Source organism: Wyeomyia smithii, chromosome 3 (genome assembly GCF_029784165.1).
Source record: "Wyeomyia smithii strain HCP4-BCI-WySm-NY-G18 chromosome 3, ASM2978416v1, whole genome shotgun sequence".
NCBI lineage: Eukaryota > Metazoa > Arthropoda > Insecta > Diptera > Culicidae > Wyeomyia > Wyeomyia smithii.
In genome coordinates this window covers 257,598,980-258,752,412 of record NC_073696.1, presented here as the reverse complement: position 1 = coordinate 258,752,412, position 1,153,433 = coordinate 257,598,980, and the positions used below count along the sequence as shown (strand labels likewise).

General features: G+C 38.3%; 28 protein-coding genes, 3 long non-coding RNA genes and 2 pseudogenes across 54 annotated transcripts in view; 14 read left to right on the top strand and 19 right to left on the bottom strand.

Moving 5' to 3' along the window:
* Window positions 1-97,770, bottom strand: part of LOC129727630 (protein groucho) — a 343,638-nt gene extending 245,868 nt beyond the window's left edge. For all 9 annotated transcript variants that reach the window (XM_055685625.1, XM_055685632.1, XM_055685627.1 and 6 more), the window contains exons 1-2: window positions 97,055-97,770; window positions 79,103-81,053 (exon numbers count right to left, since the gene is read on the bottom strand). In XM_055685625.1, coding sequence (XP_055541600.1) covers window positions 79,103-79,138 — 36 coding nt within the window. In that variant the 5' untranslated portion in view covers window positions 79,139-81,053; window positions 97,055-97,770. The remainder of the gene's footprint in view (window positions 1-79,102; window positions 81,054-97,054) is intronic.
* A 13,561-nt stretch (window positions 97,771-111,331) lies between these two features.
* LOC129727628 (protein fem-1 homolog CG6966) lies at window positions 111,332-245,522 on the top strand. The gene is made up of 8 exons (XM_055685623.1): window positions 111,332-112,463; window positions 240,414-240,573; window positions 240,639-240,839; window positions 241,978-242,196; window positions 242,265-242,451; window positions 242,518-243,154; window positions 243,217-243,456; window positions 243,519-245,522. Exons 1-8 carry the CDS (start codon window positions 112,389-112,391, stop codon window positions 243,702-243,704), a joined length of 1,905 nt encoding a protein of 634 aa, XP_055541598.1. The 5' UTR covers window positions 111,332-112,388; the 3' UTR covers window positions 243,705-245,522.
* Window positions 187,450-188,283, bottom strand: LOC129727629 (uncharacterized). Its single transcript, XM_055685624.1, has 2 exons — window positions 188,181-188,283; window positions 187,450-188,122 (listed from the first exon to the last, which is right to left on the bottom strand). The coding sequence occupies exons 1-2, from the start codon at window positions 188,226-188,228 to the stop codon at window positions 187,658-187,660; spliced, it is 513 nt and encodes a 170-aa protein (XP_055541599.1). The 5' UTR covers window positions 188,229-188,283; the 3' UTR covers window positions 187,450-187,657.
* A 15,151-nt stretch (window positions 245,523-260,673) lies between the features above and the next one.
* LOC129727627 (cuticle protein-like) lies at window positions 260,674-261,959 on the bottom strand (annotated as a pseudogene).
* A 2,388-nt stretch (window positions 261,960-264,347) lies between these two features.
* Window positions 264,348-265,627, bottom strand: LOC129727626 (mitochondrial potassium channel-like). Its single transcript, XM_055685621.1, has 2 exons — window positions 264,981-265,627; window positions 264,348-264,921 (listed from the first exon to the last, which is right to left on the bottom strand). The coding sequence occupies exons 1-2, from the start codon at window positions 265,464-265,466 to the stop codon at window positions 264,457-264,459; spliced, it is 951 nt and encodes a 316-aa protein (XP_055541596.1). The 5' UTR covers window positions 265,467-265,627; the 3' UTR covers window positions 264,348-264,456.
* A 1,555-nt stretch (window positions 265,628-267,182) lies between these two features.
* On the bottom strand, window positions 267,183-271,766 carry LOC129729217 (mitochondrial potassium channel-like; annotated as a pseudogene).
* A 2,199-nt stretch (window positions 271,767-273,965) lies between these two features.
* LOC129727625 (uncharacterized) lies at window positions 273,966-274,727 on the top strand. The gene is made up of 2 exons (XR_008728571.1): window positions 273,966-274,326; window positions 274,389-274,727. It is a non-coding gene; the product is annotated as an uncharacterized LOC129727625 (long non-coding RNA).
* A 12,892-nt stretch (window positions 274,728-287,619) lies between these two features.
* On the top strand, window positions 287,620-748,212 carry LOC129727607 (furin-like protease 1). 4 transcript variants are annotated; one of them, XM_055685596.1, is made up of 14 exons: window positions 483,703-483,840; window positions 483,904-484,064; window positions 484,133-484,979; window positions 682,412-682,627; window positions 682,704-682,832; window positions 692,974-693,455; window positions 693,517-693,722; window positions 693,863-694,049; window positions 694,133-694,306; window positions 694,391-694,509; window positions 695,158-696,234; window positions 698,113-698,291; window positions 705,522-705,612; window positions 747,143-748,212. In XM_055685596.1, exons 3-14 carry the CDS (start codon window positions 484,341-484,343, stop codon window positions 747,997-747,999), a joined length of 4,356 nt encoding a protein of 1,451 aa, XP_055541571.1. In that variant the 5' UTR covers window positions 483,703-483,840; window positions 483,904-484,064; window positions 484,133-484,340; the 3' UTR covers window positions 748,000-748,212. The 4 variants fall into 4 exon arrangements, with proteins under 4 accessions (XP_055541569.1, XP_055541572.1, XP_055541573.1 ...); XM_055685594.1 differs by lacking the exons at window positions 483,703-483,840; window positions 483,904-484,064 and adding an exon at window positions 287,620-288,985; XM_055685597.1 differs by lacking the exons at window positions 483,703-483,840; window positions 483,904-484,064; window positions 747,143-748,212 and adding exons at window positions 287,620-288,985; window positions 726,998-727,598.
* LOC129727620 (uncharacterized) lies at window positions 373,734-374,305 on the bottom strand. The gene is made up of 2 exons (XM_055685618.1): window positions 374,195-374,305; window positions 373,734-374,110 (listed from the first exon to the last, which is right to left on the bottom strand). Exons 1-2 carry the CDS (start codon window positions 374,210-374,212, stop codon window positions 373,835-373,837), a joined length of 294 nt encoding a protein of 97 aa, XP_055541593.1. The 5' UTR covers window positions 374,213-374,305; the 3' UTR covers window positions 373,734-373,834.
* Window positions 375,002-375,523, top strand: LOC129727621 (uncharacterized). The gene is made up of 2 exons (XM_055685619.1): window positions 375,002-375,056; window positions 375,134-375,523. The coding sequence occupies exons 1-2, from the start codon at window positions 375,042-375,044 to the stop codon at window positions 375,341-375,343; spliced, it is 225 nt and encodes a 74-aa protein (XP_055541594.1). The 5' UTR covers window positions 375,002-375,041; the 3' UTR covers window positions 375,344-375,523.
* Window positions 572,875-574,791, bottom strand: LOC129727612 (probable cytochrome P450 9f2). The gene is made up of 2 exons (XM_055685608.1): window positions 574,541-574,791; window positions 572,875-574,478 (listed from the first exon to the last, which is right to left on the bottom strand). The coding sequence occupies exons 1-2, from the start codon at window positions 574,750-574,752 to the stop codon at window positions 573,074-573,076; spliced, it is 1,617 nt and encodes a 538-aa protein (XP_055541583.1). The 5' UTR covers window positions 574,753-574,791; the 3' UTR covers window positions 572,875-573,073.
* A 2,032-nt stretch (window positions 748,213-750,244) lies between the features above and the next one.
* LOC129727624 (uncharacterized) lies at window positions 750,245-752,331 on the bottom strand. The gene is made up of 2 exons (XR_008728570.1): window positions 752,249-752,331; window positions 750,245-752,083 (listed from the first exon to the last, which is right to left on the bottom strand). It is a non-coding gene; the product is annotated as an uncharacterized LOC129727624 (long non-coding RNA).
* A 3,924-nt stretch (window positions 752,332-756,255) lies between these two features.
* LOC129727618 (JNK1/MAPK8-associated membrane protein) lies at window positions 756,256-757,704 on the bottom strand. The gene is made up of 3 exons (XM_055685616.1): window positions 756,731-757,704; window positions 756,540-756,674; window positions 756,256-756,476 (listed from the first exon to the last, which is right to left on the bottom strand). The coding sequence occupies exons 1-3, from the start codon at window positions 757,347-757,349 to the stop codon at window positions 756,337-756,339; spliced, it is 894 nt and encodes a 297-aa protein (XP_055541591.1). The 5' UTR covers window positions 757,350-757,704; the 3' UTR covers window positions 756,256-756,336.
* An 873-nt stretch (window positions 757,705-758,577) lies between these two features.
* On the top strand, window positions 758,578-762,561 carry LOC129727611 (heterogeneous nuclear ribonucleoprotein M). The gene is made up of 6 exons (XM_055685607.1): window positions 758,578-758,727; window positions 758,945-759,526; window positions 759,946-760,066; window positions 760,643-761,548; window positions 761,610-761,745; window positions 761,810-762,561. The coding sequence occupies exons 2-6, from the start codon at window positions 759,063-759,065 to the stop codon at window positions 761,863-761,865; spliced, it is 1,683 nt and encodes a 560-aa protein (XP_055541582.1). The 5' UTR covers window positions 758,578-758,727; window positions 758,945-759,062; the 3' UTR covers window positions 761,866-762,561.
* Window positions 762,562-763,030: 469 nt separating this feature from the next.
* Window positions 763,031-765,135, bottom strand: LOC129727613 (uncharacterized). The gene is made up of 3 exons (XM_055685609.1): window positions 764,908-765,135; window positions 764,112-764,845; window positions 763,031-764,053 (listed from the first exon to the last, which is right to left on the bottom strand). Exons 1-3 carry the CDS (start codon window positions 764,921-764,923, stop codon window positions 763,283-763,285), a joined length of 1,521 nt encoding a protein of 506 aa, XP_055541584.1. The 5' UTR covers window positions 764,924-765,135; the 3' UTR covers window positions 763,031-763,282.
* Window positions 765,136-765,471: 336 nt separating this feature from the next.
* On the bottom strand, window positions 765,472-767,051 carry LOC129727615 (zinc finger protein 771-like). 3 transcript variants are annotated; one of them, XM_055685611.1, is made up of 2 exons: window positions 766,900-767,051; window positions 765,472-766,759 (listed from the first exon to the last, which is right to left on the bottom strand). In XM_055685611.1, the coding sequence occupies exon 2, from the start codon at window positions 766,697-766,699 to the stop codon at window positions 765,578-765,580; it is 1,122 nt and encodes a 373-aa protein (XP_055541586.1). In that variant the 5' UTR covers window positions 766,700-766,759; window positions 766,900-767,051; the 3' UTR covers window positions 765,472-765,577. The 3 variants fall into 3 exon arrangements, with proteins under 3 accessions (XP_055541586.1, XP_055541587.1, XP_055541588.1); XM_055685612.1 differs by having other exon boundaries at window positions 766,896-767,037; XM_055685613.1 differs by having other exon boundaries at window positions 766,934-767,005.
* A 7,192-nt stretch (window positions 767,052-774,243) lies between these two features.
* LOC129729216 (zinc finger protein 502-like) lies at window positions 774,244-777,210 on the top strand. Its single transcript, XM_055687713.1, has 5 exons — window positions 774,244-774,474; window positions 774,538-775,419; window positions 775,534-775,559; window positions 775,912-777,023; window positions 777,087-777,210. Exons 1-4 carry the CDS (start codon window positions 774,337-774,339, stop codon window positions 777,020-777,022), a joined length of 2,157 nt encoding a protein of 718 aa, XP_055543688.1. The 5' UTR covers window positions 774,244-774,336; the 3' UTR covers window position 777,023; window positions 777,087-777,210.
* Window positions 777,211-777,535: 325 nt separating this feature from the next.
* LOC129727605 (uncharacterized) lies at window positions 777,536-787,932 on the bottom strand. 4 transcript variants are annotated; one of them, XM_055685590.1, is made up of 4 exons: window positions 787,904-787,932; window positions 787,632-787,830; window positions 787,519-787,579; window positions 777,536-787,464 (listed from the first exon to the last, which is right to left on the bottom strand). In XM_055685590.1, exon 4 carries the CDS (start codon window positions 787,374-787,376, stop codon window positions 777,804-777,806), a length of 9,573 nt encoding a protein of 3,190 aa, XP_055541565.1. In that variant the 5' UTR covers window positions 787,377-787,464; window positions 787,519-787,579; window positions 787,632-787,830; window positions 787,904-787,932; the 3' UTR covers window positions 777,536-777,803. The 4 variants fall into 4 exon arrangements, with proteins under 4 accessions (XP_055541565.1, XP_055541566.1, XP_055541567.1 ...); XM_055685591.1 differs by lacking the exon at window positions 787,904-787,932 and having other exon boundaries at window positions 777,536-787,460; window positions 787,632-787,896; XM_055685592.1 differs by lacking the exon at window positions 787,904-787,932 and having other exon boundaries at window positions 787,638-787,896.
* Window positions 787,933-803,392: 15,460 nt separating this feature from the next.
* LOC129727609 (zinc finger protein 62 homolog) lies at window positions 803,393-807,899 on the bottom strand. 4 transcript variants are annotated; one of them, XM_055685601.1, is made up of 2 exons: window positions 807,604-807,899; window positions 803,393-807,511 (listed from the first exon to the last, which is right to left on the bottom strand). In XM_055685601.1, the coding sequence occupies exon 2, from the start codon at window positions 807,322-807,324 to the stop codon at window positions 803,686-803,688; it is 3,639 nt and encodes a 1,212-aa protein (XP_055541576.1). In that variant the 5' UTR covers window positions 807,325-807,511; window positions 807,604-807,899; the 3' UTR covers window positions 803,393-803,685. The 4 variants fall into 4 exon arrangements, with proteins under 4 accessions (XP_055541576.1, XP_055541578.1, XP_055541577.1 ...); XM_055685603.1 differs by having other exon boundaries at window positions 803,393-807,506; XM_055685602.1 differs by having other exon boundaries at window positions 807,617-807,899.
* Window positions 807,900-815,250: 7,351 nt separating this feature from the next.
* Window positions 815,251-816,428, top strand: LOC129727617 (zinc finger protein 723-like). Its single transcript, XM_055685615.1, has 2 exons — window positions 815,251-815,600; window positions 815,654-816,428. The coding sequence occupies exons 1-2, from the start codon at window positions 815,440-815,442 to the stop codon at window positions 816,402-816,404; spliced, it is 912 nt and encodes a 303-aa protein (XP_055541590.1). The 5' UTR covers window positions 815,251-815,439; the 3' UTR covers window positions 816,405-816,428.
* A 7,736-nt stretch (window positions 816,429-824,164) lies between these two features.
* LOC129727616 (zinc finger protein 239-like) lies at window positions 824,165-826,297 on the top strand. Its single transcript, XM_055685614.1, has 3 exons — window positions 824,165-824,301; window positions 824,376-825,351; window positions 825,411-826,297. Exon 2 carries the CDS (start codon window positions 824,391-824,393, stop codon window positions 825,327-825,329), a length of 939 nt encoding a protein of 312 aa, XP_055541589.1. The 5' UTR covers window positions 824,165-824,301; window positions 824,376-824,390; the 3' UTR covers window positions 825,330-825,351; window positions 825,411-826,297.
* Window positions 826,298-827,360: 1,063 nt separating this feature from the next.
* Window positions 827,361-894,440, top strand: LOC129727623 (uncharacterized). Of its 3 annotated transcripts, none has more exons than XR_008728569.1 (3): window positions 827,361-827,836; window positions 848,365-848,830; window positions 894,017-894,440. It is a non-coding gene; the product is annotated as an uncharacterized LOC129727623 (long non-coding RNA). The 3 variants fall into 3 exon arrangements; XR_008728567.1 differs by lacking the exon at window positions 827,361-827,836 and adding an exon at window positions 833,421-834,227; XR_008728568.1 differs by lacking the exon at window positions 827,361-827,836 and adding an exon at window positions 848,128-848,280.
* Window positions 894,441-913,731: 19,291 nt separating this feature from the next.
* LOC129729215 (histone H2A-beta, sperm-like) lies at window positions 913,732-914,040 on the bottom strand. The gene has a single exon (XM_055687712.1). The coding sequence runs from the start codon at window positions 914,038-914,040 to the stop codon at window positions 913,732-913,734; it is 309 nt and encodes a 102-aa protein (XP_055543687.1).
* A 1,583-nt stretch (window positions 914,041-915,623) lies between these two features.
* Window positions 915,624-1,053,775, top strand: LOC129727608 (disheveled-associated activator of morphogenesis 1). Of its 2 annotated transcripts, none has more exons than XM_055685600.1 (9): window positions 915,624-916,497; window positions 1,034,823-1,035,287; window positions 1,043,804-1,044,361; window positions 1,044,424-1,045,896; window positions 1,046,015-1,046,151; window positions 1,046,216-1,046,377; window positions 1,046,439-1,046,999; window positions 1,047,055-1,047,226; window positions 1,051,911-1,053,775. In XM_055685600.1, exons 1-9 carry the CDS (start codon window positions 916,450-916,452, stop codon window positions 1,052,253-1,052,255), a joined length of 3,921 nt encoding a protein of 1,306 aa, XP_055541575.1. In that variant the 5' UTR covers window positions 915,624-916,449; the 3' UTR covers window positions 1,052,256-1,053,775. The 2 variants fall into 2 exon arrangements, with proteins under 2 accessions (XP_055541575.1, XP_055541574.1); XM_055685599.1 differs by having other exon boundaries at window positions 1,045,997-1,046,151.
* Window positions 1,033,988-1,034,752, bottom strand: LOC129727619 (23 kDa integral membrane protein-like). Its single transcript, XM_055685617.1, has one exon. The coding sequence runs from the start codon at window positions 1,034,719-1,034,721 to the stop codon at window positions 1,034,029-1,034,031; it is 693 nt and encodes a 230-aa protein (XP_055541592.1). The 5' UTR covers window positions 1,034,722-1,034,752; the 3' UTR covers window positions 1,033,988-1,034,028.
* LOC129727610 (poly(A) RNA polymerase, mitochondrial) lies at window positions 1,053,770-1,056,034 on the bottom strand. The gene is made up of 2 exons (XM_055685606.1): window positions 1,055,794-1,056,034; window positions 1,053,770-1,055,736 (listed from the first exon to the last, which is right to left on the bottom strand). Exons 1-2 carry the CDS (start codon window positions 1,055,912-1,055,914, stop codon window positions 1,053,980-1,053,982), a joined length of 1,878 nt encoding a protein of 625 aa, XP_055541581.1. The 5' UTR covers window positions 1,055,915-1,056,034; the 3' UTR covers window positions 1,053,770-1,053,979.
* On the top strand, window positions 1,055,891-1,067,154 carry LOC129727614 (uncharacterized). Its single transcript, XM_055685610.1, has 2 exons — window positions 1,055,891-1,056,299; window positions 1,065,850-1,067,154. Exon 2 carries the CDS (start codon window positions 1,065,864-1,065,866, stop codon window positions 1,067,064-1,067,066), a length of 1,203 nt encoding a protein of 400 aa, XP_055541585.1. The 5' UTR covers window positions 1,055,891-1,056,299; window positions 1,065,850-1,065,863; the 3' UTR covers window positions 1,067,067-1,067,154.
* A 1,907-nt stretch (window positions 1,067,155-1,069,061) lies between these two features.
* On the top strand, window positions 1,069,062-1,071,507 carry LOC129730212 (ESF1 homolog). The gene is made up of 2 exons (XM_055689364.1): window positions 1,069,062-1,069,909; window positions 1,069,966-1,071,507. Exons 1-2 carry the CDS (start codon window positions 1,069,208-1,069,210, stop codon window positions 1,071,481-1,071,483), a joined length of 2,220 nt encoding a protein of 739 aa, XP_055545339.1. The 5' UTR covers window positions 1,069,062-1,069,207; the 3' UTR covers window positions 1,071,484-1,071,507.
* A 454-nt stretch (window positions 1,071,508-1,071,961) lies between these two features.
* On the bottom strand, window positions 1,071,962-1,075,284 carry LOC129730211 (protein pygopus-like). Of its 2 annotated transcripts, none has more exons than XM_055689362.1 (2): window positions 1,074,919-1,075,284; window positions 1,071,962-1,074,857 (listed from the first exon to the last, which is right to left on the bottom strand). In XM_055689362.1, exons 1-2 carry the CDS (start codon window positions 1,074,944-1,074,946, stop codon window positions 1,072,588-1,072,590), a joined length of 2,298 nt encoding a protein of 765 aa, XP_055545337.1. In that variant the 5' UTR covers window positions 1,074,947-1,075,284; the 3' UTR covers window positions 1,071,962-1,072,587. The 2 variants fall into 2 exon arrangements, with proteins under 2 accessions (XP_055545337.1, XP_055545338.1); XM_055689363.1 differs by having other exon boundaries at window positions 1,071,962-1,074,854.
* An 8,691-nt stretch (window positions 1,075,285-1,083,975) lies between these two features.
* Window positions 1,083,976-1,084,982, bottom strand: LOC129729008 (NADH dehydrogenase [ubiquinone] 1 beta subcomplex subunit 8, mitochondrial). The gene is made up of 3 exons (XM_055687487.1): window positions 1,084,821-1,084,982; window positions 1,084,432-1,084,655; window positions 1,083,976-1,084,365 (listed from the first exon to the last, which is right to left on the bottom strand). Exons 1-3 carry the CDS (start codon window positions 1,084,906-1,084,908, stop codon window positions 1,084,153-1,084,155), a joined length of 525 nt encoding a protein of 174 aa, XP_055543462.1. The 5' UTR covers window positions 1,084,909-1,084,982; the 3' UTR covers window positions 1,083,976-1,084,152.
* Window positions 1,084,983-1,094,669: 9,687 nt separating this feature from the next.
* Window positions 1,094,670-1,109,337, top strand: LOC129731098 (1-acyl-sn-glycerol-3-phosphate acyltransferase alpha-like). The gene is made up of 3 exons (XM_055690860.1): window positions 1,094,670-1,095,231; window positions 1,107,257-1,107,390; window positions 1,107,455-1,109,337. The coding sequence occupies exons 1-3, from the start codon at window positions 1,095,047-1,095,049 to the stop codon at window positions 1,108,084-1,108,086; spliced, it is 951 nt and encodes a 316-aa protein (XP_055546835.1). The 5' UTR covers window positions 1,094,670-1,095,046; the 3' UTR covers window positions 1,108,087-1,109,337.
* A 9,363-nt stretch (window positions 1,109,338-1,118,700) lies between these two features.
* LOC129730974 (protein maelstrom homolog) lies at window positions 1,118,701-1,123,546 on the bottom strand. Its single transcript, XM_055690647.1, has 5 exons — window positions 1,123,420-1,123,546; window positions 1,123,011-1,123,213; window positions 1,122,743-1,122,944; window positions 1,121,786-1,122,687; window positions 1,118,701-1,120,023 (listed from the first exon to the last, which is right to left on the bottom strand). Exons 2-5 carry the CDS (start codon window positions 1,123,155-1,123,157, stop codon window positions 1,119,394-1,119,396), a joined length of 1,881 nt encoding a protein of 626 aa, XP_055546622.1. The 5' UTR covers window positions 1,123,158-1,123,213; window positions 1,123,420-1,123,546; the 3' UTR covers window positions 1,118,701-1,119,393.
* A 4,282-nt stretch (window positions 1,123,547-1,127,828) lies between these two features.
* LOC129730165 (uncharacterized) lies at window positions 1,127,829-1,131,200 on the top strand. Its single transcript, XM_055689269.1, has one exon. The coding sequence runs from the start codon at window positions 1,128,311-1,128,313 to the stop codon at window positions 1,128,728-1,128,730; it is 420 nt and encodes a 139-aa protein (XP_055545244.1). The 5' UTR covers window positions 1,127,829-1,128,310; the 3' UTR covers window positions 1,128,731-1,131,200.
* The last annotated feature ends 22,233 nt before the right edge of the window (window positions 1,131,201-1,153,433 follow it).

Sequence of the window (1,153,433 nt, the reverse complement as noted above, 5' to 3'; positions counted from 1 at the left end):
ACAATGGGTAACAACCTTTTCTGCAAACACTCTTTCACGTAAATTTTACCATTCATTGTGTCATTCGTAATGAATGGACGAGATATTTTCCCACATTCACAAATGGCCTGCCAAACCATTACCTTCTTGCCGAATTTTTCGGTGTAAATGGCTTTCACTGGTCCAGGGACATCCTTTCCCTTCGGTGATGTATAAAATTGCGGTCCTGGCAGAGTCTTATAGTCCAGTTTTATGTAGGTTTCGTCATCCATGATAACACACCCCATTTTTTTGGTCAGAAGTTTGTCATAAAGCTTCCGAGCTCTCGGTTTCACAGATTCAGCTTGTTTTGGATTTCGTTTTGGCTGCTTCTGCTTCCGACGGGTCTGCAGACTCATTCTTCCCTTGGCACGCATAACGTTACTCGCCGAGGTTCCAAGCTTTCTCGCCTCATCTCGTACTGATACTGAAGGATGCCGCTTGTAGTATTCCTTAACCTTTTTGTCCATTGTGGGATCAACAGGCCCGGGTTTTCTACCACGTCTTGGGGCATCAGTAAATGTGCACTCTTCACAATACTTCCGTAATGCGGTTTGAACTGCTCCGACACTTATATCTTCTGCTCTGGCTAATTTTCTTATAGAAAGACCACTCACGGTGCCCCATTTGTGCACAATTCGCTTTTTTTGCTCAGGAGAAAGGCCACGCATTTTCAAAATTTCGCACTAAATGTTAGAAAAAATGACAGCATCTGTTTCTTTTGGATGTAAACAACAGGACGCAGCCAACGTTTGGTTGAATACTGCACGTTATTTGGAATGACGGTTGATCGTAAGTGTATTTATAATTATCGGAACGGTCTATAGCACAAATGCTAGTCGCAGTGATAAGTTCACACAGTGAAAATAAACTAAATTTTGCAAAATATCTTGAGATTGGAGGATTTAGCGTATACTCAGAACGTTAAAACGTATCCTTGTTTTGCTTTTGAGATTCAATGCTTATTGTAAGGATTTCAAAATGGCGTCGAAGCAAGGAGCATTCTGCAAGCGCATTGTACAATTCATTATTTAATGCACAGCAATTTTGTCAAAAAGTTCACGGTAAACCATTTTGAAAGCGAAAATCTGCCGGTTTCTATTGTGTTTGATTTTTTGCAAACCTCAACTGTAATCCGCCAGGAAAGTAATTGCCGGCCAGAGTAGTGAACAGATTTGGCAGAACAGATTTTGATTGAACAGTAGTGAACAGGTTTGGCTATCAATCAAAATGTATACCAGAACGAATGTTTTAACAAAACTATGATTCCATTTCTTCTAAAACACCATACCGAAGAAAAATATGTGTATTCTTCTATCTCTTAACACAAAAAAGTTCATATTTTTATTTTTTAGTATAGTAAACCTTTCATAATTTTTGACAATTCGCGTTTATGCGGGTCATTCATACAAACAATTGTTCCGAAGACACTTTTAGGCTAGGATGAAAGTGAAAGGCGCTATGGAATCAAGTTCCACCTTTTGCCTTATTGGACCACTGTGCACCGGTAGCATTGAATATTTTGCCTGACCGCGCATAATAAAATTTGCTCTCCACTGTGCCCTCCAGTAGCTGTGCCAGCAAAATATCCTGCAGCGTACGATGGTAACTGTTGCTGCCGTATGCAAAATAAAGGTAACATGCTCCGCAGTGCCTGGAAGTTGACTCGTATGCAGCTCTCGTTTCTCAAGGTCGCGTACCTCAAACAGCTATTATACTCCACTCGCTATTGTGTGACAAACTAGACTAAAGCTGAATTTTCTACACGCAGTCTTTTGTATCGAGTTCAGCGTAGATTTTTGCCATTAGGGCGTGACCACGCAGCTTAGAAAAAGACAAACAAACAAAACACTTTGTTGAGTCAAAATATGTAGACAGTGGAATTTATTCCGTCCATTTTATTGTTATCCGTGCTCGGGAAGCAAGCCAATAGCGAGGGAATTGTATGGGAAAGCTTGACTTTGGAACTTTTTACTTTTTTCATCATTAAGCAGTAGAGCAACAATTATATATTATATTATAACATTATATAAAACAATTGTTCCACATTTCATCTATCCACCGACATATAAATGACTAAGATGCATTGAGTCGTTCGCTCGCTATAATCGTTTGAAATCTGATGCAACATTTGCCAGTTTCATTTTCAATTTCACAGAATGTAATCTAGTATAGAAAACAAAGACGTAGTCCTACGTCAAAAAGCATTCCTGTGAATCTTGGTGCCTCAAGTAAATGCAGAAGTGCGTCATGAGGTCGCAGAGTTAGTGCTCGCCGGATCCGTCACCTACTACGAATATGGCGGTCGAGGTAAGACTTGGGAAGGTTTGAGCGTTTCTCGTAAGTTTCAAGCACTTTGGTAGTATAAGGCCGAACGATGTCATGCAGTAGTATCATTTTTTTGTGTCTCTGGTCGTACCGTGGCTGTTTTTAATGGAGTGCTCGGTTTATTCACATCAATTCCAGTCGATATCGTTTCCCAGTGGTGATTTCGTCCGATTCTGTTCGAGAAATTTCTCTAATTAAAGCATTAATGTTCTTAGATTTTGGGATTAATAGTTTTCGAAAGTTTTCGAATATTTTATCTACTGTTAGAATTTTCAGAATTTAGGATTTTCAGGTCAAAAGATCTGAAAATTTTAGAGTCGAGCTTAAAGAATTCTAGGATTGTATAATTTCAGAATTGAAAGATTTACGATCGTAGTAAGGCGACATCCATAAATTACGTAACGCAAAAAACCCGATTTTAGAACCCCCCCATATGTAACGAGACGTAACGCCAACATCTACCCCCCTATAAAAATTACGTAACGCTGTAGAAGGATTTCCTTGAAAAAAATGCTCGTTTTTGGAGAATCTCTCCAGAGATTTTTCGTTACGTAACGGTCAACTCACCTCCCCCCCTCCCCTGTGTAACAAATTTTAACGCTCAAGGATTCCCCCCTCTCTCCTATGAGCGTTACGTAATTTATGGATGCCGCCTAATTGGGTATTTCCGAGCATTATATATTCTGAAAATTGTATAAACTCAGAAATTGAAGATTTAAGGAGTGCTATTTAGACTTGAATTGTTGTGATAGTAAGATTTTCGAATTTCAGGATGTCGGGATAGTGAAAGTCAAGCATTTGAACACGTTATACTTTTTTTGAGAAAAATTCTTCAAACGAAAATTGTAAATACAACATCATCCCCGAAAGACAGTAATAGGAAAAATCAACAAGGCCAGTTTTTATTTGAATATCTCTGATTGCTAGGAAACCGAAAAAAGCTACCTAAAACCGAAAATATCAACTTAAAAATCGGAATTTTGAAAAAAGGAGCTCTGACAGCACGACTATCGTCAGCACGTGTGAGTTCTATGCTTAGGGCAGGGCAGGATACATGGTATTTGCTGTTTCATGTTTTCTTTCAAAATTTTATTCATGAATTGAGTGAAGTTGTATCTCGGTGTTCCGATTTTACCACTTTTTGCGTGAACGTGTAGATGACCTGTTTGGATGACATTATGCGGTGAATGGTTGTGAAAAAGAGCGACACGTCTGTTGAAGAGCTGCAATGTTGTTGTAATAACTCATTTCAATTCTTGCTTCATGTTTCAATTCAGTCGCAGAAAGGAGCATAACAACCACTATTGATATGATATTTCTTAATGTGTTATATAATTCATTTTTATTAATCTTTATATGTACATGATCATATCTATTTTCTTACAATAATCCAATTAAATCGTGGTCACATCACTTATCAAAGTGAATCCTGACTTAAAACCACCCACTAATAAAAACTCCCTTCCGTGGGCTTTGTAGGGATGCAGAGGTATACTCGTTCTCTAACAAAGTAAAGACTACACTCTAACATTCCTTCCTTATTGTAGGTTTAGTGCGGCACTGGCACAACTTACAATTTTTCAATTTTGATGTCAAATAATGTCGAAACCGGCGAAAATGATACACACTGAGCAAAAATATGATTTGCAGTGAAAACCCCACTGAATTTTGAACTGAAAATATAAGAACTATTTTTTTCGGTTCCCAAAAACATGAGATTATATTACCTTCCGAAAAAAATGGCTCCGGTTTCTCCATCCTAGACTTTTATACCAATTGTGTTATAATAATTTTTAAGTTTTCATGAACAAATTAAATCCTATTGAGATATTGCGAAACCTTTCCAACATTCCATATTACAAAGTATTTATCGTTGCATTTTCAGGCGACCCTCTATCTATATCAAAACTCCTTGACGTCACATTATCGCCGGTATAAAGTCAATCCAACAGATAAACGCCAAATATCAAAATACATCAGCCAATATCGAATAATATTACCAAAATATTTTTTATGAAAACGATGTTGTCTAGCTCTTAGATAAAACTTCATTTATCTATTGTTAATTTTAAATTTGGTGTCCATTCATTCCTTTTGCTGGTAATAGTTGTTTTCTCAGTGCAGATTTTTTTTCAAAGCATTGCTAATTCTCCACAAATCGTTCTTATTCAATCGTTCTTCTTTGATACTTTTTATTTTTAGTTTTGGTGATTGATAAGCTGTCAAAAACCTTACTTTGTTTTCAGAAAACTGAAAAATGTTTCATATCAGATAAGTGAAAGGATGGATTGAAAAAAAAAAATGAATTAAACGAATAGTTAAATAATACAAAATTTCGTAAGATTTAAACAAAACTGACACAACGATAGACACGACTTAAACCGGACTATGAAAACTCAAGAATTAAATAAAAGGCAATTTGAAACTACACCATTGAAATCTACGCAAAGTGATAGGGGAACTGCTCCATTATTCATCTCAGCTTATATATTCATCTCATACAATATGAAAAAACCAATTGACAACAGGAAAAACCTAAATTAATCCACCTAGCGGTCAGACTCAGCCTTTCTCATTCAAACTTATTATTTGTAAAAATAGATTTACATGAACGCTTAAATCCAATAAAGGTATATTCACTCTTAGAGTTCTAAAATATTGATGTTGTAATTGAAGTATATAATCTGAAATTTGACGTAATGTTAGTGCTCAAGAAATAGCGAAATAAAAGAAATGACTCTTAATTTCGAACAATTTAATCACGAGCGATACCGGGAACGTTTAAATAGTACGATACCACATTTAAATCATGTTGAGGCCATATATATTGATCAAAGCAGGTATAGTGTTGAATAGTGTTGAATAGTCTTTGAATTTCTTTTCTTTCCAAAACTTTTGAACAGTATATCAAATTGTTATGAAGTTTGTTATTTGTAAGTTTGAGATATGACTCGTTTGTATGACACTAGTTAAGTTCAAATAAGTAGTGTAATACTTGAGATAATAGACTTTCGTTGTTTCAACAATTTAATACATAACCATAGGGCAGCCAAACTTTGAAACCACGTGTTCAATCATAATTCGTCAGTTAACCCTTAACTAGCTCGTTCATCTGATATCAATATTGTTCAAATCGGTTCTGTAGTTTCTAAGATAATGATATTAAATTCAATAGGGTGTTATGAGGCAGCTAGACCTTTCATTTGACACTAATTTTGTGGAAATCGGTTCAACCATCTCTGAGAAAAGTGAGTGAGCACAAGTAGTCTCCGAAATATATTCCTTTTCATAGCTGGATTTCACATTTTTAAACATAACAGGCAAAGTAATAATCCGTTTGCAAAAAAAGAAAATCAATAGGGTCTTATGGGGCGACTAGACCTTCCATATGACACTGATTTTATGAAAAATGGGCCAGCCATCTCTGAGATACATGAGTGAGATTAAATAGTTTCCAGAACACGTTTTTTTCCATAACTTCTGAACCACATGTTCAATCTTCATAAAATTCAAAAGTTAAGGGTTTTTTAGGTAACCCGTTAATTTGAAACCAATTTTGTTCAAATTGGTTGTTTAGTTTCTGAGCTATTGATGTTTCGTGATTTTTACATTTTGATACATAACCTATAAAGTAAAAATCAGATTGCAAAAAAATTCAATAGGGTCTTATGGGGCAACTAGACCTTTCATTTGCAATTAATTTCATTGAAATCGGTTCAGCCATCTCTGAGAAAATCGAGTGAGATTGGGAGAGCGTTACACACTCATGTACAGAAAATGCTCAGCTCGTCGAACTGAGTCGAGTGATATACGACATTCGGCCCTTTTGAGCACTTTCATATTTTTAGTTTTTGCGGTAATTGCTATACCTTTCTAGGAGAAAGGCAATATGAGAAAGGCAAAAAGTGAAATGATAGAAATGACTTTATATTTCAAATTCAATTCCGAGCAAGGCCGCAAACATTGAAATAGTACAACATCAAATTTAAATGATGTTTAGGCCACATATTTTGATCGTAGCTATAGTTTTAAACAGTCTGCGGGCTACGTTTCTTTCTATAATTTTCAAACCACATGTTTAAACATTATGAAATTCATTGTTTAATGGTTTAAAAGCCCAATTATTAGAATTCAACTATGTTCATAGCTTTTGAGATATGAGAGCGATTTTCACATTCTGACGCAGCGCCAAAACTAAAAGTTTGATTACAATGAAATTCAATAGCAACCTAAGCGGCAAATAGACCCTTCATTTGACACCTAGATAGGAAGAATCGATCAGACCATCTCTGAGAAAAGTGAGTGCGAAAAAAAAAGGTGCACATACACACGTACACACCCACACAAACATATACACCTATACATGCGTACATGCAGAGAATGCTCAATTCGTCGAACTTAGTCGAGTAGTATATGACACTCGACCATTTGGATCACTTTTCTACCTTTTAACCAGACAGTGATTGTTAGGAGAATGTCAACATGTTTACTTGCATTATGTGATTTCACATTTTTATGAACAACGAAAAAAGTTACAATCCGATTACAATGAAATTCAATAGCAACCTATTGGGCAACTAGAGCTTTCATTTGACACTAATTTTGTGAAAATCGGTTCAGCCATCTCAGAGAAAAATGAGTGAGTTTAAACAACCTCAGGATTACTTTTCTTTACATAACTTTTGAACCACATGTTCAATCATTACGAAATTTAGAAGTTAAGGGTTTTGGAGGCAGCCCAATAATTTGAAACCAGTTTTATTGAAATCGGTTATGTGGTTTCTGAGATATTGATGTTTCGTGATTTTTACATTTTGATACATAACCTCTAAACTAAAAATTCGATTACAATGAATGACCTATGGCGTAACTAAACCTTTCATTTGCGATTAATTTTATGAAAATCGGTCCAGCCATCTCTGAGAAAAGTGAGTGAGGAAAAAAAGTTGCACATACACACACACACATACACACACACACACACACACACACACACACACATACACACATACATACATACATACAGAAAATGCTCAGTTCGTCGAAATGGGTCGAGTGGTATATGACATTCGGCCATTGGGACCACTTTTATACCTTTGGGTTTTCCAGTGATTTTTATACCTTTCTAGGAGAAAGGCAAAACGCATATTTTCTTCTTAAACCAATCTGCTAATCCATGGATTGGATTCTTCTTAGTTCACTTTAGATTCCTCATAAAGTATAACCCTCAAAAACTCACTTAAAAGCACTAAATTTGATATTATAGTCGGGCATCTGCACTCGACAACTCATTTAATTCAATCACCTACCTCAGAAAACAAAATCCGCGCATTGTTCTATACGGCTACAACGGGACTCGTTCAGCAGCCAACCAAAGTTTTTTTCATCACTAGCGGACCACTTTTTATTTTAATCACTAAACAAAATCACTCACTACACTAAGAATACTTTAATCTTTGAAATGTTCACCTCAAATTTCCTAAAACAAGCCTGAATAAGCAGAAATATATGAGATGAATTTCTACAATTCCTGAATATCAACTGTATGTATTTTCATCTGTTTTCACTGCGTTGAAGAAAATCAAAAGTTGCCAAATCAGTTTCTGTTAATACGAAAAAATCATACTGAAAATGTTGAATTATTCCGACATAATTGACAGAAATCTACAGCTCTGTAGTGGTTACTTAGGTTACCAATTTTGCACGTAAACAACTACAGCGGATATCTAGGTAACCTACTACGACAGGCTGCGGCTACGTTCATTCATGATAATGTGATTCATTCATGATTAACAGTGTGACAAATATGGGGGCGTCGTGGGATGAATAATTTAGCAGTGATTCAAGTTTTGAGATGGATATGGAAGCGTTGTGAAAAATGGTTTGTTTTACATAATTCAGGATAGATCTAGCTAATTTTACTAAATATACAATGCTGAATGATTCCATAAGAGCACGTAAGCATATCTAGTTTATTTATTCAATGATTTCGTGAATGATCGTGGTTTAATGAGATGAATAATGGAGCAGTTCCCCAATGGTGATAACAAAAAATGGTACAGCTCACAAAAGAACAGATCCGGTGCGTTGCGATCGAAAGTAAGAATGCTAAAGATTACACTGGTCGATAAAATGAAAAAAAATACACCCCAAAAGCTCAAACCAGAAAAATGACAGATTTTAGCTACTCAACCATTCCTACGCATTTTGGCGCGCCTAGTCATTACCAAAACGCGTCAATCCAGTTGACCAGTGTTATCATTTTGCGTCAATGCGAATAATCTTCTTGTACCAACCATTCGGCACGATTCACGAGCGGAGAGTTAAATTTAGACACGTAATGATGCGAATACCAGAAAGCTCTCTGAATGCAGTTTGAAAATACATCTCATCATAATAAACACCAAACAAAAGCTCCATTCGGTTGACATTGGACACATTTATGTACCGGATAATTGTATTTAATTGGCGTCCAGTTTCGAAAGTCAATGTCACAGGAGTGTCACCACAGCTGCAATGTGGGTTCCAGCACAGATAAATAGGCACAACATAAAAAGCCTCCACCATAATAAATACATCTAGGTACGGTGTGGTGCGGTGCCGGCATACCGAAACCGTCAACCGACCACAGACAGGCAATAAAACATGTTCTATCACATTGTGTACACGGATGGATAGATAAATAGTTAGACGAGACACCTGAAGTGGAGCAGCTCAAAGTCATACCTGCCGCTGGAAACGCTTCGCACTGAGCGGTGTGGATGATGGACTGGGGGCAATTTTCTACGCTCAATTAACTCCGTATATCTGGTGTGTCATATCAATATCAATTAACATTCAATTTACATACATTATAGTCTTACGATTTACGACCGGTAGGCGCCGGCCGTGTGCACCCCAACCTGCTTCTGCTTGTTCTTTGTCTTGTGTGACTGAGGACTGAGGTCAAACAAAACTGAGCTGCATGTATGTGGTTGCATACCTACTTACTTGCGAGTTACCCTTTCCACTTGGATTCGACCGCCCACCAGCAGTTCGATACAGCGACGGTGGCGGCCGCGGTGTTGGTACAAAATATGACATTAAAACTTAATGGTATTAGATATCATCGCGTAACAAATTCACGATAGCCAGCAGCTTTGTACTATGTGTACCCAGTCGTAATATGGAATTGATTGAATTGATTCAAACTTACCTGAAAAAGAAAAGATAAGGAATTATTAATTTTCGTTGGATTATTTTGTTAAAAAAATCAGTAATATTTCATTACTATTATTATAGATACACATTTCTCGCCAGAACAAAAAAAAAACAGTTGTCACACCTGACGTCAAAACGCTGTAATTAAAAATCCTAATAGAGTTTTGATGGCTCCAAATGCTTCGGCAAATAGTAAAATTAATGCAGCTTCACAGCTTACACATCGAAATTACCACTGCTAATCATTTACCTGGGCTCTGGCGGATGTTGATCGACCATCAAACAAAATCACTCACACATACACACGTATACGCTACGTACACCTCTTTCGGAACTAGCCACGCCAATCGTTTGAAGTCATTCCACCCGTCGTCGTCGTCCGTCCAGCCGTTAAAAAGCGCACGATTGTTTCACCGCAGGAAAATTGGATATTATGGCACAAAGCATTAAATAGTCATTAACGTTTACGATTCCACACCGGAGGAGCTGGGCAGTGAATGCCGATTGTTAGGTGCTGGGATCAACCACCGTTTCGGTCTTCCCTCACACTCCCGAAGGAACCCCGTCACATCACGACTTTTGTCGGATCGCCATAAAATTACAGACAACGACGTCTTCTTTGGGCTAACAACCGTCGAACAAAACCGACCGGCGAATAAGCGAATAAGCAACGCCTCAAGAAGACGTCAAGACGCGCTAATGGGCGGTGTGAGCTGGAGGATCACTTTAACGGCCGGCCGGCGGCGCACCTCGAGTTGATTTTTATTCGACCGGACAGACTGGTGACGATAGCGCGGTTGGCGGCTTCGAAGGCCGATGGGTGCGTAAGGTGAGCCCGAAAAGGTGTTATTGGAATTGTCGATTTGCTGTCGGTCGGTCGGTCGCAGTAGAAGTTGAAGTCAAACAACGGCACGACGTTCGGCAATCGCCTTGATGGGGAGTAGAACTCGTGAGTGATTTGACTTGCGAGACTTTTTGCGGTGATTTCGCGCGAGGCTTGATTGATGTTGGAAAGTTCGTCCGAAAGGTGCCGCGTGGAGAAGCGGAAAGGAACTTTGGCTAGGTACTTTGCGAAGGTTGATTGTCAGTTGGCTGGGATAATACTGTTTGTTTGAAACGGTTCGCTTAGGGTGAAAAGGTATATAGAAGTTTCGGGTTAAAAGTTTGCAGAGGGTATGCATTTTTAATAAACTTATACACAGTAACAGATTGGATTAGGTTGTGGAACAACGCAGCGAATTTTGGGAGAGTGGAAAAAATAATAAGAAAAAATAGAGAGAGTGGTGAATGTGTAACATCAATCTTCAAGTTTTAATGATACAATCATAATTTAATATTTTCAATGAAAAAGAATTCATTTGAGAAATTTCATATTTCATACCAAAATAATTGATTTCTAACGAAACTCGCGTGAATGTTTATCAAAATGAGCCAACAGAATGGAGACCAAACTAATTGAGCAAAAATCATAGAGCTAATTCACTTTATTAACACTTTTGAAATAGGAGAAAAAAGTAGATAGATGCGTTCTCAACAGGGTTCCCAATAAAGTTTTGGCCCAATCTGGAAGAATACTGAAAATAAAACTGGAAAAAAATGGTCCTAAAAAGAATTGAAACATAGCTAACTGAAAACTTTTTAAAGAATTCTTAGGACCAACCTTGTAAAAGGTCACAGTAGTGATAACCGTCTTCCTTCGCTCCTGATGTGTGCAAGGCTCACATCTAAATACATTCTTGAACAAACATGACAAACAGGTGCCTACCACAACGTCGTGTTTTCACTAAATGAACGTCTTCGGCAAGCTTTTTGCAGCAGTCTTATGTAAAAACCGGCCAACGAAAACCACTGCCGAAGACGTTCGTTACCTTACGTTGTACGTGGCAATTTGGAAAATTACTTATATCATTGATCTTAAAATAATATTTCTCAACAGAAATATAATTCACCATCTGTTCTTTGTGCGAGAGCCGACGTTCGTTCGACATTCACGAACGAAAGCCTACTGCGACGAACACTAACAAAGAGAATCAAATGAAATTGTTGACCGTTTACAAGCCAGCTTAGAACTAGATCAGTTTACATATAAGCAAAACTGCGCCAAATGATCTGAAAAAGGCAAAGAAGTATTCGACCATTTTTTTTTGAATGAAATTTTGCACTCATTTATGACCAAGAAACTGGTGTTTTCCGTGGGTGGAAGAATGTCTAAGGCTCAAGAAAAGTTTTCATAAAGATCGTATGTATTTAGGCAAACACTTGATCAAAGCATTGTAGCTTAGAAACCTAAGGATGAATAGAATGAATTTTTACAGCGAATTTTTTTTTGCTGCAAAATCCTAAAATAACAAAATAAGAGTTAAATTTTACCTTCATTTTTGGCTTACAATAACGTCTTACGGCTACATAGGGCTGCAAACCGGTTCAGTTTTCTAAACGATTTGTTGTTGTTTTACACGCTCGAGTGCACAACGACACGCCCACCGAAAGTATAACTGAGCAAGATCGCGCGAAATGACCTATGGTCGAATATCGACCATTTTTGATTTGAATGAAACTTTGCACACGTATTTGGCTTAGCATACTGAGCATTTTTTACAGATGGAGAGATTTTTTACACCCATGAGTTACATTTTAAAAGGGCGTATGCCTTTTGGCATAGGTTTTATACGAAGCATTGTAGCCCAGAAACCGTTGGTTGTATAGAAAAACTGTCTGAGAATGAGTTGTAGGGAATTAAAAATGCACCATAAAAAAATATACACTGTACAAAAAAAAATTTTTTTGATAAAAAAAATTGAAAATAAACATTAAATTTCAATTTAAAAAAAAAGAGTTGAATTTTTTTATTTTTTTTTTTTTCAAAGAAACTTGACGTCAATACGCAACTTTTAGAAAAAAGTCCAGGATGGAGAAATGAAAAATAATTTTTTTATGGTAGATTAATATTTTATAAAAATTCTAATTTAAACATTTTTCAAAATATTTGTATTCTGATGATTTTAAAAGATGCAGGGAGTCATTTCAAATCAAAAAGCTCTTGGTAGTAAACAAACGAAAGGCATCGGTTTTCGAGTTATTTTAAATTTAAGCTCGAAAAATTAATTATATTTCGGAAAATACACAATTTGTCCATGGTTCTCCAGCAAAACCCATACGTTCATTGGAATGCAAATAAAAAAAAATCAACTCTATTTTTTAAACTGAAATTTAATGTTTATTTTTAATTTTTGTTGATCAAAAAACTTTTTTTTTTGCATAGTGTGTATTTTTTTTATGGTGCATTTTTAATTCCCTACAACTCATTCTCAGACAGATTATCTATACAACCAACAGTTTCTGGGCTACAATGCTTCGAATAAAACCTATGCCAAAAGGCATACGCCCTTCTAGAATGTAACTCATGGGTGTAAAAAATCTCTCCACCTGTGGAAAATGCTCAGTTTGCTAAGCCAAATACGTGTGCAAAGTTTCATTCAAATCAAAAATGGTCGATTAAATTTTCGCGTATTTCCAGGCGATTTGAAATGATTCTGCTCAACTGTCAGTAGTCACGTATAAAAGCTAGCATGCACAAACAGCATTGACGGGTATTCAGATTTATCTGTATTATCTAGATTTTTGGGCATGTATTCAGATAGACAGATTTGTTGTCCAATTTTCCAGATTTTCAGACATCTAGTGCCGGGTTTCACCCTGTTAAGGAATACTTGGTAGCTGCAAAAGTGCCAAAAATGGCTGGAAGTTCCGCCCGAAATAATCAGAGAACAAGTATAATCGGCAAATGACGAGAAATTGAACAAATTTGGCGGTGTTGTTACTATTGTAATTATGTAATTGTGAATATTCAATAAAACTATGTGGTTGATTTTTTCCTGTCACACAACGTTGCTGATAGCGATAAAAACAAACGAAAGGCTTATAATCGAATTCTCGCTTTTTTTCTTGGCGTTCATTTTTCGACCGAAGCCGATTTCCAAAATGTTTTACTTTCCTTGCCATTTCCTAATCATTTCAGTAATTAGAAATGCACTGTTGGATAAAAAATATAGTCCCACTTCATGCGGTCATGTCTTTGATACCGCCCTCCTTTTTGCTTTTTCCAGGTATTGACAAAATCGACCTGGCAACGCCGGGCACAAATTTAGTTCTTACTGTCTATCCGATCACTGTTTCAAGAAGATGACGCACTAAAAAGTTGATCAACCAACAGCAGCAAGCAGAGCTGCGGTAAGTCGCAGCGCAGCAGGCGGCGATTTTTCGCAACAACACCCGCTCATTCGATTGTTGCCTTCCATAGCGGACATTTCATCAGAGGAAATCGACAAACCACACTGGTAAGGCGTCGTACACAAACTACGTAACGCTAAAAATCTAGATTTCAGACCCCTTCCTCCCTCCCTATGTAACGATAGGTAACGTTCGACATGACTCCCCCTCCTAAATTTACGTAACGCTGATCAGCCTGAATTTCGAGCATACATCACAGTTACGTAACTGTCTCTACTACCCCCCCTCCCCCCTACGTAACAATGAGTAACGCAGACTGAACCCCCCTCCCCAACTTCATGCGTTACGTTATTTGTGAACGACGCCTGATCTGAGATCACTTTCCATAGCGCTAGATTTTACATCCCCCGTCTGTGTGGGAGGCATCGTCAAACAGTCATGTCTGAGCACTACTGAAAGAGATAGAACATGTTAGTGATTCTGTCTAGATCTGGCGCGTTTGCTTTCAGCCGTGTGGTCACTGCTAATCAGGGACACCAGATGTGCAGAGTTGTCTGCAAAACGCAGATTTTAAGAGTCCGTGTACAGATTTTTATTGTCTCGCAGATGTTTGCAGCTTTTCCACAGTTTCTGCAGATTTTTGACAGAGTTTTCTTAGATTCTTTCTCAAAATGTGTTCAGATTTTTGCCTGCGGAAACAAAATTTGTTCGAATCAAGAATAGGTTTTTTTAGAGTTCAAGCAGATTTTCCCAATTTTTCGAGCAATTGCAGACATTTTTCAAAAACATCTGGCATCTATGCTGCTAATAGTCAGTTGGGCGATGCCTGGTAGCTTGTAATATATGCTTGCTTACAGTGTGTGAAGCAATTATCACATAACTAGAATCATCTCGTGTCATCGCAAATAGCAATCTACAATGACGATAAATTACACAAACTTGCCAATGTCAATATTGTGACACACCGATGGCACTTTTTAGCGGCTCAAAATTATTCAATTGGAGTAGTTAGTATTTTTCTGCCCCTGGGCAAAACTTTTCTAATAGTGATAAAAAGAGTCATTTTTGAAACAAAATTCCTTCATCAGGGCAGAGTTCGGTTCCACTCACGCTGTTTTACCACTTCAAATCGATTATTTCGGAGTGCTAAGAAGCGCTGCTGGTGTTGCCACGATAGTGGCACCCGGCAAATCTGTTAATTTTCTGGTCATTACTAATTACAATTTGAATATGACGCGGGATGATCCTCGTTTTCTTGTTACTTCGGGCAGCATTTCTTATAACTTAATTATTAAATGACTTAATTATTAAATGACTTTCCCAAATTGTGTCGTTACATGAATCGTAAATATACTTGTTACTGCATGGCCCAATCACAGATTTCTAAATTACATAATCCAGACTAGTTCGATGGTCAAAAAATAATCTCATTTAGTTAGGATATAGCAGCAGAATGCGATTTTACTATCACTGGTCTTTTCCAAAGCGTTCGACACGATTTCGCACAGGTGTTTGTGTAGGAAACTGGCACCCTATTTTCAGTTCCAACGTTTAGCCGTAGAACTCATTCGATCCTATCCCACAGAAAGGACTCTATCCGTGTTTTGCGGTAATGCCCACTCGAGTAAATTAGCTGTAACATCAGGAGTTCCACAGGGTCCTGTTCTTGGTCCTTTGCTCTTTTCAATGTACATCAATGATTTACCCAACATTCTAAGGCACTGCACAGCTAATTTGCATCAATCCCAAAACGTCACAGTAGAAGAGTTGATCAGACTTATCAATCGGGACCTTCTACGCGTAGTTCATTGGGCAAGAAAAACAGTTTGAAATTGAATCCTGCAAAATCCAGAGTAATGCTGTTCGATCCAAGGTGTGTGCCTATATCGTCACTTCCAGCAGTTACCGTGGAAGGTTACCATATCGAACTCAGCAGTGAGTCTAATAACCTTGGGCTCATCTTTCAAGACAACCTCAAATGGGATAAAGTTGTCTTTGTACAATGTGGTAAAATTTACGCCTGCCTCCGGACCCTGAGCTTAACATCTGTTTACCTACCTGAATGGACCAAGATGCAGCTATTTAAGTCCTTGATATTTCCACATTTTAATTTTTGCGATGTCGTACACCTCAACATGGGTGCTGCCATGACTCGAAAACTGGAGGTAGCTTTGAATGACTGCGCTAGAATCATTTTCAATCTAAATCGGAGAACTTCAGTGCGTCATTTACTGAAGGCGGATGCCCTTTCCGAAGTTTTTACGCCATGAGATCATGTTTGTTCAAAAGGATTTAAAACAACGAGCTTCAAACTACGTTTTCGCTAAGCTAATGTCATCGCATAGTCGTAGAACGAACAGTTTGTTGGTTCTCGTGCATTCTACATCAAAATATGGACGAACTTTTTTCGTGAGGAGTGTGGTATACTGGAACATGTTACCTCCTGCATTGAAGCTGATTAACTCATTCGCGATGTTCAAGAAAGGCTGCTTGACATTTTTTAATCAATAAATATTCAGTGAGATTTAGTGGAATGTTTATAGAGTCATTTATGCCGCCAGTTTAGTTTTTAAGCATAATCGTTAACGTTAATAGTTATTGAAAAGACTTTGTCTTATGCCATGTATTATAAATAAATAAATAAATAAATAAATATTTCGAGGACTTTCAGCGCCACTTTTATTAAACGCTTGGAATAAACGTACAACTGCGGTTACACATTTCACAATTTGCAAGGCAAGAAAATTCAACATTGCGCTTCAAGAACATGTTTGTGACCCTGAGAAGAACCGATTGTGCTATGGGTTGCATAAGAGTGCGGCTTCTCGTGGTGTAACTTAGGTCACGATAAATGGATTCAACAATCGCTTGCTTTATGCGAATCCTAAACCAACAATTTCCTCCAATATCGTAGTAACTCCAGGAGTGTCACTGAGTCGGTGGCCTCCTATTGAGTAAGTACCGCATCATCAATATCCTGATATTCTAATATCCCCAAGCTACGATAAAGATGGCCGAGGCCAGCGATGATAACTATCAGGCCTACTTCAGCTTAAATTGGTTCATATGTTACTCCCAAACATTGTTCCTCAAGCAATCTGAGTGAAAGCGATAGTCATCAGTCTGCAATCTACGAAATATACTGTGTTCACGAAAGAATAAACTTCGATCTAGTGTATTTTGTAACAGCCTCCTGATCCAGCATGCTTGGCTAGCTTGCTTGTTGACGAAAAACTAGTGTACTTTACGCACAACGTTCATCTGTATACCTACGTAAAGTGTGCAAGGCAGTCCGCCCTTTTTTCACATTCCTTTATTTTTCCACCTACGCCACCTCATCATCACATCACTATTCCGTTCAATTGAATTTATAAGTTATAGTGTCTGGTCGTGGTAGAAGAAGTAAAGTAAATGCATTTCCCGTAAGGTCGAATTCAACGTCTGCTGCGTAATGGAGAATATGGGTTGGTGCGGGTGTATCTGCTGGCTGTAATGGAATACCTTGCTACAAAGCAAAGCAAAGCCTTGGTGCTACATTCCGATTCGGAATTTGACCTTCTGTTTGTTTTACACAGACTTCGCAGCCAACTGTTTAGTGTACAGGACAATTGCGGGGCTAGCGCTACGATCCTACTGACACTAACAGTCTCTCCCGAGCCTAGACTCGAACCTACGACGACTGGCTTGTTAGGCCAGCATTGTACCTCGTGATCATCTGGGAGATACCTTGCTGCATAAATGTTGGAATTACTAAACGAACGCTGTTAGAGGTAATAAAACGAGAACCATCTCGTGTATACTGCCGTTGGCAATCCACACCGAGGGAACGAATAAGCTCTTATCCAGCGTCACTATTGTCCAGAGAGGTGTTCTGCTCTCCCAAAAAACGGGAGGGAAGGTTTAATTGGATTAATTCCCAGCTTTGTGAAATGTAAGACTTACCGTCCTTTTTAGGACGACTATATGTTTTCAATCAAAGCTTTCGTCAGGACGTGTGAATTGTCTGCTTAGTAAAAAAATACATCAGTTTTTTAACCAACTTTTTTAGCTCAATTTAGTTTGTTTGGTGTGAGAGATTGCTGCAGGATATAGAGGCACTCGAATATGTTACAATTTCAATGTGAATCCATTGATAAGTACAAATAAGTACAAATTATTGTTTCGATTTTGTTAACTCTCTAGCGCCCAAATTAGTTTGTAGACGGACTTCGAAAAAAACACTATGAATCTTTACAAACATTTTTTAAGTATTTATTGAAGCTTATTAGAGGTCTAAAGGCGGCACTGGGCACTAGAGGGTTAAGTGATAATGTTCGAGTTCATATCCAGTAAAAATATTCGACACTCTATCCTACACCACACTGAAAGTGCAGGCATTTTCGCGTATGTGGATTGCAATATCGGGTTTATTCGTGCTATCTTTTTCCGTTTTTATCTTCATCATACATTTTGAATGCGATTGCTTATAAAATAAGTGACATTTCTCGTACATACACTGGCAAACATGTATAGACCGTTTTACTAACTGATAGCGTAGGATACACGGTATTTGCTGATGTTGATGTTGTTTTCGTGCGTTTGACAATAGTGCCATGTATTTGTTACAATTTTGTTCATAAATTAAGTTCTGAAACGTCTCGTAAAATGGTTTACAGCCGTGAAAGGTCGTTTCTGTTTTTCCACTTTATGTCGATAACGTTGTGGTAAATGCATGAACGTGTGGATCTGTTTGGATAACTTTATGCGGTGAATGGTTGTAGAAAGGAGCGACACATCTGTGCAAGCGCTGCAATTTTGTTGTAATCGTACAAACGTTAAATATTTTAACAAATTCATTATTTTGTTGAATTTTTACATTGTCCCAAACCTTTTAGATAAAAGTCCTGAATGAAGGAATGTACGTTTTTACTTAGAGGTTAAATATACACAATACCGCACGCTTAGTCTGGGGAGCTAATAGCGATCTCGATCAACTAGATTGACTAGAGAGAATTTGTTATCAATATTGTTTTTTGGCACATTTTGCATATGAAGGATAAGTACAACGATACATCTTGCCCCAGTGCTGAGTCGAGAAATTTTCTAGCTCGAAAAGATCCTCGACTCGATAGGGAATCGAACCCGATATCACAACCGTGTGGAAGAGCTAACCAACCGACATCGCTAACCACAGAGCCACACGAGGACCACTTGAAGGTTAAGTTGTACACGAATTTCCAAACTTCAACATTTTCGAGAATAATTAAATCCGCTCTAGTGCCCGAGTCAACTTTCCGACAGGTTTCAGTAAACTAACTAAACTAAATTTTAATAAGTACTAGGTTTAAAATTACGCAACTTTGAACGAATCGAAGTTGAAACACTTTTTAGTTTTGACAAACAGGCTAATTTATAACATTGAGAAGAAAATGGACGTACATATTTCAATACGACATAATTACACTTTCCTTGAAAAAGGCCGACAGAAACGGCCGAAACGTCGTGCAATATTCACAGATAAAAAAGACTGAAAAAAACCAGACTTATCCCATCCGTATAACATATACGCAGAATGTTTTTAACCATTCCTGTGGAATTTGGTGCCCTTTAGTCAGTGTGGAAATGTGTCAACTTACGTAAAAGTGTCGCATAGTAACTGCTCGCCGGGTTCGTCGCTTCAACGTTATCTTTACGAGAAAACTCATTTAAGTCTCTGAAAAGATGTTGGTGGCTAACAGCATCAAAATTCATAGGAATGGTTAAAAAGCTATGATTTTTCTTTTCTTTCGGTTTTAGCTGTAGGACCTGTGTTAACCAGTGTAATCTAGTTGGCTTTATTTTCTTCCCTGAAATTTATTGTTGTAGATTATAGGTTTTTTATATGATTTCTCATAAATGGTTAAGTAGCTTTTAATGAAGTTCTAATACTTTGCAAGATTAATTCGTCTTGAAGAAGAATGTCGTGAAATATAGAACGTTAAGAAAGTCACAAAAGGATGCTTCCACAGGGGGGGCTCAAGTATCTCTTGCAGCGCATAGTGGAAAAAATAAACATTTTAACGTACTATTTGCAAACTCAGAGTCCTATAAGATACTTATTTATGTGCAAAAATACAAGGAAACAATAAGTGATGATCCCATCCTGCCCTGGAAACCAAAAAAAAAACAGTATGATAAAGCTGTTGCCGAGAATATCGAATGAACTAATTATTTCTTACGTATCAGCATAGCTTCGATCAAACTATCATAAAATATACGTAAAACTCAAATCAAGACAAACAAAGCGAAACTTTTCCTATTTAGTAATAAAGCTGTTTCTGTATGAAGTCAAAAAGTCCACCATTGTCACAACTCAACCCAGGCATTACCTCGAAATTACAACGTACAACGATCATATCACGAATAGACGAATATGACGAACCTGTCTAAATTCAATTCGACACAACGTGTCTTTTTTTTGCTTGCAGAAAAATACAATTTAATACAATCCGAATCTTACAAAGCCCTCTCTAAACTGTTACTCATGCACCGTAGAATATTAATTAATGCAATGTGCAATATTTTCAAGCACCAAATTCTGAAAACATATTTATGAAGATGTCCTCATCGAAAACTCATCAAAAATGAAGCTGTCAATCGGCTCGTCTGGCTTTAAAAAATGATCAAACCATTCCAGAAAGGTAAATTTAATTAAAATGTAACCACATGACGACGACGACGACGTCGCGTTATGTGTGCAGTGCTCAGAATATGTTGCCCATTGCCTGTTGCGGCTGGGTGGTAGCAAAGCAACTTAGCGCACACAAAAGCCACCCAGCCACGCCTATTTCATGCTTCAGCGAGAGGAATGATTAACCGCATCGCGTCCATTGATGATGGTGAAGCGTGAAGGTGTTGCTGGTAATTACACAGGACATGCACCACGGCATGGCAACTTTGTAGAGCGAAAAAAAAGTCTCTATGTTTTTTTCACGCAATAAATTCTGTATAATTTTAATTAACTTCGTTCCTCAACAAATAAATAACAACAACTGACAGTTCAAGTTGGTACACTTTGTCTCTCCAAAGTTTTCCCTTCGAACAACTCGATCTGATTTTACAGGCAGAAAGTTCATCGTACAGACAAGACGAGAGAGGGGACGAGAAAAACGTTTCAAAGAATCCATCAAAAGTGCCTCTTTTCTTCTGGCAGTCTTCCTATCGCCAGAGAGCTGAGCGGTCGACCTAAGCATCGGCAAACGTGGAACAAAATAATGATAATAACAGCAATCAGCAACAGCCGACCAAACAGAACTACAACAATCTCGTAACAACAACAACAACAACAAAGCTGCTGTAAAAGAGAGAAAAAAAATGAAAATAAAACACGAACTCAACGGAACTCAAGCGAAACTGTGCTCGGTGATGACGACGACGGTCGGTGTGCGGTAAACAGAATCAGAAAATATGTAATTCCAGCAATAATGGCCAATGGAACCAGCAGGAACGGTGAACCGAAAGAAGCTTGGCGGGGGGAGAGGGAAGCGAGTCTTGGGTGACTTTGCCCTCGAGTGTAGTGGCATTAGCAACAGCAGCAGCAGCAGCATCGGTGAAATGGCCATCGAAGAACTGTCCAACCATTTCCTGCACACCGCAGCCGTCGTCGTCACAGCCATAGCCGCTGTGAACCCCAGCAGGATAGATGGACTCGGTCAGGTTTCGGTGGAGCACGGTGGACTCCACGTGGAGTATGCGCGGACTTTCGGGAATTCGAAAGAACGCGCGCGCATACACATCGACTTTAGCCGAGCCGGACGATTCACTGTGGCTCGCAAGTGAGTAAGTGCAGCTTCGAGCGAATTTCAAGTGGGTTTGCCGCGTATTGACCCTTCCGAGTAGCACACTGTCCGTGATCCCGGAGCTGATGGCACTATTGGAAGAAAGTCGTTAAAATCAGTTTTTGTCTAGCGTTTTTTTTTTTTTTTCACAGTGTCTCTGCGGCGCTTTTTGATACGGTCTTTTCATGGGGCAGACTCGAACCGGCACAAATAGGCGGCCCATCCGGGGCCCACTCGAGGCGCAAAGTGGACACGCCACCACAATTGAACCAAATTCTTCCCGCACCCATTCTCGTTGTTGGGTACTTTTCTTCTTTTACTTCCTCTAAACCATCTAAACGGCGAGACCGAGTGAATTCCATGGCAGTGGAAAAGGTGAGGTGTTTTCTGCCACCCCGGACAACTTCGGCAGGGTGACTTAAAACCAATAGAGAAAAAATCGAAATTGGCTTATGTTGTTGAAATAGTTTTAACGAAAAACAAAATGCAAGTTTTTCAGTAATTTAATCCCTAATTGTTTGAACACGCCGCTTCATGGTCACCCTAAGCAGTGGACAGCACTCGTTCTGGTTTTGCCCCGTGTGGCTTCTGGGGGCTCTGATTCATTGGCCTCGAGGGGGTCGGCGGCACGGTGACGGAGAATACAAAATGCGGAACCGTTTCTTCTCCGATCTGCTGGAAAGAGGTTGCTGCAGCAAAGTGCGGTTTCGAGAGTCATTATTATCGAAAATTGCTGTGTGCCACATCAGGTCGAGGTGCTTCTCCCTTCTGTCTGAGGTCTGGCTTGCGGTTCTCTGGCCGTTGTTCGGTATCATGTTTCGCCTCAGTCGTCGTCGTCGTCGTCGTAGTCGGTTTGCTGGCCACGTTCGGTTTCATGTACAGATGGCTAATGCTAAAATTGCCATTCAGCACAAATTGTTCGGAGGTACAAGGTTCTGATTGCAGGGTAAACAAACTTGTTGTGAGCTCAGCCGTGCGTATTAAATTGGATGAAAATGCAGAAAAATACAACTTTTCCTATCTTTTGATTTTGTCTTACTAAGCTTGGTACCTATTGAAAATTCGGCAAATGTTTCGGAGACAGATAAGTCTTCTTTGATAACATGATGGTGCCATTCAATGCTACAGGAAAAAAAGCTAACTGTTTAGTATGGACGAAATTATTATAATCGATATGCATCCCCATACATGCCATATTTTTGGCAAGAAGATTTGAGAGCATCTATCCGAAGATTATTAGCTGTATATTAGATTCAAGATTGACATATAGTTTTTGGAAAAAAATATTTTTATATAAAATTATAACACATGAGCAAACTTTTTTTCTAGATTTCTCCATGATCGGACCGATTGCATTATGAAGGTAATCTTTTGTAGTTTTTATTTAAAAAAGTCAGATTTTCAAAAAATGAGCTTTTTTGGACAATGAATTTTTAATTTTTCTTCTAACATTTTTTTAGAAAAACAAAATCATTTTATTTTAGACTGTAGATTTTTTCGAAAAAACCTAATTATTATCTGCAATTTTGCCGAAGACGTCAAACCGATCAAGCGAACCGTTTCGGTCCTAAAAATATTTTTAATCATCAATACCTTCCCAAAATTACATTTTTCAATGGTTTCTCAAAAATGAGTCGTGTTGCAAAAAATTAAACCAATAGCACAAAATGGCATCTTTTGCCTTTATAAACGCCTATGCAAAGTTTCGACCAAATCAAAAATGACAAATTAAAAAAATATATAAAAGCAGCATCAGTAACCGCAACATCAACCATGATAAGAATGATGAAAATGGCGAAAATGGCAACAAAGATAAAAATGGCAAACATGACAAAAATTACACAAATTACAAAATTAACAGACCTTCTTGAAGTTGGCTAAATGATATACATGAAGAAAAGATATAGATGATCAATGTGGCGAAAAAAATAATAGAAATTACATATACAACAAAAAATTGTATAAGTGACAAAAATTTCCGACATGATGTAAATAAAAAAATATCAAAACTAACAAAAATAAAAGAAAATGTTTCGATAAGTACGAATGATAAAAATAACCAGAATACTACGAATGACAAAAATGACAAAATAACCACGATGAACAAAATTACTGAACACGGAACTGAACAAAATCATATAAAAATGGCAAATGCAACAAAAAAAATGAAAATGTAAAAACGACGAAAACGACAAAAGTTATGTTATTTAAATTATGAATATATCGAATATAAAATAAACAAATATGAAAAAAATAAATGACATGAAATACAAAAATAACGAAAACGTCAGACATTGTAAACAAACGAAAATAATATAAAAAAGAAAAACTCATTGAAATTGCATAAAGCACGTAAAATGCAAATGACAAAGTTAACATACAAAAATTAGAAATGACATTAACAAAACCAATGACATAAGTGACAAAAGTAACCAAATTGACGTGAAATGACAAAATATACAACAACGCAAAAAATGTTCGGATTAAAAAAAAAACTAAAATCACTACAAAGAAAAAAATGGTATAAATGACTTAGAAAACAAAAATGACAGAACAGACGCAAGAGACAAAAATAACAGAAAACGATAAACAAGAATGACAAAACGAAAAGCATAATTAAAATAAAATAAAAACATGCACAGTAAAAATGACACAAGAAGTATAGATTGACATAAAAAATGTTGAAGCTAACAAATTTAATAAAAATGACAAAAATCATACAAACAATACGAATGACGAAAATGGCAGAAATTACAACTATGAAAAATGACATCAATGACATGTTAAAAATTGTACAATTACACAAAGTTAATAAATATGATGAAAAAATCGCAAAGTATGATAAATATTACATATACAACATAAATGATATAAGTGCCATATGCGAGATTACCAAAGTGACGCATATGACGAAATATTTATCAACAGCGAAAATGCCGCAAAAAATCAAAATAGATTCGAAAGACGAAAATTGCCAAAGTCACTGCAAATGGCATAAGTGACAACAAAACACAATGAACAAAATTACCAAAACAACAGAAATGACCAAAATGACAAAAAAAATGGCAAACACAGCAAAAACGACAAAAATGCATTATTAACACTGATAAACATGAGAAGAAGACGAAGATAGCAAAATCAACCAAGCTAACCGGATGGACAGAGAAAATACAAACGACGATAAATGACAAAAATCAAAATGACGCAAGAAATGATAGAAAAAAATGACAAAATATGGCTAGAAGGACATAAATAATAATATTAACAGAAATGAAATAAATGACACAAATTGCTGATAAAATTGATAACATTGATAGAAATGGCAAACATGATTAAACAGGACAAGATGATAAAACGACAAAGTTAACAAAAAATAACAGGAATAATATAGACATAATGAATGCAGAAAAAAATGACAGAAATGACAAAAAAAAACAAATCGACGCGAAAAATGAATTAATGAAAACAAACAAAATTACAGCAAGTGACATCAGTAAGTGAGCTCAAATGACAAAAATCATCCCAAATAACAAGAAAACCATAATGAAAAAAATTACCAACACTATAAAAATAAACCGCATGACAAAAAGTGGCAAATACAAAAAAAAAATGACAGAAACGACGACTAATAACAACGCTGAAAAGCATGACCATAGAGTCGAAAATAGCATAACGGAGATGACCAAGATAACGAAACAAACAGAATAGACGCAAATGAAGACAATCACAAAAACGACAAAAAAAAACAAAATAGATGCAAAGTGAGAGATATAGAAACTACCAAAATTAAACTTAATGGCAATAATAAAAAAATACATCAATGTCATTCCATCTCAAGTGTGCAAAAAGAAGCACAAACGTGTCTATGACCTTCTCCCTTTTTTAAGAAAAAGAGCTACTTTTTGTCAAAAAGCCTTTTGTTTCAATTATTGAAATTGCTTTTTCGGCCAGATTCTGTGTACATTTTTCTCAGAAATGCGATGCAATTTGCAGGTTTTGAATCAAAATAATTTTTTGATTATTTTATTTATTTTATTTTATTTTATTATTTTATTTTTTGAAATTTCTTGACTAATTTCTTTCAAATTGCATAATTAAGAATGTCCATGATTAATAGAAATTGTCATGAAACGAATTATAAATGTAAAAGTGTGCTGTAACTCGAGTTTTACTGTTTCTAAGGTATTTTTTTCAGGAACACAATGAAAACATTCAATTTGTAATCAAAGTATACCCATTTGCCGAAAAAACAATTTTATTTCTCAAATGTAGACACAACCTATCTGGCAACACTGCCACTAAAAATTGATATCTGTTTTTTGTGAGTCCCTAACTAATTTTCTTCAAAGACCATGTATTAGTTTATTTCTAAATATCATGCTTTTGTACTCGTCATTGAGAGAAACCAAGGTTTTTTTTACGATCGGCACCAAAATTGAGATTTTAGCTTAATGACCATATGACCATATATGAACAATTTCTTAAACTTTGAACCAAATCTAAAAAGGTCATTGGCATGTACACTTCAGATGAAATATAAAATATTTGTAAGTCACAGACACAATAGCCACAGACAATTGGATAGACTATTTTCAATTGGTAACCAATTTATTGTGTTAAAAGCCTCTAATCGGTAATAAATCTCCACAGTTTCCCCAGAAGATGGCATTGATCAGTGACGAAACGTCGGACAGTATAAAATAAATCGTTCTACTTTTCTGTGACTCCTCAGCCAAAAGTACAACCAACATACATACAAAAATGATGAAAATAACAAGAGTTACGAAAATTAGTGCAAATGACAAAAAAAATGAAAATAATAAAAAATCTCCAAAAACAAACCACATGAGAAATACCAATAATCAATAAATGATCATAAAAATGACGAAGATGTCAATAATTATAAAAATGAGGTGAATGACATAATTAAAATTGTAACATGAATGACACAATAAAAATGACAAACTACATAAACTACATATGTCATAAATGTCATAAATGTCATAAATGTCATAAATGTCATGAATGTCATAAATGTCATAAATTTCATAAATGTCATAAATGTCATAAATGTCATAAATGTCATATGTGTCATAAATGTCATATATGTCATAAATGTCATAAATGCCATAAATGTCATATATGTCATAAATGTCATATATGTCATAAATGTCAATTATGTCATAAATGTCATAAATGTCATAAATGTCATAAATGTCATAAATGACATGAATGTCATAAATGTCATAAATGTCATAAATGTCATAAATGTCATAAATGTCATAAATGTCATAAATGTCATAAATGTCATAAATGTCATAAATGTCATGAATGTCATGAATGTCATAAATGTCATAAATGTCATAAGTGTCATAAATGTCATAAATGTCATAAATGTCATAAATGTCATGAATGTCATAAATGTCATATATGTCATAAATGTCATAAATGTCATAAATGTCATAAATGTCATAAATGTCATAAATGTCATAAATGTCATAAATGTCATAAATGTCATAAATGTCATAAATGTCATAAATGTCATAAATGTCATAAATGTCATAAATGTCATAAATGTCATAAATGTCATAAATGTCATAAATGTCATAAATGTCATAAATGTCATAAATGTCATAAATGTCATAAATGTCATAAATGTCATAAATGTCATAAATGTCATAAATGTCATAAATGTCATAAATGTCATAAATGTTATAAATGTCATAAATGTCATAAATGTCATGAATGTCATAAATGTCATAAATGTCATAAATGTCATAAATGTCATAAATGTCATAAATGTCATAAATATCATAAATGTCATAAATGTCATAAATGTCATAAATATCTTAAATATCATAAATATCATAAATATCATAAATGTCATAAATGTCATAAATGTAATAAATGTCATAAATGTCATAAATGTCATAAATGTCATAAATGTCATATATGTCATAAATGTCATATATATCATAAATGTCATAAATGTCATAAATGTCATAAATGTCATAAATGTCATGAATGTCATAAATGTCATAAATGTCATAAATGTCATAAATGTCATAAATGTCATAAATGTCATAAATGTCATAAATGTCATAAATGTCATAAATGTCATATATGTCATAGATGTCATAAATGTCATATATGTCATAAATGTCATAAATGTCATAAATGTCATAAATGTCATAAATGTCATAAATGTCATAAATGTCATAAATGTCATAAATGTCATAAATGTCATAAATGTCATAAATGTCATAAATGTCATAAATGTCATAAATGTCATAAATGTCATAAATGTTATAAATGTCATAAATGTCATAAATGTCATAAATGTCATAAATGTCATAAATGTCATAAATGTCATAAATGTCATAAATGTCATAAATGTCATAAATGTCATAAATGTCATAAATGTCATAAATGTCATAAATGTCATAAATGTCATAAATGTCATAAATGTCATAAATGTCATAAATGTCATAAATGTCATAAATGTCATAAATGTCATAAATGTCATAAATGTCATAAATGTCATAAGTGTCATAAATGTCATAAATATCATAAATATCATAAATGTCATAAATGTCATATCTTAAATATCATAAATATCATAAATGTCATAAATGTCATAAATGTCATAAATGTCATAAATGTCATAAATGTCATAAATGTCATAAATGTCATAAATGTCATAAATGTCATAAATGTCATAAATGTCATGAATGTCATAAATGTCATAAATGTCATAAATGTCATAAATGTCATAAATGTCATAAATGTCATAAATGTCATAAATGTCATAAATGTCTTAAATGTCATAAATGTCATAAATGTCATAAATGTCATTAATGTCATAAATGTAACAGATGTCATAACAGCCTTAACAGTTATGAAAGTCATGAATGTCATTAATTTATAATATCGCAAAGTATCAATATGAACAACTTCTAACTAAAGAACTCTATTTTTATTTCTATGTCTATTACTCTATTAGTTAAGATTTGATAGTTTCTGTATCTTCGTTTCATACACAGTTTATATGTTAAAAGTTCAAAGACAATGTCATGAAATTTATGTGGGTAAATAATATTCAATCTATGGAACAACTAAGCCTCAGTTCAATAGCACAATTTCTAGATACAAGCAAATAATTTCCAACTGTGAGACCCTTGTCTTGTTTCATTTCAAAGGTGCATCCGTTCATCCCTTTAGCTGCGTAGACAAAAGTGCATTTTCATTTCACGCCAGAAACAGGATCGTTTCGCGAAGTGCAATGTCAATGTCTAGTTAAGCTGTACACCCAACAAGAGAGCTGCAAATGGAAGCAAACAAAGCCGTCGAAGATTACACTCTTCAACTAGAAACTGACTGCGTGTGAGTGTGTCTATATGCACCGTGGGGAACGGAAACGTATGGACTCTTATTGACGCTAGTACCCTTTTCCGAAGTCTGCCACAAATGATGATGGACATCGTGAGAAGTTGTACAAACTGATTTCCGCGCCCCCAACAAACCTCCCTCGTCACTGCGACGCAATTTGCGCCTTCACATGAAAATTGTTTCACGCCAGAACAGGACAGCAGAAATAATCCAAAGTAATAAGCAAACAACGTGACGTTCAACGTGGCAAACAACTGAAGTGAACCTTTCCTGACCCCTAACTGAGCATCTCAACCCAGTCGGGTCAAGCAATCAATGCCAATCGATGACGTTGGCGCTTCCTCGTGGAGCAAATTGTTTTATCTACACTGTATCTGTGTATCTAATACGAGCATATGTGTGTGTGTGTGCGTGCGGAACACTCAATGCTGCTGGGCGATACGGTTTGCTCCAAATTGATCACCGGATCATAGCCGGAACGGTCGAGCACAGGTCGAGGGGGCGAGGTTAGCGCCGCTGGGAAGATTGAAGTAATTTTCCAAACAGAAGGTAGCGAAAAATAAAACGGCTCCCATCGCCCCACATCGACCGGAGGAAAACACACGCAAAAGTTTGAGTGAGAAAAACAAATAGCTTTGCCGGTAATCATCATCATCATCGTCATCAACGCCAACGCTGTGCCGGGAGTTAAGGTTAAGGGGCAGGAAGCTCGATGCTCTCGGTTGCGCGAACAAACGAATGAACGATCGAACAAACGCAGCCAGGCGAGAAGCAAAAAGCAAACCAATCAACGAAATATATTAGTTCGGAAATCATCGAATTAATTTATCAATAAAAGCTTATTAAAACGAATGCGCAAAGGAGAAAAAGAGGGACATTTAAGTGGAATGGGAGGTAAAACGGGATCTGTTTGGCGATGAGAGATGAGAGCACTCGCAGTGTTGGAAATCACTTCTCACTGGGTGGCTTCGGTAGCCCCTGCGGTGGTGCCGATGGAGGGGATCAGAAGAGTATTGGCCGATAATCAAGACCGAGGTCTGTGAAAATGTGTTCAATTTGGCAATCTGCGCGCGAACAGGGTGGCCAGATTTTTGCCGCTTTGGGAAAGTGGATGCCGCGCAAAAATTGGCAGCTCTCCGTAACGACAGAGAGGATAGTAGCGTAGTAGCAGCGGGTGATGGTGGTGGCGTGAATGGGCGAGGATAATAACCTTCATAAAAAGTTGGATCCCACACGCTTGGCCGGGTCTTGGACTGTCGACGGGGAGAGAATTGAAAAACATAATAATTCATTAAATTTATAAGAGCCTGCTGCTATTCTGGTGTTCGCTCGGTAACGGATTTCGGCCGCGTTCCGGGTGGGCCCAAGCGCAGCGGCATCGCAATGCAGTGAACCGTTCGGATATTCATATTATATACTTTCGCTTACAGTCTGTCATTTCGAGGCGGCCGTCATTATCGGCTGTGGACGGCGACGCAAATTTGACGATACATCGCAGGAAGGGAAATTGAATTACTCATCAATTAAACGACGAGCAGCGACTCGACTGGCGACCCACACGACATGCTGGTGGCGCATTTGTACGGGTTATAAAGCGGCAGGGGAGAGGGGTGGATATTTGGACAGTTGCTCTGGTACTGAAGAAATGATGATGTCGCAGGAGAACGAAACTAAAAATGATTTAACTATTTAATCATGAAACGAAGTAAGTTGCTTCAGGCAACTATAGATCTTAAATCTAGACCCAAAAGTATGATACGTTTTATGTTTTCAGTGTGTTTTAATACTTTTATTCAATAATTCATGTAAATTTCGTTATCTTTCTTTCTCCGACTAGATAGAAGAATTTGAAACTAGTTGAACCATTTTTAAAACAGTCATGTTAACGGATTAAAAAAATACGAATAAATAACATTTTCGAAATTTTTGACATTTTTGCCGTGTTTGACATTTTCGACATCTATGACACATATGACATATATGACATATATGACATATATGACATATATGACATATATGACATTTATGACATTTATGACATTTATGACATTTATAAATAAAATCAATTAAAAACTTTAATTTCTTTGCGCTTTTGTTTCTCGATATTTCAAGCTTTTGGTTACATGTTGCAGCTAAAAAAATAATTATGATTAAACTTTGTGGAAGCGTGATACGAATTCACGACAATTGTGCTATGATAAGTTTTACTGAGATCGAATTTAGGAATATGTTTTGGCTCAGGAACGTGTTTGCATTTTTATAAATTCTCAAGGCTTTGAATGCATGGAATTTTACCAGTTTTGTCAATTTTAATAGATAGCTTTTACGTCAACAACTTCCTGTCTAACCCCATAATCCAACTTCGTGATACTTACGAGAGTGTTACTGAGTCGGTGGCCTGTCATTAAGTAAGTATTAGGTCATCAATATCCTTTTCAATATCCCCAAGCTACGGTAAAGATGGGCGTGACCAGCAATGATGACTATCGGGCCTAATTCATCTTAGATTGGTTTAAAAGTTACTCCCAATCATTGTAACTCATACAATCCAAGTGGAAGCGTTAGTCACCAGTCTGCAATCTACGAAATATACCGTGCTTACGCTACGCTTATGACATTTATGACATTTATGACATTTATGACATTTATGACATTTATGACATTTATGACATTTATGACATTAAAGACATTCATGACATTTATGACATTTATGACATTTATGACACTTATGACATTTATGACATTTATGACATTTATGACATTTATGACATTTATGATATTAATGACATTTATGACATTTATGACATTTATGACATTTATGACATTTATGACATTTATGACATTTATGACACTTATGACATTTATGACATTTCTCGCTGAACATGTGAAAAGGGCCCAAGTGCCATATGTAAACAAGCCACAATTTCACGTTTTTCAATGAATACAAGCTTAATCTACTCGTACAAATAAGATTGTTTGATTAAGAGTAAATTCTTTTATCAATAAATCTTATTGGTAAAAGCAGATTTCGCTTGTATTGATCAAAAAACGAGAAAATTTGGCTTGTTTACATATTGCACATGGGCCCTTTTCACATGTTTGGCGAGATTTATGACATTCATGACATTTTTAGCATTTATGACATTCTTGGTATTTATGATATTTCTGATATTTATGACATTTATGACATTTTTGGCATTTATGGCATTTTTGGCATTTATGAAATTTTTGGCATTTATGACATTGTGGATATTTTTGACATTTAAGACATTTATATTTAGGACGTTTAGCACATTTATAACATTTATTACATTTATGATATATGTGATATTTTTCACATTTATGTCGCTTTTTTATGTCTATCATTTTTATTATGTCATTCATGTTATAATTGCCATGCTTGTCAGTCATCTCATTATTGTCGTTATTGACATTTTTGTCTTTTTCGATGAGTATTGGTATTCTAAGATTTTTATAAATTTCTTGAGATTTTTGTAATATCTATCATATTTGTTTTTTCTAGTCATTTGCACTAATTTTCGTAAGTTTTGTTATTCAGTTCATTTTTGTCATTGATATCTTGTCCTTTTCATGATTAGTGGCATTTTAGTATTTTGTCAATTTTTTAGGTTTATGTCATATTTTCGTCTTCTCGTCATGTATACCAGTGTTGTCATTTTTGTTTTATTAAATGCTCTTCGGTCATTTTGTTGTTATCGTCGTTTCTGCCATTTTGGTTTTATTGGCCATTTTTGTCGTTTGGGTAATTTTGTTCATTGTGGTTATTTTGTCATTTTCGTCATTTGGAGTGATTTCATCAATATTAATTATTGTTTTGAATTTGTTTTGATGTTTTCTGTCATTTTTGTTATATATAATGTTTTTGTCATTTTTTGTTGAAAATGTCATTTCTATTATTTCATTTATTATCATTTCTATCAACTTTGTCGTTTTTATCATCATATGTCATGTATACCTTTTTTGATTTGTTTGTTATTTTTGACAATTTGTGTAATCATTCTGTCATTTGCCATTTCTGTCATTTTTGTCATTCGTTTCGTTTATTTCATCTTGTCATTTTTTTATTCTATGTGATTTTTTGTCATTTTTATTTATTATTTTGTTATTTAATTTTCATCATGTCAGTCTGGCAATTTTCTATCATGTATGTAATTTTTTGTCTTGTTTTGTTTTATCTATAATTTTTTTATTCTGCTACTTTTGTTTTTTTTTTTTGTTTCTGTCATTTACATCTATTCTGTCTTATTTTTGTTATTTCGGTCACATACGCTATTTTCGTTATTTTATTACGTTTATCATTGCTGTAATTTTTGTTGATAACACTAGTCGACAAAAGCGAAAAAATTTCTACCCTAAGGATCAAAACAACTGCACTATAAAGATTATAGACCATTCCTGTAAAATTTGGTGCCTCTAGCCATTATCAAAGCGCGTCAACTCACGTCAATGTGTTGCATGGTATCTGTTCGCCGGGTTCGTCGCTTCAATGTTATGTTTATATCATTTTTGTCATGTATATCGATTATTTAATTTTATTTAATTCTGTTATTTTTGAAATTTGTGTAATTTTTATCATGTCTTTTCCATGTTTGCCATTTCTATCATTATTGTCGTTTGTTGCATTTTGACACTTTTACTTTTCATGTCATTTTTATCATTTTTGCTCTGGTTTTCTGATTTATGTCTGTTTAGCCATTTTAGTAATTTTTTTGCTATCGCTATATTTTTAATTTTTTTTAACTTCTATTGCTGTTATTTTGTCATGAATATTTTTTTTTTGTCATTGCTATTATTTGCATCAATTCTGCCTCTTTCTTTATCTCGGTAATTTATGCTGTTTGTTTGTCATATACATCAGTATTTGTATTTATTTTTTTAATAATGCACTTCTATAATTTGGTTGTTATCATAGTTTCTTGTTGTGTTTGCCATTTTCCTGTTGTGTCTGCCGGTCATTTCTGTGCTTTTGCTAATTTTTTTATTATGGTTTTCTTGTCATTTTTGTCATTTGCAGTGATTTTTGTTATTCGAATTTATTTTAATATGATTTGTTATTTTTGTTGTGTTTTTTATTTTGTTTTCATTTTGTTATATTTATTGATATGTTTTATCATTTTTGTTATTTCTATCATTGCTGTGATTTCTTTAATTCGTGCCGTTGATGTCATTTTGTTGATCTTCTATTTTGTTGTCATTTGTATTTTTTCTGTTGGTTTCAAAATTTATGTCAGTCTAGCCATTCTTTGTCATGTTTGCTTATTCGATTCTATTTCGTCATTTTTTACTATATAAAAAATATATACCTGAATAAATTTAAAATTTCTATTTCTGTCGTTTTTTGTTTTTTTTTTGTCATGGTCGTCATTTACATCTATTCTGTTCCTTTTGTTACCTCGGTTATTCATGATATTTTTTCATATTTTTTTGGTCATGTTTTGATATTTTTGTTTATGTTTCTGTCACTCTCGTTTAGTCATCTCTGTGGTTTTGTTAATTTTATTCGTTGTGGGTTTTTTTTGTCATTTTTGTCATTTGTAGTGATTCTATTAGTGTTTGTCATTCGAACTTATTTTGATATTTTCTGTCATTTTGGTGCTCAGTTCTAATTATTATTCCGAAATTTTACCTTTACCATCCCTTCTGGCATATTTGTGACCATTTATGTCACTTACGGCATGTTTGGGACATGTTCGAATTAAGTGAAAATAATCAATGTCCAGTTTATTTTTTTCGCCTCGCAAGATTTTACTTCTTTTTGCTTCAGAAATAATTTCTGTTTACGTTCAGTTCTAATTATTATTCCGAAATTTTACCTTTACCATCCCTTCTGGCATATTTGTGACCATTTATGTCACTTACGGCATGTTTGGGACATGTTCGAATTAAGTGAAAATAATCAATGTCCAGTTTATTTTTTTCGCTTCGCAAGATTTTACTTCTTTTTGCTTCAGAAATAATTTCTGTTTACGCCACTGCATCATACAAGTAAAATAAAAAAAACGAAATATTTGTTTTATTTTCGTTAATAACAAATTTGAATATTTTTTCTGTGATTCGATTATCCGGAAAGCTTGATTAGCCGGAATGAATTTTTTTTTTTTGATGTTCCGGATAATCGAGTCCGACCTGTACAACTTTACCGAACAAATTGGATCTTTATATGCAAAAATGAAAAAAGTAAAATTCGTTTCTAACTTTTGGATGGATTAATCACAAAATTGTAGCTTCTGTAAAATGGAGAGTAATTAATAAAAAAGCTATGCTTAAAACACAATAGGATTTTCCGATATTCGCTTTAATAAAGTACTGATACCAGACACCTTGTTTCCCATGGAAAACAATAACGTCAGCATGGTAGCGACATAAGTAGACAACAAAAAAGCGATAAGGTTTTTATTTCTTACTAACTGAAAGCAACAAGAATCAAAATGCTTAAAGAGGACAGGGGAAGAAATCGGTGAAGGAAATTATTCCTCTTCGGCTTTTTAGTAGGTTGGGATTAGGTAGAATTTATTTAATTGAATCAATCTAGCAACAAAAGTTTCTGGTGAAGGTCTAAAAGTATAACTTAGTCTTTGCAATCGGACTTCGGGAACTCATGCCTTAAAGCGGTGAAAGTTTTATTCTCTTCTTCAATAGAACATTAAACTGACAAAAAATTAATAACTAGAAATAGTCATTAAGCCTTCGCAATTAGAAGATACAATAAATAAAAATCCTTAAAATGTATCATCATCCATCAAAATTTTCCTGAGGAAACCATTGAGAAACCATAAAAAATTGCCAACATGAATTCATCCGGATAAATATAGAGAAAAACTGATCAAAAAGTTCTCAAAATTTCAGAAAAAATTCTCAAATTGTTATTGTTAATATACTTAAAACGTGATTTCAGAGCTAACAAAATCACAGGAAATTGTTAATTGAAACCGTTACGATAACCAAGGGCATAAAAATCCCATGGAAGCCCGGTAATAACATGAAGTTTTAAGGCAAAGTTAACAACAACAATGAAGCTACTTGAAAACTACATGAACAAAATATCCATAGCAAACGATATAATTGAGCCTGTCTTTTGTTTTGTTTTCACCTTTATTTGGTTGTCATTAGTGGCAAGGAAAATCGTTGATGTTGGTTATTTTTTAGCGATATTAGTAGGAGATACAACCTGAATTGTAATATTTTAACTGTTTCGGTAATTTTAAAATACTTGCGTTTACAATTTTGTCGTTGGGTTGATGATAAAACTCTTCAAATTAACCACCAAACTATATTTTTGCATTGACAAGATTTATTGTAAAAATAATTTTTAGGGCATTTTTATGCTTTTGCTTATAATAGTTATAGGAAACAGTCGGTTTTGTAATTTTTTAGTGGTACCTCACTTTTTGAAAGCTTTTCCACCTTAACCGAGATCCTCCTGAGTGATTTAACCAAAATAACTTTAATTGGTCTACAACTATTTCACCTGCATTTCCACACAGGACGATAGTTTCTCGAAAAAACCGCAAACTATCAACTTCCTAAAATCTAAACAGTACTCGTTTCAAACCTAACCTCGAAATCATTACCCCTTCGTCATCATCAACATCATCATCGTCGTCGTTGTCGTTGCCGTCGCCAATATCGTCAACACCACAGCACAGTTCAATCGTTGTTGGCGGCAACTAATGATTGGTTTTCCCTCGCAAACCCGCACCCATCCTTGCAGTGCGCGCACACACACTCACACCTTCCACCACCCACCCCCCGGACCCGATCCGACGGTGTATCTCGCATCGCCAGCAATCTCGTTCGCTTCCCACATCAAACCATCATCAAGCATATCGGGCGGCGCAATAATAAACCTATAATGTATCGATTTTATCCTGCCTTTCATCGTATCATTATAGCATTCGCCTGGTTTCGTTTCGGTTTTTTTTCTGTCCCCTTCCACGATTGCGAGAAATAAACGCTTGAATGTTCGTCATCTGCACATCGCCATCGCCACCGTTGGCCAGGCGGGCGGGCTTAGGAACGGGTAATGGGGCGGCGTGTGTGTGTGTGGGGGTCGATCAATTTTGTGATTTGCTCTTTCGCAGTTGATGCCCACTGGTTTCCGGTACCAATCAACAATCAATCAAGGAGCGTCTATCGGTGGGTTTTACCGTTCCCTCATTCGAGCCGGATTGGATCATTGAAACAAAAAACAGTATTTACGGTAATTTTTTTCCAATTCAAAGTATCGTATGTAATCGGTCCGAATTATGTGTACTGTAGTAGGTACTAATAACTGCTGCAACCAGTCGCGATGCGAGTCGGCTGCCGTCCCGGCTGCTACTGAGGCTGCCGTGTCCAGCAGCATTTGCGACTCTAATCTCTCCAGAAGGTTCCATTATACTGATGGCTGCTTAAGATCCGAAAAGCGCATGTCCTTACCAATACCAGCTTCGAGAATGTCGAACCACACAACATGGCAGAGCTACGCGCGCTAAAACCTCTCGAAGTGGTCAGGGTTGTCACCGGAGCCCAATCCTGTGGCGGGAAAGGAAACGCTGCAGTCAATGTCGGCGGTTAGCTTCATCCCAGCATGTGGATAGCTTCAGAGCGAACTCAGGCCGCACCACAATCGTCACCCGGTAAAGCCCAAAGGCAAAGCTGGGGTAACCGGGTAGCTGGGTGGGGTGGAATGCGAAAGCTTTGTGTTCCACACAAAAACCCAGAAGGATCAAGAGAGCAATCACGTAGTGTGTTTTTCGCTCGTTTGCAAATATGTCTGTATTAATAATGTCTGCCATGTTTGCGACGCTTTAGCCGTCGTCTCGGAGTTCACCGCACAGGCAGTGGCACAGTAGCAGGAAGCTGCGGAGAGAGCGGAAATGCTCCCCGCTTTTCCGTGGCTGCCGTCGTCGTCGTGCTCAGTGTGGAAAAGCAAGGCCGAATGTTCGTTTCTATCAACTGCGGGTGGAGAGCACAACAGACAGGCGGAGGAAATCGTCGGTATGGTTTTACCACTTGAGATATGGCGAGAAAGAGATGAGGCAATAACAACACCATTTGGTCCTCGTCGTCTCTCGGAGGAGGCGAAGAGCAGGAAAAAAAAAACACCACAATCGAGGTTAAGGTGGAGGTGAGTGTTAGTGTTTCGGTAAGCTGAAAAGTTATCCCCGTAGGGATTTTCTGAGCGGCAGTGGTGGCAGATTTGCTGCTTAGCAAGATGGTTGTTAATTTATAACGTATGTCACATTGGTTTACGACCTTACACGTAAATCATTTTTCCGGATTGTTTTCAAGGCTCTGTATTTCAGAATTGATGGACGAACAGAAACTTATTATAAAGGTTTTGATGCGAAGAGTAATAAGAGACAAAACTATTTTAGCAAAATAACTACAGTGCTGTTTCGATTTTATAAACGGTCATTTTTATCTCTACTCGCCAATATTACGCTCGGTTTCCTCATGCTTCCTAATTCGATCCTATCACGCTTCTAAATCAAGAACAATGTACTTGTAGTTGTAAAAATTGCATTGGAAACATAATTCTCATTTTAACCTTGTGTTCTCATTGCACGTGAATAGTTGTATGAACTCAAGTCAAAAAAAAATAGGACAAAAAATCATATCTGTAACAATCTATTTGAGTTATAATTTTGTGCAAAATGAACTGTAAAAAGCGTATTTCATTGACTTTACAGCATAGATTACGTAAGATTTGAGTATTTGCGAAAGAAGATCTATTAAAAGCGTCAATTGCCCAAATTCACGATGGTTTTTTTCACTGTGATAAAATCGAAGCGGTACTATACAGGGATGAAAAAATGCAAATTAGTTCAGGAAATTTTCGATACCGAAAACAACATTTTTTATGATGCCGAATGTCTTAGAAAAGCAGAACACGTCAAGATCTGGTGTTATCTAAAAAAACGGAAAAAACGACTTTCTGGGACTTAGAGATTTTTGAGCTGGGAAACAATCTCATTTCACTTGTCCTATTCTCAATTTCACTTCACGGTCAATCTCACTTCCCGGAGGTGATTTTTGTCACCTCACTTGAGGTGGAATCGGGAATAGGTCTAAAAAGTGAAGTGAGCGTGAGAGTGAAATATATTTCACCGTGAAGTGACTCCCGTAATAAGCACCTTCATCTCAAGAAAACAGTAGCTGAAGCGCATCGACATTCTACGTAGATCAGACACCTACCATTCGATTTCTGAGACTTTTTTACTCAAAAGAAGATATAATTTGACTACCACTTTAAGATATTAGCGAATTACCAATAATGCTCAGAAATAATCGATATTATTTTGCTTTGTGAAATATACTAAAACTATGCCAAACCCGGTTTCGTAGAATCACCGTTTTGAGCTCAGTTTTTGTCCGACTTAAGATCTGTTTTTTTTTAAAGATGGGTAAAAAGATGCTAATATGTGGACAAACTCTTAGAATTTTGATATTTGGTCTTAAAACAAAATGGCGTCGAAAAACCTCAAAAATTTCCAGTTTCTCAAAAATTCAAAAATGGCATTATTGTTGCCCCTTAAGTTGAAATATGTTCAAACTTCAGAAAATTGTTTTTCGCAACAAACTTCATTAAAAAATCATACATAGAAGCCAAGGCAAAAAAGTTGTTGCACTGTGATATAGACAAGTAATATACACTAAGGTCGCTTTTTACGCGGTTTTTTTTACGCGGGTTTTTTACGCGGCTTTTTTTACGCGGATTCCGGAATTTACGCGGTTATTTTTACGCGGATTCCGGAATTTACGCGGTTTTTTTACGCGGATTCCGGAATTTACGCGGTATTTTTTTTTTGCCCGGATTGCGGTTCCCCTTCACTCGGAATGCAAAATTAACGATGGTTTTTTTTTACGCGGATTCCGGAATTTACGCGGTTTTTTTACGCGGTTTCTTTTTATGCGGCACGTATCCCCCGCGTAAAAAGCGACTTGAGTGTATATAATTTTAGACTCCATTTCAAACAGTAGAAATAAATTCAATTTAAAATATGGCTTATCTAAAGCTGAAATGTCGTAAGGGAACATCCAGAAAAAACGTAACTCATAAGGAGAAACAGATTAGGACAGTTCAGGAGTACTCTAAAAGTTTTCAACATATATGTCATATTTTTTGTAATTGTTTGTCATAATTGCCATTCTTCAATTTTTTGTGATCATGATTATTTTTGTCAACTCTATCATAGATTTTTTTTGGAATGTTATTCATATTTGTTGATATTGTTATTTATGTTCTGTTTATCATTTTTTGTCGCTTTGAGGTTAGGTTGGTATTTTTTTTTTCTTTTTGTAGTCTTTTTTTAAACTAACTGTAGTAATTCATGGTTATTTTTTGTTAATTTTGCAGTTTTTATTATTTTGATCGTTTATAGCACATCTGAATCGTTATTGTCGTGTTCATTTTAATTATTTTTGCGTTTCTTGATTTTCATAATTTTTGTTTTTTTTTATGTCAATTTTTCCATTTCTGTCATTCATCGTATTTCACATTTTTGCTAATTTTACCATGCTTTATCATTTACATAATATGTACATCACATTTATTAATTTAATTTTTTTTGCATTTTGGTCAAACGAACCATTTCTTTTTATTTTTGCCGGTTTTATCACAGCTGTATTTTGCGTTTTGGTATTTTTTATCTTACTCTTTTTTTGTTATTTTTGTCCCTGAAACTAAATTTTGTAATTCATGTTAAATTTTAAAGCCTTTATCATTTTGGTCGTTTTTCTTACTTATCATTTTTGGTATTTCATCATGCTCATTTAGGTATTTTTCAGCGAATTTATTTAATTCCTCATTGTCATCGGTTTCATAACTTCTACCATTGTTGTCATTTTTGCCATTTTTTTTTTCAAATTTTTCCATTGTGCTCATTTTTGTCATTGCTTTAAATATTTTTAAATTTTGTCGATTCTGTAATTGTTGTAACTTTTTTTGTTATTATTGCTATTTTCGTCTTTTTTAAGCATTTTTGTTTTTTTTTATCTTTCTTATTTTTGTAATTTCTATTGATTTAAATACTATTTTGTAATTTTTATTACTTTTACAATTTGCCGTTCTTACTTTTTGTACCATGATGATCATTCCAACCGATCCTGTTTTTTTTTCATTTTCATGATATTCACTTTATCTTTAAATTCCTTTTTTCATTTTTGCCATATTCGCCAATTTTTTTATTCAATTCGGTCATTTTTAGTACCCATTCATCAATGTAGTTGTTTTGCTATGTTCATCATTTGAATCATTTTATTCGTATTCAATACTTTTATACTTCTCATCGTTTTCATCAATTTACCATTTTTGCCACCTTTGCCATTTATTACTTTATTTTTCATTGTATGATTTTTACTTTATTTTTCATTGTGTGTTTTTTACTTTATTCTGCTTTTTTGTCATTTCCATTTTTTTGTTTTGTTGTTATAGTTATTTTCGTTATGTTGTTCTATTGTGCACGTTTTTCAATTTTTGTTATTGTCATTTTGTTCTATTGTGTACCTTTTATCATTTTTTTTCATCTTTGTTATTTTATATGTAAGTTATTTAGGTTGCTTTTTTGAATTTTTTTTATTTTTTTGTATTTTTTTACAATTCTTGTTCATTTAGTCAATTGCGCTACTTCGATCATTTTTGTCATTTGTTGTATCTGCCATTTTTTGTATTTTGTTATGTTCATTATTCTAACAGTTTTGAACATTTTCTTCATTTGCAACATATTCATCAATTTCATATTTTGTATCATTTTTTTTATATTTTGGCATTCATTCTTGTTATTTTTGTCATTTCTGCCATATTTGTATTTTTCGTTCTTTTTCATATGTTTTTGGTAATATTGTTTTTTTGTTCTGTTTATAACTTTCATTGTTTTTTTTTTTTCATGTCGGAATTTTATGTCTTGTTTGAAATTTTAAAAATTTTCGGCCACCTAGACAAATCTTTTAATTTATGCTTTTGTTATTTTGAACCTTTTCCTAATTGTCACTTCTGCTATTTTCCCATGCTTATCATTCAAATCAATTTTATCAGATTTATTAGTATCATCATTTCTAGCAGCTTTGTCATTTTTGCCTTCTTTACATAGCATATTCCATTGTAGTCATTTTTTGTCATTGTGGCCAGTTTTATTATTTTAATTATTTTTACATTTTGTCAAATCTGTCATAGTTGTAATTTCACGTATTTTTGTTATTATTATATTTTTGTCATTGCTGCCATTTTTATTATTTTTGTAAACATTGTATTTTTACCATAGTTTTCATTATACTCATTTTTATTACTTTTATTTTATGTTATTCCTGTTAGTTTTGTGGTTTCCATCATTTTTGTATTTGTTTACCTAATTAACAATTTTAGTCATTATTTTTTTTAATTTTATATAAATATTTTGTTGGTCATATTTGTCATTTTATCTGTTTCGTTATATTCATTAATCATTTTAAATAATATTTACGATTTGACAGTTCTGTTACTGCTGTAATTAAGAACAATCTCCTTTTTTGTCGTTTTGATCATGTTGATATTTTTTGTCTTGTTGGCCATTTTTGGTCCTGTAAACTATTTTTTTATATTTATATTTATATAATATTTGTAAATCATGTTATTTTTTCGTTAATTTTATTGTTTTTGTTACTTTGGTCTTTTTTCGCATTTGTGGTTTTTATTGTTTTGCATTTTTATCATTTAAGTAATTTTGCAATATTAATCAATGTCGTCATTTTTTTTTACTTTTACTACTTTTATTAACTCTGCCATTTTTTTTTCATTGTGGTCATTTTTATCATATCAATTACTTGTCAATTCTGTCATTCTTGTATTTTTGTTATTATTGTTATTTTGTCATTCTCGTAACGACGTCATTTTCATCATTTCTTTTTTCAATTTTTGTCGTTTTGATCAGGTTTGTCATGTCATCAATTTAGTTATGTTTATCATTTTTGTCATTGTCATCATTTCCTATATCATGCTTCATATTTGTATCCTTTCTATAGTTTTTGTTCTTTTTGACTTTTTGACTTTTGAACTGTTTGCCTTATGAACAATTTTAGTCGTTTTTATAGTTTTTTTTTTAATTTTTGTAATTTTGGCTCCACTTTTATTATTTTTGTAATCGCTGCCACAATGAAACAATGTGATCTTAAATACATGTCAATTCTGTCATTTTTAGATTTTTGTTATTACTGTTATTTTTTCATTCTTGTCGTTACATTGTCATTTCCATCATTTTTTTTCAATTTTTGTTCCGTTATGTTTATCATTTTTGTCATTGTCGTCATATTATGTATCATGCTTTATATTTGTATCCTTCTAATCATTTTTGTTCTTTTTCATCATATTTTAGATTTTCGACGTTATTGTTATTTTTGCATTTATTTTCGTTTTCAACTTTTATTCTATTTTTTGCCTTATTGACAATTTTAGTCATTTTTCTATTTTTTGTCATTGTCGTAATTTTGGTTTCATTCTTCATTTCTGGTAGTTATGTCCTTCCCATCATTGTTGTCATCTCAACCGTTTTTGTCATTTTTATATTAATTGCCTTACTAGCGATTCCAGTTATTTTGCTGTTTTTCCTAATTTATTTATTCATTTCGTCAATCAGAAGTAGACAATATACAATATTTTAATACAGCGGTTCAAAACCTGGGGTACGCGTACCCCCGGGGGTACTCGAAAGCCTTCAGGGGGTACGCGAAAGAAAAATCAGTAATGACGGACGAAGCAAATTTTCTTTGTAATACTTCATTTGTTGTTCAATCGTGTTCTTAAAACATGACTGTAGAAATCAAACAAACTATAGTTCAATTTGAAATCTGAAATAGAATACCACAACATGACCTACCACTACCCTCTCGCACTCTGCGAAAACTATTCAAGCCAGGGAGTACAATCGATATGAAAAGTGTCGCCAAGGGGTACGCGGACAAAAAAAGGTTGAGAACCGCTGTTCTAATACAATGTTTACTTACAAACTATTTTTTTATTCAATAAGCGTTGCGATTGCGTATTGAGCTAAAAAAGTGTTGAAGTTCATGCCGAGACATTGTAAAGTCAATGGTTTCGCAATATTGATTGTAAGTGACCATCATACGATTCAAGGGTTCAAATTTTGCATAATTTGTACGGTAATGATTGGTGGCAAATGTGGTTCGATTTCGAAGTTGTCTAATAGGTGCGTAGAAATTTAGCTTAGATAAAAGTGTAGCTGAATCAATGCGCTGCGAAACGATGTCGTTTACAAATGACACTATTGTAAGTTCACGACGCTCTTTCAATGTGGTATGTTTATGAGCATGCAACGTGCTTCATATGATGAAAGAGGAAATGATGTCCAACCTAATTTACGAAGAGCATGCAATAGAAATTGCTTCTGTACTGATTCTATTCTTTCTTCGTGCGTGATTGTATAAGGAAACCATACAATGCTGCAGTATTCCAGTATTAATCTTACATAGGCTATATATAATGTTTTGATGGTATACGGATCCTGAAAGTTGTAACAAAAGCGCTTTATAAATCCAAGCATGTCATTAGCTTCGTGAATTATTGTGTCGTAATGGTCATTGAAGGTTAGTTTGGAGTCTAAGACAACTCCTAAGTCCCTAACTCTTTCACAATTTGCTACAGTTTAGGTTCCTAATGATATTGTAATGTTTGGTGTTGTTCTTTTTCGACAGAATGATATGTGGTTGCATTTTTTTACATTCAACTCTAGTGAGCTTTTTTTACACCATGCGTAGAATATGTATATTTCATTCTGGAATGCATTGATGTCTTCTTCACTTCTTATTTCCAAAGAGAGCTTCATATCGTCGACATAAATTAACACTTTTAGTTTTTTGAGAATAAAGGAAATATCGTTAACGTACAAGATGAAAAGAAGAGGTCCTAAATGAGAGCCTTGGGGGACACCAGGAGAATTACTATTCTTTTAGTCAAACTAATCATTTTTATTATTGTATTAGTTGCGACGCTCCCAGATGGTCTCGAGGTACGATGCTGGTCTAACAAGCCAGTCGTCGTAGGTTCGAGTCGCGGTTCGGGAAAAACTGTTAGTGTCAGTAGGATCGTAGCGCTAGCCTCGCAATTGTCCTGTCCTGTGCAATTGTCATTTTTGTCACCTTTGGCGTTTTTTGTCATTTATACTATTTTTCGTTATTGTTTACATTTTTGTCTTTTTCGTATTATTTGCCTTATGAACAATTTTATTCAATTTTTTTATTTGTTTTTTTAAATTTTTGTTCTTTTGGTCATATTTACCATTTTCATCATTTTGTTATTTTTGTCATTTATGTTATTTTGTCATTTTTGTTATTTTTTGTCATTTTTGTCATGTTTGTGGTTTTTGTCATTTTTTTATTCTTTTCTTGTAATTTTTATCTCTTTTATCCTAAGCCTCTTTTAGCTTGGGTCTTTTTTCTTGTTTCAAATTCATCATTTTCCATTAGTACTCTTAGGTTTATGTCTTCCGTTTTACCCTATTTGTCAGTTCTAACTAACTGGGCGCTTTGCAACTATGTACTTAATTAAATCAATTTACCATACTAGAATCAATAACAAATCTGATGCAACATCTATCGCCGAGTCAGTAATCTTACCAACTAGCGCAAACCCGAACGCCATCACTTCCGGCCGGAATGAGCCGTGTCATGTAAATGCAGTCACCCCTGAAAACAACCGCAATCATCGCTTTGTAACTACCGAGACTCGTGTCAACTATCGGCAAATACCAAACCGGGGTTGCCATCGTATCCGATAGTCACCTAATGTCGCTATAAAATTACGGGAGCCCTCTCATACTAGCGCTACTTGACTGATCAGCATCACCAGGAGACTGAAAGGAAGCCGGCGGGCGGGTGAGTGTCGGCAGAAACTGAGAAGTGTTTGAATAAAACTAACACGGATAGCGGGTAGTTCGAGCATTTCGTTGCTCGTTACGTGAGTGCGGCGTGGTGAAACAGCATAAAGTTAAGCGACGATGATGTATTGAGTAAAATTGAGTTTTCTCCGGAAGCTTGAGTGGTGGAAGCACATCCGGGTAACAAACCAGCCATATTGGTTCGGTCGGTGTCCTTCCACCTCCCGCTCGTTATGCTCGTGATTGGGGGGAAAGACTCGATAAAACAGGTCACATCTATCGCTCGCATCGCGCCGGGGAATGGAGCAACTTTTCTCGCTGTGGCAAACTGGGGGGAGATCGGCCAGGACAAAGGGTAGCTTCTCAATTGGCCAACTGGAGACTGGGGAGCAGCAGGCGGAAACGGAAAAGACAAATTCCGGTGGTAATTTTATTTGCATTCTAACACAGGTTTTCCCCCTTCTCAGGGGGCACTAAGTTTGGGTGGAAGTTTAAGCTGTGTGCGGTTTGACCTGATGGCGTTGATTTGGGTTCAGATACCACGGCGATGAATGAAATTGGTGCAAATTTAGAACGCCACAGCAAACAGCAGTCATCTGTCGGACTGGCCGAAATGTTGTCCAAATATTTACAATCGATTTGAATAATTATCATCGCGCATCTTCAAGTGAATTTTGTCTTTCTTTGTTTCGCCGCGTTGAATTGAATGGTTTACATTAGTGGAGCGCTCATACATACACACACGCACATAAACAATCTTTCGCACCCGCTTCAAATATGGCAGAAGGAACAAAAAAAAACAGCCAAAACGCTGAAAGATCGCTTGCTGCCCGCACATAAGTCATGCAAACTGACGCTTTTTACGACCTGTTTTCATTCAACAGTCGCTCGCTCCCAGCCTTGAGGGACAGGCGCGCTCCTTGCGAGAATCGACGATCTTGGACGATCGGTTTTGTTGCTTTACGGGCTGACGGCGACGAAAATGGGTGTGTGGTTGGGGGGATGGCGAGGATCCATGGGGTGGAAAAGGCAGCTAGGGTAGGTAGGTGCTGTTCGTTTTTTTTACGATATTCAAGCGGCATGGCTTTGATGTATTCGATCCGTGTTTTTGTTTTTTTTTTTTTCTTACTGCCACCGACTATCGTCGGGAGGTTGGCAAGAATTTGCGGGGAACGTTCGGGACGCCATTCCAAACTAAAACCACCTAAAGCGACGCTAGGGTGATCGAAATTTTAAAAGTTGCTGTAATTCACGACTGGCGCTTTTTTCTTTGTGCGGTGCTATTCCGTTTTACGTCGGTCAGTCTACCGGACAATAAATACAAGCAATACCTTCTACAATATATTGGAAAGCCGTCGCATTTGTGCTACCCGGTTTAGTTGAAGTTAACGAACGGCTGACCGTGTCATGATTTATGGAATTCGATCGTTACTAAATGTCTATTGGTGTCAATTGGACGCTGGCATAATGTGTTGCCGATGGGTGTTTAAAAAAAACGTCGGAATGCAGTGAATAATTGGATGTAGAAGAAGCAACATGCGAGCGTTTCTGTTTAGCAGTGAATATATACATACATTGTCCTGACAAATTAAACCTTGTTAAGTATGAGTTTCAAGGCGTAATAACCAATTACATATTTTTGACAGGTGTCGAAAGTTAAATTTGCCTCACGTGTTGAAAGCTACGCAATTTTACAGCGTGTATGCAACCTGAATGGATCACTAATGAGCTACTGAGTCATTGAAGCGAGCAAAGCGCTTTTATAAATGTGTAGATATTCAAAAGTGCCTCAAGGCTGTAATTAAACATCTTTATCATTTGTACTTATAAGTAACACCAAGCAAAATGTAGCAAAAGGAATAGTTGAATATGTAATCACAGCCGGATCGAGGGGTGGCCAGGGTGGCCATGGCCACCGGGCCCCCACAAGATTTCACTCCCAACAAAAAATTTAGTGACACCTAAAAAAAACTTGATTTTAGACAAAACTAACACGATCCTTAGTCCTCCCAGCTGGTCTCGAGGTATGATGCTGGCCTAATAAGCCAGTCGTCGTAGGTTCGAGTCTCGGCTCGGGAGAGACTGTTAGTGTCAGTAGGATCGTAGCGCTAGCCCCGCAATTGTCCTGTACACTTAATAGTTGGCTGCCAAGTCTGTGTATAATAAACAGAAGGTCGAGTTCCGAATCGGAATGTAGCACCAGAGCTTTGCTTTGCTAACACAATCCTTCTATAACCTTTCCCTAAGTTTTATTTTTGTATGACATGTTCCTCAATTAAAATTTTTACTACTGAAAAGGGAACTCGACATATTACTTGGCCCCCGGGCCTAGACAACTCTTAATCCGGGCCTGGCAATAATCTTTCATTTTTTTCCAGTTTGAGCCCTTGGAATACATTTTTTTCCCGTTTTGTCGACCAGTGTTTTGCTCGAAACTCGGTCAACTTTAAAAGGCCAAAATCGATATTTTCAAAGCTACACTGAAGTTCCCCCAGCTTTAGGTAAAATCTTAGGTAAAATGACCCGTCAATATTTCTAAAAAATATATTTCTTCATGTTTTGGTCTTAATTAAAATATTTGTGTCTCAGTTTTATTTAAACACTAGCTGAATGTACCCGGCCTTGCTAGTGTAAAAATTTAGGCTTTTTCTATAATTTTTTATATTTCTTTTTTTTCCAACCCATCATTTCAAATAATATTTCTATTTTAGTTATAAACTTGCTTATATACCACCTTTTTCGATTCTCCATCAGGAGCTAAAGTAGATGAATTTGCAGGTGAGCCAACCCTCGAGCAAGCAACATATAATGTACCGCGGGAAAAACACGGTGATCTTAAATCTATTCCACATTGTTGAATGGATCGTCCCAGTGACGTCCCAGTTTCGGGGGGTCGATATTCCTTTGCAATATGATTGAAGATCCTTTTTTGATAAAGTGATAAAGATGCGGAGGCATTCCAGCTGGGTCGAGTAAGTTCAAAAATTCCTTTGGAAGTCTGGAAGTGGAGTCTAACCAATTTATTTACGGTTGTAGGCTTAAAGTTGTAAGATAGTGTGAAACAAATTACTTCCAATCAAAAATTATCGTTTATAAATACATATATCAATGAATTGTATACTATTATTCCTCAGTACGTATATCGCCTCCAAAGTTTGTATGATATATAAGAGTGCGGATATTGGAATCGAAACATTACTATACGTATGTTAGCTTTTCGAATTAGCTACATGGGTCTTCCCCAGGGCTCATGCTTAAGTCCCCTCCTTTATAATTTCTATGTGAATGACATTGACGAATGTCTGACAAATTCATGCACGATAAGACAACTTGCAGACGACAGCGTGGTATCTGTTACAGGAGCCAAAGCTGCCGATTCGCAAGGACCGTTGCAGGATACCTTGGACAATTTGTCTATTTGGGCTCTACAGCTAGGTATCGAATTCTCTCCGGAGAAGACTGAGATAGTAGTTTTATTCTAGGAAGCGCGAGCCTACTCAACTCCACTTACAACTAATGGGTGAAACGATCTCTCAGGTTTTAGTACATAAATATCTTGGCGTCTGGTTCGACTCGAAAGGCACTTGGGGATGCCATTTTTTTTTTTCTTCACATAACATTTATTTGACACGGCACAAATACAATTTAATGTTTAACGGCGCCAATTATATCTGATGACTTAAAAACTAAAGCAAATTTTTTATCCTCGCTGCCGACTACGAGCTGAAATTAAGTCTAACTTAAAACTAGCATGGGATTTCCAATCAGTGTTTTGTTGTTCAATGGTCGTCTGATAATCGTCGAATGGCATGTATGGATTCGTTCTGCTGAGCCACGATGTCGTGAGTTGGGACAGAGGCTCGTAGTCCTTGGGTCCTGGTTCTATTGTGCGGGGTCTGGTTGCTGGTTTTGTGCTTAAGGTTCAAACGTGTTCTTGTCGTTTTGTTGGGTGTAGACGGAGGGGAACGGGACTAGACTGGGGCGTGGATGGATTTCAGGAAAACGTATATAAGGGACATGTAGGATAGGTCACGGCTCGCCAAGACATCACGAACAGGAACAGCCGGCTGTCTACCCTCGGCCTGCAGGGAAGCTATTAATTTAGACCTGGCGTCACGGTGTACAGGGCATGACCAAACCACATGCTCTATGTCGTGATAACCTTCACCACAGGCACAGATACCACTTTCCCCGAGCCCAACACGACGGAGGAGCGCGTCAAATCTATAGTGATTGGACATAAGCCGGGACATCACGCAAATGAAATCCCGACCTACATCCAACCCCTTGAACCACGGGTTCGTCGATACTTTGGGGATTATGGAATGTAACCACCTTCCCAATTCCCCTCTGGTCCAAGCATTTTGCCAACTGATGATCGTATTCTGACGTACAAGTGCGAAAAATTCATTAAAGGCAATTGGTCTTTCATAAATATCACCGTTTGTTGCGCCCACCTTAGCCAAAGAGTCCGCTTTCTCATTACCCGGTATCGAGCAGTGAGAAGGGACCCACGCTAAGGTAATCTGAGTAGATTTTTCGGATAAAGCACTCAGATGTTCCCGTATTTTCCCCAGGAAATACGGAGAGTGCTTAACATCTTTCATCGATCGGAGAGCCTCAATGGAACTGAGACTGTCCGTAAAGATGAGATAATGGTCCGTGGGCATTTTTTCGATAATCCCTAGGGTGTACTGAATTGCAGCTAATTCTGCGACGTAAACAGAAGCAGGACTATCGAGCTTATGGGAGACGGTTGAATTGTTATTGAAGATACCGAAGACAGTGGACCCATCAAGAAGTGATCCGTCAGTGTAGTACATATTGTCGCAGTTGATGTTTCGATATTTATTGGAAAAAATTTTAGGGATCTGCTGCACGCGTAAATGATCCGGGATTCCACGAGTTTCTTCTATCATGGATGTATCGAAAAACACAGTAGAATCAGAAGTATTTGATAAGTCGACACGATTTGGAATATTCGAAGAAGGGTTAATATTTTGGGACATGTGATTGAAATACAATGTCATAAAACGGGTTTGAGAATTAAGTTCGATTAACCTTTCAAAATTTTCAATCACGGGACGGTTCAAGACCTCACATTTGATTAGAATACGAGAAGACAGGCTCCAGAAGCGGTTTTTCAATGGTAGTACTCCAGCTAAAACCTCCAAACTCATCGTATGGGTCGACTGCATGCAACCTAAGGCGATACGCAAACAACGATATTGTATTCGCTCCAGTTTGATCAAATGTGTGTTTGCTGCGGAGCGGAAGCAGAAACACCCGTATTCAATAACAGACAATATCGTTGTTTGGTAAAGCCTTATAAGGTCTCCTGGGTGGGCTCCCCACCATTGTCCGGTTATTGTACGAAGAAAATTCACTCTTTGTTGACATTTTTTCATCAGATACCTCACGTGACAACCCCAGGTGCCTTTAGAGTCGAACCAGACACCAAGATATTTGTGTACCAAAACCTGAGAAATCGTTTTACCCATTAATTGTGTTTGAAGCTGAGCAGGTTCATGCTTCCTAGAAAAAACTACTATCTCAGTCTTCTCCGGAGAGAATTCGATACCTAGCTGTAAAGCCCAAGCAGACAAATTGTCCAAGGTATCTTGCAATGGTCCTTGCAAATCGGCAGCTTTGGCTCCTGTAACAGAGATTACACTGTCGTCTGCAAGTTGTCTTATCGTGCATGAATTTGCCAGACATTCGTCGATGTCATTTACATAAAAGTTGTAAAGAAGGGGGCTTAAACATGAGCCCTGGGGAAGACCCATGTAGCTAATGCGAAAAGTTGCCAAATCGCCATGCGTAAAATGCATGTGCTTTTCGGACAACAAATTGTGCAAAAAATTGTTCAAAATTGGAGAAAATCCTTGTCGGTGAAGTTTACCCGAAAGAATGTCAATAGAAACGGAATCAAAAGCCCCCTTAATGTCCAAGAACGCAGACGCCATTTGTTCTTTACGAGCATACGCCAGCTGAATATCTGTTGAAAGCAACGCAAGACAATCATTCGTCCCTTTGGCACGGCGGAAGCCAAATTGAGTTTCTGATAGTAGACCATTTGATTCGACCCAGTGGTCTAAACGACGGAGTATCATTTTTTCCATCAATTTCCGGATACAGGATAGCATTGCAATCGGCCTATAAGAGTTGTGATTAGAAGCTGGTTTCCCTGGTTTTTGGATGGCGATCACCTTCACTTGCCTCCAATCCTGCGGTACAATGTTTTGCTCCAGGAACTTATTGAACAAGTTCAACAAGCGCCTCTTGGCATTGCCGGGTAGATTCTTCAACAAGTTGAATTTGATTCTATCTAATCCAGGCGCGTTATTGTTACAGGACAGGAGGGCAACTGAAAGTTCTGCCATCGTAAAAGGTGATTCTATCGCGTCGTGGCCCGGAGACGCATCGCGAACAATATTTTGCTCAGGAACAGAGTCCGGACATACTTTCCTGGCAAAATCAAATATCCACCTACTTGAAGACTCCTCGCTTTCGTTGACCGTTACGCGATTCCGCATTCTTCGGGCTGTGTTCCAAAGAGTGCTCATCGATGTCTCCCTCGACGTCTCGTTCACGAACCGACGCCAATATCCACGTTTCTTTGCTTTAGCCAAGCTTTTAAGCTTGGTATCAAGCTCCGAATACCGTAAATAGTCGCCAGGTATACCTCCCGTCTGGTAGGCCTTAAACGCGTCGGATCTTTGCGTGTAGACATCGGAGCACTCTTGGTCCCACCACGGAGTGGGAGGCCGTTCTTTGATCGTTACGCCGGGATATTTCTTCGTTTGGGCTTGCAACGCGGCGTCGAGAATCAAGCCCGCGAGGAGGTTGTATTCTTCAAGTGGTGAATGATGTTGAATCGACTCGACCGCTTTTGAAATCATTTCCTCGTATAACTTCCAATCAACATTTCGTGTGAGGTCATACGGAATGTCAATTGGTCGCATGCGAGTTGACCCGTTAGTAATTGAAATAAGAATAGGCAGATGGTCGCTACCGTGAGGATCGAGGATTACCTTCCATGTGCAATCCAACCGTAGCGACGTCGAACATAAGGATAGATCCAAAGCGCTTGGGCGCGCTGGAGGTTTCGGGATACGTGTCATTTCACCGTTGTTTAAAATAGTCATGTCGAAGTCATCGCAAAGGTTATAGATTAAAGAGGAGCGGTTATCATTGTATGGGGAACCCCAAGCCACGCCATGAGAGTTGAAGTCTCCCAAAATCAAACGTGGCGAGGGAAGAAGTTCTATTAAATCAAAGAGCAGCCGTTGCCCAACCTGTGCTCTGGGGGGAATATATATTGAGGCAATACAAAGCTCTTTACCTTGTATTGTCATTTGACATGCGACAACTTCGATGCCTGGAATCGAGGGGAGGTTAATACGATAGAAAGAATAGCACTTTTTAATCCCTAAAAGTACTCCTCCATATGGGGTGTCTCGATCAGGGCGAATAATATTAAAATCATGGAAGTTGAGATCAATATTTGAAGTAAGCCAAGTTTCACAAAGGGAAAATGCATCGCATTTGTTTTTATTTATCAAAACTTTAAACGAATCAATTTTTGGTAAAATACTTCTACAATTCCACTGTAAGACAGAGATAGAATCCTTCATATACGCAGTTGAATTAGGCATCGAAGGATACAATCGCTGCAAGGAGAGGCCATTGGGCAGTCAACTGCTTCAAAAATGATCTAACTGTTGGGAGGAATGCTGTAAGAAAAATTTTAATTGGATCGGGTACATTGAAAGTTTCAAAAATCCAGTCCACAATGTCAGAAAATTTCACTAATCCAGAGTTTGTTTCATCAACTGGGAGTGTAAAAGGAGCAACTGGGGTTTTAGATGTTCCTGGCAGTGCTGGGAACTCCTTCTGGGACTTTAAATTTGCCAGCCCAGGAGGAGTTTGCTTCGGTTTTTCCGCAGCACTGTTTGGTTTGTTTGTAACTATCATTTCACTTTGAGAAATCTTAGGACCTTTTCTGGGAAGTTTAGGAGAGGAAATATTTTTCCTCTTTCTAGACTCCCCAGGATTGGCGTAAGATGCTCCCGCTGGTGAATCGTCAGAATCGGTTTCCTCAGAGGGCAACAGATCGAAGGGGTTCGAAGTAACGGGAGAAGTGGTAACGGTCTTCTTCAGCATGTCAGCGTAGGAACGCTTTGAACGCTCTTTGAGAGACCGTTTTATTTTATCCCTGCGCTGCATGTACACCGCACATGTCGAGAGCTCATGCAGATTTTCTCCGCAGTGAATACACTTTTCAGCGTTAACACTGCAAGAATCTTCCGCATGAGACTCCCCACACTTGCCACAACGTGCCTTATTGCAGCAGTAGGCGGCTGTATGGCCTAACTGCTTGCAATTCAGGCAGTTCATGACGCGGGGCACGTAGAGCCTCACAGGGAGACGAACCCGGTGGATCGAGACGTGGCTTGGTAGTGCAGACCCGGCGAACGTAACTCGAAACGAGTCTGACGGAGTGTATACTGTTTTGCCACCGATGATCGATGCTGACCGCAATTGCTTGCAGTCGAGCACCTTTACTTCGGGACACGTTTTGTTCTTAAAGCACCCTTTGGCACTTTGCAGTATACACTCGACGGACAGACTCGAATCGGTTATGACACCGTCGATCTCCACGTCTCGTGCGGGTATGTAAACGCGATACTCGCGTGTGAAGAGCTCAGAGCAAGCTATATCGTTGGCCTCTTTCAGGTTACCGACCACGACACGGAGCTTGTTAGGCCGGACCTTGGAAATTTCGGTCACGCCCTTGTACTCCTTCGTCAGGTCTTTAGAAATCTGCAAGAGGTTCAACTTTTTCGATTTCGGTCCTGCCTTTGGCCGAAAATAAACAGTATAGCTGCCCTGGGCTCCGTCTGGGTAAAGCCTGGGGCGAGGGGGGACTGAAGAATGAACAGGGGAGGGGGTAACAGAAGGGTCAGGGTCAGAGGGGTTCGGGGATGGTGGCGCGGGAGGCGAGGGATCTACATCCATCGCGCTATGTTTAGCGCACTAGCGCTGACAAGAACACGTACCTTTTTATTTCTCCCTTCCAGTAAGGTTGGTTGTCCGATCGTTCGAAGTAGCAGCCGTTACAGCCAGCAGCACCAACACAGCAGCACCAAACAGCCACCAGCAGCGAGCCAGGTGTGAGATCACTCCACACAGCGATACGACTCGCTGACACTGATGGCTTCTTCTTTTTCCTCGTTTGTGTCTCGTCCACTGCTGTAGCACAATCCAGCCAGCAGCCAAATCGGCTTACGCACCAGCTGGCAGTCACGATGCGAAACAGTTGCACAAAGGAACGACCTTGAACCCGGATTTATTTCACTCGACCAGGCAAACAATGCCAACACTTGTTCACACGTCTTTTGTTTTATACTCTATCGGACCGATCACCAAACACGTCCAGTACTGATGCGTGTTCGGCACAGAATGACTTGGGGATGCCATGTTCGGTATCTGATAAAAAAATGTCAACAGAGAGTGAATTTTCTCCGGACAATCACCGGGTCATGGTGGGGAGCCCACCCAAGAGATCTGATAAGGCTTTACCAAACAACGATATTGTCGGTGCTTGAATACGGATGCTTTTGCTTCCGATCCGCAGCAAACACTCATTTAATCAAACTGGAGCGAATACAATATCGTTGTTTGCGTATCGCCTTAGGTGGCATGCACTCGACCCATACGATGAGTTTGGAAGTTCTGGCAGGCGTTCTCCCATTAAAAGACCGCTTTTGGGACCTGTCTTCTCGTATTCTAATCAAATGTGAGGTCTTGAACCGTCCCGTGATTGAAAATTTTGAAAGGTTAATCGAACTTAATTCTCAAACCCGTTTTATGACTGTGTATTTTAATCACATGTCCCTAAGCATAAATCCTTCTTCATACATCTCCAATCGTGTCAACTTATTAGCTACTCCTGATTCCACTGTGTTTTTCGATACATCCATGATGGAACAAACTCGTGGAATCCCGGATCATTTACGCGTGCAGCAGATCCCTAAAATATTTTTTGATAAATATAAAAACATCAACGGCGATAATGCGTTCTACACTGACGGATCACTTCTCATCGGGTCCACTGGCTTCGGTATCTTCAATAACAATTTTACCGCCTCCCATAAGTTCAATAACCCTGCTTCTGTTTACGTCGCAGAATTGGCTGCGATTCAGTATACCCTAGGGATTATCGAAAAAATGCCCACGGACCATTACTTCATCTTTACGGACAGTCTCAGTTCCATTGAGGCTCTCCGATCGATGAAGGATGTGCACTCTCCCTATTTCCTGGGAAAAATAAGGGAACATCTGAGTGCTTTATCCGAAAAATCTTCCCAGATTACCTTAGTGTGGGTCTCCTCTCTTTGTTCCATTCCGGGCAATGAGAAGGCGGACACTTTGGCTAAGGTGGGCGCAACAAACGGTGACATTTACGAAAGGCCTATTGCTTACAATGAATTTTTTGGAATTTCTCGTCAGGGGACACTCCTTAACTGGCAGGACTCAAGGGACAAAGGGGTATTGGGGCGGTGGCTACACTCTATCATCCCTCTGGTATCGACGAAACCGTGGTTCGGGCGATTGGATGTAGGTCGAGACTTCATTCGTGTGATGTCTAGGCTTATGTCCAATCACTATAGGTTCGACGCACATCTCTCGCGTATTGGGCTCACGAATAACAATCTTTGCGTTTGTGGACAGGGATATCATGACATTGAGCATATTGTTTGGGTGTGCACTGAATACTCTGGCACCAGATCCCAACTTCTGGACTCCCTCAGGACCCGAGGAATACAACCCAACGTCCCCGTGCGTGATATCCTGGGTAGGCGAGACTTACCGTATATGCAGCTTATCTACGAATTGAAAAACATCAAAGTTCCGATTTAACGGTTTCTTTCTCTTTCTAGTCGGTGTATGATACACTGCTAATGAAAACACACAAGCAACAACACTTATTTACCACCTAATCTGCTGCAACAGACGACAGTAATGAAAACCAGTATCAAGATTCGATGTGTATTAAATTCTATTTTGTACTTTAATCATTTAATTTGATTTGATAGTTTTAAAATAGCTCTAAGTAATAATTGTATCTCCCCTCTTCTCACCCTAAATCTCCACTAGCTCGTAGTCGGCCGCGAGAAATGAAAAAATGCCTCCCTCCTTCCCCTTTCTAATCTAATTTTAGTTAATATTGTATCTGGCTCAGTTAAACACACAATGTATCGTGCCGTGTCAAATATACTACTGATTAAAAAAAAAATTATTATGCGTATGAAAATGTTGACTGGGTAGTTCTCTTTCTAGAGATATCGATATGATTTAACCATTTTACTCAGTTTCACACAGTTTGACAGAAAGCAGAAATCGCGGAATTGATTTCAAAACAACGTTTCAATATTACGTCCAAGCATTCTTCTGTATTTGAGTAACCTCTTCAGGAAATGTAATCCGCCATGTACGATTTAAAAATTTGCGCCGGACATGACTAATTGGATTCTGGACGTCATCTTGATATCGAAAATATACATATTGCAAAGCATATATTCAAGGAGGGCATGAAAGTTATCGTACTTTTTCAAAAAGTTTCAATTGGGCCCCCTCCCTCTTTTTGACATCATGTCCCGGTCTTTGGAAATCAATATCGGCCTCCAGACATGACCAAAGGCCCAAAAACTATCGTATTCATCCAGAAAGTTCCCATAATGTATGAAAATTTATTTTCTGATCAATTAAGACCCCCTCCTCCTTTGAAGGTTGCACCTCCTTCTTTCCAATATTTCTATGACCACTTCCTCTATACAAAGAACACGTATGCCAAGTTTGGTTGAAATCGGTACAGTCATTCGAGAGTTATGCTGGAACATACATAAATACAAAACTTTTTTTTGAATAAAAAGCTGGATTTAAGAAGCTTTTATTTAGTTTGATTAACCTCTTAACCCAATTTTTATTCGGTAATAGTTGAGCTTCGGCAACTTTATCAAACAAAATTTTTATCCAAAACGCTAGTTTGGACTCTCCGTTATCAAATTATGCACTATGCATTCACACTTCTCTAGAACCATTTGAAAATATTTTTTCAATTTTTTTTAAAAGGCATATTTTTCCTTGGAAGGACAAAATATTATCTACAACTTTGCCGAAGACACTATGCCAATCAAACAAACCGTTTCGACTGTAGACGTATTTTTAATTTCCAATAGAGCACTCTATGAGGAATTAAGAATATTTTTACAGTCAAAACGGTTTATTTGATTGACATAGTGTATCTGGCAAAGTTGTAAATAATAACTTTGTTCTTTCAAAAAAATAATCTGTAAAACAAATAAATTAAAAATATAACTTTTTTTTCTGATTCCTCCATGACCGGTTTCGTTGTTCAGGTAATCTTTCGTAGTTTTTATAAAAAAAAATCAGTTTTCTTTTCAAATGGGCTGTTTTGGATAGTTAATTTTTAACTTTCCTTTAATTTTTTTCAAAAAAATAATTATTGGTTTTTAGAGTATATGTATTTTTTTTTTTTTTTTTTTTTGAAAGACAAAACTATTATCTACAACTTTTCCGAAGACGACACACCGCTCAAACGAACTGTGTTGGCTCTAAAAATATTTGTAATCATCAATACCGAAATAGCACTTTTCATAGCTTTTCAAAAATGAGTTGTGTGAAACCAATCAAACCAATAGCACAAAATGGCATTTTTCGCCTATAGAAACGTCTATTTAAAGTTCCAGCCAATGGGCACGTTCAGGTTCTGATGATGTAAACTTGACAGAAAATGTATGGTCGAACTGTCAAAACGACGCAAACCCAGAAACAAGGAGTCAATTGTGTTGCGTATCTGATTGAGATCCCTATACTCTCATTATCACTGAATATCATCGATACAGTCTATTGTCCGATTATATCAGCCAGAGCACTGTGTGCTCAATCAAGTGTTGGTAGAGGACATCATTGTGGTAAATAAAACGAATAAATTGTCTGGTACAACATTCGAAAGATCAAGTACAAGTGTCCTAGAGAGTAGATTTTTGAAACAAAATAAAAAAACATATTCCATCAGTTTCCACCGTTTCATGTACTTTTAAGACACTTGGAATTGAAAACACGTGTGTGATTTTTCAAATGACATGAAGGCATTCAACATTTTCCGCGAGACACAGTCTTAATTTTGATTGAGATATTTTTTTGCAAAGAGTAGGTTTTTGAAACATTTTGTAAATTTGTTTTGTAATATCTTGTCATTTTACATGGTATTTTTTCCAATTCAACATTGCCACCCTAACGACAATGATATAACAAATATGATATTTTCAGGAATTTTTCTATTGGTATTGAGTGAAAAGTCTTTTTTTTTCATTTTATACTCATTTTTACACAATATTATAAACCACCCTATGTCGAATAAATGAACCACTCTTTTGAAGCATAATGTGTTCGATGCAAGTTATAGTGTATATAATTATATAGGCTATTTCGAGAGACTAGCGATCAATTTCATTAAATAAATCTTAAATATTACTTACCTTACTATTACCTTCCGCCTTCCACAATTTCCACAAACCCCCCTCCCCCCTTGGGTCATTTTTCGGTTTTCAAAAAGGCCAAACTTTAATCGCTTTGCGCCACCCCATTTTAAGTCCGATTGAGCTGAAATTTTGCACAGGGTGTTTTTTCGAGCAGGTGAACATTTTGTATAAGGTTTATTTTTGAAATTTTCTGGTCACTTTTTTTCCATACGATGATTGGCCCCCTTATACATACACAGATTTCGCAGCCAACTGTTAAGTGTGCAGGACAATTGCGGGACTAGCGCTACGATCCTATTGACACTAAAGGTGCCGCCACACGGACGCTAATTCCCTTAGTTTCTAAGTCTTAGTTGATTGCAAAAAGCTTTTTCCATCACTGAATAGTAGGCTATGAACTATTCGGGCATGACGGAGTAGTTCAGGGTCTCTATGTTATAGCTTTTGACAGTACAATCCCGCGTTATGATGAAAAAATGCTTTTTACAATCAACTATGACTTAGAAACTAAGGGAATTAGCGTCCGTGTGGCGTCACTTTAACAATCACTCCCGAGCCGGGACTCGAACATACGACGACTGGCTTGTTAGGCCAGCATAGTACTTCGAGTCCAACTGGGAAGGGACGAGTAGCCACAAAACTTAAAAGTTGAATAACTCTGGGTAGACTAACGTTAGAGCATATGAGTAGAAGGAATTTTTGCATCAGATGTGGCCGCTTATCAGTCACCGAAATTCTTCCAACTAGGATCCAATCACCCTGTATGTAGTTTTACGAGTGTTTCTTTTTTTCATGTTCGTTTTAATGCAAGTTTTAAATTAGGGGGGACCCTAGTCGGAAAAAAATAAATTTTTGTGATTTTGTTTCGGATGTTTAGGGTAAGGTGATGTGTTCGGGTGTTTAGGTTATTGATTAAGTTATATTTGAAGATATATTTTGTGTGTCGTAAGTGCAAATATAGTGAGTACTACGTTATTGGCAACGTTTTTCTCGAAACCATGTTTTTCAACTGGTGGTAAGTTTTTCTCAGTATCTACCGAACCGATTTGGCTGAAATTTTGTTTTAGCATGAAAAAATAGATTTTTTTACTTTTTATCTGGTCGTTTTTTGATACCTGAATTTTTTAATTTTTTACGATTTTTTGATGGAAAAAATTTTTGAAGCCATTTTCACAATTTTTCGAATTTCCAAAAACGGCTGTGTAACAAGTTGGGTAATCCATTTTTACATGCTGAAACAAAATTTTAGCCAAATCAGTTCAGTAGATGCTGAGTAAAACTTACCACCAGTTAGGTACTGATTTAGAGGGAGCATCCGCGTTCCCAGCTAATACTCATAATACTCACTATATTTGCATCCACGAAATGCAAAATACATCTTCGAATACACCTTAACCAATAGCCAAAATACCCGACAACTTCACTCCATTAAAAATGTCCGAAAAAAAATCCGAGAATTCTTCCTTTTTTTCGACCTTCCAGAGTAGGATCCCTCCCTCAAAAAGAGTAAAAAATAACACGAAATATGCCACAACATTTACACCTAACTGATGTAAAAGTTATATAAAAGTGACACAAAATTAATACTGAAACAAGTAAAAACTCAATACAAAAATGAAAATTCAAAGGAGACGAAAATAAAATAAAAATAAAAATGCTAGAAGAATAGAGCGAAAAAATGTTACCTGAATTACATTGAAAGACAGTAAATGTAACGAAACCGTCTTAAAACTGAGAGAGAAATGGCACAGAAGCGACTTACAAATGGCAAAAAAATGTATAAAACTAATATAAAAATTGCACAAAAATGGAACGAAATGGCCCACAAATAACTTAAAAATGACACAAAAAAGACATTAAATTAATATAGAAATGACAAAGCCGGCAGAAAAACTATGAAGAACAGGAGACAAAACTGGTTAAAAAGACTAAGACGATTTTACTGGTAAAAAATAGTCTGAGACGGTTTGTTTGCTCAATGTTTTCAGAGTTTTTATGTAATTGAAAGATTTTTCTTTTTTTTGCTGTGACAGCCTATTTTAGACCCATTTGACAATTTCCAGCGTACTGGTCTTACCTCTGGCTTTCAGAACCTTTATCATTATTTAAAATTGTTTAATGCTGATGTCCTGTTAATCCAAGCTAAAGCATTTTTTATTATTTCAAAACAGTGTCCAGATATACTTGTAAATGGTTCACTGAGCAAAAAAAAAAATTCACTGCTTTAATAAAAAACTAGGAGAAAGGCAAAAATTCAGAAATAAACATCTGTATATTTCAAAGACCCTGCTTTTCTTTTCCCCAAAACGGCCAACTTATTAGGAATCGGTTGACAAATGACCGAGCTAAAATTAAATATGTGAGGTACAAAAACTTTCAAGTAACAATCGACTAAGGCAACCGTCTACACTAGGCCACATCAGAAATTCTTGCATTTTTCCATATGTAGCACCGTGAAATAAACAATCCAAAAACAACTGTACGATTAAAGTCAAAAAATCTGTTTTTCTTAAAAAATTATTACTCAGCCAAACATCACCCGAATTTAATAAAACAGGTTTATTTTTTCGCAATTGAATGTTGTTTTAAAATGCTAGCATATTTGTAATAGGTATAATGAATTTTAAATTTTCTGGAAACAATTCAACATGAGATTTCAGCCATCACAGCGGAAGATGATGGTGAAGATTATTTCAATTTGTAATTATTTGTATTACTTATGTTGTTTTTATTTAATGAAAACAATATATATTTAGGCAAAATTTGTTCAACTCGAGGAGTCGTCCATAAATTACGTGATTTTTTTTCAATGGTGAGGACGCACTACTTGTGGCCAATATATATAATTCTACATAACAAAACGTGAGGAAAAAAGTGCCAAAAAACATTAATTTTCAATGCTTTTTGGCACTTTTTCATGTTTCAATGGACGGCCCCAAACAAAAAATGGATGCCAGATTCGTGTTCAGCGGCCCAAAATTATGTTAATATTAAGTTTTTATCACATTTATCGACACTTTTTTTGCTTGGCCAGCCTTTGTATTAAGTCGTTCCACTGTGTGCTCTGAGAAGGAAAGAGATTAAACCTTGAAACTCAACTTCGTGCTAATAGTGTAATGCATATTTGTTCTCAAATTAAAATATGCACTTTCTAACCATAGTCTCTGTTGTGAAAGGTGGAAAAAAGATTGCCTCGTTCGTACCACAACATCAGCGCGACACACTGACAACTCAACCAAAACGAAGGATACGGAAAAGTTAGTTACATATCAGCGGGAAAGTGTCTTTCCATAGTTACCCAGGATTGTCATTGACCGCACTTCCTTTCCCTCTGGCTTCAACCAACGGCGCACCAACCAAACCAGACGGTAACCGAACGCGGCAGAGTTTACACCACAGACGGTCTCCGCTACACTGGCACTGTTTAGGCAAAACAACAAAAGGGCGCCATCACACCATACCACTTTTCCACTAGCCAAGCACAACAAATTCCATTTCGAGCTGACGACTGTCGACTCTCCTGCTAGGTGCCAGCAGGCGGCTGCCCGCTTTGTCTAGGTAAGTGTTTTGTTATGGCTACATCATAGGCACTCGCAACCAACAACCGTCAGAGGGCCACCGATGCTTCCAACCCACTCCACCCCATCCTCTCGGCAAGCCAGTCGACAAGGAACAATGAATGAAGCAGCCTTTCAATTTTGTAAACTAACGCTACTAGCCTGCTAGTCGCTTGCTGGGAGTGGGAAAAAACTCGGACTAAAGTGTTGAGTGAGAGAAATAGACAAGGGTACTGGTTTGCTTGTAATGGAGTATTCAAATGCAATCGTGAAGTGTCATTAGCGAGTGGAGGTGAGTTGAAAAAAAAATTCGAAAGGTGGTGAATATTTGTTTGGAAACATCTTCATTTTGTACTGAGCAGCACCAAATGGTGAGAAGAAAAGAAAATATCTCAGGTAATAGAATGGCCAACAAAATGTTTTCGCGTGGTTCTAACCCAAATAAATTTTTAGATCTTAAGAATAAACTGATCAAAACTAATCAATTTTTTGCAATTTTTCGCTTTCCTATGAGAAAAAAAGTAAATTTAACATCCTCACTTTCTAATGAGAAGAAGAACAATTATTACTGCTAATGCTTCATCCACTAAGTCCACAATCGAGTGCCAATGCCAATCGAAAGCCCTGGATTCGAGAAAAGTCTTTCAAAATTGACGTCCACACCACTCCTGCCGGAGCAAACAATCCGTGTGCTCTTGCGGGTCGTAAATTCCACACCAAGAGTAAGCTTTCCTCCCGGCGCAAAGCTCCCGGCCGTCAAGACCGACCATCATCAACGCTAGTCGGAGCGTGCAAATATTGACACATCTTTATGATTATTTTGTTAAAACCAGAGAATGTAAATAGCTCCGGCAAATAGTGCACAGCGTAAATATCTAAAACAGCCACAAATGCTCTACAAACCGGCCGGAGCAGAGTGGCATTGGAGGTGATAGATACCGCATCTAATCGTCATCCTGAATTCGACTCTGGGACAGTCTGTGCACTGACTGCTTCAACCAGAGACGATACACGTCTCGTTAAATAGTGTCTCATCACCAACCCACTACTCTGTGGTTCACCAGGACGAAGGGGAGGTGCAAGACTCGCATATATTCCGAGCTATTTAGAAGAGATGTCAACTGCAAAATAACACCACAGCGACAGTTGCCAGATGTAGGTATGTGTAACGCGTGTGGGTTAACGTGTGTTCAGATTTATGACGATGACCTTTCCAGTCTAGCTGGGAATCTCCGGCAGAAGACCAGATTACAATTTCGTATTAACAAAATTTATAAAGCATTTCTTCCCATTAGGATTTTATCTTCGTGTCCATCAGCTCCGGCTCGAATTAGTCAAACAAACATGTGAAACACAACCGAGAGAAGCGAACCATCCAAGGCGGAAAATTGAAACACAAACGAATCGCAAGCTGGCAACATCAGCTAACCATCGAAAATAACTCTCAAGTTTCGCTTTCCACCCACCGCATCGCCTGGCAAACTGTTTTCGCGGCTATTAACTCGAACCGCTCTGCAACGTTAATCACACCATGAATGCTCGCCAGTGAGACAAGTTGCGACCACTGATGGGTAGAACCTGATCCCCACCGCGGACCGCCGTAATTCTCCGTCGAGCGCAACAGAAAGCGTAAAGTTAAATAAACTAGTAATTAATATTTTATTTTTATTTTTTTTTCTTTCTTCTTCAGTTGCCTGAACAAACATGCAGACAGAACGACCCCCACGAAAAGCAGATCCCCTCGGTCCGAGACTCATTCAGTATAAGCGTTTTTCTCGTCCAATTAGGAATTTAAGCGCTTGCCCACCGACGCCTGCCATCTGCGCGTTGCGCTGTGCTGCGCTTCTCCGGCCGAACAGGGGCAAATGGCCATAGCAGAGCTGGGATGCGGTTGAGCGCTTCCAAACCGAGCATTTTTTTTGGTGTGTGACTAATGACCGTGTTGACTTGCTGATATTGCTGCTACTAGTAAGCTAGTAGCTTCTCGTATGTACACAAATTTGGCTGCAAATCAACGAAGCATGGAAAATGGCCAACGAAGAAAGTGGTCAACCGCACGGGTCTGCTGCCAAGCAAACATCGCTGCGGGGAGATTCCGCGCCGGAGGCAAATAAAAATTAGCCTCCTTCGGAGGACTATTGTTTCTCGAGCAGAATGACGCAACCGAGAGGTGATGAGAAACATCGTTAAACGAGTGATGAAACTATGTTGATGTTTTGTGATGCCTAGGCATCAGTTAGAAAGAAATAAAAGAAGTGAGCATTCACTCTTCATCGTTTAATTTTATTTCATATTTTAGTGCTCATAATTTTTTTTTGCTTCATGAATTTCATCAGTTGAGACTATTTTTTGATGACTAATCTACATAAGTATTACTCACCTTTTTTACGTCGTTAGATCTAACGCTCAAAAACACCGAGAGCTCGCGATTAGTCTCTTTTAGTATCCAAACTTCATAGCCATAGAGAGCCACCGGGAGGATCAGTGTTTTATAGAGGATAAGTATATTTAAATGGCTTTGCTAGCTGCGGGACTTTAGCTGGTTATTCATTCCGTAGAAGGCCCAGTCTGCGACCATATCCGCCATCTTATCTCACGGCTAAACTCATTATCGCCTGTCACCAGGAAAAGCAATTCGTCGACTACTTTACATGATACCCCATCTATCATCACCGTAGTTTTGGCAGAGTTTATGATGGTGTCACTTCTCTGCACGCCAGTTCTCCGTGACAAAAAATTTGACAGCCCATCACCCTGCTTCAAACCATCTAAAATCATGAAAACGTCGGATATCTCTCCGGCAACTCATGACCCATGACTTAGAACCGTCAAGAGTAGCACGAATCGGTCCACTCAGTTTTGTTGGGAAACCATGATCCAGCATAATCTGCCATAATTCATATCTCTTAACTGAATCGTACGCAGCCTTAATGTCTATGTACAGATTATGAGTCTGCAAGGCTAATTCTGTCTTCTTACGGAAGTATAGAATGGGTAGAATAGAATACAATTTGATAGTTCTCTCCTACTTCATGTTGCTAGTACTGCTGTGATCGATGGATCCGAATTCCTGAACTTGAAACAAGTCAATACACAGCGTAATAACCTTGGGTGGTGCTCGACCCTGTTTACTGCTTCCCTGAACTCTAAGCATTATGGTAAAATATGTGCGTCCAAAGAACGGTACCCCGCCGCGTCGAAACGGACATCGTGCGGCATTTCGTGGACACAGAATACGCTCGTTTCGACATCTACAACATTGTGACACCATTGGACAACAATCAGAACATCGAAAGAAAACCCGGTTCCGGATGGCCGACGACCCTGAGCGACAAGAAGCACCAAAGGATGCTGAAGAGGAAGACCAGCGAAAAAGTGGCTACATCGCTGCGTGCGCTAGGCCAGGAGGTCGGTTCAGCCGGTTAAACGCGAACATGGACATAAATGTAAGAAAGCGGCAGTCTCGTCCACTGGTCTCGGAGCTGCACATGATAAAACATCGGCAGCGATGGAATAAGATGATCAAGTCGATTTTCCCGGCGAATCGCGACGTGGCGGTGGTGATGGACGACGAAACCTATCTCACCCAAGATGGCAACGACTGGCAGGGCACTTCGTATTTTGCTTCCCCCAAAAGTGAAGTTCATTTTACACACCAAATTCCCCAAGAAAGTGCTGCTGTGGCTGACAATCAGTGATCAGGGGATGTCAGAGCCGCTCTCTTTTCCGCCTTGGAAGTGGAAAATCATAGAACAAGGTGCCTGCCAGAAGTTGCGTCGTTCATTAAGAAATACCATAAGGTGAAGTCGTGGTGTTCTGGTCGGATCGGGCGTCGATCTACTACTCGAAGCGATCGTTGGAGGAGGTGTAGCGTCTGAATATCGATGTAGTACCCAAGTTGTTGAGCTCGCCCAACGTCCCCCAGCTGCTTCTTATCGAGAATTTCTGAGTAAACCAGAAGCGTAGACCTACTTCAACAAATTTGTAGCAAAAACTGACGAGGAATCGATAAATAAAACGAAGAAAGAACCCAAAAACATGCCTACACGCAAGTTTTCATTCGCCATGGCGAATGCTCCGGTTACCTGCCAGAAGGCCGGACGCAAGAGCATAGATTTTTTTTCGCAAATAAGCTAGTGTAACCTTCCATGGGAACTTTAACGAACTTAATTATCTGTCCTAGTTTATTTTATCGCCATCCGGAAAAAGCCCCTTTTTTAAAACCTTCCATGAGAACTTTATCAGTTGAACAGCATGATTTTAAGCCGGGTCGTCCTGTGTCGTCCAACTTGATCGAATTCACGAATACCTGTGTCTCACACACAGACGCTGTGTACACAGATATTGGAGTCGCTTCCGATACAATAAATCATCGAATACTTTTACATAAGCTTTCTAAGCTCCTAATGTCTGAGAAACTGACTTCTTGGTTGAGCTCGTATCTTTTTGGCTGCACTTTGCGTATTATTCTGGAATACACAATTTCATCGACATTTAGCAACACTTCCGAAGTCCCTCAGGGCAGTAATCTGGGTCCACTGCAGTTTGCGTTATACTTCAATAAAATTGCCATTCAGCTAGATTCCAGGTGCGTGTTGGTATATGTCGATGATCTGAAGGTCTATCTTGTTGTGACACGTTTGTTGACTGGTGTAACAGAAACAAAAATATTTTTTTTTTCATTTTCACGATCATATTTTTATTTCCTCTATTTGCACTTTTGTTCCATTGCTTCTGTAAAATTTTTAAAATGTTATGCCATGGCCTAACATTTGCAATATATTTGATTCCTTAATTTTTCATTTTAACTCCTTAATCACTATCTCTGTTTATTTTTTTACTTACTACTTTTAACTTTTTTCAACTAAGTACGAGAAGCGTACCAGTTATGGCAATGCCTAAAAATGTACCAGTTATGGCCTATGGAGTTTAAATGGGATAGTGCCATAACTGGTACCATTACGTTTATGCGATATAACCATAACTGGTGCACTTGCCATAACTGGCTCACCTACCCTAATTGAAGGATTTCGCACAAACTCGACCAGATAGCAGCACTCTCGCAAAATTAAATAAAACTTTGTGGGTGTGCAGGCTCTGATACTCTAAGCAACTTTGCAATGTTTTTGGAAAATTAATATGTACTAATATTTAAAAAAAGCTGAAGATAATAACAAGGGATAGGAAAAAGTTGATAAGGAATGGTTTTCAAAAATTTTCATTTCCATTTAAAAATATAGAAAAAAAAAAATTGTGGAATAATACACTGGAAATTTTTTTATTGAAAAAAAACGTAATAAAAATAAGCGGTCAACTTAGATTTTTTTCGAATTGAGTGTAATGCAGGTTTCTATTTCTATATTTTTCATTTTCCTACTGTCAGACAAGACTATTTTTATTTTCTCTTATTTCTGAGCATGAGCATGAGCATGATTGACCGCCCGCGGTTGCTACTCCGTTATTGCCAGATCAGCTGTAATTACACAGAGAACCAATGGATGATGCTTGGGATTAACATTCATCCTCAATGTGTCAAAACTGGTGACCTTGATCTTTATATTAGGCAATACCAGCGCCGGCCGCATCCGAATGCAGGTCAAAGAAGGAGTGTGTATAGGAATATGTTGACGTGATACTCGCTTTATTGGAAGCCGAGAACACCTCTGCACTTCCACGAGAAATCACTGGGATGTTGGAGAAAAGGGTAAGGTTTGCAGCAGATTTCGTTTTGGTAAACGATGCGCTGAGTTCTAATACCAGGTTCATAATACCAAATATCGCGCGTACGAGTTCATTATATCTTTTACGGAAATCATAACGCGATCCGAACTCATTCCGGTTGATGATGTAACACCGCAAAAATAAAGCGCACGCAAGGATACCGAACCTATAACCTAATCAAGCCAGACTCAAATATTCGAAAATCTGTTTATGAAGTCATTATGCAACTACCGAAACGTATCATTGATCATTGTATCATTGAAACGTATCATTGATTTATCTCAGCTGACTACACAATGTTACGAAGCAACCAGATATGCATTAACCAAAAACAAGAAAAAAGAAAATATATAGGCCCTCAACACATACTGCAAGCGGTCAGCAAGAGAACTTCAAAAACGGCCTATTTGCTTGGCCATTGCCGTTTGAAACGAACAAAAAAGAAAGAAAAAGAAAAAAAGGATGTGTACGTTGACAGACGAGTCGCGTATAATTCTGATATTAATTGCAAATAATTGCGATATTTGGTGGCGATTAATTACGATGTTTTGTCGCGATTAATTATTTACGATATTTATCGAACGAACGGAACCTACTCCGAATCACTGCGTGCTGGAATAGAACCTACGGGTGGACAGTCTGCGAATAAATGGTTTGGTACACCTCGGAAGTCACAAAACACCGAAAATCCATAGTTGAGCAAAGCTCACCTGGGCCGAAAATACGTTTACCCCGGAAAGTTATGCGCAACCGCTCTATTACCTCTTACCGACGCATACGCGGAGACGCGGTATTTCGCGTTGATTACCACTTACTTCTTGAATAACGAAGCGAAGATACCTACTGAGTATGAAAAACTGGCAAAGTTTCATGCATTCATAGCTAGAAATTTTTACAAAATGCAAATATGCATATCTAACAAGACCGAGTACTAATTAGATTCAACAAAATGCCAAAACAATCGCAATCAAAATTTATTTGCCATGCTAACCGACAAGATTTCTACTTAATTAAATTAAAAACTGTCTATGTGTTTCAGTATTTACTCAAAAGCTAGAAAAATCATAAAACAAGGGCATAAAACTGCTCAAAATGAAAGCAGAGAAAAAAGACAAAAAAAAACATTGGTTCCCTTTTGCCATGCAAATCAAACAAAAAACACAGGCAAAACGTCACCAACACTAATACTTATCCTTTAATTCCCGCGTCCTCTCTGAACTATCATGCTAGTGCGAGAACGTGCCGCACGCAAGAGCAACGGTCATCCTGCACTCGCACTTCTCTCGCTTTTCCTTGTTCACATTGCACTTACTCACACACACTTATGACAAGGCAAGGGCTAGCGGGAAACGTGCTCCGCCACCGAAAACGAAATGCAGCTCTCACAAATTAGCCACAAAATTGCACGAATCTTTCACGGATTTCAACATTGACGTCACTCTCACCGATAATACGAAACCGCCACATTTCGTATTACCTTTTACTCCACCCTTTGCACTTAAAACATAACGATTACGCGACGGGAAGGCTAAATAAAATACGTCGACATTATTGCACTATCTCCAACCGTACTCGACAACCCTCGGAACACTTCATCGCGATTCAAATCAAACACTCGGAATTCACACCGAAACAACAGCGGCCTTCATTCAATAAACGTAGACACATCACTTTTCCAGAGAGAAAATATATAACTTATAAAAACTTGAAAAAACGATGAAAAATTCCGACGAGAAACATTTTCACGTCCGTTCTTGATCACAGCTTGCTTCGATATTTTTATTTCCTCTTATTTCTTTATATTTTCTCTAGACGAGGGGCTCTAACAGCACGGCTATCGTCAGCACGTGTGAATTCTCTGCTTAGTAGAAGATCGCATATCAAGTGTTTTACATCAATTTTATTTTGCTGAAACTAGTGTGTTTGGTGTGAGTGGTTGCTGCAGGCTGTAGAGGCGCTCGAAGATGCCACAACTTCAATCGATTCAGTGAGATAAGTACAAAATGATATTTTGATTTTGTTATGTGTTAGAATCCAAGCTCATACCCAGTGAAAAAGTAGAAGGTTGTATCCAAGACACGACCGCATAACTGACGTAGAACTACGCACACTATTAACAAATGCATTGTTGTAAGTGTTTCATCAATGAGTCATAAAGCCTCCACACGCTTGCTTTGTGCTGCCTCAACAAGGGGGTAATAAAAACCCTGAAAACACGAGCTGTAAAAGCTGTTTCACATTCAGTAAATTGGTAGTTTCCAGCACAGATTGCTCGCTTGAGTTGTCAAAAAATGGTTAACCTTCAAATACTTGTTTATTTGCCTTAAGCTGCCTCAGTAGAGGGGCAATAACGAAAGTCTGACGACACATGCTGAGAAGTGAGAAGAACCGCTCTGCTCCTGAGACATGGTGACCAACCACAGGGCAAGTGATTTGTTTGAATTAAAGGCAGCCACAGGCGCAATCCGCTGTTACTGCTGAGTGCTAATATCTGCTGTTACTGCTGTCAACGTTGTGGACGGTCCAGCCAGCTTACCTTCCAACTAATGAGTGTAGCTGATTTTACCAAAAACACTCTTTTATAGCCGAAGGTTGCTACGAAATAGGCCACGCCTTTCTGTTCAGTTTTACCATTCTCTAATGTTCTTTAGATGCATTATTCCACAATTCACATTTGATTTTTGTACACAGCGAATAAACACCGATGGTGCTCTCACACACGCAACGATTTTAACCCGTATCGTGTTGCGGTTTGTAACATCAAGCGATTTCGTTTGCTCGCTGTAAAAGCTGTTTTTGCATTCAGTTAATAAGACGGCCGCGACAGATTGTATTTTATTCGATTCAGCACAGAATGTGTTGTTGCCAAGATAAAGCAAAACTTTATCGCGGGAAGAATACCGAAGCCCTTAACTGGCATATCGAGACGTTTGGTGCTACCTCACTGCTGCTTAGATACGTAATGTGACTTGTTCACTGGCGTAACCCGCTGCTGCTACTACCGCAATTCGCGGCTAACTAGTTATACTATTTCAATCAGAAGACGTCATTTTCGTTTCTACAAGGCTTGACAATTTTCAATAGTTCGCATAATCAAGCAACACTTTTCTACATTTGGGTGGATGCGTGTACAATTTTCCAATCAATTGCTGCAAGAATCAAGGAAATCGGTTGAAAACAAACCGATTTATAAGCTTTCAAAAAGGGACATTTTTCGTCCCCTTTTTGTTAATAGTTTTCCTATTTACATCCCCGTATGGTAGGCTAAAGAAAAACGTAGTTCTACGTCAAAGAAATTCGACGCCCCCCCCTTATGCCGCGCTGAAGGTGTAGATAGGAAAGGCAAACGTGAATAGACCATTCTACAAACAGGTAGGGTAGGGTAGGGCATGAAACATCTCTTGAAATGGTCTATAGCCGTGTTGGGTAGTTCCTGTTTTGCTTAACCTGTACCTGTAAATCGTCGCATCTCGGTGCTCTGATTTTTCCACTTTTTGCGTAAACGTGTGAATGACTTTATGCGGTGAATGGTTGTAGAAAAGAGCGACACGTTTGTGCAAGCGCTGCAATGTTGTTACAATACCTTATTTCAATTCATGTTTCTAGCCGCAACAACAACTATTGATGTTATGGATTAGTCTCGAAAAAGTTCATCACTTTTTCTGGGAACACAATATAACGGACACTTTTCATATGTTTTTCGAATCCGTTTTTTTTTTTATTTTTTTGCGTTTTTTTCGTTAAAAAATATGAAATTTTCAGCTAACCGAAATCTTCTTTACATGTCCTAATACTTATTGTTGTATTTTATAACTCGTTTTTATTAATCTCACATTATTCGTATGTACATGACCATATCTATGTATATTGTTACATTAATCCCTTCCGTGGTATTCCGTAGGGATGCAGAGGTATACTCGGACTCTAACAAAGCAAAAACTACATTCTAACATTTCTTATTGTGAATTTCGTGCGGCACTGTCACCACTCGAAATTTATAATTCCAAGAGAAACGGGATTGAAAAATAAGCGTTTTAAAATACATTTATCATACATTTATTTAAATCTCTTTTTTACCATCTTTGGAGCATGTTTTTGATTGGAAGTCCAAAGGCATATAAGCTTATAACAGTTTTGTTTTGTGAATTTTGAAACAAGTCTTTGTGCAACAAACCTTAACCGTATTTGGAATTGTTTGACATCAAAATCTAGAAAGTGAAAATTTATCAGTTGTGCCGGTGTTGCACGAAACCGACGTAAGCACGTGGCCGGCGCCACTATTGATCTAAAAAAAATTGGGTCATTGAATGATGCACAGCGAGGAGGAATTATCACTCCCAGTCGTTCTTTCAGTTGATTCATTGCGAATCTTGACTGGCTCCGACTCATCACGGAGTAGCATTTTAAAATTTTTCTATTGTTTTTTTTTATTCTCTTTTCCTGCTTATTCAATAAAAATTATACTATTTTTCCCATTGTAAATTACCTCTACTTTCCAGGTTTCAAATTCCAATATTTAACGATTTGAAAAGAGAGTTTTTGTAGTGCTAGGCACTCACAAAATCTGTGTGCTTTTTTTCTGTTTCGGAGTTCGATTTTAACAGTAAACGGCTCGTGTTTGAAACAATTGTGGAACAGTTCCTCCCAGTCGAGAATCAAACATACAAGCACTCAAATGTTCAGCACCTCTCCATCTCCGCGCCACCACTTGCGTCGAGTGTGCAATGAATCAAACAATAAGTCAATCGAACGAAATGAAAACTAATCACCAGATAACGAACCATTGACTAGTCATTCAAGTCACTTCAACTTAATTAAGCAATTCATACCGTCATCACTAAAGGGTAATCAATCAATTCAACAGCTCCGAATAAAAATAAAACCAAAAAAAACATACAATTCAATTGATGGCGTGTGTAAACATCGAAAACTAGTATATTTATCTCGAAATGTCAATAGCGATGTCTGTTGTTGCTGCAGCAGTGATTGTCGTTGTTCACGGAACCGTGAAATTTTTTCCGATGGCGTCAAACAGAACACGCGCTCGTCGCCACACCCATATGACAAACGTCAGCTGGTTACGCGAATCTTGCTCCGGTTCGCACTTCTTAATTGGCGGTTCAGCACAACACGCGTTGTAGCGTGCGATCTGGCTTGACAGCCCCTAATCTGGGTCATAATTTCTTGTATAAATCGAAACCGAAACGGTTCAGCCCCGAAAGCGCGGCGGCTGTAAACCGCGTTCACACTTCTTTCGTGTGGTTGTTTTTTTTTTTCTTCATCGGTATAGCCGATCCGCAAAAGCTGATTATTCATCACATCATTACTGTACCAACCGGCACGATCCTTGCGTTTCGGCTCATCCCTGGTCCGTCAGTCTTCCACTTGGGTGCTCTACAGAGAGTGTGGACGCATATGCAAATAGACAGCGACAGCTAGAAACTGCGGCACGGTCAACCGTCGGCTCACACAGCGTCTGACCAGAGTCACTACTCAGTTCGTACCGTAGTTTGCTTGAGCAGCAGCGACGGAGGCATTTCATATATATGCAAATTACTTAATTGCCTGTTGTGAGCATCAGCGCGAGTGTGCTGCGATTTAAATTAATTTATGTGAATTGACGAGATGTTTGGTCGGTTGTTTTCATGTCGTGCCGCGGCTCTACGCTTTACGCAGAGTCATTTTCTTGGGGGAAGTTTCATTCAGACACTACTAATACTATTTTCGAAAAAAAAAACAATCTCAGATACTGCCTACAGAACGACACTCCAACAAGAGATGTTATCAAGTCGAACAGAATGTTCGGTAATTCCGAAGCTTTCCCGTGCTAGCTTATCAGTCTCCCCGCCGGCAGACAGCCGCGAGTCACTCGTCACTCGAGCCGTGAAATTACTGAAACAATATTCAATTGAAATTTGTTCAACATGCAGTTAATTTTTCGCTTTCAACATGATGATGAGAAGAGGCACGGCTGGAGGGTGCGCTCTGCAAAAGGTGATTTATTGGCGTGTTGATAAGCGCCAGCGTAACAGCAATAATTGAAGCTTTTATCAATCGATAGATAAGACTTACAAACAGTGAGTGAGCGTGAGAGAGAGATGGGAGGGGAAGCACACTTCGCTCAGGAGCACTCGAAACGAGTTGATTGTGTTCAAATATAGCCAATTTTGACAGTTGGATTATAGCTCAAAATGACGGCCACCACCCGGTTAATCGGGCGGTGAAGAGCGACCCCTAACGACTTGTAGTCGATGTGTGTCTCATCGCTTGTAATATCCGGAATTGATTCTTGGTAATACCATCCGAAGTCGAAATAGTCAATTCCCTAGCCATTGTTTTGACCAATTTTGTACATGGGCTAATTGTACATTTTAGATGAAATAGACTGATTTAATTCACCTCGCGTTCTAAGGCAAGAAAAGGCCAAAAAGGAAAATGATCCCAAATTGAGCTCAGAATGGCCGAAATCGCCTTCCAAAGGCCAGAAAAGAAAATGATCCCAAATTGAGATCAAAATGGCCGAAATCGCATTCTAAAGGCCAGAAAAGGCCAAAAAAGAAAATGATCCCAAATTGAGCTCAGAATGGCCGAAATCGCCTTCTAAAGGCCAGAAAAGGCCAAAAAAGAAAATGATCCCAAATTGAGCTCAGAAGGACCGAAATCGCCTTCTAAAGGCCAGAAAAGGCCAAAACAGAAAATGATCCCAATTTGAGCTCAGAATGGCCGAAATCACCTTCTAAAGGCCAGAAAAGGCCAAAAAAGAAAATGATCCCAAATTGAGCTCAGAATGGCCGAAATCACCTTCTAAAGGCCAAAAAAGAAAATGATCCCAAATTGAGCTTAGAATGGCCGAAATCGCCTTCTAAAGGCCAGAAAAGGCCAAAAAAGAAAATGATCCCAAATTCAGCTCAGAATGACCGAAATCGCCAAATGATCCCAATTTGAGCTCAGAATGGCCAAAATCACCTTCTAAAGGCCAGAGAAGGCCAAAAAAGAAAATGATCCCAAATTGAGCTCAGAATGGCCGAAATCGCCTTCTAAAGGCCAGAAAAGGCCAAAAAAGAAAATGATCCCAAATTGAGCTCAGAAGGACCGAAATCGCCTTCTAAAGGCCAGAAAAGGCCAAAACAGAAAATGATCCCAAATTGAGCTCAGAATGGCCGAAATCGCCTTCTAAAGGCCAGAAAAGACCAAAAAAAAAAATGATCCCAAATTGAGCTCAGAAGGACCGAAATCGCCTTCTAAAGGCCAAAAATGAAAATGATCCCAAATTGAGCTCAGAATGGCCTTTTAAAGGCCAAAAAAGAAAATGATCCCAAATTGAGCTCAGAATGGCCGAAATCACCCTCTAAAGGCCAGAAAAGGCCAAAAAAGAAAATGATCCCAAATTGAGCTCAGAATGGCCGAAATCGCCTTCTAAAGGCCAGAAAAGGCCAAAAAAGAAAATGATCCCAAATTCAGCTCAGAATGACCGAAATCGCCAAATGATCCCAATTTGAGCTCAGAATGGCCAAAATCACCTTCTAAAGGCCAGAAAAGACCAAAAAAGAAAATGATCCCAAATTGAGCTCAGAAGGACCGAAATCGCCTTCTAAAGGCCAAAAATGAAAATGATCCCAAATTGAGCTCAGAATGGCCTTCTAAAGGCCAAAAAAGAAAATGATCCCAAATTGAGCTCAGAATGGCCGAAATCACCTTCTAAAGGCCAGAAAAGGCCAAAAAAGAAAATGATCCCAAATTGAGCTCAGAATGGCCGAAATCGCCTTCTAAAGGCCAGAAAAGGCCAAAACAGAAAATGATCCCAATTTGAGCTCAGAATGGCCGTAATCGCCTTCTAAAGGCCAGAAAAGGCCAAAACAGAAAATGATCCCAAATTGAGCTCAGAATGGCCGAAATCACCTTCTAAAGGCCAGAAAAGGCCAAAAAAGAAAATGATCCCAAATTGAGCTCAGAATGGCCGAAATCACCTTCTTAAGGCCAAAAAAGAAAATGATCCCAAATTGAGCTTAGAATGGCCGAAAACGCCTTCTAAAGGCCAGAAAAGGCCAAAAAAGAAAATGATCCCAAATTCAGCTCAGAATGACCGAAATCGCCTTCTAAAGGCCAGAATAGGCCAGAAAAGAAAATGATCCCAATTTGAGCTCAGAATGGCCAAAATCACCTTCTAAAGGCCAGAGAAGGCCAAAAAAGAAAATGATCACCTTCTAAAGGCCAGAAAAGGCCAAAAAAGAAAATGATCCCAAATTGAGCTCAGAATGGCCGAAATCGCCTTCTAAAGGCCAGAAAAGGCCAAAACAGAAAATGATCCCAATTTGAGCTCAGAATGGCCGTAATCGCCTTCTAAAGGCCAGAAAAGGCCAAAACAGAAAATGATCCCAAATTGAGCTCAGAATGGCCGAAATCACCTTCTTAAGGCCAAAAAAGAAAATGATCCCAAATTGAGCTTAGAATGGCCGAAAACGCCTTCTAAAGGCCAGAAAAGGCCAAAAAAGAAAATGATCCCAAATTCAGCTCAGAATGACCGAAATCGCCTTCTAAAGGCCAGAATAGGCCAGAAAAGAAAATGATCCCAATTTGAGCTCAGAATGGCCAAAATCACCTTCTAAAGGCCAGAGAAGGCCAAAAAAGAAAATGATCCCAAATTTAGCTCAGAATGGCCGAAATCGCCATCTAAAGGTAAGAAAAGGCCAAAAAAGAAAATGACCCCAAATTGAACTCAGAATGGCCGAAATCGCCTTCTAAAGGCCAGAAAAGGCCAAAAAAGAAAATGATCCCAAATTGAGCTCAGAAGGACCGAAATCGCCTTCTAAAGGCCAGAAAAGGCCAAAAAAGAAAATGATCCCAAATTGAGCTCAGAATGGCCTTCTAAAGGCCAAAAAAGAAAATGATCCCAAATTGAGCTCAGAATGGCCGAAATCACCTTCTAAAGGCCAGAAAAGGCCAAAACAGAAAATGATCCCAAATTGAGCTCAGAATGGCCGAAATCACCTTCTAAAGGCCAAAAAAGAAAATGATCCCAAATTGAGCTCAGAATGGCCGAAATCACCTTCTAAAGGCCAAAAAAGAAAATGATCCCAAATTGAGCTCAGAATGGCCGAAATCGCCTTCCTAAGGCCAGAAAAGGCCAAAATAAGAAAATGATCCCAAATTGAGCTCAGAATGGCCGAAATCGCCTTCTAAAGGCCAGAAAAGGCCAAAAAGAAAATTATCCCAAATTGAGCTCAGAATGGCCGAAATCGCCTTCTAAAGGCCAGAAAAGGCCAAAAAAGAAAATGATCCCAAATCGGGTCAAGGGGTGGTCCAATCGGAACCACAGTTTGGATTTTTCCATAGGAGCAGTTCCACAAAAAATGTACCAGTTTTAATATATTTTTTTAAATTGTCATATTTGATTTGGCTGAAACTTTGCATAGACGTTTTTATAGGCAAAAGATGCCATTTTGTGCTGTTGGTTTAATTTTTTGGAACACGAGGCATTTTTGAGAGATTATTGAAAAATGCTATTTTGAGAAAATATTGATGATTACAAATATTTATAGGACCAAAACAGTTTGTTTGATTGGTGTGACGTCTTTGGCAAAGTTGTAGATAATAATTTTGTCTTTCCGAAAAAAATATACACTGTAAAAAAAATTATTAATCTTCTAAGAAAACGTTAAAAGAAACACTAAAAAGGAACTCGAAAAGGAGTTCAGCGGTTATTTAAACTTTATCAAGATACTCACGCTGTCTCCCAGATGGTCTCGAGGTACGATGCTGGCCTAACAAGTCAGTCGTCGTTGGTTCGAGTCTCGGCTCTGGAGAGACTGTTAGTGTCAGTAGGATCGTAGCGCTAGCTCCGCTATTGTCCTGTACACTTAACAGTTAGCTGCGAAGTCTGTGTACAATAAACAGAAGGTCGAGTTCCGATACGGAATGTAGCACCCAAGGCTATATAATGTACTACAATACCAGGAAAAACCAGGGGTAGAGGCGAAGTTCTTGGTAAAATTGAAAGGTGGTCAAAGTTTTGTGAGAAGCGATTTTTCAACCTTTCTGCAAAATAATACCAAAACATGAAATAGAATAAACTTCACAAAGGGGGCAGCGGAAAGGCGTCAATGGTTTATTTCTACAATTGTCCAGAGACTAACAATCAATTTTTTTCAGGTCGTAAAATGTAGCAATAATGCCAGTATTAAGCAGTTTGTTCGAAGTACGGAATTAAGGTCATTATAGGGTTTTTAAAATCATAAAATGGAATAAACTCTGTGCCTTCAGGTTCACCGTATACAATAGTAAATAACAGAGCAACTACAATTTTGCAATTCACCTTGATAAATGGTATGATTATTTCGCAAAAAAATAAAAATTCATTCAACGACTAACAACACTCAGGTACTAACTTTATTGTAATGATCTATGTAAATAAACAAACAACTCACCGCAGCCGACGGGTGTCTCGTAGGCGCCGGATACATGTTTCGCTCCTTGTTCCGGCAGTTGCTACTACCGCTTCTCCAATCGGAAACAGCAACCCGATGCTCCTGCGTCCGGTTCAACCGATGAAAATCAGCCGCAGCTCGAAACCTCCGCGCAAATTACGTGAAATCAACACTTATCCGGAACCAGTGCAGTGCGCGCTTTTCGAAATATAATTTTCGTCTCTTCTTGCAGTAGCTTTTATTTTTCTCGATTCACACACCACGATTCGGGGCCCCTTTTATTTCTCACCTTCTCTCGCCGAATGATTGCGAACCGGTCTCAGATTATCATTCGCCGCGGTGAGCCGTCAGCAATCGGCAAGACGCAGAACGACGACGCAAAACCAGACCAAATTGAAAGATAATTTCTGCACCTTCTGGAGAGCGGGCAACCTTCACTCCCATCCCATCACCTCGGTCGGCATCAAAGATTCTTCGGATTTACCTGAGATCTGTGCACTTTTATTGCGATTAATTACTCTTTATTGCTGCCGCCGCGCGCGTTTTGAGCTATTCGCACTTACGGACTCGTAAAACGCGGTACATACAAACACACTTAAACGGAAAAGAACTGCTCCACAATCAATCAATTTATCAATCAGTGGAATTTTCACATTTCGATCGAAACCGTTAAAAGTTTATTAGTGCTTCTTCCACCAGCGCTTATGACTCTGTTTCACTTCGGTACCTCATCGGCGTAATAATAATAATAATAAAGACGATGATGATTATTATTATTATAACCTATAACCAACTTGTTTTGCTTCTCGCTTTTGGTCGTTTCCTTTTCCGTGAGATTTTATTCGGTTTAATTTCAACAACAATCACCGTTTCTTCCTTGCTTTTGCTTCACCTTTTTCGCCAGACTTTGCCGGCCGGCTGTGGCTACCGCGTATCTTCTACACAAAGGCAAAGGAAACCACTTCAGACGAACAGAACACGAGCAGAACTAAACGTGAACGGTAATTTAACTCGTCACTGGTCACTCTTCCCCTTCTTGTACTCCCGGTCTACACACAACCGCCCGCCAGTGTGTGAAGTCTTTCCGCTGAATTGCGATTCTTTTCTGCTTTCTGCCCCAAACACTCTGTTCGTTCCGTTCCCGTTGTCGGCGTTCGTCGATCACTTGTGCTTCTTCATTTTTCGCGCGAATCTCCCGTGTTCCGAGTTTCTTCCGCTCCAGTCCTGCTCAGAGTGTCCAATGGCGGATTACCTCGATTGTATGCTAATTGTCACTGTCAGCCCTTTAGGGCACTTGTATGTAGTAAATTAGCACACAAGTTGCTGAGACACTACTCGCAATGATAGCGCGCACAGCACAGTACACAACCCAGCGATCGACCGACCGACCGCGCGCGGGGTTGAGTTTCGGTTAGGCAGAAATGTAAATTGGCTTGCCACTTCCCTCCAACCGGCTGGACTGCTGCTACTGGTTGGCGCAGTAGCAGGTACGTAGTAGAAGTGGCACCGAATTGATTAATTATTTATTATGACTTTTTTATCCATTAACACACGCACGGACCCCGATTGCCTGCCTGCCTGTGGCCGACCGAACAGCAGCAGCAGGAGTTCGTGGAGATATGCAAAAGCGCGACGATGCCGTGGAGGAGGAGAAGGAGCATGAGAAGTAGGAGGGGATTGAGTAATTAATTACGTACACACGCTCGGTTCAGTGTTTCGGATGGTGATTACTATCATCGAGGAGAGGCTGGAAAACGGCTGTTTGATTAGTGTCAGATTCTCGTGGTTGTTATTGTTGTTGATGCTGTACAGCTTTTATTCACACACACACACACCAATATGGATGCGAAGTGCTCTCGTACACGAGTGATGATACTAATTTTGATCACCACAGGCTTCCGACTGGGTATGATTCGGAAATCGGCCTATTGTGTTGACAGTTAATTCGGATCTGTAAAAATAAAATAAACAAGCGATTAGCATTCTTCTGGAGGCTCGTCGGTAAAAGTTTGCTTCAATTGAGTAGTTGAATAATTCGAAATATGTATGTAATGTAAAAAGATAAAAACAATACCTATAGAATCAGTGTGGTGGATTTTTCTATATAAATAAAGTTAAGTTGGTATCCTCGTGTGACGATTTAACTTGAGAACATGTCAACTAATTTCGATTTTTTTTAGGTTGGTTTGTGTTTTTTTTTTCTGCGTCAGATTTAGTCTGCCATTAAAAAAGAAAATCAACTGGAAAATTTAGAAAATCTTAGAACTTTTTTTACGTTGAATATAAAATCATGACGTCTTCAGCAAAGTTGATGGATATGACATCATGCATCTTTTGGTGCTATGAGATTTGTGATTATTCCTCCTAAAAGTGAGATGGAAAATCTATTTTTTGCTTCATCGATATACAGGTTTGATGGCATTAGTAATGTTATATTTAAAATCGAAGACACAAAATTCGCATCTGTTACTAAAATTGACTTAGAGAGTTATAATTCCAAATAGAGCTTCTAAAACACATTTATCAATGAAATTTTTTTTTCTCATTTTGGGCCTTCACTATGTGCTACCAAGTTGTTAGTAGCATCAATATACACAAATGTCTATTGGTTTCGCTTTAAAAACTATGAGTTAAGAACTATTTTCAAATATATTTTTTGCCACATTTCTTACCTCTGAGAGATACAGTGGTGGTGCAGATTCGACAGTCAGCATATGAAAGTATACCAATAGAACTTTCAAACTGTGGTGGTTTTAACGAAAAAAATATTTTTACCCTCTTTAACCAGGTAAAATACTAATATTATAATCCAATAAGCTTGAGTCAATGGTAACCATCCTACCAAGCGTGATTTAAGTATTTCGGAGCACGTAAATTGCACATCGTTGTTTTTTGGTTCACCTCGAAGATTCCCATACAAAAACAATGTAAGTGTTTTTCTAACACAAGGTTGATAACTGTAGAACAAGCAAAGTTACCATGAACCGGGCGAAAATTAAAAACAGGATGATGGGAAAGCTTCATAATTTTGAAGCTGAGTTGAGAGAGTAAAGCAGCTTAGTCTATACGATTTACATATTCGATATTCTGGGGGCTCAACCGGAAAGTGATTGGTTATGGTGTAACAAAAAAACTATTGTATGGCGACAACTCTGGACAATGTTTAGTCGACGTGCTAATTCAGGTTTTATGAAAAATTGAATTTTTCTGTTTTTTTTTTAATTCAAACCTCTTTAACATTTGAAAATCCTGTAAAACCGAGCCAAAATATTTTTTGCGCAACCTTCGGATTTCAAACTAAGAGAAAAAAAATTGTTAAATTGGCTTGTTGTGGCTCAAATTTCTTTGTTAAAATTTTTTTAGGTCTTCTGAAAATTCATAATTTTGGTGTTTTCTGAAATTAAACCTTTAATAAATGGACCAAACTTTCCGCTAGCAACCATCCTAAACCACAGAAAGATGGGAAATTTCATGAGGAAAACTTCCTAGAAGACACAAAAATGCTATCTTTAATCGTTGTTGAGATATTCGAGTTTTACTATGGAAAGAATATCGTAAAATAGGATAATCTTTAGTGTGTGCAACATCTGTGGTATAGGATAGTTGCTAACGTAAAGTTTGGTCCTCTTTTTCGGAAGTACCATTGCAAAGGCTTAGGTAATCTTTTATACCTCTACCAGGGACCGTACGGAGACAGAAAAGTAGCAGTTGCTTCCTAGGTAACAAGCACTCGAGCTGGGGCCGCGCTCGACGATTCAGCACGCAACAAATGAAGAACAGCACCACCATCGTTTTGTTGGTGTCTATTTCAGAGCTACATTGAATGCACGGGGTGACTCCGAGTCATTTTTTGCTTGTCTTTTTTTTTGCTTTGTGGTGTCTCCGTCTTCTTGTACTCTGATTCTCTCTTATTCCTATTCATCAATCTATACGTAGCATAGCAAACATCAAATGCGATAAAACCAATCAAAGTTGGCGAGATGGGCCGTGCGAAGTCAGGTCAAACAAAGTAAAAAATGCTCAAACTGCCGTAATCGTAAAGGAAACAGTTTTCCTTTACGATTTTTCTCCCTGTCCTTTTCTAGCCTAGTTTTTGGCTTTGAAAACTTTATCGCTTCTTTTTTTTGTTGCCTAGTCATTTCTCTGCCATGCGGTCGTCGTTGTTTCTCTGTTCAGAAAACAGGGTGTCTAGTATCAGAACTTTATTCTGGTGAAGCAATGTCGATAAAATATACTATTTCAGACTATGCCACAAAAAGTAGTCTGTGTGGAAGCGTAATTTTGTGACTATACCTGATTCTGGAGAAAAGGCTGCTTTACGATTGAACTGGAGTTTTGCAAGGGGACTTTTTTCAAGAATTCAAAACTTTTGAGACCTACTGCTAAACGAAATTAGAAAAGTTGATTTCCCTCGGCATAAACAACAATCTGAATGTTAATTACAGGAAGACCATTGACTCAGCTACGCAACGGTTTTTAAAAAAAAATCGAGCAGCACGTGCGATGCCCGGTAAGCGGTACCGCTAGTGACAGCAGGAAAACACTTCATCTTTTGTGTTGTTTCTCCTATTTTCTCTCTTCAATAATCTCTCGCACCTATTTCTTCATTGCAGCGCAACTCGTATTAAGAGTGATTGATGTGATGTGTTTTTCTAATCCCGTTTTGTTACATGATGTTAATCGATTTGGGTTACTCTCTTCAATACTCTCAAATTTCACCATTTTTAACACATCATATGTTAATAAAAACAATGTATTTTGCACCATTTTGCATAAGCTTTTTTTTTTCAAAAATCACACGTGCATGCTTGTCAGAACATGATTAAGCTTCATTAGCCTGCGAAAGTTAATTATAGTTGCTGAAACTTTTATTCCAAAATCACTGTTTTTGTTCACCATTAATTTTGGTAGGTAAGCAGCTTTAGGAACCGCCTGTGTATTCAGACGAAATACTCGAAATGTGTTGGGTGAAAGTCAAACAGTAGTATATCAATCTGTTCTCTATCGTTTTCTTTGTCAGAACTTGTTTTCAGATTGCAAAACTAAGTTAGCAAACTTTAACAATCATCAATCAAAGTTACGAATCGAGGGACACTATTCCAATCACCCCGAACCTATTTTAAGCAGTTTCCATCTGTTTTGCAGGCGTTTTTTTTTTCAGCACCCGAAGTGGCTCCTGAAGGGCTGCAATATAGGTCGATTTGTTTCAATTGCAATTGTTCACAGATTTCTTTGTAATTAACGGTATTTCTTATATTCGTAAGACAGCTAGACAATCAAAGTTTCCGTTTTCATCATTGAAATTGTCGTTATTGATCAAAATGCAGGAGTTTGAGGGCTGTTTTCTTCGATTGATTAAAATAGGCGCTACTGCTTAAGCCGTTCCCTACCCTATTCCTTTTCCATATTTGGTCATCAGTTTTGATAGATTTGAGCAGGTATTCGAATACACCGACTCTTCAATCATTTTGCCCTGGTGGAATCTTGTTTTATGCTCAATTTCCTACTATGCTGTTTCGCAGCTCTTATTCTAGGTTGGTAATTATAAAGGTATGTAACTTTCCAGACAGTTAGGCAGCATTGAAAGCGTTGAAATCTTTCACAAACCAGTCCAAAAAATCGAAGGAAACGATAATGCTGATACACTTGCTAGATAAGGCTCGAGTGTTTAATTAGTAGGACAAGAGCTGTTCTGCGGAGTACCAAAATATGTACACTAAGGTCGTTTTTTACGCGGGGGATGCGTTCCAAATTTGTATGGGCCCGCGTAAAAAATGACTTTTTTGAGTTGCAAATATAACAAAAAAAACCGTCCTAAAACGTTTAAACCTCGTTTGAATATGATAGTGGCCAATCTAGACACCAAAATGCAATTAAATTTTGAGTATTTACACCAAAAATTGTGAATTTTTGTTAAAACTGATATATGATCTCTCGTGGTCTAAAACGGAAAACGTGATTGAAATGAGGTCGATATCTTGTACCGTTTTTGAGTAATGGAGGAAAGTAACCCGCGCAAAAAAAAACCGCGTAAAAAGCGACCTTACTGTGCTGGCTACCGCAACAAAAACTAAAAAGGTTCGTTCCTGATGGTATACCGGCGGCGATATTTGGTCGATTCTCACACTTTTTTTGGCTGTACCATTCACTTGTATTTTTAACAAATCCTTCGAATTTTCCTTAATTTGAAAACAATCATATTTGCGGTATTCAAACATGGAGATCGTCGAAAAGTGAGGAACTATCGAGGTATGACAAGCCTTTCAGCTACTTCTGAACTTCTCAAAACAATCGTGATTCGTTTATTTTATTTTGTCTCGTGTGCAAAAACTATATCTCTACCGACCAGCTGACTAGCATGAATTTATGCCCAGGCGGTCCGTTAACACCAAAAATTTTCATCGACATCAACATACATTTCCAGCATAGAACAAAAAGCTCATGTTGATGCAATATACACGGACCTAATAGCCACGTTTGACAAAATTGACCATTGTATACTGCTGGAGAAAATTTCGTGACTCGGTGCCTCTCGGAAATTTACTGAAATTTTATTTCATCTTAATTAATGAAAAACTCCAGTATCCCACAGGGAAGCAATATGGGCCTTCAATTTTTTAACACTGTTTTTCAATAATATGACCTTGCTGTTAGGTGTTGGTGTAAAACTGATATATTCTGACGATCTGAAGTTATATCCCGAAATGCGTACTGTTGATGATTGTCGCCGTTTGCAACAGCTCTTGGACATATTCGTACGCTGGTGCCGTAGAAACTAGTTGTGTGTCTCCAAATGCCACGTTATAAATTTCATCGTAAGTTGAATCCGAAGTCTTTGACTATCATATCGATGATCAGGGACTTTACTCTCTATTTTTTATTTTTTTAAAAATTCAAAAATAGTCTTAATGAATGTGCACTTGTCAATTTAACTTAAAAAATACGATGAACTCTCATTGCGAAATTGTGTGATGGTGTGCCAAAATCAAAAAGGAAAATGATCAAATACAGCAAGCTAACGGGTCGTGAAATCCGAAATTAGTACGGTGAAAGTTACACAGCGAAGAAGACGCTGTAAAGCCCGGAAATTCAATTTGTGAATCGATTTCAGAGTTCGGAACTTTAGCTACGAACACCGCTTGTTGAACTTTTCTGCGCCGTTGCAATGTGTCAATCCTAAGAAGACGACAACGGTCGAGATATGGAGGCAGGTTAATCGAGTCATGCCACGGAAGATTTCTTAACGCAACCCGCACGAATCTTTTCTGCACTCGCTCAAGTTGCAAATTCCAGACTAGTTGTTGAGGACACTAAACCAAGCTAGCATTTTCGAGGAGTGGCCGAACGAGAGTACAATAAAACGCCTTCATGCAATGGTGGTTCCTGAAGCCACGAGCAATTTTCGAAACGAAACCAAGTTGTCTCGTGGCTTTAGCGATTATAAAACTAGTCGAAGTGAAGTCAAGCAAGTTCGTACTAACTGAGTGGCCAGGCATAAAACCGTGTTGGTCACTAGAGTTATAACTCCTTGAACGTAAGAGCATAAACGTACTCACGATTATTTCGAACAATTTTGATGCAGCAGAAAGACTAGTGATGCCACGGTAGTGCCTAACGTTTCGACGATCCCCGCTTTTAAATATCGGAATCATGTAAGAATGTTTTGCCAGCTACACCCAAGACGGCAGCCCCGTCGCGATACTAGGCATCGCAGCCCTAGTAAGGCAGCATGCTGAAAATAAACCTACTACGAACAATCCAGAGAATGATGCGAATCGGAACAATCGGTAAGAATGTTTCCAAACTGTGGGAAACTTGCCTTGCTCAAAAGATTTGTTGTAAATATGGCGTAAGGGTTCGGCTAAAGCGTGTACACAACGACTTATTATAACTGCCGGGATTCCGTCGGGTCCAGCAGAGTACGAATGTTTCAATTTTTTTGCAGCAGCTTTTATCATGTCTGCTGAGATGTGGAATAAATCCAGGTCAACCAAATCGACAGGAACAGACTCAGCAGCAGCCTCAGCGTCGAGATCAGATGCGGTATTATCAGCAAACACAAAGGCGAAAAACTGTCAAACATTTCACACGTGTCAGGATCAGATTTAGATTCTAAACAGTACCAAAAAATGAAATTTAAAACTAAAAATAAAAAATAACAAAAAAAAATTACGTTAATTGATATAAAGTTAAAGCTTCGAATATAAATACGCATGCAAATTCACAATATATTCATTTACTTTGCATGTGAATATAATGTCACACGAAATATTACGTGGTTTCCAATGCTCCATTTATGTGCATTTAAAGTAATGTAAATTTTCTTTACTGTGTAGATCATCGAGGCATACATTTGTGGGAATTGTAGCACATTTTCGTTTAGACTTAACGAAATTCCAAAAGTTTCTGGGATTTCTTCGAAGGTCTGTCTGAACTCGCATGACGTAAGATTTGTACAAGCCAGCATTCAACCGACGATAATCATCACTCGATCGCTTAAAAAAACACTTAGCATCGACTGTTTTAGTACGATGATATTTATGTCGCCATCGATTGCGTACACGTTTTAATTCTCGCAGACGCGGTGGAAAAACTGGCGCTTTAACTAATGATAGATTCGATTCAAGCCACTGAAGTAAAACATCATTAAACAGCGCCACCCTTTGATCAACATCTGATTGTAGGGAGAGAGGTTCCAAGTTGATACTTTCCAAAATTTTACGGTAGTTAAGCCTTGTTTCAGTCACTCTAGAGCGCTGTGTTGAGTTACTGAAACTTCGTTCTATTGGCACGGAGATGTTTAAAGCTGGGTGATGAGAATCGAGTGGTAATACTAATGGCGGGACGCACACATCGACCGCACAACATCGATCTTCAGAACAGAAAACTAAATCGAGCACATATCCAAGATGGTTTGTTTCTCGGTTGACTTGCCGGAGGTTTAAGAACTCAATACCATCGACCAACGCCGCACCAGCAGCAGAAAGTACGTTCGATCTGGTGTGCTGACCGTTATTGTTCCACACAATGCATGGCTCGTTGTAATCGCCACAGACCAAAACAATTTTGTCGTCAGAAATGCTTTTGCCACAGCTCCGCGATCGAGGAAATATGTGCATCAACCGCAATGAGGTATACAAAGGTGAGGAAGAAGAAGTCATTTGTCTGTATTAGTAACGAAAAAAAGGTAAACAGAAGCACGTGTTGGGGTTGTGACGTAGATTTCCAAAACAAGAAAATGCCGATTGGAATTGTGTTCCGCATTGTTTAACGACGCAGGTAGGCATTTTCAGTCGTAAACTGTTATAACCTGTGAAAATTTTTTGAAAAAAATGTACCGAACATTGATTTTTGGGCATTGTTTTTTGACTTTTACGTCATCACTGTTAACAAAAAAGAAGCCCTTTAGACCCGAGACTCAAACCATCTCCGTACCTTTCTATATTCCATTGCATCAACCGTACCAACCAACTGACTTTTATCAGGCGGAATGTAAATACTAGAGATGGTCGGGTTTCGGGTTTGCAAACCCGAAACCCGAGCCCGACCCGTACCCGACGATTGCCAAAGCGGAATCGATGAAACGGTTTTTGGTATATGACCGGAACATGTACCGATAATATAATGATCATGATCTAAGCAGTACTAAGCCTCTAATTACTCGGGTAGTAATATCAATTATCTAATTCGTCAGCCTTAATTCATAAAGTGACACATCGAATGACTTGAAACTAAAACTAGTTCATTGATGGAAATATCTATGAAAAAAGTAATGAATAGAGAACCGTTCATTATTGGCATGGTTCAATCTTGGCAACAAGAAAATTCTTCCGTGTCGTGTTTGCAAAATCGAACGGGGTCTATTTTGATTATTTATTTACAGCACTCTATTTAAGAAAAAAAATATTCTCTTTAACTTTGATGAATACCATTCATTCTAAAACAGTCAATTTTCTTCAATACGCGAAAAGGCAAGCTTCTATACAGATTTAAATTGAGCACGATTTAGTAGAAATTAAACAATATTCATTTGTCTTGTGAACGATGGCTCACTCTCCGATCACCAAGCGGCAAGGATGTCACATAATAAAATTTTCCTGCACTGGTAACTGCAAACATGAAAAAAAAACGATAAAGAATTACAGTTTTTAAACAAAAATGTATTTTCACAGAAAATTTAAAATGGACATGAGAAAAAACACAGTGTAGAGTTCAAAAATAAACAACGCATTTTATCTGGACAACGAACCTAATTTATATACCTGCTATCTGCCTCTACCGACACGTACAGAATTTTGTTGTCCTAGGTGGCGCAACGTATTCGGCGGCACCCGTTCATATTATATCGAATTCCCGTTTAACCATGTTGAATTCTGATATTTGCTACTATACGGAACAAGAAGAAAAAGAAGACAATTTAAACGGCAATTCGATTGTGTTCCAGATCGCAAACGATACCTACGCGCTAACCCAACACGCCCCACTGTGTGTCGACAGCGGCAATGTAGTTTCACTTGGCTTGGCTGCACACAAATGAATATCGAGTTCTACTGCACTGATAGACGAGGAGTGACCAGCGCTCTATTCATACATTGCTCGGTGCAGTACTGTTGCCTGTGCCAGCATGTTTTCCTTCAAGACATCAGCTTTAATCACATTCTAAAGCAAAACGTAAAACTGTCTAATAGTGGAGGTGGTTACGAACTTTCCGAAAAAGCTTCACCTTCAAGACATCGAAATAGTCTAGGCTCATAAAAGCGAACATTAGTTGACCTATTGGGACGGGGAGATTCTGTCAATTTTTTTTGCCACTGCTATACAGGATATCACAGCAGGCAGTTGGTGTCTACTCATGAAGTCAATGCCAGGCGTGCTTGCATGTGAATGGTACATTGTTCGTGAAAAATCGACCTTGAAACTTTTATAAAATTTTCACTGTTTAACAATAAGTGATATCGATAACTGAGGAATCACAAAATTGTCCATCATTTTACCAATCCAACGACATATTGATTATTGTAATTCATCATTTGGTTTCATCAGTATTACCGTTTGAAATCTTTCATTCCAACGTTACACCTTGGTTTTAGTTTCCGCAGAATGTATCTCGATATAGTGCGGTTAGACGTAGTCCAACGTCAAAAAAAACTTGGGTTCGGGTCGGGTACGGGTTTGAAAAACATTAAACCCGACCATCTCTAGTAAATACCACAGATTAGCAGTTCTGCCCCACGCACAGTCGCTAAAACGCGTATGATAGCATTATCATCAACTCGTCGGCGCTTTGTAGCTCTTTTCGTCCAAACTATTCGGCGTATTCGGTGTTGGTGCTGGCCAATCGAGTTGGATTTGGTCACTCGATAGTTTTTAAATTTTTTTGCCAAGCTCCTCCACAACGTCAGATAGCTGTTGAACTTTGCCAGTTAGATCTGCAGTATCATGCAGTTTTGGTGGCGCTTGCTGGGTATCTTCAATGTACGATCGAATGCATTTCGTCTCTGCAGATTGAGCACAACAGCAAAAGCTTTCCTTGTGCAAAAGATTCCCTCAATCCGCGCGAGTGAATTCCACAGCAGGTCTGAATAATGTGCAGATATGTCTCGCAGAAACCACAACGGAGCGGCTCAATATCGTTGTTTTCTTTTTGCATTCCTCGCAGTGTTTTTTTTTTTTTTTTTTCATTTTGCTACACACGGGTGACAGATACACAGCGCAAAACTTAACAAAGAGCGTTGGTGATGCTTGATCAGTTGAGACTATGTAGTGTAGATCGAAACAAACGCTATGTTGAAGTTAAACTTTGTTAACTGCAAAGTAAACGACTGAATTGATAGCACTTCACACTGCTCTAATATAAAATTTTTTGGGCAACACGATTCGTGTATTCACGGTATAAAATAAACGGTTTTACTATAAAGAAATTCGATAATTAGCTAGCGACAATAAACACAAGGTGTACTGGTCATAACTTAACGAACGATTTTATTGAGAAATTGAGAGAGTAGATCATATAACGGCCTTGGCTGCCACTACCGCTTCTGATAACCGCTGCCGCTGCTGCTATCCGCTGGCGCTATTAGTTAGAACCGTCCTAGTCGCCATCCACTAGTGAAATTTTCGAAAAGGGCATTCGCGATAAATTAGGTATAATATTCTGGGAGCATAACTAAATAACGTAGGATTCATGAGGGAAGGGAGATGTCATCGTTTTGTGACGAGCTGTGACAAAGTGGGAGAGGGGTGGATTAAAATCGACGTAGGATTTTTTGTGTTCTGATCAGAGCCTGACAACGTCATTTTCAATTGACAATTATCAGGTTATAGTGACGCTTTGACCCGTCGCTTTCAATTGAAAAGCTTTTGTATCATTCTCAAGCTCTTCGTGAGTCACATGAAAACTACTCGGAAGCTCTTGCTTTGAGTTTGACAACTGATTCAGAAGGGCTAGAAACTGATACAAATGCGTTTCAATTGAAAGAAAAGATTATCACCGTCACTCTCACATGACGGTTCTCAATCGATATTGACGCTAACGGAGACAGGGGGCTTCCACACAGTACTTCGCGCAAATATATGGACGAGGGCGAAAAGGAAAACGTGACGATATGAAACGGAGAACACCAAAACCAGTTTCATCCGAAGTGGTTACGCAGCGCCAGTGATCAACAGCGAAAAAAAATCCGAAATTTGGATCGGAATTTGCGTAGCGCATTTATTGGATGCCATTGCCGTTTTAACTGCGGCTTGCGGTATTAGAAAACTATCATCAAACGACGCAATGCGGTGCTAGTTTCAATTGAGACGCTGAAGGAAAGGAAAGAGTCTTTCTTTCCGTCACTCTCTCCGTCAATTGAAATAGCCATCAGTTTCATTTAAAACCGAGCCTTTGGCATCCCTATACCGAGTAACAGTGAATGACAATGAACTCATGTCCTGGGCTCAAATTAATTTGTGCCCGCTGTCAGCAGTAAGATAAAGATGTATGAAAAGAAGCGGTGATATGTTATATCGTTCACACATATGTTGAGATGTTAGCCCTTGAAACATGGCGTGATGCCAAAGGGGTGTTTGAAACGATCCGACGAATAACAGCCGGGAAAGAGAGACAGAAGTGGTTCGATGACAGCAGCCGGAAGGAATCAAGAGAAAATCAAACTGTTCGAATCGAAGTGACAGCGTGGAATAATCAGTTTAATTGTTTTGTTTCGAAAATGTTGAGCCCTGGTTCTGATGTGTACTTTCGAATTTCACTGCAACTGATGAGTATAAATCGGTCGAGAGAGAAATATTTTACTTACATAGCAAAAGACACAATTATGGGCCACTTTTTTCTGCTTGAAAATAAGTTATTCTATTAAGTCTTGATGCATTATTGTTCAAAAGTAGCTAAAATAGCCAAAATATGAACTGACCCTCAATTGTGCAACGCGAAATGTAACATTATTACATTTATGGGTCAATTTAAGTTAAATGCACCGAGCAAGTTGAATTTAAATCATTTCAATCGTATGAAAACAGACGTATTTTCGTAAAAGTGACTGTACCATCTATAAAATTTGGAAAAGTTTTGTTTTTGAGCTACATTTTTTTGTGGTAAAGATAATGAATTACCCCTTTTTTAAGTACAAATAAATCTGGAATGATTAGTGCTCAAAAATATCTGTGTCGTATTGTAAACACAGAATGTGCTACTTTCTTAAGCATATCAAGGTGGATTTTCACTTCGTCAAACTTGTTCCATTGGTATGTAATACGATTAAGAACTTGTTGCCAGCAAATGCACATTGTCCGTGTGCGGGGGAAAAAAGAATTACAAATGTTCGAAATGTTGTGTTTTCTACACAAAATTTGGACAATTTGTAATTTCTTTGCGTATTTTGAGTTTTTCGCACCTTACATTAAAAAAATAAAAAACGAAAGAAATATGTAGCTCAGTTCGAAGAAATCACTGCCGTAATCTCGCAGATTGACGTAGGCACCAAATTAGTCGATTAATATACGGTTGGCAGTTTTGAGCGCAAAGATACCGCAACTAGGTAGTGATCCGACTCATTATTCGCACCGCATTTGGTGCGTACGTTTGTAATGTCTGAGAAGGACCGGCCGTCCTTGAGAACATGGTCAATTTGATTTCCTGTACGTTAGTTAGGTGATCTCCAGGTACTTCAGACGTCCATCTGAGCGTTCATGTTCTCGATGACGTTTTAGATGTCTCTACACAAGCAGCTATCGTAGAGTATCTCCAGCTGTGCGAAGAACGCTTCATTCTCTACATCGGGTCTTCTTCGTGAGGGCAGTGCACATTGATGATGGAGTAATTGTAGAACCGGCCTTTAATTCTCAATACACACATTCTGTCACTGATCGCCTGTCACTTGATCACACGACTCTGCATCGTGCCCAGCACTATCAAGCCGGTACCCAGCTTATTTGTTGTGCCGCCGCTTTTATAGCACTGTGCCCTGCAGCCATAAATCCTCCGTACCTTCTCTCCTTTTCGGCAAAGCTCCTGGAGCGCAACGATGTCGAAGTGGCGGGGTTCTAGCTGATCCTGCAGAATCCGGTCGCCACTCGGGGCGTTCAGCGATCTACAGTTCCATGTACCAAGCTTCTAATCGTCGTCTTTATTCCGTCGCCTAGGTCGTTGCCGATTGTTCCTGTTCGTATTCAAATCTTAATTGCTCGTAGTATTTTAATTTTCCGGCATGCTGCCTTACTAGGACTGCGGATGCCTAGTCACGCGACAGTGCTGCCGTCCTGGGTGTAGCTGGCAATTTCGCATTTCATAATTCAGTCGTCCGCTCCGGATCAGACGCTGTTTGGGCTGCCTCTAATATGAAGAACAGACGCTCAGGCAAGCTGCCCTCCTAGGAGAACAGCTCCCGCTTCCCTATCAGCATACGACTAAATTCCCACCGATTCACCGATCTTCCCTTGATTGCTCGTAACCCAGTCCGTACCACGTGGAGGTAGCGATAGGAGTTGTTGGGTATTATGCTTTGCATTACGCTGGGGTCTATTTTATGCGAAATGGAAAAGCTAATCCCTGATGCTAAAATGATGACGAGCTAACAGTTCGACTACGTTCCGCTAAACTAGTCCCCGATGTATTTTGGTTGATATTCACTCCTTCAAAGACAAAACGCAGCGGAGCTCGGCCATCACGATTGATTCCGACATAAACCATCACCGATGATGGTTTCTGTTGCCTAGTGGCCGCCAGCACGACGGCATCGGTTCGTGATCTTTCTGGTCACTAAACACTTTGCTTATTCACAAACTGTTGTACGGTGAAGAGTTTCTTGTCAGTAAATCTTCCTTTCACGACCCTCTTTGCAAGCGCCTTCGCTCTTTTTTACCCATTATTGTTTATGCCTTACCAAAAAGTCTAGAGCCTTCTGGATCTTGTAGGGCTTGGTTCGAAATTATCTTCCAGGATCCGACGGATACTTCGATCAGATACGTTAAGATCCATCGCCAATTTTTTGGCACTACATCAAAGATTTGCATAGTTACCACAGTAGCTTGACGATTAATTAGTTGAAATTTCTTACACAAAAATAGGAAACAAAATAGCGATATTTTAAAAAAGAAAAAGACTTTTTCATTAAATTAATTCATTCCAGAAAAAAAATGTTATTAGAAACTGATAGGAATTGTTTTTTTTTTTTCTTGGTAAATTTGACAAGTTGATTGCTGTTCCTGAGTCATATAAAATACATTTGGACTGTATTTTTATTAGTCCTGCACTGCCCTTCTAGTTATCTCAGTTTTTATGAAGTTTCTTATGAACATACCTTTCTCTTAATACAGCCAAACTTTGTTGGTTATTTTTTGTTAGTCAGATTTCAGTGCCTTCAAAAAAACACTGCGAAATATCCAATAATTAATTTAGTATCTATATGGCTACTTACAGTCTCATAAGTTTGAATAAACAACTCGTAACAAGTATTTTAAAAGTTGTCTTAGATTGACAGAAGCTTTGCCGGTTCGACTGAACCGGGTTGTACCAAATAATCATCAATGGCACGTTAAATAATGGATTTTCCTTCAATTTCTCTTTTCAGTGGCTTCGAAGTTACTCTATGTCCAAGTGGATCGCATAAATTTTATATGGATTGTGACAACACAAACATTTACGATCTGGCACTGTTTCTATTTTGTTTCTACTTATTAGCACTTATTAGTGCTACCGACCGTTTCTCAGTTCCCAAAGCAAAATTCATTGAAAACTGCGTCTTGCTGTTCTGTAAGCCACATTCGTTTGTAGCTAATTCACAGTACACTAAAAAACGTTGATACAGCGGAGGTCCTTCATAATGATGGAACGCCCAATTGAGAAACGTGGCAAGCATAGCACAATTCATCACGGTTCGAATCAGTTCCGTTCTTCACCCTCCTAACGCGCTGTTAATCATCCTTGCTCCAGAAATTCCTCCGCAAACGTTCCCGAGAGCTCGTCGCATCATCGCCGCCACATTCTTCGCCAACGCTGCTGCTGCTGCTGCTGCTGCCATACCAGTCAGTGATGATGAGCATGTTTTGTGTTATTGTTCAATCAATCAATTCGATTCCCATCAAACCGTATAGAAGCGAGTCAATACCCAAGCATCTTCTTTCCCGTATCGCCCACCACCCCATCCGAAAGCGCGTCTTGTCGTGTGTGTATCTCTCGCTCTTATACGCCCACTTGAACCTATAACACTCATTCATCCAGCGCTGAGCCATTTAACGGAGTGAACAACTCGAGCCGATGGATGCTCAAATGCCCGGCGATCCAATACACCTCTCGGAACACACTTCATGCTGGTTTGTTTCTTTTTGCTGCTTTTAGTCTTCCCCGTCGCCGTCGTCGTCGTCGTTGTCGATGGTTTTGGCACTTTAGAGAAGCATGTTTCGTTTCACTCTCAAGTGTGCCGAACCCTTCCGTTCTGTGACTAGGGTGATGTATCATGAGTGGACCTCATATACCTTAAAAGGCGAATAGGTTTTTTTTAATATCTCGAAAACGGCTACGCTTAAGGAGGTGTTCACTATCAGAAATAGTTATTCGTAGTCAAAATGTGTAGTTTACATACAAAATTGTATGAATTTTGAATCGGACTCCTTTGTTTATACACTTGGTATACCGCAAGGAAGTGTTTTAGGGCACATTTCGCTCATAATTCACATTATTTATATGAAACGAGTTTAAAAATGAAAAATTAGTCCACCTTTCCGGAGCTGGTCCACTCGTGATGCATCACCCTAGAAGTTCCAACAAGTTCTCCCCGAAAAGCTTGACGACGGGCCGCGCTTCGAATGTGTGACAAAGTGTGTGGCAGTCATGTTTATTTTCTTTCGTCTCTCGTCAAATTTAGAATTTCAGCAATGAGACCGAAACCGCCAATTTGACACATCGCTAATTTTTTCGTTCAGCGTTGGTCCATTCTGGTGGCAAAAATGTGTGACTTTTTAATTAGTAGCATTCGCTGCCGCTACTTTCACGGATGATCGAACGGATTTGCTATCTGTATACACAGTCCATTAATTCGAGTTGACGAATGGCTTTTTGGCTCTAAGGTCACAACTGTCACGGTCGCTGCTGGCTAGACCGGACAAGTGGCGTGTGGGCTGGAATGGAACACAGTGCAAACCACACACATAATTCATTTTAATTAACTAATTGAGAGAGAGGAAACATACTCCCTTGGCACCGATGAAAATCAATTAGCACGATAATGAACACTCTCCGTCCATTGCAAATGAGAAAACAATAACCCCGCACGAACAGCACCATCCCGGGTGGGCAGGGGAGAAGAAGCAGTGTGGAGAGGAGTCGAAATCAGATGAGTTCACGTGTTCTTGCTCACCATTCTCACCACTACCGTAACAATAGCGCACAACATTCCTCCTGATTGTAATCCAAACAAAAAAGTGTGAACAAGTTCCAATATGCTAAACACTTCTCACCTCTCTATCTCTCTCTCCGTTGCTCCGGTGACCCCGTACAAATTCTCTCCGGCACGCCACCAACACACACTGCTGCCGCCACCGTCGTCACCACCACCTCCTAGCTCTAACCAACAGCACGGCGCTTTTAAAATGTCGTCACGAAGAATCGCACACACGGGGAAGAGAAAAACATTCACAGCCCACCCCACTGCGGCCACACGGATATTCCCTCGGTCGGCACGAATAACGCCACACTAGTAGTAGCACTAGAAATAAGACGCACTTTTGCGCATTTGCATAACATTCACAAGCGTGCGAAAGTAATCCTCCGTGGAATTCATGCTATTTGACACTTGGTCATTTACCCGATGGATTTAAAACACCACACACGTACGTGTATAATTGGCACACTCCCCTTGCCCTTGCACCAAGCGTTTCAACCGATATTTCACTACTTCAACCATACGCCAGGCGACGTCGAATGAAAAGAAACGACAGCCAATAATAATGAAACATCACACCAACGGCAGTTTATAGGTGACCAAATGGCGCTACTAGCATATAATAGATTGCGGCGACATGGATTGATACTTCTTCTGCACTCCCACGATCGTCCACCAAAATTTTCGACTAGCGAACGAATAGCCAACGTACGACAACCGAATGCAGACTAGCTACGTAATCAACGATGATGTGCTTCCGATGCGTTCACCAGTGCGACTGACTGACCGACGGACGGACGAACCCCGAATGAGAACCACCCGCGTTCGCGTTACTCACTCACAAGTCACAGCGAGCTCTCCCTCTCGCTAGAAGTGGCCTCTGTTTTGGGTACAAAACTTCGAGATCCGTTGGGCAGGTTTCGATGTTAGGATATGATTTAGAAATTCATCTTAAAAAATGTTCAATCTTTGTGCCTGAAGATGCAACAAATCCCAAATAATAGTATCTTTGCGTTGCAGCACCAGAGAGAAGGGTGGTGAATTCGAAATGAGCGAACTCACGTGCTTGAGCTTCGTTGCGAAGACAGTAAACAAACAAAAATTTCCTCTCTCATTTGCATAGTAATGCAAATTAATACTACATTAAGGAAAGTAATTTTTAGAAATCGAGAAAAAAATTCTAACCAAAGATGTATAAAAATGCAGTTTAGAACGAAAATAATAACAAACAAATCACCGACAGTACGTACACACTCGATTCTGTATGTGCGTGTGTATGCGGTAGATGCCGGAGAATAAGAGAAAGCGTTTCTGTTCATAAACAGAGAGGAATAAAAATGGCCGCCGAAACGATATAAAACGATCAGTGCTGTCAATTGAAATGTTAACGTTCAATGTATCTGGATGATGAGGTAAGCGTTCATGCAGTCTGATGAAATATTCTTTGGCTTCATCTTTTATATTTTTCTTCATTTTTAGCTCGATTTGCATGTGGAAATAACAGTGCTATTGATTAATTTTCGAAAGTATTCATCAGATATGATTGAAAACCTTTAGCAACTGAAGTTTTTTGTATGCAGATCCAGAATTTATGAGGTTTTCTTCACGCGGATTCCAGAATCAACGCGGTTTTAGCCGAAGATCTTTCTCACGCGCTACGTATCCCCTGGGTTAAAAATGACTTAAGTGTCCCTGAATTTACACAAACTCACCTGCTTTATTGTTTAACATCTCGTATTAGTGAAATCTAACAAACTTATTTCACTAAAAAAGCGACAATTGTCTTGATGTTTTAAATATGAAATTAGATGCAAGCTATATACATTCCGTTAACAGATTCATCGGTTTTATTAATTTGCATTGTTTTGCAGATTCTTTGGTTAACATGACTAACAATAGAGAGTCCTGAGAGAAAACAGGTATCGAAATCGATACGTTTTTAGATGCTAACATCGAAAAATTCTGTTTCAAAATGATGCAAAAACGCATGTTTTTATTCCTCTGATGTATTTCCACAAGAACACATTTATTGACGAAAGTCATAATTATATATGTTGTTTTCTGCTGCCGTGAGACGCATGAGCGTCAAACGTGTTAATGTAATACCAGCTAGCTGGCATCTTTATCTTATTTGCTTTGTTTCATCGCAACTAACATCGCAGCGGATCCGCGATTTGCGGGCCCCATTGACAGATGCTATGTTATGCGTATGAAAAGTGGCGGTGATATGCTATCTCGTTTACACACACGCTGAGATGTTAGTCCTCGAAACATGGCGGGATGCCAGCTAGCTGTGTAATACGCATTTTTTATTTTTATTTTTTTTGTCAAAACATGAGGTACTTGACAAACTTGACAAACTTGAAGTCAATTCTCGCCAAACATGTGAAAAGGGGCCTATCTGCCATTCGTAAACATTTGTACGTAAATTTGTAAGAGTAGATTATCCTTGTGTTCATTAAAAATCGTGAAATTATGGCTGGCTTACATATGGCAGAGAACTCTTTTCACATGTCTAGCGACAATTTGTCACACGAGAACAAATAGACGCAAATTTGTCACAGCGGAAACAATGGACACATATCTGAACACGCTGACAACCAAACCGAACCAAGCGTCAAAACATTATTTTGAGTGATCGGTGTTCAAACCTTCTGCTTTAACTCTCTAGTGCCCAAGTTAATTTTCAGACGGACTTCCAAAAAAAATCACTATGGATTTCTTTGAACATTTTGTAAGTATTGATTGAAGCTTTTCAGAGGTGTGACTGAGGACCGTCTAAAGGCGGCACTGGGCACTAGAGGGTTAATTATGCTGCAATGCTGATACGAAACGTCCAAACCTCCAAAAAAATGGTAACTTCATAAAAAAATATGAGAGCTTTGGTTTTGCGCTTGATTGCTTCCAACGACATCCGTATTTATACCGTTTGCGGGATGCAGTACGGTCAACCCGTAGGCAGGTGCACTATCTTTACCAAACCGTGTTTCCAGTGAGATTACAAGAGAATCAATGTAAGGAATTGTCACAGCTCGATTCCAATATTCCAAATAAGTTAAGTGTTTTATTCCTGTGTGGACTCATCACTACGACCAGAGTTTAAATCTCTTGTGATATTGCCCAGGTGTTTTCTGTACTCCGCACTTCATATTATTAGCATTATCACTATTAAAGTAGGTGATACGCTTCTCATTCATATCCGTGCTTGTGTGTAAGTTTTCTACCTAAGCTTACTGCTCTACCAAGCCTCTGTCTATCCTAATAATATCGCCTAATTATAATTCCCTGAAGAGAACCTTCATACGTTACTCACACCAGTTTTATTACAATGGGGACTTATTTTTATCAAAAGGAGAATCAACAGGGGTACTGTAGATTTCGGATTGAAGGCAGGGTACGTGGTGGGAAGCCTGAGAATGAACCCATGCTAAAAATCCTTTGATAACCAAATGGTCTGATTCTACTAAGATTCGAGCCCACGCTCACCCGCTTACCAAAGCGAACTCTGTAACTTTGCGGCTACGGAGCTCCCCTCAGTTAAGGGGTTATATACCTTTTAGGTTTTGGAAAAATTGAAAAAAATATTTATTGGATTATTTTAAAGTACAACTTCTTGAAAACATTTTCATTATTCTCCATAAAGATCTGAGCAATAGGGAGAAAGTTAGAGCGATTTGAAGCGCGCCTCGTTACGGCCAAATAAGCTAAACTTGAAACTTTATACGCGTTTATCTAGGAATGGTGTTTCTCAGAAAATGACTTTGCCGTGTTTACGATAGCGGCGAAACTACTGAACCGATTTTCTTCATCTTTTTTTTAATGTTCGGCATTGAATGGAGAATTCGTTGAACAATCGTTTTTTTTTTTTTTTTGATACACTAAGTTAAACTTTGCCGAAGAAAAATTTTTAGTGCCCGAAACATGTTTTTTTTCGGGGGAAACGTCCCCGTTTGCTCTGAAAACACAATACTTATGAAAATAATCGTTCAGATACCCGGCACACTTCTAAACTAATGAAATACACTGGGTCGCTTTACACACGGTTGGTTGTACCGTATTTAAAAGATCTAATCTAACTCGATATATTTAAACTAAACTTTTTTGATACTGCGTACAAATAATCATCCGAATCGAGTCAAAATAATCCGCGTTAGTGTAAAAATATCCCGTTGAAAATAAACGCATGAAAACAACCCGCGTAAAAAGCGACCCCAGTATAATATAAGTTTTTTATTTCAGTTAATCTGCTGGGTCTCTATCAAAAACACCGCAGACCTCTGCAGAAAAAACAGCGCTTCAGGGAAACGGCCATCTCTCCACGAATAATTGACATTTCTTATGAACAAATGTGTTTTGTTGTTGTTCATTAACAGAACTGTCAGAATGTTTTGTGCAATAAAAGAGGTGCTACACGCTTAAAAAAATCCAAACTTTGCTCTTTTTTCTCTAGCAAAAAACCCCTAAGTGCTTTGCCGCTGTAATATCCTTGTCGGATCAACTGAAAAACCTGAGCAATTGTACGCAACATAAGACAGCTATTTTAATCGACCATTTATGTAACATTTTCGTTGGAGTAATGTCAATGTGACAGATAAACGATCATCATCATGATGAATGCGTTGCGGCACCAACCTGAAAACCTCTTATCTTTTGAACGAAAAATAACACCAACTCGAAACTTTCAAGAAAGTTCTGAACCTCTGCCAAAAATCATTATGATTTTTCTCTTTTTTAGAGCTCCAGAACATCATTTTTCAAAATTTTGTTTTAAATAGTTACTATTAGAAAAAAAAACCTAAATTAATCCACCTAGCGGTCAGACCCAGCCTTTCTCATTCAATTTTTTATTTGTAAAACAGATTTACATGAACGCTTCAATCCAATAAATGTATATTCACTCATTAGGCTCTAAAATATTAATGTTGTAATCTATACATATAAAATCCGGTCTGTCTGTTTGATCCATATAGGCTCGAAAACTACCGAACCGATCGACGTGAAAATTTGTATGTAGGGGTTTTTGGTCTCGATAAAGGTTCCTATGATAGTTTGAGACCCCTCCCTCTTCTGGAAAGGAGGGGTCCAATACAAATGAAACATACATTTCTGCACAACCTCAAGAACAAACCAAGAAAATGAAACCGAATTTGGCATGTGGATGTTTTAAAGGGTAAAAAATATGTCCATAATGGTTCGACGCCCCTCCCTCTTCTGGAAGCACATGTTTATGCACAAATTTCTGCACATCTCGTGAAATAATCAACTATATGGAACCATATTTGGCAGGTGAATGTTTTTAGTGGTAACAAATATGTTTGACCAAATAATACTCAATATGGATATTTCCGTAATCGAGATGATGCATAGAAACCAAACATTGACCCTGAACACCATTTCGAATTTAATATCGACTACTTTTAGTTTATGGAAAACAACCAAAATAACTAGATACCTCCCAATATGAGTATTTCCGGGGTCCGATTGACGCCAGAAAATTTGCTAGAAATGACGGAATACCACCCAATACTAATATATTCAGAATTAAGGTGATGTACAAAAGCCGAGGATGTTGTCATTTCGACAAAACCAATCATTTCAAACGATTTGTTATTTGGCTTTGATCATATCCTATGGCCGATTCGTCGTGCATTTTCAGACTTTAAACACATCGCAAGGAAACAATGATTTTGGAACGTTCAAATAGTACGATACCGCATTTAATTTATGTTGAGGCCACATATATCGATCAAAGCAGGTATAGTTTTAAATAGTCTTTGAATTTCTTTTCTTTCCATAACTTTTAAGCCACATATCAAATTGTTATGAAGTTTGTTATTTGTAAGCTTAAGAGATGACTCGTTCGTATGACACTAGTGATGTTCAAATAAATCATGTAATCTTTGAGATAATAGACTTTCGTTGTTTTATTAACAATTTAATACATAACTGCTTAAGTTGCTTAAGTTCGATTATAATGAAACGAAATAAAATGAAATGGGAACGTATAGGGCAGCCAAACTTTGAAACCACGTGTTCAATCATAATTCATTAGTTAACCCTTAACTAGCCCGCTCATCTCATAATAATATTGATCAAATCGGTTGTGTGGTTACTGAGATAATGAAGTTTCGTCATTTTCACATTTCGGTACTTTACAAACGAAGTTACAGTCCAATCACAGTAAAATTCAATAGGGTGTTCCGAGGCAGCTAGACTTATTAGTTGACACTAATTTTGTGAAAATCGGGTCAGCCATCTCTGAGAAAAGTGAGTGAGTCCAAGTAGTCTTCGGAATGAGTTCCTTTTCATAGCTGGATTTCACATTTTTAAACATAACAGGCAAAGTAATAATCCGATTGCAAAACAAATCAATAGGGTCTTATGGGGCAACTAGACCTTCCATTTGACACTGATTTTATGAAAATCGGTCCAGCCATCTCTGAGAAACATGAGTGAGATTAAACAGTCTTCAGAACACGTTTCTTTTCATAACTTTTGAACCACAAGTTAAATCTTTATGAAATTCAAAAGTTTTTTAGGTAGCCCGTTCATTTGAAACCAATTTTGTTCAAATCGGTTGTGTAGTTTCTGAGATAATGATGTTTCATGATTTTCACATTTCGATATATAATTTCTAAACCAAAAATCCGATTACAATAAAATTTAATACGGTCTTATAGGACAACAAGACCTATCATTTGCAATTAATTCCATGAAAATCGGTCTAGCCATCTCTGAGAAAAGTGAGTGAGAATATAAATCTGCACATACACACACACATACACACACACATATATATACAGAAAATGCTCAGCTCGTCGAGCTGAGTCGAGTGATATATGCCATTCGGCTCTTTGGAGCACTTTTATACTTTCGGTTTTGCAAGTGATTGCTATACCTTTCTAGGAGAAAAGCAAAAATTCAACTAAAAATGTTTCTATAAACTCGATGCAATAATTCTAAAGATATGTCTATTATTGACCGTTATTTCAAACGAAAATAACAACTTGAATGCCTACTTGAATTTAAAAAAATTGGAGAATGCAGTTCTCGAGTGAAACTCTTGAAATTTTTAATGTTTATTTGAATTTGTTTAATGATCCGTTTCGCGAGTTTTGACCCAATTCTCGCGTGATTTTCCAAATCGACCAATTTAACATTTGCATCGAACTGAGAAAATCAACATTGAAAGTTTTTACTCAACATTTTGAATCCTATTTTAAAATGAATCAATGTTTATTCTAATGGATACTTCTAAACAGTACATACTTCTAACTAATGTTTTACATTACTGCGTTGAAGATTCTAACTATGTTTGAGAATAAATGTGTTTTAGCAAAAATAAAGTATACAACGCTTTGCTTCAGCGAACGTAAATACGCCCTTTTCATAAGACATAATGTCAACTAGTGTTTGACATACGTCTGAGCGTAACGGTATGCTGTGAGCTGGTGCGTTATTTACGTCAAAATGTTGTGTGGGATTCGTCAGATTGAAAATCGTTCGTTATATACGTCATTTTCTTGGCGTCGTTTGGTGTCTTTAAAATCCGCTTGCATCGAGTAAAACATAAACAAGGTCAAAATGGTGTAAGTGATAGTCGAGCAATGTTTTTTTTTCGCGTCGGTTTTGTCGATTTTATGAGAGCGTATCTGAGATGGCAAATCGTTTCGCAATTTCGTCGGTTTGCTAACAAAATGGTGTAAGTAAAAAAGTGTAAGCAGGGTAGTTTGGTCGTTTTGTCAAAATTGTTTAAAAGTGTCGAAAAGCTAATTTTGGCAAATTTTATCAAGTAAGCTCCTTCACTACTACTGCCTATAATCGCATACCAGTCCCATTTGGATTTTCATCGTTTTTGAGTTAAATATCAGAATCCATTCATTTCTTACTTTACTATCGAATAAGGAAACAAAAAAGTATGTTTTATTTGGAAAAAGCCAGAAAAAAATGTGAGGTAAAATTGTCCCATCTTAAAAATAATCGCATATCAGTCCCACCAAATGTTTTTCTTGAGTATGGCCATATTTTTTTTTTTCAATCCATATAACAAATGTTTGGTGCTGTTTTCAAGCTTTTTGCTGTTGAAAATCATCAAATAATTACTAAATGCAAGGTTGTTTCAAAAAAACTCCACACAAAAGTTCATTTTAAATAGACACTAAACTGCAACTTTTTCTGAAAGTTCTTTTCAGAATTGGTTTCGTCAATCAGAGGGATGATAGCCTTGAGTAATGCTGCTTACTGTAAGGAGATTATTTCCTGTGGATGATCTGCTCACTTCAAATGATCATTCAAGTTGAAATTGTCAAAACTCATAAAAAAACCGTTTTCAGTTGCTTAGCTGAAAACAGCTTGTACCTCTTCTCATCGCCGTCGTCTTCCGTCAAGTCACTGTTGTAATGGAATTGGAAACGTCCCTTTCTCAATACCACTTTTCCAATATGCTAAATGCACGGACTAATCCGAAATAATTTTATTCAGCACGTATTGCGAAACACTGAAGACGTAAGAAAAGAAATTATTCAGTAGCTTTTCCAAAACTTTAACCTTATATTTTGCTTTTTCAAAGACGACTTTAAAGTCGGGACAAGTAATGGATGGACGTCTCCACCATTCTTCATGCAGCATACTTGGAAGCTGTCGGCGGTCATAAACGTCTGCCCATATTCAATATACTTGAGAAAAATATGACTACTCCTACACCAAGCGGTTGAAAGTGAGACTGGTCTCTTCCTAATTTTTTATTGTATTTTCCACGAAAAAGGCAATTCTTTAATGAAGAAGTTATGATTAAGGTCTATTTCATTACATTATGTCGAAAAAATAAGAGTAACCCACCCCAAAAAGGTGAAATACCCAAAACAAGAAAAATATCTTTTAGCGCTGTTTTCTCAACTCGATGATTTTCCAGATGGGACTGATATGCGATTATAGGCAGTACATGTTGCATGATAATATAACATTAAAAGCTCGTTTGCTTACACTTTGCGACTTACGCCGGTTTGAAAAATTACGCGAGAGTTGTAGCTGACTTGAGGCCCAAGCATAATGGATACTTTCGCGTTGCGTTGACGGTAATTTGACAGTTAATGTATGGGCTAACTGTCAAATTGCCGCAAACGCAGCCGCAACGTATCCATTGTGTTTAGGCCTTTACTTCTCAACACTTACGGCTGGCAAATTTATCGGTAGAGCAGGTCCTATTGCTGGTATCGCAGGGTCGGCTAGCTGTCAGGTAATCAAGGTCATCACGAATAAACAACAAAAACCAAGAAGCTTTACTTCACTGGTTTTATTTCGTGTGTTAGTGGCGTGTGAGTGTGTAATCACAAAATGATAGCGTGGCGTGTTATGTCTACTCACTAGTATTCTCTGCTTGAACTGCCGCAGGAATCCTCTCGGCTGCATCACCAGATTACCAACCGGTACAGTGAAACTATACTTAACGGTTGGGACATCTTGTTCAAGGAGGGCGATGATCCTTCATGGGTTAGGCTTGGAACCTTTCCCGTTTTGTGGGCCGTACCGTGTGCTGCGTAGTTCTCCTATAGCTGCGGGCTAATCTGCAAGTGCACTACCAGTTACGTCAAAGCACACGGTATGTAAAAAATTCTCGAGTCTGCACGTCTGCTTCCTTTCATAGCCTCAGAAAGTCCGCCAGTTCCCTCCAAAAGTTTTGCGCCTTTATTTGATTTTTTCTAGAGTTGAAGAAACTTGATTTTGTGAAGAACTTGAAAACACTCGAGTCGAGCGAAACCGCCACTGAAAATCCCACAGAATTTTGTCCCAGGTTTAGTAGGGTTTGGAGACTATTAATTGAGGATCCTGTCAACATCGAAACGGTTTAACATAGATACAGTAACAGGTTCATTTAAAAATTTCAATATTATCGGTATAAGTGGTTTCATGAAACCAAAATTTATATGATTTGAAATTCTATTAAGATTGCGTTTAGAAAATGCGAGGTACAACCAGATTCATTTTGTATACTGTGACTGAAAAAAATAAATTAATATGTAGGTACTAAAATACGAAAATGTTTTGCGTTTTCCGAAGTCGAAGATATAGTTCCTACAGCAATCAAGCGATCAATCAGAAGCAGACGACCTGGGTAGATGGATCGGCAAGTCATCTAAGATGTTGACCACTGAAAAAATTAACATACTCAAGCGTTAGTGGGCGTTCCATCAAGCTACAACTTTTCTAATGATACCAATAATCTAAAACAGAAATTTGTGTTTGGTTGGCTAGACATGTACGCCTCGTAATTGGGGCGCATTATGCTTATTTTGCGCTGTATTTCCGCCAAATGTGGTACAGGGTATTCTAGGATCCTCCATTGTCCACCCATTCTTAAAATACAAAAAGATGCTGGAATACAGCAAGAATCATTTGCAATCGGCGTGGCACAAATAGGCAACCAATGGTTTTGTGAATAATCCTTTAAACGTCAACTGGTGTCGGCGCACGAAAAAATGGTGGAAGCGAACAAAACACTCACGCTTTGCCTTTCCGGAGAAAAGAGGCTAACACCGAAGTTTTTGATGACATAATTAGTTTCAAAGCGGAGTCAGGAGATTGGGAGCAGAAAATCTACATATCTTGTGCAAGAAAAAACCCACAAATCCAAAAGACCTGATATCTATCTGTGGTGAGGTCGTTTGTGAAGAAATAGTGAGAGAAGTGAAGTTTGCTGAGGCCTATAGAATTCTAGCTGATGAACATGTGACATCGCGGGACATGAGCAGTTGTTCATTGGGGTTTCAGTTTACACTGACAAAAAAAACAAGTACGTGAAGAATTTTTAGGGTTTGTCGTTCTAGAAGTAATGGATGCAAGTACAATTACCACTAGCATTACAAATTGTGTCATAAAAATAGGTTTGGATTCCAAAAAAACGTGAGGGACAAGGTTACGACTGCTGAAATACATAATGAGCTCCAAAAGTGTTCAAGAGAATTTTTTTCAAAGGCGCTATTTGTCCACAGTGCCAGTCACAGGTGGGAACGGTTGAAGACGTCATGAACTTTTTCCAGAAATTCACAAAACGTAGGAACTGCATCCCCAACATTCTTAGTTTATGGGAGACACGTTGGGCTTAGTAATATTAAATATAATATAAAAAAATAAAAATTTAGACGCCATTATCAATGCCCTTGAAAAGCTATTTAGGGGAGGAAGCAGCGCAACACGAAAAATGGCCTATCAGTTTGGCAGTGCTGTAACAATTTCTATTTAGCCTAAAACTAATTGCGAAGTATTCGGCCATACTCGAATTGAGTCGAAATCAATTGAAATAATACAATGCAAATGTAATATCGAGAAAATTTAAAGGATCACCGGACAAATTCTGGAAACGTATCAACGGAATTCTTGGCAGGAGCTAAGAAAACGGGTTAGAATTCCTTAAAAAAATGGCAATTTTTATATATTTTTTAAATTGTAATTTTTTATTCGAACTGCAACTTTGCACAGATGTTCTTATGGGTTTAAGTTGTCGTTTTGTGCCCAAAATTTTTTTTTTCTGAATCACGTTTAACTATTGAAAAAGGTATATGCAAAAATAGGATTGAATAGGGGCTAGACAACTGCTTTCGGTAATTTTATGCGATATTGGTGGATATATTTTGATATTTATTGTTTATCTGTCACATCCATGTCACTCCAACAGTAATGTCAGGAGTCGTGATATGGGTAGACGGGTGCCTGAAAATGCAACGATAAATACTTTGTAATATCGAATGTTGGAAATATTTCGTGAATGTCTCAATAATGTCTTGCGCCAAGGGTATTGATTTTTTTTACGTAGAACTAGGTCTCTCAGGAATTTCGGCTACATACTTGGCTTCATAGGAATGTAAAATAAAAATCTAAAAACGGAAAAAGTAAAAAATATATCCAATTTCTAATGCTGATAAATCGGTTAGTTTGCGATGGATTCCCTTCGTTCTTGCAGCAATAGATTGGAAAATCTTCTAAGATTCCTCCCAAATACAGAAAATTGTAATTTGATTTTTCAAACTATTGTACTATAAAAAATTGTCAAAACGCAAAATTCGACCTCTGATTGGTCGTTATATGACTACTTCCCAAGCACGGTCGACAGAATTATAGACCTAGTAATTTGAAATGTTCTATTTGGCCTATTAAGTTCCTGTTTCAACCGAAACCTTTCATATTAGTTCCAAACAGCGACTACAACGTTCGTTACTTAGCAGTGGCAGCGGAGAGCAATGATAGTGGATAGCAGCAGCAGCGATAGGGTCAGGGCCAGTTAGCGTAGCAACACTTCCTCTAGTAAACTCCTCTTTTGCACCAAAGTTTTATGCATATTCAATACATGTAAGGTAACAAACAACCTTGTGTTGTTCTACGTCACCCTTATGGTCGTGGCTTTGTTACAACCCTTGTGATTTTTTTATTTACTCTCGCTTATTTTTCGTCCCCGTGGTTCTGTGGTTAGCGATGTCCGTCGGCTAGCTCTCCCACACGGTTGTGATATCGGGTTTGATCCCTGATCGAGTCGAGGATCTTTTCGAGCTGGAAATTTTCTCGACTCAGCACTGGAGCACGGTGTATCGTTGTACTTATCCTACACATGCAAAATGTGCCAAACGCAATATCGATAACGAATTCTCTCAACTAATCTAGTTGATCGATACCGCTACTAGCCCCAAGGCTAAGCGTGCCAATCACCGACGCCCGGGGAGGCGACTCCACCCAGGTCCCTAACTTACGTCCTGTTGATTAACGGACCGGCGCCACTGGCTCTACTTCTCCATGCGATGGAAGGCGTGATCCCAGAGACTTTTCGTCTCAAAAAATCTCCCGGTGTCAGCTAGGGTTGAATCTAGACCAGTTGGGTTGGTTGTGAGTGGATCACGCCACCCCACAACCATCGACACCTGTGTCGGCGTTGGGATTCGAACCCAGGCGTCGAGCTTGGTTGGCGGAGACGCTACCAACCACACTAGCCACCGCCTTAGGGTATTGATGTTGACAAATATTTTGACAGCTGGAACCTAGGCTAGAACCGAAGATATATACACACTTAGTTTCTTTTACCGAACTCAGCAACCTTTTTACTCAGTTTTCAACAGCTGAGCCATCAGTAATCTGTTCGGTAAATCATCACAGTACAGTAAAAAAAAACAAAAGTTCAGTAAACCAACTGCAGCTTCTTCAGCAACATCTGGATAAGTGCTAATAGATCGTTAAATATTTAATAAACTATGAAAAAGTGCAAAAAATATTTTATTTCACTGAAGGGGTCGACAGTGGTTTTTGCTGAACTCGTCAAGTGAATTTTATTGAACAGTATTTCGGAGAAAAAATAACCGACATCAGTAATTTTTCACGAAATTACAGAATGAACAGGAAAAGTTCAAGTTGACTAAACGCGCCCGTAATAAAAATTATCGGATAATTTAGACGGAAATAAATATGTACGCTGTACAAGGATGTTTTTTTTTTCAAAAAAAAATTAAATTTTCTAAAAAACATGAACGGTTTTTATCGATTGGTACAATTTCAAAGCAGTTGTTGAAACAATTTTTAAATTTTATAAGCGCCTTTCATCATTTTTGATTAAAATGTCATGCTTTTAACTTCTTATGCTCTCCAGCCGTTTGGATCCAGCCTTTTGTACAAAGTGAAAGCATCCAAACTGAACACCCCTGCTTTGCGCAGAGCTTTCTGGTGACGAGTAGCTTTGTACGTATCGTTTCTTGTTTGACAGTTGCATCCAGCGAGACAAACAGACAGCAAAACGGTCGGTTCGCTTCATAAACGGGCCATTTCCGTTAAACGTGGCCGTTTACTGCCATTAGAACCACACTGCTGCTATGTTGTTTGTATGTTTATTGCGCAGCGCATGCGCGTTTTGCCATTATCGGCGGCTTTCGTTGTACGACGTTTCCGTTTATTATAGCGAACCTATACATTATACAATGTATAGGTTCGCTAGTTTATTATGAACCCATACACAGCTGGTAGCCTACCGTGTGTGTACACATTCAGACCCTTCTCGATTGTGGCTATTTTCGTTGCGAGCTGAAGTTCTAAATTTGAACCCAAGACAGTACGATAGCGTGATGTCTTATTTGATTTTACTGTTCTGAATGAGTTTCAATTTTTCGAACAACGACATGTATGGTAAAATATTAGGTTAGTACAAAATTAATAACAAAGCGAGCAATCGGAACATTTGTTCCACGGGCACAACGAAAAAATGCGTTGCGTTTGAAAAGCAACGTCCGTTTCACGGCCACCACCACATGCACATAGCATTTCACAAAGAAAACGGACGGCCGCCGTTACCAGCTGGGCTGCTCTGAAGCTGACTGCCTGCCTGTCGTCAGTCAGTTGCTCGCTCGCATTCGTTGGGTTCGCAGTGAGAAAGCGGAAACAGATAGATTTTCAAGAGTATACAGTTCGGTATTAGCGATTGATTCAATCGGAATCAGAACAAAGTATTGTGTGACAAGAACAAACCGTTCGAAAAAGTTTGTTACCAAATTCGTTGTTGTGCAAACGAAGTTCCCGTTCCTGGAAACAAGCAGGTAGACGCGGTTTGCGCGATCGGAGGCAACAAAGAATTCGAACGTTTGCAGAAAAAAGTAGGATAACGCGTAATATTTTTGCAATACGGATGCATCACTTCCGGAAAGTGTGGAATGTTTTTGTCGAAAAGAACTTGACGGGAAAGTTAGCAAACAAAATTATTTCACGTTCTGTCGCTTAAGCAGATAAAGAAACTACGCTAACATCGTGTCCATTTTAATGTTGCGTTGAAAGGTACGAAGAACAAACAGAGAAAAAAAAACATCTAGCAAAAGGAGGGTTGGAGAACAAAAGAAGATTGCAGCAATCGATTCTCTCGCCTCTTGGCTGTGTCCTGTTTGGAAACCATCTGTTTGATCCTTTTTTGGGAGTTTAGTGGGAGTGTGTATGCGTTTGAAACACCAAATGTGACAACGTCTCCGTTTGCTTGGATTACACTGCGAGAATTGTCCCTGATCTAAAGTTTGATGCTTTCTGCCTGGTGCCACGCCTGCATGGTGACTGCGAGGTGCTGCGATTCCCTCCATGTAGGATGTTCCTAGATAACATACCAGAAGATGTCCTAGATAACTAGATTTGTACCACAATTACAAGTGTAAAGTATAGCAGTGAAAAAGCCTTTCTATTCGATTGAAGCAAAAGTGTAGAGAAATTGTGAAACTAGACTTTTCAGGCGGATAAAAGTTCTGTACGAACGAAGGGTGAAAACAAAAATCAAAAGTCAGTTGTGGTGTGAGGAAAAAAAGAAAAGAAGAGTGGTGCATAGAGAGAAAGATTCAGAATAGTAATCATTTTGGACTGCTTTGCCATTAGAGCAAGTACTCCGCGCAGTGTTTGTGTGTGTGTCGATGCTTGCATCAGCGATGGATAACAAAGAGAATGTTTATAATGCGTCTCGGGACGGCAATCTGGTTGTCCTAAAGGTAGGTCTCACTCGGTTCCATTTGGCGCTGGGGATTTTAGCTTACGGTGTCTCTGAAGTGAACGAAGTAGAGTTAGGCATACAGGACCCGTTATGTCGACGATGGGACATAAATTTAGTTGATTTTAGATTTCAAAAAAGTAGAATGAGATGTGCTTTTTAGGATGGAAGCTGAATGTAAATTTCGACAAAACTTCCTCGTTAAATTTTTGCTTTCATGAGCTAAGACTAACTTGATGTTCTGAGGAATAAAAGTATTCGAACATTTTGTGACAAACTATTTTCTAATCACTCTGACTAGCTGTTTAAATTAATTTACAACTGATGACTTTGATGAAAAAGTGCTTTCGAAAATTTTAGCGTGTGAATTTTATCAAGGTTTATGTAGCTTTTCTTTCTAACCTTTTCTTTAATCAATAACAATTTGAGCTGTTAAAAAAAAAACCGAACTTTGTTCACTTTTATGATGGTTCAAAATTTTCCGATGTTCCGCAGTGTTTGAAGATGCCCCGTTTTCTTGTATGAACTTACTCACTGCGACCAGAATCGTTGATCTACTGTAAGATATGCCCGAGTGTCTGCTGTATTGAATTATCCGTGCTTGTGTGTAATATGGTTTTACCCTTCCTTTCACACGCTTACTGCTCTACTATATCGAGCCTCGTTTCTCCTGCCAAATATCGACAATGTTAATTCCCTGGAGAAGCTAACTTGGGCACCCTTCTTACCTGTTTTTTTTTATAAGAGAAACTATTATGTGTAAAGAAAATCAAACCCATGGATCATAGATTCCAGCGTAAAGTAAGGGTGAGTTGTAGGGAAGCCTGAAAACTAATCCACGCTCAAGTCCTTTTTGACATCGAATTGCCTGATTCTATTAAGACTCGAACCCAAGATCATTCGCTTGACAAAGTTGACTCTGTACCTTTGCGGTTATGCAGCTTCCCTCTTGCCTTTTTATTTTAAGAGTTCTGTTTTAGTATAAAATAATGTGGTTTTTGTACCAATGTCAGGCCTTTGAGCGATCTCCACAAATCTCGACAAATAGGCGAAGTAGGGGATGCTACTAATCGGCTGAATAACAACAATCGGCCGCAAATATGGTGTCGGAGCGGATACCAAACAGCTACCGGAGGAGTGGAAGAATGGGGTTATCTGCCCTATCTACAAAAACAAACTGGACTGTGAGAACTATCGCGCGATCATCATTTGAATGCCGCCTACAAAGTGCTCTCCTAAGTCATGTTACAACGTCTGTTGTGACAAGTAAATGTATTTGTCAACAAATGATCACCAGATCGTCACTTCGGCTGATCCTTCAAAAGTGTCGCGAGTACAGAGTCCCTATGCATCATTGATTTATTGCTTTCAGAGCCGCATATTATACAATTGACCAAGCAGTGAGGATTTCGGGTGGATTAAGTATCCGGCTCGTTCGAATTCCGCTGAGGATTTCGGTAAGGATATGGTCTTGCTTGCTGTTGAACATTTCGCTAGAAGATGTTATTCAACGAGCGGCGTTCAACATGCGGAACTCGATTTCCAACCGATCCAGCCAGTTTATCTGCCTTTCCGATGACGTAGACATTGTCGGCAGAATATTAGAACTAGAGTTATTTATGAAAGTCGTGCCTACTATGGGCTTCACAAGCATCTGCGGTCGAACATACTTAATATCTATATTTTTTCAAAAATATTGTTCTGCTAGCTTAAGAAAAAAGTTAGCAGAACATAGGCCAGAAACAGCATTTTAAAGCAACAAACTGTTGTAGAATGGTCTTTATAATTCAATGCTCTTGAAAAAACCAGATTTGCATGCTAATTTTATTGATTTTGTATAAATTTTTCAAAAATATGATAATACATTAACGGTCATTTTCGAATTACCTACATAAGATGAAATAATATTCGAACTACCTGTTACCTGTGCATACGTTAAACGGGTATGCAAAAGAGTACAAAAATTGGGCGGTACAGCTTGGAGAACTTTGTTTTGATTAGGAAAAGGAATTGCCTTAACAATTGCTAAACGGACTGGGCATTGATAAAAATTTGACATATGGTTGCCGTTAAAATTCGCACAGCGTAAATTTTTACTCTTTTTCACAGGACATGTAGCCTTTTTGTGAGAAGAGTCTCCACAAATGAGGCATTTTTGGTCCAAGTTACAGATTTTTGAGCAACTCGCCTCGCCTCCAGTCACTGACGGACGAGCAAAATGTTGTATTAGAAAATGCGAGTGAAACATGTTTGGTTACAGCTGAGTCGAACAGTTTCGCAGACCAGCTACTTGTCCGGAATCCAGCCATCTGCAATATCAAAATTGGTCAGGCGAGTAACCCGCCGCTCGCCTCGTTTTCTGTAATAAGCCCCAATAACAAAAAATCCCTAAAACATCAAACACCGATTACACGAAATCATGTTTTTGGAGCTTGGTTCGATCTGGTTGTACTCCGAATATTTCATTACTGCTAGTGCATCACCAGTTGCATTATGGGCAGGAATGAAATGGACTATATGGAGGCATATGATGTCATAATCGCACGCAACCATTCAAAAGCCGATAAAACAACATTAGAAATGGTACAGGATACCTGACAATCACTTAAAATTGCATAAAAAAAGTTCTGCACGCTGAAAAATATTTTTTTTAAAAGATAAAAAAAACAAATCGAAAAACAAACGATCTTTCCGACTTTTCGGACTGAAGAATTGATCTAAAAATTGAAAATCAGGATGGAAATCATATTTTTATCATATTTTTGAAAAATTTATACAAAATCAATAAAATTATCATGAAAATCAGGTTTTTCAAGAGCATTGATTGAGCATTAAATTATTATGACCATTCTACAACAGTTTGTTGCTTGAAAATTGTTTCTGGCTAATGTTCTGCTAACTTTTTTCTTAAGCTAGCAGAACAATATTTTTGAAAAAAATATATTTAATGAAAAATGCACATAAGTTATTGAAACTGCTCGCATACGGAAGCATTTCATTGGTATCTAATCGTATCAAAAGGATTCTGATTGTTTTCAGAAGAAAATGTTTGAATAAATTGAAGCCATTCATGTATTATCATATTTTTGAAAAATTCATATAAAACCAATAAAATTATCATGAAAATCAGGTTTTTTCAAGAGCATTAAATGAGCATTAAATGTTTTTGACCGTTATAGAATTGTTTTGTGACCAAAAATGCTATTTTCGAATATTGTCTGCTAGCTATTTTCTTAAGCTAGCAAACAAGAGCATTTTTCAAAGAAATGATAGAGCATTAAATTCGGCGATATGGCATTAAATGAGCATCGAATGAGCACTAAATTTTCATGCTATTAACTTTTTGTTCTGCTGACTTTGTACTTCCAGCTTAAGGGACATGTAAATTTAAAAACGGAAAGCCTAAAGACCCACTCGGCACCATGGAGGAGGTGAATAACGTACGGCAGATAATCGCTCATTTGATGGGGGGATGAAAAACTGGAAAGGCACCTTCTTATTCCAAACCCGAAAAAAGCATCACTGGATTGTCTATCAAAAATTCATAAGGATCCAATAGCAATGCACCCGATCTTACCCAACATATGTACACCAACGAAAAAAAAATTGGCTGCGTGGTTGACTAGTGAAGTTAAAAATTTCCCGATCAAGCACGTTAAAAGCGTGGAATCTGCTATGGAGCTGGTTGAACAAAACATATCAACTTGCAAGTTCACCGTAACGAAATTTGGGTGTCCTTTGATGTCGCTGCGTCGTTCCCAAGTGTGCCAGTAACGGATGCACAGCGAAGCCTGCAGTATTATTTGGAACGTCAGCGTGCTATGGCGCATAGACTTTTCAATATTCCTTTGACGAAAGACTAACTTGAAGCGGGAAGGGGCAGAAAGGTTTCAATAAAATTTTTGGTCAGTTCTACGAAAACATGAACGAAAGAAACACCGACAAAATGCCACACCACCACCGAAAAAAAAACCACCAAAATTAGCGCATCGTTCTACCCAGTTCTCACGAACCCAATCGAAAAAACTGAAAATTACACAGTTTTGAATGAATTTTGTTGCTTTCTAAAAAACGTGGTTAACATTGTTGTTTTTTTTTCTAGCTCAAATTGAACATTTTAAACCGCTCTACAATTCGTTTTTTTGACACGAAATCCCTATCTGCTTTCGTTCAAGAAAAATTACTATTTTAGTGTTGCAAAACTTGTGATTTGATTGCCAGTTTTAATTGATGCAGATTCGCCACCAAACATGCTGCTTTAAAATTGTAATTTTTCGAAAACTGAAGCAGATAGTGATTTGGTATCAAAGAACTAATTGTAGAGCGATTTTAAACGTTTAGTTTAAGCTAAAAAAACAACAATTTCAACCACGTTTATTTTTTATCTATTAAATTTATATAAATTTAATTTTTCAATTTTATTTAGACATTTAAGGGCTGTACTTACTTTACTTTACTTTGTTGGCTAACGGACCGTTCACCGGTCTAGGGCCGAACGAATTAAAGATGTCCAGCTTCTTCTGTCTTGGGCAGCCGTTCTCCAGTCTCCCCGTACACCAGCAGATCGTGCATCTTCTTCCACCGCGCACATACACCGCGTGCGAGGCCTACCACGGAGTCGACGGCCTCTTCCTGGTTCTCTACTGAAGATAGTTTTGGCGGCTCTCTCGTCAGGCATCCTGGCTACATGTCCAGCCCACTGAAGCCTGCCCCGCTGTATTACCTTCACTATATCAGCATGTTTGTATACCTGGTACAACTCGTGATTCATGCGTCTGCGCCACACTCCATCTTCCAGTTTACCGCCAAGTATCGATCGCAGAACTTTACGCTCAGAAACTCCGAGCACTCGTCGATCAGCTTCCTTCAGCGTCCATGCTTCATGTCCGTAAAGGGCCACCGGGAGAATCAGCGTCCTATACAGCGCTAGTTTTGTGCGTGTTTGCAAACTACGTGACCTTAGCTGGTTACGCAGTCCGTAGAAAGCCCTGTTCGCAGCTGCAACTCGTCGTTTCACTTCACGGCTCATATCGTTGTCACATGTCACAAGCGTACCAAGATAAACGAATTCGGCAACCACTTCCAATCGTTCCCCATCTATCTCCACCTCAGCACCAACACCACGGGGACTTCCACGCTCTCCGCCAGCTACCATGTACTTCGTTTTGGAAGAGTCAATGACAAGTCCCAATCTCGCTGCTTCTCTCTTAAAAGGTACGAAGGCCTCCTTCACGGCCTTGGGGCCATCCACATACCACGTGGACAGCATTGGGGAGGGGGGGGGGTTGGGTAATGTCCACGGTCCATACAATTTTTTAAGAATTTATATGGGCAGTTGTCCACGGAGGGGGAGGGGGGGCGATCAAAATCGATAAAAATCTGTCCACGTGGTATGTGGATGGCCCCCTTACGGTTGATACCGATGATTTCGTGATGATCGTACCGTTTCTTTCCACGTTTGCTCTTCGTACTGCACCCTCAAGAGCGATGTTAAACAGTAGGTTGGAGAGCGCATCCTCCTGCTTCAGTCCATCCAACGTTACGAACTCGGCTGATGTCTCGCCAGCTAACCGCACGCACGATTTTGATCCCTCCAGTGTCATACAACTCAGCTTTATTAGTTTCGTAGGGAAACCGTGTACCAGCATGATCTGCCACAGCTCGTTTCTTTTCACTGAGTCGTATGCCGCCCTGAAGTCCACAAACAGATGGTGAGGCGGTAAGTTGTACTCCCGGAACTTATCGAGGATCTGTCGCAGGGTGGAGATTTGATCCGTCGTGGAACGCCCCTTTCGAAAACCAGCCTGGTATTCGCCAACAAAGGATTCCGTTAGCGGTCTCAATCTGAAGAACAGGATACGGGAGAGCACTTTATATGCGGAGTTGAGCAACGTTATCCCTCGATAGTTGCCACAATCCAATCGATGGCCCTTCTTATAGATGAGGCCTTCCAACCAGTCGTTCGGCATTTGTTCTTCCGCCCAGATCCTTAGTATTATCTGGTAGATCGCATAGTACAGCCGCTCGCTTTCCGCTTTTAGAAGTTCGACCGGGATACCGTCCTTCCCAGCGGCCTTGCCGTTTTTCAGCTCACTAATCGCCTTTTCCACCTCCTCTTGTGTTGGTGGCTCCACAGCTTGTTCGTCACTCATAATCGTCATCCTGTTCCCGCTCTGCTCATCCGGCTACTCACCGTTCAATAGCGCCTGAAAATGCTCCTTCCACCTGGCTGCAACCATCGGTTTATCAGTAAGCAGGTTGCCGTCCTTGTCATTACACATGACCGGCACAGGGAAATTCCTGCTTTTGACTCTGTTGACAGTTCTATAGAATCTCCGCACGTCGTTTTGAGCAGAGCTGTCCTCTGCGCTGGCGAGCACCTGCTCCGCGTACTCGCGCTTCTTCCGACGGTGGGTTCTATTTTCGGCAGCTCTTGCCACCCTGTACCTCTCTCAACCGCTGAATGTTGAAACGCGTCGTCCTCTCTGTGCGAGATTTCAGCACGTTCGACAACCGTGCGCGGATCTTACAAACGACGAGATAATGGTCAGAGTCAATTTTTGGTCCCCGAAAAGACCTAACATCAGTAACATCCGAAAAGTGCCGACCGTCAATCAGTTTATCAGCCTCAGGCCGTTTTCATTGGTTGACGAGTGGAGGCTATGCCTTCCAATGACCGGACGGATGAAGGCAAGCAGGTTGTCAGTATAAACTAAAAAAAAAACAAAACAGGTCCAAGCACAGAGCCCTGAGGCACATTGCAAGCTACTGGTAAACTCAGCGGCCTTGTTGCTATCCACCACTTTTTAATAAAAAGGAAATGCTCTTTGATAATGAACTATTGCACTATTGCATTCTTATTGTTACCCTTCACTCTGAACAAGATAAAAAACCGGGGAATGCTTCCAACAGATCTCATAATACCAGTAAGCCTATGTAATTCCAGTTTCCTAAACCAAGAAGGGTACTTCAAAATTATGTTCAGAATTTTATTGTGAATCCTTTGAAGCATTTTCTCCCTTATTCAACAATAACTCGAGCAAATCATTATAAATCAGTCATCAGTTAATACATTCCTCCGATTGTTTCTAGAGCTTCATTCCTCAAGGCAAACAATAATCACTTTATCAAGATAAATGGGGTTATTTTAAATTGGTCTTACAAAATTAAGTAGGTACTTAAGGCTAAATTACAATAAAAAAATATTATTTTCCGAAAGCTCATTGAAAGTTTACAAGCAAAGTGCATCAAATATATGAGATGTTTATATTCTCTCATTCAAAAAAATTCTAAACTTTGTTTAAAGTATACACGTTGATTTACAAACAAGTTTAAGGACCTATCAGGTCTATTTGTTGTTCAACAAGGGAGAAAATGCTTCAGAAGATTCAAAATAAAATTTTGAAAATTATGAATACTCAATTAGAAATAAATCCCCCCTTTAATAAATTGCGCTGAATCATCAAGTCGTGCATGTATTAAAAGATTCCAGGGGTTGCAATTTCGATTGCTAATAAATGTATAACACAGCAGTATTTATCCGCAATTAACAAGCTCACGTGCTTTTCGAATTAATTATAAACCACTGTAAAAATCGACCCACCCTCAACAAGGCAAATCTAATGCTGTACCGTTTGTCGATCCGCACCGCGCGCTCCATTCACTTTTCTCGGCTTCCCAGCTGTCTCTTCATCAGAAGGGAACAAATCGTCTGTCGTGGACCCCGGGATAGCGAGGCACAAGAGTTGGGAATAAGCCGCCGACATTGCCATCGTTTCGCCATCGCAGTCGCAATCCGCCGCGTTCCTCCACGCATTCTGCCTCTGCTGGGTTGTGCACTGAGAACTCACTCTGTATTAACCCGTATCGCATCGGTTTGTCGTCTTCGTCGTCGTCGTCAGTTGTTTGTTTTAATGCACCAAGCGCTGACTAGGTTAGTTCTTGTTGCTGTTGTTGATTACAACTGGCCTAAACAGGGATGGCGGTTAATATGCTGTTGTATAGTGTGTACTGAGCGAGAAGCACTGATTGATGCAACCACAACAACTACAGCAAGCATGCAGGCAGGCAGGCTCTACTCCATTACGCGAGAGCTATTGCATCTGCCTGCCCCGGTGGGTGTGCAGTGCCCCAAAGCTCACGACCGAAGTATGTTTTTGCGGTCACAATCGGAGCAAATATGGCGGCGGCCAAAGTGAAGTTAACGGTGGGTGCACTGCTGGGTGTTGGATTGTTTTTTTTTTCGGTTTTTGTGCTTCTGGAACAGCTGACGCGCGCGGTGTTGTTATGAAATTTGGTGCTTTCCATTTATTGATAAAAGCGATCCGGATTACTGGCATTTCATCAAAAGCGGCTTGGGTGGAGCTTATTTACACTGGCGCGCGAGTGATTAGTTTTTCAGTTGAGCGGGTTGAAAGAACAACAAACTCGCGAGTTACGATTTCACGGTTCGCTGTTGACTTTTCAAGTATAATTGCAGATGAGCAAGCGAGCTACGTGTGCGAGAGAGAGGGAGAGACAGATGAATATAAAGTTGGACTTTGCTAGCGATAGATCAGCAGACATGACGGGCAAGTTTTTGTTGATTCTACTCTCCACCACCATCACGGCACGGTGCGAGACGCAGTCCTACTTGCTGGGAAACTAAGCTGTCTTTGTCTGTGGACTTGAACCTGCTCAAGGAAACGGCTTCTAGTGTCTGGTTCAAGAACTAGAAAGAAACACAAACAGGTTTCTTAACGATCAATAAAAAATAACAAGTAGGGATACCGTTCTCCTGCACTCCGTGCAGCGGTGGATCTTCGGAGTGGATATATAATTTAAAATCAACTCCCAGATCCATGAGTGAGCATTATAGTTGCAACACCAAGGTGCACACGTTTCCAACTATATATCGCGCACCTTCTCGCGGTCCAAAACAAATTATACAGCTACCAATTACCATAAAACCCCGTAGAAATCCACGCCCGGACCGCGAAAGCAAACATGTCCAGGGTGGCACTAACTGCAAACATGTGAACCGATTCCGGGTGAAAATCTATCGATTTAGCGTTTTCACACCTCCTTTATCCATTGGTGCCTAAAAACGGCACAACACCTGCAATTACCGTGTGTTTCAGCGTGTGCATGTGCACAAACACGCGCACGTCGTCGTCGTCGTCGTCCGCCAAGTTTGTTGCCATCGCTTCTCTGGTGCGAGTCGTGACATTGTTGGTGGATTATTGTCACATGGATTGGCGAACTCCGGAATTATACTCACGCGAATGAGCAAGGTTTTTTTGTGTTTTGTTTTTAGTTCCCGTTTTCCGCCGAACGGTAAGCCAACCAACGGGTGGAAACCAATTTTAGCATTCAGCGTTGATGTTCCGATTAACGGGGCAAGTGCGTTGTCTTGTCTGGCTGTCACGGAAAAACACGTGATTGAAAACGAGGTTTTTTGTTGGGCAAAAGAGAAAACCGAGAAGCACTGTCTAAACTGCCATTTCGTGTACAAAAGTTATTATATCAGTCATCCGTTGTTAGTCCCAATGGAAAAAATGAAAATCGAATGTCGATTCAAATCCCCAATAGGCTGTCCTTAAACTTTGCGAAAAAATAGATGGAAATGCGATTTGTTATGTTCAAGAAAAAGTTGACTTCCAAAAACAATATTCAAATTTGTTTTTAACAGCAGTTCTATACACGGAAAATATGATATGATATGATGATTCAAAAGTTCGTTGAAACCTGTGTTATTCAACATAGCGTACCACAAGGTAGCGTTTTAGACCCACTGTTATTTTTTAAAGTGGCAGTGGAAGTTCTAAAAGAATATGATATTAATCTGCTGCAATATTACATTTCTTTAAAGTTATTTAGTGCTTATAAAATGCTCTGAAAAAAGTTTGGTTTTGATGATTGTTAGATTTTATTTTAATTTTGTAAGATATAAATACATGTTCTACTAGCAATTGAATGCAATCATTTTCAAAACAGCTACTGCACCTACCAAAAACAACCAGATATCTATTGAAATAGTCAGGGGCTTATCGAACACTTTGTATGAAATCAGTTTAAATAGGTTTTATGCGTTTTCGAGAAAACTTTCAAAGTTGTTCAGCTAGCTAAATTTCGTGGAAAATTTTATAATAATTCAAAGGATAATAGCGGGTGAATAATAAAATGTTATAAATATGTGCTGGTTCGCACTGTTTTTTAATAAAAATGTAAATTTTAGCTTGAAAAAATAGTTACCTATAATTCATTCAGAGTATTGCCCATCACTAGCTACAACTTTGCTCCATCTTTCTGGTAGATATGCTATCCACGAATCAGGCCATTTTTCGATGTCTCCATATGCGCAGAACTGCTGATCAGCCAGATAATGTGCTATCGAACGGAACAAGTGAGCTTTACCGATTTTCGCAGTATGAGACCGAGCATTGTCATGCAGTAAAATCACTATTTCGTATCATCGCCCGTATTGTGTCTGTTTTTCTCGCAATCTATTCAATCGAGTTCGAGTCGGTTAGTGATAGTTACATTCGGTTTGAGTTCATAATAATCGACCTGGTTCCATCAAATACACAGCATAACTTTCACAGCGTGTATACGAGTTAACGACGTAGATGCATGACCGGGCAGTCACCATGACTTTCTTTGCTTTGAATTGCTGTAATGAATTCATTATTCATCACCCGTCACGATGCAATAGAAGAAAACAATTCCTTTTTAGCCACTGGAGTAGTTGTTAACAGGCGAATAAACAACGCTCAACGCCCCTTGGTCTTAAACCATAAGGAACCCAAGTTCCTTGTTTTTGAATCATTCCCAAAACATGCAATCGCTTGGGAATAGCCTGAAGGGGAACTTCTAATGCCGAAGCAAGCTGATCCTGCGGTCGACCTGGATCCTCATGGAGTAATTTCTCCAATTCAGCGTCTTCGAATGTTTTTGGTTTTCTTTAACGCGGGCAATCGTCAATATCGAAATTACCGACTTCAAAGCGACGGAAACAATTACGATAGGTCGTTTCAGTTAAAGCAGCATTTCCGTAATTTTTTCTCAACTCTCGATGCGCTTCAGCTGCCGTTTTCTTCAAAGGAAATGAAAAAAGGAACACTTCCCAAATGACAACCACAGGTCGGCCTCGATTATCCGGAACATCATAACAAATTTTCATTCCAGAGAAACGAGTTTTCCGGGTAATCGAATCACACAAAAAATACTGAAATTTTGCGATTAACGAACATAAAATAAATATTTCTTTTCTTTATTTTACTTGTATGATGCAGTGGCGTAACCAGAAGTTATATCTAGGGCAAAAGGGGGTGAAATCTTGAGAAGCAAAAAAATAAATTGGACATTGATTATTTCCACTTAATTCGGACATGTCCCAAACATGCCGGAAGTGACTTTAACGGTAACAAATATGCCAAAAGGGATGGTAAAGGCAAATTTTCAGAACAAAATTGAAAATGGTCACCAATAACATAAAATTCTGGATAATCGAGTCTAAAATTCCGGATAATCGAGTTCCGGCTAATCGAGTTTCCGGATAATCGAGTCTTCGGATAATCAAGTCCGCCCTGTACCATAAAAGTATCCGGAAATGAATGGATGCAACCAGTCATCCAGAAGGACAAGCAACTCTTAATTTCAATTATCACTGAGATATGTAAGGTGAGCCTAATAGTGGATGACATACGTTCTAGAGACATACTAGAGTTATTTTAATATCAAAAGATGGGATAAGACACTCCCAAAAGCCTTCAGGCCAAAAAGTTTAACATCCATCTCTTTTAAATTATGGACAAAAACTATTTGATCGTCATGTATAAACAGTATTTATGATAGTCAATCCATTGAACAAATTTCAATTTACTTACAAAAACAACATATCAACCAGTGCCTGATGCGAATCTTAAAATCCATTCAAGCCAAGAGAATTTCCCTGCTAACTTTTCTTGACATTGAGAGAGCATATGATAATGCATAGCACAACTCAATACAAATAGTCAAAGATAAGACCACTATAAAGCGGATTCATGCTTTGCTGATTAGAAAAACCTAAATTAATCCACCTAGCGGTCAGACTCAGCCTTTCTCATTCAAACTTATTATTTGTAAAAATAGATTTACATGATCGCTTAAATCCAATAAAGGTATATTCACTCTTTGGGTTCTAAAATATTGAAGTTGTAACTGAAGTATAAAATCTGAAATTTGACGTAATTTTAGTGCTTAAGAAATAGCGAAATTAAAGAAATGACTCTTAATTTCGAACAATTTAATCACGAGCGGTACCGGGAACGTTCAAATAGTACGATACCACATTTAAATCATGTTGAGGCCATATATATTGATCAAAGCAGGTATAGTGTTGAATAGTCTTTGAATTTTTTTTCTTTCCAAAACTTTTGAACAGCATATCAAATTGTTATGAAGTTTGTTATTTGTAAGTTTGAGAGATGACTCGTGCGTATGACACTAGTTATGTTCAAATAAGTCGTGTAATACTAGAGATAATAGACTTTCGTTGTTTTAACTATTTAATATATAACAATTACATAACGGGCTTAAGTTCGATTACAATCAAATGAAAAGGGAACGTATAGGGCAGCCAAACTTTGAAACCACGTGTTCAATCATAATTCATCAGTTAACCCTTAACTAGCCCGTTCATCTGATATCAATATTGTTCAAGTTGGTTGTGTAGTTTCTAAGATAATGAAGTTTCGTGAATTCCACATTTCGATACATTACAGTCAAAGCTACTGTCCGATTACAGCAAAATTCAATAGGGTGTTATGAGGCAGCTAGACCTATCATTTGACACTAATTTTGTGGAAATCGGTTTAACCTTCTCTGAGAAAAGTGAGTGAGTCCAAGTAGTTCTCGAATATGTTCCTTTTCATAGCTGGATTTCACATTTTTAAATATAACAGGCAAAGTAATGATCCGTTTGCAAAAAAAAAAATCAATAGGGTCTTATGGGGTAACAAGACCTTCTATATGAACTGATTTTATGAAAATCGGTCCAGCCATCTCTGAGAAACATGAGTGAGATTAAATAGTCTCCAGCACACGTTTCTTTTCATAACTTCTGAACCACATGTTCAATCTTCATTAAATTCAAAAGTTAAGGGTTTTTTAGGTAACCCGTTCGTTTGAAACCAATTTTGTTCAAATCGGTTGTGTAGTTTCTGGGATAATGATGTTTCGTGATTTTTACATTTTGATACATAATCTCTAAACTGGAAATCAGATTACAATAAAATTCAATAGACCTTTCATTTGCAATTAATTTCATTGAAATCGGTCCAACCATCTCTGAGAAAATCGAGTGAGATTGGGAGAGCGTTACACTCACACACACATACCGAAAATGCTCAGCTCGTCGAACTGAATCGAGTGATATACGACATTCGGCCATTTTGAGCACTTTTATACCTTTAGTTTTTGCAGTGATTGCTTTACCTTTCTAGGATAAAGGCAAAAAGTGAAATGATAGAAACGGCTTTTAATTTCAACTTCAATCCCGAGCAAGGCCGCAAACATTGAAATAGTACAATATCAAATTTAAATGATTTTGAGGCCACATATTTTGATCGTAGCTGTAGTTTTAAACAGTCTGCGGGTTACGTTTCTCTCTATAACTTTCAAACCACATGTTTAAACATTATGAAGTTCATTGTTTAAGGGTTTAAAAGCCCATTAATTTGAATTCAACTATGTTCATAGCTTCTGAGATATAAGAGCGAATTTCACATTCTGACGCAGTGCCAAAACTAAAAGTTTGATTACAATGAAATTCAATAGCAACCTAAGCGGCGAATAGACCCTTCATTCGACACTAAGATAGAAAGAATCGGTCAGACCATCTCTGAGAGAAGTAAGTGCGAAAAAAAGTGCACATACACATGTACACACCCACAACAACGGACAAAGTTACAAGCCGATTACTATGAAATTCAGTAGCAACCTATGGGGCAACTAGACCTTTCATTTGACAATAATTTTGTGTAAATCGGTTCAGCCATCTCTGAGAAAATTGAGTGAGGTTCAACGACCTCAGGATAACTTTTCTTTACATAACTTTTTAACCATATGTTCAATCATAACGAAATTTAAAAGTTAAGGGTTTTGGAGACAGCCCGATCATTTGCAACCAGTTTTATTGAAATCGGTTGTGTGGTTTCTGAGATATTGATGTTTCGTGATTTTTACATTTTGATACATAACCTCTAAACTAAAAATCCGATTACAATGAAATTCAATAGCAACCTATGGCGCAACTAGACCTTTCATTTGCAATTAATTTTATGAAAATCGGTCAAGCCATCTCTGAGAAAAGTGAGTGAGAAAAAAAAGTTGCACATACACACACACACACACACACACACATACATACATACATACAGAAAATGCTCAATTCGTCGAAAGGGGTCGAGTGGTATATGACATTCGGCCATTGGGACCACTTTTATACCTTTGATTTTTCCAGTGATTGCTATACCTTTCTAGGAAAAAGGCAAAAAGAACCAATAAAGAATCCTCTAGGCGGATTTTTTTTTGTATGGAACCCACAGCGCTCAGAAGTTTTCGGATCTTTTGTGGCATTGTCCGGATGTTCGCACATTTTTTTGTTTTTTTATCTTCTTGCAGTGTTACTTATTGAGAAGTAACCTGCTCCTTCAGACTTAGTAACCTTATTTCCTTCCTTATCGACCTTATCATATCCTCCTGCAAGCTATCACTAACAGCGTATAACGTGCTATAGTATATGATATTATCGAAGCTTTGGATCAGTAGCTATTAAGTCTGAAAAAAAGTTTAGTGTGGAAGAGCCTGAGAATACACCCATACCTAAAAGTCTTTTTGCCAACGAATGACTAGGTTCTACTAAGATTCGAACCTATCACCACTCGCTTGTCAAAGTGGACTCTGTAACCTTGCGACTGCGAAGCTCTTTATCCCCCTTGTTGTGGTCATTTGTAGACAACTTTCTTCGAGTCCTAGCCGAAAAAAAACTTCAAAGTTATTGAGTTCGCATACAACGTAGTGATTTTGGTTAGGGAAAAGCACGATTGCGTTATTTCTAGCAGAATGTAAACTGCACTTAATTTTACAGCTCAATGGTGCAGACGAGAGGGGTTGAGTGTAAAATCCTCCGAAACAACTATTGTTTCTTTCACTCGAAAAAGGAAATGCATTAATTTAGGAATACTGCAGCTGAAAGGCACCGAAATGAAGCTATCCACTGGAGCCAAATATTTGGGAACCATAATTGACCAGAAACCAAACTGGAACGCTCAAATCGAACAAACATTTACCAAGGCTTCACATGCTCTATGGAGAAGAGCCATTAGAAAAAAACTGGAGTCTTAATTCAGTATATTACATGATGTATATAACAATAATTAGACCAAAAAAACTATCTAGTTTGGTGGCGCAGAACACATGAAACATACACTCAAACTTGATAGAATCCAAGATTAGCCTATGCATCGATTTTTGGAGCTATGAGAATTACTCCATCAAAAGCCTTACATGCAATGCTTCACCTTCTCCCACTTCATCAGGTGTTTTCAACTATAAACGAAAAAAGGCGCTTTCAGGCTGAATCTAAAGACTATTATAAAAGGAGAACATCTAACAGGACACCTAAGAATACTGAAAGATTTCCATATTCCATATAAATAATCTAATAAAAACTAACGAGGATTAGGTGGAAATGAAACCATGCTTCGAAATTCTCTACAGAATACAAGAGACAGATTATAAAAGTAGGGAACAAATTAAGCCTTGAATTTGAGACGGCTTACTTCGTTTTTTTTCACAGACGGTTCCAAAATGAATGATTCCGCGGGAGCGGGACTCACAGGACCAGGAATTAATGAATTTCACCCATATGGGACATCGGCCAATAGTATTTCACTCAAATATCCGCATTTTCTGCCATATTCACGCAGCACTTAAAGTCCCCTTTTTTTCCACTCTAAAAGTCTAAATCAGTGTGGGAATGCATTCTATCGTTTCAACAGCGGGTTCAAAAAAAAAAACAGGTCAATTTATACTAGCTTCCTGCTCACTGTGGAATCGAAAGAAATGAGGAGGCTGACTCAACTCCACTAACTTTGTTGCTTCTGATGAAGAGTTTATTAATTCTCACCGAGCACTTTAAATGCTGAACTCGGCGAATGGGAGAAAGCGACCATCAAAGCTGACTGGGATATCGTAAGCGGGTTACCACATCGCGAGAAGAGCTTCGTTCTTCACGCAAAAGTTGAAGTCTTGTACAATCATTGTGTCTTCCCGATTCGCACAAATGTTGCACAGAAATCGCACAATAAATGTGTGAAAGAGCTTCGTTCTTCACGCAAAAGTTGAAGTCTTGTACAATCATTGTGTCTTCCCGATTCGCACAAATGTTGCACAGAAATCGCACAATAAATGTGTGAAACACATAACGCAACAGTTGTACTGCGAATAAATTGACATAGCATGAAATCAGAATATGTATCATACACCGACACTTCATTTCTCACGTCGAGTGTATTAGTGACTGCACGCGCTTTTCCTCAAGCGACGAGCGAAATTTCTCTCTCGCTCGTAGAATTTCCATGTATGTGCGACAAGACTAGACACGTCACATACAATTTGCAGGTTGATCTTTCGCTTCTCTTTCGGTTCGGATTGCGACGCGCAAGGCGATATCTCGTTGCTTCACGAAATGAGCGAGACACCCGTGCTGTACATATACTTGATACCATAGTGTTGTTAGTCTCTCACTCATACTGTCGGTGCGTGCTTGCTGCTATTCAGAGGAATGCATGAAGAAGAAAAAGTATCTCGAAAGCGTGTGTGCAAAAGACTTAAAAAGCGTAGCATATGTCTCGTCCTCAAGCAGAAAGGAGGAGAATGGTTTTGCTTCTCGCTCGCTTTGCAATGCTGCTTGATACCAGTTGAAACTGTTTAGGTGTAGTAGTTTGGAGCTGCCAAATATATTTAAGAAACGCTAGAGCATTAATTGCGTTATGCCCAACACGCAATCATTGTACTGGTTCCGAATTACATCAACAATTGCGCTAAAAACGCACAATTTTGTACTGGTTTCGCACCATCCAACTTTTGCGTGTTCTTAGGCCTAATAAGAAAGACCTGAGAACATTTACAAACCTAATCACAGGGCACTATCCGAGCAAGTATAACAAGGTCTTACAAGGTTCAGCCTCAAACAAGGAAAACATGTTAAAAACAAAACAAAAAAACTAACTTTTATTGTGTTAAGAGATAGAGGAATGGTTTATTCGGCAAAGTTTTAAAACATGCAATAATATAAAACTTTGCTGAATCAACAAAATTCCTACCCTCCTTGGTTATAGAGTTATAGAGTATTTTATATGGAAGTTACCCAAAATTTGTTGTACTCAACTTTTGTTAGCAGCGTTTTACAAAAAAAAAAACGTTTTTCTAAGTAATCACGGGGCACACAGAACACACGTTTTTGACAGAGACCACACATTACTTAGACTTTTCCTCATAAAGCTTCTTTTTCGCTAACTTCAGAAACGTCAGCAATACTTTTTCTTAGAGCTTAGCTCGAGTAAACTAAACCGTTATAGGTTCTATTTGATTCAACCCATATTAGAGTACGACGAGCATATGTTGCAGTAGATTTTTGTACATTGAAGAACTTTGCCGAATAAACCATTGCTCTATCTCTCAAACAACAGAGTTGGTTTTTTATTTCCATCATAGGAAGTTTCAAATAACTTTCGACACTTTGAAGTTATGCAGGTCATTCACAAAAACGATTGTTCCGAAAACATAATGAGTTTTTTAGAAAAGTATTCTCGTATACAGAAAAAAATATGAAAGTGCCCCTGAAAATAAAATTTTGGTTCATAAATTCAGTTCACCTACTGGTATCCATCATTATTCTCGAAGACCAAAGTACATATGCATCAAGAACTGCAATTCTTGAAACCAGGACAGAAATTCACGAAACAGTAAATATGATACTAAGCTAAATAGAACCTGGGATGATGCAGATACGTTGGTCAAACAAATTTTTACTGAAAGTAAGGTTGAATGGAGAATCAACTTTTTTGAACCCTTCAAGTCACTTGGTTAGTAGGGACGGAATTCATCCTGCACTGCTACAGAAGTGTAAAACAGTTCTAATTAGAGCCTGACAATTCACAGTAAGTCACATGAAAACAACTCGAAAGTTCTTGCTTTGATTATGACAGCTAAGGGGCTTGAAAAGGAAAGAAATGATTTTCGATCGAAAGTGGAGATTAACTGCGTCACTATCGCCTGACGATTGTCAATTGAAAACGAGTGAAGAGGGAGAAAAGAAAATCATGACGATATAAAATGGAGAACGCCGACACCAGTTTCACAATCTGAAGTGACCAGTGATCAACAGCGAACAATATCTCCGAAACATTGTTCAGAACTTACTTGACATATTTATTGGATTCCATTGCTGTTGTAACTGCAGCTTGCGGTATAAGAAAACAATCATCATTCAATTAACACGCTGAAGGAAAGGAGAGAGTCTCTCGCTCCGTCTCTCTCTCCGTTCATTGAAACAGGTATCAGTTTCATTTGAAATGATCCAATGAACAACAGATGGGAAAAATACCGTGATCACATCCGTTTGACAGCGAAAATGTTCATCGTGAATCGATGACAGTAGCCGAACACTTTCAACCAAATTCAGGTCTAGGTTATATTCCGGGACCGTGGCGACAAGTACCAACAAAAAGAACAAAACATTACCAAAATCCTTTAGGCCAATCAGCTTGTCGTCAGTCTTTCTCAAAACAATGGAGAAAAGAATCGGTGAACACATAAAGTGATCAAATTTTTCCAAAACTCCTCCTAGCAAATATCAATTAAGCATACCATGATGGTGAATCTTCTGTAACAGCACTCCATACTATAGCTACAAAATTAGGCAAATCAGATGAATTAAAAGCTCCTGGTCGCTGTGGAATCGATGGAAACGACAGAGCCGATGAACTGGCAAGAATTGGATTATCAGCTCATAGAACCAGAATCTTTCTCTGGTCTATCCGTTTGCCCCTCAGAATGGAACTGAATGCATGAAAATTCTCTAGATGGTATCCACTAAGCACATATACTGGTCTGATAATAGGGTATCCTCCGAGCCGTTCTCATCGAAAGGGTATGAAACTTTAACCCTCTAGTGTCCAGTGCCGCCTTTAGACGGGGTTCAGTCAAACCTCTAAATAGTTTCAATGAATACTTAAAAATTTTTTATAAAGATACATAGTGATTTTACCAAAGTCCGTCTAAAAATTAACTTGGGCACTAGAGGGTTAAGATGATATATGTCGCTTTTGTGGCGTGGGAAAAGAAGACTTGGAACATCTGTTGTACCGATGTTTGGTAATTTTTAGAAAAAAAGTATAAGTTCTTCGATAGAGGGCTACTAAAACCCTCTGAAACCTGGAGAACAATTCCCAGTACGATTGTGTTCCATACGAAGTGTAATACCGGACTGGACTAATTATATTGGTCAGCTATAACGACCCCTTTTATATTTATAAATTATTCTGACTTAGCACGACCTGAAAAAGGAAATATGTCACAAAATATCAAAAGTTGGTCGCAGTGACGAAAATACCCAACACGGAAAAAAAATCCATCATTCGCAAGCCTCTCAGGAAACAGAAAGTTTTAAGGACACGACCATAACTCCGCCGATTTTTTTTGTGAGCAAATTTTTTTTTGACTGACTAACGTCTATATCGAAGTTAGGCCCCTGAATTTGAAAATCTAGTAATTCAACCAGGTAAAACCAGGGAAAAGTGGTCAGGTTTTAAGCGCTTATTTTGCAGTCATTCAGCCAATCACTACCTCTCTTCCCAAGCACAGTCGACATTGTTGTTGTTGTTGTTGTCACTTTCTGTTTCCGATGTTTATGCTGCTGCTAGCGGAAAAAAACCTTGCAAATATGCATCTTTTTGTTGGTGTTAATTTTACGACAGCGGCCGGCGCCCCATCATTTTGATTCCAAAACCGCACCAGTGACATGCGGACGCTAAGTGTTAGCAGCTGAAAGGAGGAAAGACAAAAGAGTACCGGTCATCTCGTGCCGGTTTCACCCGTAATGCTATAAGAATACGGTAGTCAACGTCATGCGGTCGTTTCTTGAATACCACCCTCCTACTATTTTATTTTTGAATGATACTATACTGCGTAAAACTCTGATTAAGTATTTATATTATATTTGCAGTTCAAATTCCAAATCTAATGTGTAAAAATACAAAAATTAAAAATTTTCAATATTGCTTAAATTCTTGTGTCTTGTTCGTTATAACAAATTATCAGCTAATTTTGTTCTGCTGCCAACCATAAATAGTACTAAATTTTCGGCGTTTACTATGGATCTCCTTTAAACGGATTTTGCATGTGGAATTAGGGGCAGATGTTTCCTATTTACGGATGTAGATCCACAACGATTCATATTTTAGTCTGGAAATTCCATTTTTTCCTCACTATTACTGTTTATCAGTATTAATCGACAATCTGCGATCGATTCCGTGAAACTGTTACTGCCGTGCGCAATCGTATTCACACTACCATATTATCTCAAAATATTACACATGTCAGGTTCAACAATCGTCCGTGTATGTAAAGCTGATGTTATTCTCTAGGAAAATTTCCGGTGGAATAACATTTTCCCACCGTTTATGGGTCGCATCTGTTTCCTGCTGGTTGGTTGTAGTGCTACCGCGGTGTCATAAAATCGCCGAGAAAACGCACACAATCCGGCGCGGGAAAATAGCCTGGTGGTGAGATTGAACGGACGAAAAGGTAAATTACCTTTTCGTGCACCGAAGAAAAATAATTGCCCCGAGCAGATATCTGATCGATAAAATCTGGTCCAAGGACTGGTGTGAGGTGTCAGCCCGGAAGCGATGTCAGCAGGCTCGAAACCTGACCACACGTGAATAATTAACTCTCGTCAGTAAGCTGTAATAATTCAGTGTCACATGCGTACCAAATACCAAGTAGAGCTTTGTTTAAATGGGCCTGTGATTCTTTTATACGTGTGCAATCAACAGCGGTGACAGTCGCGTTTTAACTTGTGTGACAGAATCGTTTACTCGAACTAATAACGTGCCCGCGTAACTGCCAGTGCAACTGCATCTTTCGGGGCAACTTCGACCCGTATGTGAGGTCACACGGAGTCCGTTATGAAATTCGCCTGTTCCTGAGTGCAAGCTTCAGCCTTTTTCCCATTCGTTTTCGCTAACTTACAGGGCAAATCGCATGTCATTTACTCTTGTCGTCTAATAGTAGTACGGGTCGGGTACGTTCTCGTGTTCGTGACTAATTTAGCGTGACTTGTAGCGTGCTGAGCCAAGCTAGGCCCGGCCATTTGATGCATGTCGATTGCGACGGCAACGACGACGATGATGATGATGACGACGACGACGACGGCCTGCCAACCGGTGCACGGTGGGTGGACAGAAAACTCCAACTGAACCAATTTTCAAGTAACTCTTGCCAAACACTTGCTGCCTCTCTGCCTGCCTCCAGCCTTTAGGGCTGTGGGCGTTCGATCAATGCATGTCAGCCAGTTACATGATAATGAACGAAATTTGTTGCACAGTTAGTGTCATGCATTTGTGAATTGGGGTTTTTCATTGTTTTGTGTGTCTCTCTTGTTTCACTCTCGAGGCTCATTGTGGATAAACAATTGTTTGGTCTTGTGAAAAATGAAACTATTAATGAAATTACCGATTTCATTGTGGACGTACCTCTTCAGATGAAGTTAAGGTATTTTTATTCAACAATTGCATCCAGTTAACAGTTTTACCTTTGTTATACTATTACCTTTGTTATACTAAACAAAGGTTATAAAATCGGTCCAGAAAACGCAAAATAGATCCAAGATCCAGAGGGCCGAATCGTATATACCATTCGACTCAGCTCGACGAACTAAGCAATGTCTGTTCGTGTGTATGTGTGTGTATGTGTGTGTGTGTGTGTATGTATGTATGTTGTCTGTATGTATGTGCCGCAAAAAACTAACGCATCTTTCTTACAGAACGCAATATCCGATTTTGATGATCTTATACGCAAACGAAAGCTACTGTTCTCCCCCAGAATGCTACCGAGTGGATTTTCGATTAGTGGCTTAGATTTTGAATTATTGATCAAAGAGTATTTTTTATATGATACATTTAACTTTTAAGGCAAAATGAATGGCGCGGAGGGCCATGTGTTGTATACCAATCGACTCAGATCGACGAACTGAACAATTCTGTATGTATGTGAATGTGTGCCTGTATGTATAGATGTGTTAATATGTTGTTTATATGTGTAGTATATCAAAATCGAACAAAAAAAAATAACATAAAAAACACCCTTTTTACAGTACGCATATTCCGATTTTGATGTTCGCATGCTCAAATGAAAGCCCCGGAGCTCTTTGAAAATCATACTGAGTGCGATTTTTTATTGTTTGCTTGAACTGTAGAGTTTTGACCAAAGTATATTTTAGACATAGGATATTTTACTTTCTGGATAATTTATTTCTCTCTCCATGCTTTTCCTTCTTCTCTATCCCTCTTTCTTCGTATCGCTATTTATTTCTCAAAGGAAAAGCATGGAGCATTTCTTGCTCAATTGTACGTTGAACCCAGATTTGCGAAAAAAAAGAAGCTTTTACAGCTTTCGGGGAGCATTGAAGCAAAACCTGATCCCACAGTGTGCAAATGTAACACAATTAGCGATGCAGATATTGCAGATGCAGAAAACATAAAAAAATCGCTGTTTTGTTTGCAATGCTACGTTTTGAACAGCTGGAGATTTTTTCAGTTGAACTTTTATTTGATGTTTAATATTAGGTTCTAAATATTTTTTTATTCGTGACCAAGAATTTAAAAAATTGTGAACATCGAGATGCGATCATTTGTAGTTTGGATGAAACTGAAGCAACTTTACATGGCTATACACGTTTACTAGTGTGCGCAGGTGGAAAGTCACTTATTCCTATGACATGATACACTACGCTCATATAAGATATAAATATATATATATGTTCTCGTCTACACTCCGAAAATCCAAATCTCTCAAATGTCGCGAAAACCTTCATTTTCAGATTATGCATTTGAGATAGAATTGAATTGACAACTTTCGTCAATGGTTATATTTTTTTCTTTGTAATGCTGATCTGAGGTTAGTAGAAGTTTGCTTCAATTCGTAAAAAAGACTTGATGCTGATTCATAATTCTAGGTCCTGCGATTTCTGAAAATAATGCGAATGTGGTATTCAAACCTGGATTATGGGAAATTACAAAATTAGAACTGCCTCGAACTAACATACATATTTGCTGTTCTAGTATGAAATCAGTATCTTTGTTATCTATTACTATTTACTGTTTCTGTTTATTTAAAAAAACAATGTTGCTTCTATCCAGCATTTAAAAATTGGTTATCGATTGAAAAAATAATACTCATATACTCCAGTGATAACATCCATAATATTTGCGAAAACCACGTCAAGCTATAGTTCAAAGATCGTCTTTGGTTCACCTTCTGAAAATTATCTTTTGGATTCATTTTATTCATAATTGAAATTGGATTTACGTTGCTATACGATTTGTGATTTACTGGCCTTCTGCCCATAATCGCATACCAGTCCCACGTGCATTCTTGTCGTTCTTATAGAGAAGTTATGGTAAATGTCTATCTCATTATATCATGTCGAAAATATGGGAATAAACCACGCTCAACAGTTGAAATAACTTAAGCACGAAAAATACCTTTACGTACTGTTTTCTCAACTTGATGAAAATGAAGATGGGACTGATATGCGATTATAGGCAGCCTAATAAGTATACAATTATAGTTAGTATAACAAAGGTTTCTGCACCACTAGGTGGATTAATTTAGGTTTTTCAGTCATTTCAAAAATTTCCTAATACTTTTCAATGATAAAAATTCACGGTCACTATGTTGGGTGACCTTTAAAATTTTCCACATTTCTTTGCCCAGTTAGCAAACAACAGCCCATGCGTCAGCTTAGTGGAATTATATCGCAAGACGTGACATCATGGGCGGGACATTCCACTGAGCGCTTCTATGGTTGAGACTAACTGCTCAGACATACAATCAAATGTTATTCAAATTTGGCTGCGGTTCAATGCATGAATTCTCAACTAACTCCAGCAGGGTTAGCTTCGGGACTCACTTCTCCGAAAACACAAATCAAAGCAGACAGAACGGCTGGTGGCTAAACATTGTTGCCGGTGTGTTCAAGTTTGTTTTTCTGTCTCATTGGCAGTAGTGTTGGGAGCTTACATAAACGCTCACATCATACTAACACCGCCAATAAGCAGCCACAGCATTCGCAAATCAGCTCGTGCGGTAAAGTGTTGATAAGATAAGACAAAATTCATATGTAAACAGAATGGTGTGGTGTAGAATACACAAACCCATTCGCTGCATAAAAATATGTTTTTTTTCTTAATCGTACTCTTTGTTTCGAGTTCGGTAACCCAAAATAAATTTCTTCGGAATAGCTGCCTTCATGGATCCAACCTAATCCTTCATATCTTGACTGGTTACCTTTTCTGATTAATCACACACTGTAACGCTAGAAGCATTTTAGTTCAATTCGTTGACCTTTGATTTGATCATTTTTAACTTCCTCTTTCTCTCTGCTATTGTAAAACATTGCAAAGGTTGGTGGAAAATCAATTGAATGTTCTGCGAAATGCGCGGGCTCCCGGAGATCGTGACCGTGTTCATATTTCATTCTTGATTGGATCCACGCCATGTCTTTATCACGAAGCGAGCTCCCACTACTGCACTACTATACAACTGCCTGATCCAGAATGTGTCTGACACGTACATTAATGCATGTCGATTTCGCGAATGGCAAACACAGCCAGCCGTAGCGAAGAGTTATTCTAAATTTATGAGCAAAAGTTGAATGCACGAGCGATACGGTGTTGCTTGTGAATGATATATTGGAGCAGTTTCGTATGAGAGGATACCCGCGGGAAATTGACTAGTTATTTTACGCAATATGAAACTTTTTGCTAAATGGTTGCTCGAAAGTATGCAGTAGGTGTTGGGGTTCAATTTCCTAGCGTGACTATGGATGCGAGAAAAAGTGTACGCTTTGTATTGTTTGGTATTTTTTGGCTGGTCGCCAAATAATTTGATCCACAATTCGTAAGCCAAAGAACGTCTCACTGAATGTAGGTTTTCATAAGCCCAGTCATATTCAAATTGTTAAAAATATAGAGAACCAATGTGTTTGAGTATCTTTATTTCATTGACGTTACTACGTTCTTTGTATTAAAAAAAATTAAAGCGAAATGACTCTTCAATTGAAACACGTTCAAGTAAAAAAAAACTATCAAAAAAAGTGTTGTGCAAAGCATCTTGCAAGACAGGAAACATTCAAATCGGCTCGGCTACACGAGAAATAAGCATAAAATAATTGAAAAGTGTGAGCAATATTCCAAATTTACTTTTTAAGAGCAAAAAAATTGGATTAATAAATCAGAAATATTGCAACTATTTTAGAACACAATCGTAAAGAGAGAACTGTCTTACTTTCTGGATTTTTTACCATATTTTTTTACAAAACATTCCAAAATTTTTATGTTGGTTGCTGATGAAGCAGGAGTAATTTAAGTTTTTAAAATTGTACTCAAAATAACTCGAAAGATTAGTGATTCTATAGGTTTAAGGTGAAACCTGATTGAATCCAAAAATGGCCGACTTCGAGTCACCACTTCGAATTTTCGAAAGCACAAGACTCGGAAATAGTTGATGCGTTCCCTGTGAAAATGCTATTTTATATTTGCTGTGGTGAAGCAAAAAAATCGAAGTGGTGACTCGAAGTCGGCCCTTTTTGGATTCAATGAGGTTTCACCTTAATGGCCGTAGTACATTTCAACACAGCAACATGAATTCATGCCAAACTGATCAGTTGACACAAATCTCATAGGGTTAACATCTGTGTGTTTTGACGGAATATCCCGAGGTAACCTAGTCGACCACAAAATAGTTTTCAAAAAGTTCAAATAATTTGGATTTTCTGTTCGTACATTACAAGTCAGTTTGTGCCAGGAATTTACCAACTACTCCGGTGTGCCCCAAGGCAGTAATCTTGGGCAAATCCTGTTTATTTTACACCTTAACGATATTACGAACCTATCCACCAGGAGTTGTAAGCTCGTGTAGGTTGATGACTTTAAAATGTATACCGAAATGACATGTTTTGTTGATTACGCCATTCTGCAGCATCGTTTGACCCAATTTGCTATGTGGTGTAATGCCAACCGATTGACCCTTAGTGTCGAAAAGTGCATATCCATCTTGTTTCCAGATGAATCGAGCCGCGAAGCCCACCGCATCAATTAAACGATCGCTGGTCATACGTTGGAGCGTGTGGAAGTCATGAAAGATCTTGGCGTTTATATTGACTCTGAACTATCCTTTCGACAGCATCAGCAGTTTGTGATTGATAAAGTAAAGTGACAACTCGGATTCTTATACCTTTGGTTAACCCATTTTGCGTTGGTACGGTCTCACCTGAAGTCCTCTGCTTTCAGCTGGCCGCTATATCATGCAATTTGAATCAAGAGAATTATAAGCATTCAACGGAAGTTTGTTCCTCAGGAACCTAGGTGGCTCAATTCTTGAGATTTGCCTCCATATGATGCTCGTTGTCAATCGATGGATTTTACGACGTTGAAGAAAAGACAAAGTTTTGGACGCTGTTTTTGCTGTCAAACTCCTTTTATCTGAGACTGACTGTAGTTCATTGTTGGAGCAGCTCAACGTTAGTGCCCAAGCTAGGCGTTTGAAATCCAAAGCCGGTTGTCTCCGTCGTCCATTAGCTAGAATTTCAAAATTCACCTCTACATTAATGAGTATCTTTTTGAGAAAGAGCTGAACTTTCCCGGTGTAAGCTGCTGCAAGAGTCGTGACTATTTTACATTTTAGCCCTTGACTACGATATGAGTTTTCGTTTAAAACTAAGACATTACCACCATTTTATCACTGACTATAATATGATTTGTTATGTGTCAGAACCAAGTTTTCTTCATCTTATGTGTTAGAAGCAATTCAGAAAAAAAGATTAGAGGTTAGAGGTTATTATGCCTTTTACCCATCCCCTTTTTCATGTAGATTTCAAAGTCAGATGGAAATAAAAAAAAGTAATAATAATAACAATTATTCTTAAGATGGTTGAAACTTAAAAATGTTCTAAAACTAAATCCTGAAGAAACAAATTTGCCTTGCTTTTTTTTTATTCTGGACTTTTCACTAAAAGTTTCTCTATAGTTACGAAAAAATGAACAAATTTAGCTCGCTTTTCAAATTGGAACTTGAGTGTTTATTTTAATTTTTTCCCGATGCATACTTTTTGCAATCTTTTTTTTGCCCCGAACATGCTCAAAATCATCGTTATGGTTTGTCTTTATTGGAAAAATTTTGGCCCCATTTTTTTCATTTGGCCCTTAGGTTAACACTTTCTGAAAAAGCGTGGTTAAAAAAAATCGATTTTTATCAAAATATACGATATTCAAACATTTGTAACTTTTGAACCGTTCATTTTGAATTTTTCGGCGTCAAGCCTTTCGAATGAAAATACTAAACTGTATGTTAAACAACAACATCTATGCGAAAATTATGATACAAACCGTATTTTGTCGTTATGGTGGGCTCGACACCCAGAAGACTCTATCGTTTGTTTTTTCTTGTTTGAGTTCAGAAATTTTTTACCTAATATTTCAAATTTTCACGAAGGTTTTTCTCTTTAAGACAGAAATTGTTTTAATCTTCAATATTCATCCTGGCTATCGTGCGTCTCCATTGACAAAAGTGCCCTCAATGCAAAATCATGGGTCTCGAACCAAGTAAAACGGTAAAATACGCCGAAAACTGAAGGCCAGAAAATGCCAAAATAGAAAATGATCTTAAATTAAGGTAAGAAACGCTAAAACCCCATTCTAAAGGCCAAAATATAAAATGGCCTCAAATTTTGCTCAAAATCGCCGCTTAAAGGCCAGAAAAAAGCCAAAAAGAAAATAATCCTAAATTAAGCTTAGATTCTCTGTAAAACCCTTCGAAGGTCAGAAAAAGCCAAAATAAAAAAGGATCCCAAATGTAGCTCGGAATTGCCAAAAAGGTTTTTTGAAGGTCAAAATAGAAAACTATCTCCAATTTAATTCAGAATTGCTAAAAAGGCCTTTTTGAAACCGAAATAGAAAATGATCCTCAACCCAAGTTAATTTTCAGACGAACTTCCGAAAAATCACTTTGAATTTTTATAAACATTTTTTAAGTATTGATTGAAGCTTTTTAGAGGTTCAACTGAAAACCGTCTAAAGGCGGCACTGGGCACTGAAGGGTTAAGGGCCTTCCAAGTTTTGCTCAGAATCGCTGTAAAGGTGTTTTAAAGGTCTAAATGGAAACTTATCTCTAATTTAACTCAGAATCGCCAAAAGGCCAAAAAGGCAAAAATAGAAAATGATCCCAATTTAAGCTCACAATCACTGAAAACCCTTTGAAGGCCAGAAAAAGACGAACAAGAGAAAATGTTCCTATATTGAGCTCAAAATCGTTGGAAAATTCTTTAAAGGTGAAAAAAAGTCAAAATAGAATCAATCCTAAATTTAGCTCAGAATTGCCAAAAAATCTTTTTGTTGATCAAAATAAAAAATGATCTCAAATCGACCTCAAAATAGAAAATGGTCCGAAATTGAGCTGAAAACCCCTTTAAAGATTAGAAAAGGCCAAAAAAGAAAATGATCCCGGATAAGTTTAGCGTAGAATTGCTGTAAAAGCCTTTTAAAGGTCAAAATTGAAAATTATCTCCAATTCAACTTACAATTGCCAAATGGCCATTTTAAGGCCAAAATAGAAATCACAATCACTGAAAACCCTTTGAAGGCCAGAAAAGGCCAAAAGAGAAAACAATCCTATATTGAGCTCAAAATCGTTGAAAAATTCTTTAAAGGCTTAAATCCTAAATTTAGCTTAGGATTGCTGAAGCTTTTTGTTGATCAAAATAGAAAATAATCTCAAATTGACCTCAGAATCGCTGAAAAGCGCTTTTAATGGCCAACATAGAAAATGGTCTTAAATTGAGCTGAAAACCCTCTGAAGATTAGAGAAGGCCAAAAGAGAAAATGATCCCAGATTAAATTCAGATTTGCCAAAAAGGCCTTCTAAAGGCCAAAATAGAAATTTAACACACCTTTAGCTCAGAATAGCCTCAAAGGCCTTTTTTCAAGGCTTAACTATAAAATCATCTCAAATTTAGCTCAGAATTGCAGAAAAGGCCTTTTATAAAGGCCAAATTAGAAAATGGTCCCAAATTGAGCTGAAAACTTTGGAGGCCAGAAAAAGCCAAAAAAGAAAATGATCCCAAATTAAGCTCAAAATTGCTGGAAAGGCCTTTTACAACCAAAACAAAATGATCCTAAATTAAGCTCGCAATCGCCGAAAAGGCCTTTTGAAAGCCAAAATAGAAAATGATCCCAAATTAAGCTCACAGTCACTGCAAACCCTTTGAAGGCCAAAAACAAAAATGATCCAAAAACAAGCTCAAAATCGCTGAAAAGCCCTTTACAGACCAGAAAAAGCCAAAATAGAAAGAGATCCCAAATTTTGCTCAGAATAGCCTAAAAGAACTTTTAAAAGGCCAAAGTATAAAATCATCTCAAGTTTAGCTCAGAAAAGGCCTTTCACAAACAAAAATAGAAAATGGTCCCAAATAAAGCTGAAAACTCATGAAAGGCCAAATTAAGCCTAAAATTGCCGAAAAGGCCTTTTCACAGCCAAAACAGGAAATGATCCTGAATTAAGCTCGGAATTGCCGAAAAGGCTCTACTAAAGCCAAAATAGAAAATGATCCCAGATTAAGCTCCAAATCACTGCAAACCCTTTGAAGGCCAAAATGAAAAATGATTCGAAATTTAGCTCGGAATTACCAAAAAAGCCTCTTGAAAGCAAAAATACAAAATTATCTCCAATTTAACTCAGAATTATCGGAAAGGCCTTTCAAAGACCAAAATAGAAAATGATCTTAAATCAAGCTCAAATTCGCTGAAAAACCCTAAAAGGCCAGAAAAAGCTAAAATAGAAATTGATTCTAAGTGTAGCTCAGAATGGCTGTAAAAAATTATCTCCAATTCAACTCAGATATGCCAAAAGGCCTTTTTAAGGCCAACATAGAAAATAATCCTACATTAAGCTCATAATCACTGAAAACCTTTTGAAGGCCAGAAAAAGCCAAATAATAAAAAGTAATCCTCTAATGAGCTTAACTTACCAAAAAGGCCTTTCAAAGGCTAAAATAAAAATTTAACTCAGAATTGCCGAAAAGGTCTTTTTAAAGTCAAATCGAAAATGATCCCAAATAAGGCTCACAATCGCTGAAAATCCCTTGAAGGACAGAAAAGGCCAAAAGAGAAAATAATCTCAAATTTAGTTCAAAATAGGCGAAAAAGCCTTTGTTAAATCCAATATGAAGTATCTCAAATTTAGCTCAGAACTGCAGAAAAGGCCTTTTAAAGGTCAAAATAGGAAACGGTCCCAAATTGAGCTGAAAACTTTTTGAAAGTCAAAAGGGGACCATGAAAGGAAATGATCTCAAATTAAGCTCAGAACTGCCTAAAAGGACTTCTAAAGTTCAAAATACAAAATGATCCCTAATGAAGGTCACTATCATTGAAAACTCTTAAAGTCCAGAAAAGGCCAAAAGAAAAAATAATTCCAAATTAAGCTCCTAATCGCTGGAAACCCCCATTAAAGACCAGAAAAAGCTGAAATATTAAATGATCTCAAATTCAGCTCTTAAATTAAGCTAAGTAGCGTTGAATAACACTTTCCAAGAACAAAAAAGGGCAGAATAGAGAATGATCCCAAATTGGCCTCAGAATTGCTGAAATTTGCTGCTAAAGGACAGAATTAGGCTCACACGCCGAAAAATACTTCCGAATTAAGCTCAGAACCTCAGTACTGGAAATGATCCCAAATTGAGCTCAACATTGCTGAAAACTGCTTATAAAAGCCAGAAAAGGTCAAAATTCTGCTTATGATCGCCAAAACGTGCTTCTAAAGACAGGAAAATGCTATAACAGAAAATGAGCTCAGAGACGCCAAAAAATGCTTCTACAAACGGGTAAAAGGCTCTATCAAGCCTATAATCGCCTAAAAATGCTTCTAAGGGCAAGAATGCAAAAGGCAACATGCAATTTGACGCCAAAAAAATCAAAAACGGTTAAACGTTTCAAATTTTAGAGGAGCTTCGATGCCGCAAGGGGTAGTCATGGGTTTGAATCTCAGTAGAATAAGGCCATTCAATGTCAAAAGTTTTAAGCATGAGTTTATTCTCAGGCTCCTTCACATAAAAACCTCTATATCGAAAAACTCTTACCTAAACCTTCGGAAACTTCATCCACCTATAGCATGTTAAACGCTTTGTTAAAATACTTGAGGTGATGATAAAGCTGATAATTAACATGAGGGAATAGTTAGCCTGGGTGAATATAAGCACACTATAACACTTCTCAATGAGTAATACAGCAAAAAGGAAAAATGAAACAAATAAGTGCGAACAGCAGAAGCGTTCGGGTGATGCAACAAAAGATCAAAATGACTAGTCGCATAGGTTATTACAAAAAAAAAACTATTCAAAAGTTACAAAGTTTGAAAATTACAGATTTTGAAAAATATTTACTTTTCAGGACTCCCTATTTAGAAAATGTTTATTAACATATAACTGGTGTGAGTAACGTATGAGAGTTCTCTCCAGGGAATTATAATTAGGCGATATTGTTAGGAGGGACAGAAGCTCGGTATAGTCGAGTAGTAAGCTTGAAACGGAAAAGTTAAACTCACACACAAGCACGGATATCAATGATAAGCGTATTACATACTTCAATAGTAATACTGCCAATAATATGAAGTGCGGAGTACAGAAAACATCTGGGCAATATCACGATAGATCACATGTCTCTGGTCGCAGTGATGAGTCCACACAGAAAGAAAATCTCGAAGTACACAAAACTGCATGGTTCTTGGGTTTATATTAAATATTTCTTGCGAAAGTATTTCATTCGGCTCCCAACACAAGAGATGGCCAATTTTTTATATCATCAAATTTCCTGTGGGATCAAGGACCAACCTTGGTGAAAATTAGGTTTATGGAGTGATTTGATTGAATGTTAGCAGAGTAGGTTTTTCGTAGTGAGTGACATATAAGAGCGTCTGATATAATAAATTTTTCATATTCTTTGACGTCGGTACCCTTATTCAGCAGATGATTGCTATTCGAGTTGTTCCAGATTTCACTGATTCGGGAAAGTTTTCGGAAGACTTCGAAACATTCGCACGACTCATGGTATCAACATCAACAAATTCATTATGTAACTGCGTTTTTTTTGCAACAGTAATCCCAAATAGATACTAACAAAAAACTGCCTACATTCCACCTATGACGTAGAAGCTCGAAGAATAAACGTCCACAAAATCACGTAGCAATTTATATACAAAACTCGTTACTTATATCCGGAAGCGGTGAAGCCTTCGGAGCGCGTATGCGTCAACAACGTAGGCTTTTCCGACTCTCGGGCTGTGTTCGGCCAGTGTCCGTGAAGGTCATCAGCAGGGCTTGATTCGTTTCGAATCAAGTAGTTTTATGTTAGAGCACTGCTTCACAATAAGCCCGGGATTCGATTCGTGATGAAGTGCAGTAAATCGACATAAGACGGAGTGTGGAGCATAGTGGAGTAAGCCGTATGAAAATAGTCCAATTTTGCGGTACGCCATTCACTAGTTGAGTAAATTAGCTAGGTATTTGTATCGCAATGCTTCACTGTGCGGCATCAAGATATAACCGGCTCTTCCGGCTGTCAGACGGCTCCAGTGACCTTTGTAATAATAATTGTACAAATGGTAGCGGCTGTCGTAACCATCGTCGCTGATGATGATAAGTAGTAATAGTAGCTGGTGCTAGAATCGGTTCTGAAATGAAACGTATAATAGGAAGAGATTAACGACCGCTGCCGCAGCACCAGTCACGCGCACACAGAGGCAATTTATGACAGCTCTGGTTGTACTACGAATACTAATGACGCACTTAGATTCACATAGTGGAGATAACATGTTGTCTGGTTTGTTCGTTTATCAAAAATTAACCCTTCGGTGTCAAGTTAGTTTACCAACGCGACAATTGGAATCCTTTTTATCACACATTTTATTTTAATATCAAATTAGCGAAATATATTATTACACATCACCGAACAATTAACACCGCGCGTCGTTTCAATCATCTTTCATATCGGCTCGAATCGCATTTATCTAAATATTCTTTTCCGCACGAGCAACTTTTATCGCTTCTGCTACGTGAATTTTTGCCGCAGTGAGAAAATTTTTCTTTAACATTGTTACTTCCTCCAATTCCGCACGAATCGCCACCAGAGAGGGAAGAGAACCTGGTGGTTCAAGGACGCAATCGAATAAAAATACGGCTTCGCGTTTGCGTACGCACTGAAGTAGCAGCATGATGTGCGTCTGTGTATGTCGCTGTGTGTCTGCGTTTGCCGGCTATTCACACAGCAGCTGTTCAGTTCCTTCACCTTTTACTCGGTCAGCCAGGCCGCGTGCTAATTTACCCCAGATACGGGTTGTGGGGGTTGGAATAAAATATTGGAACACTTTATCCCCGAAATTGTTTACATTTGGCTCGAACTGATGGATTGATGTTTTCGTTGGAATATTGTACGTGGAAAATGTTGGAATAGGTGTGGTTATTTTTAGCGTGGGCAGTAGAAATGACGTCCTTTTTATTCGTAATTTCCCGTTTAGCGAGGAGAACGGTATTTATTTTGGCTGTGGTTTGGAACTACTAATTGAGGTGATCTAACTGAAATAACTAGAAAATTACGGAACCATAAAAACTAATTTGTTCACTTCATGAGACTAAATGGGGACGAAATTCTTAACATATTTGCTACTCCTAGGTGTTCCTCATGGCTCTCAATTAGAGCCGTATATATTCACTCCGAATCATATGTCCCTTAAGGTGAAAGAACAAAGTCAACAAAACAAATAGTTCACGGTACCGGTATCACGGTATGTCATAACGCTGAGTGTAATGCTTCGTTATTCGTTTGTTGTTCAAAAAAAAAGTTAGCAGAACAGTATATGAAATCAACATTTTACACTTACGAACATTTTCTTTTTAATATTTCGAAGATACAGCTCTGCTACTTTAAGAAGAAGCTAGCATAACAATATTCGAAAACAGCAAACTGCGGTGCTATGGTCAAAACAATTTCATGCCCATAAAAATCCCCGATTTTGATAATTTTATATAGTTTTTTTCCGAAGATGTAGTAACACATGTATAGGTTTGAATGTTTTGTTGAATATCAATTCCTTACTCTGATGACGAACTTGATGAACTTTTGAAAGGCTCATCTTGAAAGTGTGGGCCGAAGGCAAATTACCAGGCATAACACTGTTAATTTTTTCTTACAAGATTCTCTCCCGCATTCTGTTCAATAGACTGAGGGTGTTGTAGGGAGCCTTTGTCGGTGAGTACCAGTGCGGTTTCCGGGAAGGGCAATCTACAACGGACCAAATATTCAGCTTGCGTTAAATCTTTGACAAGTTCAGAGAGATAGACTTACAAACTTATCATCTGTTTATAGGCTTCAAGGCGGCATACGATTCAGTTAAGCGCAACGAATTATGACAAATTATGCTTGTTTCTCAACAAAACTGATCAAGCTGACTCGTGCCACCTTTGACGGTTTTTCATCATGCATCAGGATAGCAGGCGTAATTTCGAACTGTTCATATGCTTCTCGGCTTTGCGGATAATATTGAAAAAGCAGCTAAAATACGACAGGCTAAAGTGGGCTGGCCACACGGCACGAATGTCGGTGGAGCGACCAGCGAAGATAACATTCAGCAGAGAGCCCAATAGAGGTCGACGACTCCGAGGTAGACCCTGTACTCGTTGAATGTGTAGTGTGGATAAGGACATTCAATCGGCGGGTGTTAGGGTGATTGGAGAAGACTAGCCCAACATCGTGTCGTGTGGAGACGTAAAGTAGTAACGTAACCCTAAGTACTAGTGATTATCGGGATCTAGAATACAACCCAAAATGGTCGAATACCACCTAATATGAGTATTTCCGAAACCGGGATGATATTCAAGAGCCGAAAATTGACCCTCGTTTTGAACCTCTTTAGGGCCGCCATATTGTTTTCAGAGAGTTATTTTATAAGCGTTGAATGGAAGTTACTAACATAAACATGTAGGATAGTCTATTGTATTCTTAGCATTAGAGAGAATTGAAAGAGTCTCACACACACAGCTCAACATTTTAAAAGGCCGTATCCATTCCGGTAGGTGTTTAAAAATGTTTAAAAAATCACATCTATAAAATTGCAGACTTTAATCAAATTTCATCTTATGACGAGTAATAGGGTTTCGATTCTCAAACGTGTTGAAAATATACACTGAAAAAATGACCATTTATTTTTTATTACTTTGAAGAATAATTTGTAGTAGATTGAAGGCTTGAAAAATATAAACAAGAAAAAAATCCGTTTTTTATGTTGTGAATAGTAAAAATTGAAATTAGTGTTTTTCAATTTCCATTGTTCGTTCTATTTTTTTGTGAATTATGAAAGTTATTATTATCTTAAATATGTTTCAAAAGAGTACATTCTGCTCAACAATTTTTTAATAAATGCTTATTATTTGAATAATTATAATGAACCACTTCTTTTAAAGATCTATCAGCAGAAAAAAAATATACATCGTAAGAAAAAACAAAATTTTAAGAAAAACTAACTACAGGGTGCGCCATAATTATTACAAAGTCGGTTCGCGTGTCGATATTTGATGGACACAGAAAACGAATAACAATCAAAACTGGACCTTCATGCAGGACGGTGCCTCGGCTCATACAAAGAAGACCGTTCAAGACTGGTGCAAGTCCAACTTTCTCTCTGTCACCAAGAATGAGTGGCCTCCAAACTCGCCAAATCTCAACGGAATGGACTTCTCGATTTGGGAGATGTTAGAAGCAATGGCTTGCTCACGAAAACCCACAAGTTTGGACGAGTTGAACAGGTCTTTGCTCAATTTGAATGCACACATTGAATGAATTGTTTTTTGTCCAGTGTGTGTTGTTAGTCTCGCTCGTAAGCAGCATGCAACACCTCAAGGGAGGTTCTCGTAGCTACCGTTTTCTCACAGTGACGAATTCTCCATTCAAGCTATTTCTCGCTATCTTTCTTGCTCGCACACTTCCGTCTACTCTTCTCGTGTGTACCTACTTCTCTACTCACCGCAACGACCAGCCGGGGACAATTGTTTCTAGATGCTCTGCGATGGTAGCAGAGGGCAAAAAAAACAGTATTGGACTACTTCGGCAGCGTTTTTTTTTTGTCGAATTCTCCTACTCGCTATCAGGAACTCGTGTCCTCTTTCACAGTCGCTGAGTAGCAATACAAAAGAGTTTTTGCGTGTCGGTGCGCGCTTGCTGCTACTCAGAGGAGTGCGTGAAGAATCAAGAGTATCTCGAAAGCGTGTGTGCAAAAGACTTGAGAAGCGTAGCACATGTCTTGTTCTTAAGCAGATAGGAGGAGAAAGGTTTTGCTCTCGTTCGCTTTACAACGCTGGTTTTTATTCAATAAATTATTTTTATTTCAAAAGTATCCTTTTAGGCTGATACAAATTTCGAATTGTTTTTATGTCCAAGGTTATCAAAGTTAGCAAAGGGGGTGGCAAAAAATAAATAACACCGAGACGAAAAAAAAAAGAAATATCCTTGATCAATGTTTGTGTGCAAGTTATGACGTTTGTAACTTGCACTCAAATATATGTTGAAAAATATCACTTTATTATTAATAAAATGAACAAAACGGTTTGAGCTTTTTTTTTCTTCCCCTTCCAATAATCAAGATTTTTGAAGGGGGGGTGACATAAAATGAAAATAAAATTTGTAACGGCCTTACTTGCCAAAACCATTCACCATGGTTCTCTGTTTCTTGTTCCAATAGTTATGGCGTACCCTGCAAAATGTCAATATAAATAAAATATCTTAGAAACCTACTTTTTGAAAAGCTGTTTTTTCCCTGCGAAAACTACACTGTGTTATCTGAACATTGATTAAACTTGTAGAAAAAAAGTTGAAATTTCCCAAAAAAAAAAAATTCCAAGCTATTTTTTACAGACTAAGACGTGCTTTTCAATGACAAAAACATTTTGTATTCGTCAAAGTTTTCGATTATGATTTTGGACTTTCAAAGCTATATATACTGCAAAAAAAAGTTATTGAGTTTTTGAGAATTTTTTTGATTTCTCCAATTTCAAACAACCATCCTTGTTTAGCTCACATTTTGTTTTTATTAAAAAAAAACATATTTAAAAGTTTTTTTCAGATATTTAATATATAATTTTATTTCTGTGCTTTTTCCTTGATTTTTTTGTCTTCATGCTATATCTCTGGAAGGACAAATTTACTGTCTAGAACTTTGCTGAAGGCATCATACCAATCGAACAAACCGTTTTGGCTGTAAATTTTATTTCACTTCGAAGAAAATTTTCATTTTTGTTTCTCATTCATCCAGAATTAATCCATCATCAATGTTAATTCTGTTCTCAGAAGAAACGCCTTTTTTTGCTCAGAATTGCCAACGTTCCCTTCGTTTTTAAGGTGTATTCGACTCTAAAAAAATCGAATAAAACATATTATGTTGCTTTTCGGAACCTGGATAACGCCCAATGAGCAGAATCCAAAACGTTATTTTGAAATACAAGATGACACATTCCGGTTTCTAGAAAACACCCTAAACATCTAGATGCCATACAATATGCGTAATTTTGGAACCAGGATGACGTTCAGAGATCGGGAATCAGCAACAGATGCCATTTTGCATTTCAAGAAAGAAAACTGAGGTACATACGTACATACCCACACACATACCAGCATACATTCACGCATACAAACATATATAAACGCACCCACGTGTACTGATACATCTATACGTTACGTTAAAATTAATATTTTTTCAGTTTTCCGACATTTTATGATTTACTGTTATACACTTAAATATTAAAATAAATTACTTTCGAAAGAAACGTCCGATATTTTATGTACTTTTCGAATTTGGTTTTGGCAGCCTTTTTCAAGGGAAACACAGGCTATAGTATAATATCTTTAAAAAGACTGAGAAAGACAGATTATTTTCATCCGTACAACTAATACTACCCGGGCAATTCCACAAAAAAGGGTTACTTAATCGACCATTTTTGATTTGGCAGAAACTTTGCACAGACGTTTCTTTAGGCAAAAGATGCCATTTTGTGCTATTTGTTTTAATTTTTGGAACACGACTCATTTTTGAGAAGTTAATGAAAAATGCTATTTTGGGAAAGTATTGATGATTACAAATATTTTTTGGACCAATACAGTTTGTTGATCAGTATGATTTCTTCGGCAAAGTTGTAGATAACAATTTTGTCTTTCCGAAAAAAATATACACTATAAAATAGACTATCTTTTTATGAAAAAAGTTGAAATGAAAATTAAAAATGAATTATTTAAAAGCTCATTCTTAAAAATCTATTTTGTAATAAAAACTACAAAAGATTACCTTAACAACCGATAATGGAGAAATCAAGAAAAAGAAAGTTATTTTTTTAAAAAAGTTTTGATTTTTTTTCACAGAATATATATTTTGTAGAAGGACAAAACTATTATCTACAATTTTGTCAAATACACTATGCCAATCAAACAAACCGTGTAAACTGTAAAAATATTTTTAAATCCCCATAGAGTGCTCTATTGAAAGTTAAAAATATTTCTACACCGAATAGATAACAATTTTGTCTATTAAGCAGACAATATGCACAGTAGAGAAAGCGAAAAATAAGCGAACTGGAAATATGATATCACATTCCACTGCAGGTGACAGGGAGATTGCGGATTCAAGTCCCGTCGGGATGCGGTATGTTTTTCCAAATCTGTATCATATTTCCAGTTCGTTTATTTTTTGCTTTCCCTACTGAACACATTGTCTGCTTAATGAACTTGAATGTGAACAGGTAAAAGCCATTGTTAAAAATAGAAATTTAGTTCAAACAATGTGTCCTTCAAAAAAAAAATATGCCCGCAAAAAAAAAAATTGAAAAAAAATTTTTTTTATATTAGGTATAACTTTTTTCCAGATTTCTCACTGATAAGACTGGTTTCGTTGTTCGTCTGTGGTTTTCTTCGGCAGTTTTTCTGCAGCAATCTTATGCAAAAAGGGGCCGAAGAAAACCACTAACGAAGGGTATCGAACCCAAAATAATTTTTAATTTTTATTTTAGCTTTTTTCACAAAAAGAGACTCTCTCTTTTTTTGTAAATACAAAATTCCTATCTACACTTTTACAGAAGACGTCATACCGATCAAAGAAATCGTTTTGACTTTAACAATATTTGTAATCATCAATACCTTCCCAAAATAGCATTCTTCAATAGCTTCTCAAAAATTAGTAGTGTTCTTTTGCCTATAGAAACATCTACGCAAAATGGTGAAAAAGATGTTTAACAAATGAGTTCTCTGAGATAATTATGATTTAATTTTGTTTTTATTTCATAATTTTTCTTGTAAAAAAGTGTTGTTTTGTATTTTTTTTGTTCGGAAAAACAACATAATTATGTACAATTTTGCCGAGGACGACACGCAGATCAAACAAGCCATCTGGCTCTAAGAATATTTTTAATCGTCGATACCAGTTTTACATAAACATTTTCCTAAAAAAAGTCGTGATTCAAAAAAAAAAATATCAATACCACAAAATGACATCTTTAGTCTATAGGAATATTTGTGTAAAGTTTCAGCCAGATCAAAATTTGCCGATTAAAATAGTTGCCCTAGTTTTCGTAAAATTGTTCAATAGAAGCAATACAAAAGCAGTTTCTACCATAAACTCTTCGTTAGCTAGATTCATTTGAAACTCGCAACATGCTAGTTAACATGCAGAATTTCGATGGAAAGGGTTTCATTTGTAAGCGATATCGTTTCGCAGCGAGTATCCTAATAAAACTTTTATGCGTCTATTAAATGACTTCGAAACCGTGCTTTTTTAGCTCTTAACTATCATCGCACGGAATATGCAAGAACTGTGAACCTTTTCACTTTACAATCTGGAGGTATGAAAGAAAACAGGGTTTTATGTTCGTGAGGATTCAAAATTGTTTTGGTTTTCATTCATTTCATTCATTCATGTAGTTAGAAAAACAAAATGTATACGTACTAGTCTACAAATTGATATAATAATTGAGCACTATAAAAAAAATTATGAAATTATTAAAAATATTTCTATTTATGGGTCATGGTTATGATTCACTACAGCAGAGTCCATCCAAAAAGTTTCTAATATAAAACGATATTCTTTCCACATCGGCCTCTGTTCATTATTATACATCAACCAGAATTACTAACTAACAATCGCAATAGCGACCTGTCTATACATACATTACAATGTGAATAAACTCGTCTGAAACGTCACCTGCCTGAGCTAGTAGCGGGCTGTATTAGTAAACAAATTAACTACCTTATGGCTACATTCACTAATCGATTTTCATCAGCAGTGCTGCCATCCGACCCAGCACGGTCGGAATGCTGCCCCGAGTGAACTAGAACTTGCAGCACGTATACTGTGCACAAGTTTGGGCAAGGTCAAAATAGTACGTGCCAGTCGACTGTCGACATTATCGGCGTTAACATGGGAAACTTTGCCACTTTTTTTGCCTCCAACTAAGGTTCTGTCGATAGACCGGAGCACGAGCAGCCACCGTACGCAAAATGTCACCATCACGGTGAAAGCTTGACAGTTGTGAGAAATGCGAAACAAATTAATGTGTGCATGATTTATTGAACGTTTTTTCTATGACGTAGCATTATTTGGTTGGGAATTTGTGTAGAGTACTTCTGGCCAATATGAATTAAAGCTTACAACTGCGACTCTTCCGGGAAGTAGACTAAGAGTCTACTCTGAATCGTGCAGAAGTGTTTTCATATCACTGTCGTTCCGAATATGGACTGCCGGCCACCCGTCGCCGCCGTTGGGCCACCACCAACGACAGCTGACTGGTTGAAAGGTCAAGCCCGCGGAACTCGAACCCGGCGATCAGCCCAAGTAAGGCGCTTAGCGGCAGAACTGGCTTCCGTAGTAACATTTCGCCGCCTATCTGACGGGGGATTTGTTTTCCGCATTCGCTCCGACTGATGCTGCCGAACAACGGTGTGAGATCGATACAGCAACGAACGGACAGGCATTATATTATCGCCAGGTCACGATACTGACAGCGAACCATTCACGGGTTGATGGCTCGGGGCTCGATTAATTCGTACGGGATTTAAGTCGTGGGGAACAAACGATCGCGTAGCACTAGGAAATCCGTTTTAAATCCCGTTTACAGGACTGATTGAAATGTATATTTCACATTAATTATGTTTTACTTATATTCATTGTTTAATATTTTTCATCACGAAGAGTCTTTTTAAAATTAACAAGAACTTTATGATACTCAATTCAAAAGAGAAAATTCCGGCTGGCTGAAAATGAAACTTGAGCTGAACCGAAATATGTTATCCAATTAAATTTTCTGAAATTAGATAAATTTGTAAAACTTTGTTTTTGAAATCATTATGATCTGCTGCTTCTCGTTTAGTTATTTGTGACCTCATTCACTCCGATTTCTGTCTAAACTATGTTTCGAGGTGAGATGTATTAAAAACTGCCATTATCACTTTGGTGATTCTCCCAAATTTATCTTTCTCGCTGTGTTTGAATAATAAATAGGCATAAAATTATCTTATTCCTAAAGACGCCGATTATTATTTTGAAACTAATAAATTCCATAAACAATCAACCAACGGTGAACGCTGGCTCAAACGAACAAAGTTAACCTTCCCTGTGCGTTGATTGTGCATTATATCAGCGAAGCTCAACCCTTTTTCATAGTTAATTTATTATGATCCGATTAGGACGACAACCTCGTGCTGGTTTGTCTTCTATTACACGCTCCCAAACACTGCGGACAGGTCTCAAATAGTAATCGGGTACTAGTAATGCTCTATAAATTAAAGTAAGTGGAATATTATATCACCGCCAGGGAGTGCCGCCCCCAAGCTACCCTAGTTAAGCCAAACGCTTAGTGATCGCTCCAACTAATGACTATTGTATTTGTTTCTTTTTCTTTCTTTCCATGTGCAACTCTTCGATGTTACGTCTGGATTAACGCAGGTATGTTGACGTGCGGTGATAGTGGTAAACTGGAATTTACACCGTGCCAAGCTGTTAATAAATCAATAAAGCTCCTGGTTCTACAATTTATTTGATGGTTTAACCGATTTTTTTCTAATTATTGATTTTTGCGTTGACATTGGGAAAAACCAGAAAAGACTCACAAAAACTAATATATCACACATGGTGGGCTTGCGTAAAACACCAACGACTGAGAAACCTATGCTGATCATCATATGAGAAGCGCCAACCGTTTGACGTCTGTTTTCCTAAACGTGGTCTGCAAGTAAAGCCCATGCTGCCTTCGGTGGAAATTCCCCCCTCACCCTCAGATGTTGTCGAATGTGAGAAGTGTTAAGTACAACCCATGTACCCGTACCGGTTTTGCGGTTGTAAACAGTATGTAAACGTGCTGTCTAACGGTGACCTAACAAAGTGCGCGCCAGCATGGGAAAACAACTGTGAGTGTGCACGCGTGGAAATTGCATTTTCTCGCCCACTTGCAGTCGCGGTACCTCCATTCAATAGCAAATTTCGTCGACCGATTGCAAAAGATTTTCGAGGGCCTTCTTCTGGGGGGTTGACTTCCAATTTCACCTGGTTGTGCTCCATTAGTTTCGGATGAAAAAGCAAAAAAAAAATGGTTTCAACAATCCCAATTACATGAAACTTAAGTTGTCCAATGTTTGCCCCTCGCGTGCGCACGGCTTCGCATCGCACCGTTTCTTCCCATGCGAAAAGAAGTGCGAAGAATAAAATCAGCCGGTGCCTCAGCCGGTGACGAGAGCGTCTTTCGGTGTGAATTAATATTGTTTTTGCTTTTTTACAAACCATGTCTAATGATCATTATGTAAGCAAATTTTCGTCAAATAGAGGGTTTTTATTCGGGTTGACTCCGGGTGACGGCGTTAATTCGCTCCCATTTTCTGAAGTTTTGTTACCAGAGGTCGCATCGGTCATTGTTCAGCGAAAAAATCGTCATTATATCCAATTGTTCATCTCTCTCGTGAAACAGTGTCTGCTAATTCAAGCCCCCGTTTATGTTGTGTCACTGTCGGCGGAGACGTTACGCAAAAAATACAACTACTGCGTGAAACAAGACAGAACGTAGCCAGTAGATCCGACGATGATGTGCTTTGACAAGGTGCGAAGTGGAAATTTATTTTGTTCGCTGCTAAGTTTCTATTTATAACTGAAACGAACTTCTGGTATTGTTGCACGCTGCGCTTTGCGAGTGAAAATACACAAAATTTGATGTTAGGTTGGTTGTTACGGATTTGTCAGCTGGTTTATGGTTGTTAAGATAATAAAACTTAGAAGAGGATTATTTTTACGTTAAAAATCTACGATTTTTGCTCAACGTCTTTCGTGTTCGGGTAAAACTTTACACATACGCTTGCTACTCAAAACTCAATATGAGCAATCCGCAATCAGTGATTATATTGACATCGAACAATGAAAATCTAAAACCGAAACAGGGAAAATATGTCCAATCTCAAATGTTTATAAGTCGGTTAGTTTTCAACGGATTACCTTCGTTCTTCGGTTGGAAAATCGTTTACGCGTGTGCTCAAATAAGAGACAGATTTCGACCACTGATTGGTCGCCTAATGCTTACTTTCCCTAACACGATCGACAGAATTATACATCGAGTAAACCGATCATGAATTCCTTGGGTTATATAAGAACCTGCTTTTGCTTAAAACAATCATTATACTAGTGTATGGTATCAAGGATGGTCCTAACTTAGTAGCAACTGGTGGCAGCAGCGGAAGGGGTAGCGGCAGACCTACCGAGTTTGCTTTCGGTTTAAACAAATAATTATACTTGTAGATGGAGGGACACACACGACCACTTCCTCCCCAATTCAAATTTCACGAAAATTTCTAAATTCACAAAAAAACCATAACCGAAAAATCAACCACGAACTGTGATTTGAATCCATTAAAAAAATAAGTTTTGAGATGCTACGATCCGATTCTTGAACTAGAAAATTCTTTTTTTTATTAAATCTGTGCAAATATTCTGTTATGAAGAGATGATTTCCGATGGAAAAATCTTCTTGAAAAAAAAACCAACACGATCAATTTTCAACTGTGCTGTTTGCTGTTACTGATGCATTAAACAATCACGCTCGCACACCCTTGCAACTGTTTCCAAAGCTGCTAAAACGTGATCGATATTATTTTGACCAAAAAAAAAATAGATTTTAGAGCCATAGTGCCTTCAGGAAAGTTGATCCATTAATTATTCTCCAATTTATAGAAGTTGCAATTTGGTGATTAACGAATAGCGGATTTTACTTTTTTTTTATTTTTGTATATAAAAGTTCACTTTGGCCAAGGTGTTGCACATTTCATAAGAAACAACTTTGTCAAAGGCACCATACTTCTATCTGCCTTTTCAACTGTACTTCTATGTAGTTATCTACAGATTGCCACTAAAAATTATTTTTTTCAATGTAACATTTAGGAGTAATTTTCTACAATTTTTCAATATTCTATTTTATTTTTATCTCTCATATTTCATTGGTTATTGACGATTTTCATTGAAACAATGCACTAATTGACTAACAGATATCTTTAAAATCTGCAAATAACTGCAGACTAAACCATTTCTATATCTAAGTAGAAGTATAACATCATTCAACTCAGATATAGGCATTTGTCTCTCGCTGTCTCCAGGGTAGATATTTGTAAATAAATAAGGACATTATTTTAATGAAAATCTTCAATAACTAAATAATCTTAAGAGATAAAAATAAACTTTCTTCGGTGAATTTGTGTTTTTCATTATAGTTAACAACATTGTAGAACATTATAAAATTTTAGAAAATCACTATAAAAAGTTATATTAAAAAATGATTCTAAGGGCGTTTAGCAAATACAAGTATAGTGTCTTCGACAAAGTTATTTCTTATAAAATGTGCTAAAACTTTATCCAGCAAAGTGGATTTTCATATGCAAAAATGAGAAAAATAAAACTCATCTCTTACTTTAAGGTTAGGTAGGTAGACCAAATTCCAACTTCTACAAAATGGAGAGTAATTAATAGAACAATTTTTCTGAAGACACTACAACTCTAAAATCATTATATTTTGAGTTAAGAGTAATTAGTGTAAATTAGCGCATTATTCTAGTAAAAATCGACAACAAACAAAAATATATGTGAGATAAAAATAAACTTTCTTCGAAGAAATTGTTTGTTCCGTTGTAGCAAACAATTTTGTTGAACATTCAAAAATTGTAGAAAATCATTATTAAAAGTCAAATAGCAAAAAAAAAGATTTTTAGTAGTAATCTTTTCATAGATTACCTCACAGAAGTCCATTTGAATAGATAGATAGAAGTATGATGTCTTCCACAAAGATGTTTCTTTTGAAATTTGCTACAATTTGCTTAACAAAGTGGATTTTTATATTCTAAAATGAAAAAGTAAAATTCGTTTCTCACTGTTGAGTGGATTTATAATGGAATTGCAACTACTATAACATGGAGAATAATTAATGGAACAACTTTGCTGAAGACTTTATGGCTCTAAATCAATGTTTCTGGGTCAAAATAATTTCGATCACGTGTTTGCTGCTTTGGAAACAGTGTGCGTTGGTAGGATGAACGAAACTACCCTGAGAGTCTCCTGAAATGAAAATGAAAATTTAAAATAAAGTCGGAGTTTCGGAGTTAATCTGTCGCTGTGCATCGCAAACGGAGTGTTTTGAAGGGCTACCGAAATTTATTTTATATTTAAAAACATCATCACTGCATCACTGACTGAACAGGAATGGAAGAAACGCTAGATGGCTCAAACAAGTTTTGGGATCATTTTCTATCCTGGCTTTTTCTAGATTTTACAAACACTTTTCAGCAATTCTGAGCTCAATTTGGGGCTCATTTCAAGATGGCTTGACAAAGTATTTTTTTTAATTCTTTTAGCACCAATATTTAGTGGTTAATTTGTGGTTTCGAAATCCAATTTGTGGTAATTTGTGGTTGAGTAATTTCTGAGAAATTTTCAGAAAACTGAGTCAAGCCATCTCTGAAAATGATTTCGCTTCAAATGAATCGGACAACGATGATATATACATCAATCGAAAGCTCTTAATTTGTGGTTCACGAAAATGTAGTTTTTGTAGGCATACTTCATAATAAAATAATTAAAAAACTATTATTTAAATTTTTGAACATTGTTTACCTCTTGTTGTCAACACCGACCGTACGCGGCGCTGGTAGACCATCAAGAGCCAAGAGATCTATAGCATATCGAAAACCGGTAAATCTTTGTTTGAATTCTATCATTTACCTGCGCCATCTGCACGTAACGTTTTCCAATTCGTCATTTTCGTGTAGTGCGTATTGATCGAGTATGGTAAAACATATGATTTTTTCTCAGAAAGCTTTCGGGTAGCGATGAGTATGGTGAAACTAGAGATACTCAGAGGGAGAGATATGCGGTGAGCCAAACGAACCGTCAAAATTGGAGCCAAACGAACAAGAAAGGTAACACCACATTGAGAGGTATTGCAATTAGGTACAAAAAAGAACGTGTTTATTTCTATACGATTTTTTGTTCTATTGCCAATGAATGAATTAAAAATGCTGTGAGTGATTTTTACCCGGAGTTCAACAAACCTTGTGTATAGGTAACAGAATAAGTGAAGGTGTATAAAATTAAACATAAGCATAAAATATATCACCTTAACAGTTTTTGCGAAGCACTTCACTATTCTTAACGACTTTCACCGTCACCACCGATTATACAAGTCGAATGTTAGTCAACATTGCGCTTTGAGAAGAGATCTGGCACCTCTGACATATGAAACCCAGTTGCCGAATTGGCGATTTTTTTCACCGCGAATCTCTTCCTCTGAGTATTTCTAGGTGAAACAGTATGTAAACAGCAGGGATACTATATGTGCAGATTTGCTGCGAAATGCAAATGATGATCAATTAGCAGATATTCGTAGTTGACAAGCCTCCGTGTGTTTTACGTAAATTTCCTCAAAATAAATGAAGTTTTACGTAGACATGCGAGCGTAATTTTCTCGATCTTCGGTCGAATCATTTCCGGAAATGTAGTTTAATTATTTTAATATGAAGTATGCCTATAAAAACTACATTTTCGTGAACCACAAATTAAGAGCTTTCGATTGATGTATATATCATCGTTGTCCGATTCATTTGAAGCGAAATCATTTTCAGAGATGGCTTGACTCAGTTTTCTGAAAATTTCTCAGAAATTACTCAACCACAAATTACCACAAATTGGAATTCGAAACCACAAATTAACCACTAAATATTGGTGCTAAAAGAATTAAAAAAAAATACTTTGTCAAGCCATCTTGAAATGAGCCAATTTGGGATCACTTTCTTATGTTGGCTTTTTTGGCCTTTAGGAGCACTTTTCGACGATTACGAACTTAATTTGGGATCACTTTCTATTTTTAGCTTTTCTGGATTCTAGAAGCACTTTTTGACGATTCTGCGCTCATTTTATGATCATTTTATATTTTAGTTTTTTCTGGTCCTTAGATGTATTTTTTGGTGATTCTGAGCTCAATTTAGGACCATTTTCTTTTATGACTTTTTCTGTCTTTTAGAAGCATTTTTGGCGATTTTGAGCTTAATTTGGGACCATTTTCTATTTTGGTTTTTTTGGCCTTTAGGATTACTGTTCAGCGATTATGAGCTCAACTTGGATACATTTTCTATTTTAGTTTTTAGAAGCGCTTTGCGACGATTCTGTGCTCAATTTAGGATCATTTTCTTTTATGGCTTTTTCTGGCTTTTAGAAGCATTTTTTGGCGATTCTGAGCTCATTTTGAAACTATTTTTTATTTTGGCTTTTTCTAGTCTTTAGAAGCACTTTTGAACGATTATGGGCTAAGTTTAGGATCACTTTAATTTTGGCTTTTTCTGGCCTTCAGAAGCACTTTTGAACGATTCTGGGCTAAGTTTAGGATCACTTTAATTTTGGCTTTTTCTGGCCTTCAGAAGCAATTTTCGGCACGCAACGCACGTTTCGGCGATTTTCTATTTTGGCTTTTTCTAGCCTTTAGAAGCACTTTTAAACGGTTCTGCGCTCATTTTAGGATCTTTTTTTTTTTTTCAATATAACATTTAGGAGTGATTTTTCTACAATTTTCAATGTTCTACATTGTTGTTTACCTTCACAAAACAAACAATTTCAGCGAAGAAAGTTTATTTTTATCTCTCATATTTCATTGGTTATTGACGATTTTCATTGATTTAATGCTAATTGACTTTCTATTTAAGCTTTTTCTGGCTTTTAGTAGCACATTTCAACAATTCTGAGCTCAATTTCGCATCATTTTCAATTTTTTTTTCTAAACTCTTGAAGCACTTTTCGACGATTCTGAGCTCATTTTGGGATTATTCTCTATTTTGGTTTTTTTTCTAACCTTTAAAAGCACTTTTCGACAATTCTGAACTCATTTAGGGATTAGTTTCTATATTTTTTTTCTAGCCTTTAGAAGCACTTTTCGGCGATTCTGAGCTCCATTTGGGATTATTTTCTATTATGTTTTTTTCTAACCTTAAGAAGCACTTTTCGGCAATCCTGAGCTCATTTTGGGATCATTTTTTATTTTTATTTTTTTATAACCTTTAAAAGCACTTTTCGTCAATTCTGAGCTCATTTTGGGATTAGTTTCTATTTTCTTTCTTGCCTTTAGAAGCACTTTTCGGCGATTTTGAGAACATTTTCTATTTTGTTTTTTTATTTTTCTAACCTTTAGAAGCATTTTTCGGAAATTCTGAGCTCATTTTGGGATAATTTTCTATTTTGGTTTTTTTTCTAGCCTTTAAAAGCACTTTTCGGCGATTTCGAACTCAATTTGGGATCATTTTTTTTTTGTTTTTTTCTTTTTTTTCTAACCTCTAGAAGCACTTTTCGTCAATTCTAAGCTCATTTTGGGATTAGTTTTTATTTTATTTTCTAGCATTTAGAAGCGGTTTTCGGCGATCTAGAGCTCAATTTGGGATCATTTTCTATTTTGGTTTTTTTTTCTAACCTTTAGAAGCACTTTTCGGCAATTCTGAGCTCATTTTGGGATCATTTTTTATTTTTTTTTTCTAACCTTTAGAAGCACTTTTCGTCAATTCTGAGCTCATTTTGGGATTAGTTTCTATTTTTTTTTCTAGCGCTTTTAGAAGCGCTTTTCGACGATTTTGAACTCAATTTGGGATCATTTTTTTTTTGTTTTTTTTTTTTTTTTTTCTAGATGCACTTTTCGTCAATTCTGAGCACATTTTTGGATCATTTTCCATTTTCTTCCAGCCTTTAGAAGCCCTTTTCAACGATTCTGAGCTCAATTTGGGACCATTTTCTATTTTTGCTCTTTCTGGCTTCTAGTAGCATTTTTCGAGGTTCTGAGCTCAATTTAGGATCATTTTTCATTTTGGCTTTTTCTGGCTTTTTTCAACAATTCTGATCTCAATTTGAGATCATTTTCTTTTTTTTGGCTTTTCTTGGCTTTCAGAAGCACTCTTCGTCAATTCTGACCTCAATTTGGGGTAATTTTCTATTTCAGCTTTTTTGGCCTTTAGAAGCACTTTCAGCGATTCTTAGCTTTATTTTGGATTACTTTCTACTCCGGCTCTTCCTGGTCTTTACAAGCACTTTTCGACAATTCTAAGCTCAATTTGAAATCATTTTCTATTTTGGCTCTTCCTTGCTTTTTTTTAACAATATGTTTATTTGTCACGGCAAATTTCCTGGCTTTTAGGATCACTGACTGTTAACAAAAAGCATCAGATTAAGAAATATTTCACTTTTAATTCGAGTTCTTAAGAAAATATTGAATCTTAAACCATTTAGTTGTTTTGTTCTAAAAAGGACAGTTTGCTGTTTAACTAAAATCGAAAAAGATACTGGTCGCTCATCGCACCCTTTCGATACCCCGACAGTGGAAATAAGGCACTCTGACAACAGAGTGGAAAACTGTTTTAAAAATAAAAATCAGACGGCTGATAGGAACCTTGATTGCCAGGATTCACAACGCTTCACAGTGGTGAGATACTTATTTTTGGCAGTACTTAGAATGTTGCTGTATCAGGCAATTTCGGTGATTTTCGTGTTCAAAAATTATTTGCTAAAAATACACCCAGATTTTAAATCAAGTTCAAATCATATTACCGGAAGGCCAAAAAACGTCTTTCAGAACTAATGTGTACCTACCGTACAATCTTGTGAAACAGATCGAAACGATATGGGAAATTTACCCTACTATTTTTGGGTCCCGGTTTGCATATCGTTGCTTCAAGGGCTGAATTATCCAAATCCGTAAAACGGGAAAAAAAATAACGAACGTACTTTGACGTACGCTTTATTATTTTTCCTTGAAAGGCCATTAGTTACCTTCAATTTACCACTGAAAGATTTTAAATCGGTCAAACGGATTGAAAATTACAAATTAAAAAAAAGGTTGTCGATTTTTGGATAACCCTAATTCACAAAGGAGTACCCTACAGACCGAAAAAAATACGGGTCTAAAGTTTTTGATAAGGAACAAGCATACCAAATTTGAGTATGATCGGAACAATAAAATATCTGGTAAAAAGAGAGGCCTGACGGCCATTTAGGTAAATATCATTTTTTGACATCAGGAATAAGTTTAGCACTCCAAAATTGTCATTATATGTCTTTCTCACTCATTCCAAAGAGACTTTTAGCTTTTTTCCAACTTTCGTTCAAAGACCTGCCACTGTACGCATGTGTTGTTGCCAAAACAAGGCAGAAGTTTCACCGGAAGGACCGTCCGTCCCACCATTCGTTAATAAAATGATTTGTTTGAACCCAAGCAGACCCTGAAAGTTTGCCGCTACCATTACCGCTAAAATACGACCGATCGTCATACCATCCGATAGTAAAATGGTTGGTCTGAGCAGAAGTAGGCTCTTCTATAGTCCAAAGAGTCTATTCTCAGTTAACTGGGTTTAATGTGTAAGGGAAGGTATTGAGCGACCAGGCAGAGTTTGAAATCTGCGTTTCAAGAAGGCTTGACAATTTTTAATAGTACAATTACGATTTTATGCATTCGAGCGGACTTCTGTTCCGTTTTTAAAATTCCATTTTAGATCCTTATATAGCGGAACTCGGAAAAAGGAGAGCATAATTGAATTTGAAAGATCTCCATTTAACACTTTTTTCAACGAAGATTTAGTTCAAAAATTGTTAAGAAATAAATTTGAAACAAACAATTCACCAATTCTGCGAATTCCTCCTACTTTTATACATCACCCTGATTGCAGAATTTTTATTTCTGGATCATTAGGCTCTCCAACCCCAAAATTGTATGCACTGTTTAGTAGCACCTCAATGTAACATTTTTCTGTTGCTGCTCTCTCTCTAGCTTCCACCCGTTGTCACCCTCTGCCGGCTAGACCGGCAAAAGATTGCATAACATTGCGAGTTGCAGCCGGTGGCAACCAGGCAGAGCACGCAAGTTTACACACCTGCGCGGATCGGATTGGATGCACTAAAACAAGTGCAAATCCGATCTTTCGCATCGATCAACGATCTCGGCGTAAGTAGCCATCTAATGAAACCATTTTAAAAACGTAGCCTCTCCTGCCGGGCCGGCATCTCGAGGCCAGTAAGCTCGAGCAAACGAAACGCCGCCGGTCTACGGGCGAACGCGAAGCACACGATGGGAAAGTTGCGCAATCCGCGTTTCACTGTCAATTTAATTACGATAATGCTGAGAATGTTAACTGTGCACGTAATCTAACTGAATTTTAATTTTTTTGTAAACTAGCCTTTTCCGTTGATTTTACTAAGCAATCTTTTTGTGTTTCCTGATAAGTTACCTTATGATGGAATGACACAAACTACAGCTAAATGACCGTCAACTTTTAGTGTGGCCAAGTTTTTTCAAGGTCCACCTTTTACACTAGACTGCGCGCGTTTTGCGAAACTCGGCACGATTTTCCACCGTGTACCAATAAAGTACGTAGCGTACGAAAGCGAAAGTGCACAAATCGCAACCGCTCACAAACACCCATAAAAAATAAATCTTAGCAACGGTGCGCGAGGCGGCTGTGGGTTAGCAGTGTGCGCAGCCTGCCTGCCGGTTAATGTTGCCATAATGCGAAATAAATGAAATAGATGTAATAATGTAACAGTTTTTCCATTATTATTGGAGGTATACTGGCGTTGCCGCACCTTTGCCACCACCGGCGGCGCCGCCAACACTCGCGGGTCGATGTGGGTCTGTAGGCTTCTCGAGTTGATTGACTCGTGCCGGGACCGGGCGGGGGAGAGCTTGCGTTTTCAGTGCCGGTAATCAGCCTCCCATTTTTGACGCGCAAACCGCCTTTCCAAAGGGGGCGAATGCACACCGTCTATTCGATGAATGTGGAGCATTTTATTTCGAGAACTAACCGCCTGGTTATTGCAGCGAAGCTGCTCTTCGGCATTGGTCAGATAGTTGATAAATTGCTGACGGATTTGGTGCAGATTGCTTAAGTGGTGATTTATAGATTAGTTAACTGGTGGGAGAAGTGAAACTGAAAGCAGATGGTAAATTGTTCTGGCATTACCGCAAAATTTATCCAATGAAAAAAGCAAAAAAGTGAAGGTTTTCTTTTGCTAGGGGGCATTTACTTCCATTCTGACATTTTTATGTTTATCCAACTTTGGGAGTGAGCACTCCTAACAAGGCCAAAGGTAACAACCACCCGCGGCGCTTCAAATAATGCATCATTAGTCGAAACTCCAACCTTAACTGCCGCCATAACCCGGTTATTTAGTTAGAGCAGACAACACCAAAACGCAACGCGAAACACAGTGAAATGGTTGAAAGAAGACAAAAGAAAACTTAGCCAACACAAACAAAAACCCCCAGTTGTTACAAACAGCGACCAGACGGCGTTGTATGGGGTGGAATAGGTGGTACGCTCGAATTAGGCAGCTGGAAAATTGCAAAACAATGCGCCAAACTTTTAATGCTCGAAATAAATAGAGTGTAGTCGCTACTACAACTGTGGTTTGTTTTATCTCGGGAGGAGTAGCAGGAGGAGTTGACTTTGTGAACCGAATTCCATGTACTAACTACGACCCATCGTCGTGTAGAGCGCGGCAGTCGGCAAACCAATCGGTATCGATTAAACTGGCAGCTGCTGCTGTCTGTAAAATGCATTGAGTCAACGAAATCGTAAAACAGTAATTTCGGTCGTAACGATATTGATTCGTTTGGGGGTTTCGTGCCGTTATCAGGCTGGTGACTCAGCTGATTCTGTTGTTAATTTCAGTGGAAAATGAGGGGATATGTTAAAAGGAATTGTACTCTGACAGTAACGGTGCTGAGTAACCTTCTATGGTCTAAAAGAAGAAATTCTATGGTCGATATCAATAAAAATTATGATTATAAAATAATTTAGCATTACTAATTTTGAAAATAAAAGAGAGCGGAAGTGGAGCCAGTCGTGAGCAGTGTTGTTGGTCTCACTCATAAACAGTATGCAACACCTCAAGCGAGGTTCTCGTTGCTACCGATACACACACTGGAGTATTCTCCATTCAAGCTATTTCACGTTTTTGCTCGCTGTCTTTCTTGCTCTTGCTGTCTTCAAGAACTCTAGAATGGACCGAACCAAAGAGCAGTACAATGCGCGTAGGCATAGTGGATCGGTGAAGTCAGCAGAAACTTTGGAAATGAAGCCGAGTTGGCGGTTGGCTTTCTCTACTATTGAGGAATAGTGCATTTGAAGGTAAGTTGATAATCCAACAGAACACCTAAGTCCTTGATTTGCTCGACTCGATTCAAAATAATTCCGTCGATGGAGTAATTGCACAGAACAGGATTTTTTAAACGACGATATGGTATTACACAGCATTTCGTTATGCTAATCACAAGATGGTTTAGTTGGCTCCATTTGGTGAAGCTATTGAGCTTGTCTTGTAGATAGTAACAGTTGTCCAACTTGCGAACGACGAGGTAAATTTTCAAATCATCCGCATAGATCAGCACACATCCGCTCGGTAGAGCCAGAGAGACATCGTTGAAAAAAAGAGCGAATAAAACTGGTCCCAGATTACTACCTTGTGGAACACCACACTGCGGAATGAACGTTGCTGATTCAGCCGATCCTATCTTTACGTATAGTTTTCGGTTTGTCAAGTAGGATTTTAACCAGTCACATAGTCTACCCGAGAAGCCGAGACGTCGAAATTTGGCATCCAATATTTCATGGTCTACCGTGTCAAAAGCAGCTTTAATGTCCGTATATATCGTGTCAATTTGCGCACCACTGTCCATATGGCTTATGCAGAAAGAGGTAAACTCACACAGGTTTGATTCAACAGAACGCTTGGGGAAGAATCCATGTTGAGATGGCGTGATATAGCATTTACATGCTTCAAGAATCGCCTTGTTAAGAATGACCTCAAAGCATTTCGATCCAGTAGACAGTGAAGTTATCCCACGATAATTGGTAATATCCGTTTTGTCTCCTTTTTTGTATACTGGCGTCATGCATGAGCTTTTCCAGATTGTAGGGAACGTTCGATTTTGCAAGGAAAGATTGAAAATTGCTCGCAGAGGTTCAACTAGAACACCAGCGCACTTTTTCAGCACGCATGATAGAATGCTGTCTGGCCCAGCAATGGATGCAGACTTTAACTTCGCTAAAGCCGTAACAACCATATCAGTATTGATAGTGAAAACATCGAAGTCAACAGCATCTACAGGAGCATTAGAAGTGGCGTTACTAGTATCAGGATCAAGGCGTGTTGTAGCAGAGTTGAATACATCTCTGAAATGTGATGCGAAAAGTTCGCACTTTTCATCAGCTGTAGAAGCGGTCAAATCTCCCAGCTTCATACATGAAGGGAAACCATAATCCTTCCGCTTCGTGTTTACAAACGACCAGAACTGTTTCGGATTCCTGCGTAAATTGTTTTCTGTTCGGTTTACATGTCGCCTGTAGAGCAGTCGATTGTAGCAGTGGTATACACGGCTCGCTTCCTCAAATTGATGTTTTGCAAATTGGTTTTTCTGTCGACAGTATAGTTTGAGCTTTTTCGAACGGTGTCGCTTCAGATTTCTCAATCGCGCATTGGACCAAGGTGGTTTTTTTGGAGGTCTGAACGGAGGCACCACCTCAGAAAAGCAGCTATGCAATTTGGCTGTGAAGGCACTAACGGCTTCATCAATATTCATACTTAAGTATATGTCCGACCAATCAATCTGGGAGAGCAATCTATTTAGGGCATCGAAATCAGTTTTCCGAAAATCCAACTCCAAACCGACATCGTCGTCGTAATGAGCAACTGTAGGAGGAAACTTAAAGATTGAGAGTCGGATGATCAGGATCTGGGCGAACAACGGATTCGAGAGCCTCTTCAGCAGTGCTGATAGTAGTAACAGAATCAGAAGTGTAAATAAGGTCAAGAATTCGGTTCCTGAAGTTACGAACTCCGTTACGTTGTCGCAAACTGCAAAGCGACAAACCATCGAGTAATGTGCGACAAGCTTGTGTCAAGTACGACAAAAGTGAATCAGCGAATAGAAAACCGCCTGAAGCTGCACTCCATTCAACGTGAGGTTGGTTGAAGTCACCAAAGAGGATTATATCGGCAATATTTGTTCGCCCGTGTAATATCAAAGTATTTGCCTTAATTATTTGTTGAAAAATATTTGCCATCGTATTTACTGAACAAAAATTAGGCAAATAATTGATTCGTCTAATGTCGTTCTTTGCTGGTGAGGTCACTACCGAGCGAATATTTGCTTGTATTTTTTCTTTGTTTTATACTGACATTTGGTATGAGTGAACTGCAGCAAATGGATTTGAATGTGTCACCTCACCTAAAATGTTTTGATTCTACTCTATTAGTACACGTGAAATTGTTAAAATTTTACTCAAGTAAAAGGTTTCTTGAATCATTAAAAAATACTAAAACCAAATTTACAAGTCATAATTCATTCAATTATTACTTAATTTTTTAATTTCGAACTTGATAATATAATTGCAGGTTATAATAATACGGTAAATTTAATCTTTTATCGATGTTATAACATTGAAAATTGATCTGATTTTTTAAAAATGCGACTTGACATAAATATTTTAATTAAACTCAAAGTTAACAAGGCGGATTATGGCACTCGCAATAATAGAGTTTTTTCGATGAAAATCGTCGAATGATGGAGAAACCTTCGTGTTTATTAACTAAAATCCCCACAAAAAAAAATGCTGCTTTGTTATCAAGGGAGATATAAACTCCATAATGGTGTGAAAATTAATTGTTCACGTGCAAGAAGTTTTGATTTAATAGTGGTGCTTTATCAATTAATCGTGGCATTTTCGTTTCGCCCTAAAAGTTTGACACAACCTCGCTCCAGCACGCATTCAAACAGCCTCCTGGTTTCCCAAGATTAAATTGGCAAGCATGACCAGAAGAGCAAACTAAAAACACTTACTTTTATTTGCGAGGGGCATTTGTCACTCGGAACAAAAGATATTATATTGCAACGGCAGTCGTTATTAATCAAAACAAAGAAATTATATTTTCTAGTGGCAGCTCAAATAATGGGCAATGGAAACTTGATTTGTTATATTTTCTACGAAGTTTATTTTCTGGAAATAATTTGCATCGCACAGCAAATGAATTTGCAAAAAATTGAGCGAAGGGACTTTGATGTTATCCGAGCAAACGGAGTTTTGAACAAATATTTGTTATAGTGTAATAGCGTAACAAATATATTTACCTGAGAAAATTTGCGCAATTAAAATACATACCAAACATTGCAAATATTTGCGTCGTCTAATGTCTGCTTTACCAAACCAGTGCGATCGGCAGTCGGTGCACGAACCAAAACCCGGGTAGATGAAGAAAGCATTTTCGTTTTCGAGCACATTTTTACAAGCACTCCTCTTAGTCGAGCAATTTTGGTCGAGTTCTCCTACTCGCAAGCAGGAACACGCGTACTCTTTCACAGCCGCTGAGTAGCAAGACAAAAGAGTTTTTGCGTGGCGGTGCGCGCTTGCTGCTACTCAGGGGAATGCATGAAGAATAATGAGAATCTTGGAAGCATGTGTGTAAAAGATTTGAGAAACGTAGCATATGTCTCGTTCTGAAGCAGGAAAAAGGAGAAAGGTATTGCTCCTCGCTCGCTTTGTAACGCTGGTTGTGAGTCATTTGAAAGGTCAAATCTAAGTCTTCTCGGTTATCATAAATACAGGTAAGACCCAGAAAGATGATTTTCGACCTAGTTTTTTTTTCGAGATGACATCAGGTCTCGACGTTTTATGCTTCTTTAATTCATTTGACATTAAATTTTTTTTTTGATTTTCCCAATTTCATGTACTTGGAGCGCTTTGAGGCACCGCGAATCCATGTCCGATTGAGCTGAAATTTTGAACGGATCAATTTTCTGGGCCAACAAGCGAAATGTACATGATCGGTTTTTGAAATTCGACGATGATTTTTTTTTCACATACGGTCATTGTCGCTCTACTATTTATAAATAAATATATATGAATAATTTCAAGAGTAAAAGAAAAGTTGTTAAAAGATGACCTTCAGAAAGGTATCTGTACTTTTATAAAAAAATATTGACAAAATTCAATATGAGTTCTTACACTTAAAAACAATCATTTTAAAAACAACGGTTTTTTTTTTCAAAACGAGTTTTCTATATATACAATTTTTAGTTGCTTGAAATTCTTCTGAATGTTTTTTTTAAGTCATCTTCTAACAAATTTAAGCTATTTCTGGTTATTATTCAGATATATCGGTTTATGAAAAGTTCAGCCTTTTTCAAATGTCAGTACGGGAATATTAGGAATTAAAAATTTACGAAGTTGCTAAGGCTTACACACCCACACAGTTTCATTGAATTCTGATAGAGTGCTGCCACACTCTTAAATTATACAATATTTAATAACGACACTGAAAAATATTTTAGCAACTGTGGATACGTAAATGTTGATGAGTTTTGAACTGTTGCAATGTTATGTATGTTGGTTGTACATTCGACTGAGCAGTCACAAACGAAAGAGGAACGAATTGTTTTCTACCGTCCGACGTTTCGTTACTGATCATTGACGTCTTCAGGGAAAAATATCTCTTGTTCGTTCTTTTGGAACATAATGTAACTTTTCAGTCATGCACTTTAAAAAAATAATATTTTGAGAGAAGTTGTATAAACTAGTATCACTAAAAACTTTGCCGAAGACACTTTTCCTCCTAACTCTTCTTGTTTTGAAGATTACATTTTTTTAAATATCTGGAAAATTATAGTATTTAGAAAAAAAAAAAAACAATAATCAGCATATATTTTTATGTCATCCAAACACACAACTTTCTAGAAGACACAAAAAAGAAAACTTTTACAAAGACCAAGTTATTACCAAAAGAAAATAGTACAAGGTATACAGCCCTAGATGTTGTATGAAATGGTGACGTAGGACTAAATGTATACATTATATGCTGCGATAAACTGTTCATAGGCAACACTACCGTTTTTATTTGATGGCCGTTATTGTAAAACTAACGATGCATGAATACATGAAAATTTTACACGAGAAGTAGTTGTGAAAATTCTCATAACTCTTATCTTCAAGTATTTATAGTTCTGAAAAGAATTGATTTCATAATCTTCAGCTCGAAATGTGTGCTACAGAGCGCCTATGATCGCACCACCACCGGTAGTATTGAATATTTTGTTGGCCGAGCATAAAATTTGCTCTCCGCTATGCCATCCAGTAGCTGTGCCAGCAAAATTTCCTGCAGCGTACAATGGTAACTGTTGCTGCCGTATGCAAAATAAAGGTAACATGCTCCGCGGTGCCTGGAAGTTGACTCGTATGTAGCTCTCGTTTCTCAATGTCGCGTACCTCTAACAGCTATACTCCACTTGCTGTTGTGTGACAAACTAGACTGAAGCTGAATTTTCTACACGCAGTCTTTTGTATCGAGTTCAGCGTAGATTTTCGCCATTAAGGCGTGGCCACACAGCTTGGAGAAAGAGAAACAAACCAAAACACTTTGTTGAGTCAAAATATGTAGGCAGTGGAATTTATTTCGTCCATGTTATTGTTATCTGTGCTCGGGAAGCAAGCCAATAACGAGGGAAATGTATTGGAAAGCTTGACCTTGGAACTTTTCATCTTTTTCCACCATTAAGCAGTAAAGTAACAATGTTGAACATTATATCAAAAAATTGTTACAAATTTTATCTATCCACCGACATATAAATGACTAAGATGCATCAAGTCGTTCGCTCGCTATAATCGTTTGAAATCTGACGCAACATTTGCCAGTTTCATTTTGAATTTCACAAAGTGTAATCTAGTATAGAAAACAAAGACGTAGTCCTACGTCAAAAAAAGTGTTTTTTGAACTGCATGTCAAACAATGAAGATACTGTGAGGAACAAACGTTGAAATCAATTTTGTAGAGTGTTGTGTCTTCTACAAAATTATTTATTACGATGATACTGAACATTGTTGCCTCCTAAATGCTACAGTTTTTAGATATTCAAAAAAATCGAATTTTAAGACTAGTCTCATACGAAACGGTGTGCCCCCAAATCAAGAGAAGGCGAAAAAAAATTCAGTTAAGTTTTTTCTGAAAACATTATATATCTACTTTACTGAAGACACCATTTCACTAAAGTACAAGACTGAAAAGTTAGATTTTGCAGCGCCATCAGCGGCAAAGCTTCAAACTAAAACTTGATGTCATTCAAAGGTTCAAAGGCTTTTTATATAATAAATATCTTCTGGAGGTATTATTAATTGAACCAGTATTTCCAGTATTTAATTAAAAAAAAATCACGATTTTGAGCTGTCGTACCACTGCACATTGGTCCAATAACTTAATTCCATAGCGCCTTTCAGCTTCATCCTAGCTTAATAAGGTCTTCAGAACAATTGTTTGTATGAATGACTCGCATGATCGGAAATTGTCAAAAATTATGAAAAGTATTATACTAAAAATGAAAAAACTAACTTTTCTGTGTTAAAAGATTAAGGAATGGTTTATTAAGAAAAGTTATAGAAGGTTCAAAAATATGAAACTTTGTTCAATAAATGAAAATCCCATCTTCATTATGTACAAAGTTATAAAGTATATTACATGGAATTTACCTAAAATTTATTTTTTTGTACTTAACTTTTGTTAGTTGCATTTTACACGAAAGTATTGTTCGGAATAATTGTTAGGGCACATAAAACACCCATTTTTGCCAAAGACCATACATCTCCAGGATGTTTCCTTACGAAGTTATATCATATTTTAGCAAGTTTTTTGATTACTTCAAGAACGTAGAAGTATTCTTGAGCGTTACGATTTGTTACATAGGGGATGAAGGAGGAGGTAAGATCAGCGTTACGTAACGAAAAATCACTGAGGAAACAGTCCAGAAACTAGCATTTTTAGCAGGCAAATTCTTCTACAGCGTTACGTAATTTTTATGGGGGGGTAGGCGTTGGCGTTACATTTCGTTACATATGGGGAGATGGGGGTCCAAAAATTGGATTTTTTGTGCGTTACGTAATTTATGGATGTCGCCTCATTGGACCACAGTGCACTGTGCAGTGCAGAGTTTCTCTAGTTATGACGCTTTGGATACTGCTGCATTGTTTTACACTATGATTACTACCGGAAACTTCTCAACCTTTGTTCTCATTTCGAAAAATACCTCATTAAGAGCAAAAGTTGCTCGAGTGCAATGTCTGACCTTTTCTCCTCATATTTTGTACTAAAAAAATCGTCTGCAGCTGCGTCTGCTGGTTCTAGTGGCAGTTTAGCATAAATTAAACTTTTCGAATTAAAACAAACAACGAATACTCAGATTACACCCACTTGAGCCGAACATGAAAGAACTCTTCAAAAGAATGGAAGAATGATTTATGCAAATGATGATGATGGTAGCTTGATCCAAAGAACACCCCAGCTAGAAGTTAAAAATTCAAATTTAATAATTTCATCTGAAGCGAAAATTAGGAATTCCGTCAACATAAATGTGTTATAACTAATAAATATACGCATAAAAAACGAAAGTCGGAAAATTCACTTTCGAAGCGCATGATCTCATCACACAGTGTCCCCTGGAAAGTTTAACCATTTTGAAGTTTAATAGCTCTTTCCGGGGGGAAAAAATTCACCGGATATTAAGGCAATGCTAAACTTGTTTTTCTATCCAATTTCCTCATTTCCACACCTTTCGTCGAGTGACCCGACACGGCATCAATCACGGATGGCATGGGTACCATGCTTTTCTCGAAGCAATTTACACTTCAAACCGGGGACTGTAAATAATCGGAAAGAGTGTGTAACAAGTTTAGCTCTGAGTGGAGGGGACAGCAGACCGGCGAAAAACTGGGTCATTTCCTTGTAAATCATTTTGACGGTGCACTCCGAGCGGCGGTTATATTGCAGTTTCGTTTCAGCTAAATGTATGTTACTTCTTTGTCACCTTCCCGGGCGTTGTGGACCAGGAGAGTTCGGAATACAGCCGGGGATAGAGGTGCTGTTATATTGATGGATTTTTTTTCGTGGGTGTCAGAGCAGAGCAGGTTTGTTTTCGTAACGATCTGCGAGCCATGAACCGTGTGAATTGGCTCGATTGCCAAATGCCGCCCGTCGTCGCAGCGAACAAACCGACGCAATGTCTGTCTATGCATCATTGTGTCGCTACTTTTGCTTGTCAAGTGTTATTGTTTTCGCGTTTCCCGGTCTCGGTCAGGGCAGAATGTCTGCCAATCTGCACGCGAAGCAAAATTTGGGTCTAGAAGAAAAAGATGACGGCGGGATATGGTTTGTTTGTTCGATATTTGAAACTGATTTATTGTTCACAAACGGATGTGTGCGTTACAGTATTACCGGGATAGAATATGCCACATTTACAATACAAGGTTAACGGACGCGAAAAATTATCGTCATCCGCCAAAAACCGTGTTTTATTTGCGAATTTATTAAGTTGCAGAAAACGGCGGAGGAAGTCTAACCGGTTCGGTGACAATGAACCTTTTTGAGTTCTTCAGATGGTCACTTGGTTACTCTACTATCCACCCACCCTCATCGCGCACTTTACTCACTAGTTTTGATCGAAAACTATAACTTTATGGTAAACGTAACATTTTTGCGCCCGCTATCGCTTCATTTCGCATCTGTTGTCTGCATTGGCCAGAAGGCAGCACCACCGCACAGAAGACCTTGGCCCCGATTTTCACTTTCAACCAGCAGCGGACCGAAAAGTCGGACATATCGAAAGTGGGACCGGGCCGCAAGCGTTGCGATTGAAGTACTGTTGCCCCGCCAGCACTCGCTCTTGGAGCTAGCTTGAAAATGTAAACAAAACGGTAATGACGGTTTCCTCTCCGGGGCTCGCTGGTTCCTCATCTGTGCATCTTGGCTAGCTGCGGGACAATTCATCATCCGTTTCGGTAAAGTTGGTGGATATGGCTAACCTTGTGGACCGACCGTGCTACATGCATGGTCTTACCTTTCAGTATGCAAAGTTTGTACAGGGTTGCTGCCAGTTATGTTGAATCTAACAATAGGTTGGATAGAAAATATTGCTTTTTCTCAGTTAGTGACCCTGTGAGTAACGTTGGAATCTCGAGGGAGGTTTCAGGCCGTACGGTAAACACTGTCTTGCTATTTTTTCCACCACCAGTTACCGGTAAGTGAAATCGAGATAATTTAATGTATTTTGCAAATTAGTTTTTTTCTGATTATCTGCTAGAATGACTGATAAATGCTGCCGTAGTTGAGTCTGTTGTTTGTTGATATATTGGGAGTTGGAATTAATTTGTACAGTTTTGCAATGTAATATCACATTGTTTTGAATAGTTATAACATAACACTGGAATTACTCAAAGTTTTTCATCTTCAGAGTAGTGAAATTATTTTTTTTTATTCTGGTGAAGCACGGTAAGCAAAATTTCCTGAAAGGGCTGATGAAAGAACCAAAAGATCAGAAAAGGGTAAAGCAGAAATTGATTGCAAGTCAAAAATTTTATCATCAAAAATTTATCCCTAATTACCCTAAAAAAACTAAAGTTTTTTGAAAGAAAGCATACAAAACTTTATGCTGATAAACATCCATGAAATCCAAAAGAAGTTGAAAAGAAAATAATCTTAAACATAACTTCGTATCAAAGGCAAGAAAAAATTGAAAATGAAAAGGAGATTCGAAATTTTGTCGAAACGGTTCGAACAAACAAAAAGAAGGTTCTAACAACAAAACAAAACAAAAGTAACAAAGAGATAGTTCTAGTTTTAGTCCAGAAAATGAAATTTTTGAAACCTGAAACGACAATAATAACAGAGCAACTCATTTTACGTATCACTCACAAATGGAAGCCGATTGTCTTTACCAAAATGTTCATACATGAGGCACTTCAAACTTTGACTCAAGAAACTTCAAAAACCTACGAAAACAAAAATAAATAACATCGAGAAGAAAAAAAGTAATGACTTTGATAAACATTTGTATGCAAGTTACGAACTTGCATTCAAATGAATGTGAAAAGAAACAGTTTATTATTATTATTAACCATTTGGCTTGCCTTATGACGACACTATCACGCCACTGGACTTATAGGTTGCTAAATTAGGAATATAGGCTGTCAAAAAACCAATAATATCACCAAAACGGCTTGAACTATTGTTTCTTCCTCTTCCAATTATCAAGATATTTGAACACATAATGGGGTAATAGAACGAAAATAAAATTTATAACGGCTCAATAAAGTAATTTTTACGAGAGAAAGAAACCAAAAAGAAAATAATTCAAATTCAGCCTAGAAGGCAAGGCAAAAAATCATTCCAAATTTAGCTGAAAGTGGTTCCTTACATGGATGAAATTGATTCCAAATTTGACTCAAAGCCCAGTTGAAAGTACCCCAACAAAGTTCATGGTAAATAATTACAAATCATCAAAAAAGTACTGAAGAGAGAATACAGAAAAAAAAAACAAATATATTCTATTTTACCTAAAAATTTTGAGAGGTTCATAACTGAAGAACCTTTCTGAAAAACAAAAGGATCACGAAAAAAATGGTTTAAAATTTTTCTGAAATACAGCAGACTCTAACATAAGCAAATTTGTAGAATTTTTGGGTCACGAAAAAAATTATTTATAATTTTTTTAAAATACAACTGACAATGACTTTAAAATCAAAAAATCACAAGAAGGTTGTATGCAAAGCCACGACCGCAAGGTTGAAGTAGAATACTTTTACAAGAAAGATAACCCGGCTGCTTGCGTGTCAGTAATTTTTTCTAGTAAATAAACTTTGACCGTTCATTGGCAGTATTGTAATTTCTTTTTGTTTGATATTTTGAATGAAGTTCATTGAATATTTTGTAATTTTGTGCAAATGAGAAGTTGAAGTCCTGCCGAATTGTAATATGCACATTTGATACGACATCATTAAACAGGAACGGAACAAAAGCTACGGTTGTGCAGAACGCGAATGCCGGCGCGATGCGATTCGCCTTACCGTGGTGAAATGTACAGCTCTTTCTAAGGCGAAGTAGAGCTATACATTTCAACACATTTCGTCTTGCCGAATCGCATCGCGCCGTTATTTGCGTTCTGCATGACCGTAGCCAAACACTAAGCGACGCAAACACGTAATAATAGTCAGAGTATGTATGTAGATGAAGATAATTAACTTTGGATTATAGCGCAAAACGAGAAAATATTAACTCTTCAAATATTCATTTGTGTTCTTCAAATTTCAGTTGTTCAATTTAATATCCGATGAAATGTCTGTTTATTATCTGTTGAAGCTCTTATTTAGGCCAAATGATGCATTCCCAATTTACTAGGACCATAACTCTGCCGACCGTGCTTGGGAAAGCGCGGTATAACGACCAAGCAGAGGTCGAATTTTGTGTTTTGACAAGGCTTAAGAATTTTCAATAGTACAATAGTTCGAATGATAAAATTGCAATTTAATGCATTTGGTAGGAATCTTAGAAGATTTTCTAATCGATTGCTGCAAAAACGAAGGAAATCCATCGAAAACTAACCGATTTATTAGCATTTGAAATTGGACATATTTCTCACTTTATTCAGTTTTAGATTTTCATTTCACATCCCTATGTAGCCGAACTTCCTGAGAGAAGTATTCTACTTCAAAATCTGTAGAATTTTTACTATAGGCCAGGGTTTTTTTTTGTCATAATTCAATTTTTTTTTGAAAAAATATCGTGTCCACGTGGACACTATCATACAGTTAAGGATCATTTGCATAAGTAAGCTTGCATTTTACACCCAAAAGAGCTACCATTGAAGAATAACGTGAACAGAAGTGGGTCAAGGTAACTCTCTTGTGGTACCCCGGAAGTGCTGATGATAACTAAGAGACACGAGCTGAGTCGCTTCCGAGGATGTCTTCAAGTCAAGTACGAATTTTACCATCTTATTAGTATCTCGGGCGCTTCAAATCATCTTATTGAATGCTGCTTTCAGATCCGTATATATTACGTCCTCTTGAACGTTGATGCAAGTCATAGTCCAGGTTAGTAGTTACCGATCATCCGGGAATAATTCCATGGTGGTCAATTAAAAAGTAGTTTTTAGAGCGATTCAAAATAGCTTTACTCAGGATAACCTCAAGCAGCTTGGAAAATGCTGAGAGGCTGATAATACCACAAAAAGTTTCTCATGTCCCGCTTGCCCACAGCCTTAAAGACAAGAAACATTGGTGACTCCTTCCATGATGTTGGGATTTCACCTTGGTCGAAAAATGCATTGAAAATGACTGCTGCTAGATCAGCTAAGGCAGCTGAGCACCACTGCCGGAGTCCCTACGTCTTTTAACTACTGTAAGAACCACAGCTGGAGTAACCATGAAAGTACTGTATATGATCGCATATCAGTCCCATCTTCATTTTCATCGAGTTCAGAAACAGCGCGTTAATGTTTTTTTTTCTTGCTTAAGTTATTTCTGCTGTTGAGCGTGGTTTATTCCCATATTTTCGACATAAAATAACAAGATAGACATTTACCATAAGTTCTTTAAGCAGACAGTATGTGAAGTAGAGAGAGCGAAAAATAACAAACAACAATATCGCACGCTAGCCTGGGGGCTAATGCGGTCTCGATCAACTAGATTAGTTGAGAGAATTCGTTATCGATATTGTTTTCGGCACATTTTGCATGTTTTAGGATAAGTACAACGATACACCGTGCCCCAGTGCTGAGTCGAGAAAATTTCCAGCTCGAAAAGTTCCTTGACCTGATCGGGAATCGAACCCGATATCACAACCGTGTGGGAGAGCTAGCCGACCGACATTGCTAACCACAGAACCACGGGGACCACGGGGGCTTTTTTCCGTTAACACGCAAGTTCATTAAGCAGACAGTATGTGAAGTAGAGAGAGCGAATAATAAGCGAACTGGAAATATGATACAGATTTGGAAAAATATACCGCATCCCGACGGGATAATTGGTCATAACACCATGCCAGGGAGATTGCGGGCTCAAGTCCCGTCGGGATGCGGAATATTTTTCCAAATCTATATCATATTGCCAGTTTGCTTATTTTTCGCTCTCTCTACTTCACATACTGTCTGCTTAATGAACTTGCGTGTTAACGGGAAAAAGCCGTTGTTGAAAATAGAAATTTAGTTCGAAAAAATTACCATAAGTTCCTATAAAAACGACAAGAATGCAGGTGGGACTGGTATGCGATTAAAGGCAGAGTAGACGGATCCAGGAAGCTCAAGATTCCGCATCAACATTACATATCATACGCTTTATCAGGGGTTCTCCGGCGATTCTACGTTCAATTTGGGGCCATTCTCTATTTTGGTCTAAAGAAATATTTTCAGCGAAGTCAATTTGGAATCATTTTCTATTTTGATCTGTTTTTTTATTTAAAATCCGTTTTCCATTGATTCTGAGTATGATTCGGCATATATTGGTTTGTGCCCTTTAGATACGACTTTTGTCCAATCTGAGCTAAGCTTGAACTTTAAAAATATAGTAAGGCGACATCCATAAATTACGTAACGCAAAAAACTCAGTTTTTGGACCCCCACCCCCCATATGTAACGAAACGAAATGCCAACACCTACCCCTCTATATAAATTACGTAACGCTGTAGGAGAATTTGCTTGAAAAAAAACTGGTTTTTTAAGAGTCTCTCCACAGATTTTTTGTTACGTAACGCAGATCCTATGTAACAAATCGTAACGCTCAAGGATTCCCCCTCTCCCCCCTACGAACGTTACGTAATTCATGGATGCCGCCTAATAGAACTATCGAAAAAGTGGTCAGGGTTTAAGCACTTATATTTCAGTCTTTTTTAACAGAAATTTTATCATTTTTTATTAGAAACGCAGCCATTTTTATTTCAAATTTGATAGTTTCGTCGTGTTCCTTGGAGAATTTTACGTAAGAAACAGCTATAACTCCGAGATAATATGAGTCAGTCTCGAGATATAGCAGTTTTACTGAACCAGTTTTGATTTCCCCCATATTATGATAATCATTTCTATTGGAAAATGTCTGAACTACAGCACAAATAATGTTTAATTTTTTTTTTCTGGTTGTTACGGAGTCTAAAATATCTTCATTATTACCCGATCTGTTTTGCAGCTGTGTTGCCAAATTTTTCCCACGTTTAATCTATTCAATCAATGATTTTTAGTCTATCGAAAATATTAAAAAACATTTAAAACTAAATAAAAAGGAAACAAATTGTTGTTACGATTGTTTTTTTTTATTTTCTTCTCATATTTGTTCGTTTCATTATAATAAGAAAATTGAAACAAAATTATTTTTAATTTGCTATTACCGTAGAATAAAACAATATAAAACAATGCCGAAGAAAGTGCAATGAAGAGAGAAAAGGAGAGGCAGAAAAAAGTAATAGAGATAAACCGATAAGTTTAAATAGAATTTAGTTGTTCGGAGATAATTAAAAGAGAAAATGGCAACACTGCTGCAAAAAAAGAAAAAAATTATTATTCCTTGATAGGTAGAAAATTCCTGAAAATCATATGTTGGGCTGTTAGTTAGTTTAGTTTCAAATACCAAAATAATCAACACAGTCGGCCAATAATTTTTTTCCTGGTTTCCTTGGTTTATTTTCTCCAAAAATCATCAAGCAGTATTTCTCGGACATCTTATGTTTATAAATTGTTAGGAAAAGAAAAAAAAGGTTCGAACAAAACTATCGTTATTTTGGAGCAGAGAGGGGGCTCCCACAGAGCGGAGGGTATCCAATCGACACCAAAATTGGGATTTTTTCAAAGTGAACCAAGATGAATAATTCCTTCAACTTTGATCCAAATCCGTGATGGTCGATGGCAAGTTTGTACTGTTTTATGGTCACTTCATATGGAATGGCCCATAATGAAATACCAATGGCATTTCTCAGCGCCCCAAAATTATGTTATTGAAGCTGTTGATATTTTTGCACCACTCGCCAAGACGTTGTTGGTAGTGATTGTTTTTTGACCGCGGTCGGTACATTTATTAAAAACTAACTGACCCGGCAAACTTCGTCCCGCTTATTTTAGTGTTTAATTTAATAATTTTAAACATTCCAAATTCATTGATTCCTTGCGATTGGATTATATCGTTAAAAAATGATTGGTTTTATCGGAATGGCAACATCCTCGACTTTTGGCTTTTGTACATGACCTCTATTCCGGATATATATTGGGTGCATTTCAGTTATTTTCGTTGTTTTCCAGAAACTTAAAGTATACATCTTCTAATTCAAAATGGTGTCCGGGGTCAATGCTTGGCTTCCCTATATCATTTCGATTACGGACATATCCATATGTAGTAGTATTCGGTTATTTTTGGCTGTTTCCCAGAAGTTGCCATTTTTCAATTCAAACTGTTGTTGCATCATTCTGGATCCGGTGATACTCATATTGGGTGGTATTTGGTCACTTTGGACTATTTTTCAGAAAAGTAAGTCGCCATCTTGGATTTAAAAATGGCATTTGAAGACAATTTCTGGCCCCTGAGCGTCATTCTGGTTTAAGAAACACCCTTATTGGGTGTTATCGGCGGTTTTCCAGAAACCGGATGTCACCATCTTCGAATTCAAAATGGTGTCTGTGGTCGATTTTAGCTCCTGTGTATCATTCTGGTTCCGAAGATACTCATATTGTATGGAAATCGGCCATTTTTGGCTGTTTTTTAGAAACCGGAAGTTGCCATCTTACAATTCATAATGGTGTCTGAGGTCAATTTTCAGCTTCATTCTAGTTCCAGAGATACTCATATTGGGTGGTATTTGGTAACTTTAGGTTGTTTTCCGGACACCGGAAGTCGCCATCTTACAATTCAAAATGTTGTCTGAGGTCGATTTGAGGCTTCAGTGCGTCATGACAATCCCGGAAATACCCATATTAGGTGATATTTGGCCATTTGCCGCTGTTTTTCAGAAACCGGAAGTCGCCATCTTGGATTTCGAAATGGTATTTGGAGACATGCCAGAAGAAGGAAGAGTGTCGAAACATTATGGACATGTTTGTTACACCTAAAAACATTCACCTGCCAAATTTGGTTATATTTGCTTGATTGGTTCTCGAGCTGTGCGTAATTTGAGTTTCATTTGTATGGGACCCCTCCCTTATAGAAGAGAGAGGGGTGTCAAACCATTATATTTGTTACCCCTAAAAAAATCACCTACCAAATTTGGTTCCATTTAGTTCTCGAGATAAGCAAAAATTTGTGTTTCATTTGTTATGAACCCCTCCCTCACAGAAGAGGGAGGGGAGTCGAACCACTATGGACATACTTGTTACCTCTAAAAACATTCACATACCAAATGTAGTTGTATTTGGTTGATTGGTTTTCGAGTTGTGCGAAAATCGTGTTTCATTTGTATGGGACCCTCCCTTGTAGAAGAGGGAGGGGTGTCAAACCATTATGGATATGGTTGTTACCCCTAAAAACATCCACCTACCAAATTTGGTTCTTTTTACTTGGTTAGTTCTCGAGATATGCAGAAATTTGTGTTTCATGTGTATGGGACCCCTCCCTTCCAGAAGAGGGAAGGGTGTCGAATCAACATGGACATATTTGCTACTCCCAAAAACATCCACTTGCCAAATTTGGTTCCATTTGCTTGGTTAGTTTTCGAGATGTGCAGAAATTTGTGTTTCATTTGTATGGGACCCCTCCCTTGCAGAAGAGGGAGGGGTTTCGAACTATCTTAGTCACCTTTCCCGGCCCCTAAAACCCCTATATACAAAATTTCACGCCGATCGGTTCGGTAGTTTTCAAGCCTATATGAATCAGACAGGCAGAGCTGCATTTTTATATGTTTAGATATTTTACTTTCCTTGCCATTTTCCAATCCTTCAAACTCGCTCCTGAAACAAAAAATAAAATAAAAATGATTTGAAAGGTAACATACAGAAATGTTGCTGGGTTTCAATTCCTGTTAGGTCGCGCTGGACGCGTCGATTCTGGAGCACTCGGTTATCTAGCGTCTATTATGGAGTACTTGGAAGGTGCAGAAGTGCTGGAAATGAAAAAAAAATCAGCCAAAACGGCACATTTTGGCGCCCCAAAATCATACAATTGAAGTTGTTGATATTTTTCTACCACTCGTAAAAACGTTTGCTAACAGTGATAAAACTGTAGCAATCCTGCGTCAACCATGGATTCGTGTCTTGGGTACCATCCTCCTAAAATTTAGCATTCTGAGTTATATTTGGGTTCAAATTCAATTTTCGCCTTTTCAACCGTTTTTCAGTGAATTTAAACTTAATGTGGGGTTAATTTATGTTTTGGTCTTTTTTCTGGTTTCATGAGATATTTTTTCTTTCTAGCTTTCTAGGATTTTTTTATATCACGACCTTTCTATAATTTAGAACCGTTTTCTACGATTCTGGGCTCAATTTTCTTCATCTTCAATGTTTGGTTTTCTGGCCTATGAAGCGGTTTTTGATGTTTATTACTAGATTTAGGATTAAAAACTACTCCGGCTTTTCTGATCAGGTGTTATTCTAAGATCTTGAGCTCAACCTCGGGATCGCTTTTTATTCTAGTCTCTCCTGGCCTCTAGAAGCATTTTTGGCGTATTTCAGCTTAATTCAGGAATGCTTTCTATTCTGGCCTTTTCTGAAATTAAGAACCGTTTTCGCGATCCTGAACAAAATTTGGAATCAATTCCTATTTCAACCTTTGTTGGGCTTTAAACAAGTTTTCAAGTGATCCTTAGTTTAATATGCGATTATTTTCTGTTTTTTTTTTGGGGGGAATATTTTCCTTTTGGTCTTTAGAGTCGCTTTTTGATGAAACTCAGCACAATTCATTTCATTTTTTATTACGGTGTTTTGTGGCTTTTAGAAGCGTTATTCGGTGATTATGGTCTCAATATGAAAGCAATTATTAGTTTGGCTTTTTGTGGCTTTATGACACATTTATTAAGTTAAATTTTAAATAAATGAAGTGACTAGAATAAAATCATAGTTCAGTTGGATAGATTTATTTTTTATGAACAATTTTCTAGTGCGTTTTTAAATGAGTTCCCTTGCAAGTCAATTTCTCAATCAGTCATTGTTTTTTCTTTTATTTTCTCGTCCAATGTTATCGTACATGATTGATAAATGAACCGTTATTTTCTAAACTTGATTCCAATTTTTGTAGAATACCCTACAATGGAAAAGCATTTGAGGCTTGTTTGTATTTGAAACTTTAGAGAGAAAGTATATTGACATAAAGTAAGATAAAAGTTGTACAGCTGTAATGTGTGACATAATCTACGTACATATTTATATAAACTAAACAAACTTTGTAACTAATACTTTTTTCTCTTCGTTTCAGGTGAGTCACCGAAAGCGACTACTGCTGCAGTCATTCGTTGTTAGCTTTGCTTTCGACTACAAACGCACTCGCCAGGAGGAATGTGTCAACACAATATTGCACTCGCTCGGAACACGAGTGAAGATTGAGTAAACATGACGAAGCACTGGCAATTGGTATGATGACGGTGAATGTGATGGAATGAATGTAAACATATTAGAGTGGATTTTCGTTCGTTAAAGTACTAAATTAAAGTCGAAAACAGATTTTTCCCAACTTTTGTTTCCTGATTTAATCAACATCATAAACATGACTGAACTTTGAGTGCACTTTCGCCAGCCCAAACACCTTCGGATAATTGTGGCAAATATATATATATATATATATATATATATATATATATATATATATATATATATATATATATATATATATATATATATATATATATATATATATATATATATATATATATATATATATATATATATATATATATATATATATATATATATATATATATATATATATATATATATATATATATATATATATATATATATATATATATATATATATATATCCTAATCGCGCTTCAATTACCCCTAGCGTGTACCCTTTCATTCCAGTTCTGAATGTGTAAATGTTTACGCTCACCACACCACTGCACTGGCAGACTGCTCTGGAGTTTCGCTATTTATTCTGCCAAGCCGGTTTTAAATATTGAAATTAAGCATAATTACAAGCGCTCGGTCGTTTAGCGTGCCGTATTTGCTTGCTTGCTTTTTCATTTTTGAGCTCGAATCCAGTGAGCGGAAAAGAGACGGCCAAAGATTGAGGTTTCTGTTTTTTTTGTGTATTTCTCTGGCTTCATACATTCTGACTTCCATGTCTTTCAAGTGCAGTCCCGTAGAGCAGAGCTCGCTCGAGAATAACTGCGGGTAATTATTTTGACTCTCAAAAACGTACGGTTAAATCATAGTTCAGGGACTAAACCATAAGGGAAAAAGGCGTAAACCTGTCTAAACCGTTTCCAGTTGGTTCACTCGGTGATGCTTTGAACTTGTACCGGTTTGATTACGTTATCTTTACGGTAGTAATTATGAGGGTAATTGATCATCGGATCGGATCATCAACATTTCCTCAATAGGTTGAACCTTGAGGGAAATCTCTGTTAGGAGATCATCGTCGCTTTTGAAGGAGTATGAGGAATGGGGGTTTTGCAAGAGCTCTCACGCCTACCACTTTTTTTTTGAAACTTAGGTGACGCTTCAATTACTTTACTAACGAGGATCACGAAGGCTAACTCCTACTCAACTGCTTGAAATCCAAACCGGACACCATCGAATGTCTGTTGAAAGTATCGTTATATACCAGTGGACCGAAAAAAAAAACCAAAATCGTTGGAACAAAAAGTCAATTCGTTTGGAAGAGTTCCGAAAAAAATCTTCACATTTGTGAATCACCGGTTCACCTTAAATATCTTCTGGTTCGCCTCGATAAATCAGTTCAAAAACAGTAGTTCGCTTAAAACATGGATTATTTCTCCGCCTAAAATTAAAATGTGTTTGTTTCTAAGTTATATAGTTTTGTTATCAATGATCGCATTTTTTCAAGCCAATTAGTTCTATTCTAATTGCCTTTTTACTGAAAACTAGTCATCTGTTTGGCAACCTTCTTCCATCGTGTGTCTATTCTGCTAAGAATTACATCACATTTAGTCGGTCATTGCAATCGGTGCATCTGTCGCGGCGGGACCGACAGATTTCGCGGATTATTTTAAGAATACACCCAAACAGGAAGCAGAATCCCGCCGCCATCCATCTTGTATGATGATGCTGTGGCCTGTGTGGCTTCGGATAGTTTACGGAGCAGATTCTATCTACTTTCCCTTTAGCACTGAACACTATTGCCGCCGCTGCTGGGACTAAAATAGCGCGACTCAGTTTTCGCACTCAGAAGTGTTACAGCGAGAGCAATCTGCTAGTAGCAGCTGAGCTTGACCGTTGTTGTACGGTGGGATAAGGTGTGAAAAAAGTGGATACTTTTCTGTGATGATGATCCCTAAACTAAAAATTTAAAAATTGAAACTGATAATTTTCAGAAATATCAAAAAGCTTAGCATGTGATGCTCCGATTTTATCTGATCGCTTTAGACGAAATTTACTAAATGAGAGAGCTAGTTTTGAAATGTAAAATCAAAAGTTGAAACGTTAGTCGAACGGCCTAGGAAGGCTTTCGGTTTTGATGTCTGTGTTAGGGAAATTACTCATTTTCCCACTGTTTCCTCCCAAGAGTTGCAGACTTTTCAAAACCTTTAATGATATCTACCGCGTTTAGTTCGGTGAAGGGACGGAATCTTCCGCGTTTGTAAAAACCAATAATAAAATTGAAAAACATACACATTTTTTTTAATTCCAGTTTAAACTAGAGCATTACCATCTCTGAGTTATTTGATATTTCCATTAACGAGGCGAGTTAATCGCTTCGATACATCTTTGATTATCGATGTATCAATTTTGATAATTTTATTGACGTCTGTACTAGAGAAGATCGACCTCTTTTCTCTGCAGTAAATTTAAAAAGATTGTTTATAACGTTCATGTCGTAAACTTTGATTGTTGTCTAATCAGTAACATTTTTTTTAGTCACTTTAATTTTCTTTTCTTGTCGTTTTTATGTATATTTTTTTGAATATTTATTATCAGGTACCAAGAAGCGCAAATGCCATAATTAATTGTTTCTATATTTTATTGTGCACTCAAAAAGCAATAAATGTTCACTTAATAAAAATGCATTTATTCCAGTTAAATTGGACAAGGTTTTGATTATCAATTTACTGAACTTATTTAATTTTGTTGTCATCATTTTTTAAATTTTATTGTCATCGTTTCCGTTTAATTGACTCAGTTGTTCTTTTGTTCGCTTACAACTGAACGCTTTATTTTTACCAAAATTTTCAGCAAATTTTATTGTTCTTACGTTTTATTACATACATCCTGCCGCAAGCAATTTGGCGTGACTTCGTTCAAGTGCACAATAATTTTCCTTGGTAGCAATACATTCCTTAGAGCGAATAACTTTTCTTCTTCAAAACCTAAACCGATGCTTCCAGCTGCTGCTTCGGTTTAAACAACTCATCCAGAAAGCTCCGTATGCGTCCGATGAATCCCGCCGAACCGTCACCCGTTTGTGCTGGCCAAACCGGAGCCTGAGGGGACACGAGCGGAACTCCGTCGACGATGTTTATCGTTAGATTGGACAATCCAGTGGGTGGAATTTTAATCAAGTGATTTCCAACCTGGATATAGGATTCGTTGCTAGGGATGGAGCGTCGGCCACGTGAGTTTATGGTTAGGCCATCGATAACCGTTCCCATATCAATCGTAGCGTTTGTGTTTCGTCGGTTTCCTAACGCGATGGTGGCATTCACCGGTGGTCTCGGTGTACCGGTTGAAGCTGAGCCGGCATTGTTACTACTGCTGCTACCACTTGTGCTAGTGGGAATCCAGCTGTTCCATGGATAGAACCAGAATATTGGTCCCCCGTTGATTGCCGGAAGCTGCAACGAAAAGTTTTGTTGTAGAAAAAAATCTCGCTAATAGGTTATATAATCTTACCAATGTAACAACTATTCCAACCAAAAGACAGATGCTAACTTTGCTCATCTTGGTCTGATAATGTAGAAACGGTTTTGAACAGTAACGACTTTTATACTGGCTAGAATTCAAGTTTGCGATCTTTATTGCAAGGTTCAACAATTATTTGAACATCTGTTTTCGGTCGAGGGAAATTAAAATAATTCGAAGGAAGAACCGCCTTTACGGCTTGGTTTGACATCATTTCGCGTATCGTTACCGATCTGGTTATTCTCTCTAGCAATATAGACACCGTCTAACGAGTTACCGCATCTGACCAGTCCAGACCTCGACAAACATACAAAGACCCCCAGCGACGGTGTCGACAAACAGTACCGTGGAAGCGTAATTAATATACATAAAGCTCGAACATTAACCGAGCTGCTCGCAGCACCAGTTTATAGGTTATGACATAATTTGGTCTAGTTATGAATGCAATGCACTGCAGTTGCATGGCAGTTCTCGAGCGGCTTCGAATACCGTACCGTGGGGTGTTCTTTCTAAGTTTACACCCACATCATAACTGTTGTGAAGTGTTCAAGGTCATTCAGAGAAATTTGCTCGTAAATGTAATATCAAAACCCTCGAAAAATTTATGAGGCATTTCCTAGTCGCACAATTTGACGGTATTAATCTGCCTTATTTCATTTCACACGACCGACCGAAGCGAAATGCAACGAATTGTTTCATTGTTGCTAACTTTTCCCGCCTGCCACTGGCAGCTGTGCTGCTGCTGCTGTTGAGATGTGTATTGTATAGTGTCCTAAAATAGCAAATAAATGCTAATGCAGGAGTATCCGTATAAATAGCCGTATCACTCTTACAGACAAACTTCGTATGGTGGTTCTCGTTAACAAGAGTTGTTTACGTTGCAATTAGTGATATATACATTATACGTTTCCGTCACTGAAAAGGGAAGCTTTGGATCCCCCATCTGTAGTAACTCAAGTCACCTCTACAAACATCACTCCTTGTGAAGGGAAATACTCAACATTAGGTTTTAAATAGACTCATAACGGGAGAATATGATAAAAATAATACAACTTAACGAAATGTCAAATTTAAATGTTACATAAATTTTTGGATAGGTTGAAAAATATAAAAAGTTATAAAAAAATTATATGAGTAATAAAAATACAGTAGACCGAACAGACATAGGTCTTTGGAATCGGATGGACAAAGTGTTTTCGCTATAGAAAAATCATTAAAAAAGTTATAACCCAATCTTTTTGTAAAATTCTAATAAGCCAATCTTTTTCTAATATTATAATAATTCTAATATTCTAATAAGCTTTTGCACCATGAAGGTGCATCAACTCTTCAGTACATATGATAGCAGGTAAAATTTGCTACGAAGTACGCAACTGTACGGGTTGACGATAAGAAATCAACTGCTAACATTTCCATTATGCAGATGCTTTTCAATATAAACTTTAGTATGTGCCTGTGTGTCATTTCTTTTACCTTTTCGATATCTGTGTTAGGTAAATTAGCCAATTTTCAAGAGGTCTTAGAAGCATCTCAATTTAACTCTTCGGCGCAAGGAATAGACACAAAATGTGCTACGAAGGTCGTACAAACATCTGTATACGAAACAGCAAGAAGACACTGAATAACAAATCAACTCAATGTCCAAAAAACAGGAATCGACTGGAGAGAAGCGAGTAAAGGCGCTATAACCTTGGTTTTGAAACCCGAACATAAGGACCCCTTCAACCCTGCAAAGAGAAAAGACGAGCTGAACTTACCTGTGAGTTCCATAACAATCCAGAGACGACTTTTTGAACATGGATTCAGTGGTAAAAGCTTCAGGAAGGTTCCTATGCTCATACAGAAGCATCTTCTATCGAACTTGAAGTTGGTGTGAGTGATGCTGCAAAATTTAACTTTTTTTCTTGCATTTTAGAGACATGATGTCTTTGGTAAAGTTGTAGGTAATGTTGTGACTAAAAACTCTCCCCAAGACTGTTTATTCCAACTTCTCTTATTCTGAAGATAAAATATTTCATATTAAATCAGTCCTTAAAATTTGATTTTTCAAATATCTAAAAAATTGCAGCATGTAGAAGGCAACAATGTTTAGTATATGTTCGTGTATCATCCAGATACACATTTTGTGGAAGACACAAAAAATATAACTTCTACATAGACCGAATCATTACTAAAAATTTAAAGAGATACTGGAAGGGACAAACGTTTCAATCGACTTCGCAGAGTGATTGTAATATTAATTCATTTTGGTTTAATCCGCTGGTTTTTGCCTTTCTGTGATCTAGGGATGTACAAAAAATGATATTTGTTCTATAAATTTGGCAACTACTCGGTCTTCGTGGAAGCTATCTTTTTTGTGTCTTATACAAAGTTGTGTGTTTGAATGATATACGAATATATACTGTACATTGTTGCCTAATGCTATTGCTATTGAGATATTTAAATTTAATTTCAAGGAACGTCATATCTCCAAAACAAGAGTAGTCAGCAGAAAAGTATCTTCGGTAAAGTTTTTTGTGACAACATTGTCTACAATTTTGCTGAAGATATTATTTCCCTGAAAGGTAAGACTGAAAAGTTAGATTTTGCAGCGCTTTTTATACTAAATTTCTTCTAAAGAAAGTACGGTAAGGTAATTTTTTACGCGGTTTTTTTACGCGAGTTGCTTTCATTCATTACTCAAAAACGGTACAAGATATCGACCTCATTTCAATCACGTTTTCCGTTTTAGGCCACGAGTGATCATATATCAGTTTTCAAAAAAATTCACAAATTTTTGGTGTAAATACTCAAAATTTAAAATATTGCATTTTGGTCTCTAGATTGGCCACTATCTTATTCAAACGAGGTTTAAACGTTTTAGGAAGGTTTTCTTTGTTATATTTGCAACTCAAAAAAGTCGTTTTTTACGCGGGCCCATACAAATTTGGAACGCATCCCTCGCAAAAAACGATCTTACTGTGGAACCAATAAATTCAGGTTTTTTCTACACGGAAGATACGTTCCAAATTTGTATAGAACCGCGTAAAAAGACTAAATTGAGTTAAAGAAAAATAAGGTAGAAATCTATCCCAATATGTTTAAATTTTGACTGTACATGATAGTGGTCTGTCTCAAGTTCAAAATGCTATACAGGTCGGACTCGATTATAAAGAGACTCCATTATATATTGACTCGATTATATATGATTTGATTATATATAATTTTAGACTCGATTATATATAGAAGCAAAAAAATTTTTTCTCTTGAATTTCAAATACGACGTATCTAGAGCTAATATATCGTAATAGAATATCTACAAAATACGTAACGCTTGATAAAATAGGAAAAAATAGAAAAAAAAATTAATTTTGAAAATTGTTTAAGAAAATCTGAAAATAAAAAAACTGAAATTACTTTAACAAAAATACCTGGATAAAAATCATTACAAAAATAAAAAAAAGGAAAAATAATTGTTTTTAAAAATTTGAAAAATTTAATACAAACAAGTTGACAAATCTACATATACTTTTATATTTTTGTAAATATTTTTTCTTTAAATTTGACTGCAATTTCATCAAGAATAACTACAAGATATGTATTTCTTTTGTAATAAATGTTTTTTCTGACTTTTGGGGGGATGAATCAAAAATAAAATTCTTATTTATCCAAAAACAACAAACCATTTATGAAAAATTAATATAAAACATTTTTTCTCCGATTCGATTATATATAAAATTCGATTATATATAGTGAAAAAAAATCGGAGACTATATATAATCGAGTCCGACCTGTACTATAAATTTCAGTATTTACACCAAAAACTGAGCGGTTTTTTCGTTGGTTGATTTCTTCGTTAACTCAAAAACTGTACGAGATATCTCTTTCCAATCACGTTTTCCGTGTTAGCTCACAAGCAATTATAGATCAGATTTTGAAAAAATCCCAATTTTCGGTGTGAATAATGAAAATGTATAACATTCAGTCAAAGTTCAAACGTTCTGGGACGGTTTTCTACGTTATTTTCTCAACTCATTTTAGTCTCGTTATATAAATATCTGATAAAAAAAATCGAAAAATCATCCTTGCCAAGAAAATTTCCCTGGCAGCCTTTCTTGATATTGAGGGAGCATTTGATAATGTGTCTCACAACTCAATGAAAATAGCCATGCAAAGACATGGCATAGACAGGACAGGCATAGACAGGAGCACAACAAAGTGGATTCATGCTATGCTACTAAGTCTCGAAATAACGGCTAAACTCGGTGGCACGTCCCTAACAAGAAAAACTACAAAAGGATGCCCTCAAGGAGGGATATTATCCCCCCTGTTATGGTCAATAATCGTAGACGATCCTCTTCGGAGCCTATCGGAAAACGGCTTCGAAGTGATAGGCTTTGCGGACGACATAGTGATTTTAGTTAGGGGGAAGCACGACTGCGTGATTTCTAAAAGAATGCAAACTGCACTTAATCTCACAGCTCAATGGTGCAGGCGAGAGGGGTTGAGTGTAAAACCATCCAAAACAATAAGGCGTTGTTCCTTTCTTTCGAAAAAGGAAATACATTATTCCTAAATTGCGATTGGAAGACACCGATATAAAGCTTTCCACTGAAGTCGAATATTTGGGAATCATACTTGACCTGAAACTAAACTGGAACACTCAAATCGAACAAACAGTCACCAAGGCCACCAACGCCCTATGGGTATGCAGCCGAGCCTTTGGAAAAAGCTGGGGTCTCAAACCCAGCATGATACATTGGATATATAAAACAATAATCATACCCAGCCCAAAACCACTGAAACATCCAACCAAGCTAAGCCAGGTAAAATCCAACGATTGGTCTGTGCATCGATTTGTGGAGCTATGAGAAGCACTCCATCAAAAGCCCTAGATGCAATACTTTACCTTCTTCCACGTCATCAGGTGGTTTAACTAGAAGCGGAAAAAGTGCTCTAAGGCTAAATCGTCAGTACAACCTAAAAGAAGGAGATCTAACAGGACGGCTAAGAATACTGGAAGATTTCCAAATAAATAATCTAATAAAAAGTAAGGAGGATTGGCTAGAGAGGAAACCAAATTTCGAAATTCCCTACAGAATATTAGAGATAGAACGAGAAAGTTGGCAACAAGGTGGACCCACAATTCGGGACGGTTCACTTTGCTTCTACACAGGCGGTTCCGTGGGAGCGGGATTCACAGGACCAGGAATTAATAATTTTTTTCCCATGGGACACTGGCCAACAGTATTCCAGGCGGAAATATACACGATAATAGAATGCACGAATACGTGTCTGAAAAGAAATTATCGACACGCAAATATTTGCATTTTCTGTCATAGTCAGGCAGCACTTGAAGCCCGGAATTCTCCTTTCTGTCACTTTAAACTAATGTGGGAATGCATCCTGTCGCTCCGAAGGTTAGCTATGAAAAACCAGGTTAACTTATACTGGGTTCCTGGTCATTGTGGAATCGATGGAAACGAGAATGCCGACTTACTAGCCAGACAAGGGTCGTCCACTAACTTTGTTGGCCCAGAACCTTTCTGTGGAGTCTCCCAGAGCGCTCTGAAAGCTGAACTTGGTGAATGGGATAAAGCGGCCATCAAAGCAAACTGGGATGTCATAACCGGATTTCGATAATCTAAAAGATTCATGGAGCAAAATCACGAGAAAAGCCTCGTGCTGCTCAGGGTAAATGAGAAAGACCCGAGAGGACATTCACAGGTCTTATTACAGGGCACTGTCCGAGTAAGTATCATCTCAAGAAGATAGGTAAACTTGATGATGATAAATGTCACCTTTGTGGCATCGAAAGCGAAACTTCAGAACATCTACTCTGCGAAAGCTGAGTATTAATACAACGCAGATTGCGTATCTTCGGCAAGGGACACATAGAACCTACCGAAATTTGGAGGCAAAGACCCGGTTAGGTAATAAACTTCATACGAATGGGAATGGGATAAATGTGCAATGTAGCATGGACATCAACTCACCGAATAGTGATGTACCTGCTCGTACGCACTTAGAGTAAGTTGAAGCATACCACAATAGATAAAAAAATGCTCGCAGTGGTTCAGTCTTCTACAAGGGAAAAAATTCAATAGGGTAACCGCTCCTATATTCATCTCAGTACCTATATTCATCTCATCACGCCTTTTAGATCAACTTATCGTCAAATTTTACCATATTTTCAACGTAAAACTTTCAGCCACTTGAGAAAATCGAGAAGTAAATAGATTTACTTTCAAAAATTTGTCGAAATTTGACGGTAAATTGGACAAATGAGAGAAATAAGCTGAATATAGGTGCACCAAGCTGTTGAGATGATTAATGGAGCGATTACCCTATCTTATGCATTTTTTTCTACAAAACACTCTACGCACTGTAAGCTAACTAAAAATAGTGGAGAAAAAAAATTAATTAAATAAAATTTTTCCAAAAACAAAACTTTTGTTCAATTTTTATGAGGTGTTCAAGCTACCAGTTGCTCTTGTCACAACGTTTCTCTACTTTTTAGACTCCATATGCGTACGACGGATGAACTTATGAATTGGAGACTGGCAGAAAATGCAATGTGCAATATATACGACAGTATGTGGTGTTATTTGAGTGGAGATGAAGCTTATTGCTTTTTTAGGTAACAAATTTGTTACAAGAAAGATAATTTGTCGTTGTTACTTTTGAAGTGATTAGTGAAAATGTCTCGTATAGTAAGACCAACATTAAATAATCGTCTTTTCATAACGTCCACAAAGAACTACGCGCAGCATGGATTCATGCCAAACCGCTCAGTTTGTACTAACTTGCTTGCATATATTTCTAGGTGCATTTTACATATCGAACAAAAAGCGCAAATTGATGTCATTTTAACCGATTTGGAGGCAGCATTCGACCGAATCAACCATGGCATATGTATTATTGCGTAGAATTTCTCGACTAGGAGAATCGCGTCGGGACACTACGTACTTCCGTCGTAATTCACTAATAAATCTGGAGTTCCGCAAGGTAGCAATATGGGGCCTTTACTCTTCGCGCTATAGGTTGGTATATGCTGATGATTCAAAGTTGTATCTGGTAGTTCGTACAATCGACGACTGTCGTCGATTGCAAGGTATGCTAAATATTTTCGTCGCCTGGTGCCGTAGGAACTGGCTGGAAATTAGCATTGGAAAATGTGAAGTCATGACATTCCACCGTTTTTTGCATATATTATATTCGAATACCGAATTGATGGACTTGAGCTGAAAAGAGCTGACCGTGTTCATTGCGACCTTGGCATTCTACTTGACGCTAGGCACAATTTTTCCTCACATCATGCGAGCCCGATATCAAAGGCGACTCGACAGCTGAGATTTGTTGCAAAATCGGCCATGACTTCGAAGATCCTCACTGCTTAAAAGCTTTATATTGCTTACTAGTACGACCACTACTTGAAAATTGTAGCTTCATTTGGTACCTCCATCAGTTAATTTGGTGTCTGCGGATTGAACGTGATCAGAGGAGATTTGTCCGACTTGCTTTACGCGACTTACCCTGGCGTGATCCAGATAACCTTCCATCGTACCCTGACCGCTGTCGATTACTTGGGCTTGACATGCTTGAACGTCTTAGGCTGTATTTGTCACCACAATGCTGAACGGCGAAATAGATTCACCGACTCTCCTGTTCCAGCTAAACTTCCGTGCCTTTCAGCGATCCTTACGATTAACTGGCCTGCTACACGCCGCATTTCATCGTACATCGTTTGGATTCAACGAACCTACCACTGCTGCAATTAGGACCTTTTCCATCGTGGAAGAACTATTTGGGATTGGCGAACCATCCCGCAAGTTTGTGTTTAAGTTGTACAAATATGTTGTCGGATAAATTATAGTAAACAGGTCGGAAGTTTTAAGCCTACGAAATCTACTTTTCGTGACGTTTAATTCTAGTTTAAGTTTCAACAGAAAATATCACAGCATAGTTAAAAAAGATGTAGTCCTTCGTAAAAATTACAAAACTGTTGACAATATCGAAAATATCAAAAATGTTAAAAATGCTATAGAAATTTCAAAAAATCATACATTTGAATTGTGTTAGATACTTAAAAAAGGTATACAGTAGAAAATATGTTTAATTGCTAGCTTGCCTTACTCTTTGTTAATCGATTTCACAGAAGCGTACGATTCAGTCAAACAAAACTGGCTTTGTTGTTCATATTTTTTGTGGATGGGAAACTTTGATATCAAAGTTCTACATATAGAAAATATAACGCGCTGCAAGTACAACTTACTTTACCAATGAATTTAGGTTCCAAGCTTTGAGCTTTCATTCCTGAACCTTACAACAGAATTCTTAGTAACACTGTACATAAGACAGGCCCCATATTAGGAGCGGCCAAAATTACCAAAATCGAATTTCATATTCAGGAAGTTTTGAGCGCATGTTTTTTTTTATAATTTCATGGTACTATGTACGGTTCATGTTGAAAAACACCCCCAAAGCTCTCTCTTTCAGAAATGGAGAGAAATAGCTTTTCTCGATATCTTGGAATATAAAGCAATCTACTAATGCTGTTATGGTATGTTTGCATATAACTTAGAGCTTATTTTGTTAGTTTCCTTAAACTGAAAGAGTAACGGATTTGAAGCTCCCAGAGTCTGCAGTAGGCCACATCGAAAATATGTAAAATTTTCATAATTTTGACCATCAAAAATCTATGAAAAAAGTTTGCGGAAAATTTGCATTTTTTTAGAAGGAAATGATTAAAAGTTGTCCTTTTTTTGTTTGTTTTAACTTTTGAGTGACATTACCGATTTTTTTGGTTCAAAATACATCTAGGAAACGTAAAAATGAATAATTCTTCATTTGTTTACATTGCACAATATAAAGTGTATGAACGGAGTGCGTTGAAATGCCGCACAGTATAAGTGCCTGCCGGGTTCGTCGCTTCTTCGGAAAACTCATTCAAGTCTCTGCAAATTTATCTTTGCTAGGGGCAGAAAACTCGCAGAAATGGTTACAAAACTATAATTTTTTTCCAATTCAAGCACTAGGGCAAATCCTGTGTTTGCCAGTCAGTGTAATCAATGAACAAGTTGCTAAATTACACTGCCAATTCCCTACAACCATGTGAACCAATTGTGGTTGACCCCCAAATCGGCTAGTTTACAGTTTTATTCCAATTACCCGCTAGCAACACCGCCAAGCAATATCGATACAATCCATTACGAGCTACTGTAGCTATGCAACTGCAAGAAACCAACTTCTCCCTAGTGTAGTGTTAATTACAATAAAATAATAATAACAGACCCTATCGTTGTCCAACCGGGTACAAGACAAAGTTTGGGGTCGATTGATGGCATGGTCAACGATAATAACGCTGGCGCGCGTGCACCCAGCTCTAGACTTTCGCCGACAAACTACAATCGCCGCTAAAATACAAAAGTCCAGCTGTACATTTAGCAGAATGTTGCATACTACACCTAATAGCTTTACCGCACAAATTTCCAATGAATGGCCACGATAGTTGTACAGATTTGGCTGTGCGTGGCGAGGAGGGATTGTTGTGTTTACTAGTTTACTATCCACCAAACTCGTTACGCACTGTGCATACAGATTTGCACAATACATGCGTTTGACAATCGTTGCGCGGAAATAAGTCAATTAGAGTGCAGTAAATTTGCGTAAACTGGGGAGCCGCTGATGCGTTGAGTTGATAGAGTTTGCTCCCGCTTCGAAATCCGGCCTGATTGGTCCCAACCGGAACAATCAAACCGTAATGTAACGAGTGGCACTAGAAATCGTTCGGTCGGTTTTGGACACGACGTTGTGTGTGTGTCCTTCGAATAGCGAACGCAATTGCAGTTCACTTCAGCAGAGATGACGTTCACCGGGGTAATCATTACGGAGGTATAATATAATTTAAACTTCGAACGATCGGTAATTTATTTGTCTAATGATGCTGTTTGCTTTGCGTTACACAGGCAGGAGGCGGCACAGCGGTGGCGCGCCATTAAATCAATATTTTCTGTAATTCAAGGATGGGCTAATATTTCCTTGTTGGACGTAGCAAAGCTCGAAACGATTATTTTGCTTGATTTTCGATAGTTTTTATTGAAGAAGTGTCTCATGTTAGTTCTAAGCAGAATGAGAGTTTTACAAAAACTCTCGTATTCTAGACTCAGATCTTCTAAATTGAGGAAACCATGTTACTACCCTTGACTTTCTACGATGGATATTCAAATTCCAACGATTGTTTACGTTCTGTTTTCCTGGAGTTTTTATTATTCAGTTCGGACTAAAAAGCAGCAATAAATCTTCTGTTTAGCGATAGAGAAAATATCCCGAGAAACGAAATTGGCAATAACCCTTCGCTAGTGAATTATAATAAACTGAGCTACTCTGAGAGGATATTATCGGTTACCGCATGATAATTAATTGGATACTTACATGGCAGATAGTTATTGAGTAGGAAAAGTGCATAATATTAGTAGCTACTGGAAACCTGTTTATTTACTGTCACCTATACTGAATGTTTCATGAACAACACGAATCATTCATTAATTCTATTAGTGGCAAACAAAAAAACATTCACTAAAGCTATCGCATATGTTCCTTTCTAGCTTCGAAATCGTGCAGGAATATTAAATTACTAATCGACAAAACAACAACAAAGACATGGACGTCGACACGCGTTCAGTATGGATCGTAGTACGGAACGTAGCATTCCTTTGCCCATAAAACGACTTTTGCCAAGCCGGTTTAGCTGACAGGCAGACTAAGGAACGTTGTTGATCTTTGTTTGCCTCACGTATGTGCCTGTACTGACAGACCCGCGAACAGCTGATTCGAATTCGTTGCTTTCATCCTCCTGATAATAACGGCTGTTCGACACTAAGGCGATGTAATTTGTCATGACAGAGATATAGTGAGATATAGTTGGGTGTCATTTCAGCTCTCTTTATATAGAAAAAACTGTATCTGAGCTTCTGTTTCTCACAAAGGAAAAATACATGACACATGACTGCAAGCTGGTCGATACTTAAACTTGTAATCAAATCGAACAGATAAACTGCACCTAAACTCAGGTGCAAATCTGTTGTCGATCGTGTTACTTTCGCTTCAAAATTGTAGGAAATATTCTCAACCTAAGGAAAACGATTTTCATGATTTTTTGTTTATTCTGAGTGTTGGTTAAAGTTCCATCTTAAGACGCTGGCGGAATTCTTTCTACTCTTGACATAGAGGGGCTTACCGTAAAAACTCCACAAATACCAAAATTAATCATCCGAGATTTCTTGTTTGCTTGGAAAGCGCTTCCATAACGTATGCTTGAGCTGATGTTATAGAATTGCTTTCACATAACATTCGTTATATGTGTAGCATTTACTAAGAATTTGATATGATGAAAATAATTGTTCGTTGCTTCATGGCCATCACCAATTTCCTCTGTAAAACTTTTCTTCAAATGAAATTGTTCTAATTTGATGTTTGTCCTTCTTTCCTTCCTTCCAGGTAAAACGAGCTCCTGCGTAACCAAAACCACCCCTTTCGTAAGTAGGTAACGACTCAACTTTTGGCAGTGTCCTATTCGATGCGAAGCAGCGTTTTCAGGGTTAATTTCCATTTCATTCGTCATTGAAAGTTCGCATCTAGCCTCCTCCTATCCCCGTGTATGTGTCCTTTTCTTTCCACGCCAACAGATTATCGCTGTAAATAAATTACCAAATCATTTCCCAGCGCACCTTTTAAAAGTATAATTTTCATGATTGAGCAAACTAATCTATGACCCCACCCCATCACCAGTCACTTTCTCGTGACGTTAAACGTTATCGCGCTTTCGCTGCCCCACAACCCGTGCAGAACAGGGAGCCAATCCGAATCGACTCTTCTACATCGGAGGTAAACTTTGGCGAAGGATAGAACCCCCAAACGGCTCTGTCGAGACTGTGTCAAGGACGTTGGCAGCACCCAAAGGACACCGGAAAAGTTGGGGCTCCACTTTTTGGCAGTTTTCCAACCCCACCACCATCATCGGAAAGCGGTGATATAATTCCGAGTCTAACCTTTTTCGGTTTGTGTTCTTTTTTTTTCCTGCTATTTTTCCTCGCAATGTTGGTTTGGGCTAACCAGCAGAATGAATTGTCGTGGATTTTGTTTTGCTTTGGACTGATGGAATTTTTCGATTGTGTGACCTTCTGGTGATTTTTTTGGGTTATGGCTACGCGTTCGAATGGTGAAATGTGTACTAGATTGGGGTTGTCACTGGAGGTTAATACCGAAAGTTCGACCTTGTCGGAATTTTACTGCTGCGCTTTCTTTCTGATGGCTATATGAATCACGGCAATTCATTTCGCGGTTAAGGTTGGTATATGAGCGATAATTAATTCCACATTGGATAAGTTTATTGTTGACATTGACGATTGTCGTTACTCGTTGGAAAGATAGCACAAGTAAGTGTGAACTTGAATGTGACCCTCTCTCAGTGGCCACTGTAGATTGCATGCCAACGTTATCATTATCGCTTCGTTAAAATCCAATTGTACGTGACTGTTCCAGTTTCTCACCGATTAATCATCTGCCGAGAAGTGCGAATCTGCAAAAGCTAGCAGCTGTTCTACAGCTGACGTAACTGTGCGAACTTGTAACATCATCCATCTCCGGCCGTCGATCCCGATCGCGAGAGCGGAATCCAGCAGCACCCGTCTTGAAACGAACAACAGTGCGAAGCCAATTTGAGGAATACTTATGTCGTGAAGCGTTCGCGGGTGATGTCCGATACTGTTGTCCCATCCGTCGATGATAGTTGATAACCTACAACCTCTGTTGGTAAAGGTTAAAAATAATAATAGAATTTCTTAAATTTACTATTATGATAACGTAGCAATTTATGATTAATGAAAAGCAGTTAAATGCAAGGACTTATTTGTGCGGAAATCGTTTTCTTTTCAAGGCTGTTGTCATTCTGTTCTCTGTGCTTTCATAATTTGTATTAATCATTAGTTCGAGCACAGAGAACAGACATTCATGTTCATATAAAGAAATTTGAAAATCGTGTGTAAAAATTTGAATCAAAATACGTTAATACACTAACGACATCTGTCTTGTGGTGCCCCAGTTACACTGCATAAATATTGCTGTATCCATATTTTATCGATATCAGTGCTTGGTTTGTAAGTGACAAAGCGCCACATAGCGGGAGCATCACCCCTTAGTGGTAAATGACGGTTGCAAGTTTTCACACATCTTTTGAAAAGAAGATGAACGTCTGTTCTCTGTGGTTCGAGGTCGTATTCGCCTATCACGTCATACTATTGGTGATAAGCTTACAGTCTATCTTAATATGGTTTTCAAATGCGTAAACACATCGACCAGATCACTAGGAGTATATAAGATACACTAGGCTACCACTAACTACTAATCACATTTTTTTCTCAACGTTTTTGCCTCATTTGTTGCTCAGGAATACATTTTCTGTGCTCAGTAATATTGTTAAGTAACATACTTCATCCACTGAATATTATTATATGTACCACCTATAGAAAATTTTATTTATGATCAATCCGACTGAACAAAATTTTTACGTTCCCGATTCTGATCCCAGTAAATGTTAGCAGCAACTTTTATTTCAAAGGGGTAAGGAGATAGATAAACACGGAAACCAATCTAAAACAAGATTTAGATTCCTTTGATATAATCTCAGACTGTACTTGTAAAAAGTGACCAAATTATTGATTTTGATGTTGAAACAAAGATACTATTCTTTCCAATGCACTTTGGTTCAAAAGAGTAAGAGAGGGACTTAGTTTCTTAGCGCCTTTTAACACACTGGTCAACACAGGTGCACGCCAAAAGTTCAAACCGGGAAAAAACGAAAGAATATAGCTATTCAACCATTTGTGTGAATTTTGGTCTCCCTAACCGTTACCGTTTTTTCCGAGACAAAATGAATTTCCTCGTGAACATAACGTTAAAACGACGAACCCGGCGAGCGGTTTTTATACGAGACTTTCACGTGAGTTGACGTTAGTAGGAATGGTTGAATATATCTTCAATTTTTTCCGGTTTGAGCGGTTGATCATTCCAAATGCCCTTTTTTTCATTTTGTCGATCCGTGTAATCGGAAACACGTACGGTCAAGTTATCATACGGCACTATTCTGCAAATCGGTTGATAAAAGCCTATAGTAGCTTGCAGTCTTCCAGACATCGTACAGCAAGGATTATTTTTAGATCATCCGCTCATATAGTTTATATTCAGGTGGAATTTCTAAACAAACATTATTAAAAAAGATTAGGAAAAGTAATAGACCCAAGTTACTTCCCTGTGGAACATCGGACTGATTGCATAAGGTATGAGATTCAGTGAAACTAATCTTCACTGAGAAGCAGCGTTTTTTCAGGTAATCATGCAACCAACTGAGAGGCTGCGTTTTGTCAGGTAGTTATGCAGCCAATCATGGGCATGTCATGGAAATCCTTAAAAAACCGTGATTTTTCTAAATAACTCATGCTCTCTCTCCGTACTCTAATATGGATGGTTTGGGACAAATGCAGCCCATGACAGTTTGTAGTACTTGAGCTAAGCCTTCAGAAAAAGTATTGCTATCGTGCTTCCACTTGCCCTCTTTTACCTTATACATTTTAAAAGTTATAGAAAAGGTAAAACATGCTATAACTTTGTAAGAGAAGTCCTGGATACGGGGGATCTTTTGCAAAAACGTGTGTGCCTCAACGATTTCTCAGAACACGTTTTTTGTAAACTGTAGAGAGATCGGGTTCAATATTTTTTAAATCCGTATCCGACCTGAACCCGAAATTTTGATTCGGTTAAAACCCGAACCCGAGAATTTTATTTTTATGACACTCGAACCCGATACTAACTCGAGATTTTTTTATGGGGTCGATTTTTTTACCAGTTCGAGCCTGATTTTTGGATCCTATTATGCTTATTGACTTATTGACTGTTTGTCGGTTTCTATCAAAAATCGATTTGATAAAAATATTTCCTTTTTTTGAAAGGAAATAATTTTATCACGTGCTGTATGTATTTTTTTTAGTTCTACGTAGCGTGGTCATGTAGCCATTGAGTTACAGTCATAACTTTTTTTCAGCATAAAAAATTGAATACATTTAAATTCTACGCACATTTAAAAATTTCATATGCGCGTAAAATTGAGGTATACCCGTAATTAGACTTGATATTACTCCTCAGAGAATTACTAGTGTGTATGAGCATAATTTTCACTGCGAAAACAACACCTCTCTCATTGGTGGGCAACGCAACGCACTTGCTTGAAGAGAGCAGCGAATCGTGTGTATCTAAGGAGCTCGCAAAAAACACCACTGTAGAATTTGGAATATCTCTCCAGAGGGATAATAAACTGATGTAAGCTTTCTCACTCGAAAGAACATTACACTCAATAACTACCAAACAGAGCTCACTGCAGTGCTTTTACTGTGTGTGTCTCAAGCATATATCAAATGAGAAGAGCATATAGGTAGGAAAGTAGACTGCGTCGTTTGCTTTACATCTCGAAACCGAAAAAAAATCTAGCCGCCCGTCACGCGTATTTGCTTCTCACTAGAGTGATTCACCACTATTGTTTGGCTCAGCATTAGTGTAAGTAGCAATTGTATTAATTTTTTTTTTTGCGAGCGGCAGAAACACAGCACAAAGCAGTATGAAAAAGTTTGATGCAGAAAATTGTTACACGCAGCGCTCATGCTGAGCAAGCAGAGAGCAGTGAATATTCACTCTGCTTTTTCCACATATTGAGGAGAATAATAAGCCAGCCTGTAAAACTTATGTTTTATAGCCAACATTAAGAAAAAATTTATCCAAATCTTAGTATGTCGAGAGCATTTTCTTTTGCTCTGATGTTGAAACAGAGTTTGAGTGTTAGCATGTTGAACAACTTTTACACTGAATAATATAAAATATCAAAACATTATCAAATATATACATGAAATTAGAGGAGAAAATAACAGCAAATGACAGTCTAAAAATAATGGCAAAAGTTTCTAAAATATGGGATATTTCAAAAATACACAAAAAAAATTCAAAGACTTGTTGAGAATTTAAATCTGCAAATATTTGAAAGAAAAAAATAAAAAATAGGTAAAAAACTTGGTAGTAACAGTATAAATCGAAACAAAACTTGAAAACATCTCAAATTTCAAAAGGTAACAACATGACGAAGTAAAAAAGAAACAGAGTACATTAAAATATTAAAAAAAACAAGTCCGCGCAAAAAAAAAATCGCGTCATTTTTTATAAACCGCGTGAGAAAAGATCGCGTCGTTTTGATCTTCCGCTACGTGTTATGTGTGTGTGGGTGTATATCCGTGTGTGTGTGTGTGTGTGTGTTCGTGTGAAAATTTTTCCTGCATCACAAATCGCATAGTTTCGAGGAAATCGGATAAAAAATATTGCCTAAAATAAAATTACATAAAAAAAGTTGCGTAAAAAAGGAATTCAGTGTATTACCTAACACTGGCCGACAAAAGCAAACAAAATGTTGCTGTAAAGCTCAAATAGGTTGTTCTAAAAATATTATAGGTTTTTAACGATTCCTGTGAATGTTGATGCAGCTAGTAAATGCAGAAGTGTTTCAATAGGCCGCAGAGTAATTGCTCACTGGACTTGTCGTTTCTTCGTTTACTTACGGGAAACTCTTTCAAGTCTCTGAAAAAGTTATCTTTGCTAGGAGCACCAACTTTTACAGGAATTTCAAAATTTATTTATTTTGACGTAGAACAGCGTCTCTCAGAAAGTTTGGCTGCATAGGGGTGTAAATTAAAATTTAAAAACGAAAGAGAAAAATATATCCAATTTCAAACGCTAATAATTCGATTGGAAAATCATCCATGCATACTTCCAAATGCAGGAAATTGTAATTTGAATATTCGAACTATTGTACTATCGCAAATTGTCAAGCCTTGTTGAAACGCAGATTTCGACCTTTGATTGGTCGTCCCTCTAGCACGGTCTAGTCTGAATTATATACCTAGCCTGCTTCTGCACAAACCAATCATTTTACTAGTTGATGGCCACTAAGACCTTTCTTTTTTTTTGATATCGCACCCTAGTCTGTGAGAGAATTCGTTATCGATATTGTTTTTGGCACATTTGCATGTGTATGGTAGAGTACATAGATACTCCGTGCCCCAGTGCTGAGTCGAGAAAATTTCCAGCTCGGAGAGATCCTCGACCGAATCGGGAATCGAACCCGATATCACAACCGTGTAGGAGAGCTAGCCGGTCGACATAGCTAACCACAGAGCCACGGTGACCACGCTAGGACGATCCTAGTGATCGCAAAATCTTTTAATGATATACCCTAAAATAATGAGGTTAATAATTTTTACTCTACATTATTTATTAGTATGAATCTCTTAAAATATTGTGGTTACTCTAAAAAAACTGCAAGTGGGATCGATTTACGCTAAATTAATATCGTCCCGGTTTCGGCAATACTCATATGAGCTGGTATTTGGCCATCTTTAAATGATATTGTGATTGATCATTCTCGAATACAATAATGCATGTAATGTAACAAACATCTTTATGTAGTTCTAGGGACGTCTTTGCATACAAATCTTCTGTTATTTTTTCCAGTTTGAGCTCTTGGGAAAAACCTGTGTTTTAAGTGTAATTGACTTATCAAAAGACGCAACCATTAACTGTCGAATATTATTTCTTAAAAACGTGTTGGAAATTACAGTAAAACTTATATCAATTCTGAATCTGCATAAACAAATAAAAGATGTTGAAAAACGGTTAAAAGTTTGGAAGATAAATATTGAAATTGAATCACAACAGCAAACCAACGAAGCAAAAAGAAATGTTCTTAATAATTAACAGAACATTGAATTAACAATGAAACGGAAAAAAGCCACCAACAAAATTTTAATAACTATTAATAAGAGTTAAAAAACACAAAGTTTGCATATTTGTTCTGAAAATTAAAAAATTGGGCATAAAACATTATAAAACCAAAGATTACCTGCATATAAAATTTGAAATGTACATCGTAACTAAGAAAAAAGTTTGATGATTACAAAGGACAGCCGCAACTTTGATATAAAGAAACATTTGACGAACTATTTCCAAGATTTTTGGAAAATTTTGGAAAAGGATGAAATAATCTTATCTACAGTAAGACGAGTAAAATTTGTCAGGTAATGTAAGATGATATTGATGCACGTTTGATCAACTTGAAATCATCTTACAATTCTCAGGGATTGCTTAAATCGTAACATTACTGTAAATACAACTCAATCAGATACAAAATTAAACCCTGAAGAATAGGTAAAAGTAATAATTATTAGAAATAAATCATTAAAAAAAAAATAAAAAAAATTTGACGTAGAACTAGGTCTCTGGTGTAAAATGAAAATCTAGAAATGGAAAATGGGAAGAATATATCCAATTTCGAATGCTTGTAAGTTGGTTAGTTTTCGACTGATTCCTTCGTTCTTGCTACAATCGATTGGAAAATCACCTACTCATCCGCTTAAATACAGAAAACTGTAATTTGATTTTTTTATCAACCGATTTCCACAAAACTACTTTCGTTTGATTCGGAATTGAATATACTTTCAAAATTATAGTATATTTGTGGTATGTTTCTTACAAAAATAGATGACAAATTTCAAATTAAATTGAAAAATTGCGTGATAATATCTAAAAAATTAGATTTAAACTCAAATAACTCAATATATTTTATTGATATTAGTAAAAACCTGCATATATTTTGAAAGCTCTATTTGTTCCCTTTCTAAAACTCAAATATCGAAAATCGGTTGATAAATGACTGAGTTAAAAAATATTATATGCGCTGAGGTCCAAAAACCGTATTTTGACCATAACTTCAGATTTTGGGGGTGTTTGGAAAATTTCTAGTATGAGCGAATGTTACACTCAACAAGACCTACAACCTACACTAGGTCACTTCAGAAGTTCTTGCATTTTTTTTTTTCATTTGTAGCACAGTGTAATTGTCGAGCCTTGTTGAAATGCAAATTTCGCTTAATGCTTGCTATCCCCAACATGGTCGACAGAATATTATACCTAGTTAACCGTGAATGCACACTTTGGGCTATATGAGAGCCCGTTTCTGCTCGAGCCAATCGTTTTTTAATGGATTGTGAGAGGCAACAGATAGCGGATTGTGGGAGGAAGCGGTAGCAGCGAATTGGCGGAGTTTACTTTCGGCTCAAACAAATTATTATATCGAGTATAATACACAGTCGCCAATTTTCTCCGGTGAAGCTTTGACTTGTTTTGTCAACAACACAAGCTTTCTGGATCCTGACAATCAAAATTGGCCGGTTGTCTAATTTTCAGTGCGAAAACAGCTTGTAAATTCGAATTAAGCAGCAATTCGAACTCCATCCTCATGCCTGTCAGGAACACACAATAATCAAATGTTTCGTAACTGTTAGTGCGATGCATCTCCTGTTTCCATCCGACAGGACTCGAAAAAATAAGACGTATATCGTTCCAAGCCAACACGATTCGGATTGTTTTGTCACATGTGTGAGAGCTGAACCATCGGTCCTTTTTCGCTGGTTACCTAAATGAAATGAGATTCATCGGGTCTTGTGTTGACCAAAACAAGGAAAAGACAAAACCTAGCAAAAAGGCAAGGGCCTGCTTCTGCTCTAACTTATCATTTTACTTTTGGATGCTGCGTACGTTGAACATAGGGGTCTCCTACGAAAGGCAGAATCACGAAAAGCAGAATTACGAATGGCAGAATATTTCATAAGGCAGAATAACGAATGGCAGAATCACAAAGAGCACGAATGGCAGAATCAAAAAATGGTCTATTTTCTTTTAAACAACACACACTCGCCGCCTTTGGCCGACTCTATTGTCCAAGTGTATGCTGTCCTTACTCGCTACCGCTCGTTCGGACTTTACTAAGGGAAAGAAAACCTATTCGAATAGTCCTAGAAAACCAATAGATCAATTGTTCGTATGCGAGAGGCCGCCGCTTCCGACGGCCGGCTCGGACCGCGGAAACCACGGCGGCTTTGTGCCGCCTCGGTTCCTTGCCCTCGATTATGCGTCTTCGCCGCATGAATTGTTTTATGTTAATTATAACCAACAAGCCGTTGAGACTAGTGTAAGTTATACCTAACATCGAAAGATTACTCTCCGCGATGCCATGAGAGTCTTGAGGACCTGAGCCAAACCAGTCGGATGTAATAATTAGGCTTGAATTGCACCTCCCATCAACACTGGTCATTGCTGTGTGACCAGTTATTATGTCTGGTTACCAAATAATATCAAATAATAAATGTAGAATAGCAGCTTTGATACCGTGACCAGGATTCGCACCAATTTGCCATCACGCACTTGGCTATCGTGAGTCAGGTTCTGCTATCAGTGATTCTGCCTTTCGTGCCCTTCAAAATTCTGCCTTTTGAAATTTTCTGCCTTGTGTGTACGGTCATAGAGTTCTGCCTTTCATGATTCTGCCTTTCGTGCTTCTGCCTTTCGAGATTCTGCCTTCTGTGGCGAACCCGAACATAGCAGCGAGTAACAGCAACGGTAGCCAGCAAAAGCGGCAACGGCATAACCTACAATGAAGCTTTACCTTGTTTTAGCAATCTACTGGCCACGTCTAGTTTTCAGTGTGCCTCAATCCCCACTTTCGGAGTAGCACAGAGATGCGATACCCAATTTGGAATTGAACGACAATTGTTCTTTGAAGGACAAAACAGATAAATGATCGAAGATTTAATATTTTCTCGTTTCTCGCTAGAAATAAAATTGAAGTGTTATTTTCATCTGCACGCACTCCTCATGCATTGTTCGACTCCTGTTCAGTGCTGCATTTTTATATATTCAAATTAAAATTTGGTAGCACTTACAATACAAGTAATGAAACAAACAGTTTCTACAAACAGCCATCTACGCTAATTTTACGGTGATGGCACACAATCCTTGTTTTTTTTTTTTTTTGTTCAGGTTATATCTCTCAGCTGGTATTGAGGTACGATGCTGGCCTAACGAGCCTGTTGTCGTAGGTTCGAGTCTGTTAACTCGACTGTTGGTGTCAGTAGGATCGTAGCGCTAGCCCCGTAATTGTCCAGTACACTAAACAGTTGGCTGCGAAGTCCGTGAATAAAAACACAGAAGGTCAAGTTACGAATCGGGATGTAGCACTAAGGCTTTGCTTTACTTGGATTTCTTCAAGTAAGCGTAGCCCCAGAATAGCAGAAAATATGCCGAAAATATTTTCCGTGGCTTGTGGATAATGGTCATTAAAAAGTATTACCAATGACTAATGACAATAAAGTGGTTGACATAAATCATACGCAAACGAGCGTTTGAAACAAAAAAAGTGTACTGAAACAGACAGATATGTTCCACTTTGTTCGAACCCCTTTCACGTGATTGTTGCCTTTACATTCTAACTTTATTCGCTACAAATTGGCTAACTAACCGCACTTACGACGCGGTTTAAAAAAAATCGAGTTCGTTTGCCATTTCCAGATGAAAGTACGCAAATAAACCGGAGCAGTGATTATTGTGTCCATACAATAGTGCTCAAGCACACACACACACGTACACGCTTTTACACCGCAGGGCAAACATAAAAAAAACGGGGTGTTTGACCCGAATCAAGTGGAAAGAGTCAAGAGTATTTGGCATTAGTCACAGCCTCCTCCAGTTTGCGCGTCGCAAACGGGACGTAAATAATTGTGCGCACGCGGATAGCCGCAGGCAGATTCAGAGCCAGAGCCGGAGAGAGTGGTAGAGTTCATTGTAACTCAAGCACGAATAAGTAATATTGCGTTCTATATTTGCGCGGCGACGGAACAAACCGTTGTCATTTCCCTCCATCATCAAGTGATGGCTGACCTTTTTGCTAGTCGCTTGAGTTGTTGATATCGAGCGGAAATTAAAGCATGAAGACTTGATTTAAAAAAAAAATACCCTCAATTGAATGGAGGTGACCAACTTGGAAAGTTTCTTCGCTCAAAAAGTTAACTATATTTCACAATTTCCAAGTTCAACACCATAATGACAAATAGAAAATTGGTCATTACCAGGGTGCTTATGGTCAGTATCTAATTTGTAATACTACAAGGTCGATTGTTATGTTAAATTTATACCTTGATTTAACGGGCAGTAGGAGTTCAAATTTTTTTTGGCAATACTACATGTATATGCTAGATTGTGGTTCGTAAGTTTAAGTCAAAGGTCAGCAATTTGAAACGAAATTACTGGTTAACGTGGCAAATAATTAGTGTATTAGCTTATGCTGAGAATATTAAAATTTAAACACTAAGCTCGTAGTTTATGAAATATTGCAAAACAAATTTTGAACTTCACACTGGATTTAAGCAGATGATTTTATTTTAGAATTAATCGTAAAGCGTAATACAACATGCAAACAGTATTAACTATTTTCCGCCTTGTTCTTGTTGTGAGTCATTAGGAGCGATTAGATTGCTGAATATTCATGGATATTCCATCGGTGTATATTATATCAAAGTCGTTATCATGTCCACTAATTTGCCCTAGCGACTTGCTTCGCTGTTGAAGCTTCCGTAATCGTTGATAAGTAAGGTGCTAATGTGATTTGCCTAGTGAATCATCACCTCTAGTAAAGTGTATTTGCTGGGAGTTGTTTTGCTGCTATTTGACAAAAAAAAAACAACATAAAGGCAGGAGCACCAGTTTTGGTCCCAGTACCAATATCGGAATTTTGAAATTTAAATATAGACTTCTAACCAAAATCTACCAAAAGAGCATGCTAATTTGATTATCGCCTTCTAGTATTATGGCGAAAATAGGAACCCCGGAGCGTTCCAACCCATCAGTAAACTAGGATGTGTCCGTTTACTATTTTCCACCGTGAAGCAATCAACAATCCACGATACGATGAGTGTTCGATTCGATTCGCCAAGAAACACAACAAACAGACCAACGCAAACAACAAAAACTAGTTTCCAATTCGAAAAATATAGATACCTACATGTACCGCACAGACACAGTCCGATCGGAAATAATGTACTGTACGACTGGACGGACGGAGACAGGCCATCCATTGCCCACGGGTCTCCATTGCGTCCGTCCGGCTCTAGGTGGTGTGGATATTGGAAGTTTGCAACAAGCAAGTACACACGCGACGGTCGACTGTGTCTGCGCCGATCCTCGCATTCGACGCGCGCTGAACTTGCCCTCGTAACCTTGAAATGTTAAGTCTTGTTTCCTGGATGGATTTTTTTTACATTAATAAGTCGTTTGTTTGTGTGTGGCGTCGTCATCGTCGTCGTCGTAGGTAAATGTGTGATTTGTGATGTTGTTGTTTGTTTGTGCTAGCTCTAGCAGCTTAGATGTTTTGCATCATTGGGTGTCCATCGTGAGCACACAAAGAATGGAAGATTTCAAACAATCCCTCGCATTGGATTTGAAAGACCAATGCAAGCGACCATAAACGAGGGTCAATTATAAATTAAATTGTATACGATCGTACGTCTTGCCGTTGCCGCACGAAACTGACAAGCGGCTGGTGCGACGCTGCACCAGAGAGTCGAGACACATCGTCCCTACAATTACGACGTGTTTACGATAGTGCCGAGATGGTTCATAGAACTTTGATGATGCAGATCGGAAAAAGGCAGAATAATGCAAATGTCTTCGCTCCGCTTCCTTGTTGCTTTGAGAATGCCGGACCCACAAGGGTACGGGTCGCCATTTGTGGTGCTAAGCACAATTTCGGTTGTGTTTGGACAGTAGAAATTATAAATGATGTCTAACATTGGTATACACGCAGCGATTTTATTGTACTCGTAGTCGGACCCTGATGTACACAAAGAATTGCTGTCGAAGAAAAGAACATCGGAAGAAAGGCTTTATTGTAGTTTACTAATCCGGAAATCCTCATGATATTACAAGATGCGTTTGCTTCCTTTAAAAGTGATTTTCTCTGTTTTTTTTTTGTGTTCTCATAGCGACAATTGCGATAGTTTGCCTATAAATATGTGCGACTTAAGGTTGATTCTATTTTCAATTTTCTTTCACCGTGACAGCTGTTGTGGAAAATGAACAATGTTTTACATCAATAATTCAATTTTGATTGTACGAAGTACAATTCGTTTTGATTTTTTTTTTTTCATCTATAATTTATTTTACACGGCACAAATACAATTTAATGTTTAACGGCGCCAATTATATCTGGTAGCTTACTTTCTAAAGTATCTTAATAACTAAAAGCAAATTTTTTATCCTCGCTGCCGACTACGAGCTGAAACTAAATCTAACTCAAAGCTAGAATGTTTTGCATTAAAATCACTGATTTGTTGTTTGATGGTTTTTCATCGCCATAGGTAAGCAGCATATTGAATATGTTCCGCTGCTGGGCCAAGATATTACGGACTGGCATATTGGGTTGTCTCCCTCGGGACCTGAGATTATCGTGCGGGTCTAGTTGCTGTTTCCGGATCCGGGGTCTTAACGTGTTCTTGTCGTTTGGTTGGATGTAGGCGGAAGGGAATAGGATTAAACTGGGGCGTGGATGGATTTCAGGAAAACGTATATAAGGGACATGTAGGATAGGTCACGGCTCGCCAAGACATCACGAACGGGAACAGCCGGCTGCCTACTTTCGGCCTGCAGGGAAGCTATTAATTTAGACCTGGCGTCACGGTGTACAGGGCATGACCAAACCACATGCTCTATGTCGTGATAACCCTCACCACAGGCACAGATACCACTTTCCCCGAGCCCAACACGACGGAGATGCGCGTCAAATCTATAGTGATTGGACATAAGCCGGGACATCACGCAAATGAAATCCCGACCTACATCCAACCCCTTGAACCACGGGTTCGTCGATACTTTGGGGATTATGGAATGTAACCACCTTCTCAATTCCCCTCTGGTCCAAGCATTTTGCCAACTGATGATCGTATTCTGACGTACAAGTGCGAAAAATTCATTAAAAGCAATTGGTCTTTCATAAATATCAACGTTTGTTGCGCCCACCTTAGCCAAAGAGTGCGCTTTCTCATTGCCCGGTATCGAGCAGTGAGAAGGGACCCACGCTAAGGTAATCTGAAACGATTTTTCGGATAAAGCACTCAGATATTCCCGTATTTTCCCCAGGAAACACGGAGAGTGCTTAACATCTTTCACCGATCGGAGAGCCTCAATGGAACTGAGACTGTCCGTAAAGATGAAATAATGGTCCGTGGGCATTTTTTCGATAATCCCTAGGGTGTACTTAATTGCAGCTAATTCTGCGACGTAAACAGAAGCGGGATTATCGAGCTTATGGGAGACGGTTAAATTGTTATTGAAAATACCGAAGCCAGTGGACCCATCAAGAAGTGATCCGTCAGTGTAGAACATATTTTTGCAGTTGATGTTTCGATATTTATTGGAAAAATATTGGGGATCTGCTGCACGCGTAAATGATCCGGGATTCCACGAGTTTCTTCTATCATGGATGTATCGAAAAACACAGTAGAATCAGAAGTATTTGATAAGTCGACACGATTTGGAATACTCGAAGAAGGGTTAATATTTTGGGACATGTGATGGAAATACAATGTCATAGAACGGGTTTGAGAATTAAGTTCGATTAACCTTTCAAAATTTTCAATCACGGGACGGTTCAAGACCTCACATTTGATAAGAATACGAGAAGACAGGCTCCAAAAGCAGTTTTTCAATGGTAGTACTCCAGCTAAGACCTCCAAACTCATCGTATGGGTCGATTGCATGCAACCTAAGGCGATACACAAACAACGATATTGTATTCGCTCCAGTTTGATCAGATGTGTGTTTGCTGCGGAGCGGAAGCAGAAACACCCGTACTCAATAACAGACAGTATCGTTGTTTAGAAAAGCCTTATAAGGTCTCCTGGGTGGGCTCCCCACCATTGTCCGGTTATTGTACGAAGAAAATTCACTCTTTGTTGACATTTTTTCATCAGATACCTCACGTGACAACCCCAGGTGCATTTAGAGTCGAACCAGACACCAAGATATTTGTGTACCAAAACCTGAGAAATCGTTTTACCCATTAATTGTGTTTGAAGCTGAGCAGGTTCATGCTTCCTAGAAAAAACTACTATCTCAGTCTTCTCCGGAGAGAATTCGATACCTAGCTGTAAAGCCCAAGCAGACAAATTGTCCAAGGTATCTTGCAATGGTCCTTGCAAATCGGCAGTTTTGGCTCCTGTAACAGAGATTACACTGTCGTCTGCAAGTTGTCTTATCGTGCATGAATTTGCCAGACATTCGTCGATGTCATTTACATAAAAGTTGTAAAGAAGAGGGCTTAAACATGAGCCCTGGGGAAGACCCATGTAGCTAATGCGAATAGTTGCCAAATCGCCGTGCGTAAAATGCATGTGCTTTTCGGACAACAAATTGTGCAAAAAATTGTTTAAAATTGGAGAAAATCCTTGTCGGTGAAGAGTGCCCGAAAGAATGTCAATAGAAACGGAATCAAAAGCCCCCTTGATGTCCAAGAACGCAGACGCCATTTGTTCTTTGCGAGCATACGCCAGCTGAATATCTGTTGAAAGCAGCGCAAGACAATCATTCGTTCCTTTGGCGCGGCGGAAGCCAAATTGAGTATCCGATAGTAGGCCATTTGATTCGACCCAATGGTCTAAACGACGGAGTATCATTTTTTCCATCAATTTCCGGATACAGGAGAGCATTGCAATCGGCCTATAAGAGTTGTGATCAGAAGCTGGTTTCCCTGGTTTTTGGATGGCGATCACCTTCACTTGCCTCCAATCCTGCGGTACAATGTTTTGCTCCAGGAACTTATTGAACAAGTTCAACAAGCGCCTCTTGGCATTGCCGGGTAGATTCTTCAACAAGTTGAATTTGATTCTATCTAACCCAGGCGCGTTATTGTTACAGGACAGGAGGGCAACTGAAAATTCTGCCATCGTAAAAGGTGATTCTATCGCGTCGTGGCCCGGAGACGCATCACGAACAATATTTTGCTCAGGAACAGAGTCCGGACATACTTTCCTGGCAAAATCAAATATCCACCGACTTGAAGACTCCTCGCTTTCGTTGACCGTTACGCGATTCCGCATTCTTCGGGCTGTGTTCCAAAGAGTGCTCATCGATGTCTCCCTCGACGTCTCGTTCACGAACCGACGCCAATATCCGCGTTTCTTTGCTTTAGCCAAGCTTTTAAGCTTGGTATCAAGCTCCGAATACCGTAAATAGTCGCCAGGTATACCTCCCTTCTGGTAGGCCAAAAACGCGTCGGATCTTTGCGTGTAGACATCGGAGCACTCTTGGTCCCACCACGGAGTGGGAGGCCGTTCTTTAATCGTTACGCCGGGATATTTCTTCTTTTGGGCTTGCAACGCGGCGTCGAGAATCAAGCCCGCGAGGAGGTTGTATTCTTCAAGTGGTGGATGATGTTGAATCGAATCGACCGCTTTTGAAATCATTTCCTCGTATAACTTCCAATCGACATTCCGTGTGAGGTCATACGGAATGTCAACAGGTCGCATGCGAGTTGACCCGTTATTAATTGAAATGAGAATAGGCAAATGGTCGCTACCGTGAGGATCGAGGATTACCTTCCATGTGCAATCCAACCGTAGCGACGTCGAACATAAGGATAGATCCAAAGCGCTTGGGCGCGCTGGAGGTTTCGGGATACGTGTCATTTCGCCGTTGTTTAAAATAGTCATGTCGAAGTCATCGCAAAGGTTATAGATTAAAGAGGAGCGGTTATCATTGTAAGGGGAACCCCAAGCCACGCCATGAGAGTTGAAGTCTCCCAAAATAAAACGCGGCGAGGGAAGAAGTTCTATTAAATCAAAGAGCAGCCGTTGCCCAACCTGTGCTCTGGGAGGAATATATATTGAGGCAATACAAAGCTCTTTACCCTTGTATTGTCATTTGACATGCGACAACTTCGATGCCTGGAATCGAGGGGAGGTTAATACGATAGAAAGAATAGCACTTTTTAATCCCTAAAAGTACTCCTCCATATGGGGTGTCTCGATCAAGGCGAATAATATTAAAATCATGGAAGTTGAGATCAATATTTGAAGTAAGCCAAGTTTCACAAAGGGAAAATGCATCGCATTTGTTTTTGTTTATCAAAACTTTAAACGAATCAATTTTTGGTAAAATACTTCTACAATTCCACTGTAAGACAGAGATAGAATCCTTCATATACGCAGTTGAATTAGGCATCGAAGAATACAATCGCTGCAAGGAGGGGCCATTGGGCAGTCAACTGCTTCAAAAATGATCTAACTGTTGAGAGAAAAGCTGTAAGAAAAATTTTAATTGGATCGGGTATATTGAAATTTTCAAAAATCCAGTCCACAATGTCAGAAAATTTCACTAATCCAGAGTTTGTTTCATCAACTAGATGTGCAAAAGGAACAACTGGGGTTTTAGATGTTCCTGGCAGTGCTGGGAACTCCTTCTGGGACTTTAAATTTGCAAGCCCAGGAGGAGTTTGCTTCGGTTTTTCCGCAGCACTGTTTGGTTTGCTTGTAACTTTCATTTCACTTTGAGAAATCTTAGGACCTTTTCTGGGAAGTTTAGGAGAGGAAATATTTTTCCTCTTTCTAGATTCCCCAGGATTGGCGTAAGATGTTCCCGCTGGTGAATCGTCAGAATCGGTTTCATCAGAGGACAACAGATCATAAGGGTTTGATGTAATGGGAGAAGTGGTAACGGTCTTCTTCAGCATCTCAGCGTAAGAACGCTTCGAACGCTCTTTGAGAGACCTCTTTATTTTATCCCTGCGCTGCATGTACACCGCACATGTCGAGAGCTCATGCTGACTCTCCCCACAGTGAATGCATTTTTCAGCATTTTTACTGCAGGAATCTTCCGCATGATTCTCCCCACACTTGCCACAACGTGCCTTATTGCAGCAGTAGGCGGCGGTGTGGCCTAACTGCTTACAATTCAGGCAGTTCATGACGCGAGGCACATATAATCGCACAGGGAGACGGACCCGGTGGATCGAGACGTGGCTTGGTAGCGCTGACCCGGCGAACGTAACTCGAAACGAGTCTGACGGGGTGTATACTGTTTTGCCACCGATGATCGATGCTGACCGCAATTGCTTGCAGTTAGCACCTTTACATCGGGACAGGTTTTATTTTAAAAGCACCCTTTGGCTCTTGCCAGTATACACTCGACGGACAGACTCGAATCGGTTATGACACCGTCGATCTCCACGTCTCGTGCGGGTATGTAAACGCGATACTCGCGTGTGAAGAGCTCAGAGCAAGCTATATCGTTGGCCTCTTTCAGGTTACTGACCACGACACGGAGCTTGTTAGGCCGGACCTTGGAAATTTCGGTCACGCCCTTGTACTCCTTCGTCAGGTCTTTAGAAATCTGCAGTGGCGTCTCGTGGATTTGGATATTGACTGTGCACTCAAGGTTGTCCCATACAAACACCTACCCCCTCCCCTCCTCCTTCCCCAGTGGCCATCGCCAGAAATGTACATAATAAAACACATGCATTGCATTTATCTGATTTAGTATTCATATTTTCTGAAAATCTATCATTAGCTGTCATAAAAAGAATCAAATTTATTTATAAAAATATCGTCTTCAAACACCAGATTTATTCTTAGAAATTCTCAATTAAGCATTCATTTGTACAGCAGCGGAATTCTACGATCCGCTCTACGGGCGAATCTATCAATTATTTTATCACTGAAACCACTCTGATGTTGTAATTTGTGTAGCAAAGAACTTTCAACAGCCATCAGCATAAGCCATTTTAGCCTATTGTCTCCCATCGTTGATCGTAGATATGATTTGAGTCTTCTCAGGATTGAGAAGCTTCTTTCGACTGATGCTGTTGTGGAAGGGAGCGTCAAGACCAATCGGACAAGGCGTGAAATCTCCGAGAAGATGTCTTCAAGGTTTTTTTCCATTAGGATCTGCATGATTTCCGGTACTTTTTTTCCCGAAAATTCCTCTTTTGAGTAGAAAACTTTAAGTTCGTTTCCCAGTTTCACTTCGTCAAAACCAGTGTACCGAGAACAGATAGCATCAACCAAATCCTTAGCGAGTTGCTCGCAATATCCGCTAAACTTAGAACAGTCCAGCAAACTCAAATAGCTCCGCTTGTTTAAGTCAGCAAAACGTTGGTCAAATTCAGAAATTATACGTGTGATCACTGCGTTATATTTCTTGAAGTATTGGTCGTATCGATTTCCGTCGTATGTTTCACCAGTAATTTCCAAGCATTCCTGCCAGATCGCTTTGTACTTCTTGTCCGTCTGTAAATTACTAATGTTTTCACGAGTATTTCTCACGCTTTTGCCGCATTCAATGTAGTCAAGCTCCTTCGTTTGAAGAGTTTGATACAAAATATCAGTGAACGAAAATACTGCCGAAAATACTTTCAAATAAAAGATGGTGTCAAATTCAAGCATGAAACTGTGTAACCCCCTTGCTAGGGAACAAGTTTCGCCGTCCCATTTAACGTTTCCGAGATACATTTCGCCCAAACACGTGGTTAGTTCAGAATAGTGAGCATCTACAATATTAACCATTCTGGATGTATATGCCCACTTCACTTTACAAACGTTTGGAATTTTACGCTGGATGTAGTTTTTCAATTCTGAATCTCTTTTAGGACTTTGAGTAAAGAACGAAGCCAGTGTAGACAGTGTAGTGAGAAACTTTCTTGTATCTTGGTAGTTGCAAGCGTGCAGCAAAACAAGATTTAAAACATGGGCCTTACAATGTATGTAGTCGGCATCACGGTATAATTTTTTGACGATCGCTTGCGTTCCGCCAGCAACACCCGACATAACATGAGCTCCATCGTACGTCTGTGCTACCAATTTTTCAGGGGTCACGCTGAATTTTTCCAACAACGAAACTACTTCTCTGGCAAGGGCTACAGCGGTTTTGTCGTTGCTTACATCACACAAATCCACGAATCTTTCAACGGGCGTACCTACAGACGGGTTTCACAAAGATAACAATGCATTTCAACTCAATCCTTTTCATTACACAAAAAATACTATTAATTTTACTTACCATCTTTCAAACAATATCGAAAAGTCGTAGCCAACTGAGATTTTCTCGCAACATCAGTGGTTTCATCGACCATCACAGAAATAAATTCAGCATTTTGCACTTCCCGGAAGATTTCTTCAATCATAAAAGATCCAATGACTTCTATAAGCTCGTTCTGAATGGAAGCGGATGTTCCCGAAAACACTGAATTGTTGTTGACGAAATCAGCGAAGGCCACGTCTCTGGATGCTATGAATTCACAGAGATCCTTATAGTTGCCTTTATTGACGGAATCGTGTTGTTCGTTATGACCTCGAAAGCTTAGACCATGCGAGCCAAGGAAACATGTTAAATCAATCAATGTTGTCATTCCTTCCCTATTTCTTTTCACTTGAGCGTTATGGTTTTTCCTTGCAATTTCGTGTGCATGATCCAGCGCCTCATCAATCCTCGTTCTTCCAAACGTGCGGTGTGCCATAGCGTTGTTAATATGCTCTTTAGTCGCTGCATGCCCCTTCATGGCCGAGGAAAGATGGTTCAAATCTCCATATCCATCCTTTATCCACACGCATTTATCACTAGGATTTTGAAACAAGAGACACGGCCAGCAAAATAGTTTACCACGTGTCTGTGAGCCGCACAGCCACGTTGCATCATAAGCGTTCACGTTAAATTTTCGTGTAATTGTCTTTCCACCTCTGACAAACGTTGACTTGAGATTTTCTAGCTTTGGTCGAGGAACTTGCATTTTTGTGATCAAGAGCTTTTCTTCAACAGATCGCCTTACGAATGGCTTGACTAGAAGGTCTTCAACAAGATCTAGCTCCATATTAATTTTAACGTACTGCACTTGCCTCTTAAAAAGTACTGAATGAAAATCATTTCATTCTACCACCCAGGCAATACAACATCGCGTGTGTGTTACATATATACGATGCCACCGAGCGTATTTTCAGTAGCCAATACTAACACCGGCCTTAGGCCCTTGTCATGCAGAATGCGGCGAGACGCGAATAGCGTCGAAACAGTTCGGGATTTTCATTAATATTATTCCTCACCGTGAGAAAAGACACTTGTCGCGTATTGCCGCATACTGCATGGCGAGGGCCTCACTCAGGCCTCTGTCATGCCGAGTGCGGCGCGGCGCGAGCTGCGTCTCTTCTCACGGTGAGGAATAATATCAGCAATGAAGACTCACGCGCGTCAGAGCAGATCCCGAACTGTTTTGCCGTAGTTCGCGCCGCGCCGCACTCGGCATGACAGAGGCCTCAGTTTCCCACCTATCCCTTCTCTGATGAAGCAGCATTCAATACTTGCGGAGAGTGTACAACGTTGTCAAATTTCAACGCTCTCCGTGTTTGCTCTCATCTCTTCAAGTTCACTGACGGGAGTGCACGGAATCAACACTAACACACCGGTCTTGAAACCAAAACCACTTGCCACACGCGTAAACGCTCGGTATGTAGATACATAACAATATTGTGTACATTAAAAAGTGCACTGCGCAGAGAGATTTTGGGTCTGTTTTATGTCTCACGTTCTCATCACTCATTGGTTTCCAGAGTTAACTTAAGGTAGAGTGGGTAAAGCATGGTCACATGTATTTTTTCATTTTGTGCACTAGAAATGGTACACAGCGAGCAATACTAGTTGATCATTGATACTGTTTGATGGATTTTTTTAGCTTTTGACTTTTGTTTGATATTCTTGAAATCGGCCCCCACCCACAACACCTGGTGTAGTGCACGTAGTGCACAATAGGACGAGACGCCACTGGAAATCTGCAAGAGGTTCAACTGTTTCGATTTCGGTCCCGCCTTTGGCCGAAAATAGACAGTATAGCTGCCCTGGGCTCCGTCTGGGTAAAGCCTGGGTCGAGGGGGGACTGAAGAATGAACAGGGGAGGGGGTAACAGAAGGGTCAGGGTCAGAGGGGTTCGGGGATGGTGGCGCGGGAGGCGAGGGATCTACATCCATCCCGCTAAGTCTAGCGCACTAGCGCCGACAAGAGGACGTACCTTTTTACTTCTCCCTTCCAGTAAGGTTGGTTGTCCGATCGTTCGAAGTTGCAGCCGTTACAGCCAGCAGAACCAAACAGCCACCAGCAGCGAGCCAGGTGTGAGATCACTCCACACAGCGATACAACTCACTGTCAACTGATGGCTTCTACTTTTTCTTTTTTGTGTCTCGTCCACTGCTGTAGCACAATTCAGCCAGCAGCCAAATCGGCTTACGCACCAGCTGGTAGTCACGATGCGAAACAGTTGCACAAAGGCGCGACCTTGAACCCGGATTTATTTCACTCGACCAGGCAAACAATGCCAACACTTGTTCACACGTCTTTTGTTTTATATTCTATCGGAGCGATCACCGATCACACGTCCGATACTGATGCGTGTCCGGCACAGAATGAATTCGTTTTGATTATTCTTTGGAAAAATAGGCAGCCTCAACCTTTTGACGTAGGACGTAAAAATCGTTAAAAAACTGTCCACGTGGTATGTGGATGGCCCCTTAATGAAATCGTCGGTATCAAAAAATTTTTGGATGCCAAATGTCTTAGAAATACATGAAACATCGAGTCTTGGTGTTATCTCGAAAACAATTTCATTCGAAAAAGTCGACTTTGTGGGAATTTTCAAGCATGGAGCCAACGGAATATGTATACGGGAAAAATTTGATCTCCGAATTTCGCTTAGAAGTAAGGCTCGAAAGGTTTGTGCTCTCGAAAAAAGTATCCATGCCAAATATCAGCTCAATCGAACTTCGGGAACACGTACCTCAAAGCAGTCGAAGTTTAACTTTTTCGACTAATGAAGAAAAGCACAGTCAGTAGTACATACATGATTTGTTAATAACGGTTTTTTTCCACCAAATGCCTTAGAAATGCATGAAACGTCAGTCAGGATCTGTTGTTATCGCGAAAAAATAAACTCGAAAAAAATCGACTCTGAGGCTTAAAAATTTTTGAAATAAAGAATATTTACAGCTCAACGGTCAAACGGTCCTTTTTAGAAGCACCATGAATAATACTGAGAAGATTGATGGAAACTGTTTGTGTAGTCCTACGTCAAAGCTGTGGTTGTGTCTTATATACAACCACTCTATATCTTCTATATTTTGAACTCTGACTATTTTTAATATATCGAGAATTAAAATGATTTGAGATTTATGAATTTCGTCAAGCAAATGTAGACTACCTACATATAATATTTCACAGTTGTTACTTATGATATTTACAATATATTCTACAGTTGTTACTTATAGTGTTTAAAATATGTTTCTTAGGTGCTAAGCATTTTTAGTGAATTTCAAACAGTTTTTTTTGTTCCTTTGATATCATTATGCCAATGGTGACGCAATGTAGCTTATGTAGATGTTATTGCGTTATAATTTTTGACATTGAGTTGGAGTAGGCTTTCATTGCATCAAATATAGAATAAACTGACTTTTTTCTGGAACTATTCTGTGTCGCTAGAAGAGTATTTTTTAAGTAGGAGAAAAACGTCATTAACATACAAAATGAAAAGAAGTGGACCCAAATGCGAACCCTGGGGCACCCCAGAGCCTATTTCTGTAATGGGTTTTAAGGTTTCGTTTAGAAAGCGTACACTTTACCTTTATGTTTCTATGGGAAAGAGATGTTGGCTTATGTAGAACTGTTATTGATTATTTCAAAAATTCTTAATGCCAAAACGGTTATTTAATCGGTGTGAGGTCTTCAGCAAAGTTGTAGGTAATCGTTTTGTCTTTCCAAAAAAATTTGCACCGTAAACAATTAATTTTTTTATAGAAAAATGGTTCAAAAAATTAAAAATTATCTATCTCGAAAAGCTCATTCCTTTAAAATCTTACTATCTTCATGAAAACTAGAACAGGTTTGTTTGATTTTTATACAGGGTGACAAAAAAGTCCGGTCACACAGGAAAATCTCAATATTTCAAAGAATAAGAAGAAAATCTGAATCTGGCTTTCATAGCTTTATTCAGTAACTCATAAAGATTCTTCACAGACGATATCTCGGAATTACACCACCTTTCTCTGATCGAACCAGCTTCAGACGTCTCGGAAAGTCGTCGCAAGCGGCGCGCACGTGCTCCATCGGCATCTCGTCCCAGATTTTCGTGATAACTCGCTTGAATTGCTCCAAATTTGTTATTTTATAGTCGTTCAGCTTCAACATCATGTATCCCCACACGAAATAATCCAGTGGATTCAGATCCGGTGACGACGGAGGCCATTCATTCTTCGAAATGAAATCGGTCAAATTTTCCTCACACCACGCCTGAACAACATTTGCGGTGTGGGATGGGGCGCCATCTTGCTGGAAGCAGTAGTAATCGTCTTCAAACAATAGTTCAGCTTGAGGCAGAACATTTTTATTCAAAACCGTGTCCAGGTAGTACGCTGCGTTGATTTTGACTTTGTTATCTATAAAAATAAGAGGCAGTTTACCTCTCTTGCAAATGGCTCCTTAAACCATCACTGACGTCTTATTTTGGAACCGGGAAACGTTCAGCTTGTTCGCAGGAGCTTGCTGGAAGCTCACACTCCAAACTCAATCATTTTGGCGATTGACTGTTTGCTCCAAAACGAACAGCTTCTCGTCCGAAAAAATATCTCGTTATCTGCGCGCCAACCGAGCAACTCCCGCGACCGTTGGTACCTTTTGTCCTTTGTAGCTTTGGTAACCCCATGAACCACCTGTTTTTTGTACGGTGTAAGTTTTAAATCCTTGCGCAGAAGCAGGCGGATTTATTCTCGGTCCATTTTAAGGTTCCTGGCCAGCTTCCGTGCAGATTGGGCGGGATTCCGGCGAATCCGGTCTCGTATAATCTTTTTCAGCCTTGGAGTTCTCACAGACCTTGGTCGTCCAGATCGTGCCTTGTCCTCTGTGCCTCCGGTCTCTAGGTTCCGATTTATGGTTCGGTACACGAATTTCCGATTGATTCCGAGCGGTTTTAGGTGTTTGAATATGTGTCCGGGTTTGTACCCTTTCATATATTCAGCGATAACAGCTGCTCTTAACTCTGCCATGGCTCACAACTCAATGTAAACAAACTGCACAGAACGAAACACTGCCACTTCGGGCAGTAAAGTTAACCTTTTCATTTGACATATAGATGGCACCAGAGAGATGCAACGTGTAGGCTACAGGCGACCCCAAAAAATGTGACCGGACTTTTTTGTCACCGTGTAGAGTCTTCGGCAAAGTTAAAGATAGTAATTTTGTCCTTTAAAAAGCAACAAATAAATATTTCCAAAACAAAAATTGAAAAAAAAATTATTTGAAATTTTAAACTTTCATGTTTTGTATTCTCCATGTCTATCCAACATTGTGTAATTTTTGTAGAAAAAAACGAAAGTTTTAAAACGTGAGTTGTTTTTAGATGTTTAATTCATTATAATATTTATCTGTTTTTAAGCAAACTGTCGCGGCTTTAATTTTTTTTCTCTTTTTAGATTTTTTTTCTCATATCTCCAAGATCAGACCACCATTAATGTGTGTAGCTAACTTCTAGCAGTTTTCCTAGAAAATAAGATGATTAGGATGAGCTTTTTGAAATGACTAGTTCAAAAAAATTTTTCGTAGATTTTTTCTTGAAAAAAAAAGAAAGTTTTTTACGGTGTTTACTTTTTTCGAAAAGACAAAATAATCATTTACAACTTTGCCGAAGACGTCACACCGAGCAAACAATCCGTTCTGGTTCTAAAAAAATGTTTGTTATAATCAAAACCAAAACCATCTTCACGAAACACCGTCTCAGTAATTAGTCGTTATTAAAAAAATACTAACAGATTTTCATGAGAACAGATTGCCAATTAAAAAATATTAATCCAAAACTATCGTGCATAGGACGATCGAAATATTTATGCTAGACGTTATCTTGATCAATCGTTGAGTCTAGAAAATTAAACGTGTTACGTTCTTTTGGGTTTATATTGAGAAATTTGTTACTTTACGATCTCAAGTAACCATTCTCCAGTTTCAAAGTTACAGAATCCGCTTTGACAAGTGGATGAGCTCGAATCTTAGTAGAATCAGTATTTTGGTATCAGAGAGACTTTTACGTAAGGGCAGGCTAGTTATTCTGCTTTATACGTGGAAAGAGCAGAGTGAATATTCACCGCTCACTTCTTGTCCAGCATGGGTGCTGCGTGTAGCATTTTTTTGCACTAAACTTCTTTATTCTTCTTTGTGCTGTGTTTCTGCCGCTCGCAAAAAAATTTATACACAAACAACACAATCTACTTTCCTGCTAAGATGCTCCCCTCATTTCACATATGCTTAAAAAAGACACAGTAAAAGCACTGCAGTGAGCTCTGTTGAGTAGTTATTGTGCATAATGTCCTTTCTTATGAGAAAGCTTACCCCCGCTTTATATCTCTCTGGAGAGAGATACAAGCTACTCAGATACGCACGATTTGCTGCTCTCTTCAAACAAGTGCGTCGTTTTGTCCACCAGTATGAGACCAGTTGTTTTTACAGTGGAAGTTTTTCTCCAACACGCTAGTGATTCTATGAGGAGAAATGACAAGCCTCTGTATGGGTTTATTCTCAAGCTTCCCCTCATCTCCTCACTTTCACCCATCCCCAACGCTAAAATATCTATCGCACAATAGATTTACGATTATGGTCGCAGTGAGGAAGTCCATACAGGAAATAAAACGCTAAAATAAAAAAAAACCAGAACACAGTTGAATGAATCACGTCTCATTTAGAGTTGCTGATACTTGGCAGCAGCAGTACCTAACGAGGCTCGATAAAGAAGAGCAATAGAGTTATTATAAGCGTGGAGGAAAGGGTAAGAATACACTAAGATCTTTTCATATGCGGGGGATGCGTTCCAAATTTGTATGGGCCCGCGTAAAAAAAAAAACTTTTTTTAATTTGCAAATGTTTGAACCTCATTTGAATATGATAGTGGTCAGAGACCAAAATGAAATCTTTTATATTTTGTGTGTTTACACCAAAGATTGTGAAGTTTTTTGAAAACTGGTTTATGATCACTCGTGGTTTAAATCGGAAAACGTGATTGAAATGAGTTCGATATCTGGTACCATTCGAGTAATGGAGGAAAGCAACCCACTTAAAAAAAGGCGTTAGAAAACCTTAAAAAGTACCCTCCCATTCCGTAACAGTCTGACCGTGGCAGATCTTTGATTCAAGGGGCCGGCACCGTTATCGATCTATGCAAAGCGGAAGCTACTGAAATGTTGTACACTAAGCGGAAGCTACTGAAATGTTGTTACGCGGATTCCCGAATTTACGCGGTTTTCTATTTTCGGGGATTCCGGAATCTACACGGTTTTTGTACGCGGACTACGAAATTTATTTACGCGGATTTCGGAATCTACGCGTCTTTTACGCGGTTCCCGGAATTTGCGCGTTTTTTACGCGGTTTTCAGAATTTGCGCAGATTCCGGAATTCACGCGGTGTTTTTTCGTGGATTCCGGAATTTACGCGTTTTTTTTACGGGGATTCCGGAGTTCAAGTGGTGTTTTTACGCGGCACGTATTCTCCGCGTAAAAAGCGACTCTAGTGTACATTGAAGACGGAAAATAAATCCTAAATCAGCCATCATGTGGATCTTTGAACAATATCATTTATCTTTTGGTTCTACAAACAACAACAACAAATTAACAAATCAAATTCCATTTTTTTATGACCACAATATTAAAATATCAGTGTGGAATAGCGCTTTTTACAACATCACATGGCAAGTTCCATGTGATGCCAGCTTCGATTAGACCAATAAAAATGCTATAAAAAGATGTATGATTTTGTCCGAATTCTTTGAGTTGAAAAATATCCTAGCTAGGGAATTCGAGAGGACGAACGAGATATCATGCTTGAACAGTTAACTTAACGATTGCGTCACGTCGTTTGTATTATCGGCCTGTTTAGTTTGATTTGCTTTCATTTCACTATGAAACTAAATGCAATTTACCTTCCACTAAACCATAAAGCTTTTTTACTGGCATAAATTAAACACTTCAATGAAAACTCAATGTGTGTATTGTTTTTGTTATTTTTATTGGTGGAATCATCTGACACATTGGTGGTCTTAAAGATAAAATATCGTAAGGCTAATAAAAATATTAACAAACAAAGCACTTTGAATTGTCGTCGACGGAGGAGTCGCCTGAACATTGTTATAGACATGATGAAGTTAAATAGTGCTGCTATGTCGTTAAAGCTGGCTGACATAGAGCGTATGAAGTCGTGTTGCCCATATAATGCATTGCGATGTCGCAGAGAGAGAAAGTTCCTTTGTCTTAGTGGCCTTTCCGGAGCATACACATTTAGCTGCTGCAAAAATCTCGGGGCATCAGTTTTTATAAGGCTGTGCGAAATTTCGATGTTTCCGAGTTTTAACGAAATTTTTCTCGAAATTCTTCATAAAATAACTAAAATAATGAATTTTAGGTAAATTTTTTCGTTGATTCATATTTGAAAAGAAGGTTTAGAGATGCTTAGAGTCTACTTAAGTGAACATTTTTAAAGAAAATACCGACTATCGACTATAAACGCTGCGAAAGTCCTGTATTTGTTGAGACCAGGTCGGTGTAATTTATAGTGAGCTGATGAAACCTAACGAAACCATCATCGGAGAACGGTAGCAACTTTGATTGATACGATTTAGCTGAGAATTGTGCGGAAACGATCACAGTACGAGCATAGACACAAAAAATGATTCTACCGCATGATAACGCTCGGCCTGGTACTGCCAAAGTCGTTACAACTTACATAAAATCGCTCAATTGAGAGTTGCTACCTTCAGGGTCTATTTTTCACACCAGAGCAGTAGGACTTATAACAGGTTAATATTTAAACATTTACCTAAATTTAAGGTGCTTATATTGCAAATGATCATTACCGAAGAATGATACTAGGATAATACTATTGCATTCTTGTGAAAAAAATTAACACTTATTTACAGGACATATTTAGTAGGCTATTCATAAATTATTAGGAGGTTCTGATACTACAAAAGGAGCTTTTTACTAAAAATAGGAAGTTTGTAGATTGTTTTAGAGCATTAGGCTCCGTTGAAAGCTTAGATTGACGGGGTGTTGAGTATTGAAACAAATTCTCAATTCACTTCAATCGAAACCACTATGATGCATTTCATAGACTCGGATTTTAATTTGCATTTGTGTTCTTCTTTTTTTTATTTCAAATGAAAACTCATTATCACTCAATGTGTTTTAATATGCACGAACTTGCATACGCTGTTATGCAGACATGTTTCAGTTCCCAATTTAATTTATTTCTTCGTAAAACTCGTACCAGTCAGTGTTGATAACTATCGACACGACTTGCCTTATTTTTTGCTGCGATGTTAATGTTAAATGAAAAAAGGCCGAATTCCAGAAACGAATTGCAACACCTGTTTTTACTTTCGACTTGGGGAACTGCAAATTAAAAAACCTACAACACAAATTAATTTAGTTTAATTTAAAAAAAACTTAAGTAAGTGGCTGCGTTGTTAAAGTCACCAAGAACTCGATCCCTCACTTAACCACATCTCACACTAGCACAAAGAATCTCACTCGCCGTCACCGGACAGACAAGATCAATTCCTGCGCGGCTTCTTTCCTTTGGGGGCAAATTTACCTTATAAGGAAACTGGCTGATTGAATGAGCCACCTCTTTGGCTAGCTGGCTAGTGAGTGAATGCCCCAACAAGTCCGGTGGACGCAAAGTTCATTGCTCTCGTTGGCAAACTATAGTAGGTCCAATCTAGCTGCTAGCAAACTGCAAACAACGACGACGACGACGGCGACTACGCGCATGCCCCTTCGGTCAAACATTCTTCACGCCGATCCAAAAACAGAACGCGGGTAATGTTTACAAAATAAGCCGCCTTGTTGTGCGGAACCTGAACTTGAACTTGGCCGTTCGAGGCACGGCTCGCTTCCATATTTTGAGTTACGGCAACGTAAGATATAAAACTGGCTTTTGAAAAGCAAGCTCGGCCGGAATTTGTGGCATTTTTTCGTATGTGATGATGCAATCGTACACAACCACAAAGTTAAGAGTTTGGCCCCGTTACGGCTAATAAATTCACCAGCTATAGCTTCCTTCATCACAGAATAAAAAATATATATTACTGCCTGCAACCTCCGCCCAATCCTTCCCTCCGGCGTTGATCGTCACGTCACGCCAACTAGTTTTAAATCCATTCGGCAATCCTTCGATTGGTTCCGAGCTTCTAATAATTCAAAGTCAAATATTGAGCTTTTAGTTCTATTCTGCTCATCAAATGTTCCGAACGTGGTTTTGTGCTCATTCGTCGTGGTTAGGACTTTTCATTCTCGTCAGTCCACAGAAGTGGGTTTTTTTTCTCGCTTCTCCCAAGAATTATGTCTTTGAAATAAAACATTTTAGCATTCCGAAAACCGTTCTGTCCGGGTAGGAAAATATCAACAAGCGCGACTGAAACTGGTTTCCCTATATTTGGTAAACAAAACAGTGTTGCATGTCAACTCTCGAGAAAAGAACAAGATTGGGTAATTCTAAGCGACGACCTTCAAGCGTTGGTTCCCTGAGCACGGGTTTCACACATTCAGTGGACATCTAACCGCGAACAGTGCCTGTGGTAGTACTAATAAAAGTTGTTCTCCGTGAAAGATGCTTCTACTGTACGTCAGAGCAGCGTACAGACTGGTAAAATGGCAAAGCATGAAAAGTTTTGCACTCTACAAAGTGATACTGTTAAGAAGCTTACTGTGCGGCATCGGATCTCTTCGGTTGTGGCTCGGGCTGAGGTATTCCCAGTGGGAACAAGCGATGCAGAAGGTATAGTTTACTAATTGATAAAACACACTCACACAAACGCAACGATCTCCATTCTAACTATAAACTCGAAAACCAGCTAGGTCTAACCTTGAAAGGTGATCTTTTAAGTGTATCACAAGGTGGTCAAACAAGTCACCAAAAAAAACCTTCAAGTTTCACTGTCAACTACATCGTTAAATTTTAAAATGCATTCGCTACCTGCCGCGGGGGTCATCTGGGGCCTACCTGTGCGTAAAGAAATAAAAGAAAAAACAAATCGTTACCAAGCGGTTTGCGGCAACAACAGCAACAGTACCGGGCGACGAGCCTCTCAGCCGTCGTCGTGCCTCTTGAGTCTTTCGGTGAAGAGTTGTTGGTAATGAAACTATCAACGGTTAAAGGTCAAGCTGTGTTCGCTGAACCACCGCCAACGGATCTATCAATTTTCTCGTGGATCTTGCGTAATCGAAACACGTACGCGAGCTACTGCGACGGGGTGCAAGAGTTGCTTTTGGACGAAGAATTGTAAACGTCCATTCTTTTATAATCACACAAATTTAATCCACAAGATTGCAAAAAAAACGGGTTTTAAGTTTCTCGCATCGGAAAGGTTTTGGCTATTCAGATCATGATAAAAAATGTTCTAATTCTTAGCCTATTTTTCTTGATTATAAGCTGATGGATCGTGATTATAAATGCCATGAAGCGTTATTCGTGTTTGCAAAATAAACTTCGTTAGAACCATTTTCGCACCATTTTGCATGTTTTTATGTTTGAGGTTTAAAGAAGAATTATTTAATCAAGAAATTACTGAAAATATCGAGTAAGTTCAAAATAGTAAATGACATAAATTGAACTTAAAATTACTAAAAATGCTGTTAAAATCTAGAAAAGTAATAAACAATATTGTTGTAATTCAGGCATTCCATGGAAAATGGGTAACAAAAAAAAAATATTTTTTTTGGCATCTCATTTTCGATTTTGCTGAAGCTTTTCACAGTTGTTTTTATTTATTTTTTTTTTTTTGATAAAGTGGTCTTCCAGCAACTCGCGCTCGAAAACAAAAAAATGTTACGATTTTGTATAACTTTGCAGGCTATCTTAAATGGCCTCATTTGAAACTTTAAATTGCATTCTATACGATTTAGAGGAATGACGCCTTTTACTATTTTATATGACACGTTAAATTTTTTCATATATAACCTAATATTGCGTTTTATGAGATTTGAATTCTATACGATATAAACAAATATAATGTGGCATCCTATGGAATTTTAAGCTTGGCATGCACATTTGAGCAATTTAGAATTAACATCCTTATACGTTTTCTGGTTTGCTGGGCTTATTTTAATATCAGTTTTTCATGTGGACTCGCGACTGCTGCTTCAAAAGAGCTTATTCAAAATGGTGACTGATAGAAACATATTTCTACATCAGAAAAACGACTTGTTTGATTGTAGGTTGTAGGTAATAAAATTGCGGTTCTAGGAAATATATATACACCGTAAAATTTTTTTTTAAATATCTCAAAAAGTACCTTTTTTAAAAAATCTAATTTTTTTACGCATTGAAGCTGGCAATATGTACTACTATCTGTCAAAATTTGGTGATGGTAAAATGAAAAACAAAAAATTTATGAATGTTTAGGTGTTTTGACATTTTCACTCTGAACTTATTTTCGAGTGTGTTTGAGTGTAGTTAACACATAACAATGTTGAAAATTTATCACTAAGAGCATGCTACCAATTCAACGCGCTGTTTTTGTACCATAACCGAACATTTTTATACTGGCCATGTTGAAATTGAATATGCGTAACTCACCAGCGAACCCTGTTATTAAAAGATTGTAAAAATGAGAAGAAAACACAAGGTAACCAATTTATACAAAGTTAACAGAACATTAGTTTCGCTATTAAAGTTGCACCTGATGCAGCCCTCGCTGCTGAATTACAAAGTAGTGTTACGCAATTTACAGTGTGTATATTTTATCTAGAACCGCAATTCTATTACCTACAACTTTGCTGAAGACACAATTTTAATCAAACCAGTCGTTTTTCTGATTTTATCTATCAGTCACCATTTTGAATAGGCCCTTTTGAAGCAGCAGACGCGAGTCTACATGAAAAACAGATATCGTAAAATAACTTCTTTATCAAAAAGGTACAACTGTGAAAAAATTAAGCAAAATCGGAAATGGTCGATCAGTGCGAAGTAGCATGGAATGACTCAATTTTCAAAAAAAAAAAATACTAAAAACCGTTCGTAAGATCCAAAAACCGAATATAAACAAATATTTTTAATTACGTTTCAATTTATGAAAAACTTCTAGGAGTTGGGTGTTGAAATAAGGAATGATTCCAAATTTTGCTGCAAATCGTAAATAGTAAAGAGCTCACAAAACCAAATCATCCTTAAAACTATTGAGAAGCGCTTTTGAGGGTGATAAAAGGCTTAAATATGACTCGAAATTTTACTAACTACCAGGTGATAAACGTTCTAAATGTTAACGAAAAAGATATGATCTCAAATAAGGCTTGAAGTCATTGAAAACACTTTTCAAATCTCGTCAGCTAAAAAGAACCTTTGAGAGTTAGAGATAACCAAGATAAGACTAGCAAGTTTTGAGAACGCTCACAAGACCATGAAATACTAAAATAGAAAATATCATTATTTATTGTTCCGTCTTCGGATAAATGGTAGACTACACTACCTTTTCTTCGAACGTTGATGTTAACTATTTGTTGAAGGCTCTCAGACAAGAGTTAAGTGAATTGTTCTGGCCATACGCAACGCAGTTAAAAAAAAAAAGATCTTCGTAGTTATCGGTATGGAACATAGAGTGGAAATTTCTGCAGTAATTTAAAGTAGTCGAGTATGTCGAAAATAAACATTGGTGCTTATTACGGGAGTCACTTCACGGTGAAATCAGAGTGAAGTGAATAAAGCCCTATTACGGGACTCACCTCAGTTACAAAAAAAGTCGCAAAGTGACATCTGCCGTGGAATCTGGGTTATTATGAGTGTCATATGAGTGAAGTGAAAACGGAAAAAGCGACGTTTCGCGTAAAATTTTTTCACGACCATTTTGAACGGGGAAACGGGGAACGGGGATTTCACGAAGATAGGGAAATTAAAAAAATCGATTGATGTGTGGTCTAGCGATAATATATATGGGATTTATTTTCCAGTAACTATGCGAATCTTGAAAAAAATCGGCTCTCTGGGACTTACAAATTTTTGAGCTGCGACCAATGCACAATGGTCCAGAAACCAAATTTAGGGGGAAACTTGGGTCTAGAGCTCTATAGCAACATTTTAGAGAAAAAATTTCTTCTACAAAGTTGTTACATATGCTAAAGTGCTCATGAAGAAATATCAAAAATTAGAGTGACCAACATTTTTGGTGCACTTGATTGCACCTTTCTAACTCTAATCTAACTATCTAATCTAACTTTTTTATCTTTGTAGATAAAAGAACAATTTGTTCTACAATGTTATAGCTCCATTAATTTTAAGTAACTTCTTAAAAAAAAGTTTTTCTCTATCTTTGAAAACAACCGATTTATATTGAAAAAACATTTTTTACGCTCTAACTTTTTATTTCAAGTTTCATCTCAAAACTGTATTTGAACGACTCTTAGAGCTTTTTAAGAGAAACGATTTGCAATGCTGACATCGTAAATATTTCAATTTTACTCAAAGTTATTATTATTTTTCATAAAAAATATGCGTTTTTCATTTGTATGTCATTCTTTTTGGAGCAAACATAAAAATTATCTCTTGGTCTCATTTTGAAGGGCATACTTGACTCTATAAATGGGGGAACTTTTAGAAATATGTTTTCTTTTAAATTTGAGTAAATTCAATTTAAAAACAAGCCGAAAATTTCAATAATTTCATTTATATTTTATATTTTTTCTTATAACTAGACGTAATTACCTTTAAATTGACCCAAAAAGATCGAAAATCGATCAACTGGTTCAAAAGTTATGAATTCTTTTAAAATTAAATACATCGAACACAGTCGTTTTTTATGGTCACCCTATTTCGAAGTTGGTCACGCAAAGTGCTCCAATTGTTTTCAAAATCGCAGGGATGCATCTATGTTGAAAATAATCAAACCCGTATTATTTCGTTGGGTTGTTAAGGGGACCAGCTCCGAAATAGGGTGACCATAAAAAACGGCTATATTCGATGTATGTTATTTGAAAAAATTCATAACTTTTGAACCAGTTGATCGATTTTCGATCAACCCAAATTTCCCCCTACATTTGGTTTCTGGACCATTGTGCAATGGCACGTAAGGAAAAAATTTACCTTCAAATTTCGTTTAGCGGTAGAGCTCAACAGTTTCCTCTTGTCGAAAAATGTCCTCATATAAAATGTCAGCTCAATCGACCTTTCAGGACTTGAAATTTTTGAGCTGGGAAACATCCTCATTTCACTTGTTCTATTCTCAGTTTCACTTCACTGGCAATCTCACTTCACTTGAGGTGAAGTCGGGAATACGTGTCAAAAAGTAAAGTGAGCGTGAAAGTGAAATATATTTCACCGTGAAGTGATTCCCGTAATAAGCACCAATAACCCAGATTTCACGGCAGATGTCACTTTGCGACATTTTTTTCATTTACGTGAGTCCCGTAATAGGACTTTATTCACTTCACTCCGATTTCACCGTGAAGTGACTCCCGTAATAAGCACCAATGCTACGTGGCCGTTGAACCTCAATTTGGAATCTAGCATAACTCTTAGGTCGATGATAGACGGAACACGTTTCAACGGAGATGATTCCAAAGTGGTACTAGTGATTGACGGTGGTGCAACGACGAGAGAAGGAAATTATTTTACATTTTCGATTTGATTTGATTCTTTTGAATCAACCTTATAATCGTTTCTAAGGTCAAAACAAATCAACTTTAAACAACTATTTTAATTTTAAAAATTTTGAAAAAGCCTCTTCTAAAATCGAGGAATAAGATGAGAAATAATGCCAAAGTTCGCCTCAAATCGTAACGCTCATTAGGTCAAAAAAGTCTTGAAATTACTTAGCGCTTCTAAGTGTTGAAAAAGGCCGCAATATGATTCCAAAAATGCTATCTAACGATAATAAACGCACTGAATGTCAGGAAAAAAAATGGATACGAGCTCACTATAGGCTTAAAACGAAACAAAACTTGATGGTTCAAATGATCCAATATAAATTTTGAAATCCCCGAAAAATGTTTCTTCTCACCAAAGATAATCATACATTGATATAAAACTGATGCATGACTTTTACATTATTTAAAATGCAAATTTTTGTTCATAAATTACACTGGTCAATACAGATTTTGCCCTAGAGCTCAAACTGAAAAAAATAAAGATTGAAGATCTTTATAACAGTTCTTGTGAATTTTGATGCCCTTAGCCGCCTCGAAAGCGAATCCAGCCTTCAGAAGCTTTAATGAAGTTTTCTCGCAGGCGAACAGAGAAACGATGAACTAGGCGAGCAAATAGTTCGCGGTCTTTGACGTAGTATAAAAGAACGCAGTTAAGAAAACGAGATCGGATTCGCACTATTGGGAAGAAAAAGAAGGCGATGTTACTAAAACTGAGGAGCCATATTAACGCAGACAGAGACCCCCACACGAAAGAGCTCGTACAAGGAGCCCCTGGTAGTGGACACTTACTACTAGAAAAACAAAAAACAATACGCGGAGAATCGAACAATAAAGTAACAACTAAGTAAAATCTCAGTGGAGCTTTGTTCCTTTAAGGGAATCACATTCAACAATAGAAAATTCAGAATATAGCGACAAAGTTTTTGGCTACTACAATGAACACAAATTAAACAAATTTATAATTAAAGATGCAGGAAAAAACTAGCAGGAGTTAAAAAAACTTACATTTGCAAAAAGGCAACTAAATTATATAGGGTATCAGCTCTCTCATTGTCAGGTCTTATCTATTATCGTCAGGGGGGTAAATGATGTCCAAGATCATGAATTTCTTGTATAACGCTTCTTTATTATGCAGAGTGCATCCCTGCAAAAGATTACTTCTGTATGACTGCATTAACTCCCGGACGAGATTCGACAAATCTGACGATAATAGAGTTAATATTGTTTCAGCTTGGTTTTTAAAAGGATGGTATTAGTTATTGTACGGACCGTAACATAAAATGCGCGTTAAATGCAAGTTCGTGCTTGCTCTGCTTCTCAAAAGTTCTGTTGCATTCCTTGTGTTCTGACGGTTAATCCTAGCTGCGAAAGTTATGTTGTAATGGAAATAGTAAAGGACCTATGTAGCTTCCTTGAGGCACTCCTATGTCAGTAAAGCGTAAGCTGCTACGCACTCCTGAAATGGCTACAAATTATTGTTGATTTCATAAATAGCTTTCGATTAAATCATTAGCAATTCCTCTCACCCCATAGTAATCAAGCTTTTCAAGCAGTGTATCGTGATTTAGTGTATCAATAGTCTTTTTAAAATCAATGAACAAGCCACCCACGATCAAATTCGCATTTCTTGGTTAACCAGTATGGGCCATTTTACGAGCTGGTAGGATACACGGTATTTGCTGATGTTGATGTTGCTTTTGAGTGCGTTATACCACCGGTTCCATGGTTTTTGCTGAAATTTTATTCATGAATTGAGTTCTGAAACGTCTCGTAAAATGGTCTACAACCGTGTAGGGTTGTTTTTGTTTCGCTCGACCTGGAAGTGAAATCGCATCTCGGTGCTCCGTTTTTTCCACTTTCTACGGATAACGTTTGTGGTTATGGTAGATGCGTGAACGTTTGGTCGATCTGTTAGGATGACTTTATGCGGTGAATGGTTGTAGAAAGGAGCGACACGTCTGTGTTAGCGCTGTAATGTTTTAATAACTTATTCCAATTCACAGGTTACGGGACTTCACTGTTCGGTCTCCAATCCAATCGAGTACTATTTTCATTCCGAGTTTCGTTCATCTGAATGCTGGAAAATATCAGGGAAATTAATGTTACATTTCAGGGAAAATCAGAAAGTTTATTTTTGAAAACTTTTTCGTCACCCTGATTCATGTTTTTAGCACAGCAACTATGTATATGTCGTAAGTTAGTCTCATAAAGGTTCATCACTTTTTTTGGGATCACAATTCAGCAGCAATCTGCCGAAGAAAACCGCTGCCAAAGACGTTCGATACCCTACATGACTATATTTATTTTGTTACATTTATCCAAATAAATCATGGTCATATCATTTATCAAAGAGAATCCTGATCAGAACTCCCATCCCACTAAAAAAACTCCGTTCCGTGGTCTTTGTAGGGATGCAAAGGTATACTCGGTCTCTAACAAAGCAAAGACTACGAGGAAGAAAGAGATGCCAGATAGTGGTTTACGAATTAAGCCCATGTGTACTAAAACTGACAAAAGGTTTTGAAGGTACTTCTAGGTCATAGCTGGGTCATAACCAGGCGAATAAAAGAATGTTTTGACAGTAGTTAGGTTGACTCCTGGTTGAAACTGGATGGGCACCACATTTAACAGATCATCAGATAAAACATTTTGAAAACAAAACTAAAAGAGAACGTTTGACATAATTTTTTTTTATTTTTTTTTTGAAAAAAGCTCTAAAAGTCAGTAAAAGCAAACATGGCATCAAGTCCCGGATTAAAATGTTTCTAACGGGTAAAATACTCAGAATAGAAAACAAGACGTAACACCGTTGAAATCTTACTAAAAGTAAGAAAAGGCCTAGAAGAGAAATGATTCCAAATTGAGCTCAAAGTGACCTTACAGCAAGGTTACAGAGTCCGCTTTGACGAGCGAGTGCTCGTGGGTTCGAATCTTAGTAAAATCAGAACCATTCAAAATCATTCTCAGGCTCCCTATTAACCTTTACTTCTTGTTGAATTCTACAAAACCTCGACAAATATTTCTTAACAAAAACAAACCCCTCTCAACATCAAACTGGTCAGGGGGCCACGCAGTTGGAACTTCCCCAGAGAATTGTAATTGGAAAAAATATTGGCCGGAGGCAGCAAGACTCGGAATAGTAAGCGTAAAAAGGAAGGGCATACATACAAGCACGAATGAAAATAATCATGTCACTTACTCTCAATAGTGATATTATTAATAATAGAAGTGCGGAATACGGCAAACACGCGAGCGATATCACTAAAGATCAATGTTTCTGGTCGCAGTGATGAGTCCCAACAGGAATAATAAGTTCAAAATGCTGTCATAAAACCATCGATTTGAAACTCTAATTCGGCAAAAAATAAATAAGGCCAATAAAGGAAAGATAAAAAGTTAAGCTTAAGACCCCTAAAAATCTGTCTGAATCTCTCAGAATAGGCCAAAACAAAAAATTATCCCAACATTTACTGAGACTAGAAAAAAGTCAAAAATTCAAGTCAGAAAATTCACAATTAGACGTAAAAACTCTGAATCGTTTCTTAAGGTTGGGAGACCAAAGCAGAAAAAAATTCGAACACTGTTGAAAAATACCTTTTTAATTCAGAGAAAGGCCTCAAACTGTCGTAAAGCAATTTCGATTTCTGAAAAACAGAAAAAATATATGCTTCATCATGGATTCATTTTATTATTTCATTTTTGAGTTATTCCATAGTTTTTTTTAATGTTCAAAATGTTATTAAGTTTAGAGCAAACGGAGAAATACATGAAGAACTAAGAAGGTACAACAAAGTTTAGCCACAATAAAACGAAATCGAGAATAAAAGCTATAAGAACAAAAGAACTTACTCTTCTTATTCCATAACATTTACAAGGAAAGTGTCAGACAAACGCTTTCATTTATAGGCTTTCGAGCCCTAGAGCACACACTGGAAAACTGGAACTGGATGAAAGATAATAGCTTTTGAACTGTTCCACGGAAATACGTAAATTCTTGAAGTTTTCCCGTAAGCAAACGTAAAAGCGACAAACGCACTTTCGAGCTGGCACCAACATTCACAGGAATGGTTAAAAAGCTATATATATATTTTTTTTTTTTTTTCAATTGGAGCCCTAGGGCAAAACCTGTGTGGACCAATGTAATCTTTCTGCCTTTCTGTTACTGTAAATCATATTTCAATTGAAATCAGCGTAATTGAACACAATTGCAAGCAAAAAGGGTTGGAATGATATTGATTGCTTGTGTTTTTGGTTCCTTACGTTTTAGTTTACGATGTAGGTTAAATAAAATAGTAGCAGAGAGCACAGAATAATGGAATCGCAGATGACAATTTTAGCACCCCAAACCCAAAGTTAATGTTGTTTGGATAAACCACAAAAGATGTTCATCTTATAAAAAATTAGAATATAATTTCGCACACTGATTCAGGAAATGTTGCTTCGAGAAAGCGTTTTAAAAATAATGATGAGTGGGGAGAGGACTCCCACGTGCCCTGCTGTTTCATAAAGTATATAAAAAAAGACTTTAGAATTTTTTAAGTGTCATCTAGAATTTTTGTTTTGTTTTCGAAACTGCAAAGGATATGACGTTTTCTATTCAGTTGCAAAATAACAATGAAAAATTGTTCATATGCAATCAGTATATTTTTCAGCTTATTTAATGTTCCTCAAGGAAGTAGTTTAGGTCCACTTTTTTATGCACTATCATCGATTAGAACGAGTTTCTCACGCTTAATAGCATTATTTCATGCTCCTGCATTTGTAATTCTCAGTTTAACTTCAACATCCAACATGTTTATGGTTGTTATTCAGTCTCCGAGTCGAGGAATTTTGAAATCCAAAAATTGCTCAATCATGCAAGGCGCCTGAACCTTGTCTCTTACCTGACAACTAACATGCAAGCTTGTAGGAAAAAAGCAGCGAGTCGGTAAACAGAAACCAAAACACACGTGACGAAAGCGAACTATTTCTGTCGAAACGAAAGTCGAACTTTGTTTCATGAAATCCTAACCGACGACAATCGTTCAATTGATCTTCAATTCCGTCGTAGCTAATATCGCCCCGCGCAGAACTTACAGAAGCAAGTGGATACCCCCGCTGATGGCAGCAGCTGTGGATAGTCAGTCAGTTAGCCGGCCGCCGCTACTCTGAGATTGCAGTAGCAACATCGGGTGTTTTTATTTATAGAAACCATTCGAAATCAAGCTTGGAATTGTCAATATTTGCGTACGGTAACATGTCATCATCTCACACACAGCACCACAAGCTGCTAAGGCCGGGTCATCAGCGACGGCGGCATCATCACTAGACATACGTTACATTTTTTCCTGGTTCGACTTTTTTTTCTCGTGTTTGTCCGCCATCGGGAATGGCGCTATGTGCTTACGTTGGAAAGACACTACCAAGAGTAATCAATCAATGTGTCAGCTGTACTAATGGCAATATATTTCAAGAAGAGTTTGTACTTGCTCACGGGGAAAATTGTTGTGACCTTGCTCTACGTTACCGTTTATTATCTTTAAAGTAATAGAAATATATTAACGCACACTATTTTTATTTCGTTTATTCCAGCGATACATCAGCGGACGGCCACAGAATGAAATCGAAATGCTAGTGACAGCGAAGACGGGTGGAGCGACACCACTGCTAATAGCCTGCCGAAACGGTCACTTTGACGTTGCACAATATCTAATCAAGCGATGCCATGCCGATGTTGAACAGCCAGGATCAGGTAACAGATTCACCACACCCAAACAGATTACCATCTTCCTAACTGCGAGCGTTCTACTATTTTAGTGATATTCGACGGTGAAACGATAGAGGGCGCTCCGCCCCTCTGGTGCGCTTCGGCTGCCGGCCACATCAGTATAGTGAAGCTTCTAGTCCAGCACGGTGCCAAAGTGAACAGTACAACCAAGACCAACAGCACACCACTGCGGGCAGCCTGTTTTGATGGGCACTACGAAATCGTCAAGTACCTAGTGTCGCACAATGCCGGTAGGTTGCTGCTGCAAGGTTAAGCATGTGTGCTCTCGAGAAGTTCCTTGCGGAAATCATCTGGTGCATGTGAGAACATTTTCGATCGATAAAAAGGAAGACGATGCAAAAAGCCGTCTAGTGTTACCTTATGAGGGGGATACAAGCGTAGGGGGGCTAAAAGAATTCATCCAACGGCATTGTCAATGCAATTTTAATTCAAATTTGCTTTTATGTCAGTTGACGCGACCTCTCTTACTGGTGCTTGTTAGCGAATCACTGCAAGCTGGGCACGCGTCTGAAGTTTGAAAGAATAATCACTTTGTATACCTAATCAGATTGGTCGGATAGATAAAGCCAGAAAGTTACCAAATTAAATAACAACTTTGCTAACTAGAGAGCAGCCAAGCGAGGAGGATCGTCCTGTAAGCTTGTAATGAATTGCTCGAAAAAATGAACAGAGAAAGACGAACCCTAGAAAATATTTTGATAATTTTCAAACGAAAACATGCTTAAATTTTAGGGTCCTTGATAAGTCACCGAATCTAAATGGTCTCGGATTTCAAAGTTAGTGCACTTTGCTAGTTTTGTTCATAATTCATAGTTATGACACGAAACGATTTCTGCAGATCACATTGCTCTGTTTATTGTATTGAAATCAAATGAATTTGTGGCACTTTCGAACTCGTGACAAAGGTGAATTAAAACGAGTCAAAAAATGTGTGCTTTCTAAAAAATGAATGGATGATTAGTAGAGAAATTTTGCTGTATACGTGTGATAGTCACGAGAACGCATTAACGATACAACAAATACTGATTTAAGGAGGCAGGTTTTGACACTTTTCCATGATTTAAGTTAAGCTTTGTTAGCTCCAAAATTGCCCAAATTGTGCGTAGAAAAAAACATTTTTAAGATCTGAGTTAGCTGATGGAGTCGCTTAGTTTTCAGTGGGGCAAATCATAGTGATTGATTACCATCCGCCTCCATGTGTGCACACAAATTTCTTGGTTTGCAATTTTTGTAAGTTTATCGTGGCTTTCTCATGTAATGCAAGCATAAAGTTCGCTCGATCTGTTTCAGCAAGGTTTCTATCGAACATTCTCAGAGCACTCTATCAAAACATTCTACAATTTCTAACCTCCTCTTTTGCCCCGCTAGATATCGAGGTAGCGAATCGTCACGGCCACACCTGTCTGATGATCGCCTGCTACAAGGGTCACTACAAGATAGCACAATACCTGCTCTCGCTCAAAGCGGACGTGAATCGGCGCAGCGTGAAAGGCAACACTGCACTGCATGACTGCGCGGAATCCGGATCGCTCGAAATCCTCCAGTTACTGCTACAGCATGGTGCTACGATGGATGTGGATGCCTACGGTAAGTAACCTCTATGAGAGTTATTGTTTGGCTTCTATTCATATAATTTTTCTTTGATCTCCTGACAGGAATGACACCTCTCCTGGCAGCCAGCGTCACAGGTCACCTGCCAATCGTGGAACATCTTATCAGTTTACCATGCGTCAAGCGGGAGGACAAAATCGCTGCCCTCGAATTGCTTGGTGCGACCTACGTGGACAAGAAACGCGACATGTTAGGAGCGCTCTCGTTCTGGAAACGTGCCATGGAAGATAGGTAAGTGATCGCTATTTCTACTCAACCCGAAACCATTTTTTTTACATTCGTTAAATCCTCTCGCAGATATAACCGCAACCCCATCCTACCGAAAGCGATGCGCGAACCCGTTCCCGCCTATGATTACGCACAGGAGGTGAACGATCTTAGCGCCCTGGACGAGCTCGTGATGGACCCGGACGAGATGCGTATGCAGGCGTTACTGATACGGGAGCGGATCCTCGGACCGGTACACCCGGATACCAGCTACTATATTCGCTTCAGAGGTGCCGTGTATGCCGACTCAGGACGATTCGATCGGTGCATAGAGCTCTGGACGTACGCCCTGTCCATGCAGCAGAATATCCTGGAGCCCCTGAACCCGATGACCCAATCGTCGCTGCTTTCGTTTGCCGAGCTGTTCAGTTTTATGCTGGGTGAAGCGGGACGACCGATTACGCGGGGACGCATTGTTCCGCCGATCGAAACGTCCGACATGCTGATTATTTTTAAGAAATCGATCCGCGAAGTGCAGCTCGGTCAGATAATGCTGGGACAACTGGCATCGCACGAACGGGACAGCACAGCTCTGAATCGAGCGCTCGTCATCTCACTGCATTTGGCCTGCTTGCTGGCCCGATTGCTAGACGAGGACGAGGAAATTTGTTGTGATAGCATGAAGCATCAGATTCTGCGTGCTTTCTACGAATTAGTCAGTTTAAAAGTAAGTCCCTTTCTTATAAGGTTTCCTTTACATTTTAAGAGTGTATTTTTTTTTTCTTTCAGATTGTAGCGAAATCCGGGCGCACAGCGCTGCATCTCGCGTGCTACAAGGAAGCGGCTCTCGTCGGTCGCTATCCTGCCTGTCAACTGCCATCACCCCGCCTCGCCAAGGCCCTGCTGCAGGTCGGTGCCGACCCGAACGCACAGGACGAGGCGGGCAACACCCCACTGCATTTAGCGGCTCTGACGCGACCCTGCCCGGCCAACCTGGCCCAGATATTGCTCCAGTATGGGGCGCATTTGGTGAGTCTCATAAAATTTAATCTCTGAACAAAAAATGAGTAACAAAAAATCTCATATTCTAGGACACCAAAAACCTCGACGGCGATACATTTGAATCGCTGCTCCAGAACCAGCGCCTCCACGAGCTGGTCAACCCAGTCAAGTTCACCCGCCTGTCCTGCCTCGCCGCTCGCGTTATTCAGCGCCACTCTATCCAGTATCACAACCAGGTGCCGAAATGTCTCTACGAGTTCATCGATTCGCACTAGGACCTCTAGAGACGACGGAAACGACGACGGGTTTGCTTGCTAGGGTAGACAACTAGTGGCACCCGAAAAACGGTGCTGTCTGTTTTATTTTTTTCTTTTGCCACACTCCCTTCATCGCTAGTGTTTAAACGGTTCCTTCGGTCAGGTATTCGAAACGGATTCGTAAATATTTAACAGGGATGGGCTTCTTGGTTTTCTGAGCAAGCGCAAAAGCTGCCCAAAAAATTTATCGACTTAGTAGAAGATTGCACCCTTCGAATGCGTTACAGTACTTTCTTTTAGTTGAAAAAGTAAATAAAAAGCATCAGCTTCCGATTTGAGCGAGCAATTCAAAACGGACCAGAGTGGTGAACTTTTGTACCATCGTATTGTCCAAATGGGAAAACTGAAAAATAAAAAAAAGATTTCCCTAGCCGTTACTAGTTATCGCGCCTAGAAGGTTCCATTTCTTTGACAATGCGACAGTTCTTCGCTTGTGCGCTTGGTGATTGTTTAGCGGCAAAACGCCCACAATCTGAAATTTATAAGCCTTGTACGAGTCTGATGTAACCAGAATTTAGGTTCGGTAGGTGACACTTTTTTCTATTAGTTTGTAAGGAAAAGCAATCTGATTTTTGCTATAATTTTATGTGTACGTTTAAAATGAGACGAGTCGAGCAAACGGTGAGAAAGTGCGTGCGCAAGTGACGGGAGGAAGTTTGTTTTTTCATTAGATTTTTCATCCAAGTTTTCCTCAAAACTCAACTATTTTATTGATTATTACACACTGTTTACTAGGTTAGAAAACTAGAAAGTATTGATGTAGGTACGCCCCAGAACATTTTTTATCCAAACATTGTAAAGATGGTCATACACAAGAGAAAAAAAATGTGCGTAAGTTTTGACAACTACAGCCGAATTATCTGTGAAATTAAACAAAGCAAAAAATTGAGTTTGAGTCTTTTTTTGACGAATAATTTAACAACACGCTTCTGCTGAGAGAAGTGAGTTTTTCAATTATTGGCTAGAGTAATCATCTAACTAGCAAAGGAAAATGTATTATGTAGGTAACGTAATGTATCTCAACTCATCGTTCGACGCGTAGATCAATCCAAAATGTGCATCCTTGACTTCGCTAGATCTTTAGCCTTACACACACGAAAAAAAAAACCCTTAACTACAGACACTCAAAACACAAAGCTACATGTAATGTCGTGATATCACTTTCGTAAGTGAAAAAACTTAGATTATCAGCTCACAACCTATAGTTTATATCTATACATCATCTATACAACTGCATGACTCAATCTGTAAGAGAAAAAATAATCAGAATAATAAAAAATGCGAATAGAATCATTCAATCAATGGTGAAAAAAAGTCTATCATATGTACGCCAAGCATATATAATCAATATGGACATACCAACGCAGCAGAGTTTGCTTGTTTGAAAGTTTAAAAGCGTAGTGATTTATCAGTACGTAGTAGCAATTTAAAATGAAACAAAATAAAAAACGAACTATACCAACCAACACCCCCTTACAAATACCAATCGTAAAATCGAAAACGCTAAAAGTAAGCAGCAAGAAGAATAGTTGTAATAGGAGAAAAACAAGGAGAACGAATGATCCCAAAACAAAAAAAAAAGTGAACAGCAGCGAATGCGTAGAAGTAGCTGACGGGGCGGTGTCTAGCAAATAGCACCCCAGTTAGCCAAAACCCTTGATGTTGAACAGCCGAACGAGAGCTTGTAGCAACATACAAAAGGGAGAGATTCGTTCGCTGAGCAAAAATATTACTATAGCGAAAAATTATACAAATAAAGCTAGGAGAGAAAATCAAGTTTAAAAAAAACTGGTCTTCGGTGTGTTGTAAGAAATAGGTAAAAAGAATTAATCTTCAATTCACGTTACTCTATGTGACTTTTTCAAAACATTTCTGAAGCAGGTCTATAGATGACAGGTCAACAATCTTCAATGACAACCATTAAGTAACGAGCTGTCTTTTCAATGCCAGTCAAAACATAATCAGAAGGACTCATCTGCGAGAAGGGTTTCAATTTTTCCGGGCCAGTAGGAAGTTGCAACAAGACATTGAAGCAGAAAGTACAAATCGAAGTGGTGTCTCAAGCAAAAAAACCCAGGTTTTCGTGACAAACAAGACTAAGTAGCTCGAAATGTACTAGCAAGAATACTTAAAAAACGTGACATGTGGGAATGACTGCATCCCGGTATCGAATGCCAATAGCTATTTTACGGCTCTCTTGTTTCAGATGACCCATTCGCCGATACCATAGAACCATGTCGCCCGCTTTCTTTTCCACACATGAAACTTGCTGATTGGCCAAGCACAACTTGTAGAGGCCCCCTGCCTCCCTGCCAACAGCGACTTGTTCATTGAATTGCGATCGAACTTCATAAGCGCCCTCCATGGAGACTCAGTGTTACAAATTTTGCTCACGGACATTATAATGAGCGCTAAGCCTGGAATGCATGGGACATTAGCCATCATCCTAGGACTTCGTTACACTACTCATCTACGTCCTAGAGGGTTTTGGTCTTAACTGCAACCGCGGTAATCTTGGTTCCAGACGTCTCGAAGCTCGTAATCATAGGCTCGTACATTTCCGGTAGGCCCACCAGAAGAAGACTCGCCAACCACGTATCGTCGACCTTGAAGCCAACTTCAGAGAGCTTGTGACTGGTTGACATCAGCTGACTTACGTACTCCTCCACAGAACTGCACTCGGACAGCCAAATACTGGTCAATTTCCGCAACAAACCAATCGGTCTGCATTGCATTTTTTCACATTTTTCCATGACGCTTTCGTACTTTGAACCAGTTCACTGCCTCGATGCTAAGGCAGATGGTGGCAAGTGCTCGAAGGGGACTTCCATCCGCCGGATCCTGTTCGTCCCGTGTAAAGCATCCCATGTGCTTCTCGAATCAAGAGAATTTTGGTTGTAAGTGTAGTTTTCCCGTCCACAAAGTCGTTCCGTCGCTGTTAACGAAATTCCAGTTGCCGCAGCAAAACCTAGAAGCAGTCCTTTCGCTGTCCCGTTCTCGGTGAGCATTTCTGTTATTAGGCGTCGTACACAAATTACGTAACGCTAATAATCTAGATTTCAGACTCCCTCCCCCCTATGTAATGATAGGTAACGTTCGATTAGCCCCCTCCCCCTCTAAAATACGTAACGCCGAACAGCCTGACCCCTCTCCAAAATTTTCAATTTCAAGCAAACATCACAGTTACGTAACTATCTCTACTAAAGCCTTGCCAAAAGTCCACTTAAGTTCAAATTTTGGATGGAGACTTTTTTCGAGGAGACAAACTGTTGAGTCCTGAGTTTGCATTAAAAATGCACAAAAATTGCCTATTTTTCATTGGTTTACCTTTACATGCACTAACGAAACAACCCATCAATCATAGTAAGCATGAATCGACAGAAAAAAAAAATAACTCGAACTCTAACCGTGATGGCGAAAACAGTGAATCTATTTCATTCAGAAGTGTGCGTCTTCAAAGAACGGTACTCCGCCGCGTAAAAAAATGGATATAGTGCGACACTTTGTGAACGTCGGATACGCCCGTTTCGGCATCTATAATATCTTGGCATTATTGGACAAGAATCAAATCATCGAAAAAAAACCCGGTCCCAAGCGGCCGATGACCCTGAGCGATAAGAACTTTTAAAGGACGCTGAAGAAGAAAACCGAGTCGGGAGGTTGGTGCCATCGGCCAAACTGAAAATAAACCTGCTGAACATTGAAAATGAAGTCACATGTAAATTTGATTTAATTTCTTCCCAGAATTTTTCATCTACAGAAATAGGTAATTGAAACTAATTTGAATGAAATTAAAACAATTATTGAAAATTTTAAAAATATGAAAGCATCAGGTAACAATGGAATCTTTAACATATTAACTAAACATATCCCTGAGAGCACAGTGGAATTTTTAGTAAAATTTTTCAATAGTTGCTTCAAAATTGCATATTTTCCCAAATTATGGAAAAATGCAAAAACAACTCCAATTTTCATGCCGGATAAGAATCCAGCTGAGGTTTCAAGTTATCGACCAATCAGTTTGCTTTCTTCAATAAGTAACCTGTTTGAGAGAATTATTCTTAACAGAATGATGTCTCACATCAACGAAAATTCAATTTTTGCAGATGAACAGTTTGAATTTCGCCATGGGCATTCCACTACTCATCAATTGCTCAGAGTTACTAATATGATACGAGCGAACAAATCTGAAGGTTATTCCACTGGAGCTGCTCTTTTAGACATAGAAAAGGCATTCGACAGTGTTTGGCATGACGTTTTGCTTGCGAAATTGCAAGCTTTTAATTTTCCAATTTTCCTTATCAAAATTTAAAAAAAAATACCTTACTGATCGAACTCTGCAGGTTGTCTATCAGAATTCAAAATCTGATAGATTTCCTGTCAGAGCAGGTGTGCCTAAAGGTTCAGTCTTGGGTCCAGTCCTGTACAAAATACTCACTTCAGATCTTCCTGATTTGCCTCCAGGATGCACAAAGTCATTGTTCTGCGATGACACAAGCATTTCCGTAAAAGGAAAAAGTCTTCGTGTCATATGCAAAAGTGGAAAATTTCTCCCAATGCTTCTAAAACTCAAATGACAATTTTGCCCCATAAGACTAGGGCTTCTTTTTCTTGAGCCAAACATTAATCACCAAAAATGAGTGAAACATTAATCACGTTATAAAGATGAATGGGGATATTTTAAGTTGGTCTGACAAGGTTAAGTACTTGGGACTAATTTACGATAAAAAACTTATTTTCAAAGAAGCACATTGAGAGTATACAAGCCAAGTGCATCAAATATACAAGATGTTTATATCCTCTCATTAACAGGAATTCTAAACTTTGTTTAAAGAACAAACTTTTGATTTACAAACAAATTTTTAGACCAGCAATGCTTTATGCTGTACCGATCTGGTCAAGTTGCTGTTCAACAAGGAAGAAAACGCTCCAAAGGATTCAGAATAAAATTTTGAAAATGATTTTGAAGCGTCCTTCTTGGTTTGGTACACTCGAATTTCATAGACTTACTGGTGTTGAACAATTAGAAGCTATGTCAAATAAAATTATTAACAATTTTCGACAAAAATCGTTGCAATCCTCAATTGCTACGATAAGCTCTCTTTATAGCCAAAAAGTTAGCAATTAAGTTAGTTGTAAGTTTACTTCCCTTTCTTGGCAAGTAGGTTTAAATCCCTACGAATGATAAGTCCTAATTGCGAAAGCAAATTTTTCTAACAGTGTTGAGAAGTCACCATTTGTGATTGGACACACATACTTATTATTTACTAATATTTATCATAAATACTTAAACTACTAACAACCCCCCCCCCCCCCCTTATATAAAAACCCTGCTGAACATGGATGGCAACGACTGGCAGGGCACTTCGTATTCTACTTCCTCCACGAAGGAAGTGAGCTCCGAGGTGAAGATCATTTGACACACCAAGTTCCCCATGGAAGAACTGCTGTAGTTGACAGTCAGCGAGAAGGGGATGTCAAAGCCGATCTTTCGCTCCGGACTGGCCGTGAACGGGGAAATTTATAGTAGGAAGTGCCTGCCTTGAGTTGCGTCGTTCATCAAGAAACACCATAAGGGCGAAAACGCAGTGTACTGGCTGAATCTGCCGTCGACCCACTACTCGAAGCAAGCGTTGGAGGAGATGGTGCGACCCCTAGCTGGCCCCATCGAGAGTTTCTGGCCAGAACTGAAGCGTAAGACCAGTGGATTGTGGATTCAATACCATTTCACCTTAAGAAGTCGACAAGCGCTCATGGAGAAGATTTTCAGTCATTCCCAATCAAAACGTGCAACCATTAGGATAGTTTTCCAATAAACTGTTTCTTATTCCGTTTGCCCGATATTATCCTACAATTTTTTATTTACTCGATAATTTCGGGAAATAGCTGTCTCTAATAAGATAGTCAATGAAAACTGCCGAACATTAAAATTAGTATTATCATTCGAGTTTTATATTTTTAAATTTTTCGCTCATTCCTTTGGGGGCCATCCACATACTACGTGGACAGATTTTAAACAATTTTGACCCCCCCCGTGGAACTGCTCACATAAATTCTAAAAAATTTGAATAGACCGTGAACATTACACAACCCCCCTCCTCCTCCCCCCAAGCTGTCCACGTGGTATGTGGATGGCCCCTTGGCACAATTCGATGACTGACGAGCAGCCGACCGCCTGGTTCGCCTTCGCGTTAATTCGCCCCTTTCCAAAAGTCTGGGATGGAATCGGCGTTCCGTCTCCAAGAATGGTGAAACTACCTGCATCGGCGAAAAGCTCTGGAAATAGACCGTGTCTTTTCTGACAAATAAAAAGGTTCATTGTAGTGCGCTGTGAGTTTAATACAACTTGGAACACCATCACTCACAGAGTCCACCTAGCTCCAGGCAAGGACTTGGAACTTTAGATTAGATCGAGCAATTCCTTGTGGCGAAGGACACAACGTAAAATTGTACCCCAAAGGAAAACAGTTCCCATACCAAATTCCAGCTAAATCGTGCAGCAACCTCTTTCCCAGAACCAAGAATAGTTACAGAATTCCATTTCCACAAACAGGCAACCTTCAGTTGCATAGTCTAAAAAAGTATATTTTCCCGATATTCTTTTGACGGAATAAAGTTCTGGTTCTAGACACCTTGTTTTCGTGAGAGAAACAACGACAGCCGCATGGCAGCGAAATAAGTAAGAAACAAAAAAGGACTAGCGACTGGAACCTGATAAAAATCCAAAAAGGTAACTTAGCCAATCGCACTTGTTTTTGTCTTTTTTTTTTTTTGGAGAGCCTAATTCTGCTGGAGCCGGAGGGCTGGGGGTAACTAAGCAGGGCTCTTCAGATTTGCGTTGTAGCATACCAGACGAGACGGGTAATGTCACCCACTAAAACACTGTTTAGCTGTCATCCCCCATACGGGCCCGCTCTTGCAAAAGAGCCGTTTCGCCCACCCCTGTTACACACGATTTCAATTAGCTGCTCAGTTTGATTCGTTTAGGGTGAAGTCCCGGTTAGTAAAAGTTGGCACTCGATGTGCACCATCAGAACTATCTTGCGACTATTTGCATGTCGCATCACCAGCAGCGACTGAAGCCACGTTGGTAATGGGCGTAAGCGAAATCAAGAATGCACTATGCTTGGGATGGGTATACCATCAGTAACTACTTAGAGTTATCAGCTAGAAAAACTATCATTAACTATTAGTAAAGTTTTTCTTTTGCTGATCTTGTTTGCACTTTTTTTCGTAGGAGAGATACTCTACAGTCATATAATTTTCGCATAGGCGCAACTAAGAAAAATCTTAGGGGAGCTCTATCCTTCTTAATTTTTATTGGAAAAAATATCTGAAGCGGTTAACGCTTATTTTTTTTTCGGGTTTCGGAGATTGACTCTCCGAACTAATGTGTTGAGAATCTTAATCACAGCCTCAACGCAAACCTCCTTTAGCAAAGCAAAACAAAATGTTTTTAGTCGTTTTAATAACATCAAATCATCGCCAAAAATCGTTTTATTTCGCTTTCGGATACAAGAGCTTTCAAATGTCGCAAAGAGCGCTTCCATTTCACACAAGGAATTTTTTAGCCCCCGAGAATTTTCCACAGAATGGTTGTATTCAATATACCGTATTGCATCAAGTTTTGAGCAAATAAGCTATAGTGTAACTTCTTGCACTAAAAAATCAACGACAAATGAATTTTATCATCGATGTTTATCATGTTGGTTATTTTATTTTTGTTGCAATTAGGTGCTATTTATATAGATTTGAATATGTTTTGTATATGGAAATAACGAGAATCAGAAAACGGCTTATATTCAAATTCCGAACACTAATCACTGAGAAATAGAAAGGCAAACCGTCTCAACACTGACTGTCGCTTTTTTCAACACCTGTTGATTCCCTGGAAGTGGTCCTACAGTAAAAAACTACACACATGGGCGCCAACTTTGAGGGGCAAAAAGTGCCTTGCCCCCCCAAAGTTGGCGCCTATGGTTACACATCGTTAAAGGAACAAAATGGTATATAATAATCATATTTTTGATTACACAAACTATAATAATTCGATTTTTATTCCATATCAAACTTTTTCCCAAGGTGCGGAAAGGAGCTTTCCAGCTTTTTTTATTTTTTCTAATGAATTATTTAAAAAAAAATTCTATAAGCAAACAATATTGAGGAGAACTAGACATGAAAATTGATCCTGCGTGCTGACCTTACAGAGTCCCGTTTTCAATCGCCGTATTATTGAGAATCTTCTCTCTGCCCCTTGAAAAGATGTTTGAAATGGATGTATATTACGGTAATCTGTAGCGTCAAACCTCTTCCGGTTTGTCGTTAACACGTTCACATTTCGAAATCTCAGATCATGAGAAAAATTACTCATAATTTAAAGTGACCAGAAGTCCCTCGTTTCGCGGAACAGTTCCGCGTTTCAACAAATTATCCCGCCTAGAAATACGTCCCGCGAAATGTTCTACGTTCATCAAGAGTGTCCCGCACGCTTTTGAAATTTCTCGCGGTTTCAACAAAATAATACTAACGGATGTTACATTTTTTTTCGTAGCAATCTACTCATTATTGTGTCTCTTTACGTCTATAACCACCAAAAAAATGTGTGTATGGTGAGGTAACCAGCGGTATTCGGCAGCTTCGAATGTTTTAATTATACAGTCAGGTTTTTTACGCGGTTGCTTTCTTCAAAAACTCAAAAACGGTATAAGATATCGACTTCATTCCAAACGCGTTTTCCGTTTGTCCTAAACAAAGATTTCAATAGTAAAATCACAATTTTTGGTTTAAATACTGAAAATCCCTGACTGACCACCAACATATTCAATCAAAGTTTTGGGACGTTTTGGGACGGTTTTTTACGTTATTTTTTTAACTCAATTTATTCTCTTTTTACGCGGTTCCATACAAATTTGGAACGTATCCCCACGTAAAGAAACCTGACTGTGTTTACTATACTTTAAATTTCAAATACAATTTTGATGCGCTTGAAATTACAATGTTACTATTAATTTCGATAAATGTTACGTTACATTTTGATAACCTTGAAATGTGCATAATTAATAACAATTACATGAGTGCGTCTTGAACTGTCCTACAGGTCAGACGTTTTTTCGGTTGCTTGTGGACTGGTCTTTGACTGCCTATAGCTTCAAAGTTTGTGTTTTGTCAGTGTGTCTTTTAAAGACTACCTGAAAGTTATTTCCCATCAGTCTTTCTCAAGACTACCTACTTTTGAATTTAACATTTGTTTTAACTTTTTTCGTATCACCTGAAATGGCTGGACGGAAAAAGAAACCTCGCATCGCTGCGGGGAGTAAAAGAGAGGCATCTCTTTCTGACACTTCGAGTGTCTGTAGTGACAATCCTTTTGATATTTTGCCTGAGCAAGAAGCTGGTGAAATGGAAGTTGTTAATAATGAAACTATACAAAATATAAAATCTTTAAAAAAGGAGAAAGTTCCACCTATTGTGGTAACTATTTCTTCTGAATTTAATATATTCAAAAAGGAACTTTCAACGTTTGTTTCTGACGTTAAAGTTACCTATCAAATAGGCCGTAGAGGTGAATGCCGCTTATTAGCCGACTCAGTAAAGGGTCGTGATCGTCTTGTCCAGTATTTAACTGACAAGATGTACAAATTTTTTACATATGACACCAAGAACGCCAAGCCGTTCAAGGTTGTCTTGAAAGGTCTCACCAACGATCAAACCGTTGATGAGATCAAACTTACTTTAACAGAATTACTTGGCATAGCCCCTACCCAAGTAATTCTAATGAAACAAAAATCACGAGGCGAGGACAGTCAGAGAACTGGAATTTCCCTTGTTAATTATTTAATTCATTTTAACCGCAATGAGGTTAACAACTTAAAATTTTTTGAAAAAGCACATGCTTTGTATAATGTGCGTGTAAGTGGGAAATTTATAGGAAGTATGGCGGAGGTGAAAAGCATATCACCCAATGCCGTACTTGCCAACGTTATGGCCATGGTTCCAAATTCTGTAACATGGACCAAAAATGTCTTAATTGTGGAGACTCTTCTCACAAAAAGGACACATGTCCTGTGAAAGAGAGTAAAAATTTTCGCTGTGCGAATTGTAACGGCAACCATATGTCAAATTTTTATCAATGCCCAGTCCGTTTAGCAATTGTTAAGGCAAGGCAAGGTAAACAAAATTCAATTTCTCAATTAAAACCAACTTCAAAACAAAATTCTCCAAGCGTACCAGTGACGCATAGTTTACCTACTCCTTTGCATACCCGTTTAACTTATGCACAGGTTACAGGTAGTTCGAACATTATACCGCCTAGTGTTGGTAGTTCGAAAATGACCGTTAATATGGGTAAGCAAAACACGCTAGAAAATAATTGTACACCTATCACTCCAGCTAATATTGCTACCGAAAATATTTTTTCTAATGTCAACTGCCTGGGGCCTATTACGGCAGGTAAACTTTCTTTTTTGCAACAGGCAATGTTCGATCTTATGAACGCCATGTTGCAGGCAAAATCAATGTTTGAAGCCATTCAAATAGGCACAAATTTTACTATTAAAATTGTTTCTAATTTAAAATTAAGCAATGATTTTAAATAAAACAATTAAAATATTAAATTGGAATGCTCGCTCATTGAAGGCCAATGAGAATGAGCTTTTTAATTTTTTAACAGTAAATAATGTGCATATTGCAATTATTACTGAAACATTTTTGAAACCTAACATAAAATTAAAATATGATCCCAATTACGTGGTTCATAGATATGATAGGATTCAGGGTTCCGGCGGTGGAGTTGCAATTGTTATTCATCGCCGAATCAAACATCGTGCTTTTCCCCATCTTGAGACGAAAGTTATTGAAACTTTGGGAATTGAAGTTCGAACTGAACTTGGGATTTTGTTTATTGCCGCAGCATATTTACCATTTCAATGCACACGCGAGCTCAAAAATTATTTTAAAGGTGATTTACAAAAACTCACCAGAAATCGTTCGAAATTTTTCATAATCGGCGATTTTAACGCTAAACATCGTTCATGGAATAATTCTCAAAGTAATTCCAATGGAAAAATTTTATTCAATGATTGTTCTTCAGGATACTATTCTATTTTGTCTCCGAATAGTCCTACATGCTTTTCTTCTGTAAGAAACCCTTCAACAATTGATTTGGTGCTAACAGATCAAAGTCATGTGTGTAGTGATTTGATCACACATGCTGACTTTGATTCTGACCATCTTCCAATAACTTTTTCTTTATCACATGAATCAGTTTTAAACCCTATGAGCTCTGTTTTTAATTATAACAAGGCTAATTGGGAAAGATACAAAACTCATATTGAGAGAAATTTCAATAATGAGCTTGATTTGCAAAACGAAGTGAATATTGATTCCGCTTTGGAAGCATTGAAATGTGCAATTGTTGATGCCAGGAATCATTCTGTTCCAAAGGCTCAAGTGAAATTTGATTCATCAATAATTGACGAAAATCTTCAACTTCTAATTCGTTTGAAAAATGTCCGCAGACGTCAATATCAACGTTCTCGTGACCCTGTTTTTAAAACTATTTATAAAGATTTACAGAAAGAGATTAAACATAGATTTACTCTTCTGAGAAATCAAAATTTTGAGACTAAAGTTGAAAAATTGAAACCATATTCAAAACCATTTTGGAAGCTGTCGAAGATTCTTAAGAAACCTTCAAAGCCTATTCCAGTTTTAAAAGATGGTGAACGTTTTCTTGTATCCAATGAACAAAAGGCTCAAAGACTTGCTCAGCAGTTTGAGAGTGTTCATAACTCAAATTTGAATTTTGTGAGTCCAATTGAAAATGAAGTCACACGTCAATTTGATTTAATTTCTTCCCAGAATTTTTTACCTGCAGAAATAATTGAAACTAACTTGAATGAGATTAAATCAATTATTAAAAATTTCAAAAATATGAAAGCACCTGGTGACGATGGAATCTTTAATATACTAATCAAACATCTCCCTGAGAGCACAATGGAATTTTTAGTAAAAATTTTCAATTGCTGCTTCAAAATTGCATATTTTCCCAAATTATGGAAAAATGCAAAAATTACTCCAATTTTAAAGCCGGATAAGAATCCAGCTGAAGTTTCAAGTTACCGACCAATCAGTTTGCTTTCTTCAATAAGTAAACTGTTTGAGAGAATTATTCTTAACAGAATGATGTCACACATCAACGAAAATTCAATTTTTGCAAATGAACAGTTTGGATTTCGCCATGGGCATTCCACTACTCATCAATTGCTCAGAGTTACTAATATGATACGAGCTAACAAATCTGAAGGTTATTCCACTGGAGCTGCTCTTTTAGACATAGAAAAAGCATTCGACAGTGTTTGGCATAAAGGTTTGATTGCGAAATTGCAAACTTTTAATTTTCCGATTTTCCTTATCAAAATTTTAAAAAATTATCTTACTGATCGAACTCTGCAGGTTGTCTATCAGAATTCAAAATCTGATAGATTTCCTGTCAGAGCAGGTGTACCTCAAGGTTCAGTCTTGGGGCCAGTCCTGTACAACATATTCACTTCAGATCTTCCTGATTTGCCTCCAGGATGCACAAAGTCATTGTTCTGCGATGACACAAGCATTTCCGTAAAAGGAAAAAGCCTTCGTGTCAATTGCAGAAAAGTTTAGATATTTTTTCTTCCTACTTGCAAAAGTGGAAAATCTCTCCCAATGCTTCTAAAACTCAAATGATAATTTTTCCGCATAAGCCTAGGGCGTCTTTCCTCAAGCCAAACAATAATCACGTTGTCAAGATGAATGGGGTTATTTTAAGTTGGTCCGACAAGGTTAAGTACTTGGGACTAATTTATGATAAAAAACTTATTTTCAAAGAGCACATTGAGAGTATACAAGCCAAGTGCATCAAATATACGAGATGTTTATATCCTCTCATTAACAGGAATTCTAAACTTTGTTTAAAGAACAAACTTTTGATTTACAAACAAATTTTTAGACCAGCAATGCTTTATGCTGTACCGATCTGGTCAAGTTGCTGTTCAACAAGGAAGAAAACGCTCCAAAGGATTCAGAATAAAATTCTGAAAATGATTTTGAAGCGTCCTCCTTGGTTTGGTACACTCGAATTACATAGACTTACTGGTGTTGAACCATTAGAAGCTATGTCAAATAAAATTATTAACAATTTTCGACAAAAATCGTTGCAATCCTCAATTGCTACGATAAGCTCTCTTTATAGCCAATAAGTTAGCAATTAAGTTAGTTGTAAGTTTACTTCCCCTTTTCTGACAAGTAGGTTTAAATCCCTACGAATGATAAGTCCTTATTGCGAAAGCAAACAAATCCTAACAATTGAAATTTCAAATTTCTAACAGTGTTGAGAAGTCACCATTTGTGATTGGACACACATACTCATTATTTACTAATATTTATCATAAATACTTAAGCTACTAACAAATCCCCCCTTAAAAAAAAAAAAAAAAAAATAACAATTACATTACCAAAAGGATATTTCGTTACATTACAAGTCAAGCATTTTTGTTATATTGCAGTGGAGCTAAATTTCAGGCGGTGCGATTTTGATGTGCTGAATAATGCTCTTGCCTCTATCGACTGGCAACAGCATCTGGTTAACGAATCCGTCGATTTGGATATGTCTACTTTCTATGATAAACTGTTTGAGGTAATCAACACACATGTTCCGCTTGTACGTCGTGCGCCCCACGCATCAACTCGCAGGTCTTGGTGGACTCCCGAACTTCGCCACTCAAGGAACATGCTTCGTAAAATGAGAAAAAGCTTCTTCAAGTCGAAAACCCAAGAAAACCGTAGGGTGCTTCGGAATATGGAAGCTACGTATAAGAATCTTCTTGCTGATACTCACAGGGCGTATTTGCAAAATGTACAACAAAACCTCAGGCAAAATCCGGCCTCTTTCTGGAAATATGTAAAGTCACTTAAGGCTGGCCCTAGAATACCGTCCAGTTTACAACATGCGAGTAAAACCTCAAATACGGCTGATGAAGCTGTTGAATTATTTTCCGACTTCTTCCAAAGTGTCTATAGTACATCGTCCCCTGCGATACGTCCCGAATGCTTCCAGAGTGTAAATTCGTATGACATAAGTCTACCAGAAATAAGGTTTTCGATTGGAGAGGTTCGAAAAGCACTGGAAAATGTCGACACCACAAAAGGCGCTGGGGCGGACGGGCTTCCGCCTCTACTTCTCAAAAATTGCGCAGCATCACTGGCTCATCCTGTTTCATGCCTCTTCAACTTATCGCTCTCTTCGAAGGTCTTCCCAACGGTCTGGAAAACCGCACGCATTGTACCGATTCTCAAAACTGGCAATATTCACCACGTCAACAATTATCGTGGCATATCAATACTATGCTCACTTGCGAAGATATTCGAGTCGCTAGTTCATGTCGTGCTATATAGAGTAGCACGACCGCTTATATCAGAATACCAACACGGGTTTGTGCAACAAAGGTCCACAACCTCCAACCTGATGTGTTATACAAACGCACTATTTCCTGAAATTGAGAACAGAAAACAAGTCGATGCTGTCTATGTCGATTTCTCTAAGGCTTTTGATATTGTACCACACGATTATGCCATCGAAAAACTTAAACGTATGGGGTTTCCAGAGCACATCACCGAATGGCTACACTCATACCTCACTACCCGTAAAGCCTCAGTCTGCGTGAACTCCGTGTGTTCCAAAGAGTTCGTCCTCACGTCTGGTGTCCCACAGGGAAGCGTACTGGGTCCGCTTATATTTGTCTTGTTTGTAAACGACATATGCACTAGACTGAAGTCCCAGAAGCAGATGTTTGCTGATGACCTCAAATTCTATAGAGTAGTATCGGCACCTCTGGACTGTCTGGCTTTGCAAGACGACATCAACGAACTTTCGCTATGGTGTTCACAAAATGGCATGAAAATGAACGCAGCGAAGTGCAAAATTGTCTCATTCACAAGACGCTCTGACTCTGTAAACCATACATATTACATCGATGGTAACGTCCTGGAGCGGGTCACTTCTGTTCGCGATCTAGGAGTCACAATAGACTCTAAACTCCGATTTCATGATCATGTCTCAATCATTGCAGCCAAAGCGTTTGCAGTGCTCGGACTCATTCGAAGGCAGTCGCGCCATTTCACTGATGTATACACTCTAAAAACCCTCTTCTGTGCATTGGTTCGGAGCATCCTTGAGTATGCAGTTCAAGTCTGGGCACCATACCAACTAGCGCACGCCGTGAAATTAGAGCGGATACAAAAGCAGTTCATTCGGTATGCTTTACGCCAACTACCGTGGAATGATCCGGTGAATTTACCTGACTACACCGCGCGTTGCATGCTTCTTAATTTAGAAACTCTCGCAGCCCGTCGAATCAAGCTGCAGAGAACGTTTATTTTCGACATAATAGAAAATGTTATTGACTGTCCAGAACTGTTAAGACACATCAATTTTAATGTACCCCCGCGAGCCCTCCGAAGTTATCCCACGATTAATTTACCTTTCCGAAGAACTAGTTACGGACGTGATAGTGCATATAATGCATGTCTGAAAGCATATAACGATGTCAGTGACCTCCATGAACTGGGTATGACGAAAACGGCTTTTAAAAATAGAATTAGAAATTAGAATAAGCTATGATTAGTCTGTACGATTTTTATTCGAAGACGAGAAACAATAAACAAATATAAACAAATATAAGTAACGTTGAATACTGTTATATAACAATGTTACCATGTTTTTAGTAACAGTAATGTTGCAATTAGATAACTTTGTAACGTACCAATGTTACTTCTGTGTTACAGAACAGCAACATTGTGTTACATTCAATGTTGACCGGGCAGTAAGGTCTCCTCTTACACAATTTTCAACGCATCTGTTTTAAGTGGATTTCGGAATTTATGCGGATTCCAGAATTCACCCGGTTTTTACGCGGATTCTGGAACTTATGCGGTTGTTTACTCGCCACCCCCCGCATATAAAAGACTTCAGTGTACATTAATGTCAGTATGAACTCCACCCCGGCACAACTCAAAACTCACAGCTTCGAGAAAACCGCGTTTGAGAATCAGCGTCGAAACCCCCTTTCATTTTCATGAAAACCCAAAATTCTAAGACTTCCCACTCCCTATCGAACCTGTTCAGGTCTATAATGAGCAAGTTATACGAGTTGCAACCTCACTCTGTGGTCCCTTTTAGGACATTGAAAACTTTAGCCATTAAGACACATCCACCTACAACTCCTGATTTGTTGTGAATTTTGAAACGGGTCGTTTGCCATCAAAAACTCAAAACTGCAAAACCCTAAGCCGCGCAAACACCGAATCCAACCGACAATATGAGCAAGGGTTCAATATTTAGGAAAGGTAGAAGGAAAAAAGGAAGAAAACATAGAAAGAAAAAGAATAGATAGAAAAAAGAAAAAAAAGAGAAAAACAAAAACAATAAAACGGTGGTTTGGTCCACGTGTGAGATACATTCTTCAAAACTAGCCTTTTGTAAAATTAAAAGCATATTTTATTTTGTAGAAGAATTCTCCCACAAAGTCATAATAAAAAGAAAGGAAATCTACAGATGACCAACTCTCTTCATCTCCCACTCCCATCCGCCACCCGGGAGTACGCGCCCTATAGGCTAATTTCCAAGCCCAGGTAATTTAGCCAATCGCACTTGTTCTCATAAAAATCGACTTTATGAAGTATCTGTGCGTTCTTCCATCGGTCAAAAAAGTGAAATCCAACATTGAAAATTGGCGTGGAACATTCTATAAACTAAAAACTTATTAACTGTTAAAAGGCAAGTGGTTTATGCTGTATTTTTTCAACTATGTATAAGGTATCGCAAATTTGTCACAAAAAGCCCAATTTGAATTCGGATATATGTTGAACATTTAACCAGTAAAGATTGAATGGTTTAAGCGTCAATTTAAATTCTAGATTCTGGTTGAAGGGACTAACAGGTACATTCAGGACATTCATTGCCACTGAGCTGAGCCAATGTAGGTTGAGCCAAGTAGGCCTTGGCGATAGCAGGTTGTGAAATAAGTTTTTTCGTGGCTAAAGTAGCTAACGAGGGTTGAGCAATGATGATCTTAGATGCTAATGAAGCACCTCCGAGCAGAGTTTTGGTAGCCGAAAGTAGCTGACCTGAAATTATAGGAGCCCCAGTGAGAGGTTCACGACGAACGAGAGCGTTGAATCCATTTTGTGAATAGGCGATATAATCAACGGTGTGCTTCAGACTGTGGGCGTTAACCAGAGAATACCAACCCTGGACCAAATCTGCGTTGCGGGATTCCTGCTGGGACTTCTGATCACCGGTTAGAGCATCGGACACTTAATAAGCATCAGCAACGAGGGTCTAAGCACTGGGAGCAGCGTTGCGCTGGAGCAGCGGCGTAGGTCAGCTCTGGGTTGGAAACGATGCCAGCGTGAGCAACAGCTACCATCAAAGCGAGGAAAGTCACCAACTGTAAAGAAGTTTAGTTGAGGTTAGTGTAAATTTATTATTGTAACTATCCATACCTTAAACGCCATTTTTATTGAAGAGACTGATTGTTACTGTGTCGAATCGAGTACACAGCGGTTATCTAATACCAACAATCTTAACCAATCGACCCTGGTTCGGCTACAAACAAATCCTTAGTAGCACGTGGAGAGTGAGAGTGACTCACAAGCGACCAGTCAGTAGTTGATGAATTTTGACGGGTAGAACTTTTTTGATTCTGAATCTGATGCAACCGTTCTGCTGCTAATGAAATTCGCATTCAAAAGAGGTCTTAAAAGAATGATTATAAAGCAGCATTATGCTAAAGTAACGAAAGACACCTTACTAGATATGTAGGTTGTGTCACATTTCCCCGAAAGTCATTTTCCCGAAACACAACTTCCCGAATGATATTCCCCCGAATGTACTGTTTCCCTGAATGTACCACTTCCCCGAAATTCATTCCCCCGAATGTATCATTTCCCCGAATATACCGTTTTCCCGAATTTCGATTCGTGTTCCGAGTGTGAAATTTTCTCGAAATTTATTCCCCGAAAGCGCGCTCTAAGCAATACTAGGATTTTCTCCCAAGAAATTCGGTTTATTGTTTCACGATGCAGGTGCAAAATGATGTGTAACTAATTAATCACGCTTTCTTATAGGTCATAAAATTTTCGTATTACACTAAGGTCGCTTTTTACGCGGCTATTTTTACGTGTATTTCGGATTTTACGCGGTACGTACGTACGTACGTACGTACGGTACGTTTTTACGTATTTTTCACGCGGGTTCTTTTGACGCGGTACGTATTCCCCACGTAAAAAGCGACTTTGGTATATAAGACATTTGCTCGATTCTATCGATGCGAAAGCACCGCGTGACCATCTACCCAACTAAAACCATACAACAAATGTTAACGAATTCATGAGAGTTAATTTATGAGAATGAGAGTATGAGAGCAAAAATTCATGTATGTATTTTCTTGAAACTTTTAAGCGTTTTGTAGGCTCAAACGAATTTGAATTCTTTAACCCCAAAAATAACGAAAGTTTAAATCTTGTGTTTTTTAATAAAATTATCCAAAGATTAACAAAAAATAAACCAGAGCGAAAATTGGTGTTCCATTTACTTAAGACTCTTCAGCGCTTTGTTTATTTTGTTGACAGTTTGAGATAAATCATCGAACTATTGTCAAGATTCAACTAGGCAATTTACCGCTTCGTATGTCCCTATTCATAGGTATGCTCGTATCCATAGGTGTATACATGATGCGGCTTTGCCGCATAATCGAGGGCAAGGGACTGTGGCGGCCCTCAAGGCCGGCACTGCTCCCGCAACCCGAGCCGCCCGCCGACCCGCCGTCGGAAGCGGCGGCCACGTGCACTTAAACAACTGATCTGTTGGATTTCCTACGTCTATTCCAAACATAGGGGTGATCCCCTTGTTTACGTCCGAACGAGCGGTAGCGAGTAAGGACAGCATTCGCCCCGGACAATCGTGTTGGCCAAAGGCCACGATTGTGTTGCATAATATGTAGTTTTTACTGTAAACTTATTTAAATGCAGAAATTGAGCTATTGAAAGTTCTCATAGACCGGAAGATGAAAATAGGGAATAACGGATCACTAAAAATCGCGATGTATCATTTTTTCAAATAAATATCAAAAACTTCAAGAGTTTCGCCCGGGAAGTTGATTTTTCAATTTTTAAGTTTTAAAATTGTTATTGTCTTTGAAATTTAGGCCAACATGTTTTTAAATAAACATATCTTTAAGAATATTGCATCGATTTTAATGAAATTTTCACAGCAGATGCATCCTAAGTTGTAGTTTTTAAAAATATTTTTGTTTGGACAAAAAAATATTTTTTTAATAGTAATTAATTGAAACAATATGTTAAAAAACAATGTTCTGGGGCACTGAAAAATCTGAAAAGTATTTTCGACCAAATTTCGAAACTGTCCTGGAAATTTCGAGTTGGTGATATTTTTTGTTCAAAAGATATGGGGTTTCAAAGTTGGTGCTGCCACGCATTTTCAAGCGAGAAACGCCCCTAAACCCACCTTTCTTCAGTTTTCGTATCAAAATATGCAGCATATTTACCAATAGCAATAGTATGGGCGCTCTTGATCTTGCGAGTTGTTTGGGCCATAAAGTTTATTGTCTTCGCCGTTAAATCGGGTAACAGACTAAGCATATTTTGACTGTTCTGCGGCTTAAAATCATTTTCATCAAACTTAGATTACAAACCTCACAGAAGGAAAACATAAATTACAGTAGAACGTTTCTGTTGTGGTTTCCGGAAAAATAGTACATAGGCGTCGTACAAAAATTACGTAACGCTAAAAATCTAGATTTCAGACCCCCTTTTCCCCTTATGTAACGACAGGTAACGTTCGACATGACTCCCTTATCTAAAATTACATAGCGCTGATCAGGCTGACCACCCTCTGAAATTTTGAATTTCGAGCAAACATCACAATTACGTAACTGTTTTTACTACCCCCCTTCATGCGTTACGTAATTTGTGTACGACATCATACACACTTAGATTTTATTGCCGAGAACTCAACAGCTGATAAACTCAGCGAAATGTTCTACAAGTTCTTGGCAGAACTTTTAAAAACTTCGGCAAACGAAACGTCAATACTTGCTGGTTTACGGTAAATCGATATATTTGCTGAATGTTCGTCGAAATATATTGCTGACATTCGTTAAAAACTTCGCCGAGCTCAATCAGCTGTTGGGAAGTTTGCCGAGATGAATTAAGTGTGTATGAGAAACATTCTCTGGGAAAATGATACATTCGGAAAATGATACATTATTTTTCGGGGAAATGTTACATTCGGGGAAGTGTTACAATCGGGGAAATATTTTTCGGGGAAGTGTTACATTCGGGAAAATAATTTTCGGGGAATTGGTACATTCGGGAAAAAATCTTTCGGGGAATCGGTACATTCGAGGAAATATCTTTCGGGAAAATGGGTTTCGGGATAATGGTTTTCGGGAAATGGTTATACAATCAGATATGTACATATCTACTATTGCTGCATCATCCTGAAATTCATTATAATTTTAGTTTAGGTTTCTTTGAAGTGACTATGAACTTCGGATACAGAACTAGAAGAACAAACGACTTAACAAAAATCTCTTGTAATCTTCAGCACAATTCTCAAATTATGCTCTCCCCTTGTATATGTAGTCATCCATTCCCCTTACTTAGTATTCGGTATGAAATATCTGTACACTCGGACCGTGTGCCGCTTGAAGTAGCTGCCCCAGCCCTCCTTTAGAGTCGGTTCACGGACCGCTTTCAGTCGTCGTTCCCTGTCGTCCTCCAGTTGACGCGTCTGTACATACTGCCGTATGTACTCCAGTGAACTGCCGAAATCGGACAGCTCGTTCTGAACCTGGGCCAACCGGGAGACACTTTCCCCGGTGGTTTGCTTGATCGCCTCGAACTGTGTGTTTCGGTAGTAGTAATTGATTGAGGTGGCGATGATGCCCAGCAACGCACCAACGCACGATCCAATAATAGACCAATATTTCACATTATTGGCCTGCGTTCGTTCCTTCTCATGGGATGTTTTAACAGCCGATGTGAGATGTGTGAACAATTCGCGCTCTTCTTGATCTACTATTTGAAAAATCTGATTCTTTTCTTTCTCCCTGGCGATGACCTAAAATCACAATTACAAATTTTATTCGATCGGTCATTGTTCGAATCGAGGGTACTTACATCAAACTCTTCCTTGATAAGCTCCACATAGCGATGCTCGCCCCGAACTGCTTTGTGCAAATCAATGTGGATATCCTGGAGTTGCTTCCGGATCAGGGTTAATTCCAGCAAGATGTGCCTTCTGCGTTCCTGCACCAGTTGCAGTTGGTTCTGAATCTCGATCACCTTGTTCTGGGCAATCTTCACCTCAGACATTCCACTGAAGTCGTCATAGAAAGATTGTGCTTCGTACAGTTTGCTTTTAGCTAGATCCATCAGACTGATACGGTGTAAAGCAACATTACTACCAGCTGTGGGTGACTTTTTAACCTGATGCTGGCTGGAGCTTGGAGCGTCGGTTGGCGGTAGCGTGATGTATTCAAACTGGTGCTTGTCCACTGGATCGTTCCGGTGAGTGGAAAACTCGTTCTTCTGCATGATGTAATGACAACCCCCGTTCAGAGTTTTCCAGTGCTGCGCACTGCCGATAAACCTACTAGTAATCATGTTAATTTTACGTTTCAAAGGCACTTTTAAACATTGATTCACACTAAAACTATACTGTTATGATAAAATGCAAGCCCTGCATTAAATGCAAAGTTTCTTTGGAATATTGTAGTTCACCGGCTTCAATTCCGTTCGATAAGGAAAATGTCAAAATCAGCTGCGCACTGGAACGTGGGAGCAGAGATGCCAGACTTTTTTTTGGCAAGTCTGTATAATCCATAAAAATGTCTGTATAAGTCTGTATACCGCTGCGAAAAAAAGTTACCGATACATTGATACCTAATTATTTGTCGACCTGTCAGATTGTTTTGTTTTATTGCTTGTTTTGATTGTTCTTTTTCGAGTCTATCATAGTTGGTCGATTAATCGATAACTAATTTATCTTTTAAATCTAAGTAACACATAGAAGTAAGAGTCTTTCCCGTGATAAAAATCGTCGTTCGTCGTAATGTAGCTAAACTGATACATGATGGCAGAAGTCTCGCGGTTATAAAAATAGTACCTTCAAGGTTTGAGACATTTTAAGCAATTCTTCAACGTTGGATATTGCTCCGAATAGAACAAACGGTCTTTTCACCAATATAACCTGCATGGCAATCGATCGAGACAATCAGCTGTTTGTTACTGGGGGCGAAACAGGCAGATTAGTGCCCACGGGGCCGATAAAAACCCCGATAGCCTGACTCGATTCCCGTTGTCATGATTTCACTCTCAAAAACGCAAGATTAATATGTTCAGCAAAGTGTTCAGTTCCTAGTTCACTTTTTCCAGCAACGGCTACAGTGACTTTTGGTTTTTGTGTTCGTTTTTTGTGTATACTGGTAAAACCGTTATGTAGAATATCAGATATCTGTGTAATATCTGTATTATACTAAATGTCTGTATAAAATCTGTAGGCTTATGCGTGTCTGTATCGCAACACAGAAAGTCTGTATAATACAGATTTGTCTGTATATCTGGCATCTCTGCGTGGGAGAGAAAAAACTTATCAAAACAAACCCAGTGAAAAAGATGTTAGTCTAACTACAGTGATCCCTTCCTTCCTCATCGGTTACGCTTGGAAATCATTGAACAATAGTAAAATTAACAAACTTGAAATACTGGAAATGTAATTTGTTTCAAGAATATAAAATTATATTAAATTTCGAAAAAAAAACTAAGAAAAATCCTGATTAAAATCATAATATATTTTTTGGTTATTATTGCCCATTTCAAATTCTATAAATTATACTGATCTGTATTTGTTCTGGAGTTTTTATCACGCTATAAAAACTTTTCTGGTTGCACTACCAGAATTCAAAGCAATCCAACAACATCCAGTTCAGTTAATCACTTATCATTTATATTCTGTTTTATTAATGCTATGAGCTCCTAGAAGGCATAATCCATTACATCGTGTTATATTTTTTTTATTTCCGGCACAATTGCAAGTTTGACTTACTGTTTTTGTATAAAGTTTGACTAGCGTTTTACGGAATCAATATTAATTCACCAACAAAATTGAGTATTTAGATTGAATATTACTAAAAATGCATTCAGTTCGTTGATTTCAAACAATAAATCATAGCTTCCAAGTTATATTTTTTGTTTAAATAATTTTACATTTTTAAATACGTTGTTTCTTGCTGGCCAATAGATTTCTATTGGAATTTGGCCAAATTTCAATAAACAATTTATGCATAGTCTGGCAGTCAACAAAGTCCAGTCTGAGTCCAGTTACTTACTAGTTGGTCTAAAATACCTATACACCCCCACCGTGTGCCTCTTGCAAAAACCCCAACTCCCTTTCGCCGCCTCATACACAGTATTCGGCCGAAAATAGCTTTACACCCCCACCGTGTGCCGCTTGAGATAACTGCCCCAGCCCTCCTTCGCTGGCGTATCCTGCTGATTCTGCCGAATGTATTCGACTAATGTTCCGTAGTTTTGCTTAATCTCCTCGTGCTGTGTGTTTCGATAATAGTAACTGACTGAGGAAGCAATGATACCCAGCAACGCGGCCACGCACGACCCAAGGACGGACCAATATTTTACGTTACCAGCATGCGTTCGTTCCATCTCGTGGGATATTTTGACCGCCGATGTGAGGTGCGTGAACAATTCTCGCTCTTCCTGATCGACTATTTGGAACATACAGTTTTTTTCCTTTTTCCTGGCGATGATCTACAAATTCTAATGACAATTAGTTTATTATTATTCATTGTTCTTCCAAGATACTCACATCAAACTCTTGCTTGATAAGCTCTACATAGCGATGCTCACCACGAACTGCTTGGTGCAGTTCAACGCGGATATCCTGGAGTTGCTTCCGGATCAGGGTTAATTCAAGTAAAATAAGCCTTCTGCGTTCCTGCACCAGCTGCAGTTGGTTCTGAATTTCTATCACCCTGTCCTAGGCAATCTTCACCTCGGCCATCCCGCTGAACTCATCGCAGTAAGATTGTTCATCGTACAGTTTGCTTTTGGCCAGATCCATCAGACTGATATTGTGTAAATCAATATTACTACCAACTGTGGGTGATTTTATTATCTGATGATGGGTGGAGCCAAATATCTTAAAATAACAATATAGTTCACTCCCGAATTTCCCATATATTCCCGTGAAGACAGACAGGGAACACCCCCTCTTGTGGTGAAAAAGGTAACTAAACTCATTGCACAGTGGTACAGTAAGGCAATTTAGGTGGACATAGGCTTTTCGTTGCGATTTTGGTTTGCGGTTTAAAGCCATAGTTTTTGTAAAAAGTTGTTTCTTATACATAGTCCTCTATTCATGTGCGAATGAAAATTAGGGTGGTCCTAAAATCAACGAAATAAAACATTCTTTGGCAAACTTGTAGACCAACTAATTCTAAGTAACTTTGTAAAAAAACTTTTTTGTAGATATGAAATTTGGTTTCCAAAAACAGTCTTTTCGCTCTATTTTTTTAATTCAAATTTAAAAACAAAGTTTTCTTCGGTAACTTCAATCAAAAATACGCCAATTTTGACGAAAAAACATTGTCGATATATTATACAGATGAAGAGTTCACTATTTCTATTTTAAAAATAGGCTCTTTTGATATATTGATGTCTCCGTTTAGGGCAAACATAAATAATATTTATTGGGATCATTTGATAGAACAAATATTGTATAAATATTGTGAAGAAATACCGAAAGTTACTTAAAATTAGTTGATCTACAACTGTGCCGATGAATGTATACATTTATTTATGCAAATAAAAAGTTAGTTTTTTCATTTAGTCGATTTCAGGACCACCCCAATTTTCATTTGCACATAAAAAATAGACTAAATATAAGAAACAAGTTCTTAGAAAAAAATTTTACTCTAAAACCACAAAATCGCATCGAAAAACTCGTGTCCGCCTATATTGCTTTACTGTACCACTGTGCATTGTTGTTGAATTTCTGTGAGCGTGTGACATTCTCACACACGAAACTGAATTTACTCAATTTTAGATTTAGTTGACTCAATTTCATACTTTCACAGAAAAAAATATGTTGCAGATTTCGTGCGTATATTGTTTGTATGTAAAACTAACGCTATTCCGGGAGTTAAATATTGATAATATAATAGATGTAGCTTATCGAGGCACGAAGAAGAAATATTCAAATAATCAGGCCACGACGTGTAAATGATAAACTAATCCCAAGCTGCTATATACGTGGTTCCCTGTGTAACTTCACTAGCTCAGATCCATCACGGGAAGCAACTACGAAATGTGCGGCCGTCAAGCTCAAGCTCAATAATCACGCCACGAAGTGTACAATTAAATGAATATTTCAATTACCTCGTGAAAAAGATAAAAGGAGAAACCGCACAATGGTTGTCAATAGTCGTATAAGGTTGTTGTGCAACTTTTAGCTTAGATAACACTTGAATGTTCTATCAATTCAACATTTTTAGTATGGATACATATCATGTTGTAATTGGTTTAAAAGCTTTATTATATTATATATAAAAGATATTCAACAAAATAAACATAATTAGTGATAACAACTGTTATGCAAAAACTATTATATAATGTTTAATTTTCTTCGTTTTGAAAGTATTTTTTGTTTTTTTTTATCCCTCTGAATTTTTCGCTCTCGAGTTCTAATCTTCGTATTCATCACTTGCAGCTTTGCTTTAACCAGCATATTTATGTATTTACTAGCTGACCCGGCAAACTTCGTCCCGCCTATTTTTGTGTTTAATTCAATAATTTTTCAACATTCCAAATTCATTGATTTCTTGCGATTTGTTTATATCGTTTGAAATTATTGGTTTTATCGGAATGACAACATCCTCGACTTTTGCCTTTAGTACATCACCTCTATTCCGAAAACACTCATATTGGGTGGTATTCAGTTATTTTCGTTGTTTTCCAGAAACTGAAAGTGGTCATCTTCGAATTCAATATGGTGTCCAGGGTCAATGCTTGGATTCTATACATTATTTCGATTACGGAAATATTCATATGCAGTAGTATTCGGCTGTTTCCCAGAAGTTGCCATCTTACAATTCAAAATGGTGTCTGAGGTCAATTTTTAGCTCCATGCATCATTCTGGTTAAAGAAACACTCATATTGGGTGGTCCCTTTAGGATATTTTTTTTGGAGACAATTTCTGGCCCTTGAGCGTCATTCTGGTTTAAGAAACACCAATAATAGGTGTTATTTAGTCATTTTCGGCTGTTCTACAGGAACCGGAAGTCACCATCTTAGAATTCAAAATGTTGTCTGTGGTCGATTCTAGCTCCTGTGTATCATTCTGGTATCGAAACATCTCATATTGGATGGAAATCGGCCGGTTGAAGAAATACCCATATTGGGTGTTATTTGGTTATTTTCGGCCGTTTCCCATTTACCGGAAGTCGTCATTTTACAATTCATAATGTTATCTGAGGTCGATTTGTAGCTTCAGTGCATCATAACAATCCCGGAAATACCCATAATGAGTGTTATTTGGTCTTTGCCACTGTTGTTTAGGAACCGAAAGTCGCCATGTTGGATTTCAAAATGGCATTTGGAGACGATTTCTGGCCTCTGAGCATCATTCTGGTTAAAGAAACACCCATATTTGGTTGTTTTTGGGTCATTTTCGGCAGTTTTCCAGTCACCAAAAGTCGCCATTTTACTACTCAAAATGTTGTCTGAGGTCGATTTGTGGTTTCAGTGCATCATCACGATTTCGGAAATACCCATATTGGATGGTATTTGGTCATATCTCGCTGTTTCTCAGAAACCGGAAGTCGCCATCTTGGATTTCAAAATGGTATTCAGAGACAATTTCTGGCCTCTGAGCGTCATTCTAGTTAAAGAAACATCCATATTGGTGGTATTTGGTCATTTTCCTCTTTTTTCCAATCACTGGAAGTCGCCATCTTACAATTCAAAATTTTGTCTGATTTTTCAAAAACCGGAAGTCGCCATCTTGGATTTCAAACTGGCATTTCGAGACAATTTCTGGCCTCTGAGCGTCATTCTTGTTAAAAAAACACCCATATTAGGTGGTATTTGGTCATTTTCGGCAGTTTCCCGGTCACCGGAAGTCGCCATTTTACAACTCAAAATATTGTCGGAGGTCGACAAACGTACAAACCGTGGAACACCACCCATGGATTGCCTTATGCATAGGCGAACTTTATTATTATAAAATATTCGGCCGAGTCCACTTCACAACAAAATGTGAATTTTTTTCAGTGTACTCATTAGGGTAATATTATTGTCAAAAGTTACTCTATTTCGCATGTCGTGTAGAACAAAATCAGAAGTGGCGCACCTAGCGGTCGAAAAGGTGACTAACGCTTCTGTCATTTTCAATTTGTCTTCATAATTTCACGTAAGTGAACTATATTGGTATTTAATATATTTGGTGGAGCTGTTAACCTGATGCTGGCTTGGACTTTCAGTTGGTGGTAGCGTAATGTATTCAAACTGTAGCTTATCGGGTTGATCGTTCTTCAGGATAATATAATGATAGTAGCTTCCACTCAATGTTCTCCAGTGCTGTGCACTACTGGTAAACTTACCAGGGATCATATTGCTCTTACGTTTTAAAGTCACATTCAAACACTGATTCACGCTAAACTTTTTTTTGTATGTTAAAGTGTTAGATTTTGATACGATAACATGAAAAACGCAAATTAATACTGCAGTTTACCGGCTTAGACTTTGTTCAGCTGCACCCTGAAACCAAGGAAGGGAATGACATTTAATGTCGAATTCGTTTCTGTAGTTTTTGCAGCGGAGCTTGGGGGGATGACATCGATGACTTATAGCGAATTTCTTTATTTCACTGGGGCAGTACCAACGGACCAGTGCGAACCCTGGGAGGAAGATACGAATACTGCACTCAACATTGATCAAATAACCACAGACAAACAGATGTACATGTACAGATGTAAATTGTGTCTCCTACCTGGGAGGGAGAAACGGATACGAAGCTGTGGGAGTGTCAAAATTAACCAGAATGAGCTGTAACTGACTATCAATTTGAACCAAGGTTTTTTTTCGTAATGAGTACTGGTAGAACTGAAAGGTATCGCGCTGCTAGAAAAAATATTCATCGCCAACAGTTTTTGTATTCATTGTCGTTTTACGAAATATTTTAGTTTGTTTTTACGTAAAATAATGAAAACTTTCATAACCTAATCATCACAGAGAACAGACATTCATGTTCATATAAAGAAATTTGAAAATCGTGTGTAAAAATTTGAATCCAAATACATAAATACACTATCGAAATCTGTATTGTGGTGCCCCAGTTGCACCGCATTAATATTGCTGTATCGATATTTTATCGATATCTGTTATTGGTTTTCAGGTGACGCGAGCGCCACATAGCGGGAGCATTACCACTTACTATTAAATGACGGTTGCAAGTTTTTACACATCTTTTGAAAAAAATATTCTCAGGCTCCCCCCCACACCTTCAATCTGGATTCTACAGTACCCTTGTTGACCCTCCTCCTAACAAAAATAAGTCCCTATTATTATAAAAATGATGTGAGTAACATATGAAAGTTTTCGCCCGGGCATTGCAACTAGGCGATATTGTTAGGATGGACAGAGGCTCGGTACAGTAGAGCAGTAAGCTTGAAACGGAAAGGTAATTACACACAAGCGCTGATATGAACGATAAGCGTATCACTTACTTCAATAGTGTTACTGCTAATAATATGAAGTGCGGAGTACAGAAAACACCTGGGCAATATCACAATAGATCTAAGCTAAAAAAAGAAAAAAAAAACGACGCTTGTGCGTGTTCTCTGTTTTGAGTGTACTATTCGTTTCTCCCTCCCAGGTTCCTACTAACTAGTGCGACACCTACTGGACATATTCCGTATAAGATAAATTTTCAGCCTTTCTGCTGTTTTTTGCATGGCGTACGACAACTGTCAACATATCGCGGATATCATGTTCGAAAACCAATAAAAATCAGATTTGCAGCAGTTGGCAACACAGCTTAAAGACAACCGTAATCGTAATTCGCGTTGTTGCATGCGAAAAAGAACGAAGGAAATATTTTTGCTTTTGTCATCCTGCACATTTTGACAATTGCATATTAGACCATGCATAGGTGCAAGCCAACTAGTTGACATATCTATCCTAATTGCATTGCTTTTGTTGTCTTGTTTTTGCTTTGAATTGTTTTTGTTTCCGTCTCTTTTCAATCACCAAAGCAAATGTCAAACCATATCATCTCACTGTAGTGTGAACACCCGAAGTGACATCCGATATCATCTGGCGATATCAGGTAATATGCGGCGTAGTCTAAACAAGGCATTAATATGTTTCCATTGCGACCAACAAATTCGAGGCTACGTTGATCAGCTGTAGAGGCATGTTGAAACCCATGTTAGACAAGGTCACATTTTTTTACGTTTTACGATTGCATGGTTCGTAAGTTTAAAGTTAGATATAACCACTTTACATTGCTTAAGAGACACATAAAAAAGCGACACCCTAAGCAAGCGCGTTTATTGCATGTTTTTGGCACATTTTGTATGTGTGGGATAAGTACAACGATACACCGTGCACCAGTGCTGAGTCGAGAAAATTTCCAGCTCGAAAAGATCCTCGCCTCGATCGGGAATCGAACCCGATATCACAACCGTGTGGGAGAGCTAGCCGACCGACATCGCTAACCACAGAGCCACGGGGACCACATTAAATGCACATATTCTTTATTACGCTCAACTACAACACTTTTCATCCACTCCTTACATTATCACCTGGTTTATTTACATTGCTCGATTGGTACCCTCGTTTGACACTGATTTGGTTCCTTTGGTTTCATCTTTGCGGGACTCTTATTATAAACATAGACTCTGCTATTATAGTGTTTATGAAGACAATAATAAACTAAACTTAATTAGGTGAGATCTCACACTCGAAACACGAACCGTGTTGTTCGATTCACGTTGTTTTTTAACCATGACGTTGTTTAGGATTTACCACAGACAGACGTCCAAGCAAGAACAAAATTGCGTTATAAATCACTTGTACACTAGCGCCGCCTGGTGACCTTATCGCTACAAAAAAATTTTTTTTTCGCTAGTTTACGAGGCTGGCGTCACTGGTAGCGCTATCTGGTTTCGAATTGCTAGTACAAAAATCTTTACACATGTTTGGAACTCAGCTTGGACGTCTGTCTGCGGATTTACTGTCTTATGTTGACTAACTTTTTCTCCGCACCATAATGTATATCTCATTGAATAATGTATACATCGATTTTCTGGCAGCTGTTTTCGATGTAAATAATCTCAATTAGTTAAAAAAAAAAACAAATACCTTGAAAAAGCTGTGCGATAAACCTCGATCCCACCCGCGGCAGGAAATGCAACCGCAAGGATAAAGAAATTCGAAAACATTGTAAGTATTTTACGATTATCTAAAACTCTCAAGTTAGTAAAATGTAGAAGTTGTGATTTCAGCCAACAAAGTAATGGAAAATCTCTGGCGAGTGCAATTTTCAATGTCGGAACCGCTGCAATGGCAACCTCCAACAGCAGCAGCAGTACCTAACAATTTAACTACGGGAACTGGGACATTAGAGGCAATCAGTGTTTTCGCAATGGAAATATTTCCGCTGGTCGCTTTTGGAAGCGATTCCAACCGTAACAACGGTGGCGGACTTCGAAGAATCGCTCCTTGCGTTATGGCACTTTCGGAAATAATATAAAAAAGTTAGTGTTCTGCTACAATAAATCAGCCAGCTTCAGTGATGACGAAGACTTAAATAAATGTTATAACGAATAGTTTATTTCATTAAACGAATAGTTTATTTCATCATGTTTTTTCCTCTGGCTTTTCGAGTACCGTGCTGGATCGAAACCCGTACGGTTTCGAAATCCGTACACCTTGATGTTTTTCTTCAGTTTCAAGCATAATAAAAATGAAAATTCATATGATAGTTACATGTACATATCCGTTGAGCTGTTGGCCTTCTGTTAAATTAAACAATGCGCCAGTAGGCCATGAAATAAAAATATTAAAAATGAAAAATCAATCGTGTATCGGTTTCAGTTGTCATTTCGTTGTATCGTTAGAAAATTTACTAAGGAAACGTTCTTAAGATAAAAACGATTTTCAAGTGGGATATGAGTGTTTTACTCTGTGAATCTTTTTAAAATTGATGGAAAAGGTAAGTCTTTGTCATTTTCGAGCTGTAAATTGTCTGGTAAATAGTGTAAGTTGTATTTATTCAACAAAAACTGTGCCGTACGGATTTTGATTCTTGTTTTTTGCTTGAATCAAAATCCGTACAGCGTGTGTATCACGCATATATTGTTGAACTTTCTTCTTGTTTTCAGCATATAATAGAAGAAAATAAGTATAAATATACGGAAAACAATTTCGAACGAGCTGTGACTGAGGTGCGCAAGAGAAAGTCGTACCGGGAAGCTTCGAGAGGTTCCGGCGTTCCGGTTACTACGAAACGCTACGAAAATTGCACTATTTCAGCTGATATATGAAATTAGAAACTTTAGGAACCAATTGATCCTCAAAATATATTTATTCGTTAATTTAAAAATAAATTATAAATAAAAGATGTTCATTTTTGTACTTCTATAACGATACGGATTTTGATTTATTGTTGTATGGACTTTGATCCAGTCTATATCGCGTGTGTGCGAATTTCGATTCAAGAGTGTACGGGTTTTGATTCAGACAAAAAACTGTGTACAGATTCGATTCAAATCATGTTCTATTTAAACATGATTTTTTCAAGTTTCGGAGTGATTTTAATCATTTTGCTTGAAAATAGTGATAAAATATAAGTAGACTTACAAGTAAACATGTCAGTTCAAAACAATATATGATTTCTTAATTTTATATAAACCGTCGAAGATTATCATGTGCTTAGGTGTACGGATTTCGATCCAGCACGGTAGTGGTTTCACATAGTTTTTCTCTATACCATCAAACTTTCGATTCATTCTCGGCTACGGCAAAATAGCTTAGCATATCGTAGCGGCCAAGATAACTGGCAAACGAATGTTAGTGATGATTTTGAACTTTCCATACTTGTTCGTGTTCAGTACCGTACTCTAATTAGAAATTGTATCGGTCATTCATAATTTCAGTGCCTCCACAGTCATAAGTCAGCTACAATTATGGGTCACTTTTACGCAAATACGTCTATTCTCACGAAACTAAACAATTTTCATTAGAAATGGTATTTTTTGTAACTCGCTTGTAACCTCATTTATACGATTAAAATGGTTTAAAGTTGAAAATGTCACTAAAAACTATATCCTGCTCGGTGCAATAAATGAAGTGACCCATAATTGTAGTAATGTTACATTTTGCGGTGCACAATTGTGGGTCAGTCCATATTTTGGCTATTTTTATTACTTTTACATGATAATGCATCGAGACTGAATAAAATAACTTATTATCAAGCTTTTACAACAATAAAATAACTTGCGTTATGTATTTTGACGATTTTATAGACTAAATGATTTTGAATGCCAAAAGTGACCCATAATTGTGTCTTTTGCTATGTAAGTGATATTTTTCTTCCCAACCGATTTACACGCATCAATTGCAGTTAAACTAACTGTTGATCGAAAGTATTGTGCATGCAAAGAAAAATCGGAAGCGACGAGTCGCTCGTCTGGTAAGGATTTACCAGCGAATTTCGTAGTATACAAACACGTACCTATAGAGTTCAATATAAAATGTCTTGAAATATGCGACTGTAATACTTTCTAATAGTTTTGATTGTTTTCTAGTTGCAAAAGTATGTCAATTTAATCAAAAAACATTAAAACTGCATTGTACTGTGCGAGAAATAATCATACAAAATGACATCGCTAGAAATCTTCGCGTCGCTGGACTCACCAGCGAATTGCAGAATACTACTGCAGCGACAATACACGTCAGAACACAGAGATAGATAGTAAAACCGCAGACAGACGTCCAAGCTGAGTTCCAAACTTGTGTGAAGATTTTTACATACTCCAGAGAAAAAAATGTAATGTAGCGTTAGGTCACCAGGCGGCGCTAGTATACAAGTGATTTATAACGCAATTCTCTTTGAAAATTTACACGGAATTTTCGATCAATTTTGTTCTTGCTTGGACGTCTGTCTGTGGTAAAACATTCGTAGTTGATGTGTTATCCGATTTTATATCCATTTTTGAACATTCAGACAACACGTTGAGTGACCCATAATTGTAGGGGGACTGTACTCGGTAGTGGCTAAAAAGGCTTGAATTCCAGGATCAGGCCCGCTCCAGAGCAAGAGTTCGAAGCAAGAACTGTGAATGCTCATGCAACCGGAGAAAACTGAGGCAGAAGCATTTAACGGTGAACATAATTTCAGAAGTTCATTTTTTCACTGAATGGTTTAAAACCGCCCTTACGTTTGTTCAATTTGGCTATTAAAGACGAAAAGAGGTACATTAGTGAATAAAATGTTACTTAACAGAAAGGCACAATGTCCCAGTGAAAAATTAGATTTAGTGTCTCGAGGTTTTCATAAAATTCGTCCTATTCGGCCACTATTTCAGTAACATTTCCTGAAAAGAGGAATACAGTCGCAGCAGCAACGAAACAGTCTTTCTGAACGGATGCTGGATACCTCCGAATCGAGAGTTAAGTTTTAGTCTCGTTATTTTGCGAGTTGCGGAAAGACTTTTTCGGTGCAGTTCCGAAAGGATTTTGTCAGGTAATGTGTTAATTGAATTTGCGTGCAGGAGTCTTTTCATAGTAAATAAAACAATGCTTGGTTTTTTCAACAATTCCAGTACCAAGAACATGTCAAAAGAACGTAAATTTCCAACCTCAACAATCATGCAAGGTGAAAGAAATATTCAACATTAATGCATTCTCAACTTTTCAAAAAATAATAGTAAATATAAAAAAATATAAAAATAGGGGGTAAGGTCCGACGGGAAACGTCTATTCTTTCATATCCATAATTTTTCATTTCATTTCATTCACCATACTTCACTACTTATGATTGTTATCACCTTCAAGAGCTCAGCAAGAGTTTTTTGCTCTTTTTTTTTATTCAAATTTCTCAGTAAAGTTGTGTTTAGATCACCTTTAAAACTAGAAAAACGCAACTTTAAACGCAACTTCATGGGCAAAATATGATGAACGTTTTAATTCTGATGAAATGATGATAGCTCTGAATGGGGCAAATAAAAAACATCTGGTTTTATTTGGCAGAGCAACTCATGTACTTTATTACATTAAAAATATTGGGATGATTAATATATTACAATAAAATAAATACAGATTCAGATTTAAACATCCTGAACCAGAAAATCCATGATTAAAATGATTTTAGTCAAAATTCAGACTAAAAGGGCTAAAAATGCACCAGAAGAAATACCATATAAATTTTGCTGTAAATGGTTCCGAAGTTGGAAGAGACTAAAATAAAGAACAATTACCTATGTTGTTGGAAATTTTTGTTAGAAAAAAGAACCGAAATGTTGATCTCATATGCTCAAATGATGCAAAAAATTTAATATCTTCTCTTCATACCAGCGAAGAAATCTAAAATACTTGCAAACGACTTTATAGTCTAGAAGAAACTCAGAGAAATATCATCACAATTTATGCCATGAATGATTGATAACACTTCTGAACGCGAGAAAATAACACAATAGACTCTAAAATCTACTCTAAAATGGCTTCTGGCAAAACAAAATTATCGGACAAAATTAGAAAATAATCAAAACATAGTTCAAAAAATTCATGAAATGGCTAAAACAAAAATGATTTGTAATAAAGTTGTAAACCGCTCGAAGAAATCAAATAAGAGATCGAAAACAAAAAGGGTTTAACAGTTAGTTCAATATGGCTGAAAGCTTTGTAAAGAGGTTTGAAACGTAACAAATTTTTAATAAGTTAGAAAAGATTTTAAAAATAAAAGATATCCACAGTTGAACTCAAAATACACGGAAACGTTTCGACAAGCAAACTAACTGAAACCATTATAAACAGAAAGTTAAAAAAATATTCTTAGTTTTTGTTCAACAAGTTCTTAGGAAAACTGGAAAAATCAGTTGCATCAGGAAAAGGCCAAAAACTACTATCAAAATTTTATCCCAAATTAAACTCTAAAAACGTTTCAAAAAGGTAGAAAGAAAGCATACAAAAGTTGATGCTGAACAACTTCCCTAAAATCTGGCAGAAGTCGAAGAAACACAAATTGAATATATCTTTGAGTTTTCCTCGAACCGCTTTAAACCTTTTCTAAACTAAAATAAAAGTTCTGAGTTTAGTCCAACAAAAGGAAATAACATTCAGAAACCAGTTGAAAACAGAGAATTCAAAATGATCTTAAATTTGGTTCTAATTAATAAAGTAGGCATTTCTAACGAGAGGAAAAGTCTCAAAGGAAAATGATTCTAATTCAGCCAAATGGTTAAAGGACGCTTCTAAATAAAAAAAACCAAAGCAAAAATTGATTCCAAATTCAGCTAAAAGTGGTTTTATAGATAAATGAGAATTATGATGAAACTCAACCTAAATTTTGCTGTGAGCTTCGTTTAAAGTGTCTGAAAGAGTGTGAAAAAAAATTCAAGAAAATGATTTCAAATTATCCTATAAAACCGTGGACATTTGCGTACCCGCTAGCCCCCATAATTTGTCCCTAATATTTATTTAATTGTTTCACGGACTTTAGTAAATTATGCTCATGTTCATGTTATTTCAATTATATTTTAATGTAAAATTTTATGTAATCTGAAATAAAAAAAAAATGAGGTTTGTGAATATGTCTCAAATAAACGGTTACACTAAACCGTATTAAACTTTCTGTGTCTGATCAAATATAATCGTATCAAATGTTAATGTAACATATATAACAAAATTTCAATTTTTTCCGCTCAAACAAAGGAAAATGCTAGGCATCATAGAACCTCTACATTTTGTGTACAGTCGAGTGGCTCTCCTTTCGTGGAAACATAAACATAAGCTGTCTGGCTATTCCTATGTGTGTGCCGCAGAGTATAGATTGTGGTTTTCCTCACTTTTATTCCGGGAATCTATCCACGCTTGCATTGGCACATTCCAACCAAAAAAAGTACAGAAATGGAAATGGTAAATGCGGAAAAGGAAAAACCCAGCGGCCCGCCGCCAATCGGCTTGTGCTTCTCGGGAAGAATGGAAAACTTTTTCCCTGCGTCAGCGAGGCTGTGTTTTGCGGGAAAAGCTGCATGAGCTTTGAGAGAAACCACTACTGTACTAATAGTTGGGTGAATAATTTCCAATTAACTCAGATATTCGGATTGTTGCAGACGCTGGAACTATCGCAGTTCATCTTGGAGAATTACTAGGATGTTGGAAAATTATGTACTTACGGCATGTAATACATGTGTTGCAACAGTCGTTGCGGTTGAAATAAAGTGTTGGCTTGTAAATTTATTCAGCACCGTGTAGTGCACGACCGAAACATGAACGGAAAGTATGGATGGGTTGGGGAAATTGGACCCATCATGAAGTATATACTCTATGGGAGAAAGGCTCGTGGAGTTTGGGCCGCAAAAAAAAACAATAATATTTATTTGGCTATTGGAGGACCATGTTACTGCTGTAAGCGTAATCATAAAGACTGTCATTTTTCATGCGGGAACATAATTTTGAATTGTGTATGTAAAGTGGGTGCGTGAGTGCAAATTATCGATGGAAAAAATCATGATAAATTAACAATAGCGTTGGCTTGTCGGTCGGTTATTTAAGAGAAGGAGGTTTGTGGAAGCTTAATGACTCATTTAACACTATTCAATTCTCAATTGTAGTGATAAAACCATGTATATTGGTAATAGATTAACTAAAATTTATAGTTTCTTATTTTTTAAAAACTGTTTCAAAACTTTTAACTTGAAATAGAGGTTTTCCATCAAGTATTTTGATTCGCAAAACGATGTTTTTTTAATTTATAAAACGGATTCTTATTCATTTTTTTTGCAATTGAAATTAAATTAAATGGAAAACAGAAAAATGAATATATTTCACTGATTTAAGCGCTACCGTTTTTTAAATACAAACTAAAAACCTCCTTTTACGTTTTGATGTACAGGAATGCATTCTGTGAAAACTTAGAAGAGCATGTACCATTGTTTTTTGGCGAAACTAAAATTTTTAAATGCGAACAGCTCTCATAGAACAGTTTCGAGTGCAATTATGAATATGTCGTAGAAAGGCTAAAATATACGAGATTTTCATAAAATTTTAAAAGTTACGGAAAAGTTTCAGATGTTCAGATATATTTTCCTTCCCTCGCTGTCTTTCTCTTCCGCAGACATAAAAAAAGTGGACGTAATGATTGCAAGTACACTAAGGTCGCTTTTTACGCGTTTTTTTACGCGGTTTTTTTTTACGCGGCTTTTTTTACGCGGATTCCGGAATTTACGCGGTTTTTTTACGCGGATTCCGGAATTTACGCGGTATTTTTTTTTTGCTCGGATTTCGGTTCCCCTTCACTCGGAATGCAAAATTAACGATGGTTTTTTTTACGCGGATTCCGGAATTTACGCGGATTCCGGAATTTACGCGTTTTTTTTACGCGGATTCCGGAATTCACGCGGTTTCTTTTTACGCGGCACGTATCCCCCGCGTAAAAAGCGACTTTAGTGTACTCTTCTATTGACTGGCAATGCCGTTCAAATGGCATCTCATTGGGCCAAATTTCCCTATCGGTAGATGGTGCATAACATCTTCGTTTTGTGAATTTCAGCCAGTTTGGTGTCATATTGCTGACGGATGTTTGTGGTTTGTGCTACGTTAAAAGTTGCATTTCTTTTTGACGTAAAATTACGTCTTACTTTAGTAGGGTGCGATTCCGAAAAATCGAAAATAGAGTGAAACGGCAGAATGAAAGATTTCAAATGCTTACAACTTTGTTACCACTTAACGGATTTTAGTCATTGATGTGTCGTTGGATAGAGAAAAAATTTCTCTAGTTTATGAAATCAATTCCTGAAACATTTTTGCATAGTAAGTGATTTAAATTCATAACCATTTTGATAATAATTTAACCAATCGCGTGCCCGCAATTATGAAATCCATCCACTTCCCCAGCACAGCCGACACTAAAGTTGTTGTTTTTGCTTTGTTCGCACGAATGCCAAATACACACCAGCATGTAGAAATTTAGTCTTCACTGTCTATTCGAGCGCTGCGGATGGAACAACAGAGGAATCTGGCGGACTGCATTGGAGGTGGAGAAGCTTTGAACAAGCTTCTATCCAGCGTCATACAATTGCTCAGAAAGGTGTTCTGTCGAATGTCCAAGCTGTTCTGCTCGTGAAGAAAACAATTCAAAAATCAATTGGAAAAGTAGCGGCTGTCCAATCACGAGCTCGCTTTCAATTCCGCACCGGATAGTTTTCTCACAAACGCAACATTATTCCCGCTCCCGTTCTCGTGTTGGATGGAAGCAGACACCAAGAGTGCAATTGTTGCGTGATTGATATTGATTGATATAACCACAGACTAACAGACATAAAACTTCGAACAAATTTTCAATAAATTCATCGTTCGGATGATTCCAGTACTTTACGTTAGTAACACTAGCATCATCTGCTGTCGTGTTCGCGCTGCGTCATGTATTTCGACATCAGCGCCAGCGTTACTGCATGTGTCAAATGGGGAACCACAAAATATGTATGAGACTGCATGACAGCGCCCCAGACGTTATCGTTATCGCGTGATGATTGTTATTCGATTGGAAATTTGAAATGATCGTTTTTTGTGGCGATGGAGCTAGGTTCCAGTGTTACGTCTGTTAGTCTGTGCTATAACCGTCTTTTTAAAGATGTTACATCCTTGTTAATGAAGTGTTGTGAATTTTCTTAAATGGATTAAGCATTGTCAGCAGAACGTGTCGAACTTTTGTGTTCAAAACCGGATTAGTTTCGTTTATACCGCTGGCTGTACACAGTATCAACGAATTGTGGTGAACATCAAACTACTGCGCATTTGCACAGCTTCTAATCACAGTTGTAGTTGAATTGAAACCAATTATGCTCTTCCAAATACATATAGTAGCCTTTAGAAAGGCCGTTTAATGCAATTGCAAATTTCATTCGATCATCGCATAAATGCGTCAAGGCCATAATCATAATGACATAATCGAATGGGTAACGACCTTTCTTTTTTCATGAACTCATGAGCACTGTGTCTATAATAGTATTTATATTATCAAGAAAAAATGTTCATTAACTTCCTAATTGCTTATTTAGTCCTGATAAGGACTGTTTAGATACTTTTAAAGCAATCAATGCCAAAATAATGAAGAGCAAACAAATACCGAAGCCAGCATCCACTTCCATTTCCTGCCGCACCCGGTTGCCGTTTGCTTTTTACGCCACCACAGCAAGCCACCTGCACACCGTCCGTGTGCGAGCTGTATAGCACTATCCTCTGCTGCTACTTCTGCAGCACATTGAATCGACGAACAAAAATGACACCATCCGCTTCCCTGCCGCCTGCCTTCAAATGACGGAGTGTGCCGCTTGCTGTCTGCTTCCTCTCTACCCTCTGCTGCCACTGGTGCTTCTGCTTCTGAAGCCAGATTGGAAATGTACGCGCGCCGCGTGTCTGTACTGCTTTTATACATGAAAACACTATGTTCCCCCACCATGCGTCAGGGTCAGATCGCGTACAATATCAACTCTTAGCGAATTTCTTTATTCCACCAGCTCACCTCGTTTTGACCTGGAAGCGCACTAACTGCTGTCAAAATCCTTCTTTATTCGCTCGATATTGACCCAGTTCTGACCTGGAAGCGCCTGCAAAACAGACAGGTTCGCACTGTGATTTTTGTCAGTTTTGCGAGTGGGTTCACCAATACTATTACATCGTATCTGTCAAAACGGTCAAAACACGCGCGTGATGCTGGTGCTTATTACGGGAGTCACTTCACGGTGAAATCATAGTGAAGTGAACAAAATCCTATTACGGGACTCACGTAAGTGAGAAAAACGTCGCGAAGTGACATCTGCCGTGGAATCTGGGTTATTATGACTGTCATATCAGTGAAGTGAGAACGGAAAAAGCGACGTTTCGCGTGAAATTATTTCACGACCATTTTGAACGGTGAAATGATTACACGAAGCTGCCATAAGTCTTAAAGTTGGTTGATTTGTGATCTTATGGTAAATATTGGATTTATTCTTCAGTAACGAAGCGAATCAGAGTTTGATCCGTGCCTTGAAGCGGTCGATTTTCATTTTTTTGCTCGATGAAAAAAATGCAAACTAGTTCAGGAAATTTTCGATACCGAAAAAAACATTTTTTTTTTATGCCGAATGTCTTAGAAATGCAGAACACGTCAAGATCTGGTGCTATCTAAAAAAACGGGAAAAAACGACTTTCTGGGACTTAGACATTTTTGAGCTGGGAAACAATCTCATTTCACTTGTCCTATTATCAATTTCACTTCACTGTCAATCTCACTCCACGGAGGTGATTTTTGTCACCTCACTTGAGGTGGAATCGGGAATAGGTCTAAAAAAGTGAAGTGAGCGTGAGAGTGAAATATATTCCACCGTGAAGTGACTCCCGTAATAAGCACCGCTGAAAACAAAAGAAAAATGTGTTGTGGTCTGTGCAGTGAAATCATGGAACGCAGAGAAGAAATAATTGCTGCAGCAAAGGTATTGGCGGGATGCAGCAGAGATAGCGGAATGGAAAAAAGTATTTTGACAGCATAAGGCAGTTCACGAGTGGCTTATCAATGCTTGTACGTTTATTATTGTTGCTGTTTTTCAAGCTGCAAAACCAAAACACGATCAAAACAGAAATCTTTTAATGTCGGCAATAATATCAAAAATGATTTGTTATTGTTGTATTCAGGATTGGCATCCGCAATACAAAAGCTACCGATCGGATAACATTTGTTTTTCACGCTTCTGGATCCGAGTTGCATCCAAGTTGCGACCGATCGAATATAAGTAAAGCTGTCATAATTTGAAAACAGACTGAAATCAGCTGATCGCAACTGTCTCGTGGATTGCCCTATTTATGTTTACATTGCACATGGTCTCACGCACACCAACGCAAGGCTTTAGATCGTAGATCGAGATCGTTTTTTTATTCCACCCGAAAGTTGGCACTAACCCCGCGGAATAAAGAAATTCGCTATCTAACATAATCGAATGGGTAACGCCTTTCTTTTAAGCTCTCTCATTCTATAGCCTACGTGAAATTTTTTTCGCATTCCTTTATTCTGTCATCTGCGTAGCCCAACCCTCTTTTCATTATTTATCCGGTGAGGGTATATAAGAAAATTTCAACCTGTTTTCGGTATCAGTTTAACACTAACTCTTGTTGAGATAGTATTAGTCAACTTTAACTAAAGCTCTTTTACAACATATCTGGACACGGTAGAGGTGCCAACGTGAAGGGAAAGGCAAAGTCCCGTTCGCCTGTGCTGGTCTTCAGATCCCGGTAGACCATATTCACTATCTGTTGCGAAATTAAACTATGCCGAAGGCGTCGGTACATGTACTACCGCAGCAGTGGTGGAATAGGTGGCTGCTGAAGTAGGAATTTTGGAATTGGCAGGAAATGCTGTCCGTGACTATAAGAAGACCAGAATTTTTCCGCGTCATCTGCAATTGGCCATCCGTAACGATGAGGCGTTGAACAAACCTCCGTCTGGTGTCACCATTGCTCAGGGAGATGTTCTTCCGAATAACCAAGCTGTTCTGCTTTCGAAGAAAACAGGAATGTAGCCATCATAATACGAATAAAATCCTAGCTTTGCTAAAATTAAAACCAACCCGTCCTTTCAAGGGCGACCACATGTTTTCAAATGAAGCAGTGAATGAATTTTCAACATTTCAGTGCTACTACAGTACATGAAAGTTTACTATCAATAGACAAAATCAACGCAAAGAAATCTATTGACAGCTGCGTGATGTGTGTTGAACTGCTGTGAAATTGGCATTAGTGCAATTTCGAATTACACAAATTCGAACCCATATGGGATATTTAAGAGATGGTGTTATGAGTACCTTATTAACAGTTCAACCGTAGAGGTGACAAGTATATCGTCTATACAAGCGTGTTTAGAAGAAGTTTTGTTGTAATGTCTCAAAGGCTACAATCATTACACTTGCGGAATCATCGCAAGCGAGTTCGCGAGCAAACGGAAGCGGAAGCTGGCGTGAATAAGCGAGCCATGACGGCAACGGAGCGCACCAGACTGCATTGCAAAAGGAAGAGGGAAGCAGAGGGTACTTCGGCACATGGAGTGGTCGATCCTTTGGCCGAAATGGCCGGTCCGTCGGACGAGGTGGCCAGACCTTCGCGTGAAGTGAGTTCTTCGTCGCTTGAAGCCCCAGGTAGGCCTTGCACAAAATACTAAAGGAAAAAGTTTTGTGAAAAAAGTCATGGAGGTAATTACTAATTTACTATCCAATGAACTTGAATTTTTAGAACGAAGCAAAATAGGTTATACCTGTAGGTTGGAGCTAGGTTTGTTTTTTGATTTATAAAACATTTTTGGCGTGAGACTTACTTTAGAAGAGTGGCATGCTGTGGAAAGTGTAACAAAAACGTGCCCTCTTGAAATATTATAGCGCCCTCTTGAAATATTATAGTGCCCTCTTGAAATATTATAGTGCCCTCTTGAAATATTATTATAACAGATGTTGTGATATCATTTTCAAAGGCTTACAGTGTCTCTACCACTGACTGGATTTGCTGTGATAGTTGGAATATTTTTTCAATACTAAACTTGTTAACTTTGAGTTGAAAATTGTATACCAATCATAAGCTCGCCTCCACATTTTTTCAGAGCCACCACCCTTTTACATGCTTTAAACAAACAATAGTAGACCTTATGATAAATGATTTGTTGCTGCATTGTTAATACAAACTGTGCGTAATTTTACGTCAGTTACGCGGTCGTGTCTGGGATACAACCTCCTACTATTGTTTTCTTTATACTAACAAAGACATCAGATAGATGGACTGAATGATTACACACATTTTTCACTGAATAGCAATGTCAATTGGTATCGCATTTGAGCCAAATTTTTAGAGAAAACACTAGTGATGCAGCGGGGCTGTACTTTTCAATGAAATCTTTCGATATTTTTAACGGATTTACGTATTGTTTCAAAATGACGTAATGACACTGTCAAATCATATGCTTGGTTCTAAAGCACATCACTTGCTATTGAATATTATCTTATTTAAATTGTTATTAACACTATTTCACAGTCCGATTCGGTAAAGAGTACAGATTAAATTTTATCTTCATTTCAACACAACCCCCAGCTTACACTTCTATCGCCCACCAGAGGTGCCACCAACCGTTGACCAATGGCCGGCTTGAAAATGTTTTCCCAGTTGAAAATTTTCCCTCGCGCTCGCTAATTTGACACTTGTCTCGCACATGATTCATTGTCAACAAAACACTTTACGAATCGGGAACAGCCGCGGCCATCAGTGGTGTGCGTATTCGTGCGCATCCCAGTTGCACTTGTGTCTTTCCCCCGCGGCACAGCTTCAGCCACGAACGGCATGGAATGAAGCAACAGCGCAACAATTCCAATCCAGGAATCGACGACGCACACTTGCCTGCCTCTGTCGGCTTTTCTGACATGCGTGCGTGTGTTTGTGTGATTCGTTCGGTTCGTGCATTGGTCCAGCCAGTCGCTACGGTTTCGTGCAGCAGGAGCAGTCACTTCGGAACAGCTGACGGGATTAGACGTGTTTTCGCGTTGGTTCGTTCCTTCGGTCGTCTACACGGATACAGAACGTGCCCTCTTGGTGTGGCAGTGTATGTGGATTCTGCGACCGGAACGGGATGGCTAGATCAGTCGTAGCAAGTGTTTGAGTGAGAGCGGCGGTATTTGTTAGCTTTTCTCATTCCGTCGCTAGCGAGTTGCTTTGGAAATAAAGAGAAGTACGAGATTGATTAGCGGATCGACGACGACGGCGGCGGCTTCGAGTGGAGAAAAGTTTGACCTTTCGCCAGAGGTTTTCGCAGTCTATTCCCCGTTAACATTCGAGTCGCAGTGGGTCACACGGAATAGTTGACCCGTGGAATTTTCTAAAAAAGCTGGCGTTTGTGTGCGGTTTGAGAAGAACTGTGTCGCCGTGGTGAAAATAGTGCCTGAAAGGGAAGGAAAGATATTTTGTCGGGCCAAGATTTTTTTTTTGTCGAACGGTAGACTCGGATGTGGTGAAACAGAAAAGGTCTCACCGTGGTGGCGCCGCTGAAGGCAATATATATAAATACAGGAAAAGCTGGAAGTGCGTGTATGGGTGGTCCAGCGGTTGTGTTGTTGACAGTGAAAAAAGAAAAACAGATTGATGAGAATTGTCGAAGCATTTAAATTGGCCCTAATTTGAGCGCAAGGATTTGGGCTAATTGAAAAGGTGTCAGTGTTTCCGCGATCGACCGTACCAGAGCCGTGTCGTGACTGACGGAGAGAATAGATGCACATACACAGGCGCACGTTTTTGGAAAGCTGCCATCATTTGACGTTCCATTTTAGTGCGATTATTCGCGGTCGAGAGCCCATTAAAAAGGGGTAGAGGGATTTTTTGTGTGGTCAACGCAAAGGAACGTGCTACGCAAGGTTTCTTCTTTTTCGACTTCTTCTGATTGGTGTGCGAATAAATAAATAAGCAATCGGAAAAACAACTGTAGAGAAAAAAAAGGTAGAAAAGACCGTCAAGAAGAACGCGAGTATAATCATACCGACACACAACAACAACAATTGAGTAGAACAGCCGAAGATCGACGGCGGCGACTACGACGACGACGACGCGTCGTGCTCCGTTCGGGTGGGGTGGTATTGTGTGTGCGTAGTTTACTGTACAAACCGACCGCCGATTGATTCCGTGCCGTGTGCGGGTTCGGGCGCTGAATGTTTTTAATATTTCCATTCATCGCACAGTCCAGTAGTGCATCATTGTTATTTACGATCGCGAAGAAGCAAGTGAATTTTGCGCTCGTTTTAGCGATTCGTTTTAATTGTTTATACGCGAGGTGTCGTGCCGGAGGTTTAATCAAAGGTTGTACCAACAGGAGACGATAAAGGTACGCACAAGAGTCTAGCTTTATTAATGTGTTGTGGTTGAGTGGCTGGAAAGTTTAATTGAACCGAATTGTGTCAGGAAAGATTGTTTCTGTAGTAGCAATTGGAAACTAGCGTTAGTCAAAAAGCTAGTTTTTATATTATTTTTAGAAACCTTTCGTGCGGCACTACTAATCACTTCAAAGTAAACAACAAAACCTAGCTCTATGGATGTAAATCAAGTACTCTGAACAACGTGGACCTTACCCAGATATGATCCAGATTCATCTGCTAGAAACGGCCAACTAAGACGTGGGACTACGTCTTTGTTTTCTACACAGGGGTACATTCAGTAAAATTGGAAATGGAACCGGCAAATGTTCCATTAGATTTCAAACGATAATAATAGCATAACCACATGATGGATAACAATAACCAATATATTGTTGGATAGATAAAATGTTGGACAATTTTGTAATACGCTAGTTATCATTATCATTTCATTGCTCATCGGTAAAAATTGATAAAAATTTTCAAGGGTAAATTTATGCGAAAAATTAACCAAACACATGTGAGGATGTCTAGCAGAGACGACATGAATAGACACCAACTATTTACTGTGACATTCTCTACATCAGTATCAAAAAAAATGACAGAGACTCCTCATTCCAACATGTCACGTAATGTTCGCTTCTATGAACTTAGACTAGTCTGATGTCTGGAATGTAAAGGTTTTCCGAAAAATTTGAAACAGCCCTTTTTTTAACAATATGTTAACCTATTGTTAGAACCCAATAAGAACTGATGTCTTGAAGGATAACATGCTGGTAAAGTAGCAACAGTACCGTACGGTACAGGTGGAGCAGAGCGCTGCTAGTCTATTATTGCAGCGGTACATAACTTCTATTCGTGTACAATCAAGGAAATGCTGCTGATGTTGATAAATAGTTTATCTCATGAAGATGATTACTAATAAAACCAATTACTCACGAAGAATTGAACATTTTTGCAACGATTATGAGTTATAAGTTATTTTTATTTCATTTTATCTTCTATCAGGGTGGCGACTACCGGGAGAAACCGGGAGAATCAGGGAATATCAGGGATTTAATTTTTCGATCAGGGAAATCAGGGAATATCAGGGAATTAGAAAAGTCATCAGGGAAAATTTCAGAGGCTTGGGATTTTTATACAAAGTATGTTCTGAATTGAATTTATTTCAGAGCATTCGATGTGGACGCTCACCAGCAACCCAACAACAACACGAAAACGAAAGTACCAATCAATGCAAAATGAGTTCAAAATATGCAAAAAATAATCGATAATTTTTTAATTGACTGAAACTATGTACTCGTACTTGGTTCAGCAAACTAAGTATTTGTTCTTGGTAGAAGAATTTTCCTGAAAAGTAAATTTCAAGAAGAACGTATCCATTTCAGCATAGGCTTTATTTAACCCTATTCCCGCGGAGTGATAGGGGTTTTCCTCGGTAAATGACCTTCAAACTCTTCTTACTCAGCAACCACATGCACAATTTGCACAAACTTGTAGATCTGATCTGAGTTCCAAAAATTTCAAGTATATTTGTTAAACTGCAATCACAGTTCAAATTGCAGTTGAATTCCCGCGGGGAATGCATGGGAACTTTTTGTTGTACAGTAAAACTTTCTGAGAATTAATTGCAAGGAACTGATGATGTACCTTGTACAGGGCTCGTAACGGTTAGACGATGCAACAGTAGTGTCTTCAGTGACCAAAATATCGAGAAAAAGTTACTTTAAATTTTTCGAAAAGTATCAAAATAAGTCCATACTAACAGGTCATTCAGTAAGGCGCGCATTTTATGTTAATACTACATTTTTTTTCGTAAAAACCACTGGTTAGACGAGATTTTTTTCCAGTTTCTTGCACTTCATCATCATCACGTTTACAATTTCTTCAGAACTTGTGACACACCTTCTAACATCGCCTGAGCAAGCTTCACTATCGCCATTGTCATATTCCAGTAATCAAAAATGGTGATTACTTTCTTGCAACCAATTGCCAGAAGATCAAAGACTTGCTCAATAGTTTGAATGTGTTCATAACTCGGAATATAGTGAGTCCAATTGAAGACGAAGTTCTACGTTGATCTTTCGAACAAAATTTATATTTTTAACAACGGCTTTTACCCGTTAACACATAAGTTCATTAAGCAGACAGTATGTGCAGTAGGGAAAGCGAAAAATAAGCGAACTGGAAATATGATGTTATCAAATTTCTATTAATTGGATTTAATTGGAACTAACTTAAATGAGATTAAATCTATCATTAAAATTTTTAAAAAATACAAAAGCACCTGGTGACATTTTAATTAAAGTTCTTGAGAAACTCTTAGAAATTGTTTTAATATGAATATTTTGCCAAATTATGGAAAAATGCCAAGAATACTCCAGTTTTAAAGCCGGAAAAGGATCCAGCTGAGGTTTCAAACTGTCGACCAATCAATTTATGATGATACGAGCTAATAAATTCGAAGGTTATTCACGTGGAGCTGCTCTTCTATACTCAGAAAAAGCATTCGACAGGGTTCAGAATAAAGGTTTGATTGTGAAATTGTTAATTTCTCATTTTCTAATTTTTACAGTCAAGATTTTAAAATAATTATTCAACTGATCCAACCAGAATCCCAAATCTGATTGATTTTCTTGTCAAAATAGGTGTGTCTCTAAATAGTTAATTGCCCCCTAGTTAAGTTAGTGCCCCTAGACGTTTCAGAAATGCTTCAAGTCTTCAAAGACTTACATAAAGTTTTCCCGTAAGTAAACGTAACAACGACGAACACATCGAGTAATTACCCTGCGGCCTTTTTAAGCACTTCTGCGTTTACCAGGAGTACCCAAATGAATAGGAATGGTTAAAAAGCTATAATTTCTAGGGTACTTTTTTGAACTTTGGGACAACTTTTTTTCACTTTTGTCGAGTAATGCAATTTTTATTTTCAATTTTATCAAACTGGACGTGTTTCTCAACAAAAATATATTTTTGTTCAAGATTCAAGTTAGCAAAAGCAAAGCTAAACTGTCTTAATTACTGGTCCGAATTTTGACAGGAACCAGTTTAAGTCTGATCCGTTTTAATTTAGTGATTTAGGTGAAAAAACCTATGATTGTCGTAACTTAAATCAGTTTATAATAAATTTGAATAGTCAGGGAAAAAAATTGAAACATCAGGGAGAATCAGGGAATTTATTTTTGGAAATTGAGTCGCCGGCCTGTTTATGTTCACTAAATAATCGTGATCGGCCTTATATTGAAAAAGCAAATTCCTAAAAATATTAATTTATAGAAGAGTAAGAGCCGGTGAATGCTTGCGAATTTTTTGTACATTTATTAGAATTTATTCAGAATCTTTTATTGGCTGAGGTAAAGTGAATTTTTCCTGAAATACCAGGACGAACCAAAAAAGCACGCCTTTATGCGGCTACAAGAGAACGTGAAGCTTCTCTTCTAAGTGATATATAAATCCCCAGTAATGGCCGTTTCTGTCCTAGTTTTTTTGATATGCCGCAAGCTAGGTCTCGGAACAATTCCCTGAACCGATTTCCGGAACTCGTTCAGTAGTTGCCAAAACACGCCCAAGTGGGCAAATACCGATAGCCAATAGTGTTGTTTTGCAAAAACTGAAAATTTGATATGTCGCAAGCAAGGTATATTTTTTAGTCAAATTTATTACATGAGTATTATTCTGAAAGTGATTTGGAGACTTTACATAGGCTTACTAAACGAAACTATTAACAAGTTCCAGCCAGAATCGCTACAATCATCAATTACAACGCTTACTTATTTTGTAGCAATGCGAGCAATGCTTTCAAGTGTTAGAAGATTTTTTTGTTTGTTTTCTACATATATACATTAGGGTGGGGAATCGTTATATGGAAAAAAACGAAACTTGATAGCAGAAAGCCAGAACCAAGTTTTTTTTTGTTCTATTCGGGGCCCCAAACAATCCTAAATTTATCGGAAGTCAATTGGTTTTGTCTTCGCTTGGCGCATTGCATTTCAAATTTATATGGAGATTTGTATGGAAAAACCAACTTTTTTGTATTTTCCATTCTAAAGAGCTCAAAATGGCCCAAACCGTAGGTTTCATGACTTCAGATGGTAGGTTTTTTGATGCCTAACAACTTGGCCGAAGACACTAAAGAGCTAGGGTGTCCCAAAAAAATACTAGAGCTGTTCAAAGTTGATTATGTCGAAATTTATGTTGCAAATCATTTCTTCTGCCAACACTGCCAGTGTACCGGCGTCAGTCAGATTTCCATCTGAAGTAACCTCTGAAACACGTTGTAGACTCTACCTACGCCTAGAATATTAACCTAAATTTGTTTGCTTGATCCAGTTGAGTGTATAAACTCGTTACGACAGGTTACTTCTGATGGGAATCCTACTGACACCGGTGCATTGGTAATGTTGGCAGAAAACTAGATTTTCTGCATTTAAATCGACATACTCAACTTTGAACAGTTATAGCTCTTTTTAGGGACATCCTAGCTCTTCAGTGTCTTCTGCAAAGTTGTTCGGCATCTAAAATACTATACTTTAACATAATGTAGTGCATTATTAGAGCATTATTGAGCTTTCTAGAAAGGTAAATGCTAAAAAGTGGGTTTCCCCATATAAATTTTCATACAAGTTTGAAATGCAATGCGCCAAGCGGAGACAAAACCAATCGACTCCCGGTAAGTTTAGGGTTGTGTGGGGCCCCAAAAGGAACCAAAAAAACTTGGTTCTGGAAAATCGATCATTTTTCCCCACCCTAATATACATATACATACATTATTTTTCAAGCTAAAAAGTTGTAGCTATGTTGAAATGTAAAAACAGTTTTCGAATAAGTCTTAGCAAATGAAATAAATATAACCAAATTCCTTGCCTTCTGGATATTACTCTTTTGGCATTGACAGATAGTTCTGTTGAGTGGGGAAGACGCTACGCGAACCAGAGGAGTCGGATTTTGTTGGAAGCTTTGGCAAAGCTCAACTTAGGTCTGACGTTGGGACCAAAAGTACATACCGGAGAAATGGTACAGAGTCGATCATCGACGTGACCTTTTTCCAGCCAAGGACTGATCATGAACTGGGAGGTAGACGATCACTAAACTTATAGTAAAGTGACCAGTTGAAGCTCCAATGCGGTACCCACCTCTGAAATTTGGTAATACCATTTTATTGAAACCGCGGGACATCTCATGGGCACGCATTTCTACGCGGGACGTCTGGTCGCTTTACTTATAGTGACCATCAGTCGGTCCGTTATAGTGTAGACTACAACGAGAGGTGGCGAGCACGGGTCGTCCGCAAGTGAAAGACATAGCGAGACGGAGGATGTAGCCAATGAACAGAGGGTAGAGCAAGATCGGCGAGAATTGATGACCCTGCAGATCACCAACGATACTGGAGCGTACCATTCAGGAGACACTTTCAACGCCACGAGCCAAGTCCATTGTCTCCAGCTATCGATTCTCACGTCAGACGTTCCAGTATCTCTATAACAGATCAAGGATGGTCGGCCAAGCTGCCGAACATCCGATCGTGAACGATGGCAAGACAGGGATCGGATGAAAATTCGAACCTGACCATCAATACGAAGTGACCCAGGGCTGTGCTGGACAATCATGCAGAAGTGCCAGGATAACTGTTTCTTCCCGGAGAGCTGGAAACGACATAGCAAAGCAAAGCCTTGGTGCTACATTTCGATTCGGAACTCGACCTTCTGTATATTATACTCGGACTTCGCAGCCAACTGTTGAGCGTAAAGGACAATTGCGGGGCTGGCGCTACGATCCTACTGCCATTGACTGTCTTTCCCGAGCCGAGACTCGAACCTACGACGATAGGCTTGTTAGGCCAGCTTCGTACTTTGAGACCAGCTGGAAGAAGCGACATAGACTGTGGCCCTATATTCGAGAGCTGGGAAACCACCAGGCCTGTCTGTCTGCTGGACACCGCAGGCAAGGTGCTTGAGAGGATTATCCTCAACAGACTGGTGAAGTACACGAAGGGTGTAAACAGTCTGGCAAACAATCTGTTCGGCTTCCGGAAGAGTAGGTCCACGCTGGATGCTATTTCCTCCGTCACTATGACGGTGGAGGTAGCACTCCAGCGTTAGAGAAAGAGGCATTCGCTATAGTGCAATCGTCACGCTTGACGTGAAAAATGTGTTCAATAATGTCAGCTGGGACCATAGCGCTTGCGTTTAGAAGCATCCATGTACCGGTGTCGCTATACAAGATTTCAGAAAACTACTCAAAAGATCGTCTCAATCCTCGCAGGAGTTCTCCAAGGTTTTATCCTGGGACCGGTGTTGTGGAATGTCATGTCTGACGGTCTGTTGAAATTCAAGTTTCCTGTAGGGATTGTGATCGTCGGCTTTACGGACGACATAACGCTAGAGGTTTGCGGCGAGACGATCGAAGAGGTCGAGATGACGACTGCTCACTGTATACGCAAGGTCGGCTGAATACGCTCCAGAAAACTAGAGCTAGCGCACCGTAAGACAGAAGTACTTTTGGGAGAGGGTCTCAAAAGCTATTTCAGCACTATCTTTTATGTCGAACAGCTCAGCGGTGTAAGCTAGCTAGCGAAAAATTATTGCCAGAATGATTTCGTCTATGGTGGGTTAGTGTGGTCCAAAGCTCTAGGTACTAACAGCTCTTGTGGTGAACTGAGAAGGGTTGGGAGGGCGTATCGTACACAACAATATGCCTATCAGCATCGCCATCAAGGAGAACAAAAAATGCTTCGACCAACGTGACACAAGGAGTATACGAGGTACCAGTAGGTCATCATTGATGCTCCGCTCCGATGGCAGTGCGAATGGTCGAATTCCACGAAGGATAGATGCACGCTCCGACTCATTCCGGAGGTATTCGGTTGGTGAAGATAACTTTCACTTGACACAAATCCTCTCAAGCAATGGTTGCTCTAGGCAATATCCACACAGATTCGGACATGCGACATTCCCCAATGTCCTGAGTGCGTGGGAACGGAGGAGACTGCAAAGAGAGGTATTACTCCGGACAATCTAGTCTGGAGGTAGTGCAAAGACCCGTACAGTAGGTGTCTCTCACTCTCGCTATCACTCTTCTCAGGATGACCTTATTCTTTGCTGGCTTAGAGAAAAAGTTAGCAGAGCTATAGTCAAAAACAGCATTTCCAAAAAATAAACTCTGTAAAAATGAAAGTCTAACTAAAATTACTAACCTGGAACCAATAACGACTTTTTTCCAAGAATATTCAATGAGCATTTAATTATGTTGATCATTCTACAGTATTGGTAGGAAATCTGTTTTCGGGCTTTGCTCTGCTAACTTTTTTCTCAAGCCAGCAGAACAATATTTTCGCAAAAAATGTATTTTATATTTTAATGCATCTAATTTAATAAAACTACCTAGGTATCGAAGCATTCAGTTGGTATCCCGTTGTATCAAAAACATTGTGATCGTTTTCAGAGGAAAATAATTAAAAAATCGAAGTTATGCATGTATAATTATATTTTCGAAAAAATCAAATAAATTATCATGGGAACCAAGTTTTTTCAAAAGCATTTAGAAGGTAGGCACTTAGAATAGAACAAAGCATTTTCCATAGAAATGATGGAGCATTGGCGTTGTGATATTTCATTAGCATCGATTTAGCACTAAATGTTCATGTTGGAAACTATTGGTACTATTGACTGTGTACTTCTCGCTTTAGTGAAATTGAGATACATGACCGTTTTATTGCTTTAGTAACTTCAGCTGGTATCGTGTCTAAGTTTTTAATCTTTTTATTTGATTTACGAGACCAGGGCCAGCGGTTGATGTGGGTAGTATGGGTAGTAGTACCCACTCGGAAAATATCCCTGTGGGTACTTACCCCCATTTCTAAGCAATTTGCTATCAAACAAAATTTCGATTTCGAGAACTTCAAGAGCTACTCTTGTGCATTTTTTTTATTGGTCAAAAAAATGAGACTTTCACTACTTTAAGTGAAGCCTCACCAGAAATCCTCTCAAGTTTTAATTTTATATGGAGACTTTTTCAGAGGAGATAAAACTGTTGAGTCTTGAGTTTGCATAGAAAATGCACAAAAATTGTCTAATTTTCATGGGTTTACCTTTACATGCACTAACGAAATAACCCATGTAGCAGTACCAGTCAGCAGATAAAAAATAACTCGAACCGTGATGGCGAACACAGTGAATCTACTTCATTCAAAAGTCTGCGCGTTCAAAGAATGGTACCCCGCCGCTTAAAAAACGGATATTGTGCGACACTTTGTGGACGTCGGATACGCCCGTTTCGGAATTGATATCTTGGCACTATTGGACAAGAATAGAAGCATCGAAAAAAACCCGGTTCCGAACGGTCGATGACCCTGGATACTGAAGAGGAAAACCGAGGGAAAAGTAGCTACATCGCAGCATGCGCTTGGTCGGGAGGTTGGTGCCATCGGCCAAACTGTGAAAATTACCTGGCGAACATGGATGGCAACGACAGGCAGGGCACTTCGTATTTTACTTCCTCCACGAAAGAAGTGAGCTCCGAGGTGAAGATCATTTGACACACCAAGTTTCCCAAGAAGGTGCTGCTGTAGCTGATAATCAGTGAGAAGGGGATGTCAAAGCCGCCCTTCTTTTGCTCCGAACTGGCCGTGAACGGGGGAGTTTATAGTAAAAAGTACCTGCCGAAAGTTGCGTCGTTTACCAACAAATACCATAAAGGAGAAGACGCGGTGTATTGGCTAGATCTGCCGTCGACCCACTACTCGAAGCAAGCGTTGGAGGAGATGGTGCAACCCCTAGCTGGTTCCATCAAGAGTTTCTGGGCAAAACTGAAGCGTAAGATCTACTCCAACAATTTTGTCGCGAAAATTGAAAAATAAAACGATGAAAGAACTCAAAAACATGCCTACACGCATGTTTTCATCCGCCATGGCGATTGTTCAGGTTAACTGCTGAAAGGCCACCCATGAACCTTCCCTATTCCTTACTACCCACTCGGGAAAATAGTGTGACGCCGCCCCTGTACGAGACAAGCAATTAATCAGAGGGGATTCACTGCTGTCAAATTTCATATATGTGTGCGTTATCGCAGATCAGCTCTGGTCCATGACGTTTGTAACTATGAACGATAATGAGGAAAAAATCACTACACAACACATTCATAAAAGTTTTCCGCGGTTTCTCGAGTTTTGATAAAAAAAACGTTCCAATTCTATAATATTTCACATCGATCAATTTCATAACCAAAAAGAACAAAAACCAAAACAAACACCAATTTGCCGAATATGTTGGTTACACGATGTTTGACAGATAGATCCCCCCTGCAATTAATAAAGCGATTCCAGTCATATTTCTTTCAAAATTTAAAAAGCAGAGACCAGAGCAGTTGTCTTGAAGGCATTTGGGTTTCGGTTATGAATTGAACATATTACTCATTTTAGTCTAGCAACAAATTAACTAAATGTTCTCATTTTCTCATAATTTTCGCATTTATGAAATGTGAATCACAACACCACCTATTCGCATTTATTTCAGCCAGTGATCTCACCTTAAACAAACGAAAATAAAAGAAAGAGCAATTGAAAACTCACAGCTCATTACGGATGCCATCAAATGTGAATATGTCACTCCGGCTGTTACTCGTTTTACGACTTTGCGAGTGACACCACACGACATCTTCTTCAGGTGAGATACTGTTCTAAAATTGTATCTTGTACTCCCTGGTACCGTTGTTTGTGAACAGTTAGTTCATACTTGCTTGCTGGCTGGCTGGCTGGCTGACTGGTGGCACTAGTGTCCCTCGCCGCTCACTCGCTTCGCCCCGCGCTCTTCAGTTGCCGGCGCGACCGGTGGAAATTCCTAACGTTCTGTCCGTAAACCCGTCGTATATCAAACAACATAATTAAATTTTCACAGCTCGGTGGGGAATGTGCATAGCGCGCAGCAAACAAACACACCCACGAGACGCGTTTGCACCGGTGCACAGTGGGACGGGTTGGTAAATAATTATTAGATTTTGCAAAAAAAAAAAAAAACTGTTGGATTTCTTCATCATAGTGCTTTCGCAAATGTTATCAAGTTGTTTGAAGATTCAAAAAAAAATCTCATAAAAAAAATTTTTTTGAAAAACTAGGAAAATCTTTGAGCACAAAGTCATCAAAAGACACAATTGATCATTCAACTATGATTTATTAGTCATACTGGGCACAATCACAATAGCGCACGCGTTCCCTGGCAAATTGGCTATTATGAGAGTAACTTAAGAGTAAATTGATCTCATATAGCCATCTATATGTGGTTCTTTGTGCAACCTAGTTCAGTTCCATCACGGAGGAGCAAATACGAAATGTGTGATCGTCAGGCTCTATATCCTAATCTTTGTATAACATCATATCTCGGTAAAAATTAAAAAAAGCATAGAAACTACTTTTTCCCTAAAAAGATAGCATATTTTCTCAGACAAATGACTCGTTATCTAAAATTTTATAAGAATTAGTTATTTTTTATTCCCAAATAAAAAGTTCTATTTTCAATCCTTTTGTCTACTCTCACAATTCCAAACATTCTACCGCAGCAAAAAAATACTTACAAAAATATTAAAAAAAATGCAAAAAAGAGATACATTAGAGTTCCTTCCCAAAAGCCGATGATGCCACTGTGCGGCAGCAAGAAAGAAGAAAGTGTGCAAGCAGAAACACAATGTTTTTGCCAAAATAAAAATTAACAAAAAAAAAACGGAACTGCAAAACTTCTAACAAACGGACTTGCTTTGCTGCACCTTTTACAGCGAGCGGTCCCGGTTGGGACTCTGTTGACTCTCCCCCGGCCCCAGCTCACGGAAAACTCGCAGTGCACAAGTTTTGTAACGAGATGAATTCAAAAGATGCACACGTGTTCTACTTTACGCCGTTGTTTCTTTTCTTCTTCTGGGTTCTGTGGACGAAAATAGTAAGTGCTCGCAAAAAAAAACGCAAAACAAAACAAAACTTTCTTTCTTACCTCACTCTTTTGCGCCGCTCCCCAACAAAAGGCTGCCAGTGTGTAGCATTGTAAAGGTGGAAGGGAAACTAATAACTAACTAGGTATACGCTATTTCAGCGCGTTTCCTCCGTTTATGTCGGTTGGTCTCCTTGTTGCAAATCACTGTATGTACCTACACTAAATAACAGTATGGCATTTTCGTTCGTCTAGGTTGAAAACAATCGACTGCAGCTAGGACTGAGGTAGGCCGGCAAGGAGGAGGTGGTTTGCATGCATGCGACAGGCTGCTTTCGTAACTTTATTGCAGGAAGCTGTTGCTTTTTTTGGTGTGTTTTTAATATCGAAGCCTACATCTCAAGGCCACTCAGAATCAGCCATTTTGACAGGTAGATAAACGTCGCTCGTGTGCGAAGCGGTGACATGCGAAAAGCGGCTTCACTTCCGCGTACAAGACAGCAGCAGCGTCGTGAGCCTAGTTTAGTGTTTTTGATTTCATCTCTACGTGTGTTACGTTATTATGAATTTGCGCTACTCGCGAAGGGGCTTCGATGTGGTTGTGTTTAAATTTTGCTTCGGTTTTTTTTATACTGTACATAAACCAGCATTTTCCTTCACTGCAAATCCACGGTTCCGATTGAGGGGAAAGTCATAGGGGGTTTTTAGTTTTGGTGTGCTGTTTAAGTTTGAGCTTAGTAATTTTTTTGCTTCGTCTCATTCGCATTTCGTTACGTGAGCTCTGTTCGTTCTCGTGTTGCAATCCGCGATGGGTAGCACGGTAGCACAAGCCAGCGATCAAATGTCTCGACTTGTTGATACGACGTTTTGAGCAGAGGGAGAAAAAAAATTACAAAAGGCTTCTTTCAAGGGCGTTACAATTATTTGGTTTGCAATGAATGATTCGTATGATTTAATTATAGGGTAAGGAACGGCTTAAGCAGTGGCGCCTATTTTAATCAGTCGAAGAAAATAGGCCTCAAACTCCTGAGTTTTGATCATCATCGACAATTTCAATGATGCAAACGAAAACTTTGGTTGTCTAGCTGTCTTACGATTATAAGAAATACCGTTAATCACAAAGAAATCTGTGAACAAACAAATCGACCTATATTGCAGTCATTCGGGAGCCACTTCGGGTGCTGAAAAAACGCCTGCAAAACAGATGGAAACTGCTTAAAATAGGTTCGGGGTGATTGGAATAGTGTCCCTCGATTGGTAACTTTAATTGCAATAATCAATTAAAGTTTGCTAACTTAGTTTCACAATCTGAAAACAAATTGATATACTTCTGTTTGAATTTCACCCTACACATTTCGAGTATTTTCTCTCAATACACAGGCGATTCCTAAAGCGGCTTAGAATATGTTCCCTACCCTAGTTTTATTTTTCGGGCCAAAAACGGCACAGAGCTATCCGAACCGATAAATGGGTCCGGGGTCCAAAGAAACGGGGAAAAATTAAAATTAAATGTGATTTACATCATAAGGAGCAATTTTTGTGACACACAAGAGAATGTATATCAAATAATTTTAAAAACTGTGTTCGTTCTGTTATGATCAAAAATGTGCTCAAGTCGTGTCAAAGATTTTTTGATAAAAATGTGCCGAAGGCCAGAATCGACGAAAATCAGATTTCAATCTGAGGTTAGAAATAGCGAAAATGGTTCTTGCAGCAAAAACTTTAAGGCCAGAGAACTTTAAAAAAATACTATTAAAATAATAAATTTAAATTTTTGTAACTAAAAAAAATTGGAATCCTGGAAATGAAGTTCGAAAACAACTAAAGTTGCTTATTGAGATCGGAGAGGCAAAAATTGTTTCAAAGTGGCAATTGAATTGTAATAAAGCTTGCAAAAGATTAACAATCTCAGTATAAGATAAACTCCAAAACTGATAGGGTAACGGGGGTATTTTGGCCAGCTTTGAGAAGTGTTCGCACAGTTCATTAAAAACAAACACAATTTTTCAACTAAATACCTACTCTATTATACCATTGTTAAAAGCTGAGTGTCTATTTCAATATACACCGCTTAATAATGCGATATATTGAAAAATATCCTAGAAATATCAACATTTCTACGAAGTACTAAAAATATATTTTGGTCCACCAAATTTTTACTGTGGCCCACCTTTATATTTACAGACGTGTATGGAGATAGTTCGGACTAATCATATTCAAGATCATCATCGGTATTTTTAGAGCAAAAATAGTGGGTTTGAGGAGAACATCCTTCTGCTGTGAATTTTTGTAAATTTTAGGCATCTAAAATTAAATGATTTGGCTTATAGCGGTTTGACAGGCATTCTCATCCAGTTTCATATCGTTAAATGTGATAAATTAAGAAGTAATTACCTGTCACAAGCTGCTTCTTTGTTCACGTGCAACGGCCGAACGGTAATCGAAGAGATGTCAAAACTTGGCATGGCCAAAATATGTTTGCTTCTAAAAGAAGCAAACATATTTCGGCCATGCGTTTAACCATTTTTTCAACTTTTTTCAACATGTTAGAGTATACAATTCTGTTTCTATGACATTTTATTTATATTACTACAACAACGAATTGTTTCAAAAGCATACATATTTGTTACAACAGCTTCCGGACGTTGACTTGTATATTACCACTTCCTCTTGACTTTGGGTTGACTCAGCCATGACTTTGAATATGTATGAACTAATTCCAAAATAACACTACCTAGAGCCAATTTTTCGCCGGAAATTATAGTGTAGTATGATTCTAAGGTGTGTTATTCAATGTTGCATGCATAGTTTTCTAATATTCATTGAATTTATTAGATAAAATGCGTAAAATGTTACCGGGTGGGCCAAAATATGCATGTGGGCCAAAATACCCCCGTTACCCTACTAGAGAAAGCAGAAGCGATTTTCAATTATCAAAATTATCGAAATATGCGTTTGAATACCAGAAAATTGGTAAAATTGAGGCAATGTGATACAGCAAAAAACGATTCCTAAATGATTTCAAATTATCAAAGGTGGTCTTTATTACAGATCCAGGAAAGGCGAAAAAATATTTCTATTTGAGGTCAGAAAAATCGCTTGAATTATATTAAAAACTTCAAAAAATAACTATTTATTTAGATAATAATTACTATTACTGTTAGTAGGAAACGTGCTTCTACTGCTGCTATCCACGGTTACCTAGTTAGGATCATCCTAGTTGCTATCTACTAGTAAAATAATGGGTTTGAGCAGAGACAGGCTCTTATATAGTTTGAAAAGTGCTTACCTGGTATACTAATTATATAATTCTGTCGACCGTGGTAGGAAAAGCAAGCATGGAGTGACCAATCAGAGGTCAAAATCTGCGTTTTAATAAGGCATTTGGGCGGATGCATAGTATTTGGCATAGCACCTGTGAATTTTGGTGCCCCTAGCCATCGACATTTTTTCAGAGACCTAAATAAGATTTCTCGTAAACATAACGTTGATGCGACGAACCCGGTTAGTAATGACCAGTGCTTTGAATAATTCTTTTTTTAAAAGTAGCCTGAAAGTTTTTTTTTTCTTTTTGTGTGATCCCTCCGCTCACGTTCAATTTGTATATGTAGCAGAGTGAATTTAATTTATTTTGCAATTTAAATCAACTTCAGATTTCATTTTGAAATCCGAAATTGTGGCTTCCGTCAGGAATACATCCCAGATTTCCAAATACGATCCAAAAAGAAAAAATTTCTGCTTTCCGTGTTCCAAGAATAGTGATGCTGTATTTCAAATAAATGAATTTCATAATGATAAAAGTATAATGTTGACGTAATATTTGAGTTGTGCTGAAGAGGTAGTATAATAAAAAAAAATGATTCCTAATTTCGAATAATTTAATTTCTAGCAACGTCGGTAACGTTCAATTTAAATAACAATAATGATGAGGCTACATATGTTAATCTAAACAGTTGGTTTCAAACAGTCTTTCACATAATAAATTAATGTAATTTCAATCATTTGTTAGAGACAACCCGTTCGTACCCGTTCACCCGTTTTGTTCAAGTCAGTTATGTAATCATTGAGATAAGAGATTTCCGTTATTTTTGCAATTTAATACATAATGGTTAATGTAAAAGTCTGCCAGTAAAAAAATATTTAAGAGTCTTTGAGACAACTAGACCTTTCATTTGACTCTAAGAACGCCGAAATCGATCCGACCACCTCCGGGGAAAGTGAGTGAGTTTAAGCAGGCTTTGGAATATGTTCCCTTTCATAACGTGATTTCAAATTTTCAAACATACCGTTACAGTCCAACTACATAGAAATTCAATAGGGTTTTCTGGGGCAATTAGACCTTTCATACAATACTAATTTTGTAAAAATCGGTTCAATCATCTTTAAGTAAAATGAATGAGTTTTAACAGCCTCCGGAGCACGTTTCTTTTAATAACTTTTGAAGCACATGTTTAATCATTCTAAAAATCATTAGTTAGGGATTTTCAAGGCAGTCTTTTCATTTGACCTGGAGTAAAAATTGGTTGCGTAGTTTAGAAGATAATGAAGTTTCGTTATTTTTATAAGTTGAAACACAGTGCCCAAACTGAAAGTACAATGACAATGAAATTCAATAGCATCCTATAAGGCCAGTAAACCTTCCATTTGCAACTGATTTCGTGAAAATCGGATCAGCTATCTCTGAGAAAAGTTAGGGAGTTTAAGCATCTTTGGAATATGTTTCTTTAATAACGTGATTTCACATGTATATAAATAACAGACAAAGTTACAAGATTACAATGAAACTTAAAAGCAAACTATGGGGCACCTAGATCTTTCATTTGACACTAATTTTGTGAAGATTTCTCGGATTTTTCTCAATCAAAAACAAACAGTAGCTAATAATACTTTTTCAAATTGTTTATTCAGAGTGTCAGTTGAATTTATTTTACGGACCATGATAAAATTTCTTATACATTCCATTGGCCCAAGCTCGAAAATTTCGTGAGTCCCAGGATCGAAGTTTTTCGAAAAAAAAAATTGTTTTGAAAGAACAGATTATGTGTATTTTTTTCATTGGTCACTCTGAGGCCAAAGTCCGCTTGAAAATTTGCCTAAGGACATTTTTCGAACAAAACCTCAATGCCCCAACTCTTAAATTTATCCCATGCATTTCATTGACATCCTGATACAAAAGCACTGCAAGCTCGAGAGTAGCTTGACAGAGAAAGAAGCAGTAGGAAGCAAGAAAGCGCAAGAAAGAGGGCGAAAATTGTGCAGCAGATCACTATGAAGGTACTTGCTAACGTCGACGAACAGCTAAAAACGATGAAGGAGAAATGTTTTTCATAGTTTTGTAACACTATTTTTGCAAGGCATAAATAGGCACGTGAAAATTGATTTTTTTCTCATATGTTTTAAAAATAAAACACCGGGAAATGTTGTTAAATAACGGGTGTTAAATAAAAAATGAGAATTTTTTCAATACCTTTCAGTAACTCAAATACAGAGCGTAAAATTTTCTTTCTCCAAGAAAATTGCTCTTTGGGCTCCCTAGAAACAGTAGGCGTGTTTGGTTTTGCTAGTTTGAATTTAGTCAAAGCAAAGATGGCGTCGAAACAGCACGTGCTTCGCGAACGCATTGTACGGTTCTACGAAACGCTTTTCCAGCAAGGAAAAAAGTTCACGGTGACACATTTTAAGGAAGAAAATGTACCTGTCAGTACAGTATATCGTATCCTGGGTTCCCTGAACATAGAGCGGAAGGTCGGAAGTGGTCATCCGGTGACGATAATGACGAAGCAGAGGAAGACATCGTTAAAGAAGCTGTTTGACAACAAGGACGCAACCAGCCTGCGTGACGCCGGTCGGAAATATGGCTGCTCCCACGTATTGATCCATCGGACCCTCAAGATGGAAGGAATCGTCTGCAGGAAGAAGACGAGGTCGCCGGAGTACACGGAGGAGCAGATTGGACGGAGTGTCGGTGGATGACCAAAAAATACCGCGGGACGTCTTTCGTTCTGGACGACGAAAGCTATTTTCCGCTGTCCAAAACGCATATTCCAGGAAATGATAATTACTACTCCAGCGACAAGTCATCCACACCGCCTGAAGTGAAATACAAGTTACTACAAGAATCCGGAATTGTATCCGGAAAATGGACGTAAGTGCCGTATAACGTTCTTGTGAGGGCATCGCAACAAAGTTGCGTCGAACAGCAGACCACGGCCCTTACCCAAACATTCACTGATATTTTTTTGAAGAAAATACATTATGTTATTATTACAAAATACTGAAATCGATGAAAAAAAAAATTTTTTTTATATGTGATTGAAAAAATTCTCATTTTTTATTTAACACCCGTTATCATCAGGAAAACCGGGAAATCGAAAATTGATATTGAGTGGCCACCCTGGCATAGCTTTTCCGCGTCGTTAGCATATGATCGCGTCGTTTAACAAAAAAGATGTGCAAAAAAACACAAATCTTCCATTCCACTGCAGTCGTGGAGATGCAGAGTTAAACTCGGTTCGGATGGTTTAAGGGGTTATATACCTTTTTAGTTTTCAAAAAACCGGCAAAATTTTTTATTACATTATCTTCAAATACAACATCTTGAGAACATTTCCACAAATTTTCATAAAGACCTGAGCAATAGGAAGAAAGTTAGAGCGATTTGCAACGCGCCTCACCACGGCCGCATAAGCTAAACTTGAAACTTTACACGTGATTATCTCGGAATAGGTTTTTCCGGAAAATGACTTTGCCGTGATTGATTGTGATTTGCGTGAAAACTACTAAACCGATTTCCTTCATCTTTTTTTTAAATTTTCGTTATAAAATTCGCCGGTCCTTGAACGATCGCTTTTTGAAACATACAGTTACATTTTGCCGCAAAAAAATTTTTAATGCAATCTTTTGCGCTCAAAACGTGCATTTTTTGGGAAAAACGTTCCCGTTTGCACTGAAAACAAAATACACTGGGGTCTATTTTTACGCGGGTTATTTTTATGCGGTTTTTTTATGCGCGACTTTTTACAATAAACCGGATTATTTTTACGCGGTTTTTTGAAATAACGCGGATTATTTTTATGCTATTTGGAAGATTATTTTTAGGCGGTATTTAATAAGTTTAGTATAAGTAAATCCAATAAAGTAAAAATTAATCGTATGGTTCATGACAATAAGACATTCTGTTTTATTAATCTTAATAATGCATATTTTTAATATATTTGCTGTTATTATCAAAAAAATAGGCGAATTCCGTTGATTCGGGAAGAAGGAATAAAATAACATCAATAATTGTATAACGATACGAGACAGGGTCGTTGCGATTAGCTTCCGATAAAGGAACGAAAGCTTAAACATGTGGCAAAATTATTATAAAAAAGTTATCGTCATGATCTTCAATGAATTTTCATTTTAGAAGCACTATAAACTCATTTTGTTTGTTTCGTTACCGTTTTTATATTATTTTTCAAGTTTATATTTACTTACGTGCCATTATTTTAATTCGGATCTTATTATTGAATGGAGTTTTTTTTACGCGATTTTTTAAAATAACGCGGTTCTTTTATACGCGAATTTTTCAACGCGGTACAACCAACCGCGTTAAAAAAGACCCCAGTGTACCCATAAAAGCGATCGTTCAAGGACCCGGCACACTTCTAAACTAATGAAATAATATGAGTTTTTTTTTATTTCGGTTGATCCGCTGAGTCTCTATCAGGATCACCGCAAGCCTCTGCAAAATGAAAATGGTGCTATGCACTTAAAATAAATTCAAACTTTCCTCATTTTTCTCGAGCAAGAAGGTTTACTTTACGTGGATTTTTGAATTCACGAGTTTTTTTCACGCGTATTTCAGAATTTACGCGTTTTTTGTGGATTTCGAAATTTATGCGGTTTTCAAAATGGACTAAAAAAACTTTAGTGTATCCGCAAACGTGAGGGCTGTTTTATGTAGTTCATATTTTTTACAGAAACTATAGGGTTAACACAACCTTTTCATGAAAAAAGTTTTGCCATATTATTACCTGCATAAAGTTCTAGAACATTTTTACCAAAAATGACCAACCATCCCCGCTCTACCCTATGTATCGATTTATGCATAAGTCATATGTTACACAAACTTCATAGTTCTATCCCAATCCAATCTGCCATACAAAAAACACATATGGAAACAAACGCAATGATACCAACTCTCCATTTCTTGTCTTGCACGTATACATAATGAAAGCGTGAACGAAATTAACAAGCGCTGCCATAGCGAATGACCGCCATCTAGAAACTAAAAAAAAAATAACAGGAGGGTTGTTACAAAGCCACGACCGCAAGGTTGAAGTAGAATACTTTTACAAGAAAGGTAACCCGGCTGCTTGCGTGTCAGTTATTTTTTCTGGTAAATAAACGTTGACTAATACGATCAATCGAATTTTGCGCTTCAACAAGGATTGACCATTTTCAATAATATAGTAAGTTGCTTGTCATGGTTGGTGCTTGACAATTTTTTAATTTTGAGATGAAATTGTTTCGGATCATGACTGAAAGAAAAGATAATTCAGTACGTTCTGAGACACGGAAATAAAGTAAAATTTGTAACTTTTACAAATTTAAAAATGTAAATTAACTCAAGAGAAGCCATTAACGCTTTAATCTTCAGGTTTTTATTTCATCCTGAAAAGGTTTTTTTTGTATTGTATTTGTTGTTCAATTTAGTATCGGATAAGATGCCGATTACATCTTTGCGTTATCACTGACAGTGCGAATAAAGTATTCCTTGTGATGAAATAAACAATCAAAAGCTGATTTAACACTCAAAACTAGACGGCTCACGTGTTGTAAAAATGAGTCAACTTTTCATTGAATGCTTTTACTAGTGCCCACTATCGCACAGAGACTGCATTTCACTAAAGTGCCTCACTGCATCAACCGCTATCGATGCTGAGATCCGCTGCAACTAGTGCGTAATCCATTGCTACGCCACAGCTGTGGCCAGTTTCCGCCATCGCTAGTATCCACTGCACTGCTAGTGCTGCTAAGGGAGGACGACTGCTGTTGTCGCTGTCTATAACTATTATGAGCGGCTTCGGCTGAAACAGGCTCTTATATAGGCCAAATAGCATGTTTTAAATTGCAAAGTATATGATTCCGCGACCGTGCTTGGGAAGCAATGACATAACGACCAATTAGAGGTCGAATTTTTCGTTTTGACAAGGCTTGACTATTTTCAATAGTACAATAGTGTGAATAATAAAATTACAATTATCTTTTTTTGGGAAGAATTTTAGAAGATTTACCAATCTATTGCTGCAAGAACGAAGGGAATCCGCCGAATACTAACCGATTTATTAGCATTTGAAATTGGACATATTTTTCACTTTTTTGGTTTTAGATTTTCATTTGACATCTCTATGTAGCCGAACTTCCTGAGAGAAGTATTCTACTTCAAAAACGTTCAATTCCACATTGACTGCTTTTCTCCGGGCGATCGCTGGACTATATCGAGCAGTCAAGTTGACTGCGGAAGGCGTTCGCATTCGTGTTTCAACAGTTAATTCGTGATTCTTTGCAAAGCACTGGACTGATGACTATGCGACACTTGAGCCAGTGACATACTGGCGCGTTCTGCGTTGCGGAGACGGTTCGCCTTGTCGTGGGTTAATGTACAGCTCTACTCAGCGCTGTACAATAACCCACGGCAAGGCGAACCGTCTCCGCAACGCAGAACGCGCCAGTATGTAAACGGCCTTAGACGAAGGTTGACGCATCCCTACACTGGCTAGAGGCACTGGATTTCATAGTCTATGAACAATGTGGAATTGAAATTGACATCGCTGGATCTCTCATCGTGCTCGAAAAATGTTATGTGAAAGTTACCATGTTGCCAACTCCCGCAACAAGTTCAGTTCTAAAAAGCTTGAGAAGTCTTGGTTTAGGGTAGAAATAACAGGGGCTTCATAAAAAAGAGACGAAAATTAACTGAGCAGTGGATCAGAAGCTTCTTACCATTTTTGTAGCTTTCTGGGTATCACAGTGATTCGGAAATAATAAACTCGATTCAATCTATTGTTTATAAACATTTAATCCAATTTTGTTGAGTATTGAACTAATTATCCGATTGATATAGGAGCGCATTCAAGTATTTCATGGTAGTGTCATGGTTCGATGATTTGTAATTTGTTATTGATTGATTCTCTTTTTTTTTTTAAACTAAATTCTGCCTAACCGCATCCAATGCAGTGTAAGTGTAATAAGTGGTTTTAAAAACACCGTACTTCATTTTTTCTTCGCAAACAATCAACTCATAGCTGCCGTGATTGTCTATGCGGGCCGTTAGTCCTTTGATTTGTGCTTCTTCGTCAGGGTCGGTCGGGAAAAACGTCTGAATGATATGTATGCCACCGTGCTTTTCGACGATGTCACTGGATTTGAAATCGATTCCTTGTACCATTTTGAAGGTTGTTGCAGTAATGGTTTTAGCAATGCCCGCTTCATCAACGTACCGATTTTTCAGTTCTAGTTTGGTATCCTCTGTCAATACGTTTAAGTTACTGAACTGACTCGAATAGTCCATATGTAATCGAGTCACATCATATTCATTAGCGAAACAAACGAGCACGGATCGGTTTTCCGCTATCACAGTTTTAACCCGATTGATGATTGCCGTCATCCATTCTGAATCGCCATACAACACATGAAAATCATGCGACTGATCAAAACGAAGATTGGAAACTGCGGAACATAGCGGTATTATCGATGTTTGTTTGATGTTTAATAGATCTTCAATCGATTTTTTACTCGTTGGCGATGTGCTGGAGACACCAAAAATTAAAGAATATCTTCTCAAGAGCTGCATACAAGAAAATTCGCCACAAGGCAAAAGAAAATAACCGTAGTTGAATTCATTGTCTACTTTAGTTTTATTATTTGATGCGCACAGACGAAAGTAGTTAAATACATTGCTGTAACCATAGTAATTATGGTTTACGTATTTCTCATCACATTTGCGAAGGATGCTGCCTTTAGGACTGAGTTTGTAATCAACATCCACTGGCGAATTGTAAACTTTAACAGCACATTGGACCATTGCTTTAAGATGTTCATCAAACAGTTGTTTGCTGGTATATCTTTTAATAGTTAAAGAATTCAACAAAATGTCAAATCGATTGTCCATGGCCAAGAAAGCTTGAAATTCTTTCTCTTTTACCATTTCCTTTGCACCGATGTAATCATAGATGAAATTTACGATGTCATAGGTGTTGTTGTTGAATACTTGTAATGATACAAGATCCCATATTTTCTCCTGTATTACATCCAAACCCGGCAGCATTGTCACTACATCCACACTATGCCTTAAATATGTGGATTCATATAACCAATCAATTTCATCCATTAGGAGAACTGAATTGCGCGTATCTTTAAGAAACAATTCCTTCTGTTTCTTCTCTGCTTTGGCAAGCAACATCTGCGTGAACAAATTTTCCAGTTCCGTATGATCAATTAACTCACTAGTACATGTTTCGAGTGTACCATAAATTATGGAATTTTCAACGTTAAGTATGGAAAAGAATTGTTGGAAGTTTCGTGCATCCCTTGATGCCAGATAATCATTGCGATGAACAATGCGAGACTCATGACCAGTCAACGCCAATAAAGCTGCTGTCAGTCCTAAGACCAAGGATTTCCCTTGTCCACTTGAAACCCGTGCCAGATGATTTGAAACGCCTTCAGTCGCTAGATTAACACTCAGAAGTCGAAGAATGCAAAGAATCTGAACGCAACGAGGAGAATAGACCAAACAACTGCCACCCCTGCTAGGAGTTTTGGTATATTTTCCCGTTTGTCATCGGAAGTCCACGTTTTGAATGGAACTTCATCGCTAACACCTTACTAGCAACGCGAGATGCTTCTGTAGTATATTCTGAAATTGGAAAAAAAACATGAAAATTTAAGAATGAGAACAAATAGTTACGTTTACCATCGTGTGAATCTTCGATAAACTCGTGGAAAGTTTCATCATATTTAAGGTATGCAGAACGTAGAATTTCTATCTCAGCTGTGCTATTAAATTTGTCAAACAATTTTAGAGCTTTGTCGATATCCATATCATTTTTTTCTCGAATTAATCTCTTGGTCCGATGTGGATTCTTGGTCCGCTCAATTTGATTCGTGAAGTCTGCATGAGTGCAACTATTATTGATGGCATTTGTGAAAGGTTCGATCCGTTCGTCCAAAAATAATTCAAATGTCTCATAATTAGCTTGTTCCTTTAGATCCACGCAAGACCTTGTCACGATCTCAAGAAGTTCTGCAGACGTACATATTTGTTATATTTCCGATATTTGAGTACCTGTTTTCCACTGGACCTTTGCTAGCTGGTTTTTAACGGCCGACAGCATTATTAGGAGCATCTCAATAGCATAGTGCTCTGGGCATGCAGAGCTTTCAACGAGCCCTGATAGTACTTTAATAAAGTTTTCCACCGCTGTAAGTTTTATTTTCTGTATCGACCAATTTGTTATCGATTAGCTCAATTAGCTCCCAATCAATCAGTGAGTTCATTTTTTTATCGGGAAGAAATGCTTTGACATACCAATTGAATCGAACTTTATTTAAATCCTTCAACAGCTCACAGTATGATTTGAAGAAGGTTGCCATGGCTTCTAGAGTGACAGTTTTTTTCAAAGCATCCAAAGCAATTTCCAGCAGGATCTTCTTCAGTGATTCCATCCCCGGGAGACAAATTTTGGAAGGAATTACAGCTATAATATCTGCTCTGTATTCCCAATAATTGTTGAGCTCAGTTGCCAAATCCTGGAAGCTATTTGGATTGTGACAGGATGTGATGGATTTAGCATTGATTAACTTGAGTTGTTTTCGCCATATCAGAAGGTCAATTGTGGACCAATCTTCATATGTCAGAAAGGTCACAGTTTGTACCATAAAACGGGCTGTACTATGAGTGATAACACGAAGCATTTCCATCTGATCGGGGTTAGCCTTAATCAAAAACTCCACGTAGCCCTCAGTGATGGTTTTGAACCAATCAAAATCATATTCCGCTGGCAGAGTATGAACAAGAACATCAACTAGTAGACAGTACCAAATGTACTTTTCATCGGCTATTTTCATTGATTTCAAGGATTTCATGAATCGCTGGTATTTCAAATGCTGTTTTCGTTCTTCAATCAATTCGACAGTGTATTCGAACGCTTGCTTATCACTATCATAATTCAAATCGAAATGCTTCAAGAGATTGAAGATGAAGAAATATTCTCGCTCCAAACATTTCGTCAAAACATTCTCAGACTTCCAGGTAATCTTTTCTATCGAATGCCATTCCGAACTGTCACTAGTGAGAAGATCTATTGCTTTGTGATCCGTTATGCTGTCGATTTTAATAATCAACTCTTGTAAGCTTTTCGTCAAAAGATACATATTTCTTTTGATAAATCCATTAACTGCAAACAATTTTGTTGGCGTCAACTTTTCCATACATTTGACCCATCGAACAGTAAGGTCGGCTAGCGGTTTCTGGAATATTTTTTCATCTAGATCTCTTGTCATATCAGAAATTAAAGTGACATCTTTGTTTTTAACGAGGATAATTCGATCATTGCTGCAATCGTTAAGGAAACTTCCCAAACAGGTCGGCGCAATTTCCAATAGTTGCTTCCTGTAGGCTGTAATATTTTCTTCTAAAATTCTGCATAATTGAGCGATTATTTCTACACTAGGAGTTATCGTCTGATGATGATCAAAACTAACAAAAACCCTATCCCTAGCAACACCACGAGCTTCGAGTTCTAAAAAGGATGCCGCCTTCGAACGTAATTCGGTGTTCAACAATTCGTTTGTATTTATCGCTTCGCAAAGCTGACTAAAATCCAAACCGTCAGAATGAGCACTTAATAAATAACACAATTGAATATTCTCAGAACTGTTTCCGTCCTTCGACGTTTGTTGTAAGACATTCTCGATTATCTTGACCACTGAAGACTGCCTTGCCTTCCGTTCCATCGTCAAATTATCCTTCACGACTTCGAAAATCCGTAACTGCTGAAGCAGATTTCTTTTTGCTTCACCAAAGTCGACAGCTTGAACGATTAATTGTGGATTATCAATTCGTACCATGGCCACAAAATTATCATCCGCCGTCATCAAGCAGCCTTCGTTGTGCAGTTTGATGTCCAAATCTGCATGGCTAAGTCGTGCGGAGAAACCCAGCTGATCAATCGTTTTTTTCGTCGGGAACTTCTTCTTGATGTATTCTCTATTATTACCGTCACGAAAGATTTCGGTTAAATCGAGACACTGAATCGGTACTACACCCTCTTCCTCTGGGTTTTTAACAATCGAAACTGGCATCGTTTTACTTGTAGATTTATTTTCTAAAGCTCCACAAATTTCACCTATCGAAGTTATCACTCTGGATGGCAGCAAGGACATAAAGTGTCTATCTTTTCACTTCGAAAAATATTTTACCAAGAAACCTGCTGCGACACTGTCTAGCGCTTATCGCCAAATGAATGATCCGAAGCGATGAAGTTCAACACAAGCGCTCAGAAGTACACTCCTCTCGCTGAACTTTGTTTATCGTCTCACACTCGAGATAGCATTCTCAGCATAAATTTATAATCATTACTTTCCTTCCATGCGATACGCGATCATCAAATTGCTGATGTTGCTCAATTTTACTTGCTCACTATTGTTGTCCTTCTGTTTCCAGCAACCTGCTAATAAACTTTGAAAATGTTTCAGAGCAGGATGGTGGAGTTTTATGCTTCGAAAAAGGTTTACCTAAATCTGGCAGTTAAATTTGGGGTAACCAGTTTTGGTGTAAGCTTTTACATCAGTTACCCGTATTACAGGTGAACAATACAGGTAAACAAGTTTGAGGAACCTACACATAAGCAGGACTTGACACCAACTCTTTGCGGTTGGCCTTCTTCCGAGTTTTTTGATGATAGAAGATTGGCTACAAGCAACTCACTGGGCTTGAAACTCAACTATTCGGGATGGTTCAATCTTGAAGTCATGCACCTGTAAAGCATAGCCTAAACTATTAGAGCATTTTAAAATTACAACAGAAAATATTGAGGCGTTCTTCTATGATCAAAATAATGCAAATCCATATTCCACTAAGCGTCACAGAAAACTGAACGAAAAATTTTCCTCCCATTATTTCTCTTATTTTTCTATGACAGTAACATATATTACTGAACGAAGTAATGTACCGCAGCTTCATATAGAACAATGAATGAATCGCGTAACATTACTCTAACCTCTCAACCATGACCCACTTCTGGGTTCTGATTCGTTCTCAATAAATCTTGGATTGGTCTTATGATGATAATGGGGACTCCGTTTTTTTCCACCGCAAAGACTAATGTCAGAAAAGAACATACCCTACTTTACGATGATTAATCATCTTTTTCAGAGCGGCGGAAACGAAATAAAATATTCCATTAGTGAGGATTTTTTTGTGGGTTTGAGTGTGAAAAAAACACACAAAACTGTGACCTTGATCAGTTGGAGATGCGACGGGAGAGAGAGCGTCGTCATCTTCATTATTCTTGGAGAGGTCTTTTTATAGTGTGGTAGCTAGTCTGATTTGATTTGATTTGATTTTTATTAGAGAGCCTTTAACCTCATTCAGTCATTCAGCTCTATAGCTAGTCTGAGTGGCTCTACAGCTGCTTTAATGCTAAACCTTTTGATTTGATTTCAGCTAAAAAACGGCTGGAAAACTCACCAAAAGATAAGAAAAGGTCAATTCAAAATTTTTTGTCAGCTTGGTGTCAAAAAAAAAATCCGAAAACTACTATCCAAAATTTACTTTGAATTAACCTCAAAAAACTTCAAAACCATAAACGGTAAAAAACATCCCTAAAATCCAGAAGAAGTTGAAAAGAAACCGAACTTGAAAATAAATTGAGTGAATAAAAACAAAAAAAAAAACATCTAGAAACGTATTTAAAGTAAGAAAAAAATAAAAATGAAAGGAATTATAAATTTTACCCGAACCAATTCGAACCTTTTCTAAACAAGAAAAAAAAATAATGAAAGGCAGCTGAGACCAAAATTTTCAAACATTCATTATCAAACGCATTTTAAACTTTAACTTAAGAATGGATAACTACGGTTTCAGCTGTTACATGATTTGCTGCATGAGTTTTGCTGGAGAAATCCAACAACGTCCGAAAGAACAGAACAATTTGAGTTTAACTGAAGCGCTTCTTAAAACTTGAAAAAATCCAGGGGCAAAATAATCAAAAAAGCACTCTCAAATAACTAAAAGCAGCACAGAAACATACAAAAAAAAACTATAGAATTGATCTTAACTATATCGAATTCAATTTAGAATACATAGAAGCTCTACTACATGTAGTTTGAAATATATAAAAATGCTTTGTGAGCCTTGAAAAAAAAAATCCGAATTCAGCTTAAAATGGTTGCGAAACGTCTTTGAAGACTAGAGAAAGCCAACAATGGAAATAATGGTTTAAAACGTTTTATTTAGACACAAAAAGTCTAAGTTAAATTTCTCTTTTCTTTGCAAACACGGATCCAGCAAATTTGGTATACCGAATTAACTTAAACCACTTGAGTCGAACGCTCCTTCAAATCCAAAAAATAGGAAAAATTATCTCTAATTTAGCTTAAATTGATAAAAGAATTCTAACGAGAGAAAGAATCCAACAAGAAAATGATTTAAATTTAGCATAATGGTTGGAGAAGAAAACAAAGCAGAAAGTGGTTCCATAGATGGATGAAACTGTTTCAAAATTTAGCTCACAGCTAAGTTAAAGGTTTTGAGGCACAGAGTTACAACAACGTTTATAACAAATGTTTTCAATTTATCCCAGAAAAAAAAAACTTTAAAAGTACGAGAGAACGAAATATCCTTTTTGCCTGAAATTCTCAAGAGGTTCTCAGCATGTGATGATCCGAAGAACCTCTCCAAAAAAAACGAAGAGGTCACGAATAAAATGATTCCAAATTTATCTAAAATATAGTTGATTCTCAAACCAGAGTATCTGTAGCATTTTTTTATAAGTCAATGTATTTTTTGGCAGATTTCCATTTTTGACGTAGAACTAAATCTCTCGGCTACAAATGGGTGTAATGACAATCTAAAAACGGAAAAGGGAAAACATAGTTCCAATTTCAAATTTTAATGAGTTGGTTAGTTTTCAGAAGATTTTCTTCGTTCTTGCACCAATCGATTGGAAAATATTCTTTGCATTCGCATAAATGCAGAAAATTGTAATTTGACTAATCAAACTTTTGTACTATTGAAAATTAACAAGCCTTGTTGAAACGCAGAGTTCGATCTCTGATTGGTCGCTTAACGCTTGTTTTTTCCAACACGCTTGACAGAATATTGAATCTAGGTAACCAGGAACACCCTTCCAGCTGGTCTTGAGGTACGATGCTTGCCTAACAAACCAGTCGTTGCAGGTTCGAGTCCCGGCTCGGGAGAGACTGTTAGTGTCAGTAGGATCGTAGCGCTAGCCCCGCAATTGTCCTGTACACTTAACAGTTGCCTGCGAAGTCTGTGTATAATAAACAGAAGGTCGAGTTCCGAATCAGAATGAAGCACCAAGGCTTTGCTTTGCTTTAACCAGGAATGCAGTTAATTGCAGAATGCAGTCTTTGCTCATACCAATCATTTTACTAGTGGATGGCGACTAGGATAAACTTTTTTGAGATGTTGGCAATCAAAATCTGTCGGCAGTACATCGACCCTAGTTGCCATTTTGAATCTTTTCAGAGCCACCACATTATTTCCAGGGATTTCAACTAATAAATAATAAGATAAGAAAGTCTAGCGTAATACTAGCCTCTATCATTCAAAGAACTCACGATAATTCCCAAATACAACAATGTAAGTGTTACAACGAACAGATCTATGTAGTTCTAGGCCAACTTGCGGTCGTGGCTTTGCACACAAAACACAATTGTTGTTTTGGGAAAAATATCGTAGACGAGCGTGAACATTGGCATAACCCCCAAACTCCCCTTTAATTTCCCTAAGTTTTCCACGTGGAATGTGGACGCCTCAAAGAGTATTTTCCTAGAAATGAGTATTTTAATGGGTATGTTACTTTCAATCTTCTCAAACTCATTAAATCCAGGCAATGTTCCTTCGATATGTTACACTTAGAAACACTTGAACTACGCCCTAGACTCTGCAACAGGATTCTGAAAAGATTTTTTTTTCACAGCTGAAGCATTCTGGAAACGTTCCACATCCTTTTTATCGGCTGAAATATCACTAAGATATGCTCCATATACAGTAAAGTATTATTTACACGATTTTACGTACCGTGCAAAAAAGCCGTGCAAAAAATCTCGTTATTTGACAAAAAAAAAATAAAAATGACGTGAAAAACCACGTTATTTGGAAAAAACCTCGCAAGAAAATCGTGTAAAAATGTAACTGTGTAAAAAACACAGTCTGTTACCATAACTGCACGCGAGGATGAAAAATTGTGCAAAAAAACAGTCCAAAAGAACTTCGTAAAAAAACCGCGTTATTTGGAAAATCGTCGTTTTTTTTGAAAATCGTCTTGAAAGCTAATGATATCAAACATCAAAGGTCATTTTTGATTGTTTTGTGCATATTATTATTTCACGAGCCATTTTCATGCCGACTGGGGTGGATTTCGTCGAATACGTTCTTTAACCGCTTGGATCACTGCTGCAGTATGCACACTTCGTTTTTCACCCGGTTTCGGTGTGTCGGTGTAATCTGCTCAAATTCAGATGTGACAGCTTCTTTCTGATCTGTACGTTGGGCAATGGGCATTCCAGCAAGATACAAAATCTTGATTTGTTGTCTACTTGAATCCATTAAAATTTTCCTATGAAATAAAAAAGTGAAACACTGCCTTTATCACTTACAAGTACACCATAAACATGTGTCGAGATCAAAACAAAAACGCTGATTAACAGGGTATGCCTCCCGATGAGAAAAGAGGCACTCGAATGTGTATCACTTTCGCGGTGACACCCTGTATCATATGGTTGCTACTATATGCTCAATATTTACTATAATACTCTCATATAACTGTTGTATTTTGTTGTTTTGAAGGAGAACCTAACCACATAGGGGTGTAAATTGAAAATCTTTTTTTACAAAAAGAGAAGGAAATTTGCCCCTCTTAAATGCTTATAAGTCTATTTCCTTCATTCTTACCACAATTAATTGGAAAATTATACACGCATCCGCCTAAATGCAGAAAACTGTTGTTTGATCGTGCGAAAAATTGTCAAGTCTTGTTGAAACGAGAAAAACGTCTTCTGATTGGTCATTTGCTAGCTTTTCCGTCAACAGAATGGTCTACCTAGTTAGCCTAAGCGTACACGCAAAAGTTGGACTGTGCGTTACCACATTAATATTGCGTCTTTCTGGAGCATCCTTTGTACTGTTCCGGGACCAACGCATTTGGTGCTCTAGCGAATTTTCAATGTATTGAACGGCTCAAAATCAAAACACTTCTGAAGTATTAAACGGTGCTAGTATTGCCATGATGATTCGTATTGGTATTGGTAATATTTTTCTGAATGTTGCTATGGTTAAAGCAATGTAAGCAGTAATCAATACTGATGATTTTGGTATTGACTAGGTTCATGCAAATATGAACTGATCGATACACTATCATGAATCCGGTCATTTAAAAACATCGTCGAATTAATAACAATCAAGAAGATATTGGAATTGTGTAAAACATTTTGCATTCAACGACGACTCTGGTTTTATTCAAATGCATTCGGTTCCACGTTACTGGTTCTAGCGTTAGTAAATTCTGTTGCAACAAGGCTCGCTATTGACTGTTTCGGTTGCTGACGGTGATTAGGAATGCACGAGCCTTTGATACGCACCGACTCGCGACAGTTACCAGCGGTTTTTTGAACGCCCCAAAACTGATCGTTTGCCCAATACCGAAGTCTACCGAAACACCACGATTTTGTGTATTATATACATATTCTGATTTCGACCTCTGTCAATGTATTCATTACGCAACTGTTGCGTTATCCTTTTGACACATTTGTTGTGTGTAGCCAGAGCATATAATGTGCGTTTTGAGAGGACACATCTGATGATGTAAGCTTGAACTTTTGCGTGTAGCGAATTGCGGCAGAAGCAGCAGCGGGTTGCTGTAAGTAACAGCAGCGGGTTGTGTCAGTATTAGCTGGCTTTCCGAATTTGCTTCCGGCTTAAACAAATCACTTGCCGGGTGGTCACATGACTATCTCGGCAGTAGCGCGGTATTTTTCAGTGTGTGTTGTCAGAGTGCTTTATTCCCCTCTGTCGGGGCATTACAAAGGTGGTGATCAGTATCATATAAAATTTTAGGCAAACAGCAAACTGTCCTTTTTGTGGTAACTGAAAAAATCATTAAAGGTAAATAATTTTTTCAAAAGTGCTCAAGCGAACACACACATATATTTCGTACTTCAGCACGGCACAAAATGTGGAAATTGTTTCTCCAAGTATTACTTTGAAGTGTTGTATTGTTCTCGTACAATAGATATTCAGCAGATTTTATGATTCATTAATGAAACACCCTCAACAATGCATCTGCTAGTAGTGTGCTCTACTTAACCTCTAAAAAGCTTCAATAAATACTTTAAAAGTGTTTATAGTGATTTATAGTGATTTTACCGAAGCCCGTCTAGAAATTAACTTGGGCCCTAGAGGGTTAAATACAATCTACATTTTTTTGCATTTTTTGAACACTGATTCAATGGCAATAGTCCGAATTAGAAACTTAATTTTTTATGTTTCTCTATTTTTTTGTAATATTTAAATTATCCTACTGCTACTGCTTTACTTGAATCTACTGCTGTCAAATGTGTGTATCACTTTCACGGTGACACCCTGTAGACTCAAAAACTAATAAACCAATTACTGTCATACCTCGATCAAAGGCAACTCTATTTATTTTTTTCGTTACGTTATATGGAGTTCGTTATATCGAAGCACAAAAAAATGTTTTTTCATTGATGCAAATTTCTTGATGGTTACTCAAAGGTGCGCAAAAACTTATTTCCCTTACCTAGCAGTACCGTGCTGGATCGAAATCCGTACACTTAAGCACATGATAATCTTCAACGGTCAATATAAAATCAAGAAATTACATATTGCTTTAAACTGACATGTTAACTTATAGGTCTACTTATATTTTATCACTATTTTCAAGCGAAATGATTTAAACTACTCTGAAACTCGAAAAAATCATGTTTGAATAGAACATGTTTTGAATCGAAATCCGTACGCAGTTTTTCGTCTGAATCGATATCCGTACACTTTTGAATCGAAATCCGCACGCACGCGATATAGACTGGATTAAAGACTGTACAGCAGTGAATCAAAATCCGTACAGATATAGAGTACGTAAATGAATTTTATTTTTCAATTTATCTTTAAATTTACGAATAAATATATTATATTTATTTATTATTTGTTTATTTGAGCATGTAGAGTAAGAATTACTTCTTATAAAATTCTACACTAAGCAAAAAAAATTGTGGCGGTCAATTGGTTCCTAAAGCTTTACACGATTTTCTAATTTTTATATCAGCTGAAATAGTGCAGCTTTCTGTGCAAAACATGTTTTTAAAAAATGTTTATCGTTGTCCTTCAAATTTTGAATGAAGAATAAAAAGCTGCTCGAAATGCCCTAAATTTCGAGCAATTTTTTATTTTTCGTCTAAAAATCGAAGGAAATGATAAACCTTTTTTTGAAAATCAAGTTTTGCTCAGAAAATGCGGCTTTCTTTTAATGATATTTAAGAACTGGAATAGCTTTAGGTCCCAAATGAATGATTCGACATAAAAAACATAAATTTTTTCTCAACTACCAGCTTCAAGACGCCTTCTTCCAGGCCCAGATTTAAGAAGGGGGCAAATGCCCCGGGCCCCCCGATTGCTATACCCCACTTCATGATCCAAATCTTCCTCTCCAGCAGTGAAGGTTGGTGGAACTCCTTTTGATTGAGATTCGTAGCCATAAGTTACGGCTCTTTTATCGTAGTCACTAGAACGCCGGAACCTCTCGAAGCTTCCCGGTACGACTTTCCCTCGCGCACTTCTGTCACAGCTCTTTCGGGATTGTTTGCCGTATATTTATGCTTGTTTTCTTCCATAAAATGCTGAAAACAAGGATGAAAGTTCAACAAAATATGCATGATACACACGCTGTACGGATTTAGATTCAAGCGATTAACAAGGATCAAAATCCGTACGGCACAGTTTTTGATGAATAAATACAATTTGCACTATTTACCAAACAATACACAGCTCGAAAATGACAAAGACTTACCTTCTTAATCGATTTCAAAAAGATTCACAGAGTAAATCACTTATATCCCACTTGAAAAACGTTTTTATCTGAAGAACGTTTCCTTAGTGAAATCTCTAACGATGCGACGAAATGACAACTGAAACCGATACACGATTGATTTTTTATTTTTAATATTTTTATTTCATGGCCTACTGGCGCATAGTTCAATTTAACAGAAAGCCAATAGTTCAACGGACATGTACATGTAACTTTTATATGAGTTTTCATTTTTGTAATGCATAAAACTGAAGAAAAACATCAAGGTGTACGGATTTCGATACTGTACGGGTTTCGATCCAGCACGGTATATACATAAACTTGTCTTATGGATTTTCGAGACAATTCTCGTAAATAAACATAACCAGTCACAAAACAATGAGAAAAAAAACGAAATGAGGCGCAGTAATGCGGGCCGGGTATTAGATAAGTATTTTCATAAAACAAAAGAATCAAATAAATTCAAGAAAGCTTTTTACGCTTTAATACACTTTAAATTATCAGAAACAGGATTTTAATGCGTAGTATCAAAATTCCATTAGCGGCAGCTTCATGGCAACCGGCGCTAAATTCGTTATTTCAATCACAGCGCAGTCTTTTTTGCATTTATCTAGATATCCAGTGATATAGTGTTATTTTTTGTCTCGGACAAAATACATGTACCCAAGCTGAGCTTTATATGAATACAGTTTTTTTTATTGATTTCCCGAAGGGGAATCCCACATTCGAATCCGGATATGTGTTGGTAATGGAATCAATCAACACACAAAAAACAGCATAAAGTCAAGTTTATTTCACAGTCGCCATTTTTTAAGTATTTTTAAATTTCGCATTTGTTGAAGGACAAACAAATAAAAAAACTAGCACGATTGGCTCTCCGTTCGCCATGCTGTCTGTTTGAGCGGAATCGTTGTATAGCGTACTAGATAACATTGCAAAATCTCGAGTCTAAAGACTCTCCACCAAAACATAACTGTGACTGATCTGATTCGAATCTTAACTATTTATTCGTTCGTACCATTTCGCGACTCTATCGGTATCAAGCGCCAAAGACTGGCTTCTAGAAGGGCTATCTTTTTCGCGAAATAAAATTGAATGAAAAGCTCAAATAAAATAAATTCCGTTTTTCTCGAAAAAAAAAGACGACCCAAGTTGGGCAACTGAACGCTAGGGAAAGCTTGTGTGTAAAGCAAATTATTCCACAATTCATACGCCACGGTCGGTCCCAGCCGGTCCGTCAGCAAGTCAGTCAGCAGCCGGTCGGTGTTGCTGCCGTTGATGATCCCCAGGAGATGTGTAACTCATAAGAAACGGACCGATAATCCCATGTTTGGATGGAGGAAATGGCGTTTTGATTATGGGAAGCTGGATCAGTGCGTTTTCCGAGCCGTGCGAGCGCCGCCGGTGCCTCGGGCATGGTGGGTTAAAGACCTGCCAGCGGGTGGCCAAAATTTTTCTCATGTACACGAATGATAGTAATTCAAGGTTTTCTCTCTTTATTTCGCAGGTATGCGCGCCGGATGACAACTGTTGTGCTGGTGCTGCTGCTGCTGCTGCTACCGCTATGAACGATGAGAATGGTGGTGCTGCTGTTGCTGATGAAGATGATGATGATGATGATTGTGATCTTGCGTTATTTATAAATTAGTGACCGTTCACGGACTGGAGAAGAAGCAGTACCGCGCAAAAGAACGTATTAAACCATAAATTTCCTTACGGAATAAGCTTCAACGGGTGGAATAAACACAGAGAGATACAGCGAGGGGAGAAAAAAACTGTGAAAAATTTGTTGTTGATAATTGGATGGGGTTTTGCTTCAGGTTTGGTTCAAGTGGAAAGGGCAGAAGTGTAGAACTGCTTTAAATCCGCAGTTTTGAGATTTCGCGTTCGGTTTCAACCGCGGGTAATCGGCATGGAGAGCGCATATATTTGAGAAGAGCTGAATTGGCGTATATTGGCGATGATTACTCCCGGGTTATGATCAATAAATCCCTTGCTATACGTGCTGAGTGACGATATTTATTAGCGCCTCGGTCAGGCTAGATAACGCGCGGAAAGAAGCGATGAAATACGGCCAGCGAATGTCGTGCTGAGCTGAGAAGCGTCCGTGTTGTTTCCTTCATTAAGTTCATTATTATTTACGCTCAGGCCTCGTGTAGACGCGGGCTGGATTTCGTCATTGTTTACTTTTACGGCTGATTTAATACACATTCGGGCGAAATTGTTCATGATTGTCGGTTCGCGTTTGGCTGCTGATAACGCGGACGCCTTGGCAGCTTGCTTATCCGGGTGGAATGAAGTGAAGGTGAGTAGTGCGCTTTTTTCTTGGCTAGCAATAACAGGGGAAAAACGGTTTTACTGCACATTACGCGATGTTGACTATTGCAAATCTGAAGCTAATTTCGACTGAGCGATGCAAATTATTTGTTACTTGGCAATGGCAGCAGTTTCAACAGTCAATTTTATTTTTTATTTCTTGCAATTCTGAAAATGTTACAATTACTTTCTATTCACAGGTTTAAAAATTTAGAAACAGAACACGTTTTGAGTTAATCCAAACTTTTAATTTTTTTAGTTATAATGTAATATTTTTAATTACATAAAAACAGTTTTGTGATTTAATTTGTATAAAAAAATTGATTTAAACGATTACTTGATTATAATATTCGAAAAGAAAACTGTTTCGTGAAATGATGAAAAATACAGTTCATAATAGGACATGTTACACTTACTGGAACACGTCTCAGGAATTAGGATGAGTTCGAGGCTAAAACAGGTAGAAAAATCTTCCATAATGATTACAGAGTTGCTTGAAACACTGACGGAAATGTGTGTTAACATTGTAAGCAACAGTTAGTCTCCTGCCTAATTAATCCGCATCACGAACTCTGCTCATAAAGTCTAAATTTACGTCTTGTCGGTAAAGATGATCAGGCAAGATGTACAACATAATACTGACGCTTTATTTTTCACCTACGTTTTTATCTGCGAAACAAAATTATTTGTGGGAGTAGAAAATTCTTGAATATTTTTTTTTATAATAAAAGGATGAGTCATAAGAGAAACAATGACTCTATTTTTGAGAATTTGAATAAATATATGAAAAATCTTGTGTATACATAAATGAAACTACAATTAATCATAAGATTTGAAGTATTAACTGTCAGCAGGAAATAGATTTTTTTTTGTTATTTTTTTGGTTCTCTGATTTTTACACAGTTTTGATTTTTTCCGTTTGATTTAAATTGAGCTTAATCACATTTCGGGGAGAAGAGCCTTAAAGCGGCCAGAGCTTCATTTTTCTGACAGTAAATAAATGCACAGTCCATTAAATTTGAAATTCGAAACATTGTTTTTAAGGCCAAGTGTTTTGTCAATGCATAAAACGTCGAGATTTGGTGTTATATCGGAGTCTTTACAGGAAAAAAAAGTCCCAGGTCTCAGATATTTCTTTCATTTTTTTTTCGATAACAGCAGATCTCTACGTTTAATAAATTTCTGAGAAATTAAGCGTCAAAAAAAATTCGTGTCATGAATCTGGGCATGTTCATTTATTTCTTTTTTTCAAATTTGGCATGTGGACTTTTTCGAGAAGACGGCCCTCCTGTCTTTGAATGACTATACGTCTTTGCTTCCGTTTTTTATATTTAAAATAATTAACAATTTGTTTTCGAAAGTTACTCAACCTTTTTTTAATGTTTTTAATGTTTTTTTTTCATAAATTCGAACCATTAAATCATGGTTTTAGCCTTTTAACCTATATCTCGCCAAACATGTAAAATGCGTATTCTTCACTTGCCAGCCTTCTAAAAAGTACTGCATTCTCGTGGCAGCAAATTTTAAACTAATTTGGCTCTCATTGTATTGCACAGTTCTCCCTACTCTCCATACGTTCGTTACACAGCCCGACAGCCACCACTGACGACAGCACACGCATGCAATGCAAAACGGGCTGTTATTTTTCATCTTTCAAGCTGTCGCTAATAACAGCTTTTACAGCGCGACATTCTTCGGCACAAATACGAGCGGGCTGTTAATGATTCACAAGAGCAAGGCCGATGCTATCATGAAAACGAGGTAGTGCGAAACACCTTTTTTTTCACATGGGGAATAATATTAACAATGGAAAAATCTATGAAACGATTTGCTTTGTATTCATTACGGCATCGGCCTAAGAAAAAGGGAAAACCAAGGAGTGTGAGTCCAATATCAGCGATGACAGCCGCAGCCCATCAGCAGGCTCGAACCAACAGGACATCCTCAAAATGAGCAAACTAGACTGTCATGTCCAAACGAACAAAATACAAGCGCAAGAATGAGCTGTCGTGGTCAACACAAGACAGCTTCGTTGCCTGCATTTCCGGCATTCTCTTATTATATGGTGAAATTTTTAATTTAATTTAATTTTAATTTATTTCCGATATATTTTTTACACATGAATCACTAGAATAAGTTTGCACTACCAGTGAGCATCTACTCTTTTAAGGAAGTGCGATACGATGTTGTTAACTACAAGTTGAAGCTGGTGATGATACTTGTCGACAATTGTGGGGTGTTTCTGGTGGTTCGCGCGTTGATGGCGTTGCTCTGGTTACGGCGAAGGCATTGGTGAGTAGTTTTTTGTGGTATTCGGGTATAATCCAGAATTAGGCAAGATACTGTGGTATTTTCGTTTTGATGATAGCTCGCAAACGACGAAGGCAAAAGATGAATTTACAAAAAAGTTTCAAGGTCAAGTTTTCACATACATTCTTCATACTGAGCAGTTCCATAAAAAATGTCCAATTATTATTATTTTTTTTATCATTTATCATTTTTTATTTGGCTGAAACTTTGCATAGGTGTTTCTAGGCAAAAGATGCCATTTTGTGCTATTGGTTTATTTTTTTGGAACACGACTCATTTTTGAGAAGGTATTTAAAAATGTCATTTTGGGAAGGTATTGATGATTACAAATATTTTTAGGGTCAAAACGGTTTGTTTGATCGGTCTTCGGTAAAGTTGTAGGTAACAGTTTTGTCTTTCTGAAAAAATACACACTCTAAAAAAATGTTTTTATTTTAAAAGAAAAGTTTAAGAATTAAGAAAAATTAAAAAAATAATTGTTTAAAAATAGATCATATTTTTAATGAAAACTACAAATCATCTAAACAATGAATCAATAAACAAGAAATCCAGAAAAAAGGTTTAAAATTTTGAATTTTTAATTTTTTCTAGGGTACATTTTTTTGTAGAAGAACAAAATTATTATCTACAAATTTGCTAAAAACACTATGCCAATAAAACGAATCATTTTGCCTGTAATCATATTTTTATTTTCACATAGAATGCTTTATTGGTACATCAAAATATTTCTACAGCCAAAACGATTTGCTTGATTGGCATAGAGTCTTCGGCAAAGTTGAAGATAACAATTTTGCCCTCCAAAAAAAAATTCCTACACAAAAAACGTTTTTTTCAGAAAAGTCCTAACATTTTTTTCTCGATTACTCCATGATCCAGTAATTTTTCGTAGTTTTTATCAAAAAAGTGAAATTTTCAACAAACGAACTTTTTCAGATAATAATTTTCAATTTTTCTTATACCTTTTTTTGTAAAAAATATATTTTTAGAAAGACGAAATTATTACCTACAACTTTGCTGAAGACGTAATATCGATCAAACAAACCGTTTTGGCTCTGAAAATATTTGTAATCATCAATACCTTCCCAAAAAAGCATTTTCAAATAGCTTCCCAAAAATGAGTCGTGTTCGAAAAAGTTAAACCAATAGCACAAAGTGTCATCTTTTGCCCATGGAAACATCCGTGCAAAGTTTCAGCCAAATAAAAAATGATCGATTAAAATGGTTGCCCGTTTTTCTGTGGAATTGCTCTACTGTTAGCCTATTTCTCTAACGCAGACATCAAAAAAGATAAATGATTTTATGCGTTTAGTTGTTGCAATGTCAATAGCAATGTCCGTCATTATGTATCGTATTCGTCACCCAATGTCAGCGACAATGAAACGGAAGCAGAGTTGCTACCACGTGATTGGTGAGTGACGTTATAAAAGAACATACAGCATGGAAAGAAGCTCTATTATCGATCACCTTCTCCTTTGAATAGATCTTTAAAATTTTCCGTATGAGTTGCAACACTTTGTCAGATAGTCCCACCTCCGTTCACCCCAAACGTTACGTATTTTATGCACGTTCCCTTATTGCCCCAAATAGCAATTCCACAATCAATGTCTGGGTTTCAATATTTCTTTTTTTTTTTCAATTTTCAAAAATTCATTATAAAAAGCATATTTTTTGTAATCTAATCTTTTTGACGTAGGACTACGTCTTTGTAAACATTTTGTAAAATTTAAAATGAAACTGGATTTCAAACGATTGTAGCAAGCGATTTAATGCATCTTAGTCATTTATAGGTTGATAGATAGATAAAATGTGTGACAATTGTTTGAAATAATATTTTACCCTCTAGAGCCCAGTTAGTTTTTAGACGGAAAAAATCACTATGAACCTTCATAAACATTTTTTACGTGTTTATTGAAGCTTTTTAGAGGTTTAACTGAAGCCCGTCTTAAAGCGGCACTGGGCATTGTTGCATTGCTGCTCAATGGTGAAAATAGGTTAAAAGTTCCAAAGTCGAGCTTTCCCATACACTTTCCTCGTTTTTGCGTTACTTCCCGAGCACGGATAACAATAACATGGACGGAATAAATTTCACTGTCTGTGTCGCCCCGCCTACATTGCAAAAATTTACGTTCAACCCAAAACAAAACTGCGTGTAGAAAATTCAACTTCATTCTTGTTTTTTTATAGAGGAGGGATGTTTTGTGATGAATTATTTATTGACCTACTAATATTTATTCAGAATTTTTTGTGTGTGTTCTGCCACAAACGGTGACATTTCAACACTGTTACATATATTTTAAGCTTTATTTCATTTAAAAAAGGAATTTAAAATTGAACCTTAATCTGATCTTACACCTATCTTACTGACTATAATGTGAGCCAATCGTTGAAATTGAGGATTGCAACGATTTTTGTCGGAACTTATTGATAATTTGGTTCCGTATATTTTCTAATGTTTCCTTATTAGTAAGCCTGTGTAGTTCATTCGTGCTAAACCAGCGAGGACGCTTCAATATCATTTTCAGAAGTTTGTTCTGAATCCTTTGGAGCATCTTCTTTCTGATTGTACAACAACTCGTCCAGATGAGGACTGCATATATCATTGCTGATCTAAATATTTGTTTGTAAATCAACAGTTTATTCTTGAGACAAAGTCTAGAATTTCTGTTAATAAGAGGATAAACACATTTTATATATTTATTGCGCTTTGTTTGGATATTCTCAATGTGCTCCTTGAAGGTAAGATTTTTATCATTAATTAGCCCTAAATATTTAACTTGGCCAGACCAATTTAAGATAGCACCGTTCATCTTAACAACATGAATATTGGTGGGTTTGAGAAAAGAAACTCTTGGTTTATGAGGAAAAATAATTGATTGTGTTTTTGATGCATTAGGAGAAATCTTCCATTTCTGCAAATATAAAGAAAATATATCTAGACTTTTCTGCAGCCTACTGCATATGACACGAAGTCTTATTCCTTTTACGAAAATGCTTGTATCGTCACAAAACAGAGATTTCTCACATCCTGGTGGTGAATCAGGAAGATCAGAAGTAAAAATATTATATAGGACTGGGCTCAAGATACTTCCTTGAGGTACACCAGCTCTAACAGGCAATCTATCAGATTTACTATTCAAATAGTTAACCTGAAGAGTGTGGTTAGTCAAGTAACAAGAGCAGTTCCAGTGGAATAACCTTCAGATTTATTAGTACGAAACTTCATTCTTGTTCGTCACACGGTAGCTAGTTTAGCCTACAGTATAGCTGTTAGAAGTACGCGACATCAGAAAAAGAGTGCGGCAAAGGAACATATTCAATGCCACTGTAGCACGCATTTATAGTTGAAAACTATGGAATCGGTTTTTTTTTTCAGAACGATGAATGGTTGAAGATAAAAATAATGAGAATTATCGCAATTACAACTAATGGAAGATTTTCATGGAATTTTCGATCGGGGCACCAAAAAAAAAAACGGCAGTGTTGCCTATGAACAGTTTGTCGCAGCATGATATAACCCTTATTTTAAGAATTTTCACTGCGAAATTGAGCGATTTTCTGGTTCAATTGTTTCCTTTGTGCCCAGTCGAACACTGTTATCGGTCCATTATCGATAATGCAAATTGATTAATCTAGAACCAGGATAATTTTTCGCATCAGGAGAACACAAATAGTATCGCAGGTGTTTCGTTTCGTTTCTCATTCTCGAGTCTGCGTCGCCCCGCCTACGCTGCAAAAATCTTCGCTGCAGGTGGAACCCATGTAACTGGTGGAGATACACGGTGTATAATGAATATATATTTGTCCTACGTCACCATACAACCCCAAGGGCTGTATACCTTGTATTATTTTCTTATAAAGTCATAAGATTAGTTTGATGGGTACAACATCTTCAGCAAAGTTGTAATTAGTGCTTTTGTCCTTTGTATTTTTTTCACTGGGAGGACAAAATAACTGTTACAAATTTGCTGAAGACGTTATACCAAGCAAACCAAACATTCTGGGTTTATTTTTTCCTGAAAATCTTTACTTCTCTTTCGAAAAAAAAAATATCTTTTAAGAGTGTATAGTTTTTTTTTCGAAAGACACAGTTATTAACTACAACTTTGCAGAAGACGTTACAACAATAACCTGAATCTTTGCTAACTTTGCTCTCGCAGTAGCCTCTTTTGTTTTGATCCAGTTGATGTCTTGAAAGTAAAAAGTGTTTTACATTTGAGGCATCAACTGTCAGAATTTTCGCATTGTGTTTCGCTCTTCAACAGCAGCCAACACAGAAGCACGAAATGGATTTGCTTTAAACTTTCACGAGTGCGTATTTAGAATAATATCAGTACGCGAACTATTTGTGCGTAGCACGAATTCCCGCCTCCCGATTTCGATTTCACGGCCACCGTTAACGTTATGCTACATTTGGAATTCTAACCCCTCGAGCTATGTAAATAGAGTAAATTAAATTCAAGTGGAATAGTTGAGCATGATCATCGTCCCTGCTTAGCACCGTGTTGCGTGGTTACGGGAGGACATTAAATATTCAAGCGTAATCATTTCGAATGGTTTTGAACAGCGGTGTTACGCAACGATTATAACGCACTTTTCATTTGTCCCTGCCGTTGAATGCTATTGAAAATATTGGCGAAAATTTCGAATTGTTCAACCAGTGGAAAAACAATAGAAATAAAATTATCTATTTTTTTCGTGAAATGGAATGGTACTATCTGGCACTAAGTGACACCATTATGCGCGGAAAAGTTAGGCTGCGATGTGGAAATTTTATCCGGACGAAGATTTAATACTAGTTTTCGATTTTGGGTAGTCTTTTGCCGGTAAAGGAAAAAAGATAACGTCAAATCGAAATGGTGCACATTCTCGTGGGACTTCTGCAGCAAGTTGCTCTTGCATCGATGGGCAGAGTCTCAGAAGGTGCTGCACCCCCCAAACGAGTGCTTGCCAAACAAAGTTTTTTTTTGTCGGAACTTGTCGAAACTTTCTGAGCGTCTGAGTGTGCTTGAGTGATGTTGAAGATTCCGTACAATTTATTAAAATATGAACAACATACTCGTAAACTCAAGTCAAGCTTTCCTCATTCCGGGTTCTAATTGTTCCTTTTCTGTCTTTTTTAAAAAATAAAAATGATTGATTTTTATAAATAATATCTACATCTTTCTGGGTTTAAAAGACGTTTTTAAACTTCCTTCTGGCTTCACAACCAAACTTTCTCCAGGAAAATCGGACAGTCAAGCTGAGGTGCAATCGTTTTTGTCTTCCTGGTTTTTTTTTCTCCGAAACACGTTTCGCCAGAAGCCATCTTCTGACAAATCCCAACCGGACGGTTCGGACATCTCTTTCTTCGGATATTATTATCACGCAAAGCGAACGCGAAGGAAACCAGCTGTAAGTCGAGGCAGCCAGCTGAAACGGCGAACAAAAAAGAGCGCAAAAGTTTCAGGAAAACGGCAGATTTGCGTTGACGCGGTTGTTCCTGTTGTCTACCGCATCAGATAGAAAGTTTTCCAGTGGTGCACGCTTTTGTGTATGCTGAGTATGCAAATTTTTGCGTGATTCCTTCTCTGGGTTCCAAGGATTCTGGTTAGGCTGAGTCAGGCGGTTTGTGCTTCCTTAAGTTTTGTGCTCCCTCCCTTTGGGGTTTAGTGGGAGGGGAAGACACTGGGATGCTTTTGTTGACGGGAAAGTTAAGCGTCGGTCTTTCAGGTCGATGCAGAGTGAATTCTTTAAATTCAAAGTTGTGCACTGCAGGGAGAGCGTTGATATTCCACGAAATGAACAAGTTTTTGGAATCTATTTCTAACTTTGAGTGAGGTGTGCTGTTTCGCCGGTTAGGATAAACTTTTTCACTGCAAACTCAGTTGATTGTTTTTTTATATTTTTGATATCCATTTTACTTTGTTAATATTTGATGAACGCTAATCTATTGTTTTTATTTTCGTTTTGTAAATACACCCATTAATCCCGAAAGTCTCGCTTCTGCTTCGAGCTTTCAATCGAAGGACAGCCAAAAACTTTCATCTCGCGAAAACGAGAAAACTTTCCCGGAACCCATTCCGAGACAATACAGACAATAAGGGTAGTGTTTATTCATGTATGTGTATTTCGTATTTTCCCTCTGCTTGTTGTGCGACTGAATGAAATGGGACGGGAGGCGGCGAAAGTCCTAACAAAATGATGTTCCCCAAAAACTTATCAGCTCATAAATAAACACGACTTTGACATTTGCCCCCTGTTCCGTGCAGAACATCGAACAAAATGTGTTCACTGTTAGGATCAAAGGAAGGAGTGAGCTGAGGGCGAAATTTACGTGGTTCTAGTCTGGAAACTGCTTGGCTTTTCAATTTACGGCTAGCAGCTTTTAGATTGGAATCATAGTTTCAGTGAAAATGAAAATGGAATTAATCTTTTGAATCCTACTAGTCGCCACAAATTAGGCTGATTTCCCTAGCATCAAACGGCGGGGCCAACCGGATTAGATCGGAGGCTAGTGGAGATTAACCGTAATTATCGCATCAGCAAACTTTGCAGCTATTTTGCGTTGATTGCCAACTGGCTTTTGATGCTGGTGGGAACAGCAACCACGGTCGAACGTCACATTGCAAAAAGGGGGAAAATAATCGGCGAAATTCTACATTCATGATTCAATCTGGGAAATGTTTCACTTCCCATCCTTCATCCCAGCCAGCCTCATCGCGATCCAATGGTGCTGATGAATCAATCAAACCGAATTTAATTCGTGCGATGATATTTATTCGACCGTAACGTGGATATTTCTAATACGACTCGACTGGTAGCAACGAGGAGTAGCAACGTATTGCATTAATTAAAAATTTGGGAAATGTTACATACTGGTTGAACAGATTTGCTCGTAAATTTCAATTCCATCGTCCTCCGGTGGTTGTAAATTAAACAACCGATGAACGAGTGACTCATCGAACCATTCGGAAATTGGACCGAATTTTGGTTTGATCTAGTTTTTCTGATGATGTATACATCCTAAGTTCAACACATTTCAGAGTGGGCATTCTCGGCGGAAATATTATTGAACTCCTCACATTGTTTTCCTATGATAGATGAAACGTGAACAATTTTTTTTAGAACCAAGCGTTACACTGTCCGCTTTTTCTGTGCGCTATCATGCTCCGGCAACCTTCGCAGATCCAAAATGTCCACCCTATTGCCAGCCAAAAAGTCCATCGGGTACTTTTCCCGTCGTTGATGTTCAAAATGCATGCATGGAAAATCACGAAGCGTTGATTTTTCATTTATTCATTGGAAATTAGTAATTGGATAGACGAGAAAGCCCGTTCGAGGTTTTTTTTCCCAAAAGGGCGCAAAAACCACATCATCTGCTCTATTTTCATGTTCATCCTTGGGTTGTGATTTTTTTTGTTGGCTACAGTTTGCACAAATAGTGTTTTTATCATCGGTGTTTGGGTGATGAAATTGGCAACAAACAGTACCATTTTTTTTTTGGCTATCTTATCAATCTCGATCGACCTTGGAACAGATATGAGTAACATTGGGATTTGTGGTAAGGCAATAGATTTTATTCTGTGAAAAATGGAATTCAGTGGTGAGTCACATTTCCTTCTAATTTTTGTCATTATTTGTGACAAGTAGAAATGAGATGCTGGGTTAGGTGATGTGTTCTTTTCCAGCATAATACAAGACAACAGACGAATTTGTTTTTGATGCAGTAACGCATGTGAAAAAGTGATTGGTATGGATAAAATAAGAGTTAAGCTCTCTAGTAGACGGAATCTTTGAAAAAGGCCAGTTATAATTTTTGAAAAATTGTACCTCGACACCTTTTATCTCTACTAAAATGCTGTCTATGGATGAGCTGCAGAAAATTCATGAAGACACCATATGCACTAGAAAAAAAACCTATTTCTTTCAATAACGGTGAACAAGTATTTTGAACAAAATATTCGACATAGTTTTTTTTTTTGACACTGGGGTCTTTTTTTACGCGGGGTATTTTTATGCGGTTTTTCAATACGCTGCTTCTCTCACGCGATTTTTTACAATAACACGGATTGTTTTTACGCAATTTTTTTAAGAAACGCGAATGATTTTTACGCGATTTGGAAGATTATTTCTACGCGTTATAAAATCAGTTTAGTATAAATAAATTTAATAAGAAGTAAATATAATAGTAAAATAAATAATACTGAAGTCAAAAATTGATCGTGGGTTCATGAAACTAAGATTTTCGATTTTTTTAATCTATTTAATAACTATTTTCAATACAATTGTGTTAAAATTTCTGTTCCTTGTGAATATCGATACAAGTCAAAGTCGTTTTGGTTACCTTTCGGTTAAGGAACGAATGCCGAAACTTAAAAATATAAAAAAATCATTATGAAAAAGTTATTACCCTGATTTTCAATGAATTTTCATTTTTTAAACGCATTTTATCTTTATTTTTTTTCAAGCATCTGTATACTCACGCATTATTTTTTTTAATCGGATCGGATCGGATATTGACTGGAGTTTTTTTGTACGTTTTCAAAGAACTCAAGCATGGGAGTATTCTTAGCCGCCTCCTCACCACCAACGTTACCCTTCCCTATTAACAAAAATCTCCTTCCTGTGATATTTGTGGAGATGCAGACGTTAACAATATCTCTAAACAGCAAAAGTTACACTACTTTTTTGTCCACATGATTGCTAGGACGTGTCCGGCGTCGTATTGATCACTATTGAGTCACTGAAATTTGTGAAATGAGAATTATAGGTCCACTCACAGCCCCATTAAACTGATTCATTGTGCAAGTTTACTGATTCGGATCAATCACGGAGTAGCAATCATTCATATGTGCAATCAGTCAAGCGAAGCGAAAACTTTTCGTAAGTAAACTAAACATTTTGACTGCACGCAAAAACTGGATGGTGCGTAATCACATCAATTCACACATTATTTGTGCAAAATTCGAGCATAAATTGTGTAAAATGAGAAGACACAATGGTTGATTAAGGCCTGAACTTTTAATATTCATAACATTCACTAACGGTTTCTAATGTTATTTAAACCGAAAATGCTTTAGTAACACATCCTCAAGTAGGGTCGTTTTCGGGATATTTTAAAAAATTTTTTATTTACTTTATCTTCTTCATGTTACATACATTCTTTTTACATATTTCTCGTGTTGTACCATCATTTTTTGGAAAGATTCTTAAGACATGTTGAGAACTTTTCAAGAATTTCTGGTAAAATAAGACATTTCTTTTATTTTTTCTGTTTTTTTTTCTCGTTAGCAGAGGTACTTTTTAGGTTAATTTGAAATCATTTTCCATAAACTTTGTTTTAACGCTTTGAGGTACTCTTTACTCAGCTTTGAGCTAAACTTTGACTTAGTTTAGTCATTAGTCTCATCCATTTATGGAACCACTTGAGGCTAAATTTGGAATCAATTTCTGCTGTGGCCTTTTCTTTCATTTAGGAGCGCCCTCCAATCATTAGATTTGAATCATTTCTTTTTGGCCTTTTCCTTCCGTGAGAATTACCTATTTTATTATTCGAACCAAATTTTATTTTCGTTCTGGGTTTCAAATAATTTCCAAAAGTAGTTTATATTTTAGACTTTTTTGCCTTAGAGAAGGTTTGAATCGGTTCGAGAAAAATTTATAATTCTTTTCATTTTCGATTGTTGTTACCTTCGATGCATTTTTAGAATTTTTGTTCCCATCTTAACGTGTTTTTAGTCATTTAAAGTTTTATTCGAGGTTAATTTTTTCGATTTATTCTAGACTTTAGGGATATTCTTTAGCATAAAATTTTAATTTATCCTATTTCTACCTATAAGAGATGTTTTAAAGTTTTCCAGGTTAATTTAAAATAAAGTTTTGAAGGCAGCTTCCAGCCTTTTTTGGTAATCATTTTTTTGGATTTTCCTGTTTCCCTGTGAATTTGTTGAACTGAAATTGAAATATTATTTTTTACCTTCTGTATCAAACGGTTTCAGTCAGTTTGCTTCTTGTTTTCAGGCATTTCAAGTAAAATTTGGTGTTTTTGTATTTTTTATATATTGTCTGACTTGCAGAAAAGTTTTTATCTTCAAATTAAACTTTTGAATCAGTTTTGTTCAGGTTTCTTCAAGCAATTTACAACTTTATTAGATATTAATTTTAGATTTGGTCATCTCCTGGTTTCAAGAATGTTGAGGAGTTTATTGTGTTGTTTTTCTCGCGTTTAGAAGTGTTTTCTGTCATTCAATACATTACTTGTGAATATACTTCATTTGGTTTCTTGTAGACTATAAAGGCGTTTTGAGCACACTAAGGTCGCTTTTTACGCGTTTTTTTTTGTGCGGTGTTTTACGGTGTTTTCCGGAATTTACGCGGATTCCGAAATTTACGCAGTATTTTTTTCTCACGCGGATTCCGAATTTTTTTCCACTTGCATTCCTGAATTTATGCGGATTTTTTATGCGGATTTCGGAAATGACGCGTTTTTTACGCGGATTTCGGAATTTAAGCGTTTTTTTACGCGGATACTGAAATTTACGTGGTTTTTACTAGCGCGGATTCCGGAATTTACGCGGTATTTTTTTCTTGCGCGGATTCCGGAATTCCTTCACTCGGATTCCTGAATTTATGCGGTTTTTACGCGGATTTCGGAATTTCAGCGGGTTTTTTTTACGCGGACTTTGGAATTTACGAGGTTTTTATTTACGCAGATTCCGGAATTTACGCGGTATTTTTTTCTCACGCGAATTCCCGAATTCAAGCGGTTGTTTTTAACGCAGATTTCGGAATTTACGCGGGTTTTTTTACGCGGACTCCGGATTTTACGCGGTTTTTCTTTACGCAGATTCCGGAATTTACGCGGTTTTTTTACGCGGATTTCGGAATTTCTTCACTCGAATTCCTGGATTTTTGCGGGTTATTTTTACGCGGATTCCGGAATTTACGCGGTTTTTTTTTCTTACGTGGATTCCGAAATTTTTTCACTCGGATTCCTGAATTTACGCGGTTATTTTTTATACGCGCATTTCGGAATTTACGCGATATTTTTTTTTTACGCGGATTCCGAAATTTCTTCACTCGGATTCCTAAATTTACATGGTTTTTATTTACGCGGATTCCGGAATTTACGCGGATTTCGATTTAAGCGGGTTGTTGGCGGTCTTTGGAATTTACGAGGTTTTATTTACGCAGATTCCGGAATTTACGCGGTATTGTTTTCTTACGCGGATTCCCGAATTTAAGCGGTTTATTTTAACGCAGATTTCGGAATTCACGCGGGTTTTTATACGCGGACTCCGGAATTTACGCGGTTTTTATTTAAGCAGATTCCGGAATTTACGTGGTTTTTTTCTTACGCGGATTCCGGAATTTACGCGTTTTTTTTTCTCACGCGGATTCCGGAGTGAAGAAATCTTCACTCGAATTCCTGAATTTACGCGGGTTTTCTTACGCGGATTCCGGAATTTACGTGGTTTTTATTTACGCGGATTCCGGAATTTACGCGGTTTTTTTTTCTTACGCGGATTCCGGAATTTCTTCACTTGAATTCCTGAATTTACGCAGGTTTTTTTACGCGGATTCCGAAATTTACGCGGTATTTTTTTCTTACGCGGATTCCGGAATTTACGCGAATTTTTTACGCGGATTCCGGAATTTCTTCACTCGAATTTCTGAATTTACGCGGGTTTTTTTAAGCGGATTCCGGAATTGACGCGTTTTTTACGCGGATTCCGGAATTTACGCGGTATTTGTTTCTTACGAGGATTCCGGAATTTCTTCAGTCGGATTTCTGAATTTACGCGGGTTTTTTTAAGCGGATTCCGGAATTGACGCGTTTTTTACGCGGATTCCGGAATTTACGCGGTATTTGTTTCTTACGAGGATTCCGGAATTTCTTCAGTCGGATTTCTGAATTTACGCGGTTTCCGAAATTTATGCGGTTTTTTAAATTTAAATTTATGCAGATTTCGGAATTTGCGCGTTTATTTTACGCGGATTCCAGAATTTACGCGGTATTTTTCTCTTACGCGGATTCCGGATTTTACGCGGTTTTTTTTTCTTACGCGGATTCCGGAATTTACGCGATATTTTTTTCTTACGCGGAATCCGGAATTTCTTCACTCAGATTCCTGAACTTACACGTTTTTTTTACGCGGATTCCGGAATTCACGCGGTTTCTTTTAACGTGACACGTATCTCCCGCGAAAAAAAGAGACTTTAGTGTATTTAAATTTCATTGCTGGTTTGGAGAGAAGTTGGTTATTTTTTTACATCATCCAATATGAGATCAATATTTTTGAGCTGAATCTGAAAAAAAATTAAATTTCCCTTTGTAAAAAAAAGTCCACGTCCACATAGAAGAAAGGGGGACGGAGGGTATTTTAACAATGTCCACGGTTGTCCACGAAGGAAGATTTTTCTGTGCAAGTGGAATAGGGAGGGCCCCTTAGGCATGTGTTAACTAAGAGACTTTTTTATTCAAATGGCATCAGTAATCGTTATTTGTGTTATTCGTGAAAGTACAGTTAACATATGTGAGAAGTGCTACTTTTCTCATTTCTTCGAAGAAATCGGTAGCTGAAGCGCATCGAGAGTTAAAAAAACTTACGGAAATCCTGCTCTTGGTGAAACAACGTGCGGTGATGGGTTCCGTTGCTTTAAAGAAAGTAATTTCGAGGTTGACGAATGTCCGTGGAAAGAGAAGCCACAAGCTTTCGAAGACGCTGAATCAACCAAATTTATTCGATGAGTATCCATGCCAAATATAGGAGAACAAGAAACGTGGGTTACTTATGATTCGCAGCCAAGGGACAACTGCTCTTGTGACAAAAAAGGAAGGGTTTTCTTCATCGTTACGGGTGGTGAGGAATGGATTCATTACAGCAATTTAGAGAAAAGAAAAAAAACTGTATGACAAGGCACGGCTTCATACCGTCCAAGTCGCTAAAACCTAAGAGCGTTTCCATGTCGACTGACTGAATATTTCCACACGTTAAACCAAATACGTTAATTTGAAGAAACTGCGTATTTTTCGCAGGTGGAAGAATCTTTTGACTCAAGTTTAATTTCCTGAAAGGGCGTATGCATTCTGGCGTAGGTTGCATTCAAGCATTCAAAGCATTGTAACTCTGGGATTGCAGAATTGCGTTCATCTACATTGCACTTTTTTGTGCTGAATGCTGAAAAATATCAGAGAAATTCATGTCATATTTCAGGTAATATCAGGGAGAATCAGGAAATTTAATTGTTGAAACTTTTTCACCATCCTAAGTACACACCTTAAGAAGTAAACAAAGTGATTTTTTTCTAGTTGAACACTAAATTTTGATTTATTTGTTAAATTTTTTCTAAATTTTTTTAGAAGAAACCTTAAGTTATAACAAAACTTTTAGTAAAATGTCCAGGATGGAGAAATAAAAAACAATTTTTTTATTGAAGTTCAAGTTTTATAAAAAATAATCAATCTCGTAACTTTTCAAAGTAGTTCTATTGTAATGATGTTAAATGATTAAAAAAATTATCCTTAATCAAAATGCTCATGATAAAGTGCCGTACGAAATGTGAACAGCAGTTCGGCTCATATGAAGACATCAAAAAATGGCTTGATGCGATAATAACCTCACTGAAAACCCCCCTCCTCTGAGTGTGTTACGTGACATACGAAAGTTCCCTAAGGAGCTGTTGAGCAACACCATCACTGAGGAACGGTTTTTACTTCAATTGATGTGATTAAGCCGAGCATGCACATATAGAGGAGTGGCCAAAATTACCAAAATGCGAATTTCCTATTTAGAAATTTTTGAGCACATGGTTTTGTAGTTTTTGATCTATATTTTCATAATTTATCAATGAAATCTTGATATATAAAGTTACCTCTCTCAAAAATGAAGGAAAACAGTTCTTCTGATCATTTTAGAAATATTAAATCCTACTAAAGCTGTTACGGTATGTTTGCACACAATTGAGAGCTTGTTATATTACCCTCCTAGCACCGGAAAAGTATTTGATTTCAACCCTGCAGAGTCTGCCGCAGGTCACGTAGAAAATATTCCGAATTTTCCAAATTTTGACCTTCAAAAACATCAAATCAATGTAAGCACACCTCCTGAGGGTGTGCCTGAGAGTCCTGTTTGTGCCCTTCAAGAATCAATGTTGAAAGTTTGCGAAAAATTTGCGTTTTTTTTAGAAAAATGATTATTAAAATTTTTTCATTTGTTCTGTATATTTTGAAATTTTGGGTGATTTATCAAAGAAATAAAGAAATTTTTTGTATATCACATCAATTTGGTCCAGAATATATTGAGAATACGTAAAATTAGCATAATTATACGTTTATATACACTGACGAGTTTTTTTATTGTCTCGAAAAAAAAACTGAATTCACGTGATTTAAAATACCTTCTCATATGACAAAATCATCTACAGTAGAAAAAAAAAAACAACTTGACGAAAAAAATAATTTTGGCCGTAAATCTTAATTTTCCGACCATTGTGCAATGCAAGAAACACGGCCAGAATACAAACAGAGACACGAAAAGTGATCCTACTGCAAGGCAATTCTCGGCCTTATATTGCGAAATCGTTTAAAATAATGTAGAAGTGCCTTGATGGGAAGTCTTATCTCACCCGTCATATTCCTTAGATATTGCGCCCTACCATTATTACTTGTTCCTTTCAATAGTATATGGTCTGGCTGATCGAAAAATGACTTAATAGCCTCAAAAAACGAACACTTTTATCGTAATAGTATTCAAGCTCTGCTAAAAAGATAGAAAAAAGTTCTAGCTCGCAATGGGACAATACTTTGATTATTTTAATGTAACTGTTTAAATAATGTTGCTTTTTTTGTTAAAATAATAACAGTGTATATTCTTTGTAGTATAGAAATAAATTCACTTCAACTCGACCATAGATAATATTTTAGGAAAGATTAAAGTTTTTGTGCTGCAATTTCTCGAAAATTTCATTCACAAAAACACATACTCCTTTCCGAAAAATAACGCTTGAGTCAAAATGATTCATATACCTGTGAAATATTCATAGCGTTTTTAGTCTATTCTGTTCAATAATTCAAATTTGGTTTTCGGGCAGTTAGTGCCTTTCGTCGATCCTACGTCATTTTCATGTACAATACACAATAAATTGGAAAGTCCTATGTACTAGTTACTATTTCGAGTCAATAAAGTCACGATTATTTCACTCTGATTTCACTCTGTCATTGAAATAGATAAGGAACACAGAAGAACAATATTACTCCCTTGTGGAACCATAGTGCTCATTTCTCTCCTTAAGGTTATTTCTTCTTTGTAAACGAAATTTCGAGTTTTTTAACTCTATTGACCCTAATTACCCAAAAAATTAATCATTTCATCTGGGCAAATTATATCTTCGTTATTGTCGACGCTCTTGAATTATTTTGGCATAATCAATAGTTGTCCTACATTCATTATGAACTTATCGATCTCACGTCAACAAAGTCTGTCTTTCGTTTTTTTTATATTCAGTGGCAAAACGTGCCGAAAGACGTTGCTGCCACTTTTTCACATTCCACTCCATCTTGTCATCAATTTCATCCTCCCTCACGTACGGATTTGAGCAAAACCGACAAGAAATGTGCTTGCTACTTGCGAAAAAGCACCTCCTCTCTACCTAAACCAATCCTTATGTGCAACATTTCAGCTTGGCCATCCATCATCGACAGGGTGATTGCTTCTGGATATTAGACCTCCGATCTGCTCACTTTGATTAAGGTCAAACGCGCATTGTGGTAGAAACTCTATACGTTACGGTCGCTACTGCAGAAAGGTTGCGAAAATTGGATCGCAGCAGAAAAAAAAAAGAAAGTTAACGCCACCCCGAAAAAAAGAAAGAGATGCTAGAAGGCAATTTCCGGCCCCTAACTGTTTTTAGTGTACCGAAATTGGGATGCTCGGGTGCCAGTTTTTTTTCCGCTCTGTCTTTTCGCTCTACATTATGAGCTATATGCTGCATCGTAGAGGGCACTATTCTTAAGTGCTTTAATTTATCGCTCTCTTGAACCTCGCTTCTTATGAACGGAACAACGGTCCCGCAGGGATCCATTTAGCGCAAGCCCGTTTCGGAACTCTGGAACGAATCGAAATGAGTACGGTATCGATGAGAGGTGAAATGCGAATAAATCTACCCACAGTAGCAACGGGCATGTTGCAGTGCAGTGTGCTACCTGCAAGAACCCCCCGTCGGAAGCGATCGAGATGAAAATTTATGTCGCAATTATCAGAACGAGAATCGAAGATGGCTCATAAAAGAGAGCCAGTTGGAAGGTGTGCGTTTTCAAAATATAGATATACGGTATTGTAAGGCACCTAGTCAAGATGACCTCATTGGACGTAGATTTTTAGCTCGCAGATACGCAAATTGCGGGTGCATTACCACAGCAGAAAAATAAACTTGACTTTATTTACTTGTTTATTTGGATTCCTATCACAGGTAACACTAACTGTATCAATTTCAGAAAGCTACTTTTTCCGAACGACTCCTTCGGGGTATCGATAAGTGACAGCCGATATAAAATAAAGGTTAACGGATCCCATCACGGTGTCACTTTGTTGCTTTGCTGTTCTTTTTGTTGCTTCACTTTTACCGTTGTCAAGCGCCACGTTTCATCCGTTGCGAAAAAAAAACAAGTATCCTAGAGCTGTTGAAAAATTCATGTTCTAGAAAATTACTCCATCACAGAGCAAGAAAGAAAAAAAATCGATCACTCAGCCGCTTCTCCCGAGGTCGCTTCGCCTCGTCGAAACACACAAACCAATTCACCGCCCTCAGAATGCGCAAGCAGGGATCGCTCGAAACTGGTACTGGGAAATAACTTTTAACCGAGATACATTTTAGCTTCAATTTATTCAACAATTTGCGTAGCTGAGAGCATCGCAGCTCACCATAAATTGCGGCTATCGTCGGTTAGTGGGGCGCGATGTGCTTCGTAGGAAAAAATTGTTTTTCCAGTGGTGCGAAAAAACTTGGTTGTCAGAGTCTACAGAAAGTTGTGCTATTGAGCGAGTATGAATAACTTATTGGGCAGCTTTCGGCCTTTTTAAGACACGGAATGTATCAGTCAATGATGGAATAAGTTATATTGATCATGCATTTGAATGAATCTATGCTTGTGGCTGGAGAACCACTAATATCTAATGATAAAGGTGTATTTTCATAAAAAAGTTGGTCACCAAGCCATCATTTTGCATCACTGGAATTTGATTATTCATAAAAAAAAGTAAAATAAGCTAAATGTATCAGAACGTTGTCATAAGAAATATTAAAAAAACGAGACTGATAATAACACAGATGATTGATAGTATCTCCCGTAAAGACACAACAATTGTGTATACTTTATCATACCTACATTTATCCAACTTTAAATCATCGAGCCAAACCGTTTTGTCGAACCAATCGGAATGGTTTTCACAAAGGTCATATCAGTCGATGATATCACGTACTGCTGTGTTCCGGCTGCTCCTGGTCCCGGTTTCCGTCGTCCTCTCTCCGGTACTCTGAAAATAAAACCTAATGCGAAGCTTGTTTTGATGTTTATCTATTTGTTGTTTTCATGTTTGCGGAGTTAATCAAGCGATAATGAACAAGCATGCTTTACTGAATTGAGCAATATTTAATTTCAAAACAAGGGAGTTAGAATGAGTTGAATTTCTGGTTTGCCATGGAAAAATGTCAAGGGTCGCCATGAAATGCAAAAATTCTACCTGGGGGTTTGCCGCAAAAATTTGACCAACTAGTAGACACTTATCGAAAGTTCCTTACGCAACGGTGTTTATTGGTTTTACTTTTTCAGCTTAGGGCGGCAAACGTCTGACAGATTACGACGCACTCCATGGTGTGCTTATTGAAACTCAACGGGACGGTTCTGTCGCGATGATTGACGGCTGATACGTCACGAGCAGCATCGTGATGCCGCCGATTTTCGAAAGCCTGTTTTTGTCAGACTCGGCCCGGCCTGGCCGGCGAGGATGAGCTTTAGCGGTGATAAATCAATTGATTGATAGCGGGCTTCGTCAAGTGGTGCTGCTGCTCCGCTTGTGACCTCGCTTTGCGTGAATTCAGACTCCGCGTGATATTCAGCGGAGGCAAACTACAGGGCACATTGAAATGTGGCCAAATGTGTCGGCAGCAGTGAAGTTTCAATCCACAATGCAAACTCAATCGCTTCACGAACCCGACACGGAGCAGACGAAATTTTCGAACGGTACAAGGATACCCGTTAAGCTGGTCTGTACTCGGGAATATTGGATCACAATGCGAAGTAATTGATGGCGTCCATTTGATGGATATTCGCTCAAGCAGAGGCAGAGCGAGATCTTCATTTAAATTTATGATGCTGTATTCGGATAGTAATGTTCTATTACAGATTGTGCAGAAATATTTACGCATAACTCACGTGTAATACATCAGACGGTCAGACGGCAATCCTCCTCCCGCTTCGTACCTATCGGACGACGTTGTCGTGGAATCGTAGGAAATAAAAATAAAATATCTATGACATGGTTTCACAACCAATCTTTTATGGATCTACACGCTGACAGTCTCCCCAATAGGAGGATGCACGAAGGAAACAATCCCTCCGGAGACGACAGTCGGTCACAAGCTAATGGCGTATGCGTGAAAACATCCCATTCCAGTTGTCGTTTTCGTCGTCGTTATTGTTATGATCGCTTTATTGAATCGATTTGGGTGTAATCTACCATTCATTCAAAGACGAGAGGGGATACTTTGGCAAAGTGGCGCATAGTAATGTGCTACTTTGCGGTTGGTGTCAATGTTCTGTGGCGCAACGCGCGCGTTAGGCTGTCTGTCCCCTCGAAGTGTTGATTTTCAGCATAATGTTATGCCACTTCAGTGGAGAATGACTTGAATTAGCAACTGGCGAAAAATTCAAATTATGCCGGTCCGATTGACCTATGGATATTCGGTTGGCAGTCAGAACGTTATGTTTTGTGGCTTTGTATTTAATCCGGTTTTGCGTAACCATTTTCATTTAAAGATGAATATCGTCACATTTGAACGGATTCGATCATCGTTAAATGCAATTATATAATATCAGATTTTGTAATAATTCCAACTTTGTTCCGTTGTAAACCGCAAATTATTATCCACTCATTGTGCAATTAAATTTGTTTCAGACAACCGAAAGTATCCAAATTAATTCCATTGGTACTGGTACTCAACAGCGCGTGGTTACATCTCCGTTTCCGACTAGGTGGAAATATTGATAATGATTGAAAATTAGATACCTATAAAGGACGGCAAGTTCGTCAAACTTTTTAGTGGTGTACCGCAAGGATTAGCTTCCGGACATCTACCTTTTTCTTTATATTACCTCAAATATAGAAAATTAAACCGCGAAAAGGGTTTTTACCATAGACCTGGACAGAAATATTCAGCTCCATTTATGAGAGTCGTGAATAACCTTTAACGATAACTTGAAAACGGATGATAATGGATATCTCCGCTGTTTCTTATCTCGTAGAATAACCAAATTTAATTCAATATATTTAATACGGAGTCTTTTTATTGAACAATGTTTGTGGCACAGATTGATAATTTTTCGGATTTCTGAAAGTCAAACTTCAATCGCTATTCGCCACCCCATTTAAAGTCCGATTGAGCTGTAATTTTGCACTGAGTGTTTTTAGGTTTTTCAATTTTTTCTGTCACTTTTCTCCCATACAAGTGATTGGCACTCTACTGTATATATTAGTTTGTTATGTATATACATTTGATTTCCATTTGATAAAAAAATTCTGTACGGAATCAAAATCCTTCAAAATCTGTCCACGTGGAACATGGATAGCCCCTAATACACACTACACTATAGACACACACCACAGGCTCAGCATGATTCGATATTGGCCGCACGTCATGCGTACTGTTTGAAGGTCGATTTTGAAAAGAGACCAGAATGACAAGGTAAACTCAATGTTCACCTAATGTTTTGAATGTATCTTAAAGCATTTTTTCTCAGCTTTCCAATGGTGATGTCAAATTCAGAATCGGTGGTTGCGAACTTGCTCAAAAACACGTTTTTCTGATGAAATCCAATTTTTTTCTACTTCAAATGAAAGCTCTATCATTCCTCTTGAAAACGATGTGTTGGTTGCAGGGGGTTCAATGACAAATTCAAGAGAAATAAATCAATAAAAAGGTCAAGAATTGCTCAAAAATCAATTTTTGTAAAAACCGTTTAACCGATTTGTGCCCGAGGGGTCCATCAATATGAACTAACCAAAGTGGTTTTCTCATTTTTTCGCTACTTTCAATCATTTAGACATAAAAATATCCTTTTTGAAAGACCTCATGTCACCAGTGGGACGGTTTCAGCGAGAATTGCTCACATCCGAAAAGTATTCGTTTACTCATCCGGGATCCGAGCTTTGGATAATCGGATTTCGAATATATCCGGTTGAAAGTCTCAGCACTTGTTAGAACCTTTAAAAAACTGATGTCTTGAAAGAAAACATGCTGGTAAAGGCAACAGTACCGTACAGCACAGGTGGAGCAGAGCGCCGCTGGTCTATCATTGCAGCGATGACACGATTTCTATTCAAAAACTGATTTCGATGAGAAATTGTAATGCTGCTTCTAATGGTGATTGGAAGTTTATCTCTTGAATATGGTTACCATAAAAATTACTCTACAAAAATTACTCTACAAGAACTGAACTGTTTTGCAATGGTTTTAAGTTACTTTTGTTTCATTTTATCTTCGATGTTAACTAAATAATCTTGACTGGTATAATATCGAAAAGTAAATTCCTAAAATATAGAATTAATAGAAGAGTGAAAGCCGGCGAATGCTTGTGAATCAAAATCTTTTTTTACATTACAATATTATTAGGTGGTATTTTTATATTTTCAACTCAACCAATAATTTACCTATATTAGCTGGCTTCGTAACACAGTGAATGTAATTGTTGACAAAAGAGAAAAAAATTGAATTTCAAAATGGCATCTAGAGTTGATTTCTGGCCTTGGGGCATCATCTCGAATTCGGGAATACCCATTATGGAAGGTATTTGGCCCTTTTTCAAGCTCAACATTTTTAATTGTACAATAGTTAACATCATAAAATTAGAATTTTGACGTGGGACTACGTCTTTGTTTCCTATACTGGTATCAGGGTGGCCACCCAACCGGGAAAACCGGGAGAACCGGGAAAAAACCTGGAATCGTTTGGAACCGGGAAAAACCGAGAAAAAACCGGGAATTTCACTGAACATTACAAGCCGGGGTGAGATTGTGCCATACAAACCCATTTTTTGTCAGCCATCTCATCTGCCGGTACCCGCATAACTGTCCCATACTGATTTTGGTCACTTTTGAGTTACCATCGGGAATCGACTTAATTGTTATCATATTTTCTGGAGAAAAATTAAAATTGATACTTTTGTATGGAAAAACATGGAAAAAATACCAAGTTGTTTTTGTCCCATATTGAAAGTACCCGCATTACAGTCCCACTACATAGTGGTACAAACTGCAAACATATAATTTTGCTCCAGATTAGTGTATATCGGATTATTTTAGGCATATAGAAGTATGTTATTTAATTAACTAGACTAATGTTGTTTTTCTGTAGTACAATCCACGTTGCCAATGATACTGCCGGTTGCTGGTTGAATTTATATGTGATGGGACAAAATATGCGAGTACCCGCATGCTTGTCCCATTTTGTTCTTTTTTTCAAGTTGTATAACGTAAAACCAATTCCATCCATGGTTTTTTGTTCTCAACGAAAAAACTTGTGCCATGAAACTGTTATGGTCATTGGTTCTGAATGTAATTGCTGGAAATCCGAAAATTCACGGATAATATTAAATCGCCGTTTTCTCAACATGGTGCTTTTCATTATGGGACAGTTATCCGGGTACCGGCAGTCATGGCGATCACAAGACCAAAATTTTTTAAGTAAGTTTCCTCGAATACTCATCCAAAAAAAGACTAGTCCTGTGACCCGGAAAAAATGGCTGACATATCTTACAGTGCATAAAACAGTTTTTGTTTTCATTCATCTTCCTTGAAGCTAACTTGACCAAGGTGAGCTCCCCGGAAGTAGCATTCAAATGGCTCGAATTTTTCCTAGAGCAAATGGTTCACAACGATAATCTCGCGGGGACTGTAGCTGATAGATGTCGCCAAGAATACTCACAACTATTGAGTATGCATTCGACGAAGACATTACTGACTTCCTACCTTGATACTTTGTATAGAGATCTGATAGCTGCTTCAGGCAAGAAACTTCCTAACTTTACTGTGTTTATTAAGAAGATTCTGATTCTATCGCATGGCAATGCCACGTTGGATAGAGGTTTCTCCGTGAACAAGGAGTGCGTAGTCATGAATTTGGAAAAAGACAGAGTTGTAGCGTAGCGCTTGGTGTACGATACAGTACAGGTTGCCGGAGGAGGACACGAAATTGATATTGATGAGGAGATGCGTGAGCTGCTGAAGTAACGTGTTTTAAGTGTTATGAAAATACTCTTTTATATATTACTCTTTTATATTTTGAATATTATCTGGTTGAGGTAAAAACGATTCCTTCAAACTTAATTTGGCCTAGAATTCCTCGGTAATGAGTATTATATGCGTTGTTTATAAGATCATCAGACATCTCCTCTCAGAAAGGTGACACCCGTCGCATTTTTCGATTTTTGCGACTATATCTCTTGATTTCGATAAGGCTGAACACGTCAAGAAGTGACTTAGAGTATATTGAGATGTGAATCGAAAGTCACGCTTTTTTATTTCTTAACTGCATGGAAAACTACAGAATTCAAAAGTACAATTAGCCAGGAAAAATATTTGAACGGACCGAGAGAAAACCGGGAATTTAATTTCGAGTTTTGACTGGCCACCCTGCTTGTATGCATTCTGTAAAATTGGAAATGGAACTAGCAAATGTTGCGTCAGATTTATTTATTTATTTATTTATTCTTCATCTAACTTTTTAGGTCTTAATGAAATGTGGCGGGGAAAAGCCCATTTGAGGAATTCCTTGCGAAACCCTCAAGTGCGCGTAAAAACCCCGCATCTTTTGATTTAACATTTACAAATCATGAATTAAGTCTAACAATGGCACATTAATACTACAAAGCTGACACTGACTAAGCTTAACTATAGTAAATCTAGAACTTGAGGCTAACACGTTATAACATTCGCTTACGTCTATTTTTAAAAGTAACACTTGATTCATTGAAGTCAAACAATTCATCCCCCTTATGGGTTCGTTTTGACCATATTCAGTGCGTTGAAATGGAAGACGCAGGAAGTGTCGTGACCTCAGATTTCTGTAGGGCACATTCACGTGAATTTCAGACAGAATGTTTGGAGCGTCTATTTCGCCGATCAGTAATTTTCCCACAATTACGGCCCTGGACACATCTTTTCTCTTTGCCAGTGTGTCAATACCAAGTAATTGGCATCGATTGGCATATGGTGGTAATTGATCAGGATTACGCCATGGGAGTGATCTTAAAGCATAACGAAGAAACGACAATAACAGCATAACCACATGATGGATAACAATAACCAATATGTTGTTAGATAGATAAATTATTGAACTATTCTGCAATACGTTAGTCATCATGATTTTTTCATTGCAAAGCGGTAAAAATCGATGAAAAGTGTCAAGGACAAATTTACGCGAACAATAAACCAATCACAGATGACACGAATAGACATCAACCATTCCCTGTGATGATATTCTCTGTATCAATATCCAAAAAAATTGACAAAGTCACCCCGTCCCAATAGGTCAATTTATGTTTGCTTCCATGAACCTAGACTTATTTGATGTCTTGAAGGTAAAAGTTTTTTCGAAAAGTTTGAAACAACCCCTTTTCTTGAACAATTTCTAAACCTGCTGTTAGAGCCTAATAGAAACTGATGTCTTGAAAGAAAACATGCTAGTGAAAGGAACAGAACCGTACAGTATATGTGGAGCAGAGCGCCGCTAGATTCTCGTCGTCTGTCATTGCCGTTGGCACGACTTCTATTCGCGTGCAATAAAAACTGCAATACTGCTACTGATGGTGATTGAAAGTTCATCTCATGAATATGATTATCATACTAAAACCATAAACTACTTAACAAGAATTGAACAATTTTGCAACGGTTGTAAGTTATTTTTATTTATTTTTCATCTTCGATATTCACCAAATAACCGTGATCGACATAATATCGAACGAGTTAGTTTCTAAAAACACTTATGTATAGAAGAGTAAGAACTTGCGAGTGCTTATGATTTTTTTGTCCATTTACTAAGATCTATTAAGAATCTTTTTTCAACATTCTACATTGTTAGATTTTTTTTTATTTTTAACTTTACAAATAAAATAATATACGTATATGAGCTGTCTTCGTGATACAGTGAATGTAATTGTTGGCAAATGTAATAATCTTGTGAAGCAAAAAAAAGAATATTTTTAACTTCACCTTCGTTGTAATTGTTAAATGTTGCTTGCACACAAAAAAACACTACTGGCACAACATCACCAGGTGTAAACAGTGTTGCCACTTTTTCATCTGTACTGGAAAGGTAAAAATATTTGTCATCTGTACTTTTTCTTTCGAAAATCTGTACCAAAATCTGTACTTGTAAAATTTGTGTTGCATAGAAGGTTCCTTTTTGTAAACCTCAAAAAAGTTACTGAAGTTTGCAAGTAAGTTGATGATGTTAAAACATATTTTTATTGAATTTAGAATTTGTTTTCAAGTGTTTCGTGAGAGGAAGCAGGACAACAGCAACGTATGCACCAAAACACGGGTTGGTCCTCCGTATCGAGCTTTACAGAATAGTTTGGTTTTAATTTGTTTTCCAAGTGATTTATAGTTTAATTAATGGACCTTCTAAAAAATCTGTACCCATCTGTACATTTTAACAAAAATCTGTAATCTGTACCATACAGAGTCTGTACCAGAAAAACCGAAAAAATCTGTACCTTTCCAGATAAGTCTGTACCTGTGGCAATACTGGGTGTAAATAAAGTTTTTTCGAGTGTAATTGAATATATTTTTGAAAAATTAAAGAGAGGCTGAGAATTAAAATACGAAAATCACTATACAAACGAATTGATTGTGTCTGTAATAACAGTATTTAGTCCCACGTCACCATTTCATACAACCCTAGGGCTGTAGACCTTGTAGTATTTCGCATGTTAGTGAACGCTTAGCTAATTTGCACATTGCCGTTCGACGTAATACTATGTGAAAATCCAAGCTGGAGGCTACGAATCCTTGCAAAGAATCTGCCATCATAGTGTTGCAAAGATGTTTGTAATTAAATTACATTCAATAAAAATACGCAATAATCCATCTAACATGTGTTCGGTGGAAGAATTCGTATGATTCCTGCGATAAACATATTCCGTTTTCTGTATATGATAGCTGGAGATGTTAGGTATAAAAAAAACCTTCCGAGCACCCCTTAACTGACTGTAAATAACTATAAATTTAAGGACTAGAAACAATGTGACAAACACTTTTAGCGGGTATCAAAAAGAAAGATGAAATAATAAAAAAAAATGTAAAATGACTTCAGCGTAGAATTTGAAACTAAAGTGAAACAGTAAACTCTTTCAAAATACTGAATTGTTTTCGAAAATCTTGCGAAAATGAATCGTTAGAAATCGAAAAATAGTTTTGAGCTACGTCTCTAAGGAAGGTCGGGGTGTGAAATGAAAATATGAATCGGTGGTTTTAGTATAAACCACTCTCAGATATCATTTTGAGTTTCGGGATGGCGACTTTCAGTTACTGAAAACAACTTTGTTTCTGGAATTCGAACGATGAAGTGTTAGCCTGGACTTACTCTTTCGTTTACTTTGTTTATAAATGTATAGTAGAACTGAATAGTTGAGTTCCTCGTATTTAAAATGTATATAAATTTATATAAGTGTAGAAAGTAGGGAAAATTCATACCATTTCCGATAATTATGGTTTTTTTATTTATGATAAATAATCACATTATACGAAAAAATTTAATTTCTATGATGTTCTTGCGACCCGTGAATTTGCAATCAAATGTGATAAATAACTTATAACAAAAGTTTCATTCAGATTAGAGACACTCGCACCGAATTTTACGAAGAAATATGTTTTATATAAGTCTAAAAATGACACATGATACTTCTATGATACCAACAATGAATCCTCTTAATTGTGTTGTGTTGAAAACCTTCACGTTGTCAATATGCAATCAACATACCTATTTCATTTTATCATAAGTTGATGATCCGAAAGCGCTATTTTATGATGTGGAGGGGGGAGTTCGAAGACAAAGCATTCCCCCATGAATACATCTCGAAGCACACATTGATGTTGGGACATAAACACAAACGACAGGTTTTTGATATGACATGAGATCAGCTTTCGCCAGAACATTGAATTGTTGTTGAAAACAATATCGTGGCTGCTGTTTCAGCCACTTCGTATCCAGTTGACTGTGTAAAATAACAATATTAAGTTACTAGAAAATTTGTGATAAGCAGTTTCATGTGTTTTTTTTTCTGATTGATTTTACCAAATCAAAATCCAATCCGATATGAAGAATAAATTTCGGTCTCTCCTTTGCCAAACTCTAAGCAGTTGACAATATTTCAGCATTATTTCTGTTTTGCGCCGAAGCATAAAATGATCACCCGGTCATGTCTTGCATGCGAAAAAAAAGTTTATTACCATTCGAGCGTAACACTCGCATTATCCGATCCATATTTGTCAATTGTTAAAAATGAAGTAATATTTATTGAGCCGGTTTCTCGTTTCTCGGTGGCTGTTCTCAGTGGAGCTTTTGCATTATTCGTTTCACGAGGCGGCAGGCACAATTCCATCTAATAAAAAATTTAATTCAGAAAAAAAACTGAGACACATCACACCGCATTCGCGAGAAAGCATTTCTTCACGGTTCGCTTCCCTCACCCGCTGCCTTTGTCCCCAGTACTGGCAGGAGTGTCGTTTTTCCTGTTTTTCCTCCTGCCAGGGTTAGGATTCTACGCTGCTTTGGCATTTTTACTCACGTTTCGGAAGTATGTTCGAAATTGATGGAACAGGGAGTCACAGTCAAGTGTGGAGGAATATGATATGAAATGTATTTCCCATTGAAGCAGGTCTTCCGGGGGAAGACGGTCGCGGCACGTTCTCCGTTTGAAGTCGCTATATAGTGTACGTGCGCGTCAGTCAACCCTTCGCTCGGAGTTCTTCCTTTCCGACCGGTACGAGAGATGCCCGGTAGCTGATACAACCCCGGTCGCGGACGGAGCAGTATTCAATTTTTGCGGAAATAAATTTCCGAACCAATTTGCCAAAAGCGTATGAATTCCTGCGCCAGAATCAGATTGATAGACGCAAAGTGAGTTCGTGCTACTGCAGAATGTGAATATCATCATCTCGCCGAAATGTGAAATCTGTCAGGGCAGGTCGAAATGGCGCACCGAACTCTCCGTGTGTACGCCACAGCTTCTCGTATCGTATATTTACGAATGAGCTTTTGATTGAATCCTGAATCATATTTAAATCTCACTCTGGTTGGTTGTTTCGTTCGATCATTTCGTACCGGGAAGCCCGATTTACCATTGTCGTTCGGTTGAATCGATTCAATAAAAGGAACCCATATTTATATTCGACCTTTTTGCCACTAGATTAAATGAGTTCAGAATGGGAGCAATGTTTCTGCTATTGTATTAATTTTTCAATCATGGCAAAATTCCATTCGTTTTGAATTATGTAGTAATATTATTAACCAAACAAAAACCCAACAGGTCATCCTATTTGGTATCAAGTGTTATCGCAACATTCACACCCGGCAGTGGTCGCCATAAATAACTGCACTCCCCAACAGTAACCATGATCCTAAAAATTAACATTCGATAAACATCTGAACTCACTTAAATCGTGGGTGCAAACTTTCCGAGAGAAGCATATTGTTTTACCCAATAAAGCGTCTGGAAGCCCATCCACCGTCACCCGCTGGGTCGTATGTCGATGTGTCACAAAAATTCGTCCCTTTCATTGTCATACTTTTACAGCCACTCTCAGCATAGGTTCGTTCTCAGTGGCTGGTGAAGAACGCGATAGGCCTGACTACTATCTCCGGTCGCTCCAGGCAAGGCAACATGCAAAACAATCCAGCCGATGATAGAAGGCGACGGGGTAGTTCAATTGGTTTGACCGAATGTTTATCCACCGATAGAAGCATAAATGTATTCCGTGTGACTTGGATTTGTGTGTGTACGTGTGTTTGTCAAAGCAGGCAGAGGAAGACGATAAAAGCGGCACCCGGAATGCGTCGATAATTTGCCACTTTTGCCACCCACATCCGCACATCCGGCGGACGATGAACCAACGGCATGCTTGACCGGCTCGCAGCGAACGGAAGAAACAGGTCAGGAAAAATGTGGAAGTGTCTGGCGGCTAGGGCAGACCTATTTTTGTTACAGTCAGAGCCTAATAGTGTAGGTGCTAACTTGCTCAGCGGGACAGTTGGTAGGGAATATCCCGTACAGAAATTGTTTCATTTTGGCCGTCACTGTACGGCTGACACTCGCACTTTGCCGCACAATCCTTCGGGTGCTGTTCGCAGATGGTAGAATTTTCGGATTCGGTTGTCAAAGTGGTAAAGTTAGAACGCCTCGGATGGCAATCGATATCTTTAATAGGATTCCAATTTCTAGGCGCCATGATCCTAGCATGGTGCGGTGACGTACGATTGGACGATGCAAACGTCACTCACAGTTTTGTTTTGTTTTCTGTATGCTTATTATTTTACGTATTGTGTTTTAGTGCATGTTTCTTCAGTGAACTCCAGCTTTTTGTGGTTATTTTAAGATCAGTTGCAGAGAAATCGAACAAAATAACCTGAAATATAGCTACAATTGACGTATTTCGTGCCAACTCGACTGAGAACTGGCAGCACTTTCTCAAAATTTAATGAAACTTTGTAGGTGTGTAGGCCTTACTAAATCAAGCAACTTTAAATACCTTGTTTTTTTTTAAATTTATTTGCACTAACATCCGAAAATATCTTAAGTTAACCTCTCTCTTATAAATCTGTGTATCTATATATTGCCAAGTGCCACAACAATGGTCGCAGGGGTTCAAATCGTACAAAAAAAGACGAGAGAATAAAAAAAATTGGTCATGAAGAACTTCTAGAGAATTGTCTGAACTTTCAAAAAAAAAAATCCGCACTCTTCAAATGTTAGTCCAGATATTTTTTTGAAAAAGAATTATGCAAAGCTGTTTGGTTTAGTAATGCCTACACACCCACAAGCAGCCATGTCCAAACCACGCTCTACACTGAGTGGCATATCTGAAACACGGCACGACGTGTATTGCAACTGCAACTGAGTGTTAGTGTTGAATCGACAACACGCAGGCGATAGTCGAACCACCGGTGGCAATGGCTGTTTTTTATTTTCGCCACGGGTGTTTCAAACTTCGGCAAACACCGGAATCGAGGGATTTGGCTTCGTAAAAACACCGGCCGCAGCCGAGAGTTTCAACTTCGAGAAAGCATCTCGACAACACGCTCGCCTGCTTGTCCTAGCGCGGGTTGATTTGATTACTGATGGAAAATATCGAGCAAAATCCATTTGCGGGTTTTGATGTTTTCAAACAAACCTATCTCGCTTTGGCAAGGAAGTGCGAGGTCGCAAAAGCACTTGTTTACTTGTTTATTTAATGGTCATTTAGGATGAATCCTATATGGTATTTTACAAGTGCAAGAAATAATTCGTATGCTTTGTGCCGTCAGCGCCGTCAGCGATAAATCAACAACTATTGTTAGCGCCGAAATTAAACGATATTATCGATAAGAAGTGATCATCCAAATTAACGATAAATATTGATAACTTTTCCATCTGCAGATTTGGCCGTGGAATATCAACAAATTAAACGCTGACTGAACTATTTGGCATTAATCCTAGAACAGAATACTTTTTGTTTTGTATGGCGTCTGATGATAGAGAAATGCGGTTGAATTAGTTTACAATAGCGTTTGTCTGCATTTGCGGGAAGCCCCAAAGAGAGTAATGTTTAATATTGATAATTTGTCGAACATAAAAATATGCAAGAGTAAAAATTTTTCTGAATATATTTTTTAAATTATATATATATTATATATGAATGTGAATGAATATATTTTTAAATTTTTCACTTGGTTAATTTTTTGAATGGACAAAATTATTGTTCAAAATATTGTCGAAGAAACCATACCGATCGAATGAACCGTTCCACAGTGTTTTATTTTGCCGTTTTTTGGGGTTGGATAAATAGAGAATCAAATGTTGATTATACCCATAATGTATGTTCGGAGATGTTTCAAGTTATTGAAAAATGCATCTTTCGATGTAGGAAGATGAGTGATCAATCCACCTAAAAGTGAGATATAAAATTTACTTTTTCATCAGATTGAGATAGATGCTTGATGTCTCCGGCAAAATTTTAGGTGATCTAAAAACAAGAAACTTGGCCGAAGACATCATGTTTCTATCGCTTACATATTATGAGCAACATAAAGTTTTCTATTGAGAGGTACTGAAAATCACAATTTTCATTATAACTTTTTTCTCAGATTTTTCCGAGTTTTCAAACCCTCTACAAAGTTATCAGTCATCCAAAAATGCATGTTTATGAGAACATTGTTATTTTATATCTCCCAAAATAAAAAAGTTTTTTGACATATTTCGATATTTTTGGAGATATTTTCATCTCAATCATCTCCAAATTACGCAGTTTTACGCAAGTGGCAAATTCGTAATATATTCAGAAAAATTTCTACTCTTGCATATTTTTATGTTCGACAAATTATCAATATTAAACATTACTCTCTTTTGGGCTTCCCGCAAATGCCGACAAACGCTATAGTACTCTAATTCAACCGCATTTCTCTATCATCAGACGCCATACAAAACAAAAAGTATTCTGTTCTAGGACTAATGCCAAATAGTTCAGTCAGCGTCTAATTTGTTAAAATTCCACGGCCAAATCTAAGATGGAAAAGTTATCAATATTTATCGTTAATTTGGATGATCACTTCTTATCGATAATATCGTTTAATTTCGGCGCTAACAATAGTTGTTGATTTATCGCTGACGGCGCTGACGGCACAAAGCATACGAATTGTTTCTTGCACTTGCAAAATACCATATAGGATTCATCCTAAATGACCATTAAATAAACAAGTAAACAAGTACTTTTGCGACCTCGCACTCCCTTGCCAAAGCGAGGTAGGTTTGATTGAAAACATCAAAACCCGCAAACGGATTTTGCTCGATATTTTCCATCACTAATCAAATCAATCCGCGCTAGTACAAGCAGGCGAGCGTGTTGTCGAGTTGAAACTCTCGGCTGCGGCCGGTGTTTTTACGAAGCCAAATCCCTCGATTCCGGTGTTTGCCGAAGTTTGAAACAACCGTGGCGAAAACAAAAAACAGCCATTGCCACCGGTGGTTCGGCTATCGCTCTGCGTGTTGTCGATTCAACACTAACATTCAGTGGCAGTTGCAATACACGCCGTGCCGTGTTTCGATGCAAAAGTGGCAAACAGGCAGCACAGTTCGGTGTTTCGACCATGGCTGCCCACAAGGCTTTATTAAATTCTGAAATGCTGGATGCTGCCCCCATCTGGTCGAGTTGGTCACATTTTGTACGTCCGAGATGTAGAAGTTGATGAACGGAATTAAGGTCTGTGATTGAGAAGACATTGCGAGGATTCGTTGTTTCTTCCAGAAAATGTGCCAATTTGAGTAAATTCAATTTCAAATAACTCGATTGATTGTTAATGTTTCTCGTTTTGTAATGTGTCTCAACGTATGGCATAGTTTCAGGCGTGTTGCAACCAACATCACTTTGAATGATAACCAAACCACTGGATTTTTTTTCGTTGGTCTAGTTCCACCACCGACGTCCGGAAAGGTGACTCAACTCAGGACGCTAACTAACGACCCGGTGATTAATGGACCAGCGTCAAGGGCCTTACTTTCTCCTCTTGCCTCAGAAAATCTCCCGGTGTCGGCTAGGATTAGATCTAGACCTGTGGGGTTGGTTTTGAGTGGATCAAGCCACTGCACAAACCGTCGACGTTGGGATTCAAACCCAGGCCACCAGTGTAGTTGTCGGAGATGTTATCCATTACGCTAGGCCCCCGCCAAAAACACCAGACTTGAACCATGATACACACAGGAAAAGTGAAGTTCTCTTTTGTCCATTACTTTGGCCGGTTTTTCTTTACTTTGCTGGGAAATCATTGTTAAGGTTAAGGTTTAAGGTTAATTATATTCAGTCGAAGCTCGAAGTCTTTTGCTTGCAAAATCGTTTACCGCAAACTTTTCGCCATAAATTTGAAACGTACAATTGGTTTGCGCAATGCTTCTTGTTTTGACATCATTTTGAACAGAACTGAGCATGCATTATGAAAACAAAAAATATTTGCATAAAAAGGGGAGAAAGAGAGGAAAGAGAAAGAGAGAAAGAAAGAAAGAGAACAAGAAGGAGAGAGATACAGAGAGAGGGAGAGAGATAAAGAGATATAGAGAGAGGTAGAAAGAGGTAGAAAGAGAGAGATAAAGAGCGAGAGAAATAGAGATAAAGAGAGAGGGAGAGAGATAAAGAGAAAAGAAGAGAGAGCGATAAAGAGAGAGATAAAGGGAGAAGTTAAGAGAGAGAGAGATAGAGAGAGATAAAGAGAGAAAAAGAGAGATAGAGAGAGGTAGAGAGAGATAAAGAGAGGGAAAGATAACAAGAGACATAAGGAGAGAGGGAAAGAGAGAGACATAAAGAGAGAGAGAGACATAAAGAGAGAGAGAGACATAAAGAGAGAGGGAGAGAGAGAGATATAAAGCGAGAGAGAAAACTGAAGAGAGAGATATAGAGAGAGGGAGAGAGAGATATAGAGAAGGGAGAGAGAGATATAGAGAAGGGAGAGAGAGATATAGAGAGAGGGAGAGAGAGATATAGAGAGAGGGAGAGAGAGATATGGAAAGGGAGAGAGAGATATAGAGAAGGGAGAGAGATATATAGAGAGAGGGAGAGAGAGATATAGAGAGAGGGAGAGAGAGATATAGAGAGAGGGAGAGAGAGATATAGAGAAGGGAGAGAGATATATAGATAGAGAGGGAGAGAGATATAGAGAGAGAGGGAGAGAGAGATAGAGAGAGAGGGAGAGAGAGAGATAAAGAGAGAGGGGGAGAGAGATATAGAGAGAGAGGGAGTGAGAGATATAGAGAGAAGAAGAAAGAGGGAGAGAGAGATATAGAAAGAAGAAGAGAGAGGGAGAGAGAGATAAAGAGAATGGGAGAGAGAGATATAGAGCGAGGGAGAGATAGATGAAGAGGAAGGGAGAGAGATAAAAAAGAGGGAGAGAGAGAGATAAAGAGAGAGGGAGAGAGAGATGAAGAGAGAGATATAGAGAAAAAAAGAGCGAGAAAAAGAGAGACAAAAAGAGAGAGCGAGAAAGAGAGAGAAAATAAGGAAAATAAGAGAGAAAGAAGGAAAGAGAAGAAAAAGGAGAGAGAAAGAGGGAAAGAGAAAGAAAAGGAGAGAGAAAGAGTGAAAGAGAAAGACAAAGAGAGAGAAAGAGGGAAAGAGAGAGAAAAAGATGGAAAGAGAGAGTGAAAGAGAGAAAGAAAGAGGGAAAGAGAGAGAGAAAAAGTGAATAGCAGAGAAAAAGAGAGAATATCAGAGAAAAAAGAGCATAGCAGAGAAAGAGAAAAAATAAAAGAAAAAGAGAGAGAGTAGGAGAGAAAAAACGAGATAGGAGAGAAAGAGAGATAATAGGAGAGAGAGAATAGGAAAAGGAGAGATGATAGGAGAGAGAGAGAATAGGCAAAAAAGAGAGAATAGTAGAAGAGAAAGAAGAGAATAGGAGAAGGATAGAGAGAAAATGAAAAAGAGAGAGAATAGAGAATAGAAAAAAAGAGGGAGAATAGGTAAGAGATAGGAGAAAAAATATGAGAGAGAATAGGAGAGAGAAAGAGAAATAATAGAAGAAAGAAAGAGAAAATAAGTGAGAGAATAGTAGAGAGAGAAGATAGGAGAGAGAGATAAATACAGAATAAAGAGATCAATATAGAATAAAGAGAGCAATAGAGAATGGAAGAATAAAAATGAAAGAGGAAAAACATGAAAATAATCTATAGAAAAACAATTAGAAAACAAGCAGACAAAAAAAATACTTTTATTTCAAATTTGGAAAACGTTTTTGCGACCAAAAAATAGGACAGATAATGATGAGAAGAGAATAATTTTACGAAATGTGGCAGTAAAGAAATGATGTGAGATTAAATAGATGTACTAGTGATAACGAGAAAGGTTAAGATTGAGGGTCAAGATTCGTCATCTGGAAATCTATTGATAAAAACAATAAAGTAGGAATGAAATATAGATTAAATAAAACTGGAAGGAAGAGAGAAACAATGACGAAAACCAATATAAAGTATCGGTGAAATAGACATAGAGATTACAAAAGACTAAATAAAATTGATGTGAAGATAACGTAAAGATAAAAATAGCGAAACATAAATATAAAACAAAAAAAAAAGTGAAAAGGGATAAGAAAGATGAAATCAACATAACCTATACATAGATGGAGTACAGACAAATTGAAATTGGAATAGAATAAAGGTGAAGTAGAAATCAATAAGTGTAAAATATAAATACATATAGATATGGTAAAAATAGCCAGCGACAAATTAAACAAAAATATTTAATGTAAATATGTAACCAAACAAGTACGGAACAAGAAAAAAAGAAAATAAATCTAAGGAAAATATAGAAAGAGACTGAAAAAGAGAATGTTAAATGGTAATCTAAAAAGAAAGCAAAAGACGAAAAAAAACAAAAATATATGACAAGAGATAAAAAAGACTAAATGAAGAACAAGAGATTAAGAAAAATGAAAACGAAAAAAGACATGTACAGCAACAAGTGAAGGAGAAGAAGAAGGAGGAAATGATAAGTAAACATTGAAAAAAAAACAGACAGTAAAAATATGAAAAGCAAACAATAAGACGAAAAAAATGAGAAGTAGAAATGAAGGCAACAAAATAAAAAGAAAACGATAAAAAATAACAACAGAAAGAGATGAAGATAAAGACAAGATAAGAAAGTGATTGAAAGAAAAAGACATAAAGAGAGAAGGCATTAGTTTTTATAAAATTCATAAAATTTATATAATTTATAATTTAGTTTTTAGTTATAGTTTTGATATAATTTATAGTTTTATATAGGAACCCATGGGGAAATATGAGGGAAGGAACCTAAATTTGAAATATAGGGTTTTTTATTTTTATTTTTTCCATATGCTGTATGTTCAAATATTTATTTTTAATTTCACATACTTATCGATTTCTAACAACTTGTTCTAATACAGTTTTCCTTTACAACCTGAAACTTTTTTGCAAGAAAAACATTTATTAAAACCATTCGTTGAAAGTACTAAGTCCGTGAAAGCGGTGCGAAATAACGTTTGAAATAAAAATTCTGTGGACAAACAGAAATGTACGAATTTGATAAGAAACACAGAAACATGTTATAGAAAATCAAAAATATATATCAAAATTCAAAAGCTACACAAAAACATTTCCCATATTATTTTATTTCTTTTCACAAATTTTCCTTAAAGATACATTCTGTATACAGTCACTGTGCTCAGCACGCTGTTTAAAGTATTATTTTTTTTCAAGTTTAATTTCCAGCAGTCGATCGAAAAAGCATTGCAATCTGAGCGTGTGTTTTTATTTATTTTCTTCTCCCGTTCACGTCAGATTGCTGCTGCCAAACCGGAGAACTAGACTCTGTCTCTCGGCTGGAAATGTTACACATCGTTAGGTTGCTGTTTTGGGGAAATATATCGGTCGATTTGACTGCGTGCCCCCTGCAGCACCGTCGAAGCGCGAACGAACTCCGCCGGTGCCATTCTAGCGACTCCGAGCTTCGGAGCGGCACGCATCGCTGCCCTTGACAGTTAGCTAATGCACCCAAGCATGCAATCAACAAGAATATTTTCCTCTCGTGTCACTGAGCAGCGAGATTCCCGATTTGTATTTGCTTGCGAAATATGTGAGGATTCTTTGAGCGTGAATCGCAATTAGATATGGTTGTACTTTTTGGCAGTTCAGTTTGTTGACAAGCGGATATAACTGGCAGCTGGTTTGCTACCATTTTTAGTAGTTTTCCGGTAGATGAAAGCACGCGAGACTTTGTTAAAAAATTTGTAACTGTCTAATATTTAGTCTGTTTATGATGAAATAATATTATGTATTTTTCTTCATCTTTTCCAGGTTAGTATCCTATTCTGGCACTAAGTAAACTCATCCAACGGACTTAATTTGACTGTAAGTTACCAAAACAAACATTTCAAATTTCCAGTTGATTGATTAGACTCATCAAATAAACCTCAGCATTTAAGATTAATTCCTAATTAAGTTAACTTTCAATGCATAGCGTAGTTCAAAGTCTGTGCGTTACGTGACGACGAAACCGATCAATCTGAATGTGTCACTTCATCCAATTAGACGCCGTCGCCTCCCGTCGTCAGCTTCCATTGCATGCCTTGCACAAGTAGAACGATTTTCTGCCGGTAATGCTGCTATGTAACCGCAAAAATGTAAACACAACAGAGTTCAGCTCCAGACGAGGATGTTTACTCTCGAAGCAAAGTGCAAACTAATCCGCTTCGGGGAGGCTCTAGTGCGGGGTTTCTCTGGTTCGATTTGCAATTTAAGCGAACTATCCGTAGGGTGCTCAGATGTAATATATCTTGGTAACTTTTGCTGTCCCGAGGTGCTATTGTGATTTCTTCGACATTGTACCGCGGATAGTGAGTGCAAGTATTATCACAAAATAGCTCGAAAATGATTGTTATAGTCTGAGTAATTTTCTTGGACATTAAGCGGACTTTCTCCCAGCAAAACATATTTAAAATAAATCTCAAAAATCGATCGGTCTCGGTACGGGAACCCAAACAATTGCAACTAATTGTCTTCCGCGCTTTCGAGCGAAATGCATCGAAATGCAACTGGGCGTGCATTTACATGCTTTGTTTTAACGCCAACTTCTGTGGCGCTCTCGTTTTCGTAAACTTTCAATGGTTTTTGGTTCTACCCAAACCGTAACGACCACTGTGCTTAGGATGTACAACTTGCTGCAACCACGTGCCATGACAACCCATCCGCTATGTATGTGTGTGTGTGTGTATGTTTTCGTCTGTGTGCGAAAGGCAGCAACCGCAAAACTCAACAACTCTACGTATGACAGCCAGTATATATCGGTATGTATGTCGTCATGGGAAAGAAAATTTTTCGGATTTGGCTACTGTGTTGTCAGAGTCTCGCAAAGCTGAAAGTGCCGCATCAGTTCGGTAGGGGAAGATAACTTTTCAATCTTATTTGGCGGTAAAATTCCCAAAGGGGGGGAAGCAATCCTCTTCTCCCGGTTCATCACACGGTGATAAAACCACAGATGTGCAGCCAGTGGTGCGTTACTTACATTTTGATGAAATAGAGCCCGAGCTTTGAATAACGCTATCGTTTGAAGTGTGAACATGTGGAGGTGGGAGGCTGGAAAATTGCGATTGGATTGCTCCAATGGGCTTTTTTGTACATTATTTCGTTTTTAAACTTTTTTTTCATAGAAGTGGTCAGTTGCTTAATTTTTTTGGTAGTTTCATTTGACGAATATGAGACAATCAATTAGTTGTACACGCGAAAAATGGTATGATGCGAAACCACAATTATACAGTACTAGCCGAGTACCCAATTTTGCTCGGGATTCAATATCAGCTCTTGTTATGACGGCTTTTTTTTTGTAGTGGAACTAGACTATTGCGTCCATCATTTAGAACTATTGTAGTACACCCCATTACTATACATACCATGTAGGATAACCAGTTACCTACTATTGATCGAGTGAATGGCCGGTTGCCTCGGCACGCTCCCAGTCAGGTAGAACGTGCTTCATAAAGCCAACTACCTTTCCAGGTTGCAAGCAGCCCTTGCTGAGAAATTTGATTCTGCTCATGTATAATGCACCACAGCTGCATAGCGGTGTTCCGAGGGTTCGCTTTCCATATTACAGAAGCGACAAGTGTCATCCTGAACTCGACCAATGTTGTTCAATTGATACTTACTCGGGCAGCGTCCAGTCTCATTAGTCCTGTGTAAGTACAAAGAGTCCACTTGTTGAGCTCTAGGAGCTTTTGAGTATTTTTTCCGTTTGGTATTATAACCTTTTGTGACTGGGACATCCTCTGACAGCCCTCCAGTTGGCTATCACCCGTTGTTCTTCCCAGTATTCAAGTTCCATTTTTATAGTGCAATTTGAGATGCCGCAAAAGGGTTTCGAACCAACAAATTGGAGCCTTGTTTGGCCAGTTTGTCTGCTTTTTCATTGCCGTCTATGCCGCAGTGAATCCAGTACAAATTGACAGAGTTCATACGACACAGCCTTCGCAGTGAGAGAACGCACTCCCAAACAATTTTTGACGTACATTTGGGAGCACATAGAGCCTTTATTGCCGCTTGACTATCAGAGAAAATGCAAATACTCGCATGTTTCTCGTCAGGCAAACGTTGACGCATTCGATTATATCGTAAATCTCTGGAGTACTGTAAGCCAGTTGCCCATTGCCACTGATATCTGTACACCAGGACCGAATATTCCCGCACCAGTTTTCGAACCGATATTTGAGCCGTCTGTGAAGAATATTTACCCCTGACGAACCATATTGACTCTGCACTTCCAGTCGGAACGCGATGTTTTACGCACCTAGTAGGGAATGTCGTAGTTATCCAAATGTTTCATCCAGTCTTCGCACTGGCCCTCTTTTAAAGTATTGCAAAATACTTAGATGACCAACAAGATCACCAGGTAAGGCCTCTTTAGTGGTTTGAGCCGCAGGGCACTCCTTTCCTTCTTATTGCACAAATTCATGCAGGGGCAGAAGGTGAAGGATTGCATCCAACGCTTTCGATGGAGTGCTGCGCATTGCTGCAATATGACGGCTAAGAAGTTTCTTAGGTCTAATTGCTTGAGCTTGAAAATTAATGTTCTAGCTTGCTCTAAATCTATAATTATAACACTAAATCTATAATTACGAACCGGATTATAAAAAGACTATTTGGAAAATCACCTATCAATCTTTCGTTAAGCTTCCTATTACAATTTTCTCATGTCAAAAAACACCTATGCCAAGTTGGTATCTAGTCTAGTTGTTAAGGAAAGTACGTTCAAATATACTTCCATCAATCTCTTAGGCATCATTTTTCAGCTTTACACAGTTTCGCAGTAATCGTGAATCGCGGATGGATTTTAGAAAAAAGGCGTTAGACATCAATTTGCTGGAGCTCCAGAAATCTCAATGCTGAGGAGTATTTATGCATTTTCTTCAACTTCAACAAGCATTCCAGACTACGGAATACTGTTTTTTTGGTTCAAAAGTGATGTTACCCATCGGTTTCTGGACGCTATCTCGTTTGAAAAAATCGTAGTGGGAAATATTTGAACTATTTTCGAAGATTTCCCAAAACCGGAAGTAGCCACATCGATTTTCGGTCATTCTGGTTCCGAAAATACGAATATTACAAGGTTTTTGGCCTGTTTCCTCCCCTTTACCCAGTTGTTGACCATCGTTAATCGAAACTAGCGTCAAACATCATGTTCCGGTTTCTTAGCAATAACTTTCGGTTAACAAACATGACCGAAGAGCAGAAAATTATCGGTTCGTTCAAAAAGTTCCCATAATGCACGAAAAATTATGACTTCCTTGTCAATTAACACCCCCTTTTTCTTCACGGGTTTTCCATTCTTTTTTTAATATTTCTATGTACACTTCCGCTATACAGGAACACGAATGCCAAGTTTGGTGAAAATCAGTTCACGCATTCAAAGGTATGTTGAAATAAACAAACATACAATTTGGACTGAGATGCATTCATTAACCATTTGGAGATAGGAGGAATATCATTCTCATATTTTGCTCCATGTTTTCAATCATTCCAATATAGAAAAACAGCCAATTTTCGATCAGGCGTCTTCTCAGTTCTGAAATTTAAGATATCAGAGAGGATTGGAATGTTTTTCTAAGCTTTTTCGCAGCTCTTTAGACATCAGAAGTCGCTATTTTGGATTTCAGAATGGCGGCTATTTTGGTTTTAAAAGTCCAGCTGTAGAAATATCAACGTTAGGGAGCATTCAATTTTTTTTTCGTAGTTTTACATCAAGTTTTCTAGAAATCGGAAGGTGCCATCTTGGATTTAAAAATGGTACTGGTCATCAACATTTAGTCATGATGTCCAACATCCCGAATCCAAAATTACTCATAATGCAGCGTGTATGATCGGCTTTTGGTACATATTACGAGAGTCACTTCACGGTTAAATATATTTCACTCTCACGCTCACTTCACTTTTTGAGACCTATTCCCGATTCCACCTCAAGTGAGGTGACAAAAATTACCTCCGTGAAGTGAGATTGCCAGTGAAGTGAAATTGAGAATAGGACAAGTGAAATGTGGGAGTTTCCCAGTTCAAAAAATTTCAAGTCCCGAAAAGTCGATTGAGCTGAAATTTTGTATGAGGACATTTTTCGAAAAGAGAAAACTTTTGAACCCTACCGCTAAACGAAATTCGAAAAAAACGAGTCGATTTTTTTCAGGAAAAAAAAAGGTTCGCCTTGTTACTCGGAAATAAATCCCATTTATATTATCACTTTATCACAAATCATTCGAACTTTAAACTTCCCTTTCTTCGTGAAATCATTTCACCGTTCAAAACGGTCGTGAAATAATTCCACGCGAAACGTCACTTTTTCCTTTTTCACTTCACTCATATGCCACTTATAATAACCCATATTCCACGGCCCACATGTCACTTTGCGACTTTTTTGTTACTTAGTTGAGTCCCGTATTAGGGCTTTATTCACTTCATTCTAATTTCACCGTGAAGTGACTCCCGTAATAAGCACCTTTGTGAATTTTCTGGAAGCGGAAATCGACATCTCGAATTTTAAAATGTCGTTGGACACAGATTTATGGTTTCTAGGCGTAGTCGAATATCGACCACTTTTGATTTGAATAAAACTTTCCACAGGGCTGAAGAACGGCGAATGAATTTTGGCCTAGGTTTTATTTAAAGCGTTGTAACTCAGAAACCTTGTACCTCACAAGCACAAATCATCTCTTACACGTTTTGTTTACGTTTAGAAATACGACCTTATCACAAAGTACTCCAGAATTGTGCATAAACACTGTCTGAGAACGAATTGTGGGGACCAGGGTTCCATATTTTCGAAACGGAATAATGCAACTGATATACTCGCGCTGTCATCTAGATTCGAACAGTTTCATTTTCACTTGATTCCTTTCGGTTACTGTTAACGAATCACTTCTTTCTCTCTTTTCCGTCTGTTGTTCATCGGATCGTTTCGAATGAAACTAATGACTATTTCAATCGACAAAGAAAGTGACGGAGAGAGAGACTCTTTCCTTTCCTTCAATCTCAATTCACATTAGCACCGCATCGCGTCGTTTGATGGTAGTTTTCTGATACCGCAAGCCGTAGTTAGAACGGCAATGGCATCCAATAAATACGTTACGCAAGTTCCGATCAATATTTCCTCCATATATATCCGTGAAGTACTGTATGGAAGCCTTCTGTCTCCGTCAGCGCTCATTGTCATTTTCAATTGAGATTTTCATGTGAGAGTGATGGTGATAATCTCCGCTTTCGATTGAAAAGCGTTTTTATATCAATGTCAAGCCCTTCAGTTGTCAGAATAACAGCAAGAGCTTTCGACTGGGCGTCATGTGACTCGCAAAGTGCTCGAAAATGATACAAAAGGTTTTCAATTGAAAACGACGAGTCAAAGCGTCACTATAACCTGATAATTGTCAATTGAAAATGACTTTGTCAGGCTCTGGTGGGGACGAACGAGAACTGCAAAAAATATCACAAGACGAAATTGCATAGCTCACAGCAATCAAGTGACTAACATCAGTGACATCCTTAATCTCGTTGAATGGCAACTTTTGATAGCATTAGTTTTGAGGGGAGGTAAATTGGAATGGAAGGACTTAAATGTTTCTACGGGGAACCCAGGTACCCACAAACTGGAATTCTTGCAACTCTGACAGTTTTCATCTGATTTCAATAGTTCTAGCGCCTTAAGATTTCACCGGACGCCAGACACCATTTTGAAATTCAAGATGTTGACTTCCGGTTTCCGGAAAACAGTAAAATTGACCAAATACCATCAAATATGTATAATTTCGGAATCGGGATGGTGCTCAGAGACCTCAAAACGACACCAGACGAGCCGGAATTCATCACTCTGAATTTAAAAATGGCGTGTGAAATGGATTTCCGGTCTCTAGGCATTATCCCTAATCTGGAAACACCCATATTGGGCATTTTGGGTGGTACTTATTTCACTTTACTTTGTTGGCTAACGGACCGTTCAACTGTCTAGGGCCGAACGAATAAGAGATGCCCAGCTTCTTCTGTCTTGGGCAGCCGTTCTCCAGTCTCCTCGTACACCAGCAGATCGTGCATCTTCTTTCACCGCGCACATCCACCGCGTGCGAGGCCTACCACGGAGTCGATGGCTTGGTTCTCTACTGAAGATAGTTTTGGCGGCTCTCTCGTCAGGCATTCTGGCTACATGTCCAGCCCACTGAAGCCTGCCCCGCTGTATTACCTTCACTATATCAGCATGTTTGTATACCTGGTACAACTCGTGATTAATGCGTCTGTGCCACACTCCATATTCCAGTGTACCGCCAAGTATCGATCGCAGAACTTTACGCTCAAAAACTCCGAGCACTCGTCGATCAGCTTCCTTCAGCGTCCATGCTTCATGCCCGTAAAGGGCCACCGGGAGTATCAGCGTCCTATACAGCGCTAGTTTTGTGCGAGTTTGCAAACTACGGGACCTTAGCTGGTTACGTAGTCCGTAGAAGGCCCTGTTCGGAGCTGCAACTCGTCGTTTCACTTCATGGCTCATGTCGTTGTCACATGTTACAAGCGTACTAAGATAAACGAATTCGTCAGCAACTTCAAATCGTTCCCCATCTATCTCCACCTCAGCACGGGGACTTTCACGCTCTCTGCCAGCTACCATGTACTTCGTTTTGGCAGAGTTAATGACAAGTCTTAATCTAGCTGCTTCCCTCTTAACAGGAGCGAAGGCCTCCTCCACGGCCCTACGGTTGACGCAAAACCAAGAAGCAAGTGAGATTTCGTGATGATCGTATCGTTTCTTTCCACCTAACTTCGTACTGCACCTTCGAGAGAGATGTTGAACAGTAACAGTAGAGAGCGCATCCCCCTGCTTTAGTCCATCCAACGTTACGAACGCGGCTGATTTCGATCCCTTCAGCGTCATGCGACTCAGCTTAATTAGTTTCGCCGGGAAACCGTGTTCCAGCATGATCTGCCACAGCTAGTTTCTTTTCACTGAGTCGTAAGCCGCCTTGAAATCCACAAACAGATGGAGCGTCTGCTGGTTATACTCCCGGAACTTATCGAGGATCTGTCGCAGGGTGAAGATTTGATCCGTCGTGGAACGCCGCTATCGAAAACCAGCCTGGTATTCGCCAACAGAGGATTCCGTTAACGGTCTCAATCTGAGGAACAGGATACGAGAGAACACTTCATATGCGGAGTTGAGCAACGTAATGACTCGATAGTTGCCACAATCCAATCGATGACCCTTCTTATAGATAGGGCATAAGTGGCCTTACAACCAGTTGTTCGGCATTTGTTAATCCAGCCAGATCCTTAGTATTATTTGGTAATCGCATAGTACAGTCGCTCGCTTCCTGCTTTTAGAAGTTCGGTCGGAATACCGTCCTTCCCAGCCTCCTCCTTTGTTGGTGGCTTCTCAGCTTGTTCGTCACTCATAATCATCATCCTGTTCCTGCTCTGCTCATCCGGCTCCTCACCGTTCAATAGCTCCTGAAAATGCGCCTTCCACCTGGCTGCAACCGTCGGTTTATCAGTAAGCAGGTTGCCGTCCTTGTCCTTACACATGACCGGTACAGGGAAATTCCTGCTTCTGACTCTGTTGACAGTTCTATAGACTCTAGCACGTCGTTTTGAGCATAGCTGTCCTTTGCGCTGACGAGTATCTGCTCCTCGTACTCGCGCTTTTTCCGACGAAAGGTTCTATTTTCGGCAGCTCTTGCCCTGTACCTCTGTCTGTTCTGACGCGTAGCCGCAGTGAGCATGCGGCTCCTGGCACGGTTCTTTTCATCTGTCACTCTCTGGCACTCGGCATCCAGCCGTTACGCTGTCTTTCACGCGTCGTACCTACCACCTCTCTCGCAGTCATTTCGATGGTACCGTGGATACTGCTCCACAGCACACTTATGTCACCACTCCTTCCGCCTGCTGTTCTGCGATCCGTTGATCCAGCTCTCTGGCGTATTCTGCTGCCTCAAGCTTTCAACCGCTGAATGTTAAAACGCATCGTCCTCTCTGTGCGAGATTTCAGCACGTTCAACAACCGTGCGCGAATCTTACAAACGACGAGATAATGGTCAGAGTCATGTTTAGTCCCCGAAAAGACCTAACATCAGTAACATCCGAAAAGTGCTGGCTGTCAATCAATACATGATCGATCTGGGAGCAGGCTTCTCCATTTGGATGGCTCCAGGTGAGTTTCCGAGCATTCAAACTTGGAAAATAGGAGCTACATATGGCCATTCTTCTGGCCGCGTCAAACTTTATCAGCCTCAGGCCGTTTTCATTTGTTGACGAGTGGAGGCTATGCCTTCCAATGACCGGACGGAAGAATTCCTCCCTCCCAATCTGTGCGTTTGCGCCTCCGATGACGACTTTTACGTCGTGTTTTGGGCACTCGTCATAGATTCGCTCAAGCTTGTCATAGAACTCATCTTTGACTTCACCGGATTTGTCGTTTGTCGGTGCGTAGGTGTAGTTGAAGAATTTCCCCTTAATGCTCAACATGCATATACGGTCATCTACGGGCCTCTAACGGATGACTCTTGTTTTCTGATTTCCCAGCACTACGAAACCGACGCCCCGTTCCGCTGTTTTGCCGCCACTGTAGTAGATGGGGTACTTGAAAGAAGTGCGTGCAATAGGGTCTACTGCACGGAATTCCCTTTCTCCGGAATTTGGCCACCGAACCTCCTGAACTGCTGCGATTTCGACTCCTTGCCGCTGTAGTTCTCGAGCAAGCAAGCCAGCCCGCGCCGGTTCATTGAGAGATCGGAAGTTCCAAGTGCCCAATTTCCAATCGTTTACCTTAATCTTTTTCCGCATTCGTAGCCTAGGTCTTTGCCGATTGATACGTTCCGTATTTCGAATTTCGTTGTTCGTTGTTGAAGAAAGGTTTCGGTATGCTACCTTACCAGGGTCGCGGTACCTACTTCCTGCTAATGGGGCTGCCATCTTAGGTGTAGCTGGCTGGATACAGCATTCCATAATTCAGCCATCCGCTCTGGGTCAGACGCTGTTGTACGCCGCCCCTAATATGGGGATACAGCCACGTACGAGCCCCTTTCCAATCAGCATACGACCAAAGTTTCCACCGGGTGGTTGGGATAGGAGTTGCTGGACAGAGGTGGATGACCACAATGGGGTCCCAAGTTTCACATGGCCAACCATTTTCCAACCACTTGCAACGTTATACATATTACACATGAATGATTCCCGGAATATTTTGAGCAGTATACGATGGCGACTAGCTTTTAGATCGGTTTAAATAACATCGACTTGCGATTTGCGTTAAATATCAGCGATACAATTTGATGTGAAGTCCATGAGTTTCGTTGCTACGAAGGTTATATTAGAACAAACACAGTATGTGAAACGAATCAACTATCCAGAGAAATAAGTCCAACCCAGTAGTCATGCCAATTTGTTCACAGAGGTTCCTAAACACGTGGCGTAGTTCTGTGAAGAATGGTTTTACTATATCTCGGGGGTGTTTAGGGGAAGAAATGGTACTGGTGCTGCATCGTTAAAATGTAGAGATCCTGATCATCAGTTTTTGAGGTTGTCTATGGAAAGTGGAAATAATTGTTGTTATACAACTCAATTTTATGCTTGAGAACTTGAGCGTCTGCAGTACATCAGAATAGGTTTGAGGTAGTTATTAGAATGTAAATGTATGATGTTGTATGATGTTTATGTTTGTGGGAGCCTAAAGTTACATTTGGCTAATAATTCCAATTCTTTCGAAAGTGGAACTCCAGACGTCATTTGGAAATCCGAAATGACGACTTTCAGTTTCTTTACAGCCCAAAATCGTAAAATTCATCCAATACCCTAGTATTTCCGCTCTGTGCGTTCTTGAAACTATGATGTTGTATTCAAAATAGTATTATTTGAAATGAGTTTTGCTATTGCGGCTATGAAATATAAAAAATGATTCTTCATTTCGAAACGTTTGATTCCGAGCATCACCGGCTAACGTTTAACTAATATAAAATAAAAAATAAATCATATTTAAAAGATATCAATATTTATTTTAAAGGACTAAAAATCCTTATTTTAAAATCTAGTACGAACTCAGTAATGTGAACGTTACTTATTAAGGTAGGAGCCATTCATCGATTAATTCCAAAAAACTTGTAAAATCATCACCCGTTCAGGTGAAACAATAAGGTGACTGTGAACAGGACAGTTTTCCTGTAAGCTTTTTGACTCAACGATATTGAATTTCACTCACAGAACCTCAGAGTTCGCCCACTCACCCAAAAAAAAAACATGAAGATCAATTACATTCGCTGTGCAAGTTCATATTCTAAATGAATTTTCGGAAACTGCAGAACACGAAACCAATACGTCCAACACATATTTCAACAAATTTATTCAACTATCACTTGTACGTAACACGAGCCGAGTACATCTGACTAGAACCGTACAGGCTACCTGTACTGGAAAGGCGCAAGCACACGCTTAGAACAGAACCGGATACGGCGCTAGACCGGCGGCACTGTACGCAGCCAAACCGGCTGGAACGACGGCTGGAGCAGCGGCAGCATATCGGGCTACTACGGGAGCAGCGAACGGCGTGGCCGCCACGTAGGGGGCCGCAATGTTGTGATTTACGGTGTGGGCATTGTAGGACGTGGCGTACGGTGCAATTACTCCGGTCGCGGCCAACGGTGCTGCCAGGGGTAAAATTCCGGCGGACACCATTCCAAGGATGGCACAGCAGATGGTGAAGAAGATCTGAATGGGGAGGGGATGCTGTTAGAATGTTTTTCTCTTGTTTCGTTCCGGCTAGACAGACTGATTCAGTTGGATATCACTTACCATTACTCGGGTGTACATCTTGATGGCACAATAGTTGGCGGCTGGCTAAGTGGAATACGGTTGAATCGTGACTGATATTGTTCACTGGCTAGCAATGGCTATTTATGTTGGATTAAATGTGATTCTGGTGGTCGAATTCCCTCCCGCAGTTTTGATCGCTTCAAGCTTCAATCGAGTCCAAACAGGTGACAAATATGACACAGGCCTTTAACACACGCCGAAGCACGTTTGACGAAGCCGTTCAAACTCGCAGACATGCTTTAATGATACGTGTTCGGCATGTAAAAGCACTTCCAAATTACATTTGATTGGTACAAGGGAATCGGTATTGGCCAAAAGCTGTCAAAATCTACCACCCGCATGGGAATGATTGGCATTGCCAATTGATATGTATAATCAAATGGCTCATTTTTTGAGATGTTATTATGGCATTTCTCTTTGCAAAATATTCTGTGGCACACAAAGATTCAACCAATTCTTCGAATTACTTTGCCGCGGATATTCCGAGTTAGGTCAATTGGCGAAGTTAACAAGCGTTCATTGCGACGCATGTGACAATTTGCTTTATGCTAATTTCGATCCAAATTTCGTTTCATACAGCCGTCGCTCATGAAATCGAATTGCAGCGCACGCTTCAGTTCAGTCAGTCGCTTTCAGGCAGGGTGGGCCTATAATAATTGGATCGATGTCGCGACCCAATTGGTCGGGCAAGGTCAAGGAAGATCACGCGCGGCTCACCGAAGCTATTCTGTGGCGGGGGTGGCGGTCCTATAAAATGATATCCCAGCCGTTGCAAAAGACACAGTTTCTCAGCTGCAACCAAAGCGAAAAATACCTTTAACTCAACATGTTCGCCAAAGTGGTAAGTTCTGGAAAAAAAAAACCACGGAATGTGTTCTAATCTAAAAAGGATACTGTGTTTGTTTAATTTATAAATAGATCTTCTTCGCCGTTCTGGCCATCGCCTGTGTTTCCGCCAAGCCACATTTGCTGGCCTACTCGGCGGCACCGTACGTAGCCGCCCCTGCGTTGGCCGCCTACACTGCACCAGCCATCGCCGCCGCTTACACTGCCAGTCCGTATGCTGCCTACGCCGGTTATCCGTACGCGGCCGCCTACTCGTACCCCGGACTGCCGCTCGTGATTTAGAATATCGGCCACGGTTGGTTATTGATCTCGTTGTAATTTTCCGGTTCTGTTTCTTCTCCTCATCTTGTGCAAAAGAAATCAATACGCTTTTTATTGAGTTTTCATGTGAAATTAAACCCCACGGCCGAAGAATGATCAGGCTGAACAAAAAAATAAATCCACATAAATCGCAACATAAAATGTTTGTTTCAATGTTGGATTACATAACTTACAGCCTCCACCCAAAATTGGCGAAGCCTGTGACGATTTCGGACTGTGAGGAATCTTGAATAATGCGTCTCCATCGACTTCGCTGCAAAAAGGGACTATAGCAATTTTCAATTCGATTTTGAAACTCCCTTCACAATGCATTTTTTGTTTTGAAACAACTCAGTTCATTCTCCTTTTTTCGTGCAACATTTTTCTCGAATTTATTGTCCAACATTCCCACGTCACTTACACGAGAATGAAAATGTTCGCGGACAACCACCGACAGGTCTGCTGCTGGGGTATGTTATTACCAAGTGGGTTTTTTGATGGTAGCTATATTCATGCAACGGCTGACGGTACAATTTGTTTCGACCACAAACAACACCCGGTGGGCATTACTGAGGTCATGCTTTTCGATGTCGATTACTTCAGCTGCCCTGTGGTAACCTGCAATTGGCTGAATAATTATACCTCCAATAAAAACGGGTGAATTATTTATCATTATGTTTATGCGAAAAAAAAAATCGAAAGTGGGGAAAAAATCAATTTGTCAATCTATTTGAACGAATGTCATACATCATGTAAGAGTACATCGCGACGGATCTAACAGATAAATGCGGTATATAAATTGAAGTCAATATACGAAAAAGCTTGATTTTCTATTGATTTGTCAGCGTAGATTAAATCTACTAGATTTTATGCGTAAAGTTCATTTAGGTTGTCGAAACTTGTAAATACAGTTTACTTTGGGTATAGATTACAAAGTGCACCATTTTTTTTGCCTTGGCTCCTATGTATGATTTTTTGATGAAGTTTGATGCGAAAATAAATTTCCCTGAGTTTGAACACATATCAACTTAAGGGGCAACAATGGCGCCATTTTGAATTTTTGAGAAACCGGTAATTTTTGTGGTTTTTTCGACGCCATTTTGTTTTGAGGCCAAATATCAAAATTCTAAGAGTTTGTCCACATATAAGCATCCTTTTACATATCTTTAAAAAAAAAACAGATCTTGAATCGGACAAAAACTGAGCTCAAAACGGTGATTCTACGAAACCGATTTGGCATAGTTTTAGTATATTTCACCAAGCAAAATAATATCGATTATTTCTGAGCATTAATGGTAATTCGCTAATATCTTAATGTGGTAGTCAAATTATATCTTTTTTTTTAGTAAAAAAGTCTCAGAAATCGAATGTTAGGTGTCTGATCAACGTAAAATGTCGATTGGCGCCTGTAGTATTTTTCTGTGCAATCAACATGTATTTGACGAGGCACAAGCGTATCGTGCTTGTTGAAGAAGAATCGAGAATTTCTCGTAAGGCGTCAAAGTCAGAATTAACTCTTTATCCTCTAAAACCAAATCCCATAATACTTACGTTATCATAATGACTGGTTTTGTCTTATTTAACTCTGATTAAATCCAATCTATAATATGGATCTTACTTCCAAAATAATATGGAAGCCCCTAAGAAGATATGTTAAACAAAATTATTAACATGTTCCAGCAAAAAATCGTAGCAATCAACAATTCCGTTTTTGTTGTTTGCTTGACAATATGTTTTTTTATTTGCCTACAACTACATTCGCTGTATTACGAAGACAGCTAATATACGTTTATCATGGTAAAGCTTAGAATAATAATATATCATTTAACAGTTTTGAAGTGTAAAAAGAGATTCTGAAAAAGTTCACAAGCACTCGTAGGCTCTTACTCTTCTATAAATGTGTATATTTGGGAATTCGCTCTTTCGATACGGTCACGATTATTTAGTGAATATCGAAGATAAAATTAAATAAAGATCCGTTGCAAAATCTTACAATTCTTGTTGAGTAATTTCTGGTAATCATATTTATGAGATAAACTTTCAATCACCATCAACAGCAGCATTGCAGTACGAATAATAGCGCTGCAGTACGAATAGAAGTGTACCGCTGAAATGTACGAATAGAAGATTACTGCTGCAATCATAGACGACGAGAGACCTGCGGTTCTCACTCCACTGGTACTGTTGCTTTTACCGGCTATTTTCTTTCAAGACATCAGTTTTCATTAGGCTCTGAAAGCAGGTATAGAAATTGTTCAAGGATGGAGATTGTTTCAAACTTTTCGGAAAACTTTTACCTTCGAGACATCATATTAGTCTAAGCTTATGGAAGTAAAAATAAATTGATCTGTTGGGACTGGGAGACTCTGTCAATTTTTATTTCGATATTGATACAGAGAATATCACATGGAATGAATGGTGTCCATTCACGTCGTCAATGCTAGGAATGCTCGCATGTGATTGGTTCATTATTCGCGTAAATTTGTTATTGAAACTTTTTATCAATTTTACCGCTTGACAATGAAATTAGAGTGATAACTAGCATATTACAAAATTGTTATACATTTTATCTATCCAACAACATATTGGTTATTGTTATCCACCATGTGGTTATGCTGTTATTAACGATTGAAATCTGACGCAACATTTTTCAGTTTCATTTCAAATTTTACAGAATGCATCCCAGTATAGTAAACAAAGACGTAGTCCCACGTCAAAAAAATTGCCCAGATGTTTGGCTTAGCAAACTTAGTATTTATCTCTTCAATTTTTAGACATAAGAGTTATTTTCTTAACCCTCTAGTGCCCAAATTAATTTTTAGACGGACTTCGAAAAAATCACTATATAGCCTTATTTTTTAAGTCCTTATTAAGCTTTTTAGAGGTTTGACTTAAGGCCGTCTAAAGGCAGCACTGGGCACTAGAGGGTTAAAGGGCGTAGCAATTTTTGCATTCTCCTTTTCAGGCTTTCTATCTCAAAATCCTTTGGTTGTATAGAAAACTGACTAAGAACAAGTTGTAGGAAACTAAAAATGATCGGATTATTTTAGCTACACCAAAAAATATGATTGTGTGTGAAGGTAAACAAATTGGTTGGTTATTGTTTCACTCAGTGCCAATAACCGTTTTTTTTACGTTTTTCCGGATATTTCCTGCGCTACATACTATTTATCGGACGCAACTCATTGCATCGTATTGGTAACATTTGGAGTTCAACGTTTTCCAGTGATAATTCGTAAAAAAATATTAAATAGGGTAGGGAACATATTCTAAGCAGCTTTAGGAACCGCCTGTGTATTCAGACGAAATACTCGAAATATGTTGGGTGAAACTCAAACAGTAGTATATCAATCTGTTCGCTATCGTTTTCTGTGTCGGAACTTGCTTTCAGATTGTAAAACTAAGTTAGCAAACTTTAACAATCATCAATCAAAGTTACCAATCGAGGGACACTATTCCAATCACCCCGAACCTATTTTAAGCAGTTTCCATATGTTTTGCAGGTGTTTTTTTTTCAGCACCCGAAGTGGCTCCTGAATGGCTGCAATATAGGTCGATTTGTTTCAATTGAAATTGTTCACAGATTTCTTTGTGATGAACGGTATTTCTTATATTCGTAAAACAGCTAGACAATCAAAGTTTTCGTTTCCATCATTGAAATTGTCGATATTGATCAAAATGCAGGAGTTAGAGGCCTGTTTTCTTCGACTGATTAAAATAGGCGCTACTGCTTAAGCCGTTCCCTACCCTATTTACGCTGCTGTGATATCGATCGTCGTTTGAGCGAAAAAGCAATGGAGTCGGTTTGTTGTGCTTGTGCCTGCGGCTTAAAAAAGCAAGTCTTCTTTCCATTTGAAATGTGCACATATATCGGCGGAAACTCGGGATGCTGTAGCTTACTGCTCTCAATTGTTTTGGAGGTGTAAGGCTTGTACAAAAATGATGGCAAATGCTTGTTTTCGTCCAGCGATTTCATCCACAAACATTGCTATGCAGTCAATTGCCGACGAGCAAAACAAAGTGTTGGATGAGTTAAGAAAAGAAGTTGCACTCTATACTGCCAAAATTAACACTATACTTGAGCGAACTCCGCTGCCAACTACACCACATCTTCCAAGATCGCGACTCACATTGAATCTACGAAAAAGGCCACGATTATTGATCCCCGACGAGTCGCCGCAACGCGTAATTATTTTCGAAGGTACCAGAGAAGTCGAGGCAGACGATGCCGTACCGTTAGCAGCCGCTAGAAAGGATATTTTTTTTTGGTTGTATCTGTCCGGCTTTGATCCCCAGGCAACAGTGCAACAAGTGGAAAAACTGGTCAAAAATAATTTAAACACAGACAAACCCGTTCATGTTGTTAAACTGGTGTCTAAAGGTAAATCACTCGACGAACTAACCTTTGTATCTTTTGAGGCTGGTGTCGATACACAGTTAAAAGATTTGACACTATCGATTTCGACATGGCAAAAGGGAATTGTTTTCCGTCAATTCGATTTTCACCGCACTGTAAAAACCCGCGCTCCCTTTCGCTTCCAACCAACGCCAACAAGGAATAAATCGTAATGACACAGAATTATTACCACTTGTCTACCGCCACTCAGAGGATCTTACTACTCACAACGGACAATTAACTAATCTCTCGTACATCAACACACCTTGCTCAGCTGATCGGCATTCGAAACAAATTGGACAAAATCAAAATACTACCGATTTCGCCTATCGCTCATTCTCTTTCTACCAGCAGAACGTACGAGGCCTCCGTACTAAAACCAATAATTTACTGTTAGCCTTGTCCCAGTGTGACTATGACGTTATCGCCCTCACAGAAACTTGGTTACAGAATGATATCCACAATTCAGAGCTCTCACACAATTATGCTATTTATCGGTGTGATAGAAACTCATAGACCAGCCAGCACAGGCGCGGCGGAGGAGTTCTAATTGCCGTAAAAAATGAACTTCGTAGTAGGTACTGCTGTTTGTGTAGCAGGCAGCGATCAGCTGGAGCAGATTATTGTTCGAATCTCTTTAAACAATATCGATATATTTGCTTGCTGTGTGTATCTTTCACCGAACAGTGAGCCTACACTGTATGAGCAGCATTCGCAATGCGTGCAAACGTTAATCGATCGAGCGGGTGATCACAATTTAGTTTTGGTTGTAGGGGATTACAATCTTCCTCACTTATGCTGGACACACGATGAACATTTGAACTGTTTACTACCGAGAAATGCATCTTCAGAGCAGGAAATAGTTTTGGTTTAATCAGTTTTATCAAATGGACTGTTTCAAATTAACAATATTTTGAATTACAATGGGAGACTACTTGATCTAGCATTCATCAATGATACAAGTCGTGTGGAATTGCTGGAGCCACCGTTAACATTGCTTGCAATTGACCAACATCATCGCCCTTTTATAATAACATTTGAGCTTGCTGACGTGAAGGAAAATGATTTTATCGTTGCGAGCCAGCCTAATTTTGATTTTAACCGATGTGACTTCGAATTGTTCTTTGTAATGGCGAACATCATTTTGTTTATTGCGTGCTGTGAAATTTTCAAACTAATTTACGTGTGAAAAGTGTGTATATAGTGGAAATTGTGATTCCGGAGTGTACCTATTAAGGGTCTCAATCAGGATAAGTAGAAGTGCAGTAGTAACTACTACCTGTTTTGATATAAATTTGTTATTTCTTTCCGCCACTCACTGCGGTGTGAGCTGGTTTGTTTGGTGCTGTTTTTTTTTCTATTGTCTCTGTTGCCTGTGCGACGCCGTACGTAGCGTCTACTGTGTAAGGCTGAAATGGAATGTGTAAAGTGTAAATGTATTGTCTTGATGAACGATCTCGTTTGCTGTTTTCGCTGCGGAGGGAGATTTCACTCTCGCTGCGGTGGAATAAGTGGACCCTCAGTGAAATTAATCAATGCAAGCGATAATGTTCTGTTTAAATGCAACGACTGTCTATCAGTTCAGAGTTGTGACGAGCAGAATGTTTCAGTTTTGGATGTTGATGCACTAAGACAGGAGATCAAACAGATTTCAAGTTTGGTTGCAGATATCCAAAACAACATTACTGCTCAGATAGGCAACGCGGTAAAGAGCGGAATGGAAGAAATGAGCTTAAATATAATCAGTACTCTAAAGCAAAGAGGCGATGATTTTGATAAATTTATTAGTGGAAAAATGGATATTATGACTAGTTCATTTTTAGAAAATAAACGTAGACAGGAGTTAGTTGAAATGGGCAATAATGTGTCGGATTCTGATAGTTTGAATCGGAATGTGGCAAAAAAGACTAAAAAACGTAAATTAAATGATGATGGTAATTGCGCGAATAACGAAACAGAAGTTTTAACTTTTGCGAGTGTAGTTCGTGGTAATATAAAAAAACGTAAGGCTGGTCCAGTCATTGTGATCAAGCCAAAAGAGTCCTCCCAGAGTAGTGAAGCTACAAGGGAATTTTTAAAGTCGAATTTAGATCCGAAGACCCACAAAATAAGTAACTTTAGAAACGGGAAAGATGGCTCAGTTATTGTTGAGTGTGCAACAAATGATAACATAGAGATCGTGAAAAGTGGTATTGAAAACAACCTTGGTGAAAGCTACACAGCTGTTGTACCCGTTCCCCCGGTGCCAAGATTAAAAGTAATGGGTATGAGTGATCAGTATTCTCCTGACGCCTTCATTGACCTTTTAAAGAGTCAAAACGAGGCGGTTTCTATCGATAGTATCAAGGTTATTAGTATGTACGAAAATCCACGTTTCAAATATAACAAGTTCGACGTGGTAATTGAAGTCGATAAAAAGTCGTATAATAGTTTGTTGACCGCGAAAAAAGTGAATGTTGGGTGGGATCGGTGCCACATCATTCCAGCGATTAACATTTTGAGATGCTTCAAATGTGGAGAATTTGGGCACAAGAGCACGGAATGTAAAAACGATGAAAAGTGCTCCTTGTGTAGCGGGCAACACAAGACATCTGAATGTTCTTCCACTGTATCGAAATGCATTAACTGTTTAAAATTTAATAAAGAACGCAAAATGAATTTGGACGTTAACCACGCAGCATCTAGCTCGGAATGCTCAGTTTACAAGAAATTGTATGAGCAAAAAAAAAGCAGCCTGCGTTTCGATAAATAGCAACCAAGTTCCAAGTGGAATGTGAATCAATTCGATATGATGTATTTGAATATTGCAGGGTTATCTACAAACTACGTTGCTTTGCGACAGATTGTAGAGGAAAAGCGTCCATTTTTGGTATTTTTATCAGAAACTCACATTGTAGATATTGATGCGTTCGACCAATACTCTATACCGGGATACAAAATAGCTGATTGTTGCTCGCATTCCAGACACACTGGCGGTGTTGCTATTTATGCACAGGAATCAATTCGATTCAATCTTCGCCACAACGAAGCAATTGATGGAAACTGGTTCTTGGGCATTACGGTGGAAGGTGGCATGAAGATGGGTAATTATGGTGTTGTTTATCATTCTCCCAGTTCAAGTGACCAGCGTTTTATGTTGATTTTGGAAACTTGGTTCGAAGTTTTTGTGGATTGTAGTAAATTTAACCTTATTACCGGAGATTTTAACATGAATTGGCGCGATAACCTCAATTCAAATCATTTGAAGCGCTTAGCCGAATTTTGCAATTTGAAACAAATAATCAATGAGTATACCCGTATTTTCAGACATAGTAGGACTTTGATTGACCACGTTTATACTAATTTTGACTCCGTTGCTGCCATGGTGAGTCCCAATTTAAAAGTTACCGATCATGAAACGATTGTTATAAATAATTGTGGTACGGGAAGTAAAATAAATCAAGTGAAATTTAAGTGCTGGAAAAATTACTCGAAACAAAAGGTTTCGGAGCTTGTTGCAAGAAACTTGGACTTTTCCCTATCTCGTAGCCTTGATGATAAAGCAACTATTTTGAACAATGTTTTAAAAAACTGTACTAATCAGTTAGTCAAACAAAAGAATGTTGTTGTTAATAACTCGAACAACTGGTACAATCTAAATCTTATGCGCCTCAGGCGAAAAAGAGACAAATTGTACAAGAAGTTTTGTAGAACAACAAATGATAATGATTGGTACAATTATACAGTTGCTAGGAATATATATTCACAATCTCTGAACAAAACACGGAGCGAATATATACAGGGGAAAATTGATCAACATAAAAACAACAGCAAAGAGTTATGGAGAATACTGAAGTCATTACTGAAACCTTGCAATTTTAATCCGCGGTCCATAACTTTTGATGGCATTGAAGAACATTCTGAAGCAACAATTGCAAGTAAGTTCAATGATTATTTCATCGAAAGTGTTTCATTGATCAATAAATCAATTGAATTGGTTAATGAACCGAATGAAATAAAACGGCCGTATAATGTTAATTGTAGTTTTGAAAGCTTTCACCAACTTACACTAGAACAACTCAAAAACATATGTTTTTCTCTTCATAAAACGGCTGGAATTGATAACGTTAATGCTAGAGATATTCAAGATTGTTTTCATGTTATTGGGCACGATCTACTTGGCCTTATAAACGAATCATTACAAACGGGGCACGTGCCACAAATTCGGAAGGAGTAGTTAGTGATTCCGATACAAAAAGTTGCTGGGACGATTAAAGCCGAAGAGTTTCGTCCTATCAATATGTTGCACACTTTAGAGAAAATCTTGGAACTTGCTGTAAAAGGCCAACTGTTACAATATTTGAACTCTAACGGTTTGCTGATACCAGAACAATCAGGATATCGGGAAGGCCATTCTTGTGAAACTGCATTGAATTTGGTGTTAGCAAAATGGAAAGAAAACATTGAGCGTAAGGATACTATTGTTGCGGTGTTTTTGGATCTTAAACGCGCTTTTGAAACGATTTCTAGGCCCTTATTGTTACAAACTATAAAGCGCTTTGGAATTACGAGTACTGCATACAAATGGTTTGAAAACTACTTGTGTGACAGAACTCAAAGGACTATTTTCAATGATTTTACCTCTGATCCCATAAGGAACACTCTTGGTGTACCTCAGGGAAGTGTATTAGGGCCTATTTTGTTTATTATGTACATTAATGATATGAGAAGAGTCTTACGTTTTTGTGACATAAATCTTTTTGCTGATGACACAGTATTGTTCATTGCAGCTAAAAATCTCGAAGAAGTCATATTGCATTTAAACAAAGATTTGCGATCGCTGAGCGGATGGTTGAAATTCAAACAGCTAAAATTGAATACCACCAAAACAAAATTCATGATTATTTCGCGAAACCGTGTAAATGAAAATGTCTCAGTTGAAATTGATGGTGAGACAATCGATCGCATGAGTGAGATCAAATATCTTGGCGTGATTATTGATGACAAGCTAAAGTTCAATGTTCACATTGATAATGTCATCAAGAAAATTGCCAAGAAATATGGAATCCTCTGTCGTTTGAAAAAGGAGTTGAATACTTTCAGCAAGATTCATCTCTATAAATCAATCATCTCTCCTCATTTAGACTTTTGCACTTCCATTTTATTTTTGGCAAATGAAACACAAATATCGAGATTGCAGCGTTTGCAAAATAAAATAATGCGGTTGATTTTGAGATGCAATAGATACACTTCCTCGTCCTTGATGCTTGACGCTTTGCAATGGCTATCGGTGAAGCAACGAATTGTTTTTCTGACAATGGTGTTCATTTTTAAAGTAGCTAATGGATTGCTGCCCCGATATTTGTGTGATCGAATTGTTAGAGGAAGTGACATCCATAGATATAACACAAGAAATGCGGGAGAAATTAGAACACCACATTTTTTACCTAGTGCTTCACAAAATTCATTGTTCTTTAAAGGAATAAATGTATACAATTCGATGCCTAGACACATCAGACGTACGGCGACGCTATCAGAATTCAAGAGACTATGCATTTCACACGTCAAAGCTGAATTTTAAGCAGTTATTTAATTTTTTTTAATTTAGCTAAACTGTAATTGACGAAGTTCTTGTAACGGATGATCTCTGTGGACTCTGCTTATATAGCTTTTTAAAGGAATATGGTAGCACTGAAAAACTATTATGTTCGTCACGAGGGTGATGATGGACTTTGTAATTATTGATGTAGTATAAAATAAAAAAGAGTAGTCTACGAAGGTTTGAAAATCGCGCGCGATGATCAGATATGAAGGACTGAATTTAGAAATTTAATCATTTGAGATGGAGAATACCTTTATTATTTTATTTTGACATTATCAAGATACTCGTCAGAGTAATCGGAACGATTTTAGTTCTGTTGGTTGCTATTGGACATTGGTTTCCTAGCCGGTCTAGGATATTTTCGAGTTGGAAATATTTTCGACTTCCCTAGGTGGGGGCTCTCTTATAAATCACATCGAAGTTGACAGCTGGACTTGTGCTTTGCTTGCTGATCACGGCAGGAATGGCCTCGTCGGGATTGTATCGACTTTGTGGATGATTACACTGGATGTTGGCTTAACTCAGATGCAATTAATGTCTTTTGGCTGACAGTTGCAAATAAATTGATACCGACAACGCTTTGTCGATGAATTACTTGATTTTTGACGAATATTTTTTCTATTTGAATCGCTGCAAAGCATTGGATCAATTGTGAAGAAATTTATATCTGTTATGAAAACCAGTTCGTTTTGTTTGCTTATCTGGTTTAATTGTTTTATAATAATTATCTTGTAGATAAATCGTCTTTCTCAAACCTTTGTAGGGGTAAGAGGTGGGACCATCATCATCATCATCAATTGTTGAATAGACTGTTTGCTGAGACTCGTTGGGGGGATTTGCTATCTGGCTGCAATATTGATGAAGCTGTTGAGCGGTTTAAGGAGCATATCTATGATATACTACGCCGTGTTGTCCCTACGAAACAATAATCTCGTCAACGTGTGAATAAACAACCGTGGTGGAACAACCAGCTACAGAATCTGCGTAAACGACTCCGCAAGGCTAGGAAAAAGTTTTTCAGGTGGAGAGATGAAAGGCACAAAGCTGAGCTGCGTGCCATTGAGAGCGAATACAACTCTTTGCATGCGCAATGCTTTCGCTGCTATATCCGTCGCATGGAAGACAACATGAAACATGACCCTGCATCGTTTTGGACGTACGTAAGAAAGCGGAAGCAACAAGGCGGAATTCCTCAACGTGTGCATTATCTCGTTGTTACAGCCGATTCTCCGTTCGAGTCAGCAAGCTTGTTCTCATCCTTCTTTCGAACTGTGCAAAGTAATAACTCACCACCTTCGTCTGAAGAGTATTTGAACAGCTTGCCACTCTTTGATTTGAACATGCCGCTTTTCGTCTTTTCGCCGGATGATGTGTTGTCGAAGCTGCAATCGCTTGATGGATCGAAAGGCGCCGGACTTGACAGGCTACCACCTCTTCTCTTCAAAAACTGCGCTGCAACGCTCGCTTTACCTGCGACGATTATTTTCAATTTGTCGATGTCGGAAGAAATTTTCCCGGGCGTGTGGAAGACTGCTTCAATTACACCCGTGCATAAGGCAGGTAGTACTCATGACGTTACGAACTACCGAGGAATTTCGATTCTGAATTGTCTGCCGAAAGTGTTTGAAAGCCTTATCCATGCCTCGCTTTACCCGAAGGTTCATCATATTAGTTCGGAGTGGCAACACGGGTTCATGAAAAAACGCTCGACTGTCACCAACATGATGGCCTTTGTTTCTGCTGTGACGAGAGCACTCAAGAAGCGCCAGCAAATCGATGCCGTTTATGTTGATTTTGCTAAAGCCTTCGATGGTCAAGAAGCTTCAAAAAATGGGATTTTCTGTGTGGTTGACGCGGTGGATACTATCTTATCCCACCAATCGCAGTGCTTTTGTTCGTGTGAATGGTACTAGCTCACTCCCATTTGGGCTGCAATCAGGTCTGCCCCAAGGGAGCCACTTGGGCCCACTATTATTTATTCTGTATGTAAACGACTTGTGTTCCACTATAAAATCTCCCAAGTATATGTTCGCCGATGATCTGAAGTTTTACCGTGTAGTAGCATCGAGAGTCGACTGCTGTGCTTTACAATCCGACACTGATTTGCTGCTGAATTGGTGTACACTGAACGGAATGGAAGTGAATGTGCAGAAGTGTAATATCATATCATTTTGCAGAAACAGGCAAACCACGCTATTCGACTATAAGATGGAGACAGTCAGTATCACTAGAGTGAATTCGGTGAAAGACTTGGGCATTCTTCTGGACAGTAAACTATGTTTCGCTCAGCACGTTGCAGTTACTACTGCAAAAGCTTATGCTGTACTGGGCTTCATCAAAAGGAATACGCAGCAGTTTAATGATATTTATTGCCTGAAATCGCTCTACTGTGCACTAGTACGCAGTATACTCGAGTATGGAGTACTGGTTTGGTCACCTTATCACGCTGTTCAGATCAATCGGATTGAACGAATCCAGCGTCATTTCGTTCGGTATGCTCTGAGAAGGTTGCCTTGGGATGATCAAATCCGTCTACCTCCCTATGAACGCCGATGCGCCCTCATACAGCTGCCCACTCTGACAAATAGGAGGAGTCTACTGCAACGTTTGTTTATTTTTGATCTTCTGGGAAACATTGTGGATAGCCCGGAGCTACTAGAACGAGTTCATTTCAACGTACCATCTAGAACGACTAGACGATCAGATTTTCTGGGACTTTATATGCATCGTACTTTATTTGGCCAGAACAATCCAATTGATATGTGTTGTCGTGTGTTTAATGCTGTGTCTGTATATCATGACTTTGATATGAGTAGAACTATCTTTAAATCTAGAATAAGCTAATATTAGGAACTGTCTGTACGATACTATCGAAGACCAGTAAATAAATTAGTAAGTAAGTAAGTGAAAAAAATATGTTTTACATAGAGAAGCTAAAGTTTTATGGTGAAATAGTATTCATTGTTGTCCATTACGAACAACATTGGTAAGAATCGTGTCTTTTAAACGTACAAATTATTGTTTCTTCGGCCATATCTTTTCTTATGGGACTTCAATTTCATGTGAGTCTGATCTTCATAGGTAACTAGAAATATTTTAAACACGTATTCCATAATCGAATTTAAATAATCGACCAGGCACACATTATTTATTGGCCAAAAAACTAACGCCAAGATTACGGTAGATTTTCTAAACTAACACCAAGATTACGGTAGATTTTCTTGTATCAATATGTCCAACACTAGTGAGAAAACTGTCTGAAAATAATGTGGTAATCCCAAAAAAATCAAAATGGTAATGGTGGTCGATTACGGCGTCTGGATCCCGATTCCGGAAGAACTGATATTAGGTATTATGTGGCCATTTTTGGTTTTTTTCCGAATACCGGAAGTCACCATCTTGATTTTCAATATGACATCTGGAGTTAATTTCTGGATTCTGTTTTTTTTTGTTTCCGAAAATATCAATATTAGGCGATTTTGATTATTCAACAGAAACCGGAAGTTACCATCTTGAACTTCAAAATAGCACTTGGATAATTTTCTGCTTTCGATTATCATCTCTGTTCCGAAATTTTTTTATACTTGGCTTAATTTTTAGCTCTGATTGGTCGATACTTTCATTCAAAACAAGGCTCTACAATTTTTAATAGTATAGTAAATAAAATAAAATCACAATTTTCCACATGTTGATGGATGCTCAGTGAATTTTTCAATCGATTATTGCAATAATGAAAAAAATCTGTTGCAAACTGAATTATTTATTACAAACGAAATTGGCAATTTTTTGTGACGTTCTCGATGTTGCACCCTCCTCCCAACATGTTGACGTAATTCTACGTCAAAAAACAAGTATAAAAATAGGAACAATAAGTTCTCCGAAATAAAATGTTTGTTTTTTTTTCCTGTGTGGAGATTACGACCAAAGACATTTCATTTATTGTGATATTGATATTTAGGATTGTTTGGGGCCCCAAATAGAACAAAAAAAACTTGGTTCTGGCTTTCTGCTATCAAGATTCATTTTTTCCATATAACGATTCCCCACCCTAATAAATATATCAACGAAGGAAAAAACAATGGGGAAAAGCTTTTAAAGTATCCGATGGAATTGGTATTTTTTCCCACACTATTTTCTATACCTGATTAGCTAATGGCTTATAAGATAACCAGCTTGATTTTCTAAAACTAAAACTGCTTATTTATCTTTTATAGTCGAATTATAGAAGTGTATCATTCGACGAAACGGAGAATTGAGTTGTTGAAAAATAACTTCTTAATCAATGTTATTGTTAACATATCCAAATACAAAAGAATGAGAGTAACAAAAAATTTTCATTAGCTTGATTCCGAATGATTATCCGTATTCCAACAGATTTCTACTACCTAGCGTCAATCCGCCCACCAATTGATTGTCAGCGTACGGAGCAAACCGGGCGACAATTTTAACTTCATAAATTCTCCACCAATCGAAAAAGCTTTTCGGCATAATTTTGTGATCGAGTGGCATTTCCGAACATCAGTGGCAAAATGAGTGGCGGTGCGGAAATGATTCCACTTGACGGAACAAGACAAGCTTTGGAAGAAAACAAACAAACTACTACGTCCTAAACCAACACGTCAGTAAAATCGTGTTTCAGTGGTTGATGAAGTGGAATTTATTTTTTCGAAAATTCCGTTGCCTTTCGTTTTAGTGTGCTGGTGGAATAAAAGCTCTCTATACCAACGACGTTCCGGGATGTCACGAATCCGATGCCTGTTTGTTGACATTGTGACGAAGTGTTCGAATGCGGAGCAAAATGCTTGGATGCTTGGGGGGAAATTCGAGCAATTTTATTAATGCAACATTCAACCGATATTATGTAACTGAGAGAGTGTCATGGATGAGGCTATGTTCGTTCAATGCGCGAATCATCCTTGGCACTGCCTGATGGAGCCTTCTGGAGCCATCTTTTGTTGGTTAAGGTAAACAGAATGGAACCAAAAAGAAAAAGATACCCAAAATTCCGTTATGCTCCGTCTGCTTTTTTCGGGCCGTGGCATGGCCTTATTCTGTCATGTCACATAGGCGTGTGGAGGGAACGATAGAGATATAATGTTGTGTACATTGTGCATACAACATGCTTATCTATAATTGTGTGGATTTTGAAGACGTCTAAACAATTTTGCTAAAAGAGCAACATTATTAAAGAATTGAGGCTGTGTGCTCGGTACACAAGTACAATCATCTTTGTTCGGCAGCATGTGCGTAATCTCCGGTTTCGATATTTGGGTGTTATTGAAGGAAAAAATGGTATGCCGCTTCCACGAAAAAAATGATGTTTGGAATATATAAGTAAAATATTTGAGCGCATTTTTTTTTGCATTTAATGGAGGTAGCAGAAATAATTTGAAATTTTTTCACAATACCCGAAATTCCAAAAACTTTATCAATCATCCGGGGTCGGGTAATTTCTAAAAAAAATAGCGATTCCGCACATTCCGCGCATTTTGCTGGATAAAGGTTAATATGGATGGAAAGGTCAAGGATTCCAGCAGAAGAATCTTTCATTGTTTTGGTTGCTTAGTTCGCCTGCAGTATGAACTTGTTTTTACCGCTGCTCGGTTACATCTCATTTCAGCTGGTTGGGAATAATATTCACTGTTCAAAACCTCATTATCGAGAAAAGTAAGGCGTCGTACACAAATTACGTAACGCATGAAGGGGGGGAGGGGGGTTGCGTCTGCGTTACTTATTGTTACGTATGGGGGAGGGGGGGGGTAGTAGAGACAGTTACGTAACTGTGATGTTTGCTCGAAATTGTAAATTTCGAAGGGGGTCAGGATGTTCAGCGTTATGTAATTTTAGGGGGGGGAGTCATATCGAACGTTACCTATCGTTACATAGGGGGGGGGGGAGGAGGTCTGAAATCTAAATTTTTAGCGTTACGTAATTTGTGTACGACGCCTAACTGAGCAGACTCGACCCCGGAGCTGGGGGTCAATCGATATCGTGTACACTCAGACCGCAATAATGGCCGCCAACACTAAGTCAGTGCGGTGACCGAGTGACCAATTAATTTGAAACTAAATTGCTGCCCCAACGAGAGGCTCGTAAATTGCTATGCTTTAGTTATGTACACGACGCTTGTGAAGCCAGTCGGAAATGGCATTCTGCGTTGACATCTTCTTCGCCAGGCAGGAGCAGAGGGGGCGAGCAGGTTTCGCATTGACCGCTCTGCTGCCTACGGGCAATCAGTTTGAATAGCCCACTAGAAGACCTTCTAGCGTTTAGTCGCAGTAATTCTAGGCGAGCGTACCAATGAATAATAATTTTATTTTTATTTGATGAAGGATCGATTTCATTATTGGTTTGGTTTATGACATAAAACAGTTCTCCTATATGATACGTGATCTGCTCAGGACACACGCGTTTCGGATAACTTGGACTATCGGGTTGTTAAATGACAGATTTGAACGATGACTTGAGGAGATTGGTTTTTTATTTAATAAATCAGAATCCGAGCATATTTTCGAGCAATCTTGCAATTTATAATTTTGTTTAATAAACACGACAAAAGGGGCAAACCTCGGCCTCCGGTATATAAAATTCAAACACCCAAGAGAATAAAATCCAGATCATAATATTTAAAAGCTGCTCCCTCACGCAAATCATTTCTAGCAGTTTAATTTACCAACCATTCACATCGCTGCATGTTTATTTTTCAACCGCAGCAGCAAGTCGTATTTAGTCTCACCGGAAGGACTTGCTTCCATTCAATTTACACGGCAGCAGCAGCAGATAATATCACGAGTGCCAAGCACGAGTCACCGGAAACGGGACGCGGAAAGCAACACAAAAATCAAAGCGAAAATAGCGGAAAAGCTCTCAGTGCTACAAAGAAGCCGTTTGCTGTTTGCCAGCAGCTTCACGAAGCAAGCAAAATAATGAGTTTCTGCACTGCCACTGCCAACTCCTACCTAGCAGCAGTAGCAGCCGCAGTACCTAGATTTCATCTCAGCAAGTAATCCATTTCTGTCGTAAAATGCGGAATTTTCACCGCATTAAAAAAGGCGATAAAGCACTGGTTACTACTGCGACGTGAGGCGAGGATGCTTTTCCAGATAAAATAATAATAATAAAAAACGGAACGAGCTTAGCGGAAGATCTCTCTGGGAGCATCGAAAATTTCCCGGTAGCTCACCCGTAGTCTCTTGTTTTCATTTTTTTTTTTTTTTTTGATAGGCGACCAAAGGACTCATTAAAAACATAAACAACCTTTCCGCTCGTTTCTCGTTGCGCCGGCGACATGCGCCAATTCGCAACCCTCGAGTGGGTGATGTGTTGGTGGCGGCATTGCTTTAATCACTGGCAAAGTTGCGAAAGCATTCAAGCGGAACATCGTTTTTCCATCGCCCGCGATGAGATGACGACGAATGGTTCTGTAGTGATAACAAGACGAGATGTTTACAAACTGCTTCCCCAGAAACGGGGTCTTACGTCGGATTCGATGAGTTGGAAGTAGTCAACTTGTTGGTTTTTTCAAGATTACTGCACTCGAGCCGCAGCTAAGGAATCTTCCCTGGGGATTATGGGGATGTGTGCATGTTGTTCGGTGAAAGTTGATTCCGTCAGTTTTCTTATTTATCCTTGAAATATTTAAACCAAGCCAATAACTTCATCCGTTTTCCGCGAAGCTCTGTCATTTATTCCGGCTACCATTTCAACTGCCTATTGTTCCCAACCGGATAGCTTGAAGCGCACCATTACTGAAAACGTTCTATCGAACAATTTTCATTACCCGTAACCGTCTGCGAAGTCGGTCAACAATTTCTGACGGATCCTTCTCTCTCTCTCCGCGCACAGCGACAAGAAATCTAAACTGCATCTTGGCTTGGCTACAATGAGCCAGGGAAGCTCTATCCAACTTAATCTATCTCCTCCATCAGCAGCAGGCTCTGGAGAGGGGAGGAAGGCGCACAGGAAGCAAGTCACAGGATGACAAGTCGGTTAGGATTTGATGAAAGTTCTGCTGTCGCAGCGTAGCGAAACGCACGCCAAAGTTGAGCCCCAGGCTCTGGGACGCAGAATGGAGCACGGGTTCGGCAAATATTTACACTACACAAAGCACGCTGATGGTTCTGATTCGCTTTTGCATCCACTGACACTGGCAGTGCCGCCAATGGGGAGTGGAAACGGCTTGCCACTGCCTGCTGCAGTTGACGGTTGCTAAGTTGCGCCGGGATGAAATGCTCTATACCGTAATTGCGAGTCAGCGACAGAATCACTAGAGTAGAGAAAGAGAGAAGGAGAGTGAAAGAGGAGGACAGGGACAGTGTCGACGCCGCACTAGACAGTTAGAGGAGTGCCACTAAATGACAAGGGACGATTTCGAATTATAAACTGCTGCATACGTTGCATGAAATTAGATTGCTTTTCTGGCTAACTCGCAAATGGGCGCCGCAGAGAGAAGTTTTAGCGAAAATGTTCCCACTCAGCCGGCCGTCCCGCGTGTCTCTCCTATAATGATTCGTTCCCATTTTGGATTCTGGTAGTAACAAGGATTGGTGCAATCGTTTTGGAATTCATTAGAAAGTTCGTTTTGCTGCTGCCAGCGTGACACACAGCAGATAACGCTAACTGGTTTAAACTGAATGACATTCGGTACGATTTTAGTGGTGCATTTCGGTGGAATTTCGGACAATCGATTCTGTTTTGAAAGAAGAGCGTAAAATATGATATCGGCATTCAAACTTTGCGATGCTTTATGTCCCCAGCATTTCTAGGGTCAAATTGTGCTTTGCTGCAAAAAGTTTACGACTGTCATTTTACGCGAGAATCAAAAGGAAAGGGTCACACCAAGTGATATAAACTTCAGCAACAATAGCGCGTCATGTAATGGTGTAAGATTATGTTTCATAAAAAGTAGTTTATTCTTATCGTACGTCAGTGGGATATCTCCCCTTTTTATGTCGTGATTTACTCGTCCATAGAATGGGATGACATGTAATAAAGTGATATCAGGTGTAATGGCAACAGATAATCCTAATCCTTCTTTGAATAATGATATGTACTTGTTTTTTTTTTTTATCACAAACTGCACGAAGTGCCAAAAAATTTTAAGAAGGGGAGGGATTGACCGCACCCTCTCAGAATTAAGCTATCATTGAACGTCTGATGTTTTTACATGTTTATTCATACTGGAATATTGACAAGAAATAGAGAAAATTTGTCAATCAATAATTTATAGGGAATTATCTTGACTTTCATTAAAAATATTGAAAATATTAAATATTATTAAAATTTATTTTAAATACAAAGAGTGATTTTGAAAAAATATTCCACTTCAGTTTTTCTCTCAAAATTGGTTTTTAAGATAGAGAATTTAGTTACCTAAATCTCTATCGAACAAATCAATTTTTAGCGTTTTTGTTTCTCAATGGCAAGAGTTTAATACTTTTAGGCAGGAAATGTCTGAACGTACGCTAAAACATGTTGAGTTTGAGATCCACACTGAAAAAAAAATCATACTCAGAACAAAAAATGATTTAAAACCGGTCATATCTGATTTCCTTCGAATTAGATTTCGACGTAGAACTACGTCCCTCAGGATGATGTTCCACAAAAAAAGAGCAACCAATTTAATTAACCATTTTTGTTTTTGTTTTGACGTAGAATTACGTCTTACGGCAACATATACAGGGGACCAATTTCATTACAGGGATCCAATTTCAAAAACCAAAAACATCGAGAGCGTCACAAAAATTGTCCATTTTCAACCGTTTTAAGCTCAGTCAGTTTCCAACCGCGTCTCGTCATTTTTGCAGTAATCGATTGGAAAATCAACCAAGCACCCGTCCAAATGCAGAAAGTTGTAATCCGATTGTTCCAACGACTGTACTATTGAAAATTGTCAAGCCTTGTCGAAACGCAAATGTCGACCTCTGATTGGTCGCACAATGCTTCTTTTCCTAACAAGGTCGACAGAATATACCTAGTTGACTAAGAATGTGCGCTTTGTGTTGATAGTGCCGATACCACACGGACGTTGATTGCGACTTTAGTCACACCTATTTTTCCAGTTATCCACAACGTGCGAAAAATCTATGTCAGAGCGGATATCGCGCGCTATCTGGACCATGAAGCATTTATGCGAAAATTGAATGAAATTTGCAACTGCAGCAACCAGCCTTTTTCAAGGCTACTAAATATATTTGGAAGAGCATAATGAATGGTTATTACTAAACTGCAACTTTGATTGCAGTCTGATGCTGCTGCAATTGTGCAGCAGTGTGCTGTATATTACGATTCATTGATACTGTGCATCACAAGCGGTATATGCGAAACAAATCCGATTCCAAACAGAAAAGTTCAGCAAGTTCTGCTCACGGTGCTGAGTCCGTTTTAGAAAATTCATAACACTTCATCAACTAGGATGTAAAACGTCTTGAAGAAGACGGTTATTGCTTGACATCACAGCATAATTGCGACCCTTATATCCGACACGAGAACGGGAACATCTTCTTCCTTCAAGCCGTGCAACACACGATACATGTTATATTGTTGCCTTTATTAGGCAACAATTGGTTGACAAGAGGAATGTAGCAATTTACTTGGAGCAGCAAACGTACGGCGGTCTGAACCTTGCGGCAAGTGTAATAGTAGAACGTTTGTTGTAATCCGCCAACCGGGAAGCAACCGAAAATGTTTCTCCTTACAACGAGGTTTGACCTGTTGTGACAAATTTCCTGGCTCCTTTGTCGCTTGCCTCTGGTGCCATCTCAATGATGATACATTTGTTGCCAGGTACACAGTTGACGATAAAATAATGCGATTTCACGTTCAAATTTCGCTTATAAACCGACAAACTGTGTGCAGCGTAGCCCATCCTCTTTTTTATGAACGTAGTAGAATGGTATAACTGGAAATAATTTTTCAAGTTATCCCATTCCACAACGTGCGAAAACAATCTTTGTCAGAGCGGATATCGCGCGCTATCTGGACCATGAAGCATTTATGCGATAATTGAATGAAATTTGCAACTGCAGCAACCAGCCTTTTTCAAGGCTACTAAATGTATTTGGAAGAGCATAACGAATGGTTATTACTAAACTGCAACTTTGATTGCAGTTTGATGCTGCTGCAATTGTGCAGCAGTGTGTTGTATTGACGATACATTGATACTGTGCATCGCAGCGGTATATGCGAAACAAATCCGATTCCAAACAGAAAAGTTCAGCAATACATATACAATACATATTATTTTGTTGCCTTCATGAGAGTGCTATCGATCCGGCTCGACAGAATGTCCGTGCTACGAAACTGAGGAAAAACTTTAAAACTAAAAATAAAGGTGGCGCTTATCAAATGATCGCTCTGAGCCAGAATGAATGAGATGTATTTTTTTTCGAACCTTGTAGAATGGTATATCTTCATTCGCTTCACACCATTAAAATGAATAACCCTAATCGAGTGTATTCCCAAAGCTATTGCAAAATTTTATTGACATAAGACAGGCTGTCCTAATTCCACGTCAACCTTGCGGTCGTTTCTTATAAACAACCTCTTCCACTTTTTTTTATGAACACTACAAAAAAAAGCTTAACATTGATGGAGAAATGGAGATTAGTTTTAAGTATAAAAATTTTGCATAGTGTCTTTGGCAAAGGATAATAATTTTATCTTTCCAAAAAAAAAATATACCACGAAAAAAAAATCTTTTTTCCAAAAATATATAACATTTTTTTACTTTTTCCTGATCATACAGTCTTCAATGTTTAGCTAATCTTTTGTAGTTATCATTTAAAATAATTTATTTGAAATAAAAATAAAATAAAAAAAAACAGTCATAAAATAAAAAATAACATTTATTGCCATAATTCAAGCATAAATACAATTTCATTTCACCCGTATTATGATTATACTACGATGCTTTACGAACTAAAACGTAGCAGTGAGTAACTGCTAACTGAGTAACTGAGAACAAATTTTGCATTATATACAAGCTAAGGTCGTATATAATATATAATGTCACTTGTTATCTCCAATGTTGACCCAAATCTATTTATAGACACTGATGTCAATGTGTAATTCAATATTCCCTTATATACAAGGGATTAAGGAAGTACATGAAGTACAACATGCGATCTGTATTGACCTTTTTTCAACGTTTCAGCGATTCAAGCAACTGCAATCAACCAACATAAAAAAATCTGTTAAGGCGTTGCCCGTGTTTTTGTAAAAGTCGACTGTATGTGCCACATTTTTTGAAGTAGAATACTTCTCTCAGGAAGTTCGGCTACATAGGGGTGTGAAATGAAAATCTAAAACCGAAAAAAGTGAAAAATATGTCCAATTTCAAATGCTAATAAATCGGTTAGTATTCGATGGATTTCTTTCGTTCTTGCAGCAATAGATTGGAAAATCTTCTAAGATTCTTCCTAACTGAAGATAAATGTAGTTTTATTATTCAAACTATTGTAGTATTGAAAATAGTCAAGCCTTGTCAAAACGAAAAATTCGACCTCTGATTGGTCGTTATATGATTGCTCCCCAAGCACGGTCGACAGAATCATATAGCTTGCAATTAAGAATATGCTATTTGGCCTATATAAGAGCCTGTTTCAGCCGAAGCCACTCATAATAGTTCTAGACAGCGACAACAGCAGTCATCCCTTAGCAGCAGCAGTAGCAGTGCAGTGGATACCAGCGATAGCGGCTAGCGGCCACAGCTGTGGCATAGCAATGGATAGCGCACTAATTGCAGTGGATCTCAGCATCGATAGCAGCTAGGCCAGCTGATGCAGGGGCAGCGAATACCAATGGCAGCGTATAGCGGCCACAACTGTGGCATGGCTACGGATAGCGTAGCAGTTGCAGCGGGTATATCTGACCTTGAAGCATTTATGCAATAATTGAATAAAAATTGCAATTGCAGCAATCGGCCTTTTTCAAGGCTACTAAATGTTTTTGGAAGAGCATAATGAATGGTTATTAATAAACTGCAACTGAGGTTTGATGCTGCTGTAAATACACAGCAGTGTGATGTTCAATACGATTTGTTGATACTGTGCTTAACAAGCGGTATATACGAAACAAATCCGATTTCAAAATGACTGACACGCAAGCAGCCGGGTTATCTTTCTTGTAAAAGTATTCTACTTCAACCTTGCGGTCGTGGCTTTGCACACAACCCTCCTGTGATTTTTTCGATTATTTTTCCTTTAATTAACCGTTATGTACTTGGCAGGGTACCCGGGTACCTTTTCAGACTTTATTGCTTCAAAAACCAAGAATAACGTCAACTTAGACAGCTGAAACTTATGGAATGCTTCTAACTAGTGGAAATAAACCATTTTACATCATTAGTCTGTTTGTAGAAACAAGGGGGGTCGAAGGGGGGGGGGGCTTCGAAATTTTTTACCACGTAAGTACTCGGCAGGGTACCCGGGTACCCATAAAATGAAATGCTTCTTGCTTATTCATTTCTTGACCGATTTTCGATCTTGGCCTAACAAAAGATTGGAAAATCTGTCTTCTTTCAGAATCTGGGATCGACATGAACCTGTAACCACATCTGGTTCCTGTAAATCCGGATCTACGGGAGCATGTTCCGGTGAGACAAATTAGTACAATTGTCAATAAAACCGAACAACATTGGTATCAAAATTCTTGAAATCACTCCAGGAATCGATCTACATCCATTTCGAGTCCAACTGGTGAGTTGTCCTCGAAATGGTCTTATCGGAGCAGATTCCCGCGGGGCTCTAAATGGCCACTAACATGAGTGGATAGAAACCCTAGCAATATGCATATCAAAATTCTTGAAATCACTCCAGGAATCGATTTACATCTATTTAGAGTCCAACTGATGAGTTGTCCTCAAAATGGTCGCACCGGAGCAGATTTCTGTGAGGCCCTATATGGCCACCAACATGATTGGATAGAAACCCTAGCAATATGCATATGAGCAAGTTATTGGCAAAGAACTCGGATCAACAACTGCAGCTGATACATCTACCTCGGTCAAACGAGACTCAACTGGAAGAGTCCCACAAGCTGGCGTCTGCCACATTTGCAAAAATTTCGACAATAAACGCAGGAAGACAAGGAAGACGTGTACAGCATGGTGCAAGCCAATATGCAACGAGCACAGCAAGGACATTTGCATCGATTGCTAATTTTGTTATTTGTTATTTTTTTCATTCATATTAGGCTGATATAAATTTCGAATTCTTTTTATGTCCGAGGTTATCAAAGTTAGCAAAGGGGGTAGCAAAAAATAAGTTGCATGATAAGATCTATAAAGCAAAGCCTTGGTGCTACATTCCGATTCGGAACATGACCTTCTGTTTCTTTGTACACAGACTTCGCAGCCGATTGTTAAGTGTACAGGACAGTTGCGTGGCTAGCGCTACGATCCTACTGACAGTCTCTCCCGAGCCGAGACTCGAACCTACGACGACTGAATTGTTAGGCCAGCATCGTACCTCGAGACCATCTGGGAGATAAAATATAATATAAGATCTATATCGATACATTAATCCAATTAAATCATGGTCATATCACTTCTCAAAATGAATCCGGATCAAAAACGCAACCCACTAGCAAAAACTCCCTTTCGTGGTCTTTGTAGGGATGCAGAGATACACTCGGTCTAACCGTTGACATGTAAAGTCGGTTATTTCATTGTTGTAATTTTTGTGATTACTGAAAATATTATATTTTTTTTCTTTTCATAATGTCTAACAACATTTCGTGACATATTCGGCATTTGGCATTATATAACCTTCAATCATTTTTTTGTTTTGTCTTTAATAGGACAATTGTTGTTTATGTCAGAACCGGACATAATACCAATCAAATCTTCACTGCCCCGATAATGGTCAGTAAGGCAATTTAAAAAAAAAAAAAAATATTTTTTACACTGGAAATTCGACGGCCAGTAGATTTTGATAACCAGGATCCCGAGAGCTTATTTTGTTGCCAAAACAAGTCAAAGCATCACCGGAGGAAGTGGCCGCTGTGTCTGTGTGCTCGTATAACAATTTTTTTGAGGCGAAAGCGAACTCGGCCAGTCTGCTGTTGCAGCTACCGCTGCCCTTCAACGCTGCTGCTAGCAGCTGCTACTAAATTGGGAACGTCCTTCCCATTATACATTAGGAAAATGTTTGGTTTAAACAGAACAGGTTCTTACGTAGCCCAGGGAGTGCATTTCCGGTAAACTAGGTATAATATTCTGTCGACCGTGTTAGGGAAAGCAAGCATTAAGCGACCAATCAAAGCGTATCAACAAGGCTTGATAATCTTCAGTAAGAAAATAGGGTAACCGCTCCTATATTCATCTCAGTACCTATATTCATCTCATCACGCCTTTTTGATCAATTTATCATCAAATTTCACCATATTTTCAACATAAAATTTTCAACCAGTTTACAAAATCGAGAAGCAAATAGATTTACTTTCAAAAATTTGTAGAAATTTGACGGTAAATTGGACAAATGAGAGAAATAAGATGAATATAGGTGCACCTAGCTTTTGAGATGAATAATGGAGCGATTACCCTACTTATTATTTTCCGTTTTTTGAATTTTATTTTACACCTTTATATAGCGGAGCTTTCTGGAGCAATTCACAAAAATGTCCCAGTTTTAATATTTTTTTGATTGTCATTTTTGATTTGGCTGAAACTTTGCATAGATGTTTCTATAAGCAAAATATGCCATTTTGTTCTATTGATTTTTTGACGTAGAACTACTGTGATTGTCTGCTGTCATTACTGTGATTGACTGCTGACAACGACACCAGCAGAGAAATTCGTCGACGCCTTATGGCAGGAAATCGTGCCTACTTTGGACTCCGGAGGACGCTCCGCTCGAATAAAATCCGCCGCCGCACGAAGTTAACCATCTACAAAACACTGATCAGACCGGTAGTCCTCTACGACCACAAACCTGGACTATGCTCGTGGAGGACCAACGCGCCCTTGGGGTTTTCGAACGAAAGGTGCTGCGTACCATCTGTGGAGGAGTGCTGAGTGATATCGCACACGCTATGTTGCTCTTGCGATGTTTATGCAGTGTTGGGTGAAGATGCTTACCTACTTCATCGTCTTCATGCAATGGATTGGCTCAGATCAAATAATTTCGATATTAATTAAAATATATAATTTATTTCACTGACATGATTATTGCCTGATATCTGACTCGGGTAACAATCAATATCAGTTTGAAGAGAGTGAGACTAAAACTGCTGTTGTATCATTTTCATTTTTCTGTGTCGAAATTTCGCAACACTGATCACAACCACGAACGTTATCGACAAAAAGTGGAAAAAATCGGAGTACCGAGATACGACGATTCACAGGTCGATCGAAACAGAAACGACCCTCTACACGGCTATAGACCATTTTATGAGACATTTAAGAATAAAATTTTAACAGAAAACATGGAACTGCTGGCGTAACGCACGTAGAAGCAACACCAACATCAGCGAATACCGTGTATCATACCCTACCAGTTTAAGAAAATGGTATATACACGTTTGCCATTGTTTGTACGGGCAAAAAACAGCAGGAAAAAAATCTGATATTGCAGTCCACACACGCGCAATAATGATAAATTAAAATGTTAAAAAAATGTCAAACATGAGAAACGAGAAAACTTCAAAAATGAGAAAAATCGGAGAAACTGAAAAAGGTGGGAAACTATAGCAATGATGAAAAAAAAAAACAAATTATTAAATTAAAATTTTCAAAATCACGGAAGTAAAAAATATGAAGGTGACAAAAACAGTAAAAATGTCCTAAATGACATACAGTAAACACCCTGTTTGAAGTGTTGAAAAACAGCTGTGATGATAAAATCGGAAATTTTCTGATAACTTTGTGGAAGGGTTGAAAATTAGGTAAAATCTGGGAAAGATAGAACGAAAATTGTGTTTTTAGAGCCTTTATGTGGCTCGTAATATGTAAGAAAAACATGATATTTTCGGCAATGTTTCTCGTTTTGAGATCACCTAAAATTTTGCCGAAGACACCACTCATCTATCTCAATTTAATGAAAAAGTAAATTTTCTATCTTACTTTAAGGTAGGGTAGCGAACGGCTTCGGCAGTGATTTTCTTCTGCAGGGTTCTTCAGCAATCATATGTAGAAACTTGCCGATGAAAACCACTGCCGAAGCCGTTCGCTACTCTACGTTGATCACCAACATTTTTACATCGAATGATGCCTTTTTGTTTGAATATCGCAGAGGATCGCTGTCTTTGGCAAGGTGCTCATTGTTCGTTTCCGTAATGAGGGAAAATTCGTAAATTACGTAGCATTTGAGGGTGGAGGGGGGTTGCAGTTTTGTGACGAAATTATACGAGGGGTAGTGGGGAAGGCTAAGCAAAGCTACATACGTAGCAAACATGGAACCAAGAAAAAAATTAATGGATCTTTTTCATCACTGTTTTGTCTGTTTAGGGTCATTTTAAATACTGTCTTATCTTTCCTTGTTCATTCGTGATACAATCTTTGTTTTTAATAGTAAAAATGCAAAAAAAAATTTTCATGGGGTGGTTTAAAGCTACGTAATAATCTAGAGGGGGGTCTGACTTTGTCACGAAATTTTGCGCTGGGGGAGGGGAAGGGTATGTAAAAAAACCAAAAAGAAGCTACGCCATTTATGCATGCCTCCTATGCGAACTACGCACGCAATATTGTTCGATTTCGTCAATTTTTACAGTGACAAAGCTTGCTTTCGTCCGCAGTCGCGGCAGAGCAGAGATGAGCTCGCTCTGATCGTTTGGCCACGAGACCATCTGGGAGGCCACGTGAACCTTTCAAAATTCGCGCCTGCCGAATTGCGTTTGCTTTCTTGAGCGTCCTCGGGAATGGTAGTGAACAAGTGTATGCGGGCGCTGCTCGTATAGGCCCGCGGGATCTGACCAGAAAGGTAATCATGGTTGTCCAACTCAGTCACTTACCACGGTGACACAACTCTTACTTTCCGTCGCAGTCATGGAGATGCAGAGGTAAACTCAGTCTGCGACAACAACGACTGTTACACTTCCTTCCTTACAACATCCTTCCTTACCTTAACGATCGTAAGGACGTGACCGGCACCGTTATCGATCTATAGGAAGCGCTAGTTACTAGCGCTAGTGGTTCCTTGGATAACTTCACTAGCTCAGATCGATCACGGAGGAGCAACTACGAAATGTGCGATGTTTTAGTGTATTTTTGGTGTATGATTTTTTCTGCAGAAAAATGCTCCATAGATTTTTAATCTCACCCTTTCCCCTTTGTCACAGCTTGTCACAAAATTATGATAGGTACCCTCCTCTCCCCATTAATGCTACGTCATTTAGGTATGCCCCTAGGGGCACAAATGACCAAAATGATAAAACTGGCAAAAAAAACAAAATCATAAATATGACGGAAATTACAAAAAGAAGTGAAAATGAGCCACCATCTTTGTAATTTTGGTCGTTTTTGTCAACAATCATTTAATTATTTATGGGACAACACAAGATATAACACCTTTAGTTTTTACAAAAGAAAGATTGGACATCGCCCCGTTGATGGGTAACAGAGTACCCGAAATCGGTTGGGCAAAAGGTATTTTTGACGTAGAACTACGTCTCTCAGGAAGGTCCGCTACATAGGAGTGTAATACGAAAATCTAAAAACAGAACAGGGAAAAAACATGTCCAATTTCGAATGCTTATAATAAGTTAATTGCCTTCAACGGATTCCGTTCGTTCTTGCAGTAATCGATTAGAAAATCATCCATGCATCCGATTGATATACGAGATTCGACCCTTTGTAGCACTTTTATACCTTTGGTTTTTTCAGTGATTGCTATACCTTTCTAGGAGAAAGGCATAAATGTGATTTTATTATGCGAACTATTGTACCATTGAAATTTTTCAAGCCTTTTTGAAACCCAGGCTTCGATCTCTGATTGGTCATTTAACGATTGCTTTCCCCAACACGGTCTATAGAATATTATACCTAGTTAACTATGAATACACTCTTTTGGCTATATAAGAACCTGCCTCTGCTTGAACCAATCATTCTACTAGTGGATGATGAGAAGCACGATCCCAATTTGTTAAAGAGATGCGATCAGCATCATATACGACTTGAAATTGAACGATAAACTGTCCTTTTTAGGATACCCAACGAATGAATTGAAGATGAAACAATTTCCTCTATTGATTTTGTGCTGGTTTTGCAGCTTGCAGCTACTGTTGAGGTTTGTTAAGTAGTTCTATGTGAACCTTGTGGTCGTGGCTTGCACACAACTCTTCTGTGTTTTCTCTTTGTTAGAACGATAAGTGAAGACATCCATTCTTGTCTCCTGAATAATTATCCGTTAATTCTCACATTAAACTCACATTAAACAAAATCAGAAGTGAATGATACAAATGATTAAAAATTAATTGAAATTTTTTAATAAACACCAAGTTTACAAAAAAATTCATGATGACATAAATGATTTGATTTTTGAAAATACCAAACTTGGCGATAGTGGTTTGTGTTAAATTTTTCATCTATTTGTTATTTTTTGTTTTTATTTTCTTTTAATTACTTGAAGGTCGAAATTGTCGAATATGACAAAATTGTTAGAAATGTCAAAGTGACCAAAATATAAACGCAACGTGAAATGTCCATAATGTACAATACGTCACAAGTGAAAAAGACGCTAAAAATGACAAAAATTTCGAAAGAATTTATTGCAAAAGTAATGAATATCAATATATTATTGTATAGAATTGATTGTCTGACACAGGGCTAGTAGCGTGTCACGTTTTTATGATTTTGTCATTATTTTGTGCCTAGTCAAATTCGCTATTCACACTAACAAGTCACTAAAGATACAATTCAGCTTCAAATTAATCAAAATTTGAAACATACATACTCCGAATCCGCTACTGACAGTATTCGTACGTCATTTCATAAATATTCGATCTCTCCCTATATATTCTTCAAAGCCAATGTAAGCTGTTTGATGGACTTTCATAACTTGGCTCAACTCTAGCTTGTCGGATCAACGGTCGTACCCAGGTGTTTCACAGGAAGTCGCCCTGATTGAAAAAGGATATGCAATATAAATCCTGCTTATAAGCAACGTCAAACGGAGAGATAAACAGGCAAGCAAATGCTCTTACGCTGTTTAGTACTTAAGGATTGTGAAATCACGAGCCAATTCCATGATTTCCACATCTTCAGAGAGGACAGTTGCGCTATCCAAGGCTACCACCTTCCGAGGAGTGAACCGCCGCCACCGGAACCAACATCCACTTGGTTCTAATGGCAAGTATCTTGCAGGCAGTTTAGCATGTAAAACATTTAAATTGGATCAGCTTATGCTTCCAGCAACAGCAACAGTCTGTTTCCGGTTAGTCCCGCTGAGCCATCCAATAATCCACGCCCCCTAGCGATGTTGTGCAAATACCGCACGAAGCGTAAGGTGCACTCGAATCGTCGTTGCACTGTTCACCCATGAACAAGACGTCGCCTACTGGTGGCGGGGTGGTGAGGGATTAGAATTAAATTAATTAGACTCAGTGCCGTCCTCCGTTTGCCACCACTTCTAGGTGGTGGTGGCGGCGGCGGCGGCAGAGTAACGAAACGTACTTTGATAGAGCACCCTGTGGCTTCGCGCTCGAAAGGATCCTCGCTTCTGCAGCAGACTACTGCTGCAGCAAAGAAAATTCGATTTCAGTTCCGTAAGTCAACGGTAATCTCGAGAACCGGTCAATCGAAGAGGATGGCGAAGAATCGAATTGATGGATCTCATTAAGTATCTTATAATTCGCTAATAGCTCCACAAGGATGGTGGAGACAGAGGAAAAGTTGTGCTAAATCAATTTAGGAAAAAGCTGCTTCCCGTTTTGCGCAACGCAGAAACTTCCTCCCTTCCTTCCTCCTGCTCTCTAGTGATGAGGAAAAGAAAAACTGATTGCATCCGTGATGTTTAAGTGATTTTCTCCTTCACCGTTCGTGCTAGTGTACTGTGAAAGTATTGCAGAAAGTAGACGCGGACAAAAAAACTTGCGATGGCAGAGAAACAGGACGATAGAAATAATTGATATCGAATCTGTCTCCGGCTGGTAATCAGATTTTTACAAGAGGAATGTCTCTAGGTCTCTAGGAGCCCAAAGGAGAGCAAAAAAAAATAATGGTGTGGTTGAATAATATCATTAGGCGTCTTTCACAGAGGAACGATATTAAGGATGGTCCACTTGTGTCGTATTGTTTGAAAAACGTAACCTTTCCGTTCAGCATTTGGTACTGTCGAACGAATATTAAAAAAGTGAAAAATACCACAGTTATAACCTTTGACATTTGAACTTATAACTTATGCTTATAATCCATGATGCACAAGCATCAAAGATACTGACTAGACACCTCTTGAACGAGAGCGACGTCACTTCGCCGTGAGAAGTGGCGCTAAACCGACAAAATCCGTAAAACTGTTTTCCATAATTCAACTAAAGATCTTGTGAAGGCAAACCAGCTACCGAGCGGAAACAGTGAAAAAGCATTACCACCTGATTAAAAATTACAAATTTATCATCTCACCGCGAGTAGCGAAGACAAGTGACCTTTTCGTTTTTCGATTATCCTTGTTTAATTCACTTTTCACAGGCTGAGGAAATTTCATTCGGTGATGGTAGACGCGCAAACAGTGCACTATCGAAAGACGGATGCTACTGCAGTACCGGTTAGAGCTGGTACCTAAGGAGTCTCGTTAAAAGAAACTGCTGCGATAGAGGTAAAAGAGAAGAACACAAAGGACATCAGTCACAAACGAGGAGGACGCCTGTGCGCGAGAGCCCTACGGCACGGAATTTCCACATATTTCGCTCCGAGTGGGAAAACGCTATGATACGCAGTATGATGCGACCCGGGCTCAGCACAAATGAAGTAATAATGAACTTCCCATCATTATTATGCATCATAATCATTTTCTTATCCTCGGCCGAGCTGAGCACCTCCTCGTCCCGCCACGCAGCGATGCTTGCTCCCTCTGAACATGATTTCTTTAATGCAATCTTGCTATTATTTTCTCAGCGTCGCATTTTACTGCGAAAGAGCTAAAAAAAACTTGGAGCAGTTAATCTTGTGGGTGTGATTTTTATTTCTTGTCGGGCAGTTGGCACTTCAGTCAAGGCTATTTTAAAGACCACCCTACTAGGATCGCACTATCACTGCTGCTTATTGTTTATCTCCTTGAGTATCCTTTTCTGCTACCGCTGTTGCTGCTGCTGCTGCCGGCTGTACAGTGTCTGTACGTTCCGGTTAGAATCTTCAATTTTACGAGCCGGTTCTATTGTACTCTACCTTTCTTTATTGTGCGAGAAAATGGACTGAAAGCATGCAATTTAGCAGGGATCTCGATTGTTAACGACTATAAGCTAACGGCGGTATGTATGATTGCTTCTTTTCGTACACAGCAACCGCACACTGACTGCATTTTTCACCGGTAGGAGAGGAAAGTTGGTTGTGCATAGCTTGGTACCTCATCGCAAGATAGGGGATCGTTCCGTGAAAGATTCCCATTTACTGGCTCGGCATTCGTGAAACGCGCGAAAAATTATGCAGTACGTACGTCGCTGGTTAGTGAACAGATAGATGCAAAGAAGTTTTCTGAGGCGAGCCTTTGTTTGCAGTCGTTTCCACTAGGAACGAGTGCTTAATGAAATTCTGCTGAAAGCTCGCACGAATATTCACCGCTTCTTTTATGGTTGCGTCAAGAGGAGTAAGGATTGGATCAAGAACACTTCTTGAATTTACTGCTCAGAGCGTCGTGAGATTTGAATATGTGTGACTGAAAAAATAATAAAATATAACGAGCTACAAAGTAATATGTAGCTTTCATCTTAGCACAGCGTTAATTTTGGTCGTTATTTACTGTGAGATAAGGTCAGAACTTTTTATGCATGCATGTTACGCCTTCCATGTTATCAGTTTTCAGACGCTTTATAAAAAAATTGAATACTGTTTTACTTTTCGAGAAAAGAGTTTTGCAGTGAATACTAAAATTTCGCTGAAAATACTGAATGTGGTAAAAATACGAGAAAATATAAAAATATATTTGAAAAAAAAAAAATAACAGGACGAGAACTCTGTAAAGTTTTTTAAAAACTAAAGACACTAAGTGTCTTCTGCAAAATAAAAATTCTGTCCTTCAAAAAAAAAAAGAGAAACAATACATAAACTGTATAAAAGTTTAAAAAAACTATTTAAAGAAAAACTGTCTAAGAATTTAATAACAGTTTTCTATTAACAATAAGTAATTTTTGTAAAAAAAAAAATCAGATCTTCAGAAAGGGAGTTTTTTTTTAATATTAAGTCTATACTTATATTTTTTGCTCTTCTTTTTTTAAAATAAATTTTTTTACCGTGTTTATTTTTTCTGGGACGATACAATATTTATCTACAGTTTTGCTGAACACATCAAAAAAATCAAATAAACCATTGTTTTGGCTTAGATAAAAAATAGTTTTTGACGTAGGGGTAAAAATTAAATTATGTAGGGGTAAAAATTAAAAAACCGAGGGATTCGAGAGTGTCACCAAAATTGTCCACTTTCAAATGCCTAAAACGCAGTCAGCTTCTTTTATTCTTTCAGCAATCGATTAAAAAATTAGCTATGCGTCCAACAAAATGCGAAATTTATTTATTTTGTGATACTAACTATTGTACTATTGAAAAATGTAGAGCTGAAGAATTCAAGCGATTTGACTTCTTAGCCAATTTTTTGTTGTGTTGTTTCACTCACTCTAGTCCGCAAAGACACGCCCTCCGAAAGTTGAACTCTCAGTAGTCACGTATAAAAACTAGCATGCAGAAATTTGCCTTCATTGATTACTGCCGGACGGTTGACATCTACTGGAAACTGACTCGATACGCATCCGGTAGAGCAGCAGTTGATTTTGGCGCAGCAAGGCTGAGCAACCTACTGATTCGATCACAGCGTTCTACAGGAGATGAACCAACCAGCGTACACTGAGGCGGATCATGGCCATTGATGGACAGACAATTCAAGTCATAGAAAATTGGTGTATTCGATAAAGTTGTTTGATTTATTTTAATCTATCTGTTAACAAAGCAAGTTTGGTCTAGATCAGTTTATACTGATCTAAATCACTTTGTTTTGGAACGATTTACAATGTTACCAATCATGTTTTGATCTAGAGCACTTTTTCTAGGAATCTTTATAGTAATAACTGAGTATAATTGCTAACTTCTTAAATTCAAGTCAAAAAGTTTTGTTGTTTTCATGAAAACTGGCTGGGTTCCTTGTACATTCGTGTACAACATGAATTGCTACAAATAACTATTTAATCTAGATCGCACATTTTTGAAAGTAAATTTCTTTTAGCTAATCAAGTTCATTAAGTTCATTAGGTGTCCTCTGATCAGCTGTTTGGATCGAGATTTATCGTCATGCATGAAATGATTTAAGTCAATCTACACACACATTCTTGACGTAACGATTATGATTTATGAAATATAACAAAGATGATTAAATTCATATAGATCACAGAAACGTTTATTCATCATCTTCCAACTCATTTTCAACGTGAAGGTGTTCCACGACCTTCACGACCCCCTTTGAAGAGCTTTTAGGCATAATATCTTCATTATTTGGAAGAACCTGCATGTTGTAAGGTGTTAAAGATTATCGAAATTTTTTTTCTAACTCTATCGAATATTAAAACTCCCTACCTCACGATGTAGTAAAACATACATTTATTTTACAACCTATGCTTGATTGTCGGTTTATTGGTATCCTAGTTTTTGCAGGATATCGATCTCGAATCTTATTTCGGGTAAAAAATCTTAGGTTTTGTATGGGGCTGCCCCAATGTGCGGCGAACCGCAGCACTGCACAGCATTGCTGAACATGTCCGTACTTGTTAGTAACCTTGTCAGTATCTGTTTCGTCGCGTTTACATTCAGCTATTTGGCCTCTATCAATAGCTGTAAGTGTGCCGAGTGTGTGTGTGTGTGTATGATCGTTCATCGCTTCTCTTTAAGGTTAACAATGAATTAAAACAAATAGCTGAAAGGGAATTATCACTGAAATTTACCGTTCATACCATCAAATTGGATAAATTCCGAAATCCGCGTAAACAAACCGCGTAAATTCCGGAATCCGCGTAAATTCCGAAATCCGTGTTAAAAAGCCGCGTGAAAAGCGACCTTACTATACTACTAAGAAATGTAGAGAAATGTTTAACACATGTTTCGCATATCCCAGCACAGTTGACGCTGAAGTATTCAAATGATTTAACTTTTTAACCGATTTGTTCTTGTGTTGTTTTACTCACTCTAGTCCACAAAGACACGTCCACCGAAAATCTAACTCTCAGTAGTCACCTTAGAAAAGATAGCATGCAGAAATTTAGTCTTCATTGTATGACCGAGTACTGCAGCAATAGGAGCTGCAAGGTTGACATTTACTGGAAACTGGCTCGACCCGTAACCGTTAGAGCAGCAGTTGATTTCAATTGAGCAGGTGACGCATTCGATCGCCGCGTTCCACAGCAGACGACCCAACCGGTGGACCGCAGCACTGCACAGCATTGCTAAACATGTCCGTACTTGTTTGTAATTTTGTCCGGAGCTGTCGCATCACGCTTACTTTCAGCCATTTGGCCACTGCTTATAGCTGTGTGTGTGTAGTTACCAGTCAATTGATAAAAAAAGTGTTGAAAGAGAATCATCACTGAAATTTACCGCTTCATGCCATTGAATTGATTAATCCCAATCGAGTGTACCTATTGCAAAAAACACATTGACTGTCGTAATTCTACGTTTCCCTTGCGGTCGTGTCCTATAAACAACCTTTTCAACTATTTTTTGGAAATTTTGTCTTCGTTGTTTCTCATTTTCAATTATTTTTATCTCAAATAATAAATTAAATTTTTTTTCGGAAACACAAAAGTACTATTCACAATTTTGCAAAAGACGTTACACCAACGCCAAACCAAACAAACCAAATTGACAAATTGACAAATATTTGTCAAGCCAAACCAACCGTTTTGGCTTGACAAATATTTGTAATCTTCGGTATATTAAGCCCTACTCAAAAATGTGTTATGTGCTCGATGGGATACCCAAGCACCTTTTTAGGTTTATTATAATTTTTATATAGTAACAAGGAAGTAAGTAGGGGCTTGAATTTTTTACCCCTTGCATGCCCGACCCGGGTACACACAAATTGGAATTCTTGTACTTTTGACAATTTTCATCCGATTAATTTAGCACCAGAATATTCAGTTACTTCTCTACTTTGTAATCAGTGTCAATTTTCTTACTGCCGGAAATTTGGTTTTCGGGAATATGTTCCGAAACTGAGAAATTTCATGAATACTAATTTGAACAGAATCTTACAATCTTTGGTTCGAAGTTCACAAAACTACTTCCACAGGCCATTTTAATGATTTTGGGTGTTATTGTGATATGTCCCCAAAATGGTCCTTCCGAAACAGATTCCACCGAGACTTTTACTGACCATGGAAACAAATAAATGATACAACGTCACAGACCATCACACATAAGTATTTTCAGAACCGAGGTGATATCTAGAGACCGGGAAATGACCTACGACGCCATCTTGGATTCCAAAATGGTGACTTCCGGTATCTGGAAGAGAACCAAAATTCGTCTTCTAATGGTATTTCCGGAACCGGAATGACACAGGGACCGAAAATGAACTCCAGACGCCATTTTGAAATGTAAGATGGTGACTTCTGTTTTCCGGAAAACTTCTAGAATTAACCAAAACACCACCTAACATAGTAGTTTCGACATTGAGACAATGCCCAGAGACCCAAAAAGGACCACAGCCGCTAATTTCAATTCCAGAATGGCGTTTTTCGGTTGCTGGAAGAGAACCAATTTTGGCTGAATATCATCGAATATGAGTATTTCTGGGATCGGGATGATGACCAGAGACCGAATATCAACTCCCATCACCATTTTAAAATTCAAGATGGTGATTTCTGGAAAACAGCAACGATTGACCAAATAGCACCTAATATCGGGATGCTGGCCAGAGACCTTAAACCGAAACCGACAAACCGGAAGTCACCATCCTAAATTTTAAAATGGTGTGTGAAATTGATTTCCGGTCTCTAGATATCATGCCAATTCCAGGAATAACCATATTGGGTGGTATTCGGCCATTTTTGAATCTCTTTCAGAAACCGGAAGTCGCCATTTTGAAATTTGATATATATATATATATTTAGCCACTATGCTTTTTATCGACTGTTAGTTTACTCAGAGGAGTTTCTTCCGGCTTCGCAGTCTTTAAAATGTGAAAAGAAAACGATATTTTTCTCTTACACCGACGTTTCGAATAATATATATTTTTTATCAAGGCTCGAGAGGACCATTTTCCTGTGAAGTAGTTTTTCGGTTAGAGCATTAATTGTCAAAACAGATAATAACACAGTGCAACAAAAATTGACTTTTTGTTCTGCCTTGGCTTCTATATATATTTTTTTTGTGTAGTTTTATGCAACACTGAATTTCCCTGAGTTTGAATATATTTCAACTTAAGGGGCAACAATGGCGCCATTTTGAATTTTTAAGAAACCGGTAATTTTTGATGTTTTTTCGACGCCATTTTGTATTAAGACCAAATTTCAATATTCAAAGAGTTTGTCCACATGTTAGCATCTTTTTACCCATCTTTTAAAAAACAGATCTTAAATCGGACAAAAACTGAGCTCAAAATGGTGATTCTACGAAACCGGTTTTGGCAAAGTTTTAGTGTATTTCACCAAGCAAAATAATATCGATTATTCCTGAGCATTAATGGTAATTCGCTAATATCTTAAAGTGGTAGTCAAATTATATCTCATTTTGAGTAAAAAAGTCTCAGAAATCGAATGGTAGGTGTCTGATCTACGTAAAATGTCAGCAAATACACCTATTTTTGTATTGTAGGGGGATTGGGGCAAAATCGACATTTTGCTGACATTTTACGTAGATGGGGTAAAAAGATGCTAATATGTGGACAAACTCTTAGAATTTTGATATTCGGTCTTAAAACAAAATGGCGTCGAAAAAACATAAAAAATTTCCAGTTTCTCAAAAACTCAAAATGGCGCCATTGTTGCCCTTTAAGTTGAAATATGTTCAAACTCTGGGAAATTTATTTTCGCATCAAACTTCATCAAAAAATCATACATAGAAGCCAAGGCAAAAAAAAATGTTGCACTGTGTAATCAACATTATGGAAATTGAAAAATTAAAAACTAGACACTTAAACGAAGCGGAACTCGTAGCACTCTCAATTGAGTATGATTGAGAGTGCTACGAGTTCCGGTTCGTAGAAGTGTCTAGTTTTTAATTTTTTAATTTTCATAATGTTGATTATTATCTGTTTTGACAATTAATGCTCTAACCGAAGAACCACTTCACATGAAAATGGCCCTCTCGAGCCTTGATGAAGGATATATATTATTCGAAACGTCGGTGTAAGAGAAAAATATCGATTTCTTTTCACATTTTAAAGACTACGAAGCCGAAAGAAACTCCTCTATATATTTAGCTAAACATTTTAGTTTGTTTGAACATGATAGACAGAAACAAAAAAAAAGATTATTGCAGAAAAAAATATTTTTTGCAAATTTTTTTTCAAGTGCATATTTTTATTGAAAGACAAAATTATTACCTGTAACATTGTCGTACCGATCAAACAAACCGTTTGGATGCTGAAAATATTTTTCATCGTTAATCGTTAATAATGTGGCTCTCTGGCAAGCAATTCCACTGGAATGAAGGGGTAGAGCTCAAAACAAATGACTATTTTGAACGACTTGACACGCAGCACTGCAAAATTGCAGGGCTAGTAGCGAGTCACTTTTTAGTGACTTTGTCACTATTTTGAGCCTAGTCACTAAACTGTCACTATTTACGCTAAAAAGTCACTTAAGTCACTATTTTACGACAAAATGGTCACTAAAATCACTTTTTTAGCTTTAAATGTATAAATTAACAATTGTTGTATTGCAACATACTTTAGAAAGCTTGCTTCTCATTTACAGAATATTTGGACAGTTCGGTTTGTAAGGCATTTTTATTAACTTTTCCATCATAGAAGTTTCATGCCAGGCAATGTTTTCAAATTTCTCATCGAAGTGAACAGTGCAGAATAGTTACGAACGAATTGTCTAAGAGCTGCAAAGGAATGTAAAGGTTTATTCTACAAGCTACTCGCGTCTTAAACCAGTGTTGTGCGTGAAATTCCGTTTGTAGTTTGATTTGCTTGTCTCAAATCAACTGTTCCTCCTGGTTGAAGTGGATTCAAAAATTTCAAGCTTATATTGTGCATAGTCGTGTTGAGGTCTCAATTCGTAGGATTTTGCTTTCAATCATCCGAACCTACCGGTGTTTACCACAGGGGCGACTCGTGGCTTCTAAACCTGCCTGTTCAACTACAAATTCTGAAACTCGTAGTTTGAGGAAGTAATCAGAATCATGTCCGTATGATCACGCAAGTCATTCTATTCGTATTATTTAGATGTGAAACTAAAAACCTATAAAATACAAATATAAATCTGCATTTGAAATATATTTTTTGCCTGGCATCCCCTTGTGCAATGCACAGGTTGCACCTAAGGACGAGTCGCCCCTGGTTTACCAGATACCATTTCGAAATTCCATAATGATAACCCGTTCTACGCATATTTGTCCCATGCTCCAGATCAAACAAACGAGTGTTTAGTGGGACGAATTTGATTAGAAAATGTCAAGTGGGTCAAATATGCGTGGAAAATCATTGATGGGACAAACAGGCTTAGTATTGTTTTTGCAGATTTTCGGAACGAACATGCTATTTTTAATATATTTTGAAAAACCCCTCCCTTAGTTAGCTTAACCAACTTCAAACGCTTTTCGAAGCTGTCACAGGCGGCACGGATTCCCAGATTTTCTGGATAACCGCTTTACAAGTTGGAGATTTTGTAAAAAAAAAAGTTTATTGAGTTAAGATCAGGTGAACTTAACGGCATTTTATTTCTATTCAAAAAGTCCCTCGAATTGTCCCTATACCAACCTTGAGTCAAGTTCGCAGTATGCGCTGATGCACCATCTTGCTAGAACATATAGTAATTAGCTCTGAAGAGTTTTCGAAGACACGGGGTAACGTTTTTTTTCCAAAACTACCGTTTTATAATAAACAGCATTAAATTCGGCGTCTTTGTAAATGAAAATCAGAGGAAGTTTACTCGCTTGCAAATTGCTCCCGAGACCATCACTAAAGCTGTACTCTGCAATCGAGGAACACTCCTTTAGAACTCTGAAATGTTGTCTCTTGCTGCTGCCCACATTCGATTGTTTTGTGTAACCAGTCACACTCCAGGCCAAATAGTTTCTCATCAGAAACAATGAACTCGCGAACAGCGAGTTGTGAAAGTATCATTTTCACTCTATCGAGCCTCTTTTTCTAAAAGAATCGGCCAAAATATTGTGGACCGATTCAATAGATATACCTACTCAGATGGGGGAGAATTACAAACTGAACGTTGTCATTTTGCCGGACACGCTTCTTCATAACAGTCACAATTTTACGACTTGCGGCATCCTTGCAGATCGTGGCCGACAGAATTTTCAACGATCCCCCAAAGAGAATGTTTTCTTGTATTTTTCGATGGTTTAATAAACGAAATCTAGCCTAGCTTCACATGATTTGAGATGTTTGAATATTGTGCAAGGGCAGTCACTGACCAAAAATCGTTTTACTACGACTTTCCGGATTTGTTACATCGCACATCAAGAACTGAATACAACTGACAGACCACCAACACACCAATGCGTATTCGAGAGTGCATACATTCGTTCACGTACTTTCATTAACACTTATAACTCGAAAACTTGTATTCGAATATATTGAACAAGGTGTTATTACACCCATTTCAATGTGAAATTATGATACAGATTTTCGTTGGACTTTTTTTCTATGAGAACAAATCATTGCACATCCTATGTTCTAAAGACATAAATTTCAGATAAAATTCAATTCATTTATGGTTCAACAATAAATTTCAAAACCCTCTTGTATATTTTTGGTCACTATTTGGTCACTACTTTAATGAAAAAAGTCACTAAAGTCACTATTATTTTGCTCCAAGTTCGCTACTAGCCCTGAAATTGGCATCCATTCATCGGAAGACCGCTGCAGTAAGCGCAATAATTGGCGCAAATTGTCGACCACAAGAAGCAGTCAAACTTAAAAATTTAAAAAGCCAAACTTGCTGGAAATAAAATATATTGCCCATCCTAATTAATATGTCAAATCTGAATAAACAAGCTTGAATCGTGAAAATTGCAAAATTACGAAAATTGTAGGAGTATTAACAATAATGTTCAACTTGATAAATATTTGATAGAGTCTGAAATTACCATTTTTTTGTTGAAAAAAGTTTTAAATTATTCAAAGAGAAAAACAAAAATGTTGAAATCATGGCTAAAATATTTGAAAAATATTTTTGAAATACGTCAATAATAATTGCAATTGAAACCTGTTCAGTATCAAAACATTATATAAAATATACTAAAAAATAACCCAGAAATGTAAAAATGACAGTACAGAAGGCATTCCTCGTTGTAACGTAACCTCTTCATAACGTAAATTGATATTACATATTTTTTTGCTCCATATTAAATAAAAATGCTCCATGTTACAGCTGCTTGTAATTAGAGAGTTGTCGAAAATATGTGCTTGAGCTTGAGTTTGACAAGACCTCAGATTTCGTAGTTACTCCTCCGTGATGGTTCTGAGCTAATGAAGTTGCACAAAGAACTGCACATAGATGGATTGGGATCTATTTACTATCTTTAAGGGGTTATATACCTTTTTAGTTTTCAAAAAATCGAATTTTTTTTATTACATTATCTTGAACTACAACATATTAAGAACATTTTTACAAATTTTCATAAAGATCTGAGCAATAGGGAGAAAGTTGGAGCGATTCGCAGCACGCCTCGCTATGTCGACTAAGCTAAACTTGAAACTTAAGGCGCGATTATCTCGGAATAGTGTTTTTCGAAAAATGACTGCCGTGATCCTGATTGCGAGAAAACTACTAGACCGATTTCCTTCATCTTTTTGACGTAGGACTACGTCTTTGTTTTCTATACTAGATTACACTTTGTGAAAATGAAAATGAAACTGGCAAATGTTGCGTCAGATTTCAAACGGTTATAGCAAGCGAACGACTTAATGCATCTTAGTCATTTATATTTCGGTGGATAGATAAAATGTGTAACAATTTTTTGATATTATGTTCAACGTTGTTGCTTTACTGCTTAATGGTGGAAAAAAGGGAAAAGTTCCAAGGTCAAGCTTTCCCATACATTTCCCTTGTTCTTGGCTTGCTTCCCAAGCACAGATAACAATAACATGGACGAAATAAATTCCACTGCCTACATATATTGACTCAACAAAGTGTTTTGGTTTGTTTGTCTTTGTCTAAGCTGCGTGGCCACGCCTTAATGGTAAAAATCCTCGCTGAACTCGATACAAAAGACTGCGTGTGGAAAATTCAGCTTCAGTTTAGTTTGTTCCACAATAGCGAGTGCGGTGCAGCCGTTAAAGCTTTGCGACATTGAGAAACGAGAGCTGCATACGAGTCAACTTCCAGGCACCGCGGAGCATGTTACCTGTATTCTGCACACGGCAGCAACAGTTACCATCGTACGCTGCAGGATATTTTGCTGGCACAGCTGCTGGAGGGCACAGCGGAGAGCAAATTTCATACGCGGCCAACAAAATAATCGATGCTACCGGTGGTGGTGTGATCATCAGCATTCTGTAGCTACATTTCGAGCTGAAGATTATGAAATCGGTTCTTTTCAGAACTATAAGATGATGAAGATAAGAGTTATGAGAATTTTCACAACTACTACTAGTGTGAAATTTTTATCCATTTCTAAATAATCATTTTTACAATAACGACCAGGACGCACCAAATATAAACGGTAGTGTTACCTATGAATAGTTTATTACAACAAGATATAACCCTCATTTCAAGAATTTGCACGGCTAAATTGAGTGATTTTCCGGTTTAATTGTTTGTTTGTGTTCACTCGAACACCGTTATCAGTCAAATGTTAGAAACGAAAATTAGTTAATCTAAGAACCAGAGTGATTTGCGCATCGGGGAAGCAAAACCTTTCTTTTGATGCTTATGAAAATCACTCAGTAGTATCGAAGGTGTTTTGGTTTGTTCCTCTTTCTCGAAGCTACGTAGCCACGCCTTAATTGCAAAAATCTGCTCTGAACTCGATACAAAAGACTGCGTGTAGAAAATTCAGCTTCAGTTTAGTTTGTTACACATAAGCGAGAGCAGTGCAGCTGTTAAAATACGCGACATTGAGAAACGAGAGCTGCATACGAGTCAACTCAAAATATTCATGGTGCGATTATCAGCGTTCTGTAGCACGAATTTTTAACTGAATATTATGGAATCGGTTCTTTTCAGAACTATAGATGCTCGAAGATAAGAGTTATGAGAATTTTCGCAACTACAACTAGTGTAAAATTTTCATGTATTCATGCATCGTTAGTTTTAAAATAACGACTATCAAAAATAAACGGTAGTGTTACCTATGAACAGTTAAGCGCAGCATATAATAATATTTAGTTTAGCATATATTAAAAATTAGTAAAGCGGGCAATGTATGTAGTTTCGCGGGAATGCGAAGATGAACGGGAATAGAAGGTGTGACTAGAATTAGAAAAAATTTTCCTTCGTCCAGACGGGACCCGTCTGGACGAGGGAAATTTTTTTCTAATTCTAGTCACACCTTCTATTCCCGTTCATCTTCGCATTGCCGCGAAATTACATACATTGCCCGCTTTACTAAAACTTAAAATGTAAGTCAATATGACAAAATATGAAATTAGTTCGTAAAAGTATATATTAAATATTTAATCCTACGTCACCATTTCATACAACCCCTAGGGCTGTATACCTTGTAGTATTTTAATAAATTTTCGTTATTAAATCCGCCGGTCCTTAAACGATCGTTTTTTAAAACATACAGTTACATTTTGCCGCAAAAAAATAATGCAATTCTTAGCGCTCAAAACGTGCATTTTTTGGGAAAAACGTTCCCGTTTGTACTGAAAACAGAATACTCATGAAAGCGATCGTTCAAGGACACATCACACTTCTAAACTAATGAAATAATACAGTGCTTTTTCGATTTTATCACGGTCAAAAAATATTTACCGTGAATTTGACGAAACCGTGAATTTAGCGAAATGATAAAAATTGAATTTTTTGTGTTGGATTCAACTGGAATTTATGATATTTTGAGTAAAATGATGCACTTGCATAGTTGAATGGAATATAAGTTCAAAATACAGTTGTTTAAATGAACAAGAAAAGGTTAGTTTTTGATATTTTTCTCCATAGAATTTTCGCGAACTTTCTCACGGCTATTATACATGCTATATCAATATGATTTGTACTACTCATTCTTTAGCATAGCTAGCAGAGTCTAATGCTTGTTTATGTTATTTGTGGAGCCGCTAGATTTTATAATTTTTAAAATCACGCTCTATGAGGACCAAACTGTAGGGATTTTTAAGTTGTTAACAGATCTTCTTTCTCAACTGCTCGAATAATACGTAGTTTTTGCTTCAAAGTCAATGAAATACGTATTTCACGGCTCATTTTTCTCAAAATTATGACACAAATGCTTTGTAACAGATATGACACTTGGTTGCCTCAGAAAATTGATCAAATAAATTGAGTTCATAAAACTATTCACATGCAAGGACACAAGGCACAAATGGAAATGATGTTTCGAATACATTTTCTGCTACTGGAAGTACATTGTTCTCGATTTGAAGTTTTTTTTTAAAAACGTGATAAAAACGAAAAAAAAAACATGAGAAAATCGAGCGTGAGTTTGGCGAGTAGTGATAAAAACGACTGTTGATAAAAGCGAAAAAGCACTGTATTAATTTTTTGTATTTAGTTGACCCGCTGAGTCTCTATCAGGACCACCGCAAACCTCTGCAAAAAAAAAAAAATTATTTCGGGGAAACGGCCATCACTCCAGTAATAATTGGTATATCTCAAAATCAAACGTATTTTGTTGTTGTTGATAAACTGTACTTTCAGAAAAATACCATTTTGATGCAATAAAAATTGTGCTATGCACTTAAGAATAAAATCAAACTTCCCTCATTTTTCTCGACCAAAAAGGTATATAAGCCCTTAATGTAGCACAATTCAGTAGCTTTCGTTTTTTTGAAAGATGGATAACGGCGCAGGCTACGTATTAATGGTCGGTTAGGAAATGAACGAAAAAATTACAATCGTTGTTGCTAGAGACCGACTTTTATTTCTGCATCTCTAACGATTGCGACGGAAAGGTACTTTGTCACCGTAGTGAGTGATGGATTTTCAAAGTTTATACTCTTAACTTTACTGCTCTTCTTTACCGAGCCTCGATAGCTCTCAAAAAAATATGTTTGCCTGGAGAGGTTAATCATTCAATTGTGTATCAGGTCTGTGCTCCCCCGTTAGGAATTTGACAGCTGTCAAAAATATGACAGAAAAATGTCGAAATAATATAAAAGTATCTTCCAAAATTTGCCAAAAATGATAAAAAAAAAATAAAAATTATAAAAAACTTTTTTTTTTCATTTTTATTTTTATTTATTTTTGTTTTTTTTTTGTTTTCATTTTTTATTTATTACTATAATTTTATTTTATTTTAAATTTTAATAAAATAAAATTATAATAATAAATAAAAAATGAAAACAAAAATAAATAAAAATAAAAATGAAAAAAAAAGTTTAAAATGAAAAAAAATCATTAAAAATTAAAAAAAAAATCCAAAATGTTGAATTGTCAGTTGCATGTTCTTAGATTCACGAAATTTCATTAGATGTTCGAAAACGACATCATTCCACATTGATTGCAAATGCGTATAGGTATCGTTTTCAGCACAAATAACAGCTCAAAATGAAAATAATATCTTGAAACGTGTGTCTCCTTGTTACCAGTAGGTCAGAAACTTCAAGAGCTTCGCGAAGCAGTTGTCTTATGTTCTAGTTTGTCTCAAGGTGGTTAGAGAATTGAAGTTTTCCTGGTGTGAAACTAACATTCAAATTTCTGTTACAATAGATGGCCAATTGGACGAGACCGGCTTTATTATTGCCCATTAGAGTTTGAGAAACACCTAATGATTCAGCTTTTGGGAAAATTCCGCACAGTGCAGATCTGCACTGCACAATAAAACTACCCAATAACAGCAGTTTGTGGCCACCTCTCATCACCAGCTGGGGCATTGTCCAGTCTGCTACAGCAATACTACCTGCCACTCTAGGCTGCTGGAAAATGCTTCTGTCGGTCGCAAGGGGGTGCTGATGAAGCTGCTTTCATTGATCCCTCGTCGGTGATGGAACAACCGACGCATTTTAGTGTACGTCGTCGGTAGGTGAGAGCCACTACTACGGCTGCATACGGGGCCCACATTGGTGGTGCTAATGACAATAACAACTATCAAGAATGAATGGCTCATCCGGGACTAGGTGATGACGACGACGACGACCCCGCCAGTGGCCAGGAGGTGAATCTTGCCGTTTTGGCTGTCGCCGCTTCACAGTGGCTCTCATAAATGGGAAACATGTGTGTGAACCGAGACGAACAAGGGTAAACATTGCAGTCTCTTTCAGCAGACAATAGCGGCCTTCATGAGAGGCACCCGGAGAGCATTGTGACGGTGGATGGACCAGCACACAGGATGAACGTTGCGTCCTTAGTTGAAATGACGCGAAACCAACCGGGAGGGATCCCAGCTTAAACGGGAACGGTTTTTTCGAGCACTGTTCAGTCACAAAAAGGCAATGTCTGACTGACAAGCCTTGGGATGGTAGATACGCCAAAGGGTCAACCGCAGTGCAAGTTCTTCCATGACGTAAGCCACCAGCAAAGCGGGTCCAGCTTAACAATGCAACAATAGCATAGAGCGGTACCGCTTTTCCGAGAACCGTCTCCGGCGGTACCTTGTCTTGAGGGAAAGACCGCGAGTTCGCTGCTAAGGAAAAGGTCAGGTAGAGAGCGACTCGATTGTTACCATGCCAGCCTGCTACCAAGCTTACCGGAGTGATGTTGTATACAATTGTTGAAATGTTTTATTGTCATTGTTGCATGCTTGTTCCCAGTCGGTTCGGATGATGTCGCACTTGGAGGCCCCTCGGGCTCGAGAAGAGATCGCGAGGTAACGCATGCGTTGCGCGCGGTTCAACGGTGCATGTGGTGAGGATCTTTTTTTACTGCTCATATTTTGTCTTTTATTGTGCCACTTTGTGTCGGGTGTAGACGCCGGAGGTCTATTGTTATCGAGCCGGGCGAACCTTATGGAACGTCTCGTGAACCAGGAAACCGCTCTGACAGGAATCGTGATGACTTACTTCTGTCGGGTGGCGGAAAAATCGTTCGTGCACAAGGGAGCTGGTGCTGGAGCTGAGTGGGTTTAGGTTAAAGGCCACTTCGGTTTTATACTTGTACATGGTGTATTCTATCTTGTAATCAGATACAACTTTTTTTAATTTTCTGCGACACGATAAAGAAGCAATAGTTATAAAACGATTTCTAAAGGATTATCAAAATTATAGCAATCGATTTAAATAAGGCAATTAACATACCTCAAAAGTTTAGATTTGTAGGAAAATTTGATTGAACTATGACGATGTAATGTCATGAAGATGAAAGCATGTGCACGAGAGCGCAACGTTCCGCTCGAATATAAAATCGAACGTAGAAAATATAAAGACAATCTCACCCGCTGAGGAGCAGTAAAAAAAACATAATTTCCATCAATAAATTGACAGATAAGATCAATTCAGGTCTGAAAAATGGTAAAAGATTGAACTAGCTTCTATAAGTGTGAAAATTATAAACCTCTAAATCACCCCCAAAAAACTCAACTGCGTTCAAGCATCCCCAGCAGCAATGTCCCCGTATTTTTCCTTTGATATCCGAGAAACCAGCTTTTCCGAGTAGCGTAAAGCGAAACCATTCAAGTGCTATTACCTTGATGCAAAATTAATCACATTCTTTTTCGGGCCCACGGGACTGGCGATGGCGCGTCTGGCAATGTAAATTAGCGCGCTCCCTTTTGCTTCATCATCTGTATGCGACGACTGACTGACGCTGGTAATGGCGCGGCACGGACGAATGATGAATGAAATTCCGTTTGTAGAGGGACCAGCAGGACCCATAATCGGTCGACCGAAAGGCCGTAGCAAATTTCACTTGCTGGCACGCTAAGAAGGACTAAGTAGCCGCTAATTGTTACGACGTCTTGCACTCGGGACTCATCCAAAGCAGAAGGATAGTTGAAAGTTGAGTGCCGTTGAACGAGATTTTCGACAAGAAATCTATAATTAAACTTTCGCTCTCATTAGAATTACGTTGGTATTTTTCTTTGTCTTGGCCAAAGATTTGCATTTCGACTGGTTCTGAGGGCGATTTTATGTGCAGTCACCATTTTCTTGTATCTATGCAAATTTTCAAAAGTAACACGGAATTAGAGCACTGGAACCGTACTTCAGCGTTGGCTGTTTTCAGTCGAATGATTCTGTACACTATCGTCCACGATTTCGACGGTGCCGAGAAAAGTCCTTGCAATCCGGTAGCGACTTTCCCTCGCGGTCGTCGCAATCCTCTCGTGAATTAATATTAATGATTTTTCCGTTTTTCTTCTTCGTTTCTTTGCAGGTAAGCATGGCAGCGAGTGAGTATTGAAGTTTACACTTCAACGGTCGATTTAATATAGTCTCTTTTGTTCGGGCAGTGGTACTGCCTCCTGAACAATTCTCATCTCGGCGAATCTTGGAACAAGTGAGTCCTATCAAGTCTATTTTTGACTTGGTGATTTATGTACAGGAAAAGGTTTTCAAAGCTTCAAAAAAGTTTAAGAACAATTTTAGGTATGTTTAGCTTGTAGGAAACACTAGGGAAGATAATCTGTGATCTGTTAAGCTTCCGTTTTAATCTCTATCATCGTACCTTAAGCAATTTTAATCATCTCTTCTGAAGCAGATTCATCTGTTATTGACAGCCTGGCAGATTGCTGGACTGGAGGTCACTAATAACGAGGCTGCTGCTGACACAATCATCTTCCAATTATGCAATCGTATAATACCCCGTAAAGGCAAGCATCCGTCTTGACTGGGAGCTGATTTTTCCAACTCGTCTTTCGTGTTTTTCCCCCGTTCGAATCCACACTTGGCACACTTGAAACGGCTGCTTCACTCGTGGGAGAGCTCTAACCGACCGACAGCAATCGGTGCAGGTTTATGGCTTTTTGATAAGTGTTGAGGCGCGATGAAAAAGGCTTGTGTGCGATTGGAAAAGCAAAGAATAGGTTAGTGATGCCTTTTGAGGCTTGTGGGGATGGCGATGAAATGGGATGGCTGTTGTGTAACAACATACGGATTGATATATTATATCTTGCTTTCTGTGTATGCCATGGACCGAAACGGAACGACGGGTCTTTCCCTACCGTAGCTGCAAGAATGCGAGATCCACGAGCTACATACAGGCAGTAAGTGGAAGAGAAAGATATATAACCTGAATGCCCCCAGAAGTGCAAATGGATTGAACCGGCCATGGGGCGGCCTCGCAATGTATTGTGTCGCTCTATCGAGAGGATAGGTGTGAGGGCTTTTTCGATCAATTTTCTCGAAAGCATTCTGACTCGTGTCTGTTGTTTGCTTATTCGCGTGTGCAACTCAAGACGTGTGATGTTCAACTGCTGGAAGGAAGCTGGCAGGAGAAGGGAATCTTGCTCGATTGCAACGGCCGGCTTGGGTAAAGCTTGTCTTGCGGAACGTACCAGATATCCAATTCTTTTCGGTTTCGCCTTTACTGTAATGGCCTTTACTTCTTCCAAGTATCATTTTCCTGATTGATAGTATCGACGGACTGTTTGTTGTTCGATGGCGGAAGAGCATTTTTATTACGTATGCACAGAGCCGAATGGGCCAACACTTGACAGATGTACAATCGACTCGGATTGCCAGATATGCGTGTTGGATTTCAAGTGGCATTAGCTGGGTGTTTTATTTTATGGTAATCAATCTAAGAAGAATGAAATGTATTCATTTACTGTATTAACCGTGTTAGCAAGTTCCTAATCCGATCGTAACTGAAGGCTACGTTAGCAAGATTTACGCAAACGTAAAGCAATGCAACCTCTTTGACGTCTGTGGGATTTCCTATCAGAACTTAGCAGTTTTACGCGGCACGATTCATGGGAATCATCGACCAAAAACTGGTTTTCGACGCGGAAAAAAAATAACACCCAGACGAAAAAAAGGAATAATTTTGATAAAAGTTTGTATGCATGTTACGACTTGCACTAATAAATGTTGAATAGTAGTACCAAATTATTATTAGTAATCATTTCGTTTGTCTTTTGACGACACACTTGCTGTCACCGGACTTGTTTGTTGCTAAATTTAGTATATACGGTGTCAAAAAAAAAACCAATAATATTGACAAAACAACTCGACATAAAATGAAAATAATATTTGTAACGGCCTTATTTCGTTTACACAATCTGTGAGTGAAAAACCCCTCATCTTAGTCATATGTTTTGAAACAGTAAGTCACCATCTTGGATTTTAAAATGTCGTCTAGATTGATTTCTAGCCTGTGAGTATTATTCCGGCTACGTTTGACCGTTTCAGGCTGTATTCATGTATGTATCAGCAACCGGATATCATAAATTTTAAAATTCTCCGGATACCCTTTTTGCACGTTCTTTTTTTACACGGATTTTTTTTACACGTCTTTTTTGCACGGTTTCTCGAAATAACACGGTTTTTCTTTTGCACTGATTGTTGAAATAACCCGTTTTTTTGCACGGTTGTGTTTACACGGAACGTATCCTTCGTGCATAAAAAGAATCGGGTGTACTGCTCGTTCATTAAGCAGACCATGTGTGCAGCAGGGGAAGCGAAAAATAAGCGAGCTGGAAATATGATATAGATTTGGAAAAATATACCGCATCCCGACGGGACTTGAACCCACAATCTCCCTGTCTCCGGCATAGTGTTTCGACCAATTAAACTACGGGGGACGGTGGTACTGTTCCACTTATTCCATTGTTCATCCCTAACTACACACACTGCTGTGCCAGCGTTATGTATACGGCTGAAAGGAAAGTCTCATCACACACTGAAGAGTCAGCTGATTCTGATAACTCTTATAGACCTGTGTGATCGAGACCAAAGTCAGTCTGAGTTGTGCTTGCAAGTGCGACACAACAACGGAAGGTGCTTCGTAGGGCTACATTTTTTCGACCCAAATTTCTATTTTTAACAACGGCTTTTACCCGTTAACAGTTAAGTTTATTAAGCAGGCAATGTGTGCAGCAGGGGAAGCGAAAAATAAGCGAACTGGAAATATGATACAGATATAGATACAGGGTGTATTGCCTTGGGTTAAAATTCGACCTCCAGACTTCATCCTGGTTCCGAAAATACACTAAGGTCGCTTTTACGCGGTTTTTTACGCGGGTTTCTTTTACGCGGATTCCGGAAACTACGCGGATTTCGGAATTTACGCGGTTTTTTTACGCGGATTCCGGAATTTACGCGGTTTTTTTTTGCGCGGATTTCGGTTTCTTTTCACTCGGAATGCAGAATTAACGCTGTTTTTGCCTTTCTCCTAGAAAGGTATAGCAATCACTGGAAAAACCGAAGGTATAAAAGTGGTCCCATGGCCGAATGTCATATACCACTCGACTTCTTTCGACGAACTGAGCATTTTCTGTATGTATGTATGTATGTGTGTATGTGTGTGTGTGTGTGTGTGTATGTGCAACTTTTTTTCTCACTCACCTTTCTCAGAGATGGCTGGACCGATTTTCATAAAATTAATTGCAAATGAAGGTCTAGTTGCGCCATAGGTTGCTATTGAATTTCATTGTAATCGGATTTTTAGTTTAGAGGTTATGTATCAAAATGTAAAAATCACGAAACATCAATATCTCAAAAACCACACAACCGATTTCAATAAAGCTGGTTTCAAATGATTGGGCTGTCCCCAGAACCCTTAACTTTTGAATTTCGTTATGATTGAACATATGGTTCAAAAGTTATGTAAAGAAAAGTTATCCTGAGGTTGTTTATCCTCACTCATTTTTCTCAGTGATGGCTGAACCGATTTTCACAAAATTAGTGTCAAATGAAAGATCTAGTTACCCCATAGGTTGCTATTGAATTTCATTGCAATCGGATTGTAACTGTGTCCGTTGTTCATAAAAATGTAAAATCACATAATGAAAGTAAACATATTGACTTTCTCCTAACGATCACTGGATAATTAAAAGGTAGAAAAATGATCCAAATGGCCAAATGGCATGTACTACTCGACTCAGTTCGACGAATCGAGCATTTTCTGCATATATGCATGTAAAGGTGTATATTTTTGTGTGTGGGTGTGTACGTGTGTATGTGCACCTTTTTTTTGGAACTCACTTCAGTCAGAGATGGTCTGACCGATTCTTTCTATCTTGGTGTCAAATGAAGGGTCTATTTGCCGCTTAGGTTGCTATTGAATTTCATTGTAATCAAACTTTTAGTTTTGGCGCTGCGTCAGAATGTGAAAAACGCTCTTATATCTCAGAAGCTTTGAACATAGTTGAATTCAAATAAATGGGCTTTTAAACCCTTAAACAATGAATTTCATAATGTTTAAACATGTGGTTTGAAAGTTATAGAAAGAAGCGTAACCCGCAGACTATTTAAAACTATAGCTACGATCAAAATATGTGGCCTCAACATCATTTAAATTTAATATTGTACTATTTCAATGTTCGCGGCCTTGCTCGGGATTGAAGTTGAAATTAAAAGTCATTCCTATCATTTCACTTTTTGCCTTTCTCCTAGAAAGGTATAGCAATCACTGCAAAAACTAAAGGTATAAAAGTGCTCAAAAGGGCCGAATGTCGTATACCACTCGACTCAGTTCGACGAGCTGAGCATTTTCTGCATGTGTGTGTATGTGTGTGTGTAACGCACTCCCAATCTCACTCGAATTTCTCAGAGATGGCTGAACCGATTTCAATGAAATTAATTGCAAATGAAAGGTCCAGTTGCCCTATAAGACCCTATTGAATTTAATTGTGTGACCTTTTGCTATTTTCATAGCCTGTCCCAATGCTCTATGTAGCCCAAAATTACGTCATAAAAACAAAACATTTGTTGGTTGAAGATCACTCTTAACAGCTAGCTGGGAATAAAAATAAATCAAATCAATAAAGAAAATAAAAATATAATCAAATTAAAAAGTATACCCAAATATGACATCCAGAATAGCTTTATAGGGAGATGGCACGGCGATTTAATCTTGATAAACTCTACACACACGGCAGGGATTGTGTTTAGCCCTGACAAGGTACACATATCATACACAGCACAACACACTGAACTATAATTATTTCGCCTGCAAAGGAGTTCGGAAGGCAAGTTCCGGGAGAGTCAGAAGGCAATTCGGGTGATCGAGAAAGTCCTTGGGCAGCATTGAGAGAAGATATTGGACTGTGCTAGTTGTCGAACGCACATATTACACCCGCAGTTTTTACCACGTTTAACCCGTTAACCACGTTTTGCACACGACAACGCAAAGTTGTAGAGCACCGTAATTAGATCGATACGGCTCTAATCCGCGAGTTAAAGTAATCGTTTCGTCGTGGCAAACAACTGTTTGTACTGGAAAGGAGCCGAATTATTGGCAGCTATTGGCAGAGATCGCACCCGTTAGGCCCCGTGAGTCCACTTGCATCGAGTCGGAGTGATTAAAAGCCCAGGTGGAGGCGCTTGCCAGCCGGCAAAGCGGCTATTATCAGCGACGAAGCCCAACGTTAACCCAGTAGAGTGGGCAAGATACCGGCAGGAACGAGAGTAGGCGTAGGCGAGAAGTCGCGGCGACGGCAAAGACACAGCGGAGACGGTCCGGGACAGCGGCGACGGTGAGCTCTGAGCGACAGACGTCAACGGAACGGCGACAGACGGCGGGCCCAGACACTATCACACACACACACATAACACGTAAGTCCAATTTTGTAGAAAAAGTAGGGAATTAGGGACGTTAGGGAAAAAATTACCATGCCAAATAAACTAGTTTAAAACCAAGTGATCTTCTTCTCCTTTCCTCAATTTGACCTCTCCTTATGGACGAGCCGACCCTGAGGGCTCGTGGAGTTTTTTGCGATTGAGCAGCGGGGATAGCAAAGAATAGTTACAATTGTAATCTGATTTCTAGTTTAGAGGTTTAGAAAATGTAAAAATCATGAAACATCAATATCTCAGAAACTACACAACCGATTTGAACAAAATTGGTTTCAAATGAACGGGCTACCTAAAAAACCCTCAACTTTTGAATTTTATAAAGATTGAACATGTGGTTCAAAGTTATGGAAAGAAACGTGTTCTGGAGACTATTTAATCTCACTCATGTTTCTCAGAGATGGCTGGACCGATTTTCATAAAATCGTATGGAAGGTCTTGTTGCCCCATAAGACCCTTATGATTTTTTTTTTGCAAACGGATTATTACTTTGCCTGTTATGTTTAAAAATCTGAAATCCAGCAATAAAAAGAAACATATTCCGAAGACTATATAAACTCACTCACTTCTCTCAGAGATGGTTTACCCGATTTCCACAGAATTAGTATCAAATGAAAGGTCTAGCTGCCTCATAACACCGTATTGAATTTTGCTGTAATCGGACTGTAACTTCGTAATGTGAAAATCACGAAACTTCATTATCATAGAAACTACACAACCGATTTGAACAATATTGATATCAGATGAACGGGCTAGTTAAGGGTTAACTGATGAATTATGATTGAACACGTGGTTTCAAAGTTTGGCTGCCCTATACGTTACCTTTTCATTTGATTGTAATCAAACTTAAGCAACCGTTTTAATTTGTAAAACAATGAAAGTTTATTATCTCAAGTATTACACGACTTATTTGAACATAACTAGTGTCATACAAACGAGTCATCTCTCAAACATACAAATAACAAACTTAATAAAAATTTGATATACTGTTCAAAAGTTTTGGAAAAAAAAGAAATTCAACACTATACCTGCTTTGATCAATATATATGGCCTCAACATGATTTAAATGTGGTATCGTTCTGTTTGGACGTTCCCGGTATCGCTCGTGATCAAATTGTTCGAAATTGGGGGTCTTTTTTTTTAATTCGCTATTTCTTAAGCACTAACATTACGTCGAATTCCATATTTTATACTTTAAAAATAACTTCAATATTTTAGCACCCAAACAATGAATATACCTTTATTGCATTTAAGCATTCATGTAAATCTTTTTTTACAAATAATAAGTTTGAATGAGAAAGGCTGAGTCTGACCGCTAGGTGGATTAATTTAGGTTTTTTACGCGGATTCCGGAATTTACGCGGTTATTTACGCGGATTCCGGAATTTACGCGGTTTTTTTTACGCGACATGTATCCCCCGCGTAAAAAGCGACTTTAGTGTACTCATATTCCATGGTATACTGGTGAACCGGGCGTCATATCGGAATTCATTTTGCATATGACATTGATTTCAGGTCTCTGTACATCATTTCGGTTCCGGAAATACCCATATTTGATAGCATTTCGGCGTTATAGACTCAATTCTAAAAACCAGAGATCACAATCTTGGATTTCAATATGATGACTGGAGTCGCTAAGGGGTATGCGAACAAAAAAAAGGTTGAGAACCACTGACTTAAAGTATTGCTCTTCGCTGGCTACAACTTTGTTCCATCTTTGTAGCAAAGTTCGAAAACATATGGTATGTATGTGTTCGTTATCCCCCGAATTAAATCATTTTTCGATGTTTTCATATGACACATTCCACGCCCTTGTACGCCAAGACACCGAAACTTAAAACTGAATATTCAATCCAGAACTGTTGTTTGGGTAAAAAAGGATATATTGAACTTTACGGATGAGCAGATCAGCCTGGCCATGTACCATCGATTCGAGCAAGTAATAATCGAGTGTCGCAATATCTGAGGATAGGCAGGTGAGATAGGTAAGATACTTTTGATTTGCGAGTTTAACGACTTTGACAGTATGAGGCCGAGCGGTGTCATGCAGTAGAAACATTTTTTCGTGCCTCTGCTCGTGTTGTGGCCGTTTTTCGTGCAGTACACAGTATGGGTATTCATGTCGAGCTCGTAAACAAATACCCAGCCGTAAAAATACTCACCTCCATTGGCGAGTAATGGAAGATACACAGTTTACGGCTGAGTATTCGTATACGAGCATGATGTGAAGACCCCTAGTATTTTATTCTGTCATTTTCGCGTCCTCACATTTGATTTTAGTGATATAGGGTAGTGAACGGCTTCGGCAGCGGTTTACTTCTGCAGGTTTTCTGCAGCAATCTTCTGTAAAAACCTGCCGAAAAAAAAACACTGCCGAAACCGTTCGCTACCCTGCTTGATTTGGAAAAGTTTCTATGTATTTTATTGCGCTTCTTTTTAAAATGACCGATTCAGTGATTGATTCACCTATAAGAGATATGAAGAATATATTTATTTAGGATAGTGAGATAGACAGCCAGTGTTTTCGAGCCTTTTTCTAGCAACTTTGCCGAAGATGTCAAATTTTTAATAATTTATATTATATTTAAAAGATATTAATATGATTGTTTGTGAAGTTAATTCAAATCAATATAGCTTTTTTACAAGATTTTGTAATATTTGGACCACTGCGACCATTATTTTGATCTTTTGGGGTATACAAAAAATCATTAGCCATTGTATAAATTCATATTATTGCTGAACATTTTATCTCGCTACAGTTTAAAATGAAAAAGTCATTTAACCATTATCGGGTATTAACCCTCTCTAGTGCCCAAGTTAATTTCTATACGGGCTTCGGTAAAATCACTATGAATCATTATAAACACTTTTTAAGTATTTATTGAAGCTTTTCAGAGGTTTGACTGAAGTCCGCCAAAAGGCGGCATTGGCCACTAGAGGGTTAATTGAATTTTTTCTTCGACAAAGTTGTTAGAAAAAGCTTCTGCTTAAACTTTCTTGAAGACACTGGCTATCTTCACTGTCCTAAAGAGTCAATTCGTCAACATATGGATTTAAAACTAAATTACTAAATCGTACATTTTAAAAGAAGCGAAATAAAAAATTTAGAAACTTCTCCAAATTGCATGGTAGCTGACCAGTCGTCGTCTTGGAATTCAAAACGCTAGATTTCAGACCTCCGGGTATCATTCCGTTTCTACTATATCCTCGTTGTTTTTTAAAAGAAAACCAGCTTTATTTTAAAAAAAACCTGAACTAATCCACCTAGCAGTGCAGAAACCTTCGTTATACTAACTATTACTACATATAAATTTATACTAACTATTACTACATATAAATTTGTTATGCCGGTAAACCATAAATTGCTTAAAATTAAATTCAAAAAGATAGTTTTTCGGAGGGTGAACCAAATAACATCACTGAATCAAACCTCTATGAGGTTCCCACATACATTCTCAATACCACAACGGCTACGTTTTCAAAAATCGCGAGAGCCAAAAAAGAACATAATGATTATAGATTATGGATTGGCATCGAATATTTCCTACGAATTGCAGCAATGTCCTACAAACTTCCTCTCAAGAAATTATACAACGCGTTAAATGCTTTAGTACCATAGAAAACATGCTTGAATAATACGTGTGATTATTTCAAGAAATCAACAAAAAATTTGATAAAATCTCTGAGGATCAAGTTCTAAAAGATTTAATTGAAACTCCTATAACTGCTGTTGAAATGTCAATTCCCAGTACACATCAGATGCTGTTAAGAATTGTTAAATTATTTCTATTTCAAATGCATTTTTTCAAAATTGAAGTTTTTCGCAAGACTCAAGGCTTTTGACTGTTTAAAGTGTACTCGGGAACGTAACTCTTTTTGGAGACCTAGGCTTTATGGTAAAATCTGAAACACTTTCAGAACTTTATAAAACTTGCTGCCAAAACGAGGATCGGGATAACATGAATACTCTGTTTGCACTGACCTTCGGATAAATTTAAAATAAATTTAGAAAAAAATATTCATATTACACAAAAGCGAAGTGTATCAAGTAAACGAGAACCGGCAATGTTTATTACATTGCAGTTTCCTCTGAAATCTATTGAATATTGTTTGTGAAAAGCTATTAAAAATAAAAGGTTCTTTTATTTACCCCAGTTAGAACGAACTAAACAGAGTATGAAAATTATGCACAGATGTCTTTTAATCTTAGTTTTTTTCTGAAAAAAAGAGAGAGCGAGGGAAAGAGAGATAGTGACACAAAAAAGGGGTTGAAAGAGAAATGTTCCATAAAATAAAATACTACATGTTTGAAAATTCTTTGATAAATATTCTAAAAATCAAGCAACCAATAAAAAACTCGTTCAGTATGATTTTCAAGAAGGTTTGGAGCTTCCATTTGCACTTGTAAACACTTAAATCTATGAAAGGTGGGATTTTTTTTTGTTTATTTTTTGTTCGATTTTGGTATACTACACATATAAACAACATATTTACAAATACTAACGTACATAACACATACACATTTATATAGGCAATGTTCATTTATACGAACTGAGTCGATTGGTATACGACACTTGGCCCTCAATAGATTTATTCTGTGTTTAAAGTTAAATAATCTATGTTAGAAAATACTCTATGATCAATATCTCGAAATCTAAGCCAATAATTAAAAATCCACTCGGTAGCATTCTGGAGGCGCACAGTAGCTTTCATTTGCATATAAAATCATCAAAATCGGATATTGCGTTCCGAAACGGATTTTGATTGATTTTGAACTGGATTTGAACTGGATTGGAATGAATTATCTATCTAACATGGATTTGGTTTTGATTTCGTTTGAAGCTAAAATAAATTCATTCAGTTTTTAAATTAAATTTGTTTTGGATATGAGCTGAGATTGGATTTCTGCTAAATTTAGACAAATAAATGAATAAAAGGTACAAAATTGCAACGTTTTATAGAACCTACATCTTTAAAATTCCTCCGGCAAATACGTGGCTACCATGCAAACTGTCAGAGGATTTCTCCTCTACCGAAAAAATGCTCCATTTAGGTTATATTTAAAATTTGCAACAAATTCATAGTGCACAGCCTTCAGTCATTGCCAATGGAATGTACTTTCGAGTGGCATATCTCTTCATCCAGAGCGTCCGCTGTAGTGAAATGAGTGCACCAACTGAATACAGAGGCAAAAAATCCTCTTCCTGTCACAAAGTCAGTACAGATCAGGGAAATCGTATACATCGCACGCCATCGGTGTAAGCGCAGAAATGCATACCGAGTGTACAGTGCAGCCCGACGGATGCAGTCTTCCATTCCAGCTGCTGCTACTGCTTTTCATCATTTCAAAGTCAGGAGAGCGAATGATTTCGCGCCCTGCCAGAAGCCGACATTGAGCTTTCGTATGACACTCACGTTTTCCCTTTTTTTATTTCGTAGATCTCTTCATCGCTATGTTCCAACGATTCGGTCGGTTGCGGGCCACACGGACTAGATGTGATGATGAATAAGCAAGCTGGTGGAAGGGACGAACGCCACTTGCCTAGTATTCATTTAACATCATACCGTTACTACTTTTTCTGCATTAAAAAAAAAACGCTCCTTCCGCCCCCGTAGCTAAATGGGAGGCAAAAGAATGCAAATTTTCCGCATCATTGATGTTTGCAATCGGCACTCAGCAGCAACAACCAAGCGTGGCTAGGACTCTACCGGATCTCCCCATATTGTGCATACGTACCTGGTTTAGCATTTTTATTAGGATTGCCCTAGCCATCATCAGGTGAAGCCGGGTGAATAGACCCAGCCCATTCGAATTCGGTGTCGATTTTTATTGGGATTCGTATTGAATAAGATATGAGCATGGTTCAACATCTGGCATCTGGCTTTGATGCTGGAGCAGAACAGATGTCACAACCAGACTGGTCTCGAAAGTCAAGGAGTAATTTCGGGAAGCTGTTACCTGAGCTGCTGGGCTGGAAATCAGTCAACGGGGTGTTACGCAATTGCTGGCTTTATGTATATTGGATTTTCGGGATGGTTATGAGCTATGTTAAAGCAAATTTTGTTCAGGTACTGAACTGTCAGTTTATTGGATTGGACCTATACTTTAAATGATGATGAAGATATCAAATAGTTTTTTACTAGCTGGTACGGGGTACGAAAGACCGTTCCAGAATAAAACTGTGTTAGTAAACAGAATATCACCTACTGTGGAATTTTTGACTGGTCTTTATTTACTAGTAATTTTGGCAGTTTTCCAACAATATTAATTTTCAACGTCGTCGAGTATTTGTTGTTATTATCGCATGTATGAATCCCGACTACATCTCTGAGATATAGCAAAGTATCAATTAACATAGTGATATCGCAAAACCCTGCTTCGTGCCCGAAAACTTTGGAATAAAATTTTGCACGACCATCGTAGAACACGTTTAAAGTTTACAGAGTACAAATTCATTTCTCTCTCCCTACCTTGCCCACGCTGTGTGATGGATCATCATAAATAAAAAAAACCCGAAGATAAATCTGTATGGTGATCGGAATTCAGATTGCACTTTAAGTGCAATATAATCAATCCACACCCAATTCAAATCCAATCTAAATCCAATTCAAATCAAATCAAATCAAATCAAAATAAAATTCAAATCCAATTCAAATCCAATACAAATCCAATCCATATCCAATCCAAATCCAATCCAAATCCAATCCAAATCCAATCTAAATCCAATCCAAATCCAATCCAAATCCAATCTAAATCCAATCCAAATCCAATACAAATCCAATCCAAATCCAATTCGAATCAAATCAAAATCCAATCCAATCCAAATCCAATCCAAATCCAATCCAAATCCAATCCAAATCCAATCTAAATCCAATCCAAAACTAATCGAAATCCAATCCAAGTCCAATCCAAATCCAATCCAATTCCGATCCAATCCAAATCCAATCCAAATCCAATCCAAATCCAATTCAAATCAAATCCAAATCCAATCCATATTCAATCCAAATTCAAATCCAATCCAAATCCAATTCAAATCAAATCAAAATCAAATCTAAATCCAAACCAAATCCAATCCAAATCCAAATTCAAATCCAATCCAAATCCAATCCAAATCCAATCCAAATCCAATCCAAATCCAATCCAAATCCAATCCAATCCAATCCAAATCCAATCCAAATCCAATCCAAATCCAAATCCAATCCAAATCCAATCTAAATCCAATCCAAAACTAATCGAAATCCAATCCAAGTCCAATCCAAATCCAATCCAATTCCGATCCAATCCAAATCCAATCCAAATCCAATCCAAATCCAATTCAAATCAAATCCAAATCCAAACCAAAACCAATCCATATTCAATCCAAATTCATATCCAATCCAAATCCAATTCAAATCAAATAAAAATCAAATCTAAATCCAATTTAAATCCAAACCAAATCCAATCCAAATCCAAATCCAATCCAAATCCAATCCAAATCCAATCCAAATCCAATCCAAATCCAAATCCAAATCCAGTCCAAATCCAATCCAAATCCAATCCAAATCCAATCCAAATACAATCCAAATCCAATCCAAATCCAATCCAAATCCGATCCAAATCCAATCCAAATCCAATCCAAATTTAATCCAATCCAAATCCAATCCAAATCCAATCCAAATCCAATCCAAATACAATCTAAATACAATCCAAATCTAATCCAAATTCAATTCAAATCCAATCCAAATCCAATCCAAGTCCAATCCAAATCCAATTCAAATCAAATCAAATCCAAATCCAATTTAAATCCAAACCAAATTTAATCCATATCCAATCCAAATCCAATCTAAATCCAATCCATATCCAATCCAAATCCAATCTAAATCCAATCCAAAACTAATCCAAATCCAATCCAAGTCCAATCCAAATCCAATCCTAATCCGATCCAATCCAAATCCAATCCAAATCCGATCCAAATCCAATCCAAATCCAATTCAAATGCAATCCAAATCCAATCCAAATCTAAATAAAATCCAATCCAAATCCAATCTGAATCCAATCCAAATCCAATCCAAATCCAATTCAAATCTAATCCAAATCCAATCCAAATCCAATCCAAATCCAATCCAAATCCAATCCAAATCCAATCCAAATCCAACCAAAATCCAATCCAAATCCAATCCAAATCCAATCCGAATCCAATCCAAATCCAATCCAAATCCAATCCTAATCCAATCCCAATCCAATCCAAATCGAATTTAAATCCAATCCTAATCAAATCAATATCCAATCCAAATCCAATCCAAATCCAATCTAAATCCAATCCAAATCCAATCCAAATCCAATCCAAATCCAATCCAAATCCAATCCAAAACCAATCCAAATCCAATCCAAATCCAATTCGAATCAAATCAAAATCAAATCCAAATCCAATTTAAATCCAAACCAAATCCAATCCATATTCAATCCAAATTCAAATCCAATCCAAATCCAATTCAAATCAAATCAAAATCAAATCTAAATCCAAACCAAATCCAATCCAAATCCAAATTCAAATCCAATCCAAATCCAATCCAAATCCAATCCAAATCCAATCCAAATCCAATCCAAATCCAATCCAAATCCAATCCAAATCCAATCCAAATCCAATCCAAATCCAATCCAAATCCAATCCAAATCCAATCCAAATCCAATCCAAATCCAAACCAAATCCAATCCAAATCCAATTCAAATCAAATCCAAATCCAATTTAAATCCAAACCAAAACGAACCCATATTCAATCCAAATTCAAATCCAATCCAAACCGAATTCAAATCAAATCAAAATCAAATCTAAATCCAATTTTAATCCAAACCAAATCCAATCCAAATCCAATCCAAATCCAATCCAAATCCAATCCAAATCCAATCCAAATCCAATCCAAATCCAATCCAAATCCAAACCAAATCCCATCCAAATCCAATCCAAATCCAATTCAAATCAAATCCAAATCCAATTTAAATCCAAACCAAAACCAACCCATATTCAATCCTAATTCAAATCCAATCCAAATCCAATTCAAATCAAATCAAATCAAAATAAAATTCAAATCCAATACAAATCCAATCCATATCCAATCCAAATCCAATCTAAATCCAATCCAAAACTAAGCCAAATCCAATCCATATCCAATCCAAATCCAATCCAAATCCAATCCAAATCCAATCGAAATCCAATCCAAATCCAATCCAAATCCAATCCAAATCCAATCCAAATCCAATCCAAGTCCAATCCAAATCCAATCCAAATCCAATCCAAATCCAATCCAAATCCAATTCGAATCAAATCAAAATCAAATCCAAATCCAATTTAAATCCAAACCAAATCCAATCCATATTCAATCCAAATTCAAATCCAATCCAAATCCAATTCAAATCAAATCTAAATCAAATCTAAATCCAAACCAAATCCAATCCAAATTCAAATCCAATCCAAATCCAATCCAAATCCAATCCAAATCCAATCCAAATCCAATCCAAACCAAATCCAATCCAAATCCAATCCAAATCCAATTCAAATCAAATCAAAATCAAATCTAAATCCAATTTAAATCCAAACTAAAACCAATCCAAATCCAATCCAAATCCAATTCAAATCCAATCTCAATCCAATCCAAATCCAATCCAAATCCAAATCCAATCCAAATCCAATCCAAATCCAATCCAAATACAATCCAAATACAATCCAAATCCAATCCAAATCCAATCCAAATCCAATCCAAATCCAATCCAAATCCAATCCAAATCCAATCCAATCCAAATCCAATTCAAATCCAATCCAAATCCAATCCAAGTCCAATCCAAATCCAATTCAAATCAAATCAAATCCAAATCCAATTTAAATCCAATCCAATTGCAATTCATATCCAATCCAAATCCATTCTAAATCCAATCCATATCCAATCCAAATCCAATCTAAATCCAATCCAAAACTAATCCAAATCCAATCCAAGTCCAATCCAAATCCAATCCAATTCCGATCCAATCCAAATCCAATCCAAATCCGATCCAAATCCAATCCAAATCCAATTCAAATGCAATCCAAATCCAATCCAAATCTAAATAAAATCCAATCCAAATCCAATCTTAATCCAATCCAAATCCAATCCAAATCCAATCCAAATCTAATCCAAATCCAATCCAAATCCAATCCAAATCTAATTCAAATCCAATCCAAATCCAATCCAAATCAAATTCAAATCCAATCCAAATCCAATTCAAATGCAATCTTCATCCATCCAAATCCAATCCAAGTCCAATCCAAATCCAATTCAAATCAAATCAAAATCCAATCCAAATCCAATTCAAATCCAAACCAAATCAAATCCATTTCCAATCTAAATCCAATCCAAAACTAATCCAAATCCAATCCAAATCCAATCCATATCCAATCCAAATCCAATCCTATCCAAATCCAATCCAAATTCAAATCCAATCCAAATCCAATCCAAATTCAATCCAAATCCAATCCAAATCCAATCCAAGTCCAATCCAATTCCAATCCAAATCCGATCCAAATCCAATCCAAATCCGATCCAAATCCTTTCCAAATCCAATTCAAATGCAATCCAAATCCAATCCAAATCTAAATAAAATCCAATCCAAATCCAACCTGAATCCAATCCAAATCCAATCCAAATCCAATCCAAATCCAATCAAAATCCCATCCAAATCCCATCCAAATCCAATCCAAATCCAATCCAAATCCAATCCAAATCCAATCCAAATCCAATCCAAATCCTATCCCAATTCAATCCAAATCCAATTTAAATCCAATCCAAATCAAATCAAAATCTAATCCAAATCAAATCAAAATCTAATCCAAATCCAGTCCAAATCCAATCTAAATCCAATCCAAATCCAATCCAAATCCAATCTTAATCCAATCCAAATCCAATCAAAATCCAATCCAATCCAAATCTAATCCAAATCCAATCCAATTCCGATCCAAATCCAAACCAAATCCAATCCGAATCCAATCCTAATCCAATCCAAATCAAATCCAAATCCAATCCGAATCCAATCCGAATCCAATCCAAATCCAATCCAAATCCAATCCAAATCCAATCCAAATCCAATCCAAATCCAATCCAAATCCAATCCAAATCCAATCCAAATCCATTCAAAATCCAATCTAAATTCAATCCAAATCCAATTCAAATGCAATCCAAATCCAATCCAAATCCAATCCAAATCCAATCCAAATCCAATCCAAATCCAAATCCAATCCAAATCCAATCCAAATCCAATCCAAATCCAATCCAAATCCAATCCAAATCCAATCCTATTCAAATCCAATCCACATCCAATCCCAATCCAATCCGAATCCAACCCGAATCCAATCCAAACCCAATCCAAATCCAATCTAAATCCAATCCTTATCCAATCTAAACCCGATCCAAATCTTAACCAATTCTAATCCAACTCTGAACACAAATCCATTTGGTGTATATTTTGAATACGAGTCATTCTACTTTTTCTTAGTTTAAACTCGATATAGATTGTGTGTTTGATTTTTTAAATCACTATCTTTTCTATATTATTACAAAAGTCTATATCACACCTATGAAACTTTTGGAAATACAAAACAGTTTTCTTGTTAGTAGAATTACACAATTCTAAAAGCATTCGCATTACAACTATTTATCATCAAGCTTGATTGCCATAAAGCATATCAAGCAAATGCCTTACGTTTATATGGCTTATGTTCCGATGAAGCATGAAACTGAAATTTCGGCCCCAAATAGACTCATCCATCAAACAGCTTCCTTCAACTGTAATCTTGTCACGGAATTTCCCGAATCCTTCCGTACCGTTCCCACACCCCAACTGTGTGCACCGATAGTGAGAACACAGGCAATCCATCGTAAAGCCTATTATATAACCCCACTGCAACAAGCTCCGGTGGCCCGCAAATCGCAGCAGCTAGCAAAGAGGTGGTAGCTTTCATCTTATGCATGCAAAGCGCTTCACTCCCTGCAGAATGCAATCCTGAGAATTATCTGGTGAAAGAGTTTACACCGGACTGCCGCCGCCATCATCCGGTGGCAGCAAACACAACGAGCGGTGCAGGGAAGGTTAAGGTGGCAACATTTTTCCACCAGCAGCCATGTCCTGGTTCGGTTGGACGACCGGGGCTTTCATCAGCAGACCTGCTCAGCTGGCCACAACCAAAACAGGAATGCTGCATGGTACAGTGCCCTGCTGAGCCGGCCCTAGCTGCTATCTGCCACCGGATCACGGTTTCGCAGCCCCTCTCTCTGTAGGCTAGAGCGAGTTCAAGCCGCACGGGATAGGACCAGCGTAGAGTGGGTCATTATGTTGAAGTGCTTTAATGTGCTGATGTAATTTTGGTTACTTTTTTATTCATAGAGGAGATGAGTAAACCTATTTTAATAATTTAATTTACTTCAGTGTTACTTGTTACTGCTTTTCCGGTGAATGACGCACTCTAATCTATATGATTAAACCGGACGGTTTCGAAGCGAAAACACTCCAACAGCAACAGTTTCACTCGTTTTTCAGAACAAGGCACCGGTGTATCGCCAGGGCAGGTGCAAAATGGAGTCTATTTCTCTCGCTGTTTAGATAGTGTTTTTGATTGGTTTTGTGCGAGAGTGTTCAGGTGGAAAAAATGTCCTCGCACAGCAGTGAGCCACTTTACTACGAAGAGCGTAACCTAGGTAGACAGGTAATAGGCTTTCCATTGACCCTAGGCCAAGATTTACAATGGACTTGTTTCCCCTGCCATCAGCTCTGTTTGTACTCTGTATCTTCGGAGATATGGCAGGCTAATGCTGAGAACTCATTGGCAGTTTACATTGCGTTTCATGACGAAACTTTTCAAAAATTTGATATTGGGTTCAGATGAAAATCGTATCATGCTGTACGCGTATGCGTATAACATTAATGAATAATGAATGCCTTCCTTTATAATCACAAACCAATTTTCCTTCACATAGTTTTCATACCACAAAATGCACCTTTGGCCAGGTTATTACCTTTGGCATTCACTCGCATCATTCCAGCGTTTGCATTAACTTCTGCTACCTGATGTTTAGCCAGAAAGTTTGCTCCGTCCGTCCAGGGCTACCTTTCTCACGCCTCGTAACCTACCGTCATAAACGTAGTCATTGCCAACATTGTCGAGGGCAGAGATGAGCCCGCTTGAGTGGAAAATTATTAGATATTCATGAAAATTAAAATTCATTCTCCAACTGCTGTACCCTTACGTAAGTTCTCTGCCAGCTAGCTAGTCAGCCCGAAGAACAGCGGTTGCAGAACCTAGGATTTTCAAAAGTTGGAATTAAACTGTTGAGAGCCTGATCATCCCTTGCAGCGGGAGTGCAGCACCGCCTGACTGACTGAGTACATGCGTGGATGTGGTTCTGCATGCAAATTGAAAACCGGAGTTTCAGCATGTTACAACCGTTGTTGGTGGCGGATGGTGGCTTTCATGTCGCGCCAGCTTCAGGTAATCCCGGGTGGATCACGGAGCAGTCGGTTCTCCGGTAGAGCAATATTGTGGGATTATTCATTAAGTGGAAACCGAGTTACCGGTGCTAGAACCGCTGCCGGTGTTTGGATTTGTCCCCGTGTGTATGTTCGACTGGCGTCTGTTTGGCATGCTTTCCGAAGGGTTTAAAAGCTGATATTTTGCAAGCGGAACTTCACGACGCCGCCAACGTCAAGGCATGGCAAGTAGATTGATATGCGAGCTGGGTACCGGGCAAGATTTCCGCTTGCTACTAGCACATTGTTTGTATTGTTTTGCTGCTACATTGCAATTTTACGGTTGGTACTTGTTTCGAGGAGATTAATTCGGTGTCTTGAATTTTTCATATTGCTGCCAGAGGAGAACGCAAGTGGGCGTGTGATTATTTATGTAATCCGCAGTCGAAGTAACAAGTAACGAAATGTTTTCTTTCAGATGGGGCTGGAATCATACGCTGATGAAAATTCAACAAAAAAAAAAAAAAAAAAAAAAATAATCAAAAATTGTAATGAAAAATGAATTTTCTTGTTTTACCGAGACTTTCTCTTTGGAATATGTGCACTCTGCATTCAATGAAAGAGGAAGTGCGAAATCGGTTAAGAACCAGTTCAAAAACCGTAATTCAAAAAGAAGAAGAAAATCTACCATTTGTGCTTCTAGTGGTTTCTATATCCTTTGAAAGAAGCACAACTAAGAGCAACGTTTATCAATGACTGAAAACTGAATTTCACTATGCTTAGTAGCGGTACGGTAGGAAGAAATGAAGAAAAAGAAATCGCCGTTATATCAAATTAATAGTTGCGAAACTCGCTCTCGCAAGAACTGTTAGGTTTTGATTTTAAATGACAAGCTGTTGATTATTTGTTGAAGAGCTCTTCATTTATTTCTTTATATATTTATTTACCTGGTTGCCTGGTTTAGTTAATCCGGGATGACATGTTTACATTTATACTATGCAACAGATGTGGATTGTATAAGTAGTTGTGTATCAAAGTCAAAGTTCGTTCTTAACACAGCCCGAGGATCGGTAATATTTGAAAAGTCCGTTGAACTGATGAGTAACTGATGGGTAATTTATGAATAATTTTGAGACAACGGTTTTGTAAGTTTTTTTTTTTAATTTAGCCTCCCGACACAACGATTAAATGTTTCAGATGAGAGTGTATATGTGCAAAGTAAAAAAGCAACAAAGCCTTTGAAGAAGAAAACAACTGGCATGTCTCAATAATCAACACTCGAAAACCAATGTCTTTAGAATGTTTACTACCAAGAGCTTTTTGATTCAAAATGATTCTCTGCATCTTTTAAAATCATCAGAATACAAATATTTTGAAAAATGTTTGAATTAGAATTTTCATAAAAAATTAATCTACCATAAAAAAATTATTTTTCATTTCTCCATCCTGGACTTTTTTTTTAAAAGTTGCGTATTAACGTCAAGTTTCTTTAAAAAAGAAAATAAAAAAAAATTCAACTCTTTTTTTTTAATTGAAATTTAATGTTTTTTTTTTCAATTTTTTTTGGTCAAAAAAAATTTTTTGTACAGTGTATATTTTTTTTATAGTGCATTTTTAATTCCCTACAACTCATTCTCAGACAGTTTTTCTATATAACCAACGGTTTCTGGGCTACAATGCTTCGAATAAAACCTATGCCAAAAGGCATACGCCCTTTTAGAATGTAACTCATGGGTGTAAAAAATCTCTCCACCTGTGAAAAATGCTCAGTTTGCTAAGCCAATTACGTGTGCAAAGTTTCATTCAAATCAAAAATGGTCGATTAAATTTCCGCGTAATTCCAGGTGATTTGAAATGATTTTGCTCTTGTAGCTTTTTCTGTGTGAACATCCCAAAATTAAGTGGAGTCAATGTTGATTTTCAAATATGCATAGGACTCAACTTTCCCAATGATGTCAGCATTAATAGCTAATATCGGTACTCGGGTAAGAGCGATCATACACTTAGCTTTTTGCAAATTCAAAGATAGGAGATTATTCGAAAAGTAATCGATCAGCAATTGCAAATTGTGCTTCATGATTGTAAAAATGTCATTTGTATGCATATAAATAGCCGTATCATCAGCAAACAATCTTGGAATCCTCGACAAGTTGATTTTACTGATATTGTTGATATAGAGCAGAAAAAATAAATGGCCAATAATACTCCCTTGTGGGACTCCAGTACTTATATCTTTTCTGGAACTTATTCCTCTATCGTAAGCGAGGTATTCAGATCCATTACTTAAGTAGCAACGAATAACAGTGTTTTCTCTTAGTCTTGTCGTTTGAGAAGCTATTGAAGAATGCTATTATGGGAAGTTATTGATGATAACAAATATTTTTAGGGTCAAAACGGTTTGTTTGATCGGTATGACGTCTCCGGCAAAGTCGTAGATAGCAATTTTGTCCTTCCTAAAAGAATATACACTCAAGGAAAAATTTTTTTTTCGTGGAAAAATGTTAAAATAAAAATAAAAATTAAATTATCAAAAAAGCTCGTTTTTTTAAATCTAGTTTTTTAATAAAAACTACAAAAGATTACCTAAACAATGAAACCGGTCCGATCATGGAGAAATCAAGTAGCAAAAAGTTATGATATTTCGAAATTTTTTTTAAATTGTTTTTGCGAAGGGCATATTTTTTTATCTACAATTTTGTCGAAGACACTATGTCAATCAAACAAACCGTTTTGGCTGTAGAAATATTTATATTTTCCAAGAGCTAGTGCTGGGGAAATAAAAATATTTCTACAGCCAAACGGTTTGTCAATCAATGACATAGTGTCTTCGTAAAATTGTAGATAACAGTTTTGTCCTTCCATAAAAAATATACCCTGTGAAAAAATAAATCAATTTTTTTTTCAATAAATAATAACTTTTTTTTCCTGATTTATCCATGATCAGACCGGTTTCATTGTTAAGGTAATTTAGTTCTTATCAAAAAAAATAGATTTTGAAAAAAGAGCTTTTTCAGATTTGTTTTCAAATTCTTATTCACAAAAAAGTAGGGTTCGTTCGATCGATGAATGCTGTGAATCATCTAATGACTACGCAATGCCGAAGTCCTTTCACGAAGTTACTCGGGATTGGTTATAGGCAAATATTTAAATACTTGGGATGCTTTGGGTCGTGAATGGTTTAAGCGTGTCATTCGTGGATCGTGGTGTTTGACAAGAAAGATACTCATCGTTTGTTTTCGTAATGAGTGAGATTGGGATTGTTGGATTCCGTCGCTTATCATGGTTACATAATAGAAATCTTCCTTTCCACCGTTCTCGGGGAGATGCAGAAATAAACTCGGTCTTGGCCTGATCGTTTAGCCGGAGATTGCTCGAACGTCCATTTTGAACAAGCGCGTCGTAAACCGAAGTAGGCTTTGTCAGGTTGATAAATAGCACGAGTAAACTATTGTCTACGCAGTGTACACCTTCCAAAAAACCGCGTCTACGTTTGCATTTTCGAGGGTACTCGAGATTAGTAATATAAGAAAATTCAAACACTCGAATACTTCAGGTGGTAAACGGCTTTCACTCGCGCTGCTCGCATAGATTCGCGGCATTTGACAAAAAAGATGCTCATCGTTTGTCTTCGTAATGAGTAAAGGGTTATATTTAACTTTTTAGTTTTCAAAAAATCAGAAAAAAATTTATTATATTATCTTAAAGTACAACATCTTGAGAACATTTTTACACATTCTTATAAAGATCTGAGCGAAAATGAGAAAGTTAGAGCAGCGCGCCTCGCCACGACCGCCTAAGCTAAACTTGAAACTTTATACGCGTTTATCTCAGAATGGTGTTTCTCAAAAAATGACTTTTTCGTGTTAACGATTGCGATGAAAAACGATCCCGTTTGCACTGAAAACAAAATACACTAAAGTCGCTTTTTACGCGGGGGATACGTGCCGCGTAAAAAAAAACTCGTTAATTCCGGAATCCGCGTAAAAAACCCACGTAAATTCTGCAATCCGAATGAAGAGAAACCGAAATCCGCGCAAAAAAAAAAATACCGTGTAAATTCCGGAATCCGCGTGAAAAAACCGCGTAAATTCCGGAATCCGCCTAAAAAACCGTGTAAATTCCGGAATCCGCGTAAAAAACCGCGTAAAAGCGACTATTAAACCCACGTAAATTCTGCAATCCGAATGAAGAGAAACCGAAATCCGCGAAAAAAAAAATACCGTGTAAATTCCGGAATCCGCGTGAAAAAACCGCGTAAATTCCGGAACCCGCCTAAAAAACCGTGTAAATTCCGGAATCCGCGTAAAAAACCGCGTAAAAGCGACCTTAGTGTACTTATGCAAGCGATCGTTCAGATACAAGATAATATGAGTTTTTTTATTTCAGTTGATCTGCTGTGTCGCTATCGTAAAAACCGCAAACCTCTGTCAAAAAAAAGCGTTTTGGGGAAACGGCCAATACTCGCCAAATTATTGGTATTTCTTATGAATAAACGTGTTTTGTTGTTGTTGAATAACTGAACCTTCAGAAAATAAATATTTTTATGCAACAGAAACGGTGCTCACGCTTAGAAAAAAATCCAAACTTTGCTCTTTTTTCTCGAGCAAAAAGGTATATAACCTCTTAACTTAACGAGCAACATTGTTCGACTTCGTCACCTACCACGGTGACTCAACCTTTCTTTTCCGTCGCAGTCGTGGAGATGCAGAGGTAAACTTGGTCATCCACAACAATGACTAATAAACCTCGTTCCTTACAATCTCCTTCTTTACCTTGGCGGCGCTAAAACCAGAACAGCTGTATAATTTTTATCATAAGCAAATATATTTTCTGGGAGATTTTCATGAATTTCGGATAAAAATCGTGTCTACTTGGACATTATCATTGACTCCTCTCTTCTTACCGTGGACGAGCGTGAGCTTTTGTGTACCCTCTACCCCCCGTCTCTAAGTTGTCGCGTGTAATGTGGACGGCCTCTAAACTTAAAGTCTCGTCTTTAAAGTTGATACCGGTTGATTCTCTTTGTATTATCCCTAGCAGCGTTTCCCGCCAATTACACCATTACTGCCGCAAAGCACCAACACGCATTTCCATTACGCAGCAGACGATGAATTCGACCTACCGGGAATAGAAGCCCAGAACGAGATGAACGGAACTTTGTCTTTCCCTTCACTTTGCTTCCTTTACCACGGCCAGACATTGTTAATTGCAAATTGAATTGAACGGAATAGCGATGTGAAGATGCACAAATTTGCTACTTGTTTGATGGAAATACCTGTGTGACTGTCTTAAATACCCGCGAAAAAGACTAACGCAAAACCAGGCGGTGTAAGTGATAGAATGAGGGAATTCGAAAAAGAGGATGACACTTTGTGGGTATACAGACAGTTTTTCGTCAACTGTCAACAGGCATATAGTTGAGATGGACAAAATAATGGATGCAATTTTTGAGCTGAGAATCTTCCTTTTCGCAGAAAATTGAAGTCACGAGAAGACAATTTTTATGTTTTTAAGATAATACCAGATTTCGATGTTTCATGCATTTCTGAGACATTGAGTTTAAAAAAAATAAAAATTTCGATATCAACTGTTTCATAAACTACTAATTGTGCCTTTCTTCTTTATTAGAAAAAAAACTTCAACCGCTTTGAAGCACGTGTTCCCGAAGTTCAATTGAGGTGAAATTTTGAATGGGTATTCTTTTTGACAAGCCGAAACTTTTGAGCTCTACTAAGCGAAATTCGAAGGTAAAATTTTTCGCATATACAGGTCTGTCTCGATTATATATGACCTATGACCTATCTGGGTCTCCTACGAAAGACGGAAAATCACGAAAGGCAGAATCACGAAAAGCAGAATTACGAAAGGCAGAATATTTCATAAGGCAGAATCACAAACAGCACGAATGGCAGAATCACAAAATGAATGGCAGATTTGATTTTGGTTATGTACTTTACTAACATTGTGTCATCTATTCTCCCTTTAATAACGCACACTGGTGGTCTTTGGCAACTCTATTGTTCAAGTGTATGTTGTCCCTACTCGCTACCACTCGTTCGGACTTAACCGAAAGAAAACCTGTTTGAATAATCCTAGAAATCCAGTAAATCAGTCATTTGTATGCGAGAGGCCGCCGCTTCCGACGGCGGGTCGGCGGCCGGCTCGGACTGCGAAAACCACAGTGGCGTACCTTACATCGAAACATTACTGTCCGCGACGCCGTGAAAGTCTTGAAGACCTAAGTCAAACCAGTTTGCGCGTTTAGGATCAAATAGTTAGGCTTGATTTGTGCTTCCGTTAAAACTGGTCATCGCTTGCGACCAGTTATTAAGTCTGGTCACCAAATAATAATAAATAATAAATGTAGAGTAGCAACTTTGGTACCGTGACCAAAATTCGCACCAATTTGCCATCACGCACTTGTCTATCGTGAGTCAGGTTTTCGAAATTCCGCCTTTCATATTAACGCCTTTAAAATATTTTGCTTGTGTGTACGGTCCTAGAGTTCTGCCTTTCATGATTCTGCCTTTCGCGCTTCTGCCTTTTGTGATTCTTCCTTCTGTGGCGAACCCGACTTATCTAAAGCTGAAAGGCAATAAGGAGATGTCCATAAAATACGTAAAGTTTCTGGAGGAAGGAAGGGGGGCTATTTGGCAAAGTGATGCAACCCATGCAAAAAAGTTTGAAGATCTATACAAAAAAAGAGTGTTGAAACTGCGTAGGTAATGGACGTTCCATAATTGATTCATGAATGAAAAATAATTTGAAAAAAATGAAATGAAAATTACAAAAAAGTAGAAATAAAAAAATGGAGATATTAAAAAAAAAAAATAAAAAATCTAAACAATTTAAAAAAAAAAAACTTGAAAATAAATTGAAACAAAATAAAAAAACAAGTTTCATAAAATATGTAAAAAATTGGTAACAAATAGAAAATAAAAATAAAAAAATAAATAAGAGATAGGTATATAAAGAAAATTGAAAAAAAAAATACAAAAAATTAAAAAAAATTAAAAAAGTAAAAAAAAGTAAAGAAGAACTAAAAAAGTTGACTTGGAAAGAAATATTTTAGATTTTTTTTCGAGGTATCACCAGCTCTCGATGTTTCATGTATTTCTAATGCATTCAGCCAATCAAAAAAAAATTCCATATCGACGATTTCATGAACACCTTTTACACTACTTCTAGTGAAATTCGAAAAGTCGATTTTCATTACGAAATAAAATAGCTCAAAGTTACTTGTTTTAATACTCCTGCCAAGTACAATTTATGATCAGCTCTTCTCGGGTCCACAAACACGTTTGAAGCAATATGGAATTTTCTTACCTTAGTAATTATGAAATATGTAACCGCAGTTGTCCATTACATGCGATTAAAAAGTGACGCTAAGAGTCATTGAACTAGAATGGTTTCTCACTATCCGCAATCATATTTTCGGTCTAGTATGACTGATGTCTGCTAGCTGTTATGGATGACTTAGCAGCTAATAAAGTTCTGAAAAGGTTGGAAAATGCTGCCGAGATAACAAGAGAACGAGAATCCTCTCACAAGTCATGCAAATGGTAGTCTGCAGTAGAGAGAAATGAGCTTCTTAGCGCTCCTAAATCATTTGGTTGTGAAGTATTTGAAATGTTTCTGCTCATTGCGCATTGTACTCTAACTTTTCTCTTTATTGTTTATTAGTCGATTGCGGCCATCTCAGCTATTAAAAACGGCAAATAAATGTTTCGTTTTCTCTTTCATTCTGTCGTATACGAAGCTTCTTCTTCTTTAGAAGATTTATTTCCAAAACCTGGTGTAAAAGGTATCAAACAGAAATTTTGACTCCACTTCTATCGTATGGTACTGTCTTAGAAATGGTTAGAAATGGTACTGTCTTAGAAATAGAAATGATAGGTCTTGTTGAGACACAATTTCCAGTAGCGCTCGTCTATCTGTTAGCTGTTGTGAAATATTTAGTAGCTGACAAAGTTCTAAAAATGATAGAGATTGCAGTGTGTCATTATTATGACACACCAATGGCACTTCTTAGCGCCCCAAGATCTTTCGCTTGAGAAGAAGTTAAAATGCGGTTAGTGGATAGAATATCATTTCTTGGCATGTATGGAAATTGGATTTTAATTTACTTATTGCATGATTCATGGTTTTTTTTTACGTACCTTCGAAGGTTTTTAATAGACTCAAATGTTAATGGTAATTTTATACGCTAATTTCTGAACCCGCTTTTTCGAAACTATGAATTATAAGTTTTGCCAGCTTTGAACGAAAATAAAGATATGCCCATTTCGTGACAGTTTGTTCGTTATTCGTTTTGTAATGTGACTACGAACCAACCGCGGGTACTGTATTTTTTTAACAGCTTCCTGAAGTTCCTAGTAAAATAGTAAATAGCATCCCGTCTCTCTATAACTCACAAACGCTGTAGTAATGAAATGTGGAAAACTCATTTTTATTACTTCAATTGAAAATATGTGATCGTCCTCAAAAGAACGATTCGTATTGGTTTTCACAAAGCTGGGGATATGTCTGTATGACGGTGCGTCACACACAGGCGGAAGTTATAAAATCTAGCGCTGTGGATGGTAATCTACAATCACCAGTGCGTGGTCCGCCGGTTTCTTCTGTTGGTTCATCCGCTATGAATGGCGGCAAGATATTTGAAATCACCGCCCACTACGCTTAAAATTGCCGCAGCTCTGCTTGCTGCTAGTCGATTCTGTTCGCAGTGAATCATCCTCTTACAACAGTGATCGGATAGACAATGAAGACTAAATTTCTGCATGCTCGCTTTTATACGTGACTACTGAGAGTTATACTTCCGGTGGGCGTTTCGATGTGCACTAAAGTTTCGCTCGCAACAACAAATCGTTTATAAAATCAAAGCGTTTGTATAGTTCAGTGTCGGCTGTGCTCGGGATTAGGACTGACACTAGTATTTGGTACTAACTGCGTTTAAGGCATTTCAAAGTGGACAATTTCCCCTATGCTATCGTAAGACATAGTTCTACGTCAAAAGTAGACGAAACGAGTATAATTTCGCAAACTTTCAGTCACACGTTGTTACTGACGGCGAGAACGAAATGTTGTCCAAAATGCAAACAGGTTGACCAAAAAGGAACTGTGAAAATAATTATTACATTTTAATTTTTGCAACTTTCCTTATGAAATTAATAAGCTGGGAAGCAGGAAAATATCATTAAAATAATAGATTAAATTCGGCCACTCATTGAAGAAGGATAACAACTGACATAAATTACCCTGAATTGATAAGATACATCACGCTAAAGATTTCATTATCTGAGCCTCAACGACCAAACTCCTAATTCATTCCGCGCGAAAAAAAAAAAAACATTTTCCCGCGGAATAAATTAGGCCAATCCGGGACTGCTACGGCACAGTGCTCATTAGTTCCTGCAGTCAGTCGGGTTGGGCAAGATTTCCCCAGTGCTAAGTGAGCTCGCTCTGATTTTCCGGCCTGCGCAAACAACAAACGCCAAAGCTCTCTCCTCCACTCGGTTCCAATTAGTGAACCGCAAACGAGACTATTATCACCACCCTTCGCAATTATGCACTGCATCTAATGATTGTACATATTTTAGCACTCACTTCTGGCTTTCCGGGGCTGCCGTTCGTACAACAAAGCAGCTAGAAGTTTAGAGGACCGCCCAGCGTCCCTTCTCTGGTAAATCATTCGAATTTTCCCAGCTAACTTCCGAGCGGGCTTTCAGTAACCCGAGAAAGTTCGCTAATTAATTTTACTGAGTGGGGAAATTGGTTTCGCAACCATCAATCAACAACCATCAGCGTGGATTTTGTGTTTTTCTTTTATCAACGCCTGCCGATACACCGAACCGATCAGTTTACTTCACCGAAATTTCACATCTGAATAAACCGTTTCTGTGAGTGTGTGGTCAGCTGCTGTCAGCAACCTGGACTCAAAGTGATTGATAACTGTTGGCGAATCTGGTTAACCAAAAGCCGCACCTGCCAGTATTCAGACAGGCGAAATAAATCGAATTTCCATACCTTTAAATAGAAATTCCGCTCCAAATGTTTCCCAATCAAATAGAGTAAGTGCAAACCAACACCTAACGGCAATCATAAATTTTTAGTTTTATTTATTTTTAATTCATATCTTCAACAAAATTTATTCCTGGTTGAACGTACCAATTACCAATTACTACGAGCATACTGAGGTTTCGCATTAAAATTGCCAGCATATTCAAAGACATCATCCTTTCTTCCAGTAAAATAATCCCTTCAGTAGCGCTTGAATTGTGTGTTCCCGTCTTCCGTGTGCCGTCTTCTTATGTCGGGTCATGTCTATTAAGACTAAACAAACCTCAAAGTCCTGCTGCAGTGGAAACGTTTTTCGTACTCGATTTCTTGGAGGCTATGCCAAAAGGGGGGGGTTAGAAGATGGGGGGTAAATCCTGCAGCACAAATAACCGAACCGGTTCGTTTTTAGAGAAAGAGAGAGAGAGAGAAGCCGTCGTGCCAGGAAAACCACAGAGTAATGGGAAAATATTTATTTTTGGTGCAAAGTAAAGAGTCGAATGTGTGTGTATGTGAACTAAGAAGGGGTTTGGGGCTGCCATTCGCCATTTGTACATACACCCGGCGATGAGTGGCAGAAGGTGCACTTCACTTCAAGGTTTGGTGTGGTTTGTCAAACGGACGAAGAAAGTACCGATAGCTGCAAATATATGGAAATGATTTGCTTTAAAGTGCTCTTGGGAAGCCATCCGAATGGAAAATGGTTGAAATTGTACTTCGACGCCTGGGAGCTAACACTGTTACTTGTTAATTTGTTTGCTTGGGGTTTGAGAGGGAAACGGATCTTTTAGAGTTGATTGGAGAAGGATAAATGGAAGTGTTAAATATCAATCAATAGTACTTCAAATGATTGAAAGAACGTATAGTTTATGCTAGGGTCTGACGTGAAACCTCATTTACAATCAGACTAAACACAACCCACCTGCTGTTAGCTAATTATAGGTAGTAGAGGTTTGTATGTTTTAGCTTCGAACATTTATTCAACAACCCAATTAATTAGCTAATTCAAACAGTGCAGCAAAGTATCACGCAGCAAAATACTTCCTCGATACGCTTGGAAGTTATTTCGACCAAGCACAAGTCGTGAGTCGGGCCAACTTTGAAACGGTTCCGTTTGAGAACGAATGGTTCGGTGTTCATCGAACGATGCTACTCACTGATTGGTGGGAAATTAAGAATCACAAAATTAATTGGCCGTAAAAATTTGGTTCTCCGTGTTTCTTCCAAAGTTTACAAATAAAAAGATTCCTTATTATTCCCATTCAGGAAGAAATCGCCAACTTATAATTACTGTGCTGGATTGCTCGATCGCAAGAAATAAACATGATTCGCTCCAACGCTGGAAACTTTTCCAATATCGATCAATTAGCATTCACGTTTGAAAACAAGATGAATCGTACAGTCAGCTTTTTCCAACAGAAAAATTATTATGGTTGAAAAATCGGCTCACCATCTGATGGAACTTAACTACAGCGAGCGAACGGCGGATGAATGGTTTAAAATTATATACCTTTTTGGCCATTCCTGTGAATATTGGTGCCTCAAGCCACTAACATATTTTCAGAGACATAAATGAGTTTTCTCGTAAATATAACGTTGAAGCGACGAACCCGGCGAGCGAATTCTCACGTAAGTTGACGCGTTCTAGTAATGGCAAGGAGCACCAAAATTCACAGGAATGGTTAAAAATCTATGATTTTTCTAGAGCAGCTATTTCGAGCATTAGGGCAGCACTTTTTTTCGCTTTTGTCGACCAGTGGAAGTCTATGCTTTTCTCTTTCAATTTTTCTATCATTTGCACTTTTTTTTTTCATTGAATAAATTTCTTATTTGATGGTCTTTCAGCTTTTTTTTTCTAACTTTGCGTTAGTTAATTATTTTTCAGTTTTTTCGTCGTTTAGTTTTGTTTTTAGTTTCCTTTTTTAACTTTTTTTTCTCTAATAATTTTATTTTTTCACTTTGCTATTCCATGTTCGTTTACCGTTCGCAATTCTACTTTCGTCTCTCATTTCAATATCCTTATCGTACCATCATTTCCTTTAGTCCTGGAGGACCGAGTGGTATATACCATTCGACTCAACGATTTTTTTTTAGTTTGGAGCATTATTGGAGCCTAAAATACTCAATCCTCTCTCTCTCTCTCTCTCTCTCTCTCTCTCTCTCTCTCTCTCTCTCTCTCTCTCTCTCTCTCTCTCTCTCTCTCTCCCCTTCTCTATGTATCCTTTTTTCATATTTTAACCTCTCCCTCTCTCTCTCTCTTTCTGTTTTGATCTCTCTTCCACTCCCTCTCCCGTTTTTTCTATCTCTCTGTTTTTCTTTGTGTCTTTATTATTCTCTCTATTCATTTCTCTCTTTTTGGTCTACCCTTTTCTCTGATTCTCTCTTTTTCATCCCTTCCATTTCTTCTCTCTTCTGTCTCTAAAGTCACTGAATTTAGAAGTTATAATTGAGTTTGAACTTGACGATCGCACATTTCGTAGTTGCTCCTCCGTGATGGATTTAAGCTAGTGAGTTGAACAAAAAATCATCGTAAGATGGCTGATTGGGATCAATTTACCATCTCTAACGTACAACAGATCAGTAGCTTATGCTTTGTATAAATCGAGAATGGCGCCGACTACGTCCTTCCATTCGCTTAGGGAAGGAAAGAAGGAAGTGTTACAGTCGTTGTTGCCTGAGACCAAGTTGCCCTCTGCATCTCTAACGACTGTTACGGAAAGGAAGGGACTTTTATCACCGTGGCAAGTGGCGGATATTTCTATATTCTCTCTCCCTTGTGTTCAGAATTTCTCATCATTTATGAATTATAAACTAATTCTATTTGCTTATTGAAAATAAATTTATAGAAACATTTTAAAAGGTCCAATCTGCTTTGATCGATTTCCTAAATTGACTTTTCAGCTCTAGCAGTTTTCCCTAACGTGGTAATAATTTAAAACTGCTAGATTTCCATTATTAAATTAAACAAAAACATGATACGTGTTTAATGAGTCGTGGCGGTTGGAGGAAAACGATTGATAAAAAAAATCGACAAAGCTAATAGAACCTCTTGTTGTTTCTCTTGAAATGTTTATAATTTAGGGTGATGTGACGGTGTAACAAAGATACTTTTCACCGCTAGATTGATTAACTAGGGTTCATTTCTTATCTCGCGTTATCTTTTAGACCTCCCTCTTGTTTCTCTCTCATTTGTATTACTTGATTATGTGTTTTTTTATTGTCCCGTTTCTTATTTTACTTTTTTTTAATTTCGCTTTGATAGCGCACGACAAGACTTTTTTATGCTTATATTCGAGAAAAACGAGTTACAAATTAGGTTAAAATTAGGTCCTCCCAGATGGTCTCGAGGTATGATGCTGGCCTAACAAGCCAGTCGTCGTAGGTTCGAGTCTCGGCTCGGGACAGACTGTAAGTGTCAGTAGGATCGTAGCGCTAGCCCCGCAATTGTCCTGTACACAAAACAGTTGGCTGCGAAGTCTGTGTATAACAAACAGAAGGTCAAGTTCCGAATTGGAATGTAGCACCAAGGCAAAACTAATTAGGTTAAAAATGTTTCTTGAAAAAATCAACTTTTCAGGAGTTTTCCTGCTTCAGAGACAGAACCCTCAGAATTTGACATTTCTAAGGCATTTGACATCAAGAAAAATTTTTGATGTCGAAAATTTCATGCTTCTCCTATCGGTCAAAAAACGTGCCATTTTACCCGTTTTGAGGCACAACTTCCGGAAGTCCGATGGCGAAAGCTAAGTTAATTTCTTAGACTTTTGCAAAGGACTTGTAAAACAGGAGTCCTCGTAGGTGCATATCAAATAGCGACCGGTGATTGGTTTTATTGAATAAGTTTTACCTGATACTAACCTACTGAAAAACCGAAGAGAAACTTCTCTAGCTACCAAGATAAGAAAACCTTATCGCTATTCTCTTCTTGTTACTCACTTATTCCACTGCCACCCGCCCGTCGTTGTTTCCAATGGGAAACAAGGTGTCAGCCCTTACTCTCCATAAATTACTTCTCATATTAGTAAACTTAAAATTCACGTTTTTGTTGGTTTTGAACAACCTGAAATCAGCTGATCGCAACTGTCTGTTGCATTGCCTTGAACAACGTCGGTCTCGTCTATATATATATATATATATATATATATATATATATATATATATATATATATATATATATATATATATATATATATATATATATATATATATATATATATATATATATATATATATATATATATATATATATATATATATATATATATATATATATATATATATATAAATATATATATATATTTTTTTCTTTTTTCACTATATATAATCGAAATCTATACAGGGTGATTGTTGACTTGTTGGGAGAATTTAAGGGGCTGAACATTTTTAATTTTTTTGTATTTTTTTTTCTAAATTTTTTGTAATGTTTTTTATATCGTCTATTTTTTATTTATCTTTCATTCAATTTTTAATTTTTTATTTCTTTTAAATTTTGTTGTTGTTTTTATTTTATTTTAATTTTATTTTTCTCTTTCTCTTTTTTTTATTTTCTTCACTTCTGAATGTTTTTTTTTAAATTTTTTTTAGGGTTTTCTATTGTGTAAATTTTTTAATTTTTTTTTATGAATTCATCAGGTAACAACCGTAAATCTTTACGTACTATATCTGTTCTTTCATTTTTTCTCTATTTGATATTCTCATTTACTTGTGACTATGTTATTTTGTTTCCCTAGTTCTTGTTTTTATTTCCTTTGTTATTAGCGTATTCCATAATCTTTTTTATTTTCGTTTGTCTTTTGTCCATTGATTTCTTTTTCAGTTTATTCATTTTCTTTTTTCTGTTGTCCTTTTACCTAATGTATTTTTTTATTTTTTTTACATTCTTTTTTATTATTTCTCGTCTCCTTCTCGTGTTTTACATGTCTCGAATCCAACACATTCCAATTTTCGTCTATAAACATGTTTTGCCATTTACATTGCTTTCCGTAATACATTACTATTTCTTCCTTTTGCTATCATTTTTGCTCTTTAATTTTCTTAAAATTATATTTCTTTTCTCTTTTTTTCTTGTCTTCTACATTCGTTTTGATATCTTTTTTTTTTCAATTTGTAATTTTACTTTTATATCCTCTTCTGTTGATCAGATTGTTGATTGATTGATTGATTTTATCTTAAGATTTTCATCTCTGTTTTCTGTTTTTTTTCTTTTTTTGTTTAATATCTGTAGCTTTTACCATTTTTTTCGATTTAATTTTGTTTTCTCCACCTTACCTTCCTCGTTAAATTTCGTTTCTCTTTGACCTGAACTTAGGTACGTGAGCTTGTAGGTTACAGCAGATTCATGAGTTCGAATATTACTAGAATCGGATTGGTTAGAGTGACTCAGGCTTGGATTCAAGAGTAGGCAAACGGGGGCAAATACCCCAAGCCTTTCGACACTAGGGGCCTCCCTAGTCCTGGGCCAGACTTGAAGACAGAATAGAGACCTTTTTTTGCTCGTCACCTTCCAGCGAAGCGTTAAATCATTTCAACTAAATTTTTCAACAAATGAGGGCCCCACGAAAATTTCTGCCCCGGGCCCCCAGCCCCTAAATCCGGCCCTGGAGGGACTACTATGCAAAGGTTTATTCCGGGGCTCCCTCTCATCCCTCTACTTGACCCTTCTCCCATGTTAACTTTTAGAAAAAAATTAACACAAAGTTAAATGAGGTTGTTATAAATACCGACATGGCAGGGTAGCTAACGGAGCTCGGCGAAGAAGAACAATATAGTTTATATACAGGGTGCGCCATAATTATTGCAGGGTGGCCAGCGAACCGGGAAAACCGGGAAAAAACCAGGAATTCGAAAATGAACCGGGAAAAACCCGAGAATTTCAATACTAAACCGGGAAATTTATCATGTTTATTTTGAACATTATTTTTCATTCACTACATGCGTGGGATCTGTTGTATTAGTTCAACGCGCTATACATTTTCTGCCATCTCACAAACACTGGAAGACACAAGGAACTATTTAGTTGGTCTCAGGGTAAGATGCTGGAGTAATAAGCCTGTCGTTATATATTAGAATCTCGGCTAAAAAAGACGACCGTTATAGTCAATAGGATCCTAGCGCTAGCTCCGCAATTGTTCTGTACACTAACAGTTGGCTGCGATTGTTTTTTTCTAAGTTGTCTTCCTTCTTATTCACACTGATTAGGACTTCAATAGTAAGTGCCGATCAAATATCAAAACAAACACCACTTTACAGGATCAGCGTCTGATGTTATTTATGTCTGAGTATGTTTCAAAATTATGTACCAAATTATTCATATTTTTTGTTAAAATTGATAATAATGATAATAATATTGATAATAACTTATTTGATGAAACAAGATTATAATTTTAGGTTACAAATCGCCAACAAAAACTTACAAAGCCCAGGGAAGGTTGAAACTTTAAATTATTGAAAAATATTTTGAAGGCCAGAGAAGTCAAGAATGATTCCAATCAGGCTTGATATGTTAACTTGAAATAGGCAACAACTAAACTATGATAAAAAATATCTAAAGCCTAAAACAATTAACTCCTCCACCAACCACGCTGGATCTGGGTTCGAATCCCAACACCATGTGTGTCGATGGTTGTGTGATGACGTGATCCACTCACAATCAACCAAAACTGATCTAGATTCAATCCTCCGGAGATTTTCTAAGGTAAAAAATCTCTGGGTTCTTATATCGCATGGGAAAGTGAAGCCGTTGGCGCCAGTCCGTTAACCAACGGGTCGTTAGTTAGGATCCTAGTTGAAGTCGCATTCCCGGGTGTCGGCGATTGACACAATAGTGGCGGGAATAGACCGACGGGAAATAAGCAAAAATTTGCACGACGAAGCTATTCACCACCGTTAGAGAATAGATTGATGTTTAATATGCAATTCATTTAGTGTTAATTATGCATATAGTTGATTAGTAATAAGAGTTTGAAGTTCATTGTTTGATGTAAAAACTGATTTTTTCCACTGGGAATGGGTTAAGCTTAAATCCACTTGAAAAAATGTCTTGAGGCCAGAAATTTCAGAAATTGATATTAGAGAATTTGCGTTTTCAAAGAACAGAAGCAACGAAATTAATTCCAAATTTAAAAATAGTACTCTAGTGGCTTAAAAATGCAAAGACTGTCTTTATTTTTTTCTTAAATTGCTTGCCTACTCCTCCAAAATCTCCAAAAAAGGTCAAAACTATAAAGGCCATAGCGAAAATTTATCGCCTAAAATAAACCTGGAACATTACTACGTAAGGATAACAATGTGTTCAAATTAGTCTTTTCTATAATATCGAGGCAATAACTGAGCAAGGGATTCTTAAGAAAACGGAAAAAATATTTTGAACGACAGAAATAAACACAATTGCTTAGCTCTCAATTGCCATGAAACGTTTACAGACACTAGAAAAAGATAAAAAATATGTTCAAATGATTCTAAAGTTCTTCTATAAAAGTCAGCAATCAGATTTTAATTTGATGTCAGAAATGTACCAAAAACCTAAAAAAATAATGTTATTATAAAAGTAGAAAAAAATCAATTTTTGATAAAGATTTTTGTTGAAAATTCTGAAATTTGGGAGGCGGAATCAGAAAACACAAAACAAGCTTCTTATTTAGCTCAAAAAGGCATATATTGTTTCTAAGCAGCAATAAAATTATATTTAAGTCAGAATGAAATAAACAACACAAATATAATCAATTTTAAAACTGAATCTAGCAAAGTCGGTGAACATCAGAAAATGGGTAATAATAAGGTTAAAAATTTTGATGAGTTTTCGACTGTTGGGATGTTGTGTACTTATGTTATACGTTCGGCTGAGCAGTCACAAAAATTTAGAACTACTTATTTTATACTATCCGACGTTTCGACCAGTGACGAAACGTTGGATAGTATAAAATAAGTAGTTCTAAATTTTTGTGACTGCTCAGCCGAACGTATAACATAAGTACACAATAAAGTAAAAAAAAGGAAAAAATTGGTTTTCAAACAAATTTAAAATGTCCAAAAAACGGCTAGTATTGCAGATTCAGGCAAGGCGAAAAACTATCTCGATTCAGGGTCAAAAATGTGCTCAAATTATTTTGGAAGCTCTGAAAAATAACTAGAATGTTTCCTCTCATTCACTAAAAATGACTATGAAAAAGTTATTAGGAAACAAGAAAAAAATATTTTGAAGTAAAATTTTCTTAAGTCAATTGAATTTAAAATTAAACTTTAAATGATTAAGTTGAAAAGTTGCTGAATTTTAGTCTGACCAGAAATTAGAAAAACAAACCCTAGAATAGATTCAAAATTAAATTCAATAAAATCCACAATTGTATTTAAAATTCAATTTAGAATTAGTGGAAAAAGAATTATTGTATTTTATTTTTAAATTAGCACTTTGAATAAGGCCAAAATCCGTAATAAAGCTTGAAACAATTGATGAAATTTCTCAAGGCTTGAAATAATAGAAAATTTGTCGTTTCCGAAGCTCAGCAGTAGCCAAAACAACTTTGAATTTAAATTCTAAATTTGTGAAAATGTATGTATTAAAGTTTTGAAAAAGCAAAAACCAGCTCTACAAAACGTCGAAAAACTCGACCAGAGAGTGCAGAAAGTAACGAATATCGCTTTCATTGAACAGTTTAATTAAACCAGTAATTAACTTATGTAAGTCTCAAATGACAGCAAATTGAACGGTTCGAAATGAAATTAAAACTCTTGTGAAAATATTCTGAAGCATGAAGCTCACATTGAATTTAAATTATATCTTGAGGCTGGGTGAAATAATGAAAATTTTGAGAGAATGATATTTTCTGCACGCTACCCGCTTCGAAAAGCCCCAAGTGTGCCTTTTATACTAGACCTCGTTCAGGATTTACTCAATGGGCCGAGTTGCATTCCTCAGCCATGAAAAGTCGAAAAATCAACAGCAAATAGATGAGGGTCGAAGTAGTTAGCCCTTTTCAAGTTTTGAAATGAAATAATGGTATTAAAATCAAAATTCTTTCACAAATTCATTTTGTCAATAAATAAACTTGGTTGAACTTGTATATTTATGCTCTTCAAAACCGGGAAAAATATCAATTTCTAACCGAGAAAACCGGGGAAAAACCGGGAATTTGAAATTGGAAATCTGCTGGCCACCCTGTTATTGCAATAAAAATGCATAATCAATTTGCGGGTCTTTATTTTAATTTTACCGAAAACCAATAACAATCAAAAAACTGGACCGACCTGCAAGACGGTGCCCCGGCTCACACAAAAAAGACCGTTCAAGACTGGTGCGAGTCCAACTTTCTCTCTGCCATCACCAAGAATGAGTGGCCTCCAAACTCACCAGATCTAAACGTGAAGGACTTCACGATTTGGGGAGTGTTAGAGGCGAAGGCCTGCTCACGAAAACACACAAGTTTGGACGAGTTGAAGAAGTCTTTGCCCATAGCTTGGAAGGGAATTCCTCAAAATGACATTCGGCGAGTCATATTCCTAAGCGTCTCCGAGCTGTCATCAGAGCTAAAGGAGGACACATTGAACGAGTTTTTGTTTTTTTAAATGGTTTTTTCTCAATAAATTATTTTCATTTCAAAAGATTTTTCTTATTTGCCAAAAGCATGCTAAACAGTCGTCTGTTTCTTGTTGCAATTATTTTGGCGCACCCTGCATGAGCGTGTAGACAGAGTGGTGATCGTATAAAAAAATCCGGCGCTTAACACGGTGACAACGCAACATTCCTTTCCGTTATAGTCGTTAGAGATGCAGAGCTAAATTCAGTCTTTGGCAACAAAGATTGTAACACTTTCTTCTTTCCTTCTCTAACCGACTGTGAGGACATAGCTGGTGCCGTTATCGATCTAGCGGAAGCTTTTGAATTGTTGTCATTTGAAGACGGTAAATTATTCCAAAATTAGCCATTTTACGGTGATTCCTCGTGCAACTTCACAAGCTCATCATGGAAGAATAACTACGAAATGTGCGGTAAATTCATATGAATTTAGGTTTTGAATTGGATGAGTGCCACACATCCCTAATTAACAGGAATTATATTTTAGATGAATAAAAAAAAAACAGGAACTATGAACGGACGATAATCCATATGGTTTAACGATAACCCAGACGGTTTGGACTATACCCCGAATAGGCTGTCAAGCATGTCGTTATGGTTATTGATTATGCGGGATGTAGTTTGTTGACAAAATATTTGTAGGCGGTAAAGATTCTAAAATGAAATTTGAGACATACAGAATTGTCAATTATATTGGAAAACCCTACAAGAAATTCCCAGATTCTCTTGGACATTACTTACTTCTAAAATATATGACTTAGAAATTATCTAGCATTGAAATTAGTATCAATATAAATTTTCCGGAAATGTTATTCAGAAATTTTTTTCTCGGTACCACCAAACTGAGAAAAATAATTGCCACTGATAATAATAATACTTTTTTGTGAGATTGTTCAGAATAATTAGGTTCCGAAATAAAGCAAAGTTTGAATTTATTTATATGCGAATAATGTCGAAACCATTTGCTTGAATTTTCTTTGCGTTTTCTCTAGAATTCTCAAGCCTTAACATTGACAAGATATGGCTACCAGACTGACGAGATATGCCTACCAAAAATCTTGCAATAATCTGGCAGCCGTTTCGTGTGAAAAATAATCACTTCATGCAACAAAATTGCAAAATTTTGTGCAAAACGTGACGTGATTTTCTTTAGGCACATCTTTCATTGATGTCTCGATAGAAAAATATAATAAAAAAATTAAACATTCAGAAATGGAAAACTTTCAGTTTGGTAATTCAAAATCAATGATATCTCTTACATATTCACCCGTAGTCACGTTATAAACCTTTTTTTTCCAGTCTACAGGCTCGTAGAACATAATTCTCATCTGAAAGAACACTGAAACGCTTGCCGCTCTGCAAAATGTTTCAACCTTTGTATAACAAAGAGATTGAAGTTCTTAACGCGAATGAACTGCATCAATCAGACCCGTAACGAGCCGCTATCGGTGTGGCTGCACAACCAGAGCGAAACAGAACAAACATTCGCGAAGGCGCACTAAATCAATCGCACGTCTATCGCTGCGCAACAGTTCTATGAATTTTGATTATTCCCATGATGAAGCCGGCTGCAGTAGATCGATCATTGCCATTTTGGTAGAACAATTGCCGGCCGTCTCCGTGAAAACTGCCAGCGTCTGTGTGGCAGTGGCAAAAGCACCGCTGTTTTGCAACTGTTCCACGTAATTGATTTGCAAATATTCATCGTAATACTTAGATGCTTGCTGCAGTGCAGTACCCCGTACAGCAGGGGAGAGCGCAACTCACCGGTGGACCAACAACCAATGTCCAATTCCGAAATTCGGGAAGGGGAATTTCATCAATGCAAAATGTACCGGCAATATGGTTTCAGTTAGCTACATACAATTCCACCTTCTCCAACAAATGCTGCATCACACGGAACGTGACCCGAGGTAATCACTCCCGCCAATTTCCCGCGGCAAACACCAACTTCCCGCGCGTACCTCATTTATTCAGACGACGGTGTTGGGGGTTGCCGTTTGTTGTTTTATGAAGAGCGCAAGGTTGGCAATCAATCAAGGCTACGACATCGGCCTACCGAGTGAGCCGTCCGTCGTCCTAGTGCGACCGGTTCGGTTGGGAGAAGGTGGAGGTGGTTATTTTTTCCTTAATCGGCCAGCCGACACGTTACGACGTACGGCTACGGTATAGCACCTCGCCGAGCCACGTTTTGCTGTGTCGGTTGTGCAGCCAAACGGGAAAAGTGTTCAAGAATACGTAGTGATTTAATTTTCCTTCCCAGCGGAAAGTGGTGTAGCTTTCGCTTTCCGTTGCTTTCTTGCTTCGCTACGTGCGGTACCTGTTATTAGCTAATAATTTTGGTTTAGCGATGCTGATTGTTGCTTGACGAATGGTAATGAAAGTGAACTTAACGATTGTGTTTTTCAAAGGTGTTGTTGAACAACATTGCGAAAGATGCACTTCACTTCGTCAAAGGGGGATTTCGAGCTCATTCACCCAGCAGCCGCTCCTCAGATCTCAGTGAAACTTTGTGAGCTTGGTGACATTTGTATTTTAGACATTATTTTAGATATTATTTGGACAAATTTGAAAAAATCCACATTATTTTGTATTTAGTGTGAAAGTTGCTTAAATTACCGATGTAACCAAACATACAAAGTATCAGTCAGTTTCCAATCTCGTAGACGAGTTTCTGAAGTGCAACCTCATAGCTTGCGGCCCTATTTTCGTTACAAGATTTTCTTGAGTCCCGCAGTTTCCATTCTACACGTTGATTGCCAGGCGAACCACAACCGAACCGCAAAAATAGTATCGTTCCAAAAGGCACAGCCCCAGCACTTCAACTATCAATTAGTGTAGCACGAAGGCTCATCAGCCTTCCCACCCTTGCCAAGGGTTGTAGTGTCTCCTTTGCCCTGACTGAAAGCTAGCCAGGAAATCTCATTAAAATAAATTTTCCTCACAATAACTAGCAATTCCGACTATTGCCTGTCGCGCTTGCCGTGGTCTAGAGTTTACTATCCGGCGGGTGTCGGTGTGCCATCCAGGTGCGCAGCCAGCCAGCGATGAAATGCAAAATATTTATTCTCCTCAGGTAGCGCATGAAAAGCCGGTATCCAAAAAAAAAAAAATAGTAGGAGGGTGGTATTCAAGACACGACCGCATGACGTTGACTACCGTATTCTTATATTCCATTGAACCAAATAGTAGAGGGAATTGCAACGCTTCTTTTACAAAACTTCTGTAACAAAATTTCGAGGCACCAAAAGGTACCAGTTGCCGATTATTCTCGTTTACTGGTTAGTCCGTCCAGAATTCCAGCCATCTTAGTATTTTGCAGTAGCCATTTATTACTAACAGCCACCAGCATAACGGGTGGAACCGGCACGAGATGACCGGTACTATTTTGTCTTTCCTCCTTTCAGCTGCTAACACCTAGCGCTGTCGTGAAATTAACATCAACACAAACATGCATTTTTGCAAGGTTTTTTTCCGCTAGCAGCAGCAACTGTAAAACATAAAATTCAACTAACCGCTTCTATTATAAAACTGCGAGGCACCAAAAGGTGCTAGTTGCCGATTTCTTGTTTACTGGTTTCCGTCCAGAATTCCAGCCATTTTAGTATTTTGCAGTAGCCACCAGCATTACGGGTGAAACCGGCACGAGATGACCGGTACTATTTCGTTTTTCCTCCTTTTAGCTGCTAACACCGAGCGTCCGTATGTATCCGGTACGGTTTAATAATGAAACTGATGGGGTGAAATGTTCGAACGATACGTTTTATACAAAGGCTTCGTCAGATAATTAGAAAGAAGGAGGGGCTACATAGATGATGGAATGGTAGAGAAAAATGTTTCTTGAAAGCTGCGCCGGCCGCTGTCGTAATATTAACACCAACAAAACATGCATTCTTGCAAGGTTTTTTCCGCTAGCAGCAGCAATTGATAAAACAGAAAATTCAACTAGCCGCTTCTGTACCAAAATTTCGAGGCACCAAAAGGTGCCAGTTGCCGATTATAGTTTCCTGGTTAGTCCGTCCAGAATTCCAGCCATTTAAGTGTTTCGCAGTAGCCATTTACTACTAAAGCCACCAGCATTACGGGTGAAACCGGCACGAGATGAGCGGTACTCTTTTGTATTTCCTCCTTTCAGCTGCTATCACCTAGCGTCCGCATGTCACTGGTGCGGTTTTGGAATCAGAATGATGGGGCGCCGGCCGCTGTCGTAAAATTAACACCAACAAAAAGATGCATATTTGCAAGGTTTTTTCCGCTAGCAGCAGCATAAACATCGGAAACAGAAAATGACAACAACAATAACAACAAAGTCAGATCGATTGTATCCGTTAGTGTCGACAGTGCTTGGGAAGAGAGGTGGTGATTGGCTGCGCGGTATGATTTAGACAATCGATATTAATTATCAATTTTTCAATAGTGTATTTCAAACAATAGTTTGTTTTTGTTACATAAATTTTACCGTAAAAGAATTTCTGATCGATTGATGCCAAAACCTCGAAAACCTGATTATAGATGACTGCAAAATAAGCGCTCAAAACCTGACCACTTTTCTCTGGTTTTCCCTGGTTGAATTACTAGATTTTCAAATTCAGGGGCCTAACTTCGATATAGACGTTAGTCAACGTCAAAAACGTATAGTCAACGAAACGCATTCGACCGAGTTTGCCAGCTCCCGGTATCCTGGGGCTTTATGAACCTACGGGTGAAAAAAGTTTTATTATTTTCACTCTAAGTAGCATCCAATCATAGATCCCGACAATATTATGCTATGCACGTAGACAAGTTATACAAAGAATAAAATCCTCGAAGCGATTCTACTCAACATCCAGAATAGACTGACCGCGAGCTGAGCCTCTTAACTATTCTAATCAGAACTTGTTCGGCTTTTCATATAACTTCAGTATCTGGTTGTTGTTGTTTCGACAAGTTGCTATGTACTCAAATCCCTCAATAGTTGAGGAAATCTAAACTAATCGACTCCCTAGCCAGCACATACATTCAATGTAACCGAATCTGATTTCAAATCTCCTCATCTCGAGTGGATTCTTTTATCAACAGTCAACATCGACCGGCCCTGCAGGAGAAAAAGGAAACCCGTTCCGCATTTGGCCCTGCGGCCGGAGTACTTACGGAGCTGTGTGAAACTTGATCGAAGCATCAGCTCGGAAGGCAAACTTTCCGGTCCGACGGCAAACACTGCATGCAGGCAAACTGTTACAAACCAGCACCAGTCATTTCGAAAACAGTCGGGATTCTGAGAATGCAAACTTTTTCATCCACTCATATACACACATACATAGGTACGTCTCATTTCTCTCCCCGTCCGTGTGCTGGCCTTGTTTCTCATCGCTAACAGATCGTCGACGCATTTTTGTGCAGTCACACTGCTGTTGTAGGATTGTTTGCAATGGCAACACATTGATCCTGGCAGGATACAGATAGGAGATTTTTCCATATGCAGCAGGCTCGGTTGGACTACCACTGAGGTCACCTTGTTCACAGGCTTCGTTAAGGCGACAACATCCCTTGTTGAGCTGTAATCACAGACGAGCCATTGGTGAAAGGTAGCAAAAGCGAAAAAGATGCTTTGTAGTTAAATTTAGAAAAACAAAAATCACCGCAAAAATTATTTAAAGAAAAAACACAAAAAATTAAATTAAAAATTTGAAAGGAAAATGATAGAGAAATTGGGATAAAATGAAAATTAACAGGGCGAAGTAGGAGTAGAAATGATTAGTGAATAAGAAACATAATCATAAATGAAAAAAAAGTGTGAAAGGCGTGGAAAAAATAAAGGCTCTAATTCTGGATAAGAAGATGACGAAACTAAAATCGCTAATGCTTAAACAAAATTAAAACGATAAAAAGGAAAAATGAAATAAAAAAACGAGCAGAGAATAAAAAGGGTAGAAGGAGAAAAAGTGATAGAACTAAAAAGGGGCAAAACACGGTGAGTCAAAGTAAATCAAATGCTTATGGTATACAGGAATTCACCAGCGAAAAAAAACTAAAGAGATAACATATTGTACAAGAACAAAATGAACAAAACCAATAAACTGAAAAAAGTAACGGGGATTAATATTGAAACTGAATAGTTGAAGAGGTTGTTTATAAAACAAAACCGCAAGGTTAACGTAGAATTACGACAGCCTGTCTTATATCAATGTAGTTTTAGGAATAGGTTAGGGAATACACTCGATTGGGTTTTTTTTTTGTTCACACAACATTTATTTGACACGGCACAATACAAATTAATGTTTTACGGAGCCAATTAAATCTAATGCCTTATGGTCTTTCTTTACCCTTTAGTCTTTACCCTCGCTGCCGACTACGAGCTGAAACTAAATCTAATACTAAAACTAACATGGTTTTTTTTTATCCGAGATTCGTTTCGCTATTAAATGGGCACCTTGATGCTCTTCAAGTAGCTATAAACATGTAGCATGTATGGCAAGTTTCGCTGAGCGAGAATATCACGAACTGGCACATAGGGCTGTATTCCTCGGGCCCTGAGGGTATCCAAAAGTAGAGACCTGGCGCCGCAGAATTAAGCACACACCCAAACCACGTGTTTAATGTCTTGATACCCCAATCCACAAACGCAATGATTACTACTGCTCGCCAGCCCAATACGCAAGAGATGTGCATCTAGCCCGTAGTGGTTGGACATAATCCGAGACATCATGCGAATGAAATCTCGTCCTACATCAAACCCCCGAAATCAAGGTTTGGTGAAAACCTTGGGGATGATGCTGTGTAGCCACCTCCCCAGTTCTCCCTTATCCCACGAGGCCTGCCAGTTGACAAGTGTACTCTGACGTGAAAGTTTAAAAAATTCATTGTAGGCAATTAGTCTGTTATAAATATCACCGTTTGTTGCGCCCACCTTAGCCAAAGTGTCCGCTATCTCATTGCCCGGAATGGAACAATGAGAAGGGACCCACACTAAGGTAATCTGAGAAGATTTTTCGGATGAAGCACTCAGATGTTCCCGTATTTTCCCCAGGAAATACGGAGTGTGCCTTACATTCTTCATCGATTGGAGAGCCTCAATAGAACTGAGACTGTCCGTAAAGATGAAGTAATGGTCCGTGGGCATTGTTTCAATAATCCCTAAGGTATACTGAATTGCAGCCAATTCTGCGACGTAAACAGAAGCAGGATTATCGAGCTTGTAGGAGGCGGTAAAATTATTGTTGAAGATACCGAAGCCAGTGGACCCGTTGAGAAGTGATCCATCAGTATAAAACGCATTGTCGCAGTTGATGTTTTATATTTGTTATAAAATATTTTAGGAATCTGCTGCACGCGTAAATGATCCGGGGTTTTACGAGTTTCTTCCATCATGGATGTATCGCAAAACACAGTAGAATCAGAAGTATGTAATAAGTTGACACGATTGGAGGTGTATGAGGAACGATTTATACTTTGAGACATGTGATTGAAATACACAGTCATGAAACGGGTTTGAGAATTAAGTTCAACTAGCTTATCGAAATTTTCAATTACCAAGGGGTTCAACACCTCACATTTGATGAGAATACGAGTAGTCAGATCCCAAAAGCGGTCTTTTAATGGGAGAACGCCCGCCAACACTTCCAAACTCATCGTATGGGTCGAATGTATGCAACCTAAAGCAATACGCAAACAACGATACTGCAATCGTTCCAGCTTGATTAAATGTGTGTTTGCAGCGGAGCAGAAGCAGAAACACCCGTACTCAAGCACCGACAATACCGTTGTTTGGTAAAGCCTTATGAGGTCTCCTGGGTGGGCGCCCCACCATGATCCAGTAATTGTCCGGAGAAAATTTACTCGCTGTTGACATTTTTTCATCAAATACCGAACGTGACATCCCCAGGTGCCTTTCGAATCGAACCAGACACCAAGATATTCAGATACCAAAACCTGAGAAATCGTTTCACCCATTAACTGTAAGTGGGGCTGAGCAGGCTCACGCTTCCTAGAAAAAACTACTGTCTCAGTCTTCTCCGGAGAGAATTCGATACCTAGCTGTAAAGCCCAAGCAGACAAATTGTCCAAGGTATCTTGCAATGGTCCTTGCAAATCGGCAGCTTTGGCTCCTGTAACAGAGACCACGCTGTCGTCTGCAAGTTGTCTTATCGTGCATTAATTTGCCAGACATGCGTCAATGTCATTCCCATAAAAATTGTAAAGAAGGGGGCTTGAGCCCTGGGGAAGACCCATGTAGCTAATACGAAAAGTTGCCAAATCGCCGTGCGTAAAATGCATATGCTTTTCGGACAACAAATTATGCAAAAAAATGTTCAAAATTGGTGAAAATCCTTGTCGGTGAAGTTTGCCCGAAAGAATGTCAATAGAAACGGAATCAAAAGCCCCCTTAATGTCCAAGAACACAGATGCCATTTGTTCTTTGCGAGCATAGGCTAGCTGAATATCTGTAGAAAGCAACGCAAGACAGTCATTCGTTCCTTTGACTCGATTGGGGTTGATCAATATTATGGTGTGAAGCGGTAAATTTCATTTTTCAACTCTCTTTTTTAATCAATTTATTGGTACGCGTTGATTGGTAACGTAAAAGAGACGAATTGATTTTGCATTGCCATTTTCCGATGACACGGGATTAGCCATTCTCTTATTAATCTCCCCAAACCCACACTGCGAGCGAGCAAACAAGACGTAACGATCATGCACACACGCTATTGACACACTCACGGCTATTAGCAGTGGCCAAATAGCTGAAATCAAACGAGACGCGACAGATCCGGGCAAATTTACTATCATGTTCAGCAATGCTGTGCAGTTCGCCGGTTGGTCCGTCTGCTGTGGAACGTTTCGAACGAATGAGTCGCCTTTGCAGTCTTCCTGCGCTAAAATTAGCTGCTGCTCTGCAAGCTGCGGGTCGAACCAGTTTTCAGTAAGAGTCAACTCTCTTCTTGCTGCAGTAATCGATTATACAATGAAGACCTAATTTCTGTATGCTAGCTATTATACGGGACTACTCAGAGTTGAACTTCTGGTGAGCGTGTCTTCGTGGTCTAGAGCGAGTAAAACCACAAAAACATCAAATCGGTCTTAAAGCCGAACCGTTCGACCATTTTAGGGTCGGTTGCGTTGTGGAAAACTCTGATTGGTCGAAACATGCGTTCAACAAAGCACTATATTGTGCCTAATACATTTTCCGCATGTTGGTGGACACATTGCTGATTTTCCAATCGATTGCTATAAGAATGAAGGAAATCCGTTGGAAACAACATTCGTGATGCTCTCCATGTTTTCGGTTTTAAAATCTGTACCCCTATTTATGTTGCCGTAAGAGATAATTCCATGTCAAAATAACAAAAAATAGTAAAGTAACGCAACAAAAAGGGACCAGCAAATTGAAATAGGAAACAAGAAAGATCAATTAAAAAGATAGATTTTTCAACGATTCGTTATGAGAAAATAAATTAAAAAAAAGATAAAGCAACATTGAGAATAGGATGACGAATTAAATTGAAAAAACCGCACAAAATTATTAATAAAAGAAATGAAATAATGGAAGAAGTAAAACATTAAAATGACAAATAAATAAAAAAAAGCAAAGATAATGCAATATGAACGATGATAAGGTAGAAAATAAATAAAATAGTAAAGGTAGAATGGAGCAGTATTGAGAGAAGAAGCAATCAAAAATAATTATAGAAAAAGAAACAGCATTATGTAACTCTATTTCGTGATTACAACAACCCACACTGTTCCCAAAGCTGCAAAATCGCTTAAGTGCCTTCAGCAAAGTTGATCAATTAATTATTTTCTCTTCTATAGAAGTTGCAATTTCGTGATTAATCCACCTTAAGTTGAGAAACGAATTTTACTTTTTCAATTTTTGTTTAGAAAAATTTACTTTGTAGGTAAAATTGTTGCACATTTCATAAGAAACTACTTTTTCGAAGGCACCATACTTCTATTTGCCTGTTTAAATGGACTTCCGTGGAGTTTTCTGTAGATGGCTACTAAAAATGATTTTTTTTTTTTCAGTATAACATTCAATATGGATTTTCAACAATTTTTCGTAAATTTTTTTCGGTGAACTTGTGTGTTGTATTATAGTTAACAACTTTGTAGAACATATAAAATTGGAGAAAATTACCATAAAAAGTTATATTGAAAAAAAAATACAATAAATAAATATAAAGAAAACTCTTAAATAGCTCATTAAAATTGACAGACAGAAGTTTGGTCTTCGACAAAGTTGTTTCTTAGAAAAAATGCTATAACTATTCTCAGCAAAATGATTAATGATTAGATTAATCACAGATATCCAACTACTATAAAATGGAGAATAATTAATGAAACAACTTTGCTGAAGACACTTCGGTTCCAACATCACTTTTTTTGAGATAAAAGTAATCAGTGTGAGTTAGTGCATTATTTCAGTACAAATCGTAAATAACCAAAAGAATGAGTGATAAAAATAAACTTCCTTCAACAAAAATGTTTGTTTCGTTATAGCAAACAATATTGTAGAACGTAGAAAAAATGTAAAAAAAACTTTACTTTTGAGGCACTCTATAGAAAATTCCATAAAATAAATTCCATGAATGAGTAGGTAGAAGTATGATGTCTTCAACAAAATTGTTTCTTTTAAAATATGCTACAACTGTACCGAACAAAGTGGATTTCTATATTCCAAAATAAGAAAATTATAACTTGTCTTTCTTAGTGTACGTGTAGCATTGAGTATTTTGAAATAAATTCATCACGTGAATTCAATCACTTAGCAAGCTACGGTCTTCATGAAAGTTGTTCAAATGGTCAAGGAGTTCCGGTTGACTAATATCATAGTTCGTAATTCTGCCATAACCTGGTCACAATAGTCTAGTAATCGAATTTAGAGGGACATGTGTGTCTAGAGCTCGATAGCAATATTCGAGAAAAAAACTTTGTTCTACAAAGTTATTGTGTATGATGAAACGCTTTTTATAAATTATCAAAAATTAGGATGACCCAAATTTTCGATGAAATCAGGTAGCTAATATTAAATCTTGAGCAACTTTGTAAAAAAAGTTTTTCTCTATCTTTGAAAATATCTGATTTAGGTTGAAAAAAAACACCTTTTCTGCTCTAATTTTTTTTATTTCTATTCTCACATCGGAACTGTCTTTGAATGACTTTTTGGGCATTTTAGGGCCATCAATTTGCAATGGTGACTTCGTAAATATCTTAATTCTACATAAAGTTATTGATGTTTTATAGAAAAAATATATCTTTTTTATTTGTTCGTCGCTCTTTTTGAGGCAAACATAAGTAATATATTTTGGTCTCAATTTGAAGGGCACGTTTGACTCTGTGTAAGACGAAATTTTTAAAAATGTGCATTTTTTATACATATTTGAGTAAGTTCAATTTGAAAACATACTTTATTACTTCTTATTACTTCATTACTTCAAAAATTAAACATATTGAATTGATCCGTTTACTATGGTCACCCTTTTTTCTCAAAAGAACGCCAACCAAATGAAAAAGGCATATTTTTGATGAAAAATATCTTGACTCTGGATAGAATTTGAAGATTTACGATGTTGCAAATTGATTGTCTTACAATGCCCTAGAAGGTATTCAAAGATTGTTTTGATGTGAATAAAAAAAATTATGATAAATTCGGAGAAGTGAGTAAAGTTTGATGAAAGCTCAAAACATATAATTTTCAGCAATGATTATTCCATACCCTCAATGTAATACTGATAATTTTGCAGGATATTACAAAAAATTTAATTCCAGAGCTTGTTTTTGACCTTTTGCAACAAACCGAATTGGAATCGGTCTAACGATAATAAAATGAGAGCAAATTCAGTACATTTTATCTAGTGAATCAAAATAAATAGAGTTTAACCTGCGTTATTGTTGTTGTTATTTCCAAACTAGCTGTGATTGATATTTTTCAGTTCAGAAGTCATCATTTATCTTGAATATATCGAATAATAGTACATTTCCAATAGAATGTACGGTATTCAAGGGTGATCATTTTCACCCCTATTTATCTCATGGTACCTTACAACATTCTCAAATTTATTTCATAAGTAAACGATAAAAATTTCACTAATAGCCATAGTGGTCTCCTTGATAAGGGTGTGCGAAACTGGCTTTTCTGGTGTCGAAACGAAACGAAACGAAATTAACCCTTAATTTCGGTTTCGCCAAATTAGTCGAAACGAAATCAAGGTGGATTTCGAGTTCTCGAGACGAAACGAAATTGGTCTCCAAATTTCGCGAAATTTCGCGAAATTTCGAAAAATATAAAAAATGTTTCTAAAACATAGCAACCCAATGATTTGAATCACAAGATGCTTACCTGGTGACGAAGAGTAACGTAGGTATCAGATATCGAAAAACCGACAATGCACAATGGTCGGAAAATTGAAATTTCCGGCCAAAATTCATTTTTTTGTGCCAAATTGTTGGTTTTCCATTGCAGATGATTATAACATATAAAAAAAAGTTTTGTACTGACATGGGGCTGTTTATAAACCACGTAAAATAAGGCAAATGTCTTGGTTTTCGAATAAACGTAAATAACTCGTTTGTGGAACGAGATAAACGATTACTGTTTTCAGCAAAGATGCACATAATAGTAAAACGCTTCTTATGGCTTTGAGAGTTAGTTCGCGATTTGTCCGCAGAGATTGCGCACGAATTTAACTTTTGATAGGAGCATTCAAGAGATATGGTTTTTTCAGTAAAGTTGTAAAGCAATTCAATTCAAACAAAACTACTGAAGACGAAACGATTTAGCAAATCTCGATTGTAGAGCCAGCAAATGTTGATACAATTCTCTATGATCTTGTTTGTTAAAAACTGTTTTAAAACGGTGCTTGATCAATTAAATGCAATCATTTATAACATTTTCTGTTCTAGGTTGTATGAACAAACTCACTAAATCGATCTTATGAACTTCCTCGTTAGACAAGCTCGCTTCTTCGTAAAACACTTGAATAAAACTTCAGAACTATAAAGCACACATAAAACCTTGTTTCCTCCACATACACAAGCAATCAGACCGACTCAAAGGAATGAACTAGAATCAGTCAGCCATAAAAGACATATGAGCCGCATGATTCAAGAGTATGATAATATTTGTGAGATTGCGGGTTTATGCGTGGGAGTAGTTGTGAGATTGACGGTTAACTCAATGCAATTTCGTGTATGAAACACCTGACTGCAGTGTTGTAAAGTTCGACCATGAGAACCTCCATTTGTTTATGCTGTATGCCGACATATCCGGTACACAGCTTCTACTTCGGCTGTAAGGCCGTTTACATACTGGCGCGTCCTGCGTTGCGGAGACGGTTCGCCTTGCCGTGGGTTAATGTACAGCTCTGCTTAGCGCTGTACATTAACTCACGGCAAGGCGAACCGTCTCCGCAACGCAGGACGCGCCAGTATGTAAACGGCCTAACTGGCGAGTAAATGCCCAAATGCAAGCTCAAACCATTTGTTTAGATCTGGCAGTTATATTTGTGTATGGTGAGAGAAGTTTGCGTGTGGTGTTTCATGGCCGTGTTTTCATAAAACAAACACTGGGAATCATTTTTGGGATAATAATTCATTTTTATATTCGGTTAAGTAAGGTTAAGGTTAAGGTTAAGTTCACATGAATAATCGCTAAGTCTCTTAAGCAGGTATTAGACGACGCAAATATTTGCTATTTTCGGTACGATTTTATTTGCAAATAAAATCTGTATTGAAAAATAGCAAATATTTGCTTCGTCTAGTACCTGTTTCAGCGATGTTGTAATGGGTAAACAAAATAAATTTCAGAAAAAAACTTTGGGTTGGTAAAAAAACATCGATACACGCGAAAACCAATTTATTGCTAATATTAACCATTTTTTTTCTAACAAAATGAAAAAAATATTTTTTTACTTAAGTGTGTACAACTGAATAATCAAACTAAGTTTTTCCAGTATATTTTTGAACCTAATTGCTATGACATACGTTGATAAGTCTTCATAAAACTCCAAAAAATTACATAGAAAATTAAAAATTTTAAATTACCTTTTTCTACAAAAACCCAAATTTTACTCAAACTTTTAACATATGTTTTAAACAACGTATATTCTAATGAACCAATTAATCTAATAATTTCATGTGTGTTTTGTACCAAATTGCTCTAATATACGAAAAACTTTGTTAATAAATCACCCAAAAATTCAAAAATTGCAAAAAAATGGAAAATTTTTAATCATCTTTTTCTACCAAAACGCAAATTTTCCGCAAGTTTTAAACACATATTCTTAAGAGCACAAGTAGGGCTCTCAGACACACTATCAGGTGCTGTGCTTACACGTGCTTACATTTAATGTTTTTGATGGTCAAAATTAGGAAAATTACGCATATTTTCAATGTGGCTTGCGACTGACTCTGTAGGGTTGAAATCCATTACCCATTTTGTTTTAGGGAATTAATTTAATAAGCTTTCAATCATATGTGAACATATCATGATAGCTTTAGTAGGTTTTTATATATTCCAAAATATTCAGAAAAACTATTTTTCTCCGTTTCTGAAATAGGTAACTTTGAAGGCATTTTTCAACATGAACCGTTTTTTGTATCAAGATTTCATTCAAAAATTATGAAAGTATAGATAAAATACTACAAAATCATGTGCTCAAAACATCCTGAATAGGAAATTCGCATTTTGGTAATTTTGGCCACTCTTTTATATAGGGACCGTCTTATGTGCAATGACGGGAATATCAAAAATGGAAAACTATAATCTTGAAGGTTATACCTATTCATTTATATTAATTATATTGCAGGTAAAAAAAGCGCGATAGATACAAATGATTTAAAGTACACACTTGAAATATCTTTGTAAATAATGATTTAATAAACTTCTGAACTGATTCTTTTGGTTTGAATGAAACTATGTTTAAAATAGTAATCCTTCTTTCATAGCACTTTCATTATTCAAAATCCAAGTTTTGTCTTAGAGCTCAAACTGGAAAACATGAGAGATGGTAGGTAGATTGTCAACCATTCCTGTGAGTTTTGGTGTCCCTAGCAAAGATAACTTTTTCAAAGACTTGACTGCGTTTTTCCCTAAGCAACCATGTATGTCACAAAATATCAAAAAATTGGTCGCAGTGACGATCAAAGGATTAAGAATAAACTTTTGAAAATGATTTTGAAGCGTCCTCCCTGGTTTAGCACGAACGAGCTACATAAGCTCACTAATGTAGAAACATTAGAAAATATGTCAAGCCAAATTATCAACAAATTCCGACAAAAATCGTTGCAATCCTCAATTGCATGTTGTTGAAATGTCACCATTTGTGGCAGAACACACAATAATAATTCTGAATAGATATTAGTACATAAATAAATCATAACAAACATTCCCCCCCCCTATTAAAAAAAAAAATGGTCGCAGTGACGAAAATACCCAACACGGAGAAAAAAGGACAACCATTTTGAGCTTTAGGGAAACTTTTTTTCGCTTTTGTCGACCAGTGTTATTGAATTTTTTTTTTTGACGCCGTTTAGTCAGATTAGACCAAGTGACATCTTCATCAATTCGAGGAAAACAAACTTTAAGTTAACTATTCTGTAAACTTTGAAGTTGTCAATATTTTTGCGCAGTTTTTTAAATGAGTTAAAGTAGATTTTTAACTGAGCAGTTCGACAAAAAATGTCCAGTTTCAATATTTTTTGTCATTTTTGGTTTGGCCCAAACTTTGCATAGATGTTTCTATAGGCTGAGAAGCTATTTAAAATGCTATTTTGGGAGGATTATTGTGATTACAAATATTTTCAGAGCCAAAAGTGTTTTGATCAGTTTGACGTCTTCGGCAAAGTTTTCGATAGTAATTTTATCTCTCCGATAAAAGAACACTAAAAAATTCATTTATTTTAAATGTAAGAGAAATATTAAAACTAATATGAAAAAGCTTATTCTTCAAAAAATCTATTTTTTTTTTGTATAAAAATTACAGGAAAAATACCGCAGCGATGAAGATATAAAGAAAAAAAGTTATATTTTTTCAAAACAATTTTGTTTTTTCACAGCGTGTTTATTTTTGGAAGGACAATATTTTTATCTACAACTTTGCCAGAGACACTATGCCAATCAAACAAACTGTTTCGGTTGTAAAAATATTTCAATTATACACAGAGTGCTCTATTGGAGATTAGAAATATTTTTTCAGCTAAATCGATTTGTTTGACTGGCATAACTAGTGTCTCTGGTAAAGTTGTAGAAAATAATTTTGTCCGAAAAAAATGACCTGTTAGTTTCAGCGATACCAAAAATAATAAAATGCATTTGGGGCCATTCCTAAACTACGTGGTGATATTTTGATCCCTTTTATTCCCACTACCCCCCTCCCCCCCGTGGTCGTTTGGAAAGCCCCCTCCCCCAGTCCCCCTCCAACTTTAACCAGGTGGTCTTTTTATTTGCCAAGTGCCCTAACGAAAAATAGTCTGATTATACATGTTTGGTAAAAACTTTGAAAAAGCAATTCTAATCAGACTGTTCCTGTTCGCAATACGGATAATTTTTTTTATAATTTTTTGCCTAAAATGTATGACGAACGGGCCTTTCAAAAATGTACTATTTTATTACCGTAACTGAATAATTAAATATTCTTCAAATCTCGTTGTTTTTATTTTTATTGTATTTTAATACTAATTGTGGATAGGCCTGTTATCCTAAATTTTCCAGAACAAATAAAGATAAATAAAGTAAAAGGAAACGCCATGTCTAAGTAAAAACAATCAGAAACTCCGAAGAGCAAAATGTTACTCATTCTGATTTTCATAAAAGAATTGATTTATGATCTCATTCTACAAATATATGTACAATAAAGTATGAAAAATTTATAAAAAAATGAAGGTCAAAGAAAACTGATTATTAGTAATTGCGCAAATTGTAAATAGAATTTTCGGTAATATCATTTTCTCAAAAACAAAAATAAAAAAAAGATAATGGTTGTTTAATTTTTAATAATATTTCACTGTCTTTAACAAATAGGGTATCGAACGTCTTCGTCAGTAGTTTTCTTCGGCCCCCTTTTAAATAAGATCGCTGCAGAAAAACTGCCGAAGAAAACCACTGACGAAGACGTTCGATACCCTATAATGATTTCCTTACCTGAAAGTAATTAATATACGCTATTCTGTTGAGTATATTCAGAATCATTTTCAATACAATTTGTTGTTGAGTATAAAAATAAATAAAATTTGTTTGAACAGTTTGATCATCTACGATAAATTGTACAATGGCTTTTGAATGTCGAACAAAATATAAACATCTTTCTTTCTTCCTTCTGTTCACGAGCATCCAGGTCATATATATTGTTTTTAAGACCAAGGCGTTGATTTTTTTGCCGATCGTTGAGTATTGAAATATACTTCCAGGAAAATGTCACAAACCCTGACGCATTGCAAAATAGAATTATTATTCTGTAGAAGTAAATGCCATAATTGCTGACAAATCGCAAACTTTCCGTGACATTTATGAATTATCAAGTCGTGTCAAATAAATTTATTAATCAAAAAAAAAAAAATGCGAAAGCTATATTCTTGGTGGCAATAATAAATTATAAGTCAGAAAAAAGACCACGTGGTCTTTTCGTCTTCTATATCTGACTTTTATCAGTAAACCAAATATCTGTTGAGATTTATTCAATTAAATTTATGGTCGCAACGAGCACAACCCAGAAAATAATGTAATAATGCGCATCGGAAATTTGGTCCGAAATTTCGCGAAATTTCGTACTCGTCGAAATTAGAAGTTTAATTTCGCGAAATTTTAGGCGGAGTTTAGCGAAATTCAACGAAACTTTCCGGTAATCTCGCGAAACCGAAATTTCGCGAAATTTCGGAAAATTTCGAGTTTTGCGAAATTATACGAAATCATTCGAAATCTCGCACAGCCTTACTCCTTGAGCACATATTGGTACTTGTTTTAAGCATATAATATTTCGGAAAAAATATACATGAAGCGAGTTGATCGGGAAACATCATTAAAATTGATCAATTTCCCCCCGTTCCATGGTACTTGATTTTATCGAAAATGTGAGTCACCCTAATTTTTGAATTTTTTAAATAAACGATTCATCATATACAACAACTTTGAAGAAGAAAGTTTTTCTCTAGTATATTTCTATCGAGCTCTAAATCCAGATTTCTCCCTAATATCGGTTTCTGAACTATTATGCAGTGTGCATGAAATTTTCAGTTTCGTTCCCTACTTACTTTATTTCGTGAAATAAACCGCTTAGAAAGCTACGGTCTTCAGCAAAGTTGTTCGGGCGGTCAGAGGCTTTTGGTTTACGAACAGTTTGGTTAGGAATAAGTTCACTACATGGCGCTAGTTTTTGCATTTAGAAAGTCGCAGATTTTATTAGGCTTTTTTTTTTCACTGAATAGATTGAGTAGGACTCTTAATTAATTTTTTGTCTGTAGAGATCAGGGCTCTACATTTTCGAAACAAAACAATGAAACTTAATATCTCGCGCTGTCATTTCGACTCGAACAGGTTCATTTTCACTTGATTCCTTTCAGCAACTGTCATCGAATCACTTCTTTCTCTCTTTCCCGTTTGTTGTACATCGGATCATTTCAAATGATGACTATTTCAATTGACAGAGAGTGATGGAGAGAGATTCTTTCTTTCCTTCAGCGCCTCAAGTGAAATTAGCACGGCATCGCGTCGTTTGATGATAGTTTTCTAATACCGCAAGCCGTAGTTAGACGGCAATGGCATCCAATAAATACGTGACGCAAGTCCCGATCAATATTTGCTCCCTCTTTCCTATATATGCGTGAAGTACTGTATGGGAGTCTCCATCGGCGCTCATTGTCATTTTCAATTAAGAATCGTCATGTGAGAGTGATAGAGATAATCTCCGCTTTCAATTGAAAAGTATTTGTATCAATTTAAAGCCCTTCAGTTGTCAAAATCGAAGCGAGAGCTTTCGACTGGGTTTCATGTGACTCACGAAGTACTCGATAAAAATACAAAAGCTTTTCAATTGAAAGCGACGGGTCAAAGCGTCACTATGATCTGATAATTGTCAATTGAAAATGACTTTGTCAGGCTCTGGTAGAGATACATTTAGGTTCTTACAAAACTACGAAAAACTATTCCTTAAGAAATTTTTTCACTGGCACTGGCCGAAAACCGTATTTTTCTAGGAAGTATGAATCGCGGGACAAGTTGAGTTCAAAAAACCAAGAACCCTTACTAACACGCAGAGAATCCATCCTCAGGATACCTATAACTCGGTGACGGAATCGTGAAAGGAATCGAAAACACGATCCGGAGGATTCCCACTCACGGTTCTTATTTCAAGAATCCTAGAGCCATATACAGGGCATTCCTGAGGATTCTTTTTCAGGAATCCTTTTCAAGGACACTCAGGAATCCAATGTGAGAAATCCTAGAGAATCTATGCGAATCGTATGTGTTCGTCCGGGAATTGCGTTCACACCAGTGCCACGTAGCGGTGGTAATCAGCACTGAAGTGTCCACCAAATAGAAGCCCTTGACCTTCTGAACAACTTTGCTGAAGACCGTAACCTTCTAGGAAGTCGAAATCACGCGATAAGTTGAGGTCAAAATAGGAAGAATTGCGTGTTCATTAACGCCACATAGCGGCAGAATTCTGCACAAAAAGCTGTTCATCATCCAAAAGCTTTTTGACGTATAACTACGTCTGTGAGGAACTTAGATTACATTGGGTAGCTAAAATAAAAATCTAGAAAAATCTAGAAAATCTTTTTAGGACAATTATTTTAAGCTTTAGAGCAACATTTTTTTTTGCTTTTGTCAACCAGTATTATCAAACCTTGTTGAAACACATACTGCGATCACTCATTGGTCGCCTAATGATTGCTTTTTCTAACACGGTCGACATAATTATATACCTAGTAAAACGGTAGTCTACCCTTTCGGTTTTGTAAGGGCCTGCTTTTGCTTAAACTAATTAAATTACTAGTGGATTGCGACTAGGACGGCCTCAACAAAGCAGCAGCAGGTAACAACAGCAGTGGCTGGCAACAGCAGCGGCAGGAGATAGTAGCAGCGGTAGCGGGTACCAGTAGCGGTACCTGCAGCGGAATCATGAGATAAGTTAAGGTCGACATACGAAGAATTGCGTGCACACTAGCGCCACAAAACGGTGGAATCCCGTACTAAACTCCAGAAACCATCCAGAAACCCTTCTAAACCTTTCTTTTCGAACACAAACAATCGTGAAAAGAAGAGTGCAAAACGGAAAATGGAGTACAAATAGTAAAACATAAGATAATTTAATCTGATGAAAAAGTAAAGAGACAGGAATTCGAAACAGGAGAATGATAAAGAAACATGGAAAGGAGTAAGAGTAATAGAACAAATAATATAAAAGTAATAAGGAATTCCACAAGAAAAAGATTACCAAAAGCCAAGATTACCATGTAACTAAACTAGACCAAATCTGTTGAACTGATTTAATAGATTAAAACCAACTTTGTTCAAATGAAACTATGAGTCCTCAGATCGTTATAGTGTTCACTGGTAAGTTTTTCGCTCTAAAAAAAATATTGCTCAAATGAAGCAATCCTGTAGAGAAGGTTATGATGTCCTGATAAATTTCGCTGCCGTATAAATCTTTATTTCTCTATATGCAGTTGGAAACTAAACAAGAAAATAAGTCATGTTTCTTACCGCTAAACTATCCAACAATATTTCGCATCAGTGGTTAACAAAATTCACCTCCATCTCCTTTCCAAAGTTACGGAAACATCGGTTCCCCAACGCATTACAAAACTTTCTACTGTCGGATTTAATGTGCTGTGTTCTCCCGCCGCAACCGTTGAATTGTATCAACATTTATTTTCTTACGTCCTTCAACAGAAAGATTGATTGTGGTATTTTTTTCTCTCTGTCTCTGCTTTCAGGTTCACAGGTCCGTGCCAACTCACTCTTAGAGCCCTTCGCCTACAGTCGAGCCAAAGCCGTACATCACTGGCGAATCGCGAAAATGCAGTTTGATGTCCTGGCTTTGTCATTGTCATCATTAGCAGTGCAGCGAACAAAAGCAGCAGCAGCAGCAGCAGTACCAGCAAGTAGTTCAAATTGGAACTCAATTTGTTTCGTATCTCATGGCCACTAGTTTTGCTCCATTCCTTTTTCCGGAAGGCAGCAGCCGAAAGAACAAATTGCGAGAAAAACAACTTCTCTTTCTCGGTTTGCAACCACATTCTATATGCGACGTTCAATCTCTAGTAATTGAATTCCGTACATCCGGCGGGGTGGTCGTTCTGTGCAACATTGACTAAAATGGTGATCGGTAATAGATGAAACCAGTGGAAGACAGATGAAATTAAATTCCAATCATTTTACTACTCTGTAGCAATGCGCCCACTACCGGACGGCAGAGAAATGAGCAAGGATTAGCGGCGTAGGATGAAACATTCTGAACCGACGAACTTACGAACGGCCGATGAATGAAGTTTGATCAAAATAGTGGACTTACACTAGTGGAGTTCGTTTCTGTGATGTAGAACATGAACAGTTCGGTTGATACGGAAAAGCTCTCTCGGTTAATGAATTCTTACCTTTCTCTAACTCTCATTTTTCAGATCGCATCACTCTGAGGCTGAGCGTCATTGGCGTTGTAGCACACTTCCGGCTAGGAAGCTAAAAATAATTACATGCTGCAGTGTGAAATACTTTTTGAATAGCAAGCAGCTGTAGAAGTGAACTGATAAACCAACATCGGACGGCAGAATTCTGTGCCCAATGAACCGTGAACCGGTGGAAAGACACCTGTGAAACCGACTGGACCCAATGAAGTTTGACAGATCGCCCACGACCGGTTGCTCGCCGTGTGCGGCGCAAACGACGGAATGTGATGTCAGATGGACCGATAGTGTGGCGGCAATGGCGAACAATGACGCGGTTGGCTGCCGGAGAAGCCGACGAAAATGTGCCAAATTTTCCGATGCCCGCCAGAGGGTTTCACCGCAGGAAGACTCCGGCAGTACAACGTCATCATTCCAGCCGCCCTGCCGCCCGACGTCACCGTCACCGTGCGATAGTGGCCATCAAATCCAAGCGGGGGCACCGTGCGGGAACAGCACATCCAGAAGAAGCCCGTTCCGATGGCACCGATGCCGATCGGTAGTGCTGTACATAGTAGCGATAGTGTTAGTAGGTGCAATTTCCGCAGTACACTGTGATGCAGTTAGTGATAATACGAACGGCGACGGCAGCAGTAGCAGTAGTAGAAGTAATAGCAGTAAACCTAGTACTAAGCAATCTAGTTCCGATATCATTGATCCGGCGGGCACTAGTGGGAGTGGTTACGTGGACCACTACGAGGGCAGCGGACACTACACACATCACTGGGCTGTGCACATTCCGAACGGGGAGGATGAACTGGTCGAACGGGTCGCGGCGGAGCACGGGTTCATCAATCTTGGCAAGGTAAGTAGCACAGTTCTGATTATTATTAATTTATCTGGTATAACTGCATCAATAATCATGGTACTCGGGACATGAAAGACTACCTTATTGTAACATGGTTTCGTTGATATATGTTTTTCCCCAATTGTTTAACATGGACTTTACCAGAGTAAAATGTAATCCGAAACACCTACGTGCTAAAAACATACTTGCACGCACCACCCACCACAGTAACAAAAATGTATGCATAAAGTCCATGTTTGCTAGCGTGCAGCTTAACAAACAAATTATCGCATAAAAAGCTGATCAGTCCTTTTCAAACTATTACTAGTCTATCCCGGGGGCGCCCGGAACGGCACCGCATCACGCGTGCTGAGTTTGCAATAAAACGCGAAACAAAACTCATCAAACATCCAATGTTACGGCAGTAATGTTTCGACCCTATTCATTTGTTATCATCCAAAGGGGGACAGACAGGAACAGGTCGAGAGAACCCCGACAATAGCTGTCTATCCTGAGGGTATTACACGACGCAGTATGCGATTGTTGGTGGCACAGTGCTACGGTTTAGTAAACCCGTGGTCAACATATGTTGCAAAAGCAAATGTGGAATAGTTTTTGTATGCTTATTTTAAATTTACAACAGTTGTCGTTTTCCGGATCATTGATTTTCGACCAGGTCTTTTACAGGAGCGCAACAATGCATGCCAATGTAAACGGATCACTGTGTGTGCAATTTTGCGCTGGACATCGAACAACAAGCGGAGATGTCCGTTGTCGACTATTGCATACTGTGCTGCTGTGCATTATGGTTACGTTTAACGACGATAAGCTTGTGCAATTTTGTAAATCCTAACAATCGCATCCTGTTAAGGGGTTTTGTCTAGAATGGAATTTTTAAATCCGATCCCAATTACTGAAAAAGATAATTGAGCTGAAGTTTTACATCTAATTTAAATTGAAATTCTATGTGAACTCTTTTTTGATCAAGAATGAATATAAGCAAAATTTCAATAACAGTTAATCCCAAACCACCAACCTAGGAAAATTGTAATAACTGCGATAAACAATTCATTTTTCAGCAAGTTGTGTAGATAACACAGATTTTGCCCTGGAGCTCTAACTAAAAAATAAAAGATTACAGCTTTCAACCACTCCTGTGAATTTTGGTGGTCACTACAACACACAGGCACTAGAACTCACAGAAACGCTCGAAAAGCTGTAATCTTTTTAGGACAACTGGATTTTCTTCTCTTGACACAAAAAAACTTGAATTTTGAGAATATTGAAACGGGAGGCAAGTTATGAGAGAGTAACCTAAATCAATTACTATCATGTAGCAAAACTGGATCAGAAAAACAGTGGTTCGGTGCGCCCACGTTACTTTATTTCAAGACGGGTTGCATTGTAGTAGTGAGAGAACAACATAAAAGATGAAGTGTTTTCCTGCTATCTTTGGCGATACCGCATACCGTGCAACGCACGTTCTTTTTGAATAAACCGTTACGTAGTTCGGTCAATTCGAGAACAACGGAATTGTTGATTATCGTATGAAATAAACACTAGAGTGCCAATGAAAATCGACTTTTCGAATTTTTGTTTAGCAGTAAGTTCTAAAAGTCCACATGCAAAATTCCAGCTGAATCGTGCCAAGTAGCCTCTCTGGTGGAACCAGGTATGGTCACACATTCTCATCGACAGACAGACTTGCGCTGCAATATTCTGTTGCGCAGTCTGTAATAGTATATTTTTCCGATATTCTTTCGTCGGAATAAAGTGCTGATACTTGACTATTTGTTTCCCGTGCTAGAAATAACGGCGTCCAAATGGCACCGAAATGGGTAGGCAACAAACAGAAGAGTATTGGTAATATTTTCATATTTTGGTAACTAGGTGACAGGAACAAAACCATAAATTGATAGTGAAAAAAAAATCGGAATGGGAATTGTTTCCCTCCGGTTTGATTAAGTAGAATTTGTTCAATGAAACTAATTTAGCATTCCGGGCAATCGTTACTAATTCATTATTTTCGCAAGTCCGTGGACTTATGTATCAAAAGTCACTGAATAAGGTCTACAAAATTACCTTAGCGTTTGCAATCGGACTTACGGAAGTCATGTCTCCAAACAGTCAAAGTTTTACTTTTTCAACCGAGGGAAAAAAGCTTGAAAAATTTCGATATCGAAAATTTTTTAAACCAAATGTTTAGAAATGCATAAATCATCGAGATCTGGTGTTGTCCCTAATTTTTGTTTCATTCGACTCTAGGGGTAAGAAAGGTTACAAGACCCTCCCAAAAAAAATTTTTTTTTTTGAAAATGTTGTTTTTGGAACATTACCAGATCTCGAAGTTTCATGAAATTCTAAGACATTTGGTTTCAACAATTTTAGGAACTACTATCTATTTATTTTTTATCGGTCGACAAACACTTGTTTCGAGAACGCTAAACTTTGAGCTATACCGCTGAACAAACTTTGAAAGGTAAAATTTTTCCTACAAAACTTTTCGTTATTACCTTAGAAGCAATAGCGCAAAATTGCTTTTTAGGTAACAAACCTATTACTTAAAAGGCAATGAAATTCTTCCCCAGTCAAGTAACATCTCATACTGTCATATATTTAGCACGTGTTACGGGAGTACGACTATCTAATAATGGTCGTTTCAACCACATGCGAGATTTTTTCTGTCAAAATCTGCTCCCTTTTCATCTCAAGTAAAAAAAAAATCACACACCGTCGCATATGTTGCACATGTTACAAGTTTCTTCAATCTCCAATTCATCCAGTGAGCGTGTATTAGTTCGCTCGTTGTATGCATACGAAGTAGAGAAAGAATATGACAAGAGCTGCCAAGCAGCATTTTCCCCGTCATAGAGTATGCAAACGTTGATGATTTCAAAGACTTGAAATGCGTTTTTAAATGACATCACGATCTGTAAACTGCGTTAGAGAAAAACAAAAACATTCGCTTTCTTGCAAGCTATCCAAAACACATACTCATTGGTTCATGGAAACTCATTTGCACCTGTTTGAAAATACAAAACTCGTGCCCATCCAGAACAATATTCGCAACTTCGGCAACTCTGGTCAGACAGTATAACATATTTTCATTTCATGTAAACACTGGGGGACGAAACGAAAGTGTTTCTAATTAGACATTTGAGGTTGACGGTTGAGAGTCTCATTATGTGTGGATGAAGGGGACAAAAATGAATCTGATTGTTGCACCAATACAAATGCAGCGAGTGAAGTCTTGCTAACACATGCACTGCGGTGCTTGGTGTATGTTCTCCTGCAGTAACACATACAAGCGTGTGCCCGTCATAATTTTTGTTACTTTTCGGTTATTACTATTTGTGTATAATGCGCAGTCATAAGACACAATAAGTAATAAAAAATTGCCCTTAAGTAATAAAATGTTCCCCGTTTGCGTTGGGTGTATACATCATATTGGCACCCTAATAAACAGTAATTCATAGCCCATTAATTAACAAATATAAGATCAAAGAATCCGAAAAGGGGTTTAAGGTTCACCCCCCCCCCCCTCACACACAAAGGCTACACCACTGATTCTTCTCTTAGTTGTTCTGATTTCGTCATCGAAAATCTTATGCACAGAACCCAAAACTTCGAGCTCAGTATCTAATAAACACCAAAAACTATATTATTGTTACAGAATCCATAAAATATGCAATGAAGAATACAAGTCGGACTCGATTATCTGGAGACTCGATTATCCGGAATTTAAGACTCGATTATCCGGAATTTCATTTTTTTGGTGTTCGTTTTTAATTTTTATTCAGAAATTTTACCTTTACCATACCCTCTGGCATATTTGTGTCACTTTCGACATGTTTGGGACATGTTCGAATTAAATGAAAATAATCAATGTCAAATTTATTTTTTTTGCTTCTTAAGATTTTACCCTTTTCGCCTCAGAAATAATTTCTGGTTATGCCACTGCATCACACAAGTAAAATAAAAAAGGAAATATTTATTTTATGTTCGTTAATAGTAAATTTGAATATTTTTTCTGTGATTCGATTATCCGGAAAACTCGATTATCCGGAATGAAATTTTTTTTTATGTTCCGGATAATCGAGTCCGACCTGTATTACATTTAATTTAAAATCAAAACCTAGAAACCACTAATCAAAATGTGCTCCAGAAACCGCCATCCATATTTTACAATATAGATCATAGAGCAAAGGATCCAGAAACCAGACATAAAAACATATCTGAAAATCATAAATCCAGAATTCAGTAACCGGTCATTGCCAATCAGTAAACGACCTCAAAAGGTTGAATTAGGAATGTAAGACTCAGAGATCTAGAGATTTAGTTTCAAAATAGTTTATTTGACACGGCACGATACAATTTATACTTAACTGGGCCAAGTACAATTTTTGTTAATTCTAGATTAGCAGGAAAAAGAAGGAGGCACATTTTTTATCTCTCGCGGCCGACTACGAGCTAGTGGGGATGGCTAAGCAGTGACATCTTTTTGAGCAGTTCTGGTCTGAGTTGTCTACGTAAACATAAAGATGCAGGATCTTCGTTCTAGTGTCTCCAGAGATCTAGAGATAAAAAACAGGAATTTTAACTTTATCACATCACCATGATACATCATACTGAGGATTAAAGAAGTATTAATCCAGAATCCAGGATAACCTAACTATTCTAAAGCTCACAATCTCTAATTTAACAGAGTTGAAATGTTCCAAAGTCACAGCCTGATAACTTGACAATGGAACTGCTCCTAAACGACCATGCATGGATTCGCTTGAAAAAGTTTTTGTTAGCAATTTTTTTTTCCTCAAGAGTGCCCATTTTGGGTTGCTTAGAAGAAGGCAACAAAATTGTCTATCTAAACTGATTTCGAAACAAATCTGAGATGACCGATTATATTTAATACCACCGGTTGTTTAGGGTAGTTAGGTCTACACACCCACGAAGTTTCATTGAATTCTGAGAGGGTGCTGCCAGTCCCTCAGTCAAATTGGTCCGAAATCCTCTGATAGTAATATTAAATGTAAGTACAAAATAAAGAATCTAGAATCCAAAAACCTTTTAATATGAAATCAATTCAGATTCCGTCACTTAATAAATTGAATTCAAAATTCGGAAATTATCTCGGCGACCGATCATAATCAAAATTATCACGGCGGTTATGAATCAAAGATCTCAATTTACTCTTCGTTAGATCGGAGAGTAATTCATCTAGATAGTAAAACAATCTTTTTTACTACAAGTGCAATTACTGAGAAGCTACAAATCCTGAAATAGAAATTTGAAAAATCTGGATCAAAACCAGGATATTAATCCAGAATTGTAAGTTTCCTCTAAGAAGCAGAATCTTGAATCCAGTATCCAAAACATGAAAAGTCCAGAATTCACATTAACGATTGCAAAAACTGCAGTCCAAAATCAATAACTACAGGACTCTAGAATTTGAAAATCAGCCTTAGCTAACCCGGCAAGCTTCGCTCCGTCCACTTTTTTTTTCAAATAATTTTGAACATCCTGCTATTTTCCAGAAACAAGAAGTCGTCATCTTGATTTTTTTTTAAATATTATATGGAATCAATTTCTGGCCTCCGGAAATACCGAAAATCCGGATTCGATGATATATAATCTTAGACTCGATTATATATAGTAGATTTTTTTTTTCTATTTCGAAAATGACTAATCTATTAGTGAAATTTCGTAAGGGAACGTCCATTAATTACATAACGCTTTAAAAGATGAAAGGGAGGGAGGGGGTCTATCTGACAAAACGTTGTAATACATGCGAGGATTCGAGGATCTATACAAAAAAGAGGGTGTCTAAAACAGGTAATTTCTCTAAGAAATTAATGAACGTTCCCCAATTGATTCATAAAATAAAAATTAATTAAAAAAAAAGAATTTGAACATTCAAATTAATTTAAAAATAATTGACAAAATACAGTCATACCTCGCTATAACGTAACTCGTTTTAACGTAACTTTTACTTCGATATTACGTAACTTTTTAAGATGTATTGAAATTGAAAATGAATGATACAGCAACTTTTTTCGGGGTATAAATTGCTTCAAAAAATGTTTGTAGTAAGTTTTGAAACCAATGAAACCAAGGCGAAAATTGTCCTTAATAAGCATAAGAAAGGTTTAAAAATATTGATAGGTGATGGAAAATTGGTTTTCACGTATTCTTGAGTATCCATTAACAGTCTTGCATCAATTAAAATAATTTTTTTTGCTTGTTGAAAATATCTCTAAATGGGCAAGGGGTGGTTTAAAAATACAAATAAGTGATGAGAAATAGATTTTCACGCATCTTTGAGTAACCATCCACAGTCTTGTATCAATTAAAAAATATTTTTTGCTTGTTGAAAATTGTCTTAAACGGGCATAAGAAAGGTTTGAGAATACTGATAGGTGATGCGAAATAGGTTTTCACGCACCTTCGAGTAACCATTCACAGTCTTGTATCAATTAAAAAAAAATTTTTTTGCTTGTTGAAAATTTTTCTCAATGGACATAAAAAAGGGTTAAAAATTTTGTAGGTTATGGGAAATAGGTTTTCGCGCATCTTCGAGTAACCATTACCATTGTTGCATAAATTAAAAAAAAAATGCTTCGACATAACGTAACGAAAATAAAAATAAACTTTCCTTATATCGAGGTATGACTGTATAAGTAAAGTAAAAGAAAAAATGTATGTAAAAGAGTGAAATTAAAAATAAATAAAATTAATGTAAAAAAAAGTAAAATAAAAAACAATCACAAGAAAATTGAAAATTAACAAAAAAAATAGGAAAAAAAATAAAATTAAAAAAAAAATAAAAAAAAAATTAAAAAATTTAAAAAATAGGTTGAGGTTTAGAGTTAAAAGTAAACAGCTCTTATACACCAACCAAAATTTTTTTTTCGTTCGACTGCATCTGCATAAAAAATAACTACAGTATGCATAATAGTGTTTTTTTGTGAAAAATCTGTTTTCCGGTGGGTGAGTCAAAAAAAGTCTTATTGATTTAAAAAAAAACATTTACGCAAGATGAACAAAAGAATATTTTTCTGATTCGATTACATATAAGTATTTGATTATATTTAGTAAAAAATAGAGACTATACACTAAACTCGCTTTTAACGCGGGGATACGTGCCGCGTAAAAAGAAACCACGTAATCCCGGAATCCGCGTAAAAAAACGCGTAAATTCCGGAATCTGTGTAAAAAACCGTCTAAATTACGGTATCTGAGTAATGATATTCTAGAATCCGCATAAGAAAAAAATATTGCGTGAATTCCGGAGTCCGCGTGAAGTACCGCGTAAATCCCGTAATCCGCGTAAAAATAGCCGCGTAAAAACCGCGTTGAAAGCGACCTTAGTGTATTTTATCAAGTCCAGCCTATGTTAGGAAGTATTCAGTCAGTTTTGGCTGTTTTCAGAAACAGGAAATCACCGTTTTAGGCTTCAAAATGGTGTCCAGGGTCAATTCTTTACTTCTATGCATTATTTCGTTTATGGGGTGATACGGGGTGATATTCGATCATTTTCAATGGGAGCCCCCATACCACCTCCCAGAGTAAGGAGGGGTGTCGAAACATCATAGAAACATTTCTTGTCCTCAAAAACTTTCCACATGCCAATTTTGGTTTCATTTGCTTGATTAATTCTTGAGTTGTGCAGAAATTTGTGTTTCGTCTGTATAGAACCCAACCTTCTAAAAGAGGGAGGGGTGTCAAACTACCACAATAATGTTTCTCGCTCCTTAAAACCTCCAAATGCCAAATTTGGTTTTAACTCACTTGACTATCTCTCTTTGGTTTCATTTGCTTAATTAGTTCTCGAGTTATCCAGAAATTGGGGTTTCATCAGTATGAGAGTCCTCCCTTCCAGAAGTTGCTGCTATTTCTTGCTCTCAAAAATCTCCTAATGCCAAATTTGGTTTTTTTTCGCTTGATTAGTTCTTGAGTTAGGTAGATTTGTGGATCATTTGTATGGAACGCCTCCCTTCCAGAAGAGGGTGCAAAACTTCCACAAAAATATTTCTTGCTCCTTAAAACCTTCGCATGCCAAATTTGGTTTCATTTGCTTGATTAGTTCTCGAGTTGTGCATAAATGGATATTTCAATTTTATGGAAGCCCCCCCCTCCCCTTCTTGAAAAGGAAGTTGTCTCAAACCACCATAAGAACTTTTCTCGGCCCCAAAAACTCTCTCGTACAAATTTTCACATCGATTGGTTCAGTAGTTCCCAAGTCTATATAAATCAGACAGACAAACAGACAGAACTTCATTTTCATATGTTTTGATTTAGAGTCTTAAATTCGTTTCCTATCATAAAACATAAATATGATTTGGGAATCGACCGTTATGTTGATATCGGGGGATTTTGGCTAAGCGGTCTTTTAATTTGGAACAAATTATTTGATTCTGTCCAACGTTTCAACACCGGTTGGTATCTTCATCAGGGAAAGAATGATAAGGTTCCTCGTTCTATGGCTTTTTAAAGCTTATAACTGTGTGTTTGGTGCAGTTTTGTGGTGGTGACATTGATAGTTTTGGTGCTATACTGTTTTGATATTCAAAAATCTGTAGTTGTTCTAACTGGCTACATTCACTTTTGGCTATGAACCCAATAGCCAAAAGCCAAGAATTTTTATCTTACTGTTTAGAATTTAGAACAACGAACCAGAATCGTGAGTCCTTGAAGACATCCTATAAATTCAGAATCTAGACTCAAAAAGCAATTCAACAATCAGAATTCCGAATCTCAATGCTAGAAAACGGAAACTACAAATTAAAAAATGACTCCGAAACATGAAGGTTCGAATGTAGAGTTTAGGTCTTGAAATCTAATGTCTAATGGCAACCGATATTAAACATCTAACGTTCAGAAACCTGAGATCCAGAGATTTAGGCCTACCCAGCTGCAGTATTGAATGTAAAATTTCTTCTAGAACCTCGAATAAAGAACCACTAGTATAAAAATGAAGCTGCTAGCTTAAGGTGATGCTGTGCACAAGAAGCATTCACAAATTTGAAATTCAATTTTATGCATAATTTTTGACTGAGTTCTAGGTTTTGACCCAGCTCAAACGCAAATGTTTTAATTGATCCAGCCTTGAGTGATTTAATGGAGGCGTCCAATATTTTGTAACGCTGTGAATGAAACATCGCTCTTTGGGATTAATCTGTACCCTGATTAGTACCTTCATTAATGCTGGGTGAATTGGTCTAGATCATAGGACTTTTCCAACGAATTTAGTAGTGAATATACAAATCGGAATAACCATTTCCGATAAGCAATTTTTCTTATAAAATGAAAATTTTACCATTGTTAGCCTGGTGAATTTGCATGAACATTATTTGCTTTTCTATATTCATATTTCCTCTCGAGCAGTATTTGAATATAATTAAACCACGGAAAACTTTTCTGATGGTTAATATTAGTCATATTCCCGTTTATTGAAGTATAAACTGACTGAAACTCACTTGGCGTATTTCTTTAAACTCACTGAATCCGTATTACTATGAAAGAATGCCTTTGATGCGAGTAACATAATCCCTAATATAAAGCTGTAGTTTAATGGCTCGCAGCTTCCGTTATTATTAACATCATTTTCAAACGAAAACCCTGTCAACAGTAGAGCACATACCAATGACTATTAGGTGTCCCCGCTTCCTTCACAAAGAAACAATCCCGCGGCAAAAATTCAATATAGCGCTCTCTTTTTTTTGTTTTGCTCGGCGCTAGATACGAGACGAGATTGTCATGCATTCAGCAACAAAAATCAACAGCGCAAATATTGTCCCCCGTATCCACCGGATCCGGAGGACGATAATACAAATTGCTCTCGAGCGAAGCACACGCTCTAGTAGTGTTTTCCAATGCGCAGGACTTTGATCTCAGTGCACACACAACAAGCGTGTTGTTGTTGAGCTGCGAGGTAAAAACGCTTATCCTCACTGCATACTCTAAAGTGACAGTTTTTTTACTCTCTAGTGTTGTGTTGTATTGTAGGCGGTACTCTATCATTCATTGTCACCGCCGTCAGCACGGGCGGATCGAACATCAAATCTAACACTTTTCGATCTGATAGCGTTGAAATGTTTTTTTCTGTCATAACCTAATCATAGCAAAATCGTTTGTGGTTTTTAAAGGTACAAAAAGAGAGGTCCAAAAACATGCTGCATAGTGTTTATAGAAAAACTGAATCGATTTCCGATGAATGATTTAAATCCCAATATGAACCTTTAACGCAAAGTCCAAGCTACGGCTGAAATGCGTTTCAATGGAGGCGTCCGATATTTTGTAAGAGCGTTTCTTTTGTTTAAAGTCAATTCTCAGAACGTTCGATTTCGATTGATGTGTGTGGGGCCCTTATCGAAAGCAGCAGCAAAGAAACGGTACTCAAAGAACGGTGGTTGGTCATAAACCGGAAGCTAGTCCAATAAACAGATTATGGATCCGCAGGGTTCATTTCTTTGAACCGCAATTTTTCTTTCGACATTGTTGAATCGTACTACCACCATAAACCGGTCTCTTTCTCTCTTTCGCTCGCATCCGGGCACAGGTAAGGACAATAAGTTGTTAAACGGAATCCAAATGACGACATTTTGCAAATCCCTTTCGATTCGTTTCGATTCCATTCAGGAGAGATGTGCTGTGTCGGGTAAGTTCGATTTGCTGACAGCCGAGTGGCAAAATGAAACCGTTCTCACACTGAAGTATTGGACCCCTTGCGTCTACCCTTTGCTACTAGTGGGCGTTTCGATTGAAAATAGGAACACACTTATCTATTGTGAGTTGGATTAGTTCATGATGGCAGAGTACTGTCGCACAATATACGCGCCACAGACGGAATTGTCGGGTTCTGTTCTGATACCGGACTTTACGGTGTATTTAAAAGATGGAGGGGTTCAGAGTGGGTGGTTGTGCAGGACAATAGCTTCGAGGCTTATTGGGAAGCAATAAAATATTTGAATGGACCCGAGATTTTCGTATGGCGAGATGACAGGTTGGCAGGATATCGAATCGATGTCTCTTTGCTGCAGTTTAGAAAGTGGCCTGAAACGCCGCTACGCGGTGGGCTGGTTTTCACCTCTGAACAATAATCGGAAATTTACTTGTTCCGCTTTTCATGTAGCCCAACAGGCGACTTTGTATAAACAATTGTCGATAAAAATTGGATTTAAACCGATATCGAGCCCACTGTGTGCAAAGCTTTTCGACTGGTTGTACGTTCGGTATACAGTTTAGCAAGACAAACAAAATTTCAACAGACGAAATAAAGGAATGTTTCATATAGAGTTCATTTCGTCGGTGTTTTGGGAAACATCTCTAATGATTAGACGAGATTGAACTCGAAACGGGCAATGAGCATTCTGCTTTTTCGTTATCGTAAACAGATGCAAACGGATGCAAACAAATGACCATACCGTATATTTACCGTTGGTTAAAGATTTTGCAGGAATTGAAATTCGTACCCATGAATGGAAGAGACATTTTCATCCTTTGGAAACATAAATAACATGAATAAATTATTTTGCATTACCATATCAAAACTAGTGGTTTTAAAAGAATTTTAAATCAAAAATTTCTTGTAAATATAGCTTGATTTTTTCTAGAGTTGAGAATTTTTGAAACGGCTTTTAACAACTAGAAGAAAAAATCATTTCAACGCATTACGTTTTACAACGTTCGTTGTTTCTCGAAAGGCTTGTGGCAGAAAGTTTCTGAGCTCAATTTGGGATCATTTTCTATTTTGACCTTTTCTGACCTTTAGAAGGAGTTTTCAGCGATTCTGAGCTCAATTTGGGATTATTTTCTATTTTGTCCTTTTCTGGCCTTCAGAAGCACTTTTCGGCGGTTCTAAGCTTAATTTGGGATCATTTTCTATTTTCTCTTTTTCTGGCCTTTAGAAGGGGTTTTCAGCGATAAGCAAAGCAAAACAAAGCCTTGGTGGTACATTTCGATTCGGAACTTGGCCCTCTGTTTTTTATCATACACAGACTTCGCAGCCGGTTGTTTAGTGTACAGGGCAATTGCGGGGCTAGCGCTACGATCTTACTGACACTAACAGTCTCTCCCGAGCCGAGACTCGAACCTATGACAACTGGCTTGTTAGGCCAGCATCGTACCTCGAGACCATCTGGGAGATCTTTTCCAGCGATTCTGAGCTTAATTTGGGATCATTTTCTATTTCGACCTTTTCTGGCCTTTAGAAGCACTTTTCGACGACTCTGAGCTTAATTTGGGATCATCTCTATTTTGGCTTTTTATGGCCTTTGGAAGCACATTTCGAAGATTCTTAGCTCAATTTAGGATCATTTCCTATTTTGGCCTTTTCTGGCCTTTAGAAGCACATTTAGGCGATTCTGAGCTCAATTTGGGATCATATCTGTTTTGACCTTTTTCGGCCTTTAGAAGGGATTTTTAGCTATTCTGAGCTCAATTTGGGATCATTTACAATTTTGGCCTTTTCTGGCCTTCAGAAGCACTTTTCGACGATTCTGAGCTCAATTTGGGATCATTTTCTATTTTGGCCTTTTCTGACCTTTAGAAGCACATTTCGGCGATTCTGAGCTCAATTTAGGACCTTTTCTATTTTGGCCTTTTCTGGCCTTTAAAAGCACATTTCAGCGATTCTGAGCTCAATTTGGGATCATTTGCTATTTTGGTCTTCTCTGGCCTTTAGTAGCACTTTTCGACGATTCTGAGCTCTATTTGGGATCATCTTCTATTTTGGCCTTTTCTGGCCTTTGGAAGGGTTTTCAGCGACTTTGAGCTCAATTTGGGATCGTTTTTGTTTTGGCCTTTTCTGGCCTTTAGAAGCACATTTCGGCGATTCTGAGCTCAATTTGGGATCATTTTTGTTTTGGCTTTTCCTGGCCTTTAGAAGCACTTTTCGAAGATTCTGAGCTCAATTTGGGATCATTTTCTCTTGTGGTCTTTTCTGGCCTTTAGAAGTACATTTAGGCGATTCTGAGCGCAATTTGGGATCATTTCTGTTTTGGCCTTTTCTGGCCTTTAGAAGGGTTTTCAGCGACTTTGAGCTAAATTTGGGATCATTTTTTATTTCGACCTTTTCAGGCCTTTAGAAGCACTTTTCGGCTATTCTGAGCTGAATTTGGGATCAATTTCTGTTTCGGCCTTAAGAAGGAATTTTTAGCTATACTGAGCTCAATTTGGGATCATTTACAATTTTGGCCTTTTCTGGCTTTCAGAAGCACTTTTCGAAGATTCTGAGCTCAATTTGGGATCATTTCCCATTCTGGCCTTTTCTGGCCTTTAGAAGCACGTTTCGGTGATTCTAAGCTCAATTTGGGATCATTTTCTATTGTGGCCTTTTATGGCCTTTAGAAGCACATTTCGGCGATTCTGAGCTCAATTTGGGACCTTTTCAATTTTGGCCTTTTCTGGCCTTTAGAAACACATTTCAGCGATTCTGAGCTCAATTTGGGATCATTTTCTAATTTGGCCTTTCCTGGCCTTTAGAAGCACTTTTCGACGATTCTGAGCTTAATTTAGGATCATTTCTATTTTGGCTTTTTATGGCCTTTAGAAGCACTTTTCGAAGATTTTGAGCTAAATTTGGGATCATTTTCTATTTTGGTCTTCTCTGGCCTTTAGTAGCACTTTTCGACGATTCTGAGCTCTCTTTGGGATCATTTTCTATTTTGGCCTTTTCTGGCCTTTGGAAGGGTTTTCAGCGACTTTGAGCTCAATTTGGGATCATATTCTATTTTGGCCTTTTCTGGCCTTTAGAAGCACATTTCGGCGATTCTGAGCTCAATTTGGCACCTTTTCTATTTTGGCCTTTTCTGGCCTTTAAAAGCACTTTTCGACGATTCTGAGCTCAATTTTGGATCATTTTCTTTTTTGGCCTTTACTGGCCTTTGGAAGCACATTTCGGTGATTCTAAGCTCAATTTGAGGTCATTTCTATTTTGGCCTTTTCTGGCCTTTAGAAGCACTTTTCGACGATTCTGAGCTCAATTTAGGATCATTTTAATATTTTCTGACATCAGAAATGAATTCAGCACATCAAAATTGGCACACCGCCGTCTGTTCGTCCGTTTTTGTAATGAATTTACATCAAACTTCACCCCATAAAAACTGTCCATTTTACCCCAAACAGCGCGCCTTACATAAAACGCAATTTCTTCCACTATGTTATCGTAATCTTTTATCAAAATGTAGTTTATTACTAGACAAACACGGCTGCACTAATAAGACTGAAAACATTGACGAAGTTCTCATAAAACCTTAAATACACGAGTGTAAAACTTACAGCAAAATCAACATTTGATGTTTCCTTTGTTTACATTGGCACTGCGGTGCACCTATCACAGCAAACCATAAAATTTTTATGTTAGGTAGGACTTAGTAGTTCAAGGAAAGGATAAAGTAGTACATGGAACCCAAAAAAGTCATACTTTTTGAGATAAAGTACCAGTCCATTTCACCCCAAGGGTCCAAATTACTGCGTGAAAATTTTTTGAGGCTTTCAGGCACATGTTTCCGAAGTTCGATAGAGCTGAAATTTTGTATGGAAACTTTTTTTTTAGAAAAAGAAACTTTTGAGTCCTACTTTTAAATGGAATTGAAAAGTCGATTTTCATCTTCACCCTACGCTGCCTGTACCCGGATAACTGTCCCATAATGAAGAACAACATGTTGAGAAAACGGCGATTTAATATTATCCTCGAATTTTCGGATTTCCAGCAATTACATTCAGAACCAATGACCATAACAGTTTCATGGCATCACGAGTTTATCGTTGAGAACAAAAAACCATAGATGGAGTTGGTTTTACGTTATCTAACTTGAAAAAAAGACTAAATGGGACGAAATATGCGGGTACATTTCAAAAGTACTCGCATATTTTGTCCCATCACATATAAATTCAACCAGCAACCGGCAGTATTATTGGCAACGTAGATTGTACTACAGAAAAACAACATTAGTCTAGGTAATTAAATGACATGCTTCTATATGCCTAAAATAATCCGATATACAGTTATCTGGAGTAAAATTATATGTTTGTAGTTTGTACCACTATGCAGTGGGACTGTAATGCGGGTACTTTCAATATGGGACAAAAACAACTTGGTATCTTTTCCATGTTTTTCCATACAAAAGTATCAATTTTAATTTTTTCCTAGAAAATATGATAACAATTAAGTCGATTCCCGATGATAACTCAAAAGTGACCAAAATCAGTATGGGACAGTTATGCGGGTACTGGCAGTACGATACAGAGTAAACAAAATATGTTTTTTTATTATCACATGAGCAGGGCTGTCATTCGCACACTCTTTGCGCTCAGTGTGTAAATTTTTCGTCAAGGCACAACGAGAACGGTACCTACACATTTTGACAACCAACAGGCACAAAGAGAAAGAGCGAAAACGAAATGACTATGAAAGATATCACCAAGTGAGAAATATTTCGAGAGAGGGAGAACGGAACAACACTTTGTGCTGCTTTTTGTGACACATTGCGTGAGAACAAAGAGCTTCAGTTTGAGCAGTTTGCGTTGCGTTGCGGGTAGAAAAAATAGCAGAGAAAAGGAACCATGAAAGGACACGATTCTCAATGGCGTGGACGTGTTTCTTAGGACATATTACGCACGTCCAGACATGTTTCTGTCCCGGTATTCATATACAATCGTAACATGCATTCACTACTGATACCGTTCATCAGGGTGATAATGACTTGTATGGAAAAAAATGTCTTTCATCGCATTTAGAAGTTCGTTCAGTCGAAAAGTGAAACTTTAATCGATCGATTTTTTCATTTTTTTGTTTTTGGATAACACCAGATCTCGATGTTTCATGCATTTTTAAGACATTTGGCATCAGAATTTTTTGATATTCAGAAATTTTTGAACTACCTGTGCATTTTTTTCATTGGCCACAAAATAATGCTTTCGTGTTCCCGAAGTCAGATTAAGCTGAAGTTTAGTATGGGAACTTTTTTTCAAAGACGAAACTATTGTGCCCTACTTCTAAACGAATTTCGAAAAGTCGATTTCTATTGCCACCCTACTGTTCATGTACGAGACCTATCGCGGTTATCTCCGGGAAGAAAACATTTTTAGTTTTGAAACAAAACCCATTGAGCAGCACTGGAAATTAGAAAGAAATACAAAAGAGCGAATGGGGAGAAGAGAACACAAACGAAATATCGGGAGTGGCATGCACGGTTTGATGGCAAATGTTTTGTACAAATTTGTGTGGTTCTGTCTGCTCTGAGGTAAATTCCAGCCCTGCACATGAGAGGAAAATACTGAAACGAAGTTTAGATTACTAAAAAACTTTTTTCTATTCATGCAATAAAGTTAAAAAAAAGACAAAATCCTATCACACATGAGAATATATCATGGTAGATAATATCATGTTGCAAAAATGACTTTCATACAATCGAACCGTAGCTCCATGGTGCTTACACATATCAGTAATTTAAATATTCATTTGTTGGTCTCACCTTTTGTTTGATTTCAAAATTTAATATGTGGTGTGGTTAAATATAAATCCATGGACATTTATTAGTGGATAAATTGATCCACAAACGAGTCATACACAAAGCAAACAAAAACAGCACACGTTCCCAGTACTTCGCATTTGTTTCCCTGTTTTGACAACTTCATTCCGTAGATAGACTAATCCTATAATTATCACACTCAGTCCGTAAATTGTCACTGCATCACAAAATGCCGTGGTGATTGAGGTTAACGGCGGGGCAGCAAAAACCTAAATGGTATCTAAACGTTTTCACACAACATCAATTCGTCCCCTTAATGCTAGAACTAGATAACTCGAAAATTGACGTTTCGAGAAAAACGAGTTTGAAAATTTGACCTATTCTGGTGTTGACGATTCAAATGCAATTATTAAAGGTTCAGATTTTATGAAACGCATCTTTATCGTTTCAGGCCCGTTATAGCAACGAAAAAATCAACAAAAACCGAGTTATTTAGTTTTATCACAAAATTCGCTTGTTTTTCGTTGAGATATCTAGTTTTTTATTAGATGAATAACTTTTTTTTCTTGTAATCGTTTTTTCAACGAGTTTTGGATATGTTATAGAGATCGACGCGATAAATATGATGGCATACTTAACTCGAAATCGACAAATTTTGAGTTATCTAGTTCTAACATTAAGGGGACGAATTATGGTGCGTGCAAATTTAAATCCACCTAAAATGCAACGTTAAATAGCTTCTGTTCGAAATTAATTACTTGTTCAGTGCAGTTTATATCAGTGAAGAGTCTGTAACTGTAGTTAACGCAGAATAACAAGGTACGAAATTTGCGAAACAAATCTACACATCACCCATCATCTCACCTTCTCCTAGCTAGGTTTCGGTTCGGGACAAGGAGCAGAAAATTGTCGACTTTTCTTGCCACTTTCGCTAGTTAACACCATTCGCGAACGGCAACGGTGATGGCGTGGTGACAGAACCAAGGGACCAGCAGGTTCCGGTCGGGTGATTATGGTTGTAAACCCGGTTTTTGGTACTTTTCTTTCCTTCGAAAAACGAACCCGGCAAATGGTGTTGCTTACCATCATCATCGCACACAACAACGTGAACCGAACAAAACGTCCTGTAATGTACCCAGTCAGTCAACGATGCCGGCAAAAAGGGACCCGTTTTGCACCTTCAACGATGAAGGTATGAAACCCAAAACGGGTGGGAGATCAAAGGCAGGAATTTTGCATAACATCGTCACTCGTTTCGTTTTTTAATAGTTCATCACACCCTAGTTGGGCGGAAAAGCTAGTTTGTTTTTCGGTTTCTCATCGAGTTTCGAAACGCACTCTCTCATGTAGCAGCCGTCCCGTGAAGCACCTTTTTGGCTCCTTGTTGGCAGCTCAGATGTTGTACACAGTTAATGGTACGAAGAATTTTCCGTTGGATGATAGATTTTACCTGCAATGCATCACAGAACCGTTCAAACTGAATTACCAAAGTAATTTTCGCTATAAAGTAAATTTGAAAAATAATAAAACTCCTCATAGTCCAGGCAAACAATTTTATCATACATAATTCAATAGAGAGCTGCACGATTAGTATTTAAAGCAGAGAAAAATTATCAAAGTCCATTGTAAAAACGTCAAAACAAAGTATAATCAATTCTCTTCTCGATGAAATATTGATGCCCACGTATTTTTCTATCATTGAAAAATCTTTAAAAACTCGAAATTCGGCTACACATATGAACGGAACTGATGGCAAAACTGTGTGGCACGTGACAATGATTTTCGAACGGCAAGCAGTTTGTTCACTGACATGGACCATAAATAAGCAGGAGAATGATTCTGAATCAATAACAGTTGCTCTACTAACCAGAGAGAGGGGTCTTGAATTGTTAACGGCGCACTCTTCGAACGTGATGACGCTAGGACAGGACGATGAATGAAAACTAGTGTACGTGACTGGACTTGTTTTGTTTGGTTTGCCGATCACGCCGCCAAGCGAATAGAGAAGTAGCAGCTTCAAACAAAACAGGGCCCGCGAGGTTCGTCCTTGTAGAGCGAATCCCGAACAGAGCACGTACCGTTCGTGTAAATCGCCACCGTTTCGAGGTGAAAAGGATTTGACTGAAAAGCTCCGTGCCAGCCTTCGCACGGTTAATGGAGGCAATGAGCTTGTTAAATGTATTTTATACATACGAGTTATTAATAATCGTCCATCTGTTTAGTATCAGAACAGAAAAGTGAAGTCTGCTTTCATTTATCTAAATATCAAAATCTGGAAAACGAATGAAAAATATCATTAATATAATTCTAAAAAAACAAATATTCAGATTTCTAGAAAATAGAAGAACAAAACTTTCGATCTCAACTCGCTTCCTTGAGGAACTCTAGCGGGCATTTTACATTACCTCTCCAAACTCAGTTGATACTTGAGCGAAACTTCGCTGTAGCGTGATGCCGCGACCCAATTTTTGATTGTAAAATCTTCCTGTCAGCGAACGAAAGGTCGTTTACGATAGAAAAAAATCGTAAGCATAATCGGATGTCGTTGCTAAAATTATGAATGCAGGAAGATTTTCATATTTTATTCTATCTGAAGCGGCTTCCTGTGCACCTTGTAGTTCGGATTGAGACAACAAAAGATTCTGAGAGCAATATTGCTGTTACCTGCTATATATTTTAATAGCAACATCGATAATCCAATCAGCGATGTTCTTCTGCAAGTGAACCACATTTCCAGTCATATTTGGTGCGCATTCCAAATTACATAGTAAACTCAGCCGTAATTGTACCAGAAAGGAAACCATATACAATTAAGTTTAATGACTCCGCCGGTCGTTTCACCGATGATCCATTTCGGGCAACCGCTCGCGATAGTTAATCCCACCAATAAATATATCTATTAATCCCATGTCACTTGTGTCCCACAATCCAAAGGGAGAAGGAGAAGAGGCAAAATTTTACGATCCATCCCGGCACCGATCGAGGTTTCCACTGTCGCGGAAACGAATGCGCGCTTGCGCTTTTCCTCGTTCTGTATGCATTCACCGTAAATTAACCCCAATTGGAACAAATGGTCCGCGGTCGATGCTAAGCAATCGAAGCGCTAATAAAACGACGCCTTCGTGTGATGCCCTGCCACTGTGCAGTACGCAATTAAACCAGCGATCTCTGCGAGTGAATGCGCGCAATTGGATGCGAAGAGTGTCATTGAACTGTGTATACGTTAAGCTCGAAAATGTTTGATTTCTACTGTAGAAGAAATCAGTAAACAAATGCAATGATTGACAACATTCGATTATGTTCATCATTCTAAACACTCGCTTCACAGCCTTCAGCTCAGTTCCATAGCTCACTCGCTCTAATCTTCTATTTTTCATCACATACAGCAGCCGTGAATAATCCACTCATAAATAATCTCCCTGCTCGTGCTCCGGTCGGGCTGCAGTTCTTCAAGCGGAACCACAGGCAAATTAGCGATAGAATGCTAATTCTTCGCAGCTATAAACATCATGACATTACTTATCTTCGCGTGCATCCACCGTCGGATTACTAGCCCCGGTATTGCCCGGTCTTGTCCGGTGCCGAGCATTCTCAGCATTCAATGCACACCAGCAGCGTTCGTCGAACATTAATCCGGAAAGAGTAGGTCACCAGTAACTTGATTTAATGCAATTATGATGCTAAACAGTACGCTCGCCTAGTGCTTTTAATGAAAATCTCCGGACGTGACCGGACTCGGCGGGTGTAATGCAGCTGAAGTTGCCGTGTGCCGTAAAACCAAAATTGTAAACTAGAACATGCAACGGCACCGCGTAAGTTTTCTTAGAATGGGGGTGAAAAGTTCATAGCCGTGCGCGCGGAGTCGGTTTTTGGCCGGTTCATAAAGCAGCAAAAGTTAGTAGCACTTTTGATAAGCGAGTTGGGAATTAACTAAGCGGAAGTTTTTTAAATCATATATGCGGTAGTACTTGCTCAGTATTTTTGAATTTATAACAGCACTTGCAGGTAAAAAATTAGTTAACAAAATGTTAGTTTTGTTAAGTATTACAATTTGTCAAGACTCCAGAAAAAATTATTTTTATGTGTTTGGTGATGCTTAACAAAGTATTGGCAAGAGACATTTTACTTTGTTGAAATATCCTTATCAAAATTCTTAGTTTGCTGTGCGAGTTAAAAAAATTTAACAAATATCATAAAATGGAAAATATGCTCTGGAAAGGAGACTAATAACTATGCACGAAAATCGAGAAGAGTGGCAGAAAATTATAAAAAAATATAGAAAAGTCAACATTTTAAAATTTTATTAATCCACTTCATTTAACAAAAATCCCGGAAAAATGAACAAAACAAAAATAAAACGTGAACAATTTTAGAAAAGAAATATGAAAATTTTGAAATTCATTATAATGCTCACACTTAGAATCTCAAAAAAAAACTTTGTATGTTCAAAAAAAATTTGCTTTAAATTGGAAACGGTAGTTTAAGTTGATTAATAAATGTAAAAAAAAATTGTGCCGTGTCAAATTAATGATAGATGAAGAAAACAAAAAATTAAATAAGCATTGCGCTCAACTGGTAATAATGATAGAAAATATCAATATTCTTTACATGGGCAGAATAATTCATCAGATACTTTCAGCAAAAATTCAACAAATTTCAAATCAATGTGAATAATGATGTTTGGAAATCGCCACTTGTGAAGCACACGAAAGATCGTAACGAGTGACAACTAAAATTTTGGATTTTTTCGACGTAGGACTACGTCCATCTGGAAGTTAGGTGCCTAAATTTGAAAATCAAGAAATTCAACCATGCAAAATGTTGTCAGGGTTTAAGCGCTTATGTTTTTAGTCATTTTTCATCAGATTATCGAGGTTTTGGCATCAATCGATCAGAATTTTCTTTACGGTTGAGTTGTGGTATCAAAAACAACCAATTGATTATGACACTATTGACAAATTGGTAAATAACATGGATTTTTCAAATCATACCGAGCAACCAATCACTACCTCACTTCCCAAGTACAGCCGGAAATTTATGAAAGGTACCATTCAAGCAATCCACCATTTTTGTTTTTGTTTTTTTTTTCATTCCAAACCGCATCTCATACGGTTGGTGCTGGTCGTGGAGAGAAAGAAAAGGTAAAATAGTACCGGTCATTTCGTGCCGGGTTTCTCCCGTATATCAGAGAACAAGAGTCATCGGCAACTGACACCTTTTAGAGCCCCGAAATTATATGATTGAAGTAGGTAGTTGAACTTTTTCTTTTACAAAAAGTTGCTGATAGCGGTAAAAGTCATGCGAATAAGCTTATAATCGAAACCTCGTTTTCTTTCTCAGTGTTCATTTTTGACCGCGGCCGGTGCAACTTTTCAAAATGTTTTACTTTCCTTGAGTTTCCTATTCTGCTGCGCTCCGCCTTCTTTCCAAGTAACTGACAAAACCTTGATATGAAAGGTGCCATAAAAAGTACGGCAAAATTGGATACCATCTTTCTACCCTTATTTTATGTTCTCCCATTCAACAACAAATACGTTCAGAGAGAAATGTGAGCACGTGTTTGTAAGCTTTCTCTCTCCTCCTTATGCTCGCATTGTTTTGTTTTGTTTATGCTTGCTCAGTTCTGCTCAAAATGGCATCAAAACAAGAGACATTTTGCAAGCGCATCGTACAATTTCGATTGAACTGTATAAAAATCCGACAAAAATCAGAATCGTGAACTTTTTTCATTTACTCTCCAAATACAATTAAAAATGGGGTAAAATTTACATTTTTCTTCTAATATTTTGTGCCTGGTTATGTGATATTTCCGAAAATTGTCTTAACAACGAAATAAGACAGGTTTGTACAAACTGCTAGGTGAAGGGAAATAAGTTATTGCGCACCTTTGAGTAACCATTAAGAATTGAACATTCGAAATTGGACATAGAAGCGCGCCGCTTGTATATTTTCGCGGTGTTTGACATTGAAGGTACTTCGTTTGCCTCCGTAATGAGTTAACATTGCGCGCAACATTGTTCGATTTCGATCACTCACCACGGTGACGCAACCCTTCCTCTCCGTCGCAGTCGTGGAGATGCAGAGGTAAACTCGGTCTCCGACAACAACGACTGCTACAACTCCTTCCTTACAATATTTTTTCTTACCCTAACGATCGTAAGAGCATGGCCGGCGCCGTAATGGATCTATACAAAGCGGAAGCTACTGAATTGTTTTACATTGAAAATGGTAAACGTATCCCAAATAGCCATATACGTGATTCCCTGTGCAACCTAACTAGCTCAGATCCATCACGGAGGAGCAACTACGAAATGTACGGTTGTCAAGCTCTTGGTAAAGCTTTAAGTAACCATTAAGAATTTAGCATCAATGGAAAAAAATTTTTTTTCGTGCTTCGATATAACTTAACTCGATATAATGTAACGAAAAAAAAAGGTGTCTTATATCCAGGTATGACTGTATATTGACGTGATACTTGATTCATTGAAAGCCAAGAACGTCTCTGCACTTCAAAGAGAAATCACTGGGATGTTGAAGGAAATGCCGACGAGTTCATTATATCCACCGTGAAAATCATAACGTGATCCGAAATCATTCTGTTTGATGATGTAACACGGCAAAAAAGCACACGCAAGGCTACCGGACCTATGACTCAATTTGACAGATTCAAATGCCCGGATATCTCCTTATGAAATCATTATGCAACTAGGGAAACTACGAAGGTTGTTTTTTTTTTCATTTTCATTCATTTTGAAAATAAAAAGTGTATAAAAAGCCTCAAAGAACGACAATAAATATTATATTGACTGTGCATTCAAGATTGTCCCATAAAAACACCTTTCCCCTTTCCCAGTGGCCACCACCAGAAATATGCAAAATAAAAACAAAATTTTACATTTATCTCTGGTGATTAAGTATTTATTTTTTTGAAAAAAAAAAATGAAATGCTTGAAAAAAATGCAACGCTTCGCTTTGGCTTTAGAGTGTGATGTTTCTGCGATGGCTGCTACCACTCATCGGGGAACTTTGCATACCCTTGTTCAGTTTCCCATCTTCCTCTTCTCACACAAAACTGTATTAAAGGCTTTGAATGAAGCAACAAGGGACTTGCGGAGAAAGTACAAAGTTGTCAAACTTTAACGCTCCCAGTATTTGCTTTCATTTTCATCAAGCCCACTCACGGAGGTGAAAAAAAAAATTACCTGTGCAAAATTTCAGCCTAATCTGGCATAGTTTAGGGGTGTCTCATAGTTGCATCAAGTTTTGACCTTCTTCTAAGAAGTACATGAAATTGCAGGCCCGGATTTGAGGCTGGGCAAATGCCCCGGGCCTCACGATTCGAGGAGCCCCCCTAGTCCTAGGGCGACCTTTTTTTTTGCTCGTCGCCTCCCAGAACGTTACCTCTAAATGTTTTAAGAAAAGAGGGCCCCACAAACAAATTTGCCCCGGGCCCCCCACCGTCTAAATCCGGCCCTGTGAAATTGGAAAAATTAAAAAAAATCGATGCCAATTGACTTAAAAATGCATTCAACGGTGAGAAAATAAAGAAACTAAAAAAATAAATACAGAAAAATATACAAACATGAAGTTCGTTTTTGGACCAAAAAATTTTTTCGAGATAACAGCAGATTTCGCTTTATGCATTTCGTTTTATGCATTTTTAGGTCATTTGACACAGAAAAAGTTTTTTTGATTTTTCCAATTTCATGACCTTTCCTTGGTAGATTCTCAAGGGTCAAAAATCACATATTTGAGCGCTTTGAGGCACCCCAATACGATGCCCAATTGAGCTGAGATTTTGCACGGGTAATTTTTTTGGACCAATAAACAAAAAGTACATGGTCGGTTTTTGAAATTTGACCTGACCCTTTTCGCCCTACTGCCAACCAAGCCGCTCTATTGCTGAGTTTGCTTTTCTTTGCACGAAGGCTGTCGGTGAGTTGCCGAACAGTCCTTACGCTTCTTCTCCCACAGCCTTTTTTAATAGCCGTCACCCTACATCCATCATAGACAAAAAAAAAAGAGAAGAAAAATGTCTCCGGTGGATTCGGGCTGTTACTGAAACGCGCTATTTGTGTAGGGCGGACACGAACGTCTGTTTAAAAAACAGTTTTTTCTCTTTTCTACATTCGTAATCCCGAAGACATCCTCCAAATAATGCCGAATCGACACACGGAGTACATTTTGCGTTTCCTTTTGTGATGCTCTGTTGCCAATACGTTTTCAATGTGACTATCGGACTACCAACGCGAATAGGTATCACGAACAAATAGCAATAGCAAACACATCCTTAGAAGACAGCTAAAAAGGACTGTACATGCCTGGTTTTACACTTTAGAACAATGGTGTCTTCGGCAAAGTTGTAGATAACTTTGTCACAAAAACTTTGCTAAAGACATTTGTCCTCTAACTTCTCCTGTTTCAAAGATATCGGACTAGTCCCCGAAATCTGATTTTTTTTCGCCTTGTTTTCAGCTTTGGTTGGTCAAAATCTGCGTTCTAAGCATGTTTCGACATTTTTCAATAGGATACGCCATAATATAACAATTTTGTCACATCTTGATGTATGCGTAACCAATTTCTCAATCGATTGTTGCAAAAACGAAGGAAGTTCTTTGAAAACCAATATACATTATGACACACTTCATGCTCAAAAATCTTTGCAATTAAATTTACATGACGATTGCAATTGAAAATTTTTATTTTCCAATCACCCTCTTTGCCCACACCAACGGAACGAAAGTTGGACTTGCGCCAGTCTTAAACGGTCTTCTTTGTATAAGCCGTGGCACCGTCCTGCATGAAAGTCCAGTTTTGATTGTTATTCGTTTTCTGAACCCAAATCGACCCTCAAACCGACTTTGCATTTTTGTTGCCGTATTTATGGCGCGCCCTGTAAAGCGACACCAATATCTTAGTGACTTGTCTGATACGCTAAAGCCCTGGATACAAATTTTCTAGATGAACTATTCAACGGTTTAAAAATGAAGAATGATAATGTTAATAACCTCACCCCCTCCCGTTTTACTGCGCTAGTAAGATACAAAGAATTACATGTCATAGAAATAAACTTCGTTTTTGAGAACCCTGGTTACTGAATTAACGAATAACAAATTCGCTGTTACTTCACCCCTTCGCTCGCCAACCCCAATGACATAGATAAAATTTAAAACTGAAACATATACTCTACTTTAGTACCTTTTCGTATCGATTTATTCACGGTTAAGCGGTTTAAAATTAAATAGAGATTGACAACTTAAATCCACTACTTTCGCCTGCTCCTGAAATGACAGGGTGATGTCGCGAAACCACGCCTTATACTCGAAAACGCCTTCAACATTGGTGACCTGCATGACGCGGACGTTTTCCGGAACTTTTTCTGTTTCGCAGATGTATTCCTAAATTTTTCCGCTTGTAAAATAATATTTATGAATTCCTTGAAACTCTGTAGATATAACACGCAGTGCGAGCCAGTATAACTTGAACAATACGTACCTGCCGACACCAAAATAGGACACAGAATGTACTTTTAGTCCGTAATGCAAAGAAATTATAAATCGAATGGTTACATTAATATTAAATAAAGTTGTTGTTTCTTGTTTATTTCATAGAGAAATCACTTTATTTAGTAATTTCTGAAGAAAAAAGTCGCCGCAAAATTATCGCGAACTTTGAATATTTTCTATTTTGCCACCCGCGAATTTTCAACTTTTTTGCCGCGAATTACCTGTCTCTACTGATGTCATATAAAATGAGGATCCACGTTTAAAAATTGGCATTGTGATCAAGTCAGGTGTTTACAGATTTTTCAAATAACGAATTTACCTCCCCTTCACGCTAATAACGCTTATGAAATAGATAAAATTCATAGTCGTTTAAATCATCTTTTATAGCTCCTACATATTGGTTTTACAACTACGATGTGTGCTAAAAAGTTGCTTTGAAGTTCAAACAAGTTTTTTTAAAAACCGATCCTGTGAATTTTGATGCCCTTTGTTTGGTTAGAAATGCGTCAAAGGGTCGCAGAATAAACTCATGAAAGTTATCTCTGCTAGGGGTACTTAACAAGTTTGTAAAAGAAAGTTTGCTTCTAGCATGTTGTTATCGAGCTCTAGATCCAAATTTCTCCCTAATTACCCTAAATTACCTTAGCGTCTCGACCGCTTTCACAGTGAAAGGAGGCGCACGGTTAACGTTCACGTTGGAGTGGGTGGGAGCTTTTGTCACGTAATTGAAATGGCTAGGGGCACCAAAACATACAGAAATGAGTAAATAGCTATAATCTTTGATATTTTCCAGTTTGAGCTTTAGAGCCGCACCTGAGTTTTCTTGTTGTGATTTAATAAAAAAAAAGCTCTATATCGGTTATTTTAAAAGATATAAAAAATCTTTCTCCTACTAAGTAACGCAAAATTGACGGAGCTACAACATTGTAGAACAATCTGCAATTCTAACTACAAAGATACGAAAGCTAGATATCTGATTTGATAGAAAATTTTAGTCACTCTAAATTTAAATTACCCCATAAGCTCGTTCCCTAGAACTATGTACCTACTTGGCGTCTCCATCGAGTTAACAGTGAAAGGAGGCGCACGATCAACGTGTAGTCTTTCATTTGTTTCCAATTTGAGGTCTAGGGCAAAACTTGGGTTTTTCTCATTTTTATAGATTTTGTTATTTTGTGATTAACCCTCTAGTGCCCAAATTAGTTTTTGGACGGACTTCGAAAAAATCACTGTGAGACCGTCTCAAGGCGGCACTGGGCACTAAAGGGTTAATTCATTTAGAAGTGAGAAACAAATTTTATTTCTCTCATTTTCGAAAATAAAAATTCATTTTGTTCGGCAATATTGCTGCAAATTTAATAAGGCAGAATTTTGTCGCAGACACTATACTTCTAGTGCCTATCTACCTATTTAAATGGACTTTTGTAGAGTTTACACATTACCAAATCGCGTCAACTTACGTCAGAGTGTCGTATAGAAGTTGCTCGCCGGATTCGTCGCTTTAACACAGTAATGTCTAGGGACACCAAAATTCACAGGACTGGTTGATTAGCTATAATCTTTCATTTTTTTCCGGTTTGAGCTTTTGGAGTGCACCTTCTATATATATTCAGTTTTTTTTAAAGATATTTTAGGCACTAATTTACTTACAGATATCTACCAAATCGAAACAAAAGTCAAACATAAGTCTTTTGATCTCTTTGTTTAGATTACCGTTAGTAAAAATGGTTAAATGGCATAATTTTAATTTTAATTAAATTCGTTTCTCACATTTTACTGAAGATTTTATGGTTCTATAGAAAAAATCAAAAAAAGTTTTTTCGAATAGCTGCATGGAAGTATGGCGTCTTTGACAAAGTTGTTACTTATGAAATGTGCTACAACTTTGCCGAACAAAGAGGATTTTTATATACGAAAATGAGAAAAATAAAACTTCTATAAAATAAAGGATGAAAAAAGGAACAACACTACGGCACCTCAATCAATTTTTCTCAAAAGACTACCTAATTGATCTGAAACATTTAAAGTTGAGAAGATTCCTTATAACATTTATTTTGGCCAGTTACAGAAATTGCTTGCATCCTTTGTGGCAGTTGATAAGAGAAGCAGAGTTGATAAGTAATTTAAAAAAAAATCTTTTGTACAAACGGCGTCCTCCTTTAAACAAAAACCCTGCACACGCCTTTGCAAGCGTTGCATCGTGTCCCATCATTTCTTAGCTATTATTGTCCAATTCCTTGCGAAGTCACGCCCCAGCTGAGTGGCAATAACAGCGCAGTGAGTTGATATCAAGTGGTAAAATTCTCACCGGAGGTTGCATTATAAAATCACTTTAAAGTAGCCTCCAGCTACTGTCCTGAAACTTCCATCAAAAGTCACGCAACTTCCTTTGACTGCATTCCAAGCTATTCCAGGAGCGTGAATTAGCTAGGCCCCACCGGAGCACGAGTTGCAGCATGATTTGCGACTTCCGAATGACGGTGGTGGCGGTGTCCACATATGACCGAGCGTGTTCTTGCCGTGTTGAAGAAGCATCAACCTAGGAGAGATATTTGCATTGAATTTCCCGGTCATGATGTGCAAACAATTCAATTTGCATAAATCGGAGAAGAAATGCCTCGTTCTTCCTGTTTGCTACCGTGCGTTAGGGCGAGCAACGGAAAGGAGATGACGCTGGTTATTAAGTGCAGTGGTGGCAGTTTGATAACTCGCTAGCAGTGCTTCCAATTAGCACTGCGTCACAGAGAGGAGCGAGTTTGCGTAGGTGCAGTGTACATACTTGCGAAAGTGAACGTGCAAAAGGCAAAAGTTAATGCAATATTATGCGGAATTTGACATATATGCAAAAGCTCACTTCGTCCCGATGCAGGTTTCATACTGTATTCATGTGGGACAGCAAAATCCAATATATTTATATGTTCTGCAAAGCGTATGTCGGCCAAGTTTGCGTGGGAAATGTATTTTACTTTGCTGTAACTTTGAAGCTTCATGATTTGTGGTTTGTTATCTCTCTGAAAGCTTAACATTGATGGTTTGAACATGGAGAAATAAAAACTAAAATTGTTAAAATTTAAAAACACATTTAAGTTAGTTAGGTAGTGTTTTTGGAAGGAAGAAAATATTATCTACAACTTTGCCGAAGTTCCTTGTGTCGTGTCAAATGTTATGTAAAAAAATTCTTTGCTGAAGGTATTATACCAATAAAACAAATCGTTTTGGCTCTAAAAATGTTTTTGATCGTCACAAGACACTTGGCTTCGCAAATTTGATTTATGTCAACACAAGGTTTTTTATTAATTTATCATATACATTTTTTTTTCGACAGTGTACCTATATATTTCCAAATGACAACACTACCACTTACAACTTTGCCGAAGACATCACGCCTAGCAAATAAACTGTTCTGGTTTTGGAAATATTTTTAATCATCAATGGCATTGTTACACAAGCCCTTTCAAAAATTAGACGTAATTCGAATAAAATAACATGCAACAGCACAGAAACATCTGTGAAAAGTTTAATTCAAATCAAAAATGCAATAAAAAAAAAATAAAATTGTCCCAATTTGCTTGGAATTGCTCAGTTGGAATAATGCCAGACCACATGCATTTGACCGATTTCAACGCTTTAACGAAACTTTAAAAAAGAAACCATAAAGACATTGACACTTAGTTTCTGGATACTGGCTCCTAAAAACCAGCTATTATTGACCAGTGCAGTGTTTAATTTGAATAACACTCACTTTAAAAACCCTTCCATAGAAAGTGTAAGAGCGAACATCTTCGTCGTAGTTGGAGCCGCTCGGTGGAACGAAGTAATTCTACCAGCACCATTAAGCATCAATGAGCTAAACAAATATATTTTCTGCCTCTCGTCTTATGATTCGTCTCTAATCGTGGACCTGGAAGTTGCTCGTTACTCCGTAGAGAAGCACACACGGAATGGACATCAAATATTCTTATTGAGCCCAAACCTCGTCCCTGCTCCAGTTTCTCGTCAATGTCAACACCGCACGAGAGCGGCACGCACTGGTGGAGCATGCAAGATGTTGAAATTGATGCTTGCGGCGAATCGATTTGTCTTTTTTACGACAGAGAAAGGCACGACTCATCTTCGTTATTTATTCGGCTGTTTACTGTAGTGCATGAAAGTAGGCAGATCAGGTCCAAATTGAATTGCTTGATCTGAATGTACGGCTGCTGGAGTGACATGGATTCCGTTGACGAGAGTAGTAGTGAGATTTGCAATATCGAAAGAATTCCATATCACGCTTATCCTTTATTCCTGTGCTGCAAAACGTTTGCACATTTTTACTGTAGGTAATGTAATAATGTGAGTAATTCGCTTGCAGAAATAAGTTATACAATTTTCTTTGTTCAACGCGCAATCTTAACAGTCTTAATTAAACGACGGAAAAGGTAAAAGTCTCATAACGCTACCATGTGGTACTTAAAAAATATTTTATAACTAACTTGGTTAAGATATGCGTTGTTTACCGTTGATAACAGAAAACAATATTTAGAAACAACATGCACGAGGTCAGTTATATTAACCGTTGATATACCTATGTTTCAGACAATCGATTTGAATTAAATTAGATTTGGGCCAAAAGATTGTCATGCTCTCGAGACGGGTAAAAGGAACCCGGCCTCACAAGATGTCCTCCTTATATCAAGAGAGATTTATTGTAGCTTGTTCGGCATGCTTGGTATGGATGCCATACTGTTGGCATTATTAGATTTAAAGTGTCTTTAAAACATTTGAATGACGGTTTTTTATATAAAAGTATAATATACTTTTAATTTTGTTTTTTAACATTGAGCATTTAAACCATGTCGGAAACAGCAAAAATATCATGAATTACAAAATATTACAAATGCCAATACATAGAAAATGTCATATCCGTCAAAAATTAAATCAAAAAGGACGAAAATGTCAAGAAAATCAACAGTTTTATCAATGTCAGAAATGTTTCTTTTGACGTAAAATTACGTTTTACGGCCACATTCTGAGATGGGGTGCAAATTGAAATACTGAAAACATCGAGAGCGTCACGAAAATTGTGTGACGAAAAATAAAATAAATGTGCATTGGTATGATATCCAGAGGAAATCGACCTCGGATCCCATTTTGAAGTTTCAGATGGTGACTTCCGGTTTCTGAAAAGCGGCCTAGAATGGCCGAATATATGGCCATATCCAAAAACAGAATGATGCCCGTAAAGCGGAAATCAATTCAAGATACCATTTTGAAGTTCAAGATTCTGGGATGAAGTTCCGGTTTCTGGAAATAGCCAAAAATGACAAAATACCTCATGAGTACTTCGGGAATTGGAATGATGCCCAGATACCTGAAATGGACCCCAGACCTGGTTTTTGGAAATGACTGCAAGACAGTGACAGCAAATTTTCAACTATAAGAGCCGACTCTCATTGTATTGCACATCTCTCCCTGCTCCCCATGCGATCGGTGAACAGTACGACGGCGACTGACGATAGCACACATATGCAATGCCAAACGGGCTGTTATTTTTTATCTCCTTATGTCTGTTGGTTCTTCCAAACTGCCGCTAATGACAGCCCTTACTGCGCGAAATCCTTGGGCCCTAATCCGAGCGGGCTGTCAGGTAATTATGATTCACGAGATTAAGGCCGATGTTAAAATGCTAGCGAGCTAGTGCGATACACATTTTTTTGTGAGGGGAATAATCACAACAATGGGAAAATATAAGAAACGGTTTGTTTCATGTTCGTCATGGCATCGGTCTAAGAAAAAGGAGAAACGAAGGAGTGCGAGTCCAATATCATCGATGACAGCTGAAGCCGATCAGCAGGCTCTGAACGAACAAAATACATGCAACACACGACAGCTTCATGGCCTGTTTAGCTGTATGTGAGTTCTCATGAATAGTTTATTCATGGGACTGTTAGAGTAGAAAGAGAGAACAGTCGTCAATATAGTGTCACACCCCAGTCTTTTTTCGAAGCCTGCCCAGACGTTATTTTGAAATTTTTGGTTATAACTTCTGGTGCCTGGAAAACAGCAGAAATTACAAAACACCACTAAGTATGGATATTTCCGTAATCGGGATGATGCACAGAGACCACAAATCGACCTCAGATACCATTTTGAAATTCAAGATGGCGACTTTCGGTTTCTGGTATACAGCCCAAAATAATCGATGCTAATATAAGTATCTCCGCAATCGAAATGTTATCCAGAGGCTATCAATCGAACCCAACTATTTCTTTGAATCTCTTCAACATTTTTATAATTATAAAAGTTACTGGCTTGAACAAATTTATACAAGATATTCTATCGTAATCTCAGCGTTGGAGAGAATTTTAAGAGAATTGTTACTGATTCATACCGCTTTAGATTAAATGTATAATTTCTACTCGATTATATTTTCTAACCTCTAGCAACAAATTCATTGAAATGAGACAAGCTGTCGTAATTCACCATAACTTTTCAGTCGTGTCTCATACACAACCTCTTCAACCCTTTCATTTTGCTCTTTCCATTGCCGTATTCCACATTTCTGTTAAATAAAATTTTGAACTTTTTTACTTTAACTTTATTTATTATTTTTTTCTTATTCCTCTTATAATTTCTTCTTATTTTCTCCTTATTTCTCTTATATGTCTATTTATTTCTTTCCCATGTTCATCCGATGTCATATTTTAAAACCTCTTTTGTGTGAAATATAATCTACTATTAAACTATTAAATATTTTAATTTCAAAGTTTCGTTTCGCTTGAAAATATTTGTTTTAACATTTCAAGTTCTGTTAGGGTTTTCCATTTCTATATTGAAATTTTTGTTTTTCCATCCTAATATACCGTTTTTAACTTTGTGTTGTTTTTTAATGTACTTATTCTATTATACATTCTCTATTTCAATTTCTTTTGTTATTTCTTGTGATTTTTTTCTATGTTTCCTAATTTTTTTCCTCCATATTTCAACTGCATTTTCTTTGGATTTTTTTTTGTTTTGAGATTATTCTTCCATTTAGCTTTGCTGTCTGGCGACTCATTTATTCAGATCTAAGTCGCAGTTCTCGTATGTTTCACGTCTTCTTCTCTCGTTATTTAATGTTTCCACTGCTGTCTTTTTCGTATTGCTTTCATTTCTCTTCTGTTTTATCACTTATTCATTTTTATTCTTCAAAATATGGTTTCTACATTTTTCTGTTAATAAATGTAACTCTACTCTACCTCCTTCCGTTTTTTTCCACCATTCTCTCTCTTTTTACTCACATATACCTTAACCATTTTCATGTTTTTCTTGGATTTTTTGTGTCTGTTTTTTATATTTGTATCTACCTATTTTATGTTACTCTCCTCCTCAATTTTTTTTTTGGACATAGAAATTTTACATGCCTAATTTCACTGGTTTTGCGATGCAACGTATATTCTTTTTCATATGGTTAATTAGATTGTTTCAGGAGTCAAAGCGAAGATCAGGTTCTCGCTTAGTCGCGCAGACAGAAATTCTTCCTGATAAAGAAATGTGAATTTTTAGAATATTGACGAGAGAGACAGATTTCAAGAGAGAGGTAAATAAAAAAAAAAGAAAGAGGCAGATTTTGAGAGAGAGAGAGAGAGAGAGAGCGGCAAATTTTGAAACAGGGCAAATTTTGAAAAACAGGCAGATTTTGAAAGAGAGTTAGATCTAGAGAAGGAGGCAGATTTTAAGAGAGTAAAAGGTTTTGAGAGAGAGAAATGTTATAAAAGAGATATAGATTTTGAGAGAGAGGTAGATTCTTAGAGAGAGGCAGATTTTTAAAAAGGATAGATTCTGAGAGAGAGAGGCGGATTTTGAGAGAGAGGTAGATTTTGAGAGAGCGGCAAATTTGTAGAAAACGGCAGATTTTGAAAAAGAGGTGGATTTTGAGAGAGAGGTAGACTTTGAGAGAGAGGCACATTTTGAGAGAGATACAGATTTTGAGAGAGAGGCAGATTTTATAAAAGAGAGGTAGATTCCTAGAGAGAGGCAGATTTTGAGAGAGGATAGATTCTTAGAGAGAGGCGGATTTTGAGAGAGAGGTAGATTTTGTGAAAGAGGTAGATTTTCAGAGAGGGCAACATTTTGAGAGAGAGGCTGAAAGGTAGACAGATTTTAAGAGAAAGAAGCAAATTTTGAGTGGGGCAGTTTTTAGAAGAGGGGCGACTCGTGCTTTCGAACCTACCTGTTCAACTACAAATTCTGGAAATCACTGTTTGGGGAAGCAATCAAAATCATGTCCGCAAAAATAACTTAATAATAACTAATAACTTACGTTAGTAATAACTCACGTTTTTCCATGGCCATGATTCTTTGTTACTACAGTCAAACCTGTTTTTTGCGAGGAATAGGGACCGCACATAATAAAAAAAATCATTTGAAACTTCACGTGCAGCTATAAAACAATATTTCCACAACATTATTGAAAAAAAAAAACCGCATAAAAAATTCTAAGTTAAAAATAACTCGAAAGTTGTTGATTCTGATTTAGAGTACCTATGAGATCAATTTTAAAACATCGGATTGATAAACGTAACTTTTTTATACATACTAATCTGAAATGTTAGTGGTTGTATATATGTGTTTATGTGGGTTTCGGTTACTAAAAAAGGAACTCGAACCTCTCGAGTTCACGGTCGATTCAATAATGCTTTATTATTTCTATTTCTTAGCCTATACAGGCCGCACGATCGCAGATCGATACGTGACCTTTAATGCTGTGCTCAGCATAATCGCCGTCGCCCGTTCCTCGCGCGGGTGGCGTGATAGCGTTTATGTTGATCACAGTGTTTACACTACTTAAGTTTATATTACTTTCTTTTGCTTATCTTAAAAGGGGCCGTATCCACCACACGCCTTTTCTTAATGAATTTGAAAATTAGCCTCAAGTTCTAATTTTTAAATCTATATAATGTTTGAATTGAAATTAGGAATAAAACATACGAAGTGAAAATTAATAATACTAATTGAAATTGGTGGATAAAAAAAAAAATTTATAGTTGAATTTATAATTATTACTCTAATATAATATATAATGATGGAGATACATATATATATATATATACATATACATACACATATATACATATATATATATATATATATATATATATATATATATATATATATATATATATATATATATATATATATATATATATATATATATATATATATATATATATATATATATATATATATATATATATATATATATATATATATATATATATATATACATATACATATACACATATACATATACATATACACATATACATATACACATATACACACGTACATTTACATATATTAAAATCTGTATAAAAATGTTTTTGTATCAAATGTTTTTATATAAAATATTTCTGTATAAAATGTTTATGTATAAGAATAACATTTATATAAAATATTCATGGAAATAATCATTATAAACTACTCTGGTTTCATCTTCTTATCTTTCTGAAAAACTGAATGTAGGTTCTTCTCTCTCTTTTTTTTTTTTTTTTTACTTTAAGAATTCTCTTATTCTGTCCTTATGAACTATGTCTATATCTTTATTATTTTTAATTGCTATCTTTACATTTGATCCCATATCTTCTAAAATTTCATATGGTCCGTTATATTTTGTTTCTAATTTAGGTCCCTTTTCGGTCTTCACGAGGACCAATGTTCCTTTTGTAAAATTTGTGTCTTTGGCGTTTTGATTATATTTTGAAACTCTATCTGCCTTTACTTTGAGAAGATTCTCCCTAGCTTCTCTTTGAGAAACTTGTAGCTTGTATTTCAAAATACTCGTATAGTTATATTGGGTCTGTTTGGTATTGTCCAGTTAGATTTGAAGGAAGGGTGCAAAGTCTTCCGAAAAGCAATTCGAACGGAGTCTTACCTGTTGCACTATGTACCGTTGTATTATAGGCAAATTTGTAAAACGGTATCCAGGCAGACCAACTTCCATAAGAGTTGTTCGTTTGTATGCGTAGAAAATTTCCAAGAACTTTATGCGAATTTTCCAACGCTCCGATTGTTTGATGGTGGTAAGCTGTGGAATTCAGCTTCTTCACCTGTAATAGTTTACATATTTTTTCAAATACAGTAGACATAAATTCGGTACCTCTATCTGTTAGAACCTGTGCTGGTACACCATAATTCAAAATGATATTTTCAACAAACGCTTTGGCCACGGCATCTGTTGTCTTGTCCATAATAGGTGTTGCGGTCACAAATTTCGTCAGATCACATTGAGTAGTCAGTATATACTGGTTACCTTCTGCGTCCGGCAATAATGGACCTACCATATCCAGAAATATTTTTTCGAAAGCTTGACTAGCTGCATTGGTTGTTTAGTGTAATGGCTCTTGTTTCTCTGACAATGTGTACATCTCTTTATAAATGAAACAACATCGTTATCTAAGGTTTTCCAATGATATCGTTGTTTTATAGTATTAATTGTTCTTCTTATTCCTGCATGCCCTGCAGTTGGCAATACATGGAAATCGTTTATAATAATTTTTTGTTCATTTCTATCGTCTATTTGACGAGTATTTCTGCCTAATATAATTATAGGCGGCATGCCTTTTATATCGAGGACTTCTATTTTGTCCTTTAATTTTTTATTTTCAATCGTATTTTTAACGATTAGGCCTTTTATTTTGGTTTCTTTGATAAGATCCACTAATCGGTTCATTACTCCCCGTAGGTGAGTCAATGTCGTATTAGGGTCGATACAAATAATACCCTGCTCTAATTGAGCTTCTAGCGCTTCATTTTTCTTCATGGATCCAATTTTAATTTCAATATAATTATTCGGTGTATCAATCTTAACCGATGTATCAGACTGTATTTTCTGTTTCGCGGTTTGACTTCTGGTACAAATAAAAGCTGTACCTGCTGGTGTTAGAGCCTTAAGATCTTCGATCGAAATACGTTATAACGCGTCCGCTACTACGTTTTCCGAGCCCTTTTTGTATATAACGTCAAACTTATATTCCTCTAGAGCCAAACGGAACTTGGTTAATCGGCTTGAAGGATCATTTAGTGTAAATAAATAAACTAATGGGCGATGGTCTGTAAAAATTTCAAATTTCCTGCCATATAAATATGGTCTGAAATGGCATATTGCCCATACGACGCCTAATAACTCCTTCTCGATAGTGCTGTAATTCAGTTCAGCTTTATTCAAAGCCCTACTCGCAAATGCGATGGGTCTAGTGTTTTGATTACTTAATACTGCTCCTAAAGCCTTTCCCGATGCATCTGTGTGCAAGGTAAAAATATTACTCTCCGAAAAATTCGGGTAATCGAGGACTGGTGGATTCATGAAACACTCCTTCAAGTATTGAAAGGATCGTTCACACTCCTCCGTCCATTTAAAATCTCCATTTTTTCGAGTTAATTTATTTAAAGGACTACAAAGTTTCGCAAAATCCTTAATGTGCTTACGGTAATAGTTCGCAAAAGCAACGAACCTTTTTACCTCATCTGCGCTTCGTGGACTACTCCATTGTTTTATTATTTCAATTTTTGAAGGATCGGGTTTTACTCCTTCTACAGATACCAAATGTCCTAAATACAACAATTCGGTTTTAAGAAAATTGCATTTTTGCGGATTGAGTTTTAAATTTGTTTAACGTAAACGTTCGAAAACATCTGAAAGGTTTCTATTGTGCTCTTCCAGAGTCTTTCCAAAAACAATAATATCATCTAAATAAACAAGACATCTCTCCATATTAAGGCCTGACATGGCTACGGTCATTAATCTTGAAAATGTTGAAGGACTTTTAATCCCATAGGAAGACGTGTCATTTGATATTGTCCTCCGCTGGTACCAAAAGCGGTAATTGGTCTATCTTCTGGCTTCAGTTCACATTGGTAATATCCTTGTGAAAGATCCAAATGAGAAAAATATTTCGCTCCTGCTAGCGACTCAATCACTTCTTCTATGTTAGGAAGTGGAAACTTATCATCTTGCAATGCGTTATTCAATTTGCGGTAGTCTATGACCAACCTCCATTTTCTTTCATCCTGAGCTGATTTCTTGGGAACCAGTAATAAAGGACTATTCCACTCAGAAATAGCGTTCTCAATGATATTTTCGCTCAACATTTTGTCTACTTGTCTCTGGACTTCTTCCTTGTGAGCTTGTGGTAATTTATATGGTCCGGTATATACGGGATGTGTATCTGGCTTAACAGTAAGCGATGGTTGATAAATTTTCGTCACTGTTAATTTGTCATCTTTCAAACAAAAATGTCGTTATATTTTATGCACAATCTTTCTATCACTGGTCTGTCCTTGTCATGGATTTCAGTCAGTTTTAATTCTGATAAAAGTTCTTTCGTTCTAGCTACATTATATTTTGATGCACCGTCAATCTCAAGTATATCATAATTTTTTAAAGGTTTTGCTTGAGGTTTTAAATTATATACCTTCACAGCTTTATTTTTTATGTTCAGTATCCTAACAGGAATTTTTCCTTTTTCAGGTTTTACAATTGCTCCTGCAATGTATACTTGTGGTTGTATCTCCTGATTTAGAATAACCATTTGTTCTGAGAAACAAGTTTCAACAAAAGTAATCACTTCAGTTCGTGGAGGAATTATGAAATTTTCCTCAAATCGGGGGATTCTTAATGTCATTTTAGAATTTTCAAAATTTATCTTTGCTCCAAACTTTTTCAAAAAGTTGGTTCCAATTAAACCTATGACATTGGATGGTAGCTCATCCATAATGTGAAACGTAATCGGGTACATGTAGCCATTATATTCTGTAAAAGTATCTATTGTACCTAGTGTAGTGGTTACTCCATTTACACCACTTACTTCAATTATCCGTGATGTGTCAAGATATGAATTTAAATTTTTCGTTAAATGACGCTTATCGAGTAGACAGCATGAAGCTCCACTGTCCACTACTAATAGAAAATTAGTGTTATCTATTTTGAAATTCAATCTTAGAGCTCTCTCGCCGCTAAAATTACTCACGAAAAAACTCTCTTACATTTGCTTCTGCTCGGGGTTGTTGCTCTTGTGGTTTCTCCGCCACATTTGCATTTCGTCTCTGGGGATTATTATTATTGTTGAGGTTGTTGTTATTCCGAGGAGCATTGTTTCCATCGTTATTGTTGTTATTATTATTTTGGTAGTTATTATTAGGATAGTTATTATTAAGATTGTTGTGGTTATTGTTGAAGTTACGTCGATTGCTTCGATTATTATAATTGTATCCTTGATTGTTATTAAAATATCCAGGGTTGTGGTTATCGTAACCATGGTTGTTATTGCAATAACCTTGGTTATAATTTCGTTGATTATTGTTATTATGACGATAACCACGGTTATTATTATTGAATCTGCGGCCTCCTCTACGGCCTGGGTTTCGGTTACTAAAATGATTACTGAAATGGGGAACTCTGTTTCCCTGAGCCCAGAATGCTGGCTCCGTCGATGATTGAGGTTGAACCTCCAATGCATCAGAAATAGCCAAAGTCAAAGTCTTTGGATTTCTGGACTTTACTAAATAAGCTGCCGATTTGTCTCTTAAACCATTTATAAAGGTGTGTACGGCTATAGGCTCCACCACTGGCCTAGCGGAAGCTTCGGTAGTAAATGGGGGGCCTTTGGAAACCCATGCAGCTGCCAGTTTCGTGGCTAGTTTTTCAATTTCACTGCCAAATTCGGTAACAGTTCTACCACTCCTCTGCTTTAACGATCGCAATTCAGCCTCCACCGCTATGGGGGTGAGCTGGACAGCAAACTTCTCTTTAAGTGTGGCTTTCGTTACCGCAAGGGTTTGAACTCCTTCGAGGGATCCGCGTGCAGCGCCCACTAATCGGGATTTGAGAAAGGTAATAAAGCTGACTTCCGGTACTTCCGGGTCATCAGCTCGTAGGACATCCACGTTGTCCAACCAAGACTGGAGAGAAGCAGCATCCCCGTCGTATTTATCAACGACTCGGATAGCCACTCCCAAATCAATTTTATGAGCCTTTGTGATCGTTTTTTGGCTTATTTCGCTTAAATTACTTTCTTTGTCGTCGTCTTTGTCTCCTATGTCTCTTGGGTCGTTTTCTGTAATCGTTAAATTTAAGTCTCCCTTTAACAAGGTCAAACACTCAATGGCTATTGTTTTTAATTTTTTGTATCTTTTTCTAATGACAATATAGTCGGCGGTTCCTTCAGCGGTTACTGTTATCTGCTTGATTTCTCGTAATAGATCGTATACCGCTTTAATCTTTTTATGCCTAGTCGGCGCTGTCAAATTCTTAAATTTTTTTAAACTAGCTAGCAACTTGTTTAGAGTGTCACCAGCTTCAAAATTTTTTTCCATTTAGCATTAAAGCATAGGTTGTATGTTACGTAGTTATTTATATATATATATATATATATATATATATATATATATATATATATATATATATATATATATATATATATATATATATATATATATATCTCTCTTTCAGACAGGAATGGTTATAATAAGTATAGAGTGTTTTTGATACGAGGAAAATATATATATATATATATATATATATATATATATATATATATATATATATATATATATATATATATATATATATATATATATATATATATATATATATATATCCATATCTACTTACACGTATACGTGGATTAGTGTTTTTATTTTTTTTTTCGTTGCTACTCCATAAGTAAAATAGAATACTTATATTCTTGTTGTTACCTAAAAGGTATATTTTTAAATATTGCAAAGTTTTATTAAACAACTCACGATACTCTCCTTTAGTCTAAAACGAGTTGGTCCATTGTATATTTCAGTGATTTCCCATATTATTCCACAACAGCACTGTATCTATTTCATCGTATAGCGCTGCCAGAGCGTTGAAAGTTGTCGTTGGTGCGCTATATTCGATGGCTGCATTTGTAGCTAGGTGGTACAGGTGTTCCGAAAGTTTCAAGTATGCTTCGGCCTCTTCCGGCATAAATGATCGTTGTTTGATATGGTCGTACAAAGTGTCTCTTAATTGCGTTAGATGATGACGGCAATATTGCACAAGGAATGCACTAGAAATTGCGGCTATATGGGATTGTGGCCTCTTCTATTGGTGCATTTGGTCTTTTCTGGTTCATTCGAGGAACCTGGAATCTTCTGATCGCCTCATCGTTAACTTTACGTTGCACAATTCCACTGACTGATACTGCTCATTTTCTACTGCTCTTCGGGTTATTGTTCACTGTTTTGAACATTTTACATTTGTATATCTTTGTTGCACAATTTCAAACACTTCATAACTGGGTTCAAAGTTTTCAGTAAAGCAACGCCGAACCGATACACCATCATATGATCGCCTCCTGGCAGGATCGCCATGAAATGTTAGTGGTTGTATATATGTGTTTATGTGGGTTTCGGTTACTAAAAGAGAACTCGAACCTCTCGAGTTTACGGTCGATTCAATAATGCTTTATTATTTCTATTTCTTAGCCTATACAGGCTGCACGATCGCAGATCGATACGTGACCTTTAATGCTGTTGTCAGCATAATCGCCGTCGCCCGTTCCTCGCGCGGGTGGCGTGATAGCGTTTATGCTGATCACAGTGTTTACACTACTTAAGTTTATATTACTTTCTTTTGCTTATCTTAAAAGGGGCCGTATCCACCACAAATCCTTTCAACCGCTTTCCTTCGTAGGCTAGCAATACGTGACTTTTCCTACGTAAAACTGGCTCAAATAGTAATTTTTTGACGCAACACTTATGTAATGCATTGGAATTCATTCCAAGAATCGAAAAAACTAAATGGCTGGAAATGTTGTCGGAAATGGTCCTTTTTCATATACCGCTCAAAAAAAATCGCAAAAAACAGTCGCACAAAATAAATAATCGCACAAAATAAATTTCGCACAAGAAAAAGTCGCACAAAAACAGGTTCGACTGTATTTAAAAGTAAAACTAAAAACTAATAAAATAATAATAACAGGTTGCACCTATTTTGATTTTGAGAGAGAGGTAGATTCTAACCGCGTAAATTCCGGAATCCGCGTAAAAAAAACCAGCGTTAATTCTGCATTCCGAGTGAAGGGAAACCGAAATCCGCGCAAAAAAAAAGACCGCGTTAATTCCGGAATCCGCGTAAATTCCGAAATCCGCGTAAAAAAAACGCGTAAACTCCGGAATCCGCGTGAAAAAAACCGCGTAAATTCCGGAATCCGCGTAAAAAAAACATGTAAATTCCGGAATCCGCGTAAAAAAGCCGCGTAAAAAGAAACCCGCGTAAAAAAACCGCGTAAAAAGCGACCTTAGTGTATAGGCAGATTTTGAGAGAGGGGCAGATTTTGAGCAAGAGGTAGATTTTGAGAGAATGGCAGCCTTTTTCGTAGAACCAATTATACTAAAGTCTTTATTTACGCGAGGGATACTAAGCGCGTAAAACAAACAGTGTAAATTCTGCGTAAAAAACGCCGTAATTTCAAAATATGCGTAGAAAAAAAATCATGTGTTTAAGGTTTTTAATCGTTTCAGCTAAATGCTTTCGAAAAATAATCAGTAGCAGTTTTATTTCCACCTACGAATTAAGGTAAAAATCAAGAAAAATATATAAAAAAGGTAGACCAAATCAGTGAATAACAAATATACTATAACTGGATTACGGAATCAGAAATAGGAATTGTATGTTTCCATTAAACTCTATTAGACAATTTCTAGTAGAATTTAATGGAAACATACAATTCTTTTTATTTCTGATTTCGTATATCATTCTACTAACACGCTCAAGAAAATATTTTCAAATTTGATAATTAGATTAAGTAAACTCATCGGACACCCCAAATAAATGATTTGAAAATGATAAACCAATAAAAACATACCGCGTAAATTCCGAAATCTACGTAAAAACCATGTAAAAAATTATATATTCCCAAAACTCTATTCTCACAGACAGGCATTCAATATTATCATCTGTTGCAGTTTTCTGACATTACTTACTGATACTAGACACCTTGTTTCCCGTGGGAGAAACGACAACGACCGCATGACAACAAAAGAAAGGATTAGCCAATAATAAAAACAATAGAAAGCACACGGAGATTGGATTTAATTGTTTCTCGCCGGGGTGTCAGTAGGTTGGGTTTCAGTAGAATTCTTTCAATATAGCACTTGTCGACATAAGTAAAAAAAAATATCCTAAAAGCTTGCAACTGGTTTGAAGAAGATAACTATAGATTATAGTCTTACCTGTTTCTGTGAGTTTTTAAGCCCCTAGTTTGGTTAGAAGTGCGTCAAAAGGTCGCAGAGTAATTGTTCGCCGGGCTCGTCGTCTCTACGTTTGCTTACGGGAGACATTGTGTTTAAAAAATCCCGATTAGAGAAATTCATATCAATTTTGTACAATTTGTATGCATTGGGAGGGAGGGAGTGTACGCATGTGGGCCACCATGATGTATTATTCTGTACTTTGCTCAAATGCTGGTAGCTGGCACCATGCGATGCTTTTATACCAAATATTTTATTATTATTTCTCTATTCTTACATGTAATCATATTAACCAAAATTCCTCTCATTACAGGTAAATTTTCATAATGCACCACATGAAACGTAAGTTATTGAAATGCTTGTTTACTTTTTTGCTACTCTCGTATTTTATCAAAATTTGAGCACCTACCTTTATGAGTGCACAGACATTTTCTTCAAATTAATATTTTTGAGAAAGGGAGCTCGATGAATATAAAACTTGAATCTAAACCATTAACATTCCATGATACATGCAAATGAAACAGCCAATTTCCCACCCGAATACAGTTACCAGGCATCACTCATACAATTAAAAGAACATTTCCACGAAATTCTGCATGCAAATTGCAACCCTTGCTTACATACGCTCGCAGTTATTCAATCTTTCTGTGTGTAACCCGCTCACGACTTTCCAGCGTGCACCGAAAGCGGACTAACTTAGCTCAAAACTTTTTCAATCATCTTCCATCTTCATCGCCACCCCACAGAAGCGCCCATATTTCGGGGATCGCGAAACAATCCGCAGGGAATCCTTTCGGTGCGCGTAGTCTACCTTAAAACTGGATGCTGAACATTTCGCTTATGCAAATTATAGCACCACCAGCATGCTTGCAGCACCCAGGAGTAATAATGCACCGTGCTTTCGATCGTGCTTTCCTAGAAAGGGCGTTCGCGTAAACTGTAATTTTATACCCGCACGTTTCATCGTTTTTTCCCTATGCACACACTACTCTCGGGCGATCCGGCCGAAGTTCTTGCTTTAATCAGCTAAAATATGTTTACTGTTTTGTATTACATGCTCATTAGTAAACTATATGTGCGCCGACGACTCGTTAGCTGCTGCTTGCTCCCGCCGCCGTCGGAGGAATGGCGAATATGTGCGGCGCATATTCGCCACATGGCTGAAAGTCATCGCTCGGCACGAGCTTCAGCATTCTCCACCGAACGTAACCGAAATTATCAAATTGCTTCAAGATAAGCCCAAGATTAGCCGGCCAACCGGTCTGTAATTGAATCAAACACAACAATGATGTTGTGCGTAAGCGGCGGCAGGATTGCGGTTGGAAGCTGGTGGTGGTGGTGTGTAACAAATTTCCAGCGAATGACAAGAGTGAAAGGTTCTTATCCGTCCGGTTTGTGTGGAAATTCGGGCTTCTGTGTTCGCCTTCGGCAGCGCTGCAGAGGTCGCCAAAAAGTTTGCTCAATTCATGGAAGGAAGGGGGACACGACGTAACAACACAGAAAAGAAAAAAAAACGCAGAAGGTTCTCACACAAGCGAAGTTGATACATCCCGTCGCCTTGATGGGATCTAATCAGATTAGGTTGATTCTGTGCGGTGTGGATTCTTTTTTTTTTTCTGTTGCTGCTCTACTTTACAAAAGTTTGACTTTTTGAGGTTGTTGGGATAATGCGAGGCTTTTCCTAGAATAGCAGCCCTAATTGGGAAAGGATTGTGCTGGTTATAAGTTATGCAAAATGAGATTATATTTCGCGCAAAGTAATCAAATCGATTACGACACATTTTTGCGTAATCCTTTTTTATTATTTCGGGGATGGAAATTTTCTGACAATAGTTAATGAATTTGATGAATTTTCCACTTCCTACAGCAGCTATTACATCAAGAGAACATGCATCATGGCTAACACTGAAAATGTGACCTCTTCAATCGAGTATTTAATTTGTCCTCAAAAAGACAATTTTTTGTTTTATTTTATATCGGATATATATTGCTGATCGCATCTTCACATTGAAAATTTTATGGCATACAGATTTTGATTATCAGCTCCGTTTGTGTATTGGCAGAGGAAGCGAATGCACCTACGCTGCTGCTACTGCTACTGCTGCTTAGTTATGACCGTCCTAGTAAGTTATGGCCATCCACTAGTAATCTGATTGGCTTGAAGCTGACTCTTATATTGCCCAAAGAGTGCATTCCCGGTTTACTAGGTATATAATTTATTCGGCCATGCTAGCGAAAGCAAGTAAAAGTGACCAACCAGAAGTCGAAATTGCATTTCAACAAGCCTTGGCAATTTTCAATAGTACAATAGTTCGAATAATCAAATTACAATTGACAACATTTGGGCTGAATCCTGAGGTACGTAGTTCTACGTAAAAAAAAAACAAAACAATTGAAGCATTACTCTAACGGTAAATCACGAAATCCCTCGAATCCTTATTTAAGTTCAAATCCAGAAAGTGGATTGTGTAGCACCAAAGCGCTTCTTTTTCAAATAAAACTTCAACAAACATAACCTCATACGGTTCGGTTTTGTTTGTACGCCCTACGTGTTCCAAAATAAAACAGAAAAAAGTTCCATCAACCTTGAAGCGGATCGACTGCCGGAAACAGCCGCAGCAATTAATTGGGAAAAATAGAGCCTGACCGAGACTGTGCCTGACCGGGAAACTGATTTCAATTTGGTAGCTCGCAATGATGGATTCGAATTTCCGGCTCTCGGCACCCGCTCGCGTGCATTGGAGTGTACAGTTTTTGCTCTGTTCTCGGTACTACTCCAATTAGTTTGTAACCGAATGCCAATTCAATCAGAGTTGCAATCAGGAGTGAGACGTACGTAGGATTCGTTTTCGGTTCTTCTAATAGTTGGAATTTTGGTACTTTGTATTGCATACTCTTCCAAGGTAGTAACTTAGAATAATAAACAAACATTAGTTAGCTTAACGTGTTTCCGCCTTGTAACCTGACTCGATGGTTCCGGTATATCGACACTCTTCTCGTAGTATATAACAGATTTCCTAATCAGTTATGCAAAACGTAACCAAACAGCAGCTTTCTCTTTGTTTTCACTCTTTGTGCACCGGAGCTCTGAATAGTTAAAGTTTTCTTCAAGGGTAATTGTTCAGATATAACATAAGGAAGAATAAATCCTGTATACCTGCGAACAATGCCAGGAATGCAAATTAGACCCTTCACCCTAATGCTCGAGCATATTGAAACCAGCCATATTGTGGTCATATGAACTAAATCTATCGACAGAAGTTTACTTCGATAGAAGAGTAGGAGTTTTTGCTATAGAATTCCCCCTTTACTAACGCTATTGGCAAGAACCCCAGTAGAGCATCAGGTAATAACTAAGCATTACACTCGCCCTCAGTTGACCGGTATTAGAAACCCTTTCGAGGGACAGCAGGTAAATCAAGGTAAAACTAGCAGGCATCTGTAAGTATATCAATAAACAATTTCAATTTCGAACCCACTGGGGAAAGGGTTAGGAACGATGTCAACAAGAGTACGACCTCGGGATATCGGATTACGTCGATGCAGGGACAGATGGATTGTAAACCTCCTCTAATGGATACACACTTTCCCCCTGTGGAACAGGTGGATGCCAGCAGATAGGGGTAAGCATGGCTAACCAGATTGCATTAGCTGGAAGTAACATGAACTAATCCGATTTGAAGGTGCAGGACGAAACTCCAATACCGTTGTCACCATTAGTCTTCCTTTAGGTGATATTAGGTTATTATTAGTAGGTGGAATAATTCTGACTCATCTAAAGCAAAATGCACTGAAAATGTAAATTTTTATAGTTTCCAGGTTTTCTCCCAGTTAATGTAAAATGTAGGCCTATACCCTCGAAGCGTAACAAACTTATCAAGCCAAACACAGTCTTGTGTAAGGTGAGAACTGACCAGCTGCTGTTTGGTAACTATTTGCATAATTGATAGATATCGTAAGCGTAGTTTAATAGAGTGGTGGCAGTGGCCCCTCAAGCTAATTAATGTTTGAAGAAGTTTCGTAACAATCATGCTTCTTAAATGATTTGATCATCATTCCAAAATTTTTAATTTAAACGGACACTCATGATAAAAACACATCCACAAATTGCACAAGAAAATGCATTTCGTCGTTTTACTTTCAGACTCGCAGCAATATTGATTGAATTCGTTCTCCGGTTACACGAAATAATTGGATTGATACTCAAAAGTCAGCGCAGAAACTCGAACCGACGAGCTCGAATCAATAGAGTGGAAATTCGACTTCAACATTCCGGGATCCGCAAGCACGCGATGATCAATGCGACCGTTTTTCCAGGTGGCGGGGGTTCGGCTCTACTTTTCCCAATTAATTGCTGTGGCCGTTTTCAGCAGTCGAACCGCTTTTAGGTTGATGAAGCTTTTCGCGCGATGATTTTAATTTCGTACGATATGATAGGCTATCGTTGATAGCATATCGGGGGGACAGTTATAATCGGAAATGTTGGGCTCAATTTTAATTATAATTTATTTTATTTATAAGCAATGTCCTGATGTTTCTTTCCCGGAGTCATTCTGTCATTCCAGTCGAGATACAAATCCGCTATATCCAAGATGAAATTTTCTACGTCGCCCTTCCTTTGTCTACTGCTAGTGTTACATTGATGTCAGTTCTCAGGTTGACTTAATATATACTGAACCCAAAGCGGCTTACGATAGAGTTGGTCATAGCGTGTTGCTTCTAAAATGAAATAAACTTGATATCTCCGATGATCTTATCAGTTGGTTTAGGTCCTATCTCACGGCCAGTGGGCTTTAGGACAAGATCGTGTTCGAATCATATGGAAGCTTCTGCAACATGTTAGGCGTTCCACAAGGAAACAATCTGGGTCCACTTCTGTTTCCCATATTTATCATCGAGCTGACAATCATACTGCCTTTGGAATGGCGGCTCTGCTACGCAGATGATGTTTAATTATACAAAACTGTAAAATGTATCGAAGATTGTCATGTGCTCCGAGAAAGGATCAATATTTTCCAAAAATCGCGAAATCTATCAACGATAGGCATCAATAAATGCAATGAAATAACGTTCTGATGAAAACTAAACCCAATTGCTTTAAACCAACTTTCAGTTAATTGAATATTGATAACAGTCGAAACGTAGTAGTCACACTTGATTCTGGCATCTCATTTTACCTTTACTTTACTTTCATTTCAATTACCATTGCCAATAGACAGGTTGCCTTTATGTTTAAAGTATTTCACGAATTTCGCGGTCCGCATTGCTTACGATCATTTTACTGTGCTTTAGTGCGCTCGATTTTAGAGTCCAAAGCAGTTGTGTAGGAAACACCCATCGATGTTTGCCATGATGCAATGCAGTGATCTTGTCACCGATGCAACCCACTGGGTCTGAACACACTCTGTTACATTATTCTCTTTAAGGGGGATGGTGTAGCATGAGAAAAACTCATAGCAAATAATATATAGGTAGCGTGAAAAAAAATTCATAGTAAAATGATGTACAGGCAAGAAATGATTACCCATCACCAATTTTACCTCATAAAGCAAAATGCAAACCGGCCGCACAAAATGCATGTATTGACGTCGTCTCATAGAAGATACTATACTCGATGTAACTATAAATATTAAATGCCGAAAGCAGCTTGTCAATTGAGAATATAGCTCTAAAATCACAAAATTATATTGAAGACTACATTTCCACATCATTCTATACCACATCACAATGGTACAGATTCCAAATTGAAATAAAAAACGACAAACAAATGATAAAAAACTTCAATAACTTTAAGATACTTACGATGTCAACAATGCAAATTATTTGTCTCAAAATGCCCTCAAGTCGATAAAAGACAGCGAAAACTGATAAAAAACAACAGAGCAGAAAAGGTGTTTTTGTTTTCAATTTTTTAAATCGGTAGCTTTAACGATAGAGAAACTTTTCTAAAAAGTTGCTTAGAATCAACGGGGCTACAATAGTGTAAAACTATTTTTCTTCTCTCTGTAAATATTAAAAAGTTATATACTTTTTAATAAATTTCAAATAAGCAGTTTATCATAAATAACAACTTAGCAGAAGTTTTTTTTCTAGACTGGGTCTGTCGAGCTCTAGATTCGAAATTCCCTTTCAATTCGGTTTTTGAGTCGTTATGAACTGTGCAATGATGGCTGTCTGAGTATGAAAAAATGAGAAACCAATTCTCTAAAAAATACAAGAAAAAACCAGATAAGAATGGATTGCTTGATTGGTATGATATCTTTAGCAAAGTTGTAGACAGTAATTTTGTCCTTTTTAAAAAAAATTATCCTGTGAGACAAAACAATATGAAAAAAAAATCTCGAATTTGATTTATTTCAGAAACTTTTTTTTTCTGCAAAAACTGCACGATGTTAGTTAGCTAAACATTGGTAGTTGTTCAAACTTGGAGAAAGAATAAAAAGTTCTCTAAAGAAAGAAAGTAAAAGTTCTCTAAAACAAAACATTTACATTACATTTGTTTACATTGGACAAACTAAACGTAACCTATTGATACGTTCCAAAGAACATTTCGCAGAAGTGACCAAAGCAAGTAAAGTTTCAACAAATGCCCCACCACACCATTTCAAATCAAAAGTGGCTGAACATATTTTTAACGAGGAACATCCACTAACTTCGGATAACATTCACCTCCTCCGCCCCGTTAATAATTTATGGAAATTAGACGTAGCTGAAAGTTTAGAAATTTATAAACAACACTCATGCACGCTTCTCAATAAAGACGCAGGTAATCACCCCTCATGGCTATTCAATCTGCTTCCCAAAAACCCCAGACATGGTACGGTGAACAATCGACCGCATAATTCCCTACCTAACTCCAATTAAGGGTGCTAAATTTTCATTTTTACCTACTACAAATAAAAAAAACAGGATTTACGCTTTGCTCTTTACCAGTCCACAAAAGCACTGAGGAAGACTGTACGTCACAGTCGAAATATATATTTGCGGACTGAATTTCAATATTTATTTCCAAAAAATTTAGTAGAGTATAACGGAAACCGATAACTATTTCTTTGATTGATCTAAATCACTCTGCTAAGACGCTCGTTATAGATTTTCTAGATTTGAACTTAGCAGAAGTTTTTTTTTCTAGACTGGGTCTGTCGAGCTCTAGATTCGAAATTCCCTTTCAATTCGGTTTTTGAGTCGTTATGAACTGTGCAATGATGGCTGTCTGAGTATGAAGAAATGAGAAACCAATTCTCTAAAAAATACAAGAAAAAACCAGATAAGAATGGATTGCTTGATTGGTATGATATCTTTAGCAAAGTTGTAGACAGTAATTTTGTCCTTTTTAAAAAAATTTATCCTGTGAGACAAAACAAAATGAAAAAAAAATCTCGAATTTGATTTATTTCAGAAACTTTTTTTTTCTGCAAAAACTGCACGATGTTAGTTAGCTAAACATTGGTAGTTGTTCAAACTTGGAGAAAGAATAAAAAGTTCTCTGAAGAAAGAAAGTAAAAGTTCTCTAAAAACAAAAAATTTTGACGTTCTTTCACAATATATGTACACTGTTTTACATTTTTGACGTAGAGTTACGTTTTACGGTAACATACTGGGAGGTAAATTGAAAAATCGAAAACATCAAAAGTGTCACGTTAATTGTCTAATAGCAGCAATCGATTGGAAATTCGACTAATCAAAGCTGAAAACAAGGCCAAATACCATTCAATATAAGGGTCATTCCATACGAAGTGGACATGCCGCTTGGACACGACCATCACTGATTTGGTTCAAAGTTGGGGGAATCTACTGACACTTTGAAAAAATCCCAATTTTTGTGTCGATTGGAATACCCCCCGCTCTGTAGGACCCCCCTCTTTATTGCAAAGTCACGCAATTTTTGTCAAAAATCTCTTCTTACTTTTTTTCACAATTCATAGACGTGAGATGTCGGCAAATGCTGATAGACGATTTTTGAAGAAAATGAACCAAGGGCTCCAGAAAAAAATATAACTTTTGACCAGAAGTGTTGCCAGATAAATTAATTTTGTATTTGAAAACACAATTTACATTTTTCGGTAAATGTAGCCATTTTTATTTTAAATTTAATAATTTCATTGTATTCCTTGGAAAATTTTACGTAAGAAATAACTATCATCCCGAGGTAATATGAGCCAATCTCGAGATATAATATTTTTACGAAAATAGTTGTAAGATTCGTAATTATTTTATTTTATAATTTGTAGACCGAAGGCACCCGAAAAATAGTGATAGGTGAGTTTTGAAGAAAATAAGCCAAGGAATCCAGAAAAAATATTGTTTTTGACCGAAAGTGTTGCCAGATTGATTATTTTTATATTTTAAAACTAAATTTGCATTTTTCTGCCAATGCAGCTAATTTTATTACGAAAACTATTTTCGTAAAAATGCTATACCTCGAGATTGGCTCATAATACCACGGGGTGATAAGTGTTGCTTACGTAAAATTTTCCGAGAAATACGATGAAATCATCAAATTTGAAATAAAATTAGCTGCATTGACCGAAAAATGTAAATTTAGTTTTAAAGTACAAAAATAACCTATCTGGTAGCACTTCCGGTCAAAAATAATATTTTTTTCTGGATTCCTTGGTTTATTTTCTTCAAAACCACCAAAAACAACCAAAAATTATCAAACATTTTCTAATATGAGTTATAGTTGATTCCGGATTCCAGATGATGTCCAGAGACCTGATATCAACCTCAGACGCAATTTTGAAAGCCACGTTTGATATTTCCGGTTCCTGTGAAATAGCATAGAATGGCCGGATTTCACCTAATATGGGTACTTTTGGAATCAGAGTAATGCCCAGAGTCCGGAAATTCACCTAAAACGCCATTTTGAAATTAAAGGTGATGGCTTCCAGCTCCTGGAAAACAACATTAAATTCCCAAATACCATTCTATATGAGTACTTCCGGAGTGCTATCCAGAAAACGGACAGCAACTCCAGATGTTATTTTGAAATCCAAGATGGTGACTTTCGGGTTCCGAAAAACTGAAACTGTATCTATTGTTCTGTTTTTTTTTCTGAATCACGACATTATTTCCAGAGAGTTATTTTAACTGTACAAGTTAGTCTATCGTAAGATTAGCGACTGTCATTCAAATAATTTTGAAAAAAAAAACTCATAACTTGCAATCAAAGGAATTCAACAATGCAGGTAATATAAAAAAAAAGCTTTATGTTGCTCTTCGACAGTCTTGCACTCGTGATTCTGCACACAATTTTTCGTTTGTGCTTTTGAAGGTGAAAAGGTTCTCAACCAAAAATATGTGTTTGAGCAGCCCTCAACATTAGTTTCGAATGACCCTGAACCAATCCAACAATGCCCCTCTTTGGAGTTACCAAGCATTACAAAAAAGAGTAGAGAAAGAATTGTTACTGAAATTAGTCGCTCTAGACCATCAAAACTCCAATAAAGTGTATTCCATGACATATTGCAAAAATATATTGACATTAACCAGGTTATCGTAATTCTGCATTTAATCTTACGGTTGTGTCTCATACACAAGCCCAAGCCCACTATGGATGAATCTAAATTTTTTTCTGACAAGATTACACACAGTTAGCTTAGCATTGACAGTTGTTTGAACTAAGAGAAAAAAAAATAATTCAAACTTTCTGAAAACAAATAACAAGTTTTGGAGATTTTTTTTACCGTGGATTTTTTTTGCAAGAACAAAGTTGCTGTTTATAACTTTGTCGGAGACATCAAACAATGCGTTGAATTACAACGTTGTTTCTAGTTTCTTTATTATCTGACAGCCATCATTGTTTAACTAAGTTTTTCAGGATTTTTTATTGAGCTTTCGAAATTCGTTAGATTTTATTTAAAAAAATAGGATTTAAGAAAATGAGCTTTTCGAAATGATCAATTTTTATATATCTTAAAACGACAAAATACTATCTCCAAGCTCGAAGGTGTCACACCAATCGTCAAATCGTTCTAACTCTAAAATATTTGTAATATTCAATGCCATTTTTACACGAACCTTGTTCAACAAATAAAATGCTCTACTTCATTGTTCAGCAGCGAAAATTGATGAAAAGTTTCATGGTCGAATTTCCCTAACATTGAGCTAATCACGTGCGAGCACGCTTGGTACAGACTTCAAGAGTAGACTCCAACTCGCTTCTATGAGCCTACACTATTTTGATGTCCCGAAAGTAAAGATTTTTTTTGGGAAGTTCGTAACAACTTCGTTTATCGGACAATTTCGATCTGCTGATAGAATCTCATTAAACTCAGGGTGGCGTAAACCTGGAGAATCAGGGTATGTCAGGGAAATCATTCTGCGGTCAGGGAAATCAGGGAATATCGAGGAATACTGAAAAACAATTCCGAAAAAAAAATTAACCGAAACGCGAATATTTTTTGAACGGCTCTTTAGCACCAAAACAATTTTTTTCGCATAAAAAGCTAGTGCGGAACCTTTTTTGCGCTGAATGCTGAAAAATATCAGGCAAATTAATGTGATATTTCGGTGAAAACTAGGAAATTTAATTGTTAAAATTTATTCGCCACACTGTAAACTGATGTCTTGAAGCAAAACGTGCTCGCACAGGTAACAGTTCCGCACCGAACCATGTATAAGAAGAGCGTTGGTCACTCGTCATCTATCAATGCAGCAGAACTCGGTTTCCTTTAGTGCGCAGCCAAGTGAAAACTCCATTGCCGCTGCTGGTGCACATAGCACGCTGTTTCCGAACCTGCAAAAACGTGCTCGAAATAATTTTGACCAAAAAATTGATTTTAAAGCCATTGTTTGTTCTATACAACCAATGCACAGTGGTCCAATAAGGCAAAAAGTGGAACTTAATTTCATAGCGCCTTTCACCTTCATCCTAGCTTAAAAGTGTCTTCGGAACAATTGTTTGTATGAATGACCCGCATAATCGCAAATTGTCAAAAAGTATGAAAAAGTTACTATACTAAAAATAAAAAAAATTAACTTTTTTGTGTTAAGAGATAGAAGAATAGTTTATTCAGAAAAGTTCTAGAAAATTCAAAAATATCAAACTTTATTGCACAATTGAAACTCCTATCTTTTTTTGGTACAAAGTTATAAAGTGTATTACATTGGACTTACTTAAAATGTAGTTTTTGTACTTAACTTTTGTTAGTTGCATTTTACACGAAAGTGTTATTCGGAGGAATTGTTGGGGCACACAAAAAACACATTTTTGACAAAGACCGTATATCTCCAGGACTTTTCATTATTAAGTTATATCATATTTTAGCTAATTTTTTCGATAATTTCAAGAACGTATAGGTTGAAAAGGGTCAAGTGGAATCATTGTGTCAATACTTTTCCTTAAAGTTAAGCTGAGGTACTATAAACTCCTTAAGTTCCATTTGTTCCAATTTCCAATTTATGGTCTTTGGCAAAAATGTGTGTTTTGTGTGTCATAACAATTCTTTCGAACAACACTTTCGTGTAAAATGTAACTAACAAAAGTTAAGTACAAAAAACTAACTTTTAAGTAAGTTCCATGTAATATACTTTATAACTTTGTACCGAAAAAAGATAGGATTTTCATTTGTCCAACAAAGTTTCATAGTTTTGAGTTTTCTACAACTTTTCTGAATAAACTATCTCTTAACACAAAAAAGTTAATTTTTTTTAATTTCAGTATAGTAAACTTTTCACGAGCGGGGGCCTAGTGTGGTTGGTAACGTCTCCGCCAACCACGCTCGACGCCTGGGTTCGAATCCCACCACCGACATAGGTGTCGATGGTTGTGAGGTGGCGTGATCCACTCATTACCAACCCAACTGGTCTAGATTCAATCCTAGCCGACACCGGGAGATTTTCTGAGGCGAAAAATCTCTGAGATCACGCCTTCCATCGCATGAGGAAGTAAAGCCGTTGGCGCCGGTCCGTTAATAAACGGGTCGTGAGTTAGGGACCTGGGTGTGGAGTCGCCTCCCTGGGTGTCGGTAATTGGCCACAACAGTGGCGGAAATAGACCGACGGAAAATAAGCGAGAATAAAAAAAAAACTTTTCATGTTTTTTGACATTTTGGGATTATGCGGGTCATTCATGCAAACAATTGTTCCGAAGACACCTTCACGCTAGGATGAAGGTGAAAGGCGCTATGGAATTAAATTCCACTTTATGCCTTATTGGACCACTGTGCAATGGTTGCTGAGCTGCAGTGCACTCAATAAAACCAATACCAAAATACACATGCCCTTTAGTAAAATATTCTTGAGTCAAAAAAATTCAAAAATTTCATTTAAGTCAAAAGTTGTCGAATAAATTTAAGCGAATTTTTAAAGTATTCGACGTGGTTTTGCTTATATTTCAATCAAGATCAAATTTTCTATTCTGGGCAAAAAATGTCACGGATTATTGATCAATTTCGTTCGCCTCGATGGTAACCGTTCGTCCTAGAAGAACAACTGCCTAATGACTCCACATACAGTTATTCATCAAAGCACAATTTAATTTTATCCAGTCGAAATTCAAATCTAGAAAATCTTTAACGAGCGTCTTAGCAGAGTGATTGAGATCAATCAAAGAAATAGTTATCGGTTTCCGTTATACTCTACTAAATTTTTTTGGAAATAAATATTGAAATTCAGTCCGCAAATATATATTTCGACTGTGACGTACAGTCTTCCTCAGTGCATATGTGGACTGGTAAAGAGCAAAGCGTAAATCCTGTTTTTTTTTTTTAATTTGTAGTAGGTAAAAATGAAAATTTAGCACCCTTAATTGGAGTTAGGTAGGGAATTATGCGCAATTCCTTCACGACCCAATATTGAACAATCGATCATCGATATAGAAGCTGGGATGGACAGTTGTAAACTTTCCACAGAACAAACTGGTGAAGTACGCCAAATTTTTTCAAAAATTACTAAGACACTGCCACGTCATGAAAATTCGTCTGATTTAAAGACAGTTGTGGAATTACGTAAAAAACCTGTTTTCTATTTAAAAGCAGATAAGGGGAAGAAACCCGTCATCATGGACAAGTCTGACTATGATGAACAAATAACCCAAAAAATTGATAAAGGTCCATATTGGCAACTGCGACTTAATCCTCTTGCTGATATGGTAAAACGTGTAGAAAATACAATAAAAGAATGCAAACCCGTTTTGGGTAATGCGTTACAAAATCTTCGTGTTTCAAATCCAGTTCTTCCAAGAATAAAGGGTCTCCCCAAAATTCACAAACCTGGAAATGAAATGAGTGAAATTATCTCAGCGGTAGGGGCTCCCACAGAAAAATTGGCTAAATGGCTGGTAAAAGAATTTCAAGCCATGCCCCATAAATTTCCAAGTCGATCAGTAAAGAGCACCGGAGATTTCGTTGGAAATTCAAGATCCTCGGGTAACATCCAATCTGATGAGATAATGGTTTCATTTGACGTCACGGCCTTATTTCCTAGCGTTCCAGTGAATGAAACCTTAAACCTTTTAGAGGACTGGCTTCTTTCCCAATATTTTGATAATACTCGGAAAAAGAAAGTTGACAGTTTGTTGAAACTTTCACGCCTTTGCATGAAAGAAAACTACTTCACATTTCGTGGTAAATTTTACAAACAGACTAAAGGGGCACCAATGGGGAATCCTCTTTCTCCCTTTCTATGTGAGTTCTTCATGGCAAATATAGAAAGTACATTAGAGAAGAGGAACATCTTACCGATTCGATGGTGGAGGTATGTGGATGATATCTTTTGTATTTTGAAAAGGGCGGATCTTGAAACTTTTTTCATATCCCTTAATAATACCCATAAAAATATAAACTTCACAATTGAAAAAGAACTTAACAACAGACTCCCTTTCTTGGAGGTCGTTGTAGTCAGAAAGTCTACGGACTTGGAATTTGAAATTTATCGGAAACCCACGAATACAAAACGGGTAATACCTAACACTTCAAACCATCCCTTCCAGCATAAAATGGCATCCTTCCATCATATGATCCACCGCATGGAAACTTTACCTCTAAGTGAAGTAGCCAAGCAAAAGGAACTGGAATATATTTTCGAAATTGCTAAACTTAATGGCTACAATGAAAGTATCATTCAAGCCATTGTTGATAAAAAGAAGCGTGCTCAAATTCGGAAATCTTTCACAACACTCACCCCAATAACAGAAGATCTGAAAAGGGTAGCCGTTGAATATGACGTTAACTTGACACGCCCACTTCGTTCAAAATTTAGAAAATTTGGGATGGATATTGTCTACACTAGTAGAAATACCCAACTCAAAACAAAATTAGGGTCTACCAAAGACCCTATTGATACCCTGAACAAAGCTGGAATTTATAAAATTGCATGCAGTCACTGTGACATGGTTTACATTGGACAAACTAAACGTAACCTAGGGATACGTTTCAAAGAACATTTCGCAGAAGTGACCAAAGCAAGTAAAGTTTCAACAAATGCCCCACCACACCATTTCAAATCAAAAGTGGCTGAACATATTTTTAACGAGGAACATCCACTAACTTCGGACAACATTCACCTCCTCCGCCTCGTTAATAATTTATGGAAATTAGACGTAGCTGAAAGTTTAGAAATTTATAAACAACACTCATGCACGCTTCTCAATAAAGACGCAGGTAATCACCCCTCATGGCTATTCAATCTGCTTCCCAGAAACCCCAGAGTACCATGTCTGGTAAACAATCGACGCCATAATTCCCTACCTAACTCCAATTAAGGGTGCTAAATTTTCATTTTTACCTACTACAAATTAAAAAACAGGATTTACGCTTTGCTCTTTACCAGTCCACATAAGCACTGAGGAAGACTGTACGTCACAGTCGAAATATATATTTGCGGACTGAATTTCAATATTTATTTCCAAAAAACTATATTTTTGATTGATCTCAGTCGAAATTATTATTTGAATTGTATAAATGTCAATATTAAAAATTAAATCTAGAGATTTGTATCATCGAAGCCAAGTTCTCCTACTTTTTTTTTTAAGGGGGGATTTGTTAGTAGCTTAAGTATTTATGATAAATATTAGTAAATAATGAGTATGTGTGTCCAATCACAAATGGTGACTTCTCAACACTGTTAGAAATTTGACCTACTTGTCAGAAAAGGGGAAGTAAACTTACAACTAATTTAATTGCTAACTTATTGGCTATAAAGAGAGCTTATCGTAGCAATTGAGGATTGCAACGATTTTTGTCGAAAATTGTTAATAATTTTATTTGACATAGCTTCTAATGGTTCAACACCAGTAATTCTATGTAATTCGTGTGTACCAAACCAAGGAGGACGCTTCAAAATCATTTCCAGAATTTTATTCTGAATCCTTTGGAGCGTTTTCTTCCTTGTTGAACAGCAACTTGACCAGATCGGTACAGCATAAAGCATTGCTGGTCTAAAAATTTGTTTGTAAATCAAAAGTTTATTCTTTAAACAAAGCTTTGAATTCCTGTTAATGAGAGGATATAAACATCTCGTATATTTGATGCACTTGGCTTGTATACTCTTAATGTGCTCTTGAAAATAAGTTTTTTATCATAAATTAGTCCCAAGAACTTAACCTTGTCAGACCAACTTAAAATAACCCCATTCATCTTGACAACGTGATTATTGTTTGGCTTGAGGAAAGAAGCCCTAGGCTTATGCGGAAAAATTATCATTTGAGTTTTAGAAGCATTGGGAGAGATTTTCCACTTTTGCAAGTAGGAAGAAAAAATATCTAAACTTTTCTGCAATCGACTGCATATGACACGAAGACTTTTTCCTTTTGCGGAAATGCTTGTGTCATCGCAGAACAATGACTTTGTGCTTCCTGGAGGCAAATCAGGAAGATCTGAAGTGAATATGTTGTACAGGACTGGACCCAAGACTGAAGCTTGAGGTACACCTGCTCTGACAGGAAATCTATCAGATTTTGAATTCTGATAGACAACCTGCAGAGATCGATCAGTAAGATAATTTTTTAAAATTTTGATTAGGAAAATTGGAAAATTAAAAGTTTGCAATTTCGCAATCAAACCTTTATGCCAAACACTGTCGAATGCTTTTTCTATGTCTAAAAGAGCAGCTCCAGTGGAATAACCTTCAGATTTGTTAGCTCGTATCATATTAGTAACTCTGAGCAATTGATGAGTTGTGGAATGCCCATGGCGAAATCCAAACTGTTCATTTGCAAAAATTGAATTTTCGTTGATGTGTGACATCATTCTGTTAAGAACAATTCTCTCAAACAGTTTACTTATTGAAGAAAGCAAACTGATTGGTCGATAACTTGAAACTTCAGCTGGGTTCTAATCCGGGTTTGAAATTGGATTATTTTTGCATTTTTCCATTATTTGGGAAAATATGCAATTTTGAAGCAGCAATTGAAAATTTTCACTAAAAATTCCATTGTGCTCTCAGGGAGATGTTTGATTAGTATATTAAAGATTCCATCGTCACCAGGTGCTTTCATATTTTTGAAATTTTTAATAATTGATTTAATCTCATTCAAGTTAGTTTCAATTATTTCTGCAGGTAAAAAATTCTGGGAAGAAATTAAATCAAATTGACGTGTGACTTCATTTTCAACTGGACTCACAAAATTCAAATTTGAGTTATGAACACTCTCAAACTGCTGAGCAAGTCTTTGAGCCTTTTGTTCATTGGATACAAGAAAACGTTCACCATCTTTTAAAACTGGAATAGGCTTTGAAGGTTTCTTAAAAATCTTCGACAGCTTCCAAAAAGGTTTTGAATAGGGTTTCAATTTTTCAACTTTAGTCTCAAAATTTTGATTTCTCAAAAGAGTAAATGTATGTTTAATCTCTTTCTGTAAATCTTTATAAATAGTTTTAAAAGCTGGGTCACGAGAACGTTGATATTGACGTCTGCGGACATTTTTCAAACGAATTAGAAGTTGAAGATTTTCGTCAATTATTGGTGAATCAAATTTCATTTGAGCCTTTGGAACAGAATAATTCCTGGCATCAACAATTGCACATTTTAATGCTTCCAAAGCGGAATCAATATTCACTTCGTTTTGCAAATCAAGCTCATTATTGAAATTTCTCTCAATATGAGTTTTGTATCTTTCCCAATTAGCCTTGTTATAATTAAAAACAGAGCTCATAGGGTTCAAAACTGATTCATGTGATAAAGAAAAAGTTATTGGAAGATGGTCAGAATCAAAGTCAGCATGTGTGATCAAATCACTACATACATGACTTTGATCTGTTAGCACCAAATCAATTGTTGAAGGGTTTCTTACAGAAGAAAAGCATGTAGGACTATTCGGATCATTGAATAAAATTTTTCCATTGGAATTACTTTGAGAATTATTCCATGAACGATGTTTAGAGTTAAAATCGCCGATTATAGAAAATTTCGAACGATTTCTGGTGAGTTTTTGTAAATCACATTTAAAATAATTTTTGTGCTCGCGTGTGCATTGAAATGGTAAATATGCTGCGGCAATAAATAAAGTCCAAAGTTCAGTTTGAACTTCAATTCCCAAAGTTTCAATAACTTTCGTCTCAAGATGGGGAAGAGCACGATGTTTGATTCGGCGATGAATAACAATTGCAACTCCACCGCCGGAACCCTGAATCCTATCATATCTATGAACCACGTAATTGGGATCATATTTTAATTTTATGTTAGGTTTCAAAAATGTTTCAGTAATAATTGCAATATGCACATTATTTACTGTTTAAAAATTAAAAAGCTCATTCTCATTGGCCTTCAATGAGCGAGCATTCCAATTAATTATTTTAATTGTTTTATTTAAAATCATTGCTAAATTTTAAATTAGAAACAATTCTAATAGTAAAATTTGTGCCTATTTGAATGGCTTCAAACATTGATTTTGCCTGCAACATGGCGTTCATAAGATCGAACATTGCCTGTTGCAAAAAAGAAAGTTTACCTGCCGTAATAGGCCCCAGGCAGTTGACATTAGAAAAAATATTTTCGGCAGCAATATTAGCTGGAATAATAGGTGTACAATTATTTTCTAGCGTGTTTTGCTTACCCATATTAACGGTCATTTTCGAACTACCAACACTAGGCGGTATAATGTTCGAACTACCTGTAACCTGTGCATAAGTTAAACGGGTATGCAAAGGAGTAGGTAAACTATGCGTCACTGGTACGCTTGGAGAATTTTGTTATGAATTTTGTTTACCTTGCCTTGCCTTAACAATTGCTAAACGGGCTGGGCATTGATAAAAATTCGACATATGGTTGCCGTTACAATTCGCACAGCGAAAATTTTTACTCTCTTTCACAGGTCATGTGTCCTTTTTGTGAGAAGAGTCTCCACAAATGAGGCATTTTTGGTCCATGTTACAAAACTTTGAACCATGGCCATAACGTTGGCAAACACGGCATTGGGTGATATGCTTCTCTTACTTAGTATTTGCGAACGCACTGGTTTTCACAAACATGATTGTGGATCCCGCTTATATGCATTCATAACACGTGTCGATGTGTAGTTTGCTCTTCTAATTTCTCGTTGTCCAGTTTCGATGGAAATTCACCACGTAAGTCCGGTATCGTATTTAGTGAAACCATAGACCAGATGTAGTATGTATGTTTCCCAACCTGGGCGGCAGTGCATTGTTCGACAAATTCAAAGCTCAACCACCGCAACTGGAACGGGACCACAACTACATTAGCTTCTTGCTCTGTAACAGAAGGTACACGAACTCTAATAAATGCTTCCGCTTTGCAAACATTTTGTTACGAGTGGCACATCGCACAAAGCCCCACTTCTCCACTAGCTAACAGCTGCAACGCTGCTGTATCTCTTAAGCTCGACTAACGAGGGAAGCCTGCCGCAGTTGTCCGATTGCCGGTTCTACTGTTCACAAGATCGAAAGCATGCAATCCTTTAACGCCATGCGGAGAAATTCCTTTGAGCGCGTTAAGTTTCCTCCATACTTTGCCTTCCGTGGATAACTTTAAGATACAGCAGACGGATCGTCCTGATTTATGACGGCTTGTTAGTTTTATGCCTCTATCGTTAGACTCCCATCCGCCCACACACAGACTGTAGAAGGGCACCAAGCTGCTATTTTACGGAGTCAAAGAATTGCATACACTTTGGCATCTTGGTGAAATTGTTGGGGGTTACCACCACTCACGCATCCAGCATTTTCCTACTATCCTAGCGGTAACAGCAGCAGCACCTTCGCATGCATTGGAACATAAATCTCGCCCTGAGCTTCAGATACAAGATGACTCGCCGTTTTGCTTCCTCTCATGGGTTGGTACCGATACAGGAAAAAGTTTCTCTTCTTATTTTAAAAGTTCACACCATCATCGTGCTCGTCTTCGGCGCTCTAAATGGCTAGAAACAGCCCAGTTTTATCATTGCTTTACTGGTGATAAATTCGGGTACACCTTAAGTTAGAGTTTAATTTATCACTTCGGTGAAAGGTGACGCCTTGGTTGGTGATATGGGGAACGTGCTGATGGTCGACTTTTAGGTGTTCGTACGAAAAAGTTGTGCATATCAAACGAAGCAAGCAAGTACTATGGGATGCACACTTCTACTTGCTGTACGTTCTTCCGTTGGAGAAACGCTAGTAAATGTTTTGCAGGCAAGTTTAATTTTAATTTATTCAATTCCCCGGTGGATGCCAATGCTCTGGCAGAAAGAGCAACTCCTGAAATTTCCGGTTGGCACCGGCTGCGGGGGCGTGATTAGAGAAATTAAACAGCATTTTGAGCAAAGTTCATTGAAAATTTGATGAAAAGTTTTCCAACACTTCCACGAAAATGACGATGGTTGATTGCGAAAGTTTTTGCGTGCTGCCTAACTAACTTGGCATAATTAATGCCACGGTCGAGGCAATTTGGTGTGAACACGATCCGATAAAAACGTACACCGATAATTGCGATTATTACTCAGATTCATTCCGCGATTGTTGTGCTCGTTCGAAGCTACTAAAAATTGTTATTGAAATTTAAAGACCCTTATAAAGACTTTTTACTGTTGCTTATGCATGAATAAATAAATAGCATGCGGTGCATGTGGCCGTTTGCCTGGAGCCGGATTTTCCTCTCGAATCAAACTTAAACAGAATGTCATTCAACGTAACGAAACACAGAGCTAAAAGTTTCTCAGCTTAATTTTAATGACTTTCCTAACCAGAGCACACTCTATCCCCCGGGCCCCGCTGCCTTTGCGTCCTGCAAGCGGCATTAAGCGAGTCGAAAAGTTTTCACTTCCTGCGGCTTCTAGGTTGTCATCGTGGTTACTTCAACGGAGCGAGGGAAAGTGAGTTGGAAAAATCGAGCTTTCGCTTTAACTGGGATTTTTTTCAGCCTCCCTGCTTTGATTCCAGCAGAGTAAGTCTGGCAGCAGCGGGCGTTCAAATGGAACCATACTTTTTGCTACCGATGAATATGACTTAAAATCGGCAGTCAGTCCTGGTGGATGCAGTGGAAATGGTTATCTTAATTAATGATGGGTGTTTGTGGCGATAGTGTGGGGAAACTTTTCAAGTTAAAACTTGAAACTGTCATTAATCTATTGTTCCTGGGCGGTGGTCCTTATTCGGAGATGAACACACAATTTGCTTTGTTTAGCTATTTTGAATATTTAAACAACACTTTGTAATCCAATATAAGCGTATTAGAAAAATATTCTTGTCTTAATGCCATTAGAAATAATTGCGATGATGATCCTGAAACTGATTAATGAAGATTCATCAGAAATTCGTGAAAAAAATACTCTGGAATCCCTCAAACAACTGATACCAAAAAAGAAAACGTCTAAATCAAAATATACCTAGTTGGCATAAAAATAATCCGCAAAGTTTTCAGGAGACACTCGTGGTCAAAGCTAAAAATGATTTCGAATTACACTTAATATTGCCAACAACTTCTTCCAGAGACGAACACAATTTGAGTCTTGAGGTTAGCATAAACCTCAAAAATTATTCAAAATTTGATCTACAACCAATAAACACTACTCCTAAAATCCAGAACGGGAGAAACCGGAAACCATTTCTAATAGCATGGAAAGTGATAGTCATCATTTCAGATCTCAAAATGATATCTGAGCTCGATTTCTGTACAACATCCCAATTTCAAGAATACACATAAGGGTGCGACAAAAAGTAAATGTTAGCTCCCATGCACTTTTCGTGTTCCTTTTGGGTTCTATAACAACTGTATAACTTTTCAGATTGATTGGTGGAACTCTATTTCTGCGCCATATTTTTGAAGTTCCAAACGATTTTATATGGGAAAATCCACTTTTTCAAAAGTTATTCTCTAGAGTTATCCGGTCGGCTTCTAAAAATGTATCGATACATAATTCGGAAATTTTCCCGGGAAAAAATCTTCTGAAGACCGTAAGGCGCTACGATGCTTGTAGAAAAAGTTATTCGCCCAAACTGATTGAATGTCTGACGAACGACTCACCATTGAATTTTTCCATGGTAATTGTTAGCTATTTCCTAAAAATCGGAAGTTCTGGATATAGCCCCGGTTCCAAAAATATCACTATTGGATGATGTTTGGCCTTAGTTTCAGCACTGAATAGTCGAAATCTGCGTTCAAAGTAGGATTATATATTTTAAAAGTTTATGAAATCACAATATTACGCATTTTGGTGGCTAGCCAACTTTCCCATTGCTGCATGAACGAAAAAGATCCGTCGAAAAGTGACTGAGTTATTAGAGTTTGAAATTGGACAATTTTCGTTACGCTCTGATGTCTTCGGTATTTCAATTTGCAACCCTTTCCCAAAATGGTAGCTGTAAGACGTAACTCTACGTCAAAATTTGAATAACTTCAATAAAATGAAAACCGAGGAAAAAGTACACTCCAAAAAAATTGAAAAATTGTTTTCAGTTCAACTCAAAATGTCCTAGCGATGGAAACGAGTTAGAAAAGATCAAGATATTAAGTTATTCCTAGCATCTGCAAGACATTATGTTTAATTATTTTTTCATCACACGCAACGTAAACAGAGAATGATCTTAAATCATGATCTACACTCCTAACGATGAAAGCAGGCCTATAATAAGCCTGAAAATGACAAAATAGTATTTATCGTCTAGAAGAACATTAAAGGCTTTCTGAAAGGCAAAAATAACACTGGTAAACTAAGGTTTTGCCTTAGAGTTTGAACTAGAAAAAAAAAGAATTATAAAGAAAAAATTAAAGAATATAGCTTTTTACCCATTCTTGTGAATTTTGGTGCCCCTAGTGAAGATCATTTTTACAGAGACTTGAATGAGTTTTCCCATAAGCTGACGTTGAAACGACGAGCCCAGTGAACACTTACTGTGCGAACTTTTGACGTACTTCTGCATACACTAGGGGCTCCAAAATTGAGAAAAATGGTTGAAAACGCTAGTATCCTTTCAGGGCAACTATTTTTAGATTAAAAAAAAAACAAAAAAAAACTTGTTTTTGTTGACCAGTGTAATCAATCCGTTTCAAAAGCCCATGATGAACAGAAAACGATTTCCGATTACGTCTTTGTTTTCTATACTAGATTACACTTTGTGAAATTGAAAATAAAACTGGCAAATGTTGCGTCAGATTTCAAACGATTACAGCAAGCGAACGACTTAATGCATCTTAGTCATTTATATGTCGGTGGATAGATAAAATGTGTAACAATTTTTTGATATAATGTTCATCATTGTTGCTTTACTACTTAATGGTGGAAAAAGGTGAAAAGTTCCAAGGTCAAGCTTTCCCATAAATTTCCCTCGTTATTGGCTTGCTTCCCGAACACAGATAACAATAACATGGACGAAATAAATTCCACTTCCTACATATTTTGACTCAACAAAGTGTTTTGGTTTGTTCCTCTTTCTCCAAGCTATGTGGCCACGTCCTAATGTCAAAAATCTACGCTGAATTGCGTGTAAAAAATTCAGCTTCAGTTTAGTTTGTCACACAACAGCGAGTGCAGGATAGTTGTTAGAGGTACGCGACATTGAGAACGAGAGCTGCATACGAGGCAACTTCCAGGCAGTGCGGAGCATGTTACCTTTATTTTTCATACGGCAGCAACAGTTACCATCGTACGCTGCAGGATATTTTGCTGGCACAGCTACTGGAGGGCACAGCGGAGAGCAAATTTTATGCGCGGCCAACAAAATATTCAATACTACCGGTGGTGGTGCGATTATCAGCGTTCTGTAGCACAAATTTCATACTGAAGATTATGGAACCGGCTCTTTTCAGAACTATTGATGCTTGAAGATAAGAGTTATGAGAATTTTCACAACTATTACTATGGAAAATTTTCAGGTATTCATGCATCGTTAGTTTTACAATAACGACCATCAAATATAAACGGTAGTGTTGCCTATGAACAGTTTATCGCAGCAGATTATATTTACATTAAGTCCTACGTCACCATTTCATACAACCCCTAGGGCTGTATACCTTAGAGTGTTTAGGGTTTGAGTCAGTAGTAAACACTTTTAAAAGTTAAAACTAGCATACAAACTTGTAATGTCAAAATTGGTAATATAGGCTTAATCGACTAGGAACAATTGGAAAGAACACAAAAAAAAAACAAAATATATAAATGAAGTAGAAAATCAGTAACCATGATTTTAGATTGACAGGTCAAAAACAAAATAATTCAGAATTAGGGTAGAAAATGATGACATTTTAAACGTCTCCAAAATCAGGGCTTGTTGCCTCAATTCTTTAGATGAAATTTCTTTCTTTTTCAATGCTTATCTTATCGCTCTTGATTGCGATTGATTGAAAAATTATTCACGCATCCGCCAGAATGCAGAAAATTGTAACTTGATTATTCGAAATATTGTTCTATTAGAAATTGTCAAACCTTGTTAATTGGTCGCTAAAATGCTTGCTTTGCCTGACACAGTCGACGGAATATTATACCAAGTTAACCAGGAATGCATTCTTTGGACTATATGAAAGCGTGCTCATTCCAATCAATTTACTGGTGGATGGCCTCTAGGGCGGCCATAGCTGAGTAGCATCAATAGCGGCAGCGGGTGCGTGTAGCAGCAGCCATTGGGTGTAGCAGTACTTCTTCTTCCTCTAGTACAACGTACCCTTTGTGAGGTAGCGGCAGCATCGGCGATAGGTGCCTGACCAGCGCTTTCTCCAGTAAAAAACTCGACCGTTTTTTGGCAACACACAAACGTTTTTGGGATACTGCCAATCAAAGCCTGTCGGTCGTCAAATTTTCAGTGTGAAAACAGCTTTCCACGGTGTTCTCAGAAGAATGCCTTATTCCAGCAATCGAGGATAGCACAGAGATGTGATCAGTGTCATATCCGATATTAATCCTCTAGTACCCAATACTGCTTTCAGGCACGCTTCAATTGAACTTCTAATCAGCTTCAATAAATGCCAAAAAAATGTTAATTAAGATTCATAGTGATTTTACCGAAGTCCGTTTGAAAAATAACTTGGGCACTAGAGGGTTAAATTGAACAACAAATTGTCCTTTTGAGAACAAATATTTTCGGGTACGGGCAGCGGTAGTGCTGGTGCCAGCAGTAGGTGCAGCGGCACTACTTCTTCCTCTAGTAACAAGCAACCTTTGTGCGGTAGCGGTAGCAGCAGCGGTAGGTGCATTGGCCGGCACGTGCTTCTTTCAAAATAACAGAAGGGTTGTGTACAAAGCTACGATCGCAAGGTTGACGTCGAACTACATCATGTGTACATGTTCCTTGCAACACTTGCATTGTTGCATTCGAAAGTGATCGTGAGTTCTAAGAATGATAGTTGCTAAAATTAAGAAAGACTATCCTGATGTTAACAACTTCTAATAAAGACTATTTACTTACTTTGTTAGCTAACATACCGTTCACCGGTCTTGGGTCGAACCAGTCCAGTCTCCTCGTACACTAGCAGATCGCGCACATCCACAGCGTGCGAGGCCTACCACGGAATCGACGGCCTCTTCCTGGTTCTCTACTGAAGATAGGTTAGGCGGCTCTCTCGTCAGGCATTCTGGCTACATGTCCAGCCCACTGCAGCCTGCCCAGCTGTGTTACCTTCACTATATCAGCATGTTTGTATACCTGGTACAACTCGTGATTCATGCGTCGGCGCCACACTCCATCTTCCAGTTTACCGCCAAGTATCGATCGCAGAACTTTTCGCCCCAAAACTCCGAGCGCTCGTCGATCAGCTTTCTTCAGCGTCCATGCTTCATGTCCGTGAAGGAACACCGGAAGTATCAGCGTCCTATACAGCGCTAGTTTTGTGCGAGTTTGCAAACTACGAGAATTTAGCTAGTTACGTAGTCCGTAGAAGGCCCTGTTCGCAGCTGCAACTCTTCGTTTCACTTCACGGCTCATATCGTTGTGACATGTCACAGGCGTACCAATATAAACGAATTCGTCAACCACTTCAAATCGTTCCCCATCTATCTTCAGCTCAGCAACAACACAACGGAAACTCCCATGCTCCCTGCCAGCTACCATGTACTTCGTTTTGGCAGAGTTAATGACAAGTCCCAATCTCGCTGCTTCCCTCTTAGAAGGTACACTATTTATCAGTTTTAATTTCTGAAAATAAAGTGGTGGCCCTGAAAAGATTCAATATTGGCAACTGGGGTCGATTTACGGTACCGGTACCGGTAATACTCATATAAGTTTGTATTTGGCCATTTTTGGCTATTTTCCAGGAACTTCCGGTTTATGTAGATCTTTTTTGTACTTAATTCTTTCTTTTGGTATTGGGCGATTTGTGTTTAATCTGACGAATTTTTTACATTTCCAAGACTTAATGGTGTTTTAGGAAATAATAGAAACATTCCATAGATAGTGAATAAAAAATATTTGGTTTAGCATTTCATTTCCGATTTTGCTGCAACTTTGTATAGCTGTGCCTTTTTATATCCTTTGCATATATATTTACTAGAACCACATCATTATTACCTACAACTTTGCCGAAGAAACTATTCCAGTCAAACAAACTTTTTTTCTGATATAGATTGTTTTCTTTATCAGTAACATTTTTGGATAGGTCCTTTGAAACAGCAGTCGATTTTGAACCGTAGCATAATCGCAATATCGATACATGAAGAAAATCGCACATCGCCGTCGTGTCTAAGCACAGGGGTTATTGTTGTTTGATAATATATAATATTATAAAATCTCCAGCAAATTAGCCAATATGTGAGGAAACGTCCTTGAACGCGTCCGCTGATATAATGGATAGGCCTATTCACCTATTGAATATAAAACCTGGTCAAAATCCATTCATTCGAAAGCTAAAAACAATCACCAGCCAGAATTGGCTTGGTTTCAAATCCCACCGCTGTCACCACAGTGTAGGGCTCATAGCGGTACCCTCTTACCGGAACATGTGATACGTTACGGGAAAGAAAAATTATGATGTTCCGTACGCGCAACGTACTGCGCGAAATACTCCGATGCCAAGATCGACAGTGTAAACAAGACAGAAATTACCGGTTCGAACTTCGAAGTTATTAATGCTCTAGAGCAGTTCCACGATAAATGTCCCAGTTTTCATATTTTTTTAATTGTCATTTTTGATTTGGCTGAAACTTTGCATAGACGTTTCTATAGGCAAAAGATGCCATTTTGTGCTATTGGTTTAATTTTTTGGAACAAGACTCATTTTTGAGAGTTATTGAAAAATGATATTCTGGGAAAGTATTGGTGATAACAAATGTTTTTAGGGCCAGAAGGGTTTGTTTGATTGGTGTGACGTCTTCGGCAAAGTGGTAGATAATAATTTTGTCTTTCCGAAAAAAACATACATTTCAAACGAAAAGTATTTATTTTTTTAAACAAAGTTAGAAGAAAAATTAAAAATTAATTATTTTAAAAAGCTCATATTTTAAAAAGCTGATTTTGTTTTATAAAAACTACAAATAATTACCTAAACAGTGCAACCGATGCGATCATGGAGAAATCAAGAAAAAAAGTTATATCTCGAAAAAAATATTTTATTTTTATTTTTTTTTTTTCGGGGGACATGATATCTACAACTTTGCTGAAGACACTATGCCAATCAAACAAGCCGTTTTGACTGTAAAATATTTTTAATTCTCAGAGTGCTCTATTGAAAATTAAAAATATTTCTATAGCCAAAACGGTTTAAATGATTGACATAGTGTCTTCAGCAAAAAAAATTTTTTTTTTATGTAATTATAACTCTTTTCAATGATTTCTCCATGATCGGACCGGTTGCATTGTTTAGGTAATCCTTTGTAGTTTATATAAAAAAAATAGATTTTTAAAAATTGAGCATTTTTATATAACTAATTTTTAGTTTTGTTTTTCTGTCTCTTTTGAAGATTTTTTCTAGAGTGTATGTTTTTTTTTTTGGAAAGACAAAGTTATAACAATGTATAACTCAAGATTTAATCAAGCAAATGGAATCAAATTTGGAATGTGGAGTTTTTTGGGGGCAAGAAAAGTTTCTATCATGATATGACACCCTTCCCTACTCTGGAAGGGGGGAGGTGGTCCATAAAATTTCTGTATAACCGGAAAACTAGTCAAGTGAATGGAACCAATTTTGACATGTGAAAGTTTTAAAGGGCAAGAAATGTTTCTATGTGGTTTGACACCCCTCGCTCCTTTGTAAGGCGGGTAGGTCCGTGATCGAAATGATGACTCCTGACGCAATTTTTAAATTAACGGTGGTAACTGCTGGTTTCTGAAAAACAATTCAAAATGGGTATCATCGGAACCGTAATGATGCCTAGTGGTCCGAAATCGACTTTGGCTGCCAATTTGAAACCCAAAAAGGTGAATTTCGGTGTTTAGGAAACTACCCAAAATTTTGCCAATTTTCATCACCCAATATGGGTATTTTCGTCTTCGGGATGATGTACAGATGACAACAATCGACCGAGATGCAGCGAGTTACACTAAAGTCTTTTTTTACGGGATGCGTTCTAAACTTGTAAGAACCAGCGTAGAAAAACATCTTTTTAAGTTGAAAATATTTCGATTAAAACCGCTCAAAATCGTCTTAACCTTAATTAAACAGGACACTAACCTTATTTGTTATTGTATTTTATTAGTGTAAGATAAAAGTTATTATTGTAATATTAGCACCTATAATTTAAAGAATTATCGTGAAGAAGATTATTTTTATTAAGGTGGATTTGGTCACTTGCGATCACTCTCGAATGCAGCAACGAAACGTGCAACGTGTTACTCCAACCCTGGGGTCGTGGCATTTTGATTTGAATTTCACCATTTAGAACAAAATTCTTGGATATCAACAGATTATAGGAATGAATCATTAAATCATGAATCATTGAATAATCGCGAAAAAGTGACCAGCTTTCTATCCAAAATGATTTAATGAGACAAGATTCGTCGTTAAGCATCCAAAAATCAATATATTATGTGCAACAATAGTTCAAGGCAAATCAAAGGGCAAGGGTGATCTCATTCCGATAAAAACAATCACCGATAAAAACAATAAACGACTATACAGAAATCGCTAGGTCAAACTTTGAAAGTAGGTATGTAGAATCAAAAACAACTAAAACCTATTATAAACACCAGCACAACAGTAAAAATAAATTTTGTGACGGGCTTAATTCCTCTACTTTGGTAACCAAGACATTGCTCGGCAATTTTTTGTATTTCTCTAGTGTCTGACGCCCCCCCCTCTCCATCCCACGACACTGCACTGTGTACCTAAATAATGTTCAATACATTTTCGAGAATCTTCTTTCGAGAAGCACGTCGCCTATCAGAGCTCCAGGTTTCGAACACGAGCACGCGAAATTCCACCATCAACGACGACCAATTGATGTCCTCTAATAGCATAATACACTTAGCTTTCTTCTCGTCGTCCTCGAAACTCTACACTACGACCATTTGACACAGAATTTAAGCAGCATCTAATGGGAAATTATAGCGTGGCACAAATGCCTCCGAACGTCGTCGCGGGAAAAAAATTTCCACAATTGCCTGCAGACTACGCTCGTACCATTACGAAACGAAACTTAGTACAGGCGGAAGGGAAATTTGTGGGAGGCGTAATTAAGGGGACCTTCGAACACTACAAAATAAATAGCGCAGTTTATTGTGAAGAAATGTAATTGGTATTTAACTGCAAATAATTGCATACGTGATTAAAAGGGATGCGTCATTAGCTTAAATGTAGAAAATACTTATTTACTCAATCCTTGGAATGTTTTTATTGCCATTTGTCGAGGTAGACCTTAGCAAAACAAATAAATAAGATAATTTAGACACGACAGACAACATAAACAAAAGGAAGTCATTTTACACTAGCGTAAGCCAGGGCATCTATCAACCCAAGCGGAACAGAAAAGTGTGTTGCGAAAAAGCCATGAATTAAATTTTTCCTACACAAGCGCTCCAAAGATAAATAGGACAATATGAACTCGGGTGTAACTTTGGTAATTTAAGATCCAGCCGAGTCGGCAGCTGGGATTATGTATGCTGCCTGCGGGAAAAGTTGACCGGTGTCAATCCGACCCAGAGGGGAGTTTGCTCGGAATGAAGCCCTGGCATGGCGGTAACTAAGAGGGCAGACTGTGTCAATATCACTTTTGTTGATTCGCTGGAAAGTTTCTGTAACAGATTCTTACCAGTTTCAGAAAAATTTTCCACGAAACTAACTCAATTTGTGAATTCCACCTGGAGGCTTTGTTTTGTTCCACTTACTTTCGATTTCATTGAGGCCCCCTTAGCACTCACTCTAGCAACAGGCATTTTTTCTACAGTTAATCGAGGTCGGTCCTTCCAGTAAAATAAACTGTAAGGTGCAAAACAACTCCGCGGGTGTTGAATGGCTGGCTGCGGTACACAAAGGCCAGAGCGAAGCGTAAAAACTGTTGATAATGAATCATAAACGAAACAAAAAACAAACCTTCTCGCTGGGCTGTGGCCGGTGATTCCTGGTGGAACATTCTGTGCTGTGTGATCCCGGTACCTTGGCGGCTGCATTGCATTTCCCGTTCTGTAATCCAATTTACCGCTTGTTTATTTGTTAATTTAGTTTTACGATAATGAGAGTGGCCGCCAGGCAGCGGTTTTATCTGGGGCCGAATGGGAAAGAAGCACCCTCATACGTTTGGTTTTGTGTACACCAAATGCGCACAGGTTAACCAGACACTGAGTAGTTTTGGCGAGGGGGAGATTTTTTGCGCTGAAGTAATTTTTGCTCATGTCTTTGGTGTAAAGCGTGTGCCAAAAAAATAAAAAAATAAAAAACATTAGAAAATATAAAGGAATCAAAATTTAAAAAAATAATTCAATGATCAAATTATGGCTAAAATTGAAAAACATAGGATATCGGCTCTATAATTGTCAGGTTTTACCGATTATTGTCCGGGGGGTTAATAAAGAAATAGAACACTAATATTTTGCAAAGTACTCTGCATTATGAAGAATCATCATACAGGAAATTAACGATCTTGGACATAATTTACCCCCCTTGACGATAATAGGTAAAACCTCACGATAATTGAGCCGATACCCTATGTAGCTGCCTTCTTTCTGTGTTTTTTTTTTATATTGATATGGGGCGCTTCACTAAATAAACTGAATAAACTTTTTGGAAATTTAAGAATGTTTCATTTCTTGCTTCGATTTACCCCTTTTTTTTCTAATTTGGACTTGTTAAACGATGTGATGAAAATGCCAAAATGGACAAGATAGAAGAATTTTAATGAGTTAATTTCGAAGCGTGGCTTTGTGGCTCAGTAAACTCGGTGTAAATTATTACAATGCTTCTTCTTTCAAATTATGACTATGCTTCTTTGACAACACATTTGAGATTGTTTTGGTTCATATATTATACTGGCAGATCATGTTAAACTAGCTAGACAAGCTTTTTCTAGATAATAATTGCGCGTAGATTTATCGTTTTAATTCAAAATTATACTGTTCCGTAGGCTTCTCATATTTACGATTTAAATAATATTTTTGTTTCATTTTTCCTAAAAGGAGGGTTTTAAATTTAAAAACATTACAAATATATGTAGAAATTTACATACTTTATGATACAACCCACACACACGTGTGCGTGGCCTCTACAGCATTTTTACTGTTACATTTTGATATTTACTAGACAAACCATATACATTTGTGCGTGGCCCCAACAACATTTTTACTATGTGCGTCTTTCCATGCCAAATAATTTGGAAACTCTCAAAAATTCAATCGACCATTGTTAGTTTGAATGCAGTTTGCTGCTTTTTTTTCATAGCTACAGGAAAATTGTAGAGAACAAATGTAACCTTATAAATAAATATAAAAAAGCAAAGCAAAGCCTTGGAGCTACATTCCGATTCGGAACTGGACCTTCTGTTTATTATACACAGACTTCGCAGCCAACTGTTTGATGTACAGGACAATTGCGGGGCTAGCGCTACGATCCTACTGACACAGTCTCTCCCGAGCCGAGACTCGAACCTACGACGACTGGCTTGTTAGGCCAGCATCGTACCTCGAGACCAACTGGAAGGTCATAGATAAATATACACGATGAAAAAAAAAACTTTTTTCAGTGCGAAAATGTCTAAATTTTGATTTTCAAACAATAATAGCCAAATTCATTCTGGCTACGCATGGTTTGTCACATTTGCGATTTAAACAAAATTGTTGCTTCGTTTCCTTAGAAACCATAGCAAAAATAGCATAGCAGTATGCAAATATATATGAAAATTGTGAGTTGCCTCAACAGCATTTTAACTATGTGAGCGTTTTTATGCCAAATGATCTAGAAATTCGCAAAAATTTAACCGACTGTTTTTCATATGAATGAAACTTTGCAAACGTATTTCTCTCTAGTGGAGAATTTTTTTGATACAAGAGTATTTTCCTAAAAGGGTAAAAGGGCATGCATTTTGGCATAAGTTATCATTTCAAAGCATAGTGCTTAGGAACATTTGATTGTACAGATACTGTCTGAGAGAGATTTATAGAGAACAAATTTTAAAAAATATATATATACGCTAATTCAAAAAAACCTGAGGTTGTAACAAATCTCTTAGTAGAAAATTCAGTATGAAAGAATGAAAAACAATTTTTTTAATTGAAGTTTTAGTTTTAGACAAAAATGCCAATTTCGTCAGTTTTCGAAATAATTATTTTCTGATGATGAGAACTGATTTTAAAAATTAGAGCTATCAAAAAATGAATTGTGATATGCTTATCGTACTTCTTAATAAACTTTTGTTTGCTGCTGGAGACCACAAATAACTTACAAAAAAGCGTATTTTTACAGAAAGCTGAAAATGTTCAAAAACATGTCTAGTGCCCAAATTAGTTTTCAGACGATCTTCGAAAAAATCACTTTGAATCTTTATAAACATTTTTTAAGTATCGATTGAAGCTTTTTAAAGGTTTAACTGAAGACCGTGTAAAGGCGGCACTGGGTACTAGAGGGTTAAGCTTGAAATGTCTCAAAAATGGATGCATTGAGAAAACTTTATATCCAGAGCTTAATGATTTGAAATTACTATTAGTATCATACTCAGGCCCGGATTTAAGGACGGGCGAAGGAGGCAAATGCCCTGGGCCTTCCGACAAGAGACCCCGCCCTAGTCCTATTAGCAAAGCGTTAAGTCATTTCGAAATTTTAAAAATTTCCTACCTCTAAACTCTTTAAGAAAAATATCTTTGCTTCGACCCCTCCAGCACCTAAATTCGGTCCTGACCATACTGCATCATTGGAATTGGATTTTTCTCTAAATAAATGAAATTTGCAAATTTTGTAAAACTCATTATTTGAGTAAAAATTTGTTTGTTATTTCTTCTTTCAGATCTTCTTATCAAAAATTTTAGTATAATGTCAAGTTTCAAAAAAAAATTGAAGAGAAAATTCAACCCTTCTGTTATTTTTTTTTTTAGTTTTCTCAACATAAAACCATAATAACCTAAAAACGAGTGAATTAACAATGTAAATCATCATGAGCTTTTTGATTTAATTTTTTTAATCATTTAAAATCATTAGCATATGATTATTTTAAAAAATGACAAAATTGATATTTTTCTGAAATTTAAACTTCAGTAATTATTTGTTTCTCGTTTCTCCATCCTGGAATTTTTATCATAAGTTTTGCTATAACGTCAGGTTTCTTTAAAAAAATGAAGAAAAGTTCAACTCTTTTTTTGAAAATCAAAATTTAGTGGAAAATTTTTTTTTTTTTCAACGTGTATACTTTTTTCCGAAGTTACATTTTTTCCCAAACTCTCTCTCAGAAAGTTTTTCTGTACAAAGGTTTCTGAGCTTCAATGCTTTGAAATAATAACTTATGCCAGAATGTATACGCCCTGTTAGGAAATAGGTTCAGAACCTTAAAAATTCCCCACCTGAGAAAAATACGCAGTTTGCTATGCCAAATAAGTGTGCGAGTTTTCATTCAAATTCAAACAAAAATGGTTGGCATACAAATGCTCATGAGTTGGTTTAACTCAATTCCAGAGAAGGAAAAATTTCTTTCAAGTAATCCACATACATTTGTGCGTGGCCCCAAAAGTCTTCTTATGGTTTGTTGGTTTGAAACGGATCCACATCGTTTAGTATAATACTCAGCATTTCACCTGTGCGTGATGGTCTAAATCAGGGCTCAACATTTTCGAGACAAAACAATGAAACTGATTACTCCGCGCTGTCATTTCGATTCGAACAGTTCAATTTTCACTTGATTCCTTCCGGCAGCTGTCAACGAATCACTTCTTTCTCTCTTTCCCGTCTGTTGTTTATCGGATCGTTTCAAATGAAACTGATGACTATTTCAATTGACGGAGAGAGAGAGAGATTATTTCCTTTCCTTCAGCGTCCCTATTGAACTAGCACCCCATCGCGTCGTTTGATGATAGTTTTCTAATACCGCAAGCCGCAGTTAAAACGGCAATGGCATCCAATAAATACGTCATGCAAATTCCGATCGAAATTCCGGAATTTTTTTCGCTGTTGTTCACTGGCGCTGCATAACCACTTCGGATTGTGAAACTGGTTTTGGTGTTCTCCGTTTCATATCGTCACGTTTTTCTTTTCTCCCTATATTTGCGCGAAGTACTGTATGGAAGCCCCCTGTCTCCGTTAGCGCTCATTGTCATTTTCGATTGAGAATCGTCATGTGAGAGTGACGGTGATAATCTTTTCTTTCAGTTGAAACATCTTTGTATCAGTTTCTAGCCCTTCAGTTGTCAAACTCAAAGCAAGACCTTCCGAGTTTTCATGTGACTTACGAAGAGCTTAAGAATGATACAAAAGCTTTTCAATTGAAAGCGATGGGTCAAAGCGTCACTAGAACCTGATAATTGTCGATTGAAAAACACTTTGTCAGGCTCTGGTCTAAATAGGTCTCAAATCAGGAAATTCAGCCAATTTTGTGCCCCAATGGAATAAACCTCGCACACCTGTGCGTGGCCCCAACAGCATTCTTACTGTCTCTTGATATAAACCGGCACCAAATGTAAATAAGCTAATTGTGCTTCTCTAGTCATGCGGCAGAACATAGAGTAAACCGGAAAAGTTAAATACAGGCTAGTAGGAGTTATCTTAGTTAAATAGAGACGGGTGGGAGTTATCTTAGCAAGGTGAATCCTGATCCAACCCACCCTTTCCTATTAACAAAAATATTCTTCCTGCGTCCTTTGAGGAGATGAAGTGGACAACACAGTCCCCAATCAGTAAAGGTCAAACTAACATCCCTTCCCTCCTCTCTTCCCTTTTCATTTCAAGTTGAAAAATGTTCAATGTGCCAAAAGATGTCATCATTGGGCTGATTCGGATTAAAGAATTGAGTCACTGAAACTTGTACATTGAGAATGGTAGGTTACTCCAAGCCCCATTCAGCTGATTAACTCAGCAATTTAACTGATTCGGATCGGTCACGGAGTAGAAACTATTGATCAGTGCAATCAGCTAAGCTAAGCTAAGTATTTCTTAATTTCAAAGCGTTTCCCATGCACAGACTTCAAGAACATATACTTATACATACGATTGAGCTCCGCCATCTTTCATTTTTATATATTTGCCAGTTTTATCCCGAATTTTCAAAATTATTATGTAAACGATTCGAAAATTAAAAACGGACTCGAAATAGTTCACATTAAGATGAGGGATTATGATTAGGTTTACAGTCGAAATATGAACGATGATAAAGTAGTCTTAAAACGATCAAAAGAGGCTTTGGAAGAAAGCAAAAAAATCAAACTGAGCTGAAAACCGACGAAGATGTAACTGAATGGACGGGTCCAACAAAAAAAAAAAAACACCCCGAACTTAGGACGAAAAATGCTAAAACAGATGCGAGAGATTCTGAACAACAGAAAGAAGGGCAAGCAACAACTGGATCACAAACTAAGTCTAAAATTTCGCTAGGGTTTATTTGGTATTACTTATTAAAACACTACTAGGCAAAAAAGACCACAAATTGAAAACAAATTGACCTATGTAAAGGCCAAATAAAATTCAAAAAATTAGTAAATATCCAAAATGTTGAAAATCTGTAAACATAAAAAATAGCGAATCGGAGTTTTTTTGCATGAAGCAGCTGTAGGAAACCTGCCGAAAAAACCACTGCCTTAAAGTTCGACACCCTATTTAAAATGATTAAAGCATAAAAAATTACGAAAACGTTTAATATGTTGAAAAATAGACAATACAAAAAAGGCAAAACTAGCAAAAAACGTTTCCCAAGCACAGCCTTCAAGAACAAACCCTTATTCATTTTGAAGAACTCTTTTCAATGTTTGAAACTGGATCCTACCTAGATTTTTGAGGTATGAAGTCAAACAATTGAGTTCCGAAATCTTCCATTATGAACGCTTTGTAACCTCTTTAATGTCTGTATTAAAAACTGACACTCGATTAAATCATATTTTTAAAAATTCCGTTTATCCCAAAGTTTTCAAGCATAAACTAAACATTACTTTATCCAGAACTCATATTTTGGTAATGTGTTCACAATTTTTTGTATTTTTTTATGGAAGCATTGTTCCAGGTTATTAAAAAAAAGCAACCCTTCTCAGAACGCAGAGAAAACATCGTATTTTCAGAAGAGCTGTCGTTTATCTGCTATTTGACATGTGGTTAAAATATTCAAAGTATTAGGCAGGAGATGCAACGAATATAAAACCATAAAAAATATTTTTAGCCTATGTTAGGTAGAGCAGCATGAAATTTCATATTTTCCACTTTGATAAGGAAAAAAAACATAGAATTACTATTGCTGTATTTTTGAAGTATTCCGATAGCAGATAAAAATCGTTTTCATGGCTCATGTTTTTCCAGCATAGCAATTTTTCAGCTGTCAGTAATAATTATACTTCGACATTAACCGCTCCCCCTCCCTCTTTTCTCTTGCACTGTGAAACAAGCTGCTCCTTAAATTTCCTTTGTCTCCGGCAGCTTTCCAAGTCCCACTCGTTGACATCGATACGGTCCATTTGGTTTCGTGAACAGCGAGATCCCGTGCTAAATTTTCCATTCTCCGTTTTTGCCTATTGGTTTTGCCTGCTTGCCTGCTGCCAGCTCAATCGCGCCCGATTGAGCGTCAAATTAAAAATTGATCTAACGGTAATCGTGCTGCTGCGGCGGCGGCCTGATTTTCAAATTGCAGCCGAGCTCTCACACAGATTGTCAATCCCCATTATCGCCGATTACGATGGAACCGAGGTTTAGTGGAAAGAAAAAATCCCCGGTTTGAAGGTATTAAAGTTATCAAAAAAAAAAAAAAAAAAAAAAAAAAAAAAAACAATATCAACGCAACCGGTAGCTCATGATGGATGGCTTTTCCACTCACTTTCCCTCCGGTAGGTGCTGTGTATTGTGCGAGCGCGTTGATAAACACCAGATGAAAAATTACGATTTTTTTTTCCTGTATTCCTGTGTGCTTTATCTCAGCCCGAGCTTCGTTTGCACACCTCTGCTTTTGAATTACTGTTATTACCGTGTGCCACGCACCGATGCGGCAGTTTTTCTTTGTTCTTTGGACGCGCTCATATTATTTTCCATATTAGCATTATTGCAACAAACGTTCAAATGAAATATTCGGCTTTCATCTTTTCCCGGTGCGACGCGGGTGTGAAGCATCGCAAAGGATTCTGAACGGTATAATGGTTATGTATTCTTTGTTATTTTTGCATAAAATGAAATATTTATTGTGTGCAATATAAATTTTATGCATCTTTGCTGTTAAATCTAGAAACGGGGGGTTAATATCATTCGGGACAGGCTGAAAGCCTGTCATATGATGTCTTTATTAACGTTGAAAACTGATTTCCGACCCTTTGATCTTACACAAATTGAATTCAATTTATTTCCATTTTTGATTTTTCCCTTCATCAGCAGATAATTCGTATTCTATTTGTGGATCCCGGTTGAAAAAAAAACACACCATCCTTTGAGTGCAGCTGGTGGTCACCCACTAAACAGGCTAAGTGAGGCGAGGCGAGAAAACGCACACCACGACCATTCGCACTGCCCTCGTTAGTCAGAATCTGATGATGATTTACAGATAGTATTTTCCCACCCGCGGGGTCACACCGACCGACCAATTCCGGCTCCGCCCGGCAGGCGGTCGTATTTTGTGCTCTGCCTTCGAGCAAGCGGTCGCCTCGCTCGGATTCTAAATGTTTAATTAACTGTCTACAGTACGAATTGGAGCGAGTTTAATATTAATAAACAAACTGAAGCTTTGTTGGGACGCAGTTGATGGAATTAATTATTAGCGTTAAGTAATGTAGCAGGGGATGGGTTAACTTTGTCGCCGGGAACGTGCTTAGGTAGATGACTTTAGTATTTGCTTCCAGAAAAGTTTTAAAACACGTACAGATATTCACTTATCTTAATTAAAATGTTTAGCACGCAGACTGCTGTCACAACACATCTACCGTTCTGAGCGAGTCACATTTCAAAGTTGAAATGGGTAAATACGAAATCACAAAAGACACACACGAGAAATAACATTTAGCATGTCGATGTTACTTTTTCCTTAACCCACTATTCACTGCACCACACGCGGTCAGTTAGTTTAGTATCAGGTCGAGAGTTAAAGTGCTAATAAACTGTGAATACAAAAGTCCGGACAAACAATTCTAATTCGTTCGTTTTTTTTCTTCGTCCCATTTTCAGGTAAGAACACGCGAGAATGCTCCCAACGGCGGTGGTCACGACGAAACAACTAGATTGGATCATCACGATAAATGGAGTGGAAAATCCGTTACTTTTTCTCGTACCGTGCGGTCGGTGCAAAATAGTAAAGCAAATGATCGAGGTTATATGTGCCACACAATTGGCTAATGCTTTTCTGTTTGTGACTGCTTTCAACTGCAGGGAAAGCTGCATAAAAAAGCCGGGTGATTTGAGAAGAAATTGGAAAATTTGCATCATGTTGCGTTGATTAAAGCTCGCGCCATTCAATATTTGAACGCACTGTTTATTTTACTGCAGCGCTTCTAGTGGTCGGACCTGGAAATTAAGTCAATTAAAAAAAATGTTAGAATACGCGCTTGTCGATCAAAATCGAAACATTAAAATAATGTTAGAAATTTGTTATGTATACGTTTCACAACAAGTTTGCTCGTTGTCAAAACTAAAGTTTCCATAAAACTACCACGCAATCGACCTGTTGAACTAAATTGGGTGAATTTTATGGAAAAAATATTATTAACGGAAATGGAAAAAATATTTTTAACGCAGAGAAGCATGAGTAAGAATCCCCAGAATACCTATAACTCGGTGACGGAGTCGTGAAAAGAATCGCAAACACGATCCGGAGGATCCCCACTCACGATTCTCATTCAAGAGTCCTAGAGTCATATACAGGGCATTCCTGAGGATTCTTTTTTCAGGAATCCTTTTCAAGGACGCTCACGAATTCAATGCGAGTCTTTTCCACGCGGCCCCATACAAATTTAGAACGCATTCCCCGCGTAAAAAAGACCTTAGAGTATAGAGGAACGACAGTTTCGGACGAAATAGATCATAGATTTACGGTACCTTAAAAATAGTGAAAGAGGTTGTTTATATGACACGACCGCAAGGTTAACGTAGAATTACGACAGCCTATCTTATGTCCTTGTTTTTTTTTTTTTTGCAACAGGACATGGAATGATTCTAGTACTCTTGTTATTCTCCGCTCCGCACACACTGCAAGCAAGCAAACAAGACATAACGAAAATAAAAATGCTCTACCGGCACACTCACACGCGCGTAAACGCGACGCGACAAACCCGGACAGAATACAGCGGACATGTTCAGCAATGCTATGCTGTGCTGAGGTCCGCCGGTTGGTCCGTGTGGAACGCTGCGAACGAGTGAGTCGCCTGCTTTCAGTATTACTCTAGTTAGCAACACAAAATCACAATTTTCCGCATTTTATTGGACGCATAGCAAAAGATTCAATCGGTTGATGTGAGATTGAAGAAAATCCGTTGAAAATTGACTGAGTCTCGAGCATTCGACAGTAGACAATTCTCGTAACGCTTTCGATGTTTTTGGGTTTTGAGTTTGTATGTTGCCATGAGACGGATTTCTACGTCAAAACATGGAGAGCTTGTGTATGAGACACGACCGCATGTTGAAAGGACTGAAGTTAATCTATCTGATGGCCTGAAGCGGTAGATTTTAGTAATAAATACCTTTCATTTCTTTTCCTTTAATGATTTGTTTCCGGGTGATATTAGACCAGTTTAGGTTGATTTCCAGTTACTGAAAATCACCATCTTGGCTTTCAAAATGACATCTGAAGTCGATTTTTGGCCTCTGTGCATAATCACAATTACGGAAACGCCAACCATTTTGGAATGTTTTCCGGAAACCGGAAGTCACCATCTTGAACTTCAATATGGCGTCTGAAGATGATTTCCGTTCTCTCGACATAATTGATATTGGACGGTATTTAGTCTTATTTTCCATTCTGATCGGTCGAAATCTGCGTTTCAAACAATAAGACTCTACATTCTTCAATAGAACAATAGTTAGCATCACAAAACTACAATTTTCCGTATCTTAGTGGGCGTTGGTATTCTATTCCATTCTATTGCTGTAAGCATAAAGGAAAATCGATGAAAACTTACATTTGAAATTGGACAATTTTCGTGTTGCTCTCAATGTATAGACTTTCAATTTACACCCTTTTTTTGATGTGACTCTACGTCAAAAACCTCGACGTTTGATGTGACTCTACGTCAAAAAGGCCCTTAGCCTCCAATCAATTACGTTGAAGTGTTAATGTTTTTATTGATATTCATCTGTAGGGGTACTGGGGGTAAGCCCGGCCCCCTAAGAAAAATGATTCTTTAGTAGGACTTGATGGTAAATATTGTTATATTTCTTTCACAGAATCATTGCCCAGATTGTTTCTACAATATATGAAGGTTTTCAGTACTTTCAAACTGTTATTTTACAAGGAATAGTGAAGTTTTGAAACTAAGATAAAAACGACGTTTAGCAATCAGTGCGGGTGAAACCGGCACCCCTTTGGGGGTAACACCGGCACCTTAGTTTGTTCATGAATTAACTCGAATTAACTGAACCAATTTGAATTCGGAAACCGCCAAATAAGTGATCTTACATTTCTGTATGTTACTGTTGAATTTGGTTGTTGTCGGTTAGCTGGTTCTGGGGAGATTGCCGGAACAAGTTCCGGTGAACATTATGTATAAACAATGAAAGAATTTGATGCTCGGCAAACCTATCATGTGGCACTTTAAATCATATTATTAACTAGTTTAATCGAAGCCAGGATCACACTGACCACACCGGAGCATATTCCAAATACCACCGGGAAAGCGGTCAGTTCTGTGACTTGATTCAGTACATTTGACACTTCTAATAACCCTTGAAATCATTTATAAATCACAGAGGAACTTAAGTGCATGGTTCTTAGCCGATTCATTAATTTATTTAGCAGCGAAACAACGGTATTAGATGAGAAATATGTGTCAGTAACATTCAACTAGCCTCAGACCATGTCGGGCTTACCCCACTCACGAAAAATCCGTTTACGCATATGCTGCAGTAGCGTATGTTTTGTCTATTATTTTGACGTTTGACGTTTCACGGTGGCTTCGATGTATCTTAAAATGTCTAAAATATTAAATACCAACACTTCACATATTCCAAAACACATTTAATTAGCGTTTTCTAGTAAAATCATAGGGGTGACGGTCTTACCCTCAGTGCCGGGCTTACCCCCAGTACCCCTAAATGTAACGAACCTATAACTGTTAATCTCTGTTATTCATTAAGACTCTTGTCGGATAAATTGTAGTAAACAAATAAACAAATCCCTACAATTTTGCAGCAAAACAATACAAACAATATCGCACGCTTAGCCTTGGGGCTAATAGCGGTCTCGATAAACTAGAAGTTGAGAGAATTCGTTATCGATATTGTTTTTGGCACATTTTGTATGTGTAGGATAAGTACAACGATACACCGTGCCCCAGTGCTGAGTCGAGAAAACTCGACTCGATCGGGAATCGAACCCGATATCACAACCGTGTGGGAGAGCTAGCCGACCGACATCGCTAACCACAGAGCCACGGGGACCACATTTTGCAGCAAGATACTCTATTATAGCACCTGATCGACAGGTTCTCCAGCACCAACGCGCATAATTTTCTTTACGAACACGAGATGAACGAGAATTTGTCTTTCTCTTGACAATTGAACTTGCAAATTCGAATGAGCGGAATAGCGATTTACAAAACTTCTACCTCTATGATGAGAAAAACCCGTGTGATTGTCCTAAGTACCTTTTTCACATTCCCCGTGGACAGCTTTGGGGAAAGAGGTCTGTGTAATGTCCAAAGGTTCATACAACTGTCCACGGAGAGGGAAAGAGAGAGGTCAGAACAGTTAAAAATCTGTCCACGTGGAATGTGGCCCCTTTAAAAGATGACTAACGCAACATCTAGGCGGCGGCACGGCGTAGCTGATAGAATGAAGGAATTCAAAAAAGAGGATGGACTGGCAGCACTGTACATTGTATGTGAATATACAGATGAACGTCTTGCGCGAAAGTACATTAGTTATGACGTAGAACTTTGTCTCTCAGAAAGTTCGGCTACATACTCGGCTGCATAGGGATATAAAATGAAAATCTAAAATGGGAAAAAGTGAAAAATATGTCCAATTTCAAATGCTAATGAATCGGTTAGTTTTCAATAAATTTACTTCGTCCTTGCAGCAATAGATTGGAAAATCTTCTAAGATTCTTCCCGAACGCAGAAAATTATAATTAAATTATTTAAACTATTGTACTATTGAAAATTGTCAAGCCTTGTAAAAATTAATAATCAGACCTCTGATTGGTCGTTATATGATTGCTTCCCAAGCACGGTCGACAGGATTATAGACCTAGTAATTTGAAATGTGCTATTTGGCCTATATAAGAACCTGTTTCAGCCGAAGCCGCTCATAATAGTTCTAGACAGCGACAACAGCAGTCCTCCCTTAGCAGCAGTAGCAGCAGTAGCAGTGCTGCAGAAAGCGGCCACAGCTGTGGCATGGCAACGGATAGCGCAGCGGTTGCAGCGGGTCAGTTATATATTTGACTTCATTTTCATGTCAAAGAACGCACTGAATTTTCTTTTCCTTTAGTAATAAGCACAACACTCGATCTGCATAAAAATTAGCTTATCGCATAATCAAACCTTAAAAATTGTCAAACCTAATATGACAAGCAACTATATTATTGAAAATGGTCAATCCTAGTTGAAACGCAAATTTCGATTGATCTGATTGATCGTCATATAATTGCTATCCCAAGCACATTCGACAGTATTATAGACCTAGTAATTCGGAATATAGGGGTGGGCGAAACGGCTCTTTTGCAAGAGCGGCTTTGAACCGTTCACTCACGGTTCTGAACCGACTCATATGAACGGCTCATGGTTCACAATGATTCACGAGCATTGACAGTTCGTGTTGTCTCGGTAAACTTCGGGTTCGCGCGAACCAAACAGTTTTGGTGCGCTCAAAGAACCGTGGTTCTTTTTCGTGAGCCGTTCGTTCTTTCGCTCTTTTTTAAAAACCGGTTCATATGAACGGCTATCCCTATCCCTATGAACGGCGTTCGCCTATCCCTATCGGAATATACTATTTGGCCTATATAAGAGCCTGTTTCCGACGAAACGGCACATATAAGTTCTAAACAGCGATTACAACAATTCCTGGTAAATAATAGCAGCTGTGGCAGCGGATAGCATCAGCAGCAGCAGTGGTATCCGCAGCGATATTGGGATCAGCTGGTGCAGCGGCACTTCCTCTAGTAAAAGCTGCCTTTGTGCAGTAGCGAGCAGCATTAGTAGTAGGTACATTAGCCGGCACTTTCTCTAATGAAAAGTTGCCGTATTTTGACAACACACAAATGTTTTTAAGTGCTGGCATTCAAAGTATATGGGCCGTCATATTTTCTGTGTGGAAAAAGCTATCAACTGTGTTATCAGAATGATAATATAAGGACAACAAACAAATTATTGAAGATTTCATATTTTTTAGTGCGACCTGAAATTCGGCTCTTCTTTTGCATAAAATTTTAACATATTCAGTACCAGTAATACAACAAAAAACCGGTCGCGGCTTTGCATACAACCCTTGTGATTTTTCGTCGACAAGTAGACAAGAAAAAGAAGAGGCCTTATCGTAAAAAGAGCTATGTCAGTGATGTTCAAACTTCCGTAGGTTTGTTGTTACCTGAGAGCCTTGCCAAGCAGGTCTGAATATAACTAAAGCTGTTGTGGAATACACTAGCTCCAAGTAAATTGTTCCATTCGCCTATCATGTACAATTTACAATCGATCTTTCCCAGGGCCACAAACACGTTCTTGAAGCAATGCTGAATTTTTTTAGCGATTATGAAACGGCTTTACAAATCCTTAAAAAGAATGTTTTTGTCACTAAACGCGAACATTTTTGGATTGTCGAGATTGTTTGAATTATGTAAATGGAAATTTGTTTGTTGTTGTGATGGACAGGCAAGTCAGGGAATGTCAGGAATCCATTTTTCGGTCAGGGAAATCAGGGAAAACTGAAAAATATTCAGGGAAAAATTTTTGTCTGAGACACGATTCTTTTTTGAAAGATTCTTTAGCGAAAAATTGATTTTTCTAACATAAAAGGCTATTTCGGGACCTCTACGGCTCAGTTTTAAATCTGGTTCAATACTTTTCCGCTGGGATTTCCTAGTTACGTTCATCTACGTTGCACTTTTTTATGCTGAATGCTGATAAATATCAAAGGAATCAATGTTATATTTCAGGGAATACAAATTACAAATTACAAATTTTTCGCCACCCTGGATAGAGTAACTTGGTTGTTGTAACACACATTGATGCAACTACACTACAACTAATTAAGTTAAAAGAAATAACAAGAGAACGGGAATACGCAATGACCAGAGAAGTAACTGGCATGCCGAGTATCTCTATTGGGACAATACCAATACCAATGGTGCTTAGCGATCCGAAATCATTTATTTGAAGTAGTCACTTGCAGACAGGAGACGGCAAAAATATCGTTTTTTGCTTCAATATGTCGTTCACGAGGCTTCTTTCCCACTGAGAGTTCGCTTATGTGACGTTTTATTGTCGTGTGTCGGATTTGCTTTGATTGCATCAATGCGGGCATGTGATTGGTTGAATTGAAATCAAATTGGCTGTGATTTTTTACAACTTTAATATCAAAAAATGTTTTCAAAAATGATTTCATAAACTAGAGTTTTCATTTCAGTTTTAACAAACTTTTAAGTTTTTGGAATATTTCATTCTGCTGTTTCACTCCATTTCTTTTTTCTGACATGCCGCCCCACTAAAATAGGACATAATTCTACGGCAAAAAAAAATTTAACTCATCTTGTAAACGAAGATTTCGCTGCAAAATTCTTCCAGTGGTTTGCAGTGTGAATTTTTGCAAAATATCAAATAGGATCGATATTAAGTTTTTCTTTGTTAAAAAAAAAAGGTTTATTTGATCACTCAGTCGCATTCCGCGGTCTAAACTCAACAAATACTCCCTCCTCAGCTTCCGATCCGGAGGCTCCTTTTTTGAGTATAAGTGGCACTTGGGTGTTGGGAGTTTTTTTGAACGTGAAACTCTTCAACATATAGTACACTATCGCTTTCACTTCCATCAGCGCAAATCGTGACCCGATACAGTTTCTTGGTCCAATACCGAATGGCAAGTAGGATCCCAGGTTGATGCTGGACTTGTTCTCGTCGCTAAACCGTTCCGGTAGGAACTTTTCCGGAGTTGGATAATACTTGGGATCGTGATGCAGCCCATGGATGGGGAGCCATACTCCGGTACCTTTGCTGATGGTAAACCGTAATCCTTCCATATCATCCAATTCGTAGTCCCGAACGCAAAGGCGATCCATCGCCGCTATCGGTGGCCACATTCGAAGCGCCTCCGATACGACCATATCCATGTACTTCATCTTCTGTAATGCGTCGTAGGTTAATGATTGTCCGTCCAGCGAATGATACGTTTCCATAATTTCCTCGTAAAGCTTATCCTGAACATCTCGGTTCAGAGTAAGTTCGTAGATCAGGAAGGTCAAGCAAGTTGACACCGTATCAAACCCAGCCAGGAAGAAAATCAAGCACTGAGCAATCATCTCCGCTTCTGTAATTAGTTTCGCAACTCGAGCCTTTCCAATTTCTGATTCTTCCACTGTTGCAAATCCCTCATTCTGTTCCGATTCCTTCTGATGCTGCAGAAGACCCTTTCTGGCCTCCATCAAGAGATTGATCATGTCTGGTCGAATGATTCGTTGTGCCTCACGAGTTTTCACAGCCTCTCTAATGATTGAAGAAAAATATTTCCTCTGCTCTTGGTCAATTATATCCACCCCAAAAAGGCTGAGCACCGATGGAAGAAGTCGATAGCCAATAACTCGAAAAGCAACCGATAATCTGTTAAACTGCATCATTTTCTTTCCCTGAACGTAAAAGTCGTTATCGCGGTCTTGCGAGGAATTCACTTTAATTCCGAACGCAGCAGTAGCAATCACATCGTTCGTGAACCTCGAAAACACATCCTTCATTTCGTATTCCCGCCCAATCCGCTCGGAACCGATTTCGTCCTGGTAAAACTTAACCAACCTTTCACAGCACTCTCGCACCAGGTCGAACATTTGGCGCATTTTGGATCCGGTAAAGGCCGGACTGAGGGTCGCCCGCATGTTTTTCCACTTTTGGTCGCTTAGCGCGAACAACGTCTTCGGAAACAACGTCTCCGAGTGGTCTACGTAATTTTTGCCTAACACGGGTCGATGATCCATAAAGTGGTCGAAATCCTTCACTCCAATCTTCTTGATTAACTCGGGGTCACGGAACATGTACATCGGACTGTTGATGTCGAAGAATCCAACAACTCTATGGAATTACATGAGGAAGATTAAATTTTTTGGATTGATGATCCGGGTGCGTGAACTTACTTCGAACCGGCATACTTCTCGTACAGAGATTTGACGAAATTGGCCAGCGCAACTTGCTTCAAAAACAGAGGTCCCGTGCTGCCTAGGATGGGTTTAATCGGAATCGAAGGAATTGGTTTGTCGCGGAAATAATCACGGTTCTTGTTTAACCAGCGGTACAAAAATCCAACCACGATTAAAAAGGAAAGAACGTAAGCAAGCTCTACTTCCATCTTGTTCACCTAGCGTTATGTCACTGAAGATAAGAGAGTGGTGCTTTGTAATTTTATTTGTGGCTACGAGTTTTTCGGTTGCGCTGTCATTTACCGATGCTCGTTCACTATGACTGGTCGAAATTCGCTGAGGCTACTGTAGCGTTTCTAATCGCAGCAATAAAGAGGTTCACTTGGTCGCTTGCTAGAACACTCTTCGAACAAGAAGCAACGAGGCGAACAACGTTTTTTGATTCAACCTAGTAATTTTTATCTCGCTGCGCGGAACGCTGCAATCAATCGTCTTTGTTTTTGCGTGTATATATAGCATGCCCCAGTCATGTGAAATCATAATATGGCAATTTCATGCATCAGCGAGCTTCAGTTTTGTTGATAAACTTAAAGTTTTGGGTAAGGGGATGAAAAAAGGCACCCGATATTTTACACGAACTCTCAACAAAACCGAGAAATGGTTAGCAATTTCACGAGTACTACAGAAGCAGGAGTGCTGTTTGCGACAGAGGAAGTAAATTAGTTTTTATCACAATAGACGAGTCTATTTTTACAAAAAGTAACCACGAATCTAGCAACTGCTTGTGTAAATTCAACTAATATCAGTAATGAGTTATCAATTTATCTAATTTTCCCATTCACATAATTAGCTTTCAATCTATTTTGCGTTCTACTGCGTCTGATGATTCTGGTCACGGTCGCCATGTAACGTAGGCTCGTGAAAAACTCAAATCCAATGACTCGCAACTAATCAAAACTTTCGGTATAGCAGAGCAATAAGGCAAACTTTTACCAACAAACTGAATAAATTACTAAATACGAACTCAGTCCAAATTAATGAAAAACCATTCCCAGGTAACCGTATCACGTTTAAGCAACAAACAAGAAACAACACCTATTCCCACCCTGCCATAATACGCGCAGCTGAAAATTTTCCTCAACCTAGGAAATTCTACCCTTGAATCTAATTTGTTCTGCAGCACTGTTTGCTCTGGACCTAGCTCACCCTTAGCTGTTAGGCTAAATATAGGAAAACGGGACTATCGAATACGTTTCTCATTTGAAGCAGAAAACTCGGCCGATATCGACCGTACGTTGCACTTATTCGAGTGGCAAACCGATAGCAAGGGTCCGGTAATCTCATTTTTGTGCTAAATTAATTTGTGCTCTGGAAACATTTCCCCCGCTTCGGTTGTGTGTATCGATTTTTTTTTTCAAACATGCTTCAGTTGCGAACAACAAGCAGATTGAAAAATCCTGATTGGCCGAAAAACGTTTCTGTTTGATCGATTTTTTTTTCTCAAAGCCTGATTTTTTTGGTGACCACCAATAATCTGTTTCTCAGTCTAGCTAAATAATTATCGTTTCTGCTAGCTGAAGATTGGTGGTGGTTTGTCTCTCTCCCGCCCTCTGGCTGCGCATCATTTCCGGTACGATCCCGTATCGCGATTGGTAGAAAGTTAATTTCCGTATCTCGGGTATCCCTCTGTAGGGGCCATTTTGCTATATATTTAACATACAGCACAACAAGAATCGTTAAGAATGGGGAGATATGCTCTGTCTGTGTTGATTCCTTCGCAGACAGCCGGCAAAATATACCAAAATGTTGAATCCTGAATAGTTACGACTTTGTCGTCTGCTCCGAGATTGTCTCTGCACTTGCATGCATTGACATTGAAGCCCCAAACATACCAGTAAACTCACAACAGCGCATAGACAATCACACATAGTGACACCTACGCTTTTGGTTCATGCTGCCAACTTTCGGTAGCTTTTTGATAGAAAAGACAAGAGACGTACGTTCATCCATCAACTGCAAGCATCCTCACTGTTGTCACCAATGTTCATCATCATCGTCGTCATCCTCGTCAGAGTTCTGTCCCGATTAGTTATCGTGGCCAGGGTGGAATTTTTGAACCTAGGCAAATTTCATTGCAGTAATATTTTATGTGAGAGACGTGAACTTTTTATGGCAGGCTCGAACAACGTTCGAGCAGGTTTTTTTTTGTGGTCCATGAGCGAAAAAAGAAGCAAAGATTATTAAAAATGTGCCTCTGGTTTTCGCTCCTGATAGGTTCACTTTGCGTGATGGTGAAGGATACCCATTTCTCATTTTGATGGAAAAAATCCAATCAACGTTGAACAGGAGCATTGGACATTCCCTCGGGGTTTGCTATAACCTAGGTTCCTGTTCGTCAATTTTTCGATTTTAGCTTAGTCAAAATTTTTAGGAATAACAATAGTGCTGAAATTCCTAAAATTATTTCATTTCGCATATAAGCGAATAATGAAACTTTGTACACGTATAAGTATTTGATAACATTCCAGAATCATGGAAAATTTTTTTCGAATAGTTCAATAGTAAAAAAGTTCTCCAAACCCATTTATGGGTAAGCAGTTGGTCAAAAAAATACAAAATGCAAGCTCATGTTCAGAGCGTTTCCGAATGCCAAAAAAACATTGCCAGTGAAAAGCATTTTGTTTCACTTTGAGCTTGAGATAATTAGGTATTTTAGGTGTTAACAGTGAATTTGAGGATCGCCGTAAGGCAGGGGCGGATTTAGACGGTGGGGGGCCGGGGCAAATTTGTTATTTAGAGGTAACATTCTGGAAGGTGACGAGCAAAAAAAAAGGTCGCCCCAGGACTATGGGGCCCCTGGAGTCGGGAGGCCCGGGGCATTTGCCCCCCCCCCTTCAATTCCGGACCTGCCGTAAGGTATTTATCGCTCAATACTTATGGTTTATAGAATACTCCTATTTCGCAAATAGAAACAACGCTTTAGCGAATAATTTTTTTTTGAAGTAGAATACTTCTCTCAGGAAGTTCGGCTACATAGGGATGTGAAATGAAAACCTAAAACCGAAAAAAGTGAAAAATATGTCCAATTTCAAATGCTAATAAATCGGTTAGTATTCGATGGATTTCCTTCGTTCTTGCAGCAATAGATTGGAAAATCTTCTATGATCCCTCCCAAAAGAAGATAATTGTAATTTTATTATTCACACTATTGTACTATTGAAAATAGTCAAGCCTTTTCAAAACGAAAAATTCGACCTCTGATTGGTCGTTATATGATTGCTTCCTAAGCACGGTCGACAGAATCTATACCTTGCAATTGAAAATATGCTATTCAGCCTATATAAAAGCCTGTTTCAGTCGAATCCGCTCATAATAGTTCTAGACAGCGACAACAGCAGTCGTCCTCCCTTAGCAGCAGCACTAGCAGTGCAGTGAATACCAGCGATGGCGGAAAGCGGCCACAGCTGTGGCGTAGCTATGGATAGCGCACTAGTTGCAGCGGATTCCAGCAACGATAGCAGTTGGGTTAGCTGATGCAGGGACAGTGGATACCAATGGCAGCGTATAGCGACCACAACTGTGGCATGGCTATGGATAGCGCACTAGTAGCAGCGGATCTCAGCATCGATAACGGCTGATGCAGTGAGGCACTTTAGTTAAATGCAGTTTCTGTGCCTTAGTGGGCACTAGTAAATGCATTCAATGAAAAGTTGACTCATTTTGACAACACGTGAGCCGTCTAGTTTTGAGTGTTATATCAGCATTTCACTGTTTGTTTTATCACAACGAATACTTTGTTCGCACTGTCAGTGATAACGCAAAGATGTAATCGGCATCCTATCCGATACTAAATTGAACAACAAATTGTCCTTCTCAGGATGAAATGAAAACCTGATGATTAAAGCGTTAATGTTTTCTCTTGAGTTAATTAACATTTTTAAATTTGTAAAAGTTATAAATTTTACTTTATTTCCGTGTCTCAGAACGTACTGAATTATCTTTTCCTTCAGTCATGAGGACGACATCCGAGAAAATTTCATCTCAAAATTTAGAAATTGTCAAGTCCCAACCATGACAAGCAACTTACTATATTATTGAAAATGGTCAATCCTTTTTGAAGCGCAAAATTCGATTGATCTGATTAGTCAACGTTTATTTACTAGAAAAAATGACTGACACGTAAGCATCCGGGTTATCTTTCTTGTAAAAGTATTCTACTTCAACCTTGCGGTCGTGGCTTTGTAACAACCCTCCTGTTATTTATTTTTTTTTTCAATATTTCATTGTACCAAAATGGTAGTTATTTTATTAACAGAGAAAGACTAGACCTACCTTTTTAAAACTGCTATATTCGTTCTAGACATCACAGTATTTTTTGTACACTGCATGTTAAATCGGAGATTAGTTTCACACAGATTTATTTCCACGGTTGAATAAATAACTGATAAATTATTCATCTAATCTTGTGCTGTTGAAGCAAGCACGCATAACCCGTGAATAACGTTTTTTTTTTTCATAAAAAGCTCGAACTTTCCGAATCTTATATTGAAATATCATTAAAACGGATGCATTCAAAAAGTTACTCACTAAAGATTCTATGGTTTGAAATTGTGATTAAAATCATATTGCATCATTGGAATTTGATTGTTCTCTTAAAAGTAGAACTTGAAGAAATTCTTTCTAACTTTTCTTGAAAGTAAAAATTTTCCATACATTTCTCCACCCTAAACTTTGTTCCAAAAATTTTGGAATAATGTCAACTTTTAGGAAAAATAAATATCAAAGAATATTCAATCGTTTTTTTTGTGTTAATATAAAATCTGTTATGAATTTTCTAACTTTCTAATCCTTAATTCGTATTAACTAGATACATTTAGAACTCACATTTAGAACATTAAGAAAGCAATTCGCTACAAGTTTTTTTGATGGAAATGTCTTTCCAAATCGTCCACAATCATTGGAATACAAATATATTGAAAAATATTCACATTATTTTTCTAATGATCTAACCTTCAAAACGGAATTTCTTTCATTTTTCATCCAGGACTTTTTACCGGATGTTCCGTGATAACTTCAGGTTTTTCTGAAAACAAAAAAAAAAACTTTTTTTTGTGTATTAAATATTTCAATTCCGCAGAAAAGTATTTTTTCCCGTGGTGTATATTTGTATTGTAAGGCTTCATCAGTTCCCTACAGTTCATTGTCAGACATTCAAAGATTTCTGAGCTCTAAAATATAACCACCTCTTCCCCAAAACCATATTTTTACCCTCAAAAACCTCAACATGTCAAATTTGGTTTCAATAGCTTGATTAGTTCTCGAGTTATGCAGAAATTTATATGGAAATTCCCCTTCCTCCCTCCCTCCCTTTAAGAGTAATGAGGGAAGGAGGAAGGGGTGTCGATTTACCACAGAAATACTTCTTCCTCCTGTAAATCTTCACACGTCAAATTTGGTTCCATTTGCTTGCTCAAATCTCCAGTAAACAGATATTTAGGTTTCGTTTGCCTGGAAGCCCTCTCCTCCAGAGCAGGTTGGGGTGTCAAACTACCATAGAAATATTTCTTGCTCCTCAAAACATCCATATGTCAAATATGGCTCTATTTGCTTGATAAGTTTGAGAGTTATGTAGAAATTTGTGCTTTATTTGTATGAGAGCCCTTCTTTCCAAAGGAGGAAAGGGTCTCAAACTATCATAAAATCCTTTGTCCCCAATAGATAAAAATTTTTGGTTTGACAATTGAAAAAATTTCTGACTGTTCTGGCTCGTCAAGCTCAAGCTTAAGCGAATGATATTCTGACTGTTCTGATCAATTTATACCGTTAACTGTCATTAACTTATGAATTTCTTATTGAGTGTGTATAATGGAATTAGATATTGAGAATAGACAATGTTTTAATTTAATTCTACCACAAAAATTTCCTATTCTCAATGTCTGATTTGCGTAGGTTAAAATTTTGCATTTTTCAAACATTATTTCTTCATATTATTTTATAAATCTTTGACTGTAATGCATTCGCATTCGTTATTATTCTTAGTTTTACAAATTTAATTCAGGTGGCGTACAAAAATTACGGAACGCTTGAAAGAGGGTTGAGCTCACATATGAGAGTGGAATCTTTGGCACCAGGGCTCAACATTTTCGAAACAAAATAATGAAACTGATAATTCCGCGCTGTCATTTCGATTCGAACAGTTTCATTTTTTTCGCCTTTGCTCACTGGCGCTGCTTAACCACTTCGGATTGTGAAACTGGTATTGGTGTTCTCCGTTTCATATCGTCACGGTTTTCTTTTCTCCTTCGTCCCTATATTTGCGCGAAGTACTGTATGGAAGCTCCCTGTCTCCGTTAGCGCTCATTGTCATTTTCGATTGAGAACCGTCATGTGAGAGTGACGGTGATAATCTTTTCTTTCAGTATTTGTATCAGTTTCTAGCCATTCAGTTGCCAAAATCAAAGCTCTTGCTTCCGAGTAGTTTTCATGTGACTCACAAAGAGCTTGAGAATGATACAAAAGTTTTTCAATTGAAAGCGACGGGTCAAAGCGTCACTATAAACTGATAATTGTCTATTGGAAATGATTTTGGCAGGCTCCGCTTGGCACCGTTACGTAATTTATTTACAGAATTAAAATTGGGTAATTTTTTAATATTTTTTTTTTGTTAAGCTTTACGTTATTTTAAGAGAGAGTTCAATCAAATAGAGGTGGGAAAATGGTTTACTACAGTGAGCGGCTCAGAGCTGTTCCGCTCTCTAACGTGAACTAGTTCTTTTTAATCGCTCACTCGCCCTCCCCGTTCTTCATTTTATTTACGATCAGTATAATTTATTATCAGAAATCGCAAGCCATGTGAAGTGCTTTACACAACTTTTACCCAGCGCAAAACAGCGTGCGAAACTTCAATAGAACTCCCAGAAACCAGCCGCACTGGCTGTTTGCTACTGCTAAGCATAACCCATTCATCAGTCGCGAGAGCAAGCAAAAACTAATTTTAACCTCAAGGACAGGTGCTAGCTAACGTCGAGTATGCACGCTTTCAAAAGCCGACCATGTACATTTTGTTTATTGGCCCAAAAAAGACTTGTGCAAAATTTCAGCTCAATCGGACGCAGTTTAGGAGTACCTCGAAGCGCTCAAGCATTTTACATCTCCATCTTCCAGTATATAGTACTGTGCTACAAATGAAAAAACAATACAAGAACTTCTGTAATGACCTAGTGAAGGTTGTAGGTCTTGATGAGTGTAGCATTCCCTCATCGTAGAAATTTTGCGAACACCCCTAAAATTTGAAGTTATGGTTAAAATACCGTTTCTCGGTCTTGGTCGTTCCTCAACCGATTTCTAATGTTTTAGTAGTTTTAGAAAAAGAAAAGATAGAGCTCTTAAAATATATACAGGTTTATACCAACTTCACTAGAATATGTTGAGTAGTTTGAGCCCAAATCCATTTTTGTGCTACTTTTTCAAGCAAATTTTTCAAAAAAATTGTAAATTTGCCGCTTATATTTGTGAAAAAAGTGCTACAGATGCACTGATACTTTAAACGAATATTCAAATCAAATAAAAGTCGTATTTGGATGAGTTTATTTATCAAAATTTTTGGTTTGTATGACATAAATACTAGTTCTTGCAAAGAACTGCCTCTTCTAATCTGCCCGCGAGCGGATTGCCTGCATTTATATAGATTCAGAAGATTAGTTAACTAGTTCTTTCGCTTTTTTCGTTTCACTTTAACTATCCATTCGTGTACATACTCGGCCTTACCTAGTCCCTGTGCTTGTGGGTGAACTGTAGCAAGTTATTTTTTGCTTGCTCTCGCAGCTGGTGTATGGGTTATGCATAGCAGAAGCAAACAGCCAGTTGTGGCTGGTTGCTGGGAGTTCTATTGCAGCTCCGCGCACTGCTTTGCACTCAGTAAAAGGATTGTAAAACTTTCACATGGCTTTCGCTTGCGTTGCCTGATCAACAAATTCAGCTATCAGTTTTTGCCGAGAGTATTCGGTAGATCACTCTCTCACTTCAAAGAATCAGCTCTTTAGATCACTTCGTGAGCGGATCGCCTACCTCTACAATCAAACGTTACTAATTGTTGCAGAGTGGAAGAGAGAGTACTGGTAGCTCATGTTGTGGTAGTCTAGTTCAGGTTTCAAATTGGACTATGGTTTGTTTGATTGCTACAGTCATGTTTCAAGAGCAAGTTTGAACAATAAATGATGAACTATAAAGAAAAATTGCTTTGTGCGCCATTACTGATTTTTCTTTCGCCCATCCCAGGTTGAGAACCGCTGTCTCAGGATGAAGAAAAATAGGAAACTCTGACTGCTGGTTTCAAGGATTCAACAGGACATTTTTTCAGTTTATTAGGTTTAATCAATTCGATTGTCTGAAGCATTAAATTTCAGTTTCGGGTGATATTCGGTCATTTGAGGCTGTTTTTCAGAAACTGGAAGTCACCATCTTGAATTTAAAAATGGCATTTAAGGTTAACTTTTGACCTCTCACTATCTTGATTTTAACATCCGGTTTCTGGACACAGCATCTTGATTCCGGAAATACCCATATTAGACGATATTTTGTCTCGTTCAGAGATGCCAGATGTTTTTGAAAAATGTCTGCAACTGCTCGAAAAACCGGAAAAATGTACTCGAAATCTGAAGAAAATCTATCCGTGATCCGAAAAAATTTCGCTCGCGCAGGCAAAAGTCTGTAAAAATCTGCACACATTTCAAGAAAATCTGCGCAAATAAAGGAGATTCTGACAAAAATCTGCAGAAACGTGGAAAAACTGCAAATATCTGCTAATCAATAAATATCTGCACACGGACTCCAAAAATCTGCGTTTTGCAGACAAATCTGCACATTTGGTATCACTGGTCTCGTTTTCAGCTCTGATCGGGTGAAATCCGCGTTCAAAACAAAGCTCTGCATTTTTTAGCAGTACAATAGTTAGCGTCACAAAATCACAATTTTCCGCACTTTAGTGAACGTGTAGCTGAATTACCAATCTATTGCTGCAGGCACGAATGAAATTTGTTGAAAACTGACCGTCTTTGAGGTAAACCTTCACTGGGTTCCTGGACACTGTGGCATCGAAGGAAATGAAAAGGAATTAGCAAGAGCTGGATCAGCCACGACACTTATCGGTCCTGAACCATTCTGTGGGATTTCCTTTAGCGCACTAAAGATGGAGCTATCAGGATGGGAAAAAAGTCAGGTGTTGCTGAACTGGGATAATACTCTTAATACTTATACTAGATCTTAGTACTTATACTGAACTGATCACTGGTCACTGTCCGAGTAAATATCATCTCAAGCTAATAGGAAGGCTTTTCCTGATGAAACTTCTTAGTTTCCTAATTCAAGGCAACGTAATAAAAAATAAATTTATTCCTGTTCAATCTATCTATAACGTGCATTTAACATCAAATAAGTATGTGCCATTCTGTTCTGAAACAAACCAATCAAATGGTCATAATCATAATCATAAAGCTTAGCATAGCATAGCATATTTGATCGCCCGTGTGTTGCCCGTGATTGACCAGAATCAGCTGAAATTGTACAAAGAACCGTCAAAATAGTGCCTAGGAGTAGCAAGCCATTTTCAGTGTACAATTCCTGGAGATCTTTCTTTTCACTGGTCAATAATGTAGCTGGCCACGCCCAATGCAGATCAATAGAGGAAGGGATATCAGGAGTGTTAGTTTAATACTTGTTGCTACTAGAGACCGAGGAATCCTCTGCATCATCCACAAGTATCAAAGGAAGGAATTGGTGTTAATGGAAAGGAATTGATCTGGATCCATCGAGGTTAATCGTGCGATCTTTCCTACACAAATTCGCGCACGATATGGTTACTTCTCTGTCTCTGGGCAACCGGCCACCAGGAGACGATATAAATAGAGCCACGCCACGATTGCTGCATCGGCACACAGGAGAATTGAAGTTTCTAGTTATCTTCGGCAACCTACCAATCGTTAACAGTCTCTATCACACTAAACTTCGCGTTTCATCCCGTGAACTTTACTTTGAACCTTACCTTGAAACAAATGGTCTCGTAAAACGCAACAACCGCACGCCAAACGCAAACTAAGCAAACTACTGGTACCAGTGGAAAAAATCACGCCGCGTTGTTTCGTGACATGATGGATAAGCGCTCAAATAACCGATAAAGCGAGTAAGGGGGAAAAGGTCTCTGACCAAAGAGCCAATACGAGGCACACCCGAGCATTATACGATGTAAGGTCGATGATACGTGGTCATTGAAATTGAAATTCGAAACCGATGTATGAGGATAGTCACACTGAGCGCAGTCAAAATACCGCGCGCCTGATCATAATCATAATCATAAACCCGTTAAACTGAATGAACGTTCAGAAATATTTTTACGAATGTTGGTTTTTTGACGTAGGACTACTTGTTTATTTTAAATACTGGGATATTTTCTGTGAAATTGAAAATGAAACTGGAAAATGTTCCGATTTCAAACCATAATAATCGCATAAGAACATGATGGATAACAATAACCAATATGTTGCTAAATAGATACAACGTTGGACAATTTTGTAATACGCTAGTTATCATTATTATTTCATATTGTTTCGCAGCAAAAATTGATGAAAATTTCAAGGACAAAATTACACGAACTATGAACCAATCACATGTGAGCATGCCTAGTACACACGACATGAATAGACATCAACCATTTACTGTGACATTTTCTGTATCAGTATCTTAAAATAATAGGCTTCCCGTCCTAACAGATATATTGATGTTTGCTTTCATACACATACACTAATTTGATGTCTCAAAGGTAAAGGTTTTTGAAATAGCGTTCTTGCTTGAACAATGTTTCGAAAAAAACATTACTAAAAACAGTAGAGGCACAAGTGTAAACGAAATTCTTTCGAATATTGTTCAATATATTTAAAAAAAAAAAGATTTCAAGTGAAAACTGAGAATAAAAATACGGAAGTTACTGAATAAAGGAATTGATTATGTCTGCGGATCTATAACCTTTGTAACTAGAAATTGTGTTTAGTTCCACGTTACCATTTTATACAACCCCTAAGACTGTATACCTTGTAGTATTCGAATTGCTTCGTAGTAAAACTTTTGTTAGAAAGTATGAGATTTGAAGTGGAGAACTCTTTCCCCAATGAGTTTTCTATACAGAAGTTTTATATTGTTTTTCGTCCCTTCTAATACCATTCGGTTGGTAAGAAGGAATTCGAATGGTATAACTAGTAGGAGTTAAGTGGCGTTTGGCACTTTTCTCACATAAATCTAATCTTCATGAATTTTCGGTATTCCTGAGGTGGAATGGACCGCTTTTTTGACGAACAAATATAAATAACTTACTTTGTTTCTGTTAACACGCCTGCACGAATCACTTTATTTTCGATTTGAATGAGAGTGTTTCTCTCTCCTGGTCTCCTGGAATCCAAAATGATTTTAACTGGAATTGAAACTGTCAATGTTTAGGACAGGTGTTTCATTGTTCCTTAGTTCTGTGAAACCCAATTAACAATTGCAATTTAAAAATATCACAGCATGTTTCCACCACAAATACAGACCCAAATCAACCGAAATCTAGTAAAACAATATTCAATTCTGTATTTTTTGTTGTGTACATCCAACGTTTACTCGAATTCAAAATATAACAAAGTGTCAATCAACGTTGACCCAGCGGCAACGGATGCTTACCAGTGTGCTTTTATTCGTTGCCATCCTCCCCCGAAACAGTTGCACGTAAGCTCAATGGAAAGTAGCGACGACTACTTCTCGGCACTATTGTTCCAAGTCGAAAGTTTTGACTGATCGCCCGAAGACATTTTGCTCAAGTCGTCGACGTTGCATAACTTGCGGATTTACTGACTGCAGCCTGCAGATTTTGTCGAGTATCAGCTACTGTTGCGAAAGTTTACCGTCCGGTTTTATTGGCCGTTCGGTTCGTGTGCAAGTTACTGCAGCAGTAGCGGTGTGGCACTGTGCGGTACTTTGCACCTCTTGGGGTTCTCTGTGCCCAGCCCGGAAAACGGGGAAGGAAAAACTTATGAATTTCTGACTTCCGGTAGTTGCCAGTTGCTGCTCCAGTTCGAGTGGCTTGTCGATCCGGAAGATGCAGCAAGATGGCAGGAAAAGTTTGCCGCACAGAGCACAGTTAAGTGGCTTCCACCTAACTTTGGCCTGCAGGGTTCAAGCTATTGGTCGTGATGTTTGCTCCTTTATTGGAAATCCGAACAGAAATTTCCAAGTTCCGAGCATTGAAACGTTGGCAGAGACGGTGGGTGTGTATAACTTTTGTTATTAAAACGGTTAATGCAATGTTGGTTGGTATAACGTTACGATAAATAGCAATTTCCATACCTGTGTTACTATTTTTCGCTGTTGAGTTTTCTATTGTTCGAGAAAGCTTACGTGAAACATTATTAAATTATTGCGAACGTTTTCACCGGAACCTGCAAACAACTAATTTCCACGATAAATCCGCTTCATTATTGCCAACATCGAACAATATTAGAATAAATGATCCATTTCCCAGCAATGCAGTGCGCATCCTTCACGCCCTGTTCATCAATGTTCTGATACGGCTAATAATGATGTTCAGGCGTTGCTGCTGAAACACTAAAGCCAGCTATAAAGGACGACGACGACGTCGTCGGCAACGTTGATGCACGGGGGATTTCCATCTCATTAGGTTCGAGGCGATCGGTTCGGTCCGTTTGGCGGTCCATTCGGTGTTGATGGTGATGAAGATGATGAAAATAATAATGATGATGAACCCTAAGCCCGACGGTTCCGCCAATGTGAATCAGTTCGAAACTGGGTAGTAAAATCCATATCGTTTCCTCCGAAGAAAATGAGAAAAAATACGGGATGTGTGATTATTAATACTGAAGATTTACCACTAAGCCAAGGCGATCTGCAAGATTGCTGTTGGTTATTCTATGAATCCATCAGAATCCAAACGAAATGTTGTTCATCATAGATGCCTATCGAACGGGCCTAATCATTGACTTTATTCCGTGGCAGGGGAAATGAAGAATCACTCCCTGCGGGCCGAACTTGACCTAAGCTAAGCACAATAATTCAACAGTTTTTCTCCCCCAACTGCAGCCGAATAAAAAAACATAAGCATGATCGAACGTTAGGGATGATACGGTAGAAAAATGGCAAATGCGAGGGTGCGACCCTTTGTTTGAATTTGTGAAACGCACAAACTCGCCCTGATAAGATGGCAAAATGATGGCATGTGAGTGCCAAAATCAGGCGGAGTTGCAATAAAGAGTCCAAACTGTTGTCGCACTGGCGCATAAGTTATTGCCTGCGCCTAGTCTCAGGGAGCCGCAAGCAGACTGTGTTTATGCTTTTCAGCAAATTGCTTTCCCGGGTAGGCTTTGTTCTCTGTCTGCGTTGCCTGTTTGAATTGCGATGCCATGAAGGGATAGGGGAGAGAGAAAGAGAAATAATATACTCCCCTTGCTGCAGCAAACACCTGTTAAGGCTGGAGTCAGTGCAATTTAATACTTGGTATGTATGAGTTGACGTGCGGAGCATGCTTATTGACTGCTGATGCTCAACGCATACGGTGTAAAAGCATAGCAGGGATCTGCTGTGTACGATAGATGTAATCAAATATACAATACTTCAATCGCAATGTGGATGCCTAGTATGAGAAGCATCTGTCTTTATTAGATATGTACTAGTCACGTTTCTTCTCAACAAAATTTCATTTGGAAAATGTTATTTTTCATTAACGGTAAGCGCGTTCGCTTGTCATTTCATCAATTCGACTTTACAGATTAAATATTTATTAACAAAATTCATATCTTTTAACATAATTGTCGATTTTAATCAAGGAATAAATTTTCAACTCTAAAACACTCAAAATGTTGTTTTGTCATTTTGAGTTTTGGATGTTTTCGACGAAAATTGTAAATATATATTTATTGCTATCAGTTTTTCTCCTCATACTATTTTTTTCGCTCTGCATAATAAATTTTACAAAAACTTTTGATGTGACAACTGTCCCCTTATTTTGGACATCTTCGTTATCACTCTTTATGGTAAATATCATCATTTTTTTTATTTTTCAGCACTAATAGTCAATACTCAATTTTTTATTAATCTCTTAGATGTTGCTTACCTGTACCTGCGCACAAAATATATGTAATTGTACAGTTGTTTTTTTCCATTATTTGTCTTTATTTTATGTTATATTTTGGAACATATTTCTATTTATTGCGGTGCATGTTTTTTTTATTTTTTTATTTTTAAATCCAATATGCATTCTTTGTTGATCTCTATTATTATATTATTTATTTATTTTTATTGTTGATTCCTGTTGTTGTTATTTTTCTAGTTTACAAACCAGGCTTTAATTGGATAGCGTTTTATAAAAAAATATAATAATCGTTTGCGCATCAAGTAATCTTCATTATTTTGCATTTCATTTATTTTTAAGATTACTTCAATCTAATTACCTCTATGGGTCATGTGTAAAAGATTTTCTCAGATTTAGAGAATTGATCATATGAGATCTCTACAAAAATTCTAATTTCAGTGTCAATTCTGTCACCCCTCGATCCGTGGAATAAAAAAAACCTCTATTTTCTTCCAATTATGCGTACAAATACATAATGTCCAGAAATAAATTGAAACTTTATTTTTAAAGGAAATGTCCTTGACGTATCCAGAAAAAAATATCAATTTCCTTTGGAACTCCTTTGATTATGGACATTCTGAATAATGCAATTTGAAGTAAATTGGCCAAAGAATTCTGAAAATATAAAAAAACGGACCGGAAATGTTGCCAGTTGCTTGAATATCCACAAAAAACAATTTATTTTATAGTTCGAAATTTTTGTTTTTTTCACGTGGTTTTAACGAGGTTTGTATCCCCCGCGTAAAAATACCTGACTGTATTAGCGAAATAAAAATAAAAACTAAGGCGCAAGTTAGATAAAATTTGACTTTATTTCCTAAATATGCTCACTCGAGTTCTGCTCATAATACCTCGTTGTGGTGAGTATTTTCTCAGTAATGCGATGAAATTGTCAAATTTGCAGTCAGAATATACGCATTTGCCGAGAAATGCAGTTTAGTTTTTCAAATGCGAAAATTTTATATCTGGCAACACTGCCGCTATGAATTAATGATTTTTATTATTCCTTGACTAATTTTCTTCTAAATGTAAATTCTAAAATTTTCACTGATATTAAATAATCGGAGACTTGAGAAAAAAAAAAAGAAGAGAAAATTTGACTTCGTTCCCTAAAAATGCTGTAACTTGAGTTTTACTCATAATACCTCGATGTGCTGAGTGTTTTCGTGTAAAAAGGGAAAAGCACTGCCACCTACAATTGATATTTTTTTATGGATTTTTTGGCTAATTTTTTTCAATAATAATGTATGAATTTATTTTTAGACTTAATGTATTTGTAGCCATAGTTAAAACAAAATAAGGATTTTTATCGAAAAATTGCAGTTTCATAAAAAAAGGGAGGGTCTCAGGGAGCAAGGATTGATGCAATCGACACCAAAAGTGGGATTTTTGCATAGTGACCTTATATGAACAATTCTCCAAACCTTAAGTCTAATCTGAGATGGTCGTTGGCATGAAGTGTTCACACTCGAGATGGAATAACTCACATGGACATCCATCATTTCTTGTACCAATTATTTCCCCTTATTTGTTCTCTGCTTCTAACTTCGAATAATATTTTGTTTTTCGTATCCCAAATTTTGGTTGAAGTTTTATTCAATTTGATTATTTCTTCTTTTATTTTTTTTTTGCTTTTCTCCTAGTTTATAGGGTAGGGAACATATTCTAAGCAGCTTCAGAAACCTCCTGTGTATTCGACCGAAATACTCGAAATGTGTTGGGTAAAATTCAAACAGTAGTATACATATCAATCTGTTCTCTGTCTGAACTTGTCTTCAGATTGTAAAACTAAGTTAGCAAACTTTAACAATCATCAATTAAAGTTACCAATCCACAGTGTTTTATTTTGCCGTTTTCGTGCGATTAATTAAATAGCGTTTCAAATGTTGATTATACCCATAATGTATGTTCGGAGAAGTTTCAAGATATTCAAAAATACATCTTTAAATGTAGGAATATGAGTGATCAATCCACCTAAAAGTGAGATAGAAAATTTAATTTTTTAACAGATTGAGATAGACGCCTAGTGTCTTCGGCAAAATTTTAGATGATCTCAAAACAATAAACTTTGTCGAAGACACCATGCGTCTATCTCTTATATGTTACGAGCAACATAAAGTTTTCTATGAAGAGGTACTGAAAATCACAATTTTCGTTATAAATTTTTTCTCAGATTTTTCCAAATTTTCAAACCTTTTACGAAGTTATCAGTCATCCCAATATGCATGTTTATGCCGAACATTGTTATTTTTTATCTCCCAAAATAAAATAGTAGGAGGCTGGTATCCAAGACACGACCGCATAGTTGACGTAGGACTACAATAATTTTATATTTTCTTTTTGAAGCTATGTTTGATTTGAGCTCTTTTTACTTTTGTAGTTTGCTTGATTTATTTTAACCAATTTAAACTCAACATCTTCCAAAAGGGAGGTATTTTGGTTCGGGTGGTAATATCAAGTATCTAGGTCGTCAGCCCGAATTCATCAAGCGACACCTTAAACGACTTGGAACTAAAACTAGTTCATTGGTGGCCATTTATACTGTTAAGGTCGTCTTTGACCACTTAAAAAGTCAAAAAAGTCATGAAAACAGAACCGTTCATTTTTGGCATGGTTCGATTTTGGCAACAGAAAATATTCTGGCGTGTTGCCAAAATCGAACGGGGTCTGTATTTTGATTATTTCTTTGTACCACTCTACCTTAGAAGAAAAAATATTCTCTTCAACATTCACAATGGTCCAGGAACCAAATATAGGGGAAAATTTGGGTCTAGAGCTATATAACAATGCTTTAGAGAAAATCTTTTTTACAAAGTTACTTAAAATTATTGGAGCTATGAAATTGTAGAACAAGGTTTTCTATCTACAAAAATAAAAAAGTTGATAGCATTGAAATTTTTGGTCACCCCAATTTTTGATACTTTTTCAATAAGCGCTTTATCATAAGTAACAACTTTGTTGAAGAAAGTTTTTCTCTAAAATATTGCTATAGAGCTCTAGACCCAAATTTCCCCCTAAATTTGGTTTCCAGACTATTGATGAATACCTTTCATTCTAATACAGCGAATTTTCTTTAATACGCGAAAAGGCAACCTTCTATAAAATATTTAATTGAGTACGATTTAGTAGAATATAAACTTCTTCCTTCTATATCTATTTGTCTTGTTAAAGTTGGCTCACTCACCGATCACAAAGCGGCAAAGATGTCACATCAATTTTTTTCCTGCAGTTAAAAGCTCGTGGAAAAAATAAAGATAATGAATGACAGTTTTAGTAGAAAATGTATATTCACAGAAAATTTGAAATTGACATAGAATTTTATGAACATGTTAACATTCAATTCAGGTCAATTTTAACATTTTATCAGTATACAGAATCAATCAGAAAAAATTTGATTAGTTTCAAGATACCAAAGAACAACGAAGATATCATATTTGAAGGTTATATGTCTGTTATTTTCGAAAATAAACTGGGCAAGAGTGATGCACAACATTAGCCACGGCAATTAATGTTTGCATAGCGTTGTTCAATTACATGTAAGGTTATGGAAAGTAATATTTTCTTGTAAATGCAAATTCAAAAAAAAATTTAATTGAAAAACACAAATACTGATGTCGGAACTCTAATATCAAGATGAAATGAATTTGGTTTTCCTCTATACCGCCACCGCAGGATGCAACTAATATTGTCATATTGGACTAAATTCATTTAGCTAGTAAAATATAATCATCAGTACAGCTCGTTTAACTAACTATTCAAAGATATGTACGGAGCATTTTTGTTTTCTATTGTCTTTCAAATACCATATTCAGTTATTTAAATAAATCTGAAAAAAAAGCAGAATGTAGAGTTCAAAAATGAACAACGCATTTTGTTGTCCCCGGCGGCGCAGCGTATTCTGCGGTACCCGAAAAATCAAATTGAATTCTGATATTTGCTGCTATACGAAACAAGAAGAAGAAGACAATTCAAACGGCAATTCGATTGTGTTCCACGCCCCACCGTGCGTCAACAGCGGCAATGTAGTTTTCACTTGGCTTGGCTGCACACAAATGAATTTCGAGTTTTTCTGCACTGATAGACGACGAATGACCAGCGCTCTATTCATACAATGCTCGGTGCAGTACTGTTGCCTGTGCCAGCATGTTTTCCTTCAAGACATCAGTTTTATTAACATTAACATATTTATTAACAGCAGAACATCATACTGTCTAATAGTGGAGGTGGTTACGAACTTTCCGAGAAAGCTTCACCTTCAAGACATCAAAATAGTCTAGGCTCATGGAAACTAACATTAGTTGACCTATTGGGACGGGGAGATTCTGTCAAATTTTTTTTTGCCACTGCTATACAGGATATCACAGCATGCAGTTGGTGTCTATTCATGAAGTCTGTGCTAGGCGTGCTCGCATATGATTGGTACATTGTTGGTGAAAATTTGACCTTGAAACTTTTATTCAATTTTCACTGTTTGACAATGAAGTGATAATGAAAATTGAAGAATTACAAAATTGTCCATCATTTTATCAATCCAACGACATATTGATTACTGTGATCCATCATGTGGTTACATCAGTATAACCGTTTGAAATCTTTCATTCCGGCGTTACATCTTGGTTTTAGTTTTCGCGGAATGTATCTCGATATAGTGCGGTTAGACGTAGTCCTACTAGTGCGGTTAGACGTAGTCCTACTGCCTTTTACTTGTGGCAGTTCATTACCCGCGGTATAAACAAGCGCACGGGTAGACGCACCTTATCCATGAGCACGAATCTCGGCAGGACAGTGCCGGAAAAAGTTTTTACACCCTTGTCGAGCGTTACTGAATGCAATTGCTTGCAATCGAATATTTTCACCGGCTGAAGGCTAGAATCCTCAAAACGGCCGGTTCCAGCCTCCAGCAGATCATCGACGTTCAGACTCTAGTTCGTGAGCATGCCGTCGATCTCCACTGCAGAAGCTGGAATATACACTAGCACTCCACTGTGAAAAGATCACAAACAGCATTCTCATTTGCTTGCTTGGGGCTTGAAACTAAAACACGCAGTTTATTAGGGCGAACTTTAGTGATTTCGGTCACCGTGTCAGATTCCTACAAATATGCACTGTACTAATTGCCTTTGCGCTGGGCCGAAGGAAGACAACCCAAGGGCCCGGATATCCATCCGGGTATAGATTTGCCTAACGGATTAGGTTTTGTGGAGCAGCTTGTATCAAACGGCCAATCGACAGAGATTCCGTCTTCAGAATCGCATGGGTTGGTTACTTCTCCGTCCATATGGGACGAGAGAATCAAAACCGCAGACCCAAAAATTCAACCGACACCGTAAAAAAACCTTTATTAGCCACTTTACTCTGCGAAGATGTATCTTTTGCTGCTAATTTTCAGCTGCTTCTCTGCTGGCGATTGTTTTCACAGCACAGAATCGAACCGAAAAAATACACGCACCGTACACCAATAAATCGCAATAGATCGAACGATCGAACGTTGAAGCGAACTCAAACAACAACGGCGGAGATTTTACGCACTTCCAACTTGGCTAGAAGCTCCATAATTCACAGGAATGGTTGAGAAGCTATACTCTTTATTTTTTCCGGTTTCAGCTCCAGGATAATTTTTTTCACTTTTGTCGACCAGTTGTCAACACAGCAGTTACGTCGGGTCCACCTGTGCAACATATGCACTGCACAGCTACCGTATTCCCTGATATCCGAACATATGCAATTGTCAAAATATAATAACATACAGAAGCAAATAAGCATGCGAGAGAAAGCCTTACAATAAAAGCATGAAACACATTGGTTTGATTTTCTCCTTTTTTATAAGGAAAAAGATTCCAAATAGATGTTTGGTGCACATGTGACAAACACTGCAACACTGGTTTGTTCTAGAGCTCAAACTAAAAAAATACGTTGTACCTATTTTTGTGAATTCTGGTACCCTTAACCAGCTCGGAATTGCGTAAGTCTTCAGGAACAGAGAACGAAGTTTCCTCGTAAGCAAACATAGATGCGACGAAACTTCTGCGAGCAATTACTCTGCGGCCTTTTGATGCTCTTTTAATTTTGGTAGGGGAAATGGTTAAAAAAAACTATATTCTTTTATTTTTTTTTTAAATATGAGTTCTAAGGTAAAACCAGATTTGGCTCAAAGTTAGGGAAAATATTCATCTAGGTTCACTTTGAAAAAATCTCAATTTTGGGGTCGGTCGGAATACCTCCCGCTTTATGGGACCCTCCTCTTTGTTGCAAAGTCACACCTTTTTTGTCCAGAATCTCTCTTTTCTTTTTCTTGCAATTCATACACGTAAGATATCCGAAAAATACTAATAAATGATTTTTGAAAAGAATAAACCAGGGAATCTACAAAAACAATATGTTTTGATCGGCAGTGTTGCCAGACAGATTATTATTTGAAAACTGATTTTACATTTTTCAGCAAATGTAGCCATTTTCATTTCAAATTTGATAATTTCATCGTGTTGCTTGGAATTTTTACGTAAGAAACACTTATCGCCCTGAGGTAATATGAGCCAATCTCGATTAATGTTATTTTTATGCAAATAGTTTAACATTTTTTAATTATTTTTTTTTTATTCATGAACCAATAATTCCAGAACAAATATTTTTCACCGGAAGTGTTGCCAGATAGGTTGTTTTTGTATTGAAAATCAAAATTAGCCTTTTTCCCAAATGCAGCTAATTTTATTTTAAATTCAATAGTTTCAACGTATTTCTCGGAACTTTTTACGCAAGAAACATGTATCACCTCGGCATGATTATCAAAAAATCATAAAATGCATATATCATATATATTATACTTCGGAGTGATGTGTTTCACACGTAAAATTTTCCTAGGAACATGCTGAAATTATCAAATTTTAAATAAAATTAACTGAATTTGCCGGAAAATACCAATTTAGTTGTTAATACAAAAAAAAATCCATCTGGCAACACTTCCGGTCGAAAATAATATTTTTATTTTGAATACCTTGGTTTATTTTCTTCAAAAGTCACCTACCAGTACTTTTCGGACGTCTTGTGTCTATAAATTGTAAGAAAAATTGAATAAGTAACATAGAACGATTTTCGTAAAAATATTATAACTCGAGATTGGCTCATATCACAACAAACTATAAAATTATCTAATTTAAAATTAAACAAGTTGCATTTGCCAAAAATGCAAATTTAGTTTTTAAATACAAAAACAACCGATCTGGCGACACTTCCGGTCAAAAATTATATTTTGTTCTGGATTTCTTGGTTAATTTTCTTCAAAAGTCGCCTATCAGTATTTTTCGGACATCTTACGTCTACAAATTGTAAGAAAAAAATATTAAGAAATGTTAAACTATTTTCATAAAAATGTTGTAACTCCAGATCAGCTCATATTACCTCGGGGTGATAAGTGTTCTTTCGTAAAATTTCCGAGGAACACGATGAAACTTTTAAATCTTTTGATTGAAAAGATTCGAAATTTGTCCCTTTATAAAAGCTTGTATGTCGATATGTTTTCAACCGATTTTCTTCATTCTTGTAGCAACCGATTGGAAAATTATACACGCATCCGTTCAAGAGCAGAAAAATGTTGTTTGGTTATGCGAATTATTGTACTATTGAAAATTATTAAGCCTTCTTGAAACGAAAATTATGTCCTCTGATTGATCGCTTGCTGACTTCTCCTAAAACGGTCGAATGATTAGTATACTTGGTTAACCGGGTATGAACACTTTGGGCTATAAAAGAGCCTGATTCTGGTCGAACTAATTACATTCTCTTAATAGATGGTGGGACGGACGGACGGTCCTATATTAACAGTAGCGTAGCGGATTGCAGCAGTATCAGCTGGCTTTCTGAATTTGCTTCCGGCTTAAAAAAATCCCTTGTACATGTACTCCAGTACGACACAAAACGTGCCAATTTATTCTTATTCCAAATAGTGCAGTATTACTTTGAAGTTTTGTATTATTCCCGCACAATAGACTCCCAGCATTTATTTAATGAAGAATTTCTTGCAAGCAATAGTAGACCTTATAACTCTTTAACCGATTCCCGACGGAGAGAAATCAGGTTGTACCTTCAAACTTAAACTCATTTTACTCAGCAATCTGTTCTTTAACCGTATTAAACAGTTTAATCGTTCAATGGGAATGGGTTAATAAAACACTCTCAACAATGCATTTGTTAATAGTGTGTGTGTTTTTACGGCAGTTGTACATTTTTTCAGCAAATATTTGTATTGATTAATTTATTTCGTTGCTTCTTCTTTTAATGATGGTTTTCCTTTCATTAGTTATTATTTGTTGTTAATTTCTATACATCCTCGCATCAGCTATTCCTCTCTTTCGAAACTATTGCTTTCAACCCATGAACTTTGTTTTACTATTTTTGCATATTTTGTACCTTGTGATGGACTGTTTGTATTCATCCAAATTGTTACTAGATTTTTTTTCTGTTTCATCAGTGTGTCTATAACATTATATTATTCCTATCAAATTTGCAATCTTCTTCGAGTATCACTCTATTTTAATTTTTATGCTCAGTTTTTGCTATTTTCTAATGTCGTTTTAATTTTTGCCGCATTTTTTAATATTTCATCAACATCGTCAGCAATTTATAACTGCTCTATTTTATTTTTTCTCATTTTGTGTTGCTTGTTTATTATTGTTATGTTATCTTATGTCATTTTCTGATCTTTGATAGGAATTCTTTTGACTGTTTATCATCAAAATGCTTCATTGAAATCCATCATGAGCTATACTCAACCGCCATCTTGTATTTGAATGCTTATTTTTACAGCACTGAGAATTGATACAACGGCAAAAAACGTCAGGTCTACTATAACTCGGTTACATTGCTGAAAGTAAATTCTGTTCTATGCAGGTCAGTTCTGTAACAAGACGCCTTACGGTTACTGTAGAAGATGACAGGCTATTAAAACACCTGTTTTATTCGTCTAATTCTGCATGTTTTAGTTGAATGAACCATTTTGTATTGAAATGTTGAGAACTAATGGCTGTAATTGAAATAAATAAAATCAACTGTATCTCTCATTATTCATCTGTCAACGAATTAAACAGTATTTATGCCTAGCGATTGTTATTATGACAGCACTCGGGATGCTACTCTTCAATTTAGTGCTACAGAACAATTATCCCATATTAATTTCCCACTAATACTGCCTGTGCCTATGCCGAGCAGTCAAGCCAACCAGAGCCAGACAGATAGACGAATAGACGAAGTTTGTCGACTTCTTCCCGGAAAAAAATGAATACTCTCCTCCATGCTCTGTTTCCCTGTGACTTGGCACGGCTTCGGCATTAATCAGTAGCCAGGGACCTACATAAATATGTGCTCTTCAAGGTTCGGAGGCCTGCCTGCCTGTGCCTGCTCGGCGGGGTATGAATCTGGTCCTAGACTGGCAGGCGTCTACTTTCCTTTGCTCTGGCTGGTGGAATGGTTCTGCAGGGTACCGTACTCTATACAAACAAATGTGTTTATTCCGTACCCACACCCCATACGGACCCCCCATTTTCTGCCACCGGATACCGACCATAGACACATAGCCTACCCCGGGTGAAAGCATCCTGAATCGCACACTCTGGTGGCAAAGGCGGCTGACTGAATAGAGCCGTTCTTCCTCTTCTCTTGCGGGTGAAACCGAGAGCCGCCTCGTTCGCTTCGTCGCTCCCATTCTATGCAAAGTTTTGATCTGACCTTATATGAGTGTAAAGGAACCATTCTGTCTTTTCTCGGTTTTGTTTGTATATGACTGTGTGTGTGCGTTTATGTGGAAGAATGGCAATTGAGATGGAGACAGTATAGTCATTTGTTAAATTTCATTGTAATGATCCGGCAAACTGTCTTTGCTTTACATAATCACTAGGCATTTGTTTCGTCGTACTACACTTTGATGCGCTCGAAAAAAAGAAGATGTTTTACAGTTGGAGCAGAAAAATCTCTAGCCGCTTTACCGAAAATGATTTTTAGGTTGCCCAATTCTGAGGGTTTGTTTCAGTGGGGCCGCCCGGTTATTTGATGTAATGTTAATAAGCTTATTTGCGTTTCCGTTTCATTCGCTCTCAAGCAGACCTTAAACCCCGTTTTAGTTTTGATGTTCTTTCACTTCAGTTGAGTTTGAAGACATCATTCCCTAATTTATGACTGTCATCATCATCGTCGTTGGCTGTTCCAACTCTGATGGAATACTACTCTGAGACATATTCTTCCGCTATTTAGTGGATTTTTTTATTCCTTCACTTCCCTTCAAGATAAATAAAATGACCTGGATCTTTCAGGTCATTAAGTTTAACGCGTTTTGCCGTCGAACCAACGACGAGCACCTGGAACTGGATTGTTCGAGCTATTTGCTTCACTTCTTTCTACTATCTTTCCACCCCGTGAAGCACTCAAATCAAACAACGGCGAGGAAGAACGTTATTTCCGCATTGGACGCTTTAATTTGGTCCCGATCCAATCTATTGGCGTTTGTTCGTGCGTTCGGTTTCTCTTTTCCTTCTCCGTTGCTTGGCATCGAGAAAATTGCCTTCTCAACCGGAACCGGTGGCGCTCTGCCTTGGCGTTAGCTCTGTCGGGAAAACGGAAATAATAAATGTCACTCTCATGGGACTGTGCTAACCGACTGTCACTCGCCTGGCTCGCATGTGTCGGTCGGTTTTTAGACGAGGATATTTTCACCTTTACATTTCAATTATCGCCCGTTTGCTTGGTGGTCTTTTTCCCGGGGTGGGAGGTTTCACTTTACGAAAAGCGGCTGGATTTTGCTACTGACGTTTCGCTACCTCGCAAAATGGTTTACCTGGATTAAGGACATCTTGTTCAAGCTAGCATTGATAGCGATATTATTTTTAATTAGGTTTTTGAAATGAAGCTGTCTGAAATTCCTCTAAATTGTTTCAAAGTGAAGTTCTTTAAACATGCTGGGTGTTCTGAATTGAATGTCATAAAAAGCAGACAATTGCATGGCTTGCGCTACGATCCTGTTGATACTAATATTCGAACGACGACTAGTTCGTTTCTCTAGACCAGCTTCCGATTGTAGAAACCAATATTTCAGAGGGAACCCTTTCCGTCAGTGTACCCTACAAATCCACACTGAAAAGTGCGCACTGTCCGTGTTAACTTAGCTTATTTTTCAAATAATTGAGCTGCTCTTAGGAGATGCCAAAGTAGCAGTAGTGCACTTGCCGCAGAGTGCAGATCCCGTTACATTGTATTCCCCCTTCGCATCATCAGTCTCTACGTGTCGAAAGTACCATCCACGTGTTTTTCTTCAATTTTTCTCGGATGCATTTTGTGAAGCCAATGAAGCGAGCAAACGAGTGAGCGAGCGAGCAGCGAAACATGAGCACACAAAGTTTAACGAGCCATTCAAATGCCCTCTGGTTGGTGTGTTACTCAATACTTTAGAATTGTTTGCAAAAACGTAGCATCCAAAGGGGGAAGGTAGTAGCCTTCGGGCCGAAGGAGCTTCTTTCGCAGTTAAACCCCGGACTCAAAGATCTCAACCGTGGAAGTCCGACATGTTCTCCTGATTGCAGTCGGAGTTTTTTCACCGTCGTCATCAGATCCAGTTAAGAAAAGTGCCGACGTTTTTTTTTTCTTCTTCTGATGTAATTGAATGTATTGAGGGCAAACGGGAAGTAAAGTTTTGTTTTTACTTCGTCAGCTTATCCCTGGAGCATACCGATGTAGTTGACACAGTTTCCTCCTGCTACAGTCGCACTGCCATTCATCGAGCAAAATGGATTGCTTCACGGAGAAGCATGAAAAGGTATGCTTGGGATGGAGAATAAAACCACGTAGAGATTCAAGCAACATACTAGAGCGTTATGAATCCGATTTTTACGCATCTCATGCAAGCCCTTCGTTGCATTCCATTGCCATCAAGTTGATAGTAAGCATTGGAAGTGTATACTTTTACGTGCAACCAAGAAGGTGGAAGATCAAAAGTATCAATTGGGAAATGCATTTATTATTTGCCGACGCAAAGTTGAGTTCTTTAGATTAGATATACTGCTGGTGGTTTCTGGTCACTTGAGGCCCATCTCCGTATGAACAGGATAGTGAAATATACTCCAGTGGAATTTTTGGGCACTACATTATTTGTGCATTTACGAATCATTCGATGGGTACGTATTCGTGCACTTAAAAGCTTGTTGGAATATTGGATTTAATCTTACGTTCAACTATAAAAAGGCAATTTTTTTGGTAATCAATTTCGATCAGTTTCCGACGGATTTCCCTAATTCACACACGCTAGATTTTGGATCTCTCGCCTGTGTGGGAAGCACCGTCAAACAGGCATGTCTCCAGTTTTTTGAAAACTAGAACCAATCTTCCTTTTAATGACCACCAAATAAGTGAGCAATTCTCGCTGAAACCGTCCACGAACGAACAGTGAATTCGGCCTACCGGGTATTTCAGCTCGGCTCGAGATGGACGGGATTTTGCCTTTTTCTTCTTTGCCGCAATCCTACTTTACCGTCCGTATGGTACTGTCTTAGGAATGCAAATGAAGTTAAAGTTTCTGTTTGCTACCTTTTATGCCGGACTTTGGAGAAAAGCTTTTTGAGACGGAGGAGCTTTGTAGACGACATAATGAAACATCTGTTTGACGTTTTTAAGAGCTCTACTGGCCGCTTTTGAAACACTAAAAAAGCTGAAGTATCTCAAATGATCAAATGATTTCGGGGCGCTAAAAAGCTAGTTTTCTTCATTGCAGATTGTCATTTCCATATGACGTGAGACAATTCTCGTTCTATGTTTTTTTTCTGTATGGGCTTTCTCACATCGCCTAGAATCGTTAATCTTTTGTGAGATATACGCGGGTGTCTGCTGTATCCCGCACTCCTATTATTAGTAAATACCTCTACTGAAAAGAGGCATGCTTATTGTCATTATTGTTTTTATCCGTGCTTGTGTGTAATGTGATTTAACACTTCCTTTTACACGCTTACTGTTCTACTTTATCGAGCTTCGTTCCTCCTGCCTAATATCACCATTCATAATTCCCTGGAGAAGTTTCGTCGTGCGTTCTTCTGGCCAGTTTGATTGATAAGAGGGCTTATTTTTTATTGAGAGGAAATCACGCCAAGGAATTATAAATTTCAGTGTAAAGGAAGTGTAAGTGGTGGCGGAGCCTGAGAATAAACCCATGCTGAAAATCTTTGTTGTCATTGAATGGCCTAATTCTACTTAGATTCGAGCCCACGACCATCCTCTTGACAAAGCGAACTCTGTAACCTTGCGGCTTCGTAGCTCCCTTCTATCCGCAATGTTCTGGCGAGAAGCAGAAAAAAATTTAACTACTTACAATCGAATGATTCTAGGGCGCTAGGAAGCGTCATTGGTGTGTAGCAAAAATAACACTCTGCCATTTTATTCAATTTGTCCTAATCGCAAATCGCCATTTGCATATGACGCGAGATAATTCTCGTTCTGTTATTATCGCGGCAGTATTTTCTATCATTTTCATAACTTTATCAGCTACTTAGTATTTCATAACAACAATATCGCACACTAGCCTGGGGGGCTAATGCGGTCTCGATCAACTAGATTAGTTGTGAGAATTCGTTATTGATATTGTTTTTGGCACATTTTGCATGTTGTAGGATAAGTACAATGTTACACCGTGCCCAAATGCTGAGTCGAGAAAATTTCCAGCTCGAAAAGATCCTCGACCTGATCGGGAATCGAACCCGACATCACAACCGTGTGGGAGAGCTAGCCGACCGACATCGCTAACCACAGAACCACGGGGAGCTTATTTCATAACAGCTAGCAAATAGACGGGTGCTTTTCCATCAGAGCAATTTTCTTCGCACTGCAGACGATGAAATTAGCTCGGCACGAAATGGACGGGATTTTGCCTTTTCCTTTTCTGCCGCAATCCTACCTTACCGTTCGTATGGTACTGTCTTAGGAATGTAAATCAAGTTGAATTTGCTGTTTGCTACCTTTTATGCTAGGCTTTGGATAAAAACTTTTTGAGAAGGAGGAGCTTCGTAGACGACATAATGAAATATGTTTTTAACGTGAACAGTTATTAAGCTGTACTGGCCGCAATCGAAACACTGAGAAGAAAAACTAGAGTACGATGCGCGAGTGGCAGGTAATTTTAAGCTACTTCACAGCCAAATGATTTTGGGGTGCTAAGAAGCTAGTTTCTGTTCATTGCATATTGTCATTTCCATATGACGTGAGATGATTCTTGTTCTGATGTCATTTCGTTATCTACCATTTTCAAAACTTTATCAGCTAATAAGCTATCTATAACAGCTAGTAACCAGAATCGTACGCTTGCTTAAATCAACTCCTGCAGCATTGCCGACGATTTTTGTCTTTGAGCGGCCTTACTGCCCACTAAGCAAAATTTCGAAATAATCGTTATTTTTCTGGTCGATGAAACCGTCATCGAGTGGCACGTCTGTTTGTCTGTTACTTTACAAAGAAAAGTCACGAGAATCCGTTAATTTTCGACTTACCAGAGTAGGGTCCCCCCTTAATCTTTGTTACATGAAGGGTTTCGTGCCAACTCGACTAAGGGGCTGGCAGCACTCTCTTAGAATCCAATGAAACTTTGTCGGTATCAAGGGCATACCGCGACTTTGCATATTTTTGACGTAGAAATACGTCTCTCAAGAAGTTTATATAGAGATGTAAAATGAAAATCTAAAACCGGCAAATCGCAAAAATCTGTCCAATTTCAAATGGTTATTAGTCAGCTAGTTTTCAACAGAATTTCTTTATTCATGCAGCGATCGATTGGAAAATCATTTATGCTTGCGCCCAAATGCAGAGAATTGTATTTTGATTATTCAAAATTTCAAGCCATGATGAAACGCAGATTTCGACCTCTGATTGGTCACTTAATGCTGCATTTCTCCAACACGGTCGATGAAATATTATACCTAGTTAGCCGGGAATGCATCCTCTGGGTCACATAAAAGCCTGTCTCTGCTCAAACCAATCATTTCACTAGTGGATGGTGGAAGGAAGGTTCTAAGTAAGTAGCAACTAATAGTAGAGCAATTCCACAAAATTCGGGCAACCAATTTAATCAACCATTTTTGATTTGGCTGAAACTTTGAATAGATGTTTCTATAGGTAAAATATGTCATTTTGTGCTAATGGTTTAATTTTTTGGAACACAACTAATTTTTGAGCTACTGAAAAATGCTATTTAGGGAAGGTATTGAAATATTTTCGGCAAAGTTGTAGATAGTAATTTTGGTTTTCCGAAAAAATATACACACTAAAAAATTTTTTGATTTTTTAGAAAAAAGGAAAATTAAGAATTAATCATCTAAAACAGCTTATTTCAGCTCAATTTTATAATTTTTAAACACTACAAAAAATACCTAAACAATGCAACCAGTCTTATCATAGAGAAATCAAGAAAAAAAGTTATAATTTTCTGAAAAAAAAAATTTTTAGAGGGGCATATTTTTTTGGAAGGACAAAATTGCTGGTACTAAATTTCTATTTTTAACAACTGCTTAACACACAAGTTCATTAAGCAGACAGTATGTGCAGTAGGGAAAGCGAAGAATAAGCGAACTGGAAATATGATACAGATTTGGAAAAATATACCGCATCCCGACGGGATATGAACCCGCAATCTCCCTGTCTCCGGCATGGTGTTTCGACCAATTAGACTACGGGGGACGGTGGTACTGTTCCACAATCTATATCGTATCACATTCCACTGTCGACTTATTCTATTGCTCATCCCTAACTACACATAAACTACACATACTGCTGTGCAAGCGTTATTCATAGACTGAACGGAATGTCTCTTCACACACAGAAGAGTCAGCTGACGCTGATAACTCTTATAGACCTGTGTGGTCGAGACCAAAGTCAGTCTGAGTCGTGCTTGCAAGTGCAAGATGCGGTATGTTTTTCGGGATGCGGTATATTTTTCCAAACCTGTATCATATTTCCAGTTCGCTTATTTTTTGCTTTCCCTACTGCACATACTGCTTGTTTAATGGACAAAATTGCTATCTTCAACTTTGCCGAAGACACTATTCCAATCTTTTAAACCGTTTTGCCTGTAGAAATTTTTTTATCTCTAATAGAGCACGCTATGGAGAATTAATAATATTTTTACAGTCAAAACGGTTTGTTTGAATTGGCAAAGTTGTAGATAATGATTATGTTCTTTCATGAAGAAATGTACCCTGTGAAAAAAATATTAATTTTTTTTCAAAAAATCACAACTTTTCTTGATGTCTTCATGACCGGACTGGTTGCATTGTTTAGGTAACTTTCGTAGTTTTTATAAAAAAACTTAGTTTTTTAAATATTGAGCATTTTATTAAATTAATTTTTAATTTTTATTTTATTTTATTTTTTTTTCTTTTGAAAAAATAAATAATTTTTTTGGAGTGTATTTTTTTTTCGAAGAACAAAACAAACAATTGATTGAAAACTTTCGTAGTTTTTATAAAAGAACTTAGTTTTTTTAATATTGAGCATTTTATTAAATTAATTTTTAATTTTTATTTTATTTTATTTTTCTTTCTTTTGAAAAAATAAATAATTTTTTTGAAGTGTATTTTTTTTTCGAAGAACAAAACAAACAATTGATTTTATTTTATTTTTTTTTCTTTTGAAAAAATAAATAATTTTTTTGGAGTGTATTTTTTTTTCGAAGAACAAAACAAACATTCAACAAACATTCGATATTTTCTCGTCTTGCACTACAATCTGCATGCACTCTGACTGTTGAAACTTGTTTGCGCCATTATTGGTGAGAACTCCTCATTTGCACAACATATTACGTAACATAATATTCAATAAAAATGTGACAAAATGTGAAACGAATAAAAATTACAATACTGACAATGAACTAGACGATCAACGTTTATTCATTAGAAAATTCTTACAGTTTAAAACAGGTTTGTCTGTGTACCATAAACTGGGGTGAATTTGATTACTCTTCTAAATAACGGGTGACAATTAAAAATCTGGACTTTTTTGGGGCTTTTTTACTCCACAACAAACACGCTCAGAGAGGAATGAGAATATGTATATGAAAGCTCTATCTTTCTTCTTTATGCCAGTATTTTTTGTTTGGTTTATGCATACCTAGTTGTGTTCAAAATGGCGTCGAAACAAGGAACTTTCCGCCAGCGCATTGTACAGTTCGCTATGAACTGCACAACAATCTTGGCAAAAAGTCCATGGCAAACTATTTGGAAAGCGAAGATCTTCCGGTTTATATTGTGTATGGTTTCCTGCAAACCTCAACTAGGAAGGTAGTGACAGACCGGGTAGAGTAGTGGAGAGAAAAGGACTTTTTCCTTTTTGTCAAATCATGGTACAAGCCTAGTGATTTATCTATCAATCAAAATATATACCAAAACGATTGTTTGAACAACATTATGTTTCCATTTCTTCCAAAACACCATATAGATGAAAAGTATGTGTTTTAACCAGAGAAAATATCATCACAGCACGTCAAAACAAAACACAAACGTTTCTGAACAATCACTCTACTCCATTTGTACCCCAAATACGCAACCCAACAAATCCACCTCAGTGTCGTCCAATCGAAGATTTCGTTGGGATTGTTTGTTCCTTCGGTGCAAAAATACCTGGAGATCAACGAATTGTGAACAGTTGATCAGTAGAATCAAGAGATGCACTCGAAAAGCGAATTTTAAGGCCGTACAACGCTCTTGTTTTGGCATCATGAGAAAACCTCATCGGGAGGCCGGTAACGGGCCATTCTCAAACGTTCAATATTTTTTGTAAACTCACAATGAATGTATCTTCATGAGAAATAAATCAGTTTTTATTTAAGTTCTTCCATTTCCTTTGACAGCTGTAAAAAAAAATTCCAAATTTTTAGTTGTCACCATATCATATCTTAAATATTTCAAAAATGTACTGAATATTATTTTGTTCGATATTTTTACAATGGGTACTGACATGCATTTACAGAAAATTTTTGCTGTGTTTAATCGAACAATGTGTTAGCATTGTTGTGATGAATTTGGAGTGAAACTTTGGTGCTTTAACCCCTAAATGCGCAATGTTGTTTTAAAACAACAATACTAAAAACGTTTTAAAATATATGTATTTTAGTATTTTTTAGAAATATAATTCATTAGGACAGCTCTCTAGACTCTAACGAAGAAAACTTAACAGGTGGAAGTGCTGTATTTTAATGGTTTGTTTTTATTTTTGCTGTCGAAATCTCGGAAACGAAAAAAAACATGACGAGATTCCCGACTGGTGCTGACTGTCTTTGTAAATAAATTTTAAAATAAGGTTAGTGGTTAGTGAAAATGTCTGAATTATCAGTAATTATACTAACAAAGGGTCAATTTTACAGTTACTGTCAACAAAAGTAATTGTTTCGACTTTATTTGCGATAAAGTCACAGTGTTGTTTAAAAACAACATGGTTATATTTGCACATTAAAAAGTAAATCTTTCAATTTTTTTATGCATATTGGTTAGTTTTAGAGCAATAAACCTGTTACACAAAGATTTTTTGTTTTTAGACAATTTTTTAATGTTGTGAGCATTTAAGGGTTAACAAAACTGAACATCCCAAAACAACTTAAATCAGTTTAAAAATATATTATAAGCAATTAAGGGGGCATTACAATTCACGTGAATAGTCTGTATTGACGAATTCCAAGCTTCATACAAAATCTTTAGAATACAAATGAACGATTGTCCAGAGAGAGAGGAAAAATCACCAAAAACTAGTGCAAGTGGAATATCGTTCATCCAATACTCCAAAGTCGTATATCGTTGTTGATATTGTTTAAATTTTCAGTTCACTCAAACCCTGCTGGCTCGAGCAGCAGAACGACAATATTAGCTTCATCAAAGTTAGCCAGTAACTTTTATTTTAATACAGCATCAATTAATTTCCAGCCCCATTCACGGACAGACTTGAAATCTGAGAGAAATGAAATTTCAGGACTCCAGCCAAACCCACGTTTCGCTGAACTGCAGCACGCCATAATTAGATCACCAAACAGCCCGGTCTGCTCGCTCCTAGATAAGTTTTCTTCCGTCGAAGGCAGGAAAAAGTGGCACAAAGGTCCTTAACTTTGCACCGCAGCTTTTTATCGGTTTTCTTGCACTAAGCAGCCAGCGAGCAGAGCGTTGGCTAGATACGAAGACAAACAGCTTTTCTGAACAATCTGCAGGTTTTTCCAACCCGCTCCTGTTCGTCCTGTTGATCGCTGCCTGGGTTGCATTTTTCGGCTAGCGAACTTTCGCAGACGCTAGATGGTGGCCCGTTCGTTAGCCTGCTAGTTTCGGAATGTTCATTCAATTTGAGCAGTTTTTCTCGAACAAGTTTTTAATGTTCTTTAACGGTTCTAGGGTAGAAAATCTTATCAATTTAGTTTGGGATCGGGTCGGGATATCAGAGAGATTTTTTTCAGCGAAACGTGTTTTGTATGGTCTTTTTAAGTGTGGTCGAATGGCACACATGGTACTTCAACTGGAATAAATCTAACACAAGTTTCAGCTGTAGCAGCTACTAATTTTGTATTATTTACATGGGACTTCAACATTTTACCAGAATTGAGACTTCAACAAAAGCCCTTTAGTGCTGTAGTTAAACAACATTTTTACATAAACCAATATTCAACATACCAGCAAAGCAGATTGCTTGGTGTACAGGGTATTTCAAATGTGAATTAATTTTTGTCTTTTTTTTTACCGGACATCTAACGTAAAACTAAATGCAAGAGTGAATAATCAATATTAATAATCAATATTACTTGAACCAAACTTCAAATTGAATTACCATTCACCAAACACCCTGTGTAAGTCCTCAGCGAAGCCGCTTTATGCCAGAGCAAAGCGGGGCTAAAAGCTGTTTGGCGCCAAAGTCAAGTCCGAAAAATTTGCATTACAACTACACTGTGGTGATGCAGCCGATTGTTGTGGTGGAATTCTCACCCGATAATAGGACGAGGAAAAAAAAAACAAAAGAAGAGGGAAAGCTTCCGCATAGAAAGTAGTTAAAGTTAACCAATGGACGAGTGCCATGATGCCAACAACAGCGATTGCAAATAGCACTTTTCGAGTGGACTTTTCCGAGTTTGAACCACAAAAGACAGCCGCGCGCCATTCGCGTTCATCAAAAACAAGCTTCCCCTCGAGTGGATTGTTCTGCCGGAGGATGCTTTTACTGTTGAATTATTCTCTTCGAGCTGATAAAAATCGGTTGGAGTGCCGGCGGCAGGGGGAAAGGGAACTCGCCGTGATGAGATTACTTACCATGACAATCGTAGTTGTTTTAGCCAGGATAAACTTTCTCGCTCCATGTTTCCCGTTGAGTTGTGCAGCGTGAAAAATTAAAAGTATATTATCGCTTAATTAAAATTTCCCAAGAAGTAATTTTCTGAACTGTTGAGTTTTAATAACCCGTCACAATGTTAGTAGAATTTCCAGTCCATTGTTACGGAAACTTTACAACCGCGAATAAAAATCGTCCCATAATCTATGCTGTTTCCGACGGGCAGCAATACGCAACGGCTCAAGGATGGAGCGCACAATTTATGAATGTTGCTCTACGTTTCCATCTTTCCTGCAATTAATCTTGCTCAAGTGCCGCGTGGCGCAATCAAGTCTCGTGAGCTTGGGAATGAATTAGTACACAGCGTAAGCATTACACTGGAACGACAAAATACTGACGGTAGCAGGGAGGAACCTCATCGTAAAATTTCCCACCAAGCATCATGCGGCTTCGGCTATGGCTCACGTCACGATATTGTGGCTGACAGTGAGTTAGGACAAAATATCGGTCAGGATGTGCGGTAAGCTGCTGCTGCTAGTGAAATTAAAGCAAAGATTTAGCGTTATCATATTTCAGCGCGTAATTGGGTCAAATGATGACAGAATTGAGCGTTTGTCAGAAATAAGTCTGATTAATTGTCTAACCGCAGAGCGATTCTGCTTAAAATTTGAGCCTCCACACCTACACGTGATTAAACTAATAATGTGTAATTAAGCCTTGGTAATGAATTTTGATAAAAAATAATAGCGCTGGATTGGACCTAATGATTTCCAAAGTATTAATCGGTTTGAATTTGCGATCACTTTGAGATTGAATGCTTATCATTTTCTCGCTGTTGTCAAAAAGGTAGATGTACTTGAAGATTTATTTTGAACATTTGAAGAAGATCCGAAGCTTTTCCATGAAGCAGGAACAGGAGGCCTTCATGTTGACTCTTCAAATGCATCACTTTCCAATTATTTTTATACATTAGGGAACTTAAAATCCCAAAGAAATTTTCGAATAGGCGAGACTGAAGCAACTTGAGGAACGTTTGAGTTTTTGGCCACATCACATTCCTGAGCTTTTGAATAAATAGAATAAAAAATTTTCCAACTTTTTTTCTGATACACTCCTTGGTTAATAGCCAAGCCACTGGCTAAAGTGCCTTTTATTTACAGCATCACTTTCTGTTAAAATTATGTTTAAACTTGTATTTTATGTTGGAAGTGTAGTAGAATTATTGTTGGTCTGATATTGATCACTTCTGGGGATGAAAAATTTCGAAACAGGGAACTCACTTCCATCGTTCAAGGAAAATATTCATTATAGTTTTTGATCATGCAACGGCATTGGCAATGGAGTTGAAATTTGCAGGATGTTATACACAGTCGAAACCGGAAGATTTTCGCTTTTAAGGCGGTTAACCGTGAACTTTTTGTGCAGTTCATACAACAGCTAAATGCGCTTGCGCAATGCTTTTTGTTTCAACGTCATTTTGAGACAGGAAGAGAAGAGAGAGAGAGTGAGATTTGTTTTTATGACTTTCGGAAGCGTTTTAGAGTTCAATGATTTTTAAGTTTTAGTAAAGCTCCATGATTGTTTTGACGGAAAATGGTAAAATATGTTCACTTTCAAATGTTTACAAGTCGGTCGATTTTCAACGGATTTCCTTGGTTCTTGCAACAACGGACTGGAAAATCATCTGTGCTGGGCGGATGCCGAGAATTGTAATTTGATTATTCTAACTATTGTGCTATTGAAAATTGTCAAACCTTGTTGAAATACAGATTTAGACCTCTGCTAGTCGCCTAATGCTTGGTTTCTCTAACAAGGTCGACAAAGTTTTTTACCCAGTTAACCAAGAATGCACTCTTCGGGTTCTACAAGAGCCTGCTTCTGCTCGAACCAGTTATTTTACTAGTGGATGGTGGAAAGAAGTGCGTCAATCCTTACTGTCAAGGTAGCACCGATATGCGATTAGTATCATATCCGATTTTAAATTGAACAATAATTGAAGATTTAATATTTTTCTCTACTGGTTTTGCGCTAGCATTGCAGCTTGCACCTACCGCTGAAATTTGTTAAATAGCTCTACGTCCGACTTGCGTACACAACCCTTGTGATTTTTTCTCTGGTATATGCAAAATCCGGTGATTCTGTGCCTAACTTCTATTGCAAGCAGTAAATATGTAGTTGACGATTGGAAAATGTACTAACTGGGGAAAAAGGTAATTAAGTTTCCGAAAAATATAGTCCAGCAGGTGGGACTTGAACCCACAGTTTATAACCTCCGGTGAGTTGCGTATCCGATTACACCACCGCAAGACGTAAAACTGTGCTTACTCGAGAGCATTTTCTGTTCGGTTTTTGTGATTTCGGGATCAATTTTTTGCGATACTAGGTTAAATTAGAAATCCTTCCCTTTTTCGACCATTGTTAGCATTTCTCAACAATTGGGAGTTTCATTTAAGATGATTCATTTTAATTTTTCTCTTGTATTATGTTTGATCAGAGCGCATAAAGTATTTTTTCGCTTTTCGCCTTTCGCTTCTCTGGTCTTCTGGTTTTTTTCTCATTTTTTAAATATTTTCTATTCAACTATTCTGCTTTTTGCGTTTTCGGTTTTGGAATTTTGGCTTTAAATATTTTGGCATCATCAATACCATTCTTACAATAGTGAAAACTATTGTAAAAATGGAATTGATGATTAAAAAAATTTTTTAGAGCCAGTTTGATCGGTGTAACGTCTACGAAAAAATTGCTGATATATTTTATTTACAATTCGTAAACGTAAAATAAAAAGAAAAATATTAATAGATGAGTTTTGATGAAAATGAATCAAGGAATTAGATAGACGTAAGATGTCCGAAAAATACTGATAGATGATTTTTGAAGAAAATAAACCAAGGAATCCAGAAAAAATATAAGTTTAAATTTAACGGCAAATGCGACCATTTTAATTTTGAAGTTTATAGTTTCATCGTGTTCCTCGAAAAATTTCACGTAAGAAACAACTGTCACCCCTATGTATTAAGGGTCCATCTCGAGTTATAGCATTTTTACGAAACTAGTTTTGATTTTCTCCATATCAAATTAAATCATGTTTTTTAGAAAATGTCTGAATCACAAAATAAATTATTTCAAAGATTTTTTCTGGCTATCAGGAAATGCAAAATTACTTTTCCTTTTTTGCAGCAGTGTTGCCAGATTTTACCCCGTTCAATTATTTCAACCAATGATTTTTAAGCCTTATGGAAATATAATGAACACACACAAAACTAATTAAAAAAGTAAGCAAACTGTTGTTATAATATATAAAGTGAAATGGAAAAAAACGGAAAAGAGCTGAACCAATAACACTTGATTAAAAATTTCATTGTTGTAAAAAAAATTGAGAAAAAATGGCAACACTGCTGCAAAAAATATATATATATATATATATATACTTGGAATTCCTTGATACAGAGTGTCGCAAACCTGGAGAAAATGGAAGATCAGGGAATGTCAGGGAATACATTTTTCTATCATGGAATATCGGGGAAAATTGAAAAATATTCAGGGAAAGTTTTTTAACCGAAACGCAATTATTTTTTAAACGACTCTCTAGGGCAAAAACTGATATTTTAGCGTAAAAGGCTAATTCGTGACTTCTACGGTTCGGTTTCATATCCGATTGAATACTTTATTCGCTGGGATTTTAGAGTTGCGTTAACCTACGTTGTACTTCTTGCGCCGAATTTCCAAGGAACGCGATGAAATTATCAAATTTAAAATAAAAATGGCTGCATTCGCCGAAAAATGTAAATTTAGTTTTAGAATACAAAAATAATCCATCTGGCAACACTTCCGGTTAAAAATAATATTTTTTCTGGATTCCTTGGTTCATTTTCTTCAAAATTCATCTATCACTATTCGCGGGTGTCTTACGTCTATAAATTGTAAAAAAAAATAATTACAAAGTTTACAACTTTTTTCGTAAAAATGTTATATTTCGAGATTGGCTCATATTACCTCGGGATGATAGTTGTTTTTTATGTGAAATTTTCCAAGGAACGCGATGAAATTATCAAATTTGAAATAAAAATGGCTGCATTTGCCGAAAAATGTAAATTTAGTTTTCAAATACAAAAATAATTTATCTGGCAACACTTCCGATCAAAACTTATATTTTTTCTGGATTCCTTGGTTTATTTTCTTCAAAAATCTTCTATCAGTATTTGTCGGACATCTTACGTCTATGAATTGTAAGAAAAAGAAAAATGAGATTTTGAACTAAAAATGCGTGACTTTGCAATTAACAGGGGGGTCCCACAGAGCGGGGGGTATTCCAATCGACACCAAATTTGGGATTTTTCCAAAGTGACGGTAGATGAATAATTCTCCCAACTTTGAGCAAAATCTGTGATGGTCGTGTCCAAGTTTGTGCTTTTTCGTGGTCACTTGGTATGGAATGACCCATATATTTTAAGATTGATTCATAATACTTCGGGGTGTTAGTTGTTTCTCTTTTTTCAAGGAACTCGGTAAAACTATTAAATTTAGACAAAAATGGCTGCATACGCCGAAAAATGTGAGTTTAGTTTTGAAATACAATATTAATCTATCTGGCAATCCTTCCAGTCAAAAATTATTTTATTTTTGGATTCCTCAGTTTGTTTGTTTTTTAAATCATTTATCAATATGATTCGGACATTGATATTCCGAACTTTGCATTTCCGTTAACTTTGAACCAATCACGTGCGAGCACACCTAGTACAAACGTCATGAGTAGACACCAACCGTCTGCCATGATATCCTGTATTTCAGAATCCAAAAAAATTGACACTCTCCCCATCCCAACAGGTCAACTAATTTTTGCTTCCATAAACCTAGACTATTTTGGTGTCTTTGAAAGTAAAGCTTCTCTGAACAATTCGTAGTAACCTCATTTAGCAGACATTTGATTGATTTGCTGTGATAATGTTATTGAAATTGATGTCCTGAAAGAAAACAGAGAGACGAGCGTTTCCATGCCAAATGACCGGAAATTCGCAAAAAATGAATCGACTATTTTTGATTAGATGGAATTTTGCATGCGTATTTGACTAAGTAAACTGCACATATTTCACAGGTGGTATAATTTTTTAGACCCAAGGGTAATTTTCTAAAAGGGAGTATGCATTTTGGCACAGGTCATTATTTCAAAGCATTCAAAGCATTGCAGCTGGGAAACCTTAGATTGTATAGAAGAACTGTCTGAGAGAGAGTTGTAGAGTACAAAAGTAACCTAGTAGAAAAATGTACACGTAGAAAAGAATTTTTTCCATTGCGAAAATTTCTAAATGAACACAGCATTTTGATTTACAAAAAAAAGTTGAATTTTTCTTGTTTTTCAAGAAAACCTGAAGTTATAGCAAAACTTTTGGTCAAAAGTCCATGATGGAGAAATTAAAAACAATTTCTTTAGTTAAAGAAAAAAATGTAAATTTCGTCATTTTTCGAAGTAGAGATATCTCACCGATTACCGGTAAAAAACAATGTAAAATCATAAAAAAAAAAATCTGAATCAAAAAGCTCATGATGATTTACCTCGTACATTTATTCGTTTTCAAGTTATTACGGTTTTGAGTTGCGAGAATTGGAGAATAAACAGTTATTTTAACATCAAATTACAAAAGGGTTAAATTTTCTTTTCAAATCTGTTGTTTTTTGATACCCAAATTTTTGATGAAAAGACCTGGATGGAGAAATGAAAAATTAAATATTTAACTAAAAGTCAAGTTTTATTCATTTTTGCTGTATTCAATTATGTAGAATGGATTGCAATGATGCAGTATGATTTTATTTGTAATTTCAAATCATAAAATTCTATAAATGCATCTAGTAAATTCTATAAATGCATCTGTTTTCGAGATATTTTGAACCTAGGTTTAAAATGTTTCAGTTTTCTATAAAAATACAAGTCAGTCCCATTTGCCTTTCATTAAAATTGCGTTAATACGCAAAAATGATAGCTAACTATGCATAGTCTCGTAACAATAAATGGACTTAATAACTTTGTTCCGAAAAACTTCGGCAAAACATCCAAACATATTGTCCCATCTCATAAGAAGCAATGGTATGAAATCACATAAAAACGCGTTTTTCTCGGCTTGCTGAAAATGCAAATGGGACTGACATGCTATGCTATGCATTGTACGTTGATTTCAAGGCTGTTACAAATTAGAATAGATAGTTTTGATTAAAACGTGTTTGACTGTTCGTGTAAAAATTACATTACAAATTTCCCGAAAACTTCCAATATTTTTTTTTCCTATTCCCATTAAACCTATTTTGGTCTGTAGTATTGCTCGTATACAAGTAGACACCCCAAGTTCAACTACATATTTTAGGACATTCTAAATTTGAGCTGTAAAACTCTAGATTTTTTTCTGAATTTTGAAACATCTTTGTGGAATGAAACATGCCGATATTTAGCATCTTTGCCCTTCGATAATGATGTCGTGAAATTATTGCAATGAGATTTCACGAATTAAACTAAATAAAATTTCTTAGCAACATTTCTTAGTTAGTTTCTTAAATAACAATAAAAGGATTAACTTGAATGACGTATAACGGTTGTGGAGGCTAGTTATGTTATTCGCTGCAGTACGTGTGGCGATCTAACTAGCCAGAAGTATCCATCGTAACGTTCTGTCTGTGCGTCACAGCTGCCAAAGCGGAATGAGTGATTGATTTTCGCACATTCATGTATTCATAGTAAGCCAGTTTAAAGCAAGCGAAAGGGAGGCGACCTTGTGATTGGTTGGAAGCTGCGAAACTAAAATAAAAATAATGATTTTCAACTCGATTTTCACTTATTTACCATCGCAAAATACATTTAACTTCATGTTTGCTTCATCTTCACCTTTCAATCAAGACATTGGTGGTCAATATCCGTTTTGTGGTAGTAACATTTCGTTACAACTTCTTTGGCATGCCATCGTATTGAAGTAAGACGTAAGAGCTCTACGTCAAAACTAATATGTAACATACACACAAAGAAAATATTACCAAGCAAAAACTTGAATGTTTCCACTGGTTTAGGTAAAAAACACGCATAAAAATTGGTGAAAACAACGCAACAGCTTAATAAAATGCGAATACTTAATTTTGGATAAATATTTGTAAGGAGTTTTTGATATTGATATTGATGATTCAAGGTATCCATTTTATTTTTCTGTGTAGAATGATATCTTTATTCCATGGCAACATCGGTGCAGAGTTTCAACCAGATCAAATTCGGTTGTTTAAAATGGTTCCCAAGCTTTCGTGAAGTTGCTGAAGTTGATTGAAATTCAGATTCACTTAAATTGGAAATTCACATCCACTTGAATTGCAGTTTCAAATTCGTTACTCGTTGCCAAATCTGAAAAGCATTAAAATGTGAACCATAACAATCTGTTTAATAAATTAAGGTAGCTAGCGGAAGCATATCTTTTGCCTTTTTTATCGAAAAAAAGCATCCATTAAATGAATAAAGTGTATAGAAACAGATTTAACGTTTTCTGTCAACTTATTTCTCACAGTGACTGTACAATACTTCAAAATAGATAAATCTTCCGACCACATTAACTAAATCATATTTTCTTTCATTTTTACAGGTAAAACTGGTGATTTCACGACGTAGCCAGTGAGTAAATTATTCTAATAACCCTTATCACCTGTGTTTGTGTTTTGAAAATTCGTTTCGTTTATCTTTAACGGAGATGATTACTGCGAACTTCTAAGCTCTCTCGGCATGATTAAATAACCTTTTTAGTCGACAACGTCAATATATCAAATGAAAAACAAATAATTGCATCCCAAACTCTCAGCCGTTAGAGCAGCACCGCGTGTTGGTACCATCTGCGTTACAGAAAGGTACAAACGGTCCCGGTTAAAGTTTTCTAATTAAAAGCAAAACTGCTCCTGGAAACCAAGCGGAATTGAACCGTTTCACGATACGGAGCAACCAGACACTTTCGCTGTATGTTCGGGTGGGACATTGTTGAGAGAGTAACAATAATTAGTTTGCTAGCAGTTACAAGTTGAAGTTGAAGTCAAATGATAACCTGTTTGAAGGTTTATTGCATCTAAAATTAGAGTAGGAAATAATTTAACATCCTTTAGTTTTACTTCAACCCAATCCTTTGAAGTCACAACGCGCAATGTGTGCTAAAAGACAGCCATCAAAGCTCGGAATCCGAAGTGACAAGCGGAAGTGTTTACAGTGTGTGCGCCACGTTGAATGACTTCCTCTGCTTTTCCGCGGTTGCTCTCGCACAAAGTAGAGTTCAAGGGATTTAACATTTGACGGGTTTCAGCGCCTTCCGGCTTTACAAATATTTCTTTTTACACCCAATGAGCAAACCAATAGATGGGGGGTGTGCATTGACTGGCAAAGTCTGACGTGATCCGTAAGAGCAACACTATTGAAAAGTTGATGGAAAAATGTTTTTTCGCAATCATCAATCGAAAAAAAATCATAAGATGATGATTCGAGTTAACGTGGAAAACTGTTAATTTACGGGTTAATGTTCTCGAAGATGTTGGCGGAAAATTTATAGCTGCCGCATTTGGGGATGTGAAACTAAATAAAATGTTTGTTTATCTCGGGCATTCAGCGAGATTGCGTTAATCGGTATAGCGTTTCCATCTATCAGTATGTGAAAATGAGACTTTCGAGAGATGCAACGTTAAGTTTGAATGTATTTCCCCTGATAAAAAGAGTACAATGGCGATCAAATTAAAATGGCTGATACAGAATATTGATAGGATTATGATAAGAAAAGATTAGCCTTGAAGCTTATCCAAACGTAAGGAAAGTCTTATTCAACCCTAATCCAATATCGGAAAAAACACGTTTTCCATAAACCGTATCAACAGGCAGCCCCAGATTCCAAATTTATAGCATTCCATTGATAGCTTTCAAAGATAATCAAGTGGAAACCAGAGTAAATATTTCAACTGTTTATGGGTGGAAAATTATCACCCACTCTCGGATCGCTATACCAAAAGCAACCAGACGGGCTGTTTTTGTGCGAGAGAGAGACTGCAAACATACACGACAAAAACACAATCGAAAAATTTTCCGATGACAATCGCGAACGGCACACTCACACGCACGCAGCGCCAAATTTATTATTCATTGCCATAAATCTCGCTTCAAAGGTGCTTTTATCGGTATTGTTCTTGAGAGCGCACGAATCGCACAACCAGACACTGGAAAAATGAACCAAAAAAGATAACGCCTCGAATTTCCACCTTCATATGCTTCCCTCACTTTCGCCCGTGGTAACCCACAATCGGGTCCCTGTCCCGGGTGGGACGTTCCGATTGAGTGAGATGTAAACTGATTTTTCCGCTTTTTTCGCCACGCTTCAGCCGGAACGGAGCGTTTCGCTTTTTTTGCGGCTCCTTCAAGGTGCTTGCTTCGTAGTCCTCCCACGTTGGTTTTTCGATGCATAATCAAGATTCCATTCATCTTGCTGTCGACTGTTGACTGTATTTATTCGCGCACACTTTGCATCTGGAGCGTGAAGTTCGATAAGAACCCCGCGAAGTGTGCTGCATGTGGGGTAGCGAGTAATTGAAAAAAGGATGGAATAAATTTTAGAATACCTTAACATTGAATGGAAAACGTTTCATAAACAAAACAAATCAGTTGTTGATTTGTTTGTTTTTTTTTTTTCGACTAGAATCTGTTTGTTCATAGTGCTAGAAGTAGAAAACAAAAATGTGTTGATGAAAAAAGTTGATACCAAGGATGATAAATTACGTCCGTGAACGTTGAAAGCAGCACCGAGTTCGCTTTTCCACTCGAAGATGAGATACAACTAACTCCTTAGTCACGAAGTCTTTTCGCATCGTCGCGTTCTTCAGCGTAGAAAAAAACACTCACCACCAGAAAAGGTTATGGCACCGAGCTCGTCGTGACGTTTTGCCACGACCATAAAGACTATCTTCCGGAAAATTCCGCTCCAGCAAAACTCAATTTCACTCCAAATCAGCAGCCCCCGGTGCACCCAGCGGAAACGTGTAAATTATCGTTCCACCACCGCGCCACCGGGAGTCCGCAATTGTGTACACTGCTGTGCGCTTCTAAGCGTAGCAATAAAGTGTCACATTCCGGCATTGGTAACAATGTTTCACCAGGGACGATATAATTTACAGTACATATATCCGATTAACAACTTGGCTGCATAAGTTGGTATGCTGCTCGATGTCATAAATTTGCGGGTGTCGCATAAATTTGCTTAAATTTGTGCTAGTGAAAAATTGTTTTGCACCTAGCAGTGCATTTTATTTATAACAGTATGTATGGGCATTTTTGGTATTTCTAATTTGTGTAGCGTCACATGAGAAAGGCAAATCAATGGAGATTTTGCAGTTTATGCTTTAAAAAAACCATGAAATTTGTTAGTCTGCAAGTCAGGATAAAATTATCTAGTGCTTTTCTAATCGGCCGAGTATTCCACAAGGCTCAATACTGGAGCCACTTCTGTTTTCCGTCTCTATAAATTTCAAGCAGGTTGAATCTACGAACGAAAATATCATTGACAAACTTTACATTTACATTTACATTCTATTCAAAGTCAAAAACGTCCATGAGTTATTTTAAAAACTTATTTATTCAAATAAAAATGTCTATAGAAAGGTTACTGGATAACGAGGAAAGTAAATATTCTGAAGTAAAAACATTCAAAAATCAAATCAATTGAAAACTCAGTTTGAAATTGGAGACAAAAAAATGAAGTCAAACATTAGAAATTCAACTTCAAATTGGTGGAAATAATTTGAATTTTTATATTTTTTTCAAATAATCACTGATTTAGCCTTAAATCCTTAATAAAGTTTAAAAGCAAAATTTCTCAAGGCTTGAAATGATACAAAATTATTTCAAAGAAATGTCGTTCCCGAAATCCAGCAAAGCGAAATTAGTGATTGATTTTCGCACATTCTCTAATGATTATAAGCCAAAAGTAAGTGAAAGGGAAACGACCTCGGTATTGGTTGGAAGCAGCGAAACTAAAATGAAATTAGTGATTTTCAACTCCACTTTACTACATCGTGACATATATTGTACCACACATTTGGCACAACCTTTTCGTTATACTTTCCACGACATGCCACACTATTACAGGAAGATGTAGTCCTACGTAAAAAACAAAAACAAATTTCAAACACTTTGAAAATTTTTAAACATCCAATTAGTACATCGTGACACCGAAGTTATTTACGGATTTGGTCTAGAATGTGCTCAATCGAAAAAAAAAACATCTGAAAAAAAAACTCTCAACAATTTCCGTAAAGCGACATCCATAAATTACGTAGCACAGAAAATCCAATTTTCGGACAAACAACCGCCATATGCAACGAAACGTACCGCCAACGCCTACTACCCCATAAAAATTACGTATAGCTGTAGAAGAATTTGCTTAACAAGATTGCTAGTTTTTATAGAGTTTCTCCAGAGATTTTTTGTTACGTAACGCTGATCTTTTGAAAGTCGTATAGTACAAAAAAATGATATAAACACGTCGAAATACTTTTTGTCAAGCACCATTCTATGAAATAACTACCAAAATAGTTTCTGCACATTCCAAGTATTATATTTCAAACATTTACAATTGGTGGAAAGATTTATTTAAAAATCCACAGTGCACAGTGGTCTAAACTCCAAAAATCGTGATCGCTTTAGACCATTACAATGCAGGCAATTGTTTTTCTTTTAACTTTTTCCACTCCTCTGCTGAAGGAAGCATTCTGGTGTATTGAAAATAAGCAAAAATATTTTTTTACCTAACTGTTAGGTAGATAGATCGAAAAACCGAAAACGCCAAAAGTAAGGCCCAGTTCTATGAAACAATTTTACTGAAGACATTGAGTACAAAAAACTAATTTTTCACAGTCGAATCTAAAGCGATCAACACTGTGCACTGTGGGATTTTCAAATAAATCTTTTCACCAATCGTTAATGTCTTGAAATATAATACTAATAAAATTCCAATGTAAAAAGTATTTTGGAAGTTATTTCATAGAATGGTGGTTGAAAACGTGCTTCACAATAAGTATTTCATGGTTTTATATCACTTTTTTGTACTTTACGACCTTCAAAAGGGCATTACTCAAATATGTACCGTACGATGATTTTGTAATTTTAACCAGAGATTCTGTACATCATAATGAATCGAATGGTGTACTTAGATTTTTTGGTACATTTTTTCTGATAACAGTCTGTGGGAGCACCGTGATTAATTACAAATATTCTTTGAAGCAAAACGGTTTCATTAATTACTATGATGGCTCCGGCAAAGTTGTAGATAATAATTCTGTCTCTCTCTTGAAAAAATATACACTCTAAAAAAAGTGTTTTCAAGATAAAAAGTTAACTATCTAAAAAAGCTCATTATTTAAGAAAACCTTATTTGTTTTAATAAAAATTGCAAAAGATTAGCTATCAAGTTCATACAAAGTTCGGTTTTATGTGATATTTAATTTTCAATTATAATTTTCGTTTTTTTCTAAAAAAAAATTTTTTTGTCTTACGCTGAAAATTTTTCCTGGAAGGACAAAATTAATGTCAACAACTTTGCTGAAGACGTGACAGCAATCAAACCAAATTTTCTGGCTTTATTTTTTTTTTGGGAAATTTTAACTTTTTTGTTTCTCATTTCTTCATGATCAGACAGCCATAAAATTTAACTGATTTTTTGTAGTATATATGAAAAACACGAAAGGTTGTGTGCAAAGCCACGACCGCTAGGTTGAAGTAGAATACTTTTACAAGAAAGATATCCCGGCTGCTTGCGTGTCAATCATTTTTTCTAGTAAATAAACGTTGACTAATCAGATCAATCGAATTTCGCGCTTCAACAAGGATTGACAATTTTCAATAATATAGTAAGTTGCTTGTCACGATTGGGGCTTGACAATTTTTAAATTTTGGTATTGCGAAAAATTAATTTGTATGCAGAAAATGAAAATTTTTCGGATGTCTTGCTCATGACTGAAGGAAAAGATAATTCAGTACAAATTTAAAAATGTAAATTAACTCAAGAGAAAATATTAACTCTTCAATCAGGTTTTTATTTCATCCTGAGAAGGACAATTTGTTGTTCAATTCAATATCGGATAAGATACCGATCACATCTTGGCGTTATCGCTGACAGTGCAAATAAAGTATTTTTTGTGATAAAATAAACAGTGAAAAGCTGATTTAACACTCAAAACTGTGTTGTCAATTTAAGTCAACTTTTCATTGAATGCATTTACTAGTGCCCGCTATCGCACAGAGACTGCATTTCATTGAAGTGCCTCACTGCATCAGCTGCTATCGATGCTAATACCCGCTGCAACTGCTACGCTATCCGTAAAGTTGTGGCCGCTATACGCTGTGGTTGGTATCCACTGTCCCTGCATCAGCTGGCCCAGCTGCTATCATTGCTGGAATCCGCTACAACTAGTGCGCTATCCATTGCTACGCTACAGCTGTGGCCGCTTTCCGCCATCGCTGGTATCCACTGCACTGCTAGTGCTACTGCTAAGGGAGAACGACTGCTGTTGTCGCTGTCTAGAACTATTATGAGCGGATTCGACTGAAACAGGCTTTTATATAGGCTAAATAGCATGTTTTCAATTGCAAGGTATAGATTCTGTCGACCGTGCTTGGGAAGCAATCATATAACGACCATTCAGAGGTCGAATTTTTCGTTTTGACTAGGCTTGACTATTTTCAATAGTACAATAGTGTGAATAATAAAATTACAATTATCTTTATTTGGGAAGAATCTTAGAAGAATTTTCAATCTATTGCTGCAAGAACGAAGGAAATCCATCGAATACTAACCGAATTATTAGCATTTGAAATTGGACAAATTTTTCACTTTTTTCGATTTTGGATTTTTATTTCACATCCCTAAGTAGCCGAACTTCCTGAGAGAAGTATTCTACTTCAAAAAAAAATTTTTTGAGAAATAAGCTTTTTTAAGTCTTTTTTACGCGGTTGATTGTACCGCGCTGAAAAAATCCGCACATATAAAAACCGCGTAATTTGAAAAAATAGCTTAAAAAACTCCATTAAATAAATAAATCCGATTAAAAATAATCACCTACAAGCAAATATATGCTTGAAAAATACTATAAAAATGGGAACAAAACACACAAACAGCGTTTATAGTGCTCTCAAAATGAAAGCACATTGAAAATCAGGGCATAATGATTTCATAGTTTTTTGCCATATTTTCAAGCTTTCGTTCCTTAATCGGAAGTTAATCGCAACGACCTCCATTCGTACCGGTATACAATTATGAATGTATTTTTGTTCCTTTTTCCCGAATCAACGAAAATTGCCTTTTATTCAAACTTTGGAATAAATATTTCAAAAATAAACATTATTTAGATTAAAAAAAAAAAACAGAAAATCTTACGATTAGTTTTTACTTTATTTCAGTTTATTCACTGTTTATTACATTTACTTATACTAAACTGCGTAAGAAAATCCCCCAAACCACGTAAAAATAGTCCGCGTTATTCAAAAAAAAACAATTAAAAATAATCTGCGTTATTGTAAAAAAACACGTAAAAAAGTCGCGTATAAAAAAAACCGCATTAAAATAATCCGTGTATAAAAAGACCCCAGTGTAATTAATTTTAATTTCTTTTAACTGTTTTTCTCAAAAAAAAAACATTTTTTTAAGAATTTATATTGTTTTTAGAAAGACAATAATATTATCTACAACTTTGCCGAAGACATTATACCAATCAATCAAACCGTTTCGACTCTAAAGATATTTGTAATCATCAATACTTTTTTGCATAGCATTATCAAATAGCTTCTCAATCCGAGTCGTGATTCAAATAAAAAATAACCAACGGTTTCTTTTGTCCATAAAAATATCTATTAAAAGTTTCATCGAAATCAAATATGGTCGATTGAAATGGTTAACCGCGAAATTGATCTGGGGTTTATAAATAAAGATACCCATCGTTTGCTTTCGTAATGTGTTAACTTCGCGCGCAACATTGTTCGATTTGGTCACTTCCACGGTGACTCAAACCTTTCCTTTCCGTCACAGTCGTGGAGTTGCAGAGGTAAACTCGGTCTCCGACAACAACGACTATTCCTTACAACATCCTTCCTTACCCTAACGACCGTAAAGACATGGCCGGCGCCGTTATCGATCCACACAACGCGGTAGCTACTGAATTATTGTGCACTGAAGATGACAAACTAATCCCAAATAGTCATATTCGTGGTTCCTTGTGCAACTTCACTAGCTCAGATCGATCACGGAGCAGGAACTACATTTGGTGTACAAATTTTATGCCGTTGGAGATATCAGTATGGTTGTTTGATTAATAGCTCATCGGTCAGCGCATTTATTTTCGCCCCACGAGGTTAAAACGGTCGGTTTCTGGGCGGTGCATAATTACTTGTGCGTTTTTAGTTTTACTCCTGGATGTGGAATGATCGAATCTTACAGTGGGGTACGTTATTTTGGTTACAGTTTTATTGATTTACGAAGTTATATGTAATGCATTTTACATGTCCCCCTTCAAAAGGAATAATGTAATGTAATGAAATAGAGTTGTTTTATTTAATACAATTTCGGTTTTTTTTTCTTATTTTTTCTTCTGAATTTGTTTTTTTAACTTAACCCAAGCTTCGAAAACTTGGTTTTTATAGACTATTATTTTTTTTGTATAATCATTTTTTCTATAGATTATTTATTTCATCGAAAATTTCATTTTTGTACACGGCACTTGGATCTCTCCGTAGTTTCAAAAATTTTCCGTTGATAAGGATGAAATGTTCGACCATTGTCTTTGCTATAACCGAGGCTTCTTCAGTTAGTATTGAAATGAATATTACGTGTTTTAGTAATTAAATTGAATGATCAGTATATATCTTTCATCATCATCGGTTCTTATAAAAGTTCCTACTATGTATCCGCTGTGAGTACTTCAATTTGTTTTGAAGGTGTGGTTATAATTATCTGTTTCTTCTCTGATGTGCTTGTGTACTTTGTTTATTTTGCATAAAGTTGTTACCCATAATTCGTAATATTGTCTTTCATCAGTGTAATCTAAACTGCATTTTTTTTTCAAAGTACACTGAAATCGCTTTTTACGCGGGTTTTGTTTTCGCGGATTCCGGAATTCACGGGTTTTTTTTTTTCACGCGGATTCCGGAATTTACGCGGTATTTTTATATGCGGATTCTGGTTTTTCTTCACTCGGATTGCAGAATTGACGCGGGTTTTTTTTACGCGGATTATTTTACCTCATTGGTCTTAAACTTAATTTTTTTTTTTTGAAAATCATTCATTCTGACGGGGATGGTTTTTCAACGTTGCTCTCCAATTTACCTTCACTAGTTTTTTAGTGCAAATTCATAGACTAACTTTAAATCTATGATGCACGACTGAAGAGGTTTTCAAGAATATTGGCAAAATTCATTTCAACAACAAATGAAATCGAATTAAGCTCAGGAGCGTTAAAAACCTATAAAAGACAAAATAAAAAAGAATCTCAAACTAAGCTTTTTATTGTCAAAAATGTATTTAAAGGTTAGAATAGGCCCATTTTATTGTTGAGTAGTTTTTGTTAAATGAATAAAAGTTTTCAAGTCCTTTAAACATTAAAAACAGGACTTATTTTTCAACTTGTTGTCCGTTTCTCGCAAGCAGTGCCATGAATATTCTACGGCCACTAAAACACCGCTAAAGCATCACAATGATAGTGTCACTAGGACTAGCACCGTCGAAAAGTTGCCGTGCGCCAGTTTCTCAAAGCGAATAAAGCACTTCGTAGCCTAATTGGATAACGTCAACAACTGTTCCCACAAAAGCACATTCCATTGCTTCAAGCAGATTGGGGCTGCTGCTGACCGTGAATCGCCAGCACACTGCCCACAAAATGATAAACGATGTCCAGGAACTCCGCATCATTTTCTGGTACCTACACAGAGTCCCAGTGCTAATTGTTGGCAGTTACTTGCGCAACCTTGTTAGCAGGCTTTCGATGGTGCCAGACTTGAAATATTTCACACCCGGCATGTCCCGCCGGTACCGCCGTGAAACTGTGTTCAGCACACGGTGAAGGGTTCTACACGTTTCCGAGAGTAATACCTAGTGGTTACACGCGGTAATACTGTTGGCTTAAATCGCTTTAGCGCTCGTTTTGGTGTGTTTCGGTTTTCCTCGGTGAAAATGTTTCAGTGTGTTTCAGCAGTGCGAATGCTCTACGGCAGCACGCAACCAAATCCCACCCGACCGGGAGGACCACCAAATTTCGTGTCGTGACAGGGGAAATGTTGGCGAATTTGTGCAGCCAGAGTGACATATTTACGGTTTAACTGAGTTTTAATTGGTTGCTTCGAATGTAATCTAACTTCAATTTAGAAGCAAGGCAGCGGCACTGCCTGCAGTCAACAGCTGTGACCCGGCAATAGATTGTGGCATTCAGTGGAAACGTTCCTGGCTAACCGTGAAGTATGCCTCTAATCGAGCTGAAAATTTGATGTCGAAAAGTGGGATTAAATAAATGTCAAACTCAAAATTTATTTGGATAACGCATTCGGTTGAATAAATCGAAGTTGACAGGTTACGATTTTAGGGCAGATGGAAAATTTTCCAAAAGTTGTACTATTATGAAAGTATGTTTCTACGGATAGTTTTTTAGAGATGCACAAATAAATTAAGGACATTGCAGATCTCATTTTCCATAGAAAAAAAAGCATGCTTTTGAAAAACCACTAGAAGTAAACTCAATTAATAAATAATTCACCGATCGTCAGTTCTGGTTAACAAATTAAACCCAGGCGCTGCCATGCATAAAACCTGAGCTAAGTAATACCGTTGTCGTTGTGGTCCAATATAAAACAGCGGAGTATTATGAAGCACGTACGTTTAATCCTATTCTGAAAAAAAAAACGCTTAACATAGCGTAGCAAAACGGATCACATCCGGGACCATGGGAACGGAAGAACAGTTTGTCGAACGCGTATTGCTAGAATACAAATCGGATACGAGGGCGCGCGCGGAGTTTATTTATTCTTTCAGTGAATCACGTAAAATATGGATTGGTTCAGTGATTTCAGGATTCCTCCCGCGGACCAGGAACAGAAAGCTGTTTGTATTGTAAACAAATCAATATATATCTATATACTTATGCTTCACCCGAATCTCATTTTGCTGAAATTTTTCCGCAAGCCGTCCACCTTTTAATGGATTTCGGGCTCACGTTGAGTGCTTGTCGCTTAGCACAGACCGAGGAACGCGGTTTGGTGCGTGGAATGAATCCCTTCCCGATACAAAACACGATAATCGATTCGTGTTTTTTTTTATGACCACTATTGGACTATGCGAATATTGCCTCACCCACTGCAACATATGTGACACGACGTAGCATTTGAGGCTTAATTCAAACTGAGGGTTTTAGTTGGATACAATCAGTTTATCGCTGCTTCTTTCAAAGGATGGTTTTACTACGAATAGCAACGATGTAGAGTTTTTATAGAAAATAATCTTTGTTAGTTTTAAATTGAAAGTGCCATGGAGTGGATATAGTGAGCGAAGGCAGCCATTGGTTTTTTACACGCAGAATATAGGGTACCGAAGGCATTCAGCAACTAGTTACTGTGCTAGATGGACAATTTCTTTAAATCGGTTGTGAAGCTATCTGTTATAGTGAATAGATAGTAGAATGTGAAAAAGTAGAAGCGTCGGTTTCCTCTTTAGGATGAGCATGACGATCCTTTTGAACGAATTTCATTATTCCAAGTCGAACTTTGAAAAGTTCCTTGATGCAACGATGAATGACAAGAGATTATAAAAAGACGGCGACAGAAGAAAAATTAAAAAAAAAAACTCCCAAACATAGAAAGCTGGATGTGGATGCAATGAATTTACCACACACACCGATTTTCGTTGAACGAAACATCGAAAAATGGCCTCCACTGAATTTTTAAACCAGTAAATGAATGCTAATAAATAACAGATTGGCCATGTTTCTAATCCTATATTCTGCCCTGTTCGTGACAAGTAACCTTTTCACAGAGTGTATGTTTTTTAAACGTATGCAAAGTTATAATTTTTCAATTGTACAGTCTGTTGTCAACAACAAAAGCGTTTATAAAAAATACAAATTATTGGTGGAGTTATGGCTGTAAGTCTGTGAACGATCATTTAGTATTCTGTTAGAGTGCATGCAGATTGAAAAAACCTTCCACTTTTAGCTCTAGCGCATATCCTCTTGAGAAAATATCAAATCTTCAATCATTCATTCGTTTTGTCCTAAAATGGACAATTTGTTCTTCAATATAAACCGGATAAAATGCTGATAGCATCTCTGTGCTGTCTCGACAGTGGGAATAAGGTACTCTGACAACACATTTGAAAGCTATTTTCACACTGAAAATTAGACGGCCGGCAGATTATGACTTCCAGGATCCAGAAGGCTTGTGTTGTTGCCAAAACAAGGCAGAGCTTCACCGAAGAAACTGGCGCTGCTCCTTCCCGCTGTTGCTGAATTATGTCTGATGGTCGTTCCATCTGATAGTAAAATGATACAAGCAAAAGTAGAATCTCATACAGCCCTGATTAACTAGGTGTGATATTTTGTCGACCGTGTTGGGGAAAGCAAGTGGTTCTGAGCTTCAAAATACAGATGAAAATATGGCTTAGAACATTTGGCATAAAAAATTTCAATTTCGACAATTTCATGTTGTACTACCTGCGCATTTTTTCATCGTTCAAAAATTAAATTTTGACCGCTTGAGGCACGTGTTCCCAAGATCCGCTTGAGTTGAATTTTTTTTCCGAACAGACGAAACTTTTAAGCACTACTTCTGAGCGAAATTTCAAAAGCCGATTTTCATTGCCACCCTACCCTGTATAGCGAAGCTTTCCGAGAAACTTAGTTCTACGTCAAAAAATAAAAACGTGACTCCACAGATTTGATTTGAATTGTTCATAAAAGGTCACTCCGTAAGTCCGTATGACCCTCCCTTCTTTAATAAAAGTCCCATTTTTCGTCGAAAACTCTCGTTTTTTTTTTCAATTATGGCTGCAAATACATAATGCCTAAAAATAAAAAATTTGCCACAAAAACTCGAGTCTTAATATTTTCAAGGAATAAAGATCAATTTTTCTCTGGTTTCAAGCCATGTCCTTTTTAAGTTTTTACGTAGAATTACGTCTAACCTCAACATGCTGGGGTAGGGATGGAAATTCAAATTCCAAAAATATCGAGAGCGTCATGAAAATTATCTATAAAACAGCCAAATTCAAACGTATTTCTTTCATTCATATTCATTCCTTCAGTAATGATCAGAAAATTTTTAAAGCGTCCACCAAAATGCTTGAATGATTGTGATTTTATGATGCTAATTATTGTACTAATAAAAATGGAGAACCTTGTAAAAAGTGACCCAGAAACCGGAAATCGATTCCAGACGTCATTTTGAAATCAGAGATGATGACTTCCGGTTTCTAGGAAATCAGTTCTCAGTCAAAATTCAAATGTTTTTGAACAGGTTTTTACGCCATTTTTTCAACTAAATTTAGTCATTTTCATACATACGAATTTATAACGCATCCCCCGCGTAAAAAACCTGACTATATAACCGAAACCGAGGTAATATCCGAAGGCCGTAAATCAACTCTAGATGACTTAAAAAATCTTTATTACTGAAATTTACTGTTTTAGTCTATGAAATTAATTAATCCCAATCGAATGTATTTCCTAACCTATTGCAAAATATATACGGATTGACAGAAGGCAGGATATCGGTATTCTACGTTGCGGTCGTGTCTCATACATAACCTCTTCAAATTTTTTATATTCCCTGATATCTTAAATTGATAGACATTTTAGAAATTGCATTTTGAATAAAATTAGTCAACGAATACAAAACAAATTTTGAGCGGCAGCGTTGCCAGGTGTTTTTTTGCATTTTAAAAATTAATTGCGTTGTTTTGGTCAATTAGTGTTTGAAATTTTTTTTCAATTTGATTTCATCACAGTTAATAATAAAATATTGTATTTAAGAGAAAAAAAAGATTATTGTTCATCAAGCATGAAACAGTAATTGACAACATTGCCTCTGAAAAAAAATAGAATCTTCAAACTATATCTCCATTTAATTTCAATTTTATGGGGGGCCCTACTCTGGAAGGTCGAAAAATAATGAGTTTTTGTAATTTTATTTCGTATTTTTAGAGAAAGGCTAAGTGTTGGGGTATTTAGGCTTTTGATTAGGGTGTATTTCAAGACGCATTTTTGATATCGTGGACTATATTTAGGTAAATATTACACTGTTGACAGTGGTTTTTGCGGAACTATGTTTTTCCAACTGGTGGTACGTTTTTCTCGGCACTACTGAATCGATTTGGCTGAATTTTTTTCTAGCATGTAAAAATCGATTATCTATTTTTTTTTCTGTGTGGACTCATCACTGCGACCAGAGCTTAGATCTATTGTGTTATTGCCCAGGTGTTTTCTGTGCTCCGCACTTCATATTATTGGCAGTATCACTATTGAAGTAAGTGATACGCTTATCATTCATATCCGTGCTTGTGTGTAAGTTTTACCTTTTCGTTTCAAGCTTACTACTCTACTATACCGAGCCTATGCCCCTTCTAACAATATCTAATATATTCCCTGGAGAGAACTTTCATACGTTACTCACACCCGTTTTATTATAAAAGGGACTTAATTTTGTAGGAAGGAGAGTCAACAGAGGTACTGTAGAATTCAGATTGAAGGAAAAATAGTTGGTGGGAAGCCTGAGAATAAACCTATGCTAAAGTCCTTTGGCAACCAAATGGCCTGATTCTACTAAGATTCGAACCCACGGCCACCCGCTTACCAAGGCGGACTCTGTAACCTTGTGGCTGCGGAGCTCCCCATCGATTATCTAACTTGTTACATAGCCGTTTTTCGATATTTGAGTTTTTCAATGTTTTATGAATTTTTAAAAAGTTATTTTTCCCCCTTAAGCGTTTTTGGAAAAAAATACAAAAAAAAACTAGGAAATTTGACCGAAACTGGGGAGTTTGTTATTTGCTGACAATGCTGCACAGGTCGGACTCGATTATTCGGAGACTCGATTATCCGGATTTTTTTTTGTGTTCGTTTTAAATTTTCATTCCGAAATTTGACCTTTACCATCCTATTTGGCATAATTGCTGCCATTCATGTCACTTTGGGCATGTTTGGGACATGTTCGGATTATGTGAAAATAATCAAGTTCCAAATTATTATTTTTGCTTCTCAAGATTTTACCCCTTTTCGCTCCAGAAATAATTTCTGGTTACACCACTGCATCACACAAGTAAAATAAAAAAAGATGAATTTATTTTATTTTATGTTCGTTAATAGCAAATTTGAATATTATTCCTGTGATTCGATTATCCAGAAAACTCGATTATCCGGAATGCATTTTTTTTATGTTCCAGATAATCGATATCTGATGTGAAAATAATTAAGTGCCTATATTGAGAAAAAAAAATTCAGGTTAGACGTTTTCTTCTGGAAAAAAATCATTGATAAAAAAAAATTTCTTTACAATGTTCAATTAAAAAAACTGTTTTCATAGATATCCAAGCAACTGGCACCACTTCCGGTAAAAATTTATATCTCTCTGAATTACTTGGCCAATTTTCTTCAAATTACATCATCCAGAAATCCATTATTAAAAGGGATCCAGAGATATTAGCAAAATGGGAAGAGATATTGTAAACAAATCTGGGTACAATTAACATTATTTCCTAAAACCGCGGTAACTTGACTTTTACTCATAACGTTTTTCGTGTAAAATTTCCTCTTAAACACGATTAAATTGTCAACTTTTAACTCAAAATTCACTAATTTGCCGAAAAACGCAATTTAACTTTTCCAAATACAAAAATAACTTAGCTGGCAACCCTGTTGCTCCAATTTTTCCTGGGTTCCTTCAAGAACTTTCTTTAAAATGCAATTTCTAGAATGTCCATTATAATAACATATCCGGAGATATGAAAAAAATAAGGGAAGAATATTTCTTGAAACCAGAGATGATTGCATTTTTTTCAAAATGGTGTAATTGAAGTTCCGCTCAGAATACCTCGGAGTGAAGAAACTTGATGAAATGATCAAATTTGAAGTGAAAGTGTAGTCGTTTGCCAAAAAATGCTATATAATTTCTCAAACGCAAAAATAACATACTTGGCAACACTGCCGCTTGAAATTGAAATATGTTGGATTTCTTGACTAATTTTCTTCCAGACTAATATATCGAAAAATAGAAATAGTTCCTTAAAGTTTGAGCCTAATCTGAGACGATTGTTGACATAAGGTGTGAACAGGCTTCGGAAAAGTACTGCGCACACTGTTTCCAAAGCTGCAAAAACGTGATTGAAATTATTTTGACCCGAAAAAATTGATTTTAGAGCCATAATGTCTTCAGCAAAGTTATTCCATCAATTGATCTGCATTTATTAGAAGTTGCAATTTTGTGATTAATCCACTAAACAGTGATAAAAGAATTTTACTTTTTTCATATATGTATATAATAATTCACTTTGTTTGGCAAAGTTGTAGCACATTCTGTAAAAAATAACTTTGTCGAAGACACCATATTTCTAACTACCGATTTCTTTGGACTTTTGTGGGATTTTCTACAGATTGCTACTAAAAATCTTTTTTTTTTTAACCCGTAAAGACCCAGGACGGAACTTATTTTTTGAAAGTGCTCGTTCTCAGCACTGGAACGGCCGATTTGGGAAAACTTGGAATTTTATTCAAGGAGAGGCAAATATGTCTGTGTTTTTTTTTTCAATTTTTCAAACAGATTGAGCAAACACTGGGAATTTTCATACGTATCAATTGCTCCATGTATCAAATCATGTCCAGTTGATGAAATATGGTATTTAAGAGTGAATTCTTAGTTTCTAAATTATTTCAGTACAAAATCACAAAACTACTTATTTTCATAAAAAATCAAATAAGAAAATCGTTCTTCAAATTTTGAGCTGTACATTTCTGAAATGAGGTCTCCTGAATCAATACGCGATTAAATATTTATTTTAGCATGTGAATATTTTGAAAAAAAAAACAAGTTCGAATTCACTAAAGTACGTATTTTCATAGAAACCTGATTTTCTTAGTCTCCCAAAGTAGGTTTCAACTTGGCTCTTCAATTTTCAAGCTCTATATTTCTAGAGTCACGTCTTCTGAATCCAAAGATGCTGAAAGATGTATTCTAGCACAGATCTAGAGAAAAACGAGTTTGAATTCACTAAAGTACGAGTTCTTATGAAAACTTGGTTTTCTCCAAATCTGTGCATGCTAGAAAAAATCTTTTACCATTTCTGGATTCAGAAGACATTATTCTTAAAATATAGAGCTTAAAAATTGAAGAGCTTAGTTGAAACCTACCGTGGGAAACTGAGAAAATCAGGTTTCCATGAAAATACGTGTTTTGGTGAATTTAAAGTGGTTTTTCTCGAAATGTTTGCATGCTAAAATAAATACTTCATGGGGTATGGATTCAGGAGACCTTACCGTAAAAATGTAGAGCTTAAAATTTGAAGAACGGTTTTGTTGTTTGAATCTTTATAAAAGTACGTAGTTTTGTTATTTTGTATTAAAATAATTTGGAAACTCCAAAATTCACTCTTACATATCATATTTCATCCACCTGACATGATTTGATACATGGAGCAATTGTTACGTATGAAAATTCCCAGTGTTTGCTCAATCTGTTTGAAAAATTGAAAAAAAAACACAGATATATTTGCATCTCACAAAAACGGGGAGGGGTCCAGAAGGGTGCACCTTTACCAAAACTTAGAGCTACTATTCCCCTTAAATAAAATTCCAAGTTTTCCAAAATCGACCATTCCAGTGCTGAGAACGAGCATTTTCAAAAAACAAGTTCCGTCCCGGGTCTTTACGGGTTGATATAACATTTAGTAGTGATTTTTTACAGTTTTTCAATGTTCTACAATGTTGTTTGTTATAATGAACCGAACAATTTCGTCACAGAAAGTTTATTTTTATCTCTTATATTTCTTTGGTTATAGACGACATTTAATAAAACAATGCACTAATTTACTAACAGATATCTTCATGACCTGCAAATATTTGCAGACAAAACCATTTCTGTATTAAAATATAAGTAGAAAATAATTCAATCCAGTTATGGGCATTTGTCTCTCGCTGTTTTCTGTGTAGATATCTATAGGTAACTTAGTGAATTGATTAAATAAAAATCGTCAATATCTAAATAAATATTAGAGATAAAAATAAGCTTTCTTCGGTGAACTTATGTGTTTTATTATAGTAAACAATATTGTAGAACATTGAAAATTTTTAGAAAATCCTAATGAAAAGTTACATTAAATAGAAAAATGATTTTCAGGGGCATTCTCAAGAAAACATCGCAATAGTTCATTCAAATGGGCGAATAGAAGTTCGGTGTCTTCGACAAAGTTGTTTCTTATAAAATGTACAACAACTTTACCCAGCAAAGTGGACTTTTGTAAGCAAACATGAGAAAAATAAAATTCGTATTTCACTTTTAGGTAAATTAATCACAAAGTTCTAACTTTCATAAAATGGAGACTAATTAACAAAACTACTTTGCTGAAGACACTACGGCTCCAAAATCTTTTTTTTTTTTTGAGTGAACCGAAATTAGTGTAAATTAGTACATTATGTGAGCAAAAATTGTCAATAGCCAAAGAAATATGTGAGATGAAAATGATGAAAATAAACTTTCTTGAAAAAAATTGTTCGTTTTGTTATAGCAACCAACAGTGTAGAACATTGAAAAATTGTAGAAAATCACTAGAAAAAGTTACATTAGAAACAATTGATTTTAGGGGTGATATGAAGAAAACTATACAAAAGTCCATTTGAATAGGTAGATAGAAGTATGATGTCTTCAACAAAGTTGTTTCTTCTAAAATGTGCTACAACTTCACGAACAAAGTGGATTTTTATATTCCAAAATGAGGAAAATTGAATAAATAATAAATAATGATAAATAATTAATGGAACAACTTTGCCGAAGACACTGTGCTCAACGTGGTGCTAAGCGCTCACCACGATTGCATTCCACGGTTCTTCCACCACATGCAATGACCACCACATCACACATTAATTTCATTTGTACATTTGCGTTCTGGAAGACAAGAGCAAGTAGGGCGACTTTTTTATTACGATATTCCATTAGACTGTTTTATGTACGGTTCAGTTGATGGTTGTTGGAGGATTTATGGTGTGTGTGTTCTCTGCGCTAAAACAAGCTTCAAATTTGCACATGATTGTTGACGTTCGGTTGATTAAATTGTTTCTTACGAAACATGAATCCATTTGGAGCGAAATTTTACCGAGAGTAAACACACAATCCAATTTATTTCTCGTTCAAAGTTAACCTCGTTCTTCTACTCGCTCATGGAAAATCACAATTAGTTACAAATTATGGAATACAGAAACATTTAAAGTTCAGCTTGAGATGTATGGCGTCCAAAAGAATAAGCTGTTGGGTGTAAATTTTATCACCACAAAAGTGACGTTTCCCTATATTATGGGTGCACTAATTAGTTAGCTTACGTATCTAGTGTCCCATATCCTAAATAAATACAGAAACCGGCAACGCTCTGAAACTAAGTTTTATTTGGCTAAATGTGTAGATGATGCCAGCCATTTCACCAGAATTACTGCGGGGACGACGAGAAGGAAGTATCAATCTTGACAGAAGTAATTGGTTTAACTTGGTTAGACGCTAGATGGATACCAACAACACATGTATAGCAAATTGTTATAATCAGAGGATAACAGTCTCTGACAGCTCAGGAATTTATTGTCACCTACGAGTATCGAGCTGTGTAGAAAGCAACGATCAGAGATCCTGTATGAAAATGAAAGTATTAAAATTTATGCGGTTTTAGATGAAATTGGGAAGGGAATGAGCTCGCTTTTAAATATAACTCAAACTTTAACTAATCGGTAATTCAAATGGTCGCCATAAATGTTTACCCTCAAGGCACTGTACAACTAGTTGAACAGCATTGTGGCGGATGCATCAAAAACTAATTTACACCGTTATTTGCCGACGGAGCACATATTAATGCAAATTCAATACATACATCATGCAAATACAAACACACACCCCCTCACACCACGCGAGGGGCAGATCACAACCGATACCGGACGATGCGTTGTCGCCGCTGGAAGTTATTCGATGGCTGCAATTGAAAAGCCGCACCCATATGTTTTCCGTCCCGTGTCCTGGAGGGATTACATTAGTGACAGAATGCATTGCAAAAATCTGATTGAATTACAAACATTCACGCCACGTCGCCCCGATTTGCATAATTGGAAAATTATTGCTTCGTAACTGACTAGGGCGCCTGTTCTGAAGGGTTGAAGCGCGGGGAGGTTGGTGCTGGTAAGACGCGCGACAGTGACAATTCTCTACGACCCTTTAGGATAGCGACACCGATAGGGGCGCTGGTGTTGTGCGCTGAGACAACCGACGAAGCGAAGGGGTGCTGGTTGCTGATGACGATGATGTATCGTCCTTCTGGTAAAAGTGAAGGGTGGACTTTGCGGTTTTCGATTGCACCACCCTCTCTAGCAGTCCGTCCCTGGTGGCAACTTGTCGCACGTCAATTAAACTGACACTTGCGGCGGCACTTATCAAAGAGCGCTACTGTAAAGCAGTTTTAAAAGGATGATTGGTTGATATCAATTACATCGGACTCAAGGGGATACTTTAAAAAGGATCACAGAATTGGGACATCAAATTTGTACGTTGATCTAAAGTAAATTAATATAATCAGCAGTCGAATCAAGAAAAGACGAAATCACAGAGTGCAATAAAATGCTGATTTCTCTCAGTTTTTTTATTCCGTTCCATTTCACAATGTACGTGCACATGGCAAATAATCCTGCTGGCTGCGACTGTAGTCTGGAGTACATCCGGAAACCGTTCTTACCTCTCGGACCCGATCTGTAATACCACCCCGATCAGAGCAAAGCCAAGCACTTACTATTTTCTGGCTAAGATGTTCTTCTCGACTAACATTCTAATTCGGAGAACTTTGTGAGGGCGGGCTTGATGTGGCTGCTGTCGGTTTAACCAAGCTCCCAGCACCCACACCGCATCGTTTCTGAATACGAAAATCTCAATCCTCAACTGGGTGACAACGACAGTCGACGCCTTGTATCCTGGTGAATTGCTTGAGCACGCGTTAGTGTGTGTGTGTATGAAAATCTGTGCTTTTCCTTTCCTTACATACTTCCACGGGATGTCGACGGAGCCTTTTTCACACGCCATCAGATCAGATTTTGGTTAATGAAATGGGACGAGAAATTTTCTCCGCTGGTAACATGACAAACAGATTGAATTTCAATTCAATTAGCCTCCTTTAAGGGGGAAGAAATGTGAATGTGGTTGAGATGTGGCTTTTCCTGCGAATCGATGACATCACACCGATATGCGGAGGGATTTTAAAACATGGCATTTCAGCTGCGATTAAAATTAGTTTGTTCGTTCTAAGATTAAGCTGACATAAGGAGCTTTTCTCTTGGTTCTTGAGGGAAATTAAAACGTGTAGAGCGGTTGTCTCAGTACATTTCAGTTTTAGTGGTTTATTAAACAACCGTTGTGAAAAAATGAAAATAAAATAATGAAACGCTTGAAGAAAGATAATTATTTACTCCAGTGAAAAACTTTTCCCACATTATTTTCCAGTTTGCCAATTTCCTAATAAGGCTTTTCTTTCTTTCCAGGTAAGAGCAACCAGACAAACTATGCAGAGTATAAGGCGTGTAAAATACACAATGAGTCATAAACTCGGCAAGTAAGTAAGTATGAATCGACTTTTCTGCTATATTGACAGAAAAAAAAAACAGTAGAACAAATACAGGGAACAAGTTTATTGAAATAATAATAATATTCTATTATTTAAACGTATCATTCTGAGATGGTTGTTGCTTCAATTTCTGTCGTTTACGAACAGGTCTACATTGCTGCCTAGCAAAGTTTGAACTCACTCAATATTGAAGTCTTGCCCGAAAAACCCTACGTCAAATTGCATGCTATACGAGATTTCACAATTACACTGCTAGTTACTAACTTTTTTTTTTTAAATCCAGAACTTCACTCAAACTGTCAGATTCTTTTGAGATGCTCGCTCGCTCGAGTGTACAACGACATGCCCACCGGAAGTATGACTCTCAGTAGTCACGTATAAAAGCTAGCATGCGTAACTTTAGTCTTCAATGGTTATCCGATCACTGTAGCAAGCTGATAAATTTGGATATATCCCTGAAACTGAAAGTACAAAGTCAGCAGAATAAATAATTACTATTATGAAAATTTAGTCAGCCGATGCTCACTAAATGCCGTAACTCCAAATGTAATGCTCCGTTATTTCTTCGAAACATGTTTTGCTCTGCTATCTTAAGGAAATAGCTAGCAGAAAAAGAAACGAAAATAGCATTTTGGAACAACAAACAGTGCTATAACAATCAAAATAATTTAATGCACATTAAATGCTCTTGAAAAGAAACTGCTTTTCATGATAATGCAATTGACTTTTTAAGAAAAAATTGAAAATATTATCCATGCAAAATTTCGTTTCTTTTCAAAATATTTTTCTCTGAAAATGATCAGAAACATTCAGATACGATAAGATGTCAATTAAATGCTTCCCTACGCAGATAGTTTCAATAAATTAGGTGCATTTTTCATGAAATTTTTATTTTCAAAAATATTGTTCCGCTCACTCAGGAAAAAAGTTAGCACTTGAGAAAACAGTTAGCAAAACCAATAGAATGGTCAAAATAATTTAATACTCATTTCTTGACAGAAAAACTAATTTTTATGATAATTTTATTTTTAAAAAAATCGACAATATATTTATCCATGTCTAAGTTGATTTTTAAAATATTTTCTACTGAAACTGATCAGAAACGTTTAGATGAAGTAAGTTGTCGATTAAATGCCTCCATACAGTTTTAGAGAAAATTTAAAATAATGAATGTATACATGGATAATAATAGATTTCTTTTTTTTAATCAATAAAATATCATGAAAATCAGTTATTTTTCAAGAGAATTTTATGAGCATTAAATTTTTATTTCGGTCTGTTTGTTGGCTTGAAATGCTATTTTCGTTTATTGTTCTGCTGTTTTCTTGAGCTAGCAGAAGAGAGCGAAAGAAATGACAGAGCACTAAATTCGGCGTTATGGCATTGAATGAGCATCGACTGTGCACTAAATTTTCATGCTATTAACTATTTGTTCTGTCGACTTTGTACTTTAGGCTTTGGAAACACAAGCTGTATCAATCAGCAGCAAGCAGAGCTACGGCAAGTCGCAGTGCAACAGACGGCGATTTCAAATATATTTTGTATGGTTTTACTCATTTGACCGCAGCCTTTCACATCTCCCACTGTGCTAGATTTCAGATACCTGGTACGCGGGAGACATCGTCATACAGGCATGTTTGAAGCACTACTGAACATGTCCGAATATGTTACTGATTCTGTCCGGATTTGGGGCGAGCGCTTTCAGACATTTGGCTACTGCTAATAGTTCTCGTTTCTTTACTTTCAAACAACACATGCTTGCTTGCAGTGCGTGAAGAAATAACAAGAGAACTAAAATTATCTCGTGTTATAGATAGTTAGTAAATCGAAAAGACTTTAAAATAAACACACTTGCCGGTGTCACTCTTTTGAAACCTTGCCTCTAAACTCCTTCGTCATTCAAAGTTTCTCTCGAAACCTTAATTTAAAAGGTAGTATGAAGAAATTTCATTCCCACACCGTACCGGTACCATACAGGTCCTGATCGTGACGAAGAAAGATAAGGCAAGTACCGTTCATCTCATGCCGCGTTTCAATTTTCGGCAGATCGCACTGGGCACGTTAATTTCGGGGCACCCGCCTATCTGGCGGCTTGTATGGAGTACTTGGTTGCTGCAAAAGTGCTGAAAATGTTAACAAAATTCTACCAGAAATAATAACTAGAACCATTTCGTGCCATCGATCATCCCAAATGACGATAAATTGAATAACTTTGCCGGTGTAACTCTTGTGAAACACCAATGTCACTTTTTAGCGCCCCAGAATCATATAATTGAAGTAGTTGACATTACTCTATCACTAGGGACAGTGGTAAATCGCGATTTCGCGGAAGCCGCGAATTCCGCGAAATTCGGCATCAGCCGCGAAATTTATAAAAAACCCGCGAAATGCCGCGAAAGTGATGAGAAATAGCAACATTCTATGTCATTTATGTAACATTTCGATTTAAAACCTTCGGAATTCATCAAAACCAGCAACATGGACAAAGCTGAAGATTACTTGGCATCTCGATGGCAACGGGACGTCCTTTCCTCGCAGTACTATTGCTCTCTTGCAGTCTCTCAACCAGATTTTGTCAGCCTGGGTTGAAATATCTTCGGAAGGTTCGGTTACCTGATACTCTTCGAGCAAAGATTTTGGCGATTGATGACTTGCATGATAATATTCCAAAGTGTGCATTCATGAAATCGAACTTGCAAGATAAACTAAGTACATGCAGTCATCTGCAAGGGGAACTAAGTACAGATTGGTACTATAATTTTGACAGGTATTCGGAACGCAAATATTTTCTTGAAATTTTACAGTTGGCAAATAAATATTTAGCGATTCCCGGGAACTTGGTAGATACGGAACGCAGAGTGATCCAGTATAACATGAAAAATACGAGCCTATCAACACCAAAATTTGGCTGAAGACAATTTGACACAGTATGTACTTGTCAACGCAAAGAAATCATGAATCGTAAGGTTAAATATATAATTGAATAAACCAGTCAATTAAATATAATAATTAAATAAACCAGTTCTTTCTTGTTTTCTGAAGAAGAAGGTTGCCGCGAAATTACCGTGAATTTTTAATACTTTCTATTTTGCCACCCGCGAATTTCCAATTTTTTTGCCGCGAATTACCACTGTCTCTATCTATCACTCTCCAAAACGTTGCTGATAGTAATAAAACTATAAAAATCCTACGTCAACTATGCGGTCGTGTCTTGGATCCTTTGGCAGTATTTTCAAACAGTACACAGTGGTTTAATTTAGAACTTCGTGAACTTAATTATTTTCTGATGTTTGAGTGCATTTTAACCTGATATGTATGTTCTGATGTTCTGATGACTTTCATCATTTTTGATTTTGCATCTTCTGGAATATTCGATAATGGTTTTTAAGATTAAAGTGTGTTTCAAAACAATAACTTTTTCATTTGAACCGATAGAGAAAGAATGTGTTCTACAATATTGTAGTACTCAAAATTTTGATAAAGTTTGCCTAAGACCTCAAGTTACCATGACTTCAATTTACTGAGATATGAGATGATCTTTGCCAGTAGTACCTTAAAATTAGTTTTTCTGGATTTTTTCATACTTTGTGAATATCGGCTTAATGAGATTAATAATGGAACGAATACCCTATCCCTTGAGCGTGTAAAATTTGCCAGTTTTTCGATACCATATGTCATTTAGTTTTTTCCTACACACGTCAGCTGGCTCGTTGAACGCGTTCAAGGTCAGCCGTATTGTGGCCGGTTTATAACAGCTATCGGGCGCGTTAAAACATTTAACTATAAAAATATCCACATCTATTGATTTTTTCAAAGATGCTGATAATGAACACAGGCCGAGGATGTGATATAGACTTTTCCCTTGTCCAGACGTCCAGTAATAGTAAGTCGCTATACAAGTGTGAAAGCAGGCAATCGTTCAGTTACAAGAATAACTTCAACAAGGCACTGTATGTGGTTGACCGAGGCGTGTGTGGAGCATAGAGCAATAGAGAAGGGTGATCGATATTGGTCTTAGGGGAAACTACCTCTCCCAGTAGTTTAATTGGCCAAAACATCATGCCACAGCCATCGGAAATTGCGGGTCCCGCCTGGACGAGGGAAATTTTTTCTATGTCTATATCACATCCTCAGCCCGTGCTCATTATCAGCATCCTCGAAAAAATCACATACATTGCCTACATTATAACTTAGAATGTTTTTGTTTTTGCGTTCCGCAAGGCTGTAATCTAAGACCTCTGCTCTTTGCACTATTCATTGATGACGCATTCTTATTACTGCCAGACCAATGCCTTATATTTTTTTGCGGACGATCTCATGTTCACGCGGATTATACGAGCTATCATAGGCTGTCACGAGTGGTACTCCAATAACTTCCTGAAAATAAGTATCCAGAAATGTTGCGAAATTGCTTTCCATAGAAAAAATGATCCTATAATGATCAGCTTCACCATTATTGGCCAAACATTGAAGAAAGTTAATCAGGTTCGGGATTTAGGTATTACTTTAGATTCAGGGCTATCATAGAGAGCGCACTACTGCGAGCTTATAGCAAAGGTAAATCGGATAACTCGGATTTATTTTTAAGATACCCTCGGAATTCCATAGTCCACAGTTTCCTCGATCACTGTTCTTCTCTTCGGTGCGTTCTGTTCTCGAAACGTATGTAAATATTTTGGAAAGATACATTTTTTAACTACAACTTCACCAAAGACGGCGTATCGATAAAAAACCATTTTAGCTGTAAAAATATTTGTAATCATCAATACTTTTTTAACTTTTTACAGAGAACCCTTTCTACAAATTAGTTGTGATTCAAAAAAAAATATTATTAGCACAAAATGGCATCTTGATGTGCAAAGTTTAAGCCAATTCAAAAACGGTCGCTTAGAATAGTTGCCCTATTTTTAGTGAAATTACTCAACTCATTTGAAATCGATGTCTTGATCGGGAAAACATGCTTGAGGAAGAAATATATAAAGGTGATGGAGGTCTTTCACCAATTTCGTATGGGTTTGGGGTGAGAGGATGGGTTCAAAATTTGGACGATTACGGAGGGGAAGAAGGGGAGAATAAATGCAAACTAACTTAAAATTAAGTTATTTCAAAAAATCAAAAACTTTACAAACTTGAAAATTTTTAAAATAAGTATATTTTATGATTATGTGCTTTAGTTTGTGGATAACCCCAAGACTTCACAGTTATCTGATAATACAAATTTCGGCTGGGGGTTATGGCGAATGTTACCTAAATATAAGGATAGGGAGCTCCAATTATGCTTTTTCTTGTTCAAACTTCAAGATGTCCGATCCACTACCCTTTTTCTTGAATCAAAAAGCAACTCTATTTTGCATCACTAAATTAGAATAAACAAGAGTAGTGAATAGACAGGAAACAGCCGGTAAATTTGTGAAATGAAACGGAAGAACATATTTGCACTGCCATTTTTTTCCTCAGAATCAGAACTGCTTTTCCATTGTTCTCGAAGCTATGTTATACCATCCTCATTGTTACTAAACATGGGCTGAGCTTTTGAAAGCTGCTTCCACCACCCTCTATTAAGATATGTTTATTCTATTGATTTTCTTTGTCCTCTGGTTTTGAACCTGATGAAAACCACTGAAGGCAGGCACAGAATAATTCACGAAAAAAAACAGCTAGGTATAACATACTTTATCCGGAGCTGGTGGGTAGCCTAAACACAATATGCATCTTTCACGAACAATTTTACCACCCAAGGCAAACATACCGAACTGGAAAACCGATACACGCCTGTCCCGGGGGAGGGGGTAGCGATCCTGTCTCGCTATTGTTATTTATTCCGGTCAGCTTCAGGTAGGAGGATCCCCCATCCAATGGCGAGGTGCAAAGATAAACACTTCCTACCGGTAATTGGAAGTGCAAACACTTTCCGCACCTTGTGGCAATTTCTCTAGCCAACCGGGAAAGCTAACTAGTCCGAAACCCGGTGTGGGGTTACCAATCATAAAAAAAGCAAAATTGTTTTTTCTGCTTCACTGCCCGGACCTGGCCGGTCCGGTTGTGTCCATTCAGGAGTCCAAGTATCCTTTTCGAAGTGTATCTGAAAAGAAATTGGAAGCCAAAAGCCAAACAAGTATATTGCGGTTGGTTGAGTAAAAGCAGAAACGAATACGTGTGTGGACTTGGACTGGGAAAAGGGGGGAGGGGTTGAGCAAGAGCAAACAAGCTTTCCAGAAAACGTCAGTTCTTGGCCAACCTTCCTTTATGGCTTTTTTTTCGTCCCAGTAGAGTGGCGAAAGTTGCGTGTCAACTGCGTAGAAGCGTACGGTGCCGAAAATAACGACATGTTTGTTTAGTGCTGACGGGTCTCTCCCAGCTCGGATCGGACTGACTCGTTTGCAGGATTAGTGATTGAATTGAACCGATAGGGGACGTGAGGGTAGAACCTACATGGTTCAAGACACGCATCACGGGAAGTTGCACGTTAAATCTTCATTACTCTTTGTCTTCGAGCGTATGGGAAAACAAAAAAGGATGAAATTTTGTTACTCAATCGAATGTGTTGCGTGTGGTTGGTGGATTAGTTTTATCATAGTCTGAAACGAATATAGTTCGGAAATGCAAACTTTTCATGCATCAGTTATAGACTTTTCTAGTTATCTTGGCTGTGTGGACGCAGTGTACGACTCGAACTGAAGCTCTCTGAACGACTAGAAACAAAACGAAAGTTGCCAGAAATCCTTTACTGTGAAAAGTAAATGGTAAATAGTGATCGAATAGCCGTAATAGAATGTAGAATAGAAAAATCCACCACACTTGGATTCACATTTCTTTCATAACGGCATTTGAGATAAAGTGCTTTCATTGCAAACCGACGGAATGCGATTATTTTTCCTCGCTTGCGAGTTGAACAGAAGCTGCCCGTACTATCGTAAGTTTAAGTCCCAACCCACCACATCAAACATCCACCCGGTCTGTGTTTGTCGTGAAGAGATAAAATGCACACTTCAAATCAGATAATCTTTAGTCTAGCGAAAGTTGTGGTGAAGCGATAGTGCATTAAACCGTTACTAACTTTCAGAGTGATGTGGCGGAGGGAAGTTGGAATGAACGCGAACTTTTCTTTTTCGCTCCTCACTTCCCCGGTGGCATTGGTAATCTGAACAACAAACCTTCGCTATCAACAACGATAGCATTAACACTTGGGTTCAGGTGAGCTTGCAGACGACATCCGTCCCGGCGGATGGTGGGAAAATATTGAAACAATTCAGAAATGCAAATGAAATTCCCCGAGGAAAACCTAAGGGACTGTGCGACCGGACCGGACAAGAATCTGTAAAATACTGGGGTAGATTACCTGCAGCAGCGAGCTTGTCAGCTGAGAATTAAATTGAATTCAGATAAATGGCGCACCACCGCGACTTTTCATACCTGGTAATGGCCAGGAGGACCCCGTGAGTCGGTCTGTCTTCGGATCGGAGAATATGAACGGTTCACATTTACCTGCTTTTTGCTCTGTTCGTCCCGAACATCGGCTAGGCAGCGAGGGTGGAAGTTTTGCACGTGCGGAGTGTGAGGCTTAACACTGTCAGATTCATATGAAAATGGATGAACCGCGTCGGTCGTGAGTATCGCCGGAGCATCCGCGTGGATTAGACGGGAATAAAATGAAAAATGGATGAATATTTATGAAAATTTATGTGTTGAAAATTAAGATAGAGGGGGTATAGTGGCGACTGGAAACGACTCATGGAGTGGATTTTTGAAGCAACAGGGAGGTGAATCAATCGAATGGCTTTTAGTAGCCCGCTATAATGTTGCCCGTTAAATATTCACGCAAAGCTTGTTGCTCGTCTTATAAAATCTGAGTCAATTTTTAGAATTATGAACTTTGCGATGATTGAATGTTCGAATATAGAAGTGATTCACCGTGTCTGTTCGAATTGTAGCAATTTTTAGTGCATAGCGTTTGTGTTCTTAGACTGCAAAGAACAGAAAGGTGAACATTGCAAAATATACAAAAGCTATAGCAAGTGAGTTTTGTGAGTCCTGGAATTTCTCTATGAAATTGCCTAAACCAACAAATAATAAGAAAGGGAAAAAATGGGACCTCATTTTGCAAATTTCAAAATGGGTTTTGCCGTTAAATTCTACCTCACTAAAAATGCTATATAACAGATACAGTTTTTATTATTTTATTAAATGGTGTCAATTTAACGAAATCGAATTTATTGACTGTTTTGTATCAAATACACTTTAATCTATATCACATACGTACAGTTCGTTGCCAGTTGAGACAAACTGATCACCGATGCTAAATCGTTTTTTAGGTAGGTGGCTGGGCACCTATTCAAAAATCAAATTTTCTGAAATGAAACAATATGGCGCCCAAATTCAATATGGCGACTACCCTTTTTAATATTTGCAAATCAAGGCTTCATCTTTTCCCTCTCTATAATATTATGGTTTAGGTAATTTAATAGATAAATTCGAGAGTTAGAGCCATTTTAGTGAGCCAAGTTTTGAAGAACAACGAAAAATGTTTAAAAATTATTGATTTCCAGTCAACAGGTCCATCAATTTGATAAACCAAATGCAGTTTCTTTACTTGTTCAACATGAACATCCAAAAAGGTATAACTTGAATTGTTTTCAATGCCCTCATGTAAATAGCCGGTCTCAGCGGGAATTGCTTAGAAGTATTGGGACATGTAAAATCAGTTGGCTGCCTTCTATAGCTTGAATTTTCAAATTTTTAACGTATAAAACGCAAAAAAAATAATAAAAATAGATTCGAAAAACATGCGGAAAGTGTCCGTTATTTTGTGCTTAAATAAAATAGATGAACTTATGTTAGACCAATTTACGATATGTCAATACTTGTTGTTGTGCTCCTTTTTGCGACTGGAAACATGATTTGAAACAATTTATTACACCAGCATTGCTGCACTTGCACAGACGTGTCGCTCCTTTCTACAACCATTCACCGCATAAAGTCACCCAAACAGATCATTCACACGTTCAGCCATTCACCACAACCACGAACGTTATAGATAAAATAGTGGAAAAATCGGAGTACCGAGATACGACGATCCACAGGTCGAGTGAAACAGAAACGACCCTACACGGTTATAGACCATTTTACGAGATGTTTCAGAACTCAATAATGAATAAAATTTGAACACAAAACATGAAAGCAAATACCGTGTTTCCTACCCTACCAATTTGTGAAATGATCTATACATGTTTGCCAGTTTATGTACGGGAAATGTCACTAATCTCTATAAGCAAACGCATAAAGAATGTATGATGGAGATCGAGAAAAAAACAGCGAAGAAAAAACAACCGATATTGTAATCAGGCTTTGTTTTGCCCCATCTTCATCTTAAAGAGAAAACAGTTTTCTTCCCTCTTAACAACTGTGAGCTTACATTCAATGTGCATCACACCATCTGCTGTGGAGAGAGCGCAAAGTAATAGTTTCTCTGACGAAAAAACGCTCCTAATTTGACAGAGCGAAAACCCAGTGAAACTCTTGTAAATTGCTCATCCGCGCACGCAAGAAAAGTGAAATGAATTGCTCGGCGATCAACTGAGCATCGCGTTACCGTTCTCATCGCTCTGAGGTGCGGCAAAAACAGTATAATATCGAACTTTCTGCAGAATACTCCTATTATATTAAATTCGAAAACGGTTAGGATGTGGCTTCAGTGTGAACCTAAATGTTTTGATATTTGTCCAATTTCTCTTCTAGTAAAGCAGAAGCTAACGAAAACTACTTACTCTTAAACTGAGAGAGCAAACAAATGTTTACCCCTAACACGCAATGATTAAGAGTGAAAAGGACTCTGCGACTGAAATACTCTACGCCTAAATGTGGATAATTACTCACTTTGTGTGAGAGAAAGTCTAGTTCTCCAAGGGGTTTGGCAGGTAGAGAAGAAAAATTGAGCAAAAATCAAGATAACAGAAGAAGCCTGATTGTAATCAACCCACGCAATACTTTCCTGCACTTTTAGTTCTTTCAGGGCGTCGATTATTTTATACTGAGTATGAACTCGAATATCAACACAAAAAAATCGAAACAATAATTTGTACTTATCTTACTGAATCCACTTAAATTGTTGCATATTCGAGTGCCTGTACAGCCTGCAGCAACCACTCACACCAAATACACTAGTTTGGCGTCTCTCACAAATTACGTAACGCTGAAAATCTAGATTTCAGACCCCCCTTCAACCCTATGTAACGATAGGTAACGTCCGATATAACTCCCCCCCCCCCCCCCTAAAATCACGTAACGCTGAACATCCTGACCTCCATCCGAAATTTTCAATTTCAAGCAAACATCACAGTTTCGTAACTGTCTTTACTACCCCCCCCCCTCCCCCCTACGTAACAATGAGTAACGCAGACGCAATCCCCGTCCCCCCTTCATGCGTTACGTAATTTGTGTCCGACGCCTTTCAGCAAAAAAAAAACTGGTGAAAAACACTTTAAAAGTAAACTTCTACTAAGCAGACATCACACGTGCTGACGATAGCCGTGCTGCCAGAGCCCCTCTCTCGATGCTCGTGGCAACATCAATTAAAATAAAAATCTTTAAAATGCAAGCGAAGTTTGAAATGGAAAACATGATTTTGACGTAGAACTATGTCTCTCAGGAAGTTCTGCTTCATACGGATGTAAAATGAAAATCTAAAAACGGAAAAAAGAAAAAAAATTTCAATTTAAAATGCTAACCAATCGGTTGTCAGGCGTTGTTGAAACGCAGATTCCGATTTCTTATTGGATGCTTACTGCTCGCTTTCCCTAACACGGTGGACAGGACTTTATACATATTGAACCGTGGGAATGCACTCTCTAGACTTTATAAGAGCGTGCTTCTGCTCAACCCAACCATTTTGATGGTCACTAACACGGTCCTAACTAAGTTACAGCGTTAGCGGGGTAGGTGCAGCAGGACTTTCGTCAGTAAAAGGCTGCCTTTATGCGGTACTGGAAACAGTAGGTAAATTGGCCGGAACTTCCTCCAGTGAAAAGTTTTTTGAATGCTAGCAATCATAATCTGCTGGTCGTGTCTAGTTTCCAGCGTGAAAACTGCGTTCCACTTTATTATCAGAGTGCCTCATTGAGATTTGGTAACATTATTTGAATCAAATGTATACAAGATTTTATGATGATTCGATGCCTTCACCATACTCGATTCCACCATAATTCCCGGTCTCCGGGTAGCACAGAGGTGCAACAAGATTTTGAACAGAAAACTGTCCTTTTTATGACAACCAAAAAATAAAATGATGATTTAATATTTCATCGTTTTGCGCTAGCATTGAACGTGAAACGTTATTGTAACCTGCTGCATGCAAGTTAAAATAACGTTTCACGTTTTTGACGCTAAAAATATTCTTGATCCTTAATAGACACTTGGCGCAGGAGATTATCCCAAAGTAAGATTTATGTCATCACGAAACCCGGAATATCAAGTTATGGGATAATCGCCTACGCCGTCTATTATTAATAAAAAAAAGCTTTTAAACGGTTTGCTCGATCGGTATAGTGTCTTCGGCAAAGTTGTAGGTAATTATTTTACGCTTCTAAAAAAATATACACTGTAAAAAAATATTTGAAAAAATAATTTTGTTTTATTCAAAAAGTCATAACTTTTTTAGTTTTCATTTTACCACATTCGAAAGAGCATCGATGTTCATTAAGCAGCTCCCGTCGGGATGCGGTATATTTTTCCAAATCTGTATCACATTTCCAGTTCGCTTATTTTTCGTTCTCTCTATTTCATATACTGTCTGCTCAATGAACTTGCGTGTTAACGGGAAAAAAGCCGATGTTAAAAATAGGAATTTAATTCGGAAAAGCACCAATGTTTAGACAATAATTTGTAATTTTTGTGAAAAAATTCAGATCTTTAAAAAGTAGACTTTTCTAGATTTTTAATTTATAATGATTCTTCTAACTTTTTCTAAAGAAAAAATATTTTTTTCCTTATGGCATATATTTTTTTTTGGAATAACAAACACGCTATTTACAACTTTGCTGAAAACATATCATAAATCAACAAACTATTTTGACTCAAAAAATTATTTTGTTAAATTCTTTACTTTTTTGTTTTTCGTGTCACCCACCATCGCCAAACTTTGACAGGTTGTAGCAAACATTATCTTGTATATGTAAAAAGCTACTTTTTAAGATTTTTAATATTTTGTGATAATTTGGAAATATTTTATTCATAAGTCACATTTTTAGATAGGCCCTTTTGAAGTAGCGTGGACTTGCTCAGCTGTCGAATTCAACGGATTCAGAAGAATCTGCTTCCGAGGACACCCATGATTCCAATGTGAGGAACCCTAGCGAAACTCATATGTTCGTCCGGGTACAGATCGGACTCGATTATACGGCAGGGGCGACTCGTCCATAGGTGCAACCTGTGCAATGTACATGGGACGTCAGGCAAAAAAATGAATCTGAAATCCAAATCCAAAACAAAGGGAATTACTTGCTTTTATTCGCGGACAAAATTGTAATTACTTCCCCAAACTCTGATTTTCAGAATTTCTAGTTGAACAGGTAGATTCAACAGCCACGAGTCGCCCCTGATCTTACGGAGACTCGATTATCCGGAAAATCGATTATCCGGAATTTTATTTTTTTGGTGTCCGTTTTCAACTTTTTTTCCGAAATTTTGCCTTCACTATCCTTTCTGGCGTTTTTGTTACCATTTATGTTACTTCCGGCATGTTTGGGACATGTTCGAATTAAGTGAAAATAATCAATGTCCAATTTATTTTTTTTGTTTTTCAAGATTTTTCCCGTTTTCGCCCCAGAAATAACTTCTGGTTAAATATTTATTTTATGCTCGTTAACCGCAAAATTTAAGTATTTTTTGTGTGATTCGATTATCCGGAATGAAAATTTTTTGATGTTCCGGATAATCGAGTCCGACCTGTAAATATAAATTTATTCTAACCGGGACGTCAGTCATGTCGAATACTCTGTTCTCGTTAGTGCAAATTGTTGAAATTTATAATTCGGTTCGCGTATTTAAAGAAAGTTCCGTTCGCATTTAAAGAAATTTGAGCAACTTCGGCTTGACGCTAGATGGACGAGCAAGGTCCATGTACAATCTCGGTCTTCAGTTTATTATTTCTGATATATATGCTCAATTTTTGAGTCCAGTTTTGCTGAAATGGAATGCCTAATTTCGCGCAACCTTGTAGAAAAATGTTTTTCTCTGTCTTTCAAAGGAATCGAGTTATAGCCGTTTGTTTTTTTGCTGGGCAATCATGCGCCTCCAATCGTTTCGGAAATCTTCGGAGAGCTCGATAGTAATATGCTAGAACAAAACTTCATCCTACAAAGTTGTGTAATATGATAAAGCGCTTTTATCCATGGTATCACCAATTAGGGTGACCAACATTTTCAATGAAATCCACCATCTAACTTTCTTATCTTTGCAGTTAGGGAACATATTTAAATGACGTAGCATTTTTTTTCATGATTTTTAAGCCCCCCCTCCCCCCTCGTAGCATTTGGTCATAAAATTCAAACCCCCCCTGAAAAAAAAACGTAGCATTCGAATAACCCCCCCTTCTGACGCTTCTGAAAAACGTACAGAAATACGTGCAGTCAGGTTTTTTACGCGGTTTTTCATACGCGGAATTTTTGACGAGGTTTTTTTTACGCGGATTTTAGAATTAACGCGGTTTTTTTACGCGATACCGCGCTAATTCAAAAACTTTTTCGCGAATTTTCGCATTAACGAGGGTTTGTAACCAGAAACGTTTAAATGTTTATCTAGTAGAAGACTTAGTCCAAAAATACCCACCGCCCTCCGAAAGATCCGGAATGACCGTCAAAGAGGACAATTTTAAATACTGGTTCTAGAGCGTCTCGTGTTTTTTTCTAAGCCCTTCTTGCTGGTTCACTCTACGCGGATTTTTGAATAACGCGGCTTTTTACGCGGATTTTGGAATTAGCGCGTTTTTTAAGGTGGATTTTCGAATTAACGCGGTTTTTTTACGAGGTACGTAATAAAAACCTGACTGTAGTAACATACATACAAAAAATACTTGAAAAAAAACCGTGTCTAATTCAATTTATTCACTACTTATAGACTCGTGACTGCATCTTCTGCTTCGAAGGGCTTGTGTTCTGGTACAAGAGGTAAAGGTGTTTAAACAATTAAGTATGATCCATGTCTGCAGAAAACACAGAAACAATTCCGGAAATGAAACGAGTATCTTGTAATTTTCACTATCACTAAAAAAGGAACGGTTTTTGTATTCAAAACAGATTGTATGTTCGGAAATCCAAGTGATTGTTTATGTAGCAGAGCTTGAAGAAAATTTCAGAAGGCCACAGATAAAAAAATTTCGACAGATCTCGCTGCAATACTTTGCGCAATGTTTTTGTGTATTTTTAGAATACATTTTTCCTGCAAAAAAATCTTTTAAAAAAATGCTATGTCGATTTTATTACCACCCCCCCTCCCCCCTTGTCGCAGCTTGTCACAAAATGATGATATCCCCCCTCCCCCCATAAATGCTACGTCATTGAAGTATGGTCCCTTAGAGTTAAGCAATGTTCTACAATGTTGTACCCCGTCAATTTTGCGCTACTTTGTAGAAGAAAATTTTTTTCTATCTATAAAATAAAACCGAGTTATAGTAGTTTATTTTTCGCTTTCTAAATAACAAATTTTCGTTAGTTAACCATCAGACAGGAGTGTTTGGTATTACTTACAGACATGGCTTTTTTTAACTTTCAGAGCTGAATCAACAAGTTACAGGATTAAATCAGAAAGTATAGCACTTCGAAAAAGAGATAACTAAGTTGAAATCTATATTTCCTCAATCAGATCCACCATCTTCTCAGAAACGCAAATCCGGGTTAGCTTTTGTCAAGCAGTATAACCTGTTGCTTTGCAGACAAAAGTTATTGCATGTCAGGCACTGCTTTCCGTAGATAAATTTACGCGTAAAAATACTGAGTGTTACTTAGGGTAATATCCGAGATTAAAAATTCAATACAATATATAGCAATCACTAAGTGTTTTTCATTTGAATTCCATTTGAGTATTTTTCGTAATTTTTTTTTGTAAAACTTGCTGATCATCAGCTAACTTGAAGAACTCTTCTATTTTACTGTTTTTCCAATATAGTTATTTTTATCAACTACTGAAAACTTTTTTAGTGAGAAATTTGAAAAATATAACATAGTTGAGATGAATGAAATAAAAGCTTCAGAATTGAGGTTACCTTTTTTGTTAAAATATCCAAAAGTAAGAGCCAGTTAACCCAGAACGAAAAGCAGAATTCCCCCCATGCAGATCCAGCGCATCACCGAGCCAAATTAAAAAATAATAACCAAGTGGATCCCAACCGGAAAGGTCTGTTTATTTTTCTCCTGCACGCACCAAAATTGACTCACTCTTACCGCAGCTGCAAATGATGGTAGTTTAGCAAAATTTCTCTGAACTCTTCCCCCATTTTCAAGCCAGCGCAGCGCCACAATCATGTTCCAGAACACTGCAGAAAAGCATTAAATCATTCCATTGGCCAACAACTTTTTATTCGGGCTGCCAGTTCTATTCCGAATCCGGCATCAGCCTCCGGACCTGGACCTCCACAGTCCGAGTTTGATGCGAGCATGAATCACTGGATTGTCCAGCAAAAAAAAAAAAATCTGGTGATTCGCCAGAAATAAATGTCCAGAATTTAAAATAAAGACATGATAACAGTTTTTGGCATCGAATCAAAGCCGACGTTTCACTTCCGAGCCGGTCAGAGCCGGGACCTCACCAGTGTGCACACCACCACGCACCATCGAGGGAACAAGCGGGTCACTGTCCGGGACAAAACGGAAAATTTAATCAAATTCACAGTCACTCGATATGACCTAGTTATTCGGGACTGAAAGTTTGCTGAGAAGAGTGTGTAAAAGCTTTCCACGACCACAAAAAAAATCCACTCTGGAACTACCTCTGATAGAGCCAGTTCATAAAAAAACATTGCAGGTGGTATCCTGCGCGCAAACAGATAACAGAACTAAATTAATCAAACTTTTTCCATGCAGTTTTTTTTCTCTCTACAAAGACCATGGCGTTGATGCGCCAAAAAAATGGGACAACTTCTAGGGCCGTTACTTTTGCGTTTTGTTCTTCTTGTCGGTTTACGGGTGAGTGACAATGAAATGTCCACCCGAGCGGACAGGTTACCTGAACGCACCGTGAATCAAAGTTTCTCTATGTTTCAGGGTGGAGATATTACGGTGTCTGATGTACGCAGATACTAGATTTAAAAAGTAACTTTATCACTCTGCTCTTTTTCGTCCTTTTACGTAAAAATACATTCCAGGCCAACAGGTAAATGCCTGGTGCAGTTACCATTATCGCCATCATCATCATAACTATTTTCATCATCACTGCATAAGTAACTTAGCCATCACCACAAATTACTTGCGAAATTGCCATTTATTTAAATGCGGGCCAAAGTGACGAAAGTTTATCGTTTGTCTGATTACTCGCCAGTTGGAATCAGTATATAGGAGCGGTCCCGAATGCAATCTGCTGTTAAGTCTTTCGTCCCTTTAGCGTTTTTTTTGTGTGCTAGGTGCAACTCAGATGAAGAACGGAGTTTGTTTTTCCCATAACGGATTACACGGGAAAACACTGTCAACTCTTTGGCACAGACGGCTACCATACGTGAGATTTTAATATGTATTCAAGAAACTATAATTTTACCTGAAACTGACGCAAATTAATAACTGTTACTTGTTCCGAAAATATGTTCCACCCGTAAACACTAACTGCAATTTGCATGCGATGGTAGCTCTTGTTTTTTAAATTAAATTCGTCACGACCAGCTTCAGGCCTGTTGTTCAATGACTCCGTGAGTGAGGTGTAACGGGCAAAGTTTAACGTCGGAGACAATCGTTTTATCTTCTGTCTGTCTAGCTCTACCGCATTATTCTGACTTTGCCACTACCTTTCTACTCGAGAGGAACGGAAAGTCATCATGTCTATATCGTTTTCGGACGGAAATGGCTCATATTGTGCAGAAAGTGCTATAATTTGCGGCTTAGCAGCACTTATGTAGTGTCATGAGCTGCTGCCATGTTATTTGACGATGTTTCTACACTAGCTGTGAGCTTCAGTCAAAAATAGTAGCACAAACGAAGCTAACATTCCACCACTAAACAGTAGTTTTAAACCTTCTCGTCGAGTCGTCTCCGAACAGCACTGCAATGTTCTGACATGAGTGCAGAAAGTTTACCGGATGATTATCGCTCTGCACGTAATTAAAACTGCATAATGTCGTAAATCTGATTCTTTCGCTTTCTCTCTAGCTAAGCGAGGGAAAAATAGATTCTACCCTGAAGAAAATTATCGTACTTTCTTCAAGGCACACCATTTGCCAATGGAACTTTGCCAAGCAACGAGCATCACAGGCTACCGAGTGAAAATTAATGGGGTCAAATTTTTTTCATGCAAATGATATTGATTTTATAACTTAATAAACAACCATAAATAAAATGCAGTTTAAAATGCTCGATGGAGACGCATGATAGCTAATGGAGGCGCGTGGTCAGCCGTTTCTACAACAAAACAAGACTATTTTCGCAAAGTGCTTTTTCGGAAACACAAAATTATAACACTTAAAATAACAACCTATCAGTGGCCCCAGCGGCCGAAACTAAAATTTTGTTTCACAGCGACACCTGTTTTCCTGAAAGAGCTAATAATTCATCCCAAAGCGTTTCCTTAATGACTCAAGACTACACCAACCGTAAGTTTATTATCTTTACTCGTCCTTGCTTTAGGTAGAAAGAAGAAAAAACGCTCGAACGCTCGTGGAAGCACTCGTAAACTTTTCCCTGCACGTGGAAACTTTCCTGTGCGGCGCGTGGGTATTGTCGGAGGATTTACCATGTGCCACGGAGCTGCAGCTAAGGAAAGATGCATACTCAGAAGAGACAACCATTCCTCAGAATAAAGTGCACTAAACATTAATCTGACACGCTTCCCCTACTTGTTGTCCTTGTGCGGTGGTAGCGCGTTCATTCATTGCAGTACACTCTTACTGTTTACGATTTCACTGCCGAGTTTTCTTATTTGCTATTAGTGTTCCTCTCTACCCTTTTTGCAACGTTTAGTAATGCGCGGTTCCGAGAGTGATATGCAGCACACAAAACCAGAAAGCTGCGTTTTGCTGTGCAACCGAATGCAGAAAAAAACAGATTTTTTCTGAAGAAGGAAAGGAGGAAAGGACAATCCGAATACCTCAGCTTTGCTTGCATTCTTTTCCGGTTCGCAGAAGAAGAAAAAAAAACGCTCTTGCTTGAGGGAACAGTGCCGTTGTACTTTGTGAGTGAGTGTGTTAAACGGTTTTCCAGGACTTGCCGGATTACGAAACGGGGCATTATGTAATGAGACACTGTATGACATTTTGTAAACAATGAACGAATGCCACGGACTAGCGACTGATAGGAGTTGGGAACAGGGAATGTTTGTCGAATATCGGTCGCTAATAATAACAATAATTAGTTATTAAATAAAGCGCAATGATCAAGAAACCAAATCCAGGGGAAAATTTGGATCTAGAGATTATCAAAAGTTAGGGTGGTTCAAATTTTGGAAATAACCGTTTTTTATTTCAGTTTTTACACCAAAACTGTCTTTGAACGACTTTTAAGACTTTTTAAGACAAACAATTTGCAATTTAAACATAAAAAATATCTCATTTCTCAATCTCAATTTTATATTTTATACAAAGCACACGGATTTAATTTCTCGGTTTTTTTTTAAACTTGAAATAATTACCTTGAATTCGATCCTAAAAGATCGAAAATCGATCAACTGGTTCAAAACTCATGAATTTCTGAAAATAAAATATACCGAATAGTTTTTTTTCGAACTGAATTTCTATTTCAACAACGGCTTTTACCCGTCAACATTCAAGTTCTTTAAGCAGACAATGTGTGCAGCAGGGGAAGCGAAAAATAAGCGAACTAGAAATATGATACAGATTTGGAAAAATATACCGCGGTTAATTTTTCCAAATCAGAATGCGGTATATTTTTCCAAATCTGTATCAGATTTCCAGTTCGTTTATTTTTCGCTTCCCCTGCTGCACACATTGTGTGCCCACCGAAACCGAGTCGTATTTTATAGTTCGATTTCGGAACTGGTCGCCCAAGGTGCTTAAATTGTACCCAAAACTGTTAGGATTAGTCTTGGTCGAAAATAATCGAACCTGCATTTTTGGTTGGGTCGTCATTCTGGTTAACAAAAGCTAAACACATTGCCCTAAAGCTCAAATTGAAAAGAAACGAAAGATCATAACTTTTTAACCGTTCCTGTAAATTTTGGTACGCCTAGCTGCCTCGAAAGTTCACCAAAAGACCGCAGAATAATTACTAGCTGGGATCGTCGTTTCTATGTTTGCCTACGGGAGACTTCATTAGAGTCTCTGAAGATTTAACGCACTTCCTAGCCGGCTAAGGGCACTAAGACTCACAGAAACGGATTAAAAGCTATAAACTTTTATTTTGACGTAGAATTATGTCTTACTTAAGGAAGGTGGCATATCAAAAAAATCAAGAGTGAAACGGCAGAAGGAAATATTTCAAAAGCTTATAAATTTGTTACCACCGAACGGTTTTTGGTCATCGATAGCTCGATGGATAGAGAACGATTTTCTCTAGTTTTTGAAATATTTTTCATAGTAAAATGGTTTAAACTCACAGCTCCAATCAATCACGTGCCCACAATGATACAATCCACGCGCAGACGACGCCTACGATGAAATGTTATATAATCGAACTCTCAGTGAGATTAGTAGAGAAAACGAAACGTGTCATTGCAGTTTTCTATCCGCCATGTTTTGGCAAGTGGTAACATGAACTACTTCAAATAAATGATTTCAGGGCACTAAGAAGTGCCAATGGTGTGATCACAACAGTGACACTCGATCAGTCTGTTAATTTTCTGTTCACTGTGAACTACTATTTGCACATGACGTGGGATTATTCTTATTATTTTATTGTATCTAGCAGAATATTCGTTCTACCCTAATTATCATCAAACGTTTTTCCCGAGTTACACAACTTGCATCAATCTGGTGGTTGAATCTGTGTTACACATTACTAAATAACTAAATCACAGCAACAAACAAATTTCAGTTTACATAATTGAAACTGGCTCGATAGTCATAATGTTTAAAGGTAAAAGTGAACGGTGGCTTTTTTCCATACAATTCTTAGGTTAGGTGTCTTTTCCCTTGACGATTTTGAGCGCTTAGAACATCTTGAATTGTTTCGACGATTACAGAAAAAGTTATGGAAAAAAAAACTAATTTTGAGGAGTGTTCCTCGTAAAGCTCTATTTCGGCATATCAGACGTACAGATAGAAGATTACAGTGTTCAGTAATTCTTTTTCTTATAGATTATCCTACAACTTTGCTGAAGAAAGCAATCTGGTATTTTGAAAATTAGAAAAAATAGTTTTTATATCTAACTACTAGGGGGATTGATCAAAAAACCGAAAACGCCAAAAGAAAGGCCTTGTTATATGGAATAAACTTGCTGAAGACACTGGGTACATAAAATCAATATTTTACAGTCAAATCTAAAACGATCACGATTTTTTGGGTTTAGACCACTGTGATTCTTGTGAATTTTGGAGCCTCTAGTGTATGCAGAATGCGTGTATGTGTAAAGTGTATGCGTCAGAGTGTCGCATAGTAATCGCTCACCGGTTTCGTCACTTCTACGTTATGTTTACGAGAAAACTCCTTTAAGTCTCTAAAAAAGTGATTTGTTGAAGGGTCATCAAAATTCACAGGAATGGTTGAAAAGCTATAATCTTTCATTTTTCTTTCGGTTTGAGCTGTGTTCACCAATGTTATCTTGCAAAATTTGGGCAAAATTCGAGCACATGAGGCGGTTAGCTCGGAATAAATGTAGTACAGCACATTCCGTAATTTGTAATGTAAGGCAATTCAACATTGCTTCAAGAACGTGTTTGTGGCCCTGAGAAGGGCCGATAGTAATTTGTACTTGGCAAAAGGGGTTACACAATTGACTTCGAGCTAGGGTATTTCGTAACAGCTCCAGTTTAACCTTAGCTTCCGACCCAGGGTGCTTGACTAGCTTTCCTTGCAACAGTAAACGTACAGAAGTCTGAACTTGGTTGCTTTGCTGTTTGTCTTCGGCGTTAGCATAATAATATGCTTATTGATGGTTATGCACTTGACGAATATCTAATGTGTACCTACCAACAATGTGGAGCGTAGTCTGCCCTCTTTTTCAAATTCCCTCATTCTATCATCTACGCCGCGCCGCCTACTTGTTGCGTTAGTCTTCTTCTTAGGCATTTAGGACAATCACACGGGTTATTTCATCATACAGGTAGCGATTTTGTTCATCGTCGTATCACTATTCCGTTCAACCTAATTTGCGAGTTACATTGTCTAATCTGGCAAAGAAAGCAAAGTCAAAAAAGACAAAGTCCTGTACACCTCATGCTGGGCTTTAATTCGGGGTAAGTCGACTCAATCGTCTGCTGCGTAATGGAAATTACGCGTGTTGGTGCTGGAGTATCAGTCATCCCGCGTCATCTGCAGTTGGTATTCCGTAACGGCGAGGAATTGAACAAGCTTTTATCCGGCGTCCAGGGAGGTGTTCTGTTGAATATCCAAACCGAGAGAAGGCATAATTTGATTAATTCCCAGTTTTGTGAAAACTAAATTCAACCGTCCTTTTAAGGACGAGCACATGTTTTCAATTGAAGCAGAAGAAATAAGTTTTTGCCTCGAATAAAAAATTTGAAATAGACGTGATACTTTGAGCAAGTTTCAGTTCCACCCACGCGACTTTCAGATCCTTTTTCCAAACATTGTTTATATCTATATATTTTTAATATTTTTACAACATTTTCTCAGTTGCGTGATGATTTTGTGATGGATTTTTTTCTTTTTCCTGAGATACAGTTTTTATATCCTTTTCTTTTATTTTTTTTTGTAATTGTTGCCACTTCAATCTATTTACGCATCTGGTTTTGTGAATATTGTTTCAACTGATTTAAGTTATATTATTTCAATTTTATAGTGGTCACTAGTTTTTTATTGTTTTTTGCTAGATTTTGTTTGTAATAACTAATATTTACCAACAATATATCGTAAATTTGCGACTCGACCTACAACTAACCAATTTTTGATCTTTATTCTATCCGTTCAATTTTTCCTCCAATATTAATTGCATTTTGTTAATGTTTTCCGATTTTATTACAAATTTGACAAAAGATCAGTATTTCGTAAATCTTTTCTTATTAAAAACAATATCAGAAAGTCGGTTTGCAAAACCAGTCGTGGCTTGAGGTTGCCGTGGAATTACATAAGGTTGTTTGTTACTGAATATTTTCAAAATTTAGTGCAAAAGAGAAGTCGAACAGGAATGAAACAAACACTGAGCGGTTCAAGCCAGTTTTAACAGTCAGAGTGCATGCAGGTTACAATAACGTTTCACGTTCAATTCTAGCGCAAAACGATGATGCATTAAATTCTCAATTCATTTTATTGGTTGTTCTAAAAAGAACAGTTTGTTGCTCAATTTAAAATCTCATTGCAACCCTGGGCCACCCCTATACCGAAAATTATGGTGAATGTGCGACTGACAAAGGCATCGAATCATCCTAAAATCTTGTGAATATTTGATTCAAATAATGTTACCAAATCTCAATGAGGCACTCTGATAATAAAGTGGAAGGCTGTTTTTATACTGAAAACTAGACAGGGCCAGCAGATTATGATTGTACCTACAGCTGATGCTTCCATTACAGCACAAAAGCGGCTTTTTATTAAAGAAAGTTCCGCTGCACCTACCGCTGACACTGCTACCGCTCTAGCGACCATCCACTAGTAAAATAATTGTTTTGAGCAGAAGCAAGCTCTTGTAGCTCTTGTAGGGAGTGGTCAAATAGTGCATTTTCGGGAAAATAGGTATCAGGTTCTCTCGACCGTGTCAGGGAAAGCAAGCATTAAATGACCAATCAGATCAATCGAAATTTGAGTTTTTAAAGGCTTGACCATTTCCAATAGTACTGTTTTTGCATAATTGAGGCTTAACAATTTCCTATTCATGATAATGCGTTTTAGCGTCTTATAGGAGCAAATAACAGATGATGCCGCATACAGTTACGCAACATTTAATGGCGCTACTGTTGGGTGGTGTTGCATATTACTGAAAAAAAATCAGTTCTTGCTGAGACATGGAGATGAAGTCGAATTTACAAACCTCTTTGTGAAGACGTTCAAACTTTTTCAATGAAGTGTAATGAATGACCGAGAAAATATTAACTCTTCAACTAAGTATTTAATTTATCGCCAAAAGCACAAATTGTTGTTTAATTTAATATCGGATATGATGCGGATCGCATCTCTATGCTATCTTCGACAGTGGGAATAAGGCATTAGGGTTTCACCCTGAAAATCTGACGGCCCACAGGTTTTGATGTACCTACTGCTGATGCTGCCGCTACCGCAGAAAGGCAGCTTTTTACTAGTGGAAGTGCCGCTGCACCTACCGCTGACGCTGCTGCCACTACTGCTGCTGCTGATACCTGCTGTCAGGACCATCCTAGTCGCCCTTTAATAGTGAAATGATTGGTTTGAGCAGAAACAGGATCTTATACAGCCCAAAAATGCATGCCCGGTTTACTCGGTATATAATTCTGTCGACCGTGTTAGAGAAGGTTGAAATTTGTGTTTTAACAAGATTCAGTTTAATAGTTTCAAATTTTCATTATAACAATAGTTTGCATAATCAAATTACAATTCCTAATAAAGATATTTGCTGTAAGACCGGAGGAAATCGGTTGAAAGTTAACCGGCTTATAAACATTCAAAATTGGATTCCAATATTCAAATCCTTCATACGTTTGATGTGTGTGACATTAGAACTTACAAGCAATATATCTGTCTCGGTCTCATGACGATATCAAGACTTCTCTAGACAAAAATGTCCCAGTCTGGAAGTAGAAATGTAACCCCAATTATCGTCTTACGGTGTTATACAAATCAACTGGATGCAGTCATTTTTTTTTCTCCAAAGCACCTAACATTTGCCATCAACTTGTCACGACGAGTGCTTTTCTCGGGTGATTTCTGGTTGATTATTGCTGGAGTTGAAGGGAATAACCGTTAATCTTATCTAGTACCATTCGTAGCCCATACAGTTTACCTTGGAAAACCAATTTACTCACCGCGCTAACGACCGTAATCTTGTCCTGCACTACGCTCGGTCGAATCCACGAGTTCTGATTGCACTGGCCAGTTTCGAGTGAAAAATGGCCAGCAATAAAAAGCCCAATCATCGCAGAGCTACTGCGGTGGCGGATAAACTTCACGATACACTTAGAAGCGAACTTTTCCACGTCATTGTCGTGGTAAATCCCGCGCTGCTCTAAATGATCCAATAATGTCGCTTACGCCCGTGTTGAAATCCACGGATTATTATCCAGCCCATTATGGAAACGTGGTGGGGGGAAGGTGTCGGTTTAATTGGCAGATTGTTAACTGTGGCAGAGTTTTTGGTAGGCTTCTTGGTTCGGAGGTAATGGTTTTCGCTTTTTGGTTATGAAATCATGGCTCCGTTTCGAAACTTTCGCGCATTAGCTGATTATCTTTTGCATATCCTCCTTGCTTCTAATCAGCTCTCAATTTATTAATTGAAGCTTTATAAGTGTCAGAGAATTTTGCAGCACGGATGTCATTGATTGCTGCGGCTGTTAATTGAATTGTATTAGGAAATGTATGGAATATTTAAGAATAGCATTAAATTCTAAAGGCTTAATCTTGATAGGAGTCGTTTATTCATAGATTTTGATAAAAATGAAGGCAGAAGCACAAAGACTAAATCGTTCACTCAGTTTTTATGACACGTATTCTAGGTTGCGATTGCAACAACAACAACAAAAACTAGTCACAACAGTATATCATGCATAAACCAATAAAAACTTCAATCCATCTTCCTGTTGGACCACAAACACGAGTCACTCGATTATTATGTGACGGAGCGGGCAGCACCGAGAACTAATCTGCCTACATCGTCCAAGTCTGCTCAACTATCTGCCACAAATCAATGGACTAATGCTCTCAATCTCGTGATAACGACGTCTAAATCGCTCATTAATCATCGCTTTGGCAGGTATAGATTGTGGCAAATCATAATTTATTGCCTTCAGCAGCGTCGTTTCGGGTGGGGAAAAGTATTTTCGTTTCCATGTCTGGTCTTTCGGACTTTACTCTTCCCACCGCTTTCTAGGTCGACTTCGAGAAGCACACCGATTAGTGTGAAGGAACGAAAAACTACCCACAGAATCATCTCTCTATTTCCTCGTTTCATCTACTCCAAATGGAAGACTTCCTTCCTGCTGCTGCAGCCGGGGATCCAATTTCCGACTGCTCGCCGTTGCTGTATGCATCTCGTTGTGTATCCGTTCAACATTTCTTAAAAGCTTATTAATTCTTTCTTTAAGAAACAGTTCCTTTGGATACACCTTCACTTTTAACAGGAGAAGGGGGGCAACGCGTGTACAAAACATGTACACGCGCTCAGTGGGATCACGTTTACTCCTCACTCAGTAAGCCACTTGTAAGGGTTTCAACTGAAGGACGGTTTCATCCCTTCCGGTGAGCGATACGGTTGATGGTTGCTTTCCTTGAGCGACTCTGGAGGAAAAGTAGACAGAAGTAGACAAGGGGTGTAAAGTGAATGTCTACAATTTCTGGAAGCAACAACAGAAACAGAGCACATGATTCGTCCAACTTTTTTCTCGTTGTGGCGGCTGTCTTACGCTACCGGGGGAATCGAGATGATATGCGAGATGAAAGCTTTCCCCTGTTCATAGCTCAGTGTCAACACGTGTGCGCATACACGCCGAGAGTGTTATGTTCTAATAATTCCACCGGTTGCGTGTTGTGGATTGTCATGTAAAGGATGTTTTATTCGTTGTGCTTCAACGAAACAGAACCCAAACTCGCTCCGGACAAGTTGACACGAGTTAAATGAAATGTTTAATTAATTTTTCTTTTTTCCGGTTTGCGAGTAGGTTACTAAATGGGTTGACCTGCTTCCCCTCCGCCTATGTCGTCAACTGGTGCTGACATGATGAGTGTTTCGTTCAGGATAGTTGATACCGATGAATTCGTCACATAGGCTGACTGTCTGCTGAGGTGATGAACCGTTACTCGCTTCATTTGATTGTGGTGAACTTTTATTAAGTTTATTGCGAACAGTAATCGCATTATACATTAAGTTTCATTAGCGTTAGAATAGAAAGTAAATCTAGTTGAACTGAAATAATGAGGCAAAAAGAAACTGTAGGTTTTGAGAGAAGCATAAAATTGATCTTAAATGTTTTACACACTACCGTTAGGCTAGTTAAATTAAATTGTTCAAACAATCAATTTAGGCTTCTGGAGGTGTAAAATAGTTTAGTGCGAGAAATTTTTTCATCTTTTTTGAGTAATCTCTGTGCTATCCCGACAGTGAGAATAACACAACACAGTGGAAAACTGTTTCCATACTGAAAATTAGACGTCTGATAGATTATGATTACCAGGATCCAGAATGCTCGTTTTGTACCAAAACAAGGCTGAGCTTCACTGGAGGAAATGCCGCTGCCGCTCCAACGGTCGTTCCATCCGTTAGTAAAATGAATTGTTTAAGCAGAAATAGGCTTCAATATAGCCCAAACAGTGCATTCCTGGTTAATTAGGTATGACAGTGTTAGGGAAAGCAAGCATTAAGCAACAAGAGGTCGAAATCTGTGTTTTAACAAGGCTCAATTCAACAGTTTCGAATTTTCAATAGTACAATAGTCAGGCTTCTACCGTTCTCTTGATTTGTGTTCAAATTTTCTCCTCTGCTTGTCAAACGCCTTGTAGAACTAGACTTCCTCTCACACAGAGTGAATAACTATCCACATTTATGCATAGAGTATTTTAGTCGCAGAGTTCATTTTCTTTCTCAATCATAGCATGCTAGGGGTGAACAATTGTTTTCTCTCTCCGTTACTAAAAGAAAAGTTGGCCAAAGAACAAAACATTTAGGTTCACATTGAAGCCACACCCTAGCCGTTTTTGAATTTAATATTATAGGAAGATTCACAACTCACCATGGGTGCATATTCTGCAGAACGTTCGATTTTATACTGTTTTTGCCGCATCCCAGAGCGATGAGAACGGTAGCGCAATTCTCAGTTGTTACCCGACTAATTTATTACACTTTTTTTGCGTGCACGGATGAGCTATGTACAAGAGTTTCACGGGACTTCTGCTCTGTCAAATTAGGAGCGTTTCTTCGTCAAAGATACTATTACTCAGCACGCTCTCTTCAGCAGATGGTGTGATGATTGTAAGCTCACAATTGTTAAGAGGGTTTCAGTTGTTTTCACTTTAAGATGATGATGAGCAAAACGAAGCCTGACAATAGTTTGTATGATCAATTTACAATTTTTCCAATCAATTGCTGTAAGACCGGAAGAAAGCTAACCAGCCTATGAGCATTTGAAATTGGACATATTTTTTCCTTGTTCCGTGTTTAGGTTTTCACATACCCCATTCTCCCCTATGTAGCGGAACTTCCTGAGAGACGTAATTCTACGTCAAAAATTCGCAAACTGGAGTTCGTAGAATTTAATGGATTCTATGTGAGTTAGACTCGAATTTTAAAATTGTTTAGGAATTATAAACTACCATAACAAATTACAACATTGAGGATTTATTGAATTCAAATTTCAAATGTCTGATTGTTTATAACTTTTAAATTTGCCTGAACTGTCTAAATGCTCATATATTTAGTAATTAAATTATTAATTGTATGTATTTAAAAAACTATATTTATATTTAAAACGTGGTCCTCGTGGTTCTGTGGTTAGCGATGTCGGTCGGCTAGCTCTCCCACACGGTTGTGATATCGGGTTCGATTCCCGATCAGGTCGAGGATCTTTTCGAGCTGGAAATTTTCTCGACTCAGCACTGGGGCACGGTGTATCGTTGTACTTATCCTACAACATGCAAAATGTGCCGGAAACAATATCGATAACGAATTCTCTCAACTAATCTAGTTGATCGAGACCGCATTAGCCCCCCAGGCTAGCGTGCGATATTGTTTGTTTAAAAAACTATAAACATGAGATTAAGCCTGACGACCGGACATTTCGTTGATTCTCCGTTATAGATCCCAGCAAGTTGCACAGTAAACCATGCATATGGCTACTTGGGATTAGTTCACCATCTTCGATGTATTCAGTAGCTTCCGCATTTTATAGTTCGATAACGGCGCCGGCTACATTTTTATGGTCGTTAGTTTACGAAAGTAGATTGTAAGCATCTCCACGACTGTGACGGAAAGGGAGAGTTGTTTGACCATTATAAGTGATGAAATCGAATAATGTTGCGCCCGAAGTTAACTTATTACGAAAGCGAATTATGAGTATCTTTCATGTCAAGCACCGTGAATCTATGCAAGCGCCGCGCGCGAAAACTAGCCACTGCTCGGAGCTTTCAAATGTTTTATCATTTGTCTATTGCTAATCCTGAGTACGCTTGCAGAAGCAGACGCAGTAATAGGTGAGGCGATCTCCGATTGAAAAGTTAGACCGAGCCTGAAATTACGAAGGTGGCGGAAGGGATGGTTTTTGTTATCATGCTTCTGCTGGTGTCCATAGCCATTACCAAAACGCGTCAACTTACGTTTGAGCTCGTTTAGTAATTGCTCGCCGGGTTCGTCGCTTCAACGTTATGTTTACGAGAAAACTCTGAAATCTCCGAAAAAATGTTAGTGACTGGGGGCACCAAAATTCACAGGAATGGCCAAGTACCTATAATCTTTCATTTTTTCGAGTTTAAGCTTTAGGGCCATAGGGGGCTTTAGGGCCCCCCCAGCTGGTCTCGAGGTACGATGCTGGCCTAACAAGCCAGTTGTCGTAGGTTCGAGTCTCGGCTCGGGAGAGACTGTTAGTGTCAGTAGGATCGTAGTGCTAGCCCCGCAATTGTCCTGTACACTCAACAGTTGGCTGTGAAGTCTGTGTATAGTAAACAGAAGGTCATGTTTCGAATCGGAATGTAGCACCAAGGCTTTGCTTTGCTTTTCTGCTTTAGGGCCATACCTGTGTTGACCAGTGTAATTTTTCAGCCTGCCCCTTCAATTCTCCATACCATGTTCAGACTAAACCCAATATTGCCACTTACTTTATATTTGCTTTGTTTTGGTTTGGTTATTGAAAAAAGGAAAAAAAAGGAAAAGGAAAAAAAATTCAGGTCGTCGCGATAAAGGCAATCAAAAGGTTTAAAATTTGGAATTATTTCTTGTATTTCTTACTGATTTTTTAGCACAACTCATTTCAGAAATATTACGTCACATTTCCGCACACAACCGCTTTATTGACGTGGGACAACAATAAGTTATCATTCATAAGCACACAACACAATGAGTGAGAAGGTAGAAAACTAAAATTACCACGTTCTCAATAGATATTTGCTAAAGTCATTGGTTTCAATTTCATCTCCGCTTCAATAGTCAACGCAATTTTTTTTAAACAGATGCAGCAATAATTCTTTGCTCCCGACGACATTTCAAAATAAAATTTTATATTCACCAATCTTCGGAATATAAATAAACCATTCGTCTTATTCGCTTCGAACTAAATGAATGAGCGGCAAACCCGCTGCGTGCTCACTTTATACACCAAAATAACATTACCCATTTTCAGCCAAAAATTAGCGTATTTAGCTGGGAATTAAAGTTTCATGCATTTCTAAGACATTCGATTTCATGAAATACAGAATATTCGGAAATCGAAAATTTCGTGCTCTTTTTCATCAGTCAAAAAAGTGAAGCTTCGATTGCAAAAGGCCAGGGGCAGGAGCCAGGGTTATTGCAGAGAAAATAATGATCTCCAGGAATCAAGTACGTTTGTTAAATTGATTTTATTAAACAAATTCTACTTAAACCTAATCTACTGGAACCCCGGAGAGAAACAATTTTCTTTTCTGTTTTTCTCTAGCTTTTTATTCCTCTATGTCACGGACGTATTTGTTCTCTCATGGGAAACAAGGTGTCTATTTTCAGCACTTTATTCCGGTGAAGGAATGCCAAGAAGATATACTATTTCAACCTATGCGACGGCAGTGTGTTACATTTCGAGATTATACCGACAAAAATACCGCAACAATTTTTGAGTGCACACCAATGAAACTTTCGGATTACTAAGAATGCAGCCAATCTAGAGCTCGATCTCTCACACATGAGAATAACTAAGTACCGAACTGCTTCCGCTCTCGCACTACAACAGCACTCATCGGCTGTAGAACCAATCGCGAACGTATAATAGCCCAGCACAGTCGAACAATAGTGACCGGGCGGTCGACCGATCGCAAGTGACCCAAAATTGGCAAAATAAGTCAGCCACAGGAAATTCAGATCGCTCCGATAAGGTTCACCGCGAATAAAGAACAAAAACGTCCGCGCACAGTGCACTGCGGAACTAGAACCACGTGACAATCTCGAATAACCCTGTTATTACGGTCCGAGAACAAAGTTGTCCAACGCGATTGGGACCACAACACTAGAGGTAGTGTCCTTCCGTCCACCGGTCTGGAACAAAAAAGAATTCGGCGCATCAGTGTGGGCATCTGGTTTGAGCACCCATCCGCAAACACAGGCCTTCGTCAGAGGGCCTTTTATTTGTAGGCGGTCAACTAGAAAGCAGACGCGAGTCATCGCGCGTTAGGCAACGCGCGAGCCGCCCTCCAGGGCGGTAGAGCCGGCCGCTGATGCGGAATGCAGAGTCACGGGGCCCCCACCGTTACTAGTGTGTAAGAGAGTAGCAAGATAGGTTCACAAACTGTACGCATGGCCAATAGACATAAGTAAATCATGACACCAGTCTTTATCTTAAGCCTTCCCTCACTTCCGTAAACTTTACCTTTGTCGCACCTAACAATTGTAAATCTTTTATTTGAGTTCAATGGATATACCGGTAAAGACTCGTCCTTAGCATTTGGTATGTGTTGCGTATTGATAGCGGATTCCAGGTAAACGGAACGATTTCTCTCAGCTTGAGGAAAATCGCAACATTGGCGCCCAACGTGGGGCCCGATTGTTGGTATAATCTCGAAATGTAACACAACAAGTGTTGTTAGTCTCACTTATGAACAGCATGCAGCACCTCAAGTGAGGTTCTCGTAGCTGCCGATACACACACTAGAGTTGTCTCCGTTAAAGCTATTTCTCGTGCTTTCTCGCTGTCTTCCTTGCTCTCATTCGCTCCCGAGATCATATGCACACAGGCGCGCTTACTCTTTTACTCGGGTGTAGTCCCCTTCTCGCAAGCACAACCAGCCGAGTACAAATGTTTCTCAAGATGCATTACGATAGTTTTTTTTTTTTTTCTTCACATAACATTTATTTGACACGGCACAAATACAATTTAATGTTTAACGGCGCCAATTATATCTGATGACTTAAAAACTAAAGCAAATTTTTTATCCTCGCTGCCGACTACGAGCTGAAATTAAGTCTAACTTAAAACTAGCATGGGATTTCCAATCAGTGTTTTGTTGTTCAATGGTCGTCTGATAATCGTCGAATGGCATGTATGGATTCGTTCTGCTGAGCCACGATGTCGTGAGTTGGGACAGAGGCTCGTAGTCCTTGGGTCCTGGTTCTATTGTGCGGGGTCTGGTTGCTGGTTTTGTGCTTAAGGTTCAAACGTGTTCTTGTCGTTTTGTTGGGTGTAGACGGAGGGGAACGGGACTAGACTGGGGCGTGGATGGATTTCAGGAAAACGTATATAAGGGACATGTAGGATAGGTCACGGCTCGCCAAGACATCACGAACAGGAACAGCCGGCTGTCTACCCTCGGCCTGCAGGGAAGCTATTAATTTAGACCTGGCGTCACGGTGTACAGGGCATGACCAAACCACATGCTCTATGTCGTGATAACCTTCACCACAGGCACAGATACCACTTTCCCCGAGCCCAACACGACGGAGGAGCGCGTCAAATCTATAGTGATTGGACATAAGCCGGGACATCACGCAAATGAAATCCCGACCTACATCCAACCCCTTGAACCACGGGTTCGTCGATACTTTGGGGATTATGGAATGTAACCACCTTCCCAATTCCCCTCTGGTCCAAGCATTTTGCCAACTGATGATCGTATTCTGACGTACAAGGGCGAAAAATTCATTAAAGGCAATTGGTCTTTCATATATATCACCGTTTGTTGCGCCCACCTTAGCCAAAGAGTCCGCTTTCTCATTACCCGGTATCGAGCAGTGAGAAGGGACCCACGCTAAGGTAATCTGAGTAGATTTTTCGGATAAAGCACTCAGATGTTCCCGTATTTTCCCCAGGAAATACGGAGAGTGCTTAACATCTTTCATCGATCGGAGAGCCTCAATGGAACTGAGACTGTCCGTAAAGATGAAATAATGGTCCGTGGGCATTTTTTCGATAATCCCTAGGGTGTACTGAATTGCAGCTAATTCTGCGACGTAAACAGAAGCAGGATTATCGAGCTTATGGGAGACGGTTAAATTGTTATTGAAGATACCGAAGCCAGTGGACCCATCAAGAAGTGATCCGTCAGTGTAGTACATATTGTCGCAGTTGATGTTTCGATATTTATTGGAAAAAATTTTAGGGATCTGCTGCACGCGTAGATGATCCGGGATTCCACGAGTTTCTTCTATCATGGATGTATCGAAAAACACAGTAGAATCAGAAGTATTTGATAAGTCGACACGATTTGGAATATTCGAAGAAGGGTTAATATTTTGGGACATGTGATTGAAATACAATGTCATAAAACGGGTTTGAGAATGAAGTTCGATTAACCTTTCAAAATTTTCAATCACGGGACGGTTCAAGACCTCACATTTGATTAGAATACGAGAAGAAAGGCTCCAGAAGCGGTTTTTCAATGGTAGTACTCCAGCTAGAACCTCCAAACTCATCGTATGGGTCGACTGCATGCAACCTAAGGCGATACGCAAACAACGATATTGTATTCGCTCCAGTTTGATCAAATGTGTGTTTGCTGCGGAGCGGAAGCAGAAACACCCGTATTCAATAACAGACAATATCGTTGTTTGGTAAAGCCTTATAAGGTCTCCTGGATGGGCTCCCCACCATTGTCCGGTTATTGTACGAAGAAAATTCACTCTTTGTTGACATTTTTTCATCAGATACCTCACGTGACAACCCCAGGTGCCTTTAGAGTCGAACCAGACACCAAGATATTTGTGTACCAAAACCTGAGAAATCGTTTTACCCATTAATTGTGTTTGAAGCTGAGCAGGTTCATGCTTCCTAGAAAAAACTACTATCTCAGTCTTCTCCGGAGAGAATTCGATACCTAGCTGTAAAGCCCAAGCAGACAAATTGTCCAAGGTATCTTGCAATGGTCCTTGCAAATCGGCAGCTTTGGCTCCTGTAACAGAGATTACACTGTCGTCTGCAAGTTGTCTTATCGTGCATGAATTTGCCAGACATTCGTCGATGTCATTTACATAAAAGTTGTAAAGAAGGGGGCTTAAACATGAGCCCTGGGGAAGACCCATGTAGCTAATGCGAAAAGTTGCCAAATCGCCATGCGTAAAATGCATGTGCTTTTCGGACAACAAATTGTGCAAAAAATTGTTCAAAATTGGAGAAAATCCTTGTCGGTGAAGTTTACCCGAAAGAATGTCAATAGAAACGGAATCAAAAGCCCCCTTAATGTCCAAGAACGCAGACGCCATTTGTTCTTTACGAGCATACGCCAGCTGAATATCTGTTGAAAGCAACGCAAGACAATCATTCGTCCCTTTGGCACGGCGGAAGCCAAATTGAGTTTCTGATAGTAGACCATTTGATTCGACCCAGTGGTCTAAACGACGGAGTATCATTTTTTCCATCAATTTCCGGATACAGGATAGCATTGCAATCGGCCTATAAGAGTTGTGATTAGAAGCTGGTTTCCCTGGTTTTTGGATGGCGATCACCTTCACTTGCCTCCAATCCTGCGGTACAATGTTTTGCTCCAGGAACTTATTGAACAAGTTCAACAAGCGCCTCTTGGCATTGCCGGGTAGATTCTTCAACAAGTTGAATTTGATTCTATCTAATCCAGGCGCGTTATTGTTACAGGACAGGAGGGCAACTGAAAATTCTGCCATCGTAAAAGGTGATTCTATCGCGTCGTGGCCCGGAGACGCATCGCGAACAATATTTTGCTCAGGAACAGAGTCCGGACATACTTTCCTGGCAAAATCAAATATCCACCTACTTGAAGACTCCTCGCTTTCGTTGACTGTTACGCGATTCCGCATTCTTCGGGCTGTGTTCCAAAGAGTGCTCATCGATGTCTCCCTCGACGTTTCGTTCACGAACCGACGCCAATATCCACGTTTCTTTGCTTTAGCCAAGCTTTTAAGCTTGGTATCAAGCTCCGAATACCGTAAATAGTCGCCAGGTATACCTCCCGTCTGGTAGGCCTTAAACGCGTCGGATCTTTGCGTGTAGACATCGGAGCACTCTTGGTCCCACCACGGAGTGGGAGGCCGTTCTTTGATCGTTACGCCGGGATATTTCTTCGTTTGGGCTTGCAACGCGGCGTCGAGAATCAAGCCCGCGAGGAGGTTGTATTCTTCAAGTGGTGAATGATGTTGAATCGACTCGACCGCTTTTGAAATCATTTCCTCGTATAACTTCCAATCGACATTTCGTGTGAGGTCATACGGAATGTCAATTGGTCGCATGCGAGTTGACCCGTTAGTAATTGAAATAAGAATAGGCAGATGGTCGCTACCGTGAGGATCGAGGATTACCTTCCATGTGCAATCCAACCGTAGCGACGTCGAACATAAGGATAGATCCAAAGCGCTTGGGCGCGCTGGAGGTTTCGGGATACGTGTCATTTCACCGTTGTTTAAAATAGTCATGTCGAAGTCATCGCAAAGGTTATAGATTAAAGAGGAGCGGTTATCATTGTATGGGGAACCCCAAGCCACGCCATGAGAGTTGAAGTCTCCCAAAATCAAACGTGGCGAGGGAAGAAGTTCTATTAAATCAAAGAGCAGCCGTTGCCCAACCTGTGCTCTGGGGGGAATATATATTGAGGCAATACAAAGCTCTTTACCTTGTATTGTCATTTGACATGCGACAACTTCGATGCCTGGAATCGAGGGGAGGTTAATACGATAGAAAGAATAGCACTTTTTAATCCCTAAAAGTACTCCTCCATATGGGGTGTCTCGATCAAGGCGAATAATATTAAAATCATGGAAGTTGAGATCAATATTTGAAGTAAGCCAAGTTTCACAAAGGGAAAATGCATCGCATTTGTTTTTATTTATCAAAACTTTAAACGAATCAATTTTTGGTAAAATACTTCTACAATTCCACTGTAAGACAGAGATAGAATCCTTCATATACGCAGTTGAATTAGGCATCGAAGGATACAATCGCTGCAAGGAGAGGCCATTGGGCAGTCAACTGCTTCAAAAATGATCTAACTGTTGGGAGGAATGCTGTAAGAAAAATTTTAATTGGATCGGGTACATTGAAAGTTTCAAAAATCCAGTCCACAATGTCAGAAAATTTCACTAATCCAGAGTTTGTTTCATCAACTGGGAGTGTAAAAGGAGCAACTGGGGTTTTAGATGTTCCTGGCAGTGCTGGGAACTCCTTCTGGGACTTTAAATTTGCCAGCCCAGGAGGAGTTTGCTTCGGTTTTTCCGCAGCACTGTTTGGTTTGTTTGTAACTTTCATTTCACTTTGAGAAATCTTAGGACCTTTTCTGGGAAGTTTAGGAGAGGAAATATTTTTCCTCTTTCTAGACTCCCCAGGATTGGCGTAAGATGCTCCCGCTGGTGAATCGTCAGAATCGGTTTCATCAGAGGACAACAGATCGAAGGGGTTCGAAGTAACGGGAGAAGTGGTAACGGTCTTCTTTAGCATGTCAGCGTAGGAACGCTTTGAACGCTCTTTGAGAGACCGTTTTATTTTATCCCTGCGCTGCATGTACACCGCACATGTCGAGAGCTCATGCAGATTTTCTCCGCAGTGAATACACTTTTCAGCGTTAACACTGCAAGAATCTTCCGCATGAGACTCCCCACACTTGCCACAACGTGCCTTATTGCAGCAGTAGGCGGCTGTATGGCCTAACTGCTTGCAATTCAGGCAGTTCATGACGCGGGGCACGTAGAGCCTCACAGGGAGACGAACCCGGTGGATCGAGACGTGGCTTGGTAGTGCAGACCCGGCGAACGTAACTCGAAACGAGTCTGACGGAGTGTATACTGTTTTGCCACCGATGATCGATGCTGACCGCAATTGCTTGCAGTCGAGCACCTTTTCTTCGGGACACGTTTTGTTCTTAAAGCACCCTTTGGCACTTTGCAGTATACACTCGACGGACAGACTCGAATCGGTTATGACACCGTCGATCTCCACGTCTCGTGCGGGTATGTAAACGCGATACTCGCGTGTGAAGAGCTCAGAGCAAGCTATATCGTTGGCCTCTTTCAGGTTACCGACCACGACACGGAGCTTGTTAGGCCGGACCTTGGAAATTTCGGTCACGCCCTTGTACTCCTTCGTCAGGTCTTTAGAAATCTGCAAGAGGTTCAACTGTTTCGATTTCGGTCCCGCCTTTGGCCGAAAATAGACAGTATAGCTGCCCTGGGCTCCGTCTGGGTAAAGCCTGGGGCGAGGGGGGACTGAAGAATGAACAGGGGAGGGGGTAACAGAAGGGTCAGGGTCAGAGGGGTTCGGGGATGGTGGCGCGGGAGGCGAGGGATCTACATCCATCGCGCTAAGTCTAGCGCACTAGCGCTGACAAGAACACGTACCTTTTTATTTCTCCCTTCCAGTAAGGTTGGTTGTCCGATCGTTCGAAGTAGCAGCCGTTACAGCCAGCAGCACCAATACAGCAGCACCAAACAGCCACCAGCAGCGAGCCAGGTGTGAGATCACTCCACACAGCGATACAACTCGCTGACACTGATGGCTTCTTCTTTTTCCTCGTTTGTGTCTCGTCCACTGCTGTAGCACAATCCAGCCAGCAGCCAAATCGGCTTACGCACCAGCTGGCAGTCACGATGCGAAACAGTTGCACAAAGGCACGACCTTGAACCCGGATTTATTTCACTTGACCAGGCAAACAATGCCAACACTTGTTCACACGTCTTTTGTTTTATACTCTATCGGACCGATCACCAAACACGTCCAGTACTGATGCGTGTTCGGCACAGAATGGCTTTTTCTCTTAACCGATCTTTTCTGTCATTTAAATCAAACGAGAAACTCAAAAGCAAAATTTCACCAATAACTAAGGTTGATGACATACTGAGGCGTAAAACGAAGTGAAGCGGAAAGCAAACGCGTCTGATCTACTTCTTCAGTCGTCTGTGTGAAATGTTCAAACCGGTCATACTGGGGGCGTAACGACGCGTCAGTAGAGGCTGCGAAACAGAACGAGTAGTGATTTAACGCGCGTAATACCATGTTCAGACTAAACCCAATATTGCCACTTACTTGATATTTGCTTTGTTTTGGTTTGGTTATTGAAAAAAGGAAAAAAAGGAAAAGGATAAAAAATTCAGGTCGTCGCAATAAAGGCAATCAAAAGGTTTAAAATTTGGAATTATTTCCTGTATTTCTTACTGATTTTTTAGCACAACTCATTTCAGAAATATTACGTCACATTTCCGCACACAACCGCTTTATTGACGTGGGACAACAAGAAGTTATCATTCATAAGCACACAACACAATGAGTGAGAAGGTAGAAAACTAAAATTACCACGTTCTCAATAGATATTTGCTAAAGTCATTGGTTTCAATTTCATCTCCGCTTCAATAGTCAACGCAATTTTTTTTAAACAGATGCAGCAATAATTCTTTGCTCCCGACGACATTTCAAAATAAAATTTTATATTCACCAATCTTCGGAATATAAATAAACGCTTTGAACTAAATGAATGAGCGGCAAACTCGCTGCGTGCTCACTTTATACACCAAAATAACATTACCCATTTTCAGTCAAAAATTAGCGTATTTAGCTGGGAATTAAAGTTTCATGCATTTCTAAGACATTCGATTTCATGAAATACAGAATATTCGGAAATCAAAAATTTCGTGCTCTTTTTCATCGGTCAAAAAAGTGAAGCTTCGATTGCAAAAGGCCAGGGGCAGTAGCCAGGGGCAGTAGCCAGGGTTATTGCAGAGAAAATAATGATCTCCAGGAATCAAGTACGTTTGTTAAATTGATTTTATTAAACAAATTCTACTTAAACCTAATCTACTGGAACCCCGGAGAGAAACAATTTTCTTTTCTGTTTTTCTCTAGCTTTTTATTCCTCTATGTCACAGACGTACTTGTTTCTCTCATGGGAAACAAGGTGTCTATTTTCAGCACTTTATTCCGGTGAAGGAATGCCAAGAAGATATACTATTTCAACCTATGCGACGGCAGTGTTGTTAGTCTCACTTATGAACAGCATGCAGCACCTCAAGTGAGGTTCTCGTAGCTGCCGATACACACACTGGAGTTGTCTCCGTTAAAGCTATTTCTCGTGTTTTCTCGCTGTCTTCCTAGCTCTCATTCGCTCCCGAGATCATATGCACACACGCGCGCTTACTCTTTTACTCGGGTGTAGTCCCCTTCTCGCAAGCACAACCAGCCGAGTACAAATGTTTCTCAAGATGCATTACGATAGTTGCGGAGGGACGAAAAAAAATTCAAATAGGGTAACGGACTACTTCGGTAACGGTTGTCTTCGACAGGTTTTGCATTAGACTGCTATAAAAAACTCGATTTGCAACGCTGTGCGACGGAAGGTTGCATCGATTGTTTGACTTTCTGTGGGATTAGAATTTTGTGTCTAAACTTGGTTTTGGAAGAGTGGTTGTTGCGCGATTGAGCTGGAATTTTGCATAGGAACTTTTTTCAACGAACTTTGGAGTCCTTTTGCTGAACTAAATTCGAAAAGTCGATTTTCAAAGGTTTCGTAGAAATGAAAATGAAAAAAGCAATTTACAACGCTAACTTTCCGACACTTTTTCCGCTTTTACAGCGCTTTTTCTTTATTATCTCGGTCAAGAAAATTTCACCGGAAGTTCGTCGAAACCGTGAATTTAGTGAAATGAGAAAAATTGGATTTTTTTGTGTTGGATTCAATTGATACTTATGATATTTTGAGTAAATGCACTTTCCTAGTTCAATGGAATATTAGTTCAAGATACAAATGAACAAAAAAAAAGTTAGTTCATAGTATTTTTCTCTATAGCATTTTCGCGAATTTTCTCACGGCTTTTATACATGCAATATCAAGATGATTTGTACTGCTCGTTCTTTAGAATAGTTAGGAGAGTCTAATGCTTGTCTATGAAAAATTATGAAACAGTTAGATTTTATAATTTTTAAATCCACGTTCTATGAGCACCAAAGTCAACGAAACACGTATTTCACGGTTCATTTTTTTTTCAAATTATTTAAAAATCGATAACTATTTTCTTGTAGACTTGTTTGTCCTGATAAGGACAGTGTTTGCATTGGAGCAATTACCCCCCATCATTAAACAAAAGCCGAATTTCGTTACGTTACATTAGTAATCATTTACTTCGTCTATGATGCAGCTGAAGACTGTCTTCTACCGCACAAGCAATTGACCCAAAAACAAATCAGGCACAATCCGAATGCCTTTCGCTTCCCTCGCCATCTGCACCTCGGTCCGTGTGTGAGCTGTTTTGTACCACCCTCTGCCGCCTGCTTCCAATGTCCAGATCTACTGCTACTTCCTGCTCCTCCATCCTCAGCGCTGCTGCTGGTGCGTCTGCTTCAGAAGCCAGATTGGAATAGAACGCATGCCGGATGTCTGTACTGCTTTTATGCCTGAGAATAGTCCTGATGCTATGTTCCCCCACCAACATAGCAATTGGAATCTGACGCTCACTTTTTCTTTTCTTACTCACAACGATAAAACTTTTTCTGATTCCGTCATTCTCGCTTCTACGTTAACGAAGCTGGTCATTATTATCTCTCAGTCAATGAACATGACCAGCTTCGCAATGTGTTGCTTTTTGGCATAATATCCAAAGGCCTTTTTACCACATTCAGTCAGTGTCGTTTTAATAGCAGCGCAATTTGATTACGGGTAGAATATGTGTGCGACATTGAAGGAAACGATTGGTTATGATGCGCTAAAGAGTTGTACCGCAGATTCTGTATTTGTACCAGGCTTTGCATTTCTCTGAGTGCCGTTATTGGCAAGATTGATGGCTTTGCTTGACAGAATAGTTCGGTTCTGCAGGGATTGTAGAATTCTTAGCTTGGTCTTCCCTGCAGCACCCCAAACAGATACCATGTAGCTTAATTTGGAGTATATGAAGGCATGGTAGAAAGTGAAGAGTTGCTTAATGGGAATGATCTTTGTCAACTTCCATAGTAAGCCAAAAGTTGAACTGATATCCCATTGAATTTCTTGAAGTGGTTCTTCTAATTTAGGTTGGAATCAAATATATGACCCAGGTATTTAAAAAACTCTACACTTTCAACTCGTGTTGAATTTACAACAAGTTTTGCATGTGAAGGAACATTCTTATAGGGCTTATGAAATATCATGTATTTGGTTTTATTAAGATTTAGAGAGAGAAGGTTTTCTGCGAAGAATTTCTGGAGTATTTTTAAATCACTTGACATCTGATGTATGATTCGGTCGGGATTTTGAGGACACGTATGACAAAGAGATATCATCTGCGAACAATCGTGGTTTTCCAAACAGCTTTAGTTTGGATAGGTCATTGATGCGGGTCAAGAAGAGAAGGGGACCTAGATTACTTCCTTGTGGAACTCCAACTGTCATGGTTTAGTTACTGCTTTTGCTCCCGTATATCACTGCATATTGCGATCGGTTGGCTAGGTAACTTTTTATAAGATTGTTAGTATTGCGCCGGATCTCATAGAACTCTAGGCCTTTTCCAGATCCAGAAACCAGACTTCGACTATTTTCTGGAGGTCGTGAGTACCATAAATTTCATCGACTAGCTCATGTACTGGCCGTTAATGTACTTTTTTCCTGATAAGTAACTATTTGTCTTGGAGTAGCCACACAACGCACAAAATGATAGATTGTGGGCAGCAGCAAAGGAGTGTTCCTCGATTCCATAATGCAGCTTCAGTGATGATTTAGGGGGCATCGAACTGTTTAGACGCTCACACAAAATAATGCTGTAGAACAAATGCACTAGGCTATAAATCGTTCATTGTTCTATCAAGCTGAAATTTCACAGTTATTTTTTTTAGAATCACAATATGTTGTAAAACGAAAACTTCCCGGAAACGATGCAAAATATGTTTCATTTATATGAGCTTTGAAGTTGATGGGCTCCACTAGTTCAGAATATGCATAACTTTTTTTCATTGTGTTTGTGTGTGTGCGTTTTTTTCTATTTCACCTCGAATTCGTTGACAATAGAGGTGATTCGTGATGTTGCGTAATATTTTGTGTGTGCATTGACTACGAAATACGGCCTCATTCGGCATGCTCGCTTGTGCAGGATAGAAAGGAAAATCCTGACAAGGCTGTTGGCAAGCAATGTTGAGCGGTGGAAAATAATAGAGAAAGTTTGCCACTTGTCGAAGGCAAGAATGATGCTTCTGCTGCTGCTGCTGCCACTGTTTACCGATGCCCGTTAGGTATGGATAACGAGCAATAAAGTTTATTCTAGCTTCCTGGAATCGCTGTTTCAAACAAAGTATGTTTGAACTGGCTGTTGAGTTAGGTATGATTGAGTTGTTTTTTTTTTCAAACGTGAATGCAACGACATGTGATCTGAGCATTGAAGGGTAGTGATAATTGGAGGTTGTATTTAAAAGTATAATGCTCTGTTTCGTGTTGTCATCTGCGAATCGCTTAGAAGTCAGGTAGAATACAACTTTTTAATGATCCACAAGTGAGCAGCGTGCATCGCGAATTTGTTGCGCCGGAAGAGTTTTACTCGAAAGTTACTTATGATAACTGTAGGAAAAACTATCCAACTAGAGCAGTGCACACAAAGTTACAGAATGAGCCAATGTAACACAGTAAAAGGGTTTCAAGAGATTTCATCATTTTGTAATCAATTTAAACATTGGGAAATGGTACAATGCAACTTTTAATTAATTGTGAGGTTTCTCCCTTCTATTTTATGTTGACTCTCAACGCGAACGGTGTTGAGCTCTCATATTAGCTTTAACTATTACCCACATCATTTTCGACCAAATATTTATTGCTACATTGTTGGTTTTTATGCAAACAAATTGCCGTGGGCCTCTTTTCGGTAGCGCTGCAAATAACATTAATTAACAGTATGTTTGTGTTGCTCGCCAATAGAGTGTGTGCCATATTTGCATTATCAAGCAGCGCAACATTATTGATGGCACACGAGACCACAGCCGCTTCCGGAATGTGCTGTACTGGTAAACACCTAATTTATTTGTTTTAACAAGCAAACGATGAAAGTTGGCTTTGGAAATTATTCAAAATCAAAATAAAACATAACGAAAAATTTATTGAGGCATTTTCATGATGAAAATGTTGGTTAAATGGTTTAATGTATCTTAATTCGTTGTCTTCACAACTCAATGCTTGAAGCTTCGTCTCGATGATTATGCGGTTGATACTGTTCAAATGCCCGCAACATTGTTTGCTCTGACAGCAGGTACGGATTCGACCCTTATCATCCTATTTATACCTTCCCATTTAAATATCATCTGTAATTTCACACAAAATGTCATTCATGCCTAATTAATAACCCGCCAATTACCCAGCTTTGACAAAAACATACCATCCCAAAACAGTTTTATTGGCCGTTTCAAATTAAAACTACATAAGCTTTCTCTAACTGTCCATTAATTAGTCTACAAAGCCATAGTAATGTCCTGCTGCGAACGGATGATTCACAGCAGGGATTTTCGCATTTGTATAGAGGAAATAAAATTCGAAACAAAACCTCTGCGCCACGGAGTCCTGCAGCGAGGCCCGAAATACTTGGCACTGCTTCCCGTCTGGAAACTTGCCTGTCCTGAGTTCAACAACCAGAAACTCTTTCCTCCCAAGAAATGAAAAAACAAAAAACACAACAACAATATTACTTCTGCAGTACCTACTCTGTCGTGCATTGCGGCATAAATTTCGGAAGCGTTGTACAGTTTTTTTTTTTTGGTTTATGTGTCAAGATGAACAGTAAAATACTCTTTACACAGCTCTCGTCTCGTTTCCACCACTCAATAAGAGCCGTATGTGCGAAACGGAGAGTCCCAACAGGGAATTGTCTACGAAATGAGCTGTAGTTTGGGCAGCAACAAATGCGTCTGTGATATGTCTTGAAATTCGCACAAGAAAGGATGGAAATCGTCGCTTAGCGAGTCTAGACATCATCGGATTTTCATATAGTATTACTTCATGGGTTATTTATTCCAGAAAAGAAATGGAACCGTCTTGTTTCAATAATTCTAAATGAAAAACTTTATCAATGCTCGTCACAAGTGTGATACAAACATTCAAGAAGCATTTCGGAGCGTTTTCTTTTTCCAAGAAGTTCTTTTCTTAAATGTGTTGACACGATATTTTTGCATTATCTCTCACCAAAATAATTTTTTTCTTTAAAAATTTTTCTGCACGCTTGTTAACATTTATGATGTTTTGTTTTGAACATACTTGATAGTTTTAGTTGAAAAAAAGCTTTTAGGCTTTGCCCGTTGATAAAAAAAAAGTTAAAGGTCTCATCCCTCGACTAATTTTGCGGTATAATAAAAAATCCAAAAGCCTTGTTTTCCAGCAAATAATCAAACGACGAAACTCATCCTATTCCGCAAAGCCACTTACTTCGGTTGTTCTCAACCTGCGGATCACATTCGCTGTTTGCGAAAATTTTCACTAAAAATATAGCGTAAGTTTACCCCAAAATCATACCACACCGTAAATAACCTGTCATTCCCAACTCATTCCGTGTTTAACTTTGTCTTCCGAGTCCGGACGAACCAACGGACCGCGAAGCTGCCGGGGTACGATTTGTTGTTACCGGCTTTGCCGTGTTTAGCTTACGGCTATCTGCTAATACCACGTTCCTGGATGCTTCTGCTGCTGCTCGACCGAATCTAGAAGCAGTGGAAAACTGAAACGGTGAAACTAACCAGCCTTCAGTTTTGTATAGCTCAGGCACAATATTTTTCTGCATTGCAAGTGCCGGCAGGGCTTATTTGCTAGCATCATTTTCCGAGCTTGAATGAAAGCACATTTTGTGGTCAATGGAACCGCCCAACACTTGGGACTAATGGAGTGGAAATGTTAAATGTGCTCGTGTTTCCGCTATCAATGGATATTTTGCGGAACGGTTTGCTAACAGTGATAGCTTCCAGTCTGAAAATCCGATGGGCGTTCGACGCCACCCGTGGCATTTAACCAACGATCTAACTTGTGTCTCTCTTTGTATTTCAACTCCTTTCAGATTGTCGATGAATATTACCACTTCGAGCATCAGCACGTGAAGAAACGATCGGTGAGCCCCTCGTCACATCATCAGCAGCGGCTGGACGGAGACGATAGAGTTCGATGGGCGAAACAACAGCGCGCCAAGCGACGTCAGAAGCGGGACTTTCGGCCACTGAAGAGTCCCTACCTGATACAGCTCAACGATCCTAAGTGGCCCGAGATGTGGTACTTGGTAAGCTAGCAGCCATGTTTCCGAGCGAAGGACTCTTCACACTAATTGAAATGTTCGTTTCGATTTATTTCTCTAGAACCGCGGCAACGGGTTGGACATGAATGTGATACCTGCGTGGAAGGAAGGCGTGACGGGGAAAGGTGTGGTGGTGACCATTCTTGATGACGGTCTGGAATCAGACCATCCCGATCTTGAGCACAACTATGTGAGTAATCTCTGTGTGTGTTCGAATTAGCATTAGTAACATAGAAAGTAATTAATCTGCCAATTGGTTTTGCAACAACATTTACGCTAGTGATCGGTGTGTTATCGAATAATTATCACAAAATTTCATCAAACGCTCGCACACTTTTTGTCACCGCCGTCGCTTGATTGCATTATTTAGTGCGGTGCGGTAAACAATTTCAAGCTCCTGTCGATATTAACAACTGCCTGCAGCCCATTTCGGCGTTGATTGCATCGCGTGCTTCATGATGAGCAATTTGTTGCGCATTTTGCAGCAACACCGACGATTTATAGCAATAATTGATTTTGATTTAGCACAGCTTCTGGTTTGAAAAATTTAATTCTCCGCCAGTGGCATTGTTTCGAGAGGGAATTTTGTAGCCACCCCCCCCCCTTTCACTCGGAGCAGCAGGAGGGAAGATTGAAATTGGTGCTTTGATCTTAATTATAGTGTATAATTATCTGCCTTTGCTCCTCATCATTGCTTCTCATTAATTATTTCCAACGACTTGCGTGCTTGGAATCCAAGCTCATTTCATCCGTAGCCCGTGTGGGTCGGGTAGCACAACTCAACTCCTTACAATTGTTATAAAAGTTCAAACATTGGTCTAAATTAGGCACGATTCGATGTAATGAATAGCTTAAATTAGTCTCTTTGTTTCAGAGAAATGAATTTATCTGTGCTAGAAAATATTCCAAACAAGCAATTAATGATGTTTAAAATAACTTACAATAACAAGTAACCAAAACATTTAAGCATTTAAAAATCCAAGTTAATTTACGGGCAGTGACCAGCATTGCTTGTCAATGTACACAACGAGGTTGGAAAATGTTTAGAACACAATTTTTGAATATTTTCCAACGTTACTTTAATTGTAGTTGAGACAAATGACTAGGTATTAATTTAATCAATTATAACTTTCGGAGTTGTGTAGGATGTAAAGTACAACATAAAACATTAATCTTCTCCTCATCAGTGGCATGAAAAATATGATCTATCTTACCTTGATTTTTTTGAGATTACCTAAGGAAAATACAGAGAATTATTATTTTGAATTCTTTCAACGGTAAGTCTGGACATGATAAAATAATATTTGGGGTAAAAAAAAGCAAACTGGTGGGCTTATTGAAAATTTTGCTAGTCACTGATGCAATATGCACAACTTTGCTTTTCCTCTTGACCTGTAAAAGAACGGAGAAAATCATGTTCCGAAAGGTCTTCCACGTCTTGTCATGCACTTAAAAGAAGTTCTAAAATAAATATAAAATAAAGCATTGAGCTGTGTTATATTTTCACTACTTTTTAGCAGCTAAAAAAGTTGAAAAACACGCTTTGTTCGTATCGCGAGACACATTGAAATTTGAAACATGGTGACAACTATTAAACAGACATATTACGCATTGGTCGGTGACGGCCATAATCAGTCCTTACCCAAGAGGAACGAGTGCGATTGGAAGTTGCGGCGGCATATGTTGATGTTGGACGAGCCAATAAGCGAAAAGCAGTCAGTATTGCCCTGAAGAATGTCCCTTGTAAAGCGCGCTTTAGCTAAGATGCGTGTGTATCCCTCAAGAGTTCTAGCCTGAACAGCAAGTGTTGACTTCCGAAGCGGTGAAGGTGGCATAGATTTGCCCACCTGAGATGGCGGACGAAGCGGACGAATCTACGTTGAACAGCCTCAATGTATTTCTTATAATCAATTATAGGGTGCCCAGACCACAACCGCATATTCCAATAACGACGCAGGATCCTCAGGGCTTAATGTGTATGCCAGCCGAAGCGTAGTTGAAGTGGCGGTTGGAGCGTCTGCGATTAAAGGAAATGACCGAGCATTTGGATACATTCAACGACATCCGGTTGAGTTGACACCAGTCAGCGAAGGCTTCCGATTGCTGTTGCAAAAACAATGCGTCCTATAATTGTTTTATCGTGCAATATAACTTCAAGTCATCAGCATAAGATAGTTTAGAGCACACTAAAATAAGGTTGACACCGTTCATGTACAGCAAGAATAAAAATAGTCTAAGATGACTTCCCTGAGAGACACCGAACCAAACGGAAATGGGCGAGAAAATGTGGTCACCGATTTTGAAGGTCGTATTTCTGCCAATTAGATACGATTCAAGCCAGACAAGGATGCCAAGTTTGTCAAGTTTGGCTATAGTATGATTCATAATACCAAACACCGCAGATAAATCGGTGTAATTAGCATCGACTTGTTGACCATTTTCTAATTGATGAATTACGAACGATGTGCAACAGAGCGAGTTAGTCGTTGTCGAACGGTTAGAAATGAAACCGTGCTGATCCGGTAATATATATTGTGCATATCTCTGAACCAGCATGCGAAGCACTATCAGCTCAAACAGTTACAGCCTTTTTTGAAAAACGGGGAACACATACGAGTCTTCCCAGCAAGTAGAGGACACCCCTGTAAACAGGAAGTGATCGAATACTGTGGTTAGCAAGTGTATTGCAAGTGTACGCATACAGCGTTTCAAGGCCAGCAAAGAAATCCCATCAGGACCGCATCCGGTGAAACACTTCAAATCCATTCCTGCTGCCTTGACCATATCATCGGTGATAACGATATGTAAATCAGATCAGTCGGGGAACATTTTTGGTAGCGGAGTTCACGTCTTGCGGATCTAGGTGCACGTTGGTTGAAATTGTGATCTGAATGGGTTGGCAATATCCACAGTCAATTAGGCTTCCAGTAAACCAGTCATCGTAGAGGGCAATCCGGAGCTTGTAAAACCGTGCAGACCTCACAAAGATCGTCGCTCACGAAGCACAGATCGAATATGCGAAAGCGCTCGTTTTCAACTCCACTCATCTGTTTCAGGCCAGCACAGCGGTGCAATAGGTATCAAATAGCTTACGTGGCGTGTGGCTGATCGAAGAACGAGAGGTTATCGAGAATAAGGAGCCGGTGGAATTGCTCTGCCAAAAGATCCCGTTCAAATTGAAATTTTCAAACACGACAATGGTATCTCTGGGTCCCATTTGCGATATAACCCAACAAACAGAGTCAAGATGATCCTTAATCAAAGCGTCGTCGATTACTCGAACAGGAAGGATGTAAACTACACATACATGGAGCACTGCATCAGTAGTAGCCATCGCAACCCGTACGTGGTAAACTGCGGCGCCTGCGGGAGGAGAGGCAAACGTAATTCGTAGCTCGAACGAACAACGAGTGAAACACTACCTTCAGAGCTTTTGTTGCTGTTCATACACGACCGGTCCTGGCGATAAACGAAATTGAATAGTTGACTTGATATCGTGTTAGCGGTTAGACACGTTTTCGTCAAAGCGCCTTCTCTGGGATTCTTCATAGGTACGAGGCTCATCATTTTCGTGAAGTGCTAGCCTACCATCTGAACACAGTAATATTGAGGTGGGTTCTGGTCGATTATTGACGTACATCTACAGTTTGTTCAAGCTCCTTCTCAGCTTCTGCATCCGATTCCTTTCCACTGGCATCCTCAAGTCATCCAAAAATACCTTTTCGGCTTTGGATTTCAGCTTCAATCGCCTGATCTCAGAACCAAAAACGTATGCTGGTGTTCCGAACACTTGCAGGCTCGAGACATGTGGCTTGACTCCATTTCATATCTCGTAAGGTGTTTGGACACCCCTGCTTCTCTCCACTAGGGGTTATGCATACCTATCTGACTGTTTTCATTGTCTTAGATTCGTTCGAATGTTTCTGGCTTTTCTCGCAAAAGGTACAGCACTGTATACAGGCAGTGGTTATACATTAGCGTCAGGCAATACCGACGACCACCCGGAGTTATTGTTCTTATTGGTCCAAACAGGTCACTGTGTACCAGATCCATTACAGCCGCTGTTTTCTTTGGAGATTGCTTTGGAAATGGATCCGCCGCATTCGCTCGATTCGCAGCTTTATCCGGCTTGTTTCCAGAAATGCTGTATTTCCAAAGACCTTCGCATATCAACAGAAATTCAACGTCATGTTTCCATGCTTTATAGTTTCACACGTCTGTTTTGTAATTCTGGATAGTTTCACACGTCTGTTTTGTAATTCTGGATTTTTCATCTTTAACTTTATCTAGGCCCATAACCTATTGTGCTTGAGAATCGTGGCTGTAGATCGAATATTCTACTGAATGAAAGTACGTCTTTACTTGACGATGGAAAAACGTGGAATGAACTTTTATTAAACTCTATTCTATGACATACAGGGTGTAGACAAAATGGTTGAGACAGGCAAAATTTCAACAATTTTTAAATGGCCAGAACTTCACGAAACATGAATAAGTTTTGACTAAACCGGTTTTATTTTACAGGAAATTATCCTAGTTTCTTAGTAGTAGTATAAACAGGAAATGTTTCGGATTTTGAAATCGGAAATCCGTCAATGAACCAGCGAGATATGAATTATTTTAAAATGGGTGTTGTTTTTTCAATAGTTTTATTTGCTGTTGTAGTACACGAAAAAACGTTTTTCTTCAAGAGTGCCAACTGTGGTTTGTTCTTAGAGAGTTTCAGGCAATGAAATTTTATCTTAAATACTTAATTTGAAAAAATCTGAGATAACCGATATGTTCAAAAACATTTTTTGTTTATGTTATATAGCGTCTAGAATTAATTTTTTTAAATATTTTTTATGAAAGCTCAGATTATTTTCTAGAAGTTATCGAACAACCTTTTTCGGTCTCTTTTCATTATTTAGATACATTGATTTATAGGGAAAAGGTTTAAAGATTTCAAACTTTTTCAAATGTTATTTCAAATAAATTTTCAAGAAAAAAGTACACCTGTGTGAAGCTTCAACCAGATAAAACAATTACATTTTAAGTTTTCCTATGTTGGGTGGCATTACACTCATGCTGTACTTTTTATTTTTGCAGGTTAAATAACACTGGTCGATAGAAACAAGACAAACTCTACCCTAGAGCTCAAATCAGTTGCCTTAGAATTGTCAAAACGCGTGAACTTACGTCAAGTTCACAAGAATGGTTAAAAGGCCTTAATCTTTCATTTATGTCAGTTTGAGCTTTAGGGCCACACCTGTGTTAACCAGTATAACACAGTGCAACAATTTTTTTGCCTTGGCTTCTATGTATGATTTTTTGATGAAGTTTGTGTGTGTGTGTGTGTGTGTGTGTGTGTGTGTGTGTGTGTGTGTGTGTGGAACCTTGTAGTGGATGTAGTGAAAAAAAGACAGTTGCAATTATCTTTCATTTCTGCAGCTATCTTTGTTTCGGGATCTAGATGGTGTTAGCTCTACCGACCTTCCAAAGACCCTTTACAGAATGACTGAGTACTTGCAGTACATTCCAGAGTAATTTTCCAATCGGTAAGCCCCGCCTCAAAATAATATTAGAATCTTGCAAATTTTATTATTATTTTCAGACTTTCAATTCGTTTGATACATTTGTATCAAACAAATTGACCCGTATTTAAAAGCATGTTATATTTATTGACAAGAGGATGCAGAAATTCAACTGTCGTACTGCACCAATATTAAACACAATCATAGCGAAATGCTAAGCTAAAAAAGAACGCTCTCACCATTTAAAATCGATCCACATCCTATTCATTGATGCCCATCTGTCGATTGTCATTCAGCCTGGATGAAGTTGCATAAAAAATTCGTTGGAAATTCAGTATCCTTGGCTTCTGTTGCGAAAATCTCTCCTTATGGCGGCTTCGAGATCTTTCTAGAAGATCTGCAAAATTTTTTGGTGTTTTCTTCCTCAGTTTCAAGATGTTTTCTTCTTCAGTTTCAAGAGACACCACTTCAGTCCTAACTTCATCTTCATGAACCGACTTGTGAACTATGCCAAACCCGGTTTCGTAGAGTCACCGTTTTGAGCTCAGTTTTTGTCCGATTTAAGATCTGTTATTTTCAAAAGATGGGTAAAAAGATGCTAATATGTGGACAAACTCTTAGAATTTTGGTATTTGACCTCAAAACAAAATGGCGTCGAAAAAACATAAAAAATTTCCAGTTTCTCAAAAATTCAAAATGGCGCCATTGCTGCCCCTTAAGTTGAAATATGTTCAAACTTGGGGAAATTTAGTTTTGCATAAAAATACACAAAAAAAAAATATGTAGAAGCCAAGGCAGAAAAAAATGTCAATTTTTGTTGCACTGTGTAATCAAACAATTTTATTTCTGGAACTATAGATTGAAAAAACTATTGAAAATTGTACTGGTGAAGCTCGAAATAAAATATCTTATACCGCATTGTTTGAGTTTTTCGATTTTCGTTATTTCAAGATGATGCAAATTATTTTTGTGACCTTTTGAATTTTCGATGAATACAATCTATTTTGACTCTTTACGGCACTTTTTTATATAATCAAAAATCTCTTGGAGTTATATCCCGGAGCGTTCTTCGGTTTTTTAGCTTTTTTAAACTAATTTATGGTTTCTTAAAATTTATCATTTAATATATGCATTCATTTAGCCCATCTTAAAACTCTCCAACTCTTTTCAAGACACCATTTTAAAATAACTTGTTATTTTTGGAGATACAATTTTGTAAAAGTTGTGCCTACCAAAATACACACACCATTTCACAGTGCAGTGGTCCAGTTAACAATTTTACGGTGATATTGTGATCTAGAGCTCAATAGTGACATTCTAGAGAAAAAATATCTTCTACTAAGTTGTTACATATGACGAGGCGCTTATTTTCATGTCATCATAAAATTGAGTGACCAAATTTTCGCTAAAATCATATATCTAACCTTCTTATGCTTATAGATAGACTTAGGGAAAAACGGTTTTTTCAGTTTTGAAGGTGGATCAAGACGCTACTGTTTTATGTCCGACGTTTCGGCCTTTGGAGTTGGTCTTCCTCAGTGGGCTTTAAGTTGTACCGTTTTTCGTTCAGCGTACAAATCTATCAACAGGTTTTCCTTCATGATACCACATCAAAATGCACGATGCGCCGGGGGATTTAACTCGTTTTCTCGGGTTTTCTATCACACCTCTGATGACTCAAAGAGGAAGTCTAGTTTATTAAAATTTATTTAAACTACACAATAAAAAACATTTACATCTGTTTTAATGCACATAAATGGAGCATTGGAAACCATGTAATATTCTGTGTCGCATTATATTCACATGCTATGTAAATGAATATAAGGTGAATTTGCATGCAAATTTATATTCAAAGTTTTAAGTTTACATAACTAAACGTACAAATTTACATGGTTTTATACGATTTTGTACTGTGCATTATTAACGGTGTGAAATTGTATATGTTTTTCACTTTATGTGCTAGAAACCGTTGTGTGCTTTCTTTTGTATTAGTTGTGAATTTCATTTTTTGGTACTGTGTAGAGTCTATCTTGATGTCATCAGAGGGGTAATAAAAAGCCCGAGAAAACAAACGCTCAATGATGTGGTATCTGGAAGAAGCAACTATTGATAGCTGTGACAACCGATCGTAATGCTTTGTACGCTGAACGTAAAACGGTACAACTGTACATATATCTCCTGAGGGAAGTCAGGTCCAAAGGCTGGAACGTCGGACAGAAAACATAGTAGCGTTTAGATCTACCGATAAGACTGAAAAATGCCGTATTCACCTATGAGAATTTCACGCTGCAGTCGTGTTTTGAATTTGAATTTGTAGATAGAAATAAAGATTTTTTATAATGAAGATTTTATATAGTGTTGTTACTTTGAACAACATTGTGAAATAAGGTTTTTTTCTCCTCTCTACAATTATTGATTTAGAGCTAATTTGAAATTAAAAAACCCATTGTTGTTCTAACTTATCTATTTCACATCAAAACTGTCTGCGGATAACTTCTAGAGCTTTTTGAAACAAACATTTTGTAATGCTGAAATCGTAGTTTTCGAAAAAAACCGAATTTTTTTTGCATAATCTTCAAATACAGCATCTTGAGAACATTTTCACAAATTTTCATAAAGATCTGAGCATTAGGGAGCAAGTTAGAGCGATTTGCAGCGTGCCTCGCCACGGCCGCATAAGGTAAACTTGAAACTTTATACGCGTTTATCTCGGAATGGTGTTTTTCGAAAAATGACTTTGCTGTGATCCTAATTGCGGGAAACTACTGAACCGATTTCCCTCATCTTTTTTTTTAAATTTTCGTTATTAAATTCGCCGGTCCATGAATGATCGCTTTTTGAAACATACAGTTACATTTTGCCGCAAAAAATGTTTTAATGCAATTTTTCGCGCTCAAAACGTGCATTTTTGGGAAAAACGTTCCCGTTTGCACTGAAAACAAAATACTCATAAAAGCGATCGTTCAAGGACTCTGCACACTTCTAAACTAATGAAATAATATGAGTTTTTTGATTTCAGTTGATCCGCTGATTCTCTATCAGGATCACCGCGAGCCTCTGCAAAAAAAGCGTTTCGGGGAAACGGCCATTACCCCCGTAATAGTTGGTATATCTCAAAATCAAACGTATTTTTTTGTTGTTGATAAACTGTACTTCCAGAAAAATACCACTTTGATGCATTGAAAATGGTGCTATGCACTTAAAAACAAATTCAAACTTCCCTCATTTTTTTCGACAAAAAGGTCAAACGTGCCCTTTAAAATGACGCCAATAAATATTTTTCATGTTTGCCCCAGACAGAACGACAAACAAATAAAAATGGCGTATTTTTAGATAAAAAAATCAAAAACTTTGAATAGGATTGAGAATATTACGATTTCAACCTTGCAAAATGTTTGTCTTCGGTCGAAGAGCTTATTTAAAATTTTTGGTTTTCATTTTTTGAATTATTGAAAAATTTTCAATTATTATCTAATATTATCTAATATTTATCTTTATAATAGTATTTAATTATTTTAACGATACAATGGATTAGGCAGTAAAACTTATCATTCTCACTCATTACAAAAATAAAATCATTATCATACTTCTGATAAATTTGTTTTTAGCATAGGTTTGAAAAGTAATTATAAATCCAAAAGATAAAAAAAATCTTGCTTCGTTACTTAATTAAAGCTAACTAACTTAACTAACTACCTAAAAACGAAAACTGGTTTGGCGGGTCAACGAAGAAGCGGAAGCACAGTCGAAAAAACTCAAACAATTAGCTATGTATGATAACTGTGGTTTTTAACGATACGTATAAGTTGATCTCTAAGAAAACTTATTTTCTTTTATTTTTTTTTATTTTTAATCCTCAACATAGGTACTGAGTTTTTTAGCTCTACTTACCTATTTTTTTTCTGTTCGTCGACCTTTTTGACAAAAGTTCGACGGTTAAATATTATACATTCAAAATATTATAGATGATAGAGATTGAAATCGCTCACATTTTTTATATCACCTCTAGAACTAATTACCCAAATAGTTAAAAAAATGTGCATTATGTACAACTTTTAATGCCAGTACGCCACCCACTGTGCATCGACCTAGGCTCAATCCAACCGACAACGATGTTCAATAGAGAAAAAAGACAAACACAAACACTCCCGACAAAAGTCAACAGCTTGGAACGATGTTTCTACAACAAACGAAACGCACGACAGCGACGACGGTAGGGCTAACTGGGCTTTGATTGAGCTCTAAACTAAATCCACCACGAATGCTAACAAACCAGCCCAGCTCCCGGATTGTTGTATTCCACACACGTCCGAACAATATAAAACTACAAACTGGCGGCACCGGGATTGAATTGAAAAACAACAATCCGCCTCCAATTTCCATCCCTGACAGAAGGACGACGACGACGACCGACCGGTTTTATCGTGAATTGAACAACAACAAATAGTTCCGTTGTTCACAGGGCCCAATTTTTTTTTTTAAGGGTAAATTTCAGGTCACGTCTGAAGTTTTCATCCGTTGAGGCTCCTGTTTGTTGTATACCTATGAAGGAGGAATTTATATGAATCATTATCTTTTATCAGATTGATGGAAACTCATTTGTTCGACTTTTGCATCATCGTTAGAGAGTTAGATATACGATCCGATTCGTGTTTTCCGATCAAACAAATCTTACACTTCTGGGTTTCCTAGAGGGTGGGAAAAGGTTGTGTTTGTTTTGAGTATGTTTTTGATGTTGAGAACTGTAGGCAATAAGAGCATAGACGAATTTAATTTTCAATCTAACGATTGCTGAATGATTTTTTTTTTCATTTCCAGGACTCGAAAGCATCGTTCGACGTTAACGGCAACGATGGAGACCCCATGCCACACTACGACCTGACGGATTCGAACCGGCATGGAACGCGCTGTGCTGGTGAAGTTGCCGCCACGGCTAACAATTCCAAGTGCGCAGTCGGCATTGCGTACGGAGCCCGTGTCGGAGGCGTTCGAATGCTGGACGGTGACGTGACCGACGTGGTGGAAGCCAAATCGCTCGGTCTAAACTCGCAGCATATCGATATCTACAGTGCCTCCTGGGGACCGGACGATGACGGGAAGACGGTGGACGGTCCGGGAGATATGGCCACGAGAGCGTTCATCGAGGGCGTCCGGAAGGGACGAGGCGGAAAGGGTTCGATTTTTATCTGGGCCTCCGGAAACGGTGGCCGCGAGCACGACAACTGTAACTGCGATGGTTACACAAACTCCATTTGGACACTGTCGATTTCGAGTGCGTCCCAGGAGGGTCTAGTGCCTTGGTAACTGAATGTACTGGATGAAAATTACTTGTAAATGTTAATTTGGTTTGCTCTACCGTAGGTTTTCGGAAATGTGCAGCTCGACTCTGGCCACCACTTACAGCAGCGGGAATACTAACGAGAAACAAGTTATCACAACAGATTTACATCACTCATGTACAACCTCGCACACGGGAACATCCGCTTCGGCCCCACTGGCGGCCGGCATCGCGGCTCTAGTTCTGGAAGCGAATCGCAACCTAACGTGGCGTGATATGCAGCATATAGGTGAGAGAGCTTCGGATAAAATTTGAATCGCAATGTCTGCCTGCGGAAATAGCAGACTCTTGCAAAATGCTGCCGCCATCAGCGAAATGAAAATCTAATTCACCCTTTTTTCTTGTTCTATAACCCTATTTCCGTTTCAGTCGTTCGCACGGCTAAGCCCGGTAATCTGAAGGATCCGACATGGTCAAAAAACGGTGTCGGACGTCGTGTATCCCACTCCTTCGGTTATGGCCTGATGGATGCTGCCGCCATGGTAAAGCTGGCACGTACTTGGAAAACCGTACCGGATCAGCAAGTATGCGAAATCAACGCTCCCCATCTGGACAAGTAAGGATGAAATTAGATTTTTTACCGCCTAATGGTCCCTAAATTTGTCGTATGCTATATTTTTTCTATTTTTGCCAACCCAGACAAATTCCACCTCGGACGAAAGTTACACTGCAGCTGACCGTGGAACATTGCATGGGGGTCAACTATCTGGAACATGTGCAGGCGAAAATTACGCTCACTTCTCAGCGACGGGGCGATATTCAAATCTTTCTGACATCGCCATCCGGCACTCGGGTCACGCTTTTGACGCCAAGGTGATATGCATTCTTCTTTCGTCGTCGCACGGCATCAAACTGACGGTCGTTTTTTTTCTCTCTACCTTTCGCGTTTACGAACAGATCCCACGATTTATCCCGTTCAGGCTTCAATCAGTGGCCTTTCATGTCGGTGCACACGTGGGGAGAAGCACCGCACGGGACCTGGCAGCTGGAAATTCACAACGAAGGCCGCTTATTAGGTGAGATAACCGACCTCAGAACCTCAGTCTTGTAAAAGTGTAACTGTTCTAGTGGGTTTATGGTGAGTGTGGTGTTGCTGATGTTGTAAACAGCGAGAGCTTTATTGTGTGATTTGGCACTTATTTCATTGAAACACCATGCGTTTACACTCAGCACTTGACCTATGGAGGCGCATGGTTATTGAAATTGATTGCAACCACTTCAAACCATTCTATCGATCGTCTTTGAAGTGTCGCTTCCCGTGAGCAATATATCGAACATAAGCATTTCGAAAAGCAATATTATTGAATCATCCGGAATAGCACCGCATTCCACTTCGATTGACCTGTCAACATATATCACAGCAGCCGCAATCAATTATCGGAAGCCTTCGTACCACTTATCGAAATGAAAACTGATTTCCATTTCGGTAAGCTATCTATTCACAGAGTATCTGGAGCTCATATCTGTCCGCCAACACTCACCATTAAACCTGCACCAGTTGCCAATAGCTGTGGGATACTAGGCCAATTAGCGTCAATCGCAGTATCATGTAATTAACCTCCACTTTATCCTATCTACTAATCTCATTCGTGCATGCTTTCCATCTAATGGATTGGATAACTTCACAAATAAATTTATCGTGGAAAATAATGTTGGGAAAAAAGGCTACTCGTTGATTCGGGGCTGGTCGCTCATTCTGTACGGAACCACCGGTCCACCAGATCCGAACGATCCACCGAATGCACCGCGTATATTTTCCACCCCGCAGCCGGCTCTGCCGCCAATCATACCAGCTTCCGGTTTCAATCCGTATTCGGTGGGTGGTTCGAAAAATTTCTACGCAGCCATCGGCAAGCCAAACCGGAAACAGCAGATGCAGTATGCCACATTCACGCCAACTTCGCAGTTCGGAATGACACCTGTCTACCAGGCGCCACCAGCAACACCCTCGCGAAAGAATAACAAAAACAAAAATAAACCAAACAAAAATTCCAAAACAACGACGGCGCGCCCCATAAGTCAAACCACTCTGAATGTTTTCCTCAACTCGTACGGCAGTGGAAAAAAGTACGAATACAACACAGGGAATCGGAAAAACCAAACACCGAAGCCCAAACCGGCCATGCAAACGATCAACTACGGTAAAAGTGATAAGTACCATGCGGCCACTTCGAACATCTACGAAAAGCAAATCGCCATCAAAGCACCCAAACAAGTCAAGGATAACAACCCGCAAACTCCAACTAAAGTCTTCTCACGTAAACCATTCGCCACAACATCCACCACGGCTCTTCCATCAACGGCTGTGCACTCGAACAACGCAACCTACAGCGGCGAAATTTCCACTTTAACCACCTCGAATCCTTCGCAAAACGAGCGTCTTTCCACGACCAACGCCCGAATCCCGAAACTATTCCAGCAGTACGAAAAAATCCAACAATTCTACCCGGAGCTGAAACCGTACTCCTCGATCCGGGACGATCTTGAGCGACCGAAAGCGTCGTCTACCCAGCAGCAGCCGAAAGCGTCTTCCTATCTTCCGACCGGAACGGGAACGGGAGGCGGTGGAAGCACTAATGGGAAACCGTCCCGGGCCAACACCAAGATATTCTTCCCCGATACCGACATCATCGATGCGATCGGACCGCGCAAGATCGCTTCGAGTCTTCAGCCGATTCAGCCGTTCTACGGCCGAACGCAGGCTTCCCAGTTTGTGTCCAGCGGGCCGAAGAGCGGAAAGGGTACTAGTCTACTAGTTTTGATTCTTTTCGAGTACTCTTATTTTTGTTGTCTTGCTCGGTTTCTTCCTTATTTTTTTCGTAATTTTTTTTCGTAGTTTGAATCTTTATGGAATGTTACATTCAACCAAAAGTATAATTTAATTTAGATTACCATTTATAAATTTACTTTTGTTGCATAAACTTGGCATTTGCAAATTGAATGCGGAAACAGCACACGATTTAACCCAATCATTAAATTATTGAAATAATCTCTTCCGTACGCTTTTGCACGTCTCCACAGAGAAGCGAAATCATTTTAAATAATTCGGTTCTAGTTCGCACCTTACTAGCGAAGGTCTAATTAGAAACTTCACCACAGAAATTAACTTAATCTCTAAAGGTGTGTGAGGACGATTTTGTCATTCTACAGAACAAAAAAAAACAAGTCATAAACGCATCCATTCGCACACCAAGTGAAACTAAAATAAGGATTCAAACTTTGCTTCACTCTGCCGGTCCAAGCTGGCAGAGTTCACCGCAAACTTGTGGCATCCCGGAGCAAGCGTTGAACGTTGCTGCTGTGGACCCGAAGTGCAATTATCGTGCTCTTGTCCTCCTTCCCTAACCGTTTTCCATTCCTCGGATGGCTAACGAAACATGACACCAAACAGAGTTCTAAAGTATTAAAATCTCAAGCAAAAACTTCCCTAAATGTATTTTTTCGTTCATTCATTTTACCTACCAGCGGAAAAGAAATTTGAAAGTTTACAGGTAAACTTGCCGAAAGTGGCTTTTTGTCTCGTGGTCCAGCGCAGCGATCGGGGAAAGGGAGAAAACGTCAAAGGCCGAAAACTTTCGCACAAAGAGGGGGCACAGAGTAAAACTTAGTGTTGTCCTCGGTTGGTATTTTCGCTATCCTCTAACTGATTAAACGGCGTGTGAGTGTTTCGGGGAATTGAATCAAATCACACACAATTTTTAGCCGAGAGCGAAAATATCTGCGCGACGAACATGTCCAATTGGGCCAGGAACTTTTCCGATTCTCACTGCAGTAGTACTACAGACAAATTAAATTTCAGAAATAAAATGGTTTTTATAACTGCTCGCTCTGGCACCAACAATTCAGGAAACGAATCTCGAACAAATTGTATTGGAAAACTTACCGGGACTTCTCTTCTTTTCGCCTTAGCATAAGCCAAAATCGTTATAAAGTTTTGCAAACATCTATTTTAGCACTTAGTTCCCTTTCTACCTTTTTTCGCATAGTTTTATTCTTCCCCACCTCCCATCCCATCCCAGAGTCAGCATTAGTATATGGCAGTCTCTGGGAATCGTTTTTTATTGTTGTTGCTTTTTAGTCTTCTGCTCGTCGCCTAATTTAGTTTGTAGCGTCAAAGTTTTGCTTTTTGCTACCTCCGCACCGCACCGTTTCGAGTCTCGCTCGAGCTTTCGTGTCTTTTTTTTGGTTCGTGCTTCAGCAGTCGGCACCGTCGCACAGAACTAAGTGAATGAGCCTAAGTGTAGTTTGGTCCAAGTTGTCCGCAATTTCGTTCGTCATAAAATTAACGTCATTAGCTAATTACTGTTATATTTGGTTTGTGGAGAGCATAAACTCGAGCCGAGCTCTGTCTCCTTGGAAATTTTTGCCCACTATTTTCGTGCAACTTGTTAAAAATTTTCTATAGAGTGAATGTGTGCTTTCATTTTATTCATATGGAATTTTAATTATATAGCCGTGATAAGTAAGCTCCAGAAAGACGTTTAATTTTGGAAACCCTTTTTTTTCTTTTCGTTTGTGGTTAAAATTCTACTGGAACGTTTTCTGTTTTTATTTTTTAAATTATACACATTAGAAACTGCAAACCAGATTCTAACGATAATCTTTCCGGCTCTCAACAGCACAAATAACGCAGTGGAATCTCATCTTCTACGGTACGGAAACACCAGCCCAGCCGGACGATCCGATAAGGCTGGGGAAGCCCGCATTCAGTGACAGCAACTACGGCGGCGAAATCGAGCACAACTCGCTGGAGTTCGACAATGGCATCAGTAGCGACCAGTGGCGGAATATGCAACAGGTAGGTGGTAACCCAATCCAATATGCTTCCAGACTTTTGTATTATTCAAAGTCACCACAAGAGGCCCAACGGGTTCGGAATCTTCTCGCTGTTTTCTTTCCACCGTCACCGAGTTCATCTGTGTGTAGCTTCATACCAAAAACCAATCTAATGAAAGTGCCGGCATTACGGCCAACTGAGCATCAGGATAGAATGTTCACTATGGTTAACCCGACCTGGTTCATTCGGGTGGCCTGTGGCAAGATTGCTGAAGTTATGATCTCTATCCTCTCCGATCGCATGGGTCAGACAGCAACATTTACATACAAATAGAAATCGGCAAATGTACATCTCCTATCACCCCGGCACCGTTCTGCGGTGATTTCCCACACCGACCCGGTTGGGAATGAAAAAGAGGGATGGATAATACGTATGAGCAACACTGCGTTTGGTTTATGGTTTGCTAATGACGGGTTGGTGAGATATGGGAAACAACAAGTTACAATTTTCTGTGAGAAAACTTTTCCTTTCCTCTTGCGTTAGTATTCACTGACAGGGGCTAGATATGGGGATTGTTTCTTTTGCAATTTCAAATTATACACTTGGTGAAGTTCGACAAACTTTCACGTAGTATCATGCCCCTCCATAGTAAATATTATTGAACGAAACGCATGATACTTCAATGACAGTAAACACGACAAATGCATCATCCCCCTAATCATCGAACTGCTCATAAACCGGAGAAGCTTCGGAGAAAAGCCTTCTGAGACAGGTAACCACTCCGAGTGGAAACTATTTATCTACAATTTGTGCTGCAGTTTCCACATCGACTCCCTAATTGTGTACGGAGCGAGTTAACTCTGCAGATGACATGTTGGTACGAGCGACAGCCACTGTGCGGGATGAGTAATGGAAAATAGATTTTCTGCTTACGATACCAGCAGCGGCAGCAGTTGACCGGGGATACTCTTGTGAAATCAAGGAAATAGGGTTAGGAAATGATTTTCATGGTATAGAGGGAGGACACATTTTACATAGGTTCTCATCTTGCTTTGCTGATGCGATGTTTGCGAAGTTAAACCAGAAACGTTTTAATGATAGCATATATCGGTTTCATTCGCTATGATGTTATTACGTTTCATGCTCTATCTAATTTAAATTGTGTTGGATGATAATACTGTAAACAGGACTGTATTCTAAAGGTCAAGCTGTTGTTTCGATTGTTAATTGCTGGAATCAACAAAAGTATTCTTAGCATCTTTGACACAATGTATCTGTTTCCATCATTAGCAAATTCAATGTTATTGGGTAATGTATTCTCAGAACACAATTCGGTCTTTTAAACATTCATATGAAATCATTTGCTTCGTTGACTTCCAGATTTCCTTGTTCGGCCTGTCCTGGCCTAGCTCGGTAAATCAAAACTGTTCAAGGGATTATTTTGTTTTCGACCTTCAGAAGCGTGTTTCGACGAATTAATGTTTGGGTTTTTCTATAAACGATCTTTTTGTTCACCCCTTTCGGATCTATGGAAGTGTGGTCCGGTAAATAAAATGATTTGGGATTGTTTATGTTTGTCGTTTGTTTGCGACAATGGTAAGCTTAATTTGCGATTTTTGAGCGAATCAAAACTTTATTTGAGATTACTTCCTTTTTCGCTTTTTTTTGGGTTTCAGAGGCGTTTTTTGGTAAATTAAAGTCCGATATGTTTTTTTTTTGCTTTTGCTAGAGTTCTGTAGCAAATTTCAATTATTCACGATTATTTTCTGATGTCACCTTTCCGAAGCTATAGCTTCGCTATTTTTCAGAAAATTGTAGATAATTGGAAACTTGGAACTTTAAACAAATTGACAAATTAGCCTTCAAAATTAATTTACTGAAAATGATATTTGTTCTCTCGACTCTTGTTTTTTTTTTGTTATTGATCAATTCCGCGCAACTTAGGACACACAATTTTTTATTTGACTAAAACTTCGCACAGATGTTTCTGAGGGTTGGAGTACTTTGGAAAAAATTTTTAAAAAAGCTTATTTTTGAAATCTCATTTTTTATGAAAACTACAATGTAAAAAAGAAAAAAAAAGTACAATTAAAAAAAACATTTTTCGTTTGAGCCAAAATTGTTTGTTTGATTTACGTGACATCTTCAGCAAAGTTGTATATAGTTTTTTGTCGTTCAAGAAAACATTTACACCGCATGACCATTTTTTTCTTGAAAAAAATATGGAAAAAAACTTTATAATAAACGATATTTTTCAATTAAATTTTTTTGTACATAATTGTAAAAAAAGTTCGAAATTTTACAACTTTTTTGGTTTTTATTTCTCCAAGTTCGAACAATCGTCACTTCTTTTCGTGAATTTTTTTTCTTACGGTGCATTTTTTTCTAGAGCGACAAAAATATATTTGTTTGATTTATCACTACGTCTTTCTTGACTATTCTGTGGTTGATTATGTATAAACTAAAATGAACATGTAACGTTTATGGTAAACGCAATAGAAGTTTTCAAATGTTAATAGCTCTTAAACAGCTATTCAGATTTCAATAATTAATATGCCGTTGAATAACTAACATGTACAAGATTTGTATAATATGAAAAATATCCACATTTTTCCCATACCATGGCTTGTTTCCCTAACGCGGACATCAAAAAGGTAGACGAAATGATTCCACGTACGTCAGTCCGCGGCTAACAATGTCAGCAAATTGGCATCGCATTCATCACCTGACATAAGTGACGTGCAAAGGAAGCAGAGTTGCTGTCGTGTGATTGTTTCTTCCCCAAATCTCCATACTTCAAACCCGAAACCCGAACCCGACCCGTACCCGTCGAGTTTGGTGAAAAAAAAAATCGGGTAAGGGTTCAAAAATGTCGGGATCATGTCGGGTCTGGGTATGGAAACCCGAAATCAGACTATAAAATCTAAAAAAAAATCGGGTTCGGCTTCCATATTTTTGAACTCGGGTCGGGTTCGGGTTTCATAGAAATAATTTTTTAAAGTTCTGGTTGGGTTCAAGTTTGATAGACAAAAAAAGTTTGGGGTTCGAGTCGAGGCCGGGTTTCAACCGAAAAAAAATTCGGGTTCGGGTCGAGTACGGGTTAGAAAAACGTCAAACCCGATCATCTCTACCGTACTTCTCCATTCTGAGTGACACTATAAAAGGACATAAGAAACCATCCATATTTAATGTCATGCATTTAGAGGGGAGGGGTGGTTGGTTTCGATTATTGTGACATATGGGGGTTATCCTCCATATCCACCTGGGTTAGCTTGAGTGTGACAACGAAAAATGTGACAGAAGGTTAATAAGAATGCTTGGTTGTTGTAACATGTGGAGAAGATTTGGATTGCGAATTGATTGAAGAAGAGGAGTTTCTCTAATATCTAAAAATATGGATGGTCATACAGGAATCAGCAATAATGCTGCAGTTACTGCCTTGGCTTTCGTCGATATGCGACTCCATCAGAATCAGAATCCTTGGACCAAGGAATCAACACTTTTTCTAGTTATCTTTTATAATCTTCTTTTCCTTTCAGTTTTAGTTTTTCTTTCAGTAAAATCGTTCTAGTTTGGGAAAAAATGTATTTTTTACGTATCTTTCAAATTTTAGTAAATTATAACCAAAGAAGAGGGAGGGGGTGTAAAACGTAACGTAATTGAAGGGAGAGGGTCAAGAAAGTTGTGACAGTTTGTGGCAAGGGGAAGTTAATTTTCCAAATTTTGTGTGACATCATTATTGGATGGTCCCTAAAGCATAGAAGGAAGCTCGTTTGCTGATCAAACGGCGAACAGTTCCGTTTTCTTTCGATCTAAGTTGACCTCACCAGTGGTAATCCAGTTCAGATATTGTTGTTGGAATAAAACTCGAATTTTTTTTCAAACTTTGCCGAAGATATCAAACCGATTAAACAAACCGTACCGATAACCAACCTTCTCGAATTTGGCTCAAAGTTCGGGGGTTGTTCATATAAGGTCATCATGCAAAAAAAACCCAATTATGGTGCCGATCGTTTCCCTCCCTTATTTTGCTAATATCTCTGGAACACTTTTGATTATGGGCATTCTCAAAAAACTGTTCAATTTTTAATTCTAATTCGCATTTTTCGATTTCACGTAAAAACAAGAAAAGCATATTTGTTTATTGTCGCTACGAGGGTTGCGCGATGGTTTCCCAGTGTTTTGTTTTTTTTTTCTTTCGTGTACGCTCCTTCAATAGTACTTTATAGATGGACTTCTTGTTACTTCGTTGAACCGACTTTGTCAAACTTTTTTTTCCTCCATGCTGCCAGCTCTGTCGAGTCTGTCATAAATTCGACATTCAGGTTACAGTTCTCCTGCGCCTCGTTCGTTTCCCTGGACAAGAGTAAGGCAAAAACGTATAAGACAAGAATGCTTAAACTAGATAAAATTCGGTTTTATTTCTTAAAAATGCTGTAACTCGAGTTTCGCCAATGATACCTCTGTGTTATAAGTATTTTTTGAGTGAAATTTTCTCAGGAACATAACGCATTTTTAAGGCTTGAAAACAAAATATACTCATTTGGCGAAAAATGCAATTTAGTTTTTCAGCTGTAAAAATAACATTTTTGGCAACACTGTCGGTCAACATTTTTGGCTTTCTTGCCTTTTCTTTTAAACTGCTAATTCAGAATGTCCATAAACAGAGGAGCCCAAAAGATACACTGCAGTCTTTATTTACGCGGGTTAATTTGTATGCGTTTTTTTAACGCAAGCTTTTTACAATATCGTGGATTATTTTTACGCGATTTTGAAGTTTATTTGTATGCGATATAAAATAAGTTTAGTATAAACGAATCTAATCTAATATTTTCAACGCGGTACAATCAACCGCGTAAAAAAACCACACTGTATTAGTAAAATGATAATAGAAATTATGAGCAGATAAAAAACAAAATGAATTTACTACTTAAAAATGCTGTAACTTTGGTTTATATTATAATACTTCGGGGCGATAAGTGTTTTTCGTGTAAAATTTTTTTAAGAACACGACGAAAATATTTAATTTGCAAATAGGTATGCGCATCTGCCGCAAAATGCAATTTCATTTTTCAAATGCAAAAACAACCTGTCTGGCAACCCTGCCTCTGAAAATTCAACTATATATCGGTAAATTTTTAAATATCATACTTTTGTAGTAATAATTAAAAGAAAACAAGGTTTTTGACGAGGAATGGCAGCTTTGCCAAAAAAGGAGGTTAAGCGGAGTGAGGGGGTGGACCGATCGGCACCATAATTGCTTTTTTTTATGTAAACAATCCTCCAGACTTTGAGTTAAATCTGAGAAGATCGTTCATACTTTTTTTGCAAACTTGAGATGTAATGACTTATTTGTAATCTTCGGTAACTATTTTACATAAGTCCTTCTCCAAAATGAATCGTGATTAGTAAAAAAACCAATAGCACAAATGGCATCCCATCTCATAGGAACAACTGACATTGCACAGCCAAATCAAAAATGACAATCACGAAAATTTATTAAAATTAAAAAATATACTAAAATTGGACAGGTTCTATTTTTTTTTCATTTTGTTTTTCCGAAAAAAATGAAAATCAAATAAATCAACATAAATTAGAAGAAAAAAATAGTTAACTAGATCTTCCGGAAAAATTCGGGATAATTTTTCCTTTGGAAATTGCTTTACGTCAAATTAAAGCTTACTTTGTTTCATACCTAGTTTGATTTTGACGTAGAATTATATCTCTCAGGAAATTCAATTTGTTTCCAATATGGCAACTTTCAAATGCTAATAGGTCGTGATGTTTTCAATAGATTTCCTTTACACTTGCAGCAATCGCTTGGAAGTTCGTTAATGCATTCGCCTATATGTAAAAATTAGTAATTTGACTATTCAAACTATTATAATGTTGAAAATCGTAGTCCTTCTTGAAACACAGATTCGACCTCTGGTTGGTTGTTTGATGCTTGCTTTCCCTAACACGGTCGACAGTAGAGTAGAGGTCCAAGTGGCCAAATACACATAAAACCATCAGCAACGGTCTTGTTTTGCAAAAACTCGAAGTTTGATATGCCGCAAGCCAGGTTTTGGAACCATTGTAAAAACAACCATTTTCCACGGGGCACACGATTCTCGGAACTCGGCCAAGAGTGGCCAGTAGAGGTCTAAATGGCCAAATACACATGAAACGATCAGCAATGGTCCTGTTTTGCAAAAACTTAAAGTTTGATACGTCTACTGTCCCAAAAACCATGATAAATTTGTGATCTTCAAAGTTTCTCGAGCTTAGCTAGAAGTATTCTGTGGTCTACTCGATCGAACGCCGCTTTCAGATCAGTTTATTTCTATCCCCAAAAATTATTTTAAATTCGTTTCTTTACATTTGATGTAGGCATTGCACGAATACACTAGTAAACACGAGTTTGGCTCTAGAGCTCAAACTGAAATTCCTGTGAAATTTGGTGCCCCTAGAACTGATAACCTTTTCAAAGACTTGAATGAGTGTTTTCGTTACCATAACGTTTAAGAGACGAACCCGATGAGCAATCACTATGCGACACTCTGACGCACTTTGTCGCACTTCTACATACATTAGAGGCTCTAAAATTCACAGAAATGGTTGAAAAGTTAAATCTTTCCAGGGCAATTATTTCAAGGTTTTTCTCTTTTGTTGACCAGTGCTATGTTTGATATTTTTAATTTTATAATGGCCTTTAGAACGTCTGTTTGACTATTTTGCGTTTAATTTCGTATTTTATTGATGCTTTCTGGTTTGCAGAAACGCTTATTTACTCCACAGAGTATGCTCTAAAATAATTGTTTGAACTTTGTAGTCGAACTTTGAAGTCGATACGCAGTTTGGCACAATTTTTGGCGTTACGTTGGGTGACGTGAAGCTAAATTTGAGTAAAATTGCTTCCGAAATATTCTAGTTTTTGAAAACATTTTTTTGATGATGAAAAATCATTTCTAGGTCATCAGAAACGTTTTTCAGCGGTTTACACCGAAAGTGAAATTAATATGGAAGGTTTTAAGCTTCCTAATTCTTAAAAAGAGGCTTTAGAGTTTTCGAAATTTATTTAAAATCACTTTTTTGTTAGGTGGTCAGCATAACCTTTAAAATATAAAAATAAATATAAAAACATTAAAAATGAATGAATGGTCAATCCAAATAATGCAAGTGTTTTTTGATTACAGGAAAAAAATACCACCACTAGTTGCGAATAAACCAATCAAAATTAATTTTTCAACGTTTTCTTCCAATTCGCAGATCGGGGAAAGCCACGTGGACGTCCAGCGGACCGCTTCGAACGATGTGACCAGTTTGGCCTGCGTCAGCTACTCGCTAGCGCGCTGCATAGGTGCGTGTTTGCTTGTTTTGTTCCTTTCCAACTACCTTAAGCAAGTAAAATTAATCAGCAGCAGTAGGTAATTAATAATGAGTTCAAACTAAAACACAAACTTAACAAACGAGAAGCGCAAACCAAAAAAAAAAGAAGAAGATACGATAGAGCGAGAAAGCGGGAATGGAACGACAAATTCCAATGTATAAAGTAGTAAGCAACAGAAAAATTGAAACAGCGGAAAACACTACGCCTTCCCTATAACGAATTGCGTAACGCCAAGTCGCGCAGAAAATTAGGTAACAATATATAAACAATAGACAATTTTGAACCGTTGGCTAGGAGTAGCGTTCGACACATTTTTGAAACTGATAACACATTTATAACAACATAACAGAAAATACAGTTTTATATCTGTAGCAAAATAACAAACGCCCAAATGAACAGACACTCACATACATACATTTATAATACGGGGAGCAAATTGAAAAAAAAAATCTGAACAACTCATGCATTTTGTACATTTTAATGAGATTGAAAGTGAAAAGCGTGCATTCGAAAACAAACTGAAACATAATATGTATAAAAGTTAAACCTAATTAAAAAGTAATCAAATAAAACGCTCAAGAATAAATCGTTCCGGGGGAGAAAGTAACAAAAAAAAACGAACGAAACACGAATCACGTACAGACAAAATGATGCCACACGTTCTAGGCTATAATGACGGTCGAAATTGAACGGCGGAACCTGACCTGATATTTTGTGACAGCTCGGAAATGACACCCTGCCACTTCATAGATCGTCCTAGCAAAAGCAAATGACACCGTAACATTGTTCGTATGGTGCTTTCCGCACGAAGGGAACTCTTGGAACAGCTCAAAAATCACAATTAAACGTTGAGGAGACTTTTTTTAACCGCAGCCGGCTTCAATAATCCTGTTCAGTCAATTGAAAATACATCAAACAAACTTTTGGCGCAGCGATGCGCCACCGCAATAAAGCTTCTAACTCAATTTGCACGATAATTCAACTCTGCAAAACAGATAGGTTGGAGTACAACCTAACAAAGAAAAAAACAGCCAGTGCCGTTGTTCATAAAAATGGTACAGGATATTCAATTGAACGAAATTAAATTCGGATAAAATACACATATATCAAATAACAAGATAAATAAATTACGCTTGAAGTGCTGTTCTTTTCCGCTTACCGTTCCAATTATTCGAACATCAGGGGCAATAAATAAGCGGTACCGGTTTATGCTGGAAGCCCCATATAAGCGTGCATTTGGATTTCATTTGGCGCTTGTTTTGTGGGTGGTTCAGGTGGCAAAATTTTTCATTCAATGCGCATTCGCTTCATTACGCGTATACACGTATAAAAGAGTGCCATTTATTACGAGTTAATATTTTCATCCATACTGGTAACGAACATTGATATATGTTTCGTTGGAAACAGATTGATCCGAACTGGACTTGTGTTACTCGCAGTGACCTAATTGGTGTCACGTTATTGGTGATAATAGGCACCTTGTAAAACGGTTGCACACTATAATTGATGATTTATTTCATTAAAAGAAAACCATTTCCAAACAGCGACAGACTGCATACGCGTATCGCGTATCGTCTGATACGACTGATAAATTGAATGATTCAAATTGAATTGCAAACGAGCAAACAACTGCACTTTGGCCATTCAATAATTCAGGCAAATATTCAGCAACAACGCCATCCTTTTACTTCTCGAGGTTCAGTTCCCGATGAATTAGCAACGATCGAATCCAGCACACTTGCGAACATTGAACAGGTTCATTTGCCTTCAGGTGATCCCTCGTGGCATATTCTTCTCCAATTCCGGTGGCAATCGGTGGTGTGAATTCGGTTTCATCAATCAAGCCGTTCGCGTAGCGGCAATTAGTTCTGCGGCAGAGGCACGCACCAGTGAAAAGCACATTTTTGGGTCGGGGAGCGAATACTTTGCAACCGAGCTGCCGACAGCGTTCAGCTTATTCATGCCTCGTTTATAAACACATATGTAATGTACATAATACGATCTATCATTGCCAATCTGTTTCTCGCGTGTGTGCATCTGTTTGCAAATAGTTTTTTTTTTATTTTGAATAATGTCTGCGTCAATTATACGTTTATCGTTACATGAATCAGTTCCAAGCTGGAAAAAAAGGCCATCCGAACACAAAAATCTATTAATTAAGTCGTCTCTTGGCCATTTGCCTTGATAATTTGATTGCGGTGGAAACTGCAAACCATGCAGCAGTTTACAGTTCTAGAGCTTTGTGATCCGATCCGATCCGATGGTGGAAACGTGCCATTTTAAAACATTAAAACCAACAAAATTAAAAAAAAGTATAAACACATATTAAAGTGATTAACTGCGCGTGTCGTCGATCAGGATCGTTATTATAATTGTAATGACTCTTGAAGCTTTCCACATGTCATTCGATAGCCGGGGGCTAGTTTCATTTCAGTTTTTTTTTTATTTTGCGGTATTTGTTAATATTTTCGAACCTACGGATTTGCGGGGAGCGACTGAAAGTATCAGAGAGATTACGGATTATTTTTTGTGTGGTTTCGGTGAGGAATAAAAAAGCTTTATTCCTTTGATACCTTTTTCGCACTGTTTGAATGAAGTAAATTCAAAACAGATAAAAAAGGGAAGTAATTTATTCAATGAACACACAATCGGTTTGTATGAGAAATTGAAACTAAATTGAATTTTATCCTAGAATTTTATGATCTTAAAAAACTGTAATAGGCTCATGCCCACGCAACTTGTTTGCTTGATTTTGACCACTCAATATTTAAGTTGAGTTTATCGTTTGCAATGTCTTTATCATCATCACTTTGACCGGGTTTTTCTATTGTGACCGATGATGCATTCATGCGATAACTGAATGAAATTTGCAATTGCAATTATCGGCCTGTTTCAAGGCTATTACATATATTCGGAAAAACTTTCATCAAATTGCAACTGTGATTAAAAGCCGCTGCAGATGTAGTAATGTGAGTCACTTACAATACAGAACACTGTCAACAATGCTGAATTCGTTTTAGAAAATTCAGAACACTTTACTAAAAAACGCAACCTCTTTAGAAAGACGGTTATGGTTGGACATCACAGCAGAATTTCGAGTTTCATACTTAAGCCTGCCATTAGTAAACGGGAGTATGGACAGATATTTCCCTCAGTCGCACATCGCCAATATGCAACACGCAACAGTTATACTCTTGGTATCTGGTACTATCCGACACGAGAACAATTTGATAATATGTCTAAGATATTAGTGCTAAGGACGGTCAACTTCGGTGTTTTTAACCCTCGGTCGATTAGGTTTACAATATTTCGTTTTCCATTTACATTCTGGAATGCTCATTTTCGCTATAATTTTTTAATTTAAGTTCGGTTGAACTTGTATTCTCCCCTAAAAATGCACGAATTCGGATTTGGCTTTCGACTTTCGACGATTTTTCATTTTGGATTTCCGTTTTTCAGTTTTCAAGATTAGAATTTTCTCTAGGCGTTTTTTTTTTTAATTTTCAGAATTCTAACCTATTAATGCTGTGTTAATTCACTTTATCATTTTTGTTTTATTTTTCATAGCAAGTTCTGAAGAATTTAAAAAAAATTAGTAGACTCTTAGTAAAACTCGAAGTTATTTTTTGTCACTGTCTATAGAAGCATAACTGTCCTATGTGACAACAAAAAATCAGAACATCTCAATCGAAATTTTAAACATATTTTTACATATTTTACCCCCTTTTTACTATTTACTTCAATTACTTCAATTCTAGTTATTTGGGCTTGTTTCTGTGCCATATTTTTTCAAAATTTTGAATGATTACCACTTTTTCCTTTTATTTTTCTAAGCCTCCAAATCACTTTGAAACTATCAAGGCCTCTCACTCAGTTTTTAATTTTTCATAGGCACCTAAATATTCATTGGTTTCCTGCATACAAGCGTACGAATAAAAATTAAAAAAATCTTATGAGGTTCAACCTTCAAGCACCATGAGAGTTTTTTGATAGGGTGCAATTCTTTAAAAAAAAAACGGGAAATCATTTTTGACCTGGTTGGAGCTTTGCACAGAGATGTCATTTTGTGCTGCATATTAGTTTTTTTTTTGTAAAAAGCGTTTGAATTGAACTCGAACTTGACGACCGCACATTTCGTAGTTGTGCTCCGGAATAAAGCTAGAATTTTCAATATTTTTTAGGTTTTGCATTTTGTCGAGGTTTCTTACACTCTGAACAACCTTCTCCTAAAGTTTCATGAAAACTGGTTGATATACCGGTTTTTGGCAGCACTTTGAATGTAGGTTAGTGAAACAATTTGATAATTTTTGTGTTTAAAAATCACCAGTTTCAGTTTAACTTCAAATACCCGTAACTTCCTCCTCGTTGCTTCAAGGGAAAAATAATAGTCAGTTCTAAAGGCGTCGAACGGCAAAAAAAAACTAACGTACTTACTTTGACGTACAACCAGAGATGCCAGACTTTTTTTTGGCAAGTCTGTATAATCCATCAAAATGTCTGTATAAGTCTGTATACCGCTGCGAAAAAAAGTTACCGATACATTGATACCTAATTATTTGTCGACCTGTCAGATTGTTTTGTTTTATTGCTTGTTTTGATTGTTCTTTTTCGAGTCTATCATAGTTGGTCGATTAATCGATAACTAATTTATCTTTTAAATCTAAGTAACACATAGAAGTAAGAGTCTTTCCCGTGATAAAAATCGTCGTTCGTCGTAATGTAGCTAAACTGATACATGATGGCAGAAGTCTCGCGGTTATAAAAATAGTACCTTCAAGGTTTGGGACATTTTAAGCAATTCTTCAACGTTGGATATTGCTCCGAATAGAACAAACGGTCTTTTCACCAATATAACCTGCATGGCAATCGATCGAGACAATCAGCTGTTTGTTACTGGGGGCGAAACAGGCAGATTAGTGCCCACGGGGCCGATAAAAACCCCGATAGCCTGACTCGATTCCCGTTGTCATGATTTCACTCTCAAAAACGCAAGATTAATATGTTCAGCGAAGTGTTCAGTTCCTAGTTCACTTTTTCCAGCAGCGGCTACAGTGACTTTTGGTTTTTGTGTTCGTTTTTTTGTGTATACTGGTAAAACCATTATGTAGAATATCAGATATCTGTGTAATATCTGTATTATACTAAATGTCTGTATAAAATCTGTAGGCTTATGCGTGTCTGTATCGCAACACAGAAAGTCTGTATAATACAGATTTGTCTGTATATCTGGCATCTCTGCGTACAACTCATATGTTTCCTTGGAAGGCTTATATGTTACCTTCAATTTTTCGCAATAAAATCTAGAATCGGTTGCACAAGCTGAAAGTTACAAATTTTCGACAAAAAGGTTATCCATTTTTTTGATCACTCTAATTCATGAAGGAGTACCTGAAGGGTCAGACAAGTAATACGAGTCTAAAGTTTTTCAATAATTATCAAGAACACCATTTTCGAGCATGATAGGAGAAAAAAATCTGATCATATGAAAAGCCTAACGGCACTTTAAGTGCGAAACATTTCCTGACATCAGAAATGATTCGAGTACTCTAAAATTGTCATAATGTTATCATCAGTCGTTTCAAAAAAAATCCCGATTTTAGTTCAGGGACATGCCACTGTGCTTCGTAATGGATCTGAGCTAGTGAAGTTGCACAAAGAACCACTTATAAATGGCTTTCTAGGATTAATTTACCATCTTCAACACAATTCAGTAGCTTCTGTTATTTATAAAGATCGATAACGGCGCCGGCTACGTTCTTACGGTCGGTTAGGGAAGGAAGGAAGGACGCGTTACAATCACCACTGCCAAAGACGGAGTTTACCTCTGCATCTCTTACGACTGTAACGGAAAGTAAGGTACACTTTGTCACCGTGGTAGGTGACAGATTTTTATACTTTTATCCTTCCCTCTACACCTAATTCTACTGCTTGCCAATTGCCAATAGATTGTAATTGATTGGAGAGGTAGTTCTCATTCGCTGTGGGTTAGGCTTTTTTTTTTTTTTTTCATTTTAGAATCAGCGTCAAGAAAGGATCCAAGTTCGGGGATGGTTGGGGAGTCGGGTGACAGCGAAAAGGGTCATGTCAAGTTTCAAAAACCGACCATGTACATTTTGTTTATCGGCTCAAAAAAATGGCCTGTACAAAATTCCAGCGTAAACGGGCATGGTTTAGGGGTGCCTCAAAGCGCTCAAAATTTTGATTTTTTAAGCCTCGGAAATCTTGCAATTATTTTTGATGCCAAAATAATTAAAAATGTATTCAACGTACCTCTGCATCTCTTACGACTGTGACGGAACAAAAAGGTACACTTTGTCACCGTGGTAAATGACAGTTTTTTAAACTTTTACTCTTCTTTTTACGCTTAAAAAACGCAGTTTATTTTCAATCTTTTCAATAAAACGCAGTGGGTTGAAATTCGTTCATCACCATTCACTGCAAAGAAAACAACATTTAAATCGGACTTAAACCACTAAGCCATACAAATAACATACTTAAGTCAATAGGGAGAGTTAAGTCAGTTGTTAATAATCATGATTGTACCACCGCCAACAAATATATTCTGGTCTGGTTAACTTGGACAGATTTTCGGTGATATTGCGTGAATCGAATTTTGAAAAATGTTAACTAGAACCTCATATTCGAAATTTCTCGAGGTATAGTCGGTGGATTTTTTAAAAAACTTACCCCGTCGTGTAGAATGAGCTCGAGAATTGATCATCATACTCGGAAATGATAGACAATTTTTTTTAATGGTTCTTTAAGGTTCAGGCTCAAAGTAAATGCACATTTCATGCATAAAAGCGCAAATTTGATGCCGTATTGTTGAGAATTTAAACAGAAAATAGGTTTATTCTACGTCGTGTTTTTGGCATTACAGTCAATTCTTTAACTTGCATTTGAAAAACGATTTGAGAATCTACTCGCAAATTTTCAGAGTGATATTCCTCAATGTCTACGTTTTTCTAGTTACGCTCCGGATATAAAAAAAAGTGTAGATACTAAGTAGGAAAGTAGATTGCGTTTGCTTTGCTTTTCGAAATTGAAAAAAATTATCCTGGAGCCACTCCGCATTACATTCTTCTACCAGAAAACTAAAGTTGTTTCTTTTGTATTATCTCAGCAGTGCGCACTACGGTATACATCCGTGTCTTCTCACTAGAGTGATTTATCACTTTTGTTTCGTTCGGCTGTGGTGTAAGCAGCAAGTGAGTTAATTTTTTTTTACGAGCGGAGCAAGCACAGCACAAAGCAAAAGAAAGAAGTGTGAAGCGATAAATTGCTACATACAGCGCCGGAGAAGTGTTGGAAAATCAACCTAAAAAATCATATTACATTTCTTCATCCGTACTTTTCACCAGAAGTTTTTGAATAACTTCAAGTTCCAACAACATAGTTGAAGAGGTTATTTATAAGACACGACCGGAAGATTGACGTATAATCCAAGTAATCAGTAAGCACTAAACCATTGCCCTACAACGATTACAGAATTCTGGGTAAGAACTTATTCTGACCTAAATGCTTGTATATATCTGATATAATGTTAAAAAGGCGAAATAGTGAGCTGATAAAGTGCTGCAGGTGGCAACCATTTATATGCATTACTAATGCTGATTTGGAGCATCCATGAGATTTCTTTTTTCTGGCATGTGAGTTAAGTAAACAAACGAATAAAAATTTAGAACTTTATTTATTTGGTGTCTGGAACGAATGATAAAAATATTCAGAAGGAATTTATATGGTTTATTTTCTGCATGTGTTCTTCCTCAACATCCTTTGGAATTCAACAGGGATTTTTTTTCATCTTCTGATATCGACGGTTCAGAAACCACGAGCCCAGGAGAGGTAGATCCTGGATCCAACTCACTAGTTTGCAATTGTTTTGAATTGGGTATTTTGGAAAGTTTCATGCTTTCATATACCGGAACTTTGCGTCGAAAATTCCCACTCCTCAAAGCTTTTTCCATTTACGTGGAGTATCCATGTTCCGTCTATTTTGAATTGACCACTCGATATCGTTCATTATTGGCACTTACTCAAAAATATAATGCGTCTTCTATATGCATTTAAAACACTACATCGGAGCGCATATTTTGCTCTCAGTAATGCTAGTTGAGCATAATGCCCTAAACATTAAAAAACATTATATAAAGCTATTTGGCATTAACAAGGCTAAATTAGTGCTAATAAAATTCTATCTCCTAATGCTTATGGTTGCTTGGGAACTGTAACAGCCTGTCTTATGTAAATCTGTAAATATAATTCATTCCCAAACCTATGGGAATACATTCGATTGGGGCTAATCAATTTAATGGTGGTTTCAGTAATAATTCTTTTTCGACTTTCTCTTTTGTCAAATGATTGGTAACCTTAAAGAGAAGCGTTGTTTAATTGACCTAAATTCAAAAATAATGCTGAATGTTGCTGGAACACAGTTGTAGGTAGATTACCAAATCTTTTACCAGCGCAGCGTAGGTTATAGAATGAAAGAATTTGAAAAAGGGGACGGACTGCGCTGCACATTGTTTGTAGGCATACAGACGAACGTTCCACGCAAAGTACATCAATTTTTCGTAAACTGTATAACCGTAAACAAGCACATTGTTAATATAGCACATTGCAAGCCCCCTCCTGGTGTTTGTTTTTCACTTTTCTTTACTTAAATCCAAAAGAACTTGAAAACAGATGCATTTTAGAAGACACATTCTCAGCGACGGTACACCAACAAAACAATTTTTGAAATGCACATCCCAGTAATGTGAATCATTTTTCTAGATCATATATATATATATATATATATATATATATATATATATATATATATATATATATATATATATATATATATATATATATATATATATATATATATATATATTTCATTCTATCGCATTGAGTTCTACGTACAAAATTTGTATCTCTGTTTCGTAGTGTTTTATAGACTAATAACCATTTAAAAGAACAACAAGCTTGGCCAGAGCGATTTTTGTCCTTCCATAGAAAATATACACCGTAAGAACAAAAATATGATTACAAATTAAAAATCTCAAAAAAAAATAACATTTTTTGAAATCTGATTTTTTTCTCTACGGAAAAAACTACACAATACAAACTGAAAAAATAATTCATTAAACTCAAAAAATAGAAATAAACAAAATAAAGGTCAAAAAAAAATTTTTTTTTCATTTTGACAGGGTGATTTATTTTGAAGGGCAATATTATTGTCGACAACTTCGCTGAAGGCGCTATGCGGATAAAAAACCGTTCTGGCCCTAAAATTTTTTTTATCATTAATAGGCACTCGACTCAGTCAATTCGATTCATAGGTTACAGTGTTCTTTTTTCTGCTAACGTTAATTCTAACTTTAGGATTTTGTAGAGAAAATTTATAAAAATTGTTTTTTGACAATTTTTTAATTTTTTTACCTCTACAAGTTTAGTTAACTATCAATATTCAGTAATATTCTATACCATCTTCGTCAGTGGTTTTCTTCGGCAGTTTTTTGCATAAAATTGCTGCAGAAAAGCTGCCGAAGAAAACCACTGACGAAGACATTTTGAGAGATTCAATTTATAATATTTTCATGTTATTTCTCAATTTTTTTAAATTTGTCTTACGATGTATATTTTTTTCTAAAAGGACAAAATTACTGTCTACAACTTTACCGAAGACATTATATGTACCCACTCAACAATTTTGTTTTTCATTTTGGTAAATATTAGCTTTCTTGTTTTTCATTTCTCCATGATCAGGTAACTAGCGGTGTTTAGCTAATTTTTCGTAGTTTTTTATTGAAAATAGCATCTATTAAAATAACCATTTGAGATAATTTTTTACTTTTTTGATGTAGAACTACGTCGTCATTTTTTGACGTAGAACTACGTAGCCTACTGCATAGGGGTGTAAAATGAAAATCTATCAAAGGAGTGGGGTCAAAATTTATCCCTTTTAAAATGCTTATAAGTCGGTTTGTTTTCATTTTCGATTGAAAATAGTGCCTTATTCCCAATTCCAATTCTAATTTTGATTGACAAACTGCTTTTCTTATAGCAACTGAACAAGTTTCTGAAGAGTAATTAGTTTTTCAAAAGATCTCAAGCGCTAGCTTTTTTTGTAAATGCTTTTTTATTGTCAGTCAGTGATATTGTATTTTTATGTGTGAATAGAAAGCCGATAGAACTTCAGCAGCTCGTTTGCACAAAAATTCGAATATATAGCTTCGCTGCATGTTTATTCTTTGAATACTCATTCGTTGTTATTCTCATTCATTTTTGGTAGGAAACATTTAGTTTATCGTCGTGGATGTAACTCAGATGGTACACAGTGAAAAATTCTGAATATAACACGTCACGTAAAATATTCATTTAAATTTCAGTTGCTTCTGCCGTAAACCACGATTTTATATTAAAATTACGTGCAATATCATTTAAATTTGCGTGGAATGTTATGGAATTTTCTATCATACGCGATGGAGGCAACTCTTTACATGCGATTCAACATCAAGTTTTCTTACTGTGTAAAGCACTCGTTTATCATTTGAGAAGTACATGGAACCATGTGAAGGTTCCTGATCACAGTTTTCGTACCTTAGCACGGCACAAAACTCTACTCCAAGTAGTGCAGCATTACTTTGAAGTGTTGTATTATCATCATGCAGTAGACTCCCATTGTTTATTTAACAAAGAGTTTCTGATTTTGAGCAAGCAACAGTATACTTTATGACTCATTAATGAACAATGACTTTAATTAATGACTCTCAACAATGCATCGGTTAATATTGTGCGTAGTTCTACGTCAGTGATGCGGTCGTGTCTTGGTTACAACCTTCTACTTTTTCCCTGGAAGAAAATTTGGACGAAGTATATTTTGTTAAAAAAGATAAAATCTTTACCTACAACTTTGCCTAAGTCGTCATACCGATCAAAAGAATTCTGGCTCTAAAAATACTTGTAATCATCAATACCCTTTTCACATAAATCCTTTTCATATATTAATCGAGATTCAAAATAAAAGCACAAAACGACATCTTTAATCCATGGGAACATCTGTGCAATATTTCATTACAAAATTTAAATTAGGAAATATTTCATACAGTTACTCTAAGCATCTACGTTCGAATTTTTTTTGACGTAGAATTACGTCTTACGACATTATAGGACTGTAAATTGAAAACCTAAGAACATCGCGAGCGTCACGAAAATTGTCCACTTCCAACAGTCAGTCAGCTTTTTACAGATTTTCTTCGTTCTTGCATCAATCGGTTAGAAAATTAGATATGCGTTCACCAAAATGCGGAAAATTTCGATTTTGTGATGCTAACTATTGTACGATTAAATAATGTAGAACCATGTTCATCGCATATTTCGAGCTTAAAACGAAGCCAAATATCAGACAAAGCTCTAAACTTCAGTCTAAACCAAACTGTTGCCTCTGTTTCCTTACACAGCCGAAACTGAAGTAAACAAATATTACTTTTCAGGGTACAAGGCTCCTCCTTTTTTGAAAATTTTTCTCGGCGGTCTGTTATAAAAGATAGCCTACAGAAGTTTCATTTTTATTTCCATTTCTAAGGCGATTCCATACAGACGAAAGGCGTGAAGGTACCAGATCATTTGTCTATTCGATGGCTGTTATGGAATACTTAGCAGCTGCCAAAGTGCTGCCGTAATAACAAGGGAACGAGAATAATTCCACGTCATTACAATCCACAATGACGAGAAATCAAACAAAAACTTGCCGAGTTTTACTATTGTGACACACCAATGGCACTTTTAAGCGCCTCAAAATAATTCGATTGAAGTAGTTATTTTTTTTATTTTCTTCGAAGCAATCTTTGAAACAAATGTGTGAAATTACATGCAGGACTGCAGCTTATCTAGCCTAATTTGATTTCGTGTAATGAAAAACGTTTTCAAAATATGCTAATTCCCATTTGAGTCGTGCTGGGCTCCAGTTTCAAGTATATTGGTAAGTGCCATCATCTGTGGCTGGTCCTTCATAAACAAACTTCTATCTGCCCAAAGTGCCACGTATTCAGTTTGTTAAATTACTCATGAATACCGAACAATAGACTTGAATATACCAAGTGGAAGCGCTAACATGGATAGAAACCTAATACTGGTCGGACTCGATTATATGTAGTCTCCGATTTATTTTCACTATATATAATCGAATTTTATATATAATCGAATCAGAGAAAAAAAAATGTTTTATATTTATTTTTCATAAATGATTTGTTGTTTTCGAATAGGTAAGAAAAATTTTATTTTTGATTCATCCCCCTAAAAGTCAGAAAACACATTTCTTACAAAAAAATACATATCTTGTAGTTATTCCTGATGTAATTGCAGTGAAATGTAAAGAAAAATTATTAAAAAAATTGTTAAGTATATGTAGATTTGTCAACTTGTTTGTATTTAATTTCTCAAATTTTTAAAAATTATTTTTTTTAAATTTTTTATTCTTTTGTTTTATTTTTGAAATAATTTTTATTCAGGTATTTTTGTTCAAGTATTTTTAGTTTTTTTATTTTTAAATTTTTTTAAACAATATTCAAAATTTGTTTTTTTTTTATTTTTTTCTATTTTTCTCCCTTTTTATCAAGCGTTGCGTATTTTGTAGATGTTCTCTTACGATATATTAACTCTAGATAAGTCATATTTGAAATTCAAGAAATAAAATGTTTTGCTTCTATATATAATCGAGTCTAAAATTATGTATAATCGAATCATACATAATCGGGTCAATATATATAAAAAAACATTTTTTTGACTTTCGTTTCGAAATTGTACAGAGAGAAAAATCGTTACAATTTCGTCTGTTAATTTTTCTGATAACTTACAAAACTATCGTAGTCCTTCGCATCCTTCTACTATTTACGGTGGAGAGGTGCTCTTAATACAACTGTGTTCCAGCAATATTCAACATTATTTTCCAATGATTCCATGCTAATCAAAAAACGTTTTGCAAAAAATACATCAGATAGGCTGTCCTAATTCTATATTAACTTGCGGTCGTGTCTTCTAAACAACCTCTTCAATTTTTTGATTTTTTTTTTCTCGCTGATAGGCATTTTTTTTTTATTTTCTCGCTCGACCGAATGGGTGTCTCGACATTTTTGTTAAATTTATGACCAATTTATTACGGTGCTGAATTTTACATTTTAAAATTTAAAGGTTTTAACATATGTTAAGTGTCTCACTCTAAGTTTAAACATTTTCAAACAATATTGAACAATGTTTTTGTACAATTTCCACCACCACGCGTACGAAGATTCACCGAGATCGTAGGGGGACTGTCTCTACACCGAGTTTCGGCATTAAATTTATGCGTTCGTTACTCGCGTACTCTTATTATGTTATAATTATATCCGATGCAAATTAAATTACTTCGGAAAGCTCCGCTCTGCATGCGAACGCTGTTTTCGCACGTCTGTAGCGATTAAATCACGAATACTGTAATACTGTTGACCCGGCACTAAATGATGTTTTTTTTTTGTTCGCTGTAAAATTATCCCTCTTGCTCGAATTTCAAACAGACAATTAATTTCATCCGAATGTACGACATGCGCGACCGAGGGGAATTAAAAAAAAGTCGCCCAAAGAAAAACGCGAGGTTTAATTATCATTTTTATTTTCCGCTATTTTCCGACCGCCAATATTGATCTTAGCGGTATTCAATATTTTATCCGACAGCGTACATATTGGGATGTAAATTTCCCCAAAAACAATCATTCCGATATGTTGTTCGTATTGCCACTCCATCGAGACCGACGACCAATGCAGAATAAAATGAAACAATGAAAAAACTAGAAATATCAGCATAAATTCCAACTGACAGTTGAATCGGTTAAGGCGCAACGCTCAGCGGCACTATATTGGTACAGAGAAGTACGGGATATTTGCGATCCCCCACACACGTTGTAGTGTGTATGTTGTACAGTGCAGAATTTGAATAAATTTTTCCCAATCGGTATGTAAGACACCGACGGTTTTGTCGTTCGTCGTCTAGACTAGACTAGCTGGGAGATACGAAACGGCTTCAAATCGCACTGTGGAAAAGGCAAACAATTTGTTTTCCAGATAATTTGGCAATTCTAACCTAGCAAAGTCCTGGTGGGACCATTTTTTTCGTTTACTTCTGCCTTTTGTGAGTGTAAAACGATGAAAGCTAGAATCACTAAACAAACGCCATTTTCATGATGCAAATTTACTCCAACGTCTGCTCGTTTCAATTTTGAGTGTTAATTTCGACAGATCGACACACGCTGCACTAGAATTACTCGTAATTTATTCTAAAAAGATTAGCACGTTTCCATCGGAATCATTTCCCAGTTCACACGAGTACTAAGTACGCGAGAACCAGTTGTTATTTCACTTCTCTCCTTATCAGAAAACTATAATTGTTTGATTGAAGCGCTTATCTACATATCTCAGTGTAAACCAAGCTTAACCGTGAAACCACAAATCACAACTTAATCACGTATAATCAAAAAATGCCAAATAAAACAATAAATGAAACCTATATTTATCTATATCACTAGTAAGTTGTACGTTTATCGTTTAGCTATAGATATGTATATCATTCTTTTTTGTTATCAATTTACCTTTCCGCGTTTGAATCCTGCGCGCGCTTTCCACAAACAAAAATGGGATTTCAGTTTACAAACATATGCTCTTTTTTAAGTACGCGTTACATATCCAAGCAAACATATACTCTAAGTGTAATTATTAGATGTTTAGCAAAAAAAAACTGTACAAAACAAAATGGGCGAGCAACTACGCAAACACACTCTCTCTCTCACACACACACACAAAAACTCGCGAGAGGAGAAAAGAAAAGTGACAGGAAAACAGGGCAGCGCAAAATTATTGTTTCCTTTATTCGCCATAACTCTTTATGTTGAGCCACGGCTAATTGATGGTTAATTAGCAGCAGATGATATTCATAATTTTATTATTGTCGTACCGGTGTAAAGTAAAAAATCACAACCAGAAACGGTGCGATTATTTCGGTTTAACAGTAACGCTCATACAGCGATGTTGTTTATAGCCTCGTTTTATTATATATATTCCTGTTGAAAATTTATTCCATATCCATAAGATTATTTCATTTTCACTCGTTATGTTCCTAGGTACCCACACAGACACTCACACACACATATACATAAATACAAAAGAGCAATTTTAAAACAGGGTTGCGTACGTCAACAAAGAAGGCCGTGCAATCGAAAGCAAATTGAATAGCTTGTACTTAATTGAAAAGGCGGCTTTTTGCAAACTCATCTCCACGTTACAATATGGGCAACGATGGAAGGCAGTCCTGTTTTGTTAGATCATCAATTACTCTCCGCGTTACGAGGCAGTGTCTACTTTTTTACCCCATCAGGAATTGTTTTTTTCGGCAAATTCACCTGTTTTATTAATTGGTCAGATAACCAAACCTTGCGCTTTAAATATTTCGGCTGTTGTGAATAAAATTTTCGTTAATTATTTTAGATTGCTTTCCCAGAAGGGACTCAAAAATTTCACTTATAAATAAATTATTATACGGTAAAAAGTTGGATTAATATGGTTTGCTCAGCAAAGTTGTAAAATATTTGATCAAAATTTGAACATCGTGTTTTTTTTTTAATTGCTCATAGATTATTTATGTTTTATTTTATCATCTCTAAATTATTAGAATTATTGTGTTAAAAACAAAATCATTTTATTTAGAACTAGAGTTTTACTGTTTGCAACTTAGCCGAAGGTACCATTTTAATCAATCGTATGTTTTCTCTAACAATTTTTACTTTACTTATTAGTTAAATCAGAATACAATAAACAAAACCGCAAGCCATCCCGTCCAAATGACGCTGCCTCAGGAGAAGATTAAATTGAGATTGTTGTTTTTCTTCTAATCATTTACTTGGGCACACACGCAATAACGAAGTGATTCTGCTCATTTGTTAAATTTGCTCAAAAAAAACTTTCGTTCCGAAAAGATCACTGCCATCGACATTGCTACGGCATTTTATTTTCGTTTGTTCCATCAAAAACAGGAAAAAAACCGACTCATAAACCCCTAAAACTCAGCTAGTTTTCTCTCCCGCAGGGAGAGGGCAGATTATAAACTAACCTAGTAACTAGTAGTAACTATGAATTTTGTACAGAGCAAACGGAAAGGCTAATACCGTTCGAAGGCAAAATCGCAACAGGAGAAAAACCAGAAGAAAGAATCTAATAATTGGTGCTGTAAATTGTAAACACATGTCGAAGAAATGCAGAAGAGAAAACAAACGCCGAACTATTACAATTACCTACTTTTGAATAGATAAAATACTCTCGCAGCAAACAAATGAAGTTCGCAGATGAAAAGCAACCAACGCAAGAAGTTGACTTTGAAAAAAAAACTGTTTTTTTTTCTTTTCCTAATACTACTTAACGAATGAAATTTATGGTAAAACTTAGAGGCAGCAATCGAGAAGATTACTACACAAATAAATACAAATAAATAAGTAAGTCAATGAACGATAAAATTAATCATCCTAGCGCTAGGGTAGTGGTAACTTAGATAAATCAATAATGAGATGACGAAACATCACATCGCCATGCATGATGATGCAGGACAACACTACTGTTGTAAGAGCCCCACAATGCTATTAAAACGCGAAAATCCGAGCGAACTACTTTTTAGCAAAAGCATTAGATAGGCGTACATGAATAAAGGTCATAATTTGAATTGAAGAAAAATGCATTTCCTAGCAGCCACACATAAAATAAACAAGGGCTAAAACTTGCAAAACTAAATGGAGGCAAATCGAAAACGAACACAAAAAAAAACTAAATAAGTAAACCTGTAACAGTTTTTTAAGTTCGCATTACAACAGCAACAAGAACAAGAACAACAACAAAATATTACCTTAAGCCATCCAAATAAGAAGAACAGAAGAACGGATTCAATAAAGAGGACGGACATTTGCGAAACAATTGTTTGTTGAAAACAGTAATTCTCAGCTTCTAGCGGGCATTTCATTGGCACAGAACGTAAAAAAGATCACAACACCCTACCGAACGACGGTTTTTATTTTCTGAATTTTCCTGTATTAACCATGTTTTAGGTTTGTATTTTATCTTTCTCTGGTTTGCATTTTGGTTCTTACTTATTGTATTTATATTTATTTGTTAGAGAGAAAAAAAAAGCTCGAAATGATTTTACGTTCGTACCACATACCCCTCCTACCACACCTGTAGCAAAACGCAACCACGAATCCACGAGACTGCATTTGTTTGCTTGGAGTTGTTTTATTTATTCACTGATTAGTTTTGTTTGCTATAGAAATAGTGTTATTTTTAGTTAGGTTAAGTTTTTACTGCTATGTTGTGTTGTCTTGCATTTTTTTCGGTGCTCATTATCTCATTGTTTAAGATTGTATATTATCACGTAGGCTTCACTAGTTTTCGTTTGATTATGACTAACAAAAAAATAACTGGTGAAAATTGTTTATTAAATCCAAAAAGGTAACGCTTCAATGTAGATACTAATGGTTTGCTGGTACCAATTTTATCAGTGAAATAACTGATTACTGTCTGCGGGTAAGTACCTAGTAAATAATTACTTTGAACGATTTGCTTGTTGCACATGGTTGCTTAGGTAATGTAACAACCAACATCACCATCAATGGGAGAGAAATTAAGAGCCAGTTCGCGAGAACCGCAACTAGATCTTGTTTCGAGGTTCTCCGATTGGACTGAAACTTTCAGGGTTTGTTTATCTATATAATAGAGCAATATTTTGCATATTCTCAGATTTTTTGATAAGGGGTGTGTGGGGGAAAAAAGCCCGCCAAAAATTGATGTCAAAAAACTGCTAAAACAGTAAAATTGCTATAACTTTGAGTAAACTGAACCGATTTTCATGAAAATTGGCATGTTTGTTTTACTCTATAAAGGGAACAAAAAGAGGGCTATTGGAAGTTGCTGTCGAAAATACATGCTGAGAAATTCGAATTTTTCTTTAAAAAAATTGTGATTTTCACAGCTGTTTTTCTCTTACCAACAGATCTAGGATTAAAATCCAAACAACACGTTTTGTAGTGCATCCTACGCTCAAAAACACCAAGAGCTCAAATCCTTCGCTCAAAAACACCAAGAGCTCGCCGATCAGCCTTTTTCAGCGTCCATGATTCATGGCCGTAGAGGGCCACCGGAAGAATCAGTGTTTTATAGAGTGCAAGTTTAGTTCGAATTTGCAGACTGCGGGACCTTGGCTGGTTACGTAATCCGTAAAAGGTATTGGCAGAGTTCATGACAAGCCCTAATCTCGCAGCTTCTCTCCTGAGAGGTCCGAAGGCCTCTTCCACAGCTCTACGGTTGATACCAATGATGTCGATATCGTCCGCAAAACCGAGAAGCATGTGCGACTTCGTAATGATGGTGCCGCTTCTCTGCACACCAGCCCTCCGTATAGCACCTTCCAATGCGATGTTGAACAATAAGTTCGACAGCCCGTCACCCTGCTTCAAACCATCTAACGTCACGAACGAGTCCGATATCTCACCGGCTATCCTGACGCTTGATGTAGAATCTTCAAGAGTGGCACGTATCAGCCTAATCAGCTTTGTTGGGAAGCCATGTTCCATCATAATCTGCCATAACTCATTCCTCTTGACTGAATCGTACGCTGCCCTGGAGTCTATGAACAGATGGTGCGTCTGCAAGTTGTATTCTCGAAATTTATCGAGGATTTGTCGCAAGGTAAACATTTGGTCCGTCGTGGAGCGTCCCCCTCGAAAACCGCATTGGTACTCGCCAACAAAGGTCTCCTGCAACGGCCTCAGTCTGTGGAACAGGATGCGGGAGAGAATTTTGTACACGGTATTGAGAAGTGTTATGCCTCGATAATTGGTACAGTCCATGCGATGGCCTTTTTTGTAGATCGGGCATATGAGACCCTCTAACCAGTCCGAGGGCAATTCTTCATCAGACCACACTCTCAGCATGATCCGATGGATGGCACGATACAGCTGTTCGCTCCCGACTTTGAAGAGTTCGGCGGGAATGCCGTCCTTCCCAGCTGCCTTGCAGTTTCTCAGCTCTTTCACTGCTTTTTTCACCTCGTCCATGGATGGTGGATCCACAGCTTGACCATCATTCTCAATAGTCATCCTGCTTCTTTCGACTTCACTGTTTCCCTCACCGTTCAACAGCACACTGAAGTGTTCCTTCCAACGCCTGGCCACCTCTGTTTTATCGGTTATCAGGTTCCCCTCCCTATCGTTGCACATGACAGGGGCTGACACGTTTCGATTCCTGATTCCGTTGACCTTCTTGTAGAAGCTCCTCGCATCGTGCCTGGAGAAGCAACCTTCCGCCTCCGCAAGAATACGCTCCCAATGCTGTCGTTTCTTCCGGCGGTGGAGTCTCTTTTCAGCGGCTCTTGCATCTCGATATCTACCCATGCTCTGACGAGTCACAGCCGTGGCCAACATGTGACCCCTGGCGCGGTTTTTCTCTTCCGTCACTCGCTGGCACTCAGCGTCAAACCACTCATTGGACGCAGCTGCCGCAGTTGTACCCAACACTTCTCGCGCTGTAGTGCTGATCGAACTGTGGATGTGCCTCCACTGTTCATTCAGGTTCCCTTCAGCTCTTTCCTCAATCCGTTCATCAACTTTCTGCGAGTACTCTGCAGCTACTCCTTCAATTGATAGCCGCTGGATGTTCAACTGCATCCTCCTCGTTGCCTTGGATTTCAGCACGTTGGACAGCTTGGCGCGGATTTTGGCTACTACGAGATAGTGATCCGAGTCAACGTTCGGTCCTCTGAACGACCTCCCGTCTGTGACGTCCGAAAAGTGCCGTCCATCGATCAGAACGTGGTCAATTTGAGAGCAAAGCTCTCCATTCGGGTGCATCCAGATGTGCTCACGTATGTTCCGGCGTGCAAAATAAGTGCTACAGATAGCCATCCCCCTAGCTGCAGCGAAATTAACAAGCCTCAGGCCATTGTCGTTCGTAGTAGAGTGTAAGCTTTCCCTACCAGTTACGGGGCGGGGCGGAACTGCATTGAGTGCAATAACTAATGAGCTCGATGAGTAGTTAGATGATGATAAATCAAAGTAAAAATTAAGATGATGAAATATAGAGTATATTTGGTTTCAAACTACATTAAATTTTTTGGTAATTTTATTCTCTAAAGGAAACATTTTGGAAAAAAAGCTAAACAAAAAGTATCGCGTGGCTTTGTTGGCATTCATTCATTCTCTTGTTGGCTCTGAAAAAACCTCTCATTATATCGTCTTACTTCGAGAGTAAGCCGAAAGTAATTATTTTTTTGAAATTTTACTGTAGCCTGTTTACTCTACTAACCCCTTTTCCAAAAACCTCAAATTTCGAAATAACATTGCATAAGCAAACGAAACCTGAAACTTACAGCCACATTGAAGAACAATGACACAAAACGGAGCAAAGCTTCTCGCACAATGGGTACAAAATAATGGTCAAAAACATGTTATAGAAAAAATGGATTTTCTCCCGCATCTTTACAACGGCGCATTTTCTTTATATATCAAATGAAAGCTCTTGAGTTGTACTACAAAACGTATTGTTTGGATTTTAATGCTAGATCTGTTGGTAAGAGAAAAACAGCTGTGAAAATCACCATTTTTTTTAGAAAAATGAGAATTTCTCAGCATGTATTCTCGACAGCAACTTCCAATAGCCCTCCTTTTGTTCCCTTTATAGAGTAAAACAAACATGCCAATTTTCATGAAAATCGGTTCAGTTTACTCAAAGTTATAGCAATTTTACGTTTTTAGCAGTTTTTTGACATCATTTTTTTGCGGGCTTTTCTACCCCACTTACCCATTATCAAAAAATCTGAGAATATGCAAAACATTGCTCTATTATATAGATAAACAAACCCTGAAAGTTTCAGTCCAATCGGAGAACCTCGAAACAACCTCCCTTGTAAAGGTGGTTGCGGTTCTCGCGAACTGGCTCTTAAACGGATTTCAACGGAAGGGTCGGCAATATTAAGCCTAGCTTGTGATCCCTTTTTTTTCTAGGCCTCCAGATGCATTTAAGTTCAATGTTTTTCCTATTTTCTACATCTTCCAGTTTTATTTGGGTTCTGTTTTTAATTTTATTTCGGATAGTCGGTTCAGAAGCATGTTATGTACCTAATTAATGATCAATTCATTTGTTTCCTTTTCCTAAACTTTTCGTTGACGACTGAATCGCTAGTTCAGGATATTTCTTGTGTTTCTGGGCCTTCTGATCTTTTTTTGCGAATTTTAACCAAATTTGGAGTCAACTTATGTATATTTTTGTTTTATTTTCTTAATTGTTTAACGTTTGTTTAACCCTCTAGTGCCCAGTGCCGCCTGCAGACGGTCTTTGACGACAAATCGTAGGTTTTCTATGCCGAATCCATAAAACTCGATCTTGGGCTGCTCTTCTCCAGTCATCTCTTATACCCGTTGCTCGGGCCGGGTCTCTGCTGAATATCATCTTTACCGGTCGCTCATCCGTCATACGTGCTCTGTGGCCAGCCGTTTCACATACACGATTCATGTCTGTAATGCGCCACCGGAAGGATCAGTGTCCTGGTTAGCGCAAATTTCGTGCAGATCTGTAATCTGCGGGACGGATCCGTCATTAGCATTAATCATTCTAGTGCTTTGAGACGCTACGCAGCAAAGTATGAAGCATGAGAAGAGAGCTTTGAAAAAATCTTCCTACTAAATGTGGGCAATCATTTACCGAGGAAAACTAAAAAAATATTCCAATATCTCAGGTAGACTGGTATTGATTTTAATATATTTTCGAAAAAAAACACGCTTAGACATAACATTTTAACAACAAAAGAAATGTCTAGTAATTAAAAATATGATTTGAAATGTTCTTCCCATCAATTTTTGACGTAGAACTACGTCTCTCAGTGAGTTCGGCGATGTAAAATAAAAATCTAAAACCGATAAACGGAAAAATATGTCCAATTTCACATGCTAATAAATCGGTTAGTTTTCTATGGATTTCCTTTGTTCTTGCTGTAATCTCGAAATAGGGTGACCATAAAAAACGACTGTGTTCGATGTATTTAATTCAAAAACAATCATAACTTTTCAACCAGTTGATCGATTTTCAATCTTTTTGGATGAAATTGAAGGTAATTATTTCTAGTTATAAGAAAAAAATACCAGAAAAATAAATCTGCGTGCTTTTATATGCGTAATATATAGAACTATTGGAATTTTTGTCAAGTTTTTAAATTGAATTTACTATCATATTTTCTAAAATTCCTCCATTTATAGAGTCAAGTATGCCCTTCAAAATGAGACCTAGAGATATTTTTTTATGTTTGCCCCAAAAAGAATGACAAACAATTGAAAAACGCATGTTTTTTTATGAAAAACATTAATAACTTTGAGTAGAATTGAGATATTTACAATATCAGCATTGCAAATTGTTTCTCTTAAAAAGCCAGTTTTAAGGTGAGACTTGAAATAAAGAAGTGTTTTTTCAATATAAATCGGTCGTTTTCGAAGATAGAGAAAAACTTTTTTTACAAAGTTGCTTAAAGTTATTGGAGCCATAACATTGTAGAACAAGTTTTTTTTTCTATCTACCAAGATAAAAAAAAATAGATACTTGACTGCATCGAAAATTTTGGTCACCCTAATTTTTGATAATTTTTCAATAAGCGCTTTATCATATGTAACAACTTTGTAGAAGAAAGTTTTACTCTAAAAGATTGCTATAGAGCTCTAGACCCAAATTTCCCCCTAAATTTGGTTTCTAGACCATTGTGCAGTGTTTATACAGATTCATAGTGATTTTTTCGAAGTCAGTCTATAAACTAACTTGGGCACTAGAAGGATAATCCAGAACGTATTTAAAAGTGGAATTGAGCTCACACTACACAATTTACTCCCGACATTCAGCAGCGGTATGTCGTTCTCATACTTCATGAAAACCGCATCCACTCCTTACGCACTTTTTTGGAATTCGATATAAGTAATGATCTAAATGGGATCTCTTACTACGCCCGTATTTGTACGCTTTGAACTTTATTTTGAATGTTCATTTGAATATTTTAGATAATGCCAGGTTAAAATAAAAATAAATCATGAATCAAAATAGCATAAACATGTTGTTCAGCAACACTGCCGACAACAAAACAGTGAGCATAATGATTCATTTCAACGCACTCGGGGTTTTCAATTTCAACCAATCAGCGAGTGATTTTCAAAGTGGATGCAAATCTATACCCAGTTGTCTCCCGTTAAGTAAAATGCTGCCTTTGTGCGGTAGCGGGCAGATGCAATCAACATTATATCTGATATTCAATTGAACAACAATTGTCCTTTTTAAGACAACAAATAAATTTATTGAAGATAGTATTTTCTCGTTTTGTGCTAGATTAAAATGTAAAACGTTATTTTAACCCGCAAGCACTCTGACTGTTGAAACTTGTTTGTGCAGTATAGTGTTTGTTCAGCGATGTCGTATTTATATGTGCAGATATAAATTTGGTAGCACTTAAACTCCTCTTCTGCACGAAATTTCAAACATATTCAATACAAGGTCTATATTTCGTGGCCGTAAAGGACTACCGGTTTAATAAGTGTTTTTTAGATGGTCAACTTTGGTTCTATTGAAGAGTTTTTCGCAGTCCAAGATAAGCGCGGTTTCCGGCCATAATGCGTCTTTTATCACTATGCTACTGTCATTGTCGGAGGTAACTAGCGAGCCCAGATACACAAGCTCATCTACCACCTCAATTTCATCACCGTAAATTTAATTATAATCCGTGGTGGGAGGCTAATAGAGTTCTGAAGATCGTACCTATCATCGCTCTTTTAATAACACCTTCCAAGACCACAGCTTGTCTATTGTCTCCAATTTCTTTCTGTTCCCCTCGACGACTCTTCTACCTTTCTGACTTTTCAGCAACACTTCAAAGTGTTATTTCCAACACCTGGTTGCCTGCGACTTAACGATAATCACGTTCCCCTCCCTGTCATTACACATGGCAGAACCTAGTACGGCCCGGTTCCTGATCCTCGTGACCTCCGCCTCAGCGAAGGCGCAATGATAGTGTTCACGTTCCTTGCGGCGATGAGGCCTCATTACGGTAGTGTTAGTGTAGGCCTGGTTGTTTTCCCCTGTCATCACTAGACACTCTGAATCAAACCACTGCTCACTTCATTGCCTATTATTTAAGCTGTACTTCCACTGCTCGTTCGGGTCTATCTCAACTGGTCCATCAACTTTCTAGTTATACTCTGCAGCAACTGCTTCAGTGATCTGAATCGGCGTTCGGCCCCTGGAAACACCGCTCATCGATGACGTCTAACTCCAAGTCGTCGATTGGCATGTAGTTGATCTGAGAGCAGGCCTCTCCATTAGGGTTACGACGTGAAAAATAGGTACTACAAATGGCTGCAACAAAGATCACTAGCCAAAGCCGTTGTCATTGGTGGTACAGTAGAGGTTTTTCCTACCAATAACAGAGCGAAAGAATCATTGTGCGGTTTGTGTGCAGTGCTCAACATTTTAGAAACATAACAATCAAACTGAAGGTTTCGAGCAGTCATTTCGATTCGAACAGTTCCTTTTTCAGCTGATTCCTTTCGGCTACTGTCATCAAATCATGATGAATATTTTCGCTGTCAAACGCCCGGAATTGACGTTCTCCGGTTTTTGGCCAACGCACCTTTTGTATGACCGCTATCTTTACTCCTGGAAGTAACACAAAGATCACTTTTGCACTGCCTCCTGCCTGTGCACTATACGTTGCCGTAGCAGAAGCGTTTTACTGTTCGCTTCTACTATCACAAGAGCTGCAGAAGGATTCACTGTGTATTTTGAAAAGCAGTATTACCGATCTCTCTCCCATATTTTAAATAATTATGTAGGGTATCGGCTCTATCATCGTAAGGTTTGTCCTAGTATTGTCCGGGTGGTTAACGAAATCATAGAGAACTAATATTTTGCAAAAAGATGTTCTTCAATGTGTAGAAAAAGTAGAGAATCTTTTCTACTGTTGCAAACATGAAAATAAAAAATGGAAAATGCCTAAATATTTTGATGTCTTCATGATAATTCTTCCAAGACCCTTTCATATTTTTGACGTAGATTTACGTCTAACGGCAACATTCTGGGATATAGACCGTCCGCAGACAGACATCTAAGCTGAGTTTCAAACTTGTGTTAAGATTTTAGTACTAGCCATTCGTAACCAGATAGCGCTACCAGTGACACCAACCTCGTATACCAGCGAAAAAAAAGTTATTGTAGCAATAAGGTCACCATGCGACGCTAGTATAAAAGTGATTTATAACGCAATTCTCTTTGAAAATTGACACAGAATTTTCGATCAATGTTGTTCTTGCTTGGACGTATGTCTGTGGACCTTCCCAGAAAGAAAAGGCCAACCTTCAATTCGGTTAAAAATGAGTGTTTTTTATTCATATCAACTTTTCTCAACATTGTGTATCAACAGTTCATGAAACATTTTCGATGACTTTTTCATTTATGAGCAAGTTCTCGAATTTTTCCTCTAACGTTCTTCATAAGGCTATGCGTGGACTAATTAGTAACAATTTTAGACGCTCTTGTCCAATCTCGTTTGAATTTTTCCGGTACGGTATCCGCTGGTTGAACATGTTAGCAAAGATACCTCTTGAAGAGAACACAAAATAGTTCAATGGAAAAAGTTTCCGGAAAATTTGGAGGAATTATGTTTTGGGCACAATTATCACGTTTTCCGATGAGTACCAGTGTATGGCCAACCTAGCGATATGACACGTAGCAAGGTCGGGCCAGGATATTATAGGAGTGTCATGTTGGCGAATCAGTGGCAACAAATATTTTTTCATTGACGTAAATATCTGCGTTTGTTGCAAATGCAACGAGAAAGACAGTTTCCGATTCAATAACGTTTTATTTAGGTTACTCTAGTATACGGTAACGCAATTCAAATTAGCGTACGTAATGTATCGTACCAAATTGGCGTTAAAAAATTCGTTTAGTGTCCTTTCGTGTACCTATATCAAGCCAATCGGTAGTGGCGATACTACTAGCACTCTTAGGCAGCAGCGTAACGTTTAGTTCGTAAGTTCCAACCGTACTTTAATTCATAAGTTCAATTCACAATTTAGTCAATGCGCTCACAATTTTATCTGTTTTCACTTAGTTTTAGTTAGGGTAATACAATTTCCAAATAGTTTTAAGTAGAAACAGGTTTTCTTATATATAAATATTGTAAGTTTTAATAAGCTTTAGTCGCCGCACGTTTTACTTAGCACCTTCAATCGTCAGTACCTTTTTTTTTCTCTCTCTCCCGTCCTTCCGTTTCACTGACGTTTTGTTGCCCGGTCATTGGCGTGCGAACAGCTGGGGGCACTTCGTGCCGCCAAAGCAAATAGAGTTAAGGTACCTACCGTCGCTGTGCTTGGTTGCGTTGACGCGTCGCAAATAAATGGTTGCGACACTCCCCCGCAGTGCTTCGAGGTCATTGCTCCGAAGTACTCACGCTTGCGCCAACATCCAACACCGCAATCTTCACGGCTGGCCTCTCCAGAATTCCGGTCGCCGTCTGCACCAGTGCACGACGGACTTGCCCGTCCTTGGATCTGATCGCGTGGACAATCCGACCTTTCGGCCAGCAGTTCCTTGGCAACGTCTCGTCTACGATGACAACGATGTCTCCTTCAGCAATCGGTTTGGTTCGGCTGAACCATTTCGTTCTCCGGGTGAGCGTAGGCAGGTACTCGGCTACCCAGCGTCGCCAAAATCGATTAGCGTAGACCTGCGATGTCTTCCAGGTGTGCTTCAGTGCGTAGTTACTATTGTCGTACGCGATCGGGGGCTTAGAACCGTTTGACGACCCCATCAGGAAGTGGTTTGGGGTGAGCGCTTGGGAAAGCTCATCGTCTAGCGGTAATTCAGTCAGAGGCCGAGAGTTAACAATGAGTTCGACTTCTGTCAGGGTGTTTCTAAGGATTTCGTCAGTGGGTGTGCGAGTGAGTTGGAGGTGCTTCAGGGCTTTCTTCACGGATTGAACGAGACGTTCCCAAGCCCCGCCGAAGTGTGGCGACGCGGGCGGGTTGAACGTCCATTTCGTATCAGCGGTGACAAAGTGTTCCATCAGCTTGTCTTGGTTCACCTTCTGCAGGGCTTCTTTTAGCTCGCGACTTGCTCCTATGAAGTTGGTCCCACGATCGCTAACTATCTGAACTGGGGTACCTCTTCTGGCGATGAAATTTCGCATGGCCAGGATGCACGAGTCCGTGTTAAGACTGTGAGCGACTTCGAGGTGTACCGCTCGGACAGTGAGACATGTTATTAGTACACCCCATCGTTTCTCGATCCTTCTGCCGACAACCACGTGCATTGGTCCGAAATAATCGATGCCGACATAGGAGAAAGGACGACAGAAGGGTTGTAAACGTCCGAACGATAGACCAGACATCTCCGGGGGCTCTGGCTTCGCTCGGCGAATCTTGCAGAGCTGGCAAAGGCCTTGGACACGCCGGTAGACCGATCTCAATCCTGGAACGTGAAATCGACGCCGGATTTCGTTAAGCGTCGTCTGGTGATTCATGTGGCAGAACTTTTCGTGGACACTTGCTATGATGAGATCCGTGACTGAATGTCGCTTGGGAAGTAGTATCGGATGCTTCGTACATTCCTCGACATGAGCGCATTCATCTATGCGACCTTGCATTCGTAGCAGTCCATCTTCCGCTAAGAACGGACTGAGCTTGTACAGCGGACTACGCTTCGGTAAAGCGTTCCTCCACGGTATCGGCTTCGGCTTCTGCAACAAAGCTTTCTCTTCGGCGAACTCAGCATCTTGCACCGACTTTAGGATGAATAACTCCGCGTTTTTTAGTTCTTCTTGCGTTAGGGGTCCGGTCACGAGGGGATTTTTCGACCGCTTCCGGCGTACATTCGACGGAAATCGATGGACAAAGGCTGCTAGCCGCAGTAGTCGCTGCCATCTGGAAAAGTTTTCCCAGCGGAATAGAGCGCGTTCGACGAAGTGATGCAGTACATGTGACCGTTCCTCCTCTGCAGTGTGTTTGAACTTAGACACAACGACAGGCCATCCTTCTTTCGGTTCCCACAGGAACTCAGGGCCACGGAACCAGCGGCTGGTAGGAGATAGATCTGGCAGCGTTTGCCATTTCGTGGCGTCGTCAGCGACGTTCAGCTTCGTCGGAACCCAGTTCCACTCCGTCGTCTCCGTCAACTCTAGCATCTCGCTGATCCGCACCGCTACGAACTGATGGTACTTTCGGTGATCGGAGTTCAACCAACAGAGAACGTTGCGTGAATCCGTCCAGAAAACCCTTTGCGTGGGCCTCATCTTGTGAGTCTCCATAACGTCGTTCGCTAGGCGGGCTCCAATGACTGCGGCTTGTAGTTCTAGTCTGGGAATCGACACAAAACGCAACGGGGCTACTCTTGTCTTTGCACGGACGAGTGCGCATTCCACTTTTCCATTTTCTTCGAACCGCAGATAGGCGACTGCAGCGAAGCCGTTCTCCGACGCATCCACGAACACGTGCAGCTGAATCGTATTCCGCTCTCCCGTGCTCGTCTTCAGTCGGTAACACCTTGGCACACTGACCGATTCCACTTGCGGGAGTACCCGTAACCATGTCTGCCATTTCACTAGCTGTTCGCTCTTGACAGACTCGTCCCAGCCTACACCACTCCGCCAAATTTCCTGCAGCAGTATCTTCAGGAACATTAGGAAATGCGCCATTAATCCCAGGGGATCGTAGATCGTCATAAGCGTGCTGAGGATCTGACTTTTCGTTGGGACGATGTCACCTCGCAGCAGTTCACCGTTGATCCTCGGCGATAACTTGAAAGTGAACGTATCGGTCGCTGTACACCACCATAAGCCGAGAACTTTCTCCGTCGCCATCTCGCTCGAAAGGTTCAAACTTTTCTCACCGGGACTCGCCTTCAACTCCAGCAGCACTCGACTCGAATTCGACAGCCAGTTCCGGATCTCGAAACCTGCTTCCGAATGAACGTGTCGCACATCTTTCGCCAACTGTATCGCTTCCTCTTCCGTCTCTACGCTTGAGAGCATGTCGTCGACATAATGCTCCTTCATTATCGCCTCTGCTGCCCTCGGGAATTGGTCTTGGAACCGCTGCGCATTGTAGTTCTTAACATACTGCGCGCTGCTGGGCGAACATGTCGCTCCGAAAGTCATTACTCTCGTAACGTAAACGTCTGGGTTGCGGTCTTGTTCACCGTTTCGCCATAGGAACCTTAAACACTGTTGATCGCGCCGGTTCATCAAGATCTGGAGAAACATTTCTCGAATATCGCCCGTGATGGCAACGCGAAACTCTCGAAAGTGCTGTAGCACAGATACCAAGGAGGTTATTTGATCCGGCCCTGTCAGTAGAAATGAATTCAGGCTGACTCCCAAGACTTTAGCGGCTGCGTCCCACACTAAGCGCATCTTGTTTGGTTTGTTAGGGTTGACCACCGGAAAAATTGGGAGATACCAAACCCGTTCGAATTTTTCGGCTAGTTGGCTTGCCGTCAGTTTTTCGATGTAGCCGGCTCGTTCGTAGTCCCGAATCTTCTCCTTCACCGCCTCAGCCAACACAGGATCTCGCTGCATACGCTTCTCCAAGCAGATTAGTCGCTTCATTGCCATTGGTTTGCTGTCAGGCAGTCGAACATCGTCACATCGCCAGAGCAGACCGGTTTCTATCCGTTTTCCTTTCACATGCGTCAATGATTTCAGTAACTGTTCCGCTCGCTCGTCGTCTTTCGATAACAACGGTTTGACGGGACTCGTTACCCCGGTGCTGTCCAGAGACATATACGCCTTCACTATATTATGAAGATCTACGTCGCTTCGCTCGCAGCATGGGCACACGTGAAGGCTGTGGTGCGCAGTGAAGTTCGTCGTTGGATGAGATATGTTTGAGCATGGTCCGAACACTATCCACCCTAGACGAGTTCTGGTGGCGATCGGTTCTTTCTTTCCTCCTTCTCTGCTATCCAACGCGTGACCCAAGCGGCAGTTGTCCATGCCGATGAGTATTCGTGGCTGAACATTTCGATAGGAATCCGCTGGCACGCCTTCCAAGTGCCGATAGGCTGATGCTAGCTCCTCCATCCTCAATGTCTGCCGTGGTAGAGAAAGGCTCTCCACTGTGTGAACTTTCGACATCCGGTGCATCTCCGCATCGCGCGTTCCAGAAATCTCCAGCGCTAGCATTATGGATTTCATCTCCTGACGTTGATGATCTCCCGTCCAGCCGAGACACAAGGGGAACGACTCGCCTTCAAGACTTAATTCGTCCAACAAACTGTGTTCCATCAACGTCGCCGACGAGCCTTCGTCCAAGAATGCGAAAGTGCGAACGAACTTGCCTCGTCCATGAAGGATAACTGGAACGTATCGGAAAAGAACTTTGCTGGCGTAACTGACGTGAGTGTTGCACTGTTCGGCAGGTGTTTCTGCGGCGTTCTGGGTATCTGAGATTGAAAAACTCTCCGCTCGCCGGTATCGGGTATCGTCATGTAGTAGCTCGTGATGCATATACGGGCAGCCGTTTCTCCCGCAAGCTTGCTTAACCGCACACGCTCCGAAATGCTTCGCCAGGCACTTTCGACACAACTTGTTCTGCTTCAGCGCTGTCCATCTTGCTCCGACATCCAATCTTTGAAATTTACTACAGAATCCCACACTGCTACACCCTCCTTGGCACACCACACATTGCTTCGTCGCTGCTGACTTCGACCCATTTTTGGGAAACGCTGTAGAGCTCGACGACTCTGTTGCTACCTGACTGGAACCGGATTGGAGGTGAACGTGAACTTCCTCCTTCCGTACGCGTCTCTCAGATTTGCCGGCATACACGCTGACCGTTGACGGAATCGTTACTATACAGGCTGCTTCCACGAGCGTTTCAAGCCATTTGCTGAAGTCCTCCAAAGTAACCGCCCTTAATGTTTGACGATATTTGGCCCAGTCCAGCTTCACGGTAGGCGGCAGTCTCTCGACAAGTTCTTGAAGAAGTGCCACGTTGTAAAGATGCTCGTTCAATCCACAGGCTACGATCGTTGCACACATGTTCTGGACTGCGACACCAAAATCGATCAGAGTTCCTAACTTCTCTGTCTTCGGCGCTGACATTTCCCGAATCTTGCAAACTAGCGAGTGGACGATAACTTCTGGCCGACCGTACAACGTTCGCAACGTTTTGATAACACCTTCAAGTCCCGCTGGATACAGCAACCTGCTTCGGACGGTCTCGAGAGCTCTACCCTTCAAGCTGCGCTGAAGGCGAAGTAAATTTTCCTCATCACTGAAGCCACACATCCTAGTGGTGCTCTCATACGTCGAAATGAAAAGCGGCCACTCTTCCGGATTGCCCGAGAATGTAGGCAGCTCCTTTGTCACTGCGTGTCGCGCAGCCAGCTGACTTCGGCTTAGTTCATTGGGTTCGAAAACGGGTAGATTTGGTTCACTTCTGTTGATTTCCATCGCCCGGATTCGCTCCTCTAACGTCCTCGTCTGCTGATCCTGCTTCTTCGAGATTTCCGCAAGTTGCCTTTCCATATTCGCCATCACTCTTTGAATCTCATTCGATGAGCGGTTACTTATTCCTCCTACCGTTGTCGAATTTGCTACCGGTAGAGCGGCGCGAATACTGAACTCGTCTCGTATTTCCTGCTCTCTGGCGTCCATACGGCGCTGGAACTTAGTACTGAGCTCTGTAACCACGGACTGCAGTTCGCGATCCTTTTCTTCTAGTAGCTTCTGATACACCCGCTGCTGTTCCTCGAATTGTGCCTGCATATAATCTAACTTTTTCTGGAACTCGCCAAGTTGTTTAGTTTGCTCCTGTTCACCTGTCGACTTTGGATCCGTTTTATTCCGTGCAGAATCTGTGATGATGACCGATGGGTTCTGAGCTGCTCGTTTAGCCACGCACACCGCACAACTCCAATCCTCCTCCTCGATATCCTCATTCACGCCCACACACTCGAAATGAAACCATAATTCACAATCGTCGCAGCAAACCATCCGGTTGTTGTCCGGATTCTGGCACACACCACAACTGACATTCGGCTTTGCCTTCGGCGGCATAATTCAAGCCTCCCCGATCGCGTAATAAACGAATTTTTTAAAATGTTGCAAATGCAACGAGAAAGACAGTTTCCGATTCAATAACGTTTTATTTAGGTTACTCTAGTATACGGTAACGCAATTCAAATTAGCGTACGTAATGTATCGTACCAAATTGGCGTTAAAAAATTCGTTTAGTGTCCTTTCGTGTACCTATATCAAGCCAATCGGTAGTGGCGATACTACTAGCACTCTTAGGCAGCAGCGTAACGTTTAGTTCGTAAGTTCCAACCGTACTTTAATTCATAAGTTCAATTCACAATTTAGTCAATGCGCTCACAATTTTATCTGTTTTCACTTAGTTTTAGTTAGGGTAATACAATTTCCAAATAGTTTTAAGTAGAAACAGGTTTTCTTATATATAAATATTGTAAGTTTTAATAAGCTTTAGTCGCCGCACGTTTTACTTAGCACCTTCAATCGTCAGTACCTTTTTTTTTCTCTCTCTCCCGTCCTTCCGTTTCACTGACGTTTTGTTGCCCGGTCATTGGCGTGCGAACAGCTGGGGGCACTTCGTGCCGCCAAAGCAAATAGAGTTAAGGTACCTACCGTCGCTGTGCTTGGTTGCGTTGACGCGTCGCAAATAAATGGTTGCGACACTCCCCCGCAGTGCTTCGAGGTCATTGCTCCGAAGTACTCACGCTTGCGCCAACATCCAACACCGCAATCTTCACGGCTGGCCTCTCCAGAATTCCGGTCGCCGTCTGCACCAGTGCACGACGGACTTGCCCGTCCTTGGATCTGATCGCGTGGACAATCCGACCTTTCGGCCAGCAGTTCCTTGGCAACGTCTCGTCTACGATGACAACGATGTCTCCTTCAGCAATCGGTTTGGTTCGGCTGAACCATTTCGTTCTCCGGGTGAGCGTAGGCAGGTACTCGGCTACCCAGCGTCGCCAAAATCGATTAGCGTAGACCTGCGATGTCTTCCAGGTGTGCTTCAGTGCGTAGTTACTATCGTCGTACGCGATCGGGGGCTTAGAACCGTTTGACGACCCCATCAGGAAGTGGTTTGGGGTGAGCGCTTGGGAAAGCTCATCGTCTAGCGGTAATTCAGTCAGAGGCCGAGAGTTAACAATGAGTTCGACTTCTGTCAGGGTGTTTCTAAGGATTTCGTCAGTGGGTGTGCGAGTGAGTTGGAGGTGCTTCAGGGCTTTCTTCACGGATTGAACGAGACGTTCCCAAGCCCCGCCGAAGTGTGGCGACGCGGGCGGGTTGAACGTCCATTTCGTATCAGCGGTGACAAAGTGTTCCATCAGCTTGTCTTGGTTCACCTTCTGCAGGGCTTCTTTTAGCTCGCGACTTGCTCCTATGAAGTTGGTCCCACGATCGCTAACTATCTGAACTGGGGTACCTCTTCTGGCGATGAAATTTCGCATGGCCAGGATGCACGAGTCCGTGTTAAGACTGTGAGCGACTTCGAGGTGTACCGCTCGGACAGTGAGACATGTTATTAGTACACCCCATCGTTTCTCGATCCTTCTGCCGACAACCACGTGCATTGGTCCGAAATAATCGATGCCGACATAGGAGAAAGGACGACAGAAGGGTTGTAAACGTCCGAACGATAGACCAGACATCTCCGGGGGCTCTGGCTTCGCTCGGCGAATCTTGCAGAGCTGGCAAAGGCCTTGGAAACGCCGGTAGACCGATCTCAATCCTGGAACGTGAAATCGACGCCGGATTTCGTTAAGCGTCGTCTGGTGATTCATGTGGCAGAACTTTTCGTGGACACTTGCTATGATGAGATCCGTGACTGAATGTCGCTTGGGAAGTAGTATCGGATGCTTCGTACATTCCTCGACATGAGCGCATTCATCTATGCGACCTTGCATTCGTAGCAGTCCATCTTCCGCTAAGAACGGACTGAGCTTGTACAGCGGACTACGCTTCGGTAAAGCGTTCCTCCACGGTATCGGCTTCGGCTTCTGCAACAAAGCTTTCTCTTCGGCGAACTCAGCATCTTGCACCGACTTTAGGATGAATAACTCCGCGTTTTTTAGTTCTTCTTGCGTTAGGGGTCCGGTCACGAGGGGATTTTTCGACCGCTTCCGGCGTACATTCGACGGAAATCGATGGACAAAGGCTGCTAGCCGCAGTAGTCGCTGCCATCTGGAAAAGTTTTCCCAGCGGAATAGAGCGCGTTCGACGAAGTGATGCAGTACATGTGACCGTTCCTCCTCTGCAGTGTGTTTGAACTTAGACACAACGACAGGCCATCCTTCTTTCGGTTCCCACAGGAACTCAGGGCCACGGAACCAGCGGCTGGTAGGAGATAGATCTGGCAGCGTCTGCCATTTCGTGGCGTCGTCAGCGACGTTCAGCTTCGTCGGAACCCAGTTCCACTCCGTCGTCTCCGTCAACTCTAGCATCTCGCTGATCCGCACCGCTACGAACTGATGGTACTTTCGGTGATCGGAGTTCAACCAACAGAGAACGTTGCGTGAATCCGTCCAGAAAACCCTTTGCGTGGGCCTCATCTTGTGAGTCTCCATAACGTCGTTCGCTAGGCGGGCTCCAATGACTGCGGCTTGTAGTTCTAGTCTGGGAATCGACACAAAACGCAACGGGGCTACTCTTGTCTTTGCACGGACGAGTGCGCATTCCACTTTTCCATTTTCTTCGAACCGCAGATAGGCGACTGCAGCGGAGCCGTCCTCCGACGCATCCACGAACACGTGCAGCTGAATCGTATTCCGCTCTCCCGTGCTCGTCTTCAGTCGGTAACACCTTGGCACACTGACCGATTCCACTTGCGGGAGTACCCGTAACCATGTCTGCCATTTCACTAGCTGTTCGCTCTTGACAGACTCGTCCCAGCCTACACCACTCCGCCAAATTTCCTGCAGCAGTATCTTCAGGAACATTAGGAAATGCGCCATTAATCCCAGGGGATCGTAGATCGTCATAAGCGTGCTGAGGATCTGACTTTTCGTTGGGACGATGTCACCTCGCAGCAGTTCACCGTTGATCCTCGGCGATAACTTGAAAGTGAACGTATCGGTCGCTGTACACCACCATAAGCCGAGAACTTTCTCCGTCGCCATCTCGCTCGAAAGGTTCAAACTTTTCTCACCGGGACTCGCCTTCAACTCCAGCAGCACTCGACTCGAATTCGACAGCCAGTTCCGGATCTCGAAACCTGCTTCCGAATGAACGTGTCGCACATCTTTCGCCAACTGTATCGCTTCCTCTTCCGTCTCTACGCTTGAGAGCATGTCGTCGACATAATGCTCCTTCATTATCGCCTCTGCTGCCCTCGGGAATTGGTCTTGGAACCGCTGCGCATTGTAGTTCTTAACATACTGCGCGCTGCTGGGCGAACATGTCGCTCCGAAAGTCATTACTCTCGTAACGTAAACGTCTGGGTTGCGGTCTTGTTCACCGTTTCGCCATAGGAACCTTAAACACTGTTGATCGCGCCGGTTCATCAAGATCTGGAGAAACATTTCTCGAATATCGCCCGTGATGGCAACGCGAAACTCTCGAAAGTGCTGTAGCACAGATACCAAGGAGGTTATTTGATCCGGCCCTGTCAGTAGAAATGAATTCAGGCTGACTCCCAAGACTTTAGCGGCTGCGTCCCACACTAAGCGCATCTTGTTTGGTTTGTTAGGGTTGACCACCGGAAAAATTGGGAGATACCAAACCCGTTCGAATTTTTCGGCTAGTTGGCTTGCCGTCAGTTTTTCGATGTAGCCGGCTCGTTCGTAGTCCCGAATCTTCTCCTTCACCGCCTCAGCCAACACAGGATCTCGCTGCATACGCTTCTCCAAGCAGATTAGTCGCTTCATTGCCATTGGTTTGCTGTCAGGCAGTCGAACATCGTCACATCGCCAGAGCAGACCGGTTTCTATCCGTTTTCCTTTCACATGCGTCAATGATTTCAGTAACTGTTCCGCTCGCTCGTCGTCTTTCGATAACAACGGTTTGACGGGACTCGTTACCCCGGTGCTGTCCAGAGACATATACGCCTTCACTATATTATGAAGATCTACGTCGCTTCGCTCGCAGCATGGGCACACGTGAAGGCTGTGGTGCGCAGTGAAGTTCGTCGTTGGATGAGATATGTTTGAGCATGGTCCGAACACTATCCACCCTAGACGAGTTCTGGTGGCGATCGGTTCTTTCTTTCCTCCTTCTCTGCTATCCAACGCGTGACCCAAGCGGCAGTTGTCCATGCCGATGAGTATTCGTGGCTGAACATTTCGATAGGAATCCGCTGGCACGCCTTCCAAGTGCCGATAGGCTGATGCTAGCTCCTCCATCCTCAATGTCTGCCGTGGTAGAGAAAGGCTCTCCACTGTGTGAACTTTCGACATCCGGTGCATCTCCGCATCGCGCGTTTCAGAAATCTCCAGCGCTAGCATTATGGATTTCATCTCCTGACGTTGATGATCTCCCGTCCAGCCGAGACACAAGGGGAACGACTCGCCTTCAAGACTTAATTCGTCCAACAAACTGTGTTCCATCAACGTCGCCGACGAGCCTTCGTCCAAGAATGCGAAAGTGCGAACGAACTTGCCTCGTCCATGAAGGATAACTGGAACGTATCGGAAAAGAACTTTGCTGGCGTAACTGACGTGAGTGTTGCACTGTTCGGCAGGTGTTTCTGCGGCGTTCTGGGTATCTGAGATTGAAAAACTCTCCGCTCGCCGGTATCGGGTATCGTCATGTAGTAGCTCGTGATGCATATACGGGCAGCCGTTTCTCCCGCAAGCTTGCTTAACCGCACACGCTCCGAAATGCTTCGCCAGGCACTTTCGACACAACTTGTTCTGCTTCAGCGCTGTCCATCTTGCTCCGACATCCAATCTTTGAAATTTACTACAGAATCCCACACTGCTACACCCTCCTTGGCACACCACACATTGCTTCGTCGCTGCTGACTTCGACCCATTTTTGGGAAACGCTGTAGAGCTCGACGACTCTGTTGCTACCTGACTGGAACCGGATTGGAGGTGAACGTGAACTTCCTCCTTCCGTACGCGTCTCTCAGATTTGCCGGCATACACGCTGACCGTTGACGGAATCGTTACTATACAGGCTGCTTCCACGAGCGTTTCAAGCCATTTGCTGAAGTCCTCCAAAGTAACCGCCCTTAATGTTTGACGATATTTGGCCCAGTCCAGCTTCACGGTAGGCGGCAGTCTCTCGACAAGTTCTTGAAGAAGTGCCACGTTGTAAAGATGCTCGTTCAATCCACAGGCTACGATCGTTGCACACATGTTCTGGACTGCGACACCAAAATCGATCAGAGTTCCTAACTTCTCTGTCTTCGGCGCTGACATTTCCCGAATCTTGCAAACTAGCGAGTGGACGATAACTTCTGGCCGACCGTACAACGTTCGCAACGTTTTGATAACACCTTCAAGTCCCGCTGGATACAGCAACCTGCTTCGGACGGTCTCGAGAGCTCTACCCTTCAAGCTGCGCTGAAGGCGAAGTAAATTTTCCTCATCACTGAAGCCACACATCCTAGTGGTGCTCTCATACGTCGAAATGAAAAGCGGCCACTCTTCCGGATTGCCCGAGAATGTAGGCAGCTCCTTTGTCACTGCGTGTCGCGCAGCCAGCTGACTTCGGCTTAGTTCATTGGGTTCGAAAACGGGTAGATTTGGTTCACTTCTGTTGATTTCCATCGCCCGGATTCGCTCCTCTAACGTCCTCGTCTGCTGATCCTGCTTCTTCGAGATTTCCGCAAGTTGCCTTTCCATATTCGCCATCACTCTTTGAATCTCATTCGATGAGCGGTTACTTATTCCTCCTACCGTTGTCGAATTTGCTACCGGTAGAGCGGCGCGAATACTGAACTCGTCTCGTATTTCCTGCTCTCTGGCGTCCATACGGCGCTGGAACTTAGTACTGAGCTCTGTAACCACGGACTGCAGTTCGCGATCCTTTTCTTCTAGTAGCTTCTGATACACCCGCTGCTGTTCCTCGAATTGTGCCTGCATATAATCTAACTTTTTCTGGAACTCGCCAAGTTGTTTAGTTTGCTCCTGTTCACCTGTCGACTTTGGATCCGTTTTATTCCGTGCAGAATCTGTGATGATGACCGATGGGTTCTGAGCTGCTCGTTTAGCCACGCACACCGCACAACTCCAATCCTCCTCCTCGATATCCTCATTCACGCCCACACACTCGAAATGAAACCATAATTCACAATCGTCGCAGCAAACCATCCGGTTGTTGTCCGGATTCTGGCACACACCACAACTGACATTCGGCTTTGCCTTCGGCGGCATAATTCAAGCCTCCCCGATCGCGTAATAAACGAATTTTTTAAAATGTTGCAAATGCAACGAGAAAGACAGTTTCCGATTCAATAACGTTTTATTTAGGTTACTCTAGTATACGGTAACGCAATTCAAATTAGCGTACGTAATGTATCGTACCAAATTGGCGTTAAAAAATTCGTTTAGTGTCCTTTCGTGTACCTATATCAAGCCAATCGGTAGTGGCGATACTACTAGCACTCTTAGGCAGCAGCGTAACGTTTAGTTCGTAAGTTCCAACCGTACTTTAATTCATAAGTTCAATTCACAATTTAGTCAATGCGCTCACAATTTTATCTGTTTTCACTTAGTTTTAGTTAGGGTAATACAATTTCCAAATAGTTTTAAGTAGAAACAGGTTTTCTTATATATAAATATTGTAAGTTTTAATAAGCTTTAGTCGCCGCATGTTTTACTTAGCACCTTCAATCGTCAGTACCTTTTTTTTTCTCTCTCTCCCGTCCTTCCGTTTCACTGACGTTTTGTTGCCCGGTCATTGGCGTGCGAACAGCTGGGGGCACTTCGTGCCGCCAAAGCAAATAGAGTTAAGGTACCTACCGTCGCTGTGCTTGGTTGCGTTGACGCGTCGCAAATAAATGGTTGCGACAGCGTTCATGGATCCATTCACGATTAAAAGCTTTGTAAATTCACCGCAAGAGCAAATGCCACATCATTACCTTTTTTTCCAAAATTTTTTAGAGAGAACTTGTCGATTTTGTTGTCCAATTTGGGGTCCATCGCTCCCTTTTGTCGTCCACTTCTTGGCAGGTCCGCAGAGTAGTTATCCTCCCCGAACTTCCGGATCGCAATACGCACCGCTTTCACACCAACGTTCTCCAGTTTCGCCAACTTCCTGAGCGATAATCCTGGAACACCGCACCATCTGTGCACGATAGCACGTCGTTTTTCAACGGAAATCTTCTTCATCTATCGATATGTGCATGAAACTTCACTGTAAGTTATGTTCGGCTTGACGTTTCATATTGAGGCAGACAGACTACTCGAACAACGTTAGAAACGTTTGCCCTTTTTTTCTGGGACTATTGTCTACTTTCGAACGCTGCTAACTCAGTCAGTTTGCAACCGATTTCCTCAATTCGCGTAACAATCGATTGGAAAATTTGCTAAGTGTCAACAAATAAACAAAAATTGTACTATTGAAGAGTAGGACTTTGTTTTGAACGCAGATTGCGATTAATCAGAGCGAAATACAATGTCTTGAAGCTGAAATTCTACTCCAGTCATCATTTAGAAGTTCAAGATGGTGGCTTCCGATTTCTGAAGAACAGCCAAAAATGACCAAACTAATATGAGTACTTCCGCAACCGGGACGATTCCCAGAAACTTGATATCGACCCCAGATGTAATTTTCAAATCCATGGTTGCAACCTTATTCGACCCCAATAATTATTTTGAATCTATTTGTGGCCGCCACATTATTTCCAAAGAATTAGATATTAGAATTAGAATTGATTGATTCCAATCGAGTGCATTTCCTAACCGGTTGCAAGAAATACATCGACATCACACGTTAACGTTGCGAAAGTGTCTAGTAAAAGATTCATGATGATAAACGGTTTTATAATAATTTTTTTTTTTCTCTGTTTTGTATTTCTGGCGAGTTTGTAACACCTTTCGAAGGACACTGAGTATATTGTTTTTAAACTCGAACAGCATTTTGATGATTTTATTTCATTTCAAAGATTTTTTTACTAGCAGGCTATCTTTCAGCGTGAGCAGGCAACGGTCAGTCATACTGGTAACTGACCAATTACAATTACACTTCCAAAGGTTTTTTTTCCTATTAATTTACTTGTGTCATTCTTCGAATGATGGTTTTATGTTCGCTTTTATCAGATAAGAATTTTTAATGATTTCCTATTGACAGGAATAGTTTTAGAATTTAATTGTTTTTAAATTGTTCAAAATGAATCTTTTCTTGTGAATGTTCATTTTAACTTTTCATTACTTTTGTATGTTTTTTTATGAAAATTTGTATCATTTGGAAAACTTAAAATTATCAATTATACAAAAATTGTACTTTTTTATGATTCTAGTAAAAGTTTTTTTTTGTTTCTATATCTTCCACAAACAAAATTATAGATCAAATAGCAGACATTTGAGGAAATTTGTACTATTGTTCGATGAGCATGTTAATCTCTTCATAAGCTCTGTAATAGCATATTCTCCATAATACGATAATTCAAACGCTAGCAATTTACAAAACGCTAGTTGTTTTTTTTATCTGCAAATCGTGTTCGCCTTTTATAAATAATCTGTATGATGTTTTGTCTAATTAATTATTTTTGATGATTTTTTGACGATGAAATTAGAATTGAAGTAAAATAAGTTCTTCGATAATTTTTGAAAAGTTTATGTGTGATTTTGTAGCCCCCTCTAGATTTCGCCGAGTTACCTGTCCATAGACAGACAAACCTATTTTTTTCTTAAATTCTTTTCTATCAGAAAAAGTCTTTTAGGTCATGGTTTTAGAAAAAAAAAATAAAAAAAATAGTAAAATCTTCTCTCTGAAATCAAATGAATAACTCTCACGAACAACGAATTAATTTCGATTGAAGCCTCAAGCTAACCCAAGTGGTGCTTCCAGTTAACAAATTTATGAAGAATTTCTTGACAAACACTATGAAGTTAGAAGCTTTGATTCACGCCCAATTTCATCTTACAAATAAAACTCCTCCGGATGCGTTTTCCCTACGTTATATCCTAAGCAATCATGTGCACCATCTGCGTACTGAAAACCAATGGTTTGTAAATGTAATTTTATCTGCATGCTCACACATGGAATAACCCGCATTAACGCTTCGCCAGTGCCAGTCCCAGTCCTGTGACACACTGGGCTGCTTGCTATACACATTCATGTCGCTTACTGCATCCGCTGGTGTTGGGTCAAAACGGTGGCGACAACGGCGGTCTTCTTCTAAACCGTAGCTGGCCAATAAGTACAACCCCAAAACCGGTAAAACCCATCCAAACTCCGCAAACGGCCATTGGTTAGCAATTTTCAATCGAATGCAAAACGTTCTTCTTCTAGTGTGCGGTTCGGCATCCTACTTCTACCATGGACACTGCTATTCGTCCTGCCCGGCAAGTACCTATCCCTCCGAGGGAACCGAACCAGCGAGCGAGGCAGAAAATGCCATCGTCGAACAGAAGCCACTACCGATAGGTTCATTACGACGACGACGAGGACCAGGAGAAGGACGAGAAACAGATAGTGCATTCCGGCTAGCACACAACAATGGCACTGTCGATAATTTCAACAATTTAGATGACGTTCCGCTAGTAGTGGGGCGACCGCATAAACGTGACACCAAGCTTCAAACTCGACAGCAGTACTGCAGTCCCTGTCATCCCACATGTCTAAAATGCGTCGGACCGGAGGATTACCACTGCACGGAGTGTCAGCCGGAGTTCGCCTTCACCGTTGGAGTTTCAAACACTTCCAGGCTATGCGTTTCGATCAATGGCAAACATCAACAGCCGGTCCCGTTTGGCTCAGGTGAAGCAAATAAATCCTCGACTAATGCCACATTATCCGCCTCGAACCCGAACGATAAGCGCTGGATACTGACCGACTACCTCATTATGATAACTGTCGTTGGCACGACACTACTGGTGTCCTTTGTGGTCATCTATCTGCTCTGGATGCGATGCTTTCGAGGCGTCCTGCTGCCGGGTGGTGGAACCGGTCTGGCGGGAACGATGGCGGCCGGCATCAGCGGTGATTATCAGTACAACCGAGTACAAACGTCCGAAACCGCTGATGAGCCCTCTTACGCGCAACTGGTGCGAGATGAAATCGACCGAACACTGGCCGAAAGCTCTAGCGATGAGTCCGACGCTGGAACATTTATGACACGGGGAATCATCGCCCCAATCGAGAGATAAAAGAAACGGCGGCAACGGTCGAAGATCAATCCCACATTTTATTCACATAGCAGGAACATAAGCGGTAGCATTTACGTGTTTTTCTTTCCCCTTTCGCAGGCAGCTTGAAAAAGTAGGTACGTCTCGTGATACAGCAGCAGGCACCCAGTAGTATGATTTTAACCTAGCAGAATACTTAATGAGTAATTTTATGTAGGTACGCCTGTAAGGAATAAAAGTTTTAAATTGCATTGTACGTCATTCTGAAGATCCGTAAGCCAAACCGATTGCCTTTGAGCTCGACTTCGAATTGCTGAGTTTCCAACGAAAGAAATTTCCTTTATGATTGTTCTACCTTTATCTCTTCTACTTGAAACTTGTTCTCTCCGGGGTCTTACGGGATGAATCGGTGATAAATGGCGGGGATAAATGGTTATAAAAGTTCAACATGAAACATGAACCAGGTAACTTTTTTATTTACTTTATAAATTTTTATGATGCAAAATTTCAAACATTTTTATCGAGAGAAGCGATGCAGTCGATGCTTTATCACATTTAATGTTATGGATTCACTAGTCCATCAAAATAGAATAATTTGTAACTGAATATATTTGCTATGAGTTAAAAGATATAAACAAATTGTCAATCGTTTGAAATTTCAGGTAGCGTGGGTTGCATACGGTGGAGCAAAATTCTGTGTTAAGTGTTCTTCGACCGCTTTCAGTAGAATAATGAGTGAATGAACAACGTATGTTATAAATTGTATTTGTCATCCTAAGAATCTGGAAACCTTGTTTTCAGTTTTTCGCGTTTGAATAAAAATACAAATTTCAGATTTAAAATCATCAAACGGACTTATTCGGTCGTTGGTAGGTACGTAAAACAGCTGCGCCACTTCTTGCGTGCATAAAATGGTAGGGAATACTCACGTACTTCGTGGGAGGATTGTACGATCTGATTGTAGATTGCTTGTCACAGCTGAGCGGTACAGGACGACGTTTCTTGAATATCAGCGACCGCAAGTTGTCCCACTACATGGCCTTTTGAATCGTACGAGACAAAGCCATATATTCGGTTTCACAGGATGACAACGCGATTATTGGATGCTTTCCAACGTTCCACGATATGACTCCTCCTTGTAGCGTGAAAACGCATTCCGTACTTGATTTCCGGGTATCTAGACCTGAACCCCCCTTCCCTCCCCATCTGCATCGTTGTAGCCAACTAGCTCCATGGATCCTTGTTTGGAGTACCCTACCCAAATAACACACGTTGGTATAGAATGGTTGACGTTACCTATCCCATGACATCTCTATCACTAGAAAAGCGCAAAAATTGAAGGCTGCTAGAACAAGTACTGATACTATATGAAGTATTACATAACTGCATGAAAACAAGCCAACTTGATAAAAGAAGTGGCAAAATACATCTCGAGTACTAATACGGCAATGCACAAATCTGTTGCTATGACAACTGTTAACCAGCGCATGTGATGTGTCTGCGCTGTGCAACTAGAACGACAATCGTTTTTATCAGTGGCAGTTTGAATTGATTATAAGTTGATGACAAAAAATAATATTCAACCTTTCAAATGAGTTGTTTCTTTCGCTTGAATATTCAAATTGATTTCGGAATTGTTTTCAACGTTATCTGGACATAAAATCTAACAAAACTTGGAAACGTAGTTAGATATATGATAACAACAATTCAAGTGATATTGGTTACACTGCAAGCGTTTTGTTTATCTTTTGATGGCACGCTTCGAATAAATATAGAAATCGTTCAAATAATTTAAATATCAATTTGATCAAGTAACTTATTAGATGGTGTAATGTCTTACGAAAAGGCATAGTGATAGTGATTGTTATTGTTGAACTCATGTTATTAAAAACATCTCCAAAACCAGAAAAAAACAAGCTTGTTTTCGAAATGCGGTTGTACTACTGATGAAAGACAACTTCAAACACAATATAATAACATAAGTTTTCAATTGCGCTTGTAGTACACTTATATGACTACTTTCGTTGTAATTTATTTTCTTACATATTTTGTGTGTCACTTGGGTAACTTCTTCGACGATGTACCTTTAAAATAGCGAATTGGGTTGTTTGGCTATATCAGTTTTTATATCATCTAAAAGATCTGCATTTTCTAAGTAAAACGTGATTTTAAAAACATTTCTATCGTTGTCCTTCGCTTTTTAAATCACGATTTAAAACTGCTCGAAATCTGGAGGTCGAGGTGAAACCCTCGAAAATTATACAAATTTGCTCCTAAGTGTATAGTTTCAACCTTTATTCCAAAAATGGGTAGATTTAGTGCAATTGAAAATGAGCGTGCTAACTCTCACAATTTTTGATAACAAGACGATTCTGCTACAACCTGGTGGGGGTGACACCCAGGGGAAGCGGGGTGATACCCAACTATCCCCCCGGGTATCATCTGTCACGCTACGCCACTGACTGGAACAGAACTGACTACCAGCCTCTCATTGGTTCAACTAGTCGTATACTTGGTTCTGCGAGCGTTGATACAAATTGTGCTTTGGTCAACAATTCCTCGATGTAAGCTTGTTGATCATGCCTCAGATTACATTCTGCTTGATTCATTGTAATCCGGATACTCAGACAGAATTTGGCTTCACCGAAATCCTTCGTTTTGAACTGCTAACCCGGATATATCTTCAGCTTCTGCTTCAAATCTCAACATAAATGGTGACGAACATCGTTTTACTTTCAGAAATCACCCAATACAAGCAACAGTTTAGTGAAGAACGAATCAGACCGAGCTTCTTGAGAACACTACCGCATACTATACTCTGTTTGTCTGCTTCAGACCATAGAGCGCTTTCTTCAACCTTCTCATTTCGTTGATCGATACTCTGTGGTTGCAGTATGTAGATCTTCTGCTTTCTCAGCCCTCCTTGCAAAAAAGCCATTGAGGCATCCATCTGATCGATGTCCAGATCGAACTTGACTGCCCGTGCCATGAGGTAATGAATCGTCGCATATCGCACCACAGGAGAGTACACCTCATCGTAATCGAGACCTGGCCTCTGTGAGCATCCTTTAATGACGAAACGAGCTTTGTACCATTGAATGACCCCATCAGGACCCCGCTTCGTTTTGAACACCCATAGGTCTGTCAACACCCACGTGTTGTTCTCGTTTAGCGGCATCAATTCATCGTTCATTGCTTGAATCCAATGATCCCGGTCAGACTCTGTAGAACCGCTTCCTAGGTTTTCGGATCGTTCATCGCAAAGTCTCCGTTGGTTGAATCAGAAGGTAACTGGGGGGAAAGGCTATCACCAGAATATAGTCCATATCCAATAAATTCTTCATGCTTGCCAATAAATTTTTCGGTGCTCTGGTTTTCATCGTCCGAGACTACGCCAACTGCGGCATTTTGTTGACCTTCATTGGTCATATCCGCAATGCTGTTTGGCACCAGTAACTCTTCTAATTGAAGCTCCATGAGTTTCACCGGGTGTACGTTTTGGTCACACGTTGCTTTTGCACTCATTGCACCTTCGGCGAGACGATAACCTTTTCGTGTTATCACAATAGCCAACAAAGATAGCCTGTCTTGCCTTGCCTTGGAGTCGAACTTCTTTCTTTTCCCTTTCGGTACGCGTTTCATTGCTGCAGATTTGGCTTATTCCCCGACCACGCTTCCTCCGGTGTTTTGTCTCCCAGCAGTTGAGCAGCAGTTGAGATTGCTTCCGCCTAAAACTGCTTACTAAATCTCGCATCATTGAGCATGCATCGTGCTTTCTACACCAATGTTCGGTTCATACGTTCCGCAACACCATTTTGCACAGGTGTATACGAACACGTTGTTTGACTCCTTTGTTGACGTACTCTGTCCCATTGTCAGTACGCAAAATCATCAACTTCGTCCCGCTTTGTCTCTCAGCTCTAGCTTTGAACTTCTAAAATACTTCCAGAACTTGGTTTTTCCGTTCGAGCAAGTACACGTTCACCTTTTTGCTGGCATCGTCCACAATCCTAACGAAGTAGCGACTCCCTCCAAACGATGACACCCCTAAGGGCCACCTAGATCGGAGTGCACCAGCTTTAGCAGTTCCTTCGCTCTTGAATCACTGGAAGAAAACGGAAATCGTGCCAGCTTAACGGTAAGACACAACTCGCAATCAACGAGGGCTTCATTCTTTAATTCGATTCCATCTTTGAGATCGACTTCCTTGAGTTTTTTAAACTTTTAACTTTTTAAAGCCGAAAGGTCTTTGCTTTACCATGTTTCTTACCAGAAATGATTTTTCCGGCCGGTCAACACGGCTCTTCTACTCCGGTGATGACAAGGATTTGTTCGCCGTGAGCACCACCTTGTTCCCGCGCTTGTTATTAGTGCTAACAGACAGTAAATTGGTTGCTAGGTCCGAAATTTTTAATACATTAGCAACATCCACACTTCTTTCCGAAGTTTCTATCGAGACTGTTCCCTTCACAACGGGTCTGTGCTGTTGTTTACTGTTCCGACCTCATGATCCATGGCAACCGTAGCAATAATTCTTCCACGCCAAATGGATGGAGGCACCGAATCGAAACACCACTTGGCTTTTCAAATTTGTAGCATAATTCCTTACCTATTCCACCGTTCATTAGTTCAGTATGTTTTTCGCGGCTTGCCTTGCTAGGCAGAGCACTTCTGTGCAGCAGCTAACCGAACCCGAACCCCAAATAAATTTTACGTCCTGTAGGTTTTTCGCCTTTATCGACTCCGCCGTACTATTCAGGAAGTCCCATCAGCAAAATCACCGCAAGCCAGTAGTCATTCACCTTGAAACCAACGAATGCGAGGTTGTGGCTCGTGGTCATATAGTCGTTAACGCTAGTACAGTTGATCAGCCGAGCCGGCGTAAACTTTCGAAGCAAACCGGTTTTTCTGGTCAACCCGCTGTCCCAGAAAGCGGATGCCACCGTCTTCCACGCTAGCTTCACGTTTGCTGCATCCTACACTAGGCTGTAGTTATAGCCTTCCAGACTTAAGCAAATTGGGACCAGAGTCTGTAATTTCAACGCCTTCGTCATCACCTTCAAGTGTCTTCCTTCGTGGATTAAAATCATCCGCATAGCGAAAGACCGCGTCGAATAATTCTCCTTTTCTCGCAGCTTCTCAATTGCCGGCAGTGCCACAAAGCTTTTGCTGACTCAAATGCTTCCAGATTCAATGACTCTTCCGTCGACATATCCAGCTCCAATTTGCTACGTGGGATTTGAGTTTTCACCCGTAAACATTTTTACTTCAAATTGAAATTTAATGTCCTGATGATTTTCCGTTTCAGGACCTATCTTACTGCGCTCAAAACCACTTGAGGGGTTCTATTAAAACACGTCAGTCTTAGAACCCAACCCAAATCTAGAGGGTGAAAAAACGCAGCACTCGGCTAAAAAAGTTATGGTTTAATTATTCGTGATTCGAGACAACCGCTATTGTTGCGGGATTGTTGTCTGTCATTCTGATAACATGTTTCGTCCATTGTTCCCTTCCAACTTTAGCGACTTTTTTATAATAGGGTTCGCCGTAGAGTTACGCCAGCTCGTGGTTCATTCTTTGCCTCCATACGCCATCCTCACACGCTGCGCCGAAGATGGTCCTAAGCACACGTCGTTCGAAAACGGCCAGTGCTTGCAAGTTCTCCTCGAGTATTGTTCACGTTCCGTGCCCGTAGAAAACTACCGGTCTTACAAGCGTCAGGTACATGGTTCACTTGGTACAGGGGCGAAGTTTACCAAACCTTAAGGTATCGTGGGGTCCGTAGTAGGCACGACTTCTAGCTACTATACATCGGCGCATTCCTCTGCTGCAGTTGTTGTTTGACGTTACCAATTATTCATCAACGACGCTACTGCCTATGCGAGTTCCCCCTGCTGGTAGATAATTTGGTCTTTAACGTTTTCTGCTTCATGTTCACCTTCGTGTACTGTTCAGCAACCGCCTGGAACGTCTTTTCGACAAGATCCACGTCGTCAGCGAAACCGATGAACTGTCTGGATTTACTGAAGATCGTGACCGCATGTTAAAGGCCGCACGTTTCATAACACCATCAACAGTAATGTTAAACAGGAGGCAGGAAAGACCGTTGCCATGCCGAAGTCCCTTGCATATTTCAAACGTGCTTGATAACGCACCCGAAATCCTCACATAACACTGTACACCATCCATCGTAGTTAGCCTATACACCAGAGAGACGCCGAGACACTCACCGTTAAGGCAGCTGTCAACATCAAAACGGGCGATCTGTATAATTTTGCATTGCCGTTATCCGTTTTGATGTTGACAGTTGCCTTAACGGTGAGTGTCTTGTCATTTCTCTAATGTATAGGTTCGCTAATCCATCGTGGCCTTGACCAGTCTTGTTAGTTTCGCAGGGAAATCATTTTCGTTCATGGTTTTTTCCTTAGGGGCCGTTCAATAATTACGTAAGCAAATAGTGGGGAGGAGGGTGTGCAATTTTCTTACGCTATCTTACAGGGGAGGGAGGGGGTGAATTGATTATCTTACGTAAGAAAAACATTGTTAATGGAACTATTCAAAAAACCATGTTGATGAAAGTATGGATGGTAAAATTCATAAAAAGAAAATTACGGAAGGAATATTAACTCGAATTAGGAACAAAAGAAGAAACGAAGTATTGTGCTTGCTTCAGAATAATAAAACTATAATAAAAATCTATATATGTCATATATAGTAAGATCTTACTAGGGGGGAGGGGGGGTATCAAAAAATCTTACGATGTCTTACAAGGGGGGAGGGGGGTATAAACAGTGGAAAAATATGCTTACGTAATTATTGAACGGCCCCTTAGCTCTACGCGGTCGATAGTATCGTAAGCGGCCTTTAAATCGATGAATAGGTGTTTTGTGGGGACCTGATATTCGCGACAGGGATGATCTACTGCAGCGTGAAGATTTGGTCCGTTGTCTTCTTTTATATTGGGCATATAACTCCCTCCTTCCACTTCTCCTGTATCTGTTCTGTATCCCAGATTCCGGCTTTCAGCTGATGCACACAAGAAACCAACCTATTGGAGCAGGTGTTCCTTGTAGTGCTCGATATCGTCACGATCATCCATCAAGATTGCTCCATTTCGGCTGTCGGCACAAAGCCTGCACGGACTGCGTTCGGTTTCTTGTAGAATTTACGTGTTTCCTTAGAAAGGTACAGAAAGCGCTTTTTGTCCCGGTAAAGATGGGTCTACTGTCTTTGTTCCTGTTTATATTGCATCATGGGTCCTTTGCTGCAGCATCAATGCTGCATTCTTCTCATCTAGAATCATCTGACATCCTTCGTCGAACCAGTCATTACGTCGATTACGTTTCGATGAACCCAATAGCACCTTCCGCTGCGCTGTTAATGGCTGCTTTTACATTACTCCAGCAGTCTCTTGGAGAGGCATCAATGAGCTCTTCTTCATCCGGCAAAGCTGTCTCAAGGCTTTACACGTAGATACTTCGACGACTTCGGGGAGTTCAAATCGCTCTAGATCATACTGCAGCGGGTGACGGTAGGGGATGTCATTGACAACCGGAAAATGTCTTCCATCAATTAAAATGTGATTTTAGATTCTGTCTGTTGTGGTTATCTCCAGTTGTACCGGTATGGTAGAATATGCTAGAAGTAGGTACTGAGATAGGAACTTGTGTGGGCCAGAGCTCACCAATTGATAGCTTAGAGTTTATTCGACACGGCACGATGTATTCTGGGTTGCGTATGGAAAGATCGGTTATTTCTCGAATGGGCAAACAATCATCAGCGTTAACAATATAATGTTGTTGATGTGATTAAAGGATGGAATCTCAAAAAATAGCTTCACATGTAGGATAAACAATTGCCATTTCATAAAAAAATTGCACCGTGTCACAAATTGATAAAAACAACGACATATGTGTTTACATTGAGATACCCATGGCTTTACATGCATTGTGAGAATAATCGCTGGAGAGATTCAGGATTTAAGAAAAATCTTCGCCGTGTTGGGTTTGAAACCATTTTGGTAGGCTTCAAAAAAGTTACAAAATAGCAGTATCGCTTTCTGAGGCAACTATTTTGAATAAAATTTAATTCTAAGAAAAAAAATTCTCTGCGATAATTCTAGCATAATTTTCCTAAATTTAGGAAAACAGTTTTTCGTACATTTCTTTGCATTTTTTTACTGGACAAATGTTGTTTTAACAAAAAATCGTATCAATGTAAAAACAGATAGATTTTACGATGACTTTCGAATGTTTTAGACATTAAAAATTTAATAAATGACTGCCGATATGTACAACTGTATCGCTGCTATCAATTTATCACATACAATAAATTATCTCGTATATTACTTGCTTACCATTACTTAAAATTATCCGGATGGGTGTATTTTGCGGTGAATATGTAAAACAGAGCTGGCACCGGAACGAGCATTAGCGAAAAGTAGGAAATATCATAAGGTATTGAAATAATACCGTACGCTAGCAGAAGCCAATGACCGACTAAAAACAAACAGAGCGGTAACTGGGAGAATAATTCAGCTGAAGTTCCAGTAAAATACGTACGAATTATGGTCACATTGCGCATCTGGGTAACGGACGTTTCCAGGAGAGATTTCATCGTTTGATCCAGTTTAATCGAGAAGTGTAACGCGTTTGAAACAACCGAAATCACAATACTTAGGTAAGGAAATGAATAATCTGAAAAGAGAAGTGTTTTTCGACTACATTTTCTCTAATTATTTGATACTACTCACAAATAAGACCTCCCGCCACTGCATGCAGCAACGAGAGAATAGGAAAGATGTATAACGCATAATAGACGGCCATTTTTCCACGGAACGGAAGAAATCTAATGTTGAGCAGCGGCCGAATTATCATCATGAAGGTGATACAAAACAGGTAGAAAAGGAAAATCATAGTCTGCAAGGGGTAAACCGCTTCCTGCGTGCAGTACAGCGTCGTCTCATAGTTGGGCGTCGGATTGTGAAACAAGGTGTACCAATCGGATAGCTTCCGTACGCCGCAGGAATTAATCCGCAACGCACCGATCGGATCGGTAAACAGGATTGTGAGGAAGGCAGACAGCAGAACTTCGATGCAGGCGCTCGCGTGAAGAATCAGCTCACCTCGGGTGAACTTCCGCTGTTGGGCATTCAAATCAATGCAAAACCAGTGAATAATCAACGGAAGTATTGCCATAAATCCCAGATACAGCCAGTCGTGTTCACTGAGATCATTCTGGCATGGAGCACAGAGGTACTGTTCGTTCACCCGGAAGCCACGTAAACATGCTCCGCACTCACTAAGCGACGAGTTCTCCAGCAAAGATCGACCACAGTACAAACCGGGACACTTGTCTACCGTTTTCAGCATTTTACCTTTGCTGTAGGGAGTTTCCTTTAGTTAAGGTATTTAGATTTCGATCCATAACAAAAATGCACTTGATTTGTTTTGATTCTGCTTCGTTGGACAGCTTTTGAAGTACACGCTAGCATAGGGTTATACAAATTTAGGGGTTCCTAGCGTGGGTTTTCAAACAGACGTATTTCGCAAAAATAAAGAAATCGGGTTAATGTTGGCATGCGGTGTAGTAAATTTCAATTATGGGTTGTTTAGCTATTCACGGATTTCTTTCCAGCTTTTCACGAGCGGTAATGGCGGACAGTGCACACGCAGCCCATATTGACGTTTTCTGTAGGTCGGGTATTTTTCAATCGTAGTAACTGAGTGAAAAACATAATAATTTCGCAACGCAGCATAGCAACTTTAATAAACAGTTCTGTTTATTTTGACCCGCGCATGCGCAAGAAGAGATTTAAATAACAAAACGCTCATTGTTTGTTGAAGTTGCTATGCTACGTTACGACGTTATTATATTTTCTACTCCGTTACTGCGATTGAAAATTCCTTGACCTACAGAAAACGTCAAAATGGGCTGCGGGCACTGTCCTCCATTACCGCTCGTGGAATGCTGGATATATCACCTAAAAGAGTTTTTTAAGATTAAAAAATCACTCTAAATCGTTCCATCGTCCATATACCAACTGTCATTGTAGCGATTAAGAGCGAATTTTTCATTCTCCATTTAAAAAACTAAAGATAATGATACAAAGTTTTAAAAAATCACGTTTTGCTCAGAAAATTACACTCTTTCAGATGATATATAAAAATTCGGAAATCCGTGAATAGCTGAACAACCCAATTTTCCCAAGTGAAAATTATTTGAAATAAACTGGACAATGCCGCGTTTATTTTCGAAAAAGCTAAAACAGGGTAATTCGAATGTTCCTTTCGTACGAAAATAAAAATGCAAATTTACGGTACTACATATAACATACATGTGAGTGTGATTCGTCCAAAAACATGGTGGCCCCTGTTTCCACATAATAGATGTAATAGATGTAATAGTACACCTGTATCAGAATCGTACAAGGTAAAAACACCAGAAGGGTTGTTACGTGTAAATAAAACACTTATCAAACATCACACCGATTTTTTGTGAATGTAAATTAGTGTGTAGCAACAGAGAGAGACCCTTCAGAAACACGACCGAAATCGGCCCGTTTTTCACTCTCGTTCCTCAAAAATTAAAGCCGGCCGATGACAATCGCCACCATTTTTAATCATTCGCTAATTTTCGGTAGCCGTAGTGCGTGCAGTTTTGGTCGCTGTGCAGAAAAAATCCAGTCAACGCTTTCTAGCTTCTTGTTCGTTGATAAAAGTGGTTGAATTTTGTAGCGGAGGTCATCAGGTATGTTTTGCGATGTGAATTTCGTACGTGGATGTGTTTTTCGTAAGTTTTTTGGCGAAAAATGTTCTCGTAGTAAAGTCGGCTTCCGCCATCAGGTGAAAAATGGGGCTCGTGCGCCGCCATACTGGTTTGCTTCATTTTTTTCCGCAAGGCTGTCCGGTTTCCGGTTGTACCTAACCAAAGCGTTGTTTACCTACTGTTTATTTATCTTTCGTAGCTGTGCGTCGTTTAACTCGGCAATCTTCACTTCTTTTGCGGCGATTAAATTCTTGTTACAACATTTAAGTGGTAGACATCTCTTCGGTCGAATTTAGTGGTTTTTAATTTTGCTCAGCATGGATAACGATAACAACGATCAAAACAATCGTGACCGCTCCCGTCGCAGCGATCGTGGGCGCAACAACTCTCGCTACAGTAACGATCGTGACCGCAGCCGCGACCGTGATCGTAGTGACTGCCGACGAATTTACGTATCCAACGTACCGTATGAGTACCGCTGGCAGGATCTTAAGGATCTGTTTCGTAAAGAGGTTGGAGATGTGTCTTTTGTTGAGTTATTCCACGACGAATCCAACAAGCCCCGTGGCTGCGGAATTGTTGAGTTTGAAAAGGCGGAACACGTTCAGCTGGCCTTGGATAAGATGAATCGTTTCGATATCAACGGGCGGCAGCTGGTTATCAAGGAGGACTACGGTAACGAGCGGGACAAATATGGCCGCGTTGTGCCAAAATCGTTCCGCGGCAATGAACGCGACGGAGGCAACGATAATCGTCGGCGGGATCGAGATGACGACCGAATGTATGTGTTGGTTTGGTATTCTTTAGTGAGTAAGATTTCATACATGAGAAGAGAGTTTATTCGAACAATCTATCGTCCGGTACTGTGAGGAAAGCATCGTTTGCTGTTTTGGTCGATAGCGCTTTATTTGTTTCGAAAATGATTATCACTAAAAGGTTCGGCATCTATAAAGATTTTGTTGTCAAATCGAATAAAATCTCTTCTTCAAGCTAGGTTGTTTGGCAGGTAAAAATGTAGCATCCTCCGGATTTTTCCACGACTGTCTGCGCTCTGCAATGGTCGAAACAAATACCATCATCAATCCCTAAAAAACTACCTTACAATTGACAGTAGGAATTTCTGTAGCGCACCTGCGTTTTGGCAAATCATATCATCATCATTTTATTTCTGTTGTTCTGTACGGTGTTCTGCTCTCTCAGCTCGGGACGTGACGATGGCGTTGGCTTCAATCCGGACTTCAATACCTACGGTCTCAGCATCAAGTTTTTGGAAGGTCTCGGTATTCAGGGGCCTCTGCATACCCGTATTTTCATCGCGAATGTGAGTATGGTTATTTAGTTTGTTTTCTTACTCGATCACCACAGACAGAATTGTTCCGTTTGCTGCTTTGTTTGATTGGCCAAATGTACTGATTTCTCTTGTTACCATCTTTGCAAAAAGAACTATGAAATTGTATCGCTCGCCATTTGGTAAAACCGTCTCAATTGAAGCTAAATTATCCACTTTTCGTTTATGTTTTTGTTTGCGAGTACAGAGAGTCATAGAAAAGTACAAGGTGATGCAACAATGTTCATAAATTTTCAATTATTAATCTCGTGTTGGGCCTTCTTTGACTTCCTACATTTTTGATCGTTGGAATCCTCATTGAAATATTAATGCACAAGCTGCCTATTACTAATCGTTGATGTAAAAGTAGCTACGCAACGAAAATTTTTCCCAAATTTTGTTTTTGTTTGTAACATTGTACATCCTCACAATTATCTCCTTAGCAAATCGTAACAAATTCTGTGTAAAACAACAATCTTTGGTAATTTTGCTCATTCACTAGTCACAATGGTATGTTTCCATTTTCTTTCTTTTATTCACGTCTATCCGAAATGCGTCGAAACTCGTCAGCTTGACTACAAAGTCGACGCAAAAAAGCTTAAGCAAGTTTTCAAACTTGCCGGTAAGGTCCAGAATGTGGACCTCTCCGTAGACAAGGATGGCAACAGTCGAGGTTTCGCAGTCATTGAGTATGATCATCCGGTGGAAGCTGTCCAAGCTATTTCGATGTTCGACCACCAAATGTTGTTCGATCGTCGTATGACCGTTCGTCTCGATCGCGTACTGGAGAAGGGCGAACTGAACCGTCTGCCCGAAGGTTTGAAGGGTGTTGGCATCGGTCTGGGCCCGAACGGTGAGCCTCTGAAGGATGTTGCCCGTAATCTTCCGTCACTGCAGCAGAACAATCAACTTCAGAACAATTCCATACAGAATGCGGCTCCTACTCCGGTTCAACCTCCACTCGCTGGCAATTTGCTTGGGGCTGCCGGTAGTAATCTTTCTGGGCTGAATTCGAATCTTGCTGCTCAGTTGAGCAGTGTGGTTGGTCTGTCCAATTTGACCGGTAATTTGCAAAATTCGATCCTAAGTAATGCGGCCGCCGCCGGTCTTTCGAATTTAACTGGTTTGGGTAATTTGGGAGCTGCTGCTGGCGCCGGTGGGCTTGGCGGTGGCGGTCTTGCGGGACTCGGTGGATCTGGGGCGTCCGCATTGGCCGGCTTAGGTTCGCTTGGCGGCGGTGGTGGCGGTGGCGGTGGCAACGATAGTGGTCTAGGTGGAGGCAATTTCAATCAAAATTACTCCTCTGGAGCGTTTGGCGGCAGCGGCGGAGGGGGCGGTAATCGTGGAAATGATTACGATCTTGGATCATCCAATGTCCGAAACTACAGCACGGCACCAAATGATGACTATGGCCGAAACTACGGAAATATCAACAATGGCAACCGGAAAGTCTCCGATACGATTATCATTCGTAATGTAAGGTCTTTAAATGGTAAGAATAAATGCAAATATTAACAGAATTTTTGTTGTCGTACAGATGCCTTCTTCTTGGACTTGGCAGACATTGAGGGATAAGTTCCGCGACGTTGGAGAAGTCAAGTTTGCTGAAATTCGCGGTCAGGATACGGGAGTTGTTCGCTTTGCCAAAGAGCGGGATGCTGAAGTTGCCATAAGTGAGTTTGTGAAACATGGATTTAAAATGACTTGCGTACTAATAGAATTTTCTTTCTCTTTCAGAACTCATGGATGGCTCTCGATTTGACGGTCGCACCGTGGATGTCACCTTTTTCTAAGTAATCGACTATTTCGGCACCCTTGTTCTGAAATCCCTTCCGTAATGTTAGTGCGCTTTGGTAGCAACAGCATTTTTTCCGTAAAAACCGATCATTTGCGCGTAAACTGTATCGTGTGGGTGTGGTTGCGATTGTCCTATGAGTACGCAGTTTCCAGTTAGTTTCTGGTTTTTATTTGACGAGCGCGGTTTGTCAGCTTGTTTTGGAGGATACTCGCGTGAGGGCTTTTTATTCACCTCTAAGTCTTAAGTTTTAGTTGGGTCAGCTTCTTACGGCGTTGATTTTCCGACATAGCTACATTTCAATTAATTTCGGTTGACAGTTTCGCATTGGCTAGAAATTTTTAAAGGATACGCTTATATTATACTTTATAGGACGAAATAGGATGATCGGGGGCTCTGGGTTCGATACCCACACACTTTGATACACAAAAACTAGCATAAGTGACAACTTAATATTATTGCATCATAGACGTTGCGTTTCCGATACACGCTAGAAAGCGGGGCTGTATTGTCACGGGAAAAATCAAATACATTGTGCTCTGCTGCATACATTTAAACAATTATTGCGTTACACTGACGACGCTAGCCTGAGTACTGTATCCATTTCGAATAAAGTTAAATATACAAATGGTAACAACAAACTACTTAACACCATCAGCGGTGTGTATGACTAATAAATATAATACAGTAACAAGTGAGAAAAAGCTGATTCGTAGATGACAGATCCTGCGTTGCTGATCAATTTTCGATTATGTGGCAAACATTGAAGCTTTTGATTGAACGGATTTTATAATTATGACTCGCGATGCGCGATGCGATGCGTGCAAGACTGAACACGACCACTCGGAGTGAGCAGGTGGAGAAGAAGGTGAGAAAATGTCTTTTATGGATAGTTTTCTTTATAACTCAGTAGAATAAGTCATTAAACTATCAAATTAAACACATACGACGAAATTTCTTGGACAAAATAATCCGAAGCATAGACAAAATGTAGAATAGAAAGTGATGGAAACGGGATCAGCATGTCATTTCACCTGGAAGCTACAACGCCCGAACAACCTAAAAGAAGTTTAAAAGGCCAATCCATCCCTAGCAAGAATGCAAGAAAGAAAAAAGTGAATCACAATTTAAGCACAGGACTGGTAAGTAATAATACAAAAATCTTCGAATGAAATTTGTCATTTTTATTGTTTATCGTATTAACATATATCTCGCACTTCAATTAAATAAATTTCAAATAATAGTAACGGCTTTTTTGGAGAGTAATCTGATCATACCATACAGTTTGATCGAAATTCAGAATATAAAATTTAATCGAATTAAAAATCTAATTTTGACAACCTAATAAAATTATGTCGTTTTTACAAACGATTTGACTAGCATGTTAATACTGGTGAGTCTTTTATCGGAGAACCCTAATCATCACCTATCTCAACTATTTCGATAACATCATTCCTTCGGATGCTAGCGGACTGGTTTAGGGAGTGCTGAAATCGGCGATAAATTTCAAACAAAGCCCGTTCGGCTCGACTTGAAAATATCGGAACTGTAGAGGCGTAGTTTTTCCTACATTTTTCCGTCAACTGCCTTCCCAGCAGTCCTTGAAAATTTCCGTACCTCAGCCGTAGGACTGTGCTTTCTGGAATGTTGCTTTCAGTTACGGGCTCGGCTATGTTTTGTGCAGTCGGTTGGCTTGGTTCAACCGTGGCGATTGGGGGAGGGTCCTCATCATCGTCATCTTCGCTAACATCTTGGAGGAATTGTTCAAGTTCCATGTCATCATCTTCCAAATCTTCCATAGCACCTATGGTTCTTTGTGGTTGTAAAACGTCCTCCAACCGATACTGCCAGGGAAACAGAAGACTATCGTTAAAGTCTCTAATAATACTGGCACGATTAATGTATTTTTGGTTCACGATCTGCATTGTTCGAGCGCATTCAAAAATTGGAAAGTCTCGCCCGGTGTGAAATTGGCACCAACGTTGCACTTCTTCGGTCCAGCCGGTAGCAACATCACGAAATAGGCTGACAGTGGGTTTCATCACCTGGCAGGTTAGGCCTAGCAAAAGGATGTCTAAATTTTTGCAGGTCGTGGTTAACTCCAGCGTGACATCAATCTGCGATTCGTCGATGTACAGAATCACCGGTTTTTGGATGTGGTGCTGTTCAATAAATTTGTGAATCACCTGGGGGGAGATTTCATAAATGAACTCGCCATATTTTGAGCGTATAAGTTATACCTACCCTTTTTAAATAGGCAATGAGTATTTTTGGCGTCACAGTACCTTGCTGCTGTGGTACTATAGCGCAATTCTTTGGGGCTGTCCGTACGATTTCATCCAGAGTTTCCCTCTTATATGGGTACACAATCAGTGGTTGCAAAACGCTTCCGGAAGCGGTTATTGTGTAAAGTAAATTTGTCTCCGTTAGAGCATTTTTTATACTCTCTTGTATATCCATGCGTTCTTTGAATTTAAATTCGTCACATAGAAAAATTCGATTCGGGTTATTCACTATGTGATGAAAGTTTCCTTCGAAGAGGTATTTGTCGATATGGGAGTACCAATCTGGAACCACTCCGATGCACTTTCTGTCCTTGATTTTGTCAATTGATAGCCATTTCTTGAGAAACTGCTCATAGTAAATTCCGTCCTCAAAAGGATGCATTCTAGATTCTTTACTCTGTCGTATTAATTGCTCGGCAGCTGCTTCGACATTTCGTTTCTTAATAGAAAATCCTCTCTGACAACAATCTGTTAGCCACTGCAGGAGAAAGTCTTCTTCCTCCGGTCGCATTGGACAAACTTTCCTGACGGTGGTGGCATTTTTTAAATAGTAAGCCAGCGATGTCCTGGGTATATTGCAGGCTTTTGCCGCCTGTCGCATGGAATATTCCTCCCGGAGGACCATAGCTATTGCAGTTTTGATGTCCTGATCGGTGTATCCGGAGCATTTTTTCGGTCGCCGTTGAGTTGATGCTGAAAGGAGAATCAAGAAAAATCAGTGGCATAAAATCTAGACAGCGCAATGTCGAGAAAACCTTTTTCAACACTCATGGCAATTCGACAATGTTTCACACACTTTTTTTTTATTGCCTTGCATACATTTTGCTCATTTGCGAATGCCTATCTATTTATTTGTAATCCTTTCTCTTAGGTATCGCTGCATTTTTCCACCTAGACATGCATCAACGATTAGGCAGAGCTGAGAAAGGTAAATAGCTTTAAAGGGCTTTATACTGTCACTGAGAAGAAAAGTGTCCCGAAAATATGACAATGAAGAAGTAACATACTGAAATGACATTTCCAATCACAAACGTCGATGACGTTTAGCAAAATAGTAAACAACGGTCTAAAATGCTTTTATTTTAGCCATGCAGTAGATTTCATATCAGTTTTTTATAAGTTTTGAAATATTGAAAATAACTGATAAATAGCTGACGACATGAATGTAGTCTAAATTCAGTTTAATGAAAAAGAAATCAGCTTCAATTATGATACTGCGAAATTCAGCTTATAACGTAATCGCAACCTAGAAGCATAATTGCACTAGCATTAGCTATTGGATGTGATAACGATATGAATCTGAGACAGTTATTGGAAGTTGCGTTATAATTTAATTATTTCAATGGTACTAATACTAATAGTATTACAAATTATATGTCATGAGTGTTTCGACTCACTCAAGAAAATAATACTCTATTGCAGTATTTAATCAGGTATCTCAACCGTAACATCGTACACGGGCACCGGCAGCAGTTTATTATTTCTACGTTCGTGAGCCGCCCGATGAGCCCTCAGGTGACTACCCTGGGCGAAATCTTTACCGCACAAATCGCACCTATGAGGTCTTTCGCCCGTGTGGCTACGCATATGCAGCGTCAGCTCATGGGTTGTGAAGAAATCTTTACCACATATCTCGCACCGAAAGTGTCGCTCTCCGGTGTGCCGCACCCGGTGACTGGTCATCTGTCGAAGGGTAAGAAATTGTTTTTCGCACAAATCACACCCGAACGGTTTCTCTCCACTGTGAGTTCGCTTGTGCCGGGCGAGATAGTTACTTCCGGTGAATGACTTGCCGCATACATCGCAGTTAAACGGTTTCTCCCCCGTGTGTCCGCGGCGGTGCTTCATCAAATCGTTCATTCGACCGTATTCTTTACCACAAATGTCACATTTGTGTGGCTTTTCGCCTGTATGTCCCCGACTATGCTGCTTTAGATGAGTTTTCAGCATGAATTGTTTGTCGCAGACCTCACACTTGTACGGCCTTTCCCCAGTGTGGCTACGCATATGTGCGATTAGGTGGCAGTTTTGAGTAAATCCTTTCCCACAGGTTTTACAAACGTGCGGTCGTTCACCTGTGTGACACCGCAGGTGAACCGTCAGCTCATGCCTTGTGAAAAATTTCCTTCCACACGTTTCACACTCATGCCGTTTTTCGTTCGTATGTTTCAGTTTGTGAAATCCTAGGGTCATGTTATTCTGAAATCTTCTACCGCAAATATTACACTCCTTTGGTTTGCGTAGCTTCGTCGGTTCTTGGTTATCAATTATTCCCGGAGCGGAGTTTTCTAAGCTAGTCTCCTCATCATCGTCATCAGGTAGAAAATGTGGCGGAATTGGGATTGGTAGAATGTCAGCTGGCGTAGATGTGTTTGTTTCACTGTAAATGTCGAAGGGTTTCACATCCTGAGGACTTAAATTGTATGAAAAATTAGTGACGTCTTCTGCTTCTTCTTCCGCTTCCTGTTTAATTGTATGCGGGGTCGAGTTTAGCGGGTCTTTTACAGGTTGAACTAAATTTGCAGTCAGATTAGGAGGAAGTTCCATAGCCGATCCCTCGAATAATTCAGTAGGGCGAGTGGAACCTTTTTCTAATTCAGTTGTAGCCTGCAAGGTAAAAACATAAAATTGGTTATTGATGTTTACCAAGAATTAAAATGTTTGTAAACAAATCTGTAGATTTAACAACACTACCAACTTGTTCTACGTTTGAGAATATTGCTGTGTGAAACTGTTGAATTACCTACCCATATGTTGTACAATATTGTTTAGTGAATTTACTTAACCCTGGACATAACATTTCAATAAAATTATTACTAGCGAATTCAGAGATGAGGCGAATTCAAAACATCGACCCAACCTACAATTTAACACGGTTCGTTCAACTTGATACGAAATTGAGTTAAAATTATTCCCTCGACAAAAAACCATTATGCCCTGCAAAGAAAAGGGTTTTTTCTGCTTCTTCCGTAAGATTTACACAGGATGAGTAAGTTTTTTCATGGGGGTGGGCTATTGTTTTTTTTTTGTACGGCCTATTGTGTACCTATTTTGGTTGATTGCTGCGGTTTTTTAACAAAACGTGATTTAAAAACAAACAGTTTGAAAAAAGTGTAAAATTGTGCATGTGTGCAACGAAATATCCTTCGAATTAAACGCTACCGTCACTAATTCAATAACCTGTATGGATTTCTCACTTTCTTCGGTATTCACTGGCGTTGGAATATATTTTTAGGAGTACATTAAAGTCGCTTTTTACGCGGGGATTACGTGCCGCGTATGAAAAAACCGCGTAAATTCCGAAATCCGCGTAAAAAGCGACCTTAGCGTAATGTCGTTCGCTCCACGGTAACAGTAGCGACATCACATTTTACTTTACCATTCAGCTTGACGAGGGGTTTAATGTAGAGGGTATATTTTTGCGCACACAAACTTTTTTACACACTTTTTATCGTTTGCTTGTTAGTCTGTTATTTGTGTTAAAACTACTCGAAGCATATAGGGGAAAATAGGTAAAGACGGACACTGCGGGTAAGATGGACACTTTTCATATTTCACAAACTAAAATGTATTATGATAGTTGAGTGATGCGAATACCTTCTTTATAGTGTGTTAATGCTTTTGAGTTGCATTATCGGTTTTCAGCAAGCAAACTGTCAAATTTGTAAGTAAAACAAAGAATATTTTCGTGAACGCGCAATTTGATGTAATTTTTATTCCACGGAAAATAGTGAAAAACTCGTGAAACTTACGTGTTTTCATTTGTTCACAATAGTAAAGTGATTAATTAGTTTTTCGTCGGTTTTCTAGTGAAAATCCAGCAGATTTTTGATGTTCCGATGAAGAGCTACGATCGTTTGAAAAATTTACAACCAGGTCGGGCAAGACGGACACACTAAGGAAAAGATGGACATACGGATTTTCCTAGAATTTTCACATGTAGCATCTGTTGTGTACTACAGATGTTCACAAAGTACACCCGCGAGAGAAACCAGCAGATATTAATCATTTAGCAGTTAGAACAGGCCATATAGGCGGAGAATTTTCGCCTTCATCGAAACCCATCCTCTCAAACTGTTCACGTGATGTATAGATGGACTCTAATAACGTAGAGTAATGTATGGCCATCACTTAACACATAAATCAAAAGAATACTTAACGTACTACATCTTTTTTGTGAGTGTCCACCTTTATCTTCGTAGTGTCCATCTTACCCACCCCAAGTGTCCGTCTTTCCCAACCATGACAAAAAACAGCAATTTGTAGTCTTATTTTTGAAGACCCAAAACACATAAAACTTGGAGGAAGTTCACTAAAACCAAAAATGATTATGAAAACAAATGACCTTAAGTTTCAATTTGTATGACTACTGCGATCTAAATAGCAATACCTAAGTAATTATTTAGATTAAACCTTAGGGTGTCCGTCTTTACCTACTTTCCCTACAATAACAGTTCGCCCATGCACACAACTGTCATTCAACAGCTTCCAGGCGATTTTTATTCTTCATTCAAAAATCGAACCGTTTTGTGTTGAGCAGATTGTTCCAATTAAAACCTAATATCTTTTCCTGAGTATTCCAGTCACCGTGTTCGGACGCGATTCGTGAGTAATCTATCCACAGTAATCATACTTTTCCGGAGAATTTAATTTTTTTTTGTCGAGGTAATTTCATACACAGGAGAGAGTTTAAACCAAGGGGATGGCAGCCCTATCTAAACTCTACACGTTTGACAGTAGCCAAAATATCGGGGCTTTATTGAAAAATAAAGCCCCGAGGCAGGCGCCCAGCAAAAGTTCGATATACTTTTCATTTTAGTCGGGAAGACTCTTCACTCATTCAACATAGAAAAAGATAGCATGTTGCCATTCCCCTGGTTAAAACCAATAGTGATCGTGAAATAAGATAATAAACAGAAACAGAGAAAAAAAAATCATAGTGCTTCGGAGCCATTATATTGGTGGAATAAATTGCAGATGAACAAAACCAAGCTAAGACCACCTGATATTTCATTTATAGCAGACCCCCCTGAAATGATCGGCTCACAGGTATATGATTGGAACATGATCGGAGCAACAAGCATCCCAGACCCATGTCACGGCGACTGTTTCCTGAAGCCGCCGCCGATGATGATGGCGCTACTGTTAATGATATGATCTTAAGCTCCGTTCATTGTGCCGCATAGGCTGTTGCACATTTTTTTCGCGTGAAAAGTTCTAATGAATACATATCAATATGAATATTGAATTTATGATCCAGAACGCGTTGAAACATGTCTGGACATATCTATTTATGTCCTGCACAACATCTAGAGAACGAACGAAACAAAAAAAACATTCTTCGCTTTTTAGATTTCTACACACCACTTGCAGCAACAGCTGATCTTGCATGAACGAAGCTTATTCGGCTGTTTCGAAAGCACTGACAGCCTTTTGACGTAAAATCGAGCCAGAGAATATTGGCTTCAAGCAAAATGTATGGGAATGACGTTCGTGACATGGATGTGAAGCATCCATGCACAAACGAGCGTTGCACAGACAGCTACTATGAACAGCAGCGAAATTGTGGAGCAACGATTTAAAAACCACATGGTTCCGATGACAAACATAACCTATGAGAGAACGAGTCAAGGACAATACAGATTGTACTTTGCGCTACACGAAAGCACTAGGAAACAGACGCGTAAATAAGTATTCTCTCGGGAGTAAACTTAGGAAAATGGTGACATACAAAAACATATCAAGGACATGAAACAGGTAGGGAGAAACAGATTTTGAGCTGAATTTTGAGTGTAAAATGCGCTCCTTTACCGCTAGATGTCGATACTTAAAATAAAGAGATATGGTCTCGTTTCTGGACAGTGCTAACCTCCCATCTCGAGTTCAAGTTGGTGGTGATGAAACCGAGGTGGTCGACGAGTTCGAGTATCTGGGCTCACTGGTAACTGCCGACAAAGATACCAGCAGAGAAATTCAACGGCTCATTATGGCAGGAAATCGTGCATACTTTGGTGTCCGGAGGACGCTCCAATCGAGTAGAATTACCAATCAATCGCATCAGCGTAATGTTTCGAGCGAAAGCTTTGTCAAGACGTGTGAGACCTTTCTGCTGCAGTAGTCATGTGAAACCGTTCAACCACCACGTTGACAACTGCAGAAGCAATAAAAGATGCGAACAATGCCTAACGCCTCATGAAACCGAAGAGAAGTTCAGACTCTGTACAAAACAAATGCGTTGTGCATGCTGCAAGTCAACACAACACAAGACGCAAGACGATTCCTGTTAAGAAAAATTGCGATTGCTAAATATAAAAAAATAATGGCAAAAATGCGATCACTTACGTTGAAGCGAAAGAATTGTTTCCCATATGGACACAGAACTCATATGCAGCTCTGGAGAACGCAAAAGAACCCATAGGCTGACCAGACGTACCGTTTTTTCGAGTATTTTTAACCGTCCCGTCTTTTTGCCATTTTGTACCGTTTTTGGATACTCCTTGAAAAATTCTTGAATAAAGCTTTGCATTGAAATTTTTGCCTTTCTCCTAGAAAGGTATAGCAATCACTGGAAAAACCAAAGGTACAAAAGTGGACCCAATGGCCGAATGGCATATACCACTCGACCCCTTTCAACAAACTGAGCGTTTTCTGTATGTATGTATGTATGTGTGTGTGTATGTGCACCTTTTTTTCTCACTCACTTTTCTCAGAGATGGCTGGACCGATTTTCATAAAATTAATTGCAAATGAAAGGTCTAGTTGCGCCATAGGTTGCGATTGAATTTCATTGTAATCGGATTTTTAGTTTAGAGGTTATGTATCAAAACGTAAAAATCGCGAAACATCAATATCTCAGAAACCACACAACCGATTTCAATAAAACTGGTTTCAAATGATCGGGCTGTCTCCAAAACCCTCAACTTTCAAATTTCGTTATGATTGTACATATGGTTCAAAATTTATGTAAAGAAAAGTTATCCTGAGGTTGTTTAAACTTATTTTTCTCAGAGATGGCTGAACCGATTTTCACAAAATTAGTGTCAAATGAAAGGTCTAGTTGTCCCATAGGTTGCTATTGATTTTCATTGCAGTCGGATTGTAACTTTGTCCGTTGTTCATAGAAATGTGAAATCATTTGATGAAAATAAACATATTGACTATCTCCTAACGATCACTGGCTAATTAAAAGGTAGAAGAGTGATCCAAATGGCCGAATGTCATATACTACTCGACTCAGTTCGACGAATCGAGAATTTTCTGCATATATGCATGTATAGGTGTATATGTTTGTGTGTGGGTGTGTACGTGTGTAGGTGCACCTTTTTTCGCACTCACTTCTCTAAGAGATGGTCTTACCGATGCTTTTTATCTTGGTGTCAAATGAAGGGTCTATTTGTCGCTTAGGTTGATATTGAATTCATTGTAATCAAACTTTTAGTTTTGACGCTGCGTCAGAATGTGAAAATCGCTCTTATATCTCAGAAGCAATGAACATAGTTGAATTCAAATTAATGGGCTTTAAAACCCTTAAACAATGAATTTCATAATTTTTTAACATGTGGTTTGAAAGTTATAGAAAGAAACGTAACCCGCAGACTGTTTAAAACTACAGCTACGATCAAAATATGTGGCCTCAACATCATTTAAATTTGATATTGTACTATTTCAATGTTTGCGGCCTTGCTCGAGATTGAAGTTGAAATTAAAAGCCATTTCTATCATTTCACTTTTTGCCTTTCTCCTAGAAAGGTATGGCAATCACTGCAAAAACTAAAGGTATAAAAGTGCTCAAAAGGGTCGAATGTCGTATATCACTCGATTCAGTTCGACGAGCTGAGCATTTTCTGTATGTGTGTGTGAGTGTAACGCTCTCCCGATTTCACTCGATTTTCTCAGAAATGGCTGGACCGATTTCAATAAAATTAATTGCAAATGAAAGGTGTAGTTGCCCTATGAGACCCTATTGAATTTTATTGTAATCTGATTTCTAGTTTAGAGATTATGTATCAAAATGTAAAAATTACGGAACATCAATATCAATATTTTGAATTTTAAAAAGATTGAACATGTGGTTCAGAAGTTATGGAAAGAAACGTGTTCTGGAGGCTATTTAATCTCACTCATGTTTCTCAAAGATGGCTGGACCGATTTTCATAAAATCATATGGTCATATGGAAGGTCTAGTTGCCCCATAAGACCCTATTGATTTTTTTTGCAAACGGATTATTACTTTGCCTGTTATGTTTAAAAATGTGAAATCCAGCTATGAAAAGAAACATATTCCGAAGACTACTTGGACTCACTCACTTTTCCAGAGATGGCTGACCCGATTTCCACAAAGTTAGTGTAAAATTAAAAGTCTAGCTGCCTCATACCACCCTATTGAATTTTGCTGCAATCGGACTGTAACTTCGTCTGTGATGTATCGAAATGTGAAAATCACGAAACTTCATTATCTTAGAAACTACACAACCGATTTGAACAATATTGATATCAGATGAACGGGCTAGTTAAGGGTTCACTGAAGAATTATGATTGAACACGTGGTTTCAAAGTTTGGCTGCCCTATACGTTCCCTTTTCATTTGATTGTAACCAAACTTAAGCAACCGTTATGTATTAAATTGTTAAAACAACGAAAGTCTATTATCTCAAGTATTACACGATTTATTTGAACATTACTAGTGTCATACAAACGAGTCATCTCTCAAACTTACAAATAAAAAACTTCATAACAATTTAAAATGCTGTTCAAAAGTTTTGGAAAGAAAAGAAATTCAAAGACTATTCAATACTATACCTGCTTTGATCAATATATATGGCCTCAACATGATTTAAATGTGGTATCGTACTATTTGAACGTTCCCGGTATCGCTCGTGATTAAATTGTTCGAAATTAAGAGTCATTTCTTATATTTCGCTATTTCTGAAGCACTAACATTACGTCAAATTCCATATTTTATACTTCAATTACAACGTCAATATTTTAGAACCCAAAGAGTAAATATACCTTTATTGGATTTAAGCATTCATGTAAATCTATTTTTACAAATAACAAGTTTGAATGAGAAAGGCTGAGTCTGAGGTTTTTATATGGAAAATAAGTTTTCATAAGAATGTTGAGATCATGATAATTGTTAGTCAAAATCCATGTGACAAATTTCAGGACGTTATTGCCAAAAATCCCATTCTTCTACCTAAATTTCATCAAACGCTAAGTATCGTACAGGATCGGAAAGTTTCATCAAAGCAACGTTTGAATGCTTTGGTAATAAAAATTGTTGAAAATCAATCTTATCATGTGTCCCGTTTTTTTAACCCATTTGTCCCGTTTTCATCCCGAGAAAATCTGGTCAGCCTACAAACCCAAAGAAAACAAATACCAACCAAGTAGTGGAAAAAGACCGTGATCCGAGAAAATGACCGAAAAGAATAAAACCTCTGCCATCAGATCAATGAAGTGGCTCTGGACAATGTGCACAAGGTGACAGATAAGGAAAAATGGAGCGTATTATTCAAGCCGCGAAGCGCGATGCCAAAGCAGCTGCAAATCGTAATCTGCAGAGTAAATTAATGACTTTCTACGCCGACTTCCTTCAAGAAATAGGACCAGCAGAGGAGTGTAGAAACAAATTCAAAAAAACGCAGAAATACTTTAATTCGTAGATAAGTTCAACCCAATTGGCAGATCTTCAACAGATTTGTTCGGCGATATCACAAGTGTAATTAGCAAAAAAAAATTCGCATTCCACAGTAAATATCATTGAAGTTTCTTTCCTTTTTCCAGTGTCAGCATTTATGCACCGTTTTTTACTCAATAAGCGGTGAAATTTCTTCATCCGATAGCTTGAAAATCAGATCACATTGAAATATAACGCAAGCTCGTTAATCAAACTTTAAAAAAACTACATCGAGTGTGTTTTTGTGAGGGTGCACCGATTCTGCAGTCAAATCCGATTCTTCTACAAGCTCCGCAAAGAACAAATTCGACATTAGGGTAAATGCTAAACAACTCAACTTATGAGTTACATTTCACTAGCGTGTAGATTGTCTCGTGCCAAGTTAAACGTCATTTGCTGTACTAAAAGCTGAATAACGGCAGACGACAACAGCATAGAACTAGTTAATACTTTTTTTGCGAACTTATTTAGAAAAATATAAGAGCATTTTAATTCTACAGCCAGAATGTCTGAAGTTTTTGTAACAAGCGAACGGTGCCGGTGTTGCTTATCACATAGTTCTATTATGACAAGTGTATTTGAAACAATACAAGAGTTTAGCACTCAGATAAGGGATTTGGTGTCTACCGCTGTTGGAGTTTGGGTACTGTTACCTATTTTTTTATTTGTATAAAATTACATTAATAATCACCGTATTCTGTTTTAGGTTTTAGAGAATGATCATTATCCTAAAAGCATATGCGAGAGTTGCCTGAGCGATTTGACCATTGCGGTTCGTTTTCGGCAACGTTGTCTGAAGTCCGAGGATATCTTGAAAAAAACTAAAAAACCAAATTTCCAGTTCATGATTAGCATTCCGACAGAGCAAGTACCTACAGTTGACAAACTTTCGACGGCACAAATCAAAAAAGAGACACCCGTTATAGATCCAAATGTGAATCAGCCTCCGCAGGAGTCCTCGGAACCCCAGCAGGACCGTTTAAACTTTCAATGCGACATCTGCAACAAGGACTTCCAACAGCAGTATGATTTGACGTACCACATGAGAACCCATGCTTCAGATCGGCCTTTCCGCTGTGATATTTGCGGCAATCGTTTCATTAGGTGCAGTGAGTTAACGCACCATAGACGGAGTCATTTAAATGAACGGCCCCGCAAATGTGAGATCTGCGGTAAAGAGTTTCGCAAGACGAGCCACTTGACGCAACACATGCGTACTCATACAGGCGAACGGATGTTCAAGTGCGATATCTGCGGTCGAGACTTCCTCCGCAATACGCACCTGGTTGAACATAGGCGACTGCATACCGGTGAAAGACCGCACAAATGCGAAATCTGTGGCCAGGAGTTTTCTCGCAGTACCGACTATACACACCACAAGCGGGTACACGCTGGGGAGCGGCCTTATAAGTGTGACCTTTGTGGGGATGAATTCTTCCGCTGTAGTAGTTTAACGTACCACCTGCGGAAGAAACACAAGCGAGATCCGGTAAAAAAGGCGCTTGCAGCATCAGCAAATGCGGAAGTGACGGATATCACAACCGGTGCCGTTAAACTGGAAGACGGTGACCGGGACGAGGAACCAGTGTAGGATGTAAGCACTGATTTTAGTATAATTCAATGCGTTTCGATCAAATTTTAATAAACTACGTTGTCTAGAATGTGTGAGTTTATAATGTTTTTTTTTTTTTTGCGTTTGAAGCCAGTGAGTGTTTCGTTTCTCGTTAGGTGAGTTGAATGTTGAATGTCACACCTCGTGAGACAGAAGAGAAGTTACGTTGAAAACAGAAAAACTTGAAGCTAGACAAAGGATATATCCAACATTAGCCAGAAACTGGATTTTTTTTCGAGTACATATTTAATATAATTAATTCTTCCTGGTTACCAAACTTATTTAAAATAAATATTCGCAAAAGAGTCTATTGTTAGTGATAACGGCGATAACACCGCCTGTATGTCTGTAACGCCCATAGTAATTTTCACCTCCTTTGTATTATTTTTCTTAGCGTGTAAACTATAAAGTCAAAAAGCAAGTAAAAAACTTATTCCTGCTGAACCTCAATTTTGTCTGAAAAATTAGGATGAATACAGTAATCAAAATAGAAGTTTATGATGACTCCGACGGTGAAAGTAAACCAAGCATTCATATAATCGACATTGAACCTACGAAACTAGCCGATTGGGAGCAAAAATCAACAAACGAACGGAACGTCGAGACTGATTTACGATCGCATATCACCGGCTTTGAAACAACGTACGAAAAAGTTAACGACCACTTGGAAGTAAGTGTGCCGCCAGGACACAATGTGCCACCGGAGGACACCCAATGCGGGAAAACTTATGATAACACTTATGACAAAAGTTTTGAAATAAGTGAAACCTTCAACAACAAAAAACGTCAAGAAGTCAACCAAAAAATCGATGATGGCCATGAACATGAGAAACGAAGACCGCCCAAGCGTAAATGTAAGAAATGTGGCAAATATGTAGCCAACCTAATGCAGCATCTTCTCATTCATACTGGTTCAAAACCGTACCAATGCAATAACTGTAACAAACGGTTCAATCTCAAGCAAAACCTGTACCGACATCAGCTTACTCATACCGGTGTCCTGGCATTCAATTGCGACACCTGTGGGGAAGCATTCAAAAGCTCCACCTTGTTAAAGTATCATTCCCGGATCCACACCGGTGATCTGTTGAAGTGTACCATTTGCGACAAGGATTTCATCATTCCTGCTGAACTAAAACGACACGTAGCGACTCACCAAGAGGGCATGCTGGAGTGTGATATTTGTTTGAGGAAATATGCTGGCAAAGTTGGTATACGAAAGCACAAGCGTCGGACGCACGGAATAAAAGCAGACAAAGGGAGTAGTAGCACAGGTGCACCAGCAGAAGATGAGTACGACTTGATTATGCCTGGTAAAGAAAGGTTTCACTGCGATAAGTGTGGAAAAGTTTTTAGATCGAAGGGAAGGTTGCTGCAGCATTGCGAAACTCATTTGGCTGAGAGGAGGGGATCAAAGCAACCAAAAAAGTGTACCAAAGAAACGGAACAAAACTTAATTGGGAGGCGACGTTACACATGTGATAAGTGCAACGAATCGTTCACTTTCGTGGCTAGTCTCAAACGACATCAACGGCATTCGCCCAACGGTGACTGTCTGGTCAAAGGCAATCTTGAATAACGTGGTAAATTTGCTAATACTACTTGTATAGCTTAAATTAGTATAATGCAGTTCGATCTTGCAGATGTTTATCGGTGATAACAGGATGGTGCGAAACGGAACCCCCGTACTGGAGGAGTTAGTGAGTGTTGAAAAGGTAGAACCAGATTTGATGTGATACGTATGCAAATAAACATACAGACGTGAGATCCAACTTTCGTGAAGTTTTTTTTTAGAATTAGTGTGATTATAAAGATCAATGACAAACTTAACACTGGATCGTTTCAAGCAGACATTTTTTTTTCTACTAGGTTTCAAGATTTTTATACTGAAATTCAACTAGAAACGACCATGGAAGGACAATTTCAATTGTTGTTGACCAACAGGAGCTTCAACGAAGAACGCAAGTACAAAAAGTCATTTATAAATATCGTCTTATTCAATCTGTAAACCCTTATGAAGCTAGAGATGTACTGGTCGAAATCTTATTCTACTTTCGGATCTTCTTCAGGAATCTATAGGCAACTCTCGATATTTTGAGATATTTTTATGGGTTTATCATCACTTAATATTTTAGTTTAATAAGGACAATACTATAAGTTGGAAGCAGTTTCAAACTTGCTCTTTATCTCTAAGCAAATTTTCTCTCTTGATATTTATGAACTTCCTGGAGACTGCTGAATCTGTGGTGGCCCTGGAAACGTATTATTTGAGCGAAGTTACTCAGTAAATTCCAGTTCTGCTGCAACAATCTCTTAATCCTACTAGACTTATTCACATTACGTTGACCCTGATTAAAGATTTAGAGGGTTTTGAAAACATTGTTCACGACGTTCTCATTAGGCTTTAAGGATCCAATCTCCTCCGGACGGGACTCGGAACCGGCAGGTATAACCTGTTGATCAGTGACGCCTTCATCTAGCGTAATTCCCTCTACCGTGTCTCGTGAACATTCACTAGTGGCTATTGTTGACTCGTTTCTGCTAGTTTGGGTTCCTCTGCAAGTATGCGCTAGCACTCCGTAACTCGTACGGAACTTAATATAACAAACTTTACAGTCAAATTTCGGTGCTTCATGGGTGGCCATATGGCGTTTCAGGTCAGAAGCCGTAGCCAATCCTCGGCCACAAATATCGCACGTCAACTGCTCGCCAGTGTGAATGCGGAAATGGTATTTTAGACCGGTTACGGTGATGAAACCTTTACCACATATCTCACATTTATGTGGTCGTTCGCTTAAATGCAGCAAGGAGTGACGTCGAAGACTTTGATGAAAGGTGAATTTTTTACCGCACACGCCACAAACGTGAGGCTGTTCGCCAGAGTGTGTGGCAAGATGACTGCTGAGGTTAGTGACAAATTGGTTGCAGATGTTGCATTGTTTCCTTGGTCTCTTGGTTTTGATCGAGTGATAAAAAGCAAGGTGCTTCTGCAGAGCATGATGCTTTGAGAAGGTTTTTCCACAGGTATTGCAAATTAGTAGATTTCCGCCGTGTGTTGTTAGGTGACTTTTCAGTTCAGATAGTAGGTTGAACTCTTTGTGGCAGATGTCACACTTCTTCGGATTGTCAGTATGGCTGCGTGAATAATGCCTCAGCAACGTTTGATGTTGTGTAAAAGCCTCATCGCACTGGTCACACTTGTAAGACCGCTGGACAGAATTTCTTTCATTGATATGAAATGTAAAGAGATGGTGTCGAAGGCCTTTCTTTGAAGCAAAAGTTCTAGTACATTTTGTACATTTATAATTGTTCCTTGGTCTTCCCTTTCGTCGCTGATGGATAGCGTGAGAAAGAAAGTGCAACTTGAGTGCCGCTGCGGATGTATGCCTCTCGTCGCATATCTCGCATTGATGTCGTATTTCGGTGAAATGAGTTGAATAATGAGTTTTCAGGCTGCTACGCAACGGGAACGCTCTACCGCATTGATCACATTTGTAAGGACATTGGTCACAAGTGCCAAATGTCGCCGGATTTACATGCATGCAATTGTAGGATATTTCACTGCCGTGGACCATCAAATGATGCTGACGAAGAGTATCTGTAGAAACGAACGTGTTACCACATGTAAGGCATTTGAAACCTTCGCCTTCACCACTATTATCTTGCTCATATTGTATTGTACTGTTTGAATTGGTCAGCTGACCAGTTGTCATATCCTCTGCAGTCTTGTTTTTTTCGTCCTTTATATCCAACTCTTCATTTGCAGGTTGCACATTTTGTTCGTAAGGGTATTCTTCCGCAACGATTTCCCTTTGGATTATATCCACATGTGGATCATCAGCTTTTTCACTAATACTACTCTCAGAGGGCTCAACATCTGTTGCCTCGAGCTCATCGCCGTCTTCTTGCTGCTGATTTCCACTGTGAGATCGTAAATGCAACCTAAGAGACGTCGCAGACATAAAACTTCTGTCACATATCGTGCATTTACGGTCTCGAGCGTCGCAATGCAGTAAAAGGTGGCGTTGGACGCTGGTACGTCGTGTAAAAGACTTGTTGCAGTAATTACACTTGTACGGGCGTTCACTACCCTGCTCAAAGATTATGTTTGAATCGTTTGAATGAAGCTCGCCACTGGACGTGTCACGATCAATACGCTTTGGTCTGCCTACTCGTTTCCGTTGGACATCGTGAGAACGGAAGTGCACCCTGAGGTCCGATGCGGACGAATGACTCTTGTCGCATATCTCACATTGATGTCGTTCTTTCGTGAAATGACATAAATAATGATTTTTCAGACTGCTACACAATGCGAACGCTCTACCGCATTGGTCACATTTGTAAGGGCATTGGTCACAGTGGCCGAATGCCGTGGCAGGTACATGCCTACACGTGTAGTTTGTTCTGCTTTCATGAAGCAGCAAACGATGTCGATTAAGAGTATACGCAGAGGCAAAGGTTTTATCGCATTCAAAACATTTCAGAACACGTTTACCGCCTCTCACCGTTCTATCGGTATCGTTTTCATTGGTCGGCTTCGTGTTACCTTCGTTGTTGACTATCATAATCTGGCCAGTTGTCGTAACTTTTTCATTCTTGTCTGTTTTCTCGGTTACCATCATAATCTGGCCACCTTCTGTATTCTTGTCACTCTTGTCTTCTATATCAGCTGCGTGGATATCTTTTATACCCAGTTCTGCATTTGAAAATTGCTGAGTTTGTGTGCAATAGTATTCTTCTGCGACGATTTCCTTTTCGATCATATCTGCAAGTGGAACGTTTTTTCCATTACCAATAGTAGCACTCTCAGAGGGCTCCACATCTGTTGCCACGCGCTCATAGCTACCCTCTTGCTCCTGATCTTCAGGGTGAGATCGGTAGTAGTGCAAATCTAGAGACGATTCAGTAATAAAACTTTTGTCGCATATCGTGCATTTAAGGTCGCGAGAGTCACAATGCAGCTTGAGGTGGCGTTTGACACTTTCACGTCGTGTGAAAGCTATATCACACTTGGGACACTTGGGACGTTCACGTTTGACGTTAGATTTATCACCATCCCTTGCTCTTCGTTTCGGTTGAATAACGTGAGTTCTCAAGTGCAACCTAAGTGCCGATACGGACATGTGATTCTTGTCGCATATCTCACATCGGTGCAGTCCTTGGGTCCTAGAATGACGTGAATAGTGGTATTCCAGGCTAGTATGCGATGCGAAAGCTCTATCGCATTGGTCACATTTGTAAGGACATCGGTCACAAGTGCCGAGTGCATGCCTGCATCTGTAAAATGGTTTACTTTCATGGAGTAACAAATGGTGTCGACGCAGGTTAAAAGTAGAAACAAAGAGTTTGTCACATTTTAAACATTTAAGACTAGGTCTACCATCATTGTTTTGCGTATGTTCTGGTTCTTCGTCGTTTATAATCAGAATCTGGCCAGTTGTCGTATCTTCTGCATTCTTATCAACTACGTGAATATCTTTTATATCCAGCTCTGCATTTGTAACTTGCACAGTTTGTGCGCAATAGTATTCTTCTGCAACAATTTTCTTTTCGATAGTAGTACTCTCAGAGGGCTCGACAACGGCTGCCTTGCGCTCATCGGTGTCTTTAGTTACGTGAAAATCTTGTATATTCAGCTCTGCATTTGAAGGTTGCACAGTTTGTGCACAATAGATTTCTTCCGCAACAATCTCCTTTTCGATCGAATTACTCTCAGAGGGTTCGACAACGGTTGCCCCGCGCTCATCGGTGTCTTCAACTACGTGAACATCTTTCATATCCAGCTCTGTTTTTGTAGGTTGCACAGTTTGTGCGCAACAGTATCCTTCTGCAACAATTTCCTTTTCGATAGTAGTAATCTTAGATGGCTCGACAACGGTTACCTCGTGCTCATCGGTGTCTTCAGCTACGTGAATATCTTTTATATCCAGCTCTGCATTTGAAGGTTGCACAGTTTGTGCGCAATAGATTTCTTCCTTCTCGATAGTAGTACTTACAGAGGGCTCGACAACGGTTGCCTCGCGTTCTTCTTGTTGCTGATTTCCCATGTAGGACTGGAGGCGCAATTTCAGAGATTCATGGTCTCGAGCACTGCAATGCAGTAGAAGATGGCGTTTAACGCTTTCACGTCGTGTGAAAGCTTTACCACACTGGTCACACTTGTGGGTGGGTTTAATAGCATTTTTAGTGCGCGTCGGTCTTCCTCTTCGTTTCCGTTGGACAGCGTGAGACTCGAAGTGCAACCTGAGTGCCGATGCGGATGTATGACTCTTATCGCATATCTTGCACTGGTGCGGTCGTTTGGCAAAATGACGATAATAATGACTTCTCAAGCTGTTACGCAATTCGAACGCTCTGCCGCATTGGTCACATTTGTAAGGACATTGTGCACAAGTGCCAAATGCCAGGCTGGCCACATGCCTGCATTTGTAGGCTGTACTGTTGCCATGAAGCAACAAATGGTGTCGACGCAGGCTATACATAGAAATAAAGTGTTGATCACATTTTGAACATGTGAAATTGCTGCCTTTAACACCATTATCCTGCACATATTTTCCTACGATCTCGTAGGTATCATTTGCATTGGTCGGCTTCGTGTTACCTTTGTTGTTGACAATCATAATCTGGCCAGTTGTCGTACCTTCTTCATTCTTGTCATTTTCGTCCTTTATATCAGCTACGAAAATATCTTTTCTATCCAGCTCTAGATTTGAAGGTTGCACAGATTGTCCACTATAGTATTCTTCCGCAACGTTTTCTTTTCCGATCATATCGTCAAGTGCAACTTTTTCTACTTCACCAATAGTAGTACTCTCAGACTGCCCGACATCGTTGCCATCCTGCTGCTGATTTTCAACGTGAGACCGGAAGTGCAACTCTAGGGATGATGCAGAAATAAAACTTTTGTCGCAGTTCGTGCATTTATGATATCGAGAGTTGCAATACAGCAAAAGATGACGTTTGACGTTTGCCCGTCTTGTGAAAATTTTCCCACACTTGTCGCAGTTGTAAGTGCGTTTTTTACGTCTATAACGGTGCACATAGTGAGACCGGATGTGTAACCTGAGTGCCCGTGCTGACGTATGTTTCTTGTCGCATATGTCGCATTGATGTTTTCTATTGGAGTAATGGTGTAAATAATGACTTCTCAAGCTGCTACCCGCTGCGAACGCTTTTCCGCATTGGTCACATTTGTGAGGACATTGGTCACATGTGCCGAATGTCAGGGTGGTTACATGTTTGCATCTCAGGACTGTTTTGCTGACATCAACTGAGAAATTACGCCTTTGACGAAAAAGGGTAGTCACAGCTTCTACATTCGAATCTTGGTTTGCAACTTGCACAGATTGTGCGTAATAATTTTTTCCCGAAGGGATTTCGTTTTTGATTATATCTACAAGTGGAACATTCTCATCAGCATCATTAGTAGTACTTTGAGAGGGCTCGAAATCTGTTGCCTCACGCTCATCGCTGCCTACTTGATCTTGATTTTCAGTGTGAGACAGGAAATGTAACTTGAGAGACGACGCAGTCGTATAGTTTTGACCACATATCGTACATTTTTGGTCTCGGAAGATGCAATATAGTGAAAGGTGTCGTTTGACGCTGGAATAATGTGTGAAAGACTTATTGCACTTGTCACACTTGTATGGATATTTACTATCATAATCGACAGTTATGTTTGAATGAAGATCAATCCGCCTTCGTTTTCCTTTACCAGCGTGGGACCGGATGTGTAACCTGAGTGCAGTCGAGGACCTATAACTCGTGTTGCATTTCTTGCATTGGTGCAGTCGTTTGGTGAAATGACGAGAATAATGCCCTCTCAGGCTGTTACGCAATGCAAACGCTCTACCGCATTGGTCACACCTGTAAGGACATTGGTCACAAGTGCCTGAACCCAAGGTCGCTGCATGTCTGCATGTGTAGTTTGTTTTGCCGCCGTGGAGCAGTAATCGATGCCGACGAAGAGTGAACGAAGAGGCAAAGGTTTTATCACACTCTGAACATTTATGTTCACGTTCATAATCTTTTAACGTTTCGTCAATATCGTTTGCATTGGTCGGCTCCGCGTTACCGTCGTCGTTTACAATCGTAGTCTGACCGGTTGTCGTATCTTCAGCATTCTTGTAACAGTTGTCTCTTATATCAACTTCTATATTCGACTCTTCATTTGCAACTTGCACAGATTGTGCGCAATAATTTTCTTCCGAAACGATTTCGTTCTTGATTATATCCACAAGTGGAACACTCTCATTGACATCTGTTGCCTCACGCTCATCGTCGCCTACTTGATCTTGATTTTCAGTGTGAGACAGGAAATGCACCTTGAGAAACGACGCAGTCGTAAAACTTTGGCCACATATCGTACATTTATGCTCTCGCAAGGGGCAATACAATGAAAGATGTCGCTTGACGCTGGAATAATGTGCAAAAGACTTATTGCACCGGCCACACTTGTATGGGCATTTACTATCACGCTCGAAAATTATGTTTGAATGAAGTTTGCTATTAAACTTATCACGATCAACGTGCCTTGGTCTGCCTCTTCGTTTCCCTTGATAACCAGCGTGGGACCAGTTGTGTAACCTGAGTGCAGCTGCAGACGTATGACTCTTGTTGCATATCTTGCATTGATACAGTAGTTTGGCGAAATGAAGAAAATAATGCCTTCTCAGGCTTCTACGCAAGTCGAACGCTCTACCGCATTGGTCACACCTGTAAGGACATTGGGCACAAGTGCTTGAAATCAAGGTGGATGCATGTCTGCATGTGTAGTTTGTAGCTCTGCTGCCGTGAAGCAGTAAACGATGCCGACGAAGAGTGAACGGAGAGGCAAAGGTTTTATCACATTGTGAACATTCATGACCAAGCTGGTATACTCCTACTGTTTTGTTGATATCTTGTGCATTAGTCGGCTCTGCGTTATCGTCGTCGTTTACAGTTGTCGTATCTTCAGTATTCTTGTAACTGTTGTCGCCATTATTTTCTTCTAAAACGATTTCGTTTTTGATCACATCCACAAGTGAAACATTCTCACTAACAACCATAGTAGTACGTTTAGAGGGCTCGACATCGGTTGCCTTGCGCTCGTACCTGCTTACTTCCTCTCGATTTTCAATATGAGCCAGGAAGTGCGATTGGAGATCCGGTGCAGCAGTAAAAGTGTGGCCACATATCGTGCATTTATGGTCACGACTGTCAGAATGTACTACTTCAATGTGGCGTTTGACGCTGAATTTTCGTGTGAACGTTCTATCGCACTGGTCACACTTGTAAGGGCGTAGGATTGAGCGTTCACGTTTATCAGCTTTTCTGTTGATATGTACTCCTAAAAAATGTCGTTGAAGAATAAAACTCGTAGCAGCTTCTTCATCGATGCCTTCAATATGCCCTGGTCGATTGTCGTGCTCATTTTCTCCCACTCTTTTGTCGACACTGTTTGCATTGGTCTGCTCTCTGTTACCTTCGTCGTTTACAATCATAAACTGACCGATTGTTATACCATCTGCATACGTGTCACTTTTGTACTCTATGTCAGCTACATGAATATCTTCTACATTCAGCTCTTCCTGTTCAAGTTGCGCGGTCTGTGCGTAATAAGTTTCTTCCGAAACGATTTCCTTTTTAATCATATGCACAAGTGGAACATTATCATCTACATCATTGGTACTCTGTAAGGGTTCGACATCTGTTGCTTCTAGCTCATAGCTGCCTTCTTGCTCCTGATTAACCATATGAGACTGGAGGTGGTTCTTGAGTGTCCATGCAGTCGTATAACTTTTGTCGCATATCTCACACGCATACGGTCGTACGATGTCGTGAGTCAAATAGTGACGTTTGAAGCTGGCACGTGTGGAGAGCGCTCTATCGCATTTGTCACACTCGTAAATATCCTCTGGTCTGCGTCTAGTGGTTTTGTTGATATGCTTCGTAGAAATGTGCCGTCGAAGACTATAGTTGTTAACAAAGGTTAGGGAACACTGCCCACATGTTGGAGGGTTAAGTTTATTTTTGCGATTACGTTTACTTCTTGGTTTGTTGTTTTCACCCACTCCTGTCATATCATCGACTGTGCCCTCTGGATCTGTCACCATAGAAACATTTTCCTCCACGATCAGCTCCTGTTCTTCAAGTTTCACAATCTGTTGCTCTTCATGTACCATTTCATTCTCGATTATACCGGCGCGTGAATCATTGAAAGCGTTACGTTCACTTTCATGCTGCGGTCCATCCTCTCCCACAGTATCATCGTTGTAGGCAGCTATTTCAAACTCAACCCCTCTGTCACTTACATCTGTTAGATGAATAATATCTTCTAAATTTACGTCTTGATTCTCAACTTTTACAGTCTGTTCGGCGTCGAGCTCACCCCTGATCATATTCATTAGTGACCCATTTTCGTCCACATAAATAGTACTTTCCGAGGAAATTTCCGGAGGTAACTCGCTCGATTTAGACGTAGTACCTTCTCGAATCGGATTGTCTATATGGGTCATGAAGTGGTACCTGAGTGAGTCTGCAGTTGCATAACTTTTGTCGCAAATCTCGCACTTGTGCCGTAGGTATGCATCATGCAGCAAGAGGTGACGCTTAAGACTTTTACGGAAAGTGAACGCTCTATCGCACTGGTCACACTTGTAAAGGCTTTTGTGAGCGGCTTCATGATGCTTAAGGTTGTACACTTCTTTAGTGCAAATTGTACACCTTTCCTTCTTTTGTAGTGGGTGAAATCGAGCAAAGTGCCTCTCCAAAGTGTATTTATCGGAGAGAATTTTCCCACAAACGTTGCACGTATGCGCTGTATCACTATGCGTGGCCATGTGACGCATCCAGTTATCAATGTTATTGAATTCTCTACCGCAGACTTCACATTTGAACAGGTCGCCAGTGTGGATGCGCAAATGATTCTCAAGCAACGTTGCGGTCACAAACGTTTTATTACAAATATTGCACTCGTAAGCTAGATCACCTTTATGGGACGAAAAATGCCGCCGAAGATTGTATGAAGTCTTAAAGATTTTATCACATTGTGTACATGGGTGTAGTTTTTCCGCAGCATCGGGATTTGGTCCAGGAAAGTCCCTAGTGCCAGTATGAATACGGCTGTGATATCTGAGCGACATCGCAGTTACATAACTTTTGCCGCAAATTTCACATTTATGTTGTCGTTCTTCTGAATGGAGCAAATAGTGGCGTCTTAGGTTCCTATAGTAAGTGAACGCTACACCGCAGTGATCACACTCGAAAGGCCGCTCGCCCGAATGTACGCCTGAATGTCTGTTAAGATTAGCAACATGTTTATTGCAAATTGAACACCATTTCGTGTCTCCAACCTCGGCATTTTCACCACCGTGAGTCTGGGAAATGGGTATTTGCTCTTCAGATTTGGAGGCTAATTCGTCGATTTCATTGGTATTAGTCATTTGTTCGCTGTTATAATCATCATCATCAATCTCCGTGATTCCGTGTATCTGCGCCATGTGTTTACGCAGACGTGGTTTGTGAGTATATTTAGACCCACAGATTTTGCACGTGTTCAAGGCTTCACGGTGCTCCGCCATGTGACGATTCCACATGGCTGTCCTGGTAAATTCTTTGCCACATACTTCACACTTCAGCATATCTCCAGTGTGAATACGTGAGTGATACTTTAGTAGAGTGGTAGTTTTAAACCCTTTGTCACAGATCGTGCACTTGTGGGGTAGCTCCTTGATGTGGCATAACATGTGTTGCCGTAGATTAGGTCTGTTAGCGAATTTTTTATCACACTTTGGACATTTGTGAGTGTAATTGTCACGACATTGTTGCTTGGAATTTGTAGCTGTTTGTTGCTTAATCAAAATATTTTCACGTTCGCATTGGGCTTCCGCTTGTTCAGGTTCAGCACTCACAACATCCGCTTTCGATTCAACAATTCCTGAACGCTCCATTTTAGAACTTACTGATTTCTATTGCTGATGGTCTATGCTTTATTTTGTGATTTAGACCATTTAACCCTTGAACATTTTCATATCCTATCTACAACAAGGTAGGTTTTATTTATTATATGATAATGTTCGAAAGGATACTTACCGCTATGGCTGCAGGTTGATATCTGGTTGCGAATATTTTGGTTTGAATAATGATGACATTCCTGGAATATATATTAGATTTTTTTTTCTATGTATGTCATATTTGGATGTTACCTTTACGTTTAAGAAAACATTCTAAAACATCAAACTTCCCCGAAAATGAAAAATTTCACTTGACAATTGAGTTGCCATCCATAATTTCCTTGTTGTTTGACTTGTTTTCTGCATAAATTTTGGTTTTCAGCAGTTTATCGTTGCAGTTGAGCATAAACGAAGGCTTCACGATAACAAGTCGTTGATTTTTTTAGAATACCTTTAGGTTATTATACAAATAAACGATATCAATCCTTAATTTCTAGTGAAAAAAGTGAATCTTGAATGTATACCTAATTATCCATTCCGTGAAGAACGAAAATATAAAACGAAATGTCAAAAAAGCCTTACTCTTACACGCTAATTTCAGACGTGTCCAAGTATGCCACACTCGAAAATGATTTACCAAGCGAACACGTAAAAACAACGTAAATTTATGTTTATTTACTTAATCCTGAATGTTTTCGCTGTTTAGGTCAATATAATTCAATTTTTCCAAAAGGATGACTATTATTTTTATTTTTCTCTGCAGGTCGTTCTTTCGAATAACTTTACGTTCCGCGAAAAAAATGTCTTTACACCGACAAACAATTTTGTTGATTTACAGCTTATGAAGCTGAACTCAATGTTTTTGTTCTTTTCTGTTATTTTTCTCGTAAACACAGAAAACTCGCCGTTGCTTTTATTTTTTAAATAAAAAGTTTATAATAAATTATATCATTTTCTTAGATAATTATGAGATGCGCTTAGGGATACCATCTACTAGCAGGAAAAAAACCATTATCTTTTTTTGGGCACAAATTTGAGCAAAACCTCAGCAGGCCCCAAGGGAGTTACCGGGGGCTTAGCTCTCCCACGCGTTATAATTAAAATTCTAAATATAAGCATATAAGCGTTATTGAATAGTCTCCAGTTTTTTTTTTGACGTGGGACTACGTCTTTGTTTACTATACTGAGATGCATTCTGTAAAATTGGAAATGAAACTGGCAAATGTTGCGTCAGATTTCAAACGCTAATAACAGCATAACCACATGATGGATAACAATAACCAATATGTTGTTGGATAGATAAAATGTACAACAATTTTGTAATATGCTAGATATAACTCTAATTTCATTACTAAGCGGTAAAATTGATGAAAAGTTTCAATAACAACTTTACGCGAATAATGAACCAATTACATGCGAGCATTCCTAGCACAGACGACGTGAATGGACACCATCCGTTCCCTGTGATATTCTCTGTATCAATATCGAAATAAAAATCGACAGAGTCTCCCCGTCCCAATAGGTCAATCTGATTTTGCTTCTATGAGCTTAGACTAATATGATGTCCCGAAGGTAAACGTTTTCTGGAAAGTTTGAAACAATCCCCATTCTTGAACAAATTTCTAAACCTGCATTCAAAACCTAATAAAAACTGATGTCTTGGAAGAAAACATGCTGGTAAAAGCAACAGTACCAGTGGAGTAAAGAACCGCAGGTCTCTCGTCGCCTACGATTGCAGCGGTACTCTTCTATTCGTACATTTCAGTGGTACACTTCTATTCGTACTGCAGCGGTACTATTCGAATTGCAGTGGTACACTTTTGTTCGTACATTTCTATACGTGTGCAATCGAGGAAAAACTGCAATGCTGCTGTGGATGGTGATTGAAAGTTTATTTCATAAATATGATTGCCATAAATTACTTAGCAAGAATTGTAAACTTTTGCAACGGATATTTATTTAATTTTATCTTCAATATTCACTAAATAATCGTAACCGGATAGTATCGAAAGAAAAAATTTCTAAATATATACATTTATAGTAAAAGCCTGTGAATGCTTGTGATTTTTTTGTTCATTTACTAAGATTCATTCAGAATCTCTTTTTACAGTTCAAAATTGTTAGATGATATATTATTATTCTAAGCTTTACAATAATAAACGTATATTAGCTGTCTTCGTAATACAGCGAGTGTAGTTGTAGGCAAATTAAAAAAAATTTCAAGCAAAAAACGTGGATTGCTACGATTTTTTGCTGGAACTTGTTAATAATTTTGCTTAACATATCTTCTTATGTTTGCCAATTAATGAACCTTTGTAAGGGCTTCCACATTATTTTGAAAGCAAGATCCATATTATAAATTTGATTTAATCAGAGCTAAATAAGACAAAAACATTCATTACGATATTGTAAGTATTATTGGATTTGGTTTTTGAGGATATAGAGTTAATTCTGATTTCGGCGCATTACGAGAAATTCTTGGTGCTTCTTCAATAAGCACGATATGCTTGTGCCTTGTCAAATACATGTTGTTCGTACAAAAAAATACTACAGGCATAATATCGTCAGATATAAACGATATTCTTTCGAATGTTGTTGAATATAATTCAAAAATTGATTTCCAGGGGAGGCTGAAAATAAAAATACGTATAGTCGCTGAGCAATCACATTGATTCTGTCTGCAGACTCTGTATATTTTGTAACAAATGATCCCCTAATTTCAGTGTTTAGTCCCACGTCACCATTTCATACAACCCTAGGGCTGTATACCTTGTAGTTAGAGACAGTGGTAATTCGCGGCAAAAAAGTTGAAAATTCGCGGGTGGCAAAATAGAGAATATTTAAAATTCGCGGTTATTTTTTTAATTCTGACGATATTAGTCAACCGTGCTTAGATCTGAACAATTAAAACGCTCGAGCTCATATGCCAAAAAGAATAAATTATTCAATCTTTTGGTGGGCTCAAATTTTACGGCAAAACAGAAGTTGTATTTTTCATTTCTTGATTTCTCGGATGAAACAAATTGTGGGCAAAAAAATGACACACTAATTTTTTTAAACTTCAAATTTTCACCCAGTATTCTAACAGAAACCTGCAATATGAATATAATCCTTGTGATTCATGTTTATGTTCAGGTAAATTTATTTTGGCCGGACTATTCAGCACCTCGGGCGCATTAGCCAGTCCACTTCCTGGCCCGGATAACTCCGTTCCGATTCGGTTCGAAATAAAATCGAACTATATAAATTACAGTCTGACCGGACTTCGGATCGGGCATTCCACACTCTACTTGGTCGGTAGGTAAACAATAAATAAACAATATCAATCGTGAAATGTCGAATTCATGCTGACGGCTAAGTCGCTCCATTCTCATCACGCTCGTAAATAATAACTCATAAACTGAGCAACTCTGACTCAGTTTAGAACGATGTTCGTAGACGTCAAAAAATGAGTAGAAGTCCTTTTTTGATTTTGAGTAACTTTGACTCACTTTTTGGGTTCCCTTTATATAACTTCTTTCTGAGTAACGTCGCATATAACGACGTCCATTTTGAAAGGTGATTATGATGTGCTTCAGTTTGTAACACATGTTTTTTAATTGTGTGCGTCTCAGAAGGCATCATAACTGTTTACTATTATTACAAGGTAAAATTATTGATGAATATGTGGTGTCGTTTATTGGTCGTGACAGATTTCTAGCCAGTAATGAAACTGAACTGTACCCAAAAAATGAATAATGTCGTACTCAAATTTTGAGTAATAATGACTCATTTTTAAAGACACCTAGTGTTACTCAGTTTTGAGTATTTGTGGAGTTACTCAATTCTAGAGTTGTTCCACTTTTTACGAAAATGCGTCAAATGTTACTCTTTTTAGAGTTATTACTTACGAGCGTGAGTGTTTCTTCGCGAACAGAATCTCTCAGTATCGTTGGTTGACATCTTCGAAGCTGGATTTCGAACGCTGTAATTCAATGCATTTTTTTATGTAAAAACTCCCCTCTGTTCTTAGTTTTTCGATCGTTGTGTAAACGGTTCTAATAAGTGTCATAGAGTCGTAGTATTCCATCACTCGACCTTGCATTGCTTCTCTTGCTGGTTTGATCTAGAGACTGTGTTATTAAGAGATACGCAAAGCGAAAAGTAGTGAATATGGCAACCCTTTGCCAATATTTTATTTTAAACAATTCTGGCAACAACATCTAATTTCGCATGACTTTTCAGTTTTCATACGCATAATGTAATAAAATTTTGAAACTTTGTAAGGAAATATTACTGAGCTTCAAAGCTTGTTCCATCACATACATACATATTTTTGATTTTCAATGCATCACTCATAATAGAAGCATGAAAGCGAGTAAAGGCGCTATATCCTTGGTTTCGAAACCCGAACGTAAGGGGGAACTACTTATGTTCCATCCCAGGATGTTGGTCAACAAAGGAGTGTACTTTTTTAGTTTTGTCACTCCCAACTAATTATATTACTTTTTACATACGGATCGGTTGGTACGGATTGTCTCCATTCTTGGATTATATTGTATTACATTGCCCTACACAGTAGGCCTGGCCGTCGACAAGAAAAATGTATAGAAATCATTTTTTTAGGAATGGTGGATATCATTTTCCAGGATCCTTCCAAGTACTGGCTGTGTTAGTGTAGACTAGACTAGACTTGCATCATACGAGTATGACGAACACATTTTCTGTTTAAACCATAATTGTACATGATTCACAAAATTTATACTGATTGCAACATACATTCTATATGAAAAGTAACATGCATGGAGTTTTTAAATTATTTTTCATGTAAAAATGGCATAGCAAGTTTTATTTTTACTTTTTGTATTTCTCGTGGGATTCGATTTCGGCACTGCAGCAACAACTGGAGGAAGTCGACAAAAAATTACCTATCTGCTCTACTGTTCGCGTTCTTTATCATTCCTGGAAAACATTCGATTTGTAGTGATATGAACCGAAGTCCATAGTTGAAATCACTCACCGGACTCGGCGATTCCTTTAATAGTAATCAGGGGAACAAAATTTCAAACGATTCGGGAAAATGTCTACTTCTGTATTTTGACAGCTGTTGATGAAATCAAAACGCGCGTCAATGAAAGATAAAGAAAGGGCAAAAAATGTAAATGCGTATATAATAACTCCAATTTTTTAATTGAATTGTTACCTTGTTGAGGTATATTAAAAACTTCTTTGGTGTGGTCGATGAAAGAAATCATTATTATTTGGAAATTTCCAGACCGGAGGAGTGGAAGGATGGAGTTGTCTGCCCTATCTATAAGAAAGGCGACAAATTGGACTGTGGGAACTATCGCGCGATCACCGTCCTGAATGCCGCCTACAAAGTGCTCTCCCAAATTATTTTCCGCCGCTTCTCACCCATAGCCAACAGATTTGTGGGAAGTTATCAGGCCGGTGTTGTGGAAGGACGGTCTACGGCTGACCAAATCATTACCATACGGCAGATCCTCCAGAAATGCCGTGAATATAGAACCCCCACGACTTTAAAGCCGCGTATGACACTATCAACCGAAAAGAGCTATGGAAGGTCATGAACGGTGGATGGGACGCAGTGCTTTGTACGGATTTCAGGTGGATTCGACAGGGTGATGGTCTCTCCTGCCTGCTATTCAACATTGCGCTACAGGGTGTAATGAATCGAGCGGACATCAACACGCGGGGTACGGTTTTCAACAAATCCAGCCAATTCGTTTGCTTTGCTGATGATATGGATATTGTCGGCAGAACAACTGTGGCGGTGGCAAAACAGTACACCAGACAGTTGCAGATAAATATGTCTAAAACGAAGTACAGTAATGTGAAATTCCGATATCCTGTTCGAGGAATTACCCAGCTTATGCAGTACGAAAAGGGAGACGTCTTACCTCTTGTAAAGTCCAAAGTAGTAGGCTGATTTTTAGGAAAGCTTATGTATCTTTAGCATAATCAACAAGGTCGTTGCTATGGTCCTATTAGTAAAGTCACCAAGTAACGACTATACTGTTAGGTTATTATGGCAACCACAATGCACTTATGTATTAACGTTATGTATTTCATATATGTAGAAAATACTTCCCGCCAGTATGCTTACAGTGATCCTTTTAAATATTAAAGCACCACACAAGTAAGTTCTTTTTTTATACGAGGGATGCGTTCCAATTTTATATGGGATCGCGAGAAAAAGACTTTTTTGAGTTGCGAATATAACGAAGAAAACCGTTTTGAAGTGCTTGAAACTCGTTTGAATATGATAGTCAAGATGATAAATCTAGAGACCAAAATTCAATATTTTAAATTTTCAGTATTTACACCAAAAATTGTGATTTTTTTTGAAAACTGATATATGATACCTAGTGGCCTGAAACGGAAAACGAGATTGAAATGAGGTCGATATCTTGTACCGTTTTTGAGTAATTAAGAAAAAAACTCGCGTAAAAAGAACGTGTAGAAAAGACCTTACTGTATTCAATTGGATATGAAACCGAACCGTAGTGGTCCCGAATTATATTTTTATGCTAGAAAAATCAGTTTTTATTGCTTAAGAGTCGTTTAAAAAAGAATCGCCTCTCATTTAAAAAGTAGGAGGTTGTATCAAAGACAAGACCGCATAACTGACGTAGAACTACGCACACTATTAACAAATGCATTGTTGTTGGTGTTTCATTATTAAAGTCTACTATTGCTTGCTTTGTGCTGCCTCAACAGTGGGGGAATAAAGACACTGAAAACACGAGCTGTAAAAGCTGTTTAACATTCGGTGAATTAGACCAGAGGGGATTGACTGCTGTCAAATTTCATATACCTATGCGTTATCGCAGATCAGCTTTGGTCCAAGACGTTTGTTGGTCCAGGACGTTTGTAACTATAAAAAATAATGGGTGAAAAATTCACTACACAACGCATTATTCTTAAAAATTTTTAGCGATTTCTCGAGTTTTGATGAAAAAATGCTTTAATTCTATAATACTACAATAAAGTAAATTTTTTGACTGCGACAGAATTTAATCGCTAGGATCCAGCACAGAATGATTGTGTTATTACCAAAAATTATTAACATTTCATACGAAATTCAGTGCCTAATTGGGAGAAAGGGTGCGATATGACAACGACGATCACTTCCATCAATTGTGATATGTCTGCCACGAGTACCTAGACTAAAGAAGAGGTATACCACAAAAGATCAAAACAATGGTCGCAGTGGTCCAAATCTTCCAAAAAAAAACCTTCATTTACTTGATTTGCCTTGAGAAAGGCATTTTGCTGTTTAAAATCTGTAAAAGCTGTTTTCGCATTCAGTAAATAAGGCCACGACAGATTGTGTTTTCATGGATTCAGCACAGAATGTGCTGTTGACAAGAAAAAGCAAAACTTTATTGCGGGAAGAAGGCCGAAGCCCTTAACTGGTAAATCGAGACGTTTGGTGCTACCTCGCTGCTGCTTAGATATGTGATGTGATTTGTTTACTGGCCCAACCCGCTGCTGCTACTTTCGCAATTCACTACGCTGCGGCTAACTAGATATACTATTCTGTCGACCTTTTTAGGGAAAGGCAGCAAGCGACCAATCAGAGGACGTAATTTTCGTTTCAACAAGGTTTGACAATTTTCCGTAGTACAATAGATCGCATAATCAATCAACACTTTTCTACATTTGGGTGGATGCGTGTATAATTTTCCAATCAATTGCTGCAAGAATGAAGGAAATCGGTTGAAAACATACCGATTTATAAACATTTAAAAAGGGACAATTTTCGTCCCCTATTCGTTAATAGTTTTCCTATTTACATCCCTATGTGGTAGGCTAAAGAAAAACGTAGTTCTACGTCAAAAATTTTCCCTCAATACTTTTTAGTTTTCCCTGATCGAAAAATTAATTTCCTGACATTCCCTGGTTTTCCAAGTTTTCGACACCCTGACGATACACAAAACTAAAGACCACGAACAAGAGTGTTGCGTAGCCTTCTTGGACCTACACATGGCTTACGATAGTGTTAAGAGATGGTCGGGTTTCGGGTTTAAAATTTTTGAAAATGTCGAGTATGGGTAGGGCTCGGGTTTGATGGAAAAAAAAATTTCGGGTCAGGTCAGATTTGAAAATTTCGGGTTTGTGTTTAAAAACCCGAAACCCAACTATATCAAATAAGCATATTTATAAGATAATGATGTCTAATTTCATGCAACTGTAAAAATCACTAACATTCCAAATTCCAATGCCATTCGAGGCTCAAAGCTTCAGGGCAGCCTCAAATTGGCTCAAAAAACTATTTCCAAAAAAAAATCTCGGGTTTGGGTTTCAAAAGACAAAAAAATTCGGGTACGGGTCGAGTACGGGTTTGAAAAAAGCCAAATCCGTTCATTTCTAATAGTGTTAACACCAATCTACTTTTTACAACACTCACAGGTGCATCTTATACCCACAGAAGATACTCTCATGGTTGTATGAAAACATGCGGAGGCGAGTTATGGTACTAGAATCGGAAGACGGAAGAATAGAAATGAAAGTTAGTGAAAGTTTGCTCCAAGGATGCATCTTAGACCCACTACTCTTCAATTCGTATACCGCAAAGTTGCATGAGTTGTCTAATGAAAATGTGAATTGGTACAATTCTCGGATGATTTCGCTGTTATCGCCAAAGGAAGAACCATGGACCCCTTGTTCAGCAATTTGAGAAAGTTGAATTTGCGTATAAACATTACCAAATGTGCGGCAATTTCATTCACTAATTAAAACAGTGATCACATTCATGTCCTGAACGCGGAAGGAGAGAGAATTGAAGTACAAACAAATATTTGAGCACATTATAGATGAGGTCCTAAGCACCGAAATCATATTGAATTGGGACTCCCAAAGATGTTAGGTAGGCGTATTGGAAGTTCAAATTCCGAGACACTGTTAAGAATAGGAAACGCATTATTACGAAGCCGTTTGGAATGCGATGCGTCAATATATGGCATTGCAGCAGAGTCGAATTCGGAATAATCACAGCGAAATCTTTCCATGAAGCTCCGAATTAAGGCCTTAACAAAAAAAATAGCTCCATATTTTTTAAAACGCCCAATCAAAAATTTATCAGCACCGCACTAAATAGGGAGATCCCAAACGGCTCCTATTTTTTGATCATAGCGGAAAAGCATATGGATCTAATTCACCAGGTACACTTCTCAGACAAAGATCTAAACAGCAAAACTAGAATGAAATATTTTTGAAAAATGGAAATGGAACACAGAGTCAAAACAAAACTTAACTGTGATAACAAAAAGGAAGATGAGAGTGATGCGAATAACAATGGATGATGCTATGATACTAAGTCGAAATGAAATATGGGAAGACTGGACAAGAAGTTACAAGACAAAATCACTGCAGAAAGGATAATGCCACTACAGAATAATGGTGAGTCCAAATAAAAAAATTTGGTCTAAACACTGGCTCTTAACCCTAATCAAATAAAAGTTCTGAGCAGGAATGGATACGCAGTGGGCACACACTGACCAGAAGTAAAAAAGCACAGTGGGGTATCGAAATGGATAAAATGTGCGACTTTTGCGATGAAACTGCAACTTAAAACCACATATTTACGGTTGAGCCAAGTATAATACAACAAGGATTAATTTCACCGTCTAGGAATATATGAAGCCATGAATGTATACTAGAACAAAAGTGTGAAGAAACCATGGTACAAATAGGGTTCTTGCATGAAATAAACATGAACATTTTCGAAAAAAGAGAACCTAACCTTGAAAACATAAACAAACGAAAGGTTGGCGATATGGATCAACTATGGTCTCAGCCACTGTCAAACGACACAAACAAAGAAAAAGAAAAAAGAATGACAAACCCATTTTTGAAGGCCCGAGGGGTAAGACAGTGAGCAAATTTGAGTTTTTCCGAGTTTTTCTGAGAAAACTTGAAAAATAACGAGCAAATCTGAGTAACTCTCGTGTCTCTGAATATCCATCCTTAAACTTTTTCCCCACCGCGAATATAAACATGATTCTTGTTTTCAAGGTAATTGAAGATGTGAATCATTTGTCTCGTTCCTACTCGAAAAATGCTGCATTGAATTTGTAAATAACTTTTTGACAGTTCCTTATGGGATTTTCTTTGGGGCTCGATAAGGCCGAGGAAAAGAAAATTCATTTTGTTCATTATTTGTCGAGCAGTTGAACAGTTCGAGGTACGGAGTACCAGGCATGGGGAAAACACAGCACACCAAAGCGCGTGGGGCCCATCTGCTAACAAACACACCACGCAGAGCTATTCGTAATACCCTCCGTCGCTAGCTAAAGACAAAACACTGAAAAGCCATTCGTGAACACGCGAGCCGAGGGTTTCTTAACTTCGGCACATGAGGCAACCGAGGGCTCGCAGTTTCGGGGAACACACAAGCATTGGTCGCCACGACGAGATCGACAATGGTATAATATTGGAAAGCTGGACGGAAGTCAACGCACATAACCACCTGCAATATTTTTTTCATATGTACTTTTGTAAACATGATGCGTTTGAGAAAACACGTGTTAGCAAGCGGGCTTCCGAGGGCTCACGATATCGGGAACACTCGGGCATGTGTTTGCCGAAGCTTCTGAAGGGCTGTTTTATTTAAAACACTGTGGGTTTCGGTTTTGTATGAGCACTGAAGGGCAATAAAAAACCTTCGTGGCATCGCCTAGAACACACACGGAGTGGTGTGGTGGATTTGGACATGCCTGCGGAGTACTATGGGGCAACCAGAAAAAAACGCCAGTGTAACGTATGTCTTATGTATGTACCTTACCTTACCAAACATTCCCAAGTCGTGGTGTGGCCTTTGCTGTACGTAAGAGTCATCTCCATTCCACTCGGTCCATGGCTGCAGTTCGCCAGCTCTGCAGTCTGCGTAGGGTCCGCAGATCGTCTTCCATCTTGACCGCTGTGCGCCTCTCCGTCTCGTCCCTGACGGATTGGTTTCAAGAACCATCTTTACCGGGCTGTCGTCTGACATCCTTACAACATGCCCAGCCCACCGCAGCCTGCCTATCTTAGCGGTGTGGACGATAGATGGCTCCCCAAGCAGCTCCTGCAGTTCGTGGTTCATTCGCCTTCTCCGCACTCCGTTTTCCATCTGCAGTCCACCGAAAATGGTACACAGCACCTTCCGCTCGAACACCGCAAGGGCGCGTTGGTCCTCCACAAGCATAGTCCATGTCTCATGCCCGTAGAGGACTACCGGTCTGATCAGCGTCTTGTAGATGGTTAACTTGGTGCGGCGGCGAATTCTACTCGATTGAAGCGTCCTCTGGAGACCAAAGTATGCACGATTTCCTGCCATAATGCGCCGTTGAATTTCTCTGCTGGTATCGTTGTCGGCAGTTACCAGTGAGCCCAGGTACACGAACTCATCGACCACCTCGATTTCATCACCACCAATTTGAACTCGAGGTGGGAGGTTACTGATACTGTTACTGTCTTCACGTGAACCATGTACTTCGTCTTCGATGAATTGATGACCAGTCCAATCCGTTTGGCTTCAGCCTTTAGTCCGATGTACGTATCCGCCATCTTCACAAAGGTCCGAGCCACAATGTCGATATCGTCGGCGAAACCAAACAGTTGAACCGACTTTTGGAAAATCGTGCCACTCGTGTTAATCCCCGCTCTTCTAATGACACCTTCCAGGGCAACGTTGAACAGTAGGCACGAGAGACCATCACCTTGCCTCAGCCCTCTTCGGGTTTCGAAGGGGCTCGAGAGTACCCCCGAAACACGAACTACACACATCACTCGATCCATCGTCGCTTTGACCAACCGTCTTATGTATGAGGTTAACCCGTATAGACCCTGGACGGAACTTGTTTTTTGAAAATGCTCGTTCTCAGCACTGGAACGGCCGATTTGAGAAAACTTGGAGTTTTATTCAAGGGGAATAGTAGCTCTAAGTTTTGGTAAAGGTGCCACCCCTCTGGACCTCTCCTCGTTTTTGTGAGATGCAAATATGTCTGTGTTTTTTTTTCTAATTTTTCAAACAGATTGAGCAAACACTGGGAATTTTCATACGTATCAATTGCTCCATGTATCAAATCATGTCAGGTGGATGAAATATGGTATGCAAGAGTGAATTTTGCAGTTTTCAAATTATTTCAGTACAAAATCACAAAACTACGTATTTTTATAAAAATTCAATCAACAAACCCGTTCTTCAAATTTTAGGCTCTACGTTTTTGCGGTAAGGTCTCCTGAATCAATATGCGATGAAATATTTATTTTAGCATGCAAACATTTAGAGAAAAAAACAGTTTAAATTCACCAAAGTACGTATTTTCATGGAAACCTGATTTTCTCAGTCTCCCATGGTAGGTTTCAACTTAGCTCTTCAATTTTCCAGCTCTATATTTTTAGAGTAACGTCTTCAGAATTCAATAATGGTGAAGGAGTTTTCATAAGAACACGTACTTTAGTGAATTCAAACTCGTTTTTCTCTAAATCTGTGCATGCTAGAATAAATCTTTCAGCATCTTCGGATTCAGAAGACGTTACTCTAGAAATATAAAGCTTAAAAATTGAAGAGCTAAGTTAAAACCTACTGTGGGAGACTGAGAAAAGCAGGTTTCCATGAAAATACTTACTTTAGTGAATTTTAACTGGTTTTTCTTAAAATATTTGCATGCTAAAATAAATATTTCATCGCGTATTGATTCAGGAGACCTTACTTCAAAAATGCTGAGCTTAAATTTTGAAGAACGGTTTTCTTATTTGAGTTTTTATGAAAATACGTAGTTTTGTGATTTTGTACTGAAATAATTTAGAAACTCCAAAATTCACTCTTATATACGATTGTATAACAACTCCTCGAAAACTATTCCCAAGAAAATCAAACACCGAAGCTTTTCCCCCAGAAAACAAAATCCCAGAATGTACCAATCACCAGTAAACTGCTACCCAGAAAGTACTAATCCCCAGAAAGTTATTATCTGGAATGAACCAATGCCCAGAAAACTATTTCCCAGAAAATACCGTTTTCCAGAAAACTGTTATCCTAAAACGAAGAAATATGCATTTTAATTTTTTTAACATGGAAAATCTGTTAGAACTGAGTTTTTGTATAATGTATAACGATTCTATCATTTGAATCAACTTATTGTCAACTAATACACTAGTTCTTTCATGGAGTAAAGAAGTAAGCGCTTGACACCAGGCCATAGTCATAAAATCAGAGAACTTTCAGTAATCGTTTTTGGCTGAAGAAACATCACAAGTCGACACAGCCTCCAGGGGGTACGCGAAATAAAAATCAGTAATGGCGGAGGAAGCAATTTTTCGTTATATTATTTAATTTGTTATTCAATCTTGCTCTTAAAACATGGCTGTTACAATTTAACAAACCATAGTTCAATTTAAAACCTGAACTAGACTACATAACGCGATCTACCTCTACTCTCACCCCCTCTGCGAAAACAAACCAAGCCAGAGGGTACAATTGATTTGGAAAGTGTGGCCAAGAGGTACGCGGTAAAAAAAATTAAGAACCGCTGCACTAGTATATATTAAACGAGTGAAAGGGAACCCGGTTACAATTCCGGAGCTTGTTGAGTATACGTTTGCATTGGCGTGCACACTGGAAACTGTAGCGCCTTTGTTATCATGGCAACATGAATCCTTTCCTCCGATAAGCCAACAAGAGATATCGGAAGAGTTTTCTTTTCTGTTTAACAGTTATACTAGCCATGGAAGTCTTTCATAGAGAGATATGGTTGGACAGGCTGGTAGAGCATGGTATTAAAATGCTGTGTCGATATTCTCTCCTTAAACCTTGAAAATCAAAGACTAGGTCTCCAAGGTTTAGAGTCTCTAGTCGATACATCAATGTAGGTAAGGGAAGTCGGCAATTTAGATCCGTAACTTCGGGATAAGGATTGGCTCTGAAGACTGGGATGACTCAGGCTACGAGGCTGCCGGGTCGCGAGTCTGCGCGTGCTCCCAGTTCATGCGGGTGTTGCGCCGTGGGCTTGCCAGCGCTTCTGCCTCAACGCACTCCGGGGCGTTCGGCCGTGTGGTTTTGTGGGCCGCCCGTTCATCCGTTCGCGCGGGCGTGCGGTGTGCTCGCTCGCCCGTCGTGCCAGAGTTCATACGCTTTCCGGCTTGGGCTGCAGTCATCGATAAACAGTCAATTCAGAACTGGCACGGCTGAGGGAATCCGACTATCTAATTAAAACAAAGTGGCGGAATACCGATCGTTAATTGTGTTGTTTTGCAAAAACCTAAAGCTTGATATGTTAAAGCAAGGTTTCGCTACCGTTTTTAAATTAGCCTATGTCTCTGGAAAGGTACGGGTCTACTACGAAAGGCTGAAATCACGAAAGGCTAAAAACTACAAAAGGCAGAAAAACACGAAAGGCTGAATCACAAAAGGCTGAAAATTCAAAAAGCTTCTTATTTCGGTTTCATAGTTTGTGTGAATTATTTGTATTGACTATCAGACTGTCGCCAACGTCGGTATATTTTCATGCGATGTTTACCGCCGAAAATCTTCCGGTCTATGAAATAGCCCAATTTCTGCATGTAAATATAAGTTTATATTAAAAACTATATATAATGTAACACACTCGTGGCCTTTGGCCAACTCGATTGTCCGGGGTGAATGCTGTCCTTACTCGCTACCACTCGTTCGGACGTAAGCTAGGGGATCACCCCTATGTTTGGAATAGACCTAGGAAATCCAACAGATCAGTTGTTTGAGTGCACGTGGCCGCCGCTTCCGACGGCGGGTCGGCGGCCGGCTCGGGCTGTGGGAGCAGTGCCGGCCTTGGGGGCCGCCACAGTCCCTTGCCCTCGATCATGCGGCAGAGCCGCATCAGGTATAATACCTATGGATACGAGAATACGAATACCTATGGGTATGGTATACGAAGTGGTAGATTGTCTAGAGGTGGTGAGGTTTGGAGACTAGGCCGTCGATTAAACGCAGAACCGCATTGGTATGGTTTTCAATCAGTATGTTCAACGAAAAAACTTATTATTTTACACTTTTGTGGCAGGTTTCCACTTCTCCCTTAATCTATTCCATTGCTATTAATTCTTTATTTGTCTCAAAAGCATGTTACTAGAACAGATTATTTTTTGGTTTATCAAGGTGCGACCAAAAAATTATACTTTGTCACCTTAGGAAAATTATGAATTCAATCGAGTCCAAAATTTTCAATTCTGATTCAAATTACAAAACTTTCAGCCTTTCATGATTCAGCCTTTCGCACATTCAGCCTTTTGTGAATTCAGCATTTTGTGCATCCAGCCCTTCGTTTATGATACATACTTTTCAGCCTTCGAGTTTCAGCCTTTTGAGTTTCAGCTTTCCGTTACTAACCCAAGGGTACTTACCCCACCGTTCTCCTCGATAAATCCGGAACAAATGTTCCCTACTGTCCCAAAAACTATGATAAATTTGTGATCTTTTGAAAAGGTTCGATCAATTTTCATGTTTTCGGCTCTGGAGGGGTCAGGTACGCAAGTGTTAATTGAAAATGTCAAATAATTTAGAATGTTAACAATATAATAACTGAATACTAATGTTTTTTTCTGATTACGGTGATGCTGGCGAATAGTTTTCTGGGCATTGACGCATTCTGGGAATCGGTTTTCTGGTAACTAGTACTTTCAGGGGTTTAGGATTCTGGTAACTAGTATATTCGGGGATTTGGTATTCTGGAGAATGGTTCATTCTGGGGAAAATCCTTCGATACTTTATTTTCTGGGGAATGGTTTTCTAGGAAAAGTCGGACAACCCTTATATACCATATTTCATCTACCTGACATGATTTGATACATGGAGCAATCGATATGTATGAGAACGAGCATTTTCAAAAAACAAGTTTCGTCCCGAGTCTTTACGGGTTAATGCATCCATTGCAATGCATCAGTACATTTAATAAACGATAACGTAATTATATAATCTATAGCAACATGAGTTGACTACAAGCAAAAGGTTTCTCGGATTGTTAATGTAAGAATAATTGAACAAAATGAGATCTAATGCAGAAACTGTAGTTGACAATGATATTTAGAACTTAAGAAATGATGACCTAACAACTTACATACGTTCGAGTATTACCTTATTATTCGGCTGTACAAATAACTGCACACCAGCAAAGTTTTCCAGAATCTTATGAAGGTTTAGTAAAAGTTTCCTGAACTTTATATATTTTAAACTCATATGTACAATAGTTTGGTTAAGGTGCTTCGCGTACTCTAGCTTAACTACTACTTTCGGGAAAATTTTCAACAGTTATCGGATTCTGCAGAACATTTTGGCCTGTTGTTTTCATTGCTGGTTCGTTGAATTGGGATTTGGCTTCTTGTTTAGTTTGGATGTTTGCTTTTCGTGACTCTCTAGATGACGTCTTAAGTTTCTCGCGACATTGTATTTCTTGTCACAATGACCGCATTCGAAGAGATCGCCGGTGTGCAAACGAAAATGGTCCTTCAGTAATGTATTTGTTACAAAAGATTGACCACAGATTTCGCACTTGTACGGACGTTCCTTTTTGTGAGTGAGACAATGCAGTCGGTAATTTTGTGCGTTAGCGAATGATTTTCCACACTGTGCGCATGTTCTTTGCTGATTCGCATGAAACCGTGCGTGCCGTTGTGGGTTCTTGACGCTTTTGTTGCATATATAACAAACGTTGTTTTGGGGCGTCCGATCATGGATTTTTAGGTGGCGTTTATAAACTGTCGGAAGAATGAATGTTTTGTCGCATTTTGCACACTTAAACTGCTCGTTAGTATGTACACGAAAGTGATATTTTAGCATCGTTTTCGTTACAAAAGCCTGACCGCAAACTTCACATTTGTGTGGACGATCCCCGGTGTGACAAAGCATGTGGATTTTAAGATAACTTTGTCTAGAAAATACCTTACCGCATTGATTGCAATGCTTGTTAATAAGAGCCGTGTTCGGATGATGAAGCGTCATGTGTTGTGTTAATTCACCGGGTGTTTCAAAGTCCTTTCCACATACACCGCATTTGTTTGCTGTATGGCTTACTAGGTGATAGTCGAGCACGGCGGGTCTGTTCTCATCTTCTGAAGCAACGCTGCCATTAGAGTTGGAATCGCTAACTGCAGATTTGATGGTTTCCCGAGCACTTGCAGTTGTTTGCTCATAAGTTTTCAAGTCGAGGTGTGGCGTACCGTTAATGTTACACATGTTGTTTTTCCCCGCGTGCCACATAAGTTGTGCAAAATTCATGAATGTCTGGCCGCAATCGTTACATTTAGGTTTCTTCTGATGCCCGGGGCATCGAATGGTATGTTTTTGCAGAGGTCGTTTCCGTTTAAACCTAATGCCGCATTTATCGCATGTGTACATTCCTTGCTGATGACTTTTCAGGTGGCGTTTGTAGAGGTTAGAAAGGGTGAATGTTTTTTCACATTTATCACACTTGAACAGTTCGTTTGTATGCAGTCGGAAGTGATATTTGAGTAACGTTGATGTGACATAAGCTTTACCGCAAATTTCACACTTGTGCGGTCGTTCACCGGTGTGAGACAACATGTGAAGTTTGAGGTTCCTTTGGAAGGGAAAAACCTTACCACACTGTTTGCACCGGTTTGAGTCATTCTCGTGAGCCCGTGCGTGCTGCTCTGGAAAATTCACTTCTTTGTTACAGATTAAACATTTAGCTTTTGGTAGTTTCCCCTCGTCGCTCCGAATACCGTAATACCTTTTGGTACTTTTTTTTAAAACATATTTGTGCAACTTTGGATTGCTGATGGAAGCCGTCTCCGGATGGACTGTCATATGTTGCTTTAATTCATCTTTGGTTTTGAATTCTTTCCCACAGACACCACACGATAGTTCCGTATGGCTTCGAAAGTGTAAGTCCAGTAACGCTGCATTTGCGACCGTCTTGTAGCAAATGCTACACTTGTAAACCGATTCGATATTATGAGTTTTTCGATGTTGGTAGAGGCTGCTCGCGAAAGAATACTCCTTACCACATTGGTCACATTTGAACTTTTTTTCGGAAGGTGCAGGTTGTCCCGTTTCATTAGGAAATTCTATTGTTGGTTCTTCACATTTGATCTCAATATGTAGTTGATCATTGGTCTCATCGCAATTGTTCTTTCTGCAGTGCCATGTGAGTTGTGCAATGTTCGTGAATGTCCTACCGCAGGCGTTACAACTGTGCCGCTTTTTCTGATGTATCAATAAGTGTCTCTTCTTTTTGGAGAGTTTCAGAAACCTCATATCACAGTTACCACATTTGAAGAGTTTTTTTGTGTGCACACGGGAATGATATTTCAACTGCACTAATATGGCAAAAAATATATTACACTCATCACACTTGTAGTGATATTCAGTCGGATCGCATTTATTTCTTAGTGCTTTCAATATACTATCTGCATCACACCGAATGTGAACTCTTCGATAATGGTTATTGTAATTGCATCTGGAAGAGTAGCGTTTATCACACACACTACATTGGTATTTTTTGTTGGCATATGTTAATGCTAGCTCATCAGAACATGGCGTTTCTGAAACTGTAACTTGTTGACCTGTTGTTGATGCTATTGTGACATTACCATCGGCTTCTCTCCAGCCGTGGCTGATTAAATGGCGTTTTAGGTCGCTCGGAAAAAGAAACGTTTTATCGCATTCCTTGCATTTCAATTTCTCATTGGTATGCGAACGGGAATGGTTTTTAAGGGTCGTATTGGTTACGAAAGCTTTCCCGCAAATGTCACACTTGAATGGACGTTCTCCCGTGTGGGAACGCATGTGAAGTTCTAGATTTCGCCCTCTAGGAAATATTTTGCCACATTTATTGCATTCATTTCTTCCCTCGTCAGGGATCCGCGCTACATCTTTATTACATAACTTGTCCAGTTCTGCAGCTGGCTGCTTATCAGTAATGTCCGTAACGCCTAGCTGACCGCTAGGCTTGCAGTTGTTTTTCTTAGCATGCCAAGTCAGCTGTACCTTGCTCATGAATATTTGGTCGCACACATTACATTTATGTTTATTCTTACCATTACAAAAATGTCGTTTTTTGGAAATAAGCTTAGCAAATTTTTTATCGCAATATTCACAACTATAACTTTTTTTTACATGACTTCGACGGTGGTACTCGAGTAACTTTGCGGTAGCAAATGATCTATAGCAGCGATCACAATCGTGACTGCCCTCATGGAGCATTTGGTGTCTCCTAAGAGTACCTATCGAAGAAAGTTCATTGCCACATATATTACACTTATAAACACGTTTGTCCTCAATGAATAATGCAGAATCTTCCAACGGATCATTTACATTTGCTCGACTGGTAGCACAACAAGAAACAGCATGTTTTCGCAAGGTTTGCTGAAGTTTATAGCTGGCCCCACATTTAGCACATGTGAATTTCCCCTCCTGATGACACTTCATGTGCCGTTTCAAACTACTCAACAGGGTGAATGTTTCATTGCATATATGGCATTTGATTTGTTCGTTGACGTGCACGCGGAAATGGTTTTTGAGCAGCGTCGATGTCACATAACCTTTGCCACAAACTTCGCACTTGTACGGACGCTCACCGGTGTGGTATAACATATGAAGTTTTAAATTTCTTGTGAATGGAAAAACTTTGCCACATATATCGCATTTAGTCTTGTTACTCTCGTGGGTCTGTACATGACGCTCTAGATATCGCACTTCTCTGTTGCAGATTGAGCATTTTTGTCTGTGTGGTAAAGTTTTCGCCTTATTAACTGCCGCTTCGTGAACTGTTTTGTGACAATCAAGCAGAGCTGAGGTTAGAAAGGTTTTACTGCAACTATCACACTTGTTTGGCAGCGGTTCTTTAGAATGAACTTTTTTATGACGATAACGACCGGTCACACTGGAGTACCCCTTGCCACATTGGTCGCATTGATACTTTTTGGAGGCACTTGCCGGTTGGTCTTCAGGTGCATTGGTCATTATCGCAGCCAAGCTGTTAGTACAGTGCTGTTAGTCTTCTCGCGTACTGTATCACAAATGTTGTGGTTTCGTCAAGAATTGCCAGATGTTGATACAACTTATCTTTGCTGCTGAACTCGTTCTGATCCTCAATTTCAACTTTTTCTGTGAACTCCCGGGTTCGATTTTAAGAATGTTGTCACCTTTGCTGAAAAAACAAACAGTGTTATTCTTATTCTTGCTTCTGTGAACTGTCATGTGTTATAATTTGTCGATTAGCGGAAATTCAGCACCACACACCTCACAGTAGTACCTTTCATTCGGATTTATCTGCAATCAAATAATTAGTGAGCGATAGCGAAAATAAGCTATGCAATTTGCCAATCAGGATTCGCAGATTTAAAACTCTCGGATGTTCACTGGCTGGGTTTTGTACAAAACTGGTAGTATCCAGCCGTTTCCCAATCTGCATAAGTTTCGTCACTATGATGTTACCGTTTTCAATGAAGATTTAAACTAAACATCAGCTTACACATTTAATTGGAAGATATGGTATAAACGCGTAACTTTTCACCATTGCAATCCGAAAATCTTTTCCACAGGTACACAGAAAAATAAACATACCCAAATATGCGTATTTTTTACGTAACTTTTAGGTAAATTTAATTCTCCTACGGTTGAGTACCTGCACGGAAGTAGTGATGTCCGATTACATCTCGATTGTTCTACATAATCGATCATCTTCAAAAATAATCGAATAATTTTTAATCGACCAGGTGAAACACAGATTATTGGGTAATCGATTAATGTCCGATTAGTGTAAAGCCTGTAGTACACTCTTTGTATAATAGACCTCTCCAATCGTGCATGTATTGGTGTGCTTTACACCGTGTAAGTCGGATTGAAAATGTGGCCAACAATGTGCTGTCAAAATGCCTGCATTGATTGCGAAATTTTCATTTTCTTCCACTGATTCAAACTTAATTTATTCCTGCGCGGATTGTGTGATTTGTTTACGGATAGTATCTTACAAAATAAATATTTGATTTCCAGTACCGATACAAATTTAGATTTTTTTTATGTCCAAAGTTATCAAAGTTAGCAAAGGGTGTGGCAAAAAATAAATAACACCGATACGAAAAAAAGTAATATCTTTGATCAAAGTTTGTGTGCAAGTTATGACGTTTATAACTTGCACTCAAATTAATGTTGAAAAATAACACTTTGTTATTATTAGTATTTATTTCGCTTGCCTTTCGATGACACTCTCGCTGTCACCTGACTTGTTTGTTGCTAAATTGAGCATTTATGCTGTCGGAAAACCAATGAAATGAACAAAACGGTTAGAGTTTTTTTTTCTTCCCCTTCCAATATTCAAGGTTTTTGAAGGGGGGGTGACATAAAATGAAAATAAAATTTGTAACGGCCGTATTGTCGTTTTACAAAATATTTTGGATTATTTTCATGTAAAATAATAAATTCCATAAGGTTTCAGCAATAATCATGTTAGCGTACTCCGATTATTAAACTTGCGCTTTTCTGGATTTAAGGCTTTGGTTACAATTTCACACTTCATTGAATGTTGTTTCTCGTTTCACAAAATAGTGAGATGCAGGATTGTGAAATTTTTGCAACTGCACGAAACCTCGAAAAATCTGCCTCACAGGTTAAGCTCTCGCACACTCTTTTAGAAAATCTGCGTGCGCAAATATATATATAAACTCAAAGTTCCGAAGAAACTTTTATACAACGGCAAATTGAAAAAAACACAGCCTCAAAATTTTGTGTTTCAGAGACAAATTTGCAAATTCAGTATTCCTGATATTACTTAAAACTTCGTTTCAGTCATGCATGCGTTACAGCAAAAAGATAGTTACACGCTATCGAAAAACGACGCATGTGTGTGTTCTCTGTTTTGAGTGTAGTATCCGTTTCTCCCTCCCAGGGTACACTTATTTCCGTCTTAATTGCTTAGATTTTTTTTAAGACGGTCGCATTCAGTAAACTTGAAATTTTCCTGATCATTCTGTAATTCCCTGAAAAATAACTGATATCGGTTAATTTTTTTTGCGGGAATACTATTCAATAAAATTCACTTGACGAGTTCAGCAAAAAACATTGCTGACCCCTTAACGATCTATCAGCACTTATCCAGATATTGCTGAAAAACCTCCAATTGTTTTAATGAGCTTTTTTTTTTCACTATACTGTTCGGTAAATTTTCTGCATCTGTCAAAACAGAATCGCACATCAGAAGTCCGCCATTTTGAGATTTTTAGAAAAATTTCGTGGCTGTGTTATTTAAAGTGTTCTACGAGCCATTTGGACAAACAAAATCAAAAAACGGTATCTTGCTTTTAATTTACCACCACAGTAGATCAATTTACTCGAGGCCTTTAATAAAAAGTCTATATTCGCCATGAAATAAAACATATCTATTTTTAGTCGAATGTTCATGAAATGTCAGTATAATGGTCTAAACAATCCGAAATACCTGCACACTTAGATTTTATTACCGAGAACTCAACAGCTGATAAATTCAGCGAAATGTTCTACATGTTTTTGGCGGAATTTTCAAGAACTTCGGCAAATAAAATGTCAATACTTGCTGGTTTACGGTAGATCGATATATTTGCTGAGTGTTCGTCGAAATATATTGCTGACATTTGTTAAAAACTTCGCCGAGCTCAATCAGCTGTTGGGAAGTTTGCCGAGATAAATTGAGTATGTGTATAAAATAATCATCGGTTGCAAAAGCAGCTATAGGAATATTTACATTCAGTCTTGTCCAGTCACTCATATTTGTGCATTTATCAACACAAAATTGCATCACATCAGTTTTTTAGTAGGCATTGTGATGAGCAGAAAAAAATACACAACTTTATTGAGCGGTGCCTTTGCGCGTAGGGAGCGTGAAATATAACTACACATATGAGTAGGCAAGCCAAAGCTGCGTGCTATTGAGTAAATTAACTGTGTCTGGGCTAAACTTATCATGGACCTACGACGTGACAATAAAAAAAACTCAGTGAGCATAACACCACATACATAAGACATACGAAACACTCAGGAAGAAATCTTCCAAAAAAGTTGGTACAAAATGAACTACTATAAAATCACTGTTTGAGTTGTTTTTGAAGGCAGTGTACCTGCGCAGCCCTGCATTTGTCTCGTTCATACTCGAAAAATGCTGCATTGATTTTGTAAATAGACCTTTTTTCGTACAAATGTGTTAGTGCCATTAGTTGAGAAAAATATTTATTTCGTGATCAGAAATCGGAAGATGCTGCTAACAATAATCGACCAAAAACGGTAAAAAGTGATAAAAGTCGAAGCATGCGATGATTTACAGTTTGAAGGAAACAAAAGCCCCTTTACACGGGTTCACACGTTTACTAGTGTGCATAGGTGAAAAGTCACTTATCTCTATAACTTTTTGACAGTTCCTTATGGGATTTTCTTTGGGGCTCGATAAAGCCGAGAAAATGAAAATTCATTTTGTTCATTATTTGTCGAGCAGTTGGACAGGACGAGGTACGGAGTACTATGGGGCAACGTGTACCAGAAAAACGCCAGTGTTACGTATGTCTTGTGTATGTGGTAGCTTTATGGTGTTACGAACATGTATTTCTGTACCATTCATCAGAAAACCTCTTTATATGCCATCAAGATTTACTTCACGTCATCTTGGAACAAGCTGATTATACTAAATATCACATATAACATCAAATAATATGCATAACATTGTGAAAAAATCCACTCAAAATTATCTGAAAGCAAAAATTAATAGCTGTCAACATTTGACTGTTTTGCCCGAATCAGCACAAGAAAAGGGTAAACTGACCATTTTTCGCAGCTAGTTGGCATCGCGCCATGTTTCAAGGAGTAACATCTCAGCGTGTGTGTAAACGAGACAGCATACATAAGACATACGTAACACTCAGGAAGAAATCTTCCAAAAAAGTTGATATAAAACGGTACCACACTCTGAATAAAATCACTGTTTTAGTTGTTTTAGACATACGTAACACTGGCGATTTTTTTGGTACTCTTTGCCCCACATCAACCGGTACCAACACCAGTTTGAACTGCTCGACGAAAATGAACGGAATGAATTTTCTTCATCGCGGCTCTACTCGAGCCCACACCAAATTCCCTTAAGAAACTGTCAAAAAGTTGTTTACAAAATCAATGCTGCATTTTTCGAGTGGGAACGAGACAAATGCAGGGCTGCGCAAGTACAAAACCTCCATAAACTACTCAAACAGAGGTTTTATTTACAGAGGTTGGTACTTTCGACACAGAGAACATACGTTCATCTTATTTTCAAAAGATGTGTAAAAACATGCAACCGTCATTTAACAGTAAGTGGTGATGCTCCCGCTATGTGGCGCTCGTGTCACTTAAAAACCAAGCACATATATCGATAAAATATCGATACAGCGATATTTATGCAGTGCAACTGGGGCACCACAAGACAGATGTCGTTAGTGTAATAATGTATTTGGATTCAAATTTTTACACACGATTTTCAAATTTCTTTACATGAACATGAATGTCTGTTCTCTGTGCTTTCGAGTAGTTCATTTTGTACCAACTTTTTTGGAAGATTTCTTCCTGGATTTTGTAAACAACTTTTTGACAGTTTCTTAAGGGTCTACTCGCCCCCCTCTGCCTTTAGTTGATGCCGAATAGTGACGTAGCTATTTGGGTTTAACATTGAGTTCGTCTAGTTGTTTACATTAGAAGCATTTACTAATACCAGAAAAATTAACTCTTCTCCTCACCTCTCTTTTATGCTCATTGTGTGCCAGTGTCAGTGACTTTTTATGCGCCGTAATGGCGGACGCTATAATGCAAAGTTCGTAATAAATAACCCACCCTTTTGACAACTCTGCTTACGTCAGTTTGAAGTCTTCATATATTTTATCAAAAGAAAAATATATCTGGCAACATTTGTGTTGCCAATTTTTCAGAAATCGCAAATCTGACGTAAGCAGAGAGGTTCGCATATTACGAACACGTATTATAGCCAGACCGATGTCATGGCATCTGTTTTCTGAAGCCGCCGCCGATGATAATGGCGCTAGTGTTGAAAATATGATCATAAGCTCCGTTCACTGTGCCGCATGTGTTACTGTACAGATTTTTTTCGTGCTTCTAACTATATTGAATTTAGGGCTATCCAGAACGTGTTGAAACATGTTTGAACATGACCATTTGTGTCCCGCACAAAATTCATAGAACGTTCAAAACAAAACAGTCGTTCTTCGCTTTTTGCATTCCTACACACCACTTGCAGCAACAGTTGATCTCGCATGGACGGAGGTTATTCGGCTGTTTCGCAAGCACTGACAGCCTTTTGTCGGATAATCGAGCCAGAGAGCCAGAGAAAAACGGCTTCAAGCAAAATGTATGGGGATGACGTTCGTGACAGGCATGTGATTATAGCGACAGCCATTATGGTGCGTGAAAAGCTCGATAGAGATAAGTGACTTTTCACCTACGCACACTAGTAAACGTGTAAACTCGTGTAAAGTTGCTTTTGTTTCCTCCAAACTGTAAATCATCGCATCTCGTTGCTTCGACTTTTATCACTTTTTACCATTTTTGGTCGATTATGTACAGCAGCTTCTTCCGATTATGATCACGAATGAAAAAAATTATTCGGAAACAAAGTTAAAACATAATGAGTGTACAACTGAATATTTGTCTTCCATTTGTGGCTAAAAACATAGCATTGCAAACAAAACAGCTATTTGTAAATATTTTCCTCAACTAGTTGCACCAACATATTCGTACGTAAAAAGATCTACACGCTCCTTCCATTCTACCCTAAACTGAGTAACATCTACTCTGTTTTATATTTCTATGCTAAACCGCGGTGCGAATGTCAAAACTTTTCAAGTAGTAAAAGCAGTATATATTCTGATGCTAATATTTGACGTTTTATCAATAATTTCTAAAGTGTTTTTTTCCTGTATGGACTTCCTCACTGCGACCAGAATCGTTGATCTTTTGTGAAATATGCCCGGGTGTCTGCTGTATCCCGCACTTCTAATTTTAGCAATACCGCTATCGAGAAGTGGCATGCTTATTATTATTTTTGATCAGTGCTTGTGTTTAATGTACTTCCCCTCGTTTTACACGCTTACTCTGTTCTTCTATACCGAGCCTCCTTCCTCTTGCCAAATATCGCCAATTATAATTCCATGGAGATGTTTCGTCGCGCGTCCTTCTGGCCAGTTTTATTGATAAGAGGGACTTATTTTTTGTTTAGAGAAAGTCACGCAAAGGTATTATAGAATTCAGCGTAAAGCAAGGGTGAGCGGTGGGGAGCCTGAGAACAAACTCATACTTAAAGTCCTTTTTTGACATCGAATGGGCTGATTCTACTAAGATTCGAACCCACGACCATCCGCTTGACAAAGCGGACTCTGTAACCTTGCGGCTACGCAACTCCCCCTTCTAAAGTGTTACTCAAAGTTGTAAATTGGTTCGAGCCCGAACCACTAACGGCGTCGAAGATTTTAAAATATACCTGGCATCTCTCGAGAAAGAGCAACCTCACATTGCTTGTATTAGAAGGCCTTCCGAAACAGGTCGAATGTTCGTTGTCGTTACCAGGTAAATTTCCTTAAATGTACCAGATTCAAATCAATATTTGGAATCAAAATTCCATAAGATTTGCACATACTTCATGTCAAGTACCTTTTATAAAAAATTAAACAACAGTTCCCGAGCAACTGTTAACCGTATCGCTGCTGTTTTAAAAGAAGCCGCTAAGGCAGAAGATGTTGAAGTTGTTTGAACTATGTTCATCGGACTACTTTTTATCATTTATGAATAAACAATTGATGATTTGCGTTTAATTGGTGGTTTTTCATTTCAATTGATATCTGAAATAATTCCTTTAAAAATATTTGAATTACAAAAGCGGGTAACTTTCACTCAGTTTCGTTGATTTGTGATTAATAGCAACAGAGTAAAATTTGCTCAGTTTCTGACAGATAGGTATGTTACCATAAAGTAAGTAATAGCACAAATACTCTATTTAGAGCGAGGGGTAAGACAGTAAGTAAATTTGAGGTTTTCCGAGTTTTTCTGAGGAAACCTGAAAAATAAAGAGCAAATCTGAGTAACTCTCGTGTCTCTGAATATCCATCCTTGAACTTTTTTCCCACCGCATATATACACATGAATGTTGCTCGGTCCCTCCGTTCATATATATTTCTTGCTTTCAAGGTAATCAAAGATGTGAATCATCTGAGAATTTCGGAGTAATATTGAGTAAATTCGAGTAACTCCCAAGTAAAAGAATAACTCAGATAAAAGTGAGAAAATTTGAGTTTTTCTGAGAAAACGTGAAAAATAAAGAGCAAATCTGAGTAACTCTCGTGACTCTGAAAATCCATCCTTAAACCTTTACCCCACCGCGAATATAAATATGAATGTTACTCGGTCTCAGCGCTCATATATTTTTCTTGTTATCAAGGTAATCGAAGATGTGAATCATCTGGAAATTTCGGAGTAATATTGAGAAAATTGGAGTTACTCCCAAGCATAAGAGTAACTCAGATAAAAGCTGTCTCGCCCCTTGATTTAGAGTACGTCCACTTTTAATAGCGAACCTATACATTAGAGAAATGACAAGACACTCACCGTTAAGGCAACTATCAACATCGAAACGGATAACGGCAATGCAAAATTATACAGCTCGCCCGTTTTGATGTTGACAGTTGCCTTAACGGTGAGTGTCTTGTCATTTCTCTAATGTATAGGTTCCCTAACTTTTAACGAAACAGAGTGATATTTGACTCAGTTTAGAGTTAAATTCAATGAGCGTGTATGGTACCTGACAGCGATGCCATTCCCGTGGTTTTCGAGTTGCTGTAGACATTTTCAAAAGCATCTGGCACCTCTGGTGTTAATATAAACAAATAAAATGTCATTAATCCGCTGTGTAAAATATATGATATTTGTTTGTTTACTTGTGATTTTTTTCGACGTCTAAACCACAGAAGGGCACATAATATAACGAATCTTCCAATGCAATGCATTTTGTATTGCCCACAGCTGTCGTATCTTGTGGAATATATTCGAAAAGCTTAGAACTTCTACCTCGAAACTATAAACATGAAAACGGATAATGAGCTTGAAGGCATCAAAACGATCAAAACAGAAACTCCACTGAAAGTTGAAAACAGCAGCAATCGCTCAGATGTGAGAGAAGTGAAACATGAGCAAACCGATCAGGAGACTACAAGCCAGTTAGTTTTAGTTACATCTGCAGAGAGGTAAAATATTAAATAGTTTATAAATAAAATCTTACTTTTCTATTATTTAACAGTAACAACAAAGTTTCGGAACTTATTACCAACTACTCGATACCGTTGGTAAAGGAAGAGGAACCGGATCAGAGTGCCAACCGGCCGCACAAATGTGATATCTGTGGTAAAGGTTTCAACAAAACGAATAATCTAACGCAACACAAACGCATCCACAACGGCGAACGCCCGCACATTTGTGAAATTTGTGGTAAGGGTTTTTTTGAGAATGTGCATCTGAAGCGCCATTACCGTTCTCACACGCGCGAAAGGCGCCACGAATGCGACATTTGTAATAAAAAGTTTATAGAAAGAAGCCACTTAACGCAGCATAAACGCCGGCACAGCGATGATCGTCCTCACCGGTGTCACGTATGTGGCAAGGGTTACATCGAGAAGGCGCACCTCATAATACACATGCGAATCCATACGAACGAACGACCGTACAAGTGTGAAATTTGTGCGAAGGATTTTCTCACCAGCAGCCACCTGAAGCAGCACGAGTTGTTCCACTTTGGCGAGCGATCCCATCGGTGCGATATTTGCGGCAAGGATTTTCTCAAAACGAACGATCTCACCAAGCATAAGCGTATTCATTCGGCGGAGAAACCGTACAAGTGTGAGACCTGTGGAAAACTATTCAGCAACAATAGCAATTTTCGACAGCATCAACGAATTCATACGGGTGAACGACCCCACAAGTGCGATCAGTGTGGCAAAGCGTTCTTTCGCAGCCACCACCTTTTCGAGCATGTGTTAACGCATAATAAATGAGGTTTTTTTAGTTTTCGGATTTAATCGTATTGAGTTATTGACTTTTAGATTGTAACATCGTCAAAGATTGACATCCACCGTCTGAATTTTTTTCTTCATCTATAACCACCGTCTGAACTTATTATCCTCCATTTAGGCCGTTACAAATTTTATTTTCATTTTATGTCACCCCCTCCCCCCCTTCAAAAATCTTGAATATTGGAAGGAGAAGAAAAAAAAGCTCATACCGTTTTATTAATTTTTTTGTTTTCCGACAGCATTAATGCTTAATTTAGCAATGAAAAAGTCCAGTGACAGAGAGAGTGTCGTCAAAAGGCAAGTGAAATAGATAATAATAATAATAAAGTGTTATTTTTCAACATTTATTTGAGCGCAAGTTACAAACGTCATAACTTGCACACAAACTTTTATCAAAGATTTTTTTTTTTCGTCTCGGTGTTATTTATTTTTGCTTTGCTATGTTTGATAACCTTGGACATAAAAAGAATTCGAAATTTGTATCAGCCTAAATACAAAAACCGTTTGCGATGAATATTTTTTACCTTTCAGTTTATAACAATACTCATAACTAGTGATGGGAAACTTATCGATACTTATCGATAATATCGATGAATGCTGATCATCGATATTATCGTTAATTTTTTGACGCTAACGATAATTATCGATATTATGAGGGTGAGCACAAGTCAGTGCGGCTGGTTACTGGAGGAGACCCAAATAAAGGAGACCTCACCTACCCTACCCCAGGAGTTGCTTTTGCCGCTAGGTATTTGTTGAGTGCTGCTATTCGACAAGATTTAGCATTGTTGGGGGTGGTGTAAAGGTTCGCCCCGGTTGTCACTTAGTTTCTGAGAAATAATGGTAACTAAAAAGATATTTATAGTTTATAGTTTCCTAAGAACAGATGAATTCGACAACTTAGAACTTTAAAAAAATATCCAAACTTTTTGCACAATCTCATAAAAAGAAATTATACGAAATTGTAATAAAATGCATTTTCTTTGGCTTGCCAAGTTTTATAATATGATGGACATGTATAACGACAGTCTATTGGTAATTCTCTGGTAATTGTTTAGTTTAACTTGGAACTGTTTAAGTTTAAAGTATCTGTTACCCAACAAACAATTTTTAGTTCCACTAAAAATCCAAATCAACGAAATTGTTGCGCCAAAAAAGTATCCTGATTCATACAGGGGGTAGACAAAATAATTGAGATAAATAAAATTCTCTCGAATTTTAAATGGCCAGAACTTTACGAAAAATGCATCAATTTTGCTAGCCGGTTTTATTTCACTGGAAAACAATATTATATTAGTATTACTTGGGAACTTGGTGTGACCAACCTACACCGAAAATGTTTCGGATTTCAAGAGTGTGTGTCAAAGTGTACAATTTTGCAACGCATAGAACGTTTTAGGCAACTAAGTTGTCGATCTAAAATATTTCATTTAAAAAAATCTGAGATCACGTATATTTTCTAAAATCATTTTTTGTTTTTAAAATTATATTTTTTTCAGAGTAGGATCTTTAACTCATTTTTTTATATTTCTGAAGGAAAGTTCAGATAATTTTTACTAAGATATATTGATTCATAAGAAAAAGGTTCAGATACAATTAGGTTTTCTTACGCGGGGGATACATGCCTCGTGAAAAACATGTTAATTCAGAAATCCGCTTGATGAACCACTCTAATTCGAGAATTCGCGTAAAAAACCACGTTAATTTGAAAATCTGCATAAATAACCTTTTAGAGAAAATCCGCGTGAAAATAAGCTGACCTTTTTATATGTTAATCCAGATAAATTTTCAAACGCAAGTTTGCAAAGTTGCTTGGTTTAATAAGACCTACACACCCACAATGTTCGATTGAATTCTGCTAGAGTGCTGCAAGCTCAAAGAACATAAGTATATCCAACAGGGAAAAAACCGTCAAAATCAACACCTCAAAAACGGACATCGTGCGGCACTTTGTGAATGCCAAGTATGCCGGTTCTGGCATCTTCAACATCTTGACACTATTGGATCAGAGCATCGAAAGAAAGGCCGGTTCCGGACGACCAACGACCCTGAGCGACAAGGAGCTTCAAAGGATGCTGAAAAGGAAGACCGAGGGAAAAGTGGCTAAATCGCTGCGTGCACTTGGCCGAGAGGTTGGTGCATGCTATAAAACAGTGAAAAAGCATCTGGAGAACATGGACATACATGCAGGAAGCGGCAGTCCCGTCCACTGGTCTCGGAGCTGCAGGCAATGACGCAGCGACAGCGGTTGAATAAGATGGTCAAGTCGATTTTCCCTGTGAAGCGTGACGCGGCAGTGGTATTGGACGACTAGACCTATCTCACCCTGGATGGCAACGACTAGCAGGGCTCTTCGTATTTTACCTCCCCCTCGAAGGAAGTGAGCACCGAGGTAAAGTTTATTTCACAGACCAAGTACCCCAAGAAAGTGCGGCTTTGGCTGACAATCAGTGAGAAAGGGATGTCAAAGTTGCTCTTCTTTCGCTCCGGGCTGGCCGTGAACGGGGAAATTTATAGTACGAAGTGCCTGACAGAAGTTGCGTCGTTCATCAAGAAATACCATAAGCGCGAAGACACGGTGTTCTGGCCAGATTTGACGTCGGCCAACTACTCGAAGCGATCGTTGAAGGAGATGGAGCGGCTGAATATCGATGTGGTACCGAAGTCGGCGAATCCGCCCAATGTCCCCAACCTGCTTCCCATCGAGTTTCTGGAAAAACTTGAAGCGCAAGATCTATTCCAACAATTTTGTCGCAAAAACGGAGGAGGAATAAATAAAAAATAACGAAGAAAGAGCTTAAAAACACGGCTACACGCATGTTTTCGTCCGCCATGGCGAATGTTCCGGTTAACTGCCGGAAGGCTGCACGCAAGGACGTAATATTTTTTTGTAAGGAAGCTAACATGATAACTTTCCATGGGAAATTTATCCAACTCAATTATCTGTCGTAGTTTTTTTTTCATCACCATCTGAAACAGTTTTTTTTTATCACCATCTGAAAAAAAATTTTTTACCCAAACGTTAGCTGTCAAATTATCGATATTTATCGATAATATCGATAAAAGCCCCGGAATTATCGATTGTTATCGATGTCCGTTTTGGGCGATATTTCCCATCACTACTCATAACAAAAAATGCTTATTTTTCCCTTGGTTCAAATTGACAGTCAATTGACAGCTCATTCTGGTTCATTTTGACACTCACACAGCTTCGTATCCGTTTCTCCCTCCCAGAGTGTACCCCTTTTTTTCAATTTTGAGTAGATTTTACCTGTTGTCGAGCAGTTGCAGACATTTTTCTCGTAAAAATAACTAATAGAAATAATAACTCAAGAACTGAGCAACTCTGACTCAGTTTAGAACGATGTGCGAAGAAGTCAAAAATGAGTAGAAGTCCTTTTTGATTATGAGTAACTTTGACTCACTTTTTGGGTTCCCTTCATATAACTTCTTTCTGAGTAACGTCGCATTAAACGACGTCCATTTTGAAAGGTGATTGTGATGTGCACGTTCGTAAATAATAACTCTAAAATGAGTAACATTTGACGCACTTTCGTAAAAATACAACAACTCTTAAATTGAGTAACTCCACAAATACTCAAAACTGAGTAACACTAGGCGTCTTTAAAATGAGTCATTATTACTCAAAATTTGAGTACGACACCACTAATTTTTTGGGTACAGTTCAGTTTCATTACTGGCTAGAAATCCGCCACGGCCAATAAACGACACCACATGTTCATCAATAATTACCTTGTAATAAAAGTAAACAGTTATAATGCCTTCTGAGGCGCACACAATTAAAAAACATATGTCACAAACTGAAGCACACACGCTCGTAAATAATAACTCATGAACTGAGCAACTCTGACTCAGTTTAGAACGATGTTCGTAGACGTCAAAAAATGAGTAGAAGTCCTTTTTGATTTTGAGTAACTTTGACTCACTTTTTGGGTTCCCTTCGTATAACTTCTTTCTGAGTAACGTCGCATATGACGACGTCCATTTTGAAAGTTGATTATGATGTGCTTCAGTTTGTAACATATGTTTTTAATTGTGTGCGCCTCAGAAGGCATTCTAGCTGTTTACTTTTATTACAAGGTAATTATTGCTGAACATGTGGTGTCGTTTATTGGCCGTGGCGGATTTCTAGCCAGTAATGAAACTGAACTGTACCCAGAAAAATGAGTTATGTCGTACTCAAATTTTGAGTAATAATGACTCATTTTTGAAGACGTCTAGTGTTACTCAGTTTTGAGTATTTGTGGAGTTACTCAATTTGAGAGTTGTTCCACTTTTTACGAAACTGCGTCAAATGTTACCCATTTTAGAGTTATTATTCACGAGCGTGCATCGTAATCATCTTTCAAAATGGACGTCGTTATATGCGACGTTACTCAGAAAAAAGTTATTTGAAGTGAACCCAAAAAGTGAGTCAAAGTTACTCAAAATCAAAAAGGACTTCTACTCATTTTTTGACGTCTACGAACATCCTTCTAATTTGAGTCAGAGTTGCTCAGTTCATGAGTTATTATTTACGAGCGTGATGCTTCAGTTTGTAACATATGTTTTGCCTTTCTCCTAAAGAGGTATAGCAATCACTTGAAAAACCAAAGGTATAAAAGTGCTCCAAAGGGTCGAATCTCGTATATTAATCGACTTAGTTTGACGTGCTGAGCATTTTCTGTATGTGTGTGTATGTAAAGCTCTCCCAATCTCACTCGATTTTCTCAGAGATGGCTGGACCGATTTTTATGAAATTAATTGCAAATGAGAGGTCTAGTTGCCCCATAAGACCCTATTGAATTTCATTGCAATCGGATTTTTAGTTTAGAGGTTATGTTTAAAAATGTGAAAATCATGAAACATCATTATCTCAGAAACTACTCAACCGATTTTAACAAAATTGGTTTTAAATGAACAAGCTACTTAAAAACCCTTAACTTTTGAGTTTCTTGAAGATTGAACGTGTGATTTTAAAGTTATTTGAAGAAACGTGTTCTGGTGAGTGTTTAATCTCACTCATGTTTCTCAGAGATGGCTGAGCCAATTTCCACTAAATTAGTGTCATTTGGAAGGTCTAGTTACCCCATAAGACCCTATTGATTTTTTTTGCAACCGGACTATTACTTTGCCTGTTATGTTCAAAAAATGTGAAATCCAGCTTTGAAAAGAAACATATTCCGAAGACTACTTAAACTCACTCACTTTTCTCAGAGATGGCTGAACCGATTTTCACAAATTAGTGTCAAATGAAAGGTCTAGCAGTCTCATAACACCCTATTAAATTTCAATGTAATCGGTCTGTTACTTTGTCTGTAATGTATCAGAGTATGAAAATCACGAAACTTCATTATCTCAGAAAGTACACAACCGATTTGAACAATATTGGTATCAAATAAACGGGCTAGTTTAAGGTTAATTGATGAATTTTATAGTGATTAAACACGTGGTTCAAAAATTGTGAAAAGAAACATGTTCCGGTGACTAAATGGCTGGACCAAATTCAATAATCTTAGTGTCAAATGAAAAGTTTGGCTTTACTATAGGTTCCCATTTTATTTGACTATAATCGTATTTTTATTCCAACCGTTATGTATTAAATTATAAAAACAACGAAAGTCTATTATCTCAAAGATCACACGACTTATTTGAACATATCTAGTGTCATTTGAACGGGTTGTCTCTCAAACTCACGAGTAAGAAATTTCAAAGCAATATCCACATATCAATGGTTCAATAGTTATGAAAAGAAACGAAATTAAAAGACTATTTAAAACTGTAACTGCTTTGGTCAAAACATATGGCCTCAACAAAATTTTAATTTGGTATTGTGCTATTCGTACGTTCCCGGTATTGCTCGTGATTGAAGTGTACGAAATTCAAAGTCATTTCTTTTATTTCGCTATTTCTTAAGCACGAATATTTTACTCCTAATTAATATTTTTTTAAACTTTTTGCCTTTTTCCTGGAAAGGTATAGCAATCACTTGCAAAACCGAAGATATGAAAGTGCTCCAAAGGGCCGAATGGCATATATCACTCGACTCAGTTCGACGAGCTGAGCATTTTCTGTATGTATGTGTGTGTGTGTGTGTGTGTGTTTGTGTGTGCAGATTTTTATTTTCACTCACTTTTCTCAGAGATGGCTGGACCGATTTTAATGAAATTATATGCCAATGAAAGTTCTAGTTGCCCCATAAGACCCTATTTAATTTCATTGTAATTGGATTTTTATTTTAGAGGTTATGTTTAAAAATGTAAAAATCACGAAACATCAATATCTCAGAAACCACACAACCGATTTCAATAAAATTGGTATCAAATGAACGGGCTATCTTGAAACCCTTAACTTTTGAATTTTATATAGATTGAACATGTGGTTCGAAAGTTATGAAAAGAAACGTCTTTTGAAGACTGTTTGATTTCACTCATATTTCTCAGAGATGGCTGGACCTATTTCCACAAAATAAGTGTCATATGAAAGGTCTAGATGCCCCATAAGACCCTATTGATTTTTTTGCAATCGGACTATTACTTTGCCTGTTATGTTCAAAAAATGTGAAATCTAGCTATGAAAAGAAACATATTCCGAAGAATACATAAACTCACTCACTTTTCTCAGAGATGGCTGAACCGATTTTCACGAAATTAGTGTCAAATGAAAGGTCTAACTCATAACACCCTATTGAATTTTGCTGTAATCGAACTGTAACTTCGTCTGTAATGTACCGAATTGTGAAAATCACGAAACTTCATTATCTCAGAAAGTACACAACCGATTTGATCAATAATATTATCAGATGAATGGGCTAGTTGAGGGTTAACTGATGAATTATGATTTAACACGTGGTTTCAAAGTTTGGCTGCCCTATACGTTCCCATTTCATTTGATTATAATCAAACTAAGCAACCGTTATGTATTAAATTGTTAATAAAACAACGAAATTCTATTATCTCAAAGATTACACGACTTATTTGAACATAGCTAGTGTCATACGAACGAGTCATCTCTCAAACTTACAAATAACAAACTTCATAACAATTTGATATGTGGTTCAAAAGTTATGGAAAGAAAAGAAATTCAAAGGCTATTTAAAACTATACCTGCTTTGATCAATATAAGTGGCCACAATATAATTTAAATGTGGTATAGTACTATTTGAATGTTCCCGGTATCGCTCGTGATTGAATTGTTCGAAATTAAGAGTCATTTCTTTTATTTCGCTATTTCTTGAGCATTTACATTACGTCAAATTTCATATTTTATACTTCTATTACAACATCTTTATTTTAGAACCCAAAAAGTTAATACACATTTATTGGATTGAAGCGTTCATGTAAATCTATTTTTACAAATAATAAGTTTGAATGAGAAAGGCTGGGTCTGACCGCTAGGTGGATTAATTTAGGTTTTTAATTGTGTGCGCCTCAGAAGGCGTTATAACTGTTTTCTTTCATTACCAGGTGTAATTATTGATGAATATGTAGTGTCGTTTATTGGTCATGGCTGTTTTCTAGCCAGTAATGAAACTGAACTGAACCCAAAAAATGAGTAATGTCGTTCTCAAATTTTGAGTAATAATGACTCAGTTTTAAAGACGCCTAGTGTTACTCAGTTTTGAGTATTTGGAGTTACTCAATCTTAGAGTTGTTCCACTTTTTACGAAAATGCGTCAAATGTTACTCATTTTAGAGTTATTATTTACGAGCGTGTGGACATAATGACAGAACTAAAATCAAGCGTCGCATGTAAACAAACTGTTTTTTTTCGATGGTTTTTGTTTCTTTACTTGTTTATCAATATTGACTTGTTCATGTTTCTTTATTTGTTCATAACTTGACTATTAAATGAAGTAGTAACGATAAAACCGAACCAGGTTAGTACTAAAAATACCTTGCATATTTAGAAGATTTTCAATAACCATGTAACATTCTTACAACCAACGTACAGGTTTCAATATTATGAATGACTACTACGACGCCTGACCTTTCCACTCTGCCTGAGTTTATAGAACTCAAACCAACCGATCGGTCAATTGCATCCACATCTCTAGACAACGCCGTAGACCAAAGCACTTGCCACAATCAAAGCGAATCAGCCATTCCTGTTAAAAAGCGGAAGTATGCCTGTGACGTGTGCGGGAAAACATATCTAAAAAGTAGCCACCTTACTATCCACAAGCGGCTCCACAGTGGGGAACGGCCGTTTGTCTGTAACATTTGTAACAAACAGTTCGCCAGTAACAGCCACTTTAGTGCCCACGTCCGCATACATAATGGAGATCGGCCGCACTGGTGTGATATCTGCGGCAAGGAGTTTATATCCAACAGTTGTCTAACGCGGCACAAGCGATTGCACACAGGGAAGCGGCCACATCAGTGTGAAATTTGTGATAAGACATTTTCTGGCGTTAGTAACCTAATAAAGCACCACCGGGTACATACGGGAGAGCGGCCTTACAAATGCAAAGAGTGCGGCAAAGATTTCACGCAAAGTACCCATCTAACAAAGCACGTGCGCATACATACCGGCGAGCGACCGCACAGGTGTGAAATCTGCGATAAAGGTTTCATCGAAAGTGGCCACTTGAAGCAGCACCTGCTGACGCACACCGGAGAACAGTTGCACAAGTGTAATATTTGTGGTAAACGATTCAAACACTCGGAGGACTTTGCGACCCACAAGCGAAGTCATAAAGGCGAACGTTCGTTTCGGTGTACAATTTGCGGTGAAGATTATCTTACGGTAGGAGCCTTGTCCCAGCACAAGCGCATCCATCCGGAACAGTTGCGTCACCGGTGTGAGACGTGTGGAAAAGGATTCAATCGGAGTAGTTCCTATCTACAGCACTGTAAACAGCCTTGCAACAGCAAGAGAACTGTCGTGGATGGCACAAAAATCTAGCCGGTTTTCCCGTTTCCCGGAAGTATGTTTATAAAAACTAGCACTTGATGATGTTTCTACAAATTGATAATTTTTTTTTAGATATCTACTATGGCTGAAAGATTGAATGTTTTGGAATTGAAGGCTGATTCTAAAGAAGGAAAAAGCATTCAACTCGTAGCGGACAAACCAAATAAAAGCGGTGTCAAAAAGTTTGTTGCAGCGAATGTGGCAAAGAGTTTAAATCTTTCATATCATTGACCGGACACCAATTTGCACATACGGATGCTAGGCCCTATCAATGTGATGTATGTGGTAGAGGATTCAACTATGAAAGCAGTGTATACTTACACAAAAGAACTCATTTGACTGATCGTCCACGTAAATGTATCGACTGCGAAAAGGAATTCCGCACTTCGGTGGCACTAGCGAATCATCGCTTTGTGCATACCGGAGGTCATCCTCATCAGTGTAAGGTTTGTGGAAAGGGTTTTGCTTTCACTTGCACCCTTACTCGACATATGTTCACCCATTCGGTTGAGCAGCCGCTTCGTTGTGATATCTGTTACAGAACCTTTCAGCAGCAGGTTATTCTAACTAATCATATGCGCCGTCATACCAACGAACGACCCTAGAAATGTGATGTGTGTGACGCCGAGTTTATTACGAAATGCCGGCTGACGTACCATACGCGCAACCATACCGATAAATAACCATTGGCCTATTGTTACTTTGAATTGTGTGGAAGCATTTCTAGATCATACCGAGAAGCAGTACCCAAAACCCTGGTATGGATATTGATGGATATTGAAAAAGAAGGAAACAGTTAACCTATTTCCGGTGGGTGGTGCCATAGGGCTTGGCCTGACATTTGAATCTTGATTTAACAATTATGCTCCAAATTTCGCATGATGTAACTGTTCAATAAGGTTTATCAGAACAGTTTAATCTTCAATATGAAATAGTTTGTGTCAATTATGCATATAATTTGAGGGTCATTTTTTAGATAAAAATTGATTTCTCTCCGCTGGGATAGGTTTAAGAAGGTGTATTCCAAAACAGAACGCAAACATTCAGAAACTTTAACAGCATAGCTCCTGAATAAAATTTTTATAGTTATACTACAGGGTGTACAGCGTCTGGAAATATCAGGAAGCTTTTTCTGGTTAACAAAAATTGCCCGAAGCATTCATGCTTTTCGTGCATTCAATTCAAATATAGAATAATTTTGTTCAAATAAATTTTATCTGATTTTCTTTGTATGTATTATTTGTATGTGAATTTTTAAAGAAATTAACATGAATTAGACTTTTATCATCCGAACTATAAAACTGCGAAATGCAGTTATAAATTTTTTTATCATTTTTGGGAAACAGCTAGTTCATTTGCTCCTCTAGAGCTTGATGAGTTTTGTACCTGCTTCTGCAAAAGGCTGTAATCGGCTCACATCTTACTCTTTTGGAAACTTCAGAACGAAGCTTTTTCCGTCGACAAACCGAAAGCTTCTTAAACAAAACTTCTCTTCTCTGTATATTTAATGTGGTGTGTGTGTGGTGCGTGTCCGATGCACCTTTTGAGAGAGGAGGAATCTACCTTAATACACCTAACAGTTACTTTGAATTATCTTCATAGGTTTCTTTCAATATAGGTATTATCTATTTACCATTCCTTTTTCAGTTTTTATTTGGGGGATCATTCAAATAATATATAACGCTCTAGGGGGTGGGGGGGTATTCGACGGAGCGTTATATTGCATGTGGCAAACATGTAAAATTGCGTTACATGGGGGTGGGTGGGTATTGAAAATTGCCAAATTTCGCGTTATGTAATATTTGAATGGTTCCTGATCAAATAATAAAATTTTCGGTAATCGTTCACTGTAATAGATATTTCCGTTTTAAGAAACAATTACAAACTAATGTCGACCGATGTTATAATCTTTCCTCGATAAGAAAAGTTCAGCACCAGACTGCGAGAGACGGCGCGCTGTAAAATACAGTGAAAAAGAAGATCAGTTGTCCTTTGATGTCAGTTTTTCTCGCGAGCTCTCGTGTAGCTTTCAGTTGTGTTTTTGTTTACGGTGGATTTGCGTGCGAGGTGTAAACGGTGTGCTGCTTGTGATAAGAAATGTTAGAGTAAGTGAAAAAAAAGGTTGATAATTGTGTATAGTGTAATAAGCTTCACAGGGTATTAATGAAGGATTAAATAGTTTGCCAGTTTCCCGAGTTTAGTTTAATATAAACAGCACTCATGAAGTATTATGTTTTTTTCCTGGATTGGACCTATCATTCAGTGCTCGGTCTGGTAAACTAGCAAGCTAAATCCGTCTTCCTTTGGATGTTTGCTTTTCGCTTCGTTATCTTCAGTAGAGAGCCAGACAGAATCCGATCAATATTTTCCTCGTTCGTTTCGCTGCCCCAACCAGTGCCGGCCGGACCACTGCCTCTACCGGTTTCAGACTTTTAGGATTCGTTTCTTCATATGTTCATGACAGCTAAGAACGAGGAAAATCACGTGAAAAATAGAAGGTAGGCTTATTTTTCAACGGGAAAGGTTTGTACAAATCTACATATCGTCTCGCCACCGTGGCCGTGGGGTTGTTTCAAGTTCAGCTCACGATGGGTGGGAGGTAGAAGAATATTCTTCTGCGGCTCGGGTGACAAGGATTATGTTGAATAGGGCTTCGAGAAAGGGTGCGGAAGTAAGCTTGCTGGAGTCAAGCGAAATGATTTAAAGAATATGTTGCAGTTGCTCATACCGGTTTCAATATTGACTAAAATTAACCTCAGTGAATTTTAGAAAGTTGTGTTTTTTATCTTGATTCATATGTGGATTAAAAAACCTATTTGTTAGAAAAAACTCAATTCAATCATCATCATCATAAACTTGGAATTATTATATTTATCGAGAACAAATCAAAACTATCCTGGAGATTTTATCACTGCAAGGCAGCAAATGGATAAATATTTTTATTGAAAGTTTATTTTTGAATTTTGCTCTCAACTATATTCCTCCAATGACTGAAAATCTCGCAGCAAATTCGCGATTTTTTTCACTCAAATATAGCTGGGGATCTATACTTGCGATACTTGCACCTACTTTGATTTGTTTTGTTTTGACATTTCGTAAACAGTGCTCAAAATGTTGATGAACAAAAAAGACGTGTGCGAATGGATATTGTACATCCGCACCAAAAAACCCCACCTCTCGATACGTGAACTCAAAAAAGCTTAATTTGCCCGAAAGCATAATCCACAATGTGTTAAAAAGGTTTTCTGAACGTTTAATTGTCGAAAGGAAACCAAAAAGTGACAAAAATATTGGTAGTGTGGATAGTTCTATGGACAGAAAGGTGAAGAAGATTTTCGAGAGGATTCCAAACCATTCTATCCGAGTTGTCTCCTGAAAAGTAGGAATGTTACCAGGATTCTCTAGAAATTAAAAATTGTTCCGGTTTGAAGTGCTATAAAATCAAGGAAGTCGCCAATCGCGACGATAATTAGAATTTGACGGCAAAACACGTGCTCGAAAATTGTTTAGTGATTTTTAGACAAATTATTTATGCGTCGTAATGGAAACATACGTAGTGAAAGACTTCAAACAACTTCCAGAATTGGCTCTGACGATGGCCAGAAATGGTACCGAAGAATATTTCAGGACAAAAAAGATGGCTAAATGCCCTATGAAATATCTTATTTGGCAAGCAGTTTGTACTTGTTGCCGAAAAAAAATCTCACATTTTATTATCACAAGCCCAAATCAACAAGGAAATACAGTCAGTTTTTTTTTCAAGCGGGGGATACGTACCTCGTAATAAAAACCTCGTAAAAAACCGCGTTATTTCGAAAATCCGCGTAAAAAAACCGCGCTAATTCAAAAACCCACGTAAAAAATTCGTTCCTTAAAAAATCCGCGTAAAGTAAACAAGCTAAAGGGGCTTTAGAAAAAGTTCGAGACGCTCTAAAATCAATATTTAAAATTGTCCTCTTTGACGGTCATTCCGGATCTTCCGGAGGGCGGAGGGTATTTTTTGGACTAAGTCTTTTACTAGATAAACACTTAAACGTTTCTGGTTCAAAACCCACGTTAATTCGAAAATTCGCGAAGTTTTTCTTTAATTAGCGTGGTATCGCGTGAAAATCCGCGTTAATTCAAAAATCCGCGTAAAAAAACTGCGTAAAAAACTGACTGTACACCAGAAGCAGTTGCTACGAAAACGATTGCTGCCTTTCTCTAAGAGCCATGATGTTAATCCTTTGTGTTGGCCTGATTTGGCAACGCTAATACGTGATGGAGTGGTACAAAGACAATAATGCCAGTATACTTTACTAGAGAGCGCCAATTTCCTCAACTGTCCACAGCTGCGCTCAATCGAAAAATATTGAACTCTGGTAAAGCGGACGCTTTCCTGAAAACAGAAGTATGTCAAAGAGTTCAAATATTTTCATTAAATCTGGATTGATAAGTCAGCAGAAAAAAATTGACAGGTCTATCAGTAGACCTTCAACCGTGATGGCGGATACGCCCGTTCCTTCACATCGTAGCACTATTAGACAAATATTGAAGCATCGAAAGGAAGCCCTGTTCCGGACGACTGACTACCCTGAGCGACAAGAAGCTTCAAAAGATGCTGAAATGGAAGATCGAGGAAAAAGTGGCTACACTGCCGCGTGCGCTTGGCTGGGAGGTCGATGCAACCGGCCAAACAGTGAAAAAGTACCTGGTGAACAAGGACATACATGTGAGGAAACAAAAAGTCGGTTTTCCCGGCGAATCGCGTTGTGGTGGTGGTGATGGTCAGCATAACAGGTGCTGCTCTGGCTGACAACCAGCGAGAAAGGAATGTCAAAGTTGTTCTTCTTTCGCTCCGGACTGGCCGTGAACGTCGAATTTTATAGTACGCCTCTCGGAAGTTGCGTCGTTCGTCAAGAAATACCATAAGGGCGAAGACACGGTGTTCTTGCTGATCTGAAGATGGCGAACCCACCCAAAATCCCCCAGCTGCATCCTGTTGAGAATTTCTGGACAAACCTGAAGCGTAAGGTCTACTCCAATAATTTTGTCGTGAAAAGTGAGGAGGAATTGATAAATGAAACGAAGAAAGAACGCTAACTGCCAAAGGTCACTCGCTAGGGCGTAATTTTTTTGTAAGTAAGCTAAAATAATCAGCCTTCAGGGGAAATTGAGCAAACTCAATTTTCTGTCTTAGTTATTTTTATATGATCATCTGAAAAAGCCCGTTATTAACTGCAAACGTAACTCGCACGCCAGGTTGGTAAAATTATTGAATGTGGCCAAATCGACCGTCACCATTGTAATAAAAGTGGTTGGAGAACGTTTGTCGACTGCCAGGAGGAAAGGATCGGGGGACATCGAAATCCGAAGGCCGCAAAAACGACGAAAAGAGTGGCCAGCAGTTTCCGTCCGAGTTGTCGCAAGCAAGCTGGGAATGTCGTCTACAACTGTGAATCGAGCTAAAAACGAGCCGGACTGTCGACTTACAAAAAGATGGGGACTCCAAATCGTGACGATAAGCAAAATTAGTCGGCCAGGCAACGATTAACGACACGGTCAAGTGGTGTTAAAGGACATGAACCCTCCCAACACACCAGAGCTCCGCCCTATAGAATAATACTGGACTATCGTCAAGCGGAACTTCAAGAAAACACAGTTCCGGAATGATTTGCGATTAGGGCGCAACTGGCAAAAGATAAACATTGGGAAATATTAGTGTGAAAATTTGCAAGTACATTTTCAAATCGTAACTAATTTCAAAGGAAGTGACCAACATTGACATTAATACCAAAAATCGACGTAAAATAAACCTGTCTTACAGTTTCCTCACTACACTACATTGAATTTGTGCATTTATTGCTGAAATCTGCGCTTTTTTTCTAACCCTTTTGAAATGAGCCTTAAAGCATTTCGACACAAGATTCGCCCACCTCTATTTCACCATATTGCGTTCTGACAACGAGGTTCGCCCACTTTTATTTCGCCTTGTTTTTATTTTTCCTTCAGTTGTGCCTCTTTGAATGCGCCTGTTTTTTGAAAACAATATTGTTCCGCCTTTTACTGTCGCTTGTTTACGAAATATTTCGCAAATAAGCCCAATGAAAAGGGGCCCAGTTCCAAAATATCTTTTGTTTTGGGTAAACTGTTCTGTTGCTCTTCACTGAAAACTTGATTTAAATAATTTTGTCGATTATTACAAAAGATGCCTGCCATAAATTTTGTCAGTCTTTTCGAAACCAATGGTGTAATGAAACGATTTGTTTACATTATATTATGTCGAATTCGTTTTTACGGCAGGACTATCCCGTCCCGGACTACGCTTTGCAGCTGGAAAAAAAAAACACTTTCCGAGCAGTTGCAATGGTGTGCGTAATACCAGAGGTAACTGTTACTTTTGTTTTGGTCATTATCGCCATTGTCTTTTATCGCATTTGTGCTACTGTACGAAAAATTTGCCAATTTAATGAAAAATTACCAAATAACAAAATAAAATAAATAAAATTCAACCTGATGTTTGACACGCGAAGAACGATAATCAAAGCAAACCGATTTTGACACATTTTTTTTTATTTTGACACATACGTGTGAATGTGTTGGTGTCTTCAAAACTGCACTCTGTTTTTTGCGCGGACTGTCCGGGACAGAAAAAGGGTAGTCCGGGATAGTCCGGAAAATGTAAACAAAACAGTGATAGGACAAAGTGTAGTCCGCGGGGTAGCTACACCGCAAAAACGAAAACGACATTAGTTGCGCCCTAATCGCGAATCATTCTGGAGTTGTCAACTAGATGCAGTTCAAGGCTAGCTGGCGTTCTGCGGCGAACAAAGTGACCAAGAAGGCTGTGCAGAACTCAATGGAAGGAGTCAAGAAAAAAGTCCAGCAATTCGCATTCCCTAGAAAGGGAGCTTGAGTCAATATTTTCCCTTCATTCTGTACGAATTGAACTTGACAAAAAAAAATTTGATTTTTTAATAAAAAAAAAGACCGGTTTTCACACATTACGTCAGTTTCCGTATTTTTAGGGTTTTAGTAACACTAATTCTAAGAGGGAGAAACGGATACGAAGCTGTGTGAGTGTCAAAATGAACCAGAATGAGCTGTCATTGACTGTCAATTTGAACCAAGCAAAAAAAGTATTTTTTTGCGATGAGTATTGTTATAACTGAAAGGTGTCGCGTTGCCCGAAAAAATATTCATCACAAACAGTTTTTGGATTTATTATCGTTTTACAAAATATTTTGGTTTGTTTTTACGTAAAATAATAAATTTCATTAGATGTGAGTAATAATCATGCTAGCGTACTTCGATTATTAAACTTGCGCTTCTCTTGATTTAAGGTTTTGGTAACAACTTCGAACACACTTCGTCACGGTGGAACTCAAAACTTCGAAAAAACTTTTATACAACGGCAAATTGAAAAAAAAATACAGACTCGAAAAATTAGTCTGTAAAATTTGCACATTCAGTATTCCTGATGATACTGAAAACTTCGTTTGATTCATGCATGCGTTACAGCAAGAAGATAGTTACACGCCATCAGAACACGACGCATGTGCGTGTTCTCTGTTTTGAGTGTAGTATTCGTTTCTCCCTCCCAGCACTAATGTTGCCAGATTTATCGATTTCTATGAGGAGTCAAACTGACGTAAGCAGAGTTGTCAAAATGGTAGGTAACACATAACGATTTTTTTCATTATTATGGCGTGTAAATAGCTGGCTAGGGAGAATAATTCAATTTAACAATTCTGGAAGCTTGCGAAAGATTCCGAACGTTCTAATTATTGGTTATCGAAACCTATACGTGATAAACCAATTAAACAAATAATAAAACCCCAATATCGATGAGTCACCCTACGCTATACGAAAAACAACTAATACAATTTTTTCTAGGGGATGATGACAGTATCTAGAACGAATTCTCTCTGCTTCACTCGCAGAGGCTTCTTCGATCCAGCTCCGTCCAACATGTGCGTGTGCCGCACCGTAAGTTTTCTCTCTCTCTCGCTTGCTAGCTCTTTCTCTCAGTAGTGCACATTTTTCGTTTTGCTCACGCTCCGGCCTTAGAGCAAAAGTTTTTCCTCGATCCGGCTTCCTAGGTCGGTCGGGTGGGTGCACCAGAGTCGTTGTGATACCATCAGTCCGTGCGCTTGATTTGGATAAAGTGTGGAAAGGCTCACTCAGCTAACAGTGGCAGGTCCGAGAAAAAAAAAAGAAAAACAATCAAAAAAAATTTATACAACAAAGAGAAATGTTACTTGTCACTGATAAAAGATAAACGAACGTTATGCGTTAAAGAGAAAGTGTTGTTATATGTCGGTGCTAGGGGTCAGAGCCGAGGGTAATCCGCTCCGTGAAAAAGTGTCCATTTCAAGGCACAGCAGCAGCCTATATGTTTGTGCAATTTCGTGGCTTTTCTCGACCGGCAGCGATAATCGGTGATATGGTGTTTCCTCTACGTGTTCGCCATTAAATGATAATACCTGTTAACTTAATGTGGCTCCAACTTCGATATCGTGTAATACGCTTTGCTGATCCACATTCGGTTCAAAATTGGCAGTAAGGCGAACGTGGAGTGGACGAATTGAAAAGAAAAGTGCAAAATAATAAGGCGTGAAATTTTCGTGAACATCTCACAAAGCCTGTGGCAGTGTTTGCTGAATTGGTGGAGATCTTTTGCATCTATTTTGCAGCCCCGAAGATTTGATGCGTTTTTGATAGCATAGCGCTTGTGTTTTTCGTGTGGAAGTTGAAATAATCTAGAAGAAAACGTTGTCTTTGGCATAAGGAAAATTCGTACCCCACCCAGTTTGCGTCCTGAATAGCATCGTCATTGGGATTTCTCTGGTGGAGATCTGTCCCATTCCCATCAGAAGGATAACTTTGTGGATGTGTGCGTGCTACGTGGTAAGTTATGTGGGCTAACAATACAGCATAAAGGGACACACAACTAACATCGTTTTTGTAAGAATATCCCATATCAGTTGTGTTGCACTGCTTATCAAGGCTTAGAATTTCAAACCAAAATTTATCAATTCGAACCTTTTCTCTACCACATCCCCGCGAACAATTGTTAGGATGCTAGACGACAATACGCATGCGACAATTTACCCTCTCCGGGTTGTTTGTTCAGTGCCTCCGCTCGCGGTAGGTACCTGCACTCAGTATGGTACTGCCAAGAGGGATGGATGCTTGCAAATGCCATCCTGCGGGTCTACTGGGAAAGGTCCGGAGTCGCAAGCGGAGGGGAAACCAAGCGTAGCGTAACGTAGACGTGTCGCAAACAGATGGTTTCATTTGCTAGGGGTGAGCAGCCGTATAATCCTCCCTCGAAGTAATGACTCCGGTTTAGTATAATGCCAATCGTCTATCGGGGTTTTTCTTTCGTTGGTTATCAGCTGATTGAAGCGTTATTTTACGATGCACGCCCAATCAATTTTAATTTCGTTGTCAATTTGTCCAGTTCAAAAGGAAGTACCTATAGTTGTCTTAACTGAAACAAAATTCTCCAATACACAACTGATTAGAGTCGATTGATTTATTTTTGAAAATGAAGGCGAGATATAGAATATTTATAAACTGACACCTGAAGCTGTTCACAAGCCTGTTTGAACTGTTTATACACTATTTATAGCACGGGACGGAAAGGGAGTTTTTAGCGTTCAGTACCCTTGTCCTCCTCCCCAAATCAGTTACAAATTAATTCCTTTGATTAGAGGCCAACCCTCTAAGCAACTAAGCAGTTTGAGTAAAATGCCTAATAGTTAGTTATGCGTCTCCACAGTGTCGTCAAATACGGAAAGACAGGGAATGGGACAGCATTGAAGCATTTTATAACATACCGCTCAATCGCAGTAGGTAACTCGTTTACAATTTGGCTTTTTTAAAAATTAGGCTGATCCCTAAAATCTTTCTGAAAAGTCGTTTGTGTTTATAGACTGTTCCAAAAATTATAAATACATCTTCTTTCTTGAATAAAACAAAAAATACAGGATTTTTCGGGTCATTTTATTCTGAAATATAGATAATAAGTGTTTTCTTACCAATTTCAATTCAAGTTGGGATTATTTTTCGCAGGATACGCGAGTTCTCTAACTTTTCTCTTAACACAACTCATAAGCTTTTGCACAGTGTGTTCTCCGACCATTTTTACCACTTTAAGCCAATCTTTTTTAAATTTTTCAACATTGTCCGCTGGTTTGACATATTTACTCAGCTTTGCCTTGATCAAAGCCCAAAAAGTTTCAATAGGGCGAATTTCAGGGCAGTTTGGAGGATTCATCTCCTTTGGGACACATGTGACATTATTTGTTTTATACCACCCTAGTGCATCCTTAGAGTAATGGAAGAAAGCAAGATCGGGAGGATTGTTATGCTGCTTAACCATGGGTAACAACCTTTTCTGCAAACACTCTTTCACGTAAATTTTACCATTCATTGTGTCATTCGTAATGAATGGACGAGATATTTTCCCACATTCACAAATGGCCTGCCAAACCATTACCTTTTTGCCGAATTTTTCGGTGTAAATGGCTTTCACTGGTCCAGGGACATCCTTTCCCTTCGGTGATGTATAAAATTGCGGTCCTGGCAGTGTCTTATAGTCCAGTTTTATGTAGGATCGTCATCCATGATAACACACCCCATTTTTTTTGGTCAGAAGTTTGTCATATAGCTTCCGAGCTTTCGGTTTCACAGATTCAGCTTGTTTTGGATATCGTTTTGGCTGCTTCTGCTTCCGACGGGTCTGCAGACCCATTATTCCCTTGGCACGCATAACGTTACTCGCCGAGGTTCCAAGCTTTCTCGCCATATCTCGTACTGATACTGAAGGATGCCGCTTGTAGTTTTCCTTATCCTTTTTGTCCATTGTGGGATCAACAGGCCCGGGTTTTCTACCACGTCTTGGGGCATCAGTAAATGTGCACTCTTCACAATACTTCCGCAATGCGGTTTGAACTTCTCCGACACTTATACCTTCTTCTCTGGCTAATTTTCTTTTAGAAAGACCACTCACGGTGCCCCATTTGTGCACAATTCGCTTTCTTTGCTCGGGAGAAAGGCCACGCATTTTCAAAATTTCGCACTAAATGTTAGAAAAAATGACAGCATCTGTTTCTTTTGGATGTAAACAACAGGACGTAGCCAACGTTTGGTTGAATACTGCACGTTATTTGAAATGACGGTTGATCGTAAGTGTATTTATAATTATCGGAACGGTCTATAAAAACATTTAATGGGAAATTTGTAATTGCTGATTCTTTTTTTTTTTGAAACTGAGTCTTATATCGAGTAAATCTGTGTAACTTAAAAAACTTATCACAGAGCAAAGCTTATTAAACGAATTCTTGGATCGTTAAGATGAAAAAACAGGGAGGTTGTGTGCAAAGCCACGACCGCAACGTTGAAGTAGAATACTTTTACAAGAAAGATAACCCGGCTGCTTGCGTGTCAGTCATTTTTTTTTTACTAAATAAACGTTGACTAATCAGATCAATCGAATTTTGCGCTTCAAGAAAGATGAACCTCTTTCAATAATATAGTTGGGGCTTGACAATTTTTAAATTTTGAGATGAAATTTTTTCGGATGTCGTGCTCATGACTGAACGAGAAAATAATTCAGTACGTTCTGAGACACGGAGATAAAGTAAAATTTATAACTTTCACAAATTTAAAAATGTGAATTAACTCATTAGAAAATATTAACTCTTCTATCAATTGTGGCCGCTATACGCTGCCATTGCACAGTGGTCTAAACTCGAGAAATTGTGATCGTTTTGGATTTGTCTGTGAAATATTGATTTTATGTACCCAGTGTCTTCAGCAAGTTTAATCCACATAACAAGGCTTTTCTTTTGGCGTTTTCGGTTTTTTGATCAATCCCCCTAGTAGTTAGATATAAAAACAATTTCATTCCATACGAAGTGACCACGAAAAAGCACAAACTTGGACACGACCATCACAGATTTTTCTCAAAGTTGGGAGAATTATTCATCTACCGTCACTTTGGAAAAATCCCATATTTGGTGTCGATTGGAATACCCCCCCGCTCTGTGGGACCCCCCTGTTAATTGCAAAGTCACGCATTTTTAGTTCAAAATCTCTTTTTTTTTTCTTACAATTCATAGACGTAAGATGTTCGAAAAATACTGATAGATGATTTTTGAAGAAAATAAACCAAGGAACCCAGAAAAATATAAGTTTTGACCGGAAGTGTTGCCAGATAAAATATTTTTGTAATCGAAAACTAAATTCACATTTTTCGGCAAATGTAGCCATTTTTATTTTAAATTTAATAATTTCATCGTGTTCCTTGGAAAATTTTACATAAGAAACAACTATCATCCCGAGGTAATATGAACCAATCTCGATATATAACATTTTTACGAAAAAAAAACTTAAACTTCGTAATTATGTAAAACTTCGTAATTATTTTTTTTTACAATTTATAGATGTAAGACCGCCGGAAAATAGTGATAGGTGGATTTTGAAGAAAATAAACCAAGGAATCCATAAAAAATACTATTTTTGACCGGAAATGTTGCCAGATAGATTATTTTTGTATTTTAAAACTAAATTTGCATTTTTCGGCAAATTCAGCTAGTTTTATTTCAAATTTGATGGTTTCGTCGTATTTATTGGAAAATTTTACGTAAGAAACACTTATCACCCCGTGGTAATATGAGCCAATCTCGAGATATAGCATTTTTACGAAAACAGTTCTGAATTTCGTGATTATTTTTTCGTAAAAATGTTATAATTCAAGATTGGCTCATATTTCCACTGAGTGGTAAGTGCTTCTTACGTAAAATTTTCTGAGAAACACGATGAAACCATCAAATTTAAAATAAAATTAGCTGCATTGACCGAAAAATGCAAATTTAATTTTAAAATACAAAAATAATTTATCTGGCCACACTTCCCCACAAAAACCAATATTTTTTCTGGATTCCTTGGTTTAATTTCCTAAAATTCACCTATCACTATTTTTCGGGTGTCTTACGTCTATAAATTATAAAATAAAATAACAACGAAATTTACAACTTTTTTCGTGAAAATGTTATATCTCGAGATTGGCTCATATTACCTCGGGGTGATAGTTGTTTTTTATGGGAAATTTTCCAAGAAACACGATGAAATTTTCAAATTTAAAATAAAAATGGCTGCATTTGCCGAAATATGTAAATTTAGTTTTCAAATACAAAAATAATCTATCTTGACACTTCCGGTCAAAACTTATATTTTTTCTGGATTCCTTGGTTTATTTTCTTTAAAAATCATCTATCAGTAATTTTCGGACATCTTTCGTCTATGATTTGTAAAAAAAAGAAAAAAGAGATTTTTGACAAAAATTGCGCGACTTTGCAATAATGAGGGGGGTACTGAAGAGCGGGGGGTATTCCAATCGACACCAAAATTGGGATTTTTCCAAAGAGACGGTAGATGAATAATTTCCCCAACTTTGAACAAAATCTGTGATGGTCGTGTCCAAGTGGCATGTACACTTCGTATGGAATGACCCATATTGCTTTTTTCAGCAAAGTTGTAGGAAAATCTATAAGAAAAGAATTGCTACACACTGTAATCTTCTATCTGTACGTCTTATATGACGAAATAGAGTTTTACGAGGAACACTCGTAACTGTTCTAAGATTTTGTTCATTCTGCTAAACCTCGCATTTTTGTAGGATATATTGGTTAGATATTTTTATTTGTTGTAAAAATATTTCTAGTTTTTTGCTGACAAAAGCCTGAGTCCATATTTCTCCGAAGGTTGCAGATAGTAGCAAACCGGACTGTATGCATTTGAAAGTTTGTCAAAAGAACTGCATTACTCAAAAGAGTTCAATTATTTCAAGTTGTATCCAGCCGAGTACTGAATGAAAGGATAACGCCCCTCAAAATGAGTTTTTTGTCCATAACTTTTTCTGTAATCGTCGAAACAATTCAAGATGTTCTAAGATTTTGTTCATTCTGCTAAACCACGCATTTTTGTAGAATACATTGGTTTGATATTTTCATTTGTTGTGAAGATATTTCTAGTTTTTTGCTGAAAATATTTCGAGTCCATATTTCTCCGAAGAATGCAGATTATTCGCATTGTGCAATGGTATCCACTGTCCCTGCTGCTACTTCTACTTTCAACGTACGTAATTTTGCTCGAACCCAGCACGAAAGTCTTGCTTAGATGTTAAGCGGTGTTTGACCAATAAATAGTTAATGGGTTCAATGATGGCAATTTCGGTCACGGGTTTCTTTTTGCACAACATAATTCCGCCAACTTGATCGGTCCATGGCTGCCTACCTCCAATCCCGCGGGCACTTTGTACTTGCCAGATCATGCTCCACCTGGTCTAACCATCTTGCTCTTTGTGCTCCTCTCCGTCTGGTACCAACCAGATTTGAGGTGAAAACCAATTTTGCAGGGTAATTGTCCGTTGTTCTCGCCACGTGCTCTGCCCAACGTATCCGTCTAGATTTGGCCACTTTCTGAATGCTGGGTTCACCGTAGAGTTACGCGAGCTCATGGTTCATTCTTCGTCTCCACACTCTGTTCTCCTGTACACCGCCAAAGATGGTTCTTAGCACCCGTCGTTCTAATACTCCGAGCGCTCGCAGGTCCCCTTCAAGCATTGTCCACGTCTCATGCCCGTAGAGAACAACCGGTTTAATAAGCGTTTTGTACAAGGTGGACTTTGCGCGGGAACTTAGGCGTTTCAACTGTAATTTTTCGTGGAGCCCATAGTAGGCACGACTTCCGCTGATGATTCGCCTACTAATCTCACGGCTGGTATCGTTGTTCTCAGTTACCATTGAGCCAAGGTACACGAACTCGTCAACTACCTCAAACTCATCACCGTCGATTATCACAACACTACCTAGGCGTGCCCTGTCGCGCTCAGCACCACCCGCTAGCATGTACTTCGTTTTAGACGAATATATCTTCAGTCCAATCTTCTCTGCATCACCTTTTAGTCTGGTGTACTGATCCGCCACCACCTCGAATGTTCTGCCGACAGTGTCCACGTCATCCGCAAAGCAGATTAATTGACCGGATTTAACAAAAATCGTGCCCCGCGTGTCTATTTCCGCTCGTCTCACAACACCTTCTAGTGCAATATTGAACAGCAAGCAGGAAAGACCATCACCTTGTCTAAGTCCCCTGCGGGAGCCGAATGGGTCGGATAGACCAACCGAAATCCTCACACAACACTGCACATTCTCCATCGTAGCCTTTAGCAGTCTGGTAAGCTTCCCGAGGAAGCCGTTTTCGTCGAGAATTCTCCATAGCTCTTCACGATTAATCGTGTCATAAGCGGCTTTGAAGTCGATGAAGAGATGATGCGTTGGAACTCGCGGCATTTTTGGAGGATCTGCCGCAGAGTGAAGATCTGGTCCGTTGTGGACCGACCCTCCATGAAGCCGGCCTAGTAACCTCCCACGAATCTGTTGGTTAGTGGTGACAGCCGCTGGAAAATTATTTGGGATATCACTTTGTAGGCGGTATCCAGTATAGTGATCGCTCGGTCGCCTTTCTTGTAGATGGGGCAAATAACCCCATCCTTCCACTCCTCCGGTAGGCATTTCGTTTCCCAAATCTTAGCAATCAGCCGATGCAGACAACTGGCCAACTTGCCCGGGCCCATCTTGAGAAGCTCCGCTCCGATACCTTCCTTTCTAGCTGCCTTGTTATTCTTAAGCCTTCGTATAGCATCATCAACTTCGCTTATCGATAGGGGTGGCACATCTCCGTTGCTTGCTGCACCGACAGAGTCTCCTGCGTCGCTGTTCTGGTCTCCTGTCTGTACGCCATTCAGATGTTCATCAAAGTGCTGTCTCCACCTTTCGATCACCTCGCTATCATCCGTCAAGATATTTCCCTTATTATCCCTGCACATTTCGGCTCGCGGAACAAAGCCTTTGCGGGATGCGTTGAGTCTCTGATAGAACTTTCGTGTTTCATGAAATCGGTACAGCTGTTGTAGTTCTTCGCACTCCTCCTTCTCCTGGCGGCTCTTTTTTCCTGGAAAAGTTGGGTTTGCTGTCTCCGTGTCTGTTTGTACCGCTCTACGTTCTGATGGCTGGCTCTTCGCAGCATAACTGCCCGCGCTGCGTTCTTTTCATTCAACATCTGCCGACATTCCTCGTCAAACCATTCGTTACGTCAACTCGGTACTTCGTGACCTAAAACGTTCTCCGCTACACTGCTGATGGCTGACTTGACGGTATTCCGGCAGGCCTCTGGAGGAGCTTCTTCCAGCTCGTCCTCTCCTGGCAGTGCAGCTTCGAGAGAAAGCGCGTAGTTTTCGGCGACTTCGGGTTGCTTCAGCCGCGCGAGATTATTCTTTGGCGGGCAGCGGTACCGTATGTTGTTCACAACGGATAGCTTTTGGCGTATCTTTACCATCACTAGATAGTGGTCCGAGTCGATGTTAGCGCCCCGATGTGTTTTGACGTCAATAATGTCTGAAAAGTGCCGACCATCTATCAAAACGTGGTCGATTTGAGTTTCTGTTTGGTTAGGTGATCTCCAGGTGTACCGATGCTGGAGGCTATGCTGGAAAAAGGTGCTACGTATGGCCATGTTCTTGGTGGCGGCGAAGTCAATTTCCGTTTGTCAGCCGGTGTGCGCTGAATCGTCCAGTTACCGGTCTAAATTCCTCCTCCTGATCGACCTGAGCGTTGTTATCCCCGATTACAATCTTAACATCATGTTTTGGGCAGCGATCGTATTCACGTTCCAACTGCGCGTAGAATTCGTCTTTGTCGTCATCAGTACTTCCGAGGTGAGGGTTAATGAATCGGCCCTTGATTCTTAACCTGCACATTCTGGGGTTAACCGGCCACCACCCAATTACCCGCTTCTGCATCTCACCCATCATTATGAAAGCTGTGCCCAACTCAGGTGTGTCACCACAACTCTGGTAGATGGTGTGTCCATCCCTATACGTACGCACCGTCGTCCCTTTCCAGCATACCTCCTGCAGCGCTACGATGTTGAACTTGCAGTTTTTCAATTCTTCGGAAAGTATACGGGTACTTCCTAGGAAATGGGAGAACGGCAGTTCCATGTTCCGAGCATTCAATCGTTAGTCCGTTTTCATCGCCTGGTTCTTTGCCGATTATTCTGGTTCGAATTTTCTGTTCTAGCGTTCGTTGCTTTTGTTTTTCGCGGTGCGGGCTTGCAATGCCCACGATCAACCCCACTTTCTCGCAGGAGGACCGACGTAGTGCTACTGTTTTGAGTCCCGAACACAACCAGGACTTGGACATAACGCTTGTGGGTGTGTCACTTAGGGCGCTTGTGGTGGCGTTACCAGTTCCAGAAACTTCCTTTCAAGGAATGAAGCCCGCTTCCCCTGTCAGCATACGACCGGTAGTCCCACCGGGGTTGCTTACCCGATCTTCTTACTAGTTACTCGTATCCCGGTTGGCACCAACGAGGAGGTAGGGGTTCGGTAGCTGGAGGGTTAATGGTTCGCATGTGGGAACCAATTCGCCAACCGTGGATCGACTGCATGAATTCCGAAATTCGAATTTTCAAGTACAATTTTTGAAGTAGAATACTTCTCTTAGGAAGTTCGGCTACATAGGGATGTAAATGAAAATATAAAACCGAAAAAAGTGAAAAATATGTCCAATTTCAAATGCTAATAAATCGATTAGTAATCGATGGATTTCCTCCGTTCTTGCAGCAATAGATTGGAAAATCTTCTAAGATTCTTCCCAAAATAAGATAATTGTAATTTTATTATTCACACTATTGTACTATTGAAAATAGTCAAGCCTTGTCAAAACGAAAAATTCGACCTCTGATTGGTCGTTATATGATTGCTTCCCAAGTACGGACGACAGAATCATATACCTTGCAATTGGAAAGATGCTATTTGGCCTATATAAGAGCCTGTTTCAGCCGAAGCCGCTCATAATAGTTCTAGACAGCGACAACAGCAGTCGTCCTTCCTTAGCAGCTGCACTAGCTCTGTGGTTGGTCAACACGTCTCAGGAGCAGCTCGGTTTTTCTCAGCGTGTGTCGCCAGACTGCTATTATTCCCCCCGTGTTGGGGCAGCATGAAGATTGCCATCAGGAAATCCAATTTTAGGAATCAAAATGCCTTTTTCAAGGCAAATAAACAAGTCATTGAAAGTTAATAATTTTTGACAACGCAAGCAAGATTCTGTGTTGGATCCTAGCAATTTGAATTTGTCGCACCCGTCTAATTTACTGAATGTGAAATAGATTCCACAGTGCATGTTGTCTGTGTATTTTAATTCCCCCACTGTTAGGGCAGCTCAAAGGTTGTGATCAGCAACCGATTTTGAACCGCAAAATGCCTTTTTCAAGGCAAATAAACAAATAATTGAAGGTTAATAATTTTCTGGCATCAACACAAGCAGACATTCTGTGCGGGATGCAATCAAATTCTGTTGTAGTTGTCTAATTCTTACTTTATTTAGTAAACCCCCACTGTAAGGGCAGCGCAAAGGCTGCGATCAGCATAACCGACTTTGAATAACAAACTGCCCTGTTAGAACGCATTCACAAAAGCAGTTAGTTCGACTATGCAAAGCTAATATGAAGTCGATTCAATCAATCAGCATTAACAGAATTTCGTCGTCTCCCAGCTGCCAAGTTGCAACATGATGCAACACGCAACAGCGAGCAAACGAAATCGCTTGATGTTACAAACCACAATAAGATACGGGTTAAAACCGTTGCGTGTGTGAGAGCACCATCGGTGTTTATTCGCTGGAAACAAAAATCAAATGCGAATTGTGGAATAATTCGTCTAAAGAACATTAGGAAATGGTAAAACTGAACTGAAAGGCGTGGCCTATTACGTAGCACCCTTCGGCGATAAAAGAGTGTTTCTGGGAAAACTAGCTACATTCATTAGTCGGAAGGTGAGCTGGATAGACCTCCACAACGTTGACAGCAGTAGCAGCAGATATCAGCGCTCAGCAGTAACTTCTGAGCAAAGCCTCTTCTCAGCAGTGCCTTCAAATTAAACAAATCACTTGCCCTGTGGTTGGTCACCACGTCTCAGGCCTCTGCCAGGCTGAACGCCAACGCGAGCGATCGGGCGAAATTTTTGCCGTACATCAGCCGGAACTTGCTCTAATGGAAAAGTTGAATCATTTTGTTCAGAAGAATAATACTGTCGGTAATATTACAGAGATGCGATTGCATTATATCCGATATGGAATTGAACAATTGTTCTTTTGAGGACAAATAAAATACTTAATTTGAAGAGTTAATTGCTTTGGGTACCAGTAGCAGTATGGTAACAGCCTCAGCGGTAGGTGCAGCCGGTACTTCCATGAGGCCGATGTTGTAAGGAAGTAAATGGAAGCGGCACGGCGAAACAGTTCGGGTGTGCTTAGACGCGCGTCATTTTTCGTTGTTTATATTATTCCTCACATGAAACGACGCGCTTTCGTACGATAGCGGCGGTATTAGCGGTGGATGCATTTGTCAACACTTACTCCAGTAAAGCCGTGTCTAATTTTCAATGTGAAAACACCTTTCTATTGTGTTGGCCGTGCGCATTAGGCCTCTGTCAGGCTAAACGCGAAAAGCGGCGCGAACCAATTCGCGCGGCCGTACGTTAATGTACAGCCGTAAGTAGAGCTGTACATTAACCTACGGCCGGGTGAATAGAATAGAATCTCTAACTACGATGCCGTTCCTGAATGCGAAACCACTATTTTTCTGCTATCGGAGCATCCTTACCGGTTGAGGGTTTCGGCCTTCCTCCGGTGAAGCTCTGCCTTATTTTGGCAACACAAGCATTCTGGATTTTGGCAATCAAAACTTCTGCTGGCTGTCTGATTTTCAGTGTGAAAACAGCCTTTAACTTTGTTATCAGAGTGCCTGACTACGATTTGGTAATATTGTTTGAATTAAATGCTTACAAAATTTTACAATATTCCTCTTTCTCCCATTCAATAAAACAGGTAATACGATGCCTTCGTCATACGCAAGTTCACTATAACTCCCGCTATCGGCGTAACACAAAAATGCAATCAGCGTCATATCCGTTTTTTTTTTTTCAACAACAAACTGTCCTTCTTAGGTCAACCATACAAATGAATTGAAGGTTTAAAATTTTCTCGTTCTGAGCTTTAACCAAAAGCTAGTTATCTTAATTTGAATTCACATGTACATATATTCTGACTGTTGAAACTTGATGGCGCCGCGAAGAGTTTGTACTTTTCCTGTTCAGTGAAGTCGTATTTATATGTGCAAACTGAAAAAATTACTGACACGCAAACAGCCGGGTAAACTCTCTTGTAAAGTATTCTACTTCAACCTTGCGATCGTGGCTTTGCACACAACCTTCCTGTGATTTTTTTTGTTGAATAGGTTTCTCGAAAAAATGTTAACTTGAAATTCAATTTTAATTTCGGAAACTGGGTATATTTTCCAGATTGCCGTGATGTTAAATTTTTGTATTCAGTATTTTTATAGGCATATTTAACATTGAACTCTAAACTCTTATATTATTGAAAAAATGAAAACCTAAAATTTTGAGTTTTTTTGATACTTTTTTCCTATCGTAATAAGTAGAACCTGTTTGAAGCATTTTCTCGTGCTCTTATATTTTTATATGTTTCGAAATTTTGATTTTGATTAATTGTTACTCATTTGAGTGCTAAGCTAATATTTTAATAGTTTATTTCAATTCAGTAATGTTTTTTGATTCGTTTCTGATGAAGTCAACTCCTAACAAACACTAATTAAGGTCTTTTTTACGGAGCTCCGTAGCCGCAAGGGTAAAGAGTCCGCTTTGACAAGCGGGTGGTCGTGGGTTCGAATCTTAGTAAGAACCAGGCCATTCGATATCAACGGACTTGAGCATGGGCTTATACTCAGGCTCTCCACTAACCTTTCCTTCACGTTAAATTCTAGAAAATTTCGACACGTCCTTCTTACAATAAAACTGGCCAGAGGAACATTGTTGAACCTCTGTATCAATACATTAATATTTCTGGCCGCAGTGATGAGTTCATGCATGCGGTTTTTTCTTACGGTGATATTTCAAGTTCCACGATTTTAACCTACGACGGTTTCTCAAAAAATGCGGTTTTTACGTCGATTTTTCAAATGACGCGGGATTACTTACGACCAGTATTCGAATAACGCGATTTTTACGGTAATTTTTCAATAACGCATATTTACGACGATTCCTCCAACCACGCGGTTTTTACGACGATTTTCAAATAACGCGGTTTTTACGATGGTTTCTCAAATAAGCATAGACATTCTAATGCGTAGTTTTGGTTGCAGCAAACCGAACAGAACACGTTCGCGTCTCCAATGATGAACCGATATGGATTTTTCACTGTCCGAAATTTCTCTCATACGCATATAATCGACGGTAAAAGTAATGTTCTCCGAACGGTCTTAATTATTACTTCACGCAACCGTTCGCGAGAACCGTCGATAATGCGCTCGCTGTGAGTTGCTTAATACAGCTCTTGTGTCGACGAAGAAACGGTTAGATTTAGTGTTTCCATACTTTAAAACTTACAAGTCTACCTTCAAGAAACAGTTTCTCGTAATCGCACTGGTTTTCCTTCTAAGAACCAGAACCATCCAGAAATTTCCACCCGCGCCCGTGTTTTAATTGATTTGCAGAAAGAGTGCGCGCGGTGTACGTAAATAGCTCTTCCACTCAAATTTTGGCCAAATGTGAGCCGGTGGAAGTCTAGACTACCCTACTTGAAAAGATAATCGGATGAGTGAACGAATGCGAAAGCGGGGAAAATAGCCGACGGCAATGGCTAAGCTAGCAATTACCAAACTGTTTTATTCTTTGATTCTAGTTTCACTAAATTTATCGTATAGGTAATCACAATCGATCGATATTTTGCGTGCATTTTATGTTTGTTGCCTTTGCACGCTAAAATTATGACCTTTTTCGTCTGGAAATGGTGTGGATTTATCGGATTTCTTTTCGAAGCAAGAGCAACAACCTTGGCTCGGCCCAGTTGGTTCTGGATTCGCTCTCGATGATGAAACGTTCGATGAAAACCGTTGATTTCGGGGCAGAGTGCAAGCGTAAAGAGTTTTGTGTTTCAACCGGTGACCGGATTGGAGGGAGAGAATTGCTATTTGCAAAATTAGGAGTGATGTAGGAAATGGCAAAGAGTACACGAAAGTGTATCAAAAGTTAATGTTTCCGCCGAAAAACCTGCACCGGTTTATATGTCGAATGTGATTTTCCACTGGTTGCCGTGAACTATACTCGAGATATGTTTTAGTATGATTATCAGTGGTGAAGGATTAGGAGCTTAACTAAACTAAACCAAAAATTGCGAACCGGATTGAGCCAATTGCTGGTGTTATTTCTGGTCGATATGTTTGGAATAGTAATTGAGAAGTGGAACTGATTTCGAACCTCGGAAAGTCTCTACCTATTGTACCGCGTCTTCTTGTAGGGTGAAGAACTAGGTATGTGAGTCTACTTTAAGCCCCGTTTTATGTTATAAACGTGAGACAAATGATCAACGCTCGAAATCGACTTGTAGTGTATAGTGAGAATTTTAGCATTTTAGCAAATTCGAAGCGATCCATTTGTTTAAACAAACGTAAATAAGGTGGTCTGTAGCAGCAGCAGTAATCAGATGTTTTCGTGACACCGGTTTGCCACGTCTGCCACCGCCGCCCCCTGGCATATGTTCTATACGAAATCTGACACCCGCGCTGCTCTATCGAATTCAATCCGCTGTACGTGATTTCCAGCTTGATACAATTCCATCTCGTGCTGCCGACGAAACTGTCCGCGAAGTGAGTGTATATGGTCTTGCGGTTGTCATTACGGTCAATTGAAAGTAATTGAAAAAACTCGGGGCGGACGACATCATCAGGCTTTTGAAACTGGGGTGTTGGTGCGGAATCTTTTCTCCGCTGGCGTTTGGAGACAATTGACGGCAGACGGTTGGCGATATCGGAGGTTCGTTCGAAGCTTCGTATCACTTGTCACTTGTTCGGTGGATGATACGTCTCAATTACAGTGTGGTTCTCTTTCTCGTTGCAGGTTTCCCGCTAGCGTTGACTGATTAAACGAGTTCTACGACTTTGAAAATCGCAAACCACAGCTGATTTACAGTTCAATTGAAGTGAATTTACTAGTTAAACTGTTCAGTGGTAAACGCGAAGCGGATGACGAATTGATTAGTGTGAATCAATCAAATAATGGAAACAGTTTTTTTCTACCGTGCATACAGGAGAGTGATCAGTGCCTAAGAAGTGCATAAAAAACAAGCTATAAAGCTAAATTGTTTTCGTTACGCTATTATCCGTAAATAAGCAGTTAAAACTAGTGTCTTGAAATTCGAAGAAGCAGAAAGTACGGCACAACATTGTATTGTCTAAGGCTACGTTTTGTGCTCGTGAGGTTTTAAGTGCGAAGAATATCCGACTAAGGTATCAATTTACAACTTCAAAGTGCACCGGATTAGCAGCAGCAGCAGCAGCAACAGCAACGGCAGAAAAACTTGAAGGTATGAATGAACCTGACTGACATTTGTTTACTGTTTATATAACCTCTATGTAATTCTATCGCTATGTATGGACTTGCCCTAGACATTGCAGAGCTGCGTTAGTTTGCTTTGCTTTTTATGTGAGCATATTGAAAGACGTTAACAAAATCTATCACTTTAATTAACCTATCCCAAATCCCCAATAAATTATTGCTAGAGACGACAACACAGGCTAGTCCCCTGTCGTGATTAAATTTTTAATTACGAACACTAAATGGAATGACTCATCCGTGCAGGAAAACGTTGAGATATGTCCCTTTGCGAAAGAGGACAACGGAAGGCTGAGGTAATCCCTCACGGGACTCGTTCTGTCCACCTGCTGCAGCCAAATTGCGTCTTACTAGATGGAATATTTTCGGTGCAGAGTAATTCCATGCACTATGAGGAAAGTTTCATTTTTATCGTAATATGCTATTTCGATAACAATGTTTTTTTCCATGATATTTTTTCATAATTCACGTTTACGTTTGCGTTACCAAAAAAAAAAAATCTGATGGGTTCAGCATTTTATATCACACTCAATTGAAAACGTTGTGGATTTGGTTGTTCGCGAAGTAGCATGGAACGGCTCTACAAGTCTCCCTTCGAGTTTTGCAATAGTGACGATACAAGCATTACCCGCAGCTCGTAGCCGATGGATTTTAATAGGGTGCCAAACGTTTACTAAAATCCCCAACTTTCGATTATTGGAAGTAGCGGAAACACAGCGTTTGTTTGAAAAACAAACTATGTTATATAACACACAACGACGAAGAAGAACAACAACAATGGATAGATAGCGTATGTCAGCCGCCAAATTAAAATTTTCTAGCAAACTAGATCTCTACGAATTGCTAGCTGATAATGCTCAAGAGTGGCAATCAGTTTTTTTTTGTTGTGAATTTTCCAGTTACCTCTCGCCACTTAGACGCGTTGAAACATTATTTTGGCCATTTTATTGTGTCCCGCTTCTCAGGAAACAGCTTCAATTCGACAACATCGAGCGTGTATAGAGGAAAGTATCACAACAAGTTCACTTTTCACCAAACACTTCACAGTGCGCTGGATAAAATGTGAATCAGAGGCAATTTAAGCACACTTTTGTTCGGATCAATCAAAGCCAGAAAACACAACGTGGTATCAAAGGTGATGGAAGTTTTATTCAGAGCTTGGTGTTTTTACACGGAGTTTTCTCAAAACAAAGTAGAGTCGAACGATTTGTGGCATAATTCAATAGCTTTTGTCTTTCTCTAAGAAAATTTCGATTTTTAGCACCTTCGATGTCTAGATATTCTGAAGAATTTGCCAAACTATTTCAAATCTTCAAAGCAGACATTAGACGAAGCCAATATTTCCTATTTTTGATACGAATTTTATTTACTAAATCTAGCATCAAACAACAAAAGGACATATGTAGTGATGTAATCAAAAATGATAAAGTTTATTCTCTTGTGTTACTAGATAATAACTTCCAGCTTAGTTTGTTTACATGTGTACACGCGAAAATTGGCTTTCATTTTTAAGCATGTACACATTTAATGAAGATACAAATTTAACAAGCTAATACATCAAGTTTTTCCCATATATAACCAGTTAAAACTAATAAAACGACTTCCAAAGATAATAATAGCGGAAACAAAAGTATCTCCAGCGAAATATTGCATGTTTGTCATTTATAAAAAGAATTAACAACTTAAGCTTGAACGATCACATATTTGATATTTGCTTTTCTGTGATGGATCTGAGCTAGTCAAGTTGCCCAAAGGGGATCAGCAATCCGAAGTGGGCCACTGAACCTCTGGAGTTCGTCAAGGCTCGGTGCTTGGACCACTGCTTTTCTGTTGTTATATTCTCGGTCAGGAAGCGATCCACATACCCCATCGATACTTTTCGAGAAGCTGTTGTCTCCCAAGGGCGTCATATGCAGAATCTGATAATTCTTCCTAACAACTCAACTTGCTATTCCAATTCAATGTTCTTTAGAGATGTGAATAATTATAACTCAATACCTCCTGCAACTAAACGCTCAACTTCTGAAACAGGAATGAAGGAACTGTAATTAACGTTGCTAGTTAAGAATATTGTTAATTAAGGTACTTGTTGTGGAACGCGAAGTAACCCGCAGGTAGCAAATTTAAAAAGGTTCACCTTTACGCTACTAGGGAAATTAATAAATTATTCTTGAATGTACAACAATTCGGCAGCTTTCACTTTGTATAAGATTGATAACGGCGCCGGCTACATCCTTACAGTCGGTTAGTGGAAGAAAAGAAGGAAGTGTTACAATCCTTGTTGTGTCAGAGACCAAGTTCACCTCTGCATCTCTGACGACTAAAACGGAAAGGAACTTTCTTTTACCACAGTGGTCAGTGATGGATTTTTATTTTTTTACCGTTTCCTCCTCTCGCCTATATTTATAGGTTTTACTGCTCTTCTTTACCGAGCCTCGTTCGTTACCTTGCCGAGTATCGATAGTGATAACTGCCTGGAAAGGTTCAGCCAAGCCTGACTTTCGGCTTTATAGCGTGAGGGAAGGATCAAGTAGGAGGCGAAAGCCTGAAGGCCGGAACACAATGGGTACGTTGCGGCTGCGTTTGCGGTAATTTGACAATTAGCCCATACATTTTCTGTCAAGTTACGTCAACGCAACGGAAACATATTCATTGTTTTTGGACCTTGAAAGTAAAACCATGTTTTAAAGTCCCCTGACATCTAGCGGTCTAATTCTACTCAGCAGGCTTGTCATTTCTCCTCAGAGAATGACTAGCGTGTAGGAGACTATCTTTCACTGCGAAAACAACGGCTGACACACTTACTTGAAGAGAGCATCGAATCGTTTGTACCTGATGAGCTTGAAAAACATAAACCTGAGATAACTTTCATGACTATTTTTCTGAATTTAGAGGCGTTTCTCTGCTCATTCGAACGGTTTTCTTTTCAATTTGGAATTAATTTCTGTTGAAGCTTTAGCTTTTGTATAAAAATGCCATACAAATGCTACAGTGCATTCGACAAAGTTTTTTAGGTAGTAAAGGGCATCTTTTGAGTCAAATTAATTTTTGATTAATGCACCTTAAAGTGACATAAAATTTTCATTTTTTCAATTACTTATCAAATCAAAATGAAGGCCTCAGCAAAGTTTGCTGAAGATACTTTTGTTCTATCTTTCGAACATCGACCACATACAGGTAGTTTTATACACAAATATTCTGCCAAAAATACCAAAAAACTTTTTCTGATGTGATTTCGGAGGCCTGCTGTGTCCTAGACATTTTTGCAAAATACATCATTCGGCCGAACATACATTGAGCCAATTTTCAACTTGTTCATAGGGTTTATGACACTTTTGATAAAAAATGCATTTTTTTAAACTAAAATTCCTCTCAAATCCTGCAAAACAACAATCTACACTCGAAAGATGATGATTAGTACTAGCTTCCCCAGGTGGTTTCACCAGTTTGTTGCAGTCTTTTAAAGACTTGGAAGTTGATAAAAAAACTAGTTTTTTTTAGGTTTTTCGGCGTTTTTTTATTGTTTTTTTTTTCTTCAAATATGTACAGAATCGAAAGGATTTTTAATTTTTTTGTAAAATATGAAAATCATTCATATTTACGACACCGTACATTATTTGGAAAACATGAAGATAGAACAAAGTTGATTTTTTCCAATTTAATTTACTAGTGTGTGCAGATGCCAAGGATTTTTGAAATAAAATTAGCAACATGCTTTAACCTTTTTCAATGCTTGAAAAGGGGATGTCAGCTCAGAGATAGATACCCTCAAATTTATTTTTATTTCAGATCATACTCCGTACCTAATCCATACCGAGGTAACTCCGGTTGGTAAATGGCTGGAAACGTGTATCTCGTGACCCTGATGTCTACTCTGTTTAGCAACTTTCTTTTAACTTTTGTTTTCCCAACTTTCACAAGGTGCCGACCGGGATACGAATAACCTTAGCGGAGATCGGGTGAAAAACTTTGGAAACTTTGGTCGTACACTGACTGGTAAGAAAGATCGTACGCGACTGTGTCCCCATGTTAGGGGCAGCGTACAACAGCGTCTGACTCGGAGCGGGTGGTTGATAACCTGTAGTATTCCGCCAGCTACACCTAAGTTGGCAGCCCCATCAGCAATATGTAGACATCGCGACCCTGGTAAGGTAACATTCCGAAACCTCTCCTAACTTTTTCTTTTCGTTCTGTTTTCTAGAAGTTGGAGATTATTTTCTTGCTTTTTAAGCCGCGTTAGGAGCCATATTCTCTTTTGGTTTATTTTCCCACTAGTTGAACTTTCCCGGCGATGCTCGGGATCAAAGGTGTCAAAGATAGTTTTTTTTTATATTTCATTGCTGCATTAGCTCAACTCACTTCAAAAATATAATTAACATCTTATACTTCCATCATCACTTTAAGTACTTCAATATTCTGAGAACGCACAGAACGGAAATACCCGTATTGGATTGTTTTTTGTGATTTTGGGCTGATTTACAGAAACTGGAAGTCACCATTTTGGATTTAAAAATGACGTATGGAGTTCAACTTCCGAAAGTATTGAAATTGTTGGCCAAATATCATTTTAGAAGTCATAAATTTGCATGTTTCACGTAGTTTTGTGAATAATATCTCAAATTTAGTAATCAGATACTTGTTATTTTTCTTCAAATCTCTTTTCTGAACGTTAACAAACATTTTAATGAAAAAAAAAAACACGTGTCATCGCTATAAAACGACGTATGGAGTTCCACTTTCGGAAGTATTGGAATTTTTGGCCAAATATCACTTTAGGTTATTTTCCTGAAACCGGAAGTCGCCTTTTTTTAATCCACAAAACTTCGTAGAAAATAAGAAAATAAAAGATTTTTAATGCTTAAGCTGCCTCTTTATCGATATTCAAATCATCGGTTTGAATCTTAACCTTTCCTCCAGCTAAATGTACCAAGAGTTCTAGTTTGGATTAACGTAAAAAAAGTAAAGTTCTAGTTTGGATTAACGTAAAAAAAGTAAAAAAAGTAAAAAAGTAAAGTACGTAATTTGTGTACGACGCCTAAGGTTAAGAGCTGAATGACCTTCTGGTTAGAAGCTCTCTAATAAAAATCAAATTCAAATTCAAAAGTACAAAAGTAAATCGAATGCCGTAATATGTAACTATTCACAAAACTACGAAAACATCAGAAATGTAAAATGTTTATGCTTGAGACATGGATTATTCCGCAAAAAAAAGTAAATGGTGAAAGAACAACGAACATTGTATTGAAAAAAAAAAAAAACACAAATAATTGAATTTTGATTGCGCATAAAATGTCAAGATTTCGCATGTATACGTATAATACGTATAAATTTAAAAAAAAGTATTTTCAGGTGTTTTTCTGTATTCTGTATGCTGTATATGGTCCTCGTGGCTCTGTGGTTAGCGATGTCGATTGTCTCCCACACGGTTGTGATATCGGGTTCGGTCCCCGATCAGGTCGAGAGTCTTTTCGAACTGGATTTTTTTTGACTCAGCTCTGAGGCACGGTGTACCGTTGTACTCATCCTACAACATGCAAAATGTGCTAAAAACAATAACGAATCACATGTCATCGCTTTAAATTTTGATTTAGAGGCAAATTCAGCATAAAAAGTCATGAATTTGCATGTTTCACGTAGTTTTGTGAATAATATCTCAAGTTTTAGTAATCAGATACTAATTATTTTCCCTCACATGTCTTTCCTGAACGTTAACAAACATTTTAATGAAAAAATAATCAAATGTCATCGCTTTGAAATCAGATTTAAAGGCAAATTCAGCATAAAAAGTCATGATTTTGCAAGTTTTACGTAGTTTTGTGAATAAAATATCAAGTTTTAGTAATCAGATACTTAAGATTTTTCCTCACATGTCTTTCCTGAACATTAACAAACATTTTAATGTAAAAAAAATAACATGTCATCGCTTTAAATTTTGATTTAGAGGCAAATTCAGCATAAAAAGTCATATTTTTGCTTGTTTTACGTAGTTTTGTGAATAAAATCTCAAGTTTTAGTAATCAGATACTTTGTTTTTCCCCCAAATGTCTTTCCTGAACGTTAACAAACATTTTCATGTAAAAAACCCACATATCACCGCTTATTTTTTTGTTTTAGAACGATTTCAAATGATGGTGGTGACTGTACACCACTGAGACGGAAGCAATAACATCAATAAGATCAAACGTTACAGAATTCCATTTTTATATAGTAGAAGATACGTGATAATATGTATGAAAATTTCGTAAATGACAATCGACTTCCAATTATTTTCGTTTTTAGTCTCACTTTTGTTTAAAAGTAATTTTTATTTTCTATTTTAAAGGATTTTTTGTCAGGGAAGTAGAATAACGTTTTCCAACGATCTGGAGTAAAAAAAAGTTTTAGTTTAGAAAAGGTTCGAACCGACGAAAAAAAAAATAATTGCGTTTATTTTTGTTTTTTTTTTTCTTATATTTAGATACGTCTTTAGATTTTTTGTTTTTTCCCCTCAACGTGTTTTGATCACTGGGGAGATGGGGTCTAAAGTATTACGATATTTAGAAAATTGTCAGTTAAAAGTCGTGCCCCGCGTGTTAACGCCGCTCGTCGCATGGCACCTTCTAGCGCAGCGGTTCTTAACCTGGGGTACGTTTTCGAATATGTTAGAAATTCGGTATGCAAAAAGATACCTGGAACGATATTCTACCACAACTAGAACAAAACTATCTGAATCCCTCCGAACTCCAAACTAAGCATACGGGACATTGAAATCCATTGCCATCGTATTCCATACCGTTTCAGAAGCGAACATTCGTCCCTGGAGCCGTTTTTTGACACACCGTTTGTTGCGCATGTTCTTCAGGACTGTACTCATTTTTTGGCGTCCGTGAACATTCCTGGCCAAATAGACAAGTAAAAAGTTAAAATTTGACTTAAGACTCTGACATAAAGTTAATTTATGTTGAGTTGGAATAATTTCAATATATGAAGACATACCTGGCCACTAGACTCGTTACCTCAATAAGTTGTTTAGCTTTGCTGTTTGCGGATGTCCTTCGTGAGCAATTTCCAATGTCTTTTGGCACAAAATTTACAGGATTACGGTGCAGCTTCTTTTTATGATGATGCCATCTTTGACTGTAAAATCGTCGTTTACCTGTTGGAATCTGCGAATTGTTTTTAGCCATTCATTAGATTAAATAGTCTGTATAACCTGGTTAAACGAAAAATCCACGCAATTCGTCATCAGTGAGAAACCCTACGGAACTTGTCTCGATTCTGACAATTTGTCAAGGGCTAGCATCTTCGTCGAAAGGGACATCTTCTCGTTATTGTAGTACGGGGTCAGTCGCAACGCCAAACCATCTGGTCTCCTGGCAGGATCGCCATTGTGATGGCTTGGGTGTCACGCTCAGGTTTTGCTAAGCGCGGCTTACCTCGTTGACGGTCGGTTATAGAAACAGGCCGAAGCCGGGAAGCGATTGCTCAGCTTCCGTGGCTTTCAATTAGGGTTGACAGGTCTGCCAAAGTACGACATTACTGTCGCGTAATAATGTCACGTAATTGCACCTGCCTGTCCTGCCTGCACCTGTCGATGCCTTCACCTGCTCCACACTAACTATTGTCGCATTGAAAAATGTAGATCCTTGTTAAATGCATATTTCGACCAACCAGAGCTATTAGTGAGGCTTAAAATAGGGCGACGTTCTCAGTTTTAGTGTAAATCAATTTAAACAATCAATCACTACTTTCCTTCCTTAGCACAACCAACACTAAAGTGTACAAACGATTTGACTTTCTGAACGGTTAGTTATTGTTGTTGTTTTGCTCGCTCGAGTGCACAACGACACGCCCATCGAAGTATAACTCTCAGTAGTTACGTATAACAGCTAGCATGCACAAATATAGTCTTCATCAACATTAAATGATTCACTGGAAAGTAAATCGACCAGCAGCAAGCAGAGCTGCGTGTGTCGCTGCGCAACAGGCGGTGGTTTCAAATGTAATATGTTTGTATGGTTTTTATTGCAACACCCGCTCATTCGGTTGACACCTGCGGACCGTGCTGGTGTTTGAAAATCACCTTCCACAGTGCTAGATTTTGGATCTCCCGTCTGTGTGGGAAGCACTGTCATACAGGCATGTCTGTAGCCATTCTGAACAAGTCCGGACATGTGGGTAATTCTGTCCGAATCTGGCGCGTTCGTTTTTAGTCGTTCGAGCACTGCTAAAAATTAGCTGTGCGTTTGTTCACTTGTAATATGTGTTGTTTGCTTGTTTATAGTGTTAATTACCAAACAATTGTCGCGAGTTGTGTCGTTGTATGCAACTGGTAGTTAAATCTGTGTTACCTCTTTCTATTTTTAATTTACATAATTCTAACTAGCTCGATAATCATACTATGATCGCATTTGGTGAGACATAATTCTATTTTAAGGAATTTTAACATCACTTTTTTGCGGCCTTACTTTCAGTTTACTTTGCTTGGCATAACACAATTGTTGAACAAAATTCCTTTAGTAAACTCGGGTGTTTCTTTAATCCCGCGAGCATCCAATGCTTGCTAGGTTTTGCTCCACATGCCAGTTTTGCAGGATAGTTGTCCGGAATTCGTGCTGCAAGTTCTGCCCAGCGTATCCGTCCGGCTTTGAGGACCTTTGAGATACTGGATTCGCCAGCGAGTTGCTCCGCCACCATATCCCATCCTCCTGCATGCCACTGAAGATGGTTCTTTGCACCCGTCGTTCCAGAGGTAAAGATGACGCAACTCTGTCGAGCCGAATGCAAACGGCTCTGAATATCACCAGTTCATGGTGTTTACAGGAGGGTCTAAATATAAACCCCTTAAAAACAGTCCTAGTTCCATTCGGCAGACGAAGGAAGATCTCCATCACTCCTCCAATACTGAATGGAGTTAGACTGGGCTTCAGCAATGAAGTCAAATACCTCGGAATTATTCTGGACAAGAAACTGAACTGGTCTGCACAACTGGATTATGCCGCTAAGAAAGCGATCTCGGCGATCTGGGCCTGCAGAACTCTGTTCGGTAAGACCTGGGGACTGAAACCAGACTTGGCACTCTGGTCTTACAAGACCATTGCTCGACCAACAATCACCTATGCTGCCTTAGTGTGGTGGCCTAAGGTGAACGAAGTGACTGCGCAAGTCAAACTCAAAAAAGTTCAAAGACTTGCATGTCTTTCGGTTACCAGCGCTATGCGAACAACTCCAACTGCAGCCATGGAAGCTATGCTTTGCCTACTACCTTTACATCTCCATGTGAAAAAGGAAGCAGAGCTTGGCGCTCTAAGGTTGCAAAGGAGGAAAACTATACTTAAAGGGGACCAAATCGGCCACCTTCGCATACTTAGGGAGTTCAAACTAACTCCGCTATTAACCACAGTCTCCGACTAGATGGACGTTAGGACCAACATGGATATTCCATATAGAGTGATTGAAACAAACCGCTCTATGTGGAAGAATGGAGGGCCTAATCGTCCGCCTGGCATCGTCAGTTTTTATACGGACGGCTCGAAAATGGGATCCCTAACGGGATCTGGTATATACGGACCCGGTATCAGGGAAACGTTTTCCCTGGGAAAATGGCCCACCGTTTTTCAAGCAGAGGTATATGCCATATATATCTGCGCAAAAATTTGTCTGCAACGCAACTACAGACATGCGAAAATCGGTATATTCTCGGACAGTTAAGCAGCACTACTAGCACTTACGTCCGTCAAATGCGCTTCCAATCTTGTTTGGGAATGCATTGAAACTCTACGGGAACATTCCCGACAGAATTCAGTTTTTTTTGTTTTGGGTGCCCGGACGCTGCGGAGTCGAGGGTAATGAACACGCTGATTACCTATCAAGACAGGGATCAGCTCAGCGGTTTATTGGGCCCGAGCCGTTTCTGGGTACGTCCATTTCCGCTATCAAAAGCGAACTACTAACTTGGGAAGGGCTAGAAATAGTATCCCAATGGCAACAGGCACAGGGTTGTAGACAAGCTAAACAGTTTATCTATCCGAACCCTGGAACCGCCAGAAAGCTACTTAGTCTAAATCGTAGTGACCTACGGATAATCACGGGACTCCTAACCGGACACTGTCCCGCTTTTTATCATTTAAAGAAAATCGGCGTAGTGTTGAACGACACCTGCCGATTCTGCAAATCTGAACCAGAGAGTTCAGAGCATTTGCTTTGCTCTTTCGAAGCTTTTGCTTCCTCTAGGTACAACTTCTTAGGAAGCTACCTTTTAACTCCATACGAAGTGTGGAGCTCTAATCCCAAACAGGTAATTAGTTTCATCAACTATGTTGTACCTAATTGGGGTACAGGTTTACAACAAAACAGTTCTACTCCATCAATGAGTACGAGCAATCCGTAACCTGTGCACAGCAATCGGGGCCCGCCACAAAAGACAATCAGCAAGAATGTAGCAGTGGAATTTCTGTACCCAGTGCCCTTCAGGCATACAGAATAAATACCCGTCGTTCCAAAATTCGGAGTGCTCGTAAGTACTCCTCGAGTAGCGTCTAGTCTCGGACCCGTAGAGTACAACCGGTCTAATAAGCGTTTTGTACAGGATACACTTTGTGCGAGGGCTAAGTCTGTTCGACCACAGATGCTTGTGAAACCCATAGTAGGCACGACTTCCGTAGGTAATACGGATCTCGGATGGTATCGTTGTTCAAAGTTACCAGTGAGCCAGGGTAAACAAATTCCTAGACTGCTTCGTCGTCAATTGTTACAGTACTGCCTAAGTGGGCCCTGTCATTCTCAATTCCGCCAGCCAGGATGTACTTCATTTTGGACGTAATTATCTTCAGCCCAACCATCTCTGCCTCGCGTTTTAGTCTGATGTACTGCTCTGTCACTGTCAGAAATATTCTATCGACAATGTCTTCGTCTTCGGTGGAGTAGATAAATTGGCTGGATCGGTTGAAAACCGTGTCCCTACGTGGATCTACCGCAATGTGAAGTTCTAATCCATTGTCGACCGGCCTTCTACGAAACCACCTAAGTAACAAAACTGGTTTTATCAAAGTTTTATAGCGCTGTTTTGACTGTATTAAGCGCTACAAAATTTTGATGAAACCAATATTGTTACTAGGGCAGCTTGATAACTAACCCATGAATCAATTTATTAGTGGCGATAGACGTTGGGAAATGACTGGTGAAAACACTTAGTAGGCGGCATTCAGGATGGTGTTCGCCCGATAGTTCTCACCTGAGAGTTCTCACAGTTCAGTTTGTTGCTTTTTTGTAGATAAGGCATCCTTCCACTCCTCCGGCAGCTGTTCGGTATTCCAAATCTCAACAATCAGTCGATGCAGACCCTTGATCAACTTAATTGGGCTCATTTTGATAAGTTTTCTCCGATACCATCTTTGCCAGCCGATTTGTTGTTCTCCAGCCGCTTGATGGCATCCTTAACTTCACCAATCGTTGCACAGTGGTTCCGTTTTCTAAGAAGGGCGGTCATAAATATTGTTTTCCTATGTCTTTAGCTCAAAACGTCAATCTTAGTGTATTTTTCGATGCTGAATTCAAAAATCACATCTATTTTGATGTATTTTCTATGGGTTCGTGGTCAAGGGTCATCTAAAAGTACTGGTATTTTTACCAACTTTGGTTTGATTTTTTTTTCTCTCTATGCAATTTTCCAAACTTTTATTACTCGATGCCAGAAATTTTATGAGTGTATACATATTTAAGATATGTGTTTCTTGATGTGTATTTAAAAATTAAGGATATGTTTGGTTAACAACATTTATTTGATATGGCACAATACATATTAAGGAAATTACAATGAACAAAATAATATAATTCACAAAATGTCATAAAAAGTGATGAATTAAAAATCTTTCCGCATTTTTCTTAGGCTGATCACGAAAAGAAACTATTCTCTCCTTTTTATGCATCTGCTCTTTGTTCTATTAGATTATTTCCAGTGAACTGATAATCGTGTGCAATTGTAATGTATTCGAGTTTACTATTCAACTAGCTTCCAGTTATATCAATCCCATAGCGATAAGTGTATATATTCCAAAACATTTTGTATCTTCTAATAAATCCTACCAGATTTTCTAGCTCAAATTTTTAAGATAAGCATTTTTAGAAATATACATCGAAGCAATGAACCTAGAAATATATTTACGTAGAAGGTTATTCGTCGAAAAGGGGTTGCCAAATATTACCGCAGAAAAAAAACACTCAAAATCAAAACAAAAACGAAGAAGACATCCCAAAAATGACCATTTTGTATTCACTTCTCACAAACCAATGGGCAGGTCTCGGCAGCCAAATTGTGTTTTGGACATATAAACGATACCTAACGAACCTTTTAATGCATTGCCCTTACGTAAACTTGCTTAAGAACATTGTTGATTTGTCAAATGAAAATACATTGGTAATATCCATTTATATCAAAATGTACCTATTTTGCCGTTGGCTAAGTCGTTAACAACACAACACAACATTCTTAAAATCACTATAAAAGGCTCAACACTACTTGTTCTTGGATCTCCATATCAAAAAACCACATTTGGAATTCTCAAATACACTGAAAAGGGGTGAAATTGCACTTAACCTAATAGCATACTTCTTACAGCTATTTAAAAGTGAAAACTATGCCCACTTCCAAGTCCGACAGTGAACAATTCCTTCGTAATACAACACAATAATTGATGCCATTGTTAGCTTCAGACTACGAAGGATGCTGAGAGGTGAAGAAATACCAAAATAATTAAATTTGATTTTTGGCTTTATGACCTATGGGGAAACCACTGTGCGTTGGGAGTAGCACGTCTCCGTCGCTTGCTGCTTTAACGGTGTAATTTTCATCGCCGTCTTGTTCCTCTTGCTGTACGCCGTTCAAGTGTGTATCGAAGTGCTGCTTCGACCTTCGATCTCGGCACATTGCAGCTTGCGGCATAAAGCCTGCGTGCGGGATGCGTTGAGTTTCTGGTAAAACTTTCGCGTCTCATGAGAGTTATTCACCTGTTCTAGTTTCTCCAAATCCTTCGCTTCCTGATGGCGCTTCTTCTCCAGTAATAGTTGATATTGCTGTCTCCTCTTGTTGTTATTGCTCACGGTCTGACGGGTCGCTCGACGTAACATTAGTATTTGCTCAGTGTTCTTCTCGTCCAACACTTTCCGATACTCTTAGTCGTCGGTAGCGATGCTTCGAGGGAATGCGCGTAGTTTTCAGCGACGTCGATATGCCTCAGTCGGACGAGATTGTACCGTGGCGGGAATCGATATCGAGTGTTGTGCACAATGGAGAGTTTGGGGCGAATGATATTGGCTCCTCGATAGGTTCTGATAATGATTAGATAGTAGATTTCATCCTTATCATCATCGGTACCTTCGAGGTGAGAGAGCTGTGTAAGATGATGATGCTGACATTGAAGAACCTGTTTCTATTCCTCAACACAACCACATGTTTTCAATTAAACTTGTAACAATGAGTTTTTCCTCTAATTAAACTTAAAAATTGGATTGAAACATAAATCGGGAAGGATTCAATTCCACTCACGCTGTTTTGCTTTGACGGTGAAGTTGTACTCTACCTACAACTGTGTTCCAGCAAACTTCAACAGTATTTTCGAATGATTTCAAGTTGAATCAACAACGCTTATCTTTCTACCAATCATTTAATGAAAAACAAGATTTAAAAAAATGCGCAATTTGAAAAAAAGAATTAACAGCTTACAACAAAAAAACAACATTTTTTATCAATATTCTTATAGCTTTAAAAAAACTGATTTTTTTACCAGAGTAAATTTTTGAAAAATGTATGCCATTTGAGTTGTTTTCATCATTAAATTTATTTCTTAATACGATTTAATTCGCTTTAAAATATAGCCTGTTCTACTAAAAAAAACTTATCATAAAGTAAGATATCACTCACATTTATTGCTCTCAATGCTCCCCGAAAAAAAATCATCAAAGTTTATTGCACTATTCGCACTATTTTGCCGTTCTGCGCTTGTTCCGCCGAAAAAAAAACAATCCCTGAGCAGTCCGTTGAACCTTCAACAATACTTCAAACCATGTTCCAAGATCCGCGTCACTTTTGTCTGACATCTAGCCAGGGCCAGGTTGTACCTTAATTTGATGGAATACGGACGAGCGCCGCCGCCGCCGCCCGAAGTCTTTGCCTGCCGGTCGGTAACAATTGAAACAACTCGACTCGACTAGACTCGAGCTGAGCTGTGCTGAGGTGTTGAATGCGCCAGACGGGTATGCAACCCATCGTCATCATCCACGACGTTTGAGTAGGATTTGGATTCATTCATGCTTTGTTTATACCTTTTGCACCTGGCCGGGGTGGTACTTGATACCGGTAGTAGTAGTAGTAGTAGTAGATTCCCATTGCTGTGGACCCCGTAGAATGGGAAAGATTTGTACTCGCGAATTTGGTTTCGAATTGGAACAGTGAGAAGGTGAATGAACGTTATATAAGGGTAGAATGAATCCAGTTTAAACAATCTATTCACTAGTTTTTTTGCTGTTATCTTGTTCTAGCATATTTCACATAATCTTCTGCTTCCTTTGGCTGGCCGTTCTGAGTAAGGAATGGGTGGCGAAGAGTCGTTGTTAGCAAATCATCGATTTGTTTACCTGCTGTGCTTGGATTGCTTGCAATCGGCCGGTCGTTGACTTTTGTGTGCAGCTCGGGATTTCATCACAATTCGGATTGGAATGATGGGAGCTTCGTTCCCGCTAGTTCGGGCACGAGCCACACGTTCCTCCAAGTGAAGAGCTGAATAAATGACAGCTTTCAAAGTGCGGTTGGGATCGTTTATTATTCTTTATTTCTCTGTTTCGTACCCTCATTTCGTAGCGGTATTCTTACATGCAGCATAAAGTCGCGATGAAAGATGAAATCTATGCAGGATGCATTTCGTGTTCTTGTTTGAGCAGGAGATGCAGCTGTGATAACATGGTTCAGGATTCAAACACTCCGCGCTTAAATACGTTTTCTAATAATGGAGTGTTGAGGAAAGTTATTTTGCCCTTATTGCTGCACATCATGGCCATGGAGAAGCCATGGGTTGGGGTTCAAACCTCTGGGATAAAATTAGGCACAAGTGTAACAAAATATTTGTTCATAATTTGGTATAGAACATTTGGGTTCCTTGTTGCCTTTCCATTATTTAATATTTGATTTTACTAAAAATCTCGATCATCATCATTAGATCAGATCAACAAGAAAAATAATACGGGGATTTAAATGTAAGCTAACGCGAACGACAGGTTCGGTTTTCCAATTCTAAAGCGTTGATAAACTCCTGTGGATACACTTGGCCATCATGTTATTCTAGCGTAAATTGAAACGTTTATTTTCAACAGCCACAATCTACACGCAAAGTGTTTAACCAATGATGAGTCACTTCACGCCACATCACTAGAACAAAACCTCACATTTCCGAGGTACCTACAGTGAAACAGTATCACCCAAACTCGATATGCGTAACGCTGACGAGCTGACATTAGAATGGGACTAATTTTCGGAACGTCATCATCAGCATCATTATCGCCATCGTCATCGCCCACACCGACTTTGAACAAAGCGTGCGACGACGGCGTTCACTGTCAGCAGCAGCGTTGCATTTATGACAGGTAATCCGATATATCCATTAACTACCGCGTCCTACTATTGAATAAAAAGATGCAACCAAGCATGAAGCGCTTAATCGCTCCTGAACAGCAGTAGTAGTAACAACAGCAGCAGGCAATTACATGGTTGTAAGTCGAGGAAAGCGACCCTTTGGATTAAAGCTGATTTTATAACAGCTGTCGCTGGAGACCAATCGCCACGTAACACAGTTATGGAGCAGTTGACAGACGGGACGGCACGCGTCACTCGTTTTATTTTTCGCAGTTCTCCGCTTCTAAAGTCTGGCAAACCCACGAACGTCATACTAATCTTTCGGCAAGCAAGATTTTGGATTTTCCCCATTGCACAGCAGGAACGCCCGTGTTTGTGGAAGGCAGAAATACAGAAAAAATGTTGAAAAGAGCAGAAACATCTGTTTTGTTTACGGTCTGGTACGACTTCTGAGCTCCAGCTTTGTGTATCTTTCTCTGTGTGGGCACATGTATGTGTGTTTATTGGTTTTTCAAAATTTAGCTGATTTCAATGGGAAAATGCTTCGGGACGAAGCGTTCCCTAGTGAAACGGTGGAACCAGACAGCTTGTTTTGATTAAGCAAAATTGAGTTATAGTTTTGTTTTATTCGTTCCACTTTCGGAGCGATTCGGCATTTCGGACAGCGCGCGTTCCGCGCTCCCTAGGAATTTGTGCTAGACTGTTTGGTTCTTATAAACATTAGATGATTAAAATACCGGTGAATTATGAGGCATAATAGTGCTGGATTATTATTCATCAAATCTCATGGAATTATGGAATCGTTTCAGGTTCTCATGCAGTATTTTTTTAAACTTTTTCGTCAAAATTTTGTTGTAGAGATAAAATATTGGACAATTTTGTAATACACTAGTTACTATTACAATTGCAACGTTTAGCGGTAAAATCGATGGAAAGTTGCAAGATCGGATTTTTGCGAACAATGACCCAATCACGTGCGAGCATGCCTAGCACAGAGACATCAGTAAATACTAACCGTTTACTGTGATATCCTCTATATCAGTATCAGAACATTTTTTCACAGAGTATCCCGTCCCAACAGTTCTTTAGGAGCTATTCACAAATTGCGTAAGGGGAAGAAGGCAGGTATTTTATCTTACAAATGCTTACTAAGGGAGCGAGGGATTCGAGAAAATCTAACAAAAATTGTAAAAAAATAGTTGAAATATTTTTCGCTGTAATTCTAACAGCTGAACCTTGGGAAAGCAGTGAATGATATGAAATGAATTGATTAACCTGTTCTGTTTGTAATTTATATGAATGTACTAATATAAAAAATATTTCGTATTCGAAAAATAACAATGTGTTTCTAAAAAAAAATCTTACATAAGATTTGTAAGGGAGAGAGGGGAAATTATTTCGTAATTTGTTGTTAACGGCTTATGAGCCTAAACTAATTTGATGTCTCGAAGGTAAAGGTTTTTCAAAAGAATTAATGACAACATCCTCATTCAAACAAATTGTTAACCTGCTGTTAGAACGTAATAACTGTAAAACTGATGTCTTCAAGGACAATAGTACCGTACGTATAGTACGTACACAAGCCATGCAGAGTAGAGCACTGTTGGTCGCTGTTTTTTACATTTTAGCATTATTGGGTGATAGTTATCTTCGTAATGCAGCGAATGTAATGGCAGGAAAATGAAAAAAAAAAACTCTTATTTGTCAAGTGGAAAACAATAATAAATTTCTAAAACTTTAACGCTGTTGTACTACTATAAACTCATTTTCGTTGTAATTTATGGGAATGATAAGAATAAAAATGCGCAAGTCAAAAATGGCCTGATTCTGTCAAGATTCGCATCCACTACTACGTATTTAACAAAATGTACTTTGTAACATTGTAACCAAAATCTTTCTTATTACAGTGGTTAGTCCTACGTAACCATTTACGTAGATTTAAGAACTGACGCGGTGTTTGCGCGGACTTCCCAGAAAAGTCGTTTTTTACACAGTATGTTTTTGATGGGTTTTCATTTTAAAATCGTTTATTTGGAGTGTCAGATGAGTTTACTTGATATAATTACTGAATACTCACTGATTTGGCCTATCCTTTAATATTTTTCCTTGATTTCCAGCTCAGTTCACAGACGGAAATAACACTATTGATTTTTTTTTCGAAAGCATTCAGCAGAAATGATTGAAAATCTTTAGTAAATGAAGTTTTTCGAGGATTTCGGAATTTACTTGTTTTTTTTATGAGGTTTTCGGACGCTTTTTTTACCTAGATTTTGGAGTTTACGCGTTAATTTTACGCGAATTTCGAAATTTACGCGTCCTTTTCCGCGGATTCTGGAATTCTGTATTTTACGCTCTACGTATCTCCCGCGTAAAAAAGACATTAGTGTAGTACGTACGCGCTTTCGATATCTAAGAAATAGCTTAAACGATTGGTGTCAATGACAATGGTGTTAAACTAGAAATTGGCGTTTCGAGAAAACCACATGAAACCATAAATTATGATTTTAGATTTTCATTTGTTTTTGTTTATTTTCTAATCTTTGATGCTTACTTTTTGCTTATTTTAAGGGAGAATTTGTTTTTTGTTCGTTTTTTTATTGTTTTTTTCTGTTTTATTGTTTATCTGTTACTTTCTACCTGTTACTTTTATATTTTACATCTTACTTTTTACTTCTAGCTTGTTACTTTTGATATTTTACTATCTGGTTTCACTTTTTCCTTTTAAGTTTTTAGTTTCTAGCTTTTACTTTTGATTTTTACTTTTTAATTTAAGCTTTTTGCATTTTACTTTTCACGTTTTACTTTTGACTTTTGACTTTTAACTTTAACTTTTTGATTTTTACTTTACTTTTTATTTTTCATTTTTTTTTTAATACAGGTCGGACTCAATTATCCGTAGACTCGATTATCCGGAATTTTATTTTTTTTGTGTCCGTTTTCAATTTTTTCCGAAATTTTGCCTTTGCCATCTCTTCTGGCATATTTGTTACCATTTAAGTCACTTCCGGCATGTTTGGAAAATGTTCGAATTTAGTGAAAATAATCAATGTCCAATTTATTTTTTTTGCTTCTCAAGATTTTACCCCTTTTAGTCTCAGAGATAACTTCTGCTTACGCCACTGCATCATACAAGTAAAATAAAGAAAAGAAATGTTTATTTTATGTTCGTTATTCGCAAAACTTAAGTATTTTTTGTGTGATTCGATTATCCGGAAAACTCGATTATCCGGAATGAATTTTTTTTTTGATGTTCCGGATAATCGAGTCCGACCTGTAGTGGTTTTAACCCTCAAGGTCACTTATTTTTACATTTTACTTTTTACTTTTTAATTTAACTCTTGACTTTTTACCTTTTACTCTTTACTTTTCTTACTTTACTGTATACTGTTTACTTTTTGCTGTTTACATTTTACTTTTTACTGTTTATTTCTTACTTTTTACTGCTTACGCTTTCTTTTTTTTTAGTTTTTATTTTTTATTTTTGCCTTCTACTTTCTACTATTTATTTTTTACTATTTACTTTTTACTTTATAATTTTTACGCTTTACTTTTTACTCTTTTCTTTCTATTCTGTTTTTTTTCACTTTTGCTTATTTATATTTATTTTCAGCTTATGTTTTACTTTTTACTTTTTATTTTTTACTTTTTTTCTTTTTTTGTATACCCTGTACTTTTTACTTTTATTTTTTACCTACGGATTTTTATTATTTACTCTTATTTTTATTTTTTTACTTTTTACTTCTTATGTTTTGCTATAAATTTTTAGCCACTTTTGACTTTTAGTCTGTACTTTTCACTTTCGACTGTTGACTTTTGACTTTTGACTGTTGATTGTTGACTTTTGTTTTTTGACTTTTGACTTATGACTTATGACTTATGACTTATGACTTATGACTTATGACTTATGACTTATGACTTATGACTTATGACTTATGACTTATGACTTATGACTTATGACTTATGACTTATGACTTATGACTTATTACTTATGACTTATGACTTATGACTTATGACTTATGACTTATGACTTATGACTTATGACTTATGACTTATGACTTATGACTTATGACTTATGACTTATGACTTATGACTTATGACTGAGGACTTATGACTTATGACTTATAACTCATGACTTTTGACTTATGAATTTTGACTTATGACTTATAACTTATGACTGTTGACTTTTAACTTTTGAATTTTGACTTTTGACTTATGACTTATGACTTTTGACTTTTGACCTTTGAATTTCGAATTTTGACTTTTGACTTATGACTTATGACTTATGGCTTATGACTTATGACTTATGACTTATGACTTATGATTTATGACTTATGACTTATGACTTATGACTTATGACTTATGACTTATGACTTATGACTTATGACTTATGACTTATGACTTATGACTTATGACTTATGACTTATGACTTATGGCTTATAACTTATGAATTTTGACTTATGACTAACAACTTATGACTGTTGACTTTTAACTTTTGAATTTTGACTTTTGACTTATGACTTATGACTTTTGACTTTTGACCTTTGAATTTCGAATTTTGACTTTTGACTTTTGAATTTTGAATTTTGACTTTTGACTTATGACTTATGACTTATGACTTATGACTTATGACTTATGACTTATGACTTATGACTTATGACTTATGACTTATGACTTATGACTTATGACTTATGACTTATAACTTATGACTTATGACTTATGACTGATGACTTATGACTTATGACTTATGACTTATGACTTATGACTTATAACTTATGGCTTATGACTTATGACTTATGACTTATGACTTATGACTTATGTTTTATGACTTATGATTTATGACTTATGACTTATGACTTATAACTTATGACTTATGACTTATGACTTATGACTTATGACTTATGTTTTATGACTTATGATTTATGACTTATGACTTATAACTTATGGCTTATGACTTATGACTTATGACTTATGACTTATGACTTATGACTTATGACTTATGACTTATGACTTATGACTTATGACTTATGACTTATGACTTATGACTTATGACTTATGACTTATGACTTATGACTGATGACTGATGACTGATGACTGATGACTGATGACTGATGACTGATGACTGATGACTGATGACTGTTGACTTTTGGCTTTTTACTTTTTATTTTTTACTTCACTGTTCACTTTTTACGTTTTACTTTTCAATTTTTTTGTTTTACCTTTTTCTTTTTGCGTTTTACTTTTCGCTTTTCATTTTTTAAGCCCTTAGGGTTATTCGCCACTTTTTCTATTTTCACATTCTACTTTTTACTTTTTATTTTTTACTTCTTACTGTTTTATTTACTTTTTCCCAATGAAAAGTCAGAAGTTAAATGTAAAAAGAAGAATGTTAAAAGTAAAAGGTAAAAAATATAGATTTTTTACTTTTGACTTTTTATATTTTAATATTTACTGTTCACTTTTTCTTTTTCCCTTTTTTTACTTTCAAATTTTTACTATTGACTATCAATTTTTTACTTTATAATTTTAACGCTTATTTTAATTTTCTCTCTCTCTTCTGTTTTTTACTTTTACTTTTTTCTATTTATTTTCAGCTTATGTTTTACCTCTCACTTGTTTTTACTTCTAACTTTTTATTTTTTACTTTTACTTTTCATTTTCTGTTTTCTGTTTTTTTCTTGCGGCTTTTTATAGTTTACCATAATTTTATTTATTTTAGTTTTTGCTTTGCTTTTGCTTTTGATCTTTTTCTGTTTTACTTTACCATTTTTCACTTGTTTACTTACGAGTTTTTATTGTTCACTTTTCTTACATTTATTTTTCTTTTTACTTTTTACTTTCTACATTTTACTTTTTACTTTCTACATTTTACTTTTTCCTTTTTACTTTTTGCTTTATACATTTAACCTTTTCCTGTTAGCTTTTTAATTTTAGCTTTTTACTTTTTACCTTTTACCTTTTACCTTTTACTTTTTAATTTTTACTTTTTACTTTTAACTTTTAACTTTTAACTTTTTACTTTTAACTTTTAACTTTTAACTTTTAACTTTTAACTTTTAACTTTTAAATTTTAAATTTTAACTTTTAACTTTTAACTTTGAACTTTTAACTTTTAACTTTTAACTTTTAACTTTTAACTTTTAACTTTTAACTTTTAACTTTTAACTTTTAACTTTTAACTTTTAACTTTTAACTTTTAACTTTTAACTTTTAACTTTTAACTTTTAACTTTTAACTTTTAACTTTTAACTTTTAACTTTTAACTTTTAACTTTTAACTTTTAACTTTTAACTTTTAACTTTTAACTTTTAACTTTTAACTTTTAACTTTAAACTTTTAACTTTTAACTTTTAACTTTTAACTTTTAACTTTTAACTTTTAACTTTTAACTTTTAACTTCTAACTTTTCACTTTTCACTTTTAACTTTTAACTTTTAACTTTTAACTTTTAACTTTTAACTTTTAACTTTTAACTTTTAACTTTTAACTTTTAACTTTTAACTTTTAACTTTTAACTTTTAACTTTTGACTTTTAACTTTTAACTTTTTACTTTTAACTTTTTACTTTTAACTTTTAACTTCTAACTTTTAACTTTTAACTTTGAACTTTGAACTTTAAACTTTAAACTTTAAACTTTAAACTTTTAACTTTTAACTTTTAACTTTTAACTTTTAACTTTTAACCTTTAACTTTTAATTTTTAACTTTTAACTTTTAACTTTTCACTTTTCACTTTTCACTTTTCACTTTTCAATTTTCACTTTTCACTTTTCACTTTTCACTTTTCACTTTTCACTTTTCACTTTTCACTTTTAACTTTTAACTTTTAACTTTTAACTTTTAACTTTTAATTTTTAACTTTTAACTTTTAACTTTTAACTTTTAACTTTAAACTTTTAACTTTCAACTTTTAACTTTTAACTTTTTACTTTTAAGTTTCAACTTTCAACTTTTAACTTTTAACTTTTAACTTTTAACTTTTAACTTTTCACTTTTAACTTTTAACTTTTAACTTTTAACTTTTAACTTTTAACTTTTAACTTTTAACTTTTAACTTTTAACTTTTAACTTTTAACTTTTAACTTTTAACTTTTGACTTTTAACTTTTAACTTTTAACTTTTAACTTTTAACTTTTAACTTTTAACTTTTAACTTTTAACTTTTAACTTTTAACTTTTAACTTTTAACTTTTAACTTTTAACTTTTAACTTTTAACTTTTAACTTTTAACTTTTAACTTTTAACTTTTAACTTTTAACTTTTAACTTTTAACTTTTAACTTTTAACTTTTAACTTTTAACTTTTAACTTTTAACTTTTAACTTTTAACTTTTAACTTTTAACTTTTAACTTTTAACTTTTAACTTTTAACTTTTAACTTTTAACTTTCAACTTTTAACTTTTAGCTTTTAACTTTTAACTTTTAACTTTTAACATTTTACTTTTATTTTTAACTCTAAATTTTTTATTTTTTACTTTTTACTTTGCACTTTTCTACTTTTTACTTTCAACTCTTCACTTCTTACTGTTTTTTTACTATTTATTTGTTACATTTTAATATTACCTTCTACTTTTTATTCTTCACTTTCTACTTTTATTTACTTTTTAATTTTGCTTCTTAATTTTCACTTTCTTTGTTACATAAGGGAAGGGGAAGGTATGATTAGTGTTACGTGACGAAAAATCTCTGGGAAGCCTTATAATTTTCTCCAAAAACGACCATTTTATTAAAAAATTTTTGTTACTGCGTTAATTTTAATAGTATGGTAGGTAGTGGCGTTACGTTTTGTTTAATAGTGGTGGGGGAGGTGTGCAGGTTAAAAGATTTAGTTTTTGCGTCTAGTAATTTCTGGATTACGTCTTATTTCTTTTACTTATTACTGTTTACTTTTTACCATTTTATTTTATTTTTACCTTTATTCTTTTGATTTTTTACTCTTTACTTTTTATTTTTACTCTGTACTGGTCACATTTTCGTGTTTTGTTACTTTTTACTTTTTATTTTCTACATTTTACATTTTACACTTCACATTTTATTTTTACTTGCTATTTCATGCTCTTTATTTTATACTCTTCACCGTTCACTTTTTTTTTGTCTATTACATTTTCCTTCTTATTTTTATAGCTTCTTTTATGCTCATTTTATTTTACTTTGTAATTTCTACTTTTCATTTTTTACCTCTTTTCATTAGTTTTTACTTTATACTTTTTACCATTCTCTTTTACTTTTCACTTTGTAATTTAGAGCCTGTTATTTTAAGTACGATTTGTTGTTTATTTCTGAAAGACCGGTAAAATACCTTTAATTAATGTCAAAAGATTTAAAATCGTTCATACAATCGTTGGTTACAACTTTTCAAATTTGGAAATTTAAAAAAAAGACAATGTTCTGGAAAGCTCTATGACAAAAAATGTCACTGTAAGTGTCAAACAAGCGATTTTAGGAATGGTCGGAGCGAAAAAATGTCGGATTTTTTGCATGGAATGGTTATATGATTATAGTTTTTATTGTTAGTTGTCGAGAGGGGAACCATTTTTCAAAAAAATATCGAATAAGATTTAAATCGATTTTTTTGTATTTCTTTTTCTAATCTCTAAATCTCTAGTTGAACTAAGATGCACAATGACATTTAGTTACAGTTGTGTAAGCATTGTTACCTGTTCTTTCACAAATTTACAATAACCTTCCCCCCTTTCTCGTTGCTTCAAGAACCTTAGCCTGAAAGACAAAATAACTTTACAAAAATATGCCGAAATTCAAGAGAAAAATATGACTTCGGATAATTAAACCAATCAAACGAGTTTCGAACTACTTTTGGAATTTAACTTTTACCTGTTATTTTTCAATTTTTTTCCATAATCTCAACCATTTGCTTGTCATTGTTTGCTCATTGCTATTAACGTTCTACACTCCGTTTTATTTTTTTTTATTTTTGCACTTCATACTTTACACTTGTTTTTTGTTTATTTTGGTACTCATATTTTGATTTTTACATTTCGATCTCTGCTCTTTACTTTTTACGTGTCAATTTTTGTGTTCTTTTCTTCTTTTACTTTTTGATTTTCAATGTTTACAATGTGTTTACCTATTACGTATTTTAACTTTCTATTTTAACCTTCTACTTCCCATTTCGCTCGTTTTATTTTTTTCTATCATTTTGATCATTTTTTTTTTTACTGATCAGTTTTTCTTTTTTTCTGTTCATATTTTACTCATTACTACTACACTTGTAATTCTAATTTTTCTTCTCATTTTTCACTTTCCATTTTTCATACTTTTTCCTCTTAGATTTTAGTTTTTAACTGCATACCTTTCATAACCTTGGTCAACACAGGTGTGGCCCAAGCTCAAACTAGAAAAAAATAAAAGATTATAGTTTTTTACCCACTCGTGTGAATTTTGGCATTTTTTCAGAGACTCAAAAGAGTTTTCTCGTGAACATAACATAACAACACTTTGACGTATTTGACTCGTTTTGACATTGGCTAAAGGCACCAAATTTCACAGGGCAGTTATTTTCAGCATTATATGAATTATGAAACTTCAATATGCGTTTGACTTGAAATTTGTCTTAATTTTTGAATCCGAATGTGTATTGAATGTAAAATGTGTAGAACATATTCTATCAACGGCAAGCACTGTTCAGTTATATCTAAAAATAAATTCTCTTTAGCATGAGTAATTGAATTGCCATGTATGCACGATTACTGCACAAATGAAAGGAATTTTTCTTTAAACAAAAATATGTGTATTGAGAATTTTTATATATATTCATTTCTTAGTTCCTCCACTCCATAAACATGAGCGATATCGTTCACACCCACGCATTTGTCACGCCACGTGATGATGGGTTGGTTTGAGGCAGCGGTTTAGCGGAAAACAGAATGTCACGTCTGCCGCAGGTCTAGATCTTGGTACACCCGTCGCGAGGTCAGCCGTGACCGAGCGACTTCTGCTGGGGGATGTCTGGCATGCATACATTGTTGCCCAGTCCGCTGGACCCTTCAAAGCGACTGCATGCAACTCTCGAAATCGACTTGAGATAGGTTTGGAGCGGTCGTCATGCGGTAAATATCTTCTGGCCAAAAGCGCGTGCGCCCGCCACGATGTCGTGACGGTTTGGGCTGCAACACCGTCGTCGCTCAATTTTCCTTCTGCTGCTTGTTTATTGTTGTTCTGTCCGGTTGTCAGAGCGAAGATCTTGTGTCCCGAGTATGGTTCGATTCTTGAATGTATTATTCGGTTTTTTGTAAAACAGTTTGTTCTCAAAAGTTTTTCATTTAAAAGTTTTTAAACACTTTTCAATTTTCGGGGATTGCTTTTCCATTCCAGTTGAAGTAAACATGAGACACCTTATTCGGTTCATTATTCATCACAGGAGAATGCTCGGGGCACGTGTAGGCCCCATCGGCAGGAGAGTTGAATTATTTATGTTCGTGTATGTTCGCTTGATCCAGTTGTCCAGTGCTGGGGCCTTGCAGCAGGAGAAATCCGAACGTCGCATCGAAAGCGATCAGCACGAGACTGCGCTAACGGCCGCAGAAATTCTGGCTCTGATGAACCCGTAACGCTCGGTAGTTTCGATTCTCGGAGGTGGATATCGTCGCGTCACCACGATGATGGCCGTACGCTCGACACGTCTGCTCCGTTCGTTAGTTAGGGTGATGCGTCTATTTTGGTGACATGCATGCTTTTGTCGGGAACATCTTGTGGATGGATTTAATGATTTTTCTCCATGTTAAAGCTAGGCATCCAACCGTACGTATATATCGCTCATGCGGTCGTAAAATAAACGCCAAGACGTGAGCGCTTTGAATATTCTCGTACGCTTCCTTACCCTTGCATTGTCGGTCCGTAGGAGGAGTGCAAGATTTCTCCCAAAAGTAACCCAACATATGGGGAAGAAAGAAAATCTTGCCGACAGTCTACCAGAAGATGATTCAGTTCAGTCTGGACCCGGGTCTGGGAGTGTTCCGTTCTGCCGGCGTTCGATGGTGACGATTTTCGGAAACTAAAACGCGCTTATCAAGATTGATAAAGTGAAACGCCAAGAACGGGGTGAATGTGAGTGTCTCAGTTTCGTGCCCTTTGAGGAAACGCCGTCCAACCCACTTCAAGTGTCTGGTAAGAAGTAATCTTTGAGTGCATCACGAAGCAAGAAGAAGGAGTCTTCAAGTGCAACGTCAAGAACCGGTGCCGCTGTCATTCATAACGATCCCGTCCGGCCATCAGGCAAAGGGGTATCCCCGGAGGAGAATTGTTTCCACGATCGCGCATGAGCCGTACCGAATCTGGAAATGTCAAATTCCTGTACTAGTTTAACAGTGTTGTGCGCGCTGGAAGGGACTGGCAGCTTCTCCTTTTTATTAGAAGAAGCGATTGTTCAATGGTTTGTTTTTCTTCGTAAACCGCGACGGCTATGAACCGGTGTTTCTAATTTTTCTGCTGAATTGGCTTCACGATTCTGACAGGATGGCGCTTCGATTGTTCTTGGAAGGTATGTATGCCGCGTTGTAATGACATTTGTCGGCGGCTGGGAGCAGCCGAAATTGCGTAATTGAGCAGAACGGCGTTTGTCGGTTTGATGATTGCTATACTTTCCAAGGTTTAGATTAGATCATGAAGCGTGAAGAAGCACGTTTTGTGTTGTATTTCAAACGGTTTTGTTTTCACAGTTGATTGTTTGTTATCACGAACATGGCTCGGGGGGTTAGTTCTGTAAATCATTTGATTTTAGCTGTAAACAACTCGTCTAGTTAGGAATAGTCGAAATACTACACCAGCTAAATCTCACGCTTATTGAAAAAATTTTATCGTTCATTGATCTAAATGTCCTCCAAAGTGTGACGAAAGAGACTTTTGCTAATGTCACCATTGTTAGCATTTTTTCTCCTTCCCAGGTTGACAGTTGTAAATTTATCGCATCCATAATCACCACCACAGCACAGCGCCTCGGCGTCATTGGCAGCTATCGGTAACACCTACGCATAAGCTGGCCGCCAAGCCGGCCTCGAATTACGACGAATCAGATGTATATGCACTTTGTTTACTTTCTTCACTAGGCCAGGCGATTGTTTTTTTTTTTTGTTTCTTTCAGTTCGCCTACTACCCATTTGATACCGGTTGTAAGCGCCAACATTTTTCGATTGTGCGGTTGTCTTATTATGGCATTAAAATGCTCGTTCAGCATCGTATGCCGGCACGGTACACTTTCGCCTACTATGCTACGCAACATACGCAACGTACGTGCAACGATTTTGGTTTCGAAAATGTGCATAGGGAAACTATTTTCGGTGTATCGGGAATTTCACGTCCTACAGCAGCGCGCTACGGGCAATCGCGTAATGATAGGCATCATAATGTTACCCGTCGATAGGCGATAATGTTTTGAAAATATGAAGGCTGCCCATTATCGCTTTATTGTGCACCATGTTCAGGTAGTTTAATGAAGCATTAAGCTTCGCATATCTCTGAAAGAAATCATCAAAATTTCAACTTGAGACAAATCATTTTGCCGTGAGTAAACCATGATCTGCCAAGCGCATAATAAACTATTCAATTGCAACATTTATCCCGCTTTTCGTGTATATCTATCTCCTTCAAACGACCGTACACAATAAAACAATGTCCCAAATGTTTTGAGGTTAGGTGCTGCTGCTGTTGCTGCTGCTATCCGGCAGTGGACATCAGATGCCACATGCAGATGATGGTCGGCGTACGTGCAGCAACGCATACAAAATTCATAAGAAGCGATTGATTCATATGACGACTCGGGCAAGGGTTTGCAAGGCAAGTCTAGTAGGGCCAAAATGGCAATAAAAATAAAACTTATGCTTATTCACACACAAGGGAACATAAAAATGCAAATTTGTAACGATGCGCTCCGTCACAGCCGTTGCGACGTAAATTGCCTCTGGTTTACCCACTATACTGGATGGAGTCTCTCGGTGCGATTGCGATATAATGTGTGTGTGGTTTAAGTATAGTTTTTTTTTCTCTCTATTTAGGTTGACGGTTCCATTTCTGGAGCTGTAATTCGTTGGATATGTGTCACTTACAGTGGAAGATATTTTTCATGGTTGGTGGCTGGTGCCATTAAAAGGGGTTTACAGTGGTAAACTAAACCCGATGATTGGGTTGAAGTGGAATCTGTATAAAATTAGCTATAATTTGCTGACTATGAATGTCGTCAATGGTGAGCCTTCTGGACTAACTAGCGAATGGTCGAGCGGAAGGTTAAAAAGATCAATTGCAATTTACATTTTAATGGGATCGCACCCGCTGGAAATGAGTAAGAATGAGTGTATGCTTTTGTGTATACTGAAAACTCTATTTACAACCACTATTGCGCACATTTCTAAGACTTATTCTCAAATAAACTATTACAAAATTACACTTTAAACCCAAAAAGATCAAAATGAATAAAACGTGAAGGTTTAAAGGTTTTGCAGATATTTGGTTCAGAACTTGATTCAGATCTGATATGATTTCGATATGAATTTATGCCGAATCTGGTCTGGATCTGAAATGGATTCTGAATCTGGCATAAACCTGCTCTGTTTTTGGCCTGGATAAAATAAAAAAAAAACGGAAGGAAGAAACAAAAAAATGATTCAAATTTAGCCTAATGCTTCAAGAATGCTTCTAAATGATAGTAAAGGGCATAGCAGGAATTGATTTTAAATTAAGCCAAGAGTTGTTCCATAGATAAATGAAACTGATTTCTAATTTACCTCAAACAGCTTAGGTGAAACTGTCTCAAAGAGATACAACAAAAGTTATAGAAAATGATTTCAAATTATCTTAAAAAAACCTAACCTGTGCTAACGGGGAGCTACGTAGCCGCAAGGTTACAGAGTGCGCTTTGTCAAGCGGATGGTCGTGGGTTCGAATCTTAGTAGATTCAGGCCATTCGATGTCAAAATGACTTTTAAGCATGGGTTTATTCTCAGGCTCCCCACCAGTTACCCTTCCTTTACGCTGAAATCTACAATACATTTGCGTGACTCCCTCTTAACAAAAATAAGTCCCTTTTATCAATAAAACTGGCCAGAAGGACACAACGAAACTTCTCCAGGGAATTATAATTGGCGATATTTGGCAGGAGGAAGGAGGCTCGGTATAGGAGAACAGTAAGCGTGTAAAAGGAAGGGTAGTACATTACACACAAGCACTGATAAAAATTAACAATAAGCATGCCACTTCTCAATAGCGGAATAGCTAATAATAGAAGTGCAGGATACAGCAGACACCCGGGCATATCTCACAATAGATCAACGATTCTGGTCGCAGTGAGGAAGTCCATATAAAAAAAAAACCTCTGCTAACGAGAGAAAAAAAAAATATATCCTATTTTACCTGGAATTCTTGAGAGATTCTCAACAGAATATCTGTAGCATTTTTTTTTAATTGTAAAATATATCGTGTCCACGTGGACATATTCATTACATCCTCCCACGACCACCGCCCACTCCCGTGGACAAGCGTGGACCGATCGGCATTAAAATTTGTTTGTTGGGGTTTTTGGGGCCGGGATAGGTTCTTATAATGGAACACAACATGACTGAAGAGCTAATCAAGCAATAGAAACCAAATTTGGCATGTGAAGCCTTTTAAGGAACAAGAAAGGGAAGCTCCGTAGCCGCAAGGTTACAGAGTCCGCCTTGGTAAGCGGATGGTCGTGGGTTCGAATCTTAGTAGAATCAGGCCATTTTGTTGCCAAAGGACTTTAGCATGGGTTTATTCTCAGGCTCCCCACCAAGTACCTTTCCTTCAATCTGAATTCTACAGTATCTCTGTTGACTCTCCTTCTAACAAAAATAAGTCCCTGTTATAATAAAACTGGTGTGAGTAACGTATGAAAGTTCTCCCCAGGGAATTGTAATTAGGCGATATTGTTAGGAGGGACAGAGGCTCGGTATAGTAGAAAAGTAAGCTTAAAACGGAAAGGTAAAACTTACACACACGCACGGATATGAATGATAAGCGTATCACTACTACTCGAACTAATCGAACAAATAGAACCAAATTTGGCATGTGGAGGTTTTTAGGGGCAAGCATTTTTTATGATGGTTTGACATCCCTCCATAGTCTGGAAGTAGATGGGTGGGGAGGACTCCAATGCAAATGAAACAGATATCTCATCCATTTTTTCCGGAAAACACCCTGAAATGATCGGGATGATGCACAGCAGCCGCACATCGACTGCAGATGCCATATTTGAATCCAAGATGGAAATTACTTGTTCTTGGTAAACAGTCGAAAATGGCCGATTTTCACCCAATATCTGTATTCCAGAACTAGAATAAAATTGACTGCAGAAACCATTTTGAATTCTAAGATGACGACCTCCGGTGTATGTAAAACTGTCAAAAATGATCAAATACCATGCAACATGGATTATTCTGGAACCAAAATGACGTCCAGACACCAGGAATTGACCTTACATGCCATTTCGGAATCTAATATGACAACTTCTGGTTTCTGGAAATCAGCCGAAAGTGACCAAATATCACCCAATATGGATACTTCCGTAAGCGTGATGAAGCACAAAAGCCAACAATCGTCCTCAGACACCATTTTGAATTCCTAGATGACCAGTTTCTGAAGAGCAGCCCAAAATGACCGAATGCTACTCAATTTGGGAATTTTCAGAATCAAGGTGATGTATGGAAGCCAAAAGGCGGGAACGTTCTCACTCAATCATTGCGAACGATTTGTCTTTTGAGTTTCAATGTTTTCGTCATGCATTTGCAGACTATAAACAAATCGCAAGGTCAATGTTTGGATGTATGTGGAATCAATTAAAAATGTTTAAAATTATTTAAATAAAGAAATACTTTAAGGTATACAGCCCGAGGGGCTATATGAAATGGTGACGTATGACCAATATATATGTTGATTTTAACTCTTGTTTAACATATTTCACTACGCCTGTTATACACCGTATATCTCAAACAGTTATAAGGTCTCCACTTGCTAGCGTGTCAAGAACAAGAATGAAGTTGAATTTTCTACACGCAGTCTTCTGTATCGAGTTGTGCCGGTTGTGCGTAGATTTTTACAATGTAGGCGGCGCAACGCAGATTCGAGAATGAGAAACGAAACAAAACACTTTCGATACTACTGAGTGATTGTCATGAGCATCAAAAGAAAATCTAGGTAGAGCTGTACATTGAAACATGGCAAGGCGAATAGCCTCGCGCTACCGGTAGCATTGAGTATTTTCCTTGGCCGCACATAATAAATTTGCTCTCCGCTTTGCCCTCCGGTAGCTGTGTCAGTAAAATATCCTGCAGCCTGCCAGCAAAATATCCTGTATCTGTAGCTGCCGTGTTACACAATATCTGAAAGTTGACTCGTATGCAGCTCTCGTTTCCCGATGTTGTGTACTGCCGGTACCCGGATAACTGTCCCATAATGAAAAACAACATGTTGAGAAAACGGCGATTTAATATTATTCGTGACTTTTCGGATTTCCAGCAATTACATCCAGAATAGGGTGTCCCGAAAAAAATCGATGTTGAAAAAGTCAAGGTGCTCAGCCCTAAATTGAAAGATAATGTTATTGATAGCATTTTTGTAGAACATTTCGACTTTATAAAATGTCGTTTTCAGGTTGCCCAAACGTGATTTATGAAAAAATGGCTTTTTCAAGCTACAAACCCACTCTTTCGCACTTTTACAATTATATTCCATTCCTAAATTCTTTCATATTTTTTTTTATTTTTTTGGGATTGTTTTTGAATATTTTTCATGGTTCAGTTCACCATTGCTTTTAGTTTTTTGACTCCCAGAGCCCATTAAACATCACAGAAAAAATAATTTTTCTAATAATTTTTAGATTAAACCCTTCAAAACACAAATTCAAAAAGTTTTTGATCAAAAACTGAAATTTTCATTGTAAAGCGGGATTTTCGACGAAAGTTTACATGAAAAAAGATACTTGATATCTTATCGGGGAGCTGAAATATTGGCATTTTTATATATGATGGAAAACTATTCATTTTAACGAATATGTTAAAAAATTGTTTTATTTTAAGAGATAGAAAATAACAATGTTCAGAAATTAAATGCGTTTTTGGATGGCTGATAACTAAGTAGAAGGTTTAAAAATTCGGAAAAATCTGCGAAAAAAGTTAAAACGAAAATTGTGATTTTTATTGCCTGCTATTTGAAATTCAACGTTGCTCGTAATATGTAAGAGATAGAAACATGATGTCTTCGGTAAAGTTTCTTGTTTTAAGATAACCTAAAACTTTGTCGAAGACACCTTGCGTCTATCTCATTCTGATTAAAAAGTAAATTTTTTTATCTCACTCATTGGTGGATTGATCACCCATCTTTCTACATTGAAAGATGCATTTTCGAATATCCTGAAACTTCTCCAAATATACCTTATGGCTATAATCAACATTTGAGTCACTATTTAGGAAATTATACGCACAAACGGCAAAATAAAACACTGTGCAATGGAGATATTGAGCTTTAGTTGCATTTTGGACAAAATGCATAGTTTTCCATCACATGTTAAATCGCCAATATCTCAGCCCCCCGATAAGATATCAAGGATTTTTTTTCATGTAAATTTTCGTCTTGAATCCCGCTTTGCAGTAAAAATTTCAGTTCTTGATCAAAAAAAAAATTTATATGTGTTTTGAAGGGTTTTTTCTGAAAATTATGAGAAAAATTAACTTTTTTATGATGTTCAATGGACTCTGTGAGTCAAATAATTGAATGCGATGCTGAACCAAACCACGCAAAATGTTCAAAAACAACACCACAAAGATAAAAAAACTTATGGAAAAATGTAGGAATCGAACAGCTTTGAAAAAAGTGCAAAAGGGTGGTTTTGTAGCTTGAAAAAGCCATTTTTTTATAAATCACGTTTGGGCAACCTGAAAACGATATTTTATAAAGTCGAAATGTTCAAAAAAAATACTATCAATAACATTATCTTTCAATTTAGGACTGAGCACCTTAACTTTTTCAACAACGATTTTTTTTGGGACACCCTAATCCAGAACCAATGACCATAACAGTTTCAAGGCACCACAAGTTTATCGTTGAGAACAAAAACCCATGGATGGAATTGGTTTTACGTTATATAACTTGAAAAAAAAAGGACAGAATGGGACAAAATATGCGGGAACATTTCAAAAATACTCGCATATTTTGTCCCATCACATATAAATTCAACCAGCAACCGGCAGTATCATTGGCAACGTAGATTGTACTACAGAAAAACAACATTAGTCTAGTTAATTAAATGACATACTTCCATATGCCTGAAATAATCCGATATACACTAATCTGGAGCAAAATTATATGTTTACAGTTTGTACCACTATGCAGTGGGACTGTAATGCGGGTACTTGCAATATGGGACAAAAACAACTTGATATTTTTTCCATGTTTTTCCATACAAAAGTATCAATTTTAATTTTTTTACAGAAAATATGATGACAATTAAGTCGATTCCCGATGATAACTCAAAAGTGACCAAAATCTGTATGGGACAGTTATGCGGGTACCGGCAGTGTATCTCTAACAGCTATACACTAAGGGCTTTTTACGCGGGGAATGCGTTCCTAATTTGTATGAGCCCGCGAAAAATAAAGACTTTTTTGAGTTGCAAATATAACGAAAAAAACCGTCCTAAAATGTTTGTACCTCGTTTGATGATGATAGTGGTCAATCTACTGTACTCCACTCACTATCTTGTGACGAACAATAATGAAGTTGAATTTTCTATACGCAGTCTAGTCTTTTGTATCGAGTTGAACGTAGATTTTTTCACTCTAGGCGGGGCGTCGCAGACTTGAGAAAGAGAAACGAAACAAAACACTTCCGATACTATTGAGTGATTTTCATACGCACCAAAAGACGATTTGTGTTATCGATATCGGACCGATAACGATGTTCGAGTGGGCACAAAGGAACAATTACAAAGGTGAAAATTTTCAAAATGAGGGTTTTATCTTGCTGTGACAAACTGTTTATAGGCAATACTGCCGTTTTCCTTTGGTGCTCCGGACGTTATTGTGGAAATGATTGTTAAGAAATACATGAAAATTTTACACTAGTAGTAGCAGTTGCGTAAATTCTCATAACTCTTAGCTTCAACCATTCATAGTTCTGGAAAGACCCGATTCCATAATTTTCAACTAAAAATGCGTGCTACAGAACGCTAATGATCGCACCACCGGTAGCATTGAATATTTTCCTTGGCCGCACATAATATATTTGCTCTCCGCTCTGCCCTCCGGTAGCTGTCCCAGCAAAATATTCTGCAGCATACGGTGGTACCTGTTGCTTCCGTATGCAGAATAAAAGTAAGGTGTTCCTCAGTGCCTAATAGTGGACCCGCAATCAGCTCTCGCTACCGTGTGACGAACAAGAATGAATTTTCTACACGCGGTCATTTATATCGAATTGAGAGTAGATTATTGCAATATAGGCGTGACGACGCAGACTCGAGAATGAGAAACGAAACACAACACTTTGCTGAGTCAAAATATGTAGGCAGTGGGAATTATTCCGTCCATGTTATTGCTATCCGTGCTCGGGAAGCAAGGCAATAGCGAGGAAAGTGTGTGGGAAAGCTCGACATTAGAACTTTTCATTTATTTTCATCTTCAAGCAGTAAAGTAACAATGTTGAACATGATATCAAACAATTGTTACACATTTTATTGTGAATGCTATCGACTGTGACGTGTATCTATTATTGCTTGGATTTTCGGCTCATCAGTCTTTAAGCTGAACTAAACGAAGTACTGCTTCTTTGCCTTCAACGTTTCGACAATATATTTTGTCTTTATCAAGAAGTCTACAAAAGAAACCTAAATTAATCCACCTAGCGGTCAGACCCAGCCTTTCTCATTCAATTTTTTATTTGTAAAAACAGATTTACATGAACGCTTCAATCCAATAAATGTATATTCACTCTTTAGGTTCTAAATATTGATGTTGTAATCTATACATATAAAAATGCAGTCCGGTCTGTCTGTCTGTCTGATCCATATAGACTCATAAACTACCGAACCGATCGACGTGAAAATTTGTATGTAGGGTTTTTGGTGCCGATAGAGGTTCCTATGATGGTTTGAGACCCCTCCCTCTTCTATAAGGGAGGGGTCCCATAAAAATGAAACACGAATTTCGCACAGTTCAAGAACCAATCAAGAAAATACAACCAAATTTGGTATGTGAATGTTTTTTGAGGTAACAAATTTGTCCATAATGGTTCGACGCCCCTCCCTCTTCTGGAAAAACATGTTTCTTCACAAATTTCTGCACATCTCGCGAACTAATCAACTAAATGGAACCATATTGGCAGGTAAATGTTTTTAGTGGTAACAAATATGTTCCATAATCGACCTCAGACAACATTTTGGATTGTAAGATGGCAACTTCCGGTTTCTGGAATTCAGCCAAAAATGGCCGATTTCCACCCAATATAATAATATCCGGATCTAGAATAATACACAGGAGCTAAAATCGACCACATATCTCGCCAAACATGTGAAAAGGGCCCATGTGCCATATGTAAACAAGCCAAATTTTCTCGTTTTTTGATCAATACAAGCGAAATCTGCTCTTACCAATAAGATTTATTGATAAAAGAATTTACTCTTAATCAAACAATCTTATTTGTACGAGTATATTAAGCTTGTATTCATTGAAAAACGTGAAATTGTGGCTTGTTTACATATGGCACTTGGGCCCTTTTCACATGTTCAGCGAGATATAGCATTTTAAATTCTAAGATGGCGACTTCCGGTTTCTGAAAACAGCGGAAAATGACCAAATACCACCCAATATGAGTTTTTCTTTAACCAGTATGCCGTTCAAAATCCAGAGATTGTCTCCAAATGCCATTATGAAATCCAAAATGGCGACTTCCGGTGTCGGAAAACCAGCGCAAACGACCAAATACCACCCAATATGGGTATTTCCGGAACCGTAATGATGCACTGGAGCCACAAATCGACCTCAGACAACATTTTGAATTGTAAGATGGCAACTTCCGGTTTCTGGAAAACAGCCTGAAATGGACGATTCCCATTAAATATGAGTATTTCTGGAACCAAAAAGATGCACAGAAGCTAAAAATTGATCACAGACACAGTCTTGAATTTCAAGATGGAGACTTCCGGTGTCTGGTAAACAGCCGGAAATGACCAAATACCATTCAATATGAATGTTTTCGGAACCAGAATTACGCCCAGATGACAAAAATTGATTTCACAGGCAATTTTAAAGTCCAAAATGACGACTTTCGGCTTCTGAAAAACAGTCCAAAGTGACCAAATATCACCCAATATGAGTTTTTCTTTAACCAGTATCCTAAATACCATTTTGAAATACAAGATGGCGACTACCGGTTTGTGAAAACAGCCTAAAATACTATCCAGTATGAGTATCTCTGGAACCAGAATGATGCAAGGAGCTAACAATTGTCCTCAGGCACCATTTTGAATTGCTAAATGGCAACTTCTAGGCAACAGTGGGAAATGACCGAATAATACTCAATATGGATATTTCTGTAAACGTGATGATGCATAGAAACCAAACATTGACCCTGGACACCATTTTGAATTAAAAGACGTTCACTTTTAATTTTTGGAAAACAACCTAAATAACTAAATACCTCCCAATATGGGTATTTCCGGTGTCAGATTGACGCCAGAAAATCTGCTGAAAATGACAGAATACCACACAATATGAATTTTTTTTAGAGTTAAAGCGATGTACACAAGCCAACAGTCGAGGATATTGTCATTTCGATTAAAACCAATCATTTCAAACGAGTTGTTATTTGACTTTGATCATATCCTATGGCCGATTGGTTAAGCATTTGCAGACTTTAAACACATCGCAAGGAATCAATGAATTTGAAACGGTAAAATAGTACGATACCACACTTAAATTATGTTAAGGCCACATATATCGATCAAAGCAGGTATAGTTTTAAATAGTCTTTGAATTTCTTTTCTTTCCATAATTTTTGAGCCACATATCAAATTGTTATGAAGTTTGTTATTTGTGAGTTTGAGAGATGACTCGTTCGTATGGCACTAGTTATGTTCAAATAAGTCATGTACTCTTTGAGATAATAGACTTTCGTTGTATTGTTAACAATTTAATACATAACAGTTGCTTAAGTTCGATTATAATCAAATGAAATGGGAACGTATAGGACAGCCAAACTTTAAAACCACGTGTACAATCATAATTCATCAGTTAACCCTTAACTAGCCCGCTCATCTGATATCAATATTGATCAAATCGGTTGTGTAGTTTCTGAGATAATGAAGTTTCGTGATTTTCACGAGTCGGTACATTACAGATGAAGTTACAGTTCGATTACAGTAAAATTCAATAGGGTCTTCTGAGGCAGCTAGACCATTCATTTGACACTAATTTTGTGGAAATCGGGTTAGCCATCTCTGAGAAAAGTGAGTGAGTCCAAGTAGTCATCGGAATATGTTCCTTTGCATTGCTGGATTTCACATTTTTAAACATAACAGGCAAACTTATAGTCCGATTGCAAAACAAATCAATAGGGTCTTATCGAGCAACTAGACCTTCCATTTGACACTGATTTTATGAAAATCGGTTCAGCCATCTTTGAGAAACATGAGTTAGATTAAACAGTCTTCAGAACACGTTTCTTTCCATAACTTTTGAACAACATGTTCAATCTTTATCTCTTCAAAACTTAAGGGTTTTTCAGGTAGCCCGTTCTTTTGAGACCAATTTTGTTCAAATCGGTTGTGTAGTTTGCGAGATAATGATGTTTTATGATTTTTACTATTTGATACATAACCTCGAAACTAAAAATCCGATTACAATGAAATTGAATAGGGTCTTGTGGGACAACATGACTTTTCATTTGCAATTAATTTCATTAAAATCGGTCCAGCCATCTCTGAGAAAAGTGAGTGAGAATCAAAATCTGCACATACAAACACACACACACACACATACAGAAAATGCTCAGCTCGTCGAGCTGAGTCGAGTGATATATGCCATTCGGCCCTTTGGAGCACTTTTATACTTTCGGTTTTGCAAGTGATTGCTATACCTTTTCAGGAGAAAGGCGACAAAGCAGAGACAAAGCATTGTTTAGATCAAATGTGTGTTGGGTTCTAATACAGTGGTGCAAGAGTGCTGTCTTTTCACTTAGTGTTGCAAATTGTGGATCTTCTATGTCGGTGCATGTGTCAACAAGTTTCTGCAATGCATTCAAGTTCGATCTGTGTCCGCTAATTCGTGTTTTTAACTTGTTTGTAGTCATGCCAATATATTGTGAACTGCAGTCGTTGCATGAAATACTATAAATAACATTGGTGTGGTCGTCTTTTGCTATTTTATCTTTTGTTTGTGTATAATATTGCTTGGCAATGTTTGTCTTTCCTGTGGCTAACTTAACTGTTTTGTAATCGTTTTTCAGGAACTTACTGATCTTATCAGAATGTATGCTATAGACCGGTAAGTGTATCCCAGGTGTTCACTCGGCGATTGGTTGGAACTATGTTGCTCGGTTCTCCTACAGTTTCTCTGGTTGATGAGGCGATGTCGCAGTGTCTTAGGGTAGTCGTTAAGCTTCAAATGTTGGTCCATTATGTTGACTTTTGCAAACTCCGATAGGCCGGTGGACAACCTGTTCACTCTTCTAATAAAATTGATGGCCATATTTATTTTTTGGTGAGGTGGATGCGCCGAAAAATAGTTTAGAAAACGGCCACTTGCAATCGGTTTTTGGTACCATTCCGTCGATATATGTTGATCATCGTGTCTGACAAGTAGCATGTCAAGGAAAGGTAACCGGTTGTTTTCCTCTGTTTCACAGGTGAACTGGATGTTAGGGTTGTAGCTATCAAAAGTCTTGAGCACGTAGTCAAGCTGATCGAGTGGAATGGCAGTGACTAAATCGTCGACATATTTTTCAATGAACGGCAATTTGATTTTAAGCTGTTTGAGTACGCAACCTAGCAATACCTCTGTGACGAGCTCCGCTACAATTGGCGATAAAGGGTTGCCCATAGCTGTTCCGAAGACCTGTTGGTGGTACCGTCTATCAAATTTGAAGAAACTAGCGTCGATGAAAAATTCAACTAGCTCCAGAAACAGGTCCAAGCAAATGTTCTTAGCGTTTGGTCTTGTTTGGTCCCAGTAACAAATCACGTCATGGCATACTAGTTCCTTTGGAATGCATGAGAACAATGAAACCACATCCAATGAAATCAACGAATATCCAACAGATAACGTGACAGTGTTGATGAAATCGCAAAACTCGAAGGAATCTTTAATGTTGTATGCACTATCCATGGAATTTTGAATAATTCTTCCTACGAACTTTGAAAGTTCATAGGACGGCGCCGTCATATTAGGTACTACCTGTCTCAAAGGTAAACCAGGTTTGTGCGCTTTAGGTAACCCGTAAATTCTTGGGCATAGTGCGTTCTGCGATTTCAGGTTGGAAGCTGTTTTTTTGTCGATTAGTTTCAGATTATGTAACCGCTCCACCAAAGAATTGTTTTTGCGTTGAAATGAAGTGGTAGGGTCCCGGGTTATTAATTTATATGTTTTGGTGTCCTCCAACAATACCATCATTTTCTGTTTATACTCATTGGCGAGCATTAGCACTGTTTTGTTACCTTTATCTGATTGTAAGACCATAACATCAGGATTAGTTTTTAAAAACTGTCTAGTGATTTTTTCAGCTTGTTTGCATGTTCTTGCTAGTGGATCCCACTGTTTGCTATGACTGCCAGCCTGATACATATAGTTTTGTACGATATTTGTTAACCCGCAGCTTGACTTAACTTAACTTGAATGCATTGCAGAAACTTGTTGACACAGGTACCGACATGGAAGATCCACAATTTGCAACACTTAGTGAACAGACAGCACTCTTGCACCACTGTATTAGAACCCAACACACATTTGATCTAAACAATGTTGAAATACTCGACCAACACAGAAACACAACAGCACTACCGATTCTGGAAATATGCCACATAGCAACGAACAACAATACAGTTAACAAGAAAAGTGATACAGACGGGTTAAGTTCTATTTATGCAGGTGCGTTTAACACAGTAAAAAACAATAATAAACAACATAAAATTCATAGACGTCATGAAACTGACAATCATGCGCACTCAGACAATCTGATCTAGATAAAATTTCGACAACACACGAGTAGAAGATTAACAATTGTGACCATAAATAAGATTTTTCCGAGTACAAGTTTTGTTTGATTAATCAATGACAAAAATTATTTAAAATAGTACCATTTTATGTGATAAACGCAAACAGACCACAGTTAATTATGTTTTATATAAGTTACAAATGAAAACAAAACGAAAAGCTTTAGTAAGTACCAGACATACGAGAAAGGTTTTAAAATAGGGAAAACACATCTCTGCCTTGTTTTTTTGTAGACTTCTTGATAAGGACAAAATATACTGTCGAAACGTTGAAGGAAAAGAAGCAGTACTTCGTTTAGTTCAGCTTAAAGACTGATGAGCCGAAAATCCAAGCAATAATGTTACACATTTTATCTATAATTTTTATTGCTACAATCGTTTGAAATCTGACGCAACATTTGCCAGTTCCATTTTCAATTTTACAGAATATACTTTAGTATAGAAAACAAAGACGTAGTCCTACGTCAAAAAAAAAAGAGTGGAGCGAAGCCTGCCGGGTGAGCTAGTACATAAGATTTTAAGAATAAGAATACATGTTATTGAAGAAGTGATGCGTAATATGTTATTATCGTCATCATCATCACAGCCCTCTTTCAATCTTTCATGTATTTCGATTCAAAGTGTCATTTTGAAAGCAATACACTCGCGGCCTTCGGCCTACTCGCTGTTCGAGCGAATGCTGTCCTTACTCGCTACCGCTCGTTCGGACTTAATTAAGGGTAGAAAACTCTGTTTGAGTAGACGTAGCAAACCAGTAGATCAGTCGTTTGGGTGCGAGAGGCCGCCGCTTCCGACGGCGGGTTGGCGACCGGCTCGTACCGCGGAAACCGCGGCTTAGTGCCGCCTCGATTCCTTGCCCTCGATTATGCGTCTTCGCCGCATGATTTCAAGAAAAGTATTATACCGAACTTAAACTCTTTAGGAATATATTAACACCTGAACTACATAATTAAATCTCATGCGATCGTACAACATCGCATTCGGCCTCGCGTCCATTTGGCCTCGTGTCCATTCGGCCTCGCGTTCGTTATGCCTTTTGGCAGTATGCCTCATATCCATTATGCCTCACATCCATTATGCCTCGCGTCTGTATGCCTAGCATACTATGCCTAACATCCATATGCCTAGCGTCCATATGCCTCATGTCCCGTCCCGTGCGCACTCAACCACAGACGCTTTTAATGTTAAATAGAAAATTGCTCGAGCATTTTCTTCTGTGTTTTGTGTAGACAATTAAAACTTTGTCTTCAACGCCACTTTGATCGAATTTGCAGTTTTCTAGCTACGATTTATTCAACTGTTAGTTTTTGAAAATCTACTCCTCGGAATAAATATTGATTTTTGTGAGATATGGTGTAGCATATTCGGACTTTTTTAAATATACAAAGTAAAACACTGATTAATACAGGTTCTTGTAACACGACTCGTTACCTACTAGGAATAAAAGCGTTCAAGTGCCGAAACATTTCATGGTCGATTGACCTGTAGCTTATTAATCATCATTGTCATATTTACGGAAGTACACTCACCTTGAATTGGCACTACAATTCCACCGGACATTCACAGTAAAACATGGCCGGTAGTACGATACAAATAACACTGAATCACGAATGTTACTTCTCGCAGTAGGACGCAGTAGGAGAAAAATGTTTTCTTTGCTGTTCTGGTTCCTGTCATATGCCGAAGCACAGCGCTTCCACAAATACTTGCGGGTGGTCCCATTAATTGGAAATGGTAGAGCATCCAGCGGAATTTGTTTATTCCTTTTCGGTGTTGCGGCAAAGGGAAGACACGCTAGATCAGATGCCACAAAATATGCCACATACTTTTTATGCACTTTACTGACTGCTCGTAATGTTTGGAAGTTTTGCAAGAACTTTTTTCTCTTTTTCTAGAGCGGTATGAAACAAGACAAGAGAGTGTTCTCGTTGACGCTCGAATAAGTCTAAGAACAAAGCAGGCCAGAACCTATAGTTTATACTCTCGGGTTAATATTTATGCCGAAGTATAAACAAAGCGGCAAATTTTATTTCATCGTCTGATTAAACCAAGACGATGAAATTCGCTGGAGGATCAAATTCTTCAACGCTGCCAGGGCCTGTAGCAGAGCAGTTTGATCGGATTTATGTGCGAAGACATGTGGATACATATTTATGTGGCCATTTAAGCCGAACGGTTGGTTATAAATTGCGGATTGGTTCGCGCAGTCGAGAAGAACTTTAAGCACCTGTAAATGCTTATCAGGTGATTCACTGCTTAAGCCCGCGGTGGTGAATAACTTATTCTGAGCCTGTTTTTTTAGAATGTTCCTTTGCTGTCGTGGTTACTGAACCCACATTTTTCAAAAAAAAAAAAAAAAAATCGTCCAAGCGAAACTCATCTTCACTAGCGAAAGTGGTATTGAACTAGATGACTATTTTAATTACCCGCTAGCACCCTGAATTCATAATAAACCTTTCGATCGGCACACCCCGGACACCAGCGGCAACGTTTCACCGTGCGTCCAATTCACATTCGAAAGTCAATCCCTATTAGGTTGGGGACAGCCGTCAAATTAGTATGACATATGCGCGGTCGCCGATCGAGTTACTAAACATGGTTGGAAGTCCGCCATGATGATGGATGGTTGGGAATAAATCAAAGACACGTTCACTTCGTCAATTTTCTTTTGTTTCAAATTCTACTTTCCAATCCTCGCTCGCTGCAGGAGGAAAAAAGCTCGGGATGAAGGTTCACTGCCAGCAAGTGCCTGCCACGATTTGTCATGAATCCTAGTTTAGAGTGTGGTACTGTGCATGCCGGGGGGGCCACCGTTTTTTTGTTATTCATATCTGACACACTCTGTCACGCGGTTCAATTGCTACCATGAATTATTATCATCGTCGTTGGGGGATCGAACAGACCTCCCGGAAATAGTGGTTGGTGAAATTTCCAATATATCACTCGGTCGCATGCAATAAAATCGCTGTTTTGTTTAGCCCGAGGAGCCTCATAATGGATAGTCACAGCTATTAATGGGCGTAAAGAAGGCATGTTTTGCTGTCAAGTCAAGTATACTCGGTCAACATTAATGGAAGACGCTGAGAGACGAAGAATGAATGAAGAATGTCAAGCAGCAATTGACTAATTTATGCGCTGTTAAGTGGAACATGCAAAACTCTTGTCTGATTTGTCGGCGTTCTGGATGAAATATTACCCTTGGAGCATTAGCTGGTCATTGCTGGTTGAGAAATCTGAAAGAGACTTCTTGTGTACACAATTCTAGGCGAGTGCACTAGAATTTACATGTAGGTATTTATGATTACCAGTTAAATCGATGGTGATTTGTTTCAGCAAGCCCAACAAATCTAGCTTTGAAAAGACAGCAATAACCGGTGACAGACCAGAAGTAGGCCAGGCTTTATACTTGCACTCAAGAATTGGGCCAAAAGGAAACACATCGATGCATCGTCCCTCTTTCGACATTATAAATCTAACGAAGAAAGGAGGGATTTAACACCAATTCACCCAGCCGTTGGAAGTATTCTCTCAGATTTCAGCGTAACTTTGTGCAAAAAACCGTTCATGCAAAGTTGTTTAAATTTCACTGACATCAAGCGTGTTGCCAACTTTATAGATGAGTTTGTGTGAAATCCCTCAAAGAGAAACAGCGATAGTGCGAAAGCGAGAGGGACTGGAAATCATCCAGTGTATGAAATTGTCACGATCTTGATGGGCGCTGGTCCCCATCCATGGTGTCAAGTGGAATTGAAATGTGCGAAATGCATCAAGTGTAAAAACTTGTCAAGCGAGAGGGAGAGAGAGCAAGATATAAATCTGACAGTTGGTTAAGTAGGTTATTGTCGAATAAAAAGCTGAAGCAGTGCAAACTTGCTGCACTCCACACTGCACTTTGACTCGACGTTGACAATAGGAAAGCTTTTAGACGGAGACATAAATTAGCTTATTAATGGATTAGATGCAACGAATCATGTTACTTTAAGTCGGTTATGATGAACAGATTTACGGTTATTTATACTCCCTGGAGTTGTACATCGAAAAACGGCGACAGTCGACGGGAAATGAACTAAAACAGAACACCCAACCACATCCGAACCGGTCTAAATCGGATGCCGGGAACAAACGCAGCAGCTGAACCAAAACAAAATGATGATGCAAAAGTGCATCGAAATGTCATGCCCCATTTTTAACCGCACTAGGGTGGCGCTGTTTTGTGTCATTCCATGACTGTACCGCATCCATAAAAAATGCACCGCCCGGTGCAAATCTGTTACTGCATTTCGTTGATTAATATTCCTTGTCTAATTCCGGCCATATTTTGTTCTTCTCTTGTTTCAGGTTGAGGGGTTGCATTGCGCGGTGGAAAAATTACATCACGACCATCATCATCATCTTCTTCATCTTTAGTAGCGGTACGGTACATTACAATTACAATTGCCGTACTTTGATGGAGAAGAATTTGCATCCTATCTACGGTCGTTCGTACGTCCGTTCGCGTATTTGACTTCAGGTACGCAGTTTGTGGTTTACCCAACAGCGGCATTGCAAACAACAAGGCGTACAAGTGATATGGTTCGGTGAATTTCGGCAGGAAGAAAAAGAAAAGAGCCTATTGGCTGTATGTGTCCATTGTTGGTTGTGTTACTTACGATTGCGTAGGAATGAAATTTTTGAGTTACATTTTCCGGGAAATTGTGCAATGATGGTGTGATTTCTGGAGGATTCCAAACTTTAACGAAAAACCGGCAGAATTCAGTGAAAGGTGAGTGGATTATTTGAATAATTCGTTTTTTTTCTCCGGCTGAAAATCATATCAACATATTTATTACATTTTGACTGTCGCTTTTTCAATAAAAATGGAAACTCTTTTCTACGCTTCTGCCATACATAGTATTTCAATTTGATAGTTCGTTTTCAAGATAGAGTCATTTATCTGAATTCGGCAATTTAAGCAGTTGTTATTTTTCGAATTAACAACTCCTTTGGTAAGCAAATTTTCCTCTTCTAATTTTAATTATTTTTCCCTATTATATGGACTACTTACTGCGATAAGAAATGTTGATATATTGTAAACTGAGATTCGAACCCACGACCACCCGTCTGACAAAGCGGAATTTATAACCTTGCGTCTACGGAGCCTCCCGTAATATTTTACTTTCTCACTATAAATTTCGTCTTTTCGTCCAGAAATGAACGAAAAGTGTAACAAAACTTCAAAATTTAGTTGTGAAGAGAAATCTCTCGAGTTTTTTTTTCGACAAATGCTGATGTCCAATCGTAATTTTCCAAGTACTTCTTGACGTAGTATTACGTTTTATGGTAACATAGAGATGCAAATTGAAAAACCGAAAACATTGAGGGCCACTCAAAAATGCTTATAACTCAGTCAGTTTGCAACGGATTTCCTGCATTCTTACAGCAATCGATTGAAAAATTAGCTGTGTGTCCAAAAAAATGCGGAAAATTGGGATTTTGTGACGCCTACTAGAGGAACTGCTCCATTTTTCATCTCATTAAGCCGATATACACGAAGAATGTACGGATTAAACATCAAATTTTCACGAAATCATTGAACAAATAAGCTAAATTTGCTTACGTACTCTAATGGAACCGTTTAGCATTGTATATTTAGTAAAATTAGCTAGATTCATCCTGAATTTTGTAAAACAAACCATTTTTCACAACGCTTCCATATCCATCTCAAAACTTGAATCACTGCTCAATTATTTATCTCACGATGCCCCTATATTCATCACACTGTTAATCATGAACGAATCACATTATAATGAATGAACGTAGCCGCAGCCCGACGTAGTAGTTACCTAGATATCCGCTGCAGTTGTTTACGTGCAAAACAGGTTACCTAGGTAGCCACTACAGTGCTGTAGATTTACGTCAATTATGTCGGAATAATTCTACATTTTCAGTATGAGTTTTCCGTAATAACAGAAACTGATTTGGCCACTCTTGATTTTCTTCAACGCAGTGAAAACAGATGAGAATACATACAGTTAAAATTTAGGAATTGTAGAAATTCATCTCATATATTTCTGCTAATTCAAGCTTGTTTTAGGAAATTTGAGGTAAACATTTCAAAGATTAAAGTATTCTTAGTATAGTGAGTGTTTTTGTTTAGTGATTAAAATAAAAAGTGGTCCGCTAGTGACGAAAAAAACTTTCGTTGGTTGCTGAACGAGTCCAATTGTAGCCGTATAGAACAATGCGCGGATTTTGTTTCCTGAGGAAGGTGATTGAATTAAATAAGTTTTCGAGTGCAGATGCCTGACTATAATATCAAATTTAGTGCTTTTAAGTGAGTTTTTGAGGATTATACTTTATGAGGAATCTAAAGTGAACTAAGGAGAATCCATTCCATGGATTAGCAGATTAGTTTAAGAAGAAAATATGCGTTTTTTCCTGTTTTAAATTGTGTTTACATGTTGAATGAGATGAATATATGGGTTGAGATGAATAATGGAGCAGTTCCCCTATTATATTCTTGAAAAAAAAGAGCACAAATACCAGGTAAAACTCTCAGTGTCAGTCTATTTCTTCTTTTGTTTTTCTTTTGCAAGGTGACAGGGGAATGTTTTAACAGACACTCGAGAAGATAGCTCAGGAAGTGGAGTTTGATTTAACAGAACCCACTAAAACCCATCAAATCTCCAGTCCTTATCTTCCCGGAACAAACGGTTAGCCCTCTTTACTGTTATACCTCATAACTGACCACCTGGATACTAACAGTTAGTTACCTATCTGAGAGGCTGCACAAACCGTACTCCAACCGTCCGGGTCTTCACATATTTTCCGAATTAAGTTCAAAATAGAAACCTACTGTGAGAGACTGAGAAAATCGAATTTTCATGAAAATTCGTACTTTATTGAATTCGAACTTGTTTTTCTCAAAATCTGTTCATGCTAGAAAAAAGTTGAAAAATGTAAAGTTGAAAAATGGAAAAACAAAATAGAAACCTACTGTGAGAGACTGAGAAAATCGAATTTCCATGAAAATTCGTACTTTAGTGAATTCAAACTTGTTTTTCTCAAAATCTGTTCATGCTAGAAAAAAGTTGAAAAATGTAAAGTTGAAAAATGGAAAAACAAAATAGAAACCTACTGTGAGAGACTGAGAAAATCGAATTTCCATGAAAATTCGTACTTTAGTGATTTCAAACTTGTTTTTCTCAAAATCTGTTCATGCTAGAATAAATCTTTCGCCATATTTGAATTCAGGAGACCTTTTTTTAAAAATGCAAAGTTGAAAAATGGAAAAACAAAATAGAAACCTACTGTGAGAGACTGAGAAAATCGAATTTCCATGAAAATTCGTACTTTAGTGAATTCAAACTTGTTTTTCTCAAAATCTGTATATACTAGAATGAATCTTTTAACATATTTGGACTTAGAAGACCTAATTCTAAAAATGTAGAGTAGAAAACTTGAAGGACACAGCTACAATCTCCCTCAGTAGAACATCTTTTTTGACTTTTTATGAAAATACGTAATTATGTGATTTTGCACTGAAATAATTTGGTAACTTCAAAATTTACTTTTGTTAATCGTATTTCATCTACTCGACATGATTTGATGCAAAGGACATTTGATACGTATGATAAATCCATGCGTTTGTTCAATCAGTAGGAAAAAATAAAAAAAGGCACAGACATATTTGGGTCTCACATAAACTGGAAGGGGTTCAGAGGGGTGGCACCCTTACTAAAACTTAGAGCAACTATTCCCCTTGAATAATATTCCGAGTTTACTCAAATCGGCCGCAGCATCGCTGAGAACGACCATTTTCTAAAAAAAAGTTCCGTCCCGGGTCTTTACGGGTTAAATTCTCCATGCACCTCACCAGCCTGTTGATAATTATCCTCTGAAGCATCTTGCTGGCAGTATCCAGTAGACAGATAGGCCTATATGCCGATGGGTTTCCTGGAGGTTTCCCTGCATCCGCAAGTAAAACCAATCTCTATCTGTTGCCATCTTGATTGCCAGGTTAGGGGTTTCATCCAGTCCCGGTACCTTGCTTGCTTTCAAGGAGTTGGCGATCGAGATGAGCTCCTTGATCGTAACCCTTATCTTCGCCTCAACCACGAGACATGAACGCCGGAGGCCAAGGACTTAGTTCGTTGCATGGAAAAAGTCCCTCGATGATACGCTCCAGCTTCGCTGGTGATCGCTCTACAGGCGCCAACACGCATTTGGACTTGGCCACTACGATCCTACAGGTGTCACCTAACGGATTCGTATTGGCACTCGTGCATAGCCTGTCGAAGCAGGCCCTCTTGATTGCTTTATTGCACTCTTTAGCGCCGATCGTTCAAATTCGAATGCTACGTGGCGTTCTTTCCTCTGTTCGCGTGAGCGCCCTGCATCTTCCGTCTTGCACGGAGTCACGCACTTCGAAAGTTCGCTATCGCGTCAATCCACCAGTCAACCGGTGACTTCCCATTCCTAGGTTGGTGAATCTTAGGCATGGCTGCGTCACACGTTCGCGATACTATGGCAACTGACCGGTCAGCAGTCGGGCGAAATCAACTGCCCCCTTTGCGCTCTTTTATCATTGCCTCTTCGTATACCTCGGCATCGAAATGCGATGTATTCCATGCGTGGACCGTCGGGGTGTTGGCTCTACCCGTCACTTTAAGCCTTACGTTGTTGTCCACTCTTTAGCAAACCGACTGGGAATCGCTGTTGGTGTAGCCATCGTCTACAATCCAATTTGTGATCGGTCTTGGGTTGTACAATGTTTCGTCGATGCTCGATGGAGTTGAGCTTTGCCAAAGCTTCCAACATGATCTGACCCCTCTGGTCCGTAGAACTACTTCCTCACTCAACAGCCCAAGCGTTGAAATCACCCGCCACTACCAACGGCATTAGACCCGTTAACTTCATAGATAGCAAGTTGACCATCTGGGTGAACCTTTAGGTAGACCAACGTGGAGCTTAGCAACTGCAGTAGAACACTACTTTCACCTCAGCAACCGCGTACTTTTGACGTTGACTAACGTCTATATCGAAGTTAGGCACCTGGATTTGAAAATCTAGTAGTTCAACCAGGGAAAAGTGGTTAGGTTTTGAGCGCTTGTTTTTCAGTCATTTATAATCAGGTTTTCGAGGTTTTGGCATCAATCGATCAGAAATTCTTTTACGGTTAAATTTATGTAACAAAAACAAACTATTGTTTGAGATACACTATTGAAAAATTGGTAATTAATATCGATTGTCTAAATCATACCGTGCAGCCAATCACTACCTCTCTTCCCAAGCACAGTCGACACTAACGGATACAATCTATCTGACTTTGTTGTTATTGTTGTTGTCACTTTCTGTTTCCGGTGCTTATTTACGTTCCTTGTCATTTCATTATCTACTTAGCCCCTCCTTCTTTCTAACTAACTGACGAAGCCTTGGTATAAAAGGTACCACGGACGCTAGGTGTTAGCAGCTGAAAGGAGGAAAGACAAAATAGTACCGGTCATCTCGTGCCGGTTTCACCCGTAATGCTGGTAGCTGTTAGTAGTACATGGCTACTGCAAAATACTAAAATGGCTGGAATTCTGGACGGACTTACCAGTAAATAAGAATAATTGGCAACTGGCACCTTTTGGTGCCTCGAAGTTTTGTAAAAGAAGCATTGCAATTCCCTCTACTATTTGTTTTAATTGAATATAAGAATACGGTAGTCAACGTCATGCGGTCGTGAATTGAATACCACCCTCCCACTATTTCCTGGAGGTTGACACACAATCCTGAACCGGGAATCTGCTGGTCGTCTATACGGTCGCCATATTGAACTTGCACGCAAACATACCAGGTACTTGGGAGATCCGCATACCAAGAACTCCAAACCCGCAATCCTTCGCTCTTTGGCTGCATCCCCACAACGCTAGCATAACTGGCTCTTATCGGGTCCCTTGCAGGTCCGTCGATTTTTTTCTCTCAAGTATCGGTCTAAATCAAACTACACAACCATTTACTACCTTTCTTTCCCAACACAGTCTACAGTAAACTGAACAAACGATTTGACTTCGTAAACGATTAGTTGTTGTTTTTTTTTTTTTTTTTTTTTTTTTTTTTTAAGGGGGGATTTGTTTGTAGCTTAATTATTTATGATAAATATTAGTAAATAATGAGTATGTGTGTCCAATCACAAATGGTGACTTCTCAACACTGTTAGAAATTTGTAATTTTAATTGTTAGGATTTGTTTGCTTTCGCAATTAGAACTTATCATTCGTAGGAATTTAAACCTACTTGTCAGAAAAGGGGAAGTAAACTTACAACTAACTTATTGGCTATAAAGAGAGCTTATCGTAGCAATCGAGGATTGCAACGATTTTTGTCGAAAATTGTTAGTAATTTTATTTGACATAGCTTCTAATGGTTCAACACCAGTGAGTCTATGTAATTCGAGTGTACCAAACCAAGGAGGACGCTTCGAAATCATTTTCAGAATTTTATTCTGAATCCTGGTCTGGTCTGTCTAAAAATTTGTTTGTAAATCAAAAGTTTGTCCTTTAAACAAAGTTTAGAATTCCTGTTAATGAGAGGATATAAACATCTCGTATATTTGATGCACTTGGCTTGTATACTCTCAATGTGCTCTTTGAAAATAAGTTTTTTTCATAAATTAGTCCCAAGTACTTAACCTTGTCGGACCAACTTAAAATAACCCCATTCATCTTGACAACGTATATTTGTGCCGTGTCAAATAAATGATATATGAGGAAAAAAAATCTTGACAACGTGATTATTGTTTGGCTTGAGGAAAGAAGCCCTAGGCTTATGCGGAAAAATTATCATTTGAGTTTTAGAAGCATTGGGAGAGATTTTCCACTTTTGTAAGTAGGAAGAAAAAATATCTAAACTTTTCTGCAATCGACTGCATATGACACGAAGGCTTTTTCCTTTTACGGAAATGCTTGTGTCATCGCAGAACAATGACTTTGTGCATCCTGGAGGCAAATCAGGAAGATCTGAAGTGAATATGTTGTACAGGACTGGACCCAAGAACCTTGAGGTACACATGCTCTGACAGAAAATCTATCAGATTTTGAATTCTGATAGACAACCTGCAGAGCTCGATCAGTAAGATAATTTTTTAAAATTTTGATTAGAAAAATTGGAAAATTAAAAGTTTGCAATGTCGCAATCAAACCTTTATGCCAAACACTGTCGAATGCTTTTTCTATGTCTAAAAGAGCAGCCCCAGTGGAATAACCTTCAGATTTGTTAGCTCGTATCATATTAGTAACTCTGAGCAATTGATGAGTTGTGGAATGCCCATGGCGAAATCCAAACTGTTCATTTGCAAAAATTGAATTTTCGTTGATATGTGACATCATTCTGTTAAGAATAATTCTCTCAAACAGTTTACTTATTGAAGAAAGCAAACTAATTGGTCGATAACTTGAAACTTCAGCTGGGTTCTTATCCGGTTTTAAAATTGGAGTAATTTTTGCATTTTTCCATAATTTGGGAAAATATGCAATTTTGAAGCAGCAATTGAAAATTTTCACTAAAAATTCCATTGTGCTCTCAGGGAGATGTTTGATTAGTATATTAAAGATTCCATCGTTACCAGGTGCTTTCATATTTTTGAAATTTTTAATAATTGATTTAATCTCATTCAAGTTAGTTTCAATTATTTCTGCAGGTAAAAAATTCTGGGAAGAAATTAAATCAAATTGACGTGTGACTTCATTTTCAATTGGACTCACAAAATTAAAATTTGAGTTATGAACACTCTCAAACTGCTGAGCAAGTCTTTGAGCCTTTTGTTCATTGGATACAAGAAAACGTTCACCGTCTTTTAAAACTGGAATAGGCTTTGAAGGTTTCTTAAGAATCTTCGACAGCTTCCAAAAAGGTTTTGAATATGGTTTCAATTTTTCAACTTTAGTCTCAAAATTTTGATTTCTCAGAAGAGTAAATCTATGTTTAATCTCTTTCTGTAAATCTTTATAAATAGTTTTAAAAACAGGGTCACGAGAACGTTGATATTGACGTCTGCGGACATTTTCCAAACGAATTAGAAGTTGAAGATTTTCGTCAATTATTGGTGAATCAAATTTCATTTGAGCCTTTGGAACAGAATAATTCCTGGCATCAACAATTGCACATTTCAATGCTTCCAAAGCGGAATCAATATTCACTTCGTTTTGCAAATCAAGCTCATTATTGAAATTTCTCTCAATATAAGTTTTGTATCTTTCCAAATTAGCATTGTTATAATTAAAAACAGAGCTCATAGGGTTTAAAACTGATTCATGTGATAAAGAAAAAGTTATTGGAAGATGATCAGAATCAAAGTCAGCATGTGTGATCAAATCACTACATACATGACTTTGATCTGTAAGTACCAAATCAATTGTTGAAGGGTTTCTTACAGAAGAAAAGCATGTAGGACTATTCGGAGACAAAATAGAATAGTATCCTGAAGAACAATCATTGAACAAAATTTTGCCATTGGAATTACTTTGAGAATTATTCCATGAACGATGTTTAGCGTTAAAATCGCCGATTATAAAAAATTTCGAACGATTTCTGGTTAGTTTTTGTAAATCACATTTAAAATAATTTTTGTGCTCGCGTGTGCATTGAAATGGTAAATATGCTGCGGCAATAAATAAAATCCAAAGTTCAGTTTGAACTTCAATTCCCAAAGTTTCAATAACTTTCGTCTCAAGATGGGGAAGAGCACGATGTTTGATTCGGCGATGAATAACAATTGCAACTCCACCGCCGGAACCCTGAATCCTATCATATCTATGAACCACGTAATTGGGATCATATTTTAATTTTATGTTAGGTTTCAAAAATGTTTCAGTAATAATTGCAATATGCACATTATTTACTGTTAAAAAATTAAAAAGCTCATTCTCAATGGCCTTCAATGAGCGAGCATTCCAATTAATTATTTTAATTGTTCTATTTAAAATCATTGCTAAATTTTAAATTAGAAACAATTTTAATAGTAAAATTTGTGCCTATTTGAATGGCTTCAAACATTGATTTTGCCTGCAACATGGCGTTCATAAGATCGAACATTGCCTGTTGCAAAAAGAAAGTTTACCTGCCGTAATAGGCCCCAGGCAGTTGACATTAGAAAAAATATTTTTGGCAGCAATATTGGCTGGGATAATAGGTGTACAATTATTTTCTAGCGTGTTTTGCTTACCCATATTAACGGTCATTTTCGAACTACCAACACTAGGCGGTATAATGTTCGAACTACCTGTAACCTGTGCATAAGTTAAACGGGTATGCAAAGGAGTAGGTAAACTATGCGTCACTGGTACGCTTGGAGAATTTTGTTTTGAAGTTGGTTTTAATTGAGAAATTGAATTTTGTTTACCTTGCCTTGCCTTAACAATTGCTAAACGGACTGGGCATTGATAAAAATTTGACATATGGTTGCCGTTACAATTCGCACAGCGAAAATTTTTACTCTCTTTCACAGGACATGTGTCCTTTTTGTGAGAAGAGTCTCCACAATTAAGACATTTTTGGTCCATGTTACAGAATTTGGAACCATGGCCATAACGTTGGCAAGTACGGCATTGGGTGATATGCTTTTCACCTCCGCCAAACTTTCGATATAATTCCCATTTTACCCGCACGTTATATAAAGCATGTGCTTTTTCAAGAAGTTTTAAGTTATTAACCTCACTGCGGTTAAAATGAATTAAATAATTTACAAGGGAAATTCCAGTTCTCTGACTGTTTTCGCCTCGTGATTTTTGTTTCATCAGAATTACTTGGGTTCTAAGTAATTCTGTCAAAGTATTTTGATCTCATCAACGGTTTGATCGTTGGTGAGACCTTTCAATACGACCTTGAACGGCTTGGCGCTCTTCGTATCATATGTAAAAAAAATTATACATCTTTTCAGTTAAATACTGAATAAGACGATTCCAATCTTTCAATGTTTGGGCCAGTAAACGACATTCGCCTCTTCGGCCAATTTGATAAGTTACTAATTAGTTGTTGTTATTTTTTCGTTCATGCCCACCGGAAGCATAACCTTCTGTAGTCACGTATAATAGCTAGTATGCAGAAATTTAGTCTTCATTGCCTATCCCATCACAATTGCAAGAAGACGATTCACTGGATAATGGGTCGAGCAACAGCAAGCAGAGCTGCGGACAATTCGCAGCGCAGCAGGGCTGAGCAGGCGATGAATGCCAAAACATGTTTGTATGTTGTTTTACCTGCTCATTCGTTCGCAGCTTTTCGCAGCAGACGGACCAACAGAGGGATTCGGTGGACCGACTGCACAGCATTGCTAAACATGTCCGCACATATAAGTGGTTCGGTCAGGACCTGACGCGTTCGGCTTCAGCCGTTTGGCCAATGCTCATAGTTTTGCGTGTGCTGGTAGCGTGTGTATGAACGATTGTTTATTTGTTATTTGCGTTGTTTGCTTGCTTGCAGTGTGTGTAAGAGCTTCACATTCATCCTCCTTCCGGTGGCACCATTGTGAAACATCAATGGTAGCATTAAGCGTCCCAAAATCATATAATTGGAGAAGTTGATATTTTTTCTGCCACTAAAAAAAATAATTTTCTTACCGTTCCTTAGTCTACGTCTACACTTGACCCGTTCATCGGATGTATAACTCTCAGTTGTCACGTATAAGAGTGCAGGAATCTAGTCTTCATTGTCTATATGTTGCAAGAGGATGATGCAATGAAACCTGGAAAGCTGCAACTAGTCTCAGTGCAATGGACGGCGAATTGAATTATCTCGCAGCCTTTCACAGTGGACGGACCAACAGAAGAAACTGGTGGATTGTAGGTTACCTTTTACAGCGCTAGATTTTGCATCTTCCGTTTGTGTGGGATACACCGTCATTCAGGCATGGCCCCAGCTTTTTTAGGGATAACCCCATATTTCCAATTCAAGTAGACAAGCAATTGAACCTTCAACATGTTTTTCGAATGACTTCAAGTCAATTGAACAACGCTTCTCTTCATGGTATCGTTTAGTAAAAAAGAAAATTGGAAAGGAATTATTTCTAAAATTTACCGCTTCACACCGTCAAATTGATTAACCTGAATCAAGTGTATTCCCAAACCTATTACAAGAAATTCATTGACATAAGACATGCTAATTCTTCGTTAACCTTGCGGTCGTGTCTTATACACAACCTTTTCAAACTGTTTAGCCATTACGAATCAAGATCAAGATCTTTTTCGTAATTTCGTTTTTTATTTTTTAATTTTTATTTTATTTAATTTTTTCCAATTATTTTATCTTTTGTGGTCAAAAATCGAAAGTATTGCTTGTTACTTTAAATCAGCTATCAAACTTTCTGTTGCTTTCACCTTTGGAAAATGATGTTTGTGTGTGAACCTTTGCGCGTTGGAAAGCATTCCTTTCCCACCAGGTCAGCAAAGAGCATGCACAGCATCACCGGGAAGATTTTCGCACGCCGCCGATGATGTACGGGCCATCGTTAGGCAAGAACAAACAGGCGAAATTGTATACGCTCTCGGTGACACACGCAGAGTACCCGCGCGTTACTTTTAAGAGCCTTGTGAGGCTGTGGTCATATTTCAAAATTTCATGAGTACATACTTGCGAAAGTTCACCTCCCAGCACGTTTCGCAAAACTCATAAATAATTTTACGTTGAATACTATTATACGCGGTAGGTTTTTCTTTCGCTTAATCCACTTGTTAGTAGTTTTTTTTCGGTGGGCTTAAATTTACATGAGAAAGTGCTCTCACTACCGGTGCACAGTACCTATCGGGTAAAAAATTGTTTTTTTTTTCACAGCAAAAAAGACTGTATGTGTAACTAAATTTATTGCGAGGACACGATGTAAATCTTCGAAATGTGCTAAGAATGTGAATATCCGGTCACTAAATTTATTATTAAACAAAGTTTACCGGTTGAGGCGATCCAAAGGATAGCACAGGAAACGAACGACCAGTTCATTCATTCATTTTAATGATGACATTTTTCATGAAATTCAATTACTCGTCGCAATTTTTGGTGCCGGTGCTCGGTTCGTTCGCTCTGGCACTCGTCCTGGAGGCTGCAACGGGCGATGGCGCAATCTACAGACATTTCTCTTTTTTTTTTTCTACAAGACGACGAAACGAATAACGAGAGGTAGAAATTATGCTGGCACAATCGTTTCGATTCTTTTTTATCTTTTGCGTATGATTATTTCAGTTTCCGACCTGCGAATGCGTGGCGACAACAGAAGCGTAAGGAAGAAAGGGAGCTGTCTCCGAACATTGGTGAGCAAAGGTGCAAAATTTGGATAAGAAAAAAAACGAGAAATGCATTTCGCGAGCTGTTACGAAACCAATGCGGTTTCACCACGAGAAAGGTATCCTTGTTTACGGCTTCGACTACCAGTCGGTGGCAGTGCAAGATACTCTACAAACTGAACTTGTTTTATTGATAATTGCTTCCCAATATCCACTGAATCTTCTGGGTTGTTCGAAGAATCCGTAACATTTTCCGTTGATCATTGAGCGCTTAACAAAAGTAATCTTTCGTTACGTATTCATTGGCACTCAATGATCGCTTCGTTGAATTTATAATTACGATGACACACGCGAAAACGATTACTTTTAATAACTGCAATTCTTTAGGGTTAAATAAGTGGATGTTATTATGTCCGGGAGAAGTTATCGTTTTGATGATATTGAAACAAAAACGTGGTGAGTACGAATTTTGGACAATTATAGTGCAAGTCAATTAGCCATTTGCTAGGTCCCAAATAATTGCAGCCACAAAGGTACTTTCAACAAAATGGCTCAACCGATTTACACTAGACAACTTTCTTTAGTGCCACACACAACTGTCACGAAAGCAGCATCCTAGCCGGCAGCGATCGGTCAGCAGCCCTGGAAACCCACTTTCTGTCTCGTGCGCTTCTATGTATCTGTATAGTGCACCGGCTTTTTTGGCAACGATTGTTAGCAAAAGATGCCGCTAATGATCACCTGAAGCTTGAAAGTCTTTGGCGAAGACCGAACGCGCACGCGTACAGATCCAAACAAACATTGAATGATGAAGTTCATCATCGCGAAAACATGACGGCCGGCGATGATCAGTCAATTGATCCAGTGCACGAAAAGTGTCGGGCTCACGCAACAATCTACTGCCTATTAGATATAATATGATTTGGTTCGATGTCAGGTCAACACTTCTGACACTTGGAAAGTGTTCGCGAACAATTTGCACACGCAATAAATATTTGGATTGCTTTTGCTTTTGTTTCCCCTGTCAACTTGTGGATCTACTTGAAGTTTCTCTTGTGAAGTTTCTCTGCTATTTCTGAAATGCCTGCAACTAAGTTAGGGTTTTCCAACTCAGTCACATTTTTGTCATTTGACATTTTTGATGTGTGTTTGTTATTTTTTCTAAAACGGTTTGTTTTGTCTTCAACAATGTTACAGATAAGAGTTTTGCTTGTTGTTACGCTTGCTGTATCAAATTTACTTCCAGTAGGAAAGGCTGTCGAGCATATTTGAATCTGAAAAATTGACTTTTCGGTTAACCGATTATGTAAGGATTGCACCAGGAATTGGAGCGCACCTTTTTTATGTTCTCTGTTCAGTATTACAGCGCCCCATGTTCGACTATATTTGGTCAAGACCCACCGATATTCGATCTTTCATCCATTCATTCGTACAACATAACAACATTTATTTGACTTTCTACCCTTTCGACCTTTCGCCACCAAGACCCGAGCCGCGTATGCAAAACATTCGAAAAAGAAAATCTCACCGAAGTATGACTCATCATCGGCCGAAAAGAGCGTCGTCGCTTGTGTCCCCTGTTCCCACTGCTCGTGGTGCCTGCTGCTCCGATTCGAGGAAACAAGTTTCCAGAGGATTTGCGCGCCACCATCACCACTTACGTAATGGGTAACTTCGGACGACTTTTTTTTCGCAGCTATGCTTATCAAGTGGGAGAAAGTACCTGTGCACCTCGGAGATCGACCGGTGGATTTTTGTTGGTCCAGACGTACACACACAGATGTTTGCACACAAGATGATGAAGGTGCGTTGGCGTACTACACTATCGTTTTGGTGGTTCCAAAATCGACCCAAAGTAAGGGAAAGGAATCTAGACTGTATTGACAAGAGGGACATTATCGGTTGGAAAGAGGGATGTCGGGGCACACCGAAAAATAAACATTTAAATTTGGTACATTTTCTGAATTGGTATTAACTTTCTTTTGGTACTGAACTGTCTGTTAAGGCATTGTTTGAGATAAGAAGAATTTTCATCTTAGTGAGGTGAGAGGAATGATGCTGGAGATTTTCGACAGCACAATACGTATGATCGTATTCCTTGTTTTTTTTTTTCCTCAGTGCTGACACAGGTATATATAATTCATACCATATACGAAATTAACGAACTTCGTGGCAAACAGCGGGCAGTCCGATCCGGGCAGCGCAAACCCATTTCAACCGCGGGCTGCGATCATTTATCATAATCAATTCGATTGATCGGGTGGATGTATGAAAACCGGCAGATTTGGCTGAAATTTGACTACGGGCTGCAAGAAGAGCTCAGAGTACTACTTCTTTTTATGTATGCTACTATGTACCTATTGGATTGGCACTATCGGATTCGTGAAGCTTGTTTACGAGCCAAGCTTCGATGTTTGGATAAATAGGCTTCTAATTAGTTCACACTTGCAACTCAGGTTAACTGGCTGCTCATTACCGTGAACTAGTAGGCTCTATTCGAGCAACGAATTTATCATCCCAAATAATTGATGAGGTTATGTAGCTATGCGGAAGTCTTATTTTAAAAACGATTGCGGTGTACACGGCAATTTGAAAACCATTTTATCGATTAAAGATGGCGTTTTTGAGATTTATCCAAAACAGAAAAACTGAAACGAATAGCTTGGGGTTAAATCTGGGCAATACGGGGAGTGGGAAACTAGTTTGTAGCGCAATTCTTCAAATCATCGGTCGTGTAGCTAGCAGAATAAGCGGTAGCGTTGTTTTGGTAAAAGAGCACTTTTGTAATTAAAAAAATATATTCTTTTTTTTACAAAAGTAGCGTCATTTCGAGAGCAATAACTTAAAAACGAGTTAGCAATATGTCATAAAACTTAGACAGCATTCTTGTTGAGGTTGTATGAATTGGACGAGCCCAAAGATTATTGTTTTGCAGCGTCATCGCTGTATTGGGCCCAGTGTGTCAAACAGTTGACATTTTTGCATGACACCGTATCGAAAAGTACTGTTTCCTCTCTTGCAGACTGCGACAGCAGCGTTGAACTGTACGCTTCTCTATTTGAGAGAATCGTGTGACTAGAAGCCAACACGGATGGTTAACGATTCTCTTTTGTGCCGATCTCCGGCCGCTTCGATATCTCGACTGTCGCATTGTGTGAATGACAATAATTAGCAATCATGCGACAGTGTAGTACAGTATAAGATGGAAAATAAATAATTTCTATAAATGTACTGCCAAAAAATATCATCAATCGTGTACCCCAGAAGATTTGAATCCAAACTTCTAAACTTTTTTATTCGAAAATACCTAGTTCGCTGCAGCGAAAGTCTCATCCAAATTTAGCATATTTAAGCAAAAACTGGACAATAAAAGCATGAATCTTACAAATTCAATTAACGTCCTCGGACCCAAATAAAAATCGATGCTAAGAAAATTCATTTTACTTTAATTTGTAATAAATTCAATAAATAGCACAGACAGCTACAGTCAATAACACTCGAGCCAGAGATTGTCTATACAATGACAACCATATAAAGAGAAGTGAGTGAGAGAATTGTTGTTAATATTGAATTCGTGACAAAAAGCAAGAGATAAAGTAGATCGTATGAAACTTCGGTAGCGGCTACTGTCGCGTAGTGTTTCATTCCACAGTGGTAACTACAAAAATCTTGCTGCTGTCGTGTGAATACTGTAGCGTACCTGTACATTTCCCCACCCTGATTGGGCCAAGGACTTTTCAGTTTAGGAGGAAGCTATACTAGTTCCTGAATAATCGTCAAAATTCTTGAGTTACCGTGTGTGCTACAAACGCTCGAAATAAAAACATTTTTTGCAGCAAGGGCAGTACATCATGTTCAATGAATTTGGGTACAATTTCAAAATTTCATATTCATACATTTAATTCCTGAGTATTTTTTTATTGAAAGTATTTTTCGTAGTGAACATCAGGCCACTGCGAAAGGGAACGCAATGAAAAAGCCGATTTACTAGCAAGACAAGGTTCTTCTGAAAATTTTATAGGTCCAGAACCTTTCTGTGGTGTCTCATCAAAGGCATGGGAGTGGGATGAGTGGGAGAGGATGGTTATAAGAAACAATTAGAAACGTGTAGCTGGTCAACGGCAATAAAAAAATATAAATATGAAACCAAACTGCGGGAATCCCAGATAATCACTCCCCTCAAAAAAAAAAAAAACAAAGCCTTGGTGCTACATTCCGTATCGGAATTCGACCTTCTGTTTTACTATACACAGACTTCGCAGCCGACTGTTAAGTGTACAGGACAATTGCAAGGCTAGCGCTACTATCCGATGGATTCTCATATAAGATTCACATTGACGACTCCTAGTTCCGTAGGGCAGTCTTGAGGATTCCGTTTTTAGGATGAAAGCCAGTGGACGCTTACCTCACTTACAAACAGCCCCCCAAACCACCACTGAAGCTGCACTCTGAAATCGAGGAACACATTTCAGGGACTCCGGAATATTGTCTCTTACTGATGCCCACAATTGATCATTTTGTGCATTGTGTGGCTGCTCCAGGACAAATATTTTCTCATAAAAAAATGAACTCGTTTCCAGCGTGCCGAGAAAGTACCATTTTCGCTCTATCGAGCATCTCTTTCTGAGAGCACACAGAAACACCGTGAACTTTACGCTTCTCGTAGCCCAAGGTCAGTTGTTCATGCCTTGTTCAGACTACGCCGCATATCACTTTGGGTGTTCACACTACAGTGAGATGACATGGTTTGACATTTGCTTTATTTGGTTTAGTAAATGAAAAAAGAAGAAAACCACAAACAGGCCGAAGCAAAATAAAAAAAAAAACACAGCAATGTGACAGCTGATTGGATTTCGCGTTGACGGCATCGAAGGTGATTTGAAAGCCTGCTCGTACCTACGCAAACTCTAGTGTGAACGGGGTATAAAATATTGTGGATTGATTCAATAGATATATTCAGATTGGTGGCAAGTTTTCGAACTGAACGTTGTCTTTTTCGCTCTTCCACAACTTTATCGACTCACAGTGTCCTTGCAGATCGGCACGGACCGGAGGGGATGTCTTCTTGTACCTTTTGATGGTTTTATGAACGAAACCTCGCCTAACCCCATACGATTTCAGACGCTTTTTTACGTCTTCTTGAAATTGCTTCATCGCGCTTAAAAAACAAAACACAACTGACAGGCAACCAACACCATACATATTTGTGAGTGATTACATAGGTTACGAACGCTCACTAATACTTTCGTTTAATATAGGTAAGAAAGGAACGGGAAAGACAAACACTCGAAAACTTGTATTCAAATATATTAGTATTTGTATTTATTTTATTTGTATTTTTATTCAGCACTGTCGATTTCAGTCTTAAGTATTTTTGTTCCAAAAACTTACTTGACTGATTACACGTCTGCTATGAAGTGGTTCGATACCTAGCAACACTTCGGGAAGAACCCGTAATGGGACGGACTGATGTAATTTCTGCATGAACTGAACAACACATCTTCAACAATGGTTTCCAGACACTTTGGATCTGCTGACAATGATGTTATTCCTCGGTAGTAAGAATTGTCCGTTTTATTTTTCTTAAACACCAGAGCCCTGTAGGAAGATTTCCATGCAGAAGGGAACTGTTGGAGTTGTAGAGACCGATGAAAGATTGTTTGAAGAGACCAGAGAGAATATTGAACATGTACAGTAAAGTTGCTTTCCGCGATTTGCTCCGTTGTTTTTGGAATAAACGCGGATTTTTTCATAAGAAAATCGGAAATTGGCTTTTTTTGGAATTTGAAATTTCCGCGGTTTTTTATGCGGATCTCTAAGAAAAGTCAGATTTCCTGGTTTTATGTTCAGTTAGTCTATTCATAGTGTCCAGTGAATTATTCTATAGTACTGGGTATAAGTTAATTGCTCTTCAATCTCTATTAAAAGTATTTACAGGGTATCATAGAATCCACTGCAGGTAGGCCGGGATTTAAGAGGGGACAAAGAGGGCAAATGCCCCAGGCCTTCCGACACGAGGGCTGGTTCTGGGTCAGACGTGAAGACAGAGTGGAGACCTTTTTTTTTTTTGCTCGTCAGCTTCCAGTGAAGCGTTAAGTTTTTCGTGTAGATCACTCTTCATTTAAAAAGGCCGGATACAGTTTAGTTTTCCGCCAAGTCATTTGTTCCCGAGATTTGAATATTTATTCCACCAACTAATTAGATAACATACGACAAATAATGCAGGACAAATAATCAACGCAAAACCTTCAAGAATTGATGTTTAATGTTTAAGAAACGAAAAACGGCAGACTAGTATGTGAGTTTTAGTTTTTGTGTTGTTAGTTAGTACATGTAATTATGTTAATTGATAATTTTATTCCGTAGTACTCTTTGATAAAGGCCTGAACCAAAGGTCGAAACGTCAGGTTGAACAAAATTTAATCGTTTTTTTTTTGTACACAACATTTGTTTGACACGGCACAAGAAATTTAGTCGTTTTAATTCCTCAAGAGAAAGCCAACCCACCTCTGTAACAAATTTTCAAGTTTGATAAATTTCTCATTTAAGGTAATTATATTAGCTTACTTCCAAAAAATTTACGCCCTTGCGATCGGCCTCCTGCAATTACCCGTAACATTTGCCATGGCGGATGAGAATATGCGTGTAGGTAGGCATGTTTTTGAGTTCTTTCTTTGTTTCATACATCAATTCCTCCTCAGTTTTCGCGACAAAATTGTTGAAGTAGATTTTACACTTTAGGTCTGTCTATAAATTCTCGATGGGGCACAGCCGTGACGTTGGGAGGGTTCACCGTCTTGAGTACTAAATCGATATTTAGCCGCTCCATCTCTTCTAACGCTTCCAGTAGTAGTCCGACGCCAGATCCGGCCAGAACACCGCCTATTCGCCCTTATGGCATTTGACGAAGGCAGGCAGGTACTTCGTACCATAAATTTCCCCATTCACGGCCAGTTCGGAGAGAAAGAAGAGCGGCTTTGTTGACATCCCCTTCTCGATGATTGTCAGCCACAGAAGCACCTTCTTGGGGAACTTGGTGTGTGAAATGAACTTCATCCCCTTCGTGGGGAAGTAGAATACGAAGTGCCCTGCAGGCGTTGTCATCCAGGGTGAGCTAGGTCTCGTCGTCCATCACCACCGCCACGTTGCGATTCGCCGGAAAAATTGACTTGACCATCTGGTTCAGCTGATGCCGCTGCGTCATTGCCTGTAGGTCCGAGACCAGTGGACGGGACCGCTTCCTGACATGTATGTCCATGTTCGTCAGGTACTTTTTCACTATTTAACCAAACGCACTGACCTCCCGACTAAGTGCACGCAGCGGTGTAGCCACTTTTTGCTCGGTCTTCCTCTTCAGCATCCTTTGGAGCTTCTCTCCGCTCGGCGTATTCGGCGTTCACAAAGTGCCGCACGATGTCCGTTTTCGACGCGGCGGCGTTCTTTGAACGCGCATACTTCTGAACGGAGTAGCTCCACTGTTATCGCCATCACGGTCAAGGTTCGACTGATAGAGCTGTCAATTTTTTTCTGCTGACTCATGGGTTACTATGCTGCATGGGTAGTTTTTTCAATGCGTATTAAGGTCTTAAGTTTCTAACTGTTTACATATCTTTAACTGAAACAAAACATAGTTTAAAAAGTCACGCAGAAACATAACTATTAAGTTATAGTTTAGGTATTTACTTAGCAATTCAGACGTCTTAAGCTACTAACTGTAACCATATCTCTAAATGAAAGAAAAAACATTTAAAAACAAAAATCACGCAGTAATGTAGCTAACTGATTTTTTTAATACTCCTGGCTTTCAGTGTATAGCGTCGGCTTAGGGTCCTTGGCCTTCGCAAAAAAAAACTTTCTTCAACAGTTCGCCTAATTCATCGTCATTGTGAACCGCCAGTTGAATGTGTCGAGGAATAATACGCATTTTTCTGTTGTCTTTAGCCGCGTTTCTTGTTAGCTCCAAAATTTCCGCTACCAGATATTCCAAGGTAGCAGCCATATACACACCGGCCCCTACATCGATGCGGTCAGCGTACTTGCCCTTTTCAAGTATTGTGAGGGTACGACCCATTGGAAAAGTTAGTCCAGCTCGACGGGATTTCGGAATAGCTTTTTTCAATTTAGGTGCCATTGTTATATCGTGTTATCGATAAACGGGCAAATACTTCCACGATCACTAAAAACTGCCGCATCTCGCGCCAAACTTAAAAAAAATGACGATGATATGACGATAGGCCCATGAAAAATCGACATTTTCATTGTCTCGAACAAGCTTGTAAATGGTCACGGTAAAAAGCAATACTCAGAGAAGTGTTGGTGATTGTCAATACAAATGGTGAAAGTATTTCTTGTTTTGACTTTGCTCTGCACTCATCCATTGACATGGTTCAGGTTTCAAAAGAACGGTGCAGGAGAGTAAAGCCCGCAATAACCAGAGGATTCACTTTTGTAAAATCAAGCTTCAATTATGTCTATAAAAACGAACCACAAACCATGTTGTGAGAGTCTTATTCGTTCACTTTTTTTTAATAGGAGAGTTACGGATATACTGAACATTATTAAACCATTTATTTCAGGTTTCTTATAAATTTGTATATAGTTTTGAATGTCTGCTACAGCCATTCGAAAATACAATCTTTATACTCCCAATACTCCAAGGGACGAATGACCGATTGGGGTTAAAGTCCCTTCAGAAGAAATCAATCAATCAAAAAACCCAATGGGTATTCCAATTAACAATTAAGAAAGTTTTCAAGCAAGTGTTTGTAACATACTTTTTGCCCTTCTTCTGGAAAGGTATAGTAGTCACTTGCCAAACCGAATATCTAAATGTAGTCCGACGAACCGAATGCCTTATAGCACTCGACTCAGTTAGATGAGTTGAGCATTTTCTGTATGTATTCTGTGTGTGTCTATGTGGTAATACTTTATTACTAGAAGAGCAAAAATATAAAAATCATCCAAAAATCGATTAGAGGTCCCTATAAGTCAAATTGAGTAATTTCAGTGTGTAACTATGGGCGTTTTCGACGTACGCTTATTATCGATTTACACGCTGCCGGGATCATTTAAAAGTTACGGCAGAATAAAGTTGAACTTTACCTTACCCTATTTTTTTAAGCCGTGTAAAATCCAAACGAAGGATATTCAGCTTTGAAATTATTTTTTTGGGCAGCCTAACACGGTTCATTCGCGTCGTTTACGTTTCATCGTCATACCCAAATGGAGAACTCAGCGAAAGTGGAAACACAGCTTGCAAGTTATGCAAAAGAACTTAAAACTCGATTTATCAATTTCATTAAAATATATTTCTGCGCAAATATATGGAACTGCTTTCAGATGTTTAATTGAAATTAATTTGAACTCAAAGGCAGAAGTGGCAATTCTACATCTTCATTGCCAATTGCATCAAACAAAGCAACCGGCATCGACCGCCGGCAAACTCACCACGTGTGCCAGCGGTCCCACGGAGAGTGAGTACCTCGCGCCCGTTCATTCGCTGTCAACAGAGAGCACTCGCGCGGTTTGCCCCGGTAGAAACACGGTTTGCAAGTAGAAACACCTGCGTTCGATGGCTTCTTCGCGGGAGCCCACCTCTCGTTCGCGTTCGGGGTGCTGGCGGCTGGTTCGCGTTTTCTCACCGCTGCTGCTGCTGCTAACTGATAGACAGCTAGCTGACGGGCTGCAGCCGATCACGATCGTCATTCGTCCGTGGTCAGCGGTAGAGTTACCATCGTGTTTATTTTTTCTCTTAAAATTTTTTCCACCTTTAGTTTGTTTCGCTTTTGGGCATTGGGTGCGCGCATTTTCAGATGATTTATTAGCTATATTTTGACTGCTTTGCATAGTTCGAAAGACAACAAGAGTAAAAGCGGTGCGCGTTTGCGTGTGTTTGTGTGATCATAGATACTACGGATGCTGTGGGCCCCGAAATCGATCGGGTTACGACCGCGGTTCGTACCGAAAGGAATGTGCACGCGTACGAGAGTCTGTTGAAGAGCTGGAATCGATCGTCGAACCGAGGAAGAGGCGTGCGGAGATCCGATAGATATCGGAAACATAATCTCGAAAGTAAAAGTGATTAACGAGTTGTTTTGAGTCGCTATGGATTAGCGATTCGGAAACTGGTAGTAGTAGTACCTAATAGAAGTAATAGTAGGTGAAGCTGGATAGCAGTTAAGTGTGCGTGTGATTGAGTAAAACAAAAATAATGTGAAATATTGTCTCTCGAAACGATTTTACTCAATTTAGCGTGTATTGTGTGACGGTGAAAGGAAAAAGTTGAACGTAATCCTTCGATGTGACCTTTCGACATTTCCGCCAAGGCAAAGAATGAATTAGCGGCTTCGATTCGGATACCGTCTCAGCCAACCTGTCTAAACTGTGTGTCAGTGAAGAAAAAAATGTTATCAAGTTTGACGTGCGTCATGCGTTAAACACAGTGGTGGAATCGAACGACTGCAAGCTACACTTGGGAATTCATTTGTTTTGACATCGGAAAGTTCAAACGATTTTCGCGGAAGTTTACCCGGCCGTCAAAATGTGCAGCAAAAACAACTTCGAAGTTTTGATGGAGAAAATCAATACGGTATGTGTTAGTAATGCTTACGTAGTAGCGGAAAGTAATTGGTTTGTCCTCCGTTTCTGACCGAATTTATGAGGAAACTGGTTACGTTTCCTTCTACCTTATTCACATTCCAACTTCACAAAGTGTTAGGAAAAATATTTCAACGATTTCAGTAAACAATATACTGTTTCTATAAAACGCTAGTGAAGGTACCGAGGATTACAACCCATATCCAACTCCAATTCGGATTCGAGAAAATTGAAAAGAAAGAAAACAGAATCCCTTGAAGACAGTAAAAGAACATTATGAAATATAAATATACTCTCGGGAGGAGAAAGAAGTCATCACGTATATTAAAACAAGAGGAGAGTTGAATAGTAGAATAAGGTTTTAAACGGTGAATTTTAAAAAATATATGAGAGGAGTTTTCGAGATCAAATTTCCTAACGAAAGGAAACTCACAAGGATAGACTCCAATTTTCAGAAGTGCACCCACATTACTTCATATTATTTTTGATGAATAAAATAAAGAGAAAAATGTAAACACTCCAGAAACGAAAAAAAAACTTAAGCTGCATGCAGGTCTTTCACAACTGTTTTCTGTTTGATGCTGAAAAAAATTCTTGTAGTTTAATAACTACTCCAACCCTAGGTTGTCAATCTAGACTAATTTCGTGACCCACAGCGGTGAACTCTCCCACAAACAAATCTGAAGCAATCAACTGAAAGGAAGAAAAAACTACCTTTCTAACCGCTCTTACCCCTATACGATTCTTTGCGAAGTTCTTGTGCGGAGTTGTGTGCACCCAAACACAGCCTCCTGCCAGGCCGATCAAAAGTCACTCACTTCAGCCTGTTGGGCCGTGAACGAGATAATCCCAAGCCACTCCCGGTTGTCGGGACCGATTAGAGTTCATGCTGAAGTTTTTCGTGCCATAACATGGCGCTAGAAACGGTAGGTCAACATTTTCCGCACAATAAATCGTGTTTATGGGTGCGACGTAGACCTGTTCCAATCTTTCGAGCGCGACGTGGAGTTTCTGCCTCTCAGTAAGAAAGGTAAATAATGGCAACAAGTGGAGCCGTTTAGATTTGGTTACAACACCGCTCGAATAACGGAGCGAATGCGGCAAGTTTCTGGGTACCGGTTGTAAGGCACACCCTAACAATTCAGGGCAAGCGAATGCGAATTCAAGTCGTTCGTTAGCGGAATCAGACGGCGTCTGATTTAGTTAGGGAGGTGAAGAAATTTCGATCGCACTTAATGTTTTAATTTTAAGATGAATTATTTATTATTCAAATGAAAAAAAATCATCGAGAACTGTTTGCTTAATTTATTCGCGGCAAAAACTTTCTCAATGATAGACCAATAACCACTTCCAAACCAGTATAAAATCGGGCCACTTCAAAGCAGCGGCCTTTTCCTCTGATTGTGGCTAGTTTAGACCTAAACCTGTTAGGATGACTGTTTATTGCCTTCGTCCAGCCTCCGGGTTCATTCGGTTTATCATGATCGGTATCGTAAACAAACAACATACTGACATTTAGAGAAAAAAAAAATAAAACACTCTTTGCCTAATCGGAGCTGAAATAAATGTCGGTCCCAGAGCCACCGAGCTACCGACAACGGTTTGGCTTTTCCTCGGGTGCTTCCAAGCCACTCCGAGTTAAGTTGTACACGCTTATGTCAGACAGACCGTCAGAGCCGTGGTACGTGACTTGTCGAGCGCTTCTAGAGCTCACCCAGTCTAGCCCGCAATCAGCAGAGCCAGACTTCCCCACTCGAGGCAGAACATTGCTGGCAGCTGCCCCATACCACCATAGCAGGGTAATTTCGTCAGGGAAATCATGAAGCGAGAAAAAAAAAAACGTGTCAGCATTTTTCAGCATTATCGGTTTGGCATTTTTCTTATCGCACAGATTCCGTAGGCCGCAGGCGAACAGCTGCTGGGAAGACGCTACCAGACACGTCGATAAATACATGTTGTTAATGGACGTTTTGGGGGATCTGCAGAGCAGTGGACCAGTCGCTGCTGATGTTGTTTCGTCAATTCAAAGTCCGCTAATTGGAGGATGGAGTTTAGTGATCTCACAGCAGATTAAAATGGTATACCGTTAGCATAGGCCAATGAAAACATTAACTGTTTTTGGCGTGTTTGTAAAAATGTAAGAACAATCACAACTAAATCAATAAACCCTTGAAGAGGTTAATATTTGATTTAATTGATTAATATGAAGATTGAGGTGCTTATTACGGGAGTCACTTCACGGTGATATATATTTTACTCTCACGCTCACTTCACTTTTTTAGACCTATTCCCGATTCCACCTCAAGTGAGGTGACAAGAATCACCTGCGGGGAGTGAGATTGACAGTGAAGTGAAATTGAGAATAGGACAAGTGAAATGAGATTGTTTCCCAGCTCAAAAATCCCTAAGTCCCAGAAAGTCGTTTTTTCCTTTTTTTTAGATAACACCAGATGTTGACGTGTTCTGCATTTCTAAGACATTCGGCATTAAAAAAAATGTTTTTTTTCGGTATCGAAAATTTTTTGAACTAGTTGCGTTTTTTTTTCATCGGGCAAAAAATGAAAATTTTACCGCTTTAAGGTACGGATCAAATTCTGATTCGTTTCGTTACTGAAGAATAAATCCAATATTTACCATTAGATCACAAATCAATCAACTTTAAGGCTTATGGCATCTTCGTGGAATCATTTCATCGTTCAAAATGGTCGTGAAATAATTCCACGCGAAACGTCGCTTTTTCCGTTTCCATTTCACTCATATGACACTCATAAAAACCCAGATTTCACGGCAGATGTCACCTTGCGACGCTTTTCTCACTTACGTGAGTCCCGTAATAGGATTTTGTTCACTTCACTCTGATTTCCTGACCGTGAAGTGACTCCCGTAATAAGCACCTGAATAATATGAGTAATATGTGTCATATACACAATTCCAAGGAAATATTTTTTTTTTTCAAGTTCGGAATTGCAAAAGTTACACAGAATATGTGAAATGTGAAAAATAACAATAATGTTATATCGGGTGATATTCAAAATTTTGGATTTTTTTTTGAGGTTCTCCTTCTCAACAACAAAAACCCTCAGATTAAAATGAGAATATGTATAAGAAAGTCCGGAGTGATTCGCGATTAGGACGCAACTAACAAAATGTAAACAAATCGTTTTATTACATCATTGGTTTCCAAAAGACTTACAAAATTCATGGCAAGAATTCTTTCTTTTGTATAAATCGATAATAATATTTAAATCAAGTTTTTAGTGAAGGGCTACAAAACAGTTTAACCAAAACAAAAGATACTTTGGAACTAGGCCCTTTACATTGTTTTGAAGCAACGGGCTTATTTGCGAAATATTTCGTAAGGCGACAGTAAAAGGCGGATCAACATTGTTTTCAAAATAAAGGCGCATTTAAAGGGGCGCAAAGAAGAAAAAATAAGAACTCATTTGAAAAGGGTTAGAAGAAAAGCAGATTTTAGCCATAAATGCGCAAATTTAATGTGGTATTGTTAGGAAACTATAAGACAGGTTTATTTTACGTCGAGATTTGGTATTGATGTTAATGTTAGTCACTTCTTTTGAAATTGAGATTAGAAAATATACTTGCTAATTTTCAAACTTAGAGAGAAAATCTTACTCAAGATTTGTGGGGAAGAGAGGGGTAACAAAAATCCAACAAAGCTTCATTATGGGAGGAGAGGGGTGTTGAAAATTTGAAAAACAGTCCTTAATACATTTGTGGATTAGCGTTTTGATCTACCGTTGATACTGAAAAGCCGTATTTCCCTCAAAATATACTGAAATCGTTCAAAATTTTGTAAATTATAAAATTGTTAAATGTGTTGCAAATGTTAAAAATTTTGAGAATGTTGCAAATACTACAAATGATAGAAATGGTTGAAACTCCAAATGTTGAAAATGTTAAAAATATTGAATATGTTGTTGAAAATGTTGAAAATATTAAAAATGATAAAATTTATCAAACTGTTAAAAGTAGTAGAGTATCGAACGTCTTCGTCAGTGGTTTTCTGCAGCAATCTTAAGCAAAAAAGGGCCGAAGAAAACCACTGACGAAGACGTTCGATACCCTACATATTTCAAAAATTTAAAAAATGTTAAAAATGGTAAGAATTCAAAGAATGTTAAAAATGAAAAATTGCAGCAAAATGTTTAAAATGTTAAAAATTTGAAAATTTGTAAAAATGTTGAAGTTGTTAAACACATAGTGCCCTATGAAATATTAAAATTTGAAAATAATAAAAATGTTTAAAATGTTAATAATTGTAAAAAATATTAAAAATGTTAAGAATTTCCAAAAATGTTAATAATGTTAAAAATGTTAAAAATGTCAAAAATGTTAAAAATGTTAAAAATGTTAAAAATGTTAAAAATGTTAAAAATGTTAAAAATGTTAAAAATGTTAAAAATGTTAAAAATGTTAAAAATGTTAAAAATGTTAAAAATGTTAAAAATGTTAAAAATGTTAAAAATGTTAAAAATGTTAAAAATGTTAAAAATGTTAAAAATGTTAAAAATGTTAAAAATGTTAAAAATGTTAAAAATGTTAAAAATGTTAAAAATGTTAAAAATGTTAAAAATGTTAAAAGTGTTAAAAATGTTAAAAATGTTAAAAATGTTAAAAATGTTCAAAGTGTTAAAAATGTTAAAAATGTTAAAAATGTTAAAAATGTGTAAAAATGTTGAAAATGTTAAAAATGTTAAAAATGTTAAAAATGTTAATAATGTTAAAAATGTTAAAAATGTTAAAAATGTTAAAAATGTTAAAAATGTTAAAATGTTAAAATGTTAAAAATGTTAAAAATGTTAAAAATGTTAAAAATGTTAAAAATGTTAAAAATGTTAAAAATGTTAAAAATGTTAAAAATGTTAAAAATGTTAAAAGTGTTTAAAATGTTAAAAATGGTAAAAATGTTAAAAATGTTAAAATTGTTAAAAATGTTTAAAATGTTAAAAATGTTAAAAATGTTAAAAATGTTAGAAATGTTAGAAATGTTAAAAATGTTAAAAATGTTAAAAATGTTAAAAATGTTAAAAATGTTAAAAATGTTAAAAATGTTAAAAATGTTAAAAATGTTAAAAATGTTAAAAATGTTAAAAATGTTAAAAATGTTAAAAATGTTAAAAATGTTAAAAATGTTAAAAATGTTAAAATTGTTAAAATTGTTAAAATTGTTAAAAATGTTAAAAATGTTGAAAGTATTAAAAATGTTAATATGTAATAGTGAAAACGATAAAAATGTGGAAAATATTGAAAATGTTGTTAAAAATGTTGAAAATATTAAAAATGTTAAAATTTTTAAAATTGTTAAAAGTAGTAAATATTTCAAAAATTAAAAAATTTTTTAAAATGGTAAGAATTTAAAAAATGTTAAAGATGAAGAAATTGTAAAAAATTGTTTAAAATGTTAGGAATGTTAAATTTGTTAAAATTGTTAAAAATGTTAAAATAGTTGAGAGTGTTAGAAATACGGATTTGCAGACTTAACAGTGGATCGAAACGCTACTGAGTTTTATGTCCGACGTTTCGGGCTTTGGACTTGGCCTTCTTATATATTAAGAGGGTAAGTTCGAAGGCCGAAATGTTGGACATAAAACTTAGTAGCGTTCTGATCCACCGTTAACACTGAAAAGCCGAATTTCTCTGGAAAAATGTTAAAAATGTTAAAAATGTAAAAAAATTGAATAGTTCCCAAAATTTAAATTTTTCTAAATTGAACGATTGCCAAAATTTGAAATGGTTAAAAAAATGTTATATATATTTCATATTAATATAAATGGCAAAAATGTTAAAAATGTTGAAATTGAAAATGGTGCAATGGGCAAAAATGTTAAAATGTTAAATATGGAAAATGTTGGATTTTTTTATAAAATATTGTCTATTTGAGCTTTGATATAAAAGAAATCGACGAAATTAATTATTTTTCAAAAATTAGTTTCATTGAGAAATTTTCGCGCCGGAAAAAAAATTTTTTTTTCATTGTTTTTCATTACATGGATACATTTGTTCGCTACAATTTTCTCTCAGACCGTTTTCCTGTATAAGCAAAGGTTACAGAGCTGCAACTCTTTGAATGCTTCGAAATGATAAATTAAGCCAAAATGCATACGCCTTCATAGAAAATTACTCTTGATTTTAAAACATTCTGCCATCTGTGAAAAATACGCGGTTTGCTAAGCCAAACTTATGCGAAAATTCATTCGATCAAAAAATTCGATTGAATTTTTACGGATTTCCAGATCATTTGGCATGGAAACTCTCTTACGGTAATGGTATAGCACAGGCTTGTTATTCTTCTCAATATGCGGAAAGAGCAGAGTGAAAAGACACCGCTCACGTCTTGCCCAGTATGAGCGCTGCGTGTAATGATTTTTTGCACCACACTTCTCTCTTCTGCTGTGTGCTATGTTTCTGCTGCTCGCAGAAAATATTTAATACACTTACTGTTTGCATCACAGCTGAACGAAACAAGAGTGGTGAATCAATCTAGTGAGAAGCAGAAGTTCTTCACGGTGCGCACTGCTGAGATAAATTCGATATTATTCGAAAAGCAAAAAAAAAAATTAAAAATGTCGAAAATGTTGAGCGTTAAAAATGCTAAAAAAATCAAAATGATTGACTCGGTAGAGAATCTGTGATTTGATGAAAACTATCAAATCCATGGAAATGGTGAAAAGAGCACTGCTTAGAAAATAAATTCAATTTAATTGAAAAACATGCAGAACCTAATGATAATTCGAAAATGATGAGAATAATGAGGTTGGCAAACCACTCAAAAATCATATAAACTGTGTTATAAGTTATCAATAGATATAAATTTTGAAAACCTATACAAAAGGATGGGAGTCGAAAATGGTTATTTCTGCACTACGTAATAATGGACATTCTTCAATTGATTCACAAAATAAAAAGAAATGAAAAAAATAGTAAATATATAAAAAATAAAAATAAATTAAATAAATAAAAAAAATAAAAACTAAAAACATTATAAAACAAATAAAACAAAAAACAATGAAAAAAATGAAAAGCTAATGAAAAACTAATTAAAAATAAAAAAGCCAGCCACCAAACAATACTCTTTTCTGAGTAAATTCATGACGTGCGAAAAGTGTGCAAGTGATACAAAATAGCTCATTGGCAAGACCGAGTTATACGTCCTGTGGTGGTGTAATGAAAACACATCTGACCGGAGATTAGAAGCTGTGGGTTCGAATTTCACCTGCTGAACTTTATTTTTTTGAAAATTTTTAATTAACGATTCCCCCATCAAGTATATCTTTCAATTGTCAAACCCACATTCGCTGCTTAAAATAAAAATTGAAAATAAAGGTAAAAAATCTTTAAAAAACAAAAATTGAAAAAAAAACAATTGACGTTTATGGTTAGAAGTAAACAAAACAATATACACTGATCAAATTATTTCACGTTTGATTGCAATTACATCAAAAATAACTACAAGATATAATTATTTTCTATGAAATGTGTTTTCTGACTTTAGGGGAATTAGGCAAAAAAATTAATTAATGAAAAACAACAAAACGTTCGATTATATATAAGATTCAATTATTGTATATAAAGCGAAACAAAAATTGTAGACTATATATAACACTGGTCGACAAAAGCGGAAAAATGCTGCCCTAAAGCTCAAAATAGTTGCCCTAGAAAGATTATAGCAATTTAACCATTCCTGAGAAATTTGGTGCCTCTAGCCAGTGTAGAAATGCATCAACTTTCGTCAAAGTATCGTATAGTAATTGCTCGCCGGGTTCGTCGTTTCAACGTTTCTCATAAACAAGAAAACTCATTGAAGTCTCTAAAAAATGTTGGTGTTAATTTTTTTCCCAGTTTGAGTTTTAGGGCCACACCTGTGTTGACCAGTGTAAATATGGTAAAAATTATGTTAGGTGCGTAACTAAGTTCTCGCTTTTTGTCAATAATGGCATCAGCAGAAAGTGCTGGTAGATTTTGACACACATATCTCAAACGTGATGAACCAAACTGCGACAAATGGTGAACAAATTACTTTGAAACGTTTATGATTTTATTGTGACGTCATATAGGATTTTTATTTGTGTGAAAATATCTGATTTTGTGCTAAGTAATCATCATTCGTGCGAAGTGTTACTTTTCTGATTTCATTCGCAGAATGTTTGAAGAAAACGGCGGCTGAAGCGCACCGAAAGTTAAAAAAAAAATTACGGAAATGCTGCTCGAAATGAAACAACGTAGCGTGATTCTGTGGTTTTAAAAACGATAATTTCGATGTTGACGACTGTCCGCGCGAAGAAAGGCAAAAAAAACTTTGAAAACGCTGAATTGGATCTATGCCAAACGCAGGAACAGCTTGCTTTAGTATTAGAAATTACCCACCAAGCCATTTCCAAACGGTTGCAGGCTTTTTCAAAACAAAGCTGCATTTTTATTCAAAAAAAAGCAAGAATTTAGTTGCGCCTCTGATAGAACAAAAAAGATGTATATGCTATAAAAAGCAAAAAAGTAATGTAATAAAAATTAAAAACAATGCGAAATGAAAAAAGGAAAAAATAAAAAAAAACGGTTTGATTAATAGAAATGGTGAAAGCGCTGTGTGGCTGTGATAAAAAATAAAAAAGAGAAATTAGCCAATATGGTTAAAAATCTAATAATTCCATCAAACGATGGCAGCGACTTGTGTCATACTTTCAAATTCGCTTACCTGCTAGAAAGAAACCATTTCAATATCATTACATGACTATGCTGTAATACACCGCAAGTCGACTCGAGTGAAAGTAAGTGAAGTCATATTTCATGCCATAATCCGCATATCAAACTGATTGCACGGTAAAATGTACGCTCAACGCGTTGCTGCACTTTCAAACGATTCGTCGCAAAGATCACTGCCAAGGTTGTCGAAAATAGCTTCCCCATCGTCATGGAATCTACACGTTCACATTTGCATGCAGAGTCAGTACCGAGTACTGAGTAAATGCAGCCGTATTTGCAGCAATGAGAGGAAACATCTCATGACGGCTTTTTCCTCTTCAAATAAAACAAAATAATACAATATGTACGGTATAACAGCAACAAAAAAAAAAGCGAATAAGATTGGCTTATTCACATTCGACACAACCTTATGGGTTATGCGCGCCTGCTAATTGACTTTTATGGCTTCGACGCGCAGCCGAAACACGAATCGCGCAAAAGCTGAAAAAGAGATTGCCTGCTTTTCCGTTTTCGTACATTTATTCGCAAAAAAGGAATTGTCGGCGGCGCATTCACGTGAATCCTTCGCAAAGTTGGAAAAAGGGTTTCAATGTCTTTTGAGTTGCAATTGTCGTGATTGCGTTTCCCACGGCCAACCAACAGTTGCAACCGTTCCGGTTGACCTCTGGCCAGGTTTTTCGTGAGTCCGTGACTTGGTGGGATCGAAATGCGAGAGGGATTTATTTTGAGGTAAGACAGCAATCAATCGTTGAATATTTATTTTTAGCTCATTCCAAAGGTTCGGATGTTAATGTTTATCGTAAATCGTTGCGTCCGGTTCGGGTTTGGTTTCCCTCTGTCTTCCGCCGCTAAGAACCACCGGTAATAACTTTGACCCTGCCGTGTGTACACTTCTTCGCCGTGATTTTTTTTTATCGAAAGGCTATTTAAAGATCCATTGCTTTTTACTGCACATTGGAGAATAAGCGGTCGATTGAATATTTATTGCGTTTTTTTGGTGATTTTGTAGTCACTTTTTGTATTGTTGGCCTTATATGTTGCGAAGAGATCAAAGAGAAGTAACCGATGCGTCCTCCGTTAATGTATAAACGAAATATACATTTTGAAGTTTGAAATCGGTAGTCATGCAGATTTTTTTTGTTGCATATAGAAATCTAAACTTCAATTGCATAGCGGTTCAGTTTGAAATTCGAACAAATGCTAACGTTCAACTGAAAATTAGCACCGAAGTGGAACGGTATTCGAAAGTATACTACCCCAGGCTAACCACTGACCAATAAAGCTCGTATTTCAATTACCCAAAAAAAAAATGTGAACCTCCTGTGGGATTAAACCGCAGAGATCCCGTTCCAGTTTTGCCTAGCGTCCGGAGTGGAATATGTAGGCGCCCCTACACGAACGCGTATCATCTGATGATGTTGCTGCTGCGCACACACACAAGCAAGCCACACTTCCTCATTGCCCAAATCAACTGCCTAAATGGGCCAAATTACCAGAGCACGAAATGAATCCATTGTTTTTCCTCCAGAGGCCCGTACGGCAGAGAGCTGTTTGTTACATTTTCGGTGATTCTCGGCCACGCTTCGATTGATTGCCAAATTAAAAAATTTTACCGATGGGAGCTAGAGCGAGGCTCTCCCACTGACTGGCTGGTCTGTCTGTCCGCATGCATGGTCTGTCTGTCTGATGCTTCAGAGGGCGAAGTCTCCTAACGGGCCCGCTTCTCCGGCTGCTGCAGAAAAAATGGGAAGAATGGAAGCCATAAATCACGAAAACGCATACCGTGCTTCTTGCTCTTAATCCATTCATTTATATTTGTGTGCGCATGATTCAAGTCCGGCTGGATTTAATCGCCGTTAACACCTGTCGGTGAAATACAAACACCCGACAGTAGGTTGGGATTAAACCTCACTTTCGTTGTTTTCCAAGAGTGCACAGTTTTTTCAAGCCTACAAACAGACACTCCACACTGCGAGTGAACGGTATCGTTTTCATAGCCTAAACGGTTACTTTTAATTGCTTCCATGAGGAAATATTATGACTTCACTGGTTTTGTTTTGATTAGGCAGTTTTGTTCTCTGCAATTATACTAATTCGAGTTATTTTCTTCTTGTTTCAGGTAAATGCGATTGAAAATCCCGACCATGCTTAAGGAAACAGTAAGCACTGTCATCTGCTGGTGATATCATATGTAGAACAGATTTGAGGGAATTTTATTCCATCTCTTCGATTACCGTTATTCGAGCCCCTTCGGTTACTTGTACTTTCGCAGATTCTCGGCGACAGCCGGCTACGGTTACCATCGGTGAACACACTCACAATCACACCAAACGCATGTCCAAACAGCATCCGTTCAAGCCTCCAACGAACAACGTTTGAATGCGTCCACCTCCCCTTTTTTTGGTTGAACGCTAGCTGTTCGAGAAAATGGTTTCCGGATTGATGCAAGGCTTGATCAAGACACTTAATCTCGTATTTGACACAGACCTGGCATCCAACCGCTGGCGTACAGTTAAAATTACGAAAAGATATCAACAAGTGACCATACTATATTTCATTTTTGCGTCTCCTACGACAGGCTGAAAATCGACAAAACTGGCACCCATGTTCGAAAGGTTGAAAACTTCATTAAGAATACGAAAGTCTTGAAAAACTGAGAAATTTTAACTAGTAGATCTATTGTTTGTTGAAACAGCTGCGATTCGTTATCTAAAGGGTTCCCACATCTTATTGCATAACGGAAAAAAATCTGTAGAAAATAACCTATTTGATCGATTCGCTTCAAATTTTCAGACAGTGGAATATAACATATTTGTAAGCTTTTAGGCTATTTATCTCATTCAAACTCATGTATCGAAGTTAAGGTAATTAAGCTTTAAAGTTTCTTCGCTCTACAGAAAGAAAAAATTATTCACAAGCAATTTTAAAAGCCGATAGATTTCTTTTCGATGTTTGTGACAATGGCAGCAACATATTTCAGTGAAATTTATGATTAAGATTCGCCATAAACTCGATAGCCTTGAATTCTCCTTATGCGGAATTCTTAAAATTAATACCGAAAACTCTTAGAATACTTTGCTAAATTCCCGAGGTTTTCGGCAATCACCTAGCGCAGGATTTGAAAAAATGTCCTAATTTATGACTTATCCAGAGCGAGTTAAAAATGATTTCGATGTCTCGGACAAATTTCGCTTTTATCCAGGAGCCCGAAAATCACCTACAGGGTGACAAAAAAGTCCGGTCACACAGAAAAATCTCAATATTTCAAAGAATAAGAAGAAAGCAATAGCGCAAAATTGTCTTTTAGGTAAAAAATCCATTACTTAAAAGGCAATAAAATTCTTCCCCAGTCAAGTAACAACACATACTGTCATATATTTAGCACGTTTTACGGGAGTATGACTATCTAATAATGGTCGTTTCAACCACATGCAAAATTTTTCCTGTCGAAAAATGCTCCCTTTCCGTCTCAGGTCGAAGAAAAATCACACACCATCGCATATGTTGCACATGTTACAAGTATCTTCAATCTCCAATTCATCCGGTGTGCGTGTATTGGTTCGCTCGTTGTATGCATACGGAGTAGCGAAAAAATATGACAAGAGCTGCCAAGCAGAAAATGCTGAAATCCCGCCATAGAGTATGCAAACGTTGATGATTTCAAAGACCTGAAATGCGTCTTAAAATGACATCACGATCTGTAAACTGCGTTAGATAAAAACAAAAACATTCGCTTTCTTGCAAGCTATCTACAGCACATAATCATTGGTTCATGGAAACTCATTTGGACTTGTTTTAAAATACAAAACTTGTGCCCATCCAGAACAATATTCGCAACTTTGGCAACTCTGGTCAGGCAGTATTACATATTTCCATTTCAAGTAAACACTGGGGGACGAAACAAAAGTGTATCTAATTAGACATTTGAGGTTGACGGTTGAGATTCTGATTATGTGTGGATGAAGGGAGACAAAAATGAACCAGATCGTTGCATCAATACAAATGCAGCGAGTGAAGTCTTGCCAACACATGCATTGCGGTGCTTGGCTGTATGTTCTCCTGCAGAAACACATACAAGCGTGTGGCCGTCATAATTTTTATTACTTTTTGTTTGTTACTTTTTGTGTATAATGCGCAGTCATAAGACACAAAAAGTAATGAAAAAATAAAATGATAAAATGTTCCCCGTTTGCGTTGGGTGTAGCTTTATTCAGTAACTCATAAAGATACTTCACAGACGATATCTCGGAAAGTTCGAGAAGCGAGCATGTTGTATTGAAACACTTTGAAGCCTATATTACTATGAAATAGTTACTATTTTTTTCAAACTTTTTCTCCTTAAGAGTGTAAATTGTTTATCTAAAAAACTGGTGTTAAAAAAATCTGAGATGACCTTTTTTTTCAAATCGTTTTTTGTTTTTAAAATAAATTTCTCAGTGTATAATTTCAAATTTAGTTTATTTATTGCTTTAAATGAAAGTTCAGACAGTTCTTCAGAAGTCATTCATTGACAACTGTTCTCAATCTCTCGTCATTATTTAGATATATCTATATATGATAAGAGCTTCAAACTTCAGACCTTTTCAAATGTTAGCCTAGATAAACTTTCAATAAAAAAGTATGCAAAGTTTCCTAGTGTAGCAGGGCCTACACACTCAAAAATGTTCATTAAATTTTCAAAGAATGTTGCCAGCCTCCCAGTAGAGTTAGCCAAAAATGTGTCATTTATTGTATTTATTTACACTTGTAGAGAACAATGAGGATTATTTTTGAGCCACAAATCAGTGAAAGATCAGAAAGACTTAGAAAATAAATTGTGTTGCCAACGGAACGTGCCAAAAACGGGACCCACCTGTATCAAGAAACAAATACTTGGGTAAAAATTTTCAAGTTTTGAATATTTATTTGAAAAAATCAGATCGCGATTTCTAGTTATCCGTTCCGTGAATTCTGACCCAATGTTCGTGAATGATCAACACTTTCATTTGATTCGCTTCGTTAGTGTGCGTCAAAGTAGGCCTTCGTTCATTGATTCTCATACACAGAACAAACACAGAACACAAAACAACATTCCCGTACCGAACGGCTCCTAAACAAACTTGTATGGAGTCGCTTAAAAAAATTTTTGTCAGAAAAACTGATTTTCCTCAACGGTGCCCACTTTGGTTTAATCAGGACAGCGTTAGGCAGCTGAATTGCCTATCTAAAAAACTTATTTTGGAAAAAAATCTAAGATGACCGATTTTTTAAAATCACTTTTAAGTTTAAAAATCATGTTTTTTTTCAGTGTTCAGTGACCTCAAATTCAATTTTGTTAATATTTTTGTCTAAAAGTTTCTAAAGGTCATCCCTTGACAACTTTTCTGTATCTCTCTCATTATTCAGAAATGATTCGATTTAGGAAACAACTCAGCCCTTTTTAAATGTTAGTACAGATAAATTGCTTTGAATTTTGAGAGGGTGTTGCCAGCATCTAGTCGTGTTGGAGCGGAAGCCTTTTTGTATATAAGTCTAAATTAGTTACAGTATGCATCGGACATGATTGCCCTTTTTAAATGTTAGTACAGATAAATTGCTTTGAATTTTGAGAGGGTGTTGCCAGCATCTAGTCGTGTTGGAGCGGAAGCCTTTTTGTATATAAGTCTAAATTAGTTACAGTATGCATCGGACATGATTGTCGCTGTGCGTGAACGAAAGTCGAACTAATTTGAATACTGCTAATTTGATGATAACAGCAAGGTGGCGAAAGGTGGAGCATTTTTTTTTCAATACCCTTGTATGGTCCTGGCACTAACCGTCGTGGGCAAAATGTATGAAAAAACTGGAAGTCAGGTATCTTGTTTTAGTCATCTTTGGTCATCCAGTAGGTGGAGTACTGGAAGGAAGGGCTCTCATAAAAATAAAACACAAATTTCTCCACAACTCAAGAACTAACCGAAAAAAAAATTTTGCATGTGAATAGTTTTTGGAGCAGAAAATATTTCCATGGTAGTTCGACACCCCTTCCTCTTCTAGAAGAGAGTGTTCTCATACAAACAAAACTCAAATTTCTGCATAACTCAAGAACTACTCAAGAAATTGGAAGGTTTTTAAGAGCAAGAAATGTTTCCATGGTGGTTTGATACCCCTCCTCTTTCTGGAAGGGAGAGCACCCATGTAAATAAAACACAAATTTCCGCACAACTCGAGAACTGATCAAGAAAAAGGAACCAAATTTGGCATGTGGATGTTTTTGGAAGCAAGAAACATTACCATGGTGGTTCGACACCCCTCCCTCTTCTAAAAGGGAGGGCTCTCATACAAATTAAACACAAATTTCAGCAGAACTCGAGAACTTATGAAGCAAATGGAACCAAATTTGGCATGTGGAGGTTTTCGGAGACAAGAAATGTTTCTATGATGGTTTGATACCCCTCCCTACACCGAAAGGGGAGAGGGACGGCTCCCATACAAATAAAACAGATATGTCTACCTTTTTTTTCTGGAATACAGCCTAAAATGATCGAGATGATAATTGGCGTCAATCTTTGGATATATGTGGAATCAATTAAGGATGTATAAAATTATTCCAATAAAGAAATAAAAATGTGTGGGACGAAGTTTGATAAGAAGACACTAAAAAGATAGCTTCTACACATACCAAGTTATTACCAAAAAGTGTAACAAATATCATTCTGTGTACATCCTCAGGAAAAGGCCAGGCGAAACTGGCAAACGAAACCGACATGTGATGAATTACTATCATAACCACTCAATAAAATTAATTGAAACGTTTGTCACTTCTTGTATCTTTATCGCCTAAGTTTTGTGTAAAAAAGCCTTATTCAACTTATTCGATATCAAAACGTTAGCCAAATTACTGATCATAGCAGGCCAACAGATACGGCAGGCCAATCACACAACATGAATACCGCTGCTTAAGTCCGGGAGTGTCTCAGTCGGCATCTGCTGCCCATGATCCAAAAACATGACACCCCATTACTGTTTTGGCCAGATTTGGCATCAGTGCACTACTCAAAGGACAGGATGGACTGGTACCAACCAACGAAGTTAATCCGCCAAATTGTCCCTAGGTAAGGCCAATAGAATCTTTTTGGGCCCTTACTAAGTTGTATTTAAGATAATATGTGAAGCATTCCGGAATGTATTGATTCTTCATTTCTTGTTTCTAAAAACAGCTTCATATCGTCGACATAAATTAAAACTTTTAGTTTGTTGAGAATGAAGGAAATTTCGTCAACGTACAAGATCAAAAGGAAAGGTCCTAAGTGAAAGCCTTGGGGGACACCGGAAGTGGCTAGAATCGGATTTGAGTTTCGTCAGTAAAGTTTAACTATTTGTTGGTAATAGGTAAATATGACTCGAGCCACTACAGGAGTTCTGGCTTAAGCCCAGTTTTTTGCATTTTTAAGAGAAGCATTGGTATGTCTATGCGATCAAATATCTTGGGCGTCGTACACAAATTACGTAACGCTAAAAACCTAGATGTCAGACCCCCTCCCCCCCCCCCTATGTAACGATAAGTAACGTTCGATATGACTCCTCCCCCTAAAATTACGTAACGCTGGACAACCTGTCCCCCCCTCCAAATTTGCAGTTTTGAGCAAACATCACAGTTACGTAACGATCTCAATTACCCCCCCCCCCCCCTATGTAATAATAAGTAACGCAGACTTGACCCCCCTCTCCGCCCCCCCCCCTTTATGCGTTACGTAATTTGTGTACGACGCCTTGCTAAAGTGTGAAGAGCTTCTACGTGGTTTCCATTATCAATTGCATTTAATTAATAATTTGTAAATTCAAGTGAAATGGTCTATGTTGAACGTCCCTTGAAGAAGCCATGTGGTTTCTCAGTTATTCGGTTTTTAAACTGAAGAATAGTTTTTCGTTGACAATTGCTTCAAATAGTTTAGGAATGCAAGCAATTATGGAGCTGATGGGCAAATTTGAAGCCATATAATTATGGGAGCTCGCGGTCTCAAGGGTACAGAGTGTGCTTTGACAAGCGAATGGTCATGAGTTTGAATTTCAGTAGAATCAGACCGTTCGGGGTTTATCCTCAAGCTCCCTTGGACCCTTCCCTCAAGAAATAAGAAATGTATAACTCGTAAACTTTCCATTCAAAACCATAAATATAACGAACTAATGACTAGCCATACCAAAGGCTTATCAGTGTCCGATCATTAACCATTAAACGTTTTATAAGGTGTTCTACATGAGTTCACAAATTGATGCGGAAGGACCTTCTTCTAATTGGTCATAAATATATAAACTTAAATATGTGAAAATTAATTTCATTTGCCCACATGGCTATTCTAGGTATTCATATTTATTCTGATTTCGTGTTTTTCTCATTCAGGAAAAAATACATGGAAAAAGTTTTGAGCCGTATTGTGTGGTGTAGAAAATGCTTAAGTTTATTATAAGATCAGTCTTTATTATAACAAATACGCTGACCATGATTTACATGGTGTTCGTAACAAGTAGCGTTCGGAAGATATGAAATAATTCAACATCACCTCTCAGTATTTAAGCGTCCCTGCCTAGGGTATTTATCCACCGCACACCGGACCGACTATCAACTACTCAATTAGCTTATACTATGCTCAAGATCATAATTCTAAATATGAATTACGCTCCGAAGTGAAACACCTGTTCTAACAGCAGGATTAGCTGTAGTTGGCTTCCGATACACAGCAAAGCGAAAGATCAGCTTGTATTACGCCTAGAAGCCGATCGCAGTCGCAAATCCCCAGCGCCAAGTAATGAATTACTTCTCACCCGCGGCAACAACAAACCGAAAAAAGTGAACGTAAAAAATTCCAATTCGCCAACTGCGAGCGGCGATGGTTCTTCGCGGTTTGATGTTGTACTTAGTTATTTTTTTTTTACTTTATCGTTATTTTGTTGTCACAGTCGTTCTTTGCCTTGTTAGCTAGCTTAGTAGCGCTGTCTGGTTTGGTTGGTGTAGCAATTAACACCCAATTAGTGGAGTATTCTCGCTCTGTAGTGCCTTTTTTTTCTGTCAAAATGCGAAAATCCAAAGACGATTGGTTTATGTAGAAAGATTGCCTAATTGCAGCTTTGTTGGCAGTTTCGATTTCAAATAAAATGCATTCGATTTGGCGATTCGATTGAGAGTGTTGTAACGAGTGGGTAGTTGTGAATCATTCGAGTTAAGATTGTAGTACCTAAGACTGTACAAGTCGGACTCGATTATATATAGTCTCCGATTTTTTTTCACTATATACAATCGAACTGATATATAATCGAATCAGAGAAAAAAGTAGTTTTATATTTATTTTTCATAAATAATTTGTTGTTTTCGAACAAATAAGAAGAATTTTATTTTTGATTCATCACCCTAAAAGTCAGAGAACACATTTCTTACAAAAAATTGCAGTCAAATTTAAAGAAAAATAATTGAAAAAAAAAATAAAAGTATATGTAGATTTGTCAACTTGTTTGTGTTTAATTTCTCAAATTTTTAAAAAATAAAATTTTTTTATTTTTGAATTTATTTTAATTCAGTTATTTTTATTTAAGTATTTTTAGTTTTTTCATTTCTAAATTTTTTTAAACAATTTCTAGAAATTCAAATTTTTTTTCTATTTTTTCCCCCTTCTCATGAAGCGTTACGTATTTTGTAGATATTCTCTTACGATATGTTAGCTCTAGATAAGTCATATTTGAAATTCAAGAAAAAATTTTTTTTGCTTCTATATATAATCGAGTCTAAAACTATATATAATCGAATCATATATAATCAAGTCAATATATAATGGACTCCAATGTATAATGGATATTATTCAGAGAATCACTAGCGTTTAGAAGATTAGCTTTCACTGCGAAAACAACTTCTCTCACACTGGTGAGCAAAACAACGCACTTACTTGAAGGGAGCAGCAAATCGCGTGTATCTGAGGAACCTACAAAAAAATACCGCGAATTTGAAATATTTCTCCAGAACTGGTGAGATCTTTCCAACACGAAAGGGCACTACGCTCAATAACTGCACAACAGAGCTCACTTTTACTGTGTATCTCTTGAGCATATATCAAATAAGGGGAACATCTATATAGGAAAGTAAATTGCGTTATTCGCTTTTCATCACGAAACTGTCCCGCATGTTTGCTGTTCAAATGCTAACGAATTTATCTCAGCAGTGCGCACTGCGGTGTACTTCTGTGTATTCTCACTAGAGTGAATCACCACTCTTATTTCGCTCAGCAGTGGAGTAAGCAGCAAATGTATTAATTTTCCTGCGAGCACAGCACAAAGCACAAAATTGCTACAATGAGCGCTCATGCTGGGCAAGAAGTGAGCAGTGAACATTCACTCTACTCTTTCAACATACCAAGAAGAATAACCATAGAATAATGAATTGGTTTGGTTTGGCTTTTGGTTTTCAAGTTTTGATCTTCTTAATAATGAATTAAATTTCTTATAACATTGATTTCGCTTTTGTCGGCCAGTGTAATTATTCCACTCTGAAAATCTTCTCATAAGATAATTTGATTCGCGTTCGGGATGAACAATCCTAATATCTAATAATCAGGCCACAATATAAAATGATTAAAAAATACACCGCATATGTAACTAAAGCATCTCCCAAATGGTCTCGAGGTACGATGCTGGCCCAACAAGCCAGTCGTCGTGGGTTCGATTCTCGGCTCGGGAGAGACTGTTAGTGTCAGTAGGATCGTAGCGCTAGCCCCGCAATTGCCCTGTACACTAAACAGTCGGCTGCGAAGTCTGTGTATAACAAACAGAAGGTCAAGTTCCGAATCGGAATGTAGCACCACGGCAAAGCTGTTCTATGTAACTAAAGTAATAACTCTTTTAAACTGTAATAAATAAAAAATCACCAAAATATAAATTCATACTCTTTCCAATTCTCTCGTCTCAAATTCGCTTTGGCAAATATAATTGATTAAATGCCAAATGTATACACTATCGCACATCAAGTACTGATGCAATAGCAACTATAATTTTTACTAGTATTTAATCGGCTGCAATAAAAATTAGTGAAGTGTTGCTCATGAACCATACTTAAAGTTGATCGCTTTTGAGAAGGACTGATCTGTTGAAAAGAATTTACTCACATAAACAGTTACTCATTCAGTAAACGACAAACTTTGCCTTTTTTGGGAATAAACACGTAATTTCGCAAATCCGTCCAACTTAGCGAATCCTTCCCAACGACGAACGTTTGCGCGCAAAAACAATGAATCGTCAACCGTATTCCGGATCTTCGGATCGGCCCCGACTCTCCACAAAGTGGCACTTTTTCTTCCGGGCCCATAAATCAGCACTTTCCAAATGCAACAGCAAGCCGCCACCGATGGTTTGCCTCGAACCCAAACGTCTACTAAGCCGGGGATTAGCCACGAACATCTCACTAATTAAATTACCTCACCCCGCATGGCTCGCTTGGTACATCACACCACACGTTGTATGCGGTCATATGCCGGCGAATCATGAAATCGGCAGGATTTCTAACGCAACGGGTGCGAATTGCATCACACAAGAAGCTTGATTTGAGGTCCGTTGACGCCCCATCGATCTCGATTGCGTTTCACCCGCAATGACCTTACTATACACTGTGATCACTTCCGATTAGGGGGCATGAAATGAACTTAAACCCATTCGCAGTGTACAGGAAGCCTGCTCAGAGTTTACTCAAAATTTTAGCCATCGACGCGACGACGGTCGGCGATAAATCGCAAAAGGAGGCACCCTTTCACTTTCATCTGCATTACGCGGCATCGATCTTGACGGTCGGCGACGGTGGCGCATGAGACCCGAAAAATAAATCGCCAAGTCAGACGCGTTTCGCTTGAGCTGGTGATCGAGCACACATTCGTTTATACACCCGAGCGAGACACTCAATTACACAGGTTGGGTCGAGAGAAGGAACATACAAAAAAAAAAAAACAAGTTCAGAAACAGAGTGACGGAAAGCTCTTATGGGTTCGCGTCGGGCTATCGGGTCGATCGCATCTTTTGTACACGCGGCTCCCGCGGGTTAAAGATCGATAGGTGAGAGTAGGAAGCGAACTTTAAGCGGGTATTACCTAAAACCAACAAACTAACTAAGATATGTCAAGATGATTGGCGAATATGTGTAACCAGGAAGTAAGCGGCCATTTATTATTGAATAATTTGACAAGCGCGATCTATCTCAGCTAAAGCCGGTTAATGTTGGCTTGCCTGCTGCTCGGCTTGCACGACTTTGAAGGTGATTGTTTTGAATGCATAAATAGCTAGGTGCTACGTTCCAATTCGGAGCTTGACCCTTTTTGTTTACTTGATGCAGACTTCTTTATGACAAAAATAAAATGAGCAAACTGTCCAAACTTAACTGCAAATAACCTGTCGTCGTCATTGGTAATGATCATTAAAAAGCTATTTTCAGCTTTCTAATGAATCTCGTTGCAACTCTTTCTCCTCATCCACTCATCATTTTGGTCAGGTTTAAAAACATAAAGTTCACCGCGCGAATCCAACCACCAGGACGACGACGATTGCGAGGCAGTATAGTTTGGGGTTTTCAAGCCCCGGGGCGATCAATGATGTTGATAGTACGTACGCATTTAAAACGTCTCCCACCAAATGTGATCCCGAGCCGCAGGGCAAACTTTTAATAAACTTATCAATGTTTGTCTGGTGAAAGGTAAGGGCTTTTTGGTGGCGAATGGTCAGCAGAACGAGGTAATGGGACTTTTATAGGGGCCTATTAAGAACTGCATAATGAAGTGAATGTTGTACCGAATGTGGCAGGTTATTATGATTGATTAGTCACGGAGATGGCAAATTTATACAGTGCTTAAAGGTAAAGGGAGGAGCAATATCTTAATTTTATATGATTGATAGGTAATGTAAATGTTACCCAATTTTATTGATCAAAAAATAAGAAATATGATAGGCAATAGTTCCGGCAGTTTACTTCAAGGACACTGGAGGTGAATGGTAAATTTTGACTGAAACATTTTGTGGAGCCTGGTGGTTACGTTATAAATTACTGTTTAATGCCCGTTGGTTCCATGGTAGCCGGTAGAATTTATTATTGAATATACTTCAACGTCTAAAACATTATAGTCAGCAGAAAACAAACTTTTGCCACCTGTGGATTCAAGCACATGTATATATTAAATTTAAGTGTTATTCACGTATCACATGTACAGTAGAAAACCCAGCCGAGTGCCCTAATAAAACCCGGTAGTTACTTATGCTCATATTCACGAAGATAACTCTTTGACTGCAAAAGTTTACTTTATTAATTATTCTTCCAATCTTTTTGCTATACAAGAGTAAATTGTGTTATATCGATCATTTATTACTATGAATTTATGTTGGCTTCTAGAGATTCGAGAATAACGTATATTTTCATGAAAAAAAAAAATCATGCATAAAAATCATATTACATCAAATGAATGTTATAATTGAAAAAATTAAATTGGAAATTTAATTAACATTTCTTCGTGCTAAAATTTTTACCAAAAATTTCTGTATAACGTCTGGTTTCAATAAAAATCAAATCTCAAGAAAAATTTTACGTCTCTTCCGTTTTTTTCAATTTGTTGTTTATTTTCTAATTTTATAAACTACTGTTCTGCCGTGAGATGACATTGTGACGAAGATAGTGATCAGGTTTTTCGGTATGGCCCAAAAAAGAATGTATTTCTTTGCACTTTTGTATTGTAATGGTCTGCCCATAATCGCATATTTGTAACATTTGCAAAATTGGTTGTTCGAGCAATTCGCACTTTTATATTTTGACCTTAAATGCATTGTTACTAATATATTCTCGCAAATAGACACTTTAACTAAACTTAGTATCATGAAGAAAGCACTACTTTACACTATGTATACATTGAATATTACTTTTGAAGTCAAATTGGTTGAAATTTTTGCAATGATACATTTATGCCGTCACTTTCAAGCTACTTTTGGAATATATCACATGGAAAAAGAAGTTTTTCATGTATTCAACAAGCATGAGCTGAACATCAGAAACGGATCACCGGTGGTTGGTTACCGGACCAGAATAACTTCCGAGTTCCAAAGGATGCAGATGTGGATTTGGATGGAAACTTTTTCGACAAAAAAGTTGAAAAAGTTAAGCAGTGTGACAATTATGCGGTTATTTACGCTATGTGACAAAACAACTTGGTATTTTTTACGACTTTTTTCACACAAACATAAGCATATTTTTCCAGATGTAAAAAGTACATACTATTCTAAGCATTTCCCAATAAAAAGCACGAAATCCATAAAATGTCGAATGTTACAATTATGCGATCACAGGCAGTGGTGCCTACGTCACTTATTTTATGCAGCATACGAATAAGGAAAAACGAAAAAGAAGATAGGTCTTTGAATACTGAACAAATTGGCATGAAAAACTCATTTTCGAAAAAATGGCACTTACTTCACTTTGTCATATCACGGCAGTGTTGTCCCATGTTCTACACAAACCTTATGCACGCTGGGACAATTATGATTGGAACAGCAGTGTACACCTGTCAAAGAGTCGCGTCTACTGAAGTGCGTTTGCTTTTTAAAGGGTTCTTGGGGTTAGTAGTAGACAAATATTTAAATACTTGGAAGCATCGAGTGGGAAATGGTTTACGCGCGCGTCGCTCGCATTGTTTGACAAGAAAGAACGATGAGTATCGCCTTCTTGATGAGTTAACTTCGCGCGTAACATTATTCCATACCTTTCCGTCGCAGTCGTAGAGATGCAGATGTAAACACGGTCTCCGATAACAACGACTGTTACATCTCATTCATTACAATCTCTTTCCTTATGTTGAGGACCGTAAGGACGTAGCCGGCGCCGTTGTCGATATATACAGGCGAAAGCTACTGAATTCTTTTGAATTTGACATTGAAGATAGTAAATTAATCCCAAATTAGCCATGTACGTGGTTCACTGTGCAACTTCACTACTTTAGATCTGTCACGGAGGAGCAACTACGAAATGTGGGGTCATTCAAGCTCAAGCTCGAAAAGCTTTTTGGGTATAAATACTTGCTGACCCTCCCAGCTGATCTCGAGGTACGATGCTGGCCTAACGAGCCAGTTGTCGTAGGTTCGAGTCTCGGCTCGGGAGAGACTGTTAGTGTTAGTAGGATCGTAGCGCTGGCCCCGCAATTGTCCTGTACACTTAACAGTCGGCTGCGAAGTCTGTGTATGATAAACAGAAGGTCGAGTTCCGAATCGGAATGTAGCACCAAGGCTTTGCTTTTTTTGCTGAAATTATACAGCACCATTGAAATAAAATTATTCTTAAGAACGTTGGAATGAAAAAAATACGCAATTGTACCATGCACAAAATTAGTCTCTCAACCCCATATCCTGAACATATTACCAAATGTTTTGTTACAACTTCAAGTTTTCATGGAAAGAATCTATTCCTTTTTGGTAATTCAAAACTTAGGGTTTATTTTTGTTCTAAAAATATTTTTTTTCACAGTGTATTTTTTTGCGAAGCATTATCAAAACTCTACACATCGTTTCTAGAAAGTTTTTCTCTACAGCTATAGATTTCTAAGCTATTAGGTGCGCAACTAATTTTTCGCTGGTTTTTATAACATGGAATTTCATTTTGAAAAAGCATACATGGGAAACTTTTTATACCGAAGCAAGCTGTTCCTGCGTTTAGCATGGATCCTCAGCGAGCAATCCCCCTAATTCAGCATTTTTCGAAGGTTTTTAGCCTTTCTTCATGCGGATTAACATTGAAATTACAGTATTTTTTTAATTCTCGATGCGCTTTAGCTGCCGTTTTCTTTGAATGAGAAGAGAAAAGTACCACTTCGCGCGAATGACGATTATTTGGCCTAGAATCGATTCTCACACAACTATAACTCACAAGTATAATATAATACGCCACAAGAAAATAATTAAGAAGGGGGAGGGCATGTCCCTGTCACTTATAGTTACCAAAAAGGAAAACTTAATCACTACTTTTCTTGTTGTTGCCTGCTTATTAGGCTGCCATGCGGCAGTCGTGTTTTTCTCATGAGAAACAAGGTGTCTAGTAGCAGCACTTTATTTCGGCGAAGAAACAAAGGGAAAATGAACTGCCTGGTTTTGGGAGAAAGGCTGTTGCACGATTGAGCTGAAATGCTGAAATTTTGAATGGGGACTTTTTTCGAGTGGACGAAACTTTTGAGATCTGCCGCTAAGCGAAACTCGAAAAGTCGATTTCTATTGGTACCTTACTGTTTATGTCATACGATTGTTGATTGTTGTTCTCGAATTGACCATTGACTGAACAACGCAACGGTTTTTTAAACAGCATATGCGTTTCACGGTAAGCGGTATCGCCAATGATAGCAGAAAAGACTTAATTTTTGAGGTTTCAATCTCCTACTCTCTGCCTTCAATATTCGCCCGCACAGATATTCTTACTAATAATAAACACCAAGAAGATAAAAAAAATAATATCTTTGATAAAAGTTTGCACGCAAGTAACTTGCATTCAAATAAATGTTGAAGAATAATACTTCTCATTGTTATTAGTTATTTGGCTTGCCTTTTGACGACACTCTCACTGGCACTGAACTTGCTGTCGAAAAACCAACAAAATTAACAAAACGGCTTGAACTTTTTTTCTTCCCCATGCAATTTTCAACTTTTTTGGAGAAGGGCGGGCGGACATAAAATGAAAATAAAACTTGTATCGGCCTTACTGTGTAATGAAACCCAGTATATAATCGAATCTGAAACAAACTTTTTGGTCATTTTGCATAAATGTTTTGTTGTTTTTGAATGTATAAGAAATATTTTTTTAAGCACACATTTCTTCTACAAAATATATCTTTTATATGTATTTTTGTAATTGCAGCCAAACGTAAAGAACAATTTTGGTTAGTATATATTGATTTGGTTACTTTAATCTTAAACGTCAACTATTTTTTATTTTATTTTTCTTTTTTTAAATTTTTCTTTTTTTTTTTTTATTTTTCCTATTGTTTTTTTTTTTTTTCAAATTATATTTGAATTTTTTCTTATTTTATTTTTTTCAATTTTTTTTTCTATTATGAATCAAGAGTTATTTTTACGTGGAGGATGCGTTCTAAATTTGTAAAGGTCAACGAAAAAATATTTTTTTGAGTTGAAAATATAAAAGAAGAAACCGTCAGAAGTGGTCAATCTGAAGACCAAATTGCAATTTTTGAAGTTCTCAGTATTAACACCAAAAATTGTGATTTTTTTTAGCTAAAAGAGAACGTTTTCAACCGCTCTCAAGTTCGTTCTTTGACAGCAACTCTCTATTTGCTTAGGCTTCGAGCAATTAAGTAACGTAATTCAATGTCAAACGTTGGAATTAGAAAAACACTCGGAACCTGAGCCTTACGCTTAGGACTTTTAACCAAAAAATTTCCATAGCTTCAAGTTTTCATGGAATAAATTGAAGCTGTTTTTTTGTTTATTCAAATTTTAGTGTTTCATTCTTTTACAAAGGAAAGCTTTTCTGTACTACTAAAGATTTATATGCTAGAATGCCTTAAAAAGTATAAGTTCAAGTACCTGCACCCTTTTAAACAATTACTCTTGAGTCTAAAAAATTCTACCACGTGTGCAAAGTTCCATTCAAATCAAGAACAGTTGTCTACGCATTTCCAGATCATTTGGCATGGTTAGAAAAAATTAGTAGTGTATTTTTGTCAAACAATAAAATTTTTCGAAAATTTCACATACAGACACGCCCTTTTGTCAGAAATGCCAAGAATGAAATGAATATTAAAAAATTTCGAAACTAAAAAGATTGATAAGAATGTTGAGACAGTTAAAAACGCCCGAAAAAAAAAAAACAAATGACAAAGAATCGCCTTTGATACGCTATTTCTTGAGCCATAAACTAAGAGTGTAAAATAGCTTGGTTGGTCATAGGAAGTGAGTAGCAGATTTATTGATTGCAGCCGAAAAAGGTCGTTCCCGATCGCGTTGCGAAATCGTGCGGAACATTTAATGGAATGTTTCACGGCAATCGATCGGGTACAGATTTGCTTATATCATCGCTATGACTGGACTCATTTATTAACATGAATGCCGGAAGTGCACAATCATTCTGAAGGTTGGTTCTTTTGAATAAAATCAAGTCATCTTTCACGGTATGCAAATGTTTTATGCCAGTTTTGAGTACTAAAAAACTGGATTATTAATGGGTGTCCTAAATACGTCAACAACAATGTATGCAGTGTTCCAAAACAAAAAACAGAACAACATCAAAACCGTTTCGAATGGAACGTGCAAAATTCTTAAACTTTTACTTTTCCGATACGGTAGTTCCGGCCAACAAATGCTGCAGAAAAAAAAAACAAAATGCATTGATTAGAAACGCCACGATAAAGAAGCGGAAATGCAAGTTACCTGTGAAACGGTACAAAACGTTATCGAGCAAACAATGTAAGACGAAACGGGGGGAAAACTGTTCAAAGTTGCAAAATCATTTGAAATGTTACTAATGAGATTGAAAGCCGCGCAAATTCAGATTAGTGTAGTAGTGCTTTGTGTAACCACTGAATGAACGCCGCGCTATCAGTCAACCTGTCGTTTTCGAATCGGAGTTAGATTAAATACGACACAAAAAAATAAATTTATTGCGGTGCATCTGGCCCTGAGAAAGTTGCGAATTGTGCAAGCTCACACAGGCAAATTGTCAAGTCCGCCCCCCGCTAGCTAATGGGTGAGTTTGATTACCATTCAAAGGGAAATGCTTTCGAGATTTTCCCCTCGCTTTGTTTGTTACCAACCACTCCGCAAACGAGCGCGGCCGCTGTCACCTCCGTTCGGCTGCTGCAGGTCTTTTAGATTGCGATAAAAAACGTGAAAGGTTCGTTGCTGCGCAAGATGCGAGATGAATGCACTCGCGCATATTCGGTGAAAAGTTTGCAGTTTATAGCTCGAATGCCGAAGGGGCTAAACAGACGCGTAAGGTTGCTTGTTAAATGTTGGAAGGAAATTTTCCATGTCTGTTGACCTTGGTCGGCCCGGAATGAGATGCCGGTAGTTTCTTAGCTATGCACTCGCGGCTGGTGGGTTTGATGAAAAATGTTTAAAGGACTTTTGCACCTGGCCCCTAACAATTTCCAGGCTTCTTTTTACTGCAATGACGATGACGTTTTTTCGGATTGGAACAAGGTGGAGAATGAAAATTGGAAGCTTGTGTTTGACATGATAGAGTGCATCGTCGGCGCGGATAATTTCTCCTTGTTTTTATTTTCGTTGCTGGTGGAAACCGGTTAGCAGCGGCGGCGGGCCCGGGATGTGTTTGTGAGGGCCGCGAACGCGGGGGTAAACATGGGCCCGATCGTTTGCATGGAGAAGCTAATGTTTCTGTGCGCATTATAGACAGCGCGCTTGAAATTGTATCATTTAACTGGGAAAAAAGCACTGAATCGGGGCATAGCGAGAGGAACGCAGGAGGAAAACCTCTGGTTGGTTTCGACGGTGGATTGGCTAATTGGCATTCCGCCCTGTTGCACAAGCAGGTGTTAGATAACCGGACAACAGGTTCAAGGAACTTTATCATATACGGCGCAGGAGCAGGCGAAAACTGGTGGCAATGTTTCTGCAGAAGAATGTTTGCACATTAAAATCGTGATTGCGAGTGCCATTTCGTTGGACAGTTATAAGCCATTTGGCGATTAGAAATCGAAAGTTGCGTGTTATATCAAATGGTTCATATTCTATTCTGTTATATCGTACTGGTATACAGAAAAATATTTTTTTGCTGGGTTCAAAATTTTTTTTTTTTTTGTATTTTATAACATTTAAACAGCCAACTTATAACATTATTGGTAGGTATTCATTATTTAAGAATGTATTGAGGAGAAGACAAAGACATTAAATTATACGCTTGCTAGTTAGTGCCGCAAATTTTCGAAAGCGAAATTTTACAACACCTGTCCTCAGCACAATGCTTCTCCTTCGATTCATCGAAAGCGCTAACCAAACATAGAGACAGACAAACCCACACGATGTGGATAATTATTTAATTGCAATGGTGCAAACTTATAGTATACCTTGGGCTGACTCGTAGTCTATAATACGACGGTACGAAGCTCGCCTAGCGCAAATCAAATCTATTACTAGGAAAGTGGCCGACGGAAATAGAAGACCTTCTCGACTGAAACCAAGAGACACAATGCGGAAAGTTTGTTTTCTCTTTCTTTCCTTTCGCTTCTTCACCAATTGCGGTCGGTCGCTAAGTGTCGTCACAAAACTTCGATCCGCTGCCGAGGCGGCGAAGTGAAACTTCAAACAATATCGTCTAACAAAAACGGCGGCGGCGGCACTGGTAATTTGATGAGTTAAGCAAACTAGCTTAAGTTGAAATCCAATCGCGCTCGGAAGTAGCAGCTTTCGTTGATAATTTGTTTAACAACCAGCCTCAATATGTGTGCTCTAGTAGTTAACTAAAGTCTAGGATTTCTCCGAGGTCATTTACCTCCAGAGGCGCTAGTGTTCACCAGCTGATACCAACTGGCAGATCGAGCAACACCCTTTTTTCAACACTTCCCATAAAATGCATCCCACCACACATTAAGTTGACCGGTAAAATGTGTTCGATAGATTCTTTGTTTATTTGTTTGGAACTAACCTTAAACTGCACTCAGATTGAGAGTGTTTAACGGTTAATACGCCTCTACTGAAAGCTCAAACAGCAACCAAACAGAGAGTCATAAATAAAGACATTTATCATAATCCACACAGGATGCCACATCCTACGCTATATTTGTCAAAAGGTGCGATAGAGCCTGGTTTAACCATTAGCCATTAGGAAATTTTAATTGCCGTGTAAGTGGCCTAACCGGTTGGCGGTGTTGCTGTTCGAAGAGTATAGGTACTTGGTAAACACTTGTCTTTGATCCAGATGTGTGGTTGAAGTTTGTGCCTTGATTCTCTAACAATGTAATTTGATTTTTTCTGTTGATTCACGGTGCGAGATTAAACCGCGCAGGTTGACGGCTCAGATAAGTATCGAACAAGCTTTCCAACGAACGAAATTAGTTCTTATTTTGCTACCCTAGATTGGAGTAAGTGCTTGTATGTACCTTGCAATTCGTTTTCATCAACCTGGGTTGGAATTATTAAGTTTAAATTGAGGTCTTTATCCGGCTGCCAATTGTTATAAGATCCAAGCGCAATTTTACTAATGACCATATTTAAAATTGCACAGCTTTGGGTAATCTTAACGAAAATATAAACCACTAAGACAATGACAAAACCGAAAGTGGATTTCCCATGAGTGATCTCAACATTTGTTAACAGAAATAAAGAATAATTAAACACAAATTAGTCCACAAATATTTTAAAATTTGTTCGAAACACGGTAGCCATCGATTCGTCTTACAACCGCCGTTCGATATGGTAGACCCAAGCTCGACTAGTGAAGGCGCTTCGAGGTAGTTTGGCGCGGACGGTGCCGCCTCGATTGACCATGAACCGTTCGACTGGAGCTTCTCGGTTCGATGCTTGCAGTGCAGTGTATACATACTTCCAATGTGACTATCTTAGTAGACCGCCGGGTTTCCGTCCCGAGGAAGAAGGTGGAAGCCTGACGCATTGAAATGTTTCACAGTGGAATGCAAAATAAAGGCACAAAAAATTTAAATATTTTGACGGAAGCGATTTCGAGCGGTCAGCGTGACTGAGGGGACCGATCAGTCAGTGGGCTAGTAAGTGAGAGCCGGTTGTTGTTCCACTGAATGCGGACGGGTTTGGCAAGTGCAATTTGAATGCCCTACGCGTGACCGTGTAATCGAAAGTGGCCGATGGGCAGTGGAAAGTGTGATTGCTTCCTGGATTTATCGACCTTTAAATTCAATCATTCCTTTTGTTGACCACGTTAAAGCACAATATTGCTAAATAAGTTGAAATAATTTATTGTTTTCTTAAAAGTGTAGTACAGGTCGGACTCGATTATATACACACTCGATTATATATTGATTCGATTATTTATAAAATTGTATATAATCGAATCATAAATTTTTTTTTTTTCAATTTTAAATATAACTTACCTAAAGCAGCAATGCCGTATAGGGATCGTCCAAAAATACGTAACGCTTAGGGGGAGGTAGAGATCTGACAAAACGTCGCAATCAATGCTAAAAATTTTGAAGATCTGTACAAAGAGCGTTACCTAGAGGAAAGAGGGGGTCGAAAATAGTTTTAATTTACGGTACGTAATAAATGGACGTTCCCTTTAGTCCAATATGACGTAACGCAACATTTTTTGACCCAAAACGTTGATTTTTGACCCTCAATGTTTCAAGTACAGTAAAGGTGATCTAAAACAAAAATATCGCACCGGTGAATTTGCTTTTACACTTCGTGCGGGCGTTCTTACACATCACGCAGTGCAAGTTGCAATACACGCCGTGTAGTGTTTCTATGCAAAAGTGGCACCCGTGCAGCACGGTGTAGTGTTCTTGCCATGGCTGACTGCAATAACATAAAGAATAACTACGAAATCTATACATACATATATTTTTGTAAGAAAGGTTTTTTGCGACTTTAAGGGGGTTAGTCAAAAAAATCCTACTTATTTATTCAAAAACAACAAAATATTTATGCAAAATAAACAAAAAAAAATTTTTTTTCTGATTCGATTATATATATATATATATATATATATATATATATATATATATATATATATATATATATATATATATATATATATATAGGATTCGATTATATATAGTGAAAATTTTTCGGAGACTGTATATAATCGAGTCCGACCTGTATTAGGAATTTTTGAAAATATGTCATTTTTTAAATTTGAGTAAATTCAACAAGACAAAAATTTCTCTAAAATGTTGCTATAGAGCTCTAGACCCAAATTTCCCCCTGAATTTGGTTTTTGGACTATTGTGCACTGGTCAACACAGGTTAACTCCAAAAGTTAAACCGTTCTAGCTCTAAAAATTTTTTTATTCGGCATATTCAAAAAAATTACTCATAGCTTGAATTGTCATATTTAGCCTACAAAAATATCTTTGCAAAGTTTCAGCCAAATTAAAAAAGTCAGTTGAGGAAAAATCAAAATTGGAAATTTTTTTATGAAACTCCCCAGCTTAAAGAAGAAGTTAATGTTGAGAAATTTATGGTAAAATTTTAATATACTTGAGCTTAAGATCAAACAAAAGAATTCTTCATTATTATCACATTTTCAGATTTTGGATTATAACTGAAGAAGAAAGACAATCATCTTTCGCCTTCGTAATGAGTTAACGTCACGCGCAAAATCGTTCGATTTTGTCACCACGTTGACACAACCATTCCTTTCCGTTGCAGTGGTGGAGATGCAGGAATTCGGTATCCGACAACACCAACGACTGTTACACCTCCTTCCCTACAATATCCTTTCTCACTTTTACGACCGTAAGGACGTGACCGGTGCCGTTATCGATCTATTCAAAGCAGAACCTATTGAATTGTTTTACATTGGAGATGGTAAACTAGCTCCAAGTTTCCATATACGTGGTTCGATCACGGGGGAGCAACTACGAAATGTGCGGTCGTCAAGCTCAAGCTATAACTGAAGCCTTAGAAACGATTTGATTTCTCAATTAAATTTCTTTACCGACGGTAAAACCATTTTTTCTGCAGTTTTTCTATTAACACAACTTTGAACAGATGGGCGGGAAAAATATTCTTGAGCACATTATTTAAGAATTATTTAACTTCTATGTTATTTGGAAAATAAAAGTTTTTGTTTAATGTACAACCTCCAATTCCATGATTAGAATTCCTCTCGACATCGCATTCTTATCGTCTATTTGGCTAATTTTCATTCCACAAAGTATAATTTTGTTCACACGTTTCTCGAATGGAATTAACCTCAAGTCAAAGCTTGTGATTACTTAAAACAACGACAATTTGAAATCAAATGGCGGCGCAATGTAGGAATTACGATTCAATTTCAATTCCCTTCTTGTCGAGGACGTTCTCAACATTAAATAGTGACAAAAACAAACGAATTTGGAAGCAACGATAAAAACCAATTTAACAATTCACTTCACTGCGCCGCGTTACGATTTCCTAATGAGCGGTGGCGTTGTCAGGCCCTGATCAGAAGTCATTCAACAGCTGTACCACGAAATCTCACTCAAGAGCAAACGGTTGATCTTTGCATTCAAAGCGGGTGGTGATAAGAGCGTTGGCGTCGTTAATGAAACTCTGCTATCTGTCACGCAGCTGGTTGAAGATAAACTTGCCGGGAAGCCACGTGAAACCGATGCAGCTTGAGGCAATGTTTGAAGTCAACAAGCCCAGCGTGATAAAACTGATGAGATAACCATCTGCAAAGCAGTCAAATGATAAAGTCTATCTCAAAGGAAGCAGGTATCATCAATTGTCGGAGTTGCAGTTGGTCAAACTGTTGCAACTTGCTGCAACATGATTTCATGTGAATCTTCTCGGCGTAGCAAAAGCTTTTGTGAGGTTCATGGTCCGCTGAAAAGAATGGCAATTGTGGACGCAACCTAGCGCACAAAAAACGGAGAGCTTCACTAACATCGCTCATTATGCGAAACGATTGCTTACGACATCCCGCTCGGTTCGGAAAACCATTTTCCACAGTGCAATCGTACCGAATCGAACCGGTAACCGACAAGTTTTTTTGCGCCTCTGATTATGGGTGGCACCTCCTCCTACACATGCCATTGGCGGCTGAAAGCTGCAGTGAAACATGTCGGAAAGATAGTATAACATCGGTTTTGCATACATCCGAATTGCGCAACCGGCGAGTTTTTTTGTAACGCGTGTCCCTGCGTTTTAAAAGCTGAAGGAAAAATCGATCGAAAGTTACGTCTTCAGTTCAGTTTGATTGCGCCACACATATGCTACGGATTAAATGGCTACGTAACTTGACAACTGTTTCGGTCTAATGGTTAAGTGAGCGTTCTGGCCGATTGTTTTCCATAGTCCTTTTCAGGTGCTAGATTTTGATGGTTACTGCGCATAGCCATGCGCAGGTTTTGTTTGCTGGGGATGGTTTTGAAAGCGCTTCTTTAATTCCTGATTATTTTAATGTAAAGGTCCATAAAATATGTTTGTGCTGTAGTTTCATAGCTCAAATTAACCCATCAGTAGAATCTACCCCAACCAATCACATCAGCTTTCACATCCGGTGACCTCGAAACCCACTGCCGAAAACCGCTTAGCTTCTATACTTAGTCAAATCAACAAACCACGCCATGTGCGTATCGACCATCGCGGATCAGATGCGATCGAACCTCATTACGCGGCGCATAATAATAAACATTATCCACTTGCCACCGATTTATCGATTCCCGGGGCAGACAAGTCAGCAGCACCTTCGTCGGTTTTTTTTGCCCAGCTTTCATGCTACCCACACACTCACATAGTGAGGAGGAGAAACAAAAATGCAAAATCAAGCTCGGCACTGGGTGCGAACACAATCCACAATACAAGCCACTTACAAGTAATAATCATAATCGTGCAAACAATGCTCAATCGATTTCGTATTACGAATCATCCGCGGCTTCGAACTGCGTTGAACCCCGGCGGCGGCGGCTGTTGTTGCACCGAGCGAGTTTATCGAACCTGCGCCGGGATCTTGTGTGAGTGGCGTAGCCCCCTAGGAGAAATTGCCGGCTGATTTGGCTTTCGCAGACGTTTCTTTTCTTTCGCGGTCGAGGGGCATCTGACTGGCATCCAAATCATGCGCCCAAACCGTGTCATCGCGGGCCGCCATCTGCGGAACGTGAAGTCCGACAACACAGCTACGGGCGATTGAAAGTGGCCAACATCCGCGAATGCGGAACAATGCCCCAACCCGTCAGCTAAACGGTGGGGGACCATCCTGCTAACATACATAAATGTTTGATTGTGCGTGCACTTCCACACGCATACGCATTTCGAACGGCCAGCGTGAATGATTGTCGATTGTTGAATGGATGAAAATATTTTTTTGAGGTTCACGTACTGAATAATTTACTGTCCGGTTCGGAGCTTCCATCGGCGATAAAGCGATCAATCGATCCATTATTGAATATCGCAGTGCGCGCAATCCGAAGCGGTTGATCGGTTGTCGTGACCCTGATGGACGAAGAACCAGAAGTGGCAATTTTCTGCCTGTTTTGAATGAAGTCTCAGGCGACGCGTGGTTTCTTCGATCGGCTGTGCTACCGAAAAAAAAAATCACAGGTAATCTGGTAACGTTTAGGCTAGAGGTTTCCTCACCACATGATGGTAGTTGGTCAGAAGGTTTCCCCGCCATGACCAAATAATGCACACGCTAATGATCGGATACAGTCAACCTTGCTAGAGCATCGTGTAATATGGTAGCATTTAGAAGTGTGAACTATGTATGGACATTTCAAATAGTTTTTTTGCAGCAATTCGATATCACATTTTATATTCCTTGCCATTAAATGAATTAGCATTTTCGACATTTTGTAACAGTTTTTGGAAGTTCAATCAACAACGTTAGACCGAAAATAATCCATCATCTCATCGACGCGTTGTTTGACAATTGTGGGGCCTTGTGGGTTGTTGGACAATTGTGGAGCCTACTAACACCTACTAACACTAACGATCTCTCCCGTACCGAGACTCGAACCTACGACAACTGGCTTGTTAGGTCAGCATCGTACCTCTAGACCAGCTGGAAGGGTTGTCTTTTTATTTATTACTAGTTGAACATTCCCGGCGATGCTCGGGATCAAAGGTTTCAAAGATAGATTTTTTTTATATTTCATTGCTGCATTAGCTCAACTCACTTCATAAATATAATTAACATCTTGTACTTCCATCATCACTTTAAGTAGGGTGTCGAACGTCTTCGTCAGTGGTTTTCTTCGGACCTTTTTTGCATAAGATTGCGCCAGTAAAACTACCGAAGAAAACCACTGACGAAGACGTTCGATACCCTACTTCAATATTCTGAGAACGCGCAGAACGGAAATACCCATATTGGATTGTTTTTTGTGATTTTGGGCTGATTTACAGAAACTGGAAGTCACCATTTTGGATTTCAAAATGACGTATGGAGTTCCACTTTCGAAAGTATTGAAATTGTTGGCCAAATATCACTTTAGAAGTCATAAATTTGCATGTTTCATGTAGTTTTGTGAATAATATATCAAATTTAGTAATCAGATACTTGTTATTTTTCTTCAAATGTCTTTTCTGAACGTTAACAAACATTTTAATGAAAAAAAAAAAGGTGTCATCGCTGTAAAATGACGTATGGAGGTCCACTTTCGGAAGTATTGAAATTGTTGGCCATATATCACTTTAGGTTACTTTCCTGAAACCGGAAGTCGCCATTTTTTAATCCACAAAACTTTGTAGAAAATAAGAAAATAAAAGATTTTTAATGCTTAAGCTGCCTCTTAATCGATATTCAAACAAATGAATCGTAACCTTTCCTGCAGCTAGATGTGAGTTCTAGTTTGGATTAACGCAAAAAAAGTAAAACAGTAAGATTAAGAGCTGAATGACCTTCTGGTTAAAAGCTCTCTAGTAAAGATCAAATTCAAAAGTACAAAAGTAAATCGAATGCCGTAAAATGTAACTATTCACAAAACTACGAAAACATCAGAAATGTAAAATGTTCATGCTCGAGATATGGGTTATTCTGCTAAAAAAAATTGTAGATGAAAGAACAACGAACATTTTATTGCAAAAAAAAAAAACAAATCATTGAATTTTGATTCAGAGGCGAATTGCGCATAAAAAGTCAAAGTTTCGCATTTAATCGTATAAAAACGTATAAATTAAAAAAAAATATTTTTCGGTGATTTTCTGTATTCTGTATGCTGTAGGTGGTCCTCGTGGCTCTGTGGTTAGCGATGTCGATTGGCTCCCACACGGTTGTGATATCGGGTTCGATCCCCGATCAGGTCGAGAATCTTTTCGAACTGCAATTTTTCTCGACTCAGCTCTGGGGCACGGGGTATCGTTGTTCTTATCCTACAACATGCAAAATGTGCTAAAACAATATCGATAACGAATTTTCTCAACTAATCTGATTGATCGAGAGCGCTATTAGAAGGCTGCAATATTGTTGTGCTGTATACAGAAAATCATTTTCAAACATACATCTTATATTTTAACACAAACAAACATTTTAATGAAAAAAGAATCACATGTCATCGCTTTAAATTTTGATTTAGAGGAATCCAGCATAAAAAGTCATAATTTTGCATGTTTCACGCAGTTTTGTGAATAATATCTCAAGTTTTAGTAATCATATACATTTTATTTTTCCTCAAATGTCTTTCCTGAACGTTAACAAACATTATAGTGAAAAAAAAAATCATATGTCAACGCTTTGAATTTTGATTTAGAGGCGAATTTAGCACAGAAAGCCATAATTTTGCGTGTTTTCGGTAGTTTCGTGAATAATATCTCAAGTTTTAGTGATCAGATACTAATTATTTTTCCTTGCATATCTTTCCTGAACGTTGACAAACATTTTAATGGAAAAAGGATCACATGTCATCGCTTTGAAATTAGATTTAGAGGCGAATTCAGCATAAAAAGTTATAATTTTGCTTGTTTTACGTAGTTTTGTGAATAAAATCTCAAGTATTAGTAAACAGATACTTGTTACTTTCCTTCAAATGTCTTTCCTAAACGTTTACAAACATTTTAATGTAAAAAAAATCACATGTCATCGCTTGAAATTTTGATTTAGAGGCGAATTCAGCATAAAAATTCATAAAGTTGCATGTTTCACGTAGTTTTGTGAATAATATCTCAAGTTTTAGTAATCATATACTATTTATTTTTCCTCAAATGTCTTTCCTAAACATTAACAAACGTTTTAATGAAAAAAGAATCACATGTCATGGCTTTAAATTTTGGTTTAGAGGCAAATTCAGCATAAAAAGTCATAATTTTGCAAGTTTTACGTAGTTTTGTGAATAAAATCTCAAGTTTTAGTAAACAGATACTTGTTACTTTCCTTCAAATGTCTTTCCTGAACGTTTACAAACATTTTAATGTAAAAAAATCACATGTCATCGCTTGAAATTTTGATTTAGAGGCGAATTCAGCATAAAACTTCATAAAGTTGCATGTTTCACGTAGTTTTGTGAATAATATCTCAAGTTTTAGTAATCATATACTATTTATTTTTCCTCAAATGTCATTCCTAAACATTAACAAACGTTTTAATGAAAAAAGAATCACATGTCATGGCTTTAAATTTTGTTTTAGAGGCAAATTCAGCATTAAAAGTCATAATTTTGCAAGTTTTACGTAGTTTTGTGAATAAAATCTCAAGTTTTAGTAAACAGATACTTGTTACTTTCCTTCAAATGTCTTTCCTGAACGTTTACAAACATTTTAATGTAAAAAAAATCACATATCATCGCTTGAAATTTTGATTTAGAGGCAAATTCAGCATATTTTTGCTTGTTTTACGTAGTTTTGTGAATAAAATCTCAAGTTTTAGTAAACAGATACTAATTATTTTTTCTCACATGTCTTACCTGAACATTAACAAACATTTTAGTGTAAAAAATCATATGTCAACGCTTTGAATTTTGATTTAGAGGCAAATTTAGCACAGAAAGTCATAATTTTGCGTGTTTTACGTAGTTTCGTGAATAAAATCTCAAGTTTTAGTAATTAGATACCTATTATATTTTCTCAAATATCTTTCTTAAACATCAATGAACATTTTAATGAAAAAAAAATGAATAATGAATAATATCTCAAGTTTTAGTAATTAGATAACTATTTTTTTATAACTAAAGTCTTTCCTGAACATCAGCGAACATTTTCCTGTTAAAAAACCTACATGTCACCGCTTATTATTTTTGATTTAGAACGATTCAAAATGATGATGATTACTGTACATCACAGAGACTGAGGTGTATACCGCGCAATAACCTTCGAATGAATTAAATTTTGACCCTCGGAAATGGACATCTCTAATAAAAAATCTAGTTCAAGATGTCTGATAAACATTAAAATGATTCATAAAACCACATGTAAATCATCCTAACGCTCATTAGTCATCTTAAACATGTTTTTTATTTTTGTGGGTCAAAACACCATAATTTTAAGCGCTTTGAGGCACCCCCAAATCATGTCCGATTAACCCTCTATGAAAAATGTTAATAAAGATTTAGAGTGATTTTATCGAGGTCCGCCTGAAAAATAACTTGGGTACTTGAGGGTTAAGCTGAAATTTCGCACAGGTTATTAATTTGGGCAAATAACCAAATGTGCATGGTCAGTTCTTTAAATTCGATGATGACATTTTTTCCAAATATCCAATTGCCACCCTAACGCCCTGTAACCGACAGCGATCTTCAAACGGTGTTAATTGTAATTGTTGTTCTGCCTTAGCGCGTCACGAACGAATTATCGACGTACACTTTCAAGTCTATTTGACCACATTACCATTACAACATTTGCAAATTACAGTGTCGAACGAACGCGTATAGCGCTTCGAAACAAAGTGGATCATTAAATTCGTTTGCTATTTTGAAGATGAAGTCAAGACTTCGATCTCAGCTGAAATGTGAGATTTCAGAGTTAGCTTCTCGTCAAGTATAACTCCAAGATTTTTGAACTGGTCTACTCTTTCCAGTTTTACTCTAGAAATTCATTTATTTATAAAAACCTAATAGCAATAGCCCAAGATTGCTACTCTGAGGTACAGGTACAGTAGTTGCCAAGCTTTAGTTGTAGTTGTCATTTACAGAATCGCGTAGAACAACCCAACTTGTTCAACTAACAGTATCAAAAGCTGCTCTCAGATCTGTATACAGTCATACCTCGATATAAGGCAACCTCGATATAACGTAACTCGATATAACGTAACTTTTACCTCGATACAACGTAAATTTGAAAATATATTGAAATTGAAAATAAATGATACAGCAACTGTTTTCGGGGTATAAATTGCTTCAAGAAAGTGTTCATAGTAAGTTTTAAAGTCAATGAAACTAATGCGAAAATTGTCCTAAATGGGCATAAGAAAGGTTAAAAAATACTAATAGGTGATGGAAAATAGGTTTTCATGCATCCTTCAGTAACAATTCACAGTCTTGCATCAATTAGAAAAAATTTTTTTTTGCTTGTTAATGTTTTCTCTAAATAGGCATAAGAAAGGTTAAAAAATACTGATAGGTGATGGAAAATAGGTTTTCGCGCATCTTTGAGTAACCGTCAACAGTCTTGCATCAATTAAAAATTTTTTTTTGCAGGTTGAAAATTGTCCTAATTGTGCATAAGAATGGTTTAAAATTACTGATAGGTGATGGGAAATAGGTTTTCGCGCATCTTTGAGTAACCTGTGTATCAATTGAAAAAAAAAAATTTTTGCTTCTGAATATATTTCTAAATGGGCATAAGAAAGGTTTAAAAATACTAGTAGGTAATTGAAAATGGGTTTTCGCGCATATTTGAGTATTATGCTTCGATTTAACGTAACTCGATATAACGTAACGAAAATAAAAATAAAGTTGCCTTATATCGAGGTATGACTGTATTAGGGTGGCAATGAGAATCAAATTTCCTATTTTTGCTTAGAAGTAGTGATCAAAAGTTTCCTCTCGAAAAAAGCCTCCATGTAAAATTTCAGCTCAATCGGACTATGGAAACACGTGCTTCAAAGCGATCAAAGCTTCACGAAAAATATTGATAAAAAAAGCACATTTAGACATATTTAGGCTGCATCTAATAGAATATATTCTCAACTGTAAAATGAAACTAACAGAGTTTCTTTAGGTGGCATACATTTGATCTTAAAGTCACTTTAAAAAAGGGTATTCAAGAAACTTAGAGGTTGAATAATTTTGCGTAGATAAACGTTAGTGCATATGCGTAGAAGAATTTTTTTCATAAAATGTGGCCCTCTATTAGCCCCTCAATTATTCCTAACGAGGAACCAATCACCCTGTATATGCAAAATTTTGTGTTCCATTTGTATGCGAACCCTCTATTTCAGAAGAGGGTGGGGTATCGAACCACCATAGACACATTTCTTGCTCCCAGAATCCTCCACATGTCAAATTTGGATCTATTTGCTTGATTGGTTCTCCGAATTACGTGAAAATTTGAATGGACCCCCTTTGTCTTCCGCAGTAGGGGTGTCATATCATTATAAAAACATTTTTTGCCTTCAAAAACCTTCACATGCTGAGTTTAGTTTCATTCGCTTGATTGGTTCTCGAGTTATGCAAAAATGTGTGTTTCATTTGTATGGGAGCCCTCCTTTGCAGAAGAGTGAGGGGTCTCAAACTCAAAGAACCTTCCCCGGCCACAAAAACCCCTACATAAAAATAAACACGCCGATCGTTTCAGTCAGCTCCGAATCTACATGGATAAGACAGACAGACAGAACTCCATTTTTATATCTATGGATTGCTTTATTTAGAATGATTTCTAAATTTTTGAATATTGGTAGTTGGCAGCTTAATTTTTCAATTTATCAGATGTACAAATTCAAAACCGTTTAACACCGTTTCTTTATGATTCGAGGCTCTATTGTGATAAATAATTAGATACATTCTATTTTTGTGAAAATATTGTCCATCACTAGACTTTTCCCTATCTTTCTTACCTTTTATAGACTTTGTGCTGCACTATCTATGAATGCACCCAATCGTTGGTCTCTTCCATGGAACGAAATGTTGGTCCGCCCCGGATCGGAGAAGGTGGCAATCGGATAGAGCAGTGGTTCTCAACCTTTTTTGGTTCCGCGGCCTCTTTTAGTAAAAACCAAGAGCACCATGGCCCCCTTTTCGAAATATAGAGAGCTTCGCGGCCCCCCAAAAAAATTTCATATACAAGTTTTGAAATACGGGTCTACGTTTTTCAGCTTCATATCGTCCGGCAAGTCTAATTTGTTTCACGTCTTGAATCCAATATGCAAAAGAGTTAAAAATCCGCTTTCACAGAGATGCATAGAAAGGAAGTTTAACTGCCTGTCAAATTTACCAAGAGCTACGCGGATCCCTTGCCGGCCGCGGACCCCGTTTTGGAACCAGTGGGATAGAGCGATGTCAGGGAAGTGCAGCGGATAGGGTAGCACGTACCATTTAAGCGATTTAAAACAAGTTTTGTCAACGTCAGCCACATGTGGTCAAGCGTTGTCGTGTAAAAGAATCACTTTGTGTTTTTTCTTATATTATGTTTACATCACATGGTTTAAACGCATCGTTTGTCGTCAGTAAAAGGCTTCTGTGATGGTTCGCCTCTAATTCTGCGCCCACGATTTTGACGTAGAACTACGTCTCTCAGTAAATTCGGCAACATAGGGATGTAAAATGAAAATCTAAAACCGGAAAAAGTGAAAAATATGTCCAACTTCAAATACTAATAAATCGGTTAGTTTTCGGTGGATTTCCTTCATTCTTGCATACTATATTGTACTATTGAAAACAGTCGAGCCTTGTCAAAACAAAAATTTCGTCCACTGATTGGTCGTTAATGTGATTGCTTCCCAAGCACGGTCGACAGAATCATAGACCTTGCAATTTGAAATGTGCTATTTGGCCTATATAAGAGCCTGTTTCAACCGAAACAGCTCATATCAGTTCTAGACAGTAGTCCTCCTTCAGCAGCAGCAGTGCAGCGGATAACAATGGCAGTGGATAGCGGCCACAGCTGTGGCATGGCAACGGATAGTGGAGCAGTTGCAGCAGGTCTCAGCATTGAAAGTAGCAGGGCCAGCTGACACAGCGGCACTTCCTTTAGTGAAATGCTGTCTCTGAGCGATAGCGGGCAGTAGTAAATTGATCCAATGAAAAGTTTAATTAATTTACACCTTCAAATGTAGGAACAGTTATAAATTTGACTTCATTTTCATGTCTCAGAACGTACTGAATTATCTCTCCTTAAGCAATAAGCACAACAAAAAAAAGTTTTTAGTATCTGCATAAAAATAAGCTTATCGCATAATCAAACCTTAAAAATTGTCAAGCCTAATATGACAAGTAACTATATAATTGAAAATGGTCGATTTAGATTGATCTGATTGGTCATTATATGATTGCTTTCCCAAGCACGGTCGACAGAATTATAGATATAGTAATTCGTTATGTATTATTAGGGCTATATAAGAGCCTGTTTCAGCCGGAACTGCTCATATCAGTTCTAGACAGCGACTACAATAAATCTTACTAAACAGCAGCAGCTGTGGCAGCGGATGCAGCAGTGATATCAGCGGCGATTTTGGGGCCAGATGGTGCAGCAGCACTTCCTCTAGTAAAAGCTGCCTTTGTGCAGTAGCGAGCAGCATCAGTAGTAGGTACATTAGCCGACATATCCTCTAATAAAAGGTGGCCATTAACAACATAGAAACGTTTTGGAATGCTGGCTTTAAAAGTTAAATATATTCAATCCATGTAATGCAACAAACAACCTTATGTAGTTCTACGTCAAACTTGCGGTCGAGGCTTTGCACACAACTCTTGTGATTTTTTTTTATAGACCCTCGCTTCTTGTCATCTGCGTCGAAATCACCATTTTCGTTGCATTTCAACCATTCGCGACGCGAGCTTTTACTTATGCATTTATGCAGTCTAGAAGGGCTTCAAGTTGGGGGACAGTTTAGTACGCAACACTACCGCTAAGTGGCACCAGTATGCACCTAATTCTTCATGTTTTGACCTTTATCAACCCGCGAAATCTTATCTGAATACTGAAACTTTCCAAGTAGTTGGATTCTCGATATGAATTTATTTAATAACACTCAGAACTAAACGCATACTAGTACCACCCCTGACTTCCCAAACTACTTTACTGAAGATCGCAACTTTCTAAGCGGTTGAATTCACGAAATATTGTAAGTGGGGAAGACTTTAAACTACAACTCCACGTAGTAGGTGAATTCTTTTTCAAACTCTATACCAACCTGAAGCCCTTTTTCTCCTGAACAACTTCGCTGAAATGCGCTCAAAACACTCAAAGCCATATTTACACTAGCGCAACATAGTCGCCTAATAATGCATCAAATAAAAGCCCAACAATGCTGAAGACGACAACTTTCTCAGTGGTCAGATTCACGAGATAAATTGTGCTCAAAATACTCAAAACTGGATGCTGCAATACTCAGTGAAGCGATTGCAAATTTATGGTGGGTTGTGTACCTGGTTCTAGGAAAGAGGCTGCTGCACGATAAAGCTAAAATTTTCAAGAGATCTTTCCGTGAGATGACGAAACTTTTGAGCCTTGCCGCTAAACGAAATTCGAAAAGTCGATTTCTATTGGCCCTCTACTGTTTATGTCATGCGATAAACAAAACTTCGAGTGTTGTTTTCGAATTGACCATTGACTGAACTACGCAACGGTTTATTTGAACAGCAGGTGCGTTGCACGGTAAGCGGTATCACTAATGATAACAGGAAAACACTTAATCTTTTACGTTGTTCTCTCCTATTCTTCCGCTTCGATATTCTCTCGATTCATATTCCAACTGCGACGCAATTCGCATTAAGAAGGAGTGATGATGTTTTTTCTCCATAACACGTATATAAAATTATTTTGTTATCATATATACAGTATAATCTACATTTCGATGGGAATAATCCTTGTTTAAATATGGTTGTAATTTCTGATCAAAAATAATAGATACATGTTTGTTACGAAATAGATTTGACTAATCGATTAGTAAAAAAAGACAATATTTTTGTGATAAATCCGATGCGAGTGAAGTTTGTTGGTTTTTTTCCTCACCTATGAGTTTGTTGGTTGTTTTTTTTATGATTCATGATTTTTTGCTTGCCCGTCAATGAATGGTTTTGCTTCAATCGTATTTGAAACTTATACAGTAAAAATACCGTGTTTTTTTATGAACCATAAAAAACACGGTATTTTTACTGTAAGCTTGTAAACGATTGTTGTCTTTACCATGTTTTAACAACGTTTTTTGTTGTTGAATCTACCACGACAATAATTTTACCATGAAAAACATTGTCAGTGACTTCTAAATGTATGGGGAAAATGCCTGAAAAAATGCTGTTAAGATACATAACGACCCCCCTTTTTCATTGTAAAAATGGCAAAAACGATGTTTTTTATTGTTCTGGACAATGATATTTAATGAAAAATTGATGTATCTACAATGAAAAACATAGTTAAATTATGGTATAACTATGTACAGTTACAGCAATTTTTAAGGTTTTTTAAATGTTTTGTTAATGTTATTTTTTTTCGGGTATCTATGCTTTTTCCCGTATCCAAAATAATACTAACATTTTCAATCATTTGTTTATGATATTTTTTCCTAAATCGATTGTAATTATTGTTTTGTTTTGTTTAATTTTATTGTGTTTCCTGCTGATATCATTTCTCTATCTATTTTCGATACAATTGTTGAATACTATATTCGTATTTAAACATAACCACGAATTACTACCACCAAACGATAATAAACCCGGTCTAAGAAAAGCTTCATCAACAGTGCTTTAACGGCAGGTAATAGCAAGCGTAAATGGCCTTTCATATAGTCTGTATCCCAAAAAATCATTAGTGAGTTGTTTGCTCGTGGCTCACGAATTCGGGCACTTTGGTGGCGCCAAAACCATTTAGTGCCCATTTAGGCTACAATCAGTCACTTCGAGTCGTATGTCTCGACAGTGCATGCATGTTCATCAATCGGATTTTGCGGCGAAAGTCTCCCAACACAAGAAGTCGTGATGCTCCCATAAACATCTTACCTTTCTCAGATTCCATGAAATATTGCATCTTCTACTGAAACGTGTAACACCGGTCACATTTGGCTTACTCAAAAGACAAAGAGAGAAAAGAAGTTTTTATCTGGCTTTATAAAACTGTCTTCATGCAAATCGCATCTTACGAGCGGCTTATCGGATTTTCTTCGTTCCATTTCTAGCCGGCCGCCTAATGGTACCCATGTGTGTGTTGAAGAAACTTTGCAATATCAGCTTTATAGTCATTCTGTGCGGTAACGTAACGTTTCGGGCGGCGGCTTTGTTGACTCGTCACTTCGTCTGAACTGGCTTGGTATGCAAATGTTCATCCAAAATCTGTCTTAATTAGTACTAAAATTTAGCTTGGATGGTTGTTTCTGTAGAAGTCGTTAAAATACCATCCTTTCGGATCCCTAGATTCGTAGAAATATAAGGTATCACTTCTCATTCTTCTCTTTGGTTTAATTATTACTCTAGAAGATTTGGATTTGTTGTTTAAATAGGGACAACTATTTCCAAGGAAAGACCACGAATGATATCACTTGGCTAAAACCAACTAATCAGGCTAAACTTGTTCCCTCTGCAGCCATCCAAGCCAGTAGCTGTCACAGTTGATTTATGTTACGAGCAAGAAGTTTTTTTGCTTAACACAGACCATTTTCACCTTGAGCCAAAAATCATTCGCCGATCGAGTTATCTAGTGGTGCAGCAACCTCCATCCGGTTTTTTATGGTCGTTTTTTTTTTGTTTTCGATTATAGCCGAATTATAAATAGATTTATGAGCTAGTTGTTACCTGCTGCAGTTATTAAGCTGTGAGAAATATTGGCTAACCTTTACTCTTTTCCGTTCTTCTCTTCCTTTACAGGTGAGTCCATGGCCTCGTAGCCTCGTTGGTGATTGCCGAATCTGGCGAGAAAATGATAAGATGATGGATGGAATTTAGCGGCAAACTTCAGATTGCATTTTTTTGGTGCTTCCGCTCTTCAGCCATCGGTGTTTCTAAACGGTAGTTTTGATAATTGATCTTTCGAAAGCAGTTGCTAAATAACTATTTAGAGTTTTTCGTTCATACAACAAACTCGCATTTTGTGCCGTGTCAAATAAACTATAGATGAAGAAAAAAAAACGAACTCGCATTTCATCGACTTAGGAAGATTTGGAACATCGCGAGGTCGGTTTTGATCACTACAATGGATCAAAACCGTTTTAACAATAACCTCTAATGAACAACCACAAAATATCCCCATGTTTAAATTGATCATGATACCGAATGAAAATAATATTCTGGCTTGTTTTTTCTTAGTAACAACCTTTTTAATTTTTGTAACCGCAAGTTTAAACAATGTTCTGCCTTTGCTCTTGCAAGCAAAACGCACGCATTCAAGAATGTTCCCCCGCCACGAACAACATCAATCCAGCGCGCATCGAATTGGCATTTCACGATCCGATCTGGGAATGCCTAGCTGGAATGCCGCCAACAAATGCCGCCCGGTGCAGAGTGGTAGCCGCTTCTGAAGCCTAACAAAAACCTGTCACATCGGGGTGATAGTATCGACAGGGTGACGAAAGCGCTGACAAATGGCTCTGCAGAGAGTTGGAATCGATTACGATGCAATCGTGCTACCGTTGGCTGACTCCTCGGCGCACACGAATTCGCCATGTCGTCGTATCCGATCCGGTGCCACCGAGCCAGTAGTAAGACGCTTCTCCAATGGTCTTTCTCTTGTTTATTTCTGCTACTAGATGAAAGGTACACCGTTAGGGGTGGCGAGTGGTGGAAGGTTTTGCTTCATTGGCATATTGGACCGCAACGTTAGAGCAAGATCTGTGTACAGCGTAAACCTTTTCGGTTACGCCAATCAATAGCTCTGCTGTTTTTCGCAGCAGCCTAACAGCGGAGGCTGCTGCAGTCGTTCCACAAAAGAAGGTCAGCTGGGAGGCAAAAAAAATATGAATCTAAACAGACTAGTTACATTCACAGATAGTGATCAGTTAAAAACAGTGCATATTTTGATAAATGTCAACCTCATATGTTGAATTTGAATAGTTGCATGCAGTTTGAATAAATTGATTCGATAAAAACTAGAAATAACGCCGAGGTTATTCAGTTTTTCCACTGAAGAGACTCTCGTGTGGTTTGGCTAGTATTTAGTAAGAAAACTTACTCGAAGACTAATCAGCGTGTAAAGGGACCTGATCAGTTTTTGTGTTCGAAAAGAACTGACCATTGCGCATATCTCCAGAGATGAATGGCAACTGCGCAACACTGGAACGCAATGATCTAGATTCGATGGGACTTTCGCGCCGAGGTGTCGCCATTGCCTTCCCGCATTTGTGCGAGGGCCGCCCGGCTGTCGAAGCGGAGAATCGATTTTCCATGCTCGATTATCTAACCGGTGTGTAGTCAGCGCCGTATGCACCTATGCATGCTATGGCCCAATCAAGATTGAAATCGAGACCCACTCACTGGTTACCTTTTCCGCTTTTGGTGTCTGCATTTCGGTGGTAAGTTTGGTTATTTAGTGGCCAGCCACTACTGCGCAGCTTGATTGCATGCGAAAGCTGGGCCATTGCTAGTGCTTCACAAGGAAGAATGAATGAAGGTGAGATCGTTTACCGTAAACCTCCGTTACGGCCTCTCGACTTGACATCGACGTCGACGGTGTTCATGCGATGACTGATCGGTCTGAGAAATCGAGCTTGGATCTCGTAAGAGCCAATTTTCTCCCAAGCGGTTTCTGTTTTGGGCTGATTGGCCGTAAGACACAATGTCATCTCCATTGGTGAGTCGATTGGGTAGCAGATTAAATTATTTCACACAACTTTATGGCTTTACGACTGAACGGACGGAATCTGTTTCGGTTTTTTTTCTCGGTTTTCTTCACACTTTTCGTGGTCTCTGAATAACCGGCAAAATTCGACCCCAATCAATCGGACACTGGAGCTTCCGATTAGTACAGGGTTATATAATGGTTTACTGATTTTTTCTCTCATTCGGAAACGATTGCGGGTGATATTTGATACGAGGCGGATAGTTAATTTAATAATGTCATTTAACGAAGCGAAATACAACTCATTCATACACATCAGATGTTTGATTTTGTCACAGTTGTGTCATCCCGCTAAAATGAGATACTTTGGCGGAGTGGTTACGAAATTGCGCAATCGTGGTGAACATACATTGGTGATAAGTATTGTATTAATTTAAATTACTGTTATTTGTTGATATTTTTAATTCAACCCTTTTTACTTCAATACATGTCCTACTGCAACAATTAAACACTGTTTTATTGAAATTTAACCACTGTTCAATGAATTTATATTTACAAAAATTAGCATACAATTCAAATCAATGCCTGGATTATACCAAAATTTAAGAGGGAGCCAAAGGGCCCTGAGCCCCTTTTAATTGGAAAAAAACAAACTGTTCTCAATCAAGAACTAATAAGTTTTCGATGTCCAATTGAAAAACTCGTTTGCTAAGCAAACTTAGAGTCCAGACTCTACTTTATTTGAATTACATCTGTACAACTTGTTTTTGAAAACAAATAACATTTCTCTCATTTTCAGGTTCTGCTGTTTTCAGAGTTCTGAAAAGAACAGAATATTCATTGAATATTTTCCTTGGCCGCACATTATAAATTTGCTCTCTTTTCTGCCCTCCGGTAGCTGTGCCAGCAAAATATCCTGCACCTTACGCTCTTGTTTGTTGATGTCGGGTAGCTCCACTCGCTACCGTGTGACGAACAAAGGAAAAAGTTGCATTTTTTACACGCAGTCTTTTGTATCCAGTTGAGAATTTTTTGCAGTGTAGGCGAAGCGACGCCGACTCGAGAATGAGAAACGAAACAAAACACTTTGTTGAGTCAAAATATGTGCTCGGGAAGCAAGGCAATAGCGAGGAAAGTGTATGGGACAGTTCGACCTTAGAACTATTCACCTATTTTCACCATTAACCGTTATGTACTCGGCAGGGTACCCGGGTACCTTTTCAGACTTTATTGCTTCAAAACACAAGGATAACGTCAACTTAGACAGCTGAAACTTATGGAATGCTCCTAACTAGTGGAAATAAACCATTTTCCATCATTAGTCTGTTTGTAGCAACAAGGGGGATCGAAGGGGGGAGCTTCGATTTTTTTTACCACGTAAGTACTCGACAGGGTATCCGGGTACCCACAAAATGAAATGCTGCTTGCTTTTTCATTTCTTGACCGATTTTCGATCTTGGCCTATCAAAAGATTGGAAAATCTGTCTACTCTCATAATCTGGGATCAACATGAACCTGTGGCCACATCTGGTTCCTGTAAATCCGGATCTACGGGGGTATGCTTCGGTGAAACAAATCAGTACAATTGTCAATAAAACTGAACAAAATTGGTATCAAAATTCATAAAATCACTCTAGGAGTTGATTTTCATTCATCTTTAGTCCATCTGATAAGTTATCCGAAATGGCCATTTCGGAGCAGATTTCCGATTTTGAACATGGTCCCGAAAATCCGGATTTACAGGAACCAGATGTGGCCACAGGTTCATGTCGGTCCCGGATTCTAAAAGTAGATAGATTTTCCAATCTTTTGACAGGCCAAGATCGACAATCGGTCAAGAAATGAAAAAGCAAGAAGCATTTCATTTTGTGGGTACCTGGGTACCCTGCCGAGTATTTACGTGTGTTCAAATTGCCGAGTACATAACGGTTAAGCAGTGAAGCAAGTTTTCTAAGTCTAAATCACATACATTGCCTACTTAACTTAAAATGTAAGTCATGGGACGAAAAATGAAATTAGTTGAAGAAGTAATCCCAGCTTAACGGAGCTCTCCCGTTAGATGCGTTTCCGTGGAAGACACGTGAACAACTGAATCACCTAATCTTCTCTCACCATCAGATATAGTAAGTTGCTATACATGTGTGAGAATAGGCAATCGTTCAGTTACAAAAATAACTTTCACAAGGCAGTGTGTGTGGTTGATCGAAGCGTGTGTGGAGCATAGCACAATAGATAAGGTTGATCGATATTGGTCTTAGGGGAAACTACCTCTCCCAGTTGTTTAATTTGCCAAAACACCATGCCGGAGACATCGGAGATTATGGGTTCGAGTCCCGTCTGGACGAGAATTTTTTTTTCTAAGTCTAAATCATATCCTCAACCCATATTCGTTTTTCGCATTCTTGAAAAAATTACATACACTGCCTACTTTATAACTTAAGAAGTAACAATGTTAAACATTATATCAAACAATTGTCACACATGTTATCGGTCCACCGACATATAGAGGACTAAGATGCATTAAGATGATCGCTTGTTATAAGCGTTTGATCTGACGCAACATTTGCCAGTTTCATTTTCAAATTTACGAAATGTACTCCAGTATTAAAAACGAAGCCGTAGCTCTAAGTCAAAAAATCCTTCTTTTCTATCAACTCACGTCTATATGCACGATTATTAATACACACGCATACTATCACATAACAAACGTTAAATATGAACGACTCCGACAGGAGAGCGAAAGAAGTTAAACAGTGAATGACAGTGTTCGTGCACCCACTAGGGATGGAAAATATCGATTAGAGTGACTATGGGAATGTTTTTGATAATAAAATTTGCAAAAAAAAATAATTTGCGATAAAACTACGTTATTACCCAGAGGGTAATAGCAGAGGGGAGTCTGCAACTTTGTGACGCAATGCTACGATGGGAGAGAGGGGTCAACAAAACCTAAAAAAAAGTTACGTCATTTTATTTATGCATTAGTGAAAAATTTTCTCAGCCTTCAAATGAAAGTACTAGAAATACTCTATGTGGTATGACCCTAAAGTTAGAGCCACTTTATGGAAGAGTACCAAAGAAACTTAAAAGTTGAATAACTCTGAGCAGATAACCGTTAAGGCATATGCGTAGAAGAGTTTCTTTAGACAAATGTGGCCCTCTATCAGCCCCTAAAACACTCTCTACAAGTAACCAATAACCCTGTATTCGATGCTTATTCAAATGAAAACAAATTGCATGTGAGTCATTCCATGCAAAATGACCAGTCGTCCAATATCGCCCGTTTCAGAGCCGAATGGATTTAAATAGTCGCTATCTTAGAATTTAAAATGGTGTTTGGGGTCGAGTGTAGCCTTCTGGACATCATCCCGAATACGGAAATATCCATACTTACTTACTTTCCTGGTGAAACATCCCTCAGAATTTCATCTGCGTCACAATGTTACGCCAACGTCCTCGGTCCATAGCAGCTTGTCTCCAGTTTCTTGAGAGTCCCACACTTCCAAGATCTTGCTCCACTTGGTCTAACCACCGCTCGTTGTGCACCTCTACGTCTTGTACCGGCCGGATTCGAGACGAACACCACTTTTGCGGGAATTCTTACAACATGTCCCGCCCATTGTACCCTTCCAGCTTTCGAGATTTTCTGGATACGCCGTAGAGTTGCGCCAGCTCGTGGTTCATCCTTTGCTTCCATGTACATAGTGCACTTGGTACGGGGGCGAAGTTTACCAGGCCTCAAAGTCTTGTGGAGTCCGTAGTAGGCACGACTTCCAGCTACAATACGTCTGCGGATGTCTCTGCTGCAGTTGTCTGACGTTACCAAAGATCCGAGGTATACAAATTCGTCAACCACCTCGAACTCGTCACCCATAACTCCGTCAATTATTATGCTTCTGGCTATGCGAGCCCTATCGCGCTCGGTTCCTCCTGCTAGCAGATACTTGGTCTTTGACGTATTCACTTTCAATCCAACCTTCTCTGCTTCACGTTTCAGTTTGATGTACTGTTCAGCAACCGCCTGGAACGTCCTTTCGACAAGGTCCACGTCGTCAGCGAAGCAGATGAATTGGCTGGATTTATTGAAGATCGTGCCCCGCATGTTAAAGGCCGCACGTTTCATCACACCTTCAAGCGCAGTGTTGAACAGGAGGCAGGAGGGACCGTCAGCTTGTCGAAGTCCCTTGCGTGTTTCAAACGGGCTTGGTAACGCACCCGAAATCTTCACACAGCACTGTACACCATCCATCCTGGCCTTGATCAGTCTTGTTAGTTTCGCAGGGAAACCATTTTCGTCCATGGTTTTCCATAGCTCTACACGGTCGATAGAATCGTAGGCGGCCTTGAAATCGAAGAACAGGTGGTGCGTGGGGACTTGGTATTCGCGACACTTTTGGAGGATCTGCCGCAGCGTGAAGATTTGGTCCGTTGTCGATCGCCCAGCCACAAAACCGGCTTGATAACTTCCAACAAACCTCCCTGCCTGCGGCGAGAGACGGCGAAAGACGATTTGGGAGAGCACTTTGTAGGCTGCGTTGAGAATCGTGATCGCTCGATAGTTCTCACATTCCAACTTGTCGCCCTTCTATATTGGGCATATTACTCCCTTCCACTCCCAACCTATCCGAGCCCAGCTTGATAAGCTCCGCTGCGATGCCATCTTTTCCAGCTGATTTGTTGTTCTTGAGCTGCTTGATGGCATCTTTAACTTCGCCTATCGTAGGGGTCGGAATGTCTCCCTCATTCGCTGTGTTGACGAAGTCGTTCCTCCTGCCGTCTTGGTTCTCTACCTCTGCGCCATTCAGGTGTTCATTGTAGTTCATCCGTCAAGACTCCTCCATCCTTATCCCGACACATTTCGGCTCGCGGCACAAAGCCGGCGCGGGATGCGTTCAGTTTCTTGTAGAACTTACGTGTTTCTTGCGAACGATACAGCTGCTCCATTTCCTCACACTCCATCTCTTCCAGGTGGCGCTTCTTGTCCCGGAACAGGTGGGTCTGCTGTCTTCGCTTCAGCTTATATCGCATCACGTTTTGACGAGTCCCTTGCTGCAGCATCAATGCCCGCGCTGCATTCTCCTCGTCTAGAATCGCCTGACACTCCTCGTCGAACCAGCCGTTAAGTCGATTCCTCTCGACGAACACTATGGCACCTGTTAATGTCTTCTGTTAATGGTTGCTTTTACATTACTCCAGCAATCCTCTAGAGGGGCTTCGATGAGTCCACCCTCTTCCGGCAGTGCTGCCTCAAGGCTTTGCAAGTATTCAGTAACGACTTCGGGAAGTTTGAGTCGTTCCAGGTCATACCGTGGCGGGTGACTGTAGCGGATATTGTTGAAAATCGAAAGTCTTTGGCGCATTTTGACCATCAGAAGATAGTGGTCAGAATCGACGTTTGCGCCACGGTAGGTTCGGAGGTCGATAATATCCGAGAAGTGCCTTCCATCAATCAAAACGTGATCGATTTGTGATTCGGTCTGTTGCGGTGATCTCCAGGTGTACCGATATTGGGTATGCTGAAAGTAGGTACTACGTATGGCCATGTTCTTGGAGGCGGTGAAGTCAATCAGTCGAAGGCCGTTTTCGTTCGTTACCCGGTGAGCGCTGAACTTCCCAATAACCGGTCGAAATTCCTCCTTCTGGCCTACCTGAGCGTTAAGATCTCCGATAACGATTTTGACGTCATGTTTTGAGCAGCTCTCGTATGCACGCTCCAGCTGCGCGTAAAAGGCGTCCTTATCGTCATCGTTACTTCCGTAGGTGAGGGCTGTGCACGTTAATTATGCTCACGTTGAAGAAACGATGATTAGCATCAACTTGCGCATTCTGTTGTCGATTGGCCACCACCCAATCACGCGCTTCTGCATTTCACCCATCACAATAAAAGCTGTGCCCAGCTCGTGTGTGTTGTCGCAGCTCTGGTAGACGGTGTAACCAACTTTGTACGCATGTACCGATACTCCCTTCCAGCATACTTCCTGCAGCGCTACAATGTCGAACTTGCGGACCCTCAATAAGTCGGAAAGAATGCGGGTACTTTCCAGAAAATTAGGGGACTTGCAAATCCATGATCTAAGTTTCCAATCGTTAGTCCGTTTTCGTTGCCTGGGTCTATGCCGATTGTTCCGGTCCGAATTTACATTGTTTGCTTCCTGTACTGATGATTTTTACGGCTAGCTTGTTAGGCCTGCACCAACCCCCTGTCTCGCCGGAAGGTCATCGTGTCAGCACTGTTTAGAGTCCCAGAGTCCCACGTCGACACGAGGACATCGACCAGCCGCCCCTAACATGGAGAACAGACGCTGTTTTGAGCCGCACCATCTTGGTGAACAGACGCTCAGGTTGGCGAAGCATTCCCTCTACCGCCGGAATATGGCTCCTTCCAGGTTGCCAACTCACCATTTGAAGCCCCAAATATCCATATTGGGTGACATTAAGCCGTTTTAGTATGTTTTCCAGAAACCGGAAGTCGCCATCTTGGAATTCAAATTGGTTTCTGGGCCCATTTTTGGGTTCTGTGCATCATCTCGATCATTTTATGCTGTTTTCCGGAAAAACTGTTTGAAATATGTATTTTAATCATTTCAGAGTAGGGAGAGGTGTCTAATCATCATCGAAACATTTCTAGTACTCTAAAATCGTCACTTTCTAAATTTGGTTCTTGATTGGTTCTGAAGTAAGGTACAAAAGTTGTGTTTCATTTATATTGGAGCCCTCCCTTGCTAAGAAGGGAGGAGTTTCAAACTTGGCCAAATATGGTTACATTTCCTTGATTAGTTGTCGAGGTATGCAGAAATACGTAGCTCCTTCCTTCCAGAGCAGGGAGGGTGTCGACCCACCATTGAAATATTTCTTACTTCTTAAAACATCCACATGCCAAATGTAGTTATGCAGAAATTAGTGTTTCATTTGTATAGCAGCCCTCTCTTTCAGAGGACTCAGACCAGCATAATAACCTTCCTTGGTCCCAAAAACTTTCACATACACATTTTCACGTCGATTCGCTGATCCTTTCTTGATCTTAATCGTGATTTGCGAACTTCAACTTATTTTGATTATATAGATCAAGTAGTGGCTGTTAAAAATAAACGATTGATAACAGCGGATTCGTTGTTTTGAAGTGCTTTCCTAGAAATGTTTGTACGCAGTGGTGTATCCAGAAATTCCCTTAGGGGGCATTTTGATGAAAAAAATGTGAATTTTGAGAGTATTGAAAATAGAAGCAGGTTGAGGGAGAAGAAGTAACCTAAATCGCTCTCTATCATATCATATTATAAACGAAAAACAGTGATTTGTCGCACTCACATCACTCATCCTCAATCCGAGTTGCGTTGCAGTGGGGAAATGAGTGTGAGAGAATAGAAGAGAACAACTTAGAAGATGAAGTGTTTCACTGCTATCATTAGCGATACCGCTTACCGTGCAACGGACGTGCTGTTCAAATAAACCGTTGCGTAGTTCAATCAATTAGAAAACAACATTCAAATCAACTCGAAAGTTTTGTCTTCTCGAGAAAAGTTCCTATACAAAATTCAAGCTCAATCGTGCAGCAGCCTCTCTCCCAGAAGTATTGTCATAAAATTCCATTCACACATACAGACATTTGATGCAACCTTCTGTTGCATAGTCAGAAATTGTCTATTTACCGACATTATTTCGTCAGAATAAAGTGCTAATACCAGACACCCTGTTTCCAAGGGTGAAACAACGACGACTGCAAGGTAGTAAAAAAAATAGCAATAAAGTTTTCAAAGTCAAGAAATAAAGTCGGGTGTTTTTTTGTTTTATCCGCCCGTACGGAGAATTCTTTATTAAAAATCCCTGGTAATGCCTTTGCAATTGGACATCTGGGAGATTTTCGAACTAGAAGTCAGAAAGTCGATTTTTCTAAAAAAAAATTCATATGAGAAAAACAGATCTCGAAGTTTCATTTATTGCTAAGACATTTGATTTTAAAGCTCGATTTCGACAATTTCATATCGACAATTACTGTACATTTTTTCATCGATCATAAGGGAAAGTTCGACCGCTTTTAGGCTACTCATCCTGAAATTCCATTAGGCCGAAATTTCGCATGGAGACTTTTTCCGAGGAGAGCTACTACTAAATTTAATTTGCAGGTCAAATTTTTTCCATACAATCCATTGGCACTCTAATAAATAGTAATGATGAACCAAAACCTGTTTTTATGCGACGTTTTTATGTGCGAACTTTTTTGTGCGATTTTTTTATGCGGTTATTAAATTTTCAGCGATTTTTTTGTGCGATTTTTTTTTTTGTGCGGTATATGAAAAAGGACCACATCCGACAAGATTTCCAGCCATTTAGTTTCTCCGATCCTTGGAATGGATTTCAACCTATTACTTAAGTGCTACGTCAAAAACTTACTATTTGAGCCAGTTTTACGAGGGAAAAGTCACGTATTGCTAGCTTACGAAGAAAAGCGGTTGGTATGTTTTTTTTAAGCACAACAATTTATATTTTATGTCTTCTGGATCGAACTTGTAGTTTTCAGGTTATGTTTTCTCCGGCAATAAAACAAATAATATTTCGATAAGCACTTGTGGAGAGCTACACTAGTGACAGAAAAATTCCAATTCTGAAAAGTGTCTGATATTGTTTGCTATTATGATTTAGAGAACAATATCAATTAAAAATGTGTGTGGACATAAGGAAAATCAGACGGGGTTGATGTGCGATTCTAATGAGATTCGAAACCATCACCGATTGGCTGCGACGCTAGTTAGCTTGCTCATACACGGTGGTCACCTCATTTGACAACGCACCTGAAATTCCAACCAACAAACATCAATTATTAAACGATCATGTTTGCGTATATCCGGTGGATCAATTCCACGAGTTGCTGCTGCGCATGACTGCGTCTTTCAACCATTGAAGTGCCACAATTTTCAAAACATTTACACTATTTACATCACTAAAAGCAGTTTCGCCGTAAATCTTTGGGCCCAGATCCACAAAGCTGGTTGAAAAGTGTCTACGAAGGCCGTTCACATTTTTTATTTACCTGGGCCCAAAGCACCTGCCTAATGGGCATAATTGGGCCGCTCGCCTACTGCGGTCAGATCATTTTGAGCTAATTAAACAATTTTCGAATCATCTAGCTTCAGATCTCTCCTCGCGGTTCAAATCCAATATACACCATTCGGTTCTATCGGGCAGAACCATTTTGCTCCGCCGAACAAGATCGATCACTCACACGAGATCGATTGATCGGCGGCATCGTTTAAAACGAGTGATGATCGTCCCCGAACCAAATTGGCAAAGTGATCGCGCGATGAGTAACGACGGCCCACAAAAAAAAAAGAAACACTTTTGCTGCCGACAGAGCACGAGCCCAATTAGCACTCCATTTAGCTGTTCTGGATTTCAAAATCTGCACTCTGCAGTGACGCTAGCAAAAATCGCTGCCATCAGCACCGCATAGTGACGCAGAACATTTCCAGAAAGCGCCGTCGCCGCCGCTGTGAAGCGTCACAACACAACACACCAAGATCACCGGTGATCGGATCGCGATCAACATTTCAAATTCATTCCGCATTCGTACACACGTAAACGTCGCTGAACCGGAATGATTTCGCGCCTGAAGCGCAACCTGTCCGAACAGGGGATCCAGGGTTCGAGCGGCTGTAATCGTGAATGTAACCGACCTTGAGGTCTCGATGCGTTCTATCGATTGTTCTAGCTCGCTAGGTTTTCCTCGTGTACCGAGAAAGGTGATCTAGTTCGTGCGATTGCGATGACAGGTTGTCCGATCGGTGCCAGAGAATCATCGTGTTTTTCGTTGGGAAAAGCTTTGAATTTGTTATGAAAAAAACGCTTTTTCAGCTAAATTTTCTAGAAACGACGAATATTCTAACATTACTAGGAAATAGTTCAATGAACTATGTGATGCTAATTTTACAATCATCGTCGTTCATGTAAAATAACATTCATCACAGATTTACATGCAGCCTAAAGGTCACCAGGTTGGCTGAATTAGCACCGTTTCTGCTTTGAAATATTCTAAAGCGGTTAATGCCGCTGGACGGCGAGGTTCCCTGGCTGAATTCGTCATACCGGGCCGAGGTACCCGCACGCATTAGATAGCGTCGTAAAATATCCGGCAATCGACCGGCTGTCTGTCACAACAACTTTATTTTACAACTCTTCAGTCATTGTTCATCAATCACATCAAGTAACTTTTTTCTTCCATAATCATCTATCGAACGGCCGCCGCTGGCTTCGGGTGACCATCGAATGTGTGAAGTCATCAAACTGTGCCAAAGTGGCCTCGACGAATGCCGGCGGTCAGCGTGATGAAGTGCAACGTTTACTCGCGCTTGTTTTTTTTTTCTTGTTGTCGACATCGTCAAACCAGTTCCTCCGGATCTGTCTTCTTCAGGTATGGTTGCAACAGGATGCCGATGTGTGGCTCCGGAACGCCAGATCGTTAGACCAAGTTTGTTGATTGGTTCGATGTTTTTAGGAACAACTGTTTCACAATTCATGCAAATTCCTGCACCTAGAATGATGCATTTGAACTGTACCATTTTGGTTTCGGAAACGAATTAATTTGCATATAAATTGCAGTACAGCACCTCGCTGAAGAAGTTTGTAAGTGATCTTAGCTCACCTTGATTCTGAGAAACGACGCAGCGGTAGTCGGAAATTCCTGTTCTAATTTAAAACTAACGTTCTTTGAGTCACGAATTCTGTACGCCTTGTCATTTTTTGTTCTTAAAACTCACGGAGCAACTCTTTGGCCCACGACAAACTACACTTTTCGTGAGGTTTCCTATCATAAGACCTCTGAGCAGAGTGAGGTGCCGAACCTTTTCATGTAATCGCTAATCTCTCCTTATCGTCACCTAGTCAAAAACATGTGATTAACCTGTCTGATGACTATGTATGACAAATGAATTGACAAATAGCCCAAATCACTAAACAATTCTCGCAACCTATAATGGCTACTGTGCGCCGATTAAATGATTAATCTCCGATCAACACGAAATTTGTTAATAACCTGATTCCCCCCAAATGCGCCACATGCGAAGCTCGATCGAAATCTGTTAGATAACTGGCCGGTTGAGAAGTAAAAACTCAACACCTTCATGAAGAAAATAGCTAGCATTCAAAATTGAAATATATTTATGACCCGAATGCAGCAGCCCCAGCACACCCGACCGGCAGTGAGTATTAGGGAACCAGCTGACCCTGCTCTGAAAACCGCATCTATGCATTAAGTGTCGCAAGTGGGCCGCATTGTTGGCTAGCGCGGCTGGTGTAGGCCGTTGATGGGCCCTCGCACGACAATTTCGTTAGGCTTTATGTAGTGGAGAAAAATGGAAGATAAACAAACGTTTTTCACCAATTTTGTTCGAGGTTACCACGAGAAAGCGGGTAAAATTAATGGTCCGCCTAGGCGGACGCGCAGGGCAGGCAATCTTGTTGATTTATCGGAAGGTTTGAGGCATTCCACTGGTGGTGCATCGTGAAGAGGTGATAATTGGACACCCTTCCAAAATGATTCGTTCGACAACCTGCCGAATTTATGCTAATTCTGAAAACTGCACGTGTGACAGCGGAGTGCAGTCGAAACCACGTGCAGAAGGTGCCGAGGGACGCCTTAATTAGCATAATATTTTTGTTGCTTCAGTTTTCATGAGGTGCACACAATTTTGACTTTTTTATGCCCTTTATCAAAAGGGCTTAAAAAAATTGTGCAATGATGTTGCAGGGTCGTTTGAAATGTCAGGCGAACCCTTGACCTCGTTTGGATTTTTTTTTTATGATTGAATCAATTTTTCTACGAATGTGGGACAAGATGCTGATATTTAAAAGGTTCAGGGGATTAATCGACACTAAACGATGCTGTTCGATGTTTTTTGGGCAATTTCAAATGGAATTGATTGGTACACTGCAGGTTTTGTCCTGACTTACTGCAAATTCAGTGAAACTCTGGAGGTTGTCAAAAAATGTTGTTTGAGTACCTAGTTGGTTTTGTGTAAGTGAGTTTGAGCTGGAGCGAGGTCGGTGTAGTATAAGCATCAGTCTTTTCACAAACCCTTCTTTACACTGAGTGTTACGCTTCTGCGATGATTTCCTTTTGACAAAAATAAGTCACTTTTGTACTTACTGACCAAAGGGACGTTGAACGGTGAATTGTAATTAGTGATCGTGACAAGATATGATAGAACATTAAGTCCTACTGCTAATATCGTAAACACAACGAAGACCCGAGAAATAAAGATAAAAAAAAGTTCTGTAAAATGTGTAGAAAATAACACTGGGCAACACAGGTGCAGTCCAAATACTCAAACCGGAAAAAATGAAAGATTATAGCTACTGAACCATTGTGAGTTCTACTGTCTCTTGCCACTAACTTTTTTTCAGGGACCTAAATGAGTTTTCTCGTAAATGTGAAGCGACGAACCCGGTGAGCAATTACTATTCGAACCTTCACGTAAGTTGACGTGTTTTGGTAATGGCTAGGGGCACCAAAATTCATAGAAATTGTTAAATAGTTATAATCCTTCTTTTTTCTGGTTTGAGCATTTGGAGTGGATTTTTTGTTTTCATTTTGTCGACCAGTGTAATCAATGAAAATTACAGGATGTCATCGTGAAAGTGATACACACATTTGAGTGCCTCTTTCCACATCGGAAGATCTAATCTGTTTTTAAGCTGTGTTTGTTTTGATTGCGGCACATGGCAGTGTTCCACTTCTCTCGGAGAAAAATGGCAATTGATTTAAGTACACTGGATTCTCTTTTTACGCGATTGATACGTGCGCGCAAAAAAAGAATCGCGTAAAAAAAATTCGCGTAATTTCGAACAAATCGCGTAAAAAAAATCGTGTAATTTGGAGCAAATCGCGTAAAAAAAGATCGTGTCGTTACAAAACCTTTCACCATGTGGTAAGTGTGTGTGTATGTATGTTTATGTATGTGTATGTGTGTGTATGTTTGTGTGTGTGTGTTACTTATTGGCTCATAAACAATATTTCCCATGTCACACATCGCGTAATTTCAAGAAAATCGCAAAAAAAAAAAGTGTAATTTCGAAAAAATCGCGTAAAAACAATCGCGTAAAATAAAATCACGTAAAAAAAGTCGCGTAAAAACAGAGTTCAGTGTACAGAACAAATCAAGATTTTGTATCTTGTTGGAATGAGTAACTTGCAGATTAGAAGGAAGCTGCAATATCTGAATTAGGATTTGAATTTGTGAGTTTATGTTTATGATTATTAAAATTTGCATTTTTGAGCGAAAACATTGTTTTCTTTTTTCTTGAGTTTCGTTCTCATTGCTTCGACGAGTCACGAAGTAGTCCGGAACTGTAAAAACCGGTATAGCTAAACAACCCAATTGGCTTGAAGTCATCCGAAAATAATGTTGAATGCGCCTCTTCACCGTAAGTAGTAGAAGGGTGGTATCCAAGACACGACCGTATGGCTAACGGAGAACTACGAATGTTCTGTAATTTATCAGAAAAAAATAGCAGACGGAAATCGCTAATTGAAACCCGGCACGAGATGAATGGGACTTTGCTTTTCTCTCCTCGCCACGATCAGACCTTGTCGTCCGTAGGGTTTCGTTTCAGGAATATAAATGCAGGTTGAATCTCTGTTTACTACAGGCAGTTTGATTTAGACTGAGAGTTTCACCTGATATTTGGCCTTGTCATCAGTTCTAATTGGTCGAAATATGTGGCCAACAGAGCTCTATATTATTCAATAGTACAACACTTAGCATCACAAAATTACAATTTTCCGCATTCTGGTGAACGCATAGCTGGTTTTTTAATCGGATGCTGTAAAAATGAAGGAAATCCGTTGGAAGCTGACTAAGTTTTAAGCATCAAGGATAACACTAGTCGACAATATCCGAAAAAAAAATTGCCACAAAGCTCAAAACAATTGCCCTAGAAAGTGTATAGCTTTTTAACCTTTCCTGTGGATTTTGGTGCCCCCAGTTTGGTTAGAAGTTCTATAATCCCTCATGTTTCATGTTTTACCAGTTTGAGCTCTACGGGAAGACCAGTGTTAACCAGTGTAATTTTCGTAACGCTCTCGACGTTTTAATATTTTTGTTGCGCCCCTCTCTCAGGATGTTACCATAAGACATAATTCTACGTCAAAAATCCAGAAAACAAGAATCTCAAACTAGATGCCTCAAGAATCCAATAATTATAGAATCTGAAACCAATGTCAGTCCAAAAGTACAAGAACACAATATTCTTGGAACCTAAATATTTAAAAAAAAAACAAAAAAAAATCAAAGAGTTGTAAAACCGCAACAAACCAAAAAATAAAACAATGTTTTAGAAATCGTACATAAAATCATTAATATTAAAACTGATTATGTAAGAATTAAAGAGAATAACAAAATTCAATATTCTTAGAGTCCCAAAAGATTGCAAAGATTTAGCAATCCGACTACAAAAATCTGAAAATTTTTAATCTAAAAACTTCGAAAATCCAAGGCTATAAAAATCCAATATAACCCAATAATCAGAAATTTCCAATCCAAAAAAAGTGGATCTGTAAATCCAAGAATCCAAAAATTTAAGAATCGAAGATTAAAACATAGGAAATAATCATGAATCGAAGAATTCAATCATCCAAGCCAAACAACACTAAAATTTGAGAATTGTGAGCGACCAGGAACCTCGATATGATAGGATCCGGAATCAAATAACAATAAAAAATGCAATGGTACAGAAACGCAATATTACAGGGATATAGGAATAAAAGATTCAGAAACACAAGAAGCCCAGAAATTTTAGAACTGCAGAATTCAAAAACCAACAAGTCACCAATTTTACAAGTTAAGAATCCGAAAATTCATGAATCTGACAGGATCAGAGTACAAAATCAAAAATCCAAAATTCATAACATTGAGAACTCCTCGAATCCAGAAACGCAAAAATCCGCAATTCATCTTTTGAGAATTAAAGAATTCAAAATTAGCGAGAAACCAGAAGTCCAAACCAAAAAAACCACATTCTTTTGTGTGGACTCATCACTGCGACCAGAGACATTAGATCTATTGTGATATGTCCCAGGTGTTTTATGTATTCCGCATTTCATATTATTGGCGGTATAACTATTAAAGTAAGTGATACGCTTATCTTTTATATCCGTTGTTGGGTGTATGTTTTACCTTTCCGTTTCAAGCTTACTGCTCTACCATACCGAGCCTCTGTCCATCCTAACAATATCGCCTAGTTGCAATTCCCTGGATAGAACTTACTTACGTTACTCAGACCAGTTTTGTTATAATAGAGACTTATCTTTATTAGAAGAGTCAACAGGAATGAAATGTAGAATTCAGATTGAAGGAAGGGTATGTGGTGGGGAGCCTGAGAATAAAACAATGCTAAGTCCTGTGACAACCAAATGGCCTGATACTATTAAGATTCGAACACACGAATTAAGATTCGAAGCGGACTCTGTAACCTTGCGGCCACGGAGCCCTCAAAGATCCACAACACCTTAATACTGACTGTCTAGGAATCAGAAAATCCAGTTCTAAAGTAAAGAAAAGATCCAGATTTAAAGTAAAGAAAAGAATTTAATAATTGCAGTTTTCATCAGAGTCAAAATCAAAAATATTATAAAATTCTCAAAGTTCGTGAGCCTTCAGGAATTTCGTCAAAATGAGAAATTTTTAAAATTTGGACGATTCAAATCTAGAAACTCTGGATTAACTCGAACATTAAAGAATAAAATCTACAATCGAAGGTTCCAAAAATCAGTAAGGAAAAAAATGTTTAGAAAGAATAATATTGAGTTTGCTAAAATTGATATGATTTATTAGCAAAAGCGGCTAAAAAATAAATCAATGATTGGATTGTTACAAAGTTATGTGAATAAATTTTCATTTTAATAGCTATCTAGAACCAGATACTTTACTGCTTTGTTAGAATCCGACTCTGAATTTGCCGAGTGCTCTCTCAAAGAATGTTATCGCGTGAAACCGTTATTATTTCTTGACCCACGATAAAATGATGGAAATAACATCGTTTTGATCTGAAATCATGGCTCCATAACGTTTGGTCGGTTGACGATAAGATTTTAAATGCATACTGGTAAGGAACGAGCAAGTTTTATTTTCCCCTGAAGATGTCACTGGCTAATGACGAAACGTCGGTCAGTGAAAAACAAAAGTCGTTTTACTTTTTTAGGACTACTCAGCCGAAAATACACCTAACGCTCGAATAACTCCAACAGTCGAACTCACAACAATAATTATGGGTTGAAACTCTTATGTTTCATAAAGGGTGGCCACTCAATCGGGAAAACGGGAAATGCGGGAAAAAGTCGGGAATTGAATTACATCGGGGAAAATGCGGGAAAAAGTCGGGATTTATTTTTATTTAATCGGGATTTTGTTACCAAGATTTTTTCAAAGTATTGCGTATGATGCAATTACAAATGATGCGAGAAGTTGGAAGTGCAGGACTGCAAGTTGGTCCCTTAAAAGTCACATTTTTCTTCAGCAGTCAATTTTTTAACCAAAAAGTCACTAAACTTACTTTTTTGACCCGCTGACCAGCTGACTACTTTTATCAGTCCGGCTTTTCAAATGAAATAAATGTTGACACCAAATGTCTTAGAATAGCATAAAACGTCGAAATCTGGTGTTATCTATAAAAATTGAATGGACTCTGTGGGACTTCGAGCGCGAATTGGAGCCGGTGTCAAAAACCGCTCCGGAGTCTGGGAATGGAAGTTGCCAGTTTATCGAGAAAACGTTTTTAGTGAGAGAATCAATCATAAATTCTCATATGTACAATAGAAACTGTTTCATTTTCTAAGAGCAATGCAAAATAAGTTTAACTGTACAATCTCACTAACATTACTAGTTATTAGTAGTTATTTGAATAAACAAATTGAGGATAAAATAAGTGGCACACAGTTCTGATTCTCCAGTTTTCCAAATAGATTTTTATTTCAGCTAGTCTTTTTGAAAAAATATTTGGCGAACTCTAGCGAAACTAGCTACCATTTCCGCTTAGAAACTCAATGTTGGTGAAATTTTGGGTTAGGGACGAACTTGCTATGCGGAGCAGGTAATTATTTTATTATTATTTTTGTACATATTTCAAATCCGTATTTTTCTGTGAATTACACAATTTGACTGTAAAAAAAACTATTTTTGATGTAAATACAGTCAGAAATGTTCTTAGAAAACAGCAGAATCGTTTGCGAGGTTTTTCAAGAAAATATTTTATCGATTTTATTTGTTGCAGCATACGACTTCTTATATGCTTTTTGTTTTGCAACTGATCTTAGGGTACGATGCTGGCCTAACAAGTCAGTCGTCGTAGGTTCGTGTCTCGTCTCGAGAGAGACTGTTACTGTCTGCAAGATCGTAGCGCTAGCCTTGCAATCGCCCCGTGCACTAAACAGTTGGCTGCTAAATCTGTGGCCAATAAACAAAAATACTTTAAATATTCCAAAAGCCAAAATAATTAGCTTGATTGGTGTGATGTTTCCGGCTAAGCTGTAGATGGTAGTTCTATTTGAAAAATTGATTGAATATCTCAAAAAGCTTATTTTTTATTTCTAAGTTGCCAAATGTTACAACGTTGATTATTTGAACACGGGAGAAGTTAAAATTTCTGAAGATTTTTTTTCAAAACCAGAACGATTTGTTTGTTTGGTTTCGGCAAAGTTGTTGGCAGTAGTTGAGCATTAAAAATATTCTAAAACAAATATTTCAAAGAGCTGATTTTTGAAAAATTTTATAAAATTTTTAAAAACTGCATAATGTAAACTGAACATTGATGATCATGGAGAAATAAAACTAAAAATTCCTAACAAAAAGGATTTGGGTAATTTCCAAGAAACATTTTTTTTTTCTTAAAAATTTTAAAGAAATTAAAAATGAATTTGTTTCCTTTTAAACGGTTTCTGCAAAACATGTTCGTCCAGTGAATGACTTTTAATTTGAAAAACAATAATTCAAGATCTTTTTTCAGCTCAAAAAGTTGTGAATTCACTTTTGAAAAGTTTTGAATCTATGTAACGCGTGATAAACGAAATACATTCAAATTGCAGTATTTTCCTGAACGTAAAATAACATTATCTTTAATTTAAAAAAAAAAACGCAAATCCATGTCACAAGTTTTGTTCCCCAAATACTCAGTTCAATCAAAATATTTTTTACTCTTAGGTTAAGTAGTTTTATGTTCACCCTAACTTCCCATGACTTTTTCCGGTGATTTGAACAACGAAAAAAAAAATTACGCAAAGTGCTGTTTTGTTTGTTGTTGTTCCCCCTATAGGTTGTTATGCGTTGAATAAAACCCTGCTCATATCATATTTTAAGTAGACAGAAAGACAAACATAATGAATACACAAAATAGCTAACACGATTATTGAATGCCTAATGGAAGATTTGCAAATTTGAGAAAATCGCAAAAAATATATTTAACCTGTCTACCATGGAAAGGCAAAAGTTGCATTTTATGTAACTAATCAACTGTTTATGAAGAATGTCCCGAACAAATTCGGTAGAAGTGATATTCGCTGTTACTTCCAATTTAAGGTTCAAAAATTGATGTTCAACCGTCGATAGAACATAACCTAGTTTCCGTTTTTGAGAATCGGGAATTTCTTGCAACCATGCGGGAAAAAGTCGGGAAAAATGCGGGAACTCGAAAATGTAAAATAAGTGGCCACCCTGTTCATAAAAATACGTACATAAATTGTTGTTAACTACTCTAGAAAAACAAATCTTCAAACGAGGACGAAAACATGATAATGATTTTATTACAGTTCACACTTCTACCAAGGCCAAATTATGAATGTTCATTCCAAGTTATGAATTAAATCGTTCAGGTTAAGATAAATATTGTTCATACATCGTGAGAAAAATCACTGATGATTTGATGAGTTTAAATTAGGGAACATATTTTAGGGAAATTTTACCTTTTAGTTAAACCTGAAGAAAGAGACGAGATTTTCTCTTTCGGTTTCATATGGTTTTTCGATTTTCTTTACCAAGTCAGCGTACTCTAAATTTTAATATTATAAGTTTTTACCCATTCGTAGAATAAGAAGAGGAAATGCAACTTGGCTTGATCAACGTCTGTTAGGTGAAATAGCACTTGCTCTAGCCTTGAAACTTTTTTTGAAACTCTGTAAGAAGTTGTACAGTAATCTATGTCGTTGAGAGCAAAAGTGGTACATGTGCCATTTTTTGACTCTTTGGGTTTTTTGTATAAATTGATGCAAAACGCAATAATTCAATCAAGCTCAAGCTAAATTGATGCAGAACGCAATAATGTGCCATAATATCAAAGTAAAGCCAAGATCTGATAACCTATACCAGAGTTATAGCCAAAACAATTTTTCTTCAACGGTATTTCTGGATCCGAAGGGCAACCGGTAGTCTACCGGAAGACGATCACTAGTCCATCGTGTAGTTATTATCGGCCAAATAATAATCCTAAAGATACCAGGGTGTTTCCTCCGAATTGGCCCCAGTCGATCTTGATTATGTAAAATTCCTTCTGTTATCAAATACATTTACACTGCGCCACGAAGTGACAGAATTCTTTAACAAACAGATCATCATTCTATAGTACTCAATCACTTGAACAACTCTGCTGAAGACATGAATGTTCTATGTTTTAAGATTAGCGAGCTATAATGCATCCTTCATGCTCAGACTGGACATGTACCACTTTTGCTCTCAACGTTTTCTGGTTGTCATTATTTTTCCCATAGAACAAAAGTGGTACATGTTCTTCCATTGAAGTTTGTGTAAGTTTTTCAACCAGTACTCGTTATGTTTTCATGTACCTTCTTTTGAATATTTTCTAGCAATGATGTAGTGCTGTTAAAAAATGTTGAAAATAATTTACTATTCGGGTGTTTTCGTTTATCACGTCTCCTGAAAAATTTCCCAATGGCACACATACCACTTTTGCACTCAACGAACGGTTTCAATGGTTAAATCAGCCAAATCAGACGCGTTTCATTCACTCTAGTTTACGAAATATGCTCTGAAAGTATTAGTACCAATTAGGGTTGTTGATATTTTACCGATATTTGATATTATCGATATTTGCTCGTCACAATATCAATATTTTTGACCGATATTGGCGCATTTGATATTATCGATGTTTCGATATTGCTGTCCGATATTCTCGGTTGCCATCAGGGGAGTGCTGCCGGCAAAATTTTGCCTACCGATCATAAATTCATCATGGCATCAAAATTAAATTTAAAATGCTTACACACAATATAAGATATTCATTGAAAGTGCACATTATACTGAAAACAAACGTTAAGCAGGGTGACACTCAAAACTCGAAATTAAATTCCCGGGTTTTTCCCAGTTTTTCCCGGTTCGTTCAAATATTTTTCCCGGTTATTTGTACTTCAGAATTCTGCATTTTTTCATACAGTTAAGGGTTAAAAAAGCGTGACTGTCGATTTACATCCCATTATCGAATTACATTCTAATATAGTCACTTTTTAAGCGTGTTCACGCTTATTATAATCCAGAGATATTGTTGCAGAAATTCGAAAAATGTGACGAACGTCATCTTTTTCAAGAGGATAACGTTTGCGGTAAAAAAAAATGGTACCCCGCCACGTCAAAAACGGACATCGTGCGGCACTTTGTAGACGCCTGGTATGCCCGTTCCGGCATCTACAATATCTTGACACAATTGTACAACGATCAAAGCATCGGAAGAAAGCCCAGTTCTGGACGGCCAACGACCCTGAACGGCAAGAAGCTTCAAAGGATGCTGAAGAGGAAGACCGAGGGAAAAGTGGCTAAATCGCTGCGTGCACTTGGTCGGGAGGTTGGTGCATGCGGTAAAACAGTGAAAAAGTTGTTGGAAAACATGGGCATACATGTCAGGAAGCAGCAGTCCCGTCCACTGGTGCTAGTCTCGGAGCTGCAGGCACTGACGCAGCGACAGAGGTTTAAGATGGTCAAGTTGATTTCCCTGGCAAATCGCGTTGTGACAGTGGTAATGGACGACGAGACCTATCTAACCCTAGATGACAACGATTAGTAGGGCACTTTGTATTTTACCTCCCCTACGAAGAAAGTGAGCACCGAGGTGAAGTATATTCACAGACCAAGTTCCCCAAGAAGGTGCGGCTGTGGCTGACAATCAGCGAGAAAGGGATGTCAAAGTTGCTCTTCTTTTGCTCCGGGCTGGCCGTGAACGAGGAAATTTACAGTACGAAGTGCCTGCCAGAAGTTGCGTCGTTTATCAAGAAATACCATAAGGGCGAAGACACGGTGTTCTGGCCAGATTTGGCGTCGGCCCACTACTCGAAGCGATCGTTGGAGGAGATGGAGAATTTCTGGGCATACTTGAAGCGCAAGATCTATTCCAACAATTTTGTCGCGAAAACGGAGGAGGAATTAATAAAAAACACAGAAAAAGCTTGAAAACATGCCTGCACGCAGATTTTCGTCCGCCATGGCGAATGTTCCGGTTAACTGCCGGAAGGTTGCTCGCAGGGGCGTAGAATTTTTAAAACTTATAAACAACGCATATTATACTCATTACCGGGGACTCCTAGGCTAAATTAAGTTTGTAGGAACCGTTTTTACCTCAACCACCGAAGATTCAATATATAAAAGAATTACACTTAAACACATTAGCTTCAAGAGCACGGGCCGTGGCATTCTTCTTTCTGGCTTCTTCATCTTGATCTGAATTCTCCTTCTTCTTTGTCTTCAACAATTCAATATATCGGCTATGTGAAACGCGAGCGTAATAGATTAACGACTTGGTGATATCAATTTCGTCTTCACCACCGGCATCCTGTACTGCATCGTACACCAATCGCTGGATCAAAATCTCCTTAATAAACACGGTCAAGTTAGGACGTTTCTTGCCTAAATCAGCTATCAGATCTCTACAGAAAGTATCAAGGCGTTTTTCACTACGGCGGTAGGAAGTCAGCAATGTCTCCGTCGAATGCATACCCAACAGTTGTGAGTATTCTTGGCGAAATCTGTCAACTACAGTTCCCGCGAGATTATCTTTGTGAACCATTTGCTCTAGGCAAAATTCGAGCCGTTTGACTGCTACTTCCGGGGAGCTTACCGTGGTTAATTAATTTTCAAGAGAAAGATGAATAAAAACAAAACTGATATAAGCACTGTGAGAAATGAGTTAAATATACTGGCAGCCGGGGTGAGATTGTGCCATCCAGCCCGTGACCTGTCAGCCATCTCTTCCGGGTCAGAAGACCAGTCTTTCTTGGTCGTTTTCGAGAAAACTTATTCCAGGAATTTTAGTGTTCGCCATGAGATAGCTGACAATCTCACCCCGGCTTGAAATATTCAGTGAAATTCCCGGTTTTTTTCCCGGCTACAAACAATTCCAGGTTTTTTCCCGGTTTTCTCGGTTGGGTGGCCACCCTGGTTAAGGCTTGGTTTTCCATTGATAAATATGTTTATTCGAAAATAGGTCAATAGAAATTAAAGGACGTTTACTCTATTTCAGCTATTTTAGGGCAAACCAACTAAAAAGTAGGTACCAGAATTGTTGGTATTAGAATCATTAAGTGCTAGATGGAAAATGTAAGCAGTTCGACAGAAATATGGTTGCCATATTTCTTTTTTATTGACAGCATGTATAGAGCGAATTTCCAGAAATTTGGGTGTGAAACTTCTCGGGGCAATAACCACCACATTAAACCGATCAAATGCGATGCCTTGGTGTTACATTGGGATGGCAGGATCGATGAATTTCAGTAAAGATCGGTGTTACATAAGCGATAACATGAATGTTCAGGTAGGATGCTTCAGTAACTGACTGCTGATTAGTCAATGGATCAGTGCCGATTAGGAGACGCGGCTCACGAAACGTCGGTTTAATCTGATTGGAAAATGCACCTTGCGTAAAGCGATCAGCAATCGGCCCGCTGTCCTAACGGACGAGATGAAATAGCAAACACTTCGCCGGAATATGCAATACTAAAGCAGGTATTAGACGACGAAAATATTTGCTATTTTTGGTACGATTTTTATTTGCACAAAATAAAATCTGTATTAAAAAATAGCAAATATTTGCTTCGTCTAATACCTGCTTAAGGTGAAACCCCATTGAATCCAAAAATGGCCGACTTCGAGTCACCACTTCGAATTTTCGAAAGCACAAGACTCGGAAACAGTTAATGCGTTCTCTGTGAAAATGTTATTTTATGTTTGCTGTGGTGAAGCAAACATAAAAAAGAATTTTCATAGGAAACCCCATGAGTATTTCCGAGTCTTGTGCTTTTGAAAATTCGAAGTGGTGACTCGAAGTCGGCCATTTTTGGATTCAATGAGGTTTCACCTTAAGGCATGAAACATGCTGAACACCAACGCGACCGATCGGGTGAGATTCTCGCCGTAGGTTAATGAACAACTCTACTCACGGCTGTTTGTTAACCTTCGGCAAGAATCTCGCCCGATCGCTCACGTCGGCGTTCAGCTTGTTTCAGGCCTAACTAAAATCCAAACAAAAAATATATAAAGGAAAATATCGATAAAATATCGATATCAACACGTAATATCGATTTCAATATCGATGCCGCTTTTAATATCGATAAAACGAATATCGATATTTTATTTTCAATATCGACAACCCTAGTACCGGTAGAAATAGACAATTTATAAGCTCAGGAAAAACCACTAACGATTACTTCGCCAAGTTACACTTGTCAATTTTCCAGCAAACTTCACCTGAAATACACTGCACACAAAATACTACCAAATAAAGGTAATAATTTACCGTGTCATTCGCACTTGCACATACCGTAAACTTGAGCAAACAACCGTTTTGCGTGCCGGAGAAAGGTTTCAGTTCCCTGACAAGCAAATTGCATGCCAGATATCACTTCCGCGGGCGCGCTCAACACTGGATCAAGCGGGCTTGCACCGGTTGAACCCAATCCGGAGATTTGAAATTCGCCCTAATAATCGATTGATTTATACTGTTCAATGTAGCGGCAGCAGCAGCGCGAACGGACAAGAATGTTAACGCAATTATCGCGAACATGTTCGCACATTTGCCCTGCTCCCGATAGTAGTTTATGGCCAAGGAATTCCGCGCCGAAACGCGCAATGCATACACCGCTGCACGGTTCGAGGACCATCGTCGTCCGTGACTCCGGTTGAAAGTGAAAGTGCCTCCACACCAGATGATATGTGTATCAGCCGAAAGCGGGAAAAAATGGCTCTCCGATTATGTCAGCTGGGTGTCGGGTTTCGGATTTATTTAAATTGGCGAGGGTTTGGAAAACATGCTGACCGTTACGATATCCGCTCGTGTGTCTCTTGATGTATGGTTTTGGAAGTAGCAATTATTCTTTCGCCCTGCGTTGGTTATCATTAGCATTCCCTGAGTAGTTTCTGGGTTGATCCTCGTACGGGTTGGATTTTTTGTTTCATAAGACGGTAATGATTTCTGTTGGAAAAATGTAGGGTGAACGCGCATAGTTTAGGCATACCAAGAACCCAGTCAGATTTGAATGTGACTCCGTTAGTTATGTGTAAATATATTATTATTGTATTGTTTTAGGCATTAAATTACACAATACTCTGAGGCGCAATTATTGGAATAATATGGCTAGAATAGCAACTCGATGGATTATTCTAGATTTGCAGGTGAATGGATTTTCTTTCTCATCATCATCATTTCTTTTCCATCATTTGAATTTATTTTTCATGACAAATATGAATTAAACCCATTCGATATCTTCGATATATAACATAATATGGTCAAAACCCATGCATTTACCCTATACGAAACAAACACGAAAACTATAAATTATGTTATATTATAATCGTTATTCCTGTGATGCTATTTGGAGGCTATTTGAAATTCGAACTTTTAGGGTTTAATTATATAAATTTTTGGTGAATTAATTATTTTACAAATAAAAAAAAAGGTAAAAACTGTTTATAACATAATATTAAACGCAGAAACCGCAGTTTGAAATACACAATCTGGACTTAGATTTTCTCGTTTTTATAACAAAATGCGATTAATCCCAAAGCAAGAAAATAGATTTTCCACTAACAGAAATTACGAAATTTGAACCAACAACCTAAAACACGATCCCCGCGACCCTTTGAGACAAATCCAACATCGACACTGTAAGCATCAATTTCATCGATCGCCGAGACTTCTGGAGCAATCAATTGAGGTTAGCTAGGTAAGTCTCGTGAAGGGGCGGGAAGGCAGCGGAGGAGGCCAGCCTCGATCACGACCTGCTACGATCGGTGCTGATTGACTTTTCCCACATTTGGTTTGTCACACATGCTTAGAAGGCAGCACTGGGCGGTTGTCGCAAACTGCAATGATCGTTAATTTATTCAAATCGGTAACACTGTGTGCCGTTAGAGGATAAGTATGTACTGCTAATTTGTTTACATCGTGAGGTGATGCATTTTTATGGGTTTTTTTTCTATAAACATGTTTTGTTAGGGCTATGGAAACTAACGGTTCAACGTAGTTTTTATGGTGAAATTTTCCGAAAACGATGGAAACTATGGAAACACAAACTGAAAGTGAAATTTTGTTCGAAAATTGTGCATCTGCGAGCACTAGCTCGACAACCAGACAAGAAAAGTCGCCACTTTCACGTGACGGTCTGTCTTTTGCGGTCGAATAATTCCCCGGAACTGGAGTTCCCAGGAGCACCAGCCGGGGTAACGTAATCGATTTTTAATTAATCACTTTTTCTGCTTAGACTTGGACGAATTTTGCAAAGTCACGGTACCGTTTGGCCCAGAAGCACTGCCCAGCACTGATGTGTATCACAGCGGCTGCTGAAACATTTCCGCAACCTCCACCCAAGCTGGGACAATCGTGGCGATCTTGACAGTCTAGCGGTTTCGTACAAAGGCCTTCACCAGTTTCTAGAGGCTTGGTTGGTTGGGTGCTACCCTACCACTCGCAGTCACTCGTATATCAATGAACGCAACAAGCACAGCAAGTACGGGACCATGTCGATTCCGCCTTAGGGCGATAAATTATTTATTCAATAATTTGCCTTCGATGCAGGTGACGTGAGTCGTTTTTCGACGTGCCGCGAAATTTATCGGAGCATAGACAGGATGATAAGTATGCCATTTATAATCGTGTCGAGTGCCAGGCGGGTATTCCGAAACGTCGCTGCACTGTGGTCAGCAGTTCGGGTAATGAACCGGAACAATAACGTACACAGACACACTGTCGGGCAGGGTAGAGGGTTTTAAACTGAAATTACCCCTGGGAGAAATCGATGATTTCGAGAGTTATTGCACGATAGGCGGAAATTGACTGTTTGGAAACTTTTCGGCAATTTATAATACATGATATGATTTATTAGCAATGATTGGTTTGTTGTGAAATGTTGATGGTTCATTGTTGACGAGGTGACGGTTTTTATGTTGGGTGAAAAAATGTTTTGAGTCAATTTAGTGGCGTAGCGGGACTAGGTGACATCCAGGGTGGAGAATTTGGGTTGCAGAAAAAATGTCTTGCAATCAATATAAGAAAATGTATATAATGGATGACAAGTATGATAAATGATAATTATCTCCATGTCACCCCTTCTAAAGGTGACACGCTTGAAAATACCGCACCCGCCACCCCACCCCTTTTATCTATTTTTGACTTTTATTGAAAAACTTTTCACATATTTGTCATTCATGAATTTTTTTTATATATTGCTGACATATTTTGACATTGATGGTTGGAAATAATTCGAAAAAGTTTCGCTATCCATCCAACCATTTTCAGTGGCAGCTTAGATCATACCGGGAAACTCTTGTTTTGTGTTGGTCATCCAACTATCCCGAAAACTTTTACCTTCCACCCATGAATACTAAAAAATTTTCTCTTTCAGGACCTGCAGCCACTCTGTGTGTCGCTTCACTGTTTCGCCAATTACTTTGATTCGGATCCAAACAAAACTCTAATTTTGTGAATGTTATAAACTGTCTTGGGAGGGATGGTAAGAGTAGCTTCTCGGAGTAACTCGAAGTACTGTGAGATCACAAAAGGACCAGCGACTCGTTTTCTAGCAAATTACTTTGTAGTTCGAAGTTGAATGAGTAGTCATCTCTTGGAATGTGATTTCGAAATGGTGTCCGGACAAAATTTTGTTGGATACTGTTCCATTCATTTTTACCTAAACCTTTAACCCACTTTTCCATTGTCCTAATATTGGATGCTATTTTTGATTACACTACCAAACGGATAGCTGTTGATCTTCCCTTAGAGTTGCTCTTTAAACCGCTCAACCCGTTGACCGGAACAATGTGGATTTCGGCATACCGCAGTATCGTGCCGACTCCGCTAAAGTCATTGTTTTCTCCAGCAAAGCAGCTACCGCAGCCTCGTATTGTAAAACTCGTAGGTATCTGAAATTCATTTGAGGGCCGCGGAGTTCTTTGTGTTTCGCAACGGAGGCCGCGGAGTTCATTGTGTCTAGTAAAAGCGGCCGCGAACCCTAAAAGGTTGGGGACCACTGTTCTAGAGGCCAATGAACAATTTCAACCTGCCTCTTTCTGCGTTCACATTTACCCTGAGAGTTGAAAAAATAAAAAGCAGGCTAGAAATGCACAAAATTCTCACTAAAATTTAAAACTGCCGTGGATTTTTCAAAATCACTACACTTAATCAACACAGAATGCTAAACTGACATGGTCTAATTATTATTTATTTGAAGCACACTCGTGCTGTCGAAATCAATCAATGACGTTTGGAACATAAAACCTGGAGCAAACCGGGGGACACCTTGGCTACTTCTTCTCTGTACAGTACACAAACGCACACCCAACCAAACCAGAATAATACATTTACAGAAATTTGAAACAGTGAAAATCAAAAGAAAACGTTTTCACTGCGACTGACGTTTGACCTGACTATCTTTTTTTACGAATAAATGAAAAATAGTTGAAGAGGTTGTTTATACGACACGGCCGCAAGGTTAACACTTGCCTATCCAACCCCTCCAAAACCGGAAAAATGAAAGATCTTTCACCTCCCAAGCAACAATTGAAACATAATGAAAAAATAAATTGTGATCATTTGTTGTACTAAGGAAATACCGAGGTTTTTAGAAACATTTTTTGTTACCACGATGAAATTGTAAAGAAACAAGCAACAACTAAAGTTGCATCGTTGCTTCAAAAACCTTTACACCAACCACGTAATTCGCGATGTTGGATTTGTTGTTGAAACGTGTAAAAGGCATTTGAAAACCTAACCTTCACTGAATAGATCTAGTGGGTGGAGCATATAGGTTGCCAACGTGATGCTCTCGAGATACACAAAACAAACACACAAAAATACTTCTAAAAGTTGCTGTCATGTTCTGAAGCCATGTAACAGCAACTTTTGCTCGATCGATCGCCTTATATTTGTTTTTGACATGAGGTTATTTACTGCGTTGTAACTTTTGCGTACTTGGACTATAAAAGTTGTCCGAAAAGTATGGGTCTCTAAAACGAAATGAGATAAATTGGTTTGAATTCCATGAGGTGCTGATGAATTGAAAAAGCAAAATTAAAACTGGTAATGACCATTAGCATGATAAGGGAAGCAAAATTTGAAACTGAGCCATAAACTTGCAAGTGTTTCTACAGTAAATGACGTAAATAGTAAAAACGAAAAAATTGAGTCAAAATTGATAACTGGAGTTAAATCCTCATCAAATTTCTGGAAATAATCAAATATAAATTGCTATACAGACAATCTTTTTTCTATCTGACCATTTGCCATTTGACAATCTTACCACAACGCCATGTAGTTTCTATAGCGCCCTAGTTCGATGCATCTTCGTAGCTAAAATTTCGCCATGCAGCATTTACCATGTTGTTATCGAATTCCATGCATAAGTTCATACACATTGCGGTTTCATTCTTGAAACTTGTGTTGAAACAACGAAAATGTTGCAATTGGCTCCACCTCCTGTGCTTTTTTTGTCATTGTATAAGAAACTAAGATGTACCTGCAACTTAGTTTCGCATAAGAATTTGGTGCTGTGATCTAAACCGAATTTGATCGAACCTTCCTCAAAAGAATTTATTATAGTTTTGAAACAGTAGGAGACATTTCGAAATTTTCCGTTGTTCCGGATTTATCGAGGGGAACCGTAGGGTTAATACCCTTCCAGAGACACAGGCTAGATTATAAACGGTGGCTAAACCTTGCCTGCGACATACCAAACTTCAAGTTTTTGCAAAACAACACTATTGGCGATCTGTATTTGGCCACTTGGACGACTAATGGCTATTCCTGTTCGAGTTCTTTGATATGCCACAAGCTAGGTTTCGGAACTATTCTCGGAACCGATTTCCGGAACTCGGCCAGCCAAAACATCGTCCAGGTGGCCAACACCGGTCGCCAATAGTGATACCGGCAAGTTTGTTTTAATTATCGTCATTCCGGAATGCCGTTTGTCAATGGTACTTATTACGGGAGTCACTTCACGGTAAAATATATTTCACTGTCACGCTCACTTCCTTTTGAGACCTATTCCCGATTCCTCCTCAAGTGAGGTGACAAAAATTACCTCCGTGAAGTGAGATTGACAGTGAAGTGAAATTGAAAATAGGACAAGTAAAATGAGAATGTTTCCCAGCTCAAAAATTTTTAAGTCCCAGAAAGTCGATTTTTTCCGTTGTTTTAGATAACACCAGATCTTGACGTTTTCTGTATTGCTAAGACAATTGGCATCAGATTTTTTTTTCTTCGGTATCGACAATCTCATGAACTGTTGTGCCCTTTTCTCATCGGTCAAAAAGTTGAAACTTTGACCGCTTTGAGACACGGATCGAATTCTGATTCTGATTCATTTAACCGTTCAAAATGGTCGTGGGAATAATTCCACGTGAAAAATCGCTTATTCCGTTTTCACTACAGTGATATGACACTCATAATAACCCAGATGTCACTTTGCGACGTTTTTCTCACTTACGTGAGTCCCATAATAGGACTTTATTCACTTCAGTCTGATTTCACCATGAAGTGACTCCCGTAATTAGTACCAATGATTCGCCCAGCGAGAACTGCCAGAAACTGAGATCCGGCACGAGATGAATGGAACGTTGCCTTTTCTTTCTTTGCCACGATCAGAACCTAGTGTTCGTATAGTCCCGGTCCGGTCTTGGAATAAAAATGATGGTTAAATTCCTGCATGCTGCCTTTTATATCAAGCTTTCGTCAGAAACTTTGAATTGGGGAGGAGCATGGAAGACTAGAAGATGACGGGATCGGAAAATGAACACAAGGAAGGAAGGAAGACATCAGTTATACGTTTATTACGTAGTTTTCACCACTGTCAGTAAGGCTCGGATGAGTGGCAGAAAAATAGTAAATCTATCATTCATCAACACACAACACAATGAGCAGGAGGGTAGAAAACTAAAATTACGACGTCCTTAATTGTTACTTGCCATAGTCATTGGTTTCAATTTCATCACCGCTCTAATGTTATTAATATAGTATCGCTACAATAAGACCTATACCGACATATTCGGCACATAACTTGCCCCTACCCCTCATGGTGAACGGAAATGTTGGCATTGTTCATGTCTCGTTATGTCATAAATTGAGTTATATCCTGTAAAGTGAAGGACAGACATTGTATCAATATTTGAGCTATCACACCATATATTAGAGCATTTTTTTCAAGCAGTGTGCCAGTGCTCGAGCTTTTACAACCACAAAGGAAAGAATATTTTCGTCAATTTGGTCCGTACCTACCGCTATGTGTATAACCAAAAAAAAATCACTAACTTTTCAATTGTAGATTTGTTTGTCCCGAAAAGGACAGTGTTTGTATTGGAACAATTACCCCCAATCATCATACATAAACCGAATCTCGTTTCGGTTAATAGTTGATGACCACTTCTTCCGCTGCTTTCACAGCAACCACCATCCACTTTCTTTTCTACAGTCGGAAACTGTCTTCTGCCGCACAAGAATTGAACCAAAAAAAAAAAATTAGGCAAAATCTGATCCGGTTGCATTTAGCTTATCCCGCCCTCTGCACCACGGTCCCTACCAACATTGCAATTGAAATCATTTCAGTTCATTTTTATTCCGGCTTCTGAACCCGTCCATTCTCATTCTGCGATATTTATTAACTGCTGCTGATGCTTCTGTTTCAGAAGCCAGGGGTGGCATTGCGGCTCGATTCGAACGATTTTCGCTATTTTCGAGTAAGTCACATACTGCCAGGTATGCTTTAAGCTTAAATGGAGCTGTCATTGTCATTTGCCCTGCGGCTCATCTAACCCGCAAAGTCGAAAAAAATACGAAAACCGAAACATAACGCCCCCAAGCGATTATTTAGTTTTGTTCGAGTTGCTCGAAACGAAATGCGCAATGTCACCCCAGATTGAAAAAAAATAAACACGAGCCGCATGCCTGTGCTGCTTTTATGCATGAAAAATAAGACCATCTCTTCCACGGGAACAGTTGAATGAGTGATGAAACAATCAGTCACGTGGTAGTGATGAAGATGCGAGGTACATTTTTGCGATGTCTGTGGGATATGGGAATCGTGCTCGTGGTTAGTTTGGTTGTATGATATTGAATTAAATTTAGACTTGTTTTTGAATATATGGAAACTATATTGAATATAATATATTTGAATATAATCTTATAAAATACAGGAATTGAAAGATGCATAAACCATAACCATATGTGTTGATTTTCACGTCGTTGTACACGATTGAAATGCTATATATTTAATGTTTCAAAAGCTGCGAGAGAAATCTCGAAATGGACCTCTTACGTTAGGACGAAGTTCTACGTAAAAAAAAACTTCTTTAATTATAAAATTTAGAGCACTTGAAAGTGTTTTTGGTATTGACGACACAGGACGATTCTAGTTTTTTCTAGATGTCCTAGGAATGTAGGGTGTTATCTCAAAAATTTTGTTTTGTAAAAAATTTACCCTTCGAGTCAATTTTCTGTAACGAATTTCAGCATTTTAAGCGCACGGCGCGCGATCGACTTCAGAGCATGCGCTGTACGGCACGAACTGCACACTGAACGAACGCCCCGTAAAGTAAAACTGGACCACCGCTCAGATTAAGTAATTTTTTGCGAACATTTACGGGGTTTCCAGAAAACTTCCATCGAGAAACATCTCACCCAGCTAAACTGCATCAGAATCACGAGAAACATTTGTAAATTCCAATTTATGTCAAGAGAAGAAATAGTTGTTGGTCAAAGTGGTCCACTGAAGGAAGTGGTCCATCCAAGGTAGTACTACCCTATAAATGTTTCTCGTGATTCTGATGCAGATTGGCTGGGTAAGATTTTTTTCCCTATGGAAATTTTCTGAAAACCCCACACGTTTTCGCAAAAATTGAGTTAATCTGATGAGTGGTCCACTATGGATTAATTCACCCTATTTTTCAGTTTATGTCAAGAGAATAAACAGTTTTTCGTTAGCGTAGTCCACTGAACATGTCTTTACAAACAACTTATTTGGTGATTTGATAGACCACTTTCTTGAGTGGACCAACCGTCAGAATTACTTAATTTATGCGAAAACATGTAACATGTTATTCGGTTAATCTACAGCAGAATCTTGGAAAATAATTATAAATTCAGTTTTTGATGTGAAGGAGACTGGAGCTGTCGAAATGCGCGAGGTCTAAGTTAGGACGTATTACGTTCTATGAAAATATGGATTTGTTACCTTTTTTACGTATTAGTAATAACAACATTAGGAAAAATTGATTTTGATTGGCGCTCTATTGTCCATTCTTGTGAATTTTTGTAATAACTCTAAATAGATGACTCATCTACTAAGTGGGCAATAACAAGATAATATACCCTGTGTAAAGTGATAGGGAAAAATAAACCATTGCGAGCCTCTCTCCTATAGTGGACCACCCGCCAGATTAACTCGAATTTACTCGAGGGATTTCCAGAAAACTTTCATCGGGAAATATCTTTCCAACCAATATGCAACAGAATCACGAGAAGTTCTGATTCAATGTTAAGAAAAATTAAGTTAATCTAACGAGTGGTTGACTAGAGGTTTAACAATATTGGATAGACCACGTTCTTCAGTGGACCACCGATTAGATTAGCTCAATTTATGCGAAAACTTAGAAGATTTCCAGAAAAATTAGCCTACAGTGAACCTTTTTTTATAGTGGACCACTTGTCATACTCAGTTTCTCTCAACATAGTGTAGAACTACCTTGGGTGGACCATTTCTTTCAGTGGACCACCCTGACGAAGAACTGTTTATTTTCTTGATATAAATTGGAATTTACCCATGTTTCTCGTGATTCTAATGCAAAATAGCTAGATAACATGTTTCCCGATGAATGATTTACAGAAATGTTGAGTTCTCGCATAGGTTGAGTTAATCTAACGGTGGTCTAGTAAAGAAGTTGGTCCAGCCAAGGTAGTTTTATTTTATATCAAGAAAATAAACCGTTTTTCGTTAGGGTGGTCCACTGAAGGAAGTGGTCAATCCAAGGTAGTTCTACCGTTATACCAATACGTTTATCAACGTTTTTAGCTTTGCATTTGAGGTTTTTGACTTCACTCTCAGAAATATTGAAATATTGTTTAACAATCAATTTATATTGTTCTTGACTGACACAGTGATAGTTCATCCAATGTTTAATTTCGTTTGAGCCGCGTAATCTGCTTGCTCCACATAGGCAAACGCCATTATTTGGCATTAGGTAACCAGAGCCCACCCCGTGCACGATTCAAAAAACGGATTCTTCCTTAGGTAGATTACCTTTAAACGACATGTTGTCAGTGCGATTGGGAACGTTTTCTATTCGATTTCGATTCTTTTAGGATTTTTCTCAGCTTTTAAACGCCGTTTTGCTGATGAAATTCATGATGGCGGCCAACATTTTGAACACTTTTTATAAAGCCCTAGAAGTTTTCTGGGTTTTGAAGCTAATTTTTGAAATAAAGCTCTATAAAAATATAAAATTTTCACTATTCTATAAACTTTCTGGTCCCTTGGCGAACGAGGAATCCACCAACTGGATCCTTTTTAAGTGCAATCATATATTTTTTGCTGCGTTTAATCAAATTAACAAAAATAAATCAATATGTAAAGCCCTCGTGTCAGTGGTCTAGTTCCAGCGAGTATTCTGGGTATTTAAAAGATTTTATCACACGGTACATATCTTGAGAAGGCTGAATAAGCTGCTTAAAGTTGGTTTCTTACCTTAGATTTATTACAAAACGTCACAATTGAAGGTTGAAAATTTGTTATTTTACTGACGGTTCCAATTTCATCGCAAATTCTCTAAAAAATCTTGTTTGGACGAGATGGTCTTACATTTCGTACCAACTTCGAATAGCTACCGATTTTTCATAAACCTTTTACCCCTAGTTAAGCTACCCATCCCTCATAACATTATCTAATATCGTGTTTCACTTTCATTTCTTTTTTCCTTGCAGGTAAGCGTCCCGCCCCATGCAAACTAGTGTCGAATTAATCCACAGAGGGATCATCTTCAGCGGGTTAAAATTTGCAAAAATGAATGCCCATTAATCTTGCCTTCTAATGACGAACGGTCTGCGCTGTTGACTGACTGGAATCGTACACCAGTTCCGGGTCACATAATGTCGGGCTTAATGGCAGGCTCATCAACCAAACCGAATACGACAGATACACATACGCGGGACCGCAGAGCGGGTACCGGTCCTGGCTGGCTATGTATTATGCCAACTTTGGCAAGTGGTTTGGTTGCAAAAAAATACCTTCAAACTTGCCGCCCGTCGTCGTAACCTGGCTCCAGAGAGAGAGAGAAGAGCCTTGCGCGAGGGAACGCACCTTTTACCGAAGGCTTTTGGACAAAATGAGGCGCAAAAAAAAGGCTGAGATTAAGGGTCTCGAGATTACTCAATTCGCGAAAACCGCTAAATGACATGGAGAGCGTTGGAATGGGTGGTACTTTCGATGTTACGTTACACTTTTGGGCGGCAAGGTATCCCTCCGGCGATACTTTATGATCTGTTCACTGATGTAAAGGTTTCTGGTTCAGTTTCGTAAATAAGCGGCATCTTATCTCATGGCATAACGCCGATATATCACCAACCGTAGCGGAACCCGGTATAGAGTGACAGCAGAATTACACGCACGAGGGATTCCAAAGCTTACTGGTTGTCCCAGGTCCGTAATCCAATTAGGCATGCCACCTCGCTTGGGTAAATTGGCGATAGTTTACCCTTCGAAGGCGCGAGAAATTTGCGCACGTCGCCGTCTCAGTGTGGTCACACTCCGAATGACGATATCAGCTCGATCAGTACGTGTGCAATGATCACCCATTTAGCTGCGATTAGCGGTCTCTGGAACGTGCTGTCACGTACCAGCTCCGCGCCTTCCCGCCGAGAAAAGTTTTTATCCATTATCATTGCACCAGTTTGTTTTTTCCGCTATTTGTGGTATTTTAGTTGCTTAACTAGGGTGTAATTGCTTCTATCTATCTCGATCTGAACAGCTTGCCACAGAATTCCACTGTTTTGGATGCCTTCTCGTGACTAACCGAACCCCCAGTGCCATTTTCTTCAGCAGGTAGTAAACTACACACTAAATTTTTATTGCTGGAAACCAGCAAAATTTCGCTGATATTCTACATGCTGGAAAATCAGCTATGATATCAGCAAACCTTCTCGCTGAAACGATCAGCAAATCGAGACGTCAAATTTTTGACACCATTTTGCTGAAAATCAGTTGTTTGAATAAATTGCTGCCTGTTCAGCATTTGAGCATTTGACATGAATTTGCTGATGTATCTCAGCAAAAGTTAGACAACACACAGAATGTTCTTTTGTTTTTTGTTATTTTACTAAAACAAATGTTCTACATTGCGAATATTTATTTTAAAGTTATCTGACTTTAAATCTAAATTATCGATATAAACTTTTAAATGTCTTTGTAGCCCATCGACATAACCATAACCAATATAGGTTATATTGTTAGGCCCATATTCCCAAACTCCTAGAAAAGACTGAAAATTAACTTATCACACATATTCTTTATATCACAATTATTCTATTTAAGCGCATGCAATGCTTTTTTAAGTTCCGCATCCATGGTTCATACGCTTATAAGCTCATTTTTTTCTCTTTAGTTTTGTTAACTTTTTACGTACAAAATGGCGATTGTTCTGACAGTTTGACGGATGGAGTTGCCAGAAATTCAGCAATTACCAGCAATTTGCTGATTTCCGGCAAACAGAATTCCGAATACTGATAATCAGCAAGAATATTTTTACTGATTTTTTTCAGTATTATTTTTTGCTGAAAATTCTTTTCAGATTTTGGTGTGTAGTGTGGCCATATCCATTAGCAGTTCACTTAATTACTGCTTTGTCTGTCGAAAAACCGCACATATGCAGAGCAATTATCATACTAAGTATGCACACTTCGTGAAACGCAATTCACCTCGTTTCAGCAATGGTGGCGGGTAAGTCGAACAATTTCACCACTCCGCGCACTGAAGAGTGCCACTACTGGTGAAGAGTCTCATCGAAGCGACTTAATCAATTGGACGCAACAGCTTACAGCAGCGGTTGCTGCATAGTTTGTCGAAATCGTGAGAACATATTGACTGACTTTGAAGTGAGAACTACCAACCGTTTGAGTTCAACTAATAATATAGATATAGTAACACATTAGTTTTGTTTTAATTACTAGATAGTATTGGAAAAAATTTAATATCCTGTTCATTCATTCATCAACAATGTATTTTGGAATACTGATTGTCAATTAGTTTCACTTGTGGAGTTTTTAACGATACGTTAACCTCAGGGTTTACATACAGTAATAATCGTCATGAAAGTATGGCGCCCAGTCGCTGCAATACAGAAGCTTATTCTGTGTGCTTCGAGTAGTAGGAAAGCTATAAGTTCGATTTATAGGTCTCGTAAAAAATGCTCCATGACAAGGTGAGGTTAGTTCGTTTGCCGTTGATTATCAACAGTTGATAGGTAATACCGGTTCGGGTTTGTGGTCGTTTGAGAAAGATGCTATTCAAGCTCGTATAAACGACTGCGATTGAAGTGAGTGGTTTACGAAATGAGGTAATCAAATTTGTGTAGTGGTTTTCCAGCACTAAAGTTATGATTAGGTAGGGGAAACGAGACTGTAATCTGCAACGAGTGAGATTGCATTCAATGTCAACTTGATTGCATCCTGATTACATTGTAACAGGAAAATTATGAGTGATGTTAAACAATGTTAAAGGCAAATATAGTTACCAATACGCGACAGTTACTTATCGAACTGAAATGAGAATAAAAACACTGCACTTTCTTTAAAAATATGAAATTGCACCGAACGATATAAAATCAGGCATTAACGGTTTCACTTATGGAAAAGGTAATACCTTATCTCTGAATAAGCTTCTGAAGCAAAATCAATATTCGTTCTACGTGTATCCAAATTTACCTCGGGAATCAATTTATTGTGTATGTAGAATTTACAGAGTGTATTTCAGGGGCTATATATCGCATTTTTAGCTCACATCACAATTCTTTGTGTCACAATTATTGGTGCAACTTCAAGTACCTGTAACTCCCTCAGTTTTGATTCGATTTTGATTCAATAAGTTTTATTTTTTTTTTTTTTCATTCTGTGCCGAACACGCATCAGTACTGGACGTGTTTGGTGATCGGTCCGATAGAGTATAAAACAAAAGACGTGTGAACAAGTGTTGGCATTGTTTGCCTGGTCGAGTGAAATAAATCCGGGTTCAAGGTCGTTCCTTTGTGCAACTGTTTCGCATCGTGACTGCCAGCTGGTGCGTAAGCCGATTTGGCTGCTGGCTGGATTGTGCTACAGCAGTGGACGAGACACAAACGAGGAAAAAGAAGAAGCCATCAGTGTCAGCGAGTCGTATCGCTGTGTGGAGTGATCTCACACCTGGCTCGCTGCTGGTGGCTGTTTAGTGCTGCTGTATTGGTGCTGCTGGCTGTAACGGCTGCTACTTCGAACGATCGGACAACCAACCTTACTGGAAGGGAGAAATAAAAAGGTACGTGTTCTTGTCAGCGCTAGTGCGCTAGACTTAAGATGGATGTAGATCCCTCGCCTCCCGCGCCACCATCCCCGAACCCCTCTGACCCTGACCCTTCTGTTACCCCCTCCCCTGTTCATTCTTCAGTCCCCCCTCGCCCCAGGCTTTACCCAGACGGAGCCCAGGGCAGCTATACTGTTTATTTTCGGCCAAAGGCAGGACCGAAATCGAAAAAGTTGAACCTCTTGCAGATTTCTAAAGACCTGACGAAGGAGTACAAGGGCGTGACCGAAATTTCCAAGGTCCGGCCTAACAAGCTCCGTGTCGTGGTCGGTAACCTGAAAGAGGCCAACGATATAGCTTGCTCTGAGCTCTTCACACGCGAGTATCGCGTTTACATACCCGCACGAGACGTGGAGATCGACGGTGTCATAACCGATTCGAGTCTGTCCGTCGAGTGTATACTACAAAGTGTCAAAGGGTGCTTTAAGAACAAAACGTGTCCCGAAGTAAAGGTGCTCGACTGCAAGCAATTGCGGTCAGCATCGATCATCGGTGGCAAAACAGTATACACTCCGTCAGACTCGTTTCGAGTTACGTTCGCCGGGTCTGCACTACCAAGCCACGTCTCGATCCACCGGGTTCGTCTCCCTGTGAGGCTCTACGTGCCCCGCGTCATGAACTGCCTGAATTGCAAGCAGTTAGGCCATACAGCCGCCTACTGCTGCAATAAGGCACGTTGTGGCAAGTGTGGGGAGTCTCATGCGGAAGATTCTTGCAGTGTTAACGCTGAAAAGTGTATTCACTGCGGAGAAAATCTGCATGAGCTCTCGACATGTGCGGTGTACATGCAGCGCAGGGATAAAATAAAACGGTCTCTCAAAGAGCGTTCAAAGCGTTCCTACGCTGACATGCTGAAGAAGACCGTTACCACTTCTCCCGTTACTTCGAACCCCTTCGATCTGTTGCCCTCTGAGGAAACCGATTCTGACGATTCACCAGCGGGAGCATCTTACGCCAATCCTGGGGAGTCTAGAAAGAGGAAAAGTGTTTCCTCTCCTAAACTTCCCAGAAAAGGTCCTAAGATTTCTCAAAGTGAAATGAAGGTTACAAACAAACCAAACAGTGCTGCGGAAAAACCGAAGCAAACTCCTCCTGGGCTGGCAAATTTAAAGTCCCAGAAGGAGTTCCCAGCACTGCCAGGAACATCTAAAACCCCAGTTGCTCCTTTTACACTCCCAGTTGATGAAACAAACTCTGGATTAGTGAAATTTTCTGACATTGTGGACTGGATTTTTGAAATTTTCAATGTACCCGATCCAATTAAAATTTTTCTTACAGCATTCCTCCCAACAGTTAGATCATTTTTGAAGCAGTTGACTGCCCAATGGCCTCTCCTTGCAGCGATTGTATCCATCGATGCCTAATTCAACTGCGTATATGAAGGATTCTATCTCTGTCTTACAGTGGAATTGTAGAAGTATTTTACCAAAAATTGATTCGTTTAAAGTTTTGATAAATAAAAACAAATGCGATGCATTTTCCCTTTGTGAAACTTGGCTTACTTCAAATATTGATCTCAACTTCCATGATTTTAATATTATTCGCCTTGATCGAGACACCCCATATGGAGGAGTACTTTTAGGGATTAAAAAGTGCTATTCTTTCTATCGTATTAACCTCCCCTCGATTCCAGGCATCGAAGTTGTCGCATGTCAAATGACAATACAAGGTAAAGAGCTTTGTATTGCCTCAATATATATTCCCCCCAGAGCACAGGTTGGGCAACGGCTGCTCTTTGATTTAATAGAACTTCTTCCCTCGCCACGTTTGATTTTGGGAGACTTCAACTCTCATGGCGTGGCTTGGGGTTCCCCATACAATGATAACCGCTCCTCTTTAATCTATAACCTTTGCGATGACTTCGACATGACTATTTTAAACAACGGTGAAATGACACGTATCCCGAAACCTCCAGCGCGCCCAAGCGCTTTGGATCTATCCTTATGTTCGACGTCGCTACGGTTGGATTGCACATGGAAGGTAATCCTCGATCCTCACGGTAGCGACCATCTGCCTATTCTTATTTCAATTACTAACGGGTCAACTCGCATGCGACCAATTGACATTCCGTATGACCTCACACGAAATGTCGATTGGAAGTTATACGAGGAAATGATTTCAAAAGCGGTCGAGTCGATTCAACATCATTCACCACTTGAAGAATACAACCTCCTCGCGGGCTTGATTCTCGACGCCGCGTTGCAAGCCCAAACGAAGAAATATCCCGGCGTAACGATCAAAGAACGGCCTCCCACTCCGTGGTGGGACCAAGAGTGCTCCGATGTCTACACGCAAAGATCCGACGCGTTTAAGGCCTACCAGACGGGAGGTATACCTGGCGACTATTTACGGTATTCGGAGCTTGATACCAAGCTTAAAAGCTTGGCTAAAGCAAAGAAACGTGGATATTGGCGTCGGTTCGTGAACGAGACGTCGAGGGAGACATCGATGAGCACTCTTTGGAACACAGCCCGAAGAATGCGGAATCGCGTAACGGTCAACGAAAGCGAGGAGTCTTCAAGTAGGTGGATATTTGATTTTGCCAGGAAAGTATGTCCGGACTCTGTTCCTGAGCAAAATATTGTTCGCGATGCGTCTCCGGGCCACGACGCGATAGAATCACCTTTTACGATGGCAGAGCTTTCAGTTGCCCTCCTGTCCTGTAACAATAACGCGCCTGGATTAGATAGAATCAAATTCAACTTGTTGAAGAATCTACCCGGCAATGCCAAGAGGCGCTTGTTGAACTTGTTCAATAAGTTCCTGGAGCAAAACATTGTACCGCAGGATTGGAGGCAAGTGAAGGTGATCGCCATCCAAAAACCAGGGAAACCAGCTTCTAATCACAACTCTTATAGGCCGATTGCAATGCTATCCTGTATCCGGAAATTGATGGAAAAAATGATACTCCGTCGTTTAGACCACTGGGTCGAATCAAATGGTCTACTATCAGAAACTCAATTTGGCTTCCGCCGTGCCAAAGGGACGAATGATTGTCTTGCGTTGCTTTCAACAGATATTCAGCTGGCGTATGCTCGTAAAGAACAAATGGCGTCAATTAATGGGTAAAACGATTTCTCAGGTTTTGGTACACAAATATCTTGGTGTCTGGTTCGACTCTAAAGGCACCTGGGGTTGTCACGTGAGGTATCTGATGAAAAAATGTCAACAAAGAGTGAATTTTCTTCGTACAATAACCGGACAATGGTGGGGAGCCCATCCAGGAGACCTTATAAGGCTTTACCAAACAACGATATTGTCTGTTATTGAATACGGGTGTTTCTGCTTCCGCTCCGCAGCAAACACACATTTGATCAAACTGGAGCGAATACAATATCGTTGTTTGCGTATCGCCTTAGGTTGCATGCAGTCGACCCATACGATGAGTTTGGAGGTTTTAGCTGGAGTACTACCATTGAAAAACCGCTTCTGGAGCCTGTCTTCTCGTATTCTAATCAAATGTGAGGTCTTGAACCGTCCCGTGATTGAAAATTTTGAAAGGTTAATCGAACTTAATTCTCAAACCCGTTTTATGACATTGTATTTCAATCACATGTCCCAAAATATTAACCCTTCTTCGAATATTCCAAATCGTGTCGACTTATCAAATACTTCTGATTCTACTGTGTTTTTCGATACATCCATGATAGAAGAAACTCGTGGAATCCCGGATCATTTACGCGTGCAGCAGATCCCTAAAATTTTTTCCAATAAATATCGAAACATCAACTGCGACAATATGTACTACACTGACGGATCACTTCTTGATGGGTCCACTGGCTTCGGTATCTTCAATAACAATTTAACCGTCTCCCATAAGCTCGATAATCCTGCTTCTGTTTACGTCGCAGAATTAGCTGCAATTCAGTACACCCTAGGGATTATCGAAAAAATGCCCACGGACCATTATTTCATCTTTACGGACAGTCTCAGTTCCATTGAGGCTCTCCGATCGATGAAAGATGTTAAGCACTCTCCGTATTTCCTGGGGAAAATACGGGAACATCTGAGTGCTTTATCCGAAAAATCTACTCAGATTACCTTAGCGTGGGTCCCTTCTCACTGCTCGATACCGGGTAATGAGAAAGCGGACTCTTTGGCTAAGGTGGGCGCAACAAACGGTGATATTTATGAAAGACCAATTGCCTTTAATGAATTTTTCGCACTTGTACGTCAGAATACGATCATCAGTTGGCAAAATGCTTGGACCAGAGGGGAATTGGGAAGGTGGTTACATTCCATAATCCCCAAAGTATCGACGAACCCGTGGTTCAAGGGGTTGGATGTAGGTCGGGATTTCATTTGCGTGATGTCCCGGCTTATGTCCAATCACTATAGATTTGACGCGCTCCTCCGTCGTGTTGGGCTCGGGGAAAGTGGTATCTGTGCCTGTGGTGAAGGTTATCACGACATAGAGCATGTGGTTTGGTCATGCCCTGTACACCGTGACGCCAGGTCTAAATTAATAGCTTCCCTGCAGGCCGAGGGTAGACAGCCGGCTGTTCCTGTTCGTGATGTCTTGGCGAGCCGTGACCTATCCTACATGTCCCTTATATACGTTTTCCTGAAATCCATCCACGCCCCAGTCTAGTCCCGTTCCCCTCCGTCTACACCCAACAAAACGACAAGAACACGTTTGAACCTTAAGCACAAAACCAGCAACCAGACCCCGCACAACAGAACCAGGACCCAAGGACTACGAGCCTCTGTCCCAACTCACGACATCGTGGCTCAGCAGAACGAATCCATACATGCCATTCGACGATTATCAGACGACCATTGAACAACAAAACACTGATTGGAAATCCCATGCTAGTTTTAAGTTAGACTTAATTTCAGCTCGTAGTCGGCAGCGAGGATAAAAAATTTGCTTTAGTTTTTAAGTCATCAGATATAATTGGCGCCGTTAAACATTAAATTGTATTTGTGCCGTGTCAAATAAATGTTATGTGAAGAAAAAAAAAAAGTTTTATTTTGAAGGGAAATTTATGTACTTTTTGGTTAATTTTCAAGGCTTGCCTAAAATACAACTAATTTTCCAATCAAGGTGAAACATATTGTAGGGAAGCAAAAAAAAAACATGTGTTTCTGAACTCACTTTACGGCCCCTGGGAGGTTTTTGGACTTCTCAGATTTTTGGGTCCCGTTTTGCACATCGTTGCATCGTTTTGAAAAATAAAACCCTTGGAGACGTATGGTGGTCAGTTGTAAAATATGTAAAATAATCAGTTTCGTATATTTGAACAAAATGATTGACTGAAAAGTATACATGAAGTTTTCAGTGGTTTCGAGCTTTCTCATATGAACTTGTAAACCACTTTCAGTGCTACATGATGTATAAAAAGAAGAAAAATTGAGGATGAGAAAAAAATATACCGTCTTCTATAATTCCAATGACGTGAAAATAAACTACCGTACGATCTCATATTTTTCCTCGGAAGAACCAGACAAAAAAATACGAGTCTAAAGTGTTTCGATGTAGGACAAATAGAGGAACCACTCCGATATTCATCTTAGCACCTATATTCATCTCATTGCTTTTATTTGTCGAATTTACCGTCAAATCTTACCATTTTTCTGCAAAGTAAAACTTCCGACAACTCGACTGAATCGAGAGGGAAAATTCTTAAAATTACTTTTACTTTAACAAATTTTACGTTGAATTTTACAGAAAATTGGACAAATAAGAGCGATAAGATGAATATAGGTGTTGAGATGAATAAAAGAGCGATTCCCCAATACCAATTTTAGACATGATCGGAGCAAAAAAAATCTGATCATGAAAAAGGCCTTTATTTGCGTAAATTGACATTCTCAACATTCTCTGACATCAGAAATTAGTTCACCACTCCAGAATTACCATAAAATGTAATTTCCAGTCATTTAAAAAAGACCTTTAGGTTTTTCCGACATTTGTTCAGAGACCTACCACTGTGAAACGGCTTAGCATTGATTTTTTTCAGCAACACTGTTGCACTGCCGGTACCTGCATAACTGTCCCTTACTGATTTTTATCACTTTTGAGTTATCATCGGGAATCGACTTAATTGTTATCATATTTTCCGAAAAAAATGTAATATTGATACTTTTGTATGGAAAAACATGGACAAAATACCATGGTATTTGAGTTTGTCCCATATTGAAAGTACCCGCATTACAGTTTCACTGCATAGTGGTACATACTGGCAACATATAAGCTTGCTCCAGATTTGTGTATATCGGGTAACTTTACGCATATAGAAGTATGTCATTCAATTAACTAGACTTATGTTGTTTTTCTGCAGCACAACCTACGTTGCTGGTGATACTGCAGGTTGCTGGTTAAATTTATATGGGACAACAGTCCACCTTCGTTGTGACTACATGGTAAAATTTAAGGTCATCAGCGTACAATAATTTTGGACATTTCAGCTTCATACAGATCTCATTAATGAACATTATGAACAACAAAGGGCTCAGAATACTGCCTTGAGGAACTCCTGAAAGAATCTTAAAGGCGTAGAGTACGTAGAATTTAGATAAGATAAGACATTATGCTTTGTGTTAACCACTCTGGAAGACCCATCCGTTTATACTTTTCAATTAAGTGTGTGGCACCTTGTCAAATGCTTTAACAAAATCATTATATACCACGTGAACTTGCTGTCGTTTTTCCATCCTATCCGGAAAAGTTGAACCGTAGCTTAACAAATTTGCATATAACCTTTTCTACTTTCTTTCATAATACTGTATGCGTTGCCCCGCCCACTTGTCACAATAATCCTTTCGGCAGGTCTCTAAGATATCATCATTCATTCCTGACTTTGGTGCGATTCGGGTGTATATTTTAAAATCGATTCCAGGTCACGTTTATTCTTCGTGTTTCGCTTGATTGTGTTCCTACCACGCGGGTACGTAGAAGAAGAAGCAAAGTCAGTCCTAAGGCTGCTAACGCTAACGCCAATACCCGTAAATTATGCGGGTTGGTACAGGAGCACGTGTGAATGAATATTCACTACCTTAACACTGTTTTTCAGTGGAATATAATTCAGATTTAAGATTACACAATTTTTTTTTTTAATTTTGAAGCCAAATTTGGTTTTAGATAAAAGTCAACTTTCGATAAAATGAGACGTTGCCCCGTCACGAAAAAGGTACATTTTTTCAGTTCAACAAGAAACTAACAACCCGATCAAAGTGAAACTTTGGATTCTCTTTGTACCCAATATACCTGTTCAAAACTCTTTCAATGAAGTCATTTGGTTCAGTAGGACCAAAGTTACAAGGGGTAAAGTTTGCGTTGCCCTGTTTCGAAAAAGTTGGTATTTTTTATGTTCGCTTGGTAAATGATGCCTAAATATCAGCCAACAAAGTATGTGTGTTTTTAAACTTTATACTAACCAAAATCTCCATAAATCTATAAATTACGTAACGCTCCTAGGAGAAGTTAGAAGAAGTATGTCTTGGTGAACAAACTAATAAAAGTTATTAGCTAAATTTCCAATAGGCCTTTTTCTGTTTTTCTACAACTCTAGGATTATTTGGATATTTCGTTGATCTTTACTTATTATAAACCTGCTTCTTTTTAAGCATTTTATGACCTTTGAAGACATTTTTCGAAAATGTTCCAACATGTTCAATCCCAATCCTAAATTTAAGATTCCAAAATAAATATTCTAGTTTATTCGTACTTTTGGTGTACCGTAACCCGGGGTGAAATTGTGCTATACAAACCCATTTTTAGTCAGCCATATCATGGCAATCACAAGACCAACGTTTCTTGAATATGTTTCCTCGAATACTTAACTCAGAAAGACTAGTCTTCTAACCCGGAAGAGATGGCTGACAAGTAGGGTGTCCAAAAAAAATCGATGTTGAAAAAGTCAAGGTGCTCAGCCCTAAATTGAAAGATAACGTTATTTATAGCATTTTTGTAGAATATTTCGACTTTCTAAAAAAATGTTTTTAGGTTGCCCAAACGTGATTTATGAAAAAAAGACTTTTTCAAGACTTTTTTAAATTTTCATTGCAAAGTGTGTTTTACGACGGAAATTACCATGAAAAAAGATGCTTGATATCTTATCGGGGAGCTGAGATATTGGCATTTTTATATGTGATGGAAAACTATGCATTTTAACAATTATATTTAATAACTGTTTTATTTTGGGAGATAAAAAAAAATAATGTTCAGAAAACAATTGCGTTTTTAGATGGCTGATAACTTAGTAGAAAGTTTAAAAATTCGGAAAAATCTGCGAAAAAAGTTAGAACGAAAATTGTGATTTTTAGTGCCTTCTAATAGAAAACTCAATGTCGCACTTGATATGTAAGAGATAGAAACATGATGTCTTCGGCAAAGTTTCTTGATTTGAGATAACCTAAAACTTTGTCGAAGACACCTTGCGTTTATCTTATTGTGATTAAAAAGTAATTTTTTTGTCTCACTCATTGGTGGATTGATCACCCATCTTTCTACATTCAAAGATGCATTTTTGAATATCCTAAAACTTCTCCGAACATACCTTATGGCTATAAGGCCGATACAAATTTCATTTTCATTTTATGTCACCCCTCCCCCCTTCAAAATATTGGAAATTGGTAGGAAAAGAAAAAAAAATCAAGCCGTTTTGTTAATATTATTGATTTTTCGACAGCGTATATGCTTAATTTGGCAACTAACAAGTCCGGTGACAGTGAAAGTGTCGTAACAAGGCAAGCCAAATGATTAATAATGATTACATTATTGATATTTTTCAACATTCTTTTGCATGCAAGTTACAAACGTCGTAGCTTGCACGCAATTTTTTATGAAAGCTATTTCTTTTTTTTCTTCTCAGTGTTATTTATTTTTTGCCCTCCCCTTAGCTAACTTTGATAACCATGGACATAAAAACTACTCAAAATTTGTATCAGCCTAATCATCATATGAATAACTATTTAGGAAATCATTCGCACAAACGGCAAAATAAAACACTGTGCAATGGAGCTATTGAGCTTCAGTGGCATTTTAAAGAAAATGCATAGTTTTCCATCACATGTAAAAACGCCAGTATCTCATCTCCCCGATAAGATATCCAGGATCTTTTTTCATGTAAATTTTCGTCTGAAATTCCGCTTAGCAGTAAATATTTCAGTTCTTGATAAAAAATTTTTTTAATGTGTTTTGGAGGGTTTTTTCTAAAAATTATGAGAAAAATTCACTTTTTTTGTGATGTTTAATGGGCTCTGTGAGTCAAATAATTGAATGCGATGCTGAACCAAACCATGCAAAATATTCAAAAACAATTCCACAAAAATAAAAAATATGTGAAAAAATGTAGGAATCGAACAGATTTGAAAAAAGTGCTTGAAAAAGTCATTTTTTTTTTTATAAATAACGTTTGGGCAACCTGAAAACGATTTTTTAGAAAGTCGAAATATTCTACAAAAATGCTATAAATAACATTATCTTTCAATCTAGGGCTGAGCACCTTGACTTTTTCAACATCGATTTTTTTTTGGGAGACCCAAGTCACGGGATGGATGGCACAATGTCACCCCGGTTGATGATATTGTACCAATGAGAACGAGCTATATGAATTCGGAAATTTAGTTCATCGAGATCAGTGGTTCCCGACCGGGGGTTCGGGACCAGCAAGGGGACCACGAAAGATTTGTAAATTTCACAGATGATTAAAATTAAAATTTGAAACTGATACACACACTGTGGGACACAGCCCCGTACTGGAAAACTTGTATCTGAAATTCTTTAAAGGGGTCAAACCAACAGTGTTTGTGGGTAAAGCGTCTTAAAATTGACGTAAAGAGATTGGAATGTTAGTTTTGATAGTAACCAACATAAACTACAATTTTGCAAAATTTGTAGCCAACTTTATAGAACTGCCCCTCAGAAAATGAGCGACAAAAAATACCCTGCTCTCCCAAAGTTGACGCCTCGAGCAGACGAAATCAGTTAAAATGAATCGAATTGGGTTATGTAACCTACCGACCATCGAACGAACAAATTTTTGCCTAAACTGAAAACCCACAATGAAAAAAGCCGCGAAAAAAAAACAAACAAAAGGTTTTAACGACCTCGAAAGTAGGTTCACACTTTGCTTAGAAGGCTGCTGCCAGCCATAAATTAGTCTACAGTCTATGTGTTTCTTAATAATAGTAAAGGAAACAAATTAGATTGAGCCGAGTATGGGCTTATGATGGCAACATGTACTCAATTCGATAATTGGGTTGCAACCAATCAAGGTGTGGAGCAGCTTATTAATATAGGATATGAGGATTATTCTTTTACCTCTTTCGTTTCTTCCAAGATATAATGAACAACTCACATGATATTAAATTGTTCATGACGCGATTATATAAGTTTTAGTGGCCGCGGAGTCTGTATATTATAAACATAAGGTCAAGTTTCGACAGTGCGGAATGTGGTTGACGGCATCGATTGTGAAATGATCTCAAGATCAACCCCACTGTAAACATCCTAGTAGCGCAGCAATGATCTGCTTCCATATTAGCTTTCTAGCCGACCTCAGTGGAAGCCAGTCCACCTTCGCTCTCACATTCTGGACATGACTAGTCTCGCCGCCGCTCCTTTCTTCCGCACAGAGTCATTCTCGATAATCGCCGCAATTCTAATGATTCGGTCTAATTATAATAATCCAACAGCTAATAGCTACCAGTAGTGTTGTAGGAGCTTCAAAGTGGAAAAGCACGACCGGTTAATGTTTTCATTACCAAAGCACAGCTAGATCCTACGGCCATAGAGGAAATGCACTAAAGTTCAACTTCTCAGCGTTCAAACTAGAAGAAAAAAATCACAGGTCCAGAATAGTGACAGCACCCCTATTATGTGGTTGCAGTACAAGCGCCACCGGACAGGGCAACGGGTGTCACGGCGCTATCGGCATCCTGCTTATCCGGTACTCAGCTGAAATGGAAATTGTTTGCAGGTTGCAAGTGTGAAAAAAAAACTACTGGGTGATGCAGTCTGACAAGCGCGAAAGTAAAAGTAATGGCATGGGGAGGAGAAAACCCCCCTCGACTGCTTGTTCAATAAAATAAGCACCCACTCGGGGTAACCGGCACAATGCCGCCTTGTAGTACCGTGTGTGTGTGTGGTTGGTAAGTGACCGGCATTCTTCTGTAGCCGCTGGTTGTCGGATCGTCGTGTGGGATTGATCGAGGCGGATTGATGGTGGGAAGCGCGAGAGAGTAGAGTTAATTTGCATTATGAAATTGACGTTCTATTATTTGAATAATGTTTTCACTCTCTGACATGTTCTTCGAACATGCTCGAAATCACTTTCTTTGATAACTTAACTAGATACGATGGTTGATGTTATCACGACTAGGAAATTAAATTGTATATTGCATAAAGGATAGAGAAAGATTGGGTATTGAGTAAGCATGGAAATAGCACAAATATTATGCAAATTGTGCATAAATGAATTTTCTGCAACCTAAATTTCTCTTCATCATTTACCATAAAAACCAGCGGGGTTATTTTTGGTCCTAAAATATTCATGGAAGACGCTTCAGTCGCTTTGCTAATTGGGTGTCATTCAGGTTCGCCACTATGATTTAATTCGCGAAAAAGCGGAAAAACAAATAATACGATAATTAAGGTGGCTTTTGTTGTTCCGGCTGACTGCACAGTGGGATGATTTTTGGTGACATCAGCTTCAGCGAAGCAACTTTTGGGGTTTTACCCCTGCGAAAGTGTCTTTGATTTTTTTGAAGAATTAAAACATTTTTAATACATCTTTTCGAGAGAAGGTGCAGTTCTAGTCGTTTTTATTTTCGATTTGCTGTGATAATCTACGATATCATAACTTTTAAATATATGTATACAGTAACAATTCAATTCACAACCTGCAGATTCTATTATTATTATATCAATTGGTAATTAAAAGTTATCACCACACAAATAATTCGTTATACCAAACACTATCGAATGCTTTTCCTATATATAGAAGAGCTCCAGAAAAATAAGTGAAAATCAAATAAATTTAAAACTAAACAATTAACTAAAAACAAGACCAAAACGTAACATTCACGAAAACTGAAATAGCTAGAACTACACTTTCTAGTGCAAATGATGTGTGTATGGAAACCTTTCTAGATCTCACTGTCTGGCAGTGGTATAATGAAAAAAGGGCAGTTGCAATTATCAATCATTTCTGCAACTATCTTAGTTTCGGGATCGAGAAGGTGTTAGCTCTACCGACCTTCCAAAGACCCTTTACAGAATGAATGAGTACTTGCAGTATATTCCGGAGTAGTTTTCCATTACGTAAGCGCCGCCTCAAAATAATATTTGAATCTTAGAGATTTCATGATTATTTTCAAACTTTCAACCCATTTCATACATTTGTATAAAAAAATTGACCCGTATTTAATAGCATGTTTTATTTATTGAGTAGAGGAGTGCTGAATAGTAGAACGAATAAATTTTACCATGAAAAACCAAACCGTACCAAAATATAACCTATGTATATACCGAAATATTTCCTAAAATTTGATGACAAATTGCTAAACTTGTAATGAATAATGTGTAAATCGATCGCTTCCGTAAAGGCAACACTAAGAAAATTAAACTTAAAATATTACGATAAATAAAAATTAATAAGCAAAAAAAAAAAAAATTTAATGCAATGCATTTCTTCCATTTATAGTGGAAACAGCAGCACTGCCTGTCCACTCGGACCTGCACACAAGCTTTCATGCAACCCTTTATGTGGGAAGCAAATGACGCTTCTTTTGATTGTCACTTTCTGTGTATGAAGTACAATTTTGGAAGTAACAAAAAGCTCACTTCTAAACTACCTCCCGCATCTGCATTATACTTATTTTTAGCAGCATAGTTTTAGTGTTCACTTTCACTATCACATGTGGATCCGTAGTCCCAATTACATCACTAAAATTCGTTTTTTTACGAGCCGATGCAGGGTTGATAAAGTACCTCGATATTTTCAACTTTTACCTCGATACAATGTAACTTTTAAAAATGTCTTAAAATTTAAGTAAAACAATTATTTTTGGGATGTATAATGTTCCGAATAAATGTTTTCAGTAAGTTTGGAAACCAATAAGTACCGTAAAACAGGGTGAAATTGAAATTTGTTTTTTCAATGTTTTGTAACTAATTATGTTTGTCTCCGAAAATTATCTAAAAAGAGCATTAGACTGGTTTATATATACCGCTAGGTGAAGGGAAATAAGTTTTTGCCCACCTTTAAGTAACCATTAAGAATTTTGCATCAATGAAAAAAAAATGTTCGTGCTTTGATATAACGTAACTCGAGGTATGACTGTAGCTCAACTAACAGACAGAATACGTCGAACAAATTTTCAATAAAATCATAGTTTGGATGATTCCAGTACTTTACGTTAGTAACACTAGCACCATGTGCTGTCGTGTTCGCGCTGCGTCATGTATTTCGACATCAGCGCCAGCGTTACTGCATGTGTCAAATGGGGAACCACAAAATATGTATGAAACGTATGAAACTGCATGACAGCGCCCCAGTCGGCGTTATCGCGCGACTGTTATTCGATTGAAAATTTGAAATGATCGTTTTTCGTGGCGATGGAGCTAGGTTCCAGTGTTACGTCTGTTAGTCTGTGACTGTGGTATTAAACTGTGGATAATGTTAAGGAGTTCTCAACAATGATATTTTTGGAACCACGATGACGCTTAAAAACCGGAAATCGGTGTCCGACGCCATTTTGAAATTAAAAAATTAGTGAAAATCGATCTCATACCCTGCATTATTGGTGTTCTTGCAATGTCTAAAAACCAAATATCGTTGTCCGACGCCATTTTTTTAATCAAGAAAGCTAGATGAATTTGAGGAAAATACTTGAACGCTTTTCAATACTGGTATATCCAGAACCGACATGACACCAAGAATCTAGAGCCTGGAACCGAAATTGTTGTCCGAGGCAAAAAAAAAGAAATCAAAGACCTACTACTTCTGTTATCAAACACTTCAATAGCTCAAGAAAGGTTCGCAAATTACGACCATGTTGGCTCACAGTAAATTTACAACAAATCCTTTTATTATTTTTGATTCTAACAAATGAAACCATTTTTTTATAGTTTACTAACTAACCCGCAAACGTTGTTCCGCCCATTTCTTTCTTTATTTAAATAATATTTAATATTTTTCGGTGATTCCACATACATTTAAAGATTGACCTTGCGATTTGTTTATAGTTTGCAAATGCAGGAGGAGTGTAAAACCATCATAAAAACATTTCATACTTTTCAAAACTTCCACTTGTCAAATTTGGTATTTGATTTGTATGGGAGTTCTCCCTTCAGAAGAGGAAAGAGTGCCGAACCACCAAAAAATATATCTCGCTCCCAAAAACCTTCACATGCTAATTTTGGTTCCATTTACTAGATTAGATCATGAGTTCTGTGCAGAAATTCGTGCATTATTTGTACGAAAGCTCTCCCTTCCAGAGGAGGGAGGGTAGTCGAGCCTCCATGAAAATATTTCTGCCTCTAAACACTTCCACATGATAAATTTGATTCTATATGCTTAATAAGTTTTCGAGTTATGCAGGAATTTGTGTTTCATTTGTATGGAAGCCCTTTCTTTCTGAGTAGACAGGGGTGTCTAACTACCAAAGTGATACTTTTTGGTTCCAAATTCTACCACATTCTAACTTTAATGCCACATACCACGTGGCAAGCTCTGGGGGGTAGATATGGTAATGCGCACGGTCCATACAAAATTATTAAAATTTATATGAGCAGTTGTCCAAGAGGGGGGGGGGGGGGTCAAAATCGTTTAAAATCTGTCCGCGTGGTCCCTAATGAGTTCGCGAGTTTTGCGGAAATTTTGTGTTTCATTTGCAGGGAGGGGTGTCGAGCTTCTTTTTGCCTCGGAAAACCTCCACATGCCAAGTTTGGTTCTATTTACTTGATTAGTTCTCGAGTTATGCAGAAATTTGTGTTTCATTTCCTTCCAGAGGAGGGAGGGGAGTCTCCATTGAAATATTTTTGCCCCTAGAAACCTCAACACGTCAAATTTAGTTTTATTTGCTTGATCAGTGCACAAGTTTTGCAAAAATGCGTGTTTCATTTTTGTGAAGCCCTTCCTTCCAGGTTAGGGAGGGGTGTCAGACTACCCCAGGAATATTTCTTGTTCCTTAGGACCTCCACGTGCCAAATTTGGTTTCATTTATGCATATTGAGAATAGGTTATGTTTCCATTTAATTCTACTACAAAAAATCGAATACCCTCTAATCGAATACCGTCCGCAGATACGTATTTCGGCTGCTACATGCAACCATCATCAGTGCTTATGTAAACTGTTGAAGAGCATAACTGAGTAACCCCTTTTTATATGCGTGTAGGTAGACGGAAAATTCCTAACTTGAAGTTAGGTAGTCATATGTTGTGGTTGTTTTTGTTTTGTACTGGATCTAGGGTTTTTTGGGTAGTATTTTGATAAGCCATGAAAAATGATTACCTACGTCTTTATTGAGCAGTGTGGATGGATGTTGTTTGTAGATTTCTAAACTTTCAGATACGTCCAATTTCCATAAATTATTAACGGGGGGAAGCAGGTGAATGTTATCCGAAGTTAGTGGATGTCCTTCATTAAATACATGTTCAGCCACTTTTGATTTGAAAAGGTGTGGTGGATCATTTTTGGAAACTTTGCATGCTTTGGTGACTTCTGCCATATGCTCTTTAAAACGGATTCCCAGGTTTCTTTTGGTTTGCCCAATATAATAATAAATTTATTCATTTATGCAGAAATTTTTGTTATATTTGTATGAGAGCTCTCCCTTCTAGAGGAGGAAGGGGTCTCAAACCATCATAAGGACCTTTTCCGTCCCCAAAAACCCCTACATACAAATTTTCACGTCGATCGGTTCAGTAGTTTTTAAGTCTATGTGGATCAGGCAGACAGACAGGACTGCATTTTTATATGTTCAGATGACTCAAGTATGAACAGAAGTCTTATCAGCAATCAGTAACAAATCTGTTTATTTTGGCTCCTGGCGATGAAACGAAGAAAATTGTCTTTGAACAAGTTTTAAATTCAAGACGCACAAAAGCACATTAAAGTAGTAAGTAAAAGTGCGTAGATAAAAAGATAAAAAACCATAGTACCGTCTGCCGGGGTGAGATTAAGCCACGGGGGTGAGATTGAGCCAAAACGGGAAATGTTTGTATGTTAAATTACTTGCGATTTCCAAAACCTAATACCTCAAATTCAATACTTTATGAAACATGTCATATTTATTCACAACTTAAAATGGAATATAGATAATATCAGTGAACTGTTTCGCTTAAAGAATGTTTCAAAGTACAGGGTGAAAAACATGCGCAAATAACGTTATCCAAAAATGTCCCAGGAAAACCAAACCGATCAAGAAATCACAAGAACTTACTGCTCAGTTGGTACGTTAGGATGTCGTCTACAATGTGTTGAGGAAATATTATGTATTGAATCTGTGCCGGCTCAGAAAATAATGTTTCTCCAAACTGTACACTTTTCGAGCCCTTTTGGGGTGAGATCGTGCCAAGCTATATTGAACGGCACAGTGTGTGGAATTCACATTCACGACAAAATTATATCAGTATAAACCAAAACACTTGCATTGTTTACATTTGGTATGTTTTTTTTTCCCCCACAGCATAAGGTATGTTGTCTAGCTATGGTATTCTTTGAAATAATGACTAAAAGCTTGAGAAGCTTACTGTTCTCAATTGTTAGATGGAAATTTGCAATGATTGATATTACTTATGGAATGTAACAAAACTTTGTACACCAATTCTATATAAACAGATGACTTTTAAAGCGAAGAAGGAGGGTTGTGGGTACGTTTCCAGAGGTTTTGAGATCTCCAATGGAATATACAGTTGTCAATGCCACATCATAATTGAAACCAAAAGTCTTCTGAAAACTTCATGCCCTAACGTTTTCCCTTTTTAGGCTACCTGGAGACGCCACTATGTGTATAGAGACTGTCTATAAGCCACGTTCTCATAACTAATTACTCTATGTATCAATTTGATCCAGCCATACATTTTTTTATAATTCATATGTAACATAGTTTCTGATCAACCCCCTAAAGCCCCTTAATAGTCCACGTTGTTTATGGTCGTCTCAATACTTACTGTTTTATCATGTTAGTTATGTGGATTGTTCGTAGACATACTACTGTTTATTTAACAGGTATTAAATTCAACTGTTTAGCGGGGGCCTAGTGTGGTTGGTAACGTCTCCGCCAACCACGCTCGACGCCTGGGTTCGAATCCCACCGCCGACATAGGTGTCGATGGTTGTGAGGTGGCGTGATCCACTCACAACCAACCCAACTGGTCTAGATTCAATCCTAGCCGACACCGGGAGATTTTCTGAGGCGAATAATCTCTGGGATCACGCCTTCCATCGCATGAGGAAGTAAAGCCGTTGGCGCCGGTCCGTTAATAAACGGGTCGTGAGTTAGGGTCCTGGGTGTGGAGTCGTCTCCCTGGGCGTCGGTGATTGGCCACAACAGTGGCGGAACTAGACCGACGGAAAATAAGCGAGAATAAAAAAAAATTCAACTGTTTGTTTTTGGCACAATCTCACCCCATAGAAGGGGTGAGATTGAGCCAAAGTTCATGTATTTTTAGCAAAATTATAGTTTATTGTAACTTAACCATATTAGTTGTGTTGTTAACAAAACATTCTAGAATGCATTGGTGTATTTTGGATCGAATTCTTTGCTTAAATGTGTGCGTTACAAGCTTGAGAACAAAAAAGCATCATTTTTTGGCACAATCTCACCCCGGATGACGGTAGTTTAAGAATTTTTATTCGAACCAAATTTGCTACATTCACCTAGTATTTGATAAAAATTGACCTAACAACCCCTTAATTCCTAATGTTCTACTTCTAAAATACTCAACGAGTTATGAAATTTGAGCGAAGACACCAAAGAGAAACACCCAAAAGTTTCTTCGCAAAAACTGATGCTCCCTTTTGCGTCGAACTGGTCCCACTGTGCAACGAACGCCATGCATTTGTTTGTTTACATAACAAAACGGCTATCGTGTGACACTGATCAACCATTCGAAATGCCGATTTTCTGCTGTTGTTGTTGAGACGATTACCATTGTCGAATCCATTACAAAAGCTACTCTGGCAAACTAGATTAGGAGGGCTACTCACTCGCGAGAGGATTAAACTCAATAAGTGCCGGCTATTTGTGGATGGTGTTACTAGCCTGCGGCTGACCAAATTATTTGACAGCTGAATGTGGAACGCATGCTCTAGTTGCCAATTTTTGGAGAAGCCATTAGAAGCGGGGCATGTCCGCGTACGGTCAGACAGTTTGTGACTGCGCTATCTATAGATTAAACACTTTAAAATGTTTCAATTTTTTCCTAGCTCCTATAGCTACACACGAGCTGAAATCGATTATACACTTGACAGAATCAGCAAGCGCTGTCAAATTTGTCACGTTACATCAGACGGGGCGCGGATGAGGAGAGACCCGTACGTGGTGAATGAAAGTGGCTTGTTTTGGCCCGAGCACCGAACGGTCGGTCGGTCATTCATTAATTTAGCCGTGTGCAAATCAAAAACTGTGAACGTATGTTTTTGTTTGAGTTCCACTTTCCAAACGACATGTTGTTGAAGCATGAATACTTCAGAGTGTGAGCTCAGTGCTATTTAGATGTCACTTGATGCTTGAAAACAAAAGCGTGTCATCTGTCAGTTGAAGATGGTGAAGTCGAAGATAGAAAGTGAATATGGCATAACCACCAAACCACACGCGTAGTTTCTACTCACCACAACCAGATTCGAGGGGTGAGCGATTGTTGCGGTCTTCAAAAGCTTGAAATAATTTCTTGAAGAGAGACTGAGTCTTACTTGCGCATCAGTAGCGATAGGCACTCGGCAAATTTCAATGCCTATTTTCGGTCGATCGTATGCACCTTCGCGATAGTTGCAATTGCATGATTAATTAGATGTTTACACGCATGCATTCAGTCTAAGCATCCAAGTCGCTAGTAAGTCGGGGTTACACACAATAGTAAACTTTCAAGGTGCTGCTGGTCTCTCGTTGCATCAATCTTGTTGTTGACGAGCAGCGTTCTGCGCAAGCAACAATATTTCATAAAACAACGTCGAAAACGAATAACCATTAAATGAATAATAGTAAACAACACTGCAGAGCAGACCTGCCAACAACAAACTCACAGTAAATAAACTTTCACTCTTTTAACGATCAATTTAGGACCAAATGGTTGCCAATAATGGGCACGGATTCCATTCTGTACCGGTGAGGGGCGCTCCGTTCATCGATCTTTGTACGTGATTGGTTTAATTAAAACATGGCTGCGCCGTAGTAACAAGTTAGGAAACTTTAGTCGTTTAGTGATTCAGGGTGCGCGTTTTTCTAACCAACCGGAAGCTATCGATGGCTTTGGGAAGATAAATATTTTCACTTTTTATGTGTTGTATCTGTGTGTTGAAACAATTTTTCATGAAATACTCAGAACAAAGATTGCGAGAGTGTAAAAAACTGACTTTCAGTTAGGGTTGACCAAAAAGCACTAGAGAAGCTGTCAACTGCTGAAAAAAATGCAACTTACATCATCCGTAATGACCAATCTAATATCACAGTGGTCGCTTATTACATCATCACTTGGAAGAAACCAAACAGTTGAAGAAGTAATCCTCGTATCCCATACTTTTTTTTTTAAAGCTGCTAGCTGCAATTCACACCTCGATTAGTTTTACGATCCAACTCCGGCGGGTCCGCAAGGGATTCGTTTGGGTGTAATTTCGAAGGGGCTCCAAGTCAGTTAATAAATTAAGTAAATGTTGCCATCATAAACCGATGCAGAAACTCGAGCTCAATCTGGTTTGTTTTCTTTCTTGCCATTAAGTAACCCCCTTAGACTGATAGGCACTCAATTATGGCTTACGGCAGCCTCCTAATCAATGCATGAGCTCCCCTTTGTGTCTGCTAAAACTTTTTGTTTGTGGCTTTTTTTCGCGTCCTTCCTCATTATAGGTCTTCAGTTAAAGGCAAGATTTCGGCCGGCGGGTTTCGTAATGCTACTTTATTTTGTTTTAAGCTGACAACGATCCGAAGAGTATGCATTCATGTGGGTTGACCTAGTAAATATATGAAGATTAACAATAGAGTATGCAACACTTATCAATGAATTTATTGTGTGCATAATACAAATTGAACCCCTGTTGACTCATAGTAAAAATTTCGAATTAAATCGATTTTGAGAGTCTTCCAACTCGAAATCTTTCTGACTCCCAAAAAGTCCAGAGACTACACCAGATCTCAATGATTCATGCATTTCTAGCACATTTTGTTGGAACCTTGACAACTTTGAGGCACGATTTCCGGAAGTCCGAATGCAAAAACTAAGGTAATCTATCAAACCTAATTATTTCGCTGCGGCCGTCGTTGTTTTTCCCACGGCGAAGGAATATCGGGTAAATATACTATTTCAGAACATGTAACGAAAACTTGCACCGGATGTAAGTCTGTCGGTACAAATGAAGAGAGGCTATGGCACGATTGAGCTAGAATTTGGAGCATGGCAACTATTTTCGAGAAAAGGAATCTTTTAGGAAATACCGCTAAATAAAATTCAAAAGTAGATTTCTATTGGCACTCTACTGGTTATGTTTATGACGATAAACAATAATTCGAATACTGTTCTCGAATTGATCATTTACTGAACTATGCAACGGTTTAACTAAACAACACGTGCGTTGTACGGTGAGAGGCACCAATAACGATAGCAGGAAAACACTCAATGTTTTACGTTGTTCTCCCTTCAATAATCTCCCGCATTCATATCCCTACTACAACGCATCCCCTATTGAAAGTGAAAGACGTGTGCACGTCAGACCATTGTTATTCTAATTCCCTTTCACGAAAGGATTGACACTGATTTAGGTTACTCCCTCTCTCTCCTTCTCCCTCTCTCTCTCCTCTATATTTCCAAAATTCACATTTGGCTTTCCACGTGACTTTTCATGTATTTCAACAAGAAAAATCTAGGAAATCAATTTTATCTATGAAATTTTGAAATTTTTGAATACAGAAATCTATAAAATAAAAAAAAATAATGAAATTTATGAAATCTATAAAATCTACTACATCTTCAAAATCTATAAAATCTAAATATTCTATAAAATCTATAAAATCTTTAATATTTATAAAATCTATAGAATTTATAAAATCTATAAAATTTTCAAAATCTATAATATCTATAAAATTTATCAAATCTATAAAATGGTTGAAATCCATAAAATCTATAAAATCTATGCAATCTATTAAGTCTATGAAATATTATAAAATCTATAAAATCCCTAAAATATATAGAATCTATAAAATCTATAAAACCCATAATATCTATAAATTCTACAAGATCTATAAAATAAAATATCCATTAAACCAATGAAATTTATAAATTCTTTAAAATCTATAGAATCTAAAAATTTTGAAAAATTTATGAATTTTCCAAAATCTATAAAACTTATAGAATCTGTAAAATCCAAAATCTACAAAATTTTTAATTTCTATAAAATACTTGAAATTATTTTCCGATTGTTTAACTGACATTGCTGTAAAAAGTTTCCGTTCAGTACGACCTAGCAAATTGGTACGGGCTTTTTATATAATGATTTTCAATAGAAGAATTCAGATTTGCGATATATTCTCTGTTATAACACAAGTTCACACCTGATGAGAACGGTTTGGATAGAATTTTTTTTTTTAATTAGTGCGTATCAAAACAATTCCCCTGGGCAAAATGCTTCTACCGTTCTCGTCCGTTTCAAATTTTAGGTAGTTTATTTTCATTACTTTGTGATGCCCCAAAATTACCGCCGATTATCGGTTTCACCACGCGTCGGGCTCAATTTCACACCCGTGTGAGGTGGTGGCGCCCGAAATGATCAATTTCATCGTTCATTAAACTAATTGGATGCGCGCTCGTGCGCAAGCAGTGTGTGCAGATTCCTGTTTTTGCTCTCTCTATAGTTATGATGATGTCTTTATACTCTCACTCACTCGATCATCAATATTACCCTAATTTACCCAATCGGCCGCGTATTTATATAATCGCTACAAGGTGGGAAATTTCCGATGCTTCACCTCAGACTGAGAGGGTCTGGGAAAAAAATCACGCCTCGGACTTCTTAATGAAGTTCGGATTACTTATGAAATCCGGTATTGTCTAAGTTTGAGCAATGTAAAACAATTTCAATTTTCCACGCCGGTGCATCTCATGACGTTATGCGATAGGGGAGCTATTTTGGTACTAGCAGTGGTCATTTATCGTTTTCTTTTGTAATATGACGTTTTTCCATTCCGTTTGATAACGAACGAACGTAACGAACGAACGTAACGAACGTAACGAACTTTGCAATAAAATAAAACTGCATAACAAAAAGGAACAAATCGTGTAAAATCATTAGTGATGCAATATTTCCCAATAAATATTTACCGACAACAGCGAAATCACACGAAGAAAGCACCAATCGTTTCGAAACGCATTGACTTTGGAGAAATTAGCCGTTCAGGGTTTATTGGCTGGATTTTTTTTCTCAATGTTGAAACCGACTTGTTTTATTATGTATACAAAAATAAACAAAAATTTGCGACGGCGCATAAAATTTCTTCTCTTGATTTGAAGTGATGTTGAATGGTCTCACGAGTAGAGTCCACTTGTTGGAGAGGTTATTTTTCGGACAATAAGTTTATTGTAATAATATACATTTCTCTGAAAATTTCCAATCGATTGTACTATTGGCAAATGCGCAATGTCTCCGCTGGAATGCTAGTAAAAAGTGATGGTAAAAGAGAAGTAAAAGTGACCTAGAAATTCAACCATTTCCAGCCGACTGACCAACGACGGTCAGTCTGGACGAACTTTTAAAGCTGCAGCAATAGATACCCACTTTACGGTGGGTGTAAAAAACAGCAAACAACACAGAAACGATCGTGTAAAATGATAATGACATAGAAGCTCGTGGTTTTCATAGTAATGTTTGTTTGCTCGTCAGACGCTCGTCAACTGAAATACCTATGCCTGCCCGATGTCACTGGCGTACATGCATGCAGGTGGCGGCCTCGGAGGAGAACTGCACCCAAACGAGACCAAAGCATATTTGTTTGGCTTTCCACCCTTTGATATGCAAAGTATGTGCTTCACTGACGAAAGCCGCAAGGAGGATATGGAAAAGAGTCAAGTACGCGGATGGCCCTTGAGCGGTGTCGTTGTCCATGTCTCGATCACTAGATTCCGGTTACTTTCCCTGACCTGGGGGGGGCCACCCGTCGTTGACGAATAATGCAACTGGCTGGTAGCCGACGGTTAACACGGTCATGTAGCGGCACATGTCCGCAATATGAAACCATTATTCTTTAGCATTTATGTGATGGCAAGTTAATGCGTGAAAAGACAATTTTTGATTAAAAAAAGTTTTCTCAATGGTGGTTAATATAAAAATTCAGCCATTTTGTCTTTTATATCGAAAATTTGTTTTCGCATGTTCGAGGGCTCCAAAATTCACAAAAATGGTTGAAAAGCTTTAATCTTTCTAGGGCAACTGTTTTAAGCTTTAAGTTTCACTTATTTATCGACCAGTGTTGTTCTCTATGTCGTTTCTTTCAGCTTGAAAAAAAAATTAGAAAAACAACTTTTTTTCAAGCTGACGAATGAAGATGCCGCGATGAAGAAACTTCGCTTATAAATAATTACTCTTTTGTGTAAAAAATCGCTCCATTTTTCAATGGTAAAACTCCAACACCCAAGGGCTCTAATGATTGATTTGATCAAGTTAGTGGTTACAAGTACAGAAATTGCGCGAGTTGAAATGGCTAAAGAACACAAATAATAATTTAAGCTTTCTAAAGTACGAAAATGACAAGCAAGCTCGGTTAAAAAGTAATCTAGCATGCTGAAAGCATACGTATTTCTTATGTCGTTTTCGTTTTTGCGGTGTAGCTACCCCGCGGACTACACTTTGTCCTATGGCTGTTTTTTTTTTTATTTTCCGGACTATCCCGGACTACCCTTTTCCTGTCCCGGACAGTCCGCGAAAGAAACAGAGTGCAGTTTTGAAGACACCAACACATTCACACGTATGTGTCAAAATAAAAAAAAAGTGTCACAATCGGTTTCCTTTGATTATCGTTCTACGCGTGTCAAACATCAGGTTGGATTTTATTTTGTCAGAACATTTGCGAAATGGAGGAAATTTTGAAGCTTTTGAAATCATCGTCGTCCGAATCCTCACAGTAGCACAAACGCGACAAAAAGACAATGGCGATAATGATCAAAACAAAACAAAGTGACAGCTACCTCTGGTATTAGGCACACCATTGCAATTGCTCGGAAAGTGTTTTTTTCTTTCAGCTGCAAAGTATAGTCCGGGACGGTATAGTTCTGCCGTTAAAACGAATTCGCCATTAGAAAGCTAGTTACGAACACAGTTCTATTCTGATCGGCAAACATCGCGATTGAAATGGCGTATAGGGGATGAAAGCTGAAATTTTGGAATGTTTTGTGCATCTGTAACTCCATAACAAACACGCTCAGAGAGAAACGAGAGTATATATGTAAGCTCTCTGTCACCTTTTTGAGTCAGTATTTTTCGTTTATGCATGCTCAATGCTGTTCAAAATGACGTTGCCACTAGAAGCATTGCGCAAGCGCATTGTACTGAACTGAATTCTCGGCAAATAGTTAATAGTAAAGGCCTTCTTCGGAAGGAAAGCTTCTTCGCAAAGTCGATTACGGACCTTCCGGAAATGTTGTTTTTTCCTGGTTTGATAGCAGAAGAAAGAAAAACTCTACAGTAACTGCTTCTACTTATAACCAACAATCACAAAAGATCAAAACAGTTGTCGCAAGTCGTCCACTTACAGACTTCTCCGTGAATTCAAGCGTCTTAGGCGAGCTGCTCAGCGAAACTATAAAAAGCATCGTACGTTTCTAGCAAAGAACCAGGTAAGACTTGCTAGTAATAGGTATAAACAGTAGTCACTGTATTTCGAGTCACAGAAGAGTACAGTATGCGGCAAAAAAAACGAAAATATTCAAACGTTAGTACTGGGTTGCTTTGTGTATAATGGCCTGTTTAGTTGGACAGTGTATTTGTTTACATTTACTTTTAAGTGGTTGCACCAGCGCTGAAAAATTTCATCGCTTTTGCATGAAAGTGAAAAATAGCAACCATCAACGTCAGTGCTTTTTTCTACCATCACAAGGAAATATTTCGCTTTCATGCAATCTTCATTCTCTCGACATCCGTTGTTTTAGTGTTCGTAAAAAAAATGAAAGCCGAGTCATCCGTCAGGCGCCGTGAAAGCGTGTTCGTTTGATATTCATTTAATATTCTGAGTTCCATTATGTGAACTGTAATGTTGTAAACTCGTTTTGTGTACTGTACAGTAACATTACGCGACTAGTGATGGATAGGGAAAATGCTGCCACGAATGAAATTTTAGCGTTTTATTATGATATCATTTATTTATTATGATATTTATTATGATTCGTTTTAGCAAAGGAACGGTAAATATCGTTTGTTTGGATTTTCAGAAAATTTTATTTCGTGACGGAACGATGCGCGTGAAATATTTCATTGTTCTTTGGAAGTGGAAATTGAAAATGATTGGCTGTAATTTTCAAATTTCAGAATTTCGGTAGTGAAAATGATTTTCATTAGCCCTGGCTGCAACAGAACATCGAAATCGGTGTAATGCAAATAAGGGTAAATGTACACCAAAGAAGTGTTAACGAGTTTACTGTTCGCCCAGAAGACGCCGAAAGAGATTGCCGAGGCCGTTGGGTGTCGTTTGGCCCCGGTTTATTGCATCAAAGAGTCTACAGGATGACCCTAAGCAGCGAAAAGTGAAAAGTGGACGTCTCCGGTTTGCACGTACGCAAATCGTGATCAAATCGGTCCGTCCAGATTACTACGTTTTATGAGGAAACTTGCCAAGGATGCCAACATTTCTAAGAACTCGCGTAACTTTTCAAAATAACCTAAGTAACAATGAGAGATACTCTTTGTTTACCTTTCTTTTGATTAATAACTACGTTGTTTATACTTTTTACATTATACTTTTGCGAAATCCATAAATTACGTAACACAAAAAACCCAGTTTTCGAAGCCCCACCCCCCATATGTAACGAAACGTAACGCCAACACCAACCGCCCAATAAAAATTACGTAACGCTGTAGAAGAATTTGCTCAATTAAAAATGCTCGTTTTCGGAGAGTCTCGCCAGGGATTTTTTGTTACGTAACGTTGATCTCACCTCCCCCCCATCCCCTATGTAACAAATCGTAACGTTCAAAGATACTTCCCCTCCCCCCTATGAGCGTTACGTAATTTATGGATGCCGCCTTTTCCATAATATGCTGGGCAATATGTAATCTTTCGATTTATAATGACGCTGTAACTAACGGCCCCCTAGCAGCCCGGACCCTAGTCTGTTGGATTTTTCGATTTGAGCGTATGCTAAAGTAAGAGTAGCCAAAATATGTCATCCTAGCGCGTACAATGTCATGGCGGTTGCTGCCGGAAGACTACGCTCTGAGCCTTTCACTACTTCTTTCGAAGTGCCGCAAGGAAGCAATTTGGGCCACTTTTGTTTCTCACTCTTCATTAGCGACGTTGCTGCTAGATTACCGAGAGGTACGCGGCTCCTCTTTGCGGAAGATGTGCTTTGATGACACAGGAGATGTTATCTCAAGAGCCAATAGGTAGGAATTGCCAATGGTTTTTGAGATCCAGTGTGCATGAAATCATTGAACGTTTTTCTTAAAGTTAGTATTGATTTCTGTTTTTTAGGCATTTTGGCTTCGAGCGTTTTACAAGTGGCGTTTAATTGTGTTTTCAATCATATAAAGCATGAGTTACGATTATATTTTTTTCGGTTTCTTTTAAACGTTTACTTCACTCTTTTTCGTTTTTATACCTCCTAGGTTGAATTTTGATGGTATTTTGATTTATTTTTTAATCACTAAATAAATCACAGAAATAAAAAATTTTCGACTCTTCTTTTTAAGAAAAATGTCCACGTGGCAAAAATGGGGGAGGGGGAGGTTGGTCAGTGTCCACGCTTGTCTACGAGCAAAGACAACATAGTTTAAGAGTGTCTAAAAGTGCTGAAAATTGTAATTTTTTTATCCTCAAAAATCTTCCTAGGGGAAAGTACATGAAATCAGGAAAATCGATTTTTCACGAAATGACTAAAAAACTGATGACTAAAAAACGCATAATGCATAGAAATCTTGTGTTATCTCGAAAAAAAACTGATCGAAAAATAAATGGACCATTCTGATGAAGAATCATAGTTAAGATGCTTGATAAACATTAATATGTGGTTTTCAGCAAGTTGTGAATCATTTTGAAACCCAATTCAAAAATTCTACATATAGAGCCCTCGGGTGTCCAAAAAACAACAACGGCTCAGAAGGTTGATTTTCGGTTAAAAATTTTGTTTTTCGAAATAACACTAGATCTCCACGTTTTATGAATTCCGATTCATTCGGCATCGAAAAAAAGTTTTCGATTTTCCCAATTTCAAGAATTCTAGGCTTGTTGCACGAGCGTGTAAGAGAATATCTTGCACAACTGCTCTCATACTTGGTGGGCGAAGCGACGCACTTGCTTGAAGAGAACAGTGAATCGTTTGTATCTGAAGAGCTTGCAAAAAAAGCACCACGGTGAAATATGAAATATCTCTTCAGATAGATAATAAACTGGCGTGAGCTTTCTCACACGAAAGAACATTACGCACAATAACTACACAACAGATCTCACTGCTGTGCTTTTACTTTGTGTCTCTAAGCGTATATCAAATAAGGAGAGCATCTAGTTAGGAAAGTAGATTACGTTGTTTGCTTTGTATCTCGAAACTGTCAAAAAAAATATGTTTGCTAGTCGAATTTATCCCAGCAGTGCGCACCGCGGTGTACTTCTGTGTATTCTCACAAGAGTGATTCACCACTCTTCTTTCGATCAGCTGTGGTGTGAGCAGCAAGTGTATTAATTTTTCTACGAGCGGCAGAAACACAGTACAAAGCAGAAGAAAGAAGTGTGGTGCGAATAAACTGCTACACGCAGTGCTCATGCTGGTCAAGAAGTAAGCGGTGAATATTCACTCTGCTCTTTCCACAAATCGAGGAGAATAACAAGCCTCCTGACTCTCCCCTTTTAGATATCCGAGGGTCAGAAATCACAACTTCAAGTGTTTTGACGCCTCTCTAAGTCATGTCCGATTGAGCTGAAAATTTGCACAGGTCATTTTTTTGGGGCAATAAACAAAATGTCCACGTCGGTTTTTGATGGATTTGACATGACTCTTTCCTCTGTCACCAAAAATAGTAGTAGTACAAGATATCTGACTTTTTCAGTATGCAGCGGACACGATTGTCGCTGTGCGTGAACGAAAGTTATTTGTATACTGGTAATTTGATGATGACGGCAAGGTATCAAAAGGTGAATCAATTTTGTTCAATATCCTTGTATGGTCCTACCATCTAATTTTCAATATTCTTATATTGTGCTGCCATCTAGTTTTCATTTTCATCTGGCGGATTATGCACGATTAATCGATTTTGCTAATAATCACAGTTTTATGCACATTTAGGTTATCAGATGGCAGCACTAACCGTTGTAAAGGTGTCGTTAGCAAAATGTTTGAAAAAACTGGAAGTCAGATATGGGTCATTCCATGTCAAGTGTCCGAGGAAATGCATCGACCATCTCTGATTTTGACCAAAATTTGTGAGTCGATGTATTTTGGGCCGGAACTTACAAAGTGTTGTACCGATTGGTGGACCCCTCGGCCAATGGGAATCTCTCCACTTTTTGCGAATTTAGCAAAACACCTTTTTTATTTTGTGAATATCTCGGGACCCTGAAGAGCTACAGATGATATTGATATATCATTTTGAAGGTATCGATTCTACGTCTCAAACCCTTCAAAATGATATGTCAATATCACCTGTAGCTCTTTAGGGTCCCGAGATATTCACAAAATAAAAAAGGTGTTTTGCTAAATTCGCAAAAAGTGGAGGCAGTCCCATTGGCCGAGGGGTCCACCAATCGGTACAACACTTTGTACTTATAAGTTCCGGCCCGAAATACATCGACTCACAAATTTTGGTCGAAATCGGAGATGGTCGATGCATTTCCTCGGACACTTGACATGGAATGACCCATATCTTGTTCTAGTTTTCTTTACTGTCACCCTAGTGTTTATTCACATTTAAACAAGAGTTGCTTTTCCTGTATTTTCACGTGAGCAATTCTAAAAATATACGTATCTGATGGTTTTAAAAGAAAAGATGATAAAAATTACAATCGAATGGCTTGTGATTATTCGTTTTGTTAGCTTGATTTGCGTTCTCATGAAACTAAACACAAGGAAAGACACATTTCGTGTAGGCAAACCATTTTACAGAAATACTTCATTAGTTTGATGATTATTATGTTGTTGTAAAAATAAAAAAGTCGTTCAATGTTATATTAGAGTGAAATTGAAAAATTCATTAAAGTAAGAGCAATCAGAAAAAAGTCAGAAATATTTGGAAAAAAGTTCAGTTTTTGAACTAGGTAGTTCAGTGTGCTGAAAATGAGAAAACTAGAAATCTCTTGCTGCCACGAACACTAAAACTAAATTGGTAAAATTAGGTTATATGAAAATACTTGTACCCAAGTCAAATATGTGTTAATAATCGGTTAATTAAAAAATCAAGACTCTGACAGCTAAAAAGAGTGAGAAGTGCTTTATTTGGAATTTTTGTGAAGGCCTCCAATAAAAACATACGTGTAATTCCTAGCACTTCAAACTACCTCTTTCAATATTGATTGATCTGATTTTTTTTCCTAAAAATGTAGTACTAGCGCTGAGAGCAGAATTATATAGGTAATACTTTGAAGTGTTGCTTTTAACTGCAGCGTGATTAAAACTACAAATTAGGTGAGAATTGAAGGGCAATTCTATTTTATGCCTTAAATAGGGTAAAGTACGTCAAGCTCAATAAGCAAAATTTAAGACCATTATGGTATTTAAAAAAATCATTGCAACGGATAAGCGGATCACAGCTCACAACTTTACCAAGAATTATTATCTATATTATGATCCTATATTGGCAGCCTGCTCTTGGTGTCAACATGAGATAATTACAAACGAAGATTTTAATCCCCATAACTAGACAGCATGAGTAACTAAACGTAACGCATCGTCCAAGACCTGATGACGGCTGGAATTCGCTAACGAGCAACCTCATTTTCCGATCTCATTCGCAGCCTATTATGCACTTTGCAGATGACCCCGGCGGTCGTTGTACAGAGTTTCCAGAGCGGCGGCAACTACGACTCGGGTTACCCTTCTTTGGCCTCAGCCTCAACTGTCCGTACACTAATGATGATTAATGAGGTACTGAGCTGAGACTGCTTGGAAAAATGGATAAAAAAGTTCATTTGCAGCAACTGTTTCTTTTTCTCAGCACAACTATTTAAAATCAAATAGCATCGTACTATTTTCTAATATTGAATCTGGTCTGGCCCTAGCAGTGATTGTACAGTACGGTAAAGACCTCATTTCTCTTAGAAGTGTTTTGACACCAGACCGGCACTCCATAGAGGCAAGTGTCGAACGTCAACGAACCGTGACGGACGAAACAAAAGTGCAAACCTGACACTATTTGTGGGGCCTGTAATGGCGTTATTTTAATCAGACAGAGAGCGCGGTAAAAAGATGCATTTTGTTGTGTGTTTGTGCGGCTAGCGGCTAGTGGTCATAAAGTACACTTGACGGCAAAGCTGTCACTCATGGTAAGCGCTGGTTTGCGAACTTTTTCTCCTAATGGATTTGTTGCGTTCGGCTTTAATCGATCGTTGTCTTCTCACCACATAGCACTATGACGATGACGAGCTATTACATAAAAGCATGGGTCAGCATTGTTTTTAGGACGTCGAAGGGATCGATGAGAAACGGCTGTAGCCGTATCATCTCAACTTTAGTTATAAATTTTTCGAGGTGATCTTCTCCATCACTTAATTTAGTTTTCCTAAACACTAATTTTATGAAATTTATTTTGGCTGCAACTTTTGAAGAGTTCTGCCGTTTTTTTAATGTCTTGATGAAATTAATGAATGTTTTTTACATGCATCAGAAAAAGGCTACTGGATTTTTATTAGGCCCAGATCAAAACCAACAAAATTTTGCTATAAATAATATGAAATAAATTTATTCTTCCGATGTTTACATGTATTATATTATATTAGCGGAATGCACGTAACTATCTTTGTAGTAATTCCAACTGATCCCTTATGCCACTGGCCAAGCAGCAATTCAGGCCCAGCGTTATCACCTCAAACAGAGTTATGACAAGTAAAACTCCTCCAAGAGCCTTCTGCGCGTCCGCGAGGAACCGCTCTACCACAATCTGGCATCCTTCTCCGATGATTTTGCAATCTACACTCGATTGCTCTCCGCAGCACGAACGGGGCACAGCATCCTGCCAATCCCGAAAAGAATTTCTACCACAGCAGTGGAATGTGCTTTGCACCCGATCGATTCTAGGGTCAACCGAGGTGGGATTGCTTAACTGTTTTTGGAAAGCCCGGTTTAAAAATGAAGCATAACGTTTGCTGTTATTTTCTATATTAATCAACATTTGTGTTGCTGCGGCTGTCTTGGCCAAGATCAGTACTATCAGCAGAAAAGCGTAAGTGAACATCAGCTGGGGCGACTGTTTAACCGTTCCAAAAAGTCCGAAAAAAGCTACGGCAGCCACTGTACATCCTAGGATCACAATCACTGTCGCTTCGGTAATCAAAATTTCCCCATTCTTGAATAACTCATTCACGGTATCGACTTTCCGGTGTATTACGATTCCGATGATAGCCAACGCGATGCCACATAGTAATAGAAACGAAATTAAAATTACCAGAACCAGTTTGGTTAACTTGAGGCCTACGGAGAGTACCATGACTTATGGAAAATTTCTTAGAAATATCTCTGTTTGCTATGACTATAAAATTTCGTACACGTTAAACTGAATTTTTTTTCTTTTAATTTTCACTTTTTCAGGGTATTCCGACTTGCCCGATTACTTTGGACACAATCCGAACTCGGTTGCCGGATATTGGCAGCTGGCGGTTGCCACACGTATGCAAGGAAGCGGTCACTACCAACAACAACAACAGCAGCAGTAACAACAATAACAATCCCAGCACTTGTGGAAACGGCGGTCTCGAGGGCGGAACCACCGGTAACTACAGTACCAACCTTACGACGGCGGCATCGGACGCGTTCTACCAGCCCCAGTCGCTGGGGGCGCTGTCCACCGTGACGGCATCGACCACCGTCACCAGCTGTGGATCGGCGACGGGAACAGCGACCACTCAGCAGCCCCTGCCGCAGCAGCATTTCCATCAATTGGTAGCACATCAGCAACAGCAGCAGCACCATCAGACCAGCCTACATAAGTTCTACAAGGCGCACAAGAAGATGCCGGCTTTCCGCGGACGGAGAGGCTGGTGTGGGTGTTTGCAGGTAAGAAATATTTTACCTAAATCGTCCAGTTTTCAATTTTTGATGCTGTACAGAACTTAAGACTTTATTAAAATCCTATTGTATTGTAAACAATCCTATTGTTAGCTTTTATTCATCACACTTGTCTTGGGTTGAGTCTGTAGATGATCGAAAAAAACCGTAAATTCCGAAATCCACGTAAAAAGACGCATCAATTCTGAGATCCGTGTAAAAAAATACACGGGAAAAAAACGCAAAAAAAGAGATTTCAGTGTATTAGAAACTAATACAAAGTATAGATTGGCCCATTATAATGAGAAAAGTGAATTTCGTTACCAGCATTATGAACCAATGTTTAGCAATGTATAGGAATGGTAGAAAAACGAAATTCAGTGCTAATATTTCGTAACTCGTTAAATACATTCCAATTTTTTGCAGTCCAATTTAGTTCGTTTGATAAAACGATGTTTTTCATAGACTGACATACGTTAGAAATCGATAAAAAATTGTAGACTGGTTCATAATACTGAGGTGATTCGGTAGGTTTATTGACTAATTTTTATCTATGTCAATGTATTCATTGTACGAGTCTTGCATTATGCGATTCACACGTTTGCTATGCGAAATAAGAGTAAAAGTTGTACGGAATGAGAGGACACATTGATTGATCAAGGTTTGAACTTGAGCGTGTATTATCTTTTGGATGAGCTCACAGATCAAAATCTCAACTTTAGGGTGGTTTGGTAGGACACAAATAATTTAGCCTTCACTTTGATGGCAACAGTTCTACTAATGGTCTGATACCGAACGAATAGTATTTGCTCAGGTTTGTCGGTCTTGGGCAGCCGTTCTCCAGTCTTCTCGAATTACCGCAGCTCGTGTGTCTTCCTCGATAGCGCACAACCATTAAGTGCAGATTCATGACCCTAAAGGATAACAGGCAGGATCAGTGTTACATAAAGAGCTAGTTTTTTGCGAGTCTGCAAGCTACGTAGTCCGTAAGAAGTCCTATTTGCAGCTGTAGCTCGCCATTTCGAAAAAATCCCCATCTAGATCACGAACACCACTAGTACTCCCACATTCCCCACTGTCAGCTCCCATGTACTTTTTTTGACAGAGTTGGTGATGAGCCATAATCTCGCTGTTACTCTCCTAATGGGTCTGAAGACCTCTTTCACAGCTCTATCGTTTATCCCGATTATATCGATGTCATTTGCATGGGTTCGTTTCTTTCCATGTTTGCTGTCAGCTACGAAAGCAACTGATGTCTTGCACGCTATTCGTGCGCATGATGTTGATTCATCCAGCGTCACTCGAATCAGCATAATCAGTTTCTTCGCAAATACATTATCTTTCACAGCTCATTTCGCTTGACTGAGTCGTACATCGCCTTGAAATCCACAACAGATTGTAAGTCTGTAGATTGTATTCACGGAAGTTATCCAGGACCTATCGCAGAGCAAAGATTTGATTCATCGGGGAAGTAATTCTCGATAATCAACCTGGTATTTACCAACAAAAGGTCTCAACCAAGAAGACCACTCTCAATCTCAAGAACAGTACACAGGCACTTCCCACATAGAATTCAGCATCGTGATGCCTCTATAATTTTTGTAGTTGAGTCAATGGCCCTTTTTATAGATAGATTCATAAAATGATCCAATGGATCTAGAGCGTATTTCCCGGGAGGTCCAATTTCCCGGGATTCACGATTCCCTGCAATTTTTTACTCAAATCTCGGGATCTCGAAAAATATTTTCTGCAATGAAAACTACTGGTAAATCAAATTAAAATTTTGCACTTTTGTCAATGTTGAGAAAGACTGTATAACCATTTGCAAATACGCCCTGAACAGTATGAATCATCTCTTTCACTACTTGTCTATGAATAGGCTCTTTGGAGTGCTAGTGGAATGTATGGGAAAATTTGTTTGGTTTTGAAAAGTTAATTTTTTGGCTGATAATAAATGCCCAGGAAGTGAAGCTTGATGCATTTAATATTTGGTCGCACAAAATGGTAGGTACATATTTTCGTCAAAAAAACACGTAGAGAAAAATTTTGTGATATCATTTTGCAGCAAATTTATTGACCTTTACAGGAAATACAGAGATCAAATTATTCGTCTGAGTTTCGGATGAATCCACGCACTTCTCGTTTATATCGCCCATCATCATTGCAAAGTGCAACTGTCAATTCGAGCCGCCATTTTCTTCCATCATCTATGTAAATCAGCTGGGTTTTTCTATACACTTTTCTTCAACTTGCTTTTGATTATCGCCCAATATTTTTCAGTTGGACGAAAATCTGGGCAGTTTGGTGGATTTTTCGATGATATCAAATCCATTCTCCTTGTACCAATCTATGACAGCTGTAGTGACAGCTGGCCAAGTCAGGCCGGAACTTCACCGGACCGTCAAATGATTGGATGAACGGCAAATTCCGCTCTTGGAGGCACTGTTCCTTGAACACTTGGCCATTCGTAGTTGATCCGGTGATGGAAACCTTTTTTTTTGCCACAGCTGCAGACCGCTGCCACACCATCAACTTCCAAGCGAACTTGTCAGCAGACACGAATTTGAATTTGAACCCCGACATCACCCTTGCGCTTGGACATATAGGATTTTTATCCCGGGAGCTACCCAAAAATTATTTTCACATATGTCTCATCGTCCATTGAAATGCAACCGCCGAATTTGGTCAAGACATTCTCATCAGCATCTTAGCGCGGCGTTTCGCAACGAGATTATGCTTGAGGGTCCTGTTCGGGTGCTTGCTGGTGTGGAACGACCGAAGACCTTCACGCCGACAGATTCGTCGCACAGTACTATAAGGTGACGAGAACTTCTTAGCCAAATCGCGCAGGGTGGTACCAGGGTGTATCCGAACTGCTCTGCAGACTTTCAATCGTAGCTGCTTGTCAATCGTTACACTTGTGCGGTTGCTGTGATCAGCGCGATCCAGCGTTTAAGTTTCATCAAATCGTTTCAGCACGCTGTTTACGGTTGATTTGGGGAAATTGAGGCACATCGCATTTTTTTACCTGAACACGTGTGCAAAATTTTCTTACGTTCTTCACGTTCCATTGTCGAAAACTTTTGACTCGCATTTGATAAAACTTTCACCAGCAACACAAACCTTCCTTATCATTCCGCTGTCATTGATTTCTCGTAATCGCCACTAGAGGCGCCACAATAGATAGGAAGCTGCGTCCAAATATCAGGTGAGTCTAACATTAGTTTACAAAATTTTCGAAATCGAAAGCATGTTATAAAAAAAATGTTTGGTATTCTCTCATTTTTTTTTTTTCATTGTTTTAATGCTTTTTTATGAAATTGAAGCATTGAATCATGTTTTCAACGGTTTCTCCTGTATGACAAAAAAGTTCAAATTAAACAAATCGCCGCTATTTTACTTTTTTGCCATTTTTCATTCATCCTGGGGAATCAAATTTTCATATATCCTGGGAAATCAAAAAACCACACATTAGGCCACTGCTCACCTCCCGCTTTCAGTAGTTGGGCCGGGATACCATCATTCTTAGCAGCTTTGCCATTTTTCAGCTCTCGAATCGCCTATTTAACCTCCGTCTGTATTGGTGATTCCACAGCTCCTCTGTCGCTATCAATTCCCATACTATTCCTGTTTCGCTCTTATTCATCCTCTCCATTCTTCAGTGCCGGTTTATCAGTAAGCAGGTTGCCGTGTTATTGCACATGGCCGACACAGGAAAGTGTTAGGCTTTGACATTGTTGACTGTTCTAAAGAACCCGACACCAAGCTGTGTCTACTATTTCTCTCGCAATGGTTTCGATGGCACCATGTATATTTTGACGTAGAACTACGTCTCTTAGTAAGTTCCGCTACATAGGGTGTAAAATGAAAATATAAAAACGAAAAATGGGACGAGATCCCTTTTTATGTGCTCATAAGTTGGCTACTTTTTAACAAATTTCTTTCGTTCTTGCAGCAATCGATTCGAAAATTATTCCACGCCCGCCCAAATACATAAAATTGTAATTTGATTATGCAAACTCTTGTGCGGTAATGGCGGATAGTGCAGGCAGCCCATTTTGACGATTCTGTAGGTCGGGATTTTAAATCGCAGTAACGGAGTGAAAAACATTAAACTTTAATAGACAGTTTTGTTTATTTTGATCCACGCATGCGCACGACGAAATTCAAATAACAAAACACCCTTTGTTTGTTGAAGTTGCTATGCTACGTTGCAGAATTTATATGTTTTCACTCCCTTACTGCGATTGAAAATTCCCTGACCTACAGAAAACATCAAAATGGACTGCGTGCACTGTTCGTGATCACCGCTCGTAGAAAGCTGGATTAAAAATTGTTAAGCCTTGATGAAACACTGATTTTGACCTCTGATTAGTCGCTCAATTTTCGTTTTCCGAAACACGGTCAACAGAATATCATACCTTCTTAACCGGGAATACGACTTTGGATTATATTACAGCCTGCTTCTGCTCAAACAACTCAATTTACTATCGGATGGTGCGACCGTCGGACATAATTCAGCAGCAGCAGTCCTCCAGTGGTCTACCTTGTTTTGGTAACAACGCAAGCGTTCTAGATCGCGGCAATAAAAATCTGCCGGCCATCTACTTTTCAGTTGTTGTCATAGTGCCTTATTCCCACTGTTGGAGTTACACACAGATGCGATCAGTATCATGACCGATTTAAAATTGAACAACCAATTGTCCTTTTTAGAACAAACAATGATTAGAGATTGATCATTTTTCAAGAGGTTTTATGCCACATAATGTCTATTCCTATTCAGTGATGCCGTTTTCATATGCGCAGACGCACGAAAGCATGCAGACGTTCACGATTTGTTGCGATAGGAGAAACGAAAATTGCGACTGATTAAATTGAGTCTGGCCCAATAAATAAAACACCTAACGAGTTTTTGCAGTTCATCTCAAGTTACATTGAAACCTCAGAGCCAAAAAACATTGATCTCGAGAACTGTTCTTATCAGGACAATCAAATGAATGATAAAAACGATGTTGAGTAGTTCTACGTCAGCCTCGCGGTCGTGGCTTTACACACAACATTTCCACAATTATTCTATGTTTTCTGCCCTCTCTTGCTGTCCTGCAATCCGTTGATCTAGCTCTGAATCTCTTCCTCTGTGCGAGATTTCAGCACGTTAGACAACCGTGCGCGGGTCTCACAAATGACGAGATATTGGCAAAGTCAACGGTCGGTTCCCGAAAAGCCCTAACATTTGTAACGTCCGAAAACAGTTGACCATCAATCAAAACATAGTCGATCTGGGAGCAGGCGTCCCCAACTGGGTGCCTCCAGATGTGCTTCCAAATATTTTAACGTGGAAAGTAGGTAGAACAGATGGCCATTCCTCTGGCCGTGGCAAAGTTTTTTCAGCCTCAGGCTATTATCATTGGTCGATTGATGAAGACTGTGTTGTGTTGGCATTTGATCGGAAGAAATCCTCTTTTTCGACCAGTGCGATTGCATCCTTGATAACGGGTTTTATGTCGTATTTTGAACTCGTTCTTGACGTCAACGGTTTTATAGTTAGCCGGTGCATAAGTGTTGATTAGACTGTAGTTTAAGAATTTACCCACAATTCTCAACACGCTTATAGGTCATCTAAGGGCTTCCAGCGGATCACTCTATTCTTATAATTACCCAACTCTACGAAACCAACGCCTCGTTCTGCAGCCTTACTGCCACTGTAGTAGATGTGGCTGAACGAAATGTTTTCAACCTAAGGCTTGTCTCCGCAATAATCCGAACACCCAAAAAGTAATTAAATACTCAAATAGCATTTTTCCTCTTTTTCTTTACTTTTCGAGCCTCAGTTCGGAATAGAAAAGTTCAGATTCCTCTTCTAAATCTTCTTCACCTTTCTGTACATATTAGGTATCCGCAAGACCAATATTTTTTTCTCTTCTTGGTTTCCTTTCGACACTCAAACGCTCAGAAAACCTTCTCAATACATCGCGAGACACTCTAGAACCAGTATTTAATTGTCCTCTTTGACGGTCATTCCGGATCTTTCGATGGGCGGAGAGTATTTTTTGGACTATGTCTTTTACTAGATAAACACTTTAACGTTTCTGGTTCCAAACCCACGTTAATTCGGAAATTCGTGAATTTTTTTTTGAATTAGCGCGGTATCGCGTAAAAGAACCGCGTTAATTAAAAAATCCGCGTAAAAAAAACCGCGTTAATTTAAAAATCCGCGTAAAACCTCGTAAAAAAAACCGCGTAAAAAAACCTGACTGTATAGACATTGGCGTAACTAAGGAAAAATCCTAGCGCGGGCTAATTCTCTATAGTTTTTATGCAAAAAAGGTATAGCAAGTTTATTTTTACTTTTTGTATTTCTCTTAAGTGAAGAAAAAACATGTAGAGATGGTTGTAGCTTTGCTTGTTTTTTTTTTGTCTAGAAAAGAATCGTTGCTTAATTTTATTATAGTACTTATTCATTTTGTTTTGTTCATGTTGTCCCTGGTTTGTCGCTTGTAGTGTATTTTATGTAATTGGATATATTTAATAGCTCCAGAAAACTCATTCAAGGCTTTTTCCTTTCCTACCTTTGTCTCTAGTGGATTGATCTGTTGGCATGTTTGAACTATTGATGCATACTTCAATATGCTTGTTTATGCATTGTTGGCAGATCAAGGCTTTACACTATCAGTTCATCTTTGCCAAAGCATCGCAAATGTTATTAATTAGTGTAGACAAGTCCATGACTGCAGCGATTCATCCGAGGGTTACCGCTTGAAGTCATGATATATTAATATCTCCTTCGATTACCGATAATCTTATATGGTAAAATGCACTTCCTTGTAGGTAATACAATACGAACAATCTCCCATGGCCCACTGCGCCAAAGAACTTTCAAGTTCAAGCTTTGCGTCGATCCGCTGACACCCTGAAGGGTTGAAGAGGTTAACTCTTCATGAAGTACAACAGCACAGCAACAGCTTTGTGATCCCTGACAAAGCTACTTAATGCGGCGATTGTGTAATCCTTGGTGGCGCGGCCAAACCAATACGGTATGAAGCTCGTGGCGATAGTGCGAAACATGTCCAATAATGCACTCTCTTTTGCTGCGTCTGTCTGGGCAAGGAACAACCTTCGCGTTTCTCTCCATCTTCAGACATCTTCAGCGCCATTTATCCTACCCAACGTCGAATCATTGGGTCAGGCATATGTCAGTCATTATAGCAGACATAAGGTATGCAAATAAATTCGCGCGCCGGTAATGCGCACCGTTTATGCGTCGCTAATTTACCGCTGAACGCGCAAAAGCGGTGTGATTATTATTTAGTGCGAAAATGTGTGCGCCAATCTGCGACAAGGCAACGGGTCAGGTTTCCTCTCGGTCTCTCTCGTACATCCTCCCCTCGCAATTACTGCGCACGTGTGACATAATCAATGTTGAATCAATTTTTTTCACACGCCGCTCATAATTCCCAACGCGTTTTGTAGATATGAGCTAATGATCTTTGGTAGATTAACCCAAAACGGGTGGTTCGATGCAATTACGGAGTTTCGCATTTGTGGACTCTTAGGTTAGTATCTTCGAAATTGTTTTTTTTTCTCTGTATTGTCTCTCAGGGGATAAATAATTATACTTAAAATGGATAGTTGACACAATTAGTTTTTTTTTTTTTCAATTATCTAAGGATTTGTAGAATTGTATCGTATATTGTATATTATCGAACCAAGTATTTGTCGAAATGATAATGAATCATGTAATTCAATGATATGTCCTGCGATTGGCTTCTCATCACAAGGAAATAAAAATTTTCCATTTCAACGCGGAATATTAGAAAGGTTTCGAACGGATGCGAAGCCGTTACTAGAGCATTACAGCATCGGTGGTCGATTTGATAATTCCTAGCTTCATAACGTTTCCTTTTGCATACCAGCAGCTGGGGAGTCGCAATGTGAGATCGATTTCGATATTTCCGCGAGTGATGATTGCAGATCATGCGTGGCCTGCCACACGTTAAACGAATTCAATTCAAGAGAGGCAATTCAGCCCCCCTAATCAGCAGCTCGTGCCACTGAGGGCCCAACAGTCGAACGCATTTGTTTTTAACGAACCCTTGATCGAAGCCAAGAAGAAAACAAAAAAGGTCGATACTATCGACAGTGATTGAAACGTAATCGAAAATTATACACTTCGTTTCACATGCGTGATTAAATTGTGCACATAATTTGGTACTTTAGAAAAGGTACTTTTTCGATCATCTAACTTCTTATGGTATGAAGGAAATGAATATTTAATTCAGCACTATTTCTAGTTTAATTGACACGAGTAGACTCGTAGTAAGCGTGGACGGTGTGAGAAGCATATCATGTTGACAAATAATATTTTCATTCGATAAACAAAGTAGTTTTTCGAATGTTTCAAACTTGTCGTAGAAAAAATGTTGAAAAAACTGTGGCAAATAATCGAACACCAGTTGTTCCAGGTTTTTCTTCCCATTTAAATTTTTCACGAACTAAAATGAATATATTTCTTCATTTATTTCCAGGATGACGAACCGCCCGAAATCTGCGTCGTCGAGGGTGTCTTCTCGCTGCAAACCCTCACACCCACCCAGCCGATGCCAGCAATGGACGAGCTGGACAGTAAGTTTGCCGAACTCGTGGAGGAACTCGATCTCACCGCACCAAACAAGGCCGCGATGCTCGGTCTGCCGCCGCAGAAAAAGTGGCAAATCTACTGCTCAAGAAAGAGCCCACTGGATGCGACCGGCCCGAATGGGGCACCGCTACCGGGAGCCACAATGCCTCCCACTTCCGAACACTACATCGAACGGCTGAAGGATATGGCCGTACAGCTGAAGGCATCCGCGCCGGATGATTCGCCCTCGCATGAGTACAGTCCGAAAATTGAATCTCACACGGCCCTCTTCGATGCGCTGAAGACGGCCCTGCGAACCTCAGCGCACAGTTTTGTTATAAGGTTCATTGAACTGCAGGGTTTACCGGCACTGCTGGAGCTCCTGCAAGCTCTGGACATCCGAGTGGCCAACAGCCCACTGCACACTAGTCTGATCGGGTGCATCAAGGCGTTGATGAACAACTCGGTATGTAATTGGTCATGTTATCCTTTCTTCTAGAAAAAAAAACAATATCACTTTCCTTACAGACTGGTCGTTCGCACGTTCTAGCACATCCCACCGGCATCGACACGATTGCCCGTTCGTTGGCGGCAGACAACATCAAGACTAAGATTGCCGCGCTGGAAATTCTCGGTGCCGTCTGCCTCGTTCCAGGTGGCCACAAAAAGGTCCTGACGGCAATGCTCAACTACCAGGAGTACGCTGCCGAACGTGTCCGGTTTCAAGGCATTGTAAACGATCTCGACAAATCGACCGGAGCGTACAGGGACGACGTGAATCTCAAAACAGCCATCATGTCCTTCATCAATGCCGTACTGAACTACGGTCCGGGACAGGAGAATCTCGAATTTAGGTTGCATCTGCGTTACGAGTTTTTGATGCTCGGTATTCAACCGGTGATTGACAAACTGCGGAAGCACGAGAACGAAACGTTAAATCGACATTTGGATTTCTTCGAGATGGTGAGAAACGAAGACGAGAAGGAGCTTGCGAGAAAGTTTGGCCATGAGCACGTTGATACGAAAAGCGCGAACGCCATGTTCGATCTGCTCAGGCGAAAATTGAGTCACTCGACAGCGTATCCTCATTTGCTAAGCCTTTTACAGCACATGTTGATGCTTCCACACACGGGGCCAAACGCACAACACTGGTTGATGTTCGATCGGGTGGTCCAGCAGATCGTTCTGCAGCAAGAAGAACGTCCTCCCAGTGAAATTGATCCCGACCAAGACAAAACTTCGGAGTTATCTTTAAAGATTCAAGACCCAGATATAGCACCATTAAAAATCGATGTCAAGAAAATAGTCAAACTTTTAGTCAAAGAAGAAGAATTGGTTGCCGCACGGACGCGCGCCGAAGATTTGGAACGAGAAAACTGCGAAATCAACGGTAAGCTGGCCAAAAAAGAGCAGGAACTCGACCTGCGAACGCAGGAAAAAGAAGATCTGGAAACTTCGCTCGCTCGTATGCGAGAACGACTCGAGAAGGAAAGCTCAAACCACTCGCAAGCCGTACAGCGTGCGTTGAATGCTGAAATGCGTGTCGAAGATCTCCAGCATCGGTATGTAAGTGAACAGCAGGAACGGGTTCGTCTGGAGCGCCTAGTCACCGAAGGAAGCATTCCGGACGATCAAAAAGTCGCTGGTCTGCAAGGCTGCAATGGTCAGGTTTCCCCTCCTCCGCCACCTCCCCCGTGTAAACTTCCTCCTCCACCGCCACCGATGATGGCCCCTCCACGGCCACCACCAGCTCCGGGTGGTATGCCAAAGGTCGCAAACCATAACGTTTCCAGTCAACCAGCACCACCGAAAGCGGAAGCTCCCAAGAAGAATGTCCCCCAGCCAGCCAATCCACTGAAGAGCTTCAACTGGTCCAAACTGCCCGACAGTAAGCTGCAAGGAACTGTCTGGAGTGAGTTGGACGATAGCAAGTGGTACAACAGCATCGAACTAGAATCGATCGATAAGTTGTTCTCGGCTTACCAGAAAAATGGCGTTGCGGTAAGTTCAATAACATATATTTTCTTTCCACACCCTCAAGCTTTATTTACTCGTACAAATTTTGAGTTCGTTTTTAAACTAAAACTGGCGAGAACCCTAGTATAATTTCCCGTTCCAGAACGATGGTTCCATCGAGGATCTTCGTTTGATCGGCAAGAACAAGGCGAAAATTCTGTCGGTGATTGACGGCCGGCGGGCGCAGAACTGCACAATTCTTCTCAGCAAGCTGAAGATGACGGATGAGGAGATCTCAAAGTAAATCACAGTCAAGATCAAATTGTACGCATGAAATGAAATTGTGTTCTTCTTTTTAAAACAGGGCCATTTTGTCGATGGATTCGAACGAGCAACTACCGATTGACATGGTTGAGCAGCTGCTTAAATTTACGCCATCGGCCGAGGAGCGTGCCCTGCTGGACGAACATTCCGAGGATATTGATTCGCTAGCAAGAGCGGATCGGTTTCTGTACGAAATTTCGAAGTAAGCTGATATAAAATCGATGCTGGTATGGCACGTTTAACCCACTTAATCTTTATTCCAGAATACCTCACTACGAACAAAGACTGCGGAGTCTGCACTATAAGAAGCGCTTCCAGGTGACGGTGAACGACTTGTCACCACGGATTGCCAATGTGATGGAAGCATCACGAGAGGTAGCCCGCTCGCGTCGTCTTCGCAAGCTATTAGAGCTAGTGCTGGCGTTAGGAAACTACATGAACCGTGGTGCCCGTGGTAATGCTTCCGGTTTTCGGCTCGCCTCGCTGAATCGACTGGCGGATACGAAGAGCAGTGCCGCCAAGGGGACTACACTTTTGCACTATCTGGTACAGATTATCGAGAAGAAGTTTAAGGATATTCTGCTGCTAGAGGAAGACCTCCCGCACGTGAAGGAAGCGTCCAAGGTTTCACTCGGTGAAATGGATAAAGACATATCGATGTTGCGGGCCGGTCTGGCGGAGGTGAATCGAGAAATCGAGTTTCACCGAAGCAGTGGCGTTCCGCAGTCTGGCGATCGTTTCCTGCCGGTGATGCGGGAATTCCATGCCCAAGCGTCGGTACGATTCGCCGAGCTAGAGGATCAGTTCCAAGATATGAAGACGAGGTGCGTACTGTTGCTGTTTTTTGATTTACTTCACTCTATGGCATTTTTGTTTTAGGTTCGATCGAGCGGTGCGATTATTCGGGGAGGATGGTTCGGTTGTGCAACCAGACGAGTTTTTCGGAATTTTCGACGGTTTCCTTTCGGCACTGATTGAAGCCAAGCAGGATAACGAGAATTTCCGGCGTCGTCAAGAAGAAGAAGAGAAGCGAGCCAAACAAGAGGCGGAGGTAAGTGGGATGCAGTTTATTAAAATATAGTAATTATAAGCTTTTCGATGCAATCGATTATCTGACTCTACTGCAATGTAATTGAGGGCTTTAATGTAATGTATGGAAAAAAATTGACCGCGTTTTAATGACAGGGCAATACTTCTCGTAAAAGACCAAATCCCAGTTTAATTGGACTTCTGGCAATGGTACCTGGAAGAGGTCGGATTTTTACTTTTAATCGATAAATCTTTCAAAAAAATACTTTCTGGGAGAGTAACTCGTTTCCAACTCGAAAAATTCCATCAATAGGATTTCTGAAAATGTACATTCATTTTCATTTCATTTATTATTTTTCATTATTTTTTTTTATTTTCTCATAAATGAAAACATGCTTCAAAATTATGAAAGCTATGATTTATCCTTTCCTGTCAGCATTCATTCTGATTGTATTGCAGGTACAACTCGTAATTGTCAGTGATAAGTGAATCAAAGCGCATATTGTTCAATAAAAGCCTGACCACCTCCATTACAGCTCAAGCTCCTCGATAAAACATACGGAGAGTGCCCGAAACACCACGTTTGCATTAAAATAATTCTGAATGGTGACAAAGAAAAACAAAGCAGATAAATGATTGCGATAAATTTTACATGGAAGCAGGGGCAGATTAACGCGAAGGCAAAGTAGGCTTGCACGTCATTCATCAGAGGGCGCCAAATATGTGGACGAAAAAATTTAAAAAATGAAAACTCCAATTTAATAATTAAAATGTTCGGCAGTTTTAGTTGACTATATTATTCTAGACTGCTATTTCTCAAAACTAGCAAGTAAATAAAAAAATGTAAGATAACATCGGGAATGGACTTGAACGGACAAATACGAATTTAGGCAAACGTTAACATCGTGAAGAGTCAGCTTATCGGTCCGAATAGGTTGTACTGAATGTTCCTCAGCTCAAAAATTTCAAAAAATGAGTCCAGAAAGTCGATTTTTTCCGTTTTTTAGATAATACCACTTGACGTTTTTAGTATTTTTAAGACATTCGGCATCCAAAAAAAAAATTTTTTCGGTATCAAAAATTTCATGAACTAGTGTGCATTTTTTTCACTGGTCGAAAAGTTGAAGCTTTGACCACTTTGTTCGTTTTATTTATCAATCCCTCCTCAGTTTTTGCGACAAAATTGTTGGAGTAGTTATTACGCTTCAGGTTTGCCGACTTGGGTATCACATTGATATTTAGCCGCTCCATCTCCACCAACGATCGCTTCGAATAGTCGGCCGACGCCAGATCCGGCCAAAACACCGCGTGTTCGCCCTCATGGTATTTGTTGATAAACGACGCAGCTTCCAGGAGGCACCTCGTACTACAAATTTCCCCGTTCACGTTCAGTCCGGAGCTAAAGAAGAGAGGCTTTGACATCTATTTCTAGCTGATTGTCAGCTACAGCAGCATCTTCTTGGGGAACTTGATGTGTGAAATGAACTTCAGCTCGGAGCTCACCTCTTTCGTGGGGGAATTAAAACACCAAGTGCCCTGCCATTCGACCACCGGGAAAATCGGCTTGACTATCTTATTCAGACGCTGACGCTGCGTCATTGTCTGCAGTTCCGAGACCAGTGGACAAGACTGCCGCATCCTGACATGTTCTTTTCACTGTTTGGTTTGGTTGTCGGAACCGGGTTTTCTTCCAATGTTATCATTGATGTCCAGTAGTACCAAGATATTGGAACGGGCGTATCCGGCTTCCACAAAGTGCAGCACCATGTCCGTTTTCGACTAGCCGGGGTATCGTCCTTTTAACGCGCACACTTCTAAAAGGAGTAGCTTCGATGTTTTCGCCAATACGGTTAGAGTTCGACTGATACTTACTTTACTTTCTTACTTTGTTGGCTAACGGACCGTCCACTAGTCTAGGGCCGAACGAATTAGAGATGTCTAGCTTCTTCTGTCTTGGGCAGCCGTTCTCCAGTCTCCTCGTACACCAGCAGATCGTGCATCTTCTTCCACCGCGAACATCCGCCGCATGCGAGGCTTACCAAGGATTCGACGGCCTCTTTCTGGTTCTCTACTGAAGATAGTTTTGGCGACTCTCTCGTCAGGCATTCTGGCTACATGTCCAGCCTACTGAAGCCTGCCCCGCTGTATTACCTTCACTGGTGCTTATTACGGGATTCACTTTACGATGAAAACAGAGTGGAGTGAACAAAATCCTATTACGGGACTCACGTAAGTGAGAAAAGCGATCAAATTTTCATTTTTTTTGCCCAGTGAAAAAAAATGCAAATTAGTTCAGGAAATTTTCGATACCGTAAAAAACAATTTTTTGATGCCGAATGTCTCAGAAATGCAGAACACGTCAAGATCAGGGAAAACGGGAAAAACGACTTTCTGGGACTCAGACATTTTTGAGCTGGGAAACAATCTCATTTCACTTGTCCTATTCTCAATTTCACTTCACTGTCAATCTTACTCCACGGAGGTGATTTTGTCATCTCACTTGAGGTGGAATCGGGAATAGGTCTAAAAAAGTGAAGTGAGCGTGAGAGTGAAATATATTTCACCGTGAAGTGACTCCCGTAATAAGCACCACTATATCAGCATGTTTGTATATCTGGTACAACTCGTGATTCATGCGTCTGCGCCACACTCCATTTTCCAGTTTACCGCCAAGTATCAATCGCAGTACTTTACGCTCAAAAACTCCGAGCACTCGTCGATCAGCTTCCTTCAGCGTCCATGCTTCATGTCCATAAAGGGCCACCGGAAGTATCAGCGTCCTATACAGCGCTAGTTTTGTGCGAGTTTGCAAGCTACGGAACCTTAGCTGGTTACGTAGTCCGTAGAAGGCCCTGTTCGCAGTTGCAACTCGTCGTTTCACTTCACGGCTCATATCGTTGTCACATGTCACAAGCGGACCAAGATAAACGAATTCGTCAACCACTTCAAATCGTTCTCCATCTATCTCCACCTCAGCACTAACACCACGGGAACTCCCACGCCCCTGCCAGCTACCATGTACTTCGTTTTGGCAGAGTTAATGACAAGTCCCAATCTTGCTACTTCCCCGTTGAAAGGTACGAAGGCCTTCTCCACGGCCCTACGGTTGATACCGATGATATCGATGTCATCCGCAAAACCAAGAAGCATGTGAGATTTCGTGATGATTGTATAGTTTCTTTCCACGTTTTCTCTTCGTACTGCACCTTCAAGGGCGATGTTGAATAGTAAGTTAGAAAGCGCATAATCCTGCTTCAGCCCATCCAACGTTACGAACGCGGCTGATGTCTCCGCACGTATGATTTCGATCCCTCCAGCGTCATACGGCTCAGCTTAATTAGTTTCGCCGGGAAACCGTGTTCCATTATGATCTGCCACAGCTCGTTTCTTTTCACTGAGTCGTATGCCGCCTTGAAATCCACAAACAGATGGTGAAGTCGGTAAGTTGTACTCCCGGAACTTATCGAGGATCTGTCGCAGGGTGAAGATTTGATCCATCATGGAACGCCTCTGTCGAGAACCAGCCTAGTATTCGCCAACAAAGGATTCATAGCACACTCCGCAATTAGATTTCACATTGCATTCCTGTAAGTTAAGGCCGGTTCTCAGACTCTCTTGTACGATTTTCTCCACAGCTTGCTCATCTCGATGGCTCACAATTGGTTCTATTGAACAAAACAGAACATCCCTCGTCGGTCAGTCGGCTTACCGACAGATGATCTCCTGCCAACGCTTGAACATGGCACACCTGCTTGACGGCCACAGGCACCTCCTTTCTGTTTCCCTTCAGCAAACGAAATCTGCTCGAATCAACACCTAACGTTGCGGTCTGCTTGCCATCAGGCAGGCCAATCGTAGAATGTATTTTCGTTACGTTTTCCAGAAGCGGTGCGTCACTGGTCATATGAGATGTCAAGCGACTGTGCGAAGGGGGGGTGTCCAGCTTCCGGAGAAGTAGACGTACCTTCGCCGCATCATTCAGCTGGCCTGCATCGTTCTTGGAGAGGTCCTGGGAGCGGTTAAACCAGCGTCCAAACGTAACTCCGTTTTCTTCGTCGAAGACATACTCGGTGATGTTCGGTGAAAAAGACTCCAAAATCTGCTCCGGGGTTTGATACTGAGGCTGCTGCAGCTGAGCCGCCATCTGCTGTAAAAGTTGGACCATCTTGTGAATCATATCTTGAATTCCCGGTTGCGGCTGCTGATCAACTCCATCTTCTGCCATGTTCGTTGATTCTTCAGATCCTCGTCGCCAAAATGATATGTCGAAAGGTTCAAATGAACTTAAGAGTTTTTACTAAAGAACATCTATTCATATTCGAGGTTGGACGGAAAATAATCGATATTTCTGACTCTGACGTCAAGGACAACTTTTCACCGGTTGCCTTGATGTAACAATCACTAAACACTAGTATTTATTTCTATTTTTCAGACTACCATTTTTTTACTTCTAAATTTTGAAGAACTTGCCTGGACAATGGTGGCCACGATTTCAGTGATTTTCATTTTGAATCTGGAAGTGACTGGTTTTCGACTGTCAGATTTCGCAACGCATGAGAAAATGTTTGTTGCGGTGGTCCAAATTTGCTACTCATGATTCCGAGATTTAATATCATAATATGTACCACTCCTAGAGTACTAGAGTAGACACATACCGTAATCGTTTCGGCACTTTCGTCTAATCAAACAATTTGTTTTCATTTCAGCTGAAAAAACGCACCATCGAACGCAAGTCCAAGGAAGGCTTGCTGAACTCAGTGGCCAAGAATCTCGGTCTAAAGTCCTCGAAACCATCGACCAACGGTAACTCGAACGGCGGCAGTCCGGTGGCCGATCCGAACAACAAGGGCGAGTTTGACGATTTAATTTCCGCTCTTCGCACCGGTGACGTATTCGGTGAAGATATGGCAAAATTCAAACGCTCGCGTAAAACACGCCTCGGACCAAACAGCAACGGAAGCAACAATACGTCCCCACCGCGAAGTCGGAACAGCATCGGACGGGAGGACAGTCGCGAGCGGACCGGTGTGGTTGGCCCTAGGCGCCAGTAGATGACAACGGGAGGTTGGTAAGTTTGCTGTTTTCGGTTTATGTCGGACAGGTCATTGCGAAACTTTATGATCTGGGTCGACTTTTGTGTAAATTTGTAAAAGTGAAAGAGACCAAAAATTGCGAGAGAAAGCGAAAAATTTTATGTAGGAAAAGCCACAACCACAACTGATTGATAGTAGATAAAATAAACTGTTCTGGTTATACATTTAGAGACTGTTTTTAACACACCGAGCAAAAGAATATAACACGTAATAGAAATTTTTTTAAACATGTTTTACAACAGGCCACTTTGCAAACAGGCGTTTAATAATACATACACACAGGTAACACACGGTTTAAAGGCCAATGCCAATAACAAACGAAACTGATCGATATACAATACAGATACTGTTAAGAAATCATCCTTTGTAGCAAACCGTAATATCACACCATCGTACATATTTTAGCGAGACATTCTTATGTTGTCAGATGCAATCATTTTAGTTACCACTGAGTTTCCCCCGCAGATGAAAGCAATGCTTCCTAATCATGGTATTACATAGTTAGGCATAGGAAAGCCCTGCATAAAATACGTACTACCCTTACGAGTCTTTTCTACTTGTTACCTTTGCCTTTCGGTGATTGTTGTGAAAAAAAAAAACAAAAAGCAAAATGTAAATTTTTTCGTATTTATTTAACCTTACCCCATAGTACTTCTACTTACTAAAATATAGTTTTAGGTGGTAAAACACATACACGCATATCTTAATCTTTTGTTTTTCTAAGTCCATAGTTTCACTATAAAAATATTTGCTTTCGAAAATAGGCGTACTTTGTATATAACCCAGAAATCGGTTATCGATAATCGATAGGAACGATAATCTCAGCAAAATCGTGAAAAAATGCAGTTCATGTTGATACGTTTTCCAAGGTAGACAAGTAATGTTTCCTCGTTTTTTAACTGAAAGTAAATCCCGTAGTTTAGCAAAATGAATCGCAAACCAGACCACAGAAGTTTTAAATGTTTTAATCGAGCAACCAGTAGCATCACGCTCGGAAACTCCCCGCTCCCTCCATAATCATGCTTTCCCCATATTATAAAACTAGGACTATAATTGTCATAATATTGCGCACATTCCCACACCCGAAACATACGAATCGTAGTAATCGACAAATCGATATTGTGCATCTAGATGTTGCTTTGAACCGTACAGGATCCCCCGGAAAGCTTAATGACATTCTCATTACCCTGGCAAAAAACCGACCCTCAACGCTGCGAAAACATGCTTTTAGAACAGCTACAGAAAAAAATTCAATCATATTCGAACTTATTCGGGACTATAACGAAATAATAATTGAAACGTTTGGTATTTGTGATTCGCAACAATCAGAACAACCATCGATTAAATAGTGGTAGCGAGCCTCACCAAGTTGTGGAGGGAACATTGATAAAACATATACATAAAATGCTGTATACAGTACTTACGATGGGAATGTCGAATAAAAATTGATCGATAAAATAAAGAAACCTCTCAACGTTTGGCCTCGGTTTCATTTGATGCGGATGACAAATTAACTTACATGGCGAACGATTAGTTTTGAAGAGATTGCTTTTACAATTACTAGGTCAAATTTTGATTGGAAAGAAAGAATATAAAAAGTGATATCTCACTGAAGCAAATCTAGTGTAAGGTTTAGAAGTTTAGAACTCGACTCTGAATTATAATTCTATAACGTCCCTTTATCACCGTCTTTTCGCCTTCCGTTTCAGCTTGATGCCATTACCGCTACTAGTGGAACCACCGTTGTTAGCCAGCCCACTATCGGACTGTTTCGCAAGCTTACTAATCTGCTCCCGGGTCGCTTTCTGTATACTTGCCACCTGCTGCTTCACGGTGCGGTTCCTGTTATCAACTCCAGTATCGGCTGCAGCGTCCTCAAAAATGTCCTTTACATCCACTAGCCGCTTGGTGAAAAACATCTGCGGAGTAATGCGATCCTTGGTCGTTTTATTGCCAAACAAGCTGACCAAACCCCAGTCATCGCCACTGGTTCGGGTAGACCGGTCATGTGTGTCCAGCAGCCACAAAGCATTCCTAACCTGGATCCGAAACAGTTCCGTTTCTTCAAGATTGATGTTTTTACTCACGTTCAAAGTTGTCTCCAGTGGGTTTACGATGTACATTGGGCTATGATCCGGCTTAAGAATGGATGAACCGAGGTTTAGACTTATGGCTCGCTGACTGAAATCAAAACTAGCATAAAAGTCGAAAAACTGCAACAGCAATTCGTCCAGCTTAGCCGTGTTCTTTGTTTTAAAATCTAATCTGCTAACGTCGCGAAGAAACGAACAGCTCACGTGGTTGGCAGTTATTCGGAGGTCGGCTTTGGTTGCACTCTGGGTTAATTTATTGATGGCAGGTAGAATAGGATCGGACAGCTGTTGTAGGAAGTACATCACCAGCATGGTCAGGGAGAAATTGGTGATCCAATAGCCCGGTGCTTGATTAGTTAAACCAACTGATTGGGCCCATTTTCGCACACAACAGGTTAGAGGCTGAACGCGTGGATCGATTTGCGCGAAGAGATAGAGCAGTTCTGACATGTGAACACCCGTCATGTTGTTCATCGTTAGATCAATCTCCAGATCTAGATGCTCATGGTGATACTTAATAATGGGAACTCTCGCTTTCAGTATCCTACGGACACTGTTCACCCCGGGCAGGAACAGCTGAAGCACATCTCCGATGGCTTCCAGCTGACGTTGGATCTGGGAACGTTCGTTTATATTGGATGCTTTTGTGTGATAAACCAGTCGAGAGTCTCGATTCTGTTGCGAACCTGCTTCTGAATCCAGATCTAAAACTAAGTCCAAATCACAGCCCATTTTCCCGTAACCATTGACCGACGATCCGAATGGATAGGCAACTGCCTGTGGAAAAATCCCCTGTAACGATGACTCCATCTGTCGGACGGCTAAGAATCGTAATCTTTTCCCCAAATCATTCAAGCAAGTTGCTTCATAGAGAACTTTTATCTGATCCCTAATACTTTCTGCTGATAAAAGCAGGTCTTTTAGTTCCATGTCCTTTATGGAACGCGATCCGTCTACGGTGGAAAGTTTTGCCCTATTGACTTCCGATTTCGAATGAGTCTTTTTTGCAGCAAGTTGAGGTTTAGGCCCAGCTCTAAACCACAGAAAAATCGATCTTGCCCGGACTCCCGGCCGTTCCTCGTTAAACACTGCTGATTGCATAGCGGTCTCCGCTTCCTCAGGAGCATTAAACTCCACCAGAATGTAGTGACAATCGGTTTCATCCTCTCCGGAGCCTGACGGGGTCCCACCGACACGATAGTGGTGAGAACTGACTATCGTACCAAACTGTGCACAATAGGCTGACAGCTCCGTGGAAGATCGTTCCGAACTAACCTGAACCAGAATACTTCGACGAGCTTCAGCTCGTCGTTTAGCAAGCATAGCGTCAAATGTGTGGCCATTGTCTAAAATTTTCATTACAGTATAACACTGAGATTCAAGTGATTAACATTTCAACTTACCACTGGCGAGTCGTACTGCCGGCGTAACACGTACGGTGTGCTTCAGCACATCACAGAGCAGGTTGAATCCGGCAGAGCAGCTCTGAGTTCTGCGCCAGCTTGTTTGGCACAATTTGTACATGATTCACATTCACGGTTCTAACAAAGTTTATAAATCATCATAATTTACTAGAACCTTTCGGAGAGGGCGAATAACCGCATATGCACAACGATGATTACATGAATGCAGAACTGTCAACGCGTGCTTGTTATCAGCTGTCTTGTTCAAAAGATAAACAATAAATCAAGCTTTTTACCGTGAAATGCATGAAATATGCTATTGTGGCACCCCCATGTGAAAAAACAGCAAGTGACAGTTGTCATGTTTGCGGTAAAACGAGCACCAACTTGTTAGTTGCGTTGCAGTGAAGAAAACTTAACTATTTTACTGATTGACAAAAACAGTGTTCTTTGTGCACTATATAAACAAGTGAATTGCTGAACAGTAGGACTATTTATTGTTGATGGTGAGTATTAGGGGGAAAATTTGATTGGAAAATTTCTTTTTGCGTAATGAATAAACAGAGCAAAAGGGCAATACTTTATGCACGCTAAATTGATATTATTTGAAAAAGTGTAAAATATTTCTCGGGCTATACGAAATAAAAAAAAACTTATGTCGAATTCGTTTTTACGGCAGGACTATACTGCCGTAATCTCGCAGACTGACGTAAGCGCCATTTTTTTTAAATATGGGTTTCTTATGCCAACTTGTTCGTTATTCGAGGACCCATCTTTTGGTACCTTTCTTTTGTTACTTATTCGTACGTTGCATAAAATCAAGAAAACAAAATGACGTATGCACCATTTCAATACAAAAGTGACAAGTAACCCGTTCGTTTTTGGGCCGTATTGAAAAACTGATCAAATGGATGTACGTCATAATGTATTATCACGGCAGTATACCGTCCCGGACTACACTTTGCAGCTGAAAAAAAAAAAACACTCCGAGCAGTTGCAATGGTGTGCGTAATACCAGAGGTAGCTGTCACTTTTGTTTTGGTTATTATCGCCATTGTCTTTTTATCGCGCTTGTGCTACTGTACGAAAAATTTGCCAATTTACTGAAAAATGACAAAATAACAAAATAAAGTAAATAAAATTCAAATAGATGTTTGACACGCGAAGAACTATAATCAAAGCAAACCGATTTTGACACATTTTTTTTTTATTTTGATACATACGTGTGAATGTGTTGGTGTCTTCAAAACTGCACTCTGTTTCTTTCGCGGACTGTCCGGGACAGAAAAAGGGTAGCCCGGGATAGTCCGGAAAATGAAAAAAAAAAACAGCTCTAGAACAAAGTGTAGTCCGCGGAGTAGCTACACTGCAAAAACGAAAACGATATTAGTAAATTAAAAAGCTGTATTCTGAAAAATTCATTAAAAATTAATATAAGTAAAGTTTGATATTTTAAGCTTACCATAAAATACATAATAAACTTTTTCGTCTAATGGATAAGCCTCCTGAATGTTTAGCTGAAGTCCAATCTTAATATCACTAGTTTTTCACATGACCATGAAATGCTACAGAAATCATAAAATTTAACCGCTACAAAATAAAAAAAACTTATTCAAATACATGATTGACAGTGTAAGAGAAGAACAGTTTATAAGTACTTTTCACATGCTCGGTTGTGCCTTAATCTTATTTTACGGGAGGTCAGTAGCCGCAAGAGTCCGCTTTGATAAGCGGATTTTAGCATGGGTTTATTCTCAGGCTCCCCACCACTTTTCTTATGCCAACTTGTTCGTTATTCGAGGACCCATCTTTTGGTACCTTTCTTTTAATTGTTACTTATTCGTACGTTGCATAAAATCAAGAAAACAAAATGACGTATGCACCATTTCAATACAAAAGTGACAAGTAACCCGTTCGTTTTTGGGCCGTATTGAAAAACTGATCAAATGGATGTACGTCATAATGTAGTATTACGGCAGTATACCGTCCCGGACTACACTTTGCAGCTGAAAAAAAAAACACTCCGAGCAGTTGCAATGGTGTGCGTAATACCAGAGGTAGCTGTCACTTTTGTTTTGGTTATTATCGCCATTGTCTTTTTATCGCGCTTGTGCTACTGTACGAAAAATTTGCCAATTTACTGAAAAATGACAAAATAACAAAATAAAGTAAATAAAATTCAAATAGATGTTTGACACGCGAAGAACTATAATCAAAGCAAACCGATTTTGACACATTTTTTTTTTATTTTGATACATACGTGTGAATGTGTTGGTGTCTTCAAAACTGCACTCTGTTTCTTTCGCGGACTGTCCGGGACAGAAAAAGGGTAGCCCGGGATAGTCCGGAAAATGAAAAAAAAAACAGCTCTAGAACAAAGTGTAGTCCGCGGAGTAGCTACACTGCAAAAACGAAAACGATATTAGTAAATTAAAAAGCTGTATTCTGAAAAATTCATTAAAAATTAATATAAGTAAAGTTTGAAATTTTAAGCTTACCATAAAATACATAATAAACTTTTTCGTCTAATGGATAAGCCTCCTGAATGTTTAGCTGAAGTCCAATCTTAATATCACTAGTTTTTCACATGACCATGAAATGCTACAGAAATCATAAAATTTAACCGCTACAAAATAAAAAAAACTTATTCAAATACATGATTGACAGTGTAAGAGAAGAACAGTTTATAAGTACTTTTCACATGCTCGGTTGTGCCTTAATCTTATTTTACGGGAGGTCAGTAGCCGCAAGAGTCCGCTTTGATAAGCGGATTTTAGCATGGGTTTATTCTCAGGCTCCCCACCACTTATCCTTCCTTCAAACTGAATTCTACAGTGCCCCTGTTGACTCACGACCATTTTGAACGGTGAAATGATTCCACGAAGATGCCATAAGTCTTAAAGTTGATTGATTTGTGATCTAATGGTAAATATTGGATTTTTTCTTCAGTAACGAAACGAATCCGAATTTGATCCGTGCCTCAAAGCGGTAAAATTTTAATTTTTTTGCCCGATGAAAAAAATGCAAACTAGTTCAGGAAATGTTCGATACCGAAAAAAAAAACATTTTTTTATGCCGAATGTCTTAGAAATACAGAACACGTCAAGATCTGGTGTTATCTAAAAAAAACGAGAAAAACGACTTTCTGGAACTTAGAGATTTTTGAGCTGGGAAACAATCTCATTTCACTTGTCCTATTCTCAATTTCACCTCACTGTCAATCTCACCCCACGGAGGTGATTTTTGTCACCTCACTTGAGGTGGAATCGGGAACAGGTCTAAAAAAGTGAAGTGAGCGTGAGAGTGAAATGTATTTCACCGTGAAGTGACTCCCGTAATAAGCACCATTGTTAGGATGGAGAGAGGCTCGGTATAGTAACGCAGTAAGCTTGAAACGGAAAGGTAAAACTCACACATAAGCACAGATATGAATGATAAGCGTAACACTTACGTCAATAGTGATACTACCAATACTATGAAGTGCGGAACACAGAAAATATCTGGGCAATATTACAATAAATCAAATGTTTCTGGTTGCAGTGATGAGTTTACACAGGAAAAAAAATGTTGGGATCATGGTGGAGTTGCTAAGACCAAAAATCTGTTGAATTTCCATATTGTTAGAGACGGGTGACGACCGAGCCGGGCGTTGCGACAAGTTGTGCAAGAAAATCCTCTTTTTTGTATGACATGATCAATATATGACCCTCATATACTAGTTAGATATTTCAACATATATTACAAATGAAAGATGTTCAAATTATTGACTTTATTGAAGAACATCTGGATTGAACAAGAGCTTGTTTTTTTTATTCCCACTTTTTTCCGTCGGTCTAGTTCCGCCACTGTTGTGCCAATCACCGACGCCCGGGCAGGCGACTCCACCCAGGACCCTAACTTAAGACCCGTTGATTAACGGACCGGCGCCAACGTCAGCTTCCTGCGAAGCGTTAAATCATTAAAATTTAAGATTTTCTTACCTCTAATTTTTATTTAAGAATAGAGGGGCACCCGGAATTAGTCCGATACCCTATTTTTTTGTCCCTCTGCAACCATCGTAAAGCATCTTGAAACAATAATCTTCGGCTAGTCGTTAATCGATAATCTGGTCCGAACGTCTGCATCTCTGAATGATTGAAGTCCACAAACGAAAATAAGCCCCTTGAACTGGTCGATAGTTAGCTTGTTGAGTTCGAAGTCCTTGCACTGGCGATTGACAATACCAGCATAGAGCAGATAGTCATCTACTTCGTTCTTCATGATGCGGAGACAATCGTACCGTTGGCCTGTGGTGTCCAAGGACGGAGCCTGTGACCACCTCTTGAAAAGTGGATCTCGTAGGTGTCATGGCCGAATATAGTTCAAAAACTTTTCGTGAACTGGAACGCTGAGACTCCGCAAGAGCAGGTGAATTTTTGCTGCGTCATCCAGTTCTCTCCCGCATGCTTGTCATTCGCCTCAGTATGTGAAAGGAGAGGAGAAAAAATTCACCGCGCACTTCCCTTCCAGTATGTGCCTGCGTGCAGCAAATGCTTTCACCACACTGCTTCTTTCTCACTCCAAAGGGTCTCAACCAGCTTATAGAGAGACAAACACACTTCCAGCTCACCCCACATCTGATAGAAACAAGAGGGGTGAATGACTCTACAGAGAAAACGCAGAAGTGCACAACAGTGTCCACTGGCGAGTAGTCCGGAAGGTGAAAAAAAAACCTACCGAGCAAAAATGTAGTCCTCGTGTAGCTACGAACGAATTCCACCAGAGTGAATTCGACCGGCACGAGCAACGCAGTCTATTTTTTTTCTCCCAATCTCTTTTCCTCTTCTGCCATGCTCAAGAAACCGACTGTGTAACGCACCGCAGATAGCTCTGCAGTGTAATTATTGTGCGTGATGTCCACACGTCTGAGAAAGTACACCATAGTTCATTGTCTCGCAAGAAAGAGATTTCAGATTTCACCGCAGTGTGTTCAGGTAGCTCAACAGATAAAAATCGTTTGTCGCTCTCTTCTAGGATGAGCGTATTGATTTGCTCTTTAGTGTGACGGCAGTTGTCTCCGCAGTGCAAAATGTTCTCCTGCACTCTAGAGGTTTACTAAGGGGAAAAGACAAGCATGCTCTCCCGTCGGCATTGAACAAATCTTCATACTTCGAAAACAATCGATCAAACGTCATACTTGCGGCTGGGTCATAGTGAAACTCCTTGAATGTTGCCTAAAGCGACTTTCTTGTTGGTTGATCACGAGAAACCGTTTCTGTAGCTGTAATCCGATCTAGAAGCAAAAGTAGCTTGTTAAAAATTGCTTGGTTGGAAATTTCTCCATGATCACCAATGGTTTCATGATTAGTAGACATTCCTGAACTTTTTTTTCCTTGAATCTTCGGTTTTTGAATGTTCCGGGAGAATCCTCGTCGCCACCAAAATGTTTCAAATGAATAAGATAAAACTCTTTATCAAGAAACGTCTGGCTTGAACAAGAGCTTGTATTAGAATCAATTTTATTTTCTACTTTACTCTGCCAACTAAGTTGTCCCATCTAGTCATCGCATGCTCAGTTGTCTAGCTGGTGGTAGCAACTTCACTCTGGTTTCACCGTGAAGTGACGCCCGTAATAACCTGATCAGAAGAGCATAACAAACTTAAAACAAAATCCTATCTACGTGAGATACAAGTAACACAGCCTGCTCTGATTTTGTTTTGATAATTGATCATCATTAACATGAATATATCTTGATAAGAAATGATATCGAATCCTGTAATAAAGGTGAATCAAAGTATTCAGACCAAGATATATGTGCCTCAGTACTGTTTTACGAGATATTTTCATCCAATTCCAAATCAAGTTCCGCCAGTTTTGATTTTTTTGTTCTAAAACACTTTTTATTCATATTTAAAAATTTTGTTGAGTTTAGTCTATTTGTGCTCGAATCTTGCAAATAGATACCTAATTTCTTAAAATTCCTTCTGAAGTTTTCACTGTCACACTTACACATTGTCGAACTGTTTCATTGAGCGATAATAATATGATATTCTTTGAAAGTACAACATATACAACATATTCTCAAAAAGTTTCCCAACAGTCATCTCACCTACAATGTACAATTTTCCTGCTCCATTAATAAGAGCGCGAAGCACGTTGTAGAAAGAACTATTGAGAAATATATAGGAATCATCATATGCAAATTGTTTACATTCTTCTTTCCCACATATCTTAATTGCTGCATAATAACATTTTACTATATTGTTAAAATCTGTTTCACTAATCATGTCGTCAGCAGTAATATCATCCTCAAGTGAAGCTCTTAGGGAAGGATCAAATTGAATGGGTTTTGCTGGTAAATTCCACAATCTCTCTGTCCATTGGTAAATTGGAGAGCTAATTGGTAGACACGTGTGATGAACAATTTTATTCAAAAAAAAAAAAAAACTTAGTTGCCAATTGAAGCACTAGATGGTATTTGATGTATGATATCCTATCAACATTCCGTTGCCATTTTCCTAAGGGAAGAGCGAAAAATTCCATAGCGCACTTGAATAAAACTAATAAATATATGATTTACCATTAATTTTGAAGAGTTACTTAAATTCCGAGCAGAGTTGAGTAGTAGAGAAAGGTGAATATTGTACAGCAAATATGATTTTTCCGTACAGTTTTTCGAAATCTTTGACAAATTTTATTAAATTTTTTTCACACGCTGTTAAGGTGTCTTCCTGAATACTGAATTCTAATAATTGAAAGATAGTGGTGGCAAATAACATTATATGGTTCAAATATGTTTTTGGTAATGAATCCGACAAGCACGGGTACAAAATGTGTAGTAAAATTGTCTCCCATTCTGATGCCTTGAACTTTTTGTACTCTTCCACTTTTCGTGGTCTTCGGGGAAAGCTACTTTCTGTCATTTTTTTCTATCTCCAATGTAAGAAGGCTGATTTTTACTATCGCCTGTGTTCTCCATCAGTAACTCCCATATAGTCCTTGTAACACCTAATAACGCCATATGCATGTAATCCACGGGTAACCCATCAACTATGTTGAAGTCTGGCACTCTTACTAACACACTCAGTCCCTTTATTCCACACAAAATTTGTGATGATTTCGACTCATGAATTTCGAACATAATCTTTCGCGTGTCAACATGTTGCCTCAACTTAGCCTTATGATAAGGATATCGAATTTGATCGCGTGCACTAACATGAATCAACCTTTGTTTGTGAACGATCACATGGAACGAACTCACCATTCCGGTTTCCGTTTTTGTCGACGTTCGCCCTTGCCTGATCTAAACGGCCACTGAAATCGAACCAAAAATGCTTTGACCTTGAACGCCCGCAGCTACAGCGACGAAATGATGGTGGCCATCCTGTTTGATTTCCAAATTTTTCACTGTTATCACTGTCCATTTTTCTATTCCTGAATCACTTTAATGACAACACCTCAAGCACGTAACAATAAAACACCATTGCACTACTGGTAACTAAGAAACCACAAAGAACATAATTTGTAATTTTTCTAGTGAAATTGAAACCACGTCAAAAATTTACGTCTATTCGCGCTCTTGGCTTGCTGTGATCTACTTCAATATGACTGGGTTCTGTTATTCAAAACTCTTAAACAGCGAGTCGTTGTCATCACTATATCCCTCAAATGTTACTGGGAGAATTTCACACGAATTATTCACAGCTGTCATCACATTCCGATTCGATCAAGCTTTCAAACAATTTTTTCGATTCGCTCCTCAGTTTGTCACCACTCTTGCCATATTTCCATTGAGATCCACTCCGGTCTATATCATGCTGAATACAAGTTTTCTTGGTGTAAGGATGTCCGTCTCGTTTTCTTTGACCATTAATGTGATATCTAAGAGCGTTTTTCGGCACACCTTGTCCACTGTCGCGGATGAGATGACCATAGAAGTTTAACTCATTGATACGGATTTTATTATTAATCATGTGTCCTTCCAAAAGTGGTGGGTCTAGTTGGCCATTGTCAAAATTGGAACGCTTGGTCTTCGAGCATAAGGATCGTAAAAGTTGTCAGCATGGTATTTTCCATTTCTCGAAGCGCATTTCGATTTCGTTTCAATTTTATTGACACTTCCATACAGTAAGTGCACACCGGGATGATTAGGCAATAATATAGCCGTCGCATTACCTCCCAAAGTCAGTTTATGCTTCTTCGGAAATTTACAGAGATAATGGAATGCTTATTAGTTTTTTTTATGCGATCTGCAGTGGGTTTCTTTCTGGATAAGCTGCTTGTGATGACCCCTCCTAGATATGTCAACTTTGTGACCCAGCATAATGCAAACCGTTCATAAACTCTGGTGCCCGGTGATGAGATATTGTTTGTGAAGTACAGGTCTCAATCTCAAAACAAAATTTTTGTTCTGGGGACACTTTCCAATTCCACAGATTTTAATCATCACAGATTGTCATCATCCTTTCCACATCTTCTTCACACTCGCATATTAATAGTATATCATCTGCATATGCTAGAACGTAAGGTAGACGTATTCGTTCCAAATGATCGAAATTTAGCTCTGAAAAAAATTTGTTTAGTGCCATTTAGACAATAGCAAAATCAGAACCTTTATTCACTACTGGAGTTCCTTGGTTGAACCACTGTAGGGATGCTCTTTCCACCGTGCGTGACGTCAAAATTCGATTAATCAATGCGGGATTTACTTCTTTACTTCTTAGTCGAGAAGAATTTTTGCCCAGTTTCGTAATATCAACCAAATCGAACTCTTGTTTGATGTCAATCGACATCAACAGCGTAGCGTTACCTTTTCACCATCGTTCAACACAAACAGCTGATCCGCGCACGCTGGAATCCCATTTGGTATGACATTATCGGTGGCAGTTCCGCCGTTAACCTTGTAGATCGATGTGCACAGTGTTATCCGCCGATAGTCATCGACTATAACCGTGGTGCAGATACCTTTGGGATTGGAACCTGTAACATTGAGAGCCAAGATTCGGGAACCGTATTGCTGCGGAACACTTCTGACAATAATTCCCTTATATTTTTTTTAAAGTCTGTGGATTTGAACAGCTCAATAGATATTCCATCCAATTCTGGTATTGAATTGTTGCGCATTTTAAAAAGAATACCATCAAGTGCCTGTTGAGTCGGTGAAGGTCCTTGGAAAGCGCCACGTTTATCCAGTAGCATCGGAGAATATGTGGTCGACTCATTTTTTCTTAGTTTGGTATTCCATTGCAGAATACTTATGTACTTTCTTTCACGGCTGCAGCTAGTCTGCTTATGCCGTTTGATAAAGGAAAAGTTTGCGACATTCACGCTAACGTGTTTTTTTTTCGAGATGGAGTCTAAAGAATTTCTCAACTTTCTCGTAGAAGTGGTCCTCATAAGCCTTTTGCTTCGCTTTTCGGGCCTCAGCATACTGTTTCTTAAGCTTCAGTAGTGCTAAAAATACTGTTTCGACTCAGCGAGGCGTCGAGAAGTGAATGGTGATTTAGGTGTTTGTAACCATCGTTGGGCAGCAACCAACAGTACTAGAATCTTTGTGAGCCACTCCTGCAGCATACGGTAAACTGGGTGCATATCTTTCAAAGTTCATTAATATATGACTTTCTATACGTTTTCGAAGGCCTCGCGTGGCAGCTCTGGGTTCTTCTGGATTAATTTTCATTTTGTTGTATTGATGAATCAATGTTGCGAACAAGCACTGTACATCGCCTGGTATGACTCGTGCCAGAAACGATGTCAAATTTTTTATATGAACATGGAAGACTCCCTGTAAAAACGCTATTTCATGTTTGCTTTGCCACAGCTAGTGCCTTTAAAATTTCGAAGTGGTGGTTCGAATTCAATCATTTGTGGCTTCAAAACCTAAGACCTTAAGACCGTGGACTTTGAGACATAAGATTGGCTCCGACAGAGTTGGGAGGCAGACTAAAAAATTCAATTATAATAAATATACAACTTCACGCAAGAATGGCTGTTTCTTTTTCTCATTTGCGTTAATAAAAATCTCCTAATATATACACACCACTCGAACTACATAACATGTCAATTACTTTCCATAGCTTACGTAACCAGGATGGAGTCTGACGAACACCACGAGGATTTTTCCGCTAGCGATTTGTTCGAGGCTAAACACGAAACTATACTAGAGGAAACAATCGTCGAGGAGATTCCACTAGAGCAGCACTTAGCGTCGGATTTCTTGCATTCGTACAACGCAGCCTATGAACAGAGCATCGGTCCAGAAGATGCTGCCCTGGTGAATCGGTTTGAAGTTTTCAAATGCTTTTTCCGTGGCCAACCTATCCGAAACCCGGAATGTTGTTGGACCGTTCGATCCAGCACACCGACAGAATTCCAGGACTACTTGTACATACTAGCGAAGCCGTACATGAAGCGAAGTGTAGAGTTTCGAACACAATATGAACCTGTCTGGTCGTCGACAGAGGTTCCCACGAGAGAAGATTTACCGAAATACATTATGTTTAAGGATCATACATCGAAGAGGACGTATTCCATGCAAAAAGTTGATGAGTACATGCTTGAACGATGGTCGCATAAAAAAATTGCCGTTCAGCTGTACGTATATGGGAAGCATATTCTCAATAGAAACGCTTACGAAATAATGAAAACCAAATTACTGGGGACTTCTTCCGATTATTCAAAAGCTAGCACGAAATATGATCAGAAGCTGCAGGGGATGGTTAGACGGTTGAAGAAAATTCACTTTCAACGGTTTGTTCCAAAAAATGAAGAAGCGTTCACGCTATGGGCCCGTCACATTTTGCAAGCTCCAATCCGTCAACAAATTACTCTTAGTTACGAGACACCGCCCGAATCACTGCTAGAGAATTTCGTGGTTTTAAAGAAAGCTACAAATCCGAGAAAGCTTAAAATTAAGGGACCAGCTCAACGCAGACACTGTTCCGATGGGTACGGGTTCGAGGAGGAAGTTCAGGTCTTGCGAAATACTGTAACGCAAATGAGAGACCTAGTCGAAATGCTGGATCGACGTGTTGAATTGCTAGAGAAGAAGTGCCATGGCTTTAATCAAACTATTCTGCAGGGTGGCGTTCCGGAGAAAGAGAACAGAGAGCATAGCGATGACGAAGATGGCGATGATGCAGAAGCGGACGAGAATATGGAAAATGATGAACCGGTTATCGATATTCCATTCGAGTCAGACCTGCTCGACCCCGATTCGGTAGCTCTAAGTGGAAGACACGATCCGGATCCTTTGCTTGACGAAATTAAGGAGGAAAGTGATAGTAGTTGGTAACGTTACTGGAGCGAAACGGTAGCAAATAATATTGGTTCAAGCTTTCTAGTTATTATTGTTAAATCAACATTTTAATCCTTTTGTCAATGTAAAATAAATAACACTCAGCTCCTTTTGGGATCAGTTTGTTTCGTATAATGATTTAGAGCAATTCCACAAAAAAACAGGCAACCAATTCAATTGACCATTTTAGATTTAGATGAAATTTTGCGAAGGTGTTCTAAGGGCAAAAGTCGCCATTTTGTGTTATTGGTTTTATTTTTTGGAACACGACTCATTTTTGGGAAGCTTTTTTAAATTCTATTTTGGAAATGTATTGATGATTACAAATATTTTTAGAGTCAAAACGGTTTGTTTGATCAGTAAGACGTCTTCGGCGAAGTTGTAGATAACAATTTCGTCTTTCCGAAAAAATGCTCTCTTGAAAATTTTTTATTGGAAAAAACCTTAAAACACAAATTGTATCGAACGTCTTCGTCAGTGGTTTTCTTCGGCAGCTTTTCTGCCGCAATCTTATGCAAAAACCTGCCGAAGAAAACCACTGACGAAGACGTTCGATACCATATCTAAAAAATCTCATTGTTTTAAGAAATCTAGTTTTTTTTTATAAAAACCACAAGAACCGGAAAACGGTTACAATGTTAGAAAGTTATTGGTGCTTATTACGGGAGTCACTTCACGGTGAAATATATTTCACTCTCACGCTCACTTCATTTTTTTAGACATATTCCCGATTCCACCTCAAGTGAGGTGACAAAAATCACCTCCGTGGAGTGAGATTGACAGTGAAGTGAATTGAGAATAGGACAAGTGAAATGAGATTGTTTCCCAGCTCAAAAATGTCTAAGTCGCAGAAAGTCGTTTTTCCCGTTTTTTTAGATAACACCAGATCTTGACGTGTTCTGCATTTCTAAGACATTCGGCATAAAAAAAATATTTTTTTCGGTATCGAAAATTTCCTGAACTAGTTTTCATCGGGCAAAAAAATGAAAAATTGACCGCTTTAAGGCACGGATCAAACTCTGATTCGCTTCATTACTGAAGAATAAATCCAATATTTACCATTAGATCACAAATCAATCAACTTTAAGACTTATGGCAGCTTCGTGGAATCATTTCACCCTTCAAAATGGTCGTGAAATAATTCCACGCGAAACGTCGCTTTTTCCGTTCTCACTTCACTGATATGACACTCATAATAACCCAGATTCACGGCAGATGTCACTTCGCGACGTTTTTCTCACTTACGTGAGTCCCGTAATAGGATTTTGTTCACTTCACTCTGATTTCACCGTGAAGTGACTCCCGTAATAAGCACCATTATTTTATAAATTCACGAATGATTTTTCGTTCGAAAATGGTAGCTCTGTACAAAGAGATAAAAATTGTGTAAAAATAAAATAAGGGAAACTGTTCAGCATTAAATATAGTTTATTTTTTTCTTGTGTTTCGTAGATAAATTCATTACAGCCTTTAAAATCTACTGAGTTTGATTATAGTTATGTTTTGGAACCAAAAAAAAATATTTGGTACAGCATTGATTTCAAAATCAAGAGATCTAAATCTATGGATTGCAGTTAAGAGATTAAAAGCAAAGATTAAAATAAGTATAGTGTGGTCCCCGTGGCTCTGTGGTTAGCGATGTCGGTCGGCTAGCTCTCCCACACGGTTGTGATGTCGGGTTCGATTCCCGATCGAGTCGAGGAACTTTTCGAGCTGGAATTTTTCTCGACTTAGCACTGGGACACGGTGTATCGTTGTACTTATCCTACACATGCAAAATGTGCCAAAAACAACATCGATAACGACCTCTCTCAACTAATAATCGAGTTGATCGAGACCGCATTAGCCCCACAGGCTAGCGTGCGATATTGTTTTTTTGTCACGTAAAGCTTATGGATAGAATAAATTTAGCGTGTACTCGACGGTGGTAATAGCACTTCTCCACTCTTCTGGCGAGCCCCTCGATTCGATGTAAACAAAACAGCTTAATCAAGTAGATGACAGTTTCCCTACCCCAAAAAACAACACCAGACCATGCTGTTAAATTCCCGCAAAGTTCGTTTTTCCCTTCACGATTGAGTTTTTGGTTCCCTAGTTGCCGTTTGCATCAAAAAGTTTTAAAAAAATAGTACACGAGCATGGCTAAAACCAAAAAATCAAAACAATCCGCAACGGAAAGTCAATCGAACGGCAGTAGCAATGACAAAGCATCGAAGATTTGGAGCGACGAACGGTTCGTTCATCTGGTTAATGATCCTCGCTTCAAAGGCATCCCGCGGACGGAAAAAAAGGTCAAGATCGATAAGCGTTTTCGGTCTATGTTCGACGATGAAAAGTTCAACGTGAAACACACTGTGGACAAGTACGGCCGGAAGGTGAAGCAAAGTGACAGTGAAGAGCTGCGAAAGTACTACGAGCTCGGATCTTCCGACGAGGAAGAGGATGAGGCCAAGGAGGAGACGAAATCGAAGGCTGATGGTGATGATGAGAGTGCTAGCGATTCAGATTCACTGGAATTGGACGACGAGGAAAAGGCAATGTCCATGACGGACAAAATGAAGTCCAAACTGGAAGATTTGGAAATCGACTACGCCAGAGGAGAGGGCGCGATTGCAACGGACAGTTCTTCCGATGATGATTCCGAGGGGGAGGAGCTTGGGGACGATGAGGTGTTTATCGAGCACGTTTGGGGTGAACTGGATGCGGATGCCGATCGGACGGATGATTCTACGCGAAGGTTGGCACTCTGTAACGTGGACTGGGACAGAATTCGGGCGGTGGATATCATGGTTATGTTGAGTTCGTTTTTACCCCGGGGTACAACTATTCTGAGCGTTACGGTGGGTAAATTGTAATATTTAGATAGGATCAGAAACTAACACAGCTCAAATTTTAGATTTATCCATCAGAGTTTGGTAGGGAACGTATGAAAGAGGAAGAAGAACGTGGACCACAGGAATTAACCGCTCAGCAAAGCGATGATTCCGACTCATCGGACGAAGAGTTAAACGAGGATGAGAAAAAAGAAAAGGAAGTGGAACGTCTGCGTGAGTATCAGCTAAATCGACTCAAGTACTTCTACGCCGTTATTGAATGTGATAGCGTAGAAACGGCGGATAAATTATACAAAGAGTGCGACGGCGTAGAGTATGAGAGTACAGCCAACAAAATAGACCTGCGATTCATACCAGACGAGATGGAGTTCGAGGACGAACCGAAGGAACGTTGCACGGAGCTACCGGAGGTGGGAAAGTACGAGCCGAGGATTTTTACTACAACGGCTCTCAATCAGGCTAAAGTTGAGCTAACTTGGGACGAAAACGACGTAGAACGTAAGGAGTTCAACGAGAAAGTTCGAGCCGGCAAAATTGATGAGCTTTCCACTGCAGATTTGCAAAAATACGTGGCTTGTAGCAGCAGCAGCGAAGATGATGGTGAAGAGCTGAGCGATGGCTCCATACAATCTTCTGCCGAATCGGAGAATGAGCGGCCCAAAAAGTCTAAAAAGCAGGACATGATCGCCAAGTACAAGGCCCTGCTTGGGGATATTCATGAGCAGGAAGAGAAAGAGAAAAACGAGAAAGTTGAAATGGAATTTTCTTGGAAGGTAAACGCAGATGAGGACCATGAACAGAACCCCGACGATGAAGCTGAGAGCGAAAAACCAAAAAAGAAAGCAGATAATGTCAATCCGTTTGAAAAAATTCTGGAAAAGACAAAGGAGAAAAAGAAACGTCGAAAGGAGTTGAAAAAGAAGAAGAAACGGGGAGAGCTAAACAACGATGGGGAAGCACAGGAAGAAAGTTCAGATGATGATTTGCCGTACGGTGTGGACTTGAATGATCCATTTTTTGCAAGTGCCTTTGATGAGAAGGAGTTTGATCTGAAAAAGCCGAGCAAAAAGGAAAAGAAAAAGAAGCACGCAGATGAGGAAGATTCGGAAGATGAGAGTGAAGCAGCACGGAAGCGAGCTGAGCTCGATTTGATTATGGGTGACGACGAGGATGAAAAAAGTCACTTCAACCTGAAGAAAATTCAGGAGAATGAAATCGACCTAAAGTCCGTATCGAAATCCAAGCGGAAACGAATTCTGAAGAAGACGAAAAAGCAAATCGAGGAACAACGTCTGCAGCGACAGAACGAGGCGGGCGATGGCTTTGAGATCGACGTGGACGACGATCGGTTCAAGGCGGTGTACGAGAAACCGGAGTTCAACATCGATCCGACTAATCCGTCATTCAAGAAGACGAAAGCGATGGAGAAGCTAATAGAGGAGAAGTTAAAGAAACGACCGCTCGAGAATGACGATCTTCCGGACGCTGCGTCTACTGCTGCTATTGGTGTTAAAAAGGCGAAAAAAGATGTTAACACCAGTCTGCTGGTGAAGAGTATAAAGCGGAAGATAGGAAAATAAAGTTATTTTCATTACAAACTGTAAGTTCGTTTTTTAAAAAAACTTCTAGAACTCACTTATTAGTGAACAAAATCCGAGTACAATTATGGGAGCAGAAACTTTATTCTACTGAAACTGATGTTATGAACGATTCGCCCAGCCCCAGTTTTTGACTTTTCAAATAGCGCTGTTTAAAAAACTCCATTCAATTTTTTTATGTTTTATTCTTGCTGTATTGTTATTGAAAATATTCAAATCTCAAGACTTTACCAATTAATCGGCAAAGAAAAATAATCAATGGTTTTTAACTATCAAATCCGAGTTTAGATGTCTTGAAAGTAGTAATAAGACGACTTGAAGTTAGCGAGATATAAAGGTCTCTTACATGCCAGGGAATAAATTTTAAAAATATTAACAGATTAAACTTTTACCAATTAGTTCGATATCTGCTGTGATATCCGCGCCACGGTTAAACAGCATCTGCCCACTGTCAGGCATCTTAAAATTATTACACTTTTTATTCAACTGTTAATTATTATTTTTACTTTTTTCTGTGTGTGTTGTGTGTGTGTTGTTAGTCTTATATGTATATTGATTCGAAAACGCTGCACTTGGGAAAAGGTTCGAAAACAATCGAAGAAAGAAAAAGAGGAAAATATATAGGCTCTTTTCTTCTTCGGCCAGAAAAAATACGAGATATTCGTCCAATCTACTTCTTCTTCTTTTTTTGCTCTACGTTTGTAAACACTCTGACTTCGGAGAGTCACGAGAACATAGAAATGATTTTTAATAAAAAGCTTACACGTACACGTTTTTTTTTCTTCTCTCTGTTTGCCTAACCACATGTTTCTTAACTAAGTTTTTTTGTTTGTTTTATTTATTTAACTGGTTTCTTGCTTATTTTCGTGTTGCAATCCGTGTCGCAGGTCTAACCTTATCAACAGCAGTTTTTTCTTATTGATCAATTTCGTTACATTCGGTTCATTTGTTTGCTTTCACTATTTTCGGTACGGGTTTTTTTTTTTTGTGTATTTGTTTTGTGTGTGTTGTCATAAGGCAGATTTCAAAGATGATTCAACTTCGTTACACCGATTTACGAAGAGGAGACACAATTGGGACTCACCTTTAAGTGTTTGCCATCGACGTTTGGGGTGTGAGCGGTCCTCCCGCACCGCCCGGCGTCAGGTGACCACCCTGCGGCGTCTGAGGTGTCAATGGGCCCTGCTGACTGCCAGGTCCACCCTGCTGCTGTTGGTGCTCCGGCGATACGGATTGCTCCTTCGATTTCCCATTGTTGTTGGGGTTTTGGGCACCTTGAGGATTGGGGGTTCCATTGCTACCGGGACCATTGGGTCCCGAATTACCTGATTGCTGTTGCTGCTGGTTTTGGGCATTTGGAAGCATCATTTGATGGGGACCCCCCTTTAGCGGATCGTCATCAACAAGCGGCGAATGCGGAAGCGGACCGCCTTGATCGGACATTTTCGACATCATATTCGGACCACCGGGGCCTCCTGGTCCAGGACCGCCAGGAATACCCAATCGTTGCATACCTGGGTTGAACATTCCCGGTCCAGGTCCGGGTCCACCATGATTACCCATGCTGTTGTAGCCTCCTCCCATTTCTGTCATTGGTGGAAAGATTGGATCCGGATCGGGTTTGAACATGCGATTCATTGGTCCGCCCGGGCCCATCGGACCGCCGCCGCCCATAGGACCTCCTCCGCCCATTGGACCACCCATAGGACCCATATGACCTCCTCCTGGTCCTCCCATGTACATGCCAGGATTCATCATGCCGGGTTTATTATATTGCATTGGAGGAATCTGTTCGTTGATCATTCCTGGTCCAGGTACATCTGGTCCCATTGGACCGTTTGCACCCAGCGGAGTGTTCATAAATGCTGGATTAAGTGGTCGGTTCAGTGGACCACCAAAATCTGGGCCGGGCATTCCGCCTCGAAACTGGGGCCTCATACCCATCCCATGAGGGTCCATCATTCCTCGCTGCTCAGGGAAGAACATTTTCTGCATCTGTCGAATGGTGGCTAGTTGTTGTTCCCGGTGCTGTCGTTGTTGGGGTGTAAGATTTTCATCCGGAACTTTTACACCCTGCAGAGATGGTTGCGGATGTCCTCGTGACTGCGACAGAACGTTGCCACCTTTCATCAGCGGCAGGGAAGCTACCAATGAGTTCATTTGATCGATGATAGTTGAGCTAGAATGGCCTCCACTTCCGGGTCCAGGACCAGGACCGCCGGGCGAAGGATTTTCCATTTTGATCACCGGCGGATGACCAACTGGTCCACCAGGGCCGGAGTGATCACCGGGCTGATCTGATCCATCCATGCAGGAGTTCGGTGTGTGATGAATAGTCGAAGGTTTCGACATCGCATCCGGACCAGGTCCCATCCGCATATGGTGGCCATCATTAGGGTACATTGGAAGTGAGCCGTCTTGATCCATGCAAGGATTCGGCGTGTGGTGGATTGTAGCTGGTTTTTTGCTTCCCATAGGGCCCATGTCTGGTCCTTGTCCCATGCGCATGTAATGTTGCTCGTTTCCAAACATTCCCGGAACCGAGTTTTCATTATCCAGGCAGGAATTAGGCGTGTGATGTATTGTGGCCGATTTTTTCACGGCATCGGGTGGTATTCCTGGCCCTGGACCAGGATTCATTCGCATGTGGTGATCGGGAGAACCATGCCCATGATCCATCCACGGTGACATCACTCCTACCACCCCATCATCTGGACCACATCCACCCAGCCGGTTCTGTTTTTGCATCTGTGCACTATGATATGCAATGATCGAGCCAAACTGTCCGCTATTCACAGCTTCCGCTCCCTTATTCGCTAGAGCCGTACTAAACACGAAAATCTGGCTTTGCTGTTGGGTATATTCCAGCTTGTTCGACGGTTTATTCGACATCATTCCTGGAATTCCTTGATTCATTTTCACTGCTTCCGAATGCACATCCGGACCCATTCCTGGTCCCATTTTAGACATCGAATCAATACCCGGTCCACTGTTCGCAACACTACTGTTGATACTGCACGCATCAGAAGCTTTCAACGGCCCGGGACCATTTCCTGGCGGGCCGCCTTTCATTATCGGCGAACCGTCCTCCTTCAAGCCAAAACTACTCATCAAATCTGCATCCCCTCCGGATCCTGGCCGTCCTGGCTGGGGTTGTTGTTGTCCTGGTCCTCCACCGACGCCTGAATCCAGTTTGTTCATCCTCTTGCTACGACTGCCCAGTCCTGTAATCTCACCCGGTTCTGACTTCTTCGGCATACCTCCCCCACCACCTCCTCCGGCGTACAAATGCTGCTGCTGCTGTTGCTGCGAAGGCGGAATATAATCGCAATGCATTCCACCTATTGGACCATCTGCTGGAAAAGAAATGGCGACTTTAGTTTGGAAATGCCAAAACAGTGACCAACACGATCGAACCGTATCTTCCACCGATGCAACTGGTCATTCAAAACAGGATAGAATTCACAATAAAGCAGCAGCTTAATTGTGGCCACAACACATTCGAAACAATCACACAACAGGGGAAGGAGAAGGGTAAGCGGACGTAGCGCGCTTCACTTAATTGCTAATTACACGCTCACAGTTGGATTTTCGGGGAAAATTTTATCTGCACTAGCTTGAAGCTCAACCGAATCGTGATCCAAGATGGATTAACAGGAGTTTTCAGCGAGTTTTCGGCAATCTTCAGCACAATTTCGACGGTGGTGACAGCTTGAACTCGGAATTCCTTTCTTTCGTTCTCTGCTTTTCGCTGCTTCCTCCTCTTTTTTTTCTCATAGCGACATCACTTCAAGTGGCGTTTGACAGCAGGTTCGTTTTCCGAGGGTTCCCTACATCAGAAGGAAATTGGTGCTTGATGTACTAAAATGAAATGCGAATATGGTACAAAAGGAGGCACGGTTTGTCGTAGGGTAGTTGTACGAATTGTGATACGTTGTACAGTTTTTGCCATTTTATTCATTTATGCAACAACGAGTAAATTAGCGTACAGAGAGCGTTGCAAAAATGCTCAGTTCTTGTTAAATAATTTATGGTATTTAAGGTAACCAAATTCATTAGATAAACTTTTAATCACCATCAGCAGAAGTCGTGTACCGTCATGATAGACGGCGAGAAACCAGCGGTGCTCAGCTCTACATAACTATACTGTACGGTACTCTTGCTTCTACCAGCATGTTTTCTTTCAAGACATCAGTTTTATTGCGCTCTAACAGTAGGTTTAGAAATTGTTCAAGGAAAAGGGTTGTTTCAAACTTTTCAAAAAAGCTTAACATTCGAAACATCAAATTAGTTCATGGAAGTAAACATAAATTCACCTATTGGGACCTTTTTTTTATCGATACAGAGATCAACACAGCGAATAATTAGAGTCTGTGCTAGGAATGCTCGCATGTGACTGGTTCGTTGTTTGCATAAATTTATCTTTGAAACTTTTCATCAATTATAACCGCTCCCGATCAACCACTCTTTATGCACCTTTATGAAACGACAACAACTGAAATCAATCGATATAGGTTCAAAACTAATCGATAGCGATCGTTCTCGTTTCATGAAGAAACTTAAAGAGTGGTTGGTCGGGCTAAACCATGGAATAATAGTGATAACTAGCGTTGTACAAAATTGTCCAACATTTTATCTATCCAACAACATATTGGTTATTGTTATCCATCATGTGGTTATGCTGTTATTATCGTTCTAAATCTGACGTCAATTTTGCCAGTTTCTTTTCCTCTTTTACATAATGCATCTCTCTCTCTCTCTCTCTTTATATATATATATATATATATATATATATATATATATATATATATATATATATATATATATATATATATATATATATATATATATATATATATATATATATATATATATATATATATATATATATATATATATATATATATATATATATATATATATATATATATATATATATATATATATATATATATATATATATATATATATATATATATATATATATATATATATATATATATATATATATATATATATATATATATATATATATATATATATATATATATATATATATATAGAAAACAATGACATAGTTCCACGTCAAAAACACTTGCTTATTTTTTCAACATATTCGCCCTGACGGAATTAAATCATCTCCTTCACACACATTGAACTGTCCGTAAGCGAATTTTAGGGAGAACTACCAAAATGGTTGCTATCACATTCACCCTTGAAGAAATTACTATCTTTATCCTCTGCACTCATAGAGTAAACAAATTGAAGGTGGCAGCACCGTAACTCCGTCAGCTTAGCTTAGCTTGACTGACTGCACATATCAAGTACAGTGAATCAACTGAATGGGGTTGGGAGTGACCGACCATTCTCATTGTACAAGTTTTAGTGACTCAATACTTTAAAGGATCAATAACGACGCCGGCCACGTCCTTGCAATCAGGTGGGAAGAGGTAAGGGATGTTAGTGTGACCCTTGCTATTTGGAGACGGCAGCACCGCAACTCCGTGAGAGCGAATTACTCAGACGATCCAACCTTTTCAAGCAACTTAAATTTTCCTTGGCAGATACATAGAAAATTCAGCGAACACCAACTGTTTCAAAATAAATATAACTATTGCTAGATGTTCAACGGTTACGCTCTACTCAGGGCTGTACATCAACCCATGGCAAGGAGAACCGTCTCCGCAGCGCAGGACGCGTCAGTATGTTTTCGGCAACACACTACAAAACTGAATATCTTAAGAAAAGCAGAATAAATGCTGGAATATGAAAAATAAATGAAAACGCCCATATAGGATCTCAAAACCAGGACATGTCCTGCTGAATCAGGACGGACGGTATCCCTACCCGAAAAAAATTACGATGTATTTTGCGGTAGGAACAGTAAACGGACAATGTTTTTTATTGTAACCATAAAAAACACGGTACTTTTAATGTAAGCTTGCAAACGATTGTTGTCATTACCATGTTTTAACAATGTTTTGACGTTGACTAACGTCTATATCGAAGTTAGGCCCCTGAATTTGAAAATCTAGTAATTCAACCAGGGAAAAACAGGGAAAAGTGGTCAGGTTTTGAGCGCTTATTTTGCAGTCATCTATAATCAGGTTTTCGAGGTTTTGGCATCAATCGATCAGAAATTCTTTTACGGTTAAATTTATGTAACAAAAACAAGCTATTTTTTGAGATACACGATTGAAAAATTGGTAATCAATATCGATTGTCTAAATCATACCGCGCAGCCAATCACTACCTCTCTTCCCAAGCACAGTCGACACTAACGGATACAATCGATCTGACTTTGTTGTTATTGTTGTAGTCACTTTCTGTTTCCAATGTTTATGCTGCTGCTAGCGGAAAAAAACCTTGCAAATATGCATCTTTTTGTTGGTGTTAATCTTACGACAGCGGCCGACGCCCCATCATTTTAATTCCAAAACCGCACCAGTGACATGTGGACGCTAGGTGTTAGCAGCTGAAAGGAGGAAAGACAAAAGAGTACCGGTCATCTCGTGCCGGTTTCACCCGTTATGCTGGTAGCTGTTAGTAATAAATGGCACTGCAAAATACTAAAATGGCTGAAATTCTGGACGGATTACCAGTAAACGAGAATAATCGGCAACTGGTACCTTTTGGTGCCTCGAAATTTTGTTACAGAAGCGGCTAATTTAATTTTCTGTTTCATCAAATGCTGCTGCTAGCGAAAAAAACCTTGCAAAAATGAATGTTTGTGTTGGTGTTAATATTACGACAGCGGCCGGCGCAGCTTTCAAGAAAAATTTTTCCTTACCATTCCATCACCTATGTAGCCCCACCTTCTTTTTATTTATCTGACGAAGCCTTGGTATAAAACGTACCGTTCGAACATTTCACCCCATCAGTTTCATTACTAAACCGTACCGGCTACATACGGACGCTATCTTGAAAGAATTCTGGACGGACTGACCAAAAACATGGATATATATTTGGCACCTGGCCCCTTTTGGTGCCTCGAAATTTTGTTACAGAAGCGGCTAATTGAATTTTCTGTTTTATTACAAAATGCTGCTGCTAGCGGATAAAATCTTGCAAATATGCATCTTTTTGTTGGTGTTAATTTTACGACAGCGGCCGGCGCCCCATCATTTAGATTCCAAAACCGCACCAGTGACATGTGGACGCTAGGTGTTAGCAACTGAAAAAAGGAAAGACAAAAGAGTACCGGTCATCTTGTGCCGGTTTCACCCGTAATGCTGGTGGCTGTAAGTAATACATGGCTACTGCAATATACTAAAATGACTGGAATTCTGGACGGAATAACCAGTAAACGAGAATAATCGGCAACTGGCACCTTTTGGTGCCTCGAAGTTTTATAAAAGAAGCGGTTAATTGAATTTTCTGTTTTACAAAATGCTGTTGCTAGCGGAAAAAACCTTGCATAAATGCATGTTTGTGTTGGTGTTAATATTACGACAGCGGCCGGCGCAGCTTTCAAGAAAAATTTTTCCTTACCATTCCATCATCTACTTAGCTCCTCCTTTTTTCTAATTATCTATCTGACGAAGCCTTGGTATAAAACGTACCGTTCGAACATTTCACCCCATCATTTTGATTCCAAAACCGCACCAGTGACATACGGACGATACGGATTTTTGTAATAAAGGTTTACAGCTATAGTAATTTGCTAGCAGTTTCGTCTAGTGCTAAAACGAATATATTGAGAATCTTCGCAATGTCTCGACACATGAACATGATCTATAAGCGCAATTCTCGGAATACATCGAATTTGTTAATTCTAATGTTTTTCTTGTCATTTCAAACTACGAACAAATACCTGGGAAGCGGGGATGCCAATTTAAATAAGGTTTCATCCATATATGTCATTTATATTATTTATTAATTATTGTTCAAAGCGCTCTAATGTCAGCAAATAAGAAAGCACTGTTAGATGAAAAATATAGAGTCCTACGTCATGCGGTCGGGTCTTTAATACCACCCTCCTACTATTTTAAATACATGAAGTTATGCTGGGCTGGAGCTAACCTAGCTTGAGCTTTATCTATTTAATGTCAAACAATTTTTAAATTTAAAATTTTTGCTTGAATCGTTCTGGTCTCCAATTTCAGATAGTTTCGTTGAGTTTGCTTTTTGCTTAGATAGGAAAATTTTACCCAATTCGCTAAATTAAATGATTGTCTTGGTAGTGCAGTTACGAACAAAGGTTTGATTCGAATATGTATGAAATGACAGCGATTAAATAAGAGAGATCCATTCTTCTAGTATATATTATTATTTATAACGTTTTAACGTCTCAGCATTCAGAAATGCACTGTTAGATAAAATTGCAACAAATACTGGAGTTGCAATTCCCTCTACTATTTGTTTTAATGGAATATAAAAATACGGTAGTCTACGTCATGGGTCGTGTCTTGAATACCACCCTCCTACTATTTTTTTTTTTTTTGTTGTTGCTAACCACCGACAATTATTTTACCATGAAAAACATTGTAAGTGACTTCTAAATGTATGGGAAAAATGCCTGAAAAAATGCTGTTAAGATACATAACGACCCCCCTTTTTCATGGTAAAAATGGCAAAAACGATTTGTTTTATTGTTCTGGACAATGATATTTAATGTAAAATTGATGTATTTACAATGAAAAACATAGTTAAATTGTGGTATAATTGTGTACAATTACAGCAACATTTAAGGTTTTATAAATGTTATTTTTTTCGGGTAGTCTCGCATCTCACGAAACTTTTATGTGAGGATATGGATTGCGCTATTTTTGTGTCAGTGAAAATTGTACCAGAACCTTCCAATTCCAACATATCCCAACTTATGTATGCTTTTTTACGTAAAGTCTAAGTCATGTCTAAAATATGAGCTTGTTCGAAAAGCTACTAACAGTTTCCATTGAAAATTTATCAATTATATGATCTGAGATTTTATCGAAAACTGATAATATAATGCAAGTTAATGATATCATTTTTTAATTTGCTTTATTTTACTCAAGTCAAATTCATCTATAAAGAGCCAAAAAAAATGACTCACTTCGCAATGAGTAACCATTGGGGTAAATATTTCAGTGAATATAAATAGAAAGAAACCAGTGAAAACAAGACAATCCTTAAGCCCATGGCAGGCAGTTTAGCACCAGGGGTAGTTCAATAAAGACCGGAGAGATAAATATATGATAATAACACTATGTAGAGATAGAAGTCTTATCTCATGACTCATGAAGCCGAAGAACTGGTAGATGAAACTATCAGTGAACAGTTGTACGGTTTAAAATGTGCCTCCCTATTGTGTCAGATTGAGCGAAAGTCCAACGAATTTCTGCATCCAGGAATTAATTCGTATACACAGTTTTATGTAAAAAAGTGACCTATTGAAATAACTGTACACTAAAGTCGCTTTTTACGCGGGAAATACGTGCCGCGTAAAAAAAAAACACCTAAATTCCGGAATCCGCGTAAAAAAACCGCGTAAAAAAACCAGCGTTAACTCTGCATTCCGAGTGAAGGGAACCGAAATCCGCGCAAAAAAAAATACTGCGTAAATTCCGAAATCCGCGTAAAAAAAACGCGTAAATTCCGGAATCCGCGTAAAAAACCGCGTGAGTTTCGGAGTCCGCGTAAAAAAACCGCGTAAATTCCGGGGTCCGCGTAAAAAACGCGTAAATAGCGACCTTAGTGTAATATGTACTGTAGAACGCATATTCAACCTCACTGCTCCAAACGTAAACTTTGTGTGTTTGACACCTTTCTCCTCTTTTTATTTGAGTTTCGGTGTTATTTTTTGGTTTTAAAATTTTTTGCCACGGTAGCTCTTATTTTTGGTTTGAAATAAAGTTCCATTCAGGTAAGCAAGAAAAACCGCCGTGTTAAATAAACTATTTTAAACTAAGCAAGAAAGAGAATGGATTATAGGGTAACGGAGGCGGGGGGGGGGAGGTGCAAGACGGGTCACCTAGGCCAAATTTTCAATATCACGTAACTGAAGATAGTTTCGGTCTACCTTTCAGATGATTATTTTGAAGTTATGTATATTTTATTGAATTACGCTAAAAACTAACAAAAATCGAGTGTTGGTTCGCTTTCACAGAATTTTTATAAAAGGTTGTTTTTTTTTGCCCCGTAAAATAGGCGGGGCAAGATGGGTCATTTGGAGGGGCAAGATGAGTCACCCTCTCAAACAGCACAAAATCATGATTAAATCTCAATGAACTTTTTACGGATAGCAAGAAAAATGCCTTCTCTTCATAGATAACAAAAATATGGGGTCATCTCGTCCATGTTATACCGCCGAAGGGATTAAATTTTCCTCGACGATTGCTTTCTGCAGCATTTTGTAGAACTTCTCTATTGTCGGCTTATTGAAACAATGAACATTTTTTCCGGAGTGACAACACCGTTTACGTCGAATCCAGCCTTAAAACTGAAACGTTAACATTGAAAAATCAGCTGTCGATGCAAACTATACTGCCTCGTCTTTGGTAACCCATGCTGCCCCAATCATTAATTTAGTTCACGATTGTGATATTCATGATTATTTTACATTTATTTACGCTAAAAAGCATAATATTTAGTACATCATGAACAAAACTGCTGCTGCAATAAAGGTTTACTTCAAATTATATAGCGTACGACGAGAGAACACGTTTTTTCAAAAGTGTGAGTTGCCTAAGAAACTTAGCGAAAAAAATATTTTATCCATTAAAATTAAAAACAAGCAATATGCAAATATGAACTATGAACACGTGATACATAGTCGAAAACACGTTACACATCATGCAAAATTAGTATCATCACCAAAAAAGTTATTTCAAGCTCAAAAACGTCACTGACCCATCTTGTCCCACCTTACCCTACTATAGTATAAAATCATGTAAAAATCATCAACTCTACCCATGTTCCGTTGTAAATAATTTTAAAAAGTAAATTAATTTTAAATTTAAAAGTAAATTGAAAAAAGATATTTTGCAAAGTAATTACTTAAATTGAACGTACATTTATAAAAATTGCAAAAAGAGAGATATGATGTGATCTCTAGAGATGGTCAATGTAAACTTCGAAACCGGGTCGATTATTCATACCAATTTGAGCTGTCCTAAAGCTTTGAACCTCAAATGGTATTGAAATGTTAGTTTTTTACGGGTCTACTATGGAAGGCTGAAACTCAAAAGGCTGAAATACAAAAGGCTGAAATCACGAAAGGCTGAAATCACGAAAGCTGAAAGCTACATAAGGCTGAAAACACGAAAGGCTGAATCACGAAAAGCTGAAAAATCATAAGGCTGAAATTCACAAAGTTCATTTCTAAAAAAACACTCGCGGCCTACGGCCGACTCGGTTGTCCGAGATGTATGCTGTCCTTACTCGCTCGTTCGGACTAAACTAGGAGATCACCCCTATGAGTCAGTAGACCTAGGAAAACGAACGAACCTATACAGAGGACAGCGGGTCGCCGGCGCACACTCGCGGCCTTCGGCCGTCTCGCCCTGAATCATCTAGGAAACGTGTACAAGAGTCAAGTGTGTATAGATTCAAATGTTGCCGAAAATTGATTTTCCATTGCACAAACCAATTAATACTCAAACATTGAACTCTGTCACCTTATAAAGGTTTGTTATCCATCTGTCCGAATTTTTTAACGATTATGATTCAAGTTACAAAAGTTTCAGCCTTTCGTTCATTCAGCCTTTTGTGGTTTCAGCCTTTTGTGCATTCAGCCTTTCGTTATGAAACATACTTTTTAGCCTTTCGAGTTTCAGCCTTTCGGGTTTCAGCCTTTTGAGTTTCAGCCTTTCGTTACTAACCCGTTTTTTACAGTTGCATGATATTAGACGTCATTATCTTATTATTATGCTTATTTGAAATAGTTGAGTTTGGGGTTTTCAAAACCATACCCGACCATTTTCAAACTCGAACACGAGCCCGATACTTTCAAAAAAAATTTAAACCCAGGCCCAAAGGACCTCTATTTTATTTTTTTTCGCCTCTCTATTTTTATGTTCTGTTTTGTGAATATCATTTTTGACTATAAACTGAAAAAAGACTGAAAGGAGTGAAGAAAAGTACTTTACTTACCTTTTGCGTGGTATAAACTTACTATGAATTAACTCGTTTCCGGTAAAAAAATAATAATTAAATTCTACATTGTTTTTGTCATTCGCCACGCCAGCTGAAGGTTTTTTGAAATTAAATTAAAAAATCCTGTAGTTAAATACCTCTGATTTTTGTTAGAAACGGTTTTCTGTAAAACACGTTGAGTTCGAGCAGAGTAAACGGCGGTGATGTTTTTTCGGCTAGAATTTGCTGATTCGCAGATACCCATGTGTGATCCTATAACGGCTGATCAAACATATCAAATGTATGTACTTCTCGTTGCATTGTAAACTGCGAATCTGAGCCTCTACTGAAGTTGCTTCTAACAAATTTATAAACTATTCATCAAAACAGTTGGCCTTATTCTAGAATACAAAGTAGCCATTATCATATATAGTATTTGCCAATCTATTTCACAGTTCAACATAACAGCAGTTTTTCCTGCCAACTGAGTTTTCCACCACGATACGATAACCAACACGGTTGCTACTCTATTGCAAATAAAATTGTAGAACAATCCAATTTCGATGGCTGGGGCTTGTCCTCATTTTAAATCGATATTTACTTCTCCTCGAAGGTGTAGTGCGGACCGTCACGGGGATATTGTTTCTGCAGCACCGGTCGGAACATTTTGTAGTCCTCTAACCAGAAGTAAACGATAAAACAACCAGCCATCACACCCAAAAACGATAACCAGTACGCCTTCATCGAGAAGCGCAGCGGTTCAGCCGAGCCATAGCGATCTTCACTCCAAATTGGTGTGGCAACATGTAACTGGAAAGTGAAATAAAAAATTATAAGAATAATTGATATTATAGAATAAACGATCTGTTCGCATACCGTGTCGTGTAGATTTCTCTTCAGTTCTGGGAAATCGTATGGATAGTAAGGATTGCGTGCTTCAACTGGTGTATCGGGAAGTTTCGGGTAATCTCCGAAGCCGGCACCATCATTTGGATAGGGCTGATATTCCGATGGATGTAGGCCGTACTTTCGTGCAGCAGCTTCCCGCTCCTTGTCCGTTTCGGGAAACTTTGCCGGCTTGAAATCTTTATTCCACCCGTCTGTTGTTTAGAAGAACCAAAACAAAACGTATTGGAAATGAGCGTATAATCGCAGCACGAATTAGTGTTACGTAAAGAATCCAACAACAAAAATACAGTTCAAATTAGATACTGTTTAGGGTGATCGTAGGAGTGGAGCCATCGAAAAAAATGCATTCTACTTACGTGCTTGTCGGACACCCAGCGCAAGTAAAGCCGAGTTCTTTGAGGATATTTGGGAAGCAAATTTCAATCCTTTGATAAGCGCAGCCATTGCTCTACCGTGATCGTAACTTCGTCGGTCGATGAAAGACAGCGAAGTCCGAATCGTGAGTAGAAGATGATGAAAAGAACTGTCAAATAACTTGTAGTTTTTAGTACAAACCCATGAAGCCAAATGTAGCACTGGAATACAAATAAAAAAAAATGGTAACTCTGTTTGTATGCTTCAGTTTTATTTGAAGTGCTGTGAAATAAAAGCAAATATAGACTGTTCCGAAAATTATAAATACATCTTCTTTCTTGAATAAAACAAAAAATACAGGATTTTTCGGGTTATTTTATTCTGAAATATAGATAATAAGTGTTTTCTTTCCAGTTTCAATTCAAGGTGGGATTATTTTTCGTAGGATACGCGAGTTCTCTAACTTTTCTCTTAACACTACTCATAAGCTTTTGCACAGTGTGTTCTCCGACCATTTTTACCACTTTAAGCCAATCTTTTTTCAAATTTTTCAACATTGTCCGCTGGTTAGACATATTTCCTCAGCTTTGCCTTGGTCAAAGCCCAAAAAGTTTCAATAGGGCGAATTTCAGGGCAGTTTGGAGGGTTCATCTCCTTTGGGACACATGTGACATTATTTATTTATACCACCCTAGTGCATCCTTAGAGTAATGGCAGGAAGCAAGATCGGGCCAAAAGATTGGAGGATGCTGCTTAACCATGGGTAACAACCTTTTCTGCAAACACTCTTTCACGTAAATTTTACCATTCATTGTGTCATTCGTAATGACTGGACGAGATATTTTCCCACATTCACAAATGGCCTGCCAAACCATTACCTTCTTGCCGAATTTTTCGGTGTAAATGGCTTTCACTGATCCAGGGACATCCTTTCCCTTCGGTGATGTATAAAATTGCGGTCCTGGCAGAGTCTTATAATCCAGTTTTATGTAGGTTTCATCATCCATGATAACAAACCCAATTTTTTTGGTCAGAAGTTTGTCATAAAGCTTCCGAGCTCTCGATTTCAAAGATTCAGCTTGTTTTGGATTTCGTTTCGGCTGCTTCGGCTTCCGACGGGTCTGCAGACCCATTCTTCCCTTGGCACGCATAACGTTACTCGCCGAGATTCCAAGCTTCCTCGCCACATCTGGTACTGATACTGAAGGATGCCGCTTGTAGTATTCTTTTACGTTTTTGTCCATTGTGGGATCAACAGGCCCGGGTTTTCTACCACGTCTTGGGGCATCAGTAAATGTGCACTCTTCACAATACTTCCGCAATGCGGTTTTAACTGCTCCGACACTTATACCTTCTTCTCTGGCTAATTTTCTTATAAAGACCACTCACGGTGCCCCATTTGTGCACAATTCGCTTTCTTTGCCCGGGAGAAAGGCCACGCATTGACAGCATATGTTTCTTTTGGATGTAAACAACAGGACGCAGCCAACGTTTGGTTGAATACTGCACGTTATTTGAAATGACGGTTGATCGTAAGTGTATTTATAATTATCGGAACGGTCTATAAACTACAGAAAATTAAATTAAAATTAATTTTTAAATATCATATCTTTGAACCGTTGAAAAAAAAAATTCACCAAAATTTTGATCATCTTTGGATTTAATGGTTTAAATGTTTATTTATAGAATTGGGCGATATGATCAAAATCTTTTCAAAGCCCACAAATCCAAATGTTGGTGTGGATATTTTACAAATTTTTAACTGTCTTCAGTCATGCTGGATATAAACTATAAGAAATTTGAGTTTGCGTGCTATAAACGGTTTTTGAGTAGTTTCAAATTGTTGCACGCATTACAAATTGGGTTGTTTAGCTATATTAGTTTTTTATATCATCTGAAACATCTGCATTTTCTCATTCGTTGTTTCGCTTTAGTCTCGATTAGACGCAAATTGTTTATCTCCGTGTGATTCGCAAAATAACAATACACGAGTTATCGTACGGGTGTTTTTTTTTTTCGATTATTTCTTGTGCTGTGCGATAACAATAGTCTGCAATATATCGGCAGAAACATCTTCTGCACACTGGTAGGGGCAGGCTACCCCGCCAGTGATCTGATACGCAGCTGATATATCAGCAAGAACAATTCTTCCGCATTATTATAAGTATTATTACTATTAGTATTAGTACTACTGTCTTTTTTTTTATTTTGATCCATTGTAGTTTGAAAAATTGTTTTTAAAATTTAATATCAACTACTTGTTCCCCCCCCCCCCCCACATTCGAATATTGTTCGTTTGTGTGGGGTAGAGCGTAACGCTCCCGCAAAATGGACGACATGCAGGTGCAACTTTTCCCGGATGTGGAAACAAATGGGGAAGAAATTGAAGTTTCCCCCAGCAGTTCTTCCTTACCTTCCCCTGTACCACCCCCGCTACCTAGCCCCGTACCAAGGGTACCGGAAATAAAAAAACTTTTGAATATAATTCAAATATGCAAAGACCTGGCAAAACAGTTTTCGGCCGTAACCGAGATTACGAAGGTGAGGCCGAACAAACTGCGAGTTGTCGTGAGTAGCTTGAAGCAAGCAAACGAAATTGCTAGCTACGAGCTCTTTACAAGGGAGTACCGCGTGTTCATCCCTGCCAAGGACGTGGAGATCGACGGTGTGGTTACCGAAGGAAGCCTCACAGTCGATGACATTTTGCGTCACGGGGTTGGCTGTTTCAAGAACCCCCTGATTCAAGATGTAAAGATACTGGATGTCAAGCAATTGCATTCAGTATCCATCGAAGAAGGGAAGAAGAAATTCCTCCCTTGGGACTCCTTCCGTGTAACATTCGCGGGTTCCGCACTGCCGAACTACATCTCTTTGGACAGGGTTCGTCTGCCTGTACGCCTGTTCGCACCGCGGATCATGCATTGCCAAAACTGCAAGCAGTTAGGTCATTCAGCCACCTACTGCTGCAACAAGGCACGCTGCAGCAAGTGCGGAGGCAATCATGCTGAGACCGCTTGCAGTGAGGATACTGAAAAGTGTCTTTACTGCGAGGGAACTCGGCATGACCTTTCGGCGTGTCCCGCGTACAAACAGCGCGAGGAAAAAATTAAGCGTTCCCTTAAGGAACGATCAAAGCGCTCTTTTGCAGAAATGCTTAAGAGGGCTGAGCCACCCTCGACAGGAAACATCTTTTCCTTTTTGCCAACCGATGAGGGTACATCTGACGATCCCGTCGAAGGGTGTTCTTATGCCTTGCCAGAGGGATCTAGGAAGAGGAGAATGCTCAACTCTCCTAATCTTTCTCGCAAAGGTCGTAAGATAACCCCTAGCGGAATGACCAATAAGACAACACAAAAAGGAAGCGGTTAAGAAAAACGAAGCAAGTACCACCCGGTTTTAATTTCAAATCAAACCAGGAGTACCCACCGCTTCCTGGGGCACCAAAAACCCCTCGTGCACCCATTTCTCGATCAGAAGACATAAAAGAAACAGGGTTCATAAAATTCTCTGATATTGTGGACTGGATATTTAAAACTTTCAACATGCCAGATCCCCTTCAAAACATTCTTCTTGCCCTTCTCCCTACAGTGAAAACCTTTTTGAAGCAACTCACAGCAACTTGGCCCCTCATTTCAGCTATCGTATCTTTCGATGACTAATACGTCAAAAGAGGTTAGGAATTTTGTGATTGTGTTACAGTGGAACTGCAGAAGTATTATCCCCAAGTTCGATTTATTTTCACATTTGATAAACCCATACAATTGTGATGCGTTCGCGCTCTGTGAAACTTTTCTCAATTCAAATGACCAACTTAATTTCCACGATTTCAACATCATTCGTCGAGATCGAGACTCACACGGTGGAGGGGTACTTTTAGGGATCAAAAAGTGCTATTCTTTTTTCAGAATCGACCTCCCCTCGATCTCGAATATTGAAGTTGTTGCCATTCAAACGAATATGAATGGAAAAGACCTTTGCCTTGTTTCGTTATATATTCCCCCATCCGCGCGGATTGAACAGAAGCAACTCCTTGATATATCAGAATTGCTTCCCGCACCTTTTTTGATTTTGGGAGATTTTAACTCTCACTGTTCACTATGGGGGTCGCTGTACGACGACAACCGATCTTCTTTAATCTGTAACTTGATCGACGACTTCAATATGACACTTTTGAATACTGGGGAAGCGACACGTGTACCTAATCCTCCAGCACGTGAAAGCGTGCTTCACCTATCCCTCTGCTCGACATCACTAGCGTTAGATTGCCAGTGGAAAATAATCAACGATCCCCACGGTAGTGATCATCTTCCAATCGTTATATCAATTGCTAATGGTTCAACTCCCCCGAACCCAATCAATATTTCCTACGACCTTACACGTAATATTGATTGGAAGCGTTATGAGTCTATTATAGCGGAATCTATCGAGACTCACGAGGAACTTCCTCCGGAGGAAGAATACGCGTTCTTAGCTGGCTTGATAATCGACGCCGCGACTCAAGCTCAGACGAAACCGATACCCGGGGTAACGATTAGACAGCGCCCTCCCAACAAATGGTGGGACAAAGAGTGCTCTGAGCTGTACGCGCGAATGTCCGCGGCGTATAAGGACTACCGGGAGTACGGCACTGTCAACCTACTTCGAAAGTACGAGGCACTGGGCAGCAGCGTTGCCAGGTATCCAGATTTAGCTAGATTATCCATATTTTTGAACATGTATCCAGGTAGACAGTTTTGATGTCCAATTATCCAGATTTTCCATGAATGATCCAGATTTTATCCAGATTTTATTTTATCTGTTCCGCAAAAAGGTCATCACCTCAAATTTGGCGCGAAATTTTGGAATTTTGTCACCTCAAGTTTTACGTACCCCAAGACTTTTATCCGAAGAATTTACCTTTCACCCCACGAAATGACTTCCAGATTTTTTCCAGATTTTTTTTTTTTGCCTTTTCCAGATTTATAAAAATATGACCTGGCAACGCTGCTGGGCAGGCAGATGAAGAGCTTAGTAAAGGCGAAAAAACGCGGGTACTGGCGGCGGTTCGTAAACGCGTTGTCGAGGGAAACAGCGATGAGAACTCTTTGGGATACCGCCAGGCGCATGCGGAACCGTGACGTTTCGAATGAGAGTGAGGAGTATTCAGATCGCTGGATACTCGATTTTGCCAAAAAGGTCTGTCCGGACTCTGTACCGGAACAGAAAACCTTTCGCGACGCGTTTTTAGTAACTACGGAAGAGCCCCCATTTTCGATGTTGGTATTTTCAATGGCTCTCCTGTCGTGCAACAATAAGGCTCCAGAGGTTAGATAGAATAAAATTCAACCTGTTGAAGAATCTACCCGACTCTGCAGAAAGACGCTTGTTGAATTTGTTCAACACGTTTCTTGAGCTAAATATTGTTCCGCATGACTGGAGGGAGGTAAAAGTCATTGCTATTCGGAAACCCGGGAAACCTGCCTCTGATCACAATTCATATAGGCCGATTGCGATGCTCTCTTGCCTCCGGAAATTAATGAAGAAAATGATCCTCTTACGGTTAGACAAATGGCTCGAAACAAACGGTTTACTTTCCGATACTCAATTTGGCTTTCGCCGGGGCAAAGGGACGAACGATTGTCTAGCGTTGCTTTCTACTGAAATTCAACTCGCATTTGCTCGAAAAGAGCAAATGGCTTCTGCGTTCTTGGATATTAAGGGGGCTTTTGACTCTGTCTCTGTAGAAGTTTTAAGCACGAAACTTCATTCGCAGGGACTTTCACCAAATTTGAATAACTTTTTGCTCAATTTGTTGTCAGAAAAGCATATGTATTTCTCACATGGCGATTCGACAACTTCCCGAATTAGTTACATGGGCCTTCCCCAGGGCTCATGTTTAAGCCCTCTCTTATATAATTTTTACGTCAATGACATCGATAAATGTCTTGCAAATTCATGCACGCTACGGCAACTTGCAGACGATAGCGTTGTATCCGTTACTGGAAGCGAGGCTAACGATCTGCAAGGACCATTGCAAGATACCTTAGACAATTTGTCTGAATGGGCTCTTAAGCTGGGTATCGGATTCTCTCCGGAGAAAACTGAGCTGGTCGTTTTTTCCAGGAAGCATAACCCAGCTCAGCTGCAGCTCCTACTAACGGGTAAAACAATCACTCAGGTTTTAGTCGCTAAATATCTCGGGGTCTGGTTCGACTCTAAATGCACCTGGGCTTGCCATATTAGGTATCTGACACGAAAATGCCAACAGAGGATTAATTTTCTTCGTACGATTACCGGAACCTGGTGGGGAGCCCAACCAGGAGACCTTCTAAGGCTTTACCAAACAACGATATTGTCTGTAATTGAGTACGGGTGTTTCTGCTTTCGCTCCGCAGCAAACACACATTTGATCAAACTGGAACGAATACAATATCGTTGTTTGCGTATTGCCTTAGGTTGCATGCAGTCGACCCATACGATGAGTCTTGAAGTGCTAGCGGGTATTCTTCCGTTGAAACATCGTTTTTGGAATCTCTCTTACCGGTTGCTAATTCGATGCACAGTTATGAACCCATTAGTAATTGAAAATTTCGAGAGGTTGGTCGACCTTCAATCTCATTCCAGATTTATGACTTTATATTTTGACTATATGGCTCAAGATATTAATCCTTCTTCATACGATTCCTCCAATGTCGCACTTTAAGATACTTCTGATAATGCTATATTCTTCGACACCACCATGAAACAAGACATTTCTGGTATCCCGGATCAATTGCGACCCCAAGAGATCCCTAAAAATTTTTCCAATAAGTTTAAACATGTTGGTTATGATGAAAGGTTTTACACTGACGGATCTAATCTAGATGAGTCCACTGGCTTCGGTGTTTTCCACGAAAATTCTACCGCCTCCTACAAACTCGATGCTCCTGCTTCCGTGTACGTCGCAGAACTTGCTGCCATTCAGTACTCTCTTGGGATCATCGAAACCCTGTCCATAGACCACTACTTCATCCTCACAGACAGTCTCAGTGCCATTGAGGCTCTGCGATCGATGAAGACTGTGAAGCACACCCTGTATTTCCTGGGGAAAATACGGCGGTTTTTAAGTGCTTTAACAGATAAAAATTACCGGGTTACCTTAGCGTGGGTCCCTTCTCATTGTTCCATTCCGCAGAGAACACTCAACAGTTGGCAATTATCATGGAACTCAGATGAACTGGGACGGTGGCTACATTCCATTTTTCCTAAGGTATCGACGAAAGCATGGTTCAAGGGGTTGGATGTAGGTCGGGACTTCATTCGCGTGATGTCCAGACTTATGTCCAATCACTATACGTTAAACACGCATCTCTTTCGTATAGGGCTTGTAGACAGTAATCACTGCGTTTGTGGCAATGGCTACCATGACATCGAGCATGTTGTTTGGTCGTGTACCGAATACTGTGGTGTTAGGTCTGAGCTTATAGATTCCCTTCGGGCCCGAGGAAAACAACCGATCGTACCCGTTAGAGACATTCTGGGAAGCGGTGATCTCCAGTACATGACACAGCTATACGGGTTTATAAAATATGCTGGCATTAAAATTTGATTTCTTTTATCTATTTGCTAGAATACAATTTCTGTCACAAACTGAAAGAGAATGATACACCCGGCTGGAGACACTAAAACGAAGACTCGGCATCTCTATGTTTACGCAGACACCTCAGACCAAAACTGCTCAAACAGAACATCACTGGTTAGCCACGTACAAATAAATACATTCTGTATTATAAAATAGTTAAAAACAAAATTGTAACACCCCTCCTCTCACCTTAAATCCCCACTAGCTCGTAGTCGGCCGCGAGAATAAAAAAAAGGCCTCCCTCTTTTGCCTGCTAATTTAGAATTTAAAAAAAATGTACTTGGCTCAGTTAAACATAAATTGTATCGTGCCGTGTCAAATAAACTATTTAAAAAAAAAATCTGCATTTTCTAAGTTAAACGTGATTTTAAAAATATTTCTATCGTTGTCTTTCGCTTTTTAAATCACGATTTAAAACTGCTCGAAATCGCTACAATGACAGTTCGCCCATATACCAACTGTCATTGTAGCGATTTAGAGCGAATTTTTTTTCTTCATTTAAAAATCGAAGGATAATGATATAAAGTTTTAAAAAATCACGTTTTGCTCAGAAAATTACACTCTCTCAGATTATATATAAAAATCGGAAATACGTGAATAACTAAACAACCCAATTTTACTTAATAGCGATAACGGTTGTTCTACCGTTAGTGCTATTCAAATTTCTCGTTCAAGGAACAACATTTCAAGTACATGACATTGTTGACAATCCTCATCCTTCAAGTGAGTTCGATATACTATCTATTCTAAATAAATCTCTTGCAATTGAAAATACACTTCAGTGTTTTTTTACGTGGTAAATACAAAGCGGCAGAAAAACCGCGTAAATTCCGAATCTCGCGTAAAAAACACGTAAAAAAGGCTTTAGTGTATATCAGCGGTTCTCAACCTGGGGTACGCGTACCCCCAGGGGTATTCGAAAGCCTTCAGGGGGTACGCGAAAGAAAAATCAGTAATGGCGGAAAAAGCAATTTTTCTTTGTAATACCTTATTTGTTGTTCATTCGTGCTCTTAAAACATGACTGTAGAAATCAAACAAACTATAGTTCAATTTTAAACCTAAAATAGAAAACCAGAACATGACCTACCACTACCCTCTCGCACTCTGCGAAAACATCCCAAGCCAGGGGGTACAATCGATACGAAAAATGTCGCCAATGGGTACGCGGACAAAAAAAGGTTGAGAACCGCTGGTGTATATCGTAAAAGTAAAAAGTTAATAATTTGAGGTTTTAGTGAAAGTAAAAGTCAATAATTTAAGGTTTTAGTATCCAAAATTTAAACCAGCTAAATTAGATATGCTAAAAGCGAAAACGAAATATTCTTTTGAGCAACAGGGAAACAACATTATGGGAAATCAGGTGACATTATTACTAAATGAACGTGTAGTTGTAATCGAGTTTCAGTTACAACTTTGATAAATATTAAACTCGAGAATGAAACACATAAATAACATGATAGAAATTTATTTTTCCTAGAATTTTTTCTACATTTTATCTGTAAAACAGTCGTATGTATTACAACATATTTATTTTATATTTCTCAGACATTTTTCCCATACTTTTAGAAGCCACTGACAATGCGTTTCATGATAAAAGTATTGTCAGTGGTGGCAGATTCAACAACAAAAAACAAAAATCGTTCGCTTATAGTAAAAATACGATGTACTTTATGGTTACAATAGAAAACATTGTACATTGTACATACACTGTTTTCACTGTAAAATACACCGTATTTTTCCGAGTCTATAAGTTTTTGAAAATTCGTTTCTTTGAAAATTGCGCTCATCGAGCGAACGATCGTTAGGGTTTGAGATTTAACCTCCTAATTTGTTTTATGCAAACATGCTAGAAATTATAAAATTACGTCTTTCGCTTTTTGTACATAAACCATTATAAATTTATAAGACCAATGGTTTTCTTTATTCAATAATTCGAACATTATTGCGATTAACCGAATAAAGCGCATTTCTTATACCAGATCTTTTTAAATTCTCTGACCCATGTAGCATAAATCTTGTGAGTTGTGCGAATCAAGCGGAATGCTGTGAACAAAATAGGAAAGAAAAATCATTTCTTTGTGTGCGAGCGCCATGCAGTCAATACAACTGTATCGCTAAAGACGGCTTCCGAAGGTCCTCGCACCGCCGCGGTTGTGTGGGTAAACTGTAACACACTGAATTTATTCTTTGTGCATTCTCATTTTACATTATTTTGTTCAAGTTTACAGTTGTGAAGATTTTTGTTTTGAGTGTGTACCCAACCGCATACAGATCCATAAGCAATGTATTTAATACAAGCGTCGCAAGGAATGAGTGAAGTCAGCATAAATAATATTATTTCTCGGCAGTCGAAGCTCGGCGGTTTGCTAGTACGTAAGGTTGTTTGTTAGATGCGCGCTCTCCCAGTTTTGCCGTTGTGTGTGCGGATGGTTATGCTTTTGTTAGTGCTGTAGATTTTATTCGGTGAATGCCTTTCTTCGTAAGGGTATCCGACGTGTTAAATCGGCGGTTTGAATTGGAAAATTAACCTTATTTAAAGGACAACACATAAAGTGCTATTCTAATTACATCGCTTGCGTGGGTGTTGGGTGTTCTGGGATTGTTTCTTTTTGGCAAACGAAAAGAAAATGATCGCAAGTTACTTCGAAATCTGTCTCGTTTGTGGTATCATATTGCTACCCATACTGTATGAAACGTCTCAGAAATTTCGCTACTTTTTCAAGTTCTTCGTGTGCTACGTAGGAGTGATTATCAATTCTCTAATATTGATTCCGGCGATGTGCTTCCGGCCCAGAGATGTCCGCAATCTAGTGTGAGTATCTATTTTTCTTTCTTCTAATGTCTCGCGAGGAAAATCGATATTGACACAGGAAGGATGAACAGTACAAAATGATACACAAATGGCGGGGAAACTGGATGACCCTAACCGTTATTGATTTTTTGTGGCATTCCTTAGCTTCTTTAGATAGGCCTATATGGTATTTACTATCACTGCTTTCAGTATCTGAATAGAGGTAAACGTTAGCCTGTTTTTAATACCTACTTAGAGTGTGACTAATTATTATGTCCAATTTCATTTATTTTAACGGATGTTGACGTTTATTAAATAAGCACTGTTACAGAGTTAAGCAGTTAAGCCAAGTTAAAAAGCGGATACACGTTAATTTCTAATTTTGCCCAGCTGCGTTGAGCATTATTCTATTTATATCTAGATAAACATAATTTAAGCCAATATAACCAACTGAGACTGAGACAGGAGAGCAATAAGTCTGAATGATGTGGATGCCGAGTGCGCGCGTGGTGCGTTTTTTGATTCATCGCATGGAGATTCGTCGTGAAAGTTCTTATTTGTGCCACAATATTTTTACTGCCAAGGGCATCGACATACGCTAGAATAGCTAGCGGGTGGGACTTAGGTGTGCTTATATACAACAGCATCCAAAAATGTGCCGCTGATAACCACTTGTGTACTTATCAATTTTTTTGGCAATATGTTTGTATCGTGCCAGTACTCTTGTACCCTATCCGCGATTCGTGAAATGTGACGCTATTTGCGTAAAATATGATTTTAGCATTCACTCTACTCACATTCATACCGGACCAATAACTAGAAAGAGATTCTCACGTTCCTAACTATAAAAGAATGTTTCGTAATAAGATAAATGTCTATATGTATAATGAAGCACCTTTCGCATGTAGCGACTTATCTCTGGTTGGTGACGCTGGTACCTAATTGGCAAATATTAAATTAATTCATGTGCTAGGCTTCAAACGAATGAAAAATAATTGCTTGTTCTTTTTCCGTTGCTTACACACCCAAGTGAAGTTTGTCTAATTAGATTGAAATTCCAGTGTGAAGTGTATAGCACCGATTATTTGAACAAATATTGAACTTTGTCATGACGATATGATTCGTTGTCATTTATTTTGGGATGTTACAAGATGCTGTAGCACAATCTTCATACGCAGAACACGCAGCATTGACCAATTTACGGTTACTGTTTTCGTTCTTCAGGGCGGTGTGATGCTTAACTACATAGTACGAGTTTCGTTAATTAACCAAATAATGCATTGTAAGTTAAGATGGAGAAAATGAAAAAAATCCCCATTATTGAAAACATCTAAAAATATATAATAAATTTATAGTTTGTAACACTTAAGCCTGTAGTACACTCTTTGATCGAGCGTCAAATATTTGTCACTTTTTTTTTTGACAGATAAAAATTTGGTCAAAGATAATTATTTGTCACTCTCCAATTTTAACATGGGGCAAACACGGGCAAACAACAACCATGATGTCAAATAAATTTGACCATTATGTCAGAAGGTCAAATATTTGACCATTAGACAAAGAGTGTACTACAGGTTTTATTAATTTGTCTCGTGTTGGTTTGTCTCCGTCTGGGTTTCCGTGTCTCCAGATAAAAGCGAAATTCCTCTGAGTCAGTGACATTTTTTTGCAACTCGCTCTGGAAACGGCATAAGTCATAAATTTTGACAATTTGTTTTCAAGTCCTGCGCACTTAATGACCGGAAAACTCAGAAATTATGCGAAGTAGGTATTTTGAGACTGTCGAGTTCACGGCGACTCTATCATTTTATGCAAATGTCCACGGTAGGGGGATGGGATAATGATGATGTCCCGGTAGATACGATATTTTCCAAAGAAGTAAAAATCTGCCAAAAATTGGCCTCTAACAAAAAATCTACAGCTGCTCTTGTTCTAGAGTCGTTGCAGCTATATTTGTGATAAATTTGGTTTATAAGGTACATTTAACCATTTTCTTTCGTTAGCAGAAGTCTTTGGGGTCCTTTCAACTAAGCTCTATTTGAATAAGTTTTATCTTTAGTCTCATCCATCTATCAATCAACTTTTCGCTAAATTTGGAATCATTTTCTGCTTTGTCCTTTTCTTTCAGAACGCTTCAACCATTTGTCTTAATTTAAATCATTTCTTTTTTGACTTTCTCCATAAAATTATTTAAAAAATTATTTAACAATTTGTTCTAAATTTAAGATCATGTCCTTAGTTTTTGTTTTTTGTTCTGCATTGCAGAAGTGTTCCTAAGCATTTTAAATTAGTTTGGAATATCTAATTTTCTTCATCCGTTTTCTAAATGCTTTTAATATAATTCTAGACGAGATTCTTCTTCTGTTTCTTTGTTACCTGCAAAACATTTTACAGCCCCTTTTGGTTAATTTATGGTCATGTTTTATTTTAATCTTCTCTAACTAAATCAAGCGTCATAAAGCATTATTCCCATTGTTGGCTTGGATAGACATCCGTGACGGTTTTTAATCATTTTGAACTAAGTTCAGTAATTATCATTTCTATTTTAAAGAAGTTTTAATTGTACTTCAAATTAAACTTGATATAAAGGGTGATTTTTTAAGAATTTGGTTTTTCTTTAAAAAAAAAGCATAAAAATTACAAAACTGTATGAAATTTTTAATTGAGCCGATAAACTGGTTTATGCCATTTACTTTTCAAAGATAATTTCATTCAAATGTTGGCCACGGCTACTTTTTGAATGGTCCATACGAAAAGTCCAATTTTGGGCACTTTTTCTCGCGAATAACGCGTGTAATGTTGCCTTCCAAGGCTGGAATGGTTGTTGGCTTATCCGCATAGACGAGAGATTTAACGTAGCCCCACAAAAAATAATCTAGCGGTGTTAAATCGCATGATCTAGGAGTCCGATTCACCGGTCCATTTCGTGAGATGAATTGCTCACCGAACCGATTCCGCAATATGTCCATTGATTCGCGCGATGTGTGGCACGTTGCTCCGTCTTGCTGAAACCACATGTCAACAAGACCCAGCTCTTCCATTTTCGGCAAAAAAATCAGAAATCATCGCGCGATAGCGAGCGCCATTGACCGTAACGTTGCGATTTTGATCATCTTTTAAGAAGTACGAACCAATGATGCCTCCAGCGTGTAAACCGCATCAAACCGTGCATTTTTCTGGGTGCATTGGCGATTCTTGTATTGCCTCTGGTTGCTCTTCGATCCAAATGCGGCAATTTTGCTTATTAACATACCCATTCCACCAGAAATGAGCTTCGTCACTGAACACACTTTTTCGGTAAAAAGTGGATTTTCGGCAAGTTGTTCTAAAGCCCAAAAATTTGATTATTTGTAAGCGTTGCTCAGGCGTAAGTCTGTTCATGGTGAAATGGCAAACCAAACTGAGTACATTAGACTTTGACAGCTGTCAGAATTCCTGCGTGAACTGTCAAATCTGAATACACGAAAAACCAAATAGCAAAAAAATCACCCTTTAGTTTTCCTTGAGTTTGGTATTTTTTCTGGTTTATAGTTGCTCTTTTAAATTATTATATAATTAGTATCTGATTTGAGACCAATTTTTTAGCTGTTTATCTTGTTTTAGATGCGTTGTTTTGCTCATGCAAACAGTTTTCTATTGAGTTTGGAATTTAGTTCCGCTGTTCCGCTGTTTTACGTTGTTAGGCCTTTTGGTTGAATTTTTGCATCATGTAAATTCCTGACCGTTCTGACTTCGAAACATTGGAGATATGTTCGAGTTGATTTTATTTTTATGCTATTTAGGCCACGTTTAAAGCCATGTTTTTTTTATTTGTTCCAATGCGTGCGATAACATGAATGAAAATTTTGGAAATGACAGGCAACTTCCACCTAAATTTTATTTTTCATTATTATTTTCTTATTTGGCCTCAACTATTTTCTAAAGTAATTTTCGTTTATTGGACTACATTTAATTTATTTTTGTTAAAAAAAGGTTGAAAAAATTATAATCGCTTTCATTTTCAATTTTTCCTTACCATCACATACGTTTCTAGAATTTTTGTTTTGCTTTCTTGACGTGTTTTTGAACACATGAAGTTATATTCAGCATTATTTTCTTCTCGACTTTTTCTGGATATCAGGGATGCTTTGTTTTTGCATGCTTTCTTACTAGTTTTTAGAGACGTTTTAGAGTTTTTTTACGTTAATTTCAGGATAAATTTTTGATTGTAGTTTTCGGCCTTTTCCTGACACAAGAAAAGTTTTAAGCCTTCCACCTGTGAAAAAGATTTTATCTTTCCAGCTTCTACAGAAGCTTTCTGCCATATTGAATCCGTTTTGTTGCTGGTCACTTACACAAAAGTCGTATCTCCCAGATGGTCTCGAGTAGCATTGGCCGATATCGTATCGATACTTACGGTATCGATACCTTGGGCTCTAAATATCGCTATTTTTTATCGATGCAAGCGACTTCGATATCGAGCTGGATCGATACTTTCACCCCGATATTTTTTCGATACTGAAGAGAAACTATAAAATCGGGAAATATTGTTGATTGCTACAAATTGTCTAACGGAAAAGCCTTGTAGGGGTGCGCGGATATGATCCATCGCGTTAAAGTCTTCTACAAACAGTGCAGAAATTTGGTTTGTGCTCTTTTTGTAAAAGACACCAACAGGATTGAATAAACCCGCTCATTTCTAAGGCGGTTTTTCAATGCTGCCGCATTTGGTAATACTGTCTGTGCAGAGCAAAATCGTAAGCGCCGAGTTTTTGCAAAAAACGCAGGCAATAAAGAATAAGAACCCAGGATTATCGTGCTGCCCTATATTTCAAATAAGGACGCAGACGCGCGTATGCTATTGCATTGATTTGTGTGTGTGACATATAATTCTGTCACCACTGTCCCATTTTAGTACCATTAGTCTATTGACCGCAGGGATACAAAATATGCAGATTTGTCTTCAAAACGCAGATTTTTAGAGTCGGTGTGCAGATTTTTATTGATTCGCAGATAATTATATTTTTTCCAGAGTCTCTGCAGATTTTTGTCAGAGTTTCTTAATATTTACGCAGACTTTCTCAACATCTGCGAAAATTTTTGCAGACTTTTGCCTGCGCGAACGTATTTTTCAAATCACAGACAAATTTTTTTCAGACTTTAAGCAAATTTTGTCTGTTTTTCGAATAGTTGCTTACATTTTTCAGAAACACCTGGCATCTCTGATTTTCCGTAATCATGATCAAGAAGATATGGTAATTTTTCATAGACCTGTTTCAAGTAGCAGGCAGGTATCGATGCTCCTCCCTCGATATCGACCGAGCATCGATACCACCGGGGAAAAATGATCGATACTCGAGTATCGATACTTCTACAATTTTTGGCCAATGGTAGTCTCGAGAAACGATAAAGGCCGCGAAAAAGAAAATCGCGTGAATTACGGAATCCGTGTAAAAAAAAGCGCAAATTCCAGAATCCGCATGAAAAAAACCGCGTAAATTCCGGAATCCGCGTTAAAATAACCGCGTTCAAAGCGACCTTAGTGTATTTGTTTTATTTTGAGCAGTTTACACCTAGTAGTTTTTGAGTAGATCTTATGCTTCAGGTTTGCCAGAAATTCTCGATGGGACGCAGCTGGGGGACGTTGCGCGCATTGATATTCAGCCGCTCCATCTCCTCCATCGATCGCTTGGACTGACGCCAGACCCAGCCAGAAAACCGCATTTTTGCCCTTATGCGCGCATTGATATTCAGCCGCTCCATCTCCTCCATCGATCGCTTGGACTGACGCCAGACCCAGCCAGAAAACCGCATTTTTGCCCTTATGGTATTTTTCAGTGATTAATGAACGTCGCAACGTCCGGCAGGACATTCGTATTGTAAATTATCTCGTCCACGGCCAGTCTGAAGCGAAAGAAGAGTGACTTCGACATCCCCTTTTCGTTGATTGTCAGCCACAGCAGCACCTTCTTGGGGAACCTGGTGTGTGAAATGAGCTTTACCTCGGAGCCTCAATTCCTTCGTGGGGGAAATAAAATACGAAGTGCCCAGCCAGTCGTTGCCATACAGGGTAAGATAAGTCTCGTCGTCCATCACCACCGCTACACCGCGATTTACCATCTTATTCAGCCGTCGCCGCTGCGCCATTGCCTGTACAGAGTGGCGAAAAAGTTTTGAAAATTGTATTCCCTGATATTCCTTGGAATATATCCTTAATTTCCCTGATATTTTTCAGCATTCATAACAAAACAATGCAACGTAGATAAATGCAGCTCTGCTATCCTAATGAAAAAAAGTATTCGATCGGATACGAAATCACACAGAAGAGATCCCTATTAGACTTTTATACTGAAAAAATCCGTTTGAGCGCTAAAAAGCTGTTTAAAAAAATCGCGTCTCGATAAAAAGTTTTTCCCTTATTGTTTTTTAGTTTTCCCTGATTTCCCTTATCGGAAATCGAATTCCCAGATTTTCCAGGATTTCACCAATCTGCTGCAGCTCCGAGACCAGCGAACGGGACTGCCGTTTCCTGACATTAACATGTATGCCCATGTTCACCAGGTACTTTTTTACTGTTTGTTCGGTTGCACTGACCTCCCGGCCAAGCGCACGCAGCACAGCAATGTAGCCACTTTTCCCTCGGTCTTCCGCTTCAGCATCCTTTGGAGCGCTCAGGGCCGTCGGCCGTCCGGAACTGGGCTTGCTTTCGATGCTCTGATTATTGTCCAATAGTGCTAAGATATTGCTGCTGCCGGAACGGGCATATCCAGCGTCCAAAATGGATATCCCTAAAAATCTAGTTCAAGATGCCTAATAAAAAATAAAATTATTCACCAAACCACATGTAAATCATTTTAATGTTTATGAGGCATCAAACATAATTTTCTATTAGAAATGTTAATTTTCGAGGGTCAAAACACTGAAATTTTGAGCGCTTTGAGGCACCCCTAATCATGTCTGATTAAGGTGAAATTTTGCACAGGTTATTATTTTGGACGAATAAACAAAATCTACATGGTTGGTTCTTTTAATTCGATGATGATGTTTTTTTTTCCATACATCTACCCTACTGTCCGTGTTTACCGGAATACCGTAAATTTGTTTACCGAAAAAATCCGTAAAACCGAAAATTTCCGAATTTAGTATATTAAAATACCGATTCTTGAAACCCTGACACCATTCAACCGAGATTTCGAACAAAGAAAAACTGAACTGTCAAAATAACGAGTGCTTCACTAAAAATTTTTTTCGTGTTTGGGTTTAGAAAGACAAGGAGCAGGTTTTGCGGCAGAATATTATTATAGAGAATGCAATTTCCAGATTAACTGAAATATTGAGTGAGTATACACTATTTTTGCTCGGAACTTGCTTTTGCTGCAAAGAATAATTGAAGAAAAAGATTAATTCTTGCTTCACTCAATTTTGTAGGTTATCAACTCGCTTCGCTGGATGGATGTTGCAGAGTGATAGAGGTTACTTTATGTCCTGGAAGCTATACAACTCTCCGGTTTTTCCAATGCTATGTTTAGTTGAATCAGTTGACTTAGTAGTTAATAAATTAATTTGTATATTTAATCGTTTTGATCATATTCTGGGTTATCTGAAAAAAAAAAATCGCAAAATACGTACCTTAGTAATTTGACCGAACACACTTTAAAAAATGCACCAATTCTCGGCATTATTTGTGCCGAGATTTGGACAGCCGAGTGCTCGGCAACCATCTCGGCTGAATCTATTTTGCCGAGAATTTCGGGAAACCAGTATTTGACAAATGCCATTTTATGCCGAGAATCTCGATACGCATTTTACTGCGCTCTAGAACAATTCTAACGAGAGGCGGCAAACTAACGACGTTTCGGTTTTATGAGCTGAATGTTTCGCAACAATAGAGCGCTGAGAATTCAGTAGTTTTCTTCCATAAGATAAATCATAAGCTCGATGAGTTTTACTAAGTAAAGTAATTTTTTAATTTTGTGTATTGATTGTTTGCGGTATACTCTGTAGAACCGCGTCCAAATTACTTTAAGGTGCTTTTTCCGCTTAGTGCTTGTTTGCACAGGCGTTAAGCGATTTTTACAAGTACACTACTGCCACTTCGCACGAATCTGTACTACACTTTTTTTGACTTCCGGCTTGTAAACATCTGTAGTTTACACAAATTTTAGCAAAACTTTTATTCGCTTTCTGTGTGCTCGTACGTAATACACGTGGTAGAAATTCGGGAACGAGTAAAATTCGTTCTGAGATATCCCCAATATTTTTGCTGACCTCAGCATCAACGATAAATAAGTTAGTTTATTTTGGCGAAGTCTCGGCAAACAATCTGACGACTTTCGGCAACCAGCTTTTTTTTGGCTGAAATATCGGTTAAATCTCAAGTTGCCGAGAGAACTCGGATATTTTTTCAGCCGAGCCTCGAGATCCAGTTTTAAGTGTAAAGTTCTCGTAATAATTCGACTGTAGAAATTTCCGAGTATCACGGCAAAACATTACCGAGAATTTCGTTGAAGTTTGATAGGTTTTTGATTTTTTGCTACAGAGATTTTTACCGAGATCTCAGCTGTTGAAATCTCGGTAATTTATTTCACCGTACTCAATGTGTGTATGAAGATTTGCATGGGAAAACCTACTTTTTTGCATTTTCCATTCTAAAGAGCTCAAAATGGCCCCAACCATGCGTTTCATGACTTCAAAAGCTAGGTATTTTAGCAACTAGTAGTACGACAGTGCGTGTGACGGTAAAACCATGAAAAATCGGCAACTTTTGTCCATTTTTTAAAGTAAAGGTTATCATATGTTGGGTGCCACTCGAGGTTTACTTTTTTTTTTAAACATAATGTTTGTATTGTTTGTTGTGAAGGGTAACTTTATTTATTATTATTATTATTATCTATTATTATTTTCAGCAAGAGTAGTAAAGTAAAAACTTTAACTCATGATGAAAACCGTTAAATGTTATAAAACATTTTGAACATTTTGAAAACAAGTTCATCTACCCAAAATTGATTTATTGCGAAACTGTTTTATTTACATATTGCTTCGATTTTTCAATTTTTTTTTAATCATGCAATTTGGTCCCAATATTGAAAGAAAAAGTTCCAAACATTATTTTCATTTCAAAAAAAAACTCAAAGGGATTATGATGAAAATCATAACATGTAGCATTTCTCAAACAATGTTGACTTTCCATGAGCAACTTTGAACCTTATTTTTAAAGTTTTCTTTAAAAACATGAAGCATGTTCCATGTTCATAAAAATCATAATCGCCTGTCAAAATAACATATCCAAGGATAAAACCAGTAAATAAGATATTACTACCAGTATTGAAAAAAGGCCTAAGAAAAAGTTCAAAGGTTTGAATCATGTGGCAATCGTACGATTTGCGTGGCAAATCCGCCTAGTACCTGCCGATAGCTACGATGACGGTATGTACCGAGTTTTCGTTCATTTATCGAAAATCGATTACGCCGAATTTGCATCTAATCTCAAACACAGACTGGCTTAACTGTATGTGTTTTTTTTTTCTTTTTTGATTTTATTTAGCTTAGAAACAATGCAATTTGGACGTGGACTGGGTTTCGATTGAATAACATCAAAACTGCATTTGCCTCCCCTGTGACGTTTGGCATTGCACATTAGCTCGGCTGTTATCGCAAAGATTTCAAGATCAAAATGGGCATATGGGCTGCTTATCTTATCATAATCGCCCATTCACAGTCGGACTACCTCCGCTGGCATTTATTTTGGCTAATCATAATTGATGTGTTCTAGATAATCCAATTGGCATGGTAGCTGTGGAAGACTGATTTATTTGCAGTCGTTTATCGAATGTTTACAGAGCTGGTTGTACAGCTTTGAAATATTGAGAACTTCGTAGATTTAAGTTTATTTTTTCACTGGCTTATGAATACATAGAAACATTTATAGGATCTACTTTGTCAATAAATGTCTAAAAAGTGGTTGTGAGAGGTCGGAAACGAATATTCTTGAAGTTAATTATTACGCTAGATGCATTGGCGTCTGAAAGTGTACAGCCAATAACCATGAAAACCTAAACGCACAATCTTTTATCGTAAAATTGCAAGCAACCCACTTTGCACATCTGGTTTATCTCATGGATAACGCCATTGCCACAATCTACAACTGGTGGTGTACCTAATTATGAGCACGTTTGAGCTTGTTAGAGTGTGACACAGTTATGATCTAGACTAACAGCTGACAATTTTATTTTGCATTGGAGGTATATCGAATCTGTCATTTTTTAATAACATTGTTTCTAGATGTTCATGACTTTGAATTTCTGTTTAAATATAAAGGTGCGACCATGAGTTATCGCCAATTACTTTCTTGTTAAACAACTGGAAGTGAGACATAGATGAAGAAAAAAACTGGAAGTGAGACGCGCCTTCAAGTTTGAGGAAATAGGCTTTTCAATTTGAACATCCTTGCATACTATACTGAAAATTTTCAAAGTAATCAAGGCTTGATAGCCGAGTTTGCATGAAATCCCTCTGATTAGGGTTTAATAATAGTCCACTGAACAACCCAGAAAATCGAAAGTTATACATTAGTGGACCATTCGATCAGCACGTACAAGTTGTAACAACAGATTCATACGGGGTCTTCCACTACTTAGTATAGCTAGCGGAGGATACCAAGTTCTGTTTATTAAGTGTCTGCCTGTTTGCGAGTGGTGCAATGCGCTCGAATGATACACTTTAATTTCATATTCAAGCAGCGTTCGTCTCGTATCAACCTCGTTAAGCATAGATCAGATAAATGTCGTTCTCGCCGCGGCTTGGGAGTCAAGTGACTGCCGCCCGCTGTTAGCCAGTCCTCTTATGGGTGGAAGTAGCAATTTATGTACGCCATAGCGTCTTTCGGTCGATAGTTTACGCGGTGTCCGTGGTCCGGTCTGTACTTCTGCCACAGTTTCAGTGTGCAGGCAATTATTGAATTGCGAATGCAAAACGTAGGGTAATTGCGTATCTTTTTTTGACTTACTTAAAAGTCACGCCCAAATTCACGCAATCCACCAGTTTCGTCATCCGGTTGCCTACCGCAGTACAGCAATTCTATGAAGCAATAACAAGTTGGACGTTAGGTCTGATCAATCACATAGTGCCCATAAGATTGAAGATATTCAGAAAGCTGGAACGTATTGATTCAAATTGCAAGTTTACACTTTCAGACGTTAAATTCAGAAATAAAATTTTCGGATGTTTTCACGTTATTCTTTTAATTTTTTTGATGTTGTTTCTTACTCCTGTCAGTCGTTGTAAGTTCAAATTCCGGCTTGAATGCTGTTGTTTAGTGTTCAGCTTGACTATCGTTGATTCCCTGGTCCTTACAATTATTTCAATGAAGCTTATCGCAAAATCTGTTCGGTGATCTACCAAAGTGTTGCAAATCTACATCTTACAGTGATTTTTAGGCTCGAAAAATAGGAAAGCCCATATTACCGAGCTATCACTACCGAGATTTTGGATATCTTGTGCCGAAATTTCAGTTACGTGAACCGAGATTTACAAAAAATATGACAGCTGTCATTATATTTTTAGCTGAGTATTACTCGAAATCTGCACGAAATCACTACAATGACAGTTCGTCCATGTACCAACTGTCATTGTAGCGATTCAGAGCGATTTTAAATTCTTTATTAAAAAATCGAAGGACAATGATATAAAATTTCAAAAATCACGTTTAGCTCAGATAATTACACTCTTTTAGCTGATATATAAAAATCAAAAATTCATGAATAGCTAAACAACACAATAATTATAATTTTCCGCTTGAAACCAGCATTTGTCTGCTGATTTTATTTTTATTTCATATGTAAATATCACAATGACATTTTGAGTTGAATTGAATAGGCAGAATGTACAAACTAAAAATAGTGAGGGCAAATAATCGTCACCGTCTATATTGGACACAGTTCAATATAATAAAAATCAACGTTATTAATTAGACATATATAACAACATATTTTGAGATCAGCCAAAAATAAATTAATCCCAATTCTCGCGCTTATGGTGATTAACCTTTACTTTTTCTTTGTTATTCCAGGTTGGCCAGCTCATTTTGTCGACATATATCTCCGCTGATCAGTATCAAGTGGGAGCTACGTGGGACGGACATTCTATCACGTGATGAAGCGTACGTTATCGTTGCCAATCATCAAAGTTCGCTGGATGTCTTAGGTGAGATTGAATGTACGTTACACTTTTGTACGACTCAGCTTATATTGGATCATTCCATCCTTAGGCATGTTCGACTTTTGGCACATTATGAACAAGTGCACGGTTATAGCCAAGAAGGAACTACTCTACACTGGACCATTCGGCATAGGAGCTTGGTTAGGTGGGTTGGTGTTCATTGATCGGAAGAACGCGGAAAAAGCACACGCAGCCATGAACGATTGTACCGATATGCTGAAGGAGAAACGCGTCAAGTTGTGGGTGTTTCCGGAGGGCACCAGACGGAACACCAACGAAATACATCCGTTCAAAAAAGGCGCCTTCCATGTGGCGGTACGGGCTCAGCTTCCTATCATGCCTGTGGTCTACAGCTCCTACAGTACATTCTTGGACGATAAAGCTAAGATTTTGAACAATGGACACGTGATTGTGACCACCCTGGAGCCAATCGAAACAAAGGGCCTAACTAGTGACGATATACCTGCACTGATGGATCGGGTGCGAAATAAGATGATCGAAACGTTCCGAGCCACCTCAAAGGAGGTCGAGAGTCGTTATAGTGTTAATGGCAACAACTCAATCAGTACCTCGAAGTTGAGACTGCGCTGTCTTGACGATCTCATCAGGCCGAAGCTTTCGAGCGCTGCTAATGGGTCACCGACCAGACAGGTTCGAACCGAACGAAAAGAGAAGGAGTAGGGTATATTTTACCGGTCAGCAAGTGTGTGATAGTATTTCTATTGTTTTAACCAGCAGCGTTTCCTCCAGGAGAGAACTGTCGTTTCAAGCCGAGAAGTTTCGGATTAATATTTGTAGTACACGGTAGTCTAACGTCTCTTTCCTAAAATGGCTGGTGGACGATTGTTCGTTCTATGTATTTTTTGTACTACTTTTATATGGATTGTATTCGGGTATCTCGTAGCCGAGGAGAGCCATTTTTAGCATTTCAAAGCAGCCACATCCTACCGCCAGACTAAGCTAGAAAATTCCCAACTCGAAAGAAGCGTTTTACTCTTGCGTGTACTTGAGTTCGTCAATACGAAATAGACCTTTCAACATCATTTTGCTCTTAGTTTTCTAGAGTCAAAAAACGATGCCAATGAAATCGGTATAGCAAGTGAATGCTATGCTAGTAGAAAAGTAAAGAATGACACAGGTCTGCAACAGAAAAACTGAGTGGAACTTTGTTAATGTTTTTTATTACGTTTGCGTCGTTCACAGGGAAGTTCGTTTTTGCAGCTTTTATGATCCTTGCTTAAAAGCTGGTCACCCAATAGTCAAACAAAGTTTCCTCAGAATAAAATGTAAATCAATTTTGATATTGGTTGAAGCGAATCCTTTCAATAACACCAAATACTTCTGGAACTACTCTCGTTCTCTTTTGCTCATGTTTTAAAACTTTAAATTATCCCTTTTCAAGATCTATTAGAAATCATAATTCATACGAACGTGCTTGGATTTCATATGTTCGTGATGGTCATACATTACCGACATGATACTTGTTTCGGTTGGACTGAACTCATCCCAAAAAGACTTTGCACGTAGCTAGAAACGAAAACTTTCTTTGCAGATCTGTTTACTTCAAGGTGTAGATAGTTGCAGTGGTAAAAGTCTAAAACATTATCGTTATTTAATGATATAAAGCAATTATGTACAAGAATGTTCTAGTCCAATGTGGAACCCACTTTCAATTCCGAGAGCGGATTCAGTGGAAAGTGTCACATTGCCGGATACTCCGTTTAGATTTTTAATACGATGATATTATTATTATTATTAGGTACTGTACTTTTAGTTAACAGAGCAGATGGTGAGAAAGTTTATGTCATAAAACAATTGTATTTGTATTAGTAAAATATCCACCAATTCAAACTTTTAACGTTTTATAACATTGAGGTTAGAAACTAAGTGTAATAAATTCTCCATATATTTAGTTTTCCAAAATTAATCAAAGCTCGCGTTCGTTTTGTAAGCTAGTCGTATGTTCAAGTCTCGGCTGGGAAAAGTGTTAGAGTCAACAGGATGATTCGAAGCACAAATGTGTCCACACTACTACTACTTCGTTGCCAAGTTTGTGTCGATTACGCAGGCCAAATTTGAAATTGAAATGTAGGATTTGTGTCCTGTGAAACTTCTAAGCACGAAAATTAATAAACTAATTTATATAAAGTTTGTTCCAAAAGAATATAAAATTTTGTGAGCTGGTGTGTATTCTCCGATTCGATGAATTTTTTAACACCTAAACTTTTTATAATTGTCTGTTTCAAGACTTTGACAGCTTTGGTTTTGGACGCAGGTGTTTTCCAAAACAGTTCGTGTAATTTTTATTAACATTATCGTTTCTGCTAACGGAACATTTTTGGCGACTTCTACGGTCGACCGAACCTTCGTCATCAACTTCAAGGTAGTTCCAAACAGTCTCAAATGCACCGTCATCTTCTTGTGCAAATCCTAGACTTTCCCACGACTCAGGTCTGACACCTCCTGAAACGCTGGAACTGAATCCCTCGAGCTAGCCAAAAACATGATCCCCAGTCCAGTGCGTCTTGAACTGTCCTACAGATCAGACGTTTTTTCGGTTGCTTGTGGACTGGTCTTTGGCTGCCTATGGCTTCAAAGTTTGTGTTTTGTCAGTGTGTCTTTTAAAGACTACCTGAAAGTTATTTCCCATCAGTCTTTCTCAAGACTACCTACTTTTGAATTTAACATTTGTTTTAACTTTTTTCGTATCACCTGAAATGGCTGGACGGAAAAAGAAACCTCGCATCGCTGCGGGGAGGAAAAGAGAGGCATCTCTTTCTGACACATCGAGTGTCTGTAGTGACAATCCTTTTGATATTTTGCCTGAGCAAGAAGCTGGTGAAATGGAAGTTACCAATAATGAAACTATACAAAATATAAAATCTTTAAAAAAGGAGAAAGTTCCACCTATTGTGGTAACTATTTCTTCTGAATTGAATATATTCAAAAAGGAACTTTCAACGTTTGTTTCTGACGTTAAAGTTACCTATCAAATTGGCCGTAAAGGTGAATGCCGCTTATTAGCCGACTCAGTAAAGGGTCGTGATCGTCTTGTTCAGTATTTAACTGACAAGATGTACAAATTTTTTACATATGACACCAAGAACGCCAAGCCGTTCAAGGTTGTCTTGAAAGGTCTCACCAACGATCAAACCGTTGATGAGATCAAACTTACTTTAACAGAATTACTTGGCATAGCCCCTACCCAAGTAATTCTAATGAAACAAAAATCACACGAGGCGAAAATAGTCAGAGAACTGGAATTTCCCTTGTTAATTATTTAATTCATTTTAACCGCAACGAGGTTAACAACTTAAAATTTTTTGAAAAAGCACATGCTTTGTATAATGTGCGTGTAAAGTGGGAAACTTATAGGAAGTATGGCGGAGGTGAAAAGCATATCACCCAATGCCGTACTTGCCAACGTTATGGCCATGGTTCCAAATTCTGTAACATGGACCAAAAATGTCTTAATTGTGGAGACTCTTCTCACAAAAAGGACACATGTCCTGTGAAAGAGAGTAAAAATTTTCGCTGTGCGAATTGTAACGGCAACCATATGTCAAATTTTTATCAATGCCCAGTCCGTTTAGCAATTGTTAAGGCAAGGCAAGGTAAACAAAATTCAATTTCTCAATTAAAACCAACTTCAAAACAAAATTCTCCAAGCGTACCAGTGACGCATAGTTTACCTACTCCTTTGCATACCCGTTTAACTTATGCACAGGTTACAGGTAGTTCGAACATTATACCGCCTATTGTTGGTAGTTCGAAAATGACCGTTAATATGGGTAAGCAAAACACGCTAGAAAATAATTGTACACCTATCACTCCAGCTAATATTGCTACCGAAAATATTTTTTCTAATGTCAACGGCCTGGGGCCTATTACGGCAGGTAAACTTTCTTTTTTGCAACAGGCAATGTTCGATCTTATGAACGCCATGTTGCAGGCAAAATCAATGTTTGAAGCCATTCAAATAGGCACAAATTTTACTATTAAAATTGTTTCTAATTTAAAATTTAGCAATGATTTTAAATAAAACAATTAAAATATTAAATTGGAATGCTCGCTCATTGAAGGCCAATGAGAATGAGCTTTTTAATTTTTTAACAGTAAATAATGTGCATATTGAATTATTACTGAAACATTTTTGAAACCTAACATAAAATTAAAATATGATCCCAATTACGTGGTTCATAGATATGAAGGATTCAGGGTTCCGGCGGTGGAGTTGCAATTGTTATTCATCGCCGAATCAAACATCGTGCTCTTCCCCATCTTGAGACGAAAGTTATTGAAACTTTGGGAATTGAAGTTCAAACTGAACTTGGGATTTTATTTATTGCCGCAGCATATTTACCATTTCAATGCACACGCGAGCTCAAAAATTATTTTAAAGGTGATTTACAAAAACTCACCAGAAATCGTTCGAAATTTTTCATAATCGGCGATTTTAACGCTAAACATCGTTCATGGAATAATTCTCAAAGTAATTCCAATGGCAAAATTTTATTCAATGATTGTTCTTCAGGATACTATTCTATTTTGTCTCCGAATAGTCCTACATGCTTTTCTTCTGTAAGAAACCCTTCAACAATTCATTTGGTGCTAACAGATCAAAGTCATGTATGTAGTGATTTGATCACACATGCTGACTTTGATTCTGACCATCTTCCAATAACTTTTTCTTTATCCCATGAATCAGTTTTAAACCCTATGAGCTCTGTTTTTAATTATAACAAAGCTAATTGGGAAAGATACAAAAATTATATTGAGAGAAATTTCAATAATGAGCTTGATTTGCAAAACGAAGTGAATATTGATTCCGCTTTGGAAGCATTAAAATGTGCAATTGTTGATGCCAGGAATTATTCTGTTCCAAAGGCTCAAGTGAAATTTGATTCACCAATAATTGACGAAAATCTTCAACTTCTAATTCGTTTGAAAAATGTCCGCAGACGTCAATATCAACGTTCTCGTGACCCTGTTTTTAAAACTATTTATAAAGATTTACAGAAAGAGATTAAACATAGATTTACTCTTCTGAGAAATCAAAATTTTGAGACTAAAGTTGAAAAATTGAAACCATATTCAAAACCATTTTGGAAGCTGTCGCAAATTCTTAAGAAACCTTCAAAGCCTATTCCAGTTTTAAAAGATGGTGAACGTTTTCTTGTATCCAATGAACAAAAGGCTCAAAGACTTGCTCAGCAGTTTGAGAGTGTTCATAACTCAAATTTGAATTTTGTGAGTCCAATTGAAAATGAAGTCACACGTCAATTTGATTTAATTTCTTCCCAGAATTTTTTACCTGCAGAAATAATTGAAACTAACTTGAATGAGATTAAATCAATTATTAAAAATTTCAAAAATATGAAAGCACCTGGTGGCGATGGAATCTTTAATATACTAATCAAACATCTCCCTGAGAGCACAATGGATCTTTTAGTGAAAATTTTCAATTGCTGCTTCAAAATTGCATATTTACCCAAATTATGGAAAAATGCAAAAATTACTCCCATTTTAAAACCGGATAAGAACCCAGCTGAAGTTTCAGGTTATCGACCAATCAGTTTGCTTTCTTCAATAAGTAAACTGTTTGAGAGAGTTATTCTTAACAGAATGATGTCACACATCAACGAAAATTCAATTTTTGCAAATGAACAGTTTGGATTTCGCCATGGGCATTCCACAACTCATCAATTGCTCAGAGTTACTAGTATGATACGAGCTAACAAATCTGAAGGTTATTCCACTGGAGCTGCTCTTTTAGACATAGAAAAAGCATTCGACAGTGTTTGGCATAAAGGTTTGATTGCGAAATTGCAAACTTTTAATTTTCCAATTTTCCTAATCAAAATTTTAAAAAATTATCTTACTGATCGAACTCTGCAGGTTGTCTATCAGAATTCAAAATCTGATAGATTTCCTGTCAGAGCAGGTGTGCCTCAAGGTTCAGTTTTGGGTCCAGTCCTGTACAACATATTCACTTCAGATCTTCCTGATTTGCCTCCAGGATGCACAAAGTCATTGTTCTGCGATGACACAAGCATTTCCGTAAAAGGAAAAAGTCTTCGTGTCATATGCAGTCGATTGCAGAAAAGTTTAGATATTTTTTCCTCCTACTTGCAAAAGTGGAAAATCTCTCCCAATGCTTCTAAAACTCAAATGATAATTTTTCCGCATAAGCCTAGGGCTTCTTTCCTCAAGCCAAACAATAATCACGTTGTCAAGATGAATGGGGTTATTTTAAGTTGGTCCGACAAGGTTAAGTACTTGGGACTAATTTATGATAAAAAACTTATTTTCAAAGAGCACATTGAGAGTATACAAGCCAAGTGCATCAAATATACGAGATGTTTATATCCTCTCATTAACAGGAATTCTAAACTTTGTTTAAATAACAAACTTTTGATTTACAAACAAATTTTTAGACCAGCAATGCTTTATGCTGTACCGATCTGGTCAAGTTGCTGTTCAACAAGGAAGAAAACGCTCCAAAGGATTCAGAATAAAATTCTGAAAATGATTTTGAAGCGTCCTCCTTGGTTTGGTACACTCGAATTACATAGACTTACTGGTGTTGAACCATTAGAAGCTATGTCAAATAAAATTATTAACAATTTTCGACAAAAATCGTTGCAATCCTCAATTGCTACGATAAGCTCTCTTTATAGCCAATAAGTTAGTTGTAAGTTTACTTCCCCTTTTCTGACAAGTAGGTTTGAATCCCTACGAATGATAAGTCCTAATTGCGAAAGCAAACAAATCCTAACAATTAAAATTACAAATTTCTAACAGTGTTGAGAAGTCACCATTTGTGATTGGACACACATACTCATTATTTACTAATATTTATCATAAATACTTAAGCTACTAACAAATCCCCCCTTAAAAAAAAAAAAAAAATTATCCCCAGTCATAACATGCAATACGAGCTGGAACACGACCGAGAACGCTACCGCATTTCTCTATTCATGGAGGACGGCACAATTGAGGTTAGGATCCACGACATTCGACCGAAAATTACCAACCATCAACTGGTGCAAAGGATGAATGAATACGGACAAATTCACTCTGTGCGAGAAGAGACCTGGAAAGATTTTTGGCCCGGTGTATCCAATAGTGTTCGTATTCTAGGAATGGCCCTCACCAAAACGATCCAATCATGCGAACATATGGACAAAGACACTCATCACCTAGCGCGGGCAGGTGGCGACGTGCAAACACTGTAACCGAAATGTAAACTTCATCCAAACCTGCGCGGAATATGCTATATCAATGAAATCATCCGTTAATGACTGCCTTACTCTCGTGGATGCGGACGCTGGAAACTCGGCTGGAAACAGCTTCGATCCTTACGTGAATTGCGCCAAAGTCGAGCGAGCTAGGCGCAGTAAGACCAACAAAACAGTCGACAACGGGAGAGATCCAATTCCGCCGTCTCAATTGCTAGTCAAATTTACAACTCCTTGATCGAATATTCAACCGAGACGGCAGTGGGCAAGCCCGGTTCGTAGAATATCATGTTCCCAAAATCTGCAGCGGCATCGACATCTCACAATTCAGAAGACACCAACGAAACAGTTACAGCGGACACCAAAGCCCTCTAGCTTACCTTGCAGCCGATAGCGGATCGCATGCAGATATCCAGGGCTGTCACAGTGGTTTCAATCTACCTTCCGCCTAACTCAAGAGACATCAGACCAACTGGAAGAGCCTCTCGAGCAGCTACTTGAACCAGCTTTGGCACTAGGAGACTTCAGCGCTCATTACTTTGCATGGGATGGGATTCTTATCGTGCAGATTTCCAGTTGGTTTATCCCCGTAATCGCTCTCATGAGAAAACTTGTCATCTTCAACGATGGTTCTCCTATTCGCTTGAATCTTGCTAGTGGCTCTGTTGGATTCACAAGTCCCAAAAGTAGTCTGGAATGTCATACCCGACACGCACAAAAGTGATCACTTCCCTCTCGGAATATTTTTTCCGGGATAGTCTGCAATGGCAACCCGCTGCTTTAGTCGACTTGGACACCCTCGTAGAGCAAATCAACGCTCATGCTAGAAGAGAGCGACAAACGATTTTTATCTGCTGAGCTTCCTGAAAGCACTGCGGTTGAATCTGAAATCTCTCTCTTGCGAGACAATGAACTATGGTGTTTTTTCTCACACGTGTGGACATCACGCACAATAATTACACTGCAGAGCTATCTACGGTGCGTTTCACAGTTGGTTTCTTGAGCATGGCGGAAGAGGAAAAGAGATTGGAAAAAAAACATAGACTGCGTTGCTCGTGCCGCTCGTGCCGGTCGAATTTACTCTGGTGGAATTCGTTTTCGCAGTGTAGCTACACGAGGACTACACTTTTGCCCGGTAGGTTTTTTTTTCAACTTCCGGACTACTCGCCAGTGGACACTGTTGTGTATTTCTGCGTTTTCTCTGTAGAGTGATTCACCCCTCTTGTTTCTATCAGATGTGGGGTGAGCTGGAAGTGTGTTTGTCTCTCTGTAAGCTGGTTGAGACACTTTGCTGCTTTTGATAAACTGAACCACCCAATCGCCGAGGCGAAACTCGAAAAGTTTTGCATTTGAGGCCCACTGTTTCACTGGTTTCAGTCGTATTTTTCTGATCAGCGTTTAGTAGTTCTGCAAGGCAGATATCTAGGGCCTTTGATAATTCTGTTCTACTCGAACGACGTCAATTTTCGACTCCCACACCCTCGACTGTCACTCGAACTTAAAATACTGCGCTTCAGTGTGGAATATCTACTATCTATCCCTACTATCTGACGGAGTAAACAGAATCGAGTCAGTACAATGAAGATTTGGTCGTTTTGCTCTCCGAAGACTTCCGCGTAACGACCCTTTTCGACTACTTAGCTACGAACAGCGATGCAGACTCGTCGACAGGCATGTTGCGAAATAACCTCTTCACGTTTCGAAGAGGCGAACGAACTACAGCAGCTTCAGCATGATAACTGGTCTGCAGTGCCATTTGAATCGTTACGTTAAATGCGTTGATTTCGACACCAGCCGCGAGATGCTGAAGAACCGCTTCTTGACTTTAGCACGTAATTTTTAGTATAAAAAAATCATTTCGGCCACAAGGCCTGTTGATGTAATTTTTACAAATAAACAAATGGCGTGCATCTGGACGGCTATTTAACATACTGGCCAGCTTCCTATCGAACCGTACGTTTCATGTAGCGGTAGTAGGACAATTATCACATATGTATACCCCTTTCCGACCGGGCCAATATAATTGCGTAGGTAGAAGGTGACTTAAACAAAACCTTTTCTCTCGCTTTTTGAACGTCCTATCCATTGTTTTATTGCTCACAACGCTAGTGTCAACATCGAAGCTGCTACAAAAAATAAAAAAGCGGATCAAGCAAATGTTTCTATATAGGAATTGCTTCGATTTAGATTTTGTTTTCCGTCATTTTTTACCTACACAATTGTGTGGGCTCGGTCGGAAAGGGATACACTTGAGATCGGAGTCCCACAAGGCTCTGTTCTATCGGTCACTCTATTCCTCGTGGCAATGCAACCGGTCTTTCAAGCTGTTCCTTACGGAGTCCAGATTCGATGACATCTGGCTCTAAAAATCAACGGCTAGTTCGAAAACTACAAACTGCAGTCAACGCGGTCGCCAAATGGGCAAAAAGCATCAGCTTTGCAATTTCGTCGGTCAAATCCACCATCTTCTACGGTAGTCCCAATATTCACCGACAACCAAAGAAAGACAAAACTATTGACCGCATCGCTGTTCAAAAAACTAACCAACTAAAAGCTTGGGAGTTTCCTTAGACCGAACTTTTGGCTTTAGAGCCAACTGTAGATTGGCCGAAATACTATACCACTATACTGCCGTGGGCTGGCGTTTTGACGTAAGAGCCAGAAACAAAATCGCTCCAGAAGCATCGCAGCACTCCTATCTCATCGTCATTTCTATATAAAATGGCGCTAACGTCACTTCTTGTCTTTGATATTTCTCAGTTATTTTTCAATATTTTTAAAAACGGTAACTAGCATTTTGAAGTGGACTATTTATACTATAGTATTACGTAAAAAACTAAGCCCACGGCAGTATACTACGTTTTCTGACCACGGTTAGAGCAAGACTGCCTAGCCCATTCCTCACTTCTGCAAATATATAGGATTGGCGACTGCGACAGTCGGACTGCAAGAAAAAAACTGCGACGCATCGAACTTCTCGGTGGTCCACAAAACTTCAGATCTATTCACTGGAAAAACACAATTCGACCATTCCCAACATCTACCGGCGATCTGGGAATGGAACGCCCTGAAACCGCTCATCATATGGGACGTAAAGTCACACATTAGATCCTTCGGATAAGGTTCGCCCCGTAGTACATGAAGTAGTTGAGTGACGTTTCCATGGATACATCCTGCTCTATACTGACGGGTTTGAAGGGCGACGACACAGTTGGATTAGGCATGTTCCAAATCGGAAGCTCTACCACGACACTGTAGTTTCTTCTCTGCGGAGGGTTACGCTACATGACACTTAAGTCTCGGCGCTCGACGCCAATAGCCATCCTGAGAGATTTTGCTAGTCGCTCATCTGCTCTCCATTCCGGTAGATCTAGTCACCCCTAGATCCAAAGCATCGGGAAAGCCATAGGGAACCGAAACGTCTAATTCTGCTAGATTCCCGGAGATCCCTATACCAACCATGGAATCAAATATACGCATCATAGAACATAAAACTGCGCGAGATAAAGATAACCAACCCATGAATCGACAGTAAACACATTGGTGTACCTACGGGAGGATAGGGGGCCCCCTAGGATTTTTGTAGCCCTCCCGAGAGTTGAATTGTATCAGCAGGAATAGACTCAATAGAGAACAAGCAAAACTACAACCATCTATACATGTTTTTTCTTCACCCAAGAGAAATACAAAAAGTAAAAAAAACTTGCTATACCGTTTTTGCATAAAAAATAAAGCAAATTAATCCCCCCTAGGATTAGTTACGCCAATAAGTAAACATGCGGCAGACCAACGGATCTTAACGGAGCTTAGCCATATGTTCCTAATCCACCTGAATGCGAATGTTGTGGGACCACCGTGTACGTCCAGCATATCTTGATGGACTGCAGAAAATATCAAGGAGACGCACTGATAAATTTAATTAATAGGTTTTGCAATTCATATTTATTTTTGTACTATTTTGTGATTGTTTTCACCCCATGTTTATGTTTTATTTAGTTTCAGTTCGGTTAGCTATTATAAAATGGGCGTTCGATCAACGAAAATAAAACAAATCTTTTCGCTCATTCTTGAAGGCGTACGCCGCTTTATTGTGTTATCAGAATAAATCTGCTTCACGAGCAAGTCGAACACTTTTTATTCAATGCACTTTCGACTTCTAGTATCAAAACTTTTCTTTCCACATTTCTTTTCTGTTCCTTCTAAAGCTAGTTTCTACTTTCTATTATTATTACAATTATATTTGTTTGACATACAACCAGTGAGGTTTGTCACCGTTGAAAAGACGTATTTTTTTTTCATAGTAGTAGAATATCTTTCAAATTTTATCAATTTACGATGTTGGATCTAGTAGGAATTCATTTCAACGTGAAGCTTAATGATTGGCAGATATAAAAAAAATATGTATATGTATTTCGTAGAATGACACCTAATGGCAGAAATTGATAATCCTTCTTCAAAAATTGGTGGTCACAATATTACCAATTGTGGATTGTTAACTCGTTAAAATGTTATACAATGATTCATAAAACAAAACTTTTAGAAAAAAAAACGGCACAAAAACGAAAAACCGGCAGACAAATTAAAAACTTTGAAAACTTAATATACAATTAGAACTTGCCATATAAAGTCACGAGTTGATTCGTCCGGTTGGAGAATCAAAAACATGCATGCAATAGGTATATCTAGCAGTCGTGAATGACTGGCGGCCCGGATAAAACCGGTTGTCAAATGTTTCATACTTTATCGCTTACTTACTAAGCTGACCACGTCCAGCACTGCGAACCGCTCCCAGCTCGGGGAAATCACTAGCGGAAAATCCTTTAATGCTACTCGGCGGAGAGCGAGACACAGCAGCTGCGGCCGCATACAGTGAACCTCGACCGTATCCTCCGACAGCCCGGTGCGGGTCAAGCGATCGCGATGATCGTGAACCCAAGTCATCGGAATCGGATTCCGAAGAGGTTCGCTCGCGCTTGACACGGTAAGAACGATCAGCGCTGCTGCGGCTGCTTTCGCTGCGATAGCGATCCATGGAATCGCGACGACGATCCTCGGAACCACGACGACGCTCGCTGGAACCGCGGCGACGCTCGTCAGAATCGCGGCGACGATCGCTGGAATCGCGATAACGATCCCGTTCGCGTTCATAATCTCGTTCACGCTCACGTTCGCGTTCGCGGTCGCGCTCCCGCTCCCGGTCTTTCTCTCGGTCACGATCGTGTCGGCTACTGCCTCGGTCGCGATCGTATCGGTCGTACGACGAGGATGTGGACGAGCGTCCCCATGGGTTCTTGTCGTCCCGGCGGCTACTGCTAGAGTAGCTACTAGTTGTTTCATACTTCATGGAGTCACTGAGCGCTGGATACTCATCTTTAATCTGTAAGTAAAAAAATCGCTTTTAATTTTTATGTGTTTTATGCAGGTACTTGATGTTTACTATTTTTGTATTGCGAATGTTGAGTGTTGAGATTGGCAATAAAGAATATTTTTCAGTTAGTTAAAATAAGTTATGCAAGCTGAGATAGTGAGACGGATGATCGGTTACTACTTATATTAATACTTTGTGTGACATTGGAGATTTCAGTGAACTAGTTTAAATGTAGGAACCACTCTACACGCGTATACTATAACACAAGTGGAAATAGAATGGATAAAATTCTATGGACTTTTGTCAAATTGTACTTCATGTGTTAAATGTAAGATACTCAGTCGAGTTTTCGAGTTTGTAGAAAAATACTTGTTTCAGGTTCGAGCGTTTGATTTGATTCAAACAAATATGGAACTGCAAATTTTCGATACTTTCGACCAAATGTGATTTGGCTGTGAACACGAATAAGAGTGAATGTCTGATTTGCTATGTCAAGAGCTATTTTTGCGTGAAAAGTGTTTCATTATCCATGCAAAAGATTTCTGAACTAACAAATTGATCATTTTATTATTTACATGGTTCTGATAATCAAGTTTTATATGGTCTTCAAGTCAATAGGATCATAGCTTCAGTATGAAATCACGGACGTGAAAAATACCAGCGAAAACGGCATAGAAACATTTGCTAAAATCCATCGGGACAAAGCAGAACAGGCAACCCAAGGGTCTAAATGCGGCGCAGCAACATCAGCGACCTCTAGGTGGCTTAGGAGGACCAATCCTGGCGGCATAACGGAGCGTCTTAGCTTGCTCAATGTTGTTTAGTTAGTTGCAGGGACGATATGATTTCTTTTTTGCGATCTATTTCTAAATAACATCATGGAAAATGGCAACCATAGTACACACAACTTGGAAGCTGTCTCTAATTGGTTGCTCCATTTTCCGATATTATAGTGTATACAATTTAGATAATAGAATTTATTTGTTCAACAAAACTGGAATGCTCTGGTTAAAGATAAAATAAAAAATGATTTTTAACAAATTAATGTAACAATTGCTTCGGAAGTTCGTGATCCGCCCAATTTCGTGCACGATTTGGATACAGGGATACTTTCGGCATCTTCAATTTTCCCGTATTGGGCAATACTGGAGCGTAATATCGACACAAATATTTGTTTTCTCGGCTATACGGTGTAAAGCGCTGCAGTAAAAAGGAAACAAAACGATCGTTTTCACAATTGTACAAAAACCAAGCACGATTTAGAAAGGGACACAAATTTTCAAGTTTTACCGAAGTAGAGTACAATCAAGTACATGGTCGCTTTTTACGTAGCGCGTGAATTCCGAAGTCCGCGTTAAAAATACTATTTCTATGAAGATTTTGTCATGCGATCATGTCTGCAAAGACTTCCGAAAAAGACTTAAGCACAGTACTACTTCCTTCTGCAGATCGGAAAAAAATCAGGAAAAAACAAAAAGGTCAGGTCAAATCAGTGAATTGGATTAAGGAAACTAAGCGATTTTAAAATATAATTTAAATGGATAAAAAACAAATCGCGTAAAAAATTACTTTCCTAGAAAAATTGCGTAAAAACGTGTGAATATCGAAATCCGTAATAAAATAAAAAAGCACATAAAAAGCGACTTATATAGTATACACTTACACATATCACAAACATAGTAAGAATAGAATAATTGCACAAAATAATGAAGTAAATTACATCACGAACATTGCAGATGAAAAATTATAGCACAGGTATCATATTACTTACCTTAACTCTCCGATCATGTTCATAGTATCCTGAGGAAGAGGACGAACCCGCCTTCGGTATTTTCCGACCATGGGAATCCAACGAATCATAGTGCCCTTTGCTCAGTTTCTGCAACTTCGGGTTGGTCAGGTGCGTGACTTCCGACGAGGACACAAAAGAGCAATTATCAAACTGAGCACTAATAAACGAACTGGTATCTCCCAGAGTGGTCGAGCAAAGTGCCGTGTCAGCGTTCTTGGGCAAATGGCGACCAGGTTTCATTTCGATGCTCAGATCTAGGCAGCAACTGTCGGAGATGATAAATGCCCAACGGACGCACTTCGATAGGGGGCAATATTTACCGTTGCCCATCTCTTCATGACGCTCGCAAGCAATATCTTTCGTGTACTCGTACACATCTTTTTGGATAATAGCCTGAGCAATATGTACCGAAGGGAATGTCTTGATATCCAAGCCGAAACTTTCGGTTGCTAGCTTCAAATGGTAAAATAACTCCGACAATGGGCAAACAAGCAGAGTATTTTCATCCATTGCTCCCTGATTTAGTATTCCTTTTAGGATGTTCTCCACCATTCGAATGTCGTTCGAGTCAGTAAACAGTGGAGGCATTTTCTCCTGTTGAGACAGGAAACTGAACAACTTTAAAATAATTTCATCATTATCCGTTTCGCCCTCCGCATCCGGAGGAATCTTGAGCTGATGGTCTTGCTCTGAATGTATTTTAGCATCGTAAGCCATACCTAGCGGGAGTTTTCCCGGATTGATCAGCATATGTAATTTATCCATAACGCCATCCTTAAGACTATAGCGAACCAATCCCATTTCTGCCGGAATATATGTCCCTCCGGATGTAACGCAAAAGTAAGCAAACGAGATAAAATAAAATTCTTGTTTTTCAAGTGCTGCAAAATATTGGTGTAAATTTCAAATAACCAGCGCAGATTGGATTAAACTTACCATTGTTTGCGACAGCCGTTTCTAGCATAGTAGTTATCGTATTACGAATCGTTGTCGATTTTTCTTGTTTTGCTTTTTGTTCCGCTTCCACCATTGATAGCGGAACACCTTGCGAGGTATACTTTTCGCCATTCTCACGGAGCCACTCTCTGTGTTCGCGAGCCATTTTCTTGTAAGGTTCCTTATCATCCTCTGATAATGCCTGGAGAACACGACAAATTTAACATGGAATATTGACACACACAGCAAGTTGTAAACTTCCACTTACATTCCAGAATGGTGATGCTTTCAGCTGAACCTCGTGGGCACCTCCTCGGAAGACATGTCCATCGGCTTCCTGCTTCTTCTTGAACTCCATCATGAAGAAATAGTAAGGCCCTTTAGGCTGATGTCTTTTGTTTTTTCTAGGTGGCATCGCGGTACGTTAATTTTCAAAATTAAAACTGGTTTCAAACTTCCGGCTTTGTGATGCTGTCAACATATATAATAAAAAAGAACCACTGATTAAAGATGTCTGCCAAATTTTCATCGGTTTTGTCAGTCATGGAGAAAGACGACACTGGTTTCATGTTGATCGTTCATTATCGTTACTACTTGAGTAATTAATTTTTCTAATGCAGCATCAAAGCTACAGTTGAACGATTAACGACTAGTATTTTAAATTATATGGAGTTCACCTGGTTAAAAATATGATACGCAAAACGATCCACAACGTTTCCCGACAAACACGACTGATGAAGCAAAGCGAGCAAAGCCTGCAAAAACGATGAAACGCGCCTTCGTTTATGACAAGAAGACAGCGCATGAATTTTCGAAATGCTCTGTTTTACCGACAGAACACCACTGTCTTGGAGACCAATGAGCATAAAAGAGAGGTGAGGAGGAAATTTATAGCGATTTATTTCACCAGCTCTCGTTTTGACCTGGAAGCAACCTAACAGCTCTTTATTCGCCAGACATGGACCCAGTATTGACCTGGCGTGCTGCCCGAAGCGCACCGTAAAATTTGTCAGCTTCAACCCCATTACCGCACGTGCTTATTCCACATGCTTTTAATTTCTACGTTCTGAATTTTTAAATTAAATTCTGGACTACGAAAGTGCGTTGGCGCGAGATAAAGAAGAAAGGAAATATTTCCCTTTTTCTTTATTCTTGCTTTTGTCATCACACACATTTAGCTTGCTTTTGTCGTCACACACATAGGCTAAGGTACAGCGCTTGAGTTATTTATCCAACCGTTTTGTTGTCAAAGAATGAATTGTATATTTTTCCAATGAACGCATGGTTTTTGCTGGAGAACCACGGACAAATTAAAAAAAAACGTGTATTTTCCTAAATAATTATAATTTTTCGAGCTAAAATTAGAAATAACTTGAAAGCCGATGCCTTTAGAATGTTAATTATCATTTTTTGATTCAAAATGACTCTCTGCATGTTTTAAAATCATCAGAATACAAATATTTTGAAAAATGTTTGAATTAGAATTATTATAAAAAAATTAATCTACCATAACAAAATATTTTCCATTTCTCCATCCTGGACTTATTTTTTGAAGTTGCGTTTTAATGTCAAGTTTCTTTTAAAAAAATAAAAAAATTCAACTCTTTTTTTAATTGAAATTTAATGTTTATTTTTATTTTTTTTTGGTCAAAAATTTTTTCTTGTACAGTGTATATTTTTTTTATGATGCATTTTTAATTCCCAACAACCCCTTTTTCAGACAGTTTTTCTATACAACCAACGGTTTCTGTGCTACAATGCTTCGAATAAAACCTATGCTAAGGCATACGCCCTTTTAGAATATATCTCATGGGTGTAAAAAATCTCTCCATCTGTGAAAAATGCTCAGTTTGCTAAGCCAAATACGTGTGCAAGGTTTCATTAACAAAACTAACACAATATTTGTTCCTTTGTTGACATGTTGAAAGGAGCTCGCCTCCCTGGGCCCCACATACCTAAATGCGGTTCTACCTGTGAGCGTTATGTTTTGCGCCCTCACTGTGTACATGTTGCTCAACCCGCATTATCAACAACCATAAAAAAGTTCTTCAAAAGTTATGGCTCAGAATGACCTTATCTAGATGTGTCTAAATGTTCGATCCAACCAAATACAATACTAACAATACCTAACACTGGCAGTTAATTCTTGATACAAACTGGTAATGTTAGTTTTTATCAACAACCTTCAAGTTACTAGACAAAAAATGAACGGAATTCATTTTCTTTAGAGATACTGCAGACTAGAGAAACGACAACTCGCTCACCGTGACTGTGAGCGTCAAATTTTACATCGAGACGTAGTGCTGTATGATTCTTCACGGGTGGCCCCGTTTTGTAATGAAAGTAACGGTGAGTTCTTTGTCGTCTCACTAATTTTCTGTATTTCGGCTCAAACTGAGCTTTAACCACAGACTAACAGACATAACACTTCGAACAAATTTTCAATAAAATCATCGTTTGGATGATTCCAGTTTTTTACGTTAGTAACACTAGCACCATTGCTGCCGTCATTTATTTCGACATCAGCGCTAGTGTTACTGCATGCGTCAAATGGGAAACCACAAAATATGTATGAGACTGCATCACAGACCCACAGGCGATTGGAAATTTAAAGTGATCGTTTTTTTTTGTGGCGATAGAGCTAGGTTCCAGTATTACGTCTGTTAGTCTGTGCTTTAACTCTGGGAAGATAACCTTATTTTGATTTAATATTGACGCATGATTTTTAAATCATCAAAATTAGCGAGACCCGGCAGTGTAGCGCAGCTCTTTGAGTTCAAGCATTTTTGTTACATTGAAATATTTGTTTAAAAAACATGTCCAGTTGATGTCTCTGCTACGAATCAATAGCAGCATTCAATAATTGTTGTTCGAACGTTATACAAACGTTATCAAAGGGAGTAGTCTATAGCACTTTTATATTAAAGATTATTAACCTGTTATTGTAATTATTAGTATGATTTATATATCTGCATTCAGGCCTGCAATTTGAGAGGGCCAAGGGGGCAAATGCCCCGAGCCTCCCCGGGGAGACGAAGTGAAGACCTTTTTGACGTGGGACTACGTCTTTGTTTACTATGCTGGGATGCATTCTGTAACATTGGAAATAAAACTGGCAAATGTTGCGTCAGATTTTGAACGTTAATAACAGCATAACCACATGATGGATAACAATAACCAATATGTTGTTGGATAGATTAAATGTATAACAATTTTTTAATATGCTAGTTATTACTCTAATTTCATTGCTAAGCGGTAAAATTGATAAAAAGTTTGAATAACAAATTTGCGCGAATAATGAACCAATTACATGCGAGCATTCCTAGCACAGACAACGTGAATGGACACCATCCGTTCCCTGTGATATTCTCTGTATCAATATCGAAGTAAAAATTGACAGAATCTCCCCGTCCCAATAGGTCAATTTATTTTTGCTTCCATGAGCTTAGATTTATATGATGTCTCGAAGGTAAAAGTTTTCCTAAAAGTTTGAAACAATACCCATCCTTGAACAATTTCTAAACTCGCGTGTTAGGTTCTGAAGAACCTAATAAAAACTGATGTCTTGAAAGAAAAAATGCCGGTAAAAGCAACAGTACCAGTGGAGTAAAGAACCGCAAGTCTCTCGCCGTCTATGATTGCAGTGGTACTCTTCTATACGTACATTTCAGCGGTACACTTCTATTCGTACTGCAGCGGTACTGTTTGTACTGCAGCGGTACTATTCGTATTGCAGTGATACACTTTTGTTCGTACATTTCTATTCGTGTGCAATTGAGGAAAAACTGCAATGCTGTTGATGGTGATTGAAAGTTTATCTCATAAATATGATTACCATAAATTACTCAACAAGAATTGTAAATTTTTGCAACGGATATTTATTTAATTTTATCTTCGATATTCACTAAATAATCGTGCCCGGATAGTATCAAAAGAGTAAATTCCTAAATATATACATTCATAGAAGAGTAAGAGCCTGCAAATGCTTGTGATTTTTTTGTTTATTTATTAAGATTCATATAGAAACTCTTTTTACATCTCAAAATTGTTAGATGATATATTATTATTCAAGCTTTACCATAATAAACGTATATTACCTGTCTTCGTAATACAGCGAATGTAGTTGTAGGCAAATGAAAAAAAAAAGTCAAGCAAAAAATAAAAATTTAATTGTGGATTGCTACGATTTTTTGCTAGAACTTGTTAATAATTATTTTTATATATATATTTTTATGTTTGCCAATTAATGAACCTTTGTAAGGGCTTCCATATTGTTTTGAAAGAAAGAACCATATTATAGATTTGATTTAATTAGAGTTAAATAAGACTTAACCATTCATTATGATAACGTAAGTATTATTGGATTTGGTTTTCGAGGATATAGAGTTAATTCTGACTTTGACGCATTATGAGAAATTCTTGGTGCTTCTTCAACAAGCACGATATGCTTCTGCCTTGTCAAATACATGTTGTTTGCACAAAAAAATACTACAAGAATAATATCGTCAGATATAAACGATATTCTTTCGAGTGTTGTTGAATATATTTCAAAAATTGATTTCCAGGGGAGGCTGAAAATAAGATACGTACAGTCGCTGAGCAAACACATTGATTTTGTCCGCAGACTGTGTATATTTTGTAACAAAAAAAAACATTAATTACAGTGTTTAGTCCCACGTCACCATTCCATACAACCCTAGGGCTGTATACCTTGTAGTATTTTCGCTTGTCACCTTCCAGCGGAGTATGAAGGCGTGCACAATTTGCAAAAATTTTTCTTCGAACTTTTTTGAGAACTTTTTTATATGCAGGCACACACGTATAAATACATTGATCAGGTTGATCAGTAAGACAAGCAGAATATTAATTGCTATTGAAAAACGAATTCAAAGCGTTATCGCGTGACATTAAACATGAGATTTAATTCGAAAACCTACAACCACTTACAATTAAGCGCAAACCGTTGGAAAACAGGAAGACATTCATCGCGAACAGTAGTATTGAAGCAATTTCACGTCAAGCAGGCAAATGAACTCGCCAGAGCGACGGTATGAATGAACACTATTAAAATCACTTGCGCCGCAGCTCTTTTTCTCATTCAAGTTCGAGACACTAAAGATAACGGATCGTGAAATAGCGGTGGCAGTGGTAAATAAGCATTTTTTTATTGTTACCACATCAAAGAAAACGAAAAATAGAAAGTTCGCGAGTTATTGTAAACCGGTTATAAAGCATTTTTGCCAACGTTGTCCAGAAGAAACAAACAACTGAACTGCAGCAAATTCTAAATACGTTCTGTGTTTTGCGGTGATTTGTGCTGTTGGAAAATTTTCGCTGCGCAACTGGGAGAAAGTTTGATGTAAATAGAAAGACGACAAAATCTTATTATCAGCGACTCGGCAAGTGATCTGACGAAAAGTATTGATTTTTACGCGTGAAGCTATTGCGTACGTGATACGCTGTACGAATTGCGTCACGGATTGTTAGTGCTTGCGAGCCAAAAAATCTACCTGCTAAGGAACAGTTTGATTTATCTAGTGAAAAAAATAGAAGAAATACCGCAATAAAATGGCTTTTATGATGCCAGTGATGAAAAATGAGTTCGATATCTACAAGGGTCGCCAGCGACCTGTTTCCGAATGTTCCAACCAAAGCTCGTGCCATTCACGCAAGATTTCCGAGAGCTCACGCTCGGACTGTCCCAGTTTGTCAACATCGCCGGGCAGCGAGTTCATGGCTGGATCACCGGCCCGTCATCGCAGTCATCCGATGTACATGTCACATCTAGCTTCAAGACCGCAGTTTTCTCGCAATTCGTCGCGTACATCGCAGACATCGTTGATTACCAGCCCGACAAAGGCGAGCACCGGTGACAGCCCGAAGCCCGCTTCCGGAAGCCAGAGCAGCTTGAATAAGTTCCACACACGGTTGGTAGACAAGCTGCGAAAATCGTTACGGAAGAGCAAATCTTCCGACGGCCGCTCATGAGAAGACACACCAATATCCGGCAGTGAACCTCCGGACGCCGATACGGATCTACAAAATGACGAGGAACGCGTGGGAGACGGGGAACTGGCGCTATCGGATAGTGTACTACAAATCGCATCCAAGCCGCCACTCCCCAACCGTTCCGGTACACCGCAGCGAGCAAGTCGAAGCAGTGGCAGAGGACGGAACCGATCCAGGCGTGGTACACTCAGTGCTCCGAGGTAATTTCTAGCCGCGAGACGGGGAAACGGAACCGATTTCGTTCAGGATGGTGTACAGATTTTGTTCTTTGTTTTCAAACTCCTATGAAAGTTATATGTAAGTGTATATTGACCAAAATACCAATATCAGAATATCATCCAGGTAAAACGGGTGCCATTGGAAACTTTTTTAAAAGTAATAATTTATCGAACGACAGGGAAGCAGCCCACAATTTATGTAATCTAGAATCTACACGTTAAAGTTAGTGGAAAGTGGCAAGCAAACTAAAAAGCAGCAGCTTTGAACAAAAATGCACTACGCACTAGATTTGTTTATTGGGGCTTTCGGTAGCGTTTTTGTCTCTATTGTTTTTGCAATTTGTATCTAAGACTCCGCACAATGGTAGACATATTTTAGTTCAATTGTGGAAATAGTCAATCGGTTTTTGGTTCGATAAGCTTCGTTGCTCTAAAACTACCAACTAAAAATGGTGTTCGTCCAAGCTGATTTGTAACCGAACCGTGCAGCATAGCAAAAAAACGCAAACCGGTCTCTTACGTAATCCTAAGTCAGCAACAGACAAGCGTACAGTTTGGAGAATGAGTAAACATGTGCATCAATAATCGAATATTCTAAACCAGTTATAAATCACAGTAAGCAACAAACAAAACGATAGCAAAATCGTACTAAAAAGGGTATATTGCAAAATCATCTAATCCAAATCTGTGATATGTGCTTAATACACATAGATTTTAATTAGATATCTAAAAACGAAGCAACACATAAATATACAAAAACAAAAACAAAATTTTACTCAACCATGATCAGCCGAATATTTGGGCTATGCGTGTAGACTTAATTGCAGATGTGTACCTTCGATGTTTTGCTCGATGAGATCGAAACAATAGGGTCTATCAGGACGTAACACTAATTAAGCTATCCACACGCAGGCACTATCATACACACACATACATTAATCATTGGAAAAAATAATACTAGCTGTGATTCTAAAAGCAACCAGAAAGAACGAGTTACTTTAGTGCTTGTACCATTTTTGTTTTCCTTTTCGTACGGTCAGTAGGTGGTTGGGTTGTGGAATCACTGAGTGAGCGAGTACGTATAACGTGCATCAGACAGTCACGTAGATAAAATTTAAACCAGTAAACTATGCGAAGGAAAAAAAAATCAAAAGATAAGCATCCACCTCACAGACAACGGGAAATGAACTGCCGGTTAAGGAACTTGGGTTCTCAGTCAGCGGGAAACGTTGAACCTTTCTTGTCTGTGACTGGTCGCGTATGCATATATACATAAATATTTACACGAATACAAGCATGTGGAATTTACATATTCGTATATACTTACTCGCTACCTTAACAGGAATTGATGTATGTCCATGTTCGAGCAAGCTATGCAATATCCAGCTACATTCATGTTTCTTACGGTGGCATTTGTTTTTTTTTTGCCATTGGTCGTACGCTACCTACCTGTTAGCAATATTCAGATTGCAGAGACCATTGAAAGCCGAAATATATAAATCTGTAGAAGCTATTTCGTTAGCATATTTCTTGTTGAACCGTAGTATTAAACTCAGATGATCGAACAAAAGTAACAAAAAATCAAATCTTTGAAATTAAAACAAAAAATATCACGTGAATATAAGCTTTATATTAATTCAAGACTGCTGCCTAGATTTAAACCTTTAATTTATACGTTAGTGAACCTGAAAGTTACTATTCTGTATTTTATTTCTGCATACGAATTTAGGATTAAGTTTCTGTAGCCAGAATAGCAATGATGATTTTTTAGAAATTGTAGTAAATAGCAATCACTCACATTAAACACACAGTGTATTACCATCAAATAACAGCTTAAGCGTGTCCGCTGCTGTAAACGAACACAGGGAGCATCAGCTCCGCTCCTAATTTCCTTCTCCACATTTAGCGAACCATAGCAAAACATTCCATTTTGCCAAAACAAACAAGAAACTCAGAGGGTGATTGGTAGAGGAATATTATAACTCTCTTCTACGAGGAAAGAACAATATCGTCGCCTAGGTTAACTAGGTTGCTACTCGTTATTTGATTCAACGAATAAATTATTCGATTCGTTTTTGTATGTGTTTGAAGTTTGCAGTAGTATTAAGAAGAACATTATATAAATATATTTTATAACGATATATGACTTACCGGAACCTATATCTCTTAAGAACTACAATATCGACTAGTGTGTAAGACATTTACTTCAATAAACATTTAAATGAAAACAACTTTCTTTTAATTGATTATTCATCACTTCCTCTATTTAGAAAAAGTTGCTGCGTTAGTTCGGTTTCAGTAATTGAGAGTCTGAGTTCTATTTCCGTCGGGAGCTGCAAATATTTTTCGCTTGTTATACACCCAGTGTTGCGTTTCGTAGAGCTCTGGTACTATAGGTTTTTTTTCTTACTGTATTGTTAGTACTAACAAACCACAGAGGTTCATTAGATATTTACAAAACTGGGTAAGAGTAAATAATGCATCATCTCTCGTGTGAACGAAAGAATCACCGCTTGCACTCCGTGAGCCCCGCCCAAGGTTTATTTTGAAACGTGACGTTCGTCTGATAGCTTGAAAGTGGTTACCCGGCATTGGTAAGTTGCTTTAATTGCTCTCGATCTGGTGCTTGGCTGGTTAGGTATGATAAATTATGGCATTACGGTTGGTTTGTAGTGCTAAGTTTCAGAAGGATGTCTGTTTGCAAGTGGTTCTATAGATATATTTTGGCGCAATTGTTGATACACACCGAAAACAAATCAATGATTTATTTGCTGAGCTAATTTTAAATCGTTTTCAATGGTTTCCATTGCTTTTTATGTTATATTTTATAAATCAAACAACATCAATTATAACTGTGGCTGTTCTAATTTTTGTCTAATTTGGTTGAGGACTATTTTCAAATCATCAGTCGCTGAGTGACTGAGTTTGGAGCACATAATTTACATATATGCAAAACTAAATTTCGTTTGAAGCCCTGTCTAACTACAGTCATGGTTTTTTTTTAATATTATTGTTATTGTCTCACCAATCTTAGTAGAAACGAGTCAACTAATTTTATAATCATCACTCCTCTGCAAAACATTTAATTGCAAACTTTGAAAACTGATGTGAAGCACTTCAAATGTGGAAGCGTTAGATTGATTTCATTTCCGGATTATTCATATCAAACCGTTATATATAATAAGGTGTGGGTTGCATTTAAATTATCTAATCGTTAGTGCTTTGATAAAGGGTACGAAATTTTTTCGACTATTAAAATTTTCGCTGGAACGAACACGTTTAAGTATTAGTTTTCTATTTTAGTATTCCAACTTTTTTGCCGATTTTTTAGCTCGTTGTTTGTTTTAAAGGGACTGATCTAACTTCTCAGAGTCCCGATGAGTTTTAAAGTTTTTATTAACATTCTCATGTTGCTAATATCAATCAATTACAGCCTGTCAAAGCGCTATTATATCAATTAAACTTTCGAGAAGAGCCTGAGCAAGCCCCAGAGGTGTACAGCATCATTTAAAATACCAAAATCTATATATAAAACGAGATTTCATTCTCAGAAACTCCTGTTAAATACGTCTAGACACATTCGAAAATATATTTTCTCCCGAACAAATTTTTCTATGTAGGAGTTTCAAAGAATTACAAAAAGCGGCAAATTATGTCCGGTCAGTTAAACCACTGCAGCATTCTATACCATCGATGCTGCAATTAAATTTAGAGCCATATCTTGTTATTTCAATTTTAATGCAGCATAACTTGTGGTTTGACTGCCAGTTTTATGTTGATGCAGGTTTTCCACAAAACATGCTGCATTAACATGGTAATTTATCGAAAGCTAAGGCAAAGAGAGGGTTGGTGTAAAAGAACGAATTATAGAGCGATTTAAAACGTTCAATTTGAGCTAAAAAATAATGTTTTATACTACGTTTTCTGTGAGAAAATATCAAATAAATAATACTACTTTTGCACATTTTTGCTACTAAAATGTTTTTTTTTCACATTTATTTAGGCATGTAAAAGCTGCATATAGTGAGAAATTTTCTCAGCTTTCAAATGAAACTAATTGGATTGCTCTAAGCCAGCCATTTTAAGGAAGTGTATTCAAGAAACTTAGAAGTTGAATAACTCTTAGTAGCTTGACATTATGCCGCATATGCGTAGAAGAGTTTTTTCATCAACGTAACCCTCTATCAAAATTACGAAAATTAGGAAGTATGGCTTAGGATTCAACTCCCCCAGAACCCTAGATCTCAAAAAAAATGGGTTCTACATTACTGTTTATGAGACTGCAATAAAATATATGGGAAAAAGTTGACCTTCGAGTTTTGTTTAGCAGTAGAGATTAAAAGCTTTATCTTCTCAAAAAAAAAATCCTCATGCAAAGTCTTAGCTCAATCGAATTTCGAGATGTGGAGCCTCAAAACGGTCAAAGTTTTACTATTCTGATCGATGAAAACATGCACAAAAATTGTCAATATGATATTGCCGGAATCGAATATTTTTACACTAAATGTCTGAGAAATGCATGAAACTGAGATTTGGTGTTGTGTCGAAAAAAAAAAAATGGAATAAAAACAACTTTTTGCGAGAGTCATCCAGCTTGGAAACTTTTTGACTCCCAGGAAGTCGTTTAAAAAATATTGAGACAACAGCAGGCTATATCAGACAAACCAAGAGAAGGCACGGTGAGTATTAGACGTAACTGTATTTAAAAAAAAGCAGCACCAAAATCTTCACCATTTGAAAATAGAGCTTTTTACCTTTCAAAAAACACCCAAATATGCGTATTCTTGACGTAAATCCGCCTTTCTGCGCGGGAAGGAACTTTAAGCTAAACGTGATCTACCTACTTTTGAGTACCTGCCCGGATGTCATCATTTAGGTGAAATTGGATACCTTGAATCATCGATATTAATAGCAAAAATTCCATTCCCCCGCGTAAAAAGCGACTTTGGTGTAATTCACTTTTTTCGGTTTTCGGTTGTTTGCTTCAATGTTTACTTCCAGCAAGGTATAGCACAATAAGTATGTAGACTAGCTCAATTCTATTGGTTTCGTTGGAAAGCTGAGAACTAAACTGCAATTTTCTCTCTGAAATGTGTGGTAAACATGGATTTTGTTGTTAACTAAATTAAACATTGAAGTCTACTCTACAAGTTGTTCTTTTACACTAAACATCTAACTTTGTTAGTTTAGCTGCTATTTCACTTCAAACGCAATAAGCTGCGCCTTCATTTAGTGTTGTAAGCAGGACTGCGAATTTTCACTGTCAGCAACAGAATATCAGTTGAAATTGAAAGCTGTGTATATCTTTTTCAGTACGAACGAACTGAAAATAATATTACTTCCAGCTTCAATCAGTTGACAGTGGTAACACTTATAACTACGATTTCGCACGCGCTGTTGTTTTAGCGATGCTTATTTGTTTGAGAATGAAGATATTTATCTATTTCATCGACTTTATGCAATGGTTCGGCTCAGATCAAATAATTTCAACTTTTTCTTGGTCAATATCATTCTTTTCACTGACATGGTTTCAATTGAGAATTAATGAAAAATGTAAATAATGCTTAGCACGTAAGAAGAACGTTGTAAAACACTATGAGTAACAACTGTAATGAAATATTTTATGTAATCTACATTTTCTCGACGAAATAAATAAATAAACTTAATATCAGTTTCAACTTGAGAGAATGAAATTGCTGTTGTGTCATTTTCATTTTTTGTTTTCGAAATTTCGCAGCTCTGGTTGTAAGATTCACAAATTTCTGCTCCACAGTGTTTAGTTAACGTCTTGTACAAAGCTTGCATTGCATACCAGATCAATGCTTTGAACACACAAGATTTAAGTTTAGTTTATTTGACACGGCACGATACATCTCATGTTTTACTGAGCCAGATACGACTTTGAACACACAAGTACACTAGCATTTTGAAACTATATTCAATTCCGAATAAAATAAAAGTTTCTTTATGAAAATTTGTTCGTTATGAAAATTTGTTCCAATACATTCCAATACAAAAACTGAAAACTTATCAAATGGATGTACGTCATAATGTTGTATCACGGCAGTAATGTAGGTTGTAGTTCTTGTTGAGTGTTGAGCGCCCATACTTGAAGTTTTTCAATTACCCCTTTCTCCCTGGACCTTAGCGTAAATTTATATTTTTAACTCAGTCATTTTTAAATCGTGTTGCCGGACTCCCCTCTTTCCTTCTTACCGATGAAAATAAGTAAAAAAAAAGTCGAGTGCTTCTCTAACAGAGATATCAATAAGGTAGTCGAAATAAACTATAGGGGTTCCTGGGGTAAAACGCATCATTCTTGTTAAATCTGAGAGATAAAACCAATGCAATGTTATATATTGATCAAAATATCAAAACTCTCATTTGTTCGTTTAAGCTCGCATCTGATGCTAAAACATTATAACACTACTTTTTCAATAATGTAATAATTTAGAAAACTGGGGTGAAATGCACCGCAACAAAGGAGCAAGAAGCGTCATGCAAATGAGGTAAAACGCACCTTTTCAAAGGGTTAAAATGCACTACAATATCGGGTCATTTCGTCGACTAATAAATAATGACAAAATGGTTTTCTTTGGAATTCCATTCACTTGAGCGGCATGGTTTTTTGAAATTCCGTTTTCGATTACCTCTAGCACCGACTGTTGCTGTTCAAAGATTTATGACTGCCGATTGGACTTCAGGACATTGTTGGAAACGAGATGAAATGTAAGTAAAAAGTTGAAGAGGTTGTTTATAAGACACGACCGCAGAGGTAACGTAGAATACGACAGCCTGTCTTATGTCAATGTCTTTCTTGGAATAGGTCTGGGAATACACTCAATTGGGGTTAATTAATTTAATAGTCTCTTTGCTCCAGATGACGTTTACCTCTGTAGCCGGCACCGTGGTTTCATTTGCTGCTGTATCCAAAACTAGAATGAAATTGAATTGTTTTGTGGCTGTCTTTTGTATCAAGTTGCACTAAGATATTTTAATTTAGGCAGTGGCTACGAAGAGGCTATAGACAAGGGCAAATAGTGCATACTCCATCTATGATATAACAGTTCAAATAACATTTTTTTGCATTTTACGATAGCGTAGATAATTTTACAAATGATTGCTGCAATTAGTAAGACTTGCGCGAAAAATTATGTAATTCAGGCTCACTAGCTCAGAAATTCTTCAGATAAACTTTGAGGTTAATTGTGTTTGTCAATGCCATTTATTGACAAGTGAATATTAGAAAAATAAATACGCTCTATAGAAAGCCACACACGCTAGCCACACGCTATATAGTAAGCCACACACGCTAAATAGCAAGCCACGCACGCTAAGTAGCAAGCCACACAAGCTGTAGACATGCACAGACACGCTAGACATGCACACGCTATATAGCAAACCACACGCGCTATAAACATGCACACACGCGCTACAGACTTGCATACACGCCATAAACATACACACACGCGATATAGCAAGCCACGCACGCTAGCCACACACGCTATATAGCAAGCTACACACGCTAGCCACACACCTACAAATATTCACACGTTATGTGCACACACTTTACATACGCTGAATGATGGTGGCTTCTCAAATCACCTGGCGGTGCGAGTCTCTTCCAGTTTCGAGTTTTATTCACCCAACGATATCTGAATCGGATTACCACTGGTAGGGTCCAACTCAGATCGAAGGGAAGCCGAACCGAAAGAGGTAAGAACTGCAGCTAACCACTACCACCGCTGCTGTTGCCCGATGCTGATCCACTTCGTCTACTGCCATCGGTGTTGATGTCCGCTGCTGCTGCCTGCTGCTAGTAAACTGATTTGCTTGAGGAGAAACAGTCTCTTATAAAGCCCGAAGAGTGCATTCTCGGCTAACTAGGTACTCCATTCTGTCGTCCTTTTTAGGGAAAGGCAGCAAGCGACCAATCAAAAGTCGACATTTGCATTTCGACAATGTTCAACAATTTTCAATATTACAATAGTTTGAACAATCAGATTACAATTGTCTGCATTTGGACGGGTGCTTAAATGATTTTCCAATCGATTGCTGCAAAAATGACAGAAATCGGTTGGAAACTGACTGGGTTTAAAACGTTTGAAATTGGACAATTTCTGTGACGCTCGGTTTCGTGTTTTCGGTTTTGAAATTGGATCCCTGTATTGAAATTGGGTCCCTGTGATTATTGCCGTAAGACGTATTCTACGTCAGAAAAATGTTCACATTAAGCTTTTATTATACATTGTTCGTTTTTGAACTTCAAAAGAACGTTAACAGTTAGAAAATCGAAAGAAAAAAAAATGAAAAATCGATAACTGGGGTAAACAGTCGTCTTTTGGAAGTCACGAAAATTTTTGGAAACATTCCATCAGTTATTGTTTCTCGAAATTCTCATGCAAAACTCTCAAAATTAAAACGTGTTTGATATATTTACTGTGAAACTTAATCAATTCTTTGATTTGCCAAAGTGAGGTTTGGAAGATCAATGTTTGGTTTAATTATACTGCGCAATTTTTAACTTAATTCTATAGAGTTATCTAACTGTAGTAAGACTGACTTATCTGAGTAGTAAATAATAAAGTGCCAAAAAATTAGACGATTTCAGTACGGAGATAGAAGCCGAAACTTTATGATAGCAGGATTAAAAAATGTCGCATCAGTTTGTGATAATAAATGACGACGTTTCAGGCTTGGAATAAAGCTCCAGCGGTACAGCTTGAGCTGTCCAATATTTCGTCGCGGCTGATGGTAAATTAATTATCTTCTTGTGTGAATTAATATTTCACATTATTTTCCCATTGAAAATCCTTTAGTGATTATGTTATTTTATATCTATGATTATTCATCGTTAAAATATAGCTCCTAAGTTAGTGTTAAATGCTGCAGCGAAGCGGTTGTCATTTGAATGGAGCTTTTCAGCCTCGACCAGACTCCTAACAACATCGCAATTGCTACTACTGACCGGTAACGCGTATAATTCGTGCAGCTTTTTACTAACCCAATTTCTTCAACCCAGTAGCAGTTAGGATAGGTTACATAAAAAATGTTTGCTATTTCTTACGCGACACCACGTCAACTTAGTGACGACGGGTTAGTTGTCCATCGTGAGGGAAATATAGGCGCTCTTCCGTGGTGAAAATATGACACCGCTTAAGGAATACATGTTACATATATAAACCCCGCTAATCGTCCGAAGGAACCGAACAGACAGGCAGACACAACACGCGACAGTTTCCTACAACAAGTAACTGCGATTCGAACCTTTTCTTACTTTTGCTGTATATAGTACAATGACGATGTACAAGAGGGAAAGCACGCGCTCTGCCGGCTCTGCATACCGGGCTGGCCTTCTGGAGGTCGCTGGGAGGAAGGTGGGAAAAATGAAAAACACTCGCCCAGCAGCACGAAAGCGCCCATGCACAAACGGAAACACATACACGCGCATAGACTCATATCGGCAGAAGGGCGAAAAAAATTTGCAGTGGAAAATTCCACTGCTGTATGTCTGCTTGCTTGCTGTTCTGTGTTCTGAGCTAAAACGACGGCGGTGTCGGTTCTTGTCGGCTGACACGGTCGGAACACCGCACGCCTGTCGTCGCAATATTCGTGCAAACGGCTATAAATAAAAATAGCAGCCTCTCGCGTTCCGTCCGTTGTCTGCTTGCGTCGCCGATGCAGAGCTTGTAGGGGGCACAGTAAAAAAATGTAGGAATTCTGTCCGAAGCAATTGCGCGCGAATAGGTACCTACTGAACTTAAAATAATGTTTAAGCTTGTTGTTGGAAATATTGACTGTCATTTTTGTGAAGTGCCTAAACATGGATTGAAAATTGGATATAACAAGTTTATCTCATCTATCTTTTCGAAGAACAACATTGAACGCCGAGTGACTTTGACTTAATTCTGATCTTTCAATTTGTAAGAAAACAACTCCTAGTGTGCCCTTATATATGAGCCTTTGTTACTTGCAGCAGGTTTTAGTTCTTTGACCGACTAATGAATACACTACACAGTCACTGGAGAGAGGCTTGATTCATCCAGTGCCACCCGTCGTGCTGTCAATAAGAAAGAAGTGAATGAACCCAATGTGTACATGTAGCCTCGGACCTTTAATTGAATAATTTGTTGTTGTACTTTTATGTACATTATGCGCCTACAGAACTTCGTATATGACTGCATGTACAGTGGTGCGTAGGATTGAAGATAGGGGTGGCGTGGGTGTGTATTGTGACCTTAGCTATTTAAAAAATTATCTTATTTTATATTAGTGCTTCCCGAATACCAATTTCTAATATCATCTCTTCCAATATTGTTCGTAATTTCTGGATTTTATTTGGAAATTACAGTTTTCGATTGTTAGCTTCGTATGGATTAGCGTTGGTCCTACTTTTGTGTATTTTCTCCATGACATTGGCTTCTACATAAGAATTCATTAGCGATTGCTTCGTTTTTTTTACAAATTATTTCACCAAAAGCGATCTCTGATGGGGCTTGAATTCCAGAAACCACATCCGTGTGTGTGGCCAAGGATGCGTGATTTTTAATCTATAGATTTTGTATAGGCCAGACAAACAATTTGTATTCCAATTCTAACTCACGATATGCGAACTGGCTTCGTTGAAAAAAAAACTGGGTTGAGTGAACTCTGGAGTGGAGAATAACAGTTCATAAAATAAGCTGTAAATCAACAAAATGGTTTACTGGAAACTGGAACATTATAGAAAGTTGGTTGTTGAATTCGTCTAGGCCACTGACAACACTGAGTATGATTTGATTAGTCTATCATGAACTGTTAATGGTACGTCACGGGTAGTTGACATAATATCTTTTAACTTAGGTAGAAAGGTTCAATGTCCGACAAGGTGCCAATAACGGTCGGTTCTTAAAGAACATGTTCTTAAAGAACATGAAACTTTACATTTCTCAGAGGATGTTTTTGAAATTGAGAATGTCTAAAGTTATGTTTTTTTTTTAAACACACGTTAATCGTGTGATCCTCAAAGTGTTCTTTCATTCAGACCTTTAAAAACATAGTAGAGGACAAAAAACAAAAATTCAAAACTGTGTGAAAAATTTTTGATTTGAGAAAACTACTGCAACATATTCCTTCAATTTCCGCTGTGGCATCACTAACAGTCATACCGCTTGTCGCCACGCATGTTAGCACCGTAATCAGAGCGAATTGTCAGTCAGGGTTGCACTTTTTTTCACACACCGTTGAAGATCCTCTTCTGAATAGAGGGTTAAAGTGGTTGGTGGTTGACCGGCATGGGCGGGTCGCCTAGCTTGTAGTGTACCTACTTCCCATGCGCCGCGTCCCGTGTTGAGCGTTAATCAGTGTCTACTGGGATCGCACGATGCGGTGTTTGTTATTTGCTGAGCGAGTCGGTTGGAAAATTTAATTTGACAGCAAAGGTCAAAAGCGCGCATCGATGCAGCCAGAAGGAAAAACCGGGTGGATGGGTCGAGTATGTCAATGTGCAACCGGGACTGGGTGGTCTCGTCATAGTGGGACACACTGAAAAGATGATTTTGGTTGATTGTTTTTAACCACGTAATGTTTCTTACCGATTCCCTTTTCTGCTATGAAAGAATACAGTTGGAAAAAAATGTGTGATTTTGATGGCTGTGATTGAAAGATTATTTTGAATTCTGTATAAACGGTTCTTTTATTTTAATAGATGTCTTTAATTATAAATGCATTGCCCGCAAAACTTCATATCACGTGTTCAAAAAATTTGGATACAATTTCAAAATTCCATGATGATATGTGAATATTACACTTTTAACATTTTATTGAAAGTAGTTTGCCTAGTGAACATCTACAGTAGATGTTTTGGAATAACCCTTCCCTTAGTTAAAACTTGCTTAAGATAGTATTGGATCAAAAACAATTGCGTGTATTGAAGTTATTTATTATTGAATTCAAGTTCTTTTTTTACACAAATGTAGCACTTCAAACTTTTGAGAAATGATACGGATAAAACTGTTGTAAAGTCACGGTTTTGACGGAATTCTCGAACTTTTCCTATAATACGGCTCATTAAGCGACGCACACCGCGTTTTGGGTATCTTATTCCACCAGGTTTTCATCTGATTGATGTCTTTGACAACTTTTTTCTCTGCCTTGTGTCTTCTCATCATGATTACTCAGTATTTTTTATTAGGGTGGAACTGGGGGCGGTTAAGGTCTTACGAAACAAACTGGACCCTTTGCTCCGCATATCATTCTTGAACGACTTTGCTGTAATGACAACTCGCCAAAATCTGGTCAAACCATCACATGGGATCGGATGAAATTCGTTTTTGGAGACACTCTTTTTGGTACAGTTCCGACAACATTGTCTTATTAGTAACGAAAACTTTCGTTTTTCTGCCACAGCTGTAAATGCCCTGCCGACTCATAAATTTTCGTGCAAATTTGCGGCAAAAATAAATTTAAATATAGCTGAAACATTCCACCGAGCCGTTGCCAAGTAAAATTTTTAAGCTGGGATTTACCCGAAGTCAGCCTTGAAATAAAATCCATCAGAGGACTTGATCAGCACCTGGTCGTATAGCTTCTGAGCACGGATTTCGGCCACACTATATTCAATTCTATGGTCCGGTTTGGCTGTTTGCTAGCTCGATACAACATCCCGGAGTCTAATTCTCCTCACGGTACTATAGACAACACCGAATTTACTGGCCAAATCATGGTCCGACAGATTGGAATTCCTCGAATTCGAAATCTTACCACACAATTTCCGGTCGACAGTTTTACTCTGAGTGAGGTTTCCGAAACGTCTCAATGCTTCCTAATACTGTTTGATACGGTATTTCTAGGCAACTGCAGCTGTGTAGCTAGCCTAGATGCAGATCACAATGGATTTTCTAAACCACTCCCAACAAACAATTTTGTTGTGGAACAGCTTATTAAGCTGTAGTTCAGCCGAAAGGAGCTTATCAAACTATAAATCAACAAAATTATTTCTTGGGCTGTGCACAATTTTTTCTCTTTTTTCGGCTTCCATGTTGATCGTTTATAAAAAACAGTCGTTTTGCGGAATGTCAAAGATACTCACCATAGTATTTTTGGCAGCTAACGAAAATCCAGACACGTGCGCGCCAAGAACTTCCAAATCTGTTCACCAGAAACGCCACAATATGAGCAAAAGTATGTTCCAATTCTAAATGTCGCTTTTATGAAAAAAAAAAAAAAACAGTTTGTCGCGGTTGGTGTCATCTCCCTTGTCGACATTTTGATCCAAAATCGACCACAAATTTTCTATCGGATTCAAGTCCGGGCTTTGTGATGGCCATTCCAATAGCTTGATACGCGAAGCAAGGAAATACGCAGTGGTTTTGTGGGGGGTATGCTTAGGATCATTGTCTTGTTGAAAAGTTAACTTCTTCTCTAAGCCAACCTTTCGCGCCGACTCTGTAAGATTTCTCTTTAAAATGCTGATGTAATAGTCTGCCGTCATTATGCCATCAATTTTCTCAATATTACCAACATCCGACCAAGCAAAGCACCCCCACACCATGATACTGCCACCTCCGTGCTTGACCGTCTTCTGAATATTTTTATCGGCAAGTTTCTCACCAGGTTTCGTCCAAACTCGTGCTCGTTGTTTGTGGCCAAAGAGTTCAAATTTACTTTCATCGCTCCAGATAACCTGTTTCCAGAACTCTATCGGCTTGTCGATGTATTTTTGAGCGAATTTGTGGCGTTTGATCCTGCAGAAATAAACCTCAGCCAAAAATGTATGCTGAATACGAAGCAAACAAACCGATTAACCTTTCGAATCAAAGGTCGTTGTTGGGCAAATCCACTCTTATAACCCATTTCCTGTAGTCTTCTGCGCACAGTTCGTTCAGAGATACTCAAATCAGCATTTTCAGGAATCACACGGCTGGTAGCGAAAGGATTTTTTGCCACTTCTCGAGAAATTCGGCGATCATCGCTAATTGTAGTTTTCCGCTTCCTTCCTCTACCGGTCCGATCGGCTACGCTTCCCGGTTCTCCATGCATTTTGCATATTTTTCGTGCTCCTGCTTCACTTAAATCATATTTTCGAGCAATTTCTCTATAAGAAAGACCTTCCTGACGGTTGTTAACTATAAGTTTACGAATATCTATGGAAATTTGCTTTTTCTCCATCTTATCCGATTGTACCGCGCACTAATAATGATAAACAAATAATCAAACACATTGTTTCGACGTTTCTCTGCAGCAATAGGAATCTTATTGGACTTACGAGGAGTAGGACACAATAAAAAATAAATTATCTGAGCGAAAGCGAAAATAGAGCCTTATTACAATTATGCTGAAGTGTGAATTAAATATGCAATTCTTTGACAAAATTATTATACCAATCGTTAGTATATTAGAAATACTACAACTTATCCGAATTCATCGAGTTCATATACCTTATATTAAAAGAGATACAGGGAGTTCAACATTAGGATAGTGGGTGCGTACTTCTTTTTGTCCAGTACTGTAGGCATTCAAATGCTCTAAATCCTGCCTGCCAAACACTTATCTTCAACAAACTAAAAGTATTGGACTCTTCAGTTTCTAACGAAACGTAACAAGAGCTGGAATCGGTGATTTAGAAGTATTCTAAAAATCAGACACCAGCGGTGATTCAACGATCTTAAGCAGAGTTTTACAGACGGGAATTACATTATTTGTGATTAACGAAAAATTGTCAGCGAATCTGGGGCGATTGTTCAACGGCATAAAAACCCTGAAACCTACTCTTCTGCTAACATTTGCTACAAAAATCGACCATGAATTTCTGGAGTTGAATAAGTTTTTTTTTTAATCCGTTTTTCATGCGAATTGATAATGAAATTGTAAACGATTGTTTGATACGTTTTATTGATAAACTTTGTTTGAAATCTCATTTTTGCTAAGAATTTTTTCCATTCCCGGTTCCCGGGAATTCCCGGGAAATTAGATTTTTCATTCCCGTTTCCCGGGATATCCATTCCCGGGAATATTGCAAACCCTAGTTAGCGGACTAATTCCCGGATAGTCTAAGCACTACAGGGTAATAACCGAAGGGATGGCAATCGAGGTGTCGGATAAGCTGATTTCTTGTCTCCTGGTAGTAAGTCAAACCTAATAAGAGGCAAGCAAAAAAGGCGGCTGCCTAAAGTAATACCTCCCGGTAGCTACAGGGAGTAGGGTTGGAGACTGATGGTTTTAGTGGGTTGGATCTAGCAAACTCATCCACACTCCCTGAGATATCTTCTCAGATTTTTGATCGCAGACACCTCACCACCTTGAAAAAAAGAACTTACTTACAAAATATTGTGGACAGATCCAATAGATTTATTCAAATCGGTGGCAAGTTTTCGAACTGAATTGGTGTCCTCGCAAATCGTAGCCGACCGAATCATTTGAGGTCCTCCAAAACGTGTGTCTTTTTGTTTTGTTTTGATGGATTTAAAAAAAGAAATCTCGCTTAACTCCAAATGATTTTAGATGTTTCAATATAGACCGCACCAGAAAGTGTGGACACACTTATAAATAACTGAATAATGAGTATTTCGATTTCTGAGTTCAACTTTTATTATGTCAACATATCCTTCAATATATTCACTTACAAATACTACTTTATGATGTTTCCCATCATTTACCATATCCTTTAACCGTCTTCATAACGTTCTGCACAGACGCTCTTCCAACGGCAGTGGCCACTTTGATCCAGTCTTTTTTTAAATTTTTCTACTGTATAACAAAAATGACATTGTTGTCTTCAAACCACTTCTGAGTGGCTTTTACATAGACATCCTGTCAAATCATGCCAAAACATTACTGAGCCTGTATGTTGACGAATCATGGGCAGCAATCTCTTTTGCAAGCATTCTTTAATGTATGTTTCAGTGTTGATAGTGTCAGTTGTAATGAAGAACTGAGAAAATTTACCATACTCGCAAAATGCTTTTTCCAAATTTTTCGGTGTAAATTCGGTGTGTCTTCTCTTTTTCAAGGGTTTTTCCTTCCCGTATCGTGTAGAACTGTGGTCCTGGCAAAGTTTTATAGTCCAGTTTCATGTAGTTCACATCATCTTCCAATCCAAGCATAATTTTTACAAAAGATGTCGTCGTATAACTTTCTGGCTCTCAGTTTAATTGATGTTGCTTGTTATGGACTTTTTCTCGACATACGTTGATTCAGATGTTGATGTTGATACAGATGTACCCACCTTTTACGCCACATCACGTACAGACGCTGAGCTTTTACGATAAAACATTTCCTTGTTTTTTTTTGTCAACTTCTCGGTAAATCCTCGAAAGAGTTCTCCTCAGCATACTTGCGGAACGCAGTACGAACGGCTTTGACGCTTACTCCTCCATTTTCGCCAGCTTTTTCGGCGACAGTCCTGGCACAGTAGACCATTTGTGCACGTTTTTACGGCGTTCTGGCGAAAGTCCTCGCATTTTGAAACTAGACCGGAGAAAAACACTGCGTTCGCACGGAGATGAGTGAACTAATGTAAACAAATGTACGCAGCCAATTCGAAGCACTGAAATCGACTCACGTTTGAAAGACGCTATTTTTGCAGTGTGCCCATACTTTCTAGTGCGGTCTATATTGTGCTATAGCGGTCACCAGCCTGAAAACCCGTTTCACTACGACTTCCCGAAATTGCTTCATCGCCTGACAGAAACATAACACAAGGGAACCGAACACATGGAACGGGAGAGACAACACTCGAAATTTGAACACATTGTAATTTACGCAATTGTCATTTTTTGATATCTGGCAAAGAATTTCAATTTAGGGGAAAACAAGTCTGACGCAGCAACAAAGAGTTTTTATCATATCAAAGATTTGAAGTAAGTTCAAAAACATTCTAATGGTATTGGGGTACTAAAGTTTGAAGCGGTTTTCTGCTTTTTATATATCATCTGGTTAGAGTGCAATTTTTTGAGCAAAACGTGATTTTTAAAAAATGTTCACCGTTTTCCTTCGATTTTCAAATGAAGAATAAAAAACTGCTCGAAATGCCTTAAATGACAGTTCTCTCATATACAGTATATGGGCGAAACGTCATCTAAGACCTTTCGAGCAGTTTTTTTATTCTTCATTTAAAAAACGAGGGAAGCGATAAACATTTTAAAAAAATCACGTTTTGCTCAGAGAGTGCGACTTTTTCAAATGATGTATAAAACTGGTATAGCTTTAGGACCCAATTGTGATGTTCTTTATTCTTTATTCTTTGTTTGTTAAAAATACATCTGACAAAAATAGTCTCAATGAATATGGACTAGTCAATTTAATAAAAACTACGACGAACTCTTATTGGAAATTTTAATGATGGTGTACCGAAATCAAAAAGATCTTCCACTTTGGAGAATGATCGGATGCAGCAAGCTAACGGGTCGTTGAATCCGAAATAAGTTCGGTGTAAGCTAGGTTCCAACAATCTAGTAGAGCGAAGAAGACGCTGTGAGGCCCGGAAATTCAATTTAGAAAGGATTTCTGGTGAGTCGATTCCATAGTTTAAAACTTTTGCTACGAACACCGCTTGTTGAACCTCTCTGCGTCGTTGCAATGTGTCAATCCCAAACAGACGACAACGATCAGGATATGGAGGAAGGTTAATCAGGTCACGCTAAGGAAGATTTCTTAACGCAATCCGCATGAATCTTTTCTGCACTCGCTCAAGACGCAAATTCCAGACTAGTTGTTGGGGCCCCAAACCAATATGACAGCTGAAGGGTGTGTGGCAGATCTTCGAAAAACTCAAGGACAATAAACTCTATCGCTTTTGGATGAAAATGACGCTCAATGACAATAGTAACTCGCGGATCACTTGACAATTTTTTTCCATACATTTGCAAGCCATGGGAATGATCCTAAAGAATGGGGTCCACATTAACTGAAGGAAATGCATCAAGAAAACTAAAAAAAAAACTCTGTGAAATACTGATGATCAAGTAGAAAATAATATCACTTGTCTATCGATTTGTGGCTGCAGATAAAAAGTAAAGTTATCTAGAAAATCTTGAACGATAAAGATTACAAGTATAATATTATGCAGAATCGTTCCAAGTGATTCATTTCTTTATCGCTTGGATGGCAACTGTGTCGCTAACCACATAACCAGCCAAGTAGGACTTAATTAAATGGGTAAGTAATTTTTATTCTACACAGTGGAAACTTGTGGATGACAACAATTGATCGTCGTCACAACTGGATATTTTAGCTCTCTGTTTAGGTAGACTAAACCGGTCTAGCGCAGCGTAGGATACGCTGCAGATCAACTCAATAATTCAATAAAGCTGTGTTACGTTTTCTATACATATCAAACAATATAAATTTCGATTACAACTGCACTAAATGACAATCCATGAATAACTTCGAAAATCTCCATATAGGTACACGCATAGTGAACCGAACCGGTTCCATTTCGGCACAGCCGGTAGTTCCTGTATAACTACTAACCGACTGTGCCTTGAGTGCTTCTGTGCTAATGAATGAAAATAACTTCGGGTGTCCTATTCACACAAACATTATCACATCGGCAGACGAAGAGGAAGAAGAAGCAGAGAAAAGAAACCGCGAAACCATTCGTATCACCCCAAACCAGATCTAACCGGACAAACCCGGCCCGTGGGTGTGGATCGGAATTTCTCACCAAGCGTTTTGTGTGTCGGGTACAGTGGTGGGCACCAAATCATGGAAAATACATGGTTTTTATATAATTTTGGGACGCTGAGTCGGAACTTGATATTATTTTTGCATGAAAATGCGTATTTTTGACGCCAGGGGAATTTTCTTGTTTTTTATATATATTATATGAGGAAAATTTTACGTCGGATTCAATCTTTTGGAAAATAAAATGCATGATGCTTGAAAGACTTTCATATGCCATAAAAACATACAATATTAATCACTTATTAAGAAAAAGAAAAAAAAAAATTGAAAAATATGCTTCGTGTTGAAAATCACTTATGACTTGTTTTTTTTCTTTTCAAAGTGACTATATTACATTGATTCCTTTTATCGCATTCGCATTTTTTTTCCATTCGTATTTTTTTCCATTCACTTTCACCTTCATCTTAATTTTTGTGTTCATTTTCAATACAGTTTTAATATCTTCAAGAAGGGTTTTCAAAATGCAGTTTCTAACGTCAAAATAATTATCCACTGTTTGCTCTGTAGAAATTAGCAGGCGATGTATTATGTCACGGTTTATGTATACAGGATTGTTTTTACATGTGACTGGTATGATATAAACTCAAAACATGATTTTGGTAGTCAGTACTGGTGATCCAAAACATAAACAATGACTAGTTTTCGATACTTCGTTAATTATCGAAATATAGATCAGTTAAACTTGAAAATATGAAAATAGTGTGATTAATTATACTAAAACTTGTTTGAAAACGTTGTTATTATCAGACTAATTTGAGCCATTTGTTATTATGTAGACGGTTTGCAGACTAGCGTCGCTAAATTTTCGATTAGCGGTGCCCACCACTGGTCGGGTACATATTCATCACTGTGCCGGGAAAAAAAGTTAGGAAAAAATTCGGTTTAATACTTTTATGTCCTGCTTCCATTATTTTGAGCACATTTAGTGAAAGTACATTTCCGCAGCCAGCAAACTCTAGTTACTTTTAAGCAACCGAACATACGAAAACCAGACCATCCATCATATTGATATCACGATCACTCAAGAAGTTTCAAGGATGCGGTCGAAAGAATATGTCCTCCCAAGGGAAGCCATACAAAGAGCAGCGCTCTTTAATCATGAAATAAACAACCCATCTTTAGCGGTAAAGTAAATCGAAACAACTCAACTTGTATTGATGTTGATACGAGTAGCAGCACGTAGCAGTCATGTGTCTATCAAGGTCCTGGAGATGAATGTATAAATAATAAGATAAGCTTCAGCAAGCAAAATGTTATTTGGAAAATTGACCTTCAAACAATAGCTGAAATTAGCTTAATTTCATCAACTTGGTAAATATCGATGCCATAACTCAGGCAACTATTTCTAACACCAGTTTGAAATTAATTTACTTTTAGGTTGTTTCAAAATGCGACCTTCCTATCACACACTCTTTGAACTTTGTCTGCTTCACATATTTTGGAGGTTAGTGTTGCAATAACCAAAAGAGACCTTACTGGTTTTGTAGCCACGACCTGTGTTAAAAAAGTCGACGTCGAATCTGAAAGACGACACCATCGTCAGTTGAACTTTACCTCGAAGATTAACTTTAAGCTACGATACCAGCTGGTTTAGTAGTATGATTACGGTGATGCATGGTAGGAGCCTCAAATGAGCGACTTCAAGTTTTCAAGTGCACTGGACTCGGAAATAGTTGATGTATCATTAGCTAAATGCTGTGGTGACGCAAACATGAACTATTGTTTTGAAAAGTGACGCAAAACATATTTCCAAGTCTTGAGCACTTAAAAATTCGAAGTCAGCCTTTGTGACTCCTACAATGCATCATGTTTAGTGATTTTGTTCCAAATACAGGATATACTGTATGGTTAAAAAAACACTTTGAAAAAAAAAAAAGTAAAAATGACAAATGAATCATAATTTTTTTTCTCTTGATTAAAACAAAATTGTGGTATAAAAGAGCCATGGCTGAATTTTTGACTGACTTTGTACAACGTGTACCCGGGAGCAATCTACATCCACCGCCCTCACCAGTCGACTCCAGAGCTGACCTTAATAATGAATTTCTATCGATTTGCCCTTCACCCTTCGCTTCATTGCTAGCTGAACTGTTAATCGTACTAAACTGGCGATAAGAGGGGTTATTTTGAATTAGAATATTGATATGTGTCACGCAAATGATAGTGAAACACGCAAAAAGAAAGTAGTTGTTGAAGTGAAGAATTTTTCAATTCAATTTAAATCAATTCCATGTCCATCTCAATACACTTTTTTTATGGCTTCGGCAGTGGTTTTCTTCGGTAGGTTTCTGCATAAGATTGCTGCAGCAATCCTGCCGAAGAAAACCGCTACGAAGCCGTTCGCTACCCTAATATCAGAATACTAAGGCACTTGCAAATATACCAAAAAAGGACTTTCTAACAAAAATACTAAATTTTCAACGGAAAGACCCAACTACAAAATCGATTTCAATTACATGGAAAATTTCTTTGGGCAGTCATCAAAAACATATAAATGTGCCTATTTAGATATTTTATCTGGCCTTCGGTCATTGTGTAACAAGTGTAGCTGTTTACCATGATGCTTATCGCTCAAGTCTAAGCTGACGATTCATTTGTAAACATTCGGGTAAACATGCACTTGTTGATACGAGAAATCACATCTACATCCACCGTGGATATTTGAACATAAAATACAGCCTTTGAAATCTCAATCCACTGCGCTACAATTCCCAGGCCTTGGTTTGTTTACCAACGGAAGAAGCCCTGATAAAAATAGACCCCATAAAAACCGTTATTTGGACTTTTGAACCGGCTGGGGTTCGGTTGGTGTTTGGATGACGAATTGAATTGGATCGATCGTAGCGAGTGATTCCATCCGGTAGCCACACTTGGCGTCGTCGGTTCATTTCACCACTCGAGAGCTGGCTGCTGCGCACAATCGTGTACTAACTGAGCTAACCAATCGATTCAATTAATATCAATAAACTAATTGGCGGAAAGTTTGGAATTGATTTGCGTTGTATACGATATGCTGAAACAATGCGTCTCGATCGGTCATCAGCGGAATTTCGTCACGATGACTGGCATCGTTTTAATTATACTAACGAATAGTCGTGAATTTGCATCGTCATAGGATGGCAGTCATACTAAATTTATTTCGAATTAAGGCGTGAAAACGAGTTATTCAAATATGATCGATTAATATAGATAAGAAATAACTACACAATTATATGGTATCAGCATAAGCGATACACATTTAATACAATTAAGCATATACAATTGCGATCCCAGATAGAATTCAATGGTAAACTCGTGCTTCTGTAAAGTATGTTTGGCGAAAAAAGGGCAAAATAACTTAAAAAATTTCATCAAAATACTCAGTGGTGTTTCGGAAACAAGCATTTCAAAAACGATTAAAAATACTAATTTATAACAGAGTGTAAACAACCAAAACTTCAAAAATAATAAGGGGCTCCTAGAAAATGGAATACATATTTGAGATTAGGTATGAGTTTAAGGAAAAATCTACAGAGCATATTACCAATCGGAAATTTGAAATAAGAATACTAGAGCACAACAAAAATATGTATGCATGTGAGGCAATCACGTTTCCCATTTACTATTCAAATATATCGTAAAATGGTGCGTCATGGTTGGATACTTATCGTGCACCGAGCGACGTTAGCTAGCGCCACTACGCTTGATAAGTCTATTAAGCTAGTTTAACAAAATTGCGTTTCCATTGGCTCAACTCAACAACGAAGCTGAACGCCGTTTCATAGATGAAACTGGCGCTGTTTATTATCAATTGGTGACATAAATTAATTAAAGTGCCAATCTGCGTGATGCGTAGTAGGTAGTAGTAGCTGGTTTCAATCGGAAACTTCAATGTGTTCCACGAGCTGTTGGGAAATACCAATCGCTTGCTTGAAACGCGCATTTTCGTCAAATTTTAATCGGAGCACTTGTTGATGAATATGACCGTGACATAGAACCTCGTATTACTTGGCGACCGTGGCGTAGTTCTGTAACGGTTGATGAACTGATCCAAAACTAGGACAAAACTGATAAGACTTTCATAATTTTTCCAGTGACCCAAATTCAGAGCTATTAATTACTCATCACCGAATTATTAATGTAGCATTTTGTGACATTACATTTCGGTAATGAAAAAACGGAGTGAAGCCACCACGGTAAAATCCAACGAGAGACAATTTCCGCGGCCTCGAGGACGAGTGGATTCTAAAATAACCCATCGCCCGATTTAGCGTTTCACTTCTTTCTATCGCCGGTAATTGCTCTCTTAAATGGCATATAGATCAACTGCAACACTTCCGTTCGCTTTCGACTTTTCCTCTTTCTTTCCCCGCTGACTCTATAGCTGTGTGTGGGGATAATCTGGCAGTTAAACCATTTGATTCGGATTAATCCGCTGCTTCTGTATTCGCACCGTTTAGTTGTGCAAATAGTATATATATGCACAGAGAAAGAGAAGGGATTATTCTATTGCCTTTTCGTGTCCTTTATGTTAATTCAATCGGCAGGGCGATTTCGCGATATTTGAGTTTTGTTAATATATTTTGGATCGATTACAGGCATCATTCTAACAAAATTTCACACCTGACTATACAGTACAGACAATACTTTGTTTAAGAGTTAGGTTTAAAATCACTAGTTTGAATGTTAGAAATTTAGGTCGCCTTACCTTCATTTATTTGTTACGTAATACTTCTAGAAGATGAGGATACCCTCTAGTGGTAAAAATTGGTAAGATCAGTGTTCCGCAACGTGAAAAAATCCTATCCTCCGGGGATGGCTATAATTACCCTCTAAACATTTAAATTAGGCAACGCAAGTAAAAGTTAAACGTATCAAATTCCGGATAAGGCACTCTAAAAATGATAATCAATTTGCTAGGTAGGTACATATAACTTTAGCAGTAAAAAAATAAACAAATATGATATACGTGTGGGTCATTCTATCTCAAGTGTACAAAAAAGAACAAACGTTTCAACAACCTTCTCATATTCGACTCAAAGTATGGGGAATCTTTTTCATACAAATAATGTCAAGGAATAAACCGATATATTACACTGTGCTACAGCGATTTAGAGCTTCTGAAGTGACCTAGTGTAGGTTGTAGGTCTTGTTGAGTATAACATTCGCTCATACTAGAAATTTTCCAAACACCCCCAAAATCTGAAGTTATGGTCAAAATACGGTTTTTTGAACCTTAGCGCATATAATATTTTTTAACTCAGCCATTTATCAACCGATTTTCAATATTTTAGCAGTTTTAGAAAGAGGACAAAGCTTTCAAAATATATACAGGTTTTTATTAATATCATTAAAACTTGTTGAGTTATTTGAGTTTAAATCTAATTTTTTAGATTTTTTTAGTTTTTTTTCACGAAATTTTTCATTTTAATTTCAAATTTGCCGTCTATTTGTGTAAGAAACATACCACAAATATACTATAATTTTGAAAGTATATTCAATTCCGAATCAAATGAAAGTAGTTTTGTAAAAATTGGTTGATATTTGGCAAAGTAATATATTTTTTAAGAAAACCAAAATTTTTGGCTTCTATCGCACAAATATTTACGGAGCTACAAATGATAAAAAAGTGCAAGAACTTTTGATGTGACTTAGTGTGGGTTGTAGGTTTAGTCAAATGTTACTTGCGCGTTTACTTGAAGTTTTCAAATACCCCAAAAAAATATTAGTTATGGTTAAAACCCTGTTTTTTTACCTTAGCTCACATTTTTATGTTTAATACGGTTATTTTTCAACCGATTCTTTATATTTTGGCTGTTTTG

Coding starts and splice junctions, on each gene's coding strand:
- LOC129727610 (XM_055685606.1), bottom strand. CDS start 1,055,914: ATGTACAAATTGTGCCAAACAAGCTGGCGCAGAACTCAGAGCTGCTCT. Junction 1,055,737..1,055,793: donor GGCAGTACGACTCGCCAGTG/GTAAGTTGAAAT, acceptor TGAAAATTTTAG/ACAATGGCCACACATTTGAC.
- LOC129727629 (XM_055685624.1), bottom strand. CDS start 188,228: ATGAGCAAAGTTAGCATCTGTCTTTTGGTTGGAATAGTTGTTACATTG. Junction 188,123..188,180: donor TTGGAATAGTTGTTACATTG/GTAAGATTATAT, acceptor TTTTCGTTGCAG/CTTCCGGCAATCAACGGGGG.
- LOC129727618 (XM_055685616.1), bottom strand. CDS start 757,349: ATGCTGAAAACGGTAGACAAGTGTCCCGGTTTGTACTGTGGTCGATCT. Junction 756,675..756,730: donor AGTGGCGGGAGGTCTTATTT/GTGAGTAGTATC, acceptor TTCTCTTTTCAG/ATTATTCATTTCCTTACCTA. Junction 756,477..756,539: donor GCGCAATGTGACCATAATTC/GTACGTATTTTA, acceptor GTTTGTTTTTAG/TCGGTCATTGGCTTCTGCTA.
- LOC129730211 (XM_055689362.1), bottom strand. CDS start 1,074,946: ATGACCAGTTGCATCGGTGGAAGATACG. Junction 1,074,858..1,074,918: donor TTGCATCGGTGGAAGATACG/GTTCGATCGTGT, acceptor TTTCTTTTCCAG/CAGATGGTCCAATAGGTGGA.
- LOC129727609 (XM_055685601.1), bottom strand. CDS start 807,324: ATGACCAATGCACCTGAAGACCAACCGGCAAGTGCCTCCAAAAAGTAT.
- LOC129727628 (XM_055685623.1), top strand. CDS start 112,389: ATGCTTGCATCAGCGATGGATAACAAAGAGAATGTTTATAATGCGTCT. Junction 112,464..240,413: donor GCAATCTGGTTGTCCTAAAG/GTAGGTCTCACT, acceptor CGTTTATTCCAG/CGATACATCAGCGGACGGCC. Junction 240,574..240,638: donor TGTTGAACAGCCAGGATCAG/GTAACAGATTCA, acceptor CTACTATTTTAG/TGATATTCGACGGTGAAACG.
- LOC129727605 (XM_055685590.1), bottom strand. CDS start 787,376: ATGGAGCGTTCAGGAATTGTTGAATCGAAAGCGGATGTTGTGAGTGCT.
- LOC129727607 (XM_055685594.1), top strand. CDS start 484,341: ATGAAGTTTGACAGATCGCCCACGACCGGTTGCTCGCCGTGTGCGGCG. Junction 682,628..682,703: donor GGCCCGAGATGTGGTACTTG/GTAAGCTAGCAG, acceptor TTATTTCTCTAG/AACCGCGGCAACGGGTTGGA. Junction 694,050..694,132: donor AACGCTCCCCATCTGGACAA/GTAAGGATGAAA, acceptor TTGCCAACCCAG/ACAAATTCCACCTCGGACGA.
- LOC129730212 (XM_055689364.1), top strand. CDS start 1,069,208: ATGGCTAAAACCAAAAAATCAAAACAATCCGCAACGGAAAGTCAATCG. Junction 1,069,910..1,069,965: donor CAACTATTCTGAGCGTTACG/GTGGGTAAATTG, acceptor CTCAAATTTTAG/ATTTATCCATCAGAGTTTGG.
- LOC129729215 (XM_055687712.1), bottom strand. CDS start 914,040: ATGGCACCTAAATTGAAAAAAGCTATTCCGAAATCCCGTCGAGCTGGA.
- LOC129727619 (XM_055685617.1), bottom strand. CDS start 1,034,721: ATGGTACTCTCCGTAGGCCTCAAGTTAACCAAACTGGTTCTGGTAATT.
- LOC129727612 (XM_055685608.1), bottom strand. CDS start 574,752: ATGGAAGTAGAGCTTGCTTACGTTCTTTCCTTTTTAATCGTGGTTGGA. Junction 574,479..574,540: donor GAGAAGTATGCCGGTTCGAA/GTAAGTTCACGC, acceptor GTAATTCCATAG/AGTTGTTGGATTCTTCGACA.
- LOC129727626 (XM_055685621.1), bottom strand. CDS start 265,466: ATGATTACTAGTAGGTTTATCGGCAGTGCGCAGCACTGGAAAACTCTG. Junction 264,922..264,980: donor TTATCAAGGAAGAGTTTGAT/GTAAGTACCCTC, acceptor TTGTGATTTTAG/GTCATCGCCAGGGAGAAAGA.
- LOC129729008 (XM_055687487.1), bottom strand. CDS start 1,084,908: ATGGCTGCGCTTATCAAAGGATTGAAATTTGCTTCCCAAATATCCTCA. Junction 1,084,656..1,084,820: donor GCTGGGTGTCCGACAAGCAC/GTAAGTAGAATG, acceptor TCTAAACAACAG/ACGGGTGGAATAAAGATTTC. Junction 1,084,366..1,084,431: donor AGAGAAATCTACACGACACG/GTATGCGAACAG, acceptor TTCACTTTCCAG/TTACATGTTGCCACACCAAT.
- LOC129729216 (XM_055687713.1), top strand. CDS start 774,337: ATGTCTGAAGTTTTTGTAACAAGCGAACGGTGCCGGTGTTGCTTATCA. Junction 774,475..774,537: donor CTACCGCTGTTGGAGTTTGG/GTACTGTTACCT, acceptor ATTCTGTTTTAG/GTTTTAGAGAATGATCATTA. Junction 775,420..775,533: donor ACCGGGACGAGGAACCAGTG/TAGGATGTAAGC, acceptor TTGCGTTTGAAG/CCAGTGAGTGTTTCGTTTCT.
- LOC129730974 (XM_055690647.1), bottom strand. CDS start 1,123,157: ATGCCACCTAGAAAAAACAAAAGACATCAGCCTAAAGGGCCTTACTAT. Junction 1,122,688..1,122,742: donor AACGGCTGTCGCAAACAATG/GTAAGTTTAATC, acceptor AATATTTTGCAG/CACTTGAAAAACAAGAATTT. Junction 1,120,024..1,121,785: donor AACATGATCGGAGAGTTAAG/GTAAGTAATATG, acceptor TTTTACTTACAG/ATTAAAGATGAGTATCCAGC.
- LOC129727611 (XM_055685607.1), top strand. CDS start 759,063: ATGGATAACGATAACAACGATCAAAACAATCGTGACCGCTCCCGTCGC. Junction 759,527..759,945: donor GATCGAGATGACGACCGAAT/GTATGTGTTGGT, acceptor CTGCTCTCTCAG/CTCGGGACGTGACGATGGCG. Junction 760,067..760,642: donor CCCGTATTTTCATCGCGAAT/GTGAGTATGGTT, acceptor GAAACTCGTCAG/CTTGACTACAAAGTCGACGC.
- LOC129727617 (XM_055685615.1), top strand. CDS start 815,440: ATGAAAACGGATAATGAGCTTGAAGGCATCAAAACGATCAAAACAGAA. Junction 815,601..815,653: donor TTAGTTACATCTGCAGAGAG/GTAAAATATTAA, acceptor ATTATTTAACAG/TAACAACAAAGTTTCGGAAC.
- LOC129730165 (XM_055689269.1), top strand. CDS start 1,128,311: ATGGCTTTTATGATGCCAGTGATGAAAAATGAGTTCGATATCTACAAG.
- LOC129727608 (XM_055685599.1), top strand. CDS start 916,450: ATGTGCAGCAAAAACAACTTCGAAGTTTTGATGGAGAAAATCAATACG. Junction 916,498..1,034,822: donor TGATGGAGAAAATCAATACG/GTATGTGTTAGT, acceptor TCACTTTTTCAG/GGTATTCCGACTTGCCCGAT. Junction 1,047,000..1,047,054: donor TTCCAAGATATGAAGACGAG/GTGCGTACTGTT, acceptor TTTTTGTTTTAG/GTTCGATCGAGCGGTGCGAT.
- LOC129727613 (XM_055685609.1), bottom strand. Junction 764,054..764,111: donor TCATTGCCTATTTAAAAAGG/GTAGGTATAACT, acceptor ATCTCCCCCCAG/GTGATTCACAAATTTATTGA.
- LOC129727614 (XM_055685610.1), top strand. CDS start 1,065,864: ATGGAGTCTGACGAACACCACGAGGATTTTTCCGCTAGCGATTTGTTC.
- LOC129727616 (XM_055685614.1), top strand. CDS start 824,391: ATGACTACTACGACGCCTGACCTTTCCACTCTGCCTGAGTTTATAGAA.
- LOC129731098 (XM_055690860.1), top strand. CDS start 1,095,047: ATGATCGCAAGTTACTTCGAAATCTGTCTCGTTTGTGGTATCATATTG. Junction 1,095,232..1,107,256: donor AGAGATGTCCGCAATCTAGT/GTGAGTATCTAT, acceptor TTGTTATTCCAG/GTTGGCCAGCTCATTTTGTC. Junction 1,107,391..1,107,454: donor AAGTTCGCTGGATGTCTTAG/GTGAGATTGAAT, acceptor TTCCATCCTTAG/GCATGTTCGACTTTTGGCAC.
- LOC129727615 (XM_055685611.1), bottom strand. CDS start 766,699: ATGGAACTTCCTCCTAATCTGACTGCAAATTTAGTTCAACCTGTAAAA.